This window comes from Ovis canadensis, chromosome 13 (assembly GCF_042477335.2).
Source record: "Ovis canadensis isolate MfBH-ARS-UI-01 breed Bighorn chromosome 13, ARS-UI_OviCan_v2, whole genome shotgun sequence".
Classification (NCBI taxonomy): domain Eukaryota; kingdom Metazoa; phylum Chordata; class Mammalia; order Artiodactyla; family Bovidae; genus Ovis; species Ovis canadensis.
In genome coordinates, this window is record NC_091257.1 from 46999087 (window position 1) to 48152519 (window position 1153433).

A 1153433-nucleotide genomic window follows, 5' to 3' on the forward strand; every position below is an offset into this window, starting at 1 on the left:
TATTTGTTTTCTTGACTAATTGCTCTGGTTGGAACTTTTTTTGCCGTGTTGAATAGAAGTGGGGAAAGCAATTAAAAGCAGTAATTACCCTTCAGAATTCACAAGTCTGATATTTGGAAGGTGAGTCCCTGAAGGGCTATCCTGGATCCATCAGGGTGCAAAAAAGGCTGTCACCTGCCAAAAAGATAGGGGAGTGGAAGATGATAGCCACTACCCAAGGAAGAGCTTGAAATTCACTGAAATATACCAGCATTTCCATCAAGCTCTCCACTGGATCCTCCTAAGTTTCTGCTTGTTACTTGGGATATTAAAATAGCTACTCCAGACAGTTTCTGCCCAGTTTAGTACGTGTTGAAGTGGAATGATGAATTTCTAAATTTTCTTATTCCACTACACTCCCACAAGAACTGGCTTTCTTTTTTTTGCTTGGTCACCTCTTTTTACCTGTTAAATCTTTGTTTTAGTAAGGTCAAGGTCATGGGGTAAATTCTTTGTGGGATGATAGGCCTCCTATTGTTTGAAAATCACAGATTCTACCACTGATCCTAGTTGGCCATATGACACAGTTTGTTTGATTTTTAAAAAACCTGAATGTGAGTGTAGAGAGAATTCAGTTAAGTTTTATCTGCTTCTGAAATTAAAGTAAATCCAAATTAGGCCAAACTTTCTGAATTTATATAGTTGATTTACATTTAAAAACCATGGATGTCTCATTTAATATATTTTTTTCTCATGATAAATCAGTGAAGCAGTGCTTTAAAAAGAAATATTTTGTTTCATTTGCTGTGTTTTGTAACCAATCTTTTTATGTCAGTGAAACACTGGATTAATGAAAAAGAAACATTTTTCTTTGTGTCCTACATTTTCATCATTTTTTCATCCTGTCAGAGTAATCTGAAATTTAGAATGTTAAAAAAAAATCGGTAAGATAAATATATCACATTTCTTACTAGGAAGCAAAGTTTATAATATTACAAAGATGGTGAATCTTCAAGCTTTCCACTTGAAGACAAACTATTCATTAAAACATATACATTACCATATGTAAAATTAGACAGTCAGTGGAACTTTACTGTATGATGCAGGGAGCTCAAATCCAGTGCTTTGTGACAACCTAGAGGGGTGGGATGGGGTGGCAGGTGTAAGGGAGGTTCAAGATGGTGGGGACATATGTATACCTATGGTTGATTTATGTTGATGTATGGCAGAAACCAACAGAATAATGTAAAGCAATTATCCTCCAATTAAAATAAGTAAATTTAAATTAAAATAAAATTTCAAGAAATATTCCAGCAGCTTCCTTTTGTTTGGCTAACATTTCCCACACTCCAGTTGTGAGCTGGCTATCTAATTACTGATATCTGCTTCAAAATGTTCTTAATTCATGCTTTACTTCTGAAAAATAACACAGTAGATCTGTAGGGTTAATATGATGCTTCATGAAAGATGTTTTCATTTCTTTAAAAAGAAAGTATCCCACCTATCATGAAATGACCAAATGAGCAGACTTCCTCCTGGCAAGATGACCCTTGTAAACCTGAAGAGGATCACTATTGTTAAGGATGGACAGTGAGCCTTTACTTCAAGTCCTGTCACTGTTTTCTCTGGATCTCTTGAGAACTTTCTAGAAAAAGACTTCTAAAACTTTCTCCTTCCTGTTACAACTGAGCTTCTTTCTTAAGCTTAGTCTCTATTTTACATTTCTTCTAGCTGAAAGGAACAAAGCTCCATACGAAGCCACTTTCAGAGCTTTCAAAGAAAATAGGAAACTCTAAACATTGAATATGGAGAGTGGGAAGGAATTCATTTCAGCCCTTAATAAGACATTTCCACCAGAAAACTATCCTTTAAAAAATAGTTTATTATTTTAGATGTAATGCCATATTGGTATAATTCAGGATTTTTAAAATTATCATTTTTGGAGCATGTGGCATGTGGGAATCTTAATTTCCTGACAAAGCTTTGAACCTGTGCCCCCTCTGTGTTGAAAGGCCAGTCTTAACCACTAGACTGCTAAGGAAGTCCAGAAAACTGTCCTCTTTATTGCCTGCCATCTCCACTACGTTCCAGGGCTTGTCTGCTGAAGGTCCCTGGATTCAGCCGCTCCCCAGAGAGAATCTCACTTTTCCAGCCCAGGTAGTGGCCTCCAGCTTGCCCTCCCCCGCATCCAAGCAGAGCCCGGAGGTCCAGCGCTGTTTCACTTCCCCCCTTTCCCAGCAGGCCGGCCCTGGCTCCTAGGTTCTCACAGGCGCCCAGTCGCCTCCACCCTCTTCCTCATTTCTCTCCCACACGTGTCCCTCTCTCCCCTTCCTCTGTATCTGCTCTTCTCAGAAGTTAGCTTACGAAGCAAAGTTGTAACTTTGAATTCCTGTTTTTCCAACCACCCTCATGTGACAGGATATCTCCTTATTGGAGGTTTTCCCTAATTTCAGAAGCCCTTTAAAAGTGGGCGCTTCCTCCATGCTCCTTTTCAGCTGGGCAGTTCTGAGAAGGGCAGAGCGGGCAGGGACAGCTGGGGGCTCACTGGCCTGGTCCTCCCCACTCTCTTCTCTCCATCCGTGGAAGAAGAGGATAAACTCTGGACCATGAGGCCGTCCCCACTCCTGCCTCTCCTCTCTCTGCTTCCGGTAGCCGTGCAGCTCCTGGGTAAGTAGGCTAATGAGGTGTGAGCTTCCTGACTTGGGGCCTGGGGTCTATGATACCCCCTCCTTTGGGGGAGAGTGTTAAGGGATTCCTTCCACACCTGCGTGGAGGAGGAAGCCGGGCTATAGCACCACCAGCTCTGCAGGAAGCTCCTCCGGGTTCCCAGGCCTGGAAGCTGGGGACTGGGAGGAGGCAGCGGCTCCTCGGGTCAGGGGGGCTGCCTGATCTGAGCCCCTCAGAACCCTGCCTTCCTCTTATCTCTTCTCTCATCTCCCACTGCCCCTTCGCTGCTATATATTCTTAGAGTGATTTCCGCTCTGGTTGGCAAATTCTTGTTTTCAGTTTCTATCGAACTCTCAAACCAATTTCTTCTGAGCGTTTTTGACCAAAATGAGGGCAGCATTGGTGTCTCTCTTTATCGTAGGTCCAAGGATGGGTCACAGATAGTACCCCCCAAAGATCTCATGAGAGTTTTACAACTCATCTTTTTTCTGTGAATGCACCTTAAAAAAATCTTTTTTTAAATTGGAGTTGATTTATAGTGTTGTGTTAGTTTCAGCTGTACAGTAATTGGGATCAGTTATACATATACACACATCCCCTCTTTTTTTAGTCTTTTCCCATATAGGTCATTACATAGTATTGAGTAGAGTTCCCTGTGCTACACAGCACCTTCTTATTAGTTATCTGTTTTATACATAGTACTGTGTATACCTCAATCCCAATTTCCCAGTGTACCCCTACTCCCCACCCCCACCCCCTTTACCCTCTGGTAACCGTAATTTTTATTTTCTGTTTCAGTGACTCTGTTTCTGTTTTATAGACAAGTTCATTCATATCCCCTTTTAGATTCCATGTGTAAGCAATATCATATGATATTTGTCTTTCTCTGACTTACTTCACGCAGCAGTGAATGAACCATTTTGATCACTCCTAGTTTTTATTACTAGACAGTTCATCCTTAGGTGTTCTACATCGATCCTTCTCTCAGTTCTAAGTTGTTCAAACTGATTTATTCCTACTCCTCCATCCCTTCCTTTTTTTTCCCCCCCGGAAATGGATGATAACTCATGAGGACCAGACTCAGAGCTTTCCAGAAGCCTGAAGACAGTATGAAGTCTCTCTCTTCTATTTCCTTAAACACATCTTGCTTTACCCTCGGAATGAGAGCTGAGAGCGTCTGGAGGAATGTTTATTCCCAGGTCTCTTTTGAGATGAAATAGATGGGATTTCAGCTTTGAAAATTTGGATTTCTGATCCCCCTTCATTTTTCCCAAATCAGCAAATACCACCTTGCCCAGCCTGTGCCAAGGGTGTTCCATGCCCTGCCGACATGTTGGAGGCAGGTGCTGGGGAGAGGGGATCATGGATGAGACAGAAACTCCTGACCACCAGGAAGCTTTCCAGGGAGAGTGTTCGACCACAGAAAACAAATCGGCATGACCATGAAATAGCAGAGATGATAAAAACACAAGCAAAGGCAGTATAGTTTGTACCTGGACCCTGCTACTTAATTTCTTTGTGCCTTAATTATAAACTTTCTTAGTATATAAACTAAGGAGCATCATATCACTTGTCCCATCAGTTGTTGCAATGACTCAATGAATTAAACTATGTAAAATATTTAGAATATAGTATGACTCATAATAGTTCCTAAATGTTAGCTATTCATAACCGTGACTCCCCCCCCCCCCCCCATGGTAGCAATCAATAGCTCGGTGCAAGCAGGATAATTAGCATTTAAAGGAAAAGTTTTCCAAGAAACAATACAGAGGAAGGAGTCCTGAAGTCTGAGGAGATATTTTCCCTGTTGTTTTTGTTTAGTCACTAAGTCATGTTTGCAACCCCATAGACTATAACCCTGCCAGGCTCCTCTGTCCATGGAATTTTCGAGGCAAGTATACTAGAGTGGGTTGCCATTTCTTTCTCCAGGAGATCTTCCTGACCCAGGGATAGAACCTGAGTCTCCTGCATTTACAGGCGGGTTCTTTACCACTGAGCCATCAGGGAAGCTCTTATTTAACCCGAGTCCTGGCTACAAAGCACATCTCTTAGTGAGTAAGAAGGGTGACGGGATAGCAGGCTCCATATCACTCTGGTCTTCATCTTGAAAGACTGTCTTGTGCAAGAGAATTAATATATTCTTTGTGACCCCAAAGGTTAAAACTAAGACCAGTGACAATCTTCTAAAGGTTTCACTGTCTCAAATAGAATGTTCTGCATAGAGAAAGTTTTCTGTCACTAAAGGTCTTCAGATCCTGAATGAGACCTGTACTCTAACCTGGCACTTCTCAATAGAAACATCATTGGCCACATTATGTAGCCATGTTTAAAAAGGTAAAACAACAACAACAACAAAAACAGGTGACACTGATTTTATGAATATGTTTTATTTAACCCAGTGTATCCAAAATATTATTAGTCAACATTCATCAATATAAAGCTTTCTGGGATATTTTTACATTCATTTTTAAAAAAACTTTGTTTTTTTTGTTTGTTTTTTTTTTTTTGAGTATAGCCAATTAACAATGTGATAGTTTCAGGTGGACAGCAAAGGGACTTAGCCATTCTCTCCTATACTCCCCTCTCATCCAGGCTGCCACCTGACACTGAACAGAGTCCCCTGTGCTATACAGTAGGACCTTGCTGGTTATCCATTTTAAATATAGCAGCATGTACATGTCTATCCCAAGCTCCCAAACTATCCCTTTAGATTGATTTTAATACTAATTTAGAACGTCTTTGAGGAACAGTTGCCCACTGACCACTTCCTTACTAGTTTTCATAAAATTTTCCTTTAATATTTATATTTTTCCTTCATTCTTGCTTTCTTTTTTTGTCTTTTCTTTATTTCTAGTCTCTCATTTCTTCCTTCATACATATGACTTGTTTCAGTACCAGATTTAACACATACTTTCTGACGTTGTTGAGCAAAACCAAGTTTTTGTCCTCTTTCTTTCTTCAGTTGTTCTTATAGTTGTCTATTTTTCTTGTTATTGTCCCAAATGACTTCTGATTTTTTTCTCTAATTCTGAGTTGGATATCTGTCGATGTAGGGTATTGCAGATCCAGGTAAGAAGACAATTGCTTTGTTGTGTGACATTTCAGCGCCTTCTTAGGTTGTTGGACCTAATTTCTAGGTAGGAAGAATCACTGCTGGTTAAATGTGAGTGTTAAAGAATTAAATACACTTAAAGTAGGTCAGAAGGAGAAAGACAAATACTATATAGTATCACTTATATGTGGAATATGAAGTATGAACCAAATGAACTCATCTATGAAACAGAGAGAGACTCACAAACATAGAGAGCAGACTTGTGGTTACCACGGGCAGGGGTAATGAGGGAGGGATGGACCGGAAGTTGGGATTAATAGATGCAAATTATTATACAGAGACTGGATAAACAGCGAGGTCCTCCTGTATGGCACAGGGAACTATATCCAATGTCCTGGGATAAACCATAATGGAAAAGAATATGAAAAAGAATGTATATATGTATAACTGAGTCACTGCTGTATAGAAGAAACTAACTGAATATTATAAATTAACTATACTTCAATAAAATATATTTTAAAAAAAACAAAATATGGAAGGCAACTGTAAGGGGGAAAAAAAAGAATCAAACACACTCAACCTCAGTTATAGACAAAGACCCCTGTCTTCAAAGGGATGTGAAGATCACAGTGATGACAAGTGTTCCTGAAACCTGGTTTCTGACACTGAACCTTGAGCAGCTGCAGGAGAACCAGGAGGTCACAGAGCAACTAGGGGAGTTGAACAGAAGGAATGTAACCTTTTAAGTGGTGCGTTGTCTGCATGGCAGAGAAGGAACAAAACTGCTATCAATGTGAGAATAATAGGGTCCTCTTGCCTCTTGGTGAGCATCAAGCACTGTTGAATGGAAACATCATATAGTTATACTGATCCATAGAGGGAACTCAAGGAAATCAGGTAGAATAAAATTGAGAGCAGAAGGAGATAGGAAGGCAAGTACCCTTTGAAAAGGAACTGAAACTGGCATAGGAGACATTGTAGGATGTGCATCATGTTCTCCAGTTGTGTTGGACTCTTAATGAACCCATGGGCTGTAGCCTTCTAGGCTCCGCTATCCATGGGATTATCCTTCCGGGAATACTGTAGTGGGTTGCCATTACCTCCTCTAGGGGATTTTCCTAACCCAGGGATCAAACCTGTATCTCCTGTGGCTCTTTGGCAGGCAGATTCTTTATCACTTGAGCCACCTTGGAAGCCCTTACTGTGTGACAGATTCTTCTGATTATAAACCAAGTTAAGGTTACAGAGCCCTTTCAGATCCTTCCTCACTTCAATTAATTGCTTTCAGATCCTTAATCAGATCCTTATAACAACCCTATGAGATGGGTTGAAAGTGAAAGTGAAGTTGTCCAGTCGTGTCTGACTCTTTGTGACCCCATGAACTGTAGCCCACCAGGCTCCTCCATCCATGGAATTTTCTAGGCAAGAGTACTGGAGTGGGTTGCCATTTCCTTCTCCAGGGGATCTTCCTGACCCAGGGACAGAACCCAGGTCTCCTACATTAGAGGCAGATTCTTTACAGGCTGAGCCACCAGGGAAGCCATGAGATGGGTTGGTTGGGTGTTATTAGTGTCATCCACCTTTTACTACATGAGGAAACAGCCTCAGAAGTCAGCTAGCCAGTAAGGACCTGACCAGTTCTTGATTGTGGTCTTCTGGTTCTGAGGCTAAGAAGTATATGTAATTTACTAGCTGGAGCGTATTGTTCAGCAAAGACATAAACGTGCTTCAAAACAGCAGTATGTCAAAAAGGGATTAGTCCCTCTATTTGGATCAATTATTTAGATTTTTCACTTGGAGATGGGAAAAGGGACAGTAACCTTTGAGGGTTCACTATCTGCAAAATGATTTTTTGGGTGCTTTGCTTAAATTATCTGTAAATATATATATCTAAATATTTCTAAAAAATATTTAGAAAGTTTCCAGTAGGTCTATCAGAGAGCATTATTATCCCATTTGACAGATCAGGAAAGTGAGGCTAGAATGATTAATTTAACTGAGGCAACACAGCTAGGACTTGGTGGAACCAACATTTGATTGCAAGTTTGCTGGCCTACAAACACGTGCTTCTTTCCAATACATCATATGGGAACTCTGGAGTCTCTATCCTTCTGTCTGTCTCTTTGCAACAGTTCTCTGTTTTTTTCTAGTTTCATCCTGCTCTGTACCATTTCACATTGCCTACAATACTGATTTTCCCTAGTTAATGATAAGCATATACTAATATGTATCAAGCAGTTTCTATGTGTCAGGAACTGTTCTCAGTGCTTTGTTTAGATGATCTAATTTAAATCTCACACGACCAGCAGGTCCTGTACTTTCCTCCTCATTCTTCAGGGGGAAAAGGCAGCACAGAGTAGTTTAGATACTTGACCAAGGTCACTCAGTAAGCAGGAGCGCTCCAATCATGTCACAGTCAGGTAGACACAATGCGTAAAAATTAATTTGCCTGGTTATGAGTGGAAGGAGAAAAATTGTGTTTTGCTTACCTACATGTTTTGCTTGTCTTGAAGTTGGCAGAGAGGCTGGGTTTTTGAGGTTGATGATTAGGAGAGAAAGGGAAGGATGGTGAAGGAAGTAGCAACTGGGAATGGAATCCAGGATATAAGTCGGGATCAGCAGGTGGCGGGAGAGCTCCTGAGATGGGAGTGAATGAATCCAGGAAGGGAGTAGGTATTCCTATCTTTAGGGAGGGAGGCAGGAAGTTGGCAGTGTTCCTTATTTATTCCCAGACTGTTTTCTCCTTGAGGTTGTAGTCCGTATTAGATTAATACTTGCACCTCCCCCAATAGCCTAATTGTTGCTGCTGTTGTCATTTAGTCTCTAAGTTGTGTCCGACTCTTGGGACCCCATGGACTGTAGCCTGCCAGGCTCCTCGGTCCATGGGATTTCCCAGGCAAGAATATTGGAGTAAGTTGCCATTTCCTTCTCCAGGAGATCTTCCTGACCCAGGGATCAAACCTGTGTCTCCTGCATTGGCAGGCATATTCTTTACCACTTGGGAATCCCCAATAGCCAAATGCGGTGACTTAAATTGGTAGGTTCTCTGGATATTTGATGAACGAATGAAATATCTAAGAGGAAAATAAAATCATTTTCAATTTTTTCTTTATCCTTTTGTTCAGTATCACTAAGCCCAATCATGTGATCCTTAGTTTCCCCCTTGCCCCAGCAATTGTTATTGTGTGTGTGTGTGTGTGTGTGTGTGTGTGTGTGTGTGTGTGTATGGTAGTGACGATTTAGTCCCTCAGTCATGGTAGACTCTTTGTGACCTCATGGACTGTAGTTCACCAGGCTCCTGTGTCCATGGGATTCTCCAGGTAAGAATATTGGAGTGGGTTGCCATTTCCTTCTCCAGGGGATCTTCCTAACTTAGGGATTGAATCTGGGTCTTCTGCATTACAGATAGATTCTTTACTGGCTGAGTCTCTAGGGAAGCCCTTGTGTATAGTAAGTACATAATAAATATTTATTTTTAACTAATATATTTACATAAATAAATATTTATTAGCTTAATTTCAGTTCTTTGGAGACACACTTGTAGGGTGTACTGTCACTTACAGGGGCTAATGAACAGATTCTTGGTTTGGTTGACTCAAGACGGTGACCTCTGACAATGACTTGACAATGACTTGACTTGACCTCTGACAATGACTTTTTTCCCAAGACTGGGAAAAATCTTGGGAAAAACTGGCTGAGGAGGGGGCCGTGAGACCAGAGGGAGGTAGCTGGTCCAGGGTGGGTGAAGGAGCAAATGAGCCCTGTGGGCAGATGAGCTCAGCCTTCCTGGGTACCCTGGGTGACAAGGTAGACTATATATCTCAGAATCATCCTTCCTTGGTGTAAGGATTAGGGCTATTCATTCCTCTAACACCCACTGGTCACTGGTGAAGGGCTACTCCTAGGAGGTGTTCGTTCTCTGACCTGTCTGGTCTTTGCAGTGGGTAAGGAGGCTCTGATGGTCAGAAAAATGTCCCCAGGCCCAGAGATGTGGGGCTGCCCCTGGGGAGTGGAGCTGGTACTCACTGAAATAGCAAAAGGCAAGAGAAATAAATGGATTTCTGGCAGCATCCACTACAAAATACCCATTTACTTTCCTCTTATCCAGCTTCCCTGTCTTCCACAAGTTATTAGCTTTTATGTTTTCATGTCAGTGTTTTATTTATGGATGGTGGGGAAAGCCTAAATATGTATAAGGAAACATAGCCTATGACAATTATACCTCTAAATTGTCACATTTAATAGCTTAACTTTTTTGCCAGTAAATTTGGAAATTTGAACTTCCCCAGTGGCTTAGTTGGTAAAGAATCCTCCTGCAATGCAGGAGACCCCAGTTTGATTCCTCGGTCAGGAAGATCCACTGGAGAAGGGAACAGCTACCCACTCCAGTATTCTGGCCTGGAGAATTCCATGGACTGTATGGGGTTGCCAAGAGTCGGATATGACTGAGTAAATTGCACTTTCACTTTGGAAATTTAATGACTTGCTCAGTGTTATCATTTAAAACAGTTAAAATGTGCTTAAAAGAACATTTGTGCCTATGATGTTGGATATCCAGGCTTTGGCCATGTTTTAAAATTGATTTTTATTGAAATATAGTTGTTTTGCAATGTTGTGTTAGTTTCTGCTGTTACAGCAGAGTAGGCCAGCTGTGCATATCCATATGTCCCCTCTTTTTTTGGATTTCCTTTCTATTTAGGTCGCCACAGAGAACTGAGTGAAGTTCCCTAAGCTATATAGTAGGTTCTCATAAGTTACCTATTTTGTACACAGTAGTGTAGACATGTCAATCCCAGTCTCCCAATTCATCCCACCCACTCTCCCTTTCCTGCGCTGGTGTCCATACATTTGTTCTCTATGTCTTCTTGTCTCTGTTTTGTAAAGATCATCTATACCATTTTTTCTAGATTTCACATATATGCATTAATATACGATATTTGTTTTTCTTTCTTTATGACTTACTTCACTCTGTATGATAGTCTTTAGGTCCATCCTTGGTGGCTCAGATGGTTAAAGAATTTGCCTGCAATGCAGGAGACCCAGGTTCAATTCCTGGGTTGGGAAGATCCCCTGGAGAAAGGGATGGCTGCCCTCTCTAATATTCTTGCCTGGAGAATTCCATGGACAGAGGCTGTAGTCCATGGGGTCACAAAGAGCTGGACATGCCTGAGCAACTAACACTTTCACAGGCCCATCCACACCTCCACAAATGACCCAACTTCATTCCTTTTTATGGCCAGACTTCAGCCACTTTTAACCTGAGACATTGCGTGGAAGCTTCTTTCCTAAATGCATTTTGACTTTTTATATTTCTCCCCTTGAACTGTGGGCTCTGTATATCAGGGAACTTGTCTCTAGTTTGTCTTTGCATTGTCAACAGCACGGTGCCTGGTATCTTTATTTGTTGAAAAATAAGAGATTAGTAAGACTGAGTTAAGATGCATGGCTGGTCTTGTCAATTCGGTAAATACATTTCTGATGTATAAGTACCATCTATTCTCATTTGTTCAGCTTTGCAATATTTCTGTTACAAAAACATAGTATAGACAACAAAAATTGAATGTTTATCCAAATAAAACATTGGTCTGGTTCATAGTGACAAAAACACCGTAAGCTGTCTTTTGGTCAAGGTCTTGAATCACTTTCAGAGGAAGACAGATGACATATTAAATCAGAGACATTGCACAGAGACAGTGATACAAGCAAAACTCACATGTTGACGCGTCAAGGAGAAGAATTACGTATGAACACAGGATCATAAAGCGATAATTTTACATTTCCTCTTATTGTCTGGCAGAAGCAATATCAAACCTGCGCTTCCTAATGTCCAAGATACATAAAGGAAATAAGAAGAGATAAGTTTGTATTGAAATAGAAGCTTTTCATTTGCAAGTACTTATGTTATAAATATAAACATTTATAAATTGCTCTTTGGGAAAAATAAACTTTCAGAGTAAAAAGTCATATGAAATAGAGTCATCATCTTGAATCAAGCATTAAATAAAAGAAAGTACCTGAATTAACAGTCAGGAAATGCTTCAAATTTAATAACTATTCCTTTATTCATTCAACAGATACTTATTGAGGGCCTATTATGCTCTGAAAAGAGAGAATATGGTGCTGGATTGGAAAGATAAGTCTTTCTACTTCAGGAATTTACATTCTAGTAGGGACACAGACAAAACATAAATAAACAAAAATTTAAAAATATATATTTTAAGGTGGTTATTCATATTATATAGAAAATAAAAGAGTAAAATTAGAGTTGTTAGCTCACTAAGGAGTTGGCAATTGAGTTGGAACCTTAATGAGTGTCTCAAGAAAAGGGAACTTGAAATATGGAGTCTGTAAAGTGAAAATGAGCTTCAAGTTTTTGAGGAACAGAAAGGCTTTGTGGCTGGGAGGTGGTGAGTGAGAGAGCAAGGGTGGGAGGAGGTGAAAGTAGGAACAGCTCCCCTGGATGGTGTAGCATCTAGTGAGCTGTGACATAGAGACTGGAGGGTTTTGTTCCTGTGTGTGCAGTGGTCCTCGTGAAGGGTTTACACTTGGGAAGAGATATGGTGAAAAACAAAATCTCTTCCATCCTGGAAAACCTCTCCCCAAAAGTAAAAGAAAAAGAAAATAATTTTATTCTTGAATAAGTATTCAAGCAGAATGTGACATGTATTGGCAATCTACTAAAGAGACTGCAGAAACAGAGAAATTTGACCCTTTTATATGGCCAAGTAGAAACATTTCATGGTGTCAAGTAGATTTTGCAGTCGGGTCAGGTGACATGTTAAGCTTGTCTCACCCAGGAAACTGGGAGATCAGGCATTATCGCTAATGATTCCATTTCAAACAGAGGAAAATCAGAGCAAGACCATGGTGGCTTGTTCTGGGGTATGATAGTGGAGATGTTGGAGAAGGCAGTGGCACCCCACTCCCGTACTCTTGCCTGGAAAATCCCATGGATGGAGGAGCCTGGTAGGCCGCTGACCATGGGGTTGCTAAGAGTCAGACACATGAGCAACTTCACTTTCACTTTTCACTTTCATGCACTGGAGAAGGAAATGGCAACCCACTCCAGTGTTCTTGCCTGGAGAATCCCAGGGACGGGGGAGCCTGGTGGGCTGCCGTCTATGGCGTTGCACAGAGTTGGACATGACCGAAATGACTTAGCAGCAGCTTAGCAGTGGAGATCTAGAGGAAAAACTGGCTTAGGAAATATGTATTAGTTGGGTTCTCCAGAGAAACAGAACCAATAGACTGTGTATGTGTGTGTCCACCTCTGCCTCTCTCTCTGTCTATGTACCTATCTCTTTACCTGTCATCTATCAATATTTTTGAGAGAGATTTATTTTAAGGAATTGCCTCATGCAGTTGTTGGAGAAGACAATGGCACCCCACTCCAGTACTCTTGCCTGGAATATCCCATGGACAGAGGAGCCTGGAAGGCTGTAGTCCATGGGGTTGCTGAGGGTCGGACATGACTGAGCGACTTCGCTTTCACTTTTCACTTTCATGGATTGGAGAAGGAAATGGCAACCGACTCCAGTGTTATTGCCTGGAGAATCCCAGGGACGGGGGAGCCTGATGGGCTGCCGTCTATGGGGTCCACAGAGTCGGACACAACTGAAGCAACTTAGCAGCAGCAGCATGCAGTTGTGGATGCTGACAAGTCCAAAGTCTACCAGGGTAGGTTGGCATGTTGGTAACTCAAGAAAGAGTGGATATTGCAGTTCAGGTCCAAAGATAGTCTAGAGATAGAATTTCCACTTCTCTGGGTGACCTCAGCCTGTTTTCTCTGAAGGCCTTCAGCTGGTTAAGTGAGGCCCACCCACAGTATGGGGTATAATCTGCTTTACTAAAAGTCTACTGATTTAAATGTTAATCTTCTAGAACTAGAACAAAAACCAAAAAACTTCCACAAACAACCTTCATAGCAACATCCAGACAGGTGTTTGACCAATTATTTTGATTCTGTGGCCCAGCCAATTTGACACATAAAAGTAACCACTGTGGTACATTTTTGGAGAGAGCCAACAGGTTATAATTTTGTCCTAGAAAGTGAAGGAAAGCTGAGAATCTAGATGACTCCTAGGTCTTTGGCTTATAGATCTAGATGTATGATGGTGCCATTAATGAAAAAGAATACTGGATGTTTGCTCATGAAATGCCATCATAGTTAAAGTTAAGATGGAACTACAGATGAAATGTAAACACATGAAATAAAACTCAAGGAAGTATAAAAACCTCTGAAAGAAGAATGCTATTCTTGCATAAAGACTTCTAAACACCTTACTTTAAATGACTTGACCAGCTGGTTGGCTGACTGAATTTAGACGGTAAGTGTTGGCCACTCAACAATGCAATCAAATGACTGAAGTAGAAGGTGGAAGATAGATTCCATCAGGATGGTACTAAGCAAAACTATGTGTAATGTGGAAGAGAAGTCTGGAGAAGAAAATAATAGGTGCAATGGCCAACACAAATTAAATGTAAAGGTCAATATAAATGAGTCTACAAATATCTATGGCAACATTTTCATAGTTCAGTACCCTTTTAGCCAGATATAAATTTTTGTATGGTACATTATCCATTTAAAGAACATTTTATCTTCCTATTTCCTGGGTTTTACTGTGAGTAAAACACAATATTATTAAAATTTTAATTGTATTACCAATGCACAAAGTTACTCATGTTGCCACACAAAGATCAAGCTTGGGAAGGACTTCAGTTAGATGGGAGGAGATTGCATTGACACTGCATGTTCTGTTGACAGACGTCAACTCCAAATATGCCAACAGAAGCAGATGTTCTGAATTCAGGCTCTAGTGAGTCCTGATTCCAAGAAGTGGAACCAGCAGACATGCGGAACCCAGCCAAGGAATCTAGGCAGAGGTTCAAAGTAGCTCTGAATTAGGAACCCAGACAAGACAGAGGCAGGAGGTCTCTACCAAGTGTAGACAAGAGCAGATATGGCAAGAGAACATAATCTTTTGCGGCAAAGATCCATTATGACCTCAAAATTGATGGTCCAAGACTGATCTCAGAGTGTGAGTGTTGCCAAGCCCACAGGGGTGTTGAGGACAGTAAATAGAATTTGGCTTGTGAAAGTGCTTTGCAAATAGCAAAGGGTTCCGTTAGATATACTATGATTATTTGATAGTTTCACTGGGATGACCTGATTAAAATTGGGGTTAGCTGATGTAAACTATTGTATAGAGGATGGATAAACAATAGGTCCTACTATATAGCAGAGGGAACTGTATTCAATATTCTGGGATAAACCATAATGGAAAAGAATGTAAAAAAGAATATACGTATGTATAACTGAATCACTTTGTTGTAGCAGAAATTAACACAATATTGTAAATCTATTTGTTGTTCAGTTGTTAAGTTATGTCTCACTCTTTGTGACCCCATGGACTGCAGCATGCTAGGCTTCCCTGTAAATCAACTTATACTTCAATGAATGAAAAAAATAAAGTTGAAATCAAATGTAAAAAAAAAAAAAAAAAAAAAAAAAGCTCATTTAGCCAAACCCTCAAACATCTGTAATACTATACTAGCTCACTTTGAAAGAAGCTCTTAAGTAGAAGGAATTTACTCAAACTTCACAAAAAGTGTAATTTATATTTGTGCCCCCCAAATAGTCAATTCCTTTCATTTGTCTATTAAAAAATAGATAAGAAAACCTTTAAATGATCAAACTTGAATTCATTTGTGGTTTAAAGGACAAAAATGTGTTTATTAGCTCCTTTTATTCTTTTCTTTTTTGTCAAGAGGAAGTTGAGTTTTGCCAGATAGCAGCTATGTAGTACAAGAATAAACCATGTATACATATTTATTTAAAGTGCCAACCCCAAATTGCAAGCATAAAAAAACGCTGTTAGTTGTAAAGTTACTCTTATAAATATTACCTTAAACAATATAAAAACGTAACATACTCAACCTTTACTGCAAACTTCACAAATTATTACAATTTTCAAATGCATTTTGTATCATTTTTTAGTACAAAGGTCAAGTTGAATATGCCAATGAAATGACAGATACTAGATATCTGAGTTGCCCACTGTTGCATGGGAAACAAAACCAAAAAGCTCTCTAGTTGCCTAGACCTGGGCTACCCAGCAGACTCTTAGCTCACAGATTTGCTGGCCATTAAATGAAGGTAAAAATTCCTAAAATAAAATTGTTTTTCTAGACGCAAGAAACTTTCCCAGTGTTATAATTAGAATAACTGTGTACCAGTTCAGTTCAGTTCAGTCGCTCTATAGGTTTCGTCTATCTCAAAGAGGGTAAGGATAGTCAGACTTCAAAATTCTGTTCTAGGACACAGAAATATTTAATTTTATACTTTATTGTGTTCATCTCCAAATTTGTTTTTCTCAGATGAGTGTTATTTCTTCTTCTATTACCTATCGTTTATGTTTGTGCATGCTTATATTCGTGCTTAGTCGTGTCCAACTCTTTGCAGCCCCATGAACTGTAGCCTGCCAGGCTCCTCTGTCCATGGAATTCTCCAGGCAAGAATATTGGAGTGGGTTGCCATTTCCTCCTTAAGGGGATCTTCCCTACCCAGGGATCGAACCCGTGTCTCTTGCATCTCCTGCATTGGCAGGCAGATTCTTCACCACTGCGCCACCTGGGAAGCCCCCTTTTATGTTCACTTCACTACAATTCATGCACATTTAAAGCATTTGAGCCTTTCCATTAGGTTCCTTGTCCAAACTAGAACATCTTAAAGACTTCTAGTCAATTACTGGCAGCTGGCAGCCATGTACTCCTGAGAGAGGACCCTCAACCCAGTCTTTCCAGCTTCAGGGACCCTTCTGGAGGAGCTGAGTTGGCCCAGGCAGAGTTAATTTCAACCTTTTTCCTGTGGTCATAGGTCTTTAAGGGAAACAGAAAAATTGAGAACTTATTTTTCCTTAACTTTTTATTTTATAGCTAATAAACAATGTTGTGATAGTTTCAGATGGACAGCAAAAGGACTCAGCCACACATATACATGTATCCATTCTCTCCCAACCTCCCCACCCCTTCCAGGCTGCCATATAACATTCAGCAGAGTTCCCTGTGCTATACAGTAGGTCCTTGTTGATTATCTTTTTAACATTAAGAACTTTTGAACTAAAATATTGCCTTTATCCTATGTATCCACTTAAACACCCTTTCTCTTTTTTTAACAGACACAAGGCAATTTTTAATATACAATGAAGATCACAAGCGTTGCGTGGAAGCATTAAGTCCCAGTGCAGTCCAAACTGCAGTTTGCAACCCGAACAATGAAGCTCAGAAATTCCGATGGGTGTCTGAATCCCAGATCATGAGCGTTGCACTTAAATTATGCTTAGGGGTGCCATCCAAAACTGATTGGGTTCCTGTCACTCTGTATGCCTGTGACTCCAAAAGTGAATTTCAGAAATGGGAGTGCAAAAATGACACGCTCTTAGGAATCAAGGGAGAAGATTTATTTTTTAACTATGGCAACAGACAAGAAAAGAACATCATGCTTTACAAGGGATCAGGTTTATGGAGCAGATGGAAGGTTTATGGAACCACTGATGATCTGTGCTCTAGAGGTTATGAAGGTGAGAAGCTTGGAATTTTTTTTCTTTTGTCTTTCTGTCCATTTTTTCTCATCCTCTTATTTGAGAACTAATTCAAGAAAATAAGAATATTCTTGTTCAGTCTATACTAGAAATATTGATTGCTTTTGAATTTGGAATGATTGTGTGTTCTGTGAGTGAATAAATGCAGTTAAAAAGTCCTGAGTGATACTTTAGCTATTTGTGATTAATGGGAAGATATTTCTTATAACTTTTGCCAAAATTTTTCCTGACAACTGTTTTTGGAAATTACTTTTCACTGTCATCTTTAATTCAGAGTCTTGAATTTAATACTGTGTGATTGTCATGATAAATGAATTTAACCAAATGTTTCTTTTCCTTTGGTTTAAGTCATCTCTAAACAAATGATCTATGGAAACACATTTTTTAATAACTCAGACTGCAGAAAATCTTGACATTGACAGTTTGGGTTTCTAAATGTTTCTAATTTATTTGTTACCTTATGGGTATTTAGAAACATTATATAATAATCAGAAAATTAGCAAAGCTGAGGCATTAGCTTGTAAATTAACATTTAGCATGTTTAGTCTGCTATTTTAGAAAGTGATAGCCCCAGTGGGCAGAAAATTACTTTATATGTAGTTGGTTCCTTTTTCTCTTCAAGGTGAAATAAAATCAGAGTATCTAGTCTTCTCTTATCTAGGCCAAATTTCATTTTCTGGCAGCGGCACAGAAAAAATAAAACAAAAAAGAACTTGAAGTCCTTTACAAAGGCCTCTTGAGTCAGACGACAATGTAGCCACATTCTAGGATGGGTCATTTGGTTGTTGTGTAGTGCTATCTAGAACATCCTCAAGGTCAGAGAAAGAGTTTGCCTTTTGGGACAAGAGATTAACCTGTTTCCAAAGTTACTATGTTACCGAGGCTGCAAAGTTTGGTTGAACTTGTCTGATGGCAGCTATGCAGAGCATCAGAGTTCAGCTCTTTGCAAGATGATGATTTATTAGCTTTCCATTTTCCTTCTATGTTCTATAAAGAGAAAAACAAAGTAGGAATTAAAGAAGAGTGAGGAGGAGGGCTCAGAAAAAAGTTATCCTGAGGTCTTTTTTAAAATAATATAGATTTAGAAATTATGTGAGAGACAACCAAAGTAGCATCGCATTTCAAGAGAAACTTGACAGAAAGTTGTAGGGCAAGACAAAGGTGAACTAAACGTTGACTGAGTCAAATTCCACAGATAGGACAGTAGTTCTAATTGAGGAATTCAACACAAGGAAGTTTGGTGCTAAAAGATGGGAATTCTCATTTTATTTTAAAAGATATCACTGAAGTTCTACAATCCCCTTCCCACTCCCTGCCCACACTTTCTGATCTTCTGTTTGCTTTCAGAAAAATATGCATAGGATTTAAGACAGTGGTTCTCAAATTTTAACGTGATTAAGAAACATCTGGAGAACTTGTTAAAAATACAGATCCCAGGGTCCTCCTTCACTAGATTTCAAATTAGCATATTGGGGAAAGGGCCTAGGGATCTATTGAATTATTTTTATGAACACCTGGGTGGTTGGATGCAAATAGTCCCTTGACCACACTTTGCATAGTCCCTAACTCTCTCCCAGTACTTACGGTATTCCTGCTAGATGATCTAGCCTTTCAGAGAGATCTTGGAATCCATTCATTGAAATATATGTTATAAGTAAAGACAAGGCAGAGAGGATGTATGGAGATTCTTTGTCTCTCTAAAAAAGATTTGGGGAGGAATACTGTCTGAGACCAAAGATTTCATTTTTGAGTAATAGAATTAGATTTTGTAAATTTCAAAGCCTCTGTGGATTGTCTGGAAGAGTGGACCACAAGAGGAAGAGGCAATGAGTGCTGTGTCATGACTTGTTAGTGAAGTGGCCTCATCAGTGCTTTGCTTAATAAATCAAGTTAGGGACTAGTGGACAACACTGCGCGTCTACTGCAGGGAGAGTGGGTTCAATCCCTGGTCAGGGAACTAAGATCAGCATGCCCTGTGGTGTGGCCAAAATTTTTAACAGAATAAATAAATACATTGAATTAGTCCTTAAAAAGCCATTTTTGATTGGCATTCATAAGTTGAGCTCTGAAAATTCCTTGGCTGCTTTAATAAGCAGTGAGACTAAGCCCTAGGTAGTCTTTATCAGGTTTACTTCATACAAAAGAACAATGGCATAATTATTACAAATCCAGCATATTTTTATACAATCTGTGATTTGGAAAAATAGTCCTATAACTTAGTGGAACCAAATTTAGAATCACATTTTAAACTTATTAACAGCTAGGTGGCTCAGACGGTAAAGCATCTGCCTACAATGCAGGAGACCCGGGTTCAATCCCTGGGTTGGAAAGATCCCCTGGAGAAGGAAATGGCAACCCACTCCAGTACTCTTGCCTGGAGAATCCCATGGATGGAGGAGCCTGGTGGGCTACAGTCCACGGGGTCGCAAAGAGTTGGACACAACTGAGTGACTTCACTTTCATTTTTCAATTGGGAAAAAATTTTGAGGGAATTGAAAATAAACCTAGCTTTTAAGGTAGACTGGATAAGTATGAATAAAGGAAAAGGAAAAGAGGTAAGTCATTTACTTTTGTCATACTCTTTATGTACATTGGGATTCCCTGATAGCTCAGTTGATAAAGAATCTGCCTGCAATGCAGGAGATCCTGGTTCTATTCCTGGGTTGGGAATATCGCCTGGAGAAGGGATAGGCTACCCACTCCAGTATTCTTGGGCTTCCCTTGTGGTTCAGCTGGTGAAGAACCCACCTGCAATGTGGGAGACCAGGCTTCCATCCCTGGGTTGGGAAGATCACCTGGAGAAGGGGAAGGCTACCCACTCCATATTCTGGCCTGGAGAATTCCATGGACTGTATAGTCCATGGGGTAACAAACAGCTGGACACGACTGAGTGGCTTTCACTTCACTTTACTTATGTACATTAGGCGCCATGCTATGTGCTTTACAACTGTTGTATTATCTAAATAACTTTTAAGATGTCTTTAAAGAATTTTTTAAAGTCATAGATCTATGAAACAATTAGGAAAAGAGTATTCTTATCTAGAAAAAATTCTGAATATCAACTGGTCACAAGAAAACTAAATATTTCAGTATAGAAGACTATTATCTCCCAGAGATAATCTGAACATACTGGAGAATTTAGCCACATCAGTGGTTTGGTTCTTATTGGAGATGTGACCTTCTCTAATCTTTTTGGCTTAAGCCAAACCATAATCCACAATGGTTCTATATTTGTTTTAACTTCCTTTTCTAGGTGAACCTAGAGCTTCCCATTTTGATCTGTTTGGACTCTTTAAAAAAAAAAAAAGACAAATATTGGTGATAGTATCTAATGGTTTTGAGTACTATTTTCCATGATGTGAATCAGAGATTTATATGAGAATTCCTACCCTTTCTTGGCCATTGTTGAGGGAATCATGTAGAGTGTGTCTTGTTAGGAGTGGTTGGAGGGGACTGAAGTTTTGACTGTGTGTTTGGGTTCCACAGTTATAAGGTTATTTTTCAATCTAGAGATTCAGTAATTCTCCAATTTCAACCAAGAGGAAGGATAGCCTTTTCTCTATTTGGAGGAAAGGGAGAAGTCAAAGTTGGCAGTAGAGCTGACTACTTTTGGCTTGCAAGAGCAAAGGGGAAAACCTGTTGCCAAAGGCAGCGGAACAGAAGTGGTACTAGAGTTGTTCCTGAGGACACACTGCTGTATGAACCCAGCAAAAGACAGGGCTCAAGAGGGAATGGAAATACAGGGGAATTCCCTGTGTGGGACATGTGGTGTCATCAGAAGAGTAAGACCTGTTCTTGCAGTAACCTGCTGATTGGGAAGTCAGTGTTCAGGAGACTCACATCATTTCTAAGTGCAAGTCGGTGTATCTCTTCTAGCCATGTACACACTCCTGGGCAATGCCAACGGGGCAACCTGTGCGTTTCCATTCAAGTTTGAAAACAAGTGGTACGGGGAGTGCACGGCGGCTGGACGATCCGACGGCTGGCTGTGGTGCGGAACTACTACGGATTATGACACGGATAGGCTCTTTGGATATTGTCCATTGAAGTGTAAGTAACTTTAAGACAATTTTGGCATAGTTAATATGGCAACCTACCCACTCCAGTGTTCTTGCCTGGAGAATCCCAGGGGCGGAGGAGCCTGGTGGGCTGCTGTCTATGGGTTCGCACAGAGTCGGACACGACTGAGGCGACTTAGCAGCAGCAGCAGCAGCAGCAGTGATAAAACCTTGTGTATTTTTTTTCCTTTTTTCCTTTTTTTCCTTTATGTGATTTCTAACTTATTATCTCAGATCATACACCAGCACACTCCTGTACAGATGTCACTGCCCCATTTTCTAATGGAGGGAGTGATCTGTATCGGTTAAAGACCACAGCTCACATCTGACTCTTATCCCTGGGTTGCATCAAATGACCCCTTTATTTTCACTAAATACTTCTTCTCTTCAAATTCCACTGTTACTGTCAGTTATTTTCTAAGACTTTAGGGCAAATTATACTGTGTATGATACAGTATATACTTAATACCAGAGGTGGTCATCCCATTTTCCAACCCCCCAATGGTTTACCTTTACTATAGATCAAAAATAAAATTTAAGCAGTGCTACAGCATGAAGTTTGATAGAGTGAGAGATGTGAGGGATGCCTGAATTTTGTGTCCATGTAATGAAAAGGGTTCCTTGCTGTGAAAATGATAGTAATGCTACTCTTCTTAAATTCAGTTTAAGAAGAGTTATCATTTAATTTAACATAGTTTCAATGGAAGTGAGTTATGTCTATGCTTGAAGGGGTTCTAAAATGAAAATATTAGTCTTACTGGAATGATGCAAAATAAGTTGCACTGTGTTATATTGATAGGAGGGGCCATCAAAATGATTGGTGTCCTTTCCATGCTCAAGAATCTGTTAAGAAGCCGGGCAGCGGGAGTTCCCTGGTAGTCCAGTGGTTGAGACTACGCTTCCACTGCAGGGGGCATGCGTTCTGTTCTTGGTTGGGGAACTAAGATTCCACATGCCACACCATTCAGCCAAAAAACAAAAAAAAGAAAGACCGGGCAGCGGATTTTGGGTGGGATGGAGGAGAGCATTTGCGTCAGAAGGCAGAGAGAGGGGTGAAGAATGCAGAGAAACAAGAATTCTTTGCTTCCCTTTCTATTACACCTCTTGCTGCCCGCTGCTCTCATCCTTTCCTTCCCCCTGAACTTCTTACTCTTGATAATTCAGATTCTGTGGATCAGAGCTCCTGTTTTCTGCTCTCCTGCCAAGGGCTGGGTGCAGGGGCAGAGCCTCAGAGGCAGTCTGGGATGTTGTGAGACCATCTGCATGGCAAGACTGTTGCTTACCACTAAACTTTCAGGACTACACATCCACCTACCATCATAGTATTCCAAGGATTATTATGAAAAAACAGTCCAGTTTACAAAAGTATCTTAGTTTGTAAAGCCAAACTTCAAGAGTCGTGTTTATTTACCTCTTTTGATTTTTAATTCCTAAAAATCACACTAAAAATTAATTTGATTTCTCAGCCCCTTAGATTATTGCAGTTCCCCTCTGGGTATAGTCCCTCTCTTCTGGTTGAGCACACACAAAACCTCACAGTCTTCCTGTGTTCATAGAGGAACCACTCTCCCATTCTTGGGTGAGGTAAATGCATTTCTCTTTTATGATAACCTTTATTTATTTAATTTTTTTAAAAGATATTTTTACATGGACCATTTTTTTTAAAGTCTTTATTGAATTTGTTACAATATTGCTTCTGTTTTACCTTTTGATTTTTTTTTTTTTTTTGGCTACAAAGCATGTGGGATCTTAGCTTCCCTATCGGGGATTGAACCCACACTCCCTGTATTGGAAGACAAAATCTTAACCAATGTATTCCCAAGGAACTCCCCTATAACTAAAGGTTTGATTCCCATGAAAGTTGATTGATGTCTGATGTTTGTATTAGAAGTTTTGCTGTCTGAAAACAAAATTTAACATTTTTCCTCCCATAAGGTAAAGCAGTATTTGTTTTCTAGTTATGGAGGAGCATCTTTGTCCTGGACTTTGCAGGAATAGTATTTTCTAAATCTGTCATCATGTAGTGTCTTGGGGCTACAGATCTCATGGGTCCAGCTGTAACATCTTACACTTAAACAGTGTATGATTTAACGAATCATTAAATGGAAGACAAATGGTGAGCCAGTAATCATTAAAAAAAAAAACTCAAAAAGCGAAAACTTACCACCTTGGCTAGATGTGCGTTGGAGGGATAAACTGAGTATCTTCTAGAATAAGTTTTTAGATTCATTGATTCCAATTTATGTCTTAAAGCAAATTATATATTTTTTCCAGTTAACTATAAAAGAGAAATTACTGTAGAAATATAAAACACTTTTTATTTCAGCATGCATTATGGTTTTAAAGAACCTTTTATACAGTTTATGCCTTTTTAAAGAGTTTTGCAGTTTCCCAAACTATTTCATTGTCCTTGCTTTGTGTTTCTTTCAAAAGAGCATTTTATTTTATGTTAGTCTTCAACTAGCAGATTCAATCCAGGAAGATGAGGTCCCAGCTATTGACCTAGTGACATTTCATATATGCTCTTCATTGTCCTTTTTATTGTTTATGGTAATGTTTTCCTTCTATTTAGACATTTATTTTCAAGTATCAGGGCAACAGGAAAAGGAAATGCCCCCTTTCTCTCAGTTCCTCATAGCTTGCAATGTTAGCTTTCAGTATCTGTTGTGCTGGTTTACTGTGGGAATTTGTATAATTTGGGGAGATAGAGGGTCAGCAAACCTATGCATTCATTGAGAAATAAGTGTTAGTTCCTTGATTTAAAATGAAAAATATTCTTTCTTTAAATGAAAAGTCTTGTATTTTTTCTTTTCTCATTTATATCCCTCTTCTTCATTCCTAGATGAGAAAATCATCCCCCCTTTTTTTATATTTCACACTTTCTATCACAATACAAGCCAAACCTCCAAATTTCTAAAAATATTTATTTAAAATAGCTTCCTCTTCAAATAAACCTCAAGTCAGTCTTGTTTGAATCATCTCACTTACATGAAGAAAATTCCATTTGCACATTAAACTAGTAAGATCTCAAGTTACATTAAGTTAAATTTAACATTACTAACTCAAATTTATTTTTATATAGAAATATAATGATTGTATAGTTAAAACATCTTAGAAATGTCTCTGCTGTTGCCCAGATGAACTGTTGACATATTTATCTTCCTCTTTGGTGTTTCATGGACCTTAAATTTCATATCATAGTGTGTGGTAAGTGTATGAAAAAGGTTACTTCCTTGTCAGATACAAAAAATTGCAATTATATGCATATATAAAGTGTAGTCTATATGTGTATGCAGAGAGTAAGCTATATGCATATATAGTGTAGACTGTATGCAATATATGATGTTGGCTGTATGCATATGAATACTATAGGCTCTATACACATGGAAAACTGTCCAGTTTCTTAGCAAATTGAATACTTCTCAGAAAATCTGAGAAGTTACATAGTTTTTCTTTCTTCCTTACAAATAAATGAAAGGGTTATGACTTCACATGACTTGTAAGTAGAATTTTATATTACCAAAAAGATGAAAGAGAAGTTTTTATAACACAAAGCACATAAAATATTTAATTGTTGACTCATTTCTCAATCATCTTATATGCAAAATGCTATCAATAATGCTTATTCATCTATATTATTGGCCTTTCATAGAATATAGCCAAGTTTATAGAATATATTGGGAAGTGTAAAGTAGCAAAGGAAAAAAATAAAGTAAAAATTTTAAAATTATTTTACTCTGAAGGAAAAAAGTTAATGATAAGCTATTACTGAGAGGTACCAACATGTAATATTCTGCTTCCCTTGTAGCTCAGTCGATAAAGAATCTGCCGGCAATGCAGGAGACTGGGTTCAATTCCTGGGTCAGGAATATCCCCTGGAGAAGGAAATGTCAACCCACTCCAGTGTTCTTGCCTGGAGAATCCCATGGACAGAGGAGCCTAGTGGGCTACAGTCCATGGGGTCTCAAGAGTTGGACACAACTTAGTGACTAAACCACCACAACATGAAATATATTCTAGAGATAAGAAAATGAGACTCCAGAAGCTATTGATTTAATTTAAGATCAAATCATGAGTGAGTGACAGAGCCTGGAGGCAAGTTCTGCTCAGTCTGTGGAATCCATGGCCTTTGCCTGTAATGCCTGTGTCTTTGGTTTAAAAAGACCAGACTAGAATGTGCAGGTGACATATACATTGATGCAAGAAGACATATTTATTTTCTCTTCTCTTTCTTGTTTTTCTAGATTAAGGAAGTTGGTGTGTTATCTCTATTCTTTTTTTTTTTTTTAAAGAACCACACATTTATTTGGCTACACCACATCTTAGTTGAGGCGTGCAGGATCTAGTTCCCTGACCAGGGCTTGAACCCGACTGAGTCCAAGTCCCTTGCACTGAAAGTGAGTCCCTTAGCCACCAGATCACCAGGGAAGTCCCTGTTATCACTGTTCTTAATCTCTGTATATACCTTACTTCTCAACTCATCTGATCTCTAGTGTCCTAATGGAAAAACAGACAAGTATCTTTCCTTTCTTTCTCAAGGCACATGAAAGAAATGTAATGCAGTGGATCTTTGGAAAATTCCCCTTCTTCATTTCAGGAGGCAAGACAATCTCATAGTCACTTTAAACCTAAGTAAAAGAAAGAATAAAAGGAAAAGAAATACAATGTTTTAGGCATTAGTACTACCCAGATTGTTTAAAAAATATTGTCCCCTGAAAATCCTTTCCCTGGGTAATGTAATCAATTCCTTTTGGCTTCTTTTGCAGTTGAAGGCAGTGAAAGCTTATGGACTAAGGATCCATTGACCAATATTTACTATCAGATAAATTCCAAAGCTGCTTTAACTTGGCACCAGGCGAGGAAGAGCTGCCAACAACAGGATGCCGAACTCTTGAGCATCACAGAGATACACGAGCAGACATACCTGACAGGTAATGATGTGAAATGAAAACAAAGTTGTGAGGTCATGATTGTTGTCTTTCTATGCGTGTGTGCATGCTCAGTTGCTCAGTTGTGTCCAACTCTTTGCGACCCCATGGACCGCCAGACTCCTCTGTCCTTGGAATTTTCCAGGCAAGAATACTGGAGTGGGTTGCAGTTTAACTTAAAAGCAAATAGCACAAATAATTATAGATATCATGATAGAGTCAGTCCTAAACAGATGGTGCAGAGGGCATGACAAATGTGAAACCTGTAAAAGACACCTGAAATGACAAATAGGTTTTGTCTCATGAGCCTTTTAAAAAATTTATTTTTTAATTGAAGGATAATTGCTTTACATAATTTTGTTGCTTTCTGTCAAACATCAGCATGAATCAGCCATAGGTATACATATGTCCCCTCCCTCTTGAATGTAGCCAACTTTCTTCTATTAGTTGTGACAGTGTCTGGAACCTGTGCTGAGAAGGATTCTGAGGATTAATCTGGGCTCAGAGTGGAAGATGCCACGATCAATTAGCAATGTTTTAGACACAAGACATGGGTGCCAGACTGGTCAGGTATTCTAGGTCTAGCCTCAAGTCAGTGGTTTTCCACTATCGTTGAAGAATTTACTCCCACCACAAACAGGGACAAGAGCTGGTTTTTTTTTTTTTTTTCCCCACCTCCTAGCTCTTAAATTGGAGAAGGCAATGGCACCCCACTCCAGTACTCTTGCCTGGAAAATCCCATGGATAGAGGAGCCTGGTAGGCTGCGGTCCATGGGGTCGCTAAGAGTCGGACACGACTGAGTGACTTGACTTTCGCTTTTCACTTACATACATTGGAGAAGGAAATGGTAACCCACTCCCGTATTCTTGCCTAGAGAATCCCAGGGATGGGGGAGCCTGGTGGGCTGCCGTCTATGGGGTTGCACAGAGTCGGACACGACTGAAGTGACTTAGCAGCAGCAGCAGCAGCAGCAGCAGCAGCTCTTAAATTCCCAGACTACTGGTTTTCAGGTCTTACTGATACTGTTTCTACAATTATTTTTTTTTTGCATTTGTTTATATGTGAAAATGAAAAGAATTAGTGTTTGCTTGAGATGAGAGGTTCTGTTTTAACTTCTGTAATCCTTGCTTGGGGAACAGAGAGATCAGGACCAGAAATAAGTGTGAGGTTAAGAGCATCCCCCATTTCCTGCTCTAGAATCTCTCCTCCCATTCACCTTGACCCTGCTTCTAGCTTAATCTATCTCTGTTCCAGTCACCACCATGTTGAAAAAACCCTTAGTGGCTTCTCGTTTCTTATCAAATAATCAACAACACATCTTTGCCTGACTTCCAGGGGCTGTCCCCTGTCCACTGAGTGCTCCCCATTGTGCTTTTCACAGTCTTGACAGAAGAAAAGTTTTGGGTTTCTCATCTAATGTCTCATACTTTCTCACCTCCACATCTGTTTCCATGGCATTTTTTGTATCTGGGATTCCCCACATGTTATCCAGTTGAAAGGCAATCTTCTCCCTTTCTGTCTGCATTTCTCTTACTTGTTTACCAGTTTTATAAAAGTTACTTATATATGTTCTACTTCCCCTACTAAATTATACATACATTCATTTTAAATTCATTCATTCATCCTATAAGATGGTATCAGTGCGTGGGGCACTGTTTTAGGTCTTAGGGACATAACGATACCAAAGCCAGTCATGTTCTGTCCATGTGGAGCTTAAAGTTCAATGGGGAAAACACATAAACAAGAAAACAAACAATTAAATACAAATTATTATTAAATGCCACAGAGAGAGCAAACTGAATGCTGTGTAGAAAAAGGATTGTAGGGGCAGACAGCTGAAAGTGAGGGATGTCTTGTGACTAGGTATGTCCCCACCCCCAGAGAGATTCACACACAGCAGAACCTTCCAAGGAAGACAGTATTGAATATTTGCTGACTGACAAACGAGGACGCAACACAAGAAAAGCAATTATTTAGAAATTCAGCCTCACATTTGGACCAGTGGTCGGTTTATGGCAAGAAGACAGTGGTTCTTAAGTGTGAAGTTGCTTATCCGTTACTAGGGAACTTTGTTAAAGTGAAGCTGCCTGGGTGCACACCCCAGAGAATGTAGATTAGTAGGTGTAATGTGGGAGCCCAGGAATCTTCATATGATCAATTTTCCAGGTGATTCTGGGGCAAGTGGATGAGGACCACACTTGGTAAAATGCTATATTCAACATATAGCATTGTCAAACATGTCAAACATGTGTCAAACATGCTGTGTCAAACATGCCTACCGATTCCATCTGCCTGGACAGCAGGCAGCAGAGCTCAGAGGTATAGGGCACAGACTTAGGAGCCTGACTGCCTGAACCCCGCATCTGTGAAGCTGGGGGACCTTGGGGGTAATACCTGAGGCTTCTATGCTGCAGTGACATCATCTGTTAAGGGAGAAAGTGTGTGTTACCTGGTTTAGGGGACAGAGTTGTCCCCAGCCTTACCTCATTATCTAGGACTTTGCTTTCTCCAACTCCTTTTGGATGATATCTCCATCAACTGAAACACATTTCTCCTATAAGTTACTGTTTTTAAACTGAATTTGAAGATGTTGGTTGCATCCTATTTTAGGTAGAAAAAAATGTAACATGCATTATATTTTAGTACAACTTTGTGAAATATACAAGGCATTATTAAGAAAGATTTTTCTACTTCTTGCCCATTTCTGAGGACTAAATCATGAAAACTGGCTCCACTGTAATGAAAGCTTTGTTGCAATAGTTAGGCACCAAGTATAACTTTGAAAACACCAAGTATAACATTTTTCCTATTAGTGTAACTGCAGCCGCCATTTTCTTTCCGGCGTTATTAAGGAAATTGAAGACAGAAAAGCAGTGACCTCACTGGGGGTGTTGTCCTAGTCTGTGTTGGTCTTTGGGGCCTTTGTATGTAGTGTTGGGACAAAGTACAGAGAGATCAATGTTTATAACCATGTATCGAGATAAGGAGAAGAGGAAAACAGACAGAGATAGATGATATTTATGTAGATGATGAAGGAAGAGAAATGATGAGCTGAGGCAATCCTGGTGTGATGTGTGCTGGCTTGCATGGGTGAGAGAAAACTATATCAGTTGAAATGGTTTCACTTGGCTTTTTTTTTTTTTTTAATGGATCTGTTTGTGTGTTGTGTTATCTTGACTCTTCTGAGTTTTGCATGTTTTCTGGCTTTCCAGAAGTGAAGGGACAGAGCACAGGTTACTTTTGGACTCTCTTTCCAGCTGCCTAGAGCAAAGGGGCCACGTGGGCAGGACAGCATCACTGCCCAGCCCTCCACTCACTTCCGCGTTTCCGGCTCCAGCTCTGCTATCAGGCGCTGGCTGCAGGAAATGCTTCCCTAATCAGCAAGAGCTATTATTGTGTCCTCAGGGGAGCAAACAAGACCAAAGAGATTTTGAGGCAGAGTTCACCTCAGATACTTAGTTGAATCTCATCCAAGCCCCTGGAATTTCAGTCAGCAAATTTGAATTGAAATCCGGGTAAGAATGACTTCTCGAATGGGATGTGTAGTATTTCCTGCCTTTTCGTGTTTTTTTTTTTTTTTTTTAATTTTTAGCCATACCACACAGCATGTGGGATCTTAGTTCCTTGACAAAAGATCAAACCCATGCCTCTCTGCATTAGAAGCAGGGAATCTTAACCTTTGTACCACCAGGGAAGTCCCTCCCTCTTTGCCTTAAGTCAGAAATACCAAGCATGAGGGGACAAAAGGAGTCTGAGGGAGAATTTAAAAATTAATACAGACTTTTGTTTTTCTGGAAAGAAGATATTCATGACATTTGGAATTTATTGGCATAAATTGGCGAATACTCTTCTTCTAGAAAATGAAGGTGTGAGTGGGGGATTGTCATTCACTCCATTCTGGGAAGAGGATCACTAAAATTTTTTGGAAGCCACAAATACAATAGTTATACTTTTAAAATAAAATATGATTTGTTTTACGTGAGAAATTTTAAGAGTAAATTTCATTTGACAAAAAAGTATAAGCCTCTTTCATGACTCTGAGATCAAATCAGCTATTATTTATTAAACAGTTTTTGTGTGTCAGACACAGCTTTATTTCTAAAGCTGATGCTAACCTGGTAAATAAGAATTACTGTCTTCACTTTATAGATGAAGTAAGAGAAGGAAGGATGAGTTAGGAATTTTGCCTTATCCCAGATGTTCAGAAAATAACTGAACTGGAATTCAGCTCTGTCTTCCCATTACACTTTGCCCAGGTCTCACTCACAAAATAAGCAAACATCTGATGGTCCCCAGCGCATGAAGGAGAATTCTTAATTTAGATGTCAACAGCCCCTTGTTCTAGTAAATTTATTCTAGTAAACTGGCAATCTGATTTCACATTATCTGCTGGGCTAACAGCTTCTGCCCAGCAGCCAATTCTTACATTACCCATTGTCACTTCATCGTCTCTTCTACTTCTGCCCTCAAAAATGTTGGGACACTCAATTGAATCTTCAGTTCTTGAAACTGATTTAAACTATGTATGTGCATGATTAGGATTTGCAGAACTGAAATAAGATACAGGAAGTGAAATTGGCTTGTTTACTCTGATTGTTTTTGCCAGTTTCCTATGGTGGTAGCTGGAGAACGCATTGGATCACAGTAGAGAAAAGAAAAATATGGTGTAATATTGGACATTACTATGTCTTATAAATAAGTTCAAAAGTAGGTATTAACCATTTCAGACAGTGCATACATGAAAATTAAACATTAAAAAGTTTAGCATGTGGAATTGATGCTTTGTGTAATAACACTAAAAACATTTGGTAATCTTCTTTATGAAATTGCAAACAGGTTAGAGAAAAAATTATGGAAAATACTCATCAGGTTTAAGTGACATATTTAACACAGAGTTTGAAATTTGTCAGTTGCACTTTTTGTCAGCTCTAATTCAGCATGGAGTGGTAGTTTTAGTTGCTAAGTAGTGTCTGACTCTTTGCAATCCCATGGACTGCAGCCTGCCATGCTCTTCTGTCCATGGGATTATCCAAGCAAGAACACTGGAGTGGGTTGCCGATTCCTTCTCCAGAGGATCTTCCCGACCCAGGAATTGAACCTGGGTCTCCTGCATTGCAAGAAGATTCTTTACCAACTGAGCTATGAGGGAAGCCCAGAATAATATTAAGGATAATGATAATAATAGTAATAGATTACATTTATTGGTCATATACTCAGGGTTAGGCCCTATTTTAAGAATTATGACTTAATTTTTCAAGACAAGCCTACAAGTTCTAGAGTAGATGAGGAGTGTCAAGGAACAGGTAATTCTCTAAAAGAGTTATTATCTTTTCTCATTATGCTAAACATAGCAATTTAATTAAGCAATCTCAGGAAAAGTCTAATTTATTTCTTCCTACAGTTCCTTTTAAAACTTATTAGTTTTGAAAACTTAGATATACTTCTTTAAAGTTTTTAAAAATACTAGGGGAATAACTATATCCAACAAGTATGAAAATTTCATATAACCTAACATCAAAACACCCCCCAAAGCATGACAAAAGTTGAGACTTGATTTTAGACATTTTCTCAAAGAAAACTTACATGTGAAAAGATGTTCAGCATCATTAATCATCAGGGAAATGCAAATCACAACCAACATGAGGTACCACTTCACACCTGTTACAGTGGCTGTTATCTAAAAGACAATAACAAATGCTGGCAAAGATGTGGACAAAAAGGGAACCATCATGTGCTGTTGGTGGGAATGTAAATTGGTGCAACCATTATGGAGAACAGTATGGAAGTTCCTCAAAAAATTAAAACTAGAACTGCCATATGATCCAGCAATTTTGCTGTGTGCTGTGCTGTGTTTACTTCTGATTATTTACCTGGAAAAAAAAAAAAGCAAAAACTCATTCAGAAAGACATACACACTTTAGTGTTCTTTCCAGCATTATTTATAATAGCCAAGATATGGATGCAACTTAAATACCCACTGACAGAGAAATGGACAAAGAAGATGTGGTATATATACACACACAGTGAAATATTAGTCATAAAAAGTGAAAAATTGCCATTTGAGACAACATGGTTAGTTCTAGAAGGTATTATACTAAATGACATGTCAGACACAGATTAATAACTAATGATGTCACTTACATATGGAATCTATGAAACATAACAAAGTGAGAACAGATGCATAGATGCAGAGGGCAAATGGGTGGTTGCCAGAAGGGAGGCTGGTTGGGGAGTAGGTGCAATAAAGGAGATTGAGAGGTACAAACTTCCAGTTATATTTCAAAGTCATGGGGATATAATACAAGGAATATGGTCAATTATATTGTAATAACTTTGTATGGGCACCGATGGTTACTAAGCTTTATTGTGGTGACCATTTCATAATTATGCAATGTCAAATCGCTATGTAGTATACCTGAAACTAACATAATATTGTATGTCAACTATATTCCAATAAGAAAATAATTTATGAAAAATCCATTGTTTGATAGTATTTAATAGAATAATTAATGTAAAATATAGTATCAATATGACACTGGTCCGAGAGTGACATTTCTAAGGTACATACCAGTAAACAGGCATATCCTCCTGACACCTAAATAAATTGTTTACATGAATGAGGTGAGATGGCAGTTTTTGTTGGTTTCCTTAGAAACTGACAGGCAAATTTAATTTAAACAGGTTGAACCCACTGAAAACATTGAAGTAATCCCTGGGTGCCAGGCCTGATCCTCTGTCTCACTCTCACAAGTTTCTTATCCTCTCCGCCCTCCGTGTTCTCCATCTGTAAAATGAAAGCATTGGACTAGATATTTCCAAGATGTATGAAGTGCTCATGCTCAGTTGCTTAGTCGTGTCCAACTCTTTGTGACTCCATGGACTGCAGGCTTCCAGGCTCCTCTGTCCGTGAGATTCTCCAGGCAAGAATACTGGAGTGGGTTGCCATTTCCTTCTCCAGGGGATCTTCCCGACTCAGGAATCGAACCCAAGTCTCCTGCATTGGCAGATGTATTCTTTACCAATGAGCCACTTAGGAAACCTATATATAAAGTACCTATGTGCAAGAGCCATGCTAACTCAGACTTCTTTTTTCTAGAACCTTTGATAAAGACAAGTGAATCTGAATTAACTTTCATTGATTTTTTTACATGCCAGTATTTAATTTCATCCCATTTTTATTACTTTATTTAAAGAAATCACACAATAACACAATAGGGTTTACTTTTTAGTAGATAACTCCAGTATTGAATCCAGTTTAGTTCATTAAGCATCAACCTACCTAATCAATATCACCCTGCTCAATATCCTCAAGGGGGTTCCTCCTTTGCAAGTGTTTCTCTGCTAGATGCTGAATAAATGAAGAACAGAATTCAGGTCAGTGTTCTCTAAGAACATGGTCTGTGCTTTTATGGGATATGAAATTGCAAAAAAATGTGAAATATGTTTGGGGCATGGAGTCACTGTAATCTCCATTCATTTGAATTTGTCACATTGTCACATGAATGTGTGTATATACACTAATGAAAAATTGGGGTAAGTGAGTGAATTTGGATAGCCTAGTTGGTTAGAACCATATAGAACTATATAGAACTATAGGGCTTCCCTGGTGGCTCGGAGGGTAAAGCATCTGCCCGCAACATGGGAGACTTCCATTCGATCCCTGGGTCAGGAAGATCCCGTGGAGAAGGAAATGGCAACCCACTCCAGTATTCTTGCCTGGAGAATCCCACGGACGGAGTAGCCTGGTAGACTACAGTCTATGGGGTCGATAGAGTCTGGGATGAGATGTCATAGGAACCTGGGTTTAAATTTCAGCTCTGCATGTGACATCTAAACTCTTTGAGTGTAAGATTCCTCATCCATACAGTGGAGATGGCAGTACCTAACCAGAGACTGTGAGGATTAAAAATGAACAAAAACAGAGCCCTGAATATAGTAAGTGGTTATTCTCACCATTGGAAAGATTTGGCTGTGGAATATATCCTCTGGGGAGCAGTAAAGATAGAGTGGTCTATTTATGTTTACCAAATATGTTTTCAGATACTTCTGGTTGGTATTTTATTCAAGATGAAGGATAGTTTTCTTTATCATTAACTCTTTAATCAACTAAAAAATATATAGAGAACAACAGATCTAATGTTTTTAAGTTATAAGTAAAAGGTTAGAGTTGTTTAATATAGGAGGGCTGAGGTCCATGTTGCTTCTGTTTTGCTTTTTATTCCATCTCAAGCTGAGCACAGACTTTGAAAAGTTGTAATTAGGATTTATTAACTGCCTAAATGGGCTTCCCCAGTGGATCAGTGGTAAAGAATCTGCCTGCAGTGCAGGAGACCCAGGAGACCTGGGTTTGGTCCCTGGATTGGGAAGATCCCCTGGAGGAGGGCATGGCAACTCACTCCAGTATTCTTGCCTAGAGAATCCCATGGACAAAGGAGCCTGGCCGGCTACAGTCCATGTGGTCACAAGAGTCGGACAGGACTGAAGCAAGTAAGCACGTACGGGCAACTACCTAAATAAGACATTGTTTGTAGGAGAACAAGCACTTAGTGTTTAGATTTTAATCATCTTCTTCATGAGGAAAAAATTGATTTGCCCCAGAGAGATGATATGGGGAGAGAGGTGGGAGGGGGGTTCAGGATTGGGAACTCATGTTACACCCATGGCGGATTCAGTCCATGTATGGCAAAACCAATACAGTATTGTAAATTAAAATAAAAATAAAAATAAAAAAATATCAATAAAAGATTCTGAGAGTAAGTTCTAAAATATGAGGGCAGGGTAATTAGAGTGATGGATTGAAATGTGTATTCAGCTTCTCATGATAGGAAATGGTGACTTTTATACAAAATCAATCTTATTTTTTCTCTAAAATGTACTAAACGTGTTTTAGTTTGATGATAGTCTAAGAGAGTCTTCTCCAAATTAGAAGCATGTTCACATGATCCTGTAATAAATAGTCATCAACATGATGGGGGCTGAGGCCTGGTCATATCTGAGTTAGACTCCCAACAAGAATATTCCTTGTTTATCTATGTTCTTACCTTAGTTTCTCTTCCTGCCAGTGGAGGTAACAGTTGTACTTGCTTTTAGGTTGTTAGGATACTCAGAGGAGATTTGCAAGGCATGATTTTCATGACTTCTTTCTAATACATTTTGATTCAAGGACTTAATTCTGAATTTTATTTCACCATCTTTTCTGAGTGACAGTTTTGTTTTTGTTTTGCTTCTGTCATATAGGTTTAACCAATTCTCTGACTTCAGGACTCTGGATTGGACTAAACAGTCTAAATTTCAACAGTGGATGGCAGTGGAGTGGGGGCAGTCCGTTCCGATATTTGAACTGGTTACCAGGTAGGATTAAGCTCGTCTGGTTAACTCAGTGGGATTAAGCTGGTTGAATTCATGTACATTTAATTTATCTTGGTACCTTGGAGATCTCCATCAGCTCACATGTAGATCATGAAGGGCATAATTGGGAGACTTCATTAAATGCAGTCCATTTCTCACCTTGCTTTGAAACCTGCCAGCTAGATTTGAATACACTAAAATTATAAGGATATTCCAGCTTTCTGGGGAAAGGACTTGTCTGGAAGGATTATTGCACAAATCAATACAGGACTCAAAGTATATATTCTCAGAGTATCCTTGATTTTCTAGGTATTATATTCAAATATTTGATTTTATATTTATGAGATATTATATAATATATAATGCTACATATTATATTCAAATAATTTATGCATATTTATTTACATCTACACACACACACTATGAATTTAAGAAATTTAAATTATTTGGGGCTGGAGAATTTCTCATTATCTTGAGCCATGAGATATTTGCCATATTTCTGTCATCGTTATCATGATCTGAAAGTCTACACTAACACCATTTTCTCCTGTTTTTAATCACATAGAGTTGGATTAAAAATAATTCCAGTCACAGGTTGTAACGTTCCATACTAGCATTATCATTCATGAACAATTTTATTAACAATTTGTAGTTTAGTTGTCAAAAAACACAGGGGACAATCAAGCCTGCAAGAGCTTTCCAGTTTTTTGAAGGACAGAGAAGGCTCTGAACTAATTTCTTCAATGTCATAACATAGAGGTTCGGTTTAGTTCAGTTGCTCAGTCATGTCCGACTCTTTGTGACCCCATGGACTGCAGCATGCCAGGCTTCCCTGTCTATCACCAACTCCTGAAGTTTACTCAAACTCATGTCCATTGAGTTGGTGATGCCATCCAACCTTCTCATCTTCTGTCATCCCCTTTTCCTCCCACCTTCAGTCTTTCCCAGCACCAGGGTCTTTTCAAATGAGTCAGTTCTTCCCATCAGGAGGCCAAAGTATTGGAGTTTCAGCTGCAGCATCAGTCCTTCCAATGAATATTCAGGACTGATTTCCTTTAGGAGAGACTAGTTTGTTCTCCTTGCTGTCCAAGAAGACTCTCAGGAGTCTTCTCCAACACCACAATTCAAAAGCATCAATTCTTTGGCGCTCAGCTTTTCTTACAGTTCAACTCTCACATCCATACATGACTACTGGAAAAACCATAGCTTTGACAGAGTAGTAACAGAATATAAAAAGAGACAAATGATAAAGATGCAATTACATATACAGCAACTATTCTGAGAAACCAAAGGACCAGTGATGACAAAAAGTCTTCCATCTTATCCACCAATACCAACCTTTGTTAGTCACTTCCTGAGGCAGTGGTCCTCAGCCTTTTTGACACCAGGGACTTGTTATGTGGAAGACAGTTCTCCCATGGACCAAGAAGGAGGAGTGATGGTTTTGGGGTCATTCAAGAACATTACATTTACTGTGAACTTTACTTCTGTTGTTGTTATATCAGCCCAACCTCAGATCATCAGGCATTAGATCCCCGAGGCTGGGGACCTCTGAGGCATTCTCTACTGAGTATGGTTCTAAACTCCCAACCCACACTCCATCCTGTACTAATCTTGATTTATTAGGAAAGTGTGCAGATAAGGATTAGTGACATCTGCAGTAGGTGTGGGAAAGGATGGGTCATGTCTATTTATCATTTCTGTGATGGAAAATACTGGTGTGTTGTTTTTTCATATGATCAGAGTTCTTTTTAAAGCCATTGAATGATTTTTGCATTTGGCTTAGAGGATTAAACTCTCTACTTTCCATGTTACAGTCTTATGATATTGAAAAGAAAAAGCAGAGCTTTGAAATAAGTAGGTAATATTTGGAATATGCTAATACGTGAGAGGGGATTTTTTAGAGGAGATATGTTGATTTAAACTGATTAGATTTTACTCTGAAATTTGGCTTTCAGTGTATTGCTTCAGTGCCCGACGGTCACAAGTCTGTCATTAGCATTAGCTCTGCTCACCTCTGGATATGGGAAGTAAACGTTGCTGCAGGGGAATATAAGATGTGCTTTTTTTATGAGTGAGAATTTGATTTGTCTGCCTCCTGACTCAGTCAAATTAAATTGTAGACTTCCAGTTGACTCAGTCAGATGATTGGAAAATAATAATTATTTATTGGAGGATTAGAGTTTATTCTTTGCTGCTTAATTGTTATAGATTATTAGATCATTTTATTACTCAGTTTGAAGTGACAATTATTGTTAGATTTAACCACTTGCATTCTAAGAGTTGAGTGAGAAAATTGAGGGGTTAACTTTGGTGACAGTGAGGAATAAAATTGGAAAGTTAATGAGAAAAGAGATGTCCTTTCTTACTAAACCAAATTCCTGAGAAGTAGGTTTGAGATCAAATCACCTTCTGAAATGAGAGTTTCTTAAAACAAAAATTAGAAACCTTGTGGGATATTAATGGACTTTTGGACTCAGAGGGAGAGGGAGAGGGTGGGATGATTTGGGAGAATGGCATTCTAACATGTATACTATCATGTAAGAATTGAATCGCCAGTCTATGTCTGATGCAGGAGACAGCATGCTTGGAGCTGGTGCATGGGGATAACCCAGAGAGATGTTATGGGGAGGGAGGTGGGAGGGGGGTTCATGTTTGGGAACGCATGTAAGAATTAAAGATTTTAAAATAAAAAAAATAATAATAATAAAAAGAAAAAGAAAAAAAAAGAAGTGGTTAATTGTATAAATTGTTTAATCAGCATTCAGTTTAGTACTTCTGAAGTAATACATCTATTAAAATGCATCTACATTTTAAGTAACAAGATTTTATACAAATGACATGGAAGTGTGAATGCAGATAAGTAACTATAGTAACCATTTAAGACAAATAATTGATATATTAAAGTTGGTATTGGTGTTCTATTGGTAAATAGCTATATACTATGATTCAATAGTTTATATATTAGTTAATTACTACTAGCTGTAAAATATTGTTTCTTGAAAGTTTCTTGCTAGTACTGATACGTTATCTGGTAGTTCAGTTATAGTGGAACTTTGGCCATAATACCAACACATTTAAAAAGGTTTATCCTCATCACTAACAGTTTTTCTTTCTGTGCTATTCAAGCAACTTCCAAACACTTTTGGCAAAGGTTTTATGGAGCAGGTAATGTGATTCCATCTTGCAGGAGGGGAAAGTGTGGCCCAGACCCAGTTTGTATACATGTCAGAAGTCACTAAGCAGTCATAAACAGAGTGTGGCTCATCACCCTGTCTTCTCCTGTGAGCTGCAGCTAGCTTTTCGAGTCCTGGTTTTAAAATCATATATTAAAGTGATAGAAAGGCATGAGAAATGTGGGTATTGATCCTTGTATCAAGTGCACTAGCCAAGCTGACTTGACCTGGTTTTTTAATCATTTCCTAGTAAGCAATGAGTCCCTTGGACTGCAAGGAGATCCAACCAGTCCATTCTAAAGGAGATTAGTCCTGGGTAGTCTTTGGAAGGAATGATGCTAAAGCTTAAACTCCAGTACTTTGGCCACCTCATGCGAAGAGTTGACTCATTGGAAAAGACTGATGCTGGGAGGGATTGGGGGCAGGAGGAGAACGGGACGACAGAGGATGAGATAGCTGGATGGCATCACCAACTCGATGGATGTGAGTTTGAGTGAACTCCGGGAGTTGGTGATGGACAGGAAGGCCTGGTGTGCTGCGATTCATGGGGTCGCAGAGTTGGACAAGACTGAGTGACTGAACTGAACTGAAGTAAGCAATGGGATGAGAGGTTGCTGCTGCTGCTGCTAAGTCGCTTCAGTCATGTCCGACTCTGTGCGACCCCATAGATGGCAGCCCACCTGGCTCCGCCGTCCCTGGGATTCTCCAGGCAAGAACACTGGAGTGGGTTGCCATTTCCTTCTTAGCTGTTAAAAATATTCTTCAATAGGCTGAGTTTAAAATCTTGGGAGAGAGTCTGAACTCTTGGAAATACTTTGTCAACATTTAGGGTGGCATGTTACTACTTCTAGGCTTCCCTAAAAGTAGTTGGCTTAGCTAAAGAATCCACCTGCATTGCAGAGTTACAGGAGATGCAGGCTTGGTCCCTGGGTGGGTAAGATCCCCTGAAGGAGGGTGTGGCAACCCTCTACAGTGTTCTTGCCTGGAGAATCCCACAGACAGAGGAGCCTGATGGGCTACAGTCCATGGGGTCACAAAGAGATGGACATGACTGAAGCAACTGAACACACATTGCTACTTCTAGCAGCTCTTCCTGTAAGAGCATGCAGAGAAGCACAGCCCTTAGCACAGCAGCCATTGCTGCGCATCATTACCAGTCTGTAACCAGGCAACAGGTCCTGCTCAGCCATTGGTCAGTGCCTCAGTGAAATCTTCCCACTGGCAACCAACTGTCAAAGAGCAGCCATTAGTGGTCCTGCTCAGTCATTGGTTGGTACTGTAGTGGGCCCTGCCCACAAGCAACCAACCATCAAGAAACGACAGTTAGTGAGGAGATTCAGACAACAGTGGAGTGGTAGTCTGAGGTGGATCCCGGTCTTCTCCCTGAGACCCTCAGCTTACTTGGCCTTGGCCAGAAGGGCTGGGGGCTGTGTCTTGCTGGGCTCCAGAGCCCCCACCAAGGCCAGCCACTAGCCTTGGCCTGGGCCTTGAGGCAGCGATGAACCTCTCCCCATTCCTGCCTCTGTGACCTCGAGGTGATGGCAGTCTGCCTGGGTCACAGTCTGTGGGACCTGGTCTCCCCTCTTTGGGTGGCCTGAGGAGCCTGAGGGCCAGTTGGGCTGGACACCTGGCTCCCTTCAGAGATGACAGCTGGGCAGAGTCGGGGGACCTGGCTCTGAGGGAGCCATCAACTGAGCTCTGCCTCTTCTTAGCCAGGACTGGGACCTTGGAGAGTCAGAGTTATGCCTTTTTTTATCAGGACAGAGAATAACATTCGTTTGGTACAGATTTGCTTCCCTGATGGCTCAGACAGTAAAGAACCTGCCTGCAATGCAAGACATGTGGGTTCAATCCCTGGGTCGGAGATCCCTTGCCTGGAGAATCCCACAGACAGAGGAGCCTGGTGGGCTACAGTCCATGGGGTCGCAAAGAGTTGGACATGACTGATGGACTAAGCGGGGACTTCAGTAACTTTGGGGTTCTTGGGGGCATGAGACACCTATCCTCTTACATGGTCTTACAGTAAACAATTCTCTGTTCCAAACTCCAATGTATTTTAATATTGTTTGTCCTCCCCACAGACTTGCATTTTTGGTGACATTCTTCTCTCTTTCTCCTCCTATTGCCATCTTTCCTGCCACTTCTTTCTAACTGTAGAAAATTTTCCCATGTCCAGGTAGTTTCTAAGCTGGTCCTCACAGTTAGCTTGACTTAGGTTTTTAGAAGGGTCTTGACTATGTAGAATATGACTAGTTTGAAATATTGTGTTCATCAGTCAGTTCAGTCACTCAGTCATATCCAACTGTTTGCGGCCCCAGGGACTGCAGCATGCCAGGCCTCCCTGTCCATCACCAGCTCCTGGAATTTACTCAAACTTATGTCCATTTAGTCGGTGATGCCATCCAACCATCTCATCCTGTGTTGTCCCCTTCTCCTCCTGCCTTCAATATTTCCCAGCATTAGGGTCTTTTCAAACGAGTCAGTACTTCTCATCAGGTGGCCAAAGTATTAGAGTTTCACCTTCAGCATCAGTCCTTCCAATGAATATTCAGGCCTGATTCCCTTTAGGATGGACAGGTTGGATCTACCTGCAGTCCAAGGGACTCTCAAGAATCTTCTCCAACACCGCAGTTCAAAAGCATCAATTCTTTGGTGCTCAGCTTTCTTTATAGCCCAACTCTCACATCCATACATGACTACTGGAAAAACCACAGCTTTGACTAGACGGACCTTTGTTGGCAAAGTAATATCTCTGCATTCTAATATGCTGTCTAGGTTGGTCATAACTTTTCTTCCAAGGAACAAGCATCTTTTAGTTTCCTGGCTACAGTCACCATCTGCAGTGATTTTGGAGCCCCCTGAAAAAAAGTCTGGAAGTGATGGGACCAGATGCCATGATCTTAGTTTTCTGAATGTTGAGTTTTAAGCCAAGTTTTTCACTCCTCTTTCACTTTCATCAAGAGGCACTTTAGTTCTTTGCTTTCTGCCATAAGGGTGGTGTCTTCTGCATATCTGAGCTTATTGATATTTCTCCAAGCAGTCTTGATTCCAGCTTGTGCTTCTTCCAGCCCAGGTTTCTCATGATGTACTCTGCATATAAGTTAAATAAGCAGGGTGGTAATATACAGCCTTGACTTATTCCTTTCCCTGTTTGGAAGGAATAGGGAAGTTGTTCCATGTCCCATTCTAACTGTTGCTTTCTGACCTGGATACAGGTTTCTCGAGAGGCAGGTCAGGTGGTCTGGTATTCCTATCTCTTTAAGAATTTTCCAATTTGTTGTGATCCACACAAGAAACTCTTGTTATTCACCCCCTATCATACATAAAATGAGGAGCTTCCCTGGTGGTTCAGATGGTAAAGAATCCACCTGCAGTGCAGGAGACCTGGGTTCAATCTTTGGGTTAGGAAGATCTCCTGGAATAAGAAATGGCAACCCACTCCAGTATTCTTGCCTGGAAAAATTCCATGGACAGGGGATTCTGGCAGGCTGCAGACCATGGGACTGCAAAGAGTCAGACACAACTGAGTGACTAACACTTTCACACTTTAACTTTCATAGATAAAATAGCCCAGTGTGAAAATTGTTCAGGGTTTAAGATTTAGCTTTATTATTTGATCTCGTTGGGGGGAAAAGTTATTTCAAAGAAGTAAACTTACTGAAGCTTCCTTGGGCCAGTGGTTGGGATTTTGCCTTCCAGTGTATGGGGTGCAGGTTCAGTCCCTGCTTAGACAGTTGGGATCCCATGTGCCTTGCAGCCAAAAAAAAAATATATATATAAAACAGAAGCAATATTGTAACAAATTCAATAAGAACTTTAAAGATGATCCACATCAAAAAAAGTCTTGAAAAAACCAAAGAAATAAACTTGTATAATCAATATTTTAAGTACTGGGATGATCCAACAATGGAAAAACAAATAGTATCCAACATAAGTTTTGCTCTGTAGGCAGTCAATATTTCTTTGTGAATATGTAGCAAAAAAAAAAAAATGGGGATCCACTAAATGCCAAGGATAAACACATGAGATTGTGAGGGACTATCTACTTGTCATACTCGAGTAATCCTAATTTAATTTTATGTTTTTCTCCAAAGGAAGTCCATCAGCAGAACCAGGAAAAAGCTGTGTGTCACTTAATCCTGGAAAAAATGCTAAATGGGAGAATCTACAGTGTGTTCAGAAACTAGGCTATATTTGTAAAAAAGGCAACACCACCTTAAATCCTTTTGTTATCCCCTCAGGTAAGTGATCTACTTGATCTGAAGTACATAGAACAATTTAGAGATCAAATGACAGCCTAGTCCTAACGGTCGGCAGTGACAGGTTTGGTTGATCATTTACTTAATGATACTCCTGCAAATGTCTTTGTGTTGGTTGCTAACGTTTCCAGAGTGTTCTCAAGTGTTCCAGCAGGAGCAAAACCACTAATAAAAAAATTTTAATACATAAGTAATTTTTAATAAAAATTTTATCTTCACAGCTGCCCTAGGTGGTAGGTATTATTATTCATGTGTTTTCAGTGAGGAAAAAGATATTCATAGGCTATAAATAAATAGGTTTGTAATTATTTTTGTCAGCTTATAATACACTTTGCTCTACTTTTGTCGCTTAATAACAATTTTGGGTGTTATTCCTTCTGGTACATAAATAGTTTCTGTGTTCATTTTTATGGTTGTACATTAGCCATTGCAGGAAGAGACCATATTTTTTTTGACTAGTCCTCTCTTAATGGAGCTTTAGTTTACCTCCAATTTTTTATTATTATAAGCAAGGCTACAGTGAATAATTTTATACCTATGTGGTTTCACGTGTCTCATTATTCCTAGAAGTGGAATTGCTGAAGCAGAGTGTAGGTGTGTTTGGAACTTTAATGGATACAAATGTGGTAGAGATTGCCAACGGATATAGATGAAGGTCCCATTATTGGGTTCGATTATATTTTACAGGTCCACCCTTATAACTGTGGGCATGCCTTAGAGAGACTTCAGTAATTTTTATATTTGATCTCCTCTCTTCCTTCCATATGATAAATAGTATAATCCTCCCTCTTGGAAGAGCTCATATAATTCTCCTTCAGAAGATTTGGAATTGCCACTTTGGGAAAGAGGAGAATGGTGGTTTTATCATCCCTGGTATAGTAGGCAGAATTCTATAACTTGACTTTGTTCCTTAACCCTCCAGTTATAGTTTCCTACCTATTAGGTAGAAATACTAATAATACTTGTTCTCCTTGTGAATACTTGGTTCATTATTCTTGTATCTCTACGAGGCGTGTTACCGAACCAAACTTGGGTCTGCTAGCCCATGCACGGTAAAGCCAATCTACTGACATTAGGTTGCTGTGAAGGAAAGTGCAGTGTTTATTGCAGGTGACAAGCAAGGAGTCCAGGGCAGCTAGTGTGCAAAACACTTAAATCCTCAATATGTTTCAGCAAAGCATTTTTATTTATTTGTTTACATTGGAGTATAATTGCTTTACAATGTTGTGTTAGTTTCTGCTGCACAACAAAGTGAATTGGCTATATATATACATATATCCCATCCCTCTTGAGTCTCCTTTCTGTTGTCAACCCCCTACCCCTCCAATCCTACCCCTCTAGATCATCACAGAGCGCTGAGCTGAGCCCCCTGTGCTATACAGCAGGTCAGCAAAACATTTTTAAAGGCCAGGTAAGGGAGGTGGATTGCAGGGTGTGTGATAAGCTCGGGTACAGTTCTCTTATTGATTGATGGTGAGGTATCAGGGCAGGGTCACAGGGGTTAATATTATCAATCCTTGGGCACCAACAGGTCTGAGGGCTACATGCCCATGATAATCAAGTAGTTCATTTCTTTCATTTGGTGGTGGTTTTAGCATCTGTAAAACAACTTATTAAACACTCAGAAGACACTGTTATCTAGGTATTTCAGAGAGGAGTTACAGCTGAGGATGTGGGAGAGGGGTCTGTTGAAGACCCCATAAAGTCCTACTAGGTTACATGCCTTACCTGTTAACTTTCACTTTCCATTAGTTTTTAAATTTCTCTGAACTTCCTGGATTAGCATTTTGTCTTATTTTTACACCCAAATAAGCCTGAGTTTGAAAAAACAAGCAGTTAGGATTATGAAGCACACGCAGTTGATGACCTCTTGGGCAAGAGTTCCACCTCCTGTACTATTTGTCCTTGCAATGACCCCCTGTTCATCCATGATCCCTGGGTCTCTGGAGCCATGCTGTCCAGTTCAGTAGCCTCTAACCACATGTGATCACTGAACACACGAAATACAGCTGGTTCCAATAGAGTTATGCTATAGGTGTAAAATATGCACTGGATTTCCAAGACATAGCATGACAAAAAAAGCTAACTACCTTATTATTTTTAATTGATTATATGATAATGTTTTGAATATATTGGGTTAAATAAGATATATTTAAAACGAAAGCTACCTGTTTCTCTTGACTTGGCAACTAGCAAATTTAGAATTCCATAGGTGGCTTCCATTTGTGGATTTTATTATGCCTCAATCAGATAGCATTGCTCTAGAGAAACAAGCCATCTTTTGTGGCTGCCCCAGGGAACCCCTCTTCATTGGTTGTTCTCATATTTTTTAATATTTTAGAAGTTTATCTGTTTAGTTTTTGAAGCCCTTAGAATACCCTGGCATTATTTTCAGCTTCTTGGGCAGCAAAATTAAAATATCCCACCAGAGGGCTCCAGAGAAATAACTAAACTTTTTTTTTTCTTGGTAACTACTGGAACTGTATAGAAGGAATATTTTTGAAAAATATGCATTTTTTAATGCAGACGTAAAGAACAGACTTGTGGCTATGGGGTGGAAGGGAACGAGAGAGTGGGATGAATTGACAGTCGCACCGACACACGTACCGTGTGTGAAATAGCTAGTGGGAAGCTACTGCATAGCACACGGAGCTCAGTTCGGTGCTCTGTGCTGACCTGGAGGATGGGATGAGGGTAGTGGGAGGTCCAAGAGGCAGGGAATGTATGTATACATATAGCTGATTCCCACTGTTGTATAGCAGAGATAAACACAACATTGTAAATCAATTATATTCTAATTAAAAATGAACATATGCATTTTTCTATTATAATAATACAGTGTTTGAATATCAGGACTGCTATTTACTTGAATGATGATTGTACACAAAATCTTGAGCTTATACAAAGGTGATGCAAACAGTCCCAGACTTTGAGAGAATATTGGACCAATGCATCAAATAAATAACAAAGATACCTTATATTGAAACTTTACTAAGGCAGCACATTTGAGAATATTTCATATCAAACTTAAACATAGAGATTGACATTTATTTGACAATATAATTCCTCTTTAAGCAGGATATATTGCTCAGTTGCTCTCTAAAATAGTATCCATAAAATGGTAATAATAAGCTTTGTGTATTAAATATAACTTCAATTATTTTCCTGTCAAATATTCATCGCATTTATTCTGTGCCAGGCCCTATGTCATTTTAGGACATATGGGGACAAATGAAGTGAGTCTCCTGCCTTCAGATGTCGTTGCTGTCCCTTCCCCCACTCATTACTATTATAGTACATGTTCGTAACGTATCAATCATCAAGTTATGAAATTTAACCCTAACTGTTAGTAGCAACAAATAGGATATTGGTCACTATTACTGATTTGATTAAATCGTCATTGTTATCATGATTATAATTTATAGTCATATTATCTCAAATGTTTCCCAGTGCAGAAGAACACAGTAAGGATGGGTAATTTAATATTAGTATTAATATTATTTACAATTGTATATATATATGGATAGTTTGGTTCACATGATGTGATTTGCTCATGGCAAATTCAGATTTTGGCTGAAAGACTTTGGAATTGAAATCCTTGTGATTTCTGCAATGTCACATGTCATCTTTTGGGAGAAAGTCAGTGGCAGTGAGTTGGTTCAGAGGTACAGGTGGCCAGCTCACACTACCATGGTTTCAGAAGCTCCTTGGTGACCCCCCTACATCCTACCCATTCTGTGCCCTGTGTCAACACATTTTTCTCCTGATTGCGTTATGAGTTTTGCCCTCCTCTGAGGAATGAATGGCTCCCTAATGTCCATAGAATAGAAGTAAATTGAAATCTTTTTTGAAAGATTTATTTATTTGGCTGCATTGGGTCTCAGTTGCAGCATGCAAGATCTTTGTTGCAGAGCACAGACTGTCTAGTTGTGGCACACAGGCTTAGTTGCCCCGTGGCATGTGGGATCTTAGTTCCCCAACCAGGGATCAAACCCATGTCCCCTGCATTTCAAGGCAGATTCTTAACCACTGAACCACCAGGGAAGTCCCCTTGAAATCTATATTTATAGGACATGGCTAGAACAGGTCTGCTGATGATAAAATACAAAAAGAGATAATCGATTGTATCTTCATGTGGCCTTGTATACATAATTGAAAAGTAAAAGAGATTTCTCATTTGGCTTCACTTTATAGTGAAAGATGGCTTCCATATCATTTTTAGTCTAATATCAAACACATTCTTGTCTATATTTTATGAATACCTATGCCAAAAAACAGAAAAATAACTATTAGCTGTATTTGCCTATAATAATGAACTGTTTACTATAGAAAATGATATTAATAGAAAATATTGTTACAATTAAAACTCTTTTAAAGTGTTTTCCAAACTCTTTTTGTTTTTCTAGAAAGTGATGTGCCTACCAACTGCCCAAGTCAGTGGTGGCCATATGCAGGTCACTGTTACAGGATTTACAGAGAGGAGAAGAAAATCCAAAGAGATGCCTTAAGAGCATGTAGGAAGGAGGGTGGTGACCTAGCAAGTATCCACAGCATTGAGGAATTTGACTTTATTATCTCTCAGCTGGGCTATGGTAAGAACTTCCATCTGTAATATGCTTGACTCTTGTCTTCCCGACTTACAATCCATCTCTGGAAAATTTAATCATAAATGTTAAATGTTATAATCTAGATAAATTCAAATTAACAATTCAATAAACTTAGTGACAAATAATAATTATGCCTAAAATATAAAAATTGCATAGTAACTTAAAGAATTTCTATCACTGAGAGAACATTTTATTTTTTTCCTTTAACAAAGAATCAGCTTATGCATAGCTTTTAAAATATTGTTTTTCTATATAAAACCTGGATTCAGAGCAGTCTTCTTTAAATTTGTGAACAATATTTCACTTATTGGAATTTGTGTGTGTGGAGGTATTTTCTATTTTAAGGCCGATATTTTCTCTCACAGGAAAGGTGTCTAAATGAACCATCTCATCCTTTGGAGTGTATTTTCTCTTGTTAATCTAGCTGATGCTGCTAGGATGATGAGCAGAAAAATCAAGAAGATGTTTGATTGGAGTGGTTAGACAGTGGCCTAAATCTTTTGAAGTAGTTCATATATCCACTTTAAGACTATAATCTAAGAGATACAGAGAAAATGTAGAAAATATGGAAAACTAACATATTATACAGTTTTTAAAAAATTGGCTCTATCAGAAACAGTTGAAAAGTGGATAAAGGAGTTGGGAATGCTTATCCTGAAGAGGAGGAGGGTGAAGAAGGATATAATAATGATGGACACCCCGTGGTACTTGCTGATTAAATGATGATCATTTTCTTCTTCCACTGATGAGACTGCTGAATAGCTGGACCTGTTCATTTCCAGAGAGAAAAACAAGAGGAAATGGATGATGGTGATGCTGGGAATGCTTCCTGACACTTACTGTATGAAAATTGATAGGAGTGGGGGTAGGGGAGAAGAAAAAAACAATGAACAAACAGATGAGATAAATTAGTCTTTGACAAGTACAAAAGATCCCCAACACTGCTGCTGTTAGTGCTTGGCTGAATGGAATCCCTCCTCTACTCACCTCACTGAGTTTAGTAGGGTGATGATGACGTTCGACTAACTCGTAAATTTCTTGATTACTCTGGAACACCTAGACTACACAATAATAATGTAATCAAAACCAAGATATCTGGATAATATCACGACATAGATGGCATGATGCTTACAGTAGGTGATAAACTTTTCAAGTGAGTCAGTGGAAAACAGTTTAAGAGGCTATAGGGCTAATGTGCAAATTTTCTCTACTTTATATAATACGGTCTATTATAAAGGAGAACCTTATATATTGTTGCTGTAGTTATTTTGAATTTGGATGAGGAAGATTGCTTTTAAATTCAGCTAGAGAATTAGTAAATTTTCACTGGAGAAACCTTCCCTTTTTATTATTGATAAAGATTTATTTCTTTCAAAACATGCAAATAATATTAATAAAAAATAAGTAATAAAGTTAAAATTAGTGTTTCTTTTCCTAAAATGTCAAACTTTCCAACTACACTTTAATTAAAAATTCCCTCCTTAACCTCTGAAAAAAATTTTTTTCTGACTCAAAAACCTAGAAAACCTTTTTAAGCTAGTTGAGACAATATCTTCCATGTTAATCATGGAAATACAGTGAATAAGTTGGAACCTACACATATAAATTTTGACTCCATTAACTAAGACAGTTTACTTAACAAATTTACAAAAACTTTGTCTAACAATTTTATGCTCACATCTTATATATTTTTATACGATCAAGTTTGTACGTATGAACTACAAAAGCTAGACGGGAGAACAGTTTAGTGAGAAAAATGTTTATTGGACCCTCTTATCAATCTGTTATAATTGTGGGACTTGAGAGTTTAGGTTTTCATTGATCTTGAACCTAAAAACCTTGAGGAGTTACATGAGGTCATTTTGGAGCCTATATTTGCTACTCACAGATCATGATCTGCCAAATTAAGTGAAAGGAAAAGGGATCATCTTGGCAAAGCCATTCATGCTCATAGTGCTAGAAACATCTGCTGGGGCTGACAATGGGCCAGCCAGGGACTTCTCCAAAAGCAAAGTTGAATGACAGCTTTTAGGAGGAAGAGACTACACCATTTAGGGAAATTCCTATAAGATGTGGCATATTTCTCATTTTCTTCTATAAATACAACATCTTTATAATCTGTTGACAAATAATTTTGTTTAACTGTTTAAAGAACATAGATCAAGCTTCCATGATGGAATTCCAGGGAGGTAACTTAAGCACATGTTGAATTGTGTATGCCTCCAATTTTTAAAAATGTGAAAATGTGTATGATTTTAGCTGTGAGATTGCAGGCCTTCAATTTTACCCCATTTATGCTTTTGCTATTTAGAACTTTGAGAATTACAATTCCTGATAAAATCAATGATGCTTTTCATAGAATTTCAGAACAGAATGATTACCTTTTATATCTATACCTGGTAGTTTTTTATTTTAACTTTTGTTTGTTTGGGTTTTTCTGGTATTTTGTGGTGACAGTGATGATGGATTCATTTATTTATAGACTAATAAGTGCTAAATGTGAAGAGGGTCCATTTATTCAGTTGATATATCTTCTCACTGTATGGATCATTTTAACTTCTATTACAGTGATTAAACTTTAACAGAAATACCTAGATTTTCTTGATAACAACCTTGTTACTAAAATAGAAGTGGTTTTTAAAGTTTTTATTTTAAAACCTTCATTATACTAAGATTTAATAGTAGTCAAATAGATTTATGTATAAATAAACTACATATTTCCAGCACCGTGAGTTTGACTGATTATAGTAAATTATTTATAACAAAAAAACAGTTTCACAAAATAGAGGGTAATGATAGATCTACTTCAGTTTCATTTTAACAACTCTCAGGAGATTAAATCTGCAGTAGCACACACAAAAAAAGAGTACAGTCACCTTCACAATGTGAAGAATACATTACATATTTTAAACTAAAACTGACAACACAAAAGGTCATTGACATCTCAGGCTACAGAGCTAGATCCATTTAACATGCAAGTGGATGGGATATTATGATAGTTGTAACATCAAGGGAGTCGTTGATAAAGAAGGGGCCTTCCTTTCCTGATAACCTTTTGATCTTTGGAAAGAAAACCTTGTGTAAATTGCTTCTGTGCTTTTCTTCCTGTTTAGAGCCAAGTGATGAGTTATGGATTGGCTTAAACGACATCAAGATTCAAATGTACTTTGAATGGAGTGATGGCACCCCTGTAACTTTTACCAAATGGCTTCGTGGAGAACCAAGTCATGAAAACAACAGGCAGGAAGACTGTGCAGTGATGAAAGGCAAAGTAAGACACTTTTAATTACTGGTATCAAGCAAAAGCCACAGGAAAATTTTCCTTTTGCCCCACTTATTATATATCATTGTTTCCATTGTTTCTATCCTAATGAGTTGACATAGATCAAAGTCGAACTCGAATTCAGATTCAGTCTCTTGAGTCTCTTGGCCAAGTCATTTTCAAGAAGACCAGAAAAACAGCAGATAAACTGTCATTTCAAGGATGAAATTAACCAATACGAATGCTCATATTGTTTGTGTTTGGTTCTAAATCATGCCATATGACTATATGGCTTGATTAAACAATTTTCAGAACTTTGATTCTACTTTCAGCTGGTTGCTCCGAGTGGATGTAGACCTGGTTAGATCTACTCTGGGTCCTACAACCTTGAGTCTGTGCTTGGAGAGCTACTTTTGTTATTTTAGGTTACACAGAAGTGTCAACTATGAAACGATGCTTCCACGTTGGAAATCAGGCAGTTTAGCTATGAAGTATATCATCAACTTATTTTTTGTTAATAGACAATGAACATGGTGAGTAAGAGGCTGGGTTTTAACGCAAAACATTTCCTTGTTTGTAAAATGAGTATAATTGTACCCAGCTCACGTGGTGGGTATAAAGATTAAATGGGTTAACGCATACAATGTGCACTGTTCCTGGCCCAAACTTGCTGTTCAATAAGTATTAGTTATAGTTTTTGTCATTGTGGTTGGTTTCACAGTGAAAAATTGAAAGCTTAAGGAAAGAATATGTATTAATTATTGAAAGAATAGGCAGAGGAGTGTCCTGGGAAGAGGAAACCAGAGAGCTTTGTTCTTGTTGAGAACTCGAAAGACAGTATGGCTGAAGGCATGGAGTGAGAGGTGGAGAGGTGGGTAGGAAAAGTACTGGCAATGAGAAAACATGCATTAGCCTAGGAGCAGCCAAACCAAATCTGCAGTCTGTAAATATTATGCTGGCGGAAGAGCTGAGTACCAGATTGTAGTGGCTGAGACTGAGTGAGATGTGAGGATTAAGTCAAAGAGTACAGAAAACCACTTTTCAAGGTGTTTAGCAGTTGAGGGAAGGGGATGAGCACTCATTTAAAGTGAAATCTCTAGGGAAGGAGGAAAAGGTAGAATTCGAAGCAGAATGAAAGATGCCACCGTAAGTTCATAGAGGACCCTCATCAATAGAAATAGGAAGAAGGGAGGGAAGGAGACTGTTTTCAGGTTGGGTGTGTTGCACGGGAGTGTTCTTTCTGCAAGGCTTTATGTGTACTCAGTGGGACTTCCCCGGTGGCCCAGCAGTTAAGACTCCAGGTTTTCACTGCAAGGGAGCTTGAGTTCAATCCCTGGTCAGGGAAATAAGATCCTGCATACTACACGGTTTGGCCAAAAATAAACAAATAAATAAATGTATTCAGTTAACTTGAAAACAGCTGCTGGTAGGGATGGATGAGGAGGCTGTGTGCAAACCTTCTGTTGAACCATCACTTAAGGGCTTATGAGCATTTTTAATTTCTCTCTAGGTCTCTCTCCATTGTGACCTGACAATGAAGATATAAAAACAAACTGTGGCTATGGTTTCTTCCTACATCTTTGTCAATTCAGTTCAGTTGCTCAGTTGTGTCCTACTCTTTGCGACCCCAGGGACTACAACACACCAGGCCTCCCTGTCCATCACCAACTCCTGGAGTTTACTCTAATTCATGTCCACTGAGTCAGTGATGCCATCCAACTATCTCATCCTCTGTCGTCCCCTTCTCCTCCTGCCTTCAATCTTTCCCAGCATTAGGGTCTTTTCAAATGAGTCAATTCTTGGCATCAGGTGGCCAAAGTATTGGAGTTTCACCTTCAGCATCAGTCCTTCCAATGAATATTCAGGACTGATTCCCCTTAAGATGGACTGGTTGGATCTCCCTGCTGTCCGAGGGACTCTCAAGAGTCTTCTCCAACACCACAGTTCACAAGCATCAATTCTTTGGCGCTCAGCTTTCTTTATAGTCCAACTCTCACATCCATACATGACTACTGGAAAAACCATAGCTTTGACTAGATGGACCTTTGTTGGCAAAGTAATATCTCTCCTTTTAAATGTGCTGTCTAGGTTGGTCATAACTTTTCTTCCAAGGAACAAGTGTCTTTTAATTTCCTGGCTTCAGTCACCATCTGCAATGCTTTTGGAGCCCAAAAAAGTAAAGTCTGTCACTGTTTCCATTGTTTCCCCATCTGTTTCCCATGAAGTGACGGGACGAAATGCCATGATCTTAGTTTTCTGAATGTTGAGTTTTAAGCCAACTTTTTCACTGTTCTCTTTCACTTTCATCAAGAGGCTCTTTAGTTCTTCACTTTCTGCCATAAGGGTGGTGTCATCTGCATATTTGAGGTTATTGATATTTCTCCCAGCAATCTTGATTTGGCTACATCTTTATAGCCAAAGTCAAATTTGCGGTTTCCTGGTAAAATATCCACTTACTTTTCCTCTTCATAGATGCCTTTTTCTCTTAATAACCTCGAATCTTTGTTTCCCTTTTCAGAGGCACAATTATAAAAAATAGCGTCAAGATCAAACAACTGATAATCATTAAGATTTTTTCCCCCTTGCTTCCTGCAGGATGGGTACTGGGCAGATCGGGCATGCGAACGGCCTCTTGGTTACATCTGTAAGATGAAATCACAAGCCCAAACTCCAGGAGTAGTGGAAGTAGAAGCAGGCTGCCAGAAAGTGAGTATAGAATGCACCCCATGGTTTCAGATCAGCAAAGTCGATGTGATAGACTTAGCTTATTTTGTCTGTGAAAGTACTTAATTGTCATAGTAGCCAAATGCTTCAGCTTCAAGGTATTGCTAATCTTTGACCCAGTGGATTGTCAAGGACATCTCTAGTGGATAACCTTAAGTTGTAGACAGCAAATGATCCTTAGTTATTTTTTCCATTTTTAATATTTCTGGTGACCTTGTTTTTGGTGGGGATTCATCTCTGTAAATCTCTGAGGATCTAGAAGGCAGGAGGTCTACACTCCAGCTGGTAGTAGCTAGTAGTAATTCAACTAAACCAAGTCAAGCCATGCAATCCTATTGTGCTTTAATCTCACCTGCACCATGGTTAGTAATACCTCCTAGCAAGTCTTATCTTTCTTTGAGATTAAAGTAGATTATTTCTGTGAAACATTTCTGAAAATGCAAAGAAGCTACAAAAACACAGGGTGTATGGTTATCATTTTCCTGTTTGATTGCTGACTTGCCCATCTTCCTCTTTTTTCCTTTCTCACTTCTCTTGGATAAAAATAAAATAACAACTGATTTTCTGTACAAGAGTATCACATTATGATCAAATCATCTTATAACAAACACCAGAATTCATTAAACATAATTGAGTACTATACCATTAAACCATAAAGAAAAATAGGGCAGACACAGAAAATCACAGAATGTGAGAGATAGAAAAAGTATCTTAGTAACTATTGAAAACCCCCATTTAAATTTTGCATTCTGGAAATTTCAGCCAGAGAAGTGATAGCTTTTTCAAGTCACAGAGAGGGAAGTTAAGAACCCAAGTCTCCTGCCAAGTTCTTAGACTTTCACTGCTGGTTTCACTACCAGTACACTTAGATAATCTTTACTTAATCATGTGTGTATACAGGAGATTGTCTATTATTGTAACTTTCTGTAATTAATAAACCAATCCTTAAATTTTACTGAAGTGAAGTGAAGTGAAAGTAGCCCAGTCATGTCTGACTGTTTGTGATGCCATTGACTATAGCCTGCCAGATTCCCCTGTCCATGGAATTCTCCAGGTAAGAATACTGGAGTGGGTTGCCATTCCCTTCTCCAGGGGATCTTCCTGACTCAGGGATCGAACCTGGGTCTCCCACATTGTGGGCAGATCTTTACTGTCTGAGCCACCAGGAAAGTAAATTTTATTACTTCTATGCAATCAAAATTTTATATATATATATATATATATATATATATATATATACATATTTTCTATTAACTGTCTACAATCGCTGATAAAATGCAATTTAATCATTAGGTTGGTAATCAGAAAAGGAAGAAAGTATCAGCCAATTGTTTGTTGAGTGTGGTTATTTTGCTTTTGATAGTCTTAAAACATAAATTTCGTTGTTTAGTTGCCAAGCCATGTCTGATTCTTTTGTGATCTCATGGACTGTAGCCCACCAAGTTCTTCTGTCCATGGGATTTCCCAGGCAAGAATACTGGAGTGGGTTGCCATTTCCTTCTCCAAAGGATCTTCTTGATTCATTCATGGATTGAACCCAACTCTCCCGCATTGGCAGACGTATTCCTTACCACTGAGCCACCAGGGAAGCCCTAAAAGATAAATATTACATTTCTAATTAGACAGGAGAGGAAGCAAAGACTTAGAGATATTAATTTGGCAAGTTTTTAAAAACATGCTTTAGGCAATGGTTTCCTCAAATCACTGGGAAGACTAGAAAAAAAATCCGCTTGCTGGCAAAAGAAGATAACAGAGAGGTTTATTTATTTATTTTTTTTATGTCTGAGCCTGAGTACTTGCTGTTTTGGGAGTATTTCTGAGAGTTCAAAACTACAGACCTTCTATGATCAAGATCTGGGATTCAGTTTGCAATTCCTTGCTATCTCTGTGGGAAACCTTGATTTAAGAAATTAACATGAGGTGGTCCTGAGTTGCTAATATTCCTGGATGTCTGATAGATGCACGTGTAAATCCTCTTCAGAAGACCCCGTCTCCAGGCTGATTGAGAATCCCACAGATGAGTTTGAAATCCAAAATTATAAAACATACCACCATGAGCTTTAGATAGTGGAATGAATGGATGTGACATTAAAGTGAACGGTTTTTTAAAATGCTTATGAGAAGTAAAAGGTGGAATTGAAACCATGGACCAGATACCACGTATTATGTGGGACTTCTTTATGATTCGATTCTAAATATGTTTTGTTTCCATTAAGATTCTTTGATCTGTGAACTGGGGTGTGTGTGTGTGTTTTCATGGTGGTGGAAGTTTTGGTGGCAGTAACGGGAGTTTTGTGTTTTAGTTTCTAAATAATTGGGAGGTACTATTGATTTTCATTCCACTGCATTGTGCTCATATAAAGTTTTTGTTGTTGTTGTTATTTTCTTCATTATCTAGTTCATAATCAGTTTTTCTAAATATTCTGTCTATGCTTGAACACAATGATCTTTGATCTAGGGGTTCAGGGGTCTATATATGGTAACTAGACAAAACTTGGGATGATCCCCTGGAGTAGAAAATAGTAACCCACTCTAGTATTCTTGCCTGGAAAATTCCATGGATAGGGGAGACTGGCAGGCTACAGACCACGGGATCTCAAAGAGTCAGACATGACTGAATGAGCACTGATAAAACTTAGCAAATATATTATCCAGATATTCTGTATTACTAATATTTTGTCTATTTGACATAATATTCTTATTGTGATTCTATCAAGTTTTGTCTTATATACTTTGATATGTATTTATATCTTTCTGGAGAATCAGTTCTTTATGTAGTTATTTTCTTCATTCATAATGTTTTATACCATAAAGTCAATTTTAAATAATATTAATTTTGCCACAGAAGCTATCTTTTGTTTGGTGTTTCCCCAGAATCCTGTTTTCCAACTGATTGCTTTTAATCACTCTATGTAGCTGTAGTTTAAGAATGGCTCTTGTAAATGAATATCTGCATTTTCATTTTAATCTCATTTGAGAAACTCTGGCTTTTAACTGGTGAAAACATGAGCTTAGATTTGTTTTGCATACCAATCTATTTGGATTTGTTCCTACCATATTATTATGTGCTTTATTTTGTTTACCATTCTGCTTTCTTTCTTTTTTTCTCTTTTTGTGCATAACATTGGTTCACATTGGTTCTATTGAATATATTTTCCCCCTTTTCCTCCTCTGAAAAGAGTGAAAGTTGCCCAGTTGTGTCAGATTCTTTGAGACTCCATGGACTGTGGCTTGCCAGGCTCCTCTGTCCATGAAATTCTCTAGGGAAGAGTACTGGAGTGGGTAGCCATTCTCTTCTCCAGGGGCTCGTCCCAACCCAGGGATCAAATCCAGGTCTCACACACTGCAGGCAGATTCTTTACAATCTGAGCCCCCAGGGAAGCCCCCTTTTGGAAATTATACATTTTTACTCCTTTTTTTTTCAAAATGGTTTATCTTATACCTTTAACATGCATTCTTGTCTTGAAGTTAACCAGTCTCTTTCTCTGCCTCCTGAACAAAATGAATGTTATTATTCCACTAATAATTCAGAGTTTTTTAAAATTTGAAATAATGTTAGACTCACGAGAAGTTATAAAAAAAAAAAAAAGGAATACTGAGAAGTCCCCTCTGTCATCCACTTGACTTCTGCCAATGATAGCGTCTTATCTAACCAGAGTACATGATGACAACAGGTGGTTGGCATGGATACAATATTGTTAACTAAACTACAGATCTTGTTACTATTCCATTCTTTAGCTTCCCATTTCTGATTAGTTATCTTTGCTATTTGTCCAGGCAGTTAGATATGGATTTGCTGACATTATTGACTTCTTTGCTCAGTGTTTACTTTTAGCTCACTTACTCCTCTTGACTTTACTTTCTTGCCAAAGTTAATCTTTCAGAAGTTCTTTTCGTTGGGATTTGGGAGTCTTAAACTCTCTGTCTGTGTTTGAAAATGTCTTGAATTCATCTTCCCTCTGCATAGTAATTTAGGTAAGTCATTTTAGAATTCTAGATTGACAGCTGTTTTCTGACAGCAACTATACATATTATTTCATTTTCTCCTGACCTTTATTTTTGCCACTGGAATTCCTGTTAAACTAATTCTTTTTCTTTTTTCATTTTAAAAAAGTGGATAATCTGTATTTTTTCTCTGATTGATTTTAAGATTTTTCTCATTGTCTCTGTAAGTATTATGTAGTGAGATTTGGATTTGCTTTATTAGTTCCATTTGGTGTGGCGTATCTCTTCATTTTGAGGATTTGTATCTTTCCATTCTTGAAAATTACCGGTCATTCATTCTATTCAGTGCTTCTCAAACTTCTCTCAGGATGCTTTTCAACCTCATTCACCATACGTGCATGCTCAGTTGCGTCAGTCATGTCTCCTGCGTCTCTGGCACTGCAGGCATATTCTTTAATGCTGGGCCACTGGGGAAGCCCTCTGTATCTTCTGTATTTTCTAACAATATGATTTTAAACATCCTTTCATAGTCTCATCTCTCTTCCACGTTCAGTCAGCTTACTAATCTTTCTGAAACCACATTTTCTGTGCTTTATCTGGCCATTGAGTTTTTAACTTCTTATTTTTCTTTTCTAGAAATTGTTTTTTTTGTGTGTAATCAAATCCTGTTTTTCTTTGTTCATAGTATTTTGATCTTTCCTCATTGATTATGTTTCTTCCTTTGTCACTTAAATCACCATAACGTGCTTCTTTTCCACTTGGTTTTATTATGTTAAGCTGTTGACTCTCCCTTAAAGGAGACATTTTTCTTACATGGTTTATAATTTTTGGTTGTGAATTAGTTCACCGTCCCATCTCCCCCTACCCTCAAATGTTATAGTCTTCATGACCTGGGTTATGGAAATATTTCTGTTGTGTGATTTTGCATTTTAATTCTCAAAGCACCTGCAAGATTCTCCTTTTGTGTATTTTATTTTTCATGTTTTGACTATGGAGTCTCATACAGTATGGATAGTGTAAAGTTAGGACTGGCACCCAGCTGTGGCACAGACTTGGTATTTATTTTCAGCAGAAGAATTTTTTTCTTCCTGCTTCCAAATCCCCAAGCAAGTGACAAGGATCTCTCAATTTCCTGTTTTTATGGGTGGGGTTTTCTTGCTCTCCTTTCACAGAGGGGCTACCATGAGTGGGTATCATCTTTACACAAGGACTTCAGTTCTATGGGCTTCCCTGATGGCTCAGTGGTAAAGAACCTGCCTGCCAATGCTAGGAGATATGGGTTTAATCCCTAGGTTGGGAGGATTCCCCCAGAGAAGGAAATGGCAACCCATTCCAGTATTCTTGCCTGGGAAATCCCATGGACAGAGGAGCCTGGCAGGCTACAGTCCACAGGATCATAGAAGAATCAGACATAACTTAGTAGCTAAACAACAACAATCAGTTCTATCTCCCTGCCTCAGGTGAGCCGATGGCCCAATATCCTAATCTATACGAACAGTAAAACCCTAATCCATAAACTTCAGGACCTTAATCTTGGTCTAAAATATGACTGGGCAACTACAGTCTCAGTTTGTACATTTTCTATTCCAGCTTTTTCGTTTTCTAGTACTTATTTTTGAACCTAAAGATTTGTCCTTCTTTCTCTCAAATTCTAGTGTGGATTTTCTTTTTATTGCCATGTTTTTATCTAGCATTTCTATGTGTTTGAATTGTGAGAGAGGAACCATGTCAAATTATGATGCCAGGAGTTTGATAAGAACTAACCTTTGACCAGATGGCACAGCTTTGTACTCACCATCTACTGCTGTCTTCAGTAGGTGACTAGGCTTGTTATTCTGCAAATTGGTTCCTGTGGCTTCCTATTGTAAAACTGAGAACTTAGCCATTTCATTCAGTTTCTCTGGTAAATATTTCACAAATCGTTTTTGTTGAAAATTGCATCAGAGTGGAAAGAATGACTCCCCTCACCCCTATTTTGTATCATAATTTGTCATATGAGGAACAATGCACTCCTGTTTTCTTTATTCACATAAATTGTTTTCATTGCATATCAAGTTACTGATATTTGTGTTATTTACATGCTTCTATTGTTTATCAATTTGTGTTTCAAGATATAACAATTATTTAAATAATATTATGTAATAAATATGCATGATATTCTGCTTGATAATATTAATAGGGGTGGAAAAGGCATGGATTCTACTGCTATTTGATTGGACACACACTTTCAACATTTACAGAAGCAAACCAGACCTGTGTAAGTGAGAAGGCTTACCTAACAACTGTTGAAGACAGGTATGCAACTATTCTATTTTTAAAATATATATATCAAATAATGAAACATTTTCAGAAGAGTATATCAGTATGCTCTAAATTTCTGAGTAAATTACGCTGAATCTTGAAGTATGGTTTATAAATATAGAAGCAGTAAAAATCATATTTTTATTTGGATTCTTCATTGCAAACACTAAAAAATATTTTGCTATTTTTAGTACCATAAAACAAGAACAGTTTGCTAATACTCCGGTAAATGTTGTTTATATATCTAACTTTTTTAATGCAATAAATCTCAAAGTTTTTAAGGCAGAGAAAGTAAGGAAAATTTATCATCTCAAGAAATCAAACATTCTATTTTTACTACCACCTCCAACATAAAAAAAGGCAGACAGAAGCTTCCCTTGGCAGTCCAGTGGGGTTGGGAGGGAGCAGAGAGATTTTCTAGGCTTACTAGACTAGTAGGTCCAGAAAAAGATGTGGACATACAGAATTTTATGTAACCTTTAACTTCTAGCATTCCATCCTTCTTTGAGATTTCAGTATTTATTTTTCTCCTATTTTTTTCAAGAAACTTAAAAGAAATTTAATTTTTTAATTGTCCATGTGATTTGGAGTAAACTGGTAAACATTATTGAATTTTAATACAGTAAGTTATATTTATTGGCCTTTCAAAGCAGGCCCAATAATCTCTAGAAGATGCAACTGATATTAAAATTCTTTGATAAAATGAAAGACATCATAGACTTCATAGAATTCATATAGTCTTTTATAAAAAGAACTTATATTTCAACATTCTTTCTTCATGTATAATTAAATGTCTGATACATTGCTCACCTCTGGAAATCAGAACATATAACATTTTATCTGATGACCTGGAAGTAAGCTACACATTTTTAAGTACCTTGGGAACATGTTCTGGTCTATCTTATTGGTCTTTGAGTCTACTGGAGCATGGATGTCCCTAGATTTTCTCTTTTAGGTTTGCTTTTTTTGTGTGTGTTTTCTGTGATATTTGTGTTCAGGAACTCACTAACTCTGTGGTTCAATTTAGTGTTTAGGCATTTAAGAAAAATCGAGTTTCTTATTTTTATTTTTTATTTTTTGGTTTGTTCAGTTTAGGGAATGAAATTATTCAGACTAGGGTCAAACCAATCTTCTGTTATTGTGTTTTTCTCTCCATTTCCTCTCTGCTCTTGCTAGAGCCATCTACAACTCACTTGTTCCTAGAAATTTTGAACATCACTTTTCTTTTGCTCCAAAGAGAGACTCTTCTGAGTATGCTGCTGTGTCACTGTCATTTATCAATTAAGACAAATTTTGTTTGCCTTACTAACCACAGTGTATAATTACCAGATGACGCCATATATAAAGATGAGATCCAGAAGGAGAAAAAATATTGGAGCTTGTGATTCTGCTCCCAGTTCTTTCTAGAGATTGAATCTCTAGTTCTCTATACTTCTTGATAATTTTCTCTGTTGTTTCAGAGCTGAGAAATGGAAATGAAATCGAGGGGAAAATTGACACAGATTTTCTAGTTGTATTATCTTTAATAATGATGCAGCCTCTCCACTTACTTCACCAAGAATTGTGTAGAGCATCTGAAATATTTGAAAAGTGAACTGATTTTCAAACATTGTATTTTAAAAGACAACAGGATAAGCAGAGGGACTGATGAGAAATAGAGAGAAACAGTTTGGGTACATTTGAATGATTTTATTCTATCATCCGTATGATACTTTTCCTTCATAAGATCACATTTCCTTAGCGAAAATTTGCATAATTTAAATAACAAGTAGATAGGACATAATAGGTTTGATTTGCCAACTAAATGATAGCACAGGCATACAATTGAGATGTTTTTCATGTGGATAATTCAAAAAATTCACTTTTTTCCTAAAATTTAGTTAAATTTTTTTAAAGATATGAACAAGCCTTTCTGACTAGTTTGGTTGGATTGAGGCCTGAAAGATATTTTTGGATAGGACTTTCCGATGTACAACAAAAAGGCACCTTTCAGTGGACCGTCGAGGAAGGCGTTCAGTTCACACACTGGAACTCGGATATGCCAGGTATGTGCAGGGCTTCCATTTCAGGCTTCCATTCACCCCACATATCCATTTGGCCAAACCTGTGATTCCTTCATGTACCTTTCCAAATAGACTTCTGTAAATTCATTGTACTATTAAAATGTTTTCATTTTTTATTTCACTCTGTTTTTTTTTAAAAAAAAGTGTTCCCATTAGCGTGCAGTGGTCTAAGATAAAAAGGAAGAGAAAACTCCTAGGTTATTTGGTGCCACTCCATTTGAAGTATTTATAAAATAGTGTTGAAATCCTTAATGGTCAGAAAGATTCCATGGTGAGCACTGGTTCACGTATTTCTGAGAACTGAAAACTGTCCTCAGGGGATATAAAACTTTCAGTGTGACTATGAACAGAAATATGACTGTGCTTCAGTGGTAGAATAAGACTGAGTGCTTATGAGGAATGTATTATTTCAGTATCTTGAATGGGCCACCCTGTTAGCTCTTTACAATAAGTCTCCGGCATACAAACCCTCAAGTGGCAAACTTTCAAAAGATGTGAATGTGCCGCTGGATGCCTGCTGCTGTGCTATTGTACTTTTCAAGGTACTGTACTGTAATATTAAAATTTTCTTCATTTTTGTTCTTTATGTATTATTTGTGTGAAAAGTGTTATAAACCTATTATAGTACAGTACTATGTAGCCATCTGTGTTAGTTGGGTAACTTTATTACACTTACAAACAAATTGGACTTAACAAATGGACTCTCAGAATGGAGTTTGTTTGTATGTAGGGGACTTAGTGTATATGCCTTGGATTTAGTTTTATACTTATAGAAAACCCATAAGCTAAGTTTCAGTATCCTCCTTGTGTCGAGATGGAAACTGGGACTTGGAAAATTTACAAGCATGGATTTAGGCTAATCTTTGTAATTCCCAAATCCATGCTCTTTGCATGGAGGTCACTCTTTCTCCCTATAAATTTTTATTTGCCTTCATTAATAAGAAGCTTCTGAAAGAGACATTCAAATTACTTTTTGCTTTCTTTATGCACTGGTGTTATAGCCTATGATGTAATTCAGTATGACTGCACTCAGGAAATTCAACTTCCTTAGAGCAAATGTTTCATTGTGCCTAGTTGAAAAGCTATGGAAGGAATAATAGAGCTTAAGTATGCAAATTAACTGTTTGGCCTAATAAGTCCAAATCTTCAGAAATTTTTAATATTTGTATCCTCAGTCATCAATAAGGAAAATAGATCAGTAATTTGGATAGTGTGATTTCTGTTTAATTAATTGAACTTTCTGGAAAATAGTAAGATTTAAGTTTATTTTGAAAGAACAGGGCAGTATATTAAGAGCTGAGTGCATTTTTTTTTTTTTAGCGGTAATTTTTACTCGCCAGACAACATGCCTTAATTTCACTGGTATTGATTATTTAGCAGTAGGATACTGAGAGATTAATCTAGGAACATCCTTAGGGAATAAAAATAAATCAAACCACAGTCATAGGGAATTAGCAATCATAGAGAAAATATTTTGGGGAAAGTGTAGTTCTCTAAAACTAAACATATAGTTTAGTTTTAAAAGTATAATAAAGTTTAGCCTTTAAAAGTATAATAATCAAAGATTATCTCATCTTAGCAGTAAGAAATCCTAATTTTTTAAAGTTCTATCTTAATGCTATTTTGAAATAAACTATGAAGCTTAGTATAGTCCACATTTTATTTTATATGCTTCTTTATCCATTAAGGAATTTTAAAATGAAGATGTACATGTATATGTATGAATCACTTTGCTGTATACCTGAAATTAATACAGCATTGTTAATCTACTATTCTCCAATATAAAATAAAAAAAAATTTTAAGGGTGCAGATGAACTTATCTACAAAACAGAGTTACAGATGTAGAAAATAAAATTATGGTTACCAGGGGATAAAGCCAGGGAGGGATAAATTGGAAGATTAGGATTGACCTATACACACTACTATATATAAAATAGGTAACTAATATGGACCTGTTGTATAGCACAGAGAGCTCTACTCAATACTCTGTAATGGCCTCTATGGAAAAAAGAACCTAAAAAAGAGTGTATGTAAGTGTATGTGTAACTGAATCACTTTGCTGTACACTTGAAACTAACACAACAATTTAAATCAACTATATTTCAATATAAAATAAAAATTAATTTTAAAAAACAACTTCCTTGGTAAAACAAAACCCCTGTTATTTTTGTCATTATAATAGATTTTATCATACTAAAAATATTGTATTGTTATGTCTGTGTGCGGGGTGGGGGGACCCCGCCAGATATTAGAAATACAAAATGTTACCAAAACCCTGACAGTTTTTTTTTTTCAGAGTTACTTTCACATGAAGGCTTTGGGTTACCTCCTGGTGACTGTTAGTTGCTTTTTATAGGAGTACAAGTTGCTTTACAATGTTGTATTCATTTCTGCTGTAAATCAAAATGAGTCAGCCATATGTATACATAGATCCCCTCTGTTTTGGATTTCCTTCCCATATAGGTCACCACAGAGCACTGAGTACTGTTACCTGTGCTATAAAGCAGGTTCTCATTAGTTATTTATTCTATACATGCTATCAATAGTGTATATATATCAATCCCAATCTCCCGACACATCCCCATCTCCCTTCCCCCCTTGGTGTCCGTATATTTGCTCCCTACATCTATCTATGTCTCTATTTCTGCCAAACCTTGACATTTGAGATTATATTGATAATTCACTTGGAGATATAGGCCACACAAATAAAAGGCAAATAATGGTTCCGAAATAGAACAAAGCAATTGCAAAATGCTGCAGAGTGTCTCCTCTACATTTTCTTATCACATGTAGATTTTATCCCACTACTTGAGGCTCAGGTTTGAGCTCTTTTCTTTGAGCACAGCCAGGTTTCACAATCACCTGTTGTGAATTCTGCTTTGTTACCTGCAGGACGGAAAGCCGGGTGTGTTGCCATGAAGACTGGGGTTGCAGGGGGCTTGTGGGATGTCTTGAGATGTGAAGAAAAGGCAAAATTTGTGTGCAAACACTGGGCAGAAGGAGTCACTCGCCCACCAGCGCCCACAACCACCCCCGAACCCAAATGTCCAGAGGATTGGGGTGCCTCCAGTAAAACAAGCTTGTGCTTCAAAGTAAGTATCCATTGCTGAGCTCTTCAAGAATTGGGGATATGTTTCAGCCTAAAGAATCATCTAAGGAATGAAAACAAAACAAAAGCAATGTCCAGGTTGAACCTATAGAAATTCCGACATTATTGATCTGAAAGGGGACTTGGGCACTTGTTGTTTTGAAAGAGTGCTCCTTGGATGGAAAGATAAGAACCAGCTGCATTCAGACCAACAAACATGACCAATACCATAAATAGAAGTCACACCAGCCTTCTTCACCTGCTCTGCCTTTATCACTCCTTACACTTGGCATCTTTCCTCTTTCCCACGCTTTCTGAGCTCACGTTTCTTTTTCTCAATGAAAATTCCTGCCCCGCCTCATGCTATCCTATGGCATCCCATTTTGGCTCTGTTCTTGGAGCTCAAGCTTTTGGCTAAGTGAATTGATAGACGAATCTGCAATCAAGCCACATGGGGATTCTAGAGAGAATATTCCTTTGTTCTTATTTAACTCCTGATTATGATGCCTGATGGAAGATGAAGGACTGTTAGGTAGGGAGTACATGGCCATTCAGCGACTTGTAAATGGCAGTTTGATATCCTGTAGTCACTTAGTACATTCCTGTGTGAGATCACCCATTTTCTCTTTATGCGATCAAGTTCACCCAAACAAATAAAAAACATACCCCAACTCCAATGAATTAAGCATTTGGTTCTTTTTCTTTCTTGTAAATCATATTCTTTCTAGAGAAGGTTGGATTTAGCCAAATATAGCAATGTATTGGGTTAGCCAAAAAATTCATTTGGGTTTTCCTGTAAGATGTTACAGAAAAACCCAAACGAACTTTTTGGTCTACCTGATACTTAACTACCACTTAATGACATTATTCTCTAATGGCCAGTTCTCGGGACCTCTTTTATTCCATCCTTTGAGGCATTTGGCTCTGGCATGTTTTGTAAGACAGTTAGACAAAGCTGATGAAGAACTTCAGTTGCTAATGTGTACTGGAATGAGGTTGTTTAGTCTCTAACTTAAGGGCTAATTTGGTTGGTAACTACCACTAGCAGTAAGAGAGACTAATGAGCTATTTAATACAGATTAGCCAGTCCAACTTAAAGCATAATTTACATAGAGGGGAAAGTATTGGGTCAAGACTGGAGAGGATTTTATGAATGGGTTGAAAACTAATACAAAGCAAATCAAGTATTTTATTGTTGCCTCTGGAAACTTTTGAGTTATTACACAAAGGCCAGGTTCGTCCTATACACAGCCATTCACTGGAGAGTGGCAGGCTATGGAGATTTGTTGCAGGATTTCTGAGAGACAATACAGAATTCTCCAGAGCTGGGAAATGAACCAAGAGTTCCAGCAGACATTATCTGGGTAGATGTTTAACAAATTCAAATGTGTGCTTCCCTAGGAATTATGATTTTGGAGGTGCTTGGGGTAGGGTTTGTCTGAAAATATATAGACCATCTTTGTACATACTAAGGTGTGAAAATTCTTAATAAAGTTCAGCTATTAGTAAATTGATTTACAAAAATGAAATCTTCTATCACCATCTACACAAGTTGAGGTACTCACAGAGGTCTTGGGAGTTACTGCAATGAAAAGTTGCTCAAGGCACATGTGTCCCAATAACTCAAGTAGGGTCAAGGTAAAGATTGCCTCAGGTTGCTTGATGACAACTAGACAACCACAGGTCTATTGGAAACAAATTCCTTTTCTACAAGCCTACAATGATACAGGCCATGTCTCATGAGAAGCAATGAATGAAAATTATAAAAGTTGATGAATACAGTGATGTAAACATCCTGATGGATCCCTGTGGGTTCCATTCCCCCAGCAGTCCTCTGGGTAATATGACATATTCTCTAGATAAATAATAAATTTAGCTTACATACCATCTTTTTACATGCTCTGTCCAATTAGTGTCTGTCACACCATGACCTCCAATCTTTGTTAAAATATGCAACCATAAGCAAAAATGATAAGACCATTTTAAGAACAGACCAATGAAGCATTGGAAGACTCCCAGGTTATTCAGTGTTTAACCTAAACAGGATAACAAAACTGTGGCACTATCTTAGGGAGGTTATTATCCTTGAATTTTTATTTATGTTTGCTTTCTCTATATCAAGTTTCTTTCATTCTTTTCCATCTGAATGGCATAGTTGACACTTAACCAAATTAATCCTGTCTTCTGCAAGAAGCTGTATGCCTAACCCATATACCTAAACCTTTCAATCTGACTTTTTCAGTGCTATAAAATAATTCTATTTTCTAGAGTTTTCTCAACAAAATCATCTGTCAAACTCTGTTACCCAAATATTCTCTCACAAATTGATTTTCAGCCAAGAGAATTACATTGCTTGGGGCCATTGTAATGTCTTGCTTTTTGCTAAATGAAATCTCATCAGAAGTAGATAATTATTTCTCTTGGTTTGATAAGCTGTGAAGTGTAAAATAAATTCTGAATCTGTATTACTTTTAGCTGTTTGCAAAAGGAAAACATGAGAAGAAAACGTGGTTTGAATCTCGAGATTTTTGTAGAGCTCTGGGTGGAGATCTAGCTAGTATCAATAATAAGGAGGAACAGCAAGCAATATGGCGATTAGTAACGTAAGTATCTTTTCTATTTAACGCTCCTTCCTTTGACCCTTTGAGTCCACATTTGTTGTTATTATTCAGTTGTCAAGTTGTGTCCTACTCTGCAAACCCATGGACTGCAACATGCCAGTTTTCCTGTCCCTCATCATCTCCCAGAGTGTGCCCAGGTTCATGTCCATTGAGTTGGTGATGCTATATCCCAAATCTATGGGCACTTTTGGACCTAGTTTCACTTCCAGATTCTGGCCTGGAGAATTCCATGGACAGAGTAGCTTGACAAGCTGCAATCCTGGGGTTGCAAAAAGTCAGACACAACTGAGTGACATTCACTTCATTTCCAAATGCTTTAATTTTATAGCTATAAATCCCTAGATGAATTGCTCTATAAAAGCATAAGACACTTATTATTCATTTATTAAATGAGTGAATATCTCAATGCTTTACAATTATTTCAAACAGCAGCTTGTTTTCAGGATATTTACAAGTTGTACCAAAATGTGCAACTGTTGCATAATGCTTATATTTAGTCATTTACTCCTTCACCTGTGTACTAACCAATTTATATTTTGGGAGTCATTTTCAAATTTGATTAGGACTCATAGGTAACCAAATTTGGTTCATATAGTAGCATAAGCTGCCTTTATATCTTGTATGTTGCAGGGCTAGTGGAAGCTACCATGAACTATTTTGGTTGGGACTGACATATGGAAGTCCTTCTGAGGGCTTTACTTGGAGTGATGGATCCCCTGTGAGTAATTTGATTTCATAGATACTTTTCTTACTTTTATTGTTTCTTTATTTTGATGTTATCTTTTTGGGTTACTCAAAATTTTTGCTAAGATGAGTTATGATGATAGTTAGAGACACTTTTCTATGCAAAATAAATGCTATGATAGGGTCATTATTCTGCCTCTGACTCAGGACAGTTCTGTTCACCTGAGGTGCAACCATGGTAGACTGAAAAAAATTAGGAAACTCATTCTTCTAATTTATATAAAATAATGTCTTCCTTCTCTCATGCCAAATTGGTATGTAAGTAGCAACCCACTCCAGTCTTCTTGCCTGGAGAATCCCAGGGATGGAGGAGCCTGGTGAGCTGCCGTCTATGGGGTCGCACAGAGTCGGACACGACTGAAGCGATTTAGCAGCAGCAGCAGACTTCTTAAAAACTGAGTGTTTTATGATGTCTTATAGACTAGGAGATATGGAAACAACTTTTGATATTCTATTAGAAACCACTGACTTTTGCTAACCACTGACTTCTCTCAGACTTCTCCATTCTCAGCAATGGGGAAGCGGGAGGGTATGGCACAAGCTGGCAGTCATTGCAGGGAGTGATTTTGTGTAATTTCAGTTCTCCCTCCTCTTACCACCCATTAGCAACTTCTCAAAGCACTTGTGTAGGGTGAATTATTTGATTGCTCCATTGATAACAAGGATTTTGTATTTAGATCTCTGGAAAATAGGTCATGATCTAGGCTCTGATTCCTCTCTGAAAACACCATAGTGGACCTAATCCTAGCCCTCCACTTATTTCCAGTATTCATCTTGGCAACATTTGGTAACTTTGTTAGCAATATTCAGAAGTCCTTTTTGTTTGTAAGAAGAACTAGTTTTATTTCTTTCTCCTAGTGAAATGAAGTTGCTCAGTCGTGTCCGACTCTTTGCAACCCCATGGGCTATAGCCTACCAGGCTCCTCCATCCATGGGATTTTAAAGACAGCAGTACTGGAGTGGGTTGCCATTTCCTTCTCCATTTCTTTCTCCTACCCCTCTAATAAAAGAAAGTTTCAAATATCACAATGAAATGCTATCCCTTTAGGATGAGTTCTAAGTTTAGGAGCTCCCGATACTGAGAATTGTAACTTCTATACCAAGTTTTTCCTATATACAAATCCCACTTTTGTGGTCCTGGATACATTCTATTTAATAACAGTAAATAAAATTTTGTAATAATTAAAATACTCTATTCAGCTTCAAAAGTTCCCATGTAATAGGAGCTATTTCTTTCCCAGCTGTTCTCATCAAACTTGTTTTCAAAGCAAACATATTGTGAAAAAAAGTAAAGAGAATAAAAAAGTGAACATCTTTCCTTTTGTATTTGGATGAAAGTGAAAGTTAGTCACACAGTCATGTCCAACTCTGCGACCCCATGGACTGTAGCCTGCCAGGCTCCTCTGTCCATGGAATTCTCCAGGCAAGAGTACTGGACTGGGTTGCCGTTTCCTTCTCCAAGGGAATCTTCCTGACCCAGGGATTGAACCCAGGTCTCCTGCATTGCTGGCAGATTCTTTACCAAGTGAATCGCTAGGGATAGATGATTGGTATTGGCTAATGGTTGTAATGTGATGTTTCTAACATAGGTGTCATATGAAAATTGGGCTTATGGAGAACCTAATAATTATCAAAATGTTGAATACTGTGGCGAGTTAAAAGGTGACCCTGCTATGTCCTGGAATGACATTAACTGTGAACATCTTAACAACTGGATTTGCCAGATACGAAAAGGTAGGATGACCTGCCCTCTGCTTTATCTCAGATTGGAACACTAACCTCCTGTGATCCCAAAGTCTTCCCTTTATTCATGCAACCAAACAAGCGGAATAATATAAGGGAACCGCCAAGGGCCATCACTGCACAGGATAAGAGTGAACTCACTGAACACAGATAAATCTTCCAAAGAAACAGAGGATGAAAAGGCCAGCCCAGAAGCCTGGACCGGAGCATGGCCTCCAAAATAGTTCTCACGAGCTGCTGTTCCTGTTCAGTTCCTACAGTCATGGGAGTGGGTAGATGTTTGACTCTGTAAGCAGAGTAAAGAGAATGCGATTTCTGTTGGGGGATTTTCACCCTCTGACCCACATTCATCATCCAGTAGGTGCTATCTCCCTCAGTCTGAATATACTGCACACTGATTTCTCAAGGATGTTCATCTGAAGAGTTGGCACCATTCTGAGGCCCCTGATGCTATAAGATCCACCATGTTGTTGATGGTCGACAATGATCAATGCGTACGTATCAGTCGTGATTAATGACTCACAAAACTCCACATAGCCAAGTCAGATTCTTTTAAGATAAATAGGCCCACCCTTGAACCAAAATGTATATTAACATCCTCCTTTGTCAACAGATAAATAGAACCACATCGCCCTCTGCTGTCTGGGAACCTTGGCTACAGCTCCAACTCTTGCTGAAAATACTGTGTTGTTCTCCTGCTGTTTGCCTTACTCTTGCTTAGAAGAGTGTTTATAGTGTTTTCAGGATGGAGGAATGAATCCGTTCAGTTCAGTCACTCAGTCATGTCTGACTTTTTGTGACCTCATGGACTGCAGTAAGCCAGGCTTTCAAAACTGTCCATCACCAACTCTTGCTTGCTCAAACTCATTTCTATCCAGTTGGTGATGCCATCCAATCATCTCCTCCTCTGTTATTCCCTTCTTCTCTTGCCTTCAATCTTTCCCAGCATCAAGGTCTTTTCAAGTGAGTCAGTTCCTCACATCAGTTGGCCAAAATGGAGTTTCAGCTTCAGCATCAGTCCTTCCAATGAATATTCCGGACTGACTTCCTTTAAGATTGACTGGTTGATTCTCCTTGCAGCTCAGGGACTCTCAACAGTCTTCTCCAATACCACAGTTCAAAAGCATCAATTCTTCAGCACTCAGCTTTCTTTATGGTCCAACTCTCACATCCATGCATGATTACTGGAAAAACCATAGCTTTGACTAGATAGACCTTTGTCAGCAAAGTAATATCTTTGCTTTTTAATATGCTGTCTAGGTTGGTCACAGCTTCTCTTACAAGGAGCAAGCGTCTTTTAATTTCATGACTGCAGTCACCATCTGCAGTGATTTTGGAGCCCAAGAAAATAAAATCTGGCACTGTTTCCTCATCTATTTGCCGTGAAGTGATAGGACCAGATGCCGTGATCTTCATTTCTTGAATGTTGAATTTTAAGCCAGCTTTTCCATTCTCCCCTTGCACTTTCATCAAAAGGCTCTTTAGCTCCTCTTCAGTTTCTGCCGTAAGGGTGGTGTCATCTGCATATCTGAGGTTATTGATATTTCTCGTGGCAATCTTGATTCCAGCTTGTGCTTCATACAGCCTGGCATTTCGCAGAAACTTGGAGGAATGAATAATGGCCAGTTTTTCTTTAAAGGTCTCTTTGCTCCCAAGGACTAATTTCCTTGTGTGTTATTGGCAGCTCTATTCTTACAGATGTTAAATTCATTAAACCAAAAGCTACATAACTTGAGTCCTTTTATCAGATTCTGACAAAGTCCAGGTAGATCATTAACTACTTAGAAAGAAAAATACTTAACTTTTCATAAAACATGCATTTAGTAAGAATATGCTTTTTTGAAGAAACTATATTGTATAAATATTAGCTCATATCTAATGGTTTCAAATAATGAAAATTTGTGCTTTCACAGCTGATTATAAGATGTGTTACTGTAAAAATAACATCTATTGAGCAGCTTCTAAATACCGATAACTTGCATATTTTATCCCATCTCTTTACGTGTATGACAACTCCTTTTTGTAGCTGAGAAAATTAAAGGCAAGAAATTTAAACCTGAACTGGGATTTGAACCTAGGTTTTCTGATTCCAAAACTCGTATTCTTTCCTTTCTTTATATAATGCTACTTGTTGTGCTTGAAAACTGTCTTCCAGTTTTTAGTGGTATTGTACCTAATTTGTTGAACTCTTAAACTCCTAATTTTGTTTCCCTTTGCTTTTCTCCCCCACAACATGATAGTAGCATTGGAGAGTGGAAGGAAAAGAAAGAAGAGTTAGACTTTCAGCCATATTGCTCCATGAAAATAATGAAACCAGAGGGTATGAAATAGTACAAATTCAATCACCTTTAATATCTAATTTTCTCTTGTTTTCCAGGACAGACTCCCAAACCTGAGCCAACACCAGCTCCTCACGACAGTAGGTGTTTCTGTTTTTTCTTTTTAATTAATTTATTTTAATTGAAGGCTAATCACTTTACAGTCTTGTGGTGGTTTTTGCCATACATCAACATGAACCAGCCACGGGTGCACATGTGTCTCCCCATCCTGAACCCTTCTCCCACCTCCCTCCCCACCACATCCCTCTGAGTTGTCCCAGAGCACTGGCTTCGAGTCCCCTGTTTCATGCATCGAACTTGGACTGGTCATCTGTTTTACATATGATAATATACATGTTTCAGTGCCATTCTCTCAAATCATCCCATCCTCGCATTCTCCCACAGGGTCCAAAAGTCTGTTATTTACATCTGTGTCTCTTTTGCTGCCTTGCGTATAGGATTGTCCTTATCATCTTTCTAAATTCCATATGTATGTGTTAATATACTATTTGTGTACAGGTTATTCTTTTTTTAATTTATTTTTTTATTGAATGATAATTGCTTTACAGAACTTTGTTGTTTTCTGTCAAACCTCAACCTGAATCAGTCATAGGTATACATATATCCCCTTCCTTCTGAACTTCCCTTCCATCTGCCTCCCCATCCCACCCCTTTAGGTTGATATAGAGCCCCTGTTTGAGATTCTTAGCCATACAGCAAATTCCCACTGGCTATCTACTTTATATATGGTCATGTAAGTTTCCATGTTACTCTTTCCATACATCTCACCCTCTCCTCCCCTCTCCCCATGTCCATAAGCCTATTCTCTTTGTCTGTTTCACCATTGCTGCCCTGTAAGTAAATTCTTCAGTACCATTTTTCTAGATTCCGTATATATTCATTAGAATATGATATTTATCTTTCTCTTTCTGACTTACTTCACTCTGTATAATAGGTTCTAGGTTCATCCACTTCATCAGAACTGACTCAAAGGCATTTCATTTTATGGCTGAGTAATGTTCCATTGTGTATATGTACCACAACTTCTTTATCCACTCTTCTGCCGGTGGGCATCTAGGCTGCTTCCGTGTTCTAGCTATTGTAAATTGTGCTGCAATGAACAATGGGATACATGTGTCTTTTTCAATCTTGGTTTCCTCTGGGTATATGCCTAGGAGTGGGATTGCTGGGTCATATGGTGGTTTTTATTCCTAGTTTTTTAAGGAATCTCTGAACTGTCTTCCATAGTATCTGTATCAATTTACATTCCCATCAAAAGTGCAAGAGTGTTCCTTTTCTCCACACCGTCTCCAGCATTTGTTGTTTGTAGGCTTTTTGATGATGGCCATTCTGAATGGTGTAAGGTGATATATCTCATTGAAGTTTTGATTTGCATTTTTCTGATAATGAGCGATGTTGAGCATCTTTTCATGTGTTTGTTAGCCCTCTGTATGTCTTCTGTGGAGAAATGTCTGTTTAGGTCTTTTTCTCACTTTTTGATTGGGTTGTTTGTTTTTCTGGCATTGAGTTGTATGAGCTGCTTGTATATTTTGGAAATTAATCCACTGTCAGTTGTTTCATTTGTTATTATTTTCTCCCATTCTGAGGGTTGTCTTTTCACCTTGCTTATAGTTTCCTTTGCTGTGCAAAAGCTTTAAGTTTAATCAGGTCCCACTTGTTTACTTTTGTTTTTATCTCTGTTACTCTAGGAGGTGGTTCATAGAGGATCTTGCTTTGATTTATGTCAGAGAGTGTTTTGCCTATGTTTTCCTCTGGGAGTTTTATAGTTTCTGGTCTTACACTTAGGCCTTTAATCCATTTTGAGTTTGTCTTTGTGTATGGGATGGTGTTAGGAAGTGTTCTGATTTCATTCTTTTACATGTAGCTGTCCAGTTTTCCCAGCACCATTTATTGAAGAGGCTATCTATGCCCTATTGTATATTCTTGCCCCCTTTGTCAAATATAAGGTACTCATAGGTGCATGGGTTTATTTCTGGGCTTTTTATCCTGTTCCATTGGTCTGTATTTCTGTTTCTGTGCCAGTACCATACTGTCTTGATGACTATAGCTTTGTAGTATAATCTGAAGTCAGGAAGGTTGATTCCTCCAGCTCCATTCTTCTTTCTCAATAGCTTTGGCTATTTGGGGTCTTTTGTTTTTCCATATAAATTGTGAAATTTTTTGTTATAGTTCTGTGAAAAATACCATTGGTAATTTGATAGGGATCACATTGAATCTGTAGATTGCATTTGGTAGTATAGTCATTCTAACAATATTGATTCTTCCTACCCAAGAATATGGAATATCTCTCCATCTGTTTATGTCATCTTTGATTTCTTTCATTAGTGTCTTATAATTTTCTGTGTATAGTTCTTTTGTCTCCTTAGGTAAGCTTATTCCTAGATATTTAATTCCTTTTGTTGCAATGGTGAATGGGATTGATTCCTTAATTTCTCTTTCTGATTTTTCATTGTCAGTATATAGAAATGGAAGTGATTTCCGTGTATTGATTTTGTATCCTGCAACTTTGCTAAATTCACTGATTAGCTCTAGTAATTTTCTGATACTGTCTTTAGGGTTTTCTATGTACAGTATCATGTCATCTGAAAACAATGATAGCTTTACTTCTTTTCTGATCTGGATTCGTTTTATTTCTTTTTCTTCCCTGATTACTGTCACTAGAACTTCCAGAACTGTGTTGAATACTAGTGGTGAAAGTGGACACCCTTGTCCCGTTCCTGATCTTAGGGGGAATGCTTTCAGGTTTTCACCATTGAGAATAACGTTTGCTGTAGGCTTATCATATATGGCCTTTGCTATGTTGAGGTAGGTTCCTTCTGTGCCCATTTTTTGGAGAATTTTAATCATAAATGGGTGCTGAATTTTGTCAAAGGCTTTTTTTGCATCTATTGAGATTATCATATGATTTTTATCTTTCAATTTGCTAATATGGTGTATCACATTGATTTATATATATTGAAGAATCCTTGCATCCCTGGAATAAACCCAACTTGATCATGCTATATGAGCTTTTTGATGTGTTGCTGAATTCTGTTTGCTAAAATTTTGTTGAGGATTTTTGCATCTATGTTCATCAGTGATATTGGCCTATGGTTTTCTTTTTTTGTGTTATCTTTGTCTGGCTTTGGTATAAGGGTGATGGTGGCCTCACTGAATGAGTTTGGAAATGTTCCTTCCTCTGCAATTTTTGGAAAGAGTTTTAAAAGGATAGGCATTAGCTCTTTTCTAAATGTTTGATAGAATTCTCCAGTGAAGCTATCTGGTCCTGGGCTTTTGTTTTTTTGGGAAATTTTTGATCACAGCTTCAGTTTCAGTGCTTGTAATTGGGTTGTTCATAATTTCTATTTCTTCTTGGTTCAGTCTTGGAAGATTGAACTTTTCTAAGAATCTGTCCATTTCTTCCAGGTTATCCATTATATTGCCACATAATTGTTCATAATAGTCTCTTGTAATCCTTTGTATTTCTGCATTGTCTGTTGTAACCTCTCCTTTTTGTTTCTAATTTTGTTGATTTGATTCTTCTATTTCTCTTGATGAGTCTGGCTAAAGGTTTGTCAATTTTGTTTATCTTCTCAAAGAACCAGCTTTTAGTTTTATTAATCTTTACTATTGTTTCTTTCATTTCTTTTTCATTTATTTCTGCTCAGATCTTTATGATTTCTTTCCTTCTGTTAATTTTGGTTTCTTTTGTTCTTCCTTTTCCAGTTGTTTTAGGTGTTAAGTTAGGTTGTCTATTCAATGTTTTTCTTGTTTCTTGAGGTAGGATTGTATTGCTATAAGCTTCCCTGTTAGGGCTACTTTTGCTACATCCCATAGGTTTTGAGTTGTCATGTTTTCATTGTCATTTGTTCCTAGAAATATTTGGATTTCCCTTTTGATTTCTTCAGTAACCTGTTGTTTGTAGCTCCACCCATTCAGGCGCTTAGAGGGCTCCCTTGCCTGGGGTCCTTCTCTGTTGTTCAGCACATCAGGAACATAGAGGGGCTCCCCTAGCTGGGGTCCTACTCTGTAGATAGGCATGTCAGGCACTTAAAGGGGCACCCTGGGTGGGGTCCTACTCTGTAGTTAAGTGCATCAGACATTTGATGGGCCAGCCTCTCTATTGTTCAGCTGCTGATGCTGGCAGATGGGGAGAGAGAGGCTATGGTGATGGCTCTGCCCGCTATGCATGATTCAGCAGTATCACCTTGCTTCCATGGTGGCTTTCCTCCACAGGCATTTCCTCCCACAACCTCCTCCTTCACATCCCCTCGCCATCTCTCCACAGTCAACAGGAACCCTCCCTCACCTTGGGATTGCTCCACAGTCCCTAAACTCCAGCTCCCAGCTGCTGCGCCTTCCACAGGACCTGCGTCCCTGTCCAGGGTGTGTATAGGTGCAGCAAGGACTGTCTGATTCTCATTCCATTTAGGTTGCCACAGATCAGCTGTTTCACTCTGAGCCTTAAATGTTTCTCCTCTTACTCAGACAGCTGCCCTGATGTGGGGATCGGACCCCTGCTTCAGTTCCCCCACCCACGGAGGGCAGGTCCAATCCTACTGACACTCCTGCTTTCCCCCCTAGTTCCTTCCTCCTACCGAGTTTTGCGTGGTTCTGTGTATTCTTTTCCGCTGCTCAGGTGCTCCTGTCTGCTCTCAGCTGGCGCTCTGTATGCACTTCTGTGACTGAAGGTGTATTCCTGATGTATCCGTGGAGAGAGATGTACTCCATGTCAACCTACTCCTCTGCAATCTTGTTCTCCTCCTGCCTTTTTTTTCTTTTCTGATATTCATAGCTTTTTTTTTTCTCATTGCTTTCTCAGTGGGGTGGGTGGGGGGGAATACTTACCCTGGGAAGATAGAAGAGATTCTTAATATCTTTGAGAATCTTATGAGAACTTGCATCTCCTCCTCCAGACAGATACTGACATGCACAAACATCAGGCATGTTAATGCAATTTCTCAGTGTTCATGAGTCAAATCCAGGGGCCTCATATATGACTTTCCTATAGCTGCTGTAATAGATTACCACAAATTTGGTGGCTACATGCATTTATTCTCTTACAGTTCTGGAGGTCAGGAATATGATCTCAGTTTCCCTGGGCTGAAATCAAGGGATGGACAGGACCATGCTCTTTCCAGAGGCTCTAAGGGAGATTCTATATCCTTGTTGTCACCGGCTTCTAGAGCTGCATTCCTTGCATTTGTTGGATAATGGCCCACTCCTTCATCATCAAAACCAATGATGTAGCATCTTCCTTCATTTGTCACAAAGCCACCTTCTTCTGTACTCACATCTCCCTCTGCCTCCCACTGTAAGGATACTTATGATTTACATTCAGGGCCTACCTAGAAAACTTAGGATAATCTCTCCATCTAAAGGATTCATGTCAATGTGTGAAAACCAATACAGTATTATAAAGTAAAATAAAGTAAAAATAAAAATTAAAAAAATAAAGTTTTTAACTTAATCGCATCTACAAAGTACGTTTTTTTCTGTATAGCATTTACAGATTCCAGATATTAATACCTGGGTATCAGGACTTCCCTGTTGATCCAGTGGCTAAGACTCCATGCTCCGAATGCAGGGCCGAGGTTCGATCCTTGGTTAGGGAACTAGAACACACACTGTCACAACTAAAGATCCCAGTGTATGCCACAACTAAGACCCAGAGCAGCCAAATAAATTTCAAAAACAAAAAAGACCTGGGTATGTTTTGGACTCTTATTCAGCCTGCTACAGCACAGAACCATAGAATTCTTTGGTTGGGAAGAAGCCTTGGAGGCTCTCTGGGTATGGGAATTCCATACATTGAAGCACCAAAGTACATCTGTTAAAACCTCTTAGTTGCACTGAGATGAAAACTGCTTTCTCATGGCTTCTACTCTTTGACTCTAGAACATCTGGGTACATGTATGTTAATCATTCCAGCTCTGTGATTCTTTGAAGAATGTAACATTGGGAGTTCTCTTACCCAATAATGATACATGGAACTTAGTTTTTACAGAGTTGTTGGAAAGTAGATATCTGGGTTTAGGTAATTCAGTCTGTATTGGCATAAATGTTCTGCTCCTTCTGAGTTCTCCGAGTTGCAGATACCTCTGAAGGGCTACTCTGCCCTTTGGACTTTTGTGTAGCTTACATACCAGATTCTTGACTTCATCTAAGTAAAATTCATCACCTTTTTCCTTTATTTTTCAGATCTACCAGTCACTGATGATGGGTGGGTTATTTACAAAGACTACCAGTATTATTTCAGCAAAGAGAAGGCAACCATGGACAAGGCACGAGAATTTTGCAAGAGGAATTTTGGTGATCTTACTTCTATCCGAAGTGAAAGTGAAAAGAAGTTTCTATGGAAATATGTAAGAATGTGATTAAGAATGAAATAGTAACATGTGATAAGCAACAATAATGTCTGCAATTGCTACTTCACAGTGCAATTTCCAATTATGTGCTGAATTTGAACCTCCTAAGGTCAAGAGTAAAGATATGAGTCCCAGGGGAAGGGAGGAGGGTGTTGGCCATCACATAAGTGAATGACTTGAATGCTGGAATATTCAGTGCAGAATCATAGAACCCAGAAACAGTGTTTAGACTTTTGGGGAGGACTTACTGGGCTTTGGGAGAATCCAGACTTCATGGCTTGACTTCACTAATTTTGTTTTCAAAGGTTATCATTCTTAACTAGTTGTTACATATCAGTCCCGAACCCTTGTGTACAGTGCAAGTTGATTATTAATTTATGTCTTAGTTGGATTAGTCTCTTGGTCAATAGATAGTACAGCTTGATTATTCATATAAAACTGTTTCTTGACTATACTGAAATTTCAGCTAACAGTGAAAGTATAATTGATTTTTTTTCCAAGCATCCTTCACTCACTCTTCCTCTTTAAAAACCTTCATTGTATCTTTATTGTTATCCAGAAAAGAGGAAAGAGAGAAGGAAAAATTAAACTCAACAGTAATGAAAGAGTAAGAATTCATTTCATTATGAAGGTTTTGGAGTGTAGTCTGATTCATCTCCATCTTCATAGATATACCATGGTTTGAAATTTTCAAGATATTTCCTAATATTGCACCATATATATGTGGATGGAGAAGTCTTTCCTTAGACACATAATCCCAAATGATTACTATGTTTAAAACAATATCTTTAATAATATCTAATTACTAATGGTATTTGATATTACAGAGAATGTCTTAAGATATTTGCTATATAAATACAGGTTGTTACATAATGTGCATTTTTTCCCCATTTTATTTCTGTGAAAAACATTGAATGTACAACAGAGTTTCTCCTTGAATGCCTCCTTAGAAAAGTCCCTAACAGCCTGTCTCATTAACCTGTAGGTTTTATTTAAAATTTGCTTATCATATAAGTAAAGATTGAACTATATGTAAACTTACATGTTCTAGGTGAACAGGAATGATGTACAGCCGGCATATTTTATTGGCTTATTGATCAGCTTGGATAAAAAATTTATGTAAGTAAATCAAAATAAAACAACTTTACTAAGGACAATGATGTGATGAACACTAAAGAGCAATTTTCAGACTTTCTTTTTGCTAAATGCATTTTAAAAAGTCCTGCTGGGCTCTCAATCTACAGAGCATCTTTTTAAAAATTAATTTTAAAAAATCCTTTTAAGTATTTTCAACAGTATAGTTCTCAGATAAACAACTCAAGCTCTGATTGAAACTTACAAAATGTCACCTCTCTGTTTTAGGAGGTCATCAACTGTTAGTAAGTCATCTATTAGGAAGATGTATTACCCAGATATGAATATTGAATTTATTTGAAAAATTATTCCCATTGGACTGTCTTTGGTGCCCAGAACCAATTGTGACTGCTATTGCTGTTTTTGGCAAGAAAGACCCAAACTCATTCTGATTATTATTTTTTTTAAAGATTTAGAAATTAAAAAAATTTTGACTGCTCTGGGTCTTCGTTAGAGCATGAGGTGCACAGGCTTAGTTGCCCCTTGGCATGTGGAATCTTAGTTCCTGACCAGGGATGATACCTGTGTCCCCTGCATTGGAAGATGAATTCTTAACCACTGGACCATCAGGAAAGTCCCACATAAATTATTTTTAAAGATCAGGATGTTTGATGTTCCTTTGGGCAAGCATCCATTTTAACCACCTCCAAAAGAAAAGGTTGAATTCAATGATCTCCTTTCTCTTTCCAGCTAATAGCCTCAGAATTTCTATAATTTATTGGCCTACCTATCAGAGGGCTTCCCTTGTGGCTCAGTTGGTAAAGAATCCTCCTGCAATGCAGGAGACCCCAGTTTGATCCCTGGGTTGGGAAGGGCTTCTGAAGAAGGGAAAGTCTACCCACTCCAGTGTTCTGGCCTGGAGAATTTCATGGACTGTATAGTCCATGGGGTTGCAAAGAGTTGGATAGGCCCGAGCAACCTTCACTGTCACCTATCTTAGAAGAAATCAGAGTAAACATGAAAATCAGAGAATGGGGCCCAATGAGAAACTCTATGTTCTCTGTCTCTCTGTGGGTAGTTTTGTTTTGTGGGAATCATGCCCAAGAAATACTGTGGGAAGATATTTACTTCGAGTCAACTTCTGGGGTAACTGGGAATCTCCATTTCTTCTCTCACTTCAAGAATGAAAGCACTTACCTCTTCTGGGGAGGGAAAAGAAGGCAGACTAGTCAGGTATCCGGTTGCTACAGGAGATCTCAATGCCCCAGGAGCACCAGCTACCTTTCAGGGGTTCCTAGTGGTCTCTGTAGAAATTTCTGTTTCCTTTGCTTAAGATGCTATGGTCTCTTCATCTTAATTAACTTGCTTGTTCCCACCACTAGGCTGTAGCCAACTCTTGTAATTAGATTTTTGCCTAATACCTGAATTTTCTTTTCCAGTTGGATGGATGGAAGCAAAGTGGATTATGTGGCTTGGGCCACAGGTGAACCCAATTTTGCAAATGATGATGAAAACTGTGTAACCATGTATTCAAATTCAGGTAGACACGATCACAATCTTCTTTTTAAAAAAAATTTTTTTGTTGTGGTAAAATTACATAATATAAAAGATAATATTTTAACCATATTTAACTATACAGTTCAGTGGCACTAAGTACAATTCACACTGTTGTAAAATCTCACCATCATCCATCTCCTGATTTTTCACCTTCCTAAACTGAAACTCTGTCCCCATTAAACACTAACTCCCCATCCCCCATCCCCCCCCACCCCAAGCCCCTGGCACCTACCAATGTACTTCCTGACTATGAATTAGACTCTTCTAGGTACCTCGTGTAAGTGGAATCAAGCAGTATTTGTCTGTACCTAAAGTATATTGGAATGCATTTTTAAGGTTAACTTAATATATATCCCACAAACAGATTATACCTTCATTTTCCCCCCTGTGCTATACAGTAAGTTCTCATTGGTGATCCATTTTACTCTTGGTAGTGCATAGATGTCAATCCCAATCTCCCAGTTCATCTCACTCCACTTTTCTCTCCTTGGTGTCCATACATTGGTTCTCCATGTCTGTGTCTCTATTTCTGCTTTGCAAACAGGTTCATCTAATACCATTTTTCTAGAGTCCACATATATGCATTAATATACAATATTTGTTTCCCTCTTTCTGATTTACTTCACTCCGTATGGACCTAAACTCTAGGTCCATCCACGTCTCTGCAAATGGCACAATTTTGTTCTTTTTTATGGCTGAGCAGAATCTGCTCTGTGGTGTGATGGGTCATTTGCTACGTCCCTAGGCTAAAAGTAGCAAGTTGTGTGCTTACATCAGATAAGAAAAGAAGAGAGAATGAAGAATTCTAATTTTAGCAACACAACTGTCCAATTTGTAAGGTGAATGGATACTATATCCTTTCTTCTTATAAACAAATAAGCTAATGAATGACACAGTCTCCTCACTTCTTCTCATTTTATGAGACATTTTTTATCTCCATGTCTTTATCTGTAAAATGGGAGTAACAACAGAATGTATCTGATGTCGAGAAAATTGAGGAGATCATACATCTAAACTACTAAGCAAATGCTTATATATATAAAGTTTAGATATCATTAGATTATTATTACTAGGAAGTCTGGCTATTTAAATAATTGTGTAACACCTAATGTAGTTTTTGCTCATAGTAAGTGCTTGATTAAAATTGAACTATTACTGGTTTAAGTGAAAGCTCAAAAGGTTATCCACATAGATCTTTCTGGTCTCTTGTGTAAATGATGTTTGTAGTATAAATCATTTTTGAGAATCCTTATATAATATAACCACATTTTTTAAAGTATTTTTAACTACTATATGTAAAATAGATAAACAACAAATCCCTACTGTATGGCACAGGGAACTATTTCAATATCTTATAATAGCCTATAATGGAAAAGAATCTGAAAAAGAATATATATATATATATATTCTTATGTATAATTCTTATATAATCCTCTTTTTCAGATTCTTTTATATAGTATATATAAAATGGAGTCACTGTGCTGTATACTCAAAACAGAACATTGTAAATAAACTTTACTTCAATAAAAAGTTGTTTGGGGAGAAAAAGTGGTTTAAAGGTAAATATGTAAATCTAATATAACTATACTGTTGTTTGTCAGGATTTTGGAATGACATTAACTGTGGTTATCCAAATGCCTTCATCTGCCAGCGCCATAACAGCAGTATCAATGCCACAGCTGTGCCGACCACAGTGTCAGTCCCAGGAGGTTGTAAAGAAGGTTGGAATTTTTACAATCACAAGGTACTAAAAATCTAGCTGTAGCCCTGGCTCTGGTCAGTATGGAGAGTGACAATGCAAATCTTTCAGCTTTAAGTTAACTTTTGCTTGCCTCATCACTTCAGAGAATTTTAGGCAAGAGCTCCCATGTTAAATTCTCTATGGGAATTGAGAGTAGACTTGAAGATATTATCCAAATACACAACTGCCTGTTGTCCCAAGGGGGAAAAAAACTAACTTTTTTGTTCTCAATTTCTGATTGGTTGTGAGCAAATATATATTTAGCTCTGAATCATTTTCATTTCTTTAGTACACACTATTATCTGTATGTAATTCCTATGTTTTTTTTCCCTTCCATCCCAGTGTTTCAAAATCTTTGGATTTGTGGAAGAAGAAAGAAAAAATTGGCAAGAGGCACGAAAAGATTGCATAGGATTTGGAGGAAATCTGGCATCCATACACAATGAAAAAGAGCAAGGTGTGTGGGCTGTTTTATAGCCAGTGATGAACATAAATATGTAATTTTTTCCCTAAAAAAATGGTAGACTGTTGCTTATAGTAAAAGATTTTTTGGTTTTCTAGAGTAAAGTCTAGGAAGGAAGAACAAGCTCTTATTAAGAACTATTTTATTAGTTGTAGGCACTGTGCTGAGTGTCTTATGTGTAAATTACCTTTCCATTTTTATAACGAATCTATTGAAGCAGGAATCATCGGTCCAGTGTGAATGAGGAAGTGGTGTTCAGGAAGTCTTAGGTCAAGGAGCTTGGTGGGAAAGGGTAGGACTGGGAATCAAACTGGGTCTTCCAGCTTCAGTTCCATCGGTTTCTGCCAAACCAGTTTGTTCACAAAAGAGCCAAAGAAGTAGAGGTTTTCTCTGAATAAAATTTTTAAATTGTTCATTTTCCATTTACTACTCTTCTAGTCACTTGATCCTATAATTTATAATTCAGTAAAACTAATTTTCCAATACGAACATTGAACAAATTGAGAAAAAAATCTGATAAAACATGAGGATAAGCCAGAGCTTTAAAGAACAGGAGGAGGAAACATACCATTTCCATATAGCAGATAGTAAAATTCATTATATTGTTGTCAATAGGAGGTACTTGACGCCTTTCACTTGGTCTTTTGGGGGCCACTTTATTTGTAGATTTTTGCTTAGTTACTTTTAAAAAGATGTTGACCAACTGCAGGCCATTCAGATGAAAGTTTTGAAATCACAGCTAGCCATGAGTAAGAACTGTTTGAAAGACCCTAAATTTCACAGTCAGAAGAGATGTGAACTTTGAAGGATTGTCCCATATGACTCGAGAAGGAAGACTTAGAACCCATGAGGGGCAGTTACAGGGAAACAAATTTAATCTCAGAATTAGGAGCTTATTCCAATAATTAGAGTTAATTGGATGGGTTGCTTCATGCATTTTTAAAGGACTGTAAAAATGCTTATATTAGAAGGTACTCAAGTGGGTGCTGCAGAGTCACATATGTTGATTGGTATATAGCCTGGAAGATGCTCAATAAATATTTATTGTACAGAGGAATTTATGCAGATGTTGTGGTGGGAGAGATATGGACTGGATGGTTTCTGAGTTCCCTTTTGGTTCTGAGGTTCTTTGGCTTCCAAAATCATTTACTGGGAAAAAAAAAATGGTTTATCTCAAAAAACGTAAGAAAGAAGAAAGACCTTGGAACCCTGTGTGTCACTCTCCCAAGTGTTAATTTCAGTTCATGAATGCCACCATGTGCTTTTTTGGAATGCATTCTACACTAAATCAACAAGCTTTTTCTGAGAACCTTTGACAAGTTCAGCAGCTTGCCAGATGCTGGAACAAAAGTGTCAAACCATAGCACACAATAAAAAAATTCAAGAGTATAATATTCACATTTCTCTAACCAGTCTACCACATTTTGGGCTTAGCTACCCAGCAGAGAAACACAATAATTGATTTCCGCTCTTAACCACAAAGTTCTGATTCCTGGCATCACAAAATTAGAACCTGAGTAATAGAGATGTGCAGAAGGAAACAATTTTCAGATAAAATAACATTATTCCTGGCAAAACAGGCACACGTTGAATTCTTATTGTAGTTCTTGGCAGAAAACAAGTCAGTGTCGAAATATTGGCAGGTAGAGCTTTTCCACATTTCATTTCGAGTTGGGGATAGGGCAAGAGTTATGATCTTGTTTGGGAAATAAAAACAAACTATATATCTGTCCATGCGCTTTTCTTTCTGAAAATATTAGAATTTTTTCTTTACTTTTAGTTAATTGAGAAATAAGCAAATTTCTGAGCAGGGTGATGGCATCTACTTTTCTGCTGAAGATTAAGCATGTGGCAGTGGCCCTTCTATGGAACTGTTTTTTTTTTTTTTTTTCATGAATAAACAGATAATCTCTGTAGGCAACCTGCTATTTTACCTTTTGTATTAGTAACGCAAGTGCTTAGTCATTTGGTTTCCTGTTTGCATTCAGGAGTTGTGTTTAAGTGTGTATGTTTGAAAATTGCCCTATAAAGCAGTGACACCCCCCCCCCCCCCCCCCCCCCCCGCCGCCAACCTTTTGGGCACCAGGGACTGGTTTCATGGCAGACAATTTTTCCACGGACTGGATGGGGAGGTGATTTCGAGATGATTCAAGTGCATTACATTTATTGTGCACTTATTACATTGTGATATAATGTTAAATAATTAGATAACCCACCATATGAAAAATCAGATCACCAGGCATTAAATTCTCATAAGGAGCATGCAACCTAAATCCCTCACATGTGCAGTTCACAGAAGGCTTCACACTCCTATGAGAATCTAAAACCACCACTGATCTGACAGGAGGTGGAGCTCAGGCGGTCATGTGAGCAATGTGGAGCATCTATAAATATAGGGAAACTCTGCTCACCTTCTGCTTGCCTCTTGCTGTGTGGCCTAGTTTCTAACAGGCCATGGACCAGTCTGTGGCTCAGGGATCAGAGACCCCGTTGTAGAGTCAAGGTTCTTCCAGTAGGTGTCCCTCTTGCCCTAGGTGTCCACGGCTTCTGGCGGGAGAGATTGCTGGCCTCAGAAGGTAGCTGCTGTGGTTTGGGAGGCACGGGGATGGGCTACTGGAGAGACGATGGGGAACTTTACAGCTTCTGCATATTTGCCACCATCCTTTCTGCCACAGAATTGGTAAAGAAGCAGCAGGCCATGTTTGTCCTACCCTCTCTAAACTTCTCTAGAATTTCTCTCCCAATGATGTGAGCACTTAGCACCAGGATGCCCCCTGGATCCAAGTACACTCACTGGACATGGATGGCTGCTGACCCCTAGGAGTTGGCCACCATGGAGGAGTCCTTTGGGTTTGGCAATCCAAGGTGGTGATCATTTGAGAGCTTAATGCTTTTTTATTTTGACAGATCGTTTTTGAACTTTCCTGAATTAAGAGCTCTTTTTGGCCCCCAGTTGTTATAGTCAGATTATCTTATTTATCTAATTAGGATACCTGCTAACTCATAAGATGACTGCTTGTATCAGAAAAAATGTTCTTCTTCATGCAGGATGGTAGGCAACCACAACACAGATCTGGGTGTACCAGATGGAGAGTGGGGCATGGGTTGGATTTTAGCTGCCCCTTCCCCAGTGCTCCAGTGCCCCTGAGCAGAGCACAACCTATACAGCTGTCTGCAGTGACCAGGGTAAAACCTAGACTTTTTATTGTGAGAAGCTTTTCAAAGTCCAAAGCTGAAGTGATAACATGCTGGTCAGGATAGAATGTGTTTGTTTTCATGGTAAAACTTTTAAATGATAATAAAGACATTAATCATGTGCTTTGTATTTGTAAATTCATGTATTTGGAATTTTTTTGATATTTGAGTATTTCCCCCCAACGTTTAAAAATTATCTTGTGAAACTTTCTTTCAGCGTTTCTTACATATCATATGAAGAACTCCACTTTTAATGCCTGGACTGGGCTGAATGATATCAATTCAGAACACACCTTCCTATGGACAGATGGACGAGGAGTTCATTACACAAACTGGGGGAAAGGATACCCTGGTGGGAGAAGGAGCAGTCTTTCTTACGAAGATGTAAGTATCACTCTCAGGTCACCTCTCTGTACACTATCAGTTTGCTTCAGGTCACCATGGTAGTGTTTAATCTTCTGTGAAAAATCTACTTTGATCTGATTCATTCTTACAGATTTTAACTGTTTCAGACTGAACCAGCCTTGAACAAAGGAATATAAATTCAGTTAAGAACTCTATCTTTAGGTTAAGGGTAGGAGGAGATGGTGATGGTAGTGCGGAATAGGGAAAGTCAGCTCCAACATGGGCTTATGTTGTAGTCAGCATGTACACTTGAACCCAGAGTTACCGATGTTCTTTGCATCAGCTGCCCCTGAACTCCTGAAGCTGTTGTAGTATTTGGGATATAGTTACTACTCCTGCTTCTAAAGATATCACCATCATCATCATCGTGACTGAGCTACCGTCTGCAGGGTACAGACCATGTACCAGTCTGCTAAGTGCTTTTGTACACTCATCTAAGAGGCAGACGATGGATTCATTATTTCACTACTTTTGATCTTATATCATTAAAGCCACAGGGACAGCGGAGCCTGGTGGGCTGCCGTCTATGGGGTCGCACAGAGTCAGACACAACTGAAGCAACTTAGCAGCAGCAGCAGCAGCAGCAATCAATGTTAAATGCTATATTAGGCATTTCAAAATACATGAAGGCACATAAGATTTTATTCTTACCTTGAAGAAGCTTACACTTCAGCTAGATATCAAGTCTTGTACAAGAAAGAAGACTGTAACAGAATGAAAATGTGTAATGAGAAGAAGCTATAAAGCATGATAGCAGTTAGGAGGAAAGAAACTTACTATGGGATGGAGTGATTTAATCACTCCATATCTATGGAACATATGCAACATGTCTATGGAAGTTTTCCTCTGGAGGGAAGAAGGAATATGAGGAAGAATCAGCTATGGGTCTTTTCACTCAAGACATTTAAAACACAATGATTAGGGGAATGTGGCAAGGGGATGGGGGAGTCACGTTAAGTGGGAAAGGTGAATAAAGTCTTCAAGAAAAAGACACAAGCTGGGTTTAGGCAGGACTAAAGGGCTTTGAATATAGCAGGAGTTTCATGCAGAAAAGAGGTAGGAGTCAGCTTTAGAGAGTGGAAAACAGAATTTAGAGAAATTTAGATGCTCTAGGAAAGAGTTTGGACTTTGTCAAATAGGCAACAGCAGCAACAAAAAGTTTGAGCAGAAAAATTGATTTGATCAGGATGGCATCTTTATAATAATTAATTTGGTTGCTGTGTGTAGGGTAACTATATTCTGGTTATGGGTAAATGATCTTCTGAGGAGAAATTCTTTGAATCCTTATTACATAAATGAGGCCTGAAAAGTAGAATGGAGTGAGATAGGGTTTTCTTAGAAAGACTTCATGGATGAGTGATAAATTTTATTTAAAACAACAAAATTCATTATGGCCCAGGTTTTTTTTTTTTTCTTTTTTTTAAGAACATAATGAAAAGGAGAAACAACAGAAACTAATCTATAAACTGACCATACAGGGCAAAAAATTTGTTAATTTTTGTTAGTTTTTTCCTATATTTTTTTCTTAGCTTGTATAAAAATATGAAGTTTATATTTCACACACAGAAATCAACACATGTGTTGTTACAATTTCAGAGCTTTTAAAATGAAGAGGATTAGACAGAGTTTGATAAAGAGAGTGGGAGAGAAATGTTCACATGCATTTTGCAGAGGAAATATGCTTGTTCTGTACAGTTTCCTGGCTTAGAACAGAGATGCTGAGCCAAGATAATGAAAGATAATAGCTAAGAAGGGAAGAGTGGAGAATCTCAGAAATGTAGGATTAGAGGGTTCCAGATAGCTAAGGCTCATGGGATAATGAGGCTGGAGGCGGGGAGGCTGAGAAGATGACTCTGGCCATAGTGAAAGGTGTGGTAGCTTTCTGGGCATTTCTGATAGCAACATTTCTCAGAACCAGCCCCCAAATTTAGTAAGCTCCAGGAGTTGATGATAGACAGGGAAGCCTGGCATGCTGCAGTCCATGGGGTGGCAAAGAATTGGACACGACTGAGCGACTGAACTGAACTGAACTGACTTAATTTTCAATTAAAATAGCGAGAGTTCAGTGTGAGGGATCTGCATGGAAGTGGCTGCAATTGTGTGGAAAGTCAGGATGAATCGAACCTGCTGTCAAAGAATTGTTGTTGTTCAGTCACCGAGTTGTGTCGAACTCTTTGCCACCCCATGGACTGCAGCATATGAGCTCCTCTTCCTCCACTGTCTCCTGGAGTTTGCTCAGATTCATGTCCACTGAGTCAGTGATGCTATCTAACCATCTCATCTTCTGCTGCCCCCTTCCCCTTTTGCCTTGAATGAATTAGGATGGTCATAAAATTTGGAGGTTAGGGATTAGGATCTTTTTTTCTGCTTTTTAATGATTGGTTTAATAATAGTTGGTCCATATTTGGCTTTTTTTTTTTTTTTTTTTGCCTTCCATGACTATACAGGCTGACTGTGTTGTTGTTATTGGAGGGAACACAAGGGATGCGGGAAAGTGGATGGATGACACCTGTGACAGTAAGCGAGGTTATATATGTCAGACACAACCTGGTAAGTCCTAACAGACCTCACCAGCCTGTAAGAGGGGGCCCTTTTACATATTTTTTAAGAATGACTTTCTTCTCAATTTTGTTGTAAGTCTTAGACGGCTCTAAAATTTTTTTTGCTTAAAAAAGATGACCCCTCGTACATCAATATGTTTATTTGATTCACACTTTCATCCATGGATGCCTGTGACAGACAAAAAGGATATTTTCTGTAATTTATTGATGAATGTGCTCACTCATCTGTTACCAGAAAATCTGCATGGATTAAACTTGAAGTTGAAACTTTTTCTAATTTTGATAGAAATTTGGGATGTTTGCTTACCTCTGCTTAAAAAAAAAAAAGAGTGGAGACACCTCATTTAAGTTCATGTAATTTGAGAACCATTGACCCCAAACATCATATATTCTCAGTATTTGTTCTGTATTCTATTTTTTTTGAAAAGCAATTGTCTTATTTATAAGGCCTTTTTTTTCACCTTAGGAAGCCTGACTATGGTTCAAGGAAAATAGAACAGATATGTAGATATTGACAAAGAATCTAGATTGTAGTTATGTACATTTTAGTTTCAAGTGAAATTAGAAAGTGTTTAGCTACTTAAGAAGAGGATCAGAAAATAAAAGATAGGTTAGAGACAAGTGTTGGAGATGAGGTGGGTTGTTGTCACCCTGGGCAGAGCTCTTAGAGGAGTTTGAGTTAGAAGGTACATGCTGTCCCAGATCTAACAAATCCCCAAATCTAACTCAGGGAACAATGAGTGAAAATCGCTAAAGGTATCTTCAGATGACTGGAATTTCTGCAGAAATTCTAGCTTTCTATTGACCCAGAAGCCAGCCCAAGCCACGGTCGCATCTCCCACTTTGTTATGCCCTTCAAGCACCAGAACCTTAGGCCACCAGTGACACTTCTGTGTTTCTGGTCTTGGGGAAAAGAAGGGAGACCCCTTCCAAGGGTGAATGATAATCCCTAGACTTACTTAAAATCATTTTTTCCTTCTTCCTGTAAACATAAGAGATCAGATATTTGCTGCCAACAAAAGATATCTTTAAGATTTTTAATGATTTAGGTTTAAGGAAAGGTTGACAGTATTAAAGTGAAAAATTCAGAATATAAAATTTTACAGACTATTGATGATGCAAAAAAACACTTTGAACTGTCTTAAACAAATAAGAACATAAAAGCTATGGGAATGCATCAAAATAGAAATAGTGGATATGTGTGGGTCGTGGGATTAAGAACTTTAGTTCCTTCATTGTACTATTGTATTTTTCTGGATTTTTAAAAAATTTCTCTCTCACACACTCTCTCTATATATATATTTACATTTATATATATTATATAATACCTCTCTCTGGATATATAAAAATTATAAGGAAATACTAAACTATTGAGGTGATTAAATTCTGAGTAATTTTTTCTCATTTTTATGCTTTTCTATAGTTTCTAAAATTTCAGCAAAGAACATGTGTTCAGTATTCTTTTAAAACACTGTTGTTCTCGAAAATTCCCTGATGGTCCAAAGATTAGGACTCTGTGCTTCCATGGCGGGGGGCACAGGTTCCATCCCTGGTAGGGTAACTAAAATCCTTTAAGCCATGTGGTATGGCCTTAAAAAATTTAAATAAAATAAACAAAGATAAAATAGTGTTTTTATTCATATGAATATGTATGAATAAAAATGAATGACTATATTCATGTAAATATATAAAGATATAGAAATAAAGACATGAATGAATACATGTGAATATATGAATAAAAAACACACAATCCATAACACATGTTCCTTGATGAAATTTTGGAAAATACAGAAAAGTATAAAAAGAAAAAATGACCCATAATCTTAGCACCTGAAAATACCTCTCAAAAGTTTAGTTTTTCCTTGCAATTTTTTCTATGAATGTTTTAATAAATAAGCTAATTAGACAAGAAAGCTAATTTCCTGGCTGCATATAGCCTTTAATAAAGCTTTTTAAAGCCTTATCTTAAGCTTCATTTGTTACTTTTAGCAGACCAAGGCTGTTCCAATGATAGTAAGACATACCCAGCTCTCCCCAAGCTGGGAAAGATAGGACTTGACTTCCTGCTGGATGTAAGGATCCTGGGCTGGGGCTCTTGGGCTAATGCTATTGTACCAACACACGATGGCAGCAACAGCAGAAGAAAGGGGAGGTTGCCCTCCCTCTTTGCTGAATCAAAATTGCTGCCTTTGAGTCATCAAAGGAAAGTTTGGCATTTGTGGGGTGATAGAACAAGGCACGTGGTGGGCTGGGTTGGTATACAGTGGAACAGATCAGAGAACTGGCCACGACAACATTGGTAGGCAAGGATACGTGGAGCCCTAGATCAGAGTTGGCAACCTTTTCCTGTAAGAGACAGATTATAAATATTGCAGGCTTCGCTGTCCATAAAGTTTCTGTTGCAATGACTCAACTCTGCTGTGATCGTGGGCGATCATAGTCCATAAACAAGTGAGCGTGGCTGAGTTCCATTGAAACGTTATATATGTGCACAAATTTGAATTTCATGTAATGTTTACATGTCACAAAATGTTGTTCTTTGGTTTCTTTCCCCAACCATTTAAAAAACTCATGGGCTATATAAAGACAGACAATAGGCCAGATTTCACCCTCTGGCTGTTACTCACTGACCTCTGTTCTGCTCTTGGGCATCCACTAAGGCACCCAGAAACAAGATTTTTTGGGGGGTCTTGATCAAAGTCTGGGTGGGTCTAGAGTAGTTTATTAGAAACCCACTCTAAGAGATTGAGGAGGAAAGATCAGAAAGCTAGAGTGACTCTAACTTGCAAAGGGTGCAGTTTGGATAAGGCATGGAGATAAGATGCTCTTACTCAGCATAAGAATAAAGCTTGATCCTGACATCAAGGTTAAATGAACTGGCAACTGTTATATGGCTTCACTTCAGAGCATAAACCAGTCTCTTGAAGGTTCATGAATCATTGATGAAGTCACACAGATGAAGTCAGATAGATATAAATGCAGATTCCATGGGTAGAATGGAACAGAATGTGGGAGGGGAAGGAGAAGACTGTTCTCAACCTTAATATTTAATCAAGGTGGAAAAAAAAAAGATTAGTATTGATGGGTTGATAGACATCCTCTAATTTGTGGGTTTAAACTGTGGCATTTCTTTCATTCAAACCTTGGGTCTCATTGTATTTACAAGTCTTTTTGGTTGTATAGTTTAGAAACTTGATCATGTATTTTTCTTAATATTCTAAATAGAGTTTAGAAATGACTTCAATCAGGCATACTGATTAAAAAACAGAACTTTGTGTTCTCATTTGAAATGGCACATGAAAACGTGTTTAACACTCAATGGTTTGAATTTGGGATATTTAGTTTCTTTTTAGGATGCATGAAATATAGAAGTCATGTGCTGATGGCACTCAGATTGTGTTTAGTGTTAGTGAAAATATTTCTTTTTATTCCAGACCCTTCCTTGCCGAGTTCTCCAACAACAACTCTGACAGATGGTTTTATTAAATATGGTGAAAGTAGCTATTCACTTATGAAATTAAAGCTGCAGTGGCATGAAGCTGATAATTATTGCAAGATGCACAATTCCCACATTGCTAGCATTCTAGATCCTTACAGTAATGCTTTTGCCTGGATGCATATGCAGACCCTGAATGAGCCTGTATGGATTGCCCTCAACAGTAACTTGGTAAGATGCTGGAAACACGCGTAACTTGACATGACTGATAAATGGTAATTGAATCTGATTTCTCTTCTGTTCATTCTGTTGAATACTTGTTATGGGAGAGAAACTGCTACCTGGAGCCTATTATACAGAGAGAGGTAAACCAGAAAGAGAAAAACAAATATTGTATATTAATGCATGAATATGGAATCTAGAAAAATGACACGAATAAACCTGTTGGCGTGGCAGGACTGGAGATGCAGACGTAGAGAACGGATTTGTGGACACAGTGTGGGGAGGGAGAGGGTGGGGCAAACTGAGAGAGTAGCATCGACATATATACACTACCGTGTGCAAAACAGACGGCTATCAGGAAGTTACTGTCTGGCCCAGGGATCTCGGCCAGGTGCTCTGTGACAACCCAGAGGGGCGGAGTGGGAGGGAGGCTTGAGGGGGAGGGGATTTATGAATACTTGTAGCTGATTCATGTTGTTGTATGGCAGAAACCAGCACAATATTGTAAAGCAATTATGCTCCAGTTAAAAATAAATAAAAAAAAGAAAAGAAAACGATACTAACATATATGAGACCCAATTTTTCTACCGCATGGTGCCTTCAAGGATCTGGCAAGTTAGTGATGTGTGTCCGAAATCAAACTAAGACTTATCCAACTGATATTAACTCTCATATTGCTTTTGAATGTTACAGTTAGATTCTGCATCTATTCAGTTTCATGTATTAACTTAAGTTTTTGTAGTGTCATGATTACAACTATGCCTTAGGAGTGAAAGAAAACATCAGGGGCATAGTTCCTGGGTAATGAGCGGTTCTTCTTATTTTTTGTGGTAAATCATTCTTGAGTTGTTATCCTTTCTGAAGTTGTGCAGCTTCTATTCATATAGGATAATTTTCACTGCAGTTAATTCTCTGGATTCTATAACAGAAAAAGAAGGTTGGCAGAGGATGGGGTAGAATGAAGGATGAGGTTCAGAACTAAGAGTGGTGCTGGAGGTGCCAAATTTTTCCTGTAATGAGTCTTCTCTGACACCATGAGATCCATCTCTCTGCCACCCATATGTCTATCCATCTAACTAGTCAATTAATAAACTTTCTAGTACAATAAACAGAGATGTCAATAAGTAATTAAGAGATAATACAAGTGTCAAAAAGGGGTATAGACAAAGTGCTTTGACCTGAGAGAAAAAAGGTCATTTGTGCCAGGGGAGAGGACCAAGAGAGCTTCTCAGAGAAAATTAAACTTTATAGATATAGTCTAGGATGGTGGAATGTAAGGAAGGAGTACCAAGAAGAGAGAAAAGGATAGAAGAGGATAAAACTGGAAAGCAGACTGGTGTCAGACTATAGGACTTATTCTACCTGGATGCAGAGATGGAAATTGTAGTGAACATTTTAAAGTAAGTAGTTCCAGATGACCTTATTTACAAAGCAGAAATAGAGACACAGAGGTAGAGAATAAACATATGGACCCTGAGGGGGAAAGAGAAGGGTGGGAGGAACTGGAAGATTGGGATTGACATAGATACACTATTGATACTATGTATAAAGTAGGTGACTAAGGAGGAACTACTGTATAGCACAGGAAGCTACTCAGTGCTCTATAGGGATCTAAATGGGAAGGAAATCCAAAAAAGAGGGGCTATATGTATACATGCAGCTGACTCACTTTGCTGTACGGTAGAAACTAACACAACATTGTAAAATGACTCTACTCCAATAAATAAATAAAATGCAGGGAAAAAATCTAAGTAATTCCCCAGTGATTTCTGTGTTTAAATTTAAGCACCACGTTTTTACATCTAGGTTGAATCTATTTTTAGATTTGACTAAATTTGACTATTTAACTAATTTGCATACTAATGCATATATTTTCTTCTCACAGCTGTGGTTGCAATGATCTTAAGAGTTTAAAATCAGGATTTATTTATTGTTAGAAAGTTTAAATAGCTTTCCATTATACCAACATTTGTAACTAAAACAATACTGTTATATTTATTATACTTATGGAGTTAATGGTTATGTAATTATTTGATTAAACAAATCAAATAATTTGGTATAATATATAATAATAGTTTGGTATAGCTACAAAATTCTAACTTGCAATACCATATGCTTTTGCTTTTGTCATTAAATCTTTGGTAATTGCATTGGTAAATTAAATAATGCAGTTAGAAAATGATAACCGTTAGAATGGTTTAAAAATGTACTTGAAGTGAAGCTCAGTCGTGTCCAACTCTTTGCGACCCCGTGGACTATAGCCCATCAGGCTCCCCCATCCATGGGATTCTCCAGGCAATAACACTGGAATGGGTTGCCATTTCCTTCTCCGGGGGATCTTCCTGACCCAGTTCTCCTGCATTGCAGGCAGACACTTTAACCTCTGAGCCACCAGGGAAGCCCCACTCCCCCCAAAAAAGTACTTATCTCTGATTAAAGTTATCTGCATCTGTAAAATGTAGGCCTTACCTGTAAAATCTCTTTTAGACTGTTAAAAAGATATCATTGATAAGAAAATTTTGATGTTATCAATTAATTTGTATGTGACCATAAATTTGTTTAACTAAATGAGAATTTGAGTATGCAAATTGAACAAAACAACTAGCTTTTAAAAATGCAGTCATGTTTCCTTATGGTTGAGAGACCACCTAACTGGAAGGCGGGGGACCCAAGCTCCTCTCATCCACTCACGTCACCTTGCACCAGTCATTTGTCACTGGCCCTGTTATAACAGTCAGACAGTAAGGTTAAAAGAGGCACATATTTCTCTCAAGGGTCCATGAGTTCAATAAAAAACTACTTAATCTCTATTATCATTTCAATGATAATATAATAAGTATTGTTCTGAGGATAAAATCTCTCTTTTGCACTGAAAGCCTGCAAATAGAGTTTTCTAGAATAAGACATAGGTTTTTAAGCCGATGTTTTTCAAGCTAGCTTCTAACGGTATCTTCATGAGTATCTTTAAGAAGTAGTTTTCTTCTTAAGAAAGGCTGCATTTCCTGAATTTGAGTTGGTAGAAGTAATTTATAATCTTTTTATTCTCAAATGTTGAAGACTCCTTGTCAAATCACAGTCTTAAACATACTTTTTACTCCTCACTAGGCTCTGTTGGTATTTTCTGAATGACTCTGGGCTTGATGTTAATGGTTGTTTTTGTTCTTACAGACCAACAATGACTACATTTGGACTGATAAATGGAGGGTGAGGTACACTAACTGGGCTGCTGATGAGCCCAGACTGAAGTCAGCGTGTGCCTATATGGATCTTGATGGCTACTGGAAGACAGCACAGTGCAACGAAAGCTTTTATTTTCTCTGCAAAAGATCAGATGGTAATCGAGTACACAAAAACAGTCAAGGGTTTGAAATGTTCTCAATAAGCTAATACAAACCACCGTTGATATTCTTAAACAGTCATATGTTTGGGGGTGACTTAGGGATAAGGGAAAACATATTCCTTCACCTAACCAAAGACTGGCTTGGCAATAAACAAATATATATAGGTCAGAGTAACAGAGAGAGAAAATTTCCTTCATTGCTGGAGTTTACTTTTACATATCTAATTTTTTTTTTTATTATTTGGGATTATCCTCGGAGTCTATGATATCACAGTCCTCAGGAAATTCTGACTGCTTTTGATGTTGACAACACAGCTGTATCAAAATACTTTTATCAGAATGGGTCACCTCAGGCCAAACAGCTAGCAGGGAGGAGCACAGCTCCACCCGTCAGCAGACGTGATTAAAGATTTAAGCATGGCCCTGCCCTACAGAGCAAGACCCAGTTTTCCCTGCAGCCAGTCTCTCCCCTCAAGAAGCTTGCACAAGCCTCTTATCCTCATCCATCAGAGGACAGACAGAAGAAGCAAGAACAGTCCCACAGCCTCCAGAACAAAAACAGCAGTCACAGAAAGCTAATCAAAATTATCACATTGATTACAGCCTTGTGTAACTCAGTGAAGCTTTGAGCCGTGGGTAGGGCCACCCACATCAGACAGGTCATGAGGGAGAAATATAACAAAATGTAGTCCACTAGAATAGGGAATGGCAAGCCCCTTCAGTATTCTTGCCTCAGGAATTCCAGGAACAGTGTGAAAAGGCAAAAAGATAGGACACCAGATGAGCCTGCCAGGTCAGTAGGTGTCCAATATGCTACTGGGGAGGAACGGAGAAATATCTCCAGAAAGAATGAAGAGGCTGGGCCAAAGCAGAAATGATGCCCAGTTGTGGGTATGTCTGATACTGAGTAAAATCCAATGCTATAAAGAACAATATTGTGTAGGAACCTGGAATATTAAGTCCATGAATCAAGTTAAATTGACGTGGTCAAGCAGGAGATGGCAAGAGTGAACGTCGACATTTTAGGAATCAGTGAACTAAAATGGATGGGAAAGGGTGAATTTAATTCAGATGACCATTTTATCTACTACTTGGGGAAAGAGTCCCTTAGAAGAAATGGAGTAGTCCTCATATTCAATAAGAGTCCAAAATGCAGTACTTAGGTACAATCTCAAAAACAACAGAATGATCTTGATTCATTTCCAAGGCAAGCCATTCAACATCACAGTAATCCAGGTCTATGCTCCAACCACTAATGTAAAGAAGCTGAAGTTGAACAGTTCTATGAAGACCTATAAGACTTTCTAGAACTAACACCAACAAATGATGTCCTTTTCATCACTGGGGATTGGAATGCAAAAGTAGGAAGTGAGGAGATACCTGGAGTAACAGGCAAGTTTGGCCTTGGAGTACAGAATGAAGCAGGGCAAAGGCTAACAGAGTTTTGCCAAGAGAATGCACTGGTCATAGCAATACCTTCTTTCAACAACACAAGAGATGATTCTACACATGGACATCACCTGATGGTCAATACTGAAATCAGATCAATTATATTCTTTGCAGCCAAAGATGGAGAAGCTCTATACAGTGAGCAAAAACAAAGACTTGGAGCTGACTGTGGCTCAGATCATTAGGTCCTTATTACAAAATTCAGCCTTAAATTAAAGAAAGTAGGGAAAACCACTAGACCATTCAGTATGACCTAAATCATATCTCTTATGAGTACACAGTGGAGGTGATAGATTCAAGGGTTTAGATCTGGTAGCCCCAGTGCCTGAAGAACTGTGAATGGAGATTCATAACATTGTATAGGAGGCAGTGACCAAAACCATCCCCAGGAAAAAGATATCCAAGAAAGCAAAGTGGTTGTCTAAGGAGGCCTTACATAAAGCTGAGAAGAAAAAAGAAGCCAAAGGCAAAGTAGAAAGGGAAAGAGATACCCAACTGAATGCAGAGTTCCAGAGAATAGCAAGGAGAGATATGAAACTTTCTTGAGTGAACAATGCAAAGAAAGAGGAAATCAATGGAATGGGAAAGACTAGAGATCTCTTTAAGAAAATTGGAGATACCAAGGGAACATTTCATGCAAATATGGGCACAATAAAGGACAGAATAGCAAGGACCTAAGAGAAGCAGATGGCAACCCACTCCAGTACTCATGCCTGGAAAATCCTATGGACAGAGAAGCCTGGTAGGCTGCAGTCCATGGGGTCGCGAAAGGTCAGACACGACTGAGCAACTTCACTTTCACTTTTCACTTTCATGCATTGGAGAAGGAAATGGCAACCCATTCCAGTGTTGTTGCCTGGAGAATCCCAGGGACGGTGGAGCCTGGTGGGGTGCCGTCTATGGCGTTGCACAGAGTCAGACACAACTGAAGCGACTTAGCAGCAGCAAGAGAAGCAGATGAGATTAAGAAGATGTGACAATAATACACAGAAGAACTACACAAAAAAGGTCTTAATGACCCAAATAATCATGATGGTATGGTCACTCACCTAGAGCCAGACATCCTGGAGTGCAAAGTCAAGTGGGCCTTAGGAAGCCTCACTGTGAACATAGCTAGTGGTGGTGATGGAATTCCAGCTGAACTTTTTCAAATCCTAAATGATGCTGCTGCTAAAGTGCTGTACTCAGTATGCCAGCAAATTTGGAAAACTCAGCAATGGCCACAGGACTGGAAAAGGTCAGTTTTCATTCTAATTCCAAAGGCAATGCCAAAGAATGTTCAAACTCCCGTACAGTTGCACTCATTTCACATACTAGTAAGGTAATGCTCAAAATCCTCCAAGTTAGGCTTCAGCAGTATGTGACCCAAGAACTTCCAGATGTTCAAGCTGGATTTAGAAAGGGCAGAGGAACCAGAGATCAAGTTATCAACTTTTCTTAGATCATAGAAAAAGCAAGAGAACTCCAGGAAAAAATCTACTTCTGCTTCATTGACTATGCTAAAGCCTTTGACTCTGTGGGCCAGACAGAATAAACTGTGGAAAATTCTTAAAGAGATGGAAATACCAGACCACCTTACCTGGCTCCCAAGAAGCCTGTATGCAGGTCAAGAAGCAACAGTTACGGAACAACAGATTGGTTCAAAATTGGGAAAGGAGTGCGCCAAGGCTGTATTCATCACTCTGCTTATTTAACTTATATGCAGAGTACATCATGCGAAATGCTGGGCTGAATGAAGCACAAGCTGGAATCAAAACTGCTGAAAGAAATACCAACAACTTCAGGTATTCAGATGATACCACTCTAATGGCAGAAAGTGAAGAGGAACTAAAGAGCCTCTTGATGAGGGTGAAAAAGGAGAGTGAAAAAGCTGGCTTAAAACTCAACACTCAAAAAACTAAGATGATGGATCCAGTCCCATCATTTCACGGCGCATAAATAGAGAAAAAGTGGAAATAGTGACAGACTTTATTTTCTTGGGCTCCAACATCACTGTGAACAGTGACTGCAGCCATGAAATTAAAAGACACTTGCTCCTTGGAAGAAAAACTATGACCAACCTAGACAGCATATTCAAAAACAGAGACATTGCTTTGCTGACAAAGGTCCTTGTAATCAGAGGTATAGTTTTTCTAGTAGTCACATATGGATGTGAGAGTTGGACCATAAAGAAGGCTGAGCACCAAAGAATTGATACTTTCAAGCTATGGTGCTGGAGAAGACTTGAGAGTTCCTTGGACAACAAGGAGATCAAACTCAGTCATCCCTAAAGGAAATCAAAACCAAATACTCATTGGAAGGACTGATGCTGAAGCTGAAGCTCCAATACATAGGCCCCCTGATGCAAAGAGCTGACTCATTGGAAAAGACCCTGATGCTCGGAAAGATCGAGGGCAGGAGGAGAAGGGGACGACAGAGGATGAGATGGTTGGATGGCATCACCAGCTCAGTGGACTTGAGTTTGAGCAAGCACTGGGAGGTAGGGAAGGACAGGAAAGCTGGGGTGCTGCAGTCCATGGGGTCACAAAGCGTTGGATATGAGTTAGTGACTGAACAACAATGCAGATTCATTGGAGTCAGTGGTATTACAGTGATATGGTCTTAACATGTAGTTGAATTGGACAATGATAAAGTCCTAGAATTCTACCTATAGCACTTAATTTTAACATCGATGTCAGTCACAGATAAGATGGTTTTATAGGGGCAAGGATCCTAGAAAATGAAGAGTGTCCAGAAGGAAGACTCACTTCGCAAATTATTTTTGGGTGATCTCTTTGGGGAACTTACTAACATCTTTGTAGGTATCTGATCTGTAGATCTATATTCTTAATTATGAATGTGGTTGATTGCCCTTGAACCACAATACCTTCTATTTAAATATTTTAAAAATAAAATAATGATAAAGTAAAAAGAATTCTCAGTAATAGAAATGGTAGATCTAAATGATTACCATTAGGGCTTTTAAAAAAATAATAAGAGACGATGAAAATTTTCTTAATTGTTAATATTTTATTCTGTGTACTACAGAACCTTCAGATCTTACTATATTTTAAATATCTTTTTATTAACAGAAATCCCTGCCACTGAACCCCCACAGCTGCCTGGTAGATGCCCTGAGACAGAGCACTCAGCATGGATTCCTTTCCATGGTCACTGCTACTATATTGAATCTTCATTTACAAGGAACTGGGGCCAGGCTTCTCTGGAATGTCTTCGAATGGGTAAGTGGCATATTTACTGTCAGGAAATTCTATGATCATATACTCTAGATTACCATGATAATAGTATCCCTGCATGTTAAAACCTAAGGAACGTAAGAATATCTTGTCTTTTTTGTCTTAATAATTCATATTGTAACAGAAATGTTAACCTCATGCCCCTTAAATGTAATTTCTAACATTATAGCCTCAAAAGATTAAAGAATTCTGGTATGGAAAGCAATGATTTGCTGAAGAAGTCTTTCTTACTTTCTGCCCTAGTATGTTAAATCACTGGGATTATGATTCAGAGTGTTGGATTCACCTTTTATCACTAATCAGCTCGGGCTTCACAAGTGCGCAGGAGCCATTTTGCTTTGCCATGAATAGAGAAGCATTTAGATCTGGTTATCTTATTTGTGAATAAATATGAAAGAAAATACAAGACATGACAGAAGTGGAAAGTTTCCCTTCTGATATAAAAATATCAAATAAAGTGAATTTTCAGGGTACATAACAAATCTACTTACTGTAAGCCCAATAAATATTTTACTGAATTATTTTGTTACTGAAGTTTGTTTATGCCCCAAGTCAGGGCTCTTTTTTCAACAGTGGTGAGCAAGGGTTAAGTTCTCATATTCTTCTTGTTCTTTCAAAAGTCAGCCTGGAGTTTTTACTACTTCTTTTTGCTTTTATGTTTAGTTTTTTCCTTCAGTTTTATTGAGGTGTAGTGGACATAAAATTATAATACATTTGAGGTATACAAGGTGATGATTTGATACATGTGTTTGCTGGGAAAGGATTCCTAGTGTCAAGTTAACACAACCATCATATCACATATTTACTTTTTTTTTCCTTTTTTGGTAAGAATACTTAATTTCTAATCTCTTATATCATACAGTATTAACTATAGTCACTATATTATACAGATCCCAAGACCTTATTTATCATATAACTGAAGGTTTGTACCCTGTTTCTCCCACACCCTAAGCCCCTCACAACCACCATTCTACTCTCTGTTTCTATGAGTTTGACTTGTACTTAATTCCACATATAAGTAATACCATATAGTACTTGTTTGTCTCTGGCTTACTTCCTTAAAATAATGCCCACCAGGTAGATCCATGCTGCTGCAAATGTCAGGATTTCCTTCTTTCTTGAAGACTGCATGATATTCCATTGTATATACACACTGCCTTTCCTTAACCATTCATCTGTTCATGGACATTTAGGTTGTTTCCATGTCTTGGCTATTGTTAATAATGCTGCAGTAAACATGGAGTGCAGATATCTTTTCAAAATGCTGATTTCGTTTCCTTTGAATATAGACTGAGAAGTGGGAGTGCTGATAGTTATATCTTTAATTGTTTGAGGAACCCCCATGTTGTTCCAATTTATATTCACACTAACCAGGTTTTCTCTTCTCCTCCTCCTCTCCAGCATTTGTTATCTCTTATCTTTTTAATAATAGCTAGCCTAAGCAAGTGTGGGGGTGATAGCTCATTGTGGTTTTGATTTGTATTTCACCGATGATTAATGATGTTGCACAACTTTTCATGTACTTTTTAGTCATTTGAAAGTCTCCTATGGGGAAAAAAATGGCTATTCATGTTCTAAACCCATTTTAAAAATTGAGTTATTTGGTTTTTGCCATTGAGTTGTTTAAGTTGTATATTTTACATATTAAACCTCTATTAGGACATGTGGTTTGCAAAATTTTTGTCCCATTCAGTAAGTAATATTTTAATTTTGCTGATGGTTTCCTTTGCTATACAGAAGCGTTTTAGGTTGGTGTTGTGCCATTTGTTTATTTTTGCTTTTTATTTTTGCCTTTGTTGTTAGTGTCAAATACAAAGAAATCATCACCAAAGTTAATGTCAAGGAGCTTATTGCCTATATTTTCTTCCATGATTTCAGGTCTTATATCCAAGTCTTTAATAATTTTGAGTTGATTTTCCTGTGCAGTGTTAGTAGTGGTCCAGTATTATTCTATTTCACGTGACTGTCAGTTTTCTCAATACTACTTGCATGGAATAATTTTTTTTAATCCCTTCACTTTAAGCCTATGTATGTCCCAAAGTTGAAATGCATCTCTTGTAGACAGCATATAGTTGGGTCTTTTTCTTTTTATTTATTCCTCTTCTTTTTTAATCTATTAGGCCACTCTGTGTTTTTTGATTGGAGAATTTAGTCCATTTACATTTCCAGCAATAATTGGTAGGCATGGACTTAATATTGTCATTTTGTTAATTGTTTCTGTCTGTCTTGGCCTTCCTTTTTTCCTTTCTTCCTCTGTTCATTTCCTTTGTGATTTGATGGTTTCTATAATGATATTCTTAGACTTGTTTCCTTTTGTATATGTACTATAGGTTTTGTTGTGTGGTTATTATGAACCTTATTTGAAACATCTTATAGTTATAGTAGTGTATTTAAAGCTGGTAACAACTTAACTTTGAATGTATGCAAGCACTCTATATTTCTACATTCCCCCACCTTTTATATTTTTGATGTCACAATTACATATTTTTATGTTATGTATACATTAACAAATTATTGTATTTATAGTTATTTTTAATACTTTGTATTTTAACCTTTATACTAGCATTACAGATGATTTACCTACCAGCACTATATCAGAATTCTGGATTTTCCTACATATTTACCTTAACCATTGAGTTTTATATATTCAAATATTTTCTTATTATTAATTAGGGTCCTTTCACTTTAACTTGAAGAATTCCCACTGACATTTAATATAAAGTAAAAGTTGTTCAGTTGTACTCCAGGCCAGAATACTGGAATGGGTAGCCTTTCCCTTCTCCAGGGGATCTTCCCAACCCAGGCTTCAAACCCAGGTCTCCCTCATTACAGGCAGATTCTTTACCGGCTGAGCCATAAGGGAAGCCCAAGAATACTGGAGTGGGTAGCCTATCCCTTTTCCAGCAGATCTTTCCACCCAGGAATTGAACCAGGGTCTCCTGCATTGCAAGCGGATTCTTTTACCAACTGAGCCATGGGAAACAGTGGAAACAGTGTCAGACTTTATTTTGGGGAGGGCTCCAAAAGCACTGCAGATGGTGACTGCAGCCATGAAATTAAAAGACGCTTACTCCTTGGAAGGAAAGTTATGACCAACCTAGATAGCATATTCAAAAGCAGAGACATTACTTTGCTGACTAAGGTCCATCTAGTCAAGGCTATGGTTTTTCCAGTGGTCATGTATGGATGTGAGAGTTGGACTGTGAAGAAGGCTGAGCACTGAAGAATTGATGCATTTGAACTGTGGTGTTGGAAAAGACTCTTGAGGGTCCCTTGGACTGCAAGGAGATCCAACCAGTCCATTCTGAAGGAGATCAGCCCTGGGATTTCCTTGGAAGGAACGATGCTAAAGCTGAAACTGCCGTACTTTGGCCACCTCATGCGAAGAGTTGATTAATTGGAAAAGACTCTGATGCTGGGAGGGATTGGGGGCAGGAGGAGAAGGGGACGACAGAGGATGAGATGGCTTGATGGCATCACTGACTCGATGGCCGTGAGTCTGAGTGAACTCCGGGTGTTGGTGATGGACAGGGAGGCCTGGTATGCTGCGATTCATGGGGTCGCAAAGAGTCGGACATGACTGAGCGACTGAACTGAACTGAACTGAGCTATCAGGACAAAAATAAGGCTATCAGGGAAAAAATCTATTGGTGATGAACTCTTTCCAGTTTTATTTGTCTGGAAAATTTGTTCTCTCTCATTTAATTCTGAATGACAGTTTTTCTAGGTGGAGTATTCTTGGTTGGAAGCTTTTATCTCTAAGCACTTTAAATATAATCTTTTCACTCCCTCTGGACAAAGTTTCTGCTGGAAAATTTCTTCATAGTTTTGCAGGCGTTGCCTTATGTGTAAAAGGTTGCTTTTGTTTAACTGTTTTTAAGAATCACTCTTTGTCTTTAAAATGAAAATGAAAGTGAAGTCGCTCAGTTGTGTCCAACTGTATGATGCTATGGACTGTAGCCTACAGGCTCCTCCGTCCATGGGATTTTCCAGGCAAGAGTGCTGGAGTGGATTGCCGTTTTTGACAATTTAATTGTAATGTGTCTCAGTGTTGGTCTCTTTCAGTTCAGTTCAGTTCAGTCACTCAGTCGTGTCCAACTCTTTGCGACCCCATGAATTGCAGCATGCCAGGCCTTCCTGTCCATCACCAACTCCCGGAGTTTACCCAAACTCATGTACATAGAGTGAGTGATGCCATCCAGCCATCTCATCCTTCATTGTCCTCTTTTCCTCCTGCCCCCAATCCCTCCCAGCATCAGGGTCTTTTCCAATGAGTCAACTCTTCACATGAGGTGGCCAAAGTATTGGAGTTTCAGCTTTAGCATCATTCCTTCCAATGAACACCCAGGACTGATCTCCTTTAGGATGGACAGTTTGGATCTCCTTGCAGTCCAAGGGACTCTCAAGAGTCTTCTCCAACACCACAGTTCAAAAGCATCAATTCTTCAGTGCTCAGCCTTCTTCACAGTCCACCTCTCACATTCATACATGACCACTGGAAAAACCATAGCCTTGACTAGACGGACCTTGTTGGCAAAGTAATGTCTCTGCTTTTGAATATGCTATCTAGGTTGGTCATAACTTTTCTTCCAAGGAGTAGGTGTCTTTTAATTTCATGACTGCAATCACCATCTGCAGTGATTTTGGAGCCCCCCAAAAATAAATTCTGACACTGTTTCCACTATTTCCCATGAAGTGATTGAACCAGATGCCATGATCTTCCTTTTCTGAATGCTGAGCTTTAAGCCAACTTTTTCACTCTCCTCTCTCACTTTCATCAAGAGGCTTTTTAGCTCCTCTTCACTTTCTGCCATAAGGGTGGTGTCATCTGCATATCTGAGGTTATTGATATTTCTCCCAGCAATCTTGATTCCAGCTTGTGCTTCTTCCAGCCCAGCATTTCTCATGGTGCACTCTGCATATAAGTTAAATAAGCAGGGTGACAATATACAGCCTTGACGTACTCCTTTGCCTATTTGGAACCAGTCTGTTGTTCCATGTCTGGTTCTAACTGTTGCTTCCTGACCTGCATACAGGTTTCTCAAGAGGCAGGTCAGGTGCTCTGGTATTTCCATCTCTTTCAGAATTTTCTACAGTTTATTGTGATCCACACAATCAAATGCTTTGGCATAGTCAATAAAGCAGAAATAGATGTTTTTCTGGAACTCTCTTGCTTTTTCCATAATCCAGCAGATGTTGGCAATTTGATCTCTGGTTCCTCTGCCTTTTCTAAAACCAGCTTGAACATCTGGAAGCTCACAGTTCACGTATTGTTGAAGCCTGGCCTGGAGAATTTTGAGCGTTACTTTACTAGCATGTGAGATGAGTGCAATTGTGCGGTAGTTTGAGCATTCTTTGGCATTGCCTTTCTTTGGGATTGGAATGAAAATGGACCTTTTCCAGTCCTGTGGCCACTGCTGAGTTTTCCAAATTTGCTGGCATATTGAATGCAGCACTTTCACAGCACCATCTTTCAGGATTTGAAACAGCTCAACTGGAATTCTATCACCTCCACTAGCTTTGTTCATAGTGATGCTTTCTAAGGCCCACTTGACTTCACATTCCAGGATGTCTGGCTCTAGGTGAGTGATAACACCATTGTGATTACCTGGGTCATGAAGAATTTTTTTTGTACAGTTCTGTGTATTCTTACCACCTCTTCTTAATATCTTCTGCTTCTGTTAGGTCCATACCATTTCTGTCCTTTATTGAGCCCATCTTTGCATGAAATGTTCCCTTGGTATCTCTGATTTTTTGAAGGGATCTCTAATCTTTCCCATTCTGTTGTTTTCCTCTATTTCTTTGCATTGATCACTGAGGAAGGCTTTCTTATCTCTCCTTCCTATTCTTTAGAACTCTGCATTCAGATGCTTACATCTTTCTGTTCCTCCTTTGCTTTTCACTTCTCTTCTTTTCACAGCTATCTATAAGGCCTCCCCAGACAGCCATTTTGCTTTTTTGTATTTCTTTTCCATGGGGATGGTCTTGATCCCTGTCTCCTGTACAATGTCATGAACCTCCATCCATAGTTCATCAGGCACTCTATCTATCAGATCTAGTCCCTTAAATCTATTTCTCACTTCCACTGTATAATCATAAGGGATTTGATTTAGGTCATACCTGAATGGCCTAGTGGTTTTCCCTACTTTCTTCAATTTAAGTCTGTATTTGACAATAATCTCTTTAGATTCACTGTATTTGGTACTCCTTATGGTTCCTGGATCTAGATGTCTGTTTCTTTCTCCAAGGTTAGGGCAATTATCAGCCATTGTGCTGTGCTGTGCTAAGTTGCTTCAGTTGTGCCTGACTCTTTGTGACCCTGTGGACCATAGCCCACCAGCTCCTCTGTCCATGGGATTCTCCAGGCAAGAATACAGGTGTGGGTTGCCATGCACTTGCCCTGGGAAGGACCATTGGGAAGCTTTTGGTCCATCATTTCTCAAGTACTCTTTACGCCTCTTTATCTCACTCCTCTCCTAGGACTCCCATTATTCAGACTGGATAATCACAAGCTTGTTGATTATTTCTTTTACTTAATCACATTCAGTTTTTGGCTTCTCCAGTGAAGTTTTCCTTTAAATTATTATAATGTTTAACTCTAGGATTTTATTTTTAAAATAATTTCTATCTTTTTGTTAATAGTCTCTATTTAGTGAGGAATTATTTCATACTTTCTTTTAGTTCTTTAGACACTTTCCCCTTTAAGTTCTTTAAGCATCTTTAACATAGCTGATTTCAAAAGTCTTTGTCCAGTAAGCCAAAGATGTGACTTGTTCAGGAAAAATTTGTATTGGCTGCTTCTTTTCTTGGTATGGGTCATATTTTCATGTTTCTTTGAATTTTTTGTAATTTTCATTGAAAAATATGTATTTAAAATAATAAAATAAGCAATGTTGGAAATAAGTTTATTTCCACTCTACAGGGTTTGATTTTGTTGCTGTTTGTTGTTCCCTTGTTTAGTAATTTTCCCTCATAAATTCTATAAAGTATGTATTCTTTTTCATGCACAGTTACTGAATTCTCTGCCTAGTTAGTTTAGTGGTCAGCTAGTGATGTGAATGTATTTCCTTAGTGCCTAGAACAAATAAGTTTTCTGGGTTTTACTGAGGGGCTCTGTCTGAAGACATGTCTTCAACATTCATACGTGAAGTTTAAAACTCTACCTTAGCCTTCACTTCCTGCTTGTGCAGACCATCAAGGTCAGCCAGAGGTGAAAATGTAGAGACTTTTTAGATCTTTCACGGGCATGCACATAGTCCCGTGCATGTACACACTCCAGTGCATGTCTGTGGCCTTCTAGATGCCCAGGAATAGGTCGGTGCTTCTTAAAGTTCCCTATGGACATTTTACTCCACAGTCTTTCCCTTTAGCTTTTTGGTTAGCTTATTGTTTCCCTAAAATGTTATCACTGCTTCAGGCAGCTATACTGTCAGGTTATTGCCACTGTTAATTTTTGACAAATTCCCCCAAGGAAAATGCTGGATAAGCTCTGAGTTAGTTCAAATTAAGGCAGGTCCTGCCAAGTGAGGTTTTCCAGCGAACTGTCAGAGATCAAATAATGGAAATTCTTTGAGACTGTGGCTTGGAAAGAACCCCAATCCCATTCTGACTTTCCCAATGTCTTCTTGGTCTCTGGTCTTCAGTGTGATTTTGAGGCTTTTGGCTTTTAAGGCAATCACAGAGCTAGGGATAAGGCTGTGGGATTAGGACAAGTTAAAACATCATGAAGCTCACTTTTCTTACTGAGAGTCAGTCATTTTTCTTGAATAAATACTTCCTGGACTGTTACAAGCTGTTGGTTAACTCAGTGTTCTGAAGAAGTTGACTTGAAAAAAATTTAGTGTTCTTCTTGTTTTTGTAGGGGAGAAGATTTTCAAGGGTTCTTACTCTGCCATTCATTATGATGTCACTTGAAACCTCCTTTTTTAAATTAAATGTTTTTTTTATGTTGCTAAGTTTTTTTTTTTTAATTCTTGGCAGTGGATATGTAGAAACTTTGTTTTCAACTGTAGATAACTATGTTTTCCTATAAATAAAATGAATGATTCACATTCATCAAAATATATCCCATATATATTAAAATGGCTATCATCTATGAAATATATTTTAAAATAAAATATGAAATGATGCAATGAAAATAGTCAGCAAGGTCCCAGTAATGTGGGATGCAGGCATGTGGTTAGGTATAGGGCAAGATTCAGATGCCTGGACATGCCATGACTTTGCCCTCCACTATCATTAAGATCTTGAAAGATCTTACCTTCTGGACTTTTAGATTCCTTATTTTAGGTTCCTTATCTGTAAAATGGAGTAACAGTAGTGCTAACTTAATAAGGTAGTTGTAAAATTTTAGTGAGATCATGTTTGTAAAGCCCAAAGCAAAATATCTGGTAGAAATAGCTTAAATATAGTTTAAGTTGTTATTATTTAAAAATCTATAATTTTACGATAAAACACAGTCCTGGCCCTGAAGCAATCTTTGACCAGGTATGTTAGATGCTGTAGTATCCAAGCAGCCTTTCTGTTTCCCATCTTCTTTTTGTACAGTCCTATATATAACAGCTGGATTAATACTTTTATAGTGCATGCATCATTCTGCTGCCTAAAAATCTAAGTGTTTTTCAGTCACCACATTACCCTAAATACCAGTCTCCTGCCATCTGAGGTGAGACCTAACCCAAGGCTTTTTTCACCCATTGACCAGATTCATCCAGCCAAACAGCTATCTATCAATGCTATTCATTTACCCCAATAGATTGCCTTATCTACCTACCTACCTACCTACCTACCTTTCTATCTATTTCATATCTTATTACTATAAACCAGACATGAATTCCATGCATCTGTGAACCACCTCTATGCTTCCCTGTCTTTTTTTTTAATCCTTCCTAATCTCAGAATTATTTTCTATTCTTTCTACTTGAAATCTCATGCTCCCTAATATTTTAAAATTCTGTTTCTTGCATGCTTCCTTAAATAGCTTCCCCTAAAACAAATCTTCTCCCTGTTTGACATGTAAGTACCTTTTTATACTTATTTTTTTTCTAATACATTTCTCTATATGCTCAACTCATTCCTACTCACTGAACCATAACCTTCTTAATGTATTCTGTGTTCTACTCATCTTTGTATATCCTGCAGTGAGTTGTCCAGTGGTTGCACACAAATGATGCCTTAAAAATCATATTTTCAGAATGGAAACAAAGTCTTAGAAGACAAATGTTCACTCTTTGAAATTCTTCCCCTTAAGTGGAGATAGTGGGATGATTTTTATTGCTCTTAATATCAACACAATCATTATAAAAATGTTTTCACTACTTAAATATATTGCCATCTTGTTTATTCCTTTGTACTTTGTAGGTTCCTCTCTGGTTACCATTGAAAGTGCTGCTGAATTGAGTTTCCTGTCATATCGAGTTGAGCCACTTCAAAGCAAAACCAATTTTTGGATAGGATTGTACAGAAATGTTGAAGGTAATTTTTCCACCATGATTTTTGAATCATGAATATTTCAAAATGTTTCAAAACAAGTTTTCAGTTCTAGAAAATCTTGCTTTAATTAATGATTAATTTGTGAAACATTTGAAAATTCAAACTCATAGTTTCATTTGAGATAAGAACTGAATATTTAAGTGACTCACACATTAGGCTATCTTGAAAGTTGCTAAAAGGAGTATCCACTGTTGCTAAGTTAAAGAAGTTTTAAAAAATATTTTCTATCTTTTTCTATTAAAAAATTAGGGGGAGATAACTTTACATATGTATACTAATTAGGAATAAATTTTCAACTGAAGCTACATAAGAAATATAATTCTCAGTTTCCTTTCCTCTATTAATTAATTATAATTATCTTGCCTATTAAAACTCAAGTATAAATAGCTATTGATTGTGGTATAAAATAACATGCTTAGAAATTTCACATGAATAAGTTGAATTTATTTTAAGGGGGATTATTTTTAACTTGTAATTTTTTTTGGCTTCCTGTGATAATCAGGAATGTGGCTGTGGATAAACAACAACCCAGTCTCCTTTGTCAACTGGAAAACAGGTGATCCCTCTGGTGAAAGAACTGATTGTGTCACTTTATATGCATCTTCTGGATTATGGAGTAATATTCACTGTTCCTCATACAAAGGATACATTTGTAAAAGACCAAAAAGTAAGTAAGAATTTATCCTATGGTACATATGTTTCTAGGCTCCCTTTTCTTGCAAATATGAACATGTTAGTTGTGGAATTATGTGATTACAGGTTCCTTATAAACTCCCCCTCTTTATAAGCAAGAAATCTAGTCTGCCATGATGATTAGTTCTGTCTGTTGCTTTGAGTGAGCACAAAACTTCCTGCTTAATTGAAGTAATAATTTTGGCATATCAATACACATGTGATGAAATATCCATGCACACAGATTTGTGAGGTTGGGAGAAGTTTGGAGATCTAGCCTTATGGTATATGAGAAAAAGAGATAAAATACGTACCTTGACCAAACAAGAAGTGGACAATGGGGAGGAATGAGAATGTATTAAGAAATAAATCATGTAAGACCAATTAAGTTTCCTGCTAAGACTGAATGGCAGGCCATGTTAGGACAGGGATTGGGGGAATTAATAGTATTATGTGCCCATGATATGATATTATCTGGATGTTCACAGTAGTTTTATACCATTCTACTTCACATAGTATTTTTACCAAGAGATAAAATTAATTAGATGATAGATTTAAATAAATGAACTAAATAAAGTAATACTCCATCCCCAGTGGTTTTATTATTTTGTTGTTGTTGTTCAGTTGCTAGGTTGTGTTTGAGTCCTTGTGACCCCATGGACTATAGCATGCCAGGCTCCTCTGTCCTCCACTGTCTCCCAGAATTTGCTGAAATTCATTTCCACTGAGTCGGTGATGCTAGTTCTTCATTCTTTGACAACTCTGTTCTAAGATACTGTACCTTTTGGTGCAGTGTTGGATTCTTATTTTATTTTTCATTCAAATGCCTTGTAATATCTTATGCTTCAGTGAGCCATTTTCAAAACCACTAGCCTAGAATACATTATTTTATGGGTATATTGGGTAAATTTTTGTGGTATAAGTGGCTCAAATGCAACTGTTTTTTTTTTTCCTGTTTTCAGATCTTCCAGTCTATTTAAACTCACCATGCAGCTGTAGGTTGCAGTTATAGGAAGATAGATAGCTAAAATCTGTATATATACATACAGATTTTATCTATCTGCCCATCCATCTGATTATTGTCTATATATATCATATATCACCATAAATCAAACATGAATAATTTGATGTATTTGTAAACCAAATAATGCTCACTATCTACATGCAATTATCATGGGTCTTTATAACTATTTAATTATTTTGTTATTTTACAAACAGTTGTTGATGCTGAACCTACGCATACATTAATTACAACAAAAGGTAAGATCATCATGAACTTTTAAGTTCCATATTAGCAATACATTGATACAGTGGGTTTGCTTTAAAAACCATAATTTTCCCTTCCTACACCCATTCCACTCTCAGTCAAATAGCTTGAGTGACTCTAGCCTTTGTTGTTAGGGCACTGATCACTCTTGAATGATACTCTAGAAAAGCCAGTCTTGGAGTCAGTTTGGTGTTTTTATCCTAGGTCTTGTTGTCGTTCTTATTGAGTCACTCAGTTGTGTCCGACTCTTTATGACCACATGGACTGTGGCCTGCCAGGCTCCTCTGTCCATGGGATTCTCCAGGCAAGAACTCTAGGTCTTACTGAGGACACTAATTGCTTTGTTACACTAATTGCCCTATGAGAACCCAGGGAAGAAATTTCTCTTAGGAAACCCTATGATTTCTTTGTTTTCTTTTTTTTTGAGCAATATTTAAAATTTTAGTTTTATCTACAGTTTGAATGAGGAACTGACCTCTTTCACTTACGTTGTTTGCTGCTAAAAAAAGTAAAAGTGAGATGTGTGGCTTGCCTGCAGCTCTCTTAACTTCCTACATGCTGTTAACTAATACTCATGTGTTCAAATTTCCACTATTCATTTTCTTTTTTCCCTAATTTTCCCCCTTGGTTGTTACTATTATCACTGCTTTTACTATTCCACTTATCTTCATATGATGTATGTGTAAGCAGCCTTCAATTATTTTTAAAAGGTATAAATATTTTAAAATATTACACTAGCTTACTGCTGCATAGATACATGGAATACGTTTGCAACTGAATAGTCATCTGAACGTTTGAATTAATCATCCATGGAATTCTATATTCATGTCCTAAATTTCTGTTTGGCAAGTGTCACTGGACAGAAAATCCATGCATTTTAGTTTTTCTAAGACAGTTGTACTGTTCTCCATGGCACTCTTCTCTCTGCCTCCCTCCACTTAACTTTTTTCTAATATATTTACTTGTTTATAGCTGATCCAAGGAAGATGGAACCTTCTAAACCGTCTAGCAGTGCGACAGGAGTAGTAGTCATCGTGGTCCTCCTGATTATACTGGGTGCTGGCTTCGCTGTGTACTTCTTTTATAAGAAAAGACGTGTGCATTTGCCTCGAGAGGACGCTTTTGAGAACACTCTGTATTTTAACAGTGGATCAAGTCCAGGAACTAATGATACAAAAGATCTCATGGGCAGCATTGAACAGAATGAACATGCGGCCATCTAGTATCATGGCATGATTTAGGTATATTTGAATTTCATAAAATTATAACTAAAATGGTAAGGTCTTTTGTTCAATGTGATTATTTCCTTTCAAATTATAATAGTACTGTACTACACTGGTCTGTCTTTTTTCCTTTGCCGAGTGGAAGAAATAAGTGCTCCTTTTTAAGCCTGGCAAGATATTTTCACAAAAGAGGGATAATGACATTGACTACTATGTTTAAGAAGATCTTAGGTGAATATACAGCATTAGTGTATAGCTCGTGTCAACTGCATTCAAATTCAAGAACCCCAGAAACAACCAGCTAAGCATCCTGAAATCATTTAAGGAGATTCCAAAGACTTGTTACCCATGAAATAGTTATTTGATAATTAGAAGACCATTTTAAAAGTCAAGTACATATAACCTCAGGTGACACAAAAATTTAGTCACCTTTTTCCTTATACCCATCTTGATTTTTTTAATTCCAGTTATTCAGAATTGTATTTGTACATGTGCAGAAAGAAAAAGGCAGCTGAGAATTTTGTGTGCCCCAAGCAAGATTTTCCAGGCTGAACATTACAAATGTGTTCTTTGTCCTGTTTTATGTATATCAGGAATGCAAAGATTTGAAATTAAAATGTAAATTTGCATAACCAGATGTACTTAGATAATGTGAAATAAACATCAAAGACAAGGTGTATTTTTAATAGGTTTGTATTTTGGTGATCTTAGTAAGTGTAAATTTTCTTTTAACTGTGATTTATTTATCCATTTACTTTACATTTTACTTGGAAAATTAATGATATTATGTAGAAGAATTTTTAAAATTAAGCTCTTAATGTATTTGGAAAATATAGATTGCTAAAACACTGTGCATAGAATTGTTTTTTTGCTATAATGACTTGGCCTATTTCCCTGGATCTTTCCCCTATAACACTGATCTCAGAACGCAACAGTTGAAGGCATTGTTCCCTAATTGGGAATTAGGTTTCTAAGTATCTTTTCCTCACTTTACCAATTCCTCTCTGCTCAAAAACTTTTCCTCAGATGAAGCTTTGTGTACACTGTGAAATATATTAGAGGTGTCACATCTACCCCGGTATCATATTTCCAATTCATCCTTGCCTTTCCCAAGGGGTTACTCACAAGCAGAAGTTCCTTACCTGAACAGGGATCTCAAATTGTTTGCAAAATGTTGTCTCCATTTGTGTTTTTGCCTTTTTTTTTTTTTCTGGGAAGAAAATAGCTAGCTTTTCAAGAAAGTCCATAACTCAAAAAGACTAACAGGACTTCCCTAGGTCCTTCCCAGGTCCAGTGGTTAAGACTTTGAGCTCCTAATGCAGGGGGCCCGAGTTTGATCCCTGGTAAGGAAACCAGATCTTGCATGGTGCAACTAAAGATCCCATGTGCTGCAGCCAAAAAAAAAAAAAAAAAAAAGAGAGAGAGACTAAGCAGCAGCATATTGGTTAGGAGGTAGGATGGAGTTTGCAATACCCCAACTTAATGGGGTTGTAAGAGGTGGGCAATTGTGAGAAAGCTTTCTGGGAACAAACAACTTTCTCTCATGCCTCGGACAGTAGAAAACAACTTGCTTTTACTTTCTTGGTAAGAACAAAGCATGTTCCATTTGAGGACGTTCCAATGGAGATAGTGGCTACAGTGTCATGGCAGTGTGTGGTTAATTATACTGAAAAAACTTTATATGTGCATTTTTTTTTTCTTTCAAGATACAAGAGAAACGAAAGAATTAGAAATATGGAAGAAAAGAAATATAAGAGTGAGCATGATTTACAAATTCTTTACACAAGTCATTTTCTTTAGAACTCAGAGCTACATTTTCGCAGAAAGTATTTTGGACTTCAGACTTTTGTCTCATACTTAAATGTCTTATCAGTCTGTATTCAGTAGGATGCTGAATACACCTCGCATTATCCACTCAAACATACAATCAAATAGATGTCATCTGTATCTATATATGCACTCAAACTCAGTAACATATTAAGCATATGGGGGCGGGGTAGAGAAATTTTATAAAACGGAGAAAAGCAGTTTTGTTTTGTTTGCCTTTTACGTTTATTTTTGGTTTTGGTGGTTGTAGTCCATTTGTTTTTGTTTTTTTAAACCAGAAACTCTTTCTGGGGATTAAATGTTTAAGTGCTCTCCACACTGGCTTTGCACTTGTTTTCATCAGAATTCAACAGTCAGAAGATTCTTAAAGAATTTTTTTTTCCCCAGTTGAACTCAAACATTATGAATAGTCTTTAACTTGATCTCTAAAAATAAAGATGATATCTCTAGAGACTGGGAATCTCTTGATGCATCTGTTTTCAGTGTTCACTTGGGCATCTGTTTGTATATTTACCTATTTGTTCATCACATATACCATCAGCATCTCATACATATCCCAGGTGTTGAGCTAGGTCCTGGAGATTCAAATGTGGGTGAGAAGCTGTGCTGGTCCACAAGAAGTACACAGACTAATGGAGGTCCAGGCAAACAATCATTTTGGAGTGATTTTTTTTTTATTGATGTATAGTTGATGCATGCTATTATATAAATTACAGGTGTACAATATAGTGGCTTGCAATTTTTAAAAATTATTCTCCACTTATAATTATTATAAATTATTGACCATATTCCCAATATTGTACAGTATAATCTTTATAGCTTATTTTATGCCTAATGGTTTATACCTCTTAATCCCCTACCCTTGTTGCCCCTCTCACCCCACTGGTAACCACTGAAGTGAAGTGAAGTCAGTTGTGTGACTCTATGACCCCATGGACTATAAAATGCATGGAATTCTCCAGACCCAGAATACTGGAGTGGGTAGCCTTTCCCTTTCTCCAGGGAATCTTCTCAACCCAGGGATCAAACCCAGGTCTCCTGCACTGGAGGCGAATTCTTTACCAGCTGAGTCACAAGGGAAGTCCAAGAATACCAGAGTGGGTGGCCTATCCCTTCTCCAGCTGATCTTCCCAACCCAGGAATTGAACCGTGGTCTCCTGAATTGCAGGAGGATTCTTCACCAACTGATCCATCACCATTAATTTGTTCTTAATGTCTGTGAGTCTGCTTTGTTTTTGCTCTATTCACTAGTTTGTTGTATCTTTTAGCTTCCATGTATGAGTGATATTGTACAGTATTTGTCTTTCTATACCTGACTTATTACTTAGAATCTGGACTTAAACCCTCCCAGTCCACCTGTTGCTGCTGCTGCTGCTGCTAAGTTGCTTCAGTCGCATCCGACTCTGTGCGACCCCATAGACTCCTGGGCTCCCCCGTCCTTGGGATTCTCCAGGCAGGTCCACCTATGTTGCTGCAAATGGCAAAATTTTGTTATTTTTTATGGCCGAACAATATTGCATTGTATGTACACCACGTTGTCTTTACCCATTCGTCTGTTGACTTCCATATCTTGGCAATTGTAAATAATGCTGGTATGAACATTGGGGTACAGATATCTTTTTAATTCATGTTTTCTCTTTTTTTTTGGATATATACCCAGGAGTGGAATTGCTGGGTCATATGGTAGTTCTATTTCAGCTTTTTGAGAAACCTCCATAGTGTTTTCACACCGACTGAACCAGTTTACATTCCCAGCAACAGTGTGTGAAGGTTCCCTTTTCACTGCATCCTTGCCAACGTTTGTTATTTGTGTTCTTTTTGATCATGATCATGCTGACAGATGTGAGGTGATATCTCATTGTGACTTTGATTTGCATTCACCTGATGATTAGTGACACCGAACATCTTTTCATGTGACTGTTGGCCATCTGTATTTCCTGTTTGGAAAACTGTATATCAGGTTTCTGCCCATTTTTCATTTGAGTTTTTTTTTTTTTGATGTTGAGTTGTACGAGCTTCCAAAACCTCATTTTTAACATAATCCAGTTCTTAAAGACACTGTCTCTGAATACAGTCACGTTCTGAGGTTCTGTGTTAGGGCTTCAACATATGAATTGGAGAGGAGGGCACAATTCAGCCCATAGCATGCTTCTACATTTTTTTTCAATTTTATTTTACTGATCGTTGTATTTGCAGGGTTCTCCAGACAAGTGAAACTAAAAGGTCTATCTATACATCTATTCATCAATTATCTATATCTGTATAGCTATCTATGTATCATCTATCTCTCATTTATCAATTACCTACCATCAGTCTATCTATGTTATTATTTTCTACTGATTCTATTTCTTTGAATCCAACTGATATGCAATTCTTATACTAACATCACTAATTATATTATTTGTAAATATGTTATTCCACTAAACCCAAACTACATGTATTCCACATTCAATGTTCATTCACCCTGGTTTTCAAAAATGCTCATGGTCTTTCCAACAGGCCTTAATACAAGAGAAAGTTTGACAGGGGGTTAGTTGAAATAGACAGTCTGAATATTTTATGGTTAAAATCTCTTATTTCTGCAGATTTAAGAAACATGACCACATAAAAGTATTTCCATGGTCCCTCCCAGGGGTTTAGAAGGGACCCATGTGAGTGAGGGGCCCCAAAGGCTAAGCTTTATTTATTTCATTATAGAACAACTCAGTGTCAGGAACAGCTTCTGATAGGTGGAGACTGGGCAGAGCCTGAAGGGATGATAGAATCTTGAGGAGGAAGGAAGGCAGGTGGGAATGGATGCCAGAGATAGGAAGAACTTGGCCAAAGCCACTGAGATAAGACACAGCTTGTTGTCATTAAGTAGGAAAGTGAGATGCATGTGGCAGGGGCTGGAGTTAGGAATTGCCTCAAATACTGACAGGAAGTCATCTTCTGTTTGGTCCTCCCTACACCTGACCTGCATTCAGAGCATCCTGATACCATGTCAGGCTCCACCCACTTGACCTGACCAAGGAGACGACCTAACTACTACTTTGCCTTAAAACACAAATAATCAAAGCTGTGTGCGTGACATGGCTTAACCTAGGAAGGCCTTCAGAAATAACACTTCTTTTTCACTGAGACACTCAAATTTGGGGCCATTATTTACTGTAGTAAACTTAGTAAGAATCAGGATCAGAGAGACAAAGGTGCATTGGGAGAGCAGCACTGACATATCTACACGGCCATGTGCTAGGCAGATGGCTAGTGGGAAGCTGCTGCACGGCACAGGGAGCCCAGCTCCATGCTCTGTGATGACCTGGAGGGCTGGGATGCGGTGGTTGGAGGGAGGCTCAAGAAAGAGGGGATATATGTATACATGTAGCTGATTCACATTGTTCTACAGCAGAAACTAGCACAACATTGTAAAGCAATTACACTCCAACAAGAAAATAATAAAATGAAATAAAAACAGTCTCCCCCCTACTGAAAAAAAGAATTAGGCTCAGATATACCCCCACCTCATGACTTAGACTGTATAACTACGGAATGCATAGAACAGTTATTGGCTTGTCTCTATAACAAAATTAAAAGTAGAAAATTCTATCTTAATTTAGAAACCTTTGTATTATTGAGAATATAAGTCACCTACATTTTTGAGAATTTATATTCTGCAAATAAGTTAAGAAAAATCTGTTGTATTGGCTGTAAATGGGTGTTTCAACACTGATTGTATATGGTAAACACCTGAGCCCCACTCCAGGCCCATGAAACTAGAACCTGGGGATGGGACTAAGGCATTGGCTTGACTAGCAAAACAGAACAAACAGATAAGAACTCCCTGGGTGATTTCATGAAGTTGGTGATGACAAAATGATGTTAAATAATACTTCCATGAAGGTTAATTATTCAGGATTCCCTATGAGGTCAAAATTCTTGAAAACATGAGTATAGTAATGTCACTCACAATTATGGGAGATCAGTTAGTGAATTTTCTGATGTAGAAATACACTGGAAATGTTGCCCAAACCTCTCAACAACATACCAGGAATACATATTTTGGTATTAGAATTTCCTTAACATTTTGTAAATAATGTTTTTCATTTAGAAGGGACCCCTGACAGGCAACTTTTTTCAACAAGAGGTGACACTGACATTGGAAAGGCTTTCTGAGTTGGCTGGAGATCCTGGCTGTGCTGCGGGACCTTTAAAATGTTCAAGTTATTCATGGCAGGTCTGCACAGTTAGGTTTTGGCAAAGACTCTTGATCTTATTCAACTAGCTCTGCGGGTTTGAGTTAACCCTTCTCCTTGTGGGTCTGCTTACAGCTCACATACAAACAGTTCTCTGTGAAATTTCAAGAAACCTGTGATGCTACCATGTTCTTTTTTCTGTTGACTTAATTTTTTTTTTTTTCCTTCAAGGGCAGGAAAGTTCAAGACTGCCTGTGCTTGCTCCTAATTCAGGATTTTGGCAAGGGTTCTCAAACTTTGACGGGCATAAGAGTCTCTCAGAAAGATCATTTAAAATAGAGAGTCCTCTGGGCCCCTGCTTGTGATTCTGATTAAGTAGATGTGTGTCCAAACCTGGAATCTGCATTTCAACAAATATCCCAGGGGATTCTGATACCCTCAGGCTGTGATTTTGATGAGCAATCTATTCTGGACTCATTTTTATGTGAAGGTATCATTTTCCCCAAAGCTATTATAAATCTCAAATAATCCTTGAGGTCAAAGTCATATAACCAAACAGCATGGAAGTTAATGAAAACTGTAGTTTTTCAATTCTTTCTATTAATCAGAAATTGTTGGTGCTAAAATCCACTTCTTTACTTCTTTTCTGAACTCCCTTATACTCTCTGCTGTGGACTGAATATATGCAACCTCCCCCCCAGCCCCGCCCCACCAAATCCATATAGGTTGAGACCTCACCCCCAAAGTGATAGTATTTGGAGGTAAGGTCTCTGGGAGGTGATTGGGTCATGAAAGCAGAACCCCTATGAATGGATTAGCTAGTGCTCTTATGAAAGAGACCCCACAAAGGGAAGTCCATCTTCTATTAATTAGGAAGCTGGTTGTCACCAGACACTGAATCTGCTGGCAGCTCAGTCTTGGACCTCCCAGCCTCCTTAACTGTGAGGAATGAATTTCCGTTGTTTGTAAGCCACCATGTATCTGGTTATAGAAGCCCAAATGAATTAAGATATTCTCCCAAGGCTGCAGCATTCTTATACTCCCTTCCACCATCACCATGAACAAGCATGTGTGAGTTGACAATTTGCCTCTCTTATCCAGTCTTAGACTATAAATTCCAGGAGGGGGAAGGCCTGACATTATGTGAACCTGGGCAAATCCCTAGATCTTTGTGAAAAGAACCATTTCTCTGTGTTGTTGGTAATAACAAAACTGTTGATCAACATAGAGAATCTCACTTCATGGAAACATCAGTCTCCCTGGGTCAGTTTGCTCATCTTCTAAAAGGGAGTGAATGGGAAACTTCTCACACTCAGGACCATCTTAACTCTATAATCCAGTTATACTGTCTTGAGATGTGAGAGAGCAGGAGAGACCTGATCAACTTCTTTAAGAAAAATTGCCATCCATCTTTCAAAGAAGATTCTGTCTCTGTTTTCCTCCAGTTTTCTGGAAATCAGAGTAACACTTGGCTCAAAAGGTTACAGGGAAACTGATGAAGTACCTTTCAAATGCCAGGCCCAGTGGCAGGCAATCAAATGAATTCCAGCTGGTCCTGGACTGTGTTCTGCTTACTGCCATGTACCACCCTGGGGGTTAATTTCCCAACTCAGGCCCTGACTCTTGAACTGGTGTGGATCCAGGAGGAGGATCTGAATTCTCCAGCGGAGAAGAAAAGAGGGTATTGGATTGACAGTGCCTAGGAATCTACTTCTCCAAATGGGAGAGTTCATTCACCTAGCAAGGTTTGACTCCCTCCAGGAAATACCGGGCTACAGGTTTGTCTATGTGTTTGTGTTATTGATCTCTGGTCTCATAATAAAATGTTATTTTCTCTGGACTTGTCCAAGCTTCTATCTGGGCCTTTGCTGCCGTGTGTCCATAGGCTGTAACTAGAGACAGATTACTTAAGAACTGTTTTTGTTGGAAGTCTGTTCCCATATGCTGTGCACCCCACCAGCCCCCTACTTGTGCTTTGAGCCACCTCTCCTTATGAACCACAGCCTGGCCAGATATACCTGTGCTCACCTCAAGTCCCTACAGTGGATGCATCACAAAGCAGGTACTGGGACTCCCTCTTTTGAAACTGAGCAGGACCCCAGGTCCTTGCCCCTCTCCCCACAGTGTCCTCAGCCTGCCTTTCATCTGTGGAAAAACCTCAGTCAAAGATTAAAAGTTTAATCAGAGAAGTGAGGAAATGCAGGAAAAAGGAAAACGATCAAAGGAGATCAAATAGTAATAATGTGATTAAGAATAGTCAAGGACATTTAATTCCTTCTCAAGGGCTATATATACTATTCTGAGCCATATCCCATGAGCTTTGTTATAGATACTGAAACCCCCACAAAGTGGAAGAGGTTGACTACATGATGACCAGTCTTCGAGCCATGACAAATTTGCTGAAGTTCCAAGGATTAGCCTCAAGGAAATGGAAACTGATCAACCTTGGAAATGAAGATTAACTGTACTTAAAACAATCAGGATGATGCTGAGCAGACCACCAATGACCAATTTCAAGATGACTGTCAGAGCTGACTGTGCTGTTTCTGCATGTAGCCCCCTCCATCTATAAAAACTCTTGCCCACTGATTGTGAATGGGGCACGGGCAGTCAGCCTTTGGACAGACATCTGTCCCACACTCTCCGGTTGCCAGCATCCAAAATAAAGCAAACTTTCCTTTCCACCAATCTGGCCTCTTTTTTGGCTTTTGAGGGGTGAGCAGCTAGTCCTAGGTTCAAAACCACTTTGACTATCCACGGGGCCACTCCCTACCCAGCAAAGACACCCAAGCCAAACTTGCAGAGCTTGAAGGAAGCAGACCCGATTTGGAACCTCAGCCTGAGCAGCTGACAAGGACTCCGCTGCCAAGTGACAGAGAATCTGGCACAACCTCCAAAGGGGCCTCAGCCAACTGGAACTTGTGCAGCCACCATGTTCTCCGGAGCTCATCTTCAAGATGTTTTCCATCACTGCACTTGTTTCTCTTCCTCCTAACCACACCTTTTCCTCGACAAGCAGGAAAATCTCAATTCTCTGGGGTTCCCATGGGGGCCAAGAGGAGCAAGGAATACATGTCTTGGGAAGCCAGACAGTATCAGGTAGCTTTTCCTGAAGCTGATCTCAAAGAATCCAAGCCACTGTGTTCTTCTGGACAGTCTTCAACTGAGTGTATTCCACAGCGCCAAACCTCAGGATGTCAAAGACCCAATGTCCCAGCTCAAAGATCATTATGTAGAGAACAAATTCTCCCTTTGCCCTTTTTTTAAAAAAATATTTTTTTGACAAGGATCATTTTTAAAGCACTTATTGAATCTGTTACAATATTGCTTCTGTTTTATGTTTTGGTGTTTTGGCCTTGAATCATATGGGATCTTAGCTCCCCTAACCAGGGATGGAACCCACATTCCCTGCACTGGAAGGTGAAGTCTTAACCACTGGACTACCAGGGAAGTCCTTGCCCTTTTGTTTTATTCAGGCCCTCACTAGATTGAGATTTACTCTGTTAAATTCTACAGTCTAAAGAGGTTCACATGGGAAATGCTACATGGCCCCAAAGAGAAGCTGAGTTTCTATAAGTTCTAATGTAATAGAAAGCTGGGTTTCTTTTGTTTTGTTTTGTTTTTTTTAATTAAAAAAATTTTGGACCATGCCATGCAGCAAGTATGATCTTAGTTCCTCAACCAGGGATTGAAACTGAGCCCCTGCTTTGGAAGGACAGAGTCTTAACCACTGGACCACCAGGGAAGTCCTGGAAGCTGAGTTTCAATCATAAAACTGATCTGATAGTTACTTTTAGGCCTCAACAGGGCCACAGGGTGCCCAGATAATTGGTTCAACACAATCCATATTCTGGGTGTGTCTGTGAACCTGTTTCTGGATGAGATCAGCATTTGAATCAGTAAACTGAGTAAACCGGGTTGTCCTCCTTAATGTGGGAAGGGATCATTATTCAATCTGTTGAGGGCCTGAATTTGCTCTCTTGGGGGTGACCAGACATCAGAGTGCCTTAAACTGAGAGAGAAGAGCTTCAGTCTCAGCAAGGATTCTGAGCCCCCCACACAGAATGGAAACAGGAGAAGCACTGAACAAAAGCAGACCACAGGAATTAGGATGAGAAGATTCTTAGCCAGTGTCAGAGGGTATCACTGATTAGGTTTCCCTGGTGTTTGACCTGGGACTTTTAATCTAGTTCAGGATGGAATTTCTCTCTGGCCAGTTGACAAGGAGGCTCAGAGTTAGATTTAAGTTAGCATAAGAATATAAAAAGTCATATTTCTCATGCACATGGGTGCTACTCTGACTTTCAACAGTTTTGTGATTCAGTATCAACCAATCTATTTAAACCATTTGGAAAAGTAATAGTTTTGTTCAGTATTGGACAGATAAGTTTAACAAATTAACTGAAAAATAGATTCTCATTCCCCAGTGATTTACATTTTGACATCTTGTGGGAAAAATCCCTTGCTGGATTGGCTTGAGGTGTGTTTCCAAAGGGTGGGACTTCTGTCCATCTTCAGGACTCAAGAACGCTCTCGTACTTCTGCATCTTACCTGTGCTGGCATCTTCCACTGCCAGGTCCTTCCCTGTTCCTAACAGTAGGAATTCCATCCATTCAAAGACATACTCTGATTCCACATTTATCAGTAGACTCAAAAACTGTGGATTCCTCTCTTTGTTTGCAAGCACTAATAATCTTAAGTCAATGCAGTGAAGTGTCTATATTATTGTTTACTGCTTGTGGTCAATATTTTCTGTTGATGGGTCCCCTCTATTTATCAAATACAGTGTGTAATGCTAGGAACACAAAAATGATTACGACCCGTGCCCCATTGATGAGTGCAGCTAAGACGTAACAAGATATAAACACATGAGTTAGCATACCATGGGGCAAGTGGGATAAAAAAAAATCACAAGGCACACATTATGGAGATTCTACCACACATGAGAATCGTGAAAGGCTTTCCAAAGCAAGTGGAATTTGAGCTGGGTCTTAGGAAAACAAACTAGATTCAGCAGCCGAGAGGAGAAAGGGGCTTTTCAGTTTGAGAGAATATCATGAATACTAGAACCTGGGGAAATTCAGTGTAACGGGAGCAAAGTGGCCTGGAGAAGAAGCCAAGGAAGACTTCTCTGGTGATCCAATGGTTAAGAATCTGCCTGACATGCAGGAGACACAGGTTCGATCCCTGGTCTGGGAAGATTCCACATGCTGTGGGGCAACAAAGCCCACATACCACAACTAGAGAAAGCCTGTGCACAGCAATGAAGACCCAGCACAGCCAAAAGTAAATATTCTTTTTTAAAGGGGAAAAAGAAAAAGAAGGAACTGAAGTGGAAAGGACTGTAGAGTGAATTACATGGAATTACATCACAGAGCTTATAGATGACTGCAGTGTGATGACTGAGCTCCTATACGTGCCAGGTACTAAAATGTCCTGAGGGCAGATGATATATGCATCCTAAAAGGGAGAGAAGAGGGCTCAGAGGTCCCATAAGAAGTCCTACTCAGGGCCAGTATTCTTTCCACAGGTCTGCTGGCTCCTATTACCAGCACAGCCTGCTTTAAGGAATTCTAGAAACTAGTCTAGTGGTTTTCAAATGTGTTCTCAAGAACCCTCGGATATTATGGAATCCAGAAACAATAAAGAATACCTCCAAAACACAATCATCACTCTTCTCAGATTTACATATTTGGGTGACCTCTAAGAATTTATTTTTTTTAAAAAAGAGTTTTGCTGCTAAAACAAATAATTTAAAAAGAAAAGTCATTGATTTAGTCAAATCCTTTCTTTTAAAAATGAGTTTTCCTCTATTGTGCAAGATTATACATTTGTTATAGAAACTTTGGAAAATATTGAAAATGGAAAGAAAAATCACCTATGTTCCTACCACCAGTGGGGAACTACAATTAATACTTTATTTATAGTCAATACTTTTGCCACAAATATATTTGACATAGTTATGATCTAAATAGCATTATACATAAGTGTTTAACAACTTTTAATTATATAATGTGCCTAATAATTACACAAATATTATAAATCTTTTCATGCCAAAATGGAAATCCATTGAATAAGCAGTGAACAATTTATTTTGTAAAATCCTCTTGAATGTCATTAGTTTATTCAACATAAATGTTGAATCATTTTTTTCTTGGCAAGATTTGAGTTCACATTATTTTTAAAGTCATCAGGTAAAACAATATTCAAAAGACAAATTTCAGCCCAAGTCACATACTTTGGACATATTTAACTATGAATACCAAAGTTTCGATCTTAAAAGGAGAATAAAATGTTCAGTAAGGATTCTACTGTTTTCCTAAAAATATTCTAGAAACTGCAATATTTTAAGTGTGCGGATAAAAAAATACATTTGATGGTTACATACTTTAATGGAATATCCTTTAATCTCAAACTACAAAGGATAACTTCTCAATTTTAGAATCAAACAAATGAGAAGTTGAATTTTTGAAAAGACACAATTCCCAGTGGTTTGGACCAGTACTCAAGATTCTGAAGAAGTATCAAATATTAAATACGTCCTTTGACTGGTAATGTCTTTGGTGGCACTAGCGGTAAAGAACTCATCTGACAATGAAGAAGACATGAGACTGGGGTTCGATCCGTGGGTCAGGAAGGTCCCCTGGAGGAGGACATATCAAACCCACTCCAGTATTCTTGCCTTCAGACACGACTGAAGCGAGTTAGCACACATAGCTAACTCCAGGAGGACTTTGAAACCAGTTGGAGAGTGATTAGGAGATGAAGAAAGATGTCAGAAATTCCATTTTCCTTACCTCCTCAGAAAAGAGTGAGTGAAGCGAGTGAAGTCACTCAGTCGTGTCTGACTCTTTGCGACCCCATGGACTGTAGCCTATCAGGCTCCTCCATCCATGGGATTTTCCAGGCAAGAGTGCTGGAGTGGATTGCCATTTCCTTCTCCAGGGTATCTTCCCGACCCAGGAATCGAACCCGGGTCTCCCACATTGCAGGCAGATGCTTTACTGTCTGAGCCCCCAGGGAAGCCTCACCTCCTCAGAAAAGAACATGGAAGCAAACCATAGCCTTTGGAATGTTAATCATCATATTCACCCACATCATTTCACACTCTTCTCCCTTTTTAAATGGAAATGTAGGGAATAAATAATAACTTTTAAAATAATAGAAACTAATAAATATTATTTATTCTCTGGTGGTCCAGTGGTTAGGGCACTGTGCTTTCACTGCAGGGGGCATGGGTTCTATCTCTGGTTGGGGAACTAAGATCTTGCTTGTTGTGCAATTTGGCCAAAAAAGGTTTTAAAAAGAAATGACACTACAGTTGATTTACAATATTGTGTTAGTTTCAGGCATTCAGCAAAGTGATTCCACTCTTCTCCCTTTGATACCCCCACCTCCTGGTATTCACACTGTTAGTATATCTCTCCTATTGAGTGTAGGTAATTCACTTCTGACCAGTCCAATATGTGATGTCACCTGGGATTAGAATTCACTAGATCGCCAAGGACCACGTGGGCTTGAAAGGGGATTCTTCCACAGTCCAATCTTCAAAAGAAACCTCAGCCTTGGTCATCACCTGGATTGTAGCCTGATGAAACCCTAGAGTGGACGGCCCATGTGAGCCACGCCTGGACTCCCAACCCACAGAAACTGTGGGATAATCAACATGTCAACCATAGCCCAAGCTTGCGGTTCAGTGTGGTACAGAAATAGATGACTCATACACCTGTTTACACAGTGACTCACTCTGAGTGACTCAGGAAGTAACTGGGAAATTAAGTGGTCACCAGGCCCCTTCATTCCAACTCTCTGTTTCCATGAGCTTTCTCCATGTCTGAAAATACTGCTTTAAGAAGCAGAAAAATGGGGTTTTGTGATTACCTAGAGGGGTGAGATGGTGGGGGTAGTGGGGAAAGGCTTAAGAGGGAGGGAAGATATGTATACATATAGCTGATTCAGGTTGTTGTACAGCAGAAACTAATACAACATTGTCAAGCAACTATATTCCAAACAAAATTTTTAAAGGAAGCAGAAAAAGATGGCAAGACATATCATTGTTGTCTCAAGGGGTAGCAGTGTTTTACATTTGGTGCAAATCAACAGAGAACAGAAAGAAGTTCACAGATAGAGGTTAGGTTTCTGGATTTCACTCAACCAACAGTCCAAGAATGGGCAGCCAGGGCTGCTAGGGTGGTTTGGGTGATGCTTCTGAGGCCTAGGCTCCACTTCTGTCTTCCTGTTTCAGTTGGAAGGGGGAGGCTCTTGTTCTTTTGCTTTTTACCTCCCCCGGGGCCGCAGCTGTGTCACTTCTACGTCCCAAGCGGGATACCCGCTTTGATGCCCCCAGCGGACTACCACTTAACATCATCTCAGAGCTGTGTCACCTGTCTTTTAAAGAGTCCGGAGAAGCAAGGGTTTTTAGTTGAGCACTTTGCTGCCCTGAAGAAATGAAGGCAGGAAGAATGGTTAACAGATAGACATCTAGCAACATCTGCCACTCAAAGCTTCATTCCCAAAGACAGAACCATGGAAAGATGGGACAAAAGGAGGAAGGAAATAAAAAGAGTGGAAATGAATGATGTGAAAAGCTGGCTATAATGAGGATCATCAAAGCCAAAGTGAAAGGTAAACTTTTGGGGATCATATTATTTATTTTATATTTTCATTGGAGCTTAATTGCTTTATAATGTGTTACTTTCTGCTGTACAACAACATGAATCAGCTATATGCATACATATATCCCCTCCTTCTTGACCCTCAACCCCCCTCCTCCCACCCCACGGCTCTAGGCCATCACAGAGCACCGAGCCGAGCTCTTCCTGCTAGCTGTCTTACACACGGGAGTGTAGGTACGTCAATGCTATTCTCTCAGTTCGTCCCACCCTCGCCTTCTCACCTCTGCGTCCATATCCTCATTCTCTATGTCTGCATCTCTACTCCTGCTCTGAAAATAGATTCATCAGTACCATTTTTCTAGGTTCCATACATATGTGTGGTTGTTTAGTCTCTAAGTCATGCCTGATTCTTTATGATGTCATGGACCATAGCCTGCTAGGCTTCTCAGACCATCGGATTTCCCAGGCAAGAATACTGGAGAGGGTCACCATTCCTTCTCCAGGGGATCTTCCCAACAGAGGGATTAAACCTGTTACTCTTGAATTGGCAGGTGGATTCTTTACTACTGAGCCACCAGGGAATCCTCATATATGTGTTAATATGTGATATTTGTTTTTCTCTTTTTAACTTCACTCTGTAAGACTTTAGTTTCAGTTACATTACTACAAATGACCCAATTTCTTTCCTTTTCATGGTGGAATAATATTCCAAAAGGTGAATTTTTGAAATGACTAATAAAGCCATTTTTAGCAGGTCTGACACAATATAACAGTAAAAACAGTTTCAAAACTATGCATATAACATAATCCATTTGTTATCTTGGGTAGAGACACAACCTTCTTTTTTTTTAATGCTCTTGGATATCTTTTTTTATTAGTAGTTATACATGGTTTTCATAAGGAAAAGAAAATACTGTTTGAAAGTTGCACATAAAACATGTCTTTTTTAAAAAAATCATGTTTACTATTAGTTTCCAAATCAAAGATCACCTAAATGTCAACATTTAAAACAGGTGACATTTCCTAACTGTTGGAGATACAGTGATGTCACAGAATCAGGAGATGGATAAGACTCTAGTATCTACCCTGTAGATGCTGTCTCTTAATTGAACATTCAGATTTTCCTCTGAGAAAACAGTTGAAGAAGGAGTAGTGTTTGTTTCAAATGCCTAATGGGTAGAACTATCATGTATTACAGAAAAGGAGAGCTTGAAGTTCTATTTGTTTTAAAGTTTTACTTTTTTACTTGAAGAAACTTTTTTCCCTGAGAACTTTTGTGCTAAAGGAGTTTTGAGGAGAATTCAAAAATCAAAATGCAGCACATCACTGTTATTTTTTTCTTTTTTAAAAAATACCTATCTGTATCACATGAATTTTTAATTTTTTTATTAAAAATTTTTTTTAAAAACTCTACCCAATACTATATAATGACCTATCCAGGAAAAGATTGTTTTATTTATGATGAACTTTTGCCTGATTCCTTTGTGTAGCCCATGATTCATTGTAAAAAGAAACCTAGACTTAACGAATAAAAATGGAATCACATTGCAACAGACAGTTGCTTGCTGGTATAAGCACCAAGTTTGATGTATACAGGCCTGGATTTCTGGTGTCATCTACTAGCTGTGTGACCTGGGGATTTTAGAAATGTACAGTAAGAAGAAGTTCATTAGGTTCAGGACTTCCTGGTGGTCCAGTGGTTAAGAACCTGTCTGCCAATACAGGGAACACAGTTTTGACCCCTGATCCAGTACAATCCCACATGCCACGGGGCAACTAACCCTATGCACCCTAGAGCCCACGCTCTGCAACAAGAGAAGGGTATCACAACAAGAAGCCCGAAAACCACAACTAGAGAAGGCCCTCACAAAGCAATGATGACCCAGTGCAGCCAAAAATAAATGTTAAAAAAATGAAGTTAATTACGTTCCGTTGAAATCACATGAGAAAATACACGTGAGGTTACTTAGCCCAGTGCCTAGGCATTAAAGACAATTCAAAAATGTTAATAAACTTTATTTAGTTATGACTTAGGGAGGTTAGAGTCTTGGAAAAGAGGGAAGAAGACAGCATAATAGGAGGACAGGGGGAAAAGCAAGGCCCAGAAGTAGCTGAGTCTTAGGACCTCATCTCATTGCCAGAGATGGCCCCACACAGAGTGAAGTGGAAGCTGAGGAAGAGGGACACAAGCAGTCCTACCACGAGCTCAGAGTCTCCTTTCTTCAGGACATCTGCTGGAATATTCATATAATGAATCTATAAATCTGTGATGATTATGGAAGTGAATGACGATCCCTAGGGTTCTACCGTACACAACCTGCAAAGCTGTGCATGGCCACCCTGAACGACACAAGATGGCTCTACACTTTATTCAGCCTCTTCTGAAGTGGCTGCCATCTTGCATTTCATGTTACCTGGTGGGCCCCTTTAAATTCTTTCCAGGTCAAGGCATTATATTGATATGCTGCTGCTGCTAAGTCGCTCCAGTGGTGTCCGACTCTGTGCGACCCCATAGACGGCAGCCCACCAGGCTTCTCCATCCCTGGGATTCTCCAGGCAAGAACACTGGAGTGGGTTGCCATTTCCTTCTCCAATGCATGAAAGTGAAAAGTGAAAGTGAAGTTGCTCAGTCGTGTCTGACTCTTAGCACCCCAAGGACTGTAGCCTACCAGGCTCCTCCATCCATGGGATTCTCCAGGCAAGAGTACTGGAGTGGATTGCCATTGCCTTCTCCAATACTGATATGAGATAGAAGTTTGAAACTCAGATCACACAGGATGGCAAAGAATTGGAGCTGAAGGTAGGACAGATTAATGTCTTCTAGCTTCCCTTCTACCTCCTATTACATCTTCCTGCGTCAGCACAAAAAAAAGTCCCTGTATATCAGGAGACTGACTTCCCTAGTGGCTCAGTGGTAAAGAATCTGCCTGCTAAGCAGGAGATGCAGGTTTGATCCTGGGTCAGGAAAATTTCCTGGAGAAGGAAATGGAAATATACTCTAGTATTCCTGACTGGGAAATCCCATGGACAGAGGAGCCTCAGTTCAGTTCAGTTCAGTCGCTCAGTTGTGTCTGACTCTTTGTGACCCCATGGACTGCAGCACACCAGGCCTCCCTGTCCATCACCAACTCTCAGAGTTTACTCAAACTCATGCCCATTGAGTCAGTGATGCCATCCAACCATCTGATCCTCTATCGCCCCCTTCTCTTCCCACCTTTAATCTTTCCCAGTATCAGGGTCTTTTCAAATAAGTCAGCTCTTCACATTAGATAGCCAAAGTATTGGAGTTTCAGCTTCAACATCAGTACTTATAATAAACATTCAGGACTGATTTCCTTTAGGATGGACTGGTTGAATCTCCTTGAGTCCAAGGGACTCTCAAGAGTCTTCTTCAACACCACAATTCAAAAGCATCAATTCTTGGGTGCTCAGCTTTCTTTATAGTCCAACTTTCACATCCATAAATGACTACTGGAAAAACCATAGCCTTGACTAGACTGACCTTTGTTGGCAAAGTAATAGCTTTGCTTTGTAATATGCTGCCTAGGTTGGTCATAACTTTTCTTCCAAGGAGTAAGTATCTTTTAATTTCATGGCTGCAGTCACTATCTGCAGTGATTTTGGAGCCCCCAGAAATAAAGTCTGCCACTGTTTCCACTGTTTCTCCATCTATTTGCCATGAAGTGATGGGACCAGGTGCCATGATCTTAGTTTTCCTGGATGTTGAGTTTTAAGCCAACTTTTTCACTCTCCTCTTTCACTTTCATCAGAGGCTCTTTAGTTCTTCACTTTCTGCCATAAGGGTGGTGTCATCTGCATATCTGAGGTTATTGATATTTCTCCAAACAATCTTGATTCCAGCTTGTGCTTTATCCAGCCCAGCATTTCTCATGATGTACTCTGCATATAAGTTAAATAAGCATGGTGACAATATACAGCTTTGACATACTCCTTTTCCTTTTCCTAGGAAAAGGAATACAGAGGAGCTCCATAGGTAACAATCCATGGGACTGCAAAAGAGTTGGACAGGACTTAGTGACTAAACAACAACTTATCAGGAAATACTGCAACAGATGAAACTATTTCCAAATTAGTAAACCCTTGTAAATCCTTGTAAATGTCAACTAGGAGTCAATGAACTCCTTCTTTGTACATAAAGGGGGTTAATTTACACCTGAAACTCATTATCCCCAGAGGCTGGTTTGGATTGCAAATATAACCATACTTAAGCAAGGTTGATTTCAGGCTTGTTGGGGAAGCAGGCAGGTTGGGGATGAAGAGTTAAGAGCTATAACCCAGATCAGATGAAGAAAGCAACACCTCACTGTTCAGCCAAGTGCTTCCTCCTTCTTCCTTGGGATCTGCCTGCCTTCCACCTTCCTCCAAGGCTTCTCCTTGCCCCTCCTAATGGCTGTCTCACTCTGAGGCAGGAAAAGAAATCTGGTCGGTGGCTGACTTATGTATGATTCTGAGGGGAGAGCAAGCCTCCAGGCAAATGATACAGACTGTAACCTGAGGGAAAAGTTCACTTAGTTTACAGCCACTTAGCTCCTGGGTGGCCTGGTTGAGGTGCTGGGATCAGCTGAGACTAGTAATGGGTGTTTGAGAATTCCTGCAGGAGGTAACTTGCTGGGGCTCTAAAAGGCGCGGATCCCTAGCCACAGGGCACCTGAGACTAGGAAACATAGGACTTCAGGCTGGATATCCCTCTGGGAATCAGGAGAAAGATCTCAAAGTTCCAGCAGGGGGCGCTCCCCCAGGACCACTTCATAGCCAGTCAAGATGCAGCTCTGCTTTAACCTGGAAAATTATACGGAGGGACTTGGGCTGGAAGGGCCGATCTGGGGATCTGATGATTGGAAGTGGACCAGGAAGCAAGGGCTTAATTCCAGAAATAAGGCAAAGCTGAAGTTCTGAAAAGCAGCAGGAGACAAGAGGACTGGATAATTCGCTCAGTAGACTTTGGGCTACTTAGATACCGGCTCACCGAGTCCCTGAGACTGAGATGGGGCAGAGCCTACAAATGATGCTCAGGTGGTTCCCGTTGCTGGGTGGGCAGTAGGTCGGGAGCAGGAGCTTGCGGGGAGCTTTGCCCAAGGTGCCCTCTCTGGTCCAGAGTCCATTTCCTGTTCTGCATCCACCTCCATGGCTGGAAGTTCTTGACCACCTCCTCACTCCTCTGTTGGACGCATGGTTTTGGACTCTTACTTCAGGAATATCTTCCCACAGATGTCGAGAGATACAGGCCATGGCCCTTCCCCTGACAGTTTAGATAAATCTTGAGTGTTCCCTGATGTGTAGGTCAAGAGCAGCTGGGCGTTTTCTGGAAGCGTTGGCCGTCCCTATTTCTAACAGGCTTACCAGCATTGTCCTAGGATCATTTCCCTCTTGTTCCCAATCTTCATATCCAATGAACGTTTGAGAACAATTATCTCACCTTCTTTGTTTTTTGCCTTGGTCTCCCTCCCCAACCACCACCTCAGAACCCAACTCAAAAATCCCTCTCCTTTTCCTGCGTTTTTCAGATTCATTTTGTGTCTCTGGAGCCTCTGTGCTGTTTCCATGTCCACTTTGAAATCTTGGGTTTTTAACTTCTCTTACCGCCTATAAAATTTACCGCATTTGTTCTTTCAGTCATTTATTCCCTAATAAGTTAGTGAGAGCTCGTTTCACAGCACCGGAGGGCATGATGTAATTACTTCTAACACAGACTCTGAGATCAGAATATACACAGCTAATTAAAGTTTCCCTCTTGAGTCCCAGGTAAGAATTTCCTCTAGCAAATGCTTTTTTTTTTTTTGAAACATGGACTTAAGAACGCCTGAAATTGTTTAAAATCCTGTACCTTATAAAATAAAGTTCTAATGAGCCTGTCTTTTTTTTTTTTTTAACAGATCTTTGGTTTGAGTGTGGATAAAGCAGTTATCACAAAATCATCTGAGAAATAAAAGAAATCTTGATTTAACATGAAAACCTTTCCATTCTGTAAGTGAACTCGTTTGACCTAGATCTATCCTTTAAAGGGCAAGTGGCTGTAAGAAATTCTAAGGTTGTTCTCAGAATTCTAAGACAATTGGTAAATATTGATATAAAAAGTTGGGTTCATTAGCGACCCCGATTTGATTTTCCTGAAAATTGGCCAGACAGAAAGTTCTCACTTTTATGCACCTTCATTGTTACTCTCCATAGCAACTGAAAACTTTTCTGGGCTGAAATAATCCTCTCTAGCTCCCAGCGCACAGTCAAGGAATTTTAAAAACAGAGGACTTTGTAACCACGAAATACCCTCCAAGATTTAAAAGGCCACAGAGCTCCAGATAAATAATCATTTATCTTTCTTCTGAAGGTAAGCACTGGGTTTAGAAATGTTTGTATCATCCTCTGTCATTTTTTAAATGCTAACATAAGAATCTTAAACTTGCTCTCTCTTTTTAAACCATAAAAGTAATCCTAGTATTTTTGTTACTACCCCACAGCCATTTTAGCTCATCTCTGAGCCAAGGTCTGCCATGAGATGCTGTTAACATTTTGCATTCCTTAAGCAATCGGTTGAAGAGATTAATATTTTTTTTCCAGAAAGCTGATTGGCTCTCAAGTCGTCCTTTTCACTTCTGTAGTAAGCCCCAAATATGTGGATTTATCATGCTTCATGTGGACTTGAAACTCTCTTGTTTTTCTAAGATAGTTCGTACTTTTAATCAGCTGAAAACGAACCAGTAGTTCTGCACATTACTGTTTTCGTCCTTTCCTTTTTGAAAATCTTCTAACTCAGTGTGATATCTGTAATGTATTCAATTTATTTTCTGTTTACTTTTATTGACTTACTTTACTAAAGAGGCCCATAGATCAATGGGTTAAAATGAGGATGTTTCCTGTTGGAGGTGTGGAGAGATAAATAAAGAGTTTGGGATTAACATATATATACTACTGTACATACCGTAGGTAAACAATAAGAATTCCTACTATATAGCATAGGAAACTATAGTCAATATCTTATAATAACCTAAAATAAGGATCTGAAAAAATATATATGTATAACTGACTCACTTCCCTGTACACTTGCAACTAATACAGCATTGTAAATCACTGATACCTCAATTTAAAAATGGAGAGTGTTTCCTGCTCTTTTTTAAAAATTGAAGTATAGTTGCTATGCAATGTGTTAGTTTCTGCTTTACAACAAAGTGAATCAGCTGTAAGTATAGATATATTCCCTTCCCTCTTGAGCCTCCTTCCCTCAGCCCGCTTCCCCATCCACCCATCTAGATCATCACAGAGCACTGAGCTGAGCTCTGTGTGCTATATCACAGCTTCCCACTAGTTATCTTTTCATACATCTGGGTTTTATGACTTGTAGCACCGTTAGGACAGACAGTGAAGTGTATTCTTCCTATCTTTTGACTCTCTGTGTAGTTCCCAGAGAAGCAATATAACTCACTTCTTGGCTGTTGAACGGGTTGAAAGTCTAAACCCACCATAGTTTCCTGCCAGTGGGGGTTAGGAACAATCTACAGATCCCCTGTTGTTTAGAAACAGCTTGTCATTGCCAATCTGCTTAGCCACCCAGTTAATGAATCTTTTCAAACCTCTTGCAAGCACAATAATTAAAGCCTTCATTTTCCCCCTTTCCACTGACATTCCTCCAGCTACAAGTTGACACCGTGAACACCAACCCATCCTCCTCCATCAAAGCAGACTCGGGGTAGAGGAAGAGTGGAAATGTGCTTCTGGACAAAGCCTTCTGTATCCTGGGTGCCCTTGTTCCTTCTACTCAGCCTTGATCCCTCTACTGAGACGGAAAAACCCTCTACTCCGGACAGCAGCAGTACTTGGAGTCCAGGGCGGCTGACAGAAGTTCTACGGGTTCTCTCTGCTGATGATCCCCGTCCCCTGAACCACTCAAGAAGCCTCATCAGAACATTGCTGGAGAAAACTGGGTGCCCACGGAGGACAGACGGAAGGCAAGGAGACTGCAATCTGGTTAGTGTGATAGAATGGGATCAGGGACTGAGCGTGTTCACAAGAGCCATGCATTTCCCAGTCACTTATTTCAAGAAAGCAAAATCAGACGCAAACCTTCCAATATCTGAGTGACCAATGCATTACGGTATAATAACTCCCATATATCAGATCATACAGTATTCTGCATATGGCATTTAAAGACATGGAGAGCTTGTTTATATTAAAATGATAATAAGCCTTCTATAAGCCTTGCTACAACCCTTCTGCAGGCTTAGAAGTATAGTTCCCTCTTCTTTCTGACTTAATCCTTTTTATTGCAGTGACCTTGAATGTGATTGGTTATATAGATGCTGCTTGTTTTCTGAGGTAAATCCATCCACTATTTGCCTAACATTGCATTTTTAAGTACTTTCTCCTCAATATCAGTAGGTGTGTTTTAAGATTTTGTATCATGGGGATTTAATGAATTGGATGATTGTCTTCTTAAAAATGGGAATCTGAGCTGGGGAAGGGAAGTGCTATCAGCGGGGCTGAAATGAGATCCAGGGTCACAGAGGCCCATTTTCCAGCCATTTCCTAGTCTATTAAGTGACTCTCAAACCCTGGCTATCCATCAGCATCACCTGGCCAGGCTTCACAAAATACCCAGGTTGCAATTTTCTTCTCCAAACATCAATATTTCACTTGCCCAGGAATGTTTAAAAACAATCTCTGCAAGGCACATTAATGTAAAATCAGAATTAATGTAAAAATCAACATTTAATGTAAAATCAGAATGCCTCCATTGGGAGAAAGGGAGTTTGACAAGAACATCCCCAGCAGTAAGAGCCTGTTTTAAAAATGACCGCAGGGATTTCTCTGGTGGTCCAGTAGCTAAGAATCCGAGTTCCCAATGCAGGGGGCCTGGGTTTGACCCCTGGTCAGGGAACTAGATCCCACATGCCTCAACTCTTTGCTGCAACTAAAGATCCTGCATGCCACAACTATAGACCCAGCACAGCCAAATAAATAAAACATTTTTTTAAAAAAAGACTGCAAAAAGCAGACCAAAGCATTCGCAGCATCCTTTTCCTGACTGATTAGATTTTTTTCAGAATGACCTCACAAATAAGTAAGTAAATAAATGAAGACATGACTAAACAAGAGAAGCAAAATCATTTCCCCCCAGAATAAGTTTTGGCAGATTTTCTCAATCACACTTAGTTCTGAGGGAAACATTTCCTGGCCAAGTGTTTTGTTTTTTGTGTTTCATGACAGAAGGGTCTGGCTAACAGAATTTTTCTCTGCTCTGTGCAAACAATAAATAATTCAATAATTAGTAAAACTCCCAAGGGTTCCCAGAGAAAACATGTGTTGTGAGAGGCAGCTCATCTGTGATGACATTAATTTATATATATAGCAACAGAAGACTTCCCACCGGAAATAACTAGGAGTCATATCTTATTAATGTCCTCTGAGAATTTGCTTCAGAGAAATGTTCTCCTCTAACAACATGAAGTGCCTTATTAAGGCTGGTCGAGTATTAGTTTAGCAGGGTAAGGGGAGGATGTAAACAGGCAAGACTGTTCTCCATTTTTGGAGGGGGGTGGAATAGGTTGTTTTGTACATTTTTGTTTTGTTTTGTTTTCTGTGATATTAACACGTGTTTGGCCAATTTAGCTTCTGTTTGAATTAATTCTTATTCCTAGGAAGTGAAACACTGTAACACCTTTCCTCTCCTGCTGCTGCTATTTCTTTTTCTAAGAGACTAAAGTTGGGGGAAGAAAAGAGGCAAATCTCTGCTTCACCTCCTCAGAAGGATCTAGTTTACCCAAACACCCATGATCTAAGCAAGGAGTCCATGAAATCTGTGTTCATTCACACACATAAAAAAAACAAACTCCCTGATTTAGCAAATATCCACATTCTGTGCAAATCACAAATCTTCATCTTGTTATTGAATTTTTTTTTTAATCTTTTTAGGGAGTTTATCCATTGAGAGGGTGCCTATCAGAAGGAGAGGGCAAGGGGATGAGATCATGTCCTTAAATGTCTAAAAAAAGAGATCAGAGTGTATCTTGAATGTGTGGGGAGGAAATCAGTTCCATTTTATTTCAGATCTTGGTAAAAACTGAATTTTTTAAAAAAAACTGAAGTTTTTGAGAGTACTGTGTTTTAAAATAAATCCATTCAAGCTGCTGTCTTTGAAAAATAGACACTCTTGCCTGATTGTGGCTTTTTTTTCTTTTAATGAGAAGAGTGAGAAGAGGGTCTTAATACATTTAATGAGGGATTAAGTAACTCCAAAAGAATGGATTGCACTTAAGTAATGATGAGAACCGTGACCCTGCTTGGGTTTCAGGCATGGTAAAGGGAAAAGAATCTGGTTTAAAGTCAACATTAGGAGCATACCCCTTGTTCTGGTACCTTCTAGCTGTTAAGTCACCGAGGTGCTGATTCCCTCCCCCAGGGGCTGCTGGTGAGATCACATGTCCATCTGTGAATGTATTTAGGCACTTAGACTCTCTTCTCCCACACGTATTCACAGAAAGGTCCAGTACCAACCCCATTTCGGGCTATTGAAGCAGCGTTTGTGAAGGACCATCAGACTGGAAAAATCAAACTTTTCCTCAGCATACCCTTCCTGCCTGCCCCTCAGCCTCACTGCAGCTGTCCCAGAGGTTTGGGGTTTTTAAGCAAGATCTCCAGGTGATTCTCAGACACATTCAAAGAGAATTGATGCTTTAAGCTCCTGCATTTAATTCCCTCCCTGTCCCTGATTTCTCAGAACTACCATGGGGTAAAGTGTGGAAAGCATTACACTTTATCTTGTTTATGGAGCAAGTTTATGTGAACTCTTCTCAGTTAAGACTTTTCTTTCTGTCACTCAGAAATGCCCCTAAATCTAGTACAGACCCACAAAAACCTAGTGCCCACCACCAGCTGACATCATCCCAGATCTTTCTTTGAAAGGTAAAGGAAGAAATATAATTTCCCTCTTATGTTTTACAGTCAACTGTTAGCAACCCCCACCTCCCTTCTAAGCAGACCTTATAAAAATCTAAGAACTTAAAGAAGGCAGCAGATTTACCCATAATTCCAAATCAAATTCTCAATGTCTCTTGGTTTGAAATCCTGCAGGTTCTGACAATTGCTTCATTAGCGTAAAAAAAATATTTCATACAGCTCTTTGTCATTGAGGCTGGAGCCTGAAATACACAGGCAATACACAAAAAGCTGAATTAAGCAGCTGGGAGAAGGCAATTTGATTTGGCTCCAGGGTGTCACAGAAAATTTCTAACAAATATCTGAGTAGTCCATTTAACCGAGTAGAAAATCCTTCTCACATTTTGAGTAGTCTTTTTACCAAAGTTTATTTCCTTATAAAGTTGAAAAACTAATTCCTAGAATCTGTGGGGGGTTCCCCCCGCTTAAACCTTATGCCTCCACCTGACAAGATTAGAAGGAAATCAGTGGATTATTTCTGAGTGAGTCCATTCTTTTTTTAACAAAGAATCACTTCACTGGAGTCAGAGCCTGGGACAGATCCAGTGCCCATGGGGTGCCACTATTTGCAGACTTTTACTAAACATCTTCTCTCAAACCACAACCAAAGCACTTCTGAAAACTGTAACAACAAAAACAAATCTAGTGGTGATGAGCTGAAAATTCCAGTCCCCCCACCAACCTCTAGAGGCCTTCTGTCACATCCGTGCCCAGAAGAGAATCCACATTTTCTTATGTTAGCTCTTCTCATTCTCCCTGCAGTGTTCTTTCCTCAAGCCACAGCCTTCTGTATTAAGGTAATTTGTCTAAGATTCAAATATCAGGGCACAAAGTTTTCAGCCCATGGCCCTTTGATACACCATTAAGTTTCATTTCAGCTGGCCTTAAAAAAACTAAAACTAAAGCAGGGAGTAGGCAAACCTCTGGTCGTTCAAGACGACCAAATGCTCTAATCAGACAAATGAAATGCTTCCACAACTTTTTACAAGTTTTTCAAAGTGAGAAACTGATTTACCTTGCAAGTTGTAAGCATTTTATAAACTAATTCTGGCATGACCATCTGCATAAATACAGATCTTACCCTCTTTTAAAAATATTTTATGTATTCGTTTATTTTTGGCTATGCTGTGTTTTTGTTGCTGCACACAGGCTTTCTCTAGCTGCAGCGAGGTGGGGGATACTCTCTAGTGGTGCAAGAGCTTCTTGCTGCAGTGACTTCCCTTGTTTTGGAACACAGGCTTTAGATGCATGGGCTTCAATAGCTGAGGCGCATGGACTCAGTAGTTATGCACGTGGGCTCAGCTACCCCATGGCATGTGGGATCTTAGTTCCCTGACCAGGGATCAAACTGGTGTCCCCTGCATTGCAAGGTGGATTCTTAACCACTTGACTACTAGGAAAGCCCAGATCTTACCCTCTTCTCCACTACCTTGTGCTACACCCCACCTCCCCACCCGTACAAAGGTCCACAGCAAAGGCATGGAGAAGGAACCACGAATGGACCAAGGTCTCAGGCAGCTTGGATGGGATGAAGAGTGGCCATAGACACTGCTGTGTGCGACCAGCACACAGCCACACCTGGGCCACATAAATGTGGTCTGGTGGCCTCACAGAGGTTCTGTGTGTTCTTGACACTCTTCTTCCCATCTATCCAGTGCTATCAAGCAACCTCCTAATTGACCCAATTTCCTCCTACCAAACAGGAGGGAGAGAGAATTACTGGGTAAGGGGCTGCACAGTAAATACGTAGGTGATCCACAGCTGATTTCCATGACACACAACAAAGGAATGGGAATATAGAGTCTGTCAGTGGCAGAGCAGGAATTAAGACTGGGCAGCCACTATCAACTGTGTGGCTTTAAGTACATTACTCACCCTCTCTTAAACTTGTCTTATACATATACTAAGGGTATTCGTCCTCACAGAAGGAAAAATTTAGTTCATACTTAATTCTGTGCATACTTAAATCTTTGCATACTGCATATAAATATACCTATTAACTCATTATACATTAAATAATTGGTCAATTAGTATTCTGAATGCTGTCTATTGTGCAGAAATATTTGGTTGATTATGATATAAACTGGGCACATTTTGTTTTTCCATTTAAAATGATGCAGTGTTTCCCCTCTTTGAAAAATTGATTATCTGACACCTTTTCCAGAAACCAGGAGACTTAGACACTGAGGAATGACTCGGTTTGGAAGGTGCTTAGCTCTGTCTTGGACACATGGCTTCCAGTAAATGGTGGCCGTATGACCAATAGTTTTACCAATATTCTAGTTTCAGGAGGTTATTTGGTCCAAAGAAGGATTCATCTGACTCACCTCCCTGGGTCCTGGTGTCAGCCCCATACAACAGCTACCGACCTATGGACTTTTCTCTAGGGCTGATTAGGGAACAGAAAAGGGCTGGTGTGGTTTTGGTGGTTTGTTTAACCTTGACGTTCAGAGTTGGTCTCATTGAGAAGCCTGTGCCTGTTTGCCGAGTTCTTGGCCCCTTGCAGTTGAGTTGGGGAGAGCTTGGAATCTGCTTGGCTTGTGAAGAATGTGATTAATGCTTTGCTTTACAGATGGATGACATGTTTCTTTCTGACTCAGATAGTATTTTCCAGATGTTACCCAGTGGGATGCACAACAGACATGGAATTAGATCCCCTGAAACTTCCACCTCAGAGAACAGATTCAAAGATGTTAGAGTAGATTATCCCACAGTGGGACAGCTCCCCTGGGGCTTGAGATAGGTATTACTTAATGCCTTCACCCTGAGGCTGGTGCCATGTCATGGACTGCTTCTTGGATCCTGGGAGTGTTCCCAGAAGCTCCTCGAGTGTTCCCAGAAGCTCCTCGAGTGTCTTTGAAGAAAGACAGTTCTTGTCTTGCTTGGAAAGCTTCTCTTCCACAACCTATGTGTCTTTCTTTTTCTCACTGTCTCAACACATTTCTCCAAACACCTTCCTCTGTCAAGTAAACTTCTTGATTAGACAAGCCAGGCATCTGTCTGTGGCTTGTGAAACAAAGCATCACAGAAACATTTTTAGTAATTCTCAAACCACCAACCTCTCTGTTAACAGCAGGGTGCGGTAATTGAGTCTCAGAAGGGTACTGACATCAGTTCTCTTAGGTGGGATAAGGGAGAAGCAGATGGTACCCACTAGGTGGCACTAGTGGTAAGGAACCCACCTGCCAATACAGAAGACGTAAGAGACTCGAGTTCGATCCCTGGGTCAGAAAGATTCCCCTGGAGGATGAAATGGCAACCCACTCCAGTATTCTTGTCTGAAAAATCCCATGGACAGAGGAGCCTGGTAGGCTACAGTCCAAAGAGTCACAGAGTCAGACACAACTGAGCCACTGAGCACACGTGTTCCATCTTCATTCTTCTTAAGTGTCATCATGGTGCTGGAGACCGAGGGTAGAGCTATGCACAAAGCAGACAAAATCCAGCCTTACTGGGCCAGTTGTCATCAAGAGGAAATAGAAAATAAACAAGCAGACAAATTAATCTTAGAAGCCTAGTTCCATGAAAAAATGAAAAAAACAAAAAAACAAAAAAACCATGAATGTTAAAGCTGCCATTGCTGCCTCAGCCTGTTAGGCCCTTAATATGTGGCTCATCCCAGCTGAGATATACTGGTCAGTGTAAACCACACAGCAGATTTCAAAGATTTAGTGTGACAAAAAGAATGTCAAATAGCACATTGATACCTTTTAGAATTTTGATTGTGTGTTGAAGTGATCATATCTTGCATATATGTGTATCTTGCAATAAAATGTATTATTCACATTAATTTCATTTATTTCTTTTATGGTTTGAAAGGTGGCTACTTGGGACATCCCTGGTGGTCCAGTAGTTAAAAATCCACCCTCCAATACAGGGAACTAAGATCCCACATGCCATGGGGCAACTAAGCTTGTGTGCCCCAAGTAGAGAAGCCATGTGCCACAACTGCTGAGCCCACATGCTGTAGAGCCTGTCCATGGTCCACAGCTGGGGAAACCCCCATGCACTGCAACGAAGACCCAGCACAGCACAAACAAAACAAAACATGCGGTTACCAGGAATTTTAAAGTGTGCCTAGCACTTGTAGCTTGCATTGTATTCCTATTGAATGGCACTGTGCTAGAGAACACAGGGGAGGGATGGGGACTTCCAACTTTGGACAGGGTATCTGGGAAGGCATCCCTGAGGAGGTGGCCCCTGAAGCTGAGACCCAAGAAATCAAGTGGGATAGAGCCTGGTGGAACTGACAGAAAGTCACAGAAGCAGAAGTGAAGTGAGAGCAGTGGAGAGAGGATAAGATGAGGTTGGCTAGATAGGGTAGGTAGAAGCCAGACTGAGGAGAAAATTATAAGGACTTGAATTTCGTTCTAAATGCAATGGGGCATCACTTTAAAAGCCAAAGTCAGCTGGTTTTAATCAAGGCAGCAAATTGACAGCTTGTGTTACCATAGTTGAAGACAGAAAGACTGCGTTTAGGAAATAAGGACTTCCTGGGAGAACTTCCTTATATAGAAGTTCAACCCTGACTGTCTTACTTGAACTGGGCTATTGAGGCTGCCCACTTTTCCTTCCTATTCATAAAATAATAAGCGTCATAGACTCTGTGGCAGAGAAGGCAATAGCACCCCACTCTAGTACTCCTGCCTAGAAAATCCCATGGACGGAGGAGCTTAGTGGGCTGTAGTCCATAGGGTCGCTAAGAGTCGGACACAACTGAGCGACTTCCCTTTCGCTTTTCCCTTTCCTGCATTGGAGAAGGAAATGGCAACCCACTCCAGTGTTCTTGCTTGGAGAATCCCGGGGACGGGGGAGCCTGGTGGGCTTCCATCTCTAGGGTCACACAGAGTCGGACACGACTGAAGCGACTTAGCAGCAGCAGCAGCAGCAGACTCTGTGGTGGTTAATGTTCCAGGACTATTTGTCAAGCTTTCTGTTTATTTTTATTTATTAATTTTTGCACAGTGCTTTGAACCGGATGCCCTGTTACTAATAGCTGGAGGAGATTTCGAGGATCAGCTCAGAGAGGAAGTGATCCAGCGAGTTTCTCTTCTCCTCCTCTATTACATCATTCATCAGGAAGAGATTTGTTCTTCTAAGCTCAACATGAGTAATAAGGAGTATACGTTTTACCTGCACAGCCTTCTCAGCCTCAGGCAGGATGAAGACTCCTATTTCCTTTCACAGAATGAGACAGAAGATATCCTGGCTTTCACCAGGCAGTACTTTGACACTTCCAGAAACCAGGTAAGAAAGTCAGAATTGCTAACTAGCTCTGCTGCTAAGATACAGTCTCAGAGCATGACTTTTTGTCACTAATATATTTGTAAGATGCTCAAAAACTTCTTAGAGAGGTAAGTAGTTGTCGTTTTTAGTGATGGGATGTTGTAACATAATTTAAAATTCTGAGTCTGAAGGGGGGAATGTAACAATTAATCAGTTGTCAGATGAGTTTTAGCCAGAAGCTGGGTAGGAGGGTGGGCAGACAGGCCAGGTAACGAGGCGGCTCTATTCTGAGTCCCCCTGAGCACTAGAGTGAATGTGATTCATGGCTTTTGATCAGTCTCCAAGGACTGAACTCGAGCAGTGATTACAGTGTGTCTATTTGCCTTGCCTTCTGGCTAGAGAAAGAGAAGGTAGTAAGAGTTGGGGAGGGATGAATTTATTATTAGTTACTTCCCGGACGATGCAGCTTGCAAAAAGCCTTATTCATGACAGCACAGACATTATCTCTTTTGTGGCTTTTGATTGGTGCTGCCCATATTCAGCGGTCCCAAGCCTTTTCTTCTCTTCCAGCTCCCACTGTTAGGAAACAAGCATTTGTTGCCTCATTACTATTCCAGTAAAAGCTGACCCTTCAGTTACCTTTTTGCTTTCTGCTTTGTGGCGGAAAGTTTGAGCTGATAACATTTTCTGAACATGAACTCTTGTAAGCCATATTTTCTTAAAGAATTAATTGAGAAGCCACCAGCACATTTTGAAGAGTGTGGCAGAATGTGTTATTTTTTCCTCTTGAATTATTAATTGATATGTGTCTCAGTCCATTTGGGCTGATATAATATAAGTGTCATAAACTGGGTGGCTTACAAACAACAGAAACTTATTCTCACACTTCTGGAGACTGGAAAGTCGAAGATCAAAGTGCTGGGTAGATTTGGTATCTGATGAGAGGCTACTTTTTGGTTCACAGAAAGTCGTCTCTCCTTTGTGTCCTCACATGGTGGGAGGAGCAAGGGAGACCTGTGGAGTGTTATATAAGGACACTAATTCCATTCATGAGGGTTCCACCCTCATGATCTAATCACCTTCCCAAAGCTTCACTTCCTAATATCATCACCGTGGAGGTTAGGATTTCATTTGAATTTTTGGCGAGACACAAACATTCACTCTGTGGCAACATATACTGATAAATTTAAATTCTTGACCTCAATTCTGATTTCTAGGAGTTCAAAGGTATTTGTACAATCATGCTGCAACTTAATGCCAGAAAACATACCTTCCAATTTGCTGTAAATAGGCTTAATTTCTCTCATATTTGGCAGAACAAATGGAAAGACAGTTTACTAAGAACTTTGTAGATGTCATTTCAGTAACTTAGAATCACATGAATCTCAAAACTTTGGCCATATTCTTTTTCTACTTCCAACTGAGAAAATGTGGTTCTTTCATAAAATTCAATTTTTCTGCTTAAATAAGGAGGTGTCTCTACAGAGAATTTCCTCAGTGAAACATCTATATAATACAAGATCAGTTCAAATTAGCCACTGGGATTTTAGCCTCCTGTGTGTTATTATCTTTTGATATATATTAAATGCAAATGAAAAGCCAGCATTTAAAGGCAGATGGAGTGTATATATTTAAAGCAGACTTCTGGTTATGCAATGCATACTGCAAATACCTGAGTTTCTGAGTATGTGTGTGTGAGATTAAACATTCCTGTAACAGAATAAACTACTTCAATATTATATGTTGATCTAGTTTATTCTTATATTGAGTCAAAAAGAACTGAGCTACTGATGAGTCATAACCCTGCGCTGCACCTTGGAACTATCTCATGGAGGAAAGCATTGTCTCCAGATCCTGGATCCTGTGGCCTGTGCACTTGGACTTGGGTTCCTCTAGGATGTCAGTCAGTCTGGACTTTGCAGAAGGCCTCTTGGCACCTCACTGCAGGCTGCTGCTCTCTGACTAGAGGATATATAAGGGCACAGAAGGTTCTGGCAATCCAGGTCCGAAATGACTAGCAGGTCTTGGTTTGCATAGGACTCAATCTCCTTAAGTCACACCACTAACAGTAGCTCCAGCTGAGCCTTAACCAGCTCATTAAGAGAGACAACGTTACTCTATCATACCCTGATTTAGCCACCTTCCCTAATGGTCCAGAGTCTAAACATCCCTTTAGTCCTTCCTTCTGTTCCAACTCGGTTTCATCTTCCGGACGCAGTGTCTGAATGCACCCACCTCTCTCCATTCTTTCTGCTCTTGCTGTTTCCATGGTAAATGTACCTGGTCTTCCACTAACCCTGCTTCTTCATGAATATTTGTGACCACATCCTAAGGACTTCAGGGATGGAAACAACCTTTAGAATCTTCCTTTGTCCTCACTGGCACTTTGAGATGATTACTCTTTTACAGCTTCCATGAAAAACCCACCCCACCTCTATACCATGCACACTCTCTGCTGTTTTAACTTGTTATTGTCGTTCATGAGTCTGGCTACTTCTCCAAATTTGTTTAAAGTTTGATAACTGCCTCTCAGCCTTCCATGCTGCTCCCCACCATAGCTGTGAATAGGCTCTTGCCAAACTCACCAATTACAGACTTTAAAAAAAACCGACACACTATTGAATACAGTTCTCTAAACCAGCAGTCCCTGACTTTTTGGCACCAGGGACTGGTTTTGTGGAAGACAATTTTTCCATGGATGGAGCAGGGAGATGTTTCCAGTTTTTTTCACTGCTCACCTCTTCACGTGTGGCCCAGTTTCTAACAGACCATGAACTGCTACCTGTTTGTGGCCTGGGCTTAGGGGACCCTTGCCCTAAACCATAATGGAAAAGAACATGAAAAAGAGTCTGTGTGTGTGTGTGTGTGTGTATGTGTGTGTATACATATATATATAATTAAGTCACTTTGCTGTACAGCAAAAATTAAACAATGAAACACAATAGTGTAAATCAACTATATACTTCAGTAAATAATCTTATCAGAACTTTTCCCCCATTGTCCTGCATCACAAGGCAACATTGACATAGTAAACCTCCCCTTAGTTCCTCATTTGATGAACATACTTCCTCCTTCTCACACTCCTGTACATGCACTCAGCTGCTCAGTCATGTCTGACTCTTTGTGACCCCATGGACCATAGCCCACCAGGCTCCTCTGTCCATGGGAATTCTCCCGGCAAGAATACTGGAGTGGGTTGCCATGCCCTCCTACAGGGGATCTTCCCAACCCAGGAATCAAACCCAGGTCTCCCACATTGCAGGCAGATTCTTTAGTGCCTGCGCCACCAGGGAAGCCCTCCTGTACATGGTATTCCTAAATCATTTATGTCCTGCTCCGTGCCCTCACTTTTGAAGTCAAGTCCCATCTCCATGAAGCTCTCCTTCTCTCCCTGATTTCTTCCCTTTTTTCACCTGTACCGCACAGCATGCAGCCAGTGCAGGAGACATAAGACCTGTGGGTTTGGTCCCTGGGTTGGGACGATCCCCTGGAGAAGGAAATGACAACCCAGTCCAGTGTTCTTGCCTGGAGAATCCCATGGACAGAGGAGCCTGGCAGGCTATAGTCTGTGAGGTCTGTCTGTATATGAGTGGATGGCTCAAAAGAAAAATCTGGACTGGTATGCAGCAGAATTGAAGGTCATCAGTATTTGGGAGTGCTTGGCATTGTGAGTGCATCTCAAGTAACAAGAATATAGTAAGGAGAGGGAAAACCAAAGTTGGGCCATGGGGAGCACCATGGCAAAGAGTTGGACACGACAGAAAGACTAACACAATATGGCATGTAGGATTTTAGTCCCCTGACCAGAGATTGAACCTGTGTCCCCTCCATTCAAAAGTGAAATTTTAACTACTGGACCACTGGGAAAATCCCGTCATTCATTGATTTCTGTCATCCCACATTTCATGTTTTTTTTCTCCCATTTCCATCACACCCATCTCCTGGTTTTCTTCTCACTTGTCCAGCTATTCCTTTGAAGGATGAACGTGACCTGCCATCCCTTAAGCTGGGCTTCCCTTGTAGCTCAGCTAGTAGAGAATCTGCCTGCAATGTGGGAGACCTGGGTTCGATAACTGGGTTGGGAAGATCCCCTCAAGACGGGAAAGGCTATCCACTCAAGTATTCTGGTCTGGAGAATTCCATGGACTGTATAGTCCATGGGGTCACAAAGAGTCGGATACGACTGAGTGACTTTCACTCACTTGACTCACAACGTCAAGCACTCCCAAACACTGATGACCTTCAGTTCTGCTGCATACCAGTCCAGATTTCTCTTCTGAGCCATCAGCTCATATAAACACCTGCCTTTCAAAATTCTCCCTTGGCTATTTCCTTGGCTCTTGAAATTCAGTATTAAAATGGAAAGTCATTATTTCTATTCCTGAACCTGTCCTTTCTTTGCTGTTGCTCATGTAGCTCTGGAAATAGCCTCTACTTTGGCTTGTGTGATGCTGCGCATTCCTGTTCTTCTTGCTCTCTGACCCCCATTTTCACCTATGCAGGCTCATCTCTCTTTCTCTGTGTAGACTTTTTTTATTCCTATGCTATATGTTTTACCTCCATAATTTATTTTATAACTTGAAGTTTGCACCTCTTATTTCCCTTCACCTATTTCACCCAATCTCCCACTCCATCTCCTAGGGCAGCCATCAGTTTGCTCTCTATTTCCATAAGTTTGTTTCTATTTTGTTCGGTTCGCTTGTTTTTTAGATTCCATATATAAATGAGGTTATATAGTGTTTTTCTTTGGCCTCCTAGTTTGTTTCACTTAGCATAGTGCCATTTTGTTGCAAATGGCAAGATTTCATTCTTTTTCATGGCTGCATTATGTTCCTTTGTACATGTGTACATGTATACATGCATACAAGCTCAGCTGTTGTCTGACTCTTTGTGACCCCATGGACTATAGGCCACTAGGCTCCTCTGTCCATGGGACTTTTCAAACAAGAATACTGGCGTAGGTTGCCATTTCTTCTTCCAGGGAATCTTCCTGACCCAAGGATTAAACCTGCATATCATGTGTCTGTTACATTGCAGGCAGATTCTTTACCTGCTGAGCCATCGGGTGTATACATATATACCACATTTTCTTTATCTATTAATCAATCAATGGATGTTTAGGTTTCTTCCATATCTTGCCTATAGTGCTGCAGCCACTATGGAAAACAGAATGAAGCTTCCTCAAAAAATTAAAAATAGAACTACCAAACAATCTAGCAACTCTTGTACTGAATATTTGTACTGAGTATTATACCCAAGAGAAAGAAACCTACCAATTCAAAAACAGCTCTGTGGTCACTGTGTGTAGATTGTAAGCATTAATGCTCTTTCAGGCATGATCTTAGCCCCCGTCATTCCCCGTTCTTCCTCCAGGGTAGCACATCTGTAGTTAAAGATGACTCACAAGAGTGTATCTCCATCCCAGACACTCCTGTGAACTCCAGACTCACATAAGCTCTTCAGCATCTTTTCTTTAAGGATGTGGTAAAGACACCTCATACTTAAAATACCCATAAGTCAACCCCTCGAGACCCAGGCTTCATGTGTCACTTCATAGGTCAGCAGATAAAGGCCCAACTAGAAATTTTATTTTCTAAATTTCTTCCACCTTTATATCTAATATATCTCCAAGTCCTACTGCTATTTCCTCCTGAAGAGATCCATACCCTGATGACTTTTCTCCAATTATCACCATCACTGTTTTTTACCTGGACTACTGTAATAGTCTTCCAACTGTGCTTCTAGGAATCACTGACTTCCTTTCCAGTCTATTGTTCTCCACCACGTAGCCAGAGTGAATTCATCAAAACACACTAGACCTATAGCCCTATTCCAATCCCTTGCTCAAAATCCTCCTTTGGCTTCCAGTTGATTTTAGGATATAGGGCAAACTCCATTACATGCCAATAAACCTTTGGCCTTCACCATGCTCCTCTCTTCCCATTTGCTCAGCAACAACGTATCTGCTTGTGAACGCAGGAGATGCAGGAGACAGGAACTCAGTCGCTGGGTCAAGAAGATCCCCTGGAGAGGGAAATGGCAACCCACTCCAGTATTCTTGCGTGCAAAATTCCATGGGCAGAGGAGCCTGGTGGGATACAGTCCATGGAGTCACAAAGAGTTGGACACAACTGAGTGATTGAGCATACACACACACACACACACATCCACTTGATACTGATTCAACTAGTAGATTCACTTATTATTTATAAAAATTGTGAGATGGGTGATGACCCATATTTTTGTTTTGGATCCTTCTTCTTCCCTTCATATCTTACTGTTGTAGCGAACCTCTCTTTGGGAATGAAAAGAGAATCCATGTCATCACTAGCCTATGGCTGGAGGAAGTTTTGGTTGATAAGGAGGAAGCTAAACCAAGTAGTTGAAGGCAGATGTGAAAGGGAGCGTGCTTTGTGATCATATAAGACAGCAGAGTCAGCTTGAAGTCAACATCAGGAATATAGATTTGAATGTTATCAGCCTTCAGGCTACACTTGAAGCTGGAGAAAAACAGTTCACCACTTGAAAGGATGAAAGTTAAACTGTGCCCCTCAGATTGGGACTTAGACTTATGGTATTTTAATTGAGATCGCACCTGTTCTCAGGACTAATGAAGCTCAGATTCTTGAGGTCTCAGCACAGAAAGAAGTCAGTGAGAGAGAAAGTGATAGTTAAGAAGTGGATTTGTTTAGAGAGAAACATACGCCACAGTGTGGGCCATCTGAGAATGTAGGCACCCTGGGGTTGTCAATTTTTAGAGGGCTGGGTAATTTCATAGACTAATGCATGGAAGGAGTAGTCCGGCTATTTTGGGGAAGGGGTGGAGATTTCCAGGAATTGGGCCACTGCCCACTTTTTGACCTTTATGGTCTGCCTTAGAACTGTCATGGCAACTGTGGGTGTGTCACTCAGCTTGCTGAGTGTGACGATGAGTATATACTGAGGCTCAAGTTCTAGAGAAAGTTGACTCATCCACCATCTTGGACATATTTGATTCTAATCAGTTTATGTCATGTCCCTCCTGTTTCATAATAGTCAGGGCAAGAGTCTCATTGGAGAAAACGCATCTTTAGATGAATAATGAGAAAGATTAGATAGGTAAGAACCACTGAGATGGGAGATGAAAAACTCAGCGTCATGGCAGATGAAGGAAACAAGTATTTTCCAGATAGAGCTCTATCTGAGACTAGAAAATGATGCGACGCTGCGCTGTGCTGTGCTTAGTTGCTCAGTCGTGTTTCACTCTTTGCAACCCCATGAACTGTAGCCCATCAGGTCTCTCTGACCATAGGATTCTCCAGGCAAGAGTGGGTTGTCATGCCCTCCTCCAGGGGATCTTCCCAACCCAGGGATCAAACCCAGGTCTCCCGCACTGCAGGTGGATTCTTTACCGTCTGAGCCACCAGATGTTCTTCTTCTTTTTTTTTAAATTACTTTTGGCTGTACTGGGTCTTTGTTGCAGTGCGTGTGTGGGTTTCTCATTGCAGTGACTTCTCATGTTGTGGGGCACAGACTCTAGGGCCTGAGGGCTCAGCAGCTGTGGTGTCCAAGTTTAGTTGCCCCATGGCAGGTGGAATCTTCCCAGACCAGGGATTGAACCTGTGTTTTTTTGCATTGGCAGGCAGATTTTCAACAACTGAACCACCAGGGAAGTCCCTAGAGATTTTTTAATCAGAATAGCTTCAGAAGTTAACATTTCCTTTTTACTTTGTGTCTGATTTTTCAGTGTATGGAAACCAAAGTGCTGCAGAAAAAATCTGGAATCCTAAGCAGTGATGGTGCCGATGAAAACACTCTTCCTCAGTTGGCAGCGACAATCATTGCTTTGTCCCTCCAAGGTGTTTGTCTGGGACAAAGAAACTTGCCTCCCCCAGACTATTTTACAGAATACATTTTCAGTGCCTTGAATAGTACGAATACTCTTCACCTATCAGGTAAGGATGCTTTTCATGAATTTCATTTCCAAGTCACACCTACTAAATATAAACTGTTCCAAAAACAAAGGTGGAAGCATTGTGGTGACCGAGTTTGTTCAGGTATGTTTTAAACACCCTTTTTATCTCAGCTTGTAGCGAGACAGCCCAGGGGGCCTTGTCAGGGCAAACATGCTATGACATCTGTGGCGTGATAAGGCAAAGCAAAAACAAAAACAGCACCCTTGAGCAGGGATGATGAGATTGTGGGTAGAGAGTTGAAGGGAGAGATTTTTATGATCTGTTACTAGTACTAATTGGAATGTCCTAGGTGGCTCAGTGGTAAAGAATCTGCCTGCCAGTGCAGGAGATGCAAGTTCTATTCCTGGGTCAGGAACACCCCCTGGAGGAGGAAATGGCAACCCACTCCAATATTCTTACCTGGGAAATCCCACGGGCAGAGGAGCCTGGCAGGCTACAGTCTGTGGGGTCACTAAGAGTCGGATATGACTTTGCAAATGAGGGCACCCTAGCACTACTATCTCTTTTGGTATAAAGTGTTGGGCAATAGGTGACGAAGTATCTTGTAGAACAGAGGTCTCCAGCCTCCAGGATCTAATGCCTGATGACTTCAGGACCTGATGTAATAAAATAATAGAAATAAAATGCACAATAAATGTAATGTGTTTGAATCATTCCAAAACCATCCCCTCCCTCCCACCTCTCTTCCCCCTAACTGCCCACCACCTGGTCCCTGGAAAAATTGTCTTCCACAAAACTGCTCCTTAGTGCCAAAAAAGTTGGGGACTGCTTGTGGAGAAGGATAAAAGGGTATTCCAAATGGTGCAAGAGGCTTGGTAGCAGTTTGCTTGGAACCATAAAAGTAAGTCGTGTTGTGTTAAACAGAAGCATTGTAAAATATGCGGCCTGGCTGCATTTGTGACTGCCAGCATTTTAGGGATCTGAGATAAAATAGGACATCATGGAATGAAATCAGAATGTGTGTTTCACACATTTCTTTGTACTCGACAAGACATTAAGAGTGAAATGACTTAATTTTTTCATCTGCATTAGAACGCCCAGCTTTCTGCACACACCGAGGGGACTTGGTGTGTCACTTCATAGCTGGTGCTTTTGCCAACATATTTCCTCTTGGGAAGTCACAACACAGAAGAGAAATACAAATTTTCCAAGACGCCAGCAGCACACTCATGATCTAGATAAATCTTCCAACTTTGAAAGGGATCAAGGGCTAAGAGTCATCCAAATCTGCACAGAACTTTCCCTGACTTGTTTGTATAACCAGTTGAATGACAGATGTGTTTTTCTGTAATTCATTTTATATGCTTAAAGCCAGCGGTCCCCAACCTTTCTGGCACCAGGCACTGTTCTGTGAAAGAGAGTTTTTCCATGGACCAGAGGAGGGGGATGGTGTAAGGATAATTCAAGGGCATTACATCTGTTGTGCGCTTTATTTCTATTATTATTAAACCTCAGCTCCACCTCAGGCATTAGACCCTGAAGGTTGAGGACTCTTGATTTGACTTGTGAACACAAAGAGGGATGGAGAGGATGGGACAAATGGAAAAAGTAGCATGGAAACGTATATATTACCATATGTAAAATAGGTAGCCAGTGGGAATTTGCTGTATGACTCAGGGAGCTCAAACCAGTGTGCTCTGGGACAGCCTGGAGAGGTGGGATGGGGTGGGAAGTTGGAGGGAGGGGACATATGTATACTTACGGTTGATTCATGATGATGTATGGCAGAAATCAATACAATATTGTAAAGCAGTTTATCCTTCAATTAAAAATTAACTAATTTTTTTAAAAAAAAGGAAAGAAATCTTTATTAAGATGAAAACTGAAGCACCAGTCAATTGTGTTACCTAGCTGTCATCATTCAGAGAAGGCGATGACACCCCACTCCAGTACTCTTGCCTGGAAAATCCCATGGACGGAGGAGCCTGGTAGGCTGCAGTCCATGGGGTCGCAAAGAGTCAGACACGACTGAACCACTTCACTTCCACTTTTCACTTTCATGCATTGGAGAAGGAAATGGCAACCCACTCCAGTGTTCTTGCCTGGAGAATCCCAGGGACAGGGGAGCCTGGTGGGCTGCCGTCTATGGGGTCGCGCAGAGTCGGACACGACAGAAGCGACTTAGCAGCAGCAGCAGCAGTTGTCATCACTAGGACAGAGACCAGGAGAAGGCATGCTGTGCTGAGAATGATTTTGATATGGGAAAGAGGGATTATGAAATTGAGATTTTGGATGACTGAGTTTCAGCAGGACAGTTTCCATGTCAACCAAAGGAATGCAATTACTCCACTTTTCAAATAAAAATTTGTGCCACTTGAAGGCTCAACACTGGAGTACAGAATATGGTTGGAGGCAAGCTGTACTGTAAGATCAAGGCGAGCTGTCTGCATATGAAACCATCATGGACCTGGGATAAAAAACCCACATGTTTGTGACAGACGTTCAGTATCACTCATTTGGGCACAAAGCAGCCACGTTTGCATTTGAGAACTCAGAATTCCTTCCCATTTCAGTACAATTAAATGCTTATTCCAGAGGCCCTGAGGCATTTTTTCTAACAGCTGCCTCTGAGTTAGGGCCCTACTGACACTGATTGCATTTTGGAGTAGGAGGAACAAAAGTTTGCTATTTTTACGTGGGTTTTTTAAAAAAATGTTTTTATTATAGAGATTTTCAAATATAAATAAAAGTAGAAACAATAAAACAATGAACTCCCATGTACACAGTCCCTACCTCAACAAGCAACAGCAATTTGGATAATCTTATTTTATATGTCCCTCCATTCTCTCCCATTACTTGATTATTGTTGTTCAGTTGCTCAGCCTGACTCTTTGCAACCCCACAGACTCTACCATGCCAGGCTTCCCCGTTCTTCACCATCTCCTGGATCTTGCTCAAACTCATGTCCATTGAGTTGGTGATGCCCTCCAACCGTCTCGTCCTCTGTCGTCCCCTTCTCCTCCTGCCTTCAATCCTTCTTAGCATTAGATCTTTTCCAATGAATTGGCTCTCTGCATCAGGTGGCCAAAGTATTGGAGGTTCAACTTCAGCATCAGTCCTTCCAGTGAATATTCAGGATTGATTTCCTTTAGAATTCATTATTTGATCTCCTTGCAGTCCAAGGGACTCTCAAGAGTCTTCTCCAACACCACAGTTCAAACACATCAATTCTTCAGCGCTCATTACTTGTTTATTTTGAAGCAAATCATCAACCTGTTGGTATTTCTGTATGAATCTCTAGAAGAGAAGGCTTTTTTTAAAAAAGCATCTATTAGCATCACAACTAAAAAAGTGAATGATTCTATAATGTTCATTTTTTCAGCTTTTAACAAATATTTTCATTTTTTATTGAACTAGGATCTAAATAAGGTCTATAAAATGTGAATTGTTGATGTCATTGAAGTTTTTTTCAAGGTGTCTTGCCCTTCCCCTCCACTATATTTTTTGGCAGTTTTTTTTTTTTGTTGGAAAAATGTGCCAGGACTGTGCTGTTTTATGTGTACCAGCTTTATAGTATATTTTAATTTCTGGTAGATCTAGCCTTCTTCATTGCTCTTCTTTTCAGGGTTTTCCTGGCTTGTTCATTCTTACTGACAAATATCACCTAACTGTTAAATTCTGGGGGATAAAAACCTTGTGATAATATTATTCTAATTGTTAAAAAATTATGAAATAACTTAGAAATGATATTTACAAGATGTTACGTTTTTAAATCCCGTAGTATGTCTTCCTATTTGTTCATGTTTACATGTCTATTTTGTGGAGTGTTCTATTGTTTCCCTCACATAGGTTTCAGACATTTCCTGGTACATTTATACCTAGACATTTAACTTTCTTTTTGTATCTCTTAACTGGGGTCCTCTCTTTCATTATAGCTTCTAACTGGTTTTTGTTTGTCCATATGAAGGTTAGTGATTTTTTTTTTAGATTAATTTTGTAACTCACTCCATGATTAAATCTTTCATTTTATTTTTGCCCTAATTATTTAGAGTTTTCAGATATATAATTATACCATCACCAAATAGATATAGAGTTACCTCTTCTTTTTCAATTCTTGTATCTCTATTTTCTTTGTTACCTGATTATATTAGTTAATAACCTCAATATAATGGTGGATATTTTGAGAATGAACCCTTATGTTTTTGACCTTGAAAGAAAAGCTTCTAGTGTTTCCTCGTTGAGTTTAGAGAACATATGTTAAAAAGTATTTATTATAGTCTTTTATATTAATCCATATATTTACATTTCTAGTAGTCTTCATTTCTTCCTGTAGACTCAATTTACCATTCTGGTCATTTCTTTTTAGTCTAAATCACTTCACTTAGTCTTTCTTGTAAGACAGGTCTGCTGTCAATAAATTCACCATTCATTGTTTATCTGGGAATAATTTTATTTCACCTTTGTTTTATGCTGGGTATTAAATTCTTAACTGACAGTTATTTTTCTCTGCATTTTGAATATCTTATTCCACTACTTTCCGGACTCCAATGTTAAGATGATAAGTTAACTGTTAATTGTACTGATGTTCCTTTTTATGTGATGAGTCAGTTTTCCATTACTACTTTCAAGGTATAGCTTTGTGTTTGACTTGTTTTTTTATATTTATCCTATTTGATGTCTGATGAACTTATTGAACATGTTTATCGAGGTTTCACATCAAATTGAGAATGTTTTTAACCATTATTTTCTTCAGTATTTTTTTCTACTTCTTTCTCTCTCTCCTCTCCAAGTGACTGCCATTGCATATAGGTCAGTGTACTTGCTGTTTCCCATAGGTCTCTGAAACTTGTTCTTTTTTCTCTTTCTGTTCTTCAGAGTAGATTATTTCTATTAATTTATCTTTAACTCAGTAATTGTTTCTTCTGCCATCCCAATACGCTGCTGTGAATTTTTCACTTCACCTATTCTATTCTTCTAGTCCAGAATTTCCATTTAGACTTTATATAATTTTGATCTCCTGATTAAAAGTTGCTGTTTGTTAGTTTATTATTCTTATACTTTCCTTTAATTTCTCAAATATTATTTTCGTTAGTTCCTTGAACATACTGATGATCGCTGCTTTGAAGTCTTTGTCTGCTAAATCCAACATCTGGGAAATCTCAGGGGCATATTTATTGACTGCTTTTTTCCCTAACTCTGGGTCCCACTTTCCCATTACTTTGCAGGTCTCAAAAATTTTTTTTGAAACTGGCCAATTAAAATAAAACATTGTAGCAACTCTAGCTTGTAATTTTCCTAATACTGATGGTAACATTTAGAAAATACCAGAAATATATTTTTACAAGTAAGAAGATGAATAAATCTGAAGAAATTCACCATTATATTTATTCAATTATTCTCTGTGTCAATCAATTTTTAAAAGCCTACATTGTAGCAAGGGAAACTAAGCTGCAATCTATAAACTGACAACCATACCACAGCTGCCTTAGAAAATGAGGTCTGTTTTGCCCCTACAATCTCAGCTCCTTTTCAATTCCTATCTCTTTTCACGTTAAACATTTAAGAGGATATGATTAGATTGACTTTACTTTAAAATCATAGTTAATGTACTAAGGATGTATGGTGGTTAAAGGGAATAGCGTTTCTAAGGATTAATTCAGTTTCATCTTTTGTTTTCATTTTTATAGGGAACACCTAGAAAAAGAATTAATTGACTTACCAGAAGGCACTCCATTGATGGAATTGCCCATTTCCATTTCATCATGGTTCAGCTCTAAAGCTTAGGCAAGATGTTGTAAGGGAATCAATATCCATGTGAAGTATAAATGTTCTTCATTCTTATTCAGAATAATTTCTTGGCTTTTCATTAGAACTTGGAAATTTACTTAGTAACATATCTATGGTGTGGCCATGTGAAATTGTGATTATTCTGAAACTGGCTTGTCTTTATTCTGACACCAAATTTTGTATGAAATTTCTAGAACTAGACAAGCTCCTCAACACTCTCTGGACTAAAAGTACCTGTATCAGAAAAGATAAAATCCATCAGCTTAGAAGGAAACAAAACAGCCTAACAATTCATGATGGAAACTACCCTAATATATCTGTATCCATGGACCCAGAATCAGAAGATGGTCCAGTTTCCTGGGATCAGGTATTGTCATTATTCCTCTTGTACTGTTGTACTGTCAAAGGAAGCAACTGTGAACATTCTCTAAGAGTTGTAGAAAACTTCAAGGGTAATGTAGACTTCCTTAAATGTAAAAATATTCTATTTCCAGAGTGTAGTCAGGGTTTTTTCCTTTTACACATAGATCTCTGCAGATTTAAAACTTGAGGCCAAAATAATTACGAGAATGGTATATATTACTCTTTCCTCCATACTGAATTCATGAATAATTCAGTAAACTTGTGACCATTTATCATTCACCATTGTGTGCACTAGGGGTAAAGAATTGAACAAAAACAGGCACAGCTCCTATGGAGCTACCAGGATAGTGGGGGATATAGACATATAAAAACAATCATGAATGAATGCTTCAAATTTAGATTGGATTATGATGAGATTACTTTGGATTGTGAGCAGCAGAGAAATGGTGGCACTAAGAAGGTTTTTGAGAAAGGTGATATATGGACCTATAAATATATTCTTATTCTTACTTCCTGAAGTTGTGTTCCAAAGTACACTCATTAGTCTACTCGATACTACTTGTTTTTGTTTGCCTGGTTTGTTTGTTACTTGGCTGCGCTAGGTCTTTTTTGCTGCACGAGGGCTTTCTCTTGTTGCAGCGAGAAGGGGCTACTCTGCAGCTGTGGTGTGCAGGCTTCCTATTGCAGTGGCTTCTCTTGTGGAGCACAGGCTCTAGGGCCTGCAGATTCAGTGGTTGTGGCACACACGCTTAGTTGCACGGTGGCATGTGGGATCTTAGTTCCCAGACCAAGCATTAAGCCTGCGTCCCATGCATCTGCAGACAGATTCTTAATCACTAGGCCACCAGGGAAATCTGGATAATACTTTGTTCTTTTTGGCCTTGCCTCATGGCATGTGGGATCTTAGTTCCCCAACCAGGGATTGAACCCTCTCCATTGGAAGGGCAGAATCTTAACTACTAGACTGCCTTTTTCTTAAAAAGGGGTGTTATTGTCAAATCTGTTTGGGAAATAGAGATATCTATTGCACTGCAGCATATTAACATGCCTCGGGAGGTCCTGTAGTAAATAAAATTCTTTAGTCTTATTGAATTCAGCATTTTTCAGACTCTGTTACACATAGAAATCTTCCATGCCCTTATCATTTAAAATCTCAGAAAACTGATATTCCATGATAATGGCTTATATTTAATGAGTAAATTAATACTATGTATTAGATACTGCAGAGTTTCCCCTGCATTTCTTCATTTAGTTATTACAACAGCTGTATGAGGTTAGGTTAAATGATTCTACCCTACCGATGAGGAAATTGAGTCATGGAACTAATAAGTAGTTGATTAAGTTCACAGAAACTGAGGATATATACATAAGTTGCCCATAGCATATTCTATGCTCTTAACAACTATGCTATTGTTTTTTTTTTTGCTATTGTTTAATAAATGTTGATTTAAAGAAAATAAGACTACTTTTTATTTGTATCTTGAATGAGTTATTATTCCTATTAAGCACAAATCTGTATATTGAAGGAGCAAAATTATGTAAATATTTCTAACAATAGTTGTTCCTGTAAGTTATTAATACATGATTGGGAAGTATTTCATATTTTTGCTATGATATATTTTAAAAAGTTAATTTCTATTAATTATGCCACATAGTAAAGGCATCAATTAAAGTTGATTATTTTAAACTCACAGTGTAGTCACTGAAGGTAACAAGTTGATGCCTGTATTAATCCTTGTTTGTGAGGTCTCCTTAAATATTCCTTCAGGGCCAGCTCTTCTTAGGAAGAGAACTCATTTGTCTGATGGAAACCCTATTTGCATAAATAATGAAGGTTATTTCTTAAAATTTAGGGATTATTTACTTAAGACATGCATTTTCTAAGAACAGTAACTGCCATCTTCTGTGATAACTATAAACAAAACCACTTCTTTCTCAATTATCTGTTTCAACATTCACTTTTTTTGTGACTCTTGAGGGGACCCTAAAGTAGGAGACTAGATCTGAAGATCAGCCTGTATTATTTGGACCAGTCAGTCTCAAAGTGTTGTCCCTGGGCCAGCAGTATCAGCAGTACGTGGGACCCTGTTGGTTGAATTCTCAGGTTCCACCCCAGAATCTACTGAATTATACACTCTGATTGTGGAGCCCAGCATTCTGTCTTTTAACTAGCCCTCTAAGTGATTCTCAAAACGAAAATGTGTTTTTAAAGTTCCCACAAAGGTCTTATCACATCAACACAAGTGTACAAGTATATTGAAGTTTTAGGTAAAGGAATAAAGCTATTTTAAATGTTATTGACTGAATCATCTAATTTTCATTCTATTTTCTTTTTTATTAAAAATAGTTTGCCAAAATTTAAAGGAAATAATGAATCACTTTTAAGGACATTTGTATTAGTGATTTCAGAAGAAATGTAATGCAACAGTAACCTAAATAGTATAGGAATAGCAAGTAAATATCAAGGGCATAGAAGCGTATAACAGAATAACCTTACTCTACAAGAAGGTGTTCTAAAACTGGAAACTATTCAATTCCTTGACAATGAACTAGGGAGAGAGGCATGGCATCCTCTTCATGTCTATTTCTCCACTCTTTTATTTCCCAGTCAGGCATTTTTCATTAAGAATATTTATTATGAAGGGTTCATCATAAGATGTTTATGGTTAGTTTCCCTTTATCGTTGCCAGTATTTTTAATGATGATATAATTCTATTCCATGATTAATAAATAGTGCAAAAGAGACTATTGTCTTTGGTGTAAATTATTTTGATAAAGGGGGAAAAAATTACAAATTTAATGTTCTGTTGTTGCCTCTTGTAGTAGCAACATTTTGGAGTTCTTGCCCAATCTTTCTGAGAAATGCCTTCCCCACCCACAGGGCTGAGTCCAGCAGCCATATTTGAACAGTATGATGTCATTTCCTGTCTTGGGGGCAAAACTGATGGAATCAAATAACACTGGAACAAGAAAACCCATCCATGGCCTTGTTGAGACAATCAGATCTGTCAGGACTTGCAGACTCAATCCAATCTTTTTTTTTCAGTTCGCAGTGATCTTTATTATTTATAACTCCATATTAGTACATCATGTGTGCATACTTTATTGATTCTTTCTTCTATTTATGAACATATGAGTTATTTACAGTATTTTGCAGTGACAAGCATACTATTACAATGAATAATGTTGCTGTTCAGTCACTAAGTCATGTCTGACTCTTTGCGACCTCATGGACTGCAGCACGCCAGGCCTCCCTGTCCCTCACTATCTCCGAGAGTTTACCCAAGTTCATGTCCATTGAATCAGTGATGCTATCCAGCCATTTCATCCTCTGCCGCCCTCTTCTCCTTTTGCTTTCACTCTTTCCCAGCATCAGGATCTTTTCTAGTGAGTCAGCTCTTCGCATCAGGTAGATGGAATGGGTTGGTGCTTATATGGCCTGTTTTTTTAAAAGATTTTTTTGGATGTGGATCTCTTTTAAAGTCTTTATTGAATTTGTTATAATATTTGTTTTGTTTTGTTTTTTCCTGTGGGGCATACAGGAGATGCCTCCTTGGGGAGATCTTATCTCCCCAAGCAGGGATCGAACCTACACCCCATCCATTAGGAGGTGAAATCTTAACCACTGGACTGCCAGGGAAGTAACTGCCCATGTGTTTATTAAAGAGAGAAGGCCAGACTATGAAGGGAAATGGATGTCTGCAGGGGGAAACAGAAAGGAGAAAATACAGAGTCCTGAAGAAATAGAGAAAATTCTTTGGTTTTCATTTTCCAGCTTCCAGTTGAATTCCTCATAAAATGTGGCTGTCTTTCCCATGTCAGACATCCTCTGTAACCTTAATACATCCTTCTCTGGGTGTTTGGTGGTTTAAGTGGCTCTGTTCCATGCAACAAAGTGTCTCCCAATCAAGATAAAGCTTTTCAGCCCTTGGGATCATCCCAGAGGATTTGTATTTGGGAAAACCCAGCAAAGTCATCATTTTCCGATTAGCCATGTTTCTTTAAAATCCCTACTTTCTATAGCATGGCAAATCAATCCTTGGACATCACTGATTTTTTTAAAGATACCTTACTGTGACCTCAGATCACACTGCTCTTGCATTGGGGTCTTATTTCATTAGAAGACATCTGTTTGTGCTAGTATAACTACACACCTTTCTCATCCACATATGAACACTTTTCAATGTAATTTTTGATGCATAAAATGTCAGCCCTTAACACTTCTGAAGTGGACAAATGCTTTCAGGCAGTTTTTAGAAATCTGTTTCATTTATTGTTTAGCTACTTCTTTCATAAACATCCCTATACAATATGAAAAAATAGATAAAAATTAGTGAAATCTGTAAGTGATAACAATGATTTCAATTGTTTCTGTGGTGAAGGGCTGTCAAAGAACATAGGTCACCATATCGTTTAGTGCTTCCACACCAGCAAGTTGACACAGCATTCACTTTTAAAAATATTACCTTTACTTTTATTGCTTTTGAAAATTCATGTTGCCAACACAGGTTTATTAAATCAGATAATATTAAAGACAATGATCTTATTCCTCCAGAGCTCCTGTTTATCCTATAAAGTTTTAACTTCATTAATAATACAAAGCCATGCCCCCAAGAGTCTTAAGGCTTGCTTAGGCTGCTGGTTAGAACACCATCCAGCACATCGTAAAACATTGTGCATCTCTTTTCAGGAAAGAAAAATGTATGCAAAGCTCCTACTACACAATACTCAGAACGAAAGTGAGATGCAGCGGCTAGAATCAGAGATGAAAAGCAGTCCTCGAGAGTTATGTATGGACAGAAGGGTGCAGGGAAGCACACATAGTAACGGCTTCATGTGTTGACTCCAACCCTTCCAGTTTAGTCCTGATTCCTCCAGGATGGTAGTTGATGGTGAGTTTGGTCCAGTGCTGAGGTTGGTAAAAACATATGTTCTGCCTCCTACAGACTTGCTTCTCTGCCGGGCAGCTGGTGAACATATTTCTACAGAACAAGATTTCACCCATTTCTAAGGAGGACTTTAAGCAGATGAGTCCAGGAATCATTCAGCAATTGCTCAGCTGTTCTTGCCAGCTGCCCCAGGACCAACAAGCAAAGATGGCACCCACCACGCTGGAGAGTAAGTCCTGGCTCTTCACTCAGAAAGCCAATGCACACAATCCACACAGTGGATTCGTGATGGTGAAGGAAGGATACGTACCATACACCAGGCACTGTTTTAAGCATTTTACTTTGATCAGCTCATTGAGTCTTTACAACAATGCTACCAGCTAGAAATTATTATTATCTTCACTTTAGAGATGATGAAACTGAGGTACCTGGAAGTTAAATAACTTGCCGAAAGACACGTAGCTAGTAATTGATAGAATTGTGATTCAAACACAGGCAGTGTGGCCCCCTAGTCCTTGTTTTTAACCACCTATGCTATACTACAGTTCATTTATATTTTGTGGCTAACTTACATAAATCGATTCTATCCCCTATCTTTGACTCAGTCATAGACCATAGTTGAATAGCTTTATCATCTCAAGAATGTTATAGAAATGAAATCCTACAGTACGTATCCTTTTGGGATTTAGGGGTTTTTTCCACTCATCAAAATTTCCTTATAATCCATCTAGATTGTTTTGTGTATTAATAAATTGGGTTTTTTTTGTTACTGAGTAGAAGCAGGGCAAAGGCTAACAGAGTTTTGCTAACAGAACACACTGGTCATAGTAAACACCCTCTTCCAACAACACAAGAGATGACTACACATGGACATCACCAGATGGTCAACACCGAAGTCAGACTGATTATATTTTTTGCAGCTGAAGATGGAGAAACTCTATACAGTCAGCAAAAACAAGACCTGGAGCTGACTGTTGCTCAGATCATGAACTCCTAAATTGAAGAAAGTAGGGAAAAGCACTAGACCATTCAGGTATGACCTAAATCAAACCCCTTATGACCATACAGTGGAAGTGAGAAATAGATTCAAGTGATTAGATCTGATAGAGTGCCTGAAAAACTATGGAAGGAGGTTTGTAACATTGTACAGGAGGCAGTGATCAAAACTAACCCCAATAAAAAGAAATGCAAAAAGGCAAAATGGTTGTCTGAGGAAGCCTTGCAAATAGCTGAGAAAAGAAGAGAAGTGAAAGGCAAAAGAGAAAAGAAAAGATATACCCATCTGAATGCAGAGTTCCAAAGAACAGCAAGGAGAGATGAGAAAGCCTTCCTAAGTGATCAATGCAGAGAAATAGAGGAAAACAATAGAATGGGGAAGACTAGAGATCTCTTCAAGAAAATTAGAGATACCAAGGGAATATTTCATGCAAAGATGGGCACAATAAAGGACAGAAACAGTATGGATGTAACAGAAGCAGAAGAGATTTAGAAAAGCTGGCAAGAATACACAGAAGAACTATACAAATAGGTATTAATGACCCAGATCACCACGATGGTGGGTGTGATCACTCACCTAGAGCCAGACATCCTGGGATGCAAAGTCAAGTGGCCTTAGGAAGCATCACTATGAACAAAGCTAGTGGAGGTGATGGAATTCCAGTTGAACTATTTCAAATCCTAAAGGATGATGCTGTGAAAGTGCTGCACTCAATATGTTAGCACAGTTGTAAAACTCAGCAGTGGCCATAGGACTGGAAAAGGTCAGTTTTCATTCTAATCCCAAAGAAATGTGATGCCAAAGAATGTTCAAACTACTGCACAATTGTACTCATCTCACACACTAGCAAAGTAATGTTCAAAATTCTCCAAATCAGGCTTCAACAGTACATGAACTGAGAACTTCCAGATGTTCAAGCTGGATTTAGAAAAGAAAAGGCAGAGGAACCAGAGGTCAAATTGCCAACATCTGTTGAATCATAGAAAAAAAGCATGATAATTCTAGAAAAACTTCTGCTTCATTGACTACGCCAAAGCCATTGACTGTTGGATCACAATAAACTATGGAAAATTCCTAAGATGGGAACACCAGATCACATTACCTGCCTCTTAAGAAATCTGTATGCAAGTCAAGAAGCAACAGTTAGAACCAGACATAGAACAACAGACTGATTCCAAATTGGGAAAGTTGTATGTCAAGGCTGTATACTGTCACCCTGCTTATTTAACTTCTATGGAGAGTACGTCATGGCTGGATGAAGCACAAGCTGGAATCAAGATTGCCAGGAGAAATATCAATAACCTCAGATATGCAGATGACACCACCCTTATGGCAGGAAGTGAAGAGGAACTGAAAAGCCTCTTGATGAAAGTGAAAGAGGAGAGTGAAAAAGTTGGCTTAAAGTTTAACATTCAAAAAACGAAGATCATGGCATCTGGTCCCATCACTTCATGGCAAATAGATGGGGAAACAATGGAAACAGTGAGAGATTTATATTTGGGAGCTCCAAAATCACTGCAGATGGTGACTGCAGCCATGAAATTAAAAGATACTTGCTCCTTGGAAGAAAAGTTATGACCAACCTAGATAACATATTAAAAAGCAGAGACATTACTTTGCTGACAAAGGACCATCTAGTCAAAGCTATGGTTTTTCCAGTAGTGATGTATGGATGTGAGATCTGAACCATAACGAAGGCTGAGCAGTGAAGAATTGATGCTTCTGAACTGTGGTGTTGGAGAAGACTCTTGAGAGTTCCTTGGACAGCAAGGAGATCCAACCAGTCAATCCTAAAGGAAATCAGTCCTGAATATTCATTGGAAGTACTGATGCTGAAGCTGAATCTCCAATACTTTGGCTACATGATGCAAAGAACTGACTCATTGAAAAGACTCTGACACGGGAAAGATTGAAGGCAGGAGGAGAAGCGGAAGATAGGGGATGAGATGGTTGGATGGCATCACCAACTCAATGGACATGAGTTTGAGCAAGCTCCAGGAGTTGGTGATAGACAAGGAAAGCTGGCGTGCTGCAGTCCATGGGGTCGCAAAGAATCAGACACGACTGAGAAAATGAACTGAACTGCTTCTTTGGTATGAATATACCGTATTTTGCTTAACCATTCACCTTTTAAAAAATGGATTGTTTTCAGTTTTTAGCTGTTTGAAAAAACTTACTATGAACATTTCTGCAAAAAAGAAAAAGTTAACAGTTGAGAAATACCAACGTATAAGAGAGAGAATATCAGTGTCAGGATCAGAAATGCAGAGTTGAATCATGCTATCTGTCCCCAGCCAACTCTGTGATCTTCTGCAATCTATATTTCTCAAGCCTGTCTCTTTCCCTGCACCGTAGGAAGCAGTGATCCCACAAGGCTTGTTATCCTTTCACGCACCATGATACACATGGAATAATGAAGGCATGTTGGGGTAAATCAAAGAGGCTGCTCTGGGCTGGCAGTGACCAGGCCAGGGAGGTACGAGCCTCCTGGATGTGGCAGCTCCAGGAAGTGAAGGGACCACTATTCACACTTGGGACTTCCCTGACAGTCCTGATGTTAAGACTCCATGTTTCTAATGCAGAGGCTGTGGGTTCAGTCCCCTGTCAGGGAACTAAGAGCCCACATGTGGCGTGGTACAGCCAAAAGAAAAAAAAATTCACACTCACCTGTGACCCATAACATCATCACAGTAGATGAGCTTTATTGTAAGACTTCCAGGACACCAGTAAAATTCCAGTAGGATAATATGTACAAAAGTGTGTTCTATAAATTTAAAGCACCTGAAGTTTATTTTCTTGCAATAAGAATGCCATTTTATTTACCTGAGTTCTTCATGAAGACCTTTTGAAGACATAAAAATGAGAACCAAAATGATGATCAAAATGATCTGAGTGAGGAAATATTTTTCTCACCACCTACCAAAATGCCCTATTGTTTTTAATAAACTATAGTCATAAGTAGTTATAAAATGTTGTGCAGAACTGGACACATGGCATGTGGACTGTTAGATTAAAAATTGGACAGAATAGAGAATCCATAAACAACCTCATCCCAGAAGGGACTTTAATCAGTGGAGAAATCATTCAATTAATTGTGTTGAGAGAGTTTGGAAAAATAAAACCAGAAAAACAACCAAAAAATGGTGGCCTAAGAACATGTATGATGAATAGTAAAAATATGGCAGTTAACCATATGTAAAATATTACCTTTGATCTGAGGATGTTACATTTTTTTCTTCAGAACTGCTTTTCTTCTTTGAGATAGTCTGCAATGCCCATCATAGCCGAATTAGTCAGCCCTTATTTCTAACTCCTAATAGGTTCTACATCAAGTGACTCATCATGCCAGGCCTATATATTTAAGACTTCACATTCACTGAGAGGAAGAAAATGTGATTAAAAATGAGCAGCTAAATAATTCAACACCTTGTGGCCAGTGATGGCTCAAAAATGGATGAACAGGACTGGATCATGGCACCTAGGAGCTCCCATATTTATTTCTACTCCCTGGCACCATGTCTGATCATACAGGCCATTCAGAAACAGGGTTTTGGACTGAAGATCCAAGAACAAGTTTATTCTCACTTAAATTAACTTCTATATCCTTCTAGGAAACAGTCTTCCTGAGAAAAAGTCATAAATCATACTCACTAAAGAACCTAAAAAAAATCACTATCCTCAATTTAAAATGTTGCATCATATAACTAAAGAGAAAGACTTGTGATGTAGGCCTTTTGAAAGTGCAGGAATGTAAGATGTTAAAGAGTGGAAGACACAGAAAGACGTTATTAAGAACACAGTGTTCAGTATGCTGAAACTCAACTTCTAAGAGCCGTCTTCAACTGAATTTCCAGGAAAGAATGTTAGAGCTGAGTAGAAATCATTTCAGATCTATTCAAAAGCTGCTTGGAATTGACTGAAATTTTATTGTAATTGGTAGTACGTCCAGTTCTGTTGTAAGGATGAGAAACATTTATAAGGAATCTGAGTCCAATCAAGACACCATGACACTATACAGGGAACTAGAGTAAGTCTGCAGAGTCTGGCCGCAACAAAAGTCAGAGATTTTATGATTTTCAGATTGATTCTTGCCACAGGAGAGCAGGTGGAATCTGACTCATAGAAGACCTAGAAAGTTTTACAAGCTCTTAAGGAGTGGAACATCCTTTGTCTTCCAAAACCACACTGTAGCTCAGTAGTCATCTACAGATGTGAGAGATGGACCATAAAGAAGGCTGAGCACTAAAGAATTGATGCTTTTGAACTGTGGTTCTGGAGAAGACTCTTGAGGGTCCCTTGGACAACAAGGAGATCAAACCAGTCAATCCTAAAGGAAATCAACCCCAAATATTCATTGGAAGGGCTGATGCTGAAGCTGAATCTCTAGTACTTGCCCACCTGATGTGAAGAACGTCAGACTCATTAGAAAAGATCCTGACACTGGGAAAGATTGAAGGTGGGAGGAGAAGGGGATGACAGAGGATGAGATGGTTGGATGTCATTGCCAACTCAATGGACATGAATCTGAACAAACTCCAGGACACCGTGGAGGACAGAGAAGCCTCATGTGCTGCAGTCCATGGGGTTGCAAAGAGTCAGATTCGGCTTAGTGACTGAACAGCAACAAAGCCATCCTCAGGACAAAGGGAAAAAGAACTTGAAACTTTGCCTTTTGCCTCGGAAACATCAACCTCTAATTTGTCTTTGTGAGTTCTTAACATTTGGTGATATTTTGTACCTACCAGAAAAGTGTGGTAACTGTGAACTTGATTAGACAGCTGGGTGCTCATGTTAAACTTCAAATATCTTTAATTTACAGATTAGTTGAGAAGAATCACGTTCCCACTTAGAGTCTATTTGTGGAAAAGTGGGATGTGAAACTATCTCTAGGAATTTCTTAAATAAAATAGATATTAAATTAGAGCAAAGTAAAACCTTTAGGCAGCTGTATGATCATTCTTAACTATTTTTGCTTTTGACTGCATGACATATGGGAGCCTAGCTCCCCTATCAGGGATTAAACCCACGTTCCATGCATTGGCAGCAAGGAGTCTCCACCACTGGACCACCAGGGAATTCTCCCTCGTTATTTTTTTAATGTGGTAAAAAAAGTACATGAAAATTACCATCTCAATCCTTTTAAGAGTGTAGGTCAGTAGTGTTGAGTATTTTCACATGGCTCTGCAGCAGATCTCTAGAGCTGTTTCTTTTCGCAAAACTGAAACTGCATATTCACTGAACAACAACCGCTTTGTAGAGATGGCGTAGCTGCAAAGGAGTTGTGGTGACAGTGGGAAAAAAATCAAAGTGTGCAAGCTTTTTAGCCTCCTCTGAGTATGCTACCAACTTCGTTTTAATGTGCAATCTCTGTTTAATGGCAGAGTGTATAATTTAATAAAGGTCCTCTTCACATTACAAGCTTATTATCATCTTACTAGTTAGTGTCATTAACATGATCTACTGTAGAGAGTCAACATTCCAGAAAAGTACAAGAATGATGAAGATGCAACATCTTCAATTATAACAAACTTGAAGAGAGTAGTTTCTTAAAATCTTCAGTGGGCTTTAAGTAGTATGGTAACTGAATTGTTCAACTTAATTTGTCACTTATTTGTAGTTACAAAAGAAAATGATAATTTAATGTGGTAATGACCTGTCTTCATTGTTTAGTAATGAATGTTAGTAATTTCTAAATAAGTTGAAACAAAGTATTTGCCCTGAATATCTATAACCAGTGGAAAATGGTGTTTGAATATGGTTTATACCCAAATAATGTACACTTGACTCTGAAAGCCATTTTTTTCTGTTTTAATCTCTCTTTCCTTTCTTCCTTTACTCTTTTATTTCTTCTCTCTTTCCACATGTTTGTTCCTATTGGAATAATTGTGAAAAATTGTACTTTCTGAATGTTTTTAAAAATATAGAATCTTAGAAATATGGAATATATTTTAGGGGTCAGAAAAATTCCTGTAATAATTGAAAAGTTTGGCTGTCCAAATTTATATTATCACCCTTTATTCATTCATTGATTAGTTTTTACAAATGCAGTCACTCATTTTAGTCACAGAGAATAGTAAAAACTTCTGATATTACAAATAATTTTGAGACCTTTTGGAAGAAAGTACTCATTTAGTCCACAAATACAGATCTACAGTGGCCCAGAACGTATGCTCTTTCTGTCCCATTGCTTCTTGCCTTCGAAAGGTTTAAATGTGGTTAGATGACAAATATTACCACTGTCTGTCTGTGAAGGTTGTAGTTTGTTTTTTAGTTTAAATTTTTTTGTCTGCACTGGGTCTTCATTGTAGCGTGTAGAATCTTCTCTAGTTGCAACATGAGGGGGCTGCTCTAGTTGCAGTTCATGGGCTCTAGAGTGCACGGGGCTCAGCAGTCATAGTTTGCTGTCTTGTCTAGTTGCCCTGTGGCTTGTGCAATCAAACCCACGTCCCCTGTACTGGATGGCGGATTCTCAACCATTGGACCCCCAGGGAAGTCCCAAGCTTGTAGTTTAAAGCAAGAGAAATTATTTTCTTTGAGGGTAGGAGGTAAGCTAGCTCCTTGCTACAGTGATTCTTTTTTTAACAAGGGGAAATCAGGGTAACTTCAAAACAATGGAGTGAATTAGTAAAAATCTTTTCATTCTTTTCCTTACAAATTAAAACCTTAAATCCAATATAGCACCTACAAAACAATTTTGTATCCCTAGCTATTGTAGTATAGGATGGATTCTTTTACCATGTTCACTGGCAGAAGCACTCACAGGGGCCTCTGACTGGTTTTGCAATCTCTTTTTAACTCAGAATATGGCTACAGCACTGTGGCAGTGACGCTGCTTACGCTGGGCTCCATGCTTGGGACAACACTGATCCTTTTCCACAGCTGTGAGGAGAACTACAGGCTCATTTTACAGCTGTTTGTGGGCCTGGCTGTTGGGACACTTTCTGGGGATGCTCTGCTCCATCTCATCCCTCAGGTAAGTTGCTATTTTCCATTTCATCTGGACTGTTTCTAGTTTCAATTTATGTTTAGCCATTGTAGGTGTTTATGAAGAGTACATTATGAGAAATACTGGGCTGGAAGAAGCACAAACTGGAGTCAAGATTGCCGGGAGAAATATCAATAACCTCAGATATGCAGATGACACCACCCTTATGGCAGAAAGTGAAGAGGAACTAAAACACCTCTTGATGAAAGTGAAAGTGGAGAGTGAAAAAGTTGGCTTAAAGCTTAACATTCAGAAAATGAAGATCATGGCATCTGGTCCCATCACTTCATGGGAAATAGATGGGGAAACAGTGGAAACAGTGTCAGACTTTATTTTTGGGGGCTCCAAAATCACTGCAGATGGTGATTGCAGCCATGAAATTAAAAGACGCTTACTCCTTGGAAGGAAAGTTATGACTAACCTAGATAGCATGAGACATTACTTTGCCAACAAAGGTCCATCTAGTCAAGGCTATGGTTTTTCCAGTGGTCATGTATGAATGTGAGAGTTGGACTGTGAAGAAGGCTGAGCGCCAAAGAATTGATGCTTTTGAACTGTGGTGTTGGAGAAGACTCTTGAGAGTCCCTTGGACTGCAAGGAGATTCAACCAGTCCATTCTGAAGGAGATCAGCCCTGGGATTTCTTTGGAGGGAATGATGCTGAAGTTGAAACTCCAGTACTTTGGCCACCTCATGCGAAGAGTTGACTCATTGGAAAAGACTCTGATGCTGGGAGAGATTGGGGGCAGGAGGAGAAGGGGACGACAGAGGATGAGATAGCTGGATGGCATCACTGACTCGATGAACGTGAGTCTGAGTGAACTCTGGGAGTTGGTGATGGACAGGGAGGCCTGGCGTGCTGCGATTCATGGGGTCGCAAAGAGTCGGACACGACTGAGCGACTGAACTGAATGGAACTGATGACGAATTTCACAATGACCTGGATGCATAGATACAGTGGCAAGTGTTTCCCTTGGAAATCACTGCTATTTCCCCAAAGCCCTTGCAGGAGAAAAGAGATGATCAGTCATTCGATTCACCAGGCTGTTCTTATTTTTAAAATTAAAAAACAAGTGCGCAGATACAAATTCCTATTGAAACCATTGGGTGTCATTTCTGGAGCTCCAAAGAGCTTTGGTACCACAGTCCTCTATGTCTCAGTGCAGAAGAGAATTCAGTGAGAGGCAAAGTGATAGATAAGACGTGATTTATTAGAGTAGCACACTTGTGAGGCTTCCAAGGGGGTGCCACGCCCTGAGAACTTACTGGGCTATGGTTTTATAATCAAAGGATGAGGGGGAGGGGGAGAAGAACATTTCCTTGAGTAGACATCTTGCTTCCATCATCAGCTCCTCCAGCTTGGGCAGGAGAGTTGTCTTGTCCCTACGTGCTCAAGCTAAGTCCATAAATTACTGATTTTTGTCCTAGGTATCGTTAATTTTTTGAGCTCATCAAGCAGGATGTGTGTCTTGTGCCACCATTGTTTTATTGTTTGGGGGGCATGTCCTGTGCTCCTGTTGCATGCTTTTGTTGCTAAACAAGTCTGCTTGGTTTTGTGGTTAAGCAAACCTGCTCTCTTGAGTAATCATTAACTTATAAGGGTCTCCCATATATTTTTCTACTTTCAATCCGCTGTAGTATAATTAACTATATAATCACCTACATTATCCCTTTATTCTGTCCCTGTCACTATTAAGGAAAATTCATGAAGGGTGAGTATCTGTAAATAAAAATGAATGGGCTATAAGATATACTAGTTTTTCTCTGCTGGCCCCCAACCTCATCAGATCCATTCTCTGCCCTTCTCCGCTGTGTGTTCTTCCCCAGAAGACTGTATCCCCTCAGCTCCCTGCAGTCTGGATTGTTGTTTGGGTTCACCCAGTGGGGACACCACAAAAAGGCCAAGGTAGGAGGAGAAAATGGCAGGGGTATTTCTTCCTTGCTCCCTCCTTCTGACACTGTCTCTAGAAGCAGCTCATTACCTGCAATATTACAGCTCCCATGGGTCCCTAGCTCCACCTCCATTAAAGTTCAGTAACATTATTTCCAACCTTTGCCCTTTGCCCTTTCAGCCTTCAGTGTGGTAATGGTTTCCTGGGGTTGCTAGTCTCTAGGGTATCTCATTATTCCTCATTCATACCCTTGACCCTGCCCACACCCCTGTCATGGCATCATCGTTAAAACCGTCTTCATTTGAACCATCAAAATGAATTTCTCTTTCTTGCCCAACTATTAGTGTCTGTTTTTGTTGTTTGTTTAGTCACTAGGTTGTGTCCAACTCTTTTGTAACCCCATGGACTGTAGCCTACCAGGTCCTTTGTCCTTGGGATTTCCCAGACAAGAATACTGAAGTGGGTTACCATGTCCTTTTCCAGGATATAATCCCAACCCAGAGATCAAGCCCATGTCTCCTGCATTGACAGGTGGATTCTTCACCCCTGAGCCATAGATTTCCTTTAAGAAACAGGCAATCTCCAGCAGCTGGCTCTTTGTTGAAGTCTCTGGAGGCTCTTTATTTGTCAGAAATGGAAGGGTTGCTGCTGCTGCTGCTGCTAAGTCGCTTCAGTCGTGTCCAACTCTATGCGACCCCATAGACGGCCGCCCACAGACTTCCCCGTCCCTGGGATTCTCCAGGCAAGAACACTGGAGTGGGTTGCCATTTCCTTCTCCAATGCATGAAAGTGAAAAGTGAAGTTGCTCAGTCATGCCCGACTCTTAGTGACCCCATGGACTTCAGCCTACAAGGATCCTCCATCCACGGGATTTTCCAGGCAAGAGTACTGGAGTGGGGTGCCATTGCCTTCTCCGAATGGAAGGGTTAGGACCTGAGATGCAAAAGTTCAGGGAAAAGGGTCTTCAGATGAGGTTATCTATTCCTTCTGAGATCTCTTATGATGGATCATGATGAGCAAATGATTCCCCTTTCTCTCACAAAACCTGAGATCTTAAAACTTTCCATAAGCCTCTGGCATTTTCCTCCAGGGTCCCTCTTGTTGGTTACAGGCTCAAAAATTATTAGATGTTCTGAAAATTGCAAAGTGAGCATTGTAGATATGAAACAAACCATTATTAGTTTTAATCTCCCTGGTAATCTAATTTTCTGGAAATATTTCAGGGTTTATTTACTTGAGGCAGTGTCCAAAGCCTGTTTCTATGTCACTGTAGTGGGTGCAGAGCTCTTCACAGCCCAGGATCCTGGGAAGTAGCAAAAGGATCTTAAGACTTCCCTGGTCTCCCTCAGTGGGAAAGCCCAGAGCCCAAGGCAGGAGGGTTGGATGTGGGTTGGGTGGGACGGTCAACTGGCTTATGGAGATATATTACAGAGGAAAACGTAGCTGAGAAGGCAGTTGCTTTACTTGAAGAAAGAGAGGACAGAAGTTATCGAGAAGAGGAAGACAGACACAGTACCAGTGTGGCAGAAAGCTAGAAAAATCAGTGGTTCCTGAATGTGATCCAAGGCAAGTGTTTAAAGGTCTGCATAGAAATGAGAAAAATCCCATTGGCATCATTTCCTCTTTTAACTAGCTATGTTGATTCTACTTTAAGAACTACATTTTATTCTGAAATTATGAGGTTTTCCTGTTTCTTTTGTGACATTACAGTGTCCTTGTTTTGTGAAATAATGGTAATCACAAATATTGGGGGAGTGTCCTTCAATGTCTTTACCAAAAGAAAATGTGGAAACTTCTCTGGCAGTCCAGTGGTTAAGACTTCACCTTCCAGGGCAGGGGGTGAGGGTTTGATCCCTAGTTGGCAAGCTAAGATCCCACATGCCTCATGGGCAAAAAACAAAACATAAAACAGAAGCAATATTGTAACAAACTCAATAAAAATTTTAAAAATGGTCCACATTAAAAAAATTTCTTTAAAAAAAAAGTGAGCTAGTATGTGTTTGTTTTTAGTGATGTCCATACACTCAATGTGTACACGGAGTTCTATACATATACTCACACATGTACACATATGTACCTACATGTATACATACATAAATATCTATACACATTGATATGAACGTATACACAGATAAATTCTTTTTAAAATTTAATGATCAGTAACATCTTAAATGTGGAGACCACTGAATTTTTTCCCAAACTGTCCTCTCCTATGAAGGGAATATGATACATTATAATTTACTTGCTCACAAGAAGTCATGAGGTCAACCAATGGGATGAGTCAACCAATGGGATGAGTTAACTCAAGGAAAATTCCTAATGTTTTTCTGGTATCCTTTTATGTCCCAAGGAGCTGACAATATTGCTGGGCATACTCAATGGAAAAAATCTTTCAGGTGGATTTCTTACTTATTTGAACATTGATTAACAGCTTTAATTGCTGTGAGGCATGGGGAGAATAAACCCTGGATGAAATGTATCTTTATATTTGTTCTGGATATTAGAAGACATTGATTTGTTATAGGGCATTGTTGTGTAAATAGGGACAGATTGAACTGAAAAACATTCAGCTAAAGGACTGAGAATGAATGAAAATTTAAGCTGCACTTGCTGAGATAAGCTTAGGCTTTAGTCTACTCTTTGGCAGAGGTTATTCAAAGCTCTGTTTTCTTTTCTCACATCTTATTTGACCCTGAGTAAATCATATAGTGGAAGGATTCATATGTTTAGAAGTAAACTGGCTGTGAATGATTTCAGGTATTGTCATGGGCTTCCCCAAAATGGAAATTGAATGTATTCAACAATGGATCTACCCATTTACGTTTAGGTCACCAAAATTTATGTCTGTTTCTTCTTTTTAGATTCTTGGTTTACATATACAGGAAACTTCAGAGTTTGGACATTTCTATGAAAACAAAGGGCATATTTGGAAACTGTTGGGATTAATTGGAGGCATCCATGGATTTTTCTTAATAGAAAAATGTTTTATTCTTCTTGTATCACCAAGTGCCAAGGTATATTTTAAATATTATTTATCTTTTGCTTTAGAGCTTCATGATATTTGTCTTTTATTTCAGAGCTACTTGTTCAAAAGTAATTGGCGTCTTCATGAGATTGTCTGTTTAAGGGGTGAGGCTCTGATTTCTAGAATGCACAGATCATTCTGACAGACAGCATCCCTGTAAGCACGATTATTAATTTTTCAAACATCTGTTTCTGGCCCATTACTATACTTGTTATAACCTGTTTTTTGGCCTTGATGGCTAATTTAGAAATAGACTATTTCATATTTGAGAATGAGGGGATTTAAAGGTCTAGCTATGAATCTGTGTTTTGGGTACCTTTACCTAACTCAAAACAAAAAGCAAACAAAAATTTTGAAAATTCATAAAACCACACATCACTTTCTATCTTGTGTGTGTGCTAAGTGACTTCAGTTGTGTCCAACTTTTTGCAACCCTATAGATTGTAGCCTGCCAGACTCCTCTGTCCATGGGATTCTCCAGCAAGAATACTGGAATGGGTTGCCATGCCCCCATCTAGGGGATAACATTTAAAATTATGAAAACAAGAAATTCAGGAATGGAAATGGTGGCAACTCTTTTTTTTTTTTTCAGCTTGAGTAATTGCTTCTACAGTGCCTGTTTTTTTTTAAATCAATTTCTACATATATGATGACATGTAAGATGCAGTGTGGCTATTATATAGATTTTGTTTCCTCTTGTTCTTATATATGATCCCATAAGAGAATTGGTGAACAGTTTTGTGGGATGTTTTGAAAAGGTAAATGCTTTCAAAAAAACTCCAGGAGACTAAAATAAACTCCCTACAAAGCCCTGCAATTCTGCAGTCTTCATGGTTTTCTATTTATTTCCTAACTTTCTACCTGTTCATGTAGCTGTAAAATGGTTGTCTTGGGGCAAACATTAGTCAGCACTTTTTGTTTATCTTTCCTAGACTTATTCAAAATTTCTATTTTATGAATCAAAAATAGGTTTATGGATGGATGGATAAAGGATAGTAGATAAATAGATGGATGATAAAACAAGTGTATAAAATGTTGATGGTAGGATTTAGGTAGTGAGTGTCTGAATGTTGACGTCATAATTCTTTCAGCTTTTCTGTATATTTGAAGCTTTTTACAATACTTTTTAAATGAAATTCTGTGAAATAATTTCTGTTTTAATGAATCAAAGTGGTTCTTTGGCATGGGGTCAAGTAGAGTGCTATCTATAACAATTCAGGAATTAGGAATGGCAGATTCAATCCCAACCCTTACTCTAAAGTTTAGGGGTTTAACCTCCACAAAAGGAGCTCTAATCTAACTAAGACTGAGTGCAAGCGGCTGCGACGGCAGGCGCACTGAGCGCAGCCGAGAGGAGCTACCCCACGTCTGAGGTCAGGGGCAGCGGCCGAGTGCCAGGCTGCGACAGCGCAGAGTGATGGTGTGATCACTCATCTAGAGCCAGACATCCTGGAATGTGAGGTCAAGTGGGCCTTAGAAAACATCACTACGAACAAAGCTAGTGGAGGTGATGGAATTCCAGTTGAGCTATTTCAAATCCTGAAAGATGATGCTGTGAAAGTGCTGCACTCAATATGCCAGCAAATGTGGAAAACTCAGCAGTGGCCACAGGATTGGAAAAGGTCAGTTTTCATTCCAATTCCCAAAGAAAGACAATGCCAAAGAATGCTCAAACTACCACACAATTGCACTCATCTCACACGCTAGTAAAGGAATGCTCAAAATTCTCCAAGCCAGGCTTCAACAATACGTGAACCGTGAACTTCCTGATGTTCAAGCTGGTTTTAGAAAAGGCAGAGGAACCAGAGATCAAATTGCCAACATCTGCTGGATCATGGAAAAAGCAAGGGAGTTCCAGAAAAACATCTATTTCTGCTTTATTGACTATGCCAAAGCCTTTGACTGTGTGGATCACAATAGACTGTGGAAAATTCTGAGAAAGAAGAATACCAGACCACCTGACCTGCCTCTTGAGAAATCTGTATGCAGGTCAGGAAGCAACAGTTAGAACTGGACATGGAACAACAGACTGGTTCCAAATAGGAAAAGGAGTATGTCAAGGCTGTATATTGTCACCCTGCTTATTTAACTTCTATGCAGAGTACATCATGAGAAACGCTGGACTGGAAGAAACACAAGCTGGAATCAAGATTGCCAGGAGAAATATCAATCACCTCAGATATGCAGATGACACCACCCTTATGGCAGAAAGTGAAGAGGAACTAAAAAGCCTCTTGATGAAAGTGAAAGAGAAGAGTGAAAAAGTTGGCTTAAAGCTCAACATTCAGAAAACGAAGATCATGGCATCCAGTCCCATCACTTCATGGGAAATAGATGGGGAAACAGTGGAAACAGTGTCAGACTTTATTTTTTGGGGCTCCAAAATCACTGCAGATGGTGACTGCAGCCATGAGATTAAAAGACGCTTACTTCTTGGAAGGAAAGCTATGACCAACCTAGATAGCATATTGAAAAGCAGAGACATTACTTTGCCGACTAAGGTCTGTCTAGTCAAGGCTATGGTTTTTCCAGTAGTCATGTATGGATGTGAGAGTTGGACTGTGAAGAAGGCTGAGCGCCGAAGAATTGATGCTTTTGAACTGTGGTGTTGGAGAAGACTCTTGAGAGTCCCTTGGACTGCAAGGAGATCCAACCAGTCCATTCTGAAGGAGATCAGCCCTGGGATTTCTTTGGAAGGACTGATGCTAAAGCTGAAGCTCCAGTACTTTGGCCACCTCATGCGAAGAGTTGACTCATTGGAAAAGACTCTGATGCTGGGAGGGATTGGGGGTAGGAGGAGAAGGGGACGACAGAGAATGAGATGGCTGCATGGCATCACTGACTCGATGGTATGAGTCTGGGTGAACTCCTGGAGTTGGTGATGGACAGGGAGACCTGGCGTGCTGCGGTTCAGGAGGTTGCAGATAGTCGGACACAACTGAGCAACTGAACTGAACTGAATCTAACTAAGCACTAAAGACAATACTAAAGGATCCCCATTTACACACAAGAGACTACCATTCTTGGACTAGAAAATTAATTTACAAAGCCAATATATCGACTTATGTGTAATAATCAGAAATGTAACCAGATGAAACTGAGTGAAGTAAATTCTGTATATCTAAAAATTATGCTTTTTTTTTTTTCAGATTGTTCTTGGACTTGTCAGGGAACTTAAAATGAGTTTTAAGAATGTAATTTTAAGATGCATGATATTGAGTAGAAAAAAAAAAGGAACGTGAATATTTTAGAAGCTACATGTACTCTACTTGGTGAAAGTCTTTCTGGAGATATCAATTTAGTAGTTATAAGGTGTAATACAGTTTCAGTTATCATCCTTTTGGATATCATTCTCCATCTGAAGGAACTCGTAATATAATTTTGTGGGAAATAAAAGTGACAATATAAAAACTACCACTGTTCAACCTTTGTAAATCATGACTAAAATTTTTGAGGTTGCATTTTTCAAGCACTGATAATATGCATGATATTCGGCACAGTCCTGTGCTTCTCCATTTTAGCAAGTATTTATCCTGATGAAATTTTCCCAGTAATCTTTTTGTGTCATCTACCTCCTTGGCCAGTAAACAAAATGTTAAATAGAGCCATGGAATTGACAAAGGCTGCACCTGTGTTCTCCTGGCTTCAGCACTAATTTTAAACCATCCTCATCCAGCAGGGCGTGTCATTGGTTAACAGGCATGGGGCACATTCCCGCCATCTTGCATTCAACCCTGAATTAAGTGACCAGTCAGGCAGAGGCAAATCTGCTTCAACTATCCAGTTGGTAGGTTACTGATCTGAAGTATTCTTCTGATTTGATCACCTTCTTTCTTTTATTCCTTGATAAACAGATGAAAATCAGTAGGCTAGATAAGTAGAATCCCCTCCTGATTTGCCTATTCTTGATCATGATAAATCCTATTTGGAAAACTTTGTCAAGCACCTGAAGGCTGTTTTCAAGGGGTAAATGCATTTTCCGTAGATTTAAGTCACTGCTATCTGCACCTCTTTGAAACACATGTGGATCAGATTGACATAATATACATATCCTTCATCACTGTGTTTACAAGTTTTCATAAACCAACTGACCTTGAGATTTCTCCATTCTGAGTAATCCCTTAGTCATAACTAGATGAGGCCAAATAAATGTTGAGCAAGGAATTAGAGCGTTTAGGAGTGGGGGCATTCATTTTGTGATGTAGGAGAGAGTGATTCTGCCTAAGAAGATGTCTCATAGTTAAGTGCCTTTTGTTACACTGAGTTTTTCATGACAGAGGTCTTCCATGTGAATTCTCAAAACAAAAGGGAGGAGACATATGTATACCTATGGCTGATTCATGCTGATGTATGACAGAAACCAACAAAAAATTGTAAATCAATTATCCTCCAACTAAAAATTAATTAATTAATAAAACACAACCTCCAGTCAAGTTCAAAACAATATTCTCATTCAAGTTCTTAAAGTCATAAGAAAAGGACCAGGAAAAAAAAGAAAGTATATCACAGTTAGAAAACATGCCTCCCATAACCCTGATCTTGAATGAGGGCATGACAGTTCAAGGGTAGATTCCTGAGTGAAGAGAAGTAAGCTATTCCTGAGACATTAACCGGGCAAAATACAAGTCTGGGAGTAGATTGCAGAGTTACAGTCAATTCAGAGATGCGAACATAAAACATTGCTTTAAAATAATAGCTTTAAAAGCCTTGTTGTGTTTAGTGTTTAGATACGTCACATGTGGTTTGAAAGAAGATAACTTCAAGTTGAGATCACACTTTTTGTTTTGTTTTGTTTTGTTTTTGGCTGCACTGAACAGCTTGCAGGATCTCAATTCCCTGACTAGAGATTAAACCCAGGCCCCAGCAATGAATAGTGCTGAGTCCTAACCACTGGACAGCCAGGGAAATCCCTGAGATTAGTTTTTAAATCACTTTAATGGTAACCTCATTCTTTCTGCGTGAATGAAGGGTCCAGAGCCCCAAGATGCAAATAAGCAAAATTCTGATGCTAATGTAATGAGTTTAGAACAATTTGACTGTGCTATCTCACTAATAAGAGATTTCACCATTTCTATTGTTATTTAAGCTGTAAGATCAACCTAAAAAGAGATAGAATAACATGAACTTTTAGGATTGTTTGATGGGTCCAATTTCCTGTGTTTTAAGGAAGGAGAGGAACTCACAAATCCTTCCAATCATCAAAGGATGTTTGCCTGTAAATTCCTTTACATAGTGTGACAATATAGAGCTTTTTGAGGGAAAAAAAATCCTGGAATAAATATTTGAACTCCTGTATTTTATTAGAATATAGACTCTTTTGATTATAATCGGGCTTTTCATATGATGTAATTTAAAATCTACATATTTTTCTTTTGTTTCTAGATCCATCAGTTTTAGGCAAGAGTCCTGTCTACCTCCTTTAATCCTTCAGATCCCCTCTTCTCAGCCATCCTTCTCCAAAATTAGCCTATCATTACATCTTTCCAATAACTGTTGTTATTCTAACATTTGAATGTTAGGTTTACCTTCTCTGTTTTACTTTTTTAAAGAAGATGCTTGTCTCACATGAAATTTGTCTCAAAGTTTCCACAGTTTTGGGTAATGTGAGTATACTTCTAAAAATGTTCCGCCGGCAGACATGAAGTATTCTTTTCACATGCTAGAATAAGAATCTGAGGCCTAAGGAGAGAAAGTGACTTTCCTGAAATCAAAAATAAGTCAGTCTCTGAAATGAAATCGTATCATCTCAACTCTTAGAAGTCGATTTCAAAATCTCACTTCCCTGCCATGTGCAAGGATGAAAGACCTTTTCAAATATATTATTTTAGTAAGTTTGTGGATCTCCTTTATTAATGAGTAAGATTTTCTTTTTTACTGACTGGAAAACAACAGTAACAGCATCTTAAGCTATAATGAATGAATTGAAATATTGGGTTTACAAGGGCTTCTTCTCCACAATCCACTTAAAGATCAGAAGATGAATTCTAGATCCACGTTCTGCCATACAGGAACAGGGTCAACTTTGGTCAAGAGTCAAGAATCATTATTTCCTACAGCTTTTGGCTTTCATAAAGGCTTTCATAATTTAAGAGTGAATTACAGATGATCTAGGTAGCCTCTAGCTCTCTATGGAAGACTCTGATCTATGTAAGAGTACTATTTTCATCTAAATGTGATAGTGGAAAAAAAACGTGCTTGCAGAGTCTCGGCTCTACCTTCTATGTTTTTCTATGAAATTTAGAAATTCTCATATACTTCAGAGGATCAAAATGTCTTCTGATAATCAATATAACTTCTAAGATGTTTTTCAATAAAATGATGACTGTTGCTTATCTTTCCTATTTTATTTTTTAATTTAAAATAGAAAGGCCCAGAAGATGCACAAGCAGCTGAAATCCCTATACCTAGTCTGAACACTCCCAACAGAAAATGTGAGTACCAATTTTAAAAATCCAAACATTAAACATAGGAAGTGCCATAAGGAAAGGTTATATCTCCTTTGAAATAAATATGTCAAAACCATATCCATTTCCTATTAGGTAGGTATGTATTTCATTATTAAAACTTTTACAATGAAATTTTAAATAAAGGCTCATTTCTATTCCTACCTTTGAAAACTACTACCATTAATATCAACTTTACTCCATTCTTTAAAAATGTTTTCCCTCATTACTTATCTTTGCGACCCTGTAGACAGTAGTCCGCCAGGCTCCTCTGTCCATGGGATTCTCCAGGCAAGAATACTGGAGTGGGTTGCCATGCCCTTCTCCAGGGCATCTTCCCAACCCAGGGACTGAACCTATGTCTCTTATCTCCTGCATTGGCACATGGGTTCTTTACCACTAGCACCACCTAGGAAGCCCTCTGGAAACTTAAATTAGTATAAATACTTATGTGGTTATCAAGGCTCCTTTAAAATCCTGCTTATGTGGTGATTTGAGCCTGTCACTTCCCATGAAGTTCTGCATCATGATTGGTTTCTTGTCTTCTATCACAGTCTACTGATAATTCATCACAAATGTCTTATCTCCTTTATACCGTTAATAGCATGGTGAAGTTCAAATCAGTGCCAGTTCATTATTCACAACTTATGCTAAAATTCACTTGTTTGTATAATTTACATCCAATCTTTTTCTTTCTAGGAATGCCCCTGTTTCTGAATTTGATTTACCAATTGTGGATAGGACTTGTTTCCCATTTGCTCATGCTTCTGAATAATTCTTAAAACTCTTTTTTTTAAAGATCCATGTTGGTTTTCACCAGTTGCCCCATTTTTCTCTCTGATATTACCCTTTTGTAAACATACTTCTCAATATTTTAATGTTAAGTAGTCATGGTGAGTTACTCCCATTCTACCAGAGTAAGTTACCTAATAAGAAAGAGAGCTATGTATTGAGTCCTTATATGCCAGACACAGTGCTAAACACATGACATGGATTATCTCATTTAATCCTCTTACACTTTACTGAAGTAATAATTAATATCCATTTTATACAAATGAAAAGACCCCTCGTTAGACAGGGTAAGTCGCTGACCAGGACTACAGCATTGAGGAGCTAAGGAATGCTAATGAACCAACGATTTCCTTGTGATCATTCTCTCAGGCCTGCATTCCTATATTTTTTTCAAATTCATTCATTCGTTCATCCATCCATTCAGAAATGGATGTTTTAGGCACCATGTATGCTGCTGCTGCTGCTAAGTCACTTCAGTCATGTCCAACTCTGCAACCCCAGAGACAAGGCTCCCCCGTCCCTGGGATTCTCCAGGCAAGAACACTGGAGTGGGTTGCCATTTCCTTCTCCAATGCGTGAAAGTGAAAAGTGAAAGTGAAGTAGCTCAGTCGTGTCCAACTCCTAGCGACCCCATGGACTGCAGCCTACCAGGCTCCTCCGCCCCTGGGATTTTCCAGGCAAGAGTACTGGAGTGGGTTGCCATTGCCTTCTCCGTGTATGCACCAGGGAATAAAGTTAGGAATGGTCTTTATCCCTAGTTTGCAATGTGTTTGAGGAGTTAAATGCTAAGAGCAATGAACATGATGGTAACAATCACTATTTGGAATGTGTTTGATGTTTTAAATCCTATAATTTCTTTCTGTGATTCAAAATATATAACTACATAGTCATTCCAATTCTATTTTCAGGACATTTCTAGTGATATTTTTAAATCCCGAATCTTTAGTTCCAGGAGAAATTTTAGAATGCCTGGCACTTAGAAGTTATATTAGAGACATTTCTTTGTATTTGTTTTTGGAAAAAAGGAAGAGGAAAGGCCACACCTAGTCAAATTAGGAGCAGAGACTGGTTGCTAGCTCAGGGAATAATAATGGTCTTATTCAAATGTTTTGTAGGTCTCATATCTTTCCACTTCAGATATGAAGCTTGGCATACAGAATGAACAGTGAACAAATCCAAATTTGATTACCCAACCGCCATTTTTGCCAGGGACAAATTGAATTAACTTCAAATATTTGATTCCTTGTTTTTTATTACCTCATTGGTAGAGCTCAGGATGTGAAGGTCTATCCACAGTCTGATTTAAATAAACAAAAAGCAACATGATACCATATCCAATCCATGTATCACCATGGAAAACCTCTGATAAGTCAGAAATGTGGAACTCAGTATGACTGCCAGGTTCCTAAGAAAAGGAAAACTATTGAATATTGTCAATAGTTCTATAGTGAGTACATTGATTTGTCAATGCATGCTTGTCTTATTTTCCAGTGAATAATGTTGTAATTGTCTTAACCAGTATGCACATTGTGTTCCTTATAGATTATATGCAAATATGTATATTTGCCTGTGGCTTGTTACATGGTCATTTATAACCCCATATCAGTGATAATAAAATAATAGGCTACAAAAATAGGTTGGACTGTTTCTTGGCAGAGTATAAATTGGGTAAAGATTTTCCATCTGAATATATGCTATTAATATCAAAACTGCATGTAGGCATATGCACAGAAATTGGGAATCATAATTTATTTGTATGCTACAACATTGTCAAATGCACTTTCAATTGCTTTTTTTTCTCCCCCACAAGGAAGAGCTTTACTTCTGAATATTGGCAAGAACAACTCAAGTGACCTGTTTGCATTATTAAGTTCAGAGAGCTTCCAGGCAATGCCAATAAGAACTCTCTCTAATTCAATAATTTGATATTTATTCTATATTTTTCTGACCTTTGCCTAAAGTCTTCTCGTTTTTACTCAGGAATAAAATGGATTATGAAACCACAAGAATGATAGAACTGAGTCTCACAGAGATGATTCTAAATAAAGAATGATTTTGAGAAGTGAAATACTTGGGATGTCTTTACAACACAGTCAGTGCACGTACCTCCTGGCCAATAGTCTGGGCTAGTATGCTGTTTACTGAAGTTCCTTTTTTCACAGTGTGGGTTATAAAATGTTACATCATATTCCCCCAATAAAATAACAAATCATATTATAATATAGTCCCTCCACCACCTCAGATCCAATAACAGAAATGAGATGATCTCTTCCTATTTTTATGGGTGTCCAATTGTTAGAATATTGTGTGTGGTTCTAATAGTAACAATAGCAACTCCTCAAACCTGCCACACAATTTATATCAACTGACTAATTAATTTTTAGACTACAGCAATTGATTTTAATGACTTTTGTTATCAAGTGGTATACCTAGATAGTTCACTATCATGATATGTGTTTATCCCTGAAGTACTTTTGTACTTGTTAATGCTTCCACCCCAAATACTAATATACAATTTCAGGTTTTTGAAAGCAGAAATTCTGTCTGTTAAAAGCTTGAGCCCAATTAATGATCTAATTATTTCATTAATTAAATCCATTATGGTCCAGTTTATTTCTTTGGTTGTCTCCTTAATCAGATCATGTATACAATATAATAGAATCCCAAGAAGACAGCTTCTCTCTACTTTATTGGGCATCTAGTTGGTCTGCTGCTGCTACTGCTAAGTCGCTTTAGTCGTGTTCGACTCTGTGCAACCCCATAGATGGCAGCTGACCAGGCTCCCCCGTCCCCTGGATTCTCCAGGCAAGAACATTGGAGTGGGTTGCCATTTCCTTCTTCAATGCATGAAAGTGAAAAGTGAAAGTGAAGTTGCTCAGTCGTGTCCGACTCTTAGTGACCCCATGGACTGCAGCCTACCAGGTTCCTCCGTCCATGGGATTTTCCAGGCAAGAGTACTGGAGCGATCTAGTGCTGAATTATTTTTCTGAAAGACAAAACATTTAGTAATTTTTCCAAAGCTAACTTTGGAATCACAAGTGTTGGCAGCAGTTCTATCATAGTCACATTTAAGGAGTGAAGGGGCAGTAGGGGACAGTGAAGGGGCAGTTCTTAGCACCAACCAGAAAGGGGGATGATCACAGAAGGGCAGGAGGTTGACAGTTGACTCCAGCAGATTGACACGAGGAACAGTCTGATTCAGGGGCCAATTTTGGAAAATAGACTCTATTTTAACGACATTCTGCCCAGAAGGTCTTAAAAATTTTAAAATGCTTTACAAAAGACTTATGTGGAAAGGTCATTGAACATATTTTGGAAAGTTATAGCTGTATTATTTTTATTTTCTTCTTTTGGCACAGCTGAGTAGGGGGCTAGAAAAGCAAATATAGTTTATTTTCTAATTACTTGAACCCATTAGAAAAGCAGCAACCATACCTGCAAGAGTGTCATATTGCATCTCTAGTCCTGACTTATTTTGAAAGCTGAAACAAAGTAGAGTTACTTAATCTGATGCAATTTAAGAATGTCAAAGATGAATGGGAATATTGGTTGTAATTGAAGGATTCCATGAACTGTGTTGTGCTCTGTTAATACTTCTCACACCTTTATTTTGTTCTTTAGGCAAAACCATTAGCTTGCTAGCAATAATGATTCTGGTTGGGGACAGCCTGCATAATTTTGCAGATGGCCTAGTAATAGGAGCAGCCTTCTCATCTTCATCCGAGGCGGGAATGACCACGACTATTGCTATCTTGTGTCATGAAATTCCCCATGAAATGGGTAAGTCAGAAAAGAATCACTGCCTCCTTCTCGTTGAGAAAATCCTAATATATTTCTTGCCATGATTTACTAGCCTTCTTTTTCCAACACATAATTGAAAGATGAATACTTTCCATTCATAATTTATTTAAACCATCAAAAGCAGAGAAGAAGGAAGAAAATTCCTGTACCTCGAGATAGAATTCAGTTAGGCTCCTTTATATTTCTTGGAGCCAGAAGTGACTCTTTTTGGATTCTGGAGAATTCTCTACAGCAGAGAGACTTTCAGAGAAACCTCCTTTTGAAGAATATCAGCAAAACCTTCCAAATTTGCATATGAAATGTGGGGAAAACATTAAGAGGGGAATTGGATCCATTATGTTCGCAAACAGGCCAATGAGATAAAATAACATTTAAATTAAAGCCAAACCATGGTTTCATCAACCTGATTTATACAAAATGTCTAAAGCCAAGCGTAACATTGAAATGACAGGCATGTGGTAGCAGATGCACAAAAGACTCTCTTTCTGGATAATCTTAATAACCCGTGTAATTAAAATCCTGCCTCTCAGAAACCAAGAAGAGATGGAGTAGACATTTCTGAAATGGGTCCAGAAAGAGGAGAGGCTGGTTCCAGACACGCTTGTGCCCTTGAGAGAGGGCTCTTCTCAGTAGTCACTTTCTCATCTCACTTTCACGTTTATATTGTCCACTTGGGCCACCCCTGACCTCTTGGGTTCTGTGTCTGTAGCCCAAAGTCCTATCACTGATCATCACTGACTATTCCTCTCTAAGGAGTTTATCCAAGGTCCTCCCTGAATCCATCAAGACTTTTGGTCTGGGAGCCATGTTTGATCTTGTTTTGACTACTGTGGTAAAAACCAATAGAGGTGGGTGACAGTCTGTGATAGGCCAACAAGGATGTCTTAAGATCTGTTCATAAGATTAATTATGCAATAGAACTAGGAAAACTGAGTTCCTGGGCTGCCTTTTATTTTTTTAATTATTGAAGCACAGTTGATTTATAATATTGTGTTCATTTCCGCTGTACAGCACCGTGACTCAGTTATACATATATATATACATTCTTTTTAATATTCTTATTCATTATGTGTCTTTATTGAATTTCATCCTCTTCTTAATTCCCCAAAACTAAGAAATAGAGCCTCTCAGATTAAAAGATTATTCTTCTTTTGGAGGAAAAGTGTGGAGAGAATAAGGTCATTTTTCTCTAGTCACTGAGGCAGTAAAACATTTTCTAAAGGAAAAATGTGTTTTCCTAACCAATTTTTGCAATAATTTAAAAATCTCCTATTAAGTCATCATTTTCTCCTTCCCCACAGAAGCTCCTGCATAAGTTAAAAGAAAAAGAAAAACCCACATAATGTTTACTACCTTGGGATTTTGCCTGGCAAATTTCCAGCTGAAAAGATTTAGAAATCCCAGGCCAGCAAGTCCTTTATTTTGCATTTGTCTAAGCTGAAAATGTCATAGGACATTAGGAAGTAAAGAGTATGTCACACTTCTCTCTGTATATACCACCTCCTGGAACAGTAAAAGGAATAGAACTTTTGAAATGTAGCTTCCTAAAGTATAAACAGTTGGGCTATAAATTCTTGAGAAATATAGGAAAGTGTTTTTTTAACCAACCGTTCAATTTTACTTATAAAATCAACCCCAATTGCTGAAATTTAAAACAGATTTCATAATAAAATAGCACAGGACTCGAACAAAGGCATTATCAGTTAAATGATAATTCTGTTTTCTTTTCTCTTAAATTTCAGGAGACTTTGCTGTGCTCCTAAGCTCTGGACTTCCTGTTAAGATTGCCATCCTGATGAATTTTATAAGTGCTTTAACTGCCTTCATAGGACTGTATATTGGCCTCTCAGTATCAACGGATCCATGTATTCAAAACTGGATCTTAACAGTTACGGCAGGGATGTTCTTATATTTATCCTTGGTGGAGATGGTAAGCTTTGTGGTTTTTCTGTTTTGCTTTTCCAAACACTAAAAATGTAAAACAGAGAAAAATACAAAATGGAAGGATCAAGGGTGAAAAGAGAAGAAGACCACAGGTAACAACATAAAAGACTAAAGAAGTATTCTGCATAATCCAAAAAAAGGAAGTAGGCAGAAGACATAGAATTTCAGATTCAGAAAATACTGACATTCTTTAAGCCAGTTTAAGTGGAATGAATGAAACTTTTCAATTCTCCAAAAGGCATCATCAGTTCATTCTGCTCCAGCTTTGCATCTGTAGAAGATGCCTAAACTTCCAACTGAAGAACAAAAAGTTTTTTTAAATAGCCAGCCATTTTGTTTATACATTAGCAAATATTGCGTTGACTAAAAAAAGTTTGTTTGGGTTTTCCCGTACCAACATCTTGGCAAACCCAATATTTCAGCTTTGTCATTAAGTTAAAGAACTTTTTGGCTTAAGGAAACAACCCTATTTTTTTTTAAATGATTTAAGTTTTAATTGCCAAAGCACTATCATGCTGGTGAAATGAGAAAAATGATTATGTATTGCGTCTCTAAATTTGCAATACATTTTTCCTGAAGACGTTCTTGGTGACACCAATGGTTAATTCAATAATCATTTTTCATCCTCTATAATCCTATGAAGGAACTGAACCTGGGAAATTTCACATTCTTGCCTCTAAAATTCTAATCTCTGCAAGATAAACCTGTTTTTTAAGGTCACCTTCTATCAGACTTGCTTACAACTTACATGTCTTAAGGTGAGAGTCATAATGATTATCCTGTCTCGTGGGTGAGAATAAGGCAAGTAAAAATGGCATAAACTAACAAAAGAAATATTTAAGGTTTAAAAATCAATAGAAAGCCAACCTGATCAGATATAAAATATGTGATAAAATATATCCTGGAGCTGAAAAGTAAAATAAACAATCTTGAAGGTCATATTTGGAATAGGACCATTGGGGTTGACTAGTGAATCCAACAACTGTCCTGGAAGTAAGAGAATATTTCATAAAGAATAAAAATCTGGAAGGCAGAAACTGGATTGCTATGACCAGAGCAGTGCATTCTGTAAGCAGAATTCAAGAAGGGACTCATCAACGTAAGCTACCATCTTCAGCCCCACTGTAGGGACTTCCCTGGTGGTCCAGCGGTAGGACTTCATGCTTCCCTGCAGGGCAGGGGCGGAGGGTGGGGGTTGGGTTTGACCTCTGGTTGGGGAACTAAGATCCTGCATTCTGCACACAGCATGGCATGGCCAAAATAAATGTGGACTTAAAAAATATTCACAACCTGAAAGCTGAGAGTTATGTTTTAATCAGTGGGAATTTTTAGGACATCAAGCCTGGGAGACAGCATCTCAAGTAAGCCTAAGAGCTGCTCCAAGGAAGTGGTGGGAGGGGTCAGCTTATAGAGAAGTTTTGCAACAAAGGGCAGGTAGTCTGAACATCCAAAGATTTTTGTAAATTGAAACCAGATTTCTCAAGTTAAGGGTATGGAAGTATTCCTCCTTTCAAAAAGAATTCAGCACTTTTCTGTGCATGGGAAGATGAAAGAATCTGGGCTCAATGAAATCATTGCTTTGATAGGCACCTCAGCTGTCTGGAGCCTGTATCCTGTGTTTTCACACTCTGAATTTCCTCCGGGCTCACTGTAGGGAGTGGCTGCAGTCTGACGGCAGCTAGATGCAGATATTCTTTCCTTCCTGAGTTCTCTCAGGGCTCAGCAGCTCACGCTGGAGGGCGGCAATCACTGATGAAGGCGTGACATCCTTTGTTTACTGATATGGCAGGAAACATACCATTTCTCACAAACCAACCAACCGCTTAAATGCTCTGACTCTTTGATATTTTTTCTTAATTTTTATGAGATTCAAAAAGTGAGGTAAACACCGAAATGTACTTCCATGTTTGGGAATGTTCCTACATATTATCTGTGATACTCAGGAAATTTCCTACTCGTACAGTGAAGATAGTCAAAAGTACTATAGCAGATTCTATCCATCTTTTCTGAACCCCAATCCCCAACCTGCAATCAATGTTACCAAATCGTATAATTTTCCCAGTTTGAGGAATCTGGATGTCTAGCCTTGTGTGGCTTAGAAAACACATGGCCACTAATCACTGAATGTTGTCAGCTGCTTTCTGTTTAAAATGTCTGCAGATCCATCTTAAGTTCATTTTCAAGCCTCCTGATTTTCAGCTTTGTATTTCTAATTTCTTTCCTCTTCTTGAGTTCATCAAGGGGCAGTTTCTATATTACTTGAAGTTGATTTTGTATCTTAATATGGTCTGGATCTCTCTTCAAGTATGATGGATGTGTATGTATGAAGTCAATCTTTTCTCTTTGTCTCCCAAAATTGACTTGAGAAGATTATCAGGAACTACTTGAGCCTTAAGCTAAATACATCCTTTTCCCCTCAAAGTTTCTCCTCCCAGTCTTGTAAGCATAAAGAATTGCTTGTAAGAAAACAGTGTGGTTGACATCCTAAGAAATTCCAACTAGAAGAAATCCTGACCTTATTGAAAATTACTATTGGCCAAAGAAAAACTAGCATCCTGGCAAAAAGACAGGAAAGAAAATACTCTGGGTTTCCTGGGGCTACTTCCTATAATCCAGGTCACCTGCTCTCACGGCCTTTTGAGTAACTTCTAAACAAATACAGCCCTTTCACATAGCGGCAAGTTTAACTGTTGTTGTACTCTGGGGCTGTGCCAAAGAAAATACTCTTGTCATTTCAAGGGAAGAAAACAAGGTTTCAAGACTGTACAACAGCAAAGAAAATAAATGACAGTAACTAAAGGGTAAGGAGGAATACTTTCATACCCTGGCTATTTACCAAACCTTGGAAATGTACCAGGCACCTTCTGTGCAGGGTTAATGTGAAAAGATTAGCTATATTTTTGCCTTGCTTGTTTGTTTCAAAGTAATCAGCTGTGTTATTTCAAACTCCTAAAAAGAAAAGAACTCAAAAAATTGGGCCATTTGTTGGCAGTGATGCCAACAAAGCAGAAAGTCTTCACCAGGGCAGTCAGCCAGCCTAAAATTCTCCAAAGTGGTGTTGCCTTATCCAAGCACACCAACTCCCAGTGACACTGAATGGTTTCTAAAGGAAATTAAGAATGAATGCAGCTCTGGGTGGCCAGAGAAAATTCATTCTCTGTTAGAAAGATCCATGTGGGTTTCCCCAAGCAAAGTCTAAGACAAAGGCCTCTGTGAAGTCATGCACTTGGGAGGTGATCTCAGGAAGCAGGAGGGAAGGACAGGTGGAGTGAAACAGAGAAGGATAAGACAATAGGTTTTTTATTAAGTTCAACACTGCCACACGGCATCCTCCACACAAGACCTTCTGAGGGTGCTTCTGTCCCTGTCGTTCATCTGTCCCTTAAGTAACCCCTCCACACACACACTTCAGGTTATGGATGCCCGAGTGCCAAGGGCGTTCACTGGCAGTTCCATGCCATCACATGGATGGCAACAGAAGGAAGAATGTAGCATGGGCCTGAAGCAAGGCTCAGTGCAGGATAGTTAATGCCCTCTTGGAACTGGTCTCTGCAGCAGTAGCTGGGCTGAGAGATGGGCTGAAAGAATATAAAATAGCACACATGTGCTAGCCATTAGCAGTTGACCCTATTTGCCCCTCAAATATGTTTTGGTCTCCTTGACTTTAAAGTTCCATCTACACCAAAGCCCCTGCATGGTGGTAGCCAGTCAAAAACTCCACAAAGAGTTAACCCAAGATAGTCAGTGGAAGCAATCTCTAAACCCTACTGGTCTTGAGGAAGTTTTGTTTCATTTTGTTTTAACTTTTTTTCTTTTTTAAAAATTATTTCATTTATTTATTTTGTTTTTAGGCTGTGCCACATGGTATGTGGGGGCTTCCTTATTGGCTCAGCGGTGAGGTAAAGAATCTGCCTGCCAATGCAGGAGTCAAGGGTTCTATCCCAGGGTCAGGAAGATCCCCTGGAGAAGGAAATAGCAACCCATTCCAGTATTCTTGCCTAGGAAATCCCATGGACAGAGGAGCCTGTTAGGCTACAGTCCATGGGATCCCAAAGAGTCAGACACGATTTAGCAACTAAATGACAACATGCTACGTGTGAGATCCTATTTCCCTAATCGGGGGTTGAACCCACATCCCCTGCATTGAAAGCATGGGGTCTCAACCACTGGACCAGTAGGGAAGTCCTGAGGCAATATTTGATATTCGTGGTCTCTGTTCTTCCAGCACCTGATCTTGATTCTTGCCACCTTCAGGCAGCTCTTCAGCTGATTCGGATTTCTTTCCTGGTAGGGACAGCCAGGTCTTCCCTATAGGGATCTGCTTTGTTTCCGTCAGGCCACATTTCCTGTGGTTGCCTGTTCACCATTGTCACCAGGTATGGAAGCACCAAGTGAGGCTCCAAGAAATTCTCAGGTCTCTAGATACAGTCCTTGCTGCCTCCATTGTGTAGCAGTCCCCCTGACTCCACATGGTGACCATTGACAATTGCTCCCACCATCACAGTAACTTTTTCTCTCTTAGTTGATCAGTCAGCATGAGGTGCTCAAGTGACCACATGGTAGTCATAACTTCAAGTTCAGTGGAAGTGTTCCCTGGTGTATTCTCCTCAAGAATAAGGATGTCTGTTATCTGATGGTGCTAGAGTTTTCAGGAACAGGAAGCACAAATTCTACAAACAGAAAAGCTGGCAGTGATTGTATACCATCATTCCATGATTTTCCCTATTGTTTCTGCTCTTATTTCTTCCTTCTCCTCACTTTGCATTTAATTTTCTGATCAATTTCTGGCTTTACGAGGTGGAGTGATGTATCATTGATTTTAAATCGTTTCTTCTTTTCTAGAGTAAGCATTGAAAGCTGTACATTTCCCTCTAGGCACTGCTTTGCTGAATCTCATGTACTTTACTTTATTTAATTTCTAATATTTATTTATTTGACTTCACCAGGTCTTAGTTGTGGCATATGGGATCTTTAGTTGCAGCCTGTGGCTCTAGTTCCCTGACTAGGGATCAACTTCATTGGGAACATGGAGTCTTAGTCACTGTTCCACAGGGGAAGTCCTCTCTTGTGTATTTTCATATGTTCTGTTTCCAGTGCAGATCATTTTGAAGTGTTTTTAAACATTATAAACATCTCATAGTTTTTCTTATTTGACCCATGTGTTATATGGAAGTATGTTGTCTCATTTCTTAATATTTGTAATTAAAAGAAAGTCTTATAGTTAAATTTATTTTAATACTTGCTTAGTCAGAAAATATACTTTGTATTATTTTAGCCCTTTGAAATGTTTTGAAACTTGCTTTATGGCCCAGAGTATGGTCTAACCTGGTAAATGGTCTCATATGCACTTGAAAAGTAAATGAGTGCAGCAGCTATCGGGTGTGGGTTTCTGTGAATGCCAGTGTCAGGCTGGTTGATATTATTCATATTCTCAAATTCTGTATTAACTTTTTCTCCACTAGTTCTGTTTTATGCAAGGAGTTAGAATACAGGCCAATATTTATGGGTTTGCTTATTTCTTAGTTCTATCAATTGTGTTTCATGCACTTGAAGCTCTGTTACTAGACACATCCATATATAGGGCTGTTATGTCTTCATGATTGAACTGATACTTTTATCATGATGAATGATTCCTCTTTGCCGCCGCTGCTGCTGCTGTTGCTAAGTCGCTTCAGTCATGTCCGACTCTGTGTGACCCCATAGATGGCAGCCCACCAGGCTCCCCGGTCCCTGGGATTCTCCAGGCAAGAATACTGGAGTGGGTTGCCATTTCCTTCTCCAATGCATGAAAGTGAAAAGTGAAAGTGAAGTCGCTCAGTCGTGTCCAACTCTTCGCGACCCCATGGACTGCAGCCTACCAGGCTCCTCCATCCATGGGATTTTCCAGGCAAGAGTACTGGAATGGGTTGCCATGGCCTTCTCCGTGATTCCTCTTTATGTTTAGTAAATTCCTTGTCTTGTAGTCTCCTTTGCCTGATGTAAATATAGTCACATCTGCTTTCCTGTTTACTATTTGCATAGAATGTGGAAAGTAAGGGGTGGGGCTTTGATAGAGTATTTGAAGTGACATAACAGAGAAATGTCTGATATAACCAGCAATGTCTGTGATTAATATGTTAGCATCCATATATCTTGTTTATCTAATTTCTCTAAATCTTATTTATAACCAGAACTGTTGATTTGCTGTCTTTTTCATACTCCCATCTTTGCTACAAAGGTTTCCTGGTATTTGTTCTTTATAGTTATAGTGGCTGCCCAAAGATATACATGTCCTAATCTTGGAAGCTTGTGAATATGTCATCTCACATGTCAGAAGAGACTATGCAGGTGTGATTAAGGTTTGAACCTGGAGATGGGGAGATTGCCCAGAGTTTCTCATAAAGATGGTGCATAAGTGCTCATTTCCATTTTGCACATTAATAACCGTGATGATGAAAATGATACAATAGTTATAACTACATGAAAACATGTACAAGGATTCAAAACAGACTTGATGTTATTTGGCTTATAACGTGTAGATACTACACCAAAAAATGTAATTTTCAGAAAATTTTAGCTTCTTAAAATTTAAAAATAAAATTCCTGACAATTGTAATTACTAATTCATAGCCAAATCTTTTGTTGTGTTGTTCAATCACTAAGTCATATCCAACTCTTAGTGACCCCATGGACTGCAGCATGCCAGACTCCTCTGTCCTCCACCATATCCCAGAATTTGCTCAAGTTCATGTCCATTGAGTTAGTGGTGCTATATAACCATCTCATCCCCTTCTCCTTCTGCTTTCAATCTTTCCCAACATCAGAGTCTTTTCTAATGAGTTGGCTGTTTGCAACAGGTGGCCAAAGTATTAGAGCTTAAGCATCAGTCCTTCCAACAAATATTCAGGGTTTATTTCCTTTAGGATTGACTGGTTTGATCTCCTTGTAGTCCGAGGGACTCTTAAGAGTCTTCTTCAGAACCACAACTTGAAAGCATCAATTTTTCAGCACTTAGCCTTCTTTATGGTCCAACTTTCACATCCATTCTTGACTACTAAAAATACCATAGCTTTGACTACACAGACCTTTGTTGGCTAAGTGACGTCTCTGCTTTTTAATATGCTGCCTAGGTTTGTTATAGCTTTCCTTCTAAGGAGCAAGCACTTTCTAATTTCATGGTTTTATTTACTGTTCTCAGTGAATTTGGAACCCAAGAAAATTAAATATGTCACTGTTTCCACTTTTCCCCCTCCCATTTGCCATGAAATGATGGGACCGAATGCCATGATCTTAATTTTCTGAATGTTTAAGTTTCAAGTCAGCTTTTTCACTGTTCTCTTTCACCCTCATCAAGAGGTTCTTGAGTTCCTCTTCATTTTCTGCCATTAGAGTGGTATCACCTGTGCTATCTGAGGTTGTTAGACTAATTCAAATTAGCCAGGGTTGTTGTTGTTCAGTCGCTCAGTTGTGTCCGACTCTTTGTGACCCCATAAACTGCAGCACACCAGGCTTCCCTGTCTTTCACCATCTCTGGGAGCTTGGTCAAACTCATGTCCATTGAGTCGGTGATGCCATCCAACCATTTCATCCTCTGTTGTCCTCATCTCCTCCTGCCTTCAATCTTTCCCAGCATCAAGGTCTTTTCTAATGAATCAGCTCTTCTCATCAGGTGGCCAAAATATTGGAGCTTCAACTTCATCTTCAGTCCTTTCAATAAGTATTCAGGATTGATTTCCTAAATATTCCAATGTTAGACATAGGTTACCTATCTTGCTTTTAAAAAATAAGGTTTACAGTTAAAAAAAAACATACCTAACATTTTCTCTGGATTATTACCCTGGATTATCTGGGTGGGCCAAATCTAACCACCAGTTCTTTTTTTTTTTTTCTTTTTTTTTTTCTTTTTTTAAATTTTAAAATCTTTAATTCTTACATGTGTTCCCAAACATGAACCCCCCTCCCACCTCCCTCCCCATAACATCTCTGTGGGTCATCCCCATGCACCAGCCCCAAGCATGCTGTGTCCTGCGTCAGACGTAGACTGGTGATTCAATTCTTACATGATAGTATACATGTTAGAATGCCATTCTCCCAAATCATCCCAGTTCTTAAAGGTGGAAATCCTTCCCCAGTTGTGGTCAAAGAGATGTGATGAAAGAAGATTCAGAGAGATTTGAGGTTGCTAAATTTGAGGCTGGAGGAAGGGGACCAGGAGCCAAGGAATCCAGGCAGCCTCTAGAAACTGGAAAAGGCAAGGAGACAGATTCTCCTCTGAAGAATCCAAAATAGTTAAGCAACAAGTTACTGAACCTCAGGTCTGGCTGCTCAAAAATCAATACCTGAGAGACAGCTGTTGGTAGAAAGGAAAATTGCTTTTAATCAGAATGCTGGTAATCTATGGAGATGGTGGACTCAGTACCCCCAAAAACTGTCTGCAAAGATTCTGCTTAGCCATGAAAGTTTTTAAAGGAAAAAGGAAGTCATCACAGTTAATCACTGAGTTGAGGGGGTCAGAGTCATCACCATCCCTCACCGCATACAGGCTTGTCAGCTTCTTGTGATCTTTCTTTAGATGCTATCGTGTTCACACGGTTTGTTCATGAGATTACTGAAGTGGGAACAAGGGAAGAGATCTGGTCATCTGTTAATTACTATTCTTCTTTTCTATTTCTTTCATCTACAGGAAGCACCAACAAGTTAGGCAAGGTATTGTGTGATCATAAGATCTGATAGGGGTGCTTGAGCTGGAAATGAGTAGAACATGGGGGCACGTGATTTAAAAGTTAGTTACAACGTAGTTTTGCTAAATTGACAGGAAAGAAGGTTTCCTGCTGTGGGAGATTTCCACAAAGAACTGCTTACAACTCTCCACTGTCAGATATCATTCCATTTCGATGGGATTAGGGATGAAGGGCCATCTCCTAACTGCTTTATGCTGAGAAAGAGCATCAAGGACTTAATGTGAAAGATATTGGCATGGGTTTGAAGCACCTCTTTCCTGACAGTTTTAGTTGCCCATTTACATATATGAGCAGAACAAGCTACAGTTATTTTGATGCCCACAAAAATACAGATTGTTATGAGCAGTAGTGTTGATCCCATTCTCTTAAGGGCAGTTTTTGGAATGCTGCTAACCATAGATTCATTTGTGCTCAAGATGGAGCAGCTTATATCACAGCTGCAGTCTGTTCATCATGCAGGCGGCGTTTCCCTTCTGGTGGCAGTTATAATACCTGTAAAACAACTCAGAAATGTATATTAGACACTGAATCTGTGACTTCGTTGTCCTAATCCTTAATTGCTTGAACCTGCTCTTTTGGGACCCAGGAAGGGCTGGGAGACATCAGCTTTTCTACAAATAAGAGGCAAGAAACATGGAGGAGGCTTTTTACTTGGGGGAGGAGGGAGTGGAGCCCACGGTATTCTGCTTGGTTCCAAACGCATTGATTTTACTGGAGTAAGTTGCTTTACAATGTCGTGTTAGTTTCTGTGTACAGCAAAGTGAATCAGCTATACCTATACTTATATCCCGTCTTTCATGGATTTTATTCCTATTTAGGTCACCAGAGAGCATTGAGTAGAGTTCCCTGAGCTATATAGTAGGTTCTTATATATTATCTATTTTATATGCTCTGTTGTGTCTGACCCAGAGATTGAACCTGAGTCTCCTGTGTCTTCGGCATTGGCAGGCAGATTCTTTACCACTGAGCCACCTGGGAAGCCCTGTTTTATAGATAGTATCAATAGTGTATAATTGTTAATCCCAATCTCTGAATTCATCTTGACCCCCTTTCCCCCTTGGTATCCGTAAATTTATTCTCTGTATCTATGTCTCTATTTCTGCTGTTACAGAAATGTAAGATAAATCTGTTGTTTTAAACCAACAGGTTAGTGGTAATTTGTTGACAGTAGCAGTTGGAAGCTAATATATCTCTGTGCTGCTAACCTTGGTTTAGATGCTCTTGGGAACAAGAGGCAGCTGTGTAGGAGCTTCTCACTCTGTATGAGAACTGAAAATTCCTTCTATGAAAATTCCCAGAACTAAAAATTCAGGAAAACTTCTCACAGCCACCCTCTCTAAAATTCAAAAAATCTCTCAAACAGAAGGAAAAGACAAGCCCCCAAAGTATTTTTTTTCAAAAGTTTGAACAAGAGAGAATTTATTTTTCAACAATATGATTTTTATTTAAAGAATCAGTTAATTCATTTTGAAGAGCATTAAGTAGGTTATGCCAGGGAGAGATTAATTTTGGATCTGAAACAAGTTGCAGACCTTTAGGCATTTCCTAAGGTTTTAAATCCTGTAAAACTGTTTCCATAGCAATAAGCTCAGAGAAATCTCAAGGGGCTATCACGATGGAGATGTCCCTAGAATGGAGATAACTGGACAGCTGCCCAGGATCCAATATGTTAATAGCATCCAAGCTGATAGTGGAGGAGATGTAACTCAGAGAATGAGGTTCAGGAGAAGGATGTGCCTACCAAATTCATGCTAAAATGAAAGAAAACTAAACTCCTGTGCCCTCTCCCTGTATATCAAGGTGAATCTTTATTCATTTTATTTAGCTGTGTTGGATCTCAGTTGCAATACCTGGGGTCTTCACTGAGTCATGTGTGCTCTCTGGTTATGGCATACGGGTTGCCTAGTTGTGGTGCTTGAGCTTAGTTGCTCCAAGGTTTGTGGGAGCTTAGTTCCTCAACCAAGGATCAAATCCACATCCCCTGCATTGCAAAGTGGATTCTTAACCACTGGACCACCAGACAGGTCCCCATCATGTTGAGTTAATTGAAAATAAACCTTATTTCCAGCCCTCTCCTTCCACCAGTCTTTCTTACTACATATATCTCTGAGTTGCTTCCTCTTCTGCTCCACAGCTGGTTTTTTTTTTTGTTTGTTTTGTTTTTTGGAGTTTTTTTTTTCTTATCTTTTTTTAAAACTTCTTTTTCACTTACATAATAATGGGAGAGGAAACAACAAGATTGTAGAGGAATCACTTAGAGCAATTTGCTTATCTACCCTCTTCTGGGAATTAACATCTTCCAAGTAATATCCCAGCCATCCTTTTGCCTGGAGCATTTTCCAATTACCAAATAATTTTCTTTGTTTGCAAAGCATGGTAAAGACTATTTTGAATTTGAACTTAAGAGCCTCTGTTTTGAAAATGTACCCAAACACAGAAAAATAAGCTCTACCTATGACACCCACTCAATGAATAGGATTATTAGTAGTCCAGCAGAAGAACATTCATTGGCTTCTCTACAGTTATTTTAGTTCAGTAAATATAACAGCTTTGAGAGAGTGAATTGAGTAAAAAGAACATAAATTGGCTGACAAAACAGCTACCATACTACCTAGGTTTTGCATCTTTTTAAAAAAATCAGGTGACCTGTGGCTCATCGGTAAAGAAGCTATCTGCATTGCACTGATCTGCATTGATCCCTGAGTCAGGAAGATCCCCTGGAGGAGGAAATGGCAACCCACTCCAGTATTCTTGCCTAGGAAATGCCAAGGACAGAGCAGCCTGATGGGCTATAGTCCATGGGGTCTTAAAAGAGTTGGACATGACTTAGAGACTGTTAGAACCAAACTGAAGCCAGGACAGGCTCTAAGGGGCAGGCTAGGCCTGAGTAAAGCTGAGGCACTGGGAACTCCCACAGGCAGTGTAGCTAGACCAATCAGAAAAATTCCCATACCCCCCCCCCCCACCCCTCCCCGACCCACGCCAGACCCGAGCCAATCCAGATAGGGATGCCAGGTTTAAAAGTCCCACACGCGTATGGTTTAACCAATCAGCTATGCTGTTACAGAAACAAAGAACCGTCTGTATAAAAGTATATGTGATTCAGAACTCGGGGCCCTTGTCGGATTCCACTGTGCTGGATGAAACCTGGGCCCTGGCTCGAGCTAGTAATAACCCCCTTTATGCTTTTGCATTGCTGTGGGCATCTTATTCTCTCAGTTTTGGGGACTCGGACTCTGGGCATAACAAGACTAAAGAACAACTATAATATTAAGCTCCTCCTACACTTTGGGATTATTGATACTATTCCCTGCTCCCCATTCTTTATCTTCCAATTTATTGCATTTAATTGAGTCTTTCTTTGTCAGGGGAATTTAAATAAATCCAGTGCAATTCAATAAGTAATCCAACACAACCAAATTGTCACTGGTAAATGACTCCTTTATCCAGAAAACTAGTAAGTTATTCTCACTCTGAAGTTTGGCAATAGCGTCACTCAGTCATGTCCGACTCTTCGCGACCCCATGGACTGTAGCCCACCAGGGTCCTCCCTCCATGGGGTTTTCCAAGCAAGGGTGCTGGAGTGGGTTGCCATTTTCTTCTCCAGGGGATCTTCCCGACCTGGGTCTCCTACATTTCAGGCAGACTCCTTAACCTCTGAGCCACCAGGGAATCATAGCTAGGGGTAATGCCCTTTAAATAATATCCATCCATAAAATAAAAAACAAACATATTTTGTTTGAAAAGACATAGGATAATCTTGATATGCACATTTGCTTTCAACAAATACTGTACTTGAAATCAATGAGGGTAACTGACATCCTTTAAATCCATGACAAGCATTGAAAAGCTGTTTTAGGCAGCACAATGAATATAATTTAACATTCACAATGATTTCTTCACAAAAGCAAGAAGTATGAATCATTCTTACCAACAGTTTTGAAAGATTTACATTCTCTTTCTGTAAAAATCAGTCAAACTCTGCCCTTATATATTTTCTACTGAGGAAATTAGTAATAGACTAAACTTTGATGAACGTTGAGCTTTATAATTTTTAAAAAGTGACCACCAGAAATGTTTGTATATTTTGCTCTGCATGTTTCTTTTCTTCTTGTTAGTTTCTCAAACCATGTGTGCACACACACATATATATATATCTTCCAAAGAAATCCATTTCTTAAGAAAATGCTACAGCTGGCTGATGACTGTCTTTACTGAGCTATATAATTCAGAGTTTGTCTAACTCAACCGCTTTCCCTAATGAAAAAAACAAAATATATAAGTGAATTTTTAAATGCAAGTTAAAATCAGGTAACATCTTTGTGTCTCTGAATTATGTCTGACAGTGATAGGATATTTGTCTTATAACTCAGTTTTCAAAAAAGAAATTTTCACTTATCTTCTGTTGCAAATGGCTTCTTGAATTCCCTTGGGATACCATTGAGAAGGTAGAAACCTATAATATTGTATTTGAATATTTAACAAATAAAATATCTAATGTTGAATTTTTCAAAATAACGTTTTAAGCTTCCAGTTTGGTGATCTCAGACACACTGAGAGCTGTGGCTCTTGCTTTCTTGTTTGATAAGGAAAATGAAAACTACTGTATTCAGTTGTTTTACAAACATAGCTATTAATTTAAAAAAAAACCTAAAGGAAAGCTGAAAGCTGATGGCTTCAGATGGTGACTGCAGCTATGAAATTAAAAGATGCTTCCTCCATGGAAGAAAAATTATGACCAAACTAGAAAGCATATTAAAAAGCAGAGACATTACTTTGCCAACAAAGGTCCATCTAGTCAAAGCTATGGTTTTTCCAGTAGTCATGTATGGATGTGAGAGTTGGACTATAAAGAAAGCTGAGCACCGAAGCTTCATGCTTTTGAACTGTGGTGTTGGAGAAGATTCTTGGGAGTCCCTTGGGCTGCAAAGAAATCAAACCAGTCCATCCTAAAGGAAATCAGTCCTGAATATTCTTTGGAAGGACTGATGCTGAAGCTGAAACTCCAATACTTTGGCCACCTGATGCAAAGAACTGACTCATTGGAAAAGACCCTGATGCTGGGAACGATTAAAGGCAGGAGGGGAAGGGGATGACAGAGGATGAGATGGCTGGATGGCATCACCAACGCAATGGACATGAGTTTGAGTCAGCTCTGTGAGTTGGCGATGGACAGGAAGGCCTGTGGTGCTGCAGTCCATGGGGTCGCAGAGTCAGACATGACTGAGCGACTGAACTGAACTGAACTGAAAGGAAATCTATGACAAACCTAGACAGTGTATTAAAAAGCAGAGACATCACTTTGTTGACAAAGGTCCATATGGTCAAAGCTATCATTTTTCCAGTAGTCATGTGTAGATATGAGAGTTAGACCATAAAGAAGAGCACCGAAGAATTGATGCTTTCAAATTGTAGTGATGGAGAAGAATCTTGAGAGTCCCTTAGATTTCAAGGAGATCAAACCAGTCAATCTTAAAGGAAATCTACCTTGAATATTCATTGGAAGGACTGTTGCTAAAGCTGAAAATCCAGTACTTTGGCCACCTTGTATGAAGCACCAACTGGTTAGAAAAGACCCTGATGCTGGGAAAGATTGAGGGTAGAAAGAGAAGGTAGTGGCAGAGAATGAGATGGTTAGTTAGCATCACCCACTCAATGGACATGAATTTGAACAAACTCCGGGAGCTAGTGGAGGACAGAAGAGTCTGATGTACTATAGTCCATGGGGTTGCAAAGAGTCGGACATGAGTTGGCAGCTGAACAACAGCAACAAAAATTTAAAATAGTACTTGTGTCAGTGGGAACACACCCCCCAATTTCAGGATATTGTTGCGCCAACATAGTGATTTGTGTTAAACTTACTAATTCTATTCCCGTGGGCTCTGTCCTCATGGCCTCATCGAATCCTAATCACCTCCTAAAGACTCCACCTCCTTATATCATCACATTCAGGGGTATGGTTTCAACATACGAATTTTGAGGAAACAAAAACATTTATAATATAATATTTATGCTCTAGGATGTTGAGATCTAAACATAACCCACAATTTAATGTTTCTCAATAAAAAGTAAATGTAATGACTCTTTAGTATTTGATAATTATTCCTATTGTATATTTTCTTACTTGTGATAATATTACAATGAATAAAGGAGATAGTGAAGGACAGGGAACCCTGATGTGCTGCGGTTCATGGAGTCACAAAGAATCAGACATGACTTAGTGACTCAGTAACAAAGAGCTAAAGAATTAATGCAAAGCTTTTAAAACCTTGGAGTGAGTGAGTGCATGTGTGTTTCTTGTGATAAAATATTAAATTTACCATTTTTAGGTGTACAGTTCAGTAGCATTAAGTATACTCATTGTTGTGCAACAACTACCATCCATCTCCAGAACATTTTTTTATCTTTTCAAACTGAAACTCCATACTCATTAAACAATAATATACCAACCCCCAGCTCCCGGTAACCATCATTCTACTTTCTTCTCTATGAATTTAACTATTACAGGTACCTCACATTTGTAGCTGCTGCTGCTGCTACTAAGTCACTTCAGTCGTGTCCGACTCTGTGCGACCCCATAGATGGCAGCCCACCAGGCTCCCCCATCCCTGGGATTCTCCACACAAGAACACTGGAGTGGGTTGCCATTTCCTTCTCCAATGCATGAAAGTGAAAAGTGAAAGTGAAGTCTGTCAGTTGTGTTTGACTCGTAGTGACCCCATGGACTGCAGCCTACCAGGCTCCTCCGTCCATGGGATTTTCCAGGCAAGAGCATTGGAGTGGGGTGCCATTGCCTTCTCCCACATTTGTAGAATCACACAGTATTTGTCCTTTTGTTACTGGCTTGTTTCACTTCATATAATAACTTGAAGGCTGATTCATGTCATAGTGTTTGTCAGAGCTTCCTTCCTATTTAACGCTGAATAATATTCTATTATATGTATATCAGATTTTGTTTATCCATTTATCTATAAGTGGATACTTGGCTTGCTTTCCTAAATTCTTATTGCTGCTAAGTCGCTTCAGTCATGTCCGACTCTGTGCGACCCCATAGATGGCAGCCCACCAGGCTCCTCCGTCCCTGGGATTCTCTAGGCAAGAACACTGGAGTGGGTTGCCATTTCCTTCTCCAATGCATAAAAGTGAAAAGTGAAAGTGAAGTCGCTCAGTCGTGTCTGACTCTTAGCAACCCCATGGACTGCAGCCCATCCATGAGATTTTCCAGTCAAGAGAACTAAAGTGGGGTGCCATTGCCTTCTCCAATTCTTATTGAGGACTGAATAATATATATTTGATCCTCAGGTGATTTTTTTCATTCACTAGAGCAATTTCCCTGGTGTTTTTGTAAAGTTTGTGACAGTGAATGTCCAATGCAATCTTGCTTACTCATCAAGGATAACATAGGTCATTTACAATTCATCTAAATTTACTGAATGCATGAGATGATTACTGTCATAAAGAGTCAGCCTATGTATGTTGTCAACAGTCTGGAAGAAAAGCAAAAAGTTTATGCGGTTGTGTCTGTGGTAGAACACTTACTAACACAAGTAAGTTGGCCAGCCAACACATGGGAGAAGAAAGACAGACAAAATTCAGTCCATATCTTTCTTGGGGTAGTGAAGGCCAAACAGTTTTTCTGCTTTACCAGATTCTCAGCACATTGTGATCTCATGGATTACAGGTTCAGAAAATTTTCTTGGAGACATAAAAAATTATACAGGCTAAGTGGTTAGGTTTTGTAAACACTGGATGAACTTTTGAGTGTCGTTAACTGTAATAAATCTATCTGCCTATTTAACAGGACTCCTACATGTCTCTTTGTTAATTATTTCTTAGACAACAGGTCATTGATGAATAATAATCAAATGACCCTTTAAAAGTCAAGAGAAAAACTAACTGAAAAATTAACATTGCTGTAAATATGTGGGTGAGTGAATATTCTAAAGTTAATTTTTTTCTCATGTGTTTGACAACGTATGACAGAATGTAGAAACAACATCTCTGTACTCCAGTGGCTCTTCATAGCAGTGATGATCATTTGGAAAAGGAAAAAGAAAATCTAGGTGTTCCAGTGTTATAAGAATACGGAAAATACTTGGGAAAAAATCTTCCTGTCCTGAATATAAATGAAACACTTTTATATGGCACTATCTATTTTGTCCTTAGCCACCAAACAATTCAGTAACTCAAAATCAGTTCAGTTCAGTCATTCAGTCATGTCTGACTCTTTGCGACCCCAAACAGCCTGCCGGGCCTCCCTGTCCATCACCAATTCCCAGAGTTTATTCAAACTCATGTCCATTGAGTCAGTGATGCCATCCAACCATCTCATCCTCTGTCGTCCCTTTCTCCTCCCACCTTCAATCTTTCCCAGCATCAGGGTCTTTTCAAATAAGTCAGCTCTTCACATCAGGTGGCCAAAGTATTGGAGTTTCAGCTTCAGCATCAGTCCTTCCGATGAATATTCAGGATCGATTTCCTTTAGGATGGACTGGTTTGATCTCCTTAAAGTCCAAGGGACTCTCAAGAGTCTTCTCTAACACCACAGTTCAAAAGCATCAATTCTTCAGTGCTCAGCTTTCTTTATAGTCCAGCTCTCATACCCATACACAACTACTGGAAAAACTATAGCTTTGACTAGATGAACCTTTGTTTGCAAAGTAATGTCTCTGCTTTTTAATATGCTTTCTAGGTTGGTCATAACTTTTCTCCCAAGGAGCAAGTGTCTTTTAATTTCATGGCTGCAGTCACCATCTGCAGTGATTTTGGAGCCAAAATAAAGTCTTTCACTGTTTGCACTCTTTCCCCATCTATTTGCCATGAAGTGATGGGATTGGATGCCATGATCTTCGTTTTCTGAATGTTGAGCTTTAAGCCAACTTTTTCACTCTCTTCTTTCACGTTCATCAAGAGGCTCTTTAGTTCTTCTTTGCTTTCTGCCATAAGAGTGGTGTCATCTGCTTATTTGAGATTATTGATATTTCTCCTGGCAATCTTGATTCCAGCTTGTGCTTTATCCAGCCCAGCATTTCTCATGATGTACTCTGCATATAAGTTAAATAAGCAGGGTGACAATATACAGCCTTGATGTACTCCTTTCCCGATTTGGAACCAGTCTGTTGTTCCATGTCCAGTTCTAACTGTTGCTTCCTGACCTGCATACAGATTTCTCAAGAGGCAGGTCAGGTGGTCTGGTATTCCCATCTCTTTAAGAATTTTCCAGAGTTTGTTGTGGTCCACACAGTCAAAGGCTTTTCAAGCAACTCAAAATATGCTTCATTTTTTCCTTATTCCCCTCCCTTTTTTTTTCTCCTTCCACTTGTAGAAAAATAGGAATGTTTAGGTGGAACAGAAGAAATATCATTAGATTTATAATCAATACCAAAGGATCCGTAATCATTATGATTTTTCTCCCAATAAGCCTATAGGCCAAGGTATGGGTGTTTCATTTATATCAGGCATAGATAATAAAAAAATTTTTGTCTGCTTTTTCTACAATGGTGACTATATCCATATGTCACTATATATGGCTATATCCATATGTCACATATACATCCATATGGAGCACTTAAAATATAATGTTTTTAATTAAAATGGATTTTGGATTTCAATTTTTAGGAATCCTAGGAAATGCATTTTTTTTAAATTAAAAATCTTTGTTTTAGAGCAGTTACAAGTTCTTGGCAAAATTGAGTAAAAAATAAAGAAAATTCCCACGTGACGTCTGACCTCCACACATGCATACCTTACCCCACTATGAACATTGCACACCACAGTTATGTTTGATGAAACTACACTGATAAATCATCATCACCCAAAGTCCATATTTACATGAGGGTTCATGTTTGTTGTTGTACATTCTATAGATTCTGACAAATGACATATATTCCTTCACTGTAGTTTCATACAGAATCGTTTTGATGCCCTAAAAATCCTTGGTGTGCATCCTCGGTGAATCCTGACAACCACTAATCTTTTTATTGTTTTCATAGTTTTAACTTTTCCAGAATGTCATATAGTTGAAATTATTATACTATGGTGCCTTTTCAGACTAGCTTCTTTCGCTTAGTAATAGGCATTTGCATTTTCCCCACATCTTGATAGCTCAAATTTTTAGCATTAAATAATATTCAGTTGTATGGATGTACCATAATTTACCTATCCATTTACCTAGTAAAGGATACCTTGGTTACTTCCAAGTTTTGGAAATTATGAGTAAAGCTGCTGTAAACTTCCATGTGCAAGTTTTTCTGTTAACATAGTTTTCCAGTGTTTTGGGGTGAATACCAAGGAGCACAATTTCTAGAGTGTTTAGTTTTGCAAAACATCTGCCAAATATTTTTGAAAGTGGTGGGATCATTTTGCATTCCCACCAGCAATGAATGAGAGTTCCTGTTGCTCCAGAGCCTTGCCAATACTTGCTGTTGGCAGTGTTTTGGATTTTGGCCATTCTAAGAGGTATGTAGTGATATCTCATGTATTTCACTGCCAGTGTAATCTGAGATTCCCTAAAGTCATAGGATGTTGAACATTTTTTCATGTGCTTATTTGCCATCCATATACCTTCTACCTTCTTTGGGGAAGTGTCTTTTCAGTTCTTTTACTCATTTAAAATATTGGGTTGTTTGTTTTCTTTTCATTGAATTAAGTTCTAAGAGTTCTTTGCATATTTTAAACAGTCTTTTATTAGGTGAGTCTTTTGCAAATATTTTCTCCCAGTCTCTGGCTTATCTTTTCATTCTCTTGATGTTATCTTTTGCAGACCAGAAATTTTAATTTTTTCTTTTTGGCCACACTATTGTGGCTTGCAGGATATCAGTTCCTGACCAGGGATTGAACCTGGGCCAAGGCAGTGAAAGCCTGGAATCCTAACAATTTGAGCACCAGGGAACTCAGAAGTTTTTAATTTTAATGACATTCAGCTTGTCAATCAGTTCTTTCATGTCTTTGATGTGGATCTAAAAATGAGTCACCATGCCCAAGGTCATCTGGGTTTTACCTGTATAGTTTTATAATTTCATGTTTTTCTTTGAAATCTGTGATTCATCTTAATTTTTATGAACATTTTATGTATAGATTCTTTTTTTTTTTTTGCTTGCGCATGTCCAATAGTTCCAACACCATTTATTGGGAAGACTATCTTTGTTTTATTACTTTTGCTCATCTGTCAAAGATCAGTTGACTGTATTTATGTAGGTCTATTTCTGGGAGCTCTACTCTGTTCCACTGATCCATTTATCTTTTCTTTTGCCAATACCACACTGTCTTAATTACTTTAGCTTTATTGTAAGTCTTAAAGCTGGGTAGTATCAAATTCTCCAACTCTATTCTTCTCCTTCAGTATTGTGTTGGACATTCTGTGTCGTCTGCCTCTCCATATAAGCTTTAGAATCAGATTGTCAATATCCACAAAATAAGTTGCTAGGGTTTTCATTTTGATAGGGATTGCATTCAATCTATAGATCAAGTTGCGGAGAACTGACATCTTGACAATATTGAATTTTCCTATCCATAAACATGGAATATCGCTCCATTTACTCTTTTTCCTTGACATCTTTGAGTTTTATCGTTTTTCTCAAATAGATGTTTTATATATTATGTTAGAGTTATATCTAAGTGTTTCATTTTGGGGTTCTAATATAAATGGTATTTTTAATTCAAAATCCACCTGTTCATTCCTGGTAAATAGAAAAGCAATTGACTTTTATATATTAACCTTGTATTCTGCAACCTTGACTTAAGCATTTATTAGTTCTGGAAGCTTTGTTGTTTTGGCTTTACAACATAGACAATCGTGTCAAGTACAAATAAACAGTTTTTTCTCTTTTTTCCCAATCTGTGTAACTTTTATTTCCTTTTCTTCTCTTAATGCATTTGCTAGGACTTCCAATATGATGTTGAAAAACAGAGGTGGAAGGGGATATCCTTGTTTTGTGTCTGATCTTATCAGGAAAGCTTTCAGTTTCTCACCACTGAGTATGATCTTAGCTGCAGGCTTTTTAAGATACTAATTATGAATTTGAGGAAGCTCCTCTCTATTCCTAATTTGCTGGGAGTTTTTATTTTATCATGAATAGGTGTTGGATTTTGTCAATGCTTTTTATGCATCTATAGATATGATCGTGTGATTTTTCTTTAGCCTGTTGATATTGGAATGTCAGTTCAGTTCAGTTGCTCAGTTGTATCCGACTCTTTGAAATCCCATGGACTGCAGCATGACAGGCTTCCCTGACCATCACCAACTCCCAGAGCTTGCTCAAACTCATGTCCATCGAGTTGGTGATGCCATTCAACCATCTCATCCTCTGTCATCCCCTTCTCCTCCCGCCTTCAATCTTTCCCAGCATCAGGGTCTTTTCAAATGAGGCAGTTCTTCACATCAGGTGACTGAACTATTGGGGTTTCAGCTTCAGCATCAGTCCTTTCAATGAATATTCAGGACTGATTTCCTTAGGATGGACTGGTTGGATCTCCTTGCAGTCCAAGGGACTCTCAAGAGTCTTCTCCAACACCACAGTTCAAAATCATCAGTTCTTTGGCACTCAGCTTTCTTTATGATCCAACTCTCATATCCATACATGACTACTGGAAAAACCATAGCTTTAACTAGACAGATACTGGAATGTAGATTACATTAATTGATTTTTTTGAATGTTAAACCAGCCTTGGATGCCTAGGATAAATCCCACTTTTCTGTGGCATATAATTTTTCTTATACATTGTTAGATTTGATTTGTTCATATTTTGTTGAGGATCTTTATATCTCTGTTCATGAGAAATATTGACCTATAGTTTTCTTGTCATATATGTCTGGTTTTTGGTATTAAGACAGTACTGATCTCTTAGAATGAATTAGAAATTATTTACTCAGCTTCTTTCTTTGGGAGAGACTATACAAAACTGACATAATTTCTTCATTAACTGTTTGATAGAATTCACCAGTGAACACATCTGGGTCTGGTGCTCTGGAAAATTATTAATTATTGATTCCATTTCTTTAATAAAAGAAATAGACCTATTCAGGTGGTCTATTTTTTTCTTGTGTTAGTTTTGGCAGATTGTGTCTTTCAGGGAATTTGTACAGTTCATCTAGGTTATCAAATTTGTGGGCATAATTATTCATAATATTCCTTTATTATCCATGGATTTTTTTTTAGTGATATCCCCTCTTTCAATTCTGATATTAGTAATTCTGATATTAGTAATTTGTGTCGTCTGTCTTTGCTTCTTAGTTAGCCTAGAAGAGACTTGTCTAGTTTATTGTTCTTTTCATAAAACCAACTTTTGTTTTGTTGATTTTTCTCTATTGATTTCCTATTTTCAATTTTATTGATTTCTGCTCTAGTTTTTATTATTTATTTTTTCCCCTTATTTGGAATTTAATTTGCTAGTTTTCTTCTAGTTTCCTGAATTGGGAGCTTAGATTATTGCTTTTATATATTTTCCCCCAATATATGCATTCAATCCTGTCGATTACCCTTTATTTACTGTGTTCACTGAATACCACTAGTTTTGATAAGTTGTATTTTCATTTTCATAAGTTGTCTCACATTCTTTCAAATCCTTCACCCTGAGAAGGTTAGAGTCACTATATCTCTTTCACTACAGTCATTTCTACTGAAGCACAGGCTCAAGTCGACATGAATGGGACATCGAACCCAACCCTGGCACTACTGACACTTGGCACTGGATAATTCTCTGTTGTGGGGGTTCTCCTGTGTGTTGTAGGATGTTTAGCAGCGTTCCTGGTTTCTATCCACTAGATGTCAGTTGTCCCTCTGCCCCTAGTCATGACAGCCAAGAATGTCTCCAGACCTTGTCAAATGTCCCCATGGGGGTTCTCTCCTCTGGTTGAGAACTACTAGATTCTTGTACCCAGCAAGAGAAAGGTCAAACATACAACATATGCAAGGGCTTTAGATTTATGGCAACAGAAAAGAGGCTGATGTATTTTTTCATGCCTCTATGGGAACATCCTAGACGTTCTGTTTGGATGTGCTTGAAATGGATATTTCTTTGTTTTAACTAACAAACTAGATAGAAGGAGGATTAAGATTATTGCAACCTGCTATCTCACACCCCAGCACAGAGCAGCGAAATAAAAGACAAAGTTGGATCCAAGACTGTTATCCTGGATGGATGGATTGCCTTAAATTATGTTACATATATTTATTTTTCCAGAATCTTTTCCCTTACAGGTTATTACAAAATATTAAGTAGAGTTCCATGTACTATTCAGTACGTCCTTGTTGATTATATATTTTATATGTGTAGTATGTATATGTTGATCCCAAACTCCTAATTTGTCCCCATGCTTCCTTTCCCCTTTAGTAACTATACATTTGTTTTCTATGTCTGAGTCTATTTCTGTTTTGTAAATAAGTTCATTTACACCATTTATTTTAGATTGTTTCTCTGGATTACTTTACTTCATGTGATAATTTCTAAGTCCATCCATGTTGCTACAAATGGCATTCCTTTCTTTTAAAAAATTAAAATAATTGGCTCTGTGATAACTTGCCATTCATTCAGCAGTACCTTCTAGCAGCTTGTTTTTCCTCAAGGTCTTTCAGGATGCTCTGGAGGAAGGTCTTATGTAACATCTACTTTGATTTACATCCTTTTTTAAATCACACCTTTACTTATATCTTTCCTTCTCTCCTATTTACTCCTCAAAATCCTGCAAGAGGTAAAATGATTAATGCCTTTCAGTTATGAGGAAACACTGGCTCAGGAAGGATGATGACTTATCCAAAGGCACATAGACATGATGTCAGAACCAGGACAAGAAGCCAGATCATCTCATTATTGTAGAGGATATACAAACACCTGCAAAGACCAGCTTTCTATCTGAAATTCACCTCTGTTATGGCCCAGTACATTTCTAAGTAGCTAGAAAAAAAATAAAAAATGCCAACACTAAGAAGTGCGATTAGTCACTGCATGTAATAAAAATATGTAGTAGAATACAAAGATATCACACTGCCTTTGTCATAAAAGATAGCATGTTACTGATTCTGTTTATAAGGCAGACAGTATGCACTAGAACAAAGCTGTAACAGACTAACTTTATAAGTCTATAGAAACAGACAAACAATGAAAATTTCAAATTTTAAAACTTTAAAGAGATTCTTACCCTGACATGGAAGCTTTGATCGTAATTTGAGTGGCCTGTCTGTACTTCCCATGTCCACATGGTTTGGTACGAAAACCTAGCTAAGCTTGCTTTTGAGACAGTACTTGGCACTCTTTTGGATTATTATGGATGACATATGAACCATAATATCTCTTGGGTACATACCAAAATACTAGCCAGTTCTACAGAAAGTCTTTCCAAAAGATACAAGCATAAAATGCTGAAGCTCAAACCACATCTGATTACATCATTTCACTTGCTCTGAATCTAGCCATATTTTTAATCATTTCAGTCAACAAACTTGAAGGGAAATAAAAGTCTATAGGAATTCATTTTTGAGAATACATATTGTGCTTTTTCTTTTTAAAAAACACCCAACAAGAGTTTAAATGTTACCATTTTCCCCTGGCTTTCAAAAGAGAAAAAGTCCCCTTTTCCTCCAGGGCAGTTAAACTGTTATTGAACAATTTTACAGATCCTGATTCATACCCTAAGACTAGAGGGGTGAAATGATGAATAGAATGTGTTAACACTGAAGTAAAAAGTAGAAAAAAAGAGAAATGATAGCAAAACAGCCTTGCCTTCTAGAGATAGTACTAGGAGAAATGTTCTTCAGACTTTTGCCAGATATTTGGAAATCCTGAAGCAGAAAGTAACTTCCTTTTTAACCTCCATGCTTGGCAAGTTCCCCGAGTCTGATCAGTGAATGTCAAGACATGACAGTCAAGTAGTTGTAATTTTCTGGAAAATAGTCTTTAAGATGCAACTCTTTAACATACCACTGGGGAGTTCTTTTTAAAAATTTCAATCAGGCATAGGAAAAAAATTCCCTGATATGCACGAAGCCCACATGTTGACTGTAATTGGTCTACAGATAATGGTTCCTACAAGTTCTATTAATTAACTGAGATGTAGTTATGATGGTCAACTGCCAATTAGGATTTCTGAACATTGTAGCAAGTGATAGTAAATAAATGTTTTAAACTTGATTCCATCCACATAATTGTATCCCTAGTCAAGTTGAAGCTTTAAAATGAATGCTCATGGAGAATGTTAAACACACCAGGAAGGCAAGTGGATAAATACTAATATCATGTACCATGCAGTAATTTTATTTGAGGGAGGACTTGACACAAAGGATAGTTTATGAAATATCCTCTGAAACTAAGATGGTGTCTTTCCTTCTTCTACACCTAAGGTTCACACTCCTGGGCCATTCTAAGTTCACACTTCTTTGTCTATTTCCATCTTTATTCTGAAAAATGGCTTCTTATTGGTGTCATTAAAGATCTGTTACTGGATATTGCAACATTTGCCTTCAATATGGTTTATAAATGTACATACCCCTGAATGGATGGCCAGTTATCACAGAGCAAATTGTTTTAATTGAAAAAGCAAGGAGTGCCATTTGCAGCAACATGCATGGACCTAGAGACTATCATAATAAGTGAAATAAGTCAGACAGAGAAAGACAAATAGCTTATGTTGCTATATGTATAAGCCTATATTGCTTATAAGTGAAACCTAGAGAAAATGATACAAATGAATTTATTTACAAAACAGAAAGAGACTAGACTCACAAACAGAGAAAACAAACTTACAGTTACCAAAGGGGAAAGGGTGTAGGGGAAGGCTAAATTAGGAGGTTGAGATTAAGATATACACACAGGACCTACTGTATAGTACACAGAACTCTACTTAATATTTTGTAGTAAACTTTAAGGGAAAAGAACCTGAAAAGAAATGTGACATATATGTATATTACATAATTTAAGGCTATCCATCCATCCATCTGTCCATTCATCCATCCATCCATTCAGGATAGCAGTTTGGATCCCACTTTGTCTTTTATTCCACGGCTCTGTGCTGGGGTGTGAGATAGCAGGATGCGATAATTTTAATCCTCCTTCCATCTATTTTGCCAATTTAAACACAGAAATATCCATCTCAAAGACACTGAAACAGAACATCCAGGATGCTCCCATACAGGTATGAAAAAAGACATCAATCTGTTTTTCATTGCTATAAATTTAAAGTGAAGTGAAGTGAATTGAAGTCACTCAGTCGTGTCCAACTCTTCGTGACCCCATGGACTGCAGCCTACCAGGCTCCTCCGTCCATGGGATTTTCCAGGCAAGAGTACTGGAGTGGGGTGCCATTACCTTCTCTAATAAATTTAAAGCCCTTGTATATTTTATATGTTTGACCTTTTTTTTGCTAGGTACGAATCCAGTAGTTCTCAACCAGAGGAGAGAACCCCCATGGGGACATTTGACAAGGTCTGGAGACATTCTTGGCTGTCATGACTAGGGGCAGAGGGACAACTGACATCTAGTGGATAGAAACCAGGGACACTGCTAAACATCCTACAACACACAGGAGAACCCCCACAACAGAGAATTATCCAGTGCCAAGTGTCAGTAGTGCCAGGGTTGGGTTCAGTGTCCGATCTCTGTTGACCTGAGGCTATGCTCCAATGGAAATGATTGTCATGAAAGAGATACAGTGATTCTGACCTTCTCAGGGTGAGGAATCAAAAGAACGTGAGATGAACAGATTGAGGAATGTTGAGTGAATGTTTCCCTCTAAATGGCATTACAGCATTTCACAAACATAAAACTGTTGCCATTTCTCTCTCTGAGAATAAAACCTAGCCTTAGGAAATGATGTCTTTATTGTTCCAAAGGTCAGGAAGATCTCAGTCATCATTTTGAAAAGAAACAAATATATGCTTTATAATAGCCAGTGCATTTAGCAATTTCATAAACCCAACAGGACCATCAAAAAGAATTCATCTATTATATATTTCACATTTAAACATTTTCCAAAAATAAAAATAGGAATTAGATTTGCTTTCAGTTGATAACTGTCATTTTAAGATTTCTGGCATTGCTAGAATCCTTGTCACTACATTCAAATGGCTCAATTTATCTGACGTTTTAGAATTTTGGTGAGAGTGGGTATTAAACATTTTGTAACCGTTTGGGGAATTGGAAAGGTTATTAAGTTCTGAATAACAGAGTCTCTCATGTTTTCCCACCAAACTTTTCCCAGCAGTGAATATATCTGGATCTTATTCTGGTTTTTTATTCTTTTTTTAGCTTCCTGAAATGACTCATGTTCAAACACAGCGACCCTGGTTGATGTTTCTCCTGCAAAACTTTGGACTGACCCTAGGTTGGCTTTCTCTCTTCCTCTTGGCTATATATGAACAAAATATAAAAATATAAGTTTATAGTCTCAAAATCCTTCAAAAATCAATTTTCTGGCCTCACTTCTTTTATTATATTCTATAATGATTTATAAATTAAATATTTTTATCTTAGGTGAAATGTGTCTTTATTAACTTATTAATTTAATAATGTAATTTTGTTTCTGTAGTGTATAAATTGAATTTTCGTTTTAAGTTTGCAACACCATGATAGAACTCATACCTTTTTAGTAATTGGTAAGCTGTAAATTAATTCTACTAAACTTTCAAAAAGAATTGTTTCCCTAGTAAAGATGTTTGTTTGTAGTATTTGAAATGGACAGATGTCTGTTGGGATACAATGTGTTTCAACTTCTTTGATATCAATAATATATTTTTTGTGTATGTGAAATTACAAACCATAAGCAAACTAAATTCCAAACAAATGTAATAAAGTCCAGTTTTAATGTGATGGTTTGTATTACCTTTTGTTACCAGATGTCAGATTCTGTATCAACACTATATATATATATATATATATATATATATATATATATATATATATATATATATATATATAGAGTTCATTAAGAGCATGACCCACTGACTCAGAAATGCTCATAAAAAAGCAAACTTGGGAAGTTTATTTTTTTATTCATTTATTTATTTGACTGCACCAGTTGCAATATGTGGGATCTAGCCTGACCAGGGATTGAACCCAGGCCCCCTGCATTGGGAGTACAGTGTATTAGCTACTGGACCACCAGGGAAGTCCCAAAACCTGGGACGTTTAAAGGCTATTGTGTCAACACTCTTCTTTATAATCACCAAAGGAAATCTGGTCCAGGTAAAGAAAACTGGAAAAAACAGATGAAGTTCAAAAATTAGTAAGGCTGGAGATTACTGTGTAAACTCTCGTGGATTTAACAGAGTATATTTATGAGAATAATAGTACTGACATGCAAAACATGTTCTATTCTTTCTGAGAAAATATAGAACCCTAAACATTATTTCAGTAGGTACATCATGAAATATACAAGCAGCATTACTGATAGCCTAGTAAAACTGAGCCACCAGGGAAGCCCTCTAGCAAAATTATTAAACTTGAAAATAATTCTCGTTTTAGTCATTTTTCTTAGAAAATAGATGCTTCACTTTTTTTTTTAAAGAGGTGTCTTGACAAGGGGGGGGGAGCCCATTTTACTGCCAAAATGAATCGTGTCACTCTCCTGCTGCTGCTAAGTCTCTTCACTGTGTCCGACTCTGTGCGACCCCATAGACGGCAGCCCACCAGGCTCCCCCGTCCCTGGGATTCTCCAGGCAAGAACACTGGAGCGGGTTGCCATTTCCTTCCCCAACGCATGAAGGTGAAAAGTCAAAGAGAAGTCGCTCAGTCGTGTCCGACTCTTAGAGACGTCATGGACTGCAGCCTACCCGGCTCCTCCGTCCATGGGGTTTTCCAAAAGAGTACTGGGGTGGGGTGCCAGTGCCTTCTCCGACACCTCTCCTATGTACACACACAATCTTCTTCAGTCGCCTTTCTTTGATTTCAAAATGGAGCGGGGCGGGCAGGCGGTTCTCCTTCAGTTGTCTTTAGAGCTTCAGTTAAGGCATCACGATATAGTGCAGTAATTCTCGGACTTCAGCAGACGTTAGGACCAATGGAGGGTTTGTTACAATGTAGAGAGCTGAACTTCATCCCTAGAATTTCTGCTGCTGTAAGTCTGAGTGGGGCTTGACTTTGAACAGTCCGCAGACGATACTAATACTGCGGGTCAAACGCCCCGCCCCCGCCCCAAGCTTCACTGGCTTTGTTGATATCAGGTGCACCTGGCATTGTCGAAAAAGAGCAGGCGCAAGACTCTGTTGCCCATTTAAGATGATTAACACCCGGCAAACCTCACGCGAGACCTGAGTTCTTAGGTTGAAAGCCCAAGCTCTTTCTCACTTGCTTGTGAGCAGACGATCCATCTCAGGAGTTACGGATGAAGGATGTGCAGATAGCGCTTTTATTCATCTTTGCCTTGAAAGGTAAGAGGACCCCACACGTAGAGCTTTGCCGTTCTTTTGTTAGAGAATGACGTGTAGCTGAACAAAACCCCTTTGTACAGGTCGACGTGATGTGGAGGTGACAGAAAGAAGCACCTGGCACCAGCCGTATTTGGGTTTCTATGAGCACGTTCTGATTTTGGCATCAAGCCTTAACCTCAGCCAACTTAATTAGAAAAGCTCTGACAGATGATTTTGTTCCAAGTTTAGGTTTAGAGTTGGTTTGGGGCTTGGCTAAATTAAGCATGTTGGTGTGAGCTACTCACCCTGTAACCTTCAAGTAAAGAGTGGGTTTAAATTCTTTTTAAATTTTATTGAAGTGTTAATATCCACTGTAAAGCAAAATGATTCAGTTATACATACATACATACATACATATATATATACACACACACACATATATACACACATACATGCATACAATCTCTTTCATAAGCATTTCCACTATGGTTTATCTCAGGATATTGAATATAGTTCCCTGTGCTATAGAGTAGGACCTTGTTGTTTATCCAGCCTGTGAGTAATAGTTTGCATCTGCTAATCTAGAGTGGGTTTAATTTGGCTGTTCAGTGGGGGTGGTGCAGAGGGTCTAAAAGGAGTCAGCTGTTGGAAGGATTTGGAGCGGCATTTTTCAGTGAGTATTTTGCAACCCAATGCCAGTGTGCTATGGTTGTAAGCAGAGACCTGGCCATTAGAGGTCATCTACAAGGGTCATCCTAGGAACAGGCCATAGTGGTTCTTGGGGGTACCTTTCTAGGCTGGCCATCCCTCCTCCCATGCTACATTATAACTGGTTTTTTGCGGGGTTGCGGGGGGGGGGGTTGTTTGTTTTAGTAAACTTTTGGAGTATAGCTGCATTAACAATATTGTGATAGTTTCAAGTGGACAGCAAAGGGACTCAGCCATACCTATACATGTATCCATTCTCCCCAAAACTCCCCTCCCATCCAGGCTGCAGTGTAATATTGAGCAGAGTTCCCTGTGCTATACAGTAGGACCTTGCTGGTTATCCAATTTAAATATAGGATTGTGTACGTGTCCTAGGCTCCCTAATTATCCCTTCCTTCCATCCTTCCCCGCTGGTAACCATAAGTTCGTTCTCTAAGTCTCTGTGTCTGTTTCTCTTTTGTAATTAAGTTCAGTTGTATAATTTCTTTTTTGGATTCTGCATATAAGGGATGTCCTATATTTCTCCTCTCTCTGACTTCACTCAGCATGACACCCATGAAATCCATCTCTAGGTCCATCCATGTTGCTGCAAATGACTGGCTCTTTGTTAATCCCCATCAGCAACCCAATAGCCTAAGCTGGGCCTCCAGCCTCAAACAATCTTAAAATTGCTAGAAATTCTCTTTTCCTCCAAACTGAGTGGTAACGGTAAAAATATTATGACAGCTCCTTGCCTTCTAAATATGAACAGAGTCTAAATTTGGGATGGCTGACCATGGTCATCCCTTTCAGTCATCTAAGTTATGTGTTACTCACTGAGCTTTGGGGTAAATGGTGTTTTCCTTGAAACCAGATTTCTCAATAGTGTTGGAGTATTTCTGTTTACTAGGCCTAAATTTAGGATTCCACTGTATTTCTTCTCGGTGATTGATTTGTATTTTAGTCACTGAACTAGAAATGCTCTTGGAGGGAAAAGCCAAAGAGCAAGTTATACAGAATTCTTATTTGAACATCCATCACTCACTGACAGAGCCCTCTTTAGGGAAAGGAGAATTGGTGTTACCGTGAGGCTGAATTCAGGGCCTGGGAAGGTGATTCCACTGCTGTGTGCTGACTGGGGTGTTACAGAAATATGCTCATAAGTTATAGTCACAGCCACCCCTCCCCAATCCCTTTCAGAACCTAGTCTTCCGTGGTGAGACTGCGCCTCTCTCTGTAAGATGCATATCTCGGGATACTGCACTTTGACAATTTGCTTTCCTCTTCAGAGCTGGAGCAAGGGATGATGCCAATCTGGAGGGTGGACAGGACCAATGAGGTTGGGACTCTTGTGTGATCATGAAGACTTCAGGCTCTAAACTGAAACGTTGGTTCAAATCCCAGAAATGCTACTTAATTACCTTAGAACTTCTTTGAGCAATTTCTCTTTCTGTAAAATAGGGCTGAAAATAGACACTACCTCATTAAATTGTGGGGACAATATGAGATGCTTACTGTTCATGAAGCACAGTGCCTGGAGAATACTGATGATGCAATAAATATTGAGTCATCATCACCCGTATCTTTAGTCTGTTCTTTAATCACATATTCACAGTTTACCGCTCAGGGCTGCACCTTGGCTCATGAAAATGTCTTTTCTTGGTAGAGAATGGAGATCACACCTTTTTATGTTTTTATAATCTTCTACTCAAGCCCCCAAACCAGCTCCACCAGTCACTCAAATCTGCCCTTCATGCTGTTTTCTGTTGACTCACTTCCACAGCCTGAGAGATAGGCACCCCTCTGGTTGACCCTACCCTGCTCAGTGCCCAGGGAAGCCTCCTTAAATGTGTCATAATGCTTACACCCAGTGTGAGCCCCTCTCTCTTATTCTTCATCTTATTTATGAATTCTTGATACCCAGAGGCAGTCACTTTATATTTTTTAAACTCGCTATTTTATATTGGAGTATAGTTGATTGAGTATACTTCTCTGTGCTGTCCTTGTTGTTTATGCATCAAGGTTATGCCCTACTATGTTCCACTCTGATCACATGTCTAAGGATCTGGAGGTTGAATAATGGAAGCTGAGGTAGAAGAACCTGTCTGAGGTCACGCTTGTTGTCACAACTTGATTTTGAGTCAGAGCCCCAAAGAGTTCAACCCACTGCTCTGTTCCCAATGCACCTGCTGAGGGAATGTGACCAGCTCTGAAAAGAGTCCAGGGTCCACCAGCCATCTCCCTCAGGAGTGTTGGCATGTTCACACAAGGCAGGCACCCCCTAGCTCTGGGCACACACAGCCACCCTGGGCAGTGAGGTCACCACGGACAGCGGTGCCAACTCACCAAGCAGATGCTCATACCTGCACTAGCGATCCCTTGTGTGGGGGGAATGATCCCGCTCTGCTGTAGTCAAGCTTTCTACCTTCATAGACACCTCTCAAAACCCAGTGGAAATCACAGAAAGTTGGAGAGGCCAAAGAGGCTTTCCCAAATCCAAAGTGATGTTGGCCTTTATGAAGGACCTGTGAGTGATACCTGACCTGTGAGCTATGCCTGCAAGTCAGACCTCCCACACCACAGTGTTCCAGGTCTCAGAGACAGATTTTGCCATGTGGCGGCTGCTGCTGCTAAGTCGCTTCAGTCATGTCCGACTCTGTGCGACCCCATAGACGGCAGCCCACCAGGCTGCCCTGTCCCTGGGATTCTCCAGGCAAGAACACTGGAGTGGGTTGCCACTTCCTTCTCCAATGCAAGAAAGTGAAAAGTGAAAGTGAAGTCGCTCAGTCATGTCCAACTCTTCGCGACCCCATGGACTGCAGCCTACCAGGCTCCTCCATCCATGGGATTTTCCAGGCAAGAATACTGGAGTGGGTCACCATTCCCTGCCCCCTAACACTCAGCCCACTCTCCTCCATGCTGCTTCACCCACTTTACAAAGCCTTTTGTTTCTCAGAACCTTTCTTTCTCTGTAGGATAAATCCCTTCACCTCCTTACTCACATTGAACAATACAAAAAGATAATCCTCTTCCTCTGCCCACAGAGACAGGTGCTGCCAGCTGGGACCCACCTGATCTCACACCAATTCCTATGCCTACCTTTGACTTTACACAAAATTTGGGAAAGTATCCGGAATGTCTGGTTTACACATTCGTTTTAATTCATGGTCTTAGCATTTCCCTTAAATAACAATGCAGGATGCTCCTTGACTCAGCCCACAGCATCCTGTCATGCTGGTGCTAGAACCAACCTCAAAGGTTTAATTCAACTCTTTGATTTTATAATGGTGAAGTAGTTGCAGATATTTTTAGGATGCTTACTAGGTGCCAGACACTATTAAAGATGCTCTATAAGACTTATTTAATTCTCTTAAGAACCCTAAAAGTAAAGGTGAAACACTCTTTTCTTTCCCCTTTTAAAGATGAAGACCCTGGAACCCAGAGGGTTCAGTTCACTTGCCTAATATTACAGAGCTAAGGTAGGCTGGCTCCAGAATCTTGGACCTTAACCCCTGTATCACACAGCCCCTACAGAGAAGTAACCAATGTTTATACAGTCTAAATGAGGGCCTGAGGTTTTATTTCAGTAGAGAAGCTGACCAAGGACTCAGACTGAGATCTCTGACTTCTGGTCCAGCAGTCTCAACAGTCCTCCCAGTCCTCTCTGGTCTCAGGCAGCCCTTCTCCTCTCTAAGGTCTCAGTCAGCTAAGGAGACTTTGCCTATCCTTGTTCATGTTAATTTCTCCCCTTGATGATCTATAGCCCATGCAGCAAGTTGTTTTTTTTTTTTATGTAAGTTACAATTTTCATACAACTTATTTAAAAAATGATTTTTTTTAAACCATCGCTTTGTTTTTGGCTGAGCCGGGTCCTTGTTGTGATGAGTGGACTTCTTATTGTGGAGGCTTCCCTTGTGGCTCATGGGCTCTAGGCATGAGGGCCCAGTTATTAACGGTGCCTGGGCTTAGTTGCTACTCGGCATTGGGAATCTTACTGGGCCAGGCATGGAAACTGTGTCCCCTGTGTTGAGTATGCAGCTTCTTACCTACTGGACTATCAGGGAAGTTCAAACAAATGAATTTAAGTTCCAAAATTCCAAAAGGTTTCTCAGTTCAGTTCAGTTGTTTGGTCATGTCCAACTCTTTGCAACCCCATGGACTGCAGCATGATAGGCTTCCCTGCCCATCACCAACTCCTGGAGCTTGCTCAAACTCATGTCCATCAAGTTGGTGATGCCATCCAACCATCTCATCCTCTGTCGTTGCCTCTCCTCCTGCCCTCAATCTTTCCCAGCATCAGGGTCTTTTCAAATGAGTCAGCTCTTTGCATCAGGTGGCCAAAGTATTGGAGTTTCAGCTTCAGCATCAGTCCTTCCAATTAATATTCAGGACTGATTTTCTTTAGGATGGACTGGTTGGATCTCCTTGTAGTCCAAGGGACGCTCAAGAGTCTTCTCCAACACCACAGTTCAAAAGCGTCAATTCTTCGGTGCTCAGCTTTTTTTATAGTCCAACTCTCACATCCATACATGACTACTGAAAAAACCATAGCTTTGACTATACGGAACTTTGTCAGCAAAGTAATGTCTCTGCTTTTTATTGTGCTGTCTAGGTTGGTCATAACTTTTCTTCCAAGGAACAAGTGTCTTTTAATTTCATGGCTGCAGTCACCATCTGTAGTGATTTTAGAGACCCCCAAAATAAAGTCTGTCACTGTTTCCATTGTTTCCCCATCTGTTTTCCATGAAGTGATGGAACTGGATGCCATGATCTTAGTTTTTGAATGTTGTGTTTTAAGCCAACTTTTTCACTCTCCTCTTTCACTTTCATCAAGAGGCTCTTAAGTTCTGCACTTTCTGCCATAAGGGTGGTGTCAGCTGTGTATCTGAGGTTATTGATATTTCTGCCAGCAATCTTGATTCTAGCTTGTGCTTCAAAAAGGTTTGTAGGCTTCTTTAATTAAAGGATTTTTAAAATTAAAATATAATTGACATATTACATTATTCGTTTCAGGTGCACAGCATAGTCATTCAGTATTTGTGTATATTGCTAAACAATCCACCACGAGTCTAGTTGGCATCCTTCACCATAAGTAGTTTCTCATGATAAGAACTTTTAAGATTTACCCTCTTAGCAAGTTTCAAAAAATACAACATATTAACTATAGTCACTATGCTGAATTATATCCCATGAAACTTATTTATTTTATAACTAAAAGTTTGACACCCTTCTCCTATTTTGCCTGCCCTTTATCCCCTGCCTCTAGCAAACAATGTGTTCTCTATATCTATGAGTTTGTTTTATTTTTAGATTTCACATATAAGTGAGATCATATGGTATTTACATTTCTCTGTCTGACCTGTTTCATTTCGTATAATGCCCACAAGGTCCATCCATGTTATTGCAAATGGAAATGTTTCATTCTTTTTTATGGCTCAATATGTTTCTTTTTACAGGTATATACATATATCTCACAATTCCTTTATCCATTCATCCATCATGGGGCATTTAGGTTGCCTCCATATCTTTTTTAAAAATTAATTTTCTTAGCTAAACTGTAATTGCTTTACAATGTTGTGTTAGTTTCTGCTATACAACATTGTGAATCAGCTATAAGTGTACATATATCCCCTCCTTGAGTGTCCATATCTTGCTTATTGTAAATGGTGCTGCAGTAAACATAGGTATATACGTATCTTAAGTTAGTGTTTGTGTGGCCTTCAGATAAATACCAATAGTAGAATTGCTGGATCATATGGTAGTTATATTTTTTTTGATTATTTGAAGAATCTCTATACTGTTTTCCACAGTAACTATACCAATTTACTTTCCAATGAACAGTACATAAGGATTCTCTTTCTCTGCATTCTCACCAATGCTTGTCATTAAAAAAAAAAAAAACTAATAGACATTCTAACACATGTAAGGTGATATCTCATTATGGTTTTGATTTGCATTTCCTTGATAAATAGTGATGCTGAGCACCTTTTCATGTATCTATTAGCCATCTGTATATCTGGAGAGGATTATGCTGCTGCTGCTAAGTCGCTTCAGTCGTGTCCAACTCTGTGCGACCCCATAGACAGCAGCCCACCAGGCTCCCCCGTCCCTGGCAAGAACATTGGAGTGTGTTGCCATTTCCTTCTCCAGTGCATGAAAGTGAAAAGTGAAAGTGAAGTCGCTCAGTCATGTCCGACTCTTAGCGACCTCATGGACCGCAACCTACCAGGCTCCTCTGTCCATGGGATTCTCCAGGCAAGAACACTGGAGTGGGTTGCCATTTCCTTTTCCAGGAGAGGATTATCGTCAGGCCTTAGATGCCTTGTTTAGTTAGAAGCCTGTCTGTCAGTCTATGGCACGAGTATACACTGTTGTTTGCTCATTAAATTGTGTCCAACTCTTTGAGACCCCGTGGACTATATAGCCTGCCAGGCTCCTCTATCCATGGGATTCTTCAGACAAGAACACTGGAGTGGGTTGCCATCTCCTTGTCTGGGAGATCTTCCTGACCCAGGGATCAAACCTGTGTCTCCTGCATTGGAAGGTGGATTCTTTATCACTGATCACCAGGGAAGCCTGAATGTATACTAATAAGATTCTTACATGGAGATACTGAGGGCCTCAGATGTTACCTCTTATCGTGTCCTGGGGTGGGAGCTAGTTAGGAACTCTTCTTCCATTTGTTATAGTCAGGGAGCCTCCTTCATGGGAGACACCAGCAAGCTAGAGGCAGGCAGAGAGAGTTTAAAACTCATGCCCACCCTCCATTCCTGGAAAGCATTTTTGCAGACCCCTACAAGTGTGCCAAACCCGAGGTCTACTCCCAGGACAAAGCTCCAAGACTTGTAAAAAAGCCTCCTTCACAGAAAGACTGGGAATGTGTTTCAGCCAGCCATGTGCATTGTGTCCTGGGGCAGGGGCAGGCCAAGAAATATCTTTCCATCTGTCCCAGGCCCATGATGTCAAATCCTGCTGCTCATTAGAGCCAGGCAATCAAGGGGCCTCTCCTGGGCAGCGGCCACAAAAACAGCACCAAGCGTGTGTCCCAGCTCCCTCTGGAGCAGGGCAGAGGGACTGTGCAGAGTGAGAATCCACCCTCCAGCGTCTCAGAGAACTGATGTCTGCCCTTTGAATACTGTTGATGAGAAGCCTGCCCCTTGGGCTGCAGCTCTGAACTGAATAGACCTGTCTCACAGAGAGACTGACCACCCTGTCTCCTGCCTTTCTGCTGTGCCCCGGGAGGGTTAGGTGGTTAAGAATTCTGCCTCCGTTGATTATAATCCTGTGGGACCCACAAGTGTAGGTGTCACTGGCCATCAGAGCCAGGAGATTTAGACAGGCTCCCAAGCAGCAGTTGCACAAGTCAGGGTGCCAGACAAGAGAGAAGCTCCTTTGGGGGAGACACTGTTACCGAGTCCAGGCTTGCTCTCCTCACCGCACGACAGGCCAGTGAATCAGAGGAGATGTTGAGGCAAGGAATACAACTTTATTTGGAGAGCCAACCGACCGAGAAGATGGCAGATTAGTGTCTCCAAAAAAAATATCAGGGCCTGGTTTTCAGTTTCTTTTATAGAACTGAGAGGGAGAGGAGGTAAGGAAGTAAAGTAAAAAGGCCATTTATCTTGCAAAATAGGAGGGGATGTGTTCATTTCTTCTTAAATCCTTCGTTTATAAACTTTTCCTTTATAAATGTCTATCTTATTTCTGTTTTTCCTACAAGCATGTATTATTTGTATTATAGAAGACATACTAAGTAAATTTCTAGACTTCTATTTTATTAATTTTTGGCTGTGCTGAGTCTGTTGTTGCAAGAGCCTTTCTCTAGTTATGGCGAGCAGGGGCTACTCTTCGGGTGAAGTGTGCAGGCTTTTCGTTGCAGTGGCTTCTCTTGTTACAGCACACAGGCTCTAGGGATGCAGACGTCAGTAGTTGCAGCTCTGGGGCTCTAGAGCACAGTTGCGGTAGTCGTGTCGCAAGGGCTTAGCTGCTCCCAACATTGGGATCCTTCCAGATCAGGGATCAAACCTGTGTCTCCTGACTTGTCAGGTGGACTCTACCGCGGAGCCACCAGGGAAGCCCCAATTTCTTCTTTTCTGCAGCTATTCACAGGTGGGTAGATTGTCTCCCTGTAAGCTGAACAAAGCCGCCTTAGTTTAACATTCAAGCAAAGCGGCAGGGTTTCCGGGGGCAGGCCATTATATATGATTACAATAACAAAAGCAACAAAAAGCAAGGGGTAAAATCAAAGAAACAAATCTAACATGGAGTCAGAATTGGCTCTTCCCTTGTCACAATACCAACCACCTGAAGTGAGGAAAAGACAGAGCCCAGACATGGCAGTCACTGGCCTCTGTCTTTGAAAAGTATTGGGTTGGCCCAGAAGTTCTTTAGGGTTTTTTTGTAACCCTAACAGCTAATGGAAAATCCCAAATGAACTTTTGGGCCAACCCAATATTAAGCTGACTCTACATGTGTTGGATGCTCTCCCCATTGGGATGATGCTTTAAGATGAGCAAATAGGCCTCTTTTGCAGAAAGTCTGGGCACCTCTCAACTGGCTACCTCTGCCTGGTCCCTGAAGCTTGTGAGAGTCCTAGCACATGAGCCCTTGAAGTGTTGTTTCTCTTCCATTGAAGAACTGCTCTTGATGAAAGGAGGCCAAAGAGACAGATAATTACATACAATGTGTAATCCTTGATTGGCTTTTAGATGATTAAAAATGCAATGAAAGACACTATTGAAATAACTGGGGACATTTGAATAAAGACTCCTACTGGATAATATTAAATATAATATCAGATCATAGAATTTATATCCATTTAAAATTTCCCAAGTGTTATAACTCTATTATAGCTGGATTAGAGAATGCTCTTGCTTTTGGGTGATACATGCTAACGCCTTTAGGAATAAAATATCACAATGTCTATAACTATCAGATGGTTTGACATGGTCTTATCCATTAGTATGCTAATATATATCTCAAAAATACAAGAGCTCATTGGAAATGGAAGAGTCATTTCTCAGTTTGCAGTCATGTTACAGGTCTCATGTAATAAGCCCTGTTGGCTTTCTAAGCTAGATGTTTTGGGAGCTCATCTCTCAGATCTGAAGAGCTGGATGCCTGATGTGGGGTTCAAACCCTTTCCTCCTCTTGGGGGAGGAAAGAGGAGCTCAGGGTTTTGAGTTCCCTCCTGCTTGTGGGTCATCACCATGTGGGTGGTGGGGTTTATGGTGACGTTGTGTCTCAGTTCCTCCTACCTGCTTCCATGTAGGTTTTTTCTCATTCATCCAATATGGAGGAGTCAGTCAGCTAGTTTGGGACTTTTTTTTTCCCAGAGGAATTGATTCCTTACACAGCTGTAGATTTCAGTGTATCTGTGGGAGGAACTGAGTTCAAGACCTTCCGACGACACCATCTTGAATCTATTTATTCATCGTGAGCTTTTGACCAACCCAGGAAGCAATCGTGAAATGTTAAATATGCAAGATCACCTAATGTGATTATTTGGGGTAAGAAATGGGTTTCTCATTTGGAGTTGTAAATGCACCACCCTTAAAAAAAAATACTTAAAGAGAACTACCTGGTTCTCAAGCTAACCTGTGTCAACTGAAAAAATATGTGCAGTCTAAAAGTTGAGTCTAAACTGAAAATATATGTGCACTCTAAAATGTTTCATTTGGTGGAAGTTTTTAGGATTTCAAGCCTGAAGGAAGCATCTCAAGTGACCCTGAGGGAACTGCTCTGAGGAGGCAGGTGCTCTGAGAGGGCCAGGTGGTGACAGACTGGGGGCAGGTTATATAGAAGTTTTGCACTGAGGACAGGTAGTCTGAACATCAAAAGATTGTTGTTAATTAAAGAAAACTAGATATCTCGAAAGTTAAGGATTTTCTACATATGGGAGGATGCAAGAGTCTGGGCTCACTGAAATCATTCCCTTGATAGGCACCTCAGCTGTCTGGGACCAGTATCCTATGTTTTCACATTCTGAGTTCCATCAGGACTTACCAGCTCCCATTGGAGGGATGCAATCTCTGATGACTGTGACATCCTTGTTTACTGATATGGCAGGAAATATTCCATTTCTCACCAGAGACTAAGTCACCCAGCTCACCTCTCAACACTAAAAGGATAGATGGAAGTGGATGTCTGAATTTGCCTAATATTTTTTTTTTCTGTTCAAGAGAGATAGTATTCTGTGACTGTACTACCTGTGATGAACCCAGGTAATAAGTTCATTATTGGGACCAACATTTGCAGAGGGAATTCATGAAAGTTTTGCTGTTTTTTTAAAAAAGAAGTGATGGCAGAGACATATCCAGAAATGATGATTTAGTCATCATGGTCAGTAGCAATGGCTGTGAGGAGATACCACACACCCAAGGTAAGGGGCAGCGGCTGCACTTTGCTGGGGCAACCATGAAGAGAAACCCCACGTCCAAGGTAAGAGAAACCCCAGTAAGATGGTAGGCACTGAGAGAGGGCATCAGAGTGCAGACAGACGGAAACACAGTCACAGACAACTAGCCAATCTGATCACTCAGACCACAGCCTTGTCTAACTCAGAGAAACTAAGCCATGACGTGTAAGGCCCCCCAAGATGAATGGATCATGGTGGAGAGTTCTGACAAAACATGGTCCACTGGAGAAGGGAATGGCAAACCACTTCAGTATTCTTGCCTTTAGAACCCCATGAACAGTATGAAAAGGCAAAAAGATAGGACATTGAAAGATGAACTCCCCAGGTCAGTAGGTGCCCAATATGCTACTAGAGGTCAGTGGAGAAATGACTCCAGAAAGAATGAAGACACAGAGGCAAAGCAAAAACAACACTCAATTGTGAATGTGACTGGTGATAGAAGCAAGGTCTAATGTGTAAAGAGCAATATTGCATAGGAACCTGGAGTGTTAGGTCCACGAATCAAGGCATATTGGAAGTGGTCAAACAGGAAATGGTAAGAATGTGCATTGACATTTTAGGAATCAGTGAACTAAAATGGATTGAAGTGGGTGAATTTAACTCAGATGACCATTATATCTACTACTGTGAGCAAGAATCCCTTAGAAGAAATGGAGTAGCCATCATAGTCAACAAAAGAGTCCAAAATGCAGTACTTGGATGCAATCTCAAAAACGACAGAGTGATCTCTGTTGACTTCCAAGGCAAACCATTCAATATCATGGTAATCCAAGTCTATGCCCCGACCTGTAATGCTGAAGAAGCTAAAGCTGAACTATGAAAATCTACAAGACCTTTTAGAACTAACACCCAAAAAAGATGTCCTTTTCATTATAGGGGACTGGAATGCAAAAGTAGGAAGTCAAGAAACACCTGGAGTAACAGGCAAATTTGGCCTTGGAGTACAGAATGAAGCAGGGCAAAGACTAATAGAGTTTTGCCAAGAAAATGCACTGGTCATAGCAAACACCCTCTTCCAACAACACAAGAGAAGAGTCTATACATGGATATCACCAGATGGTCAACACTGAAATCAGATTGATTATATTCTTTGCAGCCAAAGATGGAGAAGCTCTATACAGTCAGCAAGGACAAGACCAGGAGCTGACTGTAGCTCAGATCATGAACTCCTTATTGCCAAATTAAGACTTAAATTGAAGAAAGTAGGGAAGACCACTAAACCATTCAGGTATGACCTAAATCAATTCCCTTACAGTAGAAGTGAGAAATGGATTTAAGGGACTAGATCAGATAGACAGAGTGCCTGATGAACTATGGATGGAGGTTTGTGACATTGTACAGGAGATAGGGATCAAGACCATCCCCAAGAAAAATAAGAAAGCCTTCCTCAGTGATCTATGCAAAGAAATAGAGGAAAACAACAGAATGGGAAAGACTAGAGATCTCTTCAAGAAAATTAGAGATACCAAGGGAACATTTCATGCAAAGATGGGCTCTCAGTAAAGGACAGAAACGGTATGGACCTAACAGAAGCAGAAGATATTAAGAAGAGGTGGCAAGAATACATAGAAGAACTGTACAAAAAAGATCTTCACGACCCGGATAATCACGATGGTGTGATCACTCACCTAGAGCCAGACATCCTGGAATGTGAAGTCAAGTGGGCCTTAGGAAGCATCACTACGAACAAAGCTAGTGGAGGTGATGGAATTCCAGCTGAGCTGTTTCAAATCCTCAAAAGATAATGCCATGAAAGTGCTGCACTCAATATGCCAGCAAACTTGGAAAGCTCAGCAGTGGCCACAGGACTGGAAAAGGTCAGCTTTCATTCCAATCCCAAAGGATACTCAAACTACCACACAATTGCACTCATCTCACACGCTAGTAAAGTGATGCTCAAAATTCTCCAAGCCAGGCTTCAGTAGTATGTGAACTGTGAACTTCCAGATGTTCAAGCTGTATTTAGAAAAGACAGAGGAACCAGAGACCAAATTGCCAACATCTGCTGGATCATGGAAAAAGCAAGAGAGTTCCAGAAAAAACATCTATTTCTGCTTTATTGACTATGCCAAAGCCTTTGACTGTGTGGATCACAATAAACTGTGGAAAATTCTGACAGAGATGGGAATACCAGACCACCTGATCTGCCTCTTGAGAAATCTGTATGCAGGTCAGGAAGCAACAGTTAGAACTGGACATGGAACAACAAAGTGAAGTGAAGTCGCTCAGTCGTATCTGACTCTTTGTGACCCCATGGACTGTGGCCTACCAGGCTCCTCTGTCCATGGGATTTTCCAGGCAAGAATACTGGAGTGGGTTGCCATTTCCTTCTCCAGGAGATCTTCCCAACCCAGGGATCGAACCCAGGTCTCCTGCATTGTAGGCAGACGCTTTACCATCTGAACCATCAGGGAAGTCTCTGCTTCATGAAACAACAGACTGCTTCCAAATAGGAAAAGGAGTACATCAAGGCTGTATATTGTCACCCTGCTTATTTAACTTATATGCAGAGTGCATCATGAGAAATGCTGGGCTGGATGATGCACAAGCTGAAATCAAGATTTCCAGGAGAAATATCAATGACCTCAGATATGCAGATGACACCACCCTTATGGCAGAAAGTGAAGAGGAACTAAAGTCTCTTGATGAAAGTAAAAGAGGAGAGTGAAGAAGTTGGCTTAAAGCTCAACATTCAGAAAATGAAGATCATGGCATCCGGTCCCATCACTTCATGGCAAATAGATGGGGAAACAGTGTCAGGCTTTATGTTTTGGGGCTCCAAAATCACTGCAGATGGTGACTGCAGCCATGAAAATAAAAGCCACTTACTCCTTGGAAGGAAAGTTATAACCAACCTAGACAGCATATTGAAAAGCAGAGACATTACTTTGCCAACAAGGGTCCATCTAGTCAAGGCTATGGTTTTTCCAGTGGTCATGTATGGATGTGAGAGTTGGACTATAAAGAAAGCTGAGCACCAAAGAATTGATGCTTTTGAACTGTGGTGTTGGAGAAGATTTGAGAGTCCCTTGGACTACAAGGAGATCCAGCCAGTCCATCTTAAAGCAGATCAGTCCTGAGGAAGCTGAAGCTCCAATACTTTGGCCATCTGATGCCAAGAACTGACTCATTTGAAAAGACCCTGATACTGGGAAAGATTGAAGGTGGGAGGAGAAAGGGACGACAGAGGATGAGATGGTTGGATGGCATCACTGACTCAATGGACATGAGTTTGAGTAAGCTCTGGGAGTTGGTGATGGACAGGGTAGCCTGGCGTGCTGCAGTCTGTGGGGTCACAGAGTCGGACATGACTGAGAGACTGAACTGAACAGTTATTATTTATTGAACTTTGTGATACAGAGTACTTGCTTATTGCTTTACTTGTATTTCTCTTAAGTCCTATATCAAACCAATTCAGGTTTGAGAAACTTGATTCAGAAAGTTTAAGTAACTTAGCCAAGACCACAAAGCTAGTGAATGACAGAATCATTGTGATTCTCTGGTCTGGGATTTTTCTTATTGCACATACTGCCTCAGATGAGAGTTAAAGGAATAGGAAAGACGTTACTGGAAGAGGGAATTCTGAAATACAATGCAGGAATCACTGTTTTAACATATCTACTTAAAACAGTGGAATAAGCTGATTTGGGTGATTTGATAGTAGTTGAGGAAGACTACTATAAAGGGATATGGAACTCTTAGATCTCCTCTAAGTCTTCCACCAAGTCTGGGATCTGATGCCTATGCAGAGGCATTTTATTGGAAAGAATAAAGAAAAGATAGCGGACATTTGTTGCAAAGATTCAACCATACTATGTACAACTCAGGAAAGACAAGCATTTTCCCATCTAATTTTGGACCTGTTTGTGGTTTGCCAACTATATCTGGGTGTTCTTTCTGCAAATATCCAGGTCATGATGGTACTCAGGGAGACTTTTTAGTGAAGTCTTCCTTGTGTCTCTTGTCTCCTAGACTTTAGTCCTTTTAGGGTAAAATGCTAGTTATTACTTGGTTTTGCATTCCTTTAGCTTAGCCCACTCTGGAGAAGGCAATGGCACCCCACTCCAGTACTCTTGCCTGGAAAATCCCATGGATGGAGGACCTTGGTAGGCTGCAGTCCATGGGGTCGCTATGAGTCGGACACGACTGAGTAACTTCACTTTCACTTCTCACTTTCATGCATTGGAGAAGGAAATGGCAACCCACTCCAGTGTTCTTGCCTGGAGAATCTCAGGGACGGGGGAGCCTGGTGGGCGGCCGTCTATGGGGTCGCACAGATTTGGACGTGACTGAAGTGACTTAGGAGCAGCAGCAGCTTAGCCCACTACCCAGAAGATGCTAAATAAAAATTGTCAAAATGAACCGTGTAAAAACCAAATCCAGTCACATCATAACTCTATTCAAAGTATTTAAAGTACCTTCTGTCAAGTTCTGGATGATAAAGCGCTGGTAACAAAGGAGAGAAAACTATGGAAAGGAGTTTGGAGAAACTGCTTTGGGGAAAAGGAGTTGGGAGAGAGAGAGAACAGGCTTTCCAGACACAATATTGGAAAGGGTGCCCCAGCTTCAACCTTAATTCCTGAAGCCTTCCCTCCATTTGGCATCAAGGAATCCAGACAGCAGAGCCAGGTGGGCTGGGATTCCAGGCTCTAACCAGGAGGATGGCTGGGTCATTACATCTCAGGTGCAGACCAGGTGTGTCCAATACTACTCCTAAGTGTGACTATGATGTTGGCTTATCAGAGGACAGGGGAATCCAGGAACTGGAAGCTGGGACTGCAAGATGGTCCTGGCCATCGTGCTGCAACTGTGAGGGCAGAGCTGAGCCCAGAACCCAGCTGTCCTGACCTCTGCTCTGGCCTCCACACTTTCTGGATGCGTCAAGTCTACCTTTGGCTCTGGTTGTCTTTCCTGGACCTCACTTGTCTCTGCTTCAGTAGAAACTTTTATTGCAAAAGATGAACAATATGATTGGTGTAACTCTATATAGCTGGAGTAATGAGAGGCTGCCTCCTATCACATAATGGGAATAGGGATCCCCCGCAATGCCAGCAAGTGACCCACACCCTCACTCGCCAGGCACCGAATGTCTATCAGGCACTTCATCTGGCACTGTGAGGATTTCCATTGCTTGGTGGCACTTGCTCTGATGTGATGTTTACAGAACACACAGCCACATCCAAGATCATTCAACAATTCAAATATATCTACTTCACACAATCTGTTCACCAATAACAAAACGTGTTTACCCTGCCTTCCACAGTCTGGAGTATTGAAAGAGCCTGGTCTTTGAAGCCTGCCTCCGACACTTGCCTGCTGTGTTAACTTGAAGCAATTCCTTAACTTCTCTGAACCTCAGATCTCATCGTGGATGTAACAGTTTCTGCCTCGCACGGTCAGTGTACGCAGTTTCTGGCATGTAATGAAGAGTTCATAAATGATAGCTATTATTATATAGGTACTTCTGTTAATATCTTTTATCAGACCAGTTACAAGAAAATGAGTGAAACCCAAATTGAGTCCATTCAAAAGCAATAATAATAACAACATTAGCAGCATTTGCCAAGCACTTTCTATATTTTGGGTGCTGTTTTATCAACAATTGCCTGCATTATTTAATCCTCACAACAACCTTTGCTACCAATTTAAAGGTAATAAATCAATGTGTAGATACTGGTAAGTAAAGCGATTAAAAATTTAAAAAAAAATACTTGTAAATAGTTGGACTAGTTTCTGGCGTATAGTAAGTGCTTTGTTGTTCCTGTTTAGTCACTAAGTCATGTCAGACTCTTTGTGATCCCGTGGACTGTAGCCCTCCAGGCTTCTCTGTCCATAGGGTCTCCCAGGCAAGCATACTGGAGTAGGTTGCCATTTCCTTCTCCAGAGGATCTTCCCTACCCAGGGATCAAACCCCTATCCCCCACATTGGCAGGTGGATTCTTTACCACTGTGCCACCTAGGAAAACAAGAAGTGCTATAAATGCTTATTAAAATTTAAAAGGATAAATACCATTCTTTCCCCCGTTTCTCAGATAGAGATGCTGACTCCCAGAAATGAAATGACTTGGCCAAAGTCACACTGCTAGAGAGGAAGAAAATCGAGATCCACACTCTGGTGGGCTTCCTGCAGGCCTCGCATGAAGAGTGTGGCAAACAGTTCTAGTATTTCTGGCCGCATGGAAAGCTGGCCCACGATGGAGGTGAAGAAAGCAATTCACCGACCAAGTTATCCTGCATGTTAGCTTTCTCCCTCATTTCCTCAGATACTGACTTCTTCCAACCCCCTCACTTCCAAGGCTCACTCTGTTCATCCACTTGGGTGGTCCTTTGTCTCTTCTGGAGAGCAACCGAACTACACCACTCTCTTTCTGATCCCACAGGGGACCTTAAAAAGTCACCATTCTTTCTCAAGAGCCTTCCTGTTTCAAACAACCCCATTTTCATCCACGTTGTACATAGCAGGTCAACCCAGATCAGAAATCTACCTGCCATCCCCCCCACCACCCCTACCACCGTTGTGATTTTTTCCTAGAACGTTCCTAATCCCCTCTCTGCAAAAATCTATACATCATTTTCCTGGAGTCTCAAGAAATGCATTCCTGGAAATGTGCACGTGCGTTACTTAATCACGCAGCCGCAGCATGGGGATACAGGTAAACTCTATCTGCTCATGTCCAGACAACCAGGAATGTGATGGGATGCACCCCTCTTCTTGCTCCATAGTTTACCTTTTCTCCAGAGTAATCTCTGCACAGAAAGCCTCGTCCATCTCAGAAGGCTGTGGCTTGATCTCAACGATAAGAACATCCCTGTCACTGGAATCCACAGCTCACGGGGCCTGCTTTGCTTCTCAAGGATGCTAAGTTCTTAAACCCAGGCAAGATGAAAAACATATTGTGCATCCCTCGGGGACTATTTAAAACGTACAATATAAATATTTCTGCTTTGAATGGACTTAACTTAGCAAGCCTGGGTCTGGTTTGTGTCCTTCTAGTCATCGCACCGACGGGGTGTGTGCCAGCCCTTCATTTAGCTGAGCCGAGTGGAGCTGGCGAAGAGCCGTCAGCACCCTAGTGCCTCTCGAGGGGTGCCAAGTCGCCCTTGATCACATAATGCCTTTCAGATAAGGTTGGCTCCGCAGGAGGCCCTGCCTCGTGCTAGTGCTTTATGGTGACAGGTCCCCTGGCTCCAGGTCTCCTGTGGCAATGAAATCTAAAGGGAAAGTTGGGGAGACTCTCCTGGTGGTCCCATGGTTAATACTTGGCCTTCCAATACACAGTGTACAGGTTCAACCCCTGGTCAGGGAGCAAAGCTCCTGCATGCCTTGCAGCCAAAAAGACCAGAGCATAAAAAAACAACAGAAGCAATATTGTAACGAAATCATTAGAGCCTTAAAAAAAGAAAGAGACCCCATGAAACCTCACCCCAAAAATAAATAAACGTCAAAAAAAGAAAGGGAGAGTCAACCAGCCAGGGGTGACAGTGGGGTGCTGGGCCTGAGATGCCTGGCCTTTGCTTTGTCAGAGTCGACCCCAAACCACTGCCTTCCTTCCCACCCCTTTCCCTTTACCAGGGTGTCCTGAAAATTTTCTGAATATAATGGAAAAACTAAGAACAGCCACATCTTTCTCCTGGCATCCTCCCACTTTGCCAAGCTTAATGGCTGCATGTCAAATAGGAGTCAATACAATTTGAGTCTCACACAATGTTCAGAAATCGAGCCTGGCCCCTCTATCCTGCCTTAATTTGGGACCCAAGCCTTGTTGAGGACCAGGGAAAAGGCGATGTGTGGGCTCTCTGATTCCCTTCTTAGGTAGAAGGGTTCACTCCTGAGTCTCGTAGGACTGTGCTTAGTCGATTGAGTCATATCCGACTGTTTGCGATCCCATGAACTGTAGCCCGCCAGGCTCCTCTGTCCAGGGGGATTCTCCAGGCAAGAATACTGGAGTAGGTTGCCATGCCCTCCTCCAGGGGATCTTCCCAACCCAGGGACTGAACCCAGGTCTCCCACATTGCAGGCAGTTTCTTTACATCTGAGCCAGCAGGGAAGCCCCATGTAGGGCTGAGTGGTGTCTATTTCTGTGTATGTTCTATTTACAGGCCTTTTTTTTGGTTCTGAGAAACATTAAACAATAAAAGAAACCTCACTGGGTGCAGGAAATATCTGTCTTTGTGAAGCCAGGGGATACTAAGTACGCCTGGCAGTACTAGGGGGGAAAGTGGCTCAGACGCCTTCCTTCAAGCAAAACCTCCTGAGGAAGTCCCACCTTCAAAGGGATTTTTCTGGCTCAAGGAGGGTGTTGAGTGTGTCAACTTAAAAAAATATTCATAACCTCAAAGTTGAGAGCTTTTTTTTTTTTTTTTTTTTGGTGGGAATTTTTAGGACTTCAAACCCCGAAGACAGTATCTCAAATAACCTGAGAAAACTCCTCCAAGGACGGGGAAGGAGCCAGGTTATATAGAAGTTTTATAACAAAGGGGGCAGGAAGTCTGAACATCAAAAATCTATTGTTAGTGAAAGAAAACCAGTTATCTCAAGATAAGAAATTTAGGCTTTTCTCTGTATGTAATGATGCAGGAATCTGGGCTCACTGAAATCATTCCTTTGATACTCACCTCAGCTATCTGGGGCCAGTATCCTGTTTTCACATTCTGAGCTTCCTTTCTTCAGGGCTCACAGTAGGGATTGGGTGCAGTCTGGGGGCAGGTATTCTTCTCCTTCCTAAATTCCCTCAGAGTTCACCAGCTCACCATTGTGGTGGCTGCAATCGCTGATGACTGTGACATCCTTGTTTATTGATATGGCAGGAAATATTCCACTTCTCAAATGGAACACTATGAACAGCACCCCTGGGAAACACCTGAGGCTTTGAGGAGCAGAGCTAGGGAAGCCTCTGGATATAAAGGGAACACACAACCTGAGGGGTCTGGCTCCAGTTCTGCTGTAGCCCCCTTGAATGGTAGCAAGCCAGTCGTTTCACACTTTTTTTAAAAGTCTCTCAATCGTGTCTGACTCTTTGCAACCCCATGGACTATAGTCCATGGAATTCTCCAGGCCAGAATACTGCATTGGGTAGCCTTTCCCTTCTCCAGGGGATCTTCCCAACTCAGGGATCAAATCCAGGTCTTCCACACTGCAGGTGGATTCTTTACCTGCTGAGCCACAAGGGAAGCTCAAGAATACTGGAGTGGGTAGCTTATCCCTTCTCCAGTGGATCTTCCTGACCCAGGAATCGAACTGTGGTCTCCTGCATTGCAGGCAAGATTCTTTACCAAGTGAGCCATCAGGGAAGCCCATTTAACACTTAGGTGCTTATTTTTTCCTCTGTCAGTGAGTGTTCAGATGAGAATAGTGTGTAGTGATCAGTTCATTCTCACAGCACCTCCTGCTTGACTCAGTTTGCAGAGGAATATCAGGGGTTGTAACCAGAATTCCATTCGTTATTTTTCTTCTTCTCCTCCCAGCTCCCGCATCATTTTGGATCAGCCAGAGAAGAGATGCTACCTGGGGTCTCCTTGCATCCCCAGAGTCTTGGTGCAAAGTTCTATGGATTGGGTACTTTATAGCCAACAGAATTTTCTTCCTCATAGTTTTGGAGTCTGAATGTCCAAGTACACTTGGCTTCTAATGAGGGCCCTCTTGCTGATTCCTGACAACACACAGCCTTCTCACTGTGTCCTCACAGGGCAGAAGGGGCAATGGAGTTCTCTGAGGTCTCTTTAGCAAGGGCACTAATCTTATTCATGGGGGCTCCACCCTAATGACCCAATTACCTCCCCAGAGCCCTGTCTCCTAATACAATCTCCTTAGGGGTTATGTTTTCAACATACAAATTTGGTGGGTTTGTGAATATTCAATCTATAACACCCAACCCCTCCATATACTGCAAATCATCCAACCTCAGACACGTTCTGTCTTTTGCCCACTTGGGGGTCTTCTACAGCTTATTTTCTCCTCCTCTAAACGTCCTTTGTTTTTCTTTTTGCCTTTCCATTTAACAGAAAGAAATAAGCGGTTATGTGTACAAGGAACTGTGATGTCTCAGATGATTTGTAAGAACTGGGTGAAGAAGCTGGAGTCCAAGGCTGTGGACACAGGTAAGGTGGGGGATGTCACCACCCCCAATCTCTGCACAAGGCTGGTGTCTCTGGAATATCGGAAGCCCTGTTCCTGGCCTCAGGTCTTCATTTACTCCAGGCTCCCACCTCACTGGGGATCTCTGGTTCCCAGACTTCTCATATAAAATAAGGAGACTTAGTTTGCTGATTACCAAGATGCCTGTTAATTCTAACCTCCTTGGAAGATGCCACCCCATATACCTCTTAAAATAGGCTTGGGCTGCAGCTGACAGAATACCAGCAAAGTAAAGCAGAATTTCAAGGAGTGAAGTTCAAAGGTCTTGCACCCTGATGTCCTTGGTGCTGCTTGCCTAATAAAATAAAACAAAACATCACAAGTAAGATATTTTACTGTGATAAGGAAGAATGTCCATGGCTTCTTTTTTGCATTAGTTCAGTTCAGTTGCAGAGTTGTGTCCAACTCTTTGTGACCCCACGAATTGCAGCACGCCAGACCTCCCTGTCCATCACCAACTCCTGGAGTTCACGCAGACTCACATCCATCGAGTCGGTGATGCCACTCAGCCATCTCATCCTCTGTCGTCCCCTTTTCCTCCTGCCCCTAATCCCTCCCAGCATCAGAGTCTTTTCCAGTGAGTCAACTCTTCACATTAGATAGCACCACAAATGCAACACAATTTCAGATTGTTTGGAACTTTTTATTTTATGAAAGTCACCTGCAATAACAGGACCCTGACATTACAGCCATTATTCTCAGTTTTTCTGTTTGACAGTTATCTTGGCTATGAGATCATCTCAAAGTTGGAAGACACTGGTTTATGCATTTTTTCATGGACATTTCATCATGAACATCTTTGCTGCTAATGACATCAAAGGCTTTGGGATCAGATAGCCCCTTTTTAAAAATATTATTTATTTATTTATTTGGCTGCATTGACTGTTAGTTGTGGCTTATGGAATCTTTAGTTGCAACATGTGGGGTCTAGTTTCATTACCAGGGATCAAACCCCAGCTCCCTGCATTGGGAGCATGGAGTCTCAGCTACGGGACCACCAGGGAAGTCCCAGTTAGTCACATTCTATCTGTATAACTCTAGATAGTGTCTAAACCATCAGTTTCCCCATCTGTAAAATAGTGCAACAACTAGGATTAGTGTGAACACATGTGGCACAGAGTTTGACATGTAGACAATACTTAACATCAGTTCTGCCCTGCCTCCTCTGAATATCCCAGACAGCTATTATTTGTGGTCTTTCCTATCTGACTAACCAAAATTTGGGAAGGGATTATGAATCTAGTATTACGTTTTGTTTTGCCAAAATCATTTTGGTGTGTAATGTTGAGCCAATCCAGCATTTATCTTTTGAACTTCCCTTTTGAGAGACACTGTGGGTTTCCCTGTGTAGTGTATAAAAAGCATGATCCTAGTTCTCGAGGAACCTGTCACCTATAAAGGAGATTAAAGCTAAATCTTCAAATAGCTGTGATGCAGCTGTGACGCAAGGTATGCTGAGAGATACAGGAGGCACACAGATTGCGATGGCTCCAAAGTAGGAAGAGGGAACTTCCTGCCAGTGACATTTCCAGTTCTGCCCCTTTAAATGCACCCACCTGCAGGCAGACACCCCATTCTTTTGGCTCCTGTTCTGTGCTTATCATATCCTCTGGTTTCTCCACCTTGTTTAATGCTTTGCTCTCCTGCCTCTCCATTTAACTTCTTGGCCTTTTTTTCTTAAACCATTTTTCCCATGTCTGCCTTTGTGATATCATGGCCCCCTGACTTTATAGACTGTTTTTACAGAAGGGTTCACACTCTACTACTCTGTCCAAAGCTCCAGGAAACTCACCTAGCTAGTTTTGCCCAGGTCTTCCCTGGTGGCTCAGCAGTAAAGAATCTGCCTGCAGTGCAGTAGATGCAAGAGATGTGAGTTCAAGTTCTGGGTGGGGAGATCCCCTGGAGAAGGAAGTGGCAACCCACTCCAGTATTCTTGCCTGGAAAATTCCATAGACAGAGGAGCCTGGTGGGCTACAGTCCATGGGGTCGCATAGAGTCAGACATGACTGAGTACACGCACACACACACACAAACACACACACATATACACATACACATACTACACACAGCCCTGCCCTATTCATTAGCCATGCCCTGATTCACTAGCTCCACCCTGATTTATTAACCACTCCATAATTCATTGGCCATGCCCTGATTCTTCCCCATCCTGTACTCAGGAAGGATGTTTTTGGTAGAGGAGAGACTTGATGTGTTCCTTTAAGAGCAGATGATTTTTTCAAAAGATAGAAGAGATTTCTAAATGCTGAAAATGAACTACGCAAAGTGCAAATACAGGAAATTGTCCCATCTCTGGGGATTGCTGAGTAATGGGGCTGGAACACAGGTCATGGAAGGGAGATGTGGAAGAATTCTGAATGGATAAATTGAGGTAAAATTGTGGAGGTCTCAGAAATCTCACTTAAGAGTTTTAAACTTCAGCTGGCAGTATGGAGCTACTAGAGATTTCTTATCTAAATATGTTTTAAGATTTCTCGACAAGGGCTTTGCAGCTTGAGAAGGGATATAATCTCATTTCTGGGTGTACCATGCTTCCTTGGGGCCCCTCCATGACCCACAATTATTCCAGTATCACCTGGTGGGGCTTGCTCCAGCCTCAGCTATGCTTTTTTCCTTTCCAACCTGGACCTTCTCTGATGCTGCGCCTGGAGTGGGAGGGAAGGGCCCTCACAAGTATTCCATCCCGCCAGCCCCAGCATGCAAACAGGTTAACCCATGCAGCAACCTTTACCCCATGCGGAAGCAGGTGGGTGATAAATGCTACCCTCTGGGGCACATTATCCACAGCTCTTAGGAGAATCCCACATGGCTGAGCCCAGAATGAACCGTGGGACTGCTGCCCTTGTTTTCTGTTTCTTCCCCTGCCTTATTCCCCTCCTATTTCCTGGGATCTCTTCCCAAAATAAATACCTTTGAGAAATGCCTTATCTCAAGGTCTGTTTTTTTTTCCTCAGAAAGCTGGGCTAATACCTGTGAGACTTGTGTCTCTGCCCTGGAGCAAGGATGAGAATAAGATTTCAAACTACATTTCAAATCCATTAGCCTATAGGGGATTTTGTTTTTTACCCATATTCTTTTTTTTTGTTTGTTATTATAAAATATATTTCACATAAAAGTTGCTATTTTAACCATTTCTAAGTGTCAAGTCAGTGGCATGACTTACGTGCACAGTATTACTCTACTATGATCACTTAAACTTCAAACTTCTTTCATTACCCCTACAGAAACTCTTTAGCCAGCAAGCAAGAACTTCCCTTATCTCATATCCTTCCAGCCTGGGTAGCCTCTCATCTACTTTATGGCTCTGAATTCTTCTATTCTAGAGATTTCATATACTAATATAGTATTTATCCTTTTACATCTGGCTTATTTGACTGAGCACAACATTTTAAAGATTCATCCAAATTATATCATGTATCAGAACTTCACTCCTTTTCATGGACATGGAGTATACATTTCATGTCTTTTTCATGGACAACATTCCCGTTTGGATATACCGTATTTTGTTTTCACATTCATCCATCGATGGACACTTGGATTACATCCACATTTTGACTATTGTGAATAATGCTGCAGTGAATATTCTCATACAAGGATCTGTTCAAATCGTTTTTGGGGGTTATGCACTCAGGAAGGAAATTGCTAAGTCATATGGTGATACTGTATTTAACTTTTTGAGGAATTGACAAAATGCTTTCAATAGCAGTTGTGCCATTTTGCTTTCCCACCAGCAGTGTAAGAGGGTTCCAGTTTCTCCATATCCTCACCAACACATTATTTTCCATTATAAAGATTTATTATCATTTCCATCCTGGTGGGTGTAAATGGTATCTCATTGTGGGTTTTGTTGTTTTTGCTTTGTTTCTCTGTCTGCGCTGGGTCTCCGTTGCTATGCACAGCCTTTCTCTAGTTGCAGAAAGCAGAGGCCACTCTCTGGCTGTGGAGCCTGGGCTTCTCACTGTGGTGGCTTCTGTGGTTGTGGTGCGCTGGCTCTAGGCACACGGGCTCAGTGCTTATGGCTCGAGAGCATGCGCGGCAGCATGCAGGTTTCAGTATTTGTGGCGCTCAGGCTCAGTGGCTATGACACAAGGCCTCAGTTGCTCTGCAGCCTGTGGAATCTCTTCACACCAGGGATTGAGCCTGTGTCCCCTGCATTGGCGGGCAGATTCCTATCCACTGTCCCACAAGGGGAGTCCTCATTGTGGTTTTGATTTCCATTTGCCTGAGGAGGATGGACTCTGAGAGCATCCTGTCATGTGTTTATGGGTCATTTGTATATTTTCTTTGTAGAAATATCTATTCAAATTTTTTGCCTTTGAAAAAAGTTGTGTTTTTCTTGGTGAAAATTAGTCTCTCTGTATACTCTGGACATATGGTGAAGTATACCAGAGATTCAGTTTGCAAACATTTGCTCCCATTCTGTTCATTGTCTTTTTACTTTTTTGATAAAGTCCTTTGAACAAAACTTTTTAATGTTACTGAAGTTCAGTTTACCTAGTTTATCTTTAGTTGCTTGTGTTTTTTTGGTGTTATATCTAAAAATCCATTGGCAACTCCAAGATTATGAGAATGTACCCTTGTGGATTGTTGAATTATTTTTTTTGAAGACTTACGTATCAGGCACTTTCCATATTGAATGTTGTTTAATTCTTGCAGCAAATCTACTTGGAAATATTGTCCTCTTTTGATTGATTGGGACATTTCAGCTCAAAACAGTAATTTGACCAAGACTGTGCATCTGTCAAAATAATAGAGGAAGTGTTTGAACTAATGCTTACAATGTCCTAATAGACACATATCTGGGGGGGGGCGGGGGGATGGTGTTCAGGAATGAGATATCACAATTTGTAGGCTTTCTCAAAATTTCTTCCAAATCATAATTTTTTCTCAAAATACTTCCAACATTCTTTATGCACATTACTCATTATTATGGATATCAAAAACTTTTTGTTTAATAAATAAGAAATATTAAATTTAGTAGTATTTATAAAGTATAGTGAATGTTCAAACACTGGAAATGCCAGCAAACAATATTGGCTTGTACTCAAATAGTGTAATATTTGGATCTCTTAATGAATCTTGTATAGAAACAGCCAATTTAAGGATTTATTTGCTTCTAAAACATTCTATTTCTTAAATCATTCTTAATAGGATTTAAATAAAGCATACAAAGTATATAAACTGCTTAATATTTATTTTATGTGCCAGAATGACTCACTGTTAGCAGCAGACAGGGCCAGAAGCAAACATTTATGACAGCAGCTTCAAGCAAGACTGGGCTTCCCAGGTGGCTCAGTGGTAGAGAATCCACCCGCAAAGAAGGAAATGTGAGTTCAGTCCCTGGGTCGGGAAGATCCCCTGGATAAGGAAATGCCAACCACTCTAGGGATGGAGTCCAGGGAACTCCCATGGACAGATGAGCTTGGTGGGCTACAATCCGTGGGGTCAGAAGAGAGTCAGACATAATTTAGTGAATAAACAACAACAAGCAAGACTGATTAGACTGTAAATTCTCCTCTCTGATTAAGCTTCAGTTCTTTCTAGAGAGTTACAGTGCTTTTTCCTTTTCCTCAATTTCTCAAATTTATTCTCAGGATTTAGAAAACATAAATTTTCTGAGAAATGCCAAGAAAGAATTCTTGCATAGAAGCACTAATTGGAACCAGATCTGGGTGTTTCCCCTTAAAATCCCCGAGAGACCTTAAGAAGGAAAGAAAAAAGGAAAAGACCATTCAGTTTTGTGATTAGAAGGTCTTCATATAACATTTTGAGAGTGATTATTGCTCTATTAGTTTCTATTACTGTTGTAAAAAAGTACAACAAACTTGTTAAGCCACTGAGTCATGTCCTACTCTTTGTGACCCCACAGGCTGCAGCATGCCAGGCTCCTCTGTCCTCCATTATCTCCCAGAGTTTGCTCAGATTCATATCCATTGAGTCGATGGATATGACTATCTAACCATCTAACCAGCTATCTAACCATCTCATCCTCTTCCAGCCCCTTCTTCTTTTGTCTTCAGTCTTTCCCAGCATCAGGGTCTTTTCCAATGAGTCAGCTCATCACATCAGGTGGCCAAAGTATTGGCGCTTCAGCTTCAGCCACAGTCCACAATTTCACTGGCTTAAATTAACGCAAATTCTCTCATTGATCTAAAGAATCAGTGTCACTGGACTAACGTCAGCTCACTGACAGAGCCAGTCCCTTTGAAGGCTCTGATGTTTCCCCGTGGTTTTCACCTTTGAGTAGCTGCCTGTATTCTTTGGCTTGTGGCCCCTTCCTGATTTTCCAAAAGCATCACTGCAATCTCTGCTTTCATCATCACACCAGCTTCTCCTCTGACTCTAACTTCTCCTTCATCCCTCTTTTAAGGACCACTGTGGTTATGTTGGGCCCATTGCATAATTCACGATAATATCTCTTATCTAAAGATCTCTAAATTAATCACATCTGCAGAGTCTCTTTTGCCATATAAGGTAACATTCACAGGTCCAGGGACTAGGTTGAGGACCTGACACAGGAACCATTCTTTAGCCTACTGCACTGGGCATTGTGGTCCACTCTTCAAACAGGAATCAAAGGCAGAAGATAGAGGTGACCAGGACCTGACAATAGGTGAGCCATCTAAATCAAGATAACAAAGGATGTTCCCATGTGCTGGTTAGGCTTCATCTCCATAGGCAAAATTCAAGTCTAATGAAACTCAGCAGGTTCCTATCCTGATCAAAGTCAAGACTTGGCGAGCATATGTGTTGCATTACAAGGGACTCAACTTGAAAGAAAGTAGGATCCAGATGACTGATGCCATAAAGTTTAGGTGGGCAGCCATCATGGACAGTCTGTCAATAGGACAAGAGTTCCTACTTGGGCTCTGGTTTTAAAGGATGTCTAATGTCTTAGATGGAAAACTGGGAAGAATCAAGTGTGGATTCAGGGCTCTAACAGTATTCAGAGGAACTAGCTTATTCCTGTATTACACATTCAGAATGTAGAAAGAGGACTTCCCTCGTGGTCCAGTGGTTAAGAATCCGCCTGCCAATGCCGGGGACACAGGTTCAATCCCTGGTTCAGGAAGGTTCCACATGCCTCGGGGCGACTGAGCCCATGTGTCACAACTACTGAGCCTAAGCTCTAGAGCCTGTACTCTGCAACAAGAGAAGTCACTTCAGTGAGAAGTCCACACACTACAATGAGGAGTGGCACCCACTCGTGCCAACTAGAGAAAGCCCATGCACAACAATGAAGAACCAGCACAGCCCCCAAAATTTTTTTTAAAGGTTGATTTAAAAAGAGAGAGAGAATGTAGAAAGATGCAAAAGCATGGTTCTTACGACCTGTGTTTTAGGAGAGTGCATTTTTTGGAAACTGTGTTATCCGACCCTAGCATGGTAAGCAATATGTGGGGCAGGTGAGCTGTGACCTAAGAAAAGCTTGAGATTTTCTATGATTAGAATTAGGAATAGGCTTAGACAAATCAGATTTACAAAAAGAAGGATTTAGTTATTCTTAAGTCTACTGAGCACTTATATCTGGTACGTATGTGTGTGCATGCATGTGGGTGCGTGTGAATTTTAGAAAGAGTGCATCTTACTTATCCACTCTACCAGTGAGGTATAGCAAGATTGCCTATAGCCTTCTGGTACCAAAAACAACATTGCAATGCCTATACGCAAATCCTTGTTCTTACGGACCTCTATGAGGATTTATTTGAATATACCCGGAATGGGATTCCTAGGTCAGGGAATAGAAGTGCCTGGTAACTTCCCAGAATGATGGCATCAGTCTACATTTTTTTTCCAGTAATGCTTAAGGGTTCAGGTATCTTCACATCCCTGTCAACATTTATCATTTTCCAACTTTCTAACTTTTGCCCATCAGTTTATTAGGCAGTGTCTCCTTATTGTTTTAATTTACACTTTTCTGATTACTGAGATTCATCGTTTTTTGTGTGTGCTTATAGTCATGTGGCTTTCCTTTGCTATAATTTGCCTCTTTGTAAACTTTTCTATTTACAGTTGTTATCTGTTTCTTGGTTCTCATGAAAGTGTCTCTGGTATTCTTAGGTATTAATCCTTTGTCACTGCTAGGCATTACCGATAACTTTCCCATTCTGTCAGTCTATGAATTCTGTCTGTGAGGTTCCTTGCTGAACAGAAATTCATAGTTTTGATGAGATCAAACACATCAAGTGTTAGCTTTCCTGAGGTTTTAAGAATTCTCTCCTATTCAAGTCACAAAAATATTCCTCTATGCTTTCTAATAACTTTAGGTCTTTAATGCACTTGATATCCAACAATCTGGTGCTAGATGCAGGTTTATTTATTTTTTTAGGTTTTTTATTCAGGTCTATTTTTCTTCCTAATACTAGCTACTGGATAATGGATTCTTTCCATGTTGATTAGTTATGCTATTTAACTATCTGTTAAGTTCCCCTCTCTTCACGCATCTGTGTCTGACCTTTTATTTATTTTTTTAATGTTCTTTTGGTCTCCTTTGATGCCATATTGGTTTTATTATTTTGACTATAAGTCTTAATAATTGATACATGTCCCCCTTATATATTTTCTTTCCAGAATAATTGAGCTTTTGAGAACCTTCATTCTTTTTTCTTCCTTTTCGTTCTAATATTAAGATACTTTTCATACATTAAACATACCTTTTGGAAGTGTATAATTCAGTGGTTTTTAGTAATGTTTTCTGCCATCACCACTCTGCTCAGAAGCTTTTTATCACCCCAAAGAGAAGCTTTGTACCTGTCAGTAACGACTCCCCTCTCCCCCATCTCCAAACTCCTGGAAACTAGGAATCTACTTTCTGCCTCTGTGGGTTTACCTATTCTGAACATTTCACTTAAACAGAATTATACAATATGTGATTTTTAACTGGCTTCTCTCACCTCAGTCAATCAGTTCAGTTGCTCAGTCATGTCTGACTCTTTGCGACCCCATGGACTGCAGCATGCCAGGCTTCCCTGTCCACCACCAACTCCCAAAGCCTACTCAAACTCATGTCCAATGCGTCAGTGATGCCATCCAACCATCTCATCCTGTGCTGTACCCTTCTCCTCCTGCCTTCCATCTTTCCCAGCATCAGAGTCTTTTTCAATGAGTCAGTTCTTCGCATCAGGTGGCCAAAATATTGGAGCTTCAGCTTCAGTGTCAGTCCTTCCAATGAATATTCGGGACTGATTTCCTTTAGGATTCACAGGTTGGATCTCCTTGTAGTCCAAGGGACTCCCAAGAGTCTTCTCCAACACCACAGTTCAAAAGCATCAATTCTTCACTGCTCAGCTTTCTTTATAGTCCAACTCTCACAGCCATACATGACTACTGGGAAAACCATAGCCTTGACTAGACAGACCTTTGGTGGTAAAGCAATGTTTCTGCTCTTTTATGGTGTCTAGGTTGGTGATAACTTTTCTTCCAAGGAGCAAGTGTCTTTTAATTTCCTGTCTGCAGTCACCATCTGCAGTGATTTTGGAGCCCAAAAAAATAGTCTGTCACTGTTTCCATTGTTTCCCCATCTATTTGCCATGAAGTGATGGGACCAAATGCCATGACCTTAGTTTTCTGAATGTTGAGTTTTAAGCCAACTTTTTCACTCTCCTCTTTCACTTTCATCAAGAGGCTCTTTAGTTCTTCTTCGCTTTCAGCCATAAGGGTGGTGTCATCTGTATATCCGAGGTGATTGATATTTCTCCCGGCAATCTTGATTTCAGCTTGTGCTTCATCCAGCCCGGCATTTCTCATGATGTACTCTGCATATAAGTTAAATAAGCAGGGTGACAATGTACAGCCTTGATGTACTCCTTTTCCTATTTGTACCAGTCTGTTCCATGTTCAGTTCTAACTGTTGCGTCTTGACCTGCATACAGATTTCTCAGGAGGCAGGTCAGGTAGTCTGGTGTTCTCATCTCTTGAAGAATTTTCCACAGTTTGTTGTGATTCACACAGTCAGAGGCTTTGGCATAGTCAATAAAGCAAAAGTAGATGTTTTTCTGGAACTCTCTTGCTTTTTCCATGATCCAGCAGATGTTGGCAATTTGATCTCTGGTTCCTCTTTCTCTAAATCCAGCTTGAACATCTAGAAGTTCATGTTTCAGGTAGTGTTGAAGCCTGGCTTGGAGAATTTTGAGCATTACTTTGCTAGCATGTGAGATGAGTGCAATTGTGCAGTAGTTTGAGCATTCTTTGGCATTGTCTTTCTTTGGGATTGGAATGAAAACTGACCTTTTCCAGTCCTGTGGCCACTGCTGAGTTTTCCAAATTTGCTGGCATATTGAGTGCAGCACTTTCACAGCATCATCTTTTAGGATTTGAAATAGCTCAACTGGAATTCCATCACCTCCACTAGCTTTGTTCATAGTGATGCTTCCTAAGGCCCTCTTGACTTCGCATTCCAGGATATCTACTCTAGGTGAATGATCACACCACCTAGTGATCACTAAGCAGTGATCATGGTTATCTGGATCCCGAAGATCTTTTTTGTATAGTTCTGTGTATTGTTACCACCTCTTCTTAATATCTTCTTCTGTTGGGTCCATATCATTTGTGTCCTTAATTGTGCTCACCTTTGCATGAAATGTTCCCTTGGTATCTCTAATTTTCTTCTCACTTAGCATCATGTTTTCAATATTCATCCATGTTAGGGTATGTATCATACTATGTAGTGTTTTTATTGTCAAATAATATTCCATTTGTATATACGTTCCATATTTTGTTTAACATTCATCAATTGATGAATATTTGCTTTCTTTCTACTTTTTACTAACTTGAGTGATGCTGATGCAAATGTTTGTGTACATGTTTTTGTGTGAACACAGTTTCAGTGATCTTGGTTATATGCTGAAGAGTCCAATTTCTGGGTCCTATGGTAACTCCATGCTTAAGTTTTTGGGAAACTCTCAAGCTGTTTTCCAAAACGAGGGTACCATGTTACATTTCCACCAACAGCACCATCATCTGTTACCTGAGTTACTGCTTAGGCTTCTAACCCTTTTCCCTGCTTCCACACCCACCCTCAAACTGTCCCCTCTCAATACAATACCAGAGGGATTCATGGGTTTGATTTCCATTTGCCTAATGGCTAATGATGTTGAGCTTCTCCCCGTGTGTTTGTTGGCCATTTGTATATCTTCTTCAGAGAAATGCCTGTTTGAATCCTTCGTCCATTTTTAAATTATCTTGTTACTGAGTTTCAATAGGCTTATATTACACCTCTGATCAAATTCTCTCCAGACTACTCAGAATAAAAGCCAAACTCCTCACAGTGGCTTAGAAAACCTACAGGATCTGCTCCATCTCTGAACACTTCTCTCTCTAATCCCCTCTCACTCATCTCAACTCTAGCGACTGGCTGCTTCTGGATGTGTGCCTCTGTGCCTTGGCACCTGCTCTTCCCCTCACCTTAATACATTCCCACATATGATCACAGGACTCTGCTTGTTCAGGCGTTTGCTTAAATATTATCTTTCAGTGAAGACTTGCCTGTTCGTCTTATTTAAAAATCATGTCTCACTTCTCTCACTACCACCACTACCCTCCCTGTCCTGGCTCCCTGGTCTACTTTCCTCCATAGCACTTGTTACTTTCTAAGTGCTATAGCTTTTGCTGATTTTTAATTTTTGCCAGGCACTCTTCACTCCTTCTTTAGAAAGTAAGTTCTGTGAGGGCAGGAGTTTAAAAAGCCCTGGGGATGCACAAGAACCCTCAGGACTTTTGGCACTTCTCTGTTTGGAAATCAATACAGCAGTAATTCAAACAATCTGTCTTATCCACTTCACATGGATTCCAGTGTAGTGTTTCCTCCACATTTACACGGGGCTGCTTCTATCACAGCACTGTGATTTCTATAAGGGCAAGTGGTGAGTTGGTTTGTTTTTGTTTTTATGAATTTTTGTTGGAATATAGTTTACAATATAGTGTTGATTTTTGTTTGCTTTTAAAAATTGGAAAGTGACCATGTGTTTAAATAAGGGAAGAAATCACTGGATTCTTATCAATCAGGTCCTCATCTCTCTTTTTTTGGCTGCACTGAGCATCATGTGGGATCTTAAGTTCCCTGACTAGGGATTGAATCTGTACCCCCTGCAGCAGCAGTGTGGAGCCTTAACCACTGGACCTCCAGGGTTCTTTATGTAATTTTCTTTATGCAATTTCTGCCTTCCTCTTCCCACCTAGAACATTCAACTCCTCCCAGCTACCCCTGAGACTCATTGGAACTCAGAGGGTGGTAAGAGGCCCAGGAGAATAAGCCTCATAACTTCAGCATAAATCAGACTGCTCCCCAGCAATCCCGCTTCCTTTACTGAGACTATTGCTTCATTCTTCCTCTGTCATTAGATCTTTTTTTTTTTTTTTTTACTGATTAGTATATAATGCACAGAAAGCACACAGATCATAAGTGAACAGCTCGATTGAATCCCACAAGTTGAACACACCTGCCCAACCAGCTTTCACTGTTAGGAAAAGACCGACTGTTACCCAGCAAGTCGCATCTGGATTGATTGCATTTTCAGCTGATGTAGGAGGTCAAGACAAAAGAACAAGCAGATGGACCATAGCATCATACATGTTCACCTGAGTAACAGGATCGTGCCTTTTCAAAAATTACCTTCTGGGACTTTGCTGGTGGTCCAGTGGTTAAGAACCCACCTTGCAATGAAAGGGGGTGTGGGTTCGGTCCCTGGCCAGAAAACTTGAGATCCCACCTGCCACAAGTAAGACCCAATGCAGTCCAGTAAATAAATAAATAATGAGCTTCCAAATGTGCCTAATACTTTTGAATTTCCATAATGAGCTCATCTAATGTCTGTGCAGATATTTGATATGTGATTCATCCCAGCATTTTAGCTTTTCTCTCTTTTAATGTCTTTTTATTATTATTTTTTAATGTGAGAGGTAATTTTGAATCTGTGTGGCCAGTCTGTCTTCAGATGCTGTAAGTGGATGGCTCCCAGGAGGAGGACAGCAAGGCGCCGTCTGAATTTACTCTAAGATAACGACACTCTCAAAATCTTGTCACCTCTTATTCTCAAGTAGCCTTTGCCTGGTTCTCCCTGCAAGAAGTAAAGCAGACAATCATCTATGGCCCAGAAGCTCTGAGAAAGCCCCAAGCTCAAAATATCCCTTCTGAATTTGCTAGTTTCTCTGCCAATTTCTGACCTTTAGCCCTAGGCTTCAATGTTGCCAAAGGCAAGTACCCCTAGAAAGGCATCATCTGAGGAGTGATTCTTTAGAAATTCAACGAGTTTTACATCCCTTCCTGGTGTAATGCTCTTCTGGAGTAGGTTAGAGAGAATAAAGCTCTAAGGGAGAAAGAGTAATCAGGAGAAAGTGACACCTGTGAGAATTAGTGTGGTTTAGTGGTGAAGAGACTGAGTGTGAAGACGTGGATTCAGTCCTAGCTCTGCCAGTGTGCAAGCTGTGTGAGCCACAGGCCACTGCCTTCAACTTCTCTAAGTCTTGGATTCATTACCTATGACACAAAAGCATCATTGTGCTAGTGTAATGAGAGTCTGTAAAATGGGGATAATCACAGGAACAGTATGGTGAGGAGCAAATGAAATAATACATTTGTAGGAGGCAGAATAATGTTCTGCCAAAGATGCCCACACCCTAATCCCAGAAATCTGTCATGTGCCACTGCATGTGTTGAAAGGGTCTCTGCAGTTGGTCCCGGTTAAGGATCGTGAGATGGGGAGATGGCAAAGGAGAATTAAGGTTGTGAGTCAGGGAAATTATTAAAATAACGAGATGATCTTCAGTTATCTTTGTGGGTCCACTATAATCAGAAAGATCCTTAAAAGTGAAAAAGGGTGCAGACTTCCCTGGTAGCCAGTGGTTAAGGCCCCATGCTCCCAATGCAGGGGACACAGGTTTGATCCCTGGTTGGGGAACTAAGATCCTGCACACCACACAGCATGGCAAAAGAAAGAATAAAAGAGGGAGGCAGACAAGAAGGTCGAAGTGATGCAAAGTGTTGGGAAGAGCACCTAATCCACCGTCTCTTTCTTTACAGTGAAGGAAGGAGTGAGAGCCAAGCATTGGTGGCAGCCTCAGGAAGCTAGGAAAGGCAAGGCCATGGATGCCCCCCAGGTTTCCAGAAAGGGAAACAGCCCTGCTGACTCTTTGATTTCAGCCCTGTGAGAACTGGGTCAGGTTTCCAGCCTTCATAATTGTAAGATAATAAATGTATGCTGTTTCAATAAATGTAAGATAGTAAATGTGTACTGTTTTAAAGCCACTGGATTGGTTGTAATTTGTTATACCAGCTGTAGAAAACTCACATGAACTGACAGAAAACTAATATAAAATGTAGGACCAGGTACATGAAGAACTATCAGTAAAACAAATACATGTTGGCTATGCAGAGTAGACAGGGAAAAGAAAGACTGAATACTCTAAAATTTTCATATGTAGCAATTTTGTCCGGGGTTGATCCTGTGTATGTCATCAATAGCCTGTTCTGAAAATCACAATGAGATTCACAGAGTTGGTTTTAGAACCTAAAGGAATTCTTCCTCTTCTTTGAGCCAGGGTTGTCATGTCATATCCCCAATAGTCATTCTGTCTGAAAGCACTTAAACACTGTTATTCCAAAATATGTGTATGTACATTTACACATTATATATATATATTTATGTACACTAATATAAATGTCTGGAGCTGATGTGGCTCAGATGGTAAAAAATCTGCCTGCAATGTAGGAGCCCCACATTGAATCCTTGGGTTGGGAAGATACCCTGGAGAAGGGAATGGCTACCCACTCCAGCATTCTTGCTGTATATATTTATGTATACTTTATACCCATTTATATATTTATATACACATGAGTTTGAGCAAGCTCCAGGAGTTGGTGATGGACAGGGAGGCCTGGCGTGCTGTAGTCCATGGGATCACAAAAAGTTGGACATGACTGAGCAACTAAACTGAATTGATATATACATTTATAATATATAAATTTATAAATATATATATTTATATATAAATATATGTATTATAATATAAATATGTTGTATAATAAATATATAAATATAAGTATGTTGTTGATTAGTTGCTCAGTCACATCTGACTCTTTGCCACCCCATGGACTGTAGCCCATCAGGCTCCTCTGTCCATGGGATTTCCCAGACAAGAATACTGGAGTGGGTTGCTATTTCTTTCTCCAAATATAAATATAAATACATATTATAAATATATTTATTATATGTATATTATGTATATATGTATATTATATATTTATATATTATAAATATATAAATGTAAATATACATAAATCTATTATTGATAACTAAATATACATAAATATATAACATGCATAAATACATTTCCATATATTTTTATAGAAATATGTGTATATATGTACATATACATATATTTGTGCACACTGACACACATATATGATTTATATTTGTAAAACATAAACCTATTACTGGTCTGTAATAATGCAGAAGGATATCTCCCACCTCATTGGTTAGCACTCTTCTAATGCAGATCCTGTGACCTCACACGATGATGATTTTAGCAGCCTCCCAGCAAGTCTTCTGCACATCAGTGGCTACTGGCTTCGAATCTATCTTCCACATTGTCTTTGTGAAGCTTTTTAATAATAAAGACCTGGTCCTCAGTGCTATATTTTAAATGGATAACCAACAAGGATCTACTGTATAGCAAAAAAAAAGTAATAATAATCTGGTCCTGTCCTACCCCCCGCCCCAGGTGTTTCATTTTCCCCAAACTTTTATAGGAGGAAGTTCTAAGATCATCAGCAATTTCAAAGGACTTTCCAGTCTGTTTCCAAGCCCCCTTCCTTTGTAGAAAGTTGAGGTTTCCCAGCCTGCCTTCTTGAGCTGTGCAGAGGCCTACCAGTGTGACTCCTCAGTCCCTAAGGATCTCTTTACCTTTACCATCCTATTCCCTCTTCCTGGAATGTCTTTCTTTGATATCTTGGCAAGTCGAAGTTTCATCCACTATTGTTTAAAACCTTTATAGGACAGTCCAGATAGATGCATGTTGTCTCCCCTCTGAGATCACAGAGCATCTGCCGTCTTCTAGAATAGAGCTTTCATACCTGCCCTAACTTCTCTGTGAGCATATATACCTTAGAGGTGTTGAAGGATGGGAGGTGAGGGACATGGAACATCAGGTATTGATGAATCACAAACAGTATCAGAACTGCACCTTCCATAATGTTCCCCAGTGTCACACATGACTATTTAGAGTTTAACTAGTCAAAATTAAATCTATTAAAAACACTTCAGTCCTATAAGCCAAATTTCAACTATTCAATAGCTACATGTGGTTAGTGGCTACCATACTGAAAAGCAGGGACATAAAACATTTCTATCATCATAGAAAATTCTATTGGTCAGTGCTTATCTAGAACACAGTAAATGATCAATAAATATCTGAAGAGGAAAGAAAGAATGAAGGGAGAGAAATAAAGAATGAAGAAAAATAAAATTCCAAAGGATGCCAAGAGAAATGGTCCAAGACTTGGAAATAGAGAAAAACAATTACAGAGTACAGTTTCAAGGGCTGCAAATTTGTAGTCCAGTTCAGATGTGAGAGTTGAATCATAAAGAAGGCTGAGCACTAAAGAACTAACTGATGGATGCTTTCAAACTGTGGTGCTGGAGAAGACTCTTGAGAGTCCCTTGGATTGCAAGGAGATCCAACTAGTCCATCCTAAAGGAAATCAACCCTGAATGTTCATTGGAAGGACTGATACTGAAGCTGAAGCTCTGATATTTTGGCCACCTGATGGGAAGAGCTGACTCAAAGATTCAAGGCAAAAGAAGGGAGTGGCAGAGGATGGAATGGTTAGATAGCATCACTGACTCAATGGACAGGAGTTTGAGCAAACTCTGGGAGATTGTGGAGGACAGTGAAGCCTGGCATGCTACAGTCTATAGGTTGCAAAGAGTTGAATACAGCTTAGTAACTGAACAATAATAGTTTTATATCTCTGTAAGGGAAGATATTATCTTACAGAAACTGATAACAGTGCAAAGGATTCTTGCCCACAACAATGCAAATAATTTTGTTCCACTAGAGAAGCAATTCATTTCTATAATAAAAATATTAAAGATAATCTCAAACATTATATTTACTAGACCCATAAGATATTAACCCACTTTGAATCTATTAACAAATTCTAGCATTCTAAACTATCTGTTTATTAATATCTATCAGTCTCTATGTATCTGTTTACCTGTCCATCTCTCTGTTCTTCCAAGTGTCTTTTGAACTAGTATTACTGGTTCCTTCATTAATTACTGAGTTGGTTAAAATCTTGGACATACACTCATTTTTTATTTATGCATATGATGCACATTTTTAACATTTAAAAACCTTATACCTGAGAAATTTTGGAGGCTGCAGTGCAACACTCATATGGATTCACCTGGATGCCTGGTACAATGCATTGCTTGAAAAGTAAACCTCACAGGCTACATAAACCCAGGCTGATCTTGTCTTGGCTCTCAGAGTGACTAACAAAAGGCGGTAGAACTTGAACTTTGCTGACTCTCGGTTTCCATAGGTTCTTTAATCCTCTCTACTCTTTGGGATTTTTTTGAGTATGTGTATGTTTGGTTTTGATGCTAGTTCATGCAAAGCCACTAAGTCATTTCCAGTTGGTTGCAGCCATGATGAGGGATTTGGTTTTATGGTCTTTCTGGTGATTCTAACCAGATGGATGATGCAGAGGCATGCAAGTTATGTTTTCAGTGTTTTGAAAATTACACTCTGGCAGGGCACAGCAAGTAGCAGAACGGAGCTCCTTTGCACGAGCTCCTTTTTCAGATCCTGGTCCCTGTACAACTTGTGAAAGAAAATCAGAGTCTGACAGTAACGTGGTAAAGAAGAGATTTTACTCACAGGCGATTGCACAAAGGGATGAGAGACCTCAGTATAGAACTGGGCTTAATTCTGAAGACAGCAAGGACAAACGGTGCTTATAGCCAAGGAGGAGGGTGTGGGTTTGTGGATGGGAGCACACAGAAATGAAGCATCCTGGATAAAGGAAATTCTGGGTAAACTGACCTGACATTCTTGCTGTGGGCAAACCGAGGTGATCAGACATCACCTGGGGGGTGGTGGGGATGAAGAATTTAATCATATATCAAAGTGATCAGATAAGGGGGGTGGGAGAATTCTCTTACCTGGCCTAGCAAATTCTGGGCAAAATTGGGCAATGCCAAGAGTTCTATTACCCTGAACAAAGATGAGAGTTTGGTGTAGCCTTTGGAGAGGAAAAAATAACTTGGCTAAATCTATAATCAAAGGTTGTTTAAGACAGTGAAAATTGACAAAATAACAGACAAAAGTAATATAAGGATGAAAATGTGCTTACAGTCCCCTTGTGTAGAAAATGGTGTCATTTAGAAAGGCAGGGGCTGACAAGTGGAAACCTCTGGAGTTTATTTTTGAGGTTGCATCATTAACAGGAAGGAAAAGCCTTTAAAAAGAGTCCCATGTGGTCAAGATAGAGGTTTGTGCTTTTATACATTACTTTGAAATGCTAACGGGAGAGAGAGGATAAGTGAATGTAACCAGGAGAAAGATTTCTCTGATAGTTGTAAAGAGAAGTATGAATAAATGTAATAATGTCAGGTAGGAAAATCTTTGCCTCTACCCTCTTATACTGAGTGCCTCGGGTACTGCAAATTAAACTAACAAAAGACAGATTAGCAGGAGAAAAGGCACACAATTTTTATTCAGATTTATGTACATAAGTGCCAAGTCAGTTCAGTCCTGTCCAGTCCTGTTCGACCCTATGGACTGTAGCCCACCAGGTGCCTCTGTCCATGAGATTCTCCAGGCAAGAATATTGGAGTTGGTAGCCATTCCCTTCTCCGGGAGATCTTACCCACCCAGGGATCAGAACTGCATCTCTTACGTCTCCTCTGTCAGCAGGCAGACTCTTTACCACTAGAACCACTTGGGAAGCCCATGTGCATAAGAGTTTATAGAAGAGTGAAATTCAAACCAATGGTAAGACTCGGGGTCTTATATACCCTTTTAACAAAGGTGGGGAGCTGAGTTTCAACAAGTGACAAATCATGGGGAATTAACTAAGAAATATGTATGGGAGAACTAACGGAAGATAGGGTTATTGTGTTTTTAGATAGGATGATTTTTTAAATTGTTATTAATATTTGGCTGTGCTGGGTCTTGTCGTTGCACAGGCTTTCCCCTGGTTGTGGCAAGTGGGGGCTGTTCTCTGGTTTGTTACAGAGGCTTCTCACTGCAGTGGCTTCTTTTGTTGCAGTGCATGGACTCTAGAGCACATGGAGGGCTTAGTAGTCATGGCTCCCGGGCTCTACAGCACAGGCTTAATAGATGTGTTGCATGGACTTAGTTGCTCCACGGCCTGTGGGACCTTCCTGGACACATGGAAAAGAACCCATGTCTCCTGCATTGGCAGGTGGAGTCTTAACCACTAGACCACCAGGGAAGCTGAAGATAAGGGTTGCTTTAGGGGAATATTGGCTCGAGTGTCTCTAGTGACATGAATTGCTCTTCTCTTTCTGCTACTAAACAAGGTAGAAAAGGGAGAGGGGGACACCTTCTCACAGGGAAATTAATGTCCTCCATTTAGGCAGAGAAGGACAAGGCACAGAATCATCTTGCATCCATTAATTATGAATTGTCTTCCACTCAAAATAACCTTTATGCCAAAATCTGGCATATTTGGGGAGGGCATATTTGGATAGCCTTCAATGGCTTTCAAAAACTGTATTCAGTTTTGATGTGTAAAGATCTGCACAAATTGAAGGAAGCTCTTATTCATTCTTCATTCCTTCATTCAATAATTTTTTGTTGAGGGCTACTGATATACCAGGCACTTGTCCAGATTATAAAAATAGAGGGATAAGGCACACAGTTTTGCTCTTGAAAGCTTTCAGGCAAGTGGCAGACAAATACAGAAGAAAATTCAGTGAAATACAATGCCATAGTTGCTATGCTGTAAGTTCATGATACAAAAGGAATGCAATAATATTAATTATTTTTTCTGAGCAACCCATATAACGCAGCAGTGAACAACTATGATGGTAGCAATTGTGTTCCATGGCTCCTGACAAGCTGTGAGGGCAGTCTGAAATCAGAGTCACTCTGTGACTCATAGTGACTCCTGCCGCATAGCAAAGTCAACGAGAATTCATCAGAAGGATTATTCAATAAACAGTTCATTTTGAGATGTTATTTGGGCTTAAAAAATTTTTAAGAATTTTACCAGTTGCTTATTTTCTTCAAAAGGAAAGTAAGGTAACAAAATGATAAGGACTGTACTCATACCCAGTAATATATCATTGTAAAAAAGGATATAAAATTTGGGATTCGGGGGATTCAATAGAATTTCCAGTGGGACCGTGGTAAAGAATCCACCTGCCGATACAGGAGACCTGGGTTTGAGGCCTAGGTTTGGAAGATCCCCTAGAGAAGAAAATGACAACCCACTCCAGTATTTTTGCCTGGAAAATCCCATGGACAGAGGAGCCTCGCAGAACAGTCCTTGATAATGCAAAGAGTCAGACATGATTGAGCACGCACACCTCAATTGTCTGTTGCACTAACAGATATGTATTCTGAATACCTGTGTCTGACTTACTTCTAACCTAGTCTGAGAAGTCTTTGGATCTCAGACTAGGTTAGATTCAGTTTTGGACTGAATTTAGTGACATGTGCTCCTTGTGTGAAAATGCATTCGCCAGATTTGTTTAGTTATTTCTATGCCTCTGGTGAATATTTTTCTTAGAAGTTATCCAATAGCTCGCCTGCAAATTCTCACAGGAGTGCAGGCTTTTTGTAATAGACTTTTCACAACTTGCTAAACAGATCTAAAATCTGCTCTTGTTTTCCTAACTGCTTGATATCTTTCTACATCCCTATTATAATCTGATCACAAATCTCTCACAAATAAACCTGACTTTTCTTAAGCTGTCAATCACACACAGGCTCTCTTTGAATTAAATCGGTGCCCTGAGCAACACTGAAGGGCTACAGATTTCGAGGAAGTCACCCTTGCTCTTTGAAGTAAACAGGGGTAATTTTCCATTCTTTTTCAGAATACTTTCTGCCAGTAGAAAAATCAAACCTCTGTGTGACGATAATATAAATGTGTTGATCTTCCATCACAGTCTGACTCAACTACTGCTAATGCCAAAAGATTCTTTTGTATGAAAATTCCTTCTGTGTCTTTGAACAGACTCATGTGTGTGTGGGCAATTGGGGTGGCTGTGCAGGTGGCCCTGTTAGGCGGTGACAGCCATAAATGGCCATGTCTTCTGAAAACCAAGCTGCTTACTCCTGTGGGCAGAGAACAGAGCAGTTACTTGAAATCACTTTCCAAAACCTAATCTCTGACTGCATCTTTTCCTCTCTGTTCAAGGCTAGGTTCATTTCAGCTCAGACCATTTACAAAGAGATTTCCAGAATGAATTTGTCTGGTATCATTTTCTTCCCCTGGGTCTTTCTGTCAGGCTGCTCTGGGATTTTTTTTTTTTTTTAACATTTCATCCACTTTCCGACCTGTCCACAATTTTTCAGACCAGGAAACAGCTTCCTGTGTTACTATAGCTTCCAGTTTCCAGTTAGCAGAATTCAGAAGAGTCTCCAAGGCTTCTAATGGCAAATCCCACTTGACATGGGACTAAGTGTTCCTTCTAGAGAGTTTTGTTGAATCAGTTGTGTGCAGAAGCTTGTCTCCAAGAACAGAATTCTTGGAGGATCCTTGAAACCTAAACATGGATATTTTATGTGGTTTCCACTTAGAAACACTATTGACATCTCTCTGTTTTTTTCCTCTAACAACAATGAAGCTCCATTGACCCTTCCTCCCTTCTCTCAAAGTCCTCCCCCATCCACCTCCCTCCCCTCCCCATCTTTCAGCCCTTTCACCTTCTGCTCAGCTATTTCAGTTGCTACTAAAGATGTGGTTTCCTATCTCACCCACCCACCACGTTTACACTCCATAGAGCCAGGAAGGAATTGTTACCAAGTCTAAGCTTACTCTGCTCACTGCATGACAGGCCAATAAATCAGGAGATGAGGTGTTGAGGCAAGGAATAACAATTTTATTCAGAAAGCCAGCAGACAGAGAAGATGGCAGATTAATGTTTCAAAATAACCATCTTGTTGGGGTCTGGATAGATTCTTTTATAGAATTTTAGATTCTTTTATAGACTAGAGATGGGGAGGAGGTGAGGAAGTTCTTAAGTCTTGCAAATATCTACTGGAATGGTCAGCTTCAGGAAGCTGATATGGTAATTTCTTTCTTGCAGCCTTTCACAGGTGGACAGGGTCACGATATCTCCCTGACCAAAGGCATTTTGGTTTAGCATTCAGGCAGAGTGGCAGGGTTCCCCGAGGCAGGCCATAATGTTTGGACAGTATCCTCTTAGTGAACAAAAGCAATAAGAAGCAAAGTTTAAATGGAAAAAAAAAAAAGGATTCAATATGTAGTCAGATTTTGCTCTTCCCTGTAACAAAATCATCAAATCACATTGCCTCTCAGCCTCAAACATGGCTCCCCCTACCTAAAACTGGGGTCCACAGATCTGGAAGGGTTTGGTTACACCTTCTCTGGGGCCTATTCATTTCTTGATAAACATTTTAAAAATTGTTTTCATTTTGATGAAAAAGTATAAAGTGAAAATAAGAACTGACTCATCTGAGTGCTTATAACCTAGTATTGACAGGTGACATGAGCATCCACGTCAGTTCCTGTGTTTACTCATCCCCTGCAGAGCCATTTTAAAAGTGGTGATTTTTCTTAAACTTGTGCTTAGAGTTCCAAGAGACCTTGCTGTTGTTTCATCCAAGTCATGTCCAGTTCTTTTGCAAACCCATGGACTGTAGCCCACCAGGTTCCTCTGTCCTATAGATTTTCCAGGCAAGAATACTGGAGTGGGTTGCCATTTCCTTCTCCGGGGGATCTTCCTGACCCAGGGATCCAACCCACATCTCCTGCACTGGCAGGCAGATTCTAAGCTCCTAAGGGACTTTGCTGCTGCTGCTAAGTCGCTTCAGTCGTGTCCAACTCTGTGTGACCCCATAGATAGCAGCCCATCAGGCTCCCCGTCCCTGGGATTCTCCAGGCAAGAACACTGGAGTGGGTTACCATTTCCTTCTCCAATGCATGAAAGTGAAAAGCAAAAGTGAAGTCGCTCAGTCGTGTCTGACTCGTAGCGACCCCATGGACTGCAGCCTACCAGGCTCCTCTGTCCATGAGATTTTTCAGGCAAGAGTACTGGAGTGGGGACCTTAGATTGAGTGAAATAGTGGAGCCAATTTTTTATCCACTATGCCATTTAGGCACAAAATGGTGATTTTCAAAATGGAGCCACATTTTGCAGATTATTCGAGGACTGAATATAATCTTGCCTAGGGGTAGATGATGCTTTTAGAACCATCTCCACTGTTCAGAGCTTCAATGGGTGTTAGATATGCACTGTGAAATACCCAGTGGGGCTATTTGCTTTATCCTATGAGTTGGATTTTCATTTTCTGAAGGTTCCAGAAGGCTGCGAGTTTGTCAAGAGCTTGCTCTGCATGCTGCAGGATTGCAGAGCTTTATGAAACGCTTCCCCACAGTCCCTAGTCCTTCCTCCTACTCTTGTTATCTGTTCTCAGTCTGGTGACTAAGTTTTCTGAATTAGAAGGTACACTCTTCAGCAGAACAGTCACCCTCCTCCGTTTTCTGGCTCCTCGTGGCTGCGCTTCAGCTCTGGATCACTGTGTTTCTTCCCTCATTTCCTTCTGGTTTTAAGATAATCTGATGTTGTCATTGTTCCTTCCCCAGGAGTACTAGCAACTTGAGCTTGAACTACAGCGTGGAGACAGAACGCAAATAGAAATAAGTGCACAGCAAATGTATCGCATTTGAATCACCCCCAAACCACCACCACCCCAGTCTGTGGAGAAGCTGTCTTCCACGAAACTGGTCCCTGATGTCAAAGAAGTTGGGGACCGCTACTCTAAAGGATAGGTTGATTCTTTAACTGGGATATCCGTCTCAGGGGTTATGTGTCATATACTTGCTCTCTGTTTTGCCTGCCTCCCAGTTCTTCCCCTGTATCTGCCTCTGTTTCTTTCTTGCCCTCACGCACATGCTCCAGAGAAGTGTCAGAAAAATCATGTAGATTACTTCTAACTCCTAATTTCTATCCTACAAAACACCTGGAAAAAAATAAAAGCAATTATGAAAACTTCAAACTCGCAGGTACTCTCCCATGGATCTTCACACACAGTGTCTGCTGGCACTTTCAAGAAACCCACCTCTGCCATTCAGGCAAAAGAGAACATTCCCTGGCACCTCTCTGCAGAGAGCTCCATTTCACTCTGAAAACTCACTCATTTTGTATTTTTCACCTCAGGATTTCAGCCATGGGAGGAAGAAAAACCACACTCACTCTGGTTTGAGTGAAAAATGTTGGTGGGTACAGTTGACTTCACCTGGGTCAGGTGCCCACCCTGAAGTTAATCAACTGGGACCAGGGAAAGGGGCATTTTGTCTCAGTGCAGTAGCTCCCATGTGGACCCAGGGCAGGACAGGCAGGGATGGGAAGGAGCCAGAGGCTACCAGGCAGGTCATCTCAGACATCTATTTCATCTATGTCCCTGTATGTGAAAATCTCAACCATCTCAGGTGTCAACATCACTATACCTAATTTACAAATAAGGAAAGATTCTTGGAGAAGTTAAGCCACGCAGATGATAAATGATTGGTCTGATCAATTTCTGAGTCAAAATGTATCCCATTCCCACTGTGACATGACACACACAATATTTAATTGTAGATGAAAATTGAGTTGCTTTAGTAAAATAAAAACATTCTTTTTTAAGATTTATTTATTTTGGGCTGTGCTAGGTTTTCATTGCTGGGTGCAGGCTTCCTCTAGTTGCAGCAAGTGGGGGCTATTCTAGTTGTGGGACATGGGCCTCTCATTGCAGTGGCTTTTCTTGTTACAAAGCACAGGCTCTAGGGAAGGCAGGCCTCAGCAGTTGTGGCTCCTGGGCTGTAGAATACCAGCTCAGAAGTTGTGGCATACGGTCTTAGTTGCCCTGCAGCATGTGGAATCTTCCCAGGCCAGGGATTGAACCTGTGTTCCCTGCATTGACAAGCGGATTCTTAACCACTGGACCACCAGGGAAGTCCAAATAAAGACATCCTTATTTGGACTTACTGTTATCCAGTACTCTTCACTGAACTTCACTAAAAGTCACCACTGACTTACTTGTTGGTTCCTTTTATTCTGCGCCGTGCTGTGCTGTGCTTAGTTGCTCAGCTGTGTCTGACTCTTTGCAACCCCATGGACTGCAGCCCACCAGGCTCCTCTGTCCATGGGGATTCTCCAGCCAAATATCCTGGAGTTGCGATGACATAAATCAAAGCAAGATCCTCTATGACCCACCTCCTGGAGTAATGGGAAAAAAAAAAAAAAAGTAAACAAGTGGGACCTGATTAAACTTAAAGCTTTTGCACAGCAAAGGCAACTATAAGCAAGGTGAAAAGACAAACCTCAGAATGGGAGAAAATAATCGAAAATGAAACAACTGACAAAGGATTAATTTCCGAAATTTACAAGCAGCTCATACAACTCAATGCCAGAAAAACAAACAACCCAATCAAAAAGTGGGGAAAAGGCCTAAACAGACATTTCTCCAAACAAAACATACAGATGGCTAACAAACACATGAAAAGATGCTCACTATCACTCATTATTAGAGAAATGCAAATTAAAACTACAATAAGATATCACCTCCCACCTCACACATTCTGATGATGGTCAGAAAGGCCATCATCAAAAAGTCTACAAACAATAAGTGCTGGAGAGGGTATGGAGAAAAGGAACACTCTTGCACTTTTGGTGGGAATGTAAATTGATACAGCCACTATTGGAAGACAGTATGGAGATTCCTCAAAAAACTAGAAATAAAGCACCATATGACCCAGCAATCCCACTCCTAGGCATATACCCTGAGGAAACCAAAACTGAAAAAGGCACATGTATCCCATCCTTCACTGCAGCACTATTTACAATAGCTAGAACATAGAAGCAACCTAGAAGTCCATCGACAGATGAATGGATAAAGAAGTTGTGGTACATATACACGATGGAATATTACTCAGCCATAAAAAGAAACACATTTGAGTCAGTTCTAGTGAGGTGGATGAATCTAAAGCCTATTTAGAGTGAAGTAAGTCAGAAAGAGAAAGATAAATATCGTATGCTGCTGCTAAGTTGCTCCAGTCATGTCCAACTCTATGCGACCCCATAGACACCAGCCCACCAGGCTCCTCCATCCCTGGGATCCTCCAGGCAAGAATACTGGAGTGGGTTGCCAGTTCCTTCTCCAATGCACGCATGCATGCTGTGTTGCTTCAGTCGTGTCTGACTCTGTGCAACCCCATAGACGGAAGCCCACCAAGCTCCTCCGTCCACAGGACTCCCCAGGCAAGAATACTGAAGTGGGTTGCCATTTCCTTCTCCATAAATATCGTATACTAATGCATATATACAGAATCTAGAAAAATGTTACTGAAGAATTTATTTGCAGGTCAGCAGTGGAGAAACAGACATAGAGAATAGACTTATGGACATGGGGAGAGGGGAGGAGAGGGTGAGATGTATGGAGAGAGTAATGTGGAAACTTACATTACCATATGTAACATAGATAGTCAACGGGAATGTGCTGTATGGCTCAGGAAACTCAAACAGGGGCTCTGTATCAACCTAGAGGGAGAGGAGGGAGATAGGAGGGAGTTTCAAAAGGGAGGGGATATCTGTATACCTATGGCTGAATCACGGTAGAAGGCAGTGGCACCCCACTCCAGTACTCCTGCCTGGAAAATCCCATGGACAGAGGAGCCTGGTAGGCTGCAATCCATGGGGTCCCTACGAGCTGGACATGACTGAGCGACTTCACTTTCACTTCTCACTTTCATGCATTGGAGAAGGAAATGGCAACCCACTCCAGTGTTCTTGCCTGGAGAATCCCGGGGACGGGGGAGCCTGGTGGGCTGCCGTCTATGGGGTCACACAGAGTCGGACACGACTGAAGTGACTTAGCAGCAGCAGCAGCATGGCTGATTCACATCGAGGTTTGACAAAAAAACAACAAAACTCTGCAAAGCAATTATCCTTCAGTTAAAAAATTAATTAATTAAAAATAAAAAAGAATCCTGGAGTTGTCATGCCTTCCTCCAGAGTATCTTCCCAACCCAGGGATTGAACCCAGGCTCCCGCAGTGCAGGTGGATTCTCTACCAACTGAATACCAGGGAAGCCCTCCTTTTATACTAAATCCACATAATATGTTGTTAGAGCTTCAAGGACCTCTCCACCCAACCCTGTGGAAGTCCCAGCTGCCTTCAGTCCACACATCATCCTCCTTACATCCTACCTCTAAGCTCTCAGTTCTTGAACCACCTGAATTCCCACAACCTTCTCCTTCTCTCATGTTCCATTCACAAGACCAGATAATGTGTCCCTCCATCTGCCTCCTTTATGAAACCTGAAATCCACACCTTGTGTTCTCTGGCTGCACCTGGCCCCGGTCCCTCAGGTGTTCCTGCCACAGCTGCCACCATCTCCCTGAGGCACCTGCTCTGTTCATCCCCACCCCAACTGCCTTCACCTCCTCTGGTCCTCTCTTACCTCCCTGTTCACACAAGAACACATGCTTCTTCATGTCAAATACGCTTTTCCAGTTTCCCCCAGCCCTTACGGTCTTCACATCATGCTCAACTTCAAACCCACTGGATTGTTTGCATTCCCCACTCATTCCTGCCTTTTGGAAACAATCACAAAAAGTAGAGATTGGCAAAACCAGGCATTAACTCCTGAGTCCTATTGTCCCTTTCTCCACAGTGATATTTCAAGACTTTGCTGTTTTTCTAGGTTTTCTACCCCATAGCATATTCTTCTCTGTCAGCATGTGGCCTTACCTTTTTCTGATGGAAAATCAAAGTTTGTTTTAATGACCATTATCTTACCTTCCCAAGCTTCCCAGGTGGTGCTAGTGGGTGAGGACACGCCTGCCAGTACAGGAGACATAAGAGATGTGACTTGGATCCCTGAGTTGGAAAAATCCCCCGGAGGAAGGTATGGCAACCCACTCCAGTATTCTTGTCTGGAGAAACCCATGGACAGAGGAGTCTGGCGGGCTGCAGTCCATGGGGTTGCAGACATGACTGAAGCAACCTAGCACGCAAAACTTACCTTCCAACATGAAAACCTGTGATCTTTATGTATTTTTATTAAACCTGTATCACAGAGGAATGCCCCTTTCTCCCTGACCTTGGGGAGCAAATCCCCTCCTTATCAGACAGCACAGTCTACATATTTTCTTCTTTCTTGCCCAAATCTCCCACATCTTCCTATTTTCTAGTTCTTTTTTATCAGACTTTTAAAAATCCTCAGTTCTACTCATCAAAACCAAACAAAGCATATACCTTCCTTCTTTAGACTGGTTCTGGTCTCTCGCTCATAGACTATGATCTTCTCGAAGAGAAATGTTATATTTTCCCAGCATAGTTCCTGCTCTTAATAGAAATATTTATTTATAAATGTGATAAAATGAAAGAATGCATATACTAGTTCATATGCTTCTACTGATGAATAAGGAAAGTGAGTCTAGATTATTATCCAGGTTTATCTAGTGACAAACCAAGTTTCATATCCCCAATACCTTATTTAGTCAATTGATAGAAGCATAGATATTCAAATAAAATATATAACATGATTTGTACTTAGTTTGGGTGCTTTTGAGATACACATTCTTGGAGTAGCTAAAGAATAACATCTTGCATGGAAACAATGAGCTGATTCAGGATTTAATAAAGTTAAAGCAATTCCTCCCAAGTTCTTATAGAAAGACGATCATCAATACATCAGCCAGAACCTCCTGAAGTCCATGTCAGAGCAGGACGCTCATGCCCCTGCTCAAAACCCTCCAATGCTTCCTGTCTCACTCAGAATAAACACCCATACCCTGATTGTCACATCCAGGGCTCTTCAAGGTCAGACCTTCCTTCTCCAACCTGATCTCTGCACTGTCCATCTGTCTGAAGATGCCAGGCTTGTTCCCTCCAGGAATGATAGACAGTTGGGCAGATGAACTTATGAATATAAGTTTACCCTATTTCCACAATGACTGACACAAAGCAGGGCTTAGTTGGAGATGAACATTGAATTGCTTTAATAAAACCTGACTTGCCTAGAAAGCTCATCCCCCAGGCAACCATGTGGCATACTCCTTCAATCTGCTTTCCTCCAAAGTAACCTTCTCGATGAAATTTACGAAGCTCTAAATCAGTCACTGGAACTTAAAGAATAATTTCTCTGCTTATAGAAAGCTATTGGGAGGCCATCTTCCTGGGGTGTTAAGAGAGAAGATAGTGGCCACCAGGGATAGGAAGATACCAAGGAAGACAGGCTTTGCCTTGAAAGAGCTCCACCTCCCTTTTCTGTCTCCTCATGCCTTGACTGTCCTTCTAGAAGCTGCTTGTGAGAAAGAATGTACTGGTTCCATTGCACCAGCCAGAGGCTCAGGGGTCAGCCCCCTCCCAGACATTATGTCAAGAGTCCTTCCCATCATCACCTCCTTTTCCTCAGGGTAACTGAATTTGCTGGGTGTGTTAGCTCTGTAGACATTAGATGTGAAAACTCTGCTGTGTTTATTCCCCTCACATGTTGTTTGCAGCTTAAAAGATTAGCTTATTGATCTAAACAAACATGGAGTCAGTAGAGGGTCCAGGGAAGCTATTTTTGACTCAGGAAAATCTCTTGGGTAGCCTGGCCTCCCTTGGGACAAAATAAAAGCAGAAAGTAGATGCTTACCTTTTTTTAAGAAAATGTATTTACTAAGGTCTAGTTGCTTTACAGCATTGTGCTAGTTTTTGCTATAGAGCAAAGCAAATCAGCCAGATGTATACACATATCCCCTCTCTCCTGATTTCCCTCCCGTTGAGGCCGCCACAGAGCAGTGAGCACAGTTCCCTGTGCTGTACAGCAGGCTCTCGCTAGCTGCCCGTCCCATGCATAGCAGTGTATACAGGTCATTCCCAGTCTCCCAATCCACCCCATCCCCACACATCCCCCTCGGTGTCTGCGTGTCCACTCTCGGTCTATGTCTCTGTCTCTGCTTTGCAAATAGATTCATCTGTACCATTTCTCTAGATTCCACATATACATACTAATATATAACATTTGCTTTTCTCTTCTGACTTTCTTCACTCTGTAGGACCCTCTCTAGGTCTATCCACATCTCTGCAAATGGCACATTTTGTTCCTTTTATGGCTGAGTGACATTCCATTGTGTGTTTGTAACACATCTTCTTTATCCATTTATCTGTCTATGGGTATTTAGGGTGCTTCCATGCCCTGGCTGTTGTAAATAGTGCTGCAGCCATACCTTATTTTTGCAAGTTGGTCAAATCCTAACATGTGAGGAATTGTTAAAAAAAAAAAAAAAGTGCCATGAAAGGCAAGTCGTTGATAGGTTAAGATTTTAATAGCATTATGTTTCAAATAGTATTATTCAGTTTCACATTGTATATTTTTAAAATTGTATTGACATATAGTTGACTTATGTTGTGTTTAATTTCCCCTATAGAGGAAAGTGATTGACTTGTATGTATATACATACACATTCTTTTTCATATTTTCTATTATGGTTTATCATAGTATATTGAATATAGTTCCCTGTGTTATATAGCAGGACTTGTTGTTTATTCTTTTTAGAACAATTGTTATTGATATATTTTTTTCAAGTGTCAGTTTTCATCAAGCCAGTACCAGGAGTGGGGGCCCTAGTCCCACCTTATTTTGGTGGGATAAGCTTTGTTTATTAGTTTCAGAGGGTAGCATTTGCTGATCATGGCCTGAAGGATACATTCTGTTTTTAAAGGAAATGTTTCACCAAAGAGCAGGACAACTTATCACAGGCACTTAATTTAATGTGGAAACCCAGCTGTTACTTTCTCTGGAACTTTCAGTAACTATAAAGGAAGGTAGAGTGCCAGCCTTGGAACCTGAGCTCTGATTCGTGGGCCAAAACTTTTCTCAGAAAAAAGACCTCCAATTGGCTAGAAAGAGAGCTCAACTCACAATGGACAACCCAGGACACAGAGCCAGGATTCACAGAGCACTTCAAACAAACACAGCCCAACCTCATCCTTGAGCTGTCGCTCGTTGGCCAATGGCCGAGGAAGATATTTGGAACTCCTGGGAAGCGTGCCCAAGGCAAGAGTTCAAAGCTCCCTTTTTGAGCAGATTGCAAGAACCAGGAGATAAAGAGCCATCATTACAGAAAAAACTGGGGATGCTTTGTTTAGTGGCCTGATCCCCAAATGTTTGGGAAGATGCTGGTCTCCATGTCTCTTTCCTTTAATCAACAGCTGTACCCAGCCTGTATTTTGGGAGTGGGCTTAGAAAAATATAATATAGCTTCAGAAATTATGGAGTCACCAAAACAAAGGTTTTAGGTAGAAAGGAGCAGTTGTATATAAACTTTCATAATGGAATTTTCCCCTAAATGATAGGATTGTAACTTGGCATGTGTGCAGATTTCAGAGTGGATGACTGGTTAGAAAATGTATGAAGTTGGGAGAAGAGCAAAGAACAATGTATTCATTTGAATTTAACTTGATACTTTGAGAGATTTCCCCTAACTTGTCCTTAAACCTTCCTTTAGAAGTGCATAAAATATAATCATTACCTACTATAGCTCAGTGTTTGTTTGTTTGTTTGTTTTATACTTTATTTTACTTTACAATACTGTATTGGTTTTGCCATACATTGACATGAATCCACCACGGGTGTACATGCGTTCCCAAACATGAACCCCCCTCCCACCTCCCTCCCTACAACATCCCTCTGGGTCATCCCCATGCACCAGCCCCAAGCATGCTGTATCCTGCATCGGACATAGGTTGGCGATTCTATTCTTACATGATAGTATACATGTTTCAATGCCATTCTCCCAAATCATCCCACCCTCTCCCTCTCCCTCTGAGTCCAAAAGTCCACTATACACATCTGTGTCTTTTTTGCTGTCTTGCATACAGGGTCATCATTGCCATCTTTCTAAATTCCATATATATGTGTTAGTATACTGTATTGGTGTTTTTCTTTCTGGCTTACTTCACTCTGTATAATCGGCTCCAGTTTCATCCATCTCATCAGAACTGATTCAAATGTATTCTTTTTAATGGCTGAGCAATACTCCATTGTGTATATGTACCACCGCTTTCTTATCCATTCATCTGCTGATGGACATCTAGGTTGTTTCCATGTCCTGGCTATTATAAACAGTGCTGTGATGAACATTGGGGTACATGTGTCTCTTTCAATTCTGGTTTCCTCGGTGTGTATGCCCAGCAGTGGGATTGCTGGGTCATATGGCAGTTCTATTTGAAATTTTTTAAGGAATCTCCACACTGTTCTCCATAGTGGTTGTACTAGTTTGCATTCCCACCAACAGTGTAGGAGGGTTCCCTTTTCTCCACACCCTCTCCAGCATTTATTGCTTGCAGATTTTTGGATCGCAGACATTCTGACTGGTGTGAAGTGGTACCTCATTGAGCAATATTAGAGTAATGTGTGAGGGAATCAGAGCAATTCTTTGTGTATCAACGAGGAATCAGAAATACAGGAAGACAGTTGAGAGCTTTGTCCTCCAATAGGTATTATGGAATCTGTTTGAGGGAAATGACTTTGTCTTAATAAACAGTTTTCCCAGCGTCTAGCACAGAACCTGACACGCTGTAAGTGCTCAGTATGTGTTTGTTGAATTAATGAACGAACAAAAAAAATTTTTATTGATATATTTTTTTAAGTGTCAGTTTTCATCAAGCCCATGGGGGGTTGCCCTAGGGATTCACAGAGGGGATTCATATTTTAGAAGGCACAATCTTTTGGGGTCTGTAAGAGGAAATCCTTAGGCTATTTTCAGATAGTATTGGAAAGACTGTATATTTGGAAAGTTCAGTATGTCATGGAGAAATTGTCTGGTTATTCTGTGAACAGTCACAACTGGTTGTGGGTTGAGGAGAGACAGAGGATGGAGAGCAAAAAATAGTTTGAGTCAAAGCCCATTAAGGCCAGAAACAGGAAGTTGGATGGTCTGGGAGGGTCACGTGGCATCTTCTGCAAGTTGGGGCACTACTGAGAGCTTCTAAGTAAAGATAAGAGGAACTAGGTGACTATAATTTCATGGACTGCCCCCTGGCAAGTATGCAGAAGAACGCACATTACAGGTCAGGTCACCATCTCTCTGAGTTCAAGGCCCGACTCCAGGTTTGACCAGAATCCCTGCAAGATGACCTTGCCCTGCCCCCTGTCCTGTTTCCACCATGCATTCTCATCTACTCTTTTCTTACCGTGACTATTTGAACTGGCAACACCAACTGTTGGAGCTGTTCTGAGAAGACCTCTATCCGGGCAGCCTGGTGTGGGCCTCCATTCAGCTGATGCTCAGGCTAGGTGTTCCCTAAATATCCCATCTGCCATTTTGGGTGAGTCTCCTCATGGAGCCAATGAGGAACAAGTTAAGGTCAGCTCAATTCATGTATCACCATTGTTGACCACCTTGTGACTGTCTCACCTCTACCACCAGCCAGGCTTAGTGAGTTGGTGATTCTTGAGAGTCACCTCATACTTGTTAGACCTGAGCTCCATACTTCCAAGGAGGACATGGACCTGAAAAGTCGTGCCTGGCCAAGACCAACTAATGGCAGAGGGAATGTGGGCAGGGGACTGGGAGGGTACAAAGTAACTCTGAAGAGCCTCTGACTATATGTTTTGAGTTTTGAGAAGTCTTATAAAGAGAAATTAATGAGCATATTTTGTCCTGATATGCATAAGATGACAATCAGTGGTCCCCAAATCATTTTCATATATTGCTGCATTCACCCAACTTTAGAGACATCTTTTAAATGTCCATTTCTGTTTCTTCCCATTGATGCATAATGCGTTTTTCACTTTTCAAAAACACTTTTCAAAATATTTATTTATTTACTTGGCTGCATCTGGTCTTAGTTACAGCACATGGAATCTTTGTCGTGCCATGCAGGATCTTTTGTTGTGGTGTCTGGAATCTCTAGTTGTGGCACAGGGACTCTGGAGTGCATGGACTTCAGAAATTGTGTCATGCAGGCTCAGTCGCTCCATGGCAAGTGGGATCTTCATTTCTCAATGAGGGATCGAACCTGAGTCCCCTTCATCACAAGTGGATTCTTAACCACTGGACCACCAGGCAAGTTCCTCAAAAACATTTTATCCTTGGATAACATTCAAACTTCCTTCGATGACTCCATCAGCATGTACTGATCACTTTCTCTGAGCTCAGCACAGGGCTGGATACCATACAGAACAGACCATACCACATGCCAACTCATGAGACTCAGTCCCTTCAAAGAGATCATCGTCTAACTAGGGAAAAGAACCCAAGGTACTTGAAGAAATTCAGAGAAGAGGAGTGCCTGGGAGGGCTGGGCCAGTCTAGGAAGGCTTCATGTGGAGCTGAAGCCTGGGCGTGGAAGGATGTGAAGACACTGGAGTGAGGCTGAAGCTGGTGCCTTGGGAGAGCAGCCCAGTAATCTGAGTCTGGTGGTGTGTGTTGGTGGGACAAGAAGGGTTGACCTGGGTTGAGTCTCAGAGTCCAGGGAGAAGTTACTTTAGCAATTCAGGCATCTGGTGAGCAGGGCCTGGGCTAGGATGACAATGGGAGTAGGGATTTAGGTCAGGTCATTGAAATGTGTGAAAGGAAACTAAATAGAAGACCCTTTTCATTGACTGGATTTAAGAATCATGAATGATGACACCACCCTACATTGTTATGGTCTACAGACCCTATAACATAAGGTCTTTAGACCCTGTATGTAATGTTTTCTGAATTTCTGAGCACTTTTCAGATTCTATCTTTTTAGATCTATCTACCAGAAGCAGCATATTATAGAAAATAAAATGTAAATATATGGTTTAGAGTTATAGGAATCTGTATTCCAGAACCTGGGACCTTTGTAGAGTGTTTTTGGGCAAACCAGTTAACTTTTTAAATTTAACTTTCTATTATCTTCAAATTTAAGATAAGAATGCTCCCTGAGATAATTGTGAGGATCAAATATAAGTAGGATTCCTAGACTTTCAGGCCTCTTACCTTTTCTTCCTTCAAGAAGGTCATGAAACCCTGCAGAATCCCTGGCATGTTTAGTTCCATGTCATAGACCATGTCGACAGTTGCCAAGTAGGAGCCATTTTAAGGAGGCATTTGGCTTTCAAAATTACAATGCCTTGGGACTTCCCTGACAGTCCAATGGTTGGCCCTTGGCACTTCCACTGCGGGGGGCACCAGTTCCATCCCTGGTCAAGGAACTAAGATCTTACATGCTGTACCATGCAGCCAAGAAAAAATTACAATACCTTCATCCCAGGACTTATACCATCTGTAAAAATACATTTCCCCAGTCCCCCTTTACACACTTACTTTTCTGTCTGCCTTTCTCACCCCTAGATATTATAGTTTGTCACACACACACACACACACACACACAACTGAAAAAAGAAGAAAAAGAAGGTGCACACCTCTGTATCCTGACTCTCAGTGCCTCTTCTTATCAGACCTTCATTTGGCCATCTTATCAAGGATGTCTCTGTATTTGCTGCAGTTATCTTATAAGCAAATTCATCTTTTCCTAAGTGGGATTTTTTTTTCTTTACAAAAATAGAAAGCCTAGCTTCTGCAATAACAAGATTGAGTGTTTCTCATGTCACATTCTGGAAAGAATCCAAAAGCAGTTTGATTGAAAAAATAAGACATGCTGTATTTGAGTTATTTCTTACTCTTCTGATTGTCTTTATTTCAAATTACCAGCCAGGTTTCCTGTCTAAACCTTACCCACCTGCAGGCTAGGAGAGGAAGGCGGACTCTTGAAAGGGTACTTGAGTTGGAGAAGAGGTTGTTTCCACATCCACTGAGAGTAAAGTTCTCCTCGGTGTGAACAGTGCTCCTAACTCCTCAGACTTAGAAAGGGCTGTGAACCAGATCAGATCTTGATGTGGGAAGCCAAGGGCCTAGGTTATAAGGAAGGATGGCTTCTGAGTTCAAATTGAACTTCTTTGATTTTGTTTACTGAAGTTATGAAATAACAGGATCTTACCGATGACTTACCGTGTGCTAAGTGTTGGAAATTTCAAAAATATTCTCAAAGAGCTTAAATGTTGGAGTAAGCAGAGGGAAAATCTTCTTATTGTCAAAGCTGACAGACTTCTGGACAAACTGCCTTGGAGGGACGGAATATTGCTTTTGTAGAAAAATGTCTTTATATGGGAAAGCACCTAACAGACGTTTAGATGCTATGAGTAAGTTTCAGAGCCAGTCTGGATGAAGGAGGAAGAGGGATGAGCTTCCCAGAAGAAAAAGGAGGCATAATGTCTGGATGGAGAGAAGAGTTGAGATTGGTGAGGAGAGTCTTTCTCTGAGGAAAGAGATGGCCATTGAGAAATCTCTTTGCTACAGAAGACTTAAAGTCAGGTGATCCGCAGTATTCAATTCCGGGTTCTCTCCTGCTTAATTTTTCCCTGCATTGGCAGGTGTGGGTTCTTTAGCACTCAGCCACCAGGGAAGCCCATTGTCTCAATTTTCAATATTCCTCAATTCAACTCAAATTCAATTTTGTCACTCAGTCATGTCCAACTCTCTGCGACCCCATGAATTGCAGCACGCCAGGCCTCCCTGTCCACCACCAACTCCTAGAGTTCACTCAGACTCACGTCCATCTAGTCCGTGATGCCATCCAGCCACCTCATCCTCTGTCGTCCGCTTCTCCTCCTGCCCCCAATCCCTCCCAGCATCAGAGTCTTTTCCAATGAGTCAACTCTTTGCATGAGGTGGCCAAAGTACTGGAGTTTCAGCTTTAGCGTCATTCCTTCCAAAAAAATCCCAGGGCTGATCTCCTTCAGAATGGACTGGTTGGATCTCCTTGCAGTCCAAGGGACTCTCAGGAGTCTTCTCCAACACCACAGTTCAAATGCATCAATTCTTCAGTGCTCAGCCTTCTTCACAGTCCAACTCTCACATCCATACATGACCACAGGAAAAACCATAGCCTTGACTAGACGGACCTTAGTCGGCAAAGTAATGTCTCTGCTTTTGAATATACTATCTAGGTTGGTCATAACTTTCCTTCCAAGGAGTAAGCGTCTTTTAATTTCATGGCTGCAGTCACCATCTGCAGTGATTTTGGAGCCCAGAAAAATAAAGTCTGACACTGTTTCCCCATCTATTTCCCATGAAGTGATGGGACCAGATGCCATGATCTTCGTTTTCTGAATGTTGAGCTTTAAGCCAACTTTTTCACTCTCCTCTTTCACTTTCATCAAGAGGCTTTTCAGTTCCTCTTCACTTTCTGCCATAAGGGTGGTGTCACCTGCATATCTGAGGTTATTGATATTTCTCCAGGCAATCTTGTTTCCAGCTTGTGTTTCTTCCAGTCCAGCGTTTCTCATGATGTACTCTGCATGTAAGTTAAATAAGCAGGGTGATAGTATACAGCCTTGACATACTCCTTTTCCTATTTGGAACCAGTCTGTTGTTCCATGTCCAGGTCTAACTGTTGCTTCCTGACCTGCGTACAGATTTCTCAAGAGGCAGGTCAGGTGGTCTGGTATTCCCATCTCTTTCAGAATTTTCCACAGTTTATTGTGATCCACACAGTCAAAGGCTTTGGCACAGTCAATAAAGCAGAAATAGATGTTTTTTCCTGAACTATCTTGCTTTTTCCATGATCCAGCAGATGTTGGCAATTTGATCTCTGGTTCCTCTGCCTTTTCTAAAACCAGCTTGAACATCAGGAAGTTCACGGTTCATGTATTACTGAAGCCTGGCTTGGAGAATTTTGAGCATCACTTTACTAGCGTGTGAGATGAGTGCAATTGTGCGGTAGTTTGAGCATTCTTTGGCATTGCCTTTCTTTGGGATTGGAATGAAAATGGACCTTTTCCAGTCCTATGGCCACTGCTGAGTTTTCCAAATTTGCTGGCATATTGAGTGCAGCACTTTCACAGCACCATCTTTCAGGATTTGAAACAGCTCAACTGGAATTCCATCACCTCCACTAGCTTTGTTCATAGTGATGCTTTCTAAGGCCCACTTGACTTCACATTCCAGGATGTCTGGCTCTAGATGAGTGATCACATCATCATGATTATGTGGGTCGTGAAGATCTTTTTTGTACAGTTCTTCTGTGTATTCTTGCTACCTCTTCTTAATTGCTTCTGTTAGGTCCAGACCATTTCTGTCCTTTATCGAGCCCACCTTTGCATGAAATGTTCCCTTGGTATCTCTAATTTTCTAGAAGAGATCCCTAGTCTTTCCCATTCTGTTCTTTTCCTCTATTTCTTTGCATTGATCACTGAAGAAGGCTTTCTTATCTCTGCTTGCTATTCTCTGGAACTCTGCATTCAGATGCTTATATCTTTTCTTTTCTCCTTTGCTTTTCACTTATCTTCTTGTCACAGCTATTTGTAAGGCCTCCCCAGACAGCCATTTTGCTTTTTTGCATTTCTTTTCCATGGGGATGGTCTTGATCCCTATCTCCTGTACATGTCACGAACCTCATTCCATAGTTCATCAGGCACTCTATCTATCAGATTTAGGCCCTTAAATCTATTTCTCACTTCCACTGTATAATCATAAGGGATTTGATTTAGGTCATACCTGAATGGTCTAGCGGTTTTCCCTACTTTCTTCAATTTGAGTCTGAATTTGGTAATAAGGTGTTCATATCTGAGCCACAGTCAGCTCCTGGTCTTGTTTTTGTTGACTGTGTAGAGCTTCTCCATCTTTGGCTGCAAAGAATATAATCAATCTGATCTTGGTGTTGACCATCTGATGATGTCCATGTGTAGAGTCTTCTCTTGTGTTGTTGGAAGAGGGTGTTTGCTATGACCAGTGCATTTTCTTGGCAAAACTCTATTAGTCTCTGCCCTGCTTCATTCCTCATTCCAAGGCCAAATTTGCGACTTCAATAAAATATAGTAGAGATAACAACTTCCTTTGGAGAATGAAGAAGGAAGAGATATCCTTCTAAATGAAAGGATAACTACAAAATGAAAAATTTTGTGGTGGGAGAAAAGATGACTGTTTCCAGAGCATCATCTCCGTCATCACCAGCTTCCATTGTCTTAGAGCAATTTGACAACCCTGCCAGGTAGATGGCGGCAGCAATGCAAATGATTCTTATTCACAAACGTGCAAATTGTGGGAAGATGCAGTTGATTATTGCCATGTGGTACTGACCATTTTTGCTTTGCTCTGTTAAAAAAAAAAAAAATTAGCATATATCCATGTACTTTCAAAAATGCTTAGTTAAAGCAGTGATACCAGCCTGTGTGTTCCCTCAACAATTAATAAGTTAAGTAAAATCTTTGGCAGACGTTCATTTTATGGTTATATGACCATCACAGTTTAAGTTTTTAAAATTACCCACACACAAAGGAGAAGGAAGAGGAGGAGTAGCAACATGGGAAGATGGGGCCCGTCTCCCCGCTTTGTAATCTCTATGTAGACTGTGACCTAAAAAAGGTAAATAGTGAGAATAGATCAGGAATTAGACGTGATAAGAAGAGATGGCCATGAAGACAATCACCCTTCACTTGGATTCCCCACAGAATGCTTGGGAGTATGTACTCAAGCTTTCACAAAGAAATTGTCTTAGATATTTTACTTGAGGGCTTCCCTGGTGGCTCAATGGTAAAGAATCCGCCTACCAATGCAGGAGATGTGAGTTCCATCCCTGGGTCTGGAAGATCCCCTGGAGAAGGAAATGGCAACCCTCTCCAGTATGCTGGCCTGGGAAATGGCTGGACAGAGGATCCTGGTGAGCTACAGTCCAGGGGGTTGCAAAAGAGTCAGCCACGACTTAGTGACTAAACAATAACAATTTTACTTGAATGTTAAAAGAAAGAGTAATCCCAGAAAAGGGAGGATCTGGATACTAACAGGTAACACAGGTTAACAGATAATTGTAACACCGTGTGATAATAGTCAGATTGGAGATCTTTACAAGTTTGATGAAGTCATAGGAAGGACCCCCTAAATCTGCTGATTATATCAGCCAAGTTTTAATTTAAATTTGCATTAGCATTTGAAAGTTAAATCAAGTTCTCAGGACTTACAGACTTACAGAATGACCTTATAGTTCCTGGAGGAAAGAATGTGGGGAAGGGATAGTTAGGTAGTCTGGGATGGACATGTGCACACCACTATATTTCAAATGGATAACCAACAAGGACCTACTGTACAGCACAGGGAACTCTGCTCAATGTTATATGGCAGCCCGGGTGGGAGGGAGCTTGGGGGAGAATGGATACACACATATGCATGGCTGAGTCCCTTTGCTGTCCACCTGAAACTATCACAGCGTTGTTAATCAGGTATGCCCCACTACAAAATAAAAAAGCAAGTTCTCAGGATTAGCATATAAATATTTATATCCATCTACATCCACAGTTATTTATCTAACATATTCATCCATCTACCCACCCAACATTCTATCTGATATATTCATATATCTATCAATCATCTATTTACCTGTCATCTACCAACCCACCTGCCTGCCTGCCTGCCTATCTACCTATCTACCTGCCTTCCTATCCAGCCATCTATCCACCTATCTATTATCTGTCTACCTATCATCTATTACCTATCTGTCTATCATCTATCTATTAGAACTTTTCTCCTCAGAATAAATCCTTCCATAGATTGATGGACAAGACCATTAATTGCTTTACAGGCACAGTCCAACAGTATTAGAGTAACGGAGAATTCTTTACTTGCCCAATATAAAAATACTCTTTTTGAAATAAAATAACAGTATCATTTCTATAATGTAGAAAAGATGCCCCCCCCCCCAATCTCCATGTTGACTGAAGTGACATTTGTGAAAATAGAGACAAAGATGATTTGATTCTTCAAGGGGTCTCAGTGAGGGTGATGGTCGAGGAGCAGGGGTCAGTGTATTGCACAGGAAAATCTTTCTTCAAACTCTGAGAAAAGACTCTGTCCTTTCCTTTGTGCAAACTTCATTCAGTCCTCACTGAGAATTACCTCCCCAAATTGGCTTCACCCTACAGGCAAATTTATGGAACGCCTTACCAGAAAGATATCACCCATAGTTACCAAAGTCAGACATGCACGTCTGGTCAGGCGAAAATGACAAGAAGTGTCGGGTCAGACAGATGTGTCTTTTCATCCCAGCTCAATGTTTACTGACCATTCAAAATATGGTCAATTCTCAAGTTCCCTAGTGATTTCTTATGCATGAGCTAAGTATAAGGCAGATACATAGAGATGGCATGAGTTAGCATGCTAAACTTGGAGGCTGGTAAATAAGTAAGTAGGTAGGTAGGTAGGTAGGTAGAGAGAAAGATAGATGAGAGAGAGAGAAAGAAAGATAATTCACAGAATTTGGCACATGGTGGATGCTCAGTGTGACTTCCACTGCCCCCTCTAATGGCCAACTCAAGATCAAGAACTAGATCTCAGAGCCTACAGATGAATTTTAGAAAAAAAGAAATCTACCATTTTCAAACAGTAGCTTTTTTTTAGGGGCAGAACAGAAAAAGAAAGGATATGGGGCTTGGGCTCTCCCATCTTTCTGTAATTAGGTTTGTATCTTTCCAGGGAAAGATGTGTGGTCCCCAGTAGCCATGGACTTGGTTTCCTCTTTTCAAACCTCCTTTGACACAATTCCATAAAACCATCCTGACTGATCCACAGTCTGCGCCCACTGGTCTCTGACCACCCCTCTGGAGTGGGAGTTCTAAATTTTGAGCATCTGTGTAGAAGAATCAGAAGGAAGAATGGTCAGTGCTATCCTCTGTACTCACTCTTCAAAGCCAGCACATTCTGAATTTGTTTGTGGCAGGTAGACTCAGCCTCAAGCCTCTGTCACCCCCACGAGTAGTCACGGATTTGACCCCTACCCACAAAACTGCCTTTCGCTGAGAATACATGCCTCCCCCTGCATCAGCACAGATGACTCGGTGAGTTTTCTGTTCCGATTATTTTCCTGGGACGTTGACTTACATAGCATAATGCCACTGCCCCTCTCACAGGCCTTTTCTCTTCCTGGGACTCTCTGTAAACATTGCTATTTCAGGGAGTGGCATCAAAGCCAAGACTAGGAAAAGAATTTCCAGAATGTCCGTGAGAAGGTCACGTTTTAAAAGCATTTTTCAGTATCATTCATCCATCACGTCAACACTTCTCGCAAGACCACTAAGCCCCCATTACTTCAGAGAGGTCAGAAGAGGCTTAGCTGACGGTGCTGTGGGGTCACCTGTTTGTATGAGGTTTTAAATATCCTAAAATAGCAGTATGATTTGACTTTGTTTTCTCTTCCTTCATCTGTTAGAAAACTGAGTGATCTGTGATCATGGGAAGATGCTGAATGGGATTGTTTGAAAAGAAGAAAAAGGAAAGGAAAGTGAGATTTCTGTGAGAATAGGTCTTTCACAAACAAGGTGAGGCCGAACCCTAGACTGGATGCTTCCTTGCACTGAAAGAAAGGCCACAAAAGTTGCCCTGACCTTGTTTAAAGAGGTGACCATCCCTTGCCTGAGCTGGTGAATATTTTCAGTCACTGAGATTTGAATAGTTGCTATAGGCAACATATTTCTCAAACTGTTCAACTCAGGAGGGAGGTAAAAATTGCTCTTCTTTGCAAAATAGGAGTCTTGTCTTCATATTTGTCTTGCAGTAATCTTAAAAGCTTTTTCCCCCCTCTAAAATATTTTGAGTTCTTCAGAGAGGGAAGCTTGGGAAATACCAGGAGATTTGTTTTTTTTTTTTTTTTAACATATTAGTAGAAAACTCTTGTCCCAGTAAAGCATATTTGTACATGTAGATTTTCTCGCGTTTCAAGAGCTTATTCTCCTGCTTCTGACTATTTCCTTTAAGTGACTTTTCAGGCTTATGATAGTTTGTGAAAATCAAGGACAGCAAAAAAGGCTGCTTTTTCACTTCTGCTAACAGATTGAAATAGGAATGGTAACTGTGTCCACTAGAAAATACCCCCCCCTGAGCTCATGGGAGTCACCTGCATTTCTTGCATGTTTATCAACTTAGAATTTCTTGAGAACCACCAGCACCTTTCTCTGTTATAAATCTAAGTGAATGTTCAGGATGCAAAACAAATATGAGCACATTCAGTTGCATAGTGTATTGTTTTGTAAGCAGGATTTCCACTTCAAAGTACCCAAGATCCTCTAGAGAAGAGGGCGAACCTGATCTCATATTTCACTGATGCATCGGAAGTGTTACAATTAACCCTTGTCTTTCAGAGACAACTCAGCTTTTTACCTTCATCCTGGAGTACTTACATAGAGTTGATAGGAATATTTCCTTTGCCAGATATGGATCCTTTATTGTATTTTTCTGTGTGCTAATTGTTAAAACTTATAGGTTAGTGTGATAAATTGTTATAGTAATTACAATAATATCCTAGATTCCACTACACAGCCACTCAGTCGTGTCTGACTCTTGCAACCCCATAGACTATAGCCTGTCAGGCTCCTCTGTCCATGGGATTCTCCAGGCAAAAATACTGAAGTAGGTTGCCATTTCCTTCTCCAGGTGACCTTCCCGACCCAGGAATCAAACCTGGGTCTCCTACACTGCAGGCAGATTCTTTACTGACTGAGCTACGAGGCATCACAATTACAGTAATAGTCATCATTTATTGAGAACTCAACAGGGCAATGGAAAACATCTTACCATATTATCTCATTTAACCCTGATGATTACCTGGGAAGCAACTATTACCCTCATTTTATGGATGAGGAAACAAAGACTTAGAGAAAGTAGCTTGCCTTGGACACATTTCAAGAAAGTGGCAGGGACTTCTCTGGCAGTCCAAAGGTTAAGACTCTGTGCGTCTAGTGCAGGGGCGTGGGTTCCATCCCTGTAGGGGAACCAAGATCCTACACACCACTTGGCATGGCCAAAAACAAACAGAGAAATGGAGAGTATTTGTACAAATTATTAGGTGTTGGGTTTTTTTTAAATTTTACATAAAAAGAACAGAGTAAAATGTCTGTACATTTTCTGCCTATGGGAATCTGTTTCTGATCAGCTATAGAACCACAAATCAAGTCAAAAACATTGACAAGTGTTTGTGTCTGAGCTATTCCTTTGCCCTGTTGATGCATTAAGATCTAGTTGACCTGGTGACAGTCTGATTAGTTCATTCATTTACAGCTGTTTCTTGTCTGAGTCTTTGATTTTATTTATCCTTAAGCCCCTGCTCAATTTCACTTCCTCCACAAGGTTTCCTCCATATATGTTTATCTGCTTTTCGTTACATCCACTTGTTATTTCTTTATTCCTAGGGTGTGATATGTGGTAACACATTAAATCTGTGACTCATACATATTATTGCTTATGCCAAGTGAAGTCGCTCAGTCGTGTCTGACTCTGCGACCCCGTGGACTGTAGACTACCAGGCTTCTCTGTCCATGGGATTTTCCAGGCAAGAATACTGGAGTGGGTTGCCATTTCCTTCTCCAGGGAATTGTCCCAACTCAGGGATCGAACCTGGGTCTCCCACATTGCAGGCAGACACTTTACCACTTATGCCAAAGCTAAATTCATTTGTCAATTAAAAATACTAAATAAGAGACAGTAGAGTTGAGGATATGGTAACTAACTCAAGGAGACAGTGAAGGACAGGGAAGCCTGGCATGCTGCAGTCCACGGGGTCACCAAGAGTCAGACACGACTTAGTAACTGAACAACATGAACAGCAAAGAAGTGAAAATATGATATGTGACTTCTTAAGTTAAGGAGAGGTTGGGGAATGCCATATCCAGTGACACACTTTTTATGTTTTATAATGTTGTCTAATTGTTACTATGTGTAAGTTTTATTTTGTAGACATCATTGTCATCATTAACACTTACTGAATATTTAGCACATGTCCATTTGTATACTAAACACATAGATACATGGTCTCAATTCTTTCTCATAACAGCTGCGCTGCTGCTGCTGCCGCCAACTCGCTTCAGTCACATCCGACTCTGTGCGACCCCATAGATGGCAGCCCACCAGGCTCCCCCGTCCCTGGGATTCTCCAGGCAAGAGCACTGGAGTGGGTTGCAATTTCCTTCTCCAATGTGTGAAAGTGAAAAGTGAAAGTGAAGTCGCTCAGTCGTGTCCGACTCGTAGTGATCCCATGGACTGCAGCCTACCAGGCTCCTCCGTCCATGGGATTTTCTAGGCAAGACTGCTGGAGTGGCTTGCCATTGTCTTGAGGTAGGTACTATAATACACCCACTTTTTGCAAGAGGAAACCGAAGGTTAGGTTAGGCAGCCTACTCAAGTGTACACAGTTAGACAGTAGACTCAGGATTAAAATCCAAGTCTAATACCAGACTCATCAATACTTACACCTCCTCCTTCACATACAGATTATTCCTCAAGATTAGAGATTGTTGGCAGGTAATATGATGTTCAAAATTATTGCTGGGGTATCTTGGCCTTTCAATAAAGAATGCTAGAACTTCTCAGAAACCAGGATGAATTTTGTAAAAAGAAAAATATTTTTCTCTTTTAGAACATAAAATATTATCGAGAACTAGGAGAATATTACAGTCTTTCCAGTAAGAAGCTGAGTATGTGGAAATATTCTTTGTATATTCAGTTATTATTTAGACACTACTGATTGGATAAAAATCACCTTCCAACTCTCTCTGTCTCTCTCACTCACTTACACACACACACATACCATCAGTCTTTCGTTTAGCGGTTAAGACAAAATTCTGTTTCAGACAAGCTGATCTGGGAGCCTGTCTTTGAGTGTGTGCTGTGCTGTGCTTAGTTGCTCAGTCGTGTCCAACTCTTTGTGACCCCTATTGTCTTTGGGGGACATAGACAATCTGGGGAACATTAGCTGACTTTGTGAACTGCCAACTTTTTCATTTCATTCCTCGAACTATCAATCCTCTGTACACTAAACAAATAGATAAGAACATCAATCTATTAAAATCTGTGTGGGTTCAAAAACCAAAATGGAATAAACCTCACAAAGCCAGATTGACTTCATTTTAAATGCTTTTAGTTTTCAGTAGAGGAAAATCTCCTTAATCTTTTATTGATGAATTCTGGAGATTGATTTGGGTTTTTGGTACATGGTATTCTTAATTATTAAAGTAGATTCATTATGGTGATTATGGGAAGGAAGCGCCATCCTATTTGCCCCAAGTCATTGCCTTTCTCAATTTCAATATGAAACAAGAATTCTGAATTTCTCTTAGATAGGCAGTGAAGAACCTCATTACTCCAGTTTGGGCCTTAGTATATGTATTAGTCAATGTTCACCAAAGAAATAGAACCAGTAAAATGGATGCTTACAGCTGACACTCAAACTACTCATGTTGTTAAGCTTAGAAGTGCTACCCTCTACACAGTTGAAAACCCATATATAAGTTATTGTTGACCCTGTGAATCTGCAGTACCATATAAATTCAGCCAGCTGTGGATGGTGTAATGTTATAGTACTTAGGTATTGGAAAACTTTGCTTATTAAGTAGACCCACACAGTTCAAGTCTGCATTGCCCTAAGGTCAAATCTATATAGGTGTATGTGTGTGTATATATATATACACACATACACTTTTATGCATTGGAGAAGGAAATGGCAACCCACTTCAGTGTTCTTGCCTGGAGAATCCCAGGGACGGAGGAGCCTGGAGGGCTGCCGTCTCTGGGGTTGCACAGAGTCGGACACGACTGAAGTGACTTAGCGGCAGCAACACACATACACACACATAGAGAGAAGCGAAAGAGGTGGATAGATCTGGAGACTCCAGAGAAGCAATGGTATGATGCTAGTCCAAAGGCTGACAGACTTAAGACTCAGAAAGAGCCAATATTTCCATTTGAGTCTGAAGGCAAGAAACAAAAACAACAAAAAAACCCCCAATGTCCCTGCTCAAAGGCAGGAGTTCCCTCTTCTTCATGGAATGGTCCACCCTTTTCTTCTAGTCAAGCCTTAGATAAGGCCCACCCACATTAGAGAGGGCAATCTGCTTTGCTCAGTCTACTGATTCAATCTCATCCGAAAACAACCTTACAGACACACCCAAAATGATGTTTGATAAAATAGCTGGGTACCCTGTGGCCTAGTCAAATTGACATACAAAATTAACCATCGCAGTATAATCTCCAAGTTGCAATGAGGCAAATATAGACTCCATTATCTGCTAATTCTTTGCCCCCATTTGCAGAATTTCTCTAAGGCTGAATAAGTCCTAAAGTCCTTTTATGCCCTTCCCAGTACTAAGAAACCAATAAACATTGCAGAAATTAATTTTATTAATTTTATTTCATTACTTTTGTCATCCCTGTCTAGTTCCTGGGACAATAATGGACTCCATCAGCTAAACTTCTATTTTTTAATACACTCATTCTAGGTGTTAAGAAATAAGAGAGTACCTCAAAGACAGGAACAAATGAAACTAGCAGAATGCGTAACACATTGTAGGTAAGAAATAAATGTTTATTGTATTGATGGTACTAAGGAATGCTCTAAAAGGTACGTTGCCTTCAACATGTCAGATTTTTAAACATTTCCATAATTATTAAAATGAGGTGGTAAAAGAATTTTAAAGTATAACTGGTAGAAGTTATTAGAAATTAATAATACTGTCAGGTATATATTTGCTTTCAGAATGACCTTTGGTACTTTGTCCCAAAAAGGATGACCAAAATGCTTCACAATGTTCTAGAAAATGAATGGTCATATAGTGTTTTGAGAATGAACTCCAGCAATGATTTGCATTTTCTTCCCCATTGCCAAAATTAATGTTAATACCTTCTGGGGTTCATGGCAGGGAGAATAAATGCCCTCTACCTTTCCCCTTGTCAGAAACACACTAAATCATTCAGGAGTGTTTGAAGTAACTTCTTCTATTTTTGGTCCTGTTTTTATGACCATGGAATCTCTCTTTGGAACCTGGGGAGTGCTTTCAATTAAAGACGCATACTCCAATATGGTAATTTGTAATATTCATTCGTATCTGCCTCCCATGACCCTAAAGGGCCCAACTCACTTTGGGAAAGTGATGTCTTCCCCTTGAGTTGACATTCAGCCAGAAACAGGGGGTCCCCTCTCTTGAACATCCTACTGAATATACAGAAGCACACTGGTACCATGATTTTTAAGGAAAGAGATTGAACACTATGGATTCTGCAATAGACAAATGACAATAACCTGGAGTCTCATATACCAGCAAACTCTTGCTAGCCTTGTGTCCTTTATGAAAGTCCTCCAAGAAATGTTCTGTAATCTGTCATACTGCCCTCTGCTGGCCTGGCCCATACTTGCTGATAGAAAAAAATGAAAAATTCCTGAAGATGTTATGAAGGGAAATTTTAGATTCCTCCTCTGGATTTGACCATCGATTACAGCTGTCCCAGTGGAATCCACAAGTAAATGCACAAAACACCATTCATTCAACACTGTTGGAGCATTTACTCTGCTAGGCAATGCAATCACTAAGAATGTAACAATGAACAAATCACTGCTCCAGAGAAGTTTCCAGTCTAGCAGGAAGGATGGGCTAGTAAACTAGTAACTAAAGAAGAGATGAAAATGTGCACTGGTTTTTTTTTTTTTTTTTCTTTTGGCTGTGCTGGGTCTTCACTGTGGTGCACAGGCTTCTTTACTTGTGATGCTTGGGCTTAGTTGCCCTGCAGTATGTGGGATCTTAGATCCCCAACCAGGGATGGAACCTCTATTGGAAGGTGGATTCTTTACCACTAGACTGCCAAGAAGTGAAAGTGAAAGTGTTAGTTGTTCAATTGTGTCTGACTCTTTGCAACCCCATTGACTATAGCCCTCCAGACTCCTCTGTCCATGGCATTCTCCAGGCAAGAACACTGCAGTGGGTAGCCATTCCTTTCTCCAGGGGATATTCCTGACTCAGGGATTGGACCCAGGTCCCTTGCACTTCAGGCAGATTCTTTACTGTCTGAGCCACCAGGGAAGCCAGAAAGTCCCTAAAAATCCCACATTTGAGCAACAACAGTGCTGGTGGTCTTCCTGATTGTGACTGTGGATCCCATTCTTTTTCTTGCTATTCGTAAAAGACCCTATCCTGGCACTGATGCACTTAGTCCAAGTATTTGCCATCATAGAAGTGTGACGCTCCACATTTCCTTTGAGCGTGGGCCTGTCCCGTTGTTTGTCTAGAAGATGACCGCTTAAAGATGCCTGTTCCTCAAGTTGGGCACATAGATAAAATGCGGTGAATGGTTAGCTAGTGTTTTAACATGTGGTTATTGAGACATTCTCAATCATTAAGATGTGTCTAGAACAGCGATCCAGTTTCTAATACACTTGATATTTGTGCCTTCTCACCAAGATTCCTTGCCTGAACAAACCATGTTGGCAATATAATTTGGTGGGTTAAAACGTAAAGAATAACAGGTTAATCATTTGTATCAAAAGTATGGCCAAAATTTAACCCAGATGTCCCAGGTAAATCCAGGAATGCATGTGGACGAAGGTCAGAGTAAAGATTGAGACCAACAAGGTAAGCTAAGGTCTGAGACAGTAGATGAGACTGGAACTCTTACTTTGGACTGTACATGGCAGACTTGCAGCTGCAACATCAGAATCCCAGGAGGGGCTGTTGTTTCCTCCTGATTTTTTTTTCTTTATGTTAGAGCAATTGCCATTCAGGAGATCTTGGCCCAAAGGCCTTGGTTTACTGAATCAAGGAATTTCATAGTCTTCCAACTGACTGTGTTTGTTCTATCATAACAGGATTCAAATTTTTTTTTAACTTCATTTAAGAAGCCATAATATATTTATAAAATTCAGCAAGACTAAAGGGATACGGTTGCTTAGGTATCTTTTCTCACTAATAACATGTATTAATAATTGCTTAGTTCAACCTGGTTTTTTCTCTTACACTGAGTGGAATATACGTTTCTGACTCACTGATTTTTTTTTTGTTTTCCTTGTGTTTTTGTGTTTTGTTTCCTTTTAACGTGTCCGTGACTGCAAGTTATGTATAGCTATTCTTCGAAAAAAAAGTTCACTTTGAAATTTTCCCCTTCATTCTGGATTTTTTTCTTTTTCTCTGCTATTTAAAAAATGTATGTATGTATTTATTATTGAAGTATAATTGATTTACAATATTATATTACATTCAGGTGTATATCATAGTGATTTGCTATTTTTATAGACTGTGCTTCATTTAAAGCTATTATAAAATAATGGCTATATTTTTCCTGTGCTGAACAATATTCTTGTTGCTTATTTGTTTTATACACAGTAGTTTGCATCTCTTAACCTCTACCCCTACCTTGCCCCTCCCCTCTCCCTCTCTCCGCTGGTAACTACTAGTAGGTTCTCTATGTATGTGAGCCTGTTTCTTTTTTGTTATATTCACTAGTTTGTTGTACTTTTTAGATTTTATATATTAGCAATAACAGAGTATTTGTCTTTCTCTGTCTGACACATTTTACTAAGCATAATACCCTCTTGGTCCATCCATATTGTTACAAATGACAGAATTTTATTCTTTTCTTATGCCTAATACTCCATTGTGTATATATACCACATATTCTTAGTTCATTTGTCTATTGATGGACGCTTTGGTTGCTTCTGTATCTTGGCAATAATAAATAATGCTCCTGTTAAGACGGGTGCATGTATCTTTTTGAATTAGTGTTTTTGTTTTCTTCAGATATACACCCAGGAGTGGAATTGCTGGATATGACAGTAGTCCTATTTTGAGTTGTTTGAGGAAGCTCCATGTTGTTTTCCATAGTGGCTGCACAAATTACTTTCCCACTAATAGCATGCAAGGGTTCCCCTTTATCCACATTCTTGCCAACACTTGTTATTTTTAGACATTTTGATGATAGCCATTCTGACAGGTGTGAGGTTTTACCTTGTTGTGGCTTTGATCAGAATTTTTCTGATGATTAGTGATGATGAACATCTTTTTATGTGCCTGGTGGCATCTCTCTTTCTTGTTTGAAAAAAAATGTCTATTCAGGTCTTGTGCCAGTTTTTAATCACCTTGTTTATTTTTTTTTTTTTGATATTTGAGTTGTATAAGTTGTTCATGTACTTTGGATATTATTGGTCATATCATTTACAAATATTTACTCCTGTTCAGCAGATTGTCTTTTCATTGTGTTGATGGTTTCCCTCACTGTACAAAAGCTTTTAAGTTTGATGAGGTCCCATCTGTTTATTTTTGCTTTTGTTTCTTTCACCTTTAGAGTCAATCCCCAAAAAAATATTGCTATGATTTATGTCGAAGACTGTCCTGCCTGGTTCTGGATTTATCATAAGTAAAAAACTCAATAACTTCCAATTTAACAAGAGAATTTATAACAAGTACCTGCTTAAGTCTTAATTAGTTCTCTGAGTTCTAAAATGTTCTTTTTCTTATGACATCCATTTTTGTCTTCCTTACTGTAATGAGTAAATAAAAGTATGAAGAAAAGACAAACTTTGAAAAAATACACTCAGCTTAATTTTTAAATGATATTTGCAACTGAATTTTTGTGAGTTTTTTTTCACGTGGACTATTTTTAAAGTCTCAGTTGAATTTGTTACAATACTGTTTCCATTGTATGTTTTGGTTTTCTGGCCATGAGGCATGTAGGATCTCATTTCCCCAAGCAGGGATTAAACCAGGACCCACTGTATTGGAAGGTGAGGTCTTAACCTCTAGACTGGCAGGAAAGTCCCTTCATTTGATCATTTACTTTTATTATTAAACAAAGGTTTATACTGGGACATACTAATACCCCACTGGCTATGTCTCACCAATAGAGCTTGGATATCTGCCATTTAGACAGAAATAAGACAATGGAGAAGTCATGCTTGGATATAGACCTACCAACCACCAACCAAAGCTTATCATCAACTTCTAGCAGAATAGTTAGTATACAGCAGGTGATGAAATGTTTGTTGAATGAATAGTTGAAGGGATGAGTAAATCTGTTTCTGCACCTTGTATAACCAATGGCTATTACTTGACCAGAGTCACACAATTACTTATGGAACAATTCCAGAAATGAAGCCCAGTTTCTTCACTTCCAGCAAACGTGCCCCCTCTGTTCTGCCACCTCATTGGACCAGAACCAAATGTCACTTAGCCTCTTCTTATCTGCTCTTACAGTCAGATTTGAGTGACAGAATGCAAGGCCGAATGACTGGCATCTTTTGTTTCTATTTTGGGGATGGATTTTTGTTTGTTTGTTTTAATTTTAATTGGAGGCTAATTACTTTACAATATTGTATTGGTTTTGCCATACATCAACATGAATCCGCCGAGGGTATACACGTGTTCCCCATCCTGAACCCCCCTCCCAGCTCCCTCCCCATACTCCCTCCTTTTAAAGTGAGTTTTATCTGTTATGGTTTAGTTAGAAAGTGGGAAAGGTGGAAATTAAGAAAGTGATGTGAGATGTGAGAGTTGAGCCATAAAGAAGGCTAAGCACCAAAGAATTGATGCTTTTGAATTGTGGTGCTGGAGATTTGAGAGTCCCTTGTACAGCAAGATCAAACCAATCAATCCTGACAGAAATTAATCCTAAATATTCATTGGAAGGACTGATGCTGAAGCTGAAGCTCTAATAATTTGGCCACGTGATGCAAAGAGCCAACTCATTGGAAAACACCCTGATGCTAGGAAAGATTGAAGGCAAAAGGAGAAGGGGTGGCAGAGGATGAGGTGGTTAGACAGCATCACGGACTCAATGAACATAGATCTGAGCAAACTCCAGGCAATAGTGAAAGACGAGGTCGCCTGGCATGCTGCAGTCCATGGGGTCACAAAGAGCTGGGCTTGACTTAGCGACTGGACAACAACAACAAGAGTAAAGGATTTAAAAATTAGATAAACTCTATAAATCTATTTCTTAGATGGGTTTATATTTGACAGGCATTGCAATATAGCTTACCCTATTTTCTACACCATAAAAAGTAGTTATTTTTAGACATCTTGTGATCCAGAAAATGGAGGGTTCTATAATGACTGGTCTTCCCACCAGTTTGTTTCACCCTGTTAAAGGGATGATGTGGTGTGTGCTGTGTTAAGTCACTTCAGTCAAGTCCTATTCAGTAACAAATTTAGTATATTTAAGATTGCCTATAAACCCACAACTCAGTTTAGTCTTGAGAGGCAAAATCTTATAAATAGAGTGCAGTTTGAGTCCTGGAAAAAAAAAATCTCTGAATCTTTAATAACAGATGAAGTTAAATTGCTCTTAATTTATTTAAACTGAAAAATGTCCTTCTAAAAACAGACTTGGATCATGAGACCAGTCGAGAACATATCTGAAGATTCCACTATCAGAAATAGCCAGCATAACACAGGAAATGTGATCCTTTTTTGGAAATGTAGCAAGGGCTTAAGTGCAGGTACTTGGACGTTCTCTGATAAAGTGAAAAACTCTAAACATTTATCTGCATTAGGAGTTTAACAAGGGAAGAGAAAAAGTGGTGGTTAGAAATGATCTGCAGGATAGGAATGAAGACCAGCTTTCTGTTTTGAGTGCTTTGCAAATGTGTATTTCTGTGTGTCTAATACAATAAATAAATACTCTCCAGCACTTCAGATTATTTATATTACTCTGGCCTTCCCATAATCTACTTGTGTTTTAAAATCTCTTTTATCACATTCAGGTTTATTGATTACCAGCATTGCCTTCTATCACTGTGAATTTTAAATTTTTTTTAGATCTTCCAACTTTCTTACCACAAAAATATATATTAAGATTCTTAATCTGCCTTATCAGGAAACAAGAAACACAGCATATTGTGGTAACATCTTGTGGTAGAAGGCAAAGCAAGGACCAACGAATGGTTTAGATTTAAATCCTAGCTTGGCCACTGCCTCAGATCTTTGACCACTGGTATCAAAGTGTTTGAGCCTAATTTTTTTGAATATTCAATAGAAATTGTAAAACTCACATAGAGTTGTTATGAGCTTGAGATGAGATAACCTGTGTAAAATCTTAGCTCAATAACTGGCCCTTACTGAAGGTCAGTTCTTATTGTTATTATTATCACCTCATCTTGATTAGACTCTGTCACTCTAAGGAACTTCCCTGGTCGTGTCCAGTGGTTAAGACTTTGCCTTCCAACACAGGGGGTGCAAGTTCCATCTCTGGTCAGGGAGTTAAGATCCACATGCCTCGAGGTCAAAAAACCAAAGCATAAAACAGAAGCAGTGTTGTAACAGACTCAATAGAGACTTTTAAAAATGGTCCACATCAAAAACAAACAAAAACAAAACTTAAAACAATCTGGCACTCTGGAGTTAGCTAAAATGTTAAGGTCTTGGCTGAATAGGCAAAGTGGGGAATGTTGTCTTACAGCCTTTAGTGCTTGAACTCTGGGCCTCATTTGATCATAAAAGGAGGAGAGAGAGAGAGAGTGTGTGTGTGTGTGTGTGTGTGTGTGTGTGAGAGAGAGAGAGAGAGAGAGAGAGAGAGAGAGAGAGACCAAGTCAGAGACACCCATCATTGGAGACTTGATGCAGCCTCTGGGTATCTTTTAGTCTTTACCCTCCTCTCTTCCTTCCCACTGGCACACCTCTTCAACTTGTCCTTCATCCCTTGTCTCCTTCTCCACACTGTCCCTAGATCACCTCCATTCATGTCCATGATTTCAACACCCACATATCTGCTGATGGCACCAAAATCTCTAATTAATATTTACAGCTCTCCTGAGCTTCAGATTTGTATCCCAGTGGATCTTTGGGTGTCTTCCTCAAGTGTCCCTTAGTCTTTTCAAACTCAGCATTTAAAAATCTGGGCACATTATGTTTAAGCCCCTCTCTAAGCTGCTAACCTGATTCTCTTGATTTCCTCTCATTGGCTGGTAAGGTCACCATCTACCCAAAACCGTTGGTTAATAATCTCAGAGTCATTCTGAACCCGATCTAAGTTAACTCACCTGTCAACACTACTTCTAAATCAACTCTCATTTCTTTGCCACCAGCAAGTTACAAGGAAATCCCAAAGGTTGTCCCAGAAGTCAAGTGAGGTGATTGACTATGTAAAAGACGGAGGAGTGGAGCCCAGGAGCAGCTTCTGTAGCAGCTTGTTCAGGGAAAGACCTGATGAAAATGGTCTCCAGAGACCAGGAGAGGAGAGGAGCTGATAACTCTGAGTATCAGCGGAGCTTTTAAGGAAGTTTGCTAAAATGTGCAGAGAAATTGGTTGGAAACTGGCATCGGAGGAAGTGGGTTGAGGGGAATTTGTTGGTTTGTCTGTTTCCTTGTTTAAGTTTTTGTGCTGGTGGTGATAGTCCAGAAGAAGGGGTGGAGATAGATAAAGTAGGAGAGAGGTGGGGACATTTGGGGTTCCATATATTTGAGAAGGTGAGAAGATGTCAGCTCTAACTCTTGAGCCCTGGCTTTATTGGTTCGTCTTGACTGTCTTTGTTTTTCCGAATGAGCGCAACACTTTGTTCATGGTCAGTGTTCAGTGAATCTGTATGTAATTGTTTGTTCTTTTGTTAATGTAGAAAAGAAAAATGAATGCATACTCTTTTAGAAAAAAATTTAATTGCACTGGGTCTTCGTTGTGGCTCATGGACTTCTCTAGTTTTGGCGCACAGGCTGCAGGGTGCAGGGGCTTAGGAGCTGCGGCATGCTGGCTTAGTTGCCCCACAGCTTGCAGGATCTTAGATCCCTGACTGGGGGTCGAACCTGAGTCCCCTGCATTGAAAGGCGGATTCTTAACCCTGGACTACCAGAGAAGTTAAAAAATGCACACTCTTTAACTTTTCTTCTTCCCTCTCCCATATTGTACCATGTTGTTCTCTACTTCATTCCCTTAGTTCACTCAACGTTATTTTCATAAGGAGGAGAGAGAGAGGGCAGTAGTGGGGGAGAGAGAGACAAAGAGAGAGGTGGGAGGGGAATCTATGAAACTTCATGGAAGTTTATTGTTCAGTTTTGGAACAAATAAAAGCCTGGCAGTGATGGAAATGCTGTCTTTTCTGTCCCTGCCTCACGTGGAGAGCCCCCATCATCTTCAGGGTACTCTAGCTGTCAGTCAACCAAAGTCCTCCGTCACTGAGGCTTTGTTGCCGATGGATAGAGGGGCTGTTCTCCCACCCACTTTCCCTCCCCCTCTTCTGATGCCACAGTGTTTTCCTCTCTGGCTCCATCCCTGCGTTCCCAACTGTCTCTCCACCCACACACACAGGGACCGATTTCCTCTGTGGGGCAAACTTTTTATTTTCCTTGTAAAACTTGGGTGTATTTTGTGTGGCTGAGTTCTCTTTCTGTTCTGTGTCTAGAGAGCCTGTTCTAAACCCTGGTGAGGACTGTATAGAGGCGTTCTAATCTTCTCTTTCTCAAATTTTCTAGCAATTAAATATCTTTGTTATAAAAAAAAAAGTTTGGTCTGAATCTTTAATAATGAAGCAAATCAGACCACCGCTTAAGTACCTTAAAGATAATTGAGTAGTCATTGATACGTCTCACCTGTTATCCATGTGTTTGGTTTTGGATGACTCTGGGCCCAGGAACGAATGGCACACCCTGCAAATTTTCTTGCTCTGGGGAAAACTATCATCTCCCTGATCCTTCCAGGTCAGGATCACAGGGAGAGCCATGGATTCCACAGAAGAGCTGATGTGGGGATATTTTAAGATTTCCCTAATTCAGGGATTTGGAGACCAGCAATTGGCTCAGGCAATACAAACTGAGGCCAAACTTCTGTGGATTTGAAGCTTTCTCTTACATACGTAAATGCTGCAGATTCTCACCATATCCTTACCTAATTCATGCAGTCAGCCTTGCACAGCCTGTATTTCAGTCTCGCAACTTTCACCCCAAAGCTAAGATTCCCTGTTGCCTCAGCTTCTGATGCCCTGTGTGTGTGCGTGTGTGTGTGTGTGTGTGTGTGCCCCTATGGAAGAAGAAGGCAGTAGGACCTTCCTGTGTTTAGACTAGAAGCCTGACATAGGCCAATTGTTTCTTAGGTTGATTGGTGATTTGTGATGGGGTCCAGTACAAAAGGAGAATCTGGACCAATCCCTGTCCTTCTCTTGTGTTGTAACTAGGCAATATGGAAATAATTAGGTACTTACTAATGAGAGAGAATCTAAAGTTGCAAAGAAAACAAGCGTGGCCAGGGACGCCATCATGGGCTTGAGTGCTGAGTTCCTGATGAAGTTGATCGTAAGACACCGACTGATGGAAAGAAGACCTTCACCCACATAAGAGAAGCTTCACCCACTAGGAAATGAGGTTAATTGGTATTCAAGGCCTAAAAGTTACACAATTCTAAAGGTCCTGTATAAGAAAAAGAATATAAAATGACAAATATAAAGTCACTAGAGTCTCACCCAGATTCTTGGTAAAGACCCAAGCCAGTCATAGACCTTAAAGTTTAAACTTTGTTGAGTTCACACAAAATCGTGCTAATCACTCCAGGGGCTTGATTTTTAATGGTGTTCAGAGCTTTCTTCAAGTTAGTAAGCCTAAAAATTTATTAGTAACCCTATTTTAGTAACCCTAAAAATAAACCTCACTTAATTTGTGTGAGAATTATTGTGTAATTTTTTATAATTTTCATTGTAGCAAAAGCCTGATTAAAGTATGACGTGTACATCAAATATATTGGCAGCAGGCTAGCAAATTAGTAGATATATTTGTTTATCTGATCACATTGGCAACAGGAAAAGCATTGAGTCCACCAATAAAGAAAACTACCTAGATTGCTAGGGTTTGTTTTTCATTAGCAATGTATAAAAAGTCTCCACTATTGTAATGCCCTGCCTTCCAGGCTATTGGGGTTACATTCTGAAGTTATAAGCTGCTGCCTATACTTGCTCTTTTCTCTTCAAACCTAAGTTTCTTATAGTATTTGAAAGGGTCCTGGAGAGAAAAATATAGGAAAAAGAATTTCAGTAAGTATATAGTTTCTTTAAACCTGATGCCTATATAAGACTCAATATGATAATTTAATGTAGATTAAATTTATTTTATCTCAGATTTATCAGTTTTCCCTTTATGATTAATATATGGTAATCCTTTCCAAAGGGATCTTTTTCTAAATCTTGGCCTGTCTCAAAGTCACAAAGATATTCTATGTTTCTTCTAAAAGTTTCATTGTTTTACCTTTCATATTTATACCTATAGTTCATTTAAGATTGATTTTTATGTTATGGTGTGAGGGAGGGATCAAGATTCAGTTTTTCCCACCATATTATCAGTGAAGTACAAATGAAAACCCTAATGTACTTATACTATTATTGAGAGATTATTCTCCATGGGCCTCTTGTATGTATGTCTTTTTTTTGGGGGGGCGGGGTTGGGAAATGCCACACAGCATGCAGGATCTTAGTTTACAAACCAGGGACTGAACCCATGACCCCTGAAGCCCAGAGTCCTAACCATGGGACTGCCAGAGAAGTCCCTGTTCAAGTCCACTTTGAGAGCTTGCCTTGTCCCTAATTACCTTTTCAGAGATGTTTGTAGAGTTTACAGCCTCGGAAGATAAAGATAGTATCTCCTTCTGGAGTCAGGCAGGCCCGCTCACTGTCCACTTTAAATGAGTCAGTTCCCCTAAGCACAGGATTGCTCTCCTGTGATGCACCTCACTGCTCACACATGTGCCATCTGGCTTAACTTGCATTACTCTGTGTGAACTGTGGGGCTTCCCAGGTGGCACAGTGGTAGAGAATCTGTGTGCCAGCGCGGCAGATGCAAGAGATGTGGGTTGGACCCCTGGGTCGGGAAGATGTCCTGGAATAGGAAATGGCAACCCAACCCAATATTCTTGCCTGGAGAAATCCCATGGAAAGAGGAGACTGGTGGGCTACAATCCATGAAACCAGAAAAAGTTGGACATGACTGAGCAAGCGCACACACACGCACACAGAAACTGAGGCTTAGTGTATACGTCCAGACTAGTTAATAGTCTAGTTACTGTAATTGATGTGAAGTAATTAAATGTCCTTCTTCTCTGACCGAGGAATATTGAATCTTCTTCTAAGGCTCATGACACTGGAGTAAGTAACTAACTTGAGTATAGAATAAAATCCTAGTCCTTTATAGCTCGTGATACTTTGCATCCTCTAGAAGCACTGTAAATAAAAAGATGATTGATACAAATTATCGGAAATGACTGAAGCAGAACTCTCCCTATTGGGAATGTAAGTTGTCACATCCATTTTGGGGAACTGTTTGATAGTATCTACTAATGCTAAACAATTTATGCCATGACTCAGTAAGTTCCTTTCCTGGGTTTCTGTAGAACCCAATACATTTCTATTCCTGATAGAAATGTATCTATGTGTTTACCAAAAGCCATGTACAAGAATGATCCTAGACACACTCTTTAGAATTGCCTCCAATAGAAAACAACCCAAATGTCCATCAGCAGTAGAATGGACAGATACATTGCTCTAGACAGATTTCATTGCTTCATACCATGAAATACTACAAAGAAATGAGCATTAAAAAAACTACAGTTATAGCAATGTGGAGGAACTTTGCAACATAACATTGAGTGGAAGAAGCAACATACAAATCAGTACATATACCAGTGGTATATTCCAGAACAGGAAAGCTAATACATAGTGTTAAACATCATGATGGTAGTTTTCTTTGTTGGTGGTTAGTGAAAGGCATAGGGCACTGAGGGATTCTCCAATGGTGCTAATTATGTTCTCTTTCTTAAACTGAATATTGGCTATGCAAGTGTGTGTCTGTTATGTGAAAGTACATTAAGCTGTAAACACATGACTTGTGGACTTTCCTATATGTATACTATGTTCCACTAAAAAGACAGAAATAACAACTCTGAGGCCTTTTACTTAGCAGGCTGAGTTAGCTCAAATAATAATTCTGTCTAATGTTACCTCATTCAAGATTAAGCAGAGCATAATTTTGAGCTCCACTGGGCTTGGAGGGCAGAGTTCAGAAACTCCATAAAGAAAACAATAGTCATAGTGCTAAAATTGCTTTAAAAATGAAGTTATTTAATATTTATATGTCTTCATGCATACTCAGTAATTTTTCTTATTTTTTGAAAAGTTGAAATATGTTACAGGGTGAACATACAAATTCAGAGTGTATTTGTTAAGATAAAAATTAAGAAATTTACTTAATTCAAGATTGTCTTTGTAAATTGGTACAGCTACTGTGGAGAACAGTATGGAGGTGCCTCTAAAAACTAAAAATAGAGCTGTATGATCCAGCAATCCCATTCCTGGGCATATATCCAGAGAAAACTGTAATTTGAAAAGATACATGCATCCCAGTGTTTATTTCAACACTATTTACAATAACTAGGACATGGAAGCAAACTAAATATCCATCCACAGAGGAGTGGATAAAGAAGAGGTGGTATACATATACAGTGGAATATTACTCAGCTGGGGAAGGGCATGGCAACCCACTCCAGTGTTCTTGCCTGGAGAATCCCATGGACAGAGGAACCTGGTGGGCTGCAGTCCATGGGCTCACAAAGAGTTGGACACGACTGAGCAACGAAGCACAGCACATCACTCAACTAAAAAAATAAAGAATGAAATAATGCCTTTCAGAGCAATATGAATGGACCTAGAGATTGTCATACTAGTGAAATGAGTCAGGCAGAAAAAGACAAATATACAATATTGCTTATATGTGGAATCTTAAAAAATGATAAAAATGAACTTATTTGCAAAACAGAAACAGAGTCACAGATGTAGAAAACAATCTTATGGTGTGAACTGTGGGGCTTCCCAGGTGGCACAGTGGTAAAGAATCCGTGTGCCAGTGCAGCAGATGCAAGAGGTGTGGGTTGGACCTCTGGCTCGTGAAGATGCCCTGGAGTAGGAAATGGCAACCCCATTCAGTATTCTTGCCTGGAGAAATCCCATGGAAAGAGGAGATTAGTGGGCTACAATCCATGAAACCACAAAAAGTTGGACATGACTGAGTGCGCGTGCACACACACACACACACACACACACACACACAGGAACTGAGGCTTAGTGTATACGTCCAGACTAGTTAATAGTCTAGTTACTGTAATTGAGGTGAAGTAATTAAATGTTCTTCTTCTCTGACCCAGGAATATTGAATCTTCTTCTAAGGCTCATGACACTGGAGTAAATAACTAACTTGAGTATAGAATAAAATCCTTGCAGGATTTTCACCAGGGGGTGACGGTATTGATAAGTTGGAAGATTGGGATTGATATAGACACGCTACTATATATAAGATGTTCAAAGCAATCTTAGTCATTGATGAGTATGATTCCATTTACTCTTCTCACAAGCCACTGAACTCTACACAACCCCAAACTCACCATCATATTGTACTAGTTCATGACTTTGCTTTTGGCTGCCTTGGGTCTTTGTGGCACGTGAGGATCTTTCACTGTGGCACCCGGACTCCCTAACTATGGCGTGGCCCTCGGAGTTGCATTGCCTAGGCCCTCTAGCTTGGCACATGGGCTTAGCTGCTCTGCACTGGCATGTGGGATCTTAGTTCTCCTGCCAGGAATTGAACCCCATCCCCTGCACTGCAGGGCAGATCCTAGCAGGAATTGAACCCCATCCCCTGCACTGCAGGGCAGATTCTTCACCGCTGGATCACCAGGGAAGCCCCAGTTCATGACTTTAAAGAGTGTTACAGTTTACGTTACCATTCTTATAGTGACATAGACCTAGCAAATATAATTTGTGAAATGACAGCACGTAACAGGAAGAATCTGAAGAATAATTTTAAAGTGAGCAGTGAATGGAAATAACCACCGTTCCCTCAAAACCTGCTCTGCAAAATTTAAGAAATGATGAATTACTCACAACTCTTGCTCATTTCTGTTCTGACTCATTCGCCTTTTAACATTATGTTAAAGGAAGTTAACAACACAGAAAGTTAACCCAAGCTTATCAGAGTGTGCAGGACAGAATTATCTGTAATAAATTTTAAAGAAGCTTATGTTAATTGGCTCTATTTAAAAATCCTTTTTTTTCTGTTGAGGCTAGAATTTATTATTACAGCAGAATACCAAAGAAACAGGAATAATTATGTTTTCTATAACACTGTTTTTGGTGTGCTAATTGAAAGCTCTCTGCTTTGGGTCTTTAGTGGGGGCAGGACAGGAGAGATTCTTCATATAAAGTTCTAATTCTTCTGAAAAAGGCTTAGGAACCACTTCTGAGAAGATATTACAATAAAATGAAAGAATTTTGACCATTTAAATGTGCGAATGATCATGTAAAAACAGTAGTCTTGAGAGAATTTTTTTACTAAGTTACATGTTAAGTCAAGAGGCGTACAATCCACCTGCAGTGGTAAAATCTATTTTTTATAGTTTGCTTTGGAACTGGTATGAGACACCAAAAATAAACCTATCCAGGATTAACTAACCTTTAAAAATTGCCCTTGGAAAATCAGTGTTCCATATGCTATAGTAATGCAAGCATTACCTGTTAAAGGCTTCAACAATTAACCAAACATCCCATGGCAGGAACAAGACAGATTTTTTAAATTGTTTGAGATCCCATCAAACATCTGCCATAAGATTCTATTCTTTTCGTTTTTTTGAAAAAGTTTTGGTTCCCTTGTTTATTTTGGTTTCACTGTCACAAAGATTCATGAATAATAATGAATACTTCTAAAGTTCTATACAAATTATATGCATCTGTATTTATAAGCTGTCTCTTGATTTCCTTTAAAAGAGAACATGGCTTGTTAAGGCAATAAAATAGTGTACTAGCCAAAACATAAGTAAGTTGTTCTATTATTGTCTCCCAGATTCATATTTATGAAGTTAAAGCAAAGACACATGGACCTGTGAGGTAACCACATGTGAGATCTGCTTTGAGAAAAAGTTTGAAGACTTCTCTATTTGCGTGGTCTGAGGGATGCACCAGTTCACTCATTCACAAACTAAGGTATATATATATGAGGACTGTATTGTAGACACAACACGAGAAATAAAGCAGTGGGGAGAGGGGCGGTGGGAGTAAAGATTTCAAGACTCAAGGACAGAAGAATCTGGGGAAAAAGAGTGAGGATGGGAAAGACCAGCAGAGGCTGACACAGCTGTGAAGACCCCAGCAGAAAGAACCTGATAGAACATGTTAGAACTACCATACGACCTTGCAATCCCATTCCTGGGCATATACCCATCAGTTCAGTTCAGTTCAATTGCTCGTTCGTGTCCAACTCTTTGCAGCCCCATGAATTGCAGCACACCAGGCCTCCCTGTCCATCACCAACGCCCGGAGTTCACCCAAACTCATGTGCATCAAGTTGGTGATGCCATTCAGCCATCTCATCCTCTGACGTCTCCTTCTCCTCCTGCTCCCAATCCCTCCCAGCATCAAAGTCTTTTCCAATGAGTCAACTCTTCTCATGAGGTGGCCAAAGTATTAGAGTTTCAGCCTCAGCATCACTCCTTCCAGTGAATACCCAGGACTGATCTCCTTCAGAATGGACTGGTTGGATCTCCTTGCAGTCCAAGGGACTCTCAAGAGTCTTCTCCAACACCACAGTTCAAAAGCATCAATTCTTCAGTGCTCAGCTTTCTTCACAGTCCAACTCTCACATCCATACATGACTACTGGAAAACCATAGCCTTGACTAGACGGACCTTTGTTGACAAAATAGTATCTCTGCTTTTGAATATGCTATCTAGGTTGGTCATAACTTTCCTTCCAAGGAGTAAACGTCTTTTAATTTCACGGCTGCAGTCACCATCTGCAGTGATTTTGGACCCCCCAAAAATAAAATCTGACAGTGTTTCCACTGTTTCCCCATCTATTTCCCATGAAGTGATGGCACCCATAGAAAACCATAATTACAAAGTATAAATGCACCCCAGTGTTCATTGCAGCACTATTTACAATAGCCAAGATATGGAAGCAACCTAAATGTCCATTAACAAAGGACCGGATAAAGAAGATGTGGTACCTATATACAATGGAATATTACTCAGCCACGAAAAAGAACAAAATTGTGCCATTTGCAGATATATTAGTGGACCCAGAGATTGTCATACTGATTGAAGTAAGTCAGAAAGCGAAAAATATCATATTTTAATGCAGATATGTGGAATCTAGAAAAATGGAACAGTTGAACCTATTTGCAAAATAGAAATAAAGACACAAGACCTAGAGGACAAACATAGGGACACCTAAAGGGGGAAGCAGGGGAGGGATGAATTGAGACACTGGGATTTACACATATACACCACTATGTATAAATTGGGTAAATATTGAGAACCTGCTGTATAACACAGGGAACTCCATTCAGTGCTCTGTGATGACCTAAATGGGGACGAAATCCAAAAGAAGGAGAGTATATGTATATGTATAGCTGATTTACTTTGCTGTATACCTGAAACTAACACAACACTGTAAAGCAAATAAACTCCAATTTAAAATAAATCAGTTGTGTAACACTTAAGAAAAAAATAAATTAACAAGAATTACAGCTTATTAAATTTTTTTTTAAAAAAGAAGGACTTGGCGCCAGCAGTATTTTGTTTTCTTTGTTACGTGAGTCTGTTGGCAGTGCTCAGATGTGAATGGTGAGGGGGAGGGGCCTCTGGATCAGCCCTCTGTGGTTTCCAAATTGAAAGCGAGACATCCTGATTCAGTACTGTTGACTGATGACAGTGAGAAGAAGGAGACAGAATTACTGTGAAAGCTGTTTGTTAAGGAAGAATTAATGTCATTTCCTATCTGATCAGATGGAGAGATGGAAAAGAAGAAAGGTAATGTGTAGAGTTCTGGCTGAGGCAGTTAGACTAATATCTCCACTGTGGAAAAGGAAATCTAAAGACTTGATAACAAGCTTTTATTTTAGATATAGTCAGATTTCTTGGTTTTACTTTTTTTTTTTTAAATCAAAGTATAGTTGCTGTATAATATGTAAGCTGTTGTTCAGTCTCTAAGTCGTGTTTAATTCTTTGCGACCCCATGGACTCCAGCACGCCAGGCTCCTCTGTCCTCCACTGTCTCCCAAACTTTGTTCCAGTTCATGTCCACTGAGTCTGTGATGCTATCTAACCATCTCATCCTCTGCCACCTGCTTCTCTTTTTACCTTCAGTCTTTCCCAGCATCAGGGTCTTTTTCAAAAAGTCTTCTCTTCGCATCAAGTGGACAAAATATTGGAGCTTTAGCTTAAGAAACAGTCCTTCTAATGAATATCCAGGCCATTTCCTTCTCCAGGGGATCTTCCCAGGTCAGAGATCGAACCCGCATCTCCTGCATTGGCAGGCAGATTCTTGACCACTGAGCCACCACCAAGAAAGCCCCATTATGTAAGTGACGGTGTACACTGTAGTGATTCACAGTTTTAAAGGTTATACTCCATCTGTAGTTATTATAAAATATTGACTCTATTCCCGTGTTGTCCAGTATATCCTTGTAGTTTACTTGATCCCAAACAGTTTATACCTCTTATTCCCCTACCCCTACAATGCCCCTCCCCCACTTCCCTCTCCCACTGGTAATCATTAATTTGCTCTCTATACTTGTGAGTCTGCTTCTTTTTTGTTATATTCACTAGTTTGTTGTATTTTTTAGATTCCATGTAAGTGATATAATTCAGTATTTTTCTTTCTCTGACTTACTTCACTTAGCATAATACCCTCCAAGTCCATCCATGTTGCTACAAACGGCATTATTTATTCTTTTTTATGGCTGAGTCATATTCCATTGCACATATGTGCTACGTCTTCTTTTTTACTCTTTTTTAAAAATTAATTTTTACTGGAGTATAGTTGCTTTAGAATGTTTTGTTTCTGCTGTATGGTGAAGTGAATCCCTAACATTTATCCTCATTTATCTTTTAAAACAATATTTACTTATTTATCAATCTGGGTCTTAGTTACAGTGCCCAGGATCTTTTGTCATGGCGCATGGACTCTCTTAGTGGTGCTCTGGGTCCATAGTTATGGCATGTGAACATAGTTACTGTGTAGAATGTGGGAACTTATTTCCCCAAACAAGGATTGAACCCAAGTCGCCTACCTTGCATGGTGAATTCTTAACCACTGGATCACCAGGGAAGTCCCTATCCCCTTTTTCAGACTTCCTTCCCATTTAGGTCACCACAGATCATTGAGTAGAATTCCTTGTGCTATACAGTAGATTCTCACTCATTATCTATTTTACACATAGTCATGTATCTATGTCAGTCCCTATCTCCCAACTCATCCCACCACCCCCTTCTGCCCTTGGGAACTGTTTAAGTTTGTTCTGTACATCTGTTACTCTATTTCTGCTTTGCAAATATGTTAACCTGATATCCCACCTCTTCTTTATCCATTCATCTGTTGCTGGACACGTGGGTTGCTTCCATATCTTGACAACTGTAAACAATGCTACTGTGAACATTGAGGTGCATTTATCTTTTTGATTGTGTTCATTTTTTTGGATATATGCCCAGCAGTGGGATTACTCGATCATATGGCAACTCTATTTTTAGGTTTTCTTGAAACCTCCACACTGTTTTTCACCACGGCTGCACCAATTTACATTCTCATTAGAGTTCAATTTGTTTATCAGCAGAGAAGATGAAGAGATGATATTTTGTGTTCTGAATCTAGAGCTCCAGCGATAATGTATTTTAATTAAAATGAATGTTATCTCTTTACAATTACTTGGTGTCTGGCTTAGTGTTATAGTTTCAGAGTAGGAGAGACGTTCATGTATCAATTCTCTACTTTTTTAAAAACTGGGACATGGGGTTTTTTTATAATGTTGTGTTCGTTTCTGCTGTGAATCAGCTATGTGTATACATACACCCCCTCCTTCTTGGGCCTCGGTCCCATCCCCACATCCCCCATCTCTGTCAGCATGGTTAGCTCTCTACTTTTTATGAATGTCTTTGTTTCCTCTTGTTTCTTTTGGAGAGAGAGAGAGTGTGTGTGTGTGGTGGGGGGGGTGGTAATAGAGATATTTGGGCAACCATATTCATCACTGGTCACAAAGAGGCATAACCTGCTCATAACCTGCAAACAATTGGCAAATAAAACTCAGAATCACTGCATAAAGGACTCAGCATTTGAAGGAGTCACAAGCTGCCAGCTAATGCTTTCAGAAAAGACATTGAAGGAACTAATCATAACAGAATTACTAATAAGAGCTTTCAGCTATGAATTTCTTTCATACTTACTGCCCCTCTACTGTGGAGAAGGCAATGGCACCCCACTCCAGTACTCTTGCCTGGAAAATTCCATGGAATGTGGAGCCTGGTAGGCTGCAGTCCATGGGGTTGCTAAGAGTCGGACACAACTGAGCGACTTCACTTTCCCTTTTCACTTTCATGCATTGGAGAAGGAAATGGCAACCCACTCCAGTGTTCTTGCCTGGAGAATCCCAGGGACAGGGGAGCCTGGTGGGCTGCCATCTATGGGGTTGCACAGAGTCAGACACGACTGAAGCAACTTAGGAGCAGCAGCAGCAGCACCTTTACTGTTGCTGTGTATAAGTGAAAGTTAATCAAGCCTTGGGGAATTCCACTCATTCTCTCTCAGCCAATAGGAAAGCATAAAAGAAGAAGGATTACTATTTATTAACTGGTTATCATGTGTTAAACTCTATGCTTATTAGTACATTGAGTCCCCACAACTTCAGGAAGCAGAGATTATTTTTCAATAATTTCTGGCAAGAAGCTTGATCTGCAGAGAGAGCAAAGGGTTTCTCCAAGGCCACTCAGAGCAGAATGGTATTTGTGGGTATTCAAACCAGGGCCAGTGTAGTGCTTCAGCCAGTGTCCTAAAGCATTAAGCATTTTGAAAATTATAGAGATTGATTCAGAGCAGAGAACTTGGACTACGCGGCCTGTTTAGAGCCAGGCTTATTTCATAGTGAAGTCTGTTAAATAACTGTCTTGCTCCAATAAGATTTCAGCAGAGCATTCTCCCTCTCCCCCTCCTTTCTTTCCTTCCTTCCTTGTGAATCATTACCTTTGTTTCACAGGTTAATATATATGTACCCTGCTGGATGGTGGCAAAATTTCACCATGAATTACTATTTGTTTATCCATTTTACAATTAGACGACTCCAAGACAAATCTCTAATACCAATAGTAGAAATGATTATATTCTGACCAGTATGCATACATACATACACATATAGGCATACTATATATATATATACACACACACACATACATACACACACACACACACACACACACACACACATATATTGCTTCAGACAGTAAAGAATCTGCCTGCAATGTGGAGACCTGGGTTCTATCCCTGGGTCGGGAAGATCCCCTGGAGAAGGAAATGGAAACTCACTCCAGTATTCTTGCCTGGAGAATTCCATGAACAGAGGAGCCTGTCGGGCTACAGTCCATGGGGTCCCAAAGAGTCAGACATGACTGAGTGATTAACACTTTCACTTTTCATATATACATATATATATATATATGTATATATATACGGAGAGAGAGAGGGAGGGAGGGAGGAGAGAGAGAGTCATTATTTGCCACCATTATCTTCTTAGCCTTGGGTGAGATTTTTCATCTTCCTAAAAGTCTCTCCCTCTTTATAAAATGGAACACACCTCATAGAATTGTTGCATAGACTTGTTGTAAGGACTTCATTAAATAATGTGTGAAGCTTTTGCATGGTTGCTGGTACATAGTAAGCTCGTTTTAGTCGCTAAGTAGTATCCAACTCTTTGCGACCCCATGGACTGTAGCCTGCCAGGCTCCTCTGTCCATGGGATTTCCCAGGCAAGAACACTGGAGTGGGTTGCTGTTACTTTCTCCAGGGAATCTTCTCAAAACAGGGATCTAACCTGTGTCTCCTGCATTAATAGATGGATTCTTTACCACTGAGCCACCAGGGTAGCCCAGTAAGCTTGTAGTATAATGAAAAAGTTCAAGTTGTGCATACGTTTCATTGAAATGTTGTACATCTGTTGCTTAGGATTTAACTTGCCTACTTCCCTTTGTACAAGATTATATCCTAGTAATCTACACCTAGCCTGCCCTTCCTGTTGATGGGGTACCTATGACTGGAGTCAAGTCGACAATGCTTTCTGAATTGTTATCCAGGATTAATGTGCGTAATCAAAGGCACACTCTGTCCTCTCTACATAGGGCTGTGCTTAAGCCTATTCATTTCCATTTATGAAACCCTTTGAGATCCTTTAGAATGAAATAATGTCATTTTCTATATTGTTGCCATGTGGCATTCTGTGTCTGTTTCATGTCAATGATTTATGTGACGAAAGTATGCCATTCCTCTGCAAATCCTTTATATGCAAAATCATTCATCCCCAAATCCTTAATATGTAACTTCTTGGCCAACGTATTTTCAGCCTACCATTATTTATAAAGTTCTTTGGAGGTCTTGGATGTAGTGTACCATCTCGGTTTTAAAATGATATTATTAGTACTCTAATTTTAAAGCCTTTTAGGTGTTTCTTCAAGTATGAGTGAGATATTTTCCTTAAATATGTGATTCAGAGAGCTTCTTGTTAAATTACAAATGTGGGCCATAAAAACAAAGGCCACATACATTTGGTATCTTAGATAAGATACCCAAAGCGTAAGCAACTAAACCTAAAATAGATAATTTGGACTTGACCAAAACGAACAACATTTGTGTATTAGAGGACATTATCAAGCAAATGGAAAAACCTACTGAATGGGAGAAAATATTTAGTATCCAAAATATATAAAGGACTCTTACAGATCATCAACAAAAAAAAGACAACTCAATTATAAGTGACCAAAGAGAACCAGCTAGACAGTTCTCCAATGAGGATAAATGGCCAGATAGATGCAAGAAAAATGTTAGACATCACTAGCCATGTGGGAAATGGACATGAAAATGACAATGAGTGTATACCACACAGAACTCTACTTAATACTTTGTAATGACCTATGTTAACAAAAGAGTCCAAATGACCTGTATGACAAGAGAGTCCAAAATACAGTACTTGGATGCAATCTCAAAAAGGACAGAATGATCTCTGTTCATTTCCAAGACAAACCATTCAATATCACGGTAACCCAAGTCTATGCCCTGACCAGTAATGCTGAAGAAGCTGAAGTTAAACGGTTCTATGAAGACCTACAAAATCTTTTAGAACTAACACCGCAAAAAGATGTCCCTTTCATTATAGGGGACTGGAATGCAAAAGTAGGAAGTCAAGAAACACCTGGAGTAACAGGCAAATTTGGCCTTGGAGTACAGAATGAAGCGGGCAAAGGCTCATAGTGTTTTGCCAAGAGAATGCACTGGTCATAGCAAATACCCTCTTCCAACAACGCAAGAGAAGTCTACACATGGATATCACCAGATGGCTGACACTGAAATCAAATTGATTATATTCTTTGCAGCCAAAGATGGAAAAGCTCTATACAGTCAGCAAGGACAAGATTGGGAGCTGACTGTGGCTCAGCTTATGAACTCCTTATTGCCAAATTCAGACTTCAGTTGAAGAAAGTAGGGAAAACCACTAGATCCTTCAGGTATGACCTAAATCAGTACCCTTATGATTATACAGTGGAAGTGAGAAATAGATTTAAGGGACTAGATCTGATAGACAGAGTGCCTGATGAACTATGGACAGAGGTTCATGACATTGTACAGGAGACATGGATCAAGACCATCCCCAAGAAAAAGAAGGGCAAAAAAGCAAAATGGCTGTCTGAGGAAGCCTTACAAATAGCTGAGAAAGAAGAGAAGTGAAAAGCAAAGGGGAAAAGGAAAGCCATACCCATTTGAATGCAGAGTTCCAAAGAATAGCAAGGAGAGATAAGAAAGCCATCCTCAGTAATCACTGCAAAGAAACAGAGGAAAACAACAGAATTAGGGGACTGGAATGCAAAAGTAGGAAGTCAAGAAACACCTGGAGTAATAGGCAAATTTGGCCTTGGAGTACAGAATGAAGCAGAGCAAAGGCTCATAGGGCAAGACTAGAGATCTCTTCAAGTAAATTAGAGATACCAAGGGAACATTTCATGCAAAGATGCGCTCAATAAAGGACAGAAATGGTATGGACCTAACAGAAGCAGAAGATATTAAGAAGAAGTGGCAAGAATACACAGAAGAACTGTACAAAAAAATCTTCACAACCCAGATAATCATGATGGTGTGATCACTCACCTAGAGCCAGACATCCTGGAATGTGAAGTCAAATGGGCCTTAGGAAGTATCACTAAGAAAAAAGCTAGTGGAGGTGATGGAATTCCAGTTGAGCTATTTCAAAGATGCTGTGAAAGTGCTGCACTCAATATGCCAGCAAATGTGGAAAACTCAGCAGTGGCCATAGGACTGGAAAAGGTCCGTTTTCATTCCAATCCCAAAGAAAGGCAGTGCCAAAGAATGCTCAAACTACCGCACAATTGCACTTATCTCACACGCTAGTAAAGTAATGCTCAAAATTCTCCAAGCCAGGCTTTAGCAATACATGAATCGTGAACTTCCAGATGTTCAAGCTGGTGTTAGAAAAGGCAGAGGAACCAGAGATCAAATTGCCAACATCCACTGGATCATGGCAAAAGCAAGAGAGTTCCAGAAAAACATCTATTTCTGCTTTATTGACTATGCCAAAGCCTTTGACTGTGTGGATCACAATCAACTATGGAAAATTCTGAAAGAGATGGGAATACCAGACCACTTGACCTGCCTCTTGAGAAACCTGTATGCAGGTCAGGAAGCAACAGCTAGAACTGGACATGGAAAAACAGACTGATTCCAAATAGGAAAAAGAGGACATCAAAGCTGTATATTGTCACCCTGCTTACTTAACTTATATACAGAGTACATCATGAGAAACGCTGGGCTGGATGAAGCACAAGATGGAATCTGGATTGCCAGGAGAAATATCAACAATCTCAGATATGCAGATGACACCACCCTAAGAGCAGAAAGCAAAGAAGAACTAAAGAACCTCTTGATAAAAGTGAAAGATGAGTAAAAAAGTTGGCTTAAAGCTCAACATTCAGAAAATGAAGATCATGGCATCTGGTCCCATCACTTCATGGCAAATAGATGGGGAAACAGTGGAAACAGTGGCTGACTTTATTTTTTTGGGCTCCAGAATCACTGCAGATGGTGACTGCAGCCAGGAAGTTAAAAGACTCTTACTCCTTGGAAGGAAAGTTATAACCAACCTGGACCACATATTATAAAGCAGAAACATTACTTTGCCAACAAAGGTCTATCTCGTCAAGGCTATGGTTTTTCCAGTAGTCATGTATGGATGTGAGAATTGGGTAATAAGGAAAGCTGAGCACCGAAGAATTGATGCTTTTTAACTATGGTGTTGGAGAAGATTCTTGAGAGTCCCTTGGACTGTAAGGAGTTCCAACCAGTCCGTCCTAAAGGAGGTCAGTCCTGAGTGTTCATTGGAAAGACTGATGTTGAAGCTGAAACTTCAATACGTCGGCCACCTGATGCGAAGAGCTGACACATTTGAAAAGACCTTGATGCTGGGAGGGATTGAAGGCAGGAGGAGAAGGGGATGGCAGAGGATGAGATGGTTGGATGGCATCACTGACTCAATGGACATGAGTTTAAGTAAACTCCAGGAGTTGGTGATGGGCAGGGAGGCCTGGCGTGCTGCAGTCCATGGGGTCACAAAGACCGGACATAACTGAGTGACTGAGCTGAATGACCTAGATGGGAAAAGAATCTACAAAAGCATGGACACATGTATAACTGATTCAGATTGCTGTGTACATCTGAAACTAACACAACATTATAAATCAACTAGACTCCAACAAATTAAAAGAAATCAGAAAAATGGAAAATAGCAAATGTTGGTGAGAAAGTGGAGAAATTTGAACGCTTGTATGTTGCTGTTTGAAATATAAAACAGTACAGCAACTGTGATAAATATTTTGTGGTACCTCAAAATGTTAAACCTAGAATCACCATTTGACTCAAAAACCCACTCCAAAGTATGTACCCAAAAGAATTGAAAAGAGGTAGCTCAGATGGTAAAGAATTCGCCTGCGATGTGAGAGACCTGGGTTCAATCCCTGGCTTGGGAAGATCCCCTGGAGAAGGGAATGGCAACCGACTCCAGTATTCTTGCCTGGAGAATCCCATGAACAGAGGAGCCTGGCAGGCCTCAATCCATGGGTCGCAAAGAGTTGAACACTACTGAGCAACTAAGCACATAGCATTCAAACAAAAACTTGTACATGAGTGTTATAGCAGCACTATTCACAACAGTCAAAAAGTGGGGGAAAAAAAGAATGTTAATAATGGATAAATGGATAAACAAATGTGACTTATACATGCAGTAGACTATTATTCAACCGTAAAAAGGAATGAAGTTCTGAAGCATGTTGCAACATGGATGAACCTTGAAAATATTATGGTGAGTGAAGACACAAAGGGATGGATATTGTACGATTCTACTAAAAGATATGTCTAAGATAGGCAGCTTCATGGAGATAGAAAGATTACAGGCTTCCAGGTTCTGGGAGGAAAGACAAAGCAGAAGTTACTATTTAATGGTACAGTTTCCATTTGGAGAAATGAAAATGTTTTATAAGTAGGTAGAGGTGACAGTCACACAATATTGTGAATGTACTAAATGCCACTGAATTGGATGCTTTCAAATGGTTAATTTTATCTTATTGGAATTTTATCTTAATAAAAAAGAGATTGCTAAAGTACCAAATGATGTGCTAGCTTAAAATAAAACATGAAGGCTCACAAATATGTCACTAAATATCGTAGTAATTGCTGGAAAGTTTTTGTTTTAAATATGTGTTAGTGACTTAGAAAATAGTGTTTATTTCCATATCCTTTTATAAAGACAACAACCTGAAGCTAAGTGAAGACTCATCAACTAAAAGCATTAGAATGGCTGTAATCAAAAGTACAGACATAAGAGAAAAATTAAGACTCTGACAGCTCAAGTGGCATTTTACTGCAGATCTACTTGCCAATAGAAATGTGGGAACAGTTAAAAATAGACAGGATGAACAAATCATAACAAATGGTAGGGACTCGTCTGTAATAAGGTTGAGGTTGAATTCTTCATTGTTTTCACTCGTATTTCTTCCTGTCCTATTGAAATAGAGATACATATTTTGCTACATTTTACTGGTTATGAAATAAATATCTGAGCCCAGAATTGGAAGTGTGTATTGAGCTGAGATTCTGTATCACTTTTCTGAATCTTGTTTTTCTCAACTGTGAGATGGAAATAACGTAGACTTCCCTGGGAGTCCAGTGGTTAAGACTTCACCTTCCAATCCTGGGGTTGCAGGTTTGATCCCTGGTTGAGGAACTAGGATTCCACATGCCTCGTGACCAAAAAAACAAAACATGAAACGTTAACAATATTGAAACAAATTAAAGACTCAAAAATGGTCCACAGAAAAAAATTAAAAGATGAAAATAACAATATCCTCTTCCATGCCAGTAAGAAGCATCACAATAGATCATTTACATAAGGCAGACTGCCTGGCATAGAGTCAACAACTATTAAACATTGAAAAGAAGACCCTTTCTATCCTAGAGCCATCTCCTCGAGATTTCTGCTTGATAGATATTTGCTCCGTATTTTAGATCTCTTCCAGGGAGCAATAGGAGGAGGAGTTACCTCAGTTTTGAAAATGGGAGTTTTTTAAGGAAAAGTACCATGGAGTTTGGCGCTTCCCTGGGGGCTCAGCAATGAAGAATCTGCTGGCAGTGCAGGAGCCGCAGGAGACATGGGTTCAGTCCCTGGGTTGGGAAGATCCCCTGGAAGAGGGCATGGCAACCCACTCCAGTATTCTTGCACGGGGAATCCCATGGACAGAGGAGCCTGGTGGGTTACATCCATAGTGTCACAAAAGAGTCAGACATGACAGCTTAACAACTTAGCACACATGCACATACCTTGGAGCTCTGAAACGAAACATGAGCCTTTTCTATGGTTTAAGGGCTACTCAATATAAAGTTCGTGATACACTTAGAGATTCTCATCAAGGGGCATCTCTGGATAAGCACATTCCTGTTGCTGTTTCTTGGAGAAGGCAATGGCACCCCACTCCAGTACTCTTGCCTGGAAAGTCCCATGGATGGAGGAGCCTGGTAGGCTGTGGTCCATGGGGTCGCAAAGAGTCTGACACACCTGAGCGACTTCGCTTTCACTTTTCACTTTCATGCATTGGAGAAGGAAATGGCAACCCACTCCAGTGTTCTTGCCTGGAGAATCCCAGGGACGGGGGAGCCTGGTGGGCTGCCGTCTATGGGGTCGCATAGAGTCGGACATGACTGAAGCAACTTAGCAGCAGCAGCAGCATTGCTGTTTCTATGAATATGACTTTCACTTAAAATTTTTTTATTAATTTATTTGACTGCACCAGGCCTTAGCTGCAGCACATGGGACCTTCCATCTTTGCTGTGGCATGCAGGATCTTTAGTTGTGGTGTGAGGAACCTAGTTCCCTGACCAGCGATCAAACCCAGAACCCCTGCATGGCGGGTGCAAGTATTAGCCACTGGACCACCAGGGAAGTCTCATGATTTTCTAAATGTTTAATCATCTGAAAATATACATTGAGAATCCAAAAGCTGGACTCTTACCTCATGCCCTATACAAAATTAACTCAGAATGAATCAAAGACCTAAAGGTATGGCCTAAAACTGTAAAACTCTTTGAGGAAGACAGAAGGGAAACATTTTATGCCATTTGATTTGGCAATAGGCAATAAAAAAAAAGATAAATTGGACTTCAAAATCACACACTTTTGTGCATCAACGGATACTGTCAACAGAGTGAAAAGGCAACCCATGAGATGGGAGGAAATAATTGCACATCATACATCTGGTAAGGGATTAAGGTCTTATAGCATGGGAGTTCCTTATATGTATGTATTCTAGATCGGACACAACTGATGTGACTTAGCAGCAGCATAGCTCACAAGAAAGAAACAAAAACCCATTGAAAAATAGGCAAAGGACTTGAATAAACATTTCTCCACAGAAGATGAGACAAATGACCAGCAAGCATATGAAAAGATGCTCAGCATTACTAATCATTAGGGAAATACAAGTGAAAACCACAATGAGATATCACTTCATACCCACTGGGATGGTACTAAAAAAGAAAGAAAAATAACAAGTGCTTGTGAGCATGTGGAAAAGCTGAAGCTTTGTGTACTGTTGATGAGTATGTAAAATGGTGCAGCCACTATGGAAACCAGTATGGAAGCTCCCCAGATAGTTAAAAATGCAAATACTGTTTGATCCAGCAATTCCACGTCTAGGTACATACACAAGAGGACTAAAAGCAGGGATTCAAAGAGATATCTATATATTGATGTTCATAGCATTATTCATAACAGTACGAGGGAAAAGCAAGTGAAGTGTCCAGTGATGGATAGATGGATACACATAGTAGATACGAACAATGGAATATTATTCAACCTTAAAAAGGAAGGAAATTCTGACACATGCAGTGACCTGGATAAGCCTTAAAAGTATTATGCTAAGTGACACAAGCCAGTCTCCAAAGGACAAATACTGTAATATTCCACTAGTCAATTCATAGAGACAGCAAGTAGAAAGGTGGCTGCCAAGGAGTGGAGGAGGGGAGGACAGGGAGTTTAATGAGGATGGTGTTTCCATCTAGGAAGATGAAAAATGCTCTGGAGATGGATAATGTTGATGGTTACATAACAGTATGAATGTACTTAATGCCACAGAATTATACACTTAAAAATGATAAATTATTTGCTGTATGTTTTATCACAGTAAAAAATAAAAAAAGAAACACTGAATGTGTATGAGAAGAGTTTCATCCCAATTAAAAAAAAGTAATAGCAGTAACTTGGACTATAACTTAGAGTTCAAGAATATTTGGTTTTCTTAGGAAATTCAAGCAGGCACTCAGTCCGCTCAGACAGCACTGTTCAACAGAAATACAGTGCAAGCTAAGGGTCTAATGACAGAAGCAATTCAAATTTTTTAGTAATTGTACTGGGCTTCCCTGGTGGTTCAGAAGAATCTGCCTGCAATGTGGGAGAAGTGGGTTCAATCCCTGGGTTGGGAAGATCCCCTGGAGAAGGAAACGGCTACCCACTCCAGTATTCCGGCCTGAAGAATTCCATTGACTGTATAGTCCATGAAGTCACAAAGAGTTGGACAGGACTGAGCAATTTTCACTTTCACTTTATTCAAAGAGAAATAGGTGAAATTGATTTTAATAATTAATGGATGTATTTTAATACCATAACATCTATTTATTTAACATAATATACTCAAAATAGATCATTTCAACATAGAGTCAGTGTAAAACTGTCTATGAGATATTTTAGTCTTTTGGGTGGGATACGTGTAGGGTGCCTCACTTTGGTTTGAAAGTGAAAGTTTCACTTTGGTTTAAAAATGTTTAAAGGTGGAACTAGTTAAATTTCAAGTACTCCCTAGACTAGGGGCTGCTAAATTGGCTAGGACAACTCGGCAGCATTTCTCTTTTCTTTGTTTAGTGTTTATTCATTTTTGGTTGCATTGGGTCTTAGTGGCAGCACGTGGGATCTTGGCTGGTACCTATGGGCTCTTCGTTGCCTTGCTCAAGCTTCTCTCCCGTCATGGAGGGAGTGAAGCTGCGGCACCCCCAGTAGTTGTGGCTCACAGGAGCATAGTTGCCTCCAGGCATGGGGGATCTTAGTTCTAAGACCAGGAATCCAACCCACATCTCCTGCATTGGAAGGCAGATTCTTAACCACTGGACCACCAGGGCAGCATATTTTCCCCGGAGAAATTAGTCTCTGAAACTGAGATGAAACACCTCACAGGGTAGTCACATCTTAAATGATGCTAATGAACAACTGTGGAGGGAACTACTCAAAAGACCTGCCTCAGCTTGACAGTATGACAAGTTAGGAGTGTTAAAATGAGCTACTTAAATGCAGAAGTCTGGACAGTACCTGTTTCTGGACCTAAAAGAGAACGAGAGGAAGGAAAGCTTGGTTTGCTCTCTGAGATGTGTTTATTTCTGACTGGGGAGGCCAAGAGTGAGCCAGGAAAGAGTGGAAGGAGGAGAGGAACACTGGAGCAGTGACGGTGGGTGGGGGTGGGGTGTGAAAGAGCAGTGAACAAAGGCGCATCTGTGTTTGGGAGAAAAATATGATTTTATCTCAGAACTTTCTTTTTTTTTTATCCTTACATCACTCTATCCCAAGGCCAAAGGAATTTTTTTAGAGGTTGAAGATTATATTCCCCAAGTGCAAAAAGAGTCCTTCTTCCTGTTCCCTGGTTTATGGAGCGAACGCCTAAAGACTGAATCATGTGTTATATGCTGAAAGCAAGGAATCAGAATCAAATACTAACTTCACTTACAGACATATTAATAGGAGGGTTGATCAATCTGAAATAATCTGTGTTTAGCTGCTTCTGAACAGTTGTGTTCACATAAATTTGCCTTTAAAAATGATTTATTAAGCTCTGATATTTATTTTTTTGACCACACCATGCAGCATGTAGGATCTTAGTTCCCCAACCAGGGATCGAACCCACCCCCAACCCCTTGCACTGGAAGCACAGAGTCTTAACCACTGGACTGCCAAGGAAGTCCCTTAGTTTGTGCTAATCTTTAGTGAGTGTGGGACAAGGGATCTAGGAGTATAAAGATGAACACGTCATACAGGGACCTACTGTAGAGCACAGGGAATGCTGCTCAATATTCTGTAATAACCTAAATAGGAAAAAAAAATTGAAAAAGAATAGATACTTGTATATGTATAACTGAATCACTTTGCTGTACACCTGAAACACAACACTGTTAATCAACTATATTCCAGTATAAAATGAAAATTTTAAAAAATAAAGATGAACAGAAGCATCTAGTTTTGTGCAGAAGAGAGACATGGTCATTTTCTTTCAAGCTGGTAAGTTCAAAACAAAACACTTTTTTCTTTTTAAAGCAAGGAAAGGAATTTCATCCCACACCAGAGCAATAAGGGTAAGCTTCCTGGAACAGAATTTTAAAAGCAACTGGTGTTGCTGCTAGTGAAATAGGATGTCCTTCCAGGCAGAGGGCAGAACGATCAAGCATGAAACAGTGAGTTGTGGGTAACTGTCCAGCAAAGAGAAATAACTTCAACGGTTCCATCTTGTACATTTAAAGCATTGCTCACTTATAACCTGTGTTGCCTAGTCTACTGTGTATTCAGGAAGTGTAGGAGTCATACTTCATTCAGTGCCAATATCTCTATTGCCCTGGATTATAGCAGATACACGCGTATACAATGGCATGGATGAATAACATTTCTGCTATTCATAGCAGGCTTATCTCTAGCAAGTACATGAATGCAATAGAAATATGAAAATTTGTTTCTCCAGCCAGAAATGAAGTCTTAACCTGGGTGGCAGAGTAATTGAAGTCCACCAGGCAATTGAAAACAGGTCATAGAGTTGGGGTTTAAAAAACTCACGTGTAAATCCTGCCACTTGTCAGCTATTCAGGCTTGGTGACGTCAGTCTTTGCTAGTTCTTCATCAAAATTCACTCTCCTAACTGGACCATGGTTCACAGCTTGACTTATAGGTTTTTCATGGGATAGAGTTTTAGCCAATAAAATGTAAGTAGGAGAGATCCAGACCACTTCCAAGGTTGGCCAATAAAAATTTGCAAGCTCCACCTGTCCACCATGTATGTTCCATGGCCACATTTTTCAAAAATTTGGTCCTAAATGTGAGCGTGAAGCAGAGCCCCTTCTGATGGTGAACCACTTACCCCAGCATCAAAGGAATGCATTTCTTGTTCCTTAATCCACTAAATACTTAGAGCTTATTTGTTATAGAAATTTGATCTATGCTAACTTAGGGAACAGTAATACCTACTTCACAGATGAGATGACATATATAAATCCTTAGCACAGGGCCTGGCAACTTGTATGTAAGCCAAAGTACCAGTTGTTATAGTTATAATTTGGATGAGAATCAAATCATAAATTATAAATCAATGTGAAACTAAAAACTAGAAAGTTATACTATATTGGATATTCCAGACCTCTGTCTCTTGGGTAGTTTTAAGAAACTCATGAAATCTTATTACTTCTAATGAAGCCTTTACTTTGGAAGTGAAATTAAGGTTTCCCCAACCACTTACACATCTCAGTTGTAACCTTTCACTATACGCACACATAACACACACACACAGACACACACACATGTGCAACTCTCTTATATGGCATATATTTGCATCTTTATATGCTTTTAAATAATAATTAATGATTCAGGGCATTCATTTTATACTTTTCAAAAAGCAAGTGTGTAATTTAGTGGAATGTATCATAACAGTTCATATACCAGTGACTGATACAGGTATACCCTTATGAAAATGCCATTAATAATGTCTGAAATCTAGAACCATAAACGAGATGGAAAATGATTTACTAAGTAAGAGGGGAAATCACATTGGTGCATATCTGTTCTAAAGAACTCTCACTCCAAGGTCTTAAATACAACCACAAATCTATAGGCAAGAGAGAAGTAAGGTAATTATAATCACTGGTTCTTCCATTTACAAGGGGGGGAAACCCAACTCTTATAAAACTGGCTTCCTTGGCCAGTGTTTCTTTTCAGCCTCTGTTCTCATCTCAGAGCATTAATAATGCCCAGAATATGCCTGTCCATTACAACGTAATGAGCATACCGGAGTTCACATACAGCTTGAACAAATTAGTCATCTGCATTTAAATGATTCGGCTGATGACTGTACCTCCATTATTACTGGGGTGCATCTGCATACCTTTTAACATTGAAAAGAATTGGGCTTTCCATATCAAATTATAGGTTTCATCTGTGGCTTTTAAGTACTGCACAAGTCAAGTTAAAAACAAAACTGACCATAATTTAGAAAACATCCATGATAAATTTCCCAAGAATTTACCCCCCACCCCCATCTATTCTGGCATTATTCCCTTTTTTAGGTAGGCGCAATGTGGTGTTACTTTTTATTTGAAAACTATGACAAGTCAGACTACAGCCTGAATGGGTACAAAGTTTAATGTTACTGTTCAATATAAACTAATTAAATTACACAGGTTATAAGGAAAGAATTAATATAATCCTTTCATAAAAGTTGTGATTAGGTAAATGTCTTTGTATCTTAAAATTTGCAAAGTTATATGCTATCTTTTAAAACATATGAAAACAGATCATTCATTCATCCATTTATGCAACAGGAGTTTTCAGGTTCCAACTAAGTGTGAGACACCATGCTGGATGCAGGAGACGCTAAAATGAGTAAGACCCAATTGGCTGCCCCCAAGGAACTCTGTCTAGTGGCAGAGACAAACAGAAAACACCGTTCTGTATCATAAATTAATGGAATGAATAAAATACACTCTATCATTTAAACGTTTAATTCAAACTTGACTTGCCCTTTGGCTATAAGCATTATTTTAAATGATTTGCAAGGTGGTTTTTCTATTTTGTGGTCTCTTTAAAAATCTGATGAAAGATAAAATTCTACTTCCCGAATGTTCATAATTAAAAGCAAATGCACAGATAATTAAGTATACTATAAGAAATCCAACAGATGTCATGGGAAAACAAGTTTCATCAGACCTGACATTTTAAAAACAATATTAGAATGCATCTGTCATTCATTCCTTCAAGTATGCATTAACTGGTTTCTAAGTGCTTACTAAGTAGACTGTAAACTACAAAATTCCTGATCTTCATTGTCCATGCTTCTAATCAAGATTCCGAGTGTGCTCAAGTGAATAAGCGTGGCTCCCACCCACACAGAATTTACACTCTAATCTAAAACCAGATTTAATGTTATCTGTTCTTTAATGTTCTTAAGAGGGATTAAAACATCCTCTTAAGGAAATATCAGCAGATCATGAAGCTCAAAGAGATTATAACTCCAAAATCTTTAAATACCTAGTCTTTTCCACTTTCTTATTTACATACATGCTTACATATACACACGCACACATGCAAAACTGCTGCTGATTGTTATAAATGAAACTTAAAAAAATCTTAGCCAAGGTTTTCAGAAGGCTGTTAGCCATGGCTGCAAAGCAGAGTGCCACCTCCCTCACTAGCTGGATACCCACCCATATCCTAACCAAGAGCTTCCTAACTCCCACTCTGTTGCTTTACAAAATGTGATTTTATTATTATTGTGAAATGTTGTTAACCAGTTTTTCACTGCTTCTGTTTAACCTTGTCATGTCTCTTCCCTATTTTGGAAATATTTATTTTTCTTCCAGCTTTATAGAGATTTAATTGAATTACAACACTGCATAAGTTTAAGGTGCACAGCATAATGATGTGACTTATGTACATTATGAAATGATTGTCATAATAAGTTTAGTGAAAACCATCATCATATAAATACAAAAATTTTTTTAATAGAAAAAAAAATTTTCCTTGTGATGAGAACTCTTAGGATTTACTCTGTTAACAGCTCTCACATGTAATATAGAGCAGGGCTCATTATATTTCTCATCTTGTACATTACATCCCTAGTGCTTACATACCTGATAACTGGGAGTTTGCACCTTTGATTGCCTTCAGCTAATACCCCTCCCACCTCTGGGAACCACATATCTAACCTCTTATTCTACAAATTTGTTTTTGAACACCCAGTAACATTTAAATTACAATGACAGTATTAACACCAAAGATTAGAAAAATCAGCAATAACATTTTGGATATGCCCAAATCTTTAACCATATCAACACTAGTTCTTTAAGCCTGATTCAAACAATGTATGATGGAGATGGATACGTTTATCTTTGAGAACAAGGACTGTATCCCAGAATAATTAAATGTGTGCTCAGTGGCTCAGTCGTGGGGACTCTTTGCGACCCTGTGGGCTGTAGCCCGCCAGGCTCCTCTGTCCATGGGATTTCCCAGGCAAGAATACTGCAATGGGTTGCCATTTCCTCCCCCAGGGGACCTTCCCAACTCAGGGTGGGAACTAGTGCCTCCTGCATTGCAGGCAGATTCCTTTATCTCACGGTTTAAGAAAAAAAAAAAAAGGCAGCTGAATGAAGCCTATTGTAGTAAATTTCCATATGTATATTTCAGTATCCAATGTATACTTTCTATTGTTACAAAACAACACTGATGCTGGAAAAACTTGTACTATAGAGTTCCGCCGTAGTAAAAGTTGTTGAAATAAGAGCTACCCTATTTGTGTGTGTGTGTCTGTGTTTGTGTGTGTGTGTGTGTGTGTGTGTGTGTATATATATATATATATATATATATATATACATACATACATACATACATACATACTCTTACTGGGAAGAGCTGAAAGTTCTGTTGTGAAGGAAACATTCTTACTATGGCTGCTACTCTCTGATCAAGATTCAGAACCCTAAGGAAATGCTTGTTATCCCCAAAATGTGACAGGAAGACTTCTCAACTCTACCGAAAAGTCAAGAAGCGGTTTGCAAAGGTGAAGACAAACCGGAGTCGTAAAGGAAAAACCTTCGGACGTGGAAGTGGTCTATTTGGACCCAGCAGCCCAGGCCAGCTGCAGATTCGGGTGGGGGACCGCAGTCCTCAGTTCGCACCCATCAGCCCCACGTCTGGTCCGGCTCCTCACTCCTGCCGTCGTCCAGTGATTTCCACGGCCGGTGGGATGGGAGGTCCTTGGGAGGCACTTGCTCTGCGGGGCTGCTCGAGGCCTCGAGAGATTTCAGGAGCGCAGGGTTGGCGCGGAGCCTCGCGGGTACCCCGCCGCAGCGACCTGTTCCCGCCCGCGGGGAGCGGAGGGAGTAGAACTGGGCAGCCGGGGGAAGGAAGCCCCCGGGCGCGAGGCCTCGCTTTCGCGGCTTTGAAAACTTTCCAGCGCGCGTGCCACGGCGACGCGCGGCGGCTGCGCCCGGGGCCCCGGCGGCCCGCGCCTCCCGCGGGGAACTTTTGGGTGTTTCGGTGGCCTGTCACTCTCGCCGGCCGACGCGCCTCCCCCTGGGCTCGCGCGGCCGGAGCGCCCTCCCTCTCGGCGAGGACCTGCCCAGGCGCCGGCTGCTCCCGTGCCCGCTCGGCACTCGCCCTGCCAGCGCCCCCGCCGCCCGGCTCCCCCGCGCCTTGCGTTTCAACCTGGCCCGGCCGCGCCCCACACCCTGAGCGCCTCGAGCCCCCGGGCGGCCCCCGGAGCGGGCAGGAGGGGGAAGGAGGAGGGGACCCACCGCCGGGGGGTGTGGGGCGGGGGGGCCTGGCTGCTGGCTCCCGGCCGACTTTTCGCCAATGGTCCAGAGCGACATGTCCAAGTCGCCTCCCACAGCGGCGGCGGTGGTGGCGCAGGAGATCCAGATGGAACTGCTGGAGAACGCGGCTCCCGCGGGGGCGCTCGGAGCGGCCGCACAGGTAGCGAGAGCGCCGCGCCCTCCCCTTCCTTTGTGAGCCGCCCGGGCGCCGGGGCTCCATCCCGCCCGCCGCCTGCTCTGCTAGGATCCCTCGCCCGGCCGTCCGCTCCGGCCTGGGTCTTCCCCGCCGCCTCCGCCTCCTTCCCTCGCGCTTTGCCACCCACTTCTCCCTCTCCGGGCGCCGGCGCCCCCAGCTCCTCTCCGCCTTCCCGCTCTCCCCCCACCCCAACCCCGGCTCTTCTCCGGCTTCCATTTTCCTCTGCTTCCCCAAAGCCAGTGGGAAGGGGGCGGGGGAGACCTCCAGGTCCTCAGACGCTGCCCCCCGAGGCCAGCCCTCCTCGCCCCTTCCCGGGAGAGGCGCATGGACAGCCATGAATCAGGCGGGCGGACTGGACCTGCTCAAGATCGTGAGTCGGGGGTGGGGGGTGCGGGGGGGTTCTACAACTCTGCTCCGACGCCGACCCTTTTAGACCAGCTCCGAGCCGGGGTGGGAGTAGGGGGCGTGTGATGGGGTGGGAGCGGGCAGGGGGGCGTGGGAGGGGGCGCTCTGCCCCTGCCTCCCCACAAGCAGCTGCGACCCCTCTGGGCACCCGGGCGTTACACCGCTGGGACAGCTCGGCTCCCCTCCTGGCACTGGCCAGGTTTGCCTGGACCCCTCGCTCGCTGCAGAAGAGAGAGAGTTGGGGACGCGAAAGTTTTTATTTTTCTCTTGGTCTTGAAATGTTAGCCATCTCAGAGAGCTCCGAGGCCACCTTCTCATGAGTATTAGCGGTTTCTGGGGAAATTCCGGGTTGCTGCTCGTTGTGAAATAGGAGATGTCAGTTGTAGGCACTGGGCAGTGATAAGGTGGCTTTTACGTAAGGCTTTGGCAGGTACAGTTTGGATTACAGACACCTCCAGTTCTCAGCGGTAAGGAGTCTCTCAACTTTTCTCTTAGCAGGGAAATATTTTAAGACTCCTAACTGGGCTGCTTGGCGAAGAGGTTAGGGTTTCATTTCAAGCATCACTTTGGAGAATGCCTCCGCTTAGTGATGCTGGCTTGTTGATTTCAAACCTCTGCTTGCTAGATTGTAAATTGTGGGAAGATTCTATAGTTTTATACTTATGTCAAATTTCCAAGTACATAATTTGTGTACTTTATATTTGTATATGCTGGAGAGAATGCCTTAGTCTTATTTACTGTAGTAAAGTCGGCAGGAGTGGGCCACAGTAATAAAATGTTTGGCTGCTTAATTGTTTTCATAGGTGATAGAAACTGACTGCTTTAGCTATTTTAATACTATTAATAATGGTAGTTCCAGTGGCATGGTCATGGAGCTTTGTTGAACTTTATCACTGGGAATTAAAAGTGCAGATTAAAACACACCTTTCATTTTGATTTGAAATGCAGGAAAAAAATGTAGAAACCAATCATTTGTTTAATCAGAAATCCACGTCTTTTGTAGAGGAATTCATTCTCTCCTAGAGGTAAAACAGCTAGATTCTAGTCAGCCTTGGGCTGTTAGGCTGCCAGAACCGAGTGGGGACATGTAACTAACAACCTACATTTCCATCTGGCCCCTGCCAATGGGCCTGAATTCTTACCAACACCTGTCTTTGTTCTAGGCTCCTGATTTTATCTAGATACTCACTAGGTTAGATGAGAGCAAGAAATGTACTCAGGGGCTTCCTTTTTTTTTTTTTTTTTTAGGATGAAGGTCTTAAATATTGATGGAGAAAAGGACTTTTAGATCCTCTTTTCTCTTTGATCTTCCTTCAGGGTTTTTTTTTTTTTTTTCCTCTCCAGTTTTTATTCTTATGATAAAAATAGAGTTCCTGAATTCCTGGAGATCAAAGTTAGGGCAAAATAGAAAGCATGACTGCATGCAGATAAGAGACACTAATTTACTTAGTGATTTATGTAGTTAAACGTAAGGCAACAAGTATTTGTGATGTTGCTGCAAACATGGAAATGATTCAGAAAGGAGATGATGTACTTTCTACCTTCATAGAATGTACATTCCAGTAGCTGCAAGGGTGGTGAATGGATGACTATTGTATGGCATGGGGCTCTAAGAGAAATACTGAATCTTAGATGGTTGCTAAGGGAAAGATCAGAGATACTTTATTTGGAGTAATCTGTAAGGACTTCATGGAAGAGGTAGCATTCGAGAAGGGATTTGAAGTCTGGGTCAGATTTCCGCAGACTATCAGAGAGATGCTCCAGAGCTCTTCAGGGAGCTATTCTGACTGCCAAGTAACAGCAGTTACAAGTCTGATACATTTGTAATCCCTAGTTTGAAAAGCGTGGACAGGTACAGATTAGAGCTTAGTCAAGCAGAAGTCTGACAAGGCAATTGAGGCCGCATCTTGAAGGCTTTGGAACCTGAAATGTAATGAACAACAAAAAGCCTTGGAAGAGGTTGAGGGAAGGAGCAGAGTAACAGCTCATGGAGAAGATTCGCCTGGGAGCATGCTGTATGGGAGCTGAGAGTCTCCGGAGTCCAGAGGCAGAGCTGCTGGAGGGGAGACTGATGTAACGGTTTGGACAAGCAGTAATGAGGTCTAAACTGAAAATAGAGAAAAGATAATAGATAGGACAGGACTACGGATGGACACAGTCCAGAGACCCAGTCCATAGGAATTACAAGTGATTGAATGAGAGAGGCAGGGAGGAATGGATAACAGAGGCAGGTAAAGAGGCATAAACATTCAGCTGCATCAGCATCCTTCTCCTTGTTCTCCCTTCCAAAAATGAAAGCATTTTCCCCTAAATTGTGTTCATATCACAGCCATTATCTGAGGGAAACATTGCCTTGTTTACTTGATATCTAATAAATCATGTCATCACAGGGCTGTGAAAACTTGGGAAGGCATCTCTTCCATGTCTCCGGGCAGGCTAGGCCAGCAATAAACCACCTGGGGAAAAAAGACTGTCTCTGGAGCATCCCTCTGTTTTGCAACACTGAGTCACTGTAATTCCCCCAAGAAATGGAGTTTTCGTTTGTGAAATCTCTCTCTCTCAGCAGTCATTGGTCTGAAGAATCCTTTCTCTTTCACCTCTGGGTTGTACTGCATGTTCTATATGAACAAAGCAAAAGATCTTTTTTCCTGTCAGAAATCCTGCCAAGGGAGGGGGCACCCTCCTCCTCTCTATTCCTAGGAGGTGGTCGTAAACAAAATAGATCTGTTTCTTACATGAGAAGCAAGTGACAATCTAACTGCAAATGCTTGAGAGTGTAGATTTAAGCATATCACATCCCTTTTAAGGTAACCTGTTGAACAGTCTCAGTGCAAACTTGGACACAGTCTGCCTCCAAAGTCAAGTTGCTGACTGAACGCTGTCCTTCCAAAACTCCAAATCTGTGCCATCCACCGCAGTAGCCACTAGTCACATGTGACTTCTGAGCACTTGAGATGTGACTGGTTTGAACTGAGATGTGCTGTACGTGTAAAATACACATTTTAAAAGACATCAAAATATAGATCAAATAAGTAGGCAGGTACAAATCAACTGAAAATGCAGATAACTTAAAAATACAAAATACACGTGACATATATATATGTATACATATATTTGGGTATACTTAGAGGAGGAGGGCAGGAGAAGGCAATGGCACCCCACTCCAGTACTCTTGCCTGGAAAATCCCCTGGACGGAGGAGCCTGGTGGGCTATAGTCCATGGGGTCACTAAGAGTCGGACACGACTGAGTGACTTCACTTTCACTTTTCGCTTTCATGCATTGGAGAAGGAAATGGCAACCCACTGCAGTGTTCTTGCCTGGAGAATCCCAGGGATGGGGGAGCCCTGTGGGCTGCCGTCTGTGGGGTCGCACAGAGTTGGACACGACTGAAGCGACTTAGCAGCAGCAGAGGAGGAGGGCATGGCAACTCACTCCAGTATTCTTGCCTGGGAAATCCCATGGACAGAGGGGCCTGGCCTGCTACACTGCATAGTGTCACAAAGAATAAGACACAACTGAAGCAACTTAGCATGCACACACATATATACTTATGGCTGATTCACACTGTATGGCAAAACCAGCACAACGCTGTAGAGCAATTATCCTCCAATTGTGTGTGTACTCAGTCAATTAGTTACGTCAGACTCTTTTGTGACTCCATGGACTGCAGCCTGCCAAGCTCCTCTGTCCGTGGAATTTTCCAGGTGGGAATACTGGAGCAAGTTGCCCTTTCTTTCTCCAGGGGATCTTCCAGACCCAGGGATGGAACCCATGTCTTCTGCATTGCAGGTGGATTCTTTACCTCTGTGCCATTGGGGAAGCCATCTTCCAATTAAAAATGAATAAAAAATAAAAGTATATATAGAGATGAAGAAATATCAAGGATATTATCTCAATGAAAGTCAATTTCTTTCAGAGGTTCAGAGGAGACCTGTATTTTGCAGGAGACCCCTGTTTGATTCTGGGTCTGGAGGATATTCTGGAATATCCTCTGGAGAAGGAATAGGCTACCCATTCCAGTGTTCTTGGGCTTCCCTGATGGGTCAGCTGGTAAAGAATCCACCCGCAGTGCGGGAGACCTGAGTTTGATAGTGGGGTTGGGAAGATTCCCCTGGAGAAGGGAACAGCTACCCACTCCAGTATTCTGGCCTGGAGAATTCCATGGACTTTACAGTCCACGGGGTCACAAAGAGTTGGACACGATTGAGTGACTAAGCACAGCACAGCACAATATATCAAAAGTGCAATCACAGGGACACGAAAGTGAAAGTCGCTCAGTCGTGTCTGACTCCTCGAGACCCCATGGACTGCAGCGCACCAGGCTCCTCTGTCCATGGGGATTCTCTAGACAAGAGTACTGGAGTGGGTTGCAGTTCCTTTTCCAGGGGATCTTTTGAACCCAAGTCTCCCAGCAGGTGAATTCTTTACCATCTTGACTACTGGATGCCCTTTGATACATTTAGCCAGATACATTATTACAATTCACTTGCTCTGTTGCCTTTTACCATTTTAATAGAACTGCTAGAAAATTCCTATTACGTAGGTGACTTTTATTTCTATTGGACAGCATCAGTCTAAAAGCACAGCACTGGGAATTCTCCAGGGAGTTAAACAGATCTGGATGGAGGCTGGGTGGATGCACACTCAGGGTGAAAGGAACTGAGACCAGGATGCAGCAGAGGAGGAAACAGGTGAAGCAAGAGCAGGATCTCAGCACTTAGGCCTCAAAGAGCTGGTAACCAGGACCTCCAATTGCACCTGGAGATGAACGCACAGTAAGCAGAGGGCCTGTTTGTTTTGCTCCTGGCAACGAAACCCGGCTGGCTCCACCCCATCCGAGTTTGCCAGATGCTTCTCAAGCACATTGTCTAATACAGCCTGGTCAGGGCAACATCCTGAATCCTGCAGCAAGGTTCTTTATGTAAAAAGAGCAGCAGCTCTTCCCCCAGGTCAGTACCACTTTCCAGAGACTTTTTGGGGTCTGAGGTTCAGTTCAGCCTTTGCAGCCTCTTTGCATAATGGACTTGGGTCCTGGGCTTCCATGTCTTGCCCCTCTAACCTTGCTTGTCTAACCTTTGCCCCCAGCCTCTGTCACTTGCCTCTCTGATGGGATTTTGTTCTGGCATTGCCTGGGCGAAATTTACAAACCTGCTCATCAGGATTTCTGAGTGCGTTTTAAACCTCAAAACATAATATCTGTCTATCTGAGTGACCGGAGATTTAGTTGGTTTTGTGGTTTTATGTTCCTATTCTATTTTCTTTTCCTTTTATGTAAAGAATTAGTTTACCTGTTGCTCTATTTGGTTGCATTGAATTATATAGTCTGTTGCCTTAGTCCTTTTAAGAAAAGCTGAGTATGGGATGAATTCGGAGATTGGAATTGACATCTACACACTATTGATACTATGCATAAAATAGATAATTAATGAGAACCTACTGTATAGCACAGTAGGTTCAGTGCTCTGTGGTGACCTAAATGGGAAGGAAATCCAAAAATGAGTGAATGTAAGTATACATATAGCTGATTTATTTTGCTGTACAGTAGAAACTAACACAACACTGTAAAGCAATTATACTCAAATAAAAAGAGAGAGAAGCTGAGCAAAATATGTTAATCCTGTGTGTGTAAAGAATTCGCCCTCCTAGATTTTGTGACTGTGGGGACTTGTCTTGGTCCTGCCAAGAGTTTATGGCACAACATGGACTTTCACAATGACAGGGAATTCAGATTAATTATGACACCACTTAAGTGACTGGGACTATCTTAATAGTTCTTTCCAAACATGGCTGGAGGTAAACCGTGAAGAAGGTAAGCTTGGCCCTTGACCATCTCCCTCCCTGGCCTTGTCTCCTCTCCCTTCTCTACCTGAAGAGCTCTATTTATTCTGTTTCTTGATTCCTTTCTGCTTTTGTGTAAACCAATGCATATGGAGAACTTGCTCTCTTCCCTTTTCTAGGGAGGAGATATCTCACTGCCTTCTCTCCTAGTAAAGGACCTGATAGCCTCGTTCACCCAAAACTGATGGTAAATGAGGATATTAACTGTCTGAGTCCTCTCCATGGAGTTTTGGTTGCCTTTGCTTCAGACCCTAAGATGAGGAAAGTCCGCATTTGGAAGGGACTGCATTTGGAAGGGATAAATAGCAGTGAATGCTGATCAAGAGGGCTGGAAACTAATTTCAGGTTATCAGCATTATGCTCACAGGGAGCAGTTCATAGGGAGGAGAACTGTTACCTTATTCATCAACCAGAGAAGCTGACATCTTCAAAACTATTCCCAGGGGCCACCAAGCCAACTTTGTGTGCAAAACTGGGCTAAAGTCTCTAGTTAACTGGTGTCTGCTGTAATTAACTACTGTCTGCTTCCAATCATACAGAGATTAGGTTTCAATGATCATGTGACCATTTGCTGAGTTTAAGATTGCAATCCAACTTTAAAAGTTATTTAGTATCAAAGAAAACATTCTTTCAGATGAAGATGATCTTAACAATCTTGGTGAATGGTGGATATCTTTTTAATGTCATTCATATATTTGTGGTAATTTCTTAAATTTTTTCTGGTTTCTGAAATGTTACTTGTCTACTGTTTTAGGAGAGGTAATTTATTTTTTATTTTTGTGTTGGGGGTATAGTTGCTTTACAATATTGTGTTAGTTTCTACTGAAGAGCAAAGTGAATCAGCTATATATATACATAGATCACTTCCCACCTCCCCCTATTCCACCCCTCTAGGTTGTCACAGAGCACCGAGCTGAGCTTCCTGTGTTATACAGCAACTTCCCACTAGCAACCTATTTTACATAGATTATATATGGGGGTTTCCCAGGTGGCTCAGTGGTCAAGAATCACCTGCCAAGCAGGAGATGCGGGTTCCAGCTCTGGGTTGGGAGGATCCCTTGGAGAAGGAAATGGCAACCCACTCCAGTGTTCTTGCCTGGGAAATCCCATGGACAGATGAGCCTGGCAGGCTACAGTACAGAGGGTTGCAAAAGAGTCGGACACAGTTTAGTGACTAAAACAACAACAGTGTACATATATCAATCCCAATCTCCCAGTTCATCCCTCCTTTGACCCCAATGCCATGTCTCTGTTCCTGCCTGCAAATAGATTCGTGTGTACCATTTTCTAGAGTCTCTCTATATGTTTAATATATGGTATTTGGTTTTGTCTTTCTAACTTATATCACTGTGTATGACGGACTCTTGACCCACCCACATGCCTACAGTTGACCCAGTCTCATTCCTTTTTATGTCTGAATAGTCGTCCCTGGTAGATATGTGCCATATCTTCTTCTTTACCCATTGACCTGCCCATGGACATTTAGGTTGCTTCCATGTTCTGGCTGTTGTAAATTGTGCTGCAATGAACATTGAGGCGCATGTGTCTTTTTTAATAATGGGTCTTTTTCAGGGTATGTTCCTAGTAATGGGACTGCTGGGTCACATGGTAGTTCTATTTTTAATTTTTTAAAGAACCTTCATACTGTTCTCCATAGTGGCTGCATCAACATACATTCCCACCAACAGTGTCGGAGGGTCCCCTTTGCGCCACACCCTCTCTGTTTTTTGTTTGTGGACTTTTCGTTGATGGCCATTCTGACCAGTGTGAGGGGATACATTATTGTAGTTTTGATCTGCATTTCTGTAATAATGAGTGATGTTGTACACAGTTTTCTTTTTTTCCTATTTGCTGTGGTTGGTTTTATTAACCTATGTGCGTGCTCTGTGGTGTCCGACTCTTTGTGACTCCATGGACTGTAGCCTGCCAGGCTCCTCTGTCCATGGGATTTCCCAGGCAAGAATACTGAAGGGGGTTGCCACTTCCTTCTCCTTATTAAGCTAATATAACTATTAATAAGAGGCAATGAGTGGACATTAGTGACTTTTAGACTGTAGGGATGTATCCTAGAGAGTATTATGGGTTGCGCTTGGCACTCTTGACAGCCTGGCTGTGTTCTCTTCCTTTACATCCTGAAACTCTATTAATCATTTCATATATTTAATAGCAGATGTTTAGATACTTAGTGTTGCTAAAAAAATTTAGAAACCCCATTGCTCATAAAAGTAGCTGCATTTGAAGTAGCCAGTTAAGAAAACTATACTTCTTTTCCAAGTTTAGGCAGCTACATATTTGAATACTTATTCTTTCCTGTCTTTTACCATTTGGGTGAGGGTTGGCCTTCAGTTTGTTTTTTTTTTAAATTCCTTCATCTGAAACAGTCTGATCCTCACTTTCCAGAATTTTGAATAACTTATATAGATGACATTTTAGTAAGTTAGACTCAATTTTAAATATGTATGGAACTTAATGTAGCTTCATTTGGGAATGGTAGTATTAATTTTCACTAACCTTTTTAAAAGCATGTAAAGATGGACTATTAGCTTTGCAAAAGTTGCTTTAATTATTTTCTTCTTCATCCTGGATATTGTTATAGGAAATAACTCATTATTGAAGCATCACTCAACAGTTACATTTTTTTAAAAAGGAGATTATAAGAGAGAAAGTACTGCTGAAATTAGTAAATAGAAGTGTAATTAAGCATATCTATTTTGACTTTTAGTAAACATATATAATGAATAAGAACTTGCTTTAACACTGTTAAGCAGAAACACTTTGAATAAATCATCCCTCATACATTTAAGTGATTGAAGGAAAAGATTTTTTCTCAATACTATCACCAGGGGACTTTCCTGGTGGTCCGGTGGTTAAGACTCCACACTTCTAGTGCAGAGGACATGGGTTCGATCCCTAGCCAGGGAACTAAGGTCTCACATGTTGTATGGCCGAAAAAATAAAAATAAATTATCACCAGTTTGTGTGCAATTCAGTATGCCATCTTTTTTTAAGTGTATCAGCTGTATCTTAGTACAGTTGAAACCTATAATAATCCAACTTGGACACATGGCATTTGTAGCCAAGTACACCTGAAATAATGTTTATGAACAGTGTCCTCAGGGGCCAGAAAAATTAAAATGACTTTTTAAACGTGTTTCACTTTTTGCAGAGAACAGCAGCCTCCCCTGGGACTGGCTGTCTTAAATATTGTGTGGTTCTCACAGTGCCTGCTGGGCAGTGTCAGCAGCCATGAAAAAAGCTTATACTCCAAAGCAGCTGAATAGTAAAAACATATTTATCTGTCACTGTGTGTACGCCTGGATTCTAAGTCATATATAACCAGCTAAAAGAATTGTATATTTCCTGTTTTCTGTCTATTGCCCTTAGTACATTACAGGCTTAATAAAGGACTCATTTTGTTGAAAAAAATAAAAATAAAAAAAATAAAAATAAATAAAAATAAAAATCCAAAATAAATGATAACGGTATGACTTCAAAGCAGCTTTTCCCACCCATGTCCAAACAATGCTGTTGGGACACGAACAGCATTTGGGATGATAGAATATTTTGTTTTTATTCTCAAAGATAATTTATACTCCAAATGAAGCTACATAGTAAATTTAACATAGACCTGCCCTCACCTTCCCTCAAGGAAATATGTTAGGCTTTAAAACTGCTTTCAAGGTAATAAGTATTTTACCACATGGAATAATATAAAAAATTTATTTTTTAATTTTAAGGAGACTTTCAAACTTTCACATTGCTAGGCCTTGGAAGACACTTCTGTGCGAACCTTTCCATAATAGTTGGAAAAGGAAGAACATTGTTGAAAGAATGTTATTTTTCAACAGTTTACTGCATAATGTTTACAAAAGTAAGAAGAATATGCTGTTACGTGAAGAGAACCTTGTATTATGAAAGCCCAGCCTAGATTGTCTTTCCTTTTATGAAGTCGAGAGTTAATTAAATGCCATGGAAACACATTTGTATTATATAAATCCCTTCAGTACTTGGAAGAGAACAAACATATTTAAGGCAAATTTTTGCTTTAAAATTATACCACCCCTCTCACTGATTGCAGATTCATCTAAATTACTCATAACACAAATGTTTGTAAGAGATTTCAGCTTGCCTAAGTGCTATGTATATTATGGTTTATATTTCTATTTTAATGAAAACCATATGAATGTGTAAAATATAACAAAAGTAGCATTTTCAAAACCCGAACGTGGTGATTTTAAAAAAGCAAATTTTGTTAATTCCGATCATCCAATGAAGTCTCTGTGGGCCTTCTAAACACATAATACATTTTAGCCCAATTTTTCTCCACCCTTGTCACCCTAATGTGGGTGTCCCATTTTATAATATTATTTTGAGCCCTTATCATGTGCTAGGTCTTACAGTAAATGTTATAAATACATTGCTTCATTTAATACCTAAAACCACCTAGAAGGTAAGTCTTACTATTTTAAGGATGAGAAGACTGAGGTTTAGAGAGGTTAAGAAACTTGCTCAAGGTCTTCAGGATCCCTGCCTGTGTATATTTACCTGTAAAGCTCAGTGCTGAGCTATTTTTTATTTATATTTTAATCTGTGATTTTCTCAGTACCTTTATTCCTGTCTAGAATTAACCATAAATGAATGTATAGTTTATTTTTAGTGCTCTGAAAGTAAGCTGTAGATATAGTTTTAAAAAAAAAGTAAGTTCATTTGTAGATTTGTGCTTGGCTTTATCCTACTACTGAGACAAACTGTCTTACCTTTAACATCCTGTTCTTAAATGCTTACTACTGCTACTTATTATTACAATTCCATAAAATTTATTTTTCTTGCCTTCCCAGCAGAATAATTGAGTGATTAAAAAGCAGGCTTTTGAGATGAACAAGTCCTGCTATATAGCACAGGGAACCATCTTCAATATACTGTGATAAACCATCATAGGAAAGAATATAAAAAATAATATATATATATGTGTGTGTGTATATATATATACACATATATAACTGAGTCACTTTGCTGTATAGCAGAAAGTAACACAGCATTGTAAATCAACTATATTTCAATAAAATTTAAAAAAAAATAAACTGGTGAAAACCATCCTTTTCCAGAACAGTTCCTCAGAGCTGTCTGAGAAGCTGTCTTTCAGGCTGTAGTTCTCAGTGGCTCAAATAAAACCCTTTTCTATTCCTATTAACAAAAGAACAAGCTTTTCACATCATATTCAAACATTACAACAATGGGCCAGAAAAATTGTACAAAATGTTTTAATTTCATGTAATTCACTACCACTTCCATAGCTCTTTCGACATCTCCCAAAACCAATCTCTAAATCCATACAATATGAAGAATTGACACTACTTCATTCATATTTCATCTAGATTGATCAACCTATACTAATCTATCTATATGTAAAGGTAGTCAGAATTTATATTGTAAAGGTTCCTGAGCCATCATGTGCAAGGACCACACCAATATAGGAATACCTGTGGAATTATAAATTAAAACATGAAAAGAACCAAAAAGGGGCTGTTCAGCACTGCTGGGAAACAGTATTTCATTATGCTTTCAAACCATGGTGCTGGAGAAGACTCTTGAGAGTCCCTTGGACAGCAAGGAGATCAAACCAGTCAATCCTAATGGAAATCAACCCTGAATATTCATTGGAAGGACTGATCCCGAAGCTGAAGCTCTAATAATTAGGCCACCTGATGTGAAGAGCTGACTCACTGGAAAAGACCCCGATGCTGGGAAAGATTGAGGATAGGAGAAGGGGGCAACAAAGGACGAGTTGGTTGGATGGCATCATCGACTCTATGGACATAAGTTTGAGCAAACTCCGGGAGATAGTGGAGGACAGAGGAGCCTGGCATGCTGCAGTCCGTGGGGTCACAAACAGTCAGACGTAACTGAGTGACTGACTAGCAACAGCTGCACTCATCTCTCGGAAGGGTTTTGACAAGTTGCTTTCCTCTCACAGTAATTTTGCCCCAGTCCCTCCTACATGTAAATGTTTATTTTTTTTAATGTATTATCTTTAGTGGCCTCTGCCTCTTGACCAGAGATATGCTAACAGAGCTTAAATTATTTTAATTCGACAGTTGTTGTAGTTGTTTAGTCACTAAGTCATGACCAACTCTTTTGTGACGCCATGGACTTGCAGCGGGCCAGGCTCCTCTGTCCGTGGGCTTTCTCGGGGAAGAATACTGGAGTGGGCTGCCATTTCTTTCTCTAGACTATCTTGCCAACCCAGGGACTGAACTTGCATCTCCTGCATTGGCAGGCAGATTCTTCACCACTGAGCCATCAGGGAAGCCCAATTCACCACTATGAAATGCTTTCTCTAGAACCCTCTCCTCCCTATAAAGTCACTGATTTGAAATAAATATTTGTGATTCCACCAATCACTTTAAAAAATACGTTATTTTATTGAAGTATAGTTGACTTACAATGTTGTGTTAATTTCTGCTATACAGCAAAGTGATTTAGTTATGTACATATATACATTCTTTTTCATCTTTTCTATTATGTTGAATACAGGATGTTGAATATAGTTCCCTGTGCTGTGCAGTAGGACCTTGTCATTTATCCATCCTGTATATGAGTTTGCATCTGCTAACTCCAGATTCTCACTCCATTTTCTCCCCAACCTGCCTCCCTGGGCAACCGCAAGTCTGTTCTCTCTGTGAGTCTCTTTCATAGACATGTTCATTTGTGTCATATTTTAGATTCCACATATAAGTGGAATATGTTTGGTCTCCAATAACTTTTTAATCATGCTCATGTGATGGCAATTTATCCCTTGTCTTGATCTAGAACATTTTCTGGACGTAGGTCTAGATTCCTGTGTGAGGGTCTAATAATAATCTCATTTGTCTTTGGTTTTCTTTTTTGTAGTCATATGGAAAAGGAGCCAGAAGGAAAAACAGATTTAAAGGATCCGATGGGAGCACTTCTTCTGACACTACCTCAAATAGCTTCGTTCGTCAGGTAAAGGAGCTTTTTAATTCACAGTTTGAAGAAGTCTATGAAAATGAATTCAGTTTTGTTTTTTTAAGAGGTGGTTTTAACAGTGTCATCCCTGTGATTTATATAGTCTTATTGTACTTACTTTTAATTGAAGTTATATTGTTCCATTGAATGTCACAGTCATTCGTTGTTCAGTCACTAAGTCATGTCTGACTCTTTGTGACCCCACGAACTGCACCACACCAGGCTTCCTTGTCCTTCATAATCTCTCAGAGTTGGCTCAAACTCATATCCATTGAGTCTGTGATGCTATCTAACCATCTCATCCTTTGTCACCCCCTTCTCCTCTTGCCTTCAGTCTTTCCCAGCTTCAGGGTCTTTTCCAGTGAGTCAGTGCTTCACATCAGGTGGCCAAAATATTGGAGCTTCTTAATTAATATATTTAAATTTTAAGTGAGACTATATGTCGTAATTACATTCTTTCCCAGCACGTTGGGGAAAGAGAAATGCAAACTTCATTACAAAGGATTTCTTCATAACAGAGTGAACTCCTGTAGAAATGATTCCAGGTTTGGGGGTTCATTGGGGAAGTGAAAGTGGTGTTAGGGGTTGGGGGTGGCAGGCATCCATACCGCCTGCCCTGAGTTGAGATAAGGGTGTTCCTCCAGCTGGAGTTTTTTTCTTCCCATCTGGGGCTTGGCTTGGAAAAGAGATTAGCCCTGCTCTTGAAAAGGCCGAGGGTACTGAGGTCAAATAGAGCACAGGGTATCTTGGAGTCGTAATTGAAACTGCCTTTGGAGACAAAGCCTTTGTCTCAGTTCACGTGGATTCTTGCTCAGGAGTTTGGGACTGCCCCCTAAGCAGTGTCAGGATCCCTAACATCAAAACACTCTTGTCCTCAGTTACAGAAAGAACTTTCATTCCCAGAGAAAGAGCAGAGGCAACCAGATCTCTGAGGACAATAGGTTACAGGTGAGGCTAAAGTCTCATCAGATATAGGTGCACGAGCATCTTAAGCTGATGCTTGTCAGTGGCAGGGGAAATGTGGGAGGAGCTTGCTAGGGTGACTCTGCTCTCCCGGCGCAAGGACCGCCCTTTTAGTTAGGCTCATAAATCATCTCTTGTCTGTGAGATCTCACTCCTGGAGATGACTGGCCGCCACGAGCGCTGCGCCATCTCTGTTGGAAAGGAAACCATCTCCTCACCACTTTTCGGGTCCTTTCCCCTTGTCTTTTCCCCAAGTTAGTTAGCACCTGTTCAGCCCAAACATGTTGACCTGTTGTGTTCATGGGGACTTTGTTTTTGGCTGGTCGCTGCCTCCTTCCACTTTTCCGACACAGACAAAGGATGACCCGAGTTCAGCAATCCGCTCCGTGCATCAAAGGCACCAACGGTAAGTCTGAGTAACCTCAGTAACTTTCCAGGCAACTGGAAAAACTTTGGTTCTGGTCTCTGCAACCTGGGATATATTTTGGTTGTAGGAAGTTAGAAAAAGAGAGCTGGTTAAGAAGGAGTGGAACTTTTGTGACTCAGAGACATTGAGAAAGAGAAAGGAAGATGAAGCTACGTGAGGGGCCACGTTCTGATGGTGGCAGAGTTGCTGGGCAGGGTGTGATGGGCACTAAGGGGGTGTGTGTTGGCTTGATGTTGTCGTGGGCAGAATTCAGGTGTTCTGGGTCTGAGTGGAGAGCCTCAATCTTGGCTTAGGTGAGCCCCTTAAAGGAAAATCACCCAAGGCCTTTGCCATATCAAGCCTCCATATTTATTCTGCCTTTGGGACTGGGAGATTGACCCTGGAGGGCTAGAATCCACACTCTGAGTAATCATCTCAAGACTGAAGACTGAAGGATCTGAAGCAGAAAGAAATAAGCTTCTTAGGGAACAGAGGCTGCAGCAAAGCCCTGCGGAGTGACAGGTAGCTGGTCAAAATTGCACGGAAAGAAAAACTGCAGTGTTTCTAGTGAGCAAAGATACTGTGGTAGAAATAAATTGGGACTCATTGAACTCTAAAAATATCTTTTTAAGACAGTTGTTGGGCACCATTTTCCATTTGTCCCTTTGACTCTGAATTCTCCTTTCATGAAGTTTTGGTAACTTAATCCATAGGGATTGCTACACTGCATATAGTAACTGGACTTTGTTTTTCCTTCCGATAACTTCCTTTTGCATTGTGTTCTTGGTGATATATGAGATTATGTGCATGAAACAGTTATAAATGATAAAGAGAGCTACCAAGTGACTTAGTATTAATTTAAATATATATTGCCAAAGCACATGTGAGCATGTAAGCAGATTGGAAAAAAGACTATCCTAAAAGTTTGTCTCCTTGAAATAAAGGTTTAGCTCTTTGAATCTCAGTGTAATGAGGTGCTTGCTGTGACCTAGATTTGGGGTATAATTATATAGGCATCACGAACCCCAAGGTGCCCCGTTGATCCTGTCACAGAAGGATAACCAGGATCTTTGGCAAGAATGCTGAGTCAGGCACTATATTTTTACTTGGATAATTTATTCTCTGTTCCATTAGAATCACGTTCATATTTTGCGACCATTTGAAAATAAGCATAAGTCACCCTGGCATTACTAAATATTTAATAGATTAAAGTTTCACTGGAGGATTTGCAGAAATGTGGGGTAGGTGGTAACAATAAGTATGTGTTATGTTAAATCATTTGAAAGTACTCCTTTTCAATGTTTCCTTCTTATCATGTGTAGTGGTTTTGTTAAACAGGTGACCCGTATCTATATTCATTACTTGTCTGTGGCAAGAGTTCGTGTATAATCGGTATTAGAATGGTGTATTGTCAATAAAACCAGGTTCTATTTAAAAATATAATTAGGTTTTTTCCCTGTCCTTGAATTAAAAATAATTTCCATGTAATTTTGAAAACCTTAGATTTAAACATTTTCACAAACTGTATATGATGAAGACTTTAAAGTACTTGGGAAACACCTGGTACTTTGAGGTGGTCTTAAAGATAATGAGATTTAAATATTTTAGAGGTTGAAAGTGTGAACATTTTACATAAAGAAAAGGATTCTTTTTTTTTTTTAATTGAGAGTGTCAGAGAGTTTACTATAGATTGAATTGGGAACCCTCCCAGAGTTCATAGGTTGAAGCCCTAATTGCCGATGTGACTGTACTTGGCAGTTAAGGTAGTAAAGAGGTAATTAAGGAAGGCAATGGCACCCCACTCCAGTACTCTTGCCTGGAAAATCCCATGGACGGAGGAGCCTGGTAGGTTGCAGTCCATGGGATCGCTACGAGTCGGACACGACTGAGCGACTTCACTTTCATGTATTGGAGAAGGAAATGGCAACCCACTCCAGTGCTCTTGCCTGGAGAATCCCAGGGACAGGGGAGCCTGGTGGGCTGCCATCTCTGGGGTCGCACAGAGTCAGACACGACTGAAGCAACTTAGCAGCAGCAGCAGCAGCAGCAGAGGTCATAAGAGTGGGGACCTAATCTGATGCCCCTGTAAAGAAGATGCCCCAAGAATGTGCGTGCACAAGAAATAGGCCATTGAGAGGACAGTGGGGAGAAGGTAGGTGTCCCTGAGCCAAGAAGAGAGATCTCAGCAGCCAACAACCCTGCCAGAACCATGACCTTGAACTTCCAGTCTCCAGACTGTGAGAAAATACATTTCTGTTGTTCTGTTATGGCAGCCCTAGTAAACTAATACAATTATCTACATATGTAGACAGTTGGGCTTGAAAACAGATCTATTTTTTTCTTTAAAAAATATTATTTTTAATTTTAATATAATTTTAAAAGGTTTTTTAAAATAACTGTAAAAGGCTTATTTTTAACTTTAAAAATTTTTAATGTTTAAACATTCTTGGGAATTCCCTGGCAGTCCATGGTTAGTACTCAGCATTTTCATTGCTGAGGAACTAGGTTCAATCCCTGGTTCAAGAACAAAGATCCCACAAGCTGAATGGTGCAGCCAAAACAAAAATTTTAATTAAAAAGATAATAAGCATTCTTATTGATATGTAACATATATACTGAAAAATACACAAATTGTAAGTGTTCAGTCTGAGATCTCACAAAATGAACCAACTGCCAGGTCAAGAAATAGGTATCAGTATTACTAGCATCCAAGATGCCCCCTTTGACCTCTATCAGTAATTCTTCCTTCATGCTAAAGGTAAGCAAACATTGACCCTCCTTCTGAGACCATAATTCACTTGGCCTCTTTTGTGGATTTTGTATAAACGGAGTTATTTTCTGACTAAATTCTTTCATTCGACCTTACCATTGTTATATTCATCTATGTTGTATGTTTCAATAACTGGTTCATTTTCCTTGCTGTGTAGTATTTCATTGGGTGAACATGCCACAATTGGTTTATCTCCCCTGCTGTTGCTGGACTTTGAGTCATTTCCAGTTGGGGTTATTGAGAGCCATGCTGTGACATGCATTCCTGTATCTTCCTGTGATCTTATATGTGAATACATTGTTGTTCATTGAATAGACTGCTGGGTTATGTGTGCAGCTCGAGTAAATACTGCAGGACATTTATCCAAAGGGATGAACCAATTTGCACTCGCTCAAGCAGTGGAGGACAGTATTTGTTGTTTCACAGTTTCACCCACACTTGGTATTGTCAATGATTTTTCATTTCAGTCACTCTTACAACAGACAGAGCAGTCATAGCTCATTGTGGTATTAATATCCATGTCCTTGGTAACAAAGCCACAGTTTACCTGTGGCTGGATCTAGGGTGCATTGTGTGATATAAATATGTGTCATTGTGTGGCATATGCTTATAAATGTATGAAGAAGTGAAGTCGCTCAGTCCTGTCTGACTCTTTGCAACCCCATGGACTATAGTCTACCAGGCTCCTCCATCCATGGAATTTTCCAGGCAAGAATACTGGAGTGGGTTGCCATTTCCTTCTCCAGGGGCTCTTCCCAACCCACGAATCGAACCCAGGTCTCCTGCATTGTAGGCAGACACTTTTACCATCTGAGCCACTAGGGAAGTCTGTAATTTACAATATATATTACATATATAAATGTATATGTAATATGTATTATAAAATATATAAAAATATATATATAAATTTAGAATCTGAACAATCATATGAGAGTATTTTGTTACTCTCTATGGTAAATGGCCCATTAGTCATTGTAATCAGGCCTATTTGTTGGAAAATTAAAAATAGCTATTTGTTGGAAAATTAGAACTATTGGTTGGAATATGTTGGAACATATTGAAATATGTTAGAAGATGAGAAGGAAAGAAGGCTACAAGTAGAAGGGTAAAAGCATGGTTTCTTTTCCCAAACTTTTAGTTGTATATTTCTGACCATCATGTGTTTGTGTTGCTCTAAGTAATTCTTTCAGCTTCCCTCATAGCTCAGTTGGTAAAGAATCTGCCTGCAATGCAGGAGGCCCAAGTTCGATTCCTGGGTTGGAAAGATGCCCTGGAGAAGGAACTGGCAACCTACTCAAGTATCCTTGCCTAGAGAATCCCTACGGACAGAAGAGGCTGGCAGGCTACAGTCCACAAGAGTCGGACACGACTTAGCGACTAAACCACCACCAAATAATTCTTTGAGAAGGTTCATTAGTCTTAAGGAGCAATTGCTTATAGGTATGTTTCTACTTTAGGTCCACAAACAGGATAGCAGCTACTGTAAAAGAACTTTTCTTTTCTAGATCAGAACACCATTGTGTTGGTTGACCAGTTCACCCTAAGCTAACCAAATAACGCAGCTTCTGGTTCTTCAAAAGCATCGACCTATTTAAAGTCCATGATATTCCAAAGATGGGGATGAGAGGCTCTTTCCCTCATGAGCTTAGTTCATTTCTCCCAGGACATGGTTTCCATGCTGAAGCTCAGGGAAGGGTCTGAGTTCTGATCAGTGAGTATCACTGTTCACTGAGGTTCACATCACAGACGTGGTCCACACAGATTGTTGGCTGTGTGTGAGACTGATATCAGTGGGGCTTCCCATGGGCTGTGTAAGGTTCTACTCTGTGTAAGGTTGTTGCGAAGTAGCAGCCTAGATGACCTTGGATATCGTATATTTCAAAGATTGAACTCCTTTCCGGAAACTGCAAGGAAGAACATCAATTAGAAGGAAAGTTAACTGTGGTTGATCTGTTTGCTTTTTCAGTCTCATTCCTGTGTGTTGTACTTAAAATGTTACCGAGATGCCAGATAGTTTCACTACGTACTGAACTTAGAATTTCCATAGTTCTATGTTATATAAATTATGATGGTAGCAAATTTATATCAAAGGTTTTTCTTCAAGAAGAAGATTCATTTTTATTGTCAGTTTGACTTTCTTTGTAAATAGGTATGGGCATGGGAGACCGGCTAAACATTTATAGAAAATGCCAGCGAAGGTACTTTTGACTAGTTAGAATTCACCCCTAGATATGATTAGCTTACTTCTTGGGAACTTTAACACGTGTAAAAAAGTATGATGGTAACTAGGTGAAATGAGGCAGGAAGAGAAGGTTTTTAAAATGGAGGAGCTTAGATGCTCAGATGTGGGTCTGCCATTTCAGAGGTCATTTGTGTTAGTATGTGGTGCATAATTAACACTCTGTGTTAAAGTATCTGCTGTTTATAGCCTACGTTTGGAAAAAGTACTTTCTGTAATTTACAGGGAAGGTATTTTGTATCTTCCTTCTACAACGGATGGTGCATCTGCAGTCTAGTTTCATCTTCCCACTGACTAGAACCCATGTTTGCGTGGCAGATTTTCCAAGTTTGGATGGAAAGATGTTTAGTGTTATAGGATAAAGATGTTCTTGCTTCACAAGTGCCATACCAGCCTTTTAAAAAGTGAGTTTATACCAACCTGGACATTTGTTTCAATAAATTTTTGATATTCATTTAAAAAAAGAGAGAAGCAGGATGGTGATAAGAGCCTGGGCTCTGAAGCCAGTCTGAGTCTGGATTCTGCCTCTGTTATTTACTAGCTGGCCCTTGGACTAGTGGCTTCATCTCTGTGTACTCAGCATCCTCATCTGGGAAATAGTGGCCGCATCAAAAGTTGGTTGTAAGGATCACATGAGTGAAAACTGGTAAATTGCTTAGAACGGTACCTGCTGTCTAGTTAATACTGTTTTTCAGTATTGTTGTTCAGTCACTAAATCAGGACTCTGTGACTCCATGGACTGCAGCACACCAGGCTCCTCTGTCCTCCACTGTTGCCCAGGATTTGTTCAAATTCACGTCCATAGAGTCAGTGATGCTATTTAACCATCTTGTCCTCTGCCACCCTTTTCTCCTTTGCCTTCAATCTTTCTCAGCATCAGAGTCTTTTCCAGTGAGTTGGCTCTTTGCTCAGTGATGTGGCCAAAGGATTGGAGTTTCAGCTTCAGCATCAGTCCTTCCAGTGAATGTTCAGGGTTGATTTCCATTAGGATTGATTGGTTTGATCTCCTTGCTGTCCAAGGGACTCTCAAGAGTCTTCTCCAGCACCATACTTCGAAAGCATCAATTCTTTGGTGCTCGGCCTTCTTTATGAAATACTATTTAAGAGTTTATTGTTCTTACTTATAAACACTATTCCATATTTAGAACATTAGTTAAAACCTGAGTAAGAAATAGACCGTGGCAGAGGAAATGATAATGGTTGTGACTGTTATGGTTATTTACCATATATTCTATCTATAGCTCCATTTTACAAATGAGACAAGTAAGACCCAGAGAGGTAACTCATCCACAGTCACATGACAAGTAAGATTGGCATCCAGGGGGCTGATTCTGCATCTGTGCTGTCACTGATGATGCTACACTCCTTTGTAACAAAGGTCAAAATGAAAATCAGTTGCAAGTGCTTCCTTCTTTCAACCAAAGAAGACGTGGAGAAAGATTCCTACCAGTGTTTTTAGGATGAATCCAAAGGTATTCTCTTAACTTCCTTCCTTATAGGAAGGTGAGGATGTCACTAGCATTGTCAGTTTTCCCTAGCATCATGATTTTAAAAAGAAGACAGTAAGTGTTATTTACCTCTTCTTTCCTCAAAAGTTGCTCAGATTCCCAGTTGATGTCACCATTTTTGCTGACTGTCACTCTTACTGATCCCTGAGAAGTATGATTGGAAGAGTGGCTATTTTTTCCTTCCTACTACGAAAGTCACAGAAACAGGCACTTTTTGGAATTGTGAAAGTCCATTTTTTTCCCTCAGTTTTTGAAAAGATAAATGTGAAAATGAACTCAACTCTGAATCACCTGCAGAATCATGCCATTGGTTTTGAGGTTTAACTGAGGCTGATGTTAGCCCATAAATCATTCTTACTGTGAATCTGGGTAAAGTTAGACACGTATACAGCACCTGGGTTTAACATCAGACTCTTAAAAAAATTTTTTTTTTTGGTTCATTAGGGCCTGTGCTTTGTGAATAGGCACTTTAATTTTCATTTACTAAGGGGTGAAAAGTGTTAAACATGACTTAAAGGCACCATAATTAGAATTAATGAAGATTCTTGCTCAGAGTGTTCATGTCCTAAAAGTTATTTAATATATCAAGCTGTGGTTATCTTGGATTTATTATTAAGATAATTAAGTTATCCAGGCTGTCTTTGATTATAGTATAAACTCTTTGTACTCTTTGGCTGTGTGCTGTGAACAGATCCATCAATAAGAGAACTTCATTTCTCATAATAATAAACCTGGAAAAGCTACAATTGTTAAAATCCTTTGCATTTCATGCCCAGCATAAATTTCTAGTTGATGATGATAATTAAGTTTTCATAAAAATTGGCTGTTTCCTCCCAACTTAATCTAAAGAAAGGAAAAAAAAAAAATCTGAGTTCTGTTGTCAGAGATGGAGAGGGAGAGAGAAGAGTAGAGCTGGTCATTTATTTTTACATCAGTACCTAAGCAAGTAAATTAATTTACTGGAAGAAAAATAGGAGGGTAGAAGCAGCAAGGCCTGCTGGCATTGAAGGATAGAACATTTGTGCTGTTCTTTTTAGGAGATTGTGCAAGAATGGCTAACTGTATAAATTATTGGATTCTGCCAAGGTCAGGAGGAACTATGTACATCTGCAAGGAAGTGCTAGTCATCAAAGTGAAAAGCAGCTTGTGAGGGGTGGAACTGCTTCTTCAGTCCCATTACTTCTCTCTTCTACCCTCTTCTCTTCTTCCTCTCTTGATAATTCTTCATTTTCTTAAAGACATGTTCTCCCTGGCCATGTTTATGTACCTGGCAGTATTCCTAGGATGAACACCAAATGATAAGGGGATAACTGCCAGCTAGCTTTATTTTAATGATCCCTCAGCCTGGCAGCTTTCATTCGGGGTTCAGGGTACCCCATCCTCCGAACTATCGGCTGTACTCTGCCAAATGTATCCAGGACTCACCAGCTCTTCCCATCTAATTTTGATAGGCCACCCTAGAGTACCAACTGGGCTTCCCTGGTGGCTCAGATGGTAAAGAATCTGCCTGCAACGCAGGAGACCTGGGTTCAATCCCTGGGTTGGGAAGATCCCTTGGAGAAGGGAATGGCTACCCACTCCAGTATTCTTGCCTGGAGAATTCCATGGGTAGAAGAAACCGGGTGGGCTATAGTCCATAGGGTCACAAAGAGTTGAACACAACTGAGTGACTAATGCACACAAGAGTACCAACTAGAGTCTTTTGTGCAGAAAGTTGAACCTTAGAAATCAGCAAGTATCCTTGCACTTTGTAAGAAGCATCATTATTTGGAGGGAGTGGGTAGGAGGAGGTTCAAGGGGAAGTACTTTGCAACTAATCTTGGATTTTGCTCATCAACCTGTGTATGCTGCAACTGTCAGGAAGTAATCCTGTCTCGTATAAGGGCTTCCAGGATACAAATCAGGATGACAAAATGGAATGAACCACACATTTAACAGAAGGTTGCATGACGCTTTTCGGAACACGGTATTCTAAACACATTCCATTGCTTTCCAGTACCATGTTCTTGGAGCTGCTATTTTAGACCTTTTCTTCGTTCCGATTGGCTTTAAATATGAATGATTAATCACAGAGACACACAGTCTATTTTTTAGTTTTGTTTTGCAGAAGACAGATTAAACTGTGATAATGATTACAGACTCCAGGCCTGTGTGGACTGATATGTTTAAGGTTGGGTAAATCTCTCAGCCCTGAAATACTGGCTTGTTGCCGTGTTAGGCTGTATTCATCACAAACACAACTATAAATAATAATGCAGTAGATTTATTGCCACTGTGATTTCCTGTAAATGTCTTTATATCTTATTAAGCATTCATTTAGATTTTGTGAATGGCAGAATTGGTTCTAAGTTCTCTTAAGAACTCTTCTTAAATATGGCAGTATAAAAATATTGAGCCTTAAAAAAAGTTCGCTGTCCTTTCCATGGTATATGCCTTTATGTTACTGAGAATGTTGTACATTTTTCTTTGAGTTGACATAAGTAATTTAGAAAGTATTTTTTAAAGTTTGATTTTGCACTTCAACAAATCACTAGCCTTAACGTGTCTTTTTAAAAATTTTATTTTGAATTAGAGGATGATTGATGTACAATATGGTATTGGTTTCTGCCATACATCAGCATGAATCAGCCACAGGTATACATATGTTCCCTCCCTCTTGAACCTCCCTCCCATCTGCACCCGTCCCACTCCTCTAGGTAGTCACAAAGCACCAGATTGAGCTCCCTGCGTCATACAGCAAATTCCCACTGGCTGTTTTACATATGGTAATGTATATGTTTCCATGCTACTCTCTCATTCATCCCACCATCTCCTTCCCCCACTGTGTCCACAGTTCTGTTCTCTGTCTGCATCTCCACTGCTTCCTTGAGAACTGGCTCATCAATCTTTTTAAAGATACTTTTTGTAGGGGAACAAGGGCCTGGTTCTATACCAGTCTTCCTCATTTTCAGTTTGTTTTCATGTATTTGGAACACTTACCCTGTAAACTAGGTATGATTAAGGTTCCTCATTATTAAAATAATTTTGTGGATTGACACAGTTTTTTATCTTTGCCTATCTCTTCCCCACAGAGTTAAAAATATCAGTTTACAACCCAGAATCATTTCTGCAGGTGTTCTGAGACTTTAGACTCTGAGATACATTTCAAATTATAATATACTTTCCTTTTATGCCCCATTTTCTTCCATTATTCATCTTCTGCTTGACCAGTCCATGCAAAGTCCTAGCTAAAGTAGCCCCCTAAATTAGTTGAGAACATACAAGTGATCTAATATGGAGTAATTAGAATGACTAAGAAAATAGGTTTTCATTAAACAGTGAATTTCCAAGAAGTGTGTGTTTCTACTGAACCCTGAACTTAAGGAATCATGCTGAAATGGTTAGTTACTACCCTCCAAGTTAATGATTCACATGTCTCAGGTCTTCACAGGCATCATATCCAAGTCCGGTCCAACCAAGAAATAGTTCTCTTTTCCCTGTTGTGTCTTTCATAGATGTACATATCATCAGCATCTTTGTTCTCTATTGACATGTTTTGAAATCTTCATACCTGATGATTATCAGATGCTAAGGAAATCCTCTTTGAGAGTTTGACTGTCTTGAAAATATTTGCAATAGTTTAACAATTATATATTCCCATCTTATCATTTTTCCACATTCGTGACCAAGTGTGTGTCTTTATTGCAAAGACCTGAGATGGAGAAAAGGAACTGATTGCCCCAGCCCTGCCCCGGAGCTTATCACAATGCTTCCTTTCACCCTCTGCTTATTTTAAAGTTTGAGAATAAAGGAGGGGGGATAAAAACAGGAAAATGATTCACTGGGGGAGGGGAGAACTTTTATAGAGTCTTCTATTGACTCGTAATTGGGAGAAAATAGAAAGTTCTTCAGGAGGTCCCTTGCTACTATTTCATCATCTGTGTCATCCCTGTAAGCTAGTCCTGAATTTTAGAGGGTTATTTGGCTTAGGGCTTTACATCTCCCTTCATATTTCCTTATGTCTTTGATACACATAGAAAAGAACTAACTTCCGTTCCTTCTTATACTTGACATCTGGTGACAGAAGAGCTCAGGAGACAGCCTGACTCTTTGGACTTCTGACAAGGACACTTGAGCTAGACTGTTTTTCCTCTCCATCCTGAGTGTCTGGGCATTGTGACCTCACCAGTTCCTCTTTCCTGGAAAGTGCTACTTTCTCTGACTCAGGGGTCTTTTTCATGTAGATGTAACCTTGAGGTTTACTCCCGTGGGAAGATTTGTTAATTTCTTTGGCCCAGGTGCTGTTATCCCAAAATCGAAAAATGGCCAACCACTTTTTTTTTTATTTTTAAGCAACCCTCTCCACCCAAAACAAGCAAGCAAACTTTTCATTTTAAAGAAAAATAACATGGATAATGTATTCCTTTGCTAGAGCTCTCGTAACAAAGTATTGCACACTGGGTGGCTTAAACAACAGAAATTTGTTGTCTCACAGTTCTGGAGGCTAAGAATCTGAGATCAAGGTGTTGGCAAGGAAGGAAGAAGTTGTTCCAGGCCTCTTTCCTTGGCTTGTAGGTGGCTATCTTCATGTTCACATGGTGTTCTCTCTGTTGTGTGTCTGTCTACAATTCCCGTTTTTATAAGGACATCAATCATACTGGATCAGGGCCCATCCTAACGACCTCATTTTAATTTAATTACCTCTCTAAAGACCCTGTCTCTTAATAAAGTCATATTCTGAGGTGTTGAGGGGTAGGACTTCAACATATGAATTTGGTAGCGACATAATCCAACTTGTAACAGATAGAAACACTTACATAATTAGCTTCATATATAATTTGTTTCCTTATAGCTCGAGTTTTTCACATAATAATAGACTTACACTAAAAAGCACTGACGCCAAAACTGACAGAAAAACATTTTTTTGCTAGAATATTAAAGGAATAAAGAGATGCATTTCCCTCTTTACGTCAATGATTGATGTAGAAATGGAACAACCATGTAGTTTTGCAATCAACCTAATAAACTAACATCTTAATTATGAACCCACTTTAATTTTCTGTATCATTTCATGAACTTATATTTAGATGATTCAGTTTCTTCAGAGTATAAGATCTCTTCCTAAGACTTTGATCCCTTATCGCCAAGGACATGGCCAATATCTGTAAAATGATAAAAGGCCTGAGGCTTTTAAAGAGTCAACTTCTCGGTATAACCCAGAATCCAGTTCTCATTTTAGCATACGGGTAAAATGTGTACAAACTGTGGCACATCCACAGTAGATGTTTTCTTTGCACTTAGCTTCATGACAGCCACGAGTACACAGACATAGACATTTATAGATATATGTGTGAGTGTGTGTTCTGTGACCTAAGTTTTCCTTTTACCCTTTCCCTCTCATTTAAAAGCAGCTATATTTTAAAATATAATCTTACACCTAAATCATATGTGTCAAGATTGGAGCTACTATTTTAAAATAATTTCTGTACTTGCATTTCTCACAGTGAATTATTGTTCACTGCATTCTTGCAGTTATGACTTCAAGCTTATAGATGTTTAATACCAAGAAAAATGAGGAATTAACGTCCTCATGTAATCTTTCTCTCTGGCAATTCTAGGGAGAGCTGCAGCAGGGAGAAAAGCCACATGGTGGGCTAGAATGCCCTGTTACGTGTTAGTGACTCGTGGGGAAAAAAAATCAAAGCTCATAGGTCTTCTCTTGCTGATTTATTTGAGGATGCTTACTGGCTTGCCAAGGTGAGGCTTATACAGAAGAACATTATTTACTTTCTTCTAAGTCTGATTTCAAGTGGTGTTCCTTGACTAAGCAGGATGTGTTTAAGGAGTCCAGATGAAATCCCTACGAACGATTTCACAGTCAAGTGTGTTGTTAGGATCGAAGCTGGACGTGTGCATTTTTATTTTTAAATTTATTTGTCTGTGCTGGGTCTTTGTGGCACTCGGGATCTTGCTGCTTCACGTGGGACCTGTCGTCATGGTGCACAGACTCTAGTGTGGCACGTGGGATCCAGAGTGCGTGGTCTCAGTTGGGGCCCTCAGGCTTGACTTGTTCCTCGGTGTGTGGGATCCTAGTTCCCCAGCCGGGGACTGAACCCACGTTCCCTGCATTGCAAGGCAAATTTTTAACCACTGGACTGCCAGGGAAGTCCTAGGACATGTGCCTTTTGGAAATGGTTCACAAGGGGTTCTGATGTTCTCTCATGATCAAGTACTATTACCTGAAAGGAATCAAGGGGTCAGAATGGACCATGAAGGAAAAAACTAGGTTGACAGTGGCTACTAGGAAAGTGGTAAACCAAGGCATGACTTACTGACATAGAAATGACCATTCCTGAACTTGTGGTATGTACTATGGTAGAAGAACAGAAGAAAATCCTGTGTGAGCCCTGAATAAGTGATCTTTTATTCTGAATAGCAAGGAGAGAGTGCATCTGAGCATGTATCACCCAAATAGTTTTCAATTTAAAATTTCAATTTAAATTTAACAACAATTTCAAATTGAAATTTTAAGTTAATTTGAAATTTGAAAGGTAAGTGTGCAGTGTGTTTCTGAGATGGTAATTACCTTATGTGTGTGGAACCTGGGTGTATGGAGAGATGGATGAGAGGTGAAGTTGGAAGTGAAGGTGTGATCTCGGGGGGTCATGGGGTGCAACGGCTTGAAGCAGGCCCTTGTCTTCTTTGAAGAAAGAATTCAGCAAAGAGAGATTGTGAAGCAGGTAGAGCATTTATTAGAACCAAAGTGTGTGGTAGACTCAGTGAGTTATGCACTATAGGAGTGGCTTAAATCACCTATATGGCGGCAGTTTTCTGGGTTCCTTCTGGCCAATTAACTTGCTCCTGCCCATGTTTGATCTGACTCAGGGCCCTCTCCTGTGTCCACACGCATCTTTCAGCCAAGATGGATTCCAGTGCAAGGGTTTCTGGAAGCTTGGCAGGACACATTATGGGCTGTCACCCCCTTCTCTTCTCTGACCCGTGAGGATCTGTTCTGTGGGCTGTGTGGTCTGGGCGGTCTCCTTGACCTCAAGAGTGAGAAAAATGTGGTTGCCTTATCTTTTTACTCAAGCAGGGCTCTGCTCCTGTTGTATCTTTATCAAGAAGTGCCTGGGACCCAGCTAACTCCTGCCTCAGGAGGGCACCAGACCCCCGTGGCCTCTCTGTCGTGATGGATTACAGTGTGTTGTCCTGAGGTGTGGAAAGGTTTGCAAGAATGCACTGATGAGTTGGCTAATTGGAAAAGCAATCAGTGTCAAAGAAATTATTTTAATAAAGATGATAGTGATCATTAATGTTTATTGAATGTGACAGTGTGCCAGCCACTCTGATAGGCGCTTTATTTCATCATTAACACAGCTCACTGAGGTGGGCACCATTAGTACCCCCATTTAAGAGAGGATGAGTTGAGGTTTAGATAGAATAGTAATTTGCTCAAGTTCATACACTTAAAAGTACATGGTATTTATTAAGTCAAATTGGTGTCCTCTTGGAAATGTTTAGGTGTTTGTTGGGCAATGAGAAACTTTAGACAATAGTGATGATGCTCAAAGTCTGGAAGAAAGTGGCATGGCTGTCCTGGGTCATTGGGCTGAAAGCAGCGACTATGACTATTGACTAAGGGTGTAAGGCAAGGGGTCCAGTCTCCCGAGCCAGGACTCTGCCAACACTGGACATAGCCTTGGGTCCCAAGGGCTGAGGTGGCCTCAGGGTCCAGCACAATCAAAGACTCAGGATGGTCATTTGTTTTGTATTGAATGTATATGGAGAGAGAGAAAGGTGTTCACAGTTAGGAAATCTGAGTGGAGGTTATATAGGTATTACTTTAAAAATTTTATTGAAATATAGTTGATTTGTGGTGTTGTGTTTAACTTCTGTACAGTAAAGTGTCTCAGGTATATGTACATACATTCTTTTTCTTTTTTCCATTATGTTTTATCACAGGATGTTAAATATTGTTCTCTGTGCTATACGTTAGGACCTTGTTTGTCTATTCTCTGTATAACTGTTTGCATCTGCTAATCCCAAACTCCCGCTCCATCTCTCCTCCAGCCCCTCCCTCTTGGCAGCCACATGTGTGTTGTCTGTGAGTCTGTTTCTGTCTCATAAATCAGTTAATTTGTGTCACATTTTAGGTTCTACACGTAAGTGATATCACATGGTATTTGTCTTTCTCTGTTTGACATAACTTCACTTAGTGTAAGAATCTTCAGGTCCATCCATGTTGTTGCAGTTGGCATTATTTCATTCTTTTTTGTGGCTGAGTAATACTCGTGTGTGTGTGTGTGTGTGTGTGTGTGTACCACATATTTATTCATTTGTTGATGGACATTTAGGTTGTTTCCATGTCTTGGCTATTGTAAATGATGCTGCTATGAACATTGGGGTGCATGTATCTTCTTGAATTTCACTTTTGTATGGATATATGGCCAGGATTGGGATTGCTGGATCATACGGTAATTTTATTTCTAGGTGTTTTTTTTTGAGGAACCTCTATACTGTACTCCATAGTGGTTGTATCAGTTTACATTCCCACCAGTACTGTTGGAGGGTTCCCTTTTTGCCACACCCTCTCCAGCATTTGTTGTTTGTAGGCTTTTTAATGATGGCCATTCTCACCAGTATGAAGTGGGACCTCCTTATGGTTTTGATTTATGCAGGTATTATTAATTGTGTCTTTTACTTTTTTTAGCTAGGGGCAAGCGGAAGACTTAAGGTGGGAGGATCTAGGCAGGGTATGAGGTGGAATAAAGGGCCAAAGCTCTTGTGAGAGAGAACAGGACCCCAGGACCGCGGTCAGAGTGGCTGCTGGTGAAGGCCTGCCCCACTAGGAGCGCAGAGAACAAGCAGTGTCACCCCTCAGGGAGTGCATAGCCATGACCTGCCTGCCACCTCCTCAGAGATGTTTTTCGACTGAAAGACCCGACAAAGCAGAGCTGGCAGACAGAGGTTGATTCTTTCTACTGGCAACTTGATTAAAAGTTTGACATTTTAAAAATCCTTTAAAAAAATGATTTACAGTGTTGTATTAATTTCTGCTGTACAACAAGGTGAATCAGCTATCAGGTCAGTTCAGTTCAGTCGCTCAGACGTATCCGACTATTTGGGACCCCATGAATCGCATCACAACAGGCCTCCCTGTCCATCACCAACTCCCAGAGTTTACTCAAACTCATGTCCATCGAGTCGGTGATGCCATCCAGCCATCTCATCCTCGGTCGTCCCCTTCTCCTCCTGCCCCCAATCCCTCCCAGCATCAGAGTCTTTTCCAATGAGTCAACTCTTCGCATGAGGTGGCCAAAGTACTGGAGCTTCAGCTTTAGCATCATTCCTTCCAAAGAAATCCCAGGGCTGATTTCCTTCAGAATGGACTGGTTGGATCTCCTTGCAGTCCATGAAACTCTCAAGAGTCTTCTCCAATACCACGGTTCAAAAGCATCAATTCTTCAGTGCCCAGCTTTCTTCACAGTCCAACTCTCACATCCATACATGACCACAGGAAAAACCATAGCCTTGACTAGACAGACCTTTGTTGGCAAAGTAATGTCTCTGCTTTTCAATATGCTATCTAGGTTGGTCATAACTTTCCTTCCAAGGAATAAGTGTCTTTTAATTTCATGGCTGCAGTCACCATCTGCAGTGATTTTGGAGCCCCAAAACATAAAGTCTTTCACTGTTTCCACTGTTTCCCCATCTATTTCCCATGAAGTGATGGGACCAGATGCCATGATCTTCGTTTTCTGAATGTTGAGCTTTAAGCCAACTTTTTCACTCTCCTCTTACATATCCCATCCATCTTGGACCTCTCTTCCACCCCACCCCTCAATCCCACCCCTCTGGGTCATCACAGAGCACCAGGCTTAGTTTTCCAACAGACAAAATAAAACCACATGCCAACACAATACAAGTAGATTTTCCTCATTGTCATCAAATTGAAGGATAGAGGGTTTATAGCCCCTAAACAGCTGCTTCTCTGAATGTCATGTTGTGGCTTTTTCAGTGAATTTGTGCAAACCCTTTAAACAGGTTCTCTAACAGCGGTTTCCCCTGGAGTAGGAGGAGTCCTTAGCAGTCTTAAATGTTGAGAACCAGCCATTCTGTTGCTGCCTCAGGCCATATCTTTGTGGGAGAGCAGTTGTTTGAGAAAATGAGGTTATTTGGTTACCAAGAGACACTGCCCTTGACCCTATCTAATTACCCTCTTTTGGAAGAATTGCTTAGTATCTGTTAGACAACTCTGCATGCTAATCGTCTTTGGGGAGCTGTTCACAATATTCCCATAAAACAGTTCAAAACAACTTCACTAGCATTTTCCACAGTTGCTCTCAGTTGCAGTTAGTGTCAGCTGCAGGAAGCATCAGCATCCTGAAGATGTGGCATGTCCTATGAATATAATAAGCTATTTTAATGATTAAGAAATGATTGTACATAGCCAGATTTTTAAAGTTCTTATTTACTTACTGGCTGCACTGGGTCTTTGTTGCTGCATGCAGACTTCTTCTAGTTGCAGTATGTAGGGATTACTCTCTAGTTGTGGTGTACACGCTTTTCATTGTGATGCCCCTATTGTTGCGGAGCTCGGGCTCTAGGCACGTGGGCTTCATTGTTCCGTGAAATCTTCACAGACCATGAATTGAACCCATGTCCCTGCATCAGCAGGTCAGTTCTTAAACGCTGTACCACCAGGGAAGTCCAGCATGTAACCTGAATTTCAAACACGATCATTTCAGTACCGCACACCGGTGTTTAGTCTTTTTCATCAAAAAAAAAAAAAAAAAGAGAGAGAGAGAGAAGGCAACTTTGGGTTCAGGGTTGTAGATATTGATACTTTCTTATGAAATGATGTCTCTGGTCATTTTTGGGTTGTTTATGAAAATGACATGAGAAACAGACCAAGTATATCTGTACTTCTTGACTCAGACTTTCTTTGTACTAAGTTTACTGGGCCTCAGTTGCTCAAAGCTGCTTGTTCATTCATTGATTCATTTATTCACCAACAGGCACCATGTCTTTGCCAGGAATAGGGCCAGACAGAGAATAAAATAGCAGGGTTCTTTCCAGTTATAAAATAAACAAGTCCTAGGTAAGTGCTGCATGTAATGGACAGCATAGTGACTTGAGTTAACAATACCATTATCTGTGTTTGAAAGTTGCTAAGAGAGTTAAGTCAACAGTCTCATCACAAGAAAACAAAAATTGTAACTTTACATGGTGGTAGATATTAACTGTGTTCTTGCCTGGAGAATCCCAGGGATGGGGGAGCCTGGTGGGCTGCCGTCTATGGGGTCGCACAGAGTTGGACACGACTGAAGCGACTTAGCAGCAGCAGCAGCAGATATTAACTAGATCTATTGTGGTAATCATGGTGATCATATCATAGTATACACATACATCAGATCATTATGTTGTACCCCTAAAACAAATCCAATGAGATGTGTCAGTTATATCTCAGTGAAATATTAATAACGAGGCGCCTAGATTAAAGTATTAACTGCATTAAATATATTAGTGCTTTACAGCCCATCGTTAGGAGTTCTGTAATAGAGGTGTGTGCACAGTGCGTGGGGCACACAGGGAAGGGACTGAATTCTGTCGTGGGAAAAGGAGACAGTGTCACCAAGAAGGTCTGGATTGAGGTGGGTATTGAAAGATGGGGAGAAATGTTCTAGGGCTGGGGGCCCCAACCTCTGAGATCTAATGCCCGATGATCTGAGGTGCAGCTGATGTAATAAAAGAAGACAGTAAATGTAATGTGCTTGAGTCTTCCCCAAACTATCCCCACCACACCCATGGAAAAACTGTCTTCCATGAAACTGGTCCCTGATGCCAGAAAGGTTGGGGAGTGGCTGTTTAAGGTGGAGAAATAGGGAAGGATGGACCAGGCTAAAAAGCTTGCCCTGTGTCAAAGCAAAGGTAGAAAAATGGCACATTCCATCTCCTGTGGCTGGTGGTGGGTGGGTAGAAGATGAGGCCAACCAGGTTATGGAGGAACAGCATCCCTGCCCCTGTGCGCCCCCTAGAGTACACTGGTGGTGTCACGTGCCTTTTCTTGCCAGAACCACCTCTGTACCGGAGGAAGTATTTCCATATCTTTCCAATACTTATTCACATCCATCAGTTCAGAATAAACTGTTCAGAACCTACTTCACCTCAACAAACACCAAATAAGGGTTTTCTCTCATAGCTCTCTCTGTAAGCGTGGGGCATTTTAAAGGGCAGGATGGATATTAACAGATGCCATATGCCTTCTTACTTCCCTTCAAGCTGATGGTAGGTTGACCGTGGCTGTTTACATTTCTGTGTTTGAAGAGTTGTAGGTTTCTGGGTCACAAATGTGTTTTATTTTAGATTTCATGTCAAAAGCATCTATTGAGAAAGCTAGGCTCTACATAGAACTTGATCTTACATCTATAATATGTATGTGACTAGATATGTACATATATATGTATAAATGTGTACATATTTCCAGCGATGTATGACTTTAGAGATAATAGACGTAATCTAACATTGTTATTAAGGTCATAAGTATTTCTGTTATACGTTAGCAGTGATTAATCTTAAAAAATCAAGGCAGTTCAAATCTGAATTAATGGATGAGCACTTCTATTTGAGTTCCTTTATTTTAATCTCCAGACATAACTCTTCCTGTATATGTCTTTAAGAGATTATGTATACTTTCCTCCTTTGAGGGTAGTTACTGGGCACCAACTCTTTTGCCTTATGAGGTATAGTCCCTGGTAGGAAAGAGGAGGGGAGAAGTGTTGAGGGTCCCCAGGCCCCTCCAGAGTGAGGGAGAGAAGGAAAGGAATGAACAGAGCCGGGCAGTCCTTTGAGGTCTCTTCTAGATCCCACTGGTTTCCCATTTCCCTTCCCAATTATTGAAACTAGAACTGGAAAGTTTCTAGAGTCCTGAGGCTAGCCTTACCCTGTTATCCACCCCCACCCTGTTCTTAAAGGGAAAGCTGCTCGGTGGCTTAGTGGCTAAAGAATCTGCCTGCAGTACAAGAGACAAAGGAAACCTGGGTTTGATCCCTGGGTTGGGAAGATTCGTTGGAGAAGGGAATGGCAACCCACTCCAATATTCCTGCCTGAAAAATCCCGTGGACAGAGGAGTCTGGCGGCTACAGTCCATGCAATCACAAAGGGTCAACAGGACTGAGCCCTGCTATAGTACTGCAGTATAACACATACCTAGAATCATTCTTTTGTTGTTGTTTTTCATTCGCTAGTTGTGTCTGACTCTGCAACCCGTGGACTGCAGCACGCCAGGCTTCCCTGTCCTTCACCATCATCGTGAGCTTGTTCAAACTCATGTGCATTGAGTCGGTGATGCCACTCAGCCATTTCATCCTCTCTCATCCCCTTCTCCTCCTGCCTTCAGTCTTTCCCAGCATCAGGGTCCTTTCTAAGAAGTCAGCTCTTCTCATCAGGTGGCCAAAAGTATTGCAGCTTCAGCATCCATCCTTCCAATGAATACTTAGGATTGATTTCCTTTAGTATTGACTGGTTTGATCTCCTTGCTATCCAAGGGACTCTTCAGAGTCTTCTCCAACACCACAGTTCAAAAGCATCAGTTCTTCAGCACTCAGCCTTCTTTTATTGTCCAACTCTCAAATCCATATATGACTACTGGAAAAACCATAGCTTTGACTAGATGGACCTTTGTTGGCAAAGTAATGTTTCTGCTTTTTAATATGCTATCTAGGTTTGTCATAACTTTTCTTCCAAGGAGCAAGTGTCTTTTAATTTCAAGGCTGCAGTCACCATCTGCAGTGATTTTGGAGCTCAAGAAAATAAAGCCTGTCACTGTTTCCATTGTTTCCCCATCTATTTGCCATGAAGTGATGGGACTGGATGCCATGATCTTCATTTTTTTGAATGTTGAGTTTTAAGCCAGTGTTTTCACTCTCCTCTTGCACGTTCATGGGTGTACCTATGGCTGATTCATGTTGATGTTTGGCAGAAAACAACAAAATTCTATAAAGCAATTATCCTTCAATTAAAAATAAGTAAATTAAAAAAAAAGAGGCTCTTTAGTTCTTTACTTTCTGCCATAAGGGTGATGTCATCTGCATATCTGAGGTTATTAGTATTTCTTTTGTCAATCTTGATTCCAGCTTATGCTTTATCCAGCCCAGTAGTTCACATGATGTACTCTGCATAGAAGTTAAATAATCAAGGTAACAATATACAGCCTTGACATACTCCTTTCCTGATTTGGAACCAGTCAGTTGTTTCATGTCTGGTTCTAACTGTTACTTCTTGTCCTGCATGCAGGTTTCTCAGAAGGCAGGTCAGGTTGTCTGGTGTTCTCATCTCTTGAAGAATTTTCCACAGTTTGTTGTGATCCACACTGTCAAAGGCTTTAACGTAGTCAACGAAGCAAAAGTAGATGTTTTTCTGGAACTCTGTTGCTTTTTCTGTGATCCAGCAGATGTTGGCAATTTGATCTCTGGTTCCTCCACCTTTTCTAAATCCAGGTTGAACATCTGAAAGTTCTCGGTTCACATACTGTTGAAGCCTAGCTTGGAAAAATTTGAGGGTTACTTTGCTAGCGTGTGAGATAAATGCAGTTGTGCAGTAGTTTGAGCATTCTTTGGCATTGCCTTTCTTTGGGATTGGAATGAAAACTGACCTTTTCCAGGCTTGTGGCCACTGCTGAGTTTTCCAAATTTGCTGGCCTATTGAGTGTAGCACTTTCACAGCATCATCTTTGAGGATTTGAAATAGCTCCACTGGAATTCGGTCACCTCCATTACCTTTGCTCATAGTGATTCTTCCTAAGGAAGAACGCTTGACTTAGCATTCCAGGATGTCTGGCTCTAGGTGAATGATCACACCATCATGGTTATCTGAGTCATTAAGAATCATTCTTAGGTTCTATTTTTTTGTTGTTGTTCAGTCCCTAAGTTGCATCCAACTCATTATGACGCCATGGACTGCAACATACCAGGCTTCACTGTCCTTCAGCATCTTCCAGAGTTATACTTGCTTTACAGTGTTGGGTTGGTTTCTGCTATACAACAGTGTAAATCAGCTATATGTATACATATATCCCCTCCCTCCCTGCCCATTCCCAGGTCATTACAGGGCACTGAGCTGATCTCCCTGTGTTATACAGCAGGTTTTCACTAGCTGTCTATTTTACACATGGTAGTGTGGGCTTTCCAGTTGGCACTAGTAGTAAAGAACCTGCCTGCCAATGCAGGAGACACAAGAGACATGGGTTTGATTCCTGCATCAGGAAGACCCTCTGGAGAAGGGCATGGCAACCCACTCCAGTATTCTTGCCTGGAGAATCCCATGGACAGAGAAGCCTCGTGGGCCACAGTCCATCGGACTGTAAAGAGTTGGACACGACTGAAGCACATTAGCGTTCACAGTGTATATGTCAGTGCTATTGTTTCAATTCATCTCACCCTCTCCATCCCCCTTTGTGTCCACAAGTCCATTATTGCATTTCTATTCCTACCCTGTAAACAGGAAAACAACGGTCTAGATTGGGGATTGGGGGAGGGGGGAGTGAAAGGGAGTGGGAGGCCACCCTGCGTTTTCTCTCTCATTGGGCTACTCAACCCTGTAGCTTGTCTCAGAAATCCTTAGGTTGACTGTGGGAAATTGTATTTATCCTCTTTGAGGCTCTGCTCTTCAGTACCTATGTGACCTGGTAAAGTTACTAGAACTCTCAGGTGCTCTGGGAAGAAGGATCGTAATTCAAAAAGGAGCCAGGTGGCTGGTAGGAAAGTCATTCAGCTTGCTTCTAATATCCATCAGCACGAACACAGCTATAAGGGAAAATGGAACATTCACTAGGTGATTGCAGCTTTAAGCCAAGTGTCATATCCAAGCACCTGAGTGCAGACTACCTGCTTACCAAAAACCATTGAGGCTTCTCAACAAATTCCCCCAGCCCCACACCCCGACCTGTTCCAAGTAGTGTTTACCTCTAAGCCCCTTTGGTGTGGAAATTCTGGGAGAACCATTTGTGATGGTGCATGCAAACATTCCACATTCCCATGCACTTGAAATTTTTTTTTTTTTAGTTGTTGATGGTCTGATTTTGACTTCCTTTGCCAAAGAAAGCTCAGGAGGCTGGTCATCAGGTAGAAGGCACTGCTGCTGAATAAACCAGCTACTAGGAGAATTTGTAATCAACATATAATGTGATTTCTCCTCCCCCAGAAATGAGTTCTGAGCAAAGGGTTTCACATCAAAGGACCTTCATTAAGCAAAAATGGGATTTCAGGATGGTCTCCTAGTGTAAATTTGAAATCCACCCCCAGTCTTTTTTCTTCTGAAGTTATATTTCGAATACACCAATTACTTCTCAGTGCCATTTTGTTCATTCTCTGACTTCAGCAGCTAAAAAAATCCATTTTTTAAAATTAGAGGATTGTTTTACAATTGTTTTACAATGTTGTGTTAGTTTGTGCTGTACAACATCATGAATCAGCTATATGTATTCATGTATCTCCTCCCTCCTACTGCCCGCCCCCGTCCCACCCCTGTAGGTCATCATAGAGCACCCAGCTGAGCTCACTGTGCTATACAGCAGGTCACCACTAATGAATAAGGAAGTGAAAGTTGCTCAGCCGTGTCCGATTCTTTGCAACCCCATGGACTGTAGCCCGCCATGCTCCTCTGTCCATGGAATTCTCCAGACAAGAGTACTGGAGCAGGTTGCCGTTTCCTTCTCCAGAGGATCTTCCCCACTCAGGAATTGAACCCAGGTCTCTTGCTTTACACGTGGTGGTGTATACGAGTTAGCGCTACTCTCTCAACTCATCCTACCTTCTCCTTCATAAAATACCCATTTTGTCCATTCAGTTTTTCACATTCTACTCAAACATTGAATATAAGCTCCCAGTTCTTTTTATTGACATGCTTTCTTCTTTGTGTCTTTTTTTAATGCCATGAGAGACTGACTTGGGTGATTTAATTGAAGATTAGTTGGATAGACATCCATTTTGAAAAGCAAGTGTATTATTTTCCCCCACATGTAAGACCTGGGGAGTGATTTTTACTTGTGGCTCCGTTACATAGGCCAGTGGTGATAATTTGACCAGTGCTTGTGTTTCCTTGCAAAGACCTTATAAAACCTGCTTAATCTGGAGACTTTATTTTTTTTCTACAGTCTATTCATAGGCAAGAGATTTTTAAAAAGCAACTGTTTCCTTCTGTTCAGTTCATTCAGAATCCCCATCTTAAGTGTACATGATAAATGTATTATACCAGTAATAACTGCAATAGCATAGAGCTTCAAAGAAATTCAGGAGTGATAATATTAGGTTATTGGTAGTAATTTTTTAAAAAACAAATTGTTTGTTTGATAAATGTGACATGGGTTAGAAAAAATATGTCCTGTTGTATATGAGAACATCTGCGTGTTTACAAGGCGATTCCACCTGAAGCACTGGCTACCATCATTATTTTATGTTTCAAATAAATAATAAAGTACCAATATAATACTTATAATCTATAATTTTCTTTTTTACATTACACAATTTTATATAAATCCTAAAGTATTTTACACATGAAATGAAATCCTTTTACTCTCTCTGAAGATGAAAACTATTTTTCATGTAAATTATTAAAATTACATCAAAATCTTTATTACCCCAGACTGCATATTTAGTCAGTTGAGATGTTGCAGCCAGAAGTATGTCATCATCTAGAGAATTTATTTGATTTAAATATACTATACTTTATAAGTATACTTTATAAATAATATTCATGTACTATATTGTATTAAAAATACAATTGACCAATACAATCTACATATAAGTTGTAATAGTGTACTATATATTAAATAAAATATAAATATAAAGTAATATTTTTGAAAACTTGCTGAAAATATATACTAGTATTCTGATTTTATGATTAAAAATAGGTGTTTTTTCTGAATATAAAATTAATATATGCTCACTTAAAAATAATTCAGAAAATAAAGATTGCACATGATTCCATGACCCAGACCTGTTTATATTTTAAAATAACATGTGAAAGGTTCATAAGAGGAATGGTGACAATATTGCCCTTTGAATAAAGTTCTCTGATTGAACTCATTGGAGGACTTTGTTCAATCAATTTTAGACTTTTGTCCAAATGATTATATTTTACAAGGTGGATATTTTATACAAGGTGGTGAAGACTGACTCCTTTATTAAAAAAATTTACTTCTCAGGTCACAGTGTTTGTTTCCGGGCTGTTCGGGGTTTCCCTGTTGGCTCAGATGGTAAAGGATCTGCCTGCAATGCCTAAGACGTGATTTTGATCCCTGGGTTGGGAAGATCACCTGGAGAAGGCAGGGGCCACCCGCTCTAGTATTTTTGCCTGGAGAATTCCAAAATGCCTGGTGGGCTACAGTACATGGGGACGCGAGGAGTCAGATAGGACTGAGCAATGAACACTTTCACTTTCTTCATTAATGTTTATGGACCCATTCTTCCCCCTGTTCCCATCTTCCCTCTAATTTCCCTGTGCTGATCTTCAGAAAGATCCTTCTTTCTGGAAGAGACATGGGTTAGAATCCTCTGTGGCAGGAGGCTGCACCTACAACCAGGCTGGCTTAAGCTGAAAGTAGATTGGTTGGGGCGGGGGGCTCATTGAACTTTCATGCCCAGGTGTCAGGGACAGGAGGGGCGCCTCTGTCCTTGGGGGCTTGGTCTCTCTGCGTCTCTCAGCTCTGCTCTCTCCATGGGTGCGTCATCCTCAGTTGAGGTGCTTGCAGGATGGTTCCCAGCAGCATCAGATCTCTGTCCTTCCACGTTCACGTTTCCTTGCGCATCCTAGACTCCGACTGAATGATTGTACAGCCGTGGATGAAGCGCTCAGGCTGTGGTTTCTGATTCACCGATGGCCCAGACCCAAGCCCTGTGCTCACTCGTCAGGGAAGGAAGGAGGAGCAAATTCAGTTCCATCTAAGGCACGACATGGACCAAGTGGGAGAGAAGTGGTGACTTCCCAGGGGAAATACGCAAGGTCTGTTATTGGGGGAAGGGTGAACAGGGGTAGAATGGTGGCAGAAAGAACTGAGGTCCACTTTAGAGGGTGAATGAAGCCCTTTTTTTTTGTAGTTAAAAAATATTTATTAGAGTTTTGCTTATAAATGAAGCCTTTTGCCCTGTGAGCTCCTAAGAGTCCTATTCTTAGATTCCTAGGGGTGGATCAGGAATGAGTGAATCTCAGAAAATATAGCTCCCTGGGAACATACATGTACATTTATCTATCTAGGAATATGTGTTCATGACCATGTGTGGCGCCCCTGTAGTTTTGGAAATATCAAATCTTAGTCTTTGTTGTAAAACCACTCCAGTTACCAGTATAAAATTTGAATCTTTTAGTGTTGTGTGTGTGTGTGTGTGTTTTATATGTGTGTTGAAAAAGCCCTTATGGAGTCCAGAGGACTGGCTAAATCTAATTATTATGGTCTTAGTAACATTTGAATGACAGTGATGGACTCAAGGTAGAAGGGAGAGTTTGGCTGGTTGTAGAAACCAGCAAGTTGTGTTCTTGATGATTTTTTTTTTTTTTTTTAGCTTTGAATATAGTGTTTTCAGGTTTTATCACAAGACTAGACATCTTGAGATATTTAATGAAATGTTTGAGAATCTTAGTAATTGGGGGAAATGAACATATTGAGATTGTGCTTTTTAAAGAGCAATGATACCTTTTGCTGAATCTTAATTTAGTGGAAAGGAAGATTTCATTTGCTAGTTTGTGAGGTGTTAAGCACTATGTGTGTTACCACTGGCTTTGTCACGAAAGTACCTTTGGCACCCATCCAGAGAAAAATACTGTGTGTGTTTTCAAATATTTGGAGTAAGGATTTGAGGGGTTGTGAATGTCATTATCCCGTCTCCAACTCACAGAAACAAAAGGGAATGTGTTACCACTCATAACTGTCAAAGGCGTGGATATTATCAGAAGTAAGATGCTGGTAGGACTGTGTCTCCCTCTTTAAGCACTGGAGTCTCTCCTCCCACAGACAAGATATCATCATGTAGGCAGGGACATAACAATTGGAAGCTCTAGGCTCCCTTCCTGCCATCTTTCATAACAGAATAAAAGGCTGTTTCTCCCTGTTTCCCCTTTGTAATTCCAATTCGGAGAATCACCAAGAGGGACTCTTCACTGACCTGCTGTAGTTCATGCACCACCTTTGGGACCTGTCTCTGCAGACAAGGGTGAAGTACTATGGTGGACCAGTTTGGTTCAGATGTGTATGTCAGGGGTGGGCAGGTAGTATGGTTAGAGTGGGGGAAGAGCAGACTAAGGAAGGAGGGTGGGAGGATCTTTATCAGAAGTCAAAAAGGAAGGCAAGGCAAGTCAATTATGAGTGGAAAGAGTTGACTTCGCTTACCCACAATACTTATATGAGCATTGCTTTGTCCCCAACCCAATGTAGAGAGGAAAGCAGCCATCTCAGAAACATGGGTCCTTATCACTCCCTCTGTCTTCCTCATGAAGGGACAGACCTTGCTTGAGGCACAGATCAGATGAAGGTTCAAGCAAGGGGAAAGGTTAAAAGATCTACTCTCTCCAGGAATTACATAACCAACATTCTTCAAGGTGTGAAACACCAGCCCTTCTGTCTGACTAGCTGATTGAAAATGCTTTTCTCTTAGTTTGGATTTCACTTTTTCCTTCATTCTAATGTCTTAGATTCCATTCATGTTGTACTTTCTTGTCTCCCATGTATGTTTTCATACATCATTTCTTTTCTTTTTCATACATCATTTCTTTCCAACTATACATTCTCTTCTGAAGGTATGGCAATAAAAGTTCAAAGAAATTCGGCCCAAAGTCCCAGAGCTAGGAAAGGGCAGAGGCAAGATTTAAAAAAAAGAAAAAAAAATTTTTTTTAAATTTATTTGGCTGCCTCAGGTCTTAGCTGCAGCATGTGAGATCTTAGTTCCCTGACCAGGGATTGAACTCATGTCCCCTGCATTGCAAGGAGAACTCTTAACCACTGGACCACCAAGAAAGTCCCCAGAGGCAGGATTTAACCCTAGTGTCCTATGCCCATCACACCACCCCAGGCTGTCTTGGTTGTCAAGTTTCTATTCTTATCTTAGGATCACAAGCATTCACTGCTAAAAGCTGATACCTATTTTATTTTACCTTCAACAGTATCTGTCTTAATTGACAAGTGCTAAGACTAGTGTGTTTATATTAGTCACTTAGCAGCAAGATCACCTAGCCATTTTGAGCACAGACTCTGGAATCGGACTGCCTGAAGTCAATTTCAAACTTTCAAGTTCTCTGACTTCAGGCAAGTTACTTACCCTTTGTGAGTTTCAGCTTCTCTTCAAATGGGAAAAGTTATAAGGCCTCTCTTAGTAAGCTTTTTCAAGAAATGAAAATGTTGATGTAGACGAAGGAAAGATAATTCATCAAATATTCTGCTTTATAACAGCACCCGGCCTGGTACCAGGTAAATATATAAATATTGGCTTGAAAGGTGCTAATAACAGATTCAGGTCAATGGCTTGTTTTAGGTCAGTGTATATATCTTTAGAAGGGGAAAAAGTGGAAGCAGGGGCAGATTTTCTTTTCTTGGGCTCCAAAATCACTGCGGATGGTGACTGCAGCCACGAAATTAAAAGATGCTTGCTCCTTGGAAGGAAAGCTATGACAAACCTAGACAGCATATTAAAAAGCAGAGACATCACTTTGCTGACAAAGGTCCGTACAGTCAAAGCTATGGTTTTTCCAGTAGTCATGTACGAATGTGAGAGTTGGACCATAAAAAAGGCTGAGCACTGAAGAATTGATGCTTTTGAAGTTCGGTGTTAAAGAAGACTCTTGAGAGTCACTTGGCCAGCAAGGAGATCAAACCAGTCAATCCTAAAGGAAATCAACCCTGAATATTCATTGGAAGGACTGATACTGAAACTCCAGTCCTTTGGCCACCTGATGTGAAGAGCTGACTCATTGGAAAAGACCCTGATGCCAGGAAAGATTAAGGGCAGGAGAAGAAAGGAGTGGCAGATGGTTGGATGGCATCACTGTTCAATGGACATGAGTTTGAGTAAACTTAGGGAGATAGTGAAGGACAAGGAAGCCTGGTGTGCTGTAATCCATGGGGTTTCACAGAGTCCGACCCGACTCAGTGAACAACAACAACAAAGATATCTTTACAGGATGCCCACAGGTGAGAGATGTATTTGTAATGGAAAGATTCTAGAATATGTTAAGAAAGGTTCCTGAGAGCTGTAGGCCATAGGAAATTTAGGTTTAATTTTGACTTTGGGAGGTGGGTTAGGAGTCCTTAAAAAAATCAAGTTTGTGGTTTAACATTTTCTGCCTTTGAATTTAGAGGTAGATGATGAGTCACTGAAGTTTTTGAATATGGAGAGAGATGTTTCCTATTATCGAATATAACATGTTTTCTTAACACAAAAAGTAAGAACATGGTGTGTTTTGTTGATATTCAGATGTTTGTATCCCGTGGTTGGGCTGTGTCTTGTTACATTTTTGTAGGATTTTAAAATGCTTGGCAATTCACTAAGACTTTCAAATGTTTGGATTTAACATTTCCATGAAGTACCACAAGCATCCTTGCAGATAGTAAGCTCAGGGTAGTTTCTCAGCAGCAAGTTGAAGCTGCTAGTCTGAAATGCCCTGTATTAAATGAGTAAATATATACTGAGTTTGATTAGAAGTTTAGTGTTAGACACTTAAAGAAAGTGAAAGAGATTGTTCTATAATAGCCACTGAATAAAGTTTCTGTTCTATACGTTACCTTTTAACTGCTTTGAAAATATACCTTGCTGCTGCTGCTACTGCTAAGTCGCTTCAGTCGTGTCCAACTCTGTGTGACCCCATAGACAGCAGCCCACCAGGCTCCCCCGTCCCTGGGATTCTCCAGGCAAGAACACTGCAGTGGGTTGCCATTCTCTTCTCCAATGCGTGAAAGTGAAAAGTGAAAATGAAGTCGCTCAGTTGTGTCTGAGTAGTAGCGACCCCTTGGACTGCAGCCTACCAAGCTCCTCAGTCCATGAGATTTTCTAGGCAAGAGTACTGGAGTGGCCATACCTTACCTTTGTTTAATTTGACCATTATTTTAGAGAATAAAAATTTAGCACCTTTGAAAATGGGGAGGTTGAAAGACTTATTTCTGATTTCAGATTTGCTTTATTGTTTTCCTCAAGTATATGAAACAGATAGCTGTTCTTTCTAACATTACTCCAAATTTAAATAGAATTTAGACTCATAGAGCGTGGCCTTTAGATTTTTTCACTGGGCTAATGAAAATGTTTAAAAAAAACAAATTCATCTTAAAAAATCAAAACTTTTAACTTTTGTTTCAAGACTTAAATTTAGGAACAGAAGTCAAAATGAAGAGTGTTAGAACATTGATGTCATACAATTATTTGGTACATTTGTAGCAACATGGATGGACCTAGAGATTGTCATACTCAGTGAAATAAGTCAAAGAAAGGCAAATATATGATATCACTTACATGTGGGATCTAAAACAATGATACAAATCAACTTAATTACAAAGTAGAATTACAAACGTAGAAAACAAACTTATGGTTACCAAAGGGGAAGGACGGAAGAAGGATAAATTAGGAGTTTGGGATTGACATATACACACTATGATGTATAAAATAGATAACAAGGGAACTCCACTCAGTATCTTGTACTGATAATGACCTAAAATGGAAGAGAATGTAAAAAAGAATGTATATATAGCTTACCTTCTATCAATCAGTTGACTTAGTTGCATATTAGATGAGCAAGTTGGATGCAAGTCAAAGGACTGGGTCAGAATAAAGCTATTATTAATTCAAAGATTCTATAGATTTACATAAAAGGATTTAAGAACAAGACCCTATTGGGAGGGAAATGCTGACTAGCCAAATGTCTAAAATTTTTAAATGAAATATAGTTGGTATACAATGTTGCATCAGCTTCAAGTATGCAGCAAAGTGATTCAGTTTTATACATATATATATATATATATATATATATATATTCTTTTTTATGGTCTCTTCCATTATAGGTTATTATCAACACAAGATGTTGAGTAGAGTTCCCTGTTCTATACAGTAAGTCCTTGTTTGTTATCTATTTTGTATGTAGTAGTGTGTATATGTTAATCCCCAATTCCTAATTTATCCCTCTTCCTCCTTCCCTTTTGAAGAAATAATGAGAATGATTGAAATGTCAAATCAGCATTTAGGACCAGATGTTTTAGGAGGAGTGGTCATTTTGTTAAAGTTAGGGTTCCTGTTTGCTAAGCCTTTGGGAATCTCTCCACACACACAGACACACACATCAGTACATGTACAGAGTCATTGCCAGGAGACTAGGAGCTACAGTCTTCTTGATTTTAAATTCAGAGCCATCTGCCCTTGCTCTGCCCTCAACTGTGTGTTGTCCAGTAGAAAACAAACACATTTTGTGCTTTTGCAGGAGAAACCTAGAGTGAGAAGCAAGTTCTTGCTGTTCTACTTGCAGCAGACACTTTAGCACTGAGACTGGATTGAGTTCTGAATTCAGCACATTAGAGATGAGGACGCCTTTTATGTCTTCATCAGTCATTCCTTGTATGCCAAGGAAAACTGCACATTGATTCATGACCACGTAGTGTTCACTCAGCTTATTATTTAAGAGTAATTATTGTGAGTGTCCTCGTATTTGGTTTCATAGCATAGGGTGAGGAAAGAGAAAGCCTCAGTGATTGTGAGGGGAAGTGACAATGACCTGCCACCCAATACCCACCAGAGGACACTGCTCGATTTGGTCTCTGATCCCTGGAAGCTTACAGATTTCCAGAGGAGCTAAAATATGCACACTGTGTTCAGTAGAAGAGAGTGGGCGTGTCTTAAAGAGGGAAATAATGTGCTTCAGGAGCTGAGTATTGGAAGACTGTGTTCTTTTGGGGGAGGAAGATTATGTTCTTACTAGGGAATCACGAAAGGATTGCAGAAGAAATTCCATGTGATCCACCGACGGTGGGAAAGGAAGGGCATTCTAGGAGCAGCGACGAGGAGATGCACACATGGCAGAGGGAGAAGCTTGGTTTCTGTAGAATCGGGAGGAATCTTTTACCTGGCCTTCAGGGGGCACTAAAAATCCATGACAGGCAAGTGTGGAAAGGTGGGTTGAAGGGAAGGGTAAACAGATAAATCACCAGATAAAGGAGTTCGCATTTAGAGGTTGGAGACAGATGGTCAAGAACTGCCTTCTCCATTTGAGGGGGCTATGGTAGAGAGGGTCCCCTAGGAGTAGCTGTAACTCAGAGAAGCCTGGGTCCATTTCAGCTTGACAGGAGAGGGATATGGGCAGTCTATCTAGTTCAGCCTAGAGTTTCAAGGGACAGAGGGGGAGAGCAAGGGGGAAATAAGAGAAAACATGGAGCGGATGAGTGGGGCTTAGCAGAGACATCACTTTGCTGACAAAGGTCCGTCTAGTCAAAGCTGTGGTTTTTCTAGTACTCATGTATGGATGTGAGAGTTGGACCGTAAAGAAGGCTGAGCACCAAAAAATTGATGCTTTCGAACTGTGGTGCTGGAGAAGACTCTTGAGAGTCCCTTGGACAGTAAGGAGATTAAACCAGTCAGTCCTAAAGGAAATCAACCTTGAATATTCATTGGAAGGACTGATGCTGAATCTCCAATCCTTTGGCCACCTGATGCAAAGAGCCAACTTATTGGAAAAGACCCTGATGCTGGGAAAGATTGAGGGGAAGAGGAGAAGGGGTGACAGAGGATGAGACGGTTGGATGACATCACCGACTCAACAAACATGAGTTTGAGCAAACTTAGATAGCGAAGACAGAGAAGTCTGGTGTGCTGCAGTTCACGGGGTTGCAAAGAGTCAGACACGACTTAGCGACTGAACAACAACGAAGAATCCCAGAGTTTGATGCCAATGACAGTGAGAAGGGTGTAGAGGTGGGTGAGGGAGATACCCTCCATTTTAGACAGTGATGGGGGAAAAGCATTTCACTCACATTGTGGTCTCCTTGTACCTGGGATTTAGGCTGTAAAGACATTCAGTGAAGAAAAAAAATACAGAAGCAGAAGTACACTTTCAGTTCAGTCAGTCAGTTCAGTCACTCAGTCATATCTGACTCTTTCCAACCCCATGAATCACAGCACGCCAGGCCTCCCTGTCCATTGCCAACTCCCGGAGTTCACTCAAACTCACGTCCATCGAGTCAGTGATGCCATCCAGCCATCTCATCCTCTGTCGTCCCCTTCTCCTCCTGCCCCCAATCCCTCCCAGCATCAGTGTCTTTTCCAGTGAGTCAACTCTTCACATGAGGTGGCCAAAGTACTGGAGTTTCAGCTTTAGCATCATTCCTTCCAAAGAACACCCAGGACTGATCTCCTTTAGGATGGATTGGTTGGATCTCCTTGCAGTCCAAGGGACTCTCAAGAGTCTTCTCCAACACCACAGATCAAAAGCATCAATTCTTCAGCGCTCAGCTTTCTTCACAGTCCAACTCTCACATTCATACGTGACCACTGGAAAAACCATAGCCTTGACTAGACGGACCTTTGTTGGCAAAGCAGTGTCTCTGCTTTTCAATATGCTATCTAGGTTGGTCATAACTTTTCTTCCAAGGAGTAAGCGTCTTTTAATTTCATGGCTGCAATTACCATCTGCCGTGATTTTGGAGCCCCCCAAAATAAAGTCTGACACTGTTTCCACTGTTTTCCCATCTATTTCCCGTGAAACCCTTTAGAGTTCTACAAATCCCCTCTAAAATACAGAATGTATTGTGTTGGCCCAAAAAGTTCATTCGGGTTTTTCCATATGGACAAACCCAAAGGAACTTTTTGGTTAACTCAAGATATACAATTCAATATAGCGTTGAATTCATCTGGTATTCAGAAAGTAGCTGGCTTGTACTTTGGAGGCATACTGTGTGTGTTTTTGAAGCTAAACGCCCATCTAACAGAGCAGGGTAGCCATCCTGGGAGGACAAGATACCTGAGTGATGGTAAGATGTAGTACCCCATCCCTCATCTCAGATTCCCAGGAGACACATGCTCATCCTCGTCCCTCTCCATTGTTTAGTGATTCTTATTGAGGTTGCAGAGTTGAATTGGGATACTGTGGGAATGCTGTGTGTGTTTTCTAGGGATTGAGGTCTTGATCTTTGTCACAAAGTCAGGGCACATTTATTGAGGGCCTCCTCTGCATTGGGCACTATTTCAAACACTGATGAAGGAATCAGTCCCTCCACAAGCAATTCCTAGTGATTTTTAAATCATTTCACATGGTTCTTTAAGCATTAAGCACACCTTATTAGTCTTTTTTAAAAGCTTAAGTGATAATGAAACTTCTGAGATTTATTCTCATTCAGGAAACTTTTATTAAATATCTTTTTAGTGCCTGCTTATCATCATTTAAATACATGCCAGACACTGAAAATCAGAGGAATTAATCAGAGGTTACGTTCTCAAGGATCTGATTGACCAACAGAATCTCTTCTTTTTCAATGCATTTTATTTTTATTTCATCAGGGTAAGATAAAGTCCCCAAAAAGATATTGATGGGGGTGGAGGGATCTTTCCCCTTTTATTTTTTCATTTAGCATGACTGATAGAAACAACTTGGGCTAAAGGTGAGAATATTGGGGGTGAGAGTGCATAGATCCTTTAGATGGAAGGCTAGCAGAAATTCAGATGAGAAATCTGAATCAGCCTTTCTGCTTGTATTGCCTTCTGCTTCTGAAGTTGATAAGGACTGGCCATGGTGTTGCCATGGGGATGGGGACTTAGAAGGAGCCACCATTAGCAAGTCTATTTGAAACTCTGAGAACCTTTGAGCCACAGGGAAGTGGTGCCGAGTAGGGCTGGTAGTGGATCCCTGGGGGACTGCTTGGGTGTTTCAAGGACCAAACCCTGTGGGGAAGGAGGCGAGGGAGTGACCAAATTACAGAGTAGCATCAGACTCTTCACTCTATAGAGAGAGAGACAGTGACCTTCTGGCATCTCTGTGTTCTAGAGAGACATGCACAGGAACAAATCGTTGATTTCTAGGCTTTACTTTCAAATGGGTTCCTACTGATGGAATAACTGCCAGCATTTCCATTGCAATGTAATTACCAGGAAATAAACTACCAGGGACTTTAATTTTTCACTTCACCTCCTTCTAGCAGAATGTCAGAAAACATGATAGCATTGTGAGGTCTGGAGTGAGAAAGCTTGTAAAGAGCTTGGACGGTAGCCTTTGCTATCTTGTAAATTGTTGTGGAAAATTGATATTTATCCGACAACCTTTAAGGAGTGTCCTCTGTGCCTCTGGATCACAGCGGGGTGATCGGATCAGCGCATCCACAGTGAACTGGCATCACCCGTCTTTCTTTTCACAGTCCTTTCCCTACACTGCCACCTCCTTTCCACTTGGTCTCTAACATGAGTGCTCACTCCTGCTGAATGAAACCTTGATGTTTGGGCTCAGATATACCTTTTTTGATATTAGAACATCCCATAGTGAGCCATGCATATTTACCTCCTTTCTTTCAAATGGTTTGACATCTTTGAACAAAGTGAAACTCATATCAGTGAATTTTTAAAGACAGAACTCAGTTTCTCCCAAGGACTTGAGCTGAACCATTTATGTTTGAGTTTGGGCCTTACATGTTTGCCTGATGGCTTTTTGGCTATTGGTTATTTTCTTTTGCTTATTAATAAACATGTGTGTGCTTATGTTTAAGAAGTACTTTACCAGGAAAGAAGGACTTTAAAACTCTTTGCATTCAGATGAGTCATCCAAGCTGCATTTCCCCTCCAGGGGTCTTAAAACAAAACACACACACATCCACCTTTGGCTCATCATTGGCAAATGATGCTCTCCATGGTATACTCCTTGGGTAGAGATGAGGCTCTAAGAAAAGACGCATCCTGAAGATTCCATCCCTATGCTTGTATGTACAAGTTGGCATGACTACGGGGTCGGCTTCCTCTACTGGCTGGAACCAGGGCTATTTATAGTGTCTTTTCTTGGCTTCTGAGTTAGCGTATCAGTGTGTATTTATGCAAGGGAGAGCTCCGAGGCCATATAAGACTGTAGTTGGGAAACCTAGTAGCCTCATTTGCCTTCTTCATTCTGCAGGGAGAAGAGTGATAGTACATTTTGCCAACACAGAAATGTAACGGGGATGGAGAGACAAGACACATTACTCCAGCTTCACTGAAACCACAGGTGGTGTAGACAAGGCATGAGGCAGAGTCCACACAGGAATAAGAGTCGTCCATGAGTGACAGAGGCCTCATCCCAGATAACAGTACTGCTGTCCGTGGCCCTAGATGGTCATTTGCTCCTTTTGGAGGTGGACAGTACCACAAATTCCCTCTCATTACCAGAGGCCTGGATGTTTTCACTGAGGCCAGTGATTGCCCAGAATGATGCCAGGGCAGGCAGGGTGATGTCATGGAAAGATCACAGGCCAGATAAGACTAGCCTTTCATCTTGGGTCCTGTAGTCACGAAGCTGGTGATGTTGTAAAGGTCACCCTCCCCAATCTCCACTTTAGCCTTCTGCAAAATGGGAAAATTATATCGACCCCTCACAGGGCAGTTATGAGGGGCAGGGGTAATATAAACTATAAGTCTGGCACAGAGCAGGTGCTAATCAAATCCTGAAAACTGAGAGAAATAAAAGAAAATGGAGCCAAGGCACTCTTTTCCTTAAGAAGCCATATTAAGGGTTTTAGCCAAGCTGAAGAAAGAGACCAAATGTATCTTTGGGGTCCATTTCCCTTTTCTTCTGCCTCTGTGCCTGGCATCCCAGGGTCATCTTGTCCTTTAAATTCTCCATCTTACTAAGCACCAGGTTTGACCTCATCTCAGTCTCCTCTTGTCTCCCACAAAGCTTCCCTCCTATTAGAGACTATAAGGGATTCTCACAGTCAGTGAACATAATCCTAATAGTGAGTATATATAAGCCCAGAACTTTGGTTTTAAAGCTTTTTTCCTTTGTGGCACTGGGTAATTTTGCTGACAGTACTTACACTCGGCTAAGTTTTAGGCTTTAGAGAAAATAACCGATTTTCAACGCTCTTTTGTCATAAGGCCACAAGTCAAAGTTTTGAAATGTGAGGTTAACTTTAAGAGCAGCGAAGTGAATCCTAAGAAAACCTAGTGACCTCTGTGGGCATTCTTACAGCACACTGCTTGCCTTTTTTCATACAGGCTGATTTTATTTTTTCCCTTTTTTAAAATTTAAGTATAGTTAATTTACAATGGTGTTAGTTTCAGGTGTACAGCAAACAGATTCAGATATGTTCTTTTTCAGATTCTTTTTCCTTATACTTTATTATAAGATACCAAATGTACTTCCCTGTGCTATATAGTAGGTCCTCGTTTATTTATAGTAGTGTATATCTGTTAATCTCAAATTTCCAATTTTTCCCTCCCCACTTTTCCCTTTGATAAACATAAGTTTGAGTCTATTTGGTAAGTAAATTCATTTGTGTCATTTTCTTTTAGATTCCCCATATAAATGATACCATATATTTGTCTTTCTGTGACTGACTTCATTTAGTATGATAATCTTTAGGTCCATCCATGTTGCTGCAGATGGCATTGTTTTTTATGGCTGAGTAATACTCCATTGTATATATCACCACATCTTCCTTATCTCTTTATCTGTTGATGGACATTCAGGTTGTTTCCATGTCTTGGCTGTTGTGAATAGTGCTGCTGTGAACATTAGGGTGCAGTTATCTTTTTGAATTAGAGTTTGCATCTTTTCTAGATATATGCCTTGTTGGATCATATGGTAGCTCTATTTTTAGTTTTTTAAGGAACCTCCATACTGTTATCATAGTGATTACACCACTTTATAGACTGATTTTAGTATCACAGAATAGATCTATGGGTGAGTGGCAGATAGTAGGAAGCTAGTAGGGGTCCACTGGGTGACTGGGGGAGCAGCCTACCCTGAGTAGACCATGGGCTGCCTTCTCTTTGACCCACTTGGTCTGGAGTGCTTGTTTACTGGTTTTGAAACTCAGGTAGAATAGGTAGACATATTAAGAAGTCAAGAGTCAGATTTCCCCACCTGTCCAGTGGTTCAGACTCTGCACTTCAACTGCAGGGGCGCAGATTCAGTCCCTGGTCAGGGCTTCCCTGGTAGCTCAGTTGGTAAAGAGTTCACCTGCAATGCAGGAGACCCTGGTTCAATTCCTGGGTCAGGAAGATCTGCTGGAGAAAGAATGGACTACCCATTTTAGTATTCTTGGGCTTCTCTGGTGGCTCAGCGGGTAAAGAATCTGCCTGCAATGCGGGAGACCTGGGTTCGACCCCTGGGTTGGGAAGACCCCCTGGAGAAGGGAAAGGCTACCCACTCCAGTATTCTGGCCTGGAGAATTATATGGACTGTATAGTCCATGGGGTCACACAGGGTCAGACATGACTGAGTGACTTTCACAGGGAACAAAGATCCCACTTGCCACATAGCCAAAAAGTAAAATAAAAAAGAATAAAATGGGCCAAGATATAAAAAATGCTATTACAGAGAGAATCAGATAATATTTTGTAGCAAACTTTCCAAACTTTGGAAACAAACTTTCCAAACACGTTATAATTTGCTATATTGCTTTTTTTCCTAAGTATCCATGTAACACACCCTCATAATAGAAAATGTGAGAAAAGTCTAAAAAGGTTTCAGGAAGAAAATAAAAAATTATTCATCATTTCCTCCACTTAGAGTTGTAACCATTACTGATATCTTGGAATCTTTCTGTCCAAATCCCTTTGTCTTATCTCTTACTCACATACGTTCAAAGACATATGATTGTAACACGTGTATATAGGAGTTGAGAAAACAGTGCACAAACAGAATTGCAGTATCGTTTCCTTTTTTTCACTAATAAGAGACAGAGAGCAAGGTAGTTGAGAGTTTGTGTGTCTGGACAGACCTATGTTTGAATCCAGCAAAATGTTATCTGATGGTGGAGAGAATTTTTGAGTGTCTCTTCTCTCCTCTGTAAACTGTAGATACCAGCACCTCCGCACACACCACGGAGTTGTAAGGGCTTGGCGAGAGGTTCTCTGTAAAGTGTTCTGGGCCCTGCCTGCATCAAGTCCTGGTTCCCTGGCTGGCAGCCGAACAAGCAGCCACTAGCAGGCTTTCCTGTCCCCTCTCTGTATCCTGTCCTTTTAAGCATTTAAGGAAATCCTACTGGACATTTAAAGTCCACTTGACTCCTATGTTCATAGCAGTACTATTTACAACTGCTAAGACACGGAAACAATCCAAGGGTCCACTGACAGATGAATGGATAAAGAAGATGTAGTGCATATATACCATGGAAAGCTGCTCAGTCATAAAAAGAACAAAATAATGCCATTTGTGGCAGCATGGATGCAATTAGAGATTATCATGCTAATAATATATTAGATATATGGTATTTGTCTTTCAGACAGATATGATATAACTTATGCAGATGATATAACTTATATGCAGAATCTATTACCAAATAAGCCTGTCTACGAAACAGAAACAGGCTCACAGACATAGAGAATGGATGTGTGATTGCCAAGGGTTGGGGTGGAGGGTTGGCCTGGGAGTTTTGGTTAGCATATGCAAACTATTACATTTAGGATGGATAAACAAGGTCCTACTGTATAGCACAGGGAACTATATTCAGTATCCTGGAATGAATCATAGTGGAAAAGAATAAGAAAAAGAACATATATATATGTAAAAAGAATATATATATATGAGTCACTTTGCTTTACAGCAGAAATCAATACAACATTGTACGTCAACTACACTTCAAAAAAATTTTCACTTGAAATGCTATCCCATCAGTGGAAACTTTCCACATGTGGGGGATTTTCCTAGACATGGCCCTCCAGTTGCCTCTAGAAGGCTGTGTAGTACAGGGATTAGGAGTTCAAACACCTTCCCAAACTCCCCACATTAAAGACTTGCTCTGTCATTCACTAGGTCTGGACCCTGGGGAGACTTACTTAACTCCTCTAGGGCACTCAGTGCCCGTCTGTGGGGGTGATACATTTACAGTACCTGCTTCATAGGGCTGTCAAGACACTAAAGAGAGCTCATCCATGAAAAATGCTTGAAATAGTGCTCAGCCAATGTTAGCTATTATTTCGCACAACATGCTTCCTTAGGGGTTGGTTATTTGGGTGTTGCACTCATTTTTGAGGAAAGCATGGATTTTATCTTAACCATCTTAATTGTCACTGTCAACCTATCCCCGTGCCAGGCCTGGAGCAGGTGTTCAGTTTATAGGTGTTGAGGTTAATTGCATTCTGTTGAAAGCTGCAGGAGAAAGGCAAGTTTCCTGAAATGATGGCAAACCTAGATTTTACTGCTGAGGCTTCAGGGTTTGGGGAAGAATTAAGCACCTAGGTTCACAACACTGAAGGAAACTAAAAGCTTTTGTTCACTTTTTGTTTTAAGATAGTTTTAGATTTACAGAATTGCTGTGAATGCGGTATGCAGAGTTCTCACGTGACCACCACCACGTCACCTGGGTACTCAGATCTTGTGAGCTAAGTCACTTCAGTTGTGTCCAGCTCTGTGTGACTTCATGGACTGTAGCCTGCCAGGCTCCTCTGTCCATGGAATTTTCTAGGCAAGAAGAGTGGAGTGGATTGCCATGCCCTCCTGCAGGGGATCTTGCCAACTCAGGGATCGAAACCGAATCTCTCACATCTAACCTGCATTGGCAGGTGGGTTCTTTACCACTGGTGCTACCTGGGAAACCCCACTGAGATTTTCAGTCAGGATGATATGCTCACTACCATATTAGTGAACCAGTACGGATACATCATCACCAGCTCGAGTCCATCTTTTATTCAGATTGCCTCAGTGTTCTCTTTCTCTTCCAGGATCCCATCCAGAACACTACATTCTGTTCAGTCGTTATCTTGCCTTAGGCACATCATCGCTGTGACAGTCTTTCAGACTTGACCTTGTTTCCGATGACGTTGACAGTTCTGAGGAGTACCGTTTATGTAGTTTGTGGAATGGTCCTCAAGTGGAACTTTTTTTTTTTAATGGAGATTTCATTGACATGCTCTTAAGAAGTCACCCTTTTCAAGGTTACAGCCAACTAACTTTAAGAGAGTCCCTGGGTAGCTTGATTTTGTTCAACTTAAACTTTATTCACCAAACCAGTTCCCTTAAATTGTATTCAAAGGTCTTGCAGATGGGAAACATGTTATTTAAATTACATGTATATGGTGAGCTCAGCTGCTTGTGGTGAGCGTTGATTTGAGCTGGGCTATAGTGCATTTTGGCAAAAGGTACCCAGAAGGTCATCTTGGGTTTGCTGTTGCCCTGGAAATGTTGAAAGGAATGAATTTGTTCTGGCATCTCGGGCTGTTTTGGACACAGTTTCTAGCAGGGTACTTGTTTTTATATACTAACTGAAATAGTACTGATGTCAGAGTAGCTTGCATTTGGAAAACAGAAAGGAAAGTGGAAATACATCTTTTACCTTGACGGAAGGCTGGCAACAGATGGGCAGAGATGATCAGAAAGCAGAATGAGGATGTGTGAGTGGTACCCTGATGGATACATCTTTCCTTGCATACTCAGCTCATTCATTCATTCAGCAGATCTGTATTCAGTGCCTTCCACACTCTAGACACTCTTCTTGGTGCTCAGGACACAGCAGACAGCAATGAGAAAAAAACAGATTCCCGTGGTGCTGACATACTGGTGGTGGTATTCGGTCGCTAAGTCATGTCTAACTCTGTGATCCCATGGACAGCAGTACAGGAGGCTCCTCTGTCCTCCAGTGTCTCCCAGAGTGTGCTCAAATTCACGTCCATTGAGTCAGTGATGCTGTCTGACCCTCTCATCCTCTGCTGCCCTCTTCTCTTTTTGCCTTCAGTCTTTCCCAGCATCAGGGTCTTTTTCAGTGAGTCCACTCCTTGCACCAGGTGGCCAAAGTATTAGAGCTTTAGCAATAGTCTTTCCAATGAATAGTCAGGGTTTATTTCCTTTAGGGTTGACTGGTTTGATCTCTTTGCATTTCAAGGGACTCCCAAGAGTCTTCTCCAGCACAGACAGTAAACAGATCAATGTGTGTCAGGGGTGATAAGTGGTTTTAAAAAGCATAAATTGGAGTCAGGTGATCCATTGTGGTACATCAGAGGTGTTCTAGAAAGACCTCTTTGAGTGGGCCTCTCAACAGAGACACAGATAAGTATCTGATTGAAGGTACGTCTACACCATGGGATTTCCCTTGGGAATGAAGTTCATTCAATCAAAATCATTCCAAAAATGAATGGAGTAGTATCTATATAGCTGTCCCTGTGCTCTGCACTGGGGACTTAATGGTCAGTCGGGTACACTGTCCTGACTTCCGAGGAACTTCCTGCCTTGAGTGGGGACAAGGTGACAATTAATCAACAAACTGTGAGAGGTCCTGGAAAGGAAGGGCACAGGTTGCTGTGAGCCATAAGAGGGGAGAAGAGGAAGTCAGTCAAGCTGGGTAGTCACAGAAGGCTTCTTTGAAGAAGGGGCACAAACTGAGAGGCAACAGCAGGGGTGGAATGGGCAGAAGTGAATAGGGCTTTGGAGGAAGACCAGGGATCATGGATAACCAGGAGCCAGGGAGAATTGTGAGGAAAAGCCTGCAGTGGCAGAAGCAGCTAGAGCATCAGTTACACATTAGTAACAGGAAGTTCTCCATCACTTGCTGCCATTGCATTCTGGAAAACGGCTGTTCTGATCTTTATGAGGCTTCCCTGGTGGCTCAGTGACAAAGAATCCACCTGCCAATGCTGGAGACATAGGCTCTATCCATGGGTCAGAAATATCCCCTGGAGGAGGAAATGACAACCCACTCCAATATTCTTGCCATGGACCGAGGAGCCTACAGTCCATGGGGTCCCAAAGAATCAGATGGGTCTTAGTGACTAAAACAGCAACAACAGTAATCACATTGTAAAGTAAAATAAAGTAAAAATAAAAATTTAAATTAAAATAAATAAATAAATACCCAGTAAATGATAGCACATGAAAGTAAGTTCATCTGAAAAAGACCATCCAGTTGATTCGCTTGGACATTTTTGTAATTTAGGGTGTACCTTCAGTTTTGTAAAGATAACTGAAATATCCTATTATGTATCAACTTTCTGATCCTTGGTTTGAATAGCAAAAAATGGTTACTTTAATAAGGAAAAGAAGGGATTCTTTTTAGGAAGATTGTCCATAACTTAGCACATAAAGGGTTCTTTTTTTTTTTTTTTTTTTCCTTTTTTAAAAAAAGAGTGTTAAGGGAAATTTTAAAGGAGCTGTTGAGTTATACAATATGGGCAAAGTAGCCCTCGGGGGATGTTTTTTCATCTAATAAAATGAATTATCTTTGTTTAAAGCTTTTCCTCTAGTACATTCAGTAACTTAATGATGTGCATCAACTTTTAAGACTGTTTTGATTCAGCACGCTCGAAGTCCAATGACTTTATAAAGACTGAACAATGCTTTTGCTAAGGATGCAAAAATGCCTAATCTCTGGCTTTTAAAATGTTTCTGCCTTTTTAGGAAAATCAAGATGTGATTGCGGAGTCATTAAATGAAGGGCTCATCCCAGTGGTAGTGGTGAACGATGCCAGGGGCTGGGGGTAGTGTGAGTTTCCTGGACTGCCCTTATCGTGTTTGGATAATGACCCTTCCTCGCAGGTAGACAGACCTTGTCTAGTGACATTTGCATACTGTACTCAGTTTCAGGTTTTCATTAGCGAAAACAACAACAAACACACCCCTCAATGTTCCAATTGCTGTTTAAAGTTTTCTTTCCAAAGCTTCACATTTTCAATCAGCTTAGGGCCATTTTCTTTGTATATTTCTAATCAAATTTTTTATTATAAAAGTAACATACACTTAATTTGGAAAATTTGGGGACTATAGGAAAATAAAAAGATACCTAATTTCAGCTTTCACTAAAAAGTAAAAGATCTGCCTATAACATATGAAAAGGATATTTCATTAATCTTAAAAAAATTTTTTTGGCCATACCATGTGGTATATGGGACCTTAGTTTCCTGACCAGGGACTAAACCTGTACCCCCCAACAGTGGAAGCATGGAGTCCCAACCACTGGACCACTGTGGAAGTCCCTGAAAAGAATATTTTAAATGAAAATAGTTTTTTTTTTAATTATAAAAATAATTTATAGAGGTTGGGGTTAACATATACACACAACTATATATAAAATGGATAGTCAACAAGGACATACTGTATATAGCACAGGGAACTCTACTCATATTTTGTGATAACCTATAAAGGAAAAGAATCTGAAAAGGAGTAGATATATGGATAAATGAATCATTTTGCTGGACACCTGAAACTTACACAACATTGTAAAGCAACTATAAAATTAAAAAAATTTAAATAATATATAGTTAGTATAGAAAAGAAAGCTAATATGTAATGCTGCTAAGTCACTTCAGTCATGTCCAACTCTGTGTGACCCCATAGACAGCAGCCCACCAGGCTCCACCATCCCTGGGATTCTGCAGGCAAGAACACTGCAGTGGGTTGCCATTTCCTTCCCCAATGCATGAAAGTGAAAAGTGAAAGTGAAGTTGCTCAGTCGTGTCTGACTCTTGGCGACCCCATGGACTGCAGCCCACCAGGCTCCTCCATCCATGGGATTTTCCAGGCAAGAGTACTGGAGTGGGGTGCCATTGCCTTCTCCAAATATGTAATGAGATACCCACTATTAAGATATGGTTTTTTTTCTGGTGTGTGTGTGAGTTTTGTATTATAAAACTTGAACTCAGATCAGTAGTTCTGAGTTCTGGGAAGAGTTAAGAAATAAACTTTAGAGGATTGTCTAGCAGAAAAACAAACAAACAAAACAAAACAGTTCTTTCAAAGTATCTGCATCTTGAAAATCTTGGACTTTCCTGTTTTGATAACATTCTGATATTTTCAGAATGCCTAGTTTCATAGTTTGAGTTGTGACATTGAGGGCTTTATTTTGAAAGAGAACTTAATGCTTACAAATAGTCCATTAAAAGTAAAATTATTTAACCAATAATTCTTATTAATGAAGAGGAATTTAAAAAAGAACAATAAGGAGGTAAACATAATTGCATATCTCCTACAATACTGCATTTTTATGTCCTTTTTGGATGCACATATTTGAGAGTATGTGTGTATTTTTAAGGGCTTTTCTGGTGGCCTGGAAAATCCTATGGACAGAGGAGCCTGGTAGGCTGCAGTCCATGGGACACGACTGAGCGACTTCACTTTCACTTTTCACTTTCATGCATTGGAAAGGGGAATGGCAACCCACTCCAGTATTCTTGCCTGGAAAATCCCAGGGACGAGGGAGCCTGGTGGGCTGCTGTCTCTGGGGTCGCACAGAGTCGGACACGACTGAAGCAACTTAGCAGCAGCTGATGGCACAGAGGTTAAAGCGTCTGCCTGCAATGCAGGAGACCTGGGTTCGATCCCTGGGTATTTTTAAACAAAATTATTTCATATTATTTGCATAATCCTATCACTTAGTTTCCTCCATTAAGTTGACTATTGGGTCCTTTTTCCATTTTGCTTAGCAAGATGTTCTATTAGGGTTTTCAGTGGCTCTGTAGTATTTGACTTTCTAATAGTAGTAGTTGAAGCAATTTTTATTATAAAACATTTTGGGTTGTCTTCATTTTTTCCCCATTATTATAAGAAGAATAATGGTGAACATCGGTATCAGATTATTGCCTGGAGATAGATTTCTGGTAGTTGAATTGCTTAGCGTATGAGCACAAATATTTTTAAAGCTCATATTTTATTGCCAATTTATTCTCCCAGAACAGTAGATACACTGCCCCCACATTTTCTATCACATCTTCATCAACATTGGATGTTACCATTCTTTTCAATTCTAGCCTACCTGTTAGGCAAAGAAAACATCTGTTGGTTTTGGTTTTGCTTTATCTGGGTCATTTTGATACCATATTTTTTACACAATCCATTTGACAAGTGTTTATGGAAGACCTGTGGGCACATTCTGTTGAACCTCAGCGCTTGGCTGATGACCTCAAACACATGCTGCAAGCAAGATGGTGGTGACTTCAGACTCTGATAGAGACTGAGAAAGGCAGCCCTGGGAACTCGGAACCTGGTCATATTTCCTTCGGCATCATGATGGGTGTACATGCCGCTCAACTGGAAACTTACTCTTTCTGGGGGTGTAATCTTTAACGAGATATCTTTAACAATCAAGTAGTAATTATTGTAATTTGGGGAGATTATGTGATTTGCCGTAAAATGATTTAAGTTAAATTTTATGAAAAATGTTTTCAATCTCAAAATTTCCATTTTTTGCTAATATTTAAGGGCTATAGAATCCTGTAACTAGGGGAGCTTTGGGACAACTTGAATATTGGTATTCAAGTGTTTGGAACCTATGACAGGGAAAGGCAAATGTGCTTGCATCAAGTCAGAGGTGATCGCAGCTCTCCAAGAAAAGTATGTGTGTTGGTCTAGCGGAGCTTGTCAACCTGCAAGGGAGGAAATCAGCTTCTCCCCTTCCACCATACAAATACACCCAAGATATGGACATTCTTTAGGTCAAAACAATTGAACAAGCTGAAAATCCCCTTTGGTGAAGGTGATATTGTGGATTGGGGTATGGGATATGAAGGATGACTGTCCACTCCAGTATTCTTGCCTGGAGAATTCCATGGACAGAATTGGCCCTGAGGATGGAGATAATGACTTTTATCTTATTGATTTAACTCCAAGGATTGGCATTTGTTCAACAGGGGCAGAATACATCCCTAATGCAAACAAAACAAATAAAAAGAGATAGAATCAGTTGCAGCTTTTGTGTGGAGTCCAAGTCTCCATTTTTAACAGTTCTATAATGGGAGGTGGTTTCCTATAGGAGTCAATGATACTTTATCCCCTGTTGGTGGGAAGACTAACTCTCCAGGTCCTTCTTTCCTTCTGACTGTAAGTTGGAAACCTTGAGCACCACACATATTCCTCTTCATGTAGGATTGTGGGTCAGTGGTCACAGATGAAAAAGGGATGTGTGGAGGGACGGATGCATTGAGAGACTGAGATTGACATACACACACTGCTACTGTATATAAAATAGATAACTAATAAAGACCTACTGTATAGTCAGGGAACCCTACTCAGTACTCTGTGTGAATTGTGAAAGTCACTCAGTTGTGTCCAGCTCTTTGCAACCCCATGGACTATACAGTCCATGAAATTATCCAGGCCAGAATACTGGAGTGAGTAGCCTTTCCCTTCTCCAGGGGATCTTCCCAACCCAGGGATTCAACCCAGTTCTCCTGCATTGCAGGCAGATTCGTTACCAGCTGAGCCACAAGGAAAGCCCAATACTCTGTAATAACCTATAAAGGAAAAGAATTTGTAAAGAGTGGATATATCTATACATATAGCTGATTCACTTTGCTGTACACCTGAAACTAACATAACACGATAAATCAACTATATACTCCAATAAATTTTTTCTTTAATTTTTAAAAAGATAGAAAAAGGGATGTGGGTCAGAGACAGGTCTCAGCTCCATGTGGTTGTGCTGGTCATGCTTGTTGGTTCCTCTGCAAGAGGGGGACCTGCTAAGCTCCCCCAAGTGGGGCTTGAAATTGACCTGTCTCTCTGGCTGGTCTAAAGGAAGGGTTGCTTCTTTCTAATGAGTCTCTCTGGAGGAGATCAACTTTGCTGATTGAAACAAAGCCACTGTACATGCTGGTAATAGTTCTGCTCAGAGACCCTGGTTGAAGACCGTTTTGACTGTGTGTCTGTGTTAAGGCTCCAGTAAAGCTCAGATGAGCAATAGAGTTGTGATAACATCACAGAGAAGCCTTTGGATGATCTTGCCCCCTGAGCCCCTTCATTATTAGGGCTCCATGAGGCCCCAGGATGTTTAACTCACATTAGTATCCTCTGCACTTTTTAGAATAGCAGACTCTCAACAAATGCTAATCAGAAAGGGACTCTCACACTAGCTTTGTTCCCATGACCCAGAGGCACGACGATCTGTGTAATGAAAAAGACACAGTCCAGATACGTAGGGTCCAAGAATATGATGGTGTAGGAGTAGCTTCAAACCCCTCAAGGATACTTCAGCTACTCTTTCAATAGGAGAAGACCCAACCAGCCAGCCAGCCACCTGCCATTTTTCTCTATCTGCTCCTGAGATCGCACCCATCTGAGTGACCCCCCCGTACCCAGGATTAAGTGTGGGAGACTTGGTGGGGGAGGGGCAGATGTCATGGAACATTTTCTGAAAGAGGCAATGTCTTATTGAAATCTTATGATAGATTTTGATAGAATGTATCCAGGCCAAGGATTGGGGAAGGTGGCAGTGGTGGGAGCCAGGGGGGTGTGGGTTTGAGGGAAGTGGAGAGATGGGGAAACTCAGGCAGCATAGTGTGGTCCAGAAACTGAACGTTACCCATGAATGAGAGACGAGCAGGAGAGAAAAGATGGGGATGTATCATAAAAGGTCTTAAAGCCAGTTAAGGTCTTAGAGCTTATCGCCAGTTTAGGTCTTAGAGCCATTGTGCCGAGGGCAATGGAAAACTTTTGTAGGGTGGTAAGCAGAGTGTGGCATCCTTAGATCCGGTTTTGAAAGAGCATCTGGTGGCAGAGCAGAGAATGCACAGGAACAGTGCACCGTGACAACAGCAGGGGCCCTCCCTAGGTATTTAAGGTCAACCTGCTGTGGGACGATGAGTGTAGCCAACTATGCTGTGATGATGGTTTCAGGCGCACAGCAGAGGACTCAGCCATACATGCACGTGAATGCACTCTCCCCCCAAACTCCCTTCCCATCCAGGCTGCCACACAGCATTGAGCAGGGTTCCCTGTGCTATACGGCAGGCCCTGTTGGTTCTCCATTGTAAGTGTAGCCGTGTACCACATCTTCTTTATCCACTCATCTGTTCGTGAACTCTCAACCGTCTTTTCACGCTCGTCTCTCTGCCACCTTGCTCAGCACACATGCAAGTCTTTCTAGTTATGACGGCTGATTAGTGATGAGGAAGTCTAGCTACCTGAGGGCCTTGAGCAGCTCTGGGTCCCTGAGATGCAGGAAGCCAGGTGAACAAAAGCTTCTCAGTTTAACTGAGATAGAAATGCCAAGTTGTAAAGAACTGTAGGCCATCCCTAGATTGTTAGGGATTTTTTTTTCCTTCTCTCTGTCCTCTGGAAGGAACTCCTCGATGATTTTGGACATATTTACAGTTGAGAGCTCAATCCTGTGTAATTCTCACCCTCTGTGCTTCTGGATTGTGCCCCAAGGGCCCCCAACAAAGGCTTGAAGGTGGTGGGTTTCTCTCTGCAGTTTCCTCCTTAGATGAAACTGTTCTTTTGGAGACAGGAGCCCATAGTGAGGCTCGGGGAGAACAGCCCATAGCAAGGCATGGGGAATATGGCCGAGATAGGTTGTAATCTCCTTGTCATCAGGAGATTTGCCCTTGAAAGAGGACTCTGAGGCCATATCCAGATTTGACTTCATCTTCACAGACCTTTCCCCATTCTATACTGAAGTTTATGTTTTAGGAAACAAACATTCCTTTAATTATGCTTTTAGCAGCCCCTATCATGGTAGGCAGGGGAACACAGCATAGATTTCATGATATGGCTTGACTTTACAGTGATGGCTGATCTCAAGTTGGTCAGAAGATGGCTCATTTCAGAAATGAAGTGTGCTTCCCGTTTAAACTTGTAGCTTGACATTCAGCATTTAGAGAACTGCATGTCATCTGATGATCTGTAAGTTTATAGTCTCTAAATTTGAATTTTTTTAATTTAAAAATACATGGCTCAGAATAATGAAGATAAGATGTTGCTTTAAATATCATTTCTTTAAATATCCTGCGATTGTGAAGGAAGAGTTCAAGATCTTCTCCAGAATACTTTTCCAGAATGTAATGGGGTTTGCTCTTTTTCACTTTGGTTATTTTAGGCAGTCATTAAACAATTGTTAGCCAGTTTAGTCAGTTTACATAAAACTACATATTTGGAGGCTTTAAATGCCACAGGAGAAGTTCCAGTGTAAACAGAGGAGAACAAAATCAGCGCTTAAAACGGAAGCAGCCTGCACGGGCCCTCATTCCAGGGCAGGAGACGCTCACACGGACAAGGCTGTGAACACAAGCCGACTCACCCCAGCAGTTAAAGAGGGCCTGGGGTGGTGCATGTCTTCCGGTTAGCAGGAGGGGTCCAGAGGCCAGGGCTGGCTTCTAGGTCCCCGGGAGTCAGCTCGATCCACTCTGTTCTGCAGTCACTGATGATGTCTCAGACCCTGGTCAATGTCTCATAAAAGCATTCCACTCATCAAGAGAGTGTGGATTATGAGCTGCTGGCTCGTGGCCAGCGGGACACTCCACAGCCCTTGGGCAGGCGTGCCAAGAATGTCCTCTGTTGAGACGGTCGTTGCCTAACGCAGTGGAGACGGCTCTTGATCAGAGTGACACCTGACTTTGGTGGCGAGCTTGGCAGCCCACTGCGCCTTACAACTGGCTCTGGCCATGGTCGGTTTCTCTGAGGGCTGCTGCTGCTAAAGGAAGACAGAGTAAAAGCTGCTGTTGCACCCTGTGTAATATCCATGAACTTGACCTGACTGTGAGAGTCTCTCCTTTGTGACAGAGCAGCCTGTTACTTGTTCATTAGCTGCAGTGCATTGGTACTCTTTTTCTATTAATTTTAATGGAAGTATAGTTGCTTTACAATGTTGCGTAAGTTCTTTCTGTACAGCAAGTTCAGTTCAGTTGCTCAGTCATGTCCAGCTCTTTGTGATCCCATGGACTGCAGCATGCCAGGCTTCCCTGTCCACCACCAACTCCCGGAGCTTACTCAAACTCATGCCCTTTGAGTCGGTGATACCATCCAACCATCTCATCCTCTGTCATCCCCTTCTCCTCCTGCCTTCAATCTTTCCCAGCATCAGGGTCTTTTCTAAGTAGTTAGCTCTTCACATCAGGTGGCCAAAGTATTGGAGCTTCAGCATCAGTCCTTCCAATGAATATTCAGGGTTGATTTCCTTTAGGATTGACTGGTGTGATCTCCTTGTAGTCCACGAGTCTCTCAAGAGTCCTCTCCAGCACCACAGTTCAAAAGCATCAACTCTTCAGGGCTCAGCTTTCTTTATGGTCCAACTCTCACATCCATACATGACTACTGGAAAAACCATAGCTTTGACTATATGGATCTTTGTCAGCAAAGTGATGTCTCTGCTTTTTAATATGCTGTCTGGGTTGGTCATAGCTTTTCTTCTAAGGATCAAGCATCTTTTAATTTCATGGCTGCAGACACCATCTGCAGTGATTTTGGAGCCCCCAAAATAAAGTCTGACACTGTTCCCATTGTTTGCCCATCTATTTGCCATGAAGTGATGGGACCAGATGCCATGATCTTCGTTTTCTGAATGTTGAGTTTTAAGCCAACTTTTTCACTCTCCCCTTTCACTTTCATCAAGAGGCTTTTTAGTTCCTCTTCACTTTCTGCCATAAGGGTGGTGTCATCTGTGTATGAGGTTATTGGTATTTCTCCCGGCAATCTTGATTCCAGCTTGTGCTTCATCCAGCCTGGCATTTTGCATGATGTACTCTGCATATAAGTTAAATAAGCAGGGTGACAATATGCCATCTTCTTGTACTCCTTTCCCAATTTGGAACCAGTCCATTGTTCCGTGTCTGGCTGTAATTGTTGCTTCTTGTCCTGCATACAGATTTCTCAGGAGACAAGTAAGGTGGTCTGGTATTCCTATCTCTTTAAGAATTTTTCAGTTTGTTGTGATCCACACAAAGGCTTTAGTGCAGTCGGTGAAGCAGAAGTAGATGTTTTTCTGCAATTCTTACTTTTTTCTATGATCCAATGGATGTTGGCAATTTGATCTCTGGTTCCTTTGCCTTTTCTAAATCTAGCTTGAACATCTGGAAGTTCTCGGTTCACATACTGTTGAAGCCTAGGGTGAAGAATTTTGAGATTTACTTTGCTAGCATGTGAAATGAGTACAATTGTGCAGTAGTTTGAACATTCTTTCACATTGTACAGCAAAGTGAACCAATTTTACATATATATATAAATATATATCCCTTCTTTTTTAGATTTCTTTCCCATTTAGGTCACCACAGAGCATGGAGTAGAGTTCCCTGTCCTATGCAGTAGGTTCTAGTTAGTTATCTCTTTTATACATAGCAGTTTATATATATGTGTTGATCCCAATCTCCCAACTCATCCCACCCTGTGTTCCCTCCTTGGTGTCCATAAATTTGTTCCCTACATCTGTGTCTCTGTTTCTGCTTTGCAAATAGATTCATCTGTGCCATTTTTCTAGATTCCACATATAAGGGTTAATGTACAATATTTGTTTTTCTCTTTCTGACTTACTTCACTCTGTATAACAGTCTCTAGGTCCATCCACATCTCTGCAAATGACACTGTTTCATGCCTTTTTATGGCTGAGTAATATTCCATTGTATATATGTACGAGGTTGCTTCCATGTCCTAGGTATTACAAGTAGCACTGCAGTGAACGTTGAGGCGCATGTCTCATTTTGAATTACTGTTTCTCCAGATGTAAAGTACATCGGTGCTCTTGAAAACCAGATTTCATCTGTGATCTCTGCTGTGCCTTTTTCAAATTCTGAATTTCTAGTTCCTCCTGCCCACAGCATGACGTGTATTAAGACTAACACTAGTAACAGGTGACACTTACTAAGCACTTCCTATGTTCCAGACTTGGTTTTGCAGGTTTTATATATATTAGCTCACTTGATCCTCAAAGTAAACCTGTCCAAAGGAAGCTATGGTTAGTATGACCATCCGTATTTTACAGGGTTTTCCCCAATAGCTCAGCAGGTAAAGAATCCACCTGCAATGCAGGAGTGCAAGTTTGCTTCCTGAGTTGGGAAGATTGCTGGAGGAGGAAATGGCAACCCATTCCTGTGTTTTTGCCTGGAAAATCCCAGGACAGAGAAGCCTGGTGGGCTGCAGTCCATGGGGTTGCAAAGAGTCAGACGCAACTGAGCAACTGAGCACAGTTGACCACACGTAAGAATTCGGGCCTTATTTACAGATGTGTATACAGAGATTCCATTGCTTTCAACTCCCACAGTTTGATATAAAATTGCACCCACCATGTGAAGCTGTTCAAGCACACAGTGCAGACACGGTGACAAGAACGCATTTTTGAGTGTGGCCTTGATGCTGATCCATTGGTAAAGCAAGACTTGACTTTTTTGCTGTCCTCTCATCTCGTGGGTTTCTAAACTCATCTTCCTAACAAATGGGCTACTCTATCTTAAAAAAATTTTTCTTTTAACTATGTGCTTTTATTTTTGGTTGCACTGGGTCTTCATTGCGGTGTGGGCTTTTTCTGCTTGTGGCGGGCAGGTGTTCCTCTGTGTTGCACAGGTTTCTCATTGCAGTGGCTTCTCCTGTTGTGGAGCACAGGCTGTAAGCTACATGGGCTTTAATAGTTGAGGCATGTGGGCTCAGTAGTTGTGGTTCATGGGCACTAGAACATAGGTTCAGTAGCTGTGGTGTATGGGCCTGTGGGATCTTCCCTGACCAGGGATTGAACCCATGTCCCCTGCATTGGCAGGCAGATTTTTATCCACTGGACCACCAGGGAAGTCCCTATCTCTTCTTTTATGCCCCTACTATGAATGAAATGCCTCTGTCCATATGGCCCACTTTGTTTAAAATTGAGGAAGGCGTTAGAACAGTTGTCTTCTAGGCAACAAATCTTCAAGGACCAGGTAGGTTCTCTATGTTCCTGGTTTTTCCAGTAAAGAGGCTTAAAAAAATTTTTTTTAATTGAAGGATAATTGCTTTGCAATATTTTGTTGGTTTCTGCCATGCATGAACATAAATCAGCCATAGGAATACATGTGTCCCCGCCCCAGTACAGAGGCTTTTGATTCCATCCTATTGAGTCCTCCTTGCTCATCCTGAATTCAGGATGTTCCATTTGGATTCCCTCCCTCCCCTTTCCTCTCTTTTCATTCTTTATGTGGCACCCACTTTTTTACCTATGCATTGCTTTCCAATAATGATCATTACATTGGTCAACAATTTTCAAAGTTCTCTGATGGCCGGGGCTGTGTGTTATTCATCATCTTTGTTCACTGAGCACCTAGCATGTGGGCCTGGCACATAGGGACACTCTGTAGATGTTTACTGAATGAGCAGATCCCTTCCTTCCTCTTCCTTCTCTCCTTCTGCCAATAACCTACTCCAGACACTCATTATAGTTTCATGCCAAAGGTATATACGTTTCGCTGTTGTTGCCTGTAAGTAACAGCAAAGACAGCTCAACCTGGCTCAGGCAGGCAGGAATTTTATTGGCTGACAGAACTCGAAGTCCAGAGACAAAGCAGGCCCCATGATGGACTTCGTCCAAGCCTTGCAGTGTTTCTTTCTGAATCTCTCGGTCCTGCCCTCACTTCAGCCATCAGCAGGATGGTTATGAGAGTTCATATCCCCTTCCTCCAATTAAAAATAAATTAAAAAATAAGTTCAAATCTGTAAACCCTACCATAGCAACGTCCAAACTTCACTTTTCCTGGAAATGTCTAGGAAATAGCACTTGGCATTTCATCACTTGGAATCAGGTCACAGCTCTGCCCATGAACCAGCTCCAGAGGCCAGAGGATTGCTGAATTCTGATTCATTTGTGAACCAGGCAATGGCCTGGAGGATGGGATTCCTTTGAGATAAAAATGTGGTTGTATCACCTTCTCCTGAAGTTGGCCTCTTATGGAGGGTAGAGGGGCTTCCCTGATGTCTCAGTGGGTAAAGAATCCATTTCCAATATAGGAGACACAGGAGACGTGGGTTCAATCCCGGGGTAGGGAAGATCCCCTGGAGAAGGAAATGGCAACCCATTCCAGTATTCTTAAGCTGAGTAAACTTGGTGGGGAGTGTTGAAGGGGGATGAATTGGGGGGTGGCGGCATGTCATAGTCAATAATATTCAGTGCACAGGGGGCTTGGCAAAGCTTCCTAATTGGTGTCCCTCCCTCTGGATCCTCCCTCCTTTTCATCCTTTCCATGTCAAGCCATTCAATTAATCTCTCCAAAACATGACATTCATGATAAATACCTATGAAGACATTAAATAATCCCCCAAGGCTGCCTAGAAAATATTCTGACGTTCAAGCCTCTGACTAAGACAATCCCATTTTATTCTTACAGATCAATCACCCAGTTCTCTTGCATCTAAGGCTGGTGCTATAAACTGTGTGTGTCCCCTTCAGATTCATACATTAAAATCCTAACCCCCAATATGATGGCAGTCAGAGGTGGGACCTTTAGTCATTAATTAGATCAGGAAGGTGGAACCCTCATGAATGGGGTTAGTGCCCTTACAGCAGAGGCCCCAGGGAGAGTTCTAGTCTCCTTTCTGCAGTGTGAGGAGGCAATGAGGAGAACGCTTTCTGCAGTGGAAGGAGAGTCCTCACCAGAACTCAACCTTGCTGGCACCCAGTCTCAGACTTTTAGCCACCAGAACTGTGAGGAACACATTTCTGTTTATAGGTCACCTCATCTGTGACATTTTGTTACAGTAGCCTGAACTGATAAAACAACTGGAATCTAGCCAAATGGATTTACTAATTACTCTCTGATAATGTTGTTCATACCGTTGCTCTTGTACTTTCATTTTCTCCACAGGGAAGAATTGCTTTCCTTCTCTGTGCCTATCAGAGCCCTAACCTTGCTTTCAAGATCCATCATTAATTATTCTCTCTGAAGTATTTTACGACCACTTGGCTTTGAATCAGTCTGCCTCACTTCTCAAATCTATAGCATTTATGAAGATAGCTTGGCACTCAACATGTGTTGCTTTGTAGCATTGGATAATTTTTTTTTAAATTTTTTCTAGTCCATCTAAAGATAAAGATATAGATGCACTGGGACTTCCCCAATAGCTAAGTGGAAAAGAATATGCCTGCAATGCAGGAGATGCAGGACATGTGGCTTGATCCCTGGGTCAGGAAGATCCCATGGAGAAAGAAATGGCACCCCACTCCAGTATTCTTGCCTAGAAAATCCCACGGGCAGAGAAGCCTATTTGGCTACAGTCCATAGGGTCACAAAGAGCTGGACATGACTGAAGTGACTGAGCACAGATTCTAGAGCTAAGTTACTGTCTTGCAACTAGTTAGTGCTCACTGAATACTTTATATGTGCCCACTGAGAAAAGTGGCCACAAAGAACCATGGTAAAGGCATTGAAAACAGGAAGGTTCGATCCAGCAATTTGAAAATCAAATATTAACTGATATTAACTAATAACCTATTATGTGTCAATCACTGTTCACTGTTCTGAAACTTACAGCAATGAATCACCCAATGTCCATTCCTTCAGTGAGCTTGCATTTTTAGTAGAGAAACAAGCCAGTTAATATACAGAAAGTCCCCTGCATCCAAACAGATTCTATTCCAAGAGGACGTTTGTAAGTCCAATTTATTTGTAAGTTCAACAAAGTTAGGCTAGGTACCCAACTAACACAATCGACTGTAGAGTGCTGTATTAGGTTTATGATACTTTTCACACAAATGATAAAAGACGTAAACAAACACAAAGAAGGAAACATTTTTAATCTTACAGTACAGTACCTTGAAAATTACACTAGGAAAACACTCCAGCTGGCACACAGGGACACTGTCCCATCTTTGAAAGTTTGCAACCTAAAGTTCACATGGAGGGGATTTAATGTTTAGTGAAATGTCAGATATGCCAACCTCAGGGAAGAAAAGCAAAGGAGGATCAGAGGACAACAGTGGGCTGATATTTTGCAGGTGGAGTTAGCAGGGAAGCCTTCTGATCACAGTCTTGAATGGTACCCCAGGGGACAATATGAGACAGAAGGAAGGCCCAGGGCAGAAGCGCTGGGGAGAAACCTTGCTTGGTGTGCTTGAGAGCAAGCAAGAAGGCTAGCGTGGCTGGAGCGCACTGATGGAGGGGTGATGGGAGGTGAAAATACCCGGGGAGCCAGACTCTGGATAACATAGGACCTTGTGAGCCAGACCTGAAGTTCAATTTTCACTGACACAGGAGGGCCTTTGCAAGACTTTGATCGGGGCAGTGGCCTGACCTGATTTACATTTTGAGAGAATCACTTTAAGAGTCTTTTGGAAAGCCAGATTGAGGGGAAGAAGACCAGAGAGGAGGCTATCGTAGCAGAACTGGGAAGAATGAGGGTAGCTGGGGTAGAATGTTGTTGGTGAGGATGGGGTGAAGTGGTTGGATTCTTTATGTTCTTGAAGGTAGAGATGGCAGGATTGCTAATGGATTAGATGTGAGGGTGGCTCAGATGGTAAGGCATCTGCCCGCAATGCGGGAGACCCGGGTTCAATCCTTGGGTCGGGAAGATCTCCTGGAGAAGGAAATGGCAGCCCATTCCAGTCTTCTTGCCTGGGAAATCCCATAGGCGGAGGAGCCTGGTAGGCTGCAGTCTATGGGGTTGCAAGGAGTCAGGGGTGTGTGTGTGTGTGTGTGATTACCAACAAAGATAAAAAAGAGACTCGAAGATAAGTGAGATAATAGTGGCTTTTCAAATAGAATAGTTGTAAAAATTTTTACTGAAGTATGGTTGATTTACAGTGTTGTGTTAATTTCTGCAGATAGCAAAGTGACTCAGTTATACACATATATATTCCTTTTCATATTCTTTTCCATTATGGTTTATCACAGGATATTGAGTATAGTTCCCTGTGTCATATAGTAGGACCTTATTGTTTACCCATCCTGTATGTACTAGTTTACATCTGCTTATCCTAAACTCCCCGTCCTCCCCTCTCCCATTCTCCTCCCCCTTGCAACCACAAGACTGTTCTCTTCAAATAGAACACTTAATTTAGTTTATGTTTTTTAAAAAATCAAATAAACATTTCTAAACAGTGGACATTTTAAACGACGGTTATGAAAATGTGTCCAAACGTTCCAAGATTATTTAAAAATGCTGAATAAATTCAAAATAAAATCAAAGCAGACCTAGAATGACCATTTGCATTGGTGACACTTTGCCATTCTGAAATCTCTATATTTCAATCATCTTTTTTGTTACATTGCCTTCATTATACTTTAAAATTTTTGCTGTGTCAAAAATCTTCATTGTAAGAGTCACGAGTAAATTGAAAATATTTTGATTTATAGACTCCATATATTGTACTGACTTTTAAAATTAATCCTGCTTGGTATATAATCTTTGGTATGTCATTGGGCTCGCCTGAAATTTGAATATGCCTCATTTCCATTAATAAGAGAAAGGGGAAATTTGATTGAATGAGTACACAAGAATGAACATAAATACTTCAAACTATTAAAATCTAAAACTCCTATAAAAATGATCCTTTGTTTTTATAACTCATAGGCATGTTTTCATGTAGGATTTGATTATTCATCATTATCCCTATTTAAATGAATTGGTCCATTTTTTGCCCCTGATAAACCTCCTTACAAATTGAGACAGTTAGTATTTTTATACCAGATTTTTCTAAGAAATTCAGAACTTAATTAATTTCCTTTTTTAACAATAGTCTTATAATTGTCAAGCAGCAGTTGTTTGTTATTCCCATTTCTTAAGTGGGGACAGTTTAAGAGATGGCAAGATGAGTAATTGCCATTGAGAAATTGCTTTCTCATGCCTCCATGCCCAAGGTTAACCTCCAGCTAGAACACCTTGCTTTTAGAAACAGCAGATTTTGGCACTTCACTTACGCTTTGCACTGAAATTCACCTCCATGACATTCATGCTTACTCTACACAATGAGGTAAGAATTTGATTTCGATAGAATTGTAAGGCTAGTTGGTCGTTGGCTTCAGTTTATGGCCAAATTCAATCTGTTGGATGAGAATCTTTTGATGTCCCTTCAGGGGAGTTATTTTTTGTTTGCTTATCTCTTATTCACTTGTTAGAGCCATTCATTGCTGTATCACTCCTTTTTCATTCACTGTTGCTAGCAACTGTGTTTGCTTGTTCATTAGAACTTTCAAAACAGTTGGCCCATTAGATTTCTCACCTACTGCCTCTGACAGACTCCAGTATCATTTTTAAACCTCTCATACCATCTGAGGACCAGGTGGAACAGGTGGAATTTCAAACCTCTCTGCTCTGTGTCTGTTCATCTGCTTTGATTCTCAGATTTTCTTTGACAAGTGACCACATATTTCATTACATCACTAAATAGAAAACGATTAAAGTACTGATCTGTGTTGAAGGGCTCCTTCACGGAAATTTCACTAACTCTGCGTTCAGAGATGCTTCCCCAGTTTGGTGGTGATACTTGCTGCTTGGGTTTCCTGAAACAGAAGGTAGAACTAACTTTATTGGGTGAAGGAAGTTGATTAAAACGTTATGTGTTAAGACAAAAAAAAAAAAAGATGATAGATGACTTCCCAGCATTGCCAGGATAACTCTACTGATTCCCTTGGTTGGGATGGACAGAACTGTGAAGGCCATCTTGCATGGTTTGGAAGACAAGTGACCTCAGGGTGAACAGATCTAATTTCCAGTTCCTTTTCTGGTAATGATTGAGAAGACTATCTTCCCTATGCCCCAGTTTCCCTAGTTCTCAAATGAGGTATCTGCTGGAGTCTGAATGTGTCCCCTCAAATTTCATATGTTGAAATCCTAACACCCAAAGGTGATTGTATTAAGTATTGGGCTGGCCGAGAAGGTCATTCGAGTTGTCTGGTAACATCTTATGCAAAAACCTCAATGATGTTTTTAACCAACCCAGTGCATGTGGTCTTTGGGAAGTTATTAGGTCATGAGGGTGCAGGCCTCGTGAATGGGATTAGTGCCCTTATAAAGGGGATCCCACAGGACTCCCTGGCTCCTTCTACCATGTTGGGACACAGCAAAAAGGCAGTCTCTTAACCAGGACTGGACCATGCTGGCACCTTGATATGGACTTCCCAACCTGCTGAACTGGGGAAAAGATAAGCTACCCTGTCCCTGGTATTTTATTATAGAGGCCCCCAAACAGACAAAACAGCACCAAATGTTATAAATGTTGAGTATCTTTAGAGTCAGAGAGACCTGTATCCAAAAATCAGCCCTTCTGTTTACTGCAGGTTATTTCTGAACTCCTCAAAACCTTCCTTTCCTCATCTGTAAAGTGAAGATAACAATACACAATTGCTAAGGATTTACAAATATAGAGATGATATGGTTATGAATTTAGCATAGTTCCTGGAACAGAGACTGGCTAAATAAATGGCAGCCAGACAGCATGAACTGAGAAGTTTGGACCCGAGTCCACAGATCCAGACTCTCATTCAGGTGCTCTCTGGGGATGTTGATCCATCCTATGTGATGCCTGTGTGGTGTAACCTCCTCCTGAAATATATCTTCTAGAAACATCATGTTCTTTGCCCCTGTTGACTTTGTTTCAAAAGACATTCACTTTGTAACCTTTGATATTTTTACACTGAAACATTGTCTCGACATATACACTAACATTGTATGATCAGATCAGGGTCTGATTGTCTCTGTTATTAAATAAGAGGAGGCTTCTGTTGATTAGAAATCTCAGTTAACAGAGTTCTCATTAACAGAGCCATCGCTGAACAGTGTCTTCATTATGTATTTAAGCTTCCATCACTCACTCTTTGAAAATATCAGACCATGTAGCTCGGGGGGCAGGCTTTGGCAATATTCTGCAGTGTCTCCTGAGTACACAGGAAGCACCAGGAAATAAGCACGTGCTCTCTGGCCACAGCATCCAGATCTGATTGGCTCCTTCTATATTTCGCTCAACTGCAGGGACATAGACATAATCAGGCTGACTTGAGGGAGAGGGATTGTGACGGAGTGGGATCACAGTGGGCAGGCTGTGAGCAGCGGCACACCCTCTTCACAAGCCAGCCAACTGGTATGGATAGTGTGAAGCATGAGCTCCTGACTGAAACACAGTTTTGCACCTGGGCTGGTAACTAGCCATTTTTCCTTTTTTAAATTGAGATGTGATTGACATGGAATTTATATTTGACCCATGTATATTGCAATATGATTGCCATTGTAACCTTGTCTGACATACCTCTTGAGTCAAATAATTATGTTTCTTCTACTGGTGGAAACAATTGAGATCTAGTCCTTCAGCACGTTTGATGTTTATAATACAATTTTGTTGTCTCTAATCCCTGCACTGTGTTAGATCTCCAGGATTATTTTTCTACTGGTTACACATTTGTGCCCTTAAAAAATATCTCTCCTGTTCTCTGCACTCCACCTCCAGCCCCTGGTAGCTACCATTCCTCTCTTCTGTTTTTTCAAGTTTGGTTTCTCATGTAATTTTATTTATTTAAAGTGAAAGCAAGTTTATTTAGAGAGATACAGTTCCACGGGCAGAAAGCGGTCTGTCTTGGAAGGCAACAGCTCCAAGTTTGGTTTTTTAGGTTCCATATATAAGAGATATTGTACAGTATGTGTGTCTTTCTCTGTCTGACTTATCTCACTTAGCATAATGTCCTCAGGGTCCACCCATGTGATTGATATAGCCGTTTTCCCTTGTTTGATGGCTTTCTCCTTTCCTGTGTACATTCTTTGGGTGACACACCATGAATGAGGGCAGAAAAGCTTTCATTACAAAGGTAATGGGTACGAAGGTAGTGGGTTGTTTTTTGTTTTTTGTTTTTTTCCCAGATTGAAATATTTTGTTATTTTCGATAAGACCTCAACTAGTTTCTTCCTAAAAGAAAGGTGACTTAATAAGGGAGATAGTATAACTAAGTATAAATAAAGACCCATACATACCTACATATGTGTGTGGACCTATAGAGAGAGAAACTTAAAAGTAACATATGAGTGAGCATTGATTATTTCAGCAGAGGCTGAAGAGTGAGCAGTACAATTACATATAAGGTAATGAAGAAGGCACAGTAATTATGTTGTAATTTCCCTACTCTTTTTTTTTTTATTTTGTGTATGACAAGCTATTGCAAAAAGCCAGTTGTTGGAATACAAAACAGTAAATAAACAAAGATATGTCTTTTTATTATAGCATTTTATAGACTGTCTTTGGAAACATAAAACATTTCACACTGTGTGTTTCTCTGCTTCTGCCAATTATCCATTGTATTTGTGCTTATTCTTTTATGCATGGAAGTTTAGCAGGAAAATGCAGTCATTTTTGAAAGGCTCAATAAAAACAGGCTCATTCAAACAAAAAACAATCAGATTGCAAAACAGCAAATACAGGAGGAGCTTATCCTTATAGGAGAAAAAATATTAAAATTTAACCTTATGTTGAAATAGACAAAGGGACCTACTGTGGATGTCACAAGTGCTCATTTTGCTTTCACTGCTCTGGGTCGGCTTACAGATGGTCCATGCGATAGTTGCTATAGAAACCAAACCTTTTTCATCAATCTCTCTTTGTTGCTGTGGTGTGTTTGCGGTTGCTGCATGTAAACTTTTGTACTGAGTGTCATTTGTTTTTCGTGACTGGCCTTATAATGAAGCCTATCGATTTCACATTAACCAACAATGTAACATGAAATGATGCATGACCAGTAACATCAGTTACGAAGTAGAGGAGGTGGACCTAAAATCATTTGTAGATATCACTGTGCATTTGTTAACCAAGCTAGAAACTTTAATATGATTAGGAAAACTGGCTTGAATTCAGAGGTGGAATTTTTTTTCTTAAGTGATATTTTTTTTTGTCTTGTTAGGGCATGAGATCTCCTGAAAGTTAAATCTGTAACAGGATTTGGCATTCCTGCATGGTAATTTTTGCTCTGACATTTGATGTGTGACCTTAGGCAGATCGTAGCCTCTGGATTTAATAAAATAAGAAAACTGTGACATAATAGATGTATATATGGTGAGTTCCAGGAGGGCAAGTATCAACCTGTTTTTATTATCCTTGCACATTCAGAGCCCAATTACAGTACCTAGAAAAAAGAGGTTGGAATGTAGTAAACTCTCAAAAGTACTTGTTGTGTGAATGAATAGATATGTTGTGGTTTCTAATCACCTGGGCATCTCCTACTATAGTTTCTATGTTAATAGCAATGTCAAGAATAGACATTTATTTCATCTTAATTCAACATATACTTATTGAATTCCTACTAGTGGTAAATGCTTCACTTCTGGCTGGGCTCCATACACTGTACATAGATTTGACTTGTAGACTCTTGGGATTCTATGATTCTGTATTCTGAATTCTCTGATCTTACTAATCTGTAGATCTCAAGTGATTTTTGCGTTGGTTTCCATATTGTGTATATTTGAATATAAATTTCCTAATCTTTCCTTTCAAGTTACATTATTAACAAGACAGTTGTCTATCCAGGGCTTAGAAGCATGAATCTTTGAATCAGACAGACTCTCATGTAAACATACTATCTCTGCACCATTGATAAGGTTGATTCTCATTGCTCACCCTCAGGTTTCTCATCTGTATAGTGGGGATAACCATACCTGCCTCATATAGTCATGGTAAGAATTAAACGAGATAAAGATACAGTGCTTCATAAAGTACTAAGCACAGCATTAAGTGGAAGAAATCTCCATAAATAGTACTTGTTAATCTCTATGTATGCAGAAAGGATGTGCTTGCATCTCATTTGTGGAAAAATCTGTGGGTTTTATCATTTTATCTTTCTCTTTAATGCTTCTAACTGTGCTATGCCAGCTGTTACTTCTCTGTGGGGAAAAATGTCTTGATAACCTTTGGCAGATAACTTATCAGTCATTTCAGACCATTTTTTAAAAAGTCTGATGCAATTTAAAATCCCACATAGGCTTCAGTCTAGTCTCCACGACCTCCAGTCCAGATTTCTGAGTCTTGTGATTGGCTGGGGCTTGGTCTGTTTGTCAGCTCTTCCTTCTATGCCAGCTCCCTCGAGTTGGAAGGAGAGGGTGGTATTTAACTCTCCCCTATTCCTCATCAAGCCAGACTCCTGTAGTTTAGATGCGAACTCAGGGCAGTGAAGATTTTATACCATCTTGAGACATGGGAGAATGTCCTTGGCCTTGCTCTGGTCTGTTTTGATTCTATCCATGGAGGCTGAGGGCTGTGGGCAGCTCCCAAAGAGAGAGTAGGTGTAGTTTTCAGTTTCCATTGATGGTGAAAGTGAAAGTCACTCAGTCCTGTCCAACTCTTTGTGACCCCATAGACTGTACAGTCCATGGAATTCTTGAGTCCAGAATACTGGAGTGGGTAGCCTTTCCCTTCTCCAGGGGATCTTCCCAACCCAGGGATCGAACCCAGGTCTCCCACATTACAGGCAGATTCTTTACCAGCTGAGCCACAAGGGAAAGCCAAGAATACTGGAGTGGGTAGCCTATCCCTTCTCCAAGGGATCTTCCTGACCCAGGAATCAAACTAGGGTCCCCTGCATTGCAGGTGGATTCTTTACCAATGGAGCTATCAGGGCAGCCCTTTTGCATTTATTTCTGCCCTAATTTTTAAGATTTCTTTCCTTCTACTAACCCTGGGATTCTCCATTTCTTCCTTTAAAGGAGTTTTAAAAAGACAGCTCTCTCCTTTTGACTCTGGCAAGCAATCCTCTTCTCCAGCTTTCTCTTCGAGTGGAAATCCTCTTCCCTGGGCTGCTGCTAAGACGTCCCTCCAGCTGCTGCCAACATGGAACCAAGAAGCTGCCCTGCCCTGTAGTCCTGCTCCCCCTCTCCTCTGGTCCCCCTTCTCTGCCATGTTCCCTTTTTCCCCTGATGGCTACAGCTGCTCAGCATGCCTTCCTCTTCCTTTAAGACACATCCAAGGAAATATATAAGATGTCGATTTAGTGTGTCCATGCATTTGCCCCAAACCCCACACTCTCCCATGAACCCCCCAACATGCTCTGCCCCCTCTCTCAAGGGACTGCTTGGACAGGGGGCGAGGGTGCTTCCTGCTGGCACTGTGACTGAGTGGGCAAGACCTCAGGATGGAGTTGCCAGTCTCCTGTCAAGTAAGACATGCTCCCATATACGTATCAGTAAAATTTTAAAATCCATTCTGCACTGGGACTGGTGTGTCTTAGTTATTAATAATAAACATTTTATCCCAGAACGTTGCAGCACGTACGGTGGTGGTGGTTGTTCAGTCGCTCAGTCATGTCCTACTCTTTGTGATCCCATGGACTGCAGCACATCAGGCTTCCCTGTCCTTCGCCATCTCCCGGAACCTGCTCACACTCATGTCCATTGAGTCGGTGATGCCATCCAACCATCTCATCCTCTGTCGTCCCCTTCTCCTGCCTTCAATCTTTTCCAGCATCAGGGTCTTTTCCAATGAGTTGGTTCTTCACACATATGGTTATCCCTTACCAGAAATTAAGGTTTAGAACATATGGAAGGCATATGGTGCACCAAGCTCTAATGTGAACACCTGCAGTCCTGGAAGGCTTAGAAAATCATTTGTACCCATTCATTTACCTTTTGATTCTTCATTCATTGTTCTATCTTTTGAAATCTTTTGAACATGTACCTTCTAATCTACATGATGTATTATGTTGCATAGCATATAGAAGAAGCTTAAGCTTCATTTGTTACTTAAGATTGATTACTATGAAACAAAGTTATCATTGTACCAACAGGGAGGAAAAAGCAAATTACTAATTGCTTTGATGTCAAATTCTGCACAGCAAGTTGATGTGTACATATTTTGTATTGCTGCTTTTTTTTTTAAAAAAGGTTCTTTTTAAAGTCCTGCATTTTTAAAAGATGCAAATATTAGATGCATTTTAAAGTCAGAAGGACACTAAAAGAACAGTTGAATGCAAATACTAAGACCCAGACTTATAAATGTGTAAATAAGCTTTTTTTCTTAGGCATTTATGGGCACTTCAAAAAGACTATTTTATTGGCAGTTCTTTTCAATGAATCTGGCCTGGAGAATTCCATGGACTGTATAGTCCATGGGGTTGCAGAGTCGGACATGACTGAGTGACTTTTCTACATACATATTGCTAATCTTCATTCTTTATTTTTTGATCACCTTGTTTGTTAAGTTTTAGTCAGCAAATAGACGAGTCCAGCATGAGGGAAGTCTGAAGGCCTTTTATATAGTCATCTTAGCTCTTAAAAGGCAGCTATCAAATTTACTATTTTAGAAGTCTAAGCTGCAGAAGGTACCATGTTTAGGGAGAGAAAGGCATTTAACACAGACAAGTTCTCAATAATTCTGAGGAATTGGTAAATGGACCTTTGCATATTAACCCAAGGTGCTTCTTCTCTGTGAGATTCCATGGTGTATACTCATTGTCTTGTTTGTTGACAATGAAATTGCTTGATGTCGACTGGAGAATGAATGCCCATATTTAAACAGAAGCTGAAATATACCACACAAAACCAATAGACTCTCTTCCAGATTAGCTGTCTTTTATGATCTACACGATACTTTCTTTGCCTGTGTGGGTCATGGGCTTGACTTCATGTGGAAAATAATGTAAATGTTATGACCTATTCATGTGTCCAGGGAGATCTACCTTAACAATCACTTTTCATTACATTCACAAAAATCTGGCTTAACTTTTTTTTAATCACGTACCTTCAGTAAGAAACAGTTGAACTGCAAGATCAACTTTACAGAGTCCTAAAAATTTTCTTTGGTGGACGGATATGTTTCTCAAGAGACTTTCTGCTTTACCTGACAAATTATTATATTTTCAAGGAAGACCTTATTTTAATGGTCAGATTTACCTGTTTTTGACTTTTACAGCAGGAAATTGAAGTAATGATGTGGTTTTCCAGATGTTTCCATCTTTTCATGAACTGAGTAATTTTATAATCTCATACCTAATTTTTAACTGAATTACACTGACATTGAGAGGATCTATCTATAGATTTATAAAAATATGGCAATCTTTTCACCTATTTATGCTTTATTGAGTTGGGAGGAAGTTATACATATTAGTTATTGATTATATTTATACATAGCATATTCAAACTTGATATTTTGAACATTATAGTGTTTTAATTAGTGCCAATAAATTCGTCTTAAGGGCAACATGATAGAGGTTTTTTCCTTTAAACTTAGAAACTAGTATTTCCAAAACCATTAATTTTCTTGAGCAGTTTATATGCTGAATATCACTTTGGACACATTTAACAGGAAAAATCAAACATAATCTGGAGAAAAAATCAAGACTTTTATTTTTTGTGAAGATAAAAATATTAAAATAGTTTGGATCTGCAAAGTAGAAAATAGTGTTTTGTCATTGACAACTAGCAAAAGCTATTTATAAATGTTTGAGTTTTGAAATGGATAGAGGGGGACAAAGGAGTCTTTTTTTTTTTTTAATACCATGAGGCACTTAAGCTTTGCTAAAGTTGATGGAAAAAAAATCCCATGTGAGTTTACAGAAGGAGAGAAAGTTATATCCCTCCGTTTGAAAGTGAACTGTTCTCAGACACATTTCTGGGGGCTTCATTTGGGAGCATGGCAGGGTTGGGGCACTCGGATTTTTAGACTGTATTGAAATATACTCAAGTTGGCGACTATAATTAATTTTATGCCAGTGTAAGGATGTGAAGGAGATCATGTAGCTCTATTTCTGTAGAAAGAAGTATAAGCAGCCACATGTTTACATGCATATGCACACATATAAACTCCAGGAGATGGTGAAGGACCGGGAGACCTGGCGTGCTGCAGTCCATGCGGTCGTAAAGAGTCAGACACGACTTAGTGACTGAACAACAGCAACAACAGTTTTATAATGGTTGTCAATACTGTGCTAATTAAGCTTAGTTACTGTACACCACTCTTAATTTGGTCCTCTTTGGACAAAGGTGAAGAGTTTTTTGCCAATAGACTTTGAGAGTTGGTGGCAACTGGGGTGGAATGTCAATCTGTAGAGGCAATAAATGGAGTGTAGTGGTGGCTAAGAACCTGGGCTTTTGGATTGTACAGAAGAGCTGGATTTAAGCACTGGCTCTGCTGTTCATCAGCTGTAACTCTAAGTTATAATTACTTTTTCTAAACCTTGGTTTCCTTGTCAGAAATCAATTATAGTAAAGGACTGTACTTCCTCCATCTGTTGCTCACATCCCATATACTATGACTAAATTATTGTTAGAAAGCCACAATTTAAAAGTCAATTAAGTTTTCCTCTCAAACTATGTCATCTTAATTGAGCTCAAGGAACTTAAATGGTTTTTTTTTAATCAATATGAAATATTTAGAAGATGTCGCATGTGGGAATTCGCTGGTGGTCAGTGGTTAAGACTTTGGCTTTCACTGCCATGGACCCGGGTTTGATCCCTGGTTGGGGAACTAAGATCCCACATGCTATGTGGTATGGCGAAAAATGAAAAAAAAAAATGTTTTAATAGAATATGTTGCATGCATATGAGGGAAAGTGGAATAACAGAGATGATAAGAATATGGCTTTAAGACTCAGTTTATGGGTCTGGATCATGGGTCCTCCCTTTTCCTGTGCCTTTGGACAAGTTTCTCAACCTTCATAACTTCCTCTTTCTTCAACTGTCAGCGGACATCACTGTAACCACCTTGCGGAATTTGTGTGAAAATAAATAAGGTGAGATCCAAACCACCGAGAATGAGGCTTGGCTCACGGTAAGAGCTCCCTCAGTGTCAGCTGTTGTAACTGTTGTTGGTGTATAAAGAGACTGGGGGAAGATACACTAAATTGGCTTTCAGGTGAGCAAGGGTAAGAGACACAGAAGAGCGGAGGAGGAGAAGAATGGGAAACGATGGCAGCCAGAAAGGAAAACAGAAGGCAGGCGCCTCGGCTGGTGTTGAAGTGTGACAGTAGATACACGTGTGACTTTCTGCTTAGGCATTGGCATCATCTCTGGAGCATTAGTCTTTGAAATGCATAATTCTCCATTCCTTAGATAAGCAGTTATTAGGAAATGACTGGTTTCTTTTTAAAAAAAAATCTTATCATGCAGTTTAACAGACATACAAAAAGACATAAATGATAATAAAATGAAGTATAGTATACCCATCACCCCCAGCTTCATAAAGTGGATTCATTTTTTTATTGCTAACATGCTTGATTCTCTTTGTGTAGCGCACCCCCCACCCCGCCCCCACCACTGGCAGAAATCACAGCCCTCAATTTCTTAAATCAGTTTCATGAATTTTTCATATTTTTACCATGTATGTATCTATTTTTAAGCAGCAGACACCACTGAGTAGTCTTATACAACTTCCTGTAAGGTGTTTGTACATGTTTCAGTTTTATATAAAGAGTGGAATACTACAGTATGCGTCTAACACATTTTTTTCCTGCTAAACAGTATGGCTCTGATTCACCCATAATGTTACACATAAGAATGGTTCACCCATTTTCATGCAGTGGAGTATCATATTGTGTGAATTTAGCACGATTCATTTACTCCTTCTTCTGTAGATGGGCGTTTCATTTCCCTCTTTTTTCCTTTTGGCTATGACCAGTGATGATTCTATGAATACCAAGGGGCGTGAATATGGGTAAAAATGTGCAGGAGTTTCTCTAGGGAAGTCTTTCCCGACCTTCTCTGAGTTATGGCTTATGTAGGAAGTGACTGGGGGGCTGTGCTGGGTCTTTGTCGCTGCACAGGCTTTCCTCTAGCTGCAGCAAGCAGTGGCTACTCTGTAGCTGTGGCGCGAGGGCTTCTCACCGCGGTGGCTTCTCTTGTTTCGGAGCACCAGCCCTAGGGTGCATGGGCTTCAGCAGTTGTGGCGTGTGGCCTTCGTCGTTGCCACTCCCAGCTCTAGAGCCCAGGCTCAATAGTTGTGGCTCACTGGCTTAGCTGCTCCATGGCACCTAGATGCTTCCCGGACCAGGGATCAAGCCCGTGTCTCCTGCATTGGCAGGCAGATTCTTTACCAGTGAGCCACCAGGGAAACCCAGAAACTAATATTTTTGCAGGCTGTTCACAGCTTCAGGAACTGGCCCAAGCTTCCAGACCTCAGCTGCCCCTAAAGCAGAGTGGATTGATATCTTAGGTACTCCTGGAACTCATTTAGCTGCAGTAGATTAGTTGAGAAGCTCTGCTCAAGGTGTGCCTTGGAGTGGAATGGCCCAGCTCTAAGGTATGCATATTTTAACTTTACTAGATGTTCTCAAATTGTTCTCAAAATAGCTGTGCCATTTCCACATCCCAGACAGCAGCGTATAACGGTTTTTACTCCTGCATGTCCTTATCAACACTTGGAAATGTTGGACTGTTCATATTTTTGTCCATTTGATCCACTTTTGCCTTTATATTTCAAATGTATATCTTTTGCCATATATCTATCATTTTGTATTGACAGATGCAATCTGTTTGCATTTTGTATTGAGTCATGCTGAGTTTTATTTTTAACTGGAGTACAGTTGATTTGCAATATTGTGTTTCAGGTGTACAACAGAGTGATTCAGTTTTTTTCATATTATATTCCATTATAAGTTACAACAAGGTATTGAAGGTAATTCCATGTGCTATACGGTAAATCCTTTTTTTTTTTTCTCATTATTTTCATTGCTTTAATTATATACGGTAAATCCTTGTTGCTTATCTCTGTTTTGAAAATTTTTATTAGAGTAGAGTTGCTTTACAATGTGTTATTTCCTGCTGTACAGCAAAGTGAATTAGCTACACGTGTACATATATCCCCTCTTTTTAAAAAATTCCTGTCCATTTAGGTCACCACAGAGCGTTAAGTAGAGTTCCCTGTGCTCTTCAGTAGGCTCTCATTAGTTATCCATTTTATACAGAGTGTATATATGTCAATCCCAGTCTCCTTTTATGTATAATATTGTGTATCTGTTAATCCCATACTCCTAATTTATCTCTCCATTTCCCCCTTTCCCCTTTGGCAACATAAGTTTGTTTTCTGTATCTTAGTCTGTTTTTTATATAGATTCATATTGAGTTATATATTCCCTGTAGTAACCTTTTCTCAGTTCTAAGTGTTGCAAATATCTACTCTCAGTCTATAAGTTGTTTTCCACTCTTTTGAATACATACAAATTTTAAATTGTGAAATTCTCAATTTTAACAATTTTTTCCCTTTATGTTTTCCATTTCTCATCTTGTAAGAAATGCTTCCCTAATAGTAGAAGGGCACAAAAATATTCTTACAAGTAAACATAGAATTTTTTTAAAATTTTCTTCTTTGCGTTTATGATATGAGGTAGGAATCTAATTTTATGCTTTCTGTTTGGATAATGAATTGTCCCAGGGCTACTTTTCAAGTGGTCGTTTTCCCCCCACAGATCAGCAAAGGACAGCTCTGTAACAAGCACTGACTCTGATTTTATCTTTAAGTTTGCTAAATTTTGATTTTTGAAATAGAACTAAAGAAAAAAAAAAAAGCCTGTAATTCTTCTTGAAATGAAAATCACTGGGTTGAAAGTAGGAAGACTTTGAGTTCTGAACCAGATTGAGAGCAAGCACTCCAGTCCTGACCAAAAGTAAACACAGTATATGTGATCTGGGTCAAAAGTGTTAGACGTTTTGGGTTTGAGTCCAAGTCCAGATTCCTCCACTTTGGGAGTTTGTGGAAAAGCCCATGCGCTAGAAAGGGCAGAGAAAACACTGCCTGTATAAATGGTCACCTCATACAACTAGAGGGTCACTTGTGGGAGCAATGTGGTCAGAACTTATTTCCGGCTTGTTCATTGGTGGTTCTTGGTAGCTGCTCACATGATTCAAAGCCTGGATACCGAGGAGTCCCCTGGGGCAGATCAAGGGGACTGAGTCGTGGTAGACCCTTCGGGTGACAGGGACTCAGCTAAGTAGAGTGAGTCCTTAACCCCTTTGACCTTGGTTTCCCCATCTATTAAGCAGCACTTTCTCATGCCTTTGGTCTCTGAGAAGAGTGTGGTGTGCAGTTGTGTATAATATCAGTCACCGTAAAACCAGAAAGCTGATCCTATGTCTTCCAGAATCTGTTGTCTTTGCTCTTTCAAAAATTGGTGCTGTTTCATTTTATAATGCTTGAGAGCCATGTTTGAAATAAATGTGAATTTTAAAAAAATATTTATTTAGCTTCACCAGGTCTTAGCTGTGGCACGTGCTATCTTTAGTAGTGGAATGAAATACTTAGTTGTGGCAAGAGATACTTAGTTATAGCATACAGAGTCTAGTTCCCCGACCAGGGATCGAACCAAGGCCCACTGCACTGGGAGTGTGGAGTTTTACCTGCTAGACGACCAAGGAAGTCCCATAAATGTTAATTTTAGAAGACTCATAAATTCTACTTTTTGAATAATTTATCCACTTCGTTTCACAATGGAGATTATCTTACAAACAGAAGTTCAGTTCAGTTCAGTCACTCAGTCATGTCCAGCTCTTTGAGACCCCATGGACTGTAGCACACCAGGCTTCCCTGCCCATCACCAACTCCTGGAGCTTACTCAAACTCATGTCCATCAAGTCAGTGATGCCATCCAACCTTTTTATCCTCTGGCATCCCCTTCTCCTCCTGCCTTCAATCTTTCCCAGCATCAGGGTCTTTTCCAGTGAGTCAGTCCCTCACATCAGGTGGCCAGAATATTGGAGTTTCAGCTTCAACATCAGTCCTCCCAGTGAATATTCAGGACTGATTTCCTTTACGATTGACTAGTTGGATCTCCTTGCAGTCCAAGGGACTCCCAAGAGTCTTCTCCAACACCATAGTTCAAAAGCATCAATTCTTCAGTGCTCAGCTTTCTTTATAGTCCAACTCTCACAGCCATACATGACCACTGGAAAAATCATAACTTTGACTAGACAGACCTTTGTTGGCAAAGTAACATCTCTGCTTTTTAATATGCTGTCTAGGTTGGTCATAGCTTTTCTTCCAAGGAGTAAGCATCTTTTAATTTCATGGCTGCAGTCACCATCTGCAGTGATTTTGGAGCCCAAGAAAATAAAGTCTCTCACTATTTCCGTTGTTTCCGCATCTATTTGACATGAAGTGATGGGACAGGATGCCATGATCTTAGTTTTCTGAATGTTGAGCTTTAAGCCAACTTTTTCGCTCTCCTCTTTCACTTTCATCAAGAGGCTCTTTAGTTCTTCGCTTTCTACCATAAGGCAGATATATCTGAGGTTATTGATATTTCTCCTGGCAGTCTTGATTCCAGCTTCTGCTTCATCCAGCCTGGCATTTCACATGATGTACTCTGCATATAGGTTAAATAAGCAGGGTGACAATATACAGCCTTTACATACTCCTTTCCCAATTTGGAACCCGTCTATTGTTCCTTGTCTGGTTCTGTTGCTTCTTGACCTGCATACAAATTTCTCAGGAGGCAGGTAAGGTCATCTGTTATTTCCATCTCTTGAAGAATTTTCCAGTTTGTTGTGATCCACACTGTCAAAGGCTTTGGTGTAGACATTAAAGCAGAAGTAGATTTTTTTTTTTTTTGGAACTCTCTTGCTTTTCCTGTGGTCCAACAGATGTTGGCAATTTGATCTCTGGTTCCTCTGCCTTTTCTAAAACCAGCTTGAACATCTGGAAGTTCACGGTTCATGTACTTTGAAGCCTGACTCGGAGAATTTTAAACATTACTTTTCTACCTTGTGAGATGAGTGCAATTGTGCAGTACTTTGAACATTCTTTGGCATTGCCTTTCTTTGGGATTGGAATGAAAACGGACCTTTTCTAGTCCTGTGGCTACTGCTGAGTTTTCCAAATTTGCTGGCATATTGAGAGCAGCCTTTTCACAGCATCATCTTTCAGGATTTGAAATAGCTCAACTGGAATTCCATCACCTCCACTAGCTTTGTTCATAGTGATGCTTCCTAAGGCCCACTTGACTTCGCATTCCAGGATGTCTGACTCTAGGTGAATGATCACACCATCGTGGTTATCTGGGTCATGAAGATCTTTTTTGTACAGTTCTTCTGTGTATTCTTGCTACCTCTCCTACAAACAGATCATGGGTGAAATCCTCTACTGGTAGAAATGTGTTCAGCTTTATGGATATATTTTCAGTGACACACATCGTATTTTGTGACTTTCTGTGTGACACTGCTGTAGAGGTTGGAGTGGGAAATTATTTCTTGATCTGTAACACTGTGGTCTTAACATACCCCAAAATATCTCTTTTAGACTACTTCTAAAGAAATATAGCCTAATGGCCAAGAGAACCATCTGGACTCAGATCAGAGTTTCACTGGTCATAAACTTGGAGGATGACCTTGTGGAATTAAATGACTTTCTTCTTTCAGTGTTCTTTTTCCTATGAAATGGAGATAATAAGAGTAATTCATCCGCCTGGTTCTGAATTTTTAATAAGATAACGTATGTTAAATACTAAGTTGTTTGATCACATGCTTTAGCTCCTTGTGTTATTTGATGTATTTCCATGATTCTTGACTTATTCTTATTGAATTAAATCAGCTAACTCACTCTGAACTCTTTACCCATGACTGTGGGTATTTCCCATTTTACTTCCCAATACTCTTTAAATTTTTTTACACAGAGTTAATATTATTGGCTTCTACACTTACTTGGATCAGATTTTATCTTTAAAAAGAGATTCCTCTTTTTATTATTTATAGGTGGTGAAAAACTGTGAAGATAGAAAAGTTTATAAAAAATACTCTTAGAGTATTTACCTACTTTTGTGCATAATATAATCTCCAAATTCTTTGGAACGTCAGATTTCCAAAAGACACATATTAATGTGTGTGTGTGATAATGCAGGTTCCATCTCTTATAGGTTAAATTATTTCAGAATTATTTATTATATTGCTTTTCCCAGCTCTGTCTCCTTCCCCAGTTAACAGGATAGACAGGGAAGAATCCTCAGAGGCACGTGCAGGGTGAGGCTGCTGTGCCAAGTGGAGGGTTGTTCTAGTGACTGTAGAAGAAAAGAAAGTAATTGTCACTCAGTTTATGCAGCCTCAAATAAAACAAAAAGCCAAGAGTTCAGACCAAGAAAGAAATATGTCACGTGAGACTTCCTGGTTTTCTTCGTACAGAGTAGAATTACTCCTAAGAGGTCAACTCTGCCTCATTTGCACGTGACATTTTGACTGTTAAAATTGCATATTTTATTCAACACAGTACATCTTGTTTTTCTTTTAATTTATTTATTTGTTTTCTTTCTTTTTTTTTCTTTCTTTTAATTTAAAGACAAACTTTTATGAGATTTATCTAGCAAGTGAATATAGATTCCTTGCCCTGAAACTTGCATGATATTTTCCATGTGATCATTCTTGTCCTAAGTTCTTTTTTTAATATTCCATTTTATATGAATTTTTCCTAGTAGTACTGATTAAAATACTTAAGAGACTTAAGCGTATGAAATAAATATAAGTAAAAGATTGAGTCTTGATAACTTCCTCAGGTTATCCTAAATGTTGTTCTCTGAACAAGAAGTATTCCTTTAAAGTTCTATTAGTAAAAATCTAATTCCTACAAATCCAGTATAAACCCATGCTCATCCATTACTCATGTCCTGTTGTTCTCTGATTAGAGGTTAGCAACCAGGGAACACAGAAGAATTAGTTAATGATAAGGTAGGTTGTTCAAACTCCACATCAGACTTCAAAATATATGAAACAGCCCTAGTACTTTTATCTATAAATGTCCTTAAAAATACTTGACTGCCTAGATTTTTTAATTCAAAGAACTTTAAAATGAGTTAGCCAGAGAAATGAATTATTATAGGACTACAACCAAGATCAAGAAGTTATTATCTCTCTGCCATTTTTTCTTCTACACACAAACCCACAGAAAGTCACATAAATGGATTTCTAGAATTTTTGCTTCCATTGCCTATTCCTGGTAAGGGTACCGTTGATCTTATTTATACTGCTATTTGTCTACTTAAACTTTTATTTCACACCTGTATCTTTTGATTGAATATTTCTGAGGAAGCAGTCACCTTTCTCCAGAAATGCACATACATCTCACTTCCCATTACTTTATTGCATTTTTTTTTTTCTTTTTTAACTACCGAGGATCCTACGACTAACTTGGAAACAAGTGATTCTGCCTGGATTGGATTAAAAACAGAGAAACTGAACTTTTGCAGCCATCTTTACCTTACACAGAGCTGCACTGAAAAATATTTATCAGCTGCTCAGGGAAGTCGCCCACCATGCCCTTGCTGTGACAGCTTGTAGCTCAGCTGTTGGATAGGAGGAATGTGGGGACAGCTGAAGTGATAGGAGACTGAGGGAGGCTTGGGATGATAACTGTGAACCAGTAAGGATTTTTTTTTTTTTTTGAATGTAGTTGCTTTTCAATGTTGTGTTAGTTTCTGCTGTACAAAGAAATGAATCAGCTATGTGAATACATATATCCCCTCCCTCTTGAGGCCTCCCATCCTCCCACCCCCGCCCGCAGGTCATCACAGAGCACGGAGCTGGGCTCCCTTGCTGTACCGCAGGTTCCCACTGGCTGTTTTACACATGGTAATGAGTATATGGCAGTGCTACTCTCCCAGGCCCACGCATCCGTTCCCTACGTCTGCATCTCTGTCCTGCCCTGCAGATAGGTTCGTCTTTTCCAGTTTTCTAGATTCCTCATATATACAGTGATATACGATATTTTTCTCTTTCTGACTCCCTTCACTCTGTATGACAGACTCTAAGTCTTGAGTTTTTCAGAAAAAAAAAAAAATTGTGGCAGATCCTTGGACCTTCTTGGCTGTGCAGTGCTAACTCTGCAGAGCCCAAATCATGATAATGGGACTCAAAGGGCTGTTGAACCTCTCACATTACTAGCAGGTTCCCGACGTTTCATGGGAGCAGTGACATCTAGTGTCTCCTCTCAAGACAGCAGTGACTCTGAACTAAGTGTGTTTATTTCAGAAATAGCCTAGGTGCACCTAGAGGTGATCATACCAAGTAAGTCAGAAAGAAACCAATCGCTGTATGATATCACTTATATGTGGAATCTGTAATACAATGTACAAGAACCTATCTATGGAACAGAAAGAAACTCACAGACACGGAGACCAGTCTGGTGGTTGCCAGTGGGGAGGGGGTTGGGGCAAGGGTGGAATGGAAGGTTGGAGTTAGCAGATGCAAGCTGTTAGAAACAGGATGGATAAACAACAAAATCCTCCTGCATAGCACAGGAAACTATATTCAATATCCTATGACAAACCATAATGTTAAAAAATATATAAAATACAATGTATATATATGTATAAATGAGTTACTTTTCTGTGCAGCAAAAATTAACAAAATATTGTATATCAACTATACATCAATAAAAAAAATAAAAACAGCAGATACTTTATAATGCAGCTACGTGAATAAAAAGTTTATAACTCTGGAGAAAAAAAAAAATCAGGTGGACCTGGATTGAATCATGTTTCCAGCACTAAGATGAGAACTCTCATATTCAATTTCCTTACTATAAAATAGAGATATCACTACCTAACTCACCAGGTAGTTATAAAGATTAAGTCAGACAATGTATGGCAGCTCCTTAAAGTGGCTTGTGTATATGCTATATTTAAAATGGATAAGCAATCTACTATATTGCACAGGGAACTCTACTCAGTGGTATGTGGTAGCCTGGATAGCAGTGGAGTTTGGGGGAGAATGGATATGTGTATTTATTTGCATGACTGAGTCCCTTTGCTGTGCACCTGAGACTATCCTTTCATTGTTAATCGGCTATACTCCAACATAAAATAAAAAGTTAAAAATGTTTTTTAAAAGTGGTTTGTGTCTAATAGTCTCTCTCTCTCTCTCTCTCTCTCTCTCTCTCGCTCGCTCTCTTTCTCTCTCTGTATATATATATATCTACTACATTGCACAGGGAATATGTATATATATCTAAAAGTTGCCCCGAAAAAGAAAGTAGCCTGCACACAAGATGATTCACCCAGAGCCTGACTTTCATCATGATCCCATGAATCTAAGTCAGGGGCCTGGTCTGTTCCAGATTTTCGAGACCACTGGGGCAAGTTGGCCTGGGAGGCCAGACATTTTCTTGTATTTTGGCCATATGCCACACAGCACTCAGCCCAGAGGTTTCCTGGGAATAATGCACTGCTGGGACCAATCTGAGGATTTGCAGAGCCTAACAAGTGAGCCCAAAATTTATTTTAATAAAAAGGCGGGGGAGTAGGGTAGAGGCTTAAGCCAGGCCCTTTCTGCTAATGCATTTTGACAAAAATGGTCATTTTGAATTAGATGGGATTGGAAAGCTCTTAAGGAATAAAAATGAAAATCACCAAAATCTTTTATGCTTGTACGTGTTCTGAAGTTTGCTGCCCATTATCAGAATTTTTTTTATGCCTAGGATTTCATGAATATATATTTTATTTGTACTTTTTGGTGAACACAGCACAGACCAAGTGAGTGAGTTTGAGAGAGAAGAAGCTTTCTAAAAACAGTTGCTACAGGGACTTCCCTGGCAGTCCAGTGGGTAAGACTCTACTCTCCCAGTGCAAGGGGCACAGGCTCGATCCCTGGTCTAGGAACTAGAATCCCACATGTCACATGGCACAGCCAAAACATTAAAAAAAATATATAACATGTTGCTGCAAATCCTGTCCACCCTTCACTCCTGAGCCCTGCCACCCCACCCCATCGTCCACCTCTGAGACCATGTTGATATTTAAGAATGGCCTGTATTCGATGGTTTCTGTTTCTAGCTTTAGTCTAATGTTAATGGCAAGGAGATGCTGTTTTTTTTCTCAATTGTTTCTTACTTAGAAACATTCCTGCTGGGCTGTGCACAGCTGAGCTTGCAATACTATGGATCTTTGAAATTTCCAAAGATCTCGTTCTAGAATTCTCATTTGATCTCCTTCTAGAATTCTCTTTATTTTAACTTAAAATTAGTCTTAGGGGAATTCTCTAGCAATTCCCCCAGTGGTTAGGACTCCATGCTTTCATTGCAATGGCTCGAGTTCAGTCCCTGATTAGGGAACTAAGACCCTGCACGCCATGCAGGCCTGATGAATTAATTAATAAATAAAATAAATCTTGGGGATAACATTGTCTCTTGCAGAGTCTGTCAGAAGAGCTTTTTCATATATCTCTTCCCTGGTGGCTCAGATGGTAAAGAATCTGCCGGAAGTGCAGGAGACCCAGGTTCAGTACCTGGGCTGGGAAGATCCCCTGCAGGAGGGAATGGCAACCCACTCCAGTATTCTTTCCGGGAGAATCCTAGGGACAGAGGAGCCTAGCAGGCTACACAGTCCATGGGGTCACAGAGAGTCAGACATGACTGAGTGAATAACACTTTCGCTTACTCTTTAGTCCCTTTAGTTTTAAGCAAAAATGAAAAATACATAGTTATTTCATCAGTAGTAAGCATGTTTTTGGATTAGAACTTTTTGTGCCATTCATTATTGGTACCTGACTTGGTTAGTGATGTCAAAAACGGAGTGCTAGAATGCCTCTGTCTCAGTGGTTTTAAGACATGTAGTTGTGGACAGGCACACATATGTGTATATGTGTATATATGTGTGTGTGTACGTATTTTGAAAGCTTGTGCAGAGTGACATAAATGCTTATCTTCTGTAGGTTGGGTTTGGGGGAAGCAGGCTGAAGCGCCATCTGCTGGTTCCTTTCCTTTTTCACAAAACCCTTCTTGTTGGTTTTTTGTTGTTTTTTTTTTAATACATTACAGTAAATCCCCTACATAGGAACCTTCAAGTTGTGAACTTTCAAAACGAGAGCATGCGTTCACATGGCCAATCACATTAAGTCAGTTCATGAGTCTGATGTACATTGACATGTGTGTGCACCCTCTACAAGTGTTAATACTTTTGTGTATTTTATTGTACAGCACTGCCCAGAGTACAGTAGTGTGGTATCTTTATTTCAAGCCCATGATGTCTGGAAGCAAGCATAAAAGCAGTGGTGACGTATCTGGTACTGCTGTACTTTTCAAGGTCCTGTATTGTGAGAGTAAAAATGTTTTCCCTATTTTTTGTGTTTGCTTTTTATGTATTATTTGTGTGAACAGTAATATAAACCTATCACAGTATAGTACTATATAGCCGATTGTGTTAGTTGGGTACCTAGGCTAACTTTGTTGGACTCAGGAACAGAGTGGAGTTACAGATGTGCTTTCCAAAGGGAACTCATTCATATGTAAGGGACTCACTGTATTGGAAATTCAGCAATGCCTCTTCAGATTCCAAAACAAAGGTCTTGTGAAAAGCTTCCTAAAAAGTCACATAAGTCCATATATTGTTTTTTAGATTTCCTTCTGGGCTATGCGAGCAGTGATCACATAACCCAGTCAGGATGGAGGTGCATTTCTTTAACAAGTCAGTTTGTTTGGACCAAGTTCATCAATGCCTAGAAATAACCCAGAGATCATTCCTGGGCTGTAAATAGATCCTTTATCTTCATTCACTTCTTCATATATTCATTGAGCAAATATTTACTTAACATGTGCTGTGAGGCAGGCAAGTGGGATGCATCAGTGGACAAGTATGTATCTCCTTATCCTGGATCCACTCCAGGAAATTCTTGGCCCACGTGGGTTTACATTCTAATGGGAGATATAGTAATAAACCACAAATCTCGTAAATAAGTCTATTATTTAGTATGGCAAAAGCCTGGAAATACTGCAGGAGAAAGTGGAAATGAGGATAAGGGAGATGCATGGGGAGTGTGCATTTCAGGTTTAAGTGGGAAGGTTGGGATAGTCCTGGTTGAGAGATGGTCATTTCAGCAAAGGTAGATATGAGCAGTAAGTCACGTATGCTTCTAGGCAGAGGGAATAGCCACTGCAAAGACCTAAGGATGAAGTTTACCTGGTGGGTCCAGAAGCACCTAGAAGACCACGTGGCTGGGGCAGAGAGAATGAGGGGGCCAAGGCATCATAGGAGATGAGGTGAGCAAGGAACCAGACCAGCACATAGGCTAAAACATTTCTTGTCACCCTGTCTCCACCCCAGGAAATGCCTGCCCCAAATCATCTTTAATGGTCTTTCCTTGCTTCAGATGGTTGAGCATATTCTGGTTTTCAGTAGGAGTTACACACTATTATGAAGAACCCTTTGTATCTTTGATATCATTCTGTGTCACGACTGTCTTGGACACTCAGCTGTGTCTGACTGTTTGGAACCCCATGGACTATTGCCCATCTATCTCTGTTGGGATTTCCCAGGCAAGAATTCTGGGGTGGGTAGCCATTTCCTTCTCCAGCGGATCTTCCTAACCCAGGAATCAAACCCAGGTCTCCTGCATTGCAGGCAGAGTCTTTACCATTGAGCCACCAGGGAGTCACAATTGATGTGCCTTTTTATCCCCTGGGTTACATTTTGTGGGACCCTCTAAAGGTTTGGGGGAAGGCTGAATTGTAAGAGATCCTCCTCTCTGGGGCTGGGATGACAAAAGCCTAGCATTAGCAATTTAATAGAAATATGTCTTGCTTGACTAACTGTAACAAATTTACATTCTTTTGTTAGAGCTTGTCTTACTAAACCCTGAAACTGATTCTTTGCCATTAATAGGATGGCCATCTATCATTTTTGCTAACAATTCAAGTAAATGACCTATTGATTAAGTCAAATAGACAAAGTGATTTGTTTTCCTGCTATATTGATCCTCATTGAATCTCCTTCAGTTCAATTAATTTGAAATTGTTAAAGTATAGATCCCGTGGGATGTGAAATATTCTCCATTGTAACCATTTTATTCCATAGCTGAGAGTTTGTTTTCTTTTCTTACTCCTTTTAAAAAAAACTTATTTATTTATTGGCTGCATTGGATCTTAGATGTGGCATGCAGGATTTTTCCTGCAGTATGTGGACTTCTCAGAGTTTTTTCTGATATACAGCACAACCATTCAATCAGCTCTGTGTGTATGTGTGTGAGAGAGAGAGAGAAATTTAACTCTTACTTTAAATTCTACCTCTAGAATTCAGCATTTTACTTTTCCACTCATGTTCTTACAAAAAGACAAGTGAATTTCAGAGATGTGTTGTTTACATAAACTTTTCTTTTTTGCCTTAAATATAAAGTGACTCAGCAGTCACTACTCTTGCAGTAGGGGTGTAGGGAATACGTGATTTGAGCTGGTGGTGAAAAACTGGTGGAAATCAGATGACCTGATCTTTAGTTTCCAGGTGCTGTTAGGAAAGACATTTGACATTCTCAGAAAGGTCAGACTCTTAAGGACCAGATATTGTCAATTAAAAAAAATATATTGAAGTATCGTTGCTGTACAATGTTGTTAGTTTCTACTGTACAGCAAAGTGAATCAGCTATCCATAAACATATATCCCCTCTTTGGATTTCCTTCCCATTTAGGTCACCACAGAACATTGAGTAGAGTTCCCTGGGCTATATAGTAAATCCTATTTAGTTATCTATTATATACATAGTATCAATAGTGTATATATGTCAACCTCAATCTCCCAATTCATCCCATCACCCCATCCTGCCTTGGTATCCATATGCTTGTTCTCTATATCTCTGTCTCTATTTCTGCTTTGCAAATAGGTTCATCAGTACCATTTTTCTGGATCCCACATTTACGTTTTAATACACAGTATTTGGTTTTCTTTCCAACTTCACTCTGTATGAGAGTCTCTGGGTCCGTCGACATCTTTGCAAGTGGTATGATTTTATTCCTTTCTATGGCTGAGTAATACCCCACTGTATATATGTGCCGCGCATTCTGTGTCCATTCCTCTGTTGACGAGCGTTACAGTTCCTAGAAAAGCACTTCCTGATCCTCTGCCATGTCCTCCAGATGTTTGCAACCCTGAAACAAAACAAATTGTCAGATAGGCATGAGCTAGCACAGAAGACCTGTTAGAAACTCTGTGTGGCTGTATCTGAAACAGACAGTTGGGGCCTCTGTTTTAGAGTACAAAACCTTGGGGGGGAATTCAGGTATTATAGCCTTATCTTCTTCTTTTTCTTTTTCTTTTTACATCTGCAGTTCCCTGAAGTTCAATAGCTTCTATTATTTACCTTCTCTCAGCACTTTTACTTTCCATCTTAACTTCTCTTCTTAACTGATTCCTTGTTGGATATCATTATCTGTTATTTCTAGAGCCTAGAGGACTCAAAAGGATGAAGTTTGAATTTTTCCCTCTTATAGGAAAATATACTCTCCCTTGTGTGTGATACAGAGAAATTAGTTTGGATGGGGCACAGGGCAACTCTGGCTGGCTGGTTGCTTTGCTCTAGTTAGAAAGACGCTCAGCTGAGAGGAAATACTGAATCCCAGGCAATCTGCTGGTCTCTTGCAGAGGTTCCCAAAGGTCTTCATCCTTCTTCCTTAAGTCTTTAGAATTTTCAGAACTTCATACCTGTTTCTTTTACAAGCAAATATAAAATTCATTCCATGGACAAGTAGCAGTAATATTGACTGTGGCACAGCGCCATATGGAAATGAAGAATTTAGTGCTACTCATGGCTCACTGCCATTTTCTAATTCCTGGAACTATTGTTTTCTTCCATTAGAATTCATTAGATATGTCACAAGTTTCAATTAAGGAGCTTTTTGCTTGTGAGCACTTAAAAACATTTTAGAAGACCTTTACAAATCCATTAAAAAGAGGTAAAATGTTTGAAGAGGTTTTCTCTTTCTCCCCTAATAGTTTTCCTTTTCTTCATTGAAGCCAACCCAGAATCTTGGACTGCATTTCATGTCCTATCTATCCAAAACTGCAATGTTTGCTTTCTAAAAATAGCATGGACCATGTCGTCTTTGAGGCAGAGTTGCTCTGTATTAGAGTGTTGCAGCTAATAAATGAAGATGGGATCAAAGACTGTGAATTTCATCGTTCTTCATTCCTGATGATTGATGACTGGCTGCAAGTGGAGATATTAGTAGTTGCTACCTTGACAAAGATGGGGAGAGCCTGGATAACGTTCCTCCTGATAGAAGTAGAGAACATAAGTATGGAGAGTCCTTGCCAAAGCCAAACAGGAATCGGATCAAGCCTCTAGACCTCACTAACCATCTACACTGAAATATGTAAAATGAAAATCTGGATGCCAAGTCCAGAACGTGTAAGACTTCCCAGGACAAATGGCCAGGTTTCTTCATAACCAAATTGCCAGGGAGATGATGAAAAGAGATGGTAGGAAACCTGAAGATTAAAAGAGATGTGAGAGCCAGGAGCCAGTTGGAGTGTCTCAACCTCGTTTAGATCCTGATGTAAACAAAAGGTTAAAAAAAATTGTATGAGATGATAGTGAAGTATTAACACAGATTGAACATTTGCTAACGTTAAAGAATCAGTATTAACTTTAGTGCCTCATAGTGATTCTGTTATTAGGTTCTTTCTGAGTGAGTGAGTGAATGAAGTTGCTCAGGCGTCTGTCCACGGGATTTTCCAGGCAAGGGTACTAGAGTGGGTTGCCATCTCCTTCTCCAGAGGATCTTCCCGACCCAGGGATTGAACCCGGGTCTCCCACATTGCAGGCAAACACTTTACCGTCTGAGTCACCAGGGAAGCCTTAGGTTCTTTTTAAGTAGTTCCAATCTTTTGGAGATCCATGCTGAGAAATTTATGAATTAATTGAAAGCAAGTTGTACTGAAATCAGAAAGGACATAGAATACAAATTACGTGAAACCTGTCTTAAAATTCTATTTCCCACTATTAAATTGTTCTGTTTGAGTGTTCAGTGTGTTGCTTATCTGATTAATAAATCAACATCTAATGCAACTTGAGACTCTTGATTTTTAAAAAACTTTTATTGAGGTATAGTTGATTTACAGTGTTGTGTTTAATTTCTGCTGTATAGCCAAGTGACTTGGTTACACACAAATGTGTTCTTCTTCATATTCTTTTCTGATATGGTTTATCACAGGATACTGAATATAATTCCCTGTGCTACACAGCAGGACCTTGTTGTTAATCCATCCTGTATATACTAGTTTGCATCTGCTAATCCTAAACTCCCAATCCTTCCCTCCCCCACCACCCTCCCCCTTGACAACCACAAGTCTAGAGAACACTTGATATTTTGTTGTCAATCACATGTGTCTATCACAGGCATTGAATACAGACAGATGGAGCCACTTAAGTAGAATCCTGAGAATTACTAATTTTGCTTCACAAGTAATTATTTTATTTTGGTATTTTTTTCTTAATTTTCACATCTTCAGTCTTCAACTATGAATGATAGTTTAGACATATACTCAACACTCCTACTTATATAATACTGAATATTGATAATTGATATAAATAACCACTACACACACCTCCGTAGGTATCATATCCTTCAAGATGATGGCCAGCAATAAGCATACAGCCAGTGTATGTTAAATGAAAAAATGAAAAAATACTAAAAAAAAATTTTTAGTATTGGGTTGGCCCAAAAATTCATTTGGGTTTCCGTAAAAGCCAGAATGAACTTTTGGGCCAACCCAATATTATTTTAAACTTGTTGTGAAAGCCAAAGAATTTTATGCTCTTAATATATTCTTCTTGTTCAGTAATTACTGATTAACAAATTCTACAAGGTTTTTAAGAGTAATCATTATAATTAAAAAGCACCTTTTAATACTTGTACAGAAAAAGCAAAAACAATGTTCCTTATTCCTTTCTTTTACATTAAGAAACTTTTTCTTTACTAAAAATATTACATATTCACTAGTGAAAAAAATCAAAAGTACCAAAGAAGCCTTTATTCTGTCACCAGACACAACTACTATTAACATTTTTATTTCTTTCTAGTTTTTGTAAAAACAAAGTTACACCCACATTAAGAAGCATTCCTGTCTTCAATTTTAGAGACAGAATCCCATCGTATCAATGTTTTTCTTTGAAATTTCCACTTGGTATTGTTTTTTCTTGAATAAGACAGAAACTTTGAAACTTTTTAGAAAATGGGAACTCTTCTATCCAGTGAAATGTGTGCAAAAAACATAGACCATAAACACAGTCACCACCTTCTGGCAGTATATGACTACACCTTAAAAAGAGGACTGTGTAATTTTTAAAGTTCGTTTATATTCATTGTTTTGCGCTGAGAACTGTGGGCCTATTTTAATTTCTAGTAATAGGTTTAGCTTGTTAAGTCATCCTTTTAGATGGACCTAGGTGGGCTACCGCCTATGGGGTCGCACAGAGTTGGACACGACTGACGCAACTTAGCAGCAGCAGCAGAGGTTAGTGTATAGGAACAGATTGTACCAAGATATGAAATATTCCTCCTTTGCAATGCTTTCCCTCCCCAAAACTATGCTCAGTTAATGATGCTGTTGAATTTTGTCTTCTTTGACAAAGAGTAGCTACAAAATCTGGAGCAAGCCATCATATGTGTTTTTTCCCTATTTATCTGCTCGTTTTATTGGAATATATTTGCTTTACAATATTGTGCTGGTTTCTGCTCTACAATGAAATGAATCAGCTATATGTACACACATATCCCCTCCCTCTTGGACTTCCCTCCCAGTCTCCACCCCATCCCGCCCCTCTAGGTCACCACAGAGCACCCAGCTGAGCCCCCTGTGCTGTACAGCAGCTTCTCATCTACGTTACAGACTGTCGTGTGGATGTGTCAGTCCTGATCTCCCAGTTCATCCCACCCCCCCCCCACTCCTGTTTTCACATGTCCCTTCTCTATGTCTGCATCCTGTTCCTACCCTGCAAGTAGGTTCATCTGTACCATTTTTCTGGATTCTACATATATGTGTTAATATATGATGTTTGTTTTTCTCTTTCTGACTTATTTCCCTCTATATGACAATCTCTAGGTCCATCCTTGTCTCTGCAGCATGGCACAGTTTCATTCCTTTTTATGGCTAATTTGACTCTGATGCTGGCAGGGATTGGGGGCAGGAGGAGAAGGGGACGACAGAGGATGAGATGGCTGGATGGCATCACGGACTCGATGGACGTGAGTCTGGATGAACTCTGGGAGATTTTGATGGACAGGGAGGCCTGGCGTGCTGTGATTCGTGGGGTCACAAAGAGTCGGACACGACTGAGCGACTGAACTGAACTGAACTTTCATTGTATATATATGCCATATCTTCTTTATTCATTTCTCTGTTGATGGACATATACGTTGCTTTCACGTCCTGGCTAGTGTAGATAGTATTGTGGTGAACATTCTGGTACATGAGATCTTTTGGAATTATGGTTTTCTCCAGGTGTATCCCCAGGAGTGGGATTGCTGGGGCCAGGGCAGGGGGAAGCAGTCCATTATATTCCTCCATGTTGGGAGAAGCCAGGGGGATTTTTTATTATTAATTTTTATTTTTTACACAATTTTTCTGTTGACTGTATAGAGCTTCTCCATCTTCAGCTGCAAAGAATATAATCAATGTGATTTTGGTGTTGACCATCTGGTGGTGTCCATGTATAGAGTTGTGTTGTTGGAAGAGGGTGTTTGCTATGACCAATGCATTTTCTTGGCAAAACTCTATTAGTCTTTGCCCTGCTTCATTCTGTATTCCAAGGCCAAATTTGCCTGTTACTTCAGCCACAGACCTGATTATGGCTCAGATCATGAACTCCTTATTGCCAAATTCAGACTTAAATTGAAGAAAGTAGGGAAAACCGCTAGACCATTCACGTATGACCTAAATCAAATCCCTTATGATTATACAGTGGAAGTGAGAAATAGATTTAAGGGACTAGATCTGATAGATAGAGTACCTGATGAACTATGGACTGAGGTTCGTGACATTGTACAGGAGGTAGGGATCAAGACTATCCCCATGGAAAAGAAATGCAAAAAAGCAAAATGGCTGTCTGGGGAGGCCTTACAAATAGCTGTGAAAAGAAGAGGAGCAAAAAGCAAAGGAGAAAAGGAAAGATATAAGCATCTGAATGCAGAGTTCCAAAGAATAGCAAGAAGAGATGAGAAAGCCTTCCTCAGTGATCAATGCAAAGAAATAGAGGAAAACAACAGAATGGGAAAGACTAGAGATCTCTTCTAGAAAATTAGAGATACCAAGGGAACATTTCACACGAAGATGGGCTCGATAAAGGACAGAAATGGTCTGGACCTAACAGAAGCAGAAGATAGTAAGAAGAGGTAGCAAGAATACACAGAAGAACTGTACAAAAAAGATCCCCAAGACCAAGATAATCACGATGGTGTGATCATTCACCTAAAGCCAGACATCCTGGAATGTGAAGTCAAGTGGGCCTTAGAAAGCATCACTACGAACAAAGCTAGTGGAGGTGATGGAATTCCAGTTGAACTCTTTCAAATCCTGAAAGATGATGCTGTGAAAGTGCTGCAGTCAATATGCCAGCAAATGTGGAAAACTCAGCAGTGGCCACAGGACTGGAAAAGGTCCGTTTTCATTCCAATCCCAAAGAAAGGCAATGCAAAAGAATGCTCAAACTACCACACAATTGCACCCATCTCACATGCTAGTAAAGTTGTGCTCAAAATTCTCCAAGCCAGGCTTCAGCAATACATGAACTGTGAACTTCCAGATGTTCAAGCTGGTTTTAGAAAAGGCAGAGGAACCAGAGATCAAATTGCCAACATCCGCTGGATCATGGAAAAAGCAAGGGAGTTCCAGAAAAACATCTATTTCTGCTTTATTGACTATGCCAAAGCCTTTGACTGTGTGGATCACAATAAACTGTGGCAATTCTGAAAGAGATGGGAATACCAGCACACCTGACCTGCCTCTTGAGAAATCTGTATGCAGGTCAGGAAGCAGCAGTTAGAACTGGACATGGAACAACAGACTGGTTCCAAATAGGAAAAGGAGTATGTCAAGGCTGTATATTGTCATCCTGCTTATTTAACTTCTATGCAGAGTACATCATGAGAAACACTGGACTGGAAGAAGCACAACCTGGAATCAAGATTGCTGGGAGAAATATCAATAACCTCAGAGATGCAGATGACACCACCCTTATGGCAGAAAGTGAAGAGGAACTGAAAAGCCTCTTGATGAAAGTGAAAGAGGAGAGTGAAAAAGTTGGCTTAAAGCTCAACATTCAGACGACGAAGATCATGGCATCTGGTCCCATCACTTCATGGGAAATAGATGGGGAAACAGTGTCAGACTTTATGTCTTTGGGCTCCAAAATCACTGCAGATGGTGACTGCAGCCATGAAATTAAAAGACACTTACTCTTTGGAAGAAAAGTTATGACCAACCTAGGTAGCATATTGAAAAACAGAGACATTACTTTGCCAACAAAGGTCTGTCTAGTCAAGGCTATGGTTTTTCCAGTGGTCATATATGGATGTGAAAGTTGGACTGTGAAGAAGACTGAGCACCAAAGAATTGATGCTTTTGAACTGTGGTGTTGGAGAAGATTCTTGAGAGTCCCTTGGACTGCAAGGAGATCCAACCAGTCCATTCTGAAGGAGATCAGCCCTGGGATTTCTTTGGAAGGAATGATGCTAAAGCTGAAACTGCCGTACTTTGGCCACCTCATGCAAAGAGTTGACTCATTGGAAAAGACTCTGATGCTGGGAGGGATTTGGGGCAGGAGGAGAAGGGGACGACAGAGGATGAAATGGCTGGATGGCATCACTGACTCGATGGACGTGAGTCTGAGTGAACTCCGGGAGTTGGTGATGGACAGGGAGGCCCGGCGTGCTGTGATTCATGGGGTCGCAGAGTCAGACACGACTGAGCGACTGAACTGACACAATTTTTAAAGGTTATTTTCCATTTACTTTTTTTCAACAAAATTCTGGCTTTGTTCCTCATGCTGTGCAACACACCCTTGAACTGACCTTACCCCCAGTGCTGTGCGCCTTCCCCTGCTCCACCCCTATAGTGCACCCTCCCCACTGGGAGCCACTAGTTTGTTCTCTCTGTGAGTCTGCTGCTTTTGTTTTGTTGTGTGTTTTTTTTTAATATTTGCTAGTTTGTTGTTCTTTAGATTGCACATATCAGTGACATCATATAGTATTTGACTGTCTCTGTCTAACTTACTTAGCATAATACCTTCCAGGTCCATCCATGTTGCTACAAATGACAAATTTTCATTTCTAGGCTGAGTAATATTTCATTGTATATATGCATCATATCTTCTTAATCCATTCATCTGTTGGTGGATGTTTTGGTTGTTTCCCTATCTTGGTATTGTAAATAATGAGCACTGGGGTGCATGTATCTTTTTGAATTAATGTTTTATTTTTTCAGATATATACCAAGGAGAGGAATTGCTTATCGTTCTATTTCACTTTTTTGAAACCTCCATACTGTTCTCCATAGTGGCTGTACCAGTTCCATTTCCATTTCCAGTTGCATTTCCCTTTTATCCACATCCTCAGCAACATTCGTCATTCATGTTCATTTTGATGATGGGCATTCTGACAGGTGTGAGGTGCTAGCTCACTACGGTTTTGCTTTACATTTCAATGGGACCTTTTTAATATTGGATATTACACAACCTGTGGTCAAATGATATGGGGGTGAAGAGAGTAGAAATATGGCTAAGTGGCTTAAAAATTACCTCCATTTTATTAAATGCTGGTGCAAATATCCTATATGGCATTTCAACATATTACAGCAGTCTGTCATAATAAACACTCTGTTCCCCATTTATCACAACTGGAAGCTGGGGTTCTGGAAGTATGATCTGAGTCAGGATGGACTCAGGTTTTGTGACAATGATCCTCCTCCAAACAATACTCAGGTATTTCACACATTTTTGTAGTGGGGAGCAGGCTGATGAGGAATGCTTTTCTGTCTCTATTCACCATTTCATCAGGAGTTGGGCTCATTTTGTCAGCTTTCTAAGAGTGACTGAGCGATCTGAGCTCTTTTGCCAAATTATTTTAACCCTGTTTTAACACCTTTTGTAGATGAGATCTCTGCTTCCTGCTCCTTAATTTTCTCTGACCCTTCCTAGCTGGTTTGTGACGGAAGTAGAGTTTAAAATACGATCTTCCTGAGACTTCTCTGGTGATCCAGTGGTTAAGACTCTCCCTTCCAATGCAGAGAGCGTGAGTTCAATCCCTGGCCAAGGTACTAAGATCCCACATGTCACAGGCCATGGCCAAATACAAAACCGTGATCTTTCATCTGCCAGCATTTCTTAAGATTTGTGAACCTGTGGTCTGTCAGTTGATCACTAGTAAACTAACCCCTTAAACGTCGATTGAGTGGCTACGCTCTGTCTTGTATTTGCATATTGTTTTATGGTTTACAAAGAGCTTCCACAGCTATCATCTCATTTAAATCCGACCCAGAAACACAGGGATGTCACAACCAACCCTTCTTCACATGAAGAACAGATGTTCTTCTAGGGTCAGGACACTCCTGTCTTTTGACTGCAAATATTATGGTATTATTAACATATAGCTCCTGGGTTCCTGGGTTCCTGGGTTCTTTCTGATGATGCTACTGTCCAGCCTAGGAATAAGGGACAGAAAGGGAGAGGGAAGGAAGGTTACTTAGTAGCTGTGATTTTAAAAACAGAAGACTGGCCACTTGAGTGTCACTGTTACTTCGCTCAGAGTTCCAAGGATGGCATTTTAATAGCCACATTAGATGCAGAAAAGGAAACCTTCCTTTTGAAAAGACTATGATGATAACAAACTTTAAGTAAGAGTTTTATGTTGCATGATATATTGGGGTCAGTAACACTTCACAGAGGAACTGGGTCTTCCTGAGGGAGTCAAGATTTATCCCAAGCGAAAGGGGGGATAAGTGGCAAGACTCTCCTTCCTGAGTAGGGAATAGGAGACACACTCGGAGGGTGTTAGAGAGGGGAGGAGTATGGGGCAGGAGGAAAGGTGTAGTTGGGGGAGTGTCTGAAGCTTCTAGAAGCTCCTGTGCCAGAGGTTGCTTGGTCGAAGGATGGATGAGAATCATGATCCAGAGGGGAGGGTGGACTGGTAGAGAAAGAAAACCCCAAAATAGGATGCTAACATTCCCTCAATTCCGTACTTAATTCCATCATAACAAACTTAAGATGTTTATTCCGTCAAAAAGGAGAGAGAGTTGCTTCAAGTCTTCAAAAAAATTTTTTTTTCTTGGAAGGCCATGCATCGCCTTCATCTGTTGTATTTCAAGTCACTGTACATGTTCTTTTGTGGAAAGCACTGCCTGCTTTTCTTTTACAAAAATACCTAAAAATCATTTCAGGAATGTAGAGAAATATCCAACTTAAACAGTGAAAAAGTGTGCCGTAATTACTGCCACACTGCAGTCATTTCTGCATTTCCCGTGTTTCTTAAGTAACTGTCTTGTCTGATTATACACAGTGTAGAGGTACCTGCTTTATATTATACCTAATATAAAGGGCCTTCTCTGGTGGCTCAGACAGTAAAGAATCTGCCTGCAATGCGAGAGACCTGGGTTCCATCCCTGGGTTGGGACGATCTCCTGGAGAAGGGAATGGCTACCCACTCCAGTATTCTGGCCTGGAGAGTCCATGGGGTTGCAGAGTTGGACACTATTGAGTAACTTTCACTTTCAAAGGTACCTGCTACTTCAAGGTACCTCCCAAAAAAGAGGAAATGTCGGCCATCAACACCTTTATATCCTTTCAAAAGAGAAGGCAGCCTTTGGTGGTTTAGCTGCCAAGTCGTGTCCCGCTGTTTTGCGTCCCCATGGACTATAGCCTGCAAGGCTCCTCTGTCCATGGCGTTTCCCAGACAAGAATACTGGGGTGGGTTGCCATTCCCTTCTCCAGGGGATCCTCCCAACCCAGAGATCGAACACTTGTGTCCTGCACTGCAGGAGATTCTTTATCACTGAACCACCAGGGAAGCCCTATTGTGTTGTACGTAAATGTGAACCTTAACATTAAAAGGTTGGATTATTTGATGGTATCTTTTAGACTCAGGTGGAAAGCATCCTGTTTATCCTTCAAGGCAGCATAGAGGAGCAGTGAAGGGCAGGACCTCAAGAGACAAAATTCCTAGGTTGAAATCACAGCTCTGCTCTGTCCTTGCAGTGTGACCTTGGGTACGTAACACAGTGTGGTCACAACACTTGGAAATGTGCTTGTTGGGGGCGGGGCGAGCGAGGATGATTCTATGGTTTATAGTTCAGTCCCATGCCTGTTGTGCTTTAAGCAAAACCTAATTTTCACCCCTTTCTTGTTTTCGTTCTTCATTTAATTAATTTCTTTGTATTTTTAAAAAGCATCCTTACAGTGGAAAAAAAATACCTATGTGTAAGATAAAATATCCCAGTTGTGTTTCTTACATAATTGTGTGAATAATGTTGGTGTAATTAGTAGGATACATTAGTTTTTCATTAGTATGGATAATATTGGTGTGTTAATAAAGAAAAAAAGACCAGAATGTTGCCAATCCAAAGACTAAATCCACAACTGCAGTGACATGATTTTATTTATTTATTCTTAGAAAACAAGAATGATTATTCCCATATCCAGGGGTTGAGGCAGAAGTTCAAAACTTTAGTTGTATTTCTGCTTGGGAAAATAGCAGAGATCTAAAATTAGTCTTAGAAGACCACAGATATGTACCCAGCCAAATTTAATATGGGATTTTAAAGTTCATGGAGTTAAATAGTTTAAGGCAGCACTGTACAAAGCAAATAGAAAGTGCACTTTTAAAAATTTGGTGGTGGGGGGGGAGTTTTATTTGGTAAGGTACCAAAATCATTTAAGGAATGTATTTATATTTTTATGATAATGATACTTAAAATACTTGGCATCATAAAAATTGTGTTAACTATGATATTAACATAATAGATTTTTCTTTTAAGGAATTTCTTTGGTAGATGTCATATTGGCTACATCAAAAGAAAACACTCCTTTGTGGTAAAAGTTCCTAATTCTAAGCTATGGATTTCTACACTTTAGTTGCTAGTTATGTGTGGTGATGACTAGTGTTAAAATTGTGATGTTATATCTATAAAACAGAAACAGACTCTCACACACAGAGAACAGACTTGCAGTTGCCAAGGGGAAGGAAGGATTGGGAGTTCGGGATTAGCAGATGCAAACTAGTATATATAGGATGGATAAACAATAAGGGCCTACTGTATAGCACAGGGAATTACAGTCAGTATCCTGTGATAAATCATAATGGAGAAGAATATGAAAAAGAATATTTTTCATCTGTAAGTCAGCCTCAAATCAGTTAATCCTCTGTAAGTCAGCCTCAAATCTGAGGGTGTGTGAATTCAGGTGAGAGCAGTCATTTTTAATCTGAATCACTCAAGGACCAATTCTTAGTTCATTGGTCATGTTCTAAGACTAGCCGCTCCCAATGCCTAACAGAGAAAATTGCTGGCATCACATTCTACATAGAAGGTTCAGAAGGGCTAATTTATATATTATTGGAGGGAAGGTAGGAGGAGATCACAGCATCCTGAACCGTTGAATTCTCCAGCACAGGCAGTGCCATCCTCAGTGGAATACACAGGGGGACATGATAAAACTTGCAAAAACATCTGAAATCAACAGCATACGTGTCTACAGTAATGTACAACTTCCTTGAAGTTAGAAAAGCAAAGCAAAACAAATGAGCTCCATCTTGTGAGAAGACCATCCTCTATCACATGTATCTGTTACCTATGATTCTTAAACAAATGAACATAATATGAGTAAAAGTATATTACCTGTGGTATGATTAGAACGATTTCCAGTTAATAAGAACATTCGATAGCGTTAGTGTGCATGCTCATTTTTTGAAATTTAAAAATATTTTCAGGCTATATGATACTAAATAGTAATAAGAGACAGAGAAATCATGAGAAAAAGCTAGTTTGTTCTTGGAAAAAAAGGAAAGACTCTTAAAGAATCATAGACATTTAGATCTATAATAGAAGAAATGAAAGTGAAAGTCACTCAGTTATGTCCAGCCTCATGGACTATATATACTACAGTCCATGGAATTCTCCAGGCCAGAATACTGGAGTGGGTAGCCTTTCCCTTCTCCAGGGGATCTTCTCAACCCAGGGATTGAACCCAGGTCTCCCACATTGCAGGCAGATTTTTTACCAACTAAGCCACCAGGGAAGGCCAATAGAAAGAATATTGGACATCATTTTAGTCAAATCTCCTCATCTGACTAGATGGGATGATAGCCTTTATTTCCTTTAAAATTGTAAATTATCACTTACAGTCCCATGAAAACTAGAACTCAACCAGGAGAAGAAGATCCAGTGCTGGGGCAAGTTGCGTTGTTTTTGAAACTTGTAGTCAACAGTTCTATGCATGAAGGGTTTAAAATAAGCTGGAAGTTCCTCAAGGGGGAAAAAATAAAAGAAGGAAATTGTCCAGTATGCCTCATATGCAGCCTAGGTCAGTGAGGGAATTAACAGGAAAGGTTAGTTGGCTGGAGTGAAAGAACCAAAGAGATTCTGGTTTTGTTTTAATACTCTAACAACAGGTATAGAAATAGCTCTGGCTGGCAATAGCATAAACGCAAACTGGAAGATACTGGCCCAAATCCTAGGTGTCTGGTGATGCACGATTCATGATGTTGTAGTGGGCTGTTTTACCTTGTATGTGTTTGAGCTCTCTCTCCTCAACTAGACTGTCATCTCATTTCGGACCTGTGCTGTAGATTACAGTCTGTTTCCTGTCCACCACAGCTTACCTGGCACCTTAGGTGGCACTTCTGTATTTTTTAACTTTTATATAAATTGAAGCATAATTGATTAACAATGTTGTTTCAGGTGTACAGCGCAGGGATTCCATTGTACATACAGAGGCATCTACTCTTTTTCAAATTCCCTCCCCATTTAGGTTATTATGGACTATTGAGCAGACTTCCCTATGCTACAGGGCTTCCCTGGTGGCTCAGAGGTTAAAGCATCTGCCTGGAATGCAGGAGACCCGGGTTCGATCACTGGGTCAGGAAGATCCCTATGCTATACAGTAGGTCCTTGTTGGTTATCTATTATATATATATATAAATAATAGTATGACTTCTTAAAAACTTGATTATCTATTAACTGTTGATTAATAACTGCACTTTATGTTCCTTAGCTATGTGATTCAAAGGTAAAGAATGATGAAGACATACCTTTCCAAGTCAGATTGTCTCTCTGACTCTCTCTCTCTCTCCGGGAGTTCTGATTCCTTTCTGTGTCCTTTGTTCAAGACTTAAACTAGGAGTGACAGCCCTCAGTACTCCACTAGCTTAAAGCTCTTTGTAAGCAGCAAAAAAAATCATTTCCTTTGTAAAAGTCTTAGCCATAATAGTGATGCTATCTGCAAAACTACATATTTGGAATATTGCAAACCCCTATGTAAAATATTCTAATGCCTTAGTTTGGAAGTTTTCCTCTACTGGTTTTATTTTATTTTTCTTCCCTAAGTACATAAAAACGACCACAGAGGTATTTCTGCAAAATAGTTCAAGCTCTCTTTTGAAGATAACATAATATTTTATGGATTTTTTTTTCCTTTTTGGCAGTTAATCACTGAAGGAAATTTTTTAAAGCATAGTAAGAAGAATTAACCTGGAGGGAAGAGGAGGGAGCAGTGCCAGGATCACTGACCATGGCACTTTATACGTAATCACTTACCTAATTCTCATGACCTCCCTACCCAGAAGGCGGTGTGATAGTTCTGGCTTCACAGAAAAGGGAACTCAGAAACAGCAAGAGTTAAGTAACTTGTCCACAGTTACTCAGCCAAGAACTGGGTTCCAGCCCTGGCTCCAGAGGCCGTGTGCTTGATCAGTGTACTTACAGTCCTTGAATGTACAAAACGTATAGGAAAAGGGTCATTTCAATCTCCGATTCATGGCTTGCAGTGTTTACTTTAGGGAGGATAAAAAGTGTGTATTGAGTTATCTGTGAATCTTTTTTTTTAATGCTTTTTGTGTGTTTGTATGGGATGGGGGAGTATCAGAATTATACTTGAACTATTGACCTCAGAGTGAGTTCATGTCGACCTGGTGGTTTAGCTGAATTCTCTGAAGTCATCTTCTTTTCCTATCGGAATTTTGGGAAAGTTAAAAAAAAAAAAATCCTTTCATGTATTCATTAATAATCTAAGGCCGAGTTTCCCAGTATCTTTTAAATAGTTTGTACAGCTTGGGAAAACACAAAGATACGTTACCCACACGTGTTTTTGACATGAAATTGGCCAGAGTCCCGCACAGCAGCCACGCCCCCCAATCAGACATGCCCCCGCATCACTGTAGCCTGACTCCAGGAAGACACTGAAGTCCCACAGGCGGCTTCCCGCACCGCAGTTTACACTGAAGGATGGAGCCCTTGAGTAGGGCTCTCAATTTATTAGCAATGCTGCCTCGCTGATGTGTTTAGTGACCTTCACTTGTAATTTTTGTGTGCTGTTTTAAAAACTTTCCTAAGCACTTGAGACTCGGGAACTAGTCTCTAGTGGAAACATCTGTTTCTTTCTATGACTGTGTCTAGCTAGGTTTCTTTGTGTTGGGTTAAAAAAAGGGATCGTGGCCTAAAATCAGGAAAATGAGTGGGGGAGGGGCACTGTGCTGGGAGTTGAGGGCTTGATCCCAGCCTCTGCCAAAACTGTTGCCCTAAGGAAGAAGGGTCAGCTCTTGGAGGGTCCCTGTTGAAAGAGCCAGGCCATTACTGAGTGTTAGCTGGTAGGTGTTGTGCCATGTTCTTGCTTATTGCCTTTTTATCCCACTCTTTTTTATTTAAAAAAATTTTTTTTTTATTTGGCTGTACTGGGTCTTAGTTGCAGCATGCAAACTCTTAGTCACAACTTGCTGGATCTAGTTCCCTGACCAGGGATGGAACCTGGGGGCCCCTGCATTGGGAGTGTGGAGTTTTAGCCACTGGGACACAAGGGACGTTCCCCCACTCTTTTCTAGATTCTATCCCTATATAAGTCATTACAGGGTATTGAGTAGAATTCCCTGTGCTACACATGTAGATCCTTATTAGTTATCTATTTTATATATAGTAGTATGTATATGTCAATTCCAGTCTCCCAATTTATGCATCCCCCACCCTCACTTTTTCCCTGGTAACCACCAGTTTCTTTTCTGCATCTGTGACTCAACTTGTTTTTAAAGTAGATTCATTTGTACCATTTCTTTAGATTCCACATATAAGCAATATCATATTTGTCTTTCTGTGTTGGTGAGAATGTAAGTTGGTACCGCCGCTATAGAGAACAGTGTGGAGATTCCTTAAAAGTTTATTGCCTTTTATCATCGGGCTTCTTTGAGCTCCAGCTACATGTAAAAGAAGTATTGGATTAGCCAAAACATTAATTTAAGTTTTTTCATAAGATGTTGTACTCTCCCAGGTTCTGTAGGGGCTTGAAAGAACATTAAAGAAGGTGCCTTTTCCCAGAGCTTATCCATCAACACACGGGCTACCAATGTTACAACAAATCTTATTTGAAAATTCATTTCAGTAGTAACTTGGAGTTAAGATTTTTCCCCATGTCCCTTCTTCTGTCTCCTCAGCTGTAATAAACAGGACTAGCAATAAGCTTAGGAGAATTGGTCAGTGTCCATGTCTTGGGCCAAGAGGGCTGCTGCCACTAGGTACCCTTCAAACCAACCAAACTCCCCCAAGCCTCCAGTGTGTTCCTACTCAGAGCTTTGGAGGCCCGGGCTACTGTAAGCACAGGACTGCAGACCAAAGGGCGAGAATACACATTCCTGTTTGCTGGCACTGAAACAGGCGGGGCTTAGCTATGAGGCTCAGGCTGTGCCATTAGCCTCTAGCCATAGAGGTTATCTTGTTTAATATCTATAACTTACCCTAGTTATCTGGGAGAGACACATGTTCTTTTTGCTTGACCTGAGGTTGTCAGGTGATGTGATTGGGGTCTTGTTTTCCCATGGGCTTTGTACTCAGTGAGGGTGTATGGATCACGTTTTAATCTTCAATATATCTCAAATGAGGATAAAGAATGCAGCCTTGGTGGGACTTTAAATGGTGCAGCCACTATAGAAAACAGTATGGTGGTTCCTCAGAAAATTAAACATAGAATTACCATATAATTCAACAATTTCACTCTGGGTGCACATTCAAAAGAATGATGGGGAACTCAGAGAGATCTTGGAACACCCAGGTTCAGGGCAGCATGATTCTCAATAGCCGAAACCTGAAAGCATCCCAAGTGTCAATCAGTGGATGAGTAGAGAAACCAAATGTGGTCTGTCCATACAGTGGAATAGTATTCAGCCTTGAAAAAAAGAAGGGAATGCAGACACAGGCTACAGCACAGATGAGTCTTGAAGACATTAGGCTCAGTGCAATAAACCAATTACAAAAGGATAAATTCTCTATGATTCTCTTAGGCATCTACAGCACCAAGATTCACAAAGAAAGGAAACAGAATGCTGGATGTCAAGAAAGAAAGCAACTTCCTTTTCCAGGAGAAAGGAGGGGTCTGTTTGGTTAAACTGTGAAGACTTAATACAAGATGGGTGAGATTGGAGGTTGCTTCAGGCTGGGGGATGTTGCTGCTCTGTGCCAACAGCTGAAGGCAAGGCAGCTGGTCCCCACTGGCCCAGCCTCGGATGTCAGGCTGCGTTGTTGTGATTGATTCAGTCAGCAAGAGGAGGATGGGATGCTGGCTGGTTAGCAGTGCCCTGGTCAGGGCTTCTGAGCCTTGGGCTCCAGGTGGATTGCATCCTGATCTGCATTGTAATCCTGGTCTATACCATCACATCATTCAGCCTGATACAAGCCTGGTTGCTACAGCAACACCTAGATTCCCTAGAATGAGGGGGGATGACTGTGAGCATAGGTATAAACGTTTTTGTATGGCCAGTGGGTGGTTTAGTTATTGCCTGGATTTCCCAGGCAAGAATACTGGAGTTGATTGCCATGTCCTTCTCCAGAGGACCTCCCCAACTCCGGGATAAAATCCAAGCTTGGTGCATTGGCAGACGAGTTCTTTACCACTGAGCCACCAGACATTGCAAATCCATGAGGAGCCGAGGAAGTAGAGGAAAGAGAAGAGGGCTCTGCTGTAGAGCCTCTCACTCTCCCTGACAATCATTCATCTTATCCTTCGGTCCAGAGCCATCCAAGTAGGTCTCCCTAAGAGCACAGGGCCACCTTCTTCAGAAGGTCTAGTGTTGGTATTAGTTAACGTGGATAAAGGGAATGAAATCTACTAGTTTAGCATGAAGCTGTTGCAGAAAAGACACGTTCTCTTAGAAGACATGTATTTGTGTCACCAAAAAAGCCAGTAGTACCAAATCACCTATACTCCAGTATAAGATAAAATTTAGAAAAAGCCTGCACTCCCAAAAGAGTAGACACATTGAGCACCTCCTAACCTACTCGCTGTCCAGCATCCTTGCTGTTCCCTGAGGCCATCAGCATCCTTGGAGGTGTGGTCTTCAGTGATCCAGACACCCATCTCCCTACCCCTTCCCTTTCTTACCCAGAACTTTGCAGTCTGAGCCCATCCTTCAGCTAAGCTCACCTTTTGGAGAATGTTTCATTCTGACATGGTAGCTTATCAAATAGTGAATGTGCCACCGAACTGGATATACTCCAGAGCCCAGCCACAGAGAATTATGCTCTTTCATAGGCCCAGGATACTGTGCATCAGCCACAGTGCCAAGCAAGGCAGACACAAAAATGGAAAATGGGAAAGAGAGAGAGGCCCTGCTGACCTGGGGATGTCACAGGCTAAGGGATATGGGCACCTCCAGTATGGTTACATATGCTATAGATACAGGAAGAATGGTCAAGAGCAAAAAAAAAAAAGTAGCAACTCACTATTGAGGAGAGAGATGGGGAAAGACACTGTGAATTGTGTTGCCCCGAAAAGATATGTCGAAGTCCCAATCCCCAGGACCTGGGACTGTGACCTTATTTGGAAAGAGTCTCTGCAGCTGTAATTAAATTAAGATGAGGTCATACTCTGTTTGTCGGGGTGGGGTGGGGTGGGGGCTCATCAGACATGATCGACATCCTTACAGGAAGAGAAAACTGAGATGCAGACGCATCCACAGGAGATAGCCTTGTGGAGATGGAGGCAGAAATGTACAAGCTGAGGCAAGTCAAGGACCACGGGCCACTCCAGAAGCTAAGAAAAGGGCGTGGGACAGATTCTCTCCTAGAACCTTCGGAGAGAAAATGGTTCTGCTGACAAATAAGCAAACACAGAAAGTGGAGGCAGAGGACAAAATGAACTGCTCACAGAGGGGTGCCTGACCAGGTACTGGGACCCACTGGTGTGCCCCCAGATTCCCAGGGCAGAGTGGAGCTGTAAGTAGGAGAGGTGGTGGAAAGACAGGCAGGAATCTGCCCAGACAGGGTGTGTGTGCCATGCTAAGACGTCTGGACTTGATTCACTGAGGATTTCGTGGCTGAATGTTGGTGAAAAGGCACTCGCAGCCTCTCACGCTCCGGGTGCCGCTCGTGCCGTAACTTAGAGCATATCCTAGTTTGGACCTGATGTTGCCTTGTCCCCTGGAGTTCTTCCAGACGGAAGGCTTGGCCAGATGCAGGCTGACTCTCAGACTGGAAATATGGAGACTATTTTCTGAAACATCTCTGCTCCTTGCATTTGGCCTCTGGTTTTCTATAGCAACTCCCATCTGCCCCAGACGCAACCTTCTGATTGGCATAGGGTATGCTCAGATTCAAACCGTGATTAAAATCTGTTTTGTTTCTCAAATTCTTGGCACCATTTCTGCTTCCAATTCCAATCCAGTCCTCACTTAACAAAACCAAAACATTTGATAGCTAGTCTTCCAAGACTGGCTTTCCACGGTGCATTTGTTCTCCACCGTGGAAAGCCAGGGCTTTGAGGGCTGGTTCAGTTTTTCAATTCTTATTTTCTTATCACAAACCCACTTTAGTCTTTTTGTGTTTCTCATTATTTGATTAAGGATATTTCCAAGTCTTTTCTGACTAATATGTTTTCTACCTAATGTGAACCTGGAAAAAAAAATCTAAGGGTAATCTAAGGAATTATTTGCTAACATTTCTGAAAGGACCATTTCTAAGTGGTTTTAAATAGTGTAGCCTGAATGAGTCGACTGCCAAGGGGTGTGGCTGGGGAGTGATTCGAAATTCCTTCATGATCTCCTTGAAGAATGATGTCACATTTGCCTAGAATAGCTTCATTCAGATAATAGTAACTGTTACAGTGTTATTATTTTTAAAACAGTGTGGAGAAAAGAACGAAAGGAAGATGGCAGAGGCCTGAGTCTGAGCCTCATCAGCTAAGCTAACAGCAAACCATTCAACTATTTTTGGCCTCAGTTTTCCAGAAAATGAAGGAAGGTCTGATTAGATTATTTCCAAAGTCTACAGTTGTGCAATCCTGAGCTTCTTTTTTAATTACAGAAGCAGTGTATACTCTGAGGAAATACTTTACCATTTGATGGCAGCTATAACCCAAATGCTTTTCTTAGTAAGTTTTGAACCTGGTGGGGAAAAAAAAAAAAAAAAAAAAAACTCTTCAGGGATGGCTGTATTTTTTGGCAAAGTCTGCCACCTAGTGGTGACAAAGATGGAAACAGTCTACAGTTAACCCAAGTTGACCATTGAATACAATTATTATACTCACTTTTAAAATCTTGAGTCTTTTTAAAAGTAGGAAGCTGTTATAAATGAATATGGATCCTTATTTTTTTCAGATCCTATTTTTAGTTTCTAGACAACCCCCTTTCCACCCACCATGCCACCACCCACCATGCCACCTCCCCCCAACTTTCCAATGTTACAAAGCCCTAATGCTTTTATTTGTCTCATAGAAGGACCTGTGGGTTTTAGGCCCCGAGTCCACACCGTCGGGGCATGTGTGCCTTATATTTGTTCTGTGTATCCCTTTAGAATCTGGCATAGACAGCTACCTCTTCTGTGCGGCAACCTTACATGACCCTTGAGTAGCCTCATTCTAAAAAGTATTTGAAAATCTTAAGCATGAGTATTATCTTCATAAAAATATTGAATGACTGGAATCATAAGAATAGGTCACGCTCTGAATACTCATCCCAGAAAGTATGAGTATTCTATTGACATTAGAGAAATGCTGAAAACCATATTCTAGTTGACATTTTGCTGGGTTCCACTTGGACAATATTAGTTGGCAGTCCAAAAAAACATGTTGCAAAAGATTTGCAGTGACTCAAATAGCTAAGCATCTTTTCTTACAGTTATAAAACAACCCAAAAGATGATTAAAGTCTTTGAAGAAAATTGTTTCCTACTCAAAAGGATCATTGCCCTCCTCTGGATTTTGGGAATTTGCCTGCAGTGACATGATGAGAAAGTGCAGGCCATAGCCAGGTAACTCATTATTCATCTTTCCCACCCACCCTCCCCTGCCCCAGGGAATAATTCCAACTGCTTTCAAATGAACACCTCCTCTTGATTTTTCTCAGAGAGGCCTCAGACTCAATGATGTCCAAAACTGAACTTCCTTTCATTTCAGTTCGATTCAGTCTGTCAGTCATGTCCGACTCTTTGTGACCCCACGGACTGCAGCACGCCAGGCCTCGCTGTCCATCACCAAGTCTCAGAGTTTACTCAAACTCATGTCCATTGAGCCAGTGATGCCATGCAACCATCTCATCCTCTGTTGTCCCCTTCTCCTCCCGCCTTGAACTTTCTCTAAATCTGGCTTATTTCCGAACTTTTCTCCCTTAGAAAATGACACTTCTCACTAACCTGTTAGACAGTTAAATGCACATCAGGAATGCAAGAGTCATAACCTTGATTTTTCTTGAAAGCATTTATGCGTTTATTATCAAAGAGGGGGGGGGAGAGCCAAGGTGTCATCACAAGCATTTTTATGTTTAAACACTTATATTTAAGTTATTTTAGCCGCCATTTTCTGAATGAGACTGCTAAGGAAGAGAGTGGTGAAGAGACTTGTCCAAGGTCACAGAACTTGTAAGTGATAGACTGAGGATGTGAACCCCGTCACTGGGATTTAGAATCTGTACTCTCATGCAAGAGGCACTCTCTTTAAATCTATGAAAAACTTAAAGCCCAATGGGTGGTGGTGGGGGGGGGGGTTTGAGACGGACTTTCCATAGTTGCACCAATCACGTTAAAGGTCAAATTGTCATGTGCCGTAGTTGCGCCAATCACGTTAAAGGTCAAATTGTAATATACCATAGTTGCACCAATCACGTTAAAGGTCAAATCATCATGTGCCTTCATTATAACAGGAGTCTGTGGTGATCACTGCTGTCTAGTGCACGGAAATCAAGAGAGCCAATCAAAAACTTTAACATAGACCAGGCTCCTCTCTCTTCCACCAGGCGCCATCTTAGTTTCCAACCGCAAAGCTAACCCATCTTTTTTAAGGGTTCCCATTTAGGGCCTCACAGCTCAAAATCATCATTATGTTTAATACTGATTCTGCAATTTCAGACAATGCAACATGACATGAATTATAAATAAAAATGAATATTGAAAAAATATGGATAATCCCATTTAAAATTAATAAATCTATCAAGTGAAAGGCATTTTAGAATAAAAATGTTTCAACAGAGGTTGATACAAAAAAAAAAAATACATGAGACACTACTACAAGAGAGTCTTCAAAATTCCTTGAAGAGACTGTAACCAGAAAATGTTTACTTTGCTTATGTGTGCTGTACTATGTTCCATTAAATATACGGGTGACCTATAAAGGTACTTGGAAAACAGAAATTAAAAGTTAATTAACAACAGGCATTAAAGTGAGGCAAGGGAAAATAAATGTAAAAACTAAGGTGTATTTGGAATTTCCAAGGATAAACTTAAAAAAGAGAAGTATATATGACATAATTATGCTACAAGATAAGCATCTTCATTGAGGCCCGCTCTCTAGGGTAAATATGAATATGACTTGGAGGGGGATGGGAACATTGGCCAAATGGATAGATTGGCTAAATGGACCTCATTGGACAGTGAAGGATCAACTGTCATAGGTGGCTTCCAAATGGGTAGATTGCATTGGAGACTTGGATAAATTGAAGTGTTGTAAATGCAGTTAAGGAAAAATAGCTAAATTTTTGAAATATGGAAAAAATATCAGACTTTGTATATTGATATACAGACTAATATTTTTTAGTTTATAAACTATCTTTTTAACATTTTTAATAAAACTGAAGCAGGTTTAGCAAACATTCTGCTAGATGTGAGAAGAATTTGTTATAGGACTTGCAAGAATGCTAATAAATTCCCTCAATTTCATAAGCAATCTAGACTGGCTCTCATATTAAAAATGACAAAGGATAAACACAAAGTTCCTGGTAAGACACTTATTTAAGTTTTAAAAAATGATAATTCATTAGACCCCTAGATAGCAGTGTGGTAGGAAATTTTGTGTTTAACAGTAAGACCAGGGACTTCCTTGATGGTCCAGAGGTTACGAATGAGTTTGATCCTTGATCTGGGAAGATCCCACAGGCATCGGGGCAACTAAGCCCATGAGCCACGATGCCCTAGAGCCTGTGTTCCACAACGAGAGAAGCCACCTCAGTGAGAATCCCAGGCACCACAGCCAGAGAGTAGCCGCCACTTGCTGTAACCAGAGAAAGCCTGAGAGCAGCAACCAAGACCCACCACAGCCAAAAGTAAATACATAAAATTTTAAAATGCATTCCTTAATTATAATAAAAAGGAAAGATGAAGAAGCAATAAGGCCAGACTGCCTCCTTACTGGTACCACACTGGAGAATGGGAAAACAGGAAGAAAAAGGAAAGCACCCACACCCCCAAGACAACCTGGTAGAGTTTAAAGAGCCAGGGTTTTGATGTCCAGGGGGCTTTGAGCTGGAATCCTAGCTCTGGCTCTCACCACCAGTGTGTCCTTGGACCTGTCACTTTGCCCGGGAATCCTGTTTCCTCCACTGTGAAACTAGTTAGTATACCAGCAGAGCTGTGTTGTGGGGAGAGATAGGATGCAAGGTGGAAGATGCTGGCTTATGTCATTGACTGTTTTAATGTGCTAATTAGGAAGAGCCACCTGGCTTCTCCATCCTACAGTGTCCTTGCTATCTGCTGCAATGATCTTGGCTGCAAGCCTATTACAAAATCAGAAGGGATTTTAAGAATTAAAAAAAAAAAAAACCCATTCCAAAAAAGTTCCTTTAGGGACTTTCCTGGTAGTTCTCTAGCTAGACTTCACCTTCCAGTGCAGGGAGTGTGGGTTCCATGTCTGGCCAGGGAGCTGAGACACCTCATGCCTCGTGGCCAAAAAACCAAAACGTAAAACAGAAGCAATATTGTGGCAAATTCAATAAGGTCTTTAAAATGGTTCACATCCAAAACATATTTTAAAAAAGAAATAAAAAATGGAGTTCCTTTAGAACCACAGATATCTGATTTCTTTGCTGAGATCCATATAGAATAAGATCGTGGAATTCAGCAATGAATTTCAAATATTAGAATTTTACTTTTGAACAAAAATCATTTAAAAACTCACATTAAAATTGTGAGACCATTTCCCAACTTCCATTGTCAGTGACAATGGGGGACCCTGAAGAATGTGAGTTTTCCTAATGTGCAAAGTAATCTGTCTTTTTCAGAAAATCACCAGATGTCTGCAGGTGAAACGTGATACCAATTCATGCTCATAGCAGGGACCTCCATTAAGTGCACCTCAGCAGTTTTATCTGGGGGTTTTGATTTCATTAGCAAAGGTCACATTTCTGCACAGCCTCCCCAATCCTTTTGTTAACCTTATCTAGGAGGACTTGAGTGTCCTTAGGGCTTGTTAGAGAAGCATCCTTGGAAGAAGAAGGACTTGCTGCCCAGCACACACAAGCCCAGTGGCTGACAAATGTCCCCTTAACGAAGTCCACATCTGAAGCCCTCAAACCTGTGAAGATGTTACCTGATGTGGCCAAAGGGCCTTTGCAGATCTTGTTAAGGATCTGGAACTGGGAAGATTATCCCGGATTATCCCAGCAGGTGTAATGTAATCACAAGGATGACAGGAGACACAGAATCAGAGGAGGAGATGATGACAATAGAAGCAGAGGTCAGAGGGATGCGATCACTTACTTTGAAGTTGGCAAGGGACCAGGAGCCAAAGAACAAGGACCCAGCCGCCTCTCAAAGCTGGGAAAGGCAGGAAAACAAGTTTTCCCCTCAAGACTCCAGAAGGAACACAGCCCTGCTGACACTTTGATTTTTTTCCCCAATGAGACTCATTTTAGACTCCTGATCTCCAGAACTGTTAGGTAATAAATCTGTGTAGCTTTGAGCCAATGCATTTGTGGTCATTTGTTACAGCAGCTTGTTGCTGTTCAGTCGCTAAGTCGTGTCCGTCTCTTTAAGACCCCATGGACTGTAGCACACCAGGCTCCACTGTCTTCTACTATCTCCTGGAGCTTTCTCAAATTCATGTCCATTGAGTCAATGATGCTATCTCACCATCTCATCCTCTGTCACCCCTTTTCCTTTTGCCTTCAGTCTTTCCCAGCAGCAGGGTCTTTTCCAATGAGTCGGCTCTTCACATCAAGTGGTCAGAGTAGTGGAGCTTCAGCTTAAGCATCAGTCCTTCCAATGAATATTCAGAGTTGATTTCATTTAGGATGGACTGCTTTGATCTTGTTGTCCAAGGGACTCTCGGCAGTTTTCTTTAACACCACAGTTCGGAAGGAGCAATTCTTTGGCGCCCAGCCTTCTTTATGGACCAGCTCTCACATCCATACATGACTACTGGAAAAACCATAGCTTTGACTGTATGGACCTTTGTCAGTGGGAGACTAATGTAGGCACACAGTATGCAAAACTACCCACTGTGTGTCTATTGTATGTTTCTAGGTGAACCAGGCTGAAATTGCCAGAAGTAAACCTACAGTGTTGTTACCTGTGTTCCTTTTTTTTTTTTTTTTGCCAACCGAGTACAGAATATGTTTAGTCTTTGAAGTTAGCCATGTGGTTACCTCTCCTCCACCAAGAATCAAGAAAGTTGGCTCCAGCCAGGCATTATCCACTCGTGCAAGGTATATTCTAGGGCAGAGTATAGGGTTTTAACTTAAAAGAGGTTCAGAATCCTGGAGAGACTTCCCTGGCAGCCCAGTCATTAAGACTCTGTGCTTCCATTGCAGGGGGCACTGGTTCGATCCCTGGTGAGGGAACTAAGATCTCTCATGCCACACAGCAGCCAAAAAGTAAACAAATAAAAATAAATTTAAAATCCTGGGGAGGTCAAGGCATAGGGTTAGAAGTGTTCCTACTTCAAGAATTTGCATTTATTTTTATTTGGGCTGTGCTTTCAAATATGCATTGTTCTTATATTAATCAGGAGCTGGGAAGCAATCTGAGGGCATCCCTGGTAGCAGTGGGGTGGGGGCTGGTGGAAAAGATGTGAAGCGTGAGCATTCACTGTGACCCGAGGAGGAAATGTTCAGAAAGGATGCTTCGTTGGCTGTTCCACTCCAGGAATCCAGAGAATGGCTCTAAGCAGAAAATTCCAGTGCCCCGTGGGCTCCCCGAGGGAAAAAGCCTTCAGTGATTGGCTGGATCATTATTGGTTAAACACTAGCTCCCCATTCAGACTTCTCAGCATTGAAGCCCCACTCCACTTCCCCTTGCTGTGTGAGCTTAAGCCAGTTAAGTAACCGCTGTGTGCTCAGTTTCTCTGTGTGGTGGTGACGGTTGTTTAGTCACAAAGTCATGCTCGACTCCGTGCCACCCATGGACTGTAGCCTGCCAGGCTCCTCTGTCCATGGGGTTTCCTAGGCAAGAATACTGGAGTGGGTTGCCATTTCCTTCTCCAGGAGATCTTCCCAACCCAGGGACTGAACCTGCATCTCCTGCACTGGCGGGTGGATTCTTTACCACTGAGCCACCTGGGAAGCCCTTCCCATGTGGTGTGTGCATATACATATGTGTTGCTTCAGTCACGTCTGACTGTGAAACCCGATAGACTCTAGCCTGCCAGGCTCCTCTGTCCATGAGATTCTCTGGCCAAGAATACTGGAGTGGGTTGCCATGCCCTCCTCCAGGGAATCTTCCCGACCCAGAGATCGAACCCCTGTCTCTTGCATCTCCTGCATTGGCAGGTGGGTTCTTTACCACAAGAGAACTGGGAAGCCCTCCTATGTGGTAAATTAGTACAAAAATATAGCTTGAACAATTGGTGTGGAAGTTACAAGGAAAAAAAAAAAGTGCTTCACACATAGGAAGCACTCCATAAATGTTAAACCATTGCTATAATGCTGACAACCTTGAAGAACGTCAGAATTTTGAAAAGGGGAAACCAATAAGCTCCTAGTTCTCTATTTTTCTAAAAAAATTTTTTTACAATATTTTCCCTACTTCCTCTGTCACATAAATAAGCCAAAGATGCCCCCTGTGTATTGACCCCTATGTTGTTTATTTCCTCACTGAGAGCTGAAATCTGTTAGCACAAAAGCAGGCTGGTGCCAAATTCAGATTTGTATATATCCAGTTGCTTTAAACATAGCCCAAATGAGCAGATGTTGACCCTTTTGTGCCTCCTTGATTTGCATAACCCACGAAATCTCACCTCACATCTGCCAGCCATAGATGAGTTAGAGCCTTGTGGTTACAAGGCTCCAGGAGGTTACAGCTCTTTGAGGTCTCTGACCCAGAGACTCCTCGCCATGTTCTGGGAGACATCACGCAGATACTGTAAGCCTCGCTTCCACCCCTTCTCCCTGGAGAATTCTCTGGTCATCCTCCCCTTCTGAGTAGCAATCCCTGTGTGCCATAGGCTCTGGACCAACATCCGCTGGAAGGGACATCCCCCAGATACAAATCTGTCAGTTGCCTAACAAAGCTTGGGTGACCTTGGGTCACATCTTTTCCTTTGATCAGCCCCCAAATCCCTCAGACCCCCTGCATCCTCTTTTCCCACTAATACCAATTCCCGAAGAACATTCAAGCATATTTTTGCTTCTGCTTCTTGTAAGAAGCCCAAGAGAACCAATGGACAGAGAAGCACATGTTTTACTTGCTTTAGAGTTGCCCCCATTTGGGATTTGAAGTGTTGGATATGGAAAGATTGTTAGGAATGCCCAGTGGCTCAAATGAGTCTATTCATTCTGTCCCACGTTTTTTTTAAAAAATCATACACTGTGATCGTAGGTGTATCTGTTGGTACTTTCCAAAATAAAGCTACTGAATGAGAAAAAATGAAATTCAAATCTATAAACTTAAGCTTAGAAAGTCAGTAGACAGGGGACACTGCTCGATATTCTGTAATAACCTTAGTGGGAAAAGATTTTTGAGAAAGAATAGATACTGAATCACTTTGCTGTACACCTGAGCCTAACATAACAATTGTTATACAGCTATGCTCCAATATAAGATAAAAATTTTAAAAAGAAAGTCAGTAGAAAGCCTTACTTCTGCAGAGCCAATTAAGTTGATGTTAGGACCCAAATGAAACAGGAAAAGTGTTTGTGTCAAACATAATGAGTTGGTTCTCTCTAAAAAGGAAACTTCATAGTTCAGTTATTTTGCTTTTGGAAATATCTGGTTCATAAATGAGAACAATAAAATAGTACTGTGGTCTGATAGTAAAAAAAAAAACAATAATAATAATAATTGGGCAAATACATGACTTTTTCTGAAAGTACTTTATTGCTAACCAGATGGCGCTCCCCAAGTTCCACTCTCTCTGATCTTAAAATTGAAAGACCATTTTCCGTTACATCTAGCATTCTTGTAGGTTCCTCAACTAATTAAATCAGACAAGGGAAGGGAGAAAATGAGATTGTCTCATCCAGTTCTTTGCTTCTGTGTTGCCCCATTGTTAGTGCAGTGTTATTAAAAGATGAACTTCTTTTGAAGGCATCTAAGAAAGGACTGTTTATGACCTCATTTGACATATCTGAAGTTCTTCCTGTTAATCTGTTCTGTAATTTTATATCTTTATAACCAACATCTTTTCCTAGTCCATCACCCCTCCCATTGTCCTCACTTTCCTCCTGACTCTGTGCAGGTACCGTGATCCATGCAGACATTTTCCGCTCTCTCTGTCTCCCTCTCCCCTCCCCTCTCATTCTCTCTGTGTGTCTTATTCTAGCTCTCTCGCTTTGTCCAGTACTGCTGGGAAACCCAAGCCAGGCTAAACATGGTTCTTATGGACTCGTTGCTTGAACTTGAGTCAATGAGCATGGTAGAAGGAGAAAACCACACTGTAAGGACTGTTTCCCTAAGTTTAGGGCCACAAATCTCAACGTGCTCTCAGTGCCACTCATCAGCCCTGGTTCCCTGGCCCTTCCACTTGGCCACTCCTAAGATGCCTCTTGCACACCCTCCCCTTTGTCCTCCATCTCCAATACTTTCTCATCTTCTCACTCTGTTAATCACCTTTCTTCTGATTTCATCTGAGAAAACAAGAACTCTCCCCAAAGCCCTTCCTCCCACTCCCTCTATTAAACCTGGTGGTACCCAAGCCCCTCTGCCCTTCTTCCTGTGCATGGGTCCCATCCCCTCTGGTCCACCCAAGGACTTTGCTCCTACTACAATCTCTCCTGAAGCATCCCTCTCCCTCATCTCTTTCCTGTAATATCTCCATTCAAAGGAAAACATTCCTTATTCCCATATTCTATTGAAGCCATGTTTTCATTTTTCCTCCCTAAAGAATATCTCCTTGAAAACAGCTCTCTCTACTCACTGTAGCAAGTTGCTTTCCCTCCTTCTGAATGGGACTTATTTCAGTCAGTCTTTGATGAAGCCCCTTCATTGACTGCAGTCTCTCATGATCATCAGGAGCCTCTACAATGGTCGGATCTCAGTCTAGTCTACATCAAATTTGACTTTGGTTGGTGTTGAGCAAAGCCAGTTACTCCCCTCCATGCAGAGCATCACTCTCCAGGTTTCTCCCCCCTCCCTCACTGCTCACTTCTTTGTTGGGTTCTTCTTTTCTTCTCACCTCTCAGTGGTGCCATGCCCCAGGAATCAGTTCCAAGACCCCTTCTCTGTCCATATTTCTCTAGGGAATTTCGCTAAAGGTCATGGTCCTAAAGATCATATATGCTGACTTCCAAGTTTATAGCTCAGCCCAAGCCTCTTTCATTTATACTAGGTTGCCTACTTGACATCTCCACATTGGTATCCTTTAGGTCTCCCCAAATCCGTATGCCCCTCGAAACTGCTTTTTGTTTGTTTGTTTTCTCCTCCCAAGTCTGCTCTTGCCTAAGTATTCCTCTTCCTAGTGAATGGAACTACCACTCACATAGTTGTCTAACCTTCATCTGTCCCCCTTCCCAAATTAGGTTATTCTTGACTCCTCTTCTTTCCCTCTCCAACATGAAATTCTGGGTCCATTCTGTCACCTAACCTTTATTTTTTAATTTTTAGTTTATATTAAAGTATAGTTGAGTAACCATGTATTAGTTTCAGGTGCACAGAAAAGTGATTCAGGTGTGTGTGTGTGTGTGTCTTCCAAATTCTTTTCCCATTTGGGTGATTACGGTGTATTGAGTAGAGTTCTGTGTACTGTACATTAGGTCCCTGTTGGTTATCTGTTTCAAATATAGCAGTGTGTACATGTCAGTTCCCCTCCACCTTTCCTCTTTGGTAACCATAAGTTTATTTTCTAAGTCTGTGAGTCTGTTTCTGTTTTATAAGTAAGTTTATTTATATCATTTTTTAAAGATTCTGCATATAAACAATATTATGTGTTGTCTTTCTCCGACTTCCTTCACTTAGTATGATAATTTCCAAGTCCATCCGTGTTGCTGTAAATGGCATTATTTCATTATTTTTTATGGGTAGTATTCCATTGTGTGTACACACACACACACCCCACATCTTCTTTATCCATTCATCTGTCAATGAACATTTAAGTTGCTTCTGTATCTTGGCAATTGTAAATGGTGCTGCTATGAACATTGGAGTACATGTACCCTTTTGAACGTACACTGTTGGTGGGAAATGTAAATTGGTACAGCCACTATGGAGAACAGTCTAGAGGTTCCTTAAGAAACTAAAATAGAGCTACCATATGATCAGCAATCCCTCTTCTGGGCATATATCCAGAGAAAAACATGGTTGTCACCTTACCTCTAAAATATATCCAAAATCCTGCTGCTGCTACTGCTAAGTCACTTCAGTCATGTCCGACTCTGTGCGACCTCATAGACAGCAGCCTACCAGGCCCCTCTGTCCCTAGCATTCTCCAGGCAAGAGTACTGGAGTGGGGTGCCATTTCCTTCTCCAGTGCGTGAAAGTGAAAAGTGAAAGTGAAGTCATGTCCGACTCTTTGCGACCCCATGGACTACAGCCTATCAGGCTCCTCTCTCCATGAGATTTTCCAGGCAAGAGTACTGGAGTGGGGTGCCGGTGCCTTCGCTGATCCAAAATCCTACCACTTTTCAATGTTTTCCCCCCAAAGACTTTAAGACCAAGCCCCTGTTTCTCACCTGAACTATTGCAATAGTTTCAAAAATGCTACTTAGCTCCTGGGCGTCTTCATACAGCAGACAGAATGCCACTTGTAAGATGTAAATCAAATCGTATGTCCTTTTCAGAGCTCACCAATGGCTTCCATTTGCAACTGGAATAAAATCCAGTCCTTACAGTGACCTGAAGATCCTAAATGATCAAGCCTCTGGGTATTCACAGGGCTCCAACCACAGGTACCATCTTGCTCTTCCTCCTGTAGGTCCAGGACACTCCCTCTCCAGACATTTGCCTGGATTTTTTCCCCAGGTGGTCACACGTCTCACTCTTCTGCTCAAAGTTCATCTTTCTAAAAGGGTTTCCCTGACCAACTTATACATAATAGAAACTTACACCTCTACCATTCTTCCTTATCCCTCTTCACACAATTCAGAAAAAAATGCATATTGACTCTTAACATTTTTTTTTCATTTCCATTGCCTGCCTGAATCCATGAAAGTTGAAGTTTTGAGTTGTTCACTGGTATATCTCCACTGTCTGAAATGGGGCTTGATTCACAGAAGGTGCTTAGAGATATTTTTTGAGTGGAAAAGTCCAACAAATTCTTATTATTTGCCCAGCAAATAAATGGAAACAGCAATTAAGTCTTAGCTTAGGCTGGTAACCCCAATTAATTTTGTCTTTCCCCAAGGCCTTATTCTTCAACATCAGCTTTGCATTTCTTCCCTAATCTTTCTCTTTGAATATTTTTTACTTATGTTGGGAAACTTAGCCCTGGTCTGTTGTCTCACCAATTGTCTTAATGGATTTAATTTTTCCTCTATTTTTTCATGAATGTGTCAAATTTTCTGTTTTTTTAAATTTCCCATTACGAGTTCATTTCTTCCTATCTTCTATATTTTAATATAAATAATTATCTTTTTGCATTCATTTTCTCTGAAGGGATTTTTTCTCACTAAATTTGTTTTGTATATTATTCTTGGTCCTTTGACTTTAGCCTGGTGTTTTCAGTGTCAAGGAATATTTCAGGGTATTTATTCATTCACTTATCTAACCAAAAAAACAATTATTAAAACCGTATTACATACAGCATAATTTGAAAAGGACCCAACAATAGTAAAAATATCAGTTTATTTTCACAGATGAGCTTAGTAGAAAACAGAAAGTTTGGCAATCTGGGAGAATATTTCTGTGAAATTCTCAGCAAACTCTTAACAGAGTCTGCACAAAATTTGACTGTGTTATTTTCTTACTTTGTAAATGGAAAAATTTGGATTTTGTGAAGCTATCCAAAGTCTTGTTTAGTGACTATCTACAGAATCTTGGCTGCCCCTTAGACCAGTTAGCACTTCTTAGCTCACACACCCAGGAGGTACCCAGTAATCTTCCTGAACTGAATGGGGCCTCCCAGAGCAATCCTTTCATCTTCCAAAGTAATTAAATTAATCTGGAAGCACTCAGTTTCATATTAGGGTAGAAAAGAATACTACTACATGCTTTCCTTTGAAAAGCATATTAAAGCTTAAAAAAAAAAAACATGCACATTAAAACTATAAAATACAGACTTCCCTGGTGGTCCAGTGGTTAAGACTCCGCATTTGCAATGCAGGGGGTATGGGTTTGATCCCTGATTGGGGAACCAAGATCCCACATGGTGTACCTCTTAGCAAAAAAAAAAAAAAAAAACACCTTAAAAAAAAGAAAAGGAAGCCTATAAAATAGAAAATGAACCCAAGGTGATATTAATGCCTAATATAGTAGTCTGCTTTTTAGAGAACTTGCTAAGTGATTTTGGGTGTTTATTATCATATAGACTTGTTAGTAATTTCAAATGTAGTTCATTTCTCCTAAAATGCGGACAGCCAAATACTCTGCTGTGCCTTTTCTAGCTTCTGTCTAATCCTCCAAACCCAGTCTTAAAGAAATGTGAAAATTGGCCAATTTAATGGCATGCTGCAAGGCTGTTACTGTTTGAGTGTTAACACATCTTTTTTGAATTAGTCCTTCGGGCCTGTCTGCCCTCGGTTTTAGCTCATCATTTTTGAAGTTGTCTGGTCTAAATGTAGAAAGGCTTCAGCAACCTAAGCCTTACTTTTGGACAAACTAAAGATTAAATATATCCAGATGGTTGTGAGCATCATATAGCCACACTGTAGTTGAGTGTAGAATGAAAAACACAGCAAATTCCTTTTGAACTTGGGCTTCTTCTGCTACCATCTCCCCATCTCTGCTCTCTGAAGCCCTCATCGAAAGACCCAACATCATGCAGGTATAAGCTCCAACTCCCTGAGGTCTGTTCTTATTCTCCGAGTGTACATCTGCTGAAACTGCTTTCTTTTTCCTGTTATCTGAAATGTTTCTATGAAAATGAAGGGGTTTAGAAGAAAAGCCGTTTGCTTTAACTGCAGCTGCAAATGGAGATGGGGTGGGCTTGTCTTTTTTTTTTTTTGGTGGCTGCAGGATCTTAGTTCTCCAGGGATCAAACTTGTGCCCCCTGCACTGGAGCACAGTCTTAACCACTGGGTCACTAGGGAAGTCCTGGGGTGACCTTGTCTTAAGTGTTTTCCTCTTTCATTATACTGAATACACCCAGCTTGACTACTCAATCTGTGTTGAACAAGCTTCTTAAAATCAGTCTTAAGATCATCATCATTTAATTTTTATCAGAAGGTCATCAGTCAATGAGAAATAGTATTCAGTGGATTTGTTTGAAGGATAGAGTCCGTCACTGTCGGAAACTCTGGAGGCCTAGTGTTTGGGATCAAGAGCTTTGGAGTTCAACAGATCTGGGTTCAAATTTTGACTGCTTATGTGTTGTAGGGCCTAATCTCTGAAGTCTGTTTCCTCACTTTTAATCTAGGGATTAATAATAATGATACCTTCTTCAAGTTGATATGAGGAGTAAAGGAATAATGCGTCCTAACGTCCACATCAGTAGATGTTAAATCTTTTGGTTATTGCTCTTGATGATGCTCAGGGATCAAGCCGTATCTGTACAGAGTTAGGTGTCTTGGCCAGCTCATTCTCCCCTGACTCCCCCAGAGTATTTTATTGAATTTCCTGTGGTGTGGGACTTAGTTTCCAGCCCAGGTCAGTCTAAGAAGCAGCTCTTTACCACCCATAGTGGCATTTCCCCTTAAGGGTGCCCCCAGGAGTTCTGTTTATCACTTTCCACAATTCTCCTTGTCATGGGGACCTCCAGGAGAACTCAGGGTCCCATGTCAGTGCCAAGCAGAGACAGCCTTCTGAGCATTTGGCTTATTTTAAGCTCATGGACAGTAAATTACATAACTGACCGAGTTTCCCTTCTTGAGTTGGCTGCTGGAAAGCTTAGACCCAAATGGATGGCTCATTTGTCGGCAGTGCATTGGTTATTATGGGATGCATTTTGTGTCCTTTGCTTTATTGTCTCACTTTTTTTTTATTCTCTCTTCTCTTTCAAGCAAATTAAATGTTATTTTACAATTTATTCTTATAAGTTGCCTAAACTAACCGCTGAAGCAAGGTGAGGCATACATTCATAGAAAAATAAAGAAAGAAAGTGAAGTCACTCAGTTATGTCCCGCTCTTTGCGACCCCATGGACTACATGTAACCTACCAGGCTCCTCTGTCCATGGGATTTTCCAGGCAAGAATACTGGAGTGGGTTGCCATTTCCTTTTCCAAGATAGGAAAAATAGATACAGATATGTAAAGAAAGGCTTCTAGTAAGCTAGCCTGTATAAATGGCTTAGAGCTTGTCTATCTAGCAGATGTTTAATTTTTGTCAGAAGATACTTGTTCTAGCAAATGAATTTTCCAGTGGGTAAAATTTCAGACTTTGCATAAAGGAGAAAGGAACAAGTTCAAAGATGGGAAAGTTTTGCATGAAGGTAAGTTTGATTTGGGAAGCCTGTATGTAGGGGAACCACTGAGCTCTTGATGGAGAAATGTCTTGTATGATTGGATTAGTTAATTAGCTTATTCATTGTGTACAACCCCAGGGTCAGCTTATAAAATGAATTTTTAGCCTTTCATAGAGAGTATAAGACCATGAGCTCAGGAGCCAAACTCCTGATAGAAGTCCTGGCTCTGCCATTCCCTTGGGTAATTAACTTCATTGTGCCTCAATTTCTTTGTTTACAAGTAAGGTATTTTAAAAAATTTTACACATGGATTATATATCTGTCCAAGAATTCTCAAATCTATGAGTGTTTCATGGCAACTTCAGAGAAAATGTGTGTTTTCTTTCTTGGTCTTTCCAAACAAATAGAAAAGCAAAATAGTTTCTGTGAAATATTTTATTGTGTTAGCATCATAGATTTGTTTGTGAAATGTGACACCATAAATAGTGTGTCTTGCCTTTTTCCACCCAAAATATTAGTGTTAGTCACTCAGTGCTGTCCAACTCTTTGCAACCCCATGGACTGTAGCCTGCCAGGCTCCTCTGTCTGAAATCTTCCAGGCAGGAACACTGGAAGTAGCCATTTGCTTCTCCAGGGAATCTTCCTGACCCAGGGATTGAACCTGGATCTCCCACATTGCAGGCAAGTTCTTCAATATCTGAGCCATCAGGGAAGCCCCTTTCCACCCAAAGGTCAGTGGTTTCTTTCTCACATACGTATTGTATTTCCTTAGAGCTATAATGAGTGAAAGGAATGGATGCAATGTATTCTCTGCAAAAATAGTGTCATATGGAAAAATTTTAACACACAAACATTCTTGGCTGTTCCCCCTCTTCTTCCTCGATGCCTCTACCTCTTATACTAAAGAGAATATATCTTGCCTATTCAGCATTGAAAGAAAGTGAAGAGCTACAGAAATTAAGCAAATCTACCAAATATGAGGCTGGGGCAGGCAGGTTGAGGGAGAAAGAATCTGAAAACTGGCGGCTGGAAAGGGGGTTTATTTGGTGTGTCTATTTGTGTCCAGAATTGAAGGCAGCCTCATCAGGGGGTTTAGGGGAGAAGGGAATTAGGGAGGGAAGGAAAAGGATTTTTTGAGAAATGTTGCAGGAGGGTATAGGATTCTCTCTAATGTTCACTCTGAGCTATGCAATGAAAAATTGACTTTTGATGTTCAATTGATTTTTGTTGTTGGATTGTACTTCTTTCAATAGGATTGAACTACAAGAGATCTGAGTTTTGTTAGGGTTACATAGTTTTCTCACAGTCTTGAATTGCACCCTGGGTATTCTAACTTTGTAACACAAACTATGTTTTAAATTTGTCATTTAAGTTTGTTGCACGTTTCATGTTTATTCATTTTAAAAGTATGACTTCATCTCCTCCAATTACTTTGCATGGAATTATTTTATTTACTTCCGCCCTTCTCTGTAAAACGAGTAGAATAAGCAAATGATGATGCTGTCTTTACTGGGAAGAAATGCCTTGTTGTTGGTCTGAAAAACCACAACAACAGACACTCAGAAAGAACAGCACATAAAAAGAGAACCCAGACACCTTGGTGAGAAATAGAAAGAAATAAGTTTCAGTCTGTAGAAATTGGAATAAATTACAGGGGTGTGTCTTGGTGGCTAAAAGAGTCAAGTCCAGTGTGAATGCAAAGGACTAGCTAGAGACTCTGCTCAGGATGCTAAAGAGAGAAATGAGGATTGGCCAAGAAAAGGAGCAAGCTGGAACTGACCTGAAAATAAAAATGGATCATGGATTGCCCTAGCAGAAGCTGCGCTTCACAATGGATGGTAGTAACCAGAATGGAAAGAATTGGGCCACAAGTGTCTTTTCCATTGGGCTTCTTTTTTCCATTTTCTGTACCTGTCTGTTTTTGTTGCCCGAATATCTCATAGATTCCTCCTCTTACCTTACCTACCACCTCCACCACCATGGACAAGGCTTTGTTATCTTTCACATGCATAATTGCAGCAGCTTCTTAGTTGGTCTCCCTGTTTCTTTTCTGGACATCTTTCCATCTAGTTTCAGCTCCATTACCAATGTGTGTTTTGTTTTAATTTTTATTTATCTGTATATTTATTTTGACTCTGCTGGATCTTTGCTGCTGCGAGCGGGCTTTCTCTAGGTGCAGCAAACGGGAGCGACTCTCTAGCTGGCGGTTCACGGGCTTCTCATTGCAGAGCAAGGGCTCTGGGCTGTAGGGGCTTCAGTAACTGCAGCGCATGCGCTCAGTAGATGTGGCGCACTGGCTCTAGGGTGCAAGGGCTTTAGCAGCTGTAGTGCACAGGCTTAGTTGCCCCACAGCATGTGAAATCTTCCCGGACCAACGATGGAGCCTGTGTCCCCTGCATTGGCGGGTTGATTCTCAATCACTGGACCACTAGGGAAGTCCACCAAGGTGTGTTTAAATGATGCTCATGCCTGTCGACTGTATGAATAGAATCCCACTGCTCTTAATGTAAAGGTGAAAATCCTCAGCTCACGTCTCCTGATCTGGCCATCATCTACCTCTCCATCCTCATTCTGTCCCACTCTCCCTCTTAGTTTGTTCTCCCGCTGTTTACAGGTAGCATCTCCCTTCTGACACAAAGACCTTTGTCAGTAACGTTCCTTCCGTTGGACAGGGCTACTCTGTCCCCGTCCCCTGCCTCAGCCCTGCTCCATTTGGTTAATTCCTTTCTAGCTTCAGACCGCTGCGTCATAGCTCTTCTTCAGGGAAGTTTCCTGCCTCGTTTGATTCTAGAGGGTATCTGCTTGCTCTACATTTTCATAGTATTCTGTACTTTCAGAGAACTTACTGGTGCCTAATTATGTTTGCCTGATTATGGACTCAACTTGTCTTTCTCCCTCCCTGCAGTCCAAGACCACAATTACTTCACTGGTCCTTTTATCCACTAAGACCAGAGCGGACACTCACACATGGCGAATAGCACTCCTTTGGTGGTGTTGACTGAATGGATGAATGTGGATGTTGGGCTTCATTTTTTGTTTCTGTTTTTAGCTGAAATTAGTGGTTAACCTGGATGGGAAAAAAAAAATCTGAAAAAGTAATATATATAACTGAATCACTTTGCTGTGCATCTGAAACTAACACAATATTAACACAAATATTGTGTAAACTAACACAATACACTTCAATTAAAAAATATTAAAAAAAATTTTTATTAAAAAAAAATAGTGGAGAAGTTTTTGGTGCCCTTAAGAACCTCCAGTCTCTGGGGGACTTCACCTTCCAATGCATGAGGTATGGGTTTGATCCCAGATTGGGGAGCCAAGATCCCACATGCCTCATGGCTGAAAAAACAGAAGATAAAACAGAAGCAGTATTAAAATGGATTCAGTAAAAACTTTAAAAATGGTCCACATTAAAAAAAAAAAATGCTAGACTCCGAGTGGTTGCAGTTATAACAACAACAGAGTCTGAAGGAAGAGTTCAGTGGGTACGTATATGGGCTGCAGTCTCTGGTGAGAGGAGGGCCATTCATTTCCTGAAACCAGAGCCACAGAAGAGTCATAAGCACTCAGGCAGCATCAGCCCCAACAAGTAAGCTTCAGCTCCTCTCTGAAAGATTCTCCAGATACAGTTTCATTCGTTGTCATCAAAGAGTTTCTCCAAAGCATCACTTCATCCTATTGGACACCCTCTGTGTACTTTATCCCTTGTAACCACTAGTAATGGAGAAAGTGACCAGTAAATAAACTTGAATCCTCATCCTTTATAAAGGCTGCCCAGAAATAAATCTCTTGGGACTTTTCCAATTCCTGACCTTGAGATCCTAGGCATTCCTTTGCAAGTTCTATTGAATGAGTTGCGGTGTCATTCTACCTCTTGTTGTCACTTTTTAATATTTTGCTTTTAATATATCTCACGTTTAACAACCGAGAAAATTTAACAGTTCATTAGTTTTGTGATTTGGCTATATGAACCCAATAGCTAGTTTTATTGACCTGATTTGATTTAATTATTTAGTAGACAGACATTTATGGCAGACCACCACAGTAGTTCAATAACTTCAAATTTCTCACTAATAGAGTGATCGACTAGTTTTTACAGCCAAACAGGGTGGAGCTTTTTTTTAATTTCCTGTTTCTTAATAGAACCATGGAAAATTTCATATTGAAAGGCTTTGATGGTTCTGTGCGTCCTACAGGATAAAGTGTAAACTCTTTGCTATGATGTTCAAAGACTTCCGTGGTCTCATCCCAGCTCAATCTCCTGTTCCAATCTCCTGATGAGACTGGCTTCTTGTCACTTGCTCCCACTCCCATTCCCTCACCTCCTCCACAATCTGTGGATTAAGCATTTATTCCAGAAACTCTTTGAGGTACTAGTTGGCCAAAAAGTTCGTTAGAATTTTCCTATAATATCTTACGGAAAAACCTGAAGGAACTTCTTGTCCAATCCAATACTTTTAAAATACAGGTTTAGCATCTATGGCTGGGGTCTTAAACAGTATAAGCAGATCTGACTGTATTGTGCTTCACAGATACGGCATTTTTTATAAATGGAAGGTTTGTGGCAAGCCTGCAGGTCTTTTGGTGCCATTTTTCCAACAGCATTTACTTTGTGTCTTGTGGTCACATCTGGGTAATTCTTACATTATTGCAGACTTTTTCTTTATTTTTCTATCTGGTATGGTGATCTGTGCTCAGCACTCCTTGATGTTGTGACTGACTCAATGAAGGCTCAGATGAAAGTTAGCTTTCTTTAGCAGTAAAGTATTTTAAGGTATGTACATTGTTTTATTAGACATCATGCTATTCACACTGAATAGACTACAGTATAGTGTAAGCATACCTTTATATGCACTAGGAAACCGACAAACCCCTGGGACTCACTCTGCTACCTTAGCCATTTTATTGCAGTGATCTGGAAGTGAACTCTCTGTATCTCTGAGGTCAGCCTGCATAGGGTTTGTTTCTTTTATGTGCTGTATAGCCCAAGAAACTTATGGGAAAAGAATCTGAAAGAGAATAGGCACCTGTATATGTGTTACTGAATCACTTTGCTGTGTATCTGAAACTCACACAACATTGTAAATCACTTATACTCCTCTATAAAATAAAAATATGTACCAAATGAACCTATGAAACAGACAGAATCACGAACATAGACAACAGACTGGTGGTTGCCAAGGAAGAGAGGATTATAGGAGGGGTGGACTGGGAGGTTGGGGTTAGCAGATGTAAGTTTTTGTATGTAGGATGGATAAACAACAAGGTCTGACTGCATAGCATAGGAACTCTATTCAATATCCTATGATAAAACCTATTCAAAACCCTATGAAAATAATATAAAAAATGTTTGTGTGTACATATATATATCTGAATCACTTTGCTGTACATTAGAAATTAGCACAACACTGTAAATGAACTATAAGTGTCAGTCAGTCACTTGTGTCTAACTCTTTGTGACCCCATGAACTGTAGCCCACCAGATTCCTCTGTCCATGGAATTCTCCAGGCAAGAATATTGGAGTGGATTGCCATTCCCTTCTCCAGGGGATCTTCCCAACCCAGGGATCGAACCTGGGTCACCTGTATTGTGGGCCGATTCTTTACCATCTGAGCCACCAGGGAAGTCCAAGAATACTGGAGTGGGTTGCCATGCCCTTCTCTAAGGGGACCTTCGCAACCCAAGGATCGAACCCAGGTCTCCTGCATTGCAGGCGGATTCTTTACCATCTGAGCCACCAGAGAAGCTAAATGAACTACAATTTAAATTTTTGATTAAAAGGTAATAATGGAATGATAAAAACATGAGTCTAAATGTAAGCAACATAGGGATGGTTTGCCAGCTTCATTGCACTAGGGACACAGGCTTTCTGACTTGTTGCTCTTTTCTTCTAAATATGAAGTATCCTTTAATGTAGGCAGATGTCCCAGCTCCCATCAGTTTACCTCCATTCAAGACAGCAAGAAAGGAAGAATGAGAAAAGGGAAGGCATTAAGTTTTGGCACATGTTATTTCCACTCCTACCCCACTGAACACAATCTGGTTACCTGGTTGGCCTTACCAAATTGTGAAAACAATTTCTCTGGCATAGCCCAAGAGCCTCAGGTCCATTTCTATTGCCCAGGATGAAGTAAAGAATTCATGATGAGTGGACTCCAAATATCCATCATACCTAATATGTCTGTGTTACCACACTAAGTGTTAGGGATGGAGAGATGAATAAGGAGTGAGCTTAGGAGAGAACCCAGTACAGTTGGAGAGATTTGGGGTAAGTCTCTGTTGTCTGAATGTATCATAAATATTGAATCTGTATATATTCTTCTTTACATCCTATACAAACAAGATTTATTCTGTATATATTCTGTATATAATCTGTGGTTTTGCATTTTCTGCCCCCTTGCCTGAATTCTTTCAGCCCCCATTTTCCACTGGATGCAGTTTTACCCACTCTGCACAGAGTAGCCCAGTGGGACTTCCCTGGATGTCCAGAGGTTATGACTTCACCCTCCAGTGCAGGGGGTGCAGGTTCAGTCCCTGGTTGGGGAGCTAAGATTCCACGTGTCTCCTGGCCGTAAAACCAAAACATGAAATAGAAGCAATATTGTAACAAGTTCAATAAAGACTTTAAAAAATGGTACACATCCAAAAAAATCTTAAAAAAGAAAAAAAGAATAGCCCACCTTTGCTAATCAGCCTTCAGTGTTCCTTCCGGGGATAAGGAAGGGTTGTGTTGTTGGTATTTCCGTAGCGCTCAGAGGCTATGTTCTCTTTTCCTGTCTTTGTTATTAATGGGCAGTATTTTGTTTATTTTCTACCTGTGCCACCTAGGACAGTGCCAAGCAAGTATTAGCAGAGGTGCTCTATCAGTGTTTCCCAAGTCAGATTAGGGTTTGGCCTCCTCTTGTGGATTCTAGAATGGCAAAATGAGTGAGATCTCTAATAATGAACTGTGGATCTCTCTCATATTGTGTATAATAATATCATAGTGGATAGGAAGTTAAGTGAATGCCGAATTAGATTCATGGAAGAAATCAAGTTTCCAATGCTTTCCTCTTATTCTAACTTTGAGTTTGTTTTTTATTTTTATTCATTTATTCTAGTAAATGTGTACTGGTTGAGGATGATATAGGGTCCTTAGAAAAAGCTGAAATTCAAATGATACATTCTCTTATATTACTTGGTATATTTCTCACTAAAGTTGATTTCAAAAACCAGAGTGATATCCTACCTTCTGTAAATCTGTCTTATGAGTTCCAGAAAATGTTGCATTTTTTCTCCAGGACTTACTTCAAAATGCAATGTGCAACATGATTCAAAAATTTTATTTTACTTTAGACTCCTGATATATTCACAAAAGGAACTTTATTGTCTGTCTGTGGTCTACTGATGTATTCCCAAAAGGAGCTTCACTGTCTGTAGTCCATCCATGATTCCCTTTTGAATCTTCAGCTATATGGAGGATTAATCAGTATAGGATAAAACCACAGAATTTTTGCAAACTCTTTCAATTGTATAAATTACTAGCTATTTAAAATATGATTGCTTATGCTACTTATAAACAAGAGGCTTCCCTGGTGGCTCAGATGGTAAAGCGTCTGCCTGCAGTGCGGGAGACCTGGGTTCGATCCCTGGGTTGGGAAGATCCCCTGGAGAAGGAAATGGCAACCCCACTCCAGTACCCTTGCCTGGAAAATTCCATAGATAGAGGAGCTTGGTAGGCTACAGTCCATGGGTTTGCAAACAGTTGGACAGGACTGAGCAACTTCACTTTTACTTTCATTTATAAACAAAACACTTGAGCATTTGGAGCCTCAGGTCTTCATTAGTCAAATAAAAACATTGAACTAAGGCAGGTTTTTTCAACTCAAGGGTACAAATAATAATATAGAGTTGTTACTTTATATCTTCTTCTTCATCATCATAGCATAGACTACCAGTAATAATAGAATTGTTACTTTCAATCATAGGTTTTCAGGAAAGAACCATAAAATGTTGAGAATTAATAGGCTTGCACATTCCATCTGCCTGAAGAGCTTAATGGTGAGGCATCTCAATTTGTGACATGAAATAGTTAAAATATCTTCTCAAGTGGCAACAGTATATGAAGTGACATGGGTGTGGGAGTGAATGTGGATCGATAGCTGTGGCTACATGAATCGTTGCTTATCAGAATGGTTGATATCATATAAATTAATAGTTTAATCCCCAAATGCCGTAATCACTCATCTTTTCAGGTGTGACATGTACAAGGACTTTTAGAAAGAATGTTGCGATTGACTCCTTGTCAGCAAACTGTGTCTTTAGAAAAAAGATGTAAATTTTACAGTTTAGGAGGAATATTCATTTGTGAGATCACGGGCTTGGAAGCAGGCTTGTTGGGTTTCTCGTATCTAAATCATAGGTGATATATTAGCTAATTAATTAATTAGCTCTGACTCAGATCAGTTTTGCTTGCCAGAGTTACATTTATTTAATGGGCTTTCACGTAGAAAATGAGCATTTTGGCAGTGAGAAAAAAAAAAGGCACAAAAATCTGTGTAGCTATAGTGGTTGACTGTGTTGGGTCCTGAAGTCACTCCTTCCTACGGTTCATGTGAAGCACGTATTGCAAGACGAAGCATCTGACAATTTGGAGGGTGGTTGTGTAGTCCTGGGAATCCGGAGTGAATTAAAGTCTAGACTCTGTAATTTTTCAGGGGAAAGGGAGGAGGGAGAAGTCGCAGATCAGATATGCCCAAAGTGATACGGAGGCAACACTGAAGCAGGGATCCTGCTGCCAATCTGCGCACGGGGAGGAAGGCAATAATGGCAGAGCAGCCGCGGGAGCAGCCTCGTTCTCTGAGGCAGTCACATAAACACCATCAGGAGTAGGCCTCCTCTTGCAAAAAAGCAGGAGCCTGCAGGCTTGTGAGATGCAAAGGTTCTCTGCTGTTTGAAAAGCTCCCCAGTTGAGAATGGCTACTGTCAAAACGTTGCCAAGAAACTCTGATGATCCGGACAGTCACAAGTGTGAGTTAGCAAGAGTCATTTCAGGAAAATAAATGATGCTTGGGGTAGATTTCTGGTCAGTTTCTTCCCTGAAGAAGAAGAGATCAGATTCCCCGAAAAAAGAAAAAAAAATTAGGGATAAACAAAGTTTGGGCATGCTTGCAGGAACAGTGGTGTCTTTAGAAACTACCTAGGAGGCAGAAGCTAAGTGTTGATTTGCCCGTGCTTCTTACCTGGGAGTGGAAGGTGGGGAGAAATGGACAGTGGCTCTGATGAGAAGCGGAGGCACGGTGCAGCTCGGTGAAACCACACGCTGACTGCGTTCTGCACGGCTCTTCATGCAGTGCTGTGGGCTGGTGCATCGGAGGCGAGCACGGGTGTCCTATGTAAGTTTCTGTTGCTGTAAATTGCAGCTAGGGGCTGAAAATACTATCCGTGTCTGTCTGGTGCATGTTGCCTCTTTCAGATGTTTTTAATCCCTGTGCTGAGGATCAGCCAGAGAATCAATCATTTGTACAATGAGTTTTCCAGCCACCTGAGGTCTATGAGATTCTGAGATTCTTTCCGGAGATTTTTTTTTTTTTTAATGTATCTTTCATGCCGGGTTACTTTGATAAGGTCGGAAATAGCTTGCACTGGGATTGCTTAGGAAGTGTATTTTCTCAGAGGTCTGTATCAGTTCAAACCAGTTGATATTCTCTTTTACATAGAGTAGTGCTGTTTTCATTTTTGAATGATGGCATGAAAAAAATCTTTTAAGGGAGAAATACCACAGAGTTTGTCAAATTAAAGATAGCCAAAGAAGCTCCTTTTAAATCCTATTTTGAACAGCTTTAGTAAAAGAGTAGATGATAATTATTTGATGCATGACACAGCTGTTGCAGTTACGCTAGAATTTACAGCAGCTTCATCATTCTGTGACTCTTTCACTGAAATAGCCCTTATTTCATGGACCTGCTGTGTTTTGCAAAATGGCTGTCTGAGTATTAAATTCTACAAGGCAGGCTTACACAAACAGTGAAGTATCACTACTTAAAATGATTGGATGCTAATTGAAAGATGCAGTGCAGTATGCTAGCCGAAAAGCTCGGAGGAAGTGCTGGCTTTATTTCTAGCCTCCTTTTGCATTGCATGTGGCTACTTGATTTTCAGGGAGTGTTGTGAAAGGCAACAAGAGGTTTATGCAGGCTGGACAAACTGCGGTGCTGAATCGCTTAACACTGATCTGAGATTCCTGGCTGCAAAACGAATAGGAAATCGACAAAGAGCTCATCAATACGTAAGGGCAGAGTGTAAAGAAATCTGTGACCTTGGAAAATTGGCCACTATAAGAGATATATGTGACACGTCCAGGACAGACAAGGTCAAAATCTGATACGATCAACCTAATAAAGTTATTAGGGAATGGTGTGAAAGGAATAGTTGTATTCCTATCAGATCCTAAGAGAATATTCAATTTTATTCAATAGTAAAAGCTTACGAAGTCTCTTTAACTTAAAGGTTTTTGTAACAGTTATCTATTCAGGGTCATTTGTCATTTGGACTCAACAGTTGACATGTAAGGAATAAATGTAGTAGTGCCAGCAAGGATTTTTAAAGACGACATCTGCAGGAATGATTTTTTTCCAACAGCAAGATTAATTGCTTTTAAATAGGATTTGGAAATAAGTATTAGAAAGTTTTTAAGGTATAAAATTATCCACATAAAGAAAATCTTGAAATTAAAGATAGAAATCATTTGAAATTTAAAATCTGTATTTTTATAGACTCATGAAGATTGACAATTCCTTAGTTTTATGTATTTCTGTTTGTTCTTATATAATGAATGAGAAGAAATCTGTGAATATGTAGCCTTCTCACTAGAGGAATTCTGAAAGAATCTGAAAACCTCAAACAAAATAGTCATTATTTTACCCAGCTTATTTTTGTCCTTTTTCTGACATCATGTAAATAAATAGAAGAGACAGCATAAACCGTATCTTCTGGGGTCTCTACTGAAAGGTTAGAGATTTGGTTCATCTGCTGATTTTCAAACTTTTTTACCCTATGTTTTGGTGAAGGAGTCACAAAATATACAGCACAAATATACCTTGAAGATTAAAGAAATTCATATGCCTTGGTCACTAGAAACAAGCTTTCCTTTATTTTAGACCATTTCTGTCTCGGAAACTCTAACCTGTAACCCACTTGCTGCTCTTCTAGCCTCTTTTCTGTGGCAGTTTAATGTATGGATTGCTGTTTTCTTTATACATGGTCAACCCAGCGCTGTAGTATGTTAAATCTGAAATGTATTTCATTTTCCTTGGAGGAAAAGAACTCTTCATGTATATATCTGACCGTGAGAGTTCTCACTTGCCTGCCAAGCAGACAACATGTGGAGTCGGGGAGCTGCTCATTGAATAAACAGGTGGAGAGCAGGGCAAAGGACACACAAACTCATAGGCAGCAGGAGTGATGAGGCCTCATCCATTAAGGGCACTGTCCTGGTGGCCTTTCTCTAATTGATTATCAATTTAGTGGGATGATGACACTGTCCTGGTGGCCTTTCTCTAATTTATTATCAGTTTAGTAGGATGATGACTTAGACCATGCCAGTATTAAATTCCAACTAAAGCTTTGGCATTAAGTATGTGTATATGTAAAAATACACATATTAGGTATAATGGATAATTCAGTTGTTTGTATAATTCAGTTATTAGTATAATGAGTTTGTGTGTGTATCTCAGTCCTCCACTACTTCTTATACCTTAGTTTAGTATGACAGTTTTCTCAAGGCCTCCTCCTAGTCTCACATCATCTCAGAAAGAATATGAAAGTTCTGTGGGTTTTGAATAAAGTTACATACATTTGCAGTATTCTTGCCTGGAGAATCCCAGGGATGGCGGAGCCTGGTGGGCTGCCATCTATGGGGTCACACAGCTTCGGACACGACTGAAGTGACTTAGCAGCAGCAGCACATACAGTTGCTATAGTCCTTTGTTTCTCGGTTTTTCCCTCCCACAGCTGCCACCTTTATTAGACGCCCTCTCCTAACTTGTGTAATGTTGTCTTCATATTCACAGATTGTCCACTGACTGCACTATAGTCTGTGGCCCCTCTCCATCTCTGTAAGACTTGATGCATAAGCCTCTTTTTGGCATTATTGAGTACCTGAAATTACAATCAAGTCTTCAAGATTTTATTTGTACTGAACAATCATTCTTTTAGAACCCAGCTCCTACTTTTATCTCAACTGTCCTTCTATTGTTATTTTATTAAATGACAGCAAAATCTGTCAGCTGAATAAATACTCTTAAACATAAAAAGATATAGAAGCCTCGTAAGTTGAGTGTGCATCTTGTACAACACTTCTAAAATATGGACATTTGCATGCTTTGGGGGAGCAGAGATTGATACTGACTCTTTTGGGGTAGACTCTATTGAAGTGGAGCTTCCATGCAGAAAAGTGCAGAAATCTTAAGTGTCAAATCTGGTGAATGTTCCCAAAGTGAATGACTTTGCGTAACAACGGCAAAATCAAGAATCCAAGTAATGTCAGAACACTTATCCAATCCCCCCCCTCACCAGTCAGCTCCCCATTCCTCCAGTTCAGTTCAGTTCAGTCACTCAGTCATGTCTGACTCTTTGTGACCCCATGAACCGCAGCACGCCAGGCCTCCCTGTCCATCACCAACTCCCGGAGTTCACGCAGACCCACATCCATCGAGTCAGTGATGCCATCCAGCCATCTCACCCTCTGTTGTCCCCTTCTCCTCCTGCCCCCAATCCCTCCCAGCATCAGAGTCTTTTCCAATGAGTCAACTCTTCACATGAGGTGGCCAAAGTACTGGAGTTTCAGCTTTAGCATCATTCCTTCCAAAGAAATCCCAGGGCTGATCTCCTTCAAAATGGACTGGTTGTATCTCCTTGCAGTCCAAGGGACTCTCAAGAGTCTTTTCCAACACTACAGTTCAAAAGCATCAATTCTTCGGTGCTCAGGTTTCTTCACAGTCCAACTCTCACATCCATACATGGCCACAAGAAAAACCATAGCCTTGACTAGACAGACCTTTGTTGGCAAAGTAATGTCTCTGCTTTTGAATGTGCTATCTAGGTTGGTCATAACTTTTCTTCCAAGGAGTAAGCGTCTTTTAATTTCATGGCTGCTGTCACCATCTGCAGTGATTTTGGAGCCCCCCAAAATAAAGTCTGACACTGTTTTCACTGTTTCCCCATCTATTTCCCATGAAGTGATGGGACCGGATGCCATGATCTTTGTTTTCTGAATGTTGAGCTTTAAGCCAACTTTTTCACTCTCCTCTTTCACTTTCATCAAGAGGCTTTTTAGCTCCTCTTCACTTTCTGCCATAAGGGTGGTGTCATCTGCATATCTGAGGTTATTGATATTTCTGCCGGCAATCTTAATTCTAGCTTGTGCTTTTTCCAGCCCAGTGTTTCTCATGATGTCCTCTGCATACAAGTTAAATAAGCAGGGTGACAATATACAGCCTTGACGCACTCCTTTTCCTATTCGGAACCAGTCTGTTGTTCCATGTCCAGTTCTAACTGTTGCTTCCTGACCTGCATATAGGTTCCTCAAGAGGCAGGTCAGGTGGTCTGGTATTCCCATCTCTTGAAGAATTTTCCACAGTTTATTGTAATCCACACAGTCAAAGGCTTTGGCATAGTCAATAAAGCAGAAATAGATGTTTTTCTGGAACTCTCTTACTTTTTCCATGATCCAACAGATGTTGGCAATTTGATCTCTGGTTCCTCTGCCTTTTCTAAAACCAGCTTGAACATCTGGAAGTGCACAGTTCTTGTATTGTTGAAGCCTGGCTTGGAGAATTCTGAGCATTACTTTACTAGCGTGTGAGATGAGTGCAATTGTGCGGTAGTTTGAGCATTCTTTGGCATTGCCTTTTTTGGGGATTTTAATGAAAACTGACCTTTTCCAGTCCTGTGGCCACTGCTGAGTTTTCCACATTTGCTGGCATATTGAGTGCAGCACTTTCACAGCATCATCTTACAGGATTTGAAATAGCTCAACTGGAATTCCATCACCTCCACTAGCTTTGTTCGTAGTGATGCTTTCTAAGGCCCACTTGACTTCACATTCCAGGATGTCTGGCTCTAGGTGAGTGATCACAGCATCGTGATTATCTTGGTCATGAAGATCTTTTTTGTATAGTTCTTCTGTGTATTCTTGCCATCTCTTCTTAATATCTTCTGCTTCTGTTAGGTCCATACCATTCCTCCACAGTACCCTCTAATCTGGCTGCCAGCATCATGGAAGCTGTTTTCCTGTTTCCAAATTTTATATTAATGGACTCATTTCATCTCTACTCTTGTTTTGTTTGGTTAACGTCGTTCATCATTCTTTTGGGAGATTAACCCATATGGTTGCACATAGTTACATCTGTTGCCTGCTACTTCTGCTGGCTGTATAGTACTCCATTATATGACTAGACCATAATACAATGACCCATAACTGCTTTTGAGAGGCATTCAGGTATTTTACAGTTTGGGGCTATTGTAAATACTGCTGTTATAAATATTTGTGACATATTCTTTTATTGATGCTCACGTATGCACTTCTGTCAAGTATAAATCTAGGAATAAAATTGCCAAGTTATAGGGCATATACATTTATTCAGCTTAAGTCAGTACTGGAGAAGAGCTTTCCAAAGTGGTTCAATCAATTTATACTCTTAGCACCGGTGCCTCACCCAAACCTGAAGTTGTCTTTTAGTCAACAAGTGCCCCCATACATGGCTTGACTTGGTATTTCTCTGATGACTATTGAAATCAAGCACCTTCTTATATATTTATTGACCAGGGGAATAGCTTCTTTTGTAAAGTACCTGTTTGAGTCTCTTGATTCTTTTTCTGTTAAGTTCTCTGTCTTTTGAGGCTTGTTTGTTTGAAAAAGAACTGACAAAAGGAAAAGGAACTGATGGTTAGCATAATACAATGATTAGTGACAGCGTGGCATATTCAGGCAGAATTAAAGTGTGGAATCAAATCGACCTGGGTTTGATTATTAATGTCATCGTTTATTTACTGTGTAATAGTGGGGAGGTGTTTTTTTTCTTTCTTTCTGAGTTTTAGCTTTCTCATCTGTCTATTTGGGAAAATAGGGCAAGCTCGGAGGTTCTTTTCATTTTAGAGTTAAAGTGAAATGCTGTTTGTCAGCTCCTAGCATATTGTCTGCTCCACAGTTGTTTTTCAGACTCTGCGAGCCACAGTGAAATGAGATCATGAGTTGGATGGACTATAGGAAGAGAGCAGGAGGAGATGGTAGGGAGGAAAATGGCAAATAATCGCTCATTTTAAAATTGAAGTGCAGTTGATTTACAATATTATGTTAGTTTCAGACATACAACATAGTGATTCAGTTTTTTATAGATTATACTTCATTTAGTTATTATAAAATATGGTCTGTATCCCCTGTGCTGTATAATATATCCTTGTAGCTTATTGATATGTAGTCATTTGTACCTCCTTAATCCCTACTCTTATTTCCCCTCTCCACTTCCCTCTCCCCACTGGTAACCACTAGTTTGTTCTCATACCTGTAAGTTCCTTTCTGCTTGGTTATATTCACTTATTTCATTTTTTTAGATTCCATATGTAAGTGATAACATACAGTCTTTGTCTTCCTCTGTCTGACGTTTCACTGAGCATAACACCTTCCAAGTTCATCCATGTTGTTGCAAACGGGAAACTTCATGTCTTAGTAATATTCCACTGTGTGTGTGTATCTTTATCTAACAAAATACATGGAGCCCTATCATTTCATTCGACGTTAAATGAGCTTTAAGAGTACAAAAAAACAAGGCAAGTGATAACACCATTTTATAGATGGGAAAACTTCCAATGAGAGAAGAAACTTCATTGCCACAGGCCATGGAATCTGATAGGGGCCAAGCTGAGATTCAAACGGAAATTGATTTCTCTTCCGTATACCACATTTTGTGCATCTCATTTGGAGTGTGGTTGTAACTTAAATATAATGGGATTATAATTCTATTTAATTAACACTAAATTTTATAGTGCTTTTGAGTATAAAACCCAGTTATCACTGAACTTGAGAAGTACCAAAGTTGAAGAAATAAAGATTTCTGCTTAGCAGAATTATAGGTAATGTATTTTTTAATATAGTTTTTCTTACCATTCATACTTTTTCCAAATTATCCTAATTGTCTTATTAGGGAAAATAAATTTAAGCTAAAAACTTATTATGTATGTTCTGGAAATGTGTTTTTATGGCAGAAAGACTTTGTAAAGAGTTTCAAGAGGCATCAGTTTTTTTCTCCAACAGATAAAGGAATAAAGTTCATATGCATAAAAGTTTTAATAGAGATGTATATATCTACATCAGTTCAGTTCAGTTCAGTCTCTCAGTCGTGCCTGACTCTTTGCAACCCCATGAATCACAGCACACCAGGCCTCCCTGTCCATCACCAACTCCCGGAGTTCACTCAAACTCATGTCCATTGAGTCAGTGATGCCATCTACATATGTATATATTATATGCATATTTATATATTGTATATCTTAAATAATGTAGTCCTTTTCCAGCTCTGTTTTAAGATGTCCTTGAAGGGTACTTCTTGACTTTTAAGACCTGTGTCTTTAAAAGTTAAATTTATGCATATTTTGCCTGACCTACTCTTAAAGGTATTTTCTCAAGATTTCTGAAGATTTGGGACTGCATGTGTTTTTAATAGTTTTTAATTTGGGCCATATTAAAATCCTTAATTCGATCCCTCAAATTTGTCAAGTGCCATTAATCCTAAAAATATTTTTAATTCATGCTCATTTTTCTGGAATGTGAAAATATTCTTAAGATGATGGATGCTTATATCAGAGCAGTAGACCTCAGCTTCAGAAATGACAACCATGAGTATTTAAAATATTTCACAGTTAAAATGCTATTTGACGACTTCAGTTTTTCAGAGCTTTAAATTTTGCTTTAATTATAAGCTTTGGTATGTGGGGACATTTTATTAATAGAAAATGAGAAAGATGAGCAGGCCTATAAATGTTAAGGAGCACAGAGGGGGAAGATGAAATTAAGTTAGCAGTTTGCAACCTCTGGGCGTGTACTGAAAATAAGCTTGTTGATGAAGTTTCAGAGACCGTGGGATCCTCTAAGTTGCTTTTGAGTCTTCTCAGCTCATCTCGTTATCACTCACTGCTTTTCTTCCCACTGGAGAGAGAGTTTTGATTGTGAACTTATTTTTAGGAAGATAACATTTAAATTTTTTCAGTTATTTTGAGGTATATATTTGACAAAATTATGAGATATTTTAAAGAGTACCTTGTGATGATTTGATAAATGAATAAATCATGAAAGGATTCCACCCATTTAGTTGATGAACACACCATCCATCACATACTTATCTTTATTCTTTCTTTCTTTTTGATGGGAATATTCAAGTTCCACTCTTGTGGCAGATTTCAGTTCTACAAGATAGTGTTGTCAACTCAAGACACTATGTCATTTATTAGATCCACAGACTTTATTCATCTTAGAGCTGAAAATTTGTACCTTTTTACCAATCTTTCCCTATTTCCCCCAACCTCCAGACCCTGGCAACCACTTTACTATTTCTCTGTTCCTGTGAGTCTTTTACTTCTTTTTTCAACTCCACATGTAACTGACACCTTGTAGTATTTGTCTTCCTGACTTATTTCAGTTAACATAATGCCCTCAAGATCCAACTGTGTTGTCACAAATGACAAGATATCCTTCTTTTTCATGGCTGAATAATACTTTATTGTGTATATGTTTGTATGTGAAGTGAAAGTCACTCAGTCGTGTCTGACTCTTTGCAACCTCATGAACTATACATTCCATGGAATTCTCCAAGCCAGAATACTGGAGTGGGTAGCCTTTCCCTTCTTCAAGGATCTTCCTGACCCAGGAATCAAACTGGGGTCTCCTGCATTGCAGGCGGATTCTTTACCAACTGAGCCATCAGGGAAGCCCCGTGTGTACGTATACCAATTCTTAATTATCCATTGGGGTGTGTGTGTAGACACACTCACATACACATACACATTTATCAGTTCAGTTCAGTTGTTCAGTCATGTCTGACTCTTTTGAGACCCCATGGACTGCAGAATGCCAGGCTTCCCTGTCCATCACCAACTCCCGGAGTTTACTCAAACTCATGCCCATTGAGTCGGTGATGCCATCCAACCGTCTCATCCTCTGTCATCCCCTTCTCCTGCCTTCAGTCTTTCCCAGTATCAGGGTCTTTTCCAATGAGTCATTTGTTCGCATCAGGTGGCCAAAGTATTGGAGTTTCAGCTTCAGCATCCTTCTGATGAATATTCAGGACTGATTTCCTTGAGGATTGACTGGTTTGATCTCCTTGCAGTCCAAGGGACTCTCAAGAGTCTTCTGCAACACCACAGTTCAAAAGCATCAATTCTTCGGTGTTTAGCTTTCTTTATAATCCAACTATCATATCCATACATGACTACTGGGGAAAAAAATATCTTTGACTAGATGGACCAGATACACACACACACACACACACACACACACACACACACACGCACGCACGCACACACACACACACACATCCCACATCTTGATCTATTCATCCGTTGATGGACACTTAGGCTGTTTCCTGTCTTCCCTCCTGTGAATAATGCAGGAAACATGGGAGCAGGAAGATGTGCTTTAACATATGTGTGACAGACTGGAGCATGGGCACAGAGTCTGTACATTGTAGGCCTTTGGGCAAGTCACTCCATCATCCTGGGCCTCTGTTTCCCTTTCTGTTAATGAGGAGTTACTGCAGAACGTTACCCATAGGTTGGCCGTAAACATTACACGAGTTAGACAGTGAAAATACTTACGGAATAAGTGCTTAATTGTGAACTGTTTTAGTTATTGTCGTGCCCCCTCCCCCTACATCTGAGCACTACTTCTCCTGGAGTAAGAAAGTTGCTGAGAAAGAGCCATCACTTTTGGAAGGATGAATTCATTGTTTTAAAGAAGCATCTGTAAAGTTTATCTAATGACCAGGAACTGTGGTCATCATTGTCCACCCATTCATTCTTGAAGCAGTTATTCAGTGCTTGCTCTTTGCTGAGGACTATCCTGAAAGCTCAAAATACAAAAGAGGAATTGAACCCCTAATCCCCACCTTCAGGAAGGCCTAGCCTAATGCTGGAGTTAAAGGAGTATATGAGAACACTACAAATGTGTTTGACCTAACAAGAATATCCAACAGTAGGAAAACAAATAACTTACTATGTGTACAGGGAATAATACCAGCATTAAAGAGAAAGTTGGATCTGTATAGACCAATAGAGAAGGAGGTCTACATTCTGAGAATATGTTATGTTCAAATTAAGTTGCAGAGCATTGTACATAGTATAATCATGTGCTTTATACATGTGTTTATGTCTATATGGGTATTTGAGTTTATGTCTTTATAAGTATTTGTGTTTATGTCTATCTGAGTACTGAATAATTGATACTTTCAAATTGTGGTGCTGGAGAAGATTCTTGAGAGTCCCTTGGACTGCAAGGAGATCACACCAGTCAATCCTAAAGGAAATCAACCCTGAATATTCATTGAAAGGAATGATGCTGAAGCTGAAGCTCCAATACTTTGGCCACCTGATATGAAGAGCCGACTCATTGGAAAAGATCCTGATGCTGGGAAAGATTGAAGGCAACAGGAGAAGAGGGCAGCAGAGGATGAAATGGTTAGATAGCATCATTGACTCAATGGACATGAGTTTGAACAAACTCTGGGAGATAGTGAAGGACAGAGGAGCCTGGCATGCTGCAGTTCATGGCATTGCAAAGAGCTGGACATGACTTAGCCACTGAACAACAACAACTATGTGGGGTTTTGTTTCTGTTTCTTTGGTATTTGTGTTTATGTTTATATCAGTGTTTGTGTTTATGTCTATTTGGGTGTTTGTATTTATGTCTATATGATATTTGTGTTTATGACTATATGGGTATTTGTGTTTATGTCTCTCTGGGTGTTTGTGTTTATGCCTATATAGTATTTAAGAAGAGGCCAAGAAGGCTATACCAATGTGTGGGTGGCTTACAGAAGTGGGCTTATCAAGGACCAGGTGGGATTTTACTGTTTATGTTGCTAGACTTTAATAATAAGTACTTTTATTTTTGTAATAAACATTGAATGTGGTAAATGCCTGTATTCCTTACCTCGCTCCGGAAAGGCTTATCAGATATAAAATAATGTATATAACGCCTATCCTAGCCCATTAAAAAACAGTCCGCTTGAAATGCATGGAGTGAAAATAATCCAAAAGTGGAAGAATCTGTTAGCTGAGAAATTTCCATAAGCACTCCAAGTACTTTGACACAAGAAAGGTAGGTTGTGGCTGATTCTTTAGGCCTGTCTTTTGAGGGGGTACTTGATGTGCTCAAAAATGGGAGAGGGCTCAAATACTTTGCATTGCAGGCTAAGAACTGTTTCTCAAAGAATAGTCAAGTCCTTTTGAATTCATACACACTCTGAATTGCCTTAATTGTCAGAATATTTCCTAGGTAAAGGAAGGTCTGAAGGGATATACAAGGTCTGAGCAGAGTAACATAAATCATCTGAGGAGATTTTTTCATTAATTTATGCTGGCCTGGTGAATCATCTTCCTCCAGTCAAAATGGGCCAAAGAGTCAGATCCATTGGTTTTGGCCCCATCTGACTCTCTTGAACCATCTCTGTCTTCACTTCTGAGATGCCTCATTTGCCTGTTTCCATAGATCTCCTCCTATTTCTTCTTCCGCACAGAATAGATTTTCATTTTCTTTTTATACTGTTATTTCTTTTCATGGTCATACCTCTGTATTCAATTCTTAGAGAAACTGATGAATACCAGCATACATGTGAGGAATGGTTAAAAGAAGGAAAAGCTAAAGAAAAGTGCCTTAGTAGAGATGGCAAAAATGATAGCTGGGACTATTCTGTGTCTTTGCTGGTGGCCACTAAATCAGTATGTCCAGCTCAGATCTTTTCTCCAAGCTTCAGACCCATAGAACCATCCAAAGTCTCCCCCTTTCTTTATCTGGAAACAGCACAAACACTGCAGGCACAGCCAATGAAGATGGAATTCAGTCACCTTTGTCCTGGTCTTCCTCATCTCTGCTGCTCCCTTCCCTCTCCCACCAAACTCATCTCTGATTCCACCACACAGATCAGATTAAAAGGTGCTCCCAGTGGTGCAAACCAGAAGTGAGCCATTGTCCTTTCTCTCGTCTCTGAGATCCAGTCATCCCTTTCAATCACTTCTGCCTCAAGAGCTCTGGAATCTATTCTCTTCTCTCCTCCAGCTACACCCTAGTCTAGGCTCCAGTTATTTCCCCCCACATTGCTGTGGGAGCTTCCTGACTAATCTCCCTGTCTTAGCCTTCATTCTTCAACTTTCCTTTCTCCACCTTGCAGTCACTGTTGTGATTTTTCTCAAAAGTAAGCATGTTATTTCCTTGCTTAAAATCCTCAGTGGATTTCCATTCTCTGGGAATAACAGGACAATCCAATCAACATGTTATATAATACAAGGCCCTTCTTTTTTTAATTAATTTTTATTGGAGTATGGTTGCTATGGGTTTTCCAGTGGTCATGTATGGGTGTGAGAGTTGGACTGTGAAGAAAGCTGAGTGCCGAAGAGTTGATGCTTTTGAGCTGTGGTGTTGGAGAAGACTCTTGAGAGTCCCTTGGACTGCAAGGAAATCCAACCAGTCCATCCTAAAGGAGATCAGTCCTGGATGTTCTTTGGAAGGACTGATGCTAAAGCTGAAACTCCAATACTCTGGCCACCTCATGCGAAGAGTTGACTCATTGGAAAAATCTCTGATGCTGGGAGGGATTGGGGGCAGGAGGAGAAGGGGATGACAGAGGATGAGATGGCTGGATGGCATGACCGACTCGATGGACGTGAGTCTTGAGTGACCTCTGGGAGTTGGTGATGGACAGGGAGGCCTGGCGTGCTGCGATTCATGGGGTCGCAGAGAGTTGGACACGACTGAGTGACTGAACTGAGCTGATGGTTGCTTTACAGTGTTGTGTTAGTTTTTGCTGTACAAAAACATGTGGATCAGCCACATGTTTAATATCTCCCCTCTTTTTTGTATTGCCTTCCCATTTAGGTCACCACAGCATGGAGCAGAGGTCCCTGTGCTATCTAGTGGGTTCTCATTAATTATCTATTTCATACGTAGTATCAGCAGTGTATTTATGTCTGTCCCAGTCTCCCAATTCATCCTACCCGTCCTTCCCTGCTTGACATTCACACATTTGTTTTCTGTATCTGTGTATCTGTTTCTGTTTTGCAGATAAGTACCATTTTTCTAGATTCCACATATATGTTAATATGCAGTATTTGGTTTTTTCCTTCTGACTTTCTTCACTCTGACAGTTTCTAGGTTGATACACATCTCCACACATGACCCAGTTTTGTTCCTTTTCAGTGGCTGACTAGTGTTCCATTGTGTATATGTACCACAGCGTCTGTACCCATTTATCTGTTGATGGGCATCTAGCTTTCTTCCATGTCCTAGCTATTGTAAATAGTGGGCTGCAATGAACATTGGGTTGCACATATCTTTCTGAATTATGGTTTCCGCTGGTATATGCTCAGGAGTAGGATTGCTTGGTCGTATGGTAGCTCTATTACAAGACCCTCCTTGATCAAGCCTTTGTTTGTATCCTAGGCCTTAACCCTTAGCATCTTCACACTCTGATGCCCCAGTAGTGTTAATGGCATTCACTTCCCACCATCTTTGGCCTCTGCTTCTCATAGAGTCTGCTCCCAAGTCTAGGGCAGGCATCCTTGCTCTTTTTCAATAGCAGCGCTTCCTCTATCTGATCGTAATCACTCCTTTGTGTGTCTGACACCCACCTCTGATGTTCAACTTCTGTTTGTTCCCTTTGCAGTGTCATATCCCTGTTGTCCAGCAAGAATGCCTGGCCTTTGGCCAACGTTCAAGACATTTTTATTGAATAAATAAATCAGGCTAGAGAAATATCAAATTCTTTTCCATGACCACCCTTCTCTTTCTGATGGTCATTATAATAATGCAATTTTAATTATATATTTACATAAAGTGCATTATATACATGTGTATATGTGTATAAATAGATGTACACATGTATACACAGTTTTCTGATCACGTATAAAGTTAGGTTCTTGGTCTCTTTTTTATCTATAAACCAGAAGATCAATTTTGTTGCAAGAGTTTGAAACTATGTAATCATTTACTCTTTGGGTCTCTTTTCACTGAATAGGGTAGATTCTGGTTATTTCTTTAAATGATCACAAGGAAGAATCAGCTTGTTTACCCACGGCAAGGACCTGCTTGAGTGTAGGAGAGAGCCGAGTTTGATTTCAGTGATGTTGTTGTTCAGTTGCTAAGTTGTGTCTGACTCTTTGCGACCCCATGGACTTTAGCACGCCAGGCTTCCCTATCCCTCACCATCTGCCTGAGTTGCTCAAACTCATGACCATTCCATCTGTGATTAACCCAAATGTTACAAACTAGCTTCATTTTAAAACACTGGTTATTAGGACTCCATGCTTCCACAGGGGGCACAGGTTTGACCCCTGGTCAGGGAGCTAACATCCTGCAAGCTCTGCGACCAGGGGAAAGAAAAAAACAACACACCTTTCACCAAATAGATAAATATGTTTTAAAAATGTTTTGTAAAATATTTGCTCAAGAGGGAAGGGATATATATATACTTATAGCTGATTCACATTGTATGGCAGAATCCAACACTACATTGTTAAGCGATTATCCTCCAATTAAAAATTTTTTAAAATTTGAAAGTGTCTTTAAACACAGCCATTGAAAAATTAAAAACCCACCATATTGTTTTTTGTTTTTTGTTTGTTTTTTTTTTTAGTTTTTTATTTTTTAAATTTTAAAATCTTTAATTCTTACATGCATTCCCAAACATGAACCCCCCTCCCACCTCCCTCCCCATGAAGCCTTGAATTAAAGGTTCTATGTGTTACCTAACGTCTTTGCTATATATAACTTGGGGACATCTATTTTAGGAAATGCCTCCATCCTCCTTTCCCCACTGAAGCCCAGGCAGGTAGCAGTGCTCTGATGCAGCCTTTTGTGTTGTTGGTTCAGAGGCCTTCTATTGCCAGATGACCTTTCTGCTCAATATATCTGCTTCCCATTGAGCTAGGCTCCTCTATTTGTTCTTTCTTGGTATTACCTTGACACAACAGCCAATTCTCTTCTGTTTGAATCAGAAGCAGCTTCATTTTTTTGTTTACTGTGTTTTTTCCTCTTGTACTTTTGTCATGAGGCATTCACCATTCTCCTCTCCATCACCAAGAGAATAAATAATTTATATAATCCACTCTGGTTTCCAAACAACAACGCAGAATGGACTCTGAGCAAAGCCTCAGAGTTTCTAAGGCCCTGAGTATGTTAGAGTTTCTCTCTCTCTCACTTTGTGTGTGTGTGTGTGTTGGGGAGTAGGGGGCGGAGGTTGATGGTCTTTGATTATTTGAAGCTTCCCCAAATGAATCAGTGAGTCCTCATTGGTCATTTCATTATCAGAAAAATCAGATTGTTCTTTTGAGCAGATACAAGACTATGAAATAAAGTGATAGTCATTCAAAGGGAGCGGATCGAAACCTTTTTTCTACAAAGATTAATAGGACACACTGTCATCAGGAACAGAAGCTTCTTCATGATTTTCAAGGGTTCCAATTGAAAGGGGTGAGAGCAGGATGGCAGGAGAGGGGAAATTTAAAAAAAGAATCAATCAAAAGATCAAGAATTTCTCTTCTCTCTCAAGGTAACACACTTTTATGTATTAATCATCACTTTCCAAAGCTTTATAAAGAGAACTTAAGATAATTTAGGTCTTTCCTGGTGGCTCAGATGATAAAGAAGTCACCTGCAATTCAGGAGACCTGGGTTCAATCCCTGGGTTGGGAAGATCCCCTGGAAAAGGGAATGGCTACCCACTCCAGTATTCTGGCCTGGAGAATTCCATGGACAGAGGAGCCTGGAAGTCAGAATTCCCTGGTGGCTCAGATGGTAAAGAATCTGGCTGCAATGTGGGAGACCTGGGTTCGATCTTTGGGTTGGGAAGATCCCCTGGAGGAGGGCATGGCAACCCACTTCAGTATCCTTTCTTGGAGAATCCCCATGGACGGAGGAGCCTGGCAGGCTTGCAATTCATGGATTGACAAAGAGTCAGACATAACTGAGCAACTAAGCACAGCACAAGATAATTTAGTGATACAGGACAGAAATCACCTCTTTTTCATTTAAACATAGAATTCATTGGCAATTTACAGTGATGTTTTTGAGTGTGTTCTCTGATCACTGGCCTAAGAATTCTTGGAGTTGTTTGTCGAAGAAATGTAGATCCTTGGAACCATCCCATACCCTTAGAATCTGCATCCCATCTTCATTTAATTTTTGATCTTCTCTCAATATGATTTCTGTACACAGAACTGTTTGAGGAGAGCTCAGAGAATCAAAGAACATTTGAAAATCAGGATAGAAGTGTCAGAAATCATGGCTGGACCCTTCTTCTGAGATGAGTGTAAAACTCATCTCAAGTTGGCTTGTGTCAAGGTTCACATTCCTGGGGGACAGGACCACAGAGGATCTTTTCAGGCCAGAATAGGGGAAAACTTGACAGACTCCTGTCAAGCCAGCATATGATAGAGGAAGAGAATTTCCAAAGGAAACTCTATATCTTGTTTCTGGAAAAGAGAATACATCCAAGATGGCAGAAACCACAGATGATCTTTACACATACAAAGAACACGATCATATGGTTTTCTTAATGATCCGCACTTTCCTATGGTTAAATCTTAGAAAGTAAAGCTTGAACATCTTCAAGCTTAGCAGTGATGATGTTTCTCAGTTATATAAACAGGGATTACGGACCAGGTAGTTAATGGCAACTGGAGTTTGTAGGAAAAATCCAGAATTGCCTTTCCAGTAGAATTAGTGCTTGATAAAAACTTGTCAAGAGTAAAGGCCTGTAACTGTCTATTTCTGTATATCTCTGGTTTTGTTATTAAACTCATTACTAACTTGAAAGAGTAAAGACCAATACTTGAATTGATCTAAGTAACTAATAATGACAGTTAAGATTTTATTCAGACATTCTGTAAATATTGACAACTTTTTGAATTATAATATTGAATTACCACTGAAGTTTATAGAATCAGTTAACACTGAAGAGTCTATCAATAAAAGAGCTAACGTAAAATAACATATTATCTCCTCCTAAGGTACAGCTTTTATTGCTTGATTGGTTCATGCCATTAGTTTCTCCTTGTGTATCACTGACCTTACTGGAACTGTTGGATCCGAGCAGACACAGTTCTGGTAAATGTCTACCATGAGAGATATAATGTGGATGTCGTACTTCTAGAAAGTTCTTTTGGGGATTTTTACTGACTTCTCATTGTGAAATCATTGTAGATGCCACAGAAAGAAATAGGATATCCTGTGGGTGACAGTGTGTGGTGGGTCACACTGACAGCTTTCCTTCAAAAGGAAATTGCTGAAGTAAATTGACCTGTCCATTTATTTTGATGAAAATAAGTTTCAGCTCTAAAAAAATAGAGAAGGGAGAGAGGCGCCCTAAAGTGTAAAGGAATAAGAAAGATTAATGCATAAATGTGGAATCTTGGAAAATGGTACAGATGAACCTATTTGCAGGGCAGTTAATAGAGATGCATACATAGAGACTGGACGTGTGGACACAGGGCAGGCAAGGGAAAGATGGGATAAGTTGGGAGGTTAGGATTGATACATACACCCTACCATGTGTAAAACTGGTAGCTAGTAGGAAGCTGCTGCAAAGCACAGGGAGCTCAGCTCGGGGCACTGTGATGACCTAGATGGGAGTAATGTTGGGGAGGAAGTTCCAAGAGGGAGGGGATATATGTATACATATAGCCAATTCACTTTGTTGTACAGCAGAAACCAACACAAAAAAGTTTCTACTCTGCAGATTTGAATACGACAGCAATACAAGCAGACCCTAGAACTTGTGATCTTATATTTGAGCACTCTCAGCAAAGTTTGCCTAATTTTTGTCTGATTGAAGGTGGGTGTGGAGGTCAAAGCTTCCACTGGTCATGACCTCTCTTCCTTTGGGATCACAAAACATTCTAAAAGAGAAATCTGTGTACTTTTTATCTTATAGGGCAGATCTCCACTTCAGTGAAATTCTCCTGATTTAAAAATGTATTCTTTTGAGGCACTCTGATCAATCCCTCTTGATACAACCAATTTCATAGAACTTTCATTTCTGAACTATGATTATAATGTACTCATTACCTTTTAAAAATAATAGGATTATTATTTCTACAGCCCAAGAAGCACTAAAAATTTTGAAATGAATCTCTATTTCAAAGGGAAAAGCCATCACTGCTGGAGGATACTTCTCTGATTTTTCTTGTCTGCTCCTTTATTGCACTATTTTTTTTCCATTGAACTTGACTCTTGAGCCATGATTGGCAGGATAATCAGATTAAAGAATACTCTTAAAAGACCCTGATTTGGGTTCTGTTTACCTTAGAGCTTCATGAAAAATGAGATGACAATTTGACTTTTTTTCTGAGTTGATTGGATATTTTATATTTACTCTACCTTTTTAAGTCCTTGATGAGACTGGCACTTCTCCACGGCATTTTACGTACTCATTAAGTCACTGAGGATTTCTTTCTGTCATCTCTGCTCCATTACTACCTACAGAAAATGGCATTCATTTAGAACTGGTACAGTTTCATCTGTGGTTAGATTTCAGGGTACAGGTCATAGTTAACTGCTAGAGCTCTGAAGGGTCAGATGTAAGTACTGATGTGCCATCTAAACACCAGCTTTCAGAATGTATCTTCCAACATTATCCTGTTAATGCTAGTACTTCTTCATGAAGGGGAGAGATTAGCCTCAATCAGGCAATAGATATGACACGTGTTTTTGAAGATCAGCTCCTAGGAACTGATGGAAGGGCATGCAGAGAGAAGATTTCTCATAGTAAATGAATTGCTGCATGAGGAAAATAAAGTCTATTCATTTTCTCCCACGCAAGAATGGTTTTTCAGTATTATTTATTTAAAATAATGGCTCTGCTTTTTGTAAAACCTAGACTAACATAATAAGTGTTTTTATTAATGGCTTCTAAAAATTGCTGTGCAGCCCAAGTAAACTCAAGATTTTAAATTTCTGAGTAAAGCTTCCCCATCAGCTTTTATTAGTAGTAATATGAACTGATTTCAAAGTATGGGACCTAATTGCAACCAGAATATGAGACTTTGTTCAGATTAAGTCAAGAATTTATGATTCAACTTTTCTTCATTCCTGGCCAATCCTCCATAAATGTCATTAAGTCAAAGTTTTAAAATATATTTCATAGTCATTCCAAATAATAACTAATCATAAATACAGAACATTAGTGTTCCATGCATTGCTTTCACGTTCATATAAAATATTCGAATGGTTGCATACTTAGGGCAAAAACACAATGAACTCAGATAATTTCATAATAACTTAATCTTAGAAGCAAAGAGTGAAACGGATATAAACAATATAAAGTGAAAGAAAGTGAAAGTGAAGTTGCTCAGTCATGTCCAACTCTTTGCAACTCCATGGTCTCTAGCCTACTAGGCTCCTCTGTCCGTGGGATTTTCCAGGCAAGAATGCCGGAGTGGGTTGCCATTTCCTTCTCCAGGGGATCTTCTTGACTCGGGGATCGAACGTAGGTCTCCCGCGTTGTAGGCAGATGCTTTACCACCTGAACCACCAGGCAAGTCACAAACAGTATAAAGAAGTGAATAATTATGTCAGCTTATTAGAAATGTCAATCACATCCTTGCCAGCCTGTAGCCTTTGATGTTGTGAAATTGCTGAACTCATTGTTCCTGCCACAGGGCAGCCCTCTGTGACCCACATGAACTATACTCTCTCCCACCCCACCCCAGTGGGCAGCCAAAATGTGTTGGATCAAGATAAAAGTTTGGCTTAGAAATTTGAGTGGGGAAGACACAGATTCAGTTAGCATTGGAAGCAAGAGCTGAAAAATTGTTGTGCATGAGAGTCATAGTCATTTGGACTTAGGGCCAAGCCAACATTTTGAGTGTAAGTATTCGGTTGGCCAAAAAGTTCATTCGAGTTTTTCCATAACATGAACAACTCAAACATTTTGGTAAACCCAGTACTATAAGGAGACAGAAGCTATGTGATGAAGAGTGTATATGTGTGTATATGTGTGTGTATAAATATCTATCTCTCTCTAGATATATATATATATATATATAGAGAGAGAGAGAGAGAGAAATGAAAAGGAGAGAATTGTCAGCGTCCCAGAGTACAGAAAACAGATTTCTGGAGGCATGAGTTTGAAGATATGAAATGGCTCCTAGCCTTCCTGAAAGTCTGATTGTTCAGCTTTTCTGAGTTCCTACAAATATGTATCCTTTAATCAAGATCCCACCTCTTGGCGGCACGGCAGGGGCTCTGTCCTTTTCAACCAAACAAAACAAGGGAAAAACATAATCAGCCAAGGAGAGTGAATGCCAAATCTTTGCATAAACTTACATAAGAATGCATTATATAAGGGAGAGATGAAATGTATATATAGCAGTTCATAAAACAGGTGATAATTAAAGTGTAATATCTCATGCACTATAAAATTAAACATTTTATTTTTAGCTTTATGTTTAGGTTTATTCATTTGTTCAATATTTATCTAGTGCCTAGCACATACCAGATTCTGTTATTTAGGGGGCATATAAAGATAAGTCAAATAATCCCTTTCCTCAAGGAATTTATATTAATAGTATTTATAGTAATTAATAGTGTACATATATAATGATAGTACTCATAATTTGCATAGTATTATATAATTATAGTGATTAATAGTGTATAACACTAATAGTATATAACATAGACTAAAACAGCATCTCTTTTTAAAAAAATCTTACTGTTTTTGAATCCCCAAACTGTTATCCTCATTTAGACAGATCTTCTGTGGGAATTTGTCTGGGAACCAGTTTCCTATAACCAGTTATAATGTGGCTATTTATGCATAAGTTTTGGCTCAAATCCTGGATCTAAGTGTGTAGCCTGAGTCCTGTTCAGAAATAGATATTTTCTGGCAAATGTAAAGATTTGTGTATCCACATATCTAATTAGAAGGAAATGATTGTTCTTAATATGACAGTCACTGCTTAGAGTAATTTCAGGCCTAATCATAGAACTGCTACACATGCAACCCAAGAGATGCAGGATTTGGATTAAGACTTGATGTGGGAAGAAATAAGAAGCTGTCTTATTCATTGTAAATTTACCCTGATGTGAACAGAGGCACTCAAGCTTGAAGACACTTTCGGCAGCTTAGACAGTTGGATTCAGATGGGGAAAGGAGGACCCCATTCAGGAGGACCACACTCTCAGATATTCTCAAGATGACGCAGTAAGAGGATAAAAGTCTGAGCAATGGTGGCTGTTGACAGAAGGGAGAAAAGAAATACAAAGACGGTGATCCTAGTTTCTCTTATTTTTACTCATAAAACATGGTTTATTTATTTTTAAGATTTTTTAATGTGGACCATTTTAAAAGTCTTTATTGAATTTGTTACAATATTGTTTGCTTTTTTAAAGAAATACTTTGGTGTTTTTTTTGGCTGCGAGGCATGTGGGATCTTAACGCCCTGACCAGGGATCAAATTCACATCGACCCTGCAGAGGAAGGTGTAGTCTTAACCACTGGACCACCAGGGAAGCCCTCAGTCATGGTTTACTTAAATGAAATTGCATTTATAATAAAGGAAATAGAAAATGATTAAGGTAGCCAAAGATAGTCACTCTGCTTTTCACAACATATTTTTGGTTAACTGCTTCTGGAAATTCTTAATTAAAAATTCTTTGTTAAATTTGGGTTAAAATGGAGGATGCTTGCAAAGCTCATGAATCCTTACTGTAGCCATTCTTTCACCTTTTTTCTTATCGAGGACGTTTTAACTGAGTTGGTTGGCCAAATTAATGGAATCTGAATGGCCTTAGCTGTGTTTTTGAAAGCTGTCCCAGGGCTGGTACAAACAAATAGTTCTGTTCTTCCTGGAAGAAGTTCAGACAGCCCCTCCCTGACTCTTCCTCATTGCCACTTCATCCCTTCTCTCCAGTGTTCTTTCAGAGAGAGCAAGAAAATGGCTTTGCAACTATTGCTCAATGACACAACATTATTGATGAGGCCCTCCAAGGGGGCAGGAAGCTGTGGTTAGCCCCTTGCTTGAAAAGTCATTGTCTTATGACACTTGTCATTTCCTTGCCCTCTCTGCAGCATGCTCTGTGGGGATGTGTCTTTGAAGTTCACTTGGCAGACACTTGTATTATCATTTCAGGCAACATTTTTTTGTATATAATATGTCATAGTAGTATATATTAAAATGATGAATATGGTTCTTGCCCTTGAAGAATTTGTCATCCACAAAAGGTCAGCGTTTAGTGGATAAGTCATCACTGGATGACCAATTTTCATAAGAAGTCTCATGACCTATTGACAGAATTTTAGGCAACTTACTAGTAATATTCAGATTGGAAAGACATGGCCAATGGCACAAAAATATGCTTAATACATGCTGGGATAAATAAATAAATGGTAAAAATAGCTTAATTCTGGTTGGCTTTTGTTCCCTTTCCAAATGATTTTTTCCCAGATATACAAAATATGAATGCAACTGAGATTCTTATGCAATAGTTGGGTATCTATTTGTAAGTGACAAAATTTCCTATTTAAATAAAAAAGTAAACATTGGGAAAAACACTCAGATTGATCTAAACTAAATACAGATCTCTTCAAAGTCCTTGGTGTTATACTAAAAGCCCTGACTTGAGCTAAACAAAACAATTCTGACAGCTGTTTCAAATCATCAGAGCCAAGTTTTTATAACCTGTATGTTTCAGTAGTCCATAAATTTATTCATGATAGTATTCAACATAATTAAAAATAAATGTTTATATTGCTAAGTTTATGTTGAATGATTGAGTCAGTCATTAATTTTGAAGGGCCTTTGTGCAGTGCACAGACTGTACTGATGTGCATGGCAACGTCACCCGCACTTCCTCCATTGCCTATCATCACTTTTGCAAATCTCAAGTAACTTTCACATGCATGATTTTCTCTGATGTTGGCTTCAGCCACATAAGGTAGATTTGAAAATTATTAATATTAGCCTTCCCTTACAAAAAAGAAATCTAAGACTCAAACAGGTTTATATATTGATCACACAATAAATACATCATGAAAACCAAGCAAGAACCCTGGAGCAGGTAGATCTCAGGCACTGAACCATCGTGTACTTTACTATTCAACATGCTTTACACGTAATTTCATAAAACGTGCACAAAAACTCTGTGGCGTTGGTATAACTGGAGTCTTTGTGGATAAGGACCCAGGTCCAATATAGTTAATTACCTTGTGCTAGTCTCAATATTTTGTAAATGCAGGTGTCAGAATTCAACCCTGGTGTGACTCCAAATCTTTGCTCTTTCTGCCATGCTTGAGTCTGATTGTTAGATATAGATGTGTCCTCATGAAGTAATACTCATCAGTGTTGGATAGCTGGAGTTTAGGGAAAACCACTGCTTAGTAAGAGAAAACTGCCTATGGAGGATATTCTATGGAAGATACTGCTCGCATTTTTAATAGAATAGGACATAAAGTGGTAATACTTACAAGAAGGAGAACCACTTACTTGTCAGCCTGTACTAATTGAGCATCTATTAAATGCCAGGCAGCCATTGGGGAACAATGTGAGAAATGACTCTGAAAGTCAAAGCATTTACTCTCAAGGGGACCACTATCTAATAAGGTTACTAAAGGGCCTATATATGAAAGCTGCAGCTACTCAGTAATCTCCAAAAACCTCTTTCACGAGGGGCTCACTTAGTGAATTCGCTGAAGAAATACTCACAGATTTGGAACGTCTATTCCATTCTCTCCACTGATTCTAGTGGATACGTGTAATAACATACCTGTTTCCCCAAAGCAGAGTCTGAAACAAGGATTCAGTGTATGCAATCTATTGGGCTTGTGATCCCTGGGAGATAAGGAATGAGGAAAACCAATATTAAAGATCATTATCAAACTTCCCTAGTGATCCAATGGTCGATAATATACCTGCTAATGAAGGGAACACAGGTTCCATCACTGGTCTGGGAAGATCCCACATGCTGTGGAGCAACTAAGCCCACACTCAGCAACTACTGAAGCCTGCATGCAGCAGCGAAGACCCAGTACAGCCAAAAATATATTTAAAAACATTTTTACAGATCATCATCAAGGTTGTGGGCAAAGGGGACTAGATTCCACCACCTTCCCTGAGAACTGTACCAAAACCTCCCCAAATTGTCCACTGTCAGGATGATGGCAGTCAGGAACATGTGTTCACCAGCTCCTGCCCTCTCTTCATTCAGTTGACTCTAGAGGCAGTGAATCCCACTGTGCCCGCCCCCCCAACTTCTGGGAAGGCTGGTGGACTGAGCAGATGTTGGTAGAACTGATGCGTTGAATAGAGTGGGAAGTTACCTGGCTTGGGCTTGAAGTAGGACTCAGAGTAAATGGCAGCCATGGCTGAATCAGAGGTGGGTTAAGAGAATGGGATGCAACAAATCTGTCTCAGGTCTCACAATGGGCGGCAGTACTAGTCAGCTGTTCTTATTATAACTGAAAGATGGACCAACCAACCAAGCAGACAGATGTTGGCATCAGACCATAACGGTCAGATCCGGGTGCTCCAGTGGTCATTTGCAATTTCCTGTAAATGAAAAGGGTAACAGTCCCTCTCATATAGGTTATTAAGAAGACTCATTAACTCAATGAGAATATGTTTTATAGAATTCTTAGCAGGAATCTTTGGGGAAATACAGACCCTGAAAGACCTATATTAACTGGACCAGGCATTGATTTTTAAGCATTTTTTTTCTTTATAGTCTAACTTGTTAACACGCAAGTCTAACTTGTTAAACACAGTTTATCTGTTTCTGCTCATTAAAATTCTTCTAAAAGGTCAGTTAAGAGATTCATCTGCTGGAGTATCTTTCATCTATGGGATATACCTGGTTGGGCACAATAGAACTCAAATCCTTTATTGCAAACATATGTCCGAAAGGAAAATGCTAAGCCATGACAAGAAATAAAAACTTCTCCCGTTCTCTCCCTAGAAATTAATCCAGGAGAGTTGGCATGGGAATTGAGATGGGTTGTGAGTTCATATTGATAATTACTTCTATTGTATTCCTCCAAAGCTTCCAAAGGCCACAAGACCTTTGCACATCTTAATTTACTGATGATGAAAATTGCTTGATCATTTTGAGGGCACTTCTGTGTTCTTGGCAGTATGCTTAATCTTTGAAATGGAAAGGGTACGAAGACTGAAAAAAAAAAACCCCACTAATCTTGTTTTCAAGAAAGATCTCTCTTACTGAAGGAATTAAATGAGAATGATTGAATTTTAGAGATAATGGAGAACTAGGGAGTACTAAATCACATATTTGGCCCCATTTTCACCACCCAGGGCCAAAATAAGAAATTCACCAGGAAAGGAATTCATTTGGGACTCTTTGAGAAATAATTAGCTAGATAATTAGCTATGTTGGAGACACGGGTAAGCATGACTAGCAGAAATCCCATCAAACCCAGGTTTACATGCCCAGTTCCTCACCCAGCTGTGTGTGGTGGTTTGGGATGTGTTGTAGCTGGTGTCTACAGGTGCTCCTCTGCCCTCAGCAAGAGCCACATGGCCAGTACTCATGCCCTTGTACTGTCCCTTCCCTCTGAATCTGGACTGGTACTGTGACTCAGTCCTGACAAGTAAACTATGGTTTAAATAATGCTGTGTGATTTTTGAGGTCAAGAAAGAACCTTTGCCTCTCTCCCTGGGGTATCTCGGAATGCTTTCTCATGGGACACTGTCTCTTGGAACCTACATGGCATGCCATGAGACACTGCAGCCTGGACACTGGAGAGGTTGCGTGTTTTGCTGTGGTCACCAGCCCCAGCTGAGGTCCCAACAGATGGCCAATGTCATCTGCTAGGCATATGAGTGAGCCATGTAGGATGTCCACCCCAGTCAAGCCTTCAGATGACTCAGCCTCAGCAACCATCCAACCACAACCGCATTGGAGTCCCCAAATGGTAACCCCTCAGCTGAGCCCAGTGACCCCACAGAACCTTGAGAGATAATATTAATTAGTTGTTACTTAAGCCATTAAGTTTTGGAATATTGTATGTAACATCAGTAGTTACCTATCACAGATTATAAATCAATTATTTATCAGATATCAGAATTTTATTTGAGCACATGGTCATTATAAGACAGTTTAAAGATATGCTTTCTTTTTTCCTTTGTGGAGTAATGTTGTTTATCAGTTTCCTCTTGATACTTTTACAGATGAAATTCTTTTTTCATTGAAATGTAATTGATTTGCAGCATTGTGTTTAATTTCTGCTATATAGCAAAGTGACTCAGTTACACATATAATTTTTTCGTACTCTTTTCCATTACGAATGGAAAAGAGTGGAGCTCCACTCCACAGCATATTGAGTATAACTCCCTGTGGTGTTATCTGTTGTTTATCTGTTTATCTGTTCTGTATATTAGTTTGCATCTGCTAATCCCAAACTCCCAGTTCGCCCCTCCCCCGCCTCACCTTCCCCTCGGCACTCCCCAGTCTGTTCTCTACGTCTGTGAGTCTGTTTCGTAGATGTGTGCGCTTGTGTCCTGTTTTAGATTCTGCAGGTGAGCAATGTCGTGCGGCATTTGTCCTTCTCTTTCTGACTTACTTGATAGAAAAATCTCTAGGTTTGTTGATGTCACTGAAAATGGCATTCTTTCATTCTTTTTTTATGGCTGGGTAGTAAGGCAATGGCACCCCACTCCAGCACTCTTGCCTGGAAAATCCCATGAACAGAGGAGCCTGGTGGGCTGCTGTCCATGGGGTCGCTAAGAGTCGGACACAACTGAGCGACTTCCCTTTCACTTCACTTCCATGCATTGGGGAAGGAAATGGCAACCCACTGCAGTGTTCTTGCCTGGAGAAGCCCAGGAATGGGGAAGCCTGGTGGGCTGCCGTTTCTGGGGTCGCGCAGAGTCAGAAACGACTGAAGCGACTTAGCAGCAGCAGCAGTATTCCACTGTGTACATGAACCACATCTTTTCCCATTCATCTGTCAGTGGATGTTAAGTTGTTTCCATTTCTTGGCTATTGTAAATAGTGAACATAGGGGGACATGTGTCTTTTGAGCTGTAGTTTTGTCTGGATATATACCCAGGAATGGGATTGCTGGATCATATGGCAACTTTACTTATAGTTTTTTGAGGAATTTCCATGTTGTTTTCCATAGTGGAGGCACCAATTACATTCCCATCAACAATGTAAGAGTGTTTTCTTTTCTCCACACCCTTTCCAGTATTTATTATTTACAGATTTTTAAATGATGGTCATTCTGACTGGTGTGAGGTGATACCTCGTTGTTGTCTTCTTTTAATTTCTATTTTATATTGGAGTATAGTTGATTAATAATGTTGGGTAAGATTCAAGTGTACAGCAAAGAGATTCAATTATGCATATACATGTATCCTTTTTCAAATTCTTTTCCTATTTTGGTTGTTACAGTATACTGAGCAGAGTTCCCTGTGCTAAACAGTAGGGCCTCACTGGTTATCTATTTTAAATATGAGAGTATGAATGTGTTAATCCCAATTCCCAGTTTATGCCTCCCCCCATCTTTCCGTTTTGGTAACCATGAGTTTGTTTAAGTCTGTGAATCTGTTTTGTGAAAAAGTTCAGTTGTATCATTTTTTTAAGATTTCACATAGAAGTGATATCGTATGGTATTTGTCTTTGTCTGACTTTCACTTACTGTGATAATCTTCAGGTCCATCCATGTTGCTGCAGTGGCATTATTTGATTCTTTTAAATGGCTGCATAATACTCCATTGTGTGTGTATCACGTCGTCTCTATCCATTCCTCTGTCAGTGGACATTTAGGTTGCTTCCATGTCTTGGCCATTGTGCATAGTGCTACAGTGAGCACTGGGGTGCATCTGTCTATTTTGAATTATAGTTTTATCTGGATATATGCCCAGGAGTAGGATTTCTGGATCATATGGTAAGTTCTATTTGTAATTTTGATTTGCATTTTTCGGATAATTAGGGTGGTCTAAGTGATGACAAGCACCTTCACATAGCCTATTGGCTAAATAGACGAAATCCTTAAATTTAGTGTGCCTTGGACCCTTTTGTAGTCTGGCAAATCCCTAGGAATTATTTCTTATAACAGTACTTTCAAGTGTATAATATGAGATTTATAGAATTACAAAGGAAACTAATCATATAATGATAGACTTTTCAAAATATATTAAAAACCAAATCTTTGATATGGTAATATGTACTTATTTTTACATATTAAATAATAATAGTGATGATTCTACTGAGAATACTCATGTACTCTCTTTAGATTCTCACTCTAACATTTAATATACTTGTTTTATCACATATCTATCTAACCAGCCAGCCAGCCTTGCATCATCAAAACATCCTAACGTTTTTATGCATGTCAGTATAAATTGCAAAGCAAATTGCAGGTTTCCCCTAAATAACTCAACATGTATATTAATATTATAAACTAGAAGACAGACATACTTCCAGATATCTGGAGTAATTATAATCTGATATGAAAACATCTGTGATTTCTGTTGCTGGCCTCAGAGGTACTGCCAACACTATTATGGTTTTTTGCTGACATGCATAATTGAAAGAAATGCCAAAATTTTGTCTGAAGTTTATTATTGAAAATAAGATGTTAATTTTTCCTTTCAAGGTGTTGAACTTCCTAAATTCTACTCATAGACTCCTTGGGATCTAAGGACCGTAGGTTAAGGAGACTTACTATGTGAAATGTGTAGATAATCCACAAATTAAGTGAAAATTGAAGTCAACTATGTAAAATAATATAGGTATACTTTAAAACTCAAGTGTTAAAAATTCTGACATTCTTACCTTTAGGATTTTGTAGGGAAATTAATAGATGAAGCTTGGAACACTCCAGAGAGTCACTGAAAAGAAAAAGAAAGGAAAAATTATTGAATGGACATCGACATTACTTTGCTAGGCCTTCTGTAAGTGCCAAAACCTGGGCAGTTTAAAACAGTAAGAAATATATGGACTCATAGTTCTAGAACCTAGAAGTTTGAGATCGCCTATCTGCAGGGCCATGCTCTCTCTGATGGTTCTGAAGAAGACTCTTTTGCATCTTCTAGCATTTGGCGTTTGCTAGCGTTTTTGGCATTTTTCAGCTTGGAGATACTTTGCTCCAGTCACATGACTATCTTCTTCCTGCACGTCATCCATCATCTTCCCTCCATGCATGTCTATGTCTATGTTCAAATTCCCCTTTTCTGTAAGGACAGCAGTCATTTTGGATTAGGGCCTACGCTAATGACCATGTTTTAACTTGATTACCTCTGTAAAGACCTTATTTTCACATAAGGTCATACCGTGAAGTACGGGGGGGTAGAACCTAACCATATCTTTTTAGGGAAACATAATTCAACCCATAACAACATCAGACCGTGATGATACAAAAGAACGAAAGGTTAGTTGTAGTTTGAAATCAAATATTTCTAGTCAGATCTAAAACTAAATGTCTGGAGTTACATGGTCTGGTCTTACTTTTCTACAACTTCCTTCTCCAACACTCAACTTGTGCTGAACATCCCTTCATGAGTTCTAGGAAATATAAATTATAAAAACACACATCTAAATAAGGAATCCCTAGCATTTATGTTTTAGTCAAAACACTAAGTTTCACATTGCTTTATCTCTTTCTTGATAATATTATATAGTAAAAAAAAAATTGTAACAGAACATTATATTCAAAGGACCATTTTAAAATTCATAATGGAACAGCAACTAATTAGTCAATAACAGCTACTGAGCAACCATGAATACTGTTTCCCTGAAGAGAAAAAATATAGTAGACATGGACCAAGTCCTTAAGGAGTTCTAGCATCATAAGACAAATGAGATTTACACACACACACAGACTTACAGGGAAAATTTTCATCTAAAAAATCCTTTCATCTCTACTCCTGTGTCTGTTTTAATTTTTCTTCAGATTTTAAATGGGGAAAATTTTTAGCTCATATCTATCATTTTAATTGGATATCAGAGTTTTAAAAAATTTGCTATTGATTTATACTAACTCAACCAAAATCATTTGAAATCCACTTCATAAGGTAGTTGTTTTGAGTAAGATCAAAAAGATAACACACTTACCACGTTTTCAATAAATGTCAGCAATCATTATTGACATACCTATTGAAGGTCTAGCACAGAGTCACGATCAGGTTCTTGGCTTGCTGCATTGATATTTCTATGGGTAAGTGTATAGCCCCATTTGAGCTATTTTGTACTTTACAAAAATTTGGCCCAAAGTATTTCTTACGAGGAGCCCTATAGCATCGTTATTTTCCAGATGAGTAAGAACGATAATTCCAGAGAATTCTTAGACACTTAAGAGCAACATATGGTCCTTAAAATACACATGCACACACAGAGTTTACTTTTGGTTTTGTTTCCCTTGAGTTTTCTTTACAAGGAAAAACTTTTTCTATTTCTTTAATTTTGTATCTATGTGAGATGATAGGTGTTCACTAAAGTCACTGTGGTCATCATTTCATGGTATATGTAAGTTAAATCCCTATGCTATACGCCTTAAAACTTCTTCAGTGTTGTATGCCAATTATATCTCAGTAAAACTGGGAGGAGGCAATATTTTAATTCTAAAATTATAGAATAATATACTGGAAAAGATCCAAAGGAAAAAATCCCGATGCCATTTGATTTCACAGAGAGAGGAATCTAAACAGTGTTGCTTTGGCTCAACATATCTTTGTGGAAAGGGATTTAACATCTCTAAGTCTTAATTTCTTCCTCTTTAAAGTGATATACTTATTTCCAGGATTATTTGGCATGAGACTGTGTAAATTCCCTCGTGCCATTCCTGCATATAATAGATGCTTAAGAAAAGTGACTTCCAGTGAAGCCCCTTCCATGGACTCCCATGACCTCCATCTCTCCGTCAAAGTAGTTACCCTGCCAGGAATAAAGTATTTTTTTCTAAATATATATATTTTATTGAGGTATGCTTAAAACATTTCAGGTGCACAGCAAGGTGATTCAGTTATGCATATACACATATATTGTTTTTGAAATTATTTTCCATTATAGATTATTACAATATATTGACTATAGTTGCCTGTGCTATAGAGTAAACCTTTGTAGCTTAACTATTTAAAAAAAATTAGAAATCTAGCATCAGGAATAAAATTTTTGATGAAATGGAAAAATGCTATGCATTATTTTTTTTTCCTGTACTAATTTAACTTTCCATCAGAGAGAACATTAGAATTTGGAAGAAAACCAAAGTACAGAGTGAAATGGCTGGTTTTACCCTGCTCTGTTTGTATCTGAGCCGCTTCAGGTAGCCAACTTTTCTCCTGTGAGCTAGTTCCCCTGGCAGAACCTTCCAGAATGCTCCAGTCCGGTGAGGAGGACAGCAGCTTTCCAGTCGCTTGATGTGGCTTGCCTGGGGAGAAGGCAGAGGCCTGCCTGTATAATCCGATTTCGTCAACTCAAACTAATCACTACTGGTAGTAGCAAAATTTAGCCTGGATCTGCTTAGTTAATCTAGATTGACAGGAGGTAAAAAGAAACGGGACACAAGGACACAGAAGCAAGGGGAGGGGACCAGCACTGATTTCCAGCCTTGCTTTTCCATCTGGGGCCTCTCATTTGCTCCCCTCTTGGGGCTTCTCTTTTTCTCTTATAAACAAACGCTCCTGGTTGTTAGGAGACCAGCCTTGCACGGAGCAGCCTCACCAACAACAGGTGCACAGGGAGGCTCCGGGCTGCGCAGAGCGATCTCTCCTGGCTGAGGCTGAGCAGAAGGTCCCACCAGGCACAGACTGTACCTGAGACTATGTATTATTTATTGAAACTGAGCTCCGCTTTCTCTTTATCCTCCCGGGCAGCCCTGGAGTCAGGCGCCTCTTAAAATGGATGCCGCCAGCAGCTAACCTACAAAGTCTCCTAAATTCAACTTGCTTTCCCTCTTTTTCTTGCTAAGTAACTGTCAGCCAGCGCGGCCAACCTTTTGTTTACTCTTGGGGAGTCCTTGGGAGTTGCAGTTTAGCAGCGGAGGGAAGAATTCCTCTGTGCCTTTGGACATTTCCACCTGGAATCAAGTTGTATATTTTAAGGGGATACTGCACTCTGGATTTTGTCCATTTTGTGGACATAGAGAAGACCCTTATGCAGCAGCTCCTGCCTCCATAGACTGGGTAATTACAGCGGTGATCTGTGATGTGCGTGTTTACATGCTTAGCCCTGAGAAGAAAAATGGGCTCTCTGAAGGTGATCTTTATTTTTACTTATGATATCTGTGTCTGGCAAACCAGGGAACTTTTTGCATTTGGGTAACAGAGACTTTTGAAATCTACTTCCCTGGATTGTCCATGTTGGTGAGATTGCTGTTGGCCACCTCAGCCCTGCATGCTGCCATGCTAAAGACACCTAAGGGTAAAAATGTCTCTTGGGTAAGTAGACAGTGATTTCCTCTCTCTTCGAGATAGATCTAAAACAGAAATGCTTTGAGAACTTAAAGACATCTAGGGGTTTCGTGTTTGGGAGAAAGTATTTGCCTTAGAAAATCACAGAGAGATCTTTCTACACGTTAGACATCCTTTGGCAAAAGCTTGATGGTGTACTTGCTAAAATATAAACTATAGGACATGAACTCTTTACTTGTTTTGGCATTTTTAAGTTGCTTCATAGTCGCATCTACACCCAGAACTTAAAATTTATGAATCCAAAGTTATGATTTTAAGATGTTTTTAATCCCAGAATTCTTTAGGTTCGATAAAGAGAGTGTCAATATTTTGGAGGGGCATTAAGTCAAATTTTAAAGGTAGCACATGTAGAGTTTACAGTATTGGGGGAAATTGTTCCTTTTGTGTTAGAAACAAGATAGAAATAGGTATTCCTCAACTTCATTCGATTAATTTCTGTTAATCCATAATAGACATGTATAGTGAAAGTTTAACATTCCAGGAATAACAATATGTTAATCCTAATCAAATTTGACTCCTTAATGTTGTTTCAAATCAGTTTCCTACCAAAAATATAAACTAGACTGAGCTCAAAATAATGAGAATAGTCTGAAAACTTCTAAAAAAGAATGGCTATAGTTCCCTGGCTGTCTGATTTCCTGAGCTTGATGCATTAAAATTAACAGACAAATGGATTCCCTTCTACTCTCCCTTCTACTCTGCTTCACAAGTTCTCACAGATGAACTGTGTCTCTTACACCAGTGTTTTAGCCGCTGCTCACACCTACAACCCAACCATACTTGTCACAGAATTTGACGTGTCTGATTATGATTACAGTTTTCTTAACTGAGAAAAAGAAAGGAATTCCATCTCTTTGGTTAAGAAATCATTTTTAACTACCTTAACTTGAAATTCACTAATTGGGTTTTTTTTGTTTTTTGTTTGTTTGTTTGTTTTTTACAGTTTATGACATAGTACAATTGGTCTGAAAATAGTTATTATGATTTTTTTCTATTATGGATATTCTTTAGAGTATTTAACAAAGACATGTGTCTTAGTTTAAAACACAGCTCCCAAAATTATCTCCAAAAGTTTACAAACTTCTCCAGGTTATTCATTATTAAAAATTAGCATACGTATAGTGGATTCACTCATTGTACACTAGAAATTAACACACTATTGTAAAGCAACTGGAATATCCCAATTAAAAAATGAGTATTTCTTATCTTGATAGTACTGCTTTTGTGGCTTTTTTATCCTCCTCCTTGCCCCCCTTCACAGTATAATCAAGAGAGAAAACTCAAGGACCAGGGAGTTTTCATTCCCTCTCTGTCCAGATGGCTCCAATGGCTAATTCCAGGGTCCATAGGGGTGTCTGCCACTTTCTCCTGGTACATAAACACCGAAGAAAGGAGTAATTTCAAAAGTATATCCCCTCCTTCATCTGTTTAATCCTCCTAAAAGATTAATTCTCCCAAAGCAGTGCCTGCTTAACAGAGTGTTTCTGCCAGGAGGGCAAAACTTGAAACATTTTAAAAGCTTAGACCACTGTTGGGTTAGGTTCCCTTCAGACTCATTTATGCTAATATTTTTTTAAAAAATTCAAGTCACTGGCTAGAAATTTAGAAGCAGTTCTTCTCATAGAGTCAGAATACTTGAATTTTCTTAGGTTAGAATAGAATGTTCCTGGTTTGTTGCATTTGGTGACACAATTCTCTGTAGCAGAGTTTGTCGAAAGCAAAGTTTACAAATTTCATGAGTATGACATTATAGAGAATACTGTCATTTGGGAGGTGTGTGTTTTCTGTTCAAGGAATGAATAATCAATGTTTCTGAATATTATAGAATGCCTTTATTTGGAATAGAGGGTGTAGAGAGACACTTTCAAATGTTGGCCATCACCTCTATTTCAATCAGTTGTGGTTGTTTTAGGTGGGGAAAGACATTTCTCTGAGTCCTTTGACTATTGGATGCAGTGAAATGTACCCGATATACCTGCCTTTGCCATCGCCAGTTTTCATTTGAACATTTGTTTAGACTCGAGTTCAAGAGGAGAATAAAATAATTCATCATGTCTCAGACTACATCATGAACTTTGCGATGGTGAGAATAGGTCCATCCCTGGTTCCTTTAGACCAGGGGTCCCCAACATCTAGGATCTGAGGCCTGATGCTCGAGGTGGAACTGATGTAATAATAATAGAAATAAAGTGCACAATAAATGTAATGTGCTTGAATCTTCCCCAAACCACCCATCCCTGGTCCATGGAAAACTTTTCTTCCATGAAACAGCTTGCTGGTGCCAGAAAGCTTGGGGACTGTTGCTCTAGAGTATTCCTTAGACATACTTGGCTCAAAGTGATAAATGCAAATACGTATTGCTGAAAATCACAAGCTCAGGGTGAAAATGAAAGTCATTCAGTTGTGTCCGACTCTTTGTGACCCCATGGACTGACTACACAGTTCATGGAATTCTCCAGGTCAGAATACTGGAGTGGGTAGCCTTTCCCTTCTCCACCCAGGATCTTCACCTGGGGATCTTCTCAACCCAGGGACAAACGCAGGTCTCCTGCATTGCAGGTGGATTCTTTACCAGCTGAGCCGTAAGGGAAGCCCAAGCTCAGGGTGAACCACTTTTCTTATCCAATATCATGGTATCTGCTCTGGGTGTCTGTTTAAACATCCCTGAGAGGTTTCCCGGCTGTAAGGTGAACAAGAAGGTGTGTGCTCCATCACTGAATCATGTCCAACTCTTCTGCTACCCCATGGACTGCAGTCCGCCAGATTTATCTGTCCATGGCATTTCCCAGGCAAGAGTACTGAAGTGGGTTGCCATTTCCTTCTCCAGTGGATCTTCCCAACCCAGGGACTGAACCTGTGTTTCCTGCTTTGTCAGGCAAAGTATTTACCACTGAACCACCAGGGAAGCCCTAAACAAGTGCGTAGTAACTACCTATTATTTCTCTGAGATGTAGTGAGAATTAGCAAGTCCTCTTTGTATAAGGGTTCAGCAGTCATTCAATAGATGTTTATCAGTTGCTTCTTTTATGATAGTCTCAGCACTGAGTCAACAGCAGTGAGTAAGGTACTTAAAAATCTGTGTCCTCAAAGAGCTGAAATTCTAGTAAAGGGAAACAGGAGATATATGAGTAGTGTGTGAGATAGAATAAGGTCAAGCAAGAGATATGAACTTATCTACGAAACAGAAACAGACTCACAGATGTACAGAATAGGTTTCTGGTTTCCAAGGGAGATGGGGGATGGGAAGGAATGGATAGGGAGTTTGAGGTTAGCAGATGCAAATTAGGATATATATAGGATGGCTAAACAACAAGGTCCTACTGTGTAGCACAAGGAACTATTGAACTGGGATAAACCATAAAGGAAAAAAGTATACAAAGAATCACTAAATATGAATATAAATCACTTGGCTGCACAGCAGAAATTAACATATACTTCAGTAAAAAAGTCAAGCAAGAAATGGGTTAGACATTGCTGGTCGTTGGAAGAGGGTGTTGCATGTTGGTTGGTCCAGCTATTTAAGCAAGGGCTTCCCTGGTAGCTCAGCTGGTAAAGAATCCGCCTGCAATGTGGAGACCCTGGTTCGATTTCTGGGTTGGGAAGATCCCCTGGAGAAGGGAATGGCTACCCACTGAAGAAGGTAGCAGAGTCAGTCACAGGGGAAACATAGTAATTGAGCATCTCCGGCAACGATGTCAGGTGCAAGGTCCAAAGACTGGAGCATGTGAGGAGTGACAAGCCAGCCAGTGTGGCTGGACTATGGTTACCTTCTTGAAATTTCCTTGGGTCTCTGTATGCATTTGTCTATCTTTGTAATTGTTTCCCTATGGATTCCAAGGCACGCTGACATCCCTCCCTTCCAGTCCCTGGAGAGATGGTAGGTAAAGGCTTCACAGGACGGTACACCTGGGCACCTGTACAGTCAGCAAGGTGATAGCAGGAAGGACAGAGGATGGGTCATCATGACACACTCATGCTTTACCCGTGACCCTTAAGAATCGAGAACTTATTTTTAAAGTAACTGAGACAGTCTCACCGATGAGTGTAATGTAACTTTGACATAACAGAAATGAGAATAAGTTTTAAAGTAATGTTAAATTACTTTAAATGTTACCTAATGTTACCATTAGGATTGAGCCAGAGAATTTAGGAGTAAGAGTCCAGATTTAAGGAACACAGCTTTTCCAAGAGCAATTTTTACTTTTTGATATGCAATCCAAAACTTTATTGTGGAATCTCTGTGGATTCTTGGACCATAAAAAAACTCTTCCAAAAATCTGTTTGGCAGAGTGGGGGACAGGACATGGTCTTGTGGACATTTGTTCCTAAAAGCTGTAGGAATGCCTTAAGGTTATATATCTGACTTTATGTCAGATTGACCTACTTTGTTGAAAAGTTATCTCACCCTCAAAATATAAAAATAACAGATCCCACTCTGTGTCCTGTCACTGTGCAGACTGCCTTGCTATACTTTTAATCCTCAAGATCTGAAATCACTCATACTGAGCCGTTTGTTATTCCAAATCTGTGGTCTTATATAAAATAATTGCTCTCTGCATATAGTGTATTTTATTAGTTGTTTTTCCAGTTTTGATTATGTGCCATAAGAAACTAATAAAATTCATTTAAAAAATAAAGAGAGAAAATAAAGAATATAAAGAAATTGCTGTCATTTAACCAAGTGCTTGAGATTAAATAAGAACTCAGAACTTTAGGTCTGCTTTCTAAAGATACTTCTAGCAAATGCATTATTATGTGCGCATTATTCTATTATAAAATTAGTGTTATTAGAAATTGTCTAAAAGACTAACATGAAAACTCAATACACTCCACACACTTGCTCATTTCTGAAGTGGAAGAGGTGTCCTCCAGGGAAGGAACCCATCACCTTTCTTTGGTTATTGGCTCCATAGATGTTTCATCTTATTTTCATGTAGATGTCACTCTCATATTGTCAAGATTCACTGTTCCTCTCATTTTTTAACCTCCCTGATCACTGTAGATATCTGCAGGTCACTGTAGATATCTTGATGACTCCAAAGCTGACTGACTTTTCCTTGATTGTGCTTCATTTGATATATACATTTCACTGCAGCATCCAAATTATTGGTTTCAGACAATAACAGTTTCTGAAAATATCTAATTTTATCTGTTCCTGCTCTGAACATATACAGTGTCATCAGAAATACTATTTCCCTCTTATTTGCTCTCCTCTCTTTCCTTGTTGAGGTATGTTGGAGGATTTACTAAACTTGTTTCTAATACTTGCGAAGATTTTAATTTTTTCAACTTCACTCACAATTGATAGGAAATCAGGGTGTCTGGTGACAGGGTATTTGATCAGATACATTGTTTACTTTTGCTCACAGCTGTTAAGATTCTTCCAGAAATTCATATGTGAAGACAGATATTTCTTTTTCCAATGAGTATTTGTGTTTGTTTTTTTTTTTTTTAACTCAATAAAAGGACTCTTTCTGGGCTTGGTAAATACTGATGTACGTTACTTTATAGAGTGAGTCATGGAGCACTAAAAGGTACGTATCTTATGAAGCCTGCTACTGTTAATTATGTTTTTAACATTAAAAATAATCATATTTTAAAGATAACCATAGTTCTCTAACTTAGAGAGCTCTCATATGTTTAAAGGGAGCAAATTGTCATTTACTGTCTCCAAACTAAGCCTTTCCCCTGCTTTCCTGATTCATATTTTTTTAATATAATTGATTCATAATGCTGTGTTACTTTCTGCTATTTAGCAAGATGACTCAGTTACACATATGTATTATTTTCCGATTCTTTTCCCATTATGGTTTGTCTCAGGATATTGAATGTAGTTCCCTGTAGTTTGCATCTGCTAATCCCAAACTCTCCATCTTTCCATCCCCTGCCCCTCCCTCTTGGCAACCACAAGTCTTTCTCTATGTCTGTGAGTCTGTTTTTCTTTTGTTCAGTTCAGCCACTCAGTCATATCTGACTCTTTGCAACTCCATGGACTGCAGCACTCCAGGCTTCCCTGTCCTTCACTATCTCCTGGAGCTTGTTCAAACTTATGTCCATTGAGTCGGTGATGCCATCCGACCATCTCATCCTCTGTCACCCTCTTCTCCTCCTGCCATCAATCTGTCCCAGTATGAAGGTCTTTCCAATGAGTTGACTCTACATATCATCAGGAACAGAAATGAGAAATACACACACACACACACACACACACATTACTCAGCCGTGAAAAAGAACGAAATATTTGCAGCAACATTGTTGGACCTAGAGATTCTAATACTAAGTGAAGTAAGCCAGACAAAGACAGATATCATATTATTTAGACATATAATTTCTCTCATATTATTTAGACATGATATATAATTTATATATAATTTATATATAATTATATCTTTTATAATTATACATACTATTTAGATATAATTTCTATCATATATAATTTCTATCATATATTATTTAGACAATAATCACATTATTTAGACATATATGTGTAAAATGCAACAAATGAGCAAATGAACCAATCTACAAAAGAAAATCCTTCATTGGAAGGACTGATGCTAAAGCTGAAATTCTAATACTTTCTCTGGCTTACTTAATATGATAATCTCTAGGTCCAACCATGTTGCTGCAAATAATTACTTCATTCTGTTTCATGGCTGAGCAACATTCTATGGTGTGTGTGTGTATATTTCTGTTTCTGATGACATCATATTCTCTCATGCACCAACATCTGAAGCCTTGTTGACAGTATACCAAAAATGGAGAAAATATAGACTTCAGAGACATTCTGAGTTTGAATCTAGTTCTCACACTAACTGTGAGATCTTGGACAAGTTATAACCACCGAGGTTTAGTGTATTCATCTCTGAAATGGAGAAAATAAAGCTTTTTCCATAGGACTATTTTTAAAATTATGTGTATAAGTGCTAATCATAGTGCTAACTCTTACAAATAATGTGTTCAATTCCAGTTTGCTTCTTTCCTCTGTCCCTTCCTTGCCAGTCCCACTGGTACAGCACTAATTCAGGGATTTCTTTTTTAGTATTTATTTATTTGGCTGCACCAGCTTCTAGTTGTGGCATGCAGGATCTTTAGTTACCACATGTGAACTCTTAGTTGTAGTATATAGGATCTATTAATAGTTTCCTGATCAGGAATTGAACCTGGGCCCCCTTCACTGGGAGCACAGAGTCTTAGCCACTGGACCACCAGAGAAGCTCTAGGGATTTCTTGTCTTGTCTCTGCTAGACCCTTACCTGTAGCAGTCTTCATATTGAGGGCTAACTTCCAAAGTTTCCCTTCTCTAATCCATTCCAAACACTTCTCCTAGTCAACAAGTGCCCCTAAACCCAGATCTTCATCAGTTCTCTGTCAGATCAAATCCTTTACAGATTCCTCACCATCCACAGCTAGAGTTAAACATTTCTGAACTCAACTGACTCCTTTCACAAAGAAGACAACTGAGAAGTCTGGAATCAGGGGTTGGATGAGCCAAAGACGCTCCTGCTTGTTCCTCTGGCTTCTTTCCCCGTGGGTATAGACAATACCCCAAGAGTTGACTCATTGGAAAAGACTCTGATGCTGGGAGGGATTAGGGGCAGGAGGAGAAGGGGACGACCGAGGATGAGATGGCTGGATGGACTCGATGGACATGAGTCCGAGTGAACTCCAGGAGATGGTGATGGACAGGGAGGCCTGGCGTGCTGCGAATCATGGGGTCGCAAAGAGTTGGACATGACTGAGCGACTGAACTGAACTGAACTGATTGAGCCTTAGGTATAGACAAAGTGAACTTCCAACTGGTGAAACTTTCTCTTCGCATTTGCTGGGAGGACATCCCCGGTCCTTCTGGAGACAGTCTGGGAGTGAGGGAAAGGTTCAGCTCCATTTCCAGTTCAGTGCACTATCCTCGCATGCAGGGGTTCTCCCTGGCTCCAAACGTGTTTCCCCTTGGGGTAGCGTATCTGCCTGAGTATTCCTGAGTCTGAAGATCATGACTGAAGGCCAACAGAACGTGGATCAGGAAGGATGAGGAAAATCAAATAATTATCCACAAGTCAACTAAGTATTTTTGCTGAAATCGTCCCTCTTTTTCTTTTTAAAGTGGGCCATTTTTAAAGTCTTTATTGAATTTGTTACAATATTGCTTCTGTTTTATGTTTTGGTTTTTTGGCCAAGAGGCATGTGGAATCTTAGCTCCCCAACCAGGCATCAAACCTAGGCCCCCTATGTTAGAAGGCAAAGTCTTAACCACGGGACCACGAGGGAAGTCCCTTCCCCTTTTTCTATCTGGGTGAAGGTTAAAAAACAGAGTGTACACAATCACCTACGTGAAAGATATAATGCAAAATCTAAATGAGAATGCTACATCCAGACTGAATAAGAAGTGTGACATTTCAGGGAGAAGAAGTCAGTCTGTATCCTCATTCACCTTCAGTGGCTTTGAGGGCCTAAGAATGAGATGACCAGTGGGGAATGGTTCCCTAAAATCAAGAGGTGACATAATTTGCAGTGAGTTACCAAAGCCCAATCTGTTCACAGGGATCTGAGTTGGTGCCCCGTAGGGAGATTTTGTTCTGAGTGTCTTGACCTTTGTGCAAACTGGCTAGGAATAACAGCCTCTGCGAGCAGTAGCCACCTTGATCAGCAAGCATTTCAGGGAAAACATGCCCTTGCAGTCCCACTGTTTTGTGGGACTCCTCCTTATATTTAGATAGAAGGTACATGGACATGATGAGGATGGAGTGGTTACTTCTGCCCTGAGGAAACTGCTGTGTGGGGTTTGGAGGACCCTTGGAGAAATTCGATGGAGACAAGTCAAGGATGCTACTCTTAGAGAAAAAGCTGGAGAGGTCCCAGTGTGAGTGATTTCAAATTAAGTTACTAAATAAATGCTAATCCTGTTTCAAGGATTCATTCACCCTAGGGTGACCGGGAAGTCCCATATTAGACCTGTTGGCCCACAATTATTAATAGTGCCTTTCATCCTCAGAAGTGTTCTGGTTTGGCCAACGAATTACATGACCGCTCTCACTGTTACAACAGAGTATGAATGAATGATGAAGGTGGAGGCGGGTCAGGAGAAGGACTGGGAAAGTGCAAGCTTGAAGGTCAGTGTGAGTAGGGAAATGCAGATAGATAGACAGACTAAGAGCATGTCAGACAGGAAGGGCATCAGCCCTGTGTCTTCAGGCAGGTGAATTAACTTCTTCAGGAATCACTTTCTTTACTTGCAAAATGAGGATCTGTATACTTACCTCATGTGGTATGAGGATCAGTCTTAAGAATGCAAGGCATATACATGGAGGAAATGGGTCGTGTCATAAGAAAGAGCAGTTAGGCAAGGGTTTTACTTGGCCGTGCTACATGAAATTCCCTCAGGTGCCAATCTAGACTTCTTAGCCTGACCTTGGAGAATGTCAAGTCTAGTCCAATCTCCATGTAAGTTTCTAGCCTGGTTCCCTGCCACTGCTTCTTCTTCCTCAACTTTTCTGAGCACACTTGAAGTATTCACACCCGTGTGCCTCTGAGTTGACTCCCAAACCCCTGAAATCTCATTGCTGCTACTTCTGAGCCAAGTTCCAAACCAAGTCTTGTTGGCAAAGGTCATGCAAAGTAAAAGAGATCATTAGAATTACCCTCAGTCTTGTGTAAGGGAAGTTTGCATTTATGTCATTCATACTGGCAGAACATACTATAATAAAGTTCAAAATTCTAGGTGTTCATTATGTCATTAATAATTGACATGGTTGAAACGCAGGTGAAATTTCTACGTTTTTATCATCAGCAATGATATGAGGACTTCTGGAGAAAAATTAAGAGGTTATTCAGAAAGAAATTTCTTCCCTCCTTTCTGGGGAGGAAAGAAGAAAGGGACTTCACCTAAGGACTAAGGCTAATCCAAGAAAATGAGATGAAAAGTGAGGAAAGAGCACTATTTCAATTTCATCCTACCAAAAAAAAAAAATCAAAAGTTAGATAGAGACTCTCAACATGCAGGGGAAGGTCCCATGCCTTTCATAAAAGGAGGCTCATGAGTTCAGGAGTGCAAACATATCAGTATTCACCTCACCAGGGAGGTTTGGTATTTTTATCTCGGCACAGTTTGCTCGTTTTTAGCTCTTACGTAGATGATCTTTATGAACTTCCCAAGTCACATCAGGAGACTGAAATGAGCTGGCTTCCCTCTACTCCTGTGAAGGGAAGCAGCCAAAGGTGGGCGACAAACTTCGTCCTTCTCTTCCTCTGGTGAATCAAGCTCCGCGCTGTGGATTTACTGAGCCTTGGTCTATTGCTGAGAAAAGATGTGAATATCTTGCCCTTCCCCAGGCCCAAGAAAAGAACCCAAATTATGCTCTATTTAAGTGAATGTGGCCACAAAAACAGACAGGGAATAAAAATACTCCCAACCTATCAAAGCAGAGGGAAGAGATCGCCTTGACATAGATTCCCCCAAATCACCAGTATCAGGCATCCCCACTTGACACAAGAGGAATCAGAATGGAGTTAGAGGTCTGAGATATTGTCACAGTGATCCCTAATTGGTCTGAGCAGTTTGCTGGGGCTTTTGTTACCACAGCGATCTTCCTAGCTGCTTGCTCCACGTAACCAGAAGCAGCCGCAATGAAAGCACACATTTTTATTTATTTTTTTAAAGTAAAGTTGATTTACAATGTTGTGTTAATTTCTGCTGTACAGCAAATTCATTGTTATTTTTAGAATATTCTTTTCTATTATGGTTTATCACAGGATATTGAATGTAGTCCTCTGTGCTATACAGTAGGACTTCACTGTAGTTAACATCTGCTCACCCCAAACTCCCAGTTCTTCTCTCCTCTGATCCCCTCCACCTTGGCAACCATGAGCCAGTCCTTTATGTCTGTGAGTCTGTTTCTGTTTCATAGACAAGTTCCTTTGCGACATTTTAGATTCCACATGTAAGTGATGTCATATCGTGTTTGTTCTTTTTGACTTACTTTACTTAGTATAATAATCATTAGTTCCATCATGTTGCTGCACATGGCATGATTTTGTTCTTTGAGTGTATACATACCACATCTTCTTGTTTATCCATACATCTGTTGATGGACAGTTAAATTATTTCCATTTCCTGGCTATTGTAAGAAGTGATGCTGTGAACATAGGGCTGTATCTTTTTGAATTTTAGTTAAGCATCACTACAAACAAAGCTAGTGGAGGTGATGGAATTCCAGTTGAGCTCTTTGAAATCCTGAAAGATGATGCTGTGAAAGTGCTGCACTCAATATGCCAGCAAATGTGGAAAACTCAGCAGTGGCCACAGGACTGGAAAAGGTCAGTTTTCATTACAATCCCCAAAAAAGGCAATGCCAAAGAATGCTCAAACTACCACACAATTGCACTCATTTCACATGCTAGCAAAGTAATGCTCAAAATTCTGCAAGCCAGGCTTCAGCAATATATGAACCGTGAACTTCCAGATATTCAAGCTGGTTTTAGAAAAGGCAGAGGAACCAGAGATCAAATTGCCAACATCCGCTGGATCATGGAAAAAGCAAGAGAGTTCCAGAAAAACATCTATTTCTGCTTTCTTGACTATGCCAAAGCCTTTGACTGTGTGGATCACAATAAACTGTGGAAAATTCTGAAAGAGATGGGAATACCAGACCACCTGACCTGCCTCTTGAGAAACCTTTATGCAGGTCAGGAAGCAACAGTTAGAACTGGACATGGAACAACAGACTGGTTCCAAATAGGAAAAGGAGTACGTCAAGGCTGTATATTGTCACCCTGCTTATTTAACCTATATGCAGAGTACATCATGAGAAACGCTGGACTGGAAGAAGCACAAGCTGGAATCAAGATTGCCAGGAGATATATCAATAACCTCAGATATGCAGATGACACCACCCTTATGACAGAAAGTGAAGAGGAACTGAAAAGCCTCTTGATGAAAGTGAAAGAGAAGAGTGAAAAAGTTCGCTTAAAGCTCAACATTCAGATGACGAAGATCATGGCATCTGGTCCCATCACTTCATGGGAAATAGATGGGGAAACAGTGTCAGACTTTATGTCTTTGGGCTCCAGAATCACTGCAGATGGTGATTGAAGCCATGAAATTAAAAGACGCCTACTCCTTGGAAGGAAAGTTATGACCAACCTAGATAGCATATTGAAAAGCAGAGACATTAATTTGCCCACAAAGGTCCGTCTAGTCAAGGCTATGGTTTTTCCAGTGGTCATGGATGGATGTGAGAGTTGGACTGTGAAGAAAGCTGAGGGCCGAAGAATTGATGCTTTTGAACTGTGGTGTTGGAGAAGACTCCTGAGAGTCCCTTGGACTGCAAGGAGATCCAACCAGTCCACTCTAAAGGAGATCAGCCGTGGGATTTCTTTGGAAGGAATGATGCTAAAGCTGAAACACGTTGGCCACCTCATGTGAAGAGTTGACTCATTGGAAAAGATTCTGATGCTGGGAGGGATTGTGGGCAGGAGGAGAAGGAGACAACAGAGGATGAGATGGCTGGATGGCATCACCGACTCGATGGATGTGAGTTTGAGTGAACTCCTGGAGTTGGTGATGGACAGGGAGGCCTGGCGTGCTGCGATTCATGGGGTCGCAAAGAGCCGGACACGACTGAGCAGCTGAACTGAACTGATGCCCCAGGAGTAGGATTGTTGGATCATACGGTAATTTTATTTTTAGTTTTTTGAGGAACCTCCATACTATTTTCCATAGTGGAAAGCACAGAAAGCACATATTTTTCAAATGTAAGCAACATTTTAAATGTGAACCAGGTGTGTGCAGGCTTTTTAGACTGGCAGGTGGATTGCAGCCTCCTGCAGTCTGGCCTCACAGATGCAGTCTGCTCTCTGCATCAGCTGTGTTATAGGTCCACACCTGTGAACAGGCGTCCTTCAAACTTTGAAACTTCACAGGGTCCCTCTCGCACCCTTGGTCCCATGGCAGAGTCATAGTAAAGGAAGTCAGCTTAGCACCTCGCTGGCTGCTGCTGCCACTTCCGGAGATGAGGGAACAGACAGAGCTTATTTTTGTTTTTCCCTAAAGGCTGTGAGGGAGGACAGGCAGAAAATACAAGGATGTGAAAATATTTGAGAGAAGGAGGGGAAAAAAATCAAGAACAAACACACTTCAGTGCCACCTGTCTCAGATGACACACTTGCCTCTCTCCCTAAGAGCCAGACCTGAAGCCTCAGAAACTGTTGACAGTTCACACAAGTGTCTTCATTTTCTGCCACTTTCTCAATCATCCTGTAAAAATACTGTAGAGAGCTGTGTCAGAGGACTGCTTCTTGAGACAGGCTCAACATCTGGGTGCCATTCCAGCTCTGCCCTTGACCTCGGGGGCACTAGTCATTTATCTTCATGAAGACAGTGTTTCTAGTCTGATCCACAGGGGAGAGGTCTCTATCCTGTTTGCCTCAGATGGTTCCAGATATCTCTGAGAGAGAGAGTCTTGACACTATAAAACATCACAAACATGTTCCTATTTTATGAAAATGAGACTATAATCCATTCACTTTTGAGAAAAACCACCAGTGTTTTAAAACACAGTTTCAAGTCATGATGGCAGTGAACCAGGGAATTAGAGTCTGTCATACAGAGTGAAGTGGGTCAGAAAGGGAAAAGTAAATATCATATATTAATGTATATGTGTGGAAACTAGAAAAATGGTACAGATGAACCTATTTGCAGGGCAGGAATAGAGACACAGATGTAGAGAAACAGACGTGGGCATGCAGGGACGGTAAGGTGAACTGGGGGTTAGGACTGATTTTATATATATACACACACACACACACACACACACACACATATATATATATACTACCATGTGTAAAGTAGTCAGTGGGAAGCCACTGTATATCACAGGAAGCTCAGCTTGGTGCTCTGTGGTGATGTAGAGGGCTGGGATGGGGGTGCTGGTGGGAGGGAGGGGATATATGTATACTATAGCTGATTCACGTTTCTGTACAGCAGAAACCAACATAACACTGTAAAGCAGTCATACTTCAATGGAAAAAATATTCTGTAGTAACCTTAAAAATAAAAAACAAAAAAATAGACAATAGGCAAAAATGCATTCCCTCCAATGAGGAATTGAACTCCCCTGACCATCTCAGAGAATGGAGTGTAACCAAAGATAATACATAAATTCATTTCAAATATTGAGTTGAAAAGATGGCTTTTCCCCCAAATTTCCAGGTGAAGGATAAGTCTGTGCTCATTTTCACTCCATGTTTTTCAGTGTAACCTAAACCTGTTAATATCTATATTCAGCAAAGCTGCCATGGTTGCCTGGCAACCAGGCTTAGTGGGCTAGCAAAGCACCGAAGGAAGAAATCAAATGCAGCTCACAAAACCTTGATTTATGCTTCCGTTGGACAGAAAATACATCCTCCATGTGTGCTGTGTGGATTGTTATTTTCCAAACATAAGTACATCTTTCAGGATGAAAGCTCAATGCTATTAGGAGTTCTAAAATCATGGTCTATTAGTTAATGTTTGATACATACAAAGGAGAAATCTGTCTCTGCTATTCCTTCTTTAAAACGGAGGTAGTTTTTTTCCTTGTAGGTCAGATGTACTTTTCACTCTCACTTTTTATTTCCTCTGCATAGAAATATATACATTATTCTTGGAATCAGATGTAATGGAAATTGAAGCATCAACATCAGGAAATAGAGGTTTAGGATTAATTATGGCCAAAGGTTTATTTTTTAACCTAATATAAGGGAGTAAAAGAGAATAATTCAGATGACTTTTCTTATGGAAATTTTTATACCTTTCCATCTTTATCTACTTTCTTCTTATATTTTCCCCCCAGGGAGACTCTATCACCTCTAAAACTAAGAATTTATCATCTCTAAGATTGAGAATAAAGAATTGTGTTTGGGTTGTATATCATCTACTTCATGGACTAAATAGATTGTGTGACTGGGAAAGAATTAGGAGTTTGAAACTCATATTATTGGGACTTCCCTGGTAGTCTAGTAGTTAAGACTTCACCTTCCAGTGCAGGGAACCAAGGTTCGATCCCTCATTGGGGAACTAAGATTGCACATGTCTTGTGGGCAAAAAAAAAAAGAAAACAAAACATAAAACAGAAAGAGTGTTGTAACAAATTCAATAAACCCTTTAAAAATGGAAAAAATAAAAGTCATATTATCTATTGTTTTATTATCTCTTTTATTTCATAGCTCAGATTTTCAAAATTCAATATTCTGAGGAAAAATAAATGAAAGGATTCTGAATCAAACCCTTTTTGAAAAAATATTGGAGAATACAATAAAGCAAATAACTGTGATGACTGAAGTGAAGATGTGAAAAAGTCTGACACTGATAGAATGAACTTATAATATGGGTGGGAATCAGCATAAATCCTCAACACCTTCAGTCAACCTACCTTTTGGTTCCCATGTAACAGGGGAAGCAGGCCTTTCATTCTTACTTAGCAGTCAAGTAGTCTTTTATATCTACTTGACATTCTTTCTTGTATCATTATTTCATGGTTGTTATGAATTATGATTGGTCAAGACAAACTGAAATTCCAGGTTTTATGTAACATCTCCTAATGTGAACGTGTTGACATCGCTAAGAACTAACAACCCCAACGTGTCAAGCCAGAATATGCTCATGTTTGCCATTCATTATGCCCAGTGCAAGGAGAGAAGAGGGTTGGGGGGGGGGATTCCTAGGGCATTCTTACATGTTAAGAGGCTGCAAATAAACACGAGGTGCTCTCTGGGAGGTAAGACAAGAAACAGCATCTTCTTTGACACCATACTGTCTAAGGATGGAGAGTTTTCAGGAGGAAGAAGAGAGGTGTACACTGGGATCAAAATGACTTTAGTCTCAAGGGCATTGGTGGGGCTTCCCTGGTGGTCTAGAGGTTAAGACTCTGCACTTCCAATGCAGGAGGCACAAGTTCAATCCCTGGTTGGGATCGAAGATCCCACATGCCACGCAGAGAAGAAAAAAAAACGGTGTTGCTGATCATTGGTGACCTTTGAAGAGGAACTTCAAAGGAGTTAGTGACAGTCCAGAAAAAAAGCAATGATTTACAAAGAATGTGTGGGTGATAAAGGCTAGAAACAAGCAAAATACACCCCACATTGTCCGGAAGGAGGAAGTGAACCACAGTCATTGGAAAGGAAGTAAATTGAGGGAAATGTGGGTGTATCTGTAGCCAGAGAACATGTTTCTGGAGCAAGTGGAAGACAATGAAACCAAATACAGAGGTCTGGGGTTAACCTTTGAAAGAATTAAGACTATAAAGAGACGCAGACCATGTACACAAATGTGTGAAATTTGCGTGTGTGGTTAATGCTGTGAAATTTGAGTTGACATGTCTTACTGACATGTCAATAAGGTGAGGTAAAATAGTGTTTGAAGAACCTGGAGAAATGCCTCCAAGATCAGTAAATGGACATCGTACTTTTATTTCATGACGCTTGTCTTAATTGCAGTTGTGTTTGAGCTGTTTGTTTTTGATATCCCTCCTCTCTTAAACTGGAGACAAAGATTATATTTCATTTATTTGTTTCACCACTTGAATATAATACTAGTTCCTACCTAGGACAGCAGTGGTTCCCAACAGACATGACCAGTAAGTAGATGTTACACAAATTAAAAGGCAGCAACAGAGGTGGAAAAGGGGGATCACATAATTTGATGTTGTGCATTTAAAAAGATGTAAGGTCACCAAGGAGTGGGCAGTGTTGGGGAAGTGGCAATAAAGCACCTGTCTCTTGATAAAAACATAAAAGATAAAAATGTCCAAATCAGTTATAATAAAAGAAATATGATTAATTCAAACATTAGCTCCCCGGAAAATATTTGCCATACTGCAACATTTTAGATTTTCACATTCCTTGCAGGATCATTATGAAATGGGAAATGCATTTTAAAACTGCAACTCTGTAGAGGCAGCCACAGGAATTCCTTGGGTAACCGTTGAGTTTTGTCCCAAGGTCACTTTCAACAGCTCATGGGATCTGTTTGTTGGGGTCATAATGCACATGAGTTGGATACATACCAGCCTCCCAAAAACAAACCCAAACGTGCCAAGTACAAGAGCCAGTGAAGTTACAGAAGGCAGACAGTATGTTGGACACCTCTGGCTCTTGGCAAAATGAGCCATGGGTATGACTTGACAGCTTTTTTGGTGAACAAGTTGTCCCTTTTGTATGAAATGTCATCAGCTCACAGATGTGTTTGCTCATGTCAGCCAGAAAATGAACCACTTTCCAAAATGTCATTTTAACACAAGAGTAATATTTGAACATGAGCTTACTCCAATTCTGATTTGGTTTGGAAGTATCTCAAAACTACCTTTCTTTAGTTTTAAAGTTGATACCCTGTAAGTGATAGGGTTGTATTTTCCCTCTCATTGTCAACCACTTTTTTTCCCACTAAAACTAGCGTTTTCAGGATTAAAGGAAAACTCTTGTCTGACATGGTCCCCAAATTTTGTAATATTAGATGGTAACTTTCTGGGCTATAAGTCTTTTATACTTTTTACAAATAAAAGGGAGAAATGAGAGTGAGTCCTGGATTTTCTAAAAAGAGGGAAAATAGAGGAATATTCAGAAACAGAAAATGTCAAAACATCCCCAGCAGTTACATTAATACCAGCTGCCAAGAATTTTAACATTGAAGATAGAAGGTGACTAAGAAGTTGTTTTCCCCTAGAATTGGAAGACTGGTGGTTCTGGATCAGAACCACATGGGTTTCTCTTCACTCATCCAAGGCCTTGAACATGGTAGATCCTTAAGAAGCTGTTGGTTTTATTTGATGCAGGAATTTCTATTTGTTTCAGAATGGATGTCCTGAGAGTCTACTGAGAATGAAGCAGGCATCTGTTTTTAATCATGCGTGTAACAAATGGATTATTGATTAGACAATTAGAATCCAGCTAGAGAAGTAATCTAAAATGAACATGCCATTTGCCAGTTTGAGATAAACAAAACAGAACAGTATCTCTGAGATCAGTTGTTATATGAAGAAATAGTGGGTTAGCCAAAAAGTTTGTTCAGGTTTTTCTGTAATATGCAATGGAAAAATCCAAACGAAGTTTTTGGCCAACCCAGTATTGTAAGAATATTTATTCTCTTCATCTACCTAATGACTACTGAGTACCTGCAATGGGTCCTGGGGAGTATGTGACCAAGTTGTGGCTCTCAAGGAGCTTACATTCTGCTGGGGGCTGGGAAAGGCATGAGAGAAACACACAAATAAATAGGCAGGTGGTAAAGACAGAAGAAACAGGGTAAGAAGATTAAAGATGATGACAGGGGGTCTAGGATGGATTTCTCCTAAGCGTAGTCAGAGAAGGCCTCTCTTGATAAGGTACCATTTGACCACACATGAACATTTGCTCCAGGAAGCTAGAATTTGATGCATGATTCTGTTAATATTCCAAAATGAGGGCAGTGTGACTCACCCAAGCCTATTTGTAGAATACTAAGTTATAAGTTTCTAGTATCTGCTTTATTGTCAGACAGTTTCTTCTAAACTTGGAGTAGTACAGCTCTTTCTTTTTTCCTGTTGGATTTTCAGAAATATGTTTTAAAGCTCAGTCTTGGAAATTCTAGAATTTGTCAGTTATGGTTGGATTTTATAGTTCCTAAACATTTTTTTACCCTCTCTCAAATGAAGTCAACTTTCATGGTAATGATTAGGTTTTTACTCTGTGAGCCAAGAAAAACATGCCATCGAACACTTTTTTTTAAGATTAGCTATATAAAATATGTAGGTTATTTTTCCAGTGATCTTTTTCTGAGAGTTTTTCCCTCAACTTTTTATGTTCTTACACTATATATATTTTTTCTTACCTCTTTTTTTTTTTTTTTTAATTCTGGCCACAGTGAATGCTGTGGAGGGGAATGTCAAAATAAACCAAAATGATATGAATTGAAAAGTAAATGTCTCCCTTCACCCCACAATTCCTCCCTCAATTTTACTCCTCAGGGAAAACCACTGTTAAGGGTGTTTATAAATTTTAATTCATATAGTAAATACTAGTATAGATTTATTTTTTTATAAGCTTATGTTTTATTTTTTTTTACTAGATTTAAATGTTAAAATTTCTCCCTCATCTAGTAATTTACCAACTCCAGACACTTTGAAAGAAGAGGAATTTGAAACATATGACCTCTTACTTATCATAACTTCCAGGTTTTGATAGTTATTTTATTGAATTACACTCTGTTTTGTAACAGGAATTAAGCCTTTAGCGCCATTCTATAATATGATTTTTTTAGTTGAAAACTAATAGTACTTACAAGATCATGATTATGAGAATATCATTTACATATGGGATCCATGGAGAAGGAAATTTAATCTAATGTTGGTAAAAGCTGCCTTATCTTCCAGCCATTCTCTTATTTTCTTTCAAGTTTCCTCTACTTAGTTCCATTCAGCTGATCATGTGGTTAACGTCACAGGAGATCCCTGTTCTTGGACTTTTTTGTGTTGTTTTGCTGGAAAACCTTTGAAAACTAGAAGTTTGTTTATATTCATATATAAATGTATATTTATATATGCACATTAATTACATATACTTATAGTGTATATGTGTACTTTCAAATTTTCTTCCTCTTGATCTTATACTTGATTAATCATTTATCTTGATATGAAATTCTAATTTCAAAATGTATTTTCCCCTCAGAACATTTTTTCACTGTTTGTCTTCAGGGAAGCAGGGTTGCTGATAAGAAACCTATAGTAACCTGATTCTTTTATTTTCCCTCTCTGGGAGCATTTCATATTTTACCTTTATTCTTGACTTTCAAGTTATCATCAGGACAAGTCTAGGCTCGAATCTTTTTCACAATCATCCTGTTGAGCACTGGGTGGAGATTTCAATCTAAATACATCTATGTTTCTTATATTTTCTTCATTCTCTTAAAAGATAAACGTTGAAACACCAGGAGCGACCCATATTAACCTCCTCCGTATTTTCTATCACTTTTTATGGTTGTTTATATACCTCCACTTTGGTCTTCAAACACATCCATTTTATCAATTATCCTCACCATTGAATTTTTGTATGCTGGCAAGTATATTTTAATTTCCAAGGATATTCTTATTGCCTCATTGACACTTTTTAATAGTTTGTTGTTCTTATAAATGCAATCATCTCTTGACTCTGAAGATAACTAATTTGGAATTTCTGTTTTATTTAAATCTGTTTGTTCTTTGCTTATGTTTCCTCAAGACTCAGTTTTTCTCTTTATTTTGCATCTTGTCTTTTAGCCTGTATTTTTCCTTATATTTCACATCTGGTTTTCCTTATTCATTCATTCATATTTATGAGTGGTTGCTTCCACTGGTTCATATAGGCAGGTGGCATGACCTTACCTACAGGCAGACCTCATTTTATTGCATCTCACTATATTGTGGTTCTCAGATGCCATGTTTTTGTTTTTGTTTTTTTACCGAGTTGAAGATTTCTGGCAACCCCGCATCCAGCAAATATATCGGTGCCATTTTCCCAACCCCATTTGCTCACGTCATGTCTCTGTGTCCCATTTTGGTAATTCTTGCAGTACTTCCAAATTTTTCATTTTTATTGTATGTGCTTTGTTGTTCTGTGGATCAGTGATCTTTAGTGTTACTATGGCAACTGATTTTTTGTTTTGTATTTTTAAATTTTGTACATTGATTTTTTTTTCAGACATCATGCTGTTTCCCAGTTAATAGACTATAGTAGAGTGTAAACATAACTTTTGTGTGCACTGGGAAGCCAATTCGTGTGACTTGCTTTATTGTGATATTTGCTTTATTGCAGTGGTCTGGAACCAAACCTGTAATATCTCTAAGGTCTGTCTGTAATTTTTCAGTTTTGTTTCTCCAGTAGGCCCATCATCTCTGAATTGCAGGGCCAGCTGGGGTTCTGCAAAGATGGATAGGTCTCAGTGGCAGTCAAGCTTCCCTGTAGGGTATGTAATCAGGGAACCACCAGAGAGGAACCCCACAGTCAGCCAAGTTAGGAAGACTTTAACTCTTGAGGATGGAGCACTTAGCGTAGTTCACTCCTGGGAAGACCTGTTTTTTCTTCCCTCATAGTAGAGCCTTTCCATGCTTTTGGATGTCAGTATTTCCCTTAAAGTGCTTCAGTCTCAACACCTTTTAAAATGCATTTATATATATAATACCCCTTGTCTTTTTAAAGCATGTAAATTGTCTGCTGCCGGGGTCCAGCTCCGGTGGATCCAGGGTAATTCGAAGGTGGGGACAGAATCAGTGTCCTGGAAAAAACTTATTTAATTACAGATATAGAGGGAGATTAGAAACAGATAGTGTAGTAGGAAAGTTAATGGAGAAAAAGAGGCTGAATAACTGGTTTACGTGGAATACTAATCACCACCTACATAGGCCACAGGCGTCTTTCCGTTCTCCTGAAGGAGAGGAGGCACTGAGGCCTCCCCAGTCCGATCTTAAAAGCACTGGCAAAGTTAGTAGGCTTGGTGCGTACCCTCGTACCGGATGGGAATTCAGCCAGGAAAATGGGGAGCGAGAAAGAAACGACTCGGGGGAATCAGTCTTTCCAGAAACTGATCCGATTTGTTTATTTTTCAGGTTTGTTTATATACCTTTTTGTTATACATAGGGATGAAAACAGAGTCATGCGGGGTTCAGCAGACCTGACCCTTGTCACAATCAGGTGCTTCATATAAAATTATACAAAGGTCTTATGGGTTTTTACATCATCTTCTAGCCATGAGGTCTGCTGACATTTTATGGCCCTTTCTGATACCGGTCAGTTAACCAGAAAACTTATTTTTCCAGGGGTGATTTTTTCTTAAATCAGGCACCACCCTCCAAATAAAGTTGCATTCCTATAGGGTGAGGGTGTAGTGAGTTATAATCAAGAAAGGAATTTACTTAACCTAAGGTTTAACATGATTAATCTTAAAGGTTAATACTTATTTCTCCTATATGCTAGTTATATTCATTATAAGGGCAAGAATATGGAGATTTAGCAGCAAATATTGGCTCAACAAATGTAAACCCTTCACCAATGTTCCCCTTATGATCTATTTTGTCTTAAGATAGTGATAAAGTTACATTTTTACATAGCATAGTGATTTATAGTGATTTATAACAAAGTACAGTGATCTATAACAAGAGAAAATTCATTGACTCAAAAAGTCTAGTATTGCTAACATCAAAAAACTACTATATTTCCTTTTCTATATTCCAAATACATTGATTAGTATATTCCCAGGTGCCTAAGGATATGGAGGCCTGATGGCAATCATTGACTCATCAATGAAAAAAGCCCTACGCTAATACTCCAAACTCTCTGTGCTGTTTATGGTTGAGAGGTTGTCACACAAGCTAGTCTGTCAGCAGAGAGGTTTGACCTGAGACATCCTTGTCACACCCAGGGCAGGGAATTAGCAGTAATTATTGGCACGACAAATGAAAAAACCCTTCACCAATATAATTTCTAATCAACCCACTAATACTATACTAATGATCTTCTAACTTCTCAAAAGAGTCTGTATTTAGAAAGTTTTAAAACATCCCGTGCCTCTCACAGTTGGGAGGCTGTAAACAATCACATGCCGCTGGACGAGCCTCATCATGCAGGCCACAGAACCTTCAGAGTTCGTAAATTGAAACACTCTTGTCACGCCCAGGAATTTTTATTAACTGGAGCTGCAAGTTAACTCCTTCTCTGAGAGAAATGGTTATGGGGGAGAGCTCCCCGTAAAGTACTCTGGTTTTGGGGGTAGATGCTCGGGAACAGGGGGTTTCCTGAGGCTTGATCACGCCTTTGCGTATGCCAGGCTTCCTTCCTCATGACCTTTGCCAAGGGCGGAGTTCCTCACACTGGCTCCCAATAGTCTGCCACCCAACAGTCTGCCACAAACTTTCTAAGAAAATCTCATGAAATAAATTAAAATTATAAATATGGTGCAATTTAAAATCTCTTAAATGTTTAGTACATTCATAAAATGAATAAATTTTCAACTCAGAATCCCATGTCTAAATCGATTATAGTCGTATATTTTAATTTGGAATGGAAAGGCTCATCTCTTTGCACTGAGCCAAATTGTCTTAAACTTTAAAAATATGTACAATATGAAAGATGCACAACCTCCTTTGCAACAAAATAGTAATTATATCTGTTCAGCCAGTGAAATGATTCCCATCTTAAGTTTTCCTAGACTTACCTACCAAGAAAATAATTTATGTCATCCCATTTCAACCAGTTAAGATTATATAATGACCAGAAATATTGGCCCAGACTCTAAATGGATCCTTCTCAACAATTACAATGAAATACATGTAACTTTCTCAAGGTCGCTTTCTCAGTGTCCTTTAAATGTGTATGTGTGGCGGGATGAGCTTGTGGGTTAGGACAGGGAAGTGTTCTTTTTTTTTTTTAAGTATTATTGAAGTATAGTTGATTTACAGTGTTGTGTTATGTCTGTTGTACAGCAAAGTGATTCAGTTATACGTATACATATGTCTTACTCTTTTTCAGATTCTTTCCTATCTAGGTTATTACAGAGTATTGAGTAGAGTTCCCTGTGCTATACAGTTGCAGTTGTTTCTTTAGTCAGCAAGTCGTGTCCAACTCTTTGCAACCCATGGTCTGTAACCTGCCAGGCTCCTCTGTCCGTGGGATTTTTCCAGGCAAGAATACCGGAGTGGGTTGCCAGTTCCTTCTCCAGGGATCACATTTCCTGCATTGAAATACCTGCATTTCCTGCATAGCAGGCAAATTCTTTACCACTAAACTACCTGGGAAATAAACTACCTGTTTATACAGTGAACAGGTAAACTACCTACTACACTAAACTACCTCTTCTATACAGTAGATCCTTTTTATCTGTTTTATATAAAGTAGTGTGTATATTTTAATCCCAATCTCCCAAATTTATTCCTTCCTCACCTCTTTTTCCCCTTAATAACCATGTTTGTTTTCTACATCAGTGACTATTTCTGTTTTGTAAATAAGTTCATTTGTGCCTTTTTTTTTTTTTTTAGATTCTACGTATAAGCGATATCATAGGGTATTTGCCTGTCTCTGTCTGACTTAAAGGAAGTGTTCTTAGAATTCATGTGATCCAAGTCCTTCATCTGTCCCTTGGTCTCTCTCCTGTGTGCATGGGGTTGGATTTTTGCCTCTCGCTCTGTAGCTTTTAAGATCTGTGTTTGCCTTTCCACTAACTCTAAATACCTTTGCTAAAACCTTCCTTCTTTTCATGTACTTTGAAATCCTTAAGAACACACAGCTCTTGGAGGGTGTTCAAATGATATCCAGCTGAGCTCCAGAGAGCTCTCATAACACTACTCTCTTGTCACAATGTCCAAGGTCACACTGCTGACAATTACTGATAGAAACAAAACAAGTGACTGCTGACCTCTAGAGGATACTTAATGCAATAAATAGTATTTTTCTGTACTAATAACAGCACTGATGTCACAGGGCTTTCATGAATTGGAGTCGAGATAATGCAAGTCAAGTGCATGGCACAGTGTTCCATACTCAGGACCACCAGGTGATAATGACTGGTATTTATTCTGGCTGCATTAGGTAAAATGCTGTCAATAACATATTTAGATGAGAGAGAACCTTTTAAGTGTATACTTAAATGGTCGGTGTTTTCTGTCTCCCTTATTTTCCCCTTTGTTTTGAGTAATATTTTATTAGCTTAGTATGATTACAATAATGATTTAGCTTTCTAGCAGTTTCTCAGCCTTAGCACTTCTAGCATGGGGGCTGGATAGTTCTTCATTGTGGAGGGCTGTTCCTTCCTCTGTAGAGGGTTAGCAGCATGCCTGGTCCCTACTGACTAGACATCAGTAGCAGACCCTCTCCAGCTGTGACAACCCAACATATCTCCAGACCTTGCCTGTTGTCTCCTGGGGAGGGCAAAATCACCCCTGTTTGGGAACCACTGTTTTGTAGTGATACCCATTTGTGTAGTTTTTTGTTTGTTTTTAATGTATTTTCCTGTTTGCTTCTCTGAACTTGGTCTCCTTTTTGGAGAATTCTTTCTTTTGCCCTAAAAGCCTCCTGGAACATGTCATTACTTCTTTTTTCTCCCAAGCTCAGGGTCTAAAGATGAGCATGTAACTGAGATTCATTTCAAAACTTTATTTAAGTTAAAAATCAATCCACTGGGGGGAAATGTTTCCCATAACCCATCAGATTCTTGTGAGTCTGACTTTGCTTCTTAAGTTCTTTGTTGGTTAAGAGAATTTTGGATGTATTCCACTGAGGGAAGTTGTACACACTACTGCAAAACTTGTATTTTTCTAGTTAATTATTTTCAAAGAACTGTTCTGTCAGTGGTTAAAACAGAAATAATGGCTTCAGGTCATCCATTTATGGTGTTTATGATATTGAAATATTTAAGGTTTTGACAAAAGAAATCAAGTAACTAGGGATTCTGGACAACCAATAAATACTTTAATTTGAAGTGTAAAACACCGTATGATTACACAGTAACCTTAGAGTGCTATTAGCTTTTTATAATCAGTAAATATTGAACATTGAATGAATGGATGAATGAACATAAGTATATATTGGATTTTGTCACATAGAAACTCTATATATTTATTTATCACGAAACAGTCCCACTAGTGTAGTTAATTCCTTTTAGAAAAAGGAGTTGTTATAAAAGCTTTGTATACCACTGTTAAAAGTTGAAATGTGGGGAAAGGGAACAGTTTAATTGGTCAACCCATCATAAAATTATCCTAAGGAATATTTCCCTTGTTAGTGAGTTTGAATGTTAAATTGTTCATTTTTTATAAAGTGAACAATTCAACTAACATTAAATCGTTAGTTAAAGTGAAAGTCACTCAGTCGTGTCTGACTCTTTGCGACCCCATGAACTTTAGCCTGCCAGGCTTCTCTGTCCATGGAATTCTCCAGACCAGAACACTGGAGTGGGTTCCCTTCCCTGGGGAATCTTCCCACCTCAGGGATTGAACCCAGGTCTCCTGCATTGCAGGTGGATTCTTTACCATCTGAATCATTTATTCAGGAAATTATTATATCAGTGAAAATCAGGTTTTTAGGGGTTTTTTTTTCCTGTTTTTCCTCCTTGTTCAAGACTGAAAGTTGCTTGCCAAGAGGTGAAAACGTATTTAGACAATTAAAATTCCACAGTTAGTCTTCCCACATTCATGGGAAAAAAATTGTGAACTACTAAACACTCATCCAAAATTACCGAGCCAATCAGTTACCATTACTCTCAGTTACCTTTCAAGTACTTTTATTATAGAGTAACATGTTTGTCAATATACGAACACTACTGTACCTATTACAACAAAGAAATTACTATAATACAAAGGTTTTTCTATATAGGAACAGTGGTGTGCCAGTAAATGTTTAATATGAAGCTGTCAAAAAAAGTTATGATCTGTAGCATTTGCCAAATTTCTGTCTTGTAAATACTCCTGCTGTGGCCACTTTCCAGCTATAATTGTGACTTCTCTGAATTGGAACTGGAAAGAGTTACTCACTAGCACACCTTACATCTATTAATATGAATATTATGGTATTTCCATCATACAGGCACAATAGACATAAATAACCTTGAGAGTATAGATAGTAGCAAGTGAAGTCGCTCAGTCGAGTCCGACTCTTTGCGACCCCGTGGACTGTAGCCCACCAGGCTGCTCCGTCCGTGGGGTTCTCCAGGCAAGAATACTGGAGTGGGTTGCCATTTCCTTCTCCAGGGGATCTTCCCGACCCAGAGATCGAACCCAGGTCTCCCATATTGCAGGCAGACGCTTTAACCTCTGAGCCACTAGGATTACCAGATTTTTATTTTCAAGTATAATCTTTGTTTTTATTTATTTTCCTTAGTTGTACATTTTATGATTGACTGTTCAGTAATCCTGTGTTTGAAATTGGCCTCTCAAACTTTGTGAAATTTTAACAATCAGTGAGGCCAACTCCAGGAACACACCACTAAGATTTTTTCAGTTGTATCGAATTGACCAAAAAGTTCACTTATCTTACAAAAAGAGTTAGGAATGTGTTATGGAAAAGCCCAAATCTTTTTTGGCTAAACCAATATGTACTTTTTCTAAAAGATGACTAGGTACTTAAAACACCTATTTCCCAAGTACTTTAAAGTAATTTCTTTGCACTGTTAGTGTACATCTCTTCACTTCTGTAGGTCTAGTGCCTCAAATAGGAGCTGACATGTTCTAAGTTCTCAATAAATGTTGGGTAACTGACTGATCTTAAAAATATAAACAATAGACCTCGTAGACCAAAAGAAAGTTCAGTTTGCCTCTGCGGATATTACCTAATCTCTGAATTTAAAATGCCTATTCTTATCACTTTCCTGTGTACCTGAAACTATCACAACACTGTGAATCAACTATACTTCAATAAAAATTTTAACAAATGTTTTGAAGTCCCTCTCTGTGAAAAGACAAGGTCTTAGTCTACATATAAATCCCATGAGAATAAATAAACAGTTCCTCCCTGGATTATCTTTGGGTTTCCTTCCTAGCATCATGCAAAATCTTTATAAAGGGACCCTTGGTCGCAACAGACCCTTCCAACTTCATTCTCAGGTGTTATTTTCGATAATTACCTACCCCAAGGGAGACTACATTTCTTAGGAGAATGAAGATGAGCAAAGGTGAGCTCCCTTTCCAGGAACAAATGCTCCTTCTTACTCCTGCCAACTCCTCAACTGAATAAGAGTCAAAGGAAACATCCTTCTCCCCCGTGCTCTTGAACATAGCAGTGTGCTTATTGTTCCCAGTTTACCCTACGACCCATTTTACCAAAGCTGTCTTCACAGAGGTCTCCAAGCCCTTCTACTGGCTTAATCTAATGACCTCTTTTCAGCCTCTGTCCTACCAGATTTCCTCCTAGAGTTTGACCCTGATGAACACTCATTCTTTCTTGACAGTTTCCTACTTTTAAGCATTTGCTAATTCACCAAATGCTTACTGCGTTCTCCTCAGAGCCAGATACCACTCTGGACAATGGAAAATCAGTCACAAATAAGACAGACAAGTCTTTGTCTTTTAAAGTTTCTATTTTAACTGAGAAAGACAGCAAATAATTAAAACAAATGAATCAACAAATTGTGTAATGAAGTGAAGCCTTCTCCTTAGAGGTGACCTTTGAACTAAGACCTGAAAGGCAAGGAAAAGCCACTCACAGATGTATTGGGAGGAATGTTGGGGGTGGAAGCAAGTGCAAAGGCCCTGAGCAGGGCTGAGCCTGTATAATTAAGAAACAGAAAGGCCAGTGTAGCTGGAGTACATGGCCAGGAGTGGGGGTATCAGCATATGAGGTCAGAGAGGCAGGCAGTCGTTATAGTCATGGTTCTGCTTCTCTAGCTTTGTTCTCTAGTCTCCTCCAAGGGCATGGTCTGCTAAACGTCATTTCCGTCCTGTCAGCCCCTGGTCCTTTTTATCATCTTTCCCTCAAGACTGTCAATTCCTCTGTAAAGTGACTGCTCATTATTAGAATGAATTTCCTCCTCTTTGGTTCTTCCATAAAACTGTTTGGAACTGTTTGGTGGTGTTTTGGGGGACTCTAGAGAGCTCTGATCTCTTATGTCTCAGCACAGAAAGAATTCAACAAGAGGCAAAGTGGTAAGTGACTTATTAGAATAAGATATTTGTGAGGCTTATAAGCAAGCAGGCAGTAGGGTGGCACATGTGCCAAGAACTTCATGGGTTACAGTTTTATAATCAAAGGAAAAGTGGGGAAGGAGAAAAAAACTACTTTCTTTCCTCATTCTTGAGTAGATGTCATGCTTCCATCTTCAGCTCCTCCTCCAGGTTGGACAGGGGAATTTTCTTATGCCTACATGATCAAGTCAGGACCATCGTGCCAGTATGGAAAACTTATTTCAGGCCTCAGTATGATGAGGGTCTTTTACTTTGAAATGCCACCTTTCCATAAATTATTATTTTTTAGGTGTGCAGAGATCATGTCTAGGAATCATTAACTTACTGAGCTCACTGGGCAGAATGTTGGTCTCATGCCACTGTTGTTTTATTGTTTGGGGGCATATCTCTTCTGCTGCATGGGTTTTGTTGCTAAGCAAGTCTGCTTAATTTTCTGGTTAAGCAAAACTGCTTTCTTGAGCAATTATTAATTTACTGTGGTTGTGGTCTCCCAAAGCCCCCTAAAGTTCCCTCTCTATCTACAATCCTCTAATGGGGTTTCTGAATTATTTGATTATCTTATTCTGTCCCTCTCATGTTGACCCTTTTATACCCAGACCTTATATACACTTCCATTTTTCAATCATCCCAGAAGCTTGTTGAGTACAGGGAGTTCATCTTATTTATTCTTCAGCAAGGGCAAGGGCTTTCTTGTTTTTGGTTGGGTTTTGGTACTTTGATATATAACTACAAAATAATTATTTGTTTAATTGAACAAGTGAGTATTTCATTAAAATATATTGCCCTACCAAAATATGAAAAAAACTAGTGCTTTCAACATAGTTTATAAAATTAGGCCCTTGCACAAAAAATGACATCTGATGAGAAAAAGCAGAATATAATGTTTGAGAGCAAAAGTCTGGACCTAGACTTCTGGAACAAAATCTTATCACTGATACTTATTAACCATGACCTTGGGCAAGTTTCTCAACCTCTCTCGCCTTTGTTTGAATCTCTCATCTGTAAAATGGGGATAGCTTTATGCATCCCATAGAGTTATTTTTTAAGGTGGAATGAATTAATACATATAAAGTCCTAGAAAAAACCTAAAACTCCAAAGCTACTGGCTCTTCTTTATTAATGGGCTAAAAAACTTTATACTGTACTTTGGTAGTTTATAAATGGAGTGTGCTTGATTTTCACTTATGTGTCAAGCTATCCTTGTTTGGTTTTTTTTTTACCAAGTTTTGGAGTGCTCCCAAAAGTCATTTCATTGCAAGTAGAATCACCAAAGCCAAGAAACTAAGGGTTTGACTAAAAGAATCATCGCCTTACTCAATTTGCTTGATTTGTGGTTAAAACTACTGTTGACAGCAGGAAAGAGCAACAGAAAGCTCACATTTTTTCCTTCTAAGGAGACTGTTAGTAAACTCTTCACTCCACATGCCACAAACTGCAGTAATTCCTAAAGAGGAACCAGGAGGAAAATTTGTGCCTTAGAAACAGAGGGAACCAGAAAGGCAAGAACTCTGGTTTTTGCTTTCAAGCTGTGAAATTTGGGTGCATCTATGCAGCTCTTGAGATGTTTTCTCAGGTGAGCAAGAAAGTGATCTTGAATCTTTCAACCACCACCCCCTCACATTCATTATTAGATCAACTTGCACTTTAAACGCAGTAATATAACCAGACTTTGGGAGGTTGTCTTAGTATGTTTTTTCTGGCTCTTCACATCCATTCAGGAATGCCATGGTACCTTGGGAATTTAACTTCTTCCACTAGTTGCCAGGAATATGACAAATGAGTGACTGAGAAGGCAATTGTTTATCTGTGTTTCACTCACTTTAATAGTCCAGATATGTGCCAACCATGGGGACCATGACCTCTTATGAGTTTTGGCTTATTAACAAAGTGCTTTTTGCTTTCTGTCCTTTTATTTTAAATTTATTTGGAAAGTTGGGGTTTATCAATAGGGAGAGACCTTTCTAGAACACAAAAGTCCCTTAAGAGTATTTAATTCTGATTTCCAAGAGAACAAAGCTAATGGTAGAAATCATTAAAAGCAGCTGAATAACACCCAGATGAAAAGTGACTTATCTTTTCATGGATGAAACCTCATGATTTATAATAATGAGACAGTCGGCAGATATTTTGTGGTTTGTAGTTGTTAATTATTAAGATTCTTTGCTGTTTGCTGACTCAATGTTTTGTTTGTTGTTGTTTTTTATCAATTCTTTTGTCTTATGAAATATCCTACATTTCTCTAATTTTACAAAATGACCTTGGATGAGATGGAGTAAGCAGATTACAAACAATGAGTTGAGGGCTATGAAATATCTCTAACTACTCCATGATTTTATTTCTTCTAAAGAAAGTTGAATGGTATTTTATATTAGGTACAGTAATCTATGATTTAAAACATGAATCAACATGAAAGAAATAATGACTGTATTTGTGAGCTTACGCCTAAGTAAATGACACATTGTCAAAATATGACATTAAAGGAATAAATTCTTTCAGTGTCTTATTTTTGCCTTAGAGACCACAGCTGGCTAAGTCACTTAGGTTAATGCACTTTAATGTTTTGCATATGCAGCAGTTATAAATTTATAAAATATAATTCCCATGTAACTTCCCCCTTAAAAAGTCTAAAAAATAAAACATTTCCCAACAACCCTCGGAAATTACCCTCCACCTCCTAATCTTTCCTAATCACTACAAGGTGGGACCAGTTTCCAGGACTCGTCTATGATATTGGTTTACAAGATATTTCATTGTAGAATCTATATCACGATTTATATATCCACTTCTGCTGATGAACATTTTAGCTACTTCTAGTTTCTAAGCACTAACTAATAGAATCATAGTGTAATACAGCACAGCACAGCACCTTGAAAATTACAGTAGTACAGCACAACAGCTGGGCACGTTTGCATCTCTGAAAGTTTGTAACTTGAAGGATTGTATGTAGGAGACTTACTGTAGTGAGTCTCTTTCAGGCACGTTTTTTGGGATCTGCAATACAATTGCAGTTTCTTTAAAACACATCCCTGGGTTGGGAGGATCCCCTGTATGAGGGCATGGCAGTCCACTCCAGTAATCTTGCCTGGAGAATCCCATGGGCAGAGGAGCGTGGCAGGCTACAATCCATAGGGTTGCATAGAGTCGAACACGACTGAAGCGACTTAGCACACATGCAAATGGGAAAGCATCAGTCCAGTTATTGCAATCTTAGAGACATATTGCATGCCATCAATAACCTGTTGATAGACAATAGATAGAACACTTTGCACAATGGTATGATGTAGGGAAATATACAAGATGTCATATACAAAGGAAATACTAGTTTAAACATGTAACTGAACATATGAGTGAAGGTAATAGCAAAGGAGGTGAACAAAATCTTGATTAATATTCTAGTTTACAAAGAATTAATAGGCCATTTATTGTGTACTTATTAGGCACCACCTGTGTTAGACACCAGTGATACTATTAATAATATGAGTGAACAGAGTTTCTCCTCGTGACATGCTACAGACCAGTGGGGAAGGGGAGCATATCAGGTAACTATTTGCTTATACAGAGTGATTGGTGCCATAACAGAGAATTATGCCAAAGATGACAAAAAGGTCTTTCTCTGAGAAGATCCAAGATCTTCTAAAAGAAAGAGGAGCTTGAATTGGGTCTGAAAATATGGGTTGACCTCCGCCCAGGGAATCCAAGGGGTAGGTCCCTCCCACAGTGCAACTGTGTTGCTGTCATTGTCATCACTAATACTTATTGGGTGAATAGATGATAAAGGAATATTTAAGGAGAAATGAGTAAGACAATTAGAAAAAAAAATAAACAACAACAGAAATATTTTTAATTTTTTTAAAAAAAATTTTGTACTATGGTTGCTTTCCAGTGTTGTGCTCATTTCTGCTGTTCAGCAAAGTGAATCAGCTCTGTGTATGTGCATATCCCCTCTTTTTTGGATTTCCTTCCCAATTAGGTCACCAGAGAGCATTGAGTAGAGTTCCCTGAGCTATACTGTAGGTTGTCGGTAGTTATCTATTTTATACATAAGTAGTACATGTACATAGTACATGTCAGTCTCATATTTTTTAAATAACGTTGATTGGGAACTTATGGGTGCCAGACACGTGTTTAGCATTTTATGTATGTCACTAATGTATTCCTCATGCTAGCGCCATGAAAGCTGTATGGTTAGTGCATACAGGCATGTGACCTATGCTGTTTAGAAAGGTCCTGCCTTGGGGTTGATACTCTGTTAGTGCTTGCTGGAAATTCTTGATAATTTTGAGCAAAGGGCATCACATTTCCATTTTGCACTGTGCACTGCAAATTATGTGGCCACCCCAGAGTGTCTCCACTGTTTAGCTGCAGAAACTGGGTCCTGTCAACAACAGTCACTAGTCTCCCCGGGCCACACAGCTGTTCAGCAGAAGAGTCAAGACTCAGCCTAGTTACTTGTGATGTTGACTCTCACTGGCTTCACTCCTGTGCTCATCTTTTTTGCTTTCCGTTTTCAAGATAAATTAGCAGTAGAAGACAAGGGAAACTATCGTTAATTCAAGTAGGATGCTGAAATGGAAAGAAAGAAACTCACTTGTGGAAAGGGAAAAATAAATTGAGAAGTCAGTTGAGGATGAATGAAACATGGTTCTCATCAGCACTACCTTGAGTTAAATGTGGAAATCCAAAATAAATAGTTGATGTAAAGCCTTTCTCTGGGGCAAATGGAGCTTTGAAATCAAAATCACATTCCAGCATGTCTTTGCTCGGTCTGGGTTACCCAAAGTGCAATCTGGTGTTGACCCAGCTCTGTTCTTTCTTGGTCATTTATGCAAGAAGAGCCACGAACAGAAGACGCATGGTATTACCATCAGGGAAAACAGCAGGTGGGACTGCATCAGGACTGTTGAACCATCTAAAGGCATTATATTACACACTGCAAGTCAGTCAGATCCCGTGTAATGTTTAATAGCACAGCCCACTTGAAGAAGTTCTGCCTTTAAAGATGCCCATCTTTCTGTGGAATATGGAGCTTTACTCCTCAAACCATGGGATGCACTTCAGTTTTTAACTTATGCTTCTTCAAGTTAATTCAGTGAGTGGGAAGTAATGATTTTTAAAAGCACTTTCCTAGGCCACCCTCCCTTGAAGACAAAAGAGTCAATTTTCCATGATATTAAATACTGATATTCGAGAACATTCCTGATTTGTTCATTCCATTGGAGATCAGGCCTGGAAATGTATTCTTATGGTATTCCAAAGCACCTGCAGATTTCAGAGTCCAAGTGAAATGACCACAAAAGAGCATGACTGTTATAACAAGAACATGTTTTCTTGTAAGTATATCCATTACGTGTTCATAATAAAAACAGCATAATTCTCTTTCAGTTCATTTCTTTAGTCTCCAGAGTATCAGATGTACTTCACTGCTATCTTGTGGAAATACGCACATCTGGAAATACTTACTTGCTCCCCCAGTGTTTTCTTTAATGACCACATTCGTGTCTGTAGTCTACGAGGGCAGAAGTTTAAGACAATATCTGACCAACTTCCAGGGTTCAGCAGGCTGGGGCCTTTGGAATCAGGATGGAGTGGGAACCTGCAGGGCTGGTTTGAGATTTGGGGCCAGAGGGAACTTGTGTCAAAGACACAAGTGAAGGCAGAGTGGAAATTGAGGATAGATAGGAAGTGCCAAAGGCTGGAAACATGATAGTAGGAATAGATACAAAAAAGAACTTCCTGTGGGGAGCTGATGAGACCTCATAGCCAGTTCTGAAAAGAGAACCTAAAAAGATCCAGGGCACCTGGAAACAGGCTGTGTCATGGAAATCTCTATACAGCCATCTAAGGATATTAAAAGGCGTCATGTGCTAGGTTTCATGATATGAATTCAAGAGCAAAGAGAATTCAAGGTTGAAAGACTGAACAAGGAATGATGAAAGTAGCCGAGAAAACAGGAGAAAATACCTGGCCCTGAAGCACTGGTTTCCTACCTTGGCTGCGTGGTAGAATCACCTGGGGAACTTTGAAATCTCTACCTACCCATGTTGCATCCCAGATCAATTAAGTCAGACTCTCAGGGGGGGTGGGATGGAGGCACCAGTATAACTTAAAGCTCCCCAGAGATTCCACTTTGTAACACGGCTGAGAAACAGTGGGAGTGTGTACCTGGTCCTTTTGGCTTGGATTATCCACTTACATATCATACACAATGTAATTGACAGGCTAACCACTATTATACTTGAAAATACTCAAGTCATACTTATGTGGTTGGTCTACACATAATGCTTAAGGAGTTCTGCTAACTAGGTCTCAAAACATATCAAAGACTGGGACTTTTTTTAAGAAACAGCTCATTCTGCCACCCTAATTTAAAAGGAGTGTATATCCTGGGGAAAAAAAAAACTCTAATTTGAAAAGATATTTGCACCCCAGTGTTCACTGCAACATTATTTACAATAGCTAAGACATGGAAACAATTCAAGTGCCCATCAACAGATGAATGGCTTATGAAGATGTGGTGTGTGTGTGGGTGTGTGTATTGTTCTTTAGTCACTCAGTCATGTCTAACACTTTTGTGACCCTGCGGACTGTAGCCTGCCAGGCTCCTCCATCCATGGGATTTTCCAGGCAAGAACACTGCAGTGGGCTCCATTTCCTTCTCCAGGGGATCTTCCCAGCCAAGGGATTGAACCCATGTCTCCTGCATTGCAGACTGCTTCTTTATCACTGAGTCACTGGGGAAGTCATATAAATACATATTACTTATAAATATATAAATCATGAGAAAAAATGAAATAATGCCATTTGTAGCAACATGGGTGGACCTAGAGAATATTATACTTAGTGAAGTAAGTCAGGTAAAGTTAGACAAACACAATATTTTATCACTTATATGTGGAATCTAAAAAATAATACAGATGAATCTATAGTCAAAACAGAAACAGACTCACAAACATAGAAAACAAACTTATGGTTACCAAAAGGGGGGAAGGAGGGACAAATTAAGAGTATGCGATTAACAGATATAAACTGCTATACATAAAATCGGAGAAGGCAATGGCACCCCACTCCAGTACTCTTGCCTGGAAAATCCCATGGACGGAGGAGCCTGGTGGGCTGCAGTCCAAGGGGTCGCTAAGAGTCGGGCACGACTGAGCGACTTCATTTTCACTTTTCATTTTCATACATTGGAGAAGGAAACGGCAACCCACTCCAGTATTCTTGGCCTGGAGAATCCCAGGGTCGGGGAGCCTGATGGGCTGCCGTCTGTGGGGTCACACAGAGTCAGACACGACTGAAGTGACTTAGCAGCAGCAGCAGCAGCATACATAAAATAGATAAGCAACAAGGTTTTACTGTAGAACACAGGGAATTATATTCAGTACATTGTAATAATCTATGATGGAATATAATCAGAAAAATTAACTGAATCACTATGTTGTATACCTGAAACTAACACAATATTGTCAATCAACTATAATTAAAAAAAAAAAAAGCCAGTCTGTAATTAGTATTTCACACTAAGACATTTATCCTGAAGAGACTCCTTACACTGATGTAGACCTAGATCTGGGGTACAATGAAATGAATTCTCTGTTATTTGGAGTTAGGCAAGCTGCAGGGCTCCTGACCTACATGTACAAACCAGACCCTAGGTTGGAGATTTGTGATATATGATCTCATTTGATCTTTAGAGTAAAGAAATGTAAAATTCTTCACATCTCCCCAATGCTTATTTTTACAGCATGTCTAGTTTTTCATGTGGTTCTCAGGGGACAGTTTTGACCTCACAGACTTTCTGAGATGGAGTCTCAGGGTCCTCAGATGCCGCTTGGAGAACCACTGACTGGAAGAATGTGCATCTTGAAAGCAGTCAGGACTCCTAATCCACACATAGAAATAGTTTCCAGTTTTCACTCCTGGTAGATCTCTGTGCTCTTTCATTCACTTGCAAGGATTTTATTTTTGTTTTTGATTGCCTTTCTGATCTATTCTTCACTCAGCTGTGGTCCAGGATACGTTCACGTTAAATGTGTGTATTCTGAGCCATTTAGAAATAAATACTGTTGATGTGGATACACAACCGTGCTACTAAAGAGAATGATAAACACTCAGGAGAAAGAAAAGTTTGCCCAAATAAAGTCCAAAGCAGTTGTTCATCACATTTTGAAACATGAAGGGTTCTGCTTATAATACATCCCAGAATTCCACAAACAAAACAAATAGTCTCAAGTTTTTCTTTTCAAAAAAGCGAAAAATTAATCTTGCCTATCGTGTTTTTAAAACGTGATTGGAATATATTCTTTTCTTGGAGATGGTTCTCCTAAGTCACCTCTTACTATAAAAATAATGGAGTGGGGGAAATATAAGTTTAAAAAATAGATGTTTGTAGTCAAAATCAGGAAGTAAACAATTACATTATTGTGATTCACGTGAATTTACGTCCAGAAAGTAGGATTAGTTTCTCTACTTCACTGGAGAATTAGTAAAATGAAATCACATGGTAAGAACTATTCATGTAAGCTCTTAATCTTATTTTTAGCAGTCTTATAATTCATTTTAGTTGTATTCATTTAAGTGTAGTTGATTTATAGTGTTGTGTTAATTTCTGCTGTACATCAAAGTGACTCAGTTCTACACATATATACATACTTTTTCGTACGTATTTTTGTAGTACCTTTATCCTGAATTCATTGTTTACTCCAGGTCTGTTTTGTTTATTTTATTGTGTTGAATTCATAAATTTGTGCTTTTAAAATGTAGAGGTTCATAGAGAGTAGAATGGTAGTTGCCAGGGACTGAGGGACGGGATAATAGGATGAAAGGGTACAAATTTTCAGCTCTAAGATGAATAAGGTCTGGATTCTAATGTAATCATGGTGACTATAGTTGAAAACACTGTATTGTATAATTGAAATTTCTTCAGTGAGTAGAACATAAATGTTCTCATGCCCCTCCAAAAAAAAAAGAGGTAAATATGAGAGATAATAATTGATTAACTTGGAGGAAATCCTTTCATAATATATTCAGTGGTGTATATCTTGGCTCTAATGAATAGTGCTGCATTGAACATTGATGTGCAGCCTAAGTCTCCATCCATAGATGAATGGATCAAGAAGATATGGGTGTATGTACAATGGAATATTGCTCTGCCATAAAAAATAAAATCTTGCCATATGTGACATGACGGCTGGATAAATTAGAAGATATTACACTAAGTGAAATAAGTCAGGCAGAGGAAAATAAATACTGTATGATGGCATTGCTATGTGAGATCTGAAAAACAAAAGAAAAACAGACTAAATACAGAGAGCAAACCAGTGGTTATCAGGGGATGGGAATAGGGGCTGGGGAAATAGATGAAGGGAATTAAGAAGTACAAATCTCCAGTTATAAAATAAGTAGGCCACAAGGATGTAAAATACGGCATAAGGTATATGGCCAATAAGATTATAATAACTTTATATGGGGACAGATAGTTACTAGACTTATTGTGGTGGTCACCACTTCATAATATATAAATGTCAAATCACTATATAGAATACCTGAAAATAACATAATATTGCATGTTGACTACATTTCAATTAAAAAGTATGTGTATGTCAAATCACCAAGATATACAATTTCAATATCTTACAATTTTACACATCAATTATATGTAGTAAAACTGGAATTTTTAAAGAATTCCAGGTTCTTTTTAATGATAACATAAATAACTCATTAAAATAACATTCAATATTTAATACTTAAAATGTTTGACAGGCTCCATATGGGTATATATTATATAATTGAATGCAAATGTAATTAGATATCAAGTATACTCCTTTCTGGATAAGGCAATGGCACCCCACTCCAGTATTGTTGCCTGGAAAATCCCATGGACGGAGGAGCCTGGTAGGCTGCAGTCCATGGGGTCGCTAAGAGTCGGATGACTGAGCGACTTCCCTTTCACTTTTCACTTTCATGCATTGGAGAAGGAAATGGCAACCCACTCCAGTGTTCTTGCCTGGAGAATCACGGGGACGGGGGAGCCTGATGGGCTGCCATCTCTGGGGTTGCACAGAGTCGGACACGACTGAAGCGACTTAGCAGCAGCAGCAGCATACTCCTTTCAGAATTCACTATGGCAACAGCTTTGTTGTTCAGTCAGTCAGCATTGTCCGACTCTTTGCAACCCCATGGACTGCAGCATGCCAGGCTTCCTTGTCATTTACCCATCTCCCGGAGCTTGCTCAAACTCCTGTCCATTGAGTCAGTGATGCCATCCAACCATCTCATCCTCTGTTGTCCCTTTCTCCTGCCTTCAATCTTTCCCAGCAACAGGGTCTTTTCTAATGAGTCAGCTCATGAATATTCAGGGTTGATTTCCTTTAGGATTGACTGGTTTCATCTCCTTGAAGACCAAGGGACTCTCAAGAATCTTCACCAACACCACAGTTGAAAAGCATCAATTCTTTAATGCTCAGCCTTCTTTAGGGTACAACTCTCACATCCATACATGACTACTGAAAATGGCAACAGCGTTAGTTTAAATGAAAACTAGATGAAAATTAACCAATCAAATATTAGTTATTTCCAACTAATTTTTTTATCCTATTGTGAATGCCCTACAGATTATCATTAGCAGCTCTGAGAATATTACATAAAGACTTTTTCATTGAACATGTTTACTAGAATAATAGTTTTAGAATTGTTCACAGTGGGACAAAGTGATTAACCTCTAATTTGAGTAACCAGTTGAACAAGCTCTTTTTGCACTGGAAGACTCTGACTTCTTGCTCAAGTCACCTAACCAGTCAGTTCATGGCAGCAGAGTGGAAACTCAGTTCTCCTGGCTCTGAGTCTAGTGTACTCTTCATTGTCCTGACTGTAAATCCAGGTTTAACTGGCCTGTGGACCGGATGGTGACTCTAACAACAATAAGAGAGTGTGTGCATGGTGGGGACATTAAAGCTGAAACTAGCGTGGTTGATGAGCTATAAATTCTACCCTTATCCCAGTGTGAAGGCCAACATGGTGTAAAAATCATTGTATAAGATGCCCTCAACTATTGCAGTTGCTCTAAAGAAAATCAAATAGGGTAAAGTGAGAGTTAGCAGTTGCACCTCAGTCTCAGAGGTTGGGGGCTTCTTCAAAGAGATGAGTTTTGAAGTGAGACTTGAGTGATGTAAGATGGAGGCAGCCAGGCTCATGTCAACAGGGAAAGCTTTCCGAGCAGCTGCAGAGCAAGTGCAGAGCCCTGACACAGGCACGTGCTTGGTGTGGCCTGTGGACAGAAGGAAGGCCAGGGTGGCAGCAGCGTGGCAGGGAAAGGGCAGAGTGAGGGGCCCTGAGGACAGGGATGTGGCCAGAAGCCCGTTCTCACCAAGCCATGAACACTATGGCTTTATCAGTTGAGATGAGAAGCTACTAGGAGATTTTTAAGCAGCAGAGTGAGAGAAGCAAATCCATGCTTTAAAAAAAGAGACCATTTGGCTTCTCTCTCGGGATCAGACAGCAACCCTGCCATGAATCAGGGATTCTCTCTAAGGAAGTCAAGAGACAGGTAATGAAGATTGGCCGCCAGGGTGGACAGGACTCGCTGATAAGTTTTTGGTCTGGATCACAGGAGGGGCTCTGGGTTCTTTTCATCCTAATGTGCGAGACTGCCCATGTAGGGGAAGAATTAGTAGTTCTTTTAGAAGTACATAAGACTCTTAAAAAGATTCATCAACATGGGAAGGTTGGCATCAATCCAAGAGCCTGGAACTCAGAGGCTTGAATATTTTGGACCACACCTCACAGAAACTGAAAGAAGGGGTTCCAGGAGTGGGAAGTAATGATTCCTTTAACACAGGTGAGAAGTGGAAATTTCAGGGGGAAAATCCATAAGATAGCAAGACAAAGAAGGGCTGGGGAAAGAGGATTGGGAAATGAGACCAGAGTGGGTATCTCAAAACAGTAGGGAAGAAAACCAACATGTAACATAACCTTCCTAATCCCCCAGGACACACCTCACAGCAAATAATACAAAGACAGTTGTATTGAGGGGAAATATTGAAACATTAAATATAATACATTGATTTACATAGATCCATTTGACTACTATAGTCATTTTTCTTTTTTCCTGTTTAATTTCTTTTAATTTTTATACATTTTAAAGGCTAATTTCCATTTGCAATTGTTATAAAATATTGGCTGTATTCTTCATGTTGTACAATACATCTTTGAGTCTGTCTTACACCCAGTAGTCTGTACCTCCACCTCCCTCACCCCTGTAATGCCCCACCACTGGTAACTACTTTTTTTTTTTTTTTGTATTTCTCAGTCTGCTTCTTTTGGGTTGTATCACTAATCTTTTTTTATTTTTTGTATTCCACATATAAGTGAGATCATATAATATTTGTCTTTTGCTGTCTCATTTCACTTAGCATAACACCCTCCAAGTCCATCAGTGTTGCTGCATGTGGCATTATTTCATCCTTTTTAATAGCTGAGTAATATTCCATTTTATATACATATCACATCTTCTTTATCCTTTCTCCTGTTGATAGGCACTTATGTTGCTGCCATGTCTTGGCTATTGTAAATAATGCCAGCAGCTTTTCTTTCATCTTTAACCATGGAAAGACATTTAATGAAATGAAAAGAGAGTTTTACAATATTAAATGCAGATTGCAAGTACCGAAAAATTACAAACTATACCTTTTCAAGGTCAAATTTACAATGGAACAGAACCATGAAGGTATAAAGAGGTCAGAGGGTCCTCAAAATACCCTCTTCCCTTCCATTATTCCTAGAATTGTTCAAAGTGGCAGCTTTGACTTAAAGTTACTGGGGCTTCTCATTAATAACAATACTCAAGGATATTTTCAAGTATATCTTATCTAGTCACAAGGCAAACAGGAAGATGGATGCTGCAGGAGAGAGTCCCTTTCAGTTTTTGTAGTCAGTTGGTTGTCATATGTTTGAAATTAACACATCTCTAAAAGGAAGGAGAAGGATGAGATGGCTGGATGGCATCACTGACTCGATGGACGTGAATCTGAGTGAACTCCGGGAGTTGGTGATGGACAGGGAGGCCTGGTGTGCTACAATTCATGGGATCGCAAAGAGTCGGACCCGACTGAGCGACTGAACTGAACTGAAAAGGAAGTTGTTTAGCTAGTGTAAATTCTTAACTAGTGATAAAGTCTGTGGAAAAAAGACAGCTATTTTATCAAAGAGGAAAAAGGGGTAAGAAACCAGGTGAGTTCTTACTGCTAAATTTTTTATGAAATAAAAAGAGAGGGCCTTTATGTAAGCGGCTCTGATTTAAATGAAGATTTTCCTTTCATTGGCATTTATATGAATTGGGATTTAGAAGAATAAAATCTGAAAAAGGAAATTCAGTAGTACCACTATTCGGGTTAAATAGTATCGTTTTGGAACAAAATTGCTTTGCTCTAGCTTACCTTCTTCTCTATCAGTAACCAGTAGCTCTGTTAGAATTGTCCCATGAAGTAAAAAAATAAAATAAAATTTATTAGTAATACAACTATATTCCAATAAATATTTTTTAAAATGTATTAGTAGCAACTTAGATGGAAGGAAAACTCAGTTGTGGATGTGACTTTTCCCGTTTCTGTTTTTCAGTCTTTGTTTACTATGACATTTGGAATTGTTTCCTATTTTTACTTCTTAAGAAAACCATGTGTTTGGCTGTTATTTACAAAAAACACATGTGAGGTTTAGAGTATCCACACATGCTAGAGATTTGTTTTGCTGTTATGATTCACTGTCTGGTTAATGCATACCATAATTATCCATATTTGTGCACATATCATGGCCATTTGTAATCAAAGACGATGCTATTGAAGGCATAAACTCTAAACTGGGGTGTGATCAAGGGAATTTTTTTTTTTCACAATCCTTGCTGGTTAGGTAAACAGTCTGGACTTTGAAGTCTGGAGCTGCCATTTGAAATATGTGACCTCTAGAATTCTGTTTTGTTTTTTTTTTTTTTTGTCTCCTGGCAACAAAACATATTTATCCTTTGGCCACTACCTCCTCATCCAGAAAGGTCTGCTGCTGTTTTAAAGTTTAAAACAACACATGGGAAAGTTGTCTCAGAATGAGGATTTGGTGCAACCGAAGCCATCCTCCAAGGCTTTTCTGTTTACGTAGACAGGCAGTAACAATTGGGAATACAAATACAGCAATAAAAAGAACCCTTCTCTTGGCAGATGAGCAAGCGTGCCTCTTTAGTTATAAAAATAGCACTCAAGGAGTTCTCTGGTTAAAATGTCATTTTCATTAAGCTTTTTTCACAGTGTAGCAAAGACTTGGAGGTCAAGTTGAGGGTGCGGTGGAAGGAGACTGGAAGGCACAGTATTAGGGATGTGCCTGCCAGTTAGGACTGCAGAAACTTCAGGGCCTTCCATCTGAAATCTGACACCAAGCAACTTCAGTCATCTCTGGGGGCTCCTCTCATAGAGAATCATAGAATAACCGGGCACTTGGCTGAGCTCCCAGGAGCTGTTCTGGAGCTACCGCACGCACAGCGGTCTCTTCTCCTGCCCCTCCCTGCAGCACCCGCCCCCCACCTGCCCCTGGCATTTAGGCAACCTGACAATACGAATGGAATCTCACATCATGTCTTGGGTTATAACTTAAAGTCCTTCCTATCCATGGCATTGATGCAGAGGGCACCTTCAAGTTACTCAAACTCAGCACGATTGCCGCATTGAGCTGGATAAATCTTTGTTGTAGGGGGTGACCCGGGCATTGTCACATCCTTGGCTTCCATCCACACCACCCCCCATGTGGCAATGTTTCTTAGTCATTGCTAAATGTCCCCTGGGGAGTGAAATCACTCCCAGTTGAGAACCATTGACTTATAGGAAGGAAAACGAATATTTATTTTGCATTTCTGATTATGTCAGATACAGACTCAATGTTTTATGTAATCCTGAGCATTATCTTTTGAAGTCTAACCTCCTTTTCAAAGATTGGGAACCTGAGGGGTGGCAAGGATGGTGTGGTGGTGGTGTTTTTATTTTTTTTAATTTTGGGTTCTCTTTTTATTTTCCAGTACCCAACAATGAAAATGCATTATAACCAAAGAAATTCTCAGTGACTCCTGTTAATTTTTGCCTTAATTATCCCCAGGCCTGTTTTTTCATTCTCAATAGTCTGTCATTGATGCTTGAACTTCTTCCCTAATATCTCTTCCTCAGCTTCTCTCTTCTTCTTCTTCCCAGAGATTACAAGAAAATACCCCTCAATCCCATTTTGAAAGCAAGAAAGAGAAATCCGAGTTAGTGTGTGAAAAGAATGCTATAAGAAGATACTGCTGCTTAGTATTAGAAAGTTTATCAGTGCTTAGAAAGGGTTTGAAATCCTTGTATGCCTCATTCAGAATTTCCATACCTTCAGTTCAGTTCAGTTCAGTCGCTCAGTCATGTCCAACTCTTTGTGACCCCATGAATCGCAGCACACCAGGCCTCCCTGTCCGTCACCAACTCCCGGAGTTCACTCAGATTCACGTCCATCGAGTCAGTGATGCCATCCAGCCATCTCATCCTCTGTCATCCCCTTCTCCTCCTGCCCCCAATCCCTCCCAGCATCAAAGTCTTTTCCAATGAGTCAACTCATACCTTACCTTCCTCTTATTCAAACGCCACTTGTCTTTTGCTTGCCTGGCATCAATATTCAGTAAATATTTTTCCATTGTGGTGGCATTTTAGCAGCACGATATACTAACGTGGGGCCAGATGTGGAAAGCAAGCCATCATGTTTGCCACTGTCAGAAAATAAACTGTTTCAAGTTGAAAACTGGTGTCCAAGTATAATTTCCAAAAAATTTTAGATTGTTTCTCTCAAACAGAGAATGAATATGAGATGATGGTGTTTTTGACATTCATTGAGGAAACCAGCAGGACGGTAAAGTCCATTTAAAGGATTATGGGAGAGACAGGGTACTTATAGCTATTGAAAGAAAAAACACTGGGCTAAGATTATTAAATTAGATACAAAACTGGTTAATGCTGTGCAGGGCAAAGAAATGAAAATTCGAGGTGTTTATCTTTTATGCAGAAATCATTAGCAGTAGACAAATTCACTGCTGGACAAGTTATTTGCATTTCTGTCCGTTTCCTACGTGTTAATATCTGCCCTCACAGAGACACAAAATATCCCAATCTATAGTAACTACTCAAGTTTCTAATTTCCCTAGAAAGTTAGATAATCCTTGGTTGCCTGTTAAATACTTAAAACTTTTTTTTTAAGGTGGGAAAAGTAATAAAAACCTATTGTAGAAAGTTTTAAAACTACTAATTTTTTAAAGAGGAGAGAAAATAACCATGCTCAAAACCACTACCCAGATGCAGCCACTATGAATAGAATTCATATGTTCCCTTACAACTTTTTTTTAAAATTTTGGCTGCTCTGAGTCTTCATTGCCGTGGGTGAGTTCTCTAGTTGTGCATTCCAGCTTGGTTGCCCCATAGCATATGGGATTTTAGTTCTCCGACCAGGAATAGAACCTGAGTCCCCTGCATTGGAAGAAGGATTCTTAACCACTGGACCAATGGGGAAGTCCCCTCCTTTCAACATTTTTCCTAAATATTTTTAACAGTGGAGTAATTAATGTGAAAAAAAATATCAGGCTATTTTTTATCTTTTCCTTACTAACAAAGATCATGTCCTATCCTATCTATGATTTTAACGTCTCTATAATAATCTGGCCTTTGTTGTATCATGATCCTTTTCACTTTTTCCTAATTCATTTCTTTATTATGAACTTTTTCAGAATATAAAATAATGCAGACAGCAATATAATGACCAGTGGTACAGATCCAAACTAGTTTAAGAGAGAAAATATCACTCAGAGAGCTGCCCCTGCCCCCCGTCAGCCCTCCAAATGTCCTCCTGTCCAGATGGAACCACTCTTCTGGGTTTGGTACTTATTTTCATATTTATCTTTATATTTGTAGCTCATCCATAAAGTATTAGGTTGGCCAAAAAGTTCACTTGGGTTTTTTGGTAGCATCTTATAGAAAAACCTAAGTGAGTTTTTTGCCCAACCCAATTAATGGTATTTCTGCATATTTTCAAACCCTGTTCAAATCACATCACAGGTTCTTAAGGTATTAAGGTCCTGAAACTTGGTCTTTTCTCTCCACCTTATGTTTGTGGAGAGTGATCTGTGTACTTAGAATTCAGTCACTTTTAGTGCTGAATACCATCTACAACTGTGTTAACCCCCTTTCCTCTTGAGACACAGTGAGGTTGGTTTCCATTTTTTATTGTAACCCCTGTGTTGCTAGGGACATTCTGCACCTGCACCTCCCTGTGTACCTGTATGAGCACTTCTCTGGGTGCATATTGAGCAATGGAGTGCCTATTAGTGGGCCTGCACATCTGCCTCCTATGGCATTCTACTAAGTCTTTTACATGACTGCACCAACTTATACTCCCACCAACAATGCATAAAAGTCTGGTGGCTCTGCATCAGGGATTGGCAAAACTCTGTGAAGGACTGAATAGGAAAGCTTTTTTTTAAATTAATGTATTTGGTTGTGCCAGTCTTAGTTGCAACGTGCGAGTTCTTAGTGGCAACATGTGGGATCTAGTTCCCTAACCAGGGATCAAACCCATACACACTGCATTGGGAGTGAGGAGGCTTAGCCACTGGACCATCAGGGAAGTCCCCTTAGTAGGGGAGCTTTAAGCCGTGATGAGCGACATGTTCTCTGTCACAGCTATTCAACTCTGCTGTTGTCAGACAAAATCAGCCACGGACAGTTCATAAGTGAATGAGCCTGACGATATTCTAATAAACTTTACCCAAGGACACTGGAATTTGAACTTCGTATCATTTACATGTGTTCCCAAATACAATTTTTCTTTTGATTTTCTTGAACCATTTAAAAGTATAAAACACAGTCTTAGCATGTGGGTTATGCAAACAGACAGCTGAATAGATTTGGAACCCGGTCATAATTTGCCAATCACTGCTTGACATCCTGTCCAAGATCTGGCATTTTAAGACATGTTAAATGTTTCCACTCTACTGAGTATGAAATGATAAATTGTGAATTTAATTTGTACTCCTGATTAGTAGTGAAGTCAAGCATTTTATCGTGTTTATTAGCCATTAGGATTTTCTCTCAATGATTTATCTCTTCATGGGGGTTTTTTTCCCCATATTTTTTAAGATTGTGGGTATTTTATTTATTGACTTACAGGAGTTCTTTCTATTTTCTGGCTGGTAATCCTTTGTTGCATGCTTTGTAAATGTTCTCAGTGTATTGTGGTTACGATTTCACTTTTGAAGGAAATCTTTTGATGAAAAGTTTTAAAATTAAAACTGAATATATCCAAGTGATACTTACTTGACTGTGGAAAAAAAAAATTATATTTTTCATACACATTGAGAATGTGAAAGGTAACCACAAAAGGAAGATACCAGGACTTCCCTGGTGGTCCAGTAGTTAAGGCTTTGTCTTCCAATGCAGGAGATGAGGGTTTGACCCCTGGTCTGGGAACTAAGATCCCACATGCCTCATGGCCAAAAAACCAGAAGATAAACAACAGAAGCAGTGGTGTAACAAATTCAATAGACTTTAAAAATGGTCTGTATTTAAAAAAAAAATCAAAAGGAAGATACCACTTTCTGAGGTGGGAAGAGAGGAAATATTTCTTCACCGGGCGGAAGTAGAATGCGCCTCACTATTACTCCAGACTGTCTTCAGTTCCACTCATTTCCTTGAAGGGAAACAGTTTTGCAACCTGAAGTTCTCTAGTGAAGACAGTGTCTAAGTGCCGATTCGAACCGGGCTGCCCGAAGGCATGCATCTGATCTTCATGAAACGTGACTTGGCTTTCACAAGTTTGCAGGCTTCTCAATTCCAAGCCAGCTGACGTCTTTCAGAGGAGAAAAAGGCCCTCCCCCTTGCGTTAGTTAATTGACTCTGATGGACTCCTCTGGCCGCCTAAGTGGTTCTGGAACAGAGAGCACTGTTGTAATCTGAGGAACTTTCGAAAGTCACCCGGCCAAGACAGCACACCCCCCAAGCCAGCGAGGAAAAAGGAAAGCTGTTGCAATGCTGGTCAGCAAAACAAGACTTGGCTGCCCGGAGCTTTGTTACTGAGTTCTTGCTCCTGTGAAGGCCTCTGGAGAGCTGGGCCCACTTGGAGCTGGGCTGCTATGTTTGACAGACGCCTCATGTCTCCTCAAACTAAGTGCCTTCTTCCTGGGGTAAGCTTGTGGGCAGGGAGGCAGGCCAGATGCACGGTGTGGTTGCAGGAAAACAGGGATGTACCGCCTTGTAAAGGAACTCAAGCAAAAAATCACTCGGTGGCTTCCCTTTTTCAAAGCTTTTCTTATCTAGCCAGAAATGTTGGCATTCACGGTGTGACTACATCAGTGTCCATGGAGTGGAAGCCAGTAAGACTGGAATTTGGTTGTAAAAAGTGTATCTTAGTGAGATCGATTTAGTAGCTGGGGAGAGTGAGAGAGGGAGGCGGAGAAATTTGCTGGAAAATGAAAATGCTTTTTCCAGCTGTAGGCAGTCACTTGTCGCTTCAGGGACAGCCCAGCCACTGAGCTGTTTCTGAGGCTTTTCTATGTAAATCAGAATAATGTGACATCCTATGTGCTTGCAATTTAAGATTTGATTGCCATTTGTCACATTAAAGGTTTTTTTTTTTTAATTTAATGAAGTTCAAAAATGAGAGTCTAATGTTTAAAATATTTAAGCAGAAAGCTTTACCTCGCAAGGATGTGATGTTTGGGCCTTTGGATTTAGTTTAGAACCTTTAAAGTAAAGAGCATATTATTACTAGTCCCCTTCCTGGGAAGGCTTTGGGGAAAATAAGTAAATAATTCTGGAACCCAAATGTGAATTGTATCATGTAAAATTCATAAGGTTACAGATCTCTGTGCAATAGGTTACGAAAATATCATTATAGAATCAATGAAGTACAGCTTGTCGAAAAATTCTTTCTAGGTTACTGCTTTTGTTTCTAATTGTGCCAACCTGTGCTATATTTAATTTCACAGAGGGGGAAAAAAATACTTGCAAAGAAATACCTGTAGTTTGTAAATCATTTGTTTTGGGTTGGAGCATAACAGAAGAGTGGCACAGGCAGTAAGATGCTTTGCTTAACCTACTGGATTTCCATGATCTTTTATTATGCTTCATTTTATTTTTTTAAATAGATTTTAGTGACATACAGCTGATTTGCAGTGTTGTGTTAATTTCTGCTTTAGAGCCAAGCCAGTTTTATATATATATATATACACACACACACACATATATACACACACATATATACACACACACACAGAGTTTTATGTATATATACACACACAGACACATTCTTTTCATATGCTTTTCCATTATGGTTTATCACAGGATGCTGAATATAGTACCCTCTGCTCTACAGTAGGACCTTGTTGTTTATCCATTATATACATATATGTATATATAAAATGTATTTCACTTGAAATTTTCCAGAGATGCAGTTTTCCTTGCTTGTGTTGGCTCTCATTAGACTTTGTGTGCACTTCGGTTATATTTCTTAGGCTGTGGTGTGGCTGGCAATGTGTACACTAATCATAAAGGATTTCTAGGTGTTGGATACTTCACATGTTTTTTAGTTTTTCAAGCACCACCCATGTTTAGTTCAGATTGTTCAATACCTGTTTGTTTTAAAAGACATCTGGAATCATCATTTTCCATAAACTTGCCTGCTTTTTAAGAACATCGTCAGACACTCAAAGCTGCTAAAGTAGTAGTTTCTGCTGAGGAATTCTGTTATAAATTCAAAAAATTATAATCTATAACCCAAACTGCCAAGCACCAAAACTGCCAAATCTATTCCACTGACCATTTTCAATATTTTCATCCATGAAATTGGGTGCAAAAAAAAATTATAGTTTTTAAAATTGGAATGTCAGTCTGTGTGATGCTAGAATAATTACTTGAATAATTTATCTGTTAATCTCATCTCTATCTTGAAGTCTTATGGAGAATCTGCACAAGCATGTTTACCCTTTTAAGATGCTTCCTCTCTCCCAATCCTAGAGTTTTATTTCCTAATGCCTAGTCACTCCTCATTTTAACTAACACTTATGTTTGAATAGGGTTGATAAATACATGGATTTTTGTTTTAATGGTTAACGATTTAAAATAAATCTTTACAAAGACTTTAGAGGATTAAGAGGTATTAACTTCCAATTATGAAATAAATAAGTCACAGGGATATAATAGCACAGGGAATTTAGTCAATATTTTATAATAACTTTCTATGATGTGTAATATATAAATATATTGAATCACTGTGTTGTACAGTTGAAATTAGTATAGTATTTTAAGTTAACTATATTTGAATAAGATCTTCCCAGGTGGCTCAGTGATAAAGATTCTGCCTACCAAAGCAGGAGGCGCGGGTTTGATCCCTGGGTCAGTAGAATCCCCTGGAGGAGGAAATGGCAACCCACTCCAGTATTCTTGCCTCGGAAATCCCATGGACAGAGGAGCCTGGTGGGCTACAGTCCATGGGGTGCCAAGAGTTGGACATAACTTAGTGACTAAACAAAACTTGAATAAATAAAGACTTTATTCTGTTCCCATTTAACACTTTCATCTAGTCATTCCCAAAGTTCCCCAATGACAGTAACTTTTCTTTCAATTCATACAATAAAATAAATGGGTGAGGACTAAATATACGTATATGTATTATAGAATAATTTTTCAGAATGTTGAATAATTTTTTAGAATGTTCCGAAAGCACATTTGGAAATTATACATTTAATACTCACCTTGCATTAAAATAAAATGAGTAAACCAATGCAGTTTGGTAGAGGTAATTACTTTTTCATTGCCAAGGGCAAAAAAATATGACTAGTATTAAGTATACTTTCTATCTCTATGAATTCTGCTATTATTGCATTGTAAGTTCCTTTAACATAATATCCTTTATGACAGCAACATGTGCCATTATTTTTAGACCAAGATAGTCACTCCGTCTGTCTCCTTTCCTTCCTCCAAATAAAAATGATCTCTCAGATTTGTACAGGTCTTTCCATTTATTCAGTTCTGTTACCCGTGATTTCAGCTTTATCTGACTATGATGAAGAGCAAGTGTTTAGAACTCTGCAATGACATACATGAGAAAAGAATCTAAAAAAGATACATATATATGTATAAATTATTCACTTTACTGTACACCTGAAACTAATATAATATTGTTCATCAACTCAGCTCCATTGTAACATGAAAATAAACTGGAAGGATTAAAATGAAAAAGAGCAAATGTTTGTATACAGTGAGACCTGATTTTGGATACTACAGTATCCCCTTAATAACTCTGTGATGTGGCAAGTTTTTTTAATCTTCTCTGAGCCTTGGTTTCATTATCTGTAAAAAAAAAAAATAGGTATAATAATATCTGTGTTTCTAGATATTTTTTTAATATATTTTAATATATTTTTCTAGATTTTTTTTTAATCTCAGTACATATAGACTGTTTAGCATAGCACCTACCCTTATTAAGGGAATGCACATACTCACCTACATTTTCTTCAGTGGCTAATAATAAAAGAATTTAGCTCTGAGATCCCAAAATATGATATCAGGAGAGTCAGCAAGGGAAAGTTATGCATTGTTTCTTGTTTGCATATTAGAAGAAAGATAGAAAGATTAAAGTAAAGATTAAAGTAAATAACAACCCTGTGAAATGAGACTCCTAAATGGATCCAGTACCAGGGGGCGAAGAGGCTAAGTATAAAGCCTCCCAAACTATATGCATATATTTGAGTCCATGTATAATATATGTCAACATCTCCTAGCATTGGAAGATTCTCCAAGTGATGCTCAGCTTCCTAATGGTTCAATAACCAGAGCTCCTGAATGGAAATAAGCCCATGAGAATAAAAAAATATATTGGAGGGTAAATATTCCAAGAAGTCTCATAATTTTTGAACTTTTACTTTATCTTTTTATTTACCTTTTTACTGTTAAGCACTTTTGACGGGGGAAAGGAGCTCTTGTATTCCCATATATTATAAAACTAACAGTGATCTAAGGGTACAGATTTCTGCACCATTTTTCAGGTATAATTTGTATTTAAATGAATGTATAATGTCAGAAAGTCGTGGAGACTAGTATTTGTAAGGATTCTTTAAAGCAGCAGTCCTCAGGGACTGCTGAAGGAAACCAGGGACTGGTTTCATGGAAGAGAATTTTTCCATGGACTTTGAGAGAAGAGGATGTGATGGTTTGGGATTGATTCTCATAAGGAGCATGCAACCTAGCTCCATCACATGCACCGTTCGCAGTAGAATTTGAGCTCCTAGGAGAATCTATTTTTCTTGAAACGCTCTCTAGTCTTTCCCATTCTCTTGTTTTCCTCTATTTCTTTGCATTGCACTGATTTGTTGCACTGATCTGATAGGAGGCAGAGCTCAGGAGGTAATGTGAGCGATGGAGAGCAGCTGTAAATACAGAGGAGTTTCACTCACTTGCCTGCTTCTCATCTCCTGCTGTGTAGCCTGGTTCCTAACAGGCAAGTACCAATCCCTGGCCTGGGGTCAGGAAACGCCCCCACCCCCGGTTTTAAGGATGAACACAAGAATATATGGTTTGTCACCTAGATATGCCAGGATGTTTGATCGCATCTTACCCCCATAAAATAATATGTGAAAATAAAAATTTTCTGCAGTCCTAAAGAGATTTGCCACGTTACTTTTATTGTTAAAACTGAAAACCCTTAAAAGAGAGCTTTCCATGTCAAAGTAATTAAAAGTTATTAGAATTAAAAGTGGAAGAAATAGTAAAGGAAATGTGCATAGGAACATGCCAGAATCTCACTGCTTTGGGTCAAATATTTTTCTTCTGGCAAATCACATCCCATTCCTTTTCCACAAGCATACATACTTTTTTAGTTGGAGGTATGGTACAGACTGCAGGATTCTGCCTTTTGCCTTCAGATGTACTTTCTAATCATTTTTGGGATGGGAAGCACTGCACTGGGTCCCTTGAGTTTTGTCTAGTCGGAACGCGTGTGTCTCTCTAGTTGCAGTGTGTAGCCTAGGGGCTTGTGGGATCTTAGCTCTCCAACCAGGGATTGAACCCATGTCCCCTGCATTGGAAGGTGGATTCTCAGCCACTGGACCACCAGGGAAGTCCCTGTAATCACTTTAATCGCATAGTGATACAGCATTGTGTGGACTTATTAATGCCTTAACTCTTGCAAATAGAGTGGTCAATTATTGTTAGTTAATTTTAGTTAATTCCATAATTTCTCTTTTATAGATAAACAAATCTGTCACACCAATTTTGAGCATATGGTTTTCAGCAAATAACTTCTCTGAGATAAATTCTCAGATGTGGAATTATTTGCACAGCGAGTGGGTTTGAATGTTCTTATGTCTCTGGCTATAATCATTCTCTTCAAAATGATTATATCAGTCGACGGTGAAAGCATAATATTATTAATATGCTAATTTTGCTACCATACACCCCACATGAGGTGTTAATAATTGCCCTCAAATGTAAATAATTATATAGCACATCACTTTAATTTCTGTTTAGGAGACTAACTAGGAAAGGTATATATTAATCAGAAATTTGTATATTCTTTGCATCTCTGTGTAAATTATTTTATTAGATTTCCTGTGTTTAGATTGCAGTATCAATTTTATTTGTTACATAGTAAGAGTAGCTCTGTAAAGAATAAACTGTTGATTTTTCCCTATCCAGTCTCACCTATCAAAATATTTCCTTTCATAAAAGCTAATTGGATATTTATGTTGTGAGACCCTCCTCATATCACTGAAGGATAGATTAGTGCCAGGCAATAGGGTATTAATTTCATTAGAAGTTGGCACTAGGCCAGTCAAAGGATTAAAACTTCCTTTTGGAAAGTAGAATACAAAGCTTTTGACTTTATTCAGATATCTTATTTTGTGCAGCAGTCAAAAACTAGTGTACAAATAAAATGACAACATCTGACTCAAGTTGCAGTTCATATGAAAAGTGTATTCTGTCTCACCTTGAGGGTCATAGATTTTGCATGTAGGACAGCAAGTCCAATAGATTGTCAAGTTGTTGTTGATTTTGTTGACTTAGAGGAAAATACACAACATAAGAGATGAGAGTTCAGGTTTTATTTGGGGACCTTACTGAGAACTGTAGCCTGGGAGACAGCTTCTCAGTAGCTCTGAGGAAACTACTCTGAAGAGATACTGGAGAAGCTGGTTTCTATATGATTTTTGGCTTGAGGATACAGGCAGTTAAGAATACTTCTTGCTAAAAGGTTACTTCTGGTCACAAAGAACGGGGATCACCAGATAATGACTTTAGCACTTTACTCTGTATGGGAAGATGCAAGAATCTGGGTTCAATAAAATTCTTCCTGAAATATGTGGGTGTTAGTCGATCAGTCGTGTCCGACTCTTTGCGACCCCATGGACTGTAGCCCGCCAGACTCCTCTGTTCATGGGGTTTCTCAGGCAAGGATACTGGAGTGGTTTACCATTTCCTCCTCCAGGGGAACTTGCCAACCCAGAGATGGAACCTCTGTTTCTGGGATTTCCTAGGCAAGAGTACTGGAGTGCATTGCCATTTCCTCCTGCAGGGGATCTTCCTGATCCAAGGATCTAACCTGGTCTCGTGCATTCAGGCAGATTCTTTACCATCTGAGCCACCAGGGAATCCCCATACATCTAACTATCCAAGGGGCTTGTTTCTCCGAAGCACCTGGGGCCTCGTCCTGTTTCTCAGCAAGAGCTCTTCTCTAGGCCACCATCAGGCAGCAGCTGCAGCAGCGAATGTCTTGCTAGAACTGGGTGGTAGGCAGAGCCCTTTGTCTTCTGTTTGCACATCGGAGCTGTCGTGGCTCTAGACCGTGCACCCTTACAGTTTCTGCTTGGCTCCCCCTGCCAGGGGTCATTCAGGGCCTGTATTTCCCTCTCCCGTAGGGTTGGAGAACTGGAATTCTCTGTACGCTTTCCTGGTAAGGGACATGCCATCATCTCGACCTTAATATTATCTGATGTTCTTTGTGAACCTCACAGACATTACTTACATGTCTTTATCTTTTTCTTGAGGTATAGTTGATTTATAATGTTGTATTAATTTCTGCCCTACAACAAAGTGATTCAGCTATACACATGTATACATTGTTTTTTATATTCTTTTCCGTTATGGTTTATCCCAGGATATTGAATACAGTTTTATACGTAGTTCCCTGTGCTATGCAGTCGGGCCTTGTTGTTTATCCATCCTATGCGTAAAAGCTTGTGTCTGCTAACCCCAATCTCCCACTCCATCTTGACGACCTACTTTCAGCAACCCCGTCTGTTCTCTGTGTCTGTGAGTCTGTGTGTGTTGCATACCTAGGTTCATTTGTGTCATATTTTAAATTTGTGTTATATTTTAAATATATAAGTGATATCATATGGTATTTCTTTCTGACTTATTTCACTTAGTATGATAATCTCTAGTTGTATCCTTTGCTGCAAATGGCATTATTTCACTATTTTTATGGCTGAGTAGTCTATGGGGTCACACAGAGTCAGACACAATTGAAGCGACTTAGCAGCAGCAGCAGCAGTATTCCTTTATATATATATATGATACCATATCTTTATTCATTCATCTGTTGATGGACATTTAGGTTGCTTCCATTACTTGGCTATTGTAAATAGTGCTGCTATGAACATAGGGGTGCGTGGATCTTTTTGAATTATAGTTTTGTCAGTTGCTCAGCCATGTTGTACTACTTTGACTCCATGGACTGTGGCCTGCCAGGCTACTTAAATGCCTTTAAATCTCAGTTCAATTATGTAGCAATTTTGTTACCTGTTAGTGGCATTTGAGACATCAGAAAAGAGAAAAATCTGATCCCTTTAATCATATCTAAGATCCTTATTGTGCAATCATTATGCAAAATAGGTCTGCCACAGTCCAGAAGGTTCCGCACGCTCTGATACCAGCGCCTCCTTTACAGAGTTAGTGTTGTACCATCCTGGGTCTCCTAATCGTCTTAGTTACTCAAAAACAGAAAATGGCTTTGATTTGAGAATGCAATGGGAAGCTCAGTGCACTGAAATGAGAGGAACAAGATTGTTCTTGATGGTAACTCTGGTTTCTTGGTTTGGGAGGAGTTGATTTACATCTCTAGGCTCGATTTATCACCTATAAAATTAAAGTCATCATTCTTATCTCTCCATCTGCTCAACATGAGAGCCTCTGACAGCCCATCAGCAGTGATGCAAAATTCTTAAAGCGTCTCAGAACAGCTGTTTATTTGTTTTGTCTTTCTTTTGAAGCGCTAGCCATTGTTTAAAGAATGTGCTTTCAATATCAGTATGTATTCAGTCAAGTATTTTAACCTCGGGTCTCTTTATTTATTTATTTATTTATATTTTTTTTGGCGGGGGCGGGGGGTGCCTTTTTGGGTCTCTTCTGTCTTGGTACTAACACAGGTATTTCCACAGCTTGAAACCTGATGAGCCCAAGATCCTTCCTGGGCTTGAGTCCAGGTTTATGACCGTCTTCATTGCTTAGGTTAATAAGCTTTTATTTGGTTGCTAAGTCGTGTCCGACTCTTTTGCGACCCCATAAACTGTAGCCTGCCAGGTTCCTCTGTCCATGGGATTTTCCAGTCAGGAATACTGGAATGGATTGCCATTTCCTTTGCCAGGGGATCTTCCTGACCCAGGGATCAAACCTGCATCTCCTGAATTGGCAGGTGAATTCTTTACCACTGAGCCACCAAGGAAACCCTAATAATAAGCCTCAGTGCTCACTAAAAATGTATACGTGAGTAGAACTTTTCAAGACCCAGGTTCCACATGAGCAAGTTCTGTGCATCCTTCACCACTCTACTTCCAAGGAGTTTACAATAGGGTCCATGGTAGGCTGTGAATAATTAATGCTAATTTGATGTTTGGGGATTTTTTAAAAGAAGTTTCCATGTGCACTCAAATATAGCTGTAAGAAAAAGAAGTAACTTCATGATAGTGACAGAAGTATCAATCACATACAAGTGATGTGTGTTGAGTATGACCCGGGTAAACTTAAACGTGATCTCTATTGTTGGAGAAATTAATATTTATTCAGATAATGTAACAAGAGAAAAAATATGTATGCCATGTGCAAATACTGAAGAATAAAGAAATATAGATCTCTAGACTTCACTTTCACTTTTCACTTTCATTCATTGGAGAAGGAAATAGCAACCCACTTCAGTGTTCTTGCCTGGAGAATCCCAGGGATGGGGGAGCCTGGTGGGCTGCCGTCTATGGGGTCGCACAGAGTCAGACACGACTGAAGTGACTTAGCAGCAGCAGCAGCAGAATATAAGTAACACAGATGTTTAGAGAATTCTCAGGGTAAAAGATTGGTTGAAAATTCAGAAGTTATGGAATTCAGTACAGCATAACCACCATGGAACAATAAGCTTGTCATCCATCTCTTTAATACAATTTAGCTAAATTATGTATGTTTTTCACTGTAAGCTAGAATATGAAGATCTGAGATGATTACGTAGCTGAAACTGAGCTCAGTAAAAGTTTCTGTTTTAAAGAGATTTCCAACCTGTTCTGTCTGTTTTGTCTTTCATAGGAAGAGTGGGAATTTACAGGCCATTGTGGAAAGTGTGACAGGATTCAGAGCTCCCTTGAGAGCCATCACTTGACTGCTTCTACATGACTTTTTAAGAGATGTGATACCATAGCTGGAATGGCTCATTGGTGGAAACACTGAGGGTTGTTTGTTTAAAGAGGCCCAGAAAGGACAGTTGTCAGGGAACTCGGTGTTCATAAGAGATACTAGGAAATAATTTGTGTGAATGATAAATGTTCCCCATTCCTGATGCACTGCCTGCTCTTGGGTTGAGAAAGTACGTATTTTATGTATGTATTTTGTTTGGGGTTTGTGTCCGTCACTGCACGCAGGCTTTTCCTAATTGCCGTGAGCGGGAGTGCTTTCCACCTGCGGTGTGAGGGCTTCCCGCTGCAGGTTCTTCTCTGGTTGTCGAGCACGGGCTTTCGGGCGCAGGCTCAGGAGCTGTGGCGCGTGGGCTCTGTTGCTCTGCGCCATGTGGACTCTTCCCAGACCAGAAATCAAACCTGTGTCCCCTGCATTAGCAGGCAGATTCCTATCCACTGCTCCACCAGGGGTGGAAAATATGTATTTGTTTAATTTCTACAGCCAAATGAGAGTACCTGCCTTCCTGGGACTGTTTTTCATTCTAGCAGCATCCTCTTAGCACTCATATTGCCATTAAAGTAAAAAACATGCTGTAGAAAAGCAGTCAGTCACAAAAGGGCAGATAACTGTATGCTTTCATTTATACGAGGTACCTGAAATAGATTCATAGAGATACAGAGTGCAAACGGTGGTTGCCAGGAGTTGTGGGAAGTAGAAAATGGGGGGCTAGTGTTTAAGGGGGACAGAGGTTCCATTTGAGATGATGAAAACAGTTCCATAGATGGATGGTTGTGACAGTTGCCTAACAGTGTGAATAGACTTAATGTCACTGAATTGTACATTGAAAAATAGCTAAAATGGCAAATTGTATGTTGTGTCTGTTTCAGTACAATTTTTAAAATGCAATTTAGGGACTGCCCTAGTGGTCCAGTGGTTAAGACTTCACCTTCCAACGCAGGGGGAGTGGGTTCTATCCCTGGGTGGGGAGCTAAGATCCCACATGCCCCTGGGCCAAAAAACCAAAACATAAAGCAGAAGCAATAATATGAACAAATTCAATAAAGATTTTTGAAATGGTCCACATCAAAAAACGATCTTTAAAAAAATTTTAAAAACAAAATGTGATTTTTAAAGAAATTTGTTAGTGTGCATGTATGTTGCATGAAGGCAAATACTTTCTAGGTATTATCTTATTTAGTCTTCATAGCAGCTCAGTGAAGGAGGCACATTGTCATCTCCACAGATGAAGAGTCTTAGCACAGCCAGCAATGTCTCAAGTCTAGGGCCATGCAGAGGATAGCGATGTAAACAGAGATCATAGCCCAGTGGCTAGCCTGCTGCACATGTGCACACGTGCACACCCACGCACATGCACGCTATGCACAGCTTCCTTTTTTTTCCTCCCCCAGATAATTGCACTCTAAGTGCTCAAGCAGTCAACTACTGTTGCTTTCATTTAGGAATAAGGATCCAAGTTCATGGGCTTCTCCTTGACATTTGAGCCTTGAAAGTCCTGTAGCAGGTAAGGCTGCCACCCTCCCCAACCCTCCAGGAGTCAACCAGGCCCTAAAGGCCTTTCCAGCATCAAAACCCAAGGCCAGTTGCATCCTGGCTTATTAGGCAGAATCCATGAAAATTACCTAACCAGCTTACTATAAAGATCATCTCAAAATTCACTTGTGTTTCAAAAAACCCTCTCTAAACAAGCCATTTTTTAAAACTTTTTATTTTGTGTTGGAGTGTAGCCAATTAACAATGTTGCAATAGTTTCAAGTGAACAGAGAAAGGGCTCAGCCATACATATATATGTATCCATTCTCCCCCAAACTCCCCTCTCATCCAGGTAGCCACAGAACATTGAGCAGAGTTCCATGTGCTATACCATAGGTCTTTATTTGTTATCTATTTTAAACAGAGCAGTGTGCACATGTCCATCCCAAACTCCCTAACTATCCCTTCCCCCTGGCAACCATAAGTTCGTTTTCTAGTTCTGTGAGTCTTTCTGTTTTGTAAGTTCATTCGTATAATTTCTTTTTAGATTCCAGATATGAAGGATACCATACAATATTTCTCCTTCTCTGCCTGACTGACTTCACTCAGAACGATAATCTCTAGATCCATCCTTGTTGCTTCAAATGGCATTATTTTGTTCTTTTTAACAGCTGAGTAATATTCCACTGACATATGCACCACGTCTTCTTTATCCATTCCTCTGTCAATGGACATTTAGGTTACTTCCATGTCTTTAAACAAGCCACTTTTAATAACATAATTTTTTTTCCCTATCTTCTAGACGGGTCTATTGAACATGTTAAAAAAAAATTAGCTGTTTTTTCCTCATCTTAATGTCCCAGCTACTTTTAAGGGGGGGAAAAAAAAAAAAACAGGCACACAGGCTCATTCCTATAAAGGAATAGATGTAAAAGCCAAATAAGGATATTTTCATAAAGAATGCATGTATACCTTTGTTTCTCTTCTTTTTTTCATTGCTAAAATCTGTATTTCTAACCAGATTTCATTTAAGGTGTTTTTTTGGTTCATTTTTGTTTTGACTTGTTTCTTTGGCAATTACTGACTTTGAATCAGGTATATTCTATACCCCATCATTCTGTTGAATTAAAGATTAGAAGACAATTCAGTGATAAAAATTAGTTTTATAAAATTAGGAATAAGATGCTTAGATGAACTGAACTGAGTTAGAGATCTTTGCTGATTCTGCTAAGTATGCTAAGTTGCTTCAGTCGTGTCCGACTCTGTGTGACCCCATAGATGGCAGCCCACCAGGCTCCCCCGTCCCTGGGATTCTCCAGGCAAGAACACTGGAGTGGGTTGCCATTTCTTTCTCCAATGCATGAAAGTGAAAAGGGAAAGTGAAGTCGCTCAGTCGTGTCTGACTCTTAGCGACCCCCATGGACTGCAGCCCACCAGGCTCCTCCATCCATGGGATTCTCCAGGCAAGAGTACTGGAGTGGGGTGCCATTGCCTTCTCCTGCTACCTACTAATTGTTGCCTCTTAACATTTCTTTTTTCTTTTTGGCCACACTGTAAGATGAGGAATCTTAGTTCCCCAACCAGGGATCAAACCTGTGCCCCCTGCAGTGGGAGCATGGATTGTTAAGCACTGAACTGCCAAGGAAGTCCCATCTACCAGTATTTATTTTTAATAACTGAAAAACAACAAAGTATAATTTGTGACCCCATGGTGGACTGTACCCTGCACCAGGCTTCCTGTCTATGGGATTTTCTAGGCAAGAGTACTGGAGTGGGTTGCCATTTCCTTCTCCATACCAGTATTTTTTAACTGGGCAAGATGATGAAATTGAAGGCTACATTCAAAGATTTCGGTGTCTTTCAAAATCTTGCTGGGAACACAGGCTATTTCATTGTTCCCATTTTCTACCTTTTTCTTTCTACCATGGAAAACCAGATGGTCCATAGCAGCTGAGAGAAATCATTGCCAACCCAGCATATTTGCATAATTTTCTCTCTGCCCTTAATCTGGAACAAAGGAAACAAAATAACAGGCCACGATAATGAAGTAAATCAAGTTCTTAATTACAGAATTAGGAAACGTTTTAACAGTATTTAAGATTCCCTGCTCATGTTCCTTTCAAAGTCCTGGAGTCCCTTGTAAAATGTGATTTCCATTCCAAGGTTTTTCCTGGTGAGTTCATCAATTCAGCAAGGCAGAATGCTGACAGTTTTTCACAAACCTGAGAAAAATAATTATGACATTTAAGATACAGAAATAGACACGCAGAAGTTCAGATCCTCACCCTTCTTGATGCTTTCTCAAGGCCAGTTCAGTTTCTCCTAATAAGGCGTTTGACCTGCTTGCCAAGCTCTGACAGATGATATTTTTTTACAGGTCTGTTCTTTCAGTGTGTTCAGTACAAGGCCTGAGCTGAGCAGGCTAGATGAGCCTTATTCACTGAAGGGGAATTCAGCCTAAAAGGACATTTTAGCACCCAAGTCAACCGCATTAGATTTCATTCTTACTCTTCGGAAAGATAATGCCTCTTTATTTGGAATGCATGTGTTCCTTCCAGTGGCGAGAAGTGAGGTGACTTTTATATATCATGTCCCATTACAGGGCTCCTCTGTAGGGAAGCAGGGAAAACATGGCATCTGGGGCTGTTAATTCTTAACAACACCAGTAGGATGTAATTGCTTTATCACAGAGGACCATGAAGATAGCACATGTCAACACCGTACGAATGCTCTTAGATTATGGAATCTGGTCAGTGACTCACATTATCGTGGACAAGTACTGAAATAGACAACAGTCGGATTGATAAATTGTGAAAGAGAAGCCAGTAACAGTCAGCAAATGATAAGCAAGTACATGACTTGAAAACATTCCTGGCGTTTCATTTGTCAGAGCTCTTGCTTGGGTATGCTCCCTGCTTGTTGCTTTGAAAGAGTTTCTCTTAATTATACTCGTCATTATTTTCTAAGTGAAAGTCACTCAGTCGCGTCCGACTCTTTGCAACCCATGGACTATACAATCCATGGGATTCTCCAGGCCAGAATACTGGAGTAGGTAGCCTTTCCCTTCTCCAGGGGATCTTCCCAACCCAGGGATTGAACCGGGGTCTCCTGCATTGCAGGCAGATTCTTTACCAACTGAGCTATCAGGGAAGCCCAAGTATGTATTTAATCGACATATGAATGACAAGGGAAACCAAGGCTTAGTCACATCAGAAAGGAACCATTTCTTCATATCATTTCATAGCTATTTTTTAACGGAGGGTGTTTACAGGTAAGATTTAACAGCATTTGAAGTGATTGGCTAGTATACTGGATTTTCTCATCTACTGAGCAAAGAGAGGAACGTGTCCATTTGTATCAGTAAAATCTGTGAATGGAATATGAGAATGGGGGTATATTGTTTTCTTTTTTAAATTTTGTAATTTAAAAAATTTTATTGTTTATTTATTTGGCTGCATTGGGTCTTTAGTTGCATCATGCAGAAATCTTTCATTGGGCACAGGGACTGTCTAGTTTCAGCATGTGGGCTTATTTGCCCTGTGGCATGTGGTATATTAGTACCCTGACCAGTAATCAAACCCATGTCCCCTGCATTGCAAGGTGCATTCTTAACCACTGAACCACCAGAGAAGTCCGCCTGAGGGTGTATTTTGAATCTATCAAATGTAGGATGTCATCTCTAGTAAAGCTGTAAATTATAGTAATATATTTTAAAAAGGTTATTTTTCTTATTCGTGAAATGTTTTAAGATGTTCTGTAGCAGAAAAATGTGATCTGTTCAGTAAGAAAAAAATAAAGGGAAAAATCTTGTAATTTTTTTAGAGAAATATGATTCCTCAACAGTAATATGGCTGACACTTTGATTCTGGATGATCTTACATTTTAAAAATAGCGTTCGACTTCAAAAATTTTATGATTCTGTAGGAAATCTCTATTTTTATGTACTTAGAAAAATCTTTTGTTAGGGGCATGACGCTTCTCGGCTGTTTTTCTCTCAATAATTTTATGCTATGAACTGTGTAAGCAATTCTTTTCTTGACAGTTGACTGCTCTGTGTTGATTCAGTACTAGGTCCACATCAAAGTAAAATGAACCGCAAAGACATCGAAAACTAATTGAAGGGAAAAGAAAGCAAATGCTTCATGAGAGAGCATGTACTATTCCAGGGATTATGAACTATTGACATTTGTTTTTGAGAGTATGAATTTAGATTTCCAGTCTAGTCTTTAAAAAAATTCCCTTGTACTGCTCTGTGGGAGTTGATGGTTTTATGTTAATCATATCTATCTTAGACTGTCTGTTTAGTCTATTCACTGTGACAACAACCATTATCTATTTCTTTGCCCAAAGGCATGATCATGAAATATTACGAGCAAAGTTTTATTCCTACAGTAAACAATAAATCTACCCAGTCATTGGTCAAACTGTCAGTATTCCAGTTAATATTTTGAAAGTTTTGCTGTTTATTAATACCAGCAAGTGGTTGGTAGCTTGATGAGAACTTCATTAAGATTAAGGTAGAATTTATGTTTCTTTAGCCTTAATTAGATGAGTGACATTGAACACATTCCCCACTGTCTCTGACAGTCAGTTGCCTCCTCTTTGCAAGAAGCAATAATACGAGCCTTCTTGACCTCAAGAATCAAATATATATGAAAATCTTGAATATCAGTTCAGTTCAGTCGCTCAGTCGTGTCCGACTCTGCGAATATAGTAAAGCCCAAACTTCCTGCCTGGAAATTTGACCTCTCTTGGGAACAGTTCCTTTGATAAAGTCCCATGAGAACTTCCACTGTGCCTGGTCCCAACCCACAGCTCACCCTCCGCCCCTTCTGCCCTCCACCACTTTAAAAAAAATAATTTTATTTATTTTTGGCTGCGCTGGATTTTTGTAGCTTTGCGCGGGCTTTCTCTAGTTGCAGGGAATAGAGGCGACTCTCTAGTTGTGATGGCGCAGGCTTCTCATTACAGTGGCTTCTCTTGTGAAGCACAAGCTCTAGAGCACATGGGCTTTGCAGCGCACATGCTCAATAGTTGCAGCTCCCGGACTCCAGAGCAGACTCGGCATTTGTGGCTCTTGGGCCTAGTTACTCCAAGGCATGTGGAACCATGTCTGACCAGGGATTGAACTCTTGTCCCCTGCATTGGCAGGCTGATTTTTATCCTCTGTGCCACCAGGAAGGTCCTCCCTCCACCACTTTACTATGCCCTTGAAGAGGCCAAAAAGCTGTTGAAAGAGTCCTAAGGAGATGAAAATGGCAATGCTGCCAAGACGGTTATAATGGGGCCTGAAGGGAGCAGAAGAGTATAAGTGAGCAGGCAGTTGTGTTGGGTGCTGCGCTTAGTTGCCCAGTCGTGTCCACTGTCGGCAATATTTGTATATTGCTGACACTGTTCATGTTTACTTGTTTGTTTTGCAATTAGGACCCTGGAGAAGAGGAGGCCATCTTTAGAACCGTCTCAGGACACAGTGGGGTCAAAGGCCCAAGAGCAGAAGAATGAATGGGGTACTTAGGAGAAGTAAGTGGACGCAAACAAGAGGAGAGCGCTTCTCTCATTCTGAACCTAAGTTGACTGTCTACATATTCTATGGTGGATTGGCAGGGGTTCAGAGAATGAAACCATAACACAACCCGTTAGAACCCCGTGTGCTTTCTTTCTTCAGAAGTCACTTCTGAAGGGAAGATGTTACCGTGTGTCATGGTGCTTGACATGAGACTTCCAACACCTCATGGGAGTTTCCCGATTTTGGGGTTCTAGACAAAGGAATTCCCTTTTGTAAATCTTACTTGCAGCTTTTCATTTCTAGGCATGAGTCTCCTTAGAAAAGTCAGGAGTCGTGTCCTCTTCAGTCGTGTCTGACTCTTAGAGATGCTGTGTGCTGTGTAACCTACCAGGCTCCTCTGGCCATGGGTTTCTTCAGGCAAGCGTACTAGAGTGGATTGCTGCTTCCTTCTCCAGGGGATCTTCCTGACCCAGGGATTGTACCCGCGTCTTGTATGTCTCCTGCGTTGGCAGATACGTTCTTTACCACTAGTGCCACCTGGGAAACTTAGAAAAGTCATTAGATTTTATTTTAAGTTTTTAAAAACCAGAGTTTCCATATGTCACTCACCATTGGGTGTTAATTTTACATATAATTTGTTCTCGGGATAAGTGGTATCACACGAATGATTGAAAAAAATCCAGGCGACATTTATTCAACTGTGATTTAATTTCTTTTTATACTATGGCAGAGGCTCTGCTCAAGCCAAGCGCTCTAGTTATAATCAGAGTATCTGGTGTGAACCCCACTGATGAGGCTCCCTGAGTTTGATCTGATTTTTTTCTTTTTCCTGAAAAGAAATATTTAGGGGGGGTTCTTAATAACTCATTAAACCTCTGGCCACCTTTTCCTTTTTTTCACTTGTAGATTGTTTGGAGAGCTATTTTGCGGGCACAACCTATGACAAAAATTGCCAGTCCCCTTTAAGAAGCCACCTCCCCTGACCCCCAAAAGTAGATGTCAGTTTCAAATGATGTTTGGACATGATTACAACTCATGCTCTTCCTTTTTTTTTAAATTTTTTTTAATTGAAGGATAATAGCTTTACAATGTTGTGTTGGTTTTTGCCATACAACAATGTGAATCAGCCATGCGTATACTTGCATCCCCTCCCTCTTGGATCTCTCTCCCACCCTCTACCATCCCACCTCATCACAGAGCACTGAGCTGAGCTCCTTGTGCTTTAGGTTTCAATGCTACTTCATATTCTTAAACTGGCGTGTGTTTTGGCCAAAACTCTTGAATTTTAAATGTTATTCTCTGAATTCTTTTGATGTGAAGATTGACTTTTATGCTTTCTGCCATTGTGAGTGGCACTTAAGAGCCCAGGGTTGTAAATCTGAGTCTCCAGCACAAAAGGCAAACTAAACTCTTTGGTATTCAAAGTGAGCCATCAGTTCTGGAACAGGGTCTAATGCTGGGAGTAACAGCATCCCAGGAGTGTGAAGTAGCACAATGCTATTGCAGGATAGGCACTCAGGAAAGATGTATTACTTAATAAATTGATAGTGAGTCAACACTGGAAGAATAAGGGAAAGAAAATTGAAATGTCTTTGACATCAGCTCTTCAAACAACCTCAGAAATAGGTGATTTTTTTTTCCCTCTGTTGTATCGAGAAGGAAACTAAAGCTGAAAGACTTTGGTTTTTTAAACAAATATTTATTGTATATTTATGATTAGTTATTTATCCCTAAGAGAGTCATGGGAAATGGGTCTGTATTTCCATTTTACAGATAGGGAAACTGAGGTGCTGAAGTTTTAAGTAATAGCTTTGGTATGGAGCTAAGATATGAAGGGGTAGGGCAGGACTCAAGGAAGCCAACTTCAGAGATCATCCCCTTGAACTACAAGGCATTTCAGGCATCCGGTTAGGGCCCTGCTGGGTACAGACCTAGCACATAACAAAACAAAGTTGTCAGATTTCAAAACCCACCTTGTTTCCACTTTCCTTGTTGAAAACCCAGTGAATTCTCTACTGTTTGTAATAAGGAGCCATGAATGGCTTCTAAGCATCAAAGCAATCGGCTGTTGTCCACCATTCTCACACCTCTTAATCTTCTTTTTCAGCCTCAAGCTCATTCTCTTTCATCAGGTTCTGTTTTTTCTTGCCTTCTCCTTCTCTGAGAATGACTTCTCTCTCTTGGCTGGCTTTTCCCCTGTGGACGTAAAAAGTATTCATGACCGAAAAGTTGAGAGTTATGTTTCACTCGGTGGTAATTTTTAGAACTTCAAGCCCGAGTAACCCTGAGAGAACTACTCCCAGGAAGTAAGGGGAAGGAACCACGTAAGTTTTGCAACAAAGCGCAGATAGTTGGAACATCAAAAAAACATCAAAAGAACATCAAAAGATTATTGTTACTTAAAGAAAACCACATATCCTAAGTTAAGGAATTTAGCACATTTCTGTGCCTGGGAAATGAAATTAAAAGATGCTTCCTCCTTGAAAGAAAAGCTACGATGAACCTAGACAGCATATCAAAAAGCAGAGACATCACTTTGCCAATAAAGATCCATATAGTCAAAGCTATGGTTTTTCCAGTAGTCATGGATGAAGACAGTCAAGAAGGCTGAACATCGAAGAATTCACATAGTTTTCAAACTGCAGTGGTGGAGAAGACTCTTGAGAGTCCGTTAGACAGCAGGGAGATCAAACCAGTCAGTCTTAAAGGAAATCAACCCTGAATAGAAAGGACTGATGCTGAAGCTCCAATACTTTGGCCACCTGATGCAAAGAGACAACTCATTGGAAAAGACCCTGACGCTGGGAAAGATTAAAGGCTGGAGGAGGGGACGACAGAGGATGAGATGGTTGGATGGCATCACCGTCTCAATAGATATGAGTTGGAGCAAACTCTGAGAGATAGTGAAGTATAGGGAAGCCTGGCGTGCTGCAATCCATGGGGTCACAAAGAGTCGTATACGACTGCAACAAGGAGTGGGAAAATGCAGGAGTCTAGGCTGGCTGAAATCATTCCTTTGATGTGCACCTCAGCTGTCTGGGGCCAGTATCTTGTGTTTTTACATCCTGAGTTCCCTCAGGACTCACTGTAGGGAGTGGCTGCAGTCTGATGGCGGCTAGATGGCTGGTATTCTTTTCCTTCCTGAGTTTCCTGAGGTTCACCGGCTCTCGTTGGAGGACTATAATTCCTGATGTCTATGACGTTGTTTACTGATAAATGGCAGGAAATACTCCATTTCTCACCCCACATCTACTAAAAGTGAGTGCTGTCTGTCTCTTGTACTCCATGGATTCAGCCATCACCTTTACATAGCCAACCTTGAATAAAATTAAAAAAAAAAAAAATCCAGTCGTATAAGTGCATTGGCTTGTTCCGCATCTCTCCATGGTTGCTCCGCCACTGCTAGCATGCTTGAAGTGAAATTCTTAATTGTTCTTTTCCAGTAACCTCCCCTGAGTGCAAGAAGTATAAGCTTAGGAACCATCCCAAACCAATGCAATTTCTAACATCTGTATTATTGTCATCACATATTTATACAAGTCTAGGTCAGCTTCATTAATAGTGAATGGTCAGTCTGTCTGATTGATGGTTGTTCACCTAATGATTTAAGTCACTTTTAAGTGTTGCTTTCAATATCCATCCAGTTATCCTTTTCTTTTTAGCCATCTTTTTTACTTGGAAGGACTTAAAGATGTTTGTTTAAAAAAAAAAATTTCAGCTCAATTTGTATTTCAGAATAGTAATGATCCATTTAGCACTGTGGGTATTTTTGTCTTGAACAACTACTTAAAAGATGTTTATCTGAAGACCTTTTCTTCCAAATGTTCTGTTTGTAGTAATAAATACTTGTAAAATTCTTCAAACTTTGATTAGTGTTATCTAATTATTCCTTTATATTGTGTAATGACTGTTTCCTCCTGGTTTCTTTTCCTGTAAGTGATTATATGAAGGTTCACTTTAGATCCTTAACACAGAAGTACCCTAAGGGGAATTGATTTTAAATTCTTTTTTAATTTTTTAAATTAATTTTTATTGAATTATAGTTGCTTTTCAGTGTTCTGTTGTACAGCAAAGTATATTGGCTATACATTTATTTATATGAACTCTTTTTTGGATTTCCTTCCCAGATAGGTCGCCACAGAGTGCTGAGTAGAGTTCCTTGTGCTATACAGTAGGTTCTCATTAGTTATATATTTTATACATAGTATCAAGAGTGTATATATGTTAATCCTAATCTCCCAATTCATCCCCCCCCCACCTTCCTCCCCTTGGCATCCATACATTTTTGATACAGGCACTGTGGAGGACAGTGTGGAAGTTCCTTAGAAAACTAAAAATAGAACTATCATATGACCCAGCAGTCCTACTCCTGGGCATATACCCAGAGAAAACCATCATTCAAAAAGATACATGCACCCCAGTGTTCACTGCAGCACTGTTTATAATAGACAAGACATAGAAGAAGCCAAAATCCTTTTTTTAAATTGAGATACAGTTGACATATAACTTGACATTAGTTTCAAGTATACAGCATAACAATTACATACAAATATATTATGAAATTTGGAAAACTCAGCAGTGGCCACAGGACTGGAAAAGGTCAGTTTTCATTACAATCCCAAAGAAAGGCAATGCCAAAGTATGCTCAAACTACTGCACAATTGCACTCATCTCACACGCTAGTAAAGTAATGCTCAGACTTCTCCAAGCCAGGCTTCAGCAATACATCAACCGTTAACTTCCAGATGTTCAAGCTGGTTTTAGAAAAGGCACAAGAACCAGAGGTCTAATTGCCAACATCTACTGGATCATCGAAAAAGCAAGAGAGTTCCAGAAAAACATCTATTTCTGCTTTCTTGACTATCCCAAAGCCTTTGACTGTGTGGATCACAATAAACTGTGGAAAATTCTGAAAGAGATGGGAATATCAAACCACCTGACCTGCCTCTTGAGAAATCTGTATGCAGGTCAGGAAGCAACAGTTAGAAATGGATATGGAACAACAGACTGGTTCCAAATAGGAAAAGGAGTATGTCAAGGCTATATATTGTCACCCTGCTTATTTAACTTATATGCAAAGTACGTCATGAGAAACGCTGGGCTGGATGAAGCACAAGCTGGAATCAAGATTGCCAGGAGAAATATCAATAACCTCAGATATGCAGATAACACCACCCTTATGGCAGAAAGTGAAGAGGAACTAAAAAGCCTCTTGATGAAAGTGAAAGAGGAGAGCAAAAAAGTTGGCTTAAAGCTCAACATTTAGAAAAGGAAGATCATGGCATCTGGTCCCATCACTTCATGGGAAATAGATGGGGAAACAGTGGAAACTGTCAGACTTTATGTTTTGGGGATCCAAAATCACTGCAGATGATGACTGCAGCCATGAAATTAAAAGATGCTTACTCCTTGGAAGAAAAGTTATGACCAACCTAGATAGCATATTGAAAAGCAGAGACATTACTTTGCCAACAAAGGTCCATCTAGTTAAGGCTATGGTTTTTCCGGTGGTAATGTATGGGTGTGAGTGTTGAACTGTGAAGAAAGCTGAGTGCCAAAGAATTGATGCTTTTGAACTGTGATGTAGGAGAAGACTATTGAGAGTCCCTTGGACTGCAAGGAGATCCAGCCAGTCCATCCTAAAGGAGATCAGTCCTGGGATTTCTTTAGAAGGACTTATGCTAAAGCTGAAACTCCAGTACTTTGGCCACCTCATGTGAAGAGTTGACTCACTGGAAAAGACTCTGATGCTGGGTGGGATTGAGGGCAGGAGGAGAAGGGGACGACAGAGGATGAGATGGCTGGATGGCATCACTGACTCGATGAACATGAGTTTGAGTGAACTCTGGGAGTTGTTGATGGATACAGAGGCCTGGCATGCTGCATTTAATGGGGTCTCAAAGAGTCAGACACGAATGAGCGACTGAACTGAAGTAATATTATGAAATGACTACCAAGATAAGTCTAGTTAACATCCATCACCACACATAGTAACAATTTTTTTCCTTGTGATGAGAATTTTTAAGATCTACTTTTAAGAACTTTTAAGATCAATAGGTGAAGACATGGGTGAAGGTGATCAAAACTTCGACTTATAACGTATCTAAATCCTAGGGATGTAATGTACCTCATGGTAACTAGAGTTAATCACACTGTATTGTATATTTGAAAATTGCTAAGCAAATAGATCTTAAAATCCTTTAAATGGAATAAACAAAAATAATAACCTGTGAGATAATAGATTTTAAAGTCCATAAAAATAATCCACAAAAATATTGCTATAGTGTGTAGCATTGTTAAATGTTGCTAAAATACAGCTAATAAGAGCGAAATCCTCAGCAAACTCTTCATAAATGAATTCATAAATTAGGTGCTGATTGGTTTTGCCAGTGAAGAAAAGGCTGCTGGTCTGAGTTGACCGCTTATCCCGTTTCTTGTTCACATTCACATAGCGCTCCTCACCTCCATCTGGTTGATTGATTGCCTGAGTGATTGGTTACTACCTAGCAAGTCTACTCACTTGAGAATATCTTGTACCTAGTTCTGTTGATCAGCCAAGCTTGGACTCTCCACCTACAGGCAGGCTGGCCCCTTGATCACAGCCCGGCTAAGGGGAGCTGGGCTGTTGCATCAGCCAGGCATTGTGCTCCTCGGAAGGAAATCAGCAGTGTGGACATCACCCAGCGCCCCCTGCTGCTGATTACAGCTAAGGATAAAGAATTTATTTATGTTACAAATTTTACCTAGATGTTGATTCTATGAGAGGTTAGTGCTAGGCTTCGTTCAGTGTTCCAAGGCTTTTTGGCTCTTGGTGCGATATTAAAGGAAGGAAAATTCCAATACAAATTTCCAGTTAAAAAAAGGCAAGATACATATGTGTGTGTATATATATATGATGCCAATAACCCTAGCTCTCTTCTTAGGCCTGGCTCAAATCCTTTTCCTTCTTGAGATCTTCTCTGTTCCCCATGAAGGCCCATCTTCTGATGCTGAGTTCTGCCTGTCCGGCTAGTCATTTGCTGACATGTTTCCATCTCAGATTGTCAATAGTGTGTTGTCTCTGAAGCCTATATATGAGCCTGAGTACCACTAGTACTATTAATAGTAAGTACTAGTCAGACAGTGTTTAAGAGCATCCTTTTTAAAAAGGTATAACTAAACAGGCAGCATGATATGGTAGCTCAAATATCTGAACTAGAAAGTCTGAATTCATATCCTTGTTTTATATACTCCTACTACCTATGCGACTTTGGCTATGCTACCTAAAACTTCTGAATATCAGTTCCGTTTTTTTTTTTTTTTCTGGAATAATAGGCATAATAATACCAACAAAAACATTTGGTTTAAGAGCAAGGAAACAGTTTTGGGGACGCACATTCTATATCATAAGCTGCTGTAAAATATTAATTAATAAAAACATTTATTAATGCTGTTTGAAATAAAGTGGCCTTCAATGCAGTTAATTCTGCTTTCTCTTGTCTTTCTTTCAGCATCCTCAGCCTAATTTTTCCTCTCCTACTGCTCTACATACTGTTACCTGTGACCCACATCTTTTTCCCTGGTGTCTGCCTGTTTTTATTGCTTCCTCTCTCTCTCTCTCCCTTCTTTTCCGGTTTGCCTCTTCCTGTCAAATCCCATTTCTCATGCAGCTTTCTTCTTCCTTTGCCTCCTCCTCCATGTCGTCTGCTTCCTCCTGCTCTCTCCTTCCTCTCCCTCCCTTCCTTCTCCCTCTCCCCCATCCTCCTCCCTTCTCCCCCATCCTCCTCCCTTCTCCCTCTCCTTCTTCTTCCTCCTCTTCTTTTTCAGCTTTCTTTCTTGTTCTTCTGTCTAATAAGGTTTAAAATTGACCAGAGATAAAAGAATTTGAGTAAATTCTAGTTCAAATCAGTTCAGCCGCTCAGTCGTGTCTGACTCTTTGTAACCCCATGGACTGCAGCATGCCAAGCTTCCCTGTCCATTACCAACTCCTAGAGTTTGCTCAAACTCATGTTCATCGAGTCACTGATGCCATCCAACCATCTCACCCTCTGTCGTCCCCTTCTCTTCCTGCCTTCAATCTTTCCCAGCATCAGGGTCTTTTCTAATGAATCAGTTGTTCACATCAGGTGGCCAAAGTATCGGAGCTTCATCTTCAGCAGAAATCCAGAAGTCTATACAATTTGTGTTGGTTTTTATGATAGCATTTTAGGCAAGTGCTATTTTATTGGTATGCACAGAATCTTGGAAGGTTAGATGTGACAGGAGGGAGATAACTTCAAATCCAATCTGCTTGGTGGTTTAAAAATGAAAGCAAATGTCCAGAGAGTTAAGTGACTTGACCTGGATCCCAAAGTCAATTACCGACTGTGTTGATAGTTAAGACTGTTTCGGGTGTTAGAGGACTCTTGTTTCTTTTCACTTCTGCTAGCGGCTGTATTGTGTTTCCCTTTTTAGAGTTTAGTTAAGGACATTATCTAGGGGTTTGTTTGTTCCCAGCAAGCAATCTAGCTGATTGACTTTGAGGAAGTTACTTAACCTTTGTGGCCTTCAGATTCTCATCAGAGAATGAGAGGACCAGCTACTCTTCCAGCATCTTTATAACTCTCGAGTTTCCTCCATCATATTTAAGAGCTCTGTGGCGGCCAGTTGTTTACTAGTACAAGGTGACTTGGGTTCTTGTATGCAATATGCCCTTGTGTTTCTTTCCCGGCGCCACCCAAGGTGGAACTTCTTTTGCAGCATTACTGTATTTCAGTCTGTACAACCAGTTACCCTTGTCCAGTATTTGGCTAAATTATTTCTAATTAAAACAGGACAGTTTCCTTGGCGGAAATCCTGTCCTTGTACTACAAGGATGCTTGGCAAGATGTTTGTTATCATTTTTCAAAAAACTGTAGGAAAGTGAAATATTTTTTTTGGATCACAATGTTGCAACAGAACAATGTGACATTTGTTATTACCTCTGAAAATGGACAGAGGAGCCACATTTTTCTTCATTTAAGGACCAGTGTAGTATTAATCATTCATGGGTTTCTTTGTAAACCTTCCCACACAAATTATTCATAATTTGAAGTAAATGCAGATGGAGAAAGAAAAGAAATGTAAAGAAGTATCTTTGTTGAGATAAGAATGATAAGAATATATTAGGTAATTTGTGCAGGATATAAAATTCAGTAAGTTACCAAGTCCTTTAATTTTACCCAAACTAACACTCAAATTTCCTTTAAATTCCTAGGAAATCTTTCTGTTTCTTTAAATAACTGGGAAATTCATCTTTCTTAGTACATTCTTACAATAATTTTTTAAGATTTATTATTTATTTGTTTTCGGCTGTGCTGGGTCTTCGTTGCTACACTTGGGCTTTCTCTAATTGCAGTGGGCAGGCGCTACTCTTCCTTGCAGTGCATGGGGTTCTCATTGTGATGGCTTCTCTTGTTGTGGGGCACGGGCTCTAGGCTGTAAGAGCTTCAGTAGTTGCAGCACGTGGGCTCAGTAGTTGGGGCACAGGGTCTTAGTTGCTCCATGGCATGTGGAATCCTCCCAGACCAGGGATTTAACCCATGTCCCCTGCATTGGCAGGTGAATTCTTAACCACTAGACTACCAGGGAAGCCCGATAATGTTTTGTAATTATTATAATCCTTCCTAGGCCTCCATGAAATGGCTGGGGCATGTAATCAAGCCACTTAACAGAAATATAAATGAGTGTCACCTGGCCCAGCATTCGCTTTCATCTCTTTGCTTTTAGGAATCAATGGCTATAGGACATCAAAAGCTGATTTTGTTTAGTTGTGGAATTTTCACTCAATTTTCCAGACCATCATTTCCTGAAAAGTGAAAGTCACTCAGTCATGTCTGACTCTTTGTGACCCCATGGACTATATAGTCCATGAAATTGTCCAGGCCAGAATACTGGAGTGGGTAGCCTTTCCCTTCTCGGAGATCTTCTCAACCCAGGGATCGAACCCAGGTCTCTCGCATTGCAGGTGGATTCTTTACCAGCTAAGCCACCAGGGAAGCCCCATCATTTTCTGAAGTGCTTGCAAATAGTCCGTTTTTTGGCTTTTGGTGTCTGAGAGCCTATTTTAAGAGCACTGCCAAGCACAGTAAACTAATAGCACTGTATTCCAGCTGTGGAAACAGTATCACTGTAGTAATGTACCCTAGCTTCCTGGAAAAGGGCTTCTTTGTGGCCATGGTGTGTATGAAACATGTACCATGATGGCAGTGAACATTCTCATGTGGTAAGAAAGTGTTCTCCATCTCATTGACATCTAGCATTTTTCATCAGTTTGGTTTTATTTTTCTCAATCATTTCAGAATTTGTTTTTAACCTTTTCTCCCAAGTGCTTGATGTCATTACAGTAATACAAAACAAATAGCCTGTATCCAAGGGACTAGCACAAATGTTGAAACAGTTCAGAACAAAGTTTGAAATTAACAAATGTAATTTCTAATTTTAGTATCCAATGTACTTGAGATTATTTTTGTACTTGAACTTGGATTTGAAATGCTTATCAATATCTTACCATGTCTTTTAAAAAAGTCTTTTAAAAAGTCCTTGTAAGGCAATTTAGATTCTTTAAAAAAAAAAAAGATCTCAATTCCCTGGTAAAAATATATGTTAAATATAATTGACAGTAATTGAATTGAGAGATTTATATGTAATAAAACTTTGGGTAATTTTTTAAATTGTTTTGTATTGGTGTATAGTTCACAGCAAAGTGCTTCAGTTATACACATATCCATGCTGTGTGTACTCAGTCATTCGGTCGTGTCTGACTCTTTGTGACCCCGTGGACTGCAGCCCTCCAGGCCACTCTGTCATGGAATTTTCCAGGCAAGAATACTAAAGTGGGTTTCCATTTCCTTCTCTAGGGGATTTTCCTGACCCGAGGATCCAACCCATGTCTCCTGCATTGGCAGGCAAATTCTTTACCGCTGACATATAGCTATATATCTATTGTTTTGCAGATTCTCTTCCATTACACGTTATTACCAGGTATTGGGTGGAGTTCCCTGTGCTGTACTATAGGTCCTTATTGGTTATGTGTTTTAATTTATCCCTCCCCCACCACCCTAGGGTAGGTAATCATAAGTTTGTTTTCTAAGTCTGTGAGTCTGTTACTGTTTTGAAATTAATCCATTTATAACATTTTTTTTAGATTTCTTTGGGTCATTTATAAGCATTAGTAAAATCTCACCCTAAGAAATGCTTTTTAAAAAACATTAAAAATATGTATTTGATTTAAGAATATGTATGCACACACATATGCATATTACGATATCACATGTTCTCAACCATAAAATATGTAAAAGTTCACATTAACCTATACATAGTGAATATAAGAAAAGTGAATGTTTCTTATATGCAAATAAAACTGAAGCTAAACTTTGAGTTATAGACACATTTTTGAAATTGTAGAAAGGTATTTTAAACCATATATTACTTTGAAATATTTTATCGTTCAATTCAAATTCCATAATTACATCTCTAGTTCCTTAATATCTTGATGGATTGAGATGATAATTGAATCTAATTTTAGACAAATGTATAAGTTTGACAGTTTAACTGTCAAGAAATAGCCCTGTATGAAAGAATGACTTTCGGCTTTCTGGTTATAGTCTACTGAAAACCAAATTCCCTTGTAGATTTGTGTAGGAGCACAATAGAGGGAGGTAATTTCAATTCTTGTCAGATAGCAAAAATCTCCTGCAAAGCAACTTGATTCTAAACAGAGTAAGTTGAAATCACACAGTTTTCTATTTCATGTGATTTCCTCATTCTGTCCCTCAGAATGGTATTCTTACACTGTTTCAAAATGAGAGTTGAAGATTTTCATTAGAAATTTCAAAATGATCTTCTCTGGAATGGCCATTATTTTAACAGTAAAAATTATGTATATTACAAATTACAATAAATAGGAAGTTATAATAAATAATAAAAGTTATTTTGTCTCTTGTTCTTTGCTGTCAGGTCACCATCATAATAAGCAAACATTTTTTTTGAAAGACTGGTCTGTGACTCCATTAGAATATTTCCAGGAATTTAAAGTGGTTGTGGGGTTAAAAGTTTTCAGAATGACACATATAAAATGCCTACTAAATAAATAATACAGAATTGCATCCAGTATTGAAATCTTACTTTCTGTTGTCATTATCTCCATTGCATGTGGCTAAGGCAGAATTTTCAAACTATCTAAGAGTTACACATAAGCATGTGCTGTCAAACAGGAAAACAGATTGACCAGAAATTTTGTTCAGATTTTTCGGTAAGATGCTGCAGAAAAACCTGAACAAACTTTTTGGCCAACCCAGTATCTTGAGGAATGATGTTAACATTTTAAACAAAGCATTCCTGACAATGAGTTCCAGGTTTTCATTATTTTTCTGATAAAGAATATAAACCAATACAGGAATTACTTCCTAGAATATACCCCAAAAAAGTATTTTAGGAATACAAACATTGATGAATTACCCCCATAAAATACACACCTGTTGTATATGATTATGCACAGAAGCCAGTTTTTTCATGAATAATTTGCATCATTTTACATAATTTTTGCATAATTTAAGAAACCATATGCTCTATTATGAAGAAGAAAGTATTTAAAGTCTGCAATCGTGTTAAACAGTTACAGTATGAGTCACTTTATATTTTTTTTAAGTGCTGCTCTAAGTGTGACAACAGAAACTTAAAGGATGTGATGCTCATTTGAAGTATGCTATTAATTTAAAGCCGTAAATTCTTTAACTTAGGCCATTTTGGTGATTGTGACCAAATTTGGAACATTTTTTGTGTGAAGTATTGAAATGTTTTTAAGAACCTGAAAACTGTCTCAGAATATTAATTGACATCTGGGAATTCAGTGTGTGTGTTCTATAAGGTGAGATCTACATAACTTGTTTCAAAAATTGACCCTGATAATTTTTCTAGGTTTTATAACTTGCCAGAACTGGTTAATTTTACTAAACTTCATAAAGAACAGTTATATACATGTTTTAAAAGAATTTTTTTCAATTTAATTCCAAAGTCCATCTTCTGCTTTTCTCTCTTGAATCAAATATTCTATCTGTGCCACTATTTTTTGAAGATTAGTCATTATGATTGAAGATGTTTTCTACTTTACTGTTGCACAGGAAGCAATAGTCTAAACTTTGATGTTTTTAATGTATCCATACCAGAATTTTTATTTTGTGAGGAAGTGATATTGCCATTTTCCTTTAAGATTATTGATATAGTTTTATTTTTTAATATTTGTTTTATATTGGAGTATAGTTGATTTACAATGTTGTGTTAGTTTCAGTTATCCACCAAAGTGATCCGGTTATACATACACTGTATTTATTCTTTTTAAAATTCTTTTCTCATGTAGGTTGTTACAGAATACTCAGTTTTCTATACTATAAAGTAGGTCCTTGTTGATTATCTATTTTACATATAGTAGTTTGTATAATTAATTCCAGATTCCCAAATGTTATTTTATTTTTAATAAGAGCCCTATGCTAATAAGAAATATATTTAAAATGCTCCATTTGAGAAGACTACCTGATTTAAGAAGGTATATTTCCTTGTTGTCTTGAAAGAGGTTGGAACTGGGGCCAATAGTGGAAGTTGGAAGAAGGGAGAAAGTGTGTTGCTTTTCAGTTTAAAAAATAGTAAGTGAACCCACTAAGAAATAAGCCACCAACTTCGCATCTCTAGAAGTATTGTATCCTGCTTTGGTCACTCCCTAGCCAGTGCTGTTCAGTAGAACTTTTCCTCACAGTGAAAATTTTCTATGTTGTTGCTGTTCAATATGGCATCCTGGACATGACTTTGAGCAGACTCCGGCAGATGGAGAACAGAGGAGGCTGGCATGCTGCAGTCCGTGGGGTCGCAACAAGTCAGACACGACTTAGCAACTGAGCAATGACAATATGGCAGCTACTAACCATGAGTGACTGTTGAGTACTTGAAATGTGGTGACTGAAAAATTGAATTTGTGATTAAATCTGAATGGCTTCTACTAGGACATCCTTGGCAATCCAGTTAGGACTGCATGCTCCCAATGCCGAATGCCTAGGTTGAATTCCTGGTCAAAGAACTAGATCCTGCATGCCCCAACTCGAGATACTTCATACTGCCACTAAGACCCAGATAGACAGACAGACAGACAGATGACTCCTTTCTACTCACACTGTGCTCCACAGACCAGGAGTTCCAGCATCGCGTCCGAGCTTATTGGGAACGCAGAATCCCAGGTCCCACCCTAAACCTACTGAAACAGAATCCACATTCTAGTGAGATTTCTCAGGTGATTCTTCAGGTCATTACCATTTTGCAGAGCTGGTCTGAAAGGCATTCTTACATAGACTCAGTGGTTAGATGAGATGAGTGTTCATTTCACTCAAGTCTGCAATTCTTTCCTTTCAGAGAAGTTAATTTTTGAGATTGGAAGAGAGGTTAAGAGCATAGACTTTGAGGTTAGACAAGGAGTTGAAACTCAGCTATTCTACTCATTGGCTTTGAGTGATTTTGGATAAATCAATCTGTCAAAGCCTCAGCTCCCCTTCTGTCAGATGGGGGTGCTCATGAAATGGTACCTGTCCAGCTACCATGAAGGTGAACTGACATAATGTTAGTAAAGTGTTTACAGGGTAAACCATCAATAAAGGATTTTTTTCCTTTTATCTTATTTATTTTTGGCTGTGCTTGGTCTTTGTTGCTATGCGCAGGCTTTCTCTACTTGCGGTGAGCAGGGTCTGCTCTTTGTTGCCATGCGTGGGCTTCTCATTGTGCTGGCTTCTCTGGTAAAGCACAGGCCCTAGTGTGTGTGGGCACAGTAGTTGTGGCACTCAGGCTTAGCTGCTCCATGGCATGTGGGATCTTCCAGGACTGGGATCGAACCTGTGTCCCCTGCATTGGCACTCTGATTCTCAACCACTGTACCACCAGAAAAGCCCTAAAGGTTGGTTTTAACCCCTATTATTGTTAATGCATATTACATAACCCCTATTATTGTTAATGCATATCACATGCCTTTCAAAGTAAGATAAGCAGACTAAACTTAGCAGGCCTAGATGATTGGATATATCTTTCTTCCAAATCACAATTAGCTTTGCAAAGTCTCAAACGATGGTTACCTGTCTTAAAGAAAAGAAGATCTGAAGTCTTCTGGTGTGATTTTTTTCACATATTTTATATTTAGCATTAAAGTGAGAAATAGTGACCCAACCTCTTGGAACCATCAAAGGGTCCTTAAACTGGCGATCAGAGAGCAAAGCAATCACTTCTTCATTCCTTTAAAATTCCTCTTTGCCTTCCTATGGTAGAGATTATGGAATCCCTCCCCCCCAAAAATGTCTTAAAAGTTCTGCCCCCCTCTATTACTCATGGCTGGGGCCACAGCAAAGTAAATTCTGCCATCCTGGTTGCACAGTGTGGAGGGATATGTCTGGCAGGCCTCCTTGGGAGTACAGCCAGAATTTCCTTTTCAGCAAATTCTGTTTCAAAAAGAATGAACCCAGGGTGAGCTCAAGCTATTAGTCACAAGTTTTCATCTTTATTAAATGGAGCTTCATCAGGGAGCTAGCCTGAGTGGGGGTGGGAACAGTCTGCTAGTTAAAAATAAAAGCTCATACTTATTTAAAATTCCCATCGTTCTTTTGGCACTAAAAAAGTCATCCATGCTTATAGAATATAATTTCCAAAGGACTTTCTGTGATTTAACCATTCTGTCATTGTTGGACATTTAGATTGCTCAGCACATGCATACATGTATGTGTGTATATTACATACGTGTGTGTGTGTGATCCCATGGTGAACATTTCTCGTACATAAATTTTTTCTGCACCTTTGTTTCCTTCACATAGATTCTGAAAAATAGAATTACTGAATATGTACTTTTAGAAGAGAAATATGTCTTGACAAATGGCTGTTCAGAAACATTGCATTAATTTAGATGTCTTCCACCAGCAGTGTTTGAGTTCATTTCACTATAATATTGATTGTCACTTTTAAAAAGGTTAAGTTGATGCAATGAAATACTATTCATACATTAAAAAGTAGGAAATGCTGCCATTGGTGGCAACATGGATAAATCTTGGGGGCACTGCAGTAAGTGAAATAAGTCAGACGGAGAAAGACAGCTACTGTATGATCTCACTTAGATGTGGAGCCTTAAAAAAGAAAACAACTCAGAACAGATTGGTAGTTGGCTGAAGTGGGGGGTGATGGGTGTGAAATGAGTGAAGGTGGTACAAACTTCCAGTTATAAAATAAACCCTGGGAATATAATGTACAACATGGAGACTCTAGTTAGCGATATTTTATTGTCCATTTGAAATTTTCTAAGAGAGTAGATCTGAAAAGTTCTCATCATAAGAAGAAAATTATACCAATGTGTGCTGATGGATGTTAATTAAACTCAAAATAGGTACATATAGCAAATCATTATGTTGTACATTTACAGTGAATACAGAGTTATATATCAAGTTACGTCTTAATTTTTTAAAGAGATCAATATAAACATGGTGGTTAAAGTAGTCTCTGGACTCACCTGCCCTGAGTTCAGGCCTTGGCCCTGTCACTTACTTGCTGTGTGACATTTCAGGCACACTCACTTGACTTGTAAAACAGGGAAAGTAGTTTCACCTACTGCATGGGTTGTTGTGAGGATTAAGGTAGTTACTCACACATGCTGAGTCACTTCAGTAGTGTCCCCATCTATTTCCCATGAAGTGATGGGACCAGATGCCATGATCTTCGTTTTCTGAATGTTGAGCTTGAAGCCAACTTTTTCACTCTCCTCTTTCACTTTCATCAAGAGGCTCTTTACTTCTTCTTCACTTTCTGCCATAAGGTGGTGTCATCTGCATATCTGAGGTAATTGATATATCTCCCGATAATCTTGATTCCAGCTTGTGCTTCCTCTAGCCCAGCGTTTCTCATGATATACTCTGCATATAAGTTAAATAATGATCAGTGGAGAAATAACTCCAGGAAGAATGAAGGGATGGAGCCAAAGCAAAAACAACACCCCGTTGTGAATGGGACTGGTGAAAGAAGCAAGATTAGATGCTGTAAAGAGCAATATTGCTTAGGAACCTGGAGTGTTAGGTCCATGAATCAAGGCAAATTGGAAGTGGTCAACCAGGATATGACAAGAATGAACATTGACATTCTAGGAATCAGTGAAATAAGAAGGACTGGAATGGGTGAATTTAATTCAGATGACCATTATATCTACTACTGTGGGCAGGAATCCCTTAGAAGAAATGGAGTAGCTATTATGGTCAACAAGAGAGTCCGAAATGCAATACTCAGATGCAATCTCAAAAATGACAGAATGATCTCTGTTCATTTCCAAGGCAAACCATTCAATATCACAGTAATTCAAGTCTATGCCCCAACCAGTAATGACAAAGAAGATGAAGTTGAACAGTTCTATGAAGACCTACAAGATCTTTTAGAACCAACACCCAAAAAAGATGTCCTTATCATTATAGGGAACTTGAATGCAAACGTAGGAAGTCAAGAAACACCTGGAGTAACAGGCAAATTTGGCCTTGGAATACAGAATGAAGCAGGGCAAAGGCTAATAGAGTTCTGCCAAGAGAACACACTGGTCATAGCAAACACCCTCTTCCAACAACACAAGAGAAGACTCTACACATGGACATCACCAGATGGTCGACACCGAAATCAGATTGATTATATTCTTTACAGCCAAAGATGGAGAAGCTCTATACAGTCAGCAAAAACAAGACCGGGAGCTGACTATGGCTCGGATCATGAACTCCTTATTGCCAAATTCAGACTGAAATTGAAAAAAGTGGAGAAAACCACTAGACCATTCAGGTATGTTGCTGCTACTGCTGCTAAGTCACGTCAGTCGTGTCCAACTCTGTGTGACCCCATAGATGGCAGCCCATCAGGCTCCTCCATTCCTGGGATTCTCCAGGCAAGAACACTGGAGTGGGTTGCCATTGCCTTCTCCAATGCATGAAAGTGAAAAGTGAAAGTGAAGTCGCTCAGTCGTGTCCAACTCGTAGCGACCCCATGGACTGCAGCCTATCAGGCTCCTCCACCCATGGGATTTTTCAGGCAAGAGTACTGGAGTGGGTTGTCATTGCCTTCTCTGATTCAGGTATTACCTAAATCAAATCCCTTATGACTATGCAATGGAAGTGAGAAATAGATTTAAGGGACTAGATCGGATAGATAGAGTGCCTGATGAACTATGGACGGAAGTTCGTGACATTGTACAGAATCAAGACCATCCCCAGGACCCACGACTAGAGCCATCTATATGTAAATCATCTAGGACAGTAATTCTGCACACAGCAAAAGTTATGTGCCATCTGTTAGGATCATTGTTAGGGGGTGTGTATGGCCAAGAGGCCTACCTGACATTTTAGGAGTGTTGTCTTTTTTTATTTTAATTTTTACCTTATTTTGAACTATAGTTGCTTTGCAGTGTTGTGTTAGTTTCTGCTCTACAGCAAAGTGACTCAGTTATACATATTCATGTCTCTATTTTTTTTCAGAATTGTTTCCCACATAGTTTATTACAGAGTATTCAGCAGAGTTCTCTGTGCTATACAAATACAGTAGGTCCTTGTTGATTATTTTATTTTAAATGTTTATATTTATTTTTGGCTGTGCTAGGTCTTCATGGGAGCATGAAGTCTTTCTCTAGTTGCGGCGCACAGACGGAGTTGTGGCACGCAGGCTCAGTAGTTGCAGCCCTCGGGCTTAATGGCTCTGCTTCCTGTTGGATCTTAGTTCCCCAGCCATGGACCAAACCCATGTCCCCTGCACTGGAAGCAGATTCTTAACCAGTGGACCACCAGGGAAGGGAAGTCCCTAATTATCTATTTTAAATATAGTAGTGTATATATGTCAATTGCCAAATCCCAATTTGACGCTCTGCCAAAGGAGTGTTGTCTATTTGATGACTGTGCGCCATGAAGGGGGAAGTCTCTTAATGGATTGAGAACTTTTGCCATTACTCACCTTTATGCCCCATGAACCAAAAAGGAATTTCATTCAATGAAAAATTTCCCCATTTTGATTTCGTTCTGCACAACTGCAGTCAGAAATTCTGAGTCCATTGATGCTCCCCAAAGACCATGCTTTGTGGTTATAATTCCCAAGTGAAGGAGCTCACCAGTTTGGCCACCAGCGTCTTCTACTACAACCCTCTCTGTCTTGAGAGCCACTGAGTGCCTGCCCAACAGGCTACTGGCAGTCCAAACTGTGTGCAGCTCTCCCTGGAGGTTTTCACTGTGGATGGTTGAAGGAAGCACCCTAGAGCCTCTTATTTAGAGGGATGTGGGGTGGGGAAGCAAAAGAGAACAAAACTTTGTGATGAAATGCAAAATCATTGGCCGAAGGAAGATCACATTTTCCTACAGACCAGGCAACTTCAGCGCAGCCCACACTATTGAGAGGTGTCCGACTCTTTGCGATCCCATGAATCGTAGCACACCAGGCCTCCCTGTCCATCGCCAACTCCCGGAGTTCACTCAAACTCATGTCCATCAAGTCGGTGATGCCATCCGGCCATCTCACCCTCTGTCATCCCCTTCTCCTCCTGCCACCAATCCCTCCAAGCATCTGAGTCTTTTCCAATGAGTCAACTCTTCGCATGATGTGGCCAAAGTACTGGAGTTTCAGCTTTAGCATCATTCCTTCCAAAGAACACCCAGGACCCATCTCCTTTAGAATGGACTGGTTGGATCTCCTTGCAGTCCAACAGACTCTCAGGAGTCTTCTCCAACAGCACAGTTCAAAAGCATCAAATCTTTGCCACTCAGCTTTCTTTACAGTCCAACTCTCACATCCATACATGACCACCGGAAAAACCATAGCCTTGACTAGACGGACCTTTGTTGACAAAGTAATGTCTCTGCTTTTGCATACACTATCTAGGTTGGTCACAACTTTGCTTTATCCCATGGGTTCCTGGAAAATCCAGGTGTCATTGGTACACATTCATATTGGTATTCTCTCCAAGAAGATACTGATATTCAACCCTGAAAGGAATAGAAATGACTGTAAAAAATAATAATAACCTTCTTCCTTCCCTAACCCTATTTGCATCTGAATGCCTGCATTGATTTAAAGAATAAATAATTATAGGTACATCAGGGTGAGTTAGTGACTCAAGATAGTCAGAATGACAGAAGAAATAGAAACCGTAAAGATACAAAACATACAGTCATGTTTTGAAGGACATTGAAAGGGCTGCTTGGATCACCTCAAAAGCCATACTGAGCATGACAGCTGATGAAGGAGAAAAACGTGAACATAAGATGTCATTTGCGGTTTCCAGAAGGTAGAGAAGGCTTAGTGGAAGGACAGTGGCTGAGAGGTGCCAGGTAGAACTGAGGGGACGGGTGCAGGGGGCAGATGGAATTATAAGATCTCCTTGATGGGTTAATCCTGAGTTAATAAGGAAGGGAGGAGGTAGCTCTTTGGTTTAGAGTAAAGGAGAAAGGGTAGCTTAAGAGATAAAGATGCGAGGGCTTCTCTGGTGCCTCAGACAGTAATGTGGGAGACCGTGGGGTCAATCCCCGGGTTGGGAAGATTCCCCTGGAGAAGGGAACGGCTACCCACTCCAGTGTTCTGGCCTGGAGAATTCCATGGACTCTGTTGTCCACGGGGTCACAAAGAGTTGGACATGACTGAGCGACTTTCACTAATAAAATTAGTCAAAGCTCATGAATTGCTGAGTCCTGTTTCAAAGGACATCTCTTGTCACCAGGGGGATTTTCCTTATTCTATAAAATACTTTGCCCTCTCAGTGACATACTTAGCCCCTCCTGTCGTGTATAACAGAACAGAGAAGCCCTACCTGGCGCTCGTTGCTAGGCACCTCTGTACCCGCACTATCCTTTTCAAGTATTATTTAACATCACAACAACTCCATACAGGGGGTGCTGTCTCCTCATTTTCCAGGCACAGAAACTCAGCCTTAAAGATGTTCTGTAGCGTGTCCAGTGTCACCCAACAGAGTGCTAAGTTTAACATTTGTTACACTGCCCTCTAAAGAAAAGTCCCTTTGAGATGAGTGGGGGAGCTTTTCATCTCATTTATCTAGAGTGAATGCACATATATACAGTGGAATATTATTCATCCATCAAAAGGAACGAACTAAAGCCATTTGCAGCAACATGGATGGACCCAGAGATGATCGTGCTAAATAAGAGAAGTCAGAAAGAGAAAGGTAAATATCACATGATATAATGCAGAAGTGGAGTCTAAAATACGACACAAATAAACTCAGCTACAAAACAGACTCACAGACATAGACAACAGGCTTGTGGTTGCCAAGCGGGTAGAGAAGTGGAGATAGAGACGGAGTGGGAGTTTGGGATTAGCAGATGCAAACTAATTTATAGAGGATGGATAAACAACAAGATTCTGCTGTATAGCACAAAGAACTATATTCAATATCCTGTAATCAACCATAATGGGAAAGAATATTAAAATATATATATACCTGAGTCACTTTGCTATACAGCAGAAATTAATACAACATTGTAAATCAACTATACTTCAATAAAATTTTTTAAGTTATTTAGTAAAGACAGAAGGCTGTGTTTCAGAGGAAACCTGAGGCGCAGTTCCTACTTTTTGTGATGTTAGAGATTGAAAATGGCAGAGAGATGAGTGTTTTGTTGCATGCTATTCTTTTTTATTTTTTGTCCTGTAATTTCACCACCCTCCCCACTTTGTGTATCAATGCTGGAAAGGAGAAAGGTACGTGTGTCTTTATTAATGTAAAGATAATCTCAACGTGCTAATAGGGATAAAGTTCATCATTAATCATTTTCCAAATTCTCTGAGAGATGTTATTTACCCTTTGCATTCTGTTTTCAGAGCTGTGCATTAGGAAAATATCTGGCATTGAAATTAGAAGAAGCAGCTTTTAATTGGAGAAGACTCTTGAGAGTCCCTTGGACTGCAAAGAGATCCAACCATTCCATCCTTAAAGGAGATCAGTCCTGGGTGTTCATTGGAGGTACTGGTGTTGAAGCTGAAACTCCAATACTTTGGTGGCCACCTGATGCGGAGAGATGACTCATTTGAAAAGACCCTGATGCTGGGAAAGATTAGGGCAGGAGGAGAAGGGAACAACAGAAGATGAGATGGTTGAATGGCATCACCAACTCAATGGACATGAGTTTGGGTGGACTCCGGAAGCTGGTGATGGACAGGGACATGCAGTTGTTCATGGGGTCGCAAAGAGTCGGACACGACTGAGCAACTGAACTGAACTGATGAAGACCTAAAACAAAACTTTTTGCTAAGTAATTTAGTTCCTTGAAACTGAGAAATAGAAGGCAATATTTGTCACAAAATAGCGCTAGTGAGAAGTGAAAATTCAGTTCTTGTTGAGCTTTATATGAGATGCATGGGGTTTTGGTCTCTGAGCCATGATCTTGATGTTCAAAGGCCTGGACTTGATAATCGGTTGTTCAGTCATTAAGTTGTGTCCAACTCCTTGAAACCCCATGGACTACAGCACGCCAGGCTTCCCTGTCCTTCACTGTCTATCTCCTGGAGTTTGTTTAGATTCATGTTCACTGATTCGGTGACGCCATCCAACCATCTCATCCTCTCTCGTCCCCTTCTCCTCCTGCCCTCAATCTTTCCTAGCATCAGGGTCTTTTCCAGTGACTTGTCTCTTCACATCAAGTGGCCAAAGTATTGGAGGTTCAACTTCAACATCAGTCCTTCCAGTGAATATTAGATGTGATTATCAGTAGATGCGGACAGTGAATGACTGGATGAATGGTGTTGTCTGTGTCTCTATTTGAAGGATGATTTAATTTTCCTGGTTTAAGAATGTGTTGAAAACTACCATGAAGCTGCCCCCACATGCCTTGTACATGGATTTGGAGAAGACAACTCTTTTCTCATCAACTGAGGCAGTCACTGGTTTGAAAACCATCTGTACTAAGATATTAATTTAAGTATAAATAATTTATATTAGGGAATATTTCTAAAAGGGAGGAAATTTTTCTTGTGACACAGAATTGTCCTCCAAATATATACCCTTTTTGCTCTTGTAAAAACAAAAAAAAAAAAGGAATTGGAGTACGGAATAATTTGATTAAGTATCAGTACTATGTGAGCTGTATAATTTCAAGTGTGGCATATCCCGTAATACAGAAGTTGACAAACTTCCTGTCAAGGCCAAATAGGAAATATTATGGGCTTTCAGGCCATACATTCTCTCTTATCCACTCAGCTTTGCTTTTGTAACACAAAAGCAGCCACGGGAAATGTCGAATTGACTGAGTGTGATTGTGTGCCAATAAAGCTTTATTTATGGACACACAAATGGGAATTTCATGTAATTTTCATGTCATGTGATATTGTTCTCTTGATTGTTTTGAGCTACTTAAGAACATTATTCTTAGTTCCCAAGGCATACAAAAAGAGGCAGCGGGCTGGCAGGTCCCTGCTAGAATCTGTGTGGTTAGAGACCTGAGGATATTTTTATACCAGGAAATGTGTAATGCTGTCCCCCTGAGCCTGGTATAAAATCTGGGAGTGTACTATAGATGTCCTTGAGCTATTTTTTTAAGGTTTCTGAAAATTATGTTTGGCAGCACAAATGACCTTTGCTCCTAATTCAGATGTCATGTTTAAATTTCTACCTGGATCTGGAATTGAATGAAAATGATGATTATGAAATACACAGGGTCCTTGAACTCTTCCTTTTGGCTGTTTGGATGGGTCATTGTCTTTATGTTAATTAGAATCCAAGAACATGATATTTCCACTGCTTGTGAAAGATATTAGAGGAAAGATCTAGCCATAGCTTGTGTGTGTGTGTGTGTGTGTGTGTGTGTTGCAGGGCAGAGCAGGGAAGGGGTGGTATGAAGGAGCAGAAACCTGGGAAGATTAAATTACAAGGACCATTGACAAAGAAAACTCAAGACAGCATAGTTGGTGATATGTCAACATTTTAATTCTGAATGAGTGTTAATTGGGTATCTTAGTGCTGAAACTATTTGTTACCTAAAACACTGACACAATCTGAAGGTTTCTGATTTTTATAATTATATAGCACACACAGAATTTCTTTCTCTAGATGTGATTGCTTTATACAGAATGTATTTGAGGCACTCATGTAGATCAATTAATAATTCAGAACTGTAATTATTAGACTCCACAGTGACTTGTAGTAAAAAAAAAAAAAAAAAAAAAAAATCTTCCAGAGTCAGCCTACGAACAGTTTGAGGCTGGTTGAAATTTCAAACTTCAACTTAAGAAATGAAAAAAAAATCTCCCCTTCCTCCCTTCCCTATAAGCCCCCTGGATCAAAAAAAAAGGCAGGAGCAGGCCTTGCTTCCTAGAGCTGACTTTCTATCATATTTGTTAACTTATTTAAGTTTGAAAGCTTATGAGACTTTCTCTGTCTAAAACCATGTTGAGGTTTCTTGTAATATTTTTTTACTGTGATAAAATATATGTAGCAAAACTTACCATTTTTGAAATTTGTTAATTGAAGGATAATTGCTGAACAATATTGTGTTGGTTTCTCCATATATTAACATTCATCTGCCACAGATACGCATATGTTGCCTCCCTCTTGAACCTCCTTCCCACCTCCCATCCCATCCCACCCCTTGAGGTTGTCACAGAGACCCGTACTGACTTTCCTGAGTCCTACAGGAAATGCCCACTGGCTGTTTTACATATGGTACTGTATACGTATCCATGCTAGTCTCTCCATTTGCCCCACCCTCTTCTTCCCCCAGTGTGTTGACAAGTCTGTTCTCTTATCTCTGCATCTCCACTGCTGCCCTGAAGATAGATTCATCAGTACCATCTGTCTAGGTTCCATATATATGCATTAACATATGATATTTGTTTTCCTGTTCCTGACTTACTTCACTCTGTATAGTAGACTCTAGGTTTATCAACCTCTTTAGAACTGACTCACATGTGTTCCTTTTTATGACTGAGTAATATTCCAGTGTATATATGTACCACTATTTTCACCGTTTTTAAGTATACAGTTCTGTGGCATCACGTACATCCATTACTCATGAATTCCCTGCCCTTTCATGCCCCCAGCCCTTGGGACCCACAATCTACTTTCTGTCCCCGTGCATGTGACCTCTGCTGGTACTTCCTGGAAGTAGAAGCATATAGTATTAGTCCTTTTGTGATTGGCTTCCATCCTCAGCATAATACCTTCAAGATTTTTTTTAATAAAAGCTATTTTTAAAATTTTAAATGAAAACTTCAAGCTTTAATGCAGGTAGTTTTAAGCTTTTATCTTAAGAACAAGTGTTCCTAATTCCTTTAAAATATATATATATACATATATATTTAACTTTTAGGTAGATTTTATAATTTATTTACTTGTTCCTCATTGTGTTGCATCTTCATTACTGCGCACAGGCTTTCCCAAGTTGCAGTGAGTGGGAGTTACTCTGCCTGGGATTCTTATTACAGTGGCTTCTCTAGTTGCAGAGCACAGGCGCTAGGGTGTGTGGCCTTCAGCAGTTGTAAAGCACGGGCTTAGTTGCTACACAGCATGTGGGATCTTCCTGCGCCAGGGATCGAACCTGTGTCCTCTGCATCGGCAGGCAGCTTCTTAACCACCGGTGTGTTAAGTTGCTTCATTCATGTCTGACTCTTTGCAACCCCATGGACTGTAGCCTGCGAGGCTCATTGTTCATGGGATCCTCCAGGCAAGAATACTAGAGTAGGTTGCCGTTTTCTTCTCTAGGGGATCTTCCTGATTCGGGGATCGGACCCACATCTCCTGTGTCTCCTGCATTGCAGATGGATTCTTTACCACTGAGATACTAGGGAAGCCCCACTGGACCACCAGGGAAATCCTAAAATATATACATATATATAATATACATATATATTATATATGTTAGTGTTAACTGGATCACCAAGCCACATTTTCATTTTGGCTTTGGTTTAGTCAAACAATAAAAGGTTTTATTAGTTGAAAGTCCTGGAGTCTTACTGTCTAACTATGAAAACCATGCACTCTTTGCATGGGGGTCAAGAACTATTTTTAAGGAAGGTCCTGCTTAAAATTCTTTTTCAAAGTAAGTGAGAAATGATTCATTCGAGACACTGATTTTTGCAGGTTATTTTTAGAGGAAGGCGCATCAGGCTATTCTGAATTTTTTATATCACTAAAGACAAGATGAATGGGAAAGCAAAGAAATAATATCCCAACTGGGGGGGAATCCCCCTTTTAGAAACTATGTGGACTTTTCTCCATGCAGTCCCCACGTAATCCAGATTTTATATTAATCCACACGTTTCCCTCTCATCATGAGGGACAGTGCTTGTAAGCACTCCCCATGAGAGCAGTGGATTCTCTTAAAGTAGAAAGGAAAAGGATCAGCAGAGTGGTTCACTGCAGAGACCACGTCTTCAGAGGCAGTGCCCGCTGGGGAAATTGCACTGCTGGCTCTTGGCCTTTTCTTGTGTTGTCAGGAAGGACAGATAGGAGTCCCTGCCCCTCCTCCCTAATAGGAGCTTGGTTTCACTGTGACTAAATTGCCTCCAGAGGTTGGAGTATAGAGGGCCAAAATCATAGTAGTGAGCCTGGCCTTCATTAAATGCATGGTTTACATGGACAGCCACGCATTCGTCACGTAGCTCACCCAGCACTCTGAAATCCTGCCGGCTTCAGGCGAGAAAGGCTGCCTGTTCCAGGCATCTGTCTGGACACTGTGTGGAAACATTCTTAGGGCTTCATGGATATCACAAGATGGTAACTTGAAAATGATGGAACTTCCATTACAGAGATGTTCAAGTATTTTTAACATTATTGTTTTTGTTAAGTCGCTGAGTCATGTCCAACTCTTCACGACCTCATTGACTGTAGCATGCCAGGCTCCTCTGTCCTCCACTGTCTCACAGAGTTTGCCCAGATTTGTGTCCGTTGAGTCAGTGATACTATCTAACCATCTCAGCCTCTGCCACCTACTTCTCCTTTTGCCTTCAATCTTTCCCAGCATCAGAGTCTTTTCTAGCAAGTCAGCTCTTCACATCAGATGGCCAACGTATTAGAGCTTCAGCTTCAGCATCAGTCCTTCCAATGAATATTCAGGATTGATTTCCTTTATGATTGACTGGTTTGATCTCCTTGCTATCCAAGGGACTCTCAAGAGTCTTATCCATCACAATTTGAAAGCATCAGTTCTTCAGCACTCAACCTTCTTTATGGTCCAGCACTCACATCCATATATGACTATTGGAAAAAACATAGCTTTGACTATATGGACCTTTGTAGGCAAAGTGATGTCTCTGCTTTTGAATACACTATCTAGGTTTGTCATACCTTTCCTTCCAAGGAATAAGCATCTTTTAATTTCATGGCTGCAGTCACTGTCCAAAGTGAGTTTGGAGCCCACAGAAATAAAAGCTGTCACAGGGAGGCAAGAATATACAATGGGGCAAAGACAGCCTCTTCAATAAGTGGTGCTGGAAAAACTGGACAGCTACATGCAAAAGAATGAAATTAGATTATTACCTAACGCCATACACAAAGATAAACTCAAAATGGATTAAAGATCTAAAATGTAAGACCAGAAACTATTAAACTCTTAGAGGAGAACATAGGCAGAACACTCAGTGACATAAAGCAAGGTCTTCTTTGACCCACCTCCTAAAGTAATGGAAATAAAAACAAAAATAAGCAAGTGGGACCTAATTAAACTTAAAAGCTTTTGCACTGCAAAGGAAACTATAAATAAGGTAAAAAGACAACCCTCAGAATGGGAGAAAACAATAACAAGAAAACAACTGATAAAGAACTAATTTCCAAAATATACAAGCAGCTCATTCAACTCAATACCAGAAAAACAAACAACCAAATCAAAAAGTGGGAAAGGGACCTGAAGAGATATTTCTCCAAAGAAGACATACAGATGGCTAACAAGCACGTGAAAAGATGCTCAGCATCACTCATTACCCAGAGAAATGCACGTCAAAACTACAATGAGATAACACCTCATACCAGTCAGAATGGCATCTTCAAAAAGTCTACAAACAATAATGCTGGAGAGGGTGTGGAGAAAAAGGAACACTCTTGCACTGCTAGCGGGAATGTAAACTGATGGAGCTACTATGGAAGATGGTATGAAGACTCCTTAAAAAGCTAGGAATAAAACCACCGTATGACCCAGTAAACCCACTGCTAGGTATATACCCTGAGGAAATGAAAACTGAAAAAGACACATGTACCCCAATTTTCATTGGAGCACTATTTACAATAGCTAGAACATGCAAGCAACCTCAATGGCCATCGACAGATGAATGGATAAAGAAGCTGTGGTACATGTATGCAATGGAATACTGCTCAGCCATAAAAAGGAACGCATTTGAATCTGTTCCAGTGAGGTGGGCCAAGCTAGAGCCTATTATACAGAGTGAAGTAAGCCAGAAAGAGATATGCTGATATAAAGAATATCTAAACATCATATTGCAATAGTACAATATACTATCATAATATACTGTATCTAAAGTATATATAAATATCATATGCTGCTGCTGCTGCTAAGTCACTTCAGTCGTGTCCGACTCCATGTGACCCCATAGATGGCAGCCCACCAGGCTCCTCTGTCCCTGGGATTCTCCAGGCAAGAATACTGGAGTGGGTTGAAATTTCCGTCTCCAATACATACATGCATGCTAAGTCGCTTCAGCCATGTCCGACTCTGTGCGACCCCATGACCAACAGCCCACCAGGCTCCTCTGTCCACAGGATTCTCGAGGCAAGAACACTGGAGTGGGTTTCCATTTCCTTCTCCAAAATATCTTATACTGACACATATAAATGGAATCTGAAGAGATGGCATTGATGAATTTATTTTCAAGGCCGCAATGGAGAAACAGACATAGAGAACAGACCTGTGGATATGGTGAGAGGAGAGGAGGGAGAAGGGGAGATATATGGAAAGAGTAACATTCACATTTACAAGGCAATCTGTAAAATAGATAGCCAATGGGATTTAGCTGTATGACTCAGGGAACTCAAACAGGGGCTCTGCAACAGGCTAAAGGGTGGGATGAGGAGGGACGTCCAGGAGGGAGGGAACATGCGCGTACCCATGGCTGATTCTTGTTGATGTATGACCGAAAACCACAAAATTCTGTAAAGCAATTATCCTTCAATCCAAAACTTTTAAAAAGAAAAAAGAAAAGCTGTCACTATTTCCACTTTTTCCCCTTCCATTTGCCATGAAGTGATGAGACCAGATGCCATGATCTTAGATTTTTAGTGATGTTTCAAGCTTCTTTTTCACTCTCCTCTTTCACCCTCATCAAGAAGTTCTTTAGTTCTTCTTCGCTTTTTGCCGTTAGAGTGGTTTTATCTGCATATCTGAAGTTGTTGATATTTCTCCCAGCAATCTTCATTCCAGCTTAGGATTCACCCAGTCCAGCATTTTGCATGATGTACTCTGCATATAAGTTAAATTGTCCCCCCCCAAAATTTATATTTATAAACAATACCCAAAATAACTTATCAAGTGTCTGATAAGTACCAAGGTGGGTGCCAGCTCATCAGTCAGGAGCAGAAGCTCCAAATATTAATACAGAAAGTCCTGCCCTTGTGGTAAGACCCTTCTCCACTGGGGAAAGGAGGACCTCGGTCTGTTGGCAGAAGATCAATGGCAGACCAGTGGAGTGCATACCTTTACAATGACTGGGAAGGCAGATCTGACTTTAATTGTCCTCAGCTCTCTACACGGGAGCATGGCAGGGAGTAGAGAGCTGGCACACAGCCCCCAGGTCCCATTAGGCTTTATGAAGGTGTGTGGTGTGAGTCAATAGCCAAGCCTATACATTCAAGCCCCTGTTCATCACTCCCCACTCAGCAGACCTGGGTCTAAGAGTCTGCACACAGGTGGAGAGATGTATTCTGAGACGGAGAAATATGAAAAGAGGCCCACGCAGTCCTGAGAAACAGGCTCATGACCATTTGGCCAGAGAATTCCAGGGTCTCGGGCACCGATGATGTAGAGCAACCTTGTATGATATGGTAGTCATAAAATAACTGCTTATTATTTGCCTCTGTCATATCTGGCTCCTTCACTAGAATGTCAAGAGCCCCCACCCCTGCCTCCGCCAGTGTTCTCCACAGATGTGCATATTACCAGCCGCGGTTCTTGGCCTCCTTAATCAATAGAGATTGATAAGAGCCCAGACAGGAAATTTAGGCAAGGCTTTCTTGGCGCCTCCTGCTGCACCAGAGGGGAACAAGAACAACAGGTTCCCTTGACTATTGTCCTCGAGGCAGAAGTGAGCTGGTTCCTTATACGGCCTGCGGGTAGGGATGTGTCCAGGAGTCGGGCTGGAGGGGTAGCTTAGTTAGTTTGCCCACCCCTTAGGTGGTGGAGTATGCAGGGGGCATGCGCAGTAGCCTGCTTTTTTTTTTTTTTTTCCGAGCGCTCTGCTTTTGCTCCCAGCTCTTCAGAAATGGCAGTTGGATTTTTGGTCTTTTTGTATCTTCTTGTGCATAATTTGTCCTAACTGCAAAAGCACATGGTTATTTGTAGTCCCTTACAGCTTCCCTGGTGGCTCAGAGATGGTAAAGCGTCTGCCTACAATGAGGGAGACCCGGGTTCAATCCCTGGGTCGGGAAGATCTCCTGGAGAAGGAAATGGCAACCCACTCCAGTATTCTTGCCTGGAAAACCCCATGGATGGAGGAGCCTGGTAGGCTACAGTCCATGGGGTTGCAAAGAGTCGGACAGGGCTGAGCGACTTCACTCACTTCACAGTTTCTTTGGGCTTTCTAGGTGGCACTAGTGGTAAAGAATCCACCTGCCAATGCTGGAGATGCAAGAGACGTGGGTTCAATCCTTGAGTCGGGAAGACCCCTTAGAGTAGGAAATGGCAACCCACTTCAGTATTATTGCCTGGAAAATCCCATGGACAGAGGAGCTTGGCAGGCTACAGTCCATGGAGTTGCAAAAGAGTCAGACGCAACTCAGAATGCACACGCTAGTTTCTTTGTATTTTGTGGCTCAAGGAGACATTTGTCCAGGTAAAAGTACTGCAGTAAAGGGTCTCAGGTTCCAATCTGTCTCATACACACTGCTGTTGAGGATACAGAGGTGAAAAAAAAAATCCCTGCCCTTCTCTTGGACATTAGATTCTAATGTATGTGGATGCTGGGGAAAGGGAGATAATATTTAGTTTTCTGCAATATTATATTAAATGATTGTCATTTAAATGAAGTAGAAGACATAGGTGTATCTTTGGTTTGGAGTGCTCGAGGTTGGTGTCTGTTTTCACAGTGGAAGCCTCTAGCATATAACATAAGCATACTGTAGCATCTGTGTAACAGTATCACCAGGCCAAAGGGCAAAGGTCAGCAGACATGGCCAGCAGTCACCAAGTCTTCCCTAATCTTTACCAAACTGTCTTCCTACCAAACTGTCAAGCCGTGTTTTCCCCTGCCTGATGGAAGTTTTATTATCATTTAAGTTCATTATACTTTTGGACTTAAAGCAAAGCATATATTTTCATGTGTTTTGGTCCATTCAGGCTGCTATTTCAAAATATGAGAGACTGAGTGGCTTATAAACAACAGAAATATCTAACAGTTCTGGGGGCTGGAAGCATGAGATCAAGGCGCTGGCAGAGCCTAGTTCCTAGTTCATAAAAGGCCATCTTGTCACCAATTCCTCACTTGGTAGAGGGGACAAGGGAGGTTTCTGGGGTCTTTTTACAAGGGCACTAATCCCATCATGAGGGCTCCTGCTTATGATCTATTTACCATCCCAAAGCTCTACCTCCTAATACCATCACCTTGGGGATCCAGTGTCAACGTATGAATTTGGGGGGGATGCAAGCATTCAGCCTATGGCACCATGTATTAAATATTTGCAGTTTAAAAATGCTTTCTTATTTGTGAAAAATGAAATACATAATGAAATACATTTGCCTTTTTTAAAAAGTTTGGTTCTGCTGGTCTTCAGTGCTGTGCCTGGGATTCCTCCAGTTGCAGTGAGTAAGGGCTGCTCTTCATTGCAGGTGCGGGCTTCTGACTGCATTGGCTTCTCTCGTTGCAGAGCACAGGCTCTGGGCGGTCTGGTTTCAGTAGCTGTGGTACATGCATTTAGTTGCTCTGAGGCATGTGGGATTTCCCCAGACCAGGGACTGAACCGCTGTCCCCAATATTGGTAGATGGATTCTTAACCACTGGACCACCAGGGAAGTCCCATGAATTGCATTTTACCAACAGTCTATGTCCAGTGTTTTCTGAAATATTCTTAATAGAGTCTGGATTTTCTAACATTAATAATAATTAATAGAACCAATGGCATATTTCCAGCTAATCAATCTGAAATTTGCAGCATATTTTTAAACATGGATTTGTGTGAACCATGTTCACACATGGTCCTTAAATCACTTCCTGAAGGTAGGTTAGCTGCTTAAAGGAGGCAATAACTGTTTTGGATCAGCAGGGTACTTTATTACTAAGTACTACATACCAGGTCCTTTTCAACCAACTCCCTGATTGTGTAGCCTATTTTTAATATTAAATCTCTTTGAACCAAAGTCGTATCTCTCTGGAAGTTTAGGCTTTGAGAGCAGTATATTAATAATGAATTACCAAATTACTGAGTCATTTGGCCTGCTTCAGTATCTCACCTAGTACCACAGAATTATTTAAGCAGTCATATGAGACAAGCCCAGTGTTTCGGTGGAAACTTCAAATAATTACTTAAACACATTGTCTATAGAGAAATGTGATACTCTAAAATGTTAACATTTCATGCCAAAGTACTTTTCTTTTCATTTTTGTTTCTTACCTGATATAATTCCCACATCAACATTTACTCTATTTCTTTTCTTATAATGTGCATCAAGAGTTTTTTAGAAGATCTCAAGTTTTCTTCCCTTCCCCACATGCAAAAAACTTTCAAGGTTAAATCAACAAATTAGGGACATTGTATATCTGCAAACTCTCTTTTTGCAACACCAAAAAGATTTTCAGAGTGTTTTGTTGCGCAGTTCATTTGCAACAAGAATGAGGTTTTTACTTCTAGTCAGAAAAATGGCAATGTTACAGAAAAAAAATTTAAATTAACCCCCAAATTGAAAGCATAATAGTCTACTCCTATATCTTCTGTTATTTTTGTGTACTCCCAGCATTTTTACATACATGCATGTATATGATTATGGAAATGATTCAGGTTTTCAAATTTTCTTTACTTTTTTTTTAACCAAATAGTATCACCATAAACATTTGCCTATAATGCCTTTTAGCCTTTGTAACCATTATTAAGGTTGTGTCATAATGTATGTGTATGAACCATAGTTTAAGAAATTTTCTTCTTTTTTATTAATTGATTATTTTAGTTATTTTTGGCTGCCCTGGGTCTTCGTTGCTGTGTGCAGGCTTTTCTCTAGTTGCAGCAAGCTGGGGCTATTCTCCAGTTTCTGTCCGAGGGCTTCTCATTGCAGTGGCTTCTCTTGTTGCAGAGCATGGGCTCTAGGGCACAGGGGCTTCAGTAGTTGTGGCGTACGGGCTTAATTGCCCCGTGGCTTGTAGGATTCTCCCAGACCAGGGATCAAACCTATGTCCCATGCATAGGCAGGCAGATCCTTAACCACTGGACCACCAGAAAAGTCCAAGAATTTTTAAAGAGCAATCACTAGTCTGGATACCTATTAGTCAAGATACGTATCTAGATACAAACCAAAAGAACGTGATTTTCCCAAAGGGCTGTACGAAAGTAAAACAGACTGTCAACAGGATGTGAAAGTGTTGGTTGTAGTGTCTCTCCATAACACTATGAACTGGTATTTTGGCAACAGTACACATTTAATAACGAAATGCATCTTAATTTAGTGATGCTGAACCCTTTCTCCAGATGCTTATGACTAGCTGATGTTTTGGTGAATCTTGTATCCATATCCTTTGTCTGCTTGTCTATTGTTCTCTTGCTTTGTTTTGTACCAGTAAGAATAACTGCTGTATGCACAGAAAATTTTAGAGGGTAAAATCTTTCAGGACGGAAGCCCTATCCCTTTCACAGCTCTGGGATTCCCTGGAGGATGCGTGTGCTGACTGTCCTTGAATGTCTATGGACTGATGGCTCATTGTCACCTCAGCAAATTTTCCCTGGAAGGTAGGAACCAAGATTCATTGTCTGATGGTTCTGCCACTCAAGAAAAGGCTCACAGCTGGATATGCCATCTTTTGTTGTGACCTTTATTTAGTAGTAGAGAGCCTGTGAAGATGTTCCAGAGTTGTTTATTTGTCCAGCTATTACTTGAATTCCTTTTAAATATATGTTGTAAAATTGCTTAAAGAAATATCTTTTTCCTGTGCTGGCTTGATTTTTAAAAAACATTCCATCTTACTAGAAGTTATATGTATAGTCACGCTTTTTTCTGCTGTGAATTTAAACTCTATCTTCCTAGGACTGGCAGGGGTAGTGTATGAGAAGTAACAGTCTGTAAACAGTCATAGAATATGTCATATTTACAATGTATATTCAACCATCTGTAAGAAAATTCTCAAGAATATTCTTTCTAGTAGCTTTGACTTACTGTACTCAGAATGCATGGGGGCAATGAATCTGAGCAGTATTTACATAACTTGCCTGTGGCTACACAATGAGTCATTAGCAGTTTTAGGATTGGAAATATAAGTCCCTGGACTGAGGGAGAAAAATTAATGGAAAAAGAAGCTTCATAGAAAGTAAGTGTTAATCACATTTTCAAAACGTAAAGTCTCTCTTACATTCCTTGAGGAAGGAGGCTATATAAATTTTAAGTATAATGTCTTCTCTTTTTAGTAGTTTGCTTGTTACAGAACATGTTTATTTAATCTACTGACTTAGAGTTGACATTTACACTAAGTTAATGAACTTGGTATTTATTGAGGTTTATGATAAAATACCAAGTATATCTTCAGGCTGAAGTTTTTGTTTTATTCTTCTACTCATCATAGCAAATATTTATTGCCATTAACTATGAGTCAGTAAGATTGCTGTGGGTGTAGGTTTTTTGAGGGGAGGGGGGTTGGCCAAAAAGTTTGTTCTTATGGGAAAAACTCAAACAGATTTTTTGACCAACCCAATAGTAAGGAAAAGACATGAGAATATTTAGGAATGTTTTAAGAGTATTTGGAAACGTTTAGGAATGCTAAGGAGGACCTCATACAGCAGAAGAGTTCAAGCTCTAGGATGTGAGAAAGAATAGGCTCTGTTTCTTTGGTAACCCTAGTCATTCATTTAACACATGTTTATAGAGCATCTGTTTTGTGCCAGGCACTGTTCTAAGCACTTGGGATAAATGAGTAAATTAAACAGGAGAAAAGATCTATGCCTTCATGGATGTTATATTCTAGTGGAGGGAGAGAGACACTAACCAATAAACATAATTAAACTATATTGTATGTTAGAAGGTGACAGCTCCATTTAAAAAAAGTAGAACAGGCTAAAGGAGATTAGAGATGCTGGAGGGCTTTGGGAATTGCAATTTTAAATAGGATGGTTAGGAAAGTCCTCATTGAAAAGGCACCGAGACTTCCCTGTTGGTCCAGTGGTTAAGAATCTGCCTTGCAATGCAGAGGACATGGGTTCAGTCCCTGGTCGGGGCACTAAGATCCCCCATGCCTCGAACAACTAAGCCGGCACACCACAACTAGAGAGCCCGTGTGCCACAACTTCTGAAGCCCGCATACCCTGGAGCCTGCAGCCACAACTTCAGACTCTGTGTGCTTAAAGGAAGGATCCCATGTGCCACAACTAAGACCCTTGGTGGCCTCATTTTAAAAAAAGAAAAGAAAGGGTGCCAGCTGAGAAAAGACTTAGAGGTGATTGTACTGTGAAGATCTAAGGAGAAAGCTTTCCTGGTGCCTATGAGGAGCTTCAGTGAGGTTGAAGCAAAAAGGAGGTTGTGGGAGAGGTGATCCAACCAAGGAGACTCAGAAGGAACAGCCAGTAGGTAAGAGAAAGACGACGAGAGAGTGGTTGGGAAAACAACTTTGAGAAAGTGAATGATAGGATGGGTGCTGTGCTAAGTTGCTTCAGTCATGTCCTATGTGGCCCTATGAACCGTGGCCCACCAGGCTCCTCTGTCCATAGGATTCTCCAGGCAAGAATACGGGAGTGGGTTGCCATTTCCTTCTCCAGGGAATCTTCCCAGCCCAGGGATTGAACCCGAGTCTCATGTATTGGCCGGCAGATTCTTTACTAGTGCCACCTGGGAATCCTGAGAGGATGGGGTAGTGGTGGTGGTTTAGTTGCTAAGTCATGTCGACTCTTGCAACCCCATGGACTATAGCCTGCCAAGCTTCTCAGTCCATGGGATTGTCCAGGCATGAATACAGGAGTGGGTTGCCATTTCCTTTTCCAGGGGATCTTCCCAACCCAGGAATCGAACCCGGGTCTCCTGCATTATAGGCAGATTCTTTACCAGCTGAGCTTCAAGGGAAGCCCTGAAAGGATGGGGAGTTATATTAACCTACCAAGTAAGATGAGCACTGAGAATTGACCATTGGATTTAACCATTTACTGCTGATGACCCTGAGCAGTTTTGAGGGCAGTGGTGGGAGAGAGTAACTTTAAAAAAGACCCATAAAGAAGAATTGAAGTGAGCATGAGCTTTTTTTTTTTTTATACAAAGGAGAGCAAAAAAATGAGGTAGAAACTGGCAGAGAAAATGGAGTTCAGAGGAGGTCTTCTTAGGCAGAGGAAATAATAGTATCATGTCATCTGCATATAATGACAGATTTTCCTCTTCCCTTCCAGTTTACACACTTTTATTTCATTTTCTTATCAGATTGCTGTGTCTAGAACTGTCAATACTATGTTGAAAAGTAGTGAGAGTGGGCATCCTTGTCTTTTCCCAGATTTTAGCAGGAAGGCTTTCAGCTTTTTATCACTGTGTATTAGATTGGTTTCGGGTTTGCCATTAATAACTTTTATTATGTTGAGATATGTTCCCTCTATACCCACTTTATTTGGTAAGAGTTTTTAATCATGATTAGATGTTGTCCTTTATCAAGTGCTTTTTTTTGCATCTATTGAGATAATCATGTGAAGTGAAGTCGCTCAGTCATGTCCGACTCCTTGCTGACCCCACCGACTGTAGCCAACAAGGCTCCTCTGTCCATGGAATTTTCCAGGCAAGAGTACTGGAGTGGGTTGCCATTTCCTTCTCCAAATCATGTGGTTTTTGTCTTTTCTTTTGTCGATGTGGTGTATCATATTGATTACGCAAAGGGAAATAATAGTATGTGTGTATGCTGAGCAGACTCAGTAGGAAGACTAAAGGTAGTGATGTTCACGCAGAGTTTAAGGCTGTATGCACACCTGTCATGAATTCCTATACTCCAAACTTCCTACAAGTGCTTCATTCACTCCTTTTTCCTCATTCAATTTTTTTCAGCAATATTTTGGAAGTCCAGCTCTCACAAGCCACTATTTTTCTGCTTCTTGCCTATTCATTTCCTTCCTCATGAATGAAAAATGAATTTTTAAAGAAGTTATATTAGCATGGAAAACTTTTGCTATCTATTACTATCAATAAATATAGTAAGCCTAAAAAACTATCCCAGCACACACACATGAATATTGCTGTAATTATGAAGAGAAATCACTTATCCTATGCTTGAAATCCAAAACTCAAAATAATATGAGAATTCCCATCTAATGTTAGCTTTCTCAAAATGGTTCTTTGCGAAAGTGTCAAATTTTACAAATATTGGACAGAAGCTCTTCTACAAAACATAAATAGCCATCATACCCTTGGTTCGGAGAATAATTGAGTGGCAAGTGTTTTAATGTATTGTAATGTAATGTACTCTGAAAAATACGTAAGTCACATCACTGAGCCTTGGACCTACCGTTTATACTTTTTAATAATTTTCGTTTCAGTGCCACTACAATGGTTCCTATTGAACTGAAAGATTACTCAGGAGACACTTGAATTGCAGCCAGCTTCAGACAAGAGTAGCTGCCAGAGAGGCTACAGAAGACCAGCTTGCCAAACTTATGTTCATTTTCAGGGAAAAGGGGAAGTTTTCAATAGCCAGTTTCTTGACTTCCATTGTTTCCCTATTCTAGTTATCTACTTTCCATTGTAGATAAGTAACAAAAAGAATGCTTTCCAGTTGGGATGCTCTGAAGTGAAGAAAATTTCAGGGTAGCAGGCACATTGTCACAAAACTGTGTTACACTGATGAATGAGAAATTATCTGTTTCATTGCACCTTCATTGTGCCTTTGGGAAGATAAAATTGGAGAATCTGTGAAGGTGTGTGTGTGGAGTGGTTGGAGGGGGAGAGTGTGTCAGAAGGGAGGGAAGAAGGGAAGGGGAGAATGGGAGTGGGGAGAGTGCCAGGTTCAGCAAAGATAGAGCTAAGAACTTGAAAGTCATCATGACAAATTATGACCTTTAAAAATGGCTATGTGTGTGCCTGGCAGACAGAAACATGTTTTCTATAGCACAGGAAACTATATTCAATACCTTATAATAACCTATATCAGAAAAGAATCTGAAAAAGAATATATATGCGCACACACACACATACACACATATACCCCCATATGTGTGCTCAGTCATGTCTGACTCTTTGCACCCCATGGACTGTAGTCCACCAGGCTCCTCTGTCCATAGGATTTTACAGGCGAGATACTGAAGTGGATTGCCATTCCCTTGTCCAGGGGATCTTCCTGACCCAGGGATGGAAGCCGCATCTCTTGTCTCCTGCACTGGCAGGTGGATTCTTTACCATAGTGCCACTGGAGAAGCCCATATGTATATATACATATACATATATAATAATATATATAAGTGCATCACTTCACTACATACTTGAAACTAACACAGCATTGTAAATCAACTATACTTCACCTTTTTGAAGAATTTTTTAAAATGTATTTTTGATTAACAGAAAGATAAGTTGCACGTAAGGATCTGTTCTGGCTTTTAATTTTTCTAAACTGATTGCATGTATGGAACTTCAGTTTAGATTGCTAAGGTTGACCCCTATCTCCATCAATTTTTAGCTTTGTAACCTCACGCAGGTAACTTCTCTATGCTAAAGTTTTTTCGTCAGTGAAAAATGGAGAAAAATTAATGATTAAATTATGTAATATTGGTGAATCCACACAGTGCCTAGTACAGTAAAGGCATTTATTCAAGATTAGCAGTGATGTGACTTCCCTGATGGCCCATTGGTTAAGACCCCTGCAGGGGGGATGGGTTCAGTCCCTGATTGGGGAACTAAGATCTCACATGCCCCATGGTGAGGCCAAAAGATTTTTTTTTTAATAGCAATTGTTATTATCACTTGTCTACATTGTCTAACCTTAATAAATTGCTTGAATTCACATAATATAGAAGAGTCTCAAAAACCTCCTGACATTAGCCTTTATGAGGTAGTCCTTAATTTAGAAGGAAGAAAATCAGAGAACTCCCTTTAAAACTTATAAGACTTTTTTTTCCCCATAATGTGGAATTTACTGACAACTTAAATGCCACTTCTAATTCAGAAAATCAAACTTGTGTAAGAAGTTTTTCTGCGAGGTCATGTCACATAAATGAAGAGATTCCTAGAGTACGTATTCCACACGTATTACCTACAGAGAGAGAAAGAGGAGGAAGCTTAAATAAATACACCAGCAGAATAGCACATTAGCGTCCCTGATCGTGCTTCATTCCTTGTCCTCAGGGCCTTAGCATATGCCATTCCCTCTCCTATATTGCTTTTCCCAGCGAATCCCAAGGCTGACTTGTTTTTTCTTTATCTTTTGGGGTATTTCAATTTAAATATCATCTTTTATGATTATCTCATCTTCCCAATTAAAGTGGTATCTTCCCACCATCATTCTTTCATCTCAGCTTGTTCACTGTTTTTTCACTGTAATTAGTTTCTGGTAATTATTTTAATTGACCTTCTTCACTAGAATGTCAGGCTCCATGATGGGAACAAAGTCATATTCCTAGCATTTAACTTACAGTTATAGCACTTATGATCCCAAAGTATTAAGTAATGAATAAATGCTTGTGGTGGGTGTTTAGGTGTTTTGTTTTGTTTGGGGGCAAACTATAATGTCTTCACCAGTATTTATGAAACTTATACAGAGTTTACAAATTTTCCTGTGCTCCTGAGAAAATTGAAGATAATATTTTAGCTGATACTTAATCATAACAGATCGAACTTGCATAGATTTATTACCATCACCTCTGACACTATTTTCAAGTTTATCCAAATGGCAGGCCAGTCACATCTGAGACATTCATGACTGACTGGGTTTGAATAGTAATTTTGTGACATTGGCAAACCGAAGTAAACAATATTAATGAAAATGGGCTTCATCTCAATAACTTGTGTCATTTTGAACTGTGAGTCAGAACTCTCATTATCAGTAGGCAATTTATGGTTTTGTTCCTAAAGAAACCAACAAAGCAGAAGTCAGCAATTCATTTTCTTAGAGACATTCAGATGACTTTACAGGGAAAAAGTTAGTTTTTCTAAAACTATGAAAAGAGATGACAATATGAGAAATGAAAGAATCATCTCCCCCAGCCAAGACAAGCATATGATACAAGACAGAACCCTTTTCGTCTTAGTCTTTGTCCTTGGAAGTCTATCCCATTCTGCTTTTTTTCCCTAAAAGTTGGCCTGGAAATGGCTTGTCTGTCTATGCCATAGAACAGGGGTTCCCAGCTTCCAGGATCTAATGCCGGATGATCTGAGGTGAAGCTGATAAAATAATAATAGGAATAAAGTGCACAATAAAGATAATGCACTTGAAAGTGAAAGTGTTAATCATTCAGTTATGTCTGACTGTTTGCAGCTCCATGGATTGTAGCCCGCAAGGCTCCTCTGTCCATGGAATTCTCCAGGCAAGAATAATGGAGTGGATAGCCATTCTCTTTTCCAGGGGATCTTCCCGACCCAGGGATCAAACCCAGTTCTCCTGCATTATAGGCAGATTCTTTACCACCTGAGCCACCAGGAAAGCCCTTGAATCATCCCCAAACCATCCTGCCCTCAGTCCATGGAGAACTTGCCTTCCGCGAAACCAGTCCCTAGTACCAAAAAGTACTGCTGCCATAGAAGATCAGGTCAGTTCAGTTCAGTTCAGTTGCTCAATCGTGTCCAACTCTTTGCGACCCCATGAATCGCAGCACGCCAGGCCTCCCTGTCCATCACCAACTCCCAGAGTTCGCTCAGACTCGCGTCCATCGAGTCAGTGATGCCATCCAGTCATCTCATCCTCAGTCGTCCCCTTCTCCTCCTGCCCCCAATCCCTCCCAGCATCAGAGTCTTTTCCAATGAGTCAACTCTTCACATGAGGTGGCCAAAGTACTGGAGTTTCAGCTTTAGCATCAGTCCTTCCAGAGAAATCCCAGGGTTGATCTCCTTCAGAATGGATTGGTTGGATCTCCTTGCAGTCCAAGGGACTCTCAAGAGTCTTCTCCAACACCACAGTTCAAGTCCACTGTGCTGCTGACTGAGCATTGTTCTGTACGTTGAGTCCTGTACATTTGAAATCTTGAGTGTCTGAGATGGGATGCACTTCGGTCTACAATCGAGGTAACCTCGGGATACTATATGGAATTTGATTTTGTCCAAGAGCATTGCTTTAGGCTTCATATGAAGATTTCTTACAGGATTAGATGACCCACTTGGGATCCAAGAAGCCATTCCTCAATAAACTGATGACTCTTACCCTTTTGGTTTTAAAAGAGGAAGTACAAGAGCACTCAAGAAAAATGTGAAAATAGACATGGAAATAGACATGATCAAAACAGAGTATAGCATGAAAAAAAACCAACTTTATAAATCCAAAAAAAACGTGTTAAAAGAAAAAGGCAATGCTTTTTGTGTAAATATTTGACATAAATTGGAAAACAACAGAAACAATAAATACAAGCATCAATTAATACAATTAACTAACGTTTCCTGTAAGTAAAGAATGCACATTTAGAGTAAAGGTCCTGAGCAGATAAGTGATCCCAGATGAGCTATTGTTAGACATTAGGTGCAGGTTGCATTTTGGAACTATATGATGAAAAGTGAGAATATTAAGATGTAGAAAAGGAAATCTGAGATGTACCTGCCAGGGCAAATATTACAAAAGTTCAACTAATCGTACTGAAGGAACCCCAGAGATCGGGGTACAGCTTGTGATGAACCTCATTTGGATTTATGAAAATGACCGCCAGCTCTTCCTGACAGAAGGCAGAATGACCCAGAAAGTCCTTATGGTCCCAAAGGCAAAAGCTTAATTAGATACACCACTTCTAACTGCATAAATCAACACTTTCTAAAGGAAGGAGATTAATTGTAAGGCGCATGTTGGGAGGGTGACTTTTGAAAAAACGCAAGAACTCTGGAGGCTAAATTATGCTACCATTTAATAGTGAGGCTTTTTGGGTGGGCAAATTTCAGGCAGAGGTTATTTGTGTGTCTCTTCATTCTACAATGGATACATGTAACTTCTATAATTAAAAATATTTTGAAAGTGTATACTTCACACATCCAAAGAATGAAATCCATGAGGACATCAGTTCAAGTCACAGCTCACATTGTAAAGTGGCCAGAGGTTAATATATTGTTGCAGATATTCAAAAGATCCTTGCCAAAACTCAATGCAGAGGGTATTTTATGCTGCTTACTTATTTCAACCTGGTAACAGGTCTCAAAATGACTATGTAATTAAAAGCGTCATCTGATTATAATCAAAGGATTTTTAAATCTTTGTTTATAGTGGAACAAGATCACACACAATTGTGTGTGTGTGTGTGTGTGTTACACTTTTCCTCTCATTATGGGCTTCTTAATAGGAGAAATTTTGTATCTTCCCTGAGGTGTGACCTGACCGTGTGGGGGGCCTAATGTCCTTTATGGGATATAATTGTGCTTCCTGGTAATTTTCTACTATGCTAGTCCTGCTGTGGGCATTCCTGATGGCTCCATGGTTTAAAAAAAAAAAAAAAAAAAGACCCTGCAATGCAGGAGACACAGCTTCGATCTCTGCGTCAGGGAGATCCCCTGGAGAAGGAAATGGCAACCCACTCCAGTATTCTGGCGTGGGAAATCCCATGGACAGAGGAGCCCGGTGGGCTACAGTCCATATAGTCACAAAAGAGTCAGACACGACTGAGGGACTAAAGAATTCCTGCTATAGGAACCCCTCTGAGAACATTAGGATTACCCTAGCATGTGTGCTGGTGTAGAAAAACTCCTATCACCCGTGTGAATTTTAGAAGAACCAAAAAATTGCAATGCATTTTCTGTGTCCCATGCATTTCATATTCACTTGATAAAAATATAAGTAATCTATTAATTTATGTTATGATACCACAGTGAACGTGCATTTGATCTACAGTGTTGATTCTAAAGCCTCTCCTGTATTTTCTATTTAAGTCATGAAGATTGGTCTTAACCTAGAAATGAAAGGAATAGGGATAGGGAGGGTTGGGGAAAATGGGGAGAGGGTGGTAGGATGGAGGGAGGGAGGGGAAAAGTAAGGAAGATTTTCTTAAGAATGCTTTCTTTCATTTGCATGAAACTTTACAAAATAATTACTCCCCCCTCAAACAAAACATAGTTTAGAATGCAGTGATAGAATTTTATGTTTACTTTAGGAAACCTGGAAGTGTGTATTTCTTCATAAACTTTCAAAAAAGTAATCCCATTAATACTGGAAATGAATAAGTATGATTCTTCCCCAAGCCTCAGTCGCTTTATTTATAAGAAGCGTTTGGACTAAATGGTTCTATGAATATTAACTCCGGCTAATAAATCAGCCAAGCTTTTACATTTGTTCCTAATTGCTGTGATAGCAATTCACATGGTTATTTATCCCAGTGACTTTATTTGGAAAGGTAGTTGCTCAGCTGGAGAAGCGGTTCAAAGTCATTTTGAGCTCCGGTAAATTCATTGCTTAGCGCTGTGGTTACTTTCAAGTCCTATTTCAGTGAGCAAATCTCTCTCTTGCATTTTGTTTAGGAAATGGAACCATCAAGAGCGGCTTTATATTAGAATGGATAAGCATGATTTGATTTCGATTGCCCAACAATATCATATATCATATTTATTATCTATGAATTGCCCTATGGCATAGGATATACTTTCCGCAGCAGATTAATGGAAAGAGATCGTTAAGAGGAAAATAAAAAGGGAGAGAGTACAGGTTTCATCTTTGAGACGTTTCATCTGAAATAGAAGCATGTCAAACATCCCAGGTGCCTGTTACTATAGAATCAAAAAGCCCTTTCCAGCTGTTTACACTTCAGATGCAAAATGGCAATTTGACAGACTAACCGGGTGATGTGAGCGTCTGCGTAAAAAGGCTACAGACGGAGCATGCCCAGTGCGGTGAGCGCGTCCTCCGCCCTCCCCCTCCAGATCTCTGAAGATAAGCCTTGAACTTTGCACTTGCAAATGTCACTGCATACGTTTTGCACTAGGTTGGTTTTTTTTTTTTTCCCCTTAAGGTTCTCTCACAACTAATGTCTTTGAACAATCCAAGAGCAGGGAAGATGAGAGGGTCATAAGATGGGTGAAGTTTAGGACGAGTTGATGCCTGTCTTTGGATGCGCTTGAAGTGTTATCTTTAAAGCAATCGAAAGCATCCAAGTGTTTGTTTCCCCTTCCCACTGGGATGGGAAAATAAGAATCTCTTTGGATTGGAGTCCTCCGGGGTAAGAAGTGAAAGCCCCGGAGGCAGAAAGGGACGGAGAAGCGGGGGTTTGCCCAGAGCATGGATGGGAAGCGAGCAGGGGTTCTGCGGGGCTCAGCGCGCACTGAGGATCGGTGCCCGGGGCTGCAGCTGCGGACGGGAAAGGCGCTGTCTGGCTGATGAAGGCCACCTGGATCAGGCTTCTGAAACGCGCCAAGGGAGGAAGGCTGAAGAATTCGGATATCTGTGTAAGCTTCAGGGCTTTCGTACAGGGGAGACGTTATTTTGTCGTTGTTTCTGTCGCTGGTACAAGTGAGGGCTGTCTGGGGCTCCTGTGATTAGTAATATGATGCTGATTGCGAGAGCGGGAGCGGAAGAGAGTCCTCTAATCCTCTAGCTCCTTTTCCTCTGCGGTGGTTTATCGCCCTAGGAGCTCCCCCTGGGCAGGTGTTTTCCCCGTAGACAGCTTTGACGAAATATCTACTTAAAGGGATTGAAAAAGATATGTTGCTTAAAGATTGAGGGAAGCTGGCAGCTGTTGCCTTACAGTTTTGTCAGAGGAACTGGGTGAATCAGAGGTACCAAAGGATGCTTAAGATCAAAGAGGGGGTCATCTATGGCAGTGGCGTGTCAGAGAGTTCAAGTTAATAACTCCCTTGACTTTATGTTTGCTGTTGGTTTTTTTTAAGCGTATATTCTTCCTAATTGTAAATTCTCTCTGTAGCTGTGGACTGTTCTTGAAGCTCTCCTTGAAAACGGTGTGTGTGTCCTTCACTGCACTGCACCACAGAGTCGGTTTAATGATAAGAGAACTTGTTCCGGCTTCCAGAAAGGCTCTTAATTGGACCATAAGATTTAGGAAGGAAAGGTATCAATAACTTGGACGGCGTAACTCTCCTAGTGAGTGGTCTGCAAACCAAAGCTGGATGTAGGTAGCTGGTTTGCCACCAAAAGGGATTATTTTTATTCCTCTTTTCAGGAATGGACAGCACAATCTAGGAAGCTAACTGCCGTGTCAGTGAGACTCTTCTGTGGCCAGCATCCTAGACGGAATCTCTTTTAATGTCCGTTTTCCTCTCCAGGGTTCGGCAGACTCCTACACCAGCCGTCCATCCGATTCAGATGTTTCTTTGGAGGAAGATCGGGAGGCAGTGCGCAGAGAAGCAGAGCGACAGGCCCAGGCCCAGTTGGAAAAAGCAAAGGTAAAACCCTTCCTTCTCTGCCAAGCACTTTGTGCATTGTGCTGAATCCACGGTGGGCCACCTGCGGAAGTTCCTTCTGAAATGTATATCTGGTCTGTTACCGTGTTTCCTTGATTGGCTGTAAAGAGGTACTGGATGTGGAATGTATTGTCTTCCCTTGGTAGAAAAGGGCAGTGTAATACATGAGTGGTCTTGCCTTTTATGTTGTTTTATAATCCATGGGTGGATGGTTTATTTAGATGCAGAAAAATGATCCCTGAATATACAAAGAGGAAAAACTGCTTCTACTAGGAAAAGGATTTACTTTGTTTTGTTTTGTTTTCAGGAAACCATTTCTTTACAACAAACTTTCTTCAAGCTGATGTTTATTCTCTTAGACTTGAACAACCTTTCCCCTCACTTTTACTCCTTAGGTGTTTTATAATGGTGTTTTTCTTATATTTTAAAAAAATGGATTGTATTATGGTTTTCAAAAAAAAAGCAAGAAAGGATTTTATTAATTAAAGATGTCCCTCCCTTTGGAGCTCTTCTTTCTCTATCCTGTAATAATTAAGTGGAAGGGGGACTGGAAACCAGATATGAAACATAGAAGTACAGAATTTAGCGGAGACTATTTCATTTCACACATTGCCATGATTTGGATTCTTTCTCCCCTGCAGTGGTTCAAATAGCAGCTATTTCTAAGGCATAGACTGCTGTTGTTCAAGTTCAAAGGGCCTTGGTGTGTGTGATACTTGGTAATTTTTAAATGAACCTATTTTAACGAGGTCATTGGTTTTCTTTTGAAAAAAATCACTGCTTTGAAAAAAGAGTAAGTGTTGATTTTGCTAAAAAAAAAAAAAAAAAAATCCAGGGTAACATTAGAATACTTCTGCTGGCTGCTTCGTCTCTAAGATGAGTAAAATCTCTGTGTGTTGCTATGGGAATCATGGCTTGGAGATGCTGGTTTGAATACATGGACTGCCCTTATGTAATATTCATGACCTCTAGCCCAGCTGCCATAGTAGTTTGCAGAGGAGCTGCCAGGAGACCTTGACTTAAAAAAAAAAGTACTTCTGGACATCAAAACAATGTTCTCACCTCATCGGGCAGGGAAGTCATCTCCAGGTGTGACAGACTTGACTGCAAGAGGACTCAAAAAGGGCAGAAGCAGAAAACTGATAAAGCAAGGTGTGGCCCCATTGCCACAAACAAATCTGCTCTGCCGAAGTTAACCATTTAAAAATTATGATGTGACATATGGGTGAGAGTGGTGGACATATGCTAAGTGAAACCAGCTGATCACAGAAGGACAGACGCTTTATGATTCCACTGATAGGAGGTATCTAAAGTAGCCAAGGAGGAAGGCTCAAAAGGGAGGGGATATGTGTGTGTATATATATATATATGTAGTTATGTCTGATTCCCATTGTTGTACGGCAGAAACCAACACATTGTAAAGCAACTATCCTCCAATTAAAAAAAATTTTAAATAAAAGAATAATAAAGTAGTCAAACTCCTAGAAGCAGAGGGCAGAATGGTGGTTTCCAGGGACTGGAGGAGGAGGAAATGGGGAGATTCCACAGATAGAAAGTTTCAGTTATATAAGATGAATAAGTCCTAGAGATCTCCTGTACACCACTGTGTCTATAATATAGTACAGTTAACAGTTCTGCTCTTCATTTAAAAATTTTTTAAAGGGTAGGTTTCTTGGTAAATGTTCTACTGCAGTGGAAAAATTATCAAGTTGAAATTAATGAATGTACAGCCAATGAAGTTAATTGCCCCAAAATGTCTTGTAGCTAATATATGCTGCAACTTAGACTCTTAATTCTGCATTCTATATTTTGCACCAGGGTGCCAAAGGAAAAAAAAAAATAAAGTCAAGGAAAAAAACTAAATAACAGTTTGTATTCCCGAAATAAGAATGTTCTATTTGCACTTATTTATTCATGTGATTTTTCACATGCTAAAATTAAACATTTTCTCCGGCTCATACCACATCATCATACAATCCAGTGTCTTGCAGGTTTGCTTTTCATTAACCACAAAGTCTTTAGTTATCTGTGGATGTATTTTTGTCTCTCACTGCTGTAAGTCCTGAGTTCAGTGACACAGCTGCATAGAACTTTTTTTTTGGTCTTAATTGGAAAATAATTGCTTTACAATGTTGTGTTTGTTTCAGCAGCTCCAAACAGCTGTAAGTATATTCCCACCCTCTTGAGCCTCCCACCCACTCCCCCATCCCACCTCTCTAGGTCATCACAGAGGCGGGTTGGGCTACCTGTGTTATATGGCAGAACTTTTTAGTATCTTTCAACCCAGTATGGATCATAATGTTTTCTTTAATCAAGCCAGATTTGTGTTACTTGTCATACAGACCAAAACATTTATAGTTACAGAGAAGTAGAAGATGAAAAAAAATGAAAAGAATTTAAAACAAAAGCATAATAATTGAAGGGCTATATCCTATGTTTAATGAAAACAACTTACATTCATTTTTCTTCTTTAAAATTAGGCCAATTATCTTAAACCTCAGGATTCAAATATATAAGTTACACTAAAGTGAATGAGAATTTGAATATGTTCTGAAAGAAGATACAAAGAGTAGGATTTAAGTGTACTTTTGGTTAAAATCATGGTTTGGTAGGTCTGATTTCTTAATTCTGATATCTTTGAAGAAAGTATACAAAAAAAGGGATCATACATGGGTCATTCATGGGGCTATTTTTAATCTATTTTCCTCCTCCAATATATCATCGTGCCTTTGTGGGATCTATTTCAAAATGAAACCTTAAAGTTCAAAAATATATGAAATCATTGTTGATAGTTTTAAGCACTTTTCCAAAGCATTTTGAAAGATGCAAATGTTCTTTACTTTTTTTTGCGCATATTATAACATCCTTCACGTAGAAAGCCTTCATAACTTGGTGCTTTTAACTCACCTACCCTGCAGATCACTTGCCTTAAGTGTGTGCAATATCAAAAATACTGATCTTTCAACCAGAAACAATCATGGAATCATAATAAAGACAAATGAACTAAAAAAAAAAAAAAAGCCTGTGCAAGAGCCTGAAATAAACCTCAGTGGTGTTTTCAGACCCTGGCACTCTGTAAATATGTAATATATTATCCATTAATTGCCTTAAGAATACGCCCATGAAATAAGGTGATTGACAAGTAATGAAACTAGAGAAAATAGCTTTTGAAATTAACTGACCTACATAAGATTATATAACCTGGCCCTCTGTGCTTTCCATAAAGCCCAGTACTTTTCACTACTGCTTTGTTATGGCTTCTCTTAAACTAGTAAACTCTACAGTGAACAGATTTAATATTTATTTTGAGGCAAATAACTCACATGACCTTGTCTTTTAACTTGATGTTTTCTGATCCCACATGGACTTTTTGATCTTGTTCAGGTTCTCTGTACTTTGAAGAGCCTGCCCTATTAAATCTGGCGCACTTTGATATTGCCTTAAAGGCAAATAATATAGGAATTTCATTTATTCCCACATTGATCTTTTTAGTAGAACAGCTTTACTGAGATACAATTCACTCATTTAAAGTGTAACGTTTTGGAGACTTCACTGGTGGTCCAGTGATTGACTTCACCTTTCAGTGCAGAGGGTACAGGCTCAATCCCTGGCAAAGAGCTAAGACTCCACATGCCTTGTGGCCAAAAAAACTAAATATAAAACAGAAACAATATTGTAGCCAAGTCAGTAGAGACTTTAAAAATGGTCCACATCAAAAAAAAATCTTTAAAATAGTAAATAAAAAAGTAAAGTGTACAATTCCATGGATTTTAGAATATTTAGTATTGCAACCATTACTGTAGTCAACTTTAGAACATTTTCATTGTCCCCCTAAGAAATCTCATGTTCTAAAAATTAGCAGTCACATGCTGTTCTTCCCACCTACCTCAGCCCTAGGCAACCACTCTTCAACTTCCTGTCTCCATAGATTTGTTAGTTCTGGTTATTGCATATAAATGAAATCATCCAATAGGAGGTCTGTCGTGATTGGCTACTTTCATTTAAGTAACATTTTCAGCATTTATTCCTGTTTCCACATGTATCAGCACTCTATTCTTTTTCCTTGACAAGTAATATTCCATTGTATGCATTTATCACATTTTATTTACTCGTTTATCATCAGTTGGTGGACATTTGTGTTGTTTCCATCTTTAAGCTAGGACTGGAAAAGGTCAGTTTTCATTCCATTTGCCTTTCCCAAAGAAAGGCAATCCCAAAGAATGCTCAAACTACCGCACGATTGACTCATCTCACGTGCTAGTAAAGTAATGCTCAAAATTCTCCAAGCCAGGCTTCAGCAATACGTGAACCGTGAACTTCCAGATGTTCAAGCTGGTTTTAGAAAAGGCAGAGGAACCAGAGATCAAATTGCCAACATCCGCTGGATCATGGAAAAAGCAAGAGAGTTCCAGAAAAACATCTATTTCTGCTTTATTGACTATGCCAAAGCCTTTGACTGTGTGGATCACAATAAACTGTGGAAAATTCTGAAAGAGATGGGAATACCAGACCACCTGACCTGCCTCTTGAGAAACCTGTATGCAGGTCAGGAAGCAACAGTTAGAACTGGACATGGAACGGCAGACTGGTTCCAAATAGGAAAAGGAGTACGTCAAGGCTGTATATTGTCACCCTGCTTATTTAACTTATATGCAGAGTACATCATGAGAAACGCTGGGCTGGAGGAAGCACAAGCTGAAATCAAGATTGCTGAGAAAAATATCAATAACCTCAGATATGCAGATGATACCACCCTTATGGCAGAAAGTGAAGAAGAACTAAAGAGCTTCTTGATGAAAGTAAAAGAGGAGAGTGAAAAGTTGGCTTAAAGCTCAGCATTCAGAAAACGAAGATCATGGCATCTTGTCCCATCACTTCATGGGAAATAGATGGGGAAACAGTGGAAACAGTGGCTGACTTTATTTTTGTGGGCTCCAGTATCACTGTAGATGGTGACTGCAGCCATGAAATGAGTTATGATCAACCTAGACAGCATATTCAAAAGCAGAGACATTACTTTGCCAACGAAGTTCTGTCTAGTCAAGGCTATGGTTTTTCCTGTGGTCATGTATGGATGTGAGAGTTGGACTATAAAGAAAGCTGAACGCCGACGAATTGATGCTTTTGAACTGTGGTGTTGGAGAAGATGCTTGAGAGTCCCTTGGACTGCAAAGAGATCCAACCAGCCCATCCTAAAGGAGATCAGTCCTGAGTGTTCATTGGAGGGACTAATGTTGAAGCTGAAGCTCCAATACTTTGGCCACCTGATGCAAAGAACTGACTCATTGGAAAAGACCCTGATGCTGGGAAAGATTGAAGGTGGGAGGAGAAGGGGACGACAGAGGATGAGATGGTTGGATAGCATCACTGACTCAATGGACATGAGTTTAACTAAACTGGGAGTTGGCGATGGACAGAGAGGCCTGGCATGCTGCAGTCCATGGGGTCGCAGAGTTGGACATGACTGAGTGACTGAACTGAACTGAATAATGCCATTATGAACATTCATGTAAAAATTTTGCATGGACATTGCTGGGTTCTAAAATCATTTTTTTTATTGAAAGATTTTTTTTTTCTCTTTCCTTTCACTTCCCTTGAAATGATCTTTCCTGTGTGCAGAGATTCTGAGTTGAGAAATCTGGATGTGGAAGGAATTGGGGCAGAAATGAAATATGTTTGGTGTGGTATTCTTAGAAAAATGAATTAATGTGAAATTCTAAGTCAATTGTTCTCTTACCAGTAAATGTCTATTGTATTGAACTGTATTAGTCACAGTTGGTGGGTAGAGGAGGCATTGAAAGGCCAGCACCATAAGAAAAAAACAGACAGATAAGCAAAATATCTCTGCAGAAGGCTTCTAGTATTTGTTCAGGGAGAAAAGTTGTGGCCTTAAATCACGCTAGTCAGAAGCAGACTAGTATTTTAGTCTCCAGACAGACTGCCCCCAGTTGGCAGGAACAGAAAATTCTTCTTAGGAGTGGTGATGGCTTCAAACTATACCTTCCAATATGGATAGATGCAGTTTAGTTTGTAAAGTACAAACTGGGGGGTGGAGAAGAAGGAAAACTTGATAAGCAATGTGAGGAGTGGCCAACATTAGGAAAGGCTTGGCAGTCAGAAAACATGGAACCTTCTAGAGGAAGGATTACTTTTCTGAGATCTTGTCAACTTGAAGATGTCTTTGTTCTAGTCTCCTATTTAATTACTGCTTTGGCTGGGCATAATATTCATATACGAAAAGCATTTTCGCCCAGAATTTTCAAGACATTGTTTTGTTTTCCTCTGGCATCCAGCGCTGCTGTTGTGATTGCCAGTCTCATTCTGTCTCTGAGTGCGATTTCTGCATGATTTTCTCTAATACTTTGAGAGCTGTTTGAAATTTGGCCTTGATGTGAAGCTTGTTATTTCTGGTGAGCAGAATTTCATATGAATATTCATGGTGAAGGGCCAGTCTCTTCACTTCTGGAAAGCGTGTTGTTTATCTATTTATTTGCTTTTGATCATTTCTTTCTCTGCTTTCCTTTTTCTAGTTCTCTCATTTATCAGATGTCTGCTTTGGGTTTTCTTCTCTACTCGTTTTTTTTCTTACTATCCTTTTTGTCTTTTTGTTCTGAGTTTTTCTCCACCTTTAACATACTGACTGAAATTTTTGTTTTTGAAAATTTCTAATTCCCAACAGCTTTCCTGTCATTTCTCCTTTTATAGCTTCTTGTCTTCATTCCATGGCTAAAATATTTTCTCTTATATCTCTTAAGATTTCCTTTAGGTTTTATGTAATGTGTTTTTTAAAAACTTTTAATTGGATTTTATTTATGTATCTGGAGATTTCCTTCAAAAGTTTGATTTTGGGTTATCCATTCATAGTTAAGGATTTCCCAGGTGGCGCAGTGGTAAAGAATCTGCCTGTCAATGCAGGAGACACAAGAGATGCAGGTTTGATCCCTGGGTTGAGAAGATCCCTTGGAGGAGGAAATGGTAATCTGCTCCAGTACTCTTGCCTGGAAAATTCCATGGGCAGAGGAGCCTGGTAGGCTGCAGTCCATGGGGTCGTAGAGTTAGACACTACTGAGCAACTGAGTATTCAAAGCACATTCATAGTTAAGAGCAAGATATAAGGCTGAGTGGAAGCTTTCAGACTGATGGTAAAGCTTCTTGACGGCTAGTTTTTATAGGGTAGTGGTGGGAGGGAGTTTCTCTTCATCTGGTCAGCGTCCCCAAAGGAGTCCCTGGTCTCTTTACTTTAATTCTCACTCTTTCTACTTTGCTAATTGCCACTGCCTCTTGTTTCTATATTCTAAGTTTTTGTCTACTTCCATCTCATTTGCTGTCCTAAAGCTATGGGTTTAGACTTTTTTCACACACAGGAAAAAAAAATTGTTTCAGGAGGAAGCATTTGTTCAATTGACCAGGTTTTTAATCTTAGTATTTATCAATAAGCATACTGTAACAGGAGAAAAATGTTTCTCATATTACTTTAGTTTATAAATGCCTTAGACAGTGGGAGAATCCTATCCAGTTGGAAATATCTCCTACCTGGCCTTTTCAGAAGAATGAAAAACAGGAATGTGTTCATTCACCTTCAACCCGAAGATGAATTTTTATTTCGAAAAACATTAGACATGTTTCTAAAAATGTATCTTAGTGAGCAAAGCATGTGGGAGGTAGGAGAGATGTGTGTATGCCTAGATCACATAGTTTCTTAAACCCACAAGATAGACTATTGGACAGAATTCAGAGAACATGTGGCAGGTATTAGAGTAGATGGCTCCACATAGGGGGGAAAAACACATTTAATTGGTACAAAATAAAATCCAGCAGAGAGGTCTCATCATCAAAAACATAAAGTATGGGAGACATTCTTTGGAAAATATTTTAGACTCAGATTATTTTCCCACTGCTCATTTTAGTACTGTCTCTTTATTTTTGCATTGAAAAACTGTCAGCCCTCTTTTACTCATAGCAATTACCTTCCAAATAGTGCTAGAAAATTGGCAAAATATGTCTAATTTCCAACATCGTGAGTTAGTTTGTTGTTCAAATATGTATTAGGTTAGGCTGTAAGAAAGAAAAAGTGTGTGAAAGCCCCATGGACCTGAAAGGCTTCTGCGTAGCTCATAAATATGAGTAGGTAGGTACAGTCATATATGTTGGTGCTGTAATTCCACTCATCTCAAATGTTAGTTGACAATAATAGTAATAATGCAGTAATAATGACACTTATTGAGTGATTAATGTTCATTGTAAGCAATTTGAAAGCTAGAAAAGGAAAAGGCAAAGCTCTTCATCCTAGAGCATTTTGAAATCCTCTAGAGCAGTTATCTAGATAAAAGTAAATCCCTGATGCTGGGCAAGGTGGAAGGCAGGAGAAGGGGACAACAGGATGAGGTGATTGGATGGCACCACTAACTCGATGGACATGAGTTTGAGCAGGCTTCAGGAGTTGGTGATGGACAGGGAAGACTGGCATGCTGCAGTCCATGGGGTCGCGAAGAGTCGGACATGACTGAGTGACTGAACAGAGCAGTTACGATCATGTAACACAGACAGTATCAATTCCTTTACTGTCTTTCCGGCTGGCAGGTGAGCCGGTGACCGGCTGATCTGGGATGGCCTCTTGCCTGTGTCTGTAGGTTGGCAGCTGTCAGGCTGGGCTGCTCCTCCTCCTCTGGGTGATCTCCCATCGCCAGCAGGCTGGCTGGCTCCTCCTCCCAGTGTTCTCAGGGTTACAAGCATGGAAAGAGAGAACAGGTCCCAGAGGGCAATATTCAAGTCTCTTCTTGTTTCCTGTGTGCTAATGCCCTCTGGCTCAAACTCTCAGCCTGTAGTGGGTGTGGGAGGGAATGCCCAGGGCCACAGATTCCGGTGGGTAATTGTTAAAGCCAATTTCAGCAAACCATCTGCTGCACCCATCTTCTTTTTTTCTCCCTTCCCTCTGGAAGAACAAATGTCTTCCTCCCTTTTGACAACCCTGACTTCCTCCCATCCCCATCTCTCCCTTCCTGTTAGTGCCAACCTGAATTATACCAGCGTTGGCTCTCCCTTCCTCTTCTGTCATCTCTTCCCCACTTCCTTGAAACCAATTTCTGTCTCTCTTTATTGATGGTCTCTAGCGATGTTCACTGACCTCTTATTAACTGGTCCCTGGACTTCTTTGTAAGCCTTGCCTTTTTTTTTTTTTTTTTTCCATCTCTACTAAGTCTATTTGAAATGACAGGTCCTGGCTACAACACAAGCCTATTTCTACTACCTCTCTTCCTTTTCAATCTCTTTCACCATTTCCCTCCACTGAAGTGTGGAAGTTTATTCCACCAAATGCAATAACCTTGACCTTCTGACTTTCTAAAAATTCTTTTTTTATTTGATGTGTAACTGACTTACAATGTTAAGTTCCACTGCACAGTAAAGTGACTCAGTTATACATAGATATATATTATATAGCTATATATATATATACACACACACACATTCTTTTTCATATTCTTTTCCATTATGGTTTAGCACAGTATATTGAATATAGTTCACTGTGCTATACAGTAGAACCTGTTGTTTATCCAGTCTATATATACTAGTTTGCATGTGCTAACTCCAAACTCTCACTCCTGCCCTCTCCCACCCCCACCTTGGCAACCACCAGTTTATTCCCTATGGCCCTGATTTTATTTCTGTTTCCTAAATAGGTTCATTTGTGTTGTAGTTTAGACTCCACATATAAGTGATACCATATAGTATTTGTCATTCTCTTTCTAACTTGCTTCACTTAGTATGGTCGTCTCTAGCTTCATCCTTGTTGCAGCAAATGGCGTCACTTCATTTTTTAATAGCTGAGTAGTATTCCATTGACCTACTGGCTTTTATCTTTGGAGGCATGACTTTGGCTTTCAAACCAAATACTATTCCTCAGGAGCCACTGCAGAGGCAGAGGGCTGCCGGCAGCTTGTGCTCTGGTGCACTCCTCCTGGATTCAGCTGAAGCAGCTCTGTTCTTCATATTTTTTTGGACATATTGGGACTGCTGTGTAATTTCTCCTTTCAATATAGAATTTCATCACTGTAACAAGCTTTACATCACTTCCATCTTTCCTTTTACCATTTCATCCTTCACACTGGTTCATCATCACTTTAATTCTGCACCTCTCCCCGTGACCTCTCTCCCTAGTGTTAGTACCTCACATCTGCCTTTTTGGGGATCTCTATCAATTCAGCTATTTAAAATGGAGCTCCCCAATTCTTTCTTTCAAACCTTTTCTTTTCTGCATTTTTAAAAATTTCTGTCAGTGTTAATGTCATCCTCCCAAACCCATAGACTTAGTCCAGGCATCAGCAGGGTTTTTTTCTGTAAAGGGTTAGACAGGAGATATTTTAGTTGCTGTGGGTCATGTGGTCTCTCACAATTACTCAACTCAAGGAAACCTGGGATTGGATTCCATCTCTGCGTAGACTGCTTGACCTTTTGATAAGTTATGTGTGGTGCTCTTGGTTTCAGTGGTAATTGCATGAGCTGGTGCCTGTCCAGTTCAGAGTTCCCAGGCAAGGGACTGGGATAGGCACAGGCAGCCCCTCCTTCTGCCTTAAACGTTGGTGTCTAATGGGGTATCTGTATTAGAAGTGATGCAGCTCCTCATTTCATTCCCCTTTCAGTTGTGCAAGGTCACCAGATGCCATTATATATGGATGTTCCCAAACTCAGATTTGGCTGCTCGTCACTCAAGAATCCACTAAGAGACAACTGTTGGGTTAAAGGAAAGATAGCTTTACTGAGGAAGTTAGCAATCCTGGGAAGAAAGTGGATTCACGTCTTAAAAAACCAACTCTTCCTTGCTGATCAGGAGGCAGGGGCTTTTAAAGGAGAGTTTCAGGGCTGCGCATAAGCAGAAGGGAGCTACATGCAGAACAGCAGAGTCAACTCTGACAGTCATCTTGAAATTGGTCATATAGTGGTCTGATCAGTGTCATCTTGATTGTTTTAAGTAAAGTTAATCTTCAGTTCCAGAGTGGTTCTGTTCCCATTTCCTTGAGGTCAGTTCTCAGAATTGTGTAAGACGGAGTAGTTCATATCTTGGCTGTAGTCTGGTCGTCATGTAGTTAAATTCTTCCACCTGGTGGACGTTTCATCCTCTGCCAAACAGCTCAAAGGACAAGGCTCAGAATATTATCCATAGCTCCTGACGAGGAACTAAAGGTCTTTGTCTTTGTTTAATGATGAAACTATTTATTATTTTGTCTTTTTGACCATTCCCCTTTGTATCTACGTTTTCTCATTGTCTCTCATTAGACTTAGTCTCTGGCTCAAGTTTTTCTACAGACAAGAGGCAGGCGGAGGACATGGGGTGGAGAATCTGTCCTGGAAAGGCCCTGTAGGGCCCTGCTCTGTTGCTTGGTCGCTACCATATTGGAGTTGCTCCTGGCTCGGTACTGGGTCCTGGGTAACACATCTGTACTGGCTGCTGCTAACATTTGCACTATCACATGATCTTCACAGCTCATCCATGAGGTCCAGTTGAGCCCCTGTCCATCCCCAGGACTGAGGTGGTGTCCTGTCCCCAGCACTAGACTGTAAGCCCCTTGAAAGTAAAGGCAGAGGCTCTATGTTTCTTAAAGGGGCTTCCCTGGTGGCTCAGATGGTAAAGAGTCTGCCTGCAGTGTGGGAGACCAGACTTCAGTCCCTGGGTCAGGAAGATCCTCTGGAGAAGGGAATGACTACCCACTCCAGTATTCTTGCCTAGAGAATTCCATGGACAGAGAAGGCTGGCAGGTTACAGTCCATGGGGTCACAAAGGGTTGGACACAACTGAGTGGCTTGGGCCTCCCTGATGCCTCAGTGGTAAAGAATCCGTCTGCCAGTGCAGGATATGCAGGTTTGATCCCTGGGTCAGGAAGATCCCCTGGGAGAAGAAATAGCAACCCCCTCCAGTATTCTTGCTGGGAAAATCCCATGGGCAGAGAGGAGCCTGATGGGCTACAGTCCTTGGGGTCACACAGAGTCAGACATGACTGAGCAACTAAACACGTGTTCATGCTGTGTAAGGACACTGTAAGGACAAGCTTCTTCATCTCATGGTTGCAGACTCCTGCCTCTGTTATCAAGAGCAAGTTAACAAACGATGCTCTCTTGCTCTTCTCATGGGCTCTTTCCTGAGTAACACTTGAGTATTTTAGGAATAAAATTACATGCCGTTCCCTCCTTCTTTATGGTTATATTTATCTTGGCAGTCTACCCAGGAGTGAGTTTTAAGTTTCTTATGGATAAGAGTTACATGTTTAAAAGAGAACCTGATACTCGAATTCAACACTCTCTTCCAGTGGATTTATGGTTTTTATTAATGGGAGTTCTAGGAATCTGAGGTTTGCCCACATTCAAACTGCACTCTGGTGTAAGAACCCTTGTAAAGACTGTTAACATAATACAGACTTGTGGCAGTTTCAAAACCATAAATGGATTGGGGAAGGATTATTATAAACTTTGCTGCTCAAGCATTCTTTTTTGTCAAGAGCTGTAACTGAACATCTTTGTGATATCTTTATAAACATAGCTATAAATACATGATTCTTCTCTTTTTCTCTCTATCATATATGAACAGGGAACAACACAAAGACTTTTAAGCACTTAAAATAGACAACCTCTCTCTGCTCTTGAGCTTTTGCCCTACCAAGAGCTAAGTGAAAGATGTTGAAAACTGTGAAAGAGCAGAATTTGTTGAATTAGCAAACATTTGATGGGTGGTTTTGTGCTTTTGAGCTAGGAGCTGGAAGAAGGGATGTCAGGGATCTGCTTGATGTGGTTTCTCCCTCAAGAATCTCATGGGCTGATTAACGATGATGCCAAAATGCTTGTCGCTGTGAGAGCTTCCCAGGTGGCTCAGTGGTAAAGACTGCACCTGCCAAGCAGGAGACACAGGTTCAATCCTGGGTCAGGAAGATCCCCTGGAAAAGGAAATGGCAACCCACTTCAGCTGGCCTGGAAAATCCCATGGACAGAGGAGCCTGATGGGCTGTAGTCCTTGGGGTTCCCAAGAGTCAGACATAGCTGAGCAAACCACAGCAGCGGCAGTGAGCCAGACCCTGTAGGGATGGGGAGCAGGTGGTGGAAATAAGGCTGGGTGGAGGAGGGCTGGACAGCAGAAACAGGGGTTACTGGTGCCCCCATGGTGCAGTGGATGTCTCTTCAGGGATAGACCTCTGCTAACCAGTGATGTGCTTTTTCTAACGTTATCAAGATTGACTGCTAACTGAAGATCTCAACAAAGGCTGTTATTTGGCTTAATTTTGCTTAAATACCATCTAATTCCAAATTACGTTTTACGATCAATGCACTGAAGTGTTTTTTTTAAAATTCTCTTTACCGTTTTGAAGTGTATGCACTGCTCAGTCCTGTTGACCATATTCATGTTATGTAGTATCTCTAGAACTTTCACATCTTACACACCTGAAAGTCTCTACCTGTTGACCAACACCTCTTTGTTTCTACCTCCCTACAGCCCCCAAACTACCTTTCTTTTTTTATCTAATTTGGCTGCACCGGGTCTCAGTTGTGGCTTGCAGGGTCTTCAGTGTTCATTGCAGCACATGGGATCTTTAGTTCCCTGACCAGGTATCCAACTCGGCATTGGGAGCTGGGAGTCTTGGCCACTGGATCACCAGAGAAGTGCTGGAAACCATCATTCTACTTTCTCTTTCCTTGATTGTGACTACCTGAGGTATCTCGTGTAAATGGGATCATACAGTATTGGTCCTTTTAAAAAAAAAACAAGTTATTATTTATTTGGCTTTGTTGGATCTCAGTAGCCCTATGGCCTGTGGGATCTTAGTTCCCTGACCAGGGATTGAACCCACATCCCCTGTATTGGGAAGTAGATTCTTAACCAATGGACCACCAGAGAAGTCCCACAATATTTATCCTTTTCTGACTGGTTTCTTTTACTCAGCATCAAGGCTTATCCATGTTGTAACATGTGACACAACTTCCTTCTTTTTTAAGACCAAATAATACTCCATTATGTTAACAGACCACATTTTCTTCATCCATTTATATGCTGAGGGATCTGTTGTAGGCTGCTTTTTCCTCTTGTCTACTGCGAATAATGCTGTAAAGAATTTTGTGTGTGTCTTGGACGTTTTTTTAATGATGCTGTTAAGCTTTTCCATCAGCCAACAGTAGCTTATGTTTATATGATGTCTTAGTGTTGAAATCTCCAATATCCCAAAGTATTACTTTGCTTGGTCTTTGCAACTACTCAGTGGGGAGGGCAGAGTTCCCCATTTTAAGAATGAGGAAATTGAGGCAGTGTCTCTTCAAGACATTGAAGAGTCTTGCCCAAGCTCATTGAGCTGTTAGTGGTGGAATTAGTACAAGGACCCAAGATTCTCTCCTTGCTATACATGATTTTTATTTATTTATTTTGGGCTGTGCTGGGTGTTTGCTGCCGTGTAGGCATTTCTCCACTTGGGGCGAACGGGAGCTGCTCTAGTAGCAGTGTGTGGGTTTTGTATTGCAGTGGATTCTTTTTGCTGAGGAGCAAGGGCTCTGGGGTGCAGACTTCAGTAGTTGCGGCACACGCAGCTCCCGGGCCCTAGAGCAAGGCTCAGTTGTTGCGGCTCCCGGGCATAGTTGCTCCACTACATGTGCGATCTTCCCGGAGCAGGAGTCAAACCCATGTCTCCAGCACTGGCTGGGGGATTCTTCGCCAGTAAGCCACCAGGGAAGGCCCCAGGCTTCTCTCTTGTAAGTTTCTGTCCTATGTTCTTTCACCTAATCAGTGAGCCCTTCTTAGAAAGATATAAACCGAGAATGCACTAACGTTGCCTCTTTGTTTCATGCTCTGGAGGAGCTAAAGGGATAAACTTGTTTTCTTAAATAACAAAAGCAAGAAAAAAAGCATGGCAACCGTTAAAACAAGTTTAAAAGTAAAAACACCACCTCTGCTATTTTCTTCTTTTGCTATTGTATCTAGGTAAGTACAATTAGAGTTGACAAGCAAAATATCTTTTTTCCCCCACATTTTAAGTTCAGTTTATGATATTTATGCCACTGATTTGGAATGGGTGCTTTTTTACCTTTTTAATATCCTTTAAACAAAAATTTTGAGCTAAAATGTCTTGAATCTAACCAAAGAAGTAGCATTCAGGATATGTTGTATACTGTATTCTTGGTTAAATGGAGATCCAAATGGAATGTACCTAAAAAATTTTTACTAGGATCTTCCTATAGAGAAATGGAAAACTAAGGACTTCCCAGGTGGTACTAGTGGTAAAGAACCTGCCTGCCAATGCAGGAGGCATAAGAGACACAGGTTCAATCCCTGGGTCCACAGGATCCCCTGGAGGAGGGCATGACAACTAACTCCAGTATACTTGACTGGAGAATCCCATGGACAGAGGAGCCTGGCAGGCTACAGACTTAGGGTCACACAGAGTTGGACACGACTGAAGTGACTTGAGCACACACATTCAAATATCTAGGAAACAGGTTGGGTGGAGAATGCTAAAGAAACATTTTAAGTAGGGCAAGGGAGAGAAGATTGAAATTACAATGAAACTATTTGAAAAGAGATTTCGTAAGTGTTGTTTCCTGCTAAGATTAAAAAAATGGTGAAAGAATGGTCTAAAAATTATAGCATCCAAAAATGTGACGTTAGATGTTATAATTGACTCAAGAGAGATGAGAATGTGTTGTAAAGAAAAACTAGGAAACTGCCTTAGTGATGGTTTTGAGGAAACTTCTGTGGCTTGAGAAAGTGTTAGTTTATTTTAACTAAACCCTGTCTTGAAAAAGATGGAAGATATCAGTAGCTGTGAAAGTTATTTTAGTTCTAGTGATTCCCTACTAATAGTTCTTTCTACTGATATTTGCAGGATTAGCACTTGTTGCTTTAAAAAAAAAAAGTTCTTGAAGACTGAGACTAATATTCTGCTTACCCTACCCTCCCAAAATGGGACCAGAAAGTGTGTTTGGCAGGAGGGAAGCAAAAATATCAGTTGTCAGTTGTCAGTCATCAGTCAAGTGGTCCAATCTTTCTGCTTTCCAGATCCATTCCCTGAATTTTAAACACTTTAACTCTTCCTTTTATCTTCTTAGAGGAACCACGGTCATCTTTGAATTAAGTACTTGTTGGATCCACTGTAACCTTATGTTTGAGTCAACCTATGTTCCTTGCATATGAAAGCCAAGTGACAAGTTGATTTACAAGGCAACTTGATGTCACACATATCCATGCAGAATTATAGCAAATCATTGGCATCTGTGAGTTAAAGTAGTCTGACTTGTGTGATAGTCCTCTAATGGATATATACAATGAAGTAGAAAAAATCCTTTAAATAGACAGAACTCTCCAGATGCAAAGTGAATGCATTATTCATTTGACACACTAGTATTCAGTTACCTCCCTTGTAATATGGGTGATGCTCAGTTCAGTTCAGTTCAGTTCAGTCGCTCAGTCGTGTCCGACTCTTTGCGACCCCATGAATCGCAGCACACCAGGCCTCCCTGTCCATCACCATCTCCCGGAGTTCACTCAGACTCATGTCCATCGAGTCTGTGATGCCATCCAGCCATCTCATTGTCGTCCCCTTTTCCTCCTGCCCCCAATCCCTCCCAGCATCAGAGTCTTTTCCAGTGAGTCAGCTCTTCGCATGAGGTGGCCAAAGTACTGGAGTTTCAGCTTTAGCATCATTCCTTCCAAAGAAATCCCAGGGCTGATCTCCTTCAGAATGGACTGGTTGGATCTCCTTGCAGTCCAAGGGACTCTCAAGAGTCTTCTCCAACACCACAGTTCAAAAGCATCAATTCTTCAGTGCTCAGCCTTCTTCACAGTCCAACTCTCACATCCATACATGACCACTGGAAAAACCATAGCCTTGACTAGATGGACCGTAGTCAGCAAAGTAATGTCTCTGCTTTTGAATATGCTATCTAGGTTGGTCATAACTTTTCTTCCAAGGAGTAAGCGTCTTTTAATTTCATGGGTGATGCTAGAGGATATAAAGTGATTAAGCCTTGGTCCCTGATTAGGAGTTCATTTAAGAGGACATTTAACTGGTAACCCCACAGGAACATACAGTATAATCTTGTTCACCTCCTCACTCGAAAATGAAAGAGACAGTTGATCCCCTGGAGCCCAGCTTCCACAGCTTCTCAGAACTGTATGCTAAGGTTTATGAACTGCCTGTGGACAGTTCTGTGTGGGAGTGGGGGGATGGGGAGGGTATAGTTGCTTTACAACATTGTATTAGTACAACAAAGTGAATCGGTCCTAAGTATACATATAGCCCTTCTCTTGAGCCTCCCTCTCACCCCCTATTCCCACACCTCTGAGTCATCACAGAGCACCAAGCTGAGCTCCCTGTGTTCACCCAAAAGATTTTTTTCTTTAATTTTTTAAAGAAAATAAAATCATTGATATTAATAAAGGTCAGTCACTCTTTGAGAAAAACTATCCATTTGAGTTAGAAAAACAAGGTACCTTATAATCTTAGGTCTTGAAGTAATTTCTTGTATTTCCCTGAAATATATATGGTATTTCCTTAGCTGAAAAAAAAATCTTTTTTGTAACATCATCAATATGGAAACTTTTTCAGGATTTTTATTGTTTCCTTAATATTTTAATTTTCTTGGAGTACAGTCAGTGTCTTTACGATGTTGTTTCTCGTGTACAGCAAAGTGATTCAGTTATATGTGTACATCTATTCTTTCTTCCTTAGATTATTTTCTCATATAGGTTGTCACAGAATATTGAGTAGGGTTCCTTGTGTTGTACAGTAGATCAAGGATTTTTAGAAAACAGTTTTTTCATCTTTTCAGGATTGTGAATGCCTTTGAATATATGATGAAATCTTTGAGGCTTTTCCAGAGAAACAGTCAGCTTACATACCATCAGCAAGTAGCAGCTTATGTTTATTCAGTGTCTCAGTGTTGAAATCCCCAGTGTGTTACTTTGCTTGGTCCTTGCAACTACACCGTGAGAAAGGGATGACAGAGGCTGAGCCCATTTATGAATGAGGACGTTGACAGTGGCCTTCACAGACCCCTGAAACAAATCCATGTATCCTACGAGTTTACAAAGTACAAGAACCTTTGTTAAGAATCCTAGTCTTCCTCCAGTTAGAATGGCTGATGCCTTAAAAACCATGAGTGGATGGTGGGCGGTGAGGGGCACTGTACTCAGTCGTGTCCAACTCTTTTGCTATCCCATGGATGGTAGCCCGCCAGGCTGCCCTGTCCATGGGATTTCCCAGGCAAGAATACTGGAGTGAGTGGCCATTTCCTCCTCCAGGGGATCTCCCCCACCCAGAGATCGGACTGGTGTCTCTTCCGAGCCTTGGTCATTGGCAGGCAGATTCTTTACCAATTCGCCACCTAGACAATCCTATAAACCATGGGCATAGTAGTAGTGTTAGTCACTCAGTTGTGTCCGACTCTTTGCAACCCCATGGACTGTTGCCCGTGGGACTCCTCTGTCCATGGGATTTCCCAGGCAAGAATACTGGAGTGGGTTGCCGTGCCCTACTCCAGGTTATCTTCCCGACCCAAGGATTGAACCCTGGTCTCCTGCACTGCAGACCGACTCTCTGTGGTCTGAACTAACAGGGAAGTCCCCAAAACCGTGGGATATGGTCCTAATTCTGGGAAGTGTTTTCCTCTGCTCCCAGATACTTGAGGCAATGACCACATACATTCTTCTCGGAATTCTCATTTCAGCTATAGTGTTTAGTCTAGTGTGGAAGCAGAGGTTGGGCAGATATACAATACTCTAAATACTTTATGTGCTGTATAGCTGTTAAAGGATGTTCTGATTTAAACAGTTGTCAATGATGAGCGATTTCAATGCTGCTTTGTTTTCATATTTTCCAATAACCTGTAGGAAGGGGCACAAAACTGAAAGATCCTTTCAAGTTTCACAGGAAGATAGTGAATCCTCCTGGGTTAGTTTACTGATCTGTGAATTTCTGACTTGCTTTATCTTGTGTTAGCTTCCAGAAAATATCTTCATATTTGTTCCTGTTTATTCTTGCTTAGGACTTCCCTGGTGGCTCAGCAATAAAGAATCTGACTGCAGTGCAGGAGACAGGGGTTCAGTCCATGGGTCAGGAAGATCTCCTCGAGAAGGAAATGGCAACCCACTCCAGTATTCCTGCCTGAGAAATCCCATGGTCAGAGGAGCCTGCTGGGCTAGTCTGTGGGGTTGCAAAGTCAGATACAACTTAGCAACTAAAACCACCACCAACCCATTCTTTGCTTAGGCTATCTGTTGGGTTGGGATAACCAGGACACTGACTAGCTAGGTGGAAGGGACCCTACCTGCAGGTTACAGAACATTAGGCTCTGGCCGTCTATTGCCTAATTGTTCTTTATTTCTTTGATTAGATGGAAATCTCCTGTCATCTTTCTGGCTTCTTGGAAAAATAAATGACATATTAAATGTTCCCAGGAGAAGACATTTTCCTGTCAAAGATTTAGGATTCCATTGAGAGGTTCCCTTTCTTTCGGCAGCCATGTGCTCTGGTCTGGCGTAGCCTGCTGATCAGTGCCTCCAGCCCTCCCTGCGTCCTCATCCTTACGTCTCTATCCTGAGCTCCTAAAGAATTCTTCTAACTTTATTTCTAACATTTAAAAACTTTTGTCTTGGCATATTTAATTGCTGTAGTTCTCTGAAGTTAATTGTTGTATATAACATGAGATAGGGACTTTATTTCATTTAAGGCATCTGTTCGTTCCAGAGCTGTCTATTGAATAGCATGATCTCTCTCTCTCTGCTGGTCTGAAATGCCTGCTCAGTCACAAGTCAATTTTCAGTATATGAGTAGGTCTGTTTCTGGACTCTTTTTCCCGTGTCAGTGCAATACTACTTAATTACTGTACTGTTAAATATTGGACAAGTCAGCCCACTGTATTCTTCAGGACAGAGGTGGCTATTCTTGGACTTTTCTATATAAATTTTAGATAACATGTATGAAATTCAACTGAAAAACAAACAAAAAAATACAAACCTAACTGAGATTTAGAATTTCATTTAAGTGTGTGGTTTAATTTAGGGTAAAATGCCTTTATTACAATATTGAGTCATCTTATCCATGCATATGAAATATCTCTCCGTTAATTCAGTTGTTGAATGTTTTATTATTTTGTCCGTAAAGGTTATGTTTACCCTTTTTGTATTTGTTCCTAAGTATCTTTTTTTTTTAGTCACTATTAAAGTCCCTTTGTCTCACTTTTTCCCTTCTTCTCTCTCTCTCAAGTTATAGTTTTTGTTTGCTAATGTATAGAAATGTAGTTGATTTTTTAAAAAAAATCTTTACATTCATCAGTCTTTCTAAGCAATTGATAACTGCTAATAAATTTTCTGTAGATTCTTGAGTTTTCTGTCAGACGTAGATAGAGCAGTCTTACCACATGAATAAAGAAAATTCTGTTTCTTTCTCCCCGATCCTTTTAACTTTTCGATTTTTTTTTTCACATGTTATTGTACTGACTAGTCCATCCACTGCAGTGTTGGTTGCCCATGGTAATAGTAGGCATACAGGTTGGAGTTTTTAAAGAGAATGCCTTTAATTTACTCTTTGGCAAAATATTTGATGTGGGTTTTCTATAGCTGACTTTAACAGGAAGTTTTCTTCTGGTCCTAATTTGTTGGGTTAAAAAAAAATCATGAACCGATACTGAATTTTTTCAAATGCCCCTTTTTGCATCTTTTAAGGTAATCATCATATGATTTTTACTTTAAATTTCTCACTGTAGTTAATTATGTGAATAGATTTTCTATGTTAAACTGACTTTACATATTGGGATAAACAACCTGTTTTGATATTTTGCTGGATTTAACTTTCTAAGATGTGTGTGTCGGGGGCGGGGGGAGGCGGTGGGGGGGAGGTGTGTGGGTCGGGGGGTGGGTGTTGTATGTGTGGTTGCAGGGGAGATACCCCTATTTTGTACTGTTACCATGATTTGAAATTGAAGTTTGTTACTCTTGTAAAATTGGTTTGTTAGGTTTTTTTCTTTTTTTAATTCTCTTCCCTGGGAGCATTTATGCTGTTTCAACATTTCTTCCTTGAATATTTTCTAGAACTCATTAGGAAAATTCCTATACAGGCTGTGGTTTTTGTTTTTTGATGGGAAGCTTTTTTAACAATTGATTCCAATTCTTTAGAATATCTTTCTAGTTAAAAGTAATCTATCTTTTCTTAAAAAAGAAAACTTTTAAATTCTGTTTCCACTTCATCTGTTTTAAGACTTTTTAGTATTAAAAAGTCTTCATAGTATTCTCTTTATCTTATTTAATCTCAGTAGTATGAGGGATTGGGGGCAGGAGGAAAAGGGGACGACAGAGGATGAGATGGCTGGATGGCATCACTGACTTGACAGACACGAGTCGGTGAACTCTGGGGATTGGTGATGGATGGACAGGGAGGCCTGGCGTGCTGCGATTCATGGGGTCGCAAAGAGTCGGACACGACTGAGCAACTGAACTGACTGACTGACTGAGTATCTATATTACATTTCTTTTTCCCTTTCAGTTTTTTCCTTGATTACTTTCACTAATATTTATCCATTTAATTAATAATTCCCAAGAATAAAATTTAGTTTTTAATTCTGTTTCCTGTTTTATTAATTCCTCCCTATTAAAAAATTTCCTTCTGATTTCTTTTTTTCATTCAAGTCAGACACATGGGCCACTATTTCTCATCCTCTCCTCTGTTAATCACATATGCCTTTTTTGTTTGTTTGTTTTTTATTTTTTAAATTTTAAAATCTTTAATTCTTACATGCATTCCCAAACATGAACCCGCCTTTTACATTTCTATTGAAGAGCCATATTTCCTTTAGTCTATAAATTTTGACATGTAGGATTTCATTATTGTTCAGTTTTAAGTGTTTTCATTTTGATTCCTTATTTCAGCTATGAATTATCAAGAAATGTGCTAATTCCCAAATGTGTATAGGTTATCTTACTGTTGACCTTTCTCTGTTCTTTGATTTCAGGTCTGTTTCAAATGAGTCATGGCTCAAATCTGTTTATTTTGTTCAATATGACAGTTTTTTTCTTTTTAAAATATAGCAATTCGTCACCTTCCTTGGGTTAAGATCATACATACTTGTACCTATCTTGCACCACAGTCTTACTTTGTGCGTCGCATCTGTTCTTGCTGCTTACTCTCTAAGTCACGTCTGGATTCTTTGCGACCCCATGGACTATAGCCGGCTCCTCTGTCCGCGGGATTCTCCATACCAGAAAAACTGGAGTGAGTTGCTGTTTCCTTCTCCAGGGGATCTTTCTGACCCAGGGATCAAGTGCCCATCTCCTACACTGGCAAACGGATTCTTTAACACTGAGCCATCTGGGAAGCCCTTGTGCCCCTAGCATGTTACAGATTTCTGTTTTATTTCCCATCTCAATATGAGATGATTGAATTAAATCTGTTTTTACTCTTCACTAACTTGGAGGTTATACATTATACTTCTGTTTTTTAGTGGCACCTTGGAAATTTCAGCGTGAATTCTTACAGTAATCTGAAGTTAATCAGTAATTTAGCCTTCCTTTTGGACAGTATAGGGACTTTAGAACTTCTAGGGCTTCCTTTGTGGCTCAGCTGGTAAAGAATCCAGATGCAATGCAGGAGACATGGGTTCAATCCCTGGGTTGGGAAGATCCCCTGGAGAAGGGAAAGGCTACCCACTACAGTATTCTGGCCTGGAGAATTCCATGGACCGTATAGTCCATGGGGTCGCAAAGAGTTGGACATGACTGAGTGACTTTGACTTTCACTTTTGAACTTTTAAGCCTGATAACTCCTTTCTGACATATTTCTGCTAATAATTTCACCTTATCTGCTTTTTTTAATCCTACATGGTAGATAGTAGTATTATTATTACTACTTTTAAAATCAATTCTGTATTTGTTTTGATTTATCCATTTCATAATTCTTGCCTTTGTTCACCATTTCCTTCAAGTATTAAGGATTCTTTCTGATACCATTGTTAGTTTCTTCCATGAGAACATTCTTGGTGAGAAAGTCTCTTTTTTCTGACAAAAAAAGAAAACTCATTTATGAGAGATAGTTTTGCTTAAAAACAATTTAGGTTGATATTTTTTCCGAGCACTGGGATGGTGAATTTTACCATTTTATGGCTTCTGGCTGTTGAGAAGTCAGTTCTCAGCGTGACTGTATACACTTTTTCTCCAAGCTGCTCTGAGATTTTCTCTCTGGTGTTCTGCAATGTCAGTATGCTTTGTCAAGATGCAGATTTTTTTTTTTAATTCTGTTTAGGATTCCTCATATCTCTTAAAATCAGAAGATTTGAGTATTTTACCTACCCCAGAAAATTCTCAACCATGATCTCTGAAAGGTTCAAAAACAATAATTAATTTAACATTGTTAGCTATTCTTTAGAGAAATGTCTGTCCAAAATGTCAAGTTTGCCTTCTTGTCAGACTTGGGAGAAAAGCTACATTACTGCATTTGGATTTTGGTAAAATCCTCTACTCATTTTATAAGTATTTACCTACCAAGTTAGACAGAAAATTGAAATGTTTTAAAAAGGGTCATAGTACCCAAAATAAATATAAATATAAATAAATGTATTTATATATATTTATTATTATTATAATTTATTTCCCTAAATAAATATAGGGAAAAAGAGACTGTTTCTTAGGTAGGCCAAGATTAATATGAGCTCCTCTAAAATGATAAGACTGGGACTTCCCTGGTGGCCCATTAGTTTAAAAATCCACCTGCCAATGCAGGGAACACAGGTTCAATCACTGGTTGGGGAACTAAGATCCCATATGCCTCAAGGCCAAGAAGCCAAAACATAAAACAGAAACAATATTGTAACAAATTTAATATAGACTTTCAAAAAATGGTCCCCATAAAAATCTTTTAAAAAATACTAGATAAAATGATAAAATTGAGTCAGACTTATCCATATAAACATGCCTTAGAGCTTCATAGTAACACAGAGCATTTACATGGAAGGAATTTTTTAAGTGATTGCTGGACATGTTCACTCATGTCCAACTCTTTGCGACCCCATGGACTATAGCCCACCAGGCTCCTCTGTCCATGGGATTTCCCAGGCAAGAATACTGGAGTGGGTTGCCATTTCCTTCTCCAGAGGATCTTCCCCACCCAGGGACTAAACCCAAGTCTCCCTCACTGCAGGCAGACTTTTAATTGTCTGAGCCACTGGAGAAGTCCAGTGATTGCTGGTCACCTTCTGAAAGTATTTTATTAGAGTTCAGTGTCTCAGCTGGGACTGAGCAGTGTGAAGTGTTGGGACTGTACTGTGAGTTGAGACATGTTTTCAAAAGGAAATGAGCAAAAAGAGTAGATAGGATTCTGGTCCATAAATGAGCTAGGAGAAGTGTGATAAGTACATATGTATTCAATTCTTCTTTATCAGGAAAAGCATTTATAAATTTATATTTCACATGTTAACCAAATGGAGGATTGACGTAGATAATCTCTTAATAATTTATATCTGGGTTTATTCAGATGCTTGTGTAGTTCTATTTATATGCAGATGTGTCCTTTTCTGAGACTTCATATGCTTTTAACAGCTTACAATCAATATCTTGTTTGCCTTCCCCATCCATTTACATTTGTCTGTGGAAAGAGAATGAATCTGCTTCTCTCCTGATGGCTAGAGTATGCCCTGAATTCTTTATCAATTTCCCATCACTACCTAAAAAACTAATTTGGCCTTTTACTATGGTTATTCCTTCTAAGAGGAAATATATTCTATTTAAATCAGGAAAACCCTTCAGTGAAGTTAGTGAAAATATCAACTTAAACACAGGCTTTCCTTCTTATAACCCATAATATGATAAGTACAGAGCTAACCATGTTTTTCCCTTTGCTTAAAAGCTTGACATAGAAATAGCAATATTCTGCTCCTTGAAAGGGCCAAAAAAATCAAGGAAATTAACCAAGGCAAAACTACTGTTCATGCTTCTGATAAAAGTCAAGAAACAAAATGGATAAGCTCCAAGGATATTTTTGTTAACCCCTTTCGTGTCCTTTCTATGAACATCTCTCTGATACAAGATCATTATTATCTTTTTAAGGAAGAACAGATTCATTTTGGGCTTCCCTTGTGGCTCAGTCAGTAAGGAGACCACCTGCAATGCAAGAGACCTGGATTTGATCCCTGGGTGAGGAAGATCCCCTGGAGAAGGAAATGGCAACCCACTCCAGTATTCTTGTCTGGGAAATCCCATGGACAGAGAAGCTTGGTGGGCGATAGTCCACGGGGTTGCAAGAGTTGCACTTAACTTAACGACTAAACCACCCGCCCCAGATTCATTTTAGAAATTGTAATGTGATTCTAAGCCTTGTGGAAAAAAAAAAAAAGAAAACTCGATTTAATCTTCCAAAATGTCAAGCTACTCACTAAGACTTTCCCTTGACTCTGAAACTAGACACAGATTGAACAAAAATGCCACATATATTCTATTTGAAATAAGATTTAAAATTTTAAATATGGCACTAATCATATTTGTCACCCCCTAGAAGTTTCCTCTTGCTCCTTTGTTATCCTTTCTTCTCATCCCTCCTGATACCCTGAGACATGTTTTGATTGATTGTGGTAGTTCCATATAGTTAAAAAAGTTAAGTTAATTAATTAATTACAAAAGTTAAGTTACCAAACTGTACTCTGTGTGTTTGCACATATGCACTACTTATGCTTCAATACAACTGATAAAAATAAAAATACAAAAATAAGTTTTCAAGAACTTATTGGAAACAGAAACTCATTTGGTGTTATATTTCAAAGCAATAGGTAATCCAACCAAAATAAATGTTTTAACACCATTGAAACAAAGATGACTTGTGTCAGCCCCTTCCTACTGCTGCTGCTGCTAAGTCACTTCAGTTGTGTCCAACTCTGTGCGACCCCATAGACGGCAGCCCACCAGGCTCTGCCGTCCCTGGGATTCTCCAGGCAAGAACGCTGGAGTGGGTTGCCATTTCCTTCTCCAATGCAGGAAAGTGAAAAGTGAAAGTGAAGTCGCTCAGTCGTGTCCAACTCTCAGCGACCTCATGGACTGCAGCCCACCAGGCTCCTCCTAATCCTATCTATAAGCATATCTTCCTTTTAGGCTACATGATGCTGTGCTTGTTTGTTTGTTTTTTTTAATCTCATTAGAGTGTAACATTTTAGGTAATCCTATTTATTTATTAAAATATGTATGTATACAAACACATACACATATATGTATTTGTGTATTTATTTGAGAACCTATTTGTTAGTAGGCAGTGTGCAGTTCTAAAGATACATAAAGAGATGATCTAGATAATATATTTTATGCAAGGAGATGATCTAGATAATATATTTTATGCAAGGGGGTCATCATGCTCCCAAAGACAGAAGAGAGAAATATTTGTTGCAAGAACAGAAAATAGTTTAATATAACTGGATGTTTTTGTTCAGTCATTCAGTTGTGTCCGACCCTTTATGACCCCATGAACTGCAGCACGCCAGGCTTCCCTGTCTTTCACTGTCTCCCGGAGTTTGCTAAAATTCATGTCCATTGAGTTGATGATGCCATCCAGTGATCTCATCCTCCATTGCCCCCTTCTCCTCCTGCTCTCAATCTTTCCCAGCATCAGGGTCTTTTCCAATGAGTCAGTTCTTTCCATCAGGTGGCTAAATTATTGGAGCTTCATCATCATTCCTTCCAGTGAGTATTCAGGGTTGATATCCTTTAGGATTGACTGGTTTGATCTCCCTGGTATCCAAGGGACTCTCAAGAGTCTTCCCCAGCACCACAGTTCAAAAGCATCAATTCTTCAGCACTCAGCCTTCCTTATGGTCCAACTCTCACATCCGTACATGACTACTGGAAAAACCATAGCTTTGACAGTACAGACCTTTGTTGGCAAAGTGATGTTTCTGCTTTTTAATATGCTGTCTAGGTTTGTCATAGCTTTTCTTCCAAGGAGCAAGTGTCTTTTAATTTCATGGCTGTAGTCACCATCTGCAGTGATTTTGGAGCCCAAGAAAATAGTCTGTCACAGTTTCCATTTTTTTCCCATCTATTTGCCATGAAGGGATGGGACCAGATGTGATTCGCTTTCTTTTCTCCAGTGGACCACGTTTTATTGGAACTCTCCACCATGACCCGTCCGTCTTGGGTGGCCCTACGTGGCATGGCTCATAGTTTCATTAAGTTACACGAAGCTGTGATCCATGTGATCATTTTGATTAGTTTTCTGTGCTTGTGGTTTTCATTTTGTCTGCCCTCTGATGGATGAGGATAAGAGGCTTGTGCAAGCTTCCTGATGGGAGGGACTGGCTGTGGGGAAAACTGGGTCTTGCTCTAGTGGGCAAGACCATGCTCAGTAAATCTTTTATTCAATTTGGGGCTGTGTTCCCTTCCTGTAATAACTGGATAAGAGACCCCAATAACTAGTTTCTATTTTTTTAAGTTTTTTAAACTTTAAACCCGGCATTTCTTGTAATTCAGGTTTGATGGCAACCATGTGATGAATGAGGCATCAAGGTCTACACTGTGCAGGTTCCTCTTGATAGTATTGTCGTGGTTATCAAGACCAACTCCCCCCTCCCCCAAATAGCTGTTGGTTTCACAGCTCAACAGCTTTGCTTGAACTGGGTTGGTTTATCAGAAGATGGGTCAAGAGTGGTAAGAATGTCTAAGAATCTGTATATGCTGAGGCTGACTGGTATTGATGAGCCAAGGAAAACCCTTCCTTGTGCAAATGACAGGTGTAATCAGATGACGATCTGCGTGATATTTGGAGATGAACTTTTAGACTTATATAAATATCCCCTGGGAAGAATAAATATGTTATAGTGAATTTGGCACTTTCTAGCCTTAGGTTTTTTCCTCCACAATCAAAACTATTGTCTTTAATCAGATGGAGTTGTTTTTGTTTTTTTTTAAGTAGCATAGAACAACTCAGAATGTAAGTATTGGGGTAGAACAAAGTGTGTTACAGTATTCATGTCCATTTCAACAAGAACTCTGGTAGAGTTGCCTGCCTGTAAAGCTTTTCAGTTAATTTTGAGCTTTCTCTGAAAGGCACGTAGCATGTTGAATATAGAATAGGCATTTTAAAATAGAACAAACTGAGCATTTTGACCATCAGTTTTAATAGGAAATGTTTTGAGAGGAGATTCTTCTAATTCATAGTGGGAGTAGAGATGGAGGTGGGGAAAAGATTTCCTGCTTGATATGATTTTTAAAGATTTATTAAAAATAAATCCATTGTGTCATATATTGAACATCATCAGTTCAATCTTATTATGGTTTGGTCAAGAAAACAAAAACCACTTTAAATATTTCTTAAAGGGAGGAATCTAGTACAGGGAATTAGAAATTTACAAAATGTAAAGGAACTAAAGAAATGAAGTCAGTTCTGATGTCTGCTAGTAGCTTTAGGGGAATTAAGAAGTTGCTCGTTGTGGTTATAAAAATACTTTCAACATGTGGACCCGCAAGTAGATCTCAGCGACTTTTAGTGTTTCTTGAGCCACACTTTGAGAACTGCTGGCCTATTTTACTGGAAAACCTCTTGATGGCTGGTGGTAGAGCAATATTATGGCTTCTCTCCTGCTTTCTGCGTCTCATGCAAGTGCCTTTCTTTGGGGAAATCCAGCTGGGTTCCTTACTGGCAGAAGTTCTATAAACGTAATTCCCAGGCATCCAAGCCCTTTGATGTATGGGAGAGTACGGGGAATGGTATAGAACTAAACAGGCAACAGATAACCCAACACAACATTTTGTTGCAGGAAGGGGGACCCCTTTCAGGGCCTGAGAGTTGGCTCCTGTCTAACAGTCTGAAATGGATTGTTCAAGGAGGCATATATGCTGACAAAGCAAGAGACTTTTTGGAAAGGGCTGCCCAGGTGGAGAACAGGAGGGTCAGGAAACCCAGGGGAACTGCTCCGCCATGTGGCTCCCAGTCTCAGTTCTTATGGTGGTGGGATTAGTTTCTGAGTTGTCTCTGGCTAGTTATTCTGACTCAGGGTCCTTCCAGATGGCGCATGCATGGCTCAACCAAGATAGATTCCAGTGAGGAGGATGCTGGGAGGTTGGTGGGACAGGTGGGCTGGAGTCTCCTTTTGATTTTTCCAAATTCATCTAGTTGATGGTGGCTTGTTAGTTCCATGTTCCTTACTAGGAACTCTTGTCATAAAATAACTCATGCAAATGGTTATTGTTGTCCCTAGTCAGAGTGGGTGGTTTCAGTCAGTATTTCCCCTAAGGATTTTATTTAAAAGCCATGAAAATCTACCCAGTGTGACACTAGAGCATCTGTATGAAGGGTCATTTCTATGAGGGTAGGGGCCCTGCTGTTTCATGAATTTCCCAAAGCCCTACCCAGTTATACCTTTTGTCTCAGTCTTTGACAGATATAAAGCTATGAAATGATGACCTAATAAATCTTTGACTATTTTCACCAAAAATTGTCAATAGATTTCTCTCTCCTGAAATGCTATTTTTCTGTGTACATATCTGTCTATGTGCTGCAGACATACCTCAAAAGCACTGAGATCTACTTAGAGCCCCGCAAATTCTGATCCTATTTGGAGAACCATAGCATCAGTGAGCCCAGAATATTAGCCATCAACCTATAAGGCTTGACTGTAGAATAACCTTTTAAGCATCATAAAAATCTAGAGTGTTCTTAGATCATTTTTAGTGAATCAATAAGGTTAACAGAGTATTTCAGAATGAAAATGAATATTATACCTTCTATGAAGAATGTTCCAAAGGATAAGAGTTAGATACTACCTTGAAAATTTTTAAGCGAGTTATAGTAAGAGTAGAACACACATGGTGAATTAGTTTACATTGTCTGTTCATTAATAGTTAGTCTGCTAATTAAGTTTTCCCTTCTTTGGTAGATAGGCTGAGAAATGTCAGCTTAATTTCAAATTTGAACAAGATCTTAGAAACCATTTCAAGCATACTTTGCTAAGCCAGCAGTTTTAGTAGGAAAGTATAAATGTGAACCTTCAGCAATAATTTATTTATGGTGAACAAAGCAGAGTCTCACTAATAAATAAAACCTAATCAGCCAGCCAGAACAGTGCTGTTTCGTTTCTGTTAATCATTGCCTGCCCTCTACCAGTAAAGAAAAATTAGACCAAGATTTGTGGATAATGGTGAAGGAAATGTCAGCCCACTCCAGTATTGTTGCCTGGAAAATCCCATGGACAGAGGAGCCTGGCAGGCTGCAGTCCATGGGGTCACAAAGAGTTGGACATGACTGAGGGACTTCACTTTGTGGACAATAGTTGGCCCTTGAAAGGGCTACTTAGACCATATGCATGTGTGGGTCAATTCTCTCTAACATGTATGTCTTTATATTCAGAAGTACTGTTGCTTGCAGAGCATACTTGGTATTTTCTCAACCCAAAGGCACCTGACAAAATCATCAGAGATTCTTATACATATAAGATGTTACTAGGTTCCCACTCCATGTAGATGCCAAGAACCAAATGAGTTTATACAACCAAACAAGAATAAATTGTGTTTATTTTTTCCATATGCACTTAGACAAATTGCAAAAATAAATGTTCAGAAATATAAATTTGCCAAAGATTGACCCATATACCTTGGATATAAAATGAACCTTTTTCTCCAAAAACCCCTCAGAAAAGAGAGTGTCACCTTATATTTGAACCCTCACTGACACTTCTGGTACAGGGAGTACTTTTTAAAAGGTTCATTTCTTTGTTTTTTGGCCATGCTGAATCTTCACTGCTGCTCAGGCTCTTTCTCTGGTTGCAGTGCTCAGGCTTCTCGTTGCCATGGCTTCTCTTGTTGCAGAGCATGGACGCTAGGTGTGCAGACCTCAGTAGTCGTGGTGCATGGGCTTAGTTGCTCTGCAGCATATGAGATCTTCCCAAACCAGGGACTGAGCCTATGTCTTCTGCATTGGCGGGTAAATTCTTTACCACTGAGCCACCAGAGAAACACAAGCACATCCTGAATTACTGTATTTTGAGTAACAAGACATTGTTTGCTGAAGGTGCATTGGCCTGAATCAGTCTTATTGGGGGGTGTTTATATAAGTCACCTGATAAATTGGACTTAAAATTTTAAAGAGAAATTTAATATTTATTTCTGGGAATATGACCTCACAATGATAAATATGGACTATGGTGAACCTAAAGATTCCAAAAAGTACTGTTTCCAAACACTTGGAAAGGAGTAAGAAGAGTCTGTGTTTCCACTGATAATCATGAGATGTGTGTAAACCTTATAGAAGGTTGATTTATGAAATCTGAACAAAGGTTTGGAAAGAGGAATACTTGTTTTTGTATTAGTTTATATATGATATGATATTTAAATAGTGTTGTGTAAAACTAAAATTTCCATAGACAATTCCAGGGGGACAAGTAATGCTACCTGCTCTAACAAATTAGCATAGAGATCTCATTGGTCTAACATGGTAAAGGTTAATTTCTCATGTTTGTCACAATCCAACATCCACTGAGTGGCTCTCCTCTGAGCATTGGCATGGAGGTGCAGACTCTGTTTTGCAATACTGTCATTTTTTATTTTTTATTGAAGCATAATTGTGTTAATTTCTGCTGTACAGCAAAGTGATTGAGTTTTATATATATATATATATATATATACACACACACATATTCTTTTTTAATATTTTCTTTTCCATTATGGTTTATCACAGGATATTGAATATAGTCCCCGGTGCTTGTTGGACCTTGTGGGACCTTTTTCTTTATCCATTCTATGTACAAGAGCTTACATCTGCGAACTCCAACTTCCCACTCATTTCTGCCCCAATCCCCTCCCCCTTGGCAACCACAAGTCTGTTTTCTGTGTTCGTAAGTCTGCTTCTGTTCCATAGATAAGTTAATTTGTGTCATAGTTTAGGTTTCACATGTAAATGATATCATATGATATTTGTCTTTCTCTTATTTACTTCACTTAGTGTGATAATCACTAGTTGCATCATGTTGCTGCAAATGGCATTAGTTCTTTTTATGGCTGAGTAGTATTCCATTGTATCTGTTAACCACATCTTCTTTATTTTTCATCTGTTGATGGACATTTAGGTTGCTTCCATGTCTTGGCTATTGTAAAGTGCTGATGGGAACATAGGGATGCATGTATCTTTTTAAATTATTTTGTCTGGTTATATTCCCAGGAGTGGGACTGCTGGATCATATGGTAATGATATTTTAGTTTTCTGAGAAGCCTCCATACTATTTTCCATAATGGCTGCACCAACTTACATTCCCACGAACAGTGTAGGAAGGTTTCTTTTTATCCACACTCTCTCCAACATTTGTTATTTGGACACTTTTTAATGATGACCATTCTGACCAGTGTAGGTAGTACCTTATTGTGGTTTGGGTTTGCATTTCTCTAATAATTAGCAGGATAGAGCATCTTTTCATGTGTCTGTTGGGCATCTGTATTTCTTCTTTGGAGATATCTCTAGGCCTTCTGCCTATTTTCCAGTTGGGTTGTTTATTGCTTTATTGTTGAGTTGTATGAGCTGTTGAGGAACTGAGTTTGCTAGCCACTGAAATAGAGCTTCCATATGATCCAGCAGTCCCACTCCAAGGCATGTATCTGGATAAAAACATGATTTGAAAGGATACATGCACCCCAAAGTAGCCAAGCCATAGAAGCAATCTAAATGTCCATCGATAGATGAACAGATAAAGCAGATGTGGTGCATACATACAGTGGGATATTACTCAGCCATAAAAGAGAGTCGAATAATGCTGTATGCAGCAACGCAGATGGACTCAGAGTGTTAAGTGAAGTAAGTCAGACAGAGAAAGGCAAATATCATCTGATATCGCTCACTTGTGGAATCTAATTTTAAACATGATGTAAATGAACTTATTTACAAAACAGAAACAGGCTCACAGACTTAGAGAATAAATTTAAGATTATGGGGGAAGAGAGGGAGGAATATGTTGGGAGTTTGGGATTGACATGTATACATTGCTATATTTAAAATAGATAACTGTTTGAGAAAGAATGGATACATGTATATGTATAGCTGAGTCCCTTCACTATTCACCTGAAATTATCACCATATTGTTAAGCAACCATACCTCAATACAAAAAAAAAAGTTAAAAAAAAATGTTTTTAAAGGAAATAGATAACCAGCAAGGACCTGCCATATCACGCAGGGAATTCTGCTCAATATTCTGTCATAACCTAAATGGAAAAAGAATAGATACATGTATATGTAAAAATAAATAAAACATAATAAACTACAAAGGCCCCCCAAAATAAATACTTATATTTAAAAAAATAAAGTAAGTGTTAGTAGTTTACAAAAAGTATCCACCTTGCTTTAGTGATGAGGCACCTGATGCCAGATTGGTGGTGGGAATGGGGGTTAGTGGAGACCTCGCCTTTCCAGACCACCTGTGTGCTGCTTGTGTTTACACTGTCCACCCTCAGTAGTGATCCAGGTCAGTTAACCATCTGCTGTCCTGCCCTACCTCTTTCCAAAAGGCTGTGTCTTCTCCTCTTGGCCCAGGAGCTGGTGTCCAATGCCAACAGCTCTGTTGGAAAGCCCTGGTTTATGTACAGTGCAGTCTCTCTTGCTTTAACATTAACTCTTTGGTGCCAGTGCTTTCTTCCATGGGCCTGTGAAGTATATGATCACCTTCTCCTTAAGACCTATTATCTTCTGGGCTAAAGACCCCTAAGTCCTCGTACAATACGTTTTTGTGCCCTTCTGCTGATTGTTCCTATCTGAACGTGCTATAAATACAGCTTTTCCAAAGTAGAGCACACGTTGAATTAAATACTTTCATTGTGATCTAGTCAAGCACTAAATCAAATGGACTCAGAAGGCGCGAGGAATGGTGACGAAGTGAAGGTTGTTGGGGAGGAAAAGCTTTTCCTGTTCCCTCTTAGAGTTTTCCTCTGGGGACCTGCAAATTAAACTGGCATCAGACAGACTAACAGGAGAAAAGGCATCCAGTTTTATTAATGTCACATGCATGAGAGTTCACAGAAAAGAGGTGAAACGCAAAGAACTGGTTAGACCCAGGGGCTTGTGTACCATTTTCAACAAAGGAAAGGAAGTTCGGGCTCCAAACAAAATAGAAAATGACTCGGAAATATATAGGGAACATCAGTGGAAGATAAGGGCTATTTTAGTTAGGTTTGTTTGTATAGACTCAGCTTGGGGGCAAGTGCCCACCTCTGGGAATGAGTTTCCCTCCTGTTCCTCATTTGGGAGAGGAAGACACCTTCATGAGGAAAAAGTACACCCTGAACTTGGGCAGATAAGGGGAGAGCAGAAAACCAAACCTTACTGCTTCTACTGATGCTGAATTGCCTTCATCTCAAAGTAATCCTGGCAAAGAGGCTTATTTTGGAGCAGCATACTCTGACCCCCTTCTAGGTATAATCTGATGCCTCCCTGCTGCCCCCAGCCTCCCAACTCCAGTTATTCCATACTGCTTTCCTCTGGGGGCATAAGTCCTCAGCCTCTCATAACCACCTTCAAAATCGTGCTCCAAATCTCTCTTCAGATGACCACATCATGAACTAGGATTCTTGAGGCTCTCTTGTTTTGTGGGATGTTTTTTATTTTTGGTCATGCCTTGCAGCATGTGGAATCTTAATTCCCTGACCCAGGGATTGAACCCGTGCACACTGCAGTGGAAACTTGGAGTCCTAACAACTGGACTACCAGGAAAGTCCCGAGGTTCTCTTGCTTTTCACTTACAAATCGGCTTGATTATTCAGTCATTCAGCTTCTGTCAGTTTCTCCACAAGGGTAAGAGGTCTCATCTGACCTTTAACTGAAACGCAGACTCATTCTTCATTCATTCATTCAGCTTTGTATATGCCAAGGATTGTCCCAGTCACTAGGAATAGCCATAAACTAAACAAAGCCCATGCCCTCCAGGGGATTATGGTTTAGTTGAGGCAAGCAGGCCACACCCAAACATATAAATATATGCTGTGACATAGTTGCTGCTGCTGCTGCTAAGTCACTTCAGTCATGTCCGACTCTGTGCGACCCCATAGACGGCAGCCCACCAGGCTCCCCCATCCCTGGGATTCTCCAGGCAAGAACACTGGAATAGGTTGCCATTTCCTTCTCCAATGCATGAGAGTGAAAGTGAAGTCGCTCAGTCGTGTCCGACTCTTCGCAACCCCATGGACTGCAGCCTACCAGGCTCCTCCATCCATAGGATTTTCCAGGCAAGAGTCCTGGAGTGGGGTGCCATTGCCTTCTCTGTGTGACATAGTAGAACATGCTAGAAATCAAATTTTAAAAAGCAGGAGGATGCAGAGTTTGGGGAATGATCAAAAATGGCTTCTTTGAATGGGTGGCACTTGAACAGGGACCCGGATGGGGTTAGAGTGTGCACATGCAGGTGTCGGGAGGGTAGAGTTCTGGGCAGAGGGGATGACAAAGGCACCAGTTCAGAATTACCTCCTGGGTTCAGCTGGAAACCAGCACATCTGAGCTCAGAGAAGGGAAGGCAGGTCACAGGTCACATGGGGACTCACAGACCATGGGGACTTTGCTGTGAGTATTGAGGGCCCAGTGGAAGGTGTTGGGCAAGAAGCGGACATAATTTGATTTAAATTGTACGTTGGAAGGAAGGATGTGAGGAAGGGAGGGAGAAGGGGAGAGAGGAAAACAGAAGAGCAAAGTGAAGCACTGGCTGTTTTGTGGAAAGCCTGTGGAACTGGGAAAATGTGAAAGCAGGGAACAGTCAAGCAGCTAATTCATTGTCCAGACAGCCATGTTTACTGTGTTTCTTGACCTACCAGTTGAGTAACCATTCAAAAAGAGGCTACGACTTGCTTAATGAGGCTTGTTGTTCATCAGCATTTGCTGACTCCTAGCAATTGTGACTTTATTTTCTAAGTACCTTCAAGCTAGGCTCCTCTCAATTCCTTCTAGAACATTCCATGATTGGAAAACCGGTCCTCTGAGTGAGATGAGTGGACAGAGCCAATGTGAGGGGGCAGAAGGGCCTGCCCTTGGTGCAGACACTCCTGGTTTGAATGTGGCTCCTCCTTTTATCTCAGTGAGGTAATGTGAGACTCAGTTTTCTCATGCCTGGAATGAAGGTGGCAGTACTAAAAAGCTTAAGTATATTCAGTTCGTGCAACTTCAGGGAGATATACATATAACTGAATCACTTTGCTATCCATCTGAAACTAATACAACATTGTAAATCCACTATACTTCAATAAAAAAGTAAAATTTAAATGCCATTTGCAGCAACATGGATGCAAGTAGAGATTATCATACTAAGTAAGATAAGTCAGAAAGAGACAAATACTATATAATATCTCACTTATATGTGGAATCTAAATTATAATACAAATCTAAAATATGAACCTATCTGTAAAACAGAAACAGGCTCAGAGACATAGAGAACAAACTGGTGGTTGCCAAGGGGAGGTGGCTGGGAAAAAATGGAGTGGGAATTTGGGATTAGCAGATATGCCCACCAGGCTCCCCCGTCCCTGGGATTCTCCTGGCAAGAACACTGGAGTGGGTTGCCATTTCCCTCTCCAATGCATGAAAGTGAAAGTGAAGTCGCTCAGTCATGTCCGACTCTTCACGACCCCATGGACTGCAGCCCACCAGGTTCCTCCGTCCATGGGATTTTCCAGGCAAGAGTACTGGAGTGGGGTGCCATTGCCTTCTCGGATATAATATCTTATATATCTGCTAAGATATTATATACAGGATGGATAAACTACAAGGTCCTACTGTATAGCACAAGGAACTATATTCAATATCCTGTGATAAATCATAATGGAAAAGAGGATGTTAAAAAATAGGTGTGTGTATGTGTGTGTGTATATATATGTGTGTGTATGTATATATATCTGAGTCACTTTGCTGTACAGTGGAAATTAACAGAGCATTGTAAATGACAATACTTCAATTAAATATTTTTAAAATTTTAGTAAAGAAGTAAAACCCCATGTAAAATTTACCTTTACTTCAAAATGTGATTTAAGAGGAATATTTTAGATACTTAGCAGTTAAAGTAGATAACATTTGCCCACAACTCTTTCAGTAAAATGGACAGTGGTGGGCAATGACTCATGTTTCTCTCTTCGAGTCTTTGGGCACCCACAGCCTGCGTTCTAGACTGAATGGTACACCCCCTACACCCAAATTCCTATGTAGATGCCCTAACGTCAATATATGTCTGAGTGTGACAGTGTTTGTAGATGGGGCCTTTAGAAAAATAAGTTAAACCTAGGCCCTAAGTCCTAATTCAGTATGACTGGTGTCCTTATAAGCAGAGATGTCTAGGGTGGCTGAATCAGGGGCAGAAGCTGGGGGGGTGGGGGGGCGGTTCCTGCAGATGACTGGGAGGAAGGGGTCTGTTCCAGACCTCTCTCTTTTCCTTGTAGATAGATAAGTCTTCCTTCTGTTTCTCTACACGTCATCTTCTCTCTTTGTGGGTCTGTGTGTTTAAATTTCCCCCTTTTTATAAGGACACCAGTCATATTGAATCAGTGCCCACAATAATGACCTCATTTTAACTGGATTCCCTTTGTAAAGACTCTGCCTCCAAATCGGGTCATGTTCTGAGGGAAAGGCTGCACCGTGAATCTTGAGAGACATAGTTCAACTCATAACAGGTCACTGCACGGAGGATGGTGACTAGAGTCTTGTGTTTTTCCCTCGGTTAATTTATACGCGGTACTTTCTCAAGAGGACAGTGGCGTGAAGAGTCAGAAAGACCTGGGTTAAAATTCAGACTTTCCCACTTACTCAGCTGTGAGTTCTCAACCAAGTTCCCGCGTCAGTTGTGTTTTCTGTGCAACAAATATTTATATAAAGATCTTAACAAGTGCCGAGTATTGTTCTAAGTCCTTTAAAGATATTACCTTATTTAATCCTTGCTGTAACTCCAGGAAATTGGTACAATTGGTATTCTTGTTTTCTTAAGGGAGACCATTAAGTAACTTGCTCAAAATCATACAGCTAGTAACTAAGCAGAACTTAAATCCACCTGATTATTCTCAGGGTTAATGTATTTAACCCACCCTGCTGTGCTGCTGTGGATTTCTGGCCTCTGTACAATAATAACTTGACAACAGTTGTGAGAATTCAGTAAATGTTAGTTTCCTGTTCTCTTATTTCATCAATTCATATACAGATAGATACAGATACATACATATAAAATATTATCATATGTCCATCTTATATAACAGATATATTTGTAAATATACATATATTTAGAGGATTAGGTAACATGTAAATATTAAGTAAATATATATTTAGAGGATAAAATGACAAATAAACTGGCTGAAGTTTGGTGAAAACTCAACTGCAGTTGAAATCATAAATTGAGAGAACAAGTGTAAACAATGATGTGGTGAGAAACAGACCAAAAGAAACAGGCTTTTTTTGGACTTTTGTCTAACCCTTTGACTAAGTTTCCCTAGTTTGACCTTTATATTTTGGAAAGATTCAAAACCATTGTTGAACTAGTCATTCAGAGTTTGGGGTTTCGTTTTTACCCTAGTACCTGTAGTTTGTTGGTTATATAACATTGAGTTGATCCTGGTTTCTCCTTAATAGAAACATCCTGTGTAATGAGGATAAGGGCTTCCCAGGTGGCTCAGTGGTTTAAAAAAAAAAAACAAATCCACCTGCCAGTACAAGAGATGCAGGTTTGATCCCTGGGCCCGGAAGACCCTCTGGAGAAGGGCATGACAACCCACTTGAGTATTCTTCCCTGGGCAATCCCACAGACAGAGGAGCCTGGCGGGCTGTAGTCCACGGGGTTGCAGAGAGTCAGACATGACTTAGTGACTAAACAACAAGTCCTTTAACGTTATTCTCTTTTTCTCAGTTCCATATCAAGTTTCACTGGGAAACTGACCCCATCTGATCTCCCTCAGGGACAGGAGAGGACATTGTCTAGCAGCTGGCACTCTGAGAACTGGTGCAAATTGCTGTGTCTGATAGTTTATCTTGAACTAGGGTATTTACAGCTAGCCACAGAGCCTCAATTTAACAAAATTGCAGCACTTAGTATTTAAAAGAGGCTTGCACTTGAGGGAAGAACAGAGAGTTTTCTTTTCCATCACCCATGTTCTTTTGGTAAAAGAGTTTCCAGTGTCATTGGTTTCAAATTTAAGAGCATTCCTTTCCTTTTCTGTGTACAGATCAATGTGTTTTGATCCTTATTTAGTTATTTCTAGAGCTCTCTGATTAATACACTGGAGAGATGAATACACATGAGAAAGGGTTGAGATGTCCTTACCATGTCTTATTCTGAAGACCATAGACCAGATACAGCAAGTGAGGTGAGCACAGCACTATGGGATTTTAGGAGTAGTGACAATTGATAACTGGGACATCAGGAACCTTCCTGGAATTGGTGGTGGTGTTGCTGAACTGGGGAGAAGTCATATTTGAGAAGTCACGATGTTTTGGGAGAACTTCTCATGAAACAGCAGAAGAGTGTGGTCCAGAGCATAGATGTGAGGAAAGTTGAAGGTCAGTGTCCATATGAGATGAAATACAGGGAACTGAAGGATGGAGGGAGAGAAAGGGATGGCAAACAGAAGTTATCCTGGGTTAGAGATGACCTTAAATATTACTTTCTTTATGATGACGATTGTTCTTTAGAGAAGATATTGAACCAAGGAGCGAAACGACCTAAGCTTTACTTGAAGCCAAGTAATCTTGACCTCAAAAAATCAGGCTGCATGAAATGTTCAGGAGGACTGGGAACTTCCCTAGTGATCCAGGGAATGTCCAGGGTGATCCCTGGAACCTCCTTTCATCTTCCAGTGCAGGAGATACAAGTTCAGTCTTTGGTTGGGAAACTAAGATCCCACATGCCTCTCAGCCAAAAACCAAAACGTAAAACAGAAGCAATATTGAAACAAATTCAATAAAGACTTTAAAAATGTTCATGTTAAAAAGCAATTAAAGAAAAGTTCAAGAGGATGAAAGTGAGATGAAAGCATTGGAATGATTGGGCAAGAAGATGCAGGGACCTTGTGTGGAGAGGTGACTGTAGGACTGGGAATGAGATCTCTGCAAGGAAAGACCAACCATCCTGGACTAAAGATCAGATGTAAGGGGCAGAGATGAGCCGGAATAAAGATAGCGCTCCTGAATGTGTATTGGTAGATGCTCTCCATGACGTTACTTAGCATCACCAAAGAAATTATGATCTTGCCCAAATCACATTGCAACTCTCTGTGGTGTTTTCTTCTGTACTTATACATTTCTCAAAAACCTCTAATTGTCTAATATACAATGTGACTCTCCTTAAAGAAGATGGCCTTGTCCCAGTCCCTAAACTTATTTGTCCACAGAAACATCTTTTTAAAAAATGAATTTCTAAAAAATACTGCATTTTCCGAAACATTATTTGAGGACATATATTACTATGCTTGAAATATACCCCAAAATAATAATGTTTCTGAAAATGCAAAACTTTTGAGAAATTCTTTTTTCATTTTCTTAATAAATAGGCCTGGGTTCCATCCCTGGGTTGGGAAGATCCCCTGGAGAAGGGAATAGGAACCCACTCCAGTATTCTTGCCTGGAGAATTCCATGGACAGAGGAGCCTGGCAGGCTACAGTCCATGGAGTGGCATAGAGTCAGACATGACTGAGCGACTAACACACACACTGCTATATTTGGAGAATGATGACGTGATTAATAAAAACTTGGAAATTGAAGTGAGAATTTGATTGGATTAAAAGGGTAACATTGACATGCTAAGCTGGTAAGTCACTTCAGTCGTGTCCGATTCTCTGTGACCCCATAGACGGCAGCCCACCAGGCTCCTCTGTTCCTGGGATTCTCCAGGCAAGAACATTGGAGTGGATTGCCATTTCCTTCTGGAGGTGTTAAATTTGAGATGCCAGGGCCCATGTAAGTTGGAAACATCTAGAAGCATGTATATTTCCTGGAACTTCAGCTAAAAGGAGAGGTTTAGGTAGAAAGAGGAATTTGGAGTTATCATCTAGAGATGATCATTGAATCCACCAAGGTAAGATCAGTTCAGAAGAGAAAACTTTCTGGGATATCTGTGAGATAAAAGAGAGAGAAATGGCAACAGAGACCGAGAAAGGGTTGGTCAGAAGGAGAACTGGGATCCTTCTCTTTTAGGAAATAAGGTTGGAACTTTCAAGATTTGGAAGATAAGTTACTGACCTTGGAAAGAATAGTTTGAATAAAATGTGAACGAGATGAAAGCCCTGTTTAGGAGACCTTGGAGCAACTTAAAGAGAAAGCATGACGGCAAAGTATATTTTATTCCTTGTATAGAGAAAGTTATCAATGAAATAAATATTGAATGTAAGTTTTAGGAAAAGTAGGACTCAGACTTTTCTTTAAGGATTAAGCAAAAGATGAAGTAGAAGAAAAGAGGGATCAATGGGGGAGAGGGAAATATTTGCTTTACCACTAAATTCCTGGATCAGTAGTTCTTAAATTTTGGCCTGCATCAGAATCTCTAGATGTCTTGTTAAAACACAGACTGCCCCAGGACTTCCTTGGCAGTCCAAAGCTTGAGACTTTGCCTTCTAGTGTAGTGGATGTAGGTTCAGTCCCTAGTTGGGAGCTAAGATCCCACTTGCCTTGTGGCCAAAAAAAAAAACAACAACAACCACCATAAAACAGAAACAGTGTTGCAACAGATTCACTAAAGACTTTAAAGTGTAGTACATGTTAAAAAAAAAAAAAAGTCTTTAACAAAATACAGACCACTCCACCCTATTCCTAGAGTTTTGGGTTCAGTAGATCTGGGAACCCAGTGACATATTGGAACCCACTGACATATCCAGCAAGTTCCCATGTGCTCCTGATGCTGTCAGTCTGGGGACCACAATCTGAGAGCCTCTAGAGAAGGGAGAATGCAGAACCCAGGTTGCAGATCAAAGGTGAGCTTTGAAAGAGAAAAGACACCTGTTTATGAGAAAATGACCAGAAGTAAAAGAAGAAATGGTGGATAAAGGCACATAAAATTTTGAAACAGGGATAGAACAGTGATGGCAGTTTCTGGAATTGAAGAATACGAAGTAGAAGCCAGCAAGTTGTGACTGGGGATACTGAAGTTTTGACGGTTGTTTTGCCACAAGTTTTAATTTTCATCTCAGGTTCAAAGGATTTGTTAACAGAAGAAACCACTTGTTATGCACAAATAAACGATTTAAATACTTAATAGAGAATTATCTAACTTACTTTTGATATACAATCATTAGAAGAAAAGAGAAAGAGAAGCATTAGAGGAGAGTAACAGCACATACCTCACTGAACTGGGCCAACTAACATCCAGATTCAAACGGTGCTGGGAAGTCCCAGTTGGGAAAAGGTCCTGGACAGTGCATCTATCTGACAGGCTCGACGTTAAATTGCAGTTTTGGGGGTTCCTGCTTATAATCCTAATCTGCAGACTGATACTATCATCAGTTTGTGAGCAAAAACGCAGCTCTAGTTTCACTTTAACCATTTTACAATGCTGTTTGTTTTATCTTGGGAGTCACAGGATTTTTGTTAAATCCCAAGCATGGTTGGCCAGACCTCCAGGGGCTCAAGAATTCCAAGACCCACTCTCTATCTTTTCTATAGTGCCACTCAGCTTACTGGTAACAACTGGTACACTGGCGAGCAGACACATCATTGGGGCAGTGTCCAGGCAGGTCAGAAGCAAGGTCAGAGGCCTGCCTGCTTTCTTGTCTCTGAAGCCTGAACAAGAGTTTCTCCATTTTAATTTCCCTAACAACAGTGAAGATGGACAGAATAGGGGCTTTTCTGGAAGTTCAATGATTGGAACTTTGCCTCCCAGTGGAATTCAATCCCTGGTTGGGGATTTAGGATCCCACACGCCTTGTGATCAAAAAATCAAAACAAGGGGGAAAAAGGAAGGAATATTGTAACAAATTCAATAAAGACCTTAAAAATAGACCACATCAAAAAGAAAAAAAAAAGGACAAGACTGAAGAAAATGCTCTGAATCCAGTGCTGAAACCATCAAGGAAGGAAAATTCTTTGTAGGGGAGGGAAATTCTCATTCCTTCTACCCTCCTAGGTTCTCCCACTTGGGCCCTATAGCGTTAGGTTGACAAAAGACAAAATCACAAGAGAAGAACAGTTGATTAACGTGGGCAGCACACATCACACGGGAGAAACCTCAGTGAAGAGTGACTTCAAGGGATGCTTAGAACTCGGGCTTCAGTAGCATCTTAAGAAAAGGACAACAGATGTTCAGGGAAAGGACAAGACCGCAGAAAAGGAGTTTGGGTTTCTAGGATGAATTTATTCCCAAGTTATGGGAAGGTGAATAGATGGGGGAAAAACAATGAAGTAAGGTTTGTTGGGAAAAGTCCTTTTGGTACCAACTTTCCATCATCTTCCTGGCCATAAAGCCTCCCTAGAAGAAGTGACTTATGACAGTCCCTATTTTTCCAAAGTTTTAACCTTTAATCACTTAAAGGAAGCTACAAGAACGTTTCTTTCTGCATCTCTTGATTCTCATATGCCTCCAGCTCTAAAAGAGTCCTTATGCCAGTGTGGCATATTTGGGGTGGCGTATTCTGGTCTCTACAATGGCCAAGTGCGAAAGGGATGTCTCTTATATTAGACAGGCCATGACTGGGGTCCTGTGGTCTAGAAATTGTATCAGGGGCAGCAAAGAACATCTGCGCTCATTTTTATTTTATTATTGGAATACAATTGCTTTGCAATGTTGTGTTACTTTTCTGCTGTCCAACAAGGTGAATTAGCCATATGTGTGTATACACACACACACCCTGTCTCTTAGACCTCCCTCCTACCCACCGCCTCATCCCACCCCTCTAGGTCGTCACTGAGCTGCCTGTGCTATACAGTAGCTTCGCCCTGTCTGTCTATTTCACACATGTGCTGTGCTGTGCTTAGTCATTCAGTCGTGTCTGGTTCTTAGGATCCCACGAACTATAGCCCGCCAGGCTCCTCTGTCCATGGGGATTCTCCGGGCAAGAATACTGGAGTGGGTTCCATGCCCTCCTCCAGGGATTTCACACGTGGTAGTGTATATATATCAGTCCTACTCTTATAATTCATCCCACTCTCCCCTTACCCTCTACTGTGCCCACCAAGTTCATTTACTTTAAAAGAGTAAGAGAACACACAGCCTTTATTACAGAAAGTCATGAGGGAATTGATGTAATCAAGCTGAGTTAGTGTTTCAGCTAAGGCAGAGTCAGAGGGAATCTAAGGAGACTAGCAAGCCCTGCCCCAGCCCTTGGCATGTACCAACTCCTTTCATCCTCACAGGGACCCTGTGACGTTGGTACTGTTACCCCATTTTACAGTTAAAGAAATGAGGTCATGAGAAAGGAAGGAGTTTGCCAAGTTCACACAACTAGTAAATGATGAAGCCAGGAAAGGAATCCAGGCACAGTCTCTGGGGAGCTTGACAGGCTCTCACCAAGCTGACCTGGCATTTTGATTTTCCATCACCCTTCTGCCAGGCCCCTTCCCCAGGAGCCAGTGCCCAATGAGGAGACTGTCCTCCCAGGGACTGGCCTTGGAGTGCATCCTAGGGGCTGTGCTCCATCTTACTGCATTATCCCAGAGCTGCAGTTCCTTGAACACGATTGAAGTGCATACGGCGTCAGAGTAGAAAAGAGGCCCCTCGTGGTGTTGCACTCTGCCAGGTTTTGCAGCAGGAGGCAGGATGAGACGGAATGGCTCATAGTACAGACTCAGAGCCCTCAAAAGACCCCCTTCCCACCAGAATAGAAGGGCAGGGTGGGGGCATTAGGCAGAAAGCATTTCATCCACTCGGTGACTTCATTTCTCTTCAGTATAAAAGGATTTGTTGTTTTCTCTGTTCCTGGGTCTATGTCCTCAAGTTAAGTCTGTAAACTCCAGAACTGGACTGTTAACACATAACTCCAGCAATCCTAAGGAATGATTGATTTACAACAAACACATGTGCTATATTTCTCTTTAAATCTCTTCTTTAAAAGATAAAAGTCCAGGGACTTCCCTAGTGGTCCAGTGGCAAAACTCCACACTCCCAATGCAGGGGGGAGCGGGTTCAATCCCTGGTCAAGGAACTAGATCCTTCATGTTGCTACTGAAGGAAAAAAAAAAAAAAGCCCACGCTCTGCAACTAAGACCCAATGCAGCCAAATAAATAAAAATAAGTCTTTTAATTAATTTTAGAAAGTCCAGCAATACTGAATCACATGGTTTGAATGAAGAAAATGCTCTTCCTACCCTGGGCCAGCAACATGTTCAGTGGGACTGAGAGCATCCTTTCACCATCTCAGTTCTCTGGTGTTATTTTTTTGTCGGATTTCTTTTAATATTTATTTATTTATTTAGCTGCATCTGGTCTTAGTTGCAGCACATAGGATCTTTGCTGCATCATGCAGGATCTTTCATTGCAGTTCACAGATTCTCTAGTTCAGTGGTTGTGGCATAGATTTAGTTGCCCTGCAGCATGTGGAATCTTAGTTCCCTGACCAGGGATCGAACCCACATCCCCTGCATTACAAGGCAGATTCTTAACCACTGGACCACCATGGAAGTTCCCTCTTGTTGGAATATTTTTTTTTTTTGATACATTTTACCTCCTCACCTTAAAACTAGTGCTTTTAGTGATTATTGGGAAAGAATACATGGAGCTTGTGATGAGTCACGTGATGAGGTAGCTCACCCAGGGTTGCAGCTGGAGATAGAGTGTGGGGGGCAAGGGAACCCCAAGATCTAGGTGCTCCTCCTCACTTCCTGTCATGAGAGCATTTCAGCATAAGCAGGAGGGAGCCAAATAGTGCAAGAATGACCCTTACCTGATCCTTTTTAGCATTTGTATAAATTCAGGTCACCAGGGTAAAAAAGGTGGTCCAAACTCACATCTGGCTTTACCGCCGCTTCCCATCACCACTCCCTCCACATAAACATCTTTCACTAATGCTCCCATGCTGGCCCCTGTATCTTTGTCTCTTTGGGCTCCTGTAACAGTACTGACTGGAGAAGGCAATGGCACCCCACTCCAGTATTCTTGCCTGGAAAACCCCATGGATGGACGAGCCTGGTAGGCTGCAGTCCATGGAGTCACTAAGAGTCGGGCACAACTTGAGCGACTTCATTTTCACTTTTCACTTTCATGCATTGGAGAAGGAAATGGCAACCCACTCCAATATTCTTGCCTGGAGAATCCCAGGGACAGAGGAGCCTAGTGGGCTGCTGTCTATGGGGTTGCACAGAGTCGGATGCTGAAGTGACTTAGCAGCAGCAGCAACAGCAACAGTACTGACTCATTTGAAAAGACCCTGATGCTGGGAAAGATTGAAGGCAGAAGGAGAAGGGAATGAGGATAAGATGATTGGATGGCATCACCGACTCAATGGACATGAGTTTGAGTAAACTCCGGGAGTTGGCAAGGGACAGGGGGGCCTGGCATGCTACAGCCCATGGGGTCGCAAAGAGTCAGACACAACTGAACTGAACTGAATAGTACCATAGAGGTGTCCCTGGGGGCTCAGCAGTAAAGAATCTACCTGCCAGTGCATGAGGTGTGGGTTCGATCCTTGGGTCTGGAAGATTCCCTGGAGAAAGGAATGGCAACCTGCTCCAGTATTCTTGCCTGGGAAGTCCCGTGGACAGAGGAGCCTAGTAGACTACAGTCCATGGGGCCACACAGTCGGACACAGGTTAGTGACTAGACAGCAACAACAAGAGAATACCATAGTCCGGGTGACTTATAAACAACAGACGTTTTTCTCCCAGCTCTGGAGAAACATCAATGGCTCGGCCCAAATTCTGCCAGGACTTTTCACTGCTCAAAGATAGCCCCTCACCATGGTTTCTAAGGCTTCCATTGGCCTGACTGCCCAATACCCATTCCTCTCACTTCCCCACACCACCGTCCCCATGAGCGGTCTCCCTTCGCTGCCTCCGCAGTCGGCTCCCCAGACTCTGTCCCTCAGGCTTGGAATCCTCTCCGTCACACAGCTGACTCTCTCACATCCTCCATTCTGAGGATCGCATGAGTCAGATACGCTATCATCCATATCTTACAGGTGAGGAAACAGCAACAGAGCGGTGAAGTAACTTGCCCAGAGTCACTGCCAGTGAGTCAGCAGTCAAAGACGGTGTGATGCCGGAGTCCATGGTCTTAGCCATCCTGCTGTGTTTCCGCTCTAATCCTGTTTCTTCGTCTCTAGAGCAGGACTAATACATGGGCCATATCTCACAGGGTCATGTGGGACTCCTGGCACACAATAAGGCAAATGTCTGCTACTTTTAGTTGGGGTAGTAATTGCCAACATTTTATTCTCTGCCTTTGCCTTCGGTCCAACAAAGGTCCAACCAAGACCTTAGGTCTTGGGGGCCCAAAGTACTTGAGCTGAGGAAGACCTCCAAGGTCCTCTGCAGTGGAATACATTACAGTATTCTGTAATGTATTTCATCTCCATCACTGTCATCCCGCTCTGCTTGTTTCCTCCGCAGAACTGTAACAAAATAGCTCATAGATCTTGTCATGAGTGTTTCTCTCTTGTCTGTCTTGGTAGGATGTGAGTGCCAGGAGGCCAATGTTCTAAAGTCACTTGTTTGCCGCTGTTCTTCCAGGGCTGAGCCCAGTCCCTTTCTTTCAGTAGACTGTCTTCAGCCCCCTTCTCTTGAAGTAAACAGGGTTGAGGGGATGGTCTAGTGGGCAATGACAATACAGCACAATGGTGGGATGACGTGGGAAGGATTCTACATCCTAGGAATATCCTGGAGAAATAGTACCACATACTTAGGAATGAGAGGAAGTTTCTGAGAGGAAATGTCTAGAAGTTTCAAAGATCTAAAACTAGATTAAATAATTAGATTGGAGGTGACAGTATTACCATTTAATTTCTCATCATCTTTACATCAAAACCATGTTTTTCAACCTTTTTTTAAAAATTATTACCCCCTTAGGGGAAATGTTTTCTAGACAGTATTTTCCTAACCACCATCTCCTCTTCCAAATGTTCATACCACAAATATACTGTGTATCTGTTTATGTATTCTATGTAGACCTATGCTTTTTACATAAAAAGAGTAACCTTTGTTATCTTCTAAGAGCAAATTCTTACCCACTTGGGGATGGGGATGAAATTTCTCCCATTGAAAATGCATGTATTAAACCATTTAATATAGATCAGAAGTCCAAGTTTTGATGAAAAATACAGTTGATATGTCTTTGTAGTACTTGCTCTTTAAATGTCAAATGGACTGGGTACTGTGGGTTTTTTTAGTGTTTTTTTTTTCCAATTGGAGGAAAAAGTGAAAATTTTTTAAATGCGATATATATGCTCATTGAGTGAAAAGTCACCATTAAAATCATAGCAACAGTTTACGTAATAATATCCACCGATGTATGGTCGAGAGCATTAAAGAATGCAGCAGAGGAACTTGTATTTTTAGGGGAAAATGTGACAGACAAATGCACAGTAATCATTACACAGTTTGGAAAAGAACATGTGGGGGCTGGTTGATTCTGAGTCCTTGGTGATATATTGGGAAGATGATTTAGGTGGTGTCTAAGAAATGGTTTAGAAATGGTAATTAAATGATTAGGTAAATGAGTGCTGCTCAGATTACCTGGGAGAATTATGGGTAGGAGAGCTGTGTGTGGAAAGTTCATGGAGATTAGAAAACATGTCCAGAAAAAGAATGAGTAATCTGGCTTATACCCTACCACTGCTATGGTTGGAGGTGAATTCTGTTTGCAACAGTTCTGTTCATTAAAACAGGTAAATACAAGGTGGCTGCTCCTTGGAGAGTCAAGAGTGTATAGAAGTGATGTGGAGAAAGCTGGGGGAGGAGTTTTTATCATGGAAGTTAGCCCAAGGGCAAATTATATCTCACTCAACACTTTCCACTAGCTTATCTATCAGGAATTTTAAGAAGGTTAATGCATTAAGGTTGGTTAGATGGTTAACCGTGTATTCCAGCTGTTACTTTGGAGAAGTACTTTTGGATTTTGCTTCAATATCATAAGAAAGGCATAACCCCTAAAAGTGGCAGGCTTCTAATTCTGTCCTTTTAGCAGGATTTCTTTTCATTAGCCAAGTGGAATGGAGCTTTCCTGATGTGCAGTGAAATGAGGCGTGACTTAGCCTGATGGTCCATGAAGGATGCTCCGCAAGGGTGACATTTAGTTCCTTTAAAGTTGATGTTCCTATTTATACCAAGGAGTGTTTTTGCAGCTATACAAGAGACAAGATATTTCCTAGTTTTACGTATGTATACATCCTTAGCTTGTTTTTGCCTTTATCTTTTATTGAAGTATAGCTGTGTTATTTATTACTGAAGTAACATGTTGATTTCTGCTGTACAGCAGAGTGACTCAGTTATACGTGTATATATTCTTTTTCATTATGGTTTATCCCAGGATATTGAATAGAGGTCCCTGTGCTATACAGTAGAGCCTTGTTCATCCATTCTATATATAATAGTTGGTATCTGCTAACCCCAGACTTCCGATCCATCCCTCCCCCAACTTCCCCGCCTCCTTGGCAAACATAAGTCTGTTCTCTATGTCTGTGAATGTTTTTGTTTCAGAGATAGGTTGGTTCATTTGTGCCATATTTTAGATTCCACATGTAAGTGATATGTGGTATGTGATTTCTTCTTCTGACTGACTTCACTTAGTATGATAATCTCTAGTTGCACCCACGTTGCTGCAAATCGCGTTATTTTGTCCTTTTTCGGGGCTGAGTAGTATTCCATCGTGTATATGCACTGCATCTCCTTTATTCATTTATCTGTTGATGGGTATTTAGGTTGCTTCCATGTCTTGGCTACTGTGAATAGTGCTGCTATGAACCTAAGGATGCGTGTATGTTTTTGAATTATTTTATCTGGATATATGCCCCGTAGTGGGATTGCTGGATCATATGGTAATTCTGTTTTTAGTTTTCTGAGAAACCTTCATACAGTTCTCCATAGTGTGGCTGCACCAACTTAGGTTCCCATCCACAGTGTAGGAGGGTTCCTATATCCTTGACTTTTATTCCGTAGCGCACTTCCTCAGCTTCCTTCTTGCCAGTTCTTCTTCCTCATCTATTTAGTGCCATCTTCACTTTCCTCTGTCCATGGGATTCTCTAGGCAAGCATACAGGAGTGGGTTGCCTTTTCCTTCTCCAGGGGATCTTGCCAACCCAGGGATCAAACCTAGGCCTTCCAAATTGCAGGCAGATTCTTTATGGTTTGAGCTACCCAGGAAGCCCATTTTCTTGACAGATTAATGTAAATCATCCCTTGGATGATGCATCACCCTTAAGGAACTTCCTGCCAATCTGTAATATTCCCTGCAGACTGCTAAACTCATTAAGTGGCTGACCCATGTCACTCTATACTGAAGCTTTTCTTTTTCATTATTCTTTCCAAGTGCAAACTCTAAGATCTAATCTGTTCCTTTTTCTCCACAACTCCCCTTTCACAAGCTTACAGGCTTCCTACTGTTTTCTTCTAGTGCCCCAACCTCTGCCTTCTATTATTAGGCATATTCTGTGTACAGATCTGGGCTGAAATGTATAATAAATCCTGTCATACTAACTTCAAAACAAGGTGACCACCCCTTACTCTGAGTCCTAGCAGGGCTTGAATTTGTGGTTGTCACCCTATTTTAGCCCTCCTTTAGTATTGTATCAAGTTACCTCCTGAGTTCATTCAAGATTTAGCTTGTTATTATACAACCAGTGTTCCAGTCCTTGAGATGGCTTACCACTGTTTGCATGGACACGCTAGACACATGTCATCTTGACTGCACCAAGCAAATGGACGTTATGTAAATTTCACTCGTTACTTGAGCACTTAACTAACAAATGAGAAACAATATTGGATGACAGTTGTTTGCATGAACTATAGACACTTTGTCCCTTAGGAAAATTTTCCCCCTGCTTGCACATTAACAGATTACTAACATGACGACTCACCTCTAAGGAGTTGTTTGTTTTTTTTTTTGAGGTAGGGGAGCATAGGGTAGTGGGGAGGGGGCGAGATTCCCTGGTTATCCAGTGGTTAGGGCTTCATGCTTCCACTGTAGGGGGCACAAATTCGATCCCTGGTTAGGGAACTAAGATCCCATAAGTTATGTGGCATGGCCCCAAAAAAGAAGTTTCTTTTTTTTCATTTTTGTATAATGTTGGAGGGGGCGCAGTTTTTTATTGTGGTAAAGTATATAAATATGTATAACAAAATTAATGTTTTTAACCATTATAAGTATACTGTTTAGTGTTGTTGAATATATTCACATGGTTATACAACCATCTCCACCATCCATCTCCAGAACTTTTTCTCATGTTCTCCAGCTAAAACCCTGTACCCAGTAAATGCTGACTCTCCACCCTCCTCCCCTCCTCCCCCTCCCCCCACAATCACCATTCTCTTTTCTGTTTCTATAAATTTGGGTGTTCTAGGTACCTCATGTAAGTGGAATTATACAGTGTTTACTCTTTTGTGACCAGCACACTTCACTTAACATAATGTCTTCAAGACTCATCCATGTTGGATCATGTGTCAGAATTTCTTTCTTTTTTTTTTTTTTTTGGCAAAGTCACAAGGTATGTGGAATCTCAGTTCCCAACCAGGGCTTGAACCCATGCCCCCCAGCAGTGGAAGCACAGAGTCTTAACCATTGACCACCTGCAAAGTGATTGCTTCCTTTCTAAAGCTGGATAATCTTCCATTGTATGTATCTACCACATTGTGTTTATCCTTTCATCTGTCAGTGGACAGTTGGGTTATTTCTGTATATTTTTAGGCTATTGTAAATAACGCTGCTATGAACACAGATGTACAATATACTTCCAGGAACTTTTAAAGGAAACACTATTAATTATATTCAGAAAACTTAGGCTATTACCTTATACTATATGGCATAAATTGACATCCTCCTACACAATATAATACTTCATTTGAAACTGCTGCTAGGTAATAGTACTTTTTAATTTAAATTTAAATATATACCAGCTTCCCTTGGTAGAATAATGTTCTTTTTCAGTAGCTTCTTTATAGAGTAGAAGATTAGGGGGAAATGTTTGGAGAACTAAAAATAAAAAGCAGCTTAATTTTAGTTGATTATATTGTTCTCAACATGGCTAATTGGTTTAGATAATCACCATTCTTAGACTACAAATGCATTTCACTTAAGTCAGCAAACTATTTTTGAAATATTTTAATGATGCCAAAGGGAACCATTTTACCAATTCTGTAACTTTCTTGCCTTTTATGAAATATTCCCTTTAAATGTATATAAGCATTTGAAGCTGTGCAAACATTTAAGTTTAAAAAGTCCTTTAAAGTGTTCAGTTGCAAGCAAATTCATATCCTCCTAGACAGTAGCAATTCAAGATAAAATATTGAGCTCCTATTGGGAAAATATATTTAACAAAACAAATACTGTGTCAGTCTAGAAAACATGTGGAAACTATCCTGATTCACTTTCATGTTCCACAATTGATTGAAATGTAGTGAATTTCGCCTTGTATTGATTCCAATGTATAAACTCCACAAAGTGGGAATCTTGTCTGTTTTGTTTATTGTATACAGACGACACTTATTGGCTAAAACAAATGATTTATCCCAACAGTGTCATTTGGAAGCTCTTCAGTAGACTTCTTTTGTTCCTTAAAGTAAAATTAATAAACAGAATTTTAAGAAATGTCCTATAGAAGACCAAAAAATAATAAAGGACATAAGTAATAATATCTATAAAATCGGGATTTTTCTTTTTTATTGTCATCCTAACATTGATCACCAACTAATTCACGGTCTACTCATGCTAGTATGAAGCAAATTAAGAAGGCAAACTTCTAGCAAGCTCTTTAAAATATTTTGCTCTTGATAGTAGTTACTCAGCATTGAGGACTGATTCTCTTTATGAATTTTTATGACTTTTATTAAAAAAATCTATAGTTCTTGGCTTTTGTAAAAAAGCCAAAGAAAAAAAGAGGGCTGATTGCCCTGAAATTTACAACTGTGCCTGTGGATATAAAAATGTCACATGCATTGATAACATTAGAAATTTGAGATGAATTGTCATTTGCCCCTCCCAGCTGACTAACCTTAACCCTAACCACAACCCCCCACCCTAACTGATGGGCTATTCCTTCTGCAGAAATGTCACCGTCCTCTGGAACAGTTCTTAGAGGAAAGAGGTGGCCCAGATCATGCACTTCGACATGTTTTTTCCTGGACTCTGACTATTTTACTTGAAGGAGGGTGGCCACAGCTGACAGATCAGCTCTGTAAAACACCAAATCCTTCAGGTTTTGAAGGGCCACGCAGTGATGCTGCCAGTCAGGAGCCAAAAACTCTTCACCTGGGCAGTGTTTCATGATGTAATCAATGCCGAAATTCACCAACATAGCCAGTAATCTTTTCTCCACTTAATTTTGTTATCCATTTATTCCTTAAAATATCCAGGTACTTCCCTGTTGGTCCAGCAGTTAAGACTTCACCCTCCAATGCAGAAGGGCGCGGGTTCAGACCCTGGTCAGAGAGCTAAGATCCCGCATGCCTCATGGCCAAAAAACCAAAACATGAAACAGACGCAGTGTTGTAATGAATTTAATAGAGACACTAAAAAAATTGATGTCCCTGGCCTGGAGAAAATAGATTAGATTAATTTTCTTAATATCCATAATATTCTAGACAGTGTGCATGATAAAACTGGGCAGTTCTTACTTTCCAGCATTTTGTAAAAGCAGAATACTAAGATATTCAGGGACTCTCTTAAGAAGATCACATTTTATCATGTCTGTGTGTGTGTGTGTGTGTGTGTGTGTACAGCAGCTTCCCACTAGCTATTTGTTTTACACATGGTAGTGTATATATGTCACTGCTACTGTCTTCGTTCATCCCACTGGAGTCTTATGTTAATTCGTGTTTTACTTCTCTGTTTGCGGCTCTCAAAATATTAACATAAAGCAGATTGGGAAGAACTGAGATCTACTTCTAGCTTAATGGACTGGACTCTGCTTCCACATTTTCAGTCTTCGTCTTAGTGATGACTTCTCAGAGGTTGGGTAGAAATTAGTTCTGATGGAAGGTTTCCCACCTTCATTGCTGTACAGGATATATACAGTCACAGCTCTGATGTTTAAATAGGACTTATTTTTTTATAATAGCTGTAGGAATATTTCAAATTATTCATCTTTTTGTTTCCCTGTGGGAGTTCTGATGTACACTTGTGTGGGGTTGAGTTGTATGGAGGTTGAGCTATCATTTGGAGTAAAATTCTGTTTTCGGCAGAGGACCGTGTGTTGAAACCCTCTCCTGAGATGGGATCCCTGTGGTTGTTATTTCTCAACCTAGTGTCCCTTCTTCAGTGACCCTCATTTCTGCAAACTGCAGTCCTTGGGGCAGTAGTGATGGTACAGCCGTGTCTTCTGACCTTTGTCCAGAATGATTTTGTGTCTATGGACATATTCCTGCCTGGATTGACTCCTTTTTAATTTTACTTGTTGTTTGAGATCATTTCCCCTGTCTAGTTCCCTTTGAATTCAGTGTCCATGTTTTTCCCCTTTGATTCTATTTAGATAAATTTAGATCTTCAGACTGTATGTCCTTTGTTTTCAGCATATTGATAAAGGTCTTTATCTGGGGGCCATTATACTTTTGGCCACCTGATGCGAACAGCCAACTCATTGGAAAAGACCCTGATGCTAGGAAATATTGAAGGCAGAAGGAGAAGAGGGTGACAGAGGATGAACCGGTTGGATGGCATCACCAGTTCATTAGACATGAATTTGGGGAAACTTCAGGAGATGGTGAGGGACAAGGAAGCCTGGCATGCTGCCGTCCATGGGGTCACAGAATCAGACACGACTTGGCAGCTGAACAACATACATCTACCAAAGGCTGGAACTCCTCAGATAGTATGGGTAGGGAAAAACCAGTGGCCTCAGTCTAGCCAGTGTCACCCCAGGAGGGAGTGTAGGCATAGCTGTCTCAGAGTACTGAAATCTTCCTGGAGCCCTGGACTTAAGGCTCAGGTTTCTTTTTTTTCTTTTTTCCATCTGGGATGTTTACTTATTCCAGAAATACCCCTCCACCCTCATGGTCCAGAACTCATCCAGTTCTGGGAAATTAATACTCCATCTTCGCCATTTCTCTTGAGCAGAAACCAGTAGTGTGAGATTCCCAGCTCCTCTTAATGGCAAGTTTTTCCAGAACTTGCAGGATGTCTAAGGATCCTGGGACAGAAGAGTCTCAGTGGAAAACTATGAGGACATATGAAAGTAGAAATAGTTCTCTTTGCTGCCCGTAAGACAACAAATGAGACGGTTGGTTTGTTTGTTTTGGCAGTGCTGAGTCTTTGTTGCTTCGCAGGTGTCAGGAGCCACTCTCTAGCTGCAGTGCACAGGATTCTCATCATGTTTGCTTCGATTGTATAGCACAGGCTTCAGCAGTTGCAACACACCGGCTCAGTAGTTGTGGCTCCCAGGCTCTAGAGCGCAGGCTCAATAGTTGCGGCACACAGGCTTAGTTGTTCCGTGCAATGTGTGATCTCTTGGACTGGGGATCAAACCCTTGTCTCCTGCATTGGCAGGAGGATTCTCTGCCACTGAGCCACCAGGGAGGCCCCACAAGCTATTTATTCATTTAAGCAAGATAGTTCATTTTCATTTAATCCAAGATAATTTTCCCTCCTTTCCTCTCTCCTCAGTCTTTTTATCCTCCTTCACTTTTAGTTATTTTTTTAATACTTTTCACTGATTCAGTTCATCACCCCTTGCTGCACACCCCACTGAGAAAACACAAGTTTGCAGATGGTGCCACAATCATCCTACCACCACCAGTCTTATCTGTATTCATGTTTTCTTCCTCCCTTCATGTGAGAATAGAAGAGGCATGTCTCCTGCTGTGGGAATCCTCTTGTTTAACTTCTCCCCTTCCAAGAATTTCCTGCCTCCAGTCATCATCTCTTTCCTACAGCATCCAGTCTTTCCTCTCTACTGGACCATTCACATATGACATAGTATGGAGGAAAAAGGAGTCCATCCTAAAAGCCCCCAAACCCTGGGTTGCCTGTCCTCCAGGTACAGGTTCATATCTCCACCCTGCTTCCCAGCAGACTTTCTCAAAGTCTGCACGAATCATTTGCACGTAACCTCTCCCCTTCCCACCCCTCACTGGTCCAGACTTTACCCCTCAGAATCTCAGCAACCCCAACAAATGGCTCCAAGCCCAGTCAACAATCTCTGTTTTGTCAAAGAAGTCATAAGCTTTGTGCTACCGTTCTCAGGCTATCAGCAGCATTCCACGTGGTTGATCACCCTCCAACCTGAAATGTCTGCTCTGGGCTTCTGTGACACCATGTGTTTTTGGCCATCCCTTGACAGTATTTTTGGTGGGTCGGGGGAGAGTTAGCATGGGCTCCTACCTCTCTTCTGAGCCTCCCAGAGTTGGAATTCTACAGCACCCAGAACTTGGCTGTTTCTTTTCACCCCACTCTGAATTCCAGTTGATATTTCCAACTTTCTCGAGAGCTTTTCCACTTACCTGTCCACACAGATGTCTAAGTCAACTTGATTGCCTACCACTGTGGCCCAATGTATTCCTTTCTCAGGTTCTCCATCTCGGGAATGGTCTCAGCCACCAATAAGTCCTCTTATTTCCACCTCCAAAAAGTACCCAGCTTTACCACTGCCACACAGATCCAAACCACTGTCATCTCTCATCTGGGTTCTGTCCTACTCTTGCTCCTTTCCAGCTTGTTAAAGAAGTAAAATTCTTTACTTTTTTATTTTTTATTTTATTTTTTAAAAAATTCTTTACTTAACCACTGGTGGTCCAGTGGTTAAGACTTGGGCTTCTAAGGCAAGGGATAAAGGTTCTATCCTTGGTCGAGGAGTTAAGATCCCACTTGCCTTGTGGGCCAAAAAGAGAAAAAAAATTTTTTTAACAGAAGCAATATTGTAACAAATTCAATAAAGACTTTAAAAATGGTCCATGGTCAATAGTCTGTTTTAAAAAGATTTTAGAAAATCTTTAAAAAAAGAAAAATTAGAGAAAATTGGCAAAATCTGTATTTCAGCAGGGACACTGAAATAGGAGAGGAGTTGTTGGTGTTCAGTTGCTCAGTCGTGTCCAACTCTTTGCAACCCCATGAACTGCAGCACACCAGGCTTCCCTGTCCTCCAGCATCTCCCGAAGCTTGCTCAAACTCATGTCCATTGAGTTGGTGATGTCATCCAACCATCTCATCCTCTGTCGTCCCCAGGAATACATTACATATATATATTTATATATATTTAACAGGTAGGACAGTCACACTACAGTAAGCCAGTAGGAGAGAACGAAGAGGAAGCAGTCTAAGAAAGAAAATGGGGAAGTTCTGAAGGTTTTGACTCGATGACTTGATTCTTGGACCCGCTGAACTGTGGATAAGCTGATGGATATTCTTGAAGCAATTGGATATAGACAAGTAAAACCAAGCTTTCAGGATTGAATATATAGATATAAGAATCAACATTACAGTTTATACCTGAAGCCATGGAAGTGGATGAAATCCCCTGGGGAAAATGTATAGATGAGAAAGTAACCATGTCAGTCCTGCTTCTGAGCCTCTGGTTGACTCCTTGTATCTCCCCTCTGTTTCTTCCTTCAGATCTAAGTCTGCATGTCTCGTCTCCTTCCAGCTGCCCGGCCCCTCCATTTACCCCTGGCTGTCTCCTCCCCAGGATACATGCATACACCATGTCCCCTGTACCTTTTCAGGCTTGTTATTCACAAAGATAAGCACATAGGTCCTCTTTCTTTATAAGGGTTTTGCTGCTGAACGTTTTGGCACTCAACAATCTTCAATTATCTAGACCTTGGAGGAGAGTGACGACACTTGACAAAGAAATACAGTTACACCTCCTGTCCCGGGGGATGGCTTATCTGACATTCCAGTTTTGGTGCACAAAGCCAAGAATCTCAGAGTAGCACACAAAACCTCTTGGCCGTCAGAGTGATTGTAACATCTAGGCACTAAAAGTGGGGTCTGTTTTCATCTCTTTTACCTAGAAGGGCTTTCCTGGTGGCTCAGATGGTAAAGAATCTGCCTGCAATGCAGGAGACAGGAAGATCCCCTGGAGGAGGGCATGGCAACCCACTCCAGTATTCTTGCCTGGAGAATTCTGTGGACAGAGGAGCCCGGTGAGCTACAGTCCATGGGTTGCAAAGATCAAACAGGACTGAGAGACTAACAATTTTACCTGTACTCCCAATGGGCTTGTTTTTATGAATATGGCTGTTAATTTTTGAATTGTATGAAAGTCCCACATGGCAGGTTCTATCTTGAAATTTTGACAGAAGGAAGAAAATCAGATTCTTTGTAGCCACTTAATTTGATCATCTATCATGCTACTGCTAAGTCACTTCAGTTGTGTCCGACTCTGTGTGACCCCATAGATGGCAGCCCACCAGGCTCCCCCGTCCCTGGGATTCTCCAGGCAAGAACACTGGAGTGGGTTGCCATTTTCTTCTCCAATGCATGCAAGTAAAAAGTGAAAGTGAAGTCGCTCAGTCGTGTCCGACTCTTAGTGACCCTATGGACTGCAGCCTACCAGGCTCCTCCATCCGTGGGATTCTCCAGGCAAAAGTACTGGAGTGGGGTGCCATTGCCTTCTCCAATCATCTATCATGGGTGTCAGCAATTGTTGAAGGAATAAGAGACTCTCACTTTAATGGACCTCTTTAATGTGACAATCTTCCCTGGGTTTCCCTGGTGGCTCATCTGGTAAAGAATCTGCCTGCAGTGGGGGAAACCTGGGTTTGATCCCTGGGTTCGGAAGATCCCCTGGTGGAGGACATGGCAACCCACTCCAGTATTCTTGCCTGGAAAATCCCTGTGGACAGAGGAGCCTGGTGGGCTACAGTCCATGGGGTCACAAAGAGTCTGAGATAACTGAGCAACTAAGCCCAGCACAATCTTTATCTAAAAAGTCTGGTTCACTGGTGGTAGGACAACTTCTAGACCAACTATTAGAAACACGCATTCATAAACTGGACCACAGGTTTTATTGTTGTTAAGTCCCTATGTCCGACTCTTCTTGACACCATGGACTATATAGCTCAGCAGGCTCCTCTGTCCATGGGATTTCCCAGGCAAGAATACTAGAGTGGGCTGCCATTTCCTTTTCAAGGAGATCTTCCCGAACCCAGGGATCAAACTCACATCCCCTGCGTTGGTAGGAGGATTCTTTACTGCTGAGCCACCGGGGAAGGCTGACCAAGGAAGCACCACAGGCTTAAATAAATATAAACAAAATGTGAAATTCATGTAATGTCCAAATAATTCTGACTTAATGTTTCTTTTTAAGGCATATAGCATGATGATTTCATTGATACATGTTGTGAAATCATTACCACATAAGTTCAGCTAACGTCCATTTTCTCATACAGAAACAATAAAAAGAAAAGAAAAGAAGAAAGGGAAAAATAAACTGTTCTCTCTGTGAAGAGAACTCCTAGAATCTACTCTCTTAACAATTTACCTGTATATCATACAGCAGTGTTAGCAGCAGTCCTCATGGTGTACGTTACATCCCTTGTAGTTATTTATTTTATAAGCACAAGTTTGTACCTTTTGACCACCTTCCTACAGTTCCCCTTCCCCACCCCCCACCTCTGATAAGCACAAGTCTAATCTGTTTTCTATGAGTTTGTTTTTGGGAGGCAGTTCTTTGTTTAGATTCCACATGTAAGTAATAGCAGTAATAAACAGTATTTATCTTTTTCTCTCTGACTTATTTCATTTCGCATAATGCCTTTAAGGCCCATTCATGTTGTTGCAAATGTTAATGTTTTAAGTGAGATGGTAGAAAAAGTCATTATCATTTTTTTGAGAGTCCCAGATGAGCCATCCTAAAGCCATTCTATTGAAATGACAAATTTACATTGCCGTCTCCTTGTGTCACAGACATCAAATCTTTACCGATGACGGTCAGCCCTCGTATTTAAACTTCAGCATTAGATAATTTAGACTTCCCTGGTGCCTCAGAGGGTAAAGAATCTGCCAGCAATGCGGGAGACCTGGGTTCAACACCTATGTCAGGAAGATCCCCTTGAAGACCATCTGTGTTCTCTGGAAGCATAAAATCTAACCTTGAGGTCAAGAAATATTCACTGAGTGCCCAGCCTATGGCAGGCATTGGAAACACAATGATATAAGAGGTGGTTTCTACCTCTACAACTTTACCGTTTGGTGTGTAAGATAAGACCTGCATAGAAGATACAGAGCATTATGAAAAGGTCAGTGTCAACTCCTTATGAAGTGACATACATAGTAAATGCTACAGGGTTTCTCAGGGGAGAATCTGGTGAGCTTCGTAAGAGTGGTTGGGGAATCATTCATTCCATCCAGCAGCAGCAGCCAGGAACCTGAAGGTGTGCTTATTTGACTTCTCACCCCATTCAGGTGGCTTCACCTAATGGAGCTTTTCTATCAGCCTACACGCCTCGCCAGGCAGTTGATCAGTCCCTCCTTGGCAACCCTAACACTTCTGTTCTCTTTTCCTCTGCTGAAGTACCTGGGGTGCAGTGCAGTTGTTGTGATGTCTGTCTCTCCTTGGAGGTTCTGACTCATGGAAACAATAGGTTTTGTCCTGTTTATCTTTGAATCCCTCCTGCCCCATATAGTACCTAGAATGTTGTGAGTGTCCCCCCCGACCCCACCCCCTGAAAAGTGTTCACTGCATGAGTGAATAGAGGAATGAATGAATTTTCTAGGCACAAGTTGATCCCTTAAGAGAGGTTACAACATTGCATCTTTTAAAATATTTATTTGGCTGTGTCGGGTCTTAGTTGTGGCACATGATCCTCAGGATCTTGTTTACTTGCAGCGTGTGGGAGCTCTAACTGTGGCATGCAGCACCTGGGACCTAGATCCTTGACCAGGGATTGAACCCAGGTCCTCTGCATTAGGAGTATGGAGTCTCAGCCACTGGACCACCAAGGAAGTCCCTTGCATTTTTAAATAACCCAGAGACCTCTATCAGCATGTAGTCATCAAAAATAAAGAAAATTAAGTAGCCCTAGAATAGGAATTCTGTTTGCTTTAGGAGAGGAAGTTATTTTCTGGGTACCTCCAGTCTTTATTAAACTGTCCTTAGTTTAAGCCTCTGGATTTTCCACTTCCTCTGGAGCACTAGTTAGCAGAAATTATGGTGCAGTGCAGTTGGAATTATGGGTTAGACTCCAGTCTTTGCCACATAGAGTCATGCGATTTGAGGCCTGCCCTCTGATTTTCTTCATATGCGAAGTAGAAGTAATTATACTTCATTTACACACCAAAAGCTGTTGACATTCTGACTCAGAAGGGATCTTGAAATCTGTAATTCACTGGAGGCACAGAAGAAATGGCTGGGGGAAGAGATGTGTGTGGTAAAAGAGGAACTTGGAAAGATGTCTTAGGCATGGCAATTCCTCTGCAGACCTCGTGCCCCAGCCATTAGCATCATGACGTGCTACACATCTGCTTTCTGCTTAACTGCCTTTGGAGTACCTCCACCACTGTTTTCTGTAAAGTAGAAATTTGCACCCCCACCGCAGATGTGTTAAACCCAGAATCTCCCTGTTTAGCTACAGTCTTGTCTCTGTGTGGCTCCTTCACACCCATGAGCTACATCAGTTTTTTTTTCCCCCTTTGGCAACACCATTTGGCATGAGGGATCTTGGTTCCCTGACCAGGGATCAAACCGTGCCCCCTGAAGTGGAAGCATGGAGTCTTAACCACTGGACTGCCAGGGAGTTCCCTCCATCAGCTCTTTGATCTCAGATATACTTTTTTCCTTTTTACTTCTTTTGTATTTTTTAATTTTTATTTTATATTGTAGTATAGTTGATTTACAATGTTGCGTTAATTTCAAATATACAGCAAAGTGATTCAGTTATACATACACAGATATCTATTCTTTTTCAGATGCACTTTAGAAGTCTAGGTTCCTAAATTTCTTTGGTGGAACATGCCTTCCTTCATTTCCCTTTCTATCTTCTTAAACCCCATGATTGGCCATCGGAGTCATTTCTGAATAGGGAATTTCAGTTTCGGTGACACTTGAGCCATCCTTCCATTCCACCTGCCCTCCCTGCTTGCTTCCTTGCTGTCAGCCACTTCCCTAACCTCATGGTAACTGTGGGAAGGTGTAGGGAGTTGATATAAGAGCTTTAGTGCCTTGGTGTCAATTAGGTCTGGTTTCAAATTGTGTCTGACACACTTACATCTTCGTAATAACTTCTTGGTTTACTATTTTCAGCTCAATTTTTAGAAACCATGTGGCCTTTTAGAAAATCTTCCAGAAGGTTTTAATTCTTCAACTCTGTATTTCTGAGTATTCTGTATAGCTTTGTTAAAAATGCGTGGGGTGGGGGGTGTGTTTTGGCCATACCACACAGCATGCAGAACTTCCCTGGCCAGGGAACGAACCTGTGCCTCCTGCAGTGGAAGCACTGAGTCTTAACCACCAGACAACCAGGGAAGTCCTAAATAAAAATGCAGCAGTTTAGATTTGGATCAGACTGGCCATTTGTGTTATTACTAAGCCCCACCCCCAGCAACTGAATCTGATGCAAAACAACATTTGAGCATCACCGCCATAGAATACACTCTCTTCAAGTGGAGATTCCCATTCCTGAGTATGAGGAGTTGTTAATGAGATAAAGGAAAATTTGCATTGTGTTCTAAGGATCAGTGATTCTTAATCGAAGATGTGTGTCAATCATGGTGATTTAAAAAAAAAAAAAAATCTGTGGTTTGGCTCCACCTGCTGGCATTTCAGTGCAATACTTTTCAGGTGGGGCCCAGAACCCTTTTTTTAAAAAAAGTATCACAAACAGGCCATTCTCTTTGGTATACTATGGTCTGATACATCTGCAGTGGAAATAAATGCATGCTGGGGATAGCAGTATTTCAGTTTAAGTTAGTAATGTATTAAATATAAGGGCAATATTGGAGTTGTTTAAAGAATTTATAGGTGTAACATTCCTGTTCAGAGTATGGATTTTAGAGGACTTAATTAAGGGGTGTCTTCTGGATAATGTTTTATGCAATCTTTGTTGCATGCTTTGTACATCTTACAGGAGTGTTTATAATAGTGAACAATGAAAACAACTAAAATGGTTAAGTAAGTGGTTATGTTAATGATGCATCCATGTTGTTAAATATTATGTAGTGATTGAATATTAAGCTTGTTACATGCATAGCTGGGAAAACCACTCATAAGTGAAAGCAGCATATAAAATTTGACTTAAGATATTGCAACTGTGTAATTCATACAGAATAGAGATTAAACTTCAGTTCAATTCACCCAAATAAAATTGTAATTGAGATCTCTGGGAAAAAGTGAATTTATAGATGTAAAATCTCATAAGTCTACAGATTTGCTACCAGTTCTTTTTTTTAAGATATTGCTATGACCAAACCCTGAAAATAATATGATGCTGTTTCTTCCCTCAATGAAATCACATTTAAATTCAGAGTCACCAGTGCTAGTTTACATTCAGCTCAAGACAGCAAGCCTTAAAATAGCCTTAATGACGCATGCAAAGCATTTTCCTAGGAACAGACTCTGGACTTAATAGTGTCTGAAGCCATCCATCAATACTCATCTGGTGCACAGGCGTGTTAGGAAGTGGTGCCAGCAATGTGTGCTTCTTGCTGTCAGGTACACAGCCACACGGAGAATTAATACCGCCTGCTTTAATTAGCCAAAGTGAGGAAGGAGATTGACTTTTCAATTGTTCCTGCTTCTTCAAAATACTTGTCTTTTGCTGACCATACAATAGCAATGGCAACTTAAAAATCATCTTCTAAGGTTTCTCCTGTGTTTTTAATGTGTCATAGCCTGAGCCAGGGTGTCACTGGACAAGGGGCTCGGACCCTCAGATGCTGCTTCCTGCCACGCGACTGTCCATGACCTTGAATGAGACCCCAAGTTGCTGGGCTTCATCTTTTTCATTTTGAAAATGAGAGGCATGGAAATGAGGCTCATGAAAGGCTGTTTTAGCTCTCAACGTCAAGATGATGAAATGTTATGTTTCAGCATATTTCACTGAAATTTCTCACCTAGAAAAACGGCCTCTGGAAAATATATAATGAGACTTTAGGGAAAGGAATGGGCTCTCACAGTGAGGGAGGGGAACCTTGTGAGTCTAGACCTGCCCACAGCTTGAAGGATCAGCTCGTGTTAGAATTCAGAGGCACCCACAAATCTGTTACCTCACATACAAGAGCGCGAGGGATAGAGAGGCAGGGTGACATCCAGGAACTGGGGACTCTGTTCTGTCATAGGTTCCTGGAACCAGGCCAGGGGCTTAGTCAGGTTCATGAACTGAGGCGGCGTGATCAAGCTGTACGAAAGTGAAGATGCCAGCTCACCCCCTTCGTGCCCTGTTACTCAGGGACTGTCCCGCTTTCCCGAGAGAGGAGGCCTGGTTGGGGGGAGGGGGGCGGTGCAGGGATGAGCTTGTAGCTGTGAAGCAACAGGGAAACCTCCAGTTTGCGCTTTGAAAGATCAGACTCACTGTTGCTTTGGTAACCTATGCCTGCTCAGTGTTGTGGCACCTGCTCAGCCCTGAACCTCATTCTAGGAGTAGGGGTGTAATTTTTATGTGTTTATTTTATGTTGGAGTTTAGTTGATTTACAATGTTAGTTTCAGGTGAATAGCAAAGTAATTCAGTTATCCATACACATATATCGACTCTTTGTCAGATTCTTTCCCCATATAGGTTATTACAGAGTATTGAGTAGAGTTCCCTGTGGTATACAGTAGGTGCTTGTTGATTAATTAAACCAGTAATTACTGATTTTTGGCTCAAGAAGCACTTCACTGGTATTTCCCCTGACCCTGCCTCCCAGCTCCCAGATAAGCCAGTCTTGCTGTTTTAGGATGTGGGGGTTAGGTTTAGAAAAGTTGATGGGCACTGGGTCACACAGACCGTTCATGGCCAAGGATGGACTGTCCAGGCTTTCCCTGTAATATAATGACTATGTCTTCATTCCCACAGAATCACTGGGAAGAGCCCTGACCTGTAATGAACCATAGCTCAGTATTCTTAGGAATTTTGTGGTCTCAATATTCCTTTTCAGATGGTTTCCAATTCTAATGTTCTCTAGAACTTGTTGAAGATATTTTTTGTTTTAATTTACTTTTTATTTTATATTGGAGTATAGTTAATTTACAATGTTGTGTTAGTTTCAAGTGTTGGTTACAAGTCTAGGCTTAGCTGATACATATCTGCCCAGGATGACAACTTCTGTTTGTCTGTAAGGCCCCTTAATACAGTAGCAGCCTGTCTGCAATTGTCTGAAGTTCACATAAATATTCACTTTGGCAAATGTATGCAAAAAGTTTTTTGCATAAAAAACAGCCATCAACTTTTCTAAACCTAACCCCCATGTCTTAATCAGTAAACTGATTCAGTTAGAAAGGTCCGTCTAGTCAAGGCTATGGTTTTTCCAGTAGTCATGTGTGGATGTGAGAGTTGGACTATAAAGAAAGCTGAGTGCTGAAGAATTGATGTTTTTGAACTGTGGTGTTGGACCTTTCTAACTGAATCAGTTTACTGATTAAGATGTGGGGGTTAGGTTTAGAAAAGTTGATGGCTGTTTTTTATGCAAAAAAAACCAACTTTTTGCATAAATTTTCCAAAGTGTATATTTATTAAAAGCAGAGACATTACTTTGCCAACAAAGGTCCATCTAGTCGAGGATATGGTTTCTCCAGTGGTCATGTATGGATGTGAGAGTTGGACTGTGAAGAACGCTGAGTGCCGAAGAATTGATGTTCTTGAATTGTGTTGTTGGAGAAGACTCTTGAGAGTCCCTTGGACTGCAAGGAGATCCAACCAGTCCATTCTGAAGGAGATCAGCCCTGGGATTTCTCTGGAGGGAATAACACTGAAGCTGAAACTCCAGTACTTTGGCCACCTCATGCAAAGAGTTGACTCATTGGAAAAGACTCTGATGCTGGGAGGGACTGGGGGCGGGAGGAGAAGGGGACGACAGAGAATGAGATCGCTGGATGGCATCACCGACTCGATGGACGTGAGTCTGAGTGAACTCCAGGAGTTGGTGATGGACAGGGAGGCCTGGCGTGCTGCAATTCATGGGGTCGCGAAGAGTCAGACACAACTGAGAGGCTGAACTGAACTGAGCTGGATATATGATAATCCCAAACTCCTAATTTATCCCTCCCCGCAACCTTTCCCCTTTGGTAACCATAAATTTGTTTTCAAAGTCTGTGAGTCTGTTCCTGTTTTGTAAATAAGTTCATTTATATCATTTTTTTTAGACTCCACATATAAGTGATATCATATGGTATTTGTCTCTGACTTATGTCACTTAGTGTGATAATCTCTAGGTTCATCCATGTTGCCACAAATGGCATTATTTCATTCTTTTTACTGGTTGAATGATATTCTGTTTTACACACACACACACACACACACCACATCTTCTTTACACATCTGTCAATGGACGTTTTGGTGCTTCCATGTCTTGGCTGATGTAAATAGTGCTGTTATGAAGGTAGGGTTGCATGAATCTTTTCAAATTACTGTCTTCTCTGGATGCATGCCCATGAGTGAGATTGTTGGATGTATTTTAATGTGTCCATTAAGATATTTGAAATGTATACAGTGAAAAATAGGTAGCCCATTAGCACAGCCACTTTATTTAGATCATGAAATTCATGAGTAGTAGATTTTCTTTATGCTCTTATAAGGGGAGGCTGTTAGGAGGGAGCCCAGTGTTGGCGGCCTCCATGTTAGTCCATGTGTGACCCACTTGGGAAGGTCCTCTTTCACCAAGGACAGAATGTGGATACAAACCAGGTTATTTTTAAAATTCATTATTTTTAATAGTTGTTTTACAGTATTGTGTTGGTTTCTACCAAAACATCAACATGACAAACCAGGCTATTTTTAAGCTTGAGGCAGACCTCAATATGGAAAGAGCACAGAGAAAAAGAAGCAATAAGGACCACACAGTAGAAAAGAAAAACGTTCTCCGGTTTCTGAATAATCGGTGTAGTGTTGTATTGTATTTTAAGAGAGAACCTTAGAAAAAAAACAAATTTTTGGATAAACTTTCTTAAGTGTATATTTATAGCAAACTTCAGACAATTGCAGACAGGCTCCTATTGTATTAAGGGGCCTTAGAGACAAACAGAAGCTGCCATCCTGGGCAGAGATATATCAGTTTAGCCTAGACTTGTGAGAAAAAGAGGTGTTATGTTATATTGTATAGCAGATTTCTGAGCCACTCACCCATAGAAACAATAAGTGGCATTAATATAAAACCCTGAAATGCACCATTTATAATTTGTTGTTGTTCAGTTGCTCAGTTGTGTCTGACTCTTTGCAACTCCATGGACAACACACGCCACTCTTCCCTGTCCTTCACTATCTTCCCAGAATTTGCTCGAACTCATGTCCCTTGAGTCAGTGATGCCATCCAACCGTCTCATCCTCTGTTGTCCCCTTCTCCTCCTGCCCTCAGTCTTTCCCAGCATTCGGGTTTTATCTAGTGAGTCAGCTCTTTGTACCAGGTGGCCAAAGTATTGAAGCTTCAGCATCAGTCCTTCCAATGAATATGGCTGATTTCCTTTAGGATTGATGGATTTGATCTCCTGGCAGTCCAAGGGGCTCTCCAGAGTCTTTTCCAGCACCTCAATTCAAAAGTATCAATTCTTCAGTGCTAAGCCTTCTTTATGGTCCAGCTCTCACATCCATACATGACTACTGGAAAAACCATAGCTTTAACTATATGGACCCATGTCAGCAAACTGATGGCTTTGCTTTTTAATATGTTCTCTAACTTTTCTTCCAAGGTGGAAACGTCTTTTAATTTTGTGGCTACAGTCACCATCCACAACAATTTTGGAGTGATTTGTAATTTTCTTACATATAATCATGCTTCTGTTGCAACAAGATATGTTGGGCATAGTTTTCATTCCATAATGGAGGTTCCATTTTTCTTAATTCTTCTGTTGTCTATAAAAAGATCTAGATTGAAAGTTCTCTCTAGGACTATCCTCGTAGCTCAGCTGGTAAAGAATCCACCTGCAATGCGGGAGACCTGGGTTCAGTCCCTGGATTGGGAAGATCCCCTGGAGAAGGGAACGGCTACTCACTCCAGTATTCTGGCCTGGAGAATTCCATGGACTATATAGTCCATGGGGTTGCAAAGAGTCAGACATGACTGAGTGACTTTCACACACACAGGACTATCTGTAGCTATTGTTGATAAAGCTGGAATTTTCATTTAAGGAGATACTTAGAAAAGAAAACTCTCTTCAAATTCTCTTGGCTTTGAATCACTCTGGGCTATTCTAGATAAACTAACTTGTCCTCAAAGGAAAATGAATTATCAATATTTAAGGTATACAACATGCTGTATGTTTTTATTTTGTTGACACTTTCAAAAATTGAATTTTAAATACTTTCACACGTGAAAGGAACCCTGGAATAAATATACTTTGTTTCCAAGAATACCTTCTCGAAGGTGTCACAACTAACTTGGATAAGTTTATATATACTTGATTAGAGAAAAAAAAAGGTACTCAGATCATTTGAGGATCACAGTTCATTTTTTAGCTTGTATTTTAAATATTAGAGGTATGGGATTGAAGATGTGGAATCTGCTCCCGCCATGGGTGCACTGCAAATTACTCATAGCCTGAACAATTATGCGAAACCCAGCACACCTGAATTTTAATAAAATGACTAAGATACACAGGAGAAAGTATGTACATTGTAATTCATTTCTTCCAAATTCTTCTATTACACGTGGGAAGGGGGGAAAATCCTATAAATCTAGGGCTACTTGGATGCTTAAAATGTTTTAATTTTTAGCATTTCTTTTTGAAAGTAAAAAGATTTAATTTTGTTGGATGGATAGATAATGGTATAGATATAGCTGGAGATCTCTCTATATATTTATCTATTCCTGAAACCCTTTACCTGATTTTTTTTTCTGCCAGGAGTAAACACAAATAACCACAGAGTCTGTGATGCCCTGTGTGAGAAATTTCTATAGGCATACCTGAAATTCTTAATAAAAATTCCAAGAAGACAACTTTTGAGAACCTTAAATAATTAAGAAAACTTCAGGGACCCATGGTAGGGACTGACTCTCTCAACAGGCATTGACAAATTATTTAGGACTGTCTTTCAAGGCAACACTGGAAATACGTGAAGAAGACAGCTCATCACTTCTAGAGTCGAACAATGTTTTTAATTTTAAAATTTTATCTCCCAGTTTGATCATGATTCATTAAACTTGGCTTTGAATGACTCTGGGCTATTCCAGATAAACTAACTTGTCCTCAGAGGAAAATGACTTATCAATATTTAGAGCATTCAGAATAGTACACATTTGACTGTTGATGCTTTCAAAAATTGAATTTTAAATAATTTCAAACAGTGGAAGAAACCCTGGAATAAACATGCATTTTATTTTCCAAGAATACCTTCCTGAAGGTGTCACAACTAACTTGCATAAGTTTGTATGTGCTTTGTTAGGGAAAAAAATCACTCCAGTTATTTGACGATCACAGTTCATTTTTTAATTTGCATTTTTTAAAGATTTTTTGATGTGGACCATTTTTAAAATCTTTATTGAATTTGTTGCAGTATTGTTTCTGTTTTATGTTCTGGTTTATTTGACAAGCTCCTAGCTTCCCAACTGGGGATCTTAGCTTCCCAACCAGGGATTGAACCCACACCCCATGCCTTGGAACTTGAAGTATTAGGACCACCAGTGAGGTTCCCTTTAATTTGTATTTTAAGTATTAGAGGTATGAGATTTTTTTTCTCTTTTTGTTACCAATCTGATTACTGAAAGGCTGATTCTCCTGGACTCTCTAGAATAAGTCCTTCTGTTTAAACACTGACTACAGTATGTACCATCACATATAATGCAACTCCTTTCTAGAACATATCACAAGTGCCATGAATACTATTATTGCTTCACTATTGCTCTCCTGCTAGGGTATCAGCTTCATAGAGCAAACACTTTCTCTTTCTCGAGCTCCCATAAAGAGGACATACTGCATTCAGAAGAACTCAATAACTACACAATCAATTAAAGAGGAAATGATTCGATTAGTGAGCTAATTCTACCAAATGTATGTAGCTGACTGTTTGCGACTCCATGGATTATACAGTCTGTGGAATTCTTGCCTGGGAAATTCCATGGACAGAGGAGTCTGGTGGGCTACAGTCCTTGGGGTCACAAAGAGTCAGACACAGCTGAAGTAATGGAGCACTATCATCTAGATTCCTAGAGCTTAGGATCTATAGTCAGGGTTAAGAGACAGTGAGTAATCTTATACCGTTTGTGGACAAGAGAATTAGCACATCGTTCTGGAGGAAAACTTGTTAATATGTATCAAATCTTTGCAGATATAAATGCCCTTTGATCTAAAAAATGTATGTAAGGAAATGATTAAGGATAGAATATTTTTTTACTTGTTTATTTTTAAATTTTTTTAACTTTTTATTTTATATTGGAGTATAGCTGATTAGCAATGTTGTGATAGTTTTAGGTGGACAGCAAAGGGACCCAGCCATATTTATATTCATTCTCCCCAAACTCTCCTCCCAGGATGGAATACTTTCATGTCATCATATGAAAGTTGCTCAGTTGTGTCTGACTCCTTGTGACCCCATGGACTATACGGTCCATGGAATTCTCCAGGCCAGAATATTGGAGTGGGTAGCCTTTCCCTTCTCCAGGGGATCTTCCCAAGCCAGGGATCGAACCCAGGTCTCCCACATTGCAAGCAGATTCTTTACCAGCTGAGCCACAAAGGAAGCCCAGTACTTTAGATGTGTGCAATAGACTGTTTTTGTCCTCTGACCCCAAATTCATATGTTGAAATCCTAGCCCCGCTGAGTGAAGTTATTAAGAGGCAGGCCTTTGGGAGGTGATGAGGTCATGAGGGTGGAGCGTTCCTGAATGGGAATAGTGCCCGAATCAAAGGGACTACTGGAGACGTACTAGTATTTTTGTTTTCTAAAAAGCTTGTGTATCATCTCTAAAATGTTAAGCGATTGAGTTATAGATGACCTCTTCTTTCTCTGATTCACTATTCTGCAGTAAAATTTTTTAAAGGGACAATTCAGTTGGGTATATTTGATGGGGGATAAGAATTTCAATGAAAAACTATAAACAAGTGTAAAAGCTATTATGAAGGAACACTGAATTTAAATTATTTGAAAAGTTAGTGTAAATATGAATAAGTGAACCTTTATGAGAAGTTATGAAATAAGTCAGCTGTACAGTATTGTCATGGGATATTATGACATGTAATAGGAATTGTGGGAAAATTTAAGAATGAGTACAAATAACTGAAAATGAAAGTGTTACAGAAGAGGCTGTAGTCTGTCTTGATAACAATACAGTGTCTATAAGAACATGTGCTTTTGTAGCCCCCAAATACTTTGATTTGAATCCTGATTCTTACTGATTAGACTCACGAGTATAAGATTTTTATGGAGATTAAAAAGGGTTTTAAACTTGGTTGTTTCTATGTAGTAAGTACACAATGAATTAAGCATTTCTTAGTTATTGTGGTCTAATAATATTTGAGAAAATAAGTCTGTTTACCAAGCTAAGCCATATCTTTCTATTGCTACGGATATGCTCAAGTAAGTCACAGTTAATACATTATTTGTACTCAGTAACCATCTGCTTTCTCTGAAACCTTGACTCACAAAGTCATGGAGAAGTTGTATATATCCCCAACTTGACTGAAGATGTCTTGAGCAGACCTTTAAGCTGCCTTTACCAACAATCTTTAGAGTAACTACAAGTGTTAAAGTAATTAAACCAGGAGGCCATTAGGCGGGTGTCTCTAATGACTTGATAACCTCAGTAAGCACACAAGCCCCTTGTACTTCTAAGTGCATGCTCAGCCAGAAAATAAAATTTAAGTACAATCAATCACAAACAGCCAACTGGGTTTTCCCAAACAAGACAACCACTAAAGCTGTAGCCAATCACATGATTTCCTTGCTTTGCTACTGTATTTTCTCTGTGAACGCCTAGCTCCTGTTGGTTGGAATGCCCCTCAACACTTTTGGTTTGGTGCTACCTGATTTGTTTCAATGTTTGCTCGAATAAAGCCTTGAGGAATTTCCCTGGTGATCTGGTGGTTAAGACTCTGCATTTCCACTGCAGGGGATGCGTATTCAATTCCTGATCGGCAAAACTAAGATCCCACCTGGTACACAGGTGGGGCAAAAATAAATAAATAATTTTAAAACCTTGGAAATGTTTATATGCCTCAGTTTATCCTGTAACATAGATATTGTCAGAGTTTAATGGTAGGTGTTCAAATGATAACTTTGCATCTAAAAATACAACCCAGTTAATATTCAGCATTTGTCATGATTAGAAGAATATTCATCCTTTAAGCTGATTTCTGCCTTCTTTCAGTTTGGATCCCTTCAGGATGCTGTTCTACCCTCTCCAGCACAGCGCTAGTTAGTCACAAAGCTTGGGAAAATCTTACACCAATAAGTATGTGTAGCAACATACATTTTTAAAGTGTCCAGAGAGTGACCAGACACGGTCTCATGTTCAGAACTTGCCACCCACAGCTCTCTGCACTGATTCATTCCCTGCCAAAACATTTGGTTTTGGTCCTGGAGATACTCTGCTCTGGTTTTTTGAAGGTTGTTTTCTTTTTTTTTTTTTTTCTTTTTTCCTATTGAAGAAAAACAGAACACTCAGTGTGAAATAAACAATAACAAAGTCAGTACACATCAGACTTGCCTAAGTTTGGATCCCTAGAACTGTGTGGCCTTAACTGAAATCACAGCTGTTGCAGGGAAGAAGAAAGTGAAGATCACAGAATTAAAACAAAATATCATGTGTCTCTCCCTATTTGTCAGCCTGTACTTTGTAAAGGCTTCCCTTGCACTTGTTTAGAATGCTCCCTGGGGTATTCTTTGTAGTGTATAATTTTCTAAATCAGTACAGAATAGACATTTTTATAACAGTTTTAAATGCAAAGCAGTAGTTTGGAAGGGATACCCCTATTGATTCCTCTTAATTCTTTCAGTCCTTTCCTTGTCTTAGAATAAAAATAGTAAGGAGAACCAGGGTGGCGACACGTTAAAAAAAAAAAAAACCACTTGGAGTTAGAGATTCTGGATGATTCTGAGCTGCCCATCGTGGACTGAGGTGTTTCATAGAGCATTGTGCCTGGTCCCTGTTGAGATGGTCTTCCACCACCACACTTTTTATTTTGTTTTTTAAGTTTTTACTCTTCCAAAAAAATAGAAATAGTATGACTTAGGGAAAACCAACTAAAAAATGGGACAGCCACATGGGTGAAATTTTAACAGGTAAGCAAAGAGAATGAATGGAAATGTCAGGTTGTTATTCGGGAGTTGGAGGTAGCAGCTGTACCAAAAATGTAGCCAACCAAGAGCTAAAGAGAGTGAGCAGGTATGTTTGAACCCAGCCTCTTATCAGCTACCTTAGCTGAAGCTGCTGGGTCTGCTGTAGACACAAGTTTCCTGGCTAGGATCTCGATGGGCTTAAGGAAGGAACCCTGTATCCTGTAGCATCCTGCCTTGTGAAGTTTGCAGTGTTAGATTTTAAACGAGATAGATGCTAAGATGTGTTAGGAAAAAAGGAGTGAATTTTTTTTTTTTAGAATTTATCTGTTTGGCTGGTCTGGGTCTTAGTGGCAGCACCTGAAATCTTCGTGGCATCCTGCAGGATCCTTCCTTGCAGTGCACAGACGCTTAGGTTGTGACACACAGACTCAGTAGTTGTGGTGCACGGGCTTAGTGGCTCCATGGCATGTGGGATCTTCTTTCCCCGACCAGGGATTGAACCCACGTACCCTGTATTGCAAGGGAGAGATTCTTCACTGGACCACCACGGAAGTCCCAAGGAGTGAATTTCGACTGACTTGACATTTTCCTAGTTTTCTCTGAAAAGTATATAGGAATTTTGGATAATGAAGTAATCTTTGATTGCAAATGACTTTGATATCAAAATAATGTAGATTAAACTTGTGTTTTTCATTAACAGTATAGACCCTCCCTCCATATTGATTTGCTTAAGGCAGCTGTTTAGTCTTCTTGGGCTCCCATAACAAAATGGCATCGTCTGCATGGCTTCAGCAGCAGAAATGGGTATTCTCAGAGTTCTGATCACAGACTGTTTCTGGTGAGGCCTCTCTCTTTGGCTTGTAGGCGGCCTCCTTCTCCCTGTGTCTTCACATGGCCTTTCCTCTGAGCCTCTGGGGTCTCCTCTTTCTCCTCTAAGGATAGCAGTCCCATCGGATTAGGGCCACACCCTTATGACCATCTCTAAGCAAACACGAGTCCATAACAACTGAAGAGAAAACAAATTTAGGCATTTTAGTTTTTTTCTTCTTCTTTTTTTTTTTTCTGTACAACACGCCTAAAATAAAACTTGCTTGCTCCTGAATTTATACCATGAGATTCTAAATAACTTAAGAACTACAGTTCTCCTGCTTGGTAAGACTAATCAATAGTAAAATTGAATATAGACAGTTCTGTTCTTCTTAAGAGGCTGGCTTAATTGAAAGCAACTTCACCTTCCTTCTCAGGCCGGGAGACAGCTATTTTATAACCCAGAATAAAGTGCAGCACTTTTTCACCATATTGGTGTCTTCACCGGTGACCTGGAGGAGCTGCACTGCCTTTTGAAGATGCCGTTCTCGGGAGAGACAGCTCCACGGGGGAAATGAAGCCAGTACACTTTTATTGAAAGCGGAGTTTTATCTTTATGGCTGTGCTGGTCTTCACTGCTGCACGCAGGTTTTTCTCTAGTGGGGCAGGCGGGAGCTACCCTCTAGTTGTGGTGCCTGGGCTTCTCATTGTTGTAGCTTGTCTTTTTACAGATCACAGACTACAGGGCATGCGAGCTTCAGTAGTTGTGGTGGAGGGGCTCAGTAGCTCTGGCTCCCCAGCTCTAGAGCACAGGCCCAGTAGCTGTGGCATGAGACTTAGTTGCCCCGTGGCATATGGAATCATCCCGGACTGGGGATGGAACCCGTGTCTTCTGCATTGGCAGGTGGATTCTTACCTACTGCTCTACCAGGGAGGTCCAGAGGAGGCTTTACTAATACTGAATGATGGCAGACTGCACCAAAATTGCAGATATTATCTCTCTTCTTTGTATAGAATTTCTCCTTTGATGACTTCCCTGGGGGCTCAGACGGTAAAGCGTCTGCCTACAATGCAGGAGACCCAGGTTCGATCCCTGGGTTGGGAAGATCCCCTGGAGAAGGAAATGGCAACCCACTCCAGTACTCTTGCCTGGAAAATCCCATGGATGGAGGAGCGTGGTAGGCTACAGTCCATGGGGTCACAGAGAGTCAGACACAACTGAGCAACTTCACTTTCACTTTCTCCTTTGGTAAGTTTATCTATTGGATGGTTGCTTTTCCTGGTGACTGGTAATTAATCTTTTATATGACCTCAGATCCAAAGTGATGAGCTCTCTGATAAACAAATGGGAAAGGTGCTATACATCTTCCTACCTAGAAAGATAGATCTATGTATCATTATTATTATGATCTTCACCACGTACACTGATTTTGTAACTTTGAGTACTGCCTGATTTCAGCATTCAGAAATAATGTATTTCAATTCAGTTTTTTAAGGTGAATATAACATTTTAAGGATTACCATTATTCACTCCCCAAAACACTTTTGCAAGAGCTTATCTACTTTTTAATCAACTATGAAAAAGGGAAAAATCAGATATTCCTTATCTTTTTCTTTATAAATAAATTTAACATATCAGGATTGTAACTTATTTCAGTGGTGTTTAAGGACATACAATTTCAAATTTTGTTTTAAATATTTGCTTCTTTGCTTGATTCTTAGTTAAGATAGCTATTTTCAATTTCATAAATATATATGTACACTTGCACTTGTATATATGCATATTAATCATATAAAACAAAATCCTAATGAGACCAGCCTTAGTTACATAATGATTCATCCGTTCGATTTTTGTGGGCCCTGGAACCATGGTAACAGAACTCTGCCTGGAGTAGGTGCTGGATAAGCTCCTGATGATTGATTCCTCTAACAGAAAGGAATCAATCCTTGAGTTCAGTCCTTTAACCATTATTAATGTGTACCTGGCACTTTGGTAAAGGCTTGGAGGCTGGCATAAAAAATAAATAGGAATATAAATCATTTACCTGAAAGGGGTTATAACCTAGTTGAAAGATCATCTCGGGAAAGTAGGTTAAAATGTTCCCAAATATATAAACTTTATTTGTATATATACTGTAATAGACACATCTATGAAATTGCTGTAGAACATTCAAAACAAGATGGAGAATGGTAGTTTTAAGGCCATTATCTTTTTTTAACTTTTTATTTTATATTGGAATATAGCCAGTTAACAGTGTTGTGATAGTTTTGGGGGGACAGTACAGTGACTCAGCCATACATATACATTGTGTCTAGTCATGTATGGATGTGAGAGTTGGACTGTGAAGAAGGCTGAGCGCCGAAGAATTGATGCTTTTGAACTGTGGTGTTGGAGAAGACTCTTGAGAGTCCCTTGGACTGCAAGGAGATCCAACCAGACCATTCTGAAGGAGATCAACCCTGGGATTTCTTTGGAAAGAATGATGTTAAAGCTGAAACTCCAGTACTTTTGCCACCTCATGTGAAGAGTTGACTCGTTGGAAAAGACTCTGATGCTGGGAGGGATTGGGGGCAGGAGAAGAAGGGGACGACCGAGGATGAGATGGCTGAATGGCATCACTGACTCGATGGACTCAAGTCTGAGTGAACTCCAGGAGTTGGTGATGGACGGGAAGGCCTGGAATGCTGCAATTCATGGGGTTGCAGAGAGTCGGACACGACTGAGTAACTGAACTGAACTGAGTCTCCCCTAAACTCCCCTCCTATCCAGGCTGTCACATAACATAGAGCAGAGTTCCCTGTGCTATGCAGTAGGTCATTAAGGCCATGATCTTTTAAAGCTGAGGGACAGTGGTTTTAAATCTGTTATCTCTGTGATGGTGCTCATGACATTCCCACATGGCATGGCTAGCTTCCTATAAATCCGTGACCTTGACTCTCAAGTGGGCTTTAGTCCTGCTTGGCGGTCCCACCATAGTTACTTCCCTTGTTCATTTAGTCTTCCACACTCTGGATTACTTCACTGAGTTTTTTTCTTCCCTTCTAAAACCTCTAATACCTTCTGCCCTGTCTTTACTCCCACCTTCCTGTTCCACTGGGAAAGGAAAACAATTAGAGGAGGACATCGCATCACCTCTGTGGCCAGAATTTGCCCTTGATCATGCTTCCTCCTTGCCTCTGTCGGGGGCCCGTCCTCCCACTTACAGATTGGATCTCACTGCCTCCTCTGCCAAAGCGAAAACAGTGTTCTAGCACTTCTGTCCTCTGGTTCATAGACCATAACATTTTTTTTCTCCCTCTCTACTGACTCATTCCCATCAGTATTGATTTTTGTTACTTCTCCTACTTTAAATGAAAAAAAAAAATCTTGACTCACTTTTCCTACCAGTCACCCCATTTATTTCTTCCCTTTGTTGAAAAATTCCTTAAAAGAATTGTCTATATTTACTGTATCCAGTTCCTCTCCTTTTAATCTCTTTTAATTCCAATATGACTTTATGTCCAGCAAGCAGCCGAGTGGGCTCTTGTCAACAACGACCTCCAGGTTGTGTATCCATGTGGCAGGTGCCGGCATTCAGTATTTGACTGATGAGCAGTATCTGATCCAGTTGACCACTTCCCGCTCCTCGAGACACTCACCTCCTGGAAACCAGGAGTCATTCTCCACTTTGCAGTTGTTCTCCACTCTTTGGAAGCTGAGGCACTCTTGTAGTTGGAGTGCCCTCACGTATGTTGATTTCCTTGGCAGTATCATCCAGACTTACCAACTTATATCTATTTTATTTTTTGACCATGCTACAAGACATGGAGGATCTTAGTTCCCTGAGCAGGGCTTGAACTCACGCTCCTTTTAGTGGAAACACAGAGTCTTAATGACTGGACTGACAGAGAAGTCCCTGCCACCTTGTATCTTTAGCCCAGATCTTTCTGTCAAACTTTCAGACCTTGAGCCCTCTTCCAAATTCTACTTGAATGTTTCATATCAGCTCAAGCTTTACACATTCAAAACATGTAAAAGTTTGGTATAATCTATAAAAACATTGAATCACTAATTGCACACTTGGAACTGATATAATGTTGTAAGTCAACTATACTTCGATTTAAAGGAAATGTAAAATTTTTTATTTTCGCCTCCTGTGCACTTAGCCTCCCCTGTGTATCACCTGATGAGTATGTTATCCTTCTCATAGCTCAGACCCAAAGCCTTTGGCATCATTGTCGGCTCTCTGTCACACCCTTATCAACTCTATCAGCAGATAGATAGATTTAGTTGATTCTACTTTGAAAACATATGCAGAATTGGACCTTTTTTTTTTAAATCACTTCCATTGCTGCTGCTCTGATTTAACCACCTTCATCTCTCCACATGAGTTACTGTGAGCATCTCCAACTTATTTCCCCTGTTTTTACTTCAAAGTCCCCAAATCTTCTTTTCAGTTCAATAGCCATCACAGTCCCTTTTAACTTGTCAGACCACATCACTCCTCTGCTGACAACCCTCCAGTGATTTTCATCTCACTTAGAATAAAAGCCACGCGTCTTGACTCTGAGCTACACAGTCAGGTATCACCTGAGAGCTCTGACCTCATCTTTGGCTAGCTTCCCTGGCCCCCTCCACTCAGCCACTCTGAGCTCCTTGTCCTGTCCAAGCTCCTCTGAGCTGCTCCCACGTTAGGGCCTCTGCACTGGCTCTTCCCTCTGCCTGGAGTTCAGGCACCTGGATTCTCTCACCTCTTCATGCTTTTCTCCAAATGTTACCTCCTCAAGGCAGGCTACATATACTACCATGGAAAATTGTCCCTGCCCCGTCACCTGGCGCCCTGGCTTTCCCTACCATGTTTTCCACAGAATTTGTCTCTAACATGTTCTATACTTTATTTGATTATTATGTCTATTATTTATAGTCTGTCTCTCCCCCTCTAGAACGTAAGCCCTTAGAGGGCCGGGAATCTTAGTTTCTGTTGGTCATTGATATAATCAACTGTCCAAAACAGTGCCTGGCACATAAATAATGGGTAGATGGATGGGTGGTGGGTGGGTGGATGGATAAAGAGATAACTGAAAACTCAAAAGAGGCTTTCCCTAAACACCTCATTTCACACTGCCAGTCCATCTTCTGCTCGTGGCCACTCTATTCATATAACTTTGTTTTACTCTATTCCTTATTTGAAATCATCAACTATCTTACTTATGATATCTTCTCTACCAGAATATAGGTTAATCTTTGTGAGGGTAAGAACCTGAGATAGTAAGCATGTACTTAATAAATATTCATTAAATTAATCCATTTTAGACAGGAAACTTGAATTTCTCAAATCAGTTAACTACATATGTAAATTTTATTTTATGACAAATTTGTGATTATTTGCTTATTCAGTCTGATTCAGTGTTCAGTTATCAGGATACATAAATGGTTGTTACATTCTTTTTATCACTGTGGTTTGCTTTGGTTTGCTATTAAAGAATTCTCAGACTACCTTTGATACTTTATAATAAATTACCAAAGATTTTTTGAAAGGTCAATGATAGGCAAGTATTAATAAAGCAGATAGCTCTGATCTTATTTCTGAAAGTACCTCACCATATCTTTGTCTGAGTAATTCCATTGTAAGACTCAATGGTTACAGTCCTACCTGAGTCATTTAAAATCATAGAAAAGCATAGCAAGTTTTATAGGAAATTATTATGTACAAGAAAATGGATCAGAAACTCACTAAAATTTTAAGCTCTCTTTTCTGCAGTCTCTTATAATAGACATCTGGGTCATTTAAACTCTTTACACTTTTCAGTTTCTTTAAAAAATACCTCAAGTTGGAAGTCCTTACTATTTAAGAAAAATCCACTGTAGACTTGAAAACAAACTATGGATTACCCTTATATGTTATTAACTATTAATGGTCTCTGAATGAAAATGGAAAAACACAATTTGCTATTTACATTAATAAAATGCATTAAGAAATTATTAAGAAATGAAGAAATTGATGCCTGAAAGTTCAAGTTACAATTAATCATTATCAGAATTCTATTTTTATTCTTATTTGAGTGAATTTCATTTTGCTTTTTAACAGTAGATATTCCATCATTAGCACATTTTTAATTGTATGTAAACATTGTTGTAGCCATTAAAATGATTCGCTTCACTCTTAACTCTTTAAGTTATTGTTTGGGAGGCAAGCTCAAAAGAAAGCCATAAAGCTGTGATAATTTGTTTTATCCTCCTTCATGACCAGAGATTGGGGGGTTTTGTTTTGTCTTAGAGCTTCCACGTGTAAGTGAGAGCAGACCGTCTTTCTCTATCTCACTTAGCCTAGTGCCCTCCATGGAGAAGGAGATGGCACCCCACTCCAGTGTTCTTGCCTGGAGAATCCCAGGGATGGGGGAGCCTGGCAGGCTGCCGTCTATGGGGTCACACAGAGTCGGACACGACTGAAGCGACTTAGCCTAACGCCCTCCAAGTCCATCCATGTTGTTGCAAAAGGCAGGATCTCCTTCTTTCTCATGGCTGAATAGTATTCCTGTGTGTGTGCATGCGTATCTCACATCTTTATTATCCATTCATCTGTTGGTGGACACTTAGGATGGTTCCATGTCCTGACTATTGTGAATGATGCTGCTATGAACATAAGAGTCTAGATATCTCTTTGACGTAGTTGTTTTGTTTTCTTTGGATATATGCCCAGAAGTGGAATTGCTGGATCCAAAGAGATTTTTTAGGTAATGATCTCCTACTTAACAATAATTATTTTCTGACAGCCTTAGGTCTAGCGACTCTAGAAGACTATGAAAAAATAATAATTGCTCCTGCTATAAACTTAAAACATATCTCTGACCAGCGCTTAGGGGCTTCCATAGGCCAGGCTTCCAAGGTGCCAATGGAGCTTCTTTAGGTTGTGGGAAAAATCAAGTCCTGTGGCCTCAGAACTGCCCACAGTCCATCCCCCTGAACCTGCCAGCTGGGCTCTTATACGGCTTGCTGTGTAAAGCTCCTTATCTAAAGGAAGCATGGTTGGTCGTAGGAGGAGAGCCAGGTAGGGGCGTCACACTCTGAACTGTAATCTTAATCTAAGAACATAAAATCATCATCTGTTGCCCTGATAATTATAGGCTAGCCTTCACCACCTCTATATTTTTCTTTTCTCAGTGTTCCCTCTTCCTACCACTCCAGTGTCTGAAAAGTTGGTCATTGGGAAAAAGAGAAGAAATTTTCATGGGATCCTTTATAGAGTTGTACATTTAAAATTTAGGTCTTCCAGTGGTTTAAATATATGTGTGTTTATGTGCTTGCATGCGCTACACTTAAATTCTGTATCCTCCAAGGAATTTTTAAGAAGTCCCTGAGAGAGATGAGAGATGGTGTCATTAAAAAAAAATATATTGGATTTATATTTTAGGGATCAGAAACTCTCTCCAATAGTGGATTGATTATACTCAAGAAAATCCTATTTCTAGTAGTAAAACTGAGTCTAATTAAAACTGCATCTTAGAGAAAAGGGCACCAACATATACTGCTGGTTGCAGATTAAAATGGCAGGGCCCATTTGGACAGTAGCTTGGAAGAGAATTTTAAAAGGTCTTGATAACTCATGGCTTACTCATGCTACCTCTGGGAATCCATCCCAAGGAGAGAATCCTAAATAGAAAGAGGCATTTTGTACAAAGATTTTTCAAAGCAGAATATTTATCATAATGAAAAAAAACCTCTAAACCTATATGTCGAAAAAGGGGTTGAATTATCGAGGTAATTTTTTAAATGGTAGAAGAGTATGACATGAAAAACTGCTATGATACTTTAAGAATTGGATATGGATTAGGTATGAATTGGATATGAATTATGGTTATAGCTATGGGAAACAAATTTATATATTATTTAAAATTATATTTCCATTTTATTGGCATATATAGACTACCACGTGTAAGATAGCTAGCTAGTGAGAAGCTGCTGTTTAGCACAAGGAGCTCAGCTCAGTGCTCTGCAATGACCCAGAGGGGTAAGTGGGGAGAGAGGGAGGCTCAAGAGGGAGGGGACATATGTATAGCTATGGCTGTTTCCAGTTGTTGTACAGCAGAAACCAACACAACATTGTAAAGCAGTTATCCTCCAGGTAAAACTAAATAATTTTTTTAAAAACAGGATTGTGTTTCAGTGGTAGAACTATTAGGCAACTTTTACTGTTCTTCTTTAAAGTTCATATTTCCGTACAAGGAACTGCCCTCTTCTATTATTAAAATTAATAATGGATGTCACGAATTGGATTTCACGTCTTTCAGTCCCCTTCCTGTCTACTGTGCCTTTATCTAGAACCTGGACCTCCTTTCTGCATATTGTGGATGAATCTACGTAACCATGGCTCTTCTAAACTCAGTCCTCACCCAGACAGTAGTCAGCTAGAACAGATTAACTATGGAAAATTCAGAAGTGAAGATGGGTTCTTTCTACTCTAGTTCCCCTTCATCCTTCATGAGCAGTCCTGATGAAGAGCTCTTTGAATAGGGAGAAACAGCTCAGAAGAAATCCACTTGCCCACATTGTGAAAGAAACCCAGTGCTAGTTAGAGCAATACCTCTTTTCACTATTTCTGAGTTTACCTGTTTCTTTTTTAACCTGTGATTAAGCAGGTATTGCTTGATAGAGGACAAAATGTATTTGTAAATTTGTGAAGCATCAAATAATGAAAAATAACTTACTGAATGTTATCATCTTTAGTGACTGAGAAAACTCAAGGAGGACAAATATTAAAATAGAAAGTCATTGCTTTCATGATACCCAGCAGCCATGAATATAGTTTTTAATAGTCATAAGATCTAGTGCTTGGTTCTTTCTTCATGCAAAACAGTATATTTTGGAATTATGTCATAAAAAAAATTTTTTTTTAAATTTCTGGCTGCATTGGGTCTTAGTTGTGGTGTGAGGGCTTAGCTGCCCTATGGCATGTCGGATCTTAGTTCGCCAACCAGGGATCAAACCAGAGTCCCCTGCATTGGAACATGGATTCTTAACCACTGGGCCATTAGGGAAGATCCATCTTCTATTATTAATTAATGTAGATTTGGGGGTGGATATGGCAGTGGCCAAGTCTTTATCACTGAAACACAAGAACTTGGCATTTCAACCCTGTGTATGTTTCCTGATTTCCATTTGTTACAAGTTTTTATGTTGTATGTTGTACATATTTCAGTAGTTCATCTTTACTTTCATTGCTTGGAGTGCTTTCATAAAGCACAATGGCCTTTTTCTAGTTCAGAAATGGGTGCATGTGGCTGAGCACCCAAAGGTTTCCCATGTTGCAAATACTAAGATGGTGTTTTGTGATAAAGAACCAAATCGAGGAAAAATAACAACTGTGACATCCGTTATTCTGTGTATGTTTGCATTTTGAGGGGAAAAGAGAAGGAACACTTGTTTCTTTTTTTATTTTCTCCCCCTTTTTCCATTTTAGACAAAGCCCGTTGCATTTGCAGTTCGGACAAATGTCAGCTACAGTGCAGCCCACGAAGACGATGTTCCCGTGCCAGGCATGGCCATCTCATTCGAAGCAAAAGATTTTCTGCATGTTAAGGAAGTAAGGAGAGTAACTGCAATTTCTAGCTGCATGATTTTTTTTTTTTACCTTGAAACATCATTTCTTACTTCTCATTGCTATGAAATAGCACGTGTATAGCCGTGATTATATAACATACACATGAAATCAGTGCCTCTCAACCTTTTCCAAAATAAATATAGTCTTTTTAAAGAAGAAAAGAGTCACAGGCTTCTTGGAATAACCTCAAGGCTCCCCCGGGCTCTGTGACCCAGAAATCGAGAACCACTGGAGTAGATGGGCCTTTTTTTATACTTAACCTGTACTTTTTCTTTTAATGTTTAACCTTGACCATGTGTCATTTGCCTCTCATGTCCCAAGTTTAAGCATCTGGGGAGAGTTTAATAATAGTATCTAGAATTCACGGTCTCTCCTCTCTGCTAACAAGGTCTAAACTCAGAGCGCTGGTGCACTTTCTCCTTCTTTGGTGGTAAATTGCTGTAGGGGAAGGAGACATGGATGGAATTAGGGCCAATGAGACAAGAAATAGATATCAGGAACATCCCTTTTCCTCCATGCCAAAAGCCTCCACTTTCTGTTAACAATGACTCAATCTGTAAATTGGAAAAAATTCACTCTTAATTAAGGTTTATTTTGAGTCAACATTTATCAAAGCCAGCTCTGCCAGAGATTTCCCCTCCATGATGTTCTCAGGCTGTAAGCATGAGACTCTTGAACCTGTAGGAATTTTACCATTGGAATACTTCCATCTAGGGAACAGCGTGTCCTAGGGAGCATATGTCAATGTAACTGCTCAGGCACTAAAGGCTATGAGCAAAAGAGGTGATGACTGCCATTGAAAGAGCCTAGAGCTACCATTTCTTTAACTTTTCAAAAAAGCTGTTATTTCTATTCCGCTAGGAAAAATTGAAAGTTAAAGTGTCAGTCGCTCAGTCGTAGCCAACTTTTTGTGACCCCATTGGACTGTAGCCCACCAGGCTCTTCTGTTCATGGGATTCTCCAGGCAGGAATACTGGAGTGGGTAGCCATTCCCTTCTCCAGGGGATCTTCCCAACCCAGAGATTGAACCTGGGTCTCCTGCATTGCAGGCAGATTCTTTACCATGTGAGCCACCAGGGAAGGAAGTCCCTTGGCTAGGAAGGAAAAACAGAAAAAATTCTCAGAAGTACAATAAGCCTTAACTTTCACTTTACAACAGAAAGTTAGGTGAATCCAGGCTCCCATCCCAAGGGCTGATACTTAGAGAAAGAAAAGAAAAACAGAATGGATTTTCTTCTTTGAAATGCTGACTTTAAAAAAGAAAAAAAGAAAAAAAAGCACAACATGAGAGTTCCGAATTAAGTTTTGTTTGGGCCAAAATGAGGCCTATAGCCCAGGAGACAGCACCTTGGATAGCTCTGAGAAACTGCTCCAAAGAGTCAGGGGAGAAGGCCAGCATCTATGTGATTTTGGTGAAGGAGGAGTACTTGCAATCAAGCACATATTTTTGCAGAAGGTTTCAGTGATCATCATGCAGAACTTTAGTGCTTTTCTAGATATGAGAAGATGTAAGAATTAGGCTCATAAAATCAGCTCCTGAAAACATCTATCTGAAGACCTGTTCTGCCAGGTTTTTCAAAGCACAGAGTGCCTCGTTTCTGCTCTCCACCCTGAACTCCTTTCAGGGAGTGTTGAAGGTCAGTGGCTGCGACAGCACATGATTTAGTCCTTGCAGAGGTAGATGACAAGTGCCAGTTTGTAGTTGACAGAAATGCTCAAGAACAGGCTTGAAAAATACTATTCATTTGCGAGACGTCAAACCAGATCCTAAAGGTATAGGATAAATATTCCAGGCACAAGAGAGAAATTACCAACATTCACATAAGTCAAGAAATCATTTGTGAACACCAGATTGTGGTCATTATAAACCTGTTTGCAACAAAGATACATTTTGCTCTGACATCAGGTATTTCAGGTGAATGTCAGTATTTTTCACTCATAATACTTCTAACTACTCTGATTATACAAGAGGAAGACTTTCTGTAACATTCCCTAGTTCCTAATGGTCTCTTGTCAGGAAGAGCTGTTAATCTTTGAATAGGAAGAGTTTACCCTCCTCATGGTGCCAGCAGCTGCAATGAATTCAGGAAAATCTCACGGTCAGGAAAGTGAAGGCAGAGTCAAGCCAGAGATGGATTGTTGAGCATCCTGAAAATACTTCATTTTTCGCATACTCAACACGTGAACCTACAGGTTTCTTGACTTGTGATATTTGAGGCAGAGTTCTCTGTAATTGCCATAATATTTCTCTCCATTGAAAAAAGTTAACCGAGAAGATAAAGGATGTGAAGATTCATTTAACTTCTGTGCACTGATCTGAACAACTTTGGTTTTTTTGTTTAGAAATTTAACAATGACTGGTGGATAGGGCGATTGGTTAAAGAAGGCTGTGAAATCGGATTCATTCCAAGCCCAGTCAAGCTAGAAAACATGAGGCTACAGCATGAACAGAGAGCCAAGCAAGGGAAATTCTACTCCAGGTAGGAGAAAAACATCAAGTTTTTGTGTGAGAGTTCAGACTGTACTGTCATTCATGAACCGTTGGTTACTATAATCTCCAATCTTTATTTTGTGTTAGAAAACTTACATTGTATTCGTTTCTATAATGATGCAAAAGCCATTGTCAATGACCATATTTTAGCATCAGCAAGAATTTATTTTGAGTGCCCACAAACAAGTCAAATAGAAGGTGCTTTGTGGTTTGAACATCCGTCTCCATTCACTAGTATTTTATAACTCTTGGGCTGTTTTAGTTCAGACTGGTGATACGGTTTACTGAGAGCATTACAAATCCTGTGTTTTAAAAACATCACCCAGCCTCTCATTTTCATCCTCTAAGAGAGAGAATCAAATTAAGTGTTACCATGAAGGAAAGAAAAGAGCTAGGGTCATAGCATATTAAATTCAGGCTTTAGTGCAGGGGAGATTCTAAAGTCCTAATCTTGCTGAAAATACTCTGGCATCAAGCAGTCATGGTAACTAATCCCAGTATCCGGAGCTGCCTGGCATGGTAGGAAGATGTTTTAGAAATGACAGTCTCAGAGACCAGCAAGGAGCAGCTCTTGTGGTCTCTGAGTTTCACTTTCACTTAAGAAACTCAATTTTCAGTTCTACCCACTGCTTAACACTTAAAGAGAAACTCAGTAAGAAAGCAGTTAAAACTGTCCTTGCAGATGGCAATTAGATGAGTTATGTAATAAGCTGGGGCCAAATGATCTTTTTTCCTAGGAGTCTTAAGGCTGTTTGCCCTTCACTAGAATCATTAGAAGGGCTCCTCGAATATGGAGTAAATGTGAAAATGACCCCCTTGCAGACAAGTACAGGAACACGATTTGCTTCTTCCAGTGAAAGGATATGATATACGCAAGTCTTTTCTTAAATGCAAACTGCTAAGCTTTTGTTTCCTGAAGTTTATGTTTTATCTGTTTCTATGAGGACAAAAAATCCTTTGTCAAAGACCATATTTTAGTGTCAGCAAGAATTTTTTTTGAGTGCCCACACACAGGTCAAATATAAGATGCTTTGTGGTTTGGAACATCCATCTTCATTCACTAGTATTTTTTTTTCTTTTTTTGCCTAAGTAGGTAAAAATATTGCTTTCTTGTTTTCTTATTCAGAGGTTTTTACATTTGTCTCCAAACATTTTAAATATACTTTTGTTTTGAGGGCATAGCTAGAATTCAGCAGTATTATAAAACTCAGATTTGTAAGTGATTAAAAAAAAATCCACAGAAATCAAAAGCAGTAGAATTGGAGCCTGGCTCAAGAACATGACATTTTTATGGAATTAAACGTGAAGGGCAAATTTGCATTCTGAACATTTTGGCTCTTCGCACTGTTTGCCACAGTTTTACACAACTCAGATAATACTTTGATTGTTATGAAAATTCAAAGACTTAATAGTTTAGGGGAAAAAAAAAACTTCTGGAAGAAAATGTTTTGGTCTTGCTAATGGGTATTTTTAAATAACTGCCAGAAATGGCTTCTCTAAATACCACTTTTTTACTACTTTTACAAGGTGTCTGGTGTCCCTGTTAAACATGCTAGGGTATCTTTTAAGAACCTTAAAAAGCCACAGAGGCCTTCTGGTGGTTGCTTAAAGCTTTGATGTTTATCTTTTTTACACATTAAAATGCCAGGATGGTAGCAACAAAATTCAGCCTGTCACTGGTATTTTAGTGGAATTTATATTTTCTTATGAATATTCATAAAATATTAAACATATGTAAATATTTACAAAATCTCACTCTTGGATACATAGACACTGTGGCAGATTATGTCCACTAGACCTGGGCTTGGCAATGATAATAAACATTTGGCCATAAGATTGTCTCGCTGAAGTTCCATGTCACTCTTTTAAAATATTCCTTTCCCTCCACCTCTGTGAGGGGGTCATGTAGTGTATCATTTTGCATGCAAGTCACTGGTAAAAACATCAATGCCACTGATCTTATATTAACTCCAGAGTTTCTAAGACACTAAAGCATGTCTCAGATCAAACTTTAGAATTTGGTAGTTCTGAAGTTCAGATCATTCCTAAATGAGCCAAGTTGAACCCTCCATGGTAGCCATGTTTGAGAAATGTTCGAGGTATACTCTGAGAGTTAAATCATGGAACACTGTCATGCTCTCTCAAGTGTCTTTTAGAGAAGGGATCCCCAACCCTCAGGCCATGAACCAGTACCCCCGGCCCGTCAGGAGCCAGGTCCCATAGCAGAAGGTGAGCTGCACACAAGTGAAGTTTCATCTATATTTACAGCCACTCCCCATCACTTGAATTACCTCCTGAGCTCCATCTCCTGCTCAGAGAGCTCAGTAAATGTAACACACTTGAATTATCCAAAACCAATCCACACCCTCTGTTCCTTGGAGAAATTGTCTTCCACAAAACTGGTCCCTGATGCCAAAAAGGTTGAGGACCACTGTTTTAGAGGTTGGCAAATTTTATTATTGCTGTGTTGCTGGGTTGTTTTTTTTTTAATAGATTGCTCATGAATACTTGAATACTGTACATCTTGGTACACAAAAAAGGAGCAAGCTGCTTCTGGTGTACAAGAAAAAGGAGTAGGAACCCAGTGAAAAAGAAACAAGTTTGGGTGTTAGCCTGTGGGTTCTATGCATTGCTTCCAAGAGTCTTGAAAGTGAGAAACAGGAAATCTTTGCTCTTAATCCATTTGTGATCCTGGCAGAGGGTTTGTTGGGTGCAGCAGGTACCCTAGTTTTCCTCAGTCTCTCGGGGCCTTTTCAAATTAAGCCTTGAATCTGAAACAGAGACCTTGACACAGATGTTTCAAGCACTTCAGGAGCCCACTGGGAAATTACTCTTTGCCTCCTTGGAGGCAAGGCAGATTTAAAGTTCAATAAAAAACATAATGAGTAATCATCATGTTTATTGAGCAGTACAAATGTCTTCATCTCTGAAATAAGTGTCAGTTGTAATATAAACTTTTGCTTTACTCCAGTAAATCAGGAGGAAATTCATCATCCAGTTTGGGTGACATAGTACCTAGTTCCAGAAAATCTACACCTCCATCATCTGGTAAGTAGGTAGTAAGTGCTGAACAGTACCTACTGCATTTCATGCTTTTCTCCGTCTTACCTAGTTGTGTGAGTTTCCATAAACCAAGTCACTAGTTAACCCTCAAGATGTTCAGAGGGAGCAGAAATGAGAATGGTGTTAGGAACAATATGGGCAACTTTCTTTCTGCCTTTGAAAAAAAAAACCAGAAATGGTGTCAGTGTGTTCATAGTTTAGAAGATCAAGATGATGAGCAGATTTAACTTTCTAGTCCCCCTCTACACAGTGGTCCCTGGCACATTGTCATGGTCTGTAAATGAATGAACATTCACCATCAATCAGAGTGCCATGGGAGGTAAAAGAGAAGGATAAAAAAAAGTTTAGAGAAGTGAAGAAAGAAGGACAAAGTGATGATGGATTGATGGGTCTGACATGAACTCTACCCAGGAAGCTCCATGGAACATGGTAGAAGACGTACAGAAACACTGAACAAAAGATGGAAACACTTCCAGGAAGAGTAATGACTGTTTTTTCCCCAGAGCCCTGAAGAAGAATGTGAATTTCTGATTATTTTAGAAATAAGTATTTTAGAAATAATTTATAAGTCAGTATTGTTCAAGACATACTTGAAAAATGATTCCTTGTCTATCTGCAATTCATTAACTGAATTTGTATTTGCTCAGCCTGGCAACTCTACCATTCTGTGTTGAACTTGGAGTTCTGTATCAACAGGAGACAAATTGGTTGAATGGGGGTGAAAATTTATGATCGGAGTCTTAGTTTGCTAAGAGATGCAATTAAAGTCAGAGGAAGATGGTAAGGATGGGCCAGTGGAGCATTTGGGTGATTTCTAGGAAGCTAGAAGTGGGAAGAGGTCAAAGACAGAGAATTCTGCCCCTGTGGAGAAATGAAGGAACAGTATAATTGCACCATGACTGCCTGGGCTTAAGGGTCCCCCTTGTTACTGATGATTGTACCTTGTTCCAAGATGTTAGCAGCTTTCATAGACCCATCCTAGCTTCTTAGTTAAAACTGGAGGATTTGTTAAGTGAGCAAAGTCTGAGCACAATAAGAAATCAACTGTTTTAGAATGCATATTGATTTCCAAAGTCGAGTACTTACAACTAGCTATAATTCTAAGTTAAGTAAAATAGTATGTTTGAAATGAAACATCAGAGCCCTTTAGGGATGATGTGAGGTTGTCTTCCCCTGATTGGTGGTGATTAGATATTCCCTGAGTGCCCAACGGAAAGGAGGCTTCTCTCTACCCCTCAAATGTGTAGAGTTGCAGCGATTATAGTGCAAACCTTATTCTCTTCCTCTGTGTCTTCAAAACTGTCTCAGAGACTCCTGAGGATTGTCACTAGCTCCTGAAATAGGAAAATGCCAGTTCCTTGTGTTAAACAGCATCCTTGCCCTCAGATTGCCAGCCCCACTTCTGTCAACCCAGAAGTTTTCTGTTTCCTTTAATTGAAATGTAGCCTTCTCATCATCTTGGTGATATAATGAGAGCTAACAACATGCATTTTGAAGAACAAGTGAGTGTGTTTGGAAAGTAACATTTCATTTCTGTAGCGGATGTTATGTGCATATGTGTTAAGTTGCTTCAGTCATGTCCAACTCTGTAATCCTATGAACTCTGTCCATGAGATTCTTCAGGGAGGAAAACTGGAGAATACTGCCATGCCCATTAGTCATTCCTGAACATCAAGTTCAATTAAGAGTTTCATATAATAAAGATGATTTTTTTATTCAATATCCTGTGATAACCCATAATGGAATCACTTTGCTGTATGGGAAAAATTAACATGATATGTTAAATCAACTATACTTCAATTTTAAAAAGAGAAAAGTACAAATTATATTCTTTAAAACATATATAATTTTTGAAAAACAATCTCTTCATCATCATCACCTTACAATGTGCAAGTGCTGACATTTTCATCTGGTTAAAAAAAAAAAACTGTGTAAAGAAAACAAAGAGATTTTTAACTTCACCCAAGTTTTATACAGAGACAGTTTTATAATTTGGAATTACTTTTCTGAATACCAAGTGCAAACCACCCTGTGAGTAAGTGAACTAGAAATATTAACCACCTACAAAATATGTGACAGATACACTGTAGGCATGTGACTGCTCAGTTTCTCGAGTCGTGTCTGACTCTTTGCGACCCCATGGAATGTAACCTTCCAGGCTTCTCTGTCCATGGGATTTCCCAGGCAAGAATACTGGAGCAGGTTGCCATTTCCTTCTCAGGTGGATCTTCCCGACCCAGAGATTGAACCCATGTCTCCCGCATCTCCTCCGTTGGCAGGTGGATTCTTTACCCCTGAAACACCAGTGAAGCTCTAGTAAGTACGTTAGGCTCCTGCTATGTTTTTGTATCAACACTACAATTTACCTAATAGAAAACCTAAGAAAATTCTACAGAGAGGTTCCCCCAATCTTCTTAGACAGGTTCCAGGGAAACCTGTTGAACCTATCAAATGTGGATTGGCCTCCAATGATTAATCATCATCTTTTGTTTCCCAAGGCCCTATCTACAAGTAAGCTCACCCGTTATAAGACCAAAGAGTAGCAGCACTTGCCCCAAGTAAATATAATTGGAGGGTCTCCAGGATTTGGGAAAGGAAAAATTTCCACCTTGGACGTCCATGGTGGTCCGGTGGTTAAGAATCCACCTGCCAATGCAGGGGACGTGGGTTTGATCCCTGCTCTGGGAAGATCCCACTTGCTGCGGGCCTACTAAGCACACGCACCACAACCACTGAGCCTGCAGGCCACACGTACAGAAGCCGATGTACCAAGAGCCCGTGCTCCACAGCCAGGGAAGCCACCACAGCGAGAGGCCCACACACCACATCTGGAGAGGAGCCCCTGCTCTCACAGCTAGAGGAAGCCCATGCCGCCGCAGCAAAGATCCAGCACAGCCGAAACCAAATGACTGTAAAAAGAAAAAGAGAGACAGTCCCACCTCACCCCTGGGGAATGAGGCAGTAGTTGGTTGCACAAAGCATACTGTACACCTACACGGGTGTGTCCACACGCTCAACCCTAGCACATCACTCAACTTGACCCAACTGTCTAAGATTACGCTTAAATTTAGAGTTCAAAAAACATTTCCAAGGCTCTCTGCCAAAAACAAATAATAATTTTTAAAACCAAAGTATGCTCATGAAGAGGACAAAAATAAACTATTTTTAAAGGAGACAGTTTTCCCAAGTAAATACTAACGTTTGCCAAGGTATGCTGATGCAAGCATGAAATTTAAAAGGAGCATCTCACACCTTTCAGAATAAGAACCATCTGAGCCTATTAAAGTATATAGAATCATTTAAAGGGTCAAACATGCTTCTCAACTTTTAGTAAATTTCTTGAATGTGTTTGGAAAGTAGCCAAATGATTTAGATGCTTTTAGATCTAAGTTAACCAAAGTCAAGGCTAGAAAACTGTGAAGTCTTCAGTTTCAGATTTTGAGCCCTTATGTCCAAATGCAGGTAAATTGCAAACCTGACTCAGGTTGTGTGTGTGTGTGTGTGTGTGTGTGTATTGCAAACCTGACTCAGGCAGTGTGTGTGTGTATTGCAAACCTGACTCAGGCTGTGTGTGTGTGTGTGTGTGTGTGTGTGTGTGTGTGTGTGTGTGTGTGTAGCCAAACATCTGGGCTATGGCTCAGCTCAACTTTTTATGCATTGTCACTCTTCCTTTAAATAAAAAACCCAGTGGACCAGTCATAACATTCAGTTCCTGAACTTTACCATCCCAAGGTCCTGTCAACTCTGAAAGACCACTGAGTATCCTCAATTTCAGAGAGGCTGTCAAGGGTACTATCCCTTGAATGTAGCCTTTATAAGTCCAATAACAGATTAGAAAGGTAGAGCATATTAGAATTGACCACCAAAAGGGAAACTGATTGGGGTGGTGGTTGTTTAGTTGCTAAATCGTGTCAGACTCTCTTGTGACCCCATGGACTGTACCCCATCAGACTTCTCCATCCATGGGATTTCCCAGGCAAGAACACTAGAGCAGGTTGCCATTTCCTTCTCTAGGGGATCTTCCCAACCCAGGGATGGAACCCGTGTCTCCTGCATTGGCAGGTGGATTCTTTACCACTGAGCCACCTGGGAAGTCCTTGACTTGGATTAAGACGTACTATAGCAGGGATTCCTAGTCAGTTAGGAACTGGGCTGTCCTGTGGGAGGTGAGCGGCAGGCTAGCCAGCGAAGCTCCATTTGTATTTACAGCTACTTCCTATCACTCGCATTACAACCTGAGCTCCGCCTCCTGTTAGATTAGCGGCGGCGTTAGATTCTCATGGGAGTGTGAACCCTAACCCCTAAAGTCAAGGCATAATATCTTGAGATTGCCACAAAATAGAAATAAAGTGCACGAGAAATGCAACGCCCTTGAATTATCCCCAGACCGTGTTCCCCACCAGGTCCATGGAAAAATTGTCTTCCACAATACTGGTTCCTGGTCCCCAAATGCTGGGAGACCACTGTACTGTGGGACTAATGAATACCTGACCCACACCCTCTCCATCTTATGCAGGAAGACACAAATACCATGCTCCCTAAACTGAGATTCAAGGAAGAGCCTCATGGGTGGTATACATGTCAGCATTAGTTCAAACACTGGGCACATTTCATAATGTTTCTATTGTACAACACATGCTGATCCTAGAGCTTATCCAAAGGCACAGATGGGATAAAGAGAAAGACATATTTACTGGGCATATCTAACTACCTACCAGGAATTAATTCAGACCATTATGACTCATGGAGAAAGAGCATCCGACCTCAGCTTTATGCACGCAAGAGCTGATATTTGCAACACTGTGCTAACAATGCCAGGTGTTTGCTCCATCCCAGTATTTCGACCTAATCAAATAAAGAGGAACAATTCAACAAGACAGCTCATTTTCGAAAGGCTGAGTGAATCATCTAACATCCATAATAACTTCAACATTGAAAAATAACGTGACGCCTGTCGGTTAATCTCTGGTCATTTGGAAAGGTTCACGGCGCCTGTCACAAGCCAGGGCAGCCAGCGTTTCAGAGGGCATGGCAGCTAAGGTGTTGAAACACCAAGCTGTCTGTCCTTTCACAAGAGTAATTTGGTCCTTAAATCTGAATGGACTGTGGTTTATGTTAAGAGAATGACATGAAAAAAGAGAGAGTGACATATGTAATATGAGGTTTTCCTGGGACAAGTTGATTTCTTCTTTTCTTCTTCTACTTGATCCCATCTAAAAGACAGAATAATTTTCTAGTGGGCTCAATTCCATAATATCTTCCTGAATCCTGACTCTTGAGGACATGACCCCACTCGGGAAGCTTAGGGAATTGGATGAGAGCACCAGGATTGTTGCAGGACCTCAGCTGGAGAGGCAGCCTGGTGGAGGGATGGGATATAGCACCACAGAGGCGGAAGTAGATACTGAGCTTTTGCCAAAAACAAGTCCCTTCAACTCTGAGAATTTATCTTTTCGGTCTTGAAAAATAAGAGAGTTGCCATTGATTATGCAAATACTTTCCAGCTCTGGTTTCTGCCATGGATCAAATTCTGTAGTGATTGCATGTGGATACACTGTATAAACCTCATAAGGAGATGATAAATATTTTTCATTGAAGATTTTAATTTGTCAGTGCTGTTTTCAGAGCCAATGAGTTTAAAAGGTGAAAACATGTCAAACCACAGACCTAAACCCCTCATTCTCCAGATGAGGAGATCAGTGGTATAATCCCTTGGGTTTTACTGCCCTTCTGGCACTGCCTCTCATGTAAATCCAGCGAATTTATATAAAATCATCAGGAGGCTACTTAGGCTGTTGTATAAGATTCATTTTGAGGTCATCGCATCCAGTAGCTTCTAATTAGTTTTCCATCAGACCTGCCTCAAGAGTGCCCAGATCATGGTGAAATCATTTCCATCTGGTCCATCCTGGGACCCTCTAAGAGTCATTTGTCTTGTGTATAACTTCTTTATGTCACTGGATTTAGGATTTTCTGTTCTCTCTGTCCCTCTCATGCCTTTTATAATTTCAGTGAACCATTTCACACTGCCCTTATGTTCAACCAAGCTCAATAAGAAATTGGAGGCATAAAGTGATCAAGGTTGCTGATTATCTGAAAGCTGGTTTAAGCTATGGGAAGAATCAAAGGTTTTCTGTCCTGACAGCTGATTTGGAAAATATCAATATTATATTTGAAACTACAAATTTAAAAACTTGTTCCTCTAAAAACAAAATCTTATTCAACAGATTGAGAGGATTTTTGTTTAATTTGATGACAGTCTTTATGTGTTTTACCTTGAAACTTGACTTTGTTGACTGTGCTTAGCACTATGTGATAGATCTTTGACTATGATTAGCTTTGTTTGCTTTTCATCTTATTTTTTTGATAACCAATTTTTCCTCTCCCATCTACCTGATGATTTCTGAATTGTTTGTCTGTATATAGCTATAGACATAGATGCTACTGGCTTAGATGCAGAAGACAATGATATTCCAGCAAACCACCGCTCCCCTAAACCCAGTGCAAACAGTGTAACGTCACCCCACTCCAAAGAGAAAAGAATGCCCTTCTTTAAGAAGGTAACATGAACTTCCAAGCTTGCGTCTGTCCACGCGCTCAACTGCACTGCGTCACATTTCTAGTCCTGTGGACTGTCTGCGTCCTTGATAAAGCCAATAACATGCATGCTTTGTTATTCTTTGTTTCTTTTCCATGCTGCTGTAGCTAAGCAGAAGCAGAAATCGGTAAGTTCACATTGACATAAGCTGTGTTTATCCTGCCCCTGGCATCATTAGCATTCAGTCCCACAGTTAATATTCAACACGATCATTTCTGTCCTAAGAAAAGAATGTATCAAGCAGCTAACTGAGTCCATTCAGACCAGCTAAATTCAGTGAGTGACCTGTGGAAGCACCATTACAGTACTTAGCCTTTTTGATGGAATAACAGCTACCACCCAGGGCATTCGTTCCAACATTCTAGGAACGTCCAATGCTGAAGACTCCATTTGTAATGCACCTCTCTCGGGCATGCTTCTGTCTCTATCACTTTCTTTCCTCCGGAAATTTAACTGATAATCAAGCATATGAAAAACCATTATTAGATTCTGATTTATGATATCCAGATACATAGCTTGTACTAAAAAAAAAATTTTTTTTTCAATTCTTCAATTTTTAATTTAGTCAGTTATTTAAACTTCTAATCCACTAGGTGCAAAATCTGCAGATGAACAAGACCAGTGGAAAACTGCAGGCTTGTTTTGGCGGTTTACTGTGAGTTTTTCCTATTGTCATATGTAAATCCTCTCCCCATGTTCTTGCCTCCTCCGTCACTCAGATCTCAGCACCCCACCCGTCGGACGGTGACACAGTGGCTGTGTGTAGAGCCTTTGCCACTGGCCAACCAAGATGCTACCCAGTGATCCTCTTGGTTCCCTGACTGGAAACTAGGGTACTGCTGAGCTCTCTTGACTCCAAAATCTGTTTCTTCCACGCACATTTTGTAGCTCTGAAGCATTATTTTTTAAGGATAATCTCCCCGTCCACAATCCCCCTTTCTTTCTTTTATATACCACTGTCCACCGCCTGTTGCACTGTGCTGTCTTTAGAGTCATTCTTCCTAATGTCAGCAAGTCCAGCACAACCTCTCACGACATCCGTGGGCATGGAGTAGAATCTCCTCTGCCTCCAGCTCTCCACACCCTGAGCCCTTCTCTTCTGTACAGTAGGATTCTGCCCTGTGGAGGAACTCTGAGTCATCAATGAGGTGTCAGATGCTGAACTATGTTTTGTTTTGTTTTTAAAAATAAATTGTGTTTGCTTTCATTGCGGAAGACTGAGATACTCCAAGCAAAAATTAAAACCCCTGGATTTTTGTGTGAACACCAAAAGCCACAGCCAACTATCCATCCACGACAGTGGGTCCATTTCTCTGGTCCTTTCTTCTTGTCACCACTAAAACTTATAGCCAGGTGACTTAACAGGGTTCAGAGCAGCAGAAACCTAAAAATTCAGCATTGCTCAGCTGCTCTGAGCTTTACCCAATGGGAACATGAATGAAAACTGTGTTCATTGATAGGTTTTTCTGAAGTTTGCTGACTCCTAAATTCCAAAACATGAAAAATGTTTATTGTAATTCTTCCACTAAATAATTTGAACAAATTACACTTAGCAGGAGAGGATAGATTAAAAAGGATGGTGTACTGATCTATAGGGTATAAAGTTCCAATATTCCATCAAATAAGGTAATTTCTGTAGCTACTCTACTGATGAAGAAGCTGATTAATTAGCAGCATTGCTATTAATAGTTGGCAGTCACAAATCAAAGGAACCCAAGACCCATCTAATACTGGGCCACTGACTATTTAAAGACTTGAAATAAAATTTCTTGGGAGCTAAAATGCATGCAACTGATATTCCTAATTATAATGATGCAAAAGGTATTCTTAGACCACATAGTTATAAGGACTTCTAAATATTTTCAATCTGATCCCAGGTGGTATAAATGCAATAACTGAATAATTTTGCTGAATTAATTTCATGTCATAATCTCATGAATATGCTTATGATGCCTTCGGCACTGGTATTCATTCTTCTTATGTTATTAATGATGTGGTCAGCTTCAATATAGACTTTTCAAAAACAAAACAAAAAAAAACAACAACAACAACCTGAGATGCAATGATAAGGTTGTTTTCCATGTTTCAGGTTGCTTTTAGAGTGATGCTTGTGTGGCATTTGTGCTGTCACTGTACTATGTTTGTCTTGGGTTTGTTGGTTTGTTCGTTTGTTTTTTCTGTTTAAAAATGTATTCTACCTTGATTGTATCTATTAAAATTCATTTTGAGCACTAGATAGAGCTTTCAGCAGTAAAATTTGAGACAGCACAGTCACAGTCATAGCTTCTCCCCTCCGATTCTATTGTCCATGACTCTGGGCAAAACTCCAATGGAAACTTTTGAATTTGAAATGCTTTTTCATCCCCTCGCCATGCCCCAAGCAAAGTAAATTGGATCCAAGTCAGAAAGTTGGTAAAGGGCCATCTTCAGCAACAGTAATGTGTTCTTGAACGGCAGCCTGATGCAAAAATGGCATTCACATCTGCAATAAGTTGACTAAATTCTTCCAGCGGTTCGGAGAAGATTTTTCTTTTGGTCTGTGTGATTCTTAACATATATGTATTGTTCAGACACTCCTCAATGCAGGAAGACTCCTGCCAGCATGATTTGTTTATCTCAGTGTCTCAGGCCATAGTTCTGTCTTCCACATTAAAGAAGTCATTTTTTTTTCCAGTCACTTTAACATTTTCTTCTATTAAAATAGCCAATTTTAAGATCTTTAAACAAATAAGTTATCTAATTTGGGGGGAAATCTTTCTTGTCATTATTATATTAGAAGCAGAAGAGCTGAAAATTGTTGCAAGTTTTAGAAATGGCTACAAAGTTAGGTCCTCCCCCTGCTCTTCTAAAAAAGAAATACAGTCTTGTGGGAGGGAATGAGTTAGTTATGTAAGAGAAACACCTCCTAACCAGTTCTTGAGAAGCACATGAGAACTGCAGGATGACAGTGAAGCTTGTGAGGCCGTGGAGGCCTGCTGGGATATTCAAGGCATGAGAACCATCTTCCCTCCAAGACCCATAAACCTGACATTGTAAGTGTTTTAAGTTCCAAAGGACAGAAACCAAAAATCTAAAAATATAAATCCATCAGCTGTGAAGAGTGATCATGATTCCATTTACTGAAACAAGCATGCAGGCTCCTCCAAACTCTCACAGCAAAATAGAAACTGTCAAGTATTTGGTTACAAAAGACCAAGGTTTTCTCCAGGTAAGACCAACATCTAAAACCCAAAGACCTTTCTTTTCTTTGTCATTAACTACATGGAGTCTGATCATTCAACTCTTGAGAAAACTCAAATGCATCTGAAAAGCAGTATTAACCTCCGGTCAAGCTTTTTAAAAGCACCTCTCCTGCATGAGGCATGTATTTGTCTGTTCTAACTAGTTTTTTGTTCAAAAGCAGCCCCTCCTGCATTAGGAACATCAGGAGCATTTGAGGGGAGCCAGAAAACTAGACAACTCAGTCGCTTTGAAACATGAGGGAAATAAAACCATCCCGTCTTGGGCTGGGTTTATTTAGAAAAAGAAGCCGGTGCAGAAAGAATGGCAGTGTCTGGGAAGTTAGTGCCTGGTATCACAGAGTTGAGAAAGAACAGTGTGTGCATCGCTTATTTGAGTTCCCTCTGCCTTTTAACCATCTGAAGGCGTCTTCTCTCTCTGCAGACAGAGCATACCCCTCCGTATGATGTGGTTCCTTCCATGCGACCTGTGGTCCTGGTGGGCCCCTCTCTGAAGGGGTATGAGGTAGGTAGCTGCCCTCTGGCACATCCTTGACCTTGCATGCTAACCTGACCTTGCACACCTCCCTCTCCTGACCCTTGAACTTGGAAAAAAGCTGGTGGCAGCAAAGCATGTTGTTTTCAAGCCACGGGGTACATTGCTACAGTTCTGTTCTATTTTGTTTCCTTGGCTGTTGCCTTGGAGATGTATACATGCCACAGTTGACTCAGTCTGGGGAGACAGTGTCAAATGGAGAATGATGGAGACCCCTTGCAGTGTTGTTAACAGTCCCTCCAAGAGTGAGTTTGGGGAACTTTGTTTTTTTTCGTTGTTAATGTATCAAAGCTCAGCCACAGAAAAAGGGAGCGACCCTCACATGCTACTTTTTCCCAATGGGAAGCCTTGATTTTTAACATTAAGAGGAATAAGACTGTTTTATCATAATTAGTAATGTTTTTTCATGTCTTATTGCTTGCTCAATTGCAGGTCACAGATATGATGCAAAAAGCACTGTTCGATTTTTTAAAACACAGATTCGAAGGGCGGTAAGTATTTCAGAATTCTGGGTTTTGTGGATCTTTTCCTTAAAGATGAAACTGAAACCTGGGTGGGACAGGTGAATGGATCCTAAGAGAACACTGGCTTCTCAAACCTCTGTGGTGACAGGATGTAAGTTCCATTCAGTTTGATCTGATTCAGTACATATTTATCATACTTACTCCACACAACCTCAGCTCTCTGTTCCTACACCTGCATCTGTAGCTGAATTTGGTCAAACCCCTGCTGATGAGTCTCACCCTAAATTCACGACAAGCTGGCCCTCAGTGCTGCCCAGGGATCATATTCTATGTGCCTCTTCCATCCATTTCTCTACTCCTCTGAAAGGCTTTCACAGCATTTCCTTTCTCATTGAGCCCTTGTCCTCTTGAGCTTCCTGGTGAACTTGCTTCCTGTTGCTTTGAGCAAACAGAAGCAAGCAGAGGAGACCATCCAACTGTTCCCAACAGCCGCACACCCATCCCCCTTACTTATTTGCCTGAATGTTCTGCCTTTTCTCCTATTACTGTGAGCGATGGCAAACCCCCTACCTGGTGCTGGATCCCATTCTTCATCTCCACCCACACTGCTGTCGCAGGCCTTCCCCTTCTCTGCTGAGCCAGGCATTGTGAGGAGCAAAATCAGACAAGGGCCTTGGCTTCACAGAGTTTACTGGGGGTGTATTGAATGGCAGCCTTGAATCAAATAACCAGTAGGCACCATAGTAACATTTCAGCCAACTTCTGAAGCATCAAAGATAGGATTGGAGTCTAAACTGGAAGCTTCTAAATGTAAACTAAGCATAGGTTATTGGGAACCTGGGAGCAGACAGAGCTAGGGTGTATTTCTGTATTTTTAATGAGACACACTGGGTGCCTCTCTTCTCCACATTCCTTTCCTTTTCCTGTCTGGCAATACAAGTGCAGTAAATGGAATCTGTAGATTTCACTATTCTTTTAGATCTCTCGCTTTCTTCCTTGAACACACCAGCTTTCACAACTGTTTCTTATTTATATTGACTTTGGTCATGGGGTAGGAGTTAGATAGGCCCCAGGCTGAACACCTGAAGCTGGCTTCCTGCTGCCCTTTGAAAGACCAGAGATGGGCACAAGTGAGATGATTAGCCAGAGACAACCTGGAAAACTGCCCCAAGAAGCAACCTTCTGTTGTGCAAGCTTACTCCAGGTTCCCCCATGTGCTTTCCATGCATACTGTGCTTCTAATAAATTTTGTCTCTTTGTTGAACTCTTTCTTCAAAGACAAGGACCAAGATCTGTTCCATAGCCAGAATCAGTAGGGGAGGCAGGGAAAAGAGGGGAGCTTTTATAGTAGGATATTGTTAGTTCAGTTCAGTTGCTAAGCCTTTTCTGACCCTTATGACCCCATGGACTGCAGCACACCAGGCTTCCCTGTCCTTCATCAACTACCAGAGTTCGCTCAAACTCATGTCCATTGAGTCAGTGATGCCATCCAATCATCTCATCCTCTGCTGCTCCCTTCTCCTCTTGCCCTCAGTCTTTCCCAGCATCAGGGTCTTTTCCAGTGAGTCAGTTTTTGCATTAGGTGGCCAAAGTATTGAAGCTTCAGCTTTAGCATCAGTCCTTCCAAAGAATATCCTGGATTGATTTCCTTTAGGATTGACTGGTTTGATTCCCCTTGCTGTTTGAGGAATTCTCGAGAGTCTTCTCCTGCACCACAGTTCAAAAGCATCAGTTCTTCAGAGCTCAGCCTTCTTTATGGTCCAACTCTCATCCATACATGACTACTGGAATAGTCATAGAACTGAAAGCAAAGGACTGAAAGAGACAGAAAATGGAAACTAGAATCTGTGTTTCAAAAAAGCCTTCACGAGACTTCCCTGGTGGTTCAGTGGTTAAGAATCATCCTTCCAATGCAAGGGACGCAGGTTCAATCCCTGGTCAGGGAACTAAGATCCTACACACCACAAGGCAACTAAGCCTGCATGCCACACTCAAAAAAAAAAAAAAGCCTGTGCCCACAATGAAGACCCAGCACAGCCAAAACTAAAAAAACAAAGACTTTAGAATCAGAGTCTTCCTAATCAGATGTTCCTCATTAAATAGTTTTGCTTTGCATGACTTTATAAAATATAATTTATTTCATGCTGGGAATCACAGCTTGATCTTTGGGCCTTCAGCTTGGTCTAGACTCTGGCCCAACCTCTAATTGGGCCCATGTAGCTTTCACTTCTGTGTTCTTGACTTTGTCATTTATCACCATTTGGAATTGTCTACATGAACCTACTTACCCAGAAAATTCTGCTAGACCAGGCACTTCACTCTCTATGACTGAGTTAACCCACTACTCTTTTCTAAATGCCAAAGATGGGGGAATGAGATGGGTTCCCTGACCTCTATTTCAACCTGAGTTAAGTTCTGAACTTGGAAGATAGACTCCAGCTACAGGGTGCATCATGGACCCATGTTCTACAGTATTGGCCATCCAGATTGATTTCATTTAAGAAACAAAGACAGTATTTTCAATGTTGTATCAGTCTTCTGTTTCTGGCCCAAAGTAGTTTCCATGTGGCTTTATGAATGGACCTGCCATGGTTCCTCTGAACTCTTAAAACTGGAATTCACCACTGTAGGCCTGTGATCACCAATTAAAAATCCTCAGAGGAAGGAAGGGGCTTCCCTGTTAGCTCAGTTGGTAAAGAATCCACCTGCAATGCAGCAGACCCTGGTTCAATTCCTGGGTCAGGAAGATACACTGGAGAAGCGATAGGCTACCCACTCCAGTATTCTTGGGTTTCCTTTGTGGCACAGCTGGTAAAGAATCTGCCTACAATGTGGGAGACCTGGGTTTGATCCCTGGGTTGGGAAGATCCCCTGGAGAAGGGAACAGCTACCCACTCCAGTATTCTGGCCCAGAGAATTCCATGGACTATATAGTCCATGGGGTCGCAAAGAGTCAGACACAACTGAGCGACTTTCACTTTCACTTTCAGAGGAAGGAATAGGGTCTGTAAAGCAGAATTTCAAAAAAGTCATGCAAAACGTTAACTCTTTCACTCAAGGCAAGACATCCAGAGTTAGTAAATCACATGCTGTCTGCTTCTGGTCGGCCAGACACCCATAGAGGGTGGAAACTCATAACAAGTATGAGTGTGGCTAATTCTAAATAGACATGCAGTTATAGGAGGGGACGATGGATCACTCCTGTGTTATCTATTAGGCAAAATACTTTTTTCGGCCATGCCACACATGTGGGATCCCAGTTCCCTGATAAGGCATTGGACCCACATCCCCTGCATTGGAACTGTGAAGCCTTAACCACTGGATCACCAGGGAAAACTCAACAAAGTATATTTAAAAAAAAAAAAAAAGTAAAGCCCAAGAGGGAAAAAATATGAAAGGAAGGATTGAGGATAAAAAGATTCTTGATAGGAATTATTTTCTGTTCTAAAACCCAGTTAGGTTCTTGTGTTGATGCCCTGGAGAGCTGTCAGAATCAAGACCCTCATTGCTAAAATAGCCTTAAGTGTGTCATGTCAGAGAGATGATGAGTTATTGTCCTTTCTGTTACATGCACTAGACAAGCCCATTTCAGTCAGATCCACCCTAAACAACCGTGTCACCCCACGAACAAAGCAATCTTCCTGTTCACTTAGTAGGACAATGACAGGTAAATTAACAAGGAAATTGGGGGCAAGAAAGAAAAGCCACCATCAGTGATTAATTCGATTGTCCTCTCCAGTGATTCTGAAAATGTCAGGTCTTGTCACAAAAGCATTTGGCATGTGTGCTGAATTCTGTAGGGAGGGGTCCATGGTAAACCCTGTGCTAAGGAGTCTTACTGGCAATCAATGCTGGGAAACATTACATCACTTTGTCATGTGGAAAATGTACTTAGATGTGAGGCAGGTTCTTCTGAACCTGTGGTTGTCTACCCTGGCTGCCAATTTAAAACCAGCAGAGGTTTTAAAATGTAGCAGACTTAGGAGATGTCCTGGCAGTTCCCTAGTGGCTCAGACAGTAAAGAATCCACCTGCAATGCAGGAGACCCAGGTTCAGTCCCTGGGTAGGGAAGATCTCCTGGAGAAGGGAACGGCTACCCACTCCAGTATTCTTGCCTGGAGAATCCCATGGACAGAGGAGCCTGCGGGCTACAGTCCATGGGATCACAATGCTTTCACACTTTCACTTTCTGGTGGTTCAGTGCTAGAACTCTGCACTTCCACTGCAGGGTGCAAGGATTCCATCTCTGGTCAGGGAGCTGCTGCTACTGCCAAGTCGCTTCAGTCGTGTCCGACTCTGTGCGACCCCATAGACGGCAGCCCACCAGGCTCCCCCGTCCCTGGGATTTTCCAGGCAAGAACACTGGAGTGGGTTGCCATTTCCTTCTCCAGTGCATGAAAGTGAAAAGTGAAAGTGAAGTCACTCAGTCGTGTCTGACTCTTATCGACCTCATGGACTGCAGCCTACCAGGCTCCTCCATCCATGGGATTTTCCAGGCAAGAGTACTGGAGTGGGGTGCCATTGCCTTCTCCGGGAGAAGGAGCTAGGATCAGGGAGCTAGGATCCTGCAAGCCATGTGGCATGGCCAAAAAAATTTTTTTAATTAAAAGTCATAGACTTGTATCCCACCTGTGATTAAGTGAAGCCCAATGTCTAGGATGGGACTTTATCTCACTGTAAAGTCTTCTCAGGCAGCTTTGATACACTGCAAGTGTTGAGGACCACTCCTCTACACTGAATTGTCCCCAGACTTTTGCCTTTAGGATTTTCAGGGTCTGTTTTTTGGTGGAACCTCAAGCAGTGACAGTCGAGAAGCATCACTTAAGGAGTTGCAGCAGGACGGTGGCGCTCCTCCTGCAGCCTATAGAGCAAACCACACAAGCAGGGCAGTGGAAGCCCAGCCAAGTGGGGATAAAACAAAGCCTGTGCTGAAAGGCAGAAAGGAAGTTGGATCATTAAAGAAAATCCTGTCCCCTGGCTGAATCCCCCCAGGCTGACTGTGAGAGGCTTCCGGCCTGGTTTTGTATGTCTTGTCACCACTGTATCCCCAGGGTATCTCCCTCAGGGGGCAGCCTGTCTCCCAGTGAGTGTCCAGGGCTCTTTAGATCCTGGTCCTCAGCAGGCCTTCGGTCCCACTCAGTGGGCCTGGTTGAATGCCCAGCACTTCAGGTCCTGACTCCTCCTCTGCATACAAAACCCTACCCACAGTATCCACGTGGCTCGTCCAAAGGTCACCTTTCCTGAAAAGTCTTCCCTGAACATGAAAATATACCATCCTCAGAACCCGTTCTATGTCCTTATTGTCATGCATATTTTTTTTATTGGAGGATACTTGCTTTACAATGTTCTGTTAGTTTCTGCTGTGCGACTGCATGAATCAGCTGTGTGTGTCCCCTCCCTTTTGAGCCTCCCCGCCACCCCACCCCTCCAGGTCACCACAGAGCACTGAGCTGAGCTCCTTGTGCTACACCAGCTTCCCACTAGCTCTCTCTTTTCCACGTGGTGTATCTATGTCAAGCCTAATCTAGTTCATCCCACCCTCCCATTCCCCCTGTGTCCACACATCCGTTCTCTACGTTTGTGTGTCTGTTCCTGCCCTGGAACTAGGTTCATCTGTACTTTTTTCTATATTACACATACATGCTTTAATATACAATATTTGTTTTTCTCTTTCTGACTTTCTTCAGTTTGTATGACAGACTCTATCTAGGTCCATCAACATCTCTACAAATGACCCAACTTCATTCCTTTGTCCTGCACTGTTTTTTTGATGGCATTTAATGCCACCTGACATCAGACATCTCTTTGTCTATATCCCTGCCTCCCTCCACCCCACAAGAATTTGACTTCCATAATAGTGCTCTGAATGAAGATTTGCACCTAGTAGGCCCTTCATAAGTCTGCATGGAATGACCGATACCCTCCATGCCATGTAGGTGCTCAACATGAAAGGAATATTGTTACATCACTCCACTCTACCACCCCCACCCCCAAATAAATAAAGACATTTTTAAATAATTGCTGAACACCTGTCATCTGAACTCAACTTGTGAATGCCTTGGGAAATCAAAATGAAACTGTGTTTAAGTGGCTGGGTTTAATATTGCTTTTCTGGTTATCGCTTTTTCCATGTAAAGTAAAATTGTCCTCATAGTACAAAAAAACTTAATCAAATACACTTAATTTTTGTAAACAGGTGTCCTACTCCACAATAAAAAGGAGTGAACTATTGATACAACATCATGAGTGAATCTCAGATCCCTTATGCAGAGTGAAAGAAGCTCAGCTTAAGAGGCTACAGTGATATTCTGGAAAAAGCAAAACCATAGGGATAGAAAACAGCCCATGATTGACAGGGGTGGGGTCGGGAAGCTAATGGAACTGTTCCACGTCATGAATGTGACAGGACTTTATGAATTGGTCCAAATTCAGGAAACTGTATACAGCAAAGGTTACAGTATGTAAATCAACAGATTTTTCATTTTAATTTGTTTTGCAAAAGCCAGTAATTCCCTTTCCACACTTTACCAAATGTCCTGCTCTCCAGAGGCAACCACTTAACTCCGTCAGTTTTCACTCCTTGCCTCTGAATCCCATGCTTCACTCACGGTCAGGCATTCTCTCTGGGCTTCCTACGATGGAGACTGTTCAGCTGCCTCATGCATAGTTCCCCCCGTTTGTGTCTCTCACATCTACACACCTGCATCCATCTCATCCTTCACTCTCCCAACAGTTACATCATAATTTTGGCTGGTTCTATATTTCGGATGCATTTTGACCGTGTAAATAAGATTTCAATGAGCCATGTCATATATTCAAATTACTTTTTCCAATGTGTTTTCTTTGTGGCATCTATGAGATTAATAATTTTGCTTTTTACGCATGCTTAATTTTCTATATCGTTGGTGCCAGTCCAGCCACACACTCTTCCCCTGGTTGTTTCAAGTTCCTCACAATAGATTCGCACACATCCAGGTGTCCCTCAGCTGTGTCTTCCTGAACCTCTCTCCAGGAATGTCCTGTCCTGGCCCAGCCTGGATGGTTTGTCTCTGTGTTGAGTGCATAGATGTCACTATGAGACAGCTCTCTTCATTATGCCTATCACCACCTTTTTGGGGTGTGAACCCCTTTTCCCTAGATCAACTGATCTCTGTCAAGATTTACCGCCATCTTTTTTGTCAACAATATCCTCTGACAGCTTCTTCAGAAAGAGGACATTAAAACTTTTTGAGACCCTGCATGCCTTTTAAAATGCCTTTAATCAACCCTCCTATTTAACTAAGAAATGGTTACAATGCTTATGGAATTCTGATTGGAATAATTCCCTGCCCCCCCCCAGAATTTGTAAGGATTTTTGCTCGATTGCCTTCTGTCTCCATTGTTATGTGTTTTGAGGGGGTTTTTTTGGAGGGGGGGTTCCAATCTTAATATTTTTTATTGAAGTGTAGTTGATTTACAGTGTTGTGTCAACTGTTGTTGCTGTTGAGAAGAACAAGCATTTCCATTCCTGACCCTTTGTATGGGACCCGCCTTTTCCTCTGGAAGCTTTTAGGCTTTTCTTTGTCCCCAGTGTCATGACACTTAAAAGAATATGTCTTGATGTGGAAGATTCAACCTTTCTGCTGGACTCCCCCTTTCCATTTGGAAAATCAGACTCTTAATTCTAATTTTTTTTTTTTTTTAACCTTCCTGTCTTGTGTTTTCCTTGTTCTCTTTTTCCTGGAGCTCTTATTAGTGGAAGTTGAACTTCCTGGGCAATTCTCTCATTTTTATGCTTTTATTCTCCTATTTTCCATCTCTGTCTTTGCCGGTTTACTCTTTAGAAGATCTCGTTAACTTGGGCTTCCAGCCCCTCTTTTGAATTTTCATTTCTCCTGTTGTATTTTTAATTTCCAGGAACGCTTTCTTAGTCTGAGTCTTTAAATGGAATTTTGCTCTAGTTTCGTAGGTATCATCATCTCTTAGCATTCAGCTTTGGGCATCAGTCATAGGTGGTTTTCCTGTTTGTCTTGGTCACTCATGTGAGGAGTTCTCCTGAGATGCCCAGGGACGACTGGTGTGCTCAAGTATAATAACAGAACATCCAATGATCAACTGGAGATTCTGTGCTCCTACGACACAATGTTTCCTGTAGGACAGCCCCACTGGGCAGTCTCCATGGGAAACCCCCAATGCCTATTCTTTGGGTCTTTTCTATTTGTTGGTCAGATTCCCCCAGAGAAGAATCTTCCATTCTGACACCTAGGGGATATACCCTTGGCTACCAAAATTCTAGGATGCGGAAGAGGACTGGGGACTCAGCATTTCTAATCCTTTTCTTCTCTCTGTCCCTGCTCTGTGTAGCAGATGCCCTTTTTACTTCCTGGAGAGACTAGACCAGTCAGTGGTCTTACACCACACAGGAAAAGGATGGCCACCTCATGGCTTGATGTAATAAAGGGGAGGTGGAGGGGTCTAACTGTGGAACAGACTTTTAACCAAATCTCTTACTTCTGGTGCCCCCTTCACCTTCTTCTTCAGAGGTCTGATGAGCCATTTTACTCCACATTTTCCCTGCTGCTGGCTTGTTTGTTCAGCCCAGTCTCCAACCTAAGTCATTTACTCTGCCCAGCTCCCAAATTTTGTTGTGCCCATGTCTGCCCTATTTGAAATGACCCCCTCTCCTTGACTCATGATTGTCTGCCACAACATCCTCTGGGTCTTCTTCAGAACAGTCCTCCTAACCTGTAATACTTTATTAATCTCTTATTTATGACCCATCTCTGCTGCTCAGCTCTCTTAGAGAGGATCTTGTTTGTCTTGTTCTTATTTATTCCTCATGCTGATCACAGCACCATACTTACAGGAAGGATTACCACACAGGGGCTAAGAATATAGACTCTCGGGAGTTCTGGGTTCAAATTGCAGCTTCATCACTTTTAGGAACAATATAGCCTTAGATAAACAATCTACCCATGATTCTTTTTTTTTTTTTTTTTTTTGCATCAACAAAAGTGGGAGAATATCCTCTCCACTGAAGTTTTTAGAATGATTTAATGAGTTAATCTGGGTAATGAGATAATGCTAAGGGCATGCCTGGCACTTGGTAAGCAACCGATACATGCTAAGTTAGGTAGGTGCAGAATTAAAATGAATGATCAGCTATACCCCAATAGAAAATAAATAAAAAGTTAAAAGAGAAAAATGAACGATTAAGTGCCCTAACATTTCTTGATTGAACATATGGTCTATATTGTGGCTCAGCTGGCAAAAGAATCCACCCGCAATGTGGGAGACCTGGGTTCGATCCCTGGGTTGGGAAGATCCCCTGGAGAATGGAAAGGCTACCCACTCCAGTATTCTGGCTTGGATAATTCCATGGACTGTATAGTCCATGAGGTCGCAAAGAGTCGGACACACACCACTGAGTAACTTTCACACTTCAGTTCACGTATCATACTTGGATGAGTTTGGGGTATGCATTTCTCTCCCCTTTTATTCAGTGAATAACCTCAGATCTTCTGTTGCTTTTTCGCCAACAGGATTTCCATCACAAGAGTCACCGCCGACATCTCACTGGCCAAACGCTCTGTCTTAAACAATCCCAGTAAGCATGCAATAATAGAAAGATCCAACACGAGGTCAAGCTTAGGTAAGTGTGTCCATTGCCGATGAACTGAAGCCATTTAAACCTTTTTTGCTGAGGCTACCAGTGAGCAGATCTGACTAGATGATAATTCCATGTGTCAGAGTGCATAGGCAAAACAGACAGGTGTCAGCAGTAGCCACTGCTACTGTCTTAGCGATTTAACGGTATGGAAGGATTTGTTTTGAAAGTTTTTGAGTTAAAAATTCCACAGGCTGTCAGCATGAATGTTTTGGATGGGTCTGTTATCACTAACATGAGCTTTGGTGTCTATAGACTCTAAATAAACTCCTCGCTTTGACAACAGTGTTGTCGCAAGCAAAGTCATTAATATCTTTAAGGCTCAGTTTCTGTTACTGAATCAAACTCAGCTCTGCTCACCTGCAAGCAGTGAAGCCAGGCTACTGATGCAAGGTTGTGGTGAAGGAAAGGGCATTTCTTGCCGGTGCCAAACAAGGAGAACAGGCAGCTCATGTTCAAATGCTCTGAACTCCCTGATGGCTTCAGGGAAGGGGCTTTACAGGCAGTGTGAGCGAGGGGGCTGCAGGGGAGAAGATCAGCTCGTGCACAGTTCTAGGATTGGTTGGCATCAAGATGAAGTCTCAAGCATCATCAACCTTCTGGTTTCAATCAGTCTAGCTTCTCTGTTCTTACGGTCAGCAGTTTTCATCTGGTGGGGGTCTGCTTCCTGTAAAAACAATTTAGGAATGTGTATCTGGCCTTTGTATCTTTCAAGAACTGGGAGTTTGTTGTTTCTGCTATGTGGCTGCTTTATAGTCTAAATTGTTACTAGTTTCCCAGCCCAACAGCTATTCTTTGCTTCTACATTTTCACATTTCTCAATCATTAACTTTTTTTTAAAAACAATGTTGTGATAGTTTCCGGTGGAAAGCAAAGGAACTCAGCCCTAAATATACACGTATCCATTCTTTCCCAAACTCCCCTCCCATCTAGGCTGCCGCATTACACTGAACAGAGTTCCCCATGCTATGTAGTAGGACCTTGTTGTTTTTCCATTTTAAATATAGCAGTGTGTACATGTCAATCCCAAACTCCCTAACTATCCTTTCTCCCGATCCTTCCCACTGGTACCCATAAATTTGTTTTCTAAGTCTGTGAGTCTCTTTTGTAAATAAGTTTGTATGTATCATTTAAGATTCCACGTATACGGGATGTCATACAGTATTTCTCCTTCTCTGACTTACCTCACTCAGTATGACAATCCTCTAGGTCTATCCATGTTGCTACAGATGACATTATTTCATTCTTTTTTATGGCTGAGTAATATTCCATTGTATATATGTACCACATTTTCTTTATCCATTCCTCTGTGGATGGACATTCAGGTTGCTTCCATGTCTTGGCTGTTGTAAGCATTGCTGCCATGAATATTGAGGTGCATGTATTCTTTTGTACCATGTTTATCTCCACATGTGTGTCCAGGAACGGGATTGCAGGGTCATATGGTAGCTCTGTTATGAGTTTTTAAAGGAACCTCCTTGCTGTTCTCCATAGTGGCTGCACCAATTTACATTCCCACCAACAGTGTAGGAGGGTTCCCTTCTCTCCACACCCACTACAGCATTTATTGTTTGTGGGTTTTTTGATGATAGCCATTTTGACTGGTGTGAGTTGATACTTCATTTTAGTTTTGATTTGCATTACTCTCATAATGACTAATTGCTGGAGTCCAGCCCCGGTGGATCCAGGGTGATTCGAAGCGGGGACGGCATAGGCAAGGAAAAAATTTATTTATTTATAAATATAAGATTAGATTAGGAAGAAATAGTGTAGTAGGAAAATTAAGTGGAGAAAAGAGGCTGAATAACTTGGTTTACGTGGAAAGCCAATAAAGTTCCAGATAAGGAACCTGCACCATCTACATTAGGCCGCCAGCATCCTCTTGAATAGCAGGGGGTGCCCCACCTTGGGCTCCCTCTCGCGTGGATCTTAGAAGCCGGGGCAAGTAAGTGGACATGGCAAGCCTCCACGCCCCAGATGGGAATTCAGCCAGAAATTAGAGTAAAGAGAAGACACGGGGGAAACCAGTCCTTCCAATGACTGGCCCCCCCTCTATTGTCCTTCAAGGCCTTTTATACTTTTGATTATACATAGAGATCAATGGGTAATACAAAGTTATGCAGCATTAGCAGCCTAGACTCTTATCAAAACCAGGCTTTTCTCTCTGCATACCTGTCTTAGGTAATTTACATCATCTTCCAGCCAAAAGGGCCAATTAACATTTTATAGCCTTTTTTCTGATAAGGGTTTGTCAACCAGAAGACTTATTTGTGTTTTTCTTCCCAAAGTCTGGTGCCACTCTCAGAAAGCACTAAAGTTACATTCTTACATAGCAAAAATACAGCAATTTATAACAAGTAAAAGGAGTACAGTGATTTAAAACAAAAGTAATTAACTCAAAAGTCTAGTGTTGCTAACATCAAAACTATTATATATCTTTTTCCATACCCCATTTACATTGATTAACATCCTCCCAGGTGCCTAAAAGATAAAGAATATGGAGGCTTGGCAGCAATCATTGAGTCAACAGTGAAATCCGTCACCAGTATGATTTTTAGCTCTTTAGAAAAGGCTCTGTATCTTTACGATGTTTTAAGCTTTGTGCCTCTCGTGGTTGGGGGGTTGTAAGCAATTCACAAGCTGTAAGAGGTCCAGGGGAACCTGTTAGGCAAGCTAGAGAGTTATCAGAGGGGGTTTGAACTGAAACATCCCTTTTAAATGCAGAAAACTAAAGCCCTGAGTTAACTTTTTCCAGAGAGTGTCAGAAGAGTGGAAAAGTACAATACAATAAGGCAGGCATATTCTTATTTTGGGGGGTACATGCTCAGGAAATACCAGGGGGAAAACCTGAGGCCTGACTTGCCTTGCCCATCAGGCCTCTGCTGCATGACCTTGTGGGATTCCTCACGCTGGCTCCCAGCAACTAATGTTGAGCATCTTTTCATGTGCCTCTTGGCCATCTTTATGTCTTCCTTGGAGAAATGTCTATTTAGGGCTTCTGCCCATTTTTTGCCCAAATCATTAACTCTTAAGTCAGCTTTTTGAGACTTAGGGAGGTCTGGGAGACTAAAGCAAAAAAGTCTTTTATTTCAAAGGACAAGGACTCAGGGACTTGGATATGGTGTCATTTCATCTAAACCCAAAAAGAGAGAGAGAGGAAGAGATGATACTAGCTACCTTGTGGAATTACTGGAAAGAGTAAACACAGTACGACTTCCGTAAATGATGGCTATAACCCCAAATCCTTTCATACTCGGGTTATATCAGTAATTATATCAGTATCAGCATTTTTGTTTCATTTGTAAAAACAATTTGGAGATTTTAGTTAACACATCTGCAGGTTTGTGTTCGAATCCTGTTTATTATCAAGTACTAATTTGAACAAATGAAATGGCTTTGGCAACTATTCCATCTATTTGGCATTAATGGCTGCTACACATGTAACTTACTATTAGGGTTTTTTTTTTTTATATTTATTTACTTGGTTGCACTGGGTCTTAGTTATGGCATGAGGAATCTTCAGTCTTCATTTTGACATGCAAAATCTTTTAGCTGCAGCATGGAAATTCTTAGTGCAGCACGCGGGATCTTGTTCTTGGACCAGGGATCGAACCCGGGCCCCCTGTGTTGAGGGCTTCTGTCTGTATCTTCCCCGTGAAACGAGTGGGGTGAGCATGAGGACACAGATGTGAAGGACAGCACATCTTCCCGCTCATGTTTCACAGGGAAGATATGGACAGAAGCTACTAGATGTGGCTGCAGACAGTTAACACTTGTGTCAGTGGTTGATGAGTCCTGGAAAAAGACACAGGCCAACAGGTGGAGAGTAGGCCGAGGATGAGGGTATGATTTTGTGTGAGGAAGTCAGGAGAGGCCTCTCCGAGGAGGTGACCTTTTAGCAGAATCATTTGTGTTATGAATTCTTTATCCTGGCAGCTACCCGAGAGAAGAGAGAAGTTCTGGGCAGAGCTGGGGAGTAGGTGCAAAGGTCCTGAGGCAGAAGCATGTCCAGTGGGCTGAAGAGGGAGCAGGACAGCCGGTATGACTGGAGTGGAATGATGAGGGGGTGAGATCAGAGAGGTGGTGGAGGGCCTGCCTGGGTCGCACTCTCAGGCCTTTAACTGCGGATGTGATAGGAAGAGGCATGGAAGCAGAGGGGTGGCACAAGGTGACTAACATTCCAGGAGGATCTCTGATGGCAAATGTGGAGAAGGGAAAAGCAACAGACAGGAGAGAGGTGAGAGGGAAATTAGGATTCTGTTGTTCTGCCGAAGCAGCTTCAGAGAGAAATAGTGCATTCTGTAGATGAGTAGGTACGTACTGAAACCGGTGCCTCTACAAGCTGATGGGATACAGAGAACAGACTAGTTACCAGTGGGAAAAGGGCAGAGGGTGGAGGCAAGATAAGGGGAGGAGATTGAGGTGCAAACTATTAGGTATAAAATAAGCTACAAGGATGTATTGTACAACATGGGAAACAGAGCTGACATTCAAATATTCATTTACTGGGCTGCACTGGGTCTTAGCTGTGGCACACTGGATATTCAGTCTTGGTTATGGCATGCAGGATCCTTACTTGTAACATGTGGGATCTGATTCCCTGACCAGGGATCAAACCTAGGCCCCCTGCATTGGGAGCATGGAGTCTTAGTCACTGGACTTCCAGGCAAGTCCTTAGAGCCACTATTTTATAACTACAAATGGAATATAATCTTGAATCACCCTGTTGTACATCTGTGCACCTTATATAATGCGGAAATTGTCCTAGAGTTTTCTCCTTCATGTTCCCCATCTCTTTGCAACCCCACGGTAAAGAATCTGCCTGCAGTGCAGGAGACCCAGGTTCAATCCCTGGGTCAGGAAGATGCCCTGGAGAAGGGAATGGCTACCCATTCCCGTATTCTGGCCTGGAGAATCCCATGGACAGAAGAGCCTGGCAGGCTACAGTCCATGGGGTCGCCAAGAGTCAGACACGACTAAGCAACTGACACTTCCACTTCACTTTCACTTTTCACAGCAACTATACTGCGATTTTTTTTAAGTGGTGCCTTTAGAAGTATCCCTTCAGCAGAGTTGGGTTGTGGCAAAGACTTGGACAGGAGGTCACCTAGGGGACTTGTCATCCATCATTCAGGTTAGAGAATAAGAGAAGCTGTAAATTAGTGACAGAGGGAAGGAGAAGACTGGCAGGAATCCAGAGGTGAGAGTCAGGATTTCTCTACTGGATGGAGAACATGAAGGAGAAAACCCCAGGATGATTTCTGCGTATTTGCTTTGAGGAAGATGGCATTATTCTGGGGATAAGGAGCTCAGGATGAGGAAGTCACAGAGGGCAGGGATCTGGGGAGGGGGTAAAAAAGATGACAGCTCCATTTGTGCACATGTTGGATTTGTAATACTGTGGAACATCCAGATATCCAGCAGGAAGCTGTGCACACGAAGCTGGGACTTCCAGAGAGGGTGGGGCTTAACACACAGTGGACTCTCAGCATTCACAGGTGTCATAGTCTATGAAGTCACAGCAAATACTGAATTCGTGAATTCAGGGGAAATGCAGGGTTAGGTTCCTGCAAGCCCCTGGTCCCCACATTTTCACCCACTGACCTGCACATCACCTGGTTGCATCATTTTTCTATTTAAAGACTCCTTACTGGATAACCCTGGGTTTGATCCCTGGGTTAAGAAGATCCTGTGGAGAAGGGAATGGCAACCCACTCCTGTACTCTTGCCTGGAAAATTCCACGGACAGAGGAGCCTTGTAGGCTACAGTCCATGGGGTCACAAAGAGTCGGACACAACTTAGTGACTTCATTTCACTTCACTTTTACTGGATAATCCTGAGTTCGATCCCTGGGTTGGGAAGGTCCTCTGGAGAGGGCATGGCAACCTACTCCAGTATTCTTGACTGGAGAATTCCATGGACGGAGGAGCCTGGTGGGCTACAGTCCATGGGGTTGCAAAGAGTCAGACACAACTGAGCAACTAACACAGACACACATTATTTGATAGATACTGTTGATCCCCTAAACATGTAACTCACAACTACAGCTCTACAAATCATGCCTGGATTAAGCTTATCAAAGATTTTTCTCCATAAGAAATACTTTAGCCTTCTTGCCTTTAGAAACACTAGACAGTACTTCAACCCTACACGTGGAGGCTGTTTTTAAAGGCACAAAAACGAGAAGGATGCGATAGATCACAAGAGGAACACGTATTTACAGCATGAGAGGTGAACCCGGAGGGCACGGCTTCAGCTCGTGTGACTGCAGCTGAGGATGTGGCTGTTGGGCGCTCCAGTGTCCTGAGCGCCTGCAAAGCCTCTCTTTAAAAAATGTTTTTAATATTTATTTACTTATGTGGCTGCATCGAGTCTTAGTTGTGACATGGGATGTCTGGTTGCAACATGTGGGCTCTAGTTCCCTGACCAGGGGTCGAACCTGGGCCCGCATCTGCATGGGGAGCACAGAGGGACAGGAAACCATGGGAAAGATGGATCCCACTGAGGAGTGAGAAGGGTTCATGTCCCACATGCTACAGAAAGGTCAGAAAAGACGAGGTTGGCCAAATGCATTGACTTTGCTGACCGGGAATGTCCATCCTTAGACAGGTTTGTTTCTGCTCAAACAAAGCAGGGGGATTCAGAGGGCAGAGTCCTTAGACCACGTGGAAGATAGCCTGGGACCAGAGCCCACCCTGAGGATGGGTGGGAATCCACCCAGGCACACAGGTCATCTGGTCACCTAGGAAACGCAATGTGCACGTGCGCTGTCTGTAGTTTTGAAAGAAGGGGAGTATGTTATGTGTGTTTTGCCTTTAATTCTTTATAAGTACAAGGATTTTTAGTTTTTCCTAGGGTAGAGCAAGGAATAGGTGATTTTACAGAGAAAAAATTTAGTGGTAGGAGAATGATCAGAGGATTTCCCCCTCCCCCCACCAGTAAAACATGTTGAATAATATGTTTTATAATATGTTATGGGTTTGATGTGGAGCCTATAGGAAAGATTCTTATTTTGTACAAAACTGGCCCTTTAGTACTCCAGGTATGTAACTATATATACATGTGTAGACACCCATGAAGACTGTGCCTAGTTCTAAATGCTACCATTTCTTCTGATTTGTAAATGTCGCCGTCATTATTTAATTCTTCTTGCTTTTCTTAGATCTTTCCGATTCTTCTTACTGGTTTTAACCTGGCAATTATTTAGTCTTTGTATCCATTTCCCATCTCTAAAATGGTGATACTACCAAGATACCTACTAGGATTATTGTAAGAAGCACATGAAGTAGTTTGTGGCATGTAGTAGATCAGTTAATGGTGGCTGCTGTTATTAGTAGTTTTATTTCTAATTTTTTTAAACAGTGCATAGTTTACATAATTCTTTTACTCATTAAAGTATATAAGATATTAATTTAGATCTGATAGAAGAAATATATCCTAGAACTGAAAATTTTAGTAAATAGTAAGTACATAGCCAGCATGTGCTCAGTCATATCTGAGTCCCTGCGACCCCATGGAATGTAGCCCTGGCCAGGCTCCTCTGTCCATAAATTTTCCAGGCAAGAATACTGGAGTGGTTGCCATTTCCTACTCCAGGGATCGAACCCACATCTCTCGCATCTCCTGCACTGGTAGGCAGATTCTTTACCAACTGCGCCACCTGGGAAGCCCAGTAAGTAAATAGATAAATTAAAAAACAAACCAATTTCTATGTAGCACATTCTTCTCAGTCTGCACAATGGGTTCTCTGTAATGTTGCTTTTTTTTTTTAAAAGAATATTAGCATTTCAAAGATCTAGGCCAAATTAAATCAGTGCCAATGCTGTAGTGCTTGTGAAACAGCTGGAGACTGTATGCTAGAGGAAAGTTTGGGGCCAGAGAGGACGCCTAAGGATTTTTTTCAAGCATTATTTATTATCCTGGAAGTGCTTTGAGCCCAAGGGCAGGTAGGGCTGAATGCAGAGGGTGGGGGTAGTTTATATTAAAAGCATCTCTTTCTTGTATACACTTAGTAAAAACTAAATTTGAGAAAACTGACCTCAAACTTAATAGATGAGATCAACTGCAGCAATTATTTAAGAAAGGATGAACAATCCAGTACATTGAAGATATGATGTAATAGGTAAAAATTTACTTTATACTTGAGCTTTTAGAAAACCTTCATTACATAAACAAAAGTATAGTATGTTGCATTTGGAATTGATTATATCATTATGCCACCGTATGGCATGAAGGAAAAAAACCATAAAAATTTTGCAGCTTTATGTACATCATCAGATTTTCAGAGTGGTATAGGACTTCTTTGCATGTATGGATGTCTTTATATGGGCTCATAAAAGTTCTCACTTTTTTTCTCAGTAGTAATATTGGTCAGGCATCATAAGTTAAAATATGTGTATTAGCTGTGCACACAAATATGCACTTCTGTACATTATAGAAGTAAAAACACCATTGGAATTGAAATAGTAAAGGATCCTGTAATACAGTTATTTGCCAATTCCAAATCCAAACTTTTAAAAATAATAAACTTAGATAATTAACTATTGCTTTATAAAATAATTCACTTTAGTGTCTTTAACCTGCCCAACTTTATACTATCTGTAACTGTGGTTTGGTTTTACCCCAAGTAGTTTTCTAGGAACAAGTCAACTTAGGAGAATATGCTACATCTTTGCACACATTTATACACAACTGTGCTTCACTGTCACACAAGAGCAAACACTGTACTGAAAGTAGGAAAATACAAGCAAATAAGAGAGTAAAGGAAGTGAAGCTAGATGTAGTTCAGTTCAGTTGAGTCGCTCAGTCGTGTCCAACTCTGCGACCCCATGAACCGCAGCACGCCAGGCCTCCCTGTCCATCACCAACTCCCGGAGTCCACACAAACTCATGTCCATTGAGTCAGTGATGCCATCCAACCATCTTATCCTCTGTCACCCCCTTCTCTTCCTGCCCTCAATCTTTCCCAGCATCAGGGTCTTTTCAAATGAGTCAGCTCTTTGCATCAGGTGGCCAAAGTATTGGAGTTTCAGCTTCAACATCAGTCCCTCCAATAAACACCCAGGACTGATCTCCTTTAGAATGGACTGGTTGGAGCTCCTCGCAGTCCAATGGACTCTCAAGAGTCTTCTCCAACACCACAGTTCAAAAGCATCAATTCTTCTGAGCTCAGCTTTCTTTATAGTTCAACTCTCACATCCATACATGACCACTGGAAAAACAATAGCCTTGACTAGGCGGACCTTTGTTGACAAAGTAATGTCTCTGCTTTTTAATATGCTGTCTAGGTTGGTCATAACTTTCCTTCCAAGGAGTAAGAGTCTTTTAATTTCATGGCTGCAGTCACCATCTGCAGTGATTTTGGAGCCCAGAAAAATAGTCAGTCACTGTTGCCACTGTTTCCCCATCTATTTCCCATGAAGTGATGGGACCAGATGCCATGATCTTCATTTTCTGAATGTTGAGCTTTAAGCCAACTTTTTCACTCTCCTCTTTCACTTTCATCAAGAGGCTCTTTAGTTCTTCTTCACTTTCTGCCATAAGAGTGGTGTCATCTGCATATCTGAGGTTATTGACATTTCTCCCGGCAATCTTGATTCCAGCTTGTGCTTCCTCCAGCCCAGAGTTTCTCATGACGTCCTCTGCATAGAAGTTAAATAAGCAGGGTGACAATATACAGCCTTGATGCACTCCTTTTCCTATTTGGAACCAGTCTGTCGTTCCATGTCCAGTTCTAATTGTTGCTTCCTGACCTGCATAGAGGTTTCTCAAGAGGCAGGTCAGGTGGTCTGGTATTCCCATCTCTTTCAGAATTTTCCAGTTTATTGTGATCCACACAGTCAAAGGCTTTGGCGTAGTCAATAAAGCAGAAATAGACATTTTTCTAGATGTAGTTGGCATTTGGTTGTAGTTGGGAGGAGAGGAATTCATTCACTTTGTATATTAGCAACCAGGTGGTCAAATAAAAATGTTTACAGCTTGGTAGATGTTTTTAGCCCAGTGGAACAGTCAGCTGAGATAACTTGTTAATAGTTGGTCTCTTGCTCCTTATCCTGGTGGACCTGTTGTGTCTCTGGACTATGGTGATGGATACAGGAAACCACACATGTGATAAAACTGAATAGAACTCAGTACACCCACACACACACAGATGAGTACATGAAACTCAGGCAGTCCGAGGAAGACAGATCGGTTGTATTAATACTGATATCCTGGTTGTGATGTTGCACTATAGTTTTCCAGGATGTTCCCATTGAGGAAAACCAGGTAATAAAGTGCCCTGAGAGCTGTCGTTTCTTACAGCTGCTGTGAATGTACAGTTGTCTCAGGAGGAGCGTCAATTAAAGAGTCCCTTACTAGGGACTGTGGAACTGGGGTGACACACCTGAGAGAGCATCTCGCTCACTGGTTCTCAGGTGTGGTCTCCACAACAACAGCATCACTACTACGAGCATTAGTTTGGAATGAGCCTTTGCAGGCTCCACCTGGACCTGTTAAATCAGCAACTCTGGAGGCGGGGCCCTGCAGTCTGTTTCAACAAGCCTGCCAGGTGACTCTGCTGTGCGTGCCAGGGTTTGGGAACTACCGATCTTGTCATCACTGTGCAGTGAAGGATCTAAGGACCGCAGGAAGGGAAGGGATCCGTGTGGTGTAGGTAAGGCACTAAGGAATAAAGCTAAGGATAGACCCTGGGCATCCAGACTGCTAGTCCAGGATTTCCTCCACTGAGCAGTGCGTGATGTGATTACATTTACTTGACCATCTGCCTTCTCTTAGGAAAAAAATTTATGGGCCTAGTGATCTTCTGAATCTCACTTCCTCCCTCCTCCTGACCTAATTAATCATTACAGGCATAGCCATGTCTATCTTAAGAAATTAACACTTTTTAAATTCCACAACATTGCTCTGCGGGCCCAGCTACACATCTCTCCACCCAAAGGGAGTACTTCACCTATATATAGTTTGGCTGCCAAGTTCATGGTTAATGTTTTTGAAGATTAAATGAATTTTTTCTACAACAGCAGCTTCTGTCTAATGTATGTATAGTCAACTAAAAAGGCAAATATAAAAGAGAAAACACATTGTATATTGTCAGATATACAGACTCTAGAAAAATGGTAGTGATGAACCTATTATTGGCAGGGCAGGAATAGAGCCGCAGACGTAGAGGCTTGGGGACACAGTGGGTGAAGGAGCGGGTGGGACAGATTGAGAGAACAGCGTTGACATATATACACTGCCATGCATAAAACAGCCTGCAGGAAGTTGCTGTACGGCACAGGGAACTCGGCGCGGTGCACTGTGACGACCGAGAGGGGTGGGATGGTGGGGCTCCAAGAGCAACGGGTGGGAGTATACGTGTAACTGATGCACACTGTCGTATAGCAGAAACCAACACAACATCGTAAACCAATCCTCCTCTAATTAAAAACAGTTTTTTAAAAGGCAAATATTTGTTACATTATACATATACACAATGATTATATTTTTTCTTTGCCTTTTTTTTTTTCTTTGCCTTTTTAACTCATTCTTTCAACATAATTTTTGAGTGCCACGTACGTCCTAAGCACTATCCTGAGGGAAGGAATGAAAGTAATTATGATTACCAGTCTTCCTATCAGTTCACTGCCTGTTGGAAAAGTTTTCAGTCATATCATCAAAACGCAATGTGATACATGTTAGCAGGTTGGCACAAAGCAAAACTTGACCTTTATTAAGCATTTCCTATAGGCAGGCACCAAAATAAATATTTTGCACGCTGATACACTTAGTCCTCATTTCCATTTTCCAGAAAAGAATACTTAGGGGCTCTGAGACAGTAAGCCTTGTTACCCAAGGATCACACAGCTGGATTAAGAAGCCATGTTGGTGCCTGGGAAGTGGGTGCCCTGAGGCAAACCTTCCTGGGTCTGGGGAAAGGAGAGGGGGCTGAAGAGGGCTTTAACAGGTTTCCTTTCTTAGGCTAAGTAAAGAAGTTGTCAAAATGAGAAATCTGTGCTTAGCGATTATGAAATGGCATTGGAACTGCTGCTATATCACTGACAGTCTGCCCTGAATCCATTTCTGTTTCACAGACAAGTTCGCGTCGCATTTCAGACTCCGCGTGTAAGGGCTGTCACAGGGCATTTGTCTCTTTCTGACTTACTTCCCTTCGCATGATACTCTCTGGGTCCATCCATGTTGCTGCAAATGGCGTTATTCTCTTCCTGTGGCTGAGCAAGTACTCCATTGTGTATATGCACATCTTCTTTATCCGCTCACCTGTTGACAGACATTTAGGTTGTTTCCATGTGTTGGCTATTGTGAATAGTGCTGATGTGAATATAAGGGTGCATGTATCTTTTTGAATTACAGTTTTGTGTGAATATATGCCCAGGGATGGGATTGCTGGATCATATGGCAACTCTTTTTGGAAGAACCTCTATGCTGTTTTTCATAGTATCAGCAGCAAGTTTAAATTCAGTAGGTGTAAGAGATTGGGATCTGGACAGATAAACAAGGCTTTTCAGTTTCAGAAATGAACATCAGCAGCATTGACATTTCTTTTTCGAAATAAATTCTCAGCATGATGTACTCCGTCAAAGAAAAACCACTAGTATGGGCACATTTCTTTTGAAAGCAACATTTTGTACTTGGAAGTTAAAAACATTTTCTTCAGAATTTATTGGTCATCTTTTTATAAGGTTTATTTACAAATATGTTGCATTGGGTTTCTAAAAAAATCTTTTTAAGTTTTTAAAGAATATCTCATTTTCCACCTTAATTTAAAAAGTATAAGGTATCTGTGTATCTGAGAATACTAGAATATATGCATATATACACACATGTCCATGATACATATATTAAGCTATTGACATAAATAGATACAATTTTTGGATATATAATATAATGGATTATTTTATGTTTATGTGTTACCCAGATTTAACAAGTATTACATTTATATTCTTTTTTTTTTTTTTTTACTTTATTTTACTTTACAATACTGTATTGGTTTTGCCATACATTGACATGAATCCACCACGGGTGTATACAAGCTCCCAATCCTGAATCCCCCTCCCACCTCCCACCCCATATCATCTCTCTGGATCATCCCCATGCACCAGCCCCAAGCATCCTGTATCCTGTATCAAACATAGACTGGTGATTCGTTTCTTACATGATAGTGTACATGTTTCAATGCCATTCTCCCAAATCATCCCACCCTCTCCCTCTCCCTCAGAGTCCAAAAGTCCGTTCTATACATCTGTGTCTCTTTTGCTGTCTCGCATACAGGGTTATCATTACCATCTTTCTAAATTCCGTATATATTTGTCAGTATACTGTATTGGTGTTTTTCTTTCTGGCTTACTTCACTCTGTATAATCAGCTCCAGTTTCATCCATCTCATTAGAACTGATTCAAATGTATTCTTTTTAATGGCTGAGTAATACTCCATTGTGTATATGTACCACAGCTTTCTTATCCATTCATCTGCTGATGGACATCTAGGTTGTTTCCATGTCCTGGCTATTATAAACAGTGCTGCAATGAACATTGGGGTACATGTGTCTCTTTCAATTCTGGTTTCCTCGGTGTGTATGTCCACCAGTGGGATTGCTGGGTCATAAGGCAGCTCTATTTGCAATTTTTTAAGGAATCTCCACAGTTTTCCATAGTGGCTGTACTAGTTTGCATTCCCACCAACAGTATAAGAGGGTTCCCTTTTCTCCACACCCTCTCCAGCATTTATTGCTTGTAGACGTTGGGATCACAGCCATTCTGACTGGTGTGAAATGGTACCTCATTGTGGTCTTGATTTGCATTTCTCTGATAATGAGTGATGTTGAGCATCTTTTCATGTGTTTGTTAGCCATCCGTATGTCTTCTTTGGAGAAATCCCTATTTCGTTCTTTGGCCCATTTTTTGACTGGGTCATTTATTTTTCTGGAGTTGAGCTGCGTAAGTTGCTTGTATATTTTTGAGATTAGTTGCTTGTCAAGTTGCTTCATTTGCTATTGTTTTCTCCCATTCAGAAGGCTGTCTTTTCACCTTGCTTATAGTTTCCTTTGTTGTGCAGAAGCTTTTAATTTTAATTAGATCCCATTTGTTTATCTTTGCTTTTATTTCCAGAATTCTGGGAGGTGGATCATAGAGGATCCTGCTGTGATTAATGTCGGAGAGTGTTTTGCCTGTGTTCTCCTCTAGGAGTTTTATAGTTTCTGGTCTTACGTTTAGATCTTTAATCCATTTTGAGTTTATTTTTGTGTGAGGTGTTAGAAAGTGATCTAGTTTCATTCTTTTACAAGTGGTTGACCAGTTTTCCCAGCACCACTTGTTAAAGAGATTGTCTTTACTCCACTGTATATTCTTGCCTCCTTTGTCGAAGATAAGGTGTCCATAGGTGTGTGGATTTATCTCTGGGCTTTCTGTTTTGTTCCATTGAAAAAATATGGAACGCTTCATGAATTTGCGTGTCATCCTTGTGCAGGGGCCATGCTGAGCTTCTCTGTATCATTCCAATTTCAGTATATGTGCTGCCGAAGCAAGCACTTACATTTATATTCTTGCCTGGGAAAGCCCATGGACAGAGGAGCCTGGCCGGCTACAGTCCATGGGGTTACAGAGTTGGACATGACTTGGCGACTAAACAACAATGAATTACATTCATAATCATTTTTTTAATAGTGCTCAAACCTCTAAAAACCAAGTTATTTTTAAGGCATGGGACTCTTGTGACTGTGTGAATAGCTGTCATTAACTGATACACAGATGAAAATCTTTGTGATCAAATTTCTTTTTTATGAAACTTAACTGACAGGTATACAACATGATTTGACACATGGATATACTGTGTAATGATCACAGAAAGATTACTTACAAGTTTACATGGTTACAAATTTTCTTCTTGTGAGGAAAACTCTTAAGATCCACTCTCTTAGCAACTTTCAAATAGACAGTATCACTACCTTCCAATTACATCCTTGGGACTTAACTGTACTTTTGATCACCCTCTACCACCCCCTGTTATCTGTATCTATGAACTTGTTGCTTTTTTTTTTCAGTTCCCCATTTCAGTAAGATTATATATTTGTCTCTTATTTCACTTGGCATAAAGCTGGTAAGGTGCATTAGTCTTGTTGCAAACGGTAGGATTGTGTGTGTGTGTGAGAGAGAGAGAGAGACTCATCTTATTCCACTGAGTGGTACTGCATACTAATTTTATATCCTGCAATTTAATTCATTTATGAGTTCTGACAGTCTTTTGGTGGAGTCTTTATATATATATATATATATATATATACATATATATATATATATATATAATCATGTCAGCTATAAGAGAGTTTTACTTCCTTTCCAATTTGTATGCCTTGGTTTTGTTTCCTGCCTACTTGCTCTGGTTACATCTTTCAATGCTATGTTGAAAGAAGTGGCGGGAGTGCGCATCCTTGTGTGGTTCCTAATCTCAGAGGAAAAGCTTCTAGCATTTCCACTGAGTATGATATCAGCTGTAAACTAATCAAATTTCTTCATGGTTGTAGATTGGAACTTTACTACTGGTGATCAGTGGCTTGTGAAAACACAGGGCACAGAGAAGCAAGGTTATAATTGGAATAAAAAATTTAAGAAGCAAGAGGAGAGAGCAAATAACAGTATTAGTAATGTTTTAGAACATAGTTAGAAAAGGAATGATTGAAGGAAATATATATGAACAGTATGCTGTAAGAAAGCCCACGTACTTGTTACCTAGTTTCAACCATTTACTTTGAAGTTAATCCAAGATACTTATATTATCTGTAAATATTTCAGTATGTATTTCTAAACAGTGGAGACTCCTTTTATTTAAACCATGCCATTATCATACCTCTTTTTTTTAATATTATTTATTTGGCTGCACCAGGTTTTAGTTGCCACACTCAAGGTCTAGTTCCCTGACCAGGGATCAAACCTGGACCCCTGCACTGGCAGCATGGAGTTTTAATCACTGGACCACCTGGGAAGTCCCTATTGTACCTTAATAATAACCCCCTGGTATCATCAGGTTGCCACTCAGCCATGTATCATTTCCCAGCTGTCATATACTAGGTAGATACAAACACATACATTTTATACACACACACACATATATATACACATTTTATTCACTTCTGCATCATAAAATATATAAATTACTATTTGTTTAAATCAGGATCAAAATAAGCTTCACACATTGTGATTGGTTCTTAGGTCCTTGAATCTCTTAATCCTGTTTTCCATACATCTTTTATCTCCTTGTAATTTTTTAAAGAAACTAGGTCAGTTACCCTACTTATCCTGCAGGGTATTCAGAGACTGCATTTTGCTAATTACACTGGTGTAGTTTACACAAATGTCTGTTCTCTGTATTTCTTATAAACTGGTCTGTTGAGAAGCTTAATAGTTTTTTTTCTTTTCACAAAACTGTGTCATGAGTGGTAACATGACCAAATATTATTTTAAAGCTCGTGTCACTAGTGGTTTGGGGCATTTTAAAGACATCCAGGTAAGCAAAAGGACTCTTAGTGGTAAGAGGCAGATGACTAGTGGCTTGCCTTTTCTGGAATAATACACAAGTTAAAACTGTCTCCAGGAGTCTTCTGCGTGGATGCAAATGCACCAGAGGAACTAAATGGTGTCCTGTAGGTCCAGGCATCTCATGGGAGTGGCCCTTCATGACTGCAGTGGTCACTGCAAGCTACATATTATCCTTTACAGAGCTGTGATATTTAGAAACGTAGTTCCTGGCTATCTAACTTTTATCTGAATCTCAAAATTTTAGTTATTCACATGAATTACATTTCAGGTATTCCATAGCAGTGATACAGTATATATCCATCATCAGAGAAAATATTCTAGAGCAGCCCTTTTAACACTCAAGAGAGACAATGGAGAAATAAATGAACTGAATGAAAACACTTCGGCATTCAAGTAAATTTTGTTTATGTTTTTCTGTAAGTCTGACAGATTATATATCTGAGGTGCTGCCTCCAATACATAACTGCCCTTTTAAAGCATGAATGTTACAGGACCGTCTTTTTGTTGGTGGAAAATACAAGAAGTGTGTTTCTGGCTAGGTCTGTCGTAGACATTCCGAAAATCTGTTTCCTGCTATAGTTCCGCTTGCTCATAAACATCTCTAGACTCCATACCAAGAGCTGGCATGTAGATGCGGATAAGCCCGTGCAGTGACAGGAAGGCTGCTGATGGGTGCTAGGCTTGAGTGGTCAGAAACACACACAAGGAAGCGCTCTCTCCATGTTTCTATTTTACAACATTTTAATAAAATGACTCCACGGAGTGACGTTTTATAGCCCCCAAAACAAATAAGCACAAAGAGCCAAAAAGTTTGACTCTCATAGACATCGTGGTCAACTGGAAATAAATTTCATAACTGGTTGAGAGAGGAATTCCTAAATTCTCGAGGTGTTGTGAAGGAATGGCTCTTTGCAAACGATGCCTGTTATCAGCTCTCTTACCTGTAGACATCAACCACAGCTCACCTGCCTGAGTAACCATTTTACTTTCTCTCAGTCTGGTCTAGAAATGCTGAACTTTTAAGTAATCAAGTTCTGCTTCACCTTTTACAGCGGAAGTTCAGAGTGAAATCGAAAGGATTTTTGAACTTGCAAGAACACTGCAACTGGTGGTCCTTGATGCGGACACTATCAATCACCCAGCCCAGCTCAGTAAAACCTCTCTGGCCCCTATCGTAGTGTATGTCAAGATTTCCTCTCCTAAGGTAAGCAGGGCTGTGACCGTTTGTTCTGCAGTGAACTCTTCTAAAATGTATCCTCATAGTCTGCTTTCAGTTACAGACGGGCTGCTGCTTTACCCGTCACTAAGGATTTGAAGAGAGAGGTGGTAGGTGAGAAGGGTAAAGATTCACAGAAGCAGAGAGTGGTGATAAGTTTCATGGCTGAGAACAGTGATTTCCAAAGTGTGGCCTGGGGATTCCTGGTGGGGGAGGCTTGGAGATACTTTCAGAGGGCCTAGAAGGCCATTTCCCTGATAATCCTCAGACATTCTCCTCCTCTTCCACTGGCCTGACCTTTGTACAGATGGGGCAAAAGAAGTGGTGGGAAATGTCTAAGCAGGAAGCAAGACCACAACAGCAGTAGCAGCTGCTGCGTTCTTCCTCACCATGCACTTCCGGGTTATAAAGCTTCACTTAGTGTCCTAAGCAAAATCCCATCTAGTGCCACTTTCTTAGCGGAGTTTGAAAACATTGGATACATTAGTTCTGGGTATGTATTTTGATAGGAGATCCTTGCTCTTGTCTAGAGGCATTACTAAAATATAAATCTATGTCCCAGACTAGGTCAGAATAAGGTGCAGATTTTTGTACTGGCAACCTTCAAGTTAGAAGAGAAGATGCCTCTTTCGCCTATGATTTTAGATGGATTCTTGTGAAATGTCTGAGTATTAATAAGTTAGTTGTGCTGGGAATTAAGATTTTACGATCATTAACTTTCATAATTTCTGGTGTCCACACTAAAAATACAAAAACTGGTGATATTAGTTTTAAGAATGTAGTTTATCTAAGCCAAATATATCCTATTTGTTATTTTAATATTTAGTCAATAAAATGTTATTGTGGTACTTTAAAAAAAAGTTCTGATGAAGTAGCAAAATTGTTTATTAAATTTTGACTCTTCAAAAAGGTGCTACAAGTCTTTTTAATATTCTACATAACAAAATGGGAGGTACACGCCAAGTTCTTCAGCTGCATACTCAAAGTCAGTTATTTGAGGACAAGTACTGGTGTGATTATTGGAGTCATCCTTTATTGGAAAGAACAAATGACATGCCATTCAAATTTCAGGACAAATCAATGGAATTTAATAGAGTAGGGTTTCAGATGTCACATGGCAGCTAATCTTTAAAAAGCTACCACTTGTTTACTGTAGTATCAAAGAAAAAAATTCCACAGTTATCTGAAAAGGTTACTAAAATACTCCTCTTCTGAACTATGTATCTGGAAGAGGCTGGATTTTCTTCACATATTTCAAAGTAATGTAATCAGTGTAGAAAGAGGAAACATTGGTTATCTTCTGTGAAGTCAGGCTGTAGAGAAATTTGCAAACAATTTAGCTATTTTTATTGAAATAAGTGATATATGTTAACATGCAACAGGTTTATTGGTCATTCTTAAATGAATTTCACAGTTTTAATGTCTAGTATGTAAATATTCTAGTTCACATAAAAAGCTCTTGGGATTTCTCAACAGTTTTTAAAAACATAAATCATGAGCGATAAAGTTTGAGAAGTGCTAGCCTTAAAAAAAGGTTCAGAATAATCCCCATGCTGGTGGTTTTTGAAGCTTGCAACCAAGATGTATTAATTTTCCAGATCATCTTAAATATTCTATTTTCTTGCCCAGTAAATCTTGAGTGCTGTATGAAAAAGGTCCCAGAGAAAAGAGTGAATAATGAACCTTGCTGTCTATCTGAGTACAGACACTCCTGCTTAAAAACTTCATCTTTTGCAGGTTTTACAGAGGTTAATAAAGTCTCGAGGGAAATCTCAAGCGAAGCACCTCAACGTCCAGATGGTGGCGGCAGATAAGCTAGCTCAGTGTCCTCCAGTAAGTCTCTCTGTTCAGTATAATCCACTTGAAGTCATCAGCCCCGCTTTCTGTTAACAAAAACCAGACACTAGGTAAACACTTGTCCAGAAGAGAACGCTCTCCATTAGCAGTGGGCTTCTTCCCAAAGTGGAGAACGGTCCACCTCTTGCCATGAGCACGTGTCTAGGTCATGGTCGTGGCTTGCAAACGGCTACAGTGTGTTCCATGGGGATGTTGCTTTGTTAACATTTCCATAGTATCGTAAATGAAACACAACTGTTGTTTCAGAACTTTGGTTGGAAAGATCGATCTATTTGGGGTTGGTTTATTATTCACTTCTAATCTGGGAGCAAGTTGCTGGCTCTTTATCACCATCTATGAAACTGATCTGAAACCATGTAGACACCAATTTCCAAACCAGTCAGTAAGCAGATTCTGACACCTGAACCCATTCCTACCTTGAATCCATGTTGTGCATACCATGCTTTGGGACACTATGCTTCTGGGTTTTGTTTTGGCTTCTTTTTTTAATGAGAGGATAATTACAATGTTGTGTTAGTTTCCACTGTACAGCAAAATGAACCAGCTATACGTACGCATACGTTGCCTACCTGCTAGGTGGTTTTGGCTTCCTCATGTCCTTCCCTTGCCGCAGCTATTTCCAAGATTCAGCTTTTCACAGTCTCTATGTCGAAAACAGACTTCGTCCTATACTGTTTGGCTTATAGTCTTATTTTCTTTTTTACATCTCTCTTCTAATGTAGGGTCAATTCCTTTTTTTCACTATTAGCAAATTTTCTATCATGCCCTTAACAACTTATTACACCTGTCCACTTCCTAGTCATTGATACCAGTGATACACATGCGTCAGTCAACACTGACCCGAGGACGACCGATGCTTGTAAGCTAACTCTAGAGGACGGTGTGTGGAGGAGTCAGGCAGCAAGAGCAGAGACCCGGGGGCTCCCTGCTTTCTCCTCTAAGGTGGTGGGGAGGTTGGGGGCTGGTGTCAGGGTGCCATCTGTAATGTCTGCCCCTGCAGGAGCTGTTTGATGTGATCCTGGATGAGAACCAGCTCGAGGATGCCTGTGAACACCTGGCCGACTACCTGGAGGCCTACTGGAAGGCCACCCACCCTCCCAGCAGCAGTCTCCCCAATCCCCTTCTCAGCCGCACTTTAGCCACCTCCACCCTGCCCGTCAGCCCCACGCTAGCCTCCAACTCACAGGTAAGCAGAGCCCTCATCCATGCCTAGGGTGCCAACGCAGCATTTGTTCCCATCGGGCAGCTCTCTCCTGAGTGAGCTGTGTGCCTGTAAGAAAAGCAGTGTAAACAGCATCCTGTGAATGTAGATCCCCTCTCCCCATATTCTTTTTTAATTGGTGTAGAGTTGCTTTACAGGGTTGTATGGGTTTCTTTCTACAAGGAAGTAGAACAGCTATATGTCTGTCAGCTCTATCCCCTTCCTCTTGGACTGCCCTCCCACCATCCCCCTGTCTAGGTTACCACAGACCACTAACTCTATTAAGACAGGAAAAGAGGAGAAACTTTCTACAGGCTGGCAGCACAGACTGTGGACTCAAGACTGCCTGGGTTCAAATCCCTCCCGGGCCCTGTGCCTCAAGCATCTAATGGCACCAACCTCATGGGGCTCTCCTAAGGGTTGCATCTCATGACCCTTCATAGATGAGCATGGAGGGTTGTATTAATAATTTAATATATGTGACTATCTTATGCTAGTGCTGGTCTCATTAAGTGCCATTTAAGCATCTGACTTTTTATCTTTTTTTTTTTCCTTAAGGCCAACATTCCCAGAATTTATCTTCCCACCTATATCTGAGCAGAGGTGTGGCTCAGTATATACCCATGTGTAGACAGATCTCAGGAATTTGTATCTGTATTTGAACCACAAGAGAACATATGAAAGAAATCCCTCCTTCCATCATCTAAAAGAAAAAAATAAAAGTTACTCTGTTCAAAGTCTCTAAAAGGCTGAAATGAAATCTAACCCAGCTTGCTTGCTTAATTCTTTTGGTAACATCCAGTAGCATTTACATTACATTGGACGTGATGTTAATTTGTAAGGGACTGCACTTAAAAGGACTTCCCTTTGTGACGAGGGTTCTACTGCATTTGTTCCTCTGTCTCCAGGGTTCTCAAGGGGATCAGAGGATGGATCGCGGGGCTCCGGCCCGCTCTGCTTCCCAAGCTGAAGAAGAGCCTTGCCCAGAACCAGTCAAGAAAGCTCAGCATCGTTCCTCCACCCAGCACCACAACCATCGCAGTGGCACCAGCCGAGGCCTCTCCAGGCAAGAGACCCTGGACTCGGAGACGCAGGAGAGTCGCGACTCCGCCTACGTGGAGCCCAAGGAAGAGTACTCGCACCAACACGCGGACCAGTACGCCCCCCACCGTGACCACAACCACCGAGAGGAGCCCCACGGGGGTGGTGAGCACAGACACAGGGAGACGCGGCACCGCTCCAGGGACCCGGACCGAGAGCAAGACCACGAGTGCCACAGGCAGCGGAGCCGCCACAAATCCAAGGATCACTACTGTGACAAGGATGGGGAAGGGGCGTCCCGCAGACGGAACGAGGCTGTGGACTGGAACAGGGACGTTTACATCCGCCAATGACTTTTCTGCCCTTTTGTGTTGTTTTTTTTTTTTTTAAGTCTTGTATACCCACCACCCGCCCAAATCGATCTTGGGGGGAAGGGGGGTCTACATTGCAATCATATGTGGTTTGTCTTGTATATTTTGTACTGCTGTTGCTTGGATAGCAATAGCATGAAATAGAGTATTAATACACTTTTTTTTTTCTTTTGTAAGTGCTCTCTCAATTGGCCTGGAAAGGCTGCAGGCCTCTGGTTGTCTACGGAACCTTGAACCCCATCTGGGGTAGCTGCCACTCGAACAAATCTGTTGCCGTCTGAGTGGCATTGGTATTTTAAGAGCATCGCTGATGTTTTCGAAAATGTGGCTGATGTATCCAGTGGGCCAGAACTGGCCCAGATAAAAAGTGGAGTTTCCTGATTCTTGCCGATTTTTTAATATGTAGGCACTTGATTTGCATATTCATCCATGGACCACTGTTTCTTGCTTGTACCTCCGGCTGACTAAATTTGGGGACAGATTCAGTCTTGCCTTACACAAAGGGGATCATAAAGTCAGAATCTATTTTCTATGTACTAGTATTGTGTACTGTATAGACAGTTTGTAAATGTTATTTCTGCAAACACCTTCTTACAATTATTATATATATTATATATAATATATATATATATATCAGTTTGATCACACTATTTTAGAGTCTTAATGCCAAGTCAGCAGACCTGCTTTATGAATTACAGGGACTAGAAAAGCCCACCTTCAGGAAATTTGTAATAGCATCAACTCAATGCCCATCCCCGTTCACTAGAGTCTGTACATACTGTAAATATGTGTGGCTGCTTGACTTGAAAAGGTTTGATTTCTGAATGTTTCACCATCCTTGTAAGTTTATCATTTCTGACCATAAATTATGGGAAATATATAACCAAACTCCAAGGGTTGTTCTACTCCGTGCAGTTCACACAGATTGTGACGACCACGTCCTGCGTAGCTAGTGTCTGAGGTCACAGCACTGGAGTCTAGGAGCTGGAACCTGTGTGCGTGTGGGTCTGGGGGTGAGCATGTGCAAGCAAGTGGAGGGTGTGAGTGTGGAAGACGCAAGAAGCATCCAGCCTGGGCCACCGGCGCACACCCACCTGGCTCCGCCGTTCACTCTGCTGCTGCAGGAGCCGCCAGGGCGTAGCGGGGAGCTCGCTGCCAAAGGAGACTCGCTCAGAGAGCTCCCACCTGCTGGCTCCTTGGTCGTGCCCCTGGAGAGGAAAAATACGGGCCGCTTTTAACTGTGAGTGTTCCACTGGAAATGTCCGCTCTCTCGTGTGTTCGAGTGTCTGTTGTAGGGAGAAACGTTTACACAGCTTGTAGAATAATTTCAAGGGAAAATCAGAGACCCTGATTCCTCCCGCCCCGCTGGCTGTTCCCCTCTTATCTCCTCCATCCATCACCTCCCGTTCCATCCCCACCTCCCCCACCCACTCCACACTTTCACTGTCCGTCAAAACCTAGAAGTGCTTCTTATAACCAAAGTTTCTGCTCTTCAGAAGAAATCAGGGCAAAATGAGGTGACTTGAAGTGAACAAAGATGCTGAGGTTTTCCTGCGTGGGACACCTGCCCTGAAGGGGAAGCCAGAAGATGCTGAGCCTGGTGTCAGGGACACACTGGCGGCAGCCCGCGAGGTGGCTGTCACGCTGAGGCTGAAACCTGCTGTCTCTCTACGTGTCCATCTGTCCAGTAATGCCTGGACAGGTAAGACAGTATTAGGTGTGCACGGACCTGGCACTTGAAGTCTGTTCCTGGAAAACTATGATTGCCTACCTTCAGACCTGGACATTAAAAATTCTTATTTTGTTATATAAGTTAGGCTATTTTTATTTCGCTTCTTTGGTTATTCCAGGTTCTTGCCAAATATCCTTGGACCTTTACAAGTAAAACTGTTTCATGTTTAATTCCTTATTTTCCTCCCCCAAAGAAAACTCAAGAGTTATAAAAATGAATTATACATATAGTGTTTTACCAGATAATAGAGGAACCATTTCCCTCAATCTGTTAATTAGCTCTGTACTCATACCTTTATTGAATATAAGAACACTAGTCATAATATATCAATTTTCAATGTAAATTAGTCACATCATTGGGAAACCATGTTCTAATTAAAGTTACTTTTATAAAATACTTCCAGTCAGCTTTCCATCTCGGTAAGATGTCCACTAACCATCAGCCCCCAACCTTTCCTATTCAGAGTTACATCCCGGTTCGTGACTTTGGAATATTTAAATTCTTGAGGTATAACTGGTATGTCTCTTTTTTGCTGCTACCATTAATCCCTTTCAAAGAACTACATTAACGGATTCCATTTTTAAAAACTTTGTACCTGGACCCTTCGTTTCTCACTTTACTGTGAAAGACGTTAGTCCAAATCAGAGTGTTCCTCAGAAACCTCTACTGGGGGATTGACATAAGCGCATCTGTCTGTGAAGACTGTGTAGTGGGTGTATGTGTGAACGGACATAAGCGCATCTGTCTGTGAAGACTGTGTAGTGGGTGTATGTGTGAACGGTGTGTACGAAAAATGTAAATGAAGAAACAATCCCAAGGACAGTGGGATATTTACTGACTTGTAGAATGTAAAATTCTAAGTCTTTTCACACAGCAAAGGTTTCAGCTTAACCAACTCGGTTGTAGAATCATGATTTTTGTAGTTAACCTAGAAAATGCTGGAAATGTTCTGAATAGTTCTGTGGTTTTTTTTTTTTTCCTTGTCAAACCCATTTTGGTTTTTCCTCTGCTCTCTCCTGCTCATTTAAGTTACTGTTACAAAAAGGTGCTGCTAAATGTAGGACATCTTAGTTATCCTGTACTTTGGGACAATGCCACATTTGAACATGGTCTGCTCTGCATTCATGTTAAACCTTCACTGTCAGCTACACCAAACTGTTCAACAAGCCTGGTTTAAAGTCATTCGTATCAAACAAATAAAGAGCTGGCTTCTGCACTGTTTACTATTAGTAGTATTAATTGCCATTTCAGGAGTGATTCTTGCCGTTGAAAATATGCTAAACACTTCCCTGCACTTCCCTCATGTGGCTCATCTTCCAGGGGTGGGGAGGTCATGGGATGCAGTCCTCTCCCCATGACAGCTGACAAGTGCCAGCTTCCAGCAGGTCAAAGGTCTCCGGGGGTCTGAGCACAGCAATGTCAACTTCCTCTCACCTTCATCCTTACATGTTCAGCAATTCTTGCCTCTGATGTTGAACTTTATTTTGTCCCTTTTAAACGGATCCATCATCAGATCTTCATTTTAATTCCTCGCCCTTGGCTCAATGACATGATGCTGCTGGTCCAATCTTGTTAACAGGTCAAGAGTCACTCTGGTGGAGACAACAGGTAATTAGATGTCTCTGGGTCAGTGGCTGAATTGTGGCTAAGTTACGTTTTTAAGTATTTGTACTTTACTACTTAAAATGTGATACACGATTTTGAAGTAAAATGTACTCACTGTGGAATTAAAATGCTTCTGTTTCCAAAATAACTATGACAACATTAAATATGTTTAAAAAAGGTATTCGTTCTCCTCCGCACTCCCCTTTCTTCCGTCTATCATGTTTTTTCTTAAATGTCTGCATTCCTAAAGATTTAATGTGCTTTGTGTTCCAATTTGGTTTTCTTTTTTCTTTTTAAAGAAACCCCTGGAAAATGTCTGTTAAAGGAACAAACGTTAATCCTATTTCTTATCTGTCATTACTATTTTCAATATGCAAGTATTTTTCTTCTGTTTTGCCTGTACTGCTTATACTTTGGTGTTTGCTGGTATTAATCAAAACTTAGCATGTTTGCTATGAGGCTCCTTCCTGACCATTTCCATCCCAGCCTAGCACCTAAGGTTCTGCAGAGAGCAAGAGAAGGGATGGACTTTCTGTGTTCTAAAATCACGTTGAAAGTTCCAGGGGCATGCCGAGCCCTGGAAACTGAAGTACACAGGTCAGCAGTGTTTCCCTTTAGACATGACATCTGCTGGGTATGAGGCAGAATGAGGGATGGAAAGAAGTCAGTTACATAGTGAATCTTAGGGCACTTGGTGTGGTTTTTTTCCCTCCTTCAGTAAGGGTGTAACAGTGATCTGCTCGGAAGCTGTACAGAAAGGGCAAGGTTCCTGCCTACCTGGGGGCAGGGGTCAAGGACATGCCTCATTTCCTAGGGTGACGTGTCAAGTGCTGGACAGGAGGAGTCAGAGGTCCAAGGGGTGCAGACAGCCCAGCTGCAGGGAAGAGTGTGAAGAGAGGCTTGCTCAGAGCAGAGGCCTCTGAAGATCTCACCTGATCCGAGACCTTGCAGTCTTCACTACACAAGAAGAGTTTCGATAAATTCCTAACGTAGACCCTTTGTTGTTGTTTAGTTGCTAAGTCATGTCCAACTCTTTTGCAACCCCATGGACTGTAGCCTGCCAGGCTCCTCTATCCATGGAATCTCCCAGGCAAGAATACTGAAGTGGGTTGCCTGATTTCCTTCTCGACGAGATCTTCCCAACCCAGGGATCAAACCTGCATCTCCTGCATTGACAGGCAGATTCTTTACCACTGAGCCACCAGCGAAGCCCAGTGGAGACCTGTGAAGGGGCAGAGGGAAAAAAAACTATTAGGCAATTGTTTCCAACTATCCACTTAAAATGCCCACAGGCTCAGGAATTTTGAGGTGATTCGAATTAACAAAACAGATACATTTAACGTGACATGAGACACCTTTTAACCAATGGTGGGTATTTTAATAGATCTTATCTAAAAAGCACGTGGGATGAAGCGAGCGCAGTTACAGTCGTCTTGCAAAGGCAGTCCACGCATACTGGCCGCTGTGGGAGATGTCTGGTCACCTCTGTGGTCTGGGGGATTTCAGATTTGATGGTGAAATGGTCTTGTTTTATCCTGATCTATCCTAGTCACAGCTGCACGGTCTGGGGTTGGTGTTCTAAGGAGTTGGCAGGAAAACACTGGCCACTTCCCAGCTCTCACAAGACGGTTTTCTCTTTCTCACCAATCATACCTCTAATAATTTGTATATTCCATTAGATGATAAAAGGTACCCAAATTCTATAATAGTCTCATTTCTAATCTACAGTTAAAATTCATTTTAGTTTTTAGTTTAAAACATGAAGGAAAAAGAAAACACAGTGAAGGGTGACTGTCATTTGGGAGTGATCCAGAACTCATCTGAAAGAGGGGTTGATAAATAGCAAACAGAAGAACAAGTAAAATCCTCAGCTCAGTTCCTGGCACATGATAAGTAAGTTACGGACTACACACCCTGAATTCTGAAGGAACTCATCCTTAGGAGCTCAGTAACAGAAAACATGTTTTATAACCAAATTAAATACTGCTAAATTTTATTCCTTTTGTGAAATCCACTTATTTTACCATTAAAAATGACTTGCATTCTTTACAAATTAAAACAAAGACCCCAAATGAAAATACATTCCAGACACCTCCTTTTGTTTATACTCTGCTAAATCCATAAAGAAAAAATTTTCTTAAAAACGCAAAGTATAATCTCAACACACACCCTAATCCCATCCCAACTCTCCAGTTTCTCTCTCTGTGAAGCAGAGTCTCTTGAACTGGTAGAAGAGCTGGCAGCCTTTTCTGTTTCTCTACCAACCACAACATCAATCACATGGTTTGATGAGAGTTTGGTTTAAAAAATAATAACAACCACCACATGGCACACGTTTGGAATCATTTCTAAAGATCCTCCTACTGTGCACTTTTGCATTTTACAAATTTTGCTATGAAAAAACCTATACAATCCTTATTTGCCAGCCAAACCAGGTCTTCTATGCTGGCGTCTCTCAGAGATCCAATGTCGCGGTCCAGTGACCGCATTGCAGAGGGATCGAATCGCTGCAGCCGTTTCAACTGTTCAGGTGACAGGCCAGCTCCCAGCATCCCTTCTCCTCCCACCTGTGGGTCCTGCTCGGAAGAACAATAAACACAGATGAACATCCTTGTGTTAGTAAGAGTACCTGTGCACCCTTCATATTAAAAGAGAAACTAGCCCACCACCAATTCCAGAAACTGAAAAGTCAATACCTGTGTGTGTGTGTGAGAGAGAGAGAGAGAAGCGGACATGCTGCTTTTCTGTGTAATAAAGTAGGATAGTGGTAAGAGCAGTCACTTGATGACTGAACTCCTAGGGTGGGCTTTATGCTCATCAAGGACCACAACATGCAGAAGGCCTGAGCACCAGTCAGCAACACATGGATTCCAGGTGCAGCTCTGCCACCTCTCAGCTGTGTGACTTTAGAACAGGAACTTGCCTGTTTCCTCATCTACCAAACGGTAAGATACTCAGTTCTGAGGCTTAAATAAATAAGGTGATATCATGCCTGACATACAGTGGGCCCTCAGTAAGTGAAACATCATTATCAGTAACATCACGAGATGAAAATTCAGCTTTATTTGTCAGACCCTCCCAAAGCTGACAGGAGGCATCTGACAGGAGGCCTCTCTGGCCCATACCAATTGGATGATAAAAATTTCTCTTTTGTTGTTGTTTTTTAAATGTACTAGAGTATTTAAAGAGATGAGAAAACGAAGGCTGCACTGATTAGGAGAATAAAGAATCATAAGGAACTGAGTGATCTGTGCAAACCGCTACTCCAAAAATTGCACAAGCCTAACTTAGGGCACCGTTTCACAGATAAATGTTTATGTTACTAAAGATACATTTTCTTAGGCTTATATCAGAAAACCTACTGTCTACTAACGCATGGTGGGGTTCCATTTCTTGTAGTATACATTGAATATATATGCATACACACACACACACAAAATTGGAGTGAATTCTCAAATCTTCTTTTCATCTACAATGTAATTATCTTAATTTTTGAGTCTAGAAAGCATCTCCAGATTGCTTTCTAGTTACGTATCCAATTACTTACTAGAATTCTGTCCTGGAAAGTCTGAAGTTAAACGTCCAATGTATCTGAATTAATGTGAGCATTACTACAGATTTAAACCTAGTCTCAAACATCATGGGCTGAAAAATCTAGTCATCAATGTATTTTAATAAAAACCAGAACTAAAAGGCAGTGCTAAGTAAAAGAAAGTACAAGGGAGTTTTAAAAATATTCTATATCTTATCTAAGAAACCAAAGGAAGAGATAAACCTGCACTATCTTCCCCCGCTTGGCTAGTCTTTTGAATCCCAGTTATTAAAGCCTGTTTGGGCTTTGATATGTCATGAGAAAAAATGCTCACCATTTCCCCTACCAGAAAAATACAGGACTGAGAGAGGGGAAAAGGGTTTTAGAAACAAAATTCCAAATAACATGAACAAGAGCCACAAGTCAAACACATATCAAAAATCCACCTGAGTTCTACGGTCATTTAAACACATTACTGACTGGGGGATTTTTGCAGAAATTAACACCTGTGGCTGGCAATTCGTTATGTAAGTGAGTACTGATACATCTCCAGTCAATAACATTTGGATAACAAAAACATATTAACATATCTCTGGTCAGTAAGAGTGAAGGCCTGGAAATCCTGGATCAGGATGTGAAAATTCCAGATGTTCCAGGACTATCTGGAACGGCTTTCATCGGAGAAACCGCCCTGAGCTCCACAAGATTTGTTTCAGGAGTTTTACATGACGTATCCCTTCATGTAACTCTCTGGGTTTATCACTACACTTAGTTTCCGTGACCTACTGGATCACCCCGAGAGAGCTGCCACGGTGCTCACCTGGCGCTGAAGCTGAAGGCCGGGAAACGTCTCGAGGGCCCAGGCAACCTGTTCCTCGTTTTCTGCCAGGGTGACAGTGCACGTGCTGTACACCAGCACACCCCCTGGCTTGAGCAGCTCTACCGCCTGAAGACAACACATATGAAATGCATATAAACGCGTATGCAAAATCACATCCGGAAGTGGAATAATCTGCAGAGGACATCTACTGAACGCTGGCAGAAGACCCCTGCCTTCTGAAGGGACAAGACAACCTCCACATAACCGGGCAGAAGAAAAAGGCCAGAGAACGGAATCAGGACGGGCCCTGCACCCTAGGGAGAGAGCTGTGAATGGAGGAGGAGAGATTCCCGCACCCTGGCAAGTCCCCTCACTGGCGGTGGAAGGGCCCATCCAGTCTGCAGCACCCAGAGGAGAGGCCCGCTCAGAAGGCCGTCACCTCCACCCCGTGCTCCTCAGTCTGAGATGTCCGTCTGCCAATACAGGTAGAGACTGGGTATGGAAGCTCGGGCTTTGCAGACAGTCCCAGGGAGAGGCCCGGGGTTGGCTGCATGGGGACAGCTTGAAGAGGCGGCACTGCGGCAAGTGAGGCTGCACGCAGCAGCAGCCAGGGCCTGACAGAGAGGCAAGGACCCATCGTCGGGCGGGGGGGCACCCAAGGAGGGGGCAGAGAAACCATAAGAGCTGCCTTCCCCACGCCTGTTCCCAGGACGGTGGTCACACGCTCTGGGGGTGGGCGCGTGCCACCAACACCACTGAGGGCGTCACAGGCAGGCCCAGGCCACTGCCACCGCTGAAAGGCAAGCGGGCACTGTCACTCCCCTGCTATCCCGGGAACAAGCAACGGCCACCACACCTGCACATCCGCAACGAGGGAACAAGGGCCAGCAAGGATCCACCCCCTCGATTCCAGACAACACAGAGGCGTAGAAGGACCTGACTTCTCTTCTCACAAAAACACCAAAACCACAACAAACTGCCCAACCACTGCCAACATGCAAGGGCTAGAACCTACCAGTAAAGAGAGTCTGCCTCCAAAGGCAAGGAGGAGGCCACAGCGAGACGACAGGAGGGGCGCTTTTGCAACATAAATCCCATACCCACCGGTGGGAGACCCACTAACTAGAAAATAATTATATCGCACAGGTTTTCCCACAGAGTGAAAGTTTTGAGCATCACGTCAGGCTCCCCAGCCTGAGGGTCTGGCATCAAGAGGAGCAGCCCCCAGGACATCTGCTTTGAAGACCAGCAGGGCTTGAAAGCAGGACCTCCACGGACGGGGGAAAACAGAGACTTCAGTCCGGGAGAGCACATGCAGATTTCAGGTGCACTGGGACCCAGCGCAAAGCAGTGCCTCCACAGAAGCCTCGGCCGGACCTACCTGTGGGTTGTGGAGGGTCTCCTGGGGAGGCGGGGGTTGGCTGTGGCTCCCTGTGGGAGCAAGGTCACTGGTGGCAGAGACCCCAGGGAATACCGATTGGCGTAAGCTCTCCAGCAGATCTTTTAGCACCAAGACCTGGCCCGGCCCAACAGTCTACAGTGCTGGAACATCTCCGGCCAAACAACCAGCAAGACAGGAACACACAGACTCACCACCCATCAGCAGACAGGACGCCTGAAGCTATTCTGAGCTCACCCACAATACTAAATGAAATAAGCCCGACAGAGAAAGACAAATATCGTACGACATCAGTTATGTGTAGAATCCAAAAAAATGATACAAAGGAATTTACGTAGAAACAGAAACAGACTCACAGACTACAAAAGCAAATCTCTTGGACTACCAAAGGGGAAAGGCAGCAGGGAGGGATATACTAGGAGGTGGAGTTAACATATACTTAGATACATAATCAGCCAGGAACTACCATAAAGCACAGGAACCCTAGCAATATTCTGCAATAACTTACATGGGAAAAGAATATGAAAAACAGTAGGTACATGTATAACTGATTCACTTTTCTGTACACCTGAAACACAACACTGTAAATCAACTGTGCTCCAACATAAAATAAAAAAGGGCACGTGCACTCCCGTGTTCATAGCAGCGCTACTTGCAATAGACAAGGCACAAAGGCAGCATCCGCAGAGCAATGGATAAGCTGTGGCACGTATACACACCTCAGGTTTCAGAAACAGACAGTCACCAAAGAGAGAAGGCAGGAGGGAGGGATAAATTAGGAGTCTGGGGTTAACACCTTGGAAAAGACCCTGATGCTGGGAAAGACTGAAGGTAGGAGGAGAAGGGGACGACAGAAGATGAGATGGTTGGATGGCATCACCGACTTGATGGACCTGAGTTTGAGCAAGCTCCAGGAGTTAGTGAAGGAAAGGGAAGCCTGGTGTGCTGCAGTCCATGGGGTTGCAAAGCATAAGACACAACTGAGCAACTGAACTGACTGACTGACTGGGATTAATATACACACACTACTATACATAAGATGGGCGTCCCAGGTAACACAGTGGTAAAGAATCCACCTGCCCAGGCAGAAGGCACAGATTAGATCCCTGGGTCAGGAAGATCCCCTGGAGAAGGAAATGGCAACCGGCCCCAGTATTCTCACCTGAGAAATCCCATGGACAGGGGAGCCTGGCAGTCCGTGGGGTCATTAAAGAGTCGGACATGACTGAGCAACTAAACAACTATATATATGAGTAATCAACAAGGACCTACTGTACAGCTCAGGGAACTCTGCTCAATGTTATATGGCAGCCAGGACAGGACGGGAGTCTAGGGGAGAATGGATACATGTGTATGTATAGCTGAGTCCCTTTGCTGCACACCTGACACTATCACAACATTGTTAACTGGCTATACCCCAATACAAAATAAAAAGTATACAAAGAAAAATATGATTATTGGAAAAAAACAATGTTCCAGACAAGATGCATTTCATTAGTCAGAGCTGTTTCAGCCCATCTGGACCAAGACTATTCCCAAATATCATCATTCAGTTTCATGGGTTTAGATACCATTTTTATGCTGAAAATTCACCATTTTTAGGTGAGACTCCTTTTTGATTTCTGTTCCCATATATTCAACTGTTTTCTCCATATTTTTCCCATCCCACACTGAATGCCTACCTTCCTCTGAAGCCTCCCAGAGAAGGATCCCGCATCCTTCCTGGGGTACAGGCCCCAACTCTGGATCATCTTTTACGCCTCTTTCCATCACGTTCCTGTCTGTCAAGTAAATCCTCGTGCCTCTACCTTCAGAACAGACCCAGGAGTCTCACAACTCCCACTGCTGCCATTCTGCTCCTAGTTTCATGATTTTTTTTTCACCTGGATTATTCCAACTGTTTCCCACCTGCTTCATTTCCTGCCCTCCTCCCATCTATTCTCAACACAGCAACCCAAGTGGTGCTTTTAAAACCGCCTCTTCTCAGCTCAAAACCCTTCCCTGGGGAGTTCCCTAGCGGCCAAGGACTCTGCACTTTCACAGCTGGGGTCCGGGTTCAATCCCTGGTCAGGAACTGAAACCATGCATGCCTCAGGGGACAGCCAACAGAACAAAAAACCCTTCCGATATTCCTTGTCATCACTTGGAGTCAAAGCTCACGGGCTCAGAGTGGCCCTCCCAACGTATGTACAGCAGCCCCTTGCAGCCTTCCCCTCTGTGTGCCTGGCTTGTCCTGCCTGAGCCCCACCAGCCTCTGCGGTCCGGCAGGTGCGGCACCCCTGACTCAGGACCTCTGCAGCAGCCCAGAGAGCCTGCTGCTTCCCTGCAGGGCTTGCTCCCTGCGCAGCATCCGTGTCTCTCTGTTTCCACTTCGGGTGCCCCCACTCCTAGCTCCTCTCTTCAGTTTGCTCCACAGGGCCACTCCTTGGATACACAAAATCACTTACTCATCTCTCTGTTTGTATTCCTCCGCAGTTAGAAATGCAGGTCACACTAGTGGTAAAGAACCCGCCCGCCAATGCAGGAGATGCAAGAGACGCAGAGTCAATGCCTGGGTCAGAAGATCCCCTGGAGGAGGGCACGGCAACCCACGCCAGTATTCTTGCCTGGAGAATCCCATGGACAGAGAAGCCTGGCAGGCTCGACTCCATGGCGTTGCCAAGAGTCGGACTCAACTGAAGCGACCTGCACAGCACAGTACCAGTTAGAATAGAAACCCCACGTAAGCTGTAACAGACCAGTACCAATGCGCTCTTGCGATTGCTTCAGTCCAAGAAAACTGTGCATTGTGTTAAAGATTGTGAAAATTACTGTGATGATTCATTTAGCAAACAGAGGTGGACAGAGGGTTTTCTTATATATCAAAACTTGTCTATAATTATGTCATCTATGGACCAAAAGAATAAATAAATTACTTTAGTTGGAAAAAAATAAAAGAAACCTCATGTAAAAGGGCAAGGGTTAACTATCATATCATCAGCACCTAGCACTGTAGCGTACAGGAGCTGCCCAGTAAGTATTTGTTCAAGAAATAAAGTGTAATATGAAAATGAACCTGTCCCAAATAATTAAAGCTTCTTTTTTCAAATCCCTAAATTTTTAAAAAATGTTAATGAAAATCTTAAAAAAAAAAAAAAGCATATACTATTATCTCTTAACCATAGTAGGCTGATCAAAATTTAAACTTTGCCAGCTGCTGTTTGAGCCTATTACATAGCTTTTCTCAACAAATCTTATCACTGCCAGAATAATGGTTACTGTCTCCAGTGAGGCAACCCCATCAGGTGGAGTCATCCTCCCCATTTCTCAGTCACGAAACCCAAGTATCCAGAGTAACTGATGCGGAGACACATATCCACAATCTCAACTCCCACCCTCACCCAAAGGCTCATGTGCTGGATTTTACTCTCTTTTGCACACAGTCAGCTGCTCCTTGTCACTAAGACCAACACATCTCCTCCCAAATGGCCTCTTAAAATGCCTAAATGAGCTGAAACAAACAAAAAGCCAAGCCTCTTAAAACAGGGTCCTAATTTTTCATCCTCGGCCTTCCCTGGTGGCTCAGCGGTAAAGAATTTGCTTGCCAACACAGGAGACACAGATCTGATCACTGGGTCAAGAAGATCCCCTAGGGAAGGAAACAGCTACCCACTCCAGTATTCTTGCCTGGGAAATGCCATGGTCAGAGGAGTCTGACAGGCTATAGTCCATAGGGTCCCAAAGAGTCATACATGACTTAGCGACTAAACAACAGGAGCAACAAAATTTTACCCAAACATCAAAGTGGGTTGTAGCTATAAGCAAAGCTTCTTCTTCTGCTTGCTGTCTCAACTTCCAGGATGCGTTCTCTCAAGACCGTATAGAAGGAAAAGCTGAAACGGTCCACTCCCGGTGCCACTTTCAGGTAGGAAAGGAGGCACCAGGAGTGCTGAAGAGAAAGGCACTCCAAGACAGCTTCAGAGAGGGAATCATCAGAGCATATCCACTGTTGCTATAGCCTGTATGTTTACAGTTAGAGAGCTGAGAGGAAACGGCGGGACCGTCTTCGATCCAATGCTGCCTGCATCCTGGGAAATCCATGAAATCATGTTTGCAAGGCTGAGAGAAATTCTCACGTGTTTTATCAGGGCCTCCTGTGAAACATCCCGGAGACCAGTCTGACTTGCTAAGTTTGCCTGGTCCTTCTACATCCTACACTGGATGCTGTCACATCCCAATTTCATGAACGAGTTCACCTCTGTTGGATTTCCCACCTTTAATTCACTAAGATGATTAGGCAGTCTATTAAAACGCTATTTATTTATTTGTCTAATTATTTTTGCCATGCCACATGACATCAGGAATCATAATTCCCCATTCAGAGATCGAACCTGTGCCCCCCTTCAGTGCAAGCACAGTCTTAACCACTGGACTACCAGGGATATCCAAATGTTTTACATCAATTAGTAACTCTATGTTAACAACCCTCTACTTTCAAGATAAAGCAGCATGTTTCAAATTCATTCAATGTCTCAGAGAAGAAACTCTACCACTGCCTGCGATGACAGAATGGATCAGCATGAAGGAAGACGAGGTCTCTGGTGCTCTCTGTGCGTGGTATACATAAAACTTACCACTTTAACCGTTTTTAAGTGTAAAATTCAATGGCATTAAGTATTAATTAATATATTCACACTGCTGTACAACCATCACCGTTATCCATCGCCTGAACTCTTCCAAACTGAAACTCTGAACCATGAAACATGAACTCCTGGTTCGTCCTCCTGCTCCTTCAGCCTCCGGTAATCTATATTCTATTTTCTGTCTCTATGAATTTGCCTTTTCTAGACACTGTATAAATGAATCACATACACCATTTGGTCCTTTTGTGTCTGGCTTATATAACTCAGCATAATATGTTCAAAATTCATCCATGTTGCAGCACACATCAGAATTTCATTCCTTTCCAAGGCTGGCTAAAATTTCATTGTTTGTACAAACCATACTTTATTTATCCATTCATCTATTGATGGACACATGGGTTTTTCCCACATTTTAATTACTGTGAATAATGCTGCTATGAAAACTGCTCTCATTCTTTAAAATATCAAACTAGGTCACCTTTCTTCCACAACAAAGTAGCATCACATACCACAGTGAAGAGTTTTCGCTGTAACGGCTGGTAGGACATCACTTCTTTCAACGTCCAAGTACATGCCATGTTTGGCCTCTGTCCCATTCCACTGCAGGGAGCATCGAGAAGAATTCGGTCAAATGATTCTGGTAAGAATGGAGGTTCTCCTGCAAAGAAAATTATAAACATATTTGTGGAAGGGCACAGACAGCTCCAGCACTCTAGGAATTCCACCAGAGGGCTCCAGGATCTTTCCACACTGTCCTGGGGGTGGGGGGTGGCACAGAGAGCTTCTGCAACTAGGAAACCCATCAGTGGGTGCCAGAACTCACCCTTCTGTCCTATGAGGGCGCAAATACCACCCCCCTACACACACACACACTGGGAAACCTATCAGCAGGTGCTAGGACCTGCCCACGGCATCCCAGGAGGGCACGAATAGCTCCCCTAAGACATTTGCCCAGAAGATGGGCTGAAACCACAGCTGAACCTCAGGGGCTGTGTGAGTAAGAAGGAAGAGTTGAAATCCCTCCTCACAGCTGCTCAAACTGCAAAGTCACATCTCTGTTGACAGCTTCCTAAACTCAGCACCTACAAAACATCCGAAACTGCTCCTGCAGCTGGAGCAGGAGGGACGGGTCTGGCTCTAGCAGCCATGGGTCCAAGACTGAACCAGGAAGAGGCAGAAAATAAGAACAGACCAATCGCAAGTAATTAAGTTGAAAGTATAATTAAAAATCTTCCAACAAACAAAAAAGACCAGAACCAGATGGCTTCATAGGTGAATTCTATTAAATATTTAGAGAAGAGCTGACATCGCTCCTTCTCAAAATTTTCCAAAAAACTGCAGAGGAAGGAACACATTCTAAGCTCAGTCTATGAGGCCACCATTAGACAAGTGTTAAGTCACTCAGTTGTGTCCGACTCTTTGTGACCTCATGGACTGTAGTCCACCAGGCTCCTCTGCCCATGGGGCTTTCCAGGCAAGAATACTGGAGAGGGCAGCCACTCCCTTCTCCAGGGGATCTTCTCGATCCAGGGATGGAAGCTGGGTCTCCTGCACTGGCAGGTGGATTCTTTATCATCTGAGCCACCTGAAAACAAAATGTCTGTGAAAGTCGCTCAGTTGTGTCTGACTCTTTGCAACCCCATGGACTGTAGCTGGTTAGGCTTCTCTGTCCATGGGATTTTCCAGGCAAGAACACTGGAGTGGGTTGCCATTTCCTTCTCCCCTCAGACAAAAATACCATGAAAAGAGACAATTACAGGCCAATATCACTGATGAATACAGATGCAAAAATCCTCAATAAAACATTAGTGAACCAAATCCAACAACATGGTAAAAGGATCGTACACCATGATCTAGTGGGATTTATCCCAGGAAATAAAGATTTGTCAATATCCACAGATCAATCAGTGTGATATAGAACATTAAAAAATTAAAGAATAAAACCATATGATCATCTCTACAGATACAGAAAAAGCTTTCAACAAAATTCAACACTTATTTATGAGAAAAACTCTCCAGAAAGTGGGCACAGAGGGAACATATCTCAACATGAGACAGGTCATATATGACAAACCCACAACAAACATCATACTCAACGGTGAAAAACTGAAAGCATTTCCACTAAGATCAGGATCAAAACAAAGATGTCCACCCTCGCCACTATTATTCAACACAGTTTTGGAAGTCCTAGCCATTGCAAGTAGAGAGGAAAAAAATAAATACATAAAAGAATCCAAATTGGAAAAGAAGTATGACTGACACTGTTTGCAGATGACATGATACTATACATAAAAAAATTCTAAAGATCCCACCAGAAAGCTACTAGAGCTCATCAATGAATTCAGTAAAGCTGCAGGATACCAAAGTAATACACAGAAATCTCTTGCATTCTTGGACTTCCTTTGCAGCACAGTGGATAAGAATCCACCTGCTAATGCAGGGGACATGGGTTTGATCCCTGGTCTGGGAAGACTCCACATGCTACAGAGCAACTAAGCCCATCCGCCACAACTACTGGAGACTCCATGCTCTAGGGCCAGCAAGCTGCAACTGCCTGAGTCTGCATGCTGCAACTACTGAAGCCCGCATGCCTAGAGCCTGTGCTCCACGAGAGAAGCCACCACAATGAGTCGCCTGTGCACTGCAGCTAGAGAGTAGCCCCTGCTCTCGGCAATTACACAGAGCCCATGTGCAGCAAGGAAGACCCGGTGCAGCCAAAAATAAATAAATACAGCAGCGTGTACATCTCACACACACACAAAAAATCGCTTGCATTCTTATACACTAACAATGAAAGATCAGAAATAGACATTAAGGACACAATCTCATTTACCAGCACATCAAAAAGAGTAAAATACCTAGGAATACATCTACCTTACAAAGCAGAAGACCTGTACTCAGAAACTATAAGATACTAATGAACAAAATCAGAGATGACACAAACACATGAAAACATACACCATGTTCTTGGATTGGAAAAATCAATACTGTGAAAATGACTATACTACCCAGAGCAACCCCCAGATTTAATGCAATTCCTATCAAATTACCAATGACATTTTTCACAGAACTGGAACAAAAAATTTTACAATCTGTATAAAAACAAAAAAGACCCTGAATAGCCAAAGCAATCTTCAGAAAGAAAAACAGCAGGAAGGCCCTGGCTTCAGACTATACTACAAAGATATAGTCATCAAAACAGTATGACACTGGAACAAAAACCTGAAATAGAAATCAATGGAACAAGATAGAAAGTCCAGAGATAAACCCACACACCTATGGTCACCTAATCTGTAACAAAAGAGGCAAGAGTATACAATGAAGAAAAGACAGCCCCTTCAATTAGTGGTGCTGGGTAACTAGCCACTTAAAAGTAAGTGAAGTTAGAATACTCCCTAACATCAGACACAAAAATAAACTCAAAATGGAATTAAGACCTAAACGTAAGGCCAGGCACTATAAAACTCACAGAGGAAAACACAGGCAGAACACTCTTTGACATAAATTGTAGCAAGATCTTTTTCAATCCACCTCCTAGAGTAATGAAAATAAAAACAAAAATAAACAAGAGACCTAAATAAACTTAAAAGCCTTTGCATACCAAAGAAAACCAAAAAAAAAAAACAAAAACACAGCCCACATAATGGGAGACAATATTCGCAAACGAAGCAACTGACAAAGGATTAATTGCCAAAATATACAAATAGCTCATGTAGCTCAATATTAAAAAAAAAAAAACAACTAAAATATGAGCAAAAGACCTAAAAAGACATTTCTCCAAAGAAGACATACAATGGCCAAAAAGATGGTCAACATGGCTCACTCATTATTCAGTTCAGTTTCAGTTCAGTCGCTCAGTCATGTCTGACTCTTTGCAACCCCATGAATCACAGCACACCAGGCCTCGCTGTCCATCACGAACTCCCGGAGTTCAATCAAACTCATGTCCATCGAGTCGGTGATGCCATCCAGCCATCTCATCCTCTGTCATCCCCTTCTCCTCCTGCCCCCAATCCCTCCCAGCATCAGAGTCTTTTCCAATGAGTCAATACTTCGCATGAGGTGGCCAAAGTATTGGAGTTTCAGCTTCAGCATCAGTCCTTCCAATGAACACCCAGGACGGATCTCCTTTAGAATGGACTGGCTGGATCTTCTTGCAGACCAAGGGACTCTCAAGAGTCTTCTCCAACACCACAGTTTAAAAGCATCAATTCTTCGGTGCTCAGCTTTCTTCACAGTCCAACTCTCACATTCATACAAGACCACTGGAAAAACCATAGCCTTGACTAGATGGACCTTTGTTGGCAAAGTAATATCTCTGCTTTTCAATATGCTATCCAGGTTGGTCATAACTTTACTTCCAAGGAGTAAGCGTCTTTTAATTTCATAGCTGCAGTCACCAGTTGCAGCAATTTTGGAGCCCAGAAAAATAAAGTCAGCCACTGTTTCCACTGTTTCCCCGTCTACTTCCCACGAAGTGATGGGACCAGATGCCACGATCTTCGTTTTCTGAATGTTGAGCTTTATGCCAACTTTTTCACTCTCTTTCACTTTCATCAGGAGGCTTTTTAGTTCCTCTTCACTTTCTGCCATAAGGGTGGTATCATCTGCATATCTGAGGTTATTGATATTTCTCCTGGCAATCTTAATTGCAGCTTGTGCTTCTTCCACCCCAGCGTTTCTCATGATATACTCTGCATAGAAGTTAAATAAGCAGGGTGACAATATACAGCCTTGACATTCTTCTTTTCCTATTTGGAACCAGTCTGTTGTTCCATGTCCAGTTCTAACAGTTGCTTCCTGACCTGCATATAGGTTTCTCAAGAGGCAGGTCAGGTGGTCTGGTATTCCCATCTCTTTCAGAATATTCCACAGTTTATTGTGATCCACACACTCAAAGGCTTTGGCATATAAAAAAAAGCAGAAACAGATGTTTTTCTGGAACTCTCTTGCTTTTTCCATGATCTAGCAGATGTTGGCAATTTGATCTCTGGTTCCTCTGTCTTTCCTAAAACCAGCTTGAACATCTGGAAGTTCACAATTCACAATTGCTGAAGCCTGGCTTGGAGAACTTTGAGCATTACTTTACTAGCATGTGAGATGAGTGCAACTGTGCGGTAGTTTGAGCATTCTTTGGCATTGCCTTTCTTTGGGATTGGAATGAAAACTGACCTTTTCCAGTCCTGTGGCCACTGCTGAGTTTTCCAAATTTGCTGGCATATTGAGTGCAGCACTTTCACAGCATCATGGATTTGAAAGAGCTCAACTGGAATTCCATCACCTCCACTAGCTTTGTTCATAGTGATGCTTTCTAAGGCCCACTTGACTTCACATTCCAGGATGTCTGGCTCTAGATGAGTGATCACACCATCATGATTATCTGGGTAGTGAAGCTCTTTTCTGTACAGTTCTTCTGTGTATTCTCACCACCTCTTCTTAATATCTTCTGCTTCTGTTAGGTCCATACCATTTCTGTCCTTTATCAAGCCCATCTTTACATGAAATGTTCCCTTGGTATCTCTAATTTTCTTGAAGAGATCTCTAGTCTTTCCCATTCTGTTGTTTTCCTCTATTTCTCTGCACTAATCGCTGAGGAAGGCTTTCTTATCTCTCCTTGCTATTAGAAACACAAATCAAAACTGCAGTGAGGTATCACCTCAAACCAGTCTGAATGCCCATCATAAAAAAATCTACAAACAATAAATGCTGGAGAAGGCATGGAAAAAAAGGGACACCCCCTTCTCTGTTGGTGGGAATGTAAATTGGTACAGCCAAAACTGAGAACAGTACAGAGGTTCCTTAAAAGACTAAAACTGGAACCACCATATGACCCAGCAATCCCACTAATCAGCATATACCCACAGAAAACCATAATTCCAAAAGGTACATGCACCACCTCAATGTTCATCACAGCACTCTTTACAATAGCCAAGACATGGAAGCAACCTAAATGTTCAACAGAGGAGTGGATAAAGAAGATGTGGTACCTATATTCAATGGAATTACTCAGCCATAAAAAGAACAAAATTATGCCATTTACATGAATGGGCCTAGAGATTGTCATACTGAGTGAAGTAACAAGATAGACCCAGAAAGACAAATATATTGCTTACATGTGGGATCTAAAAAAAAAAGCATATTAATGAACTTAATTACAAAACACAAGTAGTGTTACAGATGCAAAAGAAAACAAACTCACGGTTACTAGGGGATAAGGTAGGAGGGATAAATTGGGAGAATCGTATTGACATATATATACTACTATTTATATCACTAACTAACAAGGTGCTATTGTGTAGCAGAGGGAACTCAGTACTCTGTAATGCCCTATATGGGAAAAAAAAATCTTTAAAAAGGTTGGGTATATGTATCTGTATAACTGAATCACGCTGCTGTACACCTAAAACTAATGCAACTTTGTAAAGGAACTATGTGTGCTGTGCTTAGTCGCTCAGTGGTATCCAACTCTTTGCAACCCCATGGACTGCAGCCCTTCAGGCTCCTCTGTTCATGGGGACTCTCTGGTTAAAAATACTAGAGTGGGTTGCCATGCCCTTCTCCAGGGGATCTTTCTGACCCAGGAGTCAAACCCAGGTCTCCCACATTGCAGGTGGATTTTTTACCATCTGAGCCAACAGAGAAGCCCAAGAATACTAGAGTGGGTGCCTATCCCTTCTCCATGGGATCTTCCCGATCCAGGAATTGAATCGGGATCTCCTGCATTAAAGGCAGATTCTTTACCAGCTAAGCTACTATGGAAGTCCTCCCGTAAAAGTTTTTTTTTTTAACTTATTTGCTCTCTGCCCTATTAACACAGAAAACTCCTGAGGCAGATGCAATCATCAGGAATTCAAGATCATAATCTAGAATAGAAAGTAATAAGAAACAATTTCTCCATTCAACCAAGTAGCTGGTTAAGCTGATTGATTTACATGTAAAAAAAGGTTAAAGACATCATTATTATTGAATAAACTGATATAGCACAAGTCAAAGTTTAATCCAGTGAGACTTAGCACCCTCAATGTCAGAAGCCACACTTCATCAGAGCTAGGACCTGAAATTAATTCTAGTCATTCTAAGGGCTGATATTTTCTTAGGAAATCTTACTGCAGACAGCCCCAGAAAGAGAGGGTACCTTTCAGGTTCTAGTCAAACATATCAGTTGTACAATTCCTCGGTCTCCTCACTACTGTAGCCATGAGCAAGGCTGTGCTCTAGAACGAGTCTGAAGTGAAGTGAAGTCGCTCAGTCGTGTCTGACTCTCTGCGACCCCACGGACTGTATCCTACCAGGCTCCTCAGTCCACGGGATCTTCCAGGCAAAAGTACTGCAGTGGGTTGCCATTTCCTTCTCCAGGGGATCTTCCCGACCCAGGGATCGAACCTGGGTCTCCCACATTGGAGGCAGACGCTTTACTGTCTGAGCTACCAGGGAAGTCTACATATCCCCAAATCCGATCTCCCATGGGTTTCCCTTTGCATTCACTTACATAACTTTCTTCACTCCAACTTCTCATCTGTTTAGTGTTACTGGAAAAAGTCATGAAACCAAATGGGTCTGCTTATGCTCCCTAACTGTAAGATATTACTGCTAACTGATTTTACACTAAGTTAGCTGATTTCCTACAGCACCCACTGCAATGTTTCAAGTCACATCCCAAGAGAACCTTCTGCTTTTCTCTGATTGCAAAACTATTAGACACAAGCTCTTATCAACTTAACTTTTCTCTATCTACAACCATCCTTGCTTTCTTATCAATTGCCTCCAAAGAAATATCTTACCAAGGTAAGCAATTATTTTTAAAATTCTTAACTTATTGACCAAAGACTTATTAATACATCTTTTGTTACCTGAATGTTATTGACCAGAAACTTAACCAATTGCTGGCCACAGGCATTAGTTGCTACAAAAATTCCCTGGTCAGTAATGTGTTAGTACATACTGATAAAATCCTCTTGAAAGATACGCCAATTTACACTACCAGCAGCATGAGTGTAATTATATTATAGACCTTTTTTCTTTTCTTCATTATATGGTCACACTGTCTTTGTTTCCTTTCCACTGGAAGTTACCATTTTCTCATTGATTTGTTCAGAAGAGCTCTTTGTACATCAAGGATATTAATCTCATCTTTCTTAAATATTTTACAAATATTCCCCACAATTTGCCATCTGCCATAGGTTTAACATACATAAATGTTTGGTATTAAATTTATCTTTTTCTTTGTTGAGTTCTACGTTTGCTTTCATGCTGATTCAGAATCTACCCCCTTGTGAAATCAAATCAACGTTCATCTATATCTGCTGCTTGTTACCATCCCAGCTTAATTCCTGACAGTAAGCTTTAATCCATGTTGAAGTTACTTTTGTGTATAATCCTTTCCCCCCACTGTGCCAAAAAGAAAACCATTTCAGAACTATTTGTTGACAAGTTTACTCTTCCCTGTAGGTTTGTAATGCTAATTTTATCATATGCTAAATTTGTATAGACATTTGAACCTATTTAAAGTTCTGCTCCAAATATGCTAGTAATTAAGCTCTATTTTCCTGAGCTCCAAGTTAACCCATTTCTACTCTGCTGTGTGATGCTGAGGTGGGAACTCTGAAACTACGATACTTCTTTGCCTGCTGATTTCAAGATTCACCAACAGGAGGCAGGGAAGCAATGAAGGTGGATAGAGGATGGACAATAAGAAGGGTAGAGGACAGGAGATGAACCTTCCCGAAGGCTTGCTGTTTCTGTCTAAACAACCCCAAGCACAGCCCTTTGCCTCAGTAGCTAGTTTCCAGCTTTTTCCCTTAAGTATCACAAAACGGATAGAGCCTCCTACCTCCAGCGGCAAGTTCCAGCTACCTGAGATCACCTGCTCTGAATCCTGAGTAGCAGCTAGGTAACACCCCTTTTCTTGGAGTTTTGAATCCTGACTCCAGGGAGCCTCTCCCCTAAACTTTGTGGAGAATCCAGAAATAAACCTGCGCATTTACAATCAATGAACTTATGGGAAGGAAGGCTAAAATATACAGAGGAAGAAAAAGAAAGTTTTCAGTAAGTGATTTTGGGAAAACTGGACAACAACATGCAAAAGAATGAAGTCAGAACATTTTCTCACACTGTGTATTTTTTTAAAAACTCAAAATGGATAAAAGTCCTAAATGTATGACCAGAAACCACAAAACTCCTCTTAGAGAACATAGGTAGTACACTCTTTTATAGAAATCTTAGCAGTTTTGTTTCACCTCAGCCAAGGAAAACAAAAGCAAAAATAAACAAATGGGACCTAATCAAACCTAAAAGCTACTGGCACAGAAAAAACTACCAACAAAATGAAAAGACAACCCACTGGAGTAAACGAGCTGACTCATAAGGGTTAAAATCCAAAGTACACAATGAACTCATTAAACTCAGTATCAAAAAACCAAAAGCCACTCAATTAAAAAATTGAGCAGAGGACTTCCCTGGTGATCCGATGGTTAAGAACCCACCTGCCAATGCAGGGGACACAGATTTGAACCCTGATCCAGGGAGATCCCACATGCTGCAGAGCAACTGAGCCCAGGCACCGCGGCCACTGAGCCAGCACTCTAGAGCCCATGAGCCACAGCTACTGAAGGCACAGGCCCTAGACTGCGCTCTGCAGCAAGCGAAGCCACCACAGCGAGAAGCCTGCACACCGCAACTCAAGCAGCCCCCACTCTCCCCAGCTGAAGAAGCCTGCATGCAGTGATGAAGACCCAGCGTGGCCAAAAATAAATAGATCCTTTTCTTTTATAAATGAGCAGAGAACCTGAGCAGGCATTTTTCCAAAGACAAATACATGGCCAACAGACACATGAAGAGATGCTCAACATCACAAATCAGGCAAATGCAAATAAAACCTACAATGAGATATCATCTCACATCTATCAGAATGCATGCATGCTCAGCTGCTTCAGTCATGTCCAGCTCTTTGCGACCCCACAGGCTGTAGCCCACCACACTCCTCTGTCCATGGCTCCAGGCAAGAATATTGGAGTGAGTTGCCCTTCCTTTCTCCAGGGGATCTTCCCAACCCAGGGATTGAACTTAAGTCTCCAGTATTCCAGGTGGATTCTTTACTACTGAGCCACCAGGGAAGAATGGCTATAGTTAAAAAGACAACAAATAACAAATGTTGGCAAGGATGTGGAGAAAAGGGAACCCTCCTACACTGTTGGTGGGAATGTAAACTCATGCAACCATGACGGGAAACAGTATAAAGGTTCCTCAAAAAAAAAAATTAAAAACAGAACCACTACTAATGAAAAGAACAAAGAAGCAGAAGACCAAAAAGGAAAGAGAACACTGTCAACATTATAAACCAACTAGACCCACCAGATAGGTTTTCCCACAGAAAACCCTATGTAACAGTAGAATACGTACTCCTCCCCAGTGCACAGGGATCATTTTCTAGGACAAACCATAGGCAAGGCCATACTACAAAGCTCAACAAATTTAACAAAGGTTAAACTCATACCATATTTGTTCTCCCACTGAAAGGAAATGAAAATAAAAGTTATTAATAGATGAAATTGAGGAAATTCCAAGTATGTGAAAATTTTAAAACATGCTCCTAAATAACCATAAGTCAAAGAAATAGACAGGTATATATCATAAAATGCTCTGATGTGAATGAAAACACAACGTACTAAATCTTACAGGAAGTAGTGAAATACTGTTCAGAGGGACATTTATAAATACATCAAAAAATCTCAAACCAACAATTCAGTCCGTGCATTCTTAAGACACTGAAGAAAGATGAACAAAGTAAAAATAAAGCAGGAAGAAAAAAGAAAACAATAAAAACTAGAGTAGAAATTAACGTAACAGAGAAAATAAAACAGAGATTCAACAAAACTGAAAGATGGCTCTTTGAAAAACATCAACAATATTGACAAAACTTTAGCTAGACGGACCAAGAAAGAAGATTCAAAATACTAAAATCGGTAACTAAAGGGGGGACACTGCTCCTGGTCTTAAAGAAGTAAAATTGATTATAAAGGAGTACTATAAACTGTACTGTTGTTGTGTAGTTGCTGAGTTGTGTCTGACTCTTTGTGGCCCCATGGACTGCAGCCTGCCAGGTTCCTCTTGTCTATGGAATTTCAGAATACTGGAGTGGGTTGCCATTTCCTTCTCCAATAAACTATATAAATAACTTAAATGGGCAAATTACTAAAAAGATACACAGACTACTGAAATTTATACAAGAAAGAGAAAATGTGAATAAATCTATAATAAGCAGAGACTGAAACGTTTTTTAAAAATCCCACAAAGAAAAGCCCGGGCCCAGACAACTTCACTGATGAATCCACCAAACTTAAATAATACCAAGTCTTCAAAAATTCTTTCAAAAACATAAGAGAAAAGCATAATTTCCAACTCATTCTATGAGACCAGAGACATCAAAACCTGACAAAGATATCCCAAGAAAGAAAATCACAGACCAGTATCTCTTACAAACACGGACACAGATATTCTCAGTGAAAAACAAGCAAACTCAATCCAACAATATATGAAAATGATTATACACTATGCCCAAGTGAGATTTATCTCAGGAATGAAAGGCTGATTCAAAAATCTGAAAAGTAATAGAACAAAGGTCAAAAACCACATGATCATCTGAGTAAGATACAGAAAAAGCACCTGACAAAATCCAACACCATTGCATGATTTGAAATATCCAACAAACCAGAAATAGTAGTAAATTTCTCAACCTGATAAAGGCTATCTATGAGAAACCTACAGTTTTAAGCCACCTGAGAAAAGACTAATCGGGAACCAGATAAGGAGGATCCCTGTCACCACTTCTATTCAGCATTGTACTAAGGTTCTAGAATGGGCAATGAGGCAATGAAATGGAACAAAAGGCACCCAGATTAGCAAAGAAGAAACTGCAGATGAACTAACTTGAAAGACTCATAATTCCCAATTTCAAAATTTCCAACATGGGCTTTCCTGGTGGTCTAGTGGTTAAGAATCCACCTGCTAATGCAGGGGACACAGGTTCACTCCTGGTCCAGGAAGAGTCCACATGTCAGGGGCCAACTAACTCCATGCACCATAACTACTGAGCCAACGCCCAGCCTCTGCCACAGAGAAACCACCTTCAGGAGAGTTACTGCACTGCAGGGAAGAGCAGCCCGCACTCCCTGCAACTAGAGAAAAGACGACACAAACAGATGCAAAGATATACCGTGTTCTCCAACTGGAAGATCAACATTGTCAAAATGACTACACTACCCAAAGCAATATGTAGATTTAATGCAAATTACCAATGGTATTTTCTACAGAACTAGAGGAAAAAAATCTTAAAATCTGTATGGAAACACAAAAGGCCCCAAACAGCCAAAGCAATCTTGAGAAAGAAAAACAGAGCTTGAGGAATCAGGCTGCCTGACTTCAGACTATACTACAAAGCTACAGTGATCAGAATAGTATGGAACTAGCACTTAAAAAAGAAATACAGATCAATGGAACAGGCAGAAAGCCAAGAAATAAACCTATGCATCTATGGGCAATTAATCTACAACAAAGGAAGAAAGTCTATACAATGGAGAAAGGGCAGCCTCTTCCATAAATAGTGCTGATAAAATGGGACAGCTACATGTAAACAAATGAAATTAGAACATTCTTTAACACCATATACAAAAATAAACTCAGAATGGATTAAAGACCTAAATGTTAGACTGGATAATATAAAACTCTTAGAGAAAAACATGGGCAGAACACTATCTGATATAAATTACAGCAATATCTTTTTCAACGCATCTCCTAGAGTAATGGAAGCAAAAAGAAAACAAACAAATGGGACCTAGTTACACTCAGAAGATTCTGTATAGCAAAGCAAACCATAAACAAAAGGCAACCCACAGAATGGGAGAAAATGTTTGCAAATCATGTAACCAACAAGGGATTACTCTCCAAAATTTACAAACAGACCATATGACTCAATATCCAAAAAAAAAAAAAAAAACTTTATCAAAAAATGAGACAAAAAAAAAAACTCTTAAAAAAACATTTCTCCAAGGAGACAGACAGATGGCCAAGAGGCACAGGAAAAGATGCTCAATATAACTAATTATTAGAGAAATGCAAATCAAAACTACAATAAGATATCACCTCATGCCAGTCAGAATGGCCATCATCAATAAACGGCCAACAATATACAGTGAACAGGGTGTGGAGAAAAAGGAACCCTCCTACACTGTTGGTGGGAATGTATTGGTACAGCCACTATGGAGAACAGTATAGAGGTTCCTTAAAAAACTAAAAACAGAGGTACCATATAATCCAGCAACCCTACTTCTGGGCCTATATCCAGAGAAAAACATGGTTCAAAAGGATACATGCACGCAATGTTCAGCACCATTTACAACAGCAAATACATGGAACCAATCTAAATGTTCACTGACTGATGAGTGGATAAAGAAGATGTGGTATACATATACAATGGAGTATTTGCTCAGCCATGAAAAAGAACTAAATAATGCCATTTGTGGTAACATGAATGGACCTGGAGATTACCATGCTAAATGAAGTCAAGTCAGACAAAGATAAATACCTTATGACATTACTTATATGCAGAATCCAAAACAATGATACAAATGAACTCATTTACAAAACAGAAACAGACTCACAGACTTAGAGAACAAATTCATGATTGCTAAAAGGGAAAGGGTGTGGAGGAGGGATCGACTGGGAGTTTGGGATTGACATATACACAATGCTATATTCAACTCAGATAACGAACAAGGGCCTACTGTATAGCGCAAGGAGCCCTGCTCAATACTCTGTAATAACCTAAATTGGAAAAGAACAGATACATGTATACATATATCTGATGCTGAAGCTGAAACTCCAATACTCTGGCCACCTGATGTGAAGAAATGATTCATTTGAAAAGACCCTGGTGCTGGGAAAGATTGAAGGCAGGAGGAGAAGGGGATGACAGAGGAAGAGATGGTTGGATGGCATCACCAACTCAATGGAAATGAGTTTGACTAAACTCTGGGAGTTGGTGATGGACAGGGAGGCCTGGTGTGCTGCAGTCCATGGGGTTGCAAGGAGTTGAACATGACTGAACAACTGAACTGAAATGATATATATAATAACCACTTTGCTGTATACCTGAAACTAACAATGTTGTTAATCACCTAAACTCCAATATAAAATAAAAATTTTTAAGTCACACGAATCAAGCAAGAATATACAATGGAGAAAAGACAGTCTCTTCAATAAGAGGTGCTTGGAAAACTGGACAGCTACAGGGCTTCCCTGGTGGCTCAGAGGTTAAAGCATCTGCCTGGAATGTGGGAGACCCGGGTTCTATCCCTGGGTCAGGAAGATCCCCTGGAGAAGGAAATGGCAATCCACTCCAGTACTCTTGCCTGGAGAATCCCATGGAGGGAGGAGCCTGGTAGGCTACAGTCCACGGGGTCACAGAGTCAGACACGACTGAGTGATTTCGCTTTCACTTTTCACATGTAAAAGAATAAAACCAGAACACAAAAATAACACCAGACACAAAAATATACTCAAAATGGATTAAAGACGTAAAATAAGACCCACAACCTATAGTAAGATATGACACTATACAGCTCTTAGAGGAAAACAGGAGGAACATTCTTTGACATAAATGACATCAAGATCCTCTCTGACCCACCTCCTAGGGTAACTGAAATAAAAATAAACAAATGGGACCAAAACTTAAAAGCCCCTGCACAGAAAAGGAAACCATAAACTGGACATAAAGACAACCCTCAGATTGTGCGAAAATAATTGCAAACGAAGCAAGAGACAAAGGATTAATCTCCAAAACATACAAGCGGTTCATGAAGCTCGATATCAAAATAACAAACAGTCAAAAAATGGGTAGAAGACCAGAACAGATATTTCTCCAAAGAAGATGTATGTGTCAACACACACATAAAAAGATGCTCAAAATCACTCCTTATTAAAGAAATGCAAATCAAACTACAAGGAGTTATCTCCACACACCAGTCAGAATGGCCATCATCAAACAATCTACAAATAATACTGGAGACGGTGTGGATAAAAGGGAACCCTCTTTTACTGTTGGTGGGAATGTAAACTGATATAACCACCACAGAGAACAGTATGAAGGTTCTGTAAAAAACTCAAAATAGAACTACCATGTGCCCTAGCAATCCCACTACTGGGCACATGCCCTGAGAAAACCGTAATTCAAAAAGACCCATGTGCCCCAACATTCACTGCAGCACTGTTTACAGTAGCCAGGACATGGGAGCAACCTGGACGTCCACAGACAGATGAACACATGATGTGAAACATCTATCGATGGAATATTACTCAGCCATAAAAAGTGACCAAATGGGGCCATCTGCAGTGATGCGGATGAACCTAGAGTCGGTCACACAGAGTGAAGTGAGTGAGAAAAACAAATATCATACATTAACACATACATATGGAAACTAGATAAATGGTACTGACGACCCTATTTGCAGGAGAGGAAGAGACACAGACGTAGAGAGCACACTTGTGCACACAGCAGGGGAAGGAGAGAATGGAACAAACTGAGAAAATAGTATTGACATATATATACTACCATGTGTAAAACAGCTAGCGAAGTTTCTGTATAACACTGGGAGCCTGGTGCTCTGTCGTGACCTAGAGGGGTGGGATGTGGGGGTGGGAGGGAGGCTCACAAGGGAGGGGATATGTGTATATGTACAGCTGATTCACAGTGTTGTACAGCAGAAACACCCAATTGTAAACAATTATCCTCTAATTTAAAAATTGCTTTTTACAAATCACATGAATCGAACAGCATCTAATCAATAAACATTCTAGGAAAACAATGCCCACAATTGATTAAAATATGCAAGTTCCTTGAGTAATTTATGAAATAAAGTCTAAATACAAACAAAGATAGAGAAATAGAGTGATGTAACCAACGCAATATTTTATTCCAGAACAAGAATCATTGCAGTTTTTCCTTTCTAGTTCTATATATCACCAGTTCCTCACGAAAAATGAAACACGAAGAATCATAAAGCTGAAAGGCTTATATAGAATCTCAACTTCCTGAGCTGTAATATGAGACTAAAACAAACAGGCTAAGAATAAAGAGTTTGACCAAGTCTTGGAGGTTTGATTCTATATTTAAAACCAGATATTCAAAGATGAGATGAAAAGCAAAAAAGACATCTATTATGCCAAAATATCTTAGACCCACGACTGAGTTTCAAGGCCCTATGTATATTTAGGGGCTGGCACAAAGGCAGCAAAATCTGACTGTAAATGCCAATTACAGAAGCCTTTGAAAGATAAAATTTAACTCACCGTCTGTGTCCTTAACCATATCAAGTTTAAGGGCCTTTGTTCCATCGAAGCAAAATGCCCGGATGGAATTTAATCCTAACAATAATGCATTCTGCTTTATTTTTTCTACTTTTTTGGATATTTTATCCAGTGCTATCACTTCTCCCTAAAAAAAAAAAAAAAAAGAAACATAAAAAAGTGCAAATACAAAGGAATCATGAAAATTATCAAAGAAAAAATCTCATGAATAATTATATTCTTCCCCACTTTCCTGTTTCCCCCAGTTTTAAAGGTGAATTCATCATCCAAATGTATACTAACTTTACATCGACTACCTATTAAGCGTTTCCTTTTAAAGAACACAATCTTGCCAGATAATTTTCTTATAATGCCATCTACTTTTACTCCACAGAACTCAAAACTGAACAGCAGTGTTAGCAATCTTCTCCCAGGTGGTGCTGGTGGTAAAGAACCTGCCTGCCAATGCAGGAGATAGATGTAGGAGACATGGGTTCAATCCCTGGGTCTGGAAGATCCCCTGGAAGAGAACATGGCAACCCACTACAGCGTTCTTGCCTGAGGAGCCTGGTGGGCTACAGCCCACGGGGTCACAGACTCAGACACAACTGAAGCGACTTATCACACGAAGAAACTTTAAAATATCCATTTGAGATAAATATTAAAATATCACCAATTTGATGTGCCCTGCTCACCTCTGGAAGAGCATGTTTTTCTGAGACATTTGCCTTCTAGAACTCTGAGATGCAAACGAATGTTACTTGTAAAATCAGCCTTCATCCCAGTACTTTCTGAGCTATGTACACATAACAAAACTCATGTGAATTCTGACAACTAAAGACAGAAAAATATAAGCCTGTATCACAGCAAAATGTTCTGAACTATAAAAAATAGGTCAAAAATAATTTTACATGGAAACACTTTAAGTCAAAGTCAATAGGGACTTCCCTGGCAGTCCAGTGGTTAAGACTTCATGTTTCAAGGCGGGGGGGGTGGGTTTGATCCCCACCTGGGGAGCTAAGATCACACATGCAGTGGCACAGCCAAAAAAAGAAAACATGAAAAACAGAAATAATACTGCAACAAATTTAATACTTTAAAAATGGTCCCTATAAAAAAAAATCTTAAAAAAAAAAAGTCATTAAAGAGAAGAGGCTACAGTTTTCTGAACAGGCTGTGATACTCATAGTCAAAGCTATGGTTTTTCCAGAAGAAATGTATGTGATGAGTTGGACCACAAAGAAGGCCGAGCACTGAAGAATTGATGCTTTTGACCTGCGGTGTTGCAGAAGACTCTTGAGAGTCCCTTGGCCTGCAAGGAGATGCAACGGTCCCGAATATTCATTGGAAGGACTGATGCTGAAACTGAAGCTCCAATACTTTGGCCACCTGATGCCAAGAACTGGCTTATTTGAAAAGACCCTGATGCTGGGAAAGATTGAAGGCAGGAGGAGAGGATGACAGAGGATGAGATGGTTGGATGGTGTCGCTGACTCAACGGACATGGGTTTGAGCAAGCTCTGGGAGTTGGTGATGGACAGGGAAGCCTGGTGAGCTGTGGTCAATGAGGTCGCAAAGAGTCGGACATGACTGAGCAACTGAACTGAACTGTGATATTCACGTGGTATTTTAAAACACTCTGTGAAATGATTCTGCAGAGATAGTGACACAAACTCTTCGATGTATTTTGCTTTTTTTCCCTTCTTGCGTGACGTATGCACTGACTGCATTAGACTATACAGTACTGAAGATTTGCTCATCATGCTCCTGGAGGTGACACCAGGCTGAGCAGTTGGCACAGTTCCAATACATACCATGATGGAAAGGAAAACCATTTCAAGTAAGTGGAACTGGAAAAGTAGGCCAAAACCACCAGAATAAGGTTCCAGTGTAACTACAGTGAAGGTGAAAGTGCACTGGCTGAAGGTTGCTTTTAGAGAAGTACGAGACAGGAGGCTACACTTACACAAAGTCTGGTTAACTATATTAAACAAATCAACAATGACAACAAATCAAAAGCAGTAATGAAATCTGGGATTCAGTTCCGACTCAATTATTTCTATTCAGGTTCCTGGGATGTTGCCTAAACAGCCCCAATTTTTCAAGTCTTCACATAGTCTCACCCTCTGCTGTTGACCTTGCAACACTCAGCTGGTCCCAGCTGGTCTCAGCCACGTAGTTTCCACTGGCCAATAGGATGACAGCAGAGGTGATGTAGGCAGAGATGCGAAAAGCGCTCCAGCAGCATCCTTGTTCTGCGTTGTCCTCTGCCACTGCTGACCATCACTACTGCCCTCTGCTGGGCGAGCACGGGAAGCTGAGAGACGCAGGGGCCAGAAGCAAGACACTCCAGTGGCCTCAGCTGAGACAATGCCATCCAGCCCAAGTAAGCGAGCCCATCAAGGCCATCAGAACCTCTGGCTAACCCATCACTGACCCAGTGCTAGAGCCAGGCAGGCTGGGATCGACTGGATTACACAGACTCCAGAATGGACTCAGGAGTAAGCCGTAAGCCACCCAGTCTGTGTAGCTGCTTTTAAACGATGCTGATGCTGAAGCTGAAGGCCACCTGATATGAAGAGCCAATTCACTGGGAAAGACCCTGATGCTGGGAAAGACTGAAGGCAGGAGGAGAAGGGGACGACAGAGGATGAGATGATTGCATGGCATCACTAACGGAATTTGAGCAAACTCCAGGAGACAGTGAAGGACAGGGAAGCCTGGTGTGCGGCAGTCCATGGGGTCGCAAAGAGGTGGACACGACTGAGTGACTGAACAACAACGTGGCTGATTTTTCCCTGCCAAATGCACTCCTCTCAGAGTCCTCCCAATCCAGCAGCTCTGCCTCTCAAAGTTCTCTGGCCAAAACCCTAAGGAGTCACCCTCAGTCACTCTCTCATTTCACAACCCATGTCCAACCCATCAACAACTCCTAACAGCTCCAGCTTGAAAACATAGCCAGAATCTGCCCAACTTCTCACCCGCTCTGTGATGTCCCCTCACTTACTGTCTCCTAAGTGGTCTCTCTGCATCTATTCCGCCCTCTTACAGCCTGTCTGAGGCCTCGGCCAACGTAAGAAGCAATCTCCCATCTCTGGAGCAGGTGTGAAGTCCCCTCAGACCCTCGCAAAGCTCCTCCGCCAAAATGCCTCGGGCCTGACCCCATCTCTCTGATTCTCTCCCTCGTCACTTAGTCCACACAGCAAAACTACTTAAGGTTCCCCCCAGAAGTCAAGACAGTCTCCAGCCTCAGCGCATTCACCCTTATCATTTCCTCTCACTGGAACATCCTTCCCACCTGTAGATCTTTCCCAAATACCACCTTCCCAGGGCAGCTCTCCCTTGCTATCCACGTGAAACTGCAAACTCACTCTCCCTTCTTGCCATATTCCCAAGCCCCAGAAGCCTCCCTTTGTGTTTTACCACAGCCCTTACCACAATTACACATGCCTTATCTTCTACTCATTTGTTATCTGTGTCCCTTTACTGGAATGTAAGCTCCATGAAGAAGGACATTTTGGTCACTGTGCTTTATTGGTGTACCCCAGTACTCATTGTAAGGATAAGTATTTTTTAAAATCAGTCCAGCAATCAATGAAAATCTGACTCTTGATCAAGAAAGCTGTAATTTCATTGCCTCATTTTATTTTTTTTAATGTTCTTAAAGCTTCAGCTTATTTACTTATTTATTTTTACTTTACAATATTGTATTGGTTTTGCTATACATCAACATGAACCTGCCACGGGTATACATGTGTTCCCCATTCTGAACCCCCCTCCCACCTCCCTCCTCGTACCATTGCCTCATTTTAGATTCCTTTGCTATCCACCTAAAACTATCACACCATTATTAATCAGCTGTACTCCAATATAAAATAATTTTTTAAAGAAATAAAGCTATTGTAACGGAAGCTACTAGCACGTATATTTTAGGAACCATCTGGTTTTATGGATTTTGAAACAAAGAGGAGAGGTAACGTCAACTTGCATACATTTCTTGAGCTGAAGAATCTCAGCTGAAGCACAGAGTGGTTACAAAGCCACACAGCAAATATGCATATGAAGGAAACAGTAAAGTCTGAGCTACAGTTACTGAGGACAGACCTTCTTTTGTGACAATGCCTCAGGTGACACCGTGAGCCGTTCTGCACGCAGAAGGCCTCACCTGATCACGCATCAGTGCTGCAATGTGTGTCGTTTTGCCTCCGGGTGCTGCACACAAATCTAGAACCTTCTCTCCAGGCTGAGGATCCAGAACATGACTTACTACAGCAGATGGCAAATTCTATAAGGGAAAAAATAAAATGATCAGCTGCCAGTGACTCTAGATCACTTTAAATTTCAGAAACAGAGAAAGTAGAGATTCCTGGAGGGACTTCCATGGTGGTCTAGTGCGTAAGGATCCGCCTGCCAATGCTGAGGACATAGGTTCGATCCCTGGTCCAGGCAGATCCCACTTGCCGTAGAGCAACTAAACCCGCACACCACAACCAGAGAGTAGCCCCCGCACCACAATGAGATAAAGCTCGTGCTCAGTAACAAAGAGCCAGAGCAGCCATGAAAAAATAAATAATTTTTTAAGAAGAGACTACCGGAGGTAACCCAGTACAACATCCTCGGCCAAGAGTATGTTTTTTGTAAATATACCAGTGTCAGAAAATTCTTAACTTCCCAGAGTATCTTGTGATCTCACAAGGCATCTATACACACACACACACACACACACACACATGCATGACGCATTTCCGCAACCAATTCACCAAAAAATGCACACTGTCCTTTTTCAATTCAGTGGTTCTCAACATTTTGGAGGCAAGAGATGTCTTATAAATGTGAAAAAGCTTTGTATCTTTTTACCCAGAAAATGTACAAAACCTTGCCATATGAGGTGCGTTGCTAATTCCGACCTAAGAATCTTCGTTTTATGCCGCTGATGTCTCTTAAAGGCATATCTGGGTTCCTATCTCCCCACCACGACCACACTTCAGCAACAGAAAGTGAAAACATTTTAGCTATTTCTGGTTAGCACTCAGAAATATATTATGAAAGATTACACAAGCCAAAAGTATCTCCATCTATAGGTATAAATTTTTATTAAATTATTAACACATTATTAGTATTCATTATATAAAGACTGGAGGATAACAGGTCAGCCTTCAGTATGATAGAATAACATTACATAATCATTTATTTTTAAAATTGCTTGGCAGGAAAAAAAAATAAGAGGTTAAGAAGCATAGGGCTATTTTTTATTTATTCAATTTTTTAGTGTTTTAGGCCACACCATGAGGCATCCAGGGATTGGACCTGTACCGTCTACACTGTGAGCATAACCACTGGACCACCAGGGAAATCCAGCATGGGTGCTATTTTTTAAGTTCAAAGGTTTCCATTCATTCTCACGCTGAAACGCATCGACTCATAGGTACTCAGAAACTTGAGAGGGTTACACTGCTCAAGTGAATCCAAGATCACCCCTTCAAAAGAGAAAACCAAGGATAAAGAAGGAGACACAGACAAGCAAGCTCCCCTTCTCTCTATGCACAGACGGGCGTATACCGAGCACTAAGTCCAACGCACTTCAGTGCTCTGCAGCCTCAGTGCGTGCGGCTGACGACAGGACTTACCAAACGTATTTTAAGTGCTGTTTCCCCAGCCACTGAAATTCAGAGCCTTTTTGCTTATTACAGTGCCACCTGCAACAAGGAAACAGACCAGCTCAGCAAAGCTGACAGAGAGCTCATCACTTGGGTGATCAGCCTAGCCAACGGATACACACAGCGTGGTCGTCCACAGTGCCCAGTAAAGGGTCTTCTCGAAGAATCCAGTGCTCTCTGACCAGGTCTGCATTAACTAGAGAAAGTCTGACCTCCCTGCCCAGGAAAAGGCAATGCTGGGATGGGTGCTCACTATTTCCCAAGCTGATGACATAAGAGATGACCGTTTCAAAAAGCTCCAGGTGCACAGCCTCAACCAAGAAGATACCTGGGATATAGCTGCAATTTCAGTTTTTTATGCCATGTCCAATCACCTTGCTCATTTTGTCAATCTTGTTCCCAACAAAGAATTCTATTGGATGGGCTGAAGCAATGATGTCAGACACCAGGAGTGAACCTGCTGCTCACAAAATATAAAGACCTGAACAGAAAGATCAGTGTTTACATTTCAAGCATGTTACTTCACAGGACACCACTTGGGAAGTAATTTTTTTTAATATTGAATCAATGGATAGGAAAGAAACCAAATAAATTTGTCCGCTGCCTGTTTGATGAGATAGATCCCAAGGAACATTTGACATCTGGGTCTAGGGAAACCTTTTATGTTTTACTTTTGTTGTGATCTGAAAGAAACATCAGGAGCAAAGGAGTTCGGACGATGCGATTTCTGATGAACGGATTGACATCTGTGACTTTCAGCAACACCTGAACATTTTTTAGCTTTTAAAAAATAGAGCTACATAGAAACTGGTCTATACAGACTATGGTTTGAAATAAATTCCTTGTTAACACGATGGTATTTAAAGGCTCTGAGGACTTCCCTGGTGGCACAGTGGATAGGAATCCACTGCCAATCCAGGGGACACGGGTTCACTCCCTGGTCTGGGAAGATTCCATGTTTCCACAGACACTAAGCACATGTGCAAGAACTCCTGAAGCCTGTGCGCCTGGAGCCTGTGCCCCACAACAAGAGATGCCACCACAATGAGAAGCCCACACACCACAACCAGAGAAAAGCCCACACAGCAAAGAAAACCCAACACAGCAAAAAATAAAAATAATTTAATTGTTAAAAGAAAAAATAGGGTAAAGGCGCTGGAAGGCAGTGGGGAGATAAAAGCAGGCACGAAGTTATTCTTTCTTTACTGCCTTCTCCATTTAACCTCCAGCAATTTTTGCTTTTTCACTGAAAGGTCTTAAAATCGTGGTCATCTCAATAGCATTTTAGGCCTTGTGTAGTTTCTTCTTATTTTAGGTTTTAGTAAAAATTATTTCAAACAAGAGAGCACTCACATTTTAAGTACAAGTGTAAGAAAAAAGCCAAAATCTGACACACTACTAAATGACTTGTTCTATGTGTTACAAATACCACTGCCTTAAGTTTGTGGCCATCTTAAACTTTTCAGGAACCATTTTCATTTATCTAACTGACAGAGGTACATGCAAATCCATAAAATGTTTCTGTTTCTACTTGACTTCTTTCAGTTCAGTTCAGTAGTTCAGTCATCCGACTCTTTGCTACACCATGGACTGCAGCACACCAGGCCTCCCTGTTCATTAACAACTCCCAGGGTTTACCCAAACTCATGTCCACTGCGTCAGTGATGCCATCCAACCACCTCATCCTCTGTTGTCCCCTTCTCCTCCTGCCCTCAATCTTTCCCAGCATCAGGGTCTTTACAAATGAGTCAGCTCTCCACATGAGGTGGCCAAAGGACTAGAGTTTCAGCTTCCACATCAGTCCTTCCAGTGAACACCCAGGACTGATCTCCTTTAGGATGGACTGGTTGGATCTCCTTGCAGTCCAAGGGACTCTCAAGAGTCGTCTCCAACACCACAGTTCAAAAGCATCAATTCTTCAGTGCTCAGTTTTCTTTAGATTCCAACTCTCACACCCATAAATGACTACTGGAAAAACCAAAGTTTTCACTAGATGGACCTCTGTTGGCAAAGTAATGTCTCTGCTTTTTAATATGCTGTCTAAGTTGGTCATAACTCTTCTTCCAAGGAGTAAGCGTCTTTTAATTTCATGGCTGAAGTTGCCATCTGGAGTGATTTTGGAGCCCAAAAAAATAAAGCGTGTCACTGTTTCCCCATCTATTTGCCATGAAGTGATGGGACCAGATGCCATGATCTTCGTTTTCTGAATGTTGAGCTTTAAGCCAACTTTTTCACTCTCCACTTTCACTTTCATCAAGAGGCTCTTTGGTTCTTCTTCACTTTCTGTCATAAGGGTGGTGTCACCTGCATATCTGAGGTTATTGATATTTCTCCCAGCAGTCTTAATTCTAGCTTGTACTTCATCCAGCCCAGCATTTCTCATGAGGTACTCAGCACATAAGTTAAATAAGCAGGTGACAATATACATCCTTGACGTGCTCCTTTCCCTTTTTGGAACCAGTCTGTTGTTCCATGTCCAGTTCTAACTGTTGCTTCCTAACCTCCATATAGGTTTCTCAAGAGGCAGGTCAGGTGGTCTGGTATTCCCATCTCTTTCAGAATTATCCACAGTTTATTGTGATCCACACACTCAAAGGCTTTGGCATAGTCAAGAAAGCAGAAATAGATGTTTTTCTGGAACTCTCTTGCTTTTTCCATGATCCAGCGGATGTTGGCAATTTGATCTCCTGTTCTTCTGCCTCTTCTAAAACCAGCTTGAACATCTGGAAGTTCACTGTTCACGTATTGTTGAAGCCTGCCTTGGAGAATTTTGAGCATTACTTTACTAGCATGTGAGATGAATACAATTGTGCGGTATATTGAACATTCTTTGGGATTGCCTTTCTTTGGGACTGGAATGAAAACTGACCTTTTCCAGTCCTGTGGCCACTGCTGAGTTTTCCAAATTTGCTGGCATATTGAGTGCAGCACTTTCACAGCATCATCTTTTAGGATTTGAAATAGTTCAACTGGAATTCCATCACCTCCTCTAGCTTTGTTTGTAGTGATGCTTTCTAAGGCCCACTTGACTTCACATTCCAGGATGTCTGGCTCTAGATGAGTGATCACACCATTGTGATTAACCGGGTCATGAAGATCTTTTTTGTACAGTTCTTCTGTGTATTCTTGCCACCTTTTCTTAATATCTTCTGCTTCTGTTAGGTCCATACCATTTCTGTCCTTTATTGTGCCTATCTTTGCATGAAATGTCCCCTTGGTATCTCTCACTTTCTTGAAGAAATCTCTAGTCTTTCCCATTCTATTGTTTTCCTCTATTTGTTTGCACTGATCACAGAGGAAGGCTTTCTTATCTCTCCTTGCTATTCTTTGGAACTCTGCATTTATATTGTAATATCTTTCCTTTTCTCCATCTTATATTGGAAATAATAATAACAGTAATGATAAATGCTGCCACCTAACCAGTAGATTGTGACAAATCATATCAGTTAGTGTATATGAAAGTACATCCTAAACTGGATAAGGCAAAACAAATTGTTATATCACAGCAATTGATAAGCATCTGACCAAAATCTGCTAACAGTAAACCATCTGAATCTCACTCACAGCCACACGTGGAACATTAATATGTATAGCAAATGCACGCACTATTTAAGGATTAATATGCTGAGATGGAAAGCAATCATTACAATAAGCTATTAAAACAATGTTGGGCAAAGGAAGGGAGAAAATGTAGTTGAAAATCTCAGCTTTTTCTTGCTACCAAAGGTAGATCAGAAAATATATGAATACACTGCAAAAAAAAAAGTTAACAGAAACAAAACAAATCCTTAGATTTCAAATAATTCACTGAAGGATATTTCAACGTCACTAAATATTTGTTGTTACAAACACTTACCTGTAAAAATAAGTAGTTGGGCAGTACATTATCAAATGAAGGGCTGAGATACACCGGCTCTGTCATTCTTACGCCTACGCCTCTGAAAAATGGAAATCTAATATTACTCAGTGTAAATTAAACCGTCTATACAAATGGTATCACCAACTCAATGGACATGGGTTTGGGCAAGCTCCAGGAGACGGTGAAGTACAGGGAAACCCGGCGTGCTGCAGTCCATGGGGTCGCAAAGAGTCAGACATGACTGAGCGACTGAACAACACAAAGTCCACTTCTAGGGACACCCTCAACTGGTATCTCAAATAGAAGATGGATTCATGTCAATGTATGGCAAAACCAATACAGTATTGTAAAGTAAAATAAAGTAAAAATAAAAATTTTAAAAAATAATAAAAAAAATAAAGACTCTGGCAAGAAGATGTTCCACCTGTTAAAAACCTCTTTCTATTCAACACAAGATACTTAAGAGTATTCCTGTGGATTATTTCTGGATTTTTACCCACAATAGAGAAGGCCACTGGGAGCACTAAAAAGGATAAAGACACATTAGGTACCACTGCATTCAGAGATGTGAATAGACTAAAAAGCAAAGACCCTCTGAGTCTTTTCTCACCGATGCATTCTCATCTTTGGTAATAGATTTATGACCACTGTTATTACCCTTTCGATTCAATAAACACTTTGTGAAAGCTTCATTTTGCCAGCCACTATGCTCAGTATTTGTATGAAAAATAAAAATCTATGTAAGAATCATGCTGGTGGTAAGCTATTACAAACGTGCCTCCCTGATTCCTTCTCAACTCTTTAGAGAGTAACTGCCCAGTGCTGACACAATCCATGGGCTGACCATTACCACCTCTGTCCCTACTGTGAGTGGCGGTGGAAATGACCACAGAAGGAATGGCCAGGAACCAGGACAGCACAGGGGAAAGTGATCCACCAAAACAGATACCACAGTCAGAAAGACTCAGAGTCTCTCCAGAGCACACGAGTACACGTTTGTGAAAAGCCAAGCATGGCCAGGTCCACAGGCCACACCAGAGGGAGAGAGAACAAGGGGGAATCGACGTGCTGTTCCAAGGAGTAGAGACCACAGAAGGAAGCACAGTCTGTTCATAAAGACAAAGACAAGAATCAGGACATGGGGCTTCTCCAGTGGCTCAGTGGTAAAGAATCTGCCTGCCAATGCAGGGGACCCAGGTTCAATCCCTGATCCAAAAAGATCCCACATGCCGTGGGACAACTAAGCCCACGTGCCACAGCTACTGAGCCCACATGCCACAACTCCTGAGCCCTCATGCCCTGGAGCCTGTGCTCCGCAGCAAGAGAAGACACTGCAATGAGAAGCCTGCATACTGCAACTAGCGAGTAGCCGGTGCTCGCTGCAACTAGAGAAAAGCCCATCCAGCAAAAACAAAGAGCCAGCACAGCCAAAACTAAATAAAAAATTTAAAAAGAATCAGGATTTGAATGAGTTCAAGGGTACAAGCAGAGAAGAGAGTCCAGCGGGGAAAATAAGACAGAGCCTATAGACACAGCAGGTAGACGAGCTCAGAGCTTATGAACTGGTCTGGGCAGAGAAGCACCTACACAGACGGTGTGGACACTCCTTGCTGTAGGCAGGTGGGCTAATTCTACTCACAACACTTCTGACCACAAATGTGTGGGGTTCTTTCTCACACCCAGCAACTCTCAATCTCTCTGGACACCAAGTGGATAACCTACAATTCAGTTCCCTTCTGACAGACTGCCCAGGGTCATTGTCAGAATCCACAGGTTCAGTCCAACAAGACTGGACCCGAGCCGGGTGCCAACTGCACTGCCCAGGCTGCCATCTGGCTGTGAACAGGGAGGTCACCAGACTCTCGCCTTGGTGTCGACAGCTCACCCGAAGGACTCACAGAACTCGGGAGAACAGTGTATTTACGATTCCCAGTTGATTACGAAGGATACAACCGAACAAAAGGGATGCAGGGCAAGTTACAGGAGGGGGCATGGAGGCACCACCACCCTCTCAGCACCTGGATGTGTTCAGCAACCTGGAAACTGTCCAAGCGCTGTCATTCACTGCTTTTTAGGGAGATTTCATTACACTGTTGTTGTGTAGTTGCTCAGTAGGCCCAGCTCTTTCGCAGCTCCATGTACTGCAGCCCGCCAGGCTCCTCTGTCCATGGGATTTCCCAGGCCAGAAAACTGGAGTGAGTTGCCCTTTCCCTCTCCAGGGGATCTTCCCAACCCAGGGATCGAACCCACGTCTCCTGCATTGGCAGGCGATTCTTTACCACTGGGCAACTTGGGAAGCCCAGTTTCATTACATACGCTAGACCAATTAAACCACTGGTCACTGGTGCTTAGTTCAATCTCCAGTCCCTTTTTCTTCCCCAGAGATATTCCAAAGGCGCTGTAAGTGCCAGCCTTCTAATCACACACTTAGCTGCTTTGGCAAACAGCCCCCATTCTATATGGGGACACAGCTGTCTGGAAGGGATACAAAAACACTCTTATCACTCCTGAGATTCCACAGGTTTTAGGAGCAAGTTGTCAGGAACCTGGGACAAAGATCAAATTTTTATGGACTTTTTTTTTTGGCAACCTCCAGTGGCACATGAACAACTAGCCAATCTGATCACACGAACCACAGCCTTCTTTCTCTAACTCAATGAAACTGAGCCATGCCATGTGGGGCCCCCCAAGACAGACAGCTCATGGTGGAGAGGTCTGAGAGAATGTGGCCTACGGGAAAGGGAATGGCAAACCACTTCAGTATTCTTGCCTCGAGAACCCCATGAACAGTATGAAAAGGCAAAAAGAGAGGACATTAAAAGATGAACTCCCCAGGTCAGTAGGCGCCCAATATGCTACTGGAGATCAGTGGAGAAATAACTCCAGAAAGAATGACGGGATGGAGCCAAAGCAAAAACAACACCCAGTTGTGGATGGGACTGGTGATACAAGCAAGATTTGATGCTGTAAAGAGCAATACTGCATAGGAACCTGAAATGTTAGGTCCATGAATCAAGGAAAATTGGAAGTGGTCAAACAGATGGCAAGAGTGAACATCAACATTCTAGGAATCAGCGAACTAAGATGGACTGGAATGGGTGAATTTATCTAGATGACCATTACATCTACTACTGTGGGCAGGAATCCCTTTGATGAAATGGAGTAGCCATCATGGTCAAGAAAAGAGTCCGAAATGCAGTACTTGGATGCAATCTCAAAAACGACAGAATGATCTCTGTTCGTCTCTAAGGTAAACCATTCAATATCACGGTAATCCAAGTCTATGCCCCAACCAGTAACAATGAAGAAGCTGAAGTTGTACGGTTCTATGAAGACCTACAAGACCTTTTAGAACTGACACCCAAAAAAGATGTCCTTTTCATTATAGGGGACTGGAAGGCAAAAGTAGGAAGTCAATAAATACCTGGAGTAACTGGCAAATTTGGCCTTGGAGTACAGAATGAAGCAGGGCAAAGGCTAACAGAGTTCTGCCAAGAGAACACACTGGTCATAGCAAACACCCTCTTCCAACAACACAAGAGAAGACTCTACACATGGACATCACCAGATGGTCAACAATGAAATCAGACTGATTATATCCTTTGCAGCCAAAGATGGAGAAGCTCTATACAGTCAGCAAAAACAAGACCGGGAGCTGACTGTGGCTCAGATCATGAACTCCTTATTGCCAAATTCAGACTTAAATTGAAGAAAGTGGGGAAAACCACTAGACCATTAAGGTATGACCTAAATCAAATCCCTTATGACTATACAGTGGAAGTGAGAAATAGATTTAAGGGACTAGATCTGATAGACTGCCTGATGAACTATGGATGAAGGTTTGTGACATTGTACAGGAGTCAGAGATCAAGACCATCCCCAAGAAAAACAAATGCAAAAGTGTAAAATGGCTCCCTGAGGAGGCCCTTACAAAAAGCTATAAAAAGAGAGAAGTGAAAATCAAATTAGAAAAGGAAAGCTATAACCATTTGAATTCAGAGTTCCAAAGAATAGCAAGGAGAGATAAGAAAGCCTTCCTCAGCAATCAGTGCAAAGAAATAGAGGAAAACAACAGAATGGGAAAGAATAGATATCTCTTCAAGAAAATAAGAGATACCAAGGGAACATTTCATGCAAAGATAGGCACAATAAAGGACAGAAATGGTATGGACTTAACAGAAGCAGAAGATATTAAGAAGAGGTGGCAAGAATACACAGAAGAACTGTACAAAAAAGATCTTCATGACCCAGATAATCACGAAGGTGTGATCACTCACACTCAGCTAGGGCCAGACATCCTGGAATGTGAAGTCAAGTAGGCCTTAGGAAGCATCACTACAAACAAAGCTAGTGGAGGTGATGGAATTCCAGTTGAGCTGTTTCAAATCCTGAAAGATGATGCTGTGAAAGTACTGCACTCAATATGCCAGCAAATTTGGAAAACTCAGCAGTGGCCACAGGACTGGAAAAGGTCAGTTTTCATTCCAATCCCAAAGAAAGGCAATGCAAAAGAATGCTCAAATTACCACACAATTGTACTCGTCTAACACGCCAGTAAAGTAATGCTCAAAATTCTCCAAGCCAGGCTTCAGCAATACGTGAACCATGAACTCCCTGATGTTCAAGCTGGTTTTAGAAAAGGCAGAGGAACCAGAGATCAAATTGCCAACATCTGCTGGATCATGGAAAAAGCAAGAGCGTTCCAGAAAAACATCTATTTCTGCTCTATTGACTATGCCAAAGCCTCTGACTGTGTGAATCACAATAAACTGTGGAAAATTCTGAAAGAGATGGGACCACCTGACCTACCTCTTGAGAAACCTGTATACAGGTCAGGAATCAACAGTTAGAACTGAACATGGAACAACAGACTGGTTCCAAATAGGAAAAGGAGTACGTCAAGGCTGTATATTGTCACCCTGCTTATTTAACTTATATGCAGAGGACATCATGAGAAACGTGGGGCTGGAGGAAGCACAAGCTGGAATCAAGATTGCTGGGAGAAATATTAATAACCTCAGATATGCAGATGACACCACCCTTATGGCAGAACGTGAAGAAGAACTAAAGAGCCTCTTGACGAAAATGAAAGAGGAGAGTGAAAATATTGTTTAAAGCTCAACATTCAGAAAACTAAGATCATGATATCCGGTCCCATCACTTCATGGGAAATAGATGGGGAAACAGTGGAAACAGTGGCTGACTTTATTTTTCTGGGCTCCAAAAATCACTGCAGATGGTGACTGCAGTGATTGCATGAAATTAAAAGACGCTTGCTTCTTGGAAGGAAAGTTATGACCAACCTAGACAGCATATTAAAAAGCAGAGACATTACTTTGTCAACAAAGGTCCATCTAGTAAAGGCTATGGTTTTTCCAGTGGTCATGTATGGATGTAAGAGTTGGACTATAAAGAAAGCTGAGCGCCGAAGAATTGATGCTTTTGAACTGTGGTATTGGAGAAGACTCTTGAGAGTCCCTTGGACTGCAAGGAGATCCAACCAGTCCATCCTAAAGGAGATAATCCTGGGTGTTCATTGAAGGGACTGATGTTGAAGCTGAAACTCCAATACTTTGGCCACCTGATCCAAAGAGCTGACTCATTTGAAAAGACCCTGATGCTGGGAAAGATTGAGGGCAGGAGGAGAAGGGGACGACAGAGGATAAGATGGTTGGATGGCATCACCGACTCAATGGACATGGGTTTGGGTGGACTCCGCGAGTTGGTGATGGAGGCCTGGCCTGCTGCGGTTCATGGGGTCACAAAGAGTTGGACACGACTGAGCGACTGAACTGAGTGGCACGTGGGATCTTAATTCCTGGACAAGGGAGCAAACCCAGGTCTCTGCAATGGAAGCATGGAATCCAAACCACTGGACTGCCAGGTAATTCCCTATGTATTTCTTCTTATGCCACAGCAGAGTAAGTTTATGCTGCCCTGTAAGAGTGACATTATTTCAGGAGATATTTATGACTGTCACTGTAGTCGGTGTGACAACAAAGGTTAACTCCTCTTCTTCTTCATCCTGTGCCTTTTACCCTCACTAGTCTGTTTAACACTCGGTTTCTCCAAATTTGCACCTTCACTCGGAGTTAAGACTCTCGTCCTTGCTCCAATCAGGATTAAATCAAACGACTTTTAAATTAAATGGTTCTTTCCCCTTGGGGCTTCCCTGGTGGCTCAGAGGTTGAAGCATCTGCCTGCAATGCGGGAGACCTGGGTTCAATCCCTGGGTCGGGAAGATCCCCTGGAGAAGGAAATGGCAACCCATTCCAGTATTCTTGCCTGGAGATCCCATAGACAGAGGAGCTTGGTGGGGTACAGTCCATGGGGTCGCAAAGAGTGGGACATGACTGAGCGACTTTACTTTCACTTCCCCTTAGCAGAAAATACAAAAACCTGAAACGTCACTGCCTCATATTCAAAAGTCAGTTCTTCGTTGAGACTACTGGGCACTTACCTTGATCAACACCCTGCCCCAATCCCCAGAGTCGGGACCCGTACTGCATGCTCTGAATGATCATTCCTCTGTAATTCAAATGACTCTGACCTATAGGACTCCAGTCCTCTGGAAAATACTGAAACTAACATACACTTGCCACCCTATATCAGGTCCCACCTGTACTTCAGGATCTGGGTCCCCTTTGACTATCTCCTCCTGACCACACCTACCAGCAAAAAAGTATCCATCTGTGCAGTATTTAATTGAAAATAACATGACAAAGAATAATTTTAGCCAGTTACTGCTCATATATGACTTTAGTCTTTCCCTCTAAAACTATTTCTGGACAATGTAACTCCATATAATAATGCAAAATATAAGACCTCATAGAATAAACAATCTGTTGGTATATTAATCAATCTGAGCCTGTGAATGATTTGACCCAACTGGCATTCAAGAAACCAACGGGGAAAAATTCACTAACTGAATGTTCAAATATACTATTAGTGAAGTTGGTTCTAAAGTTTAAAAAGAATATAAGCAGTATATAAATGCTTCTTTATTGTAGAAGCATGCTTTTTTTCACATAGGCAGACAAAGAAATCCTAACAGAAAGCCGAGTTTAAAAATCAACACCTTCTTGATTTCCTGACAGGATGGTGGAACAGAAGGACCTGCGCGCACCTCCTCCCACGAAAACATCAAAATCACAACTGAATACTGAACAAACATCCACAAACAAGAACCAGAACCCACCAATAAAGATATTCAACTTTCAAAGACAAAGAAGAGGCCACAACAAGATTGCAGAAGGGATGCATTCATAATGTAATCAAACCCTGTACCTGCCAGGTGGATGACCCAGAAATTGGAAAATAATGGTATCACAGAGGTTCTCCCACAGGAGTGAGAGTTCTGAGCCCATGTCAGGCTCCTCAGTCTGGGGGTCTGGCATCAGGGGGATGAGACCCCAGAGCATTTGGCTTTGAAGGCCAGCAGGCCTTGATCACAGGAAAGTCATAGGACTAGGGGAAACAAATGCCATTCTCAGAGGACACACAGGTCTCATGCGCCCTGGGACCCAGCTGGAAAAGGAGTGACCTCATAGGCGCCTGGGACAGACCTACCTGCTGGTCTTGGAGGGTCTCCTGGGAGGCGAGGGGCACCTGTAGCTCACTGTGGGGACAAGGACACTGGTGGCAAGGGTGCTGGGGAGTATTTGCTGGCACCAAGGCCCGGTCCCACCCAATATATCCCTCAGGATCTAGTGTTGGGAAGCCTCGGGCCAAACAACCAACAGGGCAAAAACACAGTCCCACTCATCACCACACTGCAAAGTCTTCCTGAACACATACCCCTTGAAAAGCCCTGCCCACCAGAGGAACAAGACCCAGTTCCACCCAGCAGTGGGCAGGCACCAGTCCCTCCCACCAGGAAGTCTACACAAGCCCCTTAGACCAGCCGCACCCACCTAAGGGCAGACACCAGAAGAAACAGGAACTACAATCCTGCAGTCTGTGAAACAGAAAACAGAAAGTTAGATAAAATGATACAGCAGACAAATATGTTCCAGACGAAGGAATGAGATAAAACACTGGGAAAACAGCTAAGTGAAGAGGAGACAGAAAAAGAATTCATAGAAATGACAGTAAAGATGATCCAAGATCTGAAAAAAGCATGGAGGCACAGAGCAAAAAGACACACGAAATGTTTAATAAACACCTGGAAGACTTGAACAACAAACAGCACTGGAAATACAATACCTGAAATGAAGAATACACTAGAAGGAATCAACAGCAGAATAAAAGAGGAAGAATAGATAAATGAGCTGGAAGACAGAATGCTGGGAAGCACTGCTGTGGAACAGAATATAGACAAAAGATTGAAAAGAAATGTGGGCAGCCTAAAGACTTCTGGGACAACATTAAAAAGCACCAACATTCACATTACAGGGGTCTCAGAAAGAAAAGAGAGAAAGGGCCTGAGAAAATATTTGAAGAGATAAAAACTGAAAATTCCCTAACATGGGAAAGGAAACAGTTTACCTAAGTCCAGGAAGTGCAGAGTCCCACACTGGATAAATCCAAGGAGGAAAAGCCAAGATGTGTATTAATCAAACTGACAAAAATTAAAAACAAAGAAAATACTAAAATCAACAAGGGAAAAGCAACAAATAAAAAATAAGGGTTTTCCCATAAGATTGTCAGATTATTCAGCAGAAACTCTGCAGGTCAGAAGGCTTCTGCACGATACACTTAAAGCAATGAAAGGAAAATCTTACTACAGGAATACTCTACTCAGCAAGGCTCTCATTCAGATTCGACAGAGAAATCAAAAGCTTCACAGATGAGCAAAAGCTAAGAGAATTCAGCACCACCAAACCAGCTTTACAACAAGTGCCAAAGGAACTTCTCTGGAGGGAAAAGATAAGGCCAACCTAGAAATAAGAAAATCCTGAATGGGAAAGCTCACCAGTAAAGGCAAATATACAGTAAAGGTAGGAAATAATCCATACACAAATATAATGTCAAAACCAGCAACTGTGAGAAGAGTAAAATGCAGGATAGTGACAATCCACTGGAGATTAGGAGACCAGCAACTTAAAACAATCTTGTAAATATATATAAACTGCTGTATCAAAACCTCATGGGAACCACAAACCAAAAATTTTCTATTGCAGATACACACACGCAAAAAGAAAAAGCAATCAAAACACACACTAAAGACTTGGTCATCAAATCACAACAGAAGAGAACAAAAGAAGGGAAAGAAAAAGACCTACAAAAACAAATCCAAAACAATTAGCAGAATGGAAGTAAAAATATATACATATCAATTATTATCTTAAATGTAACTGGATTAAATGTTCCAACCAAAATACACAGACTGGGTGAATGGATACAAAAACAAAATTTATATATATGCAGTCTACAAGAAAACCACTTCAGATTTAGGGACTCATACAGACTGAAAGTGAGGGGATGGAAAAAAAAAAGTATTCCACAAAACTGGAAATCAAAAGAAAGCTGGAGTAGCAACACTAATGTCAGACAAAATAGACTTTAAAATAAAAATTATTACAAGTAACAAGGGATCAAGGGATCAATCCAAGAAGATGTAACAATTATAAATATACACGCATCCAACATAGGAGCACCTCAACATTTAAGGCAAATGCTAACAGCCATAAAAGAAGAAACTGACAATAACACAACAATACTGGTAGACTTTAACACAGATTTCATCAATAGATAGATCATCCACACAGAAAACAAGAAAAAAACAGGCCTTAATTGACACATTAGACCAGATGGACTTATTTATGTTCATAGCAAATTCTATCTGAAACTAGCAGAATACACCCAAGTGCACATGAACACTCTCCAAGATGTATCACATCTTGGGCCACATATCAAGCCTGGGAAAATGTAAGAAAATTCAAATCATACCAAGCATCTTTTCCAACCATAACACTATGAGATTAGAACTAAATTACAAGGAAAAAAAACTGTAAAAAAAACAAACACAAACACATGGCAGCTAAACAATATACTACTAAACCACCAGTGGATCACTGAAGAAATCAGAGAAAATCATAAAGATCAGAGCAGAAATATATGAAATGGAAATGAAGAAAACAGCAGAAAAGATCAATGAAACTGAAAGAAAAACTTATGTCTGAAAAGATAAACAAAACTGAAAAACCTTTAGCCCGATTTATCAAGAAACAGAGGAAGAAAGCTCAGATCAATAAAATTAGAAATGAAAAAGGGGAAGTTGCAATGGACACCACTGAAATACAAAGTATCACAAGAGACTACTACAAACAGCTATATGCCAATAAAATGGACAACCTGGAAGAAATGAACAAATTCTTAGAAATGAACACTCGCCCAAAACTGAACCAGGAAGAAATAGAAAATATGAAGAGACCAGTCACAAGTAACGAAACTGAAATGGTGATTAAAACACTCCCAGAGGGACTTCCCTACTGCCACGATGGATGAGAATCCGCCCGCCAATGCAGAGGACACTGGTTCAATCCCTGATCTGCCACGGAGCAGCTAAGCCCATCTGCCACAAATACTGAGTCCATGCTCGAGAGCGTGCAAGCCACAGCAACTAAAGCCTGCATGCTCTAGGGCCCACAGGCCACAACCACTGAAGCCCACACACCCTAGGGCCAGCAAGTCCAAACTGCTGAAGCCAGAGCACCCAGAGCCTGGGTCCCATGAAGAGAGAGGCCACTGCACCAGGAAACCTGTGCACTGCACCTAGAGAGAAGCCCCACTCTGCAACAAGAGGAAACCCACACACAGCAGTGAAGACCCAGCACGGGCGAAAGTTTAAAAAAGAAACACTTTCAAAAAACAAAGACCAGGACCAAAAGGTTACATAGGTGAATCTTATCAAACATTTGCAAAAGAGTTAACACCTATCCTTATGAAATTATTTCAAAAAATTACAGAGGAAGGCACCCTCCCAAACTTCTTCTTGGAGGCCACTGTCACCCTGATACCAAATCCAAAGATTCCACACAAAAAAGGAAAATTACAGCCAACATCACTGATAAACATAGCTAAAAATAATCCTGAACAAAATACTAGCAAACCAAATGCAACAATACATTAAAAGGATCGTACATCATGATCAAGTGGGATTTATCCCAGGGATGCAAAGATGTTTCAATATCTGTAAATCAATAACTGTGACACAACATTAACAAACTGAATAAAAACCATGATTGTCTCTGTAGACACAGAAAAAGTTTTTGACAAAATTCAACACCCATTTATGATGAAAACTCTTCAGAAAGTAGGCATAGAGGAAAAATACTTCAACATACCAAAGGCCACACGTGACAAACCTACAGCTAACATCATTCTCAATGATGAAAAGCTGAAAGCATTTCCTCTAAGATTAGGAACAAGACAAGGATGTCCACACTCATCATTTTTATTCAACACAGTTTTCGAAGTCCTAGCCATGGCAATCAGAGAACAAAAAGAAATAAAAGGAATCCAGATTGGAAAAGAAAACTATTACTGCAGATGACATAATAGTATACATAGAAAATCCTAAAGATGCTACCAGAAAACTACTAGAGCTTATCAATGAATTCAGTAAGGTTACAGGGTACCAAATAAATATACAGAAATCTCTTACATTCCTATACACTAACAACAAAAGATCATAAAGAGAAGGAAATGATCCCATTTACCACTGCATCAAAAAGAATAAACTACCGAGGAATAAACTTACCTAAGGAGGCAAAGAAGAGAGGTGAAAAGCAAAGGAGAAAAGGAAAGATATAAGCATCTGAATGCAGAGTTCAAAAGAATAGCAAGAAGAGATAAGAAAGCCTTCTTCAGCGATCAATGCCAAGAAAGAGAGGAAAACAACAGAATGGGAAAGACTAGAGATCTCTTCAAGAAAATTAGAGATGCCAAGGGAACATTTCATGCAAAGATGGGCTTGATAAAGGACAGAAATGGCCTGGACCTAACAGAAGCAGAAGATATTAAGAAGAGGTGGCAAGAATACATGGAAGAATTGTACAAAAAAGATCTTCACAACCCAGATAATCATGATGATGTGATCACTAATCTAGAGCCAGACATCTTGGAATGTGAAGTCAAGTGGGCCTTAGAAAGCATCACTACGAACAAAGCTAGTGGAGGTGATGGAATTCCAGTTGAGCTGTTTCAAATCCTGAAAGATGATGCTGTGAAAGTGCTGCACTCAATATGCCAGCAAATTTGGAAAACTCAGCGGTGGCCACAGGACTGGAAAAGGTTAGTTTTCATTCCAATCCCAAAGAAAGGCAATGCAAAAGAATGCTCAAACTACCACACAATTGCACTCATCTCACATGCTAGTGAAGTAATGCTCAAAATTCTCCAAGCCAGGCTTCAGCAATACGTGAACCGTGAACTTCCTGATGTTCAAGCTGGTTTTAGAAAAGGCACAGGAACCAGAGATCAAATTGCCAACATCCGCTGGATCATGGAAAAAGCAAGAGAGTCCCAGAAAAACATCTATTTCTGCTTTATTGACTATGCCAAAGCCTTTGACTTTGTGGATCACAATAAACTGTGGAAAATTCTGAAAGAGATGGGAATACCAGACCACCTGACCTGCCTCTTTAGAAATCTGTATGCAGGTCAAGAAGCAACAGTTAGAACTGGACATGGAACAACAGACTGGTTCCAAATAGGAAAAGGGGTATGTCAAGGCTGCATATTGTCACCCTGCTTATTTAACTTATATGCAGAGTACATCATGAGAAACGCGGGGCTGGAGGAAGCACAAGCTGGAATCAAGATTGTCGGGAGAAATATCAATAACCTCAGAGATGCAGATGACACCACCCTTATGGCAGAAAGTGAAGAGCAGCTAAAAAGCCTCTTGATGAAAGTGAAAGAGGAGAGTGAAAAAGTTGGCTTAAAGCTCAACATTCAGAAAACGAAGATCATGGCATCCGGTCCCATCACTTCATGGGAAATAGATGGGGAAACAGTAGGAACAGTGTCAGACTTTATTGTTTTGGGCTCCAAAATCACTGCAGATGGTGACTGCAGCCATGAAATTAAAAGACACTTACTCCTTGGAAGAAAAGTTATGACCAACCTAGACAGTATATTCAAAAGCAGAGACATTACTTTGCCAACAAAGGTCTGTCTAGTCAAGGCTATGGTTTTTCCTGCGGTCATGTATGGATGTGAGAGTTGGACTGTGAAGAAGGCTGAGCACCGAAGAATTGATGCTTCTGAACTGTGGTGTGGGAGAAGACTCTTGAGAGTCCCTTGGACTGCAAGGAGATCCAACCAGTCCATTCTGAAGGAGATCAACCCTGGGATTTCTTTGGAAGAAATGATGCTAAAGCTGAAGCTCCAGTACTTTGGCCACCTCATGCGAAGAGTTGACTCATTGGAAAAGACTCTGATGCTGGGAGGGATTGGGGGCAGGAGGAGAAAGGGACAACCGAGGATGAGATGGCTGGACAGCATCACGGACTCCATGGACCTGAATCTGAGTGAACTCCGGGAGATGGTGCTGGACAGGGAGGCCTGGCGTGCTGTGATTCATGGGGTCGCAGAGAGTCGGACACAACTGAGCGACTGAACTGAACTGAACTGAAGGAGGCAAAAGACCTATACTCTGAAACCTACAAGACACTGATGAAAGAAATCGAAGATGACAAACGGAAAGATATACCATGTTCTTGGGTTGGAAATATTTTCAACATATTTTCAAAATAACTATATTACCAAAGGCAATCTTACAGATTCAATGCAATTCCTGTCAAATTACCAATGGCTATTTTCAAAGAACTAGAACAATACATTTTTAGAATTTGTATGCAGGGACTTCCCTGATGGTCCAGTGGCTAAGACTCCATGCTCCCAGTGTAGGGGGCCCAGGTTCAATCCCTTGTCAGGGAACTAGAACGCAAACGCCACAACTAAGACCAATGAGCCAAATAAATATGTAAGTAAATAAATACATATATTTTTAAAATCTGTGAAGAAAACATAAAAGACCCTAAATAGCCAAAGCAATCTTGAGAAAGAAAAACAGAACCAGAGGAATCAGACACCTTGGCTTCTTGGCTTCAAGCTATACTACAAAGCTAAGTCATCAAAACAGTCTAGTACCAGCACAAAGACAAACTTACAGATCAATAGAACAGGGCATAAAGCCCAGAAATAAATCCAAACACCTATGGCCAATTAATCTATGACAAAGGAGGCAAGACTATATACAATGGAGAAAAGACAGTCTTTTCAATAAGTGGTTCTGAGAAAACTGGACAGCAACATGTAAAAGAATGAAATTAGAATATATTTAACACTATATACAAAAATAAACTCAAAACAGATTAAAGACCTAAAGGTAAGGCTGGATACTCCAAAACTCTATGGAGAAAAACATAGGCAGAATACTGTTTTACATAAATCACAGCAATAGTTTTTTCAATCCACCATCAAGAGTAATGAAAATAAAACAAAAATAAACAAATGGGGCCTAAATAAACTCGCAAGTTTTTGCACAGCAAAGGAAACCATGAACAAAACAAAAAAGCAATCAACAAAATAGGAGAAAAAGATGCAACTCATCTCCAAAGTATACAAATATCTCATGCAGTTCTATATAAAAAAATCAAACAACCCAATCAAAAAATGGGAAGATCTAAACAGACACTTCTTCAAAGACATACAGATGGCCAAATAGCTCATGAGGAGACGTACAACATCATTAATTATTTGAGAACAGCAAATCAAAACTACAATGAGTTATCACCTCACACAGGTCAGAATGTTCATTTTTAAAAAGTCTACAAACAATAAATGCTGTAGAGGGTGCGGAAAAAAGGGAACCCTCCTACCTACACTGTTGGTGGGAATGTAAGTTGGTGCAATTTGGAGAACAGTATGGAGGTTCCTTAAAAAACTAAAAATAGAGCCACCACATAAAGCGATCCCAGTCCTGAGCATATATCCAAAGAAAATAATATTTCAAAAAGATACATATCAATAATGTTCACTGCAGCACTGTTTACAATAACCAAGACATGGAAGCAACCTAAATGTCCATCAACAGATAAACTGATAAAGAAAATGTGTCACATATATACAATGGAATGTTACTCAGCCATTAAAAAGAATGAAATAATGCCATTTGCAGCAACAGGGACGGACATAGTGAGTGTCATACAGAGTGAAGTAAGTCGGACAGAGAAGAAGAATTACCATATGCACGTCTTTTATGTAGAATCTAAAAGAAAATGATACAAACGAACTTACAAAACTGAAAGAGACTCACAGACTTAGAAAATGAACTTATGGTTACTGGGGAGGAAGGGATAGTTACGGAGATTGGTGGTCAGGTACACATTTAAAATGGGTAACCACAAGTCGGACAGAGAAGAATTACCATATGCATGTCTTTTAAGTAGAATCTTAAAAAAATGATACAAACGAACTTACAAAACTGAAAGAGACTCACAGTCTTAGAAAATGAACTTACGGTTGCTGGGGCGGGGAGGGATAGTTACGGAGATTGGTGGTCATGTACGTATTTAAAATGGATAACCACAAGGACATACTGAGTATCACAAGGAACTCTGCTCAGTGTTAAGTGGCAGCCTGAATGGGAGGCGGGGTCTGGGGGAGAATGGGTACATGTGTATGTATGGCTGAGTCCCTCTGTTGTTCTCCTGAAACCATCACAACGTTGTTAATCAGCTACACCCCAAAACAAAATAAAAACTCTTGAAAAAACAAACTAAAAATAGAGCCACCATGTGATGCAGCAATCCCACTCCTAGGCATAAAATCTGAGGAAAATCATATTTCGAAAAGATACATGCACCCCCGGTGTCTACTGCAGCACAGTTCAGAACAGTCAAGACATGGAAGCACCTAAATGTCCATCAACAGAGAAATGGATAAAGAAGATGCGGTGTGAGTGTGTGTGTGTGTGTGTGTGTGTGTGTGTGTATAATGGAATATTACTAAAAAGGAATGAAATAATGCTACTCGCAAGAACATGAATGAACCTAGAAATTATCATACTAAGCAAGTCAGACAAAAGACAAATATCATATGGTATCACTTACATGCAGAATCTAAAAAAAAATGATACAAATGAACATATTTACAAAACAGAAACAGACTTACAGACTTAGAGAACAAAAATGGTTACCAGGGGGAAGGACAACAGGGAGGGACAGTTTGGAGGCTGGAATTAACAAGTTGGAATCAAGATTGCCGGGACAAACAACAATAACCTCAGAGATGCAGATGACACCACCCTTATGGCAGAAAGTGAAGAGGAACTAAAAAGCCTCTTGATGAAAGTGAAAGAGGAGAGTGAAAAAGTTGGCTTCAAGCTCAACATTCAGAAAACTAAGATCATGGCATCCAGTCCCATCATTTCACGGCAGATGGGGAAACAGTGGCTGACTTTATTTTGGGGGGCTGCAAAATCACTGCAGATGGTGACTGCAGCCATGAAATTAAAAGACTCTTACTCCTTGGAAGGAATGTTATGACCAACCTAGACAGCATATTAAAAAGCAGAGACATTACTTTGTCAACAGAGGTCCGTCTAGTCAAGGCTATGGTTTCTCCAGTGGTCATGTATGGATGTGAGAGTTGGACTATAAAGAAAGCTGAGTGCTGAATAATTGAAGCTTCTGAACTGTGGTGTTGGAGAAGACTCTTGAGAGTCCCTTGGACTACAAGGAGATCCAACCAGTCCATCCTAAAGATCAGTCCTGGGTGTTCACTGGAAGGACTGATGCTGAAGCTGAAACTCCAATACTCTGGCCACTTGATGTGAAGTGCTGACTCATTTGAAAAGACCCTGATGCTGGGAAAGATTGAGGGCAGGAGGAGAAGGGGATGACAGAGGATGAGATAGTTAGATGGCATCACTGACTCAATGGACACGGGTTTGGGTGGACTCCGGGAGTTGGTGTTGGACAGGGAGGTCTGGCATGCTGCGGTTCATGGGGTCACAAAGAGTCGGACACGACTGAGCAACTGAACTGAACTGAACTATATATAAAACAGATAATCAACAAGGACCTACTATAGAGTACAAGGAACTCTACTGAATACTCTGCAATAATCTATATGGGAAAATAATCAAAAGAATAGATATATGAACTAAATCACATTTCTGTACATTTATAACTAATGCAACATTGTAAATATTCTTATACTCCAAAAAAAATTAAAATTTTTTTCTAAAAATCAACATTTTCTTGAAAGATGGCTACATTCTACTCCTACCAACAAAGAGAACAGTACTCAGAAGTCTGTGGACCCAGTTACTGGAACCACCATGTCAAATAAGATGAAATGTGTACCAGCTATAGCAAAATAAAGGAAGCAGTCAAACTATCATCTCCCTGTTACAGACCCAAAGATTAACACACAGATATATGCATAATCTTCATATTCAGAAGCACTTTCAGGATGAAGAATGTACTTGTTCTTGGTCATCTGGAAAGTACTGCCACCTCTAGATGGAGGGAAGAGCCTATGTCTTTAGAAGAATTAATATCAACTATAAATTCAAACTGCTAAAGTATCAAAAACTGTCCCAGGAATCAGGTAAGTGGCTCTCTTCTAGGTGAATAAATTCACAGCTTTCAGCGTGTCTCCATTAGCTGTCAACTTTGTAGTAACAGAGCTGTCTACAGAATTTCTGAAACAGCCTGAAAACACTAAGCAAAAATAAAGACACAAATGAACCTACCTACAAAACAGAAACAGACTCACAGACCTGCGGTTTCCAAGAGGGAGTTGGGGGAAGAGGTGGACTGGGAGTTTAGGATTAAGAGATACAAGTTTTATATACAGGATGGATAAACAGCAAGGTCCTTCTGTATAGCACAGGGAACTACATTCAATATCCTGTAATAAACATAATGGAAAAGAATATAAAATATATACATATGTATATCTGAGTCACTTTGCTGTATAGTAGAAATGAACACAACACCGTAAATCAACTATATTTCGATTTTAAAAATTATAAGAAACTGGATTATACACAGATTTAATTTGCTTAGTGCCTGCTGGTAAAGAATCCACCTGCAGTGCAGGAGACCTCAGTTCGATTTCTGGGTCAGGAAGATCTGCTGGCAGGGATAGGCTACCCACTCCAGTATTCTTGGGCTTCCCTGGTGGCTCAGCTAGGAAAGAATCCAACTGTAATGTGGGAGACATGGGTTTGATCCCTGGGTTGGGAAGATCCCCTGGAGAAGGGAAAGGCTACCCACTCCAGTATTCTGGCCTGGAGAATTCCATGGACTATACAGTCCATGGGGTCACAAAGTTGGACATGACTGAGCGACTTTCACTTTCACTTGTAGCAACCAGAGATGATTTTATACTAACTTGTTCTAATTCAGGCGAGCAGGATTTCCCTAGTGGCCCAGGGGATAGGACACCACCTGCCAATGCTGGGGACACAGATTCGATCCCTGATCTGAGAAGATCCCACATGCCGCAGAGCAGCTAAGCCCGCGCACCACCACTACTGAGCCTGTGCTGAAACCCCTGCGCCGAGAGCCGGCGCTCCTCAGCAAGAGAAGCCACTGCAGCGAGAAGCCCAGGCACAGCGGACACCCAGTGTGGGAATAAATACATGCCCTTTTTAATTAAAAAATAATAAAAGTTAGGTGTGAGTAAATCCAAACATTAATTTTTAACCACAAGTATTCACATCAGTACTAGCTTTCTGGTGAATTTTTTAGTTAAAACTTTTTTTCTTTTTAATATTAAAACTATAAGCTTTTCTCACACAGACTGTTAAAAAAGATCTGGAGAGGTCATCTAATTCATCCTTTATCAAGATAAATAATGTTATCAAAGATGCAAAACTTTTCAACTTTAAGAGACGCCTTAATCTGAGCATTTATGTTTTTAACTAAAAGCATATTTCCCCCCACCCAAAAAATGGCAGTATGTGCTAAACATGTATTTCCAATTGAACTTGTAACAAAAAAAATTAGTCATATAATGCAATTACACATATTTTTACATGATTTTACATTTTCTTTAAACCACAAAAAGCACGCTTATTTTCCCCAAAACAACGGTTGCTGACATACTTCAGTTCAGGCAGCCCACTGAAGATCTCTTTGCGGCTTAGTTCAGAAATCCCATTTCCAAGAAATATTTTTGTTCCATCAAATTCTTTGGCTCCTTTCTTACATTTGCCTTTAATATCAGAGTATACAGAAACATGATCTCCACCTTTCATAACTAGAGGAAAGAAGAAAGCCATATTACACTGACATACCTATTCTTTGGCAGAACCATGAAAACTCTTCAAGCTTTAAGACTGGGGAGGCCTAGAGGCATCAGTAGTGGACATGAAGCAGTCTAACCTGGCTCATGGTCTCACTATAACTTCTGACAGAAAATACAACTGTTTACTTTCAAATGTTTGACAACAATAAATCTATTTTTTTTCCCTAGGAAAACAAAGATGCAGGATAGTCTTCGAAACATCCAACCTCAGGGACCTCCCTGGCTGTCCAGTGGTTACAACTCTTAATACACGGAACACCTGTTCAACCCCCAATCTGGGAACTAATATCCCACACACCTTGCGAGGGTCAAAAAAAAACACAGCAAACATCCAACCTCAGTTGGAAGCCTTTAGCTGACAAACGAAAGGTATCTTCTATTTCAATTATTTTCCCCATATCTAACATTCCTTAAAAGAATAAATGAAGAATACTGAGTTTCATCCCAATATTAAGATCCCAGACTTGGAATGTTTCCCCTGCAAATGACAGTTCAGCAGCCTGAGGTTTCAGCACAATTGAGTAAAGAATGGAAAACAAAATTTCACTGACATCTTCCACTCTTTTCATCAGTCATGATCCTCTAACATCATTACAAATGTCCTCAAAGGGAATAAAAGAAATGGGCAGAAAATCCACATCAGATGCCTGATTCATTAGTCCTTTTCAGATACATACCTCAGTGGGCTATACTAAATGCACAACTTAGCAAAGATCTTTGTTAAAGCAAATTTGAAATGTATCTGAGTGAGGATTTAATGAATTTTCAATTTGATGATACACATAAATGTTAGCAGCTGTTTTACAGAGAAACCTAAACGTTATACTCACATTTTGAGGCTGATACGATTCCAGGGACATAGACATGGGCTCCTCGTAACACAGCATTGCCACACTGGGCTCCAACAATGACTTCACAAGGCTGTTGTTTTATATTCTTCCTAGAGAAGAGTGAAAGTGTAAAGAGTGATGCACCTCCAACGTCAACCAACCTTTTCAGGGTTTCAAACTAACCCTAAATAAATAACCTCTTTAGTCTTCATTATTCTAAATGAATAAATGAGAAAAAGTTGGAAGAAAGATAAATACACAAGAAATAATTTCTTAAAAACTACAAAGGCCTTCCCTGGTGGTCCAGTGGTTGAGAATCCACCTGCCAACACAGGGAGCATGGGTTCAATCCCTGATCTGGGAAGATTCCACACGCCGTGGGACAACTTAAGCCCTTGTGCCACAGCTACCAAACCCACATGTCCTAGAGCACGTGCTCTGCAACAAGAGAAGCCACCACAATGGGAAGCCCACACAGAACCAGAGAGGAGCCCCTGCTGGCCGCAACCAGAGATAGCCCACAGGCAGCACCGAAGGAGCCCCTGCTGGCCGCAACCAGAGAAAGCCCACAGGCAGCCCGAAGACACAGCGCAGCCAAAAATTAATAAATAAAGTCTGGGTTTTTTTTTTTTAATTACAAAGAGGATGGGCACTTGAGAAGAAAATCTTGGTGTAAGGTAGTAAGTGGCATCAAAAATTGTTTCATCAAATACAACTGATGAATACAAGAAAGAAGCCGACTTACAGATACGGGGAACAAACTAGTGGGGACAGGGAGGTGGGGGAGCAACACAGGAGTCGGGGATTAAGAGGTACACACTGTTACGTTCAAAATAACCCACAAGAGTCTATGATACAGGGAATATAGCCAATATTCTTTTCTATACTGAAGTACAGTTGATTTACAATGCTGAGTAAGCTTCAAGTATATAGCAAAGTGATTCATATATATGTGTATATATATATGAATATATATTCATATATGTGTGTATACATACATATATATACACACACATACACACACACTCTTTTCCATATTCTTTTCCCTTATAGGTTATTACTATATATTGAATATAGTTCCCTATGCTATACAACAGAACCTTGTTGCTTATCTATTTCAAATATAGTAATGTCTGCTCAATCCATATTGCTAATTTATCCCACATCCTCACCTGTCCCCTTTGGTAACTACAAATTTATTTTTTATGTCTGAGTCTACTTCCCTTCTGTAAATAAGTCCATTTGTATCTTTTTTTTCTGGATTCCATGTACAAGTGGTTTCACGTGGTACTCATCTTTCTCTAACTTACTTCACTTAGTATGATCATCTCTAGGTCCATCCATGTTGCTGCAAATGGTATTACTTCACTCTTTTTTATGGTATAGCCAATATTTTATAACTATAAATGGAGCATAACCTTTAAAAATTGTGAATCACCATACTGCATACCTATAATTTACATCAACTATACCTCAATTAAAAAGAAAAAGAAAATCTAAGGCAGGACTAAGGTCACAGGAAATGACACACAGGGTAAAACAGGCCAAGGCAGCCCTTGGGTCCCAGCCTGGTGTCTGTTATCAACAGCTCTGATGCCTACTGTTTTAGAAGGGACATGATCAAGCGTTTATACTCTAATCCAATGAAGCTCTATGGAGATTAAAACCACAACCCCAAAGGAAAAAAAAAAATGCTTCATCATTTAACAAGCAGTGCTGTTTCATAATAGCATTAGGAGAGAAGAGCAATAACGTTTGTCTTCAAAGACTAAAACAGACAACGTGAGAAATGCAAAAACATTTCTGAAGTGGTAGACTGGCACACAGTAAATTATTAATGCTTTAAACAAGACAAAAATAAGTTCTTTCCTCCTCTGCTATCCAACTTTCTTCAGTGTTCTCCAGTTTCTCACCTCCCATCCATCCCTTGAAACTGAAGCCTGGTATCACTTCTAACACTCAGAGCAGACTTTCTCAAAGGTCAGGGGAACCTATGTGATGAGCCCCAAATAAACATCTCAAGTACTGCACTTCTGATGGGGTTCCCTGGTTGGCAACATGTCATATGTATGGTCCTAACTCCTTGCAGCTTTAAGTGCGTTTTAAGTGAATTCAAGGACTTAAGTGTATTTTCTTGTCAAGATCTCCAACTGATCATATCTCAGTAAGCTTCTCAGATTTATCCTCCTCCTTCCAGGTCCCACACTCACTGCTCACTCTCCAGCTATTTCTGGATGAGGTTCATTTCTCCAGGTTCTCAAACATGCCATCATCTCTTCTCGCTTTGTATCCCAAACCTTGGCAATCTCATGGTTTCGGTGACCACTTACAAAGATAACCTATATATTCTTTATTTTACTGAAGTATAGTTGTTTATAATGTTGTGTTAATCTCTGCTGTACCACAATGTGAACCAGCTGTTCTTTTTCATATTCTTTTCCATTATAGTTTATCACTGGATACTGACTATACCTCCCTGTGCTATTCAGCTGGACCTTACTGTGAACCCACATATTCTAACAATCAGTCTTTCCAGACTGATTATCTGCAGACAGCTGTGCACAGATGTCCTACAGCTACTTCACACTCATGATTCCCTGATCCACTCCTCAAATCCTTGGAAACAGCCCAAAGCTTCATCCTCCTGTGTTTCCAGTCAAAATGACGTTATCTACCTGAGCAGCCAGAACACAAATCCTGGCATCATCTTGAATCGCCTCCTAGAACTTCTAACTCAACATTCACTGAGTTACCAAACAATACCACCTCTAATTCTCTGACACGTCTCCCAGACCCTTCCACCCCCAACATCAGACTTGCATCATCTGATCACCGGATATCGTTTTATCCAGTGATCCAACTTCTGTGTTTTATCTTTGGTTGCTTTCCGACCCTCCTGATGTCTCTGGTGTTCTTCAGTTTCATTCTGAAGCACCTAGTCATGTATTTATCTTTACTTTTGCCTTCAGATACTGTATTTCTTAAATCTGACTTTCATCAATTCTGGAAAATTCTTCATTATATTTTTGAATACTGTCTCTCCCACATTATTTCTAATCTCTACATCTGGGATTCATTAGGAACATGCAGTACCTTTTCATTCTTGTTCTCATGACTCAGTTTCGTATTTCCTATTGCTTTAGACCTCCTTTACCTGCTGTATTCTAGGTGATGGGCCATAAGCCATCTTCTAGCTCATTAATTCTCTCATCTGTTGAGTCTAGCGTTTAACTCACTGAATGACTTTTTAATTTTAATGAAATTTTAATGTCTAGAAACTCTTTTTCAATTCTTTTTTTCCCTCTTAGGGTCTTTTATGGTTTAGATTCTCCCTTTTGCTTTTAATCGTTTTCAAGGAGACTAATTTTATAGTGCCTACCAATTAGCTCTCTTTGCTACATTCTGGGCTTCCCAGGTGGACAGCTGGTAAAGAATCCACCTGCCAATGCAAATGCAAGAGACTTGGGTTCAATCCCTGGAGTAGGAAATGGCAACCCACTCCAGTATCCCTGCATGGAAAATTCCATGGACAGAGGAGCGTGGTGGGGACTACAGTCCATGAAGTTGCAGAGAGTCAGACATGATTGAGTACACACTGGCTGGCTTCAGTTCTGAGGGAATCTAATCCCTCAATCTGTTGTACATGCTGGTTCTCACTCATGGTAGTTTGATTCCTAGTGTAGCTTCTAACTATAAGAAAAGCATGGCCTGGGCTGACAGGTGCCACTCTGCAGTGCTTTTGCCAAGCAACTCAAGAACTGGCTTAGGATCCAATTCTTATGTCAATTTCCCAAACCACAGGTGTCAAGACCACATGGGTAGTATGAATTTGAACTCCAAACCCTTACAGGTATGGAACTGCTGTTGTGCATGTCATAGGTTTTTTCCCACCAACCCAGGCTCCATGGCAAGAGAGCTACAACTCTAATTACTGCCCTGCACTGACTTTTGGATGGTTCTCACCTCTTAGCACTAACAGCTGTTGTTAAAACCAACGCCCCTAAGTTCAGGGGACCAAGCACCTTCTCCCTTAAACCCTTCAACCCTTAATCTTAGCTCACGCACTTACTGCTCAATTTTCAGTTACCCTTCATTCTAACCCCTGAGTATCTCACTAAGGTTCTTAATCATTCTGTTGTCCATGTTATGACCTATTTTTTGTTCAGTGTTCCTAGGCCTAAGTAGCAGAAACGTTCTCAAGTTATCTAGTTCACCATACTGCTGAAGATAAAAGACTAAAATAGCTCCCTAACTCGGCTCCAGGCTTGCAATTCATCTTTTGAAAAAAGTGTTTGCAGGCTTTTTTGGCTGCAATCCAATGTGAGAAATGCACTTGAACGGCATCCCAGTACACACGTGTGCCTATCCACACTTACATTTATAGCAAATGTTTCACGAAACACCTTCCCATGTACACTCCAGGATATTATATAATAAAATCCCTATTCCTTAAAAAAAAAAAACTATAAACAACCAGTTAAACTGATTTCACAACCTACTAATAAGTCAACGTCTACAAGTAGTTTGGGGAAAAAAAAAGCTTTATGCTACTACCAGTATTATATTTCTAAAATCATGACTGTAATAAAAGTTATTTGGCTCCTATATTCCGTGCGAAAAAATAAACATTTCTTAGTTTTAAAAAATAACCCTTCAAAAAAACATATGTACCCCAATGTTCACTGTAGCGCTATTTACAACAGCCGGGACATGAAAACAACCTAAATGTCCATCAACAGAGGAATGAATAAAGATGTGGCACAAATATAAATAAAATTATTACTCAGCCATAAAACAGAATGAGACTGGGGCATCTGCAGAGATGTAGATGGACTAGAGACTGTCATACAGAGTGAAGTCAGTCAGAAAGGGGAAAACAAATATTGTACATGAACACATAGATGTAGAATCTAGAAAAACGGTGTAGATGATCTTATTGGCAATACATATCATACATATATATGATATGTATATAAGTGTGGCTGACTCACTCTCCTGCACAATAGAAACTATTAACAGCACAGCATTGTAAAGCTATACTCCAATAAAAATTAATCAAATTTAAAATGAATCCTTCACATTTCACTCTAGCTCTTCTAACTTCAACATCTTTCACCAACCTCTCTGAAAACTGATAGATTCCGTGTCACTTTCGTCACAAACCACCATGTACTTTCATACCTCTGTACCTTTGCATGTACTTTCTCTCTATCTTGTGAACCCTTGCCTACTTTATCTCACCTACCTCCTTCTTACTCACCTACAAGGCTCAACTGAAATACCATGTCTTTGGAGAAAATCTTTACCTACTTCTTTGCATTCAGCTCTTCCTCTTCTCTGCTTGGATGGTACTTAACTCATATCCTTCCCCAGGAATCTACTGCAGTTTGACTTGTACCAATATTCACCTGCTTTTAGACTAAACTATGTCTCACCCATCTGTATATCTTGGGTCCTCACACACAGTTCAGTTCAGTTGCGCAGTCGTGTCCGACTCTCTGCAACCCCATGAACCACAGCACACCAGGCCTCCCTGTCCATCACCAACTCCCAGAGTCCACCCAAACCCATGTCCACTGAGTCGGTGATGCCATGCAACCATCTCATCCTCTGTCATCCCCTTCTCCTCCTGCCCTCAATCTTCAAAAAATATTTTGTGAAATGGAACTCTGTAATGTTAATCAGAAAGTTTTTATGAGAACACCATTTCATTGAAAGGAGAGAATGGGAGACTATGGGGAAGAGCATTGACATAGTGGGCCAGGGACTTTCCTGGTGCTCCAGTAGTTAAAATCCACTTGAGTTCAATCCCTGGTCAGGGAACTAAGATCCCACATGTTGCAGGGCAACTAAGCCCACATGCCTCAATTAGAGACCCACCACATCCAAAAATAAAAACAAACAAAAAACCACCTTTCTTTGGAAGGCCTGGTGATGAGGCTGATCCTTGGCTAGCAAACTGGAACTCAGAATCAGAGGATTTCCCACTCTTAACTGATTCAGTTCAGTTCAGTTCATTTGCTCAGTCATGTCCGACATTTTGCAACCCCATGGACTGCAGCACGCCAGGCCTCCCTGTCCATCACCAAGGGCAGCTCAATGTGCCTACATTATCTGTAACAATTTGTAAACAAATAATATGGTTTATGGTGGACACTGACTTCCCTTCTGGGAGGACAGAATTTGTGTACCTACCAGGCACGAGCTGCCCACACAACCAGCCCTAAATGAAAACCCTGGATGCCTGTCTCTAAGGAGCTTTCCTGGATGGTGACATCACACACATGCATGGTCATCCTTGTTGCTAGGGGAGTTAGCTGCACACTGCATGACTCCACTAGAAAAAGACTCTGCAGTTTACAAATGGTTTTCCCTAGACTTCATCCCAGGCAACTTTTATTTTGTTGATTTTGCTTCAGATTCTTTCACTGTAATAAACTATGGTCACAAGTACGACTACATGTGGAATCCTCTGAGTCCTCCAAGAGAATCACTGAGCTGGGGAGTGGTCTTCGGGAATCTTTCAACACAAGTAGTAACTGTATAAAAACATAAGATCGTATATATATGCAAGTGTCAAAGTGCAAGTCAGCACTGCTGAAGTTTTAGTGAAGAAATATAAAAGTCAATGTAGGGCCATAAAAAAATACTAAAAGCTTGATTTTTATTAAAATGTTTTTAAACAAAAGAGTGAAGCAATAGCATTAAAGAAAGGTGATGTTCCAAGAATACAGTAGTAAAGACTGGAGAAAAATAGTAAGAAGGTGCTTAGAATAAGAGAAAACTAATTAAAACAGCTAAAAATGAGGTGCCTATGAATTAAAGACCCACTAAAGAGAGGCTCGAGATTATGAGAATGCATATAAAAAATCCACTTACCTACTTGGCATGTATTTAACTGCATATATTAGCAACCCTTCAGTAAAAGGAAGATAATATAATTTTGAGATATCACACAATCATGATATCTCACTTGCACACATATTATCTGATATCTTATAACCCCGCATCAGAGGTAAGGAGCAGCGGCTGTGCTTTGCTGGAGCAGCCGTGAAGAGAGACCCCGCGTCCAAGGTAAGAGAAATCCAAGTAAGACGGTAGGCGCTGAGAGAGGGCATCAGAGGGCAGAAAGATGGAAACCACAATCACAGACAACTAGCCAATCTGATCACACGGACCACAGCCTTGTCTAACTCAGTGAAACTAAGCCATGCCGACAGCCGGGTCATGGTGGAAAGGTCTGACAGAATATGGTCCACTGGAGAAGGGAATGGCAAACCACTTCAGTATTCTTACCTTGAGAATCTCATCAACAGTATGAAAAGGCAAAAACATAAGACATTGAAAGATGAACTCCCCAGGTTGGTAGGTGCCCAATATGCTACTAGAGATCAGTGGAGAAATAACTCCAGAAAGAATGAAGGGATGGAGCCAAAGCAAAAACAACACCCAGTTGTGAATGGGACTGGTGATGGAAGCAGGGTTCGATGCTGTAAAGAGGAATATTGCATAGGAACGTGGAATGTTAGGTCCATGAATCGAGGCAAATTGGAAGTGGTCAAACAGGAGATGACAAGAGTGAACATCAACATTCTAAGAATCAGTGAACTAAGATGGACTGGAATGGGAGAATTTACCTCAGATGACCATTATATCTACTACTGTGGGCAGGAAACCCTTAGAAGAAATGGAGTAGCCATCATAGTCAACAAAAGAGTCCGAAATGCAGTACTTGGGTGCAATCTCAAAAACGACAGAATGATCTGTTTGTTTCCAAGGCAAACCATTCAATATTAAGGTAATCCAAGTCTATGCCCCAACCAGTAACAATGAAGAAGGTGAACAGTTCTATGAAGACCTAAAAGACCTCCTAGCTAACACCCAAAAAAGATGTCCTTTTCATTATAGGGGACTGGAAGGCAAAAGGAGGAAGTCAAGAAACACCTGGAGTAACTGGCAAATTTGGCCTTGGAGTACAGAATGAAGCAGGGCAAAGGCTAACAGAGTTGTGCCAAGAGAACACACTGGTCATAGCAAACACCCTCTTCCAACAACACAAGAGAAGACTAAACAGGGACATCACCAGATGGCCAACACCGAAATCAGACTGATCATATTCTTTGCAGCCAAAGACAGAGAAGCTCTACACAGTCAGCAAAAAAAGACTGGGAGCTGACTGTGGCTCGGATCATGAACTCCTATTGCCAAATTCAGACTGAAACTGACGAATGTGGGGAAAACCACCAGACCATTAAGGTATGACCTAAATCAAATCCCTTATGACTACACAGTGGAAGTGAGAAATAGATTTAAGGGACTAGATCTGATAGAGTGCCTGATGAACTATGGACAGAGGTTCGTGACATTGTACAGGAGACAGGGATCAAGACAACCTCCAAGAAAAAGAAATCCAAAAAAGCAAAATGGCTGTCTGAGGAGGCCTTACAAATAGCTATAAAAAAAAGGGAAGCGAAAAGGAAAGGAGAAAAGGAAAGATATACCCATTTGAATGCAGAGTTGCAAAGAATAGCAAGGAGAGATAAGAAAGTCTTCCCCAGCGATCAATGCATAGAAATAGAGGAAAACAACAGAATGGGAAAGACTAGAGCTCTCTTCAAGAAAATTAGAGATACCAAGGGAACATTTCATGCAAATATGGGCTCAATAAAGGACAGAAATGGCCTGGACCTAACAGAAGCAGAAGATATTAAGAAGAGGTGTCAAGAATACACAGAAGAACTGTACAAAAAAGATCTTCACGACCCAGATAATCATGATGGTGTGATCGCACACCTAGAGCCAGACATCCTGGAATGTGAAGCCAAGTGGGCCTTAGGAAGCATCACTACAAACAAAGCTAGTGGAGGTGATGGAATTCCAGTTGAGCTATTTCAAATCCTGAAAGATGACGCAAATTTGGAATATGCCAGCAAATTTGGAAAACTCAGCGGTGGCCACAGGACTGGAAAAGGTCAGTTTTCATTCCAATCCCAAAGAAAGGCAATGCAAAAGAATGCTCAAACTACCGCACAATTACACTCATCTCACACACTAGTATATTAATGCTCAAAATTCTCCAAGCCAGGCTTCAGCAATATGTGAACCGTGAACTTCCTGATGTTCAAGCTGGTTTTAGAAAAGGCAGAGGAACCAGAGATCAAATTGCCAACATCCGCTGGATCATGGAAAAAGCAAGAGAGTTCCAGAAAAGTATCTATTTCTCCTTTATCAACTATGCCAAAGCCTTTGACTGTGTGGATCACAATAAACTGTGGAAAATTCTGAAAGAGATGGGAATACCAGACCACCTGACCTGCCTCTTGAGAAACCTGTATGCAGGTCGGAAAGCAACAGTTAGAACAGGACATGAAACAACAGACTGGTTCCTAATAGGAAAAGGAGTATGTCAAGGCTGTATATTGTCACCCTGCTTATTTAACTTATATGCAGAGTACATCATGAGAAACGCCGGGCTGGAAGAAGCACAAGCTGGAATCAAGATTGTCGGGAGAAATATCAATAACCTCAGATATGTAGATGACACCACCCTTATGGCAGAAAGTGAAGAAGAACTAAAGAGCCTGTTGATGAAAGTGAAAGAGGAGAGTGAAAAAGTTGGCTTAAAGTTCAACATTCAGAAAACGAAGATCATGGCATCTGGTCCCATCACTTCATGGCAAACAGATGGGGAAACAGTGGGTGACTTTATTTTTCTGGGCTCCAAACTCACTGCAGATGGTGACTTCAGCCATGAAATTAAAAGATGCTTACTCCTTGGAAGAAAAGTTATGACCAACCTAGACAGCATATTAAAAAGCAGAGACATTACTTTGCCAACAAAGGTCCATCTAGTCAAGGCGATGGTTTTCCAGTGGTCATGTATGGATGTGAGAGTTGGACTGTGAAGAAAGCTGAGCGCTGAAGAATTGATGCTTTTGAACTGTGGTACTAGAGAAGACTCTTGAGAGTCCCTTGGACTGCAAGGAAATCCAACCAGTCCATCCTAAAGGAGATCAGTCCTGGGTGTTCATTGGAAACACTGATGTTGAAGCTGAAACTCCAATACTTTGGCCACTTGATGCGAAGAGCTGACTCATTTGAAAAGACCCTGATGCTGGGAAAGATTGAGGGCAGAAGGAGAAGGGGACGACAGAGGATGAGATGGTTGGATGGCATCACCGACTCGATGGACATGGGTTTGGGTGGACTCCAGGAGTTGGTGATGGACAGGGAGGCCTGGCGTGCTGTGGTTCATGGGGTCGCAGAGAGTCGGACACAACTGAGCGACTGAACTGAACTGAATCTGGTATCTCATTTGCATAATATAATTTTGATATCAATGATCATGATATCTCATTTGCATGTCACCAAATGTTTCTTTTCAGCAGGATTGCTATTTGTATTGAACCAGCAATCTTTGAGCAATTACTTGAATATTCCGTTGTATTCACCCTATTATTTCATACATACAAACAGTAATTGAAAACCAAAGTGCTAATGCTAGTGGCAAGGCAACTATGAGAAATGGAAATGGAATGGCTGGAAGAGAAGGGCAAACTCAATCTCATTTGTATCTCAAGATATTTCTGGTACTGAATTATACTTAATTATTAGGGAAAGTTAATTTTCTGACCTGCTAGAAATAGATTTTTATCAAAAAGGAAAGAATACCAACAGACAATATACAGAGACTCTTAAACATTACGAATTGAATATTGGCCTAAAAAGTTCTATTGATTTAAATGCAGTCTTTAAAAAATGATGGTTGCAGTACGGTGTTTAAAATACTCTTGTATGGATGCAGGAAACAAACTTATGGCTACCGCAGGAGAGGGATAAATCAGGAGAGTGGGACCGTCCTATATACATTATTATAAGTTAAAGAGGTAACTATTACTAATAAGGACCTACTCTGTAGCACAGGGAACTCTACCCAATACTCTGTAACCACCTAAATGGGAAAAGAATCCAAAAAAAGAGTGAATATATGTGTATGTATAACTGATTCACTTTCCAGTACAGCAGAAACTAACACAACATTGTAAATCAACTATACAACAATAAACATTTTAAAAAGATACTCTTATACGGGGGGATAAATTAGGAGTTTGGGATTAACATACACACACTAATACATATAATATAGATAATCAACAAGGACCTGTTGTATAGCACAGGGAACTAAACCAAATATTTTGTAAAAACCTTAAAGGGAAAAGAATCTGAAAAGGAATATATAATTAAAGCACTCTGCTGTACACCTGAAACTAACATCACACCATAAGTCAACTATATTTCAATTAAAAAAATGAAAAATACTTTGAATCAAGAGAAGACTGGCTTTCAATTTTCTCTTTTAAGTTTTTCAATAAAGTTGACATTGATACCATCAACTTCAGCAGTACCACCTTACTTTTAATCTAATTACCATTGGTAAAACCTTCCTAACATTAAAACATATTTGATCAAGACTTTCCTGGCAGTCCAGTGCTTAGGACTTCGCCTTCCAATGCAGGGGGTGCAACTCTGATCCCTGGTTGGAAAGCTAAGATCCCACATGCCTTGGGGCTGAAAAATCAAAACATAAAAAAAAAAACCAGAAGCAATACTGAAATAAATTTTAAAACTTAAAAAAATTGTTAAATATATACATATATTTGCTAAGTAAATTAAATATCATGTTAAATAAAATGAAGGAACCTGAATTTTATGTTGAGATTTACTTTTTGAATTGTTTTCTCTCTTTAAATTGTTTAACCTATATTTTGATATCCTAAATCGTTGTGAAATGTTGAGCTTCTAGTAAAAAAGATTTGTCAACGAGTAAAAGTACACATATATTCCTTTTTCTAAAGCCCACATAAATGGGGGAAGAAAAATTTGAAAGAAAATTCAATTTTCAAGAAATCTAAGCAGCAGCTAAGTGAGATGGCTGGATGGCATCACCGGCTCAATGGACGTGAGTTTGAGTGAACTCCGGGAGATGGTGATGGACAGGGAGGCCTGGCATGCTGCGATTCATGGGGTCGCAAAAAGTCGGACACAACTGAGCGACTGAACTGAACTGAACTGAAGATGCAAGTGATGAAGAGTAATTAGCTGACACAGTGAAATCTGGATCAAATCCAATTCCTCAATAGGGTATGACTGTTTCTGAAAAGGAAAGGCCCTTGGATACCCAAACAATTATTCATTCCTCAGCACCAAAGGGTCAGGCAGAAAGAAGGAAGGTCTGAGTATGTCGTGTCAGTCCCATTCCTTACGGATAAAGCCAAAAGAGGAACTGGACTGGTAGAAGTGGTTTGTGCAAGTCTTAGGGCAGCTATAAGAATTTCTTCATTTTTCACAGTGGAAAGTCAAAAGATACCTAATAAAACTGGTGATGAGTTTAAAAGACAAAGTAGAGCTAACATGCTCCTTTCAGAAATGAAAGGTAGGTGTATGAATCCACAATCCTAAAAGATTTCTTAGTGCTTTCCTGTTAACTCACTTACGGTGTTACACAGTTCACTAATGTTTTAATGAGTAGCTTACTCACTACAAAGAATAGGACGAAAGGATTATTATGAAGCCAGTAAGAAGAATGAAACAGAGTTACATAGATTATGGAAAACAATGGGCATCGTGGAATGATGTCCAGTGTATTCTAAAATGAATCTCAGATCTCAGAAGACCTGTGACTGATCAACTATAGTAACTAGTTGGTTTTAAACTAAATAGGAATGAGAGAAATCAGAACAGTGGTTTCCTAGTATGGAGGGCAGAATGCAGAGAATTTTCTGGTGATGGAAATGGTGTATATCTTGATGGGGGTGAGTCCTGACTATATAGTTGTATGAATTTAGCAAAACTCGGCACACTTAAGTAAGACTCCTCCATTCACTAATGCGATGTTCCTCTTAACAAAAATATACAATAAGGAGTTTATAGACTCAATTTTAATTGCAAAAGTAATATGTGTTTACAGTAAAAAAAAATAAACCAGAAATGTTACAATTAGAGCCTCTTCTTACCTAGTTTCTCCCAACCTCCTCAGAGTTAAGCACTCAGAATTAATCCCTGTTAATAGTTGGGTATATTATACCCTCCAGAATTTTTTGTGTATAAATATACATAAATCTGTAGTATTTAATTGCAAAAGAAATGTGGTTATCCTACACAGAGCATCATGCTTTGCGTGTTTAAGTAATTGTAAATATCATCATTTATTTGTACATATACTTCTCCCACATTAAAGGCTGTATTTGACCACTAAATTATCAATACTTAAAAGCTTTAACAAAATGATTTTTATGTTTATTACTACTCTTAGGGGTATTAAAAAAATTTTTTATCACAATTAGGGATTTAAAAATGCTCTTTGGGAATAGAATTCCCATTATAATACGAAAGCCTTTTTTTTTTTTTCCTTTTTTAAATACATGCCTTCCAAACACAGTATATCTTCTATTTAGCTGTGCTTAGTTGCTCAGTCGTGTCCAGCTCTTTGCAACCCCATGGACTGTAGCCCACCAGGCTTCTATGTCCATAGAGATTCTCCAGGCAAGAATACTGGAGTGGGTTGCCATTCCCTTCTCCAGGGGATCTTCCCAACCCAGGGATCAAACCCAGGTCTCCCACATTGCAGGCCGATTCTTCACTGTCTGAGCCACCAGGGAAGCCCAAGAATACTGGAGTAGGTAGCCTATTCCTTTCCCAGGGGATCTTCTCAACCCAGGGATGGAACTGGGGTCTACTGCATTGCAGGAAGATTCTTTACCAGCTGAGCTACCGTGGTAGCCCGTTCTACTCAGAAAATACAGTAATTTAACATCACTGTGAATTAATAAAATTTTACAAATATATCAATTATGAAAATAGGAAACACTGTTGCTTTGTATTTCTGTTGTAGCTCCAAAAAAGTTTTAATTTAGCAGTGGAATCTCTTAAGATATACAAGTAAACAAATGTCTTAGGGAATGAAAAAAAATCAATCACCACTAAATGGAACTAATACGCATTCCTCTCAAGATAGCTGAGTCTATTTCCAGTGTTCTTTTGCAGTATTTTCCACGACAGACAATGTAGTCAACGTTTATCAAGTTTGTGAATTCCTATCTAAATAAAGTTGCTAACAGAGAAACTTAGTACTATCACCAAACAGTAAAAAAAAGAACCTGTGACAAATTTTTATTTATAAGAATACAATTTGAAAATGAAATAGTTACAAACCTAGGTCCAATAACAGGAATAAGTAAGACATCCTGAAGGTCTGGATGCTGAAGAATCGGAAAACTTAATCCATTAAACTGCTGTTGAAAATAAACACAGAGGATTACAAAGCAATCAACACACTGGGTAAATTTCAAATTACAGAGCTTTTTAGTGTCATTACCTAACAGAGCATAAAGTTTGATTTAGGATTATTTCCATTTTTTTCCATGGGATACTCCAAAAAACAAAATCAAAGACTTCAAAACAACATTTTCTCTATAATTTGATTCTCAAGTTTCTTGACTTCTTTACAAGGAAAAAGCTCAATTTTGTTAAGTGTGACTTTGTAAACACAAACCATGTTAACCTTAAGTGACCTACTTTGAAAACACATATCCAACAGAGAGTTGCATGAATAGGACATTAAAGACTGAAATTTTTAAATGCTGTGTGTTATATATTATCAACACTGAATGCCATGTCAGTTTTTTGCTTGCCTGTTTGTTTTTGGTAGCACCGTGGTATATGAGATTTTAGTTCCCCTACCAGGGATTGAACCCGTGCCCCCCACAGTGGAAGTGCAGAGTCTTAACCACTGGACCACTAGGGAAGTCCTACCACATCAGTTTTGATGATGCTTCCTGGCAAAGGCTGAGGATATTCAGTATCCTCCACCATACTTGGCCTTCAGACTAGAAACAGGTGCAGGGCCAGCAGCACAGGTGCCAAGGCTAACTCCCAGTCTCATGGGTATGAAGAAGGAAAAGGCAACCCATGCCAGTACTCTTGCCTGGAGAATCCCAGGGACAGAGGAGCCTGGTGGGCTGCTGTCCATAGGGTTGCACAGAGTCGGACACAACTAAAGTGACTTAGCATGCATGCGTGGGAGAAGAAAATGGCAACCCACTCCAGTATTCTTGCCTGGAGAATCCCAGGGACAGAGGAACCTGGTGGGCTGCCGTCTACAGGGTCAAAGAGTCAGACATGACTGAAGCGACTTAGCAGCAGCAGCAGCAGTCTCATGGGAGCCAACTGCGCTGGCAGCTTGAAACTGACCAGAGTGGGAGCATTTACACCACAAAAAACAGCAAACACTACAAACCAGCATTATTTTTCCTAGAAAGGGGGTTGTTTGGTATGTACCAGCACACCATGGCTGCAGACAGAAGACAACCGGGCACTCCCCGTGAACAAGGGGAATGGACAGCAAGGACTCTGTCTATCAGAAGGCCACACACACATACTAGAAAACAAGTCTCTGCTGTGTATGCTACTGATTACATCTTCACATACTGCACCAAAGCAGTAACAATAATAGATACTTGTGCTGCACTGTAGTATCAATACACTAGCTATCGAAAGCCCCAAATCAATCTATTTCTAAGCTGAAAAGGAAAGAGAACAAAAATTCTTCAGATTTTGGAAATCAGACTATATTTCTAGCAAGTCAACAGCTCTTCTGAGTTCTGCTTTCTCTGACCAAAGGGAATTTTGAACTAACCATACCCAACAGCACAGTAAGACATCTTGAGGGTGAACTCCTCACTCAAACAAACCTCTCTGTTTTTTCCCCTCTCTTCCTCATGTTCTCTCATTGTCTGATACCCTAGCAGGAGTCCCCAGCCTCTGGGATGGTCTGAGGTGGAGCTGATGAAATAATAATAGAAATAAAGTGCATAATGAATGTAATGCACTTGAATCATTCCAAAACCATCCCCCTCTCTTGGTCCATGGGAAAACTGTCTTCAACTGGGAGAATGGAAAAACCAGACCCTGGTGCCAAAAAGGTTGGGGACCGCTGCCTTACAGTATCTAGACTATGATCCTTCCAAGGAGAAGATAATGAATTCTGTCATTTGTTTTTGTTTTGCTTCAGAAGCATTACACTCTCTCCACACTAGAGATATTCTGCACAGAGATCAACCTGCTCGGGCCAAGATTTTCCTTCTCTCCTTTTCTATCAGATATTAAAACAATACAGAAATAAAACTTTCATAAAACCACGTGTGCCTAACTTTCATAAAAGTATCACACACTTTTTTAACCAAACATACCACGGGCTTCTTCTTCTGTTTGTTTCTACCCTGTGCCCTTTTTAAAACAGCCTTATTGAGGTTTACTTTACATACCATAAAATATATCCATATGGAATGCAAAATTCAACGATTTTTATTTTTTTTAGTAAATTTACAGAACTGTGCAACCCTCACTAGAATTCAGTTTTAGGTCCTATCCATCACCACACAAAGATTCTTCACACCTATCTGCAGTCAATCCCTGTTCCAGCCACAACCCCCAGCAACCACTAACCTACCTCTTTCTCTAGAAGCTGCCTTTTCTGGACATTTCATACAAATAGGATCACATACTACAGAGGGTCTTGTGCCTGGCTTCTTGCACTCACTGTGGTGTTTCTGAGGTTCACCCACATGGTAGCATGTATTAGTTCACCACTTTCATTGCTGAGTTCCGTTTCATGGTGTGAAGTCAACCACATTTTGTTTTTCTATTCACCAGTCAATGAACATTTGGACAGTCTCCCCCTTTTGGTTATTACAAACAATGCTGTTAATAATATTCATGTCCAAGTCTCTGCACGGACATGTTTCCACTTCTCTTGGATAGATATAGGAGTGGAATTGCTGGGTTGTACAGTAAGTTTATGTTTAGCTTTTTAAGAGACCACAAATTTTTCCAAAGATGCCAGACCACTTGACTTTCCCACCAGTGGAGACAGGTTCCAGCTTCTCCACATCCTCGCTAGTCAAATGAAATTTTAAAAGATGAAATTTCAATATGTGACCCAGAGAAATCTGGAGACAAAGCACCCGCTTGTATACCATTCAGGATATGCCTTCGGGATACATGAGAGCTTTGGGACATGGAAAACGAACATTTGTGATCTAAAACCTCCTTTGAGTCCCCTTTCCTGGTAGCAAGAAGCAAGACTCAAACCACCAGGTTCTTACTTACTGCCCACAGCCCCACTTTCTCAGTCTCATCTCAACCTTTACAGAAAGGGACTCAAAGCCCAGAATGATTTCATCTGCCTTGTTTTAGACACAACACCTAAGATTTCTTTCTATAAGACCGGGATCCTAGGTTATCTAAGCTCTAGGACTAATTTTCTAGAAAAGAAAACCACCTGGATCTGCCTGAGTTTTGCACAGAACAGCTTCCTTTATTCAAGCTGAAAATCTATACACATGGCTATATAAAAGTAATACTCTCAGCTGCTTAGAAAACTGTTCACACTGTATGCCTCATACAGTCAATAAAATTATCACTCATTGAAATTCACAATAACCTTTCTCCAAGTTTTACATAATTATTATACTAAGTTCTGGTCTCATACAGACAGAAACTGTGGCTAATTCTTCTTACATCATGGTCATCTCCTCACAACTTGAAGTTTATAGAACTGTTCCTAAAGACAGTATGATAAACATTTCACTGATGTGGTGATATTAAAAACAAAAAACAAACGAATCAAACAACAAGGTCCTAACGTATAGCACAGGGAACTATATTCAACATCCTGTGATAAACTGTAACAAAAGGATGTGAAAAAGATTACGCATGTGTGTGTATATATATATAACTGAGTCACTTTGCTGCACAGCACAGACAACACTGAAAATCAACTATACTTCAATAAAATAAAAAGAATCAGTACCAGTGAAGATGCTCTGAAAATTTCATAACGTTCTATCCAGAGTAAACTGACAACACAGCCTATGATATACAAATGGGAGTCTTTTAACTATGCTTATCTCTTCCCTTCTCATTTAGGTACTTAGGGAGAAATAGGCCTGCTGACACCCATCTGTGGTTATTTGTTAGAAGAGATGTAATAACAACTGCAAAATGGAATAACTAGAACTATCCCACGTCAGGCACCTTGTTTTCCTCCATCTTACATTTCCTGGGGGGCAAACCTCAGTGCACGGTGTATGAAACATGAAATGCACAGCTTTGGGGTTTTCTTTCTGGTATTTTTTTTTCAATAGTTTTCAAAGGTTATTTTTCACTTACACTTACTGTTAAATATTAATTATACTCTGTGTTATACAGTACATCCTTGAGTGTATCTTACATCAAACACCTAACTTACCTCTCCCACCCCTACAGAGCTGGCCTCCGCTGGTGACCACTAGTTTGTTCGCTCTGTGACTCTGTTTCTTTTCTGTTATAGTCACTGATTTGTTGTATTTTTTTGGACTCCACATATAAGTGATATCATGTAGTATTTGTCTTTCTCTGACTTATTGCACTTACAAAATATACAGATTTTGAAAGCAATTAAGACAATATAAACAAGAAAATTCTAATATTATCTTTCTATTTGAAACTTTAACAATTTGGGTTAGAACAGACCTCTTACGCATTTTACAATCCATTGTCACTTAGAGAACATGAGTATTATATGAAAACTATTTTATTAGTTGAACCAAAAAAATCTGCATCATCTTATTTTTAAATACATTCTTTATGCTATTTAATTTCCTTTTATTAAATTATATTTAATTAGCAAAGAAACTATCATTTGCAGAGATGTGGATGGACCTAGAGACCATCATACAGAGTGAAATAAGTCAGAAGCAGGAAAATACCATGTAATTACACATAAATGTGGAATCCAGAAAAATGGTACAGATGAAACTATTTGCAAACCAGAAACAGAGACACAGACGTAGAGAACCACTGTATGGACACCAAGGGGGAAAGTGGGAGGAGCTGGGAGGCCGGGATAGACATATATACATTACTGATATGATGTATAAAATAGATAGCGAGTGAGAACCTACTGTACAGCACAGGGAACTCTACCCAGCGCTCTTTGATGACCCAAACAGGAAGGAAACCCAAGGAAGAGGGGATATATGTATATGCATGGCAGATTCATTTCGCCGTACAGAAAAAACAAACACAACACTGTAAAGCAACTGTACCCCAATAAAAATAAATTATATTGTTATTATACTAAAATTAAAAATACAATCCTACAGGTAATCAGTAGGCACCTCCTGACCTCTGGGCACACTTCAGCTATATGATCTGCCCTCGTGATCGTTATAAGCTGCTTATGACAACAGCACAAACTTTTTGGGTTAGAACAGACCTCTTAAGCATTTTAAGGATGAAGATGACGAAACAACAGAGGCCCGGAGGGGCTGAGTAATCTATCCAGTTATACTAAATAAATTCAGAATCAGAAGTATTATGTTCAAGTTCTAGCATTAGCATGCACCATATAACCTTAAACAACATTCGTGATCCTCAATTTCCTTATTTGTAAACTTGTAACAGTATATCGTCCACATGATGTTAGAAGCAACATGGCATAAGCTGGAGAAATCTCCTTCTGTACATAATGACAAAAATTTGCACCAACCTTCTGAAGCTCATCAAATAATAGATTTTTGACATGCTGTACTGAGGCTAGATGTGTATTCACTCTGACCGTGGTGAATGATGGAGGATGAGACAAGTTATGTAACAGCGTTTCAAACCTCCTTTCTGCTTCTTGTTTACCTAAAGCACACAGAATCTGAAAAGAAGAAAAAAACAAGTTACTGTTTCAATTTCATAATACAAATTAAAAATATTAAGATATACGCATATACACTTGTGCCAACTGATGAAACATCATTCCACAATCATGCTCCATTTCACTTTTCTGTTTACATGTTGATAACACTAAGGTTACGGTGATTTTTCACGGGGTTATGCTAATAAACACCTAATGAAACACCTGATGAAAAGGGATTAGAAAATCACTACCTCAACTTCAAACCATTATTAACATTCTGAACATATCTGCTACATTTATTCACACAAATTCAGGATTTCATTCTACTTACTTATAAAAATATTAACTGTTACATCACTTCTGTAGAACTAGTTCCCTGCTAACCTCATACCCCAGAGCAAATTGGCTAGTAACCTTTTAAAACACCAGTATTTGAAGAAAACGTAACACCTGATACTGTCACCCAACAATCTCCCACAACATCAGTTTTTTTAATACGGTAATACTACATGTTAGGCTTCCCAGGTGGCGTAGTGGTAAAGAATCTGCCTCCCAGTGCAACAGACACAGGAGATGCAAGTTTGATCCCTGGGTTGGGAAGATCCCCTGCAGAAGGAAATGGTAACCCACTCCAGTATTCTTGCCTGGAGAATCCCATGGACAGAGCCTAGCGGGCTACAGTCCATGGGGTCACAAAATGTCAAGACATGACTGAGCAAACATGCACATTATTATTAAAAGTAACAAGCAGATACTGTCCAAAAAAAAAAACCAGCAAGATACCTGTCAGAAATAAGAGTTATGAAGACTCAAATGACCAAGCTTCCTTGTAACTAACTGAAGCATTCAAGGCATGTATTTCACCATTTTTTGTCATCTTTGACCATCCCCTGCCTCACAGAATCTTCATAAACCATTTGCCAGCCTAATAATCCACTAGCCTAGAAGTATTAGCACTTTCTCAGTGTTTATGTTTTTTAACCGAATATTTTACTATTTTCGATACTTTTTACATAGGTATAGTTTTTCTTTTTGTAAAATCCTGTTGCTGTTGCTGCTGCTAAGTCACTTCAGTCGTGTCCGACTCTGTGTGACCCCATAGACGGCAGCCCACCAGGCTCCCCTGTCCCTGGGATTCTCCAGGCAAGAACACTGGAGTGGGTTGCCATTTCCTTCTCCAATGCATGAAAGTGAAAAGTGAAAGGGAAGTCGCTCAGTCGTGTCTGACTCTTCGCAACCCCATGGACTGCAGCCCACCAGGCTCCTCCGTCCAAGGGACCCTCCAGGCAAGAGTACTGGAGTGGGGTGCCATCGCCTTCTCAGAAAATCCTGTTAGTATGTTTGAAAAAGAACTGGTGTCAAAGACATTTGAATCTTTTACAAAACAATGTTAATCATTTCAAAAATTCTGGGGGAAGAAAACTGCCTCTATTTCTCTTAACACCATCCCTAAAGTTCTTTGAAATCAAGAAGCTATTTCCTTGGGGACTTCACTGGTGGTCCAATAGGTAAGAGTTTGAGCTCCCAATGCGGGGGGCCTGGTTTCAATACCTAGTCTGGAAACTGGATTCCATATACTGCAACTAAAGACCCAAATGCTGCAGCTAAGACCCAAAGCAGCCAAAAAAATTAATAAAATATTTAGGGAAAAAGGAGAATATTTTATCTTTCCATACTGTGATGCTCTTTAATATAATCTTTGGGAATAAAAACACAGAAATCTAAACCTAGAAGTCATGGCTTCACTAACATCTTTGAAAGTGATTAACATTTGTGCGGCTTTACTTTGAATACAACACCAAAGATTCGGAAAATACAAAGTTGCCTACAACCAGGATGGTAGGCAGAGAGCACGAGCCTGGCAATCAATCAACATTCACTGAGGACTTCTGTGCTCAAGGCTGCCAGCAGCGCACAGAAGGAACACTTGTTGAGGACCTACAATGCCAGGTGCTCACCCTATGACTAATAGCTTAACCCTGAAAATTTAGTGCTGTTAAATGTCCTCCAACTTCACAGATGAGGAAAGCAAGTTTCAGACATGTAAAAACGCACTGAGATGCAAACCAGGGGGTTTGGGGTTCCAAATCGATTCCTTTTCCCACTGTACTAACACCTAAGTTCTTTCCCTTCAGATTTCAACATTAGGACCATGACAACAATGTAGATTCAGCAACATAACTCTTTGGACCCTCAGCTCTCTCACCTGTAAAAATGGGGATGAAATATCTACCAAAAAAAGATCGCTAAGATTAAGATGTGGAGTTTCCCAGGTGGCTCAGTGGTAAAGAATCCACCTGCCAATGCAAAGAGATGCAGAAGATGTGGGTTCAACCCCTGGGTTGGGAAGATCCTCTGGAGGAGGAAACGGCAATCCATTTCAGTATTTTTGCCTGGAGAATCCTATGGACAGAGGAGACCGGTGGGCTGCAGTCAATGAGGTTCCAAAGAGCTGGACACGACTGAGCACAGACACAAGATTAAGAAGTTCAAGGTCTGCAAACCACCTAGCACAACCAGTGGCATTTAACAAGCACTCGCTGAATAACAGCATACCTTCCACCTGAGTACGGAGCAGGCGTTGTAAGAACACATGTGTTTCTTCCCTACAGGACGTGTAATTCTCAGAGGACACGGATCTTTGCTTGCTCACCCCTGTAACCCCTTCAGTGCCCGACACCTGTCGCCAGGCACACAACAGCTTTTTTCCTCCTCCCTCCTTTCCCATTCAGAAATGTTAAAAAAAAAAAAAAACCCACACACACACACTCCATACATCTCTTAGCTCAGGAAGGAGTCATTACATACCTGCAGAAAGACATGAGCATATTATATTAATGCATTGGGAAGAGCTAGTAATAAGAAACAACAGCTATAAACATTTAATTGCCTTTTAGGTTTTTTTTCCCTATCCCTCGTGTGTAAATATTTGAATGTCTGCAAACAGCATCTAATATATTTATCTGACCTACCTCCTTATTCATAAAGCCCGCTTTAAGATAGTTTTCAACTTCAAGTCTCAAAGATATTTTAGGGAAAACAGACATTTTCCTACTGCTTGAGTTCTCCTCTTCTAGGAAAAATGACAGAAAACGGTGATTTTTCTCTGTCCAAGTTGCAATGAACGTCTGGGCAATGAACACCACCCACGACGTGCCAGGACCATCCGATGCCAAAGAAAAGAGAGAGGCTCACGCCCAGTTAAAATAAGAAACGCGGAGGAACTTCCACGCCTTCTAGAGCTGGACCGGCTTGGAGCGGCTTCACCTCCACCGAACCTGTCCCGGGACTTCTTCAGCGACGCTCACGGACACCACTGAGAGGCAATGCCACTCACGTGGCGGGGGGTGAGGGGGGAATCGTGAAGAGTGAATCCGCCGTCAGCTGCACAGAGATGTGCAAAACCACGCTGGCATCAATTTCAAAACGCGCAACCCGGCTTGCTCTGCAGAGAGCGGGTTCCGGAATGCGTCAGTTCCGGCGACGTGGCCCGCCCCTCCTCCCCCCGCCCACCAATCCGCAGCCGTGAATGGCCGCTACGTCACGCCTCCAGAGTGTCCCAGCTCCACCCGCGATGCATCCAGTTGCCGCTGGCCTGGGCTGGCATCCCTTAAGAGGTTGGAGGAGGAGCTGCCTCCCGCCCGCAAACTGGTGGAACGCTGTGTAGACCTGGCAGGACAGGGCTGGGTGCCAATTGGGAAGGGTTGAGTCGTACTGACCTGATTTAAAAAGGCGGGGGGTGGTGGGGTGGGGTTGGGAGGCGAGGGGGGCGGCATGCAGGTACACCTGGGTTGAATCCCGGGTGGTAAGATTCCCTGGAGAAGGAAATGGCAACCGCTCCAGTATTCTTGCCTGGAGAATTCCATGGACCGAGGAGCCTGGTGGGGTACGGTCCATGGAGTCCCAAAGAGTCGGACACGACTGAGCGCCTAACACTTTCACTTTTTCAATCAGTTCACGGCCAGCTAAAGGAGTACGTCAAGGCTGTATATTGTCACCCTGCTTATTTAACTTCTATGCAGAGTACATCATGAGAAACGCAGGGCTGGAGGAAGCACAAGCTGGAATCAAGATTGCTGGGAGAAATATTAATAACCTCAGATATGTGGATGACACCACCCTTATGGCAGAAAGTGAAGAACTAAAGAGCCTCTTGATGAAAGTGAAAGAGGAGAATGAAAAAGTTGGCTTCAAGCTCAACATTCAGAAAACTAAGATCATGGCATCCGGTCCCATCACTTTATGGCAAAAAGATGGGGAAACAGTGTCAGACTTTATTTTTCTGGGCTCCAAAATCACTGCAGGTGGTGATTTGCAGCCATGAAATTAAAAGATGCTTACTCCTTGGAAGAAAAGTTATGACCAACCTAGACAGCATATTGAAAACCAGAGACATTACTTTGTCAACAAAGGTCCGTCTAGTCAAGGCTATGGGTTTTCCAGTGGTCATGTATGGATGTGAGAGTTGGACTATAAAGAAAGCTGAGCACCAAAGAATTGATGCTTTTGAACTGTGGTGCTGGAGAAGACTCTTGAGAGTCCCTTGGACTGCAAGGAGATCCAACCAGTCCATCCTAAAGGAGATCAGTCCTGGGTGTTCATTGGAAGGACTGATGTTGAAGCTGAAACTCCAATACTTTGGCCACCTGATGCGAAGAGCTGACTCATTTGAAAAGACTCTGAAGCTGGGAAAGATGGAGGGCAAGAGGAGAAGAGGACCACAGAGGATAAGATGGTTGGATGGCATCACCAACTCAATGGACATGGGTTTGGGTGGACTCCGGGAGTTGGTGATGGACAGGGGTGCCTGGCGTGCTGCGGTTCATGGGGTTGCAAAGAGTCAGACATGACTGAGTGACTGAACTAATACTGAACCTCCAAAGAAAGAATTAAACCAGAGTTTGCTTGAACCCTTCAGGCACCCTTTGAGTTTTATGAAATGTCCTTCCCTCTCTTAGGATTGCTGGCCTAATCTCAGTTGTAGATGAACAACATTATTCAATCTTTTTTAAAGCTGGGTTCATGGTATTTTAATATCTTTATATCCTCAGGTGAAACTTCAAAAAACTTCACAGGTAGTTTTTACAATTAGTTGAATCAGTAAGGCTAACAGTTCCCAGTATGGGAGTTGATTTCTCCTTTAAAGCCCATGAGACCTTTGGTGTAATCTTTGTGTTAAAGGTGAAAAAATTCAAAGGGAGGAGGGACCTAATGAAAAACATAGTTTCCTATCCTTAAATAGGAAACTAGAAATAATTCTTCTGTCTGGAGACAGTGTTCTTTGAAACACACCCAGTGGTCATTAACACCAAACTGTAGGGAAAGTTTTTCCTAAATCTTTTTCTCTAGAAATCTTAGAGATGTTTTTAGAAGTATAATACACACTCTAACAATGATTGAGAACATCAGGATAAAGACCATCACCACCTGGCTTCTAAAGCCAATACCTATTCTTTCCACCCTGGCATATTTCTTCCATAAATTTATGGACTTCTTCTGTGGCTAAATCATCTGAAAGTGATCAGGAAAATGTCTAGACCACGCCTTTCCAAAAGAATTTTTGCAGCCTCGGATGGTGACCGCAGCACCAGTTACCTTTGGTATTAGTATCTAAGAGATAAGAAAAAGGAAGGAACAAGTTAAACTAGATTGTAAACTCTGAGAAGGTGGAGACTTTTGCCGCACTGCTGCATACTGAGTGCCTAACACATAAGAAACACTCAAATATGGAAGGAGTAGATGAATAAATGGATGGGTAGCTCTGTAAACTAGAGAAAGAAAGAGCTTATCAGCATATATTTGCTGGATATTAGTTCACTAGTTCAGCACACATCAACAGTGCTGAGGACATTTAGACAGTCCTTGGCTGGACATTATTTTTTATAGTTTACTATAAAAAATTGAATATAGTTCTCTGTGTTATGCAGTGAATACCTACTGTGTATTTTATATATGGTAGTGTGCATCCCATACTCCAAATGTATCCCTCCCCCATTCCGCTGGTGGCTCAGATGATGAAGAATCTGCCTGCAATTCAGGAGACCCAGATTCGATCCCTGGGTGAGGAAGATCCCCTGGAGTAAGGGCATGGCAACCCACTCCAGGATTTTTTCCTGGAGAATTCCATGGACAGAGGAGGCTGGCAGGCTACAGTCCATGGGGTCGCAAAGAGTCTGACACGACTGAGCGACCAACACATTTCCATTTTGGTAACCATAAGTTTGTCTGTGAATCTGCTTCTCCTTTGTAAATAAGTTCATTTGTGCTATTTTTTTAGATTTCACATGTGATACATTTGTCTTTCTGTAGGCTAGACATTATTGAAGTGACAGTTATGTTGATGAAGAGGTCTCTTGGTGCTCTAAAACTGGTCCATATTACAAATCTCGAGTTGAAATAATAAATACATATTGTCTAAGCAAAAGAAGACCCCTATAGGAATATACCCATAAAAGGGTCATTTGGGCTCTGTGTTCTATGGGGTGATATGGCCCTTACTGTGGGGAGAGCAGAAAAAAAAAGTCTTAGATATACCTTATGATCTTAATCTCGGTTTGTGATGCTCTGAGGCTTGCCTTTAATTACCCCCCCAAAAAAAATTCATAAAAACCCTATTTCCCAATATTTAATTTATTAACTAAGGCATGAGAGGATTAGGGGGGAAAAGGTCTAGAGAAGGCTGGAAATCTATCAGTCTCAACTTATCTGGGTCTCTTGCATTGCAGCCAGACTCTTTACCAGTTGAGCTACCAGGGAAGACCTATCAGGGGACTAACCTCTATAAACACATATTAAAATGGATCCTAGACCACCCTACATGTAGAATCTGAATTCATCAAGTTTCTACTACAAAGGCTTCCCAGGTGGCCCTAAGGGTAAATAACCCTCCTGCCAATGCAGGAGGTGCAGGAGACTTGGGTCTGATCCTTGGGTCAGGAAGATTCCTTGGAGAAGGAAACGGCAACCCACTCCAGTATTCTTGTCTGAAAAATTCCACAAACAGAGGAGCCTGGCAAGCCATGGGGTTGCAAAAAGTCAGATATGATTGAGCACACACTCACACACAGAACAAAACATAGAAATAACCAGAGTCACCTTGTAGCCAACAAGGTCAAAGTTGTACTCAAGAGACCTTGACCCACAAGAACAGGATTCAGACCAGGCAAGGGAGGCCCCTAGTGTGCATGCCTCCAGGAGGCCCTCCATCTCAGGTATGAGTCCTGAGAGCACTTCCTTAGATTTGTGATGGTCCCCCTGGGCTTGGCATCATTGATAATTCCAAGACAATAAAGTTTGACAGTATTGCCCAAGCAGCAGCACAGCTTACATCAATCACAGCCTGCATGTACTGAACAACTTAGTGGACAGAATGATTCAGCCCACTGACGTTAGCCAAACTTTGTCTTCAGCCACCCTAGACCTGGAAGTATGATAATAATAATAATAATATTTGGGGGCACGTGAGAGAAGTGGTCACAGTGGCAGACATAGAGGCACTAAAATAACTACCCAAAATGCAAGTTGAACTATGATGAATACTGACGTCAAGTTCCATGTCAGTTTTACCTTTGTAGCCCCATCCTTAAGGCAGTGCCTAGCACATATTAGGCCCTATGAATGCATGTGTGCTAAGTCGCTTCAGTCATGTCCAACTCTTTGCAGTCCCATGGACTGTACCCGCCAGGCTCCTCTGTCCATGGGATTCTCTGGGCAAGAATCCTATAGTGGGTGCCATGCCCTCCTCCAGGGGATCTTCCCGACCCAGGGATCAAACCCCGAGTCTCTTACGTATCCTGCATTGGCAAGAGGATTCTTTACAAACTAGTGCCAGATGGGAAGCCCATTAGGCCCTATATTGATAGGTAAATAATTGGATGACTAAGTATAAATAGTTCATATCCAGAAAATATTTATTTAGCAACATATAAAACAAATAAATATAAATATAAGCAATAAATCTTGCATTAGGTATGTAGGTATAGCAGCTAGAGAATAGATAGTCAAACCCTCCCCTCCCACTATAATGTTCAGTCTATTTTGGAAGTAGAGAAAATTAATAAACAGTTACAAATATGATGAATGTTAAAACTAGGGAAACATGGGATGCATGGAAGAGGAAATGGCAATAAAATCTCATTTATATGCGTTAGTATGCTGTATTGGTGTTTTTCTTTCTGGCTTACTTCACTCTGTATAATAGGCTTACGTCGAGGGAGGAGGGAGGGGGGTTCAGGATGGGGAACACATTTATACCTGTGGCAGATTCATGTTGGTGTATGGCAAAACCAATACAATATTGTAAAGTAATTAGCCTCAAATTAAAATAAATAAATTTATATTTAAAAAATAAAATTTAAAAATCTGATTTAATCTAATCTAAAATGGAATCAAAGAACATAAAAGCCTTTCAGAAAAGAGAAGTGGGCTCCTAGAAGAGACGGTTACGTTAAAAGAAGGTTGACTTGGAGTTAGCCAGGCAGAAGAGGCAGGGAGCACTGGGGAAGGAGAGGAAAAAGAACCAAAATCAGAATGTTCCAGCCAGAAGGAACTGTCTTGTGCAGAATGGTATGTAGTATATGAGGGGTTGAGTGGCAAGAGTATAGTTGTTTCTGGTTTTGCTTTTTTTTTGGTGGGGAGGGGTAGTCACACCCTGTGACATTGGGATCTTCGTTCCACAACCAGGAATCAAACTCACACCCCCTGCACTGGAAGGGCAGAGTGTTAACCACTGGACCATTAGGAAAGTCCTGCAAGAGTATAGTTTGGAGAGAGGGTCCAGACCCTGCTTTTGAAGATTCCTATTAGCTCTGATAAGCAAGGAAGAACTTTATCCTAAGGCCAATGGCAAGTTGTTAAAGAGATTCAAAGCAGGAGAGTAACAGGCTCAGATTCCTATCACATCTTTAAAAGTTCATGTCAGATGATTGTGGAAAAAGGACTAAAACTGGCACAAGAATGGAGGCAGAAAAATCTATCTGAATGCAGTTCCAATAATCCAGGGAATGAGGTCAGAGAGAGCTGGGTAGATGTGAAAGATATACAGACGTGGAATTTAGCAGGACCTAGTGACTAGGCAGATGTGTGAGGGCAGGGAGAAGAATCAAGAATAAATTCCAACTTCCTATGGATCTACCAGTATCAGCACCCATATTTCTGCCTCTCTACCTATTAACTTACATAAATCATAGATACGATTCATTACTATTTGAATTTGGCTCTTTTCTAGAGTTGTCTGGAACTACTTCCTTCCTTGGGGAGCCTTATGCATTCATTGTTATCTTCCAAAAGTTTATACTTGTGGTGCATGTTTGTTCTGAAAATGCAGTTCTATCCTCTGTGTGTGGTAGTCGTCCAACTCTTTGCGACCCCATGGACTGTAGATAGCCAGGCTCCTCTGTCCCTGTGATTTCCCAGGCAAGAATACTGGAGTGGGTTGCCATTCCCTTCTTCAGGGGATCTTCCCAACCCAGGAGTTGAACCCGGGTCTCCTGCATTGCAGGTATATCTTTACCATCTGAGCCACCAGGAAATGGTGAGATGATATGGTAGGTTGAATAATAGCCCCCTCTCCCCCTCACAAAGATGTCCATGTCCTCATCTCTGGAACCTGTGAATGGCAAAGGGATTTTTCAGGTGAGGTTAAGTTAAGGACCCTTAAAATTGGGAGACTATCCTGGATTAAGAGGAGGCCCCCAGTGTAATCATAAGGGTATGCTGTATGGTCAGAATCAGACAAGGTGATATGATGATGGAAGCAGAGGTCAGAGTGATGTGGCCACAAACCAAGGGATGCAGGTGGCCTCCAGAAGCCAGAAAAGACAATGAATAGATTCTCCCCTGAGCCCCCAGAAGGAACACAGTTCTGCAAACCCATTTCAGACTTCTGACCTGCAGACCACAAAATAAATTTGTGTTGTCTTAAGCCACTATATTTGTGGCAATTCATTATGGCAGCAACAAGAACCTAATCCAGGTGCTCTTAAAAGCAACAGGTCATCAACCTAGATTCTTCTATGTACAACAGGTGATTTTGCCTCTAACCTATTGCTAAAACAGAGGTAATTAATCATGTTTCTTGAATCAAGAATACCTATACACCTAAAAGCTTTATTTGTGCATACCTGTAACCTCCTTTTCATCAAACTAAGAATTTACGCTGTCTGAAACTTTATTCTCTTCCCCTGTCTCTGTTTTCTAACATTTCATTTCCCCCTGGATCTGACTTCATCAAAGATCTCTTGCTCACTCACTCACTCGCTCTTTCTTCCTCCCCGCCTCTCTCTGCCTCCTGTATCTTCACACTCTCTCTCTCAAGAGGTTCTACCCATCAGTCTATAAACAGGTTCAAATAATAGTCACAGCAACATTTATTGAGTCTTTTCTGTGTACCAAGCATTAGATTATGATCTGCTTCATTATAGCCTTTAATCTTCTGAGATTAACCTTTATGAACAGTGGCATCTTTATGTAAGGCTAATTAACCTTAATCTTCAAAGCATTCAATTGTACAAGTCATACAAAGCATTATCTAATCTTTTATTTTGTATACGTTTTCTTTAAAAGACCCTCCTAAATTGTATGAACTTCAAGGTTTCACAAAACCAGGATCTATGCCTGTCTATTATTATTGTTAACCCCATATTACAAATAAAGAAACTGAAATCGTGATAACTTGCTGATTTATAATTTGCTCAGCATTATATAAACAGTAAATGGCAGAGGAATATTTCAACATAATTATTTCTGACTCTGGAGGCTAAAGATTGATAATTTACTCATTCTTTCTCTTCAGGAAATTTCTCAACTTAGCACACCCCTTCCTTTCCAACTTCAGTTTTCCTCCAGTTCATACTTCACCTACCTTTTTTATTTTATAACCCAAAGAATAATCTATATTTACCATCTTGATTTCCTTCCCTGACATTTACTTTCAACTCACTATAATCTAGTTTCTGTCCCCACAATTCCACTACAACTCTTACCAGACTCTTCAATAACCTCCAGCTCAGAAAATGAACATTTTTTATTCATCATACTTGAGCTAACTGAACCATACTTAAATCATTCCCTCTCTGCTAAAGCTTTCTTTCTTTAGTTACTAAAATATGCTTTGTCTCCTCTGTCTCCTCCTTCCTCTAAGACTGCTTCTTCTTTTATTTGTATTTCTTTTTTTTTTATTATTTTTCCCACTTCCTCATCCAACTTTTTAAATACCAAAAAAATGTCTAGGATTCTTTATTCTCCCTCCTCTCACTCAACTCACTTCCTTAGAGTTATTCCATTCTCAGATTTCCTACAACTTTACATAGACCCTAATAGTCACAAGTTTATACTTCTATCTTAGCCATGTGGGAATCCCAGATATCTCAGTGGTAAAGAATCCACCTGCCAATGCAGGAGATGCCAGAAATGCCAGCTCAGTCCCTGAGTTGGGAAGATCCTCTGGAGGAGGGCATGGCAACCCACCCCAGTATTCTTGCCTGGACAATCCCATGGATAGAGTAGACGGGAGGGCTACAGTCCATGGGGTCACAAAGAGTCAGACACAACTGAGATGCTGAGCGCATCTTAGCCATGTATCATGAATTACAAACCTTTTCACTCAGTCATAAAAAGGAATGAAATTGTGTTATTTGCAGAGACGTGGATGAACCTAGAGGCTGTCATAAGAATGAAGTAAGTCAGAAAGAGAAAAACAAATACCATACATTAACGCATATATGTAGAATCTATTCAGTACAGATGAACCTATTTACAAAGCAGAAACAAAGACACACACATAGAGAATAAGCACATGGACACCAAGGTAGATAAGGGAGGTGGGATGGATTGGGAGATTGGGATTGACATATATACACTCTTGATGCTACGTATAAAATAGAAAACTAATGATAATCTAGTGTATAGCATAGGGAACTCTACTCAATGCTCTGCGGTGACCTAAATGGGAAGGATATACAAATGAGGGGATATATGTACTCATATAACTGATTCACTTTGTTGTACAGCAGAAACTAACACAACCTTCTAAAGAAACTATACTCCAATTAAAATTTTTTTTAATTACTAGCACTAAATATGGCTATATTTGTTTATACAGATCTACCACATAATACAAAAATGATTGTAAGACATAAGAAAGCCTATAAATACACTTACCTACTGGACATCTTCATCTAGATGCCCTACTTCCGATTTTGCAGTTCTAATTCTAAATTTAACTCTAAATCTGCTCTTGCTCCTAATCTATCTAGGTAAACAAGTCAAAGTGCAGGAACGATACTTAAATCTTCCCATTTTCTCGTATCCTACATCTGATCTTTACCAAGATCTTCTCAGTCTACATTTTATTCCCCCTTCTTTAACCCCACTGGGATTGCTAATTTAGCTCAGACAAGCATCTGTCTGACATCTGTTACCTTAAAAATCCTTCTAACTTGTCTCTACACACATACTCTCCATCCATCCTAAACCCTTACTTCCTTCGGGGTACTTTTTCTAAAATTCAAATAAAATCACATTACTTTCCCTGTTTAGAAACATTCTCTAGGACTTCCTTGGTGGTCCAGTGGCTAAGACCCTACACTCCCAAAGCAGGGGGCCGGGGTTTCAATCCCTGCTCGGGGAACTAGATCCCACACGCCACAGCCAACAGTTCACATACTATAACTAAAGATCCCACAAGCCACAACTTGGACCTGGTGCAGCCAAATAAGTAAAAATAAAATATAAAATCATTCTTACCCGATAGGTTCTGGGGAGTGGAGCTGTGGGGCCAGATTCCCAAATCTAGCTTCAGCCTGCTGATGGGTGGGGCTAGTTCCTGACACAGCTCACTGAGAGTTCTGGGGTGTCTCAAAGCTGGTGAATGGGGCTGTATCCTGAGGTGACTGGCTGAGGGGTCCAAGATGTCTCAGTCATGGTGTTGGCCTACTGGTGGGCAGGGCTGAGGGGTCTCAGGGGCTAGTCCTGCTCACTTGTGGGAAAGTGAAGTCACTCAGTCATGTCCGACTCTTTGTGACCCCATGGACTGTAGCCCACCAGGCTTCTTCATCCATGGGATCTTCCAGGCATGAGTACTGGGAGTGGGTTGCCATTTCCTTCTCCAGAGGATCTTCCCGACCCAGGGATTGAACCCAGGTCTCTCGCATTGCAGGCAGATGCTTTACCATCTGAGCCACCAAGATGTTCACTAAATTGAGCCACCAGTGTTCACTAAACTGATTGGGGTAATCATTTCATGATGTATATAAACCAAACCATTATCTCGTACACTTTAAACTTATCTAGTGCTGTGAGTCAATTATATCCCAATAAAACTGGAGGGAAAAAAATTCAGAAAATAAAAACATGTGGATCTCAAGAAACAAATATAAATTTTAATCAGCAAACTCTAGTTGGGTGTCCCTTAATTTTCCTTGCTTAAATTTTTGAAGTAATCACATACTTTCATCATGTCTGCCAAGAAAAGAAGTTATATGAGTTAATACCTTTAACATTTATTTATATATAGACATTCAGATATGAATATGTTCAAATGCGCTTCATGATAATTTGTTTTTAAACAGTATAAGTGAAACTACAAATGGGAAAATGGAAATATTATATCTATATATCTATAGCAACATCTTTTCTGAAATGATATTGTGTAAAAATAAATTCAGAATATGTTACCCAATAGAGTTCAAAATATCTATGAGGTCATTTCAAAACATTAAAACGTCAACTTATGGAGAAGCAAATTAAGCCAGAGACATTACAAATTCTTAAGAATGTTACTCTAAAATGGCACATTCTCAATTAAAGTAAAAGGTTTAGTCTGGGGAAAAATAAACATTAAAAAAAAAATTTTGTCTTCCTATTACAGGAATGTGTGTATGTGTGTGTGTGTGCGTGTCTGTGTGTCTGTGTGAGTGTGTTGGTCATGTCTGACTCTTTGTGACCCCATGGACTATAGCCCACCAGGCTCATCTGTCCATGGCATTTTTCAAGCAAGAATACTGGAGTGGGTTGCCATTTCCTCCTCCAAGGAATCTTCCTGACCCACAGATCAAATCTTTGTCTCCTGTGTCTCTTGAATTGGCAGGTTATTCTTTACCACCGAGCCACCTGGGAAGCCCCACTTTGATCCATACCCCCACCATATAAAATTAAAATGGGTCATAGAGCTAAATGGAACCTAAATCTATAAAATTTCTAAAACAAAATATGGAAGAAAAATCTATGTAAGCTTGGGTTAAACAAAGATTTCTCAGACACTGCCTTAAAAGCATACCCATAAAACAAAAAAATTAGTAAATTGAACTTCATCAAAATTTAGATCTTCTGCTCCTGAAAAACAGTCAAGAAAAATGAGAAGATAAGCCAAAGAGCAAGAAAATATACATGCCTGATAAAGAACCTGTATCCAGAATATATAAAAACTCTCATAGCTTGATAATAAACACACAATCCATTAAAAAAAAACAGCACAAGATTTGAATAGACACTTCACCAAAGATACATGGATGGCTGCCAAGCACTTGAAGTTATCAGTCATGTAAGTCAAGGGACGTCCTGGTGATCCAGTGGCTAAGACCCCAAGTTCCCAATGCAGGAGGCCTGAATTCTATCCTCGGTCAGGGAACTAAATCCCACATACTGCAACTAAGACCTGGTGGAACCAAATAAATAAATATTTAAAAATAAAAAGGAACAGAAAAGGATTTGAATTTTAAAAAAAAATGCAAATCAAGACCCATACATTTAAAATATCTAAAACTAAAAAGATTGCCAATACCAAGTGTGAGTATGGATGTAGAATAACAAATATTCATACGATGCCCATAGGGAAGTAGACCCAGCTTCTGACAGTTTCTTAAAAAGTTAAACATATGTACCGTGTAACCCGGCCATTGTACATGTCGGTATACACTTAAGAGAAATGAAAGTTTGTACATGAATATTTATAGTAACTTTACTTCTTTTCGGGGGGAGAGGGTAACTTTACTTCTGAATGCTGTGTGGGGAAAAAAAGCTAGACAAAAATGTCACATACTGTGTGATCCATTTATAGAAAATTCTAGAAAACTCTGCAGTTTCAGAAGACAGAAGTACTTCCCTGGGGGTGGGGTAAAGGGCAAGAAGGAGAGGACAGGGCTATTCAAAAAAGGCACAGGGGACTTCTCTGGTGGTCCAATGGCTAAGACTGCACTTTCAGTGCAGGGGGCGAAGGTTTGATTCTTGGCCAGGTCAGAGAACTAGATCCTGCAAGCAGCAACTAAGACCTGGTGCAGTCAAATATATATTTATATTTTGATAAAAGTTATTCCAATTAAGTTAATTTTAAAAAATCAAAGAGGCACAGAAAACTTTTTAAGTAATGCTTATATTGCTTAACTGCGATGTAATTGATAAGTGTGTATATATATGTGTGTATGAAAACATTAAAGTATGTACTTTATAGCAACTTACTCTATGTCAATTATATTTCAATAAAGATGCTTCAAAAACAAGTAGAAAATAAGTCTCTGGTCCCCAATCATAATTAGAAATCCAAATTAAAATCAATTGTTAACAATAAATTTATAGAATCAGCTGTCTGCTGTAGCCTGAGCAGTATGCCATCTGCTTCTGAGGAACACAAAAGGTAGCAGAGGGATTTCCTTGGGGTCCAGTGGTTAGGAATCCACCTTCCAATGCAGGGAACTCAGGTTCAACCCCTGGTTTAGGAACTATCAATAAGATCCTACAGGCTGCAGGGCAACCAAGCCCTTGTGCCACAACTAGAGAGGCAGGGTGGCTGCAGCTAAGACCCAACGCAGACAAATAAATACGTATATTTTTTAAAAAGTAGTAGAGTCCTTGCACTTAACTACCCATCACAACCAAAATAGTCACAAGGCAGGTAGTCTATCTCAAGAGCATTACATACAAGGTTGGATGGCATCACTGACTCAATGAACATGAGCTTGAGCAAATTCCAGGAGATAGTGAAGGACAGGGAAGCCTGGCATGCTGCAGTCCATGGGGTTGCGAAGAGTTGGAAGCGACTGAGCGACTAAGCACAGACACACGTAATTAACTTCAGGCTTCCCTGGTGGCTCAGTAGTAAAGAGTCTACCAGAGCAGGAGATGCAAAAGACATGGATTCAATCCCTGGGTGAGGAAGATCTCCTGGAGTACTAAAATGGCAGCACACTCCAGTATTCTTGCCTGTTAAATCCCATGGACAGAGGAGCCTTCTGTCCATGGGGTCACAACGAGTCAGACACAACTGAACACACACACACGTGCATAATTAACTTCAAGACTATATGTGCATACAGACACTTGTATTTAATGTATATATGCACATACATATACATACATTCTTACACAACAGAGAAATTGGAAGGTATTTATTTCCATTATAGAGTAATATACTAGAGTTCTTGTAAGCACAGAACTGGCCTGTGCATTAAAATACTGTATCTATAAAGAAAGTAATTTGCAAGTATCTCAGGAATCATTCTCTTGTATAAACTGTAATGTACCTCCTTGTAAATAGATTACTATAGGGAGCAGTACCTTTTAATCAGGGAAAGATCCTTGAAGTAGATGAGTTTTAGATGAATTTTAACAGACGTGAAAGCTATAGAATGGAACTTGGGTAAATATTTCTGGAGGAGGAAAATACCTTCTGTGGTATGCCTAAAAGTAAACAAAAAGTGGGGATATAGTAGAGAGCCAGGGTTGAAGGTCACTAACATGAAATGTTTTTCATAAATAAATGAAATTTTAAAACTGGCAAATGTTTCAAAGAAAAGCTATGATAAGAGATATTAGGTATATTTCAACAAGCAATGTTGGCCCCACTTGGAAAATTCTCTACAGCTGTATCATCATTCCCCCTAAATTCAAAATGGATGAAAGACTGAAATGTAAGACCTGAAACCACGAAACCCCTGTGACATCTGTCTTGGTGATGGTTTTGAATATGACACCAAAAGCAAAGGCAACAAAAATGAAAATAAAAAAGTAGGAGGACTTCCCTGGCAGTCCAGTGGCTGAGACTCCACCTTCCAGTGCAAGGGGTTTGGGTTCAGTCTCTGGTTGGGGAGCTAAGATCCCACATGCCTCACAGCCAAAAAGCCAAAACATAAAACAGAAATGCTGTTGTAACAAATTCAATAAAGACTTTTGAAAAAAGGTCCATGTCAAAAATTTTTTTTAAAAAAAGAAGTGGGATTACAGCAAACAATCAACAAAATGAAAAGATATAAAAGGAGAAAATATTTGCAAATTATATATCTGATAAGGAGTTAATATCCAAATATATATAAGGAACTCATACAACTCCAACATACAAGACGAGCAATCTGATCAAAAACCGAATAGACATTTTTCCAACCAAGATATACAAATGGCCAAAAGCTACAAGAAAATGCTCAGCATGACTAACAATCAGGAAACAAAAATCAATGAGATATGGCCTTACAGCTGTTAGAACAATTGTCATCAAAAAGATAAATGATAACAAGTATTGGTAAGGATGTGGAGAAAAGGAAAATATGTGTGTTACTGGCGGGAATGTAAACTGATATAGTCACTGTGGAAGACAGCTTGAAGGTTCCTGAAAAAGTTAAAAATAGAAATACCATATGATCCAGCAATCCTACTTCTAGGTATATGTCTTAAGGAAACGAAATCACTATCTCGAAGAGATATTATATATGCACCCCTATGTTCATAGCAGCACTGTTCACAACAGCCAAGACATTGGAAACACCAAAGTGTCCATCAGCAGATGAATAATAAGCAAAATTCTTTTTCAGCTATTTAAAAAAAAAAAAGAGAAATCCTGCCATTTGTGACAACATTAACAAATCTTAAGGGCATTCAGTTCAGTTCAGTCGCTCAGTCATATCCAACCCCTTGCGACTCCATGGACTGCAGCACGCCAGGCTTCCCTGTCCATCAGCAACTCCTGGAGCTTACTCAAAAAAAATCATGTCCATGGAGTTGGTGATGCCATCCAACCATCTCATCCTCTGTCAGCCACTTCTCCTCCCACCTACAACCTTTTTCAGCATCAGAGTCTTTTCCAATGAGTTAGTTCTTCCCATCAGTTGTCCAAAAGTATTGGAGTTTCAGCTTCAGCATCAGTCCTTCCAATGAATATTCAGGACTGGTTTTCTTTAGGATGGACTGATTGTATATCCTTGCTGTCTAAGGGATTCTCAAGAGTCTTTTCCAACACCCCAGTTCAAAAGCATCAATTCTTCAGCGTCAGTTTCCAACTCTCATATCCATACATGACTACTGGAAAAACCAAAACTTTGACTAGATGGACCTTAAAATGAGTTCAGTTCACTTCATTTCAGTTGTTCAGTCATGTCTGACTCTTTGCAACCCCATGGACCGCAGCATGCCAGGCCTCCCTGTCCATCACCAACTCCCAGAGTCCACCCAAACTCATGTCTATTGCGTCGGTGATGCCATCCAACCATCTCATCCTCTGTCATACCCTTCTCCTCCTGCCCTCAAACTTTCCCAGCATCAGGGTCTTTTCAAATGAGTCAGTTCTTCGCATCAGGTGGCCACAGTATTGGAGTTTCAGCTTCAACATCAGTCCTTCCAATGAACACCCAGGACTGATCTCCTTTAGGATAGGACTGGTTGGATCTCCTTGTAGTCCAAGGGACTCTCAAGAGTCTTCTCCAACACCACAATTCAAAAGCATCAATTCTTTGGTGCTCAGCTTTCTGTATAGTCCAACTCTCACATCCATACATGACTACTGGAAAAACCATGGATTTGACTAGACGGACCTCTGTTGGCAAAGTAATGTCTCTGCTTATTAATATGCTGTCTAGGGTGGTCATAACTTTTCTTCCAAGGAGTATGCATCTTTTAATTTCATGGCTGCAGTCACCATCTGCAGTGATTTTGGAGGATGGAGAAAGACAAATACTGTACAATCTCATCTGTATATAGAACCTTAAAAAGCCCAGCTTGTAGAAACAGGTGGTTTAGAGGCAAGAGGTGGAGGTGGGGCATAGGAGAAGGTGGTCAAATGGTACAAACTTCTAGCCATAAGATACATTCTGGGAATGTAATGTACAACATGGTGACTAAAGTTAATGACACTGTTTTATATTCAAAAACTGCAAAGAGAGTAAATCCTAAAAGTTCTTATCCTAAAAGGGGGAAAATTGTGATCATGTGAGGTGATGGATGCTAACTAAATTTACTGTGGTAATCATTTCACTATACATATATATTTCAAATCATTATGTTCAACATCCTAAACTAATACAAGGTTATATTCAATGAATATATCCCAGTAAAACTGGGAGAGGGGGCCAATGTTGACCCTATTTGGGGTGTTCTTCATAGCTGGGTTATCCCCCTCCCCCACACCCCTTCTCCACTACCTCATGGAACAGAGGGAGAAAAGAAATCATTCCAACAGCCAAAAGATTGAATAATAGTTGCTGTAGGTTGACTCAGAGAATGTTTTCTGCTAACCACCAAGCCTGCCTCGTGCCTGATTCCCAGGAGCAGGCTCTGGGGCAGTGAGCAGTGGCATCCACATTCAGCAAAGAGCTTAGAGGAGACCCTAATCACTACGTTCAGAAGAGTTCCAGGAACTCTGGGAAGCTGTGCATTCCAAACAGGAAGAAAGAACATGGAAAGCCGGGCTTGAAGTGGAGCCTGGAAAGGAATCTAGTCACAGGAGGAATGGGTGTGGAAAAGGCACATTTTAAATTAAATTGCTCAGAAATTCCAGAATCAATGGAGGGTCTACCTGGTTAAGGTGTGAAATATACTTTTGTACAGCATTCCTTTTTGCTCATTAAAGTTCATAAAACAATTCTGAACAAGGCGGTTGACAGAGGAGAGAATGTTGGCTGATTCAGGGTAATAAATATCCCCATGTGGACATTGATCAAACAAAGGGGGATATTCCTAAGGAGAATACTAGTGACTAGGAGATGCTTTCTAAGAATAGATTACAACTTTCGCAGTCTCACCATGGTAATATGCAGTGCTGGGGCAACTTTAATACATAGAGAAATGTAACATTAAATGACACCCAGGGATTTTGGTATTTATTAGAAAATTCATTTTTAAGCGGAAGCTCACCAAAGGAAACTCCAACACATGCTACAACATGGATGAGACTTGAGGACATTATTGTAAGTGAAATAAGCCAGAGGAAGAAAAAGAAAAACTCCATGATTTCACTTATCTAAGATATCTAGAATAGTCACATTTACAGAAACAGAAAGTAGAGTGTAAATATCACAGGATATTACTTGTATGTAGAATCAAAAAAAAAAAGATACAAATGAGTTTATCTACAAAACAGAAATAGACCCACAGACATAGAAAACAAACGTGGACTTCCCTGGAAGTCCAGTGGTCAAGCCTCCATGCTTCCACTTCAGGGGGTATGGGTTGGATTCTTGGTCCAGGAACTAAGATTTCACATGTTGTGAGGTGTGGACAAATTTTTTTTTAAATTTTTAAAAATTAAAAAAGAAAACAAACTTATGGTTACCAAGGAACCATATGTGTGCGTGTGTGTATGTATGTACAAAGATATATATTAGTTATATACTATAACTGAATCACTATGCTGTACACCTGAAACTAATACAACATTCTGAATCAACTATAGTTCAATTGAAAAAAAAAAAACTCTGATGAGAAAAAAAAAAAACAACTATGACTTGGCAGGAGGGAAGTATAGTCATAGTTGCCAGGAGCTGGGGAAGAAGCATATGGGCAATTGTTATTTAATTGGTATAGAATTTCAGACTTGCAAGATGAAATGGTTCTGGAGATTGGTTTTAAAACAATGTGAATATACTTTAGAGTACTGAACCTCTTTTCTTAAAAATGTTTAAGAGGGTAACTGTTAACTAGTATTTTTTCCACAATTAAAAAAAATTTTTAAGTAAAGAAAAAAAGAAAAGGAAGTTCACCAAGTACCCAGACTTCCTGAAAACCAACTGCAGAAAGACTGAGTAAACCTGAAAAGCACGTGGAATGCATTTGGAAGAAAATATGCAGTTGGAAGAAAAAGTATATGGACATTTCTTGGGTCCCAACACAGGCTCATTACTGCTAAATCCTTCTACATCCATTGTATTAAATTCACACAGTAAACTGAAAATAGATACTCTAAAGTCCTGTCTTGGACATACTGTCCTGAAAAAATTGGGGTATTGGAAAAACGAATGTGCTCCCTAAGTTCTCACAGCTGATCAGCAGCCTAGGAGAACAGGATTGCCTACTACTGGGGGGGAAAGTCATTACAATGAAACTAATTCTCTTAGAGAGTTAAGAGAAGAATTATTCCCCCGTTTCCACTCTCTTTTCACTTCTCTTTCTCATGTACTGAATCCTGAGAAGAAATTGAAAAGTCAAGTTAGTCTAGCATTTATGGAGGGAATTACAAGGGAAAATCTATGATTTTCTTAATTAGCATAAAACTTTGAAGCTGGAAGTAAAAATCAAGGTGCCTGACAGAAAAGAGTGCCCTGGAAATGAGCCTAAGCAAGTACAAAATGAGTCTCCAGGGGAAAATAAAATAAGGCTGAGAGCCCACGCACAGTTCTCGCATAGGTAGGCTTCAGTTTTCTTTTTGGTACAAAGCATGTCAGTCAGAATGCCAAATTAAACTGAACTTCTGCCACTTAGTAAATACTTTTTATAAAATTTAACCAAGGAATGTGTATCGTCCGGATCGCAGCAGGAAACAGATGGCACACTCAGACGGAGCTGTTTGACGGAAGCTGAAGAAGGGGCTATTTGCGGAGGTGAGGCAGGCTACAAGGAAACCACAGGGACAGTGCTAGTGACCAGAGTCTCACCACCCGAAGGCCCGCATGGACAAAAGGAGCGACCTATGACTGAGATGCAGACAGACAGGGCAGCCTGGATGAGGCTATGACCTTTGACCACCGGACGCAGCCAGTCTGCAGCGACCCAACAGGGAGGACGTTCAGGAACTGAATATTTCCACTCCCACTCTGTTCCTTCTGCACCCCCCTCTTTTTTTTTTTTTTCTTGATGTGGACCATTTTTAAAGTCTTTATTGAATTTATTACACTATCCCTTCTTTTTTTTTAAATTTTTTTAATTTTTTATTTATTTATTTTTTAATGTTTTGGTTTTTTTCGTCCACGAGGCATGTGGGATCTTAGCTCCCAGACCAGGGTTTGAACCCACACCCCCTGCATTGGAAGGTGAACTCTTAATTACTTAACCAGAAGGAGGGAAGCCCCTCCTTCTGCTCTTCTGTCAGAGCTCCCTGTTGGCCAAACCTGACCTTAAGCCTCTAAAAGCACAGAGCCTTTAAGGGTGGGAGAGAACAGAGCGTGCTTTTGGAGGGGCCAATAGTATCCAGCATGAAAACTGACTAATATTTTGTAGGTCATGTGTGATTAAAGAAGAACTAACAAAGGGAACAAGTCCTCTGGGGTTTTTTTGTTGTTTGGTTGGTTGGTTTTCTTTTTTGTTTTTAGTAAAAATAGAAAAGATACTCTGGGGACTTCCCTGGTGATCCAGTGGTTAAGAATCCACCTGCCAGTGCAGGGGACACAGATTTGATCCCTGGTCTGGGAAGATATCACGTGCTGCAAGGCAACTAGGCAGGTGCAGCCCAGCTCCTGAGCCCACAGGCCCTACAGCCCATGCTTTGCAACGAGAGGTCACTGCAATGAGAAGCCCAAGTACAGCAATTCGAGAGCAGCCCCTGCCAGCTGCAACTAGAGAAAGCCTGCATGCAGCAACGAAGACCCAGCACAGCCAAAACTAAAAAGAAAGAAAGAAAAGATACTGTTAAGTTTGGGGAAATGTATTCCTCAAGTTTTGCTGTGATAACGCTGCATCACAAACAAGCCCCAAGTCTCAGTGGCTTACAATCACACACACTCATTTCTTACTCTCAGGTCCACAAGTCAGCTCTGGTTCAGACACATTTGACTAAGTTATCCAGACTTAGCTCCAGGCTGAACGTTGGGATCAGTTGTGCCTCTCTTATTCTAGAACTCAGGCTAGATGACCAATGATTACCTAGAGCATGACAGATGGTAGGAGACCAAATGTAAGAACAGTAACCATAGCATTTCTTAACTTGTACTCGGAACTGGCGGGCTATGACCTTCACTGTATTGAATCAGCCAGTGGAAGACTTTTGACCAAGTCCAATGGCAAGAGAGTAAAGTCAATGGATGGAGAGGGGTAGAGTAAATATTTTATGAATAATAATTAATCTATAATACTTTGTAAAACTGGCTCTGAAAATATGCTTTACATAGAAGACTTCCAGGCAGTATAACTACAAAGAGATTTTACTCCATTAACTGTTTAACTTTAATTTAATTTTATTTTGGCCACTGCAGCATGCAGGATCTTAGTTCCCTGACCAGGGATTGAACCCTCAACCCTTGCATTAGGAAGGAGGAGTCTTAACCACTGGATTGCCAGGGAAGTCCTCCATTAACTGTTTTTTTTAAAATATAATTTATTTTAATTGGAGGCTAATTACTTTACAATATTGTATTGGTTTTGCCATACATTGACATGAATCCACCGTGGGTGTACTTGTGTTCCCGGTCTTGAACCCCCCTCTCACCTCCTTCCTCATCCCCTCCCTCTGGGTCATCCCAGTGCACCAGCCCCGAGCACCCTGTGTCATGCATTGAACCTGGACTGGCGATTCGTTTCACATATGATATTATACATGTTTCAATGCCATTCTCCCAAATCATCCCGCCCTCTCCCACAGAGTCCAAAAGACTGTCCTATACATCTGTTTCTATGTGTATATATTTTTCTTATTTAAAGTATCCTCTGGCTGTGATTATACTTTCCCTGCTAATCACATTTACCTTCTACATTACTAGAAAGAACCATAAACACTATTAACTGAAATACCAGCCTGAAAGCATATTACATGTCCCTTCTCATATAAGTATCAGTCTCTGCCAAAAGCATCTAGTGAACATGAAAGCAGTGAAAGTTCATACATTACAGCCTAGTAACATTCATTTTTTCAAAACCATCGCATGACCTTTTCTAAATCATCAGCAGAATAGATGCATTTTTAAAATATATTGATGATGGTTTTTATAGATTTTTATGTTTAATGTTTCCTTGCTGCATAGCAACAGTTACAGTATTTTTTCCCAGCTTTCTTCAGATATAATTGACACATAACACTGTGTAACCTTAAGATGCACAATCTATTGAATTGATACCCTTTATACCCTCCACTATAATTACCAGCATAGCTTTAGCTAACATGTCCATCAGGTCACATAATTACCCTTTCTTTTTTGTGGTAAAAACATTTAAGATTATTCTGTTAGAAAACTTCAGGTGTACAATACAGTCTTATTAACTACAGTGCTGTGCTGCGCTTAGTTGCTCAGTCATGTCCGACTCTTTGCGATCCCATGGACTGTAGCCTGCCAGGCTCCTTTGTTCATAGGATTTTTCCAGGCAAGAATACTAGAGGGGGTTGCCATTTCCTTCTCCAAGGGATCTTCCCAACCCAGGGATTGAACCCACGTGTCCTGTGTCTCCTGCATTGCAGGCGGGTTCTTTACCTGCTGAGCCATCGAGGAGCTTAAACTCCTTTTGATCAGACTGAATCTCTTGGCAAGCATCCTTTGCAACCTTAATAAGAATCACAGGGTTACTTTCCAGAAGTCTTGTTTTGAAAATAGAGTAATGGTTCGGGTAACCAAAATCTTATCTCTGATGCCATCTTTGTCACTATCCAACCCCAGAACACAGCCAAGTAAGTCACCGTTTCTCCAGGTGGCAGAGCAGACTGGAAAAGCTTGGCATTTGGAGCTAAACCACCAACAATGTGGGACAATGTAAGAACAGACTTCTACTTAGGTCTAGAAAGTTTGGTCAAAACTGAATTTACTGAAAATCTATCATTCCTAGGCATTGTGCTAAGCCTAGACACAGAGTCATAAACAAGACAGTCATTGCTTTCGTAGAGCTCAAGGAAAAGATGCACATTAAACAATCGAAGGTGTGACCAGCACCGTAAGAGGTGCAGGGTCCCATGTGAGCTCACAGTCTGGCAGGCGAGTATCTCAGTGCCATGGTCACGGTCAATCGAACGAGCACAGTCTGTTGAGATGGATGGTGGCCCTTGGCAACAAAGAAGACAGCGCAAATATTATTTGAAAACACACAGAGGCATGCAGTAACTCTTTATTCTGGAAGTCCTGGCCAGCAGGAAGTTTCAAGGAGAGAATTTTAGATACTAAGAAGGGTAAGACAAGAATGCTACCTTCTGAAGAAGGTGATGACGATATGTCATATTCTTTTTTCATTACTTTAGGAAGTGGCTCAAAAGAGATCTAGCTGCCGTTTAGGTCAAAGAATGTTCTGCCTTTGTTTTCCTGTAAGAGTTTCATAGTGTCTGGCCTTACATTTAGGTCTTTATCCATTTTGAGCTTATTTTTGTGTATGATGTTAGCGAGTATTCTGATCTCATTCTTTTACATATGGCTGTCCAGTTTTCCCAGCAACACTTATTGAAGAGGCCATCTTTTCTCCACTGTATATTCTTGCCTCCTTTGTCATAGATTAGGTGACTATAGGTGTATAGGTTTATCTCTGGGCTTCCTATCCTGTTCCATTGATCTGTATTTCGGTTTTTGTGCCAGTACCGTACTGTCTTGATTACTGTAACTTTGTAGGATAGTCTGAAATCAGGGAGCCTGATTCCTCCAGTCATATTCTAGAATGCAAGTCATCCAGGGCAGCTGGCACCTAACATGGAGAGAGTGGGGCTGGGGCGATAAACAGGGGCGAGAGTTTGTCTGCATTTATACCCCCAGGCAGTGGACCTCTGCCTGACAGTGTGCAGTCTACAGGCATTGGGCCACCACCAGCTTGAAGTTCACGCTTGTCTTCCTCTTTCCAGCAACTCATAGCACCAAACTGAGCCTCCCGCCAGTGGTGAGACAGAAGGCTTCTTCTGGCTACCACTTTAACCCCAGTGGTCAAACCCATGCTCAGAAGGACTTGTAACTAATACAGACTTCATATTTATGCCTCAGGGCACAAACAAGAAATAGGTTTCCCCTCTCCTCTCTCTGTCTTTCTGTCTCTTTTTCTCTCTGTTCTGCTTTTTTCAGCTTGGAGCCCAACAACTTCTCCTTTTCTAAGAAATAAGTAGCTCAATGTTTATTTTGCCCTTTCCTCCATTTGTCTAAAGGAAATGATAATATAGCCCTTCCCAGAGGCTCAATGGTAAAAATTCTGCCTGTCAGTACAGGAGATGCAGGTTCGATCCCTGGTTCGGGACGATCTCCCAGAGAAGGAAATGGCAACCCACTCCAGTACTCTTGCCTGGGAAATCCCATGGACAGAGGAGCCAGGTAGGAGTACAGTTCATGGGGGTCCAAAGAGTGAGACACAACTTAGCAACTAAACAACACCAACCAAAAAAAAAAAAATTTTTTTTTCTTGCTATGAGTGATGTTTGCTGAAAGCAGGCTACCAGCATTCGTTGCAGGGCTGCATGGGAAGAGGCTTTTCTGGGACATCTCAATCCAAAGGGAATAAAGACCCCCCCCCCACTTCTGAAAAAGTAAATTATGCCCCTTTATCTCATCCAGGAGTTACTTTTCTGCGACTGTGTTTCTTGGAATCCTACTGATGCTCACTTTGTTGTCTTTGTTAAACTGTACAGTTTTGGAACTCTGTGTTAGAAACCCTGTTTGCTTTGAGTGCATAGTTACTTTTTTGGAAATAATTTCAGATTTATAGAAAATTTAACATTCTACTGTAAGGAAAAGCTTTCCCTTCTCCCTGTATACTTATTCACCTGTCTATGGACAAGTGATTCCTTTCTTTTTTATTTTAATTTCTTTGGCTGTGCTGAGTCTTGGCTGCAGCACATGGGATCTTTGTTACTGGGCGCAGGATCTTTAGTTGGGGCATGTGGGATCTAGTTCCCTGACCAGGGATTGAACCCAGGTCCCCTGCATTGGGAGCATGGAGTCTTAGACTGGACCACCAGGAAGTCCTGTGAATTCCTATTTTATTTAATGTTTTGTCATCTATTACTGGGCTTCCCTGATGGCTCAGCAGTAATGAATCTGCCTGTCAATGCAGAAGACACAAGAGATGAGGGTTCAAGCCCTGGGTTGGGAAGATGCCTTGGAGAAGGAAATGGCAACCCACTCCGGTATTATTGCCTGGGAAATCCCATGGACAGAGGAGACTGGCGAGCTAGAGTCCATGGGGTTGTAAAGAGTGGGATATGACTCAGTGACTAAACAACAAACAACAACAATGTGTTACTATCACTACTTCCTTTGATTCTTAAAATGATCCAGATTCGGCCCGTAGAGACCCCCTTCAAGCTGGCTTCTCTGTCCTTTGACAAGCGTCCACATTTCCTTGTGTATTTCCTCACTTTCTCAAGCAACAGGTGACCACTATCATCTTGTACTTCCTCTACTTCAACCCTGGAGCCAGCCGTTTACAACAAGTTCTGGTTCCTTTCAGTGGATGTTGATATTTGGAAACCAAGATCTGGGCACTCAGAACATTTATTTCCACTGGGCTATTGTTTCCATGGCAGAGACTCAAACTACGAAATAAATGCATGTGTACCCACAGACACACGAACATACAGACTCCACAAACAGCTGTATTTCTCTACCTCTCAGGGTATCTATTTTTTGAACTTATTATTTCAAACAAGCAATACTTCCAGTTCCGATCCAGTGCCTTGGGGTTCTCTTCAGCCTCTCTCCTTCCGTACTTGTAAATCCCTTCTCCAACAGTAAGAAATTGTATGTATTTGCTGGCTCGATGTCCCTGTGTGTAATTGATCTGTCTGCCATACCAGCTGCCTCCTGGCCCTCCAGGGACTCCATCAGGGAGAAGAATGGGTAGAAAGGGTGATCTAATCGGCGGGAAGGGAGGAAGGGAGGAAAGGAAGCACTAATTCTATTTAAAGTCATCTCACTTACAGATTGTTCCAAAAAAAAATAAATAAAAACCAAAGGCTTACTTAAAGGGAAGTGTTCAGAACTGTTTCCCAGTGCCTAATAGGGAGAGAAATGAAGTCTGATGAGTAGTCAACTGTCTGTGCTTCTCACAGCCACGCAAAGCTTCTGTTCACTAACCGTGTCAAGGGGGACTACGGAGGCTTTTCTGTAAACACTGATATTATGGTTGAGGGTGTTAACTGGGCTTCCCTGGTGGCTCAGCCGTAATGAATCCTCCACAGTTGCATTTCTCCTAATTCAGACTCATGTGCTCATCCATGATCAACCACCCTGTCACTAGAGCTGTGTTTTTACTTTGTTTTGTGGCTGTGTTGGGGCTTCGCTGCTGCATGGGCTTTGCTCTGGTTGTGGCAGGTGGGGGGTACTGTTGGCTGCAGGGCCCGTGCTTCTCACTGCAGTGGCTTCTTCTCCTGCAGAGCACAGGCCCTAGGGCACGCAGGCTTCAGTAGCTGAGGCTCCCAGATGTACAGCACAGGTTCAGAGGTTGTGGCGCAGAGGCTTAGCTGCTCCTCAGCATGTGGGATCTTCCCAGACCAGGCATCGAACTCGTGTCTCCTGCATTGGCAGGCAGATTTTTTTTTTTTTTTTAACCACTGAACCACCAGGGAAGCCCCATAGCTGTATTAAAAGAAGCCTATACATGATGCCGGAGACCATCCTTCCTTAATGAAAGCTTTTATAATGAAAGCCCAGGCTTTTGGAGACTAAATATAAAGACAACAATACCTTTATAAAGAGTTATCAGGGCTTAGAACCAAGGTAAATACAGTTGCTAAAGACCCAGAGGAGATCAGCATGGAGCAAAATTTCAGACTCAGACTTAAAGTATCAGAGCCATGTATGGAAAACAGAACTTTGAAATTTAAATTTCAAAACTAGAAACCCAGGTAGAATAAAAGGAAGGCAAAATGGTATAAAATCACTCAACATCTTAAGTTTATACCATGAGAGAAAGTGGGTCAACAGTGTAACCAAATAAGAAAAATACATTGATTTATTTAGTTTTTCTGCAAAAGAATGATAAGAGTTGGACCTTTCACAGGGAAAGAAATGATGATGAGATTAGTTATCAAAAAGTATAACCTTTAAAAATTGTGAATCACTATATCATATACCTATAATTTATATAATACTGCACATCAACCATACTTCAATAAAAATAAATAAATAATAAATAATTTAAAAAGTGAAAAAAAAAAGGTATCAGGCCTTTATCCTCCCTAGAAGAGATCTTGATATTCTTTTTAGACATAAACAGTGATGGTTTCTGGCTTTTTCAGGGTAATGATGATTGATAACAGACTCTGCAATTTACAGAATTCTAAAACATGTATAATTTCATTTAAGGAAAGATAGGAAATTACCTTATAAACTTGTGTGAGAGTGAATATTTGATTATGCTTGGAAGACCTCAATTCCAATATATGAATAATACTCCTCACTTCTTAAAGAAGACCTAGCAAACCCTGATGATAATCTGGATCCCTCCTTAGCAAACAACTTATCTTTCATCTAAGCCAACAACTTATCTTTATCTTTCATCTAAGACAACTTTGGAAATGTTTCCTCTAAGTCCAGAAGTCAAATTTCTGGGCCAAGTCTGTTCAGCAAGTGATCAAAATGGGGTCCATCTGTCCTCCAACAGTAGAACTAATAAATGAATTGTGATCTATTCCTGAATGGAATATTATTCAGCAATGAGTAATATGCAACAACATGAATGAATCTCACAACATAATTGAACATGAAAGTATATATTATATAATTTGGTTTATATAAAGTTTCAAACATAGGCAAAACCAGTCTTTATCCTTATCCAGAAATAAGGATAGTTGTTACTTGTTGGGGGGTAACTGAAAGTGGGCATAATGGGAATTTCTAAAATTCTAACAGTATCCTGTTTCTTGATCTGGGTCCTATTCATTTTGTAAAATTTCATCAAGATATATATACTCTTAAATTTGTATGCTTTTTAGAATATATGTCAAATTCAATAAAATAAGTATGACCCAAAAGTCTCCTTGAGTGAAACACCAATGATCCTTAAGGGTATCCACAAGTTTTTAGAGACAAAAGGCCATTCATAGGTCACTTCCTAACATATCCAGGAAAAGTCAGAATTTTTTATGACCATGGCTCTGGTAGAAGTCTTCTCACCTGTCCTGATGCCCATTTGCTTTGACAAGACTTAGCTTTATATATTTGACTTAGATATCTCTAACACCAAGTGCCTACGAGTCTATATTAGAGAACTTTTGGAAGTGAGGAGCCTCCAAGCTTATATCCATATTTCTGAGAAAATTTTCCCAAGTCAAAACTGCTAATATGTGATGGAGAATCTACTCAACATCAAGGCTACTCATCCTGAGGAGGTGGTGACAACCAATCCCGACAGGTGGACACCTCCAAGAAGGCAGGAAAAGTCAACTATCATCTTGAAAATGTTGAATTTAAGACTAAACTCAATCATACTGAGATCCTGAGTTCATATTCCATCTTTTAGTCTGAAGAGGCAGATGTTTTTGAAAGCCCCCACATTCCCCAAGAGATTCTTTGCCCCTTCAAAATGATGTGAGTCTGTGATCACATTTATAGCTATGGGATGTAAATTGATGGGGAAACATTGGATTTTTCTTGCTCTGGAGAGAAGAAAAAAGAGAAATGGGGACTTCCCTGGTGGTCCAGTGGTTAGAATCCTCCTGCCAATGCAGGGCACATCCCAATCCCTGATCTGGGAAGATTCCACTTGCTACAGGCAACTAAGCCCAGCAGCCATGACTACTGAGCCCACATGCCCTAGAGCTTATGCTCTGCAACAAAAGAAGCCACTGCAATGAGAAGCCCACCCCCCACAACTAGAGAGTAGCCCTCACTCGCTGCAGCTAGAGAAAGCATGTGGACAGTAGTGAAGGCCCAGAACGGCCACGAAGACCTAGCACAGCCAAAAATAAGATGAAATAAAATAAAAGAGAGAAATAAGATTTATTTCTTCATCTCTTTCTTTGCCGCAGGATTCAAAAAACGCTAATCACAGAAAAGTTTTTGAATTGTCATTTGGCTTTCTAGGAAGCAATTTAATCTTAAGGTAACATGTACTTAACTGTTCCCAAGATCCACACTTAATGGAGGCATGCAGCTGCTGAAATACTCGCAGCAGCACTGCTCTGTAATAAAGTACTCAAGGGTGATAGCTTATTTCACTTATTCTCAACATTATTATCATCACACCCAAATCTTGCTCAACTGGTTAAACGTTTTTCTAATGCTTTCCGTCGCTGTTGTGTCATCTTTGCAGCTTTTTCTCTTTTACAATAATTTGTAAATATTCTTTATTCTCAACCCAGTTCATAGAATTGTTATAATATCTAACTAGCTGCTGCTGCTGTTGCTGCTAAGTCGCTTCAGTCGTGTCCGACTCTGTGAGACCCCATAGACAGCAGCCCACCAGGCTCCACCATCTCTGGGATTCTCCAGGCAAGAATATTGGAGTGGGTTGCCATATCCTTCTCCAATGCATTAAAGTGAAAAGTAAAAGTGAAGTCGCTCAGTCGTGCCCGAGTTTTAGCGACCCCATGGACTGCAGCCTACCAGGCTCCTTCGTCCATGGGATTTTCCAGGCAAGAGTACTGGAGTGGGTTGCCATTGCCTTCTCCGATCTAACTAGCAGTTTTCATTTTTTCTCCATATATTTCTTCCAAAATCAATCACAGCTTTCCTCTTCCATGGCAAGTTATCCAAGGTTTAACCAAGTTGTGTGCTTTCATTCTTGGCAGCTGAATCATTGAATGAATATGTCTGAAACTCATTCCCAGTGGCATTTTAATCAGGGCTCTCATAAAATAATCCCTATATTTGGGCAATAGATGATTTATTTGAATTTTATTGAAGAACAAATTATATTTAGAATATGATCTACATACATTTCCTGAGAGACTTCTAGGCCTTTCTTTGCTTATCCAGTGACAAATAACATCCACAAGTGTAGCTACCACCTAAGCAACTTATGTAGTATTTTATAAGTCCATAAAAATGTAAAGAAACCTTTCAGGATATGTGTATATTTCCAAAATCAAGAGATTAATCTGGAATGATCATTGGAAACAAAATTTTGCTTAGGAATCAGGACTTTTCATGTTTACCCCTGAGAACATTTATCATCTTTTCTTCTTCCATCTTAAATTTCTCTACTGCTGTGATACTTCTCCTTTGAACAGCTTCTAAGCCCTTTGTTCTAAACTGACACTGTTTTTGCTTTTCTTTACGGGTCCTACTACACAAAATCTGCAAGTGGGGTTCACTTGTTACCCTCTTGTCTCAGCACTGTGTCAGCTACTGATTCCTTCCTTGTAGTTTCAAACCTCTATTAGTCCCTTCCCTCCACAGCCTAATGCCCTACAGTCTCCAGTTACATCTTGCAATTGGCAAAGGGAGCTCTCTGCTTTTCCTCACAGATAATGGCTTATGATGAAAAAGGTAAATGGCTTTGAAGCTTTTGAAATGGGGAAAGGGATGGCACAAGAAGTTAGAGTTCTTGCATGCTGTTCAATAGTGTACATAGTAGTTTATGTGACTGTTAGAAATAAATGACAGCAGAAACTAACACAACACTTTAAAGCAACTATACTCCAATAAAAAATAAAAACAAAAGCAAAAGAGAATAATTTTTAAAAAAATAAATGACAGACCTCCTAATTCCCAATCCCTGCGTCTGCAAAGAACTTGATAGTATAGTCTGGTTGTCATTGTATTAGTCCTAAGACGATCTTCTATTATAGTAAGTGAAACTGTTCTCTCATTAATGGCAGCAACTAAAAGTTTCTTTTTAAAATAATGTATTTAAGTAAAACTGTCATTGAAGAACACTGAAATAAATTACAGTAAAGATATATATCCCTGGTGGCTCAGACAGTAAAAAGTCCACCTGCAATTCAGGAGACCTGGGTTCAATCCCTGGGTTGGAAAGATACTCTGGAGAAAGGAATGGCAACCCACTCCAGTATTCCTGCCTGGAGAATTCCATGGACAGAGGAGCGTGGTGGGCTACAGTCTATGGGATCACAAAAATCTGGACACAACTGAGTGATGTGTGTGAAGTGAAGTGAAGTGAAAGTCGCTCAGTCGTGTCCGACTCTGCAACCCCACAGACTGTACAGTCCATGGGATTCTCCAGGCCAGAATACTGGAGTGGGTAGCCTATTCCTTCTCCAGGGGATCTTCCCGACCCAGGAATCAAACCAGTGTCTCCTGCATTGCAGGCGGATTTTTTACGAGCTGAGTAATAAAGATGGGGCTTCCCTGGTAGCTCAGCTGGTAAATAATCTGCGTGCAGTGCAGGAGGCCCCTGTGTGATTCCTGGGTCAGGAAGTTCCCCTGGAGAAGGGATAGGCTACCCACTCCTGTATTCTTGGGTTTCCCTGTGGCTCAGACAGTAAAGAATCCACCTGCAATGCAGGAGACCTGGGTTCGATCCCTGGGTTGGGAAGATCCCCTGGAGAAGGAAATGGCAACCCACTCCAGTATTCGTGCCTGGAATCCCCATGGACAGAGGAGTCTGGCGGGTTACAGTCCATGAGGTCGCAAAGAGTTGGACATGACTGAGCGACTAAGCACAGCACAGCATACAAAGTAAAGATGACATGAGGGAGAAAATTGCGGTAATCAAATGACTGAAGTCTGTGAAACCCCACTCTCTGAGAAACACCATACAGACTGGTGTATAATTTTGGCTGAGATACTGAGATTCTACTGTCGTTCACTCTAGTCTCTGGACGACCTAATGATGCTTCCAGCACTTCCTGTGACATAGATCTAGGTCACAATGGCAAGAAGCTTTCTGTTCAGCCGTAATCCCGTCAACACAGGACTTCACCACACTTGTTGCTGGCTGGTGATTAAGAGAAGCAGTTTGGAATCGCCAGGGAATACATTGACAGGAGCCAATCTGCCTGATAGTCTTCAAGCCCTGCTTCCGTCGTAGCTCAGCTGGTTAAGAATCCGCCTGCAGTGCAGGAGACTCGGCTTCAATCCCTGGGTTGGAAAGATCTCCTGGAGAATGAAATGGCAACCCACTCCAGTATCCTTGCTGGAAAATCTCATGGACAGAGGAGCCTGGTGGGCTGCAGTCCATGCGGTCGCAGAGTCAGGCACGACTGAGCGACTAACACTAACTAAAGAAACAGGAAGATCTTCCCTGGTGGTCCAGTGGTTAAGAATCCACCTACCAATGCAGGGGACATGGGTTCATTCCTTGGTCCAGGGAGATCCTACATGCCTCAGAGCACCACAGCTACTGAGCCCGAGTGCCTTAGAGACCAAGCTCCGCAAGAGAAGCCACCACAATGGGAAGCCTACGCACCGGAAGGAAGAGCAGGCCCCAGTCACTGCAACTAGAGAAAGTCTGAGCACAGCTACAAAGACCCACCAGAGCCAATAAATAAATCTTAAAGGGAAAAAAAGAAACAGGCAAGTTGGCCAGGATCAGGAAGCAGACATAGATTTGCATGCCAGCTCACCCTTGGAACACCAGTCTCTGAGTTTCCCCTTATTCCGTCTCTTTCTAGACGGCGTCCTGGGCAAGTGTACAACAATGGCACAAAGAACAGTGCTCTGGGAAACCCTGAAAGTCTACTAAGGATACTGTAAGCTGGGGACCATCTTTGCCGAATATTTGTGTTCCTGCTGTAATACTAAGTATTATTTTAACTAAAAAATGATAAATAGCTTAAGTGGCAGATAGTTGGAATGGCAATTTTGTTCTTGGCAAAACCATAATAGGAAAAGCCACATGGTGGTGGCGGGGAAAGGGCAAGGGTGCTGTAGGGGAGAGGAAGAAGTGGGGAGATGGATACAAAGATCTGGCTTTAGAAGAGGAAGTACATGCTTTTGTTTAAATTGTTAACAATGTACAAAATCAGAAATTAGAACATTTATTAACCTTGGGAAAGTCTTAATACTTTTATAAGCTTCAGTATCTTCCTCTGAAAAATAAAGACAGCAGCAACTGAGCTACTTCACACCAGCTAATGTGGGGACTGCATACAATTATGTATTTAAAGTACCAGGACATACTAGGTGCTAAATAAATGTGACTTCCCACAAAGCCAAAAGAGCACACGTCAAGATCTAAATGTTACTAGTCATGCAATCACGAATCAATTTATTTGTTTATGGCTCAAAGTTTTCCAAAATGTATATCAGTCAGATTAGACAGAATTCCAAGTAATAAAATGAGGCATACATTTTCAGAATCAGAGAAAATGCAAATTAGAATAGAAAAATCAAGAAAAGGACAGAAAATCTAACATAGCTGTCCAGACCCATAAGTACTATACAAGAACTAACATGTATGAGCTACAAAATTAGCTCTGGGCCTCCTAGCAACCCAAAAGAAAACGGGAAAAATGTCCAGTTATAAAATATTCCTTTATTCACCATAAGGGGAAAAAATATCAAATGCTCATAGCAAGCATGTTTTTCAGGGTATATCACTTCAACTGTCCAAGCTTTAATTTCCTCATCTTTATAATAACAGCAACAAAATATCTAGTTTCCAGGGTAGATGTTGAAGCTTTAGTAGAATGCGCATGTGGGTTCAGTCGTGTCCTACTCTACGACCTCATGGCCTGAAGCCTGCCAGCCTCCTCTGTGCTTGGGATTTCCCAGGCAAGAATACTGGAGTAGGCCACCATTGCCTTCTCTAGGGAATCCTCTCAACACAGGATTTGAAAAAGTGTTTTCTTACAAACATGATAAACTATGTAAATGTTACTTATTATTTTATATACCTTAATTTATCCAACAGAGGAGATCTCTCACACAGTTATATCTTTCCTTATTTCTGGGCTAAATCATTTTTTAATATATTTTGCTGAAATATACTTGATAGTCAATGTTGTCTTAATTGTGGCTGTACAGCAAAGTGATTCAGTTACATATACATTTTTTAAAATATTCTTTCCATTATGATTTATCACAAGACACTGAATATAGTTCCCTGTGCTATACAGTAGGACCTTGTTGTTTATCCATCCTATATATAACACCTTGCATCTGCTAATCCCAAACTCCCAATCCATTCCCCCTCCGCCCCTCCCCCTTGGCAACCACAAGTCTGTTCTTTATGTCTGTTTCTGTCTCATAGACAAGTTCGTATTTTAGACTCCGCATATGAGTGATATCACCTGGTATTTATCTTTCTCTTTCTGACCTACATTACTTAGTATGCTAATTTAGCTAATGAGCTAAATTATTTTACCACAGGAATACCTAGCAGGCCCAGGCACTATACTAATAATTTACATGTATTCAATTACTCCTCAAGATAATAGTAGATGTTATCATTATGCCCATTCAGATGAAGAAAGTGAAAGAAAGTGAAGTCACTCAGTCATGTCCAACTCTTTGCAACCCCATGGACTATATACCAGGTTCCTCCATCCATGGGATTTTCCAGGCAAGAGTACTGGAGATGAAACTGGGGCACAAAAATGAGGAACATTTCCAAGGTTACTCAGAGCTATAACTGATATCTGGAAATTTGGTCCCCAAGTTCATGCTCTTTAAAGATCCTGGTCCTCTAATTAAAATTAAAAGCTTCTGCACAACAAAGGAAATTATAAGCAAGGTGAAAAGATAGCCTTCAGAATGAGATAAAATAATAGCAAATGAAGCAACTGACAAAGAATTTATCTCAAAAATATACAAGCAACTCCTGCAGCTCAACTCCAGAAAAATAAACAACCCAATCAAAAAATGGGCCAAATAACTAAATAGACATTTCTCCAAAGAAGACATACAGATGGCTAACAAACACATGAAAAGATGCTCAACATCACTCATTATCAGAGAAATGCAAATCTAAACCACAATGAGGTACCATTTCACGCCAGTCAGAATGGCTGCTATCCAAAAGTCTACAAGCAATAAATGCTGGAGAGGGTGTGGAGAAAAGGGAACCCTCTTACACTGTTGGTGGGAATGCAAACTAGTACAGCCACTATGGAGAACAGTGTGGCGATTCCTTAAAAAACTGGAAATAGCACTGCCATATGACCTGGCAACCCCACTGCTGGGCATACACACTGAGGAAACCAGAATTGAAAGAGATACGTGTACGCCAATGTTCATCGCAGTGCTGTTTATAATAGTCAGGACATGGAAGCAACCTAGATGTCCATCAGCAGACGAATGGATAAGAAAGCCATGGTACATATACAGAATGGAGTATTACTCAGCCATTAAAAAGAATATATTTGCATCAGTTCTAATGAGGTGGATGAAACTGGAGCCTATTATACAGAGTGAAGTAAGCCAGAAAGAAAAACACCAATACAGTATACTAACACATATATATGGAATTTAGAAAGATGGTAATGATAACCCTGTATGCGAGACAGCAAAAGAGACACAGATGTATAGAACAGTCTTTTGGACTCTGTGGGAGAGGGAGAGGGAGTGGGTGTGATGATTTGGCAGAATGGCATTGAAACATGTATAATATCATATGTGAAATGAATCAACAGTCCAGGTTCAGTGCAGGATACAGGATGCTCGGGGGTGGCACACTGGGATGACCCAGAGGGATGGTATGGGGAGGGAGGTGGGAGGGGGGTTCAGGATGGGGAACAGGTGTACACCCGTGGCAGATTCATGTCAATGTATGGCAAAACCAATACAATATTGTAAACTAATTAGCCTCAAATTAAAATAAATTCATTTATATTAAAAAAATAAAGATACTGGTCCTCACATGCAACTAGATAGCAACTCCTACTTACAGAGCTGCTGCTAAGTCGCTTTAGTCGTGTCCGACTCTGTGCGACCCCATAGATGGCAGCCCACCAGGGTCCCCCGTCCCTGGAATTCTCCAGGCAAGAATACTGGAGTGGGTTGCCATTTCCTTCTCAATGCATGAAAGTGAAAAGTGAAAGTGAAGTCACTCAGTCGTGTCCAACTCTTAGCGACTCCATGGACTGCAGCCTACCAGGCTCCTCCATCCATGGGATTTTCCAGGCAAGAGTACTGGAGTGGGGTGCCATTGCCTTCTCTGACTTACAGAGCTATGTGGCTGCAAAAGATACCAACTCATAAAGTGAATATAAGCCAAGAAATAAAACCAGGAAGTTTTAAAATGAAAGTTTAGGGGATTTCCCTGGTGGTCCAGGGATTAAGAATCCACCTTCCAAAGTAGGGGGTTCAATCCCTGGTCGGGGAACTAAGATCCCCCACATGGAGCAACTCTGCTCCTGCCACAAACTACAGAGCCCACGCACTCTGGAGCCCATACACCACAATGAAAGAACCCACATGCCACAACTAAGACCCACCACATCCAAAAATAAATAAATAATCATTTTTAAAATGTAAAAGTAAATAAAATAAAAGTTTAATTTCATGTGACAGAGGTTACTATTACAGTCATCACTGGTTGTAACTGGAATGACAGGTGACAGCCAGGTACTGAGATGACAATTCCCCATCATTTTTCTTTTTCATTCAAATCACTCTAAACCACTTGTTCCTACAGCCTGTTGTGATATTATGTGGTCTTCGGTTGGCATGAATGCGTCATTTGCATATTAAGTCAGCTTTGGTTCTTTCTCATTAGCTCCTTGATTAGAACAGAACTGCTGTTGCAGGGTGGTGGTTTAGTCACTAAGTCATGTCCAACTCTTGCTACCCCCATGGATTGTAGTCCTCCAGGCTTGGATACAGAGAAATTGTTTAGATGATCCAATATGTGCTTATATTATCTTTTAAATTATTATTGAAATGAAAGTGCAAAATTTAGAAATCCTCACAGAGAGCTCACAGACATCAGAATCTCTACTCCAAGAAATTGCACTTTGGAATAGTCTTTACAAAGCAGATGAGCAGATGACTTCTCTGTAATCTGAGGTTCAATCCTATCTCAGTCTGTTGCCAGACACACAGTACCAGAGCATCCCTCCTGCAACTCAGAGAGGGAAGTCTCCCAGTACCATCCACACTTCTTCAGAGTTCCAACCCTTTCTCCCACGGCTCTTAGGGGCATCTAGAGTAGCAAGTCCAGCTAGACTGAGTCCTATTTTTTTTTAATATTTTTAAATTAAATTAAATTTACTTACCAGGCTGGACTGGGTCTCAATTGTGGCATGCAGGATCTTTAGTTGCACATTTGAACTCTTAGTTACAGCATGTGGAGTCTAGTTCCCTGACCAGGGATGCAACCCGGGCCCCCTGCATTGGGAGTGTGGAGTCTTAGCCACTGGACCACCAGGGAAGTCCCAAGTGAGCCCTATTTTGATACCACTGGGGAAAGAGAACAGCAGGAAGAGATATGATTACCAAAAAATCTCTTCTAATGATACCAACTGGGGCTTCCCTTGTGGCTCAGCTGGTAGAGAATCCACCTGCAATGCAGGAGACCCAGGTTGAATCCCTGGGTCAGGAAGATCTCCTGGAGAAGGGAATAGCCACCCACTGTAATATTCTCACCTGGAGAATCCCAGGGACAAAGGAGCCTGGTGGGCTACAGTCCATGGGGTCTCAAAGAGTCAGACACAACTAAGTGACTAGGCGCACATGCACAATAGCACCGAATGCTGCATGGTGGCCCAAGGGGCACTGAGTGACCTAGGGCTCTTGGGGTTCTTTTGGCAACAGCAAATTGCCAGCATCATACTCTGCTCAGAGTACCAAGCCTGAAGGATTGCAGCTCTCAATGAGACATCCTACCACAGAGTGTTTCTAAAAAGGCAAGTGACCTGAGGACCTCTCTGTAAAGGTTGAAATCCTATTCCTGTTAAAGTGCAAGTGAAGTGTAAGTCGCTCAGTCATGTCCAATTCTTTGTGACCCCATGGACTATTCAGTCCATGCAATTCTCCAGGCCATAATACTGGAATGTGTAGCCTTTCCATTCTCCAGGGATCTTCCCAACTGAGGGATCGAACCCAGGTCTCCCACATTGCAGGTGGATTCTTTACCAGCTGAGCCACAAAGGTTCAGCCCTTATTACTCACCTTCCCAGGGTGAAAACTGGTCCAGAAGCACTGCTTCAGGGCTGGTTCAAAATAGAAATGAATTTAGTTTTATTTCCTGGTGTGTGTATCCCTTAAGTTAACAGTTTGCAGACTGAGGTTTGATGGATTGGTTTCCAAACGTGGACAATGAACCCAGCAAACTGATTTGAAAATACAAGCAGCTTAAGATAACTTTCAGTGGACCTTACTTTTTTTTTTAAGCTTTTATTCTTTTTTTTTTAATTTTTATTTTTACTTTACTTTACAATACTGTATTGGTTTTGCCATACATTGACATGAATCCACCACGGGTGCACATGCTTTCCCAAACATGAATCCCCCTCCCACCTCCCTCCCCATAACGTCTCTCTGGTGGACCTTACATTTTAAGACTTGTAGCATGACACTGAATATAATGCAACAGTCACTACAGACAGGACAAGACGGAATCCACCACGCTAGCTTCCAGCTTAGAATTAGTGAAGTGAAGTGAAGTTGCTCAGTCATGTCTGACTCTTTGCGACCCCATGGACTGTAGCCTACCAGGCTCCTGCGTCCATGGGATTTTCCACGCAATAGTACTGGAGTGGGTTGCCATTTCCTTCTCCAAGCTTAGAATTGCCATAAAACAAAGAACCAATAGCATAGATCTTCACTAGCAGTTCTGAGAGTGAAGCCTGGATCCTAAAAGAGAGTGACTTTAACTCACTCTTATGACGACGGAAACCTGGACTTGGGTTCAGCAACCTTTCACACTGACTCCTAGGTACTCAATCTCTTTAAAGAACCCTCAGTGAGGATCCACCTGGCCTTTCCTTTGCTTGTGAAAACAGATCAAAAATTTAAGGATAGTAATATCAAACTTGTCGTGTATTTGGTAAAAAGCAAGCTGTTGGCTGCCAACAGGGCTGTAGGTTTGTTTCTTTTTTTTTTTTTAAGTTTACATTAAATGACCATATTTCCTTGTTTATCCTGTATAATCCAACCTGTTGCTGCTGCAGCAGCTGCTGCTGCTGCCGCTAAGTCGCTTCAGTCGTGTCCATCTCTGTGCGACCCCAGAGACGGCAGCCCACCAGGCTCCCCCGTCCCTGGGATTCTCCAGGCAAGAACACTGGAGTGGGTTGCCATTTCCTTCTCCAATGCATGAAAGTGAAAAGTGAAAGTGAAGTTGCTCAGTCATGTCTGACTCTTCACAACTCCATGGACTGCAGCCTACCAGGCTCCTCCGCCCATGGGATTTTCCAGGGAAGAGTACTGGAGTGGATTGCCATTGCCTTCTCTGAATCCAATCTGTTGTTCCAGTGCAATTAACAGTGACATTTTCACTCTTGAAAATGTTCTGGGTTTTAATCTAAATTATCTGATCACCCTATCTGGCACCATCCCATATTATTTTACGCTCCAGTTCCCTCTCCTGACATTTCTTCTCCCTCATCCCCTTGAAGTATCCCATTGCCATTTTTGCCCATTGGCTATTTTCCCATTTTCCAAGTCTTTCATGCCCCAAAGTTACCACTCTGTTCAGTATTCATTCCCATGTAACCCCATTCATTCAGCTCAGATAATCTAAGAAATGATTAGGAAGCAAAAAAGCAAGCTGATGCTTTCATTTAAAGTAGTCTGTACTTGTGATTTGACAAATGATTTACAACTATAGAAGGGACAGTCTTCCGAAGCCTCTTGCAAAATCTCTGCCCTTTATCAAAGGAGGGTGCGATTGTGTTAATTATGTAATCATTTCCATCTGAGTTATTTTTGTGACTGCTATTATATATACTTGTTCAGTTACATAATAGGGATTTCTGACTTGGCACTCTTGATTCTGAAAGTTTGCCAACACAAAATGAAGTACAAGGAAAGACATTGGAAAGAGTTCCAAAGAAGTGTGACTACAGTGGTTAGTGTGATCTTCATGACAAATTTCCATCTTTTCCAAATGGCTGGTATTGAGTTATGTTACTTTTACCATCCACACTCCTTCAGGGTGCCTTAAGAAAATAAATATAATATTAATAGAAGAGAATAATATGCAGGAGTAAAGGTCACTTAGAAAATTATTTTTATCAATAAGAAAATCTGAAAGCTAGATTTGACATTGGATAATAGTGTGTAGAGTATAAATGTATATACATATATATATTTATCACACATATTTGTTAAATAATAATTCTTTCAATGGTCAAAATGTAGAAATCAATTATCACACTAGCAATCCAGCTTTGCGAGGACTGTTTCTCTTTTGCTACTTACACTTACTGAGCAAAATCAAGGCCCCCTGCTTCCCAGGGTGAAGGCCCTGAAGATGTTAACCCAACCAGACAGCAATAAGCCTTATAAAACACATTTTCTGTAAGAGGTACTGCTTCTCTTCACCACCTACACTGAGCACCAGAATTTCTAATGCAATTGTCATTTGAGAGCTCTTCAGTCCCCAAATCTAAATTACAACAATTCTTATCATGTTCTTTTAATGCAATACAAATAGACAATAGAATTCATTAAGCACAACTGGCTAAATATTAAAATACAATAAACCACCTGTGTAGACTCTGTCATTAACATCAACCCAGCTCCCTCCACACTAAGGAATTATAAGAATTCTTAGCTAGATGTAGCTAGGGAAATAATTTATAATTTGATCCTATTAAATTCCTGTTCCTTTGTCATCGTAGGCCTGAATTATTTGCTGACTCTCTTTTAATTTAAATAATAATTCATGTTCCATAACAGTACATGGTCTTCCTTGTATGGAAACTTGTAATGATCTCTTTCACAGAAAATTCTGGTCTCTCTTTGTATGAGTGTTCAGGTTCATAATTTAATCAAGTCTTTATCAATTGTGTCTCTATCCCCATAGCTGTTCCAGTTCCTTTTCGACTTCGCAAATCTATACGATGCAGAAATTCTTGCCAGTTCAGTTCAGTTCGGTCGCTCAGTCGTGTCTGACTCTTTGCGACCCCGTGGACTGCAGCACACAGGCTTCCCTGTCCATCACCAGCTCCTAGAGATTACCCAAACTCACGTCCACTGAGTCAGTGATGCCATACAACCATTTCATCCTCTGTCGTCCCCTTCTCCTCCTGCCCTCAATCTTTCCCAGCATCAGGCTCTTTTCCAGTGAGTCAGTTCTTCCCATCAGGTGGCCAAAGTATTGGAGTTTCAGCTTCAGCATCAGTCCTTCCAATAAATATTCAGGACTGATTTCCTTTAGGATGGACTGGTTGGATCTCCTTGCAGTCTAAGGGACTCTCAAGAGTCTTTTCCAACACCACAGTTCAAAAGCATCAATTCTTTGGAGGTCAGCTTTCTTTATAGTCCAACTGTCACATCCATACATGACCACTGGAAAAACCATAGCTCTGACTAGACGGGCCTTTGTTGGCAAAGTAATGTCTCTGCTTTTTAATATGTTGTTTAGGTTGATCATAGCTTTTCTTCCAAGGAACAAGCATCTTTTAATTTCATGGCTGCAGTCACCATCTGCAGTTATTTTGGAGCCCCAAAAGATAAAGTCTCTCACTGTTTCCACTGTTTCCCCATCTATTGGCCATGAAGTGATGGGACCGGATGCCATGATCTTAATTTTCTGAATGTTGAGTTTAAGCCAACTTTTTCACTTTCCTCTCATTTTCATCAAGGGGCTCTTTCGTTGTTCTTCACTTTCTGCCATAAGGGTGGTGTCATCTGCCTATCTGAGGTTATTGATATTTCTCCCGGCAATCTTGATTCCAGCTTGTGCTCCACCCAGCCTGGCATTTTACATGATGTACTCTGCCTAGAAGTTCAATAAGCAGGGTGACAATATGTAGCATTGATGTACTCTTTTCCCTGTTTGGAACCAGTCTGTTGCTCCATGTCCAGTTCTAACTGTTGGTTCTTGACCACGCATAAATATTTCACAGGAGGCAGTTCAGGTGGTCTGGTATGCCCATCTCTTTAAGAAGTTACTGCAGCTTGTTGTGATCCACACAGTCAGAGGCTTTGGTATAATCAATAAAGCAGAAGTATGTTTTTTTCTGGAACGCTCTTGCTTTTTGGAAATACTTCTAGTAAGACTCATTTTTTTAAACTATAGTTGACTTACAATATTATTTTAGTTTCAGGTGTACAACATGGTGATTCAACACTTTTATAGATTACACTCAATTTAAAGTTATTAAAAAATAATGGCTGTATTTCCCTGTGCTGTACAACATACCCTTGTTGCTTATCTAATTTATACATAGCAGTTTGTGACTCCTAATCCCTTATCTCTATCTTACCCCTTCCCCTTCCCTCTCTCCACAATAACCATTAGTGTGTTCTCTCTATCTGTGAGTCCATTTCTGTTTAGTTATATTCATTCATAAAAAAATTTTTTTAGATTCCACATATAAGTGATCTCATACATTCTGTCTGACTTATTTCATTAAGCATTATAGTCTCTAGCTCCATCCATGTTGCTGCAAATGACAGGATTTCCTTTTTTATAGCTGAGTAATATTCCACTACTCAAGGCTATGGTTTTTCCAGTGGTCATATATGGATGTGAGAGTTGGACTGTGAAGAAAGCTGATCTCCAAAGAATTGATGCTTTTGAACTGTGGTGTTGGAGAAGACTCTTGAGAGTCCCTTGGACTGCAAGGAGATCCAACCAGTCCATTCTAAAGGAGATTGGTCCTGGGTGTTCTTTGGAAGGACTGATGCTAAAGCTGAAACTCTGATACTTTGGCCACCTCATGTGAAGAGATGACTCATTGGAAAAGACTCTGATGCTGGGAGGGATTGGGGGCAGGAGGAGAAGGGGACGACAGAGGATGAGATGGCTTGATGGCATCACCGACTTGATGCACATGAGTTTGGGTGAACTCTGGGAGTTGGTGATGGACAGGGAGGCCTGGCATGCTGCAATTCATGGGGTCACAAAGAGTTGGACACTACTGAGCGACTGAACTGAACTGAATATTCCACTCTGGGCTTCCCAGGTGGTTCATTACTAAAGAAATTGCCTCCTAATGTAGAGATGCATAGACTTGGGTTCAATCCCTCAGTCAGGAAGATCCCCTAGAGGAGGAAATGGAAACCCACTCTAGTACTCTTGCCTGAAAAATCCATGGACAGAGGAGCATGGTGCGCTATAGGCCACAGGGTCGCAAAGAATCAGACATGACTGAGTGACTGAGCAGTGCACAGCAATATTCTATTTTATGTACATCACGTCTTCTTTATCCATTCACTGTCCATGTACACAGGTTGTTTCTGCATCTTGACTACTGTAAGTGCTGCTATGAACATCGGGGTGCATGTTTATTTTTGAAGTAGTGTTTTCATTTTGGGGGGATATATAATTAGGAGTGGAATTGCTGGGTATATATGGTATATACCCACATATACTATTCATATGGTAATTCTATTTTAAAATATTTGAAAAAACCTCCATACTGTTCTCCATGGTGTCTGCACCAATTTACATTCCCACCAACAGTATACAAAGGTTCCCTTTTCTCCATATCCTCGCCAACATCTGTCATTCGTAGATTATTTGATGATAAGTCTGACGAATGTGAAGGGATATTCATTGTGTTTTTGATTTGCACTTCTCTGGTGATAAGCAATGCTAAGATTTTAAGCAGTATGGTCTGTGTCAATGTGTAAGTTTTTCATCACTACCCTGCAGTCTGAGGTTGGTGAGGCGGCCTTGGAAGGGAAGGAGTTCTACATAGTCCAACTTTTTAATAGCACAAAGAATAACTTTCATATTGAATACTAGATGAAAAATTCCTTTGTTGTATTTTTACTGATACTTCCAATATCATACTACAAAAAAATCTCCAACCTAAGGTTTTGCTGTTTAATCATTTCACTAGGTTCACAATAGGTCAGAATTCTTATAAGTCATATAGAAACAAGAAACTTGAGTGAGCCAAGACTAAGGGTTCATAAAATGAAGATGGCTGCTGCTGATGGAGGCATACATATTGCTCTCAAACAGAATATTCAGAGAGTGAATAGTGATGGTATATGTGGTTCTAGAACACTGTGTCAGCAACCTGATTATGGGGAAACATGTAGAAACATTAAGAGAACCATTTTTAAATGAGAGAAATGAGTAGTTGTCTTAGGATATAGATCAAGATTATTGAATATTTTTTAAAAGAATTATATCTGTGCAACTCTTTAACATTGCCTATATTCAGATGATCAGATCCCATTGAGACAGAAGGGAAGAGGGCATGGTACAACCCTTAAAGAATGACACAGCCATTGAGAAAAGCTGGATACAACAAAACCTGACTAGAATTGATTAGGCCCAGGAGGGTGGAATGTTCAACTTCCAGTGGAGCTTGAGCCTCCTAATAACACTTACTGTACTACATCTGTTGCTATTCAGTAGCTCAGTCATGCCTGACTCTTTGCGGCCCCATGGACTGCAGCACATCAGGCTTCCCTGTCCTTCACCATCTCCTGGAATTTGCTCAAACTCATGTTCATTGAGTCAGTGATGCCATCTAACCATCTTCTCCTGCCCTCAGTCTTTCCCAGCATCAGGTTCTTTTCTAATGAGTCAGTTCTTCACATCAGGAGGCCAAAGTTTTCAGCTTCAGCACCAGTGAATATTCAGGGTTGATTTTCTTTAGGATTGACTGGTTTGATCTCTTTGTTCTCCAAGGGATTGTCAAGAGTCTTCTCCAACACCACAGTTCAAAAGCATCAATTCTTCGGTGCTCAGCTTTCTTTATGGTTCAACTCTTACATCTGGACATGACTACTGGGAAAACCATAGCTTTAACTAGATGGACCTTTGTCAGCAAAAAAATGTCTATGCTGTCTAGGTTTGTCATAGTTTTTCTTCCAAGGAGCAAGCATCTTTTAATTTCATGGCTGCAGTAACTGCTGTCAGTGATTTTGTAGTCCAAGAAAATTAAGTCTGTCACTGTTTCCATTGTTTCCCTACCTATTTGCCATGAAGTGATGGGACTGCATGCCATGGTCGTCTTAGTTTTCTGAATGTTGAGCTTTAAGCCAACTTTTTCACTCTCCTCTTTCACCTTTATCAAGAGGCTCTTTAGTTCCTCTTCACTTTCTGCCATAAGGATGGTATCATCTGCATATCTGAGATTATTGATATTTCTCCTGGCAATCTTGATTTCATCTTGTGCTCCATCCATTTTGCATTGATGTACTCTGCCTAGAAGTTAAATAAGCAGGATGACAATATACAGCCTTGACATACTCCTTTCCCAATTTGTTTTTTTTTTTCTTTCCCAATTTTGAACCAGTCAGTTGTTTCATGTCCAGTTCATGCTGCTTCTTGACCTGTATACAGGTTTCTCAGGAAGAAGGTAAGGTGGTCTGGTATTCCTATCACCTTAAGAATTTTCCACAGTTTGTTGTGATTCACAGAGTCAAAGGCTTTAAGTACCATCACTGAAGCAGAAGTAGATGTTTTTTTCTGGAATTCTCTTGCTTTTTCTATGATCCAATGGATACCAGCAATTTGATCTCTGGTTCTGCCTTTTCTAAATCCAGCTTATACATGTGGAGGTTCTCAGTTCATGTAATATTGAAGCGAGGCTTGAAGGATTTTGAGCATTATCTTGCTAGCATGTGAGATGACTGCAGTTGTGCAGCAGTTTCAAGGTTCTTTGGCATTGCCCTTCTTGGGATTGGAAAGAAAACTGAAGTTTTCCAGTCCTGTGGCCACTGCTGAGTTTTCCAAATTGACTAGCATATTGGATGCAGCACTTCAACAGCATCATCTTTTAGGATTTGAAATAGCTCAGCTGGAATTACACCACCTTCACTACCTTTGTGGACATATCTAAGTTCATATCTCATATCTATGTAATCACAGCCTGCTGCTGCTGCCGCTAAGTCGCTTCAGTCATGTCCAACTCTGTGCGACCCCATAGACGGCGGCCCACCAGGCTCCCCCATCCCTGGGATTCTCCAGGCAAGAACACTGGAGTGGGTTGCCATTTCCTTCTCCAATGCATGAAAGTGAAAAGTGAAAGTGAAGTTGCTCAGTCGTGTCTAACTCTTTGCAACTCCATGGACTACAGCCTACCAGGCTCCTCCATCCATGGGATTTTCCAGGGAAGAGTACTGGAGTGGGGTGCCATTGCCTTCTCCGGTAATCACAGCTTAGACTAAGTCAAATTTCTTGCCTTCCATAAAGCCCATCATTCCTCTTCTCAGGCTAGTATTACAAAGCAATTAAAAAGTAGATAGGACTTCCCTGGTGGACCAGTGGTTAAGAATCCACCTGCCAATGTAGGAGATAAGCATTCGATCCCTGGTTTGGGAAAATTCCACGTCCCATGGAGCAGCTAACCCTGGGAGCCACAACTACTGGAGCTCCGCACCCCACACCCAGCCCCCCACCCCAAGAAGTCACTACAATAAGAAGTCACTGCAATGAGAAACTTGCGCGCCACATTGGAGAATAGCACTTGCTCGCCATACCTAGAAAAAACTTGTTAGCAGCAACGAAGATCCAGGACAGTTCAGTTCAGTTCAGTTCAGTCACTCAGTCGTGTCCAACTCTGCGACCCCATGGACTGCAGCACACCAGGCCTCCCTGTCCATCACCAACTCCTGGAGTTTACTCAAACTCATGTCCATTGAGTCAGTGATGCCATCCAACCATCTCACCCTCTGTTGTCCCCTTCTCAACCCACCTTCAATCTTTCCCAGCGTCAGGGTCTTTTCCAGTGAGTCAGTTCTTCGCATCAGGTGGCCAAAGTATTGGAGTTTCAGCTTCAGCATCAGTCCTTCCAATAAATATTCAGGACTGATTTCCTTTTAACTATTGATTCCCTTTTACAACCAGGATGGACTACTTGGATCTCCTTGCAGTCTAAGGGACTCTCAAGAGTCTTCTCCAACACCACAGTTCAAAAGCATCAATTCTTTGGAGGTCAGCTTTCTTTATAGTCCAACCCTCACATCCATACATGACTACTGGAAAAACCATAGCTTTGACTAGACAGACCTTTGTTGGCAGGACCCAGGATAGCCCAAAATAAATAAATATCATTTTTCTAAAAAGTAAATTTAGAGACTTCTCTGGTGGTTCAGTAGTTAAAACTCCACACTTCCTCTGCTTGGGCATGGGTATCAAGCCTCGTTGGGGAAATAAGAGTCCACATGCTGGAAGGCCAAAAAAAAAAAAAAAAGCTGAATTTAACAGAGAAAATGAAGGTTACTCTTGTACTAGGAACTGCATTTAGTTATGAGGAAGAGACCCCACAAAACAGTGCTTCAAAACAAATTAGTGGTTTTCTAATTTTTTTTCTCTCATGTAAAAAAAGATCCACATGGTAGGGTGGCTCCACAGAGCCTAGCTTTCTTCTTTCTGTTCATGGCCTTGAGCTCTCCTCCCTGTTGTCAAAACAGAGCTCCTGACTCCACCCAGGTGTGGCGACCACACTCCCAGCAAAAGAGGGCGAAGGTGAGGAGCAAAAGGCACCTCCTGTTGAGTCAGCCCCCTTCATAAGCTTCCTCGACCAACGGACCTCTGATTAAACCTCGTTTAAACCTATGTGGGAAACTTAGATCATCTAGAGTGCAAATCCAATATAAAATCCAATTTTATTAGGAACTACCAACTACAAATTGGCATTTGCCATGGGTACTTGCCATCTACGTCTACAAGGATTAAATCATGTGCAGCTGCAGTTGCTGACCTTCAACACCTCCTGAAAGGAGTTCAGGGCAAAGGTCAGAAATGAGGCGCTCTGTGCTTGAGGGGGTAGGGGGAGGAAGGGAGGGAGGGGAGGAACTGGCAGGACAGGTCTTCAGATAGTTAGATATTTTCAGGAGCTGATTTTATGAGCCCAATTCCTATATCTCCTCATATCTAGAAAACCACTAAAAATCCTTCATGGTGATGACTATTCCTCATGACTAGCAGAAAGCTTCATGATACTAGCAGGAACCTTCTGCAAAAATATGGACTTGATTATAAGTATTCCCCCCTCACCAAAATCACCTTTATAATGACTCTCCCCCTCCTGCCTCTTTGGAACAGTTTCTCAGAGCCATCTTAGGTGCTGTCTCCCAGGCTATAGTCCTCATTTTGCCCCAAATAAACTTAACTCACAACTCTCGACTAAGGAAAGATGGATACTAGTTAGTTAGCAAGAAGTCTCAGCCACACTGAAGGTCACAAACTGCTCCTGGGAATGACCCTTCTTGAAAATGCCACTTGGCTTGGAGCGGATGAAAGTAATCTAAAGACATCCCACAGCAGGTAAAGAGATCTGAAGTAAACACTCTTAGCATTTTTTCCAAATAGTAAAGCATTTGGGAAAGAAAAAAATCTGGTGAGTTGGTGCTTGAAAATATTTTGCCAAAAAAAAATGTAATGAATGGTAAACTTCACTATTCTTAAGAAAAATATGGGGAAAGCTGTAAGGGTAAAATTTAAAGGGTTTGTCCAAGACCACACAAATAAGTAAAAAAATTTGTTAGTACCATGTATATTCATTTATTAGGGCCCACACATGGAAATCTGGCCATTTTCAAACTGTAACTTTGTTTATTCCTTTATTTTTATTGAATATAGTTTCATGTGCTATACAGTAGGACTTTATTGTCTTGTAACTCTGTTTATAGTCATTAGGATTATAAGCTTTGTTTTAAGCTAAGAATATATTTTTAAGAAACAACTGGAGGACTTCCCTAGTGGTCCAGTGGCTAAGAATTCGCCTGCCAATGTAGGGGACACAAGTTCAAGCCCTGGTCCAGGAATATTACACAGCTAAGCCCATGCACCGCAACTACTGAAGACTGCCCTCCAGAGTCCATGCTCTGCAACGAGGAGCCACTGCAATGAGAAGCCCGAGTACCGCCACCAGGGAGTAAGCCTCCATGCACTGTAACGAGGAGGCTTGAGAGCCTGGAGGGTTCAGTGATGGTAAGGTCCAGAGAAGCTGTGGTGAAGTGGAGAAAAAACTCTACGCTAATCTTGAATTTACATAGCTGGAAAAACAAACAAACAACAGCAAAACAGAACAGGGAATTCCCCAGTAATCCAGCAGTTAGAACTCCACACTTTCCCTGCAAGAGCCCTGAGTTAAACAAATAAATAGATAGATTTAAGAAATGAAAGAACTGAAATGGGATTAAAGTCCATGGTTGCACAATCCCTCATTCACAATTATGAATTCTCCAAATCTTTGAAAACTGAAGGCTTCCTCAAAAGTTGCAGTCAGTTTGGTGACAAAAGCTGACCCAAAATGATATGGGGATACTTACGGTCTGTCTTTACTCCATTTAGTATAACTGATCGGGTATTTCAGTACAATGTATTATTATACTTGATTATGGGGTGATTATGAGAAAGCATCATATGATTATTTTTAAATTATTGTAGAAACTCTGAATTCCAAAACATATTTTTCTTCCCCTTACAGTTCTGAGTGGTAAAGATCTTAAAATTTGCATTACCTAATTGGTTCACAATTTGATTTGTTTAGAGTTTCCCAAACTATGGAAGCTCATTTAAAACATTACATATCATTGATTTGACTTGCTTTTACAATTTCTAAGTCTTAGAATCTAAGAAATTGAACACACTATTTCTGCTCATGTGTACACAGGATTTGGTTTAACAATCAGTAAGTTAAAAAAAAACACTATTCATATTCTAGTTATATGATTTAAATTCTAGCTTGAATAACGCTTTGCCTCATTTGTTTTTTTTTAAAAAGTGTTAATTGAGCTTTGTTCAACTGATATGAAGTTCTTTGAATAAAAAATACCACAATTGACACTACTGAAGAGAAGCACAAAACTAAAACAAACAGTTGCCTGAATTCTTCCTTTTGATTTTATTAATAGTGTGTATGGTCTTAGATATTTGTTTCTCACTCATATTTATGTATGCACTGAGCCATAATCAGTGCTGTCCCAATGCAGACGAAATACAATTTTTTAAACTACAATACCGAAACACTGTGATGCAGCTACAGTTTGGGGGGATTTTTTTTTTTTTTTTTTTGGCCAGGTCACATGTCTTAAGGAATCTTAGTTCCCCAACCAGGGATCGAATCCAGGTCCCCTGCTGTGGAAGTGCGGAGTTCTAACCACTGAACCACCAGGGAATTCTCTGTTTTGTTGTTGCTTGTTCATTTGTTTTTGCAGCTATGTAAGTTCAAAATTATTACTAGCATGGAGTTTTTCTCCACTTCACCACAACATCTTTGAATTTTACCATCACTGAAACCTCCAAACTCAAATTCCAGCATTTCACTCTCTGAATAAAATTCACTCCTGTAACTTTCAAACTTCGGTAGCATATCACTACATTTCTGGCTTTTGATGTCATTTTCCCTTTCTCTCAATATGCTGCAGGGCTATTGGGTCATTTTACTTCCTAGAATACTCCAAGTCCCATTCTGCCTCAGGGCCTTCGCACTTGCTACAACCACTTCCTGCTGCAGCTACTGCTGCTGCTAAGTCACTTCAGTCGTGTCCAACTCTGTGGGACCCCACAGACTCTTTCTCTCCTATTTTTCAACTTTGGCCCCTTCTCATCCTTCAAGTCTAGCACCAATGCCATGTGCTTAGAAATAACTTTTCTTACCCCCTTCTCTATGTCTTTCCCTCCCTGTTATTCTGGAAGACTGCACTTTATTTCTTGGTGGCAATTATAATTTCCAATTATAGGTTTTTAAATTATTTTTTAAATTATATTTGAAAATTATAAAAAAATTTATTTTTATACAATTTGCAATTACTTGCTTGTTTCTCTGTCTTCCCACAAGACTGTAAGCTTCATGAAGGAGAGAAACTTCCTGCTTGTCCATTAATGTGTATGTAACAAGGAGCATCATGCCTAGTACACCCTAAGATCTCAAGTGAAAGTGAAGTCACTCAGTCGTGTCCGACTCTTTGTGACCCCATGGACTATAGCCCACCAGGTTCCTCTGTCCATGAGATTTCCCAAGTAAGAATACTGGAATGGGTTGCCATTTCCTTCCAGGGGATTTTCCCGACCCAGAGATCGAACCCGGGGCTCTGGCACTTTATCATCTGAGCCACCAGGGAATCCCAAGATCTCAACAGCTATTTGAATAAACAATGTGAGAATTATTTACCCAATGTCTTTCAGTGATACTTTTCCCAAACATCTCACTCTACATTTTACCTTAACCAAAACAAAAGATGTTCAAATCATGTATATCATGAATATGGTCTCAAAAATTCTGAAGAAAATTCTGTGGTAGGGAAGTATATAACTTAAAATATGCATATTATGGAAAATGCACAGGATATTCTAATCTATAGATAATAAAAGTATATATGTATATGCCCATCCATATATGCATGTATGGATGCATAACTATATGCATTTATACATAATGAATCTTCGTGTATATATAAGGATGGGGGAAGGGTTGGGAGAGAAAAACTCAGGGCTGGGGAGGTGGTAAGATAACAGTAGATAATGAAAATGACCCCTAGCAATTTTTTTCTGTTGGAAGGAAAACTGCTTAAAAATGTATCAAGAATTTTAGTCTACTCTCTTCATTAGATGACTTCTTAAGGATGTTTTCCTAATTATAATCACACGTCATTGAAATGTGCTCTCATCAGGTAACTACTGATGAGATTACAAAATAAAACATTCACTCTCAAAAAATGTCCCGATTTAAACAATAAATTATATGGTCACCCTAGCTATAGCCCTCTTCTGAGAATGTTACCTATAAAACGCCAAACGCGAAGAAATACCAGACCGTGGGGAGAGGCGGGGGGTGGGGCGAAGGGCGGCTGTCGGGGAGGGTTTGTAGGACTCAGGCTTGCTCACTGCTTTCTTCACTCGATTCCTTTAAACCCTGTACTACCCTTGGCTCACCAGAAATTTCTCTGGCAAAGAATTTTATACTGAATGTGTTCAATTAACACATGTATGCGGTATTTGACATATTTCCATATTTGCTGACATTTGTGGCTTTACATTTGCAATCAATCATTACTGGAGCGTTCACTTAACGTTCATCGTTTTGGTTTTTTTTTTTAAGTTTTCGACTTCGTTTTTATTTAAAAGCCCAGTCGCAACCACCAAATACCTGACTCAGCTCACAACTAGACACAGAGCATCAAATTTCCCAGCCCACTTAATTTGAAAGCCTGCCAAGATAGGTGAAAGACCTTATAAATATGTAAAACAGGAAGTTCAAATTACAGTCAAGTAAATCTCTAGTGATTGATGTTCTTTTCAAAACAATTTTTTAAAAAACTAATAAAAGGCAGCACATTTTTGAGACATCCCCCCATCCAAGGCGTCACCCGAGTTCAGCCTGGACAATGTACTTTTAGTACTGTATTTATTTTGGATTTTTACCACTTCCTGGAGGCCTGGAGGAGCCACAGTGGGAGGATCCAAAAAAACTCAGTACCACAGCCATTTTGTTTGTAAGGCAGGCTGGTAGGATTCTATCAGTCAGCAAAGGTTTCTGAAACAATTTTTTAAGAAGGAGAAAAAAGTACGCATGTCTATTGTTTGTAACGTAGCCGCTAAAATCATTATTTTATTTATGTTTTCTGCGCAAGAGGAAGTAGTAGTGCTAACCCATTCTAATTTTTTTTTCAAGGAGTGAAAGCTCCCTGACCTGGAGACGACGTGAATTCGGTGCAAGGCTTCTCTGGGTACCTTTGGGATGTTCAATTAAAAAAAAAATGTTTTGATGGGGACCATTTTTCACTGGCCACACTGGTATCCAAAGGAGACCACAACGTTGGTGAATGACAAGCTGCTTAAGAAAAGCGTGCTCGTCCTTAAAAAAAGAAACACACATTGCAAGAAATAAAGAGTGCGGCTGGAGACATCAAAGGGGGCATTTTCCCGAGCTCGCGGGCAGTCGTGGGCTCTATTGTTTTGCAATGTCACTTGGTAGCGAGCTTCAGACTTTGTCGTTTGGGTGGCTGTGTTTTTAAAAGCCCAGTGTAAAATGGCACTCACACTGCATTTTTTTCCGAGCTGCAGGAGGCGGGGGGAGTGGGGGATAGTGCAGACTGTAGGGACGCTGGCCGCCCAGCCAATCAGAGCCCGCCTGCTTGCCATCGCAAAGTTGTTAACCCCAGAGTCTTCTGGCTGCCGCTGCCTCCTCTGCTTTTAATCTTCGTGGATATTTCTCCGATTTTTTTCCCAAACGCCCACAGATCCTGGGGAAGCCACCCCATGCAGCCACCTATAATGGAAGAAAGTCTGACTTTTTCTCTACCAGATATTTTAAAGATGTTGGAAGATCCATACGCTGCCTGGAGGCTGTTGTTTCTAGGGACACAAGTATCCAGCTTATATTGTTACAATTCTTTTTCCAGAACTGGCTTCTTCTTTGCCTCCACTAATGGTAAGTTTGTCATTTTACAACATTTATGCCATTACATCTTTGACTGAGCCGCCAGCTAAAAAAGGATTTTCATTGTGTTTCTTCTCACAAAACCAATCTTGGTGTTTTTCTTTAGCTTTGATCTCTGCACATTTCCACCTAATCTTATCTGGTTAATTTTTACCAAAAGAAAAAAAAAATTTAACCTCATGATTAAAGCAAAATATTTATAAATTATACTTTAATTACAATGAGCTAAAGGGAACTCAGCTATCTCAAGATGGACTTGTTTTGTGCCAGCAATGTTGGTAATGCCAAATATGTGCATCTCCTCTTTATAAAAATTATGTATTACCTAATTTGTCCAGGACTAAATGATTAGCAGGCAAACTATAGACGTAGTTTGGTTTGGTGTGAAATGGGCCTATTGTAGTTTTCTTGATGGATTGCTTAGATACAAACTACAGAAAAGCTGCCCTTGGTAGAATGAAGGTGGAGATTGACATAACCGGGTTTATATTAAGTTATGGCTGTTACTAAATAGTGGATCTTTTATTTACTGATCAGATCTAAACTTGTATTCCATGTTAGTAGTTCTCTGAGGCTCCTCATTAGATAATCTTTGCAGATCTTGCTTGTTTTTCTCCAAAAAGGTACATTTGGGAGACATTTTGTAATTTTTGGCATTTTTCTAATTTTTTTTTTTTTTCTATTTGCACACGGTGGGAGATCTTTTTTGTTTTGCATTGATCTGTGTTGGTGGCGCTGTAGCTCTCCTCAACAATTTATGTCAGTTTCACTAAAAGAAAAAAGGAGGAAAAAAAAAAAGAGGTGGGGCCACATTTGATCTATTATCTTCTCTCTTTATTTCCTTAAAGAAAGTTTGATTTGGTCGAAGGAAATTATTCAGTTGTATTGTTTTAATGTTTTCTGTGAACTGTGAACTATGGGTGAGAAGAGACACGTCGTCATAACCCGTCCAGGGAGCAGCAGGCCAAGCTTGCAGTTTGCAGTTGTGTTTGATCTGATCTGATCTGATCATCTCGAGATCACAATTTTTTTCAATAATAAGCTGTCTGTTTACCCTTTTTTTCCTCAGTAACATTTTGTATTTTTCTTCTATTACAATATCATCCATCCAACGTCTTTAACAAAATGTTTTGAGTTTTAGTTCACTGAATGTTGTAAAAGTTGAATTTCATTTTGAACCTAGGGATTTCTTAAATAACTATTCTAAGTTTCTCCTGGGGATTTTCTAGGAGTTTGACATACAATAATGCTTACACTGTTGTCTGTTTTATTTTGAAATGATACTTCAGTTGAATTTATGTATATCCTTGAGCAAATATTTTAGATTGAGATAATTTTTTAAGAATATGGATACAACTGCTTTTAACTTTTAAAATATTGGTATTCATGTATCTAAGTGCAGGTTAAATCTTTTCCATCTTTGTTCTTGTTAAGAGTTATCTGATTACAGAATATAGGATTTTAGGCCCAAAGCCTCCTAAGAACAAAAATGTGTATTACGATATGACATAGTTTTTACTGGTCTCTGTGAAAATTTTAGATATTTATGAAGATAGTAAGTATGTCCTTAGTTGAAAAAGAACATAGGAAAAAAATCAACAATTGTACCGTAAAACAAATTATTTTGCTAAGTAAAACAAAAACAACTGAGATAGTATCCTAGACCACCTTTTCATATGATTGAATAGATGATTTCTTTAGAGAGTAAACATTTTTGGAGTTATAAAGTACCTTTTTTTTCACTTTGAAATATGTAAGTGCTCATTTCACTAATCGTTAAAATTTTCAAGTAAAAGAATGTGTGAGAATGACTAGGAATAGTATTTCTGATTTTTGTGTCTCATATTTACTTATCAGTGTTGAATCCTTTCCTTGAACTTAAAAAATAATTATAAATGATGCCTATATTTTGTTTATACTCTACTATAAAAATTTGAAAATATTCACTATAACATTTTATCTCATCATAAAATTTCAATCTTCCCATCAAGATTGGTTTTGACATTATAGATTATTTATAGTGAAATACTGCAGGTGTAAATATATTCTGTAACCCTCTGATTGTGCTGGAGAGTTTAGTTCTCTGAAGTTAATCTACTGAATAAAATATGCTTCCCAATATGTTTATTGCTAAAATATTCTGTGATTCAGCTGGTGACTTTGTGCATTGAAGTTGTGAAAACTAAAAATATTTATCTAATGAAGCCCCCCTTTTAAAAACAAGCTGACTCTGTGGAGCCCATAATATGCAATGCTCTTTGTTCTCTTATAGCATCGACTATTACATCATTGATTATGAGTAACCATTATAGTTGCATCTTCACTTTTTAACATCTTCCATAGATATTTATGGTAAAGATATTCTTCTATCTGTGACTCTTACATCACTAAATAAGGAGGTTTAAGTCTGTGAGGCAAAAGCAGTTCATTGTTTTATATTATTCTCCATTTTTAAATCCACCTTGTGCTTCATTTTCACTCTTGATTCTTCAGACATTTCTTTATTGACAACATTGTGTAGGCATTTAGTTTATGGGTTTAGTGAGATTATGATTAGAATGATTATAATAAACTATGTTTTATCCTGAAAAATCTTATTTATTAAATGTAGTATGTAGGGAACTAACTCAGTTTTTCATAGTAACAGTTGCTAGATCATGAACAATAAAGAATTTTTTTTGATCTTGAAATGTTATTTCAGTCAACAATTACACACTTATTTTTTTCTGGCACACCTTTTTATCAGAGACAGTAGTAAGTAGCAACATTGACTATGTTAAAATATAGTTACCATTTTTTCTCACCCTGCTTCATCCCTCTGATGGAGGGGAGGGGTCAATGAGCAGTGAAATGGCCAAAAACCAGTTTGCAGAAAGAAGAAATAAATGATGCCAAAGAAACAGAAGATCTGTAAATCAAATTCTAAACAATAAACCTCCTAAATATGAACTTGAAATTATGAGTTTGGTCAATAATGGAAATAAACTGAACATTTTATTAAGACTTAATATAGTAAACCCACATAATTTCCTAATTTATTCATTTGTATTCATTAGTATTGTTAAAGATTGGGAAAATTTTCAGGTCAGCAAACCTATTAGGAAAAATGCAGTAACAAAGAGAAGAAACATTTACAGTGATATAAAGATGACATCATAAAATGCTGAAAACATTAGCCAGAACCAATCTAATATAGCGTGGAATAAACTTTTTTAGGAGAAGGAAAATTAGCTAAAAATTTTGCTCTCTGAAAACCAAGTGGAAGACAGACTTGAAATTATATCTATTTCTAATTCCACCCTCTTTTTGTGTGTGCTTACCTCTTCTTTTTCTCAGACATATCATTACATGTTTTGCAAAGGAAAAGACAGGGAAAGACAAGAGATCAAATGGATGTTTGTGTTATGACTTTGTTTTTTACCTTTCTGAAACAATTCTCAAATGGAACTCTAAAGGGAAGGAAAACAAAGATAATGATTTCTTTAAGAAAAAGATGAAAGGAATGGCCTTTATACTTGATTTATTCAACATTTATTTCTACTTAGGGGTTTGTTTTACATTTTCCTCCTGTTATATGCTGCTATGCTAAAATGCTGGGATACAGTATTAAGACAAAAAGGCAAGGATTCCTGCCCTCAGGGAGTTTACAGTCCAATATGGTTCAACATTTTAAAAATTCTTAAATCTAAGATCTTAGATGTGGGAGGTCCCCATCTGAGAATAAGGGCGAAATAATATTTCTGGGGTAAAGCTTTTTTTTTAAAAAAAATAAATCTATATAGGGTTTAACAAGTGTCCTGTTCTTCTATTGAAGGACCACTATTTGGGACACATTGAAGGGAAAATAGCCTTCAGATTTTAGATATAGCCCTAATAGATGCTGTATAAGTAGATGGTTAGCTAATGCAAATTACTACTGCAAAGTGAAAACTAAAACATTAACTTATTTGCTTGAGAAGAGGAGAGGATCATTCTGGTAGGAGGAATTTTGGGTGTGTCCTTGTGAGGTCCATTTAATGGAAACTTTTTTTTCTTTAATGTGTAAAGCCTCGTTTTGTACATTTTGCTCTCATTCTCATGAAATAAATGTCAGTGTCTATAACAATTGTGAAATGAAGCAGGGAAATACAATTTCCGTGTTAAAAAGGATTACACTAGAATGAAAACTTTTTTTTTTAAATTGTCTGAAATAATTCCAAGGGTATTTACATGACAAACATTTTTATCATAACCATTTGTATTTTAATTTATGAAGGTAATATAATTAAACATATAGTTCATGGTTAATTAGTGAAGCGCATCAGATATGGAGCCAGGAAAGTAAGATTGCTGTTATATACAGATGTATTGAAAGGGAAGGAGCTGTTCATTAAGAATTCTCTGTGTGTGGTTTAAGATGACCTCCAGAAATGAAGTCAGCAAATTATTTTATCATACAGCCAATTAAAATGCCATCTAAATGTATTACATCATATAGTTTGCTTTTGTACTAATATAGGATCCTGTGTAAAAAAAAATGAGGACACTTTATTTCAACTAAATTAATAATGGAGAGTCAAGCCATTTCTAGTCTGGTTCAATAGCTCAGCAATATTATCAAGTTCCTTGGTAGTTTCCATTCTTTTGCATTGCCATAATGTCAGCAATGCCTTTCCTCATAGTCCCAAGATGGCTGCTGTATCTCCAAGCATCATATCCTGATACTACAATTTCCAGAGTTTCTCTTAAGCATCTTCTTAGAAGGGAAAACATTCTTTCCCAGAGGCCCACAGCAAACTTCTTCTTACAGTTCTTTGACCAGGTTTGTAGGAAATGCTCATACCTAAACCCTGTCTCTAGGAGATTGACGTTACCCTAATTGGTTTAGCTAGGGAGGAGCTCCTAAAGAGGTGAATACCTGCCTAGTTTCCAGTGCTCAGTGTGGCTAGCTCCCATTTGCTTTGTGTAAACTTTAACTGTTTTGTAAAAACATTCTTCAATGATAAAACCTGTTTTCATAGAAACCAGACTGGTCATGGATGCTGCTAATTTAGAAAAATAAGCATTTAATGAGAGCTTTCTATGTTCTAGCCTTTAGGATAAATGCTGCCTGTATTAAATAGCTCCTTAAATCCTCAAACAAACTTTGGAGGTAGAATAATTATTATACCCATTTTATAAATGAGCAAACTAAGCTTAGAGAGGTTTGGCCCAGGTTACAGTAAATGAAAAAGCCAGAGTTTGAACCTGGGAAGTCTGAAATCAGAACCTGGACTTCTGTCAACATTGGATATTTCTAAATTTATCTTCTGTAGATTGGCATATAGTAAATATTTATTTATTTATTTATTTATTTATCTGGTTGTGCAAGGTCCTAATAGTGGCATATAAGATTTAACTCCCTGACCAGGGATTCACTGGACCTCCTGCATTGGGAGCACAGAGTTTCAGCCAGTGGACCAGCAGGGAAGTCCCCAGATTGGCATATTTTAAATAAACTGTATGATATTCTTATTTAAATGAGTCCTCTAGTGAATAATTTATAAATCTAATAATCTTTTCTTGACATGAGCGGTGCTTACCTACTTTATCAGTTGTACACATCTGAATTTTTGTATGTCAGATTTGCTGAAGATACATGCACCATATATCATCTCTTCAGGAGCAGCTCAGAAATTCTTTTAGAAGTTACATTTCTAAAATAAAAAAAAAAGAAGTTGCAATTCTATCAGGAAAAGAAAAAAAAAGATCAGAGGGTAGAGATGCAGGAAAGCTTTGTTGAAGTGAGTAAATTCATGATTCATAACACTAGGTCAAAAGAGAATATTGGCTTCTATTTCATAACTTACACGGTACATTTATGTACAAGATGTTTCCACCTTTTCCATCCTTGGGATATAGGGAAGTTTACCCCTCTGGGACATTTTTGGGGGATTCAATGTAGCCTAGATCAGTGGACCTCAGACTTGAGTGTGCACCACCTAACATACAGATACCTGGACCCACACCTCGAGTTCCTGGATCAGTGGGTCTGGGGTGGGCCCTAAGAAGTTGAAGCCTCCAGATGCTGCTGATGCTGCTGGTTGAAGGATCATACTTTGAGACTTTGCTTTAGAGAATCAGAGGGTACCTGCCATGGAAAATATTTTGGCTTTGAAATATGCCGAACTTTAAAGGATATAATTTAATAATTGGCAAATATATGAGTAAATACATGTGCAGGATTGAATAGGTGGTCAGGATAGCCTCCTTGAGAGTAGAGCAATGACTTGAAGGAAGAATCATCTTATGTTTCAGCATGAGCATCACATTTGAGATTATTTTTCCAGCAACTCATATTTGTGTGTATTTTTAGCTTTTTTTTTTGAAAAAATAGTAATCCATAATTTACAAATTATTTTTAAAAGCAAGTAAAAATAGAACTGAGTTGTGCTCAGTAACAAGTTACGCATGAAAAAGACTTCTGTATCTCATCATTTTGCTGGGTTTTCTCAAGATTTTATCCCACCACCCACTAACACCCCACGTTCATTAAAAGGACATGGTTTTGATGAGACTGGGAAAAAGAGGCCATCATGCCAGTGACCTATATTTAGCTCTGAAACTCAGGCTACTGCCCCAATCCACTGGAAACTCTCCATCCTCCTAAGACAGAGGTCACAACCTCCAGCTGAAAAACACTCTCAAGTACCAAGGAGCCAAGAGTTTAATTGCTTCACTGCTTTGAGACTTAAAAAATTTAAATTCTGAAAGCTTTTGCTCATTTTTCGCTAAAGTATAAAGTCCAAGAAACAAACCTCCAACATAAATCAGTAAAAAAAAAAAAAAAAATCAGTGAATTCAATGTCCTTAGCATTCTCAGAAGCCTGAATAAACATTGAGTTATCCTTTCATCCTGTGGAGACCCCATCAAGAAGCTGGAATGAAGTACTCGAAGAGGCAGGTCTGGGCTGTTTTCATCCATGTCATAAAACATCACTCAGCACCTAGGTAGTAATAGACTTAGGTCATTTAAAATGGTCTAAATCTGCCAGAATTGTGCTGTCCAGGATGGCAGTCACTAGCCATTTGTGGCTATGTAAATTTAAATTTGAATTAATTAAAATGAAACATTCAGTAGCTACACCTGGCTGTTGGTTACCATATTGGACAACTAATTTGTGGAACGCTTCTTAAGTTGTTCAGGTTGCTGTAACAGAATACCATAAACTGGGTGGCTTACACACCACAGAAATTTATTTCTCACAGTTCTAGAAGCTAGGAAATCTAAGATCAAGTGAAAGTAAAAAGTGTTAGTAGCTCAGTCGTGTCTGACTCTTTGCAACCCCATGGACTGCAGCTCACCAGGTTCCTCTGTCCATGGAATTCTCCAGGCAAAAATACTGGAGTGTGTAGCCATTCCCTTCTCCGGGGGATCTTCCTGATTCAGGGATCAAACACAGGTCTCCGGCATTGTAGGTGGATTCTTTACCAAGATCAGGGTACCAGCAAATTCTGTGTCTAGTGCAGGCCCACTTCCTGGTTTGTAGCTGTGTCCCACACGTGGATGGGGTAAGGGAGCTCTCTAGGATCTCTTTTACAAGGGTGCTAATCCCTTTCATGAGGGCTCCACCCTCATGACCCCCTCAAAACCCCACCTCCAGATACCATCACATCTGGGGCTAGGATTTCAGTGTATGAATTTGGAGGCTGGGGGATATAAACATTCAGTCTATAGCAGTGTCGATAATTGCAGAAAATTCTCTTGGAACTTCAGACCACAGTAGGCTCACACAGTGGACCAGTGCTTCTTAACTCTGTCTGCACTTCAGTTCAGTTCAGTTCAGTCACTCAGTCGTGTCCGACTCTTTGCGACCCCATGAATTGCAGCTACTTAGCAGCAGCAGCAGGCCTCCCTGTCCATTACCAACTCCCGGAGTTCACCCAAACTCATGTGCATCGAGTCGGTGATGCCATCCAGCCATCTCATCCTCTGTCGTCCCCTTCTCCTCCTGCCCTCAATCCCTTCCAACATCAAGGTTTTTTCCAATGAGTCAACTCTTCACATGAGGTGGCCAAAGTATTGGAGTTTCAGCCTCAGCATTAGTCCTTCCAATGAACACCCAGGACTGGTCTCCTTTAGGATGGACTGGTTGGATCTCCTTGCAGTCCAAGGGACTCTCAAGAGTCTTCTCCAACACCCCAGTTCAAAAGCATCAATTCTTCGGTGCTCAGCTTTCCTCACAGTCCAACTCTCACATCCATACATAACCATTGGGAAAACCATAGCCTTGACTAGACGGACCTTTGTTGGCAAAGTAATATCTCTTTTTTAATATGCTATCTAAGTTGGTTATAACTTTCCTTCTGAGGAGTAAGCATCTTTTAATTTCATGGCTGCAATCACCATCTGCGGTGATTTTGGAGCCCCCAAAAATAAAGTCTGACACTGTTTCCACTGTTTCCCCATCTAATTGCCATGAAGTGATGGGACCAGATGCCATGATCTTCGTTTTCTGAATGTTGAGCTTTAAGCCAACTTTTTCACTCTCCTCTTTTAGTTTCATCAAGAGGCTGCACTTAGAATCACCCCGAAACTTATAAATTAAATGCCTGTGCCCTATCCTCAGAGGTTCTAGCTGATTTCGGTGGAATCTGAGCATAAGTATTTTCTAAAAACTCTCCATGGGGTTCTAACATGCTGCTGGAGTTGAGGATTGCTGAGTGACCCTATGGAACAAAGCCACCACACCAGATACTGGGGCTACCAGTAGATAGGGTTGCTACTTCTCATCTCCGTCTTTCAAAAGCTACAGTCATCTAGGAAGGGAGGAAGGTTCAGACTGAAAGCATAATTGGACAGTTAAACCAGTTCTGTCCACATGTGCTGACTGCCTAATGAATACCAGCTTCAGTTGGAAGACAAGCAGTCCAGCTGCCACTCTTCACTTATAAGTTACCTGATGCCCTCAAGAGTAAGTCTTGTATATTGAAAGACTATTCTGAAATCAAGTTATTTAAAAATAATATGAAATGTATTGAAGTTACATACCGAAAGGTAGTTCTTCCTTATGTTTTTAAATTTACCTTACAAATCTTGCAAATTTTAGATATCATGGTCCTTTAAAACTTGGTCTCATTTATGGCATTATTTAATTAAAAACCTCCCAACTTTTTATATACATTTTACCTTTACTGCATCTGATTGCTTGCTTTGGTACTTTAGCAGGCATTTTCAAGAAGTTAAGAAGGTCTTATCCATCTCATAAATTTAACTTTTAAGTTTATTTATTTTTAAAATTTTGGCTACACTGTGTCTTGGTTGCAGCACATGGGCTTAGTTGCCTGTGGCATGTGGGATCCTAGTTCCCCAACCAGGCATCAAACCCAAGTCCCCTGCATTGGAAGGCAGATTCTCAACTGCTGGATCACTAGGGGAGCCCCTCATACATTTAACTTTTAAATATGGTGATTCTTAAGTTCTCTTTAATGTCTCAATGCTGCATATAAGAAGGAATTCTATTTAAAAGTGTACTAAGCTGACCTCTTACTCCAAATGTTGTGAAACAACAATTACATAGATTTAAAAACATTTCTGTACTTATTCTAACTCTTTATGAAGTTAAAAGATTCTTACCTACTAAGAAAAGAGTTGTATCCTACCAAAAAATTAGAGTGTTGCCTTCTCCAGTTTATTTTTTTTGTCTACTGAAGTTTCTTGATGAGCACAGGTTTTGATTACAACACAATTAGATCCCTGTCTGAGACACTGTGACATAATGAACCTGTTTATGTTCACTGTATCAGAAAAAAAAAAGTTTTCTCAAAGCCTATTTTCCTGAGATATTATCATATCTTTACCTTTTTTTCAGTCAAGTTAGAATTGTTGGTCCCCACACAAGTGGCTATATCAATTGACAAGTATTTGGATTCTGCATTTCTTAATCTTTTAGAATATATATTAACTGTCCTTGAGAGACCTTTGAACTTGGCAGAGTACTACAGTCCTTCACGTTATGCCTTGTAAGACAATCAGCTCTTTTAGATATTAACGGATAATTAATTGACACTGAATCTCTCTCTTGGCTTTTGTCTATGTGGTCCCAATTTCTAAGGCAATTCTTTTAACAGTTTTTTTTTTTAACTTCCAGATAGCTCACTGGAAGCCTCTCCATACACACTTCTGTTGGAGACATCACAGGAACATTTTAAATACACATTTCTTATGTTTTCATTGGGCCTGCGGGATCTTAGTTCCCCAAATTGGGATTGAACCTGTGCCCCCTGCCGTGGGAGCGCAGAGTCTTAACCACTGGACGCCACTACCCAGCTTTGACAGATCTGAATTCCTCGATCAGCTCTTTGTTATGCCTATAACCTTCGGCCAGTTACTTAATTGTCCAGACACCCAGTTTCCTCTTCTGTGAATCAAAGTGATATTACCTACCCACCTGACTGCTATGAGATTTGCATTTAAAGCACCTAGAATAATGCCTGACACGACAAAGGCACTCAGTTCTTTTTCTCACAGTTACCTCTGGTTTCAGGGATCAAAACTGGCCTTACATTCTGTGATGGAAATTTAAACATTCACCTCACCCTGGTGTATAAAGTTGTTGCAGTATTTGAGAGGCTGTCATCATGCTCCCCATGTCCTTTATGAAGTCTATAAGTCAGTTAGTTGCTCCAAGAATTAAGGTTCCTCTGTTAACTGCTCTTCACTCGTTAAATAAATCCTTATCGAGCTTCTACTACATTAAAACAACAACTATATTGGACAGAGCCTGAAAGGATTAAAGAGAGAACGGAAGTGAAGCATTTGGCGATTGGAGGAAACTTCATGAAGCAAGTACTTTTGACCAGAGCTTGGAAGGTGGGCTTTCAACAGGTAGAAATTGAGAGGAGACATTCAAGTAAAGAAAGTAGTGAGAACACAGGCAAAGAGGAGAGAAAACACTGGTGACACTGGAGTACCAGCTGGAAGTCCAGTGTGGGCAGAGAGTAAGCTGTGATGTGCGGGGCCTAGAGGCTGGGGGGTGGGGGAAGGGACCTCTGATGGTACCTTGGAACCAGCGCAGGGAGGACTTGGAATCCCAGGCTTGGGAATCAGGATGTTGGTCTTTACCCATCAGACATCAGTTCAAAAACTTATAAGTGGCCTGGAAATGGTGATGGGATAAATAGGAAGGAACTACCTCTGTGTTAATAGACATCTGTTTACCCATTAGCCTGGTAGAGGAAAACTCCAGTGGTATAGATCTCTAACCAGATTAAGTTTTGTTGGGAAGAGTGAAAAAGGTTGAAAGTTTGGGACAGTTTTGAGTGCAGTGTGGATGCTGGGCGGCAGGGGGCAGCATAAGGGCACTGAAGAGCTGAAAGAGTGCATAAGGGATTTATTTGCTTGTTTACTATTTCTTGACAACTGTGAGTTTATAAGGCTACTTCTATTGATAATAACTTAGTGTTCTTTTCCCCCAAATGAATAGAAATTTAAAGAGAAAAGAAGAAAAATAACAGGCCGGCTAGTGGCAGAATGACATTGCTGTTCATTTGAGAGCATAAACATAGACAGTTGTCTATATATTATTTGGGCTTCCTTTGTAGTTCAGCTGGTACAGAATCGCTGTATTATTTCCTTTCAAATGCAGAAGAACTCAGAACTTTGTATAAAAGGTAAAAGTATACATTTCGGGACTTCCCTGGTGGTCCAGTGGCATTGATTCCGTGCTCCCAATGCAGGAGGCCTGGGTTTGAAGAATCCCTGGTCAGGGAACTAGGTCCCACATGCTGCAAGTAAGACATGGTACAGCCCAATATATAATTTTTTTAAGTATACATTTCAACTGGAAACACGCCTTTATAAGACTCTTTAAGACTTTGCATTTTCTTGGAGGCACACTTGTTCAGCTATACTACATTAAAGGAACTAGTGAAACAGTGGGGAAAATCTGGAGAATAAAATTTGAGTTAAATAAGGAATAGAAATTTAAATGTACATTCTCTTTTACATGCCAAATATGTGGAATTTCAAATTTTGGATTTTCATGATTATACAAATTTTATTTTAAAAACTATTTTTTTTCTATTATATCTTAAATTCAAGAATAATCACACTAAACTTCATAAGATTTACCTGGCATAATTCACCTCATACTAACCTTTCTTAAAATTCTGATGGTTGGTGATATTAAGAGTGGAAAATTGGAAGGACTTCCCCAGTGAGCCAGTGATTAAAATTCCATGCTACCAGTGCAAGGGGCTTGGATTCCATCCCTGGTCAGGGAACTATGATCCCACATGCCATGTGGCATGGCCTCCCAAAAAATGGAAAATTGGAATTTCCAGGTAGATTCTTTTTCAGCTCTGGAATTTGTCGTTGCAAATGCTCCACTGCACTCAACAGAGAATCCCTCTCTCTCTCCAGTGTGTGAGGAAGATGGTATCACACTGCTTCACACACTGCGGGAGGAACATTCCCTCTCTGTTCCTTCATGATCCTCTCATCGTCCATCGTACGCGTTTAGGAGGTTGTGATCCCTGGGTAGGTCCTTCATGGCTGCTCTTCGCTCCCTCAGCTCACCTTGTCATGTATGTTGCTTTCCATGTACAGCCACAACACCTTTTATTTGTCACCTTAATAGCCACAGAAATTACTTAACAAAATTTTTTATTGGAGTACAATATAGTTGATTTACAATATTGTGTTAATTTCTGTTGTAAAGCAAAGTGCTTCCATTTTCATAGACACATACATTATTTTTCAAATATTCTTTTCCATTATGGTTTATCATTGGATATTGAATATAGTTCTCTGTTTCACAGTGTGTGTTGTTGTGCATCCATTCTAAACACAATAGTTTACATCCGCTAAACCCAAACTCTCATTTCATCCTTCTGCCAGTCCACTCCCCCTTGGCAATCACAAGTCTGTCCTCTCTGTTTCTATTGCAAAAATAGGTTCATTTGTCGTATTTTAGATTCCACGTGTAAGTGATAGCATATGGTATTTGTCTTTCTGACTTACTTAGTATGAGAATCTCTAGTTGCATCTATGTCATTGCAAATGGCATTTCGTTCTTTTTTATGGCTGAGTAATACTCCATTGTATATACACACACCACATCTTCTTTATCCATTCACCTGCTGATGGACATTTAGGTTGCTTCCACATCCTGGCTATTGTAAATAGTGTTGCTGTGAACATAGGGTTACATGTGTTCTCTTGAATGAGACTTTTGTCCGGATATATGCCCAGGAATGGGATTTGGATCATATGGTAATACTATTTTTAGGTGTTTGAGAAACCTCCATACTGTTCTCAAACAGTGGCTACACCAATGTTCATTCCCACCAACAGTGTAGGACGGTTCCCCTTTCTCTACATCCTCTTCAGCATGTGTTATTTATAGAGTTTTTAAATGAACAGCCACATAAATTGATGGCTGACTATTCCAGGATTGTTAAATACTGATTTCCAACTTTATTATGGAAAATCTGAAATGGTGAATAAACTTTTGGTTTAAGATAGTTAACCTGAAAATTAGTTCTTAAGTATCATGAAAAGAGATGAAAAGAAACTACTTTGTGAAGTCAATTTATGACACATTTCCTGTATATTTTATTAAAATCATTTGTAAATCTGAAAATAACATGATATAAAATTATTTTAAATGTTCCTTTCAAAACAGGACATTCCAGAATACACACACAAGACATACCACCCTGTTTGCTTTTATAGGAATTAAGTTCATTAAGGGCAATAGCATTCTTTTCTTTTGTATCTCTTATGGTTCATAATACAATGCTTGCACAGAGATGGGGTCCAATAAATGAAACAATGTCAGAAAAACTAATACTATGTAAAGCCTATTTTTTTTTTCATTTTGATTATAGTTGCTTTACAATGTTGCATTAGTTTCTGCTGTACAACAAAGTGAGTCACTTATACATACACATGCTGTTGTTCAATTCTTGTCCAATTTTTTGTGACTCCACGGACGCCAGATTCCCTCTCCCTCACCGTCTCCCGGAGTTTGCCCAAGTTCATGTTCATTGCATCAGTGATGCCATCCAGCCATCTCATCTGCTGATGCCCTCTTCTCCTTCTGCCCCTCTTTTTTTTTTTTTTAATCCCCCTTTTTAGGATTGCCTTCCCATTTAGGTCACGACAGAGCACTGAGTAGAGGTCCCTGTGATATACAGCATGTTCTCATTAGTTTTCCGTTTTGTACATAGTGTGATATGTCAATTCCAATTTCCCAATTCATCCCACACATAACCTTTTTTTTTAAATCTTTAAAAAAATTATTTATTTATTTCTTTGGCTACCCTGGGTCTTTAGCTGCACCATATGGGATCTAGTTCCCTGACCAGGGATTGAAAACCAGGACCCCTGCACTGGGAGAGTAGAGTCTTAGTCAAGGAACCAGCAGGGAAGTCCTCACACATAACCTCGTTTTTTGATGTGAGATTTAAAGGTACTGTTGGTACTTTCATCATACTTTTCAAATTGTTAAATTGGTTAAATTGTTACTATTACTGTTCTTCTTGTTGCTATTTGGTATTTTCTCTCAGTGCTTGGATAAAAATACTGTGTTATATTCTTAGTTTATTACATAGAAATTGTCTGCACTTTTCCAGTGAGAATATTAGACTAGTTGCAGATGTTTTATTTTGTTGTTCAGTCGCTCTATGGTGTCTCTTTGCGACCCCTTGGACCGCAGGACACCAGGCTTCCCTGTCCTTCACTTTCTCCTTAAGTTTGTTGGAATTCAGGTCCATTGAGTTGGTGATGCCATCCAACCATCTCATACTCTGTTGCCCCCTTCTCCTCCAGCCTTCAATCTTTCCTAGCATCAGGGTCTTTGCCAATGAGTCAGCTCTTCGCATCAGGTGGCCAAAGTATTGGAATTTCAGCTGCAGCATCAGTCTTTTCAGTGAACAGTCAGGGTTGATTTCATTTAGGATTGAACTGGTTTGACCTTGGTGTCCAAGGGACTCAATATTCTTCTCCAGCACCACAGTTCAAAAACATCAATTCTTTTGCACTCAGCCTTTTTTATGGTCCAACTCTCATATCATGGTCCAACTCTCACATCTGTACATGACTACTGGAAAAACTATAGCTTCCACTATATGGATCTTTGTAGGCAAAGTGATGTCTCTGCTTTTTAATATCCTGTCTAGATTGGACATAGTTCTTCCAAGGAGCAAGTGTCTTAATTTCATGGCTGCAGTCACTGTCGGCAGTGATTTTGAAGCTCAAGAAAATAAAGTCTATCACATTTTCCATTTCCCCCCCAGTCTATTTGCCATGAAGTGATGGGACTGGATACTTACTTTTATGAATGTTCCATTTTAAGTCAGCTTTTTCACGCTCTTCTTTCACCTTCATCAAGAGGCTCTTTAGTTCCTCTTTACTTTCTGCCATAAGGGTGGTGTCATCTGCATATCTGAGGTTATTGATATTTCTCCCTGCAATCTTGATTCCAGCTTGAGCTTCATCCAGCCCAGCATTTCGCATGATGTACTCTGCATAGAAGTTAAATAAGCAGGGTGATAATTTCCAGTCTCGACTTACTCCTTTCCTGATTTGGAACCAGTCTGTCGTTCCGTGTCCTGTTCTAACTGTTGCTTCTTGACCTACATACAGGTTTCTGAGAAGCAGGTCAGGTGGTCTGGTATTCCCATCTCTTTAAGAAGTTTGTTGTGATCCACACAGTCTTTGATTAACAGACTTAATTATTTTGACCATTTCTGCTTTAGCTTTTGTTTCAGTTTGTATCTTTTTTATATTAATTATGAATCTTTATTTTTTGGTTTTAATGGTTTTTATATTTCAGTTTTTATATTTGTATGCTACGTGGATTTCTCAGCTCACATTTGAATATACAATGCAAGACTAGGGCTTCCCAGGTGGCTCATTGCTAAAGAACCTGCCTGCCAATGTAGAAGATGTGGGTTTGATTCCTGGGTTGGGAGATCCCCTGGAAAAGGAAATAGCAACCCACTCCAGTATTCTTGCCTGGAAAATCCCATGGACAGAGGAGTCTGGCAGGCTACAGTCCATGGGGTGGCAAAGAGTCGGTTACAACTTGGCAACTATACTAAAAACAATGGCAAGACTACTTACACTGCTAAGTCGCTTCAGTCATGTCCGACTCTGTGCAGCCCCATAGACAGCAGCCCACCAGGCTCCCCCGTCCCTGGGATCCTCCAGGCAAGAACACTGGAGTGGGTTGCCATTTCCTTCTCCAATGCATGAAAGGGAAGAGTGAAAGTGAAGTCGCTCAGTCGTGTTCGACTGTCAGCGACCCCATGGACTGCAGCCCACCAGGCTCCTGCATCCATAGGATTTTCCAGGGAAGAGTACTGGAGTGGGGTGCCATTGCCTCCTCCGACTACTTATACTAACCATCCTTTTTGCTTAATCATCAATTATCACTAATCACAGTATAACATAATATAACTGGGTCTTAGTTGCGGCACACGGGATCTTGAGTTAGCATACAAACTCTTTTCTGTGGCACGTGGGATCTAGTTCCCCAACTAGGAATTGAACCCAGGCACCCTGCATTGGGAATGTGGAGTCTTAGCCACTGGACCACCAGGGAAACCCCACAGTATAACATCTTGACCCACTCACTGAAATTATTCCCCGTAAGGCATATCTTCTAGGACTTTATTTGCTCTCAGCCTTCTCAAGGGCCTTCTATACTATGTAAATATATAGTCAGGAAACACTGAAGACATCGTTTCCTAAAAATCTCGTATCTCTAATTTCCTTTTGTTAGTTTTTTCAATTTAGAAAATTTCATGTATTCTCAATTTTTTCCTACCAACTATAGAAATGGGGAGATAATCATCAGATTTGAGAGTTGGAAGTGTTGGAAGGGATCATTAAGTCTTAGTCCTTTTCAAAGTTGAAAATACTGAGGTCCAGGGAGATTAAAATCAAGATCACACAGCTAGTTGGTGGCAAAGCCAGAATTAGAACCTCCAGCTTCTAAATTAAAATGCTCATAAGTAACTATGTAATACACATGAGATAGCTTAGCATGAATTATTTTTGTAATTCATTGATGATGATTATAAAAATGTAACATAGCTTAAAAACTTCTTTGCTTTTAAAAGTAACCTTAAAAACTCACATAATAGATGCAATATTATCATAAAATTAGACTGTTTTCTCTATATTTACAATTGTTTTGTTATTCCCATGAAGAGTTAAGAAAGACCACTATACAGAATAAAAAAAAAATATGTTGAGGAACCATTGTTTTTCAAGGACAACATGAAAGTTTAGTTATTTGAAGCGGGGGCGAGGGCGAGCACAGATTATGAAACAACCCAAGAAAATAAAGGCAAAGAGAATTCTGTAAAGATGGAAGAAGGGTAGGCAGATGCTGGAGAAACACGCAAAAGTGTCCCTAAAAGCCTGATGTGAAGAAGCATGTGAGAAAAAATATTCAAGAGGGAGCACTCTTTTATTCAGATAGTATTTCTTTCTTTTTAAGATTTGGGTTTTGTATGTTTTTGTTCAACAGAAAGGAGGACTGAACAGATAGGATAAACCCAGTGTAGTGTTTAGGTTAAAATGAAGGTAATCAGGACCTCCGTCACCCTACTTACTTGGTCAACCAATTTTCCACCCTCACCTGGCAACTGTTTCTTAATCTTTAAGAAGAATACTCAGACTTTTTGATGAAATAATAACCAACACTTTTTGAAATCTCACCATAAGGAGAGGCATTGGAGCCGTCTTGTAAGATTTTATAGGGATTCAGTGAGATCATGCTTCCCTGGTGGCTCAGTGATAAAGAATCTGCCTGTCAAGCAGGAGATAGGGGTTTGATCCCTGGGTCAGGAAGATCCCCTGGAGATCTTGACTGGGAAATTCCATGGACAGAGTGGTCTGGTGGGCTATAGTACATGGGGTCGCGAAAGAGTGGAGCATGAACAGGGCCTAACAACAAGAACATGGGAGAGCATACAGGTAAAGCACCCTGGCCAAGGTAAGAAATCTGTAACTGTGGTAGTGTGGCTTATTTATCTATTCACAACAATACCTGGAGGTATATATTATCTCAGTATTAGAGGTAGAAGTTAAAATTTTATTCAGTTCACAGAGCTAGGAAAGAGCAGAATTGAGATTCAAACCCAAATCATGTCTGACTCTGGAGCCAGCACTTTTAACCGCTATATTACATTCTTTTAACAATTTTTCTTAAAGTTCCTGCTTATCTCAAAATAATTCAAACTTACCATACATTTCCTAAAATTTTATATTGTGCTAGACACACTCTCTAAATAATTGAAGAAATATGGCAAGATAAATTAAAAGGGGTGAAAGAAAAAAGCTACTGAAAATAGGTAAAATGGGTGAATTTTGGTGTTGCCTTAAATATTTCCTTTTTAAGGAAGTGCTTAAAGGGCCTTAGACTAGGAATGAAATCTTCTGTGATCAACTGCATGATTTGAACAGCTGAGGGATCTTCTGTATCAGTGGGAGCAAATATATGTATGCCCTTCCTGACCACTAGGGTGAAGTTGAAATAATATAGTCTTCCCTTGTATATTTGTGTGGGAAATTTTAAAAAAATACTTTGCAACTATCAGTTTGTTTTTTTTAAAAAACCATACTATGTTTGTTCTTCATATTAGCCTAAGAGGGAGGAGAAAAAGTGTTCTTTAGACCAAGCATGTCATATCACTCAGTCATGTCTGACTGTTTGTGGCTCTGTCCATTAATTCTCCAGGTGAGAATACTGGAGTGGATTGCCATTTCCTCTTCCAGGAAATCTTCCCCATCCACAGATCGAACCCAAGTCTCTCGTCTCCTGCACTGGCAGGTGGATTCTTTACTACTGTGCCACTTGGGAAGCCAGACTAAGCATAAGAGATGCTTAAGGCCCCATGATGAAATCATTTCTGTAAATTTATGTCATTTCTGTAAATTTATGCTGCAGGTAAAAGGTAGGCCTGAGATTAGCATCTGGATCTCTCGACCTGGAAGCCAGTGTTCCCTCCAGTGGTTAATGCTGTATCTCACTATGCTCTGTTGCTACTTTGAATGCAAAATGTTATTTATCATTGGACTCTCTTTTTACACAAAGCACTCACCCTTAGAGAAACAGTAGCAACCTGTACAGAGAGGCCCTGACCCCCTGGAGAGCTTGCTTGACCAGATTTGGAGATTAAGCCATCACTGGGCAACAGCCTGGTGAATCAGTTGTCAGTGGGAGGTGGGGTGGGGGGGTGTTGGGGGTAGGGGAGGGGTGGGTACTGTAGAGCTCCTTGTAGATTTCAACATAAGAAACAAAACTCCTACACAGAAACAAAACAGAAAGATTCTAGAAGATGGGTATAATAGTTTACATAGATTATTATATATATATATCTTGGTCTCTGGTTTCATTTGAAGATTTCTTAGTTTTGTTTTGTTTCTTTAGCCAAGAGTGTTGAAACCTTTACAATCAGTGTTACGTTTTATACTGTGTACAAAAATAAAGCTCAGAAAAGTAAAATGATCTATTAACAGGAAGAGAATAAAAAATATCCTTTAAAAAAAATAGCTCATGTGTAAAGAGCATGACTTTTGTGTCAGGTCCATGCTAAATTCTTTGCTAATGATTTTATTGAATCAATGTAACAACCTAGGTGATACATTGTGTTAGGAGTCCCATTTTATGGATGAAGAAACTGCAGTTCCAAGAGCTTAAGTTAGAGTAAAAAAACATCTCTGAAGGTCATGGACAGGGAGGCCTGGCGTGCTTCGATTCATGGGGTGGCAAAGAGTCAGACAAGACTGAGCAACTGAACTGAACTGAATCAAAGTTCCATATGTCCTTTTTAGTAGAGAAACTTTTAGAAAGAAATGTAGCTAAGCATTTCAGTTAATTTAGTATTAAACACCAAATACATTGCCAAAGTATAGCAACCTGCACAATTCTAGTGCCTGTCTTACTTGCACTGTTTTTAGCAGGATAAAAATCTTAAGAAGTGGTAATACAGATACATTTTTACATTTATAAGAACGTTATGCTTTTTCAAAGTTCATGTCAGACTTCCTAAGTAATTAAATAACTTGATCAAAAAAAAAAAAAACTTCTATTTCCTTGAATTGCCTAGATTAGAATTTCCCAAGGTGTGCATTTTCTTTTAATACTGTTTTCAAAGTTTTATTTTATTTTTGGCTGCGCTGAGTCTTTGTTACTGCACACGGGTTTTCTCCAGTTGCATCGAGCAGGGGCTACTCTAGTTGTGCGCTGGCTTCTTATGGGGGCGGCTTCTCTTGTTGCGGAGTATGGGCTCTGGGGTGCATGGGCTCTGAGTGTGGTTTGCAGGCCTAGTTGCTCCGTGGTATGTAGGATCTTCCCAGACCAGGGATCACACCCATGTCCTCTTCATTGGCAGGTGGATTCTTATCAGTTGAGCCACCGGGAAGTCCCAAGGTGTACTTTTATAAAACGAAAGGTAGTAATTGATAGTACTTGGTAAAGGGTTGCAAGGTGAGATAACTTTGGAAAATACTGTTCTAAGCATCAGTATTTCTGCAAGACTTCTTTGAGCCTGTACATTGTGAGCCTCTATGTATTTTAAAGAGGCAGTTATTTCCCTGACTTACTGGTTTTATATGGAACTCTCATCTCAGAACATAACTTCTCAGATTAGTGCTTTAAGGAACATGCTTCTGAGAAACACTAAGCTAACATCTGGGAAGAATATTGAATGAAGTGGGACTATCTCAAATTATATTGAGAAGTGAGGATTACAAGATAATGGACAATATTATTCCAATGTTATAAAACAAGAAAGTGAAAGACAAAGCCATGAAAGACTGGAAGGAATAAAAACGCCAAAAAAGTTAACAGGCTTTATTAATAAATCTATTAAAGTCAAAATATGTGTCCAAAAATATGTGCTACCACAGTGTCCTTGAGTTGTTTATGGCTGATGAGTCTAGTGTTGCTGCTGCTGCTGCTAAGTCACTTCAGTCGTGTCCGACTCTGTGCGACCCCATAGACGGCAGCCCACCAGGCTCCCCCGTCCCTGGGATTCTCCAGGCAAGAGGAGTGAGTTGCCATTTCCTTCTCCAATGCACAAAAGTGAAAAGTTAAAGTGAAGTCGCTCAGTCGTGTCCGACCCTCAGCGACCCCATGGACTGCAGCCTACCAGGCTTCTCCATCCATGGGATTTTCCAGACAAGAGTCCTGGAGTGGGGTGCCATTGCCTTCTCCGAGTCTAGTGTTAGGCAAGCCTAATTCGGAATAAATTTTAAGATCTAGATGTGGTGTGTATACCTTGGTCAGTAACTCACTTAAGTCCAGTTGGTCTTTTGTTTATTAGTTTCTGCAGTTTTAAAGATGGAAGATATGGTTTACTTCCTCTTGTTACCAGGATTTTGTGAAGACTGGAGACATAATGCAATTAATTTTCTGCTAATGTATAACATGGGAGGTGCTGATGATATGTCCCAGAACCTGATTTTTTTTTTTGCCCTCCAGGCACTCTCTCTCCTGTGAGCAAGTACGTAGAAAAGTCTCACAAGAAGGCACTTCAAAACTTGACCTGGCTTGACTTGCCTGGTGAATGATTAACATGTTTCAGGCACCGCTCAGCCTGTGACTCCTACAGTTGTCTCGGCTCACCAGAGTGAATTTCCTGCCCACGCTGTCTGATAGAAATCAGGGTTGCTCTGTCTCCAAGGACCTCCTCATCCTTTCGGTTTCTCCTCACTGATCCCCCTTCTTGAATGGTCACCTGGCTTCTTCCCACCTCCTGTGGTCTCCTTCCTCCACTGTCTCTCGGTCGTCGGTGTTCCCTGGGGCTCCCGTCCGTCCGCAGCCCCTTCTCCTTGCTCCATGAATCATTCTTCACACCTGTCACCTCACTCCTCAGCTTTGAAATCACTCACTTTCCCTTCCTTTCTCTGGATGCGCCAGGGTACTTGTCGAAGCAATTGACACAATGTCACTCAATGTATGGTAAGGAAGAATGCGTCCAATGAAAGTGAAATGTTTATTCCACTAATGTTTCAGGGGACTATATCAATAGAAGGAATTTCCTTTCTTGGATCATGGGAGCAATGAGAATTCACACAGTCTCTCTCTTGAATGTCCTCGTCCCTGTCCATCCTTCTTTGTCTACTACCCACTGGTAACTTTCACTTAATGTTTCAGCACAAATTTCTACTTCATGAGCAGTTTTTTCTCGTTTCTCTAAGTTTCATCCCTTCACCCCTCATGTACCATTTATACTATTACTGATCACACTCAACTAGTATGTTTTATGGGCTCAAGACTGTAAGGCACAGAGGTTCCTGTGTTTCCCTGTCCCCTCCCTCTCATTTTTATCCTTCTGCCCTTTACAAACTTGGACCCACACCCAGGCTGCAGACAGTGTCTGTCAGTAAGTGCCAGTCATTGGATTCAATAACATAACAATAAATTATCAAAATCTAGTTTAGAGAAATACTACCAAAATGTTTTAGTATATGTGGTTTAATCTTTTCAAATTTTCTAATTTTCTAAGATGGACTTCTATTCTTCTAGAAAATTAATATATATGACATTCTTCTCTTAAGTACTAAATTACTATTAAAGTTCCAGATGATTTCCTATTTATGCCTCCTGCCACTGATGGCTCAGACAGTAAAGAATCTGCCTACAATGCAGGAATCCAGGTTCAGTCCCTGGACTGGGAAATTTCCCTGGAGAAGAAAATGGCAACCCACTCCAGTATTCTTGCCTGGAGAATTCCATGGACATAGGAGTCTGGCAGGCTACAGTCCATGGGGTCACAAAGAGCTGGACACGACTAGGCAACTAACACACACAATGGCCGCCTCCCCAGCTTCATCTAGTGTGTCCTCGTTAAAATGCTGCCATAGAGGACTCCTCAGCTGCGCACCTAGGCTGGTGAAGGAAAGATTGGACTTAGGGGACCTGGGATGGTGGTCTAAATTTTGGCAAAATCCTTGCTGTGCTAGGAATAGTTTTTCTATAAATTTAGGATTTTATGTTACACAATAAGATGTATCATATTTCATTGTTTTCTTTTTTTTTTCTAAACCCAGTAGAAATGCTGAAACCATTCTGTGGATTTTATAAAATTCTAATTCATTCTCAGACAGACTTGTTTGGTTTTAGTCATGTATATTGGAGACACAGTTAAACTGAGATAATTTTGAGTCTGTCCTGCTGTAGTTTGCTAGGGTTAATAATTTGCCTTTTATTCTTTTAAGACATAGGCAGACTGTTTCTGGATATATTCCGAACTATCCTATTTTCTATAAGACATTGTTCTTAAATATTATATAGAGAATTTCATGCATAAATCAATTCTGTAGAGAAATCAGCCATTCAGATATTGTTCCTGTGACAACCTATTAAAAATGCTGCTGTTGAATTGCAACATTTGCTTTCCAACATACAGCACATCATAAAAGGCTTCTCTTTTTTATTTTCCTAAATGTTATGTTGGAAGAATTACTTGATGCCATTTCTTTATATAGCTTATTATGAAATAAAAAGAAAGGGAAGGAAAATGATTATTGCAGGTGAAAATGTTTTCAGTCCTTTGGCCCAGTGCTCTCAGTTAAAGCACTGTATCATTTTTAATGTTGAGAGCATTGTGCATTACACATCTTAAAGAAATTAATTTCATATTTCCCAAAGTAAATACACAGTATCTTACTTTATTCTTAGCTCTCAGCTCTGTCTAGCTCTCAGTAAACATCCAGAAAAGATTTGTTGAATGCTTGAAAGGAAGAAGAATCTGGACTCCAGCTTGCAAACTGAAATCATGATTTTTTTTTTTTTAACCTTACTGTCCCATCAATGAGAATTTAACCTCATTGGATTACTATCCATTCTTGCCTTCCTTCCCTCCTGTCTCAGAGGAAGACCATGCTAAAGTTAACCTATTTACATGATTCTTTGCTGTCAACAAACAAACATACCCACATCTTTCTCATCTTCAAGAACAACAAAAGTGATGACCTGAAAAGCCACACACACACACACACACACACACACACACACACACACACATCCTTTCTTTCTCTCTCCTGACCCAAGCTCACTCCCAGTTCACTCTTCAGTTAATCTGGTTTCTGAGGCTCCAGTGTGGAATCAGAACCCAGAGATTCTGGACTCAGCATTACCTCTCACCAGCTTTGTAACCATAGCCAGGACATGCAAACTTTCTAACAGGATGCACTTCATAGATGCTGAGAATTAAGGGAGATGATGTATTTAAAATGTACTTTTGCACGGCCTGACACATAGTAAATGTTCAATAAATGGTAGTTACTGTTCTTACTGATTGAACGATATAAGTTCAGAGACGAGAAAGATTGACGTAGACTTAAGAATGATTTTGAATTCACCTAACTACTTACTCATTCTTCAGATTAGGAAATTAGAACCTAAAAAAGTGATGTTGTCAGAGTGTCGTGAAGGAGGTGATCTCTGAGTCGGATTTTGAAGGATGATAACATCTATTGAATGTTTACTGTGGGCCAGAGACCATATAAATGTTTGACATGGGTTGTTTTATTTAATCTTCAAAACATTCCTGTGAAGTAGCATTTCAGTAGCTAGAAGCAGATGGTCTGAAGCTGGACGGGGAGAACAGAGAGAAGGGAATAAAGAAAAATCTGGAGGCAGGAAAGACTTGGCTGATTTCTAAAGATGGTGATGAGACGAACCAGCCAGAGTGAAGAGCTTGTTTGTCTAAGCGTTAAGGAGAAATAATGTTGGAGAGTGAGGCAAAATTATGAGGCCTCAGCAACCATGCCCCCCCCCAAATGGCTTTGTCTAATGAGCAAGATGAATAAATGACTTGGAGAAGGGAGGACACAGGCGGAAGTGGGGTTTTAGCCACCCTGATTTGGGGGCATGCAGGGCACTTCAAGGGCTTCCCAGGTAGCTCAGTGAGTAAAGAACCTGCCTACAATGCAGAAGGGAGAATGCATTCTACAATGCCGAAGACGCAGGAGATATGAGTTCAGTTCCTGGGTAGGGAAGATCCACTGGAGGAGGGCACAGCAACCCACTCCAGTGTTCTTGCCTGGAGAATCCCATGGACAGAGGAGCCTGGCAGGCTACAGTCCATAGGTTGCAAAGAGTTGGACGACGGAGCACGCATGCATGCAGGGTACTGCGAATCCCTGAAGGGAGGTCTGTAGTGTGCACAGCTGTGTGCTGTGTACTGTATCTACACAGCCCCAGGGACCCACGGCCTCCACCAGCCACTGCTGATCCCCACCAGGGAATGGTCGGAGAGTACAGCGCAGATTCCTATGAAGTAGAAGCTTCACCAAGGCTTACTGAAGGAATGAGTGACTGAAGGAGGACTTGGACTGAAGGTTGTTTCTAGGTGGGAAGTGATGAGAGCTGAGATGATGGTGAAAACAATGGGAATGGAAATGAGGGTGCAAATCCTAGATGCAGTTTCAAAGAAATACTAAGACTTGGGCTCATATTGGGTGTGAACTAATAAAAGGAGCTGTATTTCAGGTTTCTTGTATACAGTAAAGTACAGCGTCAGTATAGCATTTGACACATTCTCAATTGTTGTTTAAGCAGACGCTCTGTATTTGTTTTGTGTTTTTTTAAAAATACTTTCATTTATTTACTTGGCTGCTCTGGGTCTTAGTTACGGTGCACAGGACCTTTAGTTGCAACATGTGGGATCTGGTTCCCCAACCAGGGATCAAACGCAGGGCCCCTGCTTTGGGAGCATGGAGTCTTAGCCACTGGATCACCAGGGAAGTCCCAGACGTTCTATGCTTCTAAACCAATCGAAATGAATCAAGTTTCAAGCTGATGATAGTATGTGATTATTATTGCCCTTAAAATACGTCCCTGTCCTTTCTACTCCTACTCCTTCTGCCCAAGTTCTTGACAGTTTTATCTCACATCTGGGTTGTTGTCATCTCCTCCTGAACCCTGGCCAAGTCAACCTTCTCATCTTCACACATGCCTGCTGGTTGCCTCCTCCCCATTTTCTGTCCATAGAGTTGCCCTCTTCTATGAAGACCTTCTACCATTTCATTCCCATTACCAGTTGGAATAGTAGTCATCCTTCAGAACCAAATAATGTGCTGTTTTCCCCATAATGTCTGATCAACACACCTAGACTACTTTCCTTCTGAACTCCCAGAGCACTACATGTCACTATCAGCCTGGTCCTGGTCATTTTGTTAAGTGGACATTGCTTTATCAGTATTGTATTTATAGCCTCTGCAATGATGGTACTGTGTGTTGCCTAGTTATGTAATAAATATTTGTGGCATCAATCCAAAACTGTATTAAATACTGCAAATTCCTTCCCAGCGCAAAGTTTCCCTGTGGGTAAAGGTTCATATATATAGCTTCATGTTAGCAGTATGTATCTTTTGGAAGATGGAGAATTTCCTATCACTGTCATTGGAGATACTTAAGGGAAAAAAGGAAGTTTTAGCGGGGAATAGAAAAAGTGAAAGGCTGGGCAGGATTAGTCATTCTTGCAGGTGACTTTTTGGTTGGATAAACGATGCTGAGGAAAATTAAACTGGAGCCTTTACTGCCACACTCCCTGCTCCATAGGAGGGAGGGTGGTGAACTGAATCTAAGAGGTTTGGGACTGCAATCTATGGGTCTTTGGGAACCAAGTAAGATCTGCAAGTCAGAAATCCAGGGCATTGAGCTGAATGGGGATCAGTGGCAGAAAGAAAATGTCTCGCGGCAGGCAGACCACCTGCAAAAGGCAAGCTTAATTTATAAGGATCTCTCTGAACCCTCCATGAAGTGTGAGTCTAGAATTTCTATTGAACAAGGAACTTAGTTGTATAGTGCCCATTATTGTTTGTGTTGTTGTTTAGTTGCTAAGTCGTGTCCAACTCTTTGGGACCCTATATAGCCCGTCAGGCTCTTCTGTTCACAAATTTCCCAGGCAAAAATACTGGAGTGAGTTGCCATTTCCTTCTCCAGGGGATCTATTGCAGGATATAGAAAATGTTATCTATAGGCTGTTATTGTTTTTAATATCTATCTATTTATTTGGCTCTACTGGGCCATAGTTATGGCACACGGGATCTTTAGTTGCAGCCTGCAGACTCTTAGTAGCAGCATTCAGTATCTAGTTCCCTGATCAGGGATCGAACCCTGGCCCCCTGCATTGGGAGCATGGAGTCTTAGCCTCTGGACCACCAGGGAGTCCCTATAGACTTGTTTTAGTGAAGGTCATATATATATATATGTATTATATAGATTCATTTTCTTGGTGCTTCAGTCATGACTTAAGACTATTTTAGTTCTAGGTTCCTAAATCAACTGAATTCTGCAAGGATTTTCAGAAATACAATATGTAGCCTGGCGAGACCTACCATACAAATATTCAGCCAGTATTTTCAGAATTGTTAAACGTGGCTAAGTAGCTGTCATGGTCCATGGTGTGGTGAGGATCCCTGAGTGTGACACACCCTCCCAGGGCTCTGGGTCTTCCCATGAACTGTTCACCTGGCCCAAGATACCTTTCTTCTCTTCTTTTTTGCAACCCTTGACCCATACTTAACCTACATCGTTTTCACCCTGATATTACCTCCTCCAAAAATCCTTCCCAAATGTTTTCATTAGAGCCGCTCCCCATGGATTGGGTGCCACTGCTGCCTGGTCTGTCATCCTCACACTTACTTCAGGTGTGGCAGTTTCCATCTACGAGTCCTGCTCCAACCACGTAAGCTCCTCTGGGAGTCCTGTGGGTGCTGAGTAATTCTCTGTTGTTGTTGTTTCGTCACTAAGTCTTGTCCATTTTTTTTGAGACCCCAGTGGACTGTAGCCTGCCAGGCTCCTCTGTCCATGGGCTTTCTGAGGCAAGAATACTGGAATGGGTTGACGTTTCCTTCTTGGGGGGATCTTCCCCACCCAGGGATCCAACCCAAGTCCGGTGCATTGGCACCTCGGTTCTTTACCACTGAGCCATCAGGGAAGCCCCTGAATAATTAGCAGGTACTCAGAGGGCCCCTGAGGTCTCAAAAAAACGTTTGCTGGTTGAGTCAGTCAATGCATCCTCTTAGTACAGGACTTGTAGGTGAATGTCTGCTACACAGAAGTGAGCTGTCAGTATTTGAGTTTGATGATAATTTTGGAGAACTGCAATCCCGTTTTCTCCTTTCCTTCTCCCCACCCCATCCGGGTGGTAGCTAAACCAGACTGAAAGATAACACCTTGCTTCTGTGCCTTAAGCTAATAACAGTTCCCATCCAACCCATTATTTAAGAAGTGATTATTTTTATTATGTGTCCCCTGGGGAGAAAAGCGGAGGTACAGAGCATTTTTGGATCTCGGTGAATATTTGAAATTTTACTGCCAAACCTATTAAATCCACCGCAACAGTCTTTCGGGTTTTTAAAATATTCTGCTGGAGAGGGCTCTCTGGATACTCATTTTCATGTGTAATATAAACCACATGGTAGCCATCATATCCATCTAAATACTCATCTAATAGTTTTTCTTTCTAAAAAAACATTTTGGGGGGGCGGTTGGCAGGAGTGCTATAAGTCTTCAAATAATTGTAAAAAGTTTTTTAGAGGACAAGTGTCAACCCATGGTTAAATAAGGTAAAGGTAAAAATAAGTGTCAACCCATGGTTACGTTGAAGCAACATTTTCTTCCAGTGCAGAAAAATCATCCGGCTCTCAAAATGTGAACTAGGTCTTGCTTTTATATTTTTTCCGTAAAGGGTTACGGTGCCCGATAATTATTATTCCCTTTACTTCGATGACAATAAACGTGACTGTGGGTCGATAAAAATGCAGGATGAAAAAATAAATAAAACCACCAAAATCCTAGTTGGAGCAAACGTAGGACGCCTCTTGTTTACACTGAGCGCAATGATGGGAATTGACCCAGGATCCAAGCGGAGACGAGCAAATACCGTCCAGAGTTTCCTTACACGTAAAGATAATGGCCGGTTAAAAAGTTCACTCAAAGTAGCATCCCGGCCCGAATGGCGTCTGTAGTTTCGTTATAAAACTTGAGACGCCGCGCCGGCCGGGGCTGGGGGCGCCCGCTCCCTCACCCAGGGCCCCGCCGCCAGCGCTGACAGGTGCCCGGGGCCGTCGCCGCGCCGAGGGGGTGCTGTAGCTTCGCTGCACCCTCGCCTGTCAGCCAACGGCGCCGGCGGGAGCGAGCGCGGGACGGCGGGCGCGCAGGGCGGGAGGCCGGCCGTGGTCCCCGGCGTCCGAGTGCCCCGCGCGCCGCCCAGACCCGGCCGGTCCGCCCGCGACCGCGGGGGCGGGGGCCGAGCTGCCGGGCGCGGGGGAGCGGGGCCGGGCGCCGGGGGTTGGCGGGACGCGCGCTCCGTGCCGGCGCCCGGCCTCGAGCCCGCGGCTCCCCCCCCCCCCCGCGTGCCCGCGCCGCTGCGCGATGCAGTGTGGGGAATGGCTGGGGTTGGCTGAAGAGCGCACAGTGGAGTTTTAATGTCCGCCATGTTGGCCATGGCGTATTGAGGAGAGCGAGCGAGAGAGGAGCGGAGCGTCTCGGCCTCCCACCTCCAGGCGGCTCTGAGTGCCCGGACGGCGGGCCCCGCGCTCCGCCCCTCCAGTCCCCGGCAGCGGTGGGCGAGTGGGGACCGAACCCCCGGTTCTCCATGATCCCGCTGGCCGGGGCCGTTTCCCCAGAGCGGAGAGGTATCTGCTGCGCCTGAGATGAGTAAACTGTCGTTTCGGGCGCGGGCGCTAGACGCCTCGAAGCCGCTGCCGGTTTTCCGCTGTGAGGATCTGCCCGACCTGCACGAATACGCCTCGATAAACCGGGCCGTGCCGCAGATGCCCACCGGAATGGAGAAGGAAGAGGAGTCGGTACGTGTTAACTCCCCTGTCCGACCCGCCGCCGGGCCCCGCTCCCTCCGCTGCCTGCGGCGGCGGCGGAGCGCAGACCCACACAAAATGGCCGCCATCTTCTCTCCGCCGCCGACTCCCGTCGCCGGTCGGGCCTTTACCCTGGGGCCCCCGGCCTCGCCCCCCGGCCGCCGCGGCCCGGCGAGGCCTCCTCTCGGGCCACCCGCCGACCCTGGCCCCTCGGACGCGGGGCCCGCGGAGTTCGGGCGCCCGAAAGGCACAAAGGGGTCACGTGACGAGGCTGCCGGCAGCCATTTTGTGGTCGGAGCGCTTGGGCTGGGCCTTGTGCATCCGGAGAGGGAGCGGGCGGGCGGCGGGGGGTGCGGCGGCCGGGCCGCGGAGGCCCTGCCTGCAGGCCTCTAGGCGGGCCGCTGGGTGGCGCTCTGGGGCCGGCTCGGCCTTCGCGCGCCGCCGGCGCCGGGAGCGCAGGTTCCGGGCGCTCGGGTGGCGGTGCTCTCTCGGCGGCCCGCAGGCTGGCGGGGCTGCGCGGCCCACGTGGACCCGCCGAGAGGCCGGGCGGGGTGGCGGGCGTCCTGCAGCGGAAGGTCGAGGCCGGCGAGCAGCCCAGAGCCGACTTGCGTCCTACGTCCTCTTTCTGGGACTTTTGCATCCATTCCTCCGAGTCCTACTTAATCGGAGGGTTGTCAACTCCTGCTCCTCCTGACTTTTTCTTTGATCCTTGAGAACATGTTGCAGATTTTGAAGGGAACTCCGTGGCTCTTCTAAAGCCTGTGTAACTTTATTATTTCTTTTCCTAATAAAAATGTAAGTTCGCCTGATTGCTGGTTTCTCAACCTGCGGGAGACAAGACCCAGTCTAAGTAGATGTTAACAGATCTCCGTTTAGAAAAAGGGTTCTTTCTTATCCATCACCGAACTCAAGTGGAGTGAACTCTTAACCGGGAGATGTTTTCCTTGGGGGGGGGCTTCAGTGTTTAAATGTTGACAGCTTACAGACACTGTGTCGTAGCTGTGGCTGTCCTTGGTCGTGGAAGTTGGGCTCAGACACAAGACTTCGTCTCGTTTCCCCCAGATCCTTGTCGGTGTCATTCGATGCCGACTAAGGAATTGCATACCTTGGTTTTCAGGTACAGCCACTTAAACAGGGGGGCAGTGTGTTGACAGTTCAAGAAGTCGAGGAGTCGCTGGATTGGTACTACAATTTTGTGGTGGAAAACTATATTGTAATACCTCTATTTGGTACTGTACGGAATTTTTTTAATGTAGAAATTTTGCTCTGTACTGTTGATTTTGAAAATAAAGCTGTTGAAACTGTTTGGGTTGTTCAACCTTTTAAAGTCAAAAAGTTGTGACAGTTGACTCTTCCTTCGGAGAGTAGTGTCTTTAGCGTGTGTAGTAGTTGAGATTGTCTAGTCCTGACTCCGAGCACGTTACCTATGAGACAGAATCTCCTAATTTCTTTTACTTGTTACCAACTTTGAGAGTAGAATGGTGCCGTTTGTTTATTTTTAAATAAGTGATTTGTTTTTAAAAATTAAAGTACTTGTGACTGCAGAATCTTGTCTTTTGGTTTTATTTTTGTTTCTTAAGTTTTACAAATATGCTTTCAAGATGGGGGTGTCAGTGTTAAGACTGACCTGGAAATTAAGTTGTGGCTATTGTTTTGCCCCCAAGGAGCTGCAGAGCTTTGATAAAAACAGCACTACACAGTACACCTTAGAAACATACTGAAGTCTGGCTTCTTTGAACACTTCGGGCTGTCTCAGGAGCCACAGCCTAAGATCAGAGCTGAACCCAGCTGGAGTACCAAGGCTTATTACATTTTTACGGATAATTTTCATTCACTGAAAGAATTTTGACGTTTGTTATTTTCTATCATGTAGAGTCCCTATTTTTCAGGGGATTTTTTCCCCCCTCAGACTACCTTCTCCTATCATCCGTTTAGAATTTGTTTCACTTCACATCCAACCAAAACTATGACCAGTGAAACGGAGACCTCAGGAATAAATACTGAAGAGAGGAATGTAAACAGTCCCAGGTGGAACAGCTGCTCTCCAGTCCTGTGGTTCATACTGGCCAGAGGAGGCTGTGTAGCTCAAATCACAGTATTAAAAGTAGCATGTTGATGTTGAAAACGTATACTAAGCACAAATAAAGGTAACTGAATATTGAGTTAGCGTTAGAAAAACAGTCCTTTTGATAATTTGCTAAAGAAGGATATGCTTCTTATAAAGACAAAAGATTAAAACAAACGTCTGCTTCTGCTTGACACGTTAGTTAGGGTCAGGAGTTGATCACGAAAGATGGGACAGGATTAGATGACAATAGTTTCATGTGTGTGTGTCACCTTATGAAAATTGTGTGGACCATACCTGATAATTGTTAGCGTATTTTGTTTCTGTGGTAAATGTGACGGAAATGCTAGGTCTAAACACAGAAAATAACACTTATTTTCATTTAATTTTTATATTATAAGCTGAATGCACTGCCTTAATTAGGCATATCTCTTAGTTTTTAAAAAACAACTTTTAAGTAGAAGGTGCCCTCCAAACATGAATTTTGCTCAACTTTAGAACTTAGTTGTTTAGTCCTTTTTTTTGTGAAGATTGAGAAATAATTACAGATTGTAGTGAATTAGTGGAGTAGACCAAATCATAGATGCTAGAGATTTATTGTCTGAACTGGTATAATGTGATACCTTGTAACTTGCTACGTCAAAAAGTAACAGTTGAGAAGGGCTTTGGTTTAATGAATAACAAGTAATTTTCAAACAATAGGAAATCAATAGACTGTCAGCTCTAAATATGAAATAAATCTCTTTGGGGTTAAAAGGGACAAAAATTTAAATAGCAGAGCCAGAGGTTGCACCACTGTAATTTTTTAGCATTTTAAGTTTATCATCTAAGTAAGAAATGTTGTATACTACTTAGTGCTATGGCTTTACCTTTAAATAAAAGGATAGTTTTTCCAAGGTATCAGTACTATCGAACGTTTTCATTAAAAGCTGACTTATTTTGGTTCAAACTGGAGCTTTCCATTGCTAAAATTCTCCTTTATGGGTCCTGCTCGTTTTGGAAAGGACATTCTGAAAAGGAGGCTTAGAATGGTGCTCAGCACAGTGGGGCTGCTTGGCTCCTCTAGGGGTTTTGCTTTTTTCCCCATTGGGATGCCAGACTCTGACTCTTACTGTAAGGGTGGAGGCTTAAACTCTCTTCTGTCACCAAGACTGGTTCTGGTAAGGTGTGTGATGTAGTTAAGATGTTAACAGTGATCTCGCCTTGTTACTGTCCTACACAGCCACTTTTGGGACTGTTAGAAGTAGGATCCAGCCGTCACAGGCCAGCACTTAGTCTTATTAGTAAGGTTCTCACCAGACAAAATAGTCTCAGACACCTATCTTTTCTTTCTTCAAACTGTTCTTACTGGCCCAGTATACAATGTTATTAAAACCAAGTTTATGAAGTAGCCAGGTAGGTATTTTTTGTTTTTAATTAGGGGTTAAATTGGGCATAGGTACATATCTTTCTTAAGAGGAAAAGTAGTCAAGCACTACATTTTCAAAACTTTATTAAAAAATCTATAGTTTTTCTGTTTTATAAAAACAAACTTAAATCACTGTGATAAGTTTAAAAATTTGATTTCTTATTTTTTAAAAGAAACTAAGAATCCTATTTTCCTTTAAAATTTTCAAAACCAAAATTTCTTAGTCCTGAGTCTAGATTCCTTTATTCTGTGCACTGCATTGGAAGTGAAAAGAAATATGTGAAATCTCAATTGCACTAGAAGCAAAGCTTAATTTTTACAGCTAGTTTGAATTAGAAAGAAATTGAGAATATTTGGGGTTTTTCCATTAAATAGCAAATAATCAGTTAAAATCAAAGATAACTGAGAAGCAGTAATAAAGTCTAGTTTCAGCTTTCTGTCCTGCCCAAGGTATTTTTGAATCAGCAACATAGGAGGATTGAGGACTCTTACCTTCAGAAGGAGCCTCTTGAAAACTGTCAGGCCTGGTGCCTAAAGTGTTAATATTAGCTCTTGTTTTCAGTGTGCGGTTTGATATTTAGGATTTTGGATTAGTATCATTTGTAATCAGACTTCATTTTCTCACAAAACAAGACTGAAAACTAATGGGCTTATGCATCTAATGGTGTTTGGTGGGTGCTTGTGACCTGTAACGAAGTTTATACAGAACTATTACCTTTTCTGTTAATCAACAACAATTAAAAGTACCAGCTAACTAAAGGAGAGCTTAAATCTTGTAAATAAGGAATAACAATCAGGTTCATAAATTTGTGGCCAAGATTAAATATTAAACTAGCCATTTCTAATATTTTATCTAAAACATTAGGTTTTACTACATCACAGTCTGTAGTAGTAGTAAGGGTAAGGTATTAGAGGGTGTATACGTATGTAATGGCAAGAGTTCTATTTGATATATATGAAGGTGTAGATTCTTCGCTTTGTGATTCAGTTTTTCTGAAAAGGGTATTCGTTACCAGCAGTTGGTTAAAACATAATTTTAAAGCAGAGGATAATGTTTTATATCATGGAATGGTAGTGTGGTTTGTGATACTGTTTCTTAAAAGAAGACAACCCACAAGGAAATGAGAATTTCGTGTTGTAACTTAGGAATGAAATGAATTCTGAGTCTCTAAGTGCAGTATTGAAAGGATGAAATATGCAGGCTGAACTAGATTGTATCTTTTAAAGTAAGCTTTTGAACCCCTAAGATGTGACTTATATTAATACATTGCAACAACTGGATAAATCAGTTTAGGGGGACATCATCAGGAAAACAAGTGATTCAGATGCTTTAGACAACTTATTTGAACTACTTTCAGTGAATTACTTGGAGTTATCTTGATCAAGTTTATTAAGGACTGTGACTGTAGGTAATGATTTTGAGAAATTGCAGCATTTTAAACAGAGCAGATACCCGACGTTGCACCTTTAAATATATGAATTGTGTTTCATCCACCAGCCTCACTGTAGGTAGATGAAAACCAAAAACAAATTCATAGTTAATAAACTTTCTGTGACCCATAATCTCAGATTTCTCTTTAATTAATAGAGATATAATCAGTTCTTTAAAAGATAAAGCCCTTCATTTATGTGTTGTTATAGAGGTTATCGTTAAACAGTTGATTCAGCTTTGGATATGCATGGTGAGAGTTTGGGAATTTTGCAACAGATTATTAAAGCAAATCATTTTGGTTGAATTTCCTTCAGTATAGCAAGTACTGGCTGAAGAAATAACGATGCAGGCTTAAGAATAAGTCCAGGGGAAAGATAAGCTGAGGTTGAAAGTGTTCTGTGGATGATTTAATATAGGTTCAGATCTTTTTCTATATTGGGATGAATTGTTTTGATTATCATAGAATCACAGGTACCAGTTGTATATCCTCTGAGAAAGATGCACTTTGACATTTGTGGCCTTTGACAAGTCACTTAACCTTACAGGATGAATTTCAGTCTCTGCATGTGCCAGCCTCTCCTGACCTACTTATGAGGGAGGTGGCTGTCAGGAGTGTCAGATGGTGTATGTGAGGACGCTGTAAACACACACTGCATTGTTACCAAATACTGATTGAACACTCAGTGTGGCCTTGCTTTCTGTTGCTGTTCAAAACCACTTACATTTGTACAGTCCTTTGTTTTTAGAATTGTCTAGTGTAGATGTGAGAGTTGTATGATGTAGGTGTAGAAAGCTGTATCTTTAGGTAATTATTAATTGGAGAAAGCATCAGACTGGGAGTTATTAGACCTAAGCCCTCACCCCACTTCCAGCTGTCTGCCTATGTGTGTGTATATGTACACTTGAGTTTGTGTGCTCTCGTGCACCTGGGTTTTCTTAACTGCAAGATGAAGTAGGGTTCTGATAATTTTCTGTGATAATGGGTATATTATATTATCCCTGCACTAGATCCGTTTCCATATGTATTTTATAATAATCAATTTTTTAAATTAGTTGATGGCTTCATTTGCACACATAAACAGTTTACACAGAAGTAAAAGTAGTCTGGGTACATGGGTAATTAGTTCCAGTTTAGTCTAGAAAGCTTATGTTTTAAAGGACTTAAAAAATATAAGTGAGTGTAGAACATTTTTACTGTTAGGAGAATTTGAAATTAGAGGCAGAATTTTGTATTGAGGGTTTCAAATTCATGCTTTTACTGTAAAAGTAATTACTATAGAGTAATAGAGTCTGAAAGGGAAAGAAAATATAAATATGGCTTTTTTGAAGTATATTGTACAGAGACTTAAGAAAATACAGATAAATCCATTTTCATTTACTTTTCAGAGTGCGAATATTTATTGTGCACTTACAGTGAGCCCAGGACTGTTACAGGTCCTGTGGATCCGACAGTGGACAAACAGTTCTCTTTCTCATGGATCTTGTGTTCTAGCATGCAGGCTCTGTGAGGGTGGGACTTTGTGTCTGCTTTATTCATAGGTGTATTTTCAGCACCTGAAATTGTGCCTGGCACATAGTAAGTGTCCGGTCTTTGTTTAATTGAATGATTGAATTCTAATGGGAAGACACAGACAAAAAGCAAATGAATAGAAGTGGCAGTGGATCAAGACAGCACAGAGTTTCTGGTGGAAGGAGGAGAATTCTGTGTGTGAGAGGGTCAAAGAATGGGCCCTGAAACTTGACGAGGGAGGAGCCAGCGCTCTGAAGATCTGAAGGAGAACATTCCAGGCAGACCTGAGGCACAGGGCGCACACGGCCAGTGTGGCGGGGGCAATGTGGAGAGGGTCGAGGAGTGTGAGCGAAGGGCCCAGAGGCAGTCGGGCCCATTTCTGGTGAGTTGTTACAGGCGACTGTACTTCCCTGGTGGCTCAGACGGTAAAGCATCTGCCTACATGCAGGAGACCTGGGTTCGATCCCTGGGTGGGGAAGATCCTCTGGAGAAGGCAATGGCAACCCACTCCAGTACTCTTGCCTGGAAAATCGCATGGACGGAGGAGCTTGGTAGGCTACAGTCCATGGGGTCACTAAGAGTCGGACACGACTGAGCGACTTCACTTCACTTCCCACGGAGTTTGGATTGTTTTGAAATGAAGTAATAAGCGAGTTTCAGACAAGAGAGGACATGATCTGAATTCTGTTTTTCAAGGTTATTGTCACTGTGGTGTGCAGAATGAGTCGTACTGGGCAGGAGTGGCTCTGACCTAGGTGGTGGTAGGGACGAGGAGACGTGGATGGACTAGAGGCACATTTTGAAGGTAGAACCAGCAGAGCTTGGCTGACAGATCAGAACATACTAGAGGGAGAAAGAGAATCAAGGCTTCAGTTCAGTTCAGTCACTCAGTCGTGCCCACTCTTTGCAGCCCCATGGACTGCAGCACGCCAGGCCTCCCTGTCCATCGCCAACTCCCGGAGTTTACTCAGACTCTTGTCCATTGAGTCGGTGATGCCATCCAACCCTCTCACTCTCTGTCGTAATCGCTGATTTTTACCTTGAGCAGCTGGGTGGACGGGTGATTAGGTGGCTTACTGACGGAGGGAAAAATGCAAGAGGGAGGGTTTGTGAAGGATGGAGTTACTCAGTTTGCAGTGCCTCTTCTTCACGTTTAGTTGCCTGTGCAAGAATGTAATGCTTTAGAACAGTCTGCACTGCAGGTGATTCAGACATCATGGGCTGTACTGTCAATCTGAAAGCCTTTGGGATGTGGGTGTGTCTTAAAACTGCATCGAGCCTCAGACAGAGGAGAAGCTCTTAGAGGATTAGGAGGAAAGTGAGTCTAGAGCTGTCTCAAGAGGGCAGGACATGTGGCAGCTGTGGCCCCTGGGCAGATGAGTGAGGGAAGGTGGCCGTCCAACCTGATGCATGCCGTTGGCCTATCTTGATAGTGTGGTGGGAAGGAAGTCGTGATTGGGACAGAAGAAATACTGTAAGATAAAGGGTCGGTGCAAGTTTGGATGACTCCTTGGAATAGTTCTGCTATGAGAGGAGCTGAAGAAATGGCTGGGGAGGGCATGGGGAAATCAACAAATGATTTTTTTTTTAATGCGTTCCAAAGTTAATAGTGGACAGAAACCAGGGAAGCAAAGCTGAGTCCTCCATTGCACCGGCCACTCCCTCAAGAGTTCCCAGGCCACAGGAAAAGGTCTACAGAGAGGTCCCTGGGCTCTCCAGCTGAAAAGTGATCTGAGCCTGTCTTCGGGGAAACAGCTGGAAGGGAGGAGGGACGTTCCCGGGACCTCACATTGGGCAGGAAGTTGGGTCCTCACTGACCAGAGTGGAAAGATCTAATGCAGAGGGCATCCGATACAAGTTCCCAGAGGGCTATTCTAGAGTAAACTGTTCTGGGCTCACCCTAATAAAGACCAAACACTGTCCTCCAAAAGAGCCAACTAATTTCAGATAGCTGTGTCCCAGAAGAAAGCCCCACAGTGCTTAAAGGGATACTAGAAGGTCCTACAGCATAAAACTAATGTTTGGTGTCCATTAAAAAGAAAATCAGAGATGCAGAGAAGCTGGAAAAGCTAGCTAACAACTAAGGAAGAGTTATCAACAAAAAGAGACGTAGAAATAACCCAGATAATAAAATTAGTAAACAAAAATGTTAAAACAGCTATTATAAATAAGTTATTAGAACTAATATACTAGTTGGACTGATGTCTTTGAAAAGAGTAAGATAATCCTATTTCCTCTTCTCCTCAAGGGCTTTATTCATAAAAACTGGTTGCTATCTTTCCCTGGATTAATTTCTTGGAGGGATTGGTCACTGATTAGAGCAGAAGTACTTTTTCCTTTTTAGAAGTATGAAAGGATACGGTACACAGGTTTGAGCATTGACAGGGGGAGGATGGGGGTGTGTTTCCTCTGGTTCTTTTTTCTTTATGATGTATGAGGTGAGGTCATCGCCTCAGAGTGTGGGAGCCTGTGAGACAAAGGTGAGTGTGAGATGCTCACTTACTAGAGAAATGTAACAAGATGTGATGAATCAGCTGGGGCTCAGTATTTGTGATCATTTAAATTGAGACCAGTCCACTCACTTGGGCATATGAATTCAGATATTCAACTCAAGTTCAAGACTAAAGTAGGTATATAATAAGGTTCTTGTGCAGTTGAGGTTTGCCCAGCAAGTACAAAGGAGGGGAAAAGGGGGATGAGGAGATTACCCTATGTAAGATAGATGAGCACGATAGACCTGTGGTCTGAACTGGGTAATGAGGGAAGAAGGCCTCAGGGAGCTGGTGCAGGCTAGGGGAAGCGCAGGCTGCCCTGCAACAGCGTTGTTGGGAGGAGGCATTCTGGAATGAGTGAGACTTAAGTCAGCAGGGTGGCAGTTAGAGTGAAATGCTTGAACTTAGATTTTAGAGGTATCACAGTTACTGGTTAAGGCAGGTCTAGAGGTAACCACAGGAGCGGGGACTGAGAGGGCATAGAGGAAAAGTAAGTCAGTGCGAGTGAGAGGGTCATGCTAGGAGGTGTATCATCCATCACTAAGGATGATGCCCGCGGTGGGGGTGGCTGAGAGGAAGACCATGAGCGCTGTGCCAGCAGCAGGGTGGATGCAGCCACTCTGGGAAGGAGGAGTGATGGTGTGGACATCCGAGGGTTTACGGTTTCTGGAAGGACAGCCAAGAGGCAATGGGAAGCAAGGAGGGCCTTTACCTGTCTATGCGTGTGTGGGACTCGGGGAGATAAGCAGCTTCTTGGAAGGGCTCCAGCCTCAAAATAGGGTGAGAAGAGGAGGGAAAGTTGAAAGAACTTGAGACTGTAAAGCGTTTACCTACCGATAAATCTTAATACTAGAGAACAGCAGAAGAGTTTGGGAGTGTGGGGAAGATTGAGTTAGATTAGGGGACATTAGCTGAAAATGGTGGTAAGAGCTAGAGTGATGCTGTTAAGTCTTGAACTCGGTTGGTAATGGATGTGAGCAATGATGGGCTTTATCCAGCCAACATCAGGTACACAAAATACCTTCCTGCAGGGACTTCCCTGGTGGTCCGGTGGCTAAGACTGCACTCCCAAAGCAGGGGGCCCAGGTGCCAGCCTAGTCAGGGAAGTATGAATAGATCCTGCGTGCCACAGCTAACAGTCTCACGTGCTGCAACTAGTACAGGCAATAAATATTGTTTTAAAAATACGCTTCTGCAGCTAGAGATGGAGTTAGAGCCCAAAGGAGGGGGTTGTCCCTCTAGGTAGACGCCGGTGGCTTGATGAACTTCAAGGCCTGTCACTCTTGCTGCACGGTTGTGTAAAAATATCTGAAACACAGTTCTTTTGTTAAGCACACTTGTTTCACAATGCAGGAGATGGGCGTCAACTGGTGTTACTAAATGTCTGCGAACGCTCCCTCCTCTGCAGTGCTTCTCAACACTGCCATTTGCTCACCCTCAGAACATTCTGGAAAGTCATGGAGATGCTTGTGGTTCTTTTTTAAAAATGCTTAGACATTTTATTTTTTTATCAGTTCTTTATTGAAGCGTCATTGAGTTACAGTGTTGTGTTCATTTCTGCTGTACAGCAAAGTGGCTCAGTTCTGTGTGTACATGCACACACATTCTGCTTTTAATATGTTCTTTTCCATCGTGGTTTGTCATAGGAAACTGCATGTAGTTGTCTATGCTCCACAGATTTTCAGTTCGTGAGGCTCCTTTACGTACATCCATGCATTTGAATCTAAGAAAATCTGTTAAAAGATGAGGATGTCTTTTGATTCTGAAGGGTTTGTAGTTGCTCTTTAACTGGTCTCCCTACTCTAGTTTTCAAATTCACACCCCCTGAAAGTTGTCAAGGTGGTGTTTTTAAATGTGAGTCTGGTTGTCATTTCACTGTCTAAAATTCTTAAATTGCTCCTTTTTCTGATAGAATAAGATGCAGAAACCTCTTAGTGGAGTTCCCTGGGCCCTGCGTGTTCTGACCACTGTCTACATTTCCAGTCTTCTTTCCCCTCCTTCAGCCCTGGAGTAGTTAGTTATTGCTGCGTAACAGACTACTTCCAGTCTGTTTCACAGCGTCTGCGGACTGGGAATCTTAGGAGCAGCTCATGTAGGTGCTGGCCTTTCATAGAGTCCCAGTAAAGCTGTTGATCAGGGCTGTAGCAGGCTTCCCACAGAGAGAGGGGACCCGAGAGAGAGCACAGTCTTCTGTGACTTACCTTTGGAAGTTACACACCTTCACTCGTGTCTCATGCTGTTGGTCACAGAACCAAGCCTGGAAAGTGTAGGGGGGGGCCCTTGGAGGCTGGCTGCCACACTGACCACATGCAGAAAGTTACTGCTCCCAGCGCCCCCGAAGTCTCGTCCCATTACAGCAGAGGGATCTCACCCAGATTGGCTCCAGGTGCCGCTGAGCTTCCCACACGTCATACTGTCAGTGTCTCGAGTACAGATCCCTCTCAACCTGTACTGCTGACGAGGTATCTGCTCCCCGCCCCCTGCCACCACCAATATACAGTATTGGGTCGGACTTGGGGTGCAAAATGTCCCTATTCAAGGGGAGGCAGAGGGTGGGGCTGGTAGGCACCAGGAGGCTCTGGTCCTCAGCATTGTTAAAATCCAGTCAGGCACATGATGGTAATTCCTTGATGATTCATGCTCTCAGTTTTGCCCTTGGGGCATTTGGTTCACCCTTTGTTTATCCGGAAGGTAAAACATGTTTGTTTGCTACTGAGTTTTCTTAACTTGCTGCCTACCGAAATTTTAGGGCTCTTAATGACCTTTTTTCATTTTGTATTGTCTCATTTCCATTAAGTCAAGCTGGTAGTGTTTCTGTGTTTATAATTATTTTAAAAACTTTTGTGGATCTTATATGAATTTCACTGGAGTCTGTTCCATTGATTGAAAGCCGCACCGATGAACTTCTCTGTGATAAGCCTTTTTCTGCCTTGAGCTCCTGCTGCTTAAGCTTCCTAAAAGCCTTGTTGTTCGATTGAGGAGGAATCTTTGAAGCTCACAGTTCTGTTTAGCAGTGTTTTGTCTGGCCCAAATGGTACTCTAAGAAACCATCTTTGATCTTTCTGAGGTCTTAACAAAATATTTTATAGTCGCTCCCTCATCGTAGTTTTTAGAGCATGTTTTTCTGTCAGTGCCCGGCATTTGATCTTGACTCAGGATCCATTTCTGAGTAGGAGCACTGTTTGCAGTCTGAAACCGTCAACTCCTGGCTCGCTCTTAACTGTTCTTCATTTAGTCTCTCTCTCCTCTCTCTCTCTCTTCCCAGCTGTACGTAGCAGGAGGACAAGGCAGCACTCTGAGCTCTCTGGTGGAAACCTCCTAGCCAAGTCACCTGGTTTCTAGGGACGTTCACCTCACCTTGTGGAACCCCGTGGGCCTTTTATCAGCAGCTTCTTCACTAACACTGTCCTCGAAGACCATGGTCTGATGCCAGACCATTTCAACGATGGAGATTTGTGTTACTCAGTGAGGACACTCAGTACCAACATGTGTTCGCTGTCTATTGCTGCATAACTGCTGATCCGGAATTTAGCCGCTTACAACAGCAAACACTGATCTTGGTTTCTGAGGGTCTGGAATCTAGGAGCAACTTTACCAAGTGGCTCTGGCTCATACTCTGCAGAACCTATTAGAGGTTGCAGTCATCACCCAGGCCCCGACACCTGGCTCCTCCCAGAGCCGATGATCCAAAAGAAAGTGTGCCAAGGTGGGTAGGAGAGCTCCAGAAAGAAGCTGCCATCTTATCGCCTTGTCCTGGAGGTGACTGCCCTCACTGTGCCTCACGCTGTGGGTCACAGACCAGCGCTGGCCCAGTGTGGGGTCAGGGGGATGTGTATCAGGGCAGTGTGGAGATTGCTGCTCAGGACGCTGTGCTCCACGTTCTCTGAGGTCCGCACGCCTGCGTTTGCTCACAGTGCGCCTTGACCCCCACATACCTTTCCTGGCCCCATGTTTATTCAACTTTATGAAGCCCTTCTTGACTCACCCTTCCTAGGTGATGTCACCTGGAGTTCTAGAAAGCAAATTCACTTACATGTTTCTTTCACTGCACTTGAAGCCCCTAGAAAGAAGAAACAATACTGTATTTTAAAAACTTAATATCCTCTGGCACAAATATTTCTTTAATTTATATTTATATAGTTCTGGAAAAATCCAGGTACTTTATGATTATTTACATGCTAAAATGATAGTCAGATACCCACCTTAACTGCCTTTGAGCTTTTGGAGTAGGCTGATAAAAGTAGGGTTTAAGTTATAGTTTGGTGTTTTTCTCTTAAGATCAGGAGGACATGAGACATTCTGCTGCTGCTAAGTCACTGCAGTCGTGTCCGACTCTGTGCGACCCCTTAGATGGCAGCCCACCAGGCTCCTCCATCCCTGGGATTCTCCAGGCAAGAACACTGGAGTGGGTTGCCAGTTCCTTCACCAGTGCATACACGCATGCTAAGTTGCTGCAGTCATGTCTGACTCTGTGCGACAGCAGCCCACCAGGCTCCTCTATCTATGGGATTCTCTAGGCAAGAATACTGGAGTGGGTTGCCACTTCCTTCTCCCATGAGACATTCTAATGATCCAAAATTTTAAGCCAGAGAAATTGTCTTGGCCTTTCCAAAAGTAAGTTTTGTGAAATATCTGCTAAGAGCACTTGTTTTATATTGTGTTGATGTATCAAATATTTGTAAACTTACGCTTATGAAGTATAATGCTAAATATGGGGTCCACAGACATGTCTTTTTGTTTAAGGAAGTTATAGTTCATATGGTAAATAAACCATAATCTGAAGCAATCTTAAGTCTCTGTATCTATTTTTACTTTGGATATTTTGTGTGTTATCACTCAGAGTCTAATAAAACCATGTGAGCCAACTTCTAACATTGAGTTCCTGAAAAGTCATCTTTTTTCCTTCCCTCTATCTGAAGTAAAGATAGGTAGAATCATGCAAAAATCAAAGTTATTTTACTCTAAAGTTTTTACATTAAAATTCTTTCTCTCTGATCTGAAAGTGTCTTGAGAACCGAAATTTTGGTAGCAGTTATCTTATTACCATCTCTGAATTTCCCTTGTATCTATCATAGTGATATCTTGTCATTAGATGTGAAAATTCTGTATGAATCTTTTTGCCTCGGTGAGTTTTTCCTTTGTAATGCAATTCCAAGAAAATAGAAAAACCTTTTTTTTCTGTATACCAGGAAATATCATAGAATCAATTCCATAAAAATATATTCCTTGATTCCTTTGTGTTTTTCTGTACATCATTTTAAAACATCTGTGAGTTCTACGTTATTGTCTGAACTTGTATACTGTGATTTTGTGGACTATGCTTCAGAAATTCCTGCTGCCTTTCTGCAGTGATGAAGCGTCCTTGCTGAGTTGTCTGTCTGCTTGTCTTGGCTGCGTGGGGCCTTGGTTGCCGCGTGTGCGCCTGCCCGGCTGCGGTGGGCAGAGGCTGCTCTCCAGGTGTGCTGCCTGGGCGCCTCGCCGCAGTGGCTTCCCGTCGCAGAGCGCGGGCTCAGGCCCCTGGGTCAGCAGTCCAGCACAGGCGCTCCTTCACTGTGCTTGCAGGCCCCAGGGCCTCAGGCTTCAGTGGCTGCCGTGGGCGCTGGAGCACAGGCTCAGGAGTGGTGGTGCGCGGCTTCGTTGCTGTGTCGTGTGGGGTCTTCCCGGACCAGGGGTCACACGTGCATCCCCCGCGTTGGCAGGTGGCTCCTGTCCACTGCGCTACCGGGGAAGTCTCCTGTTCTGTGTTTCTTTAAGACGAGCAGAGTATAGGATTATTGTCTGAATGATAGGGTTAATATTTTTCCCCTAATCTTACTATTTTTAGGACTAGGTTTTTTCCCCTATAAAATTTTTCAGTTGAACCTTATTAATTCTTGCTCATATCTAAAACTCTTAATTCTCGAGGATGCCTTATACATTTTTTCACTAGCAAGAAGCCAATTTTAGAACTATAATGTCCCTTTTTCTGCACCCAGCCATTTAAAATCTTTCCTGGATTAAATCTTACATTTGAATTTTTAAAATCTGTGACTTCTAAGATTCTAGTCTAGAAAGTTTTCACTAATTAGCCTGCCTTATTTGGGAAATAATGGAATATATGTATCTTTTAAAAGTGTTTCTGGGGCCTGTTGGTGACACGTTATGCTAACCTTATCATATTGGTGTTATTTGACTAAGTTTAATGGGTTTGAATTTATTGTGAATCAGAGTGGAGAAATTAGAGAACTAGGATGAAAGGTCAGATAGGTTAGCAAGAGTTTAAATTAGCTTGAATAAAAATTCCGGTTGTAGTAGTGGTGTTTAATTTCCCAAATAGCTGATGTTATCATTGTCAATGTGAAGTGAGTGAAAGTCACTCAGTCGTGTCCGACTCTGCGACCCCATGGACTGTACAGTCTGTGGAATTCTCCAGGCCAGAATACTGGAGTGGGTAGCTGTTCCCATTCTCCAGGGGATCTTCTCAACCCAGGGATCGAACCCAGGTCTCCCTTATTGCAGGTGGATTTGTTACCAGCTGAGCTCAAGGGAAGCCCAAGAATACCGGAGTGGGTAGTCTATCCCTTCTCTAGGGGATCTTCCCAACCCAGGAATCGACCTAGGGTCTCCTGCATTGCAGGCGGATTCTTTACCAGCTGAGCCGCCAGAAAAGCCCATCATCTTCAGTGCTGCTTTCTAGTTCAGGGTGCTAACATCTCTTGCCTAGAGTTTAGTAACTCCCTAAAAAGTTTTCCCACGATCACAGTTCTGCCTTCCCGATATTCTTAACTGAGCCCGTGGTCCTTTGTAAACTGGAATCTAACTGTGTCACTTTCTGCTAACCCCCTGTAAGGGGTTTTCATTGCTCTGAAAGTGGCTTATCTTTGAGGCCTTGTAAAATGTGGTCCTTGCCTCCGTTTTGTCCTTCTAGACCTTTAAGTTTACTCCAGCCACAGGATCACTCTCATTTATTCCCGGATACTGAAACATTATTCCTCTATGATGGGTTTAGTAATCCCACCGATCCCTCAGATCTAAATTCAAGGTCACTTCCTTAGCTATCTACCCATTAGGGTAGGTCTGTTACATGCTACATGTTATGTGTTACATAGTATCATTCTCAGCAGTTTCCTTTTGTAAACTTCTAGGCCACTTATGGAGATCCTTGATTAGTCTTTAGCTCCTGACTCTGCGAATAGTTGACTCATGGAAAAGACTCTAATGCTGGGAGGGATTGCAGGCAGGAGGAAAAGGGAACGACAGAGGATGAGATGGCTGGATGGTATCACCAACTCGATGGACGCGAGTTTGAGTGAACTCGGGGAGTTGGTGATGGACAGGGAGGCCTGGCGTGCTGCGATTCATGGGGTCGCAAAGAGTCAGACACGACTGAGCGACTGAGCTGAACTGAACTCAGGATACCTTCAGTGTTGGAGCTTAATACCACCGTCATTTGTTGAGTGAATGAATAGATTGGCATATTGCTAACTTATTCCTATGTGTCTAGTTGAGTCTACCCAGAGCTGTGTTTAGAGATTAGGAATATAGCTCACATGGTGATGTAGAATTACTTGAGGACAGTGATGGTTCTGGCTTCCCTGGTGGCTCAGTGGTAAAGACTCTATCTGCAATGCAGGAGACATTGGTTTGATCCCTGGGTCAGGAATTGGCAACCCACTCCAGTTTTTCTGCCTAGGAAATCCCATGGACAAAGGAACCTGGAGGGCTACAGTCCATGGGGTCACGAAAGGTTTGGATACAACTTAGTGACTGAACAACAATAAATAATGGTTCCATCAAATTCTTCTGCCGTGTAATTACTGTGTGACCAGGCAAGGCACTTAAAATCTGTGGCTTAACTGTAGATCTCCTGTTTATCATTTGTAGAAGGAACTTGAACTAGTTGATCAGTGAGCTTGCCTCTGACTCATGTTCAGTGATGGTAGGGGTTGCCTCCATTTATCGGACAGAATATGTGAGGTTGTGCTATAAACACAGCGCTGTGAAGTCTCAGTGCCATTATTACAGAGATTGACTGCTAACTCTGCACTGTCTCCTGGGTTGATTTAGGGGTCCTGTTCTGTGCCCTCTTTCCAGGATCCAGATGACAAGACAGCCTCCATTCTCAATATTGCTGGACACCATGCTGGAGGAAAGAGCTCTGGGAGGTCTCGTATCTTGTATCAGTTATTCACATGCTCTGGTCAGAAGCCAGACATGAGGTTCTGCGTCACCTCAACTCACAACTCGTTGGCCAGAACAAGTTACATGGCTCCTTCTAACCGTATGGTTGGCCAGGAAATGCAGTCCTACCATATGACCAGATGGCAAAGAACAGAAAGACTTGGCGAACAACAGTCATGGCAGATCTGCCCTTCTGGCCAGCCAGAGATGTGGATCACTCTCCTTCCCACAGGCAAGATACACTCATCTCTTCCTCCATGAGCCCGGCTGGAAAGTCCCAGCTAGCCAGCAAAAAAGCTCAGAGTAGGATTTCCAGGTGGCCTGCAGTTCTGTAGATCAGGCTTGGATGTGCTTCCCCTCGGCCTGGAGGTCTGTGAGTGAAAAGACTGTCTGCACCCCCTCCCCCCGCCACACACACACACACGCAGAGCACGTGGGAATAACAGACACATGATCCCCACAGTAACGCTCCCCTTTGGATAATGGAAAGACAGCAGTTCCCGGTCCCTGGAGTCCCACTGAGCTGGCTTTAGAAGCTCTTCTTCCTCTGTATGTGGGGAATGTGCTTGTTTAGGTGCCAAGTGCAGGCTCCTAGAGGGGCTCCCAGTCCGCCGCTTGTGTGGCTCTTGGCATTGGCATCTGGGGAGACTTCTTTCTTTCTATCCCCTTCCCTGAAGTAGATCTGCTTCAGCCTCCTCTGAAGTAGATACTGGAAGGCAAGCCCTTTGGGGGCCAAAGTTCTTCAAAGCCTGCTTCCTGCCCGTGGACCATAGGAGGCCGATTGTACTTTTGAATCGTTCTGATTTTTAATCTGGGCTCTTGATTTTTGCTTGCTTGTTGGCAGCGCAGCTTGTAGGCTTGTAATGTTTCGTTTAGCTCGGTGTGCAAGATGGCCCGTGTTCTCAGTTCTTTACAGGTGTCTCGTCTCCTAAGTGTTAATCCCAGAAACCTTTTGCTTTTGCTGGAAGAGCCACGTCCTTAGTGTCTGTCTCTGTCTTTCTCCTCTGAGCATTTTGTTCAACTGAAAGCATTGCCTGTGTGTCCAGTTTTAACTAGGTCTCTGCTCTGAGACTCTAATCCATTCGTGTTTTAACTGGCTATCTAGAGAATACCCTGGTCAGAGGAGTCTGGCAGGCTGTAGTCCGTGGGGTTGCAGACAGCTGGACACCGCTGAGCGACTAACACTTTGTCACTTTTTCACACATCAGGGTCCTACCTTGCTTTGAACCTTACCCTCTTTTTGTTAATCAAGGGCCTTCTCTTGATTTTTTGATTTACTGTTTGAGAAGCACTCTTCAAACACTGCAATTTCTTAAAATTTTGGCCTCTTCTCTTTCATTCCTATTTACAAACTGGTCAGGTTTTTAAATTTATTTGTTATGTGTAATACCAAACCCAGAGCAGCGAACTCACCATTTTAACATCCAGGTTTTTTAACCTCTTTCCCTAGAGTTGTTTAACTGCTAAGTCAAATCCAACTCTTTTGTTGCCCACCAGATGGATTGTGGCCCACCAGGCTCTTCTGTCCATGGGATTTCCCAGGCAGAAATACTGAAGTGGATTGCCATTTCCTTCTCCAGGGGATCTTCCTAGCCCAGGGGAAAAAAAAAAAACCCATTTCCTGCATTGGCAGGCAGATTCATAACCACTGAGCTATCAGGAAAGCCTAGAACAGGCTTATTAACTAAATGATCTGCTTTGCAAGCTATAGTATCTTGACTTTTCCCAAATATTTGTGCTGTTTACTGAGGAGCACCCCCCTTTCAGCCTCTGAGAAGTGTCCCTGCTTCCTGCCTCCCAAGCTAATGGCACATATTTTAGTCTTTATGTTATAACAGTACCCTACTTTTGGAACCAGTTTACATCAGTCAGGTTATGATGTGTATACAAACAGCTTCAAAGTGTAGTTCTTTTTTGTGTCCCATTTTATGATGGGTCAGTGGGGGAACCAGGCTGATGCAGATATCTCAAACATGGAGACAAGTGGGAGGAGTGCTGTGAAAAATTTGCGTCTTCCACCAGGAGTTAAATCCTCTGGACCAGAAGTAGCGTAAGTCACTTTGACTCAAAACTCAATAGCCAGAATTAGTCACCCAGCCCCAGCATCTACAGGAGGGCCAGAAAGCATGATCATACTGTGTGCCTCAGGAGGCAGCCAGAAACGACTTGATGTCCAAAACTAAAGGCTGTTACACGTTCAGTAGTCATCTTTGAAAATGAAAGGATATGTATTATAGATTCCGTCGTATAACTCCCTGCATTTTTGGCAGTGTGCTGGCTCCATGTTTAGAAGACATTTGTTTAGAAGATGTAACTCCAGCTGGCCCTGTTGTATCTTTTCCGAGCTTAAGGTCTAGTCTGTCCTTCACTCTATTAAAAAGGAAGTTTTGCATTTTGACCATATTCGTCAAGTTATAATACAAATATCTCACTAGAAAGCATAGTTTGCTTGTCATGCTCTGATTGAAATAAACAGATTCCTAATTAGTTTCAGGTGCACACTGGTCCTCTGGTGCCGTTTACTACTGGCAAGCTAATTTGCCTTTTTTCAGTTCAGTTGCTCAGTCGGGTCCAACTCTTTGGACTGCAGCACACCAGGCCTCCCTCTCCATCACCAACTCCTGGAGCCTACTCGAACTCATGTCCATCGCATCGGTGATGCTGTCCAACCATCTCATCCTCTGTCGTCCCTTTCTCCTCCCACCTTCAATCTTTCCCAGCATCAGGGTCTTTTCCAACCAGTTGGTTCTTTGCATCAGGTGGCCAAAGTATTGGAGTTTCAGCTTCAGCATCAGTCCTTCCAGTGAATATTCAGGACTGATTTCCTGTAGGATTGACTGGTTTGATCTCCTTGCAGTCCAAGGGACTCTCAAGAGTCTTCTCCAGCACCACAGTTCAGAAGCTTCAATTATTCAGCACTCAGCTTTCTTTACAGTCCAACTCTCACATCCATACATGACTACTGGACAAACCATAGCTTTGGCTAGACGGACCTTTGTTGGCAAAGTAATGTCTCTGCTTTTTAATGTGCTGTCTAAGTTTGTCATAGCTTTTCTTCCAAGGAGCAAGTGTCTTTTAATTTCATGGCTGCAGTCACCATCTACAGTGATTTTGGAGCCCCCCAAAATAGTTTTTCACTGTTTCCCCATCTGTTTGCCATGAAGTGATGGGACCAGATGCCATGATCTTAGTTTTCTGAGTGTTGAGTTTTAAGCCAACTCTTTTGCCTTTTATAGAGTTAAAAAAATTGACTACCTGTGTCTGCCACAGTTTGCTTCTTTGAAGTTGAGGTCATGAAAGTACACTGCTTATTCTTGTTTATGTGTAGAGGAATCAACCTTTCATTCTGACCAATTTTAACATAACTCCTGAAGTGATACAAACTTTTTTTAGCATAGTTTACTTATTTTTGTAGGAATTTGTCTTAAATATTATCTGGAAGCTTTATTTAGTTAGTTCATTTCTTTCTGCTATGAAATAATGAGAATTTGTGTAATATATAAGTACTAAAGACCTCTGCCAAGAAGGAATATAATTTCCTTTCTCTTACGAACGAAAGCGATAATAATTGTGTTAAGATTAGACCTGAAAGTGCTGTTAAGTATATTCAAGATTTGCAACCATGTATCCTTCCTCCTTGAATAAAAGTGGTTAAGTATTTTTCTTTCATTTCAGTAGGAAAAAGAAAGCCAGATTTGTTTCAGGTAGCATTAAAAGATTTTAAATGTCCAGGGAGTTTATCTCATATCCATTCTGGGACAAAGTGGGTAGTATAGGTCATCTTTGAAATGAATTACATTGATTTTACTTGTGAGAATGAGGCTTTCTTATAGACTACAATGTATTTTGTTGTTTTGGGTGTGGCGAGACCTCATTGTCTTGTAAAAGCTGAAAAAGTGACTGACTGTGGTTGCTGTAGTGTGGTATCTGAATTTGTTGTATAAAGTCCTTAAGTCCTCAGGTGAGATTTGATTATCTTCAGAGGTTAGGATTGTTTTGTCAACAGTGACAGTCTACCAGGAAAAATTACTTGGGTGGGACTTTCCTGGTGGTCCAGTGGTTAAAATTCCAAGCTTCCACAGCAGGGGACCTGGGTTCCATCCGTGGTCAGGGAACTAAATATCCCACAAACCTTGGGGTGTGGCCCTCCCCCCCAAAAAAATTAACTGGAGGTTTGAAATGTCTTTTTTTGTAGGATTAGTGGGAGAAAGGATTTCTTTTAAGAAAACACAGAGTAAATTTTTGAATTAGTCCTATTAAGTTACTGATTCATGTATATAGCTACAGTAAACAATTTCTATTAATAAATTCAGTTCAGTTCAGTTGTTCAGTCGTATCCAACTCTTGCAACCCCATGGACTGCAGCACGCCAGGCCTCCCTGTCCATCACCAGCTCCCGGAGTTTACCCAAACTCATGTCCATTGAGTCCGTGATGCCATCCAACCACCTCATCCTCTGTTGTCCCCTTCTCCTCCTGCCTTCAATCTTTCCCAGCATCAGGGTCTTTTCCAATGAGTCAGTTCTTCACATCAGGTGGCCAGAGTATTGGAGTTTCAGCTTCAGCATCAGTCCTTCCAATAAATATTCAGGACTGATTTCCTTTAGGATCAGGTTGGATCTCCTTGCTGTCCAAGGGACTCTCAAGAGTCTTCTCCAACCCCAGCTGGAGTTCAAAAGCTTCAGTTCTTTGACCCTCAGCTTTCTTTATAGTCCAACTCTCACATCCATACATGACTACTGGAAAAACCATAGCCTTGACTAGACAGACCTTTGTTAGCAAAGTAATGTCTCTGCTTTTTAATAGGCTGTCTAGGTTGGTTATAACTTTCCTGTGAAGGAAATTTAGTAATTTAAATTATTATAATTAGCCTGATATAGTAATAATGCCCCAGAACTTTATGGTTATAACTTCATTTAATCCTCAGTGCAATCTGGTAAATTAGGTAGTTTCTTCTGCCCTTCATTAATGGGAAAAAGGTTTAAATTTGTTTCATTATTTATATTACAGTGAGCTAATATAGTAAGTGTGTATTGTACTAAGAGATTTTGTACTAAGTATTGTACGAAGAGGTATTGTGCTAAGAGGTTTACCTGCATTTCTTATTTTATGCTTGTAATGGCAATTACCTCATTTCACTAGTAAGGAAATTAGGATTTAGAGATGTTAAGCCACAAGCAGATCAAACCAATCCATCCGAAAGAAAATCAGTCCTGAATATTCATTGAAACATCTGATGCTGAAACTGCAATATTTTGGCCACCTGATGTGAAGAACTGACTCATTGGAAAAGACCCTGATGCTGGGAAAGATTGAAGGAAGGAGGAGAAGGGGACGACAGAGGAAGAGATGGTTGGATGGCATCACCGACTCAATGGACATGAGTTTGAGCAAGCTCTGGGAGTTGGTGATGGACAGGGAGGCTTGGCATGCTGTATTTGTCCACGGGGTCGCAAAGAGTGGGACAGGACTGAGCATCTGAACTGAACTGAGAATTGGAATCCTAATCCAGCTTCTGACATATAAAAATGTGTGCTCTTAAATAGTATGTCTTTTTATTTGACGGAGTATCTTTCTTTTTTTGGCTGCGCTGCATGGCTTGTAGGATCCCAGTTCCCTGACCAGGGGCTGAGCTAGAGTGCCACCCCACCCCACCTCCCCGCGCCAGGCAGTGAAAGCACTGAGTCCAGGGAACTGGATTGCCAGGGGATCCCAACAGGCTATTCTAATAAAGTCAGAATTTATTTTTCTGTACACTATGTTTTATGTAAGAAAATATCGGTATTTTATCAGTGTGTTTGTTTTTTAAATAGTGAGTGTAAGTGAGGGAAATAATGTTTTTTTTTTTAAACAAACATAAATAAGAACATTTTAAGATTATCAGAGACCCTTCTTTTTTTAGCCACTCCAGAAGGTATAACTGCAGAAATTACATGGGAATTTTATGGCTTTAGTAAAACCAAGAGACTTGATTTTATTTAAGAAAAGGAAAAAATTTTTTAAGATTATTTTTAGGTTTGGTCATAAGTGAATAAGTACAATGTATGAACTATCACTTCTTCCCAAACTAACCATTTTATAGTATTTTCCTGTTATCTTAAAAATGAGCTATCTTAGCATTCATACAAGCCCTAAAGTTTTATATATATATATTTTTAACCATTTTTAAAAATTTGAAATATAGTTAGTTTACATTTATATTAGTTTCAGGTATATCACAAACTGATTGTTTATATATATATATATTCATTCTTTTTCAGGTTCTTCTCCATTACAGATTATGTAAGATATTGTATATAATTCCCTGTTGTGTACAGTAGGACCTTACTGTGTATACATAGTCATGTGTATATGTTAATCCCAAAGTCCTAATTTGCCTTTCCCCTCCCCACTGTCCCGTTTGGTAACCATAGTTTGTCTTCTATGTCTGAGGCTATTTAAAATTTTACATTTTTGATGGGATAAAAGTATTAATAAAAGCAATGTATCAACAGCCAAGTCTTGGTTGCAACATTTACTGGTAAGAAAGCACAATAGATAAACCTGTTATTTTTGATAGAACAGGGGATGGTCAAATGTAATCTGAGTTTGTGGCTCTGTTTCAGCCTTATTGGTTTATCACACAGAGTCCTTAGTCCCCTTGGAGTGGTAAGTCATTTGGTATCTGTTCTCTGACTACTTTATAGTAGATTATATGATAGTACCTAAATACAGTACTTCTAAAGCCAAATGGGTTCCTTTATAATTTGCTTTTAATTGAAAGTCGATTCCCTTCTTTGAGGGAAACTCATAATACTAATTATTTCCATAAGAAGATTATTTTGGCTCCGCATTTGGTAAATGGAGTGTCAGAGATAAAATAAACAAAGTGTTGAAAGTCCAGGGGAAGAAGTAACAGACTTTAATGTTTTTCTATTGTCCATTCAACACGATAAAGCAGTATTTCTTGGAGAAGAATATGCTTTACCCTTTACTGTGAACCTCTGAACATGCGCGTGATGAAGAGTAGTGAGCTACACAGGGAAGCATAGGTAAATATCTGGTCTGGGCTCCATCCTGCATATTCAGGTGCCTGGGTGCTGTCAGTAGTTAAGGCACTAGATGAGCTTTCGTCTAGCAAAGTACTTGGAAGAGTAAGAGAAGTGAGGAAATGTGCCCTTCCTTCCTTGATTTATCCAGTTGTAGCTTCCGAATAATCCTAGTCCCCACGATGCTATCACTCATTTCTTCAGCTGATTAAAGTCCTTTCTGCTTCTCTGTTAGTATTCTGAGTCCTCCCCTGAGTACCAGCCAGAACTCAGTCATTCATGGGAAGGGCAAGACAACAAGGAGGAATTGAACTACAGGGGAAGGACCATGGGTTCTGGAGTCAGACCTCAGTCCAAATCCTGCTTCCACCATTTTGAGCAAGCGATTCACCTCACTGAGCCTCACTTTCCCTGTAAAATAGGTGTTAATTGATACAATAATATGCCTTCATTAGTCAGAAAGAGAAGAATAAGTATTGTGTATTAACACATTATACGAAATCTGGGGAAATGGTGCGGATGAGCCTGTGTACAGGGCAGGAGTAGAAGCAGAGAGGATGTGTGGGCATGCGGGGTAGCGGCGAGGGTGAGGGGTCGGGGTGGATCGAGAGTAGCGTTAGCATGCATTTCACCACGCGTGAAACAGACACGGCCAGTGGGGTGCTGCTGCGCAGCACACGGAGCTCGGCCCAGCGCTCTGTGGAGACCTAGAGGGCTGAGATGGGAAGGTGGGGGGGATATATGTATACTTAGAGCACGTTGTAGTCCAGCAGAAACTGACACAACACTGTACAGCAACTATATAGAAAAGGAAAATGATACGCTCTCAGAAGGAAGATGAGTATCTGATTGCAGGGTCTGGTATAGTGATCAATTCTTAGTGAGCTTCCCTCTTCTGTCATTTTCACCATGTAAATGGTAGAGTATGTGTGTGTGCCAGTGATCCACCAGACTGCTGAATCTCAAAAAGTAAACAGAACACAGATCAAGAATCTGCAAACTGTCCATAACCAGGCAGATAGTAAATATTTTAGGCTTCTCAGAGAGGCCTTACAGTCTCTGTCACACCCACTCTGCTATTGTTGAACAAAAGCAGCCATGGGCGATATGTAAATGACCCAGTGTTCTAATAATGACTGTGTTCTAATAAACCATTTACAAAAACAGGTGATGAGCCAGATTTGCCCCTCAGGGAACTATGTGCCAAGCCCTCATCTGTATTACTGTCTGTAAAAGGGAGCCCTGTTGCCAGAGATTTCGTAGTCTTAACACAGCTCTCCTTTTCAAAAATAAACTTAGTGAAAAACCAACTGACTATGAGTTGAACACTGGAACCAGGAGGCTATATTTCCCCGAACTGATGAAATCCATTATTGTAGAAGACACTGTTTTTTGTATACCCCAGTTTAACCTCGTAACTTTATTTTAATATTTACCTCTTTATTACTGAAAAGTAAAAACTTGGTCCCACCAAACATTTATATAAATCACATTAACAACAGTCAGTGCGTAGTTAGGAAATGTTGACTGTTGTATTTATTCATTTGAAAAATCATGGTGCATTTTGGCAAATGTGAAACCACCAAGAATCCTTCTCGGATTCTTCTCTAACAGTAAAGAAACTGTTAGCCTTGTCAATTACTGTCTATTACCAAATTGTTTAATCATGTAACACCTAGTTATGTCCTTAGAACCATTATTCAGAAGATCGTACTTTGAGGCTTGTCCCGTTGTCACTCACTTAGGAGTTCACGCAGTTACTTGGCAGCGATTCTGGAAGAAGTTAAACATCTCTTACTCTTGCTTATAGAGTCTGCTTCCCACCCCCACCCAATTTCCTTTTGCTCTTAGCTTAAAGGAAACAGTTATTACAGTTGACCCGTGAACAGCTTAGGTTTGAACTGTATGAGTCTACTCATATGTGAATTTTTTTCTATAAATATGACACCACTGTAGATCTGTGGTTAGTTGGATCCATGGATGCAGAACCCTGGATGCAGGGGGCACACTGTAAAGTTATTTTCTAATTTTCTTTTTATTTTTTGCAGCATGCTTGGGGCTGGTGCATGGGGATGACCCAGAGAGATGTTGTGGGGAGGGAGGTGGGAGGGGGGTTCATGTTTGGGAACGCATGTAAGAATTAAAGATTTTAAAATTTAAAAAATAAAAAACTAAAAAAAAAAAAAAATTTTTTTTCCAATGATTTTTTTTTTTTCTCAAAGTTGTACATGGATTTTCATTTGATGGGGAATTGGGTTGATGCTCCTAACCCCCAAATTGTTCAGGGATCAGCTGTATTTGGAAAGGAGTTCAAAGTTAGAGCAAAGTTGCAAGAAAAAGAGGAGTACATCCGTGTACACTTACTGTTAACACTGTGTCTCATTTGCTTTGTCTGTTTTTCCACACACCCTTTCTGTCCTACACGCACACACACACACACACACACACAAAATTTTTCTTTTTTCCCCAAACATACGCACGCAGATTTTTTTCCAAACCATTTGAGGTTAGTTGCTTATATCAAGGCTCTTTACCCTTAAATATTTTAGCAAGTGTTTCACCTTTTGTGATGTAGACATTTTTGAAGATTAGAGTCCCTTTGACCTTTTTTTTTTTTTTGAATAAGGTGATCCCATTTTGGGTTTGTCTGAAATTTTCTCCATTAGATTCAGGTGTTGGTAGCGCATTGTATGCTGCTGCTGCTAAGTCGCTTCAGTCGTGTCCAACTCTGTGTGACCCCAGAGATGGCAGTCCACCAGGCTCCCCATCCCTGGGATTCTCTAGGCAAGAACACTGGAGTGGGTTGCCATTTCCTTCTCCAGTGCATGAAAGTGAAAAGTGAAAGTGAAGTCGCTCAGTCATGTCCGACTCGTAGCGACCCCGTGGACTGCACCTACCAGGCTCCTCCGTCCATGGATTTTCCAGGCAAGAGTCCTGGAGTGAGGGGCCAGTGCCTTCTCCAGCACATTGTATAGGGAATGCTGTATTCTCATGGTATCACCTCTGGAGGCATGTAATATTGTTTGCCTCTCTTTGGTGCTGTTAATTCTGATCGTCCAGTCAGGGTGTGGCCTGGTTTCTCCACTGTATAGTTGCTACTTTTCCCTTACAGCTAATGAGCAGTTTTGGGGAGCCTACGTCCTTTTGAGAGTGGAGTGTCTTCTTACTGACCTTATTCTTGGTCTTGGTGTGTTTTCCTGCCTGCTGTGCCCTTCCTTTCTGGTATATCTGAGGCAAGTAGTTTAGGGCTCCTAAACTCCTGTCAGGAAATTTTTTTCTGGATTTGAGTTTCCAATAAACATCTTAATTGAATAGATATTTAGAAAATCACCTGTACCTCTTTTGTATGTTACCGTCGTGATAGTGTCATACACCTGTTTTCAAAGACTCTAAAAGAGAGATATCCTAGTAGAATTATGAAGAAATGATAGATTTGGGTAGACTTAAAGACAGGGGTAGTGATGGACAGGGAAGCCCAGCGTGCTGCAGTCCATGGGGTCGCAGAGTCAGACACAACTGAGCAACTGAACTGAACTGAAAGATGGGGTGCAGGGTGTCACATATAGGTGTAATTGGAAAGTTCTGTTAGACACTCCCTGTGGGTGGAATGTGGACATTCAGGGTAAAGTGTGGTAAGGTGTTAGACTGGCAAAATTAGCTAGAGCTCAGTCGTAAAGGACTCCATTTGCCTTGCCAAGATCGTAAAGGCAACAGAAAGCCAATGATTAAGTGTGAGAGTGTGGACAACCAGGGAAGCCCTCTTCCTCTTTTAGAAAAACCACTGGCAATAGCCGCAGAGGGAAGTGGACAGTAGTGTGATGCTGGAGGTACGAAGGCTGACTGCAGCCTGGCTGTGACAGTGGGATCAGAAAGCACTAAAAGCTTCTAGACATAAGATGAAGAAGAAACTGATAGGATCTGGTGCCTGATTTGAAAACAGGGACATAGGTAGCAAAAGGGAGCTGGAAAAATAAAGACTTCCTGGGTGACTGGATGTATGATGGTGTGACTCACAGAAATTGATAGTACACGAGGAGGGACAGATTTGGAGAGTTGGCAGGTGGGGAGTTGATGTTACATGGGATATGTCAGTGAACATGTAATAAGAGGTCTTTATACATGTGCCTAATGTTCAACAGAAATATGGGCTGAAGAGGAAGATTCTGAATTTGTCATCAGCATAGAAATGGTAGTTAAAGCCGTGATTGTGGATTAAGTTGCAGGCGTGAGTATGTAAAGGTCTAAGGACCGAGCCTTGGTATGGCATCTGCTTGTACTAGGTTATATAAGCATGTTCAGTTTTAGATCAGTTTGAACTGGATGTTCAGTTTATTCAGTACTGTTGTTTTAGGATGCTGCTGCTAAGTCACTTCAGTCGTGTCCGACTCTGTGCAACCCCATAGACGGCAGCCCACCAGGCTCCCCCGTCCCTGGGATTCTCCAGGCAAGAGTACTGGAGTGGGGTGCCATTGCCTTCTCCAATGCGTGAAAGTGAAGTTCAGTCGTGTCCGACCCTCAGCGACACCATAGACTGCAGCCTTCCAGGCTCCTCCATCCATGGGATTTTCCAGGCAAGAGTACTGGAGTGGGGTGCCATTGCCTTCTCCGTTTAGGGTGCTAATCTTTGTATTTTATTTGAATGTGTGCATAAAAAGGTATTAAATAACAGCAGATTACTGGTTCTCTGGGGGTGCATTGGAGGTATAGAAATTCTCAGCATAAAGTTTGACACAAAACCCAGAGCCTTTTGAGCTTTTTAAAATTTAATATTAGGGGTACATTCTGATGAGATTGTAACCTTTATGAGAGTAGAAAGAGCCTAATTTCAGTCCCTTCCCTTTCACTTGACCAAACACCGCATCAGGCAGGCCTGCTTGTAACAAGGACACTACTGACAGCCTGCGTCCATAAAGGGTTATCAGGGGCACAAATAAGGGATAAGGGAAGTACTAAATTGACAGATATGTCATACTGAAGGGAAATAACAAGACTGGAGTGTTTCACCTGTACCTCAGCAAAGGTCTTCCTTTATTGTTTCATTATCTAGAAGTAAAACTAATTTCAGAGTACAGTAGCTGGGAGAAGCGGAGAGTAATATAGATTGAGAATCTTTTGTCATTCATTTCTTGTAGAAAATGTAAGTATCGAACTGCTCTTTTTCTTGCCAAATAGTCTGATCTGTCTTCAGCTATTTTAACTGTTTATCCTGAGTAGTCTAAGTACAAAACAAAGTGCATTTGTCTTTATGTTTTTGCTTTTATGAAATTTAATTTTTTTTTTTTAATGAAATACCTATCTCAAACCAGAACAGTTTGTGGACATTAAATAACTGGTGTAATTTCACTGGCTCATTTATTTAACAAATATTTACTGTTTTCTTGTATGTGTTAGGCACAATTCTGAATTTTGGGTAAACAAAGCAAAAAAATTCCTACCTTTGTGGGTCTTATATTCTGGGAAGAAGAGACAGATAATGAATAAAACAATAAGTAAATTCAGTAGTCTATGAGGAAGCAGGTGCTATCCAGGAAAACAAAGTAGAGCCGGGGAATACAGTAGGATTGAGGGGAGAGGAAAGAGATTCCATACTTTTTGCAACATTTTATTATAAAAAATTTCAAACATACAGTGAGGTTTCAAGAATTTTATAGTGACCACCCATATTCCCAGTAGCTGGATTCCACCATTAACATTTTACTCTACTTGCTATCTCTCCGTCTGTCAGTCCTTCTTATCTTTTAAGGCATTTTGAAGTCAATTACAGGCATAAGTGCACGTGTCCCTAAATATTTCAGCATACATATCATTCATTAGAGTTCAGTATTTATTGACTTTTTTTTCTTTTGAGGTAAAATTTACATGAAAAGAAATTCACAAATACTTAAGTGCATGTTAGCTGGATTTTAACAAATTCTCATGGTTGTATAATCCAACCCATGAAGACATGGAGCATTACCATCATCCCAGAAAGCTCTTTCATTCCCTTCCCCATTCAATCCTTGCCTCCACGCGTCAGAAGCAGCTACTAGGTTTTTTGTTTTTGTTTTCTTCGTACCAAAGATTAATTTTGCTTGTTTTTAAACATCACATAAATGGACTAAGAGTATGGACTCTTGTGCAAAGCTATTTCCCTTCACCCTAGTGTTTTTGAAACTTACTCGAGTTGTGGGTATGTGGTTTATTCCTCTCTGTTGCCGGGTGGTCCTCTGTTGTGTTACTACTAAACCACAGTTTGTGCACCAGTCCTCCTGAGGATGGACGCTTGGGCTGTTTCCGTTTTGAGGCTGTTGTGAATAAAACCATATGAAATTCTGATTCAGGTCTTTGTGGTCTTGTTTTCATTTCTCCTGGGTGAATACCTCGGAGTGGGATGGCTGAGCCATGTGGAATGTGTGTGTTTTGTTTCATGAGATCTGGCGCCCCTTTTCTCACTGGTGATGTGTGCAGTTGAAGTTGTTCCTCATCCTTACGATTGTACGATGTTGTCACCCTTTTCAGTTATAGCCATTCTGGAGGGTGCAGAGTGGGAGAGCTGGTAAAGAATTGTCTGCAAAGGGAATTTTTGAATCAGGAGTTGAAATTGAGGAAACAAGCAAATTTCTTATAAGTTTGACAAAGAGTAAGGAATCCAGTTTGATGAGAGCAGTGAGTGAAGAGGAGCATGATGCCCAAGAGCAGCAAGGAAAGGGGAATGCCAGTCCTACTGGACCTTGTAAGCAGTTTTAAGAACTTTGGCTCTTTTTCTGAGTGAGGGTGGGGAATAATTGGAATATTTTGATGGAAGTATGGCATGGCCTGACTTACCTATTTTTAACAGATTATTTTGTGTATTCCCATGAAGACAGTCGAAAGTAGAAGACAAGTCAGTCAGGAGGCTGTAATGAGCCAGGCAGGAACTGGGTGTTTGGATGCAGGACCTGGAAGCCCTTGCTGGAGCCCTAGACATTTCTGGCTGGTTCTTCAAGATGTCGCTAGGAGACAGGAGAGAAAGTGATTCAGCTCTCGGGTAGCAAAAAGGCCTGGCTCTCCATGCATAAATAATCAGGGGTTTAAACTTCTTAAGTGGCTTCTTACAAATGAGTCATCACTTATTTCCCCATAAGGAGTCTTACACAATATTGTTGCTTTTAATAAGCTGTTTGTTTTTAATTCAGTAACTTAAAAGGTGTAAATGTGGTCTTAATTGTTGTTATGGCTAACTGTTAAAGCCATTATTTGCTTAGATAAATAATGAATATAATTAAATCTTTGCATAGGAATTTGCACATATAACCTTGAATAATTGTTTCTGGCTTGGCAATATTTATTAGAACTTCCTATAGAGCAGATAGAAATACCTTTGTCCAATTTAGACTTATTTTCATTTTTCTATAGTGATATTTTATAAAATTTTGAGTGCCTGCAGTAAAGCAAAATACAGTTCTAGATGCTAAGTAGATTACAAACGTAATTTAGTTCTCATTCTTTAAAGAATTGAGGCCCCCAGTACTACAAGAGAATACATCTTTTAAAGGAAAAAATTTGGAAAAAATATTAAAGTTAGACTAGCATCTGTCTTGAGCTCACATTTTGATCAGTGTGTAAATGAATAAATGATTACAGCACAATTTCTTAAGTAGAGAATGTAGTACTACAGGAGGCAGAAGAAAGGTCCTTTTAAACCACGTTTTGAAGAACAAGAGGGAATTTGAGGGGCTTGGGGTGAATGGTGGCCCATCCCAGTGAACAAAGGCACAGAATGGATGTTGAAGACACACTTACAGTGCTTCCCTTCAGGTGGATCTTATCTACAGATAGCAGCTGTCACTCTTAACTGACTCAATGAAAATGATATTTTCTGATTCCTCAAATATGTGATATGCCTGTACTGCCAATGCATTTATCAAAAAGATTATTAAAAGCCACCTGAAAAAGCAAAAATTTTCTAGGGGGTAAGCAAAAATAACAAAGAAGGGAAGTAAAAGAAAAAAAACATTAATTGTTAGGAAAGATGGATAAGAAAAAAATTAATATATTACATAGTACAAATAAAAAAAAATAAAAAATAAGTAGCAGAGTGACCTGCTGGACTTGGAAGTCCCACACTCTTCCAATGCCCTCAGTGAGCAGAAGTAACAAAAGTGGATATTTGGAGCCCATGATTGCAGGGTTCATGGAGACACAAAGATTATTGTTCAGTCTTTTCTTATCCTTTTCATTGTTCACATTGCTATAGATAGAAAACGTTATCTGTAATTACTTGCAGTGTGAGAAACTTTTAAAGTAGCTTGTTTAATCATAAGTTATAATTCATCTGATTCCATTTTATATAAGATTGAATATTATAAAGTTCTTTAGATTATTTAATTGTATTTATTTACTTTTTTCCCTGTAAGATCAGATTTGAGAGGTGTGCCTCTGTTATTTCATGAAAAATTGCAATTGTTCTTGGTGCTTTGGTGATTAACTCTGAAACTGAGCCTAATATTAAAAATATTCTTTAATATAAAGAAACTTCATATTAAAGTTTCTGGCACCTTGGTGCCAGACTAGTAAAAACACAGCTATTTCCTTTTCTTAAAATGATCTCTTAACTCCTGTTCTTACAGATTTTGGCTTACATGTCACTTTTCACTAGTGAAAATGATACTCTCCTTGAAATCCCTTTCTTATTTATATTTCCCATAACTCAATTGTTCTTTTCCTTCATAGCACTTGTCACACTTTGCAATTTTTCCTAGGACTGTTTTATTAGTATCTGTCATCCCTACTACAATGTCAGGAACCATGTCTGTTTTATTTACCATTGTGTTCTCAGGCCACGCACACAGTTGGCACTTAGTAAATACAGACTAAATTAATGAGCAGGCTCTAGCCTCACTGTTCTGCTCTGTATTTGTAGTTGTTGTCCTGAACCAGCATTTCCACACTGTATTACTGAAGCTCTTCATGAGCTATTAATAGATTCTGGAAAAAACGATTCTGTGGTCGTAAATTTGGTATGCCTGAACCCTCCCTCATGAGCAACTAGTTTACATTAGCGTGTTTAAAACTCTCATTCCTAGAGTTTAAAAATCCAGTGTTCTCTCTTTTTATTTTAAACTATCAGACTCTTTATTAGACTACCTGTTGATAATCTGAAATTAAGTATTCCAGTGAACACAGTTGGGACAGGCTGGCTTACTCAGTGCTGCAGGTAGATGTATTTAAAAGTTTCATTTGATAGATACTATCTTCTGGGAACATCTGACTTTTTATATAATTGTAATTTAGGATAGGATCATCTTAGATATTTTGTCAGAGCATTCAATTTGTAATTATTGGATTCACAGCTCATCTTATTCTAATTTATCTCATGTGCTACTTGGCTTCACTATTTTATTATAATACATCTTCCTACTCAAAGCAAAAATTTCATTTTCACTTAACATTGAAGTGTTACTTTAATATAATTTAATGTTTTTTTTCCCTTAGAAATGAGTTTGTGTAGTTTGGGGTTTTAAGAATAACTTTCTTGCAAAGTGTGAGTTGAGAGAGTTATTTTTAGAGTTATTTTTAGTTTTTTAAAATAGTTAATGTTTCTGATCTTCTTAAACCAAAATCCTATCTTTGGATGGTTCTCTTCTCCAGTGCCTTGATAAAGGACCCGTCCTGTTTTATATCTACTTTCAGTCAATAATCCCAAAGCTCTCAAGCATATTTTGCTTCCTCTATCAAAATTGATTGGTTTTGTTTTATACATTATTCTCTAAAGCTGGGCCAAGTGAAAAGAACTAATCCAGAAGATAATTTTTGAGAAGATATTAATGGAAAGTACTAAATTAAAATGTAACAACTTAAAAAAAAAGAATAACTTTCTTTGCCTGCAAGTATAATTTTCACTCTTGAACTAAACTTAAATGGGAAGGGTTTTGCTGAACTAAATAAATTATGTCTTTTAGAAATTACCATTGTTTTAGAAAATCATGTAGTGAGATGTACTCAATTTTTTTGTGTGTCAAAAAGAACTAAAAAAGAATTTTAGAAAATAAGGAAAATAAAATTATAGAAGTGTTTCAAAATTGTATCACCTGGAGGTGGTCTGTTAATTGTGGTGTACATACTTTGAAATTTGATGGGAATGTGTGCATGCTTGCACCCTTGTGCTCTTTGTGTTTATATATATTCACAGATACCTACATACATATTCATTTCTTCAGTACATATTTAAGCACCATGCATTGTGCCTGACACTACTTTGGGTTGGCTGTTTAGCAGTGAACAAAATAGGCAAAAATCCCTGCCCTTATGATGCTTAGTTTGGGATGGGAAGGAAGTGGTCATGCCAGCAAACAAGCCAAATACCTGGCATGTCAGAGTGCAGTAACAGCCAAGGGAATACAGCAGGCAGGTGGGCGAAAGAGCGCAGAGAGGATTGTGCTCAGCTACTTGTAGACTGTTTGCTATAGTTGTGTACGTTCAATTATGGCTTTTTCTTTTAAAAAAAGATTAAAGACAAATATCCTGAACATACAATTTCAGATCTCTTTTTACTTAATAAGTTGATGGATTTTTCCATCTCGTTAAATATTACTCTCAAAGCTAGTGGAGGTGATGGAATTCCAGTTGAGCTCTTTAAAATCCTAAAAGATGATGCTGTGAAAGTGCTGCACTCATTGTGCCAGCAAATTTGGGAAACTCAGCAATGGCCACAGGACTGGAAAAGGTCAGTTTTCATTCCAATCCCAAAGAAAGGCAATGCCAAAGAATGCTCAAACGACAGCACAGTTGTACTCATCTCACACGTTAGTACAGTAATGCTCAAAATTCTCCAAACCAGGCTTCAACAGTACATGAACCCTGAACTTCCAGCTGGATTTAGAAAAGGCAGAAGAACCAGAGATCAAATCTGCTGGATCATCAAAAAAGCAAGAGAGTTCCAGAAAAAAATCTATTTCTGCTTTATTGACTATGCCAAAGCCTTTGACTGTGTGGACCCAAACAAACTCTAGAAAATATTTAGAGAGATGGGAATACCAGACCACCTGACCTGCCTCTTGAGAAATCTGTACGCAGGTCGGGAAGCAACAGTTAGAACTGTACATGGAACAACACACTGGTTCCAAATAGGAAAAGGACTATGTCAAGGCTGTATATTGTCACCCTGCTTATTTAACTTCTATGCAGAGTACATCATGAGAAACGCTGGACTGGAAGAAACACAAGCTGGAATCAAGATTGCTGGGAGAAATATCAATAACCTCAGATACACCACACACATGACAACATCCGTATGGCTGAAAGCTAAGAAGTAAAGAGCCTCTTGATGAAAATGAAAGAGGAGAGTGGAAAAGTTGGCTTAAAACTCAACATTCAGAAAACTAAGATCATGGTATCCAGTCCCATGACTTCATGGCAAATAGATGGGGAAACAGTGGAAACAGTGACAGACTTCATTTTGGGGGGATCCAAAATCACTGCAGATGGTGACTGCAGCCATGAAATTAAAAGACGCTTACTCCTTGGAAGAAAAGTTATGACTTTCTTCCACAGCACATTAAAAAGCAGAGACATTACTTTGCCAACAAAGGTCTGTCTAGTCAAGGCTATGGTTTTTCCAGTGGTCATGTATGGATGTGAGAGCTGGACTATAGAGAAAGCTGAGCACCGAAGAATTGAAGCTTTTGAACTGTGGTGTTGGAGAAGACTCTTGAGAGTCCTTTGGACTGCAAGGAGATCCAACCAGTCCATTCTAAAGGAGGTCAGTCCTGAGTGTTCATTGGAAGGACTAATGCTGAAGCTGAAACTCCAATACTTTGGCCACCTGATGCAAAGACCTGCCCTCATGGGAAAAGAGCCTGATGCTGGGAAAGATTGAAGGTGGGAGGAGAAGGGGACGACAGAGGATGAGATGGTTGAATGGTATCACTGACTCAGTGGACATGAGTTTGAGTAAACTGGAGTTGGTGATGGACAGGGAGGCCTGGTCTGCTACAGTTCATGGGGTTGCAAAGAGTCAGCCACGACTGAGCGACTGAACTGAACTGAAATATTACTCTAAACCACTTACAGGCTGCACATATTCTGCTTTATAGAAATTGATCTATTTTTTTAGATAAGAACTAGAACCCTTCAGACACTAATGCTCTTAGTACAAGGATGAATTCTTAACATGCCCATGACTCTCTGTATGATTTGATGCTGACCGTCCTGTGCGCCCCTCACCACAGTCTGGCCACACTGACACCTGTGTGTGGCCCCCTTCAATCCTCAAGTCCTCGTATATACACAGGGTGACAGTAAATAGGAAAGTTTAAAGTTATAGTTACACCCCAGTTATTGAGGTTTTTCAGGCTTAGAAAACCATAACCTATTTGTTGTATATTATACATACCTTGAGTCCTTATGAAGTTCCTTATGAGGAAGATCTCCAGGGGATCTTCCCATCCCAGGGATCAGACCCAGGTCTTCCGCATTGCAGGCAGATTCTTTACCACTTGAACCACCAGGGAAGCATGAGGAAATTGTGTCAAATATTTTATAAAATGAAAACCATGTGTGAGTTTTTTAAAAAATAATATTTGCTATAATATTGAGAAACAAAAATTTGATTTCACAATTATAGAAAAATGGATATGAACATCAGGAAGTCTTTCTACAGAAAGCTGTTAACACTAGGGAGAATATAAATATTAACAAGCATATGGAAAACTCTTCAACCTCTCTAGTAGTGAAAGGTACATTAATATGTCTCAAGCATTTTATCTTCACCCCAGTCCCCTATGATAGATACACAGTGTACACTTAGGGGTAATAAAACTTGCTGGTATAACTATCTTGTCCCAAGCCCCAAAGTCCTAGAACTGGTAGACCGTGGAGCCGACATACAAGTCCAGAGCACTCCTGATGCAAATCCTGTTCTTCACCACCACACTGCAAAACATCTAAAGGCCTTAGTGGTCCCATTTCACGCTGAGAAAGTAAATTTCATTGTGGTTCATCTAGAAAAATAAATAGCCCAAAATTTTTGAAAAAGAATTGCAAGGAGTGAATTTAGTATCTAAAAAGCACTACTTAATAAAGTGTAGTCTGAGGCTGCGCATTTGAAAACACGTTAAATAGTGACATAGGAGGCATTTGAATAGAATAAGGCAGAGCTTGGAAATACTCTCAAATGCAAGAGGAAGTTATAAAGGGACATTTTTAGTCATTAAGGGAAATACATGATTTTATGCTAGACATTAGGATAGTGGCTTGCTCTCTCTCCTTACACGCAAAAAATCAGTCAGCTATCTCTCACATGTTCACCAACACAGAGACATGCTAACTGGTGAAGAACAAAATGCAAATTAAGAATAACGTGCCTTGCTCCCTCACTCCCTCCTTGAGTTTGGTGTAAGTAGGGGGGCATAGGTCACAAAGCTGTCCTTGCGTGTGAGGGTGTCTGAGAGGAGAAGGGCACGCCTGTGGCCAGCTCCCCACCTGGGGCCCAGGCTTCCAGGATCAGAGCACTGTGGCCAGGCCTGTTTCTGGTCCCCCCTCTTGCCCCCTCCACACTGCTTCCACCAGCTCCCAGGAGCCACGAGGTAGTATGAATCAGAGATCAAATGCATTATAAAAAGCGGTTTTGTCTACATACCAGAGTTTGCAACTGTACAATTTATACCTGTTATTAAGGATAACAGTCATCAAGGAAAAGGTTAATAAATTTGACTAGTGAAACTTTCCCACAAGGAAAAAAATTAAAATGACCAAACTTCAGGTAAATATTTGTCAGTTTTATTACGCAGGGGCTAATTTCCTTAATATTGAAGTGGAAAATAATCCACCTATTTAAACATCAGTGAGAAAAGGGAAAGCAGGCCTTTTGAAAGTGAGCAAATGGCAACACTTAAGGGAAGAAAAACTCACTGTAAAGAAATTAACCTAAAATAACAAGATGGGTGATTTTAAAATCGAAGAGAGATGTTAAGGATTCCTACACAGAGTGGTCAGAATAGGTGGTGTCACCTTATGTACCCTCTGAGCACTTGCATCTCTCCTTGTCCTACAGAGGCTCTCATGGGCCCACATAGGTATCTCCTATGTATCATAGTACAGGGTTGGGTTTTGCAGCATTTAGGGAGAAGGATAGGTATTTAGGTTGTTTCCAGGTTTTTTTTTTTCCTCTATCAATTAGTGTCTGGTTAAGTAAGTAATGGAGTGTATATTCCACATCCACAGAGTGAAATGCAGTTCTGCTGTTGCACAAATTGTAGTAAAAGTATCAGTATGGAAAAATCTCCAGGATATGTCAAGGGGATATGTCAGGGTATGTCAAGTTGCTCAGAAGACTCCTATCTGTGAATTGAAATCTACATATACATAAAGTTACCAGAGGCTGCTGATGAAGACTGAAATTTTTTGTCTTCATACTTACTGTTGGAATGTTTTTCATCCCTGAACTTGTGTGTAAATACTTTAAAAACTAGTATTTCAAAACTAGTTTTAATTTAATGAAATGTTTACCAAAATTCAGTGATGATAGGGGTGGGTAAGAACAGGTACTTTTATGGCAGCTGGTAAAAAAATCTTTCTGTGTGGCAACTCAACCAAAGCTCATTTTGAGCACCTGTTACATGCCAGGCATTATACTAAACATCTAATGCACATTTATATTACTTAAATCTTTCCAACAACCCTGTAAGATTCATTTTTTCTTTTACTGGAGGAAACAGATTTAGAGGAATGAAGTGTCTTGCCACGAGTCACAAACCCTGCAGCCTGTGCTTTCAGTCCCTATACTTTACTACTATTCAAAAAGGGCTCTGGAAATTCATAAGAAAGGTTATTACTTGGGACAAAAGACCAGGTTTGTATCTGTGTCAGTTTCATCAACTAAAAATGGAGAAAATAATCTGTGTCCTCCTTCTTAAGCACTGTATGAATAAGTGATTATCATCCATAAAATATTTTTTATACATAGCCTGCTTTCTTCATACAATAAGTTCAAATGTTTTACTCCTTTAAAAAAAAATCATCTGCAAAATGCAAACTGTAACAGCTTTGGTCAGCTTTTTTTTTAATCTTATAATTTAATCCTCAATTTCAGTGTAGTGTCATTTCTTATATTGAAATACACAGTGTATCTAACCAGATCTTCTTGTTTATACTCAGAATCTTTTCACCACAACTATATTGTTAGCATCCTTACAAGACTACTAAAAATCCCTCTACTTTAAAAATAAATGAACAAGAAACTTCTTCATAAGGCTGTATGTTCTGATTGCTCATTTTTTAATGTGTAAATGTACCTGTTTCTCCCTCTTTCTAGGAACACCATCTTCAGCGGGCTATTTCAGCACAGCAGGTGTATGGCGAGAAGAGGGATAACATGGTTATACCAGTCCCAGAAGCAGAAAGTAACATCGCTTACTATGAGTCTATATATCCTGGGGAATTCAAGATGCCAAAGCAGCTCATTCACATACAGCGTAAGTGATTAGTCTCTTGATGACTGTATCTTGTACTGTGTTCTTACGTAACTCAACAGATTTTTATGTTTATCTGTTTGGGGCCCTTTGATTGACCAGCATCAGCTTGAGAGTTATCAGAGCCATTTTCACCTTTTACACTTGTGCTTGAGATTCCCGCCTGACAAGAAAGAACACGTTTTCAGCCTAGATTTTTATTTTACCTTCATCTCGACATGGCATCTTCTGCTACTGTAGATGAGTAGGATAAAGAATATGCCTTTAGATGTAGAAATCATTTTCTTACTATTCAGAAATAGTAATACTAATTGCCTTAAAGAATTTCTCAGTAGAAGTCAGAAGTCAACAAATCTTTTCTGTAAAGAGTCAGATTGTGTTTTAAACTTTTTGTGGATCATTCAGTCTCTGTCAGAACTGTTTTACTCCGCTGTTACAGACAAAATCAACAATAGATAGTACATAAACAAATGGACATGGCTGTGTTCCAGTAAAACTGTCTTGACAAAAACATATGTCGATCCAGTATTGGCCCACAGGCCATAGTTTGCCAGCCCCATCTGTGTTTCTGTTTTTTTCTTTCTTGGCCAAGCCCCACAAGTTCATGAGATCTTAGTTCCCTGACCAGGGATCAAACCTGGGCCCTTGGCAGTGAGAGCATGGAGTCCACTGGGCCCCCAGGGAATTCTCATGATTTTTTTTTTTTTTTTAATTTAGTGTTTTAATTGGTAACTTGTGTCACTTGGTACTGATAGAGGTCTTCATTGGAAATGACCCTTTGATAGCTTAAATCACATTTGATGATGAACTGCTAAGAGCTTGCAAACTTAGGTGAATGTATTTCATCCATTTGGTCCCCATGTAGCGGACCACTAAACATGTAATTGCAGGGCTGCTAAGGAAAAGGTGTTACGGCTTTCATTGTTGTCTTGTTGGCCTTTATGATCAAGCTCTTTCCAGGGGCCTGTCTAAACTTTTTCAGAACAGTATAAACCTGTTTTGTTTTTATTGTTCTCTCTGTGGACATAGAGCAACTAACTTTACCTAGTTTCTTGCTTATTAACTACTTTTCTAACTCATTTAACCTTTTCTCCATATGGTCTAATCTTTGTCCTGGATTCTAAGCATTTTTAAAAAACTATTTCTTAAATATGAAAACCATAAGTAAACATGCCCATATTGACTCTTACCAGTTCTGTGTTAACATTTGATGTTTCTAACTTGTGATGTTTTTTCACCTTTACCTCCAGTTTGCACCCATTAGGAAAAAAAATTTTCCTTTAGAAAAAAAATTTTTTCCAGTTTATTAAAGGTTACTTTGAAGTAAACCAAACAGATGGCATGTGTTTTTTCTTGCCTACTCGTGTTTAATTACATATAAAACGCAGACATTCTAAACAAAATTTACCAATAATAGGACCTAAAACTTTAGTTCTCTGGAAAATCATGTCAGTGTGAAATTCCAGAATGGATCCTTGCTGTATATGTTAACCAGGACCACATTGCATTCCACAGCCACTAGCTGTATTATTTCATGAATATATGCTATCAGGTTAAAGCAGGATGGAGCAAGATAAAATTACATTACTCAATTTACATTATCATTACTATCAGAAAAAAAGCTTTGAATGCTTGTTTTACAAATAGGTGCTCTTCTGTTGATGACCAGAATTCACAAATTCCATTTTATTGGTAGCTTGTGGGTTAAATTGTGGTCAGAAAAGTCAAGGTACTATATTTAAAAAGGCATTGACTCTGCTGACATTGTAATCAAATAACAGTAATAAAATGGAAGCAGAATTGTAAATTATTTAGGAAAAGTTTTTCATCAGTACAAATTTAGAAAGACATATTACATTGGAAAGTTTATAAACACTGTCAGTCAAATGAGTGTTAGCTGACTCTGAGTTTCTTTTAACATTGTCTTGCATGATTATAGATTCACAGAATATGTGAAGCCTTGTATATTCACCACCACAATTAAGATGCTCAGTTATGCCATCACCACAAGACTCTACCTTATTGCTCCTTTAAATGCACTCCTAGCCTCTGGCAACCACCGGTCTGTTCTCCATCTTTGTAATTATGTTTGTCGATAAAGGTAACGTGAATGGAACTATGAATGTATATCCTTTTGAGACTGACTCTTTCCTCTTAGCATAGCCTCCTTGACGTTCATTCAAGCTGTTGCATGTAGCAGTAGTCCCTTCCTTTCTCTCCCTGAGCAGTCTTCCCACACCATGCACTGCAGCAGGCTGCACTGCTCACTCGCTGTATATATTGTACACACAAGTCTTTGTCATGTGATTTGGAAATATTTTTTCCTGGTATATAATTTGTCTTTTCATTCTCTTAACAGTTTTCCACGAGTAGAAGATTTTAATTTTGATGAGATCCATTTAGTATCAACTCTAAGAATAGTCTTTGTTTTGCCCAGGGTCCAAAGATGATTTCCTATGACCTGTTGTAGAAGTTTCATCGTTTTGCATTTAAGTGTGTGATCAATTTTGACTGTGAGGTTTAGGTCACAGTGTGTACCCCCACTCCCCACTCTGGGCATCTAATTGCTCCAACACTGTTTATTGAAAAAGTGATCCCTCCTCTATTGATTGTTTTTGTTTCTTCGACAAAAATCAATTATGCATATTGATGTGGCTCTGTTTGTGGGTTCTGTATTTTACTCCTCTGACCCCTGTGTTTATCCCAGGATAGTACCACTGTCTCAATTACTGCAGCTATATGATAATCCTTGGCTTCCCTGGTGGCTCAGAGGTTAAAGCTTCTGCCTGCAATGCGGGAGACGTGGGTTTGATCCCTGGGTCGGGAAGATCCCCTGGAGAAGGAAATGGCACCCCACTCCAGTATTCTTGCCTGGAGAATCCCATGGACAGAGTAGACTACACAGTCCACGGGGTTGCAAAGAGTCGGACACGACTGAGCGACTTAACTAACTAATGATAATCCTTAACATTGGGGAAATGCTTCCTCCTTTTTTTTTTTCCCCAAGATTGTGTTGGGTATTCTAGGGCTTTTCCCTGTAAATATTTCCCTAAAAATGCCACTAGAATAAGTTTGTGTCTGTGAAGAAACTTGCTGTGATTTTGATAGGAATTGCTTTTAAATCTGTAGATCATTGTAGGGAGAATTGACATCTTTTCTGTGTTGAGTCTTCCAGTCCATGACCACAATATGACTCTCCAGGTATTTAGGTCTTTGATTTCTTTAGTTGACACTTTATAATTTTCATTATGAAGATCCATGGTGTTTTAGTACTTTTTTTTTTTTTAGATTTATACCTGTTTTCTTTGACACAACTGAAAATGGTATTGCACTTTAGATTTTTATTTCCACCTGTTTATTGTCAGTATGCAGAAATGCAGTTCAGTTGTATACTGAGCATGTGTCCTGTGGCCTTAACTGCAATTGCATGTTAGTTCTAGAAGATGTTTGCAGGTTCTTTGGGATTTTCTAAATGGGGAAAAATCATGTCGTAGTCTGCAAATAGAAATGGTTTTGCTTTCCCTTTCCAACCTGTGTTATTAATTTCTCTTTCTTGCCTTAGTATAATGGTTAGAACTTGAATACAGTGTTAAAGTAAGAGTGGTGAGAGCAGACTTCCTTGCCTCGTTCCTGATCTTAAGGGAAAAATGTTAGTCTTTCACCGTTAAGCATTATGTCACCTGAAGGGGTTTTTTTGTAGTTGCTTGTAAGAGTTTGAGAAAGTTCTCTGTTTCTAGTGTATTGGGAGTTTTTATCCTGACTATTGAATTTGTCAGCTGCTTTTTCTGCATCAGTTAATAAGGTCATGTGATTTTTTTCCTCCCTTCTTTATCCTCTGATGTGATGGGTTTCCTTGGTTGGTTGTCAAATATTGAACCAGCCTTGCATACCTAGAATAAATCACATTTGGGTGTGGGTTGTGTGTGTGTGTGTTTTCCATACATTGTTGGGTGGGATTTTATTGAGAAGTTTTCCATCTAAATTCGTGAAAGATATTGTTAATCTTTTTGTGAATGTGCGCTCTATCTTGTCAGGTTTTGGTATCAGAATAATATTGGCCTCATAAAATAAGTTAGGTAGTGTTTCCTCTTATTTTCTGGAAGAGATTGTGTAAAAGTGATGTTAATTTTTTAAAAATTGGTACTGAAAAAAATAAAAAATAAATAAAAATTGGTATTGACTTTTATATTACAATACACAAGAAAAGGCTAGTTATATTATAAATCTCTGCAAAGTTGTGATTGAACATTGAATGCCAGGTAGTCTAATACATTGCTTATGAAGGGTACATTGTATCAAATTATGTATATAGACTGGTTCATTTCAATTCTTATAATTTCTATTTTATAAAACTCTTAAGCTAATGTTTACACAGACTATTCCTTGGAGTTTGCAAGATGAAAAAAAAGTATTGCCTTAAAAAGTAGTGATTAGAAACATTTGAGAATGATTGCATGTTTTATTTCCCTCTCTACCCCAGAGTTATAATACATATTACTCTGTTTGTAGACTCTGGGAACCTTGCAGTTAAAAAGGAAAGTTCATTTTAACTCAGCATTTTTCAGATGTATTTTTTACATGTTATCTGTTAAAATTTCATTGAACATTTATTTGGAAAATCGCAATGTTATTCTTGTCTTTAATAGGTTTAGGAAAGAGATCATACTTTTCTCCCTTTTATCCTATCAGAGCAGTGAAGGAAGAACCTGTTTTAAAACCATTATCCCCTGCTTTAGTTCCAAACTGTTAATACTTCCTCAGCTGTTTGAGAGTGTTGTTCAACATCTCCTGGTCCAAAGGGTCTTAATGTTGTTTCTCTTGATTGGTGATCTGGAAGCTTCTAGATGTCCAAAATCACTGCAGATGGTGATTGCAGCCATGAAATGAAAAAGACGCTTATTCCTTGGAAGGAAAGTTATGGCCAACCTAGACAGCATATTAAAAAGCAGAGACATTACTTTGCCAACAAAGGTCCATCTAGTCAAGGCTATGGTTTTTCCAGTAGTCGTGTATGGATGTGAGAGTTGCACTGTAAAAAAAGCTGAGTGCCAAAGAATTGATGCTTTGAACTGCGGTATTAGAGAAGACTCTTGAGAGTCCCTTGGACTGCAAGGAGATCCAACCACTCCATCCTAAAGGAGATCAGTCCTAGGTGTTCATTGGAAGGACTGATGTTGAAGCTGAAACTCCAATACTTTGGCCACCTGATGTGAAGAGCTGACTCATTTGAAAAGACCCTGATGCTGGGAAAGATTGAGGGTGGGAGGAGAAGGGGGGACGACAGAGGATGAGATGGTTGGGTGGCATCACTGACTCAGAGGACATGAGTTTGGGTGAACTCCGGGAGTTGGTAATAGAGAGGGAGGCCTGACATGCTGCAGTCCATGGGGTCCCAAAGAGTCGGACACAACTGAGTGACTGACCTGAACTGAACTGAGATTGTACCACTAGGACTTCTCCTTTCCTAGTCATACTGCAAGAAAGGACAAAACAGTTCTGACCAGAATAGGCAGGAACAAATCTCTCCTCCCTTCCCCTCAGATTTGAGTCTCAAGATTCTCTTGCTAATCCTCAAAGGAAATCTCTTTTAAAAGGCAGTCTTGTGTGTTTGAATATGTGTGTGTGTGTAAAGATAGAGATCTGTGCATTTCTGGTTCTGTCCACTGGTAAAGCCAAGAAGCAAAAATATTCAGTAGCAATAAGCACATCTAATACCTAGTCCCTGGTCCGTAAATAGGACCAAGAATATGTGGAAAGATGGTTGATCCCAGCGCTGGGGGAGGGTAAGTCAAGATAAAGCTGAACATCTTGTTATGCCAGAAATTAAGAACTCACAAAAATGGCAGAGGCATATCACAGGAGGACATCGGAGTTTCTGCTGGCTAGTTTGGGGATGTTTTATGCAGTGGAATAGTCGAGTACAGTAATGAATTGTGAACCATTGTAAAGGCAAAAATTTCTGAGTTCCATACTGGTAATAAACAGAGTGCTAAGTGGTGGAGAAGACTAGTCTCACGGTTTTACAGTAGAGAATGCCAGCCAAGAGTGGAATGGTGCTGTGGTGAAGAGAATGATGGAGTAAAGGATGTTAGGAAGTTTGGGATGGACATGTACACACTGCTGTATTTAAAATGGATAACCAACAAGATCCTGCTGTATAGCACAAAGAGCTCTGCTCAGTGTTTTATGGTGGCCTGGATGGGAGGGGAGTTTGGGGGAGAATGGATACATGTATGTGTGTGGCTGAGTCCCTTCACTGTCCACTTGAAACTATCACAACATTGGCTATATACCCCAATACAAAATACGTGATTTTTTTTTTCTAATAAAAATTCAAAGAAACCCAGAAAATCATTTTTGCAATTACATGATCAAGACTGACTCACATAAGAATCACCAATGTGTGTCCCTAAGAGGAAATTTTGATGAGGAGCAGGGTATTTGCACGGTCTTTAAGCTCTCCCCACAAACTGCTTATTAGTTACGAGATGGTGGAGGGGGGGCATGAGCCGGAGATACACAGTGGCATATTGGGCAGTTTCTTGACTGGTGATCAAAATTATCACCACTTATGAGAAACAGATGAACATCGTGTGCCTCTAGATGTGAGACCCTGGTAAGGACTGAGGAGTTGAGTGTTCAGTGTTACAGAAATAAATGAGATACAGTCCCTCCACTTCAGAAAATGAGCATATTCGAATGTTTAGCAAATAAGATTGTTAAGTATGTATAGCAGTAGTACAAAAGAAGGGGAGTGATCTAGGACAGGAATTTTTTACCCTTAGTGCCACAAGCTGTTTTAAGGACATTTGAATTTTCTGCTTATAACTTACGTAAAATAGTATATGTTTACACCATGTTTTTCTGGAGAGAGAGGGTTCATAACTTCTAAAACAGATAAAATAGTTAGGAACCACTTATTGGGTGGGGGGCCAGTCCAGAAAGGATTCCACAGGAGTTGATGTCAGGCTGGGCTTTGTAAAGGTGAGTCATTTGCCTGGAGGACCAGGCAGGAAGGAGCTAATGTAAAGGCCTGAAAACAGGGAAAGAGGAGCCTGCTGTGGGAAGCAAATGGAATTTGATGTTGCTGGTCATAATGTGCAGATGAAACTAGCAAGGCCGTCAGAAAGGGCCTCATACAACTGCACGGTTGTGGGTTTGAAGGCGGTGGGAACTTAGGAGGAACTGTTGAAGAAAGGAAAAGGTACGAGACAGATTTTGGTATCAAGCTTCTTACATTTTACTTACATTATTATCAAACTAGTTTAATTTTGCAAAATAATTGAACAGCATTTGACAGTATAGTATAAAGCAATGGTTCTTGCCTTTTTTTTTTTTTTTTTCAAATCCTGACAAATTTTGAAAGGGAAATTTTCCTTGAAAGGAAAACTTCCCATTTCTCTCACTATGACAATGATTCTCATGAGGCAACAAACCTCGGCAGGAATGAGCTCACTGAGTGACAGCTGTTACCCTTATTGGCAGTGGCTAACACTTCAGCTTTAAATACCACCCCTGAGCTGTCGGTGAAGCGGTTCAATAATTTACAAAATAGGACTTAAGCATTCTAGAAACAATCTTACTTAAAAACCTTATCCTTCTATTATGGTATCAAATCCCATGAAATTGCTGATATTTTATCATTTTTGAGCTATAGAATTTTTGTTCAGTTCAACCCAGCACATTTAACAATCTCTTTCTGTTTTCACTAGTGGGCTTCTAGCTTGCTTTGTGTGGGACGGGGTCACAGGTCACATCCAGTCTTTTATCACTTGTAGCAGTAAAGATGGTCTTCTTTCTTAAACTTTCAATGCAGGAAGCTTAGATTGTTTTCAAGTCTGAAAACAAAATCTGTTTAAAAATCTTTCCTGTTTCCCTAGAGATAGCCCAGATATCAGTGAGAGGTTTCTGTCCGCGTTTCCACGCGGTAAATGATCGCGTGTGGTTTCTTCTGTCAGCTTTTAGTTTGGATGCTGAGCAGCCCGATTATGATTTGGATTCTGAAGATGAAGTATTTGTGAATAAACTGAAGAAGAAAATGGACATCTGCCCATTGCAGTTTGAGGAGATGATTGACCGTCTAGAAAAAGGCAGTGGTCAGCAGGTACAGCTTCACTGTATATGTAATGAATGTGTGTATATAGTATATATATAAGTATCTCTTTGTGTGAAAACAGTGTGAAGTTAGAAAGAGGGCAAGTGAGCAGGCTCTGGACAAGTTTGAATTCATATCTCTGTCCATTTCTAGCCTATATAACCTTCAGCAGAAGGTTCACATTTCTATGTGTGTCTGTTTCCCAATGTGTAAAATAGAGATGACAAACATTACAAGATTGTTGTGAAAATTAAATACAATAATTTACATAAAGCACCTAGCTCCTTATCTGACATGTACAAGGTACTCAGCATATTTGCTATTAATACTGTTATTCTGGTTATTGTCATTTAAATTAGAAGTACTTTTGAACCTTTTCTTTGTATTATATAAAAATGACATAATGATTTTACATTTAGCCAGTCAGTCTGCAGGAAGCCAAACTACTGCTAAAAGAAGACGATGAATTAATTAGAGAAGTTTATGAATACTGGATTAAAAAGAGAAAAAACTGTCGAGGTCCGTCTCTTATCCCATCAGTAAAACAAGAGAAGCGAGATGGTTCAAGCACAAATGATCCTTACGTGGCTTTTAGAAGACGAACTGAAAAAATGCAGACGCGGAAAGTAAGGAAACCTGGGGAGAGTTTTTTGTAATTTTTTTGATGTAAGAAAATATATTTATAGTTATAAATGCTTCAGCATCAGAAACCTGTTTCGTGTTTAGAAAGACTTTCTACATTTTATAATGAAAAATATTAATTTTAAGTGAATCTGCCTTTAAATTCATTACTGAGTTATTAATGATATATTTTTTATGTTGTTTCATTAAAAACCATATTCAAAATTGATTTCCCGATGATCCACATTCCCTTTCAGTGTCTTTAAATTCTAATCTCACCTTTCAAATATATATATACATATGTCACCAGCTATACTCAGAAATGCTTACTGACATTAAACAAGCAAATTCATACTTGCAGAATCGCAAAAATGATGAAGCCTCTTATGAAAAAATGCTTAAGCTGCGTCGAGACCTAAGCCGGGCTGTTACTATTTTAGAGATGATAAAAAGAAGAGAAAAGAGTAAAAGAGAGCTATTGCACTTAACACTGGAAATTATGGAAAAGAGGTAAAGTATGTTTTAATAGCATGAGAAGCATGGCACCATTAGAATTTTGTGTAGAGGTCATTTATTTCCTAAGCAGTTTTCCGTAACTCCAGAAATACATTCTTTTAATAATAGTTAGAGACTGTTGAAATATGTAGTGTTGATGTACTTTGTGTAATTTTACATGCCTTCCTGTCTCTAGTTTCACTTTTAAAGTGACTGGATTCAGTAAAATTGTCATGCAGGATACTTCCATTTCAAAATCATTTTCTTTTAGACTTAACTTGAGTTAGTGCAGAGCTGTGAGGGAGGGAACATTTGTCACTTCTAAAGTTTTTATTTTGTTTACTAAATGATACTGAATTTACTAAATGATACTTGCTGAGATTTTTTAACAGAAAGGTATAAAACAGGGATGGGGGAAAGGCCCGTATTCTTAATACCTAGATAACCCTTCAGTGTGGCTTCCCTGTTGGCTCAGCAGTAAAGAATCCACCTGCAGCGCAGGAGACGTGGGTTGGATCCCTGGGTTGGGAAGATCGCCTGAAGGATGGCATGGCATTCTACTCCAGTATTGTTGCCTGAAAAATCCCATGGACAGAGGAGCCTGGCAGGCTACAGTTCATGGAGTTGCAAAAGAGTTGGACACGACTGAGCGACTAAATACACACACACAATCCTTCAGCAGAAACACGGTGAAAGCTTCAGGCTACACTCCCCTGTTTCCAGGTCCCTATTCCCAAAAGAAACCACTATTCAATTTCTTATGATTCATTTCAGAAAAATTAGTTTTATGGCACAGGCAACTCAGATTAACAGAAAGTTCCTCAGTACCATTTCAGGCATGAATTTCAGCATCTCCACCAAATCTGTCACCAAAATTGCTATGTTAAAATTAAATCCCCCTCTCCCCCACCATGGTTATCTATTAATGGTTGCATGATAAAGCCATAAGCCAAAAAGTAAAAGAAGCAGTAGGAATTATGTAATCTTTACTTTTAATAAGCATTCATCAGGTAGTTTGCCTGTAATCTTACCTTAAGTTTCATCAGGGTTTATAGTTAATAACTGTGTTAGTTATTAGTCATCATGATGGTAAGTGCTTACAAGAACTAACTCTGTAAACCTTTTCATAACATTTCAGGTATAATCTGGGTGACTACAGTGGGGAGATCATGTCTGAGGTCATGGCTCAGAGGCAGCCTGTGAAGCCCACGTACAGCATCCCCCTCGTCCCCATCGCCAACAGCAGTCAGTTCAAGCACCAGGAGGCGATGGACATGAAGGAGTTTAAAGTTAATAAGGTGATCAGAATGCTTGTGATTTTTATCATTAGAATCGGAGTAAAAAGCAGAAATCTGTTTATAAACCCTACCATGAAAGCCAGCTTTTGATTTAAGACTGGCCTGTAGATATAGCAGTAGAAACTGCAAAGCGAGATACCTAATAGTTTCATTAACTTTTCTTTAAAAACCATAATGCCATAAACTTCATAAACCTTGATATGAATACTTAGCATATTTACACAAACATGATACTCGCCATGATCTGTTTCTTCCTACCAAATACCAGTTTTGCCTCTGATCTTCCTTGCCTGTTGCCTCCACCTCAAATTCATCTCTCCTCACCTCTGCCCTCACCTGCCATGTGTATTTCTAATCTGCAACTGTATTCATCACTCTTGCCTATGTATTTTATCCCTGAGTTGTTTCCTGCTTTAGTGCTTTCATGTCTTTATCCTCTAAAACTGCTCCCCATTTGCTTTCATTGTAGGGCTAGCAAGTCTTTACTACTCTTTATTTTTTAATACCTCAGTACTATGGATTTGTTTTCACTATGTTTACAGTTATCTGAAGTTTGCCTGGTGTATATGTTTTCATCATTACTTTCCCAGTATTGATTTGTTAATTCTTTAAGATGAAGACTAACTAAAAGTTCCTTTTAAAAAATTATCTCCTAGAATTTTTGTAGAAAGTTAAGAAAAATATATAGAAGCCAGCAGTAAATACTAATTGTAGTTAAAGGATTTCAGGAGAACTTCTCTTCTTTTACTTTAGTTGAAACAAAGTATTTTATGATCCTGTTTAAGTTGTAGGAACATATTCATGTTTCCACAGAGAACAACCTCTAAGACTTTTACATTAGAAAATGACAAAACGTAAGAGTCTTGTATCTCCTATGAGTTCATGTTAGCAGTAAACTATTTTTTTAAACTTCCCCCAAACTTTGAGTTTGTTGACCATGATTTCTGGTGTTTAATTCATGACTGTATTGCAGCAAGATAAGGCTGATCTTATCCGACCTAAACGTAAATATGAAAAGAAGCCCAAAGTCTTACCTTCGTCTGCTGCTGCTGCTCCTCAACAGGCCAGCCCCACCACGCTGCCGGTCTTTAACGCTAAAGACCTGAACCAGTATGACTTCCCCAGCTCGGACGAAGAGCCTCTCTCCCAGGTGAGTGCAAGGATTTTCTGTGAACGCAGATGAGGAACATAGGAAGGCACACAATCTGACGCGCTGCCTTTTATTTAAAGGTTCTGTCTGGCTCTTCAGAAGCTGAGGAAGAGAATGATCCCGATGGCCCTTTTGCTTTCCGAAGGAAGGCAGGCTGTCAGTACTATGCTGTAAGTGTGGATTGTCTTTGTAAGTAACATTTTACCTTTAGTTGACAAAAAATAAATAACAATTCGGATTTTTCTTTTTAAGCCTCACTTAGACCAAACTGGCAACTGGCCTTGGACTAGTCCTAGCGATGGAGGAATAGGGGATGTGCGGTACCGATACTGCCTGACCGCCCTGACCGTGCCCCAGCGGTGCATCGGATTTGCACGAAGACGGGTTGGGCGCGGTGGAAGGTGAGGCATCTCTGCTCCTAGCAGAGGGATGTCTTAGATGTGGGTGATGGAGGCAGGCTAAAGTTTAAAATGAGGTGATCCTTCCAAAGAGCTCATTTGTTCCCACCTCCTTTTCTTAACTGGTTTGTGTGTTTTTTTGACTAAGGTACTTTGCCACTTTGTCACCTGTTACACAACAGTAGCTTTTAATGCATAACTAGTGGTTCCCTAATGGATCTGCTTTTCTTCTCAAAATTGAAAACCTCAGATATCTGTCCTCAGAGGTAGATGAAAGCAACTGTATATCATGATTACATAAATTGTATGACATTAAAAAAATGTCGTGTCTGACCCTTTGTGACCCCATGGACTATACAGGCCATGAAATTCTCCAGGCCAGAAAAACTGGAGTGGGTAACCTTTCCCTTCTATGGGGGAATCTTTCCAACCCAGGGATCAAACCCTGGTCTCCCACATTGCAGGCAGATTCTTTACCAGCTGAGCCACAAGGGAAGCCCAAGAATAGTGGAGTGGGTAGCCTATCCTTTCTCCAGCAGGTCTTCCCAACCCAGGAATTAAACCAGGGTCTCCTGCATTGCAGGTGGATTCTTTACCAACTGAGCTATCAGGGAATCCCATATGACATTAAAGAAATTACCCAAAATTATTTTAGGCGTTCTGGGAGATACTGAGAAATAGGATTAAATAGGCTAAGAAATGTCGTATAACTAGGACACTGAGTTAACTCATCAGAGGAAAGGCTCCTGGCTCCATGCGGGACCTGATCTTGACCTCAGCTTGTCAGGACACCTGCCTTTGTCTAGACCTGATGGAGTCTTGATGCTCTGGAGGTCTTTAGGTGAGAAGTTGTGTGGGGAAGGGAGGAATTGGCCAAACACATGAAAGCGAAGGAAAAGAAAGACTCATGTATGGTATTAGTGAAAAAAAATTAAAAGGCAAAACAGATCAAGGTGCCTTCAGGAAGAAACCTAACGTTATAATTTACAGTAAATTAATGACTTATACACGTTTCTTTCATTTTTGATCTTAATTGCAGTTGTTATCACTTCCTGTCAGTTTAGAATTATACAGTTAAGACACATTTTATTGAGTGCTTTTTCATCCTCATCATTAGTAGTGAAAAGTTCTCTATGTTAACTATATTTTATTCTATACTAGCATTAGTTAGCATTTTAAGATGGATTCATTTATAAAGTTTATATAAATAAAGTAAAAATAAATCCTCTCGAGTGGTGACTTCAAATATTTTGTCTGTAAGAAATTTTAATAGTGTAAAATATCCAAAGATCACATACTTTTATTGTTTTTATCCTACCTTAGTTAAGTCACTTGCTCAGTCACGTCTGACTCTTTGCGACCCCATGGACTGTGGCAAGAATACTGGAGTGGGTTGCCATTTCCTTCTCCAGGGGATCTCCCCGAGCCAGGGATCCAACCCAGGTCTCCCACATTGCAGCCAGACACTTTAACCTCTGAGCCACCAGGGAAGCTACCTACTCCGTCAAAAAAAAAAAACAAAAAACTTTTTGCTTAAGGAACAGATACATTAGCAATGCTTCATAAATGTTTTGGTGCTTTGTAATGGAAGTGAAAGATCAAATTCTCTTGTATGGTGACAGTAACATATGGTTAGAAGGCTTTCTGTTGTAAGGTGGACAGCATACTTTATTCTTCAAGGTGGAGTACTTCCTTCTCTAATCGAACCATTAAAAAGTGCAAGAACCTTAACAGAAATTGAGAGTTTAGCCTTACAGAGCCAAATACTGAAATGAGCAAATTTATAGCTTTTAAATATTTGGTATGAGATGGCTTTGGGGGACTTGGGGAGGCGAGAGAAAAAAAACTCTTGTGTAATTTCTGAATAGCTGTTCTACATACATTTTCTGACTGGTTTTTATCAGGGTCTTACTGGACAGAGCGCACTCAGACTACGACGGCGTGTTTCGCCATCTGGATCTGGACATGCTTTCCTCACCACAACATTCTCCAGTCAATCAGCCTGCCAATACCTCAGAAACAAATACCTCGGACAAATCTTTGTCTAAAGACCTCAGTCAGATACTCGTCAATATCAAATCATGTCGATGGCGGCATTTTAGGCCTCGGACACCATCCCTACATGAGAGTGACAATGACGAACTCTCCTGTCGAAAATTGTACAGGAGTACAAATCGAGCAGGCACAGCACAACCCGGGACCCAGACATGCGGTACCTCTACGCAGAGCAAAAGCAGCAGTGGGTCAGCACACTTCGGTACGTTCATTCGTTTTGATGTGCGTTTCTGTAGAAGCCTCGGGTTCCTCAGTTATGGGAATATGTGGTCTATTATTCTTTCAGCGAAAAGTCCCCTTCTCTTAAAATAGTATTTTTTTAAAATCTAGGTTTAAGTATTTATTTGAATCCCGATTGTGCATGTGTCTTCATTTAAACATTTCTGCAGACCCAAGAATTTTAGTGCTGTTTATAATGTTTGGCATTTGTTTCCTGCTGCACTTCATGAACCACCAGGATTCAGCTATTTGTTTTCAGATAATATGGAAAGAAAATGGACCGTAAATTGATGGTGGATACTTTTCTGGGCTTTTACTAGACTGCTTTAAAGTAAGCCAGCAACTTGATAGATAGCCATGCTTTTTCTGCTGACATAGTAATTCAGAATAATTTATAAGAGGGCCACTAACTTTTCAAAGAACATCTAAGTTTAAGGATTATTCTAATAATTTGGAAACATTTCAGGTAATATGTACTTTAGCATTATGCCTATACTGTGAAATGGGTCTCATATAAATGTCATCTACTTAAAATATTCCCCAAATTTTAGTTTTCTATTTTAAAGCAAATGCCAGTTGTTTGAGGCATGTAGATTATAGAAATTCACTGTTAAAGTTGTTACTGCCGATATTTATAAAGGTAATTTAAATACAGATTTTGAAAGGTCTATGAAGATAATTTAATCTGTCCCCCTAATTATCTGGTAAGGCTACAGTTAAACCTAATAAATATGAAAATGTGCCTCATTACCTTCAGAAAAGTTTCCATAGATTAGTATTCTTTGTGATTAGAAATAAAGTACTTCCATGAAAGGGAAGTCTTTCAGCTCATAAGAAATATAACCCATTGCAGAAATCAAGTAGAAGATAATTAAAGTATTCTGAGGCCTACCTAACAGATTACTTATAATCCCATTAATTTTGGAGTCTATATCATGAAGATTCAGTTTCTCTCTGCTTTTATAGTCTTAAAAGTCAGAAGGATTTTTCAGCATGAAGGTCTTATATGGTGTGAGTGTAGAGATTTTAATAGTATAAACTTATGTTTCCCTGATAAAGATTAAGTTGTTTAAAATTCTTTGGGACTAGATGTAGAAAACTGGCTTGTTAGACCAATTTCTTATCTTCTCCATTTCTTCAAGTTGTATAACTGTCTTAAGGATCTTATATGATCTTTTTCACATAAATTGTTTTGCTATACTACTTAAGTGAGTGTTGATAGTGTAACACTGACTTGATTTATGTTTGCCAATGAATGTTAAAAGATGAACATGGAACAATAGTATTACCGAAAATTTAGCTGAAAAAATCTTTAATAACTGTAATTTTCTTTTCCATTATTTCCTTCCCCCATATATGTAATCAGATTAAATGGGTGGGTTTATCATTTGTTTTCTCTTGCACTTAATTCTCAATTTTCCCGTAAATTTCCTAGATCTTTCTGTATACTTACAGAATTGCTTTAGGGTAACACTTTATTCTTTCATGTTTGTGAATATCCCAGAAACCTAAAGCTTTTCGCTGGAAAGTATATAACAGGGAACTCATGTCATGTGTACCTCTAACTTCATTGAACTCCCCTGGAGGAAAGGAAAACTTGAGCAGTTCAGCTGTTACAGAGGATTCTCAGCACAGCTGAACTAGAAGCGTGAGCCGCTCTGGGGATGAGGGGAGTGAGGCTTTTACGGCTCCTTCTGCAGCGTCAGTGCTTGCGTTGCTGCCTTACCCTCTGTTAAGATCTCATCTCGTTTGATGTAGTTTTTTAAAGAAGGTTTTTTTTTTTTTTCCATTTGTCATAGCCCCTAAATGCAAATGAAACTACTCTGTCTGGAATTCAGCCACAAAAACTCTGAGCTAGTCTGATGCCAGAGGAAAATCTGGCTGTGTTGGACTTAACTGAAAGAAGGAGATGGACTCATCATGGTACTTGCTAAAGGAATTTTTTTAGGCTTAATATTTACCACACTGACTTTAGACCTTAACCAGTCATTATGTGACATATGAGTCAGCTGATAACACTTGCCTGCTATTTTAAGCCAAATACGTGGGTGTCAATTTAGCCACTTTTTATTATTCTATCATTGTTTTAAATATTAATATGTGTGCTGTGACAGAGTAATGCCCTCTGGACTGATCATCCCTTTTCTGGATAATCCTCTAGAAGTGCCTCTTCTCACTTCCAAATAGGAAGCCTCATGATGGCACCTGAAGCCAGTCGTTGCCAGCACATGGCGTGTGCCCTAGCACAGAGCTTCCGTAGGCAAGTGTCAGAGTCTTTTGCTTGCTTCCCGGCCTTCACCACTTTGCATAGCTGTGCAGCCAGATGGGTCGTCAGGTGCTAGAGTGCTTGGTATTCTGAATACGGTACAGCAGAGTGACACCATGTTAGAGCTTCTAGAACTAGATTTTAGTACTTAAGGATAAGTCATGTATTTTAAATAGTCTTTAGTAAAAAATGTGATTTGGACAATTTTCAAGAATATTTTTCTCATACTTTTATCTACAAGAATGTCTTTGAGGAATTCTCTGGCAGTCCAGTGATTAGGACTTCACACTTTCTCACTGCTGAGGCTCAGTCCCTGGCCAGAGCACTAAGATCCCACAAGCCGTGAGGTGCAGACAAAAGAAAAAGGAAAAAATAAACAATCTTTGAAAACTTACTGTTGGTTGCATGACTGTTCATTTGCATGTGTTTGAAAGGATAAAAGATTCAGAATTAATACCTTTTTTCATAATTAGGAAGGACTCTAATTCAGAAAGACTGAAAACAGAAAAGTGATTTTTAAACCACCATTATATATTCAAGATTTGAATTCCTGTTTCTCAGTGAAATTTTATCAGCATCTTAAGTCATTTTCCTAAACTTCCATATCTGCAGGGTAGATTTATTTTTTTAAGTCAATGGGAAATTTGTAGCTAGATTGATAGTTTCTAAGTCTCCTTATCTGTAGCTTACTCAGTAGCACAGTTTACTTCTATTTGTAGCATTAAAAATTTTTTTTTAGATTTCCATTGGAGTATAGTTGATTTACAGTGTTGTCTTAGTTTCTGCGGTACAGCAAACTGAATGTTACACATGTATTAATACATTTATCCACTCTTTTTTTAGATCCTTTTCCCATATAGGTCATTATGGAGTGTTGAGTAGAGTTTTCTGTGCTGTATAGTAGTAGGCCATTATTAGTTGGCATAAAATTTTAATCTTATTGTAGGACAGTAACTAGATTTGAACACTGAATGTTTTCATTACTGGATTTTTTTAATTTGTAGGACCTTATCCTTATCCAAATATGTTTCAAAACTCCGAATTACTTGCTCAGCAGAGTCTGGGGTGGTCCCCATAGTAAAATACATTAATAGTCCTACGGTTGTGTAGTGAAGTGCAAGAATAGTCACACTCAGTGGCAGGTTTGACCACAAGGAATCTCGTGTTCAAGATGTTTGCAGCCAGATGAATTCAGATTTGGTTGTAGTTTGTTATCAAATGAATTAGAACAAATTTTTGTTTTCAGATTGGGTGTTCTAGATAACTAATAAGTGCTTGTGACCTCCATACTATCAATTCAAGCTTACTGGTTAAGGGGTCATACTGTAATACTGTGTGGAGTCATTTCAGATATGTTTATTTCTTTAAAGTGACCTCTCTTTCTTGCAATAAAATAATTTTCTGCTTTATACTGCTCAAAGAAATTTCTAATTGATGAGTATCTTTTAAAATAGACGTTTGGGTTTGTTTGTTTATAAAACATAGTGTATATTCTGATAACCTAGAATCTATCACCTCAGACTGAATTTTCAAATTTTGAAATTGTTTTCTTTTTGAAATTATCTGTCACTCTCCCCATACCTCCCCCAATTATTCCACTGATCTGCACCAGCTATAGGAATGTGACTTAAAGGCCAGCAGCCAGAACACCAGACTGTTCCAGGGCTGGTGTACCCGGCACATGATAGTTCCTTGCATAAGAAGTAGATTCATGAAGTTTTAGATTATTTCATCTAAATTCCTACCCTGAGAGAATTGTTAGAAGCTACCCAAACAGCAGTGGTTTCTGGGTTCTACAAGCATGAGGCACACTGTTGCTACATAAAACGTTGGATTTTTTTTTGTAAATGATATTAAATCTAAAACAAACTTTTGTCTATTTCTTTCTATATTTAAAATCTCATTGGTTTTGGGGTAGTTTAGCAGTTTCCACTACTAAAATCCTTGTGATCTCAAATGAAAGTTTCTTCATCTGTATTATGAGGTTATAGAGGAAATCACCAAGAAACTCTCCTGATCTAACATTCTTTGGTTCTGTGAAATGATTCAGATCCTAGGTTTGGTGATCTGTTCACCAGACCAGCTTGTCCCTCTTCATGTGAATTGTAAACTTGACTACCACACCATATCTAGAGGTAGACATACAACCTAAAACCTTTTGATAGAGATTTAGGGAAATGTGGTCATTTTGGTTTATTTCCACTTAGAATTTGGTTAGGCTTTGAATTATATGGCATTCAAGGTCATCTTAGTTTCCTGTGTAAGGAACAATGTGAAACCCAGTTCAGCTTTTATTTGCCCAAATTTATTACCTGACGTTTGTCCAAGCTTTCCTTACTCATCCATACAGCCTTTTGGATTGGAATTGTTATTTTTCAGAAGAAATCTAAAACCCTTTAGCATGTTATGTCTTGAAAAGGACTTTAATGATCACCTGATTTAGTACTTGTATATTTTAGATAAATATACTGAGGTCCAGAAGATTAAGTAATTTCCTTAGGTGTACTCAGCTAATTATGATAAAGCTGAGAATGAAAGGAAAATCAGTATCTCTTGGCCCCTAGACCCATGTTTTTTACTACCATCACTTCTGGTGTATATGATACTGTGCATTTCTTCTAGAACATTTATCAGAAATGTCCAGGGAAATTTTTATAACTAGACTCTGGAGTTTAGAGATATGTAAGAAATAGGCTAACATAGGGATCTAAAATCACAGTGAGTGTTAGTGATCTAAAGTGTTGGTCGCATTTTTTTAAATTTCTAGATCTGCATTAGGAAGTTAACAGTTGTTTAAAAAATGAAATTCACAAAACCCTCAGAGACTGAGGACTGAAGTGTTGACTTAAATAGGGTAAAATATTTGGAACCTTTATTGAAATCGATTTATAACTTAATATTGCTAATTTTAAGTCACAAACACCAGCAAAGTTCTGCAAAAGAATATTTTCATTCATATAAATGGAGTTCTGAACACAGATCTATTCTAGTGAATGCTAAATTATTGTTTTTTAGGTGTGTAATGATGTAACCTTCCAGTAATGGGGTTTGTTGTTGTTGTTGTTGTTGTTTTTTCAAGTTTATTAAGCATCTCCTACCAGGAAATTCAAGATTTAGGCAACTCACTCAAGCTTAGGAAATTAAAGTAGATGATGCAAAAACATATTAGCAATACTTAAATTGTCTTTTTGGCATTAAGCAGTTTCTTTTTATGAAATTTTTTAAGCATAAAGATAAATATTATGTTAATTGTAATCTGTTTCAAGACAGCCTTATTTAAAAAAAATTTTTTTTAAGTTCTGATTTAACTTATTTCTGTTATATGGAAATGGTCATTTTGACAGAAACTTGCTTTTATGAAACTATTTATGGATTACCCTTTTAGCAATAAAAAAATGTATTTATCAATAAAAAAAAATTTTTCCTGCAGAGTTCAGAGCTGAGGATTACCAACATAGTAGGAAAAAAACAGGGCTTCCCTAGTGGCTCAGTTGTGAAGAATCCACCTGCCAATCAGGCGATAATGGGTTCAGTCTCTGGGCCAGGAAGATCCCCTGAAGAAGGAAATGGCAACCCATTCCAGTATTCTTGCCTGGGAAATCCTGTGGACACAGGAGCCTGGGGACACAGTCCATGGGGTCGCAAAAGAATCGAGCATGACTGACTAAATAACAAGAAGAATCTCATCACAGGACATATATCAACTAAACAGATGTGTAACACCAAAAATAGGAAAATAAATGGTAGAGTTTTTCCAACAAATGATTTTTTGCCTTTGTAACCCAGGAAATTAGTTCAGCTCAAGTATGAAAGTCTGTGTAAGTACTGCAACTTCAGAGGTTTTCTGAAATATTATGTCACAGTTTTCTGACTTGTTTAAAATATGGTAGAATTTCTACCTAACTTCTAGCTAAGTATTTTCTAGTTGTCCTAGGCAGAAACTCTGCCCCAGAAGATAAAGATTCTCATGAGTTATAAGGGAAAATTGCAAAACTTGATGATGTAATATTCTAAATAAATTATCAAAACATCTTTAAAGATGACAAATTAGTTGACAGTATTTTGAAGACATTAAACCTTAGATTGAGGGAATATGCATGGTTTATAGATTCCCTAGTGACTGAGGATGCATGCTAACCCTTTTTTTTCTGTTCTGAAATAATTCTTACCCAAACACCACAGGCTTCTTAAAGAAGCCTTAAAGTCAGATGTTGTGATTGTATGTACGTTTTTTTCTTTTTTTTTTTTTAATTGGCAAAAAAAAAAAAGAAAAAGGTTTTCCTTTTTAAAAACTGCACACACTTTTTGGGGGGGTAATAAATGAACATTTTTTTGTTTGTTTTTTTTAGAACTGAGCTCTCCATAGACAAACATAAGTAGCATAACACAGTGTCTTTCCTCAGACATCATTCTGTACAGTAAGCCAACATAAACAACTCCGTTCTTATTGACTGGATTTTTTCCAGGTGGGTTAATTGGGTGGGGAAAATTAATTAACCTTTGGAGCCTCTTTTCTTCCTGTTAAACTTAAAGGATGGGTTCTTTTTTTAAAAAAAAAAAGGTAATAAACCAACAACCTTATATTTCATATGGAGGAAATATTTGTAATGACTAAAATTCAGAACTATGTAGAACAGCTAGTATTTCTGCACAGAACTGCTGGAGATCATCTGAATGGATTAGGACAGTAGTATGAATAAATAAAGACACCAGATGGTAATTATTGTATCTCTTCTTAAGCTCAGTGCAAAGCTGAATTTCCAACATGCGGTTGAAAAAAACTGGTATTACCTTTTACACTGTCTGGCACAAGTGTCACAGCTTACCAAAAAAATAATGGTTTCAAAGCTTGGGAAGTGAGCACTTCTCTTTGGTATGTGCAACTCAAAGTTTCACTTTATTTCTCTTTAAACTCAAGCCACTCTTGTCAAGCGTGGTTATAAAAAATGCTGAAATTCTCATTCAGAAGTGATCTTTAACAGGATGCTCAAATGCTTTCATTTTGTGCAAATTTTTTTAAATGCTTAAATGTGTTTTCGTATATTGTAAGTTGCATGTGATAGCTGTGCGTTTCTATAAAGTGTTCTCTTGTTTTATGTTCAGCATTTACAGCCGAACAATACCAGCAACATCAACAGCAGCTGGCACTCATGCAGAAACAGCAGCTTGCACAAATTCAGCAACAGCAAGCAAGTAGTAATTCCGCCACCACCATGCCACAGGTGAGGGATTTGTCTGTCTTATGATTATCCCTCATGTTTCCCACCAGAGTTCATCTCTAATTACCAACTGTTGTCATAGAGCCTTGCATCTAACCAGCAGAAAAGTGGCTTTCGCCTGAATCTACATCATAGCCACTCTATACAGGGTTTAGAAAGAACATTACAGGTGAGTATAGAAGCTGTCACCCTCTGCTTCCTATTGTAAAAAAGTAAAACCTAAAAGCGCAAATGAGATGGAGAGCCTGTCCTCAAGCCTGATCTTGTAGTCTGTGAATGTACCTCTTTAACTTACAGCCCCACCCAGCTCATTATCTGGAGAACTTTTAATTCTTCTTAAAATGTATTAAAAATTATGCTAAAATAACTTCTTTTACTCTTAAAAGAAATCACTTTTGAACCTAAAGCATGATAAATATTGGCCATTTAAGCACATTTATAGAACTTAACGGAAGGCTGAGATTTGTGTCTCTAGACATCTGAGAGGAAAATATCATTTAAAAAATTCAAGGGGCCTCTTAATCTCTAGGCTGAGTTAGGATGCGATTGATGTTTTGTTCCTCTGTTCTAAAGGGGTAGTCACCTTACTGTCCCTTGGCTGCCTTAGGTTGTGTATGTATGTGTGTAAGTTTGGTGAAGGGAGTTTTGCCTACTCACCCATTCATTATATGAATTTATTCATGCAGTGATTCATTGCAAATCACCAAAATGTTTTACTAGCATGTTTCTTGTTTAACACTTTGTGTTGGAGGTTTACCATTTCCACATTTTAAAGGTTTATTTTGGTAATTTCATATTATATATTGTCACATAAGATCAAAATCCATAATCCTTGGGACTTCCCTGACAGTCCAGTGGTTAAGACTCCACCTTCCAATGCAGGGAGTGTTGGTTCAATCCCTGGGAACTAAGGTCCAAAATCCGATGTACAGCAAAAAAGAATTTATTTTTTAACGTTATAATCCTCGGGTTACAAGATGACCTGAACATTAATCAAATTTATGACTGTCAAGAAGAAATGAAGATACTTCAGTGGTTTGCCACTTTCGTTTGTATGCGGACTGATTTTGGCATATAGCTGTGTAGCTTAATAGTCGTTGGAAACTAAGTGGTGCTGATTAGCTCTGCTCTGTGTTTTCCTTTGTAGGGTTTTGTGTCCAAGACTTTGGATTCTGCTAGTGCTCAATTTGCTGCTTCTGCTTTGGTGACATCGGAACAACTGATGGGATTCAAGATGAAGGAGGATGTGGTGCTTGGAATTGGGGTGAACGGCGTCCTTCCAGCCTCAGGTAGGGAGAGAGACGTGTCAGCACGTGATTGTTTTTGTGACCTACGTCAGTGATAAACCCAAAGCAGAGTTGCGGTTGTTGAGCTGCATCTTTCCTTTTCCCTAGGAGTATACAAGGGCTTACACCTCAGTAGTACTGCACCCACAGCACTTGTCCACACGAGTCCGTCGACAGCAGGGCCGGCTTTGCTGCAGCCTGCAAGCGTGACCCAGACTGCGGGTTCCCACAGTGCGCCGGGTCACCCGGCGACCGCTGCCAACTCCGCCACAACTCAGGTTCTGATTGGGAACAACATTCGATTGACTGTACCTTCATCAGTTGCCACTGTAAACTCTATCACCCCTATAAATGCACGACACATACCTAGGACTTTAAGTGCTGTCCCGTCGTCTGCCTTAAAGCTGGCTGCTGCAGCAAACTGTCAAGTTTCCAAGGTCCCGTCGTCATCCTCTGTGGATGCCGTCCCACGGTGAGTAGTTACCGAAGCTCGGAGTGTTGAAAATAAGAGATCTAGCTTAAGTTCTCTGGCACTGCTCTCTACTTATTTCTTTGTGTTTTGTTTTTCCTTTCTGGTTTTCTGGGGAGGTTTTCGTTTGTTCTTGGCCATGCCTTGTGACTTTTGAGATCTTAGTTCCCCGACCAGGAATTGAACCCGAGTCACAGCAGTGAACCACTGGACTGCCAGAGAATTCCCTATGTTTTTTGCTCTTTTCCTTATATACGTTAAAAATGTATAGATGAGAATTCCTTATTTTTGTAAGAACTAAACAGGTAAATGTTGTAATTACATACTGCTGAGAATTTGAACTAAATGGCATATAGTGAACATAGCATCTATAATTGGGACATCATTTTCTTTGTATAATAAGAGCTTATAGTACTTTCACCTTTTATTCCACCTTTGGATGGAAGGAGTTCTCTGTAGAATGTTTCTTTTGCTCATAATTTCTTCCACAGCTTTTCAAGTGGACAGAATTGATAGAACCCACCATGGCTAGTCACTAAGCTGCTCTGAATACTGTAAGCAATGTAAAGGGTTATAGTATTCATGCCAGGTCAACTTCTAATCATCATTATTTTATACTGTGCCAACGTGTTTTCTTAGGTTTCAGTAGATGGTTTAGAATGTTTGCCCAGGCTCTATTCTGTTTTAAATATTAACAATAATTAAAATCTTGCTGTCTACAAAATACTTTGCTGAAAAAATAAGAGAAAGACAAGGAGTTTTCAGTTTAGTTAGAGGACAAGCATAAAAGTGTGAAAAGTTAAATAATAGAATTGTAGGTAATAGGTAAAAATTGTTCTGGCAGTATCACAAAGCATTATATGCTTGTCATTAATTGTATAGATTGTGGCTATAATTTTAATATATATTTTTACACCCAGGGTATTCTGGGAATGTTCTAGAAAATGAGATTTCATCTTGGTTGGGCAAAGAGGAAAAGGAGAAAGGGAGGGAAATACAGATGTGACCGGAGGTTAACAGGTAACTAGTCTGTCTAGAGATTTGGAAAGGTTAGTGGTAGGAGGAGGCTGGACTTTGTCTTGAATGCCAGGCTGATCCATAGATGCCCTCAGCTGGGAGTGGCCCCAGGCAGGGGGGCAAGCTTTGTAGCAGCCGACTATAGCTATTAGTTTCTGACCCAAGCATCCTTTCTCCTTTTGAACTTTTAAGTGTGTGCCCAGTTGCTTCAGTCATGTCTGCCTCTTTGCAGCCCCATGGACAGTAGCCCGCCAGCTCCTCTGTCTGTGGGATTTCCCAGACAAGAATACTGGAGAGGGTTGTCATCCCCTTTTCCAGGGGATCTTCCCGACCCAGGGATCAAACCTGCATCTCCTGCATTGCAGGTGGATTCTTTACCACTGAACCACTGGGGATGCCCCTGAGCTTAAGAAGTGGTCGTCATCTGCTGGAGACTCATCCCATTTTCGTTAGTATTCTGGGTGTAGTTAAAGCTAGTCAATAAATGATTGCTTTTACTTAAGAACAGTGGAAGGGCTGGAGTGGCTAAGACCCTGGTCTTCTGATTGCTCAGCTCCACGTGGGGAAAGAACCAGACTTGAAGGCCTGATGTGAATGACCCTCATTCACTTCGCTCCTCTTTAAAATTCTTAGCAAAAGCCTAATCAAGGAGGAAATTGAAACGCTAAAGTGTGGCTATTCGTTATGCGTTTTCCCATCTAGCTTGCTTGGGTGCTGCTCCAGTCTTACTGCTAATGTAGTTGCTTACGGAATGTGCAGCACAAGCCTAACTTCTGGTCTTGTGCCCCTGATAATAAAGCATCAGGGTTTATAGCCCTCTGCTTGCCGTCCTGTCCCAAAAGAGTCAGATTTCTTTCGGTTATTAAAAACATCTAGACCTTTCATTGGGAAGATCATCTCGATTGGTTAAGTTGACTGCAGAGAAGTAATCTATTGCCCTCTTTTCTTCAACAGGGAAAATCATGACTCAGAAAAGCCAGCACTAAACAACATAGCAGACAACACAGTGGCGATGGAGGTGACGTAGCTCCTCAGGAGCGGAGCCGCAGCCTGGGGACTTGACTAGGTGCTATGCATCGGGAGCGTTTCAAATGCAAGGGATGGTGGAATGCAGCACATGCGTTTCTGTGGCAGCTGTGGGGACTCGACAGCAGTGCTCATCTCTCATGCTTCAACTTTTCTTTTCTTACTGTTAATAGGAAAAAAAAATCAACATCTGTAAATTAAGAATACAGCAATTATCTGTACAGTACTGCATATTTGTAATACCCTTGTATATACGTTACTTGAATACAGAAATGTTCATTTGTGATGCTTTGCACTTGGGGGCGGGGGGGTGGGAGGGAAATAAATTGCAACAAAGAGTGTGAGATGTGAGATTGTATCGAGATGAAGTGTCATCACATCATGTGCATGGTGCGGAACCTGCTGTTTTCTCTATTTATTGTGCCGTGTTTACAGTTTTTTGTACACTGTACCTTCATTGGTTCCTGTGCTGTAGTAAATGTGTTAGGTAGCCGTGGACTCCCTGGTATTTTGTAAATGGTATAACATAACTTGGTTCCCCTCTGGGTCCCTGAGTTTTCTGTGTATCATGTGAAAAAAAAAAAAAAATGGTGACATACATACAGAATTTTACAAAAAAAAAAAAAAAGGCATCAGTTTAAAAAAAAAATGGGGAATGTACTGTTCAATGGGGATCTTCCTGGTCTACTCTCATTAGGACAAGTAACAAGCTAAAAATGAAGTCTCTTGAATCCTCCCCCTCCCCGCCTGCCCGCAGAGCTGCGGGGGTTCTGGTACTTAAAGCACTAATGTTATGTTGCTGCTCTGCACACGGCCTAGTAGTCCCATTTCCTTCCACACCAAAAAAGTGTTAAATCAAGTATGCAAACGGAGTCCTTACAACTGGAGTTTATGTTGTCTTGCCCTTTTTTTAGCACAAGAAGAAAAAAAATGTACTTTTTTATTGTCGAATTGTTGAAAAGACTTCATTCTTTACTTGTTCTTACAAAAAAAAGGATATAAGGGAGAAGAATGCAGTAATTGCTGTACGTGTATCATCATTCCAGTTTCTAAAAACAGCCAGCCAGCTTTTTTCCTTTTAAGATTCTCCAGAAGGCTGCAAGGCCAGAACCACAAATATCGGGTGCCTTCCTTTGGAAATATTTGACCTCTCTTCTGTGAAGAGAATGGTACTTAACAGACTACTACTAGTGCTTTGTCAGTACCGAAGTCTGAATGCCCAGTCCAATGGCATACATTATCCTTAAGGTTTTTAATCCCACCTGGAAAAAATTGTGATAGAATTCTCACAAAATAAACCCAGGGCATTACATGTTGACAAACTAATGTGTAGTGGTCTTTGCTTTTATTTGTAACCCAAGAACTCTTGTGTGACTTTAAACCATTCAATAAAGGGGTAGGGGGTGGTGGTGTGGGAATGGGAGCAATGACTTAAGTTCACTTTTTCAAGTTATTTATTGAACGACTACTTACTGTGCTTGGGACTATTTTAGGTCCTACACTGGTGAAAAAATTACTGCCCTTGTGAAATTTATCTCACTGGATGATAAAAGCAGAATGAATCAGTAAAATGTAAATTGTGTTACGGTGAGTATTAGGGAAAAACAAAGCAGCGAAGGGGAGAAGCAGTGCCAGGAGGAGGTGGAGGTTGTAGTTTCAAGTCAGGTGGGGAGGGAAGGGCTCACAGAGATGAAGGAGGGGCAACAGAGTGGGTGCATATGAGGTGGGGCTGCCTGGTTCACTGAAGGAACAGCAGTGCGGCTGGTGCTCAGGCGAAGAAGGGAGGAGCAGGGGGGTTGGCAGGTACCGGGGAGCCTGCTCGTGGGGCGCGGCCTGATAGGTGACTTCAAAGGCTTTGGCTTCTTCCCTGCTGGAAAGTTTTGGAGCAGAGGAGCGATGTGACGGCAACAGGTTCACTCTGGCCTCGGCTCTCAGGCCAGACTAAAGGGGGAGCCCATTTAGGAAGCACATTGCAGTAATCCAAGTGAGCGACAGTAGGGACACGGGTGGTGGTGAGTCGTCGGATTCTGGTGCGCTCACTGAGTAGACCGAGGTACCTGAGAGAAGGGATTGAGGGATGACCCCAAGGTATCTGGTTTGAATAGCTGGCCCACAGTTGGAGAGCACTGTGGAAGGAGTGGGCGTGGGAAAAGCCCAGTTTTAGACAGTGTGGGATGCTCACTGGACATCCACGTAGGGGCATCCAGTAGGCAGTGGGAGACGTCTGGGCTGGAGATCGGAACTCGATGGAGTTAAAGCTGTGAATGAGGGTGAAACCACCAGGACAGTGGGATTAAACCTTGATATAATAAATACAGCTACCACTGATGGGTTGGTGGAGAGTTGATTCTTACCTTTAAGAGAACCCCCTGTCTCAAAGGGACAGATTTCCAATTTGGATAACTACTATTTGTTCTGTTCATTCTATAAAAAGAAAAAGCTGCCTTTGCAGCTAAAACCTTGGCTGATCAATGTGACTATAAAAATTAAGATTGCTGGGTTCAGGGGTTAAGAATCCACCTGCCAGTGTAGCGCACACAGGTTCCAGCCCTGTTCCTGGAGGATTCCACGTGCCTTGGGGCAACTAAGCCCATGGTCTGCAATCGCTAAACCGGCGTGCCTAGAGCCCTTGCTCTGCAACATGACAAGCCTACACACTGCAACAGAAGCCCCCACTCGCCAAAACTGGAGAAAGCCTGAGCGCAGCAATAGAGACCCTGCACAGCCAAAAATAAACAAAATTCAAACTGCTGGTTTAAATGTATGCAAGAAGAATTCAGATTAGGATTAAAATTTCTACATGAAACCTAGCACAAGGCCTGGGCCCACAGTCTCCTTGATGAGTGCCTACTGTCCACAGGTTTACTTTCAAATGGATTGGAGAACAAGAAATTGAGTCCTTATTGAGCCCATCCTGTTTGAAATATGAGAGGAGCGGACAGTGATGGTCAGATCCATGGAGCACTTAACTTTCCTACTTGACTGTAGCAAAGGTGAGATGCAGAGAACATCCCAGTTGGTATCATTCACACTTCAAGGCAATTTACTCAAAACTGAGTCTTTGGCCTCTACATTTCTTGTCATCTTTCCATGTACGCCGCTACCAGTGTTAACAGTAGCTGAAATGCAGGACTTAAAAGAGCAATTGAAACACGAAGATCTTAGGAGAAGGAGAACCAGGTCATCAAGGGAATGCTGGCGTGTAGTTACTAACCACCACTCCTGAGTACTTACAGTAACAACTGTGCATTCTCACAGTAATCCTTTAAAAGTAGATAACTGGAATTACCACTGTACTACAGGTGAGATTCACCCGCAGTTCTACAGTGATGCGCAGTCCAGGATCGAACTCATCTGCCAGAGTCCAAAGCTACTGCTATTTGCCTGCCCATGTTTATTGGATAAACCTGGAAGCAAGTTTCTAACCTAACTTCATAACCAACTTATTTAAATAATGACCGAAATATCTCCAAATGTGATGGTCAATCCACAGACCTAAGGAAATCAACAAACAACAAGCAAAAGAAAATTTGTTAAAGCATACAATCAAACTGCTAAACATCAACTTGACAGATTTAAAAAAGGACACATGTACAGAGAAAAACTAGAATGGCAGCAGGTGTTTGTTTTAAGTAAGCTAAAAGCGGAGCAATATCCTTACTGAACAAAAAGGAAAAAGAAAGCTTTCAACTTAGAATTCTAAACCGAGCTACATTATTTTTCAAAAATGAAAGTGAAATATTTCTTGAGACATAGAAAAGCTGAAAGAATTCATCACAAGCAGATGTCCAATACCAGAAATGTTAAGGGAAGTCCTTGGAACAGATGAAAATAGTATTAGAAGTCTGGATGTATACAAAGAACATCAAAAATGGTAAATATGCATGTACATATAAAAACTTGATTCCCGTGTTTTTCAGTCTTCTTAAAAGCCAATGATGGCTTTTTGAAGCAAAAATAATGAGGGTATATGGCATAACACAAGGAGAAAGAACAAGAATGAGAACAGTAGCACAAATTTTGGGAGAAAGAGGGCCCAAAGGCTGGATCCTGTTTTCAAAATGGTATTATACCCCTTGAAGGCAATATATACTGTTAAGTCCTAAAGCAACCACTAAAATAACAGAGATACAGCTAATAAGCAGGAAAGAAAATAGGGTCATAAACAGTATTCTACTGACCCAAAAGAAAATGGAAAAAGGAAACAGGACAGATAGATTAAATAGAAAAACAAACATGAACATGGTCCATTTAAACCCAACCACACAAATGCTAATGGTCTAAACAACCCATGTGAAAGGCAAAGATTATCAGATGGCATAAAATAAGAAAAACCTGTCTATATAATGCCTTCAAGGAGCCCACTGCAAACCTAAAGACACAAATAGGACAAACGTAAAAGGGCAGAGAAGAATATACCATGTTAATATGCATCAGAAGAAATCTAGAGTAGCTGTCTTAATATCAGACAGTACATTTCAGAACAAAGAGTATAACCAGGAATTCTTTAAAGGTCACTTCACAATGGTAAGAGGCTTACTTTATTAAGAATTCATACATTCAGGGACTTTTCTGGTAGTCTAGTGGTTAAGAATTTGCCTTGCAATGCAGGGGACATGGGTGCCATACCTGCTTGGGGCACTAAGATCCCACATGCCACGGAGCAGCTAAGCCCAGTGCTCTGGAGCCCTAATGCCGCAACTGCTAAGCCTGAATGCCACAGCTGGAGAGAGAGAGATCCTGCATGATGCAGCAAAGATACTGAGTGCTGCAACTAAGACCCCAACACAGCCAAATAAAACTTTAAAATTAAAAAAAAAAAGCATACATTTTAAATGTTTGTGCATCTAATTTTAGAACTTCAAAATTATATAAAAGTGATGGAATTAAAAGACAGCCAACATAAATTAAAATTAAATTCAGTATCCCCTTTCTAATACTTGATAGAACAAGTATTAGAGGGGACTGGAACATTATCAACCAAGTTGCCCTAATTGACATTTTTAGAACACTATCCAACAAATGCAGACTACACATTTGCTTCAAACGTACATGAGATCTTTAGCAAGGTATACCTGTACTGTGGGCCATAAAGCAAACCTCAATAAAGTTAAGCTCAGCTCAGTTCAGTTCAGTCGCTCAGTCGTGTCCGACTCTTTGCGACCCCATGAATCGCAGCACGGCAGGCCTCCCTGTCCATCACCAACTCCTGGAGTTCACTCAGATTCACATCCATCAAGTCAGTGATGCCATCCAGCCATCTCATCCTCTGTCGTCCCCTTCTCCTCCTGACCCCAATCCCTCCCAGCATCAGAGTCTTTTCCAATGAGTCAACTCTTCACATGAGGTGGCCAAAGTACTGGAGTTTCAGCTTTAGCATCATTCCTTCCAAAGAACACCCAAGTCTGATCTCCTTTAGAATGGACTGGTTGGAGGGATTTAAATGATGCAAAATATTTGCCCTAACTACAATAGAATTATATTAGTATTATTAACAGAAAGGCATCTAGAAAACCCTTAAGTGTTTGGAATCTAATAAACTTTTCATGTTGGTCAGAGCAGAAATCAAAAGGGGCATTAGAACATATTTTGAAATATAGACACTGGAAAACCATGGATAATGGAAGCACACATATCAAAAGTTGTGAGATACAGCTAAATCAGTGCTAAGAGGAATGTTTATACCAAAAATTAAGAACTAAATCAATAACCTAAACTTCTACCACCTAAGAAAGTTAGAATCAGTTGACAGTAAACCTAAAGCAGACAAGAAATGATGAAGATCAGAATGGAAGGAAAATTTAAAAAGTGAAGCAACAGAGAAAACCAATGAAGCCAAATGGTGCTTCCCCCGGGTGGATCAATAAGATTGACAAATCTCTAGCCAGATTAATTAGGATAAAAAGTATATGAGAGAACACTACTACAGATTCTACTGAAATGAAATTATATATTAAAATATAAGGAAATATTAAAAACCATATGCCAATAAATTTGACAACTTAGGTAAAATGGAAAAATCTTTTAAATGACACAAATTACCAAAGCTCTCTTCAGAACTGTTGTTCAATCGCTCAGTCGTATACAACTCTTTGTGACCCGATGGACTGCAGCATGCCAGGCTTCCCTGTCCTTCACCATCTCCCAGAGTTTGCTCAAACTCCGGTCCTTTGAATCAGTGATGCCATCCAACCATCTCATCCTCTGTTGTCCCCTTCTCCTGCCCTCAATCTTTTCCAGCATCAGGGTCTTTTCTAATGAGTCAGCTCTTCGCATCAGGTGGCCAAAGTACTGGAGTTTCAGCTTCAGCATCAGTCCTTCCAAAGAATATTCAGGGTTGATTTCCTTTAGGATTGACTGGTTGGATCTTCTTGCTGTCCAAAATAAACAGATTTTTAAAATATATATAGGTTAATATACCTCATGAACATTGATACAAAAAAATGTTTATTCCAATAATATACACTTTGGCCACCTGATGTGAAGAGCTGACTCTTTGTAAAAGACCCTGATGCTGGGAAAGATTGAAGGCAGCAGGAGAAGGGAGTGGCGGAGGATGAGATCATTAGATAGAATCCCTGACTCAACAGACATGAATTTGAGCAGACTTCCGGAGATGGCTGGAGAACAGAGGACCTTGGTGTGTCCCTGGGATTGCAAAGTCGGACACAACTTAGCAACTTAACAACCACAAATACAAAGGGTACAGGATTATGATCAGTAAGAATCACTCCAAAAATCTGTGGCATATGTAGGTGACTAATGCCTGACATACTTACATAGTTTCCCATGGTCTAGGAGTGGCATCGTAAAGTGGCTGAAATTTACCCCATCCTTCTAAGGGGGTATAGATAGAGCTGAGATGGTCTGGTTAGGAGCTAGATTCCACAGGCCACAACAAAGACATGGCACAGCCAAATAATTTTTTTTTTAGTCATTAAGATGGTAAATTTTATATCATGTGCTTTTTAATATTTATTTGGCTGTTGCTGGATCTTAGTTGTGACACTTGGACTCTTTAGTTGCGGTATGTGGGATCTGTTCCCTAATAAGGGACTGAACCCAGGCCCCCTGCATTGGGAGCACAGAGTCTTAACCACTGGACCACCAGGGGAGTCCCTCATGTGTTTGTTTTTGTTTTTTTAATTTAAATTTATTTTTAATTGGAGGATAATTGCTTCACAATATTGTGTTAGTTTCTGCCATACATCAACATGAATCAGCCACAGGTATACCGTGTGTTTTATCACAAAATTTTTTAAACAAACATAATAAACACTCAGACCTCATCCTTTCCTAGTCACTTTGCTCTGTTTCTATCGTGTTTACGAGGTAGACATACATGTACAGCTGGGCTTCTGCACCTCACTTCCCAACTCGGCATTCAGTAATATCATGTTCAGTTCAGTTCAGTCAGTTCAGTCGCTAGGTCGTGTCCGACTCTTTGCGACCCTATGAATCGCAGCATGCCAGGCCTCCCTGTCCATCACCAATTCCTGGAGTTCACTCAAACTCATGTCCATCGACTTGGTGATGCCATCCAGCTATTTCATCCTCTATTGTCCCCTTCTCCTCCTGCCCCCAGTCCCTCCCAGCATCAGAGTCTTTTCCAATGAGTCAACTCTTCCCATGAAGTGGCCAAAGTATTGGAGTTTCAGCTTTAGCGTCATTCCTTCCAAAGAACACCCAGGACTGATCTCCTTTAGAATGGACTGGTTGGATCTCCTTGCAGTCCAAGGGACTCTCAAGAGTCTTCTCCAACACCGCAGTTCAAAAGCATCAATTCTTCAGCACTCAGCTTTCTTCACCGGAGAAGGCAATGGCACCCTACTCCAGTACTCTTGCCTGGAAAATCCCATGGATGGAGGAGCCTGGTAGGCTGCAGTCCATGGGGTCGCTAAGAGTCGGACACAACTGAGTGACTTCACTTTCACTTTTCACTTTCATGCACTGAAGAAGGAAATGGCAACCCACTCCGGTGTTCTTGCCTGGAGAATCCCAGGGACGGGGGAGCCTGGTGGGTTGCCGTCTCTGGGGTCGCACAGAGTCGGACATGACTGAAGTGACTTAGCAGCAGCAGCAGCTTTCTTCACAGTCCAATTCTTGCAACCATACATGACTACTGGAAAAACCATAGCCTTGACTAGACGGACCTTTGTTGGCAAAGTAATGTCTCTGCTTTTGAATATGCTATCTAGGTTGGTCATAACTTTTCTTCTAAGGAGTAAGCGTCTTAATTTCATGGCTGCAGTCACCATCTGCAGTGATTTTGGAGCCCCAAAAAATAAAGTCTGACACTGTTTCCACTGTTTCCCCATCTATTTCCCATGAAGTGATGGGACCAGATGCCATGATCCTCATTTTCTGAATGTTGAGCTTTAAACCAACTTTTTCACTCTCCTCTTTCACTTTCATCAAGAGGCTTTTTAGTTCCTCTTTACTTTCTGCCATAAGGGTGGGGTCATCTGCATATCTGAGGTTATTGATATTTCTCCCGGCAATCTTAATTCCAGCTTGTGCTTCTTCCAGCCCGGCGTTTCTCATGATGTACTCTGCATAGAAGTTAAATAAGCAGGGTGACAATATACAGCCTTGACGTACTCCTTTTCCTATTTGGAACCAGTCTGTTGTTCCATGTCCAGTTCTAACTGTTGCTTCCTGACCTGCATACAGATTTCTCAAGAGCCAGGTCAGGTGGTCTGGTATTCCCATCTCTCTCAGAATTTTCCACAGTTTATTAATAGCTTGAAATTGGCCATGATGGGAATATTTGGCATCCAAGAAATTGGTAAACACTACAATTTTTTTTCTGTTGTTTTTGTTTGTAGTGCTGGTTGCTGAACATTTACCAGCCCTCCACTGGTCAGCACAGTCATAACTCTGGGTCTTGCCTGCCACTGAACAATAAACTCACCACGGGCATGGTGCTAGGGGATGTTAAGGGTAGGCACTGAGTCATGTCAAGAGTGTTAGTTCTGTTCACTGGTCCTAGGGGAAATGGATGCAAAAAAAGATCATCAAGACCTGATGCGGACAGTGTGTCAAGTCTACCGTTCTGTTCCAGCGTCTACCCGACTGCTGCATTATTCTGTGTCGTTGCTGCCTAGGACAGCCCAGACCAAATCCCTGCAAACCCAACCAAGCCTGCACACCACCCAACTCTATGCAAATAAATCTAATTATTAATGGAGAGGTGGCCCAAAGCAAGGAATGGTTCCAGAGTCATCCTAATGCCATCAAAGGAAAAAGATCCAGATAGTTAAGGCCATGAAGTGATTGATAAGACGCCCTAGGACTCCTTCTTCAAACACCTGCTAATTGTTTACTAATCTGGCAACTTTGAGGCACACTCTTAGCATGAGGGGGCTTCCCTGATAGCTCAGTTGGTAGAGAATTGGCCTGCAATGCAGGACACCCTGATTCCATTCCTGGGTCGGGAAGATCCGCTGGAGAAGGGATACCCACTCCAGTATTTTTGGGCTTCCTTGATGGCTCAGCTGGTAAAGGATCTGTCTGCAGTGTGGGAGACCTGGGTTTGATCCCTGGGTTGGGAAGATCCCCTGGAGAAGGGAAAGGCTACCCACTCCAGTGTTCTGGCCTGGAGAATTCATACAGTCCATGGAGTCACAAAGAGCAAGAGTGGACGGGACTGAGTGACTTTCACTTCACTTAGCACTAGGAGGAAACCACCGGTGCCCCCTTGTGGCAAGTTTTGAGGAAGAGTGAACCCAGACCTAGAGCTGCCCAGAAGCGGTGGGAAAGGAGAGGCAGCCGGGCAAAGCACGGAGCAGGGCGAGCTGCCGTGCCCGCACTTGTGTTATGAGGGGGGTGAGGGTGGGGAGCAGGTCTGCACTGTCTCTAGAAATGCGCCAAGTCAGCGCGACGTCTCAGAAAATGTTTCTAAGAAATAGAGGCAGCTTGTTCTTGGGGAAGGAAAGATGGCACAGCAAGCGCTACCTGCAGCGGTGTCGGCCTCACTCGGTTCTCCATCTGACAGCTTGCATCAGAGTCCCCTTGCACACTGATAAAAACGCACATTCCCAAACATCACCCAAACCCTCCAGATTCAGTTTCTCTGGGAGCAAATGTGCAAAACAAGCTCCCCCCATGTGTCTTACGAACACTGATGTCTGAGAATCACATGAATTCAAGGATGAGCCAGAAATTCAAGTGGTTTGTCATCGTTGTCATCGCCATCTGTCGCTGAAAGGCTCTCGTGGTCTCTGTCCCTGATCAAAGGAGGTCGAAGGGGCAGGACGATTAAGTACGATATGTGATCCTGGATGGATCCTGGTCCAGGAAAAGGATATTCGTGAGGCAACTGATGACATTTGAAAAATGTCTGAGGATTAGTTAATAGTATTTCCATGTCAGTTTTGGAATACGGTCCATAATATGAGAATAACTGTGTGGGCACAGATGGTCACTAGGCTTACCATGGTAATCATTCCATAACGTATGTAAATGTCAAATCACAAATGTTGTACCCCTGAAACTAACATAATATGGTACATCAACTATATTTCAAGGTCCTTGCCTGTAATTGCCTGGAGATCCAGTGGTTGGTTAGGACTCTAAACTTTCACTGCCAAGAACTTGGGTTCTATCCCTCACCAGGGAACTAAGATCATACAAGCTGTGGGGCACAGCACCAAAAGAAAAAGTTCTTGTTTTGATAATTGTACTATGATTGTTCAGTCACCTCAGTGTGCGACCCTCTGGACTGTAGCCTGCCAGGCTTCTCTGTCCACGGATTCTGCTAGGCAAGAATACTGGAGTGGGCTGCCATGCCTCCCAGCTGAACTTCCCAACCCAGGGATCGAAACCGCAGCATCTTCTGCGTCTTCTGCATCAAAGGTGGATTCTTTACCACTGAGCTACTGGGGAAGGGAAAGCTCCTGCTATGATTGCTGCTGCTGCTGCTGCTAAGTCGCTTCAGTCGTGTCCAACTCTGTGTGACCCCATAGACAGCAGCCCACCAGGCTCCCCCGTCCCTGGGATTCTCCAGGCAAGAACACTGGAATAAGTGGCCATTTCCTTCTCCAATGCATGAAAGTGAAAAGTGAAAGTGAAGTCACTCAGTCGTGTCCGACTCTTAGCGACCCCATGGACTGCAGCGCACCAGGCTCCTCCTGGGATTTTCCAGGTAAGAGTGCTCGAGTGGGGTGCCATTGCTTTCTCCTGCTATGATTAAATATACTTAAATATATATTTAAATTTGGGAAAGCTGAGTAGGGAGTCTCTAGGAATTCCTTGTACAATTTTTTGTTGTTGTTCAGCCAGTCAGTCAGTCGTGTCCCACTGTCTGGGACCCCATGAACTGCAGCACTCCAGGCTTCCCTGTCCTTCACTATCTCCCAGAGCTTGCTCAGACTCATGTTCATTGAGCCAGTGATGCCATCCAACCATCTCATCCTCTGTCATCCCCTTCACCTCCTGCCTTCAATCTTTCCCAGCATCAGGATCTTTTCTAAGGAATCTGCTCTTCATATCAGGTGGCCCTAGTATTGGAGCTTCAGCTTCAGCATCAGTCCTTGCAAACACAAAACTATTTCAAACTTTTAAGTTATAAGTTTAAAAAAAAAATTAAGCCTCCCATTTGATAAGCACATGTTACATCCTTGTTACTTGAAGTGTGGTCCACAGACCAGGAGCATCAGCTACACCTGGGAGCGAGCAAAGAGGCGCACATTCCAGACCGCTAGGTGGCCAGACCGCTACGTGCAACAATGCAGGCAACTTCCACGGTGGCTTCTCTTGGGTGCCAGGGCTTCCCCGGTGGCTTAGATGGTAAGGAATCCGCCTGCAGTATTGGAGAACTGGGTTTGATCCCTGTGTCGGGAAGATCCCTGGAGGAGGGCATGGCAACCCACTCTAATACTCTTGCCTGGAGAATCGCCATGGACAGAGGAACCTGGCAGGCTACAGTCCATGGGGTCTCAAAGTTGGACACAACTGAGCAGCTAAGCACAGCACAGCTTGGGCGGCAAGTACAAAAAGTAGATCTCCACGCCCACCCACCAGAATCTGAAGTTAATTCCCAGGCTTTAATGGGCTCAACACAACCTTACTCTCGCGAGACTGCCTCTCTCCAAGTCAACGGCTGCTTACGCGGGAAGAGCCGGCGGAGCACACAGTCCACAGACCGCGGAGGCGTGAGGTGCAGCCGACGGGCCAGTCCGCTCGCAGGTCACCTGTCAGTCACGCCCTCTCTGTGACCTCCTCGCATGCACTTGGACAGCGCCCTGGGTTCGCAGAGGCTGTCCGGGGCTCTGACGCGTGGAGATCTTCGGATCCTCATGGAGACCCCAGCACCCCAGACAGGACAGGACACTGCCATCTGTTCCAGCCCCAGCCTTCCCTTCAGGTCTCTCTCTGGTCACCCTCATCCAGGCCCTGCAGCAGCTTGGGGTGTTGGCGTGAAAGACGGTCTCCAAAAGGGGCTTTCATTCAGGCTCACCAAAGCTGGTCTTCAGAGTCCATCAGGTAAACGCCGTCTCTGCTCATGTTCTTTCACCTTAGCTGCATGCCCTCCTGGTAGCCCAGGCTGCAGGCCTTTCTCTCGAGCCGGTAGAATCAACCACACTGTCAGATAAGGGCCCAGAGGGACCTGAGTAACCAGCCCACTTGGCAACCTCAGTGGAGCTGCCTGTGGCAGTGGCGGCCCCAGGACCTTGGCAACATGCTCAAGTGCAGAGCAGGGACGAGGGGCACCTCGGGTGAGGGCCAGCCATCGGAAGGCCTTCCAGTCCTCTTAGGTCTCACCACACATTTGTCTTTACTCAGGGCTGATGTCAGGGGGCTCCCCAGGTGGCTCGGTGGTAAAGAATCCGCCAACCTGTGCAGGAGAAGCGGTCCGATCCCTGGGTGGGGAAGATCCCCTAGAGGAGGAAATGGCAACCCAGCCTAGTATGCTTGCGTGGAAAACCATGGATTCTTGCCATGGACAGAGGAGGCTGGCGGGCTTCAGCCTGTGGGGCTGCAAAAAGCAAAACACAACTGAGCCGCTGAGCACACAGGCAAGGCCAGCCTCGGAGGAACAGCATGACTGCAGACCAGGAACGCCATCACTGCAGAAAGTGGGGAGGAGGCTGCGCTTACAGCCGCACCCAGTCCCGGGGACCATCCGGAGCTCCTGGAGATGAGCCGCTGGAAGGTCTGAGCTTCGTGACAGTTAATCTTCAAAGGCTGGGCTGCAATGTCTCCCGGGACTCCTTTATCTCAGCCCCCGCTGTGAGTGAGTGAGAGTGTGTGCCCGCGCACATGCCTGAGAACGGGACCTTGAGATTGCTGCTGCTGCTAAGTCGCGTCAGTCGTGTCCGACTCTGTGCGACCCCATAGACGGCAGCCCAACAGGCTCCTCCGTCCCTGAGATTCTCCAGGCAAGAACACCGGAGTGGGTTGCCATTTCCTTCTCCAGTTGAGACTGAGAATGACATAAAGATAGAAACGTCCTTAAAAATCCATCCAAACCTGCTGTGTGAAGTCAGAGCCACCTGACTCCACTGGCACAGAGGCTTTCACTTCTGTCTCCCTCTCCTCCCCTCCCCAGCTTGGTTGTCGGGAAACATCATCTTCTAGAAAGGAGGTTCCTAAAGGAGAGGGCTGGGCCTGGGGTGGGGTTGGGGGGCTGGAGTGGGGAGTCCGAATTGTCAGAGAGGTTTAAAAAAAAACAAATTTATGTATTTATTTTTGGCTGCTCTGGGTCTTTGTTGCTGCCTGCAGGCTGTCTTTAGTTGCAGTGAGCAGTGGCTACTCTATAGTCGTGGTGCACCGGCTTCTTGGTGCTGCCCAGCATGGGCTCTGGTGGGGGTGGGGAGCATTCAGTTCCTGTAGCTAAGCTACCCCAAGGCATGTGAAATCTTTGTGGAGCAGGGATCCAACCCGTGTCCCCAGCATTGGCAGGCAGAATCTTAACCACCAGACTGCCAGGGAGATCCTCAGAGAGGGTTTTAAAGCTACTTTTGGAGAAGAACTACAGCTACAGTTCTCACGCTCCTTCAGCTAAGAATCAGAGTGGGTAATTCTCACAGGTCTTGGGCAGGACACAGGAAGATGCATTTAAAAAAAAGTTTTTATTGAGGACTTCCCTGGGGTCCAGTGGTTAATATTCCATGCTTCCAATGCAGCGGGCGCAAATCACTAGTCAGGGAACTAAGATCCCACAAGCCAGTAGGGGCCTGGCCAGAATTGCAGTATAATTGATTTACAATGTGTTACATTTCTGCTGTACAACAAAGTGATTCAGTTACATATACAGATTTTTTTCGTATTCTCTTCCATTACAGTTTATCACAGGATATTGAATATAGTTCCCTTTGCTATATAGTAGGACCTTGTTTACTCATCCTATATGATACAGCTTACATCTGCTAATCCCAAACTCCTAGTTCTTCCCTCCCCCAGCCCACCTCAGCCTTGGCAACCACAAGTCTGGTCTCTGTGAGTCTATTTCTGTTTTATAAATAAGTTCACTTGTATTGTATTTTAGATTCCACATATAAGTGATATCATATGATACTTCTCTTCTCTATCTACTTCACTTAAATTATGATAATCTCCTGTTGCTGCAAATGGCCTTGCTCCATTCTTTTTTCATGGCTGAATAGTATCCCATTGTCTACATGTACCACGTCTTCCTTATCCATTCATCAGTTGATGCACACTTCCATGTGTCCTGGCTATCGTAAATGGTGCTGCAGTGGACATTGGGGTGCTGGTATCTTTTCGAATTAGAGTTTTGTCCAGATATATGGAAGATGCATTTTTAGTAAATATTCCTAGGCAGTTCAGATGAGGGAGGTCTAAAGAGAAGGGATCTGTAGCAATGCTTCTCTTACATGCATTTCTAGGAAATTAGTTCATATGCGTGTTCTGATTCAGAGGGTCTGGGTGGAAGATGCATTTCCAAAAATCTCTGAGGATATGCAAATATTCCCAGCCTCCAGGCCCACTCAGGGTAGCAGGGCTGCACGGTTTGCAGTCTTGGTCAGTTGTACCCCTGACTCCTATGTTCTCTGTTACAATGTGCTTTGCTCTGTTCTAAGCTTTCTGAGTTTTCAGAACTACAGCCGGATCTAGGAAAGCTACAGTAGTAATTTTGTGTAGTCTTCTCCCTGTTAAAAAATAAATAAAATGTGTGATTGCTTGAGCTTAGATAAAATTGTGTTAGACACCAAACAGAATGCAGTCTTGCCAGTCAGCTCAGAATGAGTCTATTTTGGAAAGGCACATAAAATTCAATAGAAAGTCTGCTGGGACCGGGTGTCTTCCGGTCTTTGGAGACGAAACTGCTAATTCAGGCTCCAGCTGCGAACATTTTTTTTTTTTCCTCAATTTTTCTTTCCCTCATAGGAAAAAGACTTTTTGGTTCAATGACAGCAGAGCTCCACAGCCCATTCAGAAAGAACTTCAAGCATTCTCCAGTGTATTATCTGCTGAACCATGTGCCTCCCAAAGGCTCTGGTGGGGTGGGGAGGGGGGTACACCTGCACTGTGTCCATGGTCATGGGACAGACGACACTGTGGCCTCGGATGATCGTGCAGAATCAGACTCTCAGAAAGGCCGCAAGAGGCCCCTGAGATTCTTTAGTTGTTAAGGCGGTTGGAGATGTTCCTCCTATTTAAAAATTTTTTAAATTGTGGGGAACATATACATAACAAAATTTACCAGCTTACTTTTTAAAATTAGTTGTTTATTTTTGGCCATGCTGGGCTTTTGCTGCTGCTCAGACTTTTCCCCAGTTGCGGTGCACGGGCTTCTCATTGCAGTGGCTTCTCTTGTTGCGGATCGCCGGCCCTAGGGTGGCCCTAGGGGTGGCTGTGGCACACGGGCTTAGTTGCTCCACGGATGTAGGATCTTCCCAGATCAGGGATCAAACCCATGTGTCCTGCACTGGCAAGCAGATTCTTTACCACTGAGCCACCAGGGAAGCCCCAGATTAACTATATTTTAAGCAGGTCATTCAGTATTATGAAGTACATTCACATTATTGCATAACCATCACCACTCTCCAGCTCCAGAACTTGTTCATCACCTTAAACTGAAGCTCTGTGCCAATCAAACAAGAACTCCCTTCCCCTCCCCTCAGCCCTTGCTAACCACTGTGCTACTCTCTATCTCTGAATTTCACTACCTAGATACCTCCTAGGTCCCTGTCAGTGCAGGCTGTCATAAAAACTGACCACAGACTGGATGGCTTATACGACAGACATTGGTTTTCTCATGGCTCTGGAGGCTGGAAGTCTGAGATCAGGGTGTCAGGATGGTTCTAGTGAGGGCTCTCTTCCTGGCATGTGGACGGCCACCTCCTCACTCTGTCCACACCTGGCAGGAGAGTTGGAGAAGAAAGAGAAAGAGAGAGAAGGGGGCCTTCCCTGGTGGTCCAGTGGCTAAGACTCCTTGCTCCCAATTCAGGGGGCCCAGGTTTGATCCCTGGTCAGGGAACTAGATCCCACGTGTGGCAGCTAAGAGTTGGCATGCCACAGCTACAAGATCCTGCATGCTCCAATGCCCGCTCTGTTGTTCGAGCTGAGCATAAACCATAATGCTGGGTCATAGGTTTGCTTGATACTGAAGACTTCCCCGTGACTTCTGCAGATTCAGGGGAGAGTGTGTTTTATGGTTACCCAGGCCCACAGAATTGTCCACCTCACCTGTATCTCATTTTCTCTGCCATATACTATGTCATTAAGCATTTGACTTAGCAAAAAGAAATTGTCCAGAAAGAAATTGTGACACTTATCTAGATGCGAAAGAGAATTCCTTTCTGTCTGATTCACTAACTATTAAATAAATGTTTATTCTCTACCTATATTCCTCCTAACAGGGGGCCAGCAAGCAATAAACATTTCTCAGCTCCTTATTACACCCCCGTGAGAAAAAGTCACACATTCTGGAGATCCACACCATATGACTGTGTTGCCCCAGAGACCCACATTATCTGACCATACTGCCCCAACTTCCTTCCCTCATTCATAGACCCCTGATCTCCTCTACCCCTACTCTAGACAGTGTCCTGGGAGATTTCATGTAACTATCCCTTCTAAGGGATAGCCTCAGGGCTTCAACCATTTCTGAAGCTGAGGCTCAGTTTCATGTTCTAAAGCCTTGGTGACACTCATCAAGGCAATATGAGAAGGCTCAAAAGAGTACTAAGTAAATCCTTAGCAATTTCAAGGCCATCATGAGAACTGTACATCGAAGTCTCATCATATCTGTAAAATATCCACAGTCATCACACACCTCAGAAGTATGAGGTTGCGTAGAACTGTTTCCTGTCCTGACTGATGGAAACACATTGCTCATGTTTGGTTTCCAACCTCAGCTGTATCCTCAGCACAGCTCAGCATCCTGCTTCCTGTTCCATTCAGCTCCCTCCTCCTCCAGCTTCTTGACTCTCCACAAGGCTCGTAACCCTCTCTCCATCTGCTTTCTCAGCTAGAACTTTGTTCTCATTCACAGAGAAAATGAAGTCTCCAACTTCAGTCCATCCCTCTAAAGCTATTACATCAGCTGAAACTGGTTGATTTCCTATTAAATTAAGTCAGAGGAATAGGGGGGTGGATGCCGGGAGGGGCACTCTGCCTGATTACAATGTGCCTTAATTACTTTATCTTGGAATTAGTGTGGTGATAATTAGGAGTCAAACAGGGCTTCCCAGGTGGCACTAGTGATAAAGAACCTGCCTGCCAACACGGGAGATGTGGGTTCAGTCCCTGGGTCTGAAAAATCGCCTGGAGGAGGAAATGGCAACCCACTCCAGTATTCTTGCCTGGGAAACCCCACGGACAGAGGAGCCTGGGGGCTACAGTCCATGGGGCTGCAGAGAGTCGGACACAACTGAGCTGCTAAGCACGCAGGAGCCAACATTCTTTGTGTCAAGTCTCATAGACCCACACGAAGCTGCGTCTCTTTGATTGCTCTTTTGCTGTCACATCTCTGTCTCTCTGACCACAGCCAGGAGAGAGTCTTAACTTTTAAGGGCTCCTGGGATTAGATTGAGTTCGCTGAGATAATCCAACTTAATCTCCCTAAGGTCCTTAACCTTAATCACATCAGCAAAATCTCTTTATCCATATTGATTTTGTTCAGTTGCTCAGCCTTGTCTGACTCTTTGCAACCCCATGGACTACAGCATGCCAGGCTTCCCTGTCCTTTACTATCTCCCAGAGTTTGCTCAAACTCATGTCCATTGAATCAGTGATGCCATCCAACCATCTCGTCTTCTATCATCCCCTTCTCCTCCTGCCCTCAGTCTTTCCCATCATCAGGGTCTTTTCCAGTGAGTCAGGTCTTTGCATCAGGTGGCCAAAGTATTGGAGCTTCAGCTTCAGCATCAGTCCTTCCAGTAAATATTCAGGGTTGACTTCCTTGCCGTCCATGGGATTCTGAAGAGTCTTCTCCAGTACCATCATCTGAAAGCATCAATTCTTCGGGGCTCAGCCTTCTTTCAGAGAAGGCAATGGCACCCCACTCCAGTACTCTTGCCTGGAAAACCCCATGGATGGAGGAGCCTGTTGGGCTGCAGTCCGTGGGGTCGCTAAGAGTCAGACACGACTGAGCGACTTCACTTTCACTTTTCACTTTCATGCACTGGAGAAGGAAATGGCAACCCACTCCAGTGTTCTTGCCTGGAGAATCCCAGGAATGGTGGAGCCTGATGGGCTGCCATCTATGGGGTCGCACAGAGTCGGACACAACTGAAGTGACTTAGCAGCAGCAGCAGCCTTCTTTATGTTCCAGCTGTCACATCCATACATGACTACTGGAAAAACCTTAGCTTGGCCTATGTGGACCTTTGTTGGCAAAGTAATGTCTCTGCTTTTTAATATGCTGTCTAGGTTTGTCATAGCTTTTCTTCCAAGAAGCAAGCATCTTTTAATTTCATGGCTGCAGTCATAGTCCGCAGTATTTTGGATCCCAGGAAAATAAAGTCTGTCACTGTTTCCATTTTTTCCCTGAACATTTTTATCCATATAAGGGAACATATTTACAGGCTCTGGGGATTAGTACCAGGACATCTTTGAAGGGTCATGATTCTACCTATCATGCATGATATATTTTAAATGTTCAGTAACTGACTTTCTTATCATAATTCTTTATAAGTGTGAGAGTATAATACAGTGGGTCCAGTTCACTAGTGTGAACTGTTATGTCAGTGACCACTTGTTAAACCCAGATAGAGCTAAAGCCAAGAGGACTTGCTCCATCTATTCAAGCTGTCCTTCCAGAAGTAAAATCTAAAAACCTATGCACTGTAAAAAACACAGAGAAGCCCTCAAATGTCTGGAGATAAAGAAAAGTACTTAGGCATTTAATCAAGATGTTTAAATGGTTAAATTTGTCCATTTTAACTGAATGGTCAACTTTTTTTTTTTAGCTCTGTGTAGAGATGGGCGAAGGCTTCGGTGGTAAAGAATCTGCCTGCCAATACAGGAAACATGGGTTTGATCCCTGCGTCGGAAAGATCTCTTGGAGAAGAAAATGGCAACCCACTCCAGTATTCTTCCCTGGGAAATCCCATGGATAGAGGAATTTGGGAGGGTGCAGTCTGTGGAGTGGCAAAGAGGAAGATATAACTTAGGGACTAAACAACAACAACAGAGATGGGCAGTGACTTTAAATGAACACAGTTTCACATTGAAGCTATTGGTTTTCCCCAGTGTCCTTCCAAATCAAAAGGAGAAAGTCATTCTGAAAGACACCTTTTTTCTCAGACTTAGTATGCATGATTGGACAACTTTGGAAATCAGCATAACCTGCATAACATCTGCTCATCTGAAGAACTTGAAGTGATTCCTACAAAGCAGTAGTCCCCAGGCAAGGCAGAGTGTACACAGTGGTCCTAAAACTGGACCCAGGGAAGCGCACTTTGCTCACTGTGTGTGATTCCTTTCATTAGTTGATCACATTGGTTTTGAACTAAGCCCTAGCTCAAACCTCAGATCTTTTTTTTTTTTGGTGCTGCAGTGGGTCTTTGTTGCAGCACTTGGGATCTTCGAACTTTGTTGTGGCACGTAAGATCTAGTCCCTGACCAGAGACTGAACCGACCCCCCTCCATTAGAAGTGTGGGGTCTCAGCCACCACACCACGGAGGAGTCCCCAAATCCTGCTAAGAAAATTTTGAGCTAAGGAGACTCAAACCACTTAATAAAAAAAAGTCTCATAACTGTTTTTCCAACTCTATTGGCAGCCTCCAGTGACTAAGGAATGTGTTTTCCATCACTTTGGGTTTCATCACCAAAAAACTCTACGTGAGGACAAATTTTGACAATCTCTTCAGATGGTGTCTTTTGACTAAGATTTGTTGAACAAAAATCACTTTCATCACTTCTGTTAGGAACTGTCAAAAGAGTAAATTCTATGTAATCACTTCTCAAACGAATGCACGTGAATTAGAAGTCTTGGTGCAAGTTTACATCAGAATGGAAACATTCTCATGACTGTAGATCCTCATATTTTTTTCTTAAGCTATGCAAAATTGAGCTGAATATCTTTATTTCTTCACTGATCTTAAATACTTTTCTTCTCATTGGAGAACATTTTGACAAATGGATTAAGTATATTTCTCCTTACATTACATGGCTTATTTATTTTTCTTTATGGCAAGTGATGCTAGTTTTTTACTCGTATGTGGTAGTCACATACAATTTTGTTTTAAAATACATTTACATTAGTAGACATTAGTCAAAGAAAATATGTACATTGAAATTTAGGAAACACTGACAAAATAAAAGATGTTTACCCAAGTGCCTGCAAATAATAAACACACAACAAAAGGTAGCTACTATTTTTTAAGCATTTTGACTTATTTTTTAGTTAAATTATTGTGAAATTATATGGTTACATTATTTCATTGGCAATTTAAAATCAACTCAACAAATAGATACTGCCTACCCATACATGCCAGGCCATGCGAATTCAAAGATGAAAATGAAGGAAGTAGTGCCTGCTTTCAAGAGGCTGTCATTTTAGTGGAAAGAGAGATGCTAAGCAACCAGTAATGGCACAATGTTTTATTTCTGGGACTTCCCCAGTGACCCAGTGGTTAAGATTCTGCCTTTCAAAGGGGGTTCGGGTTCAGTCCTTGGTCAGAGAACTAAGATTCCACTTGCCTTGCTGTGCAGGCGAAGAAAAAAAAAGACCCTTCAAAAAATAAAAAGGACCAATGCTCTATTTCTTATTACAGACCTATGTACTGTGAAAGGAAAGTGCCAAAGGAGTCAGTAGTGGCAAGAGAACTCTCTAAATCAGAGCCGGGAGGCCATCGAGATAATGTGACTTACACATGTCTCAACATGGATGGACTATTACCTTTTGACCGAATGAAATCATCCAGAACATCTGCTAGAAACTTCTCAGTCTTTCAACTTATCAGACACTCACCCTAAAAAAATAGCTTGTGACAGTCTATCCACTTATCAGCCCCCTGCACCCTAAAACAATCTGTGGTTCCTTAAGGACAATATATTTTCTGACTAACATCAGAGTTGATCACAATTATTGTCAGGCAACTTTGAACAACTCTGTGGCTTTTGTCTTTATAGGCCTTTGACCTCTTCTCTTCTCCAGAACATTCTTTTGGGGGTTACCCAAATCTGTTCTGAATTGCAATTCTTAAATCCCAAATAAACTCTTATTTGCCGCCTCTTGCATTATGTTTTTGGTTGACATTACAAAGTGCTATGGAACTTGCCTGGAAAAAGTGATGGCACCCCACTCCAGTACTCGCCTGGAAAATCCCATGGACAGAGGAGCCTGGTGGGCTGCAGTCCATGCGGCCTCGAAGAGTCGGACACGACTGAGTGACTACACTTTCACTTTTCACTTTCATGCATTGGAGAAGGAAATGCCAACCCACTCCAGTGTTCTTGCCTGGAGAATCCCGGGGAGAGAGGAGCCTGGTGGGCTGCCGTCTATGGGGTTTCACAGAGTCAGACATGACTGAAGCGACTTAGCAGCAGCAGCAGCATGGGGCTTCCCTGGTTGCTCAGACTGTAAAGAATCTGCCTGACGTGCAGGAGACTTGGGTTTGATCCCTGGGTCGGGGAGATCCCCTGGAGAAGAGGGAATGGCAACCCACTCCAGTATTCTTGCCTGGAGAATTCTATGGACAGAGGAGCCTGACAGGCTCTATTAGTCCATGGGGCCCCAAAGAGTCAGACTCAACTGAGTGAGTAACACTTTCACTTTCACAAAGTGCTATTGAAAGGGACTTCTCTGATGGTCCAGGGGTTAAAACTACTCCTTTCTAGTGCAGGGCATGCAGGTTCATCCCTGGTCAGGGAACTAAGAATCCACATGTCATGTGCCACGGGTCAATTAAAAAAAAAAAAAAAGGATGATAACAAGTGTTGTAAGACAGGCTATGGAATGGAGACAAATACTGCAAACTATATATCTGATTGGCATAGACAGTAAAGCGTCTGTCTACAATGAGAGAGACCCGGGTTCGATCCCTGGGTTGGGAAGATCCCCTGGAGAAGGAAATGGCAATCCACTCCAGGACTATTGCCTGGAAAATCCCATGGACAGAGGAGTCTGGTAGGCTACAGTCCACGGGGTTGCAAAGAGTCGGACACGACTGAGCGACTTCACTATTTTCACTCTATTAACAATATATAAGGAACTCAATAGCAAAAAAAAGAAAGTGCTGTAAGAGCACAGGGGAAGTGGGTCAGGAACTTTTTAAGGAGGAAAGCGATTGAGCAGAAATGTGAATGGTGAGTAGAGGGAGTGATTTAATGAACAGGAACAGAGGGAGAGGAGGCTTCGTAGGAAGGAACCCTGAGGACCTGGGGTGCTAAGTTTCAATTGCCTCACTGTGGCTAGTGAGGAGCCACTGAGTGATTTTGCTCTGGGAAGAAGAGTCAGATCTGCAAGTTAGAAAATTCACTCAGGCAGGAGCCATGTGGAGAGACCACTGGAGGGAACCAGGCTAGAGATAGGAGTGACAGGTAGCCCATGGGAGAACAGAAACGCCAAATCAGGGCAGGGCAAGGAAAGAATGGGCCCCTGGCCCAGTGGAAGAGCTGGCCTCGGTGAGGATGGGAGGTGCAGGGTGAGGGGAGGCCCTCTCCAGCCCTCCCCCCAAACCTTCCAGCTTTCTAGAGAATCCTGCAGTCAGTGCTGCTTTCTCTTAGTCAAACCAGAGCTGCATTCTTTGCAGCCACACGACACACTGTCATGTAAAATAACAGGAACTGTTTGGTTTCCAAATCAAGCAACTGTTGATTGCCTTGTCTTTGGAAATCAGTATTCCATTCACCATACTGCAAATGCGTGCTAATGAATGTGACTGGAACAGATGTTAAAATAATGTTTTGGGCAAGTAGGGTGCTCTGTGAACAAGGTTAGAATCTTCCCATTACAATTTTCCAACACCACACACCTGGCATCTTTGCTAATTGAAACTGCTGGATATCATTCGCCATAAATTCTCCTCACAGGGCTAATGGAGCAGGAAATTATGCCAACTGAAGCAAAACAGGGCACATAATAAACATTGGCAAAAACCAGCGACTGTGATAGCAGCTTTGCAAATGGAGAATAAAATCAAGTTTTTTTCTTGGAACGTGCCTTTTTTTTTTTCCCCCTTTAAGTGGGATGCATAAAACAAAATAAGAAATGTTTACTACATTTTCTTTGTAAGGTAAAAATTCACTGGTTATGGAAACAGCAATAAAGATCATATAAAGGATCCTACTCAAGATTTTCTCTAGTTTCTGGGAGGTGATTTTGACAACCTGATACAGGTCTTCCACATCAAATACTCAAGACAAATCTGGCTGTTTAGAGCCAATCACTAAAGACATACAACCCTCCCATCCGCTGCAGTGCTTCTCTCTTTCTTTGTGCTCACTTAACTGGAGTGAAGTCGCTCAGTCGTGTCCGACTCTTTGCAACCCCATGAACTGTAGCCTACCAGGTTCCACCATCCGTGGGATTTTCCAGGCAAGAATACTGGAGTGGGTTGCCATTTCCTTCTCCAGGAGATATTCTGGACCCAGGGATTGAACCCAGGTCTCCCACATGGTAGGCATTGTAGGCAGACACTTTACCGTGTGAACCACCAGGGAAGATCTGTTAGGTAAAATCTGTTAATTGGGTTAGGTAAACTTTAATAGAGTTTCCCTGGTAGCTCATCTGGTAAAGAATCCGCCTGCAATGCAGGAGATCCCAGTTTGATTCCTGGGTTGGGAAGATCCCTTGGAGGATGGCACGTCAACCCACTCCAGTATTCTTGCCTAGAGTATCCCCATGGACAGAGGATCCTGGTGGACTGCAGTCTGTGAGGTTGCAAAGAGTCAGACATGACTGACTGACTAAGCACACAAACCTTAGTAATAATAGTAGCAGTAATAATATTGGGACTTCCCTCATGGTCCAGGGGTTGAGAGTCCACCTGTCAATGCAGGGGTCATGGGCTTGATCCCTGGTCTGGGAAGATCCCACATGCCTTGGAGCATCTAAGCCTGTGTGCCACAACTACTGCGCCTGCAAGATGCAATTACTGAAGCCCATACACTAGAGCTCGTGCTTTGGAATAAGAGAAGCCACTGCAATGACAAGCCCAAGCACCACAGCTAGATAGTAGCTCCCACTCGCTGCACCTAGAGAAAGCCCATGCACAGCAACGAAGACCCAGTGCAGCCAATAATAATGATAGTAACAGCCACAAGAACTAAATATTTATTGAATGCTGATTATGAGCCAGATACGGTCTAAAAGCTAAACATGTATTATCTCAATTACTCCTCTTGATAATCCTATGAGGCAAGTACTATTATTACTCATGCTTTTTAGCTGAGGATGCCAAGGCACAGAGAAATTTACCAATTATTGATTTGCTGAAAGTCAGACAGGAAGTGGCAGATTCAGGACTCAGTCTTGGGGACCCCTGACTGCTTTCTCTACTGTCTCTAATCCAGAGGAGGAGTTTGGTGACCAAGCAGCCTGGAGTCATAACTTAGGTTTATACCTTAAGGAGAGTCTCCTGCCTGTACAACTAGATAACCTATCACATTCTTTGTATTAATGAAACACAGCTTTAAAACATAATTTAAAAGCTAATATTTCATTCACAGTGATGACCTGACCACCACTGAAAAAAAAAAAAGATAAAAATACTTAGCCGTTAATTTCACTTAGGAACCATGAGGGCTAATCAATGAAAACTACAGAATCCAAGTGGGGACTACTTAACCTGAATTTATCTTTATTAAAGTGTATAGGAATATTTAATATTCTTTCTTTTTTGTGGTAAACTTTATCAAGAATTTATAAAGGTCTACAAAACGTTCTTTGAGAATTTGAATTAAATTTAATACTTCTGGATTTTCCTGGTGGTAGAGTGGAGGGGGCATGGGCTCAGTCCCCAGCCCAGGAAGACCCCACAGGCCCCGGAGCAATAAGCCCATGTGCCTCAGCTCCTGAAGCCCTGGCGCTTAGAGCCTGTGCTCTGCAGCAAGAGAAGCCGCTGCAGTGAGGAGCCTGGCCGCTGCAGCAGGAGGAGGCCCTGCTCCCCGTAGCTAGAGGAGGCCCGCGCACAGCAAGACAGAGCAACCAAAAAGAAGTAAGTAAGTAAACAAAACCGTAAACATCAAGGACAATAAATCCAAGCTGATGAAAATAAGAACCTAAAAAAAAAAACCTAAAAGAGAAAATTACAGTCCTCCCTTGGTATCCTGGGGGGTTTGTTCCAGGACCCCTTGGAGATACCCAAATCGATGGATGCTCAAGTTGTTTATATAAAATGGTATGTTGCATCCCAGTATGGTGCACTGGGATCACCCAGAGGGATGGGATGGGGAAGGAGGTGGGAGGGGGGTTCAGGATGGGGAACACGTGTACACCCATGGCGGATTCATGTTGATGTATGGCAAAACCAATAGAATATTGTAAAGTAATTAGTCTCCAATTAAAATAAATAAATTTAAATTAAAAAAATAAAATAGTGTATATTTGCATATAATCTATAAACAAGCTTCCTTACACTTTAAATCCCTTCTCGGACACGACTGAAGTGACTTAGCAGCAGCAGAGTACTTATAATACCTTATAATGTAAATATTATGTAAATAATGCAGAGAATTGAACTTTCAATCCACAGTTGGTTGATCCAGATGTGGAACCTGAAGCTATGGAGGGCTGACTGTATTTTAAAAATCACAAGTGCCCTTGTCCCAACAGCAGGTCATTGCTGGCACACACAGGAGACCCTCCAGCATGAGCAGCACAGATGTTAGAAGCTGTCCTATGCAGATGCCCACATGAGAGAGAACTGAGGAAATTCCCATGGCAACAGAGAGAAAATTCTGAGTCCACACTGAAGCCAGAGGTCCATCAGCAGATGAACAGATAAAGAAAATGTGGTACATATATACAGTGGAATATTACTCAGCCATAAAAAGGAACAAAACTGGGTCATTGATAGTGGTGTGGATGAACCTAGAGTCTGTCATACAGAATGAGGTTGAAGATGCAGTGGAGAATCTTATGGCGGAAACTGCTGGCTCTTTTCTAGGAACTAAAATGGGTAAGATTGTTGTGGCATAGAATAGAGGCAGGTTTTTTGTTTTTTTAATGAAAAAAAAAAAAGTTCTTCAGAAACTGACTTCAACTGGGGAATTATAAACCAGGAGTATGACAGCAGCTGGGAAAAGGAAACTCATAAATGCTGTTGGAACAAGTCTACAGCTGGGTAGGAGGTGGACAAATCTATTTGAGTCTCCAAACTGCAAACTATTACAAGTGGGTTAAAAAATTAAAACATATAAAATCTATAAAGCACTAGCTCAACCAGCTGGGAAAGAGAAACAAACTTGTGAATGAAGAAATCAAAGATATTATCAGTTCTAAGAAGTTGGGATATTAAAAAAAATTAAAACAAGGAGGATGGACTACCCTTTGTACTTAAACAATTTTTGACATTTCCCGCATGACCCTTGGACATCACAAAGATGTAATCTTTTCACCTTATAAAAAGAGAGAGACTAGAAATAATTGAGGCTTTCCTGGTAGCTCAGCTGGTGAAGAATCTGCCTGCAATGCAGGAGACCTGATTCATTCCCTGGGTTGGGACGATCCCCTGGAGAAGGGATAGGCTAGCCACTCCAGTATTCTTGGGCTTTCCTGGTGGCTCAGATGGTAAAGAATTCACCTGCAATGTGGGAGACCTGGGTTGGGAAGATCCCCTGGAGAAGGGCATGGCAACCCACTCCAGTATTCTTGCCTGGAGAATCCCCATGGACAGAGAAGCCTGGTGGTCTACAGTCCATGGGGTTGCAAGGAGTTGGACACAACTCAGTGACTAAGCAAAGAAATAATTGAGTTTGTTTGCTATGCTCTATATTTTTTTATTAAAAAACTTATGCTGTCATGTAGTTGATTTACAATGTTGTGTTAATTTCTGATGTACAGCAAAGTGATTCATATATATATAAACGTTTTTAAAATAGTCTTTTCTGTTACGGTCTATCATGGGATATTGAATATAGTTCCTTGTGCTATCCAGAGTGTGTGTGCTAAGTCACTTCAGTCATGTCCGACTCTTTGCAGTCCTATAGACTGTAGCCCACCAGGTTCCTCAGTCTGTGGGATTTTCCAGCCACGAGTATTGGAAAGGGTTTCCTACTCCATGCCTTTATGCCCTTATCCAGGAGATCTCCCCTAACCTAGGGATTGAACCCTTGTCTCTTATGTCTCCTGCATTGGCAGGTAGGTTCTTTACCCCTAGCACCACCTGGGAAGCTCTGTGCTGTACAGCAGGACCTTGTTATTTATCCTTCCTGTATATAATAGTTTGCATCTGCTAATCCCAAACTCCCACTCCATCCCTCCTCTCCATATTGCTTCATTAGTTTAACACCATTGTAATAACTTCATGGAATAAACTGTCAAATCAAAAAAGACACTCAGTCTTCCCTAAGTTAGGTTTGTATTGTAATTTTCAGTCACTAAGTTGTATCCGACTCTTTGCAACCCCATGAACTGCAGCATTCTAGGCTACCCTGTCCTTCACTATCTCCCTGAGTTTGCTCAAACTCACGTCCCTTGAGTCAGTGATGCCATCAGCCACCTCATATCTGTCCCCCCTTCTCCTTTTGCCTTCAGTCTTTCTCCGCATCAGGGTCTTTTCCAATGAGTCAGCTCTTCGCATCAAGTGGGCAAAGTATTGGAGCTTCAACTTCAGCATCAGTCCTTCCAATGAATATTTAGGACTGATTTCCTTTAGGATGGACTTGTTCAATCTCTTTGCTATCCAAGGGACTCTCAAGAGCCTTCTCCAGCATCACAGTTTGAAAGCATCAATTCTTTGGTACTCAGCCTTCTTTATGGTCCAGCTCTCACATCCATACATGACTACTGGAAAAATCATAGCTTTGACTATATGGACATTTGTTGGCAAAGTGATGTCTTTGCATTTTAAAATGCTGTCTAGGTTTGTCATAGCTTTTCTTCCAAGGAGCAAGCATGTCTTAATGTTGTGGGTGCAGTCACCGTCCGCTTTGATTTTGGAGTGCAAGAAAATGAAATCTGACAGTGTTCCTACTTTTTCCCCCATCTATTTTCCATGAAGTGATAGGACTGGATGACATTTACTTCATTTTTTGAATGTTGAGTTTGTATTGTATTGGTAAAGCAATGTTAATATCAATATTCCAAACTTGCATATTTTATGGGAAGATCTTGGAGATTTATAAAATGCCTTCACTCTCTCTCTTGTATTCTTACTTTCAGGGGAAACACCATTCCTTCTTTATGAATAGTAAGACACTGACCCTCGGAGAAGGCAATGGCACCCCATCCAGTACTCTTGCCTGGAAAATCCCATGGACGGAGAAGCCTGGTAGGCTGCAGTCCATGGGGTTGCTAAGAGTCGGGGATGACTGAGCGACTTCACTTTTGCTTTTCACTTTCACACATTGGAGAAGGAAATGGCAACCCACTCCAGTGTTCTTGCCTGGAGAATCCCAGGGACAGAGGAGCCTAGTGGGCTGCCGTCTATGGGGTCACACAGAGTCGGACACGGCTGAAATGACTTAGCAGCAGCAGCTGCAGCAAGACACTGACCCCACAGAGAGCTTGACTTTCCTCCATCCTGATGCTGAGTTTACTGTACTCTATTAACATTAACCACAGCTCTTCAGTCTCATGGGCTTCCTTGGCCACTCAGTGGTAAAGAATCCATGTGCCAAGCAGGAGACATGGGTTCAACCCCTAGGTTGGAAAGATGCCCTGGAGGAAACCACAACCCACTCCAGTGTTCTTGCCTAGGAAATCCCATAGACAGAGGAGCCTGGCAGGCTACATGTAGTCCATGTGGTTGCCAGAGTGGGACACAACTTAGCAATTAAACAGCAATAACATTCAGTCTCTTGGTCATACTTGTGTGTTCTTCCCTTGTCTGAAGAGATAAGACAGGATTTGTTCTTCAGGAAATGGCGGTTGCAGAACACTATGGAAAAGACTGTAACAGGGCTTATACATTACTGATACATCAAAGAGTAGACACCCAGGTACAGGCTTGTGAGCTGATGTTGCCAAGAGAATAATGAGGATATTCAGTGAGCTGAGCAGGGATTCCAGGACTCTTTTTAATCCAGATGCAGACACACTTCAGGAAAGCAAGCTGCCGACCCAAGATCCAGCCACATAAGAATCAATTCCATAGGACTGAACTGAGAGAAATTTCACTGCAGTATTTTGTTTAAAATATTGCTGCCATTAGTTTTAAGACTTGAATTCCCATGCAAATAGTAGGAAGCCTTTTCTCTGTCTTTTTTTTTAAATTAATTTCTATTGATGTGTAGTTGCTATACAATGTTGGGTTAGTTTATGTTGTACAGCAAAGTGAATCAGCTCTATGTATACATATATTCCCTCTCTTTTGGATTTCCTTCCCATTTAGGTCACCACAAAGCACTGAATAGTGTTCCCTTTGCTATACAGTAGGTTCTCATGAGTTATCTGTTTTATACATGGTATCAATGGTATATATATGTGCTGATCCCAACCTCCCCGTTCCTCCCTTTCCTCCTTGGTGTCCGTAAGTTTGTTCTCTACGTTTGTATCTCTGTTTCTGCTCTGCAAATAAGATCATCTGTACTATTTTTCTAGAGTCCACATATGTGTTAATCTTTCTCTGTTTTTTTAAGCTGTAGTTCTCAATTTAGTATCCCATGCATTCATAAACTGAAACATTTGAACATTTTTAATGGACAAGCTTTTTCAAACTTTTGTCCATTTTAGTGGTATCTGATTTCACTGACCCCTCAGAATTCAGAAAGCAAACACTTTTACTGAATCACCTCAGTTTTCATACTATCATTATTTGTATAGGTTTAATAATAATTCATCCTCCCATTACCAGAAAGTAATGGGAAAATCACTAGTACAATTAGGATCCTGTCCAGAATGCTCTATTTGAGAATGATTCTTATTTAGTTAGGTGTGGTAAATAGAGTGTCTTAGACTTGGTTGTTGCCAAATTATGTACGGTTCTAGGTTTGCAGAATAAACTCAAGTTGGCCTAATGGGTAATTAATCTTCTTGCTACACTCATGTTAATAATTAAGCCAACCAAATCCAATTAGACCAGTCTTCTTGTATCAGAAACAATCTTTGGTGATTATTTCTGATTGCACATGAGGGAAACTGTCAGAATAATTATGCAAAACTTGGAAACAGACAAAAGAGATTTCTGGCTGTTCTTTCAGTGCAGTGCTAAATTTGCCCTTTGATTTTCTTTCTATCGATTGGATTGTTTTACAGCTCTTTAAGTGATAGTGATACAGATAATCTGTCTGGCTGAAAAAATAACCACAAAAGTTCCTGTCTATCGCCCTGTAAGATATTGTACAGGTTTTAATCTAACCCACCATTTTTATCCTAAAAATCCTTTATTAAATTGCCTGTAAGTGCTCCACTCTGAAAAGGTTCCTGGAGCCGTTTATAACATTTTTCTGGATTCCTCGTTCATTAATGAGTTGGATAAAATCTTTGAAATGTGTTTTTATATATTTGCATTAAGGTTATACTTTTACCTATTTTAGCAGAGGTTAAAAATATATGTTAAATAAATGCAGAACCCCGCAGATGCAGATGCAGACTGTGCACTTTTAAAATGTATTTATTTATTTATTTGGCTATACCAGGTCTCATTTGCAGCATGTGGGATCTTTAGCCGCACCATGCAAACTCTTAGTTATGACATGTTGGATATAGTTCCCTCACCAGGGATTGAATCCAGGTACCCAGTGTTGGGAACATGAAGCTGTAGCCACTGGACCACCAGGGAAGTCTGCAGACTGTGCACTTTGAAGATGGGAGAAGGGGGCTGAAATTTAGCCCAGGCTACCACCACTAATCCTCTTCCTGTCATGAGGCTGCATCCATTCAGAGGAAGGGCATCTTTTTTTACACAAAGATGTGCCTCTGGGGATTAACAGATATGCACTATTATATATAAAACAGATCAACAGCAAGGACCTACTTTATAGCACAGGGAATTATATTCAATATTTTTTTAATAACCTAAAATGGAAAAAAATCTGAAAAAGTGTATACCTATACACTCGAAACTAACACAACATTGTATATCAACTATGTGTGTGCGTGCTTGGTCGTTTTGATGTGGTTGGTCGTTCAGATGTGTCTGACTCTTTGCAACCCCGTGGGCCGCAGGAGCCTGCCAGGCTCCTGTCCATGGAATTCTCCAGGCAGTAACCCTGGAGTGGGTTGCCAGTTCCTACTCCAGGGGATCTTCTTGACCAAGGGATAGAACCCCTGTCTCTTGTGACTCCTGCACTGGCAGGCAAATTCTTTACCACTGCCCCACCTGGGAATGGCGGATTCCATTCCACAGTGGAATCTTCCTCAGCCATTAAAAATAATGAAATAATGCCATTCGCAGCAGCACGGATGCTCCCAGAGGTTATCATACTATCTGAAATCAGACAAAGACAAATATCATATGATATCACATGCGGAATCTTAAAAAAAATGATACAAATGAACTTATTTATAGAAATAGACTCACAGACATAGAAAACAAACTTAACAATTATCAAAGGGGATAACAGGAGGAGGAGAGATATAAGTTATGGGTTTGGAATTAACGTATACACACTACAATATATAAAATAGTAAACAACAAGGACCTACTATTACTGCATTGTAAACAACTGTGGGTAGCTCAAATGGTATGAGTCTGCTTGCAGTGTGGGAGACCTGGGTTCGGTCCGTGGGTCAGGAAGACCCCCTGGAGAAGGGCTTGGCAACCCACTCCAGGATTCTTGCCTGGAGAATCCCATGGATAGACGAACCTGGTGGGCTACAGCCCACGGGGTTGCAAAAGGTCAGACACGACTGAGCAACTAACACGCACTGAGGAGCACAGGGAGCTATATTCAAGGTATCTTCTCAGTTCAGTTCAGTTGCTCAGTTGTGTCCAACTCTGCGACCCCATGGACTGCAGCACGCCAGGCTTCCCTGTCCATCACCAACTCCCGGAGCTTGAAGGTATCTCGTAATAATCTATAATGGAAAAGAAAAATATACATATATAGATATATCTGAATCACTTTGCTGTTTACTTGAAACTAACACATTATAAGTTAACTATACTTCAATTAAAAACAACTAAAAAAGATGTGTGTACATAACAGCACACTAATAACAACACGTTTCAAACACTATACAGAGTTACACGATGGACTATGTCAGCACCTAGAGTGTTTCTATAAACCAACAGTACATGAAAGAGAGTAAAATTTTTAAAAAATGGAAACCACTTGATGGTAGGATCATGCAGCCGTGGCCCCACAACCCCGGTGATAATAGAATAAATTTGTATAGCATGTATGCACTTAAGAGAGGATGGCAGCATTGTAACTGAGTGTGTAACAGTCCAACTCCATTGCAACAGGAGAGGATTAGAGCCGTGTTGTGGAGGCTCGAACTTCATGCTGTGTCTAAGGAGAGCTGCAGAGTGGTTTTCAAGAAGCAACTTGATGACAGCAGTATTACGGGAAGTCTCGATGATCATTTGGATAAAGATGAATGTGGCATAGAGATGGCTCCAGCATCCCCAGACCTGGAAACTGGCAGGAGATTGAGAGTGAAAGATTCTCCATTTATACAGTAACAGTCTGAAATGTGTATTAATAAATAGTATCAAGCTTGACATTAATTCTGTTTCTGAAAATTGAGTAAACTTCTACTTTAGTATTCATCTTTTTATATATTTTTATTGAAAAGTACAGTTGAATTACAATGTTGTGTTAACGTCTGCTATACAGCAAAGTGATTCAGTTACACATATATATTTTTTCATGTTCTTTTCCATTATGGTTTATCACAGGATATTGAATATTGTTCTCTGTGCCATGCCAGTAGGACCTTGCTTTATTATTATTATTTTTATATTTATTTATCTGTCTGGCTGTGTTGGGTCTTAGTTGTGGCATGCAGGATCTTCATTGCATCATGTGAGATCTTTCCTTGTGGTGCGTGAACTCTAGTTGTGAACTCTCGTACTCCAGAGCTCATGGGCTTAGTTGACCTATAGCATGTGGGATCTTAGTTCCCTGACCAGGGATCAAACCTATGTCTGCACTGGGTGGCAGATTTGTAACCACTGGACCACCAGGGAAGTACAGAATCTTGTTGTTTTAACAATCTTTCTGTTTAAGTGAAAATATCTTGGCTTTGCCTGGGATTATCACTAGAGGGCAACCTCATCCCACGCAGTGGACATCTTTGGAGCCTGCCTGGTCTAGTGCAGCCCTGGGTCCAGCAACATCAGCCTCACCAGGGTGCTTATTAGAAGTACAAGTTCTGGGGCTCCCTTGAGGCCCACAGAATCAGAACCTGTTCCTTGACAAGCTCTCCAGTGACTGAAATGCACATCGGACCATGAGAAGTGCTGCCTGGGGCACACAGACCTCGCCCTCCTTCTTTGTGAATGACATGGCAGCCTTGGTCACTTGTTTGCTTTATCTTGCTCATCCCCACCCTGTTCCTCCATGTTTCCCTGTGGCCTCTATCCACTTTCGTTTTTAACCCACAGTGGCATGCCTGCATGCCTGAGTGCTCACTCCCTTCAGTCATGGCTGACTCTTTGCGACCCTGTGGACTGTAGCCCACCAGGCTCCTCTGTCCATGGGGTTCTCCAGGCAAGAATACTGGAGTGGGTTGTTGTACCCTCCTCCAGGGGATCTTCCCAACTCAGGAATCGAACCCAGGGCCTCCTGCATCTTCTGTATCACAGGCAGATTCTTTAGTGCTGAGCCACTGGGGAAGCCCCAAACAGTGGCATATGTCCATGGAAAGCAGGACAGGAGGAGGTTTAGGAGCTGATCCAGTGGAGCCCTCCCCAACCCCTGCCAGCTGCTCAGCCCTTTCCGAGGACCAGGGCTTTTTAAGGCCAACACAGAACAGCTGTCTCCACCTTCTTGCATTTCTGCAGGATGAGAAGATCCATTCTGTTTTTTATTTACCAAAACAGAAATAGACGACAGCTGCCTTTTAAAGTGTGTTGACCACGGAGGTCACATTTTAAAGTCGGATTTAGCTCTTGAAACCAGGCTGCCCAGAAAACCAAACAGCATCAACAGCCACCTCCCCGCCCCATTCTAAGTAAAGGGCAGGAAGGGAAGAAGGGAAGGGGTCTTTGGACTGGGTGGGACTGGATCTTGCGGAGCAGGAGCCTCTTCTTTGTCTCCACCAGGTACTGCCGGGTTTGGGGCAATATGGTAACTCTTGGCTCCATTTCTGCCTGTTATGCTAATGGCATCCTATCAGCCCACATCCATATTCCCTGACATCTTACTGCTCTGAAAGAGGCAGCCTCAGCTTACCCTTGACACAGGGAGAAGGGCTTGCAGTGAGGAGTGGACACAGCAGACTCTAGAGTCTTATCCCCTTCCCTCTATTAACATTTCAACTCCATTCTAAGAATCTAGTACAGCAATCCTCAAACTTTCTAGGGCATCAGAGTCCCCTAGAGGGCCTGTGAAAACACAGATTACTGGGCCCCACCTACAAAGTGATTTAGTGGAACCTGAGAAGGTGCATTTCTACCACGTTTCCTGGAGGCCATGGGAAGACAAACGTAGACAGCATATTAAAAAGCAGAGGCATCACTTTGCTGATAAAGGTCCATATAGTCAAAGCTATGATTTTTCCAGTAGTCATGTATGGATGTGAGAGCTGGACCATAAAGAAGGCTGAGCACGAAGAATCAATGCTTTTGAACTGTGGTGCTTGAGAAGACTCTTGAGAGTCCCTGGGACTGCAAGAAGATCAAACCAGTCAGTCCTACTGGAAATCAACCATGAATATTCATTGGAAGGACTGATGCTGCAGCTGAAGCTCCAATACTTTGGCCACCTGATAGAGCTGACTCATTGAAAAAGACCCTGATGCTGTGAAAGATTGAAGGCAGAAGAAGGGGGCGACAGAAGGTGAAATGGTTGGATGGCATCACTGACTCAATGGACATGAGTTTGAGCAAACTCTGGGAGATGGTAAAGGACAGGGAAGCTTGGCTTGCTGCAGTCCATGAGGTCACAAAGAGTTGGACACCACTTATGACTGAATTACAACAACCACGTTTCTAGATGATGTTGTTGCTGATTGGTGATAACATGTTGAACAGTATGAAGACGCTCTAAAGCATCATTTGTAAAAATATGTATTTATTTGGCTGCGATGGGTCTTAGCTGCAGCGCAAGGATCTTTGATCTTCATTGCAGGCTGCGGGATCTAGTTCCCTGACCAGGGATGGAACCTGAGGCCCCTGGACTGGGAGCACAGAGTCTTAGCCACTGGACCACCAGGGAAGTGCCTCTAAAGCACCTTAATGCACTACACCATGTTCCTGCAAAAAGTTGTGGAAGGCCTGGGGAACTCGAGTCGACGTTAGCCAGCAATTCTGGCTTTTGCTCCTCATTGAGAAGTCCATTTTAAACTGTGCATGGAACTGAATACAGACTACCTGATTTAGCCCAACTCCACCAAAATATGACCTGATTTAGCCCAGCTCCATCAAAGGGCTGAATTAGTCTCTGGATTTTGGTCTCGTTTTGCAGGCAAATAGGCCTCCTGCTAAAGAACCCACCTCTTATCTCCTCCTCCAGAACTCACAAGGTGGGACTACTGGGCTGCCGCAAAGAATGCTGGGAAAATCCCCATGAGGTGAGGACATCAGTCATGGTCCTAAGGATACCAGAGACATCTTAACTTCAGCTTACAACTGTGAATGTTTCAGGTTACCCATAACCAGTAGCACAGTGTGACCCCAAGAACTCCTGATGGAAAGGTAATCAAGTGATCTGTGGCTTGCAACCCCCCGCAACATGATTATTTCACAGGATATATTCCTGCAAATGCAGTTAGCTCCTAAACATGATGTAAGCACTGTCGCCAGGTGATACTGAGGACACTGGGAGGTAAATAAACATTTAACTTTCAATAAGCAGTGATTACTCCTCCGACACAGAGTTACTTGCCAAGTACTGGCCAGGACACTGCTTTAGACAGTTTTCCTGCCTAACAGCTCATTGCTGCCCACATATTTACGTTTGCCATTATTCAGGACCCAAACAAATAGATTTATATTACTTTGACACATTAAGAGCCACCATGTCATACAGGTAGGGAGAACTCTAGAAATCTTTTAAGGCGTGAGTTTATCAGAGTAGTTTTTGAACCAAAAGTCTGCCATCTGGTGGAAGGAAGGATTAGTGCAGTCAAATGGGTTGCAAAGAAAACTGAGAAGGGTTTTAAGGGCCTAGGGTGTGCCAAGCATTGCAATTAGCAGTTTATTTCTTTGCACCATTCAGTCTTCTCCACTCTTCTTTGTTATGAATATGTTACTGCTATAACTCATTTTCATGAGCAGAGGATGAAAAGCAAAAGAGAAACTTCTCCTAAATTGTATATGTAGATAAAAGAAAAAGCAGAGAGAGACAGAATTAGGGAGTTCAAAGACTCACAGATGTAAGCACCTTTTTCCTTGACCATGTAAATTAAATAAAGTAACAGATATAAACAGGGATGTCCCTGGTGGTCCAGTGAGTGGTTAAGACCATGTGGGTTTGATCGCTGGTTGGTGAACTAAGATCCCACATGCCATGCAGCACAGCCAAAACAAAAAGAAAACAGCAACAAAAAGCAGATATAAACATTGTCTGGAACATAAGCATTTCCCACAGGGCAGCTACAATGATGATGTTGATGATTCTATAATCAGCTTCTTTAGGCAGAGACCACATTATATATGACTGTATCTCTACCTTCCTCACTTTAGTCTGAGCAAGACAGGTGTGTGTGTTCCCCTTGAGAACCCTCTGGCTGAAAGTTAGTCCTTCCCTGGGCTTCCTGGGTAGCTCAGTGGCAAAGAATCCATCTGCCAATGCAAGAGCCGCAGGACATGTGGGTTTGATCCCTGGGTTGGGAAGATCCCCTGGAGAAGGAAATGACAACCCACTCTAGTGTTCTTGCCTGGGAAATCCTTGTGGACCGAGGAGCCCGGCAGGCTACAGCTCATTGTGTCACAAAGAGTCAGACACAACTGAGCATGCACACAATCCCTCCCTGACCACTTTCATTTTCAGCGGATGTTCAAAGGAAGGGTCTTTCCTCAAAGAGAAGTGCCCTTATTTTTCAGAAGAGATTTTTTGGAATCTTTTCCCCTAAACTCACTATTGCTATAGCTTCTCCTTCCAAATCAAAAACAGAAATTACATTACAATCTACCTCCCAATTATATATTTAGCTACTTTAGATGTGTAGATATTTGAGATGATCTCACCCATTTTCCTCGTTTTAAAAGTGGAGAGTGAGACCCGAGGAAATCTGTAAGGTCCCACAATTTATCAGTGGTCCCTGCCTCTGGGCCTCCAGCTTCATGCCCCGCCCTGTGCTCCACACAGCCTCCCCCGGATTCTAAGGCCTGTGATGGAGCTGCTGTCCCCGGCCTCTCACCCTGGTACAGTCCCAGGGTTCTGCTGCGTCTTGATTTTTTATTGATGGATTTAAAATCTCTAGGGGTAAAATTATAAATGGACCTGGCAAATGCCCATCCTGGAAGTGAGGATCATAAATCCCTTTGACTAAATTTTTTTGGAACAGAGATTTTTTTTTTAAAGGTATTTGGGAACGGCAAATTAAAGGAAAGAAGGAAGGAAAAATCTGGGGAAATGAAAGTCAGTTCGTTTACCTCAAGAGCTGGGAAAATAAGATATTGATTCTATAGTCACCTTGATAGAACAGCATGAAATGAAGGAGGCAGCATGTTCCCTCTTAGACAATATATCACGTTAAATTAACCAGATATTGTTGATAAGATTACAAAGGTACTACATAGAATCGCGTGTTAGATATTGTACATCTGTACATGGTGGATTTCAGAGAAGTGGAGACAATTCTCATTGCATGTCGCGTGGATTTCGGCAGTTGCCTCAACTCAGACCTAGATGGGAACTGCTTGTAAATAGATCATCCTATGGCAGCCCACTCCAGTATTCTTATCTGGAAAATCCCATGGACCACGGAGCCTGGTAGGTTACCATCCATGGGGTCGCAAAGAGTCGGACATGACTGAGCGACTTCACTTCACTAAGCACAAACCAGGAAGCCGCTCACCTCAGGGTTAGGTTAGTAAGTGACTGGCAGCAAGGAGGCCAGCTCCTTTCTGAGCTGGGCCCCCTAACACCATGTCTGTGGTCTCATGGACACAATGGGAGCAGTCACGCCTCTGTACCCCTGCCCCCCATCCTACAGGGACTGCCTGAGCAATGGCTGAGTGAAGTGTTCAGCTGGCATCTTGTTACCCGCAAGGGCTTGTCTCCTAGCAACCGTCTGGGCTCTTCCTCCTGCAGATCCCAGGTTGGGAAGGTGTTCTATGTATACATATATATTGGTTGCACTATGTCTCCATTGCTGTGCACAGTCTTTCTCTAGTTGCCGAGAGCAGGAGCTACTCATTGCAGTGGCTTCTTCTGTTGCAGAGCATAAGCTCTGGGGAACACCAGCTTCAGTAGTTGTAGCACATGGACTCAGTTGTCCTGAGACATGTGGGACCAGGGATCGAACCCCTGTCCCTTGCCTTGGAAGCGGACTCTTAATCACTGGACCACCAGGGAAGCCTGGGGAAGGTTTTCCAGCTGCAGGGAGCATTGTTGGAACCTCTGCCATTCTCCAGCTGCGTTCTGCAGCCTGTCCCTGGCCCTCCTTCCTTGTTTCCTGTGTATGGTTCCCTCTGCAGGCTCTTCCTTCCAACTTCGGAGGGTACTTTCATCTTTCAAGGGGCGCTTTCATCTTTCAAGGGGCACTTCCCAATTCGGTGAGGCTCTTTTGCTAGGCTGTCTCTCTGGAGTCCCATCCCTGTGTATCCATCTCCTTGCAGGGAGTGTGTCCCCCTGTGTGTTGTGGGACCTCCCCCGACCCCAGAGTGCTGCGGGAGCAGTAGCCATAGGCATGAGCTGGGACTGTGATCTGACCACCCTCCAGCCCTCTGTGCTGGGTGGGCAGGTGGATGTCTCTGCTAAGGGGCCGTGATTTCGCCCCTTGAGGCTGAGGGTTTGGGGACTGATGCTGGTTATAGTTTCAACTCTGTTGGAATTGAAGCTACATTTTTCTAGAAGAAACATTTTTGGGCATTCGCTGGCAGTCCAGTGGTTAGGGGGCTTTCCAGGTAGTGCTAGTGGTAAAGAACCTGCCTACCAGGGCAGAGGATTTAAGAGATGTGAGTTTGATCCCTAGGTGGGGAAGATCCCCTGGAGATGGGAATGGCAACCCACTCCAGTATTCTTGCCTGGAGAATCTCGTGGACAGAGGAGCCTGGAGGGCTAAAGTCCATGGCGTCGCAAAGAGTCAGACATGGCTGAAGCGGCTTAGCACACACGCCAGTATTAGGACTCTGCGCTTTCACTGTCAAGGGCCTGGGTTCAGCCTGATCAGGTAACTAAGATCCCATAAGCTACACAGCCAAAAAAGAGAAAGAAAGAAAAAAACCAAACATTTTTGAGGTTGTTTATGTTATGACCTACCTGAGACAAGTTGGCAGTTCACAACTATCAGGCCCTGGTAAGGATTTGTGGCTGTGGGTCACCACACAAAGATAGACCTGGGTGAGTTTGTTCTGTGAAACCACTCTGTATCAGGCAGATAGTTACAATGAAAGCAAATCTCAAAGAACTGTCACACCTACAAATATTTACTAGCGAGCTGGCAGAGCCTGGGTGTGGAGCTTGTTCTGTAAGTTTCCTGAAGCGGCAGCTCTGCTGTTCTGTACCTTGCATGAAAGGTTTGGCTAAGTCAGGCCCCATGGTATCCTAGCAGAAGGATTGGGCAGACACAGTCAAGACCGGTTGAGAGATGTCTCCAGAAGCCTGGACACAGGACTGTGTCTGGAACCTTGGGCTCCATTCCAGTGTATACAGCAGTGGGCTTATAGGGGCAGGAGGACCCCAGCCAGGCAGTGATGTTGGAAGCCAGCTCACAGGGCTTCATCCCACTCATTTCACTTAAATCAAGTCAGTTAATGAAACTCATCACTCCAGTGATCACATCCCTGCAATGATCAGAGAGAGAGAAAGCTAACCGAAGGGCCTAGAGTTTTTCGCTCTGGAATGTGCATTTCTGATTAGTCTCTCATTCTAAGTAAGCACTCTCAATCAAAGCCTCATTTAAGAATGGTGAAGAGCAAAATTTACACACATACAACCCACCTTTGCTGAAGTGCACGCATGCTCAGTCGCTCAGTCGTGTCCGATTCTTTTCTGACCCATGGACTGTAGCCCACCAGGCTCCTCTGTCCATGGAATCTTCCAGATGAGAATACTGGAGTGGGTTGCCATTTCCTCCTCCAGAGGAACTTCCTAAACCTGTGGCTCCTGCAGAAGTACTTAAAAGTTAAACTACGGACATATAACAGCTGACAGCCTTTCAAATGCCTTTTTAAATGTATTTTTATTGAAGTATAGTTGAATTACAATGTTGTGTTAATTACTGCTGTACAGCAGAAGCAACTTAGTTATACAGATACATTCTTACATATTAATTGCTATTATGGTTTATCACAGGTTGCTGAATATAGTTCCCTGTGCTTGACAGTAGGACCTCGTTGTTTATCCCAAATGCCTTTTTGGACATCCAAATCAGAATTTTTTAAAAAAGCCTTGTACACTTCATTCATATTGGTTAAATCTTGACATCAGTAGACTGTGATAAGTCATGCATGTAACAGGTTAGCACAGAGAGATATCCGTGGATGATCGAGTCCAATCATTGGCCCTCCATATTTGGGGTTCCACATCTGATTCAACTAACTGTGAATAGGGTAGCACTGCACTTACTATTGAAGAAAACCTGTGTGTAAGTGGACCCATGCAGTTCAAGGGTCAACTGTATTTCAACATAAAAAGTCTTTTCCCAAAGTGAACATAGGACACCATGATGACATGCGTGGAAGGCTACTTGGGATGTCTACTAGACATTCTTAAAAATGAGGGTATATCTTAATCAGGACTTTCTTGGCTGCAAGGGGCAGAAGTCTGAATTCAGCCAGTTCATACAAACGAGAAATATATTAGCTCACATAGCTTCATCACTTAGCTTTGCTTCTCTCTGTGAGGTGGTCTCATTTTATCCTAGAGTAGCCAGGCTTCCTTCTATCTTCCCTCTAAGATGGGGTAAAGAGCAACCATCTTAGAGCCCTAGATCCAAGGGGACAAGGGAGTCTGCCTGTCTCTCTGTCTGTCTAAATACAACACCCCAGAAAAGGACCCTGATTTGCCTGGCCTCTCACGAGCCCATCCTGGGCCCATCACTGTTTTCGGGAGGTGGGCTAGAGTGACTGACAGCCTGCTTCACCCCCTCTCCATCCACAAAATGGGAGGGAAATGCTCTTAGCAGAAGGGAGAAATGCTCGGTGTACAAATACATGTTAGCTGTCCACTGCAGAGTGTCCACTTGCCCTATAGGGATTATAAAAGTGAAGTGGATGATATGGTTTTTAAAGGAGAGTGAGAGGGTCCCTAGACCTAATTCCATCCCACACCAGCAAGCAATTTGTGGATGCCAGCAGTGTGTCTGAGAATTCAGCTTAATTCTGACATCTTCTACCTGGATATAGATGTCACAGGTAAAGGGCTCAGTCCCACAAAACTGCCCCTCACTACAGATGCTGTTGCAATCCTGTATTTCTGATCCCCTTGTTATAAATAAGAGGTTCCCCACCCCCTGCCCTTTGGGTTCAATTAAATTGCTAGAATGGCTCATGAAACTCAGGAAAACCCACTTACTCCCTAGATTTCTGACTTATTGTAAAAGGATACTGGGGCTTCCCTGGTGGTCCAGTGGTTAAGACTTTCTGCTTCAAATGCAGGGAGCATGGGTTCTTTTCTGGTTGGGGAACTAAAATCCTACATGCCACACAGAACAGCCAAAAATAAAATAAAAAATAAAAGTTTATTGAAGAATACTAGTCAACAGCCAGATGAAGAGATGCATAGGGTGAAGTCCTGAACAAAAGAACCCCTGTCCTTGTGAAGCATGGGGCCAGCATGGTGGCACGTGGACGCGTTCTGACTCCCACATGTTTAAGCTCTCCCAGAAAAAAGGGTTGGAAAACTCTTTGGGTTTTGTTTTGTTTTTAATGGAGACGTCATTATGTAGCCATGATTGACTAAACCCATTGGCCAATGGTGATGGATTCAACCTTCAGCCCCTCTCCCCTTCTTGGAAATCAAGGAAAATGCCAACCTGTAACTATAGGGTTGTGGTTCTCCTGGCAACAAGCCCCCATCCTTAGGTGCTTCCAAAAGTCACCACATTCACATATAACACCTCGATCACTCTCAATACTTAGGAAATTCCAAGAGTTTGAGGGGCTGTGGACAAAGACAAAACATAGATGCGAAATATATTTTTGTCATCTGAATGACCAAATATCTATATCTATATATAATTTTTCCAAATTTGCTGGCATATTGAGTGCAGCACTTTCACAGCATCATCTTTCAGGATTTGAAACAGCTCAATTGGAATTCCATCACCTGCACTAGCTTTGTTTGTAGTGATGCTTTCTAAGGCCCACTTGACTTCACATTCCAAGATGTCTGGTTCTAGATTAGTGATCACATCATCATGACTATCTGGGTTGTGAAGATCTTTTTTGTACAGTTCTTCCATGTATTCTTCTTAATATCTTCTGCTTCTGTTAGGTCCATACCATTTCTGTCCTTTATTGAGCCCATCTTTGCATGAAATGTTCCCTTGGTATCTCTAATTTTCTTGAAGAGATCTCTAGTCTTTCCCAATCTGTTATTTTCCTCTATTTCTTTGCATTGTTCACTGAAGAAGGCTTTCTTATCTCTTCATGCTATTCTTTGGAACTCTGCATTTAGATGCCTATATCTTTCCTTTTCTCCTTTCTTCTCTTCACAGCTATTTGTAAGGCCTCCCCAGAGAGCCATTTTGCTTTTTTGCATTTCTTTTCCATGGGGGTGGTCTTGATCCAAATTTGGAAAACTCAGCAGTGGCCACAGGACTGGAAAAGGTCAGTTTTCATTCCAATCCCAAAGAAAGGCAATACCAAAGAATGTTCAAACTACCGCACAATTGCACTCATTTCACACGCTAGTAAAGTAATTTTCAAAATTCTCCAAGCCAGACTTCAGCAATACGTGAACCGTGAACTCCCTGATGTTCAAGCTGGTTTTAAAAAAGGCAGAGGAACCAGAGATCAAATTGCCAACATCCGCTGGATCATGGAAAAAGCAAGAGAGTTCTAGAAAAACATCTATTTCTGCTTTATTGACTATGCCAAAGCCTTTCACTGTGTGGATCACAATAAACTGTGGAAAATTCTGAGAGAGATGGGAATACCAGACCACCTGACCTGCCTCTTGAGAAATCTGTATGCAGGTCAGGAAGCAACAGTTAGAACTGTACATGGAACAACACACTGGTTCCAAATAGGAAAAGGACTATGTCAAGGCTGTATATTGTCACCCTGCTTATTTAACTTCTATGCAGAGTACATCATGAGAAACGCTGGACTGGAAGAAACACAAGCTGGAATCAAGATTGCTGGGAGAAATATCAATAACCTCAGATATGTAGATGACACCACCCTTATGGCAGAAAGTGAAGAGGAGCTAAAAAGCCTCTTGATGAAAGTGAAAGAGGAGAGTGAAAAAGTTGGCTTAAAGCTCACCATTCAGAAAACGAAGATCATGGCATCTGGTCCCATCACTTCATGGGAAATAGATGGGGAAATAGTGGAAACAGTGTCAGACTTTATTTTTTTGGGCTCCAAAATCACTGCAGATGGTGACTGCAGCCATGAAATTAAAAGACACCTACTCCTTGGAAGAAAAGTTATGACCAACCTAGATAGCATATTCAAAAGCAGAGACATTACTTTGCCGACTAAGGTCCGTCTAGTCAAGGCTATGGTTTTTCCTGTGGTCATGTATGGATGTGAGAGTTGGACTGTGAAGAAGGCTGAGCGCCAAAGAATTGATGTTTTTGAATTGTGGTGTTGGAGAAAACTCTTGAGAGTCCCTTGGACTGCAAGGAGATCCAACCAGTCCATTCTGAAGATCAACCCTGGGATTTCTCTGGAAGGAATGATGCTAAAGCTGAAGCTCCAGTACTTTGGCCACCTCATGAGAAGAGTTGACTCATTGGAAACAACTCTGATGCTGGGAGGGATTGGGGGCAGGAGGAGAAGGGGACGACCAAGGATGAGATAGCTGGATGGCATCACGGACTTGATGGATGTGAGTCTGAGTGAACTCCGGGAGATGGTGATGGACAGAGAGGCCTGGCGTGCTGCAATTCATGGGGTCGCAAAGAGTCGGACACAACTGAGCAACTGAACTGAACTGAACTGATACATAATTTTTTTTAATAAATCAAAATTGTGCAAAGAGAAAGACCACAGAAGACATGAGACAGTGCATAAAAGAGGCAGGAGGGTAAATATCAGAAACAGAGGAAGCAGCAGGGCTGGCTCCTTCAGGCCCAGGAAGGGAGCCTGTCCAGCTTTCATGGAGATATTTGAGATAAGAGTCCAAAGAGCTTCTTGGAATTTTAAAGAGTTGTTACAAATTCCCTTTTTGGAATTCAGAAACCCTAGCAAGTTGTAGGCAGAAGATAAATGGGAATGATTTAATTTATAGTTAGGGGAAAGACAAAGTGAAAACCATAGGAAACTGTTTTCAGCGTGTGGACCAGTCTGCAGATAACACAGAGCTAAGTGCAAGCCACATCAGATGGATTAACAGGCAGAGAAAAAGCAACAGCAAAAAGAATCGGATGGGAGGGGGTGGCATGAAGCAGACCTGTGTCACCAGAGGACACATGGTGAAGGCCATCGGGTGTGAGTTCAAATTTAATTCTTGAATCTCACCTGTTAATTGTGTCAGAGAAAGAAGATGTCCTGGACTATGGACCCCACAGCCTCTGAGAGGAGGCCAGGTCAACAACACTCCTGTTAGATGACTTGGTTGGAGGGTTCGACATACTTCCTGGAAACTCCCAGGTGTGCAGGGCTTCACTGTGAAGTGGTAGCTATAAACCGCCCCCACCTGCCTCAAACTATAACCAGCAGGATCAACAACTTCCTCTTCATTTTTGCTTTTCTTTCTTTCTTTCTTTTTTTTTACTGTGAACAACATGGAGTTTTTTGTTTTGTTTTGCTTTTTGTAAGGCTGAAGTTTACTTGTAAAAGAATGGACAACTAATAAGAGTATAAATTAAGGTACAAAAGTATTCATCTAGAATGAGAAAATAAATCACAATTGACAATTTTTTTTTAAATTTTTTGAAGCTACCAAATATCACTAACATTGCAAAATTCAGAAAAATAAAATATTTGTATTAGCTTACTGCCTGACTTACCACTCTGTTTTATCTACGTTTGATTGTGTCACCTTTGCTTCTACATACGACAATTTTTTGTTAATTTTTTCTGATTGTGGTAAAACTCACATAATATAAAACATTATTTTAATCATATTTAACTGTACATTTCAGTGGCACCAAGTACATTCACATTGCTGTGCATACATGCTCAGTCTTGTCCAACTCTCTGAGATCCCACCAGGCTCCTCTGTCCATGGGATTTCCCAGGCTAGAATACTGGAGTGGGTTGCCATTTCCTTCTCCAGGAGATCTTCCTGGCCAGGGATTGAACCCTTGTCTCCTGCATTGGCAGGCGGATTCTTTACCGCTGAGACACCAGAGAAGCCTTGTTGTGCATGTGTGTTTACAAATACAAGCATTAATAACAATCACCTGCCTTTGCTGGGTACCTGTGGGGCCAGGACTTTTCATCTCACTGGATCACTTGGGCAGCCCTCTGAAGGGGTCCTATTATTGTTGCCTACAGAGGAGGGCACTAGGGTAGAGAGCCAATATTCAAACATGGATGCCAGAGGCTGCATTCTCAGCTTCTTCCCCAAGGCTTTCTTCTGAAAGAAATTCTAGCTATTTTCCCCCAGTGCATGTGAGTCTGCTTTTTCACCTGTACACAACTGACACTTAAAAAAAAAAAAAAAAGACATTTTATTATTTTATTTTTTGTCTGTGCCACATAGCATGTGGGATCTTAGTTCCCCAACCAGGGATGGAACCCACACCCCCTGCCGTGGAAGTCCAGAGTCTTCACTACTGGACCACCAGGGCAGTCCCCACAATTGACAGTTTCTTGAGGCAGGGGATAAATTAGGGAGAACTTAGCAACGCACTGGGATATTTTTGAACCAAGTAGAAACTAAAGTCCCAACAATTCGCTGCTGGTTATCAAAACAGAGATGAACAGTCTGAGTCATGCAGTCATTTATTTCCATTTTGGCTTCAGCATGCATTGCTAAGTAATTTCAAAAGCGGGCCAGAGGCGTGGGAATGGCTTGAGTGATGTCATGATTAGGCAACACAATTCCCACCCTGGGAGGCTGAGGCCTGGATTCCAACCATTGGGCTTACCTCTTGCCACCCCTCCCCCCAGACACACCCATCCATCCAAGTTCAGATTAAGCAAGTTGCTCCCGGTTTTGTGGTTTTTATCTCCTAGTTGTGCAGCTGCCTGACATACTCTCTTTCAGGCCGAGTTGCCAATTTTCCACTCCTAACTCCAGAATTAAGACAAAGAATTAAAGAGTGAGTTGCCATTCCCTTCTCCAGGGGATCTTCCTGACCCAGGGATCAAACCAGGGTCTCCCATATTGCAGGCAGACGCTTTACTGCCTGAGCTACCAGGGAATCTACTTAACAGGTTTGCGGGGAGGATTAATGAGAGAAGGGGCGTGCCTCAGAGACCCTGCCCACAGGAAGCAGTAGAGGAGGTAGTTCTTGGTGGGGACGTTGGTCCCAATTACCTGCGTCAGAAATCCGTTACTACCAGTTTACTTGCCCGGGTGAATGGAGGAAGTGATTTGACTTTTCAGTGCCTGCATGCCTTTATCCAAAATGGAGTGGAAATGATAGTAATAGTAACTCTTCCTAAGGCTGTTGTAGGTATACAATGTGTGAAGCATCTAGAATCATCCTGAGCACATAGTATGTCCTTTATAAGTGTTTTCTACCTTTCTTTTAATAAGTGTCCAATAGATGGTTTGTAAGGATGTATTATTAGGGGAGATGGATTCCTTTTATGTAATTCTGCATGTTGTCTTTAACCCTACAGGTTAGCATTTTAGCCTACAGATGGCTTCAGATAGGCATGGTCATCTTTGCTGGTACGTAGAATCAGTATATGGCTACTGGGTCTGAGTTCAGGGGGGAAAAAGATAAATAATATTTGGTGGTGGTTTACTCATTAAGTCATGTCCAGCTCTTGCAACTGTAGCCCACCAGGTTCACCTGTTCGTGGAATCTAGCAGGCAGTACTGGAGTGGGTTGCCATTTCCTTCTCAAGACAGAAGGCAGAAAAAAGACATGAACTTTTAGTGTCAGATCAGTCTTCAGATCCTGTCCTTGTCCTTTTCCTGCTTTGTGATTTGGAGTCAATGATTTCTCAGCATTTATTCTCATCTACAGTACATTACAGTACAGAATTTAGCAATTGAACAACAATAGTACATGTACCTTCAGGGTTATCATGAGGCTTGATTGAGCCTATACACGTGAAGTATCTGGCACATGGTAGTTCCTCAGTAAAGCACTCCTGCCTTGGAAAGGACCTCAGACTGAAGATCTATCTCCCCCTGCTCAGTGATGCCAACCTCACTTTTAACAGGAGGCAAGGTCTTTCACTCCACATGAGACCATTAAAGAGGCAGACACCCCTTGCTGACAAGAATTCCCACTAAAGTGTGAACATCCGATGCAAGATCCTTTCCTGCTGTCAGATTTGACTGTAGCAGGAACAAAAGGACACTGATCTCAGGAAAGGGACGCAGGATCGAGTTTACGTCACGACTCAGTGCTTTCCTGCTCAGTGTTACTTGCTCTAAAACACTATGATTTTTAATGTCTGCTGCTTGTGGAGTTGGCAAACTTTAAATCATCTATCCTTTCTAAGTGTATGTCCCATGCAATATTTATAGCATACTAAGCTGGGAGGGACTGGGGGCAGGAGGAGACGGGGATGACGGAGGATGAGATGGCTGGAGGGCATCACCGACTCGATGGACATAAGTTTGAGTGAACTCCAGGAGTTGGTGATGGACAGGGAGGCCTGGCGTGCTGCGACTCATGGGGTCGCAAAGAGTCAGACATGACTGAGCGACTGAACTGAACTGAACTGAAAAAGTTTTTTTTTTTAATTTGGAATTTCAGTTTAACAGGGTATCTTGTATTTTACCTGGCAACCCTAGTTCCTTGACCTGAAAGCTTTCCACTGGGATATCACCCAGACAGAAGGGCTAAAGACACCATCATGAAGCATCCTGAGTTGGAGAAACAGTCCCAGAGCCTTCCTAGCCTGCAAGCTTAAAGTGAACTTTGAGCTACACTACACTCAGGAGCATGTGGGCTGGGCCTGGCAACAGCCTGTGCCCATCTCCAGGCCTGCTGCCCAAGGGAGTGGTTACCAGACGGAGTGAAGGGAGGAAGAGGAGGAAGGGGCAAGATGGGTCCTCACTCTGCTTTTTAAAATTTTTACCGGAGTATAGTTGCTATATAGTTACAATATTATGTTAGTTTCTGTGCTGTGCTTAGTCGTCAAGTCCTGTCCGACTCTTTGTGATCCCATGGACTGTAGCCGACCATGCTCTTCTGTCCATGGGGATTCTCCAGACAAGAATAGTGGAGTGGGTTGCCATGCCCTCCTCCAGGGGATCTTCCTAACCCAGTGATCTAACCCAGGTCTCCCGCACTGCAGGCAGATTTTTTGCCATCTGAGCCACCAGGGAAGCCCGTGAATACAGTACTGCAGTGGGTAGCCTATCCCTTCTCCGAGGAATCTTCTGACCCAGGAATCAAACTGGGGTCTCCTGCATTGCAAGCAGATTCTTTACCAGCTGAGCTACCAGGGAAGCCCACGTTAGTTTCTGCTGTACAGCAAAAGTGAATCAGTTATACATATACATGTATCTACTCTCTTTTAGATTCTTTTCCCATAGAGGTCATTACACAGTACTTTAATAGAGTTCCCTGTGTTATACAGTAAGTCCTTATTAGTTATGTATTAAGCTCTCACGTTAGTTTTTTATTGCTACAAATTATGACAAACACTACCCACTTATTATCACAATTTCTTTAAGTCACCTCTTCAGGTAGGCTTTACCAGATTCTCTGCTTAGGGTTTCAAGAATCTGAAATCAGAGTCAGCCAGCCTGGGCTTTTATCTGGAGGCCCTGTGTCTTGTTCACCTGTCAGCCAGGGGCTATTCCCACTTTCTGGAGGCTCCCCCCACCCCCACCCCGGTTCACCAGCTCACCACCCTCTCCGAATCAAAGCCAGCACCAGTGCATCAAAGCCTCGTCAAGCTTCCAACCAGTCTAACTTCTGCTGCATTTTTCTGAGTTTCTGCTTTCCTCTCATGCTAAAACTCGTGGAATTACATTGGGCCCATCTAGGTAATTCAGGATAATCTCCTTATTTTAAGGTTGACTGACTAATAATATTAATTACATCTGCAAAGTCCCTCTTGCTGTATAATGTAGTACACAGGCATAACCCTGGGGACAGAGGTAATGGGGCCAAAATTCTGCCTACACCAACAGACTTTGAAAGTCGACGGCTCATCCTGGTTAGGGTTGGATGACCTCCCAAAGCTGAAGCAACTTCCTCGACGTCAGGGGCGACAAGTGCTCACTTACCCACTTCTGGTCCAGTGCAAAATAATCAAGGTAGAACCAAAAGAATTCTGTTCTGATCCCAGCTCTGCACCTACCAGACAAAGTCAACTTAGACAAGGCGGCTGACGCCCTGCATCTACTGCAGCTTTCTCTGTCTGATGTAACAAACTGGAGGAAGAGTCTAGCTCTTGGCCAAGCACCCACATGTGGTTTTTAGGCCTGACCCTAGGCTCTACCTTCCAGGCCTCATGCATTGCTGCCTCCAAGGGAGCTGCAGTCAAGGACTTGCATGCCCCAGCCAGTCTTGCACTTACACTTGTCTGCATTCCCACCCCTATCTAGAGGCATCTTTATTGAAGAGCTTCAGCAGATGTCTTCTTCAGGAGACAGCTAAGCCCTCTTAATGGAGGAATCTTGAACACAGCTTTACTCTGTGCTGACTTAGTATTCAGTACTCTTCCACACCTCCTCCCCTCTGTCTGCCTGCCCCCATCCCAGTCCTGGGTCCATAAAGCTGCAGGCACCTTTTTCTCAGGGCTTCCCCAGTAGAGAGGAAGAGCTGCCACTCCTGACCCTTGCTTGGTGCTATTCAAGGGAAAAATGGGATAGCAGGAATTCCCTGATGGTCCAGTGGTTAAGAATCCACCTGCCAGTGCAAGGGAACTGGTTCCGTCCTTGGTCCAATTCCGCAGGGCAACTAAGCTCATGCGCCACAATTACTGAGCCAGTGCTCTGCAACAAGAGAAGCCACTGCAATGAGAAGCCTATGCACCCCAATAAAGAGTAGCCCCCAGCTTGCTGCAACTAGAAAAAGCCTGAACATAGCAGTGAAGACCCAGTGAAGCCAAAAACAAAGAAACAGATAAAAATTTTAAAAAGAAAAGAAAATGGAACTGGAGGCACCAGCTTGCACCCCAGCTCAGTCTCTTGCTTCTACAATGGCAATAAATGGTCAGAGCCTTCACTCTGAAGGTCACTGTCATTGTCTTAATGGGTTGCTCCAATACCTCGAAGTTCAGCTGTCCAGCCCAGCCGAGCTCTTGATGACGCAGGTCAGCCCAGTGGCTCTAGGAGCAATGTGAGCTTCCTGGCTCACTCATTCACTTATTCAGTTACATTTATTTGGGGCTGTAATGGGTGGGGCCTTGGCGGGGTGCCAGGTATGCAGAGTCCAGTGAGATCCACTCCTTCTCTGGCAGGAAGGTTACACTGCCCTTGAGGCACGTGACCCATGAATGATGACACAGTGTAGTTAATTCTTCCATCAAGGATTTTATTGAAAGCCTCACTTCTCCTTTGAGATCTCACATAATCCTCAGAAAGACTCTTTTCAAAAGGTGTTTATGTATTTGTTTTTGGCTGCACGGGGTCTTCATCGCTGCACGTGGACTTTTCCCTAGTTGTGGCAAGTGGGGGTTGCTCTCTAGTTGCAGTGTGCCGGCTTCTCGCTGCAGAGGTTTCTCCTGTCGCGGAGCATGGGCTCCAGGCACGCAGGCTTCAGTAGTTGTGGTTCCCAGGCTCTAGAGCTGTGACTCACGGGCTTAGTTGCTCCTTGGCATGTGGGATCTTCCCTGACCAGGGATCCAAGCCCATGTCCCCTGCACTGGTAGATGGATTCTTCACCGCTGGACCACCAGAGAAGTCCAGAATAACCCTTTGAGATCAGTTCTATCATTATCTTTACCAATAAGTAAACCAAGGTTCAGACCATGAAATGTTTTGTTTGGGGTCTCACAGTCAGGCAGTGAGAGATCAGGCTTCAAGCTCAGGACCTCATTTAACCTGAGTGCCCTCTTTGCTTCATCCCAGGTGGATGTAAGTTCTACTGGGACACAGAGAGGGGACCGATTCTTCGTGGGGTTAAAGAAGGAGAGGAATGCTGTAATTCCTCAGTACTTTGGAAAAGTAGAGTGTTGTATGCGACGGTTGCTGCTGTATCATCGCAGTTTATGCTCAGTATCAATACTTTTTAAAAAATTGAAGTATAGTTGATTTATGATGTGCTAGCCTCAGGTGTACAGCTACACATGCACATGTATTCTTTTTAGATCCTTCTCCACTGTGGGTTATCACAAGATATTGAATATAGTTCCCTGCGCTATACAGTGGGTCCTTGTTGTTTATTTATTTCACATATAGCAGTGTGTATCTCTAACCCCTGATTTATCCCTCCCCCACAGCCGTCTTCTTTGGTAACCAACATTTTCTTTTCTATGTCTGTGAGTCTATTTTTTTTCTTATAAATAAGTTCATTTGTAGTTTTTTATATTCTGAATATAAGATATCATATATTTGACTTTCTCTACCTTACTTCTAGGTGAGTGATCATACCATCGTGATTATCTGGGTTGCGAAGATCTTTTTTGTATAGTTCTTCTGTGTATTCTTGACAACTCTTCCTAATATCTTCTGCTTCTATTAGGTCCATACCATTTCTGTCATTTATTGTGCCCATCTTTGGATGAAATACAAAGATACCTTCCCTTGGTATTTCTAATTTTCTTGAAGAGATCTCTAGTCTTTCCCATTCTGTTGTTTTCCTCTATTTCTTTGCACTGATCACTGAGGAAGGCTTTCTTATCTCTCCTTGCTATTCTTTGGAACTCTGCATTAAAATGGGTATATCTTTCCTTTTCTCCTTTGCTTTTCATTTCTCTTCCTTTCACAGCTATTTCTAAGGACTCCTCAAAGAGCCATTTTGCTTTTTTAAAATTTCTTTTTCTTGGGGACGGTCTTGATCCCTGTCTCCTATACAAAGTCATGAACCTCCATCCATAGTTCTTCAGGCACTCTATCAGATCTAATCCCTTGAATCTATTTGTCACTTCCACTGTATAATCATTAGGGATTTGATTTAGAGTATACCTGAATGGTATAGTGGTTTTCCCTACTGTCTTCAATTTAAGTCTGAATTTGGTAATAAGGAGTTCATGATCTGAGCCACAGTCAGCTCCCGGTCTTGTTTTTGCTGACTATATAGAGCTTCTCCATCTTTGGCTGCAAAGAATATAATCAGCCTGATTTTGGTATTGACCATCTGGTGATGTCCATGTGTAGAGTCTTCTCTTGTGTTGTTGGAAGAGGGTGTTTGCTATGACCAGTGCGTTCTCTTGGCAAAACTCTATCAGCCTTTACCCTGCTTCATTCTGTACTCCAAGGCCAAATTTGCCTGTTACTTTAGGTGTTTCTTGACTTCCTCCTTTTATCTTCCAGTTCCCTATGATGAAAAGGATATCTTTTCTGGGTGTTAGTTCTAAGAAGGTCTTGGAGGTCTTCATAGAACCATTCAACTTCAGCTTCTTCAGCATTACTGCTTGGGGCATAGACTTGGATTACTGTTATATTGAATGCTTGGCCCTGGAAATGAACACAGATAATCTAAGTGGTATGATTACTCACCCAGAGACAGACATTCTGGGATGCGAAGTCAAGTGGGCCTTAGGAAGCATCACTATGAACAAAGCTAATGGAGGTGATGGAATTCCAGTTGAGCTATTTCAAATCCTGAAGGATGATGCTGTGAAAGTGCTGCAGTCAATATGTCAGCATATTTGGAAAACTCAGCAGTGGTCACAGGACTGGAAAAGGTCAGTTTTCATTCCAATCCCAAAGAAAGGCAACACCAAGGAATGTTCAAACTATCACACAACTGCACTCATGTTACACACTAGTATAGTAATGCTCAAAATTCTCCAAGCCAGGCCTCAACAGTATGTGAACTGTGAACTTCCAGATGTTCAACCTGGATTTAGAAAAGGCAGAGGTACCAGAGATCAAATTTCCAACATTTGCTGAATCATCGAAAAAGCAAGCAAGTTCCAGAAAAACATCTATTTCTGCTTTATTGACTATGCCAAAGCCTTTCACTGTGTGGATCACAATAAACTGTGGAAAATTCTGAGAGATATGGGAATACCAGAACACCTGACCTGCCTCTTGAGAAATCTGCATGCAGGTCAGGAAGCAGCAGTTAGAACTGGACATGGAACAACAGACTGGTTCCAAATAGGAAAAGGAGTACGTCAAGACTGGAAATTATCACCCTGCTTATTTAACTTCTATGCAGAGTACATCATGAGAAACACTGGGCTGGAAGAAACACAAGCTGAAATAAAGATTGCCGGGAGAAATATCAATAACCTCAGAGATGCAGATGACACCACTCTTATGGCAGAAAGTGAAGAAGAACTAAAGAGCTTCTTGATGAAAGTGAAAGGGGAGAGTGAAAAAGTTGGCTTAAAACTCAACATTCAGAAAATTAAGATCATGGCACCTGGTCCCATCACTTCATGGCAAATAGATGGGGAAATAGTGGAAACAGTGTCAGACTTTATTTTTTGGGGCTCCAAAATCACTGCAGATGGTGACTGCAGCCATGAAATTAAAAGACGCTTGCTTCTTGGAAGAAAAGTTATCACCAACCTAGACAGCATATTAAAAAGCAGAGACATTACTTTAGTAATGTCTAAAGTAATGACCATCTAGTCAAAGCTATGGTTTTTCCAGTAGTCGTGTATGGATGTGAGAGTTGGGCTATTTAGAAAGCTGAGTGTCGAAGAATTGATGCTTTTGAACTGTGGTGCTGGAGAAGACTCTTGAGAGTCCCTTGGACTACAAGATCAAACCAGTCCATCCTAAAGGAAGTTCAGTTCAGTTCAGTCGCTCAGTCATGTCCGACTCTTTGCGACCCCAAGAATCGCAGCACACCAGGCCTACCTGTCCAGCACCATCTCCCCGGAGTTTACTCAGACTCACGTCCATCAAGTCCATGATGCCATCCAGCCATCTTATCCTGGGTCGTCCCCTTCTTCTCCTGCCCCCAATCCCTTCCAGCATCAGAGTCTTTTCCAATGAGTCAACTCTTCTCATGAGGTGGCCAAAGTACTGGAGCTTCAGCTTTAGCATCATTCCTTCCAGAGAAATCCCAGGGTTGATCTCCTTCAGAATGGACTGGTTGGATCTCCTTGCAGTCCAAGGGACTCTCAAGAGTCTTCTCCAACACCACAGTTCAAAAGCATCAATTCTTCGGCACTCAGCCTTCTTCACAGTCCAACTCTCACATCCATACATGACCACTGGAAAAACCATAGCCTTGACTAGGCAGACCTTAGTCAGCAAAGTAATGTCTCTGCTTTTGAATATGCTATCTAGGTTGGTCATAACTTTTCTTCCGAGGAATAAGCGTCTTTTAATTTCATGGCTGCTGTCACCATCTGCAGTGATTTTGGAGCCCGAGATAATAAAGTCTGACACTGTTTCCACTGTTTCCCCATCTTTTTCCCATGAAGTGATGGGACCAGATGCCATGATCTTCGTTTTCTGAATGGTGAGCTTTAAGCTAACTTTTTCACTCTGCTCTTTCACTTTCATCAAGAGGCTTTTTAGTTCCTCTTCACTTTCTGCCATAAGGGTGGTGTCATATACATATCTGAGGTTATTGATATTTCTCCCAGCAATCTTGATTTCAGCTTGTGTTTCTTCCAGCCCAGTGTTTCTCATGATGTACTCTGCATAGAAGTTAAATAAGCAGGGTGATAATTTCCAGTCTTGACGTACTCCTTTTCCTATTTGGAACCAGTCTGTTGTTCCATGTCCAGTTCTAACTGCTGCTTCCTGACCTGCATGCAGATTTCTCAAGAGGCAGGTCAGGTGTTCTGGTATTCCCATCTCTCTCAGAATTTTCCACAGTTTATTGTGATCCACACAGTGAAAGGCTTTGGCATAGTCAATAAAGCAGAAATAGATGTTTTTCTGGAACTTGCTTGCTTTTTCGATGATCCAGTGGATGTTGGCAATTTGAACTCTGGTTCCTCTACCTTTTCTAAAACCAGCTTGAACATCAAGGAGTTCACAGTTCACGTATTGCTGAATCCTGGCTTGGAGAATTTTGAGCATTACTTTACTAGCGTGTGAGATGAGTGCAATTGTGCGGTAGTTTGAGCATTCTTTGGCATTGACTTTCTTTGGAATTGGAATGAAAACTGACCTTTTCCAGTCCTGTGGCCACTGCTGAGTTTTCCAAATTTGCTGGCATATTGAGTGCAGCACTTTCACAGCATCATCTTTCAGGATTTGAAACAGCTCAACTGGAATTCCATCATCTCCACTAGCTTTGTTCGTAGTGATGATTTCTAAGGCCCACTTGCCTTCACATTCCAAGATGTCTGACTCTAGATTAGCGATCACATCATCATGATTATCTGGGTCATGAAGATCTTTTTTGTACAGTTCTTCCGTGTATTCTTGCCACCTCTTCTTAATATCTTCTGCTTCTGTTAGGTCCATACCATTTCTGTCCTTTATCAAGCCCATCTTTGCATGAAATGTTCCCTTGGTATCTCTAATTTTCTTGAAGAGATCTCTAGTCTTTCCCATTCTGTTCTTTTCCTCTATTTCTTTGCATTGTTCGCTGAAGATGGCTTTCTTATCTCTTCGTGCTATTCTTTGGAACTCTGCATTCAGATGCTCATATCTTTCCTTTTCTCCTTTGCTTTTCACCTCTCTTCTTTTTACAGCCATTTGTAAGGCCTCCCCAGACAGCCATTTTGCTTTTTTGCATTTCTTTTCCATGGGGATAGTCTTGATCCCTGTCTCCTGTACAGTGTCACAAACCTCCGTCCATAGTTCATCAGGCACTCTATCTATCAGATCTAGGCCCTTAAATCTATTTCTCACTTCCACTGTATAATCATAAGGGATTTGCTTTAGGTCATACCTGAATGGTCTAGCGGTTTTCCCTATTTTCTTCAATTTAAGTCTGAATTTGGCAATAAGGAGTTCATGATCTGAGCCACAGTCAGCTCCTGGTCTTGTTTTTGTTGACTGTATAGAGCCTCTCTATCTTTGGCTGCAAAGAATATAATCAGTCTGATTTCAGTGTTGACCATCTGACGATGTCCATGTGTAGAGTCTTCTCTTGTGTTGTTGGAAGAGGGTGTTTGCTATGACCAGTGCATTTTCTTGGCAAAACTCTATTAGTCTTTGCCCTGCTTCATTCTGCATTCCAAGGCCAAATTTGCCTGTTCCTCCAGGTGTTTCTTGACTTCCTACTTTTGCATTCCAGTCCCCTATAATGAAAAGGACATCTTTTTTGGGTGTTAGTTCTAAAAGGTCTTGTAGGTCTTCATAAAACCGTTCAACTTCAGTTTCTTCAGCGTTACTGGTTGGGGCATAGACTCGGATAACTGTGATATTGAATGGTTTGCCTTGGAGATGAACAGAGATCATTCTGTCGTTTTTGAGACTGCATCCAAGTACTGCAGTTCGGACTCTTTTGTTGACCATGATGGCTACTCCATTTCTTCCGAGGGATTCCTGCCCGCAGTAGTAGATATAATGTTCATCTGAGTTAAATTCACCCATTCCAGTCCATTTTAGTTCGCTGATTCCTAGAATGTTGATGTTCACCCTTGCCATCTCTTGTTTGACCACTTCCAATTTGCCTTGATTCATGGACCTGACATTCCAGGTTCTTATGCAATATTGCTCTTTACAGCATTGGACCTTGCTTCTATCACCAGTCACATCCACAGCTGGGTATTGTTTTTGCTTTGGCTCCATCCCTTCATTCTTTCTGGAGTTATTTCTCCACTGATCTCCAGTAGCATATTGGGCACCTAATGACCTGGGGAGTTCCTCTTTTGGTATCCTATCATTTTGCCTTTTTATACTGTTCATGGGGTTCTCAAGGCAAGAATACTGAAGTGGCTTGCCATTCCCTTCTCCAGTGGACCACATTCTGTCAGGCCTCTTCACCATGACCCGCCCGTCTTGGGTTGCCCCACAGGCATGGCTTGGTTTCACTGAGTTAGACAAGGCTGTGGTCCTAGTGTGATTAGATTGGCTAGTTTTCTGAGTATGGTTTCAGTGTGTCTGCCCTCTGATGCCCTCTTGCAACACCTACCATCTTACTTGGGTTTCTCTTACCCTAGGCGTGGGGTATCTTTTCACGGCTGCTCCAGCAAGGCACAGCTGCTGCTCCTTACCTTGGAGAAGGTTATCTCCTTACTGCCGCCGTTCCTGACCTTCAATGGGGATAGCTCCTCTAGGCCCTCCTGTGCCTGCGCAGCCACCCCTCCTCGGGTTGCTCCTCCAGGCCGCCACCCCTGACCTCGGATGTGGGGTGTCTCCTCCCGGCCGCCACTGACCTCAGACGCAGGGTAGCTCCTCTCCGCCACGCTTAAGTGCGCTGGCTCGCAGCCGCAGTCCTGAATATTCATTGGAAGGACTGATGCTGAAGCTGAAACTGCAATACTTTGGCCACCTGATGCCAAGAACTGACTCATTTGAAAAGATCCTGATGCTGGGAAAGATTGAAGGCAGGAGGAGAAGGGGGTGACAGAGGATTAGATGGTTGGATGGCCTCATCAAAGCAATGGACATAGTTTGAGTAAACTCCAGGAGTTTGCAATGGACCAGGAGGCCTGGCATGCTGCAGTCCATGGGGTCACAAAAAGTCGGACTTGACTGAGTAACTGGACTGAACTGAACTGAACTGAACCTTACTTCACTTAGTGTGATAACCTGTAGGTCCATCCTTGTTGCTCAAATGGCATTATTTCATCCTTTTTTTTTACGGCTAAGGAATGTTCCATTGTATATTTGTACCACATCTTTATTCGTTCCCCTCCTTCCTCTGTTGATGGATACTCTCATGTCTTGGCTGTGTAAATAGTATTGCTATGAACATTGGAGTGCATGTATCTTTTTGTATTAGGGTTTTTGTGTCTTCCAGATATATGCCAAGTACTGGGATTGCAGGATCATATAGGAGCTCTATTTTTAGTTTTTTAAAGGAACCTCCCATGCTGTTCTCCAGGGCTTCTCTCGTGGCTCGGTGGTAAAGAGTCTTCCTGCAATGCAGGAGATGGGGTTTGATCCCTTGGTTAAGAAGATCCAATGGAGGAAATCCCTGGAAGGAAATGGCAACCCACTCCAGTATTCTTGCCTGGAAAATTTCATGGACAGAGGAGCCTGGCAGGCTATAGTCCATAGGTTAGTAAAGAGTCAGACTCGACTGAGTGACTGAGCATGCATGCATACTGTTCTCCACAGTGACTACACCAGCTCCCATTCCTACCAACACTGTGGGAGGATTCATTGTTCTTCATACCCTGTCTAGCATGTGTTATCTGTGGAATTTTGACGATGGCCATTCTGACCAATGCGAGCACCTCACTGTAATTTTATTTGTATTTCTCCACTAATTAGTGAAGCTACTCTTAGTAGTTTTAATAAATAAGGTGAAATAAAAGGTCCAAGTCATCTCTAAGCCATCATGCAAAGACGCACCTCCTCTCTGCAATGGAAAGTCCCCTGTGGTCTCTGTCACCAACCTCATCCTCAGTCACTTCTTTGGAGCCTGTGCCAATGACACCAATATTCAAAACAGTGGTGCAGGAATTCCCTGGTGGCCCAGTGGTTAAGACTCTGCACTTCCAATGCAGGGGGCGTGGGTTTGATCCCTGGTTAGGCATGCTGCAGTCCACAAGATGGTAAAGAGTCTCACACAACTTAGTGACTGAACAACAACAGGGAACTAAGATCCTGCATGCCCTGTAGTGGCCCCACCCCCTAAAAAAGACAGTGCTGCACATGGCCTTCTCCAGGAGGGATTTTGGAAAGTCTGTTTATACATAAAAACCCATTAAACACAATGACTTTCAAAAACGCTGCCCCTTCAATGAGGTCCTTTAAGGATCAGACTCCTCTCTGCACGTAAAGCAATCCATTTATTTCATCTCACCCATTTGAAGGGAAATCGAAATGTGGGTGTTCGCAGAATTCAGGGTGACAATACAGGGCGCAGCCCTCAGAGTCAGGAGGAGGGCGGAAGCCAGCATGATGTAATCGTCTCCTCCCTAGAATATTTCCTCTCAGTTTCCAGTGAGGGTGAAGTTGTTGGCAAAAATTTCAGATAAGTGCTCTCCTTAGGATCCACTCACTGGTGCTGGAGAACGTGTTCGGGCAGAGACGGACGCCATGGGGCCCAGCCCTGGCATGTACCCTCAAAGGTGGCATCTTAGTCTCCTTTGTTTACCCCACCCAACTTCCCACCCTTCTTCCTTTCCAGACTGAAAAAGGCACAGTCCACACGGACTCCGGAGGCCCTGCCCCTTGGCTTTGCATCTGCCCGCAGAAACAGTCTGCAGCCACAGAGCAAATGCAATGTTCTTCTTTTTAATTTTTACTGGACTACAGTTGATTTATAATGTTGTGTTAGTTGCAAGTGTACAACAAAGTGAATCAGCCATGTTTATACATATGCTCACTCTTATTTTAGACTCTTTTCCCATATAAGTCATCACGGGATATTGAGTAGAGTTCCCTGTGCTGTACAGGAGGTCCTTATACAGTAATGTATAAGTCCTGTTACAGTCCTTTCCACAGTGTTCTGCAACCGCCATTTCCTGAAGAATAAATCCTGTCTTAATCTCTGAGCCTTCAGACAAGTATCTGAGGGAAGAACACACAGGTATGACCAAGAAACTAAATGTTATTGCTGTTTAATTGCTAAGTCGTGTCCCACTCTGGCAACCACATGGACTGTAGCTTGCCAGGCTCCTCTGTCCATGGGATTTCCCAGGCAAGAATACTGGAGTGGTTGCCATTTCCTTCTCCAGGGTCTTCTTCCCTATCCAGAGATTGAATTCAAGTCTCCTGCAGCGCAGGAGGATTCTTCACCGCTGAGCCACCAGAGAAGCCCTGTAGTAGTGTGTATATGTTAATTCCAACCTCCCAATCTAAACCATAAGTTTGTTTCCTACATCTGTGGCTCGATTTCTGTTTTGTAGATAAGTTTATTTGTACTGTCCCTTTTTTTGGAAAAAAAAAAAAAGCAATTCCATTGTTCTTGTCTCAGGTCAGCTCAGATGGACCTAAATCAGCTGTCCCCGATGACCGCTTATGATATGCTTTTCCCTCTTAGATCTCTGTTCCTCCTGGACTGTAGAGCTTCAAAGTACAAACAAAAAAGACCGAATTTTAGTCTGCCAGGTTTGATGGTAGTCACACCATAACTTCACTCAACATCCACCTTCCTCGTTATCAGATCAGACTAGTACGTGCAATTTTTAAAAATAATTTTATTTATTATTTACTTTTGGTAGTGCTGGGTCTTTGTTAACTGTGAGTGAGCTTTCTGTAGTCACAACACTCAGGCCTTCTCACTGCAGTGCCTTCTCTTGTTGCAGAGCCTGTGGGATCCTCCCAGATCAAGGGTCGAACCCCTGTCCCCCGCATTGGCAGGCAGATTCTTAACCTCTGGGCCACCAGTGAAGCCGGCAGGTGCATTTGTTATCTGGAACTTTATATAGTATTTTAAGTTTCCTGCAGAAGGGTTTGTTGCAGAGTGTGGTGCTGCTCTTGTTCGCTATTGAGTAGAAACAGCAATCATTGGAAACCCCATTTATTTGTACTCCTTCTCTTAATAAGCATCTATTGAGCACCCACTGCATGCAGGGCCCTCTGCTGGACACCCATGGGGCACAGAGACACAGCCTCCATCTTTCCAGGACTTAGCATTTCCTACTGAGAGCAAGCAAAGCAGAGTACAGGAAGGAGCCTGGGGTCCTGAGTGATGTGTCCTATTGGTTCTGCAGAACTTAACACTGAACCACCAAACAAGGCTGATGCTGACACAGGTACCTCTTTAACCATTCTAGGGGCCAGGCCCTGGAAAGCCCCAGGGCTTTAGAGCTCGTAGGGGTTGGTCCTCTGGTGTCTGCCAAAGGCCAACATAGTACGTTTCAGGCTTATGGGCTCTTTGGGCCTTTGAGCCCTAATGCAGTCATTTAAAATTCATAAGATGCAAAGGATAAACAGCTGGTTTTCCAGCCTCATCAGGCCAGCCTGAGCATTTGGGAAGAGATGGGAGGAGTCATGCCTCAGTGGGGCTGAGAAAGTGATGATTCACCCTGAGCCATTAGGTAGGGCAGGAAACAGATGATTCCGGGTGGGGCCTGCCTCCCCTGGTGGACAGGTTGCCTTAGGAACTTGGCAAGAGTTTAACTGCAGCTCTCTCTCCTTCTTGGGTTCTTCCTGGGAATTTGGGGAATGAGAGTTGAGCAATAGGATGAGGTAAGCTAGATAAACAGGAAGAAACTGTGGGCTCAGCCATCCCCTCTAAGTGACAGCAAATCGGAACTGTGGAGCCTCTCAGGGAGGTGAGAGGAGAGGAGAGGGAACACAAGAGAGGAGGAACACAGGACACACAACCAGTCCTTTCTGCGCGGTTGGCTTGGGAGCTCAGAGCACCTGGTGAGAGCCCCGAAGCTGTTTTCCAGGAACCGCTGGCAACCTGGAGAGACCCCCTTGTGTGAGCTCTGCTGGCTGGAGCCTCGGCTTGGCCATGGTGACCTTAGCTGACTTCCATTCTCTGCATCTCAAACATCCTCATTTGTAAAATAAGGTTAGTAATATAAGCCAGGATTTCCCCGGTTGCCCGAGTGGTAAAAAATCCACCTGCCAATGCAGGAGACATAGTTTTCATCCCTGGTCCAGGAAGCTCCCACATGCCATGGAGCAACTAAGCCCACGTGCCCCAATTACTGAGTCTGTGCTCTAGGGCCCAGGAGCCGCACTGCTGAGCCCACATGCCACAACCGCTGAAGTCGTGCACCTAGAGTCTGCGCTCTGCAACAAGAGAAGCCTCTGCAATGAGAAGCCTGCACTCCGAAACTAGAGAAAAAAACCTACACAGCAACAAAGACCCGGCACAGCCAAAAATAAATAAATTTTTAAAAATGGAACGTTGAGTGAACGTAAATAGGTGAAAAGATCTTTCTCTGACTATATTGAAAAATAATGATTTAAGAACTTGTTGTGTTTGATGAAGAGGAAGTTTTCTCAGGTTAAAAATTACATCCATGTCTTTAGCTTTCTTCCAGGGTGTTCCAAACAATCTTTGATTTCTGCCAGCACTTTCTTGGATGTGGTTCACTTGTGAAACATCCTGGGTGAATAGTGATGCGCCTTTCACCCATATCAGTGACAAAAACTGACTCTCATCCAGAGCACGGAGTTGGATTCTAGACAGGGGCTTTAAAATTGACATGAAGAGAAAGTCAGTCCTCCGTGTCAACGCACTTTAGTGAGAAATGAGTCAATGCTCTTAACTGCCACTTTAAAACCTTTTTATCAGAATATAGTTGATTTACAATGTTGTGTTAGTTTCACATGTATAGCAGATAAATCAGTTATACATATACATAAATCCATCCTTTTTCAGATTCTGTTCCTATGCAGGTTGTTACAGAATATTGGGTAGATTTCTCTTCCCTGCCTTTGATGTTACATGTAACAGATCAATTTCAATGGTCCCCGAGTTACTGTAGTGACTTTAGAAAGGACATGGCGTGTTTGTTGACACTTTGCATTTTTAACATGTAAATACTTGGAACTATTGGCAACACTATACATAGGTAAAGAGCTTTTGTATTAGCTCTAGTTTTATGTTTTATATATATAACTACAGTTATGAGAAATCCCTACTTCAAAACAGAATATCAACTTGAATTTATTCAACAATATGTTCTTAATGCTTCCCTTTTATGTGAGTAGCAAGTACTTTCTATATCCGCATTGCTTTTATTCACCATATTATAGGAATGAGATATATTGAGAGACTACCCAATATATACCCTTACACTATGCTACCAAGATATGTGTGTTGAAACGAACATGTATTGAATAAGAACGATTCCAATGAATGCAGGTAGTCCTAACCACTGAGCCGCCACGGAATTCCGTCCACCCCCAACACACTCTTTTATTTTTAGAATGATTCAATTCTTTCAGTTCAGTTCAGTCGCTCAGTCGTGTCCGACTCTTTGCGACCCCATGAATCACAGCACGCCAGGCCTCCCTGTCCATCACCATCTCCCGGAGTTCACTCAGACTCACGTCCATCGAGTCGGTGATGCCATCCAGCCATCTCATCCTCTGTCGTCCCCTTCTCCTCCTGCCCCCAATCCCTCCCAGCATCAGAGTTGTTTCCAATGAGTCAACTCTTCTCATGAGGTGGCCAAAGTACTGGAGCTTCAGCTTTAGCATTATTCCTTCCAAAGAAATCCCAGGGTTGATCTCCTTCAGAATGGACTGGTTGGATCTCCTTGCAGTCCAAGGGACCCTCAAGAGTCTTCTCCAACACCACAGTTTAAACGCATCAATTCTTCGGCACTCAGCCTTCTTCACAGTCCAACTCTCACATCCATACATGACCACTGGAAAAACCATAGCCTTGACTAGGCGGACCTTAGTCGGCAAAGTAATGTCTCTGCTTTTGAATATACTGTCTAGGTTGGTCATAACTTTTCTTCCAAGGAGTAAGCATCTTTTAATTTCATGGCTGCAGTTCTTATCCAAGGACAAAACTGAGTTTCCTGCTATAGTGAGTAGTGAAAGCGGGCCTTTACAATCAACAGTCACATAGAAATTAAAGTGGGATTAAACGTTAAATGCCTTAGACAACAGACTATAAAATATAGGAATCTTGGACATCTTATTTATTATAACACAGGACTTACTAGACTAATTCTCAGATGAGGAAGGGTTCTAGTGGGCCAAGGAATAAAGGTGTATTTGGCAACCCACCCTAGTATTCTTGCCTGGGAAATCCCATGCACAGAGGAGCCTGGTGGGCTACAGTCCATGAGGTGGCAAGAGTCAGAGATGACTTAGAGACTACACCACCACCACCCTTTAATTGCCCTTTCTGGCTATCTCTGTACTCCAGCTGTTAGAAAAGTTTTCTTTATTTCTTTGTATATCCCCTGTTTTCTTCCACTGGAAAAATATCTCCCTTTAACTGGTCATCAGAGGTACCCATAAAGGATGTGATGGAGACACCAAGCAACACACACAGGGTTCCTTCCCACAGGCGACTTAGGCTGTAGCTGGGGAGACAGTCCCACACGGATAAAGCGACGAGCAGAACGAAAGTGACTGAAAGCCACTCACCAGGCACCCAAAAAAAGCTAGTGTTTGACTTCAAGAAGGAAAGGGGAATAAAAAAATCTCAATGAGGATTCGTTGCAGGAAGAGGGACTCCTTCTGGGACCCGAGAGTGGGTTCTTGTCTGATACTCGGAGATGAATTTTACAAGGAGACACACATCCTGACAAAGCAAAAGACTTTATTGGGAAGGGGCATCTGGGGCAGAGCAACAGAGTGAGAGAACCCAGGAGGACTGCTCTGCCACATGGCTTGAAGTCTCAGCTTTTATGGTCACGGGGTTGTTTCTAGGTGGTCTCTTGGCCAATCAGCTTGCTTGGCCCCTATCTGGTGACTTGGGGTCCTTCCTGGTGGTACCTGTGTCTCTCAGCCAAGATGGATTCCAGCAGGAGGGTTTCTGGGAGGTTAGGGCAGGACACATTGTCTCCTCCCTTGTCCTTTTGCCCGCTCCCAAATTCTCCCAGTTAGTTTTCGGTGGCAGCACCACGTTCTTTATCAGGACTTCCTGATGTGAGACAACTCTTGCAAACGATTATCATCATGCCTGGCCAAGGCGGGCAGTTTCAGTCAACAGTTCCCTCACAGATTCACGATGTAAGACTAAAGGCTGGAAAATAACTGCGGAAAACCAGGCCAACATACTGAGCATCCTGGGAGAGTTTATTTGGCAATAATAGCTCATTTAGGCAAAAGCAGTCTGGTACACAGGCCACAAATGTGAGTGCTCCTGAAACGCCCTTGACAAAGCTCGTTATTGTACACATACTGGACAGGCTAGTGGCTCTTCAGTGGTACTAGGACCTACACATGGCAACCTGGATATGTTCTGGCTAGAAGAGACAGAGGAGTGTATATAGGGATCACCAACTCTGGAGTAACACAAGAATCTGAGGTCCGGTGCTTGGACCTGAATCAGATGGAGCTGGGTCATCAGGAGCTCATCCAAGCTCTTCTGTGGCCTTTGAAGCTGTGTCCTTTCATTTCATTAATTGCCTCTCAGAGAAAGCAGTGGGTAATGTTCGGTCAGGTCCAAGTAAGGACACTTCTTTGACCGTCAGCCTTGAGGGAAAAGTTGGATTAAACCTATGGTGGTTTTATATAGTACTTTTTGGGAGTTATATCTTGGCATTGTGAGTTGCATTCTTGATAAAGCCTGTTCTCAAAAGCATGTTGCTGAGGTTGAGACGAAAGCAAGAAATAAAAGCCAAGGAACAGTTACGTTCTTAGGAAATGCCACCGGAGCTGAAGAATAAGAAACAAGAGTATGGCCTTGAGGACTTCCCTGGCAGTCCAGGAGTTAGCATTTCACCTTCCTGTTTAGGGGGTGCAGTTCCTCCCCAGGTCGGAGCTACAATCCCACATGCCAAAAGCCAAAGCATAAGACCAGAAACAACATTGTAACAAATTCAATAAAGATCCACATTAAAAAAAAAAAAAAGTGTGGCCTTGACAGATAGTTAAACCTTAGAGAATAAACAAGATGAAAATACTAAGTACACTGAAGAATTTTTTTCTAAATTCATGGCTATATGTTAATGAGATCAAATAGAAAATGACTCATGGTAAGATCTACAATAGCAGAGATAAGATACAAAAACATGTCTGAGAACTAAGGGGAGATTGTGTCTGCATGGCCACACAAACAGATTTGAAAGGTTAAAAATTCACACAAACAATTACTTTCTTCACTTATGCAAAGGCCCAGATTGCTGCCTTTCCCACTAAATTGGTGAATAGGAGCTTTGTTTCAAGGATCCTTGAGATTCAGCCTTTGTTGAGAATCCCTGGGGGATGGGGAGGAGCAAGTAGGGGCAAAAGAGGAAGTATAAGGTGGTTTAGAATACAAGATAATTTTTTTAATGGAACAGATTTTATTTTTCTCTTCTTTAAGGTTTCTAATCAGTTGACTTTATTCTTTCCATTACATTTTTTAAAATTTTATGTTGAAATACAGTTGTACAATGTTGTGTTAGTTTCAGATGTACAGCAAAGTGATTCAGTTATACACATACATGTATCCTTTTTCAGATTCTTTTCCCATATAGGTTATTACAGAGTATTGAGTAGAATTCTCTGTTATACAATAGGTCCTTGTCGATTATTTATTTTATGTATAATCAATTTTGGGGGGGAGCACGCCACACCACTTTTGGAATCTTAGTTCCTGGACCAGGGATAGAACTTAAGCCCTTGGCAGTGAAATCGAGAAGTCCTCATCACTGGACCACCAGAAAATTCCCCGAAAGACAAGATAATTCTTAATGCAACTAAGTACTTTTTCTTAGAGTCCCAGGATACGTCCCAAATTGTGGAGGCCTACCAAAGCACACTTTTCAGAAAGCATTGCTGGCTCTGTGTGACCCCTAAGCTGAGAGCTCTCTGTGCACTGCCCACCCTTCCTGTATTGGGGCTACTTGTCACTCTGCAGTCCAGGGTCCAAGGCCTTGAGTGATCATTGTGATCCTCTAGCCAGCTAAACATACCTGAAATGTGATTAAAGAGAAAAAAAGTAATAAAAAGACATCAGGATTCGGATTTCATTGTTGATTACTGAGAGAAAACAATGGTACTGGATTGGTTAGGAGTATGAGATTCCCCAACTCAAACTAGCTAAAGCAACATGATAAAGTTATTTCAGGATCTGTCATTTTTTTTTAGTCACTGAGTTGTGGCTAACTCTTTTATAACCCCATGGACTGTAGCGCACCAGGCTCCTCTGTCCATGGGGTTTCCTGGGCAAGAATACTGGAGTGGGTAGCCATTTCCTTCTCCAGCGGGTCTTCCCAACCCAGGGATCAAACCCACATCTCCCTCTTGGCAGGCGGATTCTTTACCACTGAGCCACTAAGGAAGCCCCTAGTTTGTCTCGGTGTCTAACAATTACAGTTAAATTGTGTCTTATCCCTAGAACCACACTTTCAATATCACGGTGCTTTGCAGAGAGAAAGTAAGCACTGTATAAACAAAACTGCAGTCAAAGGGACATTTATGTTTTAATTTGGTGGAGTTGGGTTTTTTTTGTTACTTTGGTTGAATTACAGTCCTCCACTATTCAGAAAAGAACAAAAAGGAGCAGCTTCCTGATCCACCTGATAAAAAGCTTTTGGGCGTAGACTCTCTTTCATCGTCCATGGTATTGACTCTAAGAGTCAAAACATTAGGTTTAAATAGAAAAGAATGTGTTGCAAAAAGGCAAACAAGGTTCTAATTTTTAAAAAATGAAACCTGAAAGCAGGACTTGAAAGAGAGTCTGAGTATAAAATTCTGTGTGTAAAGCATGTTTATTGAATTTGTACTCTTTATTTTTTGTCTGGGCAAGAAGCAATCCAGACTTCTCTTCAGAATATGAGCTGTGACATCATCATTTTAGGTGGACTTTGCATTTTCTTCCCCCATTAATAAGCAGTCTTGTTTTCTGAATGGTTATGACTTATTTACATAGAGAAGAAGTTTTGCATAAACTTTCGCTTACCAAGATGGGCTTCTCAGGTGGCACAGTAGTAATGAATCTAAAGAATCCTCCTGCCAAGCAGGAGACGTAGAATATTTTTTAAAATAGCCTCAGAGTTTTAGCTCATGGATAGCCTATGAGAATATCTTTTTTTTAATCTTTAAAAATCCATCAAAAAGTAGGCATTTATTGAAACCTTGCTGTGTACTCAGCATTGTTCTAAGCACAGCAAGGAGCTAAGTGCCCGTGTCGGGAAATGGTTAGGAATGAGGTCAAGGATGCAGGTTGGGGCCAGATCATGGGTGATATTAAAACTCATAGCAGGGGAGTTTAAACTTTATTTGCTTGGAAATGGAGAGCCTTTGAAGATTTCTGAATTTTGAGATAGCAAAATGAACTTCAGCTTCTCCAGCAAATTAACACAGGATGGTGGCAATTTCATTCACCTCTCTTAACACCTAACTCCTAGGATGGTAGAGAGATGAAGTCAATGAGTGAGCATTCTATACAGACCTCAACTGTGATGATAAAAGTATAAAAATTAGTTTATAAAAACTTGCTTTTAAGAGTCAACTGATGATAATACACATATTCTGCAAAGCAAGGGATATATATGGGGTTGACCAGAAAGTTCATCTGGTTTTTCTGTAAGATTTATGGAAAAATTCAAATGAATTTTCTGGCCAACCCAATACATATAACTGTATTTCAACACTCAATAAGAGGTTTTAACTAAAGGCTTTAAAATCATAAAGTAGATCAATAAGAGCATCCCTGATGGCCAGGAGAGATGGAGTAAAAGAAATTAACTATGAAGACTTAGACATTAGACATTTTCTAAATATACTTTGGTGAAGGACAGGGAAGCCCGATGTGCTGCAGTCCATGGGTTCACAAGGAGCCAGTCATGACTGAGTGACGGAACTGAACTGAAATATACCTTTAAGTTTTTTAATTATATAAGTCTTCACCAATATTTTAAGATGATGAAGGACAGGGAAGCCTGGCATGCTGCAGTCCATGGGGTGGCAAAGAATCAGACATGATCAAGCAACTGAACAACAATAACCGATCCTGTAAAAGCCAAGTATATCAACAAACACTATATAAGGGAAATTTATCTCTTGTTATTTTAAACTAAAGGGATTACAAAATAAACCTAAGGCCTCATTAGAGGTCAAGTTTTCACAAAGATAGACACATTGAGCTGTGGTTGGCAGGGATGCATGTGACAGAATTTTGAAACACTTGTAATCTATGAGTCAGTACTTCTGGAATGTTGGAGAAGAAAGAATGGTGGTAATCAATCCAAGAGGACAAAAAGGCATGTGCTCTGAGAGCCGTTCCAAGTCTATTTTAGCAAGTGCACATGTCTTCAAAATGAAAGATACTCTCCAAATGGTCTAATGGCATCTGGATCATATAGGGTTCTTTTAAAAGACTTAAAAAAAAAAAAAAAAGAACTCTATATGATCCAGATGCAAAGATACTGCAATATCTTTACTGCAATAAAACACATGACTCTAAATCACTGAAAAGGCAGAAGATAGCTCACAAACTATTTTTTAAATGTTATTGAAGTATTGTTGATTTACAATGTTTTGTTACTTTCTGCTGCATAGCAAAGTAACTCAGTTAAGCATATATATATATATATACACGCATATATATTCTTTTTCATATTATTTTCCTTGATGAACTATCACGAGATACTAAATATAGTTCCCTGTGCTATACAGTAAGACCTTGTTGTTTATCCGTATATATGACTAATATATGCATATACTAGTTTGCATCTGCTAATCCAAACTTCCAGTCCATCCCTCTCCCACTCCCCCTCCTCTTGGCAACCATGTCTGTTCTCTATGTCTGTAACTCATAGGTGTATTCATTGGTGTTACTGTTCAGATTCCACATATACATAATATCATATGGTATTTTTCTTTTTCAGATTTACTTTGCTTAGCATGATAATCTCTAGGTCCATCCATGTTGCTGCCAATGGCATTGTTCTATTCGTTTTAATGGCTGAGTAATAGTCCATTGTATGTATGTACCTCTCCTTCTTCATCCATTCATCTGTCATTGGACATTTAGGTTCTTTCCACGTCTTGGATATTGTAAACAGTGCTGCTATGAACATAAGGGTGCATGTATCTTTTTGAGTTAAAGTTTTGTTCGTGTATGTGCCCAGGAGTGGGATTGCTAGATCATATGGTAGCTCTGTTTTTAGTTTCTTGAGAAACCTCCATACTGTTTATCACATTGGTGCACCAACATACATTCCCACCAACAGTGTAGGAGGGTTCCCTTTTCTCCACATCCTCTCCAGCGTTTATTATTTGTAGACTTTTTAATGATGGCCATTCTGACTCGTGTGAGGTAATACCTCATTTTGGTTTTGATATGCATTTCTCTAATAATTAGCCATGTTGAGCATCTTTTCATGGAACACAAGCTATTTTTGAAGTTAGTAGAAGACTGTGTTTTGTTTGGTGGCTCACCAGAAGGATTCTTAAGACTCAGTGGCAGGTCACACTGGTGACTAAAATTTGCTACAGCAAAGGATGCTGAGCCAAAGCAGCAGGAAACAGGCGTGCATCCGTGTGTCCTGAGAGGTTCAGCACAAGCTTCTGATGTCATTCCTCGAAGGTCACACAGCATCACGTGCAACCCGACAAGCCAGTCAGTAGAGCACAATCCATTTTTCCAAGCACCTGTAACTAAATTACCCACAGCTAACAGAAAGAAGATTCCAGGGGCCACATTCTGCCATGCTGGTCAAAGGTCAATCATGGCTCCTTTGGAGACATGGAGAGAGTAAGTGTACAGGCCTGCTGTGAGAACTCTTCCATCAGTGATGTTTTGAAAAGAACCAAAGGGAGGAAGCCTGCAAAAAATGCCTTACTCCTGAAAACATGCTTATTCATCCACCACTCTGCCTTTCTCAAAGCTTCTCCCCCAGCAAGACTGTCCTCCACTTTCTCTCCTGTCCTTATTTCTAAATCCCACATATGTGCTCTTAAACTCCCAAGGCATTGGTTGATGACCCAGAGACCAAGTCCAGCTGGTCATTTGTGCACTCAGGACCAGCAACATAATTTGTGTGTTATTCAAAAGTTGTTAAGAATTTCAATATAGTGACAGGAACTTCCCTGGTGGTCCAGTGGCTAAGACTCTGAGCTTCCAATACAAGGGAGCCTGGGTTTGATCCCTGGTCAGGGAACTAGATCCCTTGTGCCACAACTAAGAGTTCGAATGCTGCAACAAAGATCCCACATTCTGCAACTGAGACCCAGTGCAATAAAAACATATTAAAGAAAAATACAGGCAATGCCAGAAAAGCATTAAACCAAGTGGCTTTTCCTAGCACAGAGCCCCAGGGAGCTACACTGGTTGCACACCCATGAAGCTCGTCCTAAGTGCAATGATTATCTCCTGGAGGTTGACCTCTCCCAAGAGACCAAGTTACTGATCAAAAGGTGTGGGGACTTCCCTGGTGGTCCAGTGGTTAAAACTCTGCGTTTCCACTGCAGCGGATGTGGGTTCAAGCCCTGTTTGGGGAACTCAGGTCCACATACCATGCAGCCCCTCAAAACAAAAAAGACTTGGTGAGCCTAGAGTCAGGTAGGAAATGGGGCATTGCCTGGAAGCTCTGCATGATGCATTAACTTAGGGCGGTGGGGGCTTTTGGTGCATGTTAAGACAGCTAAGGGGTGGTGGAGAGTAGGCTTGCCGAGAAGTCAGAGTACCCGTAATTCTGTTCTTCCCAAGAAGTGTGACCTTAGAAAGTCACTTAGTTTCCCAGCTTCCACTTCTTCCTCAATAAAACAGACTTGATAATGGCATTGACTTTATGGAGGCAATTGTGAATGTTGAAAGAGATAATGTACACGAAGGCATTTTGTAAACTAAAGTACTGTGCAAATGTTATTAGCCTTCCCTCTGGAGCTATTTCCATCTAGATAACGAATATTGGTGTATGATTTCCTCTTCCTTGGACAGTACTGGAGACATGCTGGCAAATAGTTTTCTTTTTTTTTCCTCTCTCTCACTCTCTCATTTTTTATTGCGTGTAATTGATTTACAATGTTATGTTAGCTTCAGGTGTACAGCAAAGTAATTCAATTTTACATATACATATATCTGTTCTTTTTCAGATTCTTTTCCCGTATAGATCATTACAGAATATTCAGTAGAGTTACCTGCACCATACAGTAGGTCCTTATTAGTTATCTATTTTATATATAGTGGTATGTATATGTCAATCCCAAACTTCCAATTTATCCTTCCCCCACTTCTGTCTCTGGTAACCGTATGATTGTTTTCTACATCTGTGACTCTATTTCTGTTTTGTAATTAAGTTCATTTGTACCATTTGCAAATACTTTTTTCTAACTATTTTTCCCCAGATAATAATGCTTCTGTCATTGCAGCATTATAACACAACCTTGTATTCTGTTTCCCCAAGTCACAAAATAAAGCTACAGTTATGGTGGATATTTCAGGGGAGACTGATACGTTCATATCATCCAGATTGAGTAACTCCTATTGATGGCTAGTCTTACGGACTTTTTTGTTCGAATGGACTTCCAATTCAGAGAATGTCATTGTGAGAACTCATCCCTAAATCATGGGTTTGTCACACTCTATAATACCTGTTGCTGCTGCTGCTGCTGCTGCTGCTAAGTCGCTTCAGTCATGTCCTACTCTGTGCGACCCCATAGACGGCAGCCCATCAGGCTCCACCGTCCCTGGGATTCTCCAGGCAAGAACACTGGAGTGGGTTGCCATTTCCTTCTCCAACGCATGAAAGTGAAGTTGCTCAATCGCGACCCCATGGACTGCAGCCCACCAGGCTCCTCCGTCCATGGGATTTTCCGGGCAAGAGTACTGGAGTGGGGTGCCATTGCCTTCTCCCTATGTACAAAATACATTTTGTCCTTATTAATCCTTTAGCTTCTTAACTACTGCTCTGTACACATGAAGATCTTGATAAATTTTTGCTAAGTCAATGAATTAGTGAAGGAATAAATCCAAGAAAGAGATCACTATCTGGAGATACCAAAGGATTCAATGCTGAAACTTGTTTCTGAAACAAACATGATTTCTTTGATGTCTGAGATACTAGTTCTTCTGCACATGTTCGTGCTCAGTCGTGTCTTTCTCTTTGCGACCCCATGCACTGTAGCCCGCCAGCCTCCTCTGTCCACAGAGTTCTCTAGGCAAGAATGCTGGAGTGGGTTACCATTTCCTTCTCCAAGGGGTTTTCCTGATTCAGGGATTGAACCTGTGTCTCCTACGTGTCTCTGGCATTCCAGGCAATTTTTTTTCTTCCCACCACTGAGCCACCTGGGAATCCCACTAGTTCTACGTGTTCCCTGAAGACTTGGAGTGAATGGAAATACACCCCAGGCAGTTGGGGTATTGATCCCAGGAAAGATGCGGCACTAGTGAAAGCAGCTGCCTGAACTCCTGCTTTCCCCTGATGGGAAAATAGCTCCCACCTTGGGGTCCTGAGTCTGTTTCAGGGTGGCCTAAGGGGTCCTCCCCAGGCCAGATGTGGGTGCTGATCCCTCTAGGAAGGGCCTGTCTGGCTGTCTGTGGTCCTCTCACTTCCTGACTTTGCTTTTCATTTTCCATCTCCCCTTTCTTTTTCCTCCCACTATATAACAAACACACAATCAGGGCCACTGCTGATGGATCTGAGGCCAGATTCAAACAGTGAGTCATCGCAAGGGCTGACCCTGTTCTCATGGAACAACTGATGAGCTGAACTGGTCCTCATAGAAGTACCGCACTGCAGCCTTGGCTCTGAAAGACTAGGCTAGCTTTTGGAGGTGGCCTAGAGGAAAGAAACAAATGGTTCTCCTCTCCAAACCTCTATTTCCTATACCTATTCGGGCCAGGAGTATCATAAAGACTTAATAAATGTGTTGACAAGCTGAGTAGCACTTTCTTCTCTGGGCAATTCACAGAAATGGAACTCATAGTTGAGAATGTGGCTGTGCTCTCAGTTAAGTCGCTTGGCCTGGATGTTGGGAAACTACCCAAGAAATGCCAACAGAAGTAAATTGCCTGCTCTGAAAATGGAAGCGTTCAGTTTATAATGTTATGAAAGAGACATGTGAATGATTCAGAGCACTCAGCCTTTGGATGATTTCAGTTCAGTTCAGTTCAGTCGCTCAGTCGTGTCCGACTCTTTGTGACCCCATGAATCACAGTACACCAGGCCTCCCTGTCCATCACCAACTCTCGGAGTTCACTCATGGGAACTTATGTGCATCGAGTTGGTGATGCCTCTCACCCTCTGTCGTCCCCTTCTCCTGCCCCCAATCCCTCCCAGCATCAGGGTCTTTTCCAATGAGTCAACTCTTCTCATGAGGTGGCCAAAGTATTGGAGTTTCAGCCTCAGTATCAGTCCTTCCAATAAACATCCAGGACTGGTCTCCTTTAGGATGGACTGGTTGGATCTCCTTGCAGTCCATGGGACTCTCAAGAGTCTTCTCCAACACCACAGTTCAAAAGCATCAATTCTTCGGTGCTCAGCCTTCTTCACAGTCCAACTCTCACATCCATACATGACCACAGGAAAAACCATAGCCTTGACTAGACAGACCTTTGTTGGCAAAGTAGTATCTCTGCTTTTGAATATGCTATCTAGGTTGTCATAACTTTCTTTCCAAGGAGTAAGCGTCTTTTAATTTCATGGCTGCAGTCACCATCTGCAATGATTTTGGAGCCCAAAAAAATAAAGTCTGACACTGTTCCCACTGTTTTCCCATCTATTTCCCATGGATGATTTAAGAAACCCCAGATGATGATGACACAAAGCCCTTGAATGAGAATTGGGAGTCATCTGCAAAACCTTCGGGCAAGCTAAAATTTTCATGACTTGTGCTCCCAAGGTCCCTGGAAAACAAAGTGAAAATCATTTAAGCTTGGGTATTGTAACTCTGACAGCACTCATGATTTTGGAAATGATCTATAGCCCTAGAAAGTTCAGAATGCTTTAGTTATAGTACTAATAATTAAATAGAGTAATAAGTCAAAACAGATGATTCTGGAAGAGCTAATGTTCCCTGGGAGTGGTTTTGGTGAATTGAATTTCAGCAGTTAGAATGAGATTGTCCCTGTTGCAAAGGAGTGGCCTTTCTTAGCTATGCAAAGATGAAACTCCCTGTTGATAAGAAAAAGAGATTATAGTAACATATATTGAGATGGAAAAATCAGCATGAACTCTGGCTTTAAAAAGGCATATATTGTCACTAGAGAAGCCCCCATGTGCTGCAACGAAGACCTAGCACAGCCAAAACAATAACAAAAAATACATACATTTTCTAGTTCTTTCACAATTAAATTTGGCCCCACAACAATGGCATCGTATTTATTTTCTTATTACAACTGTTGGTACCTAATATTATTCTCTACTATTAGAAGAAAAGAATCCTGGAGATACCTGATTTCATGTCTTGGGACAAGAAAAATGAGGATGGGTTTGGAACATCATGTTTTGCCAGAAAGCAAGAATGCTTTCAAGGAGGCTAGAAACAAAGCTAAAGGGCAAAGCAACTTGCTTTAAAGAGTCTCCCACTGTGAAAAGAGCCTCTGGAACAACACATGTTATTGTTAATGCAGTTAGGACAAGCTGAATCAAGAAAGACCATCCAGTTTAGGACACCCCCAAAGAAACAGCAACATAAACTATACAAAAGGTCATTGTAGTGCACTTTCAAAGGAATAGGTGGTTGCTTTTTATGGCTTGGCAAACAAGAAGAAAGGCAATTCTATGTTCAGAAGTACCTCCTTCACTCAGAGATAAATAAAGCTGTTTCTTAGCAGCTCTAAGTGACACCTCACACTGACTGGTGGTGGCAATAGGGCAGAAGTGACCTGTTTCTCCTCTAGGTCAACTTGACGGGTCTTTAAGATAGTGGGAAAGCGCCAACCTTGGAGCAACTTGAAGGTGGATGCTGGAGAAAGAGGTGAGGCACATGAGGCTGGCACAAGATATGGAGCGAAAGATCAGACCATTAGGTAATGTTGTAGGTGGAATCATGTCCCTCTCAAATCCTTATATGAAGCCCTAATCCCCAGGACATCACAGTGTGACCATATTTGGAGGTGATTAAGTTAAAATGCGGCCGTGAAAGTGGGCCCATATCATATCTGGCTGGAGTTCTTATAAGAGGAAACGAGGACACACAGAGGGGCCCTGGGGGTGTGTGTACGCAGAGGAAAAGCTGTGTGAAGACACATTGAGAAGGTGGCTGTCTGCAAGCCAAGAAGAGGGGCCCCAGAAGAAGCCAACCTGCTGACACCTTGATCTTAAACTTTGAGTCTCCAGAACTGTGAGAAATAAGTCTCTGTTGTTTAAGCCTCCAGTCTGTGGTATTTGATTATCGCGGGAAACTAATACATGTAGGATTAGCTAACAGAGGGCTTCGAAGACCACAACACAGTTAAAAATGAAGATGTATCATTTCATTGATGATACCATTTTAAAAATAAAATTAAAAAGGAGAAATCTAGAAAAATGGCATAGATAATATTATTTGCAAAATAGAAATAGAGACACAGACACAGAGAACAAACCTATGGACACCAAGGTGTGAAGGGCTGGGTGGGTGGGATGAATCGGGAGACTGGGATTGACACATATGCACTATGGATACTGTGTGTAAAATAGATAACTAGTGAGAACCTACTGTATAGGACACGGAACTCTATTCAATGCTCTCTGGTGACCTAGATGGGAAGGAAGTTCAAAAGGGAGGGGATAGGTGTATATTGGGTTTCCCTGGTGGCTCAGACGGTAAAGAATCTGCCTGCAGTGTAGGAGACCTGGGTTCAGTCCCTGCATTAGGAAGATCTCTTGCAGGAGGAAATGGAAATCCACTCCAATACTCTTGCCAGGGAAATCCCATAGACAGAAGAACCTGGCAGGCTACAGTCCATGGTGCCATGAAGACTCAGACATGACTGAAGCGACTTAGCACAAATACACCTTCATAAAGGAAGATGTCTGCAAGGAAGCGGTTGCAGGGATCCAGGCAGGAACATGTGGGAATCAGAATGAAGAGCTCAGAGTTGAAATGGGTGACTTCGAATTGCACCAGAGAAAGAGGATGGCGATTTAAATAGTTCTCATTCTCTAAGAGCACACATCCATTGTCTCTTTTAAACTTCCCAATCCCTAAGGAAGAGAGGGTGTCATCACTGCTTTCCAGAGAATCCACTCCAAGAAGTTAGGAAAACCCTAGGAGCCTGGAGAGAGGTCTCAGATGGGCTGCTGTCAGGTATCAGGACTTGTTTCCTGTTAGAATCCTTTCCATTGATTTTCCTGTCATATGATCTTCCTTGGTTATACTATTTTATATTGTAGAATGAGCTTTTGTATAAAATATAACAGGATTAGCTATCAGGCTAACTCTTCCATTTTAAAACTTATAGACTGTAAATCTCAGAGATGAACAGCAAACTGTTCATCAATCTCCAGACCTAGACAATACACCTCACAATCACATGAAGGGAAAAGAAACCCCAAACATTCCCAAGTCAGACGTTTGTAATGCCTTATTTTATTGTTAATATTTGGCTTGCTGTGCAGCATGTGGGATCTTAGTTCCCTGACCAGGGATCAAACCCAGGTCCCCTGCATTGAAAGTTCAGAGTCTTAACCCCTGGACCTCTAGGTAACTCCTCATAATGGTTTATTTTTTAAAATGCCTGATTACTGAAGGCCGTAGGTTTCATGCTTCTCCGTATCCCCCATGGTGTCCAGCATCAGGCATTTTTCTTACCTGAAGTACAATTATTTCTTAGTTGATTGACCTTGACTAAAGTTTTTATTTATTTGATTTGGAAAAACATAAAGGCATTTCTCAAACTGGAGCAGACTTTAATAGTACCACAAAAAAAGTAATTTTTTTAATTTGTAGATGCCACTGTAAGAAAGCTATGACAAACCTAGACAGCTTATTAAAAAGCAGAGACATTACTTTGTCAACATAACTTTGGCCATCTAGTCTAAGTTATGCTTTTCCCAGTAGTTGTGTATGGATGTGAGTTGGACTGTAAAGAAGGCTGAGCACCTAAGAATTCATGCTTTCAAACTTCGGTGTTAGAGAAGACTCTTGAGAGTCCCTTGGACTGCAAGGAAATCAAACCAGTCAATCCTAAAGGGAATCAACCCTGACTATTCATTGGAAGGACTGATGCTGAGGCTGAAGCTCCAATACTTTGTCCACCTGATGGGAAGAGTAGACTCATTGGAAAAGACCCTGATGCTGGGAAAGATAGAAGGCAGGAGGATAAGGGGATGACAGGAGACGAGACGGTTGGATGACATCACCTACACAATGGACATGAGTTTGAGCAAACTCTGGCAGATAGTGAAGGACAGGGAAGCCTGATATGCTGCAGTCCACAGGGTCACAAAGAGCTGGACACAACCGAGCGAATGAACTACAACTGTAAGAATGAACCATCTCATGGGAAATTCAGCTTATTCCTGTTCACATGTAACTGTACACACAAGACTGAAGGGATGACTTCTTACATGAATGTAGAATGGCACCAACTGGATGCCTATTTATGCAAGCATTTATTATAAAGCCTGCTTTCCTTAATAGATGGGAGAGTGTCCCTTATTTACGGTGTTCCTGACACATTTAACCAGCTGTTGACAGAACGTGCTTGTTGCTACCTGATGACATGGGCATTTTGTATGTGATTTTGTTGAATTTTCTCAATAGCTCCAATGATACAAATCATTCTCATTGGGCAGATGAGTAACCATGAGAGCTGACTTATTAGAGATCATAAAGAAAGTAATTAACTTCATCCAATAGGAGTTTGAAACCAGGGCTAGGGACTCTCCTGGTGGCCCGGTGGTTAAGAATCCACCTTCCAATGCAGAGAACTTGGGTTCAATTCCTGGGCAACTAAGTCTTCATGCTGCAGCTAGAGAAACCCAAGCCATAGCTTCTGAGCCCTCACATTCCAGAGCCCCACACCACAGCTAGAAAGAATCCCTTGTGCCCCAGTGAGCCAGCACAACCGAAAAAAAAAGAGAGAGAGAATGCCTGGGCTCTCTCCACTGACTAAAAATCAGGGGACCTCCCAGGAACCACTTATGGACCTGGAGACATTATTAAATCCTCCACTCCTCCTCCCCTTCCCCTTGACCCCCTAGAAAAAGACCCACATACATACTGTTTTCAGTGTCCCACTCACTGGATGATAACTGTAATTTCATATTTAGATTTTCTTTTTTGTTGTTTTTTTAAATTAATTTTTATTGGAGTACAGTGATTCACAATGTTGTGTTAGCTTCTGCTGTACAGCAAAGTGAATCAGCTATACATATACACGGACCCACTCTTTTTTTAGATTCTTTTCCCATATAGGTCACCACAGAGCACTGAGTTCCCTGTGCTGTACAGTAGGTTCTCATTAGTTATCTATTTTATATATAGTAGTGTGTATATGTCAATCCAACTTTATTCTCCCCACGTCCCACATTTAGATTTTCTCTAAGTCATGAGTTAAAAACCAGCAGGCAACAGACGGAATCTGATCGAGTAACATATCTTGTTTAGCATGGTGATTTTTTAAAACTCGAGTTTGAATTTTTATACAACTTCCACTGGACCCTGTGGTCTCAGACTAGGCTGTTTTGCTCATCTGTGTTACATGTTAGAGGCAGCCCTATAGAATTTAAATTAAAACCGAGTCCCAGTTAAAGTGAAAATATGTCTGGGGTAGGCTAATACTTCCAACTGTTATTAATTCGTACCTTGTTGTGACTAAGTTTAAAATCCTCTACTGAGGAGAGGTTTTGAAGGGAGAAGTGAGGATGGCAGGGTGGGAAACCTCAGTTCTTCTGTACGTTTTTTTTTTTTTTGTCTCTCCATCCTCTCTACATCTCAAAGTTCTCCTTTGTTTCTCTAAGTCTCAAGCACAAATTCCCAGTCAATAGTTTCCCGATAGGTAGCATTCATTTCTCTGAAAAATTAACCACAATAACTAGACAACAAGTGAATAGTATTCTGTAATAATCTGTGACTCAGCTATGCCCAGTGCCTCAACCTTTAATATTCACTTCCTTTACACCAAAATAGGAATAGTCTGAGCCTCCAGCAGAAGTCCAGTATTCTTACTATTAATAATTAACTTTTATTAAGGACTTATTACGTACCGGGTACTTTCATACTAGTTTAAACAAGAACCCACGGACACACATACACATCTGCATGAATAGTCAATCATTTTCAAGGACAGAAAAGAGCAAAAGCACATTTAAGTAAGAAACTGAAAATGGATCAAGGCCACCTTCTTTTCAATGCAGTCAGGAAGCCCTGAAGGGGGTGCTGTAACCCACCACAGCTTACGGACCCCAGCCTTCTGACACAGCTGCTCACCATCTGCAGCCAATGAAGAACCACCCAGCCCACCCCAACTTCCTCCTTCCCCAATAAGAGCAAGTCCCTCTCCAGTGTTTACCCACTTGCCTGTGGTTCACCATTACTTTCCATTGCTTTGCTGGTCCCAAATTGTGATTCTCTGCTATTCTTGAATAAACTCATTTTGCTGGTTATTTTACCAGCATGGCTCTTTTGCCCAACATTACATGATCTTAGGCCTTACAAGATCTCTTAATTTAGAAAAGAAGAGAAGCTAAAGGCAAAGCAGAAAAGGAAAGATATACCCATTTGAATGCAGAATTCTAAAGAATAGCAAGGAGAGATAAGAAAGCCTTCCTCAGTGATCAAAGCAAAGAAATAGAGAAAAACAATACAATGGGAAAGACTAGAGATCTCTTCAAGAAAATTAGAGATACCAAGGGAACATTTCATGCAAAGATGGGCACAATAAAGGGCAGAAATGGTAAGGACCTAAGAGAAGCAGAAGATATTAAGAAGAGGATATTAAGCAGAAGATATTAATAAACAGAACTATACAAATAAGATCTCCATGACCCAGATAACCATGATGGTCTGATCACTAACCTAGAGCCGAACTTCCTGGAATGTGAAGTCAAGTGGGCCTTAGGAAGCATCACTACGAACAAAGCTAGTGGAGGTGATGGAATTGCAGTTGAGCTATTTCAAATCCTGAAAGATGATGCTGTGAAAGTGCTGCACTCAATATACCAGCAAATTTGGAAAACTCAGCAGTGGCATAGGACTGGAAAAGGTCAGTCATTCCAATCCCAAAGAAAGGCAATGCCAAAGAATGCTCAAACTACTGCACAGTTGCCTTCATCTCATATGCTAGCAAAGTAATGCTCAAAATTCTCCAAACCAGGCTTCAACAGTATGTGAACCATGAACTTCCAGATGTTCAAGCTGGATTTAGGAAAGGCTGAGGAACTGTTGGATCATTGAAAAAGCAAGAGAGTTCCAGAAAAACATCTATTTCTGCTTTATTGACTATGCCAAAGCCTTTGACTATGTGGATCACAACAAACTGTGGAAAATTCTTCAAGAGATGTGAATATCAGACCACCTTACCTGCCTCCTGAGAAATCGTGTGCAGGTCAAGAAGCAACAGTTAGAACCAGACATGAAACAACAGACTGGTTCCAAATTGGGAAAGGAGTACATCAAGGCTGTATATTGTCACCCTGCTTATTTAACTTATATGCAGATTACATCATGAGAAACGCTGGGCTGGAAGAAGCATAGCTGGAATCAAGATTGCCGGGAGAAATATCAATAACTTCAGATACACAGATGATACCACCCTTATGGCAGAAAATGAAGAGGAACTAAAGAGCCTCTCAATGAAAGTGAAAGAGGAGAGTGAAAAAGCTGGCTTAAAACACAACATTCAAAAAAGTAAGATCATGGCATCCAGTCCCATCTCTCCATGGCAAATAGATGGGGAAACAGTGGAAACAGTGGCAGACTTTATTTTTAGGGGCTCCAAAATCACTGCAGATGGTGACTGCAGCCATGAATTTAAAAGACACTTGGTCCTTGGAAGAAAAGGTATGACCAACCTAGACAGCATATTAAAAATCAGAGACATTACTTTGCTGACAAAGGTCCATCTAGTCAAAGCTATGGTTTTTCCAGTAGTCGTGTATGAATGTGAGAGTTGGACTATAAACACAGCTGAGTACCGAAGAATTGATGCGTTTGAACTGTGGTGTTGGAGAAGACTCTTGAGAGTCCCTTGGACTGCAAGGAGATCCAACCAGTCCATCCTAAAGGAAATCAGTCCTGACTATTCATTGGAAGGACTGATGCTGAAACTCCAATACTTTGGCCACCTGATGTGAAGACCTGCCCTCATGGGAAAAGACCCTGATGCTGGGAAAGATTGAAGGCAGGAGGAGAAGGGGATGACAGAGGATGAGATGGTTGGATGGCATCACTGACTCGATGGACATGAGTTTGAGTAAGCTCCATGATTTGGTGATGGACAGGAATGCCTGGCACGCTGCAGTCCATGGGGTCACAAAGAGTTGGACACGACTGAGCGACTGAACTGAACATGATCTTAAAGAAATCATATTTCTTTATAGAAAATAATGGAAGAGGACTTCCCTGGTGATTGAGTGATTAAGACTCCATGCTTCCAATGCAGGGGGCATGGGTTCCTTCCCTGGTGGGGGAACTAACATTCCACATGGCCCAGTCAAAAATTTTTTTGTAAAAAAGAAAAGAATGGAAGGACTCAGATTTGCAGGGATGTAATGCCCAGATGTTGGAAATACTGCTCAGAACAGTATAGTTCCTCATTATCTTGGATCTGTTTATTACAGAATAGGATCTTTCTTTACCAAAAAGTCTGTTCACATGTTTTTCTAAGAATAGAGGAACAAGAGAATAGTCTGCCCTCAGAGATAAGTTCACGCCTCCTCCTCTGGCAACATGAAACTGAATATTTGAAACTACAAATATCTCAGTTGTAAAGATCCCAGGGACTCAGATAGTCAAGTTATCTGAACTCCTCCCCTTCCAGTTGATCTAGAATCAAGAGCCTGGGTTTGGGAGGAGCATAAGCTCTATTTACCTTGATCCAGCAAGACTTCAAGTTTCCAACTATTTGATTTTTCAGTCTTAATAGGAAATTACTTTAAATATCAAAATTTCTTAGACATATAATTGAACATTTCAGTTGTGATAACTGCAAAACTATAACCTTACTATATAAAATTATAATAATTTAAAAAGTGTAGTGTTGTATTTAGGGAATGGTGTATTGATGCCTGCAATTTATTTGGAAATACACCAAAGAAAAGATGGATCAATGGATAGTTGGATAGAGTAATGGACAGCTGGATGGATACATGATAAAGTATAGCAAAGCATCAGTGAATGTAGAATCTCCATGATAGCTATGCCCTTGTTCATTATACAGTTCTTTTGACTTTGCTGTAAGTTTAAAATTTTATTTTTATTTTTTAGAATTTGCTTTAAATTTAAAAAATTAAAACTGAAGGAATACACAAATAGATCAACAGAATGCTTAATCATAGAGAGCCCAGAAATATACCCAAGAGCATACAGGATCTTGGTATATGACAGTAGCAATATGCAGCAGTGGGGAATAATTAACTATTTAATAAATGGTCCTGTGAAAGGCAGTTGTCCATAAAAAATGGATCCCTACCTTGATTATCCCCATGGTCTAGTATTTTGCACTGAACTGCTTCAGGTCTTTTTTTTTTTTTTCCTCTCTCTGTTGTAACTCCAGGGCCTGGTATCTACTAGGTGGAGAGTATATCTTTGTTGAATGAAGACCTTGGTCCTGGGAGATATGCTGGAGGTTGGAGGATGTCTGTAATCCATTCTGTGCCCGAGGGTTGGAGCCAGGAAACTCAGGCTTGAGTCCACCCTCTTTTCTGTTCCCCATCAGCTGCGCTAAAGCAACTGTCACGTTGAGTCCAGATTGCAAATAAACACACAGCAATGAGTGATGCAAGGTTGCCCTGACTTCATTCAGTGACTGAAAGAGCTTCCTTGAAGATTTGCAGTGACAGACTGTTACTGGCTGTTTGCTCTTGCAGAGATTATTAAGGGCATTTCCCTGGTGGCGCAGTGGTAAAGAATCCACCTGCCACTGCAGGAGATGCAGGTTCGATCCCTGGGTGGGGAAGGTCCCCTGGAGAAGGAAATGGCAACCCTGTCCAGGATTCTTTTTAAAAAACTTTATTTATTATTTTTGGTTGCACTGGGTCTTCGTTGCTGTGCAGGCTTTTTCTAGTTGCGGTGAGCAGGGGCTACTCTAGTTGAGATGCGCAGGCTTCTCCTGTTGTAGAGCATAGGATCTAGGTGCGCACGCTTCAACAGCTGCGGCTGCTGGACTTGGTTGCTCTGAGGCATGCGGAATTTTCCCGGACCAGGGATTGAACCCGTGTTCCCTGCACTGGCAGGCAGATTCTTATCCACTGTATCACCAGGAAAGTCCCCCAATCCAGTATTCTTGCCTGGGAAATCCCATGGGCAGAGGAGCCTGGTGGGCTACAGTCCATGGAGTCACAAAAGAGTTGGACATGACTTAGCAACTAAAGAACAACAGCAAGATTATTAAAAGAGGGGACAGGGGACTAGGATTTGGGGTGGGAGTAAGGAGGCAATAATAATGTAGAAATATATGATGGACCTCAAGTTACAGATTATATGTACATACAATATATATCACAAATACATGTATCATAGATGTATGTATATATGTTCACATGTTACATATGTATGTGAGTTTGAGAGCATGTACGGTAGTGGGATTTCCCTGATGGTCCAGCAGCTGGGACTCTGCACTTCCACTGCAGGCGCAGCAGTTAGATCCCTGGCTGGGGAACAAAGACCTCGCCATGCAGTTCAGCCAAAAGATAATTAAAAAAAAATTTTTTAAAGCGAGAGATAGCAGAGAGTTCTATATGAGCTTGGCTAGATCTTGCACACCTTTTCCTTATAGGCCTAAAGTAGCAGAGCAAGTTATTTTACAGTGAGTCCAGTTTGGCAGAAAATACTTTGAACTACTTTCATCTATTGATTTGAAGATTCTGTAGTCAGGACACATGTTGTACTCTGATGCCAATAAGTCATGTGCTTGTTCTCAGCCCGCCAATGGTAAAATGGAAAAGCTGCGTGTGTAGTATTTCTCTGCCTTTTCATTATATTTTTTTAAACTTATTGTGTTTGAGGTCTCCTTTTCCCAGGCTTCAAGGAAAGTTGAATTCTTTCCTTGAAGAAGGTTGAATTCGTTCTTCCTTTCGGTTTCTGCCCTCCTAAGGTTGGTCCAGTAGTTTGTGTAAGCTTTGTATAGGGTGAGATTTGTGTTGAGTTTTTCTTTGTTTGTTTGTTTGTTTTTCCTCTAATGGGCAAGGCTGTGTGAGGTGATAATCCTGTCTGCTGCTGATTTGGTTTGTATTTTTGTTTTGTTTGTTGTTTAGATGAGGCATCCTGCACAGAGTGCTACTGGTGGTTGGATGATGCCGGGTCTTGTATTCAAGGAAACTTGTATTCAAGTTTCCTTTGTGTGAGTTCTCACTATTTTATACTCCCTAGGGTCAGTTCTCTGGTAGTCTAGAGTCTTGATTTCTCCCTAGGATGTCCTCCAACACTGTGCTGATCTCTAGACCTGCTGTGTGGGCAGCTCAGATTCTAATCTGGTCCTACTCCTGTGTGTTCTTGCCTCCAACGTCCACAGCTATCAGAACTAATCGTTTCCTTTTGTGGGAGCTCTCAATGCCCTTTTATATATTCCATAGACACAGAGTCTGCCTAACTGATCATGTGGATTTAACCTGCACTTCATAGCTGGTGGGAAGGTTTGGGTCTTCTTCCTTCGCCACACTGTCCTTGGGTTTCAACTGTGGCTCTGTTTCCACCTCTACATGTGGGTCGTCCACTGGGGTTTAGCTCGTGAGGCTGCCCTCAAGGACTTGGGTTTGCCCCTATGAGGGCCAGGTGTGGAGGTGGTGCAGCTGCTTGGGTCACAGGGGTTCTGGCAGCACCAGGTATTGAGCGGGGTTGGTAGCTAGGGCAGCAGGAAATATAGTGCTCTAGGAGGGTATGGCAACCAGTATTGGCCAATACGCTCCAGTGTTCTTGCCTGGAAAACCCCCCTCCCTGACAGAGAAGCCGGGCAGGCCACAGTCTATGGGGCTGCAAAGAGTCGGATATGACCGAAGTGACCCTGCACGCATAGACGCAAGACTTTTTTTGCCTGTGGCAGCTCTGCCACTGCATGTGAATTATAGATACCCTATTACGCTTTCCATTCTGACCTGCTAATTCAGTCAAAGTGTGTTTTGTTCCATTTTATGGTAAATGTTAGTATCTACATTTTGGTGTCATCTAACATTTTTACAAGTCTTCTAAATTTTTAGAGGAATAACTCAAATAAAAGTGCTTTGTAGACCTTTGATTTTCCTTAGGTATAACATAAGTTCACATGGAAACTTGGCAACTGTTCTCCGTATTTGAGTATTCTATAGACCGGGTATTACACTGACTACTAATATGAAAAATGCATGCTTCCATAAAAAGAATAGAGCCAATTTTGTGTTTGCTTAAGTCAACCAAATATATCAGCACGGTTACTCTTCCGTTTATTTTAATACATACATCCAAATAACCTTTAGAGTAAAGCTAAGAAGATGAAGAGTTGCCAACAAAAAAAAATGCTTAATGCCAGATTCCTCCTACCCAAAAAGCTTTGTTTTTACTATTGATTTGAATGAAACACCCCATTTTCCTTCTAGTGGTTTCCTCATTTATCAATAGCTCTTTATCCTCGTGAGCGTGAGAACCACCAACTGCAAATGGGCTGAGTACAAACCACCTTTAGAAACTTTGAACAATCACATCCATTTTAATGTTGAATAAAAAGTTTGAAACCTAATAGGTTCATCTAGCCAGCAAGCCATTATACACTATTTTACTGCCAGTTTTCTTTAATTACCACTCATACATGATATATTTACAGTTCTGGGAAATTACACCCATACATGATATATTTACAGTTCCAGGATCTTGAAAAAGACCACAACTCTTATAAAGATTGTGTTTATACAGCTTTGCCATTGTAAGTTACTTGATCACTTTGCGTATTTGTACAGCTGAACCCCAAAGGTAGGACACTCCTGCAAAAGGCTTAACTGGAATAGACATGTTATACCATGGTTAGGATTAGGGTGAGAGATATGTCATTTTCTTGACTTAAAGATGTTCCTACATTACCTGTCTATACTGCTCTCCACCCGGGTGCCCTTTCCCAATAAAATCTCTTGCATTGTCAGCACATGTGCTCTTCGGACAATTCATTTCCGAGTGTTAGACAAGAGTCCAGTTTTGGGCCCTGGAAGGGATCCGCCTTCCTGCAACAAATGGCGACTCTGGTGGGATTCTTCTTCGCTGAGACTGACACCCTGACCACTCGGGGTACTCAGGGGCCAGCTTACCTGCCAATGGACCAGACCCAGCGGCCGCAACTGGGACCCTTTTTTCCCTGGTCTCCTGACATGGACAACTGGCCAGAGTGTCCCGACCGGTAAGGAACAAGAGACCTTATTGACCTCTCTCCCCTCCCCTCTCTTTTCCCTCTCCTTAACCCTTCCTATCCTTCCCTGTTTTTCTAGTTCCCCACTTCTGGACGCAGGAATCTGGTCGAAGGGCCCTCAGCCTGAGCTGAAGATTGGAGATTGATTACCTCCTATTGGCAGAGAACTCGAATTCTGGTTCTGGTCTGGTCTGATTTCTGGTAGGGCCGAGTTCCAGTCCTCCCTTCTCTGGAGGCCCAGGGAAAAGTCCCATAACGCCTGGGCATCTGAACGTGGCAGGAGACATCTGTAAGTCCACCCCTTTTGCCCCCCTCTCCCGCCTCCTCCCCCTTCTTTCAACCTGGCTTCCTTTCCTCCCTTGAAATCTTTGATGTTAGTACTTGGATCTGAAGTTCTGTGTCTCTATAGGAGGTTTTCTGAGAGACTGTACTCTTGTATTTAAGGGATTCCCTGGTGATGCAGAGTTTAAAGCATCTGCCTGCAATGTGAGAGACCTGGGTTCGATCCCTGGGTCGGGAAGATCCCCTGGAGAAGGAAATGGCAACCCACTCCAGTATTCTTGCCTGGAGAATCCCATGGACAGAGGAGCTTGGTAGGCTACAGTCCACAGGTCGCAAAGAGTTGGACACGACTGAGCGACTTCACTTTCACTTTCATGATAAAATATCAGATCCTTTGCATGGTAATTATCATACTTCAGGGCCTCCAAAATAAGAGAGAAAATTGCATTACCTTTCCAGATAGGCTCTGTCCTGACTTCTAGTCTTCTGGGGTGACAGTAAAAAACAGAACTGAAAGGCAGGTGGGCAGAAAGTGTCTGAACTCCAGGAAGGTATTCACTGAGAATGGATTTCGAGTTGTCTACCTTGCAGTTCTGCTATTCAGAGATTTGGTTTCTTTTGTGTTTTTGATAAAAGAGGAGTGCACGGAAAGGCATAGACTGACCATTCCTTACTGTATTTCTTTGCAGAAACAGACAGTATAAAGGCTTCCTAAGTGCCTTACAACATTGGTTTAGTGGATACTGTGATGCACCATTCAAGCTCCCAAGTTCCGCATTTTTGCCTGAGGTTGATGGCAGCTCACCATGTCTGTGGGAACTGCCCTGCACAGGGCAAGCTGCTTCATCTAAGATTAGGTTCCCTCTCCAGGGGCAGCCAGTATCCAATGATTGGCCCTCTATCTCAACAACTCCCATGGGTGGCTCTAGAGACTGTCATACAAGGTTCAGAAAAACAAACATCATACATTAATGCACACATGTGGAATCTAGGAAAATGGTACATATGAACTTATTTGCAAGGCAGAAACAGAGACACAGATGTGGAGAACAAATGTATGGACGCCAAGGGGGGAGGGGAGGGGGAGGTAGGGTGGATTGGGAGATGGGGATTTATACGCTACCGATACTATGTACAATAAAATAGGTAACTAATGAGAACCTACAGTAGAGCTCAGCAAACTCTACTCAGTGCTCTGTGGTGACTTAAATGGGAAAGAAATCTAAGGACGAGGGGATATATGTATGGTTGATTTACTTTGCTGTACAGCAGAAAATAACACAACATTGTAAAGCAACTATACTCCACTAACAAATAAATGTGTATGTGTGTGTTAGTTGCTCAGTCATATCCGACTCTTTGTGACCTACCAGGCTTCTCTGTCCATGGAATTCTGCAGGCAAGAATATTGGAGTGAATTGCCATTCCCTTTTCCAGAGGATCTTCCCGACCCAGGGATCGAACCCTCATCTCCTGCATTGCAGGCAGATTCTTTACTGTTTGAGCTACAGGAAAGTCCTAATAAATAAATCAATAATTTTTTTTAAAAAACAACTCTGACAGGCCATCCCTACTCCAGAGCTTTCCCATAAAATCACTTGAGGCCTCTTTTGAGCCAGCATCACAGGTCAACTCTGCTTAACCCTTCCGTAAGCAGTGCTGTCAAGAGTACTCCCTGCAAGCAAATTTCGGCCTCAGAGACTTCCCCCCTCAAACCCGACCTAAGACATAAAACAAAATTCTTTGGCAGAATTAAAGATGACCATTTTTTATCTCATGGTAGATTATTGCTCAATTAACCTGGCTTGAATGAATGAACTGGCCACAGTCAAATTCCTGCTGGCTTTCCTGTGGATCAGTGTGTGGATCCTTTGGGGGTACAGACTTGGTTGTGTATATGTCCCTTTGAAAAGGAGTAAAAATATTTAAGCATTGTAGAATATATACAAGTCTGATATTTAAAAAATAATGTTTGTCAAATCATAGTAAATATATGAATGAATAGGAGAGACCCTTTAGTTTTTACTTTAGTTTCTACTTTCTCAATGATGTATATTTTCCTTGTAACACAATACATTGTTAATATCGAGTGACTCTCTGAATAAGAATGAAACTTTGGGCATTGAAGACATGACCAAGACGTACCTGGTCCTGTAGCGATGTAGATGAACCTAGAATCAGTCATACAGAGTGAAGTAAGTCAGAAAGAGAAAAATAAATATTGTATATTAACACATATATATGGAATCTAGAAAAATTTTACAGATGAACCTATCTGCAGGGCAGGAATAGAGATGCTGACATAGAGAATGGACTTTTGGACACAGCAGGGGAAGGAGCTGCTGCTGCTGCTGCTAAGTCGCTTCAGTCATGTCTGACTCTGTGCGACCCCATAGACGGCAGCCCACCAAGGCTCCCCCGTCCCTGGGAGAGGGTGGGATAAATTGAGAGAGTAGCATTGACATATATACACTGCTGCTGCTGTTGCTGCTAAGTCGCTTCAGTCATGTGCGACCCCATAGCTGGCAGCCCACAAGGCTCCGCCGTCCCTGGGATTCTCCAGGCAAGAACTCTGGAGTGGGTTGCCATTTCCTTCTCCAATGCATGAAAGTGAAAAGTGAAAGTGAAGTCGCTCAGTTGTATCCGACTCTTCAAGACCCCGTGGACTGCAGCCTACCAGGCTCCTCCGTCCATGGGAGTTTCCAGGCAAGAGTACTAGAGTGGGGTGCCAGTGCCTTCTCCGATATATACATTACTGTGCATAAAATAGATGGCTAGTGGGAAGCTGCCGTATAGCACCGGGAGCTCCGCTCAGTACCCTGTACTGACCCAGAGGAGTGAGCTGGAGAGAGTAGGAGGAAGACTCAAGAGTCAGGGGACGTATATATACTTACAGCTGATTAACGTTGTCATACAACAGAAACTAATACAACATTGTAAAGCAACTATGTGCTCAGTTGCTCAGTCATGGACTGTAGCCTGCCAGGCTCCTCAGTCGGTGGAATTTGCCAGGCAAGAATACTGGAGCAAGTTGCCATTTCTTCCTCTAGGTGGTCTTCCCAACCCAGGGACTGAACCCTCATCTCCTGTGTCTCCTGCATTGGCAGGCGGATTCTTTACCACTGTGCCACCTGGGAAGCCCAAAGCAATTATACTCCAGTTAAACAACAAAAAAAAGATAGACCTGGTCAAACCATGGTTTATCCAGCCCAATGTTCTGGAAGATTCTGTGAAAGATCTTGACAGTCATTCCTGACATTGACTTCAAAGTGTCAGGAAGTTTACCCCAAATATGTATGCTTTGTGCTGTCATGGCCCTGCTTTTACATAACCTATTTCTGTGATATATACTTATTCTAAATCCCCCACTAGACTAGGACTTCCTCAGTGGGAAATTATTTACATCTGTATCCCTCCCCTCTTAAGCACAGTGATTAATAGGCCCCTATTGAATTCCAGTTTCAATCAACACAGGATTTATTAGCACTTATGAGATCCTGGGCACCAAGCTAAACATTGTTTGAGAAAATGAGTCACAGTTAACTACCACCCAGGAACTTATTAAATACCTGGGGTTATAACACACTTAAACAGCTGGAGACCATTTGTTGTTGTTGTTTAGTCACTAAGTTGTGTTTGACTCTTTTTCAACCCCAGGGACTATAGCCCACCAGGCTCCTCTGTCTGTGGAATTACCAAGGCAAGCATACTGGAGTGAGTTGTTATTTCCTTCCCCAGGGAATGTTCCTGACCCAGGGATCAAACACTTGTCTCCTGATTGGCAGGCAAATTCTTTACTACTGAGCCACTTGGAAGCCCTAGAGTCCATTTAATGGTGGCCAATCAAATATGGTAGGTGAAATATTCACAGTAATCTTTGATTTATTCTGATGCTCCAGTCAAGTAACAGTACAGAAATGCAAAAACCCTAAAGCCACTAATGTAGAGAAAACTTGAGAAAAGATCATTGGCAAACAGGATTTCAGTGAAACGTTGGAAGTGTGTAACTGCCTAAAAAGCTGGAAGATGGCTAAAACCTAAGCTATCAGGGCAGAAAGCCAAGAAGTCAGTCATTTTCCATACAGAATACTACCAGGAAGCTTGCAGACACAAGGAGGGAGGGCTGTAGGGTAAAGCTGAAAACAGGAAAATTTATTTGGCAGTTTATATAGGGATCTGTTAAAATGCAACTCCCCCAACCAAAGAGCCAGAAGATTGCAGCCTTCCCAACACAACAGAGGGAAGGAAGCTCACTGTGGAGAAGTTGAACCAGGAAATCCGTGGATTCGGGGACACCAGACTCAACTGAAAAGAAGGGTGAGTCTGACTGAAAACAGGGAAACAAAATAAAGTTTGCAAACTGAATGCTGACATCCCTCAAACTTACTCACCCTGATGAAAAGTGGCCACCAGACTCACGTTGACCTCATAAGAAACTGGAGAATTCCTCTCTTAGGAAACCAGTCCAAAAGAAATGTCTACATTGGACTTCCCTAGCGCAGTGGATAAGAATCCGCCTGCCAATGTAGGGAACACGGGTTTGATCCCTGGCCAGGGAAGATTCCACACGCCACAGAGCAACTAAAGGCCTGCACCACAACTGCTGAAGCCCATGCACCCCAACTAGAGAGCAGCCCCTTCTCTCTGAACTAGAGAAAGACCCAGCAAAGCTGCCCCCACCCCCAACAGAAAAGAAATGTGTACGTAAAGTGACACCTTAGAGTTTTCCTGATGAAATAGGGCCTGCCCAGTCCCACAGTGGTGAAAGCCATCAATCTCCAAACTCTGCTCACGTGTACAGAGCTTCTGAGTGTTTCTCACTCAACATATTAGGACACCAAGGGCTACCACATGTTTGAGAAAATCCTCTAACATGACTGACAGGGACCAAAACAAATCACAGAGAATATTTAGAAAACTAAAAACAAAACAGAGTTTCAGAATAAGAGAAGATACTGTTCTATCAAGCAAGAAGTGATTTCACTAAAAAATCCATTTGCAGAATAAAAATTCAGAAAATTATGTCTATATACATATATAACCAACAGAACAGTTGAAAGTAAAGTTGAGAGAATCTCTCAAAAAGGAGAACAAAAACCAAGGAAATGGAAAATAGGAAAGAAAAGAGAAGTATAGATGAAATGATACTAAAAACGTGCCTGGAAGAAAATGCAGATCCTGCGCAAATGATCAGGCTCAGGAAGAATCAGACTTCTCCACCACAACAGGAGCCAGCAGACAGTGGACAAATGCCTTCAAACTGTCAAGGGTAGCTTTTTTCTTCCAATGAAGATTTGGAATGCATCATCAGCAAACAACTGGGGAAAAATAAGGCAATTATTAACTCTAGGAACAACAAAAAGTTGTACAAGACAGGAAATGTAATAATGGTATACTACATGGCTAAGCTGTGAATAATGATTACTTCGAATGTAAACGTGGCCTACTAATTTTAAAATGGTGACAAATACATTGGAAAGATGAAAAGGAAGAAAATGTGTGTGTTGATTCTGATGAAGGGCAGTGTAAAGGAGTTAGGACTTCATTTAACAATAAAAAATAATAAACCAATAAACAACAGTAAAAGAATGTTATTTAGAAATATGAAGGGATTATCATACAAAGTAAGCCAAAGACAAATATCGTATGATATCACTTATATGTGGAGTCTTAAAAGATACGAATGAACTTACTTACAAAACAGAAAGAGACTCACAGATATAGAAAACAAACTTAAAGTTACCAAAGGGGAAAGGGAGGGAGGAAGGTTAAATTAGGAGTTTGGAATTAACATATACACACAGTTCAGTTCAGTTCAGTTCAGTCGCTCAGTCGTGTCCGACTCTTTGTGACCCCATGAATTGCAGCACATCAGGCCTCTCTGTCCATCACCAACTCCCGGAGTTCACTCAGACTTAACGTCCATCAACTTGGTGTTGCCATCCAGCCATCTCATCCTCTGTCGTCCCCTTTTCCTCCTGCCCCCAGTCCCTCCCAGCATCAGAGTCTTTTCCAATGAGTCAACTGTTTGCATCAGGTGGCCAAAGTACTGGAGTTTCAGCTTTAGCACCATTCCTTCCAAAGAACACCCAGGGCTGATCTCCTTTAGAATGGACTGGTTGGATCTCCTTGCAGTCCAAGGGACTCTCAAGAGTCTTCTCCAACACCACAGTTCAAAAGCATCAATTCTTCGGCGCTCAGCTTTCTTCACAGTCCAACTCTCACATCCATACATGACCACTGGAAAAACCATAGCCTTGACTAGACAGACCTATATATATATATAATAGATAACCAATAACCAACAAGCATCTACTGTAAACACAGGGTATTATTGAGTACAAAATACTCAATATTTAGTAATACTGTATAAGGAGAAAGAATCTAGTTCCCTGATCAGGGATTGAACCCAGGCCCATGCATTGGGAGCATGGAGTCTTAGCCACTAGACCACCAGGGAAATCCCAGGAATAGGTATGTATTTGTTTGTTTCATTAAATATGAGACAAATTTTCCAATTGTTCAGTCACTAACTTGTGTCTGACTCTGACACCCCATGGACTGCAGCACACCAGCCTTCCCTGTCCTTCACTATCTCCCAGAATTTGCTCAAGCTCATGTCCATTGATTCAGTGATGCCATCCAACCATCTCATCCTCTGTCCCACCCATCTCCTCCTGCCCTCACTCTTTCCCAGCATCAAGGTCTTTTCCAATTAATCAGTTCTTTGCATCAGATGGCCAAAGTATTGGAGCTCCAGCTTCAACATCAGTCCTTTCAATGAATATTCAGGACTGATTTCCTTTAGGATTGACTGGTTTCATCTCCTTGCTGTCCACGGGACCCTCAAGAGTCTTCTCCAGCATGTCATAAACAGTGGTTATATTCTCAGACCCCCTCCAACTATTTAAAATTAATCTACAATGTAATCCAACCTAAATGCATTTATTATACATAAGCAATATTTTATAGAACTATTTCCAGGAGATAAATTTTAGGTTCCAAGCTGTAGGTAAATACTCCAGTTATCTTTTGCTATATAACAAGTTTTTGAAACTGAGTAGTTTAGGGACTTCCCTGGTAGCCCAGTGATTAAGAATCTGCCTTCCGGTGTGGGAGACATAGGTTTGATCCCTGTTTAGGGAGCTAAGATCTCACATACAGTGGGGCAACTGAGCCCATGTACCGCAAGTACTGAGTCTGAAGGCCTCAAAGAAACATCCCACATGATGCAACGAACATCCAGTACAGCAAAAAAAAAAGAAAAAAAAACACTTTTAAAAAAAGAAATCGAGTAGCTTAAACAATAACCATTTTATTACATCTCATGATTTCATGGGTCAGGAATTTGGGCAGGCCTCAGCTGGGTGATTCTTCTGCTCCAAGGGTTCCAACTGGGATTACTCACTGGTACTCAACTGTCGAGTGTGCTGGTCTGGACAGTTCAAGGTTCCTCCCTTGTCTGATGCCTGGGTGGGGATGGCTGGAAGGTTGGGATCAGCTGGGTCTATTGACTCTGACATGGTACTCTCTTTGTAATTGGTCTTCTCACGTGACATGTTAAAATTCCTCAAAAGAGTGTTTCAAGAGACCTAAGCGGAAGCTACAAGACTTCTCACCTAGTTTCAGATAGCATGCAATATCATACTTCTACCACCTTGTACTGGTTCCAAGTGAGTTAAAAGAACTACCAAGATTCAAGAAGAGAGTGGGGACTTCCCTAGTGGTCCAGGGATTAAGAATCTGCCTTGTAATGCAGGAGATTTGTATTCAATCTCTGGTCCGGGAACTAAGATCCTGCCTGCTGCAGGGCAACTAAGCCCACATGCCACAACTAGAGAGTCTGTTCGCCACAACTAGAGAGTCTGTTCGCCACAACGAAAGATAGGCCTGCGACCCCTTGGAGAAGCGCATGGCAACCCAGTGTTCTTGCCTGGAGAACCCCATGGACAGGGGAGCCTGGTGGGCTACAGTCTATAGGATTACACAGAGTGAGACATGGCTGAACAACTTAGCACACACACATGCACCACCAAATAAATAAGTGAATAGATAAAAAAAGATTCAAGGAAAATGGCTGCATAACAATGAGATACAAGTAGGCATGGATCACTAGAGCACCATCTTTGGAGGCTACCTCCACAATGGAGATTTAATGCTCTAAATCTGTATAGGTGAAATACCGCTCACATTTTCATAAGAAAAAAATTATGTTAGTGAGTCTCAAACTGTAGTCTTACGGAAACCTACTGTCTCACTGTTGATGTTGAATTATGTTGATCTTTCATATATTTGGAATAAAAACTGAGATGAATCATTTTTTAAAAATCAATCTTTTGTTTCCCTATGAAAATATTACTTAAACCCTATTGTTTGATATTCCTCACTTGTGTGATGGAACAATTTTTTGAAATATTTTGTTTTTGGGAATTCCTTGGTGGTCCAGTGATTAAAACAGTGTGTTTACTGCCAGGACCCAGGTTCAGGCCCCTTGAGGAACTATTAATAAGACCCTGCAAGCCACTTTGTGTGGCCAAAAAACAAGAAAAAGAAACATTTTGTTTTTCACATAGCCTTTTTTCCTTCCTGGTTCTGTGTGGAGTCAGGCTCTTTGCGCTCACTCGCCTAGAAGTGGGGTGTGTGTCAGATTCCAAAGCAGAAAGCTCTCGTAGATACTTCCCTTTCTGGATTTTGTTTTCATAAAGCCTGAGCTTCCAGAATCTGTCGTGCACAAAGAGGAAAGAGGTGAGAGTTGAAAGGCAACTAAAGGACGCTGAACAGCAGAGCTTCCCAGAGCTTCACAGCTTAGCCCTTCCGTCCACCTCGTTTCTCTCACCAGACCTGTGAAACCACCCAAGTCACTTCTTTGTATCCTCTACTCCATGGAGCAGTCTGAAAATCACAGCTGTAGAACAATCATTGCTCAGATCTGAGTTGGGGAACAACTGGGAATGGTGGAATGGAAGTTGAGGAACTTCAGGTACACAGATGCCCATGTTTCTCTTCTGTAGATTTTTAAAAAATTATTTAATTGGAGGCTAATTACAATATTGTAGTGGTTTTTGCCATACATTGACATGAATCAGCCATGGGTGTACATATGTCCCCCATTCTGAACCCCCCTCCCACCTCTGAGATGAAGAAAACAGTGGAGTTACAGGTGACTGGAACTGTTTAAGCCTGGAAGTATGGAAGAATGTTGATGCTGATCATCAAAAACGGAGAGCTGAGTAGTTGTACTCACTATTAGCAGGGAGTAATTTCATCTTTGGAATACTAATAAATCTGAGGTTAACGGAAAGCATCCTAAACAAGGTGGCCTGCACACAGCTGGAGAGATGGGAACGTCACTCAGGTGAAAAGCTCAGGGCTATAGAGAAGAGACCCCAGCAGTTGTTGAAGTGAGCTCCAACAGCAAAGAGCAGAAGACTGAGGACAGAACCTTAATGAGATCCTGCTACAAAGGTTGAAAATCGGTGACCCGCGGGCTACAACCACCTTCTTCTTTGACTATTGCTTTCTTACTGAAAACGTTGTTCTTTAATATCATAGACTGTCAGAAACTGCCACCCAGAGTTACATCAGTAAGAAGAGAATATTCCATTCTTACCTAAGATTTTAGGACACAGAGAGGTAGCCTCGATTGATTCTCAAGCCAGGTGCAGAGCTGTGGAAAAGGGGTTTCTGGAGACAATACTCCACATCTATCTTAACTTTGTAGTTAAAAGGAAACAAGACTTTTTGGGTACACTTGTAGTCCAGATCTGGTATCACACAGCAGTGCTTTGTTGGAACCAATCAAAATACAGATTCATTTAAATTTACCTAAACGCCACAATTTCCCCAAAGCTCTGTAACAACTCCATCCTTTTCTGTGTTTGGTGCGATGTCCCAAGATGCCTAAGGTGTGAACTCTTCCCCCTTTGCTGTGGATCAATAAACCTGAATCTTAGACTGGATTCATTTCTGCAGACATTAGCATGATCAGGGGAGGACAGAGAACAACTGGAGGCTCTCATAGTACACTCCTTTAGGATTGATTGGTTTGATCTCCTTGCTGTCCAGCAGACTCTCAAGAGTCCTCTCCAGTCAATCCTAAAGGAAATCAATCCTGAATATTCACTGGAAGGACTAAAGCTGAAACTCTAATATTTTGGCCACTTGATCCGAAGAGCTGACTCATTGGGAAAGACCCTGATGCTGGGAAAGATTGAGGGCAGGAGAAGGTAGCGGCAGAGGATGAGATGGTTGGACAGCATTACTGATTCATTGGACATCACTTTGAGCAAACTCCAGGAGATATTGAAGGACAGGGAAGGCTGGGGTGCTTCAGGCTGCAGAGTCCCACACGACTTAGCGACTAAACAATAGTATACGCCTCTTTTTTTTTTTTTTTTTAATTTTTGGCCACGCTGCAGCAGCATGTTGGGTGGGATCTTAGTTTCTCCACGTGGGATGGAACCCCTGCCCCCTGCATTGCAAGACGGATTCTTAACTACTGGAGCACTAGGTAAGTCCTACACTCTTCCATTTTACGAACAAAAATCGGGGACTAGGATTAGCGGTCCTAGTCGTCTTTGCAGTTTTTCTGTCTTCACACTCCAGATGTGGAGACTGATGAGTTCCATAGGATTATTACGGAGTCATTGGGACCGCCAGTTCTCCGGGGGTCTTCTCCCACCTTACCCTACTGTTGCACTTTTCTTCAGCACCTTCTACTCCTCAGACGAAACTTCCTTTTTCTTATTCCTGTCCCCCAACTCCCTCTCTTAGGAATGAGCAACCACTTGAACCATAAGCCACGTCCCGCCCTTCATTCAAATCTTCCTTTTTCTGGCAAAGCGCTCTAAAAAGGTGGGCTAGAAATCAATGTATCTCCAGACAAAACAGAAAGCGAACACGTCCTAACAGGAATATAGTTTTTCACTTAAACTACAACGTCAAGCACTTTTAACAAGGTCCCTTGTCCTCTACAGAAAAAAACGTTAGGGCATCGCTTAACTCCGCGGAATCCCCTGCGGGGTCGATAGCTCACTCTGCGCTTGCGCGTCCGGTAACTTGGCCCTGCAACCCCGGCGTGGAGCAGCGGCGCGGCCGCGGATTGGTCGCCGGGGCGCCGGTCCGCCGCGCGTGCGCAGTTCTCCGTCCGCGCCGCCCATCCCGCCGCCAGTCCGCGGCCTCAGGAGTGGTCAGGCTGCAGCCGGCGAGCCGGCGAGCCGACAGCCGGGCAGGCTGAAGGTGGGCTCGGCCTGCTGTCTCCCAGGAAGACAAGGGGGCTCGCGCTCCCGGTCTCCGGGATCCGTCAGCCCAGCAACCTGCCCCGCCAGTCAAGGGAGAAGCTGAGGAGGCCCCGCCGCCGCCATGGCTGCCATGATGGGTCGGAAGTGAGCCTGTGGGTGACCGTGCCGGCCCGGGCGCTGCCGCCCAGGTCCCGGCCGCCCCGCCGGTGAAGCGCGACGCTGCGGACCGCGGGCCCTCGGCCTTCGCCACGCTAGCCCCCTCGGCTCGGCCTACTTCCTCCAAGACTGAGCGGCGGGGAGTGGCTCCCGGCCTCCGGCCCCGGCAGCCGGGAAGATGGCGGACCCGGCCGAGTGCAACATCAAAGTGATGTGTCGCTTCAGACCGCTCAACGAGTCGGAGGTGAACCGCGGCGATAAGTACATCGCCAAGTTTCAGGGAGAAGACACGGTCATGATCGCGGTGAGTGCCCCTGCCCCCACCCAGGCTCCCTCCTTCGGGCCCGGCCGCCCCGGGAGCTGAGAGAAGTGGGGAGTGAGCGGAGAGCGAGCTTTGGGGCGCCCCAGCCTCCCCAGTGGGGTCCAACGGCCCAGGGGAGGGGCTCGGCGCCTCGTCGGGTGCTCCGGGGTCTCCCCACCCCGGTCTGCAGCGCCGGGGACGGGAGGCACCCGCCCTGGGTCCCGGGCACTCCCCTACCTGGGGCGCGGGTGGAGCTGTCGGGGAACCAGTTGAGTGCTCGTTCGCCGGCTTTCTGTGCGCCTGCAGGTTCTGATGTAGATGTAGTCGGTGTGTCGGACCCCCTTCCCCTCAGATTTATCATTCATAAATCAGAGTTCGGCCGAGAACGTTGGGATCTGCCTTACCGAACTTTAAATAGTAATGATATTTCGTCTTAAAAGAAATCTTTAAGGTGCGTTAGGCCGTCTTGTTTCCTCCGTGGAGAAGGAAAACCATAACTAACAGTCGCAGTTATGCTGGTACCTTCAGTGTTCACCCAACCCGCTTTTTGAGTTTACAGTCACAAATGGCTAATCCAGGACTTGTAGAAAGGAGTTTTCTTTAGAAATCGAAGCGCTCGATTTTGTCTCATCCACCAACGGATCTCGCCGATCAACGCTGGGTTAAATAAGTAACCAAGAGACTAACTGGGTTTTATGGGGTAGCACTCCGGGAAAGAGTGTTAACTTTTCGTGTGTATATAAAAATATTATAAAAGCAAACTTTAAAAATATATATATAAAATTTGATCAGTAAACTAGATTTCTTGTTAGTATCAGATTCCTACTTCTACAATTAGGATCTGCCTTGAAGAAAAATGACTTCGATAATCACAAAGATGGTGAGATAATGTCTTTTGTAACGTGAAACATAACGTGAAAGGTCTTGAAAATAATTCCCAATTCAAGGAGATTAAAATGGAGAGTAAGATAACTGCCTACAGAACAGTGAACTCTGACAAAAAATTAAATTCCTCTTTCTTGCTGATGCCATCTTTCTACATTGCTATCACGCCTCCCAATTTTAGTGTTAACTTTTTCACCTTACCATTTAGCATAAGTTTAAATATCTTAATGTAGAAATGGGACAGAAGTATCACAGGAGATGGAACATTGAAGGTTAGAAGCATTGACATGTAAGACAGAACTCAAGTTCCTTGAATTTTTATGTGAAAGTTTCCAAGTTCTGCTCTAGAAGATTAATGTCATAGCTCCACATTGCTTGGGAGGGTTTTGGCAAACAAGTCATTAGGTTCCTAATAACTGCCAGCTCTTACTGTGTGAAGACTGTCAGGCTGGTTCTTTGTTAACAAGTCCACAGAAAAACCCTTGCTATACATGACATCATGGAGAGGCCAAGAAGTTATGCACAAAACTAATCATCCTTTTCCTTCAGGATGAGATATTTCACATGATTTTAGAGGATGCTCACTAGGCCTGGATTGTTAGTTGGCCAACACTAGTAGGCTGTTAGTTTCTCATATGATTTTTGTGATTACTCAGCCTCTATAGTGGTTGACATAACCAAGCTATTTTCCTTTCAGATTTGTGTTAAGGCTGTTTTATTTCTTCAGATTTTTTTTTGTATGTGGGTATTTACACAAACCTATAGTATTATGAAAATTTATTTGTTGTAATGATAAGATTTAGGATTCACAAAATGTTTTATGGTTAGGTTAGAAGATAGCCTTCTATTGCAGGCCAAATATGACATAAGATAGGAGGAAAGAGTTAAAAGAAAATAAACAATTAGCACAGGAAGCACACATTTATTTTAGGTTCTTTTCCTTTGGATAAAGTTATTTTAAGTTCCTGACTTAGGTTTCCTTAGTACTTAAGTCAATTCAAGTGGTGATATTAAACATCATGGACAGGTAATTTAGTCATAAACCAGTAATGTACAGTTAGTTGACTTTTACATAAACTGGTAAGCATTTTAGTCGTTTCGGGTTTTTATTTTTTTAAGTATAAGCAGAAGTATGTGACAACTGAGTGTGATACAGCTTTAGAAAGTGTAAGGCGACATGTTTAGTTCATTACTTTCAGAAACCAGTCTTCTGCATGTAGAAGTCGTTAATTACTCTGAGATCTCTTTAAAAAAATTTTTTTTAAGTGCATTCTTTAATGTTTTCTTTTAAAGTTATCTGAGAATTTGTAACGGCAGCTAGAAGTGGAAATAGAAACCTCTAGGTAAAGTCATCTCTTGTTTTTTCTTCATTTTACTGGATACTCACCCTGATTCAAAGTAAATAGATTAAGAAGGAACTGCTGCGGTGCAGCATTTAAAATTAAATTGTCTGAAATAATTTAAAAACATTTTGTACACAGCCTTCTGGTTAAATCAAAATTTAAAAAATAAGTATTTTAGGGTGTTACCGAATTGTAAGTATAATCAGTGCTCACAAGGAAGGTAATTTTTTAGGATTCTGATTTTCATCTAAGTTTAGTTTCCAATATATTGTCCGAACTTTTTTCCTGTTACTCACATAGTCAGTGATTTTAATGTGATGTGACCCCATAGCTGTGTAATCTTGCAGTGTTTTTCTGTGCTTTGCAGCCTTTGTACAGAGAGATATATATATATATATTTTTGGTAATTAAATGCTCAGTGAAGTGCTATACATATCACATATTGAATGAAATAGAAATGTGTTATTTTTTGAAGATCTTTGACAGTGATATGGTAAAACTCTTTGCTTTAGATAAGCAAACTTGTGATCCACAAAAACTGGGGCACAGGGGAAACGCCTTCTGGAGTTCAAAGGAGCCAGCTGAAAACACTGAATAAAAGAAATCAATACGAAAAGTTATTCCTTCATCTATTTATGCATCATAAAAGTGGAACATGCATACATGCATCACGTATCTTTACTATCTATCATTCCTTAAATGGTATACTGTAGAGGCCGCCAGAATCCAAACGGACTGTTGTGGTTCATTGAAATTAGACCTAGTTCTTACCTCCAACACAGCACAGTTTCCCTTTCAAATGAATGATGATTTGATGTTCGATCCTGATTACCTTATATATGAAAATTGAAAAAAGGAGCCATCATAATATACCTTTACAGCTGCAGAATGTTAGCCCACAATCAGTGTCTAACTAAGGAAAATCTAATATGATGTAATCCCATGTGATCTGAAAATCACTATTCAGAATTCCAGAGAAAGACATATTCCTGCCAGAAGTGTGTCCTTTGTAACCAAATTTGGTGTTCAGCCTGGTCTGTGCAGATTCAGATAGGAACCACTCAACTTAAGAAATCTAAGGTAAATAAACATTCCTGTTTGGTTTTGTCTCCTTGAAGCCTAAGTTAGATGTGAATACATCTTGTGTGTTGGAGTATTTTTGAAGATACACATTTTTAAAGGCTGCATAATGTATATTTCAAGACCAAGGACCAAATTTTTAAAGATATGGATATCCAGATCATGAGTATTTAATTTATTTGAAAGATTATTAGTTATGGGATGTACCTTTGTTATAGACCCTTAGAAATAGTTTTTATGTTTCACAAGTCTCATTTTTCATCCAGGAAGCCAGGATCACATTTGCTTTATTTAAGAAAATTATAATTCAGTTTTGTAATTAAAGTAAGGCTATTTTGTCAACTTAATAGTAAGCACTGAAGATAGTTTTTTATTTAACAGTGGTATAACTTCAGACACAACTTAGCCACTAAACCATCACCAACAACTTTAAAAAGTCACTCAATCCCAGCTTTGTTATCTTTATATCTGCATGTTCATATTCTTATTCTAATACAGTGGTAGTTTGCATATTTGGTGTGAGGTGATGCCTGAATAAACAGCTGCATAAAGTATCAGCTTTTGAGGCAGACTTTATATTACCTGTTATTTTTGGCATATCTTTTTTTAAATGTTGTGAGCAGTTTAGTCGATGTAAAACTGAAGATAGGACTTCAGTGGTGTTTGTTCTTTTTATCGTTTAAATGTTTATTTTAATAAAATAATCATTTGCCTTATTTTGGAAGGATGCAGTTGTCATACTGTTACCTGACTTCTACTGATTAACTTGTTTCTTCAAGCAAAATTAGAATTATTCGTGAATTCACTAATTGTGGGGGCTGTCTCTGTTTCAATTCAGTTAACAGTGCTGATCACTTATATTCAGTTCTCCTATATAAGTGCTTAGCTTACTGTTCGAGAATTTATCCAGCCTTCTCCTCTGTTGTTCTTTGTGCCCTACTCTCATACTAATTAAATGTCATTTCTAAAATTGTGTTACTCGCTTACAATATCTCATACCATGTCGTCATTTGGTCACTAAGTCATGGCTGATTCTTTGCAACCCCATGGACTCCAGCATGCCAGGATTCCCTGTCCTTCATGATCTGCTGGAATTTGCTCAAACTCTTTTCCACTGAATCGGTGATGCCATCCATCTCATCCTCTGTTTTCTTCTGCTCCTGCCTTCAATCTTTCCCAACATCAGGGTCTTTTCCAATGAGTCGCTCTTTGTATCAGGTGGCCAGAGTATTGGAGCTTCAGCATTAGTTCTCATACCTTATAGATTCTAAATAAATGTTTGCTGAGTAAATGAAGAGAGAAAAATACTTTTTTTTTGATAGAACAAAATATAAGTATAGTTTATTTCTGTTATTTTGTACTTGTGTTTTCAGAATTATCCTGAATACGTCTTGTGCCATCAGTGAAATAGTAGATTGTCTTTTATTAGCCACACCTGTAGATTTGAATGTCAGTGTCTCGGAATCTTAGCAGAAGGACACTGTGTGTGTTGTAGCCAAAGAATAATCAGACGTTGAGAAGCCTACATTTAATTGATGCCAAAGGGAGGTCATCTGAGTATATCCTTCAGGAATGCTTTCAGCTGCAGAGAGAAAACAAACAGATGGTGGTTTAAATAAATAAGAGGTTATTTTTCTTACATAGGAAGTCTGGAGATGGACCTTTACTTCTTGCTGACTCAGTTATCCTCTGTCATCCTTAGTTATTGACTTGTCATCATCGTATCTGTCTTGTTTGCAAGATGCATGCTCCAGTTCCAGACATTCATCCCAGAAAGGAGAAAGGGCAGCTTTGGCTGAATTGATTCTCAGACACCTCCCAGCAGACTGTCACTTCATAGTGTCTAGAGCTGGGTCATGTGGCCAGTAGTTACAAGGAGACTCAGGTAGCAAGTGGTTAGTTTCCAGCCTGTCTGGTGGGAGGCCAGAAGGGGAATTGGGAATGGCTTTGGCCTTTAGGGGCTGTTTGTGTCATTGTTAGTGTTATTCCAAGCTTTGGGGAGGGGAATTGTGGGGTATAGTTTCTAAAAACTATGATCTTTTTTAGCTAAGACCCTAGGCAGTATTCTACAAGGTGAAGAATTTTTTCTGGGGTCATGATTGTTTATTTTGGGGCCCAGCTCCCTTCCTTTACTTTAGAAGAGACTAGAGAGCTGGCACGGAGAAGGCAATGGCACCCCACTCCAGTACTCTTGCCTGGAGAATCCCAGGGAGCCTGGTGGGCTGCTGTCTGTGGGGTCGCACAGAGTTGGACGTGACTGAAGAGACTTAGCAGCAGCAGCAGAGAGCTGGCACACACTTACTTTCAGTTCTGAGAACCCTTGTGCTCCCTCACTCATCTTTAGATGCCTACTTTCTCTCTCAGATTACTAATCGTTCCTGCCAGCTTTTAAACTTGCTCGGATCTTGCCCATCATAAAGCATAGCTTTCTTTGAGCCACAGCTAGATTTCTGTTCAGTTACCTCCTGTTCTTTTTTTACCTCTTTCCAATCTGATCTTTGTCATTGGAGTCTTCAATTTTGCCTTGACCTCTCCACTATGTATGAGATAGTCACTTCCTTGAAAATTCTTCCTTAACTTGCATGGATAGTATATGCTCTGATTTTCATTTCATGCCTCTGGCTCCTTCCCAAGCTGTATCAGCTGTGCTCAAATTGTGTTCTCTAGGCCCTTTAAGGGACCCACAAAATCAAAACTATTAAAAATAATGTTAAAATGTGTTAGTTGCCTTTTTAACCATGTTGACATTTGATTTGTGCATCCTTGCACTTGAGATTGAAAAACATCGTTTGGTTTCTTGACTCTCCAAGTTCTTTGAACCTCGGGATCCGTAAGCATCTTGTTCCCAGTGCCTGGAGTGCTTCCCCACACTGACTGTCTCTCGTGAGTAGCATTGACGAGACTGACAGTTGGTGTGCTCTTTATTCTTTGGTTTACTAACATCCCTTCTCCAGAGTGCTTCTCTGCTGTTCTTCTGCCTTCCCCAGTCTTAGGTTCTCCCCTAAGTGCTGTCATAGCCCTTCTGAAGTACCCTGTTGTGCAGGATGGAATTCTAGTCACTTAATTATTTGTCTGATACCTGCCCCGCTGTTACTTCCACTAAAGCAGAGAGTGAATCTGTCATGGTCATCCTTGTAGTGTGGTGTCCGGCATAACTGGCATTCCATAAATACTTCAGTGGATGAACGGTTGAAATGCTGTTGCACTGCACTGAAAAGCTGAATGGGATAATGGAAGGAAACCTGAACTGAAAGGAGACTTGAGATTGAATTTTAATTTTATCGTTTACATATTTGGACCTTTCACGATTCTAATTCCTTATCTGCAGGATGAGTTAGTGTTGAAAACAGAGTCTCTGTCTGCCAGAAAAGAGACTCATTAAGTAAAAATCACTCAACAGTATGAGTGCCCACCATAGTAACACTTAATTTCTGTGCTGGGCCTTGGAAATAGAACAAAGATTAAGACAGACATACTTGGTTTTGTGGAGTTTATTTAGTGGGTTTGTTCCTGGGCCCTAAGTAAGGACTTTTCCGGAAAGGTTCTAAGTGATGCATCGTAGGTATCCTATTTTGAAGGTTAAATATATGGTGATGTCTTTAAAGGAAGGGCTTAGAAATGTCTGTTCACATTTAATTTGTGTAGTTGAAACTTTTGTTTCTGTTTTTTAGTCCAAGCCTTATGCATTTGACCGAGTGTTCCAGTCAAACACATCTCAAGAGCAAGTGTATAATGACTGTGCAAAGAAGATTGTTAAAGGTAAATATATTATACCTTCTAAGTCATCCCAGCAGTAAGTCCAGTTTTGTTTGTGATCTCTTCAGTTTACCCAGCTTCTTTTTTTTTTCATTTTACCTTCCCTTTCTTTTTAGTTAGTTGCAGAAGTTCAAATAATAAAAAGGTCAAATATAGTTAAACCATATTGCTTAAATTTCATGAAATAATTTATGTAATGTTGTACACATATCCTTGGAATATGCAGTTCTATTAAATATTCCCAAGAGTTTCTAAGGTAGCTGTTCTAGAAATATAGCAGCATGAGAATGAAGACAAAATTACTAGACAAGTTTCTAAAAAGTAATAGGAAATGGCAGCCTGTCATTCTCCTGTTCCAGTGTTATTCCTTCCCCAGGGACTTGCCCTGTAGTCAAATGAGAGACCCTTGAGGAATTCACCAGAGGTGCCAAAGATGAGAAAAGTGTGTACATTGCTATTAATACCATTAACCTATGCTAAGATATTTTCTAAAAACAGAATCTTAGAGCTGAGAGGACGTTGTGATTATCTGGATTTATTAATAAACTTTATAAAAATAAGTGCAGAAGTATATCAAAAGGATCTGATGATTAAATAACTATTGCTTTGTGAAATGATTTCTTTCACTCTTTGACAGCTCTAATTGTTAACAAATACTTCTCAGATTGAGGTAGCATCTGTCGTCTTATATTGTTCACCGAGCTAGTGGGATTGGGATTCAGTATCAGGTGGTTAGGTTAGGATTAAGTAGGAACACAGACATTTCATCCAGTAACAGGAGGAAACAGTTCTATGGGTAGAAGAAGTAGGTCCATACCTGTGATGGAAGGAAAATGTTCATTTCCTATTAATTTCATTTTGTCTCTGATACAGGGAACAGAGTTGTTAACAGAGAGGGGGGATGGAGGAGGAAGTGTGAGGAAAAGGTATGAAGTCGTCTAGCAGTGTGGAAGTGAATGGATTAGGGAGATGTGGCAAGATTGCCAGGTAGCATTTAGAACGCACTTGAGGTTAGCTGCCAGAGAGTTGAGTTTACCCAGTTGTGGGTTTACCCAGTCCCTGTGAGTTTGCCAGGAAGTACACAAGAAGGAGAGGAGGGCAGGAGATGTAGTCAGGAGAGTGATGCTAATGGTGAACTGTGGAATCTAAGCTGGCTGAGGGGGAGAAGGATGCAGGTTGCTAGGGAAGGGGGTGATTTACTATGGGACAGTGAAAAAAGGTGGTAAAATTACAGTCTCAGTGGAGTGAAAGGTTTGCTGAAATCAGGGTAATAGAAGGAGTAAAAGGAAGTGAATACTTGATGCTCGGAAGGCAGTGCAGTTGGTAGTGAAAGGAATGTGACCATGGACTTGGTATCTAAAGGAGAAAAGGATAAGACCGTGGAGAAAATGAGGGTAAGGATCTGAGAGGCCAGGATGTCGTCTAGTACACGGACATCTAGTAATGGGATCACTCACTACTTAGACGTGAAACCACCAAGAGTTATAGCAGGAATGGGATCGGTGTGAGAAGGTGGACAGGAGGGAGAATTAACTGGGATTCTGTAAACAATTGCAAGAAAGAGGAATAGACAGCATTATCTTTTGTTGTAAGCGTCAACTAGTTTTCCAGAGGGATCTCTCTGTCAGGGACGCAGTTATGCTACGTTCTTTGATTTTGGTGTAGTTTTGTCATCAGTACAGCATAAGATTACTTTAGTTTTTTTAATAATATAAAGTTATTGATTCATGAATTCACGGGCAGTTTAAATGTATGAATCATTTTCATATCCGCTCCAGCCAGCATTAGACCCAGTCTGCACTTGAGTATTGTAGATTTTAAAATCTGCATGCAAGCCTTTAAAGTGCAGATTCTATTCTGTCATTTTAGCTCATAATCCTATTTTGAGTTTTGTTCTTACAGTTGTATTACTAGGGATCTAAATTGGCTATCAGCCTGTTTTGATAAGTCTGTTACAGTGTCAAGGATATTGAAGGCACTTTTTTTTTTTAAGGTCATTAAGCACACTGGAGTTTGGAAAGTATCACTATGAATCATTTAAAAGTGCTTAATGGACCATGGTCCTTAGCCTAATCTTCTAAAAATGGAATATGGCTGTTGGTGGTTATTTAATCACACTGGATATTTAACTAACTTAAAATTCTCTTACCTGTACATTTGTCTAATTCTTAGCTTGGCAACATATGCTCAAGAATATGATGGAAAGCTTGCAGCCTTTTGTGAAATCATGGTGCATGACTGGTTTTCCCTCACATACTAGTTGAGTGACCAGTAAATGAGATTAGTTCAGCCATAGTTTTTCCTTAGTGAAATTTTGGTGTACTTGTCTGCTGTTCCCAGAATCTATCGTTTTTCACTTTTTGAAAATGAGTGTAGTATTTGCAAGTTAGTCATCTTCTTTTACCTTTGTTCTCTGTGACTTTTGTGAAACGTTTGTCCTTGGGATGTAATTCTCTTAAAACTAGATACTTGAGCTCATTTAAAACCATTCTTTGACCATCCTACCCACCTCAATCCCAAACTCCCTCTTAGCAGTGTTTTTTCTGTTCATTTTGCAGATGATGTTGTAGAAAATGGTAATACGTCATTTACTGACATAGGCATCTCTTTTAGGCATTGCAGGTCTACTCATTCGTTATTCTTCTTCTGAACATTTTAAAAGCTCTCTTTAGGGCCTTAGTTTTTGTTTTTGTAAAATTCGTTTATCCCGGGCTTAACCTTTCTCACATTGTGATTTTATCTCTTTTGTACTTTTCTCAGTGATGTAGTCTCTTAACAAGAGGCTCATACCTGCTTTCTCAGAACTCTGTGGTCTGTTGTCCTGACGTCTAGAGTACTTGTTTCTACTACCTTATATTCTTTTTCATTACTATTTACAACTCTTAAGATGACTTCATTCTTTTTTTTTTAATCTCTGTCCTGTTCCTTAACATTTTGATCCCTTTTACTTTTTACCTTTTACAGAAGATTTCGGCTTTACTGTTTGGAACCGAGTTCTGAGTGGCAGTTCCCTTCTTAGCAATGTGATTAAGAGCACAGGCTTTGGAATCAGACAAACGGGGTTGAAGTCTAGGCTTTACCACTATTTAGCTTTGTGACTTGTGGCAAGTCCCTCAAGCTTTCCAAATCTTTATTTCCTCTATAATAAGCGTAGTGTAAGGATTTAAAAAGATAAAGGTCTTCACTCAGGACCTGGTATGAAGTAAACAATATAACAGATAGCAACTGCTGTTCATTTCCTTTATCCTCTAAGAAAAGAAATTACTTTCTTAGTTCACTCTGAACTAAGGATAATTACTTAGCCACAACTGAACTTGGGATAATTCATAACCTGTATAGATACTTTCACTCTATAAAATTAGATTTCAAACAAGTTACAATAGAAGGTTTCTGTCTCTGTCTCCCTGTGCCGGCTTTGTAATTTATAGAAAGATATCATGGGGCTATGACATTTTCCTTTTATTTTCACCCAGAAACTCTCTACCACTTTGGAGGAGCCTGGTTGTAGTAGCTGGTAGAACTTGTCCTGGACAAGATACAAGTGAGGTAGAGTTTCTAATAAATACATAGATTTAAGGAGAGTGACACGGTGGGGGAGAATGATGAGGTGTGAGGACAGAAAAATCAGTTAAATCATGGCAGGTTGGACTTGGGACACTCATTGGCACACAGATCAAGTAGAGGGCCGTGGTTAGAAACTGGTAGGCAGGGATCAAAACAGTGTTGGGTGAGCTGGTGTTTCTCCTGAGATGTGGACTCGAGGAGCAAGCTGCCAGGTGTGAGATGAGAGCAGCTAGTGTTCTCTGGGTCCCTCAGCATCCACCAGGGTTGTGTTGTTTCATAAATTTAGCTTATGTGTAGGGCTATAACCTTTTCCTTTTTGTAGATTCATTAGATCAATTTTTTTTTTTCTTTTGAACATGGTTTATCCACTTGCATTCTCTTGAGTTCTGAACCTGAGTGATGTCTACCAGTTGGTTTCCCTGGTGTAAAGTAGTAGTCATTTATTTAGCATTTGCTGTTTGCCAGGCATCTTACCAGGCCTCCTCCGATTCCCTAGTTTCCCACCATAGCTTCCTTCCCTGGACTGTCTGCCACTGTATCCATTTTAATTTTTCCAGATGTAGCCTGCCATGTGTTTATTTTGGTTCCTCTGTTCCTTGAGAGTGTAGTGTGGTAGCTAAGAGAACATGTCTTTGGAGCCAAGACTGGCTGGAATGCCTCCCAGCTCTACCTTACTAGCTGTGGAACTGTAGGCCACAGTTTCTCAGTTTTCTCATCTGTAAAATGGGAATAAAATAGTGCCTTGCATAGAGTTTTGTGAGGATTAAATACATTAATACATGAAAGATTATTAGAGCCTCAGGGCTTCCCTGGTGGCTCAGTGGTAAAGAATCCACCTGCCAATGCAGGAGTTGCAGATTCTATCCCTGGGGCTGGAAGATGCCCTGGAAGAAGGAAATGGCATACCTCTCCAATATTCTTAGCTGGGAAATCCCACGGACAGAGGAGCATGGTGGGCTGCAGTCCATGTGTGGCAAAGAGTTAGACATGATTTAACGACTGAACAGCATAGAACCTGACATATAATGCCTTCAAATGTTAGCAGTAATAATTTTATATGACTTCTAATGTTCACAGCCTTACCCTGAGCAGCCATTTTTGCTGATGAGAAAGCTGAAGTTCAGAGAGATTAAGTGACTTTATGAGGTTGTAAGCTATTGCCTGACTTGCTAAGTGTGTTTCTCTTGTTTACAAAGTATGAAAGTATTATTTGTCCATAGTTCCACCTCCATCTGTTTCTCACAAGAAAGGCAAAAGTATAGAGGGGCGGGACTCTTCAGAAAGGTGAGGGAGATTCTCTGTTTTAGTGTTAATAATAGTCATTCAACAAGTATTTGACTTCATCCTAAGTGCCAGGCACTGTGCTAGGAGTTAAACACAGCCCTGGCCTCAAGGATTTTATAGGCTCATGAGGAAGACAGTGGTCAGTATTATGATAAAATGTAGGTGCTACAAGAACACATAGGGTGGGACTCTTACCCAGATTAAAGCCTAAGCTAGTCTCAAGGGTGCACAGGAATAGGAAGGAGAGTGAGGTGTGCCCTCCAGACAGATGCCTGTGGGCTAAGACTGTCCACGTGTTGAGGGAAGACATACATTGTGGTATGACTGTGATGTTGAACCATCTGAAATGGTCAGATTCAGCCATTTTTTTTAGCAATAAAAACAGTGTGAGGGGAAGGATAATGGGAGATAGAGTTGAAAAGGCAAACAAGAGTCAGTTCCAAAGGTGCCTAATTTTATTGTTTATAGATGCATACTCTGGGGTTTTCAAAGAGAAGAATATTTTATTTGTGTTTATTTGTTAAAGGTCTATACTTTTAAAATAATCGTTGTATGTAAATTTTACCTCTGAAGAACAAAACTGCGAAACATTGAGTTCTAGCCAGTGGTGTATGCATGCTGGAGTATTTAGATGGAAATGTACTAAAATCTCTGAAATACATTGAGTAAATAAAATGGGTGGATGGATACATGATTAAAGCAAACAGTAAAACGATAAAATGTTACTGATAGAATCTTAGTACTGATTATAGGGTTGTTTACTGTAAAATTCATTGTTTTTCTGTATGTTTACACTTTTTTATAAAAAACATTGACAGATTACTCTAGAAAGCAAAAGTCAGGAATGGATTTGGAGGTAGGCAGGAAGGGATTATTTTTCTAATTGATAACACTGTTATTACTTTAATGATAGCCTGGTGCCTCTATAAATCAGCTAATCCTGGTTCTATCCGTTGCTCCCAGGACAGAGAGCCTAGATTATAGTTTTCAGTAAACATTTAAAGATTGACTATTCCATAATCTCTGTTATCATATAAAAGATTTAAGCTTTGCTTAAGGTCCCAAATACAAACATATTGCATACATTTTTTATCCTACAAGCCCTCATGTAATGTGTTTCACCTAACACATATATTTTTAATATCATATAGACATACACTATTTATATGATCTTAGGAACGTCATTTATTCATTCATCTACCAGTATTTATTAAGTAGTTATTGTGGTGCTAGGTAATTGGATCATAGCATGGATGAACATTCATGTATAGATCTACCAAAGTTTTGGAGTTTATCCTTAGATTTTGTGTGATCGATTAAAAGATCTTTTGCAGAGGGTGTGACATTGATATACAGAGATCAGTTATATATATAAGAAGTAGATTGGAAAGGGTCTAGTGCTTCTTTTTTAGCCCAGACGATTTTGTCTTCAGAATTATTAACAGAAATACTGCAATCTTAATCTGTTTTAACTGTAATTCCTGAAATTATTTTGCTTCTCTTCATGAAACTGGAAAGATATTGAATGAAAGTTTCAAATGTTTGAGATCTCTTAAAATCTTGCCAGAGAAGTAAGTACTAATACCTTCTTTTTCTTATAAATCAATATTTCTATAGCAAATCTAATATCTAGTTAGTCGTGACCAATGTTGGGACCTTTTTTTTCTTTTTCTTTTTTCTTTTTATAAATAGTCAACTTAAAAAAAGACAAGGATTTGCTTGCTTATTACAAATTTATTTTCCACTGTTACCATCTGCTGTTTCCAGCAGAGGCCTCAGTTTGTACTTTGGCTTCCTCTAAAATAGTATATGATTTTATAGTACCTTTCTTTTTACAAAAACAAGGAAAAACAATTTTAAAAGTCCCCAACAAACTGAATCCCCAGAACTGGAAACCAGAAGTCACCTTGCTCACTCACATTCCACCACTACTCCTTAGCCTAGTAAAAGAAGCTGCTTAAATGTTAATGGTAGGTCTTGGGGTACACAAAGGGCTAGAAAAAAAAATTGTGTGGTGGTTTTTTTTTTTTTAATTCCATAGAAACTCCCTGATAATTGATTTTGAGATGGGACTGGGCTTGTTATACTTTGTATAATGAGGAATATTGTGGATTTTAACCACCTGTAGGCAACCAGTCTTCTAAAAGCTAGTTCATGTCTGTACATAAACTGGCAGAGCATTTTTTTTCCTTTTAGGTCATGCAAAGCTGTAGAATACTGTTGCATTGACATCTAAGATGTACATTGACAGGAGAGATGATTATAAGCAATGGAATTTAAAATTTGTTTCTTACTGACAATAGACAGTAGTTTGGGCTAAAGAGAAAGGAATTCCTTAGGTGAATCTTCAGTAAGAAAATTACTATTGTATATTCTTACTAATTTCCCTTAATGGTCTTGCTTAAGGAAAAAAAGCCCCCTATGTATTAAATCTCTTATTTTCTCATAGACGTACTTGAAGGCTACAATGGAACCATATTTGCATATGGACAAACATCCTCTGGGAAGACACACACAATGGAGGTAATGTTTTTTAATCAGTATTTGGATGTAGTTTGCAGCACATACCGTGTATTCATTCATTATTTGTGACATTTTATCATGCTTAAACAGCTTTATTTACTCTTTACTGCTTTGTCTCATACAAATTATATATGAGTAACATGGTTAGAATCTAATCAGTTCCTGAGTTTGAATAGAAATTGTATATATGAAATCATATTGAGCTTTGTTTTATCTACATAACCACAAAATTGTGCATGTCTTAGAATTAAATAAGAATTCTCTGTCACCTTATAATGGGGAATTTTGAAATTTTTAATGTTTATGTGTTTTCAGTTCTATTTGGAGCACTTAGGTTTTTCTTTCTCTCCTTGGTCGTGTCTCTGCATCTGTCTCATTTCCCAACCTCTAGCCAGGTACTTGTCCCTCTTTGATAATAAGGGCTCCAAAATTATCAGTGCTGCTATTAATAATGAATGTAAACCTGCTCGAGCTTGGCTTCTAGAAAACATCCTATAACCTGCCTCTGGTACAGAGTGTCTGCTTTTATCATTTATCTGAGCATTCTACATATGTAAAGTAAATGATTGCTTATTTTGGAGTCACTCATTTATTTTCATCATGTTAAAGTCAGGTAACAGACATTCTTAGCACTTGGATGAATTTGACTTGAAGTAGATAGAATGATGCAGATTTAAATGGTGAGCAACTCACAAACATTTTCCTGGAATGTGTTTATTCACAAATTGCATCATCTGAATCTAATGATTGAAGAAAAGGCTAAGCTCAATTGGTAACCTGATTAGCATACATTATTTATATGTAACTTACCAAAATATCTAACAGTTGAATTGGTTTTTTTTAGGTATTTGTACAGCCACATTTTTTCACCAAAAAAATAGCAACAATTAGAATTCCTATCCTCTCTTGACTATGAATTGTAAATTAAGTTTTGATTTTTAATTTGTATGTTACAGTTTATTTAGGAACTCTAGTTTTGTTTTGTTTAGGGTAAACTTCATGATCCAGAAGGCATGGGAATTATTCCAAGAATAGTGCAAGATATTTTTAATTATATTTACTCCATGGATGAAAATTTGGAATTTCATATTAAGGTAAAATATTGGGGAAAGGTGGTATTTTATTTTATATCTAGAATAATTCTGTTCAGTATTTTTTATTTAAAAAATATTTTAGAAATTATGGGCAGGTGTAGTTGAAAGATTATTAGAATTAGTAAACTCAGACCCTTCCTCTGACATAGTAAAGGAGTAAGCCAAGTCTTTCTTGCCTTAGCTGCCTCCCCTTTAAGATAAAAGAGTTTGTTTTGGTACAAAGCTCAAAAGTTCTGACTAATTAGACCTAATGAGTCTAATTTTAGATGAAGATACCTAGTGGAAAATGCACTTTAGTTACATAAAAGAGCTGAGTGATTTTAAGGCTTCCCATCAGAATATGAGCTGTAGCTGAGTTGTCCCTGGCACTGGTACCTGGCACTCAGGCTGGAATAAGTATTTGATGAATAAGTAAATAAATTACTTTGTAATTTTAAGTGGTTGATTTTTTCTCCCCCTTTGTTTCCTCTGCCCTTTAGGTTTCATATTTTGAGATTTATTTGGATAAGATAAGGGACCTATTAGATGGTAAGTTAAATTCTTGCTCTTCGAGTTACTGTTTTTAGTTGTAAATGTGAGACCATTTCTCAATAACCTATATGAAACTGACTTGAACTACAGGAAACATTGAAAAATGTTTCTTACAAAGTTTTAATTGAATCAATTTTAACTTATTTAAAGCATATATTTGTGGGCGCTTCATAGGTAGTAATTAGACAGTTGGACTGGAGTTCCAGAGCCTGAGTCCTATGCTCTTGTCTTTTCTCACCTGTCAGACATTGTCCTTGGCAAACCGCAGAACCAGTCTGACTTAGTGTTCCTATCTTCAGAATATGAGTGGCAGAGGTTGGCCTGGACCTAAACTTCTCTAACTCTTGGTTCTATAGACTCTTGCTTTTGCAGTGATATTTTCATGTTTTTTTAAGTTCATTGTTATTAGGCTGCATGGGGAGAGAAACAAGAAACAATTGAATTAACTATTTCACAGCCATTGTTAGCAGTTAGGAAAATGTTAATATTATTTATTTTTCTTTTTCAGTTTCAAAGACCAATCTTTCAGTTCATGAAGATAAAAATCGAGTTCCCTATGTAAAAGTAGGTATAATTCAGAATGTTTAGAAAAGCCCTATAATAACATTTTTTAAAGGGTGATGACATTCTTTAAAAATTTATTTTACAGGGATGTACAGAGCGTTTTGTATGTAGTCCAGATGAAGTTATGGACACCATAGATGAAGGAAAATCTAACAGACATGTAGCAGTTACAAGTAAGTGGCATATTTAGTAATACTAGTTAAGGCATAGACTGCTTTAAAGTTGATTTTTCTTAGGTGAAATAATGCTTTAGAAATTATTAGTAAGGGAAAGCCTTGTTTGTTGATATTTGGTTGTGTGATTTCTTTGTAGATATGAATGAACATAGCTCTAGGAGTCACAGTATATTTCTTATTAATGTAAAACAAGAGAACACGCAAACGGAACAAAAGCTGAGTGGAAAACTTTATCTGGTGGATTTAGCTGGTAGTGAAAAGGTAAAATCTTTATATTCCGATGGAAGCATTTTTAATGAACTTCAGCTCAGATTTGGGCTTATGTATTTTTCATTGTTAAATCTTGAAAATGTGTGTCAAACTGGGTTTGGTAGTATTTTTGAGAGTTTTAAGCATTTATGTCAGTGTCTCGTCATTGCAAACTACTGTCATTTAGGCCATAATCCAATTCTGCCAATAAGTGTTATCTTGATGTAGTTGTATGCTTTATTGATAATGTGTTGAATGTATGTCATTAAGAATTTTACTAGGTATCCTTTTCCTAATTTTTGGAGTCTATTTTATTCACACTGACAATGGCCTCTCTCTAAAAACTGCCCATTAATTAATCCTTTTGGATTTCGCCGTACTCCTTTTGGAGGATTATTTAAGTATTATATTGTAGTCCTATACAATCTGATTCTGATTTATGTCAAAATCAGAATAAGTTCAAATGTCTTAATACTGACCTATGTGACCTTTTTTTGTTGTTTGTTCTGCTAATTTGTTTTTTCTTCTGATTAACATACCTGCTCCCTTCTACACAAAAATCTTACACACATCCTTCAAAGTCTATCTCTAATTTTGCAAATACTGAGAAGCTGCTTCTTCAGGCATCATTGCTGACATATTATTCTGTTATCTTTATGTATTTTACATTTTTTTAATAGAAGCAAGTTTGCTTATATAAAATTGATATATATAAATTCCGTCTCTCTCTAACCATCACAACATCAACATTGTGCTTTAGTAAATTTTTTAGTTTTGTTTTCCCAGTGCATCAAAGGGGGTTAACAAATTAGTAAGCTGTCAATACAAACCTACATGTAAGTAGGTTAATTTCATGAGCACACCTAAAAATAAAATTTGGTATCTCCTTAATCCCATTTTTGTCATGCAAAAAAACCCAAGGTCTCAGAAAAGTCATATTTGATAAATACTGATAGCTTAGAGTAAATACTGGGGCTTCCCTGGTGTCTCAGCTGGTAAAGAATCTGCCTGCAATGCGGGAGATATGGGTTCGATCCTTGGGTGGGGAAGATTTCCCTGGAGAAGGAAAAGGCTACCCCACCTCACTATTCTGGCCTGGAGGATTCCATGGACTGTATAGCCCATGGGGGTCGCAAAAAGAGTTGGACACAACTGAGTGACTTTCACTACTACTACTAGAGTAAATACTTGGCAAACGAAGTCTTGAAGCTTTCCCTTTTCTTTTTTACTAGTTATTGATGACCTCTGAACGTTTTAGAAAATTAGAATCACTGAAACATAATTTTGTTTTATTCTTTTGCAATCTTATGTATTGTATAGGTTAGTAAAACTGGTGCTGAAGGTGCTGTGCTGGATGAAGCCAAGAACATCAACAAGTCCCTTTCTGCTCTTGGAAATGTCATTTCTGCTTTGGCTGAGGGTAGTGTGAGTACACTTGTTTTCTATTTCCCTGTTATCTAATGGGAAGTTAAACATAGATAACATACATACCTGTGGATGTGAGTGAGAGGGATTCACTGGATGAATAGGTATGAATAAGTTGTCTTTTAGGGATTTATTTTATAGTATTAGTGTGTATATCCTAATTCCCATTTTAATAACTACAACATATTTTATTACTGAGAAACCCATTTGTCTTCTTTGGTTTTTTGTTTGTTTTTATATGTAGACATATGTTCCATATCGTGATAGTAAAATGACGAGAATCCTTCAAGATTCCTTAGGTGGGAACTGTAGAACCACTATTGTAATTTGCTGCTCTCCATCATCGTACAATGAATCTGAAACAAAATCTACACTCCTGTTTGGTCAGAGGTTTGTTTTTGTTCAGAAAATATAAAGTCTAAATGTAGATAGGCATTTCATTTATTAAATCTAGGTAAGTTTCAGGATAGATATGTTCAAATCAGTATGTATTATTAGTGTGCTAGAAAACATTCAAGTCAAGTGTTAACTCGAGTCAGATTTATGTGAGAAGCTTCAGTTCAGTATTAAACATTTGAATCAGATAATAAAGCAAAAACCTGAGGGATATAATTGTATGTTAAGCCTATTGACATATGTGACCTGTTCAAATAATGGGATAACTATATGAGGTGGTTAGCCGAGGAAAATCAATAATGATGACTTTGACTGTCATTGATAATTGCTTTTCTTAATTCTGCCTTACAAGTGAGTTGGAAAAATAATGGGCCCATTTTTTTTTTCTTATCAGGTTGCTGATTTTTTTTTTTTTAAGCTATTCAGAGTTGTTGCAACTGACCCATATCTAATGGGTTGTGAATAAACACTATACTAAGTACAGCTCCTAGAATTTAGTCAGAGATAACTAGACAAGAATAGTTAAAATTACCTAGCCACATATGCTTATATTACAGAGATACAGATATCAATTGAAAATAATTAAGTCACATTCTTCCCCTCTCCCCCAACTACTTGTCTTAGGGCCAAAACAATTAAGAACACAGTTTGTGTCAATGTAGAGTTAACCGCAGAACAGTGGAAAAAGAAGTATGAAAGAGAAAAAGAAAAAAATAAAACCCTCCGGAACACCATTCAGTGGCTTGAAAATGAACTCAACCGATGGCGTAATGGTAATAACTGAATTTGTTATTTAGAGTTTGTGGAATAGAGATTCAGAGTTATTTTATAAATTTGAGACTCTGATATAAATGAAAATAACAACATATTAGGGATCATCAAATAAAAATGAATAAAATCTTTTACTTTAAATTCTGATTTTTACCTGGAAAAATAAATAGAGGCATAGAGGCCAGCTAGCTGGCTGTTGAAGTCTCAAGATGGCAAGATGTTTAGCTTAGGATGAAATCAATTAAAAATGCAAGATTTGATGACTGGCTTTAGAAGATAAAGGGGACAGTCAAAGATAATTCCAACTTTTCAGATCTTAGGGACTAAGCAGATAAAATTTATAGAGCTGCTGAAATTGAATAAAATTAAAATTAATTTTCAACAGGTGGGTTTTATTAACCATTCTGTTGTCTTATTTTAGGAGAGACAGTGCCTGTTGATGAACAGTTTGACAAAGAGAAAGCCAACTTGGAAGCTTTTGCAGTGGATAAGGATATTACTATTACCAATGATAAACCAGCAGCCACAATTGGAGTTACTGGAAACTTTACTGATGCTGAAAGAAGAAAGTGTGAAGAAGAAATTGCTAAACTGTACAAACAGCTTGATGACAAGGTAAGTATTATTTGTGTTCTATTTTTAGAACATTATTGACATATTTTTATTTTCTAATTTCAATATTAATGGGTCATCATGACCTATGTACATATTCCTAGGTTTCTGTTAACTTTCTCAACATCATTATATTAACAAAAAATATAAAATGACAGTTTCTGTTTCTATGCAGAAACTATGTATAAGGCATACCTTTCTTCCCCTTCTCTTTCAGCTAATAGAACTTTCAAAAGGAAATTTGACACAGTCCTTGGAGAGTCTTAATGAAATGACCTTTTAGAATCAGCCCTCTGTGGCGCTAATGATAAAAATGATGCAAAAGATTAGACTGAGGGAACAGAATCAAGTGGAAATACTGTCTTCTACTTTGATGATATCAGTAGTATGAAAAATAGCACAGTTATGAAGCAAATAAAAAGGATGGGAAAAACAATAGTAAAGAGACTAGAAAAAATTGTTCTGATGTTGTCTTTGATTTTTTTTCTTAGTAGGTGATGTTTTTAATGTATTTTAAACAGGGATGGTAGGTAGGTTTGAAGTGGTTCCATGGCATTATTTTCAGTAATAGCTTTAAACATGTTTATTATTTTTAGCATTTAAAGTATTTTGTGAATAACTTTCATAAACATAAGCCTTTTTTCTTATTGCATGATAAGGACGTTACAGTTACTGGTAATTGAAGGAAGCTCCATTTGTTTCAGCATCTTTCTAAGATAAGAGATTAGAATAAGCTATGTCCAATTTGGGGAAAACAACTTTGAAATACTGGGGAGTGGGTAGTAATCTTACAGTTTGTGTTAGGAAACAGAACCAGGTTGTGAGCTATTCTGTTAACTTGTAACTGAAAATTCTAGGATGAAGAAATTAATCAACAGAGCCAATTGGTAGAAAAACTGAAGACGCAAATGCTGGATCAGGAAGAGGTAAATTAAATACTGCTTCCAGAAAAGCTGTATAGTTTATCATTGTCACTTAAAATATGAAGGCATCTACAAAGCTCAGAACACACTCCAGTACATTTAAAATTTTTTTGAGTATGTCCATGCTTCACCGTGGATATCCTATGGGAGCAGTACATCATACAGACAGAAGCAAAGATTGACTTCTTCAGGCTTTTTGGAGTTGGGTTTTTTGGGTTTTTTAAGTTTGAGTTAAGTCTAACTGGAGGGCAGAGGATGATTTTCTTTTTTTGCATTTATTCTTTAATATATGTCTCTTGGGGTTTTCAACTCTGTCTTTTGCTTTCCTTGTACAGTGCTACTTTGTCTTATTCTCCCCCAAACACTTCTTATTGATCCTTGGACTGGAGTAACCTTAGGTTCCCCCTCCCTTTATGAAAAGTATTTCCACATGGAAATGATGAAGGAAGGAGTATAAAAAACACTTCAGCCCCGATATATGTCCAAAGGGATTGTTAAAGAAAAGACTTATTTCTGAATCACTTTGGCTTTGTTTTTAGGAATTCATATTTCAGGGTATGATTTTTATCATAGAAATGAGAATGTCAGTGAATAAGATTATTTTTTACTCTACCATTTCTACCCTCCCCTGACCTGTTTCTCATTTCTGTGATCTTCACTTTCATCTTGTTTCTTTCAAGTTCCTTCTCTCTAGTTTGTCACTTTGGACCCTCATTTTACCTTACTTGGCAGTCAGTTCAGTCTCTCAGTCATGACTTTTTCCCACCCCATAATCCACAGCACTCCAGGCCTCCCTGTCCATCACCAACTCCTGCAGTCTACCCAAACCCATGTCCATTGAGTCAGTGATGCCATCCAACCATCTCATCTTTTGTTGTCCCCTTTTCCTCCTGTCCTCAATCTTTCCCAGCATCAGGGTCTTTTCAAATGAGTCAGCTCTTCGCATGAGGTGGCCAAAGTATTGGAGTTTCAGCTTCAACATCAGTCTCCAATGAACACCCAGGACTGATCTCCTTTAGAATGGACTGGTTGGATCTCCTTGCAGTCCAAGGGACTCTCAAGAGTCTTCTCCAACACCACAGTTCAAACGCATCAATTCCTCGGCACTCAGCTTTCTCTATAGTCCCAACTCTCACATCCATCCATGACTACTGGAAAAACCATAGCCTTGACTAGACGGACTTTCATTGAGAAAGTAATGTCTCTGCTTTTTAATATGCTGTCTAGGTTGGTCATAACTTGCCTTCCAAGGAGTAAGCATTTTTTAATTTCATGGCTGCAGTCACCATCTGCAGTGATCTTGGAACCCCCCAAAAATAAAGTCAGCCACTGTTTCCCCATCTATTTGCCATGAAGTGATGGGACTGGATACCATGATCTTCGTTTTCTGAATGTTGAGCTTTAAGTCAGCTTTTTCACTCTGCTCTTTCACTTTTATCAAGAGGCTCTTTTAATTCTTCATTTTCTGCCATAAGGGTGGTATCATCTGCAATCTCAGGTTATTGATATTTCTCCCGGTAAACTTGATTCCAGCTTGTGCTTCATCCAGCCTAGCGTTTCTCATGATGTACTCTGCATATAAGTTAAATAAGCAGGGTGACAATATACAGCCTTGACATACTCTTTTTCCTATTTGGAACCAGTCTGTTGTTCCATTTCCAGTTCAAACTGTTGCTTCCTGACCTGCATACAGGTTTCTCAGGAGGCAGGTTAGGTGGTCTGGTATTCCCATCTCCTTCAGAATTTTCCACAGTTTATTGTGATCCACACAGTCAGAGGCTTTGGCATAGTCAATAAAGCAGAAATAGATGTTTTTGTAGAACTCTCTTGCTTTTTTGATCATCCAGTAGATGTTGGCAATTTGACCTCTAGTTCCTCTGCCTTTTCTAAAACCAGCTTGAACATCTGGAAGTTCACGGTTCACATATTGCTAAAGCCTGGCTTGGAGAATTTTGAGCATTACTTTACTAGCATGTGAGATGAGTGCAATTGTGTGGTAGTTTGAGCATTCTTTGGCATTGGCTTTCGTTGGGATTTGAATGAAAATGGACCTTTTCCAGTCCTATGACCACTGCTGAGTTTTCCAAATTTGCTGGTGTATTGAGTACAGCACTTTCACAGCATCATCTTTTAGGATTTGAAATAGCTGAAATGGAATTCTATCACCTCCACTAGCTTTGTTCGTAGTGATGCTTCCTAAGGCCCGCTTGACTTCACATTCCAGGATGTCTGCCTCTAGGTGAGTGTAAGTGATCACACGATTGTGATTATCTGGGTCGTGAAGATCTTTTTTGTACAGATCTATGTATTCTTGCCGCTTCTTAATATCTTCTGCTTCTGTTAAGTCCATACCATTTCTGTCCTTTATCACGCCCATCTTTGCATGAAATGTTCCCTTGGTATCTCTAATTTTCTTGAAGAGATCTCTAGTCTTTACCATTCTATTGTTTTCTTCTTATTTCTTTGCATTGATCGCTGAGGAAGGCTTTCTTATCTCTCCTTGCTATTCTTTGAAACTCTGTATTCAAATGGGAATATCTTTCCTTTTCTCCTTTGCTTTTCATTTCTCTTCTTTTCACAGCTATTTGTAAGGCCTCCCCAGAGAGCCATTTTGCTTTTTTGCATTTCTTTTTCTTGGAAATGGTCTTGATTCCAGGCTCCTGTAAAATGTCATGAACCTCCATCCATAGTTCATCAGGCACTGTCTATCAGATCTAGTCCCTTAAATCTATTTCTCACTTCCGCTGTATAGTCATAAGGGGATTTGATTTAGATCATACGTGAATGGTCTAGTGGTTTCCCCCAATTTCTTTAATTTAAGAATGGGGGATAATTGAAAAGTGGTCCTTTGTTTGAGGTTCATTCTGGGGGTTGGAGCAAAGACTTATAACTTCAGTAAGAGGTGTCTGAAAAGTGAAAGTGAAAGTCACTCAGTAGTGTCCAACTGTTTGCGACCCCATAGACTATACAGTCCATGGAATTCTTGAGGCCTGAATACTGGGGTAGGTAGCCTCTCTCTTCTCCAGGGGATCTTCCCAACCCAGGGATCGAGCCCAAGTCTCCTGAATTGCAGGTGGATTCTTTACCAGCTGAGTTACAAGGAAAGCCCAGGAGATGTCTACCATCAGTCAAATTAATCCTGGTTGAATCATCTTATTTTTTTCTACTCTAGTAGCATTGTTTCTCCAAGGGACCCTGGTATCATTTGCATAATTCTTCATTTATATTGTTCTGTCCACTTTACAGGACAGTTGGCATCCCTGGCTCCCCCTTCTGAGTGGCATTAGCACTCTGCCTCTTTAGAAAACTACAAATTCCAGATGCCCCTACTTCAGCTGACCCACATGATCTCAGTATCCTCGTAAGAGTCTCTTGGCTTCTTCCAGTTTAGATTTTATTTGCTGATACCATGGTTTCCTCAGACATAGCTCAGATGCCCCCCGCTGTTGCCCAAAGAAAACCTAAACTTTTAAAGCATCTACTCATTTCTTTTTTTCTGTGCATGGTTAGGAGCCTTGTGTGTCTTTTTCTGTTAGAGTGCACCTGACAATAATTTTCCTATTCTAGCCTCCTCCTCCGTGAATACTCATCCAGAAATATCCCCTTTCCTTACACTGCCAAGCACTTTGTCATGTCCTGTCTCCATTATGGCTCTAACATTTCATTTTGTATTGCATTCGTTTGTGTATCTGTCTTCCACTAGATTTTTCCATCTCCCACAATGTTGAGCACAGAATGTGCACACAGTAGGTATTCAGTAAATCTGTTGAATAAATAAATGTTACCATGTATAGTAATGTCCACATTTCATTCCCTTTTTGGTGAGCAAGTGATAAAAAGTTTTTTTTTTTTAACTTGTGTATGTTTTAAAAACCAGTTACTCAGTGTTCTTTGGATAAAATAGATATTTTTATTCCTTCCTACAGCTTCTGGCATCTACCAGAAGAGATCAAGATAATATGCAGACTGAACTGAATCGCCTTCAGGCAGAAAATGATGCCTCTAAGGAAGAAGTAAAGGAAGTTTTACAAGCCTTGGAAGAACTTGCTGTCAACTATGATCAGAAGTCTCAGGAGGTTGAAGACAAAACTAAGGAATATGAATTACTTAGTGATGAGCTGAATCAGAAATCGGTAGGATACAGTTTTTTTTCTTAATACTTTGGTAAAGTTTTCTTAATTGAAAAGTTACCTGAGTAACTTATTTCTGTAAAAGCTTAAGACTGATAACATCGATTCTTCAAGAACTCAAGTGTCAACTTTATTTTCTCCTGTATATGAAGCTTTAAGGTGGAGGAAGAGGGTTATTTTCTTAGTTTCTAAAGGTCTATTAATATGTAATTAAAGTGGTATTTTAATTGGCTACATATTGGCTACTCCAGATATTCTACTGTTCAAAGAAAAAAAAGTTGACTCCTAGTTGCCCAGTAAAATTATTAGCCAACTGTTCAAACTATGATTTTTAAAATGTGCACAAAAAGCAAACTAGCAGGATATATGACTTCATGTAACTTATATTTTGTTCACTGTTAAATTTCTAATACCTGGGCCAGTGTCTTCTGGGACATGTAATAGCTTCATCATGGTTCCCCAGGAAATGAAGATTTTTGTTTTCATCACTGTAAGGCAAGAATCCCTGCCCTCTGGCAGTGATGCCAGAAATAGTATACAGCTGTGACTGCTTCTGCGATATTTTGAGCATCACCATGGATGAGCTCTCTTTTTCTTAAAGTTTTGTTGTTAATGCTGGCTTCTTGTTTAGAAATCATATTTAAAGTTGGACATAGGATCAGTGCTCACTAGTTGTTTCCTTGTCACATCAAGTGTTTAAAGGAAAGCAATCAGTGCTATGAAATGACAATTTTGAAAGCCTTTCTGCTCCTGGAGAAGTTCCTTTTCCCTTTTTGATCTCCCAAGTTACATTTAGCTTGAAGTTATAATTAATACCATGGAAATACCTTTATAACTCTTAACTGAGTTGCATTATTAGCAAACCTAATTTCTGTTTGGACAAATGATAGGAGTTTCTTAAAACTCTGTAAACTGTAAGTTGGTTCTTAGCTACTGATTTCAGCCTTTATGACTATTCTGTTTGTGTCCCAGTTTTAATATGACCATTGTATTGGTAAGGAGTTAGAAACCCCTGAAGTGGTCTGCATCTCTTTATATACTTGAGTATTGCTGTTCGGTTGTTAGAGATATTGTCTGGTAATTTGGACTTGGTAGTATATTGTAGATCAAACTGAGTGAACTCACAATCTGCTGGTTTTCAGACACTTAAGGAAATGACCAGAAGAAATGAGCAGCTGAAACAATGGTATCTTTACTAAAAGATTCTGATTGAAAGTCAGTAACTTGCATTTAAAATACAGTATATGATCTGTGACACAACTAACAGTTTTAAAGCAGCCAGATTCAGTTGAATTTTCAAAATTGTGGTGACTTTGTTGCTGGTAAGCCAGCTACTATTTTAAATTTATAATTATAGTAATTAAATTCATATAGTAATGCTACTTCACTGTCTCCTGGATAATTGCATGTATCATAGTACAAAAGTAGTAGTAATTATCAGGTGAATTCTTCTCAGAAACTAAATACTATATAAAAAGCAGATAAAACTTAATCAGCCATCTAGAAGATTTAGCAATTCCATACTAACATATATTTTCTCAGGCTGTTTCCAAAGGTAATAAATGAAAATCAAATCTAGTTAATTTGAAAGTTTTCCATTTCTAGGTAGAAAACATCCAATCTCAAAAATTTAGTGAAGTAATACAAACTGTCTGCTCTTGATGGAGCTACAATATGGCTACTTTCCATGCTCCTCTTAAGCCTAAAATACATTTTAAATTTGAGCTGAGAGCTAGCCCAGAACTCAGTAGAGAATTCAAGAAAATGAAAGCAGAAAATAATGGTTTTGTGAGTACTGAATGAAAGTACCTGTCAAAATTTGAGTTGATCTTTCATTTAATAGATTTCACTGTACTTTTTATATTTTATTCTATTAGGCAAGTTTAGCAAGTATAGATGCTGAGCTTCAGAAACTTAAGGAAATGACCAACCACCAGAAAAAAAGAGCAGCAGAGATGATGGCATCTTTACTAAAAGACCTGGCAGAAATAGGAATTGCTGTGGGAAACAACGACGTAAAGGTAATTGTAACTACATGAGAGTAAGCATGATTATCTGTATAGAACTCACACTTTCATTTTTCACAAAGTTCTTTTCATATCCATCATCTCCTCCTCCAAGACCCATCTGTAGTAGAGGGTATTGGCTTCATTTTAAATACATGAGGAAGAGGGAGAGGATAAAGGGTCCTCAAGGAGACATATGCTCAGTCAGTAGTGTTTATCTGGACTACGTGTTTGGTTTTCTCCTTTATGTAAAGGTTTTTGCACTTAGAAATTATTGTTAATAAATTACGAAAGTGTGTAATTGAAACAATAGCTCCAGGAGTAAACTGTAAGTAAATTAGCTTCTGGTTGCTGTAAGTGTTTAAAAAGGTAAAAGGTGAGCACTGCTAATTAATTCTTTTTTTTTTAATTAATTCTTTATATTTGGAAATTTTTTAAACATACAGTAGTAAACAGGACAATATTGTGAACCTTAGAGTTAATCAGTTATCAAAATTTTGTTACATTTTTTCTTTTCTAATAATCTTTTTCAGGGTGCAGATACTTAGTTATATCAGCACTAGTGTGTAGTTAAAAAAAAAATTGCAACCTGGTAGATTTTAAAACTTAAATCAGAAATACAAACTAGATTCTTAACTGAAAAAATGTGCACATAACATGAAAGGTTTATATGTTGCAGTAGGTATTTGTATGGACTTCCTTTTTTTAAAATTAAAATTAATTATAGTGACAAGGAGAGCAAATTTATACTTGAGTTTGTAGTGAAAGTCAGCTAAGCCAGCCCTGTTTAACAAGAGTTGGAAATGAAATAAAAGCTTTCACCGTGGAGCACACTTTCCTTCTGTTGTTATTCCGAACTATTGTTTGTTGATGGAGGCAAGGATTCATTCTCATAATTGTGTCGTTTCTTAATGCTGGCTCACCTGATCAGAACAAAAAAGCGTTGTTAAACATTGAATGATGTGACTTGCTCTTTCTTCACTGTCAGTCTGAACATCCTGCCCTGTCGTGTTTGTCGTGAAGTATGTAAGATTGATTACGTTCTGTTGGAATCTTCCGGGATTAAAAAAAAGTAGATTTCCTTCATATTCTGAACACTGGAAACATGTTCAAATTTTTCTTTGTAAATTTGTGGCTTGTTTTTAGAAAAATCCATCCATTTCATTGGAGAAGAAAATGACAACCCACTCGAGTATTCTTGCCTGGAGAATTCCATGGACAGAGGAGCCTGGCAGGCTAGAGTCCATGGCGTCACAAAGAGTGGGACATGACTGAGCAACTAACACTTTTCACTTTTTCCATCCATTTCATGTTCAAATAATTCAGTATGTGAAAAAGTGGTAAAGGTAGAGAAAATAAAGAGTAAGACTGGCTTATGTCTTATGGCACAGCCAGTGATAACCAGACATCTAAACCGCTTTTGTCACTGAACCATTGTAGTATGTGAAAACAAGTCAGACTTGCAAATAGGTAAAGAGAAAATGGACCCTCAGTATTCTTGGGTTTTGCAGGTTATTCTCTTCCTGTTAAACACATCAGTAAGCGCTGCTTGAGTTCTCCATGTTTTGCATTATGTTTCACTGTTTGTGTTATACTAGTCTCTGGATTTTGATGAACACATAATATAGATCCACCATTGCAGTATCAGAATCATTTCACTGTTCTAACAAGTTGCTTGTGCTTTATCTGCTCATCCCTCTCCCCTGAATCACTAGCAAACATTGATTTTTTAACTGTCTCTAGTTGTGCCATTTGCAGAATGTCATATAAATGGAGTCATACAGAATTAGCTGTTTCAGACTGGCTTCTTTTACTTCAGTTCAGTTCAGTAGCTCAGCTGTGTCCGACTGTTTGCAACCCCATGAATTGCAGCACACCAGGCCTCCCTGTCCATCACCAACTCTCAAGAGTTCACTCAAACTCACGTCCATCGAGTCGGTGATGCCATCCAGCCATCTCACCCTCTTTCGTCCCCTTCTTCTCCTGCCCCCAATCCCTCCCAGCATCAGAGTCTTTTCCAATGAGTCAACTTTTCACATGAGGTGGCCAAAGTATTGGAGTTTCAGCTTTAGCATCATTCCTTCCAAAGAACACCCAGGACCAATCTCCTTTAGAATGGAGTGGTTGGATCTCCTTGCAGTCCAAGGGACCCTCAAGAGTCTTCAACACCACAGTTCAAAACCATCAATTATTCAGCACTCAGCTTTCTTCACAGTCCAACTCTCACATCCATATGTGACCACTGGAAAAACCATAGCCTTGACTAGATGGACCTTTGTTGGCAAAGTAATGTCTCTGCTTTTGAATATGCTGTCTAGGTTGGTCATAACTTCCCTTTCAAGGAGTAAGCGTCTTTTAATTTCGTGGCTGCAGTCACCATCTGCAGTGATTTTGGAGCCCCAAAAAGTCTTGACACCATTTCCACTGTTTCCCCATCTATTTCCCATGAAGTGATGGGACTGGATGCCATGATCTTCGTTTTCTGAATGTTGAGCTTTAAGCCAACTTTTTCACTCTCCTCTTTGACTTTCATCAAGAGGCTTTTTAGTTCCTCTTCACTTTCTGCCATAAGGGTGGTGTCATCTGCATATCTGAGGTTACTGATATTTCTTCCGGCAATCTTGATTCCAGCTTGTGCTTCTTGCAGCCCAGCGTTTCTCATAATGTACTCTGCATATAAGTTAAATAAGCAGGGTGACAATATACAGCCTTGACGTACTCCTTTTCCTATTTGGAACTAGTCTGTTGTTCCATGTCTAGTTCTTATTGTTGCTTCCTGACCTGCATATAGGTTTTTCAAGAGGCAGGTCACATGGTCTGGTATTTACATCTCTTTCAGAATTTTCCACAGTTTATTGTGATGCACATTTAAGGTTTTTCCATGTCGTCTTTTAGCTTGATAGCTCATTTCATTTTTGTGTGTAAAAGAAAGTGAAAGTATTAGTTGCTCAGTCGTGTCTGACTCTTTCCAACCCCATGGACTGTAGCCCGCCAGGCTCTGTCCACGGAATTCTCCAGGCAAGAATACTGGAGTGGGTTGTCATTCCCTTCTCCTGGGGATCTTCCAGACCCAGGGATTGAACCTGGTGTCCTTTTGTATGTAGGTCCACTTTGGTTACCTCCAGTTTAAAGCTGCTGTAAACAGACACTCATGTGCAAGTTTTTCTGAGTACCTAAGTTTTTGATTCAGTGGGTTAAAATAACTAAGAGCATGATTGCTAGATCATAGGTTAAGACTATATTAACTTAGTAAGAAACTCCCAAACTGTGTTTGAAATTGGCTTGTAGCATTTTTTGCTCCCACCAACAATAAAATGAAAGTTCTGTTAATTCACATCCTCACCAGTATTTGATGTCATCAATTTTTTGGTTAGAGCCTTTTTAACAGGTATGTGACATTGTCACACAGTTTTGGTTTTTTTGTTTTTAATTGAAGGATAATTGCTTTACAATATTGTGTTGGTGTCTGCTCTACATGAACATGAATCAGTCATAGCACACTGTTGTTTAATCTGCATTTTGGACTCTTATTTTCTTACCTTGGATTTTAAGAGTTCTGTTTGTGTGTTTTGAATAGTAGTCCTTCGTTAGGTTTGTGTTTTGCAGATATTTCCCCCAGTCTGGCTTATCTTTTTAATGAAGTCTAGTTTGCCATTCTCTTTCTTCATGGATTGTGGTTTTGGTGTTACACTTTAAAACCTCATCTCCAAACCCATGGTCACCTAGATTTTCTCATTTATTATCTTCTAGAAGTTTTTTGGTTTTGCATTTACATTTAGGTATATGATCCTAAATGTAAATGAGTTCATTTTTTTCTGAGTATTTACATGTGGATGACTAGTTTTTCCAGCAGTTTAATGAAAAGACTGTCTATTTTCTATTGAATTCCCTCTGTCCTCTGTCAGAGATAAATTGACGGTACTGTGTATGCTATTCCTGGCTTTCGATTCTTTTCTAATAACCTATTTGTTCTTTTGTCAGTACCATGTCATCGTGATAACTGTAGCTTTAGTAAGTCTTGAAGTTGGGTAGTGACAGTCCTCCAACTTTGTTGTTCTTCAGTATTACGTTGGCTGTTTCTTTTAAGTGATAATACGAATGACATCAGAAAGAGAGGTTTTTTGTTTCAGATTCCCTTGTTTCTGTTTTGCTAGTATATTGGAAAGTGATTGACTTTTTTGTAAATTAATCTTGTATCCTGTAATGTTGCTATAAAGTCTTGTTAGTTCCAGAAGTTTTTCTTTAAACAATCATGTCATCTGCACACAAAGACAGGTTTATTTCTTTCTTCTCAAGCTCCTTATTTTTAAGTTGAAGTATAGTTGATTTACAATATTGTGTTAATTTCTCCTGTAAACCAGGGTGATTGGTTTATACATAGATACACATTCTTTTTCATATACTTTTTCCATTATGATTTAGCACTGAATATTTAAGATATATCCCTGTGCTATACAGTAGGACCTTGTTGTTTATCCAGTGTATATATACTAGTTTACATCTGCTAATCCCAACCTCCCACTTCCTCCCCCCCACCCCACACCCCGCTGCCCCTTGGCAAATACTAGATGATGCCCAGAAGTGGGACTGACTGCTGGATCATATGGTAATTCTATTTTTAGTTTATTTTGAGAAACCTCCTTAGTGTTCTCCATAGTGGCTGCACCAGTATACATTCTCACCAGCAGTGTAAGAGGGTTCCCTTTTCTCCACACCCTCTCCAGCATTTGTTATTTGTAGACTTTTTAATGTAGACTGTTCTGACCAATATTAGGTGGTACCGCATTGTATTTTTGATTTGTATTTCTCTAATAATTAGTGGTATTAAGCATCTTTTCATGTGCCTTTTGGCCATCTGTATTTCCTCTTTGGAGAGATGTCTGTTTAAGTCTTCTGCCTCTTAATGGGGGGTGAGGTGTTTGTTTTGTTGTTGAGTTGTATGAGCTGTTTGTGTATTTTGGAAATTAAGCCCTTGATGGTCTCATCATTTGCAAATATTTTCTGCCATTCTGTATATTGTCTTTTTGTTTTGATTATGGTTTCCTTTTTGCGAAAGCTTGTAAGTTTGATTAGGTCCCATTTGTTTGCTTTTGCTTTTATTTCTGCTGCCTTGGGATACTGAACTTAAGGAAACATTGCTATGATTTGTCAGAGAATATTTTGCCTATAATCTCTTCTAGTTTTATGGTGTCATGTCTAATGTTTAAGTCTTTAAGCCCTTTTGAGTTTATTTTTGTGCATGGTATGAAGGAGTGTCTTAACTTCATTGATTCATCTAGCTGTCCAACTTTCTCAACACCATTTGCTAAAAGACTTTTTCCCGTTGTATGTTCTTGTCATCTTTGTTAGAGGTTAATTGTCCATAGATGTGGGTTTATTTCTGGGTTCTCTGTGCCAGTATCATCCTTTTTTGCTGACTGTAGCTTTGTAGTATTATCTGAAGTCTGGGAGGGTTATACCTCCTGCTTTTTCCTTAGGATTGCTTTGGCAATTCTAGATCTTATGGTTTCATATAAATTTTAGGATTATTTAGTTCTGTGATGAATGTCATGGGTAATTTGATAGTAATCCCATTAAATCTATAGCTTACTCTGGGTAATATGGCCATTTTAACAGTATTAATTCTTTCAGTTCAAGAACATGGAATATCTTTCCATTTCTTTGAATAGACATCAGTTTCCTTTATTAATGTTTTGTAGTTTTCAGCATGTAAGTCTTCTGCCTCCATGGTTCAGGTTATTCCTGTTTTATATGTTTATTGATATGATTTTAAAGGATACTGGGGTTTTTTACATTGCCTTTCTGATATTTTATTATTAATGTAAAGAAATGCGACCAGTTTCTATATATTAATTTATATCCTGCTACCTTGCTGAATTCATTTCATCAATTCTAGTTTTTGTGTGGATTCTTTAGGGTTTTCTATATATAGTATATTATCTACATATGATAGTTTTACCTGTTTCCTTTCAGTTTGGATATCTTTTGTTTGTTGTCTGATTGACGTGGTTAGAACTTCCAGTGCTATATTGAATAGAACTGGTGAGGATAGGCATTCTTGTCTTGTTCCAGATGTTAGTGGGAGGGTCAGGCTCTTTTTTTTGTTTATTATTTTTGTGTTTTTGGGTTTGGGGAATTTCTTTGGTCATACATGTGGCTTGTAGGATCTTAGTTCCCCAACCAGGGATTGAACCTGGGCTCCAGCAGTGAAAGTGAGTCCTAAGCTCTCAGCCACTGGGGAATTGACCCGCGCTCCTTATTTTTTTGACACTGAATATTGTACTGGAATTTTGTAATGAAACTCAGGAAGGTTACTAAGGAATGTGCACTGACCACAGTTCCTCCTTAGTGAACTTAAAAGTCATTCTTTGCCAGCCACCTAAACCTCATTATTTGTTAGTTTTGAACTGGACTTACACATAAATAGTAAATTTACTGAGCGCCTTTGAGGAAGAAATCCACAAATTGAAAGAGACAGAGTTCATTAGTTTTGTTTGTTTATATGTTATATTTTTTTCCCTGTAGGCGTGTGTTAACATTAAGTTTAGAAGGTAAGGAGGGCAAAAATTAAGCTCTCCTTTACTTACCCTTTGGTAAAAACAATATTTAATAAAAAGTTCCAAACTTCCTACAAATGTTGAGGAATATTAAAAGTACTTAATTTTGTTTAAGATTTTAGAACCTAATTGGGTAAACACACACACAAAAAAGACTTTTTTCATCTTTCATTTCTATTTTTCCTTTTCTCACAGCAGCCTGAGGGAACTGGCATGATAGATGAAGAATTCACTGTTGCAAGGCTCTACATTAGCAAAATGAAGTCAGAAGTAAAAACTATGGTAAAACGGTGCAAACAGTTAGAAAGCACACAAACTGAGAGCAACAAAAAAATGGAAGAAAATGAAAAGGAGTTAGCAGCATGCCAGCTTCGTATCTCTCAAGTATGTGTTACAGAACAAACCTTCCTCATTTTTTTGAACAGCCACATATAAATTTTATTTATTGTTAAAGTTCTAAGAAAAATGACCTTTTGTAGGTTATTTTGAGTAACAACATAAAGCAGTTAATTCAGCTACTTTTTCCTACTCTAGCTGCAGTGTGATAACACGAATGATTTAACCGGGTTATATTTGGTGACATGTATATGTTAAGTATAGGAATTTACTAGAGAGCTATGACTGATGACTATTGAATCTGGAATAATTCTAGCATAAGCAAAACTGCAGGGCCAGTTATATGGCTTTGGCAACTAAATGGATGAGACCATTCAGCAGGATAGGAATTGGAGGAGAAAGGTAGAGGTTAATGTTAGTTGGAGATAACAGTAAGAATATTACTTCATAAATCAGCCTTTAAAGTGCCTTATTTTGTAAGTGTTAGAAACTGCACAGATGACCATTTCATGGATTAAATTCTTTATCATTATAAAAACTTGCCCTTGAACATTTTGGTCTTAAGTACCTTGTTCTGTAAGTTTATTTTATGTTTAATATATTGATAAATCTTGCTTACTGTCAAATATTCTGAACAACTGAGTGTGTATGAGCGGTTTGCCTCCATTCATTGGCTCCACTTCATAACAGTTTATTTTCCTCAAAAGCATGAAGCCAAAATCAAATCATTGACTGAGTATCTTCAAAATGTGGAGCAAAAGAAAAGACAGCTGGAGGAGTCTGTTGATTCCCTCAGTGAAGAGCTAGTCCAGCTTCGAGCACAAGGTACTCTGTTCCAGTTATTCATGAGTTATATCTATGTTATGAACTGTTACTGACTTCAGTATGATTGTAGTAAACATATTCACACTGATGGAGAATACATTAGTAGGAATACAGACCAATTGGAATAGTAAATATTACATTTTAGTGTGGCTTTGAAACATAGTTTTGAAATTGTTTTTGAATATGGAAATAACCAATCGAGGAATTTCTAAGTTGTGTGTGTGTGCACACGCGCGTGTACGTGTGCCATGTGCATGTGTCCTGACACAGGGGACTTAGAAAGCTGTCTCTTGTTTCCCTAGACATGGTAGCCCATCTATTCCAGAATTTGGCAAAAAAAAAATGAAACCGTAATATCAATACAGAGAATATAACTATGGTTACTAATCAGTATGTCCTGAGTGAAATTTACTATGTGGCATTTGGGTAATTTAAAGTCAAGTACTATTAAGGAAAGTTGTTTAGTCAGTCAGTCGTGTCTGACTATAGATTGCCAGTTTCCTCTGTCCATGGGATTTTCCAGGCAAGAATACTAGAGTGGTTTGCCATTTCCTTCTCCAAGGGACCTTGCCCACCCAGGGATTGAACCCATGTCTCCTGCTTTGGCAGGAGGATTCTTTACCACTGAGCCACCAGAGAAAGCCCATTAAACCCATAAAACCCATTTGCCCCTTGGTTTGTATCAAGAACTCTCTTCTGTTTTCTCTTCCCACCCAAACAGAGAAAGTGCATGAAATGGAAAAGGAGCACTTGAATAAGGTTCAGACGGCAAATGAAGTTAAGGTAAGTTTGGTGTAACATTGGACTCTAATGGTTTTAATTCATCATTATTAATCATGATTAATCTGACTTAAAATCCTTTTCCCCCAATTATTTTAGCAAGCTGTTGAACAGCAGATCCAAAGCCATAGAGAAACTCATCAAAAACAAATCAGTAGTTTGAGAGATGAAGTCGAGGCAAAAGAAAAACTTATTACTGATCTTCAAGAGTAAGTGTGCTTTCCTTTCTTCTGAGGTAGTAGAAACTAACTTGGAAAGACTTAACTGTTTAGACAGGAAGACATAAAAGGTCACTGGTGGGTAATGTTTCTAACCTGCATTTTTCTGTGAAACAATTTTTGACTTGAAAATAAAGAATCTTCATTTGTGAGTGGAACTTCTAGTTCCAGTGGAAGTTTTTGAAAATTTTTCTTAGGTCTTTTGATGTAATAGTCAATAAAAAAAAAATTCCCCAACTTTAACCATTATTTCAGATACACATCACTATCTTCTCCAGATCCTTTCCTTAACGTTTTTAAAAAATAATTATTTATTTTAGGCTGCATTGGCTCCTGTTTGGGGCATGCAGCCCTCTCTAACTGTGGTGCATGGCTGTAGGGAGTCTGGGCTCTATAGTTTGTAGCACTCGGGCTCTCTGGTTGAGGCATGAGAGCTCAGTTGCCCCACGGCATATGGGGTCTTAGTTCCCCAACCAAGGATTGAACCCGAGTTCCTCCACTGCAAGGTGGATTCTTAATCACTGGACCACCAGGGAATTCCTGAGAAAAACTTTTTGAAAATTGTGGTTTTAAAAATGTTTCTTTAAATAGTAGTGGTTGTCTTAGTTTTTCTAGAACATATTTTTCTTACTTCCACAGCCATACACATATAGCATAGACTTGATAGAAATTTGAGGTCTTTGACCAAATCATGATTTGAGTAGGAGGCAAAGGAGAGTAACAAAAAATGATGACAAAGCTTGGGGCATCGAATTTTCTGTTAATGAATTTAGGGAAAGAATTCAGGAGAATGAAACATAGGAAATCAAGATGTTTCAGACCAAACTGAAAAATATCATATGGCTGAATGTGGCCATATCCTCTTTCTGCCTCTGTGGACGGCAGCCTAAAAGAGGAGGCCTGGTGTATGTGAATGGTGGGACTACAGAATTTAAGACTTTGAAAATTTTCAAATACAGCATTCAGAAAATGATGATTTTGATCTTGTGAGGTGTTTTTTATTTTGTCAGCCAAAACCAGAAAATGATGTTAGAGCAAGAACGCCTAAGAGTAGAACATGAAAAGTTGAAAGCTACAGATCAGGAAAAGAGCAGAAAACTACATGAACTTACGTGAGTAGATGTTTTGATTCAAGTTTAAAAATAAAAAACTAAATTAGAGAATTGCAGGCATTGCTCTGTTATATTCAGTGGATTAATGTTTCACTTTGTGTAGGTGAAGAGGTGTTTTTCTTAAACCTTCTGAGTTGGTTTGTTTTATACCTAAAAACATACAGTGCATTCTTGTACTTTAGTGAAACCAAGGTCTTATATTTCACTGATAATTAAGATTCAGATTACTTCAAGATCCATCATAAAAACAAACTTAAAGCATGACATTTAGAAATTTAGATTTCTACAAAAATTTAGATTTCTACAAAATTTAGATTTCTGCCACAAAAACTGTTTTTGTCAGATTTGGTCTTGCATAAAAACACATTCTTTTTTGTCTTCAGTAATTTATAATCTGTAATTTTCCTTTAGTCAGAGTTGTTTCTGATATGCTATATGATAATACATATTTTAAAATTCAGAAAGAACCACTCCTTATTCCTTAAATTCTGCCACATATTCTTTCATCTCTCCCATTGCTATATTATGACAGTTCTTTCCTGATAACCTATAGATTTTAGAAGATTATAAGGCATATAGAAATTTCTTTGAAAGGCTAAACATTGGTAAATTTTTTCAAAATAAGATCTTTTTCATATATGAATTTAAGCATTGATCCTGTCAGATAAAAATATTTGATTGAATACTTGTACTAAATAAAACTAGAATTTATGGACTCAAAGTTGAGCCCATATTTATTGTATTTGTATATTCTACTGTTCAGGGTTATGCAAGATAGACGAGAACAAGCAAGACAAGACTTGAAAGGTTTGGAAGAGACAGTGGTAAGAAAAACTTGGAAATAAATAGGATTGGGGAATATTAATGGATTCTTCCCCTGGTTTTAGTAAATTTGAAGACCAGCTTCTAAAAATACTGCTTTCTTAATTCAAGGCAAAGGAACTTCAGACTTTACACAACCTGCGGAAGCTCTTTGTTCAGGACTTGGCCACCAGGGTTAAAAAGGTAATAATGCCAGGGTGGATATTGATGTAGTGGTGCTTGTTGTTTTTGTTGTTCATCGCTAAGCCATGTCTGACTCTTTGCAACACCATGGACTGCAGCACACCTTGTTCCTCTGACCTCCTCTGTCTCCCAGAGTTTGCTCAAATTCATGTCCATTGAGCCAATGATCCTATCTAACCATCACATCCTCTGCCACCCCCTTCTCCTTTTGCCTTACAGTAGTGCTTTCTGTGTCTAATTGTATTCACAAGGGAAATAACTTTACATTGTCGTAACAGCTTTGGTAGTAGTTAAACTTAGACCTTTTATTTGATCCAGTAATATTTCTTCATAGCATTGATTGATCTTTTTCTAGAGTGCCGAGATTGATTCAGATGACACAGGAGGCAGTGCTGCTCAGAAGCAGAAAATCTCCTTTCTTGAAAATAATCTGGAACAACTCACCAAAGTCCACAAACAGGTAGTAAAGAGTCTATTCCAGTGTCACTGCAATAAAAACTGAGGAGTGACAAGCATTTGAATCTTAAGAGTCCTAAGGATTTTCATACCCTGAGCCATTCTGTTACTCTGTCATGCAATTATATAAATAAACCACTAGCAATTTTTACATTAGTTACTATTTTTAACAGCTTTTTATCAAGAGGCCAAGAAAAGATGGGTTGTTATTTTCTTTGTAGGGCTTCAGATCTATCAGTTTCCTTAATTCATGGTCATTTTTAAATCTCTGGGAGACAAGTCTTTAAGTTAAAATACCGTTTGTTTGTTTGTTTGTTTTGGTCTTCATACAGTTAATAGCTCAGAGTGTGAAATATATAAAATAACAAGGCAGTTCACTTTTTTTTGTAAAGTAGGGACTTCCCTAGCAGTCCAGTGGTTAGAACTCTACATGTCCGTTATGGGGGTCCAGATTCGATCCCTGGTCAGGGAACCTAAGATCCCGCAAGCTGTGCAGTGTGGCCCAAAAAGAGGAATACTTACTGTGGGGTTTGTTTGGTTTACTTTTTTCTTTTATTAAGGCTTGATAACATGATTCAGTTACTTATTTTTTAAGCTCCGTGGCATACTTAATTGTTGTATGCCTTTGTTACTATAAACCTGGTGTTTGCACTAGAGTGAGATTCAGGAAATTTCAGCCTTTCTTTCAGCACTTATTAAGGACTTGTTAAGTTTACGTTTAGTTGTGGATCTTACTGTATCTAAAAGGGTTTTCATGTCCACTAGATGAGTCTCTTAATGAAGAGACCTAATGCTGTGTTATAACATATTGTCATGGGGGGAAAGAACAGTCACCAGCCCCTCAGTATTGAATGAAATTATATTTTGGGGGAGACATGTGAGTATATTTATAGATATATGTATTATCTGGATGTTGCTGCCTAAATTAAACTAGCTGTGGGAAAACCTTAACATAAAATGTAGTGTGTTTTTTTTTTTTCCCCAAGAGAAGTTTCTAAATGTTTATATTTTTGCAAATCATCAGTAAAGCCAGAATCCTTGTTTTCTGTGCCTTCCTTTAGCTGGTACGTGACAATGCAGATCTTCGCTGTGAGCTCCCTAAGCTGGAAAAGCGACTCAGAGCTACAGCTGAGAGGGTGAAAGCTTTGGAGTCTGCGCTGAAAGAAGCCAAAGAAAATGCATCTCGCGATCGCAAACGTTATCAGCAGGAAGTAGATCGTATAAAGGAAGCAGTCAGGTCAAAGAATATGGCCAGAAGAGGACATTCTGCACAGATTGGTTAGTAGGACGTGATAAACCCATGAAACTTTGGTTTGAATATTTTTATTTACTTGAGAATGTAATCTGATCTGTCATATGGTATTTGTTAACATTTTCTAGTTTACTAGAGGGTGGCACTGTTGGGAGTGAAGAGCATTGAGGCATAGCCACCTTAGCAGGGGAAGGAGCTAAGTCAGAACTCGGTGAGCAAGACTGGTCAGGTTTAGAGAAACTAAGAAGAGTACTGTTATTAAAGCAAGAAGAGACTTGCAAGAAAATGTCATCCAGTATCTCGTGCTTTAATTGTAAAGCAGTGATAACAGGAATAAGGTTTTTAAGAGGTTATTAAATTTAACCTTTCAACAAGATTTTTAAGGATTGTGTAGGTCCTCGACAAAAGGATGTAACTGAAAAGAAAAAGAGAGATGGAAGGATTTGCTGAGAAACAAAAAGCCAAAGAAAAAACCTTTGGGAATTTGTTGTAAATAAAGAGAAGAGACTAAAGTAAGCATTTGTTTTTCATACTAGCTAAACCTATTCGTCCCGGGCAACATCCAGCAGCTTCTCCAACTCATCCAAGTGCGATTCGTGGAGGAGGTGCATTTGTTCAGAACAGCCAGCCGGTGGCTGTGCGAGGTGGAGGAGGCAAGCAGGTGTAAGCTCCCCACGACACCCGCGGGTTTGTGAGCTCTCTCTGGCTTTTGAATCACAGCTATCCATGGGAGGTGTTCAGCCACTGGTGGTTAAATACTTTTTGGATTCTAACATTAGTAGCATGTTTTCTTTTTATATATGGGATTCTGAAAGTAACTTACCATGGTTTCCTTTAGAGTTTTTTCATAATTCAGATCATAGTATCTGCATATTCAAATTTGTGTTCTTAATGTTTTTCACCTAATATTGGGTCATTTTTTAAAAACTGTTACTTAACTGTTATCTAGTATAAATACCATGCATGGTTTTATGGCTATTTTACTGGATATTTAGTTATGTTAATTTTTTCATACTTGGAATTTTCCAGTGTTGAAATTTTCATGTATGAAATTTGAAGTAATGAAACATCTTTTTATACCTCCTTACTTTCAGATTATTTCCAGAAGATTCCCATAAGTGGAATCACAAGAAAGTGAACATTTGTAAGATTCTTGACACATATTAACACACTGCTATTCCATGGCTATGCTAAATTATATCATAGCCAAGGACACTGTCTATTTTGTTGCATCTTTGCTGGTATTAATAGTTTTTAAGTGTCCAGTTTAATAGGCTGGAATAAGCATCTCATTGATTTGTGAATGAAATGTTTGTTGGCCCATTTATATAAGTTTTTTTTCTGGGTCCTTTGCCCTTTTACTGTTGTGAGTGGTTTTTCTGACTGATTTATGAGTTCTTACTTGTTTCTTTCTAAATACAAGTAATAGCTGCACCCGGTCGAAGGATAAACAATTATCACAAACCAAGAAAATAGATCTGGAAATACCACCCAATATATATATCCTTCTGGAACTTTCTTTAAATATAACTTTTAAATTAGGAAGGTTAAAATATAAATAACTGTAACATACTACCAGTATACTATGCTATTCTGAATATGCTGATAGCCTGATTTTTTAACTTGGCAATATATTGTGAACATTTTCTTAGTACAGCATGACTAATTATAGCTGCCTATTATTTTATCAGATTTAATTCTTAGCAAGTCCCAAGTGTGTAGGTGGTTTGGAAACTAAGGAAGCTAAAAAATACAGTATAATATGAGATACTTTACTGGTTTTGTTTCTGACAAACACTAAAGTTGTTTTATTTTAATCTCCCTTGTTTTTACTTTGTCATTTTTGCATAACATTGGCTTGCAATTTGAGTAGAATATTAAGCAGCATTCTGGAGAATTCACATTTCCATACATTTAATACAGTTTTTTGTCCACATAATAGAAGTTTCAAGAGAGTGACACAGTGAAAGAGTTAATGGATATTGGAATCCACCTAAGTTTGAATTCTGATTTTTTTACTTTTAAGAACTTGAGCAAGTTACTTTTTTAACAGTTGATTGCTTGTTTTCACTCCTTTTTAAAAACTGTTAGGCATAAAAGTAAATTATGAAGTTTATGACCCATTTAATGTATCTCTGAAATAAAACATTTTTCTATATACCTCAACATTATCACAACTGACAAAATATTTTAATATTATATCAATCCATATTTGCAGAGAAGGCAATGGCAACCCACTCCAGTACTCTTGCCTGGAAAATCCCATGGATGAAAGAGTCTGGTAGGCTGCTGTCCATGGGGTCACTAAGAGTCAGACATGACTGAGCAACTTCACTTTCATTTTTCATTGTCATGTATTGGAGAAGGAAATGGCAACCCACTCCAGTGTTCTGGCCTGGAGAATCCCAGGGACGAGGGAGCCTGGTAGGCTGCCGTCTATGGGGTCGCACAGAGTCGGACATGACTGAAGCGACTTAGCAGCAGCAGCAGCAGCAATCCATATTTGGAACTTTCTGATTACTTACTGATTTTTAAATATTTTACAGCTGGTTTGTCTAAACCTGGGAATAATCCAGAACTGATGTTTACATTAGGTTATTTGCCTTAAGTCTCTCTTAATGCTAGAATAACACCCCACCCTCTTTTTTTTTGTTTGTTTAATGACATTGACTTACTAAATAGAAAAGGCCAATTTTCTGGAGCATATGCCACCTCTGGTGTTTGCTTGTTTCTAGATGCAGCTGCTGTGTTCCTCTGTTTCCTGTTTATTAAAAGCATTTATTGAATTCTTGTGCACATTTTTACAGGATTACATTGTAGGTGGTATGTGTTTAATATTGTGTCATATCAGCAAACATTACAGTGGTTGTCCTGCCTCTGTTTTTCCCCCTTTGGATTAATAACTTGTTGAGCCTCTTTATTAATAAAATGAAAGTCATTCTTGAGAATTATACAAGTTAAGGCATCACTACCTAGTACTGAGCAGATGTTGAGGAAATGCAAGCTGCCTTTTCTGAAATTGAAGGTGGGCAAAAGAATTTTCAAAGGATACATATAAATAAATACAGGTAAAAGTTTATCTGTTTTGAATATTGTCCTCACATTAAAATTCACATGTGAACTTTGAACTCCTATCTCATTTGCAGATAGCATAGTCCATGACCTTTGTTAAGTAAAGCTAGGTTTTTGCAGCAGATTGCTTATCCAGTGTAATGACAGTGCTTAAGCACTTGAGGGAGTTGGCTAACCTAGCTAACACAGGTTTTCAAGACTTGAAGTAACTATAAAAGTATGATTACGTACAGGTTTGTTTCATTGCTGGTCCAAAGGATAATGGTTATTATTTTTAAAAATCTTGGAGTGATCAATCTTAAGCCCAGATTGAGGAATATATGATAACTACTTTGTAGAGATTTTTTAATTATTAAGAAAAGCATTTCAAAACACTGGATTTATTTTGGGGAGAGATGGCAATGTATGAATGACAGTGATACTTGCAGTACCAGTTTTGCGTGGCTGGTTGGTTCTTCTAGCTGCATGATGCTTTGGACAGGTTGAGGTTTTCTAATAAACACAGAGGTAAGTAGGCAGTGGATTACAAGGATGCCTCCAGGTAACTCCTACTGGGATTGTTTACTTTTATTTTATTTTACTTCCTTTTTTTTTTCTTTTGGCCACACCTCACGGCTTTTGGGATTTTTAGTTCCCTGACCAGGGATTGAACTTTGGGCCACAGCAGTGAAAGTGCCCAGTCCTAACACTGGACCACAGGGGAAGTCTCTGGGATTGTTATTTCATTGTTGCCTTCCGTAGCACATGTACTTTGTGCTTATTGGTACACCCCACCTCTTTGCTAGTTAATTAGTGGTCCTTGGCTTAATGTCACTGACACTGTCTACTGACTGGCATTTTATTGACCATCTTTTTCTTTAAAAAAAAAAACAAAACTGTAATTTATATATCAGCTTACTCATAGGTCTTGGGGTAAGTAAAAGCAAATGCAGGGTTGACTTTTTCAATACTGTACTGTCCCTAGATAGCTCTGCTTAGGAGACAAATAAAAGGAAAAGAAATAAAATCATTCATTGTTGCAATCTTTTTAGTTTTGGGGGAAGTGGTCAAAGCTGTTGGTTAATTGTTTTTAAACTAATTGGTGTATTTCGTTTCATTTTTTTCAAACACAGGTTTTGTATAAATAATATTTCCTCTGCTTTTTTCCATCTTCAGGTGTTAAAAGTAATTGAAGTATGAAGAGGACATAATTCAATGACTGTAGCCTGTATCCCTTGGGAACTCTAGAATTATAACGTTTTTTAGTGTATAAATTGTACCTGGCCTGTACAGCTGTTTCCTACCCACTCTTGTAAACTCTGCTGCTTCCCAACACAACTAGAGTGCAATTCTGGCGTCTTAGGAGGGAAAAACGACAGTTTATAACTGTGGCCCTATTTATTACACAGTTTGTCTTTCATGTCTTAAATTTAGTCTTCACTGTGCCAAGCTAACTGTATCATATAGGACTGTGCTTTTTGTACTTGTTCGTGTTTATTTTTTAATCTTAGTTTAAGTTACCTAGCTGCTACTGCTTGTTTTTCTTTTCTTATAAAATAATATCTTATTTTAGGGGAAATGGAACTTTTAGATTAAATGTCTTAAATTTTACCACTTACAACACTACATGCCCACAAATTATATCAGGTCAGTACTGTACTTAAAAATCCTTTAAATGACTTCAGAGTTAAAATTACGTGCATCATCTCTGAAGTTTGCTTCTGAAAACTACTCTCTGAGCACTGAAACCTTTAAAACTGCCTAACTAGACACTTGAGACTGGGCAAGGCTTCTTAATTATCTTGTGAAATGCCTACTGCTGAATTATCTTGAATAGAAATATTTCACACTATCAAAAGCAAATCTTTTGCTTTTGTTTAAGAAAAACAGTTTGGAAAAGAAATTGATTTCTCTTCTTCCCAATGCTGTATACACATAGCTTGATGGAATGGAAACACCTTGCTTTGTGAGCCTGTTAGTTAATATATATTAAGAATTGGGTGGATAATCTGTCAACTTAATATAATGAAATGAACTAAGATATGGATATTATAGGATTAAACATAATTTTATATTAGTACTGTATTGGTTGATCTAAATTTATAGCATTTGGAAGTTGAGAAAACATGTGGAAGGATGGGACAAATAAATGGCGAATTTATAAATACATAGGTAAATTGTGGTCTGAAAATCCCTGAGGTGTCTTTAACCTCCTACACTAAATCATACACTATAACATACTTCTTATTTAGTCTAGGAGTAGTAAATTATTTGCAAGTCACTAATAATACTCAAATTATTTCGTTGGCGGTAGCTGGTAATTTTATAATTACGTGTATCTGTTTTTGCCACTTCTTCCTCAGATGATTAAACTAAGTCAACAGTTTATTTTAGAAACTATAAAAGTAATAGGGAAAGAGATTTCAATATTTGCTTCACCACTTGGGAGTGGGTAACTGCAACTGTGTTAGCAGAAATTTGCAAAGACTGGGGATGTAAAGTTACTCAGAGGAGAAAGCTGGAAAGTTCTGTGTTAGGATCTGGGTGGCAGAATTAACTTTTTGAAAAAGTTTTATATACAGATATTTGTATTAAATTTGGAGCCATAGTCAGAAGACTCAGATCATAATTGGCTTATTTTTCTATTTCCTTAACTATTGTAATTTCCACTTTTATAATAATTTTGATTTAAAAGATAAATTTATTTATTTTTTTAACAGTCAAAAATCCTTGCTGTTCTGATCTGCAGCAACCTTTAAAATGATTGTATTGTTTTTAGGCTTGATCAAAAGAAACACTCCAAAAATTGAGATGAAAACTTGTAGAGCGGCAAGACTGAAGCAATGCAGTTAACTAAACCCGTGCTTCCGCCTGTTGGTGGTGATAATTTTCTAAATGAAGAAATGTTTGGCTGCGTTCACACAGACATTTGTATTTTGTTTCCAAATGAGAGCTTGCTTTTTGGGGCAGTATTCTTAAATGAAGCAGAAATTTTTTTCTCTCTTTTGTCTGAATATAGGAGTTTCTTTCTTGTAAGATGTATCACAGGTATTGGTGCTGTGTAACAAACAATGAATTGTAACTAGTGTGTGGTTCAGAATACACAATGTTAGGGTTTTTAAAATATCTCAATGGGTTTTTCTATTTATAATTTCAGACTTTCACAAAATGTACAGAGAATTTCATAAATTTGTTTTAATTGAACTGCTTTTGCTATGGTAGGTCATTAAACACAGCCTTTACTCTTATAAGTGAAAATTTCTGATCACCTGGAACATTGATACTTATTTCAATTTACAGTGTCTTTTTTTTTTTTTTGACTAAATAATGTTCGTCTGAATCGCATTGATAAATGGTTCAGAAAAGAAACTCAGTGAAATGAAAGTAATATTTATTCATGGTGATCAGTTAAATTATTTGCCTAATTTAAGAAAACTACTGTGTGTAACTCAATTTGGCAGGAGATGATAGAAGAGTCTGAGTCTGCCTGTGGAATACGTTGGTTTCTTTTCAGTGCTTGAAGATACATGCAGAGATAATTGGTTTGGGAAGACGCCATATAATTTTAAGTTGACCTGCATGCTGTAAATGTCTTTTATGTTTAAATAAAAAGGAAAAAATTTTTTGAAATGCAGTGACTTTCTTAAAATGTGATTCAGTGATATATCAGGTTGATTTTACATGACCAAGTGGCCTTTTTTCTTGACAGAATAGTCACTAGTGTGTCATTATGTTTAGTATATTTTGTTTCCTAATGAATTGCATGTGCTTTGGGTATCAAGTATTAAATAGGCTAAAGAATTAAGAGCTAGAGATGAATCATCAATCTGTTATTTTACTGAACTGTGATAAGGACATGTCACTCTGTTATTCTTCCCCCAAAACCATAACCCTTGTCTGATCATGAGAAAAATACCACACAATCCAAATAGAGGGACATTCTAGCAAATACCTGGCCAGGACTCTTCCAAAGTGTCAAGATCATGGAAAACCAGGAGAGGACATATCTGAGGGGACTCTGGAGACTTGACAACTAGATGCAGTGATGTGGTATGGTGGCCTGGGTTGAGCCCTGGAACAGTAAAAAGACATCAGTTGGGGCTTCCTTTTTGGCTCTGGTAAAAATTCACCTGCCAATGCAGGGGAGGGGTTCAATTCCTGGCCTGGGAATATCCCACATGCCGCAGAGCAACTAAGCATGAGCACCACATCCATTGATCCTGTGCTCCACATGAAAAGAAGCCACCACAGTGAGAAGCCTGTGCACCAAAACTAGAGAGTACCCCTCATTCTCCGCAACTGGAGAAAAGCCTGCACAGCAGGGAAGACCCAGTACAGCCAAAATTACTTAAAGACATCAGTGGGGAAACTGGTGAAATCTGTTAGCAGTGGTGTGCTGGCTGACTTCTTGTGACCAAGGTGCAGTGGTGATGGAAGATAGCACTGTTAGGAGGAAGAGTTTGAGGGGATTCTCCGTATTACCTTTGCTACCCTGCTTTAAGTTAAAACTACTCTAAAAGGTACATTTACTGATTTATAAAGCCTCAAAGAACAGGAGACAACAAACTAACATTTGGGGCAGGAAAGCAACCTCAGCAGACCCCAGAAACCTGACTGGACAAGCAGTGGGGAATGCCAAGAAGCAACTTAGTATTCCCCTTGCCTCCAAAAGACCCCCCAAATGGTCATGAACGTGACCTTTGGTAGGTCTGGAAGTAGCGATAAAAGTAGCCTGAAATGGGACTAATTGAAAGTCTGTCTAAACCGGAAACAGTTTGACCCCTGATGCTGGCTTCATTGCTGCACAGCTTGGCGACTGCCTCTCCAACACGCTAGCATGATCCTGTTATCTAGAGAGGGTAAAGGAGAGGGTGTCTGGATAGAAGAGCCGGGAATACTTGAGAGTGCCAGTTAGTGATGTATGATGCTTCTCCTCTCCAAATCTACCTTTATTATAGAGGACGTTTGACATGCACAGAGGGGAGGAAAAGGGAGAAGATGGCCATCTGCAAGCCAAGGAGAGGCCGGAAGAGCCCTCACAAGGAGCCAGCCCTGCCCACACCCTGGATTGCAGCTTGCAGCCTCCAGAACTGAAGCCATCCATCTCTAATTACCTCACCTTGTCTGTGGTGCTTGGTTTCCCTAGCCCCAGTAGACTGATAGGATGGCCAACATGGGCAGTGAGCTGGACCCTCGGCATTTCATTTCTCCTTTCTCTGCTCTGGCATGCTTTGGTTTCCTCTTGGGTTTGGTTTTGTTTTAATATTTGTTAGTCTTCGCTGCGTCGGGTCTTAGTTGCAGCACACAGGCTTCTAACTGTGGCATGGGCTTAGTTCCCCCAAGGCATATGGGATCTTAGTTCCCCCACCAGGGATTGAACTTGTTTCCCCTGCCTGCATTGGAAGGTGGGTTCTTAACCACTGAACCACCAGGGAAGTCCCGGGTTTGCCTCTTGTTTAATACCATCCTGTCATCAGTGACATGAAGGGGGTTTCAGTGTGGGCAGCACCCAGGGTGCACAGTCCCTTAGCTTGTGGCACTGGTCATGTGCCCACCTTTCTGGCAGCAGGCTGCGTCTCCTGTGTGTTTACTCTTCAGCAAACACAGGCATATCCTGTCCACCTGATCAATGGTCAGGGGTGGGAGGTGGGTGGCCTTGGACCACCTAGATCCCAGCGAAGGTGTTTCCTTCTGCCTGGTCCCAGCCAGCATCTTGACTTGGCCTGACCACCCTGCTTGCCTAGTGACTGTGGACCAGCTGTAGCCTGGGAAACCTAGCAAGCCTCTTCACCATCCCGTGGGCAGCAGCTACACTTTTACAATGAGATCTGAACCCCAAACACGGGTGAGGGGGGTGGAATTCAAGTCTGTTTCTTCCCTAGGTACTCTCCTTTAGCCCTAGAGTATTCTTGAAAATTCTCTGTACCCATTTATAGTTAATCCCCATGGACCTGGACTGATAATGGAGGGTGATATGAACGTTTGTGCTAAGAATATTTAGAACCTCAACCTTTTCGCCTTGCTTGGTTACCTGAGATTAAATTACTTGCAGATTAGAGATTCTGTGAAAAATTTGACGGCCATACAGGGAGTACCCAAAGAATTGTGGTTTCAGAAATGCCACAGTCAACATATGAACCAGTTGCTTCAGGTCAGCTTCATCATGTCTTTAGGATGAGAGAATCAAACAAGGAAAAAAAAAAATATGGAAGAAAGTGGGACTAGGAAAGGGGGAGAAGACATTTTTAAAAACTAACACTAATCGCTTCTCAGCCTTTTGGCTAAGATCAAGTGTAGTATCTGTTCTTATCAGTTTAATATCTGATACGTCCTCTATCCGAGGACAATATATTAATGAATCAGTTCTGATGAGATGGATGAAACTGGAGCCGATTATACAGAGTGAAGTAAGCCAGAAAGAAAAACACCAATACAGTATACTAACACATATATATGGAATTTAGAAAGATGGCAATGACGACCCTGTATGCAAGACAGCAAAAAAGACACAGATGTGTATAGCGGATTTTGGACTCAGAGGGAGAGGGAGAGGGTGGGATGATTTGGGAGAATGGCATTCTAATATGTATACTATCATGTAAGAATCGAATTGCCAGTCTATGTCTGACGCAGGATACAGCATGCTTGGGGCTGGTGCATGGGGATGACCCAGAGAGATGTTATGGGGAGGGAGGTGGGAGGGGGGTTCATGTTTGGGAATGCATGTAAGAATTAAAGATTTTAAAAATTAAAAAAAAAACTAACACTAAGGGCTTCTCTGGTGGTCCAGTGGTTAGGAATCTGCCTGCCAATGCTGGAGACAGGTTTGATCCCTGATTCAAGAAAATTCCATGTACCACAGAGCAAGTAAGCCTGCACTCAATAGAATCCATGGACCACAACTACAGGGAATCCAAGTGCAGCAATGAAGACCCAGCGCAGCCAAAAAAAAACTTTGGGGTGAGCTATTCCTCAACCAAGTGAGGAAAGAGGAAGATGTGGGACGTGCAAAACAAGGGATTACAAAGGTGAGAGCATCAAGACCAACTGGTCCAGATGAGAGCACCCCAGTCAGAAGACTGCCAGAGTTATGTTTCCAAGACAGACAGACAGACATGGATGTGTTTGAAGATTTTGAGGGAAAAAAAGGTTTATAGCTGTAGATGAGTTTAGGGTTAAGTGATTGGCACATAGAACACTAAGGGAAAAAGAATTACTGATTCAAAGAAGGATCTTAAGTATAACCGCCCCCCCCCCCCCCAAAGAAGTAGACTCACAGGTATAGAGAACACACAAGTGATTACCAGTAGGGGGTGTGTGGGAGGCACAAACTATTGGGTATAAGATTGGCTCAAGGATGAGTTGTGCAACATGAGAAATGGAGTCAATTCTTGTACATGGAAACTAACTTTAAAAAATTGTTTGTTTTTAAAAAGTGCCAAAAAAAGAATCCTGATATGCAAGAAATGAAAAGTCACCATAGTGTATTACATAACTCAGCTGTAATTGGCACCTTGCATCATAGTAATGGAAGCATGGATTGATAAGTGAATGTACAACACGACCTTATTGAGAAGAGGGGTTGTATATACGTGTTGATCATGGTGAAAGAGGGTTCAAGTTTCATCTTCCACAGGATGAGACAACTGGTATCACTCAACCATGAGTAATCAATAAGCAGAAATTTGGAGACAAAATGAAAAGTGCCTGTGTCTGCCTTATTTTTGACAAAGGAGGCAAGAATATACAATGAAGAAAAGAAAATCTCTTTAACAAGTGGTGCTGGGAAAACTGGTCAATCACCTGTAAAAGAATGAAACTAGAGCCCTTTCTAACACCATACACAAAAATAAACTCAAAATGGATTAAAGATGTAAGACCAGAAACTATAAAATTCCTAGAGGAAAACAGACAAAACTGATAAATCACAGCAGGATCCTCTATTACCCACCTCCCAGAGTAATGGAAATAAAATCAGAAATAAACAAATGGGACCTAATTAAAAAGCTTTTGCACAATGAAGGAAACTATAAGCAAGGTGAAAAGATGGCCTTCAGAATGGGAGGAAAATAACAGCAAATGAGGCAACTGTTGACAATCTCAAAAACATACAAGCAGCTCATGCAGCTCAAAACCAGAAAAATAAATGACCCAATCAAAAAGTGGGGCAAAGAACTAAACAGACATTTCTCCAAAGAAGACATACAGTTGGCTAACAAACAAGAAAAGATGCTCAACATCACACATTATCAGAGAAATTCAAATCAAAACCACAATGAGGAACCATCTCACGCTGGTCAGAATGGCTGCTATCAAAGAGTCTACGAATAAATGCTGGAGAGGATGTGGAGAAAAGGAAACCCTCTTACACTATTGGTGGGAATGAAACTAGTACAGCCACTATGGAGATTCATTTAAAAACTTGAAATAGAGTTGCCGTATGACCCAGGAATCCCACTGTTGGGCATACAGACCAAGGAAACCAGAATTGAAAGAGACACATGTACCCCAGTGTTCATCGCAGCACTGTTTACAATAGCTAGGGTGTGGAAGCGACTAAACTGAACTGAACTGAAGGACATGGAAGCAACCTAGATGTCCATTGGCAGATGAATGGATAAGTTGTGGTATATATACATGATGGAAAATTACTCAACTATTAAAAAGAACACATTTGAATCAGTTCTAATGAGGTGGATGAAACTAGAGCCTATCATACAGAGTGAAGTAAGCTAGAAAGAAAAATACCAATACAGTATATTAATGCATATATATGGAATTTAGAAAGATGGTAACGATGACCCTATATGCAAGATAGCAAGAGATAAAGATAAAAGAACAGACTGTGGGACTCTGTGGGAGAAGGCGAGGGTGGGATGATTTGAGAGAATAGCACTGAAGCATGTATATTATCACATGTGAAGTAGATCACCAGTCCAAGTTTGATGAGTGAGTCAGGGCACCCAAAGCCAGTGCACTGGGACAGCCCAGAGGGACGGGATGGGGAGGGGGTGGGGGGGGGATTCAGGATGCGGGACACATGTACACCCATGGCTGGTTCATGTCGCTGTATGGCAAAGACCACTACAATATTGTAAAGTAGCCTCCAGTTAAAATTAGATTTAAAAAATAAAATGAAAAAAGTGGAGGTAACTTTAGAAAAAATTATGTTTCATTAAATATTAAATTCTAATTTTGTCAATTAAAAAAAAGTGGTGTCTGGAGAGTGAGAAAGAGGTGAGGTGGGGCATGGGACTGCTGTTCCATTTTCTTTGGGCTGTGGGAATCACTGTTTTTGTATAAAGTGTTTTAGGCATGTTTGACTTTTTAGGGTTCTACTTGTATTCCATCGTCAGGTGGTTCTCCTCTGAGGATGGCTTCAGAAGCTAGTCCCAGATTCTTGACCCAACCTAGAATTCAACTTGCTCATTTGTAGAAAAACACTTGAAAACCTCGAGGTGATTGTTAGGCCCCTTGCTCTGTGTTTCTGTGATGCCAAGTCATCTTGTCTAGAGTTATAACATCTGGTGTTTACTTCAGCAGGACATATGCTAAAAATTAGAACAAGACAGAGAAGATTAACTAACATGGCTCCTGCACAAGGATGACACACAAATTCATGAAGCGTTACATATTTTTGAGTAAAATGTTTCTCTAAGTTCACAAAATATATGTATAGAGAGAGATTACATCTGAAGGGCTCACTTAAATTAAGCCTTCATAATCACTGACTTTATGTGAAAAGAAATCCACAGGCTCTCAAACTGAAATCAGCAATTCTTAAAAGTACTTCTTTCTTCAGTAAATGCATGCTTCCAAATTTCGAGGATTTGGAAGAGAGCTGGGTTTGGTTTTAATTGTGGTAAAATAAACATAAAATGTATCACCTTAATCATTTTTAAATGTACAGTTCAATAGTGTTGGAAGAGTCATTTTTTAAATTTGTGTGTGTGTATGTGCACAGAAATTAGCTCAGACTTGTAAATATTTGAGTCATGATCTACATCAAATATGTATTGTTCTTCAGTTCATATTAGTTTGATCGAATGATGTTAGTAACATTATAAAGTTTCAAATATTTCCAGTGGAGGTAAAATCGGAACCAATGACAACTGTTTAAAATATTCAAGAAGTTAACTCATTTTTTTCACCCGCTTAGCAGCCAAGAACTATGGGAAATGAAAACTCAAAGTACTGCAACTAAATCTGAGAAATCCCAAATAATTGTCCATTGTTTCTTGAGAGACAGACAAGACATCACCAGTGTAAACGCCAGGAAACACCCACGTTACCATGTTGGATATAGTCTTTTCTCACTAGATAAAAAGTTAGGCACCCAGCTTTTATATACAATAACTGGAATTGTGCACAGGCCCCCTCCACACTGCTTTGAAAATGAACTTTTGTTTTATGCAAATGTAGGCGAACGAGAAGGAACAAAAGGCGCACATTTTAAGGCTGAGAGCATTCATCTGAAAATGAAAAGTGGATTTTTCTTCTGCTAGGAGACCAGCCATGTTTTGCAGTGGGCCGGCTGGGGGCAGACCTGAGGCCTCAGCAGTCCCCTCTTTGCAAGCGACTGTCCACTGGCAAGGACTTTCTAAATGCCTTTGTCGAAGGTCCCGATGTGGCCCTCCTGCAGGAATAAACAGGAAAAAGCCGAGCTGTCTCTGGTTCCTCCAGCCCCACGCGGTGGTGAGGGCCAGCTCCTCCCCACAAGACTGTTTTTTTTTTTTTAATGTCTTTATTCTGGCTGCACCGCATCTTCTAGTTTCAGCATGTAGGATTCAGTTCCCTAGCCACGGATCGATCCTGGGCCCATTGCACTGGGATCTTGGAGTCCTACCCACCAGACCACCAGGAAAGTCCCTGCAGATCCTTCATTTTGTTGGCCTCATTGAGAGGCATGTGGAATCTTAGTTCCCTGACCAGGGATCGAACTCGTACCCCTGCATTGCAGCAGAGTCTTAACTGCTGGATCGCCAGGGAAGTCCTGAATCCTTTACTATTTTTTTTAATGTATTTTATTTACTGTTGACTTACAATGTTGTGTTATTTTCTGTTGTACAGCAAAGTGACTCAGTTATACATACTATATATTCTTTTTCATATTCTTTTCCATTCTGGTTTATCACAGGATATTGAATGTAATTCCCTGTTCTACACAGAGGGACCTTGTTTATCCACCCTGTATATAATAGTTTGAATAGTTTGCATACGTCAGTTCTAAACTCCCACTCAGTCCCTCCCCACTCACCCTTGGCAAATACAAGTTTGTTCTCTGTGTCTGTGAGTCTGTTTCTGTTTCATAAATAAGTTCATTTATGTCATTTTTAGATTCCACATATAAGTGACATCACACGATAGTTGTCTTTCTGATTTACTTCACTTAGTATGATCATCTCTAAGTCTGTCCAGGTTGCTGCTGCAGACTCTTTAACTGAACTTTCACAGAAGAAGGAGGGCTAGAGTCCCCTGCTTAGGAGGCCTGATGAAAAGATGCTTGGTTATTTAGGAATGCTGGGGTCTTGATTCCTGAGTCTGGACACAGAGGCAACCATCAAAGAGCCTTCCTACTCCACCCCCCCACAACACACACACACATTCTAACTTCACTCTGATATCCAACAATCACTCCATTGAGAACTCTGCAGCCGGCAGCTCCAGCACCGCGTCTTCATGGCCCCAGCCCAGAGCGATGGCACCTCCGCCCTGTCCAGTTCATCCTTGCTTCCCCACTCTTCACTCTGTCCATTTCCCCCAAGGGACTCTTGCATCCATCCCTTGAACTTGGATGTTCCCATTGTTCTCCCAGCAAAACATGCTTTCTGACATGTACCCTCATGATTTTAATGCAACTATTGATACACCCAAAATCTGCTTTTTCAACCCCACCTCTCCCATAAATTTCTAACTCATATATCCAACTGCTTGCAGGCCATTTACACTTGAAGACCCCATAGGCAACTGCAATTCAACACATCCAAAAGTGAACTGAAAAAAGCCCCAGTGATTAAGTCCACAATAGCTTACTTGAAGTCCTTGGGGACCAATGTTTTACGGAATTTTGAGTTTTTCAGAATTTAGAAAAGATAATACGCAGTATTCAAGAAACAGCACCAGTGAGGTCTGTGCCACGACCTTGTGATCAAACATGGTTTTTCTCTTCAGTAAAATGTACCACTATTCACTTTCAGTGGAATATACAAAGGCTGAAAAAATTCTTATGTCAGTTGAGTATCTCCAGCACTTCCAGTTCTAAGAACTGATCCTACTAGAATACACCCATGTGCAAAAATGTATTTTGTAGAAAGATGCTCACAGCATAAGGGAGGAGAATCCTTGGCATGTTTGAAAAACAGAAAGGTTCTGTTATCAAAAGAGCTGCACCAAACTTACAAAAAAACAACAACAACTTTTAGAACTTTTAAAATATTTTTATTTATTTGTTTGTTTTTAGTTGCAGCATGTGGGATCTAGTTCCTGACCAGGGATTCAACTCAGGTGCCCTGCACTGGAACCATGGAGTCTTAACCACTGGACCTCCAGGGAAGTCCCTAAAGTTTTTTACACAGTAGAGTTGTAAATAAGTGATTATTAAGTTTTGTCACCTATGACATTAAAGGGCTAATATCCCTAATACACATGGAGCTCTTTAAAATTAACAAGAAGAAAAAAGATGAAAATAGAAAATAGACCGAGCATAGGATAGACTATTCAAACATAACGCTTTTAAATGTTCATCCATACTATTTGCAAATTGCAAAGCAATGCAACTTGCAATAGTAAGATTTTCTGTTTATCAGCTGAGCAAAAATGAAAAACAAGTTAGCAAAGGTATAGAGAAATAGACACATATATTAGTGAATTAATATTTGGAAAAACCTTAGGACACTTACCTAATTAGCATGCTGCTGCTGCTGCTGCTAAGTTGCTTCAGTCGTGTCCGACACTGCGACCCCATAGACTGCAGCTCACCAGGCTCCCCCGTCCCTGGGATTCTCCAGGCAAGAACACTGGAGTGGGTTGCCATTTCCTTCTCCAGTGCATGAAAGTGAAGTTGCTCAGTCGTGTCCGACTAGTAGCGACCCCATGGACTGCAGCCTACCAGGCTCCTCTGTCCATGGGATTTTCCAGGCAAGAGTACCGGAGTGGGGTGCCTTCTCCGAATTAGCATGCAGGAAACTTTATGTAAGTGCTTGTTATATAGATATCACTGTAAGTTGTTTTTATTTATTTTTGGCTGTGCTGGGTCTTCATTCCTACCTGTGGGCTTTCTCTAGCTGCAGCAAACAGGTGTGACTCTGTAGTTGTGGTATGAGGGCTTCTCTTGTTGCAGAGTGTGGGCTCAGTAGTTGGGGCTCATGGACTTAGTTGCCCCCAGACATGTGGGATCTTCCCGGGCCAGGGATTGAACCTGTGTCCCCTGCTTTGGCAGGCAGATTTTTAACCACTGGACTACCAGGGAAGCCCTGGAAGTATTTATTGGCATAAACTTTTTCAAAAACAACTTAGTAAAAAATCAACATCTACTAAAATTTTAAACATATATGTCCTATTCTCCAGTACTTCCAGTTCTAAGAACTGATTCTACTAAAATACATCCATGTGCAAAAATGTATTTTGTAGGAAGATGTTCACAGCATGAGGGAGGAGAATCCTTGGCATGTTTGGAAAGCAGAAGGGTTCTGTGCTGGACGGTAATGAGCCAGAGAGGAGAGATTGGAGATGAGGGAAGGGCCCGACCCCACGTGTCGTGAAGTTGTGCTGTGTGTTTAGTCATCCAGTCGTGTCCGACTCTTACCACCCATAGGCTGTAGCCCACCAGGCTCCTCTGAGGATGGGATTCTCCAGGCAAGAGTACTGGAGTGGGTTGCCATTGCCTTCTCCAGGCGATGTTCCCGACCCAGGGATCACAGGCAGGTCTCCTGTACTGCAGTCAGACTCTTTACTGACTGTGCTAAGAGGGAGAAGTTGACCTCCTGTTAACCTCCCATCAAGTGATGTGGGTAATGTCTCTTGCCCTTGCTGCTGCTGCTCCTGCTGCTAAGTCGCTTCAGTCATGTCCGACTCTGTGCGACCCCATAGACGGCAGCCCACCAGGCTCCTCTGTCCCTGGATTCTCCAGGCAAGAACACTGGAGTGGGTTGCCATTTCCTTCTCCAATGCATGAAAGTGAAAAGTGAAAGTGAAGTCGCTCAGTCGTGTCCGACTCTTAGCGACCCCACAGACTGCGGCCCACCAGGCTCCTCTGTCCATGGGATTTTCCAGGCAAGAGTACTGGAGTGGGGTGCCATTACCTTCTCCACTCTTGCCCTTAAACCTGGGAAAATCATTAGGACAATCCCCACCAACAGAGTCTGGCAGAAGTGACGCTCTGTAACTTCTGAGGTTGGGCCATGCACTTCTGCCTTGTCTCATTGGGACACTTGGTATTAATAAAAGCCAGCCACCAGCTGTAAGGAGGCCAAGACTCCAAATGGAAGGGAGATGTGTGGGTTTCTGGTCAAGTGCCCAAGCTAGGATATCAGGCAACAGCCAGCATCAACCACCAGACTGAGTGTAAGTCTTCAAGTGATTTCAGCTCCCACTCCAGTGTCCAATTTTCCCATATAAGCAAGCGTGGGAGCAAGCTATCCCCACCCAAAGTGCAGGTTTGTGAGCAAAATAAATGATTGTTCATCTAATGGCTATTGTAGGCCTCTGTGTTTGAGACGATCTGCTGCCCAGAAACAAATAACCAGAATACCCACTGAATCGGGTGTTTTTTTTTAACAAACATCCTTCAATGATCCATATGTACATCTCAATGTGAGAAGTGTTGGTTTATGTAAAATTGTGTGACATGACCCAGGGAACCCTTCTCAGTGTGGCAGCCTGGATGGGAGGGGCGATTGGGGGAGAATGGATCCGTGTATATGTATGGCTGCATACATTTGCTGTCCACCTGAAACTATTACGATGACACTGTTAATTGGCCATACTCCAATATAACATAAAAAGTTCAAAAAATTTTTTAAATTGTGTAACAGAAATTTTTCTACTGCCCTCAACAGCACTGATTGCAAATTATGAAAAATTGCATAATGAGTGAAAATGCTATTTAGAGTAATTCTTCCAGAAAGCTGGATAACAGTTTTCTGTGAAACCTGCTGTGTTCTCTAGGTATGAGAACTTGTCCAAAGCTTGGGTCAGACTTACAGTTGGCAGGTAGTGGGTTGCCATGAGAGAGAAAAAATTGGCAAAATAATTGAGGCAAGTCAAGAGATTTTAGGGGCCAAGCATCCTGAAATGTTGTAGAGATGAGCGATGAGGGTGTATGACTAATATCTAGTAAATTTACTGTATTTCAGAACACTAATCATCTTAATAGCAGATGGCTTTGAAATCTTTCAAAAACAAATGGTGTCATGCTACCAGATTAAGTGCAGATGAATACATGCAGGTGTTTGCTATTATTAAAGCATCACCACAAAGCTGTCATTCAGATCCTCCTCCTGGGGTGAAGTTTGAAAGCATGTTAGCTCCAGGTCTATGGTTTCATATCGCAGTACACAGGGGAAGCTTTCCTAACTACTAGTAAATCTGGTTGGAGAAGGCAATGGCACCCCACTCCAGTACTCTTGCCTGGAAAATCCCATGGATGGAGGAGCCTGGTAGGCTGCAGTCCATGGGATCACGAAGAGTCGGACACGACTGAGCGACTTCATTTTCACTTTTTCATGCGTTGGAGAAGGAAATGGCAACCCATTCAAGCGTTCTTGCCTGGAGAATCCCAGGGACGGGGGAGCCTGGTGGGCTGCTGTCTGTCTATGGGGTCGCATAGCGTCGAACACGACTGAAGCGATTTAGCAGCAGCAGCAGTAAATGTGGTTAATCCGTATCATGCTTCAGGTCTTCATTCACTTTAGTTTAGTTAACTGTTCTAAATTCTAAATCTACCCAGATTACAAAGATTGATGAATATCATCAGCCTCCACACCATCTCAAACAACTGGATATTTGAGAGCATCTGAATTTTTCCATGAATTTTCATCTCCAAAATTCAAGACATTTGGCAGTCAGTGGGCACAGCCAGGTCATGTAGCATTTCCTTTATACTCTCTCAGCCCTCACCTACCTGCGTGCAAGAGACTATTCCTGCAAAGTGTGGTCCTGCAGCTGTAGTTATATTAAGTGCAGCTTGCCTACTTCATTTTCCAGTTATTAAAAATAACTTACTAATAACAGTTCTTAGTAACAACAACAATCAACAGAAATAAATTATGGCTAATTTAGGCAGAAAAGAATTTATTGGAAGGCTAAGAGGGGCTCCTGAACACAGTAGGAGGAGGAAACCTGGGCTGGAGAAAGGGCAGGGATGAAGCTAATCCCGGCCCCACCCACTTCCCCACCCACAGTACCATCACCTCACTAAAACCATCTTCCCAAAGACCCATCCTTTCTGTAGCACCACCTCCAGAGCCAAAGCCCTCTTAACTTCCATATGTGAAAGTAGATATGGGAGCCACAAACTGCCCTCCTCCTTCTCCCACAGCAAAAAAGATTATTCCCCATAAGAATACTGGGATGTTATAAGGAATTGGGGTGATGCTAGACATCCAAGAGCCTACATATGTCTGCTATAAATAATATGCAGGGTTTATTTCAATTATAAAATAATTCATGTTCATTGTGGAAAATGCATAGTATTGTCTTTCTTTTCTTTTTTTTCCCCTAAAATTGGAATTCTGTTGAATGTACTATTTATAATCAACTGTTTTTCACCTAACAATGCACTGTGATCATTTTCCATGCCACTGACTGTTCATCTGCAACGTGATTTTCAATGTTGGGATGGTCTTTCTTCTCTAATATTAATTTTAAATCCCTTAGGCAATTTCTCTCTTTTTTTTCACCAGTGTAAAAATGACACTAGACTGAGCATATACTCCTTTTTTTCCTTCTTTAGTTTATGTATATTGAAGCCTCCCCATGTTCCAGGCACTGTGCTAAGTGCTTCTGTGTATTTTCTCATTTACTCTTCACAGCGTCCCATGCGGCGAATCCTATTATCACCATTTTACCGTGAGGAACATGCTTCCTGGAGGCTATGTCACTTGCCTAAGTTCAACCAGTCTCTGACAGCCACCACTTAGCTTGGAGGTCACACACATGGCAGGTGCAGAACCTGCCTGGCAGCCCCAGCTTGTCCGAGCCCCAGCTCAGGCTTGAACCACCTACCTTCCTTCTTATATAGATATCTTTGCATAATCCATGAATATTTCCTTAGGATAATAAATCAGAAAAAAAAAAAGGGACTTTTCTGGTGGGTAGGGCTTCTCAGTTCCACTGCAGAGGGGGAGATTTCGATCCTTGGTCAGGGAACTAAGATTCCACATCGCATGTGGTGTGGCCGAAATAAATAAAAATAAATCAGGAGGTGTGGCACTGGGGGAGTAAAGACTTGATTCATACAGTCAGTTGCTGTCCTGAAAGTTTATACCAACTCATGCTGCCCCTCCCCCACTCCCGGAACTAGATTAAGCTGCTTATTTTTCCACGCCAGGTTGGCCCAAACCTGGTGAGTATCATGTTTACCAGAGAACTTTGGCCAATCTAGCTGGTGAATAAAACAGATGTCTTGGTTTTTGTTTGTTTTTTATTGACATATAGTTGCTGTGTAACATTATATGTTATAGGTGCATGATGTAGTCATTCACAATTTTTAAAGGTTATACCCCATTTATAGTTATTCTAAAATATTTACTATATTCCTTGTGTTGTACAATATATCCCTCTAGCTTATTTTGTACATAGTAGTTAAATCCCCTACCCTTATATTGCCTCTTCCTCCTCCCCTCTACCCACTGGTAACTACTACTTTGTTTTCTGTATCTGGGCATCTTGTCAATTGTTTGTTGGACTTTTAATTAATTTATTTATTTTTGGTTGTGCTGGATCGTTATTGCTACTTGCTGGCTTTCTCTAGCTGCAGTGAGCAGGGGCCCTGAGGAGCATGGGCTTCTCATTGTGGTGGCTTCTCTTGTGGAGCACAGGCTCTAGGCATGTGGGCCTTAGTAGCTGTAGCTCACACGCTTATTTGCTCCATGACATGCAGAATCTTCCCAGACCAGGGACCAAACCCGTGTCCCCTGAATTGGCAGGCAGACTCTTATCGACTGTACCGCCAGAGAAGTATGGTTGTATTTTTCAGGTCCCATGTATAAGCGATATCACACAGTATTTGTTTTCCTCTGTCTTATTTATTGCACTTAGAATAATGCCCTCCAAGTCCATCCATGTTGCTGCAAATGGCAAATTTTCATTCTTTTTATGGCTGAATAGTATTCCATAGTATATATAGACCACATCTTCTTTATCCGTTCCTCTGTCAATGGACATTTAGGTTGCTGTCATATCTTGGCTATTGTGAACAGTGCTGCTATGAACATTAGGGTTCATTTGTCTTTTCCAATTTGTGTTTTCGTTTTCTCTGGATGTATACCCAGGAATGGGATTGCTGGATCATATGGTATTAACAGTTCTCTCCTTAGTTTTTTGAGGAACCTCCATACTGTTTTCCATAGTGGCTGCATCCATTTACATCCCCACCAGCAATGTAGGGAGGGTTCCTATTTTGGTTTTTAAATTGTGCATCTTTCGTATTTTGGTACAACACCAGCTACATTTTATGGTTTCTTGCTATGTGTCAGGAGAACGTAAGTGGGGGAGGGTCTCTGTTTTGTTCACTGTTGGTGTTCATTTTGTTTACTGTTGTATCCTCAGCACCTAGCAGAGTGCCTGGTATACAGCAGTCACTCAATAAAGATTTGCTGAATAAACAAATGAACAAGGCAGTGTTCGAGGCACTGAGGGCAGCCCTCCCCCTGGTTCATCTCATCAGGTTCTGACAAATCTCTCTGTTTATCTGCTGTGAATACTCATAGGCGGTGTGCCCAGAAGGGACCCCAAGAGCCTCACTCTGAACTTCAGGTTCTGCTGCCGTAAGGAGGACTTCCCACCCCCCTTGGTTTTCCCAGAATACCCCCGGAAGGATTCCTAGTATAACACTTAGGCTATATTTAAAGTCACACTGGGGAGTTCCCTGGCAGTTCAGTGATTAGGATTCCTCACTTTCACTGCCAAAAGCTAGGGGTCAATCTCTGGTTGGGGAACTAAGATTCCACAAGCCACACAGCCAAAAAAATAAAAAAGAATAAAAAAAATTAAAATCACACTGCCAGGGCTGGCAGCCAGGAGGAGCAACCCGAGGAGTGGTGGCTGCGCAGGCACAGGAGGGCCTAGAGGAGCTACCCCACACTGAAGGTCAGGAACGGTGGCAGTAAGGAGATACCCCTTGTCCAAGGTAAGGAGCAGCGGCTGTGCTTTGCTGGAGCAGCCGTGAAGAGATACCCCACGCCCAGGGTAAGAGAAACCCAAGTAAGATGGCAAGTGTTGCAAGAGGGCATCAGAGGGCAGACACACTGAAACCATACTCACAGAAAACTAGCCAATCTAATCACACTAGGACCACAGCCTTGTCTAACTCAATGAAACCAAGCCATGCCTGCGGGGCAATCCAAGGCGGGCGGGTCATGGTGGAGAGGCCTGACAGGATGTGGTCCACTGGAGAAGGGAATGGCAAGCCACTTCAGTATTCTTGCCTTGAGAACCCCATGAACAGTATGAAAAGGCAAAATGATAGGATACCAAAAGAGGAACTCCCCAGGTCATTAGGTGCCCAATATGCTACTGGAGATCAGTGGAGAAATAACTCCAGAAAGAATGAAGGGATGGAGCCAAAGCAAAAACAATACCCAGCTGTGGATGTGACTGGTGATAGAAGCAAGATCCGATGCTGTAAAGAGCAATATTGCATAGGAACCTGGAATGTCAGGTCCATGAATCAAGGCAAATTGGAAGTGGTCAAACAAGAGATGGCAAGGGTGAACATCGACATTCTAGGAATCAGCGAACTAAAATGGACTGGAATGGGTGAATTTAACTCAGATGACCATTATATCTACTACTGTGGGCAGGAATCCCTCGGAAGAAATGCAGTAGCCATCATGGTCAACAAAAGAGTCCGAACTGCAGTACTTGGATGCAGTCTCAAAAACGACAGAATGATCTCTGTTCATCTCCAAGGCAAACCATTCAATATCACAGTTATCCAAGTCTATGCCCCAACCAGTAACGCTGAAGAAACTGAAGTTGAACAGTTTTATGAAGACCTATAAGATCTTTTAGAACTAACACCCAAAAAAGATGTCCTTTTCATTATAGGGGACTGGAATGCAAAAGTAGGAAGTCAAGAAACACCTGGAGGAACAGGCAAATTTGGCCTTGGAATGCTGAATGAAGCAGGGCAAAGACGAACAGAGTTTTGCCAAGAGAACACGCTGGTCATAGCAAACACCCTCTTCCAACAACACAAGAGAAGACTCTACACATGGACATCACCAGATGGTCAACACTGAAATCAGATTGATTATATCCTTTGCAGCCAAAGATGGAGAAGCTCTATACAGTCAGCAAAAACAAGACCGGGAGCTGACTGTGGCTCAGATCATGAACTCCTTATTGCCAAATTCAGACTCAAATTGAAGTAAGTAGGGAAAACCGCTAGACCATTCAGGTATGACCTAAATCAAATTCCTTATGATTATACAGTGAAAGTGAGAAATAGATTTAAGGGCCTAGATCTGATAGATAGAGTGCCTGATGAACTATGGACGGAGGTTCGTGACATTGTACAGGAGACAAGGATCAAGAACATCCCCATGGAAAAGAAATGCAAAAAAGCAAAATGGCTGTCTGGGGAGGCCTTACAAATAGCTGTGAAAAGAAGAGAGGCAAAAAAAAAAGGAGAAAAGGAAAGATATAAGCATCTGAATGCAGAGTTCCAAAGAATAGCAAGAAGAGATAAGAAAGCCTTCTTCAGCAATCAGTGCAAAGAAATAGAGGAAAACAACAGAATGGGAAAGACTAGAGATCTCTTCAAGAAAATTAGAGATGCCAAGGGAACATTTCATGCAAAAATGGGCTCGATAAAGGACAGAAATGGTCTGGACCTAACAGAAGCAGAAGATATTAAGAAGAGGTGGCAAGAATACACAGAGGAACTGTACAAAAAAGATCTTCACGACCCAGATAATCATGATGATGTGATCACTAATCTAGAGCCAGACATCTTGGAATGTGAAGTCAAGTGGGCATTAGAAAGCATCACTACAAACAAAGCTAGTGGAGATGATGGAATTCCAGTTGAGCTGTTTCAAATCCTGAAAGATGATGCTGTGAAAGTGCTGCACTCAATATGCCAGCAAGTTTGGAAAACTCAGCAGTGGCCACAGGACTGGAAAAGGCCAGTTTTCATTCCAATTCCAAAGAAAGGCAATGCCAAAGAATGCTCAAACTACCGCACAATTGCACTCATCTCACATGCTAGTAAAGTAATGCTCAAAATTCTCCAAGCCAGATTTCAGCAATACGTGAACCGTGAACTCCCTGACGTTCAAGCTGGTTTTAGAAAAGGCAGAGGAACCAGAGATCAAATTTCCAACATCTGCTGGATCATGGAAAAAGCAAGAGAGTTCTAGAAAAACATCTATTTCTGCTTTATTGACTATGCCAAAGCCTTTGACTGTGTGGATCACAAAAAGCTGTGGAAAATTCTGAAAGAGACGGGAATCCCAGACCACCTGACCTACCTCTTGAGAAATCTGTATGAAGGTCAGGAAGCAACAGTTAGAACTGGACATGGAACAACAGACTGGTTCCAAATAGGAAAAGGAGTATGTCAAGGCTGTATATTGTCACCCTGCTTATTTAACGTATATGCAGAGTACATCATGAGAAACGCTGGACTGGAAGAAACACAAGCTAGAATCAAGATTGCCGGGAGAAATATCAATAACCTCAGATATGCAGATGACACCACCCTCATGGCAGAAAGTGAAGAGGAACTGAAGAGCCTCTTGATGAAAGTGAAAGAGCAGAGTGAAAAAGTTGGCTTAAAGCTCATCATTCAGAAAATAAAGATCATGGCATCTGGTCCCATCACTTCATGGGAAATAGATTGGGAAAAAGTGGAAACAGTGTCAGACTTTAATTTTGGGGGCTCCAAAATCACTGCAGATGGTGACTGCAGCCATGAAATCAAAAGACGCTTACTCCTTGGAAGAAAAGTTATGACCAACGTAGATAGTATATTCAAAAGCAGAGATATTACTTTGCCGACTAAGGTCCGTCTAGTCAAGGCTATGGTTTTTCTTGTGGTCACGTATGGATGTGAGAGTTGGACTGTGAAGAAGGCTGAGCCCCAAAGAATTGATGCGTTTGAACTGTGGTGTTAGAGAAGACTCTTGAGAGTCCTTTGGACTGCAAGGAGATCCGACCAGTCCATTCTGAAGATCAACCCTGGGATTTCTTTGGAAGGAATGACGCTAAAGCTGAAGCTCCAGTACTTTGGACACCTCATGCGAAAAGCTGACTCACTGGAAAAGACTCTGATGCTGGGAGGGATTGGGGGCAGGAGGAGAAGGGGACGACCGAGGATGAGATGGCTGGACGGCATCACGGACTCGATGGACGTTAAGTCTGAGTGAACTCCTGGAGATGGTGATGGACAGGGAGGCCTGGTGTGCTGCGATTCATGGGGTCACAAAGAGTAGGACACGACTGAGCGACTGAACTGAACTGAACTGCCCCTAAAATATCCCCAGATTTGGTGAAAATGTGCCTATTCACTTTCCCATGACTTAATTTTTTTATGAGCCTTTTGATTTTTTAAACAATTATTTTAAAAAGTCCATTTTTTGGTACTGATGAACCTATTTGCAGGACAGGAAAAGAGATGCAGACGCAGAGAATGACCTGTGGACAAAAGAGGGGAAGGAGAAAATGGGACCGATGGAGAGAGTAGCACTGACTTGTATATCCTTGTATATACATATGTAAAATAGAGAGCTGGTGAGAAGCTGCACAGGGAGCTCAGCCTGGTGCTCTGTGATGGCCTCCAGGGGTGGGAGGGAGGCTCAAGAGGGAGGGGCCATATGTACAGGTATAGCTGATTCACTTTGTCAGAAACCAACACATTATAAAGCAATGATCCTCCAATTTAAATAAATTTTTAAAAAATTACACAACTTTACAGAAAAAAAGCTCCATTTTTAAATTTAGCTTTTGGTGACAATCCATAATAAAATAAATATGAAAAAGAACATCTATGTATACATAAATATTAATATATATATCTGAGTCACTTTGCTGTGCAGAAGAAATTAACACAACATTGTAAATCAACTATACTCCAATAAAATCTAGAAAAAAAATAAGACATTTAAATTTAGCTTCCTGAGTCTATGCTTGTACCCTCAACACTTTCCTAATGATTTTCTGCTCCTCAGTAAGAAGAGGACACTTGATCCTGTCACGGACACACTTAACAACCGTGGAGGCGCCAAGGGCCCAGATGACGTGGATTTTTGTTTTCAGATCTCAGTGGGATGCTCAGTCTCACAGCATGAATCCCTAGGACTTGACCTGGGCACAGGCCACATGTAGACTTTGGTGTTGCCCCTCTCTTCTTGGTATAAAAGTAAACAATTCTAATACCAGGGGTCAGGGCAGACTGGTTTGATTAGAGGCTGTGTCTTAAGTCAGCCTACGATGGTATGGCAAATGTAACCATTTTCACTGCCTCTATCCCTAGAAGAGGAAAAGAAATAGAAAATTTTATTTATGGAGATTAGAAAGAATTATCTGTATTAACAATATTAGCCCCAATCCTCTGCCATATATATTGCAGATACCTCCCATTATTTTCAGGTGCCTGTTTGCATTATTTGTGGTATTTTTTTTTAACTTGAAAATGTTTTTTCCCTTTTTTATAGCAAAGTCTAGCAAACTTTCCCATTGTTTTTTTTTTTCCCCCCTTTGGAATTATATATAGAAGTCTCTTCTGCTCTAAGTAGGCTAATAATCATACATAATAACCATTTCTCTTAGGAATTCCCTGGCAGGCCAGGGGTTAGGACTCTGTACTTTTATTGCCAAGGGCCTCAGTTCAGTCCCTGTTCAGGGAACTAAAATCTTACAAGGCGCATGGCAAAAAAAAAAAAAAAAAAAGAAAGCAATAAAGCCATAATCATCTCTCTGTGGAATTACCTTGAATTGGGATTAAAAAAAAGAAAACTTAGCTTTTCAATGTAAAATCAAGGTGGTACATAGAATCCCTCCATAATAGTGCTACAAGGGCACCAACTTAGCTTGGCCATGATTCCAGGGCAAACAAACCACTCCCAGACTGGGGTGTCAAGGTTCTTGACTCTGGGAGGGAAGATAGAACTATCACCTCTGTTTCTTCTCCAGATCCTACAGACAGCAAAACATCCAACCTTGCAGATACTATAATAAAATGTGGGGCCCAACTGCTCTCTGCTCAAAAGCCAGTGAAGAGGCAAGGCTGATGGAAAGGAAAGCTTGCTTTATTTTGGATGCTGGCAACCTGGTGAGGCAGGGGGACTTGCCAAAGGCTGACTCCCACCCCCTGACAACCAGTGGGCAAGAGCTTTTATAGGTGGAGGGAGGGGGCTCCATGTAGAAACAACACGGTCAGTGGTGATGATCATCTTGAAATTGGTCATCAGTGGTCTGACCAGTTTCTTCTTGATCATTTTAAGTACAGCAAATCTTTAGTTCCTGGGTCGGATTGTTCCCATTTCTTCGAGGCCAATTCTCAGAACTGTTGCAGCTTATGTCGTGGCTACAGTCTGATCATAGTATAGTTAACTTCTTCCACCTGGTGGAGGTTTCAGTGTCTATAAGACAGCTCACAGGATATGGCTCAGAATATTATCTTTAAGGAGGAAAGAAAGGCCCTTGACTTTGCTTACTGGTCAAAGTATTATTGTTTGTCCTATTCAACTGCTTTTCTTTGTTTTTGTGTTTTCTCACTGTTCTGATTACACTTATTCTGTGGCTAAAGTTTTTCCGCAGACAAAAGGCAGCCTGAAACATGGAGGGCAAGCACTACAGGGTTCCGCTCCATTTCAATACTACTTCAGTTCCTTGGGGTCAATAACCTTGAATATATCCTGGCATTATTGTAGGCAATAAGGAGGTATCTTTGTATCAACATGTATATTCATAGAATTTTTCTCATTAAATTTCTAAGAACTGAAAAACAAAAAAGAAATTAAATAGCTTCAGGACTTCCCTGGTGGTCCAGGGAAATTAAGAATCTGCCTTGCAATGCAGGGGACACAGGCTCAATCCCTGGTTGGGGAACTGAGATCCCATGTGTGGCAGAGCAACAAAGATCCCAAGAGCCAAAACTAAGACCTGACAGAGTCAAATAAATAGATAAATAATTTTTAAAAATTAAAAAAAATTAAATAGCTGTAAAGCAGCCCTCAACGTTAGCAGAAAATTAGCTAAGGAAAAAAACCACAAAACACAACTCACCCAAATGAAATATATGTTAAAACATGGAATTGTCTATACATATGAATGAGAATTGTTTAGGATGACAGAATTTGCATTATAAAATTAGTTTACCAGTAACTTGTAATAAATTCTAAGTATTCATCGAATGCCTATGAATTCCAAGTAAAGGGTCCTGCCTCCAATTTCTTGGAAGAAAACCTGGATCCCATAAGAAGTTGGGGGGCATATTAGACGCTTATTTTGAGCCACTGGTCTCCCAAAGTACACAAGCAAATCAAATTTGGTTTTTGGGTTTTTTAAATTATTTATTTTGGTTAGCTAGGTCTTTGTTGCTTCACATGGGCCTTCTATGTTGTGGCAAGGGGGGCTACCCTCTAGTTGTGGAGCGTGGGCTTCTCGTCGCAGTGGCTTCTCTTGTTGCAGAGCACCAGCTCCAGGGTGTTGGCTCAGTAGCTGTGGCACACAGGCTTAGTTACCCTGAGACATGTGGAATCTTCCCAGACCAGGGATTGAACTCGTAGCCTCTCCACTGGCAGGTGGGTTCTTAACTACTGGACCCCTAGGGAATTCCAAATCAACTTTGTTTTGATTCTATATTGAGCACCCTAATTATCTGGATACAGCTACATCTTATAGAAATCACAGCAAATGCAATTTGTCGCCTGCAGAACTTGTTGGAACCTCCCTCTGTTGTGGAGATTCCTTGGTGGCTCAGATAGTAAAGAATCCACCTGCCAAGCAGGAGAGCCAGGTTTGAGCCCTGGATTGGAAAGATCCCCTGGAGAAGGAAACGGCAACCCACTCTAGTATTCTTGCCTGGGAAATCCCATGGACAGAGGAGCCTGGCAGGCGACAGTCCATGGGGTCACAGAAGAATTGGACACAACTTAGGGACAGACTTTCTCTCTGTTGTATTTGAAAAAATAAAGTTACAGCAGCAGTTGGGGTTATGTGGTGACAGGAGGCATGGTAATCAGCTGCTAATTAGAATTCAGTGAAATATTAGGGCAATCATAGCAGGAAACTCCCACTCAACACTATACATAAGTTAAAAATGCCCAAGGGTAGCAATTAACTTCTGGAAATAGTAGTAGGTATGCGTACTTGAATTCGAGTTAATCAACGCATCTCTATTACCTACACAGTTTACAGAGGCTACAGCTTGATATTTTAATGAGCAATATTGGTCTGGTGTTTATACCCAGAAGTGTGGATTTATACATTTAAAAATATCTTTTTTTTTAATTGTAAAACTGCTACTAAAGAAAATTGGCTTCCAAAAGACATTCTTTTGATATTGGACTCTCCTCTTTCTTTTTTCCTTGGAGATTATTTAGGCTTTTCTTCAGGGAGAAGTACTTAGGTAACCTGCAAACACAAGGCATAAACAGATCTCAAAGTAGTATTGACCTTATAGGGACCTTCACTTTGTGGAGACTTGTGTCAGATCTTTTAAATGAGTCAAAGGAAACTTGGAAAAATGATTCTTTTCCACCTTAAATTGCAATTGAAAACCTTATTTGAACCATGGAAAAATTAGAGAAACAGTCCAGAACATGGCCAAATAGCATAGTCTAGACTTTACCTCAGAGAAGGCAATGGCAACCCAGTCCACTGTTCTTGCCTGGAAAATCCCATGGACAGAGGAGCCTGGTGGGCTGCCCTCTATGGTGTCGCACAGAGTTGGACACGACTGAGGCGACTTAGCAGCAGCAGCAGCAGCAGACTTTACTTGCCTACAAGATGCTGTAATTGCTGGATCTTGATGTAAAATTTGCATTTAAAAAGATGCAAGACAACAACTACACAGTCTGTCTATTTATAGATAAAAAATAATACCCAGTCATTTCATCTAGTGGAGAAAAGTTCGGTTTCTTCACATTCAACCCAGAAGATATTCAAACATATGGCAGAAATCACATATGATATTTCAACAGATTTATTTGCCTGATCCTGTATGTATTTATCTATTTTGGGGGCATTTGTACATAAGAACATAAATATTGCTTTATTGCACCAACCCCAGAGTATTAGTTACTTATTGCTGTTTAATAAATTGCCTCCATAGTGGCTTGTATAAATAAAAATGCTGCTTCTTTCAGTATTTGTGGAGCAGGAATCTGGGCACAGTTGAGCTGAGCTGCAGGAAGCTGCAGGTGAGCAGTCAGCTAGGTCTGGGTTCTCATCTAAAGACTAGACCTGGAGGGTAGAAGCCGCTTCTAAGCTCACACACCTGGTTATTATCAGTCTCAGGAAATCAACTTTCAATCTTACTCACCTGAGCCTCTCCGTAGGAGCTGACTGACAACATGGTCGCCAGCTTCCACAAGGGAACCAGGCAAGAGACAGGCAGCAAAAGTTGGGGCCACCAAGATGGAATCTGCAGTCCTTCATCACCCAGTCTCAGAATCGACACCATCGCCTCCACCAGATTGTCTTCTCCAGAAGTGAGTCACTCAGTCCAGCCCACGTGGAAGGGAGGGCATCATAGAACAACGTAATACCAGGAGGCAGGGATCAGAGAGGGAGGATTTCAGAGGCTCTTTCCATGATCAGAATCAGTCCATGAGGATCTTATGGAGAGGAAGCAGCTGAATATGCTCTAATTTTTGTCTGCCTTCCATCTGTTTGGGAAGTGACTCCTTGCTCCTTCTCAGTCTCTGTGGCTCTGGAGACTGAAAGCTCGCCTCACCCTGGCTCTTGGGGTTGGGCAGCCACGATGTCCCCAGCCTGGCCAGTAACAATGCTGCATCTCTGTGGCCAGAATGACTGGTTTGGGGATGAGACACACAGAGTCCTTTTTCAGGAACTGACACAGGTGCTGGCAGAAACCAGGCCTCCTAGGATCACAGGTGCTGTGAAACGTGGGAAACTGGAATTCTTCTGCCTCTTGTGTCTATATATAGGACTTCTTTGCTCCATGTGAAAAAATTCTTAGAATAAAACAAAGCCGAGAGGGGCAGAGTGAGTTAAACACACCAAATCCTCGTATATCTCCTACCCCTCTGAGCCCAGCTCTGCCTAAAGTCAGGCTTGCCTTTCCTTTTGCTGTTTTATCTGGCTGCAGTGCATCATGTGGGCTCCTAATTGTGGCACGTTTTCTGAGTAGTGATCAAACGTGGACCCCCTGCATTGGGAGCACAAAGCCTTAACCACGGGACCACCAGGAAGCCTTTTCTTAGTTAGCTTTGAATCAGGTTTTTAATCACTTTCATCACAACAACAACAAAATGGTTCTGATATATCCAGATGTTATGGATGTGGTCACAAATACACTATCTTCCCTTAATAAAACCGTCATAGCAATGGCTTTCATAAAGTTGTCTAAATGCATTTAGTATATTTAAATTTTTTAACCTTATCAGCATAAAGCTTAGAAAACCAAGCTCCATGAGTTTCCTATTGTTTGAACTACTTCCTTTATTCACCTTAAATTTACTTTTCTCAAGATTCAGGAAGCGTCTTCTTGTTCCATTTAAGTTCCCTAAGAACAGGGACAAATGCTTTCCCAATTATTATTTCCTGCCTAACGTGCAGCACAATAACTGGCCACGCAATAGATCCTCAGGAATTGTTAAGTGAATCTTTTCAGTATCCTTTCGATTATTGTTCCATAAGGTCAAGACTTGAGTTGGGGACCTCCCTGGCAGTCCAGTGGTTAAGACTCTGTGCTCCCAGGGAGGTGGGAGGGGGGTTCATGTTTGGGAAAGCATGTAAGAATTAAAGATTTTAAAATTAAAAAAAATAAAAAACTAAAAAAAAAAAAAAGTGAAAAAAAAAAAAGTGAAAAAAAAAAAAAAGACTCTGTGCTCCCAATGCACGGGCATGAGTTTGATCCCTGGGAACTAAGATCCCACTTGCTGAATGGCCTGGCCAGATAAATAAATAAATACATAAACAGAATAAAAAACAAGACTTTATTTTTGCCCGTATGAAAACCAGGTCAGTATTTTCATGTTAACTTCAGGTTATTCCTATATACTTGGGCTTTTCATAATCACTGCTGTAAACAATTCACAAAATCATTAAGTGAGACTAATCATAGAGGAATGCCAATGTTTATACTTCTCCCCTGAGAAGTGCTCCTGAATCCTAAACCATTGTTTCTTGTCTCTAAGCAACTTCCCTCTGCTTCACCCCTAGTCTCCATCACACCATGGTGACTCAATTTCTAAAATAGCCTTTTGTGTGAAACTTTGTGAAAGGCTTTTTGAAAATCTTAATGGACGCCATTCATGAGCTTTTGTACATAGGCGTATGTGCCTCCTACAAGGGATTTATTAGCTCCATGAGGCTGGTTTCCTCTCAGAAGACCATAGGGGCCCCTCCAGCTCCTTCCTTGTCTCCCCAGGTGCATAGGTGTGTGTGCACTTGTCTTTTGGGGAGAAGGGCTTAGCTCTTCTCTATGGATCTGTTTTGATGGGTTTTCAATATGTGGCAGATATTGTAGAATAATGTAGAGTGGAGACTGTCAAAGTCAAACTCTCCTGAAAGAGATGAGTAACTTTGGTTCAGTTAGCATGCTGAGGTCAAAAACAGGGAAATAGGGGCTCTGGTATGGTTAATATGGGCTGAAAACAGGAAGTTAGGTTAGAAACACAGGAAGTTGTGGTTGTCAGCCAAGGGTGAGGAATGTCACAGGTCCTTTAGGAATTTGACAGTGTCATTGGTTTCCTCTTTCTTCAGATTCCCTCCTCTCTTGATCTCTGCACATCATGCTTCCATCCTGCCTTGGAAAATACTCCTTCTCAGTCTTTCCTGGAGGCTCTTTTGTCTCTTTAACGTGATTGTTTTCCATCTTTGGTCTTATTATGTCTCCGTCTGCATGTTGCCATTGTCAACTTCACATCCTCCCTTCGATTTAGGGAGTCTGTTTTATAGGCTGATAGAAATGTAAGTCATAGTAATTATAAATGTGTAAATTTGGGTCACATAGTTCTTCTCTGAGCTCCAGATGAGTCTCTTCACCTCCCTAGAGGACACATTCATGTCAATAGCCCACAGATGTTCCAAACCTGTGTCAGAAATCAAAGAACATCTGAACATGTCCAAGATCATATGAAGGTCTGTACATAATTTAAGGCCGTTTTTCTCCTTTGGCAATGCTTTGGGATCTTAATTCCCCTACCAGAGATTGAACCCATGTGCAATGGCATCCCACTCCAGTACTCTTGCCTGGAAGATCCCATGGACGGAGGAGCCTGGTAGGCTGCAGTCCATGGGGTTGTGAAGAGTCAAACACGACTGAACGACTTCACTTTCACTTTTCACTTTCGTGCACTGGAGAAGGAAATGGCAACCCACTCCAGTGTTCTTGCCTGGAGACTCCCAGGGACGGGGGAGCCTGGTGGGCTGCCCTCTATGGGATCGCACAGAGTTGGACACGACTGAAACGACTTAGCAGCAGCAGCAGCAGCCGTGAAGTAGAAGGACAAAGTCCTAACTACTGGACTGCAGGAGAATTTCCAAGGCCTGTTTCACTATAGATGACCAAAAATGAACAAAAAACCCCTACTATATTTCACAGAATCTAAGGAGAATCTGGACAGGTTGGGGTACAACTAGGTTCAGAAAGACCTGGAACCAGAATCTAAAATCCTGGTGATTTCTCTCCAAATTATACCTCTATACCTCCCACCCCCTACCACACCCCCAGTTATCCGTTTCATATCTCCTTCTGATCCCCCACCACACCCCCAGTTATCCCTTTCATAGCTCCTTTTGACCCCCCACCACACCCCCAGTTATCCGTTTCATAGCTCCTTCTGATCCCCCAGCACACCCCCAGTTATCCGTTTCATATCTCCTTCTGATCCCCCAGCACACCCCCAGTTATCCGTTTCATATCTCCTTCTGATCCCCCACCACACCCCCAGTTATCCGTTTCATAGCTCCTTCTGATCCCCCAGCACACCCCCAGTTATCCGTTTCATATCTCCTTCTGATCCCCCAGCACACCCCCAGTTATCCGTTTCATAGCTCCTTCTGATCCCCCACCACACCCCCAGTTATCCGTTTCATAGCTCCTTCTGATCCCCCAGCACACCCCCAGTTATCCGTTTCATATCTCCTTCTGATCCCCCACCACACCCCCAGTTATCCGTTTCATAGCTCCTTCTGATGTGGACTGAATTCTTCTGCTTCTCAGTTTACCTGGTGGGAAACAATAAAGATTTCCTTTTTCCCTGCTTTAGTCACGCAGAGAGAGACTGACCTCATTCTTTCTGGGTTTTCAATTCAAAACCCTAAAGAAGAAAGTCATTGACTCAGCCATGGTCCAAGTGCCCACCCATCAGCTGATCAACTTTGGCCTCACATGTATGTGTATGTAATTCAAAGTTGTCCTATAGTTCACTGATGCTCTGGTCATTCTGCTTTCAACCTTTTTTCTCTGTGTGTTTCATTTTGGAAAGTTTCTATTAGTATGCATTATACTCTTTATTCATTTGGCTACACTGGGTCTTAGTTGTGGCCTGTGGGACCTTTATTTTAGTTGCGCACGCAGGCTCTTAGCTGTGGCATGTGGGATCTAGTTCCACCACCAGCGATTGACCCTAGGCCCCCTGCATTGGGAGCTTGGAGTCTCAGGCACTGGACCACCAGGGAAATCTCTGCATTACTACTCTTTTCTTTAGTTGTATCTTTGCTGCTGCTAATCACATCCAGTATGTTTTTCACTGTAGACATTATATTTTTTGTACCTGTGATGTTTTTAAAATTTTATTCCATTTTGTTACTTAAAGGGCTTACTCTTTTGTTTAGATTCTAAAACATATGGAATATACAACCACATATAATTATTAACATAACAACTGTTGTGATGTCTTTGCCACTAATTTTATCTTTGTCTAATGTCCATGTCATTTCTGGGTCTGTTTCTACGGATTGCTTTTTCTCCTCACGATTCATGGTATTTTTCTGCTTGTTTGCATGCCTGGTCATTTTTCACTGGATGCCAGACATTGTGAATTTTACCTTCTTAGGTGCTGGATATTTTTCTATTCCTATGAAAGTTTTCTTGAGCTTTGTTCTGAGAAGCAGTTAAATTACTTGGAAACAGTTCAGTCCTTTCCACGGTTCTGCTAAGCTTTGCCAGGCAGGATGCGAATGGCCTTCATTCTGGAGCGCATCTTGCCATTCCTCTGACGTAGTGCTCTTTCGCATGCTCTACCTGATGCCCTGGGAATTGTAAGGTTCTTCATTTCAGGATGAGTCCCTCTGGTCCTACCCTTGGGTAGTTTCCCCACACTCAGGGGCTGACCAGTCCTCAACCAAAGGCTCTTGGGGACCCTCTGCTGGTCTCTGGAGCTCTTTCCCTGGGTGGCACTCCCATCACTGCCACTGGACCACTCAAGGACACAATGTCACAGCCTCCCTGGACATCTGAGGTCCACCGGGGTCCCCACTCTCTGAGCTGCCCCCGCAAAACTCTCCAGGAAGTAGGCTGAGACAGCCGCAGTGCTCACCTCACTTGTCTCCACTCTCTCAGGAATTGTTGTCCTGGGTGCAGTGTCTGAAAACACTCATTTCCTGTATTTTCCTGTCTTTCAAAATTGTTTCAGAAAGGATAAAGGTAAATCCAGTTGTTGCTGTCACGCCATCTGGACCGGAAGTAGAAATCCAATCTTTTGAAACTAACTGCAGTTTTTTGTTTCTTTTTTTTTCACTTTAATCTCATGAGATTTCCCTGGCAGTGCAGTGGTTAAGACTCCTGGCTTCCAGTGCAGGTGGCACAGGTTTGATCCTTGGTGGCGAGGGGCCTAAGATCCCACATGCTGTGCGTTGGAGCCAAAAAAATTAATAAAATAGGGACTTCCCTGGTGGTCCAGTGGTTAAGAATCCCTGTTGCAATGCCACCTTACAATGCAGGAGATGTAGGTTCAATCCCTGGTTGGGAAAAAAAGCTCCCACATGCCACAGAGCAACAAAGCCCGTGTACTGCTACTACTGAGCCCTTTCACCACAGCTAGAGAGTCCACACGCTGCAGCTAAGACCCAAATGCAGCCAAATACATAAATATTTTTTAAGTGAAAAAAAAAACTTAAAAGGTGAAACTCTGGGCTCTTGAACATCTGTGTACTTTTGGGTCCATTTGAAACGTCCTTTCTTTCTACCCCGTCTGCCTGGCAGGACTCAGCCATGGCATCAGCTCCTCCCAAATCTTCACAGCACCGCCACACCCACACCACCCTTCCTCTGTGCTCCATGGCATCATTCACACACAGTGCAAGCTGGGTTCCCTCAGTGAAGCCCATACCCTGTGTGCACAGATCAGAGCGTCTTCATCTTTGCATCTTGGAATTTAACATAGCAAGCGCTCAACATATGTTTAGTGAAAGGAATTGAAAACTGTATATAATTACACCCAAACAGAGACCAGTCTTCACTGCTTATTCCACAGCGTTTTTAAAGCTGTTACCTGCAAACGTGGGCTATAATTTAAACATTCCTATATTCTGGACTTGACTACATGTGTTTAAATCAAGTGTATCATTAGCAAAATTCTCAGCCATCAAACTAAGGCGATTCTCAACAAAAGTGGTTTAGTTAGAAGTGTATTTCTGAAGCCCTCCTACTGATGAGGGTGGCAACGGTTGGCATATGTCTTCTGTGCATTTGGTTTACTGCTTATGTTGAATATGAGATCCTCTGAGTGTGTCACAGATTTTGAAAAAGGGCTTGTGTATTTACAGCTCATGCTGAGCAGAGTGCAACTGCAAATTCCAAGCAAACAACCTCATCATTTGCTTCCTTGTGTAGTAAAACCCTTCCCTGACCGAAAAGGAAGTCAGACCACAATCTCCAACAGTGCATTTGACCCTGTGGAGGTGCAATGGTTGCTCAGCAGTAACAGATGCTAAAGTTTGATATTAGGTTTTTCAAGAGTCAGACCTTTGAGATTCTGTCATAGGTCCGTCCTGGACTACACATTTTCTCAAATGATAAAAGTCCATCCACAGCCCCTTCCCAAACCTCTGGGACTCTTTGTGTAGTTTGAGCTTAAACCTACTTGAGGCCTCAGTGCTTTCTTTTCTGATCTAAATAAAAAATATCCCGAGAAATAAGTGACAATGGATTCCCTAAGTCCAGTGCTTAGGGCTCCGTAATTCCACTGCAGGGGGCATGGGTTCTATCCCTGATCTAGGAACTAAGATTCTACACGCCATGTGATGCGGCCAAAATATTAATCAATTTTAAAAAACCTCTCATATGCAGTAACGCAGATGGACTTAGAGATTATCATACAAGCCAGACAGAAAGAGGAATACCATATGATATCTCTTATATGTGGAGTCTAAAAATAGGATACAAATGAACTTATTTACAAAATGGAAAACAGACCCACAGACATAGAAAACAAACTTACGGTTCCCAAAGGGGAAAGGTGGGGGAGACGGATAAATTAAGAATTCATGATTAGCATATACGCACTGCGTGTGTGCTCAGTTGCTCGGTCAGGTCTGACTCTGCGGTCTCATGGACTGTAGCCCACAAGGCTTCTCTGTCCATGGGATTTTCCAGGCAAGAGTACTGGAGTGGGTTGCCACTTCCTACTCCAGGGAATATTCCCGACCCAGGGATCGAACCCACATCTCTTGCGTCTCCTGCACTGGCAGGTGGATTGTTTACCACTAGTGCCACCTGGGAAGCCGTATACATACACTACTATCTATGAGATAGAAAATCAACAGTAACCTACTAAATAACTGCTCAATACTCTGTAATAACCTAAATGGGAAAATAATTTGAAAAAGAATAGATATATGTATATGTATAATTGAATCATTTTGCTGTACACCTGAAACTAATACAACATTGTAAATAAACTATATTCCAATTAAAAAAAAAACTTGAAGACAAAATGCCCAACCCAAAGGAACACTCTCAAGTGCTAGAGTTTCAGGCATAATGGGGATAAATATTTTGAGTACTTTTAAGTTGCTCATTTCACCCATACATAAGGCTAGCCCTGCCAGAGTATGGATGACAATAGCTCTATCACTAAATAGGAAGAGGGGTACTAGAAGAGACCATTTAAAAAATTCCAGATGTACTACTCCACTGCATCCTAAGAGACAGCTGCTTTTACTAACAGCAATGATATAAGTGAAACCTTACTCCCTAAAGGAAGAGCGGTTTGCTACGTTCAGCCTTTTCCAGCAACCTACTCAAGCCAACAATGACCAGTTCCATTGATTTTGTTTATTTTAATCTAATTAAATTATCCAACAGCCACTTTCCTTCCCTTTTATTATTTTGGGAAAATATCATGCTTTGAAGTAGTCTAATATAGGCTGATAAAAACAATCAATATTCAGATTTCTTTAGGAAGATATACTAAATTCCATGATGACAGAAATGATGCTTACCTTTATTCTGTCCATTGATTCCTATGTCTCATTTTGTGCCAATGCCATGTTTAATTACTGCAGCTCTGTAGTATTGTCTGAAATCTGGGAGGATTATACTGCCTGCCTTGTTCTTTTTCTTCAGTACTGCTTTGTCACTGCTAGGTATTTTATGATTTCATATATATTTTAGGATTATTTGTTCTAGTTCTGTGAAAAATGTCATGGGTGATTTGATAGTGTTAGTTCCCCAGTTGTGTCTGACTCTTTGTGACCCCATGGGCTGTAGCTCACCAGGCTCCTCTGTCCATGGAATTCTCCAGGCAAGAATACTGGAGTGAGTATCCATTCCCTTCTCCAGGGGATTTTCCTGACCCAAGGATCAAACCTGGCTCTCCTACATTGCAGGTATCTAAACCAGCAGGGAAGCACATTAAATGTATAGATTTCTTTGGGTGGTATGGTCACCTTAGCAATATTAATTCTTCCAATCCAAGAGCATGGGATATCTTTCCATTTCTTTGAATCCTCTTCAGTTGCCTTTATTAATGCTTTGTAGTTCTCAGCATATAAGTCTTTCACTCCTTGGTAAGGTTTATTCCTCCTAAGTGTTTTATTTTTTTGATAGAATTTTAAAAGGGATTGTTGGTACTTCCAAGGTGGTTCAGTGGCTAAGACTCTGAACTCCTAATGCTGGCAGCTTGGGTTTGATCCCTGGTCAGGGAGCTAAATCCCACATGCCACAACTAAGAGTTTGCATACCACAACTAAAGATCTTGCATGCTGCAACTGAGACCTGGCACAGTCAAGTAAATAAGTAAATATTTTAGAACATAAAAAATAAAATGGATTGTTTACATTCCCTTTCTGGTATTTCATTGTTAGTGTAAAGAAATGCAACCAATTTCCGTATATTTATCTTGTATCCTGCTAACCTGCCAAATTCTTTTATCAGTTCGAATAGTTTTTGTGTGGAGTCTTTAAGAGTTTATTACATATCAAGTTCACTACTCTTTTCCTCTGTATTGTCTGATCTGCTGTTAATCCCATCTAGTGTATTTTTTGTGTGTTTTCCATATTTAAAAGTTCAGTGTGGAAATGTGGGTTACATCTTTTCTTTTTCTTTTGGCCATGCTGCATAGCTTGTGGGATTTTACTTCCCAACCAAGGATCAAATCTGTATCCCCTGCAATGGAAGTGTGGAGTCCTAACCATTGGACTGCTGGGTAATTCCCAGATTACATCTCCAAGTATCCCTTTGTCACGCTTCTTTAACACACGGAGTATAACAACTGTTTTAATGTTCCCATCCACCAATTCTATCAAAAGTTCCATATGGTCTATTTCTATTTATTGATTTTTTTTTTCTCACTGCGGGTTGTGTTTCTCTGCTTCTTTTTGTTCTGTCATTTCGTGCAGACACTAGACTGTGAATTTTACATTGTTGAATGCAGGATTATTATTATATCCCTATAAGTATCTTTTGAGCTTTATCCTGATTTGCAGTTAAACAACTTGAAAACCATTTGATCTTTTCAAGGTTCACTTTTACATTTTGTGAGGTGGAGCCCAAGCAGCCTTCAGTCTACAGCTAATCTGGCCCCTCTCCTGAGGAAATATTTTTCTTAGTATTCGACTTAATGTGTAGTAGTGAAGAGGTTTTTGTTCTGGCGGAGGTTTGACCTGTGAGGAGTGTTCAGCCTCCTCCTTACAGGTAGTAGTACTTTTTCTAGCCTTGGGCTCTTTCCTCGCAGGAATGTTCTGATCACAGCTCAGCTGAAGAATTGAGGAGTCCTCTGAAGTTCTCTAAAGCTCTCTTTCAGAGGGTTCTTTGCTCTCCTGTACTCTCCCTGCAAATTATAACCACTTTCACTTCAATTCTGTCATTTTCACGTTTCTTCAGAGATTCCCTTGGGCTCCATTTGAGTTTCTCCCTCCTGGAGCCAGAGAAGACTCTTGAGAGTCCCTTGGACTGCAAGGAGATCCAACCAGTCAAGGAAATCAATCCTGAATATTCAGTGGAAGGACTGATGCTGAAGCTGAAGCTCCAATACTTTGGCCACCTGATGCGAGGAGCTGACTCATTGGAAAAGACCCTAATGTTAGGAAAGACTGAGGGCAAGAGGAGAAGGGGGCGACAGAGGATGAGATGGTTGGATGGCATCACCGACTCCATGGACATGAGTTTGAGCAAACTCTGGGAGATAGTGAAGGACAGGGAAGCCTGGTGTGCTGCAGTTCATGGGGTCACAAACAGCTGGACATGACTGAGTGAATGAACAAGTACAGCTCCTTGAGCTACAGCCTGGAAAGTGTGGATGGGGAGCTGGGACCCCTCCAGTGTTTCCTGTCTGAGGGAACACTGTCTTCTTTGGCTATGCCATGTGGCTTGTGAGATCTTAGTTTCCCAACCAGAGATTGAGACCAGGCCTTTAGCAGTGAAAGCACCGAGTTCTAACCACTGAAAAGTGAAAGTGAAAGTTGCTCAGTCGTGTCCAGCTCTTTGCAACCCTATGGACCATAGAGTCCACGGAATTCTCCAGGCCAGAATATTGAAGTGGGTAGCCTTTCCCTTCTCTAGAGGATCTTCCCAACCCAGGGATCAAACCCAGGTCTCCTGCATTGCAGGTAGATTCTTCTATCAGCTGAGCCACAAGAGAAGCCCCCTAACCACTGAACCACCAGGAAATTCCCAGGAACACTGTCTTAAGCTTTTTGTGGGTCCATATCTGTGAGCCAGTGTTTTGTATTTCCAATTTCTTAATTAAGGTAAGAGGGTAAATCCAATTCCTACTACATCATGGCTGGAAGCATAACCCACCTGATGTTTTTGATCCCACTAAGTGACCTTATTCATGGTATTACATCTGGTAACAAGACTAACAGGCCCAAGGAATTGCTAGGCGGAACAGTGGTTAGGACTTGGTACTTTCACTGCTGAGGGCCTGGGTTCAATCCCTGGTTGGGGACTAAGATCCCATAAGCCACATGACACAGTGAAACAAAACAAAGCAAAAAATAAGACAAACAGGCCTGTAACTGGAATGATACACTCCAGTGAGGGATACACTCACTCAATTATCTACTGTGTGTCAATGACATCTGTATCACAGGCTGACAAAGAAGCTCTCTTTAAAGTTTGTTAAAGACCAGTTTTTTTTTTTGGTCCCACTTTTTCTGGCCGCATGGCATGTGCATCTCAGTTCCCTGACCAGGGACTGAACCCCACTGCCTGCAGTGAAGCTTGGAGCCTTAGCAATTAGACTGCCACTGAAGTCCCCCAACTTTTTATTTTAAAAATTTGAAGCCTATGGCAACTTGAAAAAATTAAACAATGGACATCCATAAGCCTTTCTGCTAGATTCACAAATTATTATTTTGCTGCATATACTTCATTTCTCTATATATACTTTTCAACCAATTAAAAAGTAAGTTTTACACCTAAATATTTATTCTGCATTTTCCAAGAAAAAGACATTCTCTTACATAACAAGAGCATTATCTTCTCTAAGAAATTTAACACTCTTACAATATATTTGCTATTATATAGCCTGTATTCAAATTTCCTCTAGTTGTATTTTGCTCTTTCCAGAATCACAGTCCAATCAAGAATCACTCACTGTCTTTGGTGCTTATGTCTCATAAAGCTCTTTTTCTCTGCCATCTTTGTCTTTTATAATGTTGACAGTATTGAGGTGCTCAGATCTGATATCTTGTTGAATTTAGATTTTTATAAACTGTAACAGTGTTAGTAAATTTTATGACAACTTGGGAAAAAGAAACGCCTCATTATTTTGGAATCATATTCATCCTGTCACTTTGAATACTATTAAATTTTGACTATGAATGAATCTTATGTTAAGAACTAATATATCTGAAAATTGCTCAGTGACTCAACTGTGCTATTACAAAACTTAGAAGTAGAAGCAATCTAATACTGTATTTCTCCCTGGTGAAAGGAAAGGCAATTGAGACACTTTAGCTGTTTTGTTTTGTCATTTTTCTGTCTTAAGATCATAGGGTTGCTTAAAAACATAGTGAAGCTTCTTTGCAAGCACACTTCTTATAATCAAAATAGAAAGTCAACACTTTCATGTTGACTCTTAAGCAGCTGAACTTGCATACCCCTCCCTCCTCCAAGTGAAATGGAATAGAAAAATACTTATTCTATTTTTTTTTAACTTTTTATTTTTATTGGAGTATGGGTTCAATCTCTGGGTTGGGAAGATCCCCTGGAGAAGGAAATGGCAACCTATTCCACTATTCTTGCCTGGGAAATCCCAGGGACAGAGGAGCTTGGTGGGCTACAGTCCATGGGGTCACAATGAGCTGGACACAACTTAGTGACTAAATAACAACAGGTGATTTACAGTGTTGTGTTAGTTTCAGTTGTACAGCAAAGTGAGTCAGTTATACATACCCGTGTATCTATTCTTTTTTCAAATTCTTTTCCCATGGCCACCTCATGCGAAGAGCTGACCCATTGGAAAAGACTCTGATGCTGGGAGGGATTGGGGGCAGGAGGAGAAGGGGACGACAGAGGATGAGATGGCTGGATGGCATCACGGACTCGATGGACATGAGTCTGAGTGAACTCGGGAGTTGGTGATGGACAGGGAGGCCTGGTGTGCTGCGATTCATGGGGTCGCGAAGAGTCGGACACGACTGAGCGACTGAACTGAGCAGAGTTTCCTCTGCTACATGGTAGGCACTTGTTGGTTATCCATGTTAAATACAGCAGTGTGTACATGTCCGCTACTTGTCATTTTCAGATTCCCAGGAATATGCATGAGAGAAAGAAATGCATCTTTCTTCTGATGAAAACAACTTCATTTACTTCCAGAAGTTTCAAAACTACCATCTGGTAGTCAACCGTGTTTTTCCACCAGATGGCAATAATCCATAATGGCTGAGCACAATGAATGGAATGTACACAAGGGTGTGAGCATTAAAAGGGCTGTGAGTGCTCAACATGTAATGTAGGAAAAATGATAAGTCCCAGGAGAAGAGGATAAACAGCGGGTTGCTAAGCCTGACCCTCTGGGGGCCAACAACGACCGTCATAAAAGGGATCACGTCACTCATCTTTATTATTGTGGAATTACAGAAGGGAACAATCTGCACGATTTCTTTCCTTTTCTTTTTTTTTGTTTCCCAAATCACAGTAAAAAAAAAAAAAAAACAAAAACACAGAAGATAAGGTGGAGACGGTGTTGATATGTAAGTACCAACCACATTTTTTGGTCACATTCACAGCCAAAAAGATGTTGCATGGTTCCTAACAGGAGTCACAAATTCAGGAAGGGTATTTTAAGAAAAAGGAGGAAGAAAGAAGTTGCAGAAACTGCTGATGAAATCTGAAGTTTGTTTCTCTGTCTTGCTGACACCAATTTGCTGGTCTTTCAAAATCTGTTAGTGTATCTACTTGGTTTTGATTTTAGATGGCATCACAAATATCCAAGCCAACAGTGTACCATCTGGCCCAAATGATTCATGGTGCTCGACTGTCCAAACTCAAGGTGCAGGTGTACTCCTCAACAGGCCTTAGGTGACAGGACTTCCGCCTCCCACCAAATAGTTGTCATTTTCTCCTTCTCTGGGTTCTTTGTTTCTGAGTACTGGATATTTCTCTGATAAAGGCCAGGCTGTTCTTTTTGAAGACTAAATAATACCAACTTTTATCATTGTTTGTAGCAT

General features: G+C 40.5%; 6 protein-coding genes, 2 long non-coding RNA genes, 2 other non-coding genes and 1 pseudogene across 30 annotated transcripts; 8 read left to right on the forward strand and 3 right to left on the reverse strand.

Annotated features, from left to right (window-relative positions):
- The first annotated feature begins 2244 nt into the window (after positions 1-2244).
- Positions 2245-115039, forward strand: MRC1 (mannose receptor C-type 1). The gene is made up of 30 exons (XM_069547602.1): positions 2245-2646; positions 16876-17277; positions 21175-21348; positions 26123-26287; positions 35523-35636; positions 42904-43050; positions 47475-47660; positions 50789-50946; positions 53533-53643; positions 59786-59901; positions 61804-61952; positions 64864-65063; positions 67535-67662; positions 68311-68398; positions 70014-70158; positions 72545-72586; positions 78687-78850; positions 79905-79972; positions 81367-81467; positions 83086-83228; positions 83568-83682; positions 87101-87267; positions 89736-89838; positions 93284-93516; positions 96676-96841; positions 101368-101517; positions 110893-111006; positions 111527-111691; positions 112915-112956; positions 113936-115039. The coding sequence occupies exons 1-30, from the start codon at positions 2586-2588 to the stop codon at positions 114184-114186; spliced, it is 4368 nt and encodes a 1455-aa protein (XP_069403703.1). The 5' UTR covers positions 2245-2585; the 3' UTR covers positions 114187-115039.
- Positions 115040-136473: 21434 nt separating this feature from the next.
- On the forward strand, positions 136474-217304 carry SLC39A12 (solute carrier family 39 member 12). 2 transcript variants are annotated; one of them, XM_069548859.1, is made up of 12 exons: positions 136474-136781; positions 144714-144995; positions 152701-152908; positions 158851-159023; positions 163966-164137; positions 171706-171878; positions 176643-176795; positions 180483-180593; positions 183171-183237; positions 187663-187821; positions 189585-189772; positions 216744-217304. In XM_069548859.1, exons 1-12 carry the CDS (start codon positions 136521-136523, stop codon positions 216870-216872), a joined length of 2076 nt encoding a protein of 691 aa, XP_069404960.1. In that variant the 5' UTR covers positions 136474-136520; the 3' UTR covers positions 216873-217304. The 2 variants fall into 2 exon arrangements, with proteins under 2 accessions (XP_069404960.1, XP_069404958.1); XM_069548857.1 differs by lacking the exon at positions 180483-180593.
- Positions 217305-323927: 106623 nt separating this feature from the next.
- Positions 323928-739527, forward strand: CACNB2 (calcium voltage-gated channel auxiliary subunit beta 2). 10 transcript variants are annotated; one of them, XM_069547606.1, is made up of 14 exons: positions 323928-324430; positions 337603-337695; positions 607052-607171; positions 690750-690872; positions 693234-693370; positions 696353-696429; positions 702871-703004; positions 706706-706786; positions 707249-707307; positions 716802-716911; positions 734513-734664; positions 736414-736509; positions 737534-737719; positions 738643-739527. In XM_069547606.1, exons 1-14 carry the CDS (start codon positions 324311-324313, stop codon positions 739126-739128), a joined length of 1974 nt encoding a protein of 657 aa, XP_069403707.1. In that variant the 5' UTR covers positions 323928-324310; the 3' UTR covers positions 739129-739527. The 10 variants fall into 10 exon arrangements, with proteins under 10 accessions (XP_069403707.1, XP_069403709.1, XP_069403711.1 ...); XM_069547608.1 differs by having other exon boundaries at positions 324058-324836; XM_069547610.1 differs by lacking the exon at positions 702871-703004 and adding an exon at positions 703150-703169 and having other exon boundaries at positions 324247-324430.
- Positions 716725-718850, reverse strand: LOC138417451 (uncharacterized). The gene is made up of 2 exons (XR_011248131.1): positions 718111-718850; positions 716725-717593 (listed from the first exon to the last, which is right to left on the reverse strand). It is a non-coding gene; the product is annotated as an uncharacterized lncRNA (long non-coding RNA).
- LOC138417957 (U6 spliceosomal RNA) lies at positions 731350-731456 on the reverse strand. Its single transcript, XR_011248368.1, has one exon. It is a non-coding gene; the product is annotated as a U6 spliceosomal RNA (small nuclear RNA).
- NSUN6 (NOP2/Sun RNA methyltransferase 6) lies at positions 735685-822028 on the reverse strand. 8 transcript variants are annotated; one of them, XM_069547623.1, is made up of 17 exons: positions 821514-822028; positions 818404-818559; positions 813027-813106; positions 798816-798925; positions 797784-797937; positions 778708-778789; positions 773360-773479; positions 769198-769342; positions 753366-753514; positions 746836-746961; positions 743416-745059; positions 742599-742799; positions 742313-742470; positions 740241-740354; positions 737718-737803; positions 736462-736559; positions 735685-735989 (listed from the first exon to the last, which is right to left on the reverse strand). In XM_069547623.1, the coding sequence occupies exons 1-11, from the start codon at positions 821586-821588 to the stop codon at positions 744844-744846; spliced, it is 1413 nt and encodes a 470-aa protein (XP_069403724.1). In that variant the 5' UTR covers positions 821589-822028; the 3' UTR covers positions 735685-735989; positions 736462-736559; positions 737718-737803; positions 740241-740354; positions 742313-742470; positions 742599-742799; positions 743416-744843. The 8 variants fall into 8 exon arrangements, with proteins under 8 accessions (XP_069403724.1, XP_069403723.1, XP_069403722.1 ...); XM_069547622.1 differs by lacking the exon at positions 742599-742799; XM_069547621.1 differs by having other exon boundaries at positions 742599-745059.
- Positions 822029-872985: 50957 nt separating this feature from the next.
- Positions 872986-970202, forward strand: EPC1 (enhancer of polycomb homolog 1). Of its 4 annotated transcripts, none has more exons than XR_011248130.1 (15): positions 903056-903731; positions 943106-943265; positions 951221-951366; positions 951777-951983; positions 952340-952488; positions 953612-953771; positions 954745-954921; positions 955002-955091; positions 955174-955322; positions 957224-957576; positions 964209-964325; positions 964963-965081; positions 966226-966367; positions 966473-966836; positions 968805-970202. XR_011248130.1 is itself a non-coding variant. In XM_069547605.1 (15 exons), the coding sequence occupies exons 1-15, from the start codon at positions 903579-903581 to the stop codon at positions 968875-968877; spliced, it is 2529 nt and encodes an 842-aa protein (XP_069403706.1). In that variant the 5' UTR covers positions 903056-903578; the 3' UTR covers positions 968878-970202. The 4 variants fall into 4 exon arrangements, 3 of the variants coding, with proteins under 3 accessions (XP_069403705.1, XP_069403706.1, XP_069403704.1); XM_069547605.1 differs by lacking the exon at positions 964209-964325 and adding an exon at positions 965161-965247; XM_069547604.1 differs by lacking the exons at positions 903056-903731; positions 964209-964325 and adding an exon at positions 872986-873916.
- Positions 970203-1056606: 86404 nt separating this feature from the next.
- On the forward strand, positions 1056607-1058699 carry LOC138417846 (uncharacterized). The gene is made up of 3 exons (XR_011248320.1): positions 1056607-1057060; positions 1057149-1057358; positions 1058041-1058699. It is a non-coding gene; the product is annotated as an uncharacterized lncRNA (long non-coding RNA).
- A 9127-nt stretch (positions 1058700-1067826) lies between these two features.
- On the forward strand, positions 1067827-1115582 carry KIF5B (kinesin family member 5B). Its single transcript, XM_069547626.1, has 27 exons — positions 1067827-1067861; positions 1068125-1069051; positions 1076028-1076115; positions 1083410-1083483; positions 1084473-1084577; positions 1085057-1085105; positions 1085617-1085672; positions 1085758-1085845; positions 1085985-1086109; positions 1087418-1087522; positions 1087767-1087912; positions 1088543-1088691; positions 1089111-1089304; positions 1090159-1090227; positions 1094151-1094357; positions 1096232-1096375; positions 1103113-1103301; positions 1103961-1104078; positions 1104800-1104861; positions 1104958-1105067; positions 1106087-1106188; positions 1106952-1107012; positions 1107122-1107193; positions 1107549-1107653; positions 1108711-1108927; positions 1109438-1109564; positions 1113129-1115582. The coding sequence occupies exons 2-27, from the start codon at positions 1068926-1068928 to the stop codon at positions 1113133-1113135; spliced, it is 2895 nt and encodes a 964-aa protein (XP_069403727.1). The 5' UTR covers positions 1067827-1067861; positions 1068125-1068925; the 3' UTR covers positions 1113136-1115582.
- A 2631-nt stretch (positions 1115583-1118213) lies between these two features.
- On the forward strand, positions 1118214-1118317 carry LOC138417939 (U2 spliceosomal RNA; annotated as a pseudogene).
- Positions 1118318-1121481: 3164 nt separating this feature from the next.
- Positions 1121482-1121591, forward strand: LOC138417968 (U6 spliceosomal RNA). The gene has a single exon (XR_011248379.1). It is a non-coding gene; the product is annotated as a U6 spliceosomal RNA (small nuclear RNA).
- The last annotated feature ends 31842 nt before the right edge of the window (positions 1121592-1153433 follow it).

Coding starts and splice junctions, on each gene's coding strand:
- MRC1 (XM_069547602.1), top strand. CDS start 2,586: ATGAGGCCGTCCCCACTCCTGCCTCTCCTCTCTCTGCTTCCGGTAGCC. Junction 111,007..111,526: donor ATTGTACAGAAATGTTGAAG/GTAATTTTTCCA, acceptor TGTGATAATCAG/GAATGTGGCTGTGGATAAAC. Junction 112,957..113,935: donor TACATTAATTACAACAAAAG/GTAAGATCATCA, acceptor ACTTGTTTATAG/CTGATCCAAGGAAGATGGAA.
- SLC39A12 (XM_069548859.1), top strand. CDS start 136,521: ATGTGCTTCTGGACAAAGCCTTCTGTATCCTGGGTGCCCTTGTTCCTT. Junction 136,782..144,713: donor GGCAAGGAGACTGCAATCTG/GTTAGTGTGATA, acceptor ATTTTTGCACAG/TGCTTTGAACCGGATGCCCT. Junction 187,822..189,584: donor TGAAATTCCCCATGAAATGG/GTAAGTCAGAAA, acceptor CTTAAATTTCAG/GAGACTTTGCTGTGCTCCTA.
- CACNB2 (XM_069547606.1), top strand. CDS start 324,311: ATGGTCCAGAGCGACATGTCCAAGTCGCCTCCCACAGCGGCGGCGGTG. Junction 707,308..716,801: donor AAACACAGATTCGAAGGGCG/GTAAGTATTTCA, acceptor TTTCGCCAACAG/GATTTCCATCACAAGAGTCA. Junction 736,510..737,533: donor AGCTAGCTCAGTGTCCTCCA/GTAAGTCTCTCT, acceptor CTGCCCCTGCAG/GAGCTGTTTGATGTGATCCT.
- NSUN6 (XM_069547622.1), bottom strand. CDS start 821,588: ATGTCTGTTTTCCCTAAAATATCTTTGAGACTTGAAGTTGAAAACTAT. Junction 818,560..821,513: donor CGGGCTTTATGAATAAGGAG/GTAGGTCAGATA, acceptor TCTTCTTTTCAG/ATTCTGTGTGCTTTAGGTAA. Junction 797,938..798,815: donor AATCGTATCAGCCTCAAAAT/GTGAGTATAACG, acceptor TCTTTCCTCTAG/TTATGAAAGGTGGAGATCAT.
- EPC1 (XM_069547605.1), top strand. CDS start 903,579: ATGAGTAAACTGTCGTTTCGGGCGCGGGCGCTAGACGCCTCGAAGCCG. Junction 954,922..955,001: donor ACGAAGAGCCTCTCTCCCAG/GTGAGTGCAAGG, acceptor TTTTATTTAAAG/GTTCTGTCTGGCTCTTCAGA. Junction 957,577..964,962: donor CAGTGGGTCAGCACACTTCG/GTACGTTCATTC, acceptor TTTTATGTTCAG/CATTTACAGCCGAACAATAC.
- KIF5B (XM_069547626.1), top strand. CDS start 1,068,926: ATGGCGGACCCGGCCGAGTGCAACATCAAAGTGATGTGTCGCTTCAGA. Junction 1,086,110..1,087,417: donor ATTTAGCTGGTAGTGAAAAG/GTAAAATCTTTA, acceptor TGTATTGTATAG/GTTAGTAAAACTGGTGCTGA. Junction 1,107,654..1,108,710: donor TCACCAAAGTCCACAAACAG/GTAGTAAAGAGT, acceptor GCCTTCCTTTAG/CTGGTACGTGACAATGCAGA.